Genomic DNA, 991,995 nt, shown 5'->3' with positions numbered 1-991,995 from the left:
GGCAGCAAATTAGGAAATAACAGAAACCATACTGTCTCATGACGTCCATTCACTTGCTCATCACAGCCTATCCAAGGCTGCTTTCAGAGTTTCAGTGAGTTCTTCACTGTTCCCTACTCTTGTAAGCTCTTAAATATGCCTGCTCAGCTCCTCTTGCTTCTTTGTTTTTTAAAAACATACTAAAGGAACTATTTTTGCAGCAAAACCTTCCTCCTCGGATAAAACTTCACTTCACTGGCTCTGGCTTTTGAAGCCAGGCTTTCCCTCCTCCAAGCCAGCGCGCCTCCTCTGAGGTCCCTTTCAGTCTGGAGGCCTGTGGTGATGTCAGTGTGCCTCAGCTGTTTTCAATTAAACCCCTCGAGCTGAGCTGAATAAATGGCTTCAGCAAGCTGATTTTCCAAAGGGTCCACCTTATTTTGAACCAACATGTCAAAACAAAATCAATTCAACCTGAAACACATACAGTGCAAATAAATACATCTCTTCACAGATTTACCTTAAAAATTACAAGGGCAGGCTGGACACGGTGGCTCACGCCTGTAATCCCAGCACTTTGGGAGGCTGGGGCCCGTGGATCACCTAAGGTCAGGAGTTCGAGACCAGCCTGGCCAACATGGTGAAACTCCGCCTCTACTAAAAAATACAAACATTAGCCAGGCGTGGTGGCGGGCGCCTGTAATCCTAGCTACTTGGGAGGCTGAGGCAGGGAGAATTGCTTGAACCTGGGAAGTGGAGGTTGCAGTAAGCCAAGATCGTGCCACTGCATTCCAACCTGGATGGCAGTAAGCCAAGATCGTGCCACTGCATTCCAACCTGGATGACAGAATAAGACTCTGTCTTAAAAAAAAAAAAAAAAATTACAAGGGCAAAGCAAGATGCGAGGGCCTCTCCAGTCCCAGCCCCACAGCTCCCCTGGGGTGAGAAGGAGGGAGCTTTGATTTCAGTGTCCTCAAAGAAGGAGGCAAAGAAATGACAGCATAGCCCCGTGTCCTGGCCTCGGCATGGCTAAGACTGCTCCTGCCCGCCTCCTGCCCACCTCGGGCCCAGGACTAGGCCAGTTGAGGAGGAAGCATCACTTCACCTGCTGCCGCCTGTCTCCTTGGCCTGGTCCACCACAGCCGCCGGCCTGGTAGGTGCCCGTCCCTAAAGAAAGTCAGCTGCGGAGGCTAGAAGGGTGATACCTCTCAGCCCTGCACCAGGCTGAAATCCCCGCTCCCTGCCAAGTGCAGGGGTCCCCACGCTGACGCTGGCACTTGCTCCTGCCCCGTTTCATTTGCCAGCTTTGCTCTCTGGGAAGGGGCGCTCTGAGGGGAACCCTACCCGAGGGGCCAGGCCAGGATGGTTTGGACTAAGAGGTGGACGTTTTGGGTCTAAATTGGAGGGCAGAACAGAGGGTGGCCCAAAGTCTTATTTTGTTCAGCCCAGGAGGCGTTTTTAAGACAATTTAATGGGTTGCAAATGGTGAAATATCAGAAGATTTAACAGAAAAACCCAGATTTACAGTATCTCTGGAAAAGTTAGACTACCTGGCTCTACTGGTCCCACAATTCCCCCATGGCAACATGTCTGCTGAGACCCTCAGGCTCCCCCCACCGCCTGTAATCGCTGGCCATGCCTGTGTCAGGCAGCTGCTCCAGGGCGGCCATGGAACTGGCACTTTCCCAGCTCTGTGTGGGCATCGTTACATCCTCTGAAGCCCTGGCCAGAGAATGCCTTCCTGGGCCATTCTCAGGCAGCAGGCGACCTCCCTCTGACTCTAGAGAAGAATTAAGAACTGAGACAACTGGCTGGGCGTGATGGCTCGTGCCTGTAATCCTAGCACTTTGAGAGGCTGAGGCGGGTGGATCACCTGAGGTCAGGAGTTCGAGACCAGCCTGGCCAACATGGCAAAACCCCATCTCTACTAAAAATACAAAAATTAGCCAGGTGAGGTGGCGGGTGCCCGTAATCCCAGCTACTCAGGAGGCTGAGGCAGGAGAATCACTTGAACCCAGGAGGCAGAGGTTGCGGTGAGCCGGGATCGTGCCATTGCACTCTAGCCTGGGCTACAGAGCGAGACGCCATCTCAAAAAAAGAAAAGACAACTGAATTTCTGGGGAGCACAGATTTGTGGGAAAATGTCCACACTTACAATTATTCCATCCCCTTTTACCTTGTGGCTTCTGTGCAAAGCCACAGTTTTAGGACAGAAGATGCAGAGAGGGACCTCACTGCCGAGTCAGAGACGGTCCCCTAGGCCCCGGCCAGCTGCTTCCAATGTCTGCTGTCACTGCCTCTGCTCCCATCATTCAAGGCCGGGGGAACTCCAGTGGCAAAAGCCCCACACCCCCAATCTACATGTGGGTTACATTATTTTGTTCACCACTGGTCAGTGCAAAATTTGCATAGGTAATTCTCAAGTGCTGGTATTCCTGGCAGATGTGACACTGGGCCACCCCATAGTGATGGTGGGCCTGCCAATGACTGTCCAGGATGGCCTGGGGCTATAAGTAGGAAAGGAGAAGTTTTAGAGAAACAAGGAACTGAGGCAGAGTAGAGAGAAGCCCCTTCAACATAGGCAGAGTTGTGAAGTTAGTACCCACCCCGCCCAGTCACACGGGGCCTTGAACCCAAGAGTTGTTTTTTTTTTGTTTTTGTTTTTGTTTTTTGAGACAGCATCTTGCTCTGTCACCCAGGCTCAAGTGCAATGGCGTGATCATGGCTCACTGCAGCCTTGACTTCCCGGACTCAAGCAATCTTCCCATCTCAGCCTCCCAAGTATTAATAGCTGGGACTGTAAGCAAATGCCGCCATGCCTGGCTAGCTTTTTTTTCTTTTCTTTTCTTTTTTTTGTTTAAGATGGAGTCCAAAATCAGGACGCTAACAGCTGGATTTTTTTGAGATCCAGCCCAGGCTGGAGTGCAGTGGCATGATCTTGGCTCACTGCAACCTCTGCCTCCTGGGTTTTAACGATTCTTCTGCCTCAGCCTCCCGAGTAGCTGGGACTACAGGTGTGCGTCACCATGCCCAGCTAATTTTTGTATTTTTAGTAGAGATGGGGTTTCACCATATTGGCCAGGCCGGTCTCGAACTCCTGACCTCGTGGTCTACCTGCCTCGGCCTCCCAAAGTGCTAGGATTACAGGCCTGAGCGACTGCACCCAGCCTTTTTTTTTTTCTTTTTTTCTTTTTTTCTTTTTTTAAATAGAGACAGGGTTTTGCCATATTGCCCAGGCTGAGCTCAAGCAAGGGGCTTGTCTCAAACTCTTGGGCCCACCTTGGCCTCCCAAAGTGCTGGGATTACAGTTGAGCCTCCGCACCTGGCTCCTCTGAGCTTTTTAACATGCTCTTCTTGTCTTCCTGAACCAACTATAAGGTCCCTAAAGTCAGGGATAGTGATATACACCTTCGAGTCCCTCAAAATGTGCGAATACTATGTTCTCCAAGATCCCTGGTAACTAAAATGAGTGCTTGTGGACAAATACCTAACACGCAAATGATTTACTAAATATATAGAGAGATAATGCAGGTAATTAAATTTCTGCCTGTTAACCAACACACATGAAATGCTAGGATAGTGTCTGAACAAAGTTTACAAATAATAGTACTATTTTATTGCTTTAAAAAAATCCACCTGTCTTCCTGAATGACGCACCACCCACCCCACCCCAGCCCAAAGCTAAAGCATCCTGGACAAGTTCTTATGCAAAGGAGCAGGCCTGTCTCAGGCCTCTAGAAGAGTCGGCTCCTGCCTGGAGGCACTTCCTGGCTAGGTGGGAGACAGTCCAATCACCATGGCCCACAGGAAGCAATAGCTCACTCTGTGCCAGTTACCGCTGAGGGTATTCCTGCTCGGGAACACCCAAATGAGGTATAAACTTTCCCCCAGACACTTGAAACTTGAAAACTTCCCACCAACCTGAAACACGGGAGCAGGAGCTAGAAGACAGGGTGCTGGCACACGGTGGGTGCCAGTTCCCACCAGCCTGAAACATGGGAGAAGGAGCTAAAAGACAGTGCTGGCACACAATGGGTGCCAATTCTGAATGGCAAATGACTAATGTATTGTGACCCGGAGGGTGTGCTGGCCTGGAAATGAAGCTTATGTTAGAACCTAACGATTGTGCAGACTGGCCCTGGAATGGGGAAAAGACTGCTTTTTAGTGTGGTTAATGAATACGTGTTTTAAGGCGATGCCGAGGGTGTCCATCTGTAGAGAAAACTTGGAGAGGCTAACGAGGATGGGAAAGCTTGCACAGTCACTAAGAGGGGATCTGAGGTGTGGGTCCAGGACCCATGATTGTCTGGTGTGCCCGCTGCCCACCCAGCTGCCTGGGAAAGACTGGGCGCCTGTGTCCCAGCCTCTGGTTATTGTCTGAGGGCTCCCAACCCCGCTCCAACTCCCACGTCCTGCTTGTCTCTTGCTCAGCTCTGTCTGTGCTCCACCCTCAGCTCACCTGCCCATTGACGTGACCTGCCCAGCTCCCAGGAGCATTTATATGTGTGACTCCTGCCCTCTGCTCCAACCTTGGTCCCTAAGTCATCCAGTCCTGCTGGGGTGCCTCCAGCTGCCCCGGGCTTCCTCCATGATCTCCCTAGACCTGGTCTAAATCTGTCACCTCTTGCCTCAATTTGCCCTTTTGAATCTTCTCCCTTTCCTTTTTCTGCGAGTCTGCACCCTGCTGGCCCCTTGCTAAGTCTCCTCCTTCTGTCCCTGTCTTTGCTCCCAAGGGTCCTCACCAGCGAGGGTTCTGCCTTCTTCTCTGGAGTTGTCTCATCCTCCCTGTTTCTTGGAGGCCTGTCTGGGGCCCTGCTTCTCAGGGAGGTACCTGAGGGTTCCTGGGATCCCTGGGGACCATGCCTTCCTGGACAGCTATAGGGTTCAATGGAAAAGCATGGGTTCTGGAGGGCAGGCACACCTTCATTTGAATCCTGACGCTGCTCCTTTCTAGAGTGACCTCAGGTCACTGCCTTATTCTCTGCATCTATAAAATGAAGATAATTCCAACCTATTTAGTTGTTCTAAGGATTATATTAAAATGTGTAAGAGACCTGGAGCAGGGCTGAGCACATAGCAAATGAGTAATAATGGTTGCTTTCCTTTCTTCCTCTGACACTAGTGTCTGCACCATCCACTGGGCACTGTGGGTCAAGCCACACTGAGCCGCACTGGCCAGACCCTACCTGGACTCATAGGCGAGAGGCTACAGTGATGGGGACAAGGGAACCTGGTACTGCCAGGGCCCAAGCCCCACGCCCGGTGCCAGGTGGCTGAGGATCTCCCCAGGCCTGGCACGGGTGCTCAGGCTTGGGGCGCTGATTTGTCTCCCCTGCCCAGACATGTAAAGGGCCACTTAAGGAGGTCGAGGGGTGGAGTCCAGGGCCCTGAGCCAAATCTCTGCCCAGGCTGTAGCCCTCAAGTCATGGGAAAATCTGCTTCTGGGGTGGAGGCTGGTCTTGGAATGGCAGGTAAGGAGCAGGACAGGATGGGGAGGACCACCTCGCAGACCTCACTCTCACCACCAGGTATACACACACTTGTGACTTGCTTGCCCCCTCAGTGGGTGAGCAGTTTCTTCAAGCCCTTGAAACGCCAAGGTCTTGTCACAGTTTTCTCCCGGGGCAAAGGGGCTACTTTCCCCTACACTAAAGAGAGCCCTCTCCGAACAATTTATTCTTTGCCAGAGATACTGGGCTCTGTGCAGGCTCCTAGAGGGAGCTTTCTCTACCGATCAAGAAGCATCTGCTTCCCTTATTCACTTAGCAAAAATTTCTTCTTTTTTTTTTTTTTTTTTTTTTTTTTTTTTTTTTTTTTTTTGCGGCGGAGTCTCACTCTGTCTCCCAGGCTGGAGTACAGTAGTATGATCGGCTCACCACAACCTCTGCCTCCCAGATTCAAGCCATTCTCCTGCCTCAGCCTCCCGAGTAGCTGGGATTACAGGCGCCTGCCACCATGCCCGGCTAATTTTTATATTTTGAGTAGAGACGGGGTTTCAGCATGTTGGCCAGGCTGGTCTTGAACTCCTGACCTCGTGATCCACCCGCCTCAGCCTCCCAAAGTGCTAAAATTACAGTCGTGAGCCACCGCGCCTGGCCCCAGAGATGGCTTTCTGTCCTGAGCAAGAAGGAAATATTCTGGAAGTTATACTTTCCAATGCTTTCCTCCCCACCAACCGGACAAAAGGCCAGGGGCCCACTCCAGCTGCCCTAGGGAATCCCCCAACATCTCACCTCTCCTTAGCTCCTCTGGGCTTCTGCAGTGACATCAGTGTGACTTCAGCACTGCGCTTTTTGAGCTAGCGGCTCTGCTCCGCTGCCCTCGGGCCCCACTTCCTCTAAATTCCCCGTTCCTCTCCCCGTGGCTCCACTTCTTCTTCGGGGCCGTGGCAGCGTTCTTCAATGTTCCCCGTGCACAGCCTGGATCCTGGCTGCCGCCTGTCCTACCTGTCCACGAGCTCCCCCTCTTTTTTTCCTCACTCTTGACTCAGAGAAACCCCACCCAATGCCTGCCAGATAGCGGAAGCTTAACAATCAGTTGTTAGATGTGCAAATAAAATACAGCCACAGATCGTTATATTGGTAACACAAACACAACATTCAGAGACCAAGAAAATGAAAAAGGGAGGTCTAGAAGGTCCTCACCTTCGTTCTTTTGTAAATAACGATGTCTTTATTATCAACAGGTCCCACCAAGGATTTTCCTGGTGTGTAAATTTATGAGGTGTCTTATAAAGGAATGACAAATGGAAAACACAGTTCATTATACACTTAACAAATTGCCTTTATTAAAAAAACAAAAACCAGGAAATCAGGATTGTCCTTGAGGAGTGAACACACCCAGGGGCCATGCCCCAAATGTTCTTTCTGTGTCAAGTGAGCCAACCCCGTCCCCTCTGTCCCATTCCCACACACACGTTTCCTCTTGCGCAGCTCAGGCACCGGGACTGGGTCCCCTCCCTAGCCCTGCCGGGAAGGAGAAAAGAAAGCGAGACTGAGCCCAGCCAATCAACAGTCAGCATTTCTGAAGCTCCTCCCCAAATACAAATATGCGCTCCGCCCCCGCTAGCGCCACCTGGAGGGTGAAGAGCGAAATGCGGCGACTGCACTGGGTCCTCGGCCTGGCGGAGCCGCCCACTTCGCTGGTTTTTGCAGCCGATGGAGACCCGGACTCCGCTCCGAAACCTGCTGACCGCGGTGGGGTTATTCGGAGCGGAGCCGCCGAGGGGCTGTCGAGCGCTTTTGAATCTGTTTACTTGAAATGACTTTCCCCACAACTTTCCCTGATTTCTATTCCCACTTGACCAAAAGAATGAGTTTGATGTGGAAAAGTGGCCAGAAAAGTGGCAATAGTGGTGTTAGGTGCTCAATGGCATCTCTTTGGGCTCAGCCTCCATTAAGCAAAGTAGATGCCTGGGGTGGGGAGGTGGCACCCTTTTTCCGGATCCCCAGTCAGTGGGGCAGGGGCTTCGGACACTGTCCCCACAGCTGGACTAGTGGCCCAGAGATCCTAGAAGGGACCCAGCCTTCCCGCGCTGCACCCAGACCTCCGGGGTGTGACCGCCAAGCTGTCCTGGCTCCCCTGCTCAGTGGCCTGATGGGGGTCTCAGTCCCGCACTCCCTCGTGGGGTCGGGGCACTAAAACAATCATTTTTTCAGGCCATGCTCCTTGATCCTAATTTAAAAGGCGGCCTGGCCGGACGCGGTGGCTCATATCTGTAGCTCCAGCACAGAGTTGGAGGCCAAGGCAGGCGGATCACCTGAGATAAGGAGTTTGAGGCCAGCCTGGCCAACATGGTGAGACCCCCGTCTCTACTAAAAATACAAAAATCACCCGGGTGTGGTGGCACGTGCCCGTAGTCCCAGCTACTTGGCAGGCTGAGGCAAGAGAATCGCTTGAACCCGGGAGGCGGAGGTTGCAGTAAGCCAAGATCATGCCACTGCACTCCAGCCTAGGCGACAGAGTGGGACTCTGTCTCAAAAAAAAAAAAAAATTAGCTGGGTATGATGGTGCAGTCTGTAATCCCAGCTACTCGGGAGGCTGAGGCAGGAGAATCGCTTGAACCCGGGAGGCGGAGGTTACAGTAAGCTGAGATCACGCCACTGTACTCCAGCCTGGGTGACACAGCAAGACTCTGAGACTCCATCTCAAAAAAAAAAAAAAAAAGGAGGCCTGGGAAGGATCCCCTCTGAGACATGGAAGACTTGCTTGACTCAAGGTGGGTTTTTTCCTTGAGTCCCTCAGTAGCCCTCAGGACAGTCCCTCAGGTGCCACCTGCCCTCCCCTGCAGGAGAGGTTTGTTCTGGGAGGAGAAGCCCAGACAGGCACGGGTGGCGGGAGGGCAGGTGGGCATCTGCCCCCAACAGGCCTCTCTGCTTTGGGAAGCCCAGGTGCCCTCGGGACCCTTGAGAAAGGAAAGGTGGCGGGGAGAGAGGAGGGCAGGATGAGTTTTTTTTTATTGACCACCTACTATATGCCATATGCTATGTAGATTTCTGACCACGACAGCGGCCTCCTAACAAAGGCCCAAGAAAGCTGACTTTAAAATTACATTTACATGCCCTTGAATAGCATATATTAATTTTACACAAAGGAGAATATGCCTTTAGGCTGTTTTCCTTTTTCTTTCTTTTCTGTGGCCAAAAAAAAAAAAAAAAAAAAAAAAAGTGGGAGGGGGGTTGATGGGCTTAGGACAGAAAGGAAGAGGTATGCCACCAAAATCACCTGAGAAGAGAAGGGGGGGCTGGGGGTGGGGGTGGCCTGAGAGAAGGACAGACCCTGGCCTCTCCCAGTGGATAAGGAAGAATCTTGCTCTAGCAACTTCAAGATGGTTTGCCTGGTCAAGGAGGGGAAGGGACAGGGCGAGTCCATGGGCCCTGCTCAGGGCTGGCTGCTGGGAAAGGAAGGTCTGTGTCAGTCATGGAATCCAGGAAATCTGCCAAGTTTAAGGCTCAAGGGGGATGGGGGAGCCACCTTTTCTAGGGCCACTATGGGTGGTCTTGGGGCCCTCAGAGGACTTGCTTCTTGGGCACCTGAGTTAGACCTGGCAGAACCAGCAGACACCTTAGGACCTAAGATGGGCCCTCCCTGCCACTCTCTGGGCAAGAGCCCCAAGCCCATATCTCCAGGGTCTGTGTGGAGGGCACTGCTGGGCCCCTGAGAAGTGCAGAAGGTCAGGCTTTCCTGCCCTGGCTTAGCAAAACACCCGGCCTCCATCTCCCCCATTGTTCCCTTGTCCCCACGAACATGCTAGCCCAGTTCTGCTCAGGAAAATCAGCCCCCGCAGCCCAGGTTCTTGCACCTTCCTGTCCTGAACTTCTTTGTCCCTGTCTACTCCTCTCCCCACTGTTCACAGCCCCCAACCTCCCAGGGGCCCACATTCAGCTCCTGAAATTCATTAAGTGTGGCAAGGAAAGGTCTCCACTCAAGAGATTTCAAGATGTCTGGGGACAGGCAGGTTTTCCAAATGACCCTGGAGGCCGGGTGCTTGGGACGCAGTGAGAGGGAGGGGACAGCAAGGGGAGGGCTGGGTTAGATCTGCTCAGGGACAGAGCTGTGAGCCAGTACCCAGCCTGGCAGCAGGTGGGCTGGGTGACAAGCCCTCGGCCTCAGCCAGTCTCTAGCACAAGAGAGCCCCGGGCCCCCTGGGAAATTCTGTGTGGACAGAGGGTGAGGTGAGAGTCCTGGTCTGGCCCTGGCTCTGCCGCTGGCTTGCTCAGAGCCCCCTCGGGACCTCAGCAGCCTCATCCTTAAAATGGACAAAACAAGGGCTGGGGCCAGGTGCAGTTGCTCACACCTGTAATCCCAGCACTTTGGGAGGCCGAGGCCGGCAGATCTTGAGGTCAGGAGTTCCAGACCAGCCTTATCAACATGATGAAACCCCATCTCTACTAAAAATACAAAAGATCAGCCAGGCATGATGGAGCGTGCCTGTAATCCCAGCTACTCGGGAGGCTGAGGCATGAGAATCGCTTGAACCCAGGAGGCGGAGGTTTTAGTGAGCCGAGATTGCACTATTGCACTCCAGCCTGGGCAACAGCACGAGACTCCATCTAAAAAAAAAAAACAAAAAAACAAAAAAACAAGGGCTGGCCTGTCTGCCTCCGGGTTTGTGACTAGGATCTCATGAGAGCTCTGTCTGAAAGGGGAATTTCCCCTGTCTTCTGTGAAATGAGGAATGGAGAGAAGCAGGGAAGGCAGGCAGTTCATGTCAGCTAAGGCTGTGGAGTACTCGCTATGTGTGGGCTCAGTACCAGGCACTCAGCACCCTCTCATTTAATTCTCCCAACAACCCCGCAAGCCAGGCATGATCAACAAGAGCACAACATCTGGCGAGTGGGCAAGCTGGCACGAGAATCCACAGCTCCCAATGCGAAGCCCCTGCCCTTTACCCAGTGCCACTCTGGGACAGATGTTCCCCTGAAGGACACCCTCTGGGGTGGGGAAAATGCCCTCACTGGAAGCCTGGAAGTTTAGTGCTTGGCCCCAGCTGGCTGAGTGGACTTAGGGAACTGACTTAACACCTCTGCCCTCCATGCCGTCCTTTGTCTGAGAGGAGGTTTACTCTCTGGGAGTCACTTTTATGATCCCAGCCCTGATCCTTTGTTGGGTTAGAAAAGGAATGAAAATGCAAATGGGCGTTAGACCTGGAGCCAGGGGCCAGGGCCCTGGCATGGGCCTCAGGACTATTGCCCTGCTTTTGAGCATCCCTACATGTGGCCTGGGCCTAGCCACCCCAGGAGACAGGCAGGAGCCTGTTACAAGCCCATGTGTCAGAAAACTAAGGTCAAGTGAAGAAACACGACGTCTCAGGGTCCAAGAGCAAATTAGAGGCAGAGCCAGGGTTGGAATCCAGGTCTTCCAGCTCTTAGCCCAGCTGCCCGGCTCAGGCCCCAGCTTGGAACAGAGGGGGAAGAACAGGAAAAAGGGGCTGTGGCCTTCTCTGAAAGCTCCAGGGGAGGACCAATGTCCTTGCCTTTGCCAGCTTCTAGAAGCACCCACATTCCTTGGCTTGTGGCTCCCTCCTCCATCTTCAAAGCCAGACATAATGCGTTGAGGCCTTCTCATGTTGCATTGCCCTGACACTGACTCTTCCATCTCCCTCTCCCACTTTTTTTTTTCTTTTTTTTTCTGAGATGGAGCCTTGCTCTGTTGCCCAGGCTGGAGTGCAGTGGTGTGATCTCAGCTCACTGCAACCTCCACCTCCCTGGTTCAAGTGATTCTCATGCCTCAGCCTCCCGAGTAGCTGGGATTACAGGCATGTGCCATCATACCTGGCTAATGTTTGTATTTTTAGTAGAGACGGGGTTTCGCCCTGTTGACCAAGCTGGTCTCAAACTCCTGACCTCATGTGATCCACCTGCCTCGGCCTCCAAAGTGCTGGGATTACAGGCATGAGCCACTGCACCCGGCCCTCCCTCTCCCGCTTCTAAGGATGCTTGTGATGACATTGGACACACCCTGATAATCCAGAATAATCCCCCCAACTCTAGGTCAGCTATTAGCAACCTTAATTCCATCTGCAACCTTAATTCCCCTTGCCATGTGGCCTGACAAATTCACAAGTTCCAGCAATTTGGACATGGACATCTTTCAGGTGCCACTATTCTGTCTATCATATGCCCCTCGTCCCAAAGGGTATATATTAGGTTGTTCTGACATTGCTATAAAGAAATACTTGGCCAGGGCCGGGTGCAGTGGCTCACGCCTGTAATCCCAGCGCTTTGGGAGGCCAAGGCGGGCAGATCACCAGGTCAGGAGATAGAGACCATCCTGGCGAACCCTGTGAAACCCCGTCTCTACTAAAAATACAGAAAAATTAGCCAGGCATGGTGGCAGGCGCCTGTAGTTCCAGCTACTCAGGAGGCTGAGGCAGGAGAATGGCATGAACCTGAGGGGTAGAGCTTGCAGTGAGCAGAGGTCACGCCACTGCACTCTGGCCTGGGCAACAGAGCAAGACTCTGTCATAAAAAAAAAAAAAAAAAAAGAAAGAAAGAAATACTTGGCCAGGCATGGTGGCTCATGCCTGTAATCCCAGCACTTTGGGAAGCCGAGGCAGGCAGATCACTTGAGGTCAGGAGTTCGAGACCAGCCTGGTCAACATGGTGAAACCCCGTCTCTACTAAAAATACAAAAATCAGCCAGGCATGATGGCAGACACCTGTAATCCCAGCTAGTCAGGAGGCTGAGGCAGGAGGATTGCTTGAAGCCAGGAGGCAGAGGTTGCAGTGAGCCGAGATCGCGCCATTGCACTCCAGCCTGGGTGACGGAGTGAAACTCCGTCTCAAAAACAAACAAACAAAAAAACACACAAAAAAACTTGAGACTGGGTGATTTCTAAAGAAAAGAGTTTTGATGGGCTCATAGTTCTGCAGGCTTTATAGGAAGCATGATGATGGCATCTGCTTGGCTTCCAGGGAGGCCTCAGGAAGTTTCCAATCATGATGGAAGGCAAAGGAAGAGCAGGCAGGTAGCAAAAGCAGGAACAAGAGAGTGAGAGTGTGCTCCCACACTTTGTGAGAGATGCTATGTGTCACTTTTAAATGACCAAATCTCATAAGAACTTACTAACACATGGACGGCACCAAGGGGATGGCGTTAAACCATTCACAAGAAATCCAGCCCAGTGATCCAAGCACCTCCCATGCAAAGGATTACAGTTCGACATGAGATTTGGGCAGAGACAAATATCAGGGGACTTCTAAAAACTGACATCAGGGGACTTCTAAAAAGGTGCATGTCTTTTACCTGCCGTGGGTTGAGATTTGTACCTGCCATCCTCCTCTGTTCCTCCCTCAAGTCTCTGTCCAGCCGCAGCCTCAGCCTTTGAGGATTTCCCCTGCATCCCACTTCCTGCCTCCTGAGCATGCCCCGGAAATGTTCCCTGGGGAGTGTCGGCTCCTGGTGGGAAGGCCCTGGTGCCCACCTTCCTGGTGCCTCTCTGTCCTTCTGTCCCTCCCACAAGGGGACCTATGGCCCTGCAGCTGCAGGGGGACAGGAGAACAGGCCCAGGGTGCTGGCCAGGCTCAGAGGGGGAGGCCCTCAGGGAAAGGGGAGTCTCCTTCCCCAGATGGATCCAGGGGGCTGCTGGCTGCTGGTGGGGGCAGCTGAGAAGGGCCCAGAAATGTCTATGGAATTGCTTCCCCTCCTCCCACGTCCTGAAGAGGTTTCCGTGTCCCGATGGCAGTGCCGGCTGGTAAGATGGGGAAGGTGAGCCAGGCTGTGTACATGGGCTGCTGGAGGGGCATTTTGCTGCTGTGTATTATTGTTTTATTCCCGGCACTGCTGGGGGTGGTGGGAGTGAACCCAGGCAAATGACTGAGCCAGGCTCTTCTGGGAACCGGCAGGAGGCCCTGAGTGTGTCCATGTCTCCCTGTGGTGCTGGGACAGCTGGGATTCGGGCTGGGATTCTGTCCTCACACTCTCGGACAGTCTGCTCTGGGCTGCCTGGGGTAGTCTTAGGTCGGGTCCAGCCCCCTTGCCTTTGCTCCTGTGGTGGGCAGCTTCTAAAATGGCTTCCTGGTATCTGGATCCTTGTAATCCCCTCCACTTCAGTGTGGGCTGGTTCTAGTGACTGGCTATTAACGGAGAGAACAGCGCAAATGCCTCCAAGATTTGGTTATGAAAGTTCGTCTCTTCGCTTGCCACACACTCTCTCGCTCTCTCCTCCTTCCTCTCTGGTGAGGCCAGCTGCCATCTTGGGAGCGTCCTGTGGAGAGGCCCACGTGGCAAGGAGCTGAGGGCAGCCTCTGGCCAATAGCCAGCATTGAATTGAAGCCCTCAGTCCACCAACCTGTGAGGAACTAGATTCTGTCAACAACAACCATGTGAGTGAGGCTGGAAGTGGATCCTTCCCCATCAAACCTTGAGATGACAGCAGCCGGACACCTTGATTGCAGTCTGTGAGAGAGCCTGAGCCTGAGGACCCCAGCAAGCCACTCACAGATTCCTGACCCATGGAAACAGAGAGACAATACGTGTTGTTTCAGCCGCTAAGATATGGGCTAACTTGTTATGCGCTGTAGATAACAAATGCACTCCTTCCTCCCTGACCTCTTGCCTCGGAAATACTGAGTCCCTTTGTCTTTGGCCTTCATTCATTCATCTGGCTCGCCCTGCCTCCCTGAGCCCCCTTCTCTCTCCTTTGTTGTCATCTCTTCCAGCCCCAGGTTGTAGCCTACCCCCGAACCTCTGGTCTCCACACTCCCCGGAGAGCCCATCCCTTCATGGCTGCAGTGTGAGTAGTGTCACACCGATGGCGCTGTTCCTCGAGTTATTCTCCACTCCATCCGCTCCTCTAAATTCAGTTACACTTCTCCTCTGGCCCCTGAATATACGTTTGATCTGGATGCTCCTAGAACAATGCAAATCAGTTGCTACGTCCCTCCTCATCTGTTTTCAGTCAGCAATAGATGTTCCCTTTGTGGTTTTTTGTTTGTTTGGAGATAAAGTCTTGCTCTGTCACCCAGGCTGGAGTGCAGTGGCGCAATCTTGGCTCACTGCAACCTCCGCCTCCCAGGTTCAAGTGATTCTCCTGTCTCAGCCTCCCGAGTAGCTGGGACTACAGGCACCCGCCACCATGCCCGGCTAATTTTTTTTTTTTTTTTTTTGTATTTTTAGTAGAGACGGGGTTTCACCATGTTGGCCAGGCTGGTGTCGAACTCCTGACTTCAGGTGATCCACCCACCTTGGCCTCCCAAAGTACTGGGATTACAGGCATGAGCCACTGCACCCGACCAGGTGTTCCCTTTGAAAGGTGGTTTATAGCTTCCCCAAACCCATTGCCAGAGCTGGGTGCAAATCTCCTGGCCTCCCTCCAATTCAGAGTCAGCTTCTTACACACGACTTTCAAGGCATCAGATTATCAATGACGTCAAGTCTCCATCTATCCCATTGAAGCTGCCTGGTCTGTTTCTCACCTGTCATCCCGTGTGACTCTGGCAAATGGACTGGAGCTGAAATGCCAGCTGTGCCGTATTATGCCTGTGCAGTTGCTTCACTCTCTGGCCTCAGTTTTCTAAGCTGTAGTTGGAAACTAGAAATCCTGCGGATGTCCTTCAACAGGTGAGTGTTTACATGCTGGCATAACCATACCATGAACTGTTACCCAGCAATACAGAGGGGTGAACTAGAGACACATGCAACAATCTAGATGAATCTCCAGAGGGTTATGCTTGGTGAAAAGAGCCAGTTCCAAAAGGCTATATGCTGAATGAGTTCGTTTCTTTCTTTCTTTTTTTTTTTTTTTTTTTTTTTTTTGAGATGGAGTCTCGCTCTGTTTCCTAGGCTAGAGTGCAATGGCACGATCTTGGCTCACTGCAACCTCTGCCTCCCAGGTTCAAGCGATTCTCCTGCCTCAGCCTCCTGAGTAGCTGGGTTTACAGGCGCCTGACGCCACACCTAGCTAATGTTTTTAGTTTTTAGTAGAGATGGGGCTTCACCATGTTGGCCAGGCTGGTCTCAAACTCCTCACCTCAAATGATCCACCCACCTCAGTCTCCTAAAGTACAGGGATTCCAGGCATGAGGCACTGTGCCCGGCCTTGAATGAGTTCTTTATTTTTTTTTTTTTTTTTTTGAGACAGAGTCTCACTCTGTTGCCCAGGCTGGAGTGCAGTGGCTTGATCTCGGCTCACTGCAAGCTCTGCCTACCGGGTTCACGCCATTCTCCTGCCTCAGCCTCCCAAGTAGCTGGGACTACAGGCACCCGCCACCACACCTGGCTAATTTTTTTTTTTGTATTTTTAGTAGAGACGGGGTTTCACCGTGTTAGCCAGGATGGTCTTGATCTCCTGACCTCATGATCCACCCACCTCAGCCTCCCAGAGTGCTGGGATTACAGGCATGAGCCACTGTGCCTGGCCGAATGAGTTCATTTCTATAACACTATTGAAATGATAAAATTATAGAAAAAGAGAATAGATTAGTCATTGTTCAGGGTTAAGGGGTGGCCAGCTGGAGGGTGGCATGAGGAATCCAGTGGTAATGGAAACGTTCACGTCACTGTCAGTATCTTGGTTGTGACAGCCCACTTCACTGTGAGATGGTATCATCAGGGGAAACTGAGTAAGGGTACATGGGATCTCTCTTTAGTGTTTCTCACAACTGCATGAAAATCTAAAATTATCTCCAGAAAATGTTTAACTTTAAAAATGACACCCCCTTTATTGAGTTATATGGAACTCAACTTATAAATTAGGGGGTACATTACCTAATAAAAGAATATGAATGAAAAAAAAAAACCACCACTGCTTTATACTCACTAAAACGTTTGTATCCGAAAGTACATGACCACAGGTTTCTAATCTTTCATCTTGAAACTAATGCACCCCACGGAAAGCTGGGTGGATGGTGAGATGTCTCGCTATGCTCCCTGAGACCATGCTCGGTGCAGATGAAGTGAGATTGGGTTCCATAGATGGCAGCTCCTTCCCTCTTCCCTCTGGAGAAGCAGCAGAAATGGGGGAGAACTTAGAGAGATGAAGGGAGAGTACAGAGTTAGGGGTGTATATGTATAAAGAGGTCATAAAATGTATAAAGAGGTCATAAAAATCAAGAAGAGAAAGACCACAGCCTGATAGATTAACAGTCAACATGCTAATGGTCCTTAGACACATGGAAAGATGCTCAATCCCCTCATAATCAGAGAAATGCGAAAGAAAACATACAGCGAGAACCCAATGCTCACCTATTACATGGGCAAAAATCCAAGAGTTTGACAACGAACTCAATGAACAAGGCTCTCTCACATATATTTCTGGTGGGAAGGCAAAATGCTATCTTCCTGGGGGTAATTTTTAATTTTGAAACAATCTCAAACTTACAGAAAATTTGCCAATATGGTACAAAGTACTTATTTTGAGGGGGAACCATTTGTGAATAAATTGCCAACAGGATACCCTGTTGCCCCCTCCCCGACAACTTTAGTATATATTTCTTTTTTTTTTCTTTTTTTGTTTGTTTTTTTGAGACGGAGTCTCACTCTGTCGCCAGGCTGGAGTGCAGTGGTGCGATCTTGGATCACTGCAACCTCTGCCTCCCGGGATCAAGCGATTCCCCTGCCTCAGCCTCCTGAGTAGCTGAGACTACAGGTGCCTGCCACCATGCCTGAATAATTTTTTGTATTTTAATAGAGAGGGGTTTCACCATGTTGACCAGGATGGTCTCGATCTCCTGACCTTGTGATCCACCTGCCTTGGCCCCCCAAAGTGCTGGGATTACAGGCGTGAGCCACTGTGCCCAGATTTTAGTATATATTTCTAACAGATAAGGATGTTGTTTTTCTTTTTGTTGTTGTTGTTTTTGATTTTGTTTTTGAGACAGGGTCTCACTCTGTTGCCCAGACTGGAGTGTAGTGGTGTGATCTTGGCTCACTGCAACATCCGCCTACCAGGTTCAAGTGATTCTCCTGCCTCAGCCTCCAGAGTACCTGGGATTACAGAAATGCGCCACCATGCACAGCTAATTTTTATATTTTTAGTAGAGATGGGGTTTCACCATGGTGGCCAGGCTGGTCTCGAACTCCTGACCTCAGGTGATCCACCCGTCTCGGCCTCCCAAAGTGCTGGGATTACAGGCATGAGCCACCGCGCCCAGCCTCAGGATGTTGGTTTTCATAACCACAGGATAGAGACATCAAAATCAGGAAAGCAACATTGATACATTACTACTATCTAATCCTCAGACCCCATTCAGTTTTCTCCGGTTGTTCCAATAATGTCCTTTATAGCAAATAAAATCCAGTTCAGAATTGCACATTTAGTTTTCCTATGTCTTTAGTTTCCATCAATACGTAACGGTTTCTCAACCTTTCTTTGACTTTCATGATCTTGACACTTTCAAAAAATGCAAGCCAGTTAATTTGTAAAACAGCTCTCATTTTGGGTTCGTCTGGTGTCTCCTCAAGGTCAGATTCAGGCATGCACCTTTGGCAGGAACATCACAGAAATGATGCCGTGTCCTTCTGACTGCATCTTGGTAGGTGGTGCACCATTTGGATTTGCCCAATTACTGACAACATTAACTTTTCTTTCAATCACTTGATTAAAGTGATGTGTTCCAGCCTTTTCCATTGTAAAGTTACTCTTTGTCGCTTTGTAATTAATAAGTATTTTGTGGGGAAGTACTTTGAGACCATGTAAACATCCCATTCCTCACTAAACTTGCTGTTTATTATCTAGTTATTTCTGTCAGTGTGGACTATGGGTTATAATCTATTAATATCTGTCTTAGTCCATTTGCATTGCTAGAAAGGAATACCTGAGACTGAGTAATTTATAAAGAAAAGAAGCTGATTTTGCTCACGGTTCTGCAGGCTGTACAAGAAGCATGTGGCTAGGCACGGTGGCTCATGCCTGTAATCCCAGCACTTTGGGAGGCCGAGGTGGGTGGATCACCGGAGGTCAGGAGTTCAAGACCAGCCTGGCCAACATGGTGAAACCCCGTCTCCACTAAAAATACAAAAATTAGCCAGGCATAATGACACATGCCTATAATCCCAGCTACTCAGGAGGCTGAGGTGGGAGAATCGCTTGAACCCAGGAGGTTGAGGTTGCAGTGAGCTGAGATCGCACCACTGCACTCCAGCCTGGGCAACACAGAGAGACTCCATTAAAAAAAAGAAGAAGAAGGAAGAAGAAGAAGAAGGAAGAAGAAAGAAGAAGAAGAATGGCACTGGCATCTGTTTCTGGTGAGGCCCTCAGGAAACTTCCACTCGTGGCGGAAGGGGAAGAAAAGCAGGCATGTCACATGATGAGACAGGAAGGAAGACAGAGACGAGGAAGTGCCAGGCTCTCTTTAATAATCAGCTCTCAAGCGAAGTAACAGAGTAGGAACTCACTCATTACCTTGAGGGGGGCATCAAGCTGTTCATGAGGGATCTGTCCCCATGACCCAAGCACCTCCCACTAGGCCCTGCCTCCAACACTGGGGATCAGATCTCAACATGAGATTGGGAGGGGAAAAATAGCCAAACTATCTGAATATCATTATTTATTTTGGTGCTCAAATTGTCCCATATTCCACCAGTGGCAGCCCCTTTTGGGACAAGGGACAAGTCTGCTTGTCCCTTGCTCGACCCAATTCTGGAATCTGCTATTTCTCCAGGCAGGTCCAGTGCCTTCCAGTAAAGACTGGTATTTAGAAACCAAGTTCTGGACACTAGTTTTATTTATGGCTATTGAGGTTTTATTGTGTCTAGGTGCTCTCAGGTGACAGAACAAGTGAATGTATATATTTCTGAGGTGTCTCCTGGGGGAAGGGGTTAAGTTAGCATCTAGAAGTTGGGGGACATTAGTAGAAGTTGCTGTGAGAAATCCGATAAGAGAGTAAACATAGTTGAATAAAATACGGTGAACGGGCACATATAAAACCATACAGAGTGAACTCGTATCTAGGATTTTCTCAGTGAATGAGGATAACGGCATTTTATGGGTTTACAAAGCACTTTAGTATCCACTTGATTTGATGTTCGCAATGTCTACGGGGCGCATGCGCAATGATCTACTCAGCAGCTTTGGGTCTTTGGGGGGCTGGCTGCTTGTCCACAGCATTCCCAGGAAGTGAGCTGGCTGGCAGCTGCCTGAGGTTGTAAGGAAGTGACATTGCATTCCCCAAACCTAGGGATTGCCCAACCTCTGAAGGAATCCCCAGGAAAACATGATCAGGCCAAGAGGAAGCTTGTCCTCCTCAAAAACGACTTCTTCCCCTCAGCCCTCAGGAGCAGCCACGGACCACAATGAACCAGGGAAATTCTCCCAGGGAGTCAGGCCAGGACCTGGCTCCACTGCCAAGATGTGAGCCCTGGCTGGGTGTCATGTAGGCCACGGACGGGTAGCCCCTGCATATCTTTCCCTTCTAGCTTCTTCTAAAGCCAGTCTTCATTGTGGATCATCTATTTTCTCTCCACCACTGTATGTATGGTGCTTTGGGGTGGTTGAGTTTACAATTTAACCACAGGGTACAGGATAAGAAGAAGCCACACTGAGACCCCATGGAGAGGCATGCACATTACTCAGAGATCTTGGTCTTAGAGCTGGCCACGACTTGGATTATCTTTTTCGCAAAAAGAGAGTAAATGCATTTTTAGTTGTGGATGGGGTGGGTTCTTTACATGAGCAGGAGCATTTTTAACAATATATTTTCTATTGAGATGAAATTCATATAATATTAAATTAACCACTTTAAATTGTACAATTCCACGGCATTTAGTGCATTCACAGTGCTGTGCAGTCAGTCACCAGCTCTGTCAAGTGCAGGAGCACTTTTGAAAGTTCACCCATGGGCAGGGTGCCGGGGCTCACGCCTGTAATCCCAGCACTTTGGGAAGCCGAGGCGGGCAGATCACAAGGTCAAAAGATCGAGAACAGCCTGGCCAACATGGTGAAACCCCGTCTCTACTAAAAATACAAAAATTAGCTGGTTGTGGCTGCGGGCGCCTGTAATCCCAGCTACTCAGGAGGCTGAGGCAGGAGAATCGCCTGAACTTGGGAGGCGGAGGTTGCAGTGAGCCGAGATCATGCCACTGCACTCTGGCCTGGCGACAGAGTGAGACTCCGTCTCAAAAAAAAAAAAAAGAAAAAAGAAAAAGAGAAAAAGAAAGGGCATCCATGGTGGGGAAAGGTACGCAAGGATGCTGCGTGGCCATTGGGTGGCGTGTGGTGTGTTTGCCCAGCACCCTTGCTTTGGTGAACAGCTTTGCCCTGCTTCACAGGGTGCTGGCAGGATCTGTTCATCCCAGTGCCACCTCTTGAACCCACTTACAGGAGTGGGCATGTAATCTGTGCTATCCCACTGGCCACAGAACCTGGTTCAGGTTGGACTTGTGACCAACGCCAGAACAACTGAAGTAGTCCCTGGAACTTTTCTGCTAGGGATGGCCCCTTGAGAGAGGGTGACATTGAAGAAAAACAAAAACAGAAACAAAAACCAGGGCAATTGTGTGTCTGAGGATCAGGGTTGGGAGTGAGGGGTTGTTAAAAGACCCAGAGCTTTATGTTGTGGAGGCATTAGGGGATTTCCTGAAGTCCTCCTTCCTTTCTTGAAGGAAAAGAAAATGATATTCTTCCACTGGGATTCTAAGCTGGAAGCATGTGAGCCTGAGGCTGCTGGTCACCATCTTCCAAGGCTGTGTGGAGTTTGTTTAAAGTAGGAGGGAAAGATGCCAAAATAGTGGGAAGCAGTCGTGAGCGATGGAAACAGGGGAAGAAAGAGAGAGAGCAGGGAGAGAGTGCACTCTGGAGCTGGCATTTGAACTAGGTTTTCCTAGTCCTAAATCCCCAACTCTGGGCTTCACAATTGTCTCAATTCTAAACAACAGAATCCCTCTGTTCAGACTAATTCAGGCTGGCATTCTGTTACTGTAACAGAGAGAATCTTGACTAATGTGACAGCCCTACCTGGAAGGCGGGTAGAAGGATCCCCATGTGTTACAGATGAAGAACCTACGGTGATGAGGTCCAGGACATAGTTCTCCTCGTAGGTGTCACATGGAGGGGATATTAAGATGACTGCAGTGGTGAGTCACTGTGGGGGTGGAAGTCGCTGAGCAGCTGGTAGGTGAGCCAGGTCTGGAAGTCAGGAGGGAGGATGGAAGGTCACCCACTGTGCCAAAGGCAGATGGGATGGTTTGAGAAGAGCATGGATGGAGAAGACACGTCTCTGTCAGGATGTTGGGGGCAAGGGTAGACCTACTGCCACTTTTCTCTTTTGAGTCAGGAGTGTAGGAGCTAAGCCTTCCGCTGGAGACCCTGGGTAGAGGATGTTAGAGGAGCATGTGACCTGTGAGGGGGCTGGGAGGGCCCCTGTGGTAGTCACTGGTGCTAACTCTATCTAGTTCTCCCCACTTTGAGGCCCATGGTAGCATTTACTTCCTGGTCCTTGTAAGTGAATGGAGCTGTGTGACTGCCTATAGTGACAAGTGCCTTTTGTCAATGGGACACCCTCTGGTACTCTCCTTGAGATAGTGGCTTTTCTGTCGACCAGGGTCCCTGAGTATTCAATGAGCAGAGCCCCCTACCTCTACCCCTCTGCAAACCTGCGATAGACATGTGACACGGGCAAGAGAAGGAACTTTCGCGGTTCGTTGGTAATCTACTGAAGAAATGTAATGTACAGTTGGACTATGCTCTATTTTTTTTATTGTGGTAAAATAGACATAACATGAAATTTATCATTTTAACCTTTTTTTTTTTGAGACGGAGTCTCACTCTGTTGCCCAGGCTGGAGTGCAGTGGTGCAATCTCGGCTCACTGCAAGCTCCACCTCCTGGGTTCAAGTGATTCTCCTGCTTCAGCCTCCCCAGTAGCTGGGACTACAGGCGCCTGCCTCCATGCCCAGCTAATTTTTGTATTTTTAGTAGAGATGGGGTTTCACCATGTTGGCCAGGATGGTCTCCATCTCTTGACCTTGTGATCCACCTGCCTTGGCCTCCCAAAGTGCTGGGATTACAGGTGTGAGCCACCGCGCCCGGCCTTTTTTTTTTTTTTTTGAAATGGAGTTTCACTCTTGTTGCCCAGGCTGCCGTGCAGTGGCATGATCTCGGCTCACTAAAATGTTCGCCTCCTGGGTTCAAGCGATTTTCCTGCCTCAGCCTCCTGAGTAGCTAGGATTACAGGGGCCTTCCACCACACCTGGCTAATTTTTGTATTTTTAGTAGAGACGGGGTTTCACCAGGTTGGCCAGGCTGGTCTTGAACTCCTGACCTCAGGTGATCCACCTGACTCAGCCTCCCAAAGTGCTGGAATTAAAGGTGTGAGCCATCACACCCGGACCTTTTAATCTTTTTTTTTGAGACAGAGTCTCGCTCTGTCGCCCAGGCTGGAGTGCAGTGGCATGATCTCGGCTCACTGCAACCTCTGCCTCCCAGGTTCAGGCGATTCTCCTGCCTCAGCCTCCCAAGTAGCTGGGACTACAGGCGCCCGCCACCACGCCCGGCTTTTTTTTTGTATTTTTAGTAGAGACGGGGTTTCACCGTGTTAGCCAGGATGGTCTCGATCTCCTGACCTCGTGATCCATCTGCCTTGGCCTCCCAAAGTGTTAGGATTACAGGAGTGAGCCACTGCGCCCGGCCTAATCATTTTTAAGTGTATAGTTCAGTGTCATAAGTACAACCACCACCGCCATCCATCTCCAGAACTTTTTCATCTTCCCAAACTGAAACTCTATCCCCGTTAAATACCAAGTCCCCATTCCCCCTCCCCGCAGCCCCTGGCACCCACCATTCCACTTCTGTCTCTATGAGTCTGACTACTCCAGGACCCTCATATGAGTGGAATCCTACAGTATTTATGCATTTGTGTCTGCCTCATTTCATTTAGCATAGTATCCTCAAGGTTCATGCATGTTGTTAACAGGTGTCAGGACTCCCTCCTTTTTAAGGCTGGATCATCTTCTATTGTGTGGATAGACTGCATTTTGCTTATTCATTCATCAGCTGATAACATCAGGTTGCCTCCACTTTTGGCTATTGTGAATAATGCTGCTATAAACATTGGTGTACAGATATCTACTCCAATCTCTGCTTTTGGCCGGGCATGGTGGCTCACGCCTGTAATCCCAGCACTTTGGGAGGCTGAGGCAGGTGGATCACCTGAGGTCAGGAGTTCAAGACCAGCCTGGCCACCATGGTGAAACCCCGTCTCTACTAAAAATTAAAAAATTAGCCAGGCATGGTGGTGGGCACCTGTAATCCCAGCTATTTGGGAGGCTGACACAGGAGAATCACTTGAACCCAGGAGGCACAGGTTGCAGTGAGCCGAGATCACGCCACTGCACTCTAGCCTGGACAATAAGAGGGAAACTCCATCTCAAAAGCAAAACAAAAGAAAACAACACAACAAAAAACAAACAAAAAAATTTCTGCTTTCAATTATTTTGACTGTACACCGGAAGTGGAACTGCTGGGTTATATGGTAATTCTATGTTTAATTTTTTTTGAGGTACTACCATACTGTTTTCCATAGAAACTTTGTGGTTTTGAGTCACTGAGATTTGGAGTTGTTTGTTACTGCAGGACAACCTAGCCTGTCCTGATACTGCCACATACCCTAGATAATCTAGGATCAGCCAGGATTCTGATGAGGCCACAGTGCGGCAGACACAAGTGAGGGGTGTAGAAGCCGAGAGGCTAAACCAACCTGAGTTAACCCAGTATGAGGTGCAGTGATGAGGGTTAGCTAGCACAGATATGCCTCCTCTTGGGACCAAAGACATTAAGGTCAGGGTCTGGAACCAACCCTGTAGCCAAACGGTTGTTTCTTAACAGACATAAACCCCCTAACACAGTCACCTTGGACCTCTTGACCCCAGCAACCCATACATCCAAGGTTACATACTTTACCATACTAAGTGACTTTGGTGGCTCCTAATAATGTCATCATAAATAGCCCTATTGAATAGAAATTTACATTTGCTCATCATGGCCCTGAGAATTTCAGCTTTTTTTTTTTTTTTTTTTTTTTGAGACAAAGTCTTGCTGTGTTACCCAGGCTGGAGTGCAGTAGCACGATATCAGCTCACTGCAACTTCCGCCACCCAGGTTCAAGCGATTCTCCTGCCTCAGCCTCCCGAGTAACTGGGTTTACAAGCATGCGCCATGACACCCAGCTAATTTTGTATTTTAAGTAGAGACGGGGTTTCACCATGTTAGCCAGGCTGGTCTTGAACTCCTGACCTCAAGTGATCCTCCCGCCTCGGCCTCCCAAAGTGCTGGGGTTACAGGCGTGAGCCACTGCACCCACTGAATTTCAGCTTCTTAAGAGCAACTATGTTTCAAAAGTGTGGTGTGGGCTGGGCACGATGGCTCATGCCTGTCATCCCAACACCTTGGGAGCCTGAGATAGGAGCATCACCTGAGCCCAGGAGTTCAAGACCAGCCTGATCAACATAGAGAGGCCCCTATCTCTACAAATAATAATAATAAATTAGCCAGGCATGGTGGTGTGCATCTATAGTCCCAGATACTCAGAAGGCTGAGGCAGGAGGATTGGTTGAGCCCAGAATGTCGAGGCTACAGTGAGCCATGATCACTCCACTGCACTCCAGTCTGGGCAACAGAGCGAGACTGTGTCTCAATAAAAGAAAAAAAAAAAAGATGTGATGTGGGGTGATTTCAGAGCCGGATGAACCTGGCTTTGAATCCTGACTCTGCCACTTCCCAACTGTATGGCTTTGACTAAGACTGAGCCTCAGTTTCTTCATCTGTAGCGTGAGGAGAGTACAAGCCATATCACAGGGCTAGTGAAGACTAGAGAAAATACCATGTCTGGTGCCTGGCACATAGTAGACACTCAGTAAACAGTCGCTGCTGTTTGGGGCCGTGTTATATGTAAGCCCTTGATGAAGGCAGAGGTATCTCAGTCATCCTTCTATAAACGGTCTTCTCCTTTGCCAAGCTGGGTGCGCCATTTAGAGTGTTCACGGATGCCCCTCCTGATGTAGAAAGCGAACAGCCCAGGAGGGTCACATGTTAATTCCACCAAGGTTTACTGAGAATCTCCTAGCACCAAGTGCTGGGCTACAGGGATGACAGACGCGGCCCCTGTCCTCACAGAGCACTGGGAGTCTCTGGGCCGGTGGGGACCATGGACAGCAGGGCCTATCATCAGTAGGGCGGGGTGGCCACTTGAGTGAGGGTGACACTGAAAACGGCCAGAACTATGGCCTAGAAGCTGGTCTCAGATATCGAGGCTCAGGGTGGGGGTTGGGGAGACGGAGGGACCTGGAAGCATTGGAGAACCTCCCGAAGGAAAACCTTCCCGTCTGTATGAAAGGTCAGCTCCCGGTCCCAGAGAACTTGGCAACTCGGTTCTGTGACGCTAAAAGGGTGGCGTTGGGGGGGCGGGTGCTGGGCTGCATGGGGAGAAGGGAAAAGTAGGATCCGCTTCACTGTGAAGTGAGTCCCACCACCAACTCCAGCAATCCCTGCCCACAAGTAGGATGGCGGGTCCCTGGGAAGGGAGCACGCCATGTCCTGTGCCAGTCAGGGAGCTCAGGGCACTGTGATATAGCTGAAGTGCTGAGTAGAATTCGGGGTGCAGAGCTGCGGGTGGCTGGTGGGGTGCTGGGGCGCGCAAGGAGGCTGGAGGCGGGGGTGGGGGGGTGCCCAGCCCCAAGTCCTACAGCGGCTGCTGGAGGAGTGAGATGAGCACATAGTGAGTGGCTGTGCTGGTGGAATTAGACAGAGGTGCCCCAAGTCAGGAACCTAGAGCCCTGAGCGCTCCATGGGGAAGGAGAACAGCCCCCACGGTGAAGGGGTGAGGGCGGTGTGTAGGCACACACAGAATCTTCCAGCTGGAAGAGACCTTCAATGTCATTTCATTCAACCTCCCACCTCATGAAATCTTTCAGTCTTCCAGTGCCCAACTGAGGACACCCAACTCTACTTGGACACCTCAAGGTACGGGGAACTCACTCCCTTCAAGGCAGCTCATCTCAGAGAGGCTTTGGAGCCTGCGGGACGGCCAGGAGGAGCCTGGCGCTCCGACCTTGGCCCTGTAGAGCAGAGTGGCCTCTACTCCGCGGCGGCACCTGGCTGGGGGTTGCGGCGCGGTTGGGCCAGCGCTGCTGTCCCCAGCCCCAGTGCTGAGGCAGGCAGAGCGCAGTGGGCTCTGGCGGAGGTCGGGAGAACTGCAGGGCGAAGGCCGCCGGGGGCTCCGCGGGCTGCGGGGGGAGGCACTTGACACCGGCCCGGGGAGAGGAGGGGCCGCTGTCCCTGCGGCCAGTGCTGGATGCGGGGACCCAGCGCAGAAGCAGCGCCAGGTAGCGGGGCGCCCAGCGTGGGGAGGGCTGCGGCGAGGCCCGGAGCTCGGCTACGACTCGAGGGGCTCTGAGTGGCCGGGAGCGCGGCCGAGGCGGGGCGCCCGGGGCCCGGCCCCCGGTCTGGGCGGTGCGGGGTCCAGACCTCCGCCAAGCGGCGTGCGGGGACCCCGGCGGGGCCGCAGAGGCCGGGAAGTCGCGCCGAGGGCGCTAGGACCGGCCGCGCGCCCAGGCCGCTCCCGCCGCGGCGCCCCGGGGCCCCCCAGTCGGCGCTGCCTCCCGGGCCGGCTCCGCAGCGCCGGGGCCGGGGCCAGCGCGGCCGCGGGGGGCGAGCGGCGGGCGGAGGCCTGGGCCCGCGGGCGGCCGGAGGGAGGGAAGGAGGAAGGCGGAGAGAAGGGGTGGGAGGGGGGGACCCGGCGGAGGAGGCGGAGAGAGGGAGCGCGACAGCGAGCGGAGGGAGGGAGCGAGCGAGCGAGGCAGGCAGGCGGGCCGGGAGGGAGGGAGGGCGCGCGGGCGGCGGCGGCGGCGAGAGCAGAGGACGAGCCGGGACGCGGCGCCGCGGCACCAGGGCGCGCAGCCGGGCCGGCCCGACCCCACCGGCCATACGGTAATGAGCGCCGCTGCTGGCGGCCCGGAAGGCCGGCCCGGAGGCGGCGGGGAGCCGGGGAGCCGGGCGGGGGGCGCCGCGGCTGGCAGTGCCCGGCTCGGGGCACGCTCCCGGACCCCTGCAACTCGGCGCCGGGCGCCCGTGGGGCCGGGACTGCAGGCGGGGACGGCGGGCCGGGCTGGCCGGGGCGGCGCGGGGGATTTGAGGGTTTGTTTATGTCCCCGCGGGCTCGGCAGGCGCCCCCTCCCGTCCCGCCCGCTCCCGGCGCGGACCCCCCTCCCCGCCCCCGCCCGGCTCCGGGCTCAAGTTCAAGTCTATACAATGCCGCGGGGGGCCCCTCCACCGCCGGCCTGCGCCGCGGTGCCCGGCTCGCCGCTGCCGCAGGGGCCCCGGCCGGGCCGCCCCCGCCTTCCGGGCTCTGCCCCAGCCCCGCGGCCCCGCCTGGAGCCCGCGGCCAGGGCGCCGGAGGGCGCGGACCCCGACCCAGAAGGATCGGCCCCCGCGGCGGCCCGGGGGAGCGGGGGAGGGGGCGGGGGCCGGGCCCCGCGCAGGCTCCGCGGCGGCGGCAGAAAATGGCAGCCTGGCACGACCCGGCCCCCCGCCCCTCCCCCCGGCGCCCGGCCCTCCTCGGCCCCGCGGGGCGGGGGACCCGGGAGGCCCCCGGGGGCGGGCCGAGGGGTGATGGCGGGGCCGGGCCGGGGAGCGCCGCGCCGCGATCCTCCTCCGGCCACCTGTGGCTGGGGGTGCGGGGCGCCGGCGGGGCCGGGAGGGGCGGCGGGGCCGGGGAGAGCGCCCGCCTTGGGGGCACACCTTCCCCCGGAGTGCCGGCGGCACGGAGAGGGGTGGTCGTGCCCGGCTCCTCCCTGTCCCCACCGCGGGCCGTGGGTGCCCGGGCGGCCGCGGTGGCGGCGCCGCAATGTGGGGGCGGGGCGGGGGCGGGCGAGGATCCCGGGCCCGGGCCCGGGCCGCGGGGGCCGGAAAACGCGGGGGTGGAAGTAGCGGGGCCGGGACCGGGAGCGGCGCAGGGGGGGTACGCCCGGGGTCGCCCCTCCAGCACCCCCGCGCACACTCCCACGCACGCGGACACACTCACGCACACGCACCCCGCCGGGCCGGTGCAGACGTGTCCTTGAAAGCTTCGCATCTGCACAGTGAAGGACGAGGCCTCGCCGCGGCTGCGGAGCGGGGTCTTCGGCCCCACGTCCCCGCACCCCGGGAGACCTCGAGCTTCGGAGCCGCAGGCGGCGGCTGTCCGTGTCCCGCCCTCACCCCAGTTCCCCTCCCCCAGGCCGCCCTGCCTTCCCTCCCCTTCGGCGCGGACCGGGCTGGCGCGGGTCCAGGGCCCGCCCCTGGCCTCCCCCAGCCCCTCATCGCTGGGGCCCGCGGCCCTGGGGCTGCCAAACTGCTTTTCGCTTTCCTGAAGCCTCCCTTCTTGGGGGCACCCTCTCCCACCCCAGCGCCCCTCTGCCATTTCTCCCCCTCTCCTCATCCCCTCCGTCCTGGCACCCTCTCTCCGCTGCACGGCCAGTTGAGGAGGTGTTGGCGCCCTGGGCGGGGAGCAGTGCCCTCTGGTTCCCAGGGGCTGCCTCCCCCGGCTCCTGAGGGGAGCCCCCTGCGGCTGCACCTTGACCCAACATGGCGTCTGGCACCCAGCAGGGCAGCTCTGGCCTGCGGCAGGCGGGAGGGTGGGCAGGGCCGAGCCCCAGGGCCGCGCAGCTACCCCCCCTCCAAACCAGCGGGGACAGAAGCCTTGGGGAGAAGCGCTGTCCGCCCTGTGACCCAACTTGCCCCTCACTGCCGTGCCCAGAGACTGCCATCAGCATCCCTGAGGGCCTGCTCAGTCTTCATGTTTCACCCTAGGCTGCCAGCGGCTGAACCCGCCTCCTGGGCGGGCGGCTACGAAGGGATCCTGGGATCAGGTGCTGCTCCAGTGTCGCCTCCTCCCTCGCGGGCAGATGTGACAGCTGCAGCCAGGGGAGCTATTCGCCTTGCTATTGCCTGGGTGTTAGGACTGGCCTGTGGGATTTGGGGGGCCAGGCATCCCGGGGACCCTCTTTGGTTGGCTAGCAGGGGCCATCTCCAGGTAGTTTTCTGAGCTGCCTGCCTTTGGAGAGTTGGGTTGTAGGGAGTTCCTGCTGGGTTTCTGGGGCAAAATGGTCCCCCTCTGCCTCCAGGTTCTACCGAGGCCCTGCTTGGGCTGTGACAGGTGGCTCTGTCAAGGTGGGAGTCTGTGTGTGCACATGTGCTGGCTCCAGGCGAGGGACCAGGCTGGCCTGTGCAGCAGCTCTGGCACCTGCCTGCCTCCCTGGTGGGTCCCCCTCCTCTGTGCAGCTCCTCCCCAGATAAGCAGCTGCGGATTCAGGCCGACCAAACTTCCCTCGTTACCCCACCCAGGCACCAGTGCCTTCCATAGGAGACTGACCCTAAGAAAGGTGAATTCCTTCTAGACTCAAGGAGTGGACTGGTCCACAGGGCTGCCCTCTGAGTCCTTCCTGGAGAAGCCTAGGAAAGGACGCCAGCAGCCATCTGTCAGGGTGTCTGCGGACAGGATTCCTCTGTGGGGTGGGGGTTGGACTAGAGCCGGAAGGTCCATTCCAGCTTTGACATTCTATGGCTCTGATTCTAGTGGTGGAATTTCAGGCCTAGCAATGGGGACAGGGTGGTCTGTTTTTCGGCACATGGCAGTAATAGGGGAAGGCTTCCAAGGAGAAGGAGATATGAGAGAGATCAGGGCGCCCAGCGAGTTGGGCCTTGGGAAGGAGAGGCAGTGTGAGGAGGGTCCCTGCAAGAGACGGGTTGGTCACGTCCGACTCTGCAGAGGGTGTAAAAAGTACAGCCTCCTTTAAGCCTCGGCACGTGTGTATCCTGTAGGTTTGTGTATAAATCCCTGTGTGTGGATAATTTCTGAGGTTTCCTTTTCAAGTCCAATTCACAGTAAGCTCCTCAGTCCCTTATGGATGTTTTACTATCGCTTTCACACCCACCTCTGCCAGTGGTTCTCAAAAAGCTAGGAAGACAGGACAAACGGTAAAATCCTTGTCCAGGGTCACCGGCAGGAAGAAGTGGAGCCAGGCCTGCACTCGGGGGAAGATGCCCCATGCTATACCTCTTACCTGGGCTGCTGCATGTGTCTGTCCCCGCTCTCAGTTTGTGATCTCCAGGAAACAGGGGCCTTGCCTCCCTGGGTCCCCATTGGACAAGCGGTGAGGCCTCCGAGGGTGTCTGCTGAGCGAGGGGAGCGCACTGCCCTCCAGTCCTCTCCCCGAGGCAGCGAGGCAGGTTAGTGCTGGGCTCCCTTCCCCCTGCTGCTGTGCGCCGCTGCCCAGCGGCCACTGCCTACTTACAGGCCAGCTCCTCAGGGTCACACCTCCCTGAAAGACCCAAGTTCTTTCCCAGCAAGAGCCAGACTCCCCCAAGGCTTCTCTTTTTGGGATCCAGGTAGAAAGAGGACTCTAATGGGTGAGTTAAAACAGACCACCCTCTCCCCATCTTTGGGCCCGAAATGTCAGCATTAGAACCCAAACCTTAGAATTGCAGTCTGAAAGAGGAGTTTAAGCTCTGAGAGCTCTTAGTGCTGGGTACGGGACTGTTTGTGGGAGGTGGTGCCCAGTTCTTCCCAGGGTTGTCCATGCTACCCAGAGCCTGAGGCCTGGAGGGCCATTCACGTGCCAGTCACATGCCTCTCCCAGGGTACTTCCTGCTGCCTCCAACTTGCTGGCCTGGGGTCCTGGACTTGGTGCTCGTATCCTCCCCACCCCGTGCCCCACTGGGAGTTGAGTGTGTCTCTGGCCTCCAGCAGGTAGGGCCAGAGCATCTACCCCAATGCCATTCCCCATGCTGCGGCCCTCGGGGAATAGCTTCTACTTTTGTTTGAATATTAGTATGTGAGCAGAGAGCCCGTCAGAAGCCCACCTGGCCTGAGGCTGGGTTTCTGCAGGGACTTTGCTGTTCCTGAGCAGGGCTTTAATGGTCTACTAAAGGTGCCAGATCCCTTTCCACTTTAATTTTGAGGGCTCATTTTCAATCATTTCTCTCTGACGATTTTTCCCTAAGAACATGACCAAATCTGAGATCCATGAAGTGTCAGCCTGAGATTTATGTCTGTATCCGAGCCTGCCTCCACTTGGCTAAGTGTGTGGGCAAGACGAGGTTCAGTGCACATGTGTCTGTGCATGATGTGTGTGTACGTGGTGTGCCGCCACCTGTGGATGGGTAGGACTTGCTTCCACATGAGCCAGTGTCAAGGCAGCTTGAGGCCCTCGAGTCACAGGGAGCTGCACTCTGACACCTCCCAGCGGCAGGAACTTGGGCAACAACTCGATTCCCTGGGCCTCAGTTTCCTCACCTGTAACATGGGAGTGTGCGTGGATTCTGCTTACAGGTGGTTGTGAGGATGGAGTGAGATCATGTGCGTTACAGCCTTAGAGGAGCGGGAGCCCTCCTGTTAGCTGTGTCTGTTTTCATCATTTGGGTGGCTCACGTGGACTAGCACTGCAGGAAGTGCTCTAAGAAGCCTCGTCCACCTTCCTGTGTCTTTTGCAGAATCTTGGTCAGATGAGGAAAGTGCCGATTCTGATTAAAAATCCTGGGAGGTGGGAGGCTTCTCAGCGACACTTAGCAATCTGTTGAGTTGAACAAATCTCGTGTCAACAGGTTGTTTTGCTTCCACCTGAAATCCCTCCCGCTGTAGTTTCAGCTCGTTATTCTCATCCTGTCTTGAGTGCAGCAGCACTTTCCCACCGTATTCGCTTCCATTTTCCAGAGATGTGCTGAGCATTTCCTGTAAGCCATGCCCTGTGCTGGCTTTGAGGGGACACGGTGTGTTTAGGATGCGCCCAGCTAACGAAGAACTGCAGAGTGGGACTGGGGTCACTGGAGAGGGAGAAATAAAGTGCTCAAAGGAGAGTGAGGTCACAACCAACTAAGGTCATCAGGGAAGGCTTCTTGAAGGAGGTGGCATCTCAGAAGCGCCCCAGAGCACAGAAGTGGGGCTTCAGGGGCAGGACATCATTGTGGGTGGCTGTAGTGCCCGGGAGGTGGACTGGGGCCTGGGTTGTGCTGGAGGCCAGGCTGAGGCCCTGCCTTGGTTTGGGGAGGAGATCCCTGCACTCCGGAACTCCTCTGTGGCCCACGGAGGATCGCTCTGAACTGCCTCAGCGTGGCGGCCAGTGGGGGTAGGGGTGGAGAGAGGACAGCAGGGAGGGAGGGGAAGGGGCCAAATGAGCTCATTTGGTGTCGGATCCTGATTCTTTCTATTCCATAGACCAGAGCTTAAGAGCTCAGACTTGGAGAGCAACAGAACAGGGTTTAAATTACACTGACCCCAGGGGGTTGTGACGATTAAGGGGGAGGCCAGGGTCAGGTCTGGTCTGCGAGCGAGTGATAGCAGTCATGGTTGAGGATGTGGCAGGTGGAGAAGGGTCCCTTTTCTGGCCTCCCAGAGGTCTCCATGTCCCCCCTTGCCCACTCCATCAGGCTGAGGCGCCCCAGCATCCAGAACATTCCTGCAAGGGGCTGCCAGTGCCAGGGAAATGGGGGTGAAGACGTCAGGTTCCTGTCTCTGCAGCCTGACCCTGTCCCCCAACACACACGCTGGGCAGAACCGAGCCACCAACCCAGAGGGGAGGTGCCCTGCAGACGGCCCAGGCCCCCAGGCATGAGTGCAGGTGCCTGGCAGCCCCCTGCAAGAACAGCTGGTGGGCAGGGCCTTCTGGGCCAAATCTCCCTTGCTGATCACATCACAGGCCACCAACCTGTCTGGAGGACAGCAAGGGTGCTTGGTGGGCAGTGGAGGTGGGGGTAAGGGAGGTGCAGACGCCTGGGGCTTTCCTAGCTAAATCCCAGTATGGAGTGGTTTGTTTTTTTTTTTCAGCAGCAGCTCTATGTTGCCTACTCCTGTCCTACTGTGGTCCTCTCTGACCCTTAAAGGCTGCCCAGCCTTATTTAGATATATGACCAGGTTCCTATTTTCTCTTTCCTGTGGTCACGGCCCTGCTCACCACCATCCCTATTGATCTTTCCTCTCTGCTTCTGTTTCAAATGTCAAGGTCATTTTTAATTCTGAGCCAGTTATTAGCTGCCCCGTCTGAGTGCACAGAGGGGACGGAGGACCATCTCTTATAGCCAGTAACCGGAGAGCTGGAACTTGGGTCTCCTGACTCCTAGTCTAATGCTCTTCTTACTATAATGAAAGGGGAGGGGGGCTCAGTGCAGATGTTCGAGATCTGATAGATCAGCTGGGTCATGGGTTCCAGTGATCCTTCCTTGAAAAGGTAAAAAGATGCTTAGAGATTATGGGGTGTGGGTTAGATTTGCATCTCACTAAGCTGTTGAGTGTGGGCTGTGTCCTGGGGAATACTTGGGAACGGCCATGGTCTGGGGGCAGGAGGCCTTCGGAGTGTCCCTCCCCCGCCACTCCCTGGAGGACCCCGGGAGACACAGGCGAGTTCGCCCCTGCCCCTGCCAAGCCAGTGGGATTCCCCAGCACCCCAGTGAGCAGAACCTGTTTGGAAAGAGGCTTCTGGAAGGCCTGCACGATTACTTGTATAGGTTCCCGAAGTGATAAATAAATGCATGGGTAAAGGGGAATCCACTTAGATTCCCTAAAAGCCTTTGAAACAAGGTGGTAGGCGAGTCTGTTCTGATGTGTTAGATCCCCATGCAGTAGTGTTGTGGTTAAAAAAAAAAAGTTCATAGTGTAATCTCAGTTTTGTGAAATTCTTTAAAATCGATACAAATATACACATGTTTAGGTTTGCACATGCATGGAAAAGTTGTTCTGGAAAGATACACACAAACCTGTCAACAAGTTTTTGCTTTTTAACTTTGTACACTTTCGTTTTCTTTGAAAAAATGTAAATGAACTTGAGTTACTTTCTTAATGACAACAACAAAAATAAAACTACACTTTTTAAAAGCCTGTGGATGAGAAAGTAGAAAAAAGAATTAAGTCACCTAAGGCTGAGGGATGGACTCTTTTTTATAATGGATAAGAAACTGGTTTAGAGACTGACAGCAAGGGGTAAGCTTACTCAGGTACGTGTCTTTTCCGGAAAGGTTGCAGGGAGAAATATCGCAGATATTAAGGCCTCTGAGCAAAGGCCTAGGCTGGTAGGGATTAGGTGAGAGCAGAAAATAGGCCGCTGACTGCATGCACCCTGGCCCACGCCAGGGACAGGGGACAAAGTTAGCTTTATAGGATGGCGACTTGAAACTCATTTCTGACCCAAAGTGGAGAACAAATCACTGAGGATCTTCCCCCAAAAGCATCAGTCTGATGGGCTGTTGTGGCCCAAATGGTTCCTGGGGAACTGGAGGTATAACTGGGGCCCGGCCCGGGTATGGAGCTCAGGTGACCCAGCCCTGGCATAGTGAGAGCCTCTTGGGAGGCCACACCCAAGGGAGACAAAGTGGGGCTTCAGGAGGCCCCACGAAGGGGTAGAAGGGGTGTCTAGGAACTTGCTTGGCACGTGGGTTCAACTCTGATCTAGGGGTCCCTGAGCAGGTGGTGATCACCCAGATGATGGGGTGGAGAGGTGAGGTGGGGGCAAATACAAGTTCCTCTGTCTGCAGTCGTCTTGCTACCCCAGGAAGCTCAGGGCTGGTTGCTTAGCAACAGCACTTACCACCCTCTTCCACCTTACCCTCCCGCACCCCACCCATGGGTGCCTCTTGGGGCTTCCCTTCCCCCGAGGCTGCCCCTGTTCAATAGGACATGGGAAGGGTCTGTGCACTTTTTTGACCCTGCCCCTGGAATAAGGCAGGAACAGACATAAAAGGACCTATGACTTGGAGGCAAGCACAGAACTGGCCCCTCTACAAACCAGCTGTTTAATCCAAGGCTGGTAGGGGACAGATGTGCAGGGCAAAAAAGGCGTTCGGGAGTCAGGCCGACCTGGAGGACTGTCTCAGCCCCATTTGTGCTCAGTTGCTGCTGGCCCCAAACCACCTGGAGCTGCAGGTTTTTCATCTGTAAATCGGGGATAAGAATAGCAGTCTCATCTTACAGGGGTTGCCTGAATGACGTGCAATATTTTGTGAAACAGCTAGCACTATGCCTGGCACAGAGAAGGTGCTCAGGAGGCATGAGCTGCTTTTCTTTACGTGGGGGTTGTTCCAGGGCTGCCTGGTTAGGGTGACCCCCACAAAGCCCTGCTGCTCTGTAAGGCCCTGCTGCTCTGTAAGACCCTGCAAGTGGCCAGGTGCAGTGGCTCACGCCTGTAATCCCAGCGCTTTGGGAGGCCGAGGCGGGTGGATCATCTGAGGTGAGGAGTTCGAGACCAGCCTGGCCAACATGGTGAAACCACCTCTCTACTAAAAATACAAAAATTTAGCTGGGTGTGATGGTGCACGCCTGTAATCCCAGCTACTCCGGAGGCTGAGGCAGGAGAATCACTTGAACCCGGGAGGTGGAGGTTGCAGTGAGCCGAGATCGCGCCACTGCACTCCAGCCTGGGCGACAGAGTGAGACTTCGTCTCAAAAGAAAAAAAAAAAAAAGACCTGCAAGTGTGGCCTGTCCTCCCCATGGCCCCTCACGGTGAGGGGAAGAGATAATCAAGTTGAGAATGACCCCCAAGCCCATGGTGGACTCTGGGCTGGGAGTCAGGGGCCACAGGGGAGTGGCAGGGATAGAGAAAGATGTCTCTGTCCTCCTTAGCTTCCGTTATCTGACCCAGGTCCCTTTTTCCAGCTGCCAATAAGTTGTCCCTTTTTCTCTTAGCCTTTCTGCACCTCCACTTCTTCCTGTGAAGCCAGGATTTGCCTGTACCTTTTTTGATCTCTTCAGAGTCCCCTGTCCATGTGGGGACCCAGTAGCCTGCTCAAGGCCTGGGCCCTCTTTCCCTCCCTGCCCACTGGTCTCTTTGGAGCTAAGCGGAGAGTGGCCTTTGCTGGGTTCTGGCTCTGCCCCACGGCCTGGAGGCAGGGGAGGGTCTAGACCACAGCCCGGCCTGGCAGCTGGCACGCAGCAAGGGCTCCTAATGGTTTTATTACCAGCAACAATGTGGTGCTTGTTGCCATCCACGCACAGGCTGGTGGTTCCCAGCCCAACTGGTGGTGGCCTGAGGGCCCTGCCTGGTACTGGAAGCTCAGCTGGGAAGCCCAGTGGGGCTGGGCAGTCAGTCACCTCTGCGTTTTCTTCTGTCAACACCCTGCCAGCAGCCTGGAATCAGAGGGAGCCAGGGCACGGCATGGCGAGATGCTGGCCCCCGAGTTGGCAGGCCTGGCAGCACTTGAGTTTTCTTTCCAGAGGTCCCTGCCTCAGATCCACAAATGATGTTCATCCATTCATCTAAGAGACCTACTGTGTGCCAGACACAGGCTGCATAGATGAAGGGGGTCACACTCATCTCAATGACCCTGCAGCTTAGGTGGGGTCTGGCAGGGCGGAAGGACCCCTGGCACACCATGTCCAGGGATTACCAGGGCTCAGAGAAGGAAGTCGGATTCAGGGGGAGAGAAGATCTGGAAGGGCTTTCTAAAGGAGGTGACGCTTGAGCTGAGTCTCGAAGCGGAGGGAGCAGTTAGCTAGGTGGACGACGGCACTTTCTGGCCCCATGTGGCTGCAGTGTAGGGAACGATGGGATACGAAGCCAGGGGCCTGGGCCGGGGGACATGGAAGGCGGGATGTTATGAACGGACGTTGGGCTTGGGATTTATATTTGAGAAGGATCATTCTAGGGCATCGAGGACGAGAGCTCGGGCAATAGGGTTTAGGGGCAGGGAGCCCGGGTGGAAGGCTGGCACAGAAGTCCGGGGCAGCAATGTGGGCCTGGACAGGGTGTGCGTGGTGTGACATTTAGGAAGTGCAGTCAGTAGGAACAGGCGGGATAAAAGCAATGAGGGGAGTTGGGGTGGCTGTCTGGTTTCTAGCTCAGCCAACTGTGTGGGTGGGGATGCCCTTCATGGAGGGGGCATGGGTTGGGGGGAGTCGGAGAGAGCAGGAGGTGCCTCCCACATGGAGCTGGGTTGTAGCTGGGGCTTGAGGGCGGGTGGGATTTCCCCAGGGGGAGGCTGAGCCAGGCCAGGCTTGCAGAAGGAGGCTGGAGCCTGAGTCATAAGGCCTGGAGGCGGGGTGCCTTGTGCGATGGATGAGAAAGGCAGGTGCATTTCAGTCTGTAACTGGTACGACCCCTGCAGATGTTTGAAGGAAGATTTTGAGGAAGGTGCTCGCACCCTTGCATTGGGAATGCTGATGAGTTAGCGCCTCTACTTCACAGTGATTTCCCCAAAAGATGAGCTGCAAGGCCTAGACCCTGGCCCTCCACCCAGGACCTGCGGCGAGCATCATCACCGTCTGAGAATCTTTGGGTGGGCTGGAAGTTGATGTCAAGCTGTCCAGCCTTTCCGTCACTCTCCATTCAGAGGCAGGTCTGCGGAGAGAGATAGGAGGGACAAGCTGGGGACAGCATTTTTGGAAAGCAAACAGAAAAGAAGCAAAAACTGTTCCTCTAAAATAGAAAGGAGGCTTATGTGTGTTATGTGAAGGATAATGTGGAAGGCTATTTCCAAAGAATTTCTCAAAAAATGACGTGAGCCATGTCAGCATCATTGAATTTAGATAGAGGCCAGGAGCAGTGTGGCATCGTGCTGGGGCCACCAGGCTGGGGACTGGACAGATGATGGTTTCACCTCACCCCTGCCACCTCCTTGCTGCGTGTCATTGGAAGATCACTCAACCTTTCTTAGGCTCAGTTTTACCATCTGTAAAATGGACATAACTTCACAGGCTGGTGTTGTTTGTTTTGAGCATTGCTTCTTGGACTAAACCTGGATATTTTTTCCTTCCCTCCCTCGCTTCTGCACTTCCTCTGGTTCTTTGCCTCCCAAGAAGCCTGTTTCCTCCTGTTCCCTCCAAAACTCCAAGTTTTGAGTTCCCCCTTCCTGGGAAGGTCCATTCGTCATGTTCTATTGACTCTCTTGTTCCCAATTATTCCCTGCAAACCTGGTTCACCCAGTGTATTTGAAGAGCATCTACTGAGCTAAATGGGAGTTATTGGGGGTCAGTTCCTGTTTTCTTTTTAATAAGGGGAGGGAGGGTCTGTGCAGAGCTGTCCGGGAGAGCAGAGGGCATGGGGGACAGGGGGGATGTTGCAGGACCCAGTGGGACCACAGCTGGGACCTTGCCCTGTAGCTGGCTCAGTGTGCCAGGGGATAGGGGCACAGAGCCCTGGTGGGTCTGGGAGATGAGCTTGGGAAGGACTTGGCCTGGACATGGGCTAGGCTGCCCTGCTTTCCGAGCCAGACCTCAGGAGATGGCAGAGAGGGCCGCTTCCTCTGTGAGGGCCGTACATGATGGCCCTTGGGCTGTATGGTGGCCTTGTGACATGCAGCCACACCCCTGGGGAGACCTTTGAAGCATCTCTGCATTCTGGAGGATCTGCTGGGAAGATGGCTTCGCAGCGGGGCTCTTGTTGATGCTGCCAAGAAGGCCGGGTGGGAGTCGGGCTGTCTCTGGCTGGGGGTGGGGTGGGGGCTGCGGTCCATCCGAGTGTGGAAATCCACGTTTCTCTGGTTTGTGCAGACCTGTGCAAGCAGCCATGCTGCAGGACTGGCCCCCTGGAAGTGGGGCATACATGAACTCAGGGTGTGGCGTTGTAATCAAATGAAATGTACAGCATAATTAATCTGGCATACCCTTAATGATATGCATAATTGTGCTGCATGGTAATTAGGTGTAAATGGTAAGCAGTTCACATAAATGTTTTTGTAATTGGTATTAATTTTGCAGAGGCAAACCAAGTTTATGTGGTTTTTCTCTTCTTGCTCTGTTAGTTTTCTAGTACAGGCATTTCCAAGCTTTTGGAGGAATTCTATTGCAAATGTTTGTTTATAGGGCAATGTTTTGTGTTTTCTCTCAGAACAATGTTATGAATGGTTATGAGGTTCCCAAGCTGGTTTCCAAATGCCTCTTTGGCCCATACAGTAGGTGAAATGTGCAACGCGTGTGCCTGTGTCGGAAGGCCCGCCCAGCATCCTCTGGCTCCAGGTGCCCCAGCGTGTGCAGCATGAGGGGGGCTGTGTGCGTGTGTGAACCTGTGCGCCTGGGTCATCTCTGCATTTGTCTAGGTATATCTCTGTGTGTGCATCTATGTGTGTTTGTATCTGTGTGTCTGTGTGTGTGTGTGTGTGTGTGTGTGTGTGTGTGTGTGTGGGGTCTGCATGACTGTGAGAGACTCCTGAGGCCACAGTGGCAGGTAGACATTCTCTGGTAAATACATTCCCCATTCTAGTGGCACGGGGCCTGGGCTGGAGACTTAGGGGCATCAGCTGGGAGGGGGAGCCTGGCACAGCAGCCGTTCCTAGGAGTGAGCACAAGCCACTCTGAAGTGTGGTCTGAAGCCAGAGTCTAGGTTTCCTAAGAACATATGGCTTGCCTTTCTTTCTGATCAAGCACATAATAATTTTTAAATGATCATTTATTGAGTACCTGCCACGTGCCAGGCCCTATGTTAAACACTTGACTCAGATTCCCTCCTATCTTAAAATAGACTTATGAAATAGGGACTCTTTCTCACCCCGCTTTACAACTTGGGAAACTGAGGCCCGAATCTCTCAGTGACAGAGCCAGGGTTTGAGGCAGGGACTGCTGGAGGCAGGGCCCATGGTTCTGAGATGTGCTGCTCAGAACCCTGGGCTCTTCTCCCTCCCTCGGCCCCCTCCACAAATGGTTTGTTTTTGTTGGGACAGACGATGAGGAGAAAGGCGGCCCTGTGGGAAATCTGAGAGCAGCGAGCTCCCTTCCTGCTGAATTGGTTGGGGTGGTGGGGGACGAGCTCCAACAGCCGCTCCCAAGCCCTGAAGACCCTTTGGGGGACCTCCTGGTTTTGACCCAAGAGGGAGCTGGTTTAGGAAGTGGGGTTGGGGGACTGTGGCCATGGACGGTGTGGGGAGAGGGTGGTCACAGGCCAGACAAGGACTCAGCCCCCCTGATTCCTGTGGTTCACTGATAGCCTAGGCCCTCACCAACCCCTTCACCTTGGGGATCTGGGGCAGGTGAGCCTGCAGACCCACAGCAGGTGTATGTTCTGCCCTCGGAGCTCCTGCAAACAGCCTTTCCACTGACGCAGTGCCTTGGGGGCTCTGCCAAGCGACCCCTAGAATGGGGATTGTGGGGGGTCGCTCTAGGCACCGCAGCACTGTGCTGGGGATGTTGCAGCTGCCTGGGAGTGACTTCACACAGTCCTCTCTGCCTCCAGGGTCACCCGGAACGGGGTTGCGGGGGACAAGCTGTGGGCGGGGGGGACGGGCAGCAAGATACAACGCATGAACTCTGACCTCGTCTCTTTGAGAAATCAGACACATCTATATACGCATGGAACACTCAATGACCCCTGGGTGGGTGGTCGAGGAGAAGGGGACGGTGTTTTGGGGGAGGAGAGATGTTGGGTTGAAGGACTGGGAGAGAGGAGCTGAGTGGGCCCTGTGGGAGAGGGTGGGAGCCAGGGGTGTCATTCCGGGACAGCAGCCGGGCCTGGAATGATGCAGCTGGGAGAGGTGGGGGCACGGCCAGAGCAGTGGGCGGAGGCTGCGTTGTAGCCAGCCCTGGTGAGACCAGGCCAGAGCGTATATTTTACCACGTGTGCAAATCTTTGGCATCACCGGATTTTTAAAAATAATAGCTTTAAGATATAATTCACATTCCATACAGTTCACCCATATAAGTGTACAGTTCGATGGTTTTAGTACATTCACAATCAACTTTTTAAAATTGTCATGAGGTGTCATAGGTTTTCATAGAGGGAGCCATGTGTGGGCAATCCTTGCTGATAGGGTGGGGTGGGAGGTAGAGATGCCAGAGGCAGGTGGACCCGCTCCAGGGCATCTACCAGGTTATTGTGCCACAGACACAAGAGGTACAAAGGGCCTGGAGGGAATAGGGGGACGAGAGAAGCCCAAGGACCAGGTACCTGCTGGATGTGAGGACCCAGGGGAAAGGTGGGACCTGAGTTTTCTCCAGGGTTTGGGACTTAGGCAGCTGAAGGGAGGGGAATGTTACTTCCACATAGAGGGAAAAACCAGAAAATAGAGCCGGCTCTGAAAGAAGCATGTTCTGGAAGAGTAGGATTTTAGGGACTGCAAGTCATCCAGTTGGGATGAAAATAAATAGAGCTGGAGCCCCTGGCAGTAGGAGGCGTATGTTAACTTATGCCCAGGTGTCTTAGAGGAAGAGCATTTAGAGAGAAGCTGAAGGTAGAACATGACCTTTGAGGAGCACCCACCGTGCAGAAGTGGGATCAAGACTCCCGGACAGCCCCAGAGACAAAGCTGCAGAATCTGAGGCTGGAGACCCAGAAGCAAGGAGCCAGATGGAGTCATGGCTGGGAGAGAACACACAGAAGGCAGTTGCTGGTGAGCTCCAGAAGCAGGGGTCTCCTTTCACTCCAGGGCCCGGCTCCACAATGGCACTCAAGAAATGGCTGTTGAGTGAGTGCTTGAAGCAGGGAGTGATTAGCTGGCCAGGATGTTGAATTGAGCTCAAGGGCCATGAGGATGGAAAAAAGCCCTTTGGGGCCGCGGGTGACTGTATCAGTCAGGGTCCATTCAGAAGACAGAAACCACATGGTGATTGGAACAAGGAAAGTTTCACATAACGAATTATTAACTCTAATTGGATTGGAATAATGAGGAATTGGCTAGTAAGAAGTAAAAATAACTCCAAAGAATACAAAAATAATAGATATGAGAACAGCCCCTACCTCTAGGGTTGCCACAGAGTGCCCAAGGAAGAGGCCCCGCAGGGTTGAGATCCACACCTTGATGGAGAGGGTGTGGCGATGGCTCCCTGGATGGCAACGTCTCTGTAATGCCATGTTGGCAGAACTTGCTGGAAATCCACCCTCTGGAATTTACTGGAAATCCATCTTTTTGGGTCCCAAGGAAAGTTGTTTGTGGGAGGTATCTTGCTGGAAGCACACCGCTGCTACGTTTTCCCAGGGGAGTGCTGGGAGAAGCTCCTGGCTGTTGGGTACTCCTGACTGACGTGTTGCTGGAGCCAGGTGCTGGAGAAGCTGTCTGCATTGCAACAGCCTGGCACTCCTGCAGGAGCTGGGCACTGGAAAGCTGCATGCTGGAGAAGCTGCAGCAGCACAGGAGCTGGGTGCTGGGAAGCTTCATATCTGGCAAGACCCTGATGCTGGGAAGCGCCCATGCAGCAAGATCTGGCTGCTAGAGAAGTTGTATACAATGCAGGAACCCAACAAGAGCACACTGGGTCTAGAAAGGAAACCCACCTCCTCCTTCAATGCCTCTTCAGTGCCCTCCACAGTTGTGCCAGCTGACAAAGGAAAAGTAGTTAAAGGGCCCAGCTCCATCTTCACAGCACAGGCAATGATGGGCGAATAAACTGATAACTGGCACAGTTTACCCCTTTGGCTGCACAGCTTCCATTTGCACCTTTCTACAACATCTGAACTCCCATACAAAAACAAACAACTGGATGTCTACCTATCAAGATAGTTATCCTTCTTATGAAATTCTCACCCTTTTGCCCAGAGAGCCCCAACCATCATTCTACCAATCCCTGGCTACAATAACTTCTCAAAGTCAGTCACAGTCTCACTGAATATTCTGTTACCTAAAGACTACATTATAAAGCTAACTGTCAACAACTTGTATAGAAAAGAATGGGAAGGAGAAAAAAAGAAGAAAATGGTTACCATATTGCAAACACACCACACACACACACACACACACACACACACACACACACACACACATATATATCAAGTTAATAGAAAATGTGCAAAACCACTAGAGGCCTGGTTTCTGCATTTGTTCACAAGGCTACACTTTACACTTGCTACCTGGCTTCATTGTCTTCTTATCCCATTCTGTGTTTCCTCCACACTCAGCCAGAGCCTTAGCAGGTCATGCTTCTTTTACTTGGTGGAGTAACCCAAACCCTCATTCCCAAAGGACCTGAATCCTTAGTTATCCCGCTTTTGTTGTTGTTACCATAACTTTCCATTCAGCCTTCCTTTGGGCATGGACGTTCTTAAGAGGTGCCTGAGAGAATTCGCTGGGTTCCAGACACAGTCTTGCTTGGCTCTGTGGCTGATCAGCAATCCAGTTTTCTCCTTGGTAACTAGGATCAATCACTCCAGACAGTGGCATAACTCCTTTTTTCCACTGTCAGTTCAGTGGCGTAAGGAGTTCGAGAAAGCCAAGTGGGTGTGTGTGTCTTCTCTCCCAGGGAAAGCATTATAATATGTCCCTGGTGGGAGCACTCTCCCCCGAGGACGAGGTCAGCATCCCCAGAAGGTTTTAGAGTTGTGGGGTGGGGAAACAGGGCCACGCGCAGGGGACTAAGTGATAGAGGCTCTGGAGCTGGCAGCTGTGGACCATGCTGTAGAGAAGGTTGGAAAAGTAGAGAAACATGCAGATGACCGTGGGCCGCTTCCGCTGTGGATGATAAAATCAGACCCATGCTGGTCACTGCCAGACCCCATCCAGGACCATGTGTCTGATTCTCACATGGACTCTGTGCCACCCTGTGCCCCTGACTCCCAGGCCGTGGGAAGCCCATCTGACCCACAGCACGTGTGACCCCTAGACAGGGCTTCTCCTGGCTTGCAGCACTTGGAAATCGGTGCTGCCTTACGGAAGTCTGTGTTGGCTCATTTTGGCTCCTGAGAACAACTTCAGCTCCTTAACAGCATCTATTTTAGGTATAAATCCCCCCCCCGCTCACTTTTGGGGCTGTGTCATGGCAACCATTAGTGTGAGCAAAGCAGTCTGACTCAGACTCCCATGTGGCCGCCGTAGTGGCAGCAGGTTTGGTGTGATCATAAGTGCTCCTGCTGGTGGTGCCAGTGCTGGTGGTGCCAGTGCTGGTGGTGCCATGGCCTCGAGAGTGGTGTGAGAGCCACAAGCCGTCTTATTGTGACTCTAGAGCCAGATAAATCAGCTTTGCAGAGGGCAGGACTGCTGGCCTGTCACCAGTGGCTTTTGGTATTCTATGGACAGCTGGTAGTTTGGGTGCAAGTAATGTTTCTGAAAGTCAGGGCAATGGAATGGTGATGGCCATCTCACTGGAAAATGGCACCAAGACCCCCCTCCCTCTCCCTCCTCCTTATCCATCCCCAGTCTTATGACCAAGAGAGGTTGTGACAGGAGGGGGAAGAGTTGACAGATAGACATCTCCGTCTAGGAGGTCTCCTCCACTTTCTCCTGGCCCCTAGCTGACCCCTACCCTAGCAGATGATTGGGCAGGGGGTGGGGGTGGGGCACAAGATACTCTGCTGCCTTCTGTCACCCACATTTGCACCTCCTCCTAAGCTCAAATAGGAAATTTAGCCATGGGACTGTTATCTGTGGGCCAGGGTCACCCCAGAGGCACAAACATCGATCATGGCGCTGGCTCTGAGATGTGTGTTTAGCATGCTCATTCATGACCAAGAACTGCCACATTTGCGAAGGGTTCTGAGTTACACGGACCTGGATTTATAATCCTGCCCTGGGGCTTTCTAGCTGTGCTACCCTAGAGAGGTATTAAACCTCTTTAAGCCTCCATGTCTTCTATAAAATGGGGATAACAATAGGACCTGCTTCATAGGATTGTTTTGAGGATTGAGGATAGTGCATGTTCCTTAGCACAGTGCTTGGCACATGGTAGGTGCTCAGGAAATAGCTGCATGAATGAATGAGTGAATGACCACTGCATTGGGCAGGGCATTGAATACTGTGATTAGCATGCTCCAGTGCCCTCCTTCCCCGCTCCCACTGCAGACAAGCCTGACCAGGAGAGAGAGACTGACTGGAAACTTTGTTTTCTGGCCAGTCCGTGCCCAAAGTTAATATAGATCTGCAGCAGTCACATGCTGATTGTGAGAGAGGGAGTGGAGAGCTGTGAGCTTCTGAGTGGGGTGGACCTGGACTGTGCCTGGCTCCACCCCTTACCCACTGTGTGACCTTGGGCAGTTTTATTAATCTCTCCATACCTCATTATTCTCATCTGGAAAATGGGGATAAAAATAGTACCCACTTCAAAGGGTTGGGGTGAGGTGTGAGGATTAATGAGATGTTGACATTGTAAAGCTCTGCTCACGGGGCCTGGCATGTCGGAGGAGCTTAAGTACAAGCTCCTGCCTGAGCGAAGGCCACTTAGAGGAACTCCAGGGATTTCAAGAAAGGAGAGAAATCTGCGGGCTGGTTGAATCTGAGAGTAATCATCGTTAAGATTTATTGAGTACTTTCTCTGTGCCAGGCGCTCTTGGAAGCATTTTTAGGGCATTCCATTTTAATTTTCACAGCAGCGCTGTGAGGTGGAAAGTTCTTTCTCCCACTCGACAGCTGAGAAAACTGAGGCACAGTTTCGCCTCAGGCCACACAGCTGGTAAGAAATAAGGCCAGTGTTGGAAACCCCGCAGTTGGCCTCCCAGGGAGCCCTGGAGGGGACTGAGATTAGCCCTTAGGTCAGGAGGGTGTCAACCACAAGTCATAGACTCATACCAAAGTAGTGAAAGCTCACAGTCCCCGGAAGTTCAGAGACGTCCCTGCCTCCAGGAACAGCAAGACCAGGGGCCCAGACAGTGACTACAACGCTTTATCCCTCTGTCTTCATCTCTGAGCTCTTCGTTCTCAGGCAGGCTCACCCACATGGCGGGAAGACAGCAGCTGGCAGCCCCTGACTCACATCGACCATGTTAGCATCCTTCCATCGCATCGATAAAAAGGTTCCAGGGAGGCCTCTGATTGGCTCTGCCTGGTCACGTGCTCACCACTTGCCTGGGGTGAGGGTTGAGGTCAGCACAGGCACAACGAAAACCTTTTGACAAGCGTTTCCCACCGGGAAGGAGGGGAAGGCATCTAGGTAGAGCAGAACAACCAGAGTCCACTAGAGGAAAAGGAGAATGCAAGCAGAGGGAGGGAGAAGGACCTGCTACAGAAATGGTCAGATATTTTTCAGCCATTCAGACAGAGAACTTGAGACGGAGAAGAAGGGGCCCTTAGGGTGAGAATATTGGGATCGTGTTTGGTGGAGTGAGGATTTAGGTTTGTGGGCCGTGACAGTTTTGGTTTTGGAAGAGGATAATTATGTGCAAGCCCTTGTTGAGGAGAGACTGTGGGGTGGCAGGGGGGCCAGCAGTCCTCAATCTGAAGATGGAGAGGAGGCTTGGGTGGTCATCTCGGGGGTGCTGATGAGGCTGGGGTTGGTGAGGAAGTGGGGGCGGCAGTGGGGACAGTGTGGTGCAGGGGAGCAGTCCTGAGGCTTCAGGAGATGGTGGAGATGTAGCTCTTTGGTCTGAGAAGGGGCTGAGTGAGCGGGGGTTGGGGTTACGGATGCAGGCAGCACTGACTTGCGCTGCCCATGGGCTGGACGCAGCGGGAATGATGTGTTTGGAGGATTAAACATTTCGTGAGGGTGGGGGGTGGAGAGGGAGGTACCAGTGTTGTAGCTGGTGATGGAACTCTGTGTGGGTGTGAGGAGCTGATGATGGTTATTCTGTGGGACGTGATGATTTCATAGAACAACAGAGGTGGAAAGGCCTCAGCTACACTCTTATTTATAGAGAAGGAAATGGAGGCCAAACGCAACCGATGGCTGCAGTTGGGACGTAAGCCCTTTCTCCCATCCCCACTCTCTCTGTTTAAAAATTCATTTTTATTTACTCACAGTAGTACATGCATATAATTTAAGAAGTCGAATAGTACTAAAACCTCCTAACAAAATGCAGTGATTCCTTGCCTACTCCTACCCTTATCCTCTTCTCAGAGGCAACCGCTTTCGATTCTCTTGGCTGTTTCTTCCAGCAATTTTCATCTCATATTTCTGAGTAAAGTGCATATTTTTGATTCATCTATTTAGACATTTTCCATTGATTTCCTATTTAGTAGATCCTCTTACATGTCCAACCTTTCTGCTCTTCAGCCATCCTCCTTAAATATTGACAGTACTCTTCTTATATTTTTTCAAAAAATTGTTTGTTGTTGATTGTTTTGAGACAGGATCTCGATCTTTGCCCAGGCTGGAGTGTGGTGGCACAATCACAGCTCCCTGCAGCCTCGACCTCCTGGGCTCGAGCGATCCTCCCACATCAGCCTCTCGAGTAGCTGGGACTACAGGCATGTGCCACCACACTCGGCTAATTTTGTAAATTTTTGTAGAGACAGGATCTCCCTGTGTCATCAGACTGGTCCCAAGTGATCCTCCTGTCTTGGCCTCTCAGAGTGCTGGGATTACAGGCATGAGCCATTGTGTCCAGCCTCAAAAATGTTTTGTGCATTTGGTAGCCAGAATAATGGCCCCCCTAAGATGGCCAGGTCCTAATCCCCTGGACCTGTGAATATGTCACCTTACATGGCAAAAGGGACTTTGCAGATGTGATTAAATTAATGACCTAGAGATGAGGGGATTATCCTGGATTATCTGGGTGGGCCCAGTGTAATCAGAAGGGTCATTAGAAGTGAAAGATGGAAGCAGAAGAGTAGTCAGAGCAGGAGATGTTGATGAGGCAGAGAGTACTGTGATGGGAAAAAGACTGGCCATCGCTGGCTTTGGAGTTGGAAGGGGACCACGTGGCAAGGAATGAGGGCAGCCTCTAGATGTTGAAAATGTCAAGGAAATGGATTCTCCTTAGAGTTTCCAGAAAAGAATGCAGCCCTGCCAACATCTTGAGTTTAGCCTAGTAAGGAGAATCTTTTTTTTTTTTTACTACTGACTTGCAGAATTGCAAGATAATTTTTTTTTTTGAGACGGAGTTTCGCTTTTGTTGCCCAGGGTGGAGTACAATGGTGCCATCTCCGCTCACCGCAACCTCCGCCTCCCAGGTTCAAGTGATTCTCCTGCCTCAGCCTTCCCGAGTAGCTGGGATTACAGGAATGCACCATCATGCCTGGCTAATTTTTGTATTTTTAGTAGAGACGGAGTTTCTCCATGTTGGTCAGGCTGGTCTTGAACTTCCGACCTCAGGTGATCCACCCTCCTCGGCCTCCCAAAGTGCTGGGATTACAGGTGTGAGCCACCGCGCCCGGCCGATAATGTGTTGTTTTAAGGCATTAATTTTGTGGTACATACAAAAGTAATTTGTGTGTACATACATGCATATATACATATATATGTACACACACATATATTTGTTAAACCTACACACAGTGTTTATTTTATTATTTCGATAAAACTATTATTCACAGCTGAGCCTTGTGGTGCACTGTAATAGTTTCTTTTCGTTTTTTTTTCCCTGAAGTTAATAATTACCTTGTTTCTCATCTGCCTTATTTTTTTGTACCTGTTGCTAATTCCTACCACAACTTCTAATATAATTTTATTTTTCTTTAACAATACTGTTACCTTAGGACTTCTTTTTCTTTTTTTCTTTTTAACTGACACATAATAATTGTGCATCTCTATGGGGTACAATGTGATGTTTCAATACATGCATACATTGTGTAATGATCAAAACAGGATAGTTGGTATATCCATCACCTCCAGCATTTATCACTTCTTTGTGGTGGGCCTACCACACTTTCCAATAGCCATCAGTATTGCTTTCCACACGGGCAGTCACAGCAGGTAAAAGATGTTTCAGTTCCATTTTTTAAGTTATCTATCCTCTTTCACTCTGGGCTAGTTGCTTTCTAGGCACATTGTAGCTGATGCTCTGTGACTTCCTTTTGTGGTCATCTTTGGAATTCCCATTACTTTCCGGTTGGAATCTCTGTTTTCTGGCTTTCGTGTCCTCCTCATGCTTGGCTCACTCCCCTCATTAGAGCACATCTTCCAGGACACACATCTGTCCATATCAAAATCCATTCATGGCTGGGCACAGTGGCTCACGCCTCTAATCCCAGGACTTTGGGAGGCCGAGGCGGGTGGATCACCTGAGGTTAGGAGTTTGAGACCAGCCTGGCCAACATGGCAAAATCCCATCTCTACTAAAAATGCAAAAATTAGCCGGGCATGGCGGCGGGTGCCTGTAATCCCAGCTACTCGTGAGGCTGAGGCAAGAGAATTGCTTGAACCCACAAGGCAGAGGTTGTGGTGAGCCGAGAATGCGCCACTGCACTCCAGCCTGGGCTAGAGAGCAAGGGTCCATCTCAAAAAAAAAAAAAAGAAAGAAAGAAAAAATCTATTCAGTTCCTGGGTTTAGATAGCAGAGTATGGCCACGAGCGATACCTGTGTAGTTTTGTCAGGTAAAAAGACAGTTCGACAGCAGAGGGCATGGTGATGACGGCACTCGTGCCCCAGTCTCAGTGGGAAGGCTGGCCCTCTCTGGCTCATGCCAGGTGACTGGCATGCGGCCTCTTTTCCCCTTCATCCTGGAGCCTCCCTTCCCATCTCTCCTGTACTGGATCTTATGCGTATTAGAGGACATCTTCCTGTCCTTCCTGGGAAAGGAGCGTGAGGCCTCATATGTCTGAAGATGTCTTTACTAGGGCCCAGCACGGTGGCTTACGCCTGTAATCCCAGCACTTTGGGATGCTGAGGTGGGAGGATCACTTGAGCCCAGGAGTTCAAGATCAGCCTGGGCAACATAGTGAGACCCCATCTCTATTTAAGAAAAAAAAAAGACCCCGGGCGTGGTGGCTCATGCCTGTAATCCCAGCACTTTGGGAGGCTAAGGCGGGCGGATCACCAGGTCAGGAGCTCGAGACCATCCTGGCTAACATGGTGAAACCCCGTCTCTACTAGAAATACAAAAAATTAGCCGGGTGTGGTGGTGGGCACCTGTAGTACCAGCTACTTGGGAGGCTGAGGCAGGAGAATGGCATGAACCCGGGAGGTGGAGGTTGCAGTGAGCCGAGATCCCACCACTGTACTCCAGCCTGGGCGACAGAGCAAGACTCCGTCTCAAAAAAAAAAAAAAAGAAAGAAAGAAAAGAAAAGGGCCAGGCGTGGTGGCTCACACCTGTAATCCTAACACTTTGGGAGGCCGAGGCAGGCAGATCACGAGGTCAGGAGATTGAGACCATCCTGGCTAACACGGTGAAACCCTGTCTCTACTAAAAATAGAAAAAAAATTAGTCAGGCATGGTGGTGGGCGCCTGTAGTCCCGGCTACTTGGGAGGCTGAGGCTGGAGAATGGCATGAACCCCTGAGGCAGAGCTTGCAGTGAGCCGAGATTGCACCACTGCACTCTAGCCTGGGCGACAGAGCGAGACTCCATCTCAAAAAAAAAAAAAAAAAGAAAAGAAAAAAGAAAATGTCTTTATTTTACTCTCACACTTAAATGATAATTTGGCTGAAAATAATTCTAATTGGAAGATTGTTTAAGATTTGGTTTATTCTTTAAGAATTTTGGCTGGGCACGGTGGCTCACACCTGTAATTCCAGCACTTTGGGAGGCCAAGGTGGGTGGATCACTTGAGGTCAGGAGTTCAAGACCAGCCTGGCCAACATGGCGAAAGCTGTCTCTACTAAAAATACAAGAATTAGCCGGGAGTGGTGACGGGCGCCTGTGGTCCCAGCTACTCGGGAGGCTGAGAAATGAGAATCACTTGAACCCAGGAGGCGGAGGTTGCAGTGAGTGGAGATCATGCCACTTCACTCCAGCCTGGGCAACAGAGAAAGACTCCGTCTCAGAAAACAAAAACAAACAAAAAAACCCAACTGATCGGAAGCTCTGAGAATGATAGTGGACTTGTTGGTTTTCAAGTCTACATAGGCTGACCTGAATAAGTCATTTTGACCCCATTTTGGTACTGATGTTGGTATTGGCATCCTTAAACCTTTCCTCTTAGACTCATTCGATTCTCCAGAGAAGGAAATGGTTGTCTGGCTGCCAGTATTCTTAGAGCCCAATCGGGGAATAGCCTGAGAGACTGGACATCAGCATTTAAAATAACCTTCCCGGCCGGCGCGGTGGCTCATGCCTGTAATCCCAGCACTTTGGGAGGCTGACGTGGGCAGATCACCTGAGATTGGGAGTTCGAGACCAGCCTGACCAACATGGAGAAACCCCATCTCTACTAAAAGTACAAAATTAGCCAGGCTTGGTGGTACATGCCTGTAATCCCAGCTACTCGGGAGGCTGAGGCAGGAGAATCGCTTGAACCCGCGAGGCGGAGGTTGCGGTGAGCCGAGATCGCGGCATTGCACTCCAGCCTGGGCAACAGGAGTGAAACTCCATCTCAGAAAATAAATAAATAAATAACCTTCCTCTCCTTGGTTTGATATATCATCTTTGTCTTCAGCTGTGCCAAGTGACTCTGTGCAAAGACCCCCTATTTTATGCCCTCCAGTGACTACAGATAAACCTTCAAACTTGTAGAAGAGGGTCTAGGAATTCACTACTCTCACTCAGCCTCTCGTTTCTCACACAAGCATCCTCTTCAGCCCTAGTGCCAGAGTACCTGGTGCTGTCATATAAGCATCTGTTGAAGACTGTGTTATATATCAGCGTTCACACGCCTGTCTGAAATTTGGCTGTCACAAGTCTGCTTTCCAGATTCCACAATTTTGTTGGTGGTATTCCTTCTCTTGTTCAGCCTAATCTTGTGATTTTATGTCTTAAAAAATCTTTTGGCCAGGTGTGGTGGCTCATGCTTGGAATCCCAACACTTTGGGAGGCTGAGGTGGGAGGATCCTTTGAAGCCATGTGTTCAAGACCAGCCTGGGCAACATAGGGAGACCCTGTTTCTACAAAAAAAAAAAAAAAAAGCCAGGTGTGGTGGTACATGGCTGTAGTCCCACCTACTCAGGAGGATGAGGTGGGAGGATCACTTGCACTTGAGCCCAGGAGTTTGAGGCTGCATTGAGCTATGATACTACCACTGCATCCAGCCTGGGTGACAGAGCAAGAACCTGCTCTAAACAAACAAACAAAAAATGTTTCTATTGCATTGAGTTTAGAAGGTAGTGAGCCTTGGTATGCATATTCAAAGCTTTCAGTTCTTTTTCCACAACAGTTTTATAGTTGACGCAGTGGAGATGGTGATCATATCAGCTGTGATACGAAGATGTTTTCATGGTGGGATTCCTTGAAATTTTTTAAGTGGCTGTTAACAAACATTATTCATGGTCACTGTGGACTCTAAAAGGAGGAAATAAAAGCTGCTTTTCATGGTGGTAGGGTTCTTGGCAAGGGTTTTTTGGTGGCAGTGGTGGTGGCTGTGCAGCCCTTGGCCCAGGTGGGAAGAACGCTTTGGTATCGGAAGCAGCCAGGGCTGTGCGGTGGAAGGACCGATGTGGTGGACACCCGCTGCTGTGTTGGGACTGTGGGCCCAGGAGAGCCCACTCCCCATGGCTGGGCTGCCTGAAGGAAGAATGAAGCGTCTACGGGTAGGTGGGCAATGCTATGTCAAGGTCTGGGACCTTGGCCACCAACTGGGGCCCCCTAGGGTTGTGTAGTACATGGCCCGCCCAGACACATACTGGAGGATTTTAGGTGATGGACACGATTTTGAGGGACTGCTACTGACAGGGCTGGTCCATTGAGCAACACGAAAGGGTTGACCCAGGTCAGCTGCATTTTCTGTGAGGACAGTTTCTGCAGCTCAGATGTCAGAGTCTTGGGTGGAGGAAGGGGAGGAGGAAGAGAATCTTCCTTTCCTTTCCTGTCTGGGGTGTCTGCCCTTGGGGCCAATGCCCTGTGAAGTTCTGCTTTTCCCTCCAGCTTCCTTCCTCTCCAGAGCTTCTCTGAACCTCGCCACACCCGTGGCGGCACAGATGCCCTCTGGGTGTCCCTAAGCCTAGGGCAGCATCAAGACAACCCTCCCGCCCCGCTTCCTTTGTGCCTGGGTCTCCCCCGACTCCATTTGGGGTGCCCTGTCCTTGTCAGCCCCTTGTGTGTCCACTGTGCCTGTGGGGCCGCAACAGCTTCCTTGGCCGGTCAGAGCTATTAATAGAAGGGGTCCTGCTCTCCCATTTCATTGGTGGGGAAACTGAGGGCCGGGGAAGCCTCCGTCAGGAGTAGATCCCACCCCTGCGGACTTTGGGCTCAACGTTCTTTCCAATCAGACTCTGCCCCTCTTAGCTTCTGACCCTTTCGAAGGTTTTTGTTTTAGTGTGGCTGGAGATGTCTGTGGTAACAAATGGGGAGTGAGGCTTGACAGGGAATCACTGGCTGCTAAGGGCTGGCAGCCGAGTGCTTCTGGGTTGGACCAGTTCTCTTTTGGGATCTTCAGAGTTGCTTCTGTGGTGTGTGTTGGGGGACGTGAACCCAACCCCTCAGAACTTTAGTGTCAGAGAGATCTGGGTTCATGCCTCTGATGGGTCCTGGCCTTGTTGATCTTACCGTCACCTGTAAACTGGGCACGGCACAGCAGCTGCCCAGATGCAGAGCACGAGCCAGGCCCTGAGTGGCATGTGGCCGATGGAGCTGCTCTCCGCTGCCGTCCACCCTCTCGGGACCCGGGCAGCAAACCTTCCTTAAGCCCAGCACTGCGCTGTGCCTAGGGGTATGGGGAATGGACGCAGTGCACCTGGGCTGCCTCAGGGCTCAGCTGTGGGGCAGGTCCGCTTCAAGCCTTTCTGGGTTGACCTGATGGAGCTCTTCCTGTCCTGGCCCTAAGAAGCTCCTCCTGCCAGCTCCTTCCTCCCACTACCCCCTGGGGCACAGCCAGGGCTGGGGCACCCACTCCCAGGCAAGAATGCACCCCTGGAGAAAGGGGCTAGGCCTGTAGGAGAGCCAAGCCTGTGCTTTCTCCCGGTCCTGGTTTTCCAGGGAGCCCTGACTGGAGGGGGATGGGAGGAGAAGCCCAGGAGGGAGGGGGAGCTGGGGAAGCAGAACCAGGAACTGGAAGGGGAAGGGTGTGGGTGGGCCCAGATCCAGCCTGCCTCCCGCTCTCCCTTGCCTGCCAATCCCCTCCTGGGCCCTGGCACACTCAAGGCAGGGGCTTGGCGGCCGCCTCCTCCGGGGGTGGGGAGCAGGGGAGCTCTTGTGTGTCTCTGAGTGAGGGGGCTGAGACAGCAACACCCCCACCCCAGCTGTGGCCTGAGCTGCAGGCTTTGTTATTTCTCTGGCTTGAGGCCTACACCTGGAGCAGAGGGAAGAAAAGCCCCTAAACTCAGCCGTGTGGGTTCAGAGGACCCCTCAAGCCCACCAACTCTGCAGGCAAATGAGGCTGGTTCATGGGGTGGGGGAGAGAGCAGCCTCACTCCTGCCTCAGTGTGGCCGTGGCCTGTGGCCTTGGCCGTGGCCGTGGCCTCTCCCTCCTAGGCCAGAGCCAACCAGGCCTGCAGCCTGAGCTCAGACCTCAGCTTTCTCTGGGCCCAGGCACCGGTCCTGAAGTGAGGTGACATTCATTTCACTACATCCTGTGACTGCACTCACTTCCTCCACGTGGCGGGAGGTGTGGGGGTGGGGGTGAGGACAGATTAGAAGGAAAACGTAGCTGGGCTAGGGGCCTCTGGGGGAGGCTGGGATTTCCCAGGGGCTGGTTGGGGTGGGAGGGAGGATGCGGGAAGCTTTCAAAGGAGAGAGAGGCTGTGAATGAAGAGAAGGGAGGAGGCGGAGGCAGCTGGAGGTCCCAGAAGTGGCACCCATTGGCCGCAGCGACACGGAGGGGAGACTGCTGCCACTCCAAGGCTCTCAGAGGCTGCTGGGGTAGGAGGTGGCCCTGAAGGGAGCCTGCCTCGGTTTCTCTGCTCTCTGGGGTGCTGGTGAGGCCAGAAGGAGGAGCAACACCCCAGGCCTCACAGGCCAGGTGTGGCCCTGGGCTGAGGGCCTGACCCAGGGAGGGTGGGGTGCTCCGCCCCACTGATCCTCTTCTCTCCCCCACAGGTGGAGCCATCGAAGCCCCCACCCACAGGCTGACAGAGGCACCGTTCACCAGAGGGCTCAACACCGGGATCTATGTTTAAGTTTTAACTCTCGCCTCCAAAGACCACGATAATTCCTTCCCCAAAGCCCAGCAGCCCCCCAGCCCCGCGCAGCCCCAGCCTGCCTCCCGGCGCCCAGATGCCCGCCATGCCCTCCAGCGGCCCCGGGGACACCAGCAGCTCTGCTGCGGAGCGGGAGGAGGACCGAAAGGTGAGCAGCGGGCTCTGCTGGGGACCCTCTGGCCTGGGAGAGGGAGAGCCCTGTCCCTATGTGATGACAGCCGGCTCCTCATACTGAGTGCATGACCGCATCACTCAGTGCTCACGACAGGGTGTGGGACCATCACATCCCTGTTTGGGTGATGAGGAAACGGAGGCTTGCAGAGGTTCAATTCTGGTGATGGAGCAGGCATTTGGTTCCAGGACCCAGGCTTTTAACCACCATGGCATTCGCACAGTGGCTCAAAGCCCAGGTCTGTGCCATTGTGAGGGTTCGGCCTCACAGAGAGTCCCAGAACCTGGATTCCTTCTCGGACCCGCCTCTTACTAGCCGTGGGCCTTCACGTGAATCACTTTCTCTCTCAGCTGCCTCTGTTTCCTTAAGGTGTTCAGTAGCTTCTAGGGGACCAAAGACAAGTTCTGGGGTGGGGCACGGCAGACACGAGGCCGCGGGGGCCCACCCTCCCACACAGACGGAGGCACAGGCTGGGCTCAGTGTGGCGCCAGCACACTTTGGAGATGGTGATTTCCTGTCCCCGCCCCCCACCCCAGACTCCAGGTGAATGTCGCTGGGTTATCTTTGGTATGGCTTTTGGCCACGGAGCTGGTGACCTCCATGTTTTCAGAATCTAGTTGGGGGTGGCCTCTCCACCCTTCTGCTGAACTCCAGGTTGTGCCTGAATCAGTCAGAGGAGATTACATCAGACTGATGGGAGTCCCTGCTGGGTCTCCACAGGCTGTCTTGGGACCTTACCAAGCTGTGTCCCCATGATAGGAAAAGCTGCCCCTTAACCCCCAGCACTGGACTGTGTTGCCCTCTGTCAGTGGAATGGTGAACTCACTGCCACCCTCCAGGGGATCTTATGATGGCCATAGGCCTTCCTGGCATGTCTGTCTGCTGTGCCTCTGTCCACAGTTCCCCCTGCCTGCTCCCCTTCCCCTGAGTAGCGCTGGGGGTTGTGCTGCTTGGTGGTGTCTGGGAGTAGCTGGGCATGCTCATGGGGGCACCAGTTGGTTCTTTTGGAACAAAGGTGGACACCTGGCACCAGCTTTGGGGGCCCTGGGCACTCTGGGGCTAGAGGCAGCCAGCACCCTACCTGAAGGGTGTCAGCTCTGAGACCTCCCTCTTGCGTGCTCAGCTCCTTCCTGGGTTTACCATTCTTCAGAGTGTGTTTCTGTTTCCTAGTTTTCCATCAATGGTTCTATTTGGTCCTTGGGGACAACTCTTGAAACAAATGGGGCAGGGACAGATGGCCCCAGTTTACAGATGAGGAAGCTGAGCCCCGCTGGGCAGTGGCAGGTCCAGATGACAGCCTGTTCTCCTGTCTCCCAGGTCCGAGCCCTTCCCACAGCCCTACCTGCATAGGTCCTGCTAGGGACACATGTACACATCCCAGGAGTGCACATGACGCCCAGGGACCTGCCTTCCCAGCCCAGCACCCTGTAGAGCACCGTGGGGGTGTGTGCACCCAGTCAGCCAGAGCAGGTCAGAAAGCCAGCATGCGCTGCGGCCCACTGGGCAGGACGCCCGGGGCGACCGATCAGGCTCCTCCCTTCTGAATCCATGGGAAAAGAACTGATAGTCCTGGATACCTGCGGGCCCCTAGGCTGCCCCCGCTCAGGACTCAAGCAGCATGAAGACCCAAGCCCTTTGGCCGTAGAGTTGGGGACACCTGCCGCTGTCTGTGCTCTGGAGTGGCAACTGTGGCCATGGCTGACTCCCTCCCCTTCTTGGGCCTGGCTTGCTTTCTCTGTCGGATAAGGTGACCCCGAGTGTCGCCCCACTCTGGGTCCGATGTCCTGACAGTTGCTGACGCAGCTCCCCATCAATGCACTGGCAGTCACTGGTCAGCTGCTCCCCACAGGTGGGGAGGGTGGGGACAGCTGGGACAAACTCCTCCTGTTACTGGACTGTACTCCCACGCCGCTGCTGCTGCTCTGGGCTGCGGAGCCCCAGGCCACCACCAATGGACGGGAGCAGGTCAGGATCTGCATTATAATAGCTCAGGACTGAGAAGCAACGCTGGACCAGGAGTCAGAAATCCCAGGTCCTAGTCCTGAGTATGCCACTTACTGGAGATGTGACTTCAGGCCATCTGGGCTTGTGTTTGCTCAGCTGGAAAATGGGGATAGTGACTCCAGCCTTGCCTGTTTTAAAGGGTGGTTGTGGAAGTCAGATAAGGTCATGGGCATGGAAGTGACCTGCAGACAGCAAAGTCTGGTCCAATTATGAGGGATTACGATTGCTATTATTATCTACCCATAGTAACTGCTCTGGCTCAAGCGGCAACAAACACACACCCAGCCCTAGATCCCGGTGCTGATAGAGTGCACACTCACACCCCAGCAGGAGGGGTCATGCCAAAAGATGGCAGTGATCTGGATAGATAAGGGCTGGGCCATAGCCAGGCCTCCTCCCCAGCCGCCCACACCTACACCACGCATGCTGGCTCACCTGGCACACTTCCCCGGCACCTCTGGGCTGGCTCCAGCACCTCCAGGGAGCCGCCCAGGGAGGGTGGGGAGAGACACTGACAGCCACCACAGCAGCCCATGAAAGCCAGGCCTGCGGCAGGGGTGCTGGTAGCTGCAGAGGGGAAGACACAGGCTTGGTCTGCAGCCCAGGGAGCCTGGCACAGGTGCCAGGGGCACTGTGCACAAAGGAACTGTTTGGCAAGCCAGATGGAAGGGGTGTGGCCAACCAATGGCCCTTCCACTGCCTGGCCCCATGTGGCCCTCTAGCCTCTGCCCACCGCCGCCCCCCCTCCCCGCCCCCGCCCCCAGCCCCGCCTCCATGCACCTTTCACTCCAGCCCCACTCCCATACTTCCTGGAGTCTCCAGGTCTTTGTTTATGCTGCTCCCTCTGCCGCATGGGCCCTTTCCCTAATCTCTTCTCCTCCCTGGTCAAAGCCTCAAAGCCCAGGCTGTAGTTGGCCTTGTATTATAGTTTGCAGGGGACCAGTGGTTCTCAAAGTGGGATCCCCAAATGAGCAACTTCAGCATCACCTGGGAAGGCAAAGCTCAGGCCCCATTCCAGACCTGCTGAGCCAGAACTCGGGGGATGGGACCCAGCCGGGCACCTTTAACCATCCCTCCAGGGGATACTGTTGCGCACAGATGTTGAGAACTATTGGTGTAGATAACTTCTGCCCACTGCTAGCCTGGAGCGCAGGGTCACGGCCCTTTTCTTCCATGTGAATCCCCCGGACCTGGAATAGCACAGAGTGGGTGCTTGGGAAATATTTTACGGATAGAACGGAAAGAAAAATGAGAGTAGCCAAGACCCTCCCACAGGAGAATAATCCCGGAGCCCAGGATCAGGGAGGCGGAGTGCAGAGCTGTGGGTGCTGGGCTGAGGCAGCCATGCTGTGGCTGGGAGTGTACAGAGTGGCCTGTGTGTGTCCCCCTGGCACCTGCCGCCTGCCCTACCCGCCATCCATATGGTGGGCAGAGCAGGGCTGCTTGGGGAGATGGGGAGGAGGCAGGCCGAGCTCTGGGGCTGTGGTCAGGGCGAGTCAGCTGGTAAATGTTGCCGCAGCAGAGGGAGGGGGCTGGCCTCATGGAGGGTGGGTGGGGAGGCAAGCAGTGGGGAGGCTGAGAGCTTAGAGGGGAGTATGGAGCAGAGGGTGGGGGGCAGAGGGAGCAGGACAGGGGACCAAGAACAGTCCAAGGGCCACCTCAGATCCCCAAATATGAATCAGAGGGGAGTCCACAGCCCCAGGCCAGGCCCCTGTTCTCAGTTCTGTCCCCTTTCCTCTGGCCTCAGAAACACAATGGCTAAGATGCATTGAACGCCGACTGCCGGGTGCTATGTGCATGCATTATCTTATTCCATTCTTTTTTTGTTTGAGACGGAGTCTTGCTCTGTTGCCCAGGCTGGAGTGCAGTGGCGTGATCTTGTTTCACTGCAAGCTCTGCCTCCCGGGTTCACGCCATTCTCCTGCCTCAGCCTCCTGAGTAGCTGGGACTACAGGCGCCCGCCATGCCCAGCTAATTTTTTGTATTTTTTTTTTTAGTAGAGACGGGGTTTCACCATGTTAGCCAGCATGGTCTCGATCTCCTGACCTCATGATCCACCCGCCTCGGCCTCTCAAAGTGCTGGGATTACAGGCGTGAGCCACCACGCCGGGCCTATCTTATTTAATTCTTACAATTGCCGCATAAGGTAGACACTATTATTTTCATCATTCTATCTTATTAAGGGCTAAACTGAAGCTCAGAGAGGTTAAGTCACTTGCCTAGAGTCACACAGCTTGTTAAGTGCTAGTGCTGAGGCTGGAATGAGGCTGGCTTCTGCGCTCCTTAGGCTGTCTCCTGCGTGAAGGGGGATGGAGTGAACAGTGCCCCCCGGTGGTGATGTGATGAGAATTCGTAGTCCTCCCCTGGACTTTTGCTGCAGGAGAAAGCCTTTCACTGCATAATGGCGCTCTTGCCCTTGGGGAGAAGTTGGGGGCACTTCATCTCCAGCAAGAACTGCACACACCACCTGCGTGTACAGGCACACACACCAGATGGAGGCACTGCTGCAGACATGCAGCTTCTTACCATTTCTTCCTGCCTCCTGCCCTCCTTCCTTCCCTGCCTCTCCCTCCCTGGACATACAGCTCCTCTTTTCTTCTCTTCCTCCCTCCCTTTCTTCAGACATAGGTACCTTTCCAGGTAGTTAGCATGTAGCAGGGCTCCGCAAGGCTGTTGGATGAACTGAGTGACCGTGCTTGGAGGGCCTAGTAGAGGGGTAGGAAGACATCGAGGTGGGTAAGCCATGCCTGCCCCCCAGGGGTGGGTGAGGCCTGCTGGGCAGCTCCTCTGATCAAGCCTTCTCCTGCCTGTAGTAGAAGCTGCAGCTGGGGTGCATCTTTGTGCTGGGGAAACACAGCACTTATGTGTTTGCACATGTGCGTGCGTGTGTGTGTGTGTGTGTGTGTGTGTGTGTGTATGCATCTGTGGGCAGCATTGGGGCTGCGGTTCCTCCTTTCCCCTCCCCATCAAAGTCTGGCCCAGAGGCCTGGCAGCCACTGATTTCTCGTGGGCTCTCTCCACTCTGGTCTGCAAGTACAAGGGCCTCCATCCTTGGGTGGGGTCCCTGCCAGTTCCAGTGGCAGTCATTCTTGCTGCCCGCGGTCTGTCACCTGCTCCTGGGCATGTTCTGCCTTTCTTGCACTCAGATGCCCCCACATGGTCACTTAGGGCTGGCTCTTTGCTTGACAGTGGTTGCGGTAAGGTCATTTCAAAGAGCATCCTTCTTAGTATGTTTAAATAGCTATAGAAAAGCCGCTGCACCCTCACCTCTTCAGAGACCCAGCCAGCGATAATGGCGCGCTCACTCTGATCTCGGGGGAGTTAGGAGAGGGTTGGGCGTGCTTAGCAGGTTTGTGATGTAAACAGTGCCCATCCCTGAGCTGAGCAGGACCTACATTTTGGGCTTCGGTTTCTCTAAAATTCTCTTAAATTGGACATTATTACATGTCAAATGTAGTTAATCTTGGTCAGTACAGTCTTGGATGGGGGTTGTTTGGCCCCTGCAGAAGGGCCTGTGTTGAAGCTGGACTCTGTCACGTGACTTGGAAACATGGCTGTGAGCAGGAAAACAGCTCCTAGTTGGCTTGAGAGGTTCAGACGAGATGGTGTGTGCAAGTGGTTAACACCAGGACATAGCATATGTTAAGTTAGCTTTATAATTTATTTTGGATATCTACCTACCCATCCACCCACCCACCTACCTGCCTACCTACCTACCTACCTACACCTTTGTGGTTTACACCCACTGCCGCCCCATGAATTGCAGGGGCGTGGGAGAAGAGTAGGAAACCATGGGTGGGGACAGAGTGTGGGCTTAGAGTCCACTGAGAGCCTAGCACGTGAAGGGAATGTTGTCTCTCTTTGGGTCATCAGTCACTAAAGGCCTGAGTTCCCTTTATCCCTTGAACAAAAGTAAAACAAGGCAAGTGGTGATGAGACCTAACTCCTGATGGCAGGGGCTGTAGATCCCTTCAGGGGCCTAGGTGAGGGGCCACAGTCACTTGGGTCCCTCCTGCTCTTAATGGCCGGGTTAGGGATGGAGCCCAGCCCTGCTGATAAGGTGAGTCGCCCAGGGCCAGGGCAGGAAAGGCCAGGCTCAGCTGTGCAGAATAGAAGAATGGGCCAGGCGCAGTGGCTCACACCTGAATCCCAGCACTGTGGGAGGCCAAGGCAGATGGATCACTTGAGGTCAGGAGTTGGAGACCAGCCTGGCCAACATGGCAAAACCCCGTCTCTACTAAAAATACAAAAATTAGCCCAGCGTGGTGGTGCGTGCCTGTAATCACAGCTACTTGGGAAGCTGAGGTGGGAGAATTACTTGAACCTGGTAGGTGGAGGTTGCAGTGAGCCAAGATCTCGCCATTGCACTCCAGCCTGGGTGGCAAGAGCAAAACTCCATCTCAAAAAAAAAAAAAAAAAAAAAAAGCTGCGGTGTGTGGTGGCTCATGCCTGTAATCCTAGCCCTTCGGGAGGCTGAGGTGGGCAGGTCACCTGAGGTCAGGAGTTCAAGGCCAACATGGTGAAACCCTGGCTGGGAAAAAAAAAAGAAAAAGAATAGAGCTGAGTGGTGGAGCAGTGTCCCAGGATAATTGGGAAATGAGCCTTTCCTCTCTGGTACCTGGGCTTGGCACAGGAGTCCTGGTCATACCCTGCAGCTGCCTCTGCAGAGAGCCACAGGGCATTAGGGATATTCCTTGTAATCATCCCACGTAATGTTTGTGCTGCATGGAAGGGCATGTAAAGGAGTGTTCTCTGCACGGTAATTGACTCATTCTGTCATCATGATTAGTTAGGGGGCGCCCAGAGCAGGATGATGGTCAGAGGTTCCTCATCCCCATTTTACCGATGAGGAACTGGGGCTTAGAGAGGCCACACGGCTACAAAGTAGTTTTATCTGGATCTTCCCCTCTATTAAGCAAGGGCTGGCAGAGCTGGGTGTGCTACTGAAGGAGCAGACATGTGTGGGCTTGGTGCCATGGAAGTGGCCACAGGCAGAGCAGTAGCACACTCCAGTCTGGGCTCAGCATGGCATCAGGTACTTGTTTACATGTTGTTGTCTCCCTCTGAACCGAGTTTCCTATTTGTTTATCTTTGTATCCAGTACACAGTAGGTGCTCAATAGATTTTTTTAGTGCACCCCTGTGTCTGGCCTTGTGACATAGAGACCTCAGAGGTGGACAGGGCTGAGGTGTGCTGCTCGTGGGTGTGAGGTCTGGCCCACCCTGCACCTCCAGAAGACAATGAGGCCCCAGCCAGGTGGACAGGCTGTGGACAAGGGGCTGCAGCCCTGGCACGAGGGCCTGGGAACCAGATGGGCACCACCGTTGTCAGCTATTTAGCATTTCTGGAACACCTCTGTGTGCAAGTACCCAGGAGCTGTGGGGGACTCAGAGGCGCCAATGAGACACGGCCCCTCCCCTCCAGGAGAGTGGCCTTTCAGGAGGATGGAAGGCTTTCCTCGGTAATTATGACACGACCTAAGCAGTCAATGGTTACTTGTCGGATATTGTTGAATAATTGAAATAAAGGGCTGATGAGCCTTGGGAGGTGACTGAGATCAGAAAAAGTAGGGGGCTTTGGAGGGCTCTGGGCCCATGCGCATCTACAGTGATTCCCAGCCCACTGCCTGACCCCTCACGCTGGGATCAGCCTCTGCAGGTTGGCCTGGGCACGGGTGTGTGTGCAAGCATATGTGAGTGTCTGTGTGGCATTGGGGTACGCAAGCGTGTGGCTGTAGCTCTGCAGAGCCTGGTGCTCAGGCAACCCAGGACAGGGCTCTGCCTCTTGCAGAAGCCAATTCGTTTCACTGAATTCCATGACCACAGACAGTCCCTGGGAGGCCAGCCAGCCAGCTGGCAAAGGCTGGGCATGCTTCTTGTCCCAGGGGGCCCGGGCAAGTAGCTGGCTAGATCCGGCAAGTTCATCCCCTCGACTCAAGCACCAACTCGAGACATCTGCTCAACCGATGCTGGGTCAGTAGCATCCGGTTTAAGTACTGAAGGGAATACACGTATGTCAGGCTGGCTGTCTCTAGGTGAGGGCCTCAAGAGACATAAATCTCTTGTGGGGAGGGGTCCTGTGTCTGGGCACAGCCAGCCCAGAGTGTCTGTGCCTGTGAATGCCAGTGTGCCTTGACCTTGGATTGCCTGTATCTTTATGGTGTCACTGTGTGTGTGCCTGTTGACATGGTAGGGTATAGTGGCATGTTGCAGTAGAAAGACCGATGGACTGGTAAACAAAAGATGTAAATTTTGGTTCTAAAGGCCTCCTTTCCTGGCTCTCTGATCCCTGCAAGTCAGATAATCTCTCTGAGCTTCAGGTGTTTCATCTGTGTAACAGAAAAAAATAATACCAGCTCTGCTTTCTGTAAAGTGTAAGAATACAATGAAATAACATATGTGAAGATGCTTTGTTAATTACCACGTTCAGTGCAAATGTGAGAGATTATTATCGTCATAGCCCAGCGCATCAGAATGAGACGTTGTATATGGCTTAAAATAATCCATCCAGTGAGCAGTGTTGAAATGTAGGTCAGATCGTAGCCTCAGATGTTTAGAGAGAGGAACCACCTAATCTCACAGGCCACCAAATGTGAAGGTGCTTTGAAAGCTGCAAAGAATGACATAAATGCAAAGTGACAATTATGTTTAAGTCTAGAAGGGACGTTTTAGTCCTCTTGTTTCCTAATCTGGAATCGTAAAGATCCGAGAGGCACTGGAACCTCGTACACAGTTGTATTTGTACGGGTTTGTAGATTTGTACGTGTGTCTCTGTTTGCGTCTATGGACTCACGTCAGGCACCTACTCTGTGACAGTCATTCATCAAGTGCCTGCCTTGGACTAAATGCATCCGTCTAGGCATTCTGGATGCCAGCATGAATCAGACACCCACACTTCCCTCAAGGAGCTGACCGTTGCCTTGCTGGGTAGGGGAACTATAGGAGAGGAAGGGTCTTTCAGCTCAGTCTAGGCAGGGGATGGGAGGAGGGGGCCTAGGGGCAGGGAATCCAGGATAGGAGGCTGGAAAAGCGAGTAACAGTTTGCTGATAAACCTGAGGGGAAGGTGGTGTGGTCAGAAGAACAGTCTATGCCTAGGGGCTGAGGCCGGAAGCAGTTTGCTTTCGCGCTTGGTGCTGTCTGTTGGGACCACAGTGTGGAGAAGAGACCAAGGCGATCCAGCCAAATCCTGGGGACCGCCCTGCACATGAGCTGAGGAGCTTGGCTGGATCCTCCTGGCCCCCGGGAACCCCCGTGGCAAAGGTTTAAGCTCTGCAGAGTGGCATAATCAGCTTTGCATTTTGGAAAGCTCCTAGAGCCCCAGTATTGCCACATATCTTGCGGCAAGAGCGCCCGCCAGATGTTGGGCTCTGTGTGATAGTGAGGGATCGCTGCATATGGTGGGCGGCGTGCTGGGATTTGCACGAGGCAGGGAGAGGGGGATGGGGAGGATGGAGTGGGAGTGAAGTACGAATCAGGATGTGTGGAGCGGGGGAAGGTAGCAGTTCTCGAGTGACTATCACGTGTCAGCTTTTGCTACATCACCTCATTTAATTCTTATAACATCACTGTGAAGTAGATATCATCCCATTTTATAGATGAGGAAAGCAAGACTCAGGGAGGTTAAAGAGCTTGAGGTTACTCCTAAGCAAAGAGCAGAGCGAAACTCCCAGCCCGGCTCTGCCCTCTCCAAAGCCTACGTGTCTGGAATTTCCACCCCCTCCCCTCTGCGCTGGAAGTGTGGACGAATTCAGTCCCCTGGCTTGACAGATGAGGAAACCAACCTGGGCTCAAATCTGTTCCCGCGAACTGTGTTACTGTTCTTCAGCTGTCCCATGTCACCACGGATCAGATTCTTTTCTTTCAGAGTATTAGCAACGCCTCCTAATTCAGGGCTACTTGCAGATTTGATAAGCATGTTTTACATTCCTTTGCTCAACCCATCAGCAAAGATATGGAATAAAACAGACCCCGTGACAGATGCGAGAATGAACCACTTGCTACGCTTCCTTGGAGCCATTGAGGGGCACGGCCCAAGCCATCTGCTCACCCTTCTTGGCGTGTTAGCCCCCTCCCTCCGCAGAGGGAACCTCAGGCAGGCCCAGAGCAGAAGCATCGCTTCCCGCTTTGCCCTAAGACTCCATCGCGGAAGAGTTGGCAGAAGAGAACATGCTTTTCACAACGCTGCTCTTAGGGCCAAATGTCAAGGGGAAGGGCCAGGAGTTGTTCAGACCTGGCTCTCGTGGAGACTCCAAGCACGACCCAGAAGCATGCGGGGCCTGAATGCTGGGCCAGCCGTAAAGCTCCTTGCACCAGGTGTGGGGTACACACAGCACCCCTGCCTGGCACTCCCCGCCCTCTCTGGACCTGTCAGGACCTGGAGAGGTGGCCTGGCACCGGGGGGTCCACCCCTTCCTCCTGGGCTGGGTTGCACGGAATTGAATCCAACAGGGAAAAAAATGTGCCGAGCACCTACAGGCCCTGCACACGTGGTGTAGGTGAGAGATGCCAGCAGGACTGCATATGGCAGAGGGGTGGCCTGTCGGGGCCCCCAAAGGCTTTCTCCGCATGCCCAGTGGAAGCTGGTGCCCATCGTGAAATGTCAAGCGTCTTTATTTTTAGGTCATTGCTGTGTGGTAACTGTGGTTCCCTTTCACTGATCAGACGCTCTGGTTGGCTTTCACATCTCTGATTAGTTCAGAATAAAAGAAAGTCAAATGACTCCCTCTGTCACAAATGCAGCTTGTTAAAGAAATAGTTTAAAGCCCAGAATTTATGGGCAGTAGGAGTTTTTCCAGAATCTGCCCTAGGCGCTGGGGATTCAGCAGTAAACAAAACAGACAAAGGGGCAGACCCTTTGTGAAGCTGTCTTCTCAAAACCTGAGAAGCAGACAGGATGGACACCTCCCTACCCCCATTTTATGGATGAGGAAACTGAGGCTCCGAGAGGCTGCTCCTGTAACTAGGAAATGGACAAGCTGGGCTCATGCCCACTTTGCTTTTTCCATGACCTCACATGACCCCTAATGATTTTACAAGTGCTGATCAAGACGGTGCCCATTTGGCACTGGTTGAATCGGATTAGAAGCCCCACCTCAGCCTGAAATTCTTAGCAGTTGTGTAGATCCAATCAGAACCTTCACAAATACTAAGCTGCACTGGCAATACGTCCTCTCTGTGTGATCCTTTCTTACACTCGGGGGTCTGGGGTCTTCAGAAGATGGTTCAGAAGCAGCAGGCCTCCCCTCCCATGGGGCGTGTGCCCTTGGGCACCCTGAGCCCTCATGAAGGCTCCCGCGAGTTTGCTCCTCCTCCCACAGCCTTTCTGCCCTCACCGCCCGTCTGCTGTGCTTTCCTGAAAAGAGCCCCTGAAGGATCTCCGGCCTCGGGGCTGGCCTCTCCCTCCACAGACGGCACGGGGCTCCCCAGTCCCCTGGCATCCTTTCCAGATGCTTCCTCTGCTGTGCTCCTTAAATTGCCCTCTTTGGTCCTTCTCCAGCCCTCACTGCCGTGTCACTCTGCACAGCTTAGTGACAGTGCTCTTGAAGGTCAGCCATTCTGACCCCTAGCCAAGCCTCCTCATCCTCAGTATCTTTCTCAGACAGCTTTGGTCTCCAGTGTTGGCAGCCCTCCCCTTCCTTGCTCCCACAACACACCAGGGTCCTCTTCTGCACCTCCGAGCATTCTCTCTCTATCTCCTGTGTGAGCTCTGCCTCTCTCCAGCTTGACTGTGGCCACCACCTATGCTAAGACCGGGCACCTCTGTTCACCCTCCATGTGCATGTCTTTGGAGGCCTCCCAGAACTTGAGCCATGATGGTCTGCCCTGCAGACATGCCTCAGCTGGAGGATGGATGGAGGGGCCAGGGATGCTCTTCCCGCTGGTCTTATGTCTACAGCTGGTCACAGTAGGTTTCCATTTGTGTGTCCCACTGTCACCTAAAAATTAATGTGGCAAACCACAAGGTATTTTGCAATCACAGAAAATGAAAGTTGAGTAGGTTGTTGAGGGCCATCTTACTCAGGTCTCCAGGAGAGCTGTGGACCCTCTTCTACCTCTGTGCTGCCAGCACTGCCCTGGGTTGGCCCCTCCTTGGGGAGGGCCCAAAAGCCATCTTTGGCTCCTGACATCGTGCAGGGTATGAAGAGCAGCCTGTGGCCCATCTGCAGGGTCAGGACGTCTTTCTCCCCACTTCCCCAGCATCATTTCTGCTGGGGATTAGTCATGCCAGAGCCCAGCTGAGTCAGAAGGGACTTGTGGGTGGTTTGTGGCCAGGCTGGAGTAGTGAGGCAGGACTTTCTAGGTTTATGTCTCTGTGCCCCAGGAGACAAGCATGTCAGGGCCCAGCCGTGCACAGGTGTTATGTGAGGGGCGGGGAGTAAAACAAACTTCTGTTCCAAACTCGGTGAATGCAAGAGATGGAGAGGAGCTGAGATTCGGTCCCTGAGATCCTCCTGCAGGCTGACAGGCATGCGCGGTGCCAGCTCCACATGGCAGGGGTGTTCACAGCTGTACAAGTCCTCCACTTTCCATAGTTGTCCATTTCGAGTATTGCCTGGACTTCAAATAGATATTGCTAAATTTAATATTTCTTTTCACTTGATTTTCTTTTTTTTTTTTTGAGACAGTCTCGCTCTGTCTCCCAGGCTAGAGTGCAGTGGCGTGATCTTGGCTCACTGCAACCTCTGCCTCCCAGGTTCAAGCAATTCTCCTGCCTCAGCTTCCCTAGTAGCTGAGACTACAGGCGCGTGCCACCATGCCCGGCTAATTTTTTGTATTTTTAGTAGAGATGGGGTTTCATCGTGTTAGCAGGATGGTCTCAATCTCCTGACCTCATGATCCACCTGCCTCAGCCTCCCAAAGTGCTAGGATCATAGGCGTGAGCCACCATGCCCAGCGATTTTATTTTCAATAAAGGTGATTCATTAAGTAGATCACAAATGTAATTGTGTATCTGTGAACAAAAGCTTTCTCATATAAATAAACTTTTAACTCAAATCCTTTATCAGAGCTTGTGTTATGATTTTATGGTTCGGAAAATGTGGTCATAAAGAGAGAGAGATGCCTTCCGGGGGGACAGCAGCGTCTGCCCTGAAGTTCCCCAAAGGATGTATTATTTATATATATATATATATATATATATATATATATATATATATATATATATATATATATTATATTATTTAGATATATAAATATATATCTAAATATATATCTAAATAATATATTATTTAGATATCTAAATAATATATTATTTAGATATCTAAATAATATATTATTTAGATATATATATGGGTGTGGGTATTTTTATAGAGATGGAGTCTCACTATGTTGCCCAGGCTGGTCTCAAACTCCTGGCCTCAAGGGATCCTCCTGCCTTGGCTTCTCAAAGTGCTGGGATTACAGGCATGAGCCACGGTGCCTGGCCAAGGATATATTTTAAGTGGGGCTCTGAGGGGTGCCTCAAGCCTCATCAGGCAGGAGGGGAGTTGGTGGGGGCATATTACACAGCCCTGGAAGTGTGGCTCGTGGGACAGGAGGAGGCTGGGGCTGGAAGGGAAGCCAGGGCCAGCCCCAGACAGGCCTGGAATGCTACACTGCTGGGATCCACCTCTGGCCTCACAGGCTGTGTCTGTGCCTGCAGGACGGAGAGGAGCAGGAGGAGCCGCGTGGCAAGGAGGAGCGCCAAGAGCCCAGCACCACGGCACGGAAGGTGGGGCGGCCTGGGAGGAAGCGCAAGCACCCCCCGGTGAGTGTCACATCCTACACACCCTCCTGTGCACACACACAACACACACGTGCCTGGCCTGTCGATGGCAGTGATGTATGTCCTGCAGGGACCTGGAGACATTTAAGACCAGGTGATGGGGTATACCCCTCCAGCTGCAGGTACCCCATTCTTCAAATCCCACCCTCACATTTCCCTGTTTTCTTATTTATTTATTTACTTTTTTACTGAGACGGAGTCTCACTCTGTTGCCCAGGCTGGAGTGCAGTGGCGTGATCTCGGCTTACTGCAACCTCCACCTCCTGGGTTCAAACAGTTCTCCCACCTCAGCCTCCCAAGTAGCTGTGATTACAGGCACGCGCCACCATTCCCGGCTAATTTTTGTATTTTTAGTAGAGGCGAGATTTCGCCATGTTGGCCAGGCTGGTGTCGAACTCCTGACCTCAAGTGATCCGCCCACTTCAGCCTCCCAAAGTGCTGGGATTACAGGCATGAGCCACCGCGCCCGGCCACATTTCCCTGTTTTCTGCATAGAGAAGTGGAGGCCCTGAGAAGCCAGGGGACTTGGCTGGTTGGTCTTGGGCCTAAGACTTGGACCAGGCCCCTGACTCCTGGCCTCCCTCTGGAAGGGAAGCAAGAGGGCCTGCCAGAATCCCAGGCTGGACTAAGATCTCCCTGGACTATCTATGAAGGCCCCTCCCTACCACACTCTCACCCAGGGTCTCAGCCCCCACCTGGAGGAAGGGAACTGAGGCCTGGGAGTCTGATCAAATGGGAAGGGGGAGATGCAGGCTGAGGAGTCTCTGTGAGGCAGCAGGAGAACCAGGGCCCTGGGGAAGGAAGTCCTGCAGGCATGTAGGCTGCAGGGCCAGCCCCAGCGCCAGGCTTCTGGGAACCAGTGCCGCTGAGGCCTGGGGGCAGCTCTGGAGAACAAGACCCCTGGGCTGTAGGAGCCTAACTGGTTTATGTCTTAAACTCAGATGTGGAGCAGTCATTATTTCCCAGCACCAGAGACAGCTGGTTCCTTTCTTTTACCCCCCTTCCAGCTGAGAATGGTAAACTTGGAGCAAGAAGGTAAGGGGGAGTCAGAGGCTCTGGATTTGTTACTCAGCCCTTCAAAGAAATGTTCTCAGCAGGCATGGAGCCCAGGACTTGCTCCCTTTGGGTAGAGAGCCGGGTTGAAGGTGACTGAAGTGAAATGGGACAGTAGAGGCGGGGGGGGTGGTGAGTTCCTGGAGGTGGGGGGTGTGGGAACCTGCTGTGTACTGAGATGCACCCCTGCCAGTTCTGCCTGAAGATTTGAGGCGGGGGGCAGGGGGGCGGAGTGAAGTCATTTTACTGGTAAGTAATTTTAAACCTTTTAATATTAAAGCAAACGTGGATATGTAATGAATGAAATTCATTCTGGAATGAAAAATTCACGTGATGTTGAAAAATAACACGGGGCTTCAGAGAGGACTTTCTGGCTGGCAGCAGACTCCAGATTCCCAGGGCCCCTGCACCCTCCTCTGCCCACAGGGCACCTTAATGGAGAAGGTGTGGGAGGAGAGCCAGGCCGGAGTCAGAGCACACTGGTGACTCCACATTTGCAGCGTGCCCTGCCTCTCTCCTGAGGCTTGGCAACGTGCAATATGCTAAGCAAACTCCCCCTGTCCCCGTCCAGTTTCTGAGGACAAGAGCCACCACCTGTAGCAAATAAAGACCCAGCAACCCTTTGACTCATCTTTGTGAGTCTCTGGAATCAGAGGGTAGCCACATCGCTGAGAGGTGGAGTGAAGCACTCGGGTGAAAAGGTACAAGGAAGTCAGGGACAGGAGTGTGGGGACATCACCTAGACAATGACAGAGAAGAGGGGCACAGCCGAGTGAGGGGAGAGGGGCCGGCAGTCCTACATCCCCTGGCCTGAAGCACGCTCCAGGGCAGAAGGAAAAACACTGTCTTTGGGGTCCAAGAGACCTGAGTTCAAATTCTGGCTCCACCACTGACCACCTGTGTAACCTTGAACTGCTGCTGCCTGAACCTCAGGTTCCCCTTCTAAAAATAGAGGAGAAAAGGATGCATTTCTCCTTGCCCCTGTGAGAACGAAATGGTGCAAGCACCAAGGAGCCTCAGCAAAGGTCGGGCCTGCCCCCGCCTGGCCAAACCTTTCCTCTTCAGGAGGCCACGGCAACCGTAGTTTGACAGAAGAGCAGCACCTTGATTTAATGCTTCCCAGCATGTGTCCTTGAGCAAGTCACCTAACCTCTCTGGGCTGCTTCCTCATTGGGAAAATATGGCTGCCAGTAAAACCTGCCCTGTCCACCTCCTGGGGCACTTGGCAAACAGCAAAAGAGTCCAAATGTGCAGGCTGGGCCAGGCGCAGTGGCTCATGCCTGTAATCCCAGCAATTTAGGAAGCCAAGGTGGGCGGATCACCTGAGGTCAGGAGTTTGAGACCAGCCTGGCCAACATGGTGAAACCTTGTCTCTACAAAAATACAAAAATTAGCCGGGCATGATGGCGGGTGCCTGTAATCCCAGTTACTCGGGAGGCTGAGGCAAGAGAATCGCTTGAACCCGGAAGGGGAAGGTTGCAGTGAGCCAAGATTGTGCCACTGCACTCCAGCCTGGGCAACAGAGCGAGACTCTGTCTCAAAAAAAAAAAAAAAAAAAAACAATGCAGAGCTGGCTGTGTAAAAAACCTGTTCCACTGCAGGGCCCAGTGTCCACCAGGCTGGGGTGCAGGCCTATGGGGTGGGGGCCCAGCATCAGCCTCTCAGCAGCCCTGGGAGGCGGGGCGCATCCCGTGCCCCTCGTGGTCTGGATGTGTTCTAGCCCAAGTCCTAGGTTACACCTGCCGTCGCCTGGCCTCTCAGGAGAGGCCCAGGGTGAGGAGGAGCATGGTAAAGGTGAAGCTGATTGGGAAGTCAGCTGTTGGGAAAGCAACTCCTTGCACATTGGAGGAACCGAGAAAGACTGACCCCGAGGACAGCAGCCAGCATGGCCCTTCCTGGGAGCCCATGTTGGGGGATTCCTGCTGCAGCCAAGGCTCAGCCCTTGTGGTCGCAGGTGCTGGTCCTGGCCTCTTCCCCTCCCATGCAGGAGCACAGGAGAGATGGCTTCTGAGGACCTGTTGCAGCTGTGGCCCTGGGAATAGATTTGCCAGGGAGCTTTAAAGCAGCTGAGTGTGTCATCCAGCTAAGCCTGGGGAAGGAGCTTGGCTCAGGTCCTGACAGGTGTGACAGGGATGGGGACTGGGAAGTAAGAGATGAAACCCTGGCTGGAGGCTGTGAGCTTCCACAGCCAGCGCTGGACAGGGAGGGTCCAGATATACCCACTAGTGCCCTCACCAGGTCCCACCCCCAAGCCCAAGAAATCCTGGGCTCTCTCCTCCTTTTGCCCCCAAGGACTGTCTGTCTTGGCCTTCAACAGGCATCTGTCCCTGGGTGCCTTCTGCCCCCTGGCATTGCCCTCACCCAAACCAGACTCCACCTGCCCCTTGCATGCCCAGGCCAGTGTGCTCCCTTCACGACAAACACTTTCCACTTCCTGAGCACTGACCATGTGCGGGAAGCCACCAGAGGAAGATGCCTTCTATTTCAGTCAAGTGTGCTGGAGAGAGGAGGCCACACATAATCACAGTAAATGTAGCACCGGCACGTCCTTCTTCAGGAACCCCCCGGGACTCCATTTTTTAGGGGACAAGATCTGAATTCCAGCCCCTCACCATCTGACCACTCCTTTCCCTGCTATGCCTGATGCCACCCCTTTGGCCACAGAAACCTCACCTTCTCACTGCTCCCCAAACACACTAGCCAGCCATTCCTCCTGCCCGCCCCTTACACAGTTCCACAGCCTGCCTTCTCTCCGCCTGCCCCAGCACCACAGCCCGGTAGAACCTAGCCTGAAAATGAAGCCCAGTTCAGCCACTGTGACCCACACTGGCCTTTCCCTTCTCCAACTGTCTCCAAAGTTAATAAAAATGAACTGATAAAGACAAGTTCCAAGCCCACCGATCACACACATGGGACTGCAGTGGTCTGCAGACCTCACTTTGAGAAGCATTTGTTGTCACCTGTCGGTACAGAACTGAGTATAACTATTCAGAAGCTTTTATGTGTGTGTGACAATGTTGCCACATCCACGTGCTGTGATTTTATATTTTACAACCGTATCATTTCTTGGTGCACTGAGAATTTAAAAATCTGGAACCAAAGCTTGAGCTTTCATCCCTGACAGTTTGAAAATGCACCGCCATTGCATAGTCGCTGAGCTGTGCCACACTGAGTTTGCCTGCCTCACTGAGGACAGAGACCAGCAGTAAAGGCTCATGGTTATGCAGCATGTTACTGCCTACAAAGGCGTTTTACAGGGGTTACCTTATTTGATGCTGACAAACCTGCGTGAGGTAGTTGGGGACCGCTTTCATTATCCCCACATTCAGAAGAAGAGACTGAGGTTCAGAGAAGATGATCAGGACTTGGACTTCACACCTCCCAACTGCAAAGCCTATGGTGCTCTTTCCTCCTTATCACTGCATCCGTGCAGTTTGGCTACTGGGTACCTACCCAGGGGTTCTCTGTCAGTTAATATGTGAATTCAGGGCTGCTGGAAAAAGTGTGTGGAACTGGTCCAAAAAGCATACAAAGAAAATGGAACTGAAGAGAGTTATTGACACAAATACCAGGGAGCCTGTGTGTAAGTGCCGAAGGCTGCAGGGGGCTGAGGGCAAAGAGGTGCGCCTGCTTAAAATCGGCAACGGCCTAGTTGTCTGCAGCACTGGCCAGAGAGCCAGGATGCTGCAGTCAGAGCCGGCAACAGGAAACAGGAAGTCAGCTGCAGGGCAGGGCGGGGCTTAGGAAGGGAGCTGGCACCTGGGCCAGGGCCTGCGGGCTGGCCAGTGCCCATGATAGGGAGGCGGGGGCTGGTGCGTGGAGCTGAGCCCGTGTGTGGGTGTGAGGTGGGGAGGAAGGGGCAGCCTCTAAGGATGTTGCAGGGTGACAAGTGTGGGTGTCTGAGGCTGGTTCCTGCCTGGTTGCCAGCCCAGACAGTCCTGCAGAGGCCTTTGTCCTTCATGGGTGGTTCCGGTTGGAGCCCTGAAGGGAGAGTTTCTGCCTTTGCCCACAAGGCCCTGGGGGGTGAGTGGCCCTGTGGGGCTCCATCCCCTATTTACTAGCGATGCGTATTTATTCATTGACGATTTATACCCACCAACTTCCTCCAGGGTTATTTTTGCTCAGAGGGAGCACTCTGAGGTCACCTCCTGCTAAGAATAACCCAGAATGGGAGGGAGGAGGAGGAGGGGGCTGGGCGCTGGTGCTGAGCTCAGCTGAGCCCAAGCTGGTGTTAGGGCTGACCCTCCAACACCGCAGGAGTGAGCCAGTCCAAGAGGGCAAACTGCCCCACTTCAGAGCAGATGACTTGGGGTAACCTAAATGGGGAAGTCAGGGAACCATTCTGCTGCAGGCAAAAGTCAGCTAGGTACAGCTTATGGCAGCTCTTGGAGGTTTGCAGCACTGGCTAGCTTTCCAGCCTGATAGGACCTTTGATTCTTCTCCAAGTTAAGACAGAGCTCAGCAGCCCTGCTTGTTTTCAGATCAGAGCCGCTCCTGGGCTAACCCTCCGGACCTCGGCTGGGTGATATGGTGCCCCTACCTTTTATGCATATAACTTCCTGACATCGTGTCTCCCACTCCTGGGCTGCAGCCCTTGGCCCACCCCTAGAGGTGGCTTTTCTTCCTGCGAGCCTGCATCAGTACACGCTGCTGCCCACTCTGTCTCCTCATGTTTTGGAAGGCATGAGGAAGACAGGCCGACACACTGCTTGTGAGGTAGAGCCTATGGTTATGAACCTTGCAGCTCCACCCACCCACTCCCCGACCTGAGCGGTGAAATCAACGCCCGCTACTGGAGTGCTGCATGGAAGGGCCTAGCCCATGGTGGGGACTTAAGTGCAGTGGGACTCCTAAGGATGCCGGGGAAGCCAGGGAAGATGGAGGAGGTGGGGCTTGACCTGGGCCTTAGAAGGGAGGTGACATTTGGAGAAGTCAAGGGGAAAGTGAGAGGCACCCCCGACCCCAGCTGAGCTGGGTGTGGAGGAAGGAAGGCATGCAGGGCAGGGTGAGTGTGGGGAGGCCCAAAGGCAGGGGCCATGAGCACACAGGCACAGGCCTGGCTGAGGGGACTAGGGATTCATTGAAAAATGTATACGGGGCTGGGTGCAATGGCTCACACCTGTAATCCCACCACTTTGAGAGGCTGAGGCAGGTGGATCACTTGAGGCCAGGAATTCGAGACCAGCCTGGCCAACATGGCAAAACCCCATCTCTACTAAAAATAGAAAAAAGCCGAATGTGGTGGCACATACCTGTGGTCCCAGCTGCCCAGGAGGCTGAGGCACGAGAATCGCTTGAACCTGGGCAGGCAGAGGTTGCAGTGAGCCGAGATTGTGCCACTGCACTCCAGCCTGGGCTACAGAGGGAGACTCTGTCTCAAAAAAATAAATTTTTATATATATATATAATAAATAGTAGCTGGGTATGGTGGTACACCTGTGGTCGCAGCTACTTGGGAGGCTAAGGCAGGAGGATCTCTTGACCCCGGGAGGTTGAGGCTGCAGTGAGCCATAATTGTGTCACTGCACTCCAGCTGGGTGACAGAGCAAAACCCTGTCTCAAAGAAAGAAGAAAAATCTTCTCAATCTTGATTGGAAAGGTAGTTTGCAGGCAGCCTGAGGGGCTTTTACTCTTTATCCTCTCTGAAAAATGTGTTATCTGGAAGGTTGTGAGGAGGCGGATATGACGTGATGGGAGTCGTGTTTGAGAAATTGGCTCTGGCACCCATGAGCATGGCGTTCATCCCTGAGCATGAGCACATGCTGGGAGAGGGGAGGGGGCAGGGGCGCCAGCAAAGTCCCAGGGCCTGTGGGGGGTGGCAGTGGCGGGGCAGAATTGGCCAAGCCTATGCTGCTGGCCCTGGGAACGCTGGAGAGGAAGGGGTGAAAGGAAGCCCTAGCAATGGCACAACAGGGACAGCATCAGCGTTGTTGTCAGAGACAAGGCTTCTGGAAGGGAGCAGATGGGGAAGGGGCCCCTGTCAAGGCCACCTTACATAGCTGGTCTTACTTGGGGAGCATTTAAGTAGAATCTCAGAATCTCCTTTTTTTTTTTTTCCAAAAATAATCCCTCTGTTTATTTTCATCTCTCCACATCCCAGGGCCACCTTCAGCGAGTCATTCATTCCCACAGGTCCTGGCCTTGGTGGCCTTCCTGGGGCCCCATGAGCTTTTCTAGGGCCCGGGCTCCACCTGCATTGTTCCTCCTGTTGCAGGTACGCGCCGGCACACCCATTGGAGGAGAGCTGTTGACATGGGCTTTCTTTCATCATCCCCACCTAGAGAATTTTGTACATTTTGGTTCTCCTACCTCAAGAAAGACATAAGCGAGTTGGAAAAGCTCCAGAGAAGGGCACTAAATTGATCAAGGGGAAGGCAAGGCTGCCAAGAGAGGACAGGCTAAAGAGATTAGGACTCCCCAGTCTGCAGAGACAAAGGCAGAGGATGTGATTAAGGCTATGAAATCATGTCGGGTGCGGCGGGCTGAGCACAGCACAGCTGGGGGGCAGAGGGAGGACACCCATTAGAAATTTCAGAAAGATAAATGAAGCACAGAAAAGATAGCACCATTTTCCATGGTGGGTTCCCTTCTTACCAAACCTGTCACCCTAGGATTGGCAGAAATTGAAAACAGAAGCAACTTCAAAAGAGATTTACTTAACGTATGGGATCTCTCATACGTAATGGCTTTTTTTGTTTTTGTTTTTGTTTTTGTTTTTGAGACAGATTCTCACTCTGTTGCCCAGGCCGGAGTGCAGTGGTGCGATCTCGGCTCACTGCAACCTTTGCCTCCCGGGTTCAAACAATTCTCCTGTCTCAGTTTTCTGAGTAGCTGGGATTACAGGCGTGCACCACCATGCCTGGCTAATTTTTTTTTTTAAGGGTCGAAGGGATTTATTGAAAATGAAAGTACACTACACAATGTGAGAGCAGGCCTGAGCATAGGGGGCTCAAAGGCCATTTTTTTTGTATTTTTAGTAGAGATGGGGTTTCACCATGTTGGCCAGGCTGGTCTCGAACTCCCAACCTCAGATGATCCGCCCGCCTCGGCCTCCCAAAGTGCTGGGATTACAGGCGTGAGCCACTGAACCCAGCCAGCATAATGGCTTTTTAAAGGGAGCCTCCAGCTCACTCTGAAATCCTTTGAGGTTGACTTCAAAGAGCACAACCAGGCCCTTTTCCAGGTGGACCAGTGTCCCCGCTGGAAACAGAACCCTGAGTGGGCCGGCCACTCACCACGCATGGTCATTCTGGCATCCATTTGCCATGGCTTGTGACGGCCTAGCCAGGCCATGGACTGAGTGACCTCTAAGGCTTTGCAGAGCCCAGAGTTCTCTCCTCAGACACACGGGTGGAGAGATCTCTGGGGAGAAGGGAGACAGGCAGCTCCCAGCAGATGTGGTAAGGGGAATGGTAGGACCTGGAGGGGGTGCCCAGGCTGGGACCAGAGTTTCCAGAGTCGGCCCTCTGTGGCCTCTGGTCCCGCCATCCCTGACCCCACTGGCTGCGCTTTTAGCCACCCCACAGGGAAAAGGGAAATTGGAGGAGTCAGGGTCCTAGCTCCATAGCGTTGGAGCTTGCTCCATCCACCCCAGGAAGGCCGAGCAAGGGGGCATCTGGGGACCCCCTGGCCCCTCCTGGAGTGGGCATGGAGCAGGCATCTCTGGCTCTCCCTACCACAGGCCACTTCCAGCTGCTATCAGATCTCTGGTGAGGGCCGCCAGGGGAAAGGGGGCTGCCGGAAGGGCGGGGGCGGGCAGTCATGGCCCCGTGCCAATGCTTCGGGGGCAGAGCTGCCCTGCTTACGTGGACATGCAGCTGTTTCCTGAAACTAGAGTCAACCTGGAAAAATTCAGGCTGGTTGAGGGGTGATGGGCCTGCAGAGCTGAGGAACTGGAAGGAGCGAGGAGTTGCGGTGGGAGTGGAGGGGCTCACTGGCGTGTTTGTGTTGGCATCACGCAGCTTCCTTGCACCCCTCTGTCCTGTGGCTGGCAGTGGGTGTCTGCAGGCGTGGGGGTGCCTCCTTCTCAAGTCTGTGCACGTGACGGTGAAGAGTCCGTGGCTGGCCTGATGCCAGGGTTCCCGGTTGGCATGGAATGGATCTCACAGAGGCATTAAAAGCACCATGGCAGGCCCGGCCCTCTGGGTGACCAAGGTGAGGTCGCCCCTGCATCTGCTGGGCTTTGGGGGAGAAGGCAAGAGGAGCTCCCAGTGGGAAAGGAAGAGGCAGGGGAGGAGGGAGAATGGCATCTACCCACCCCCCACCCCCACAGGATCCCCCTTCCCCGGTGATCGCTGCAGGTGGGCTGCAGCCTGGGGACAGGGCTTCTTGCCCCAGGTGCCAGGGCCTCATCTCCCCTGTGCCATGACCTTCACCTCTCCTCCTCCTGGATTTTAGTTTTTCTGTGTAAATAACTATAGTAAAGCAACACTTAAAAACCACTTCTGGCCGGGCGTGGTGGCTCACGCCTGTAATCTCAGTACTTTGGGAGGCCGAGGTGGGTGGATTACCTGAGGTTGGGAGTTCGAGACCAGCATGGCCAACATGGCGAAACCCCATCTCTACTAAAAATACAAAAATTAGCTGGATGTGGTGGCACACGCCTGTAATCCCAGCTACTGGTTGGGACTGAGGCAGGAGAATCGCTTGAACCCGGGAGGCAGACGTTGTAATGAGACGAGATCACACCATTGCACTCCAGCCTGGAGAACAGAGTGAGACTGCGTCTCAAAAAAAAAAAAAAAAAATCACTTCCATAAAATTAGCTGGATGTGGTGGCACATGCCAGTGGTCCCAGCTCCTTGGGAGGCTGAGATAGGAAAATCGTTGAATTTGAGGCTGCAGGGAGCTATGGTCACACCCCTGCACTCCAGCCTGGGCAGCAGAGTGAGACCTTGTCTCAAAAAAAAAATTTTTTTTAATTACTTCCATAAAAATAAAAAGTTAGGTGTGGTGGCAGGCACCTGTAGTCCCTGGTAAAACTGAGGCGGGAAGATTGCTTGAGCCCAGGAATTCAGGGCCACAGTGAGCCGTGATCGTGCCACCGCACTCCAACCTGAGTGACAAAGGGATATCCTGTCTCTTAAAAAAAAGAAAGAAAAAATCACCTCCCCATATTGGGAGTTTCAGACATTGCCCCACCCTGGGACGCAAGGCTTTGCCTGGAGTGAAGGAGGGGCAGGAGGTCTGGGTCTGGCCCAGACTTTGGGCAAAGGGGGAAGAGGAGGCGGCGGCAGGGCTGGGGAATTGGTTCCGGCTGGGCAGGCCACAGCAGAGGGCTCCTCCTTGCCTTGCCTCTGTCTTTTGCTTGAATTGAGCGCTGCTCAGGGGAGGGCCAGCAGCCTCTGCCCGGCCTTTCTTGGGCACTGCACTGCCACCTCTGCCTTCTCCAAACCCTGGGGGCATTTGTGAGCTTGCGCTTTTCTGAGACTCAACCCAGAGCGGGAGTCGGCCTTCAAATGCCTCGCCTGTACCTGAGCCATCCTGGAAGCTTTACTGATCAGAGGCGTGTGACCCAAGGCAGGCCTCAGAAAAGCGAGTATCGCTCCAGCTCCCCTAGGATCCCTGTGAAAATTACATTTATTAATTTTATAAGCATATGTATGCCCAGTCCTGTGTGGGATGCTAGAGAGCCATAGGTGGAGAGGCCTACAAAGTTAAATAAGATTGGCCGGGTGCGGTGGCTCACGCCTGTAATCCCAGCACTTTGGGAGGCTGAGGCGGATGGATCACCTGGGATCAGGAGTTTGAGACCAGCCTGGCCAACATGGAGAAACCCCATCTCTAAAAATACAAAAATTAGCCAGGTGTGGTGGCAGGCACCTGTAATCCCAGCTACTTGGGAGGCTGAGGCAGGAGAGTCGCTTGAATCCGGGAGGTGGAGGTTGCAGTGAGCCGAGATCGCGCCACTGCACTCGCCTGGGCAACAGAGCGAGACTCGGTCTCAAAAAAAAAAAAAAAAGTTAAATAAGGCAAGGCTCACAGTCGAGGAGGGAGGCCACAGTAAACAGATAATTAGATTCAGAGGTATGAATTGTAAGGAGATTGGGTGAGAAAGGGCTTTGTAAACAAACGTGGCATGCATTGGCTGGGACAGGAGTGACAGCTGCGGTGGGTTCACCCCCACCCTTCAGGGCAAGGCTGGGCCAGCAGCTGTCCACACCTGCCAACTACAGGGGGCTGAGGGGTCCAGATCCTTCCATTTAAAGGAGCATTCCTTTAAAATGCTCCTTAGAAGACAGAAAGTAGAAGAGTGGTGACTGGGGGAGAGGCAACTGGGAAGTTAGTGTTGAATGGAGACAGTTTCCGTTTGGGATCGTGGAAAAGTTCTGGAGATGGATGGGGGTAAAGGTTGTATAACCATGAGAGTGTACTTAAAGTATGCTTGAAAATGGTTAAAATGGTAAATGTTATGTATGTTTTACCCCAGGTTTTTAGAAGTTTAAAAAAGTGTTTCTAGGCCGGGCACAGTGGCTTACGCCTGTAATCCCAGCACTTTGGGAGGCTGAGGTGGGTGGATCATGAAGTCAGAAGTTCAAGACCAGCCTGGCCAAGATGGTGAAATCCCATCTCTACTAAAAATACAAAAGTTAGCCAGGCATGGTGGCAGTCAGCTGAGATAACACCACTGCACTCCAGCCTGGACAACAGAGCGAGACTCCGTCTCAAAAAAAAAAGTGAGCGATCTTGGCTCACTGCAAGCTCTGCCTCCTAGGTTCACACCATTCTCCTGCTGCCTCCCCAGCAGCTGGGACTACAGGCGCCTGCTACCACGCCTGGCGAATTTTTTGTATTTTTAGTAGATTCGGGGTTTCACCATGTTAGCCAGGATGGTCTCAATCTGCTGACCTCATGATCCACCCGCCTCAGCCGCCCAAAGTGCTGGGATTACAGGCGTAAGCCACCATGCCTGGCCAAAAAAAGTGTTTCTTAAGCCAGGCATGGTGGCTCATGCCTGTAATCTCAGCACTTTGGGAGGCTGAGGTGGGTGGATCACCTGAGGTCAGGAGTTTGAATCCAGCCTGGACAACATGGTGAAACCCCATCTTTACCAAAAATACAAAAAGTTAGCCAAGTGTAATAGCAGACACCTGTAATCCCAGCTACTTGGGAGGCTGAGGCAGGAGAATCGCTTGAACCCAGGAGGTGGAGGTTGTAGTGAGCCGAGATTGCACCACTGTGCTCCAGACTGGGCAACAAGAGCGAAACTCCATCTCAAAAAAAAAAAAGTGTTCCTTTGATAAAGACAGTCCCTGTCCTTGCCCCTACCCTCAGCCCAGGGTTTTTCAAAGACATTATTGCCATTTTGTCTGGACTAAATCTCTGTTGGGGGCGGGGGTGTCCTCTGTCTGGTGGGGTGTTTAGCAGCTTCCCTAGCCTCTACTCACTAGATGCCAGCACCTCACCCTAACCTTGTGGCAGCCAAAAATGTCTTCACACACATGCCAAAATGTCCTGGTGGGGAGTTAGCAAAATCGCCCCAGTTGAGAACTACGGCCTTAACCTGCCTCAAAAAGCTGCTCACAGGAGAGGACTGAGGAAAAGCCGGAGGCAAGGTGGGGGTTCTGCCCAGAAGGAAAGCGAAGATTGGCAAACTCGGAGGGACCCCAGGAAGTGGTGGGCAGGATTTGAAGACCCAAAGTGTGGTATACCGGGTGGGGGTAGGTGGACAGTGGGTGATAGGACCAAGCTGTACTGAAATCTAGAATGATACTAGATTCACAACCCTCCTGTGGCCCCCATCTGGCCCCCCACGGGAGGAGAAGTGATGGGTAGTTACTGCGGCTTTTCCCATTCTGAAATTGTCACCTGCAGCTGCACCTGCTGGTGGTGCCTTCTAGAATGGTCGGCACCCCCAACCCAGCCCTCTCCCAGATAATGGGCAACATGAGTATCTCGGGGGTGTGCTGTGTCTCTTTCAAGATGACTGTCAAAAGCAAACAAAAGCAGATTGTTTAACAGACATGGCAGCAAAGCTGAAACTCCCTCTAGCTTGAGTGCAGGAGGTTCTCACTTTTAGCCTCGTCTTTGCCATTCACGAATCAATTGTGAATATTGTCTGAGCACCTGTCAGGTGCCCCACTCCCTGCTAAGTCTAGCCGGATCGAGCAAAGTCTCTGCCCTCCAGATCGAGCAAAGTCTCTGCCCTCCAGAGGTCAACAAGCTGTGGAGACAGGGGAAAGGAGGGGAGGAGAGTGGCTGGGAGGAGGACATGGAGTTGGGGGCAGAAGAGGCCAGGCCTGGCTGGGGTGCCCCTCCCTCCTGGGCTTCCAGGCTGAGGTTTCTGCCCTTCTCACCAGGGATGGCTCCTTCAGTGAGCACCCAGCTCTTCCCCAGAGACTTGGACAGTTGCTTCAGGCCATTTGACTGGGACCTTTTTCCTTCCTCTGGATGGTTTTGTCCTGCTGGTCACCCTGAGCCCCAGAGAGCCCCATTGAGGGGCCACACTTAGCTTGAGGGAGTTCTTGATGGGTAGGATGAATCAAGGGTTGAGCGTGGCAGAAGTCATTGCCCTCCCCCCCAAATCCCAGAACTTTGGCTGAATCATCTCATCCAGAACCTGAGAGAGCAGGTGAGCAGGAGGGGATGGTTGGGCAGAGGATGGTGTGGACCAGATGCGGGAGTGGGGATTTCAGCGGGTGAGCTAACCCGGGGCTGGAAATGTGCAACATGCCCCGCTCGCCCATCATCTGCCCAGCATGCCCGGCTCCCACCTGGCTTTGGGGGCATCTCTGGGAGAATGGCGCATCTGGTGCTGTTGCAGACTGGGGTCCGCGGGCAAGGCCAGGGCAGGGCTTACTCTTGTGCATGAAGGACTGGGTTGGTCGGGAGCCTGGGGCTGTGTTGGGCCTCAGAGCCGGCCCTCATAGGTCTCTATGCTACGGAGCCAGCAGTCAACAGGAAGTGAGTCCCAGCATGAGAGGAGGCCATGTGGTCCCAGGCAGGAAGTGAGTGACAGTGGAGTTGCCTCCAGCAGCTTTGCGGGGCTCAGAGCCTGCCCCAATCTGAGGTGTCTGCAGGGCAGCAAATGATGAGAAGAAAGGAAGACGCAGCCATGAAAAAGTCTGGCTCTGACCTAAGCTTCTTAGCTCAAGTTAGCCAGGCAGGACCCCACGCATACCTCTATGGTAGTGCCATGTTGGGGGCTTTGGGGTACCTGGAACAGCTGGATCCCAGAAGGTGGCTGCAGTGCAGGGGTACACTCCACTTTTCAGGCTGCTGGGGCTCATGACTGAGCCTTGAAGGGTGACAGACAGGGTTTACACCAGGGAGGACCATTCTAGGCTGGAAATGCCCTCTTTGCTTAAGCAGGGAGGGAGGAGAGGTGTTCTGAGTTCTGGGGAGGGTCCTGACACACAGGATGGAGGCAGGGGTCTGCCGTTCCACTTTCCTTCCCGGATTTGGCCTTCCTGGCTCTGCTGGCATCAGCCCAAGCCCCCAAGCACAGTGGAGGACTTCTCGCTTTTACCAGTCACCTCCTCTTCCTCTCGTTGCAGCCCCCTGCCTCCAACTGCTGAGGAGTACACACATGCAGCTTTCTGTGGGTGCTTCCCTCCTGGAAGCAGGCCTGCCCAGCTGCCCCGCACAGCAGGAAAGGAGCTTGGCAGGCCCTGCAGTTCCTTCTGCTCCCTCTCCGGCTGCTCCCTGTGCCCGGGTCCCCATCCAGGGAGGAAAGCATACCTGAGAAGACTCTGGTTTTGTTTTTGTTTTTGTTTTCCCAAGGCCCTTGTCCCTAATTGCCACCTCTGGGCGTTCCTTGCCAAATAACAGTGGGTTGAGAGTTCAGGTCCTAGACCGTTAGAGCAAAAGCAGCCTTGGAAATAGGGCTTTGCAGGGGAGGGGCTGGGGACCCAGTGCTGTCTCAGGCTGTGCACTTGAGTGGTGGGAAACTCTGGAGGGAATTTGGCAGTATCTCTGCACATTTAGCTGGACAGGCCCTTTCACCCGGCCTGACCACTTCTGGAACTCCGTCCCATGGAAACACGCAGCTGTACAGAGCTGTAAGTGCAAGGGTGTTCACTGCAGTGAAAAGCAAATCAGCCCAAATGCCCACCATCAGGGAACGGCATGCATACATTTTGGAGCATCCAGATCCATCTGCACTGGGATGGAGGGATGCCCACTCTGCTTGTTAAGTGAAAAAGCAAGTTGCAGAACATTACGACTAGTATGATACCCTTTTGGAAAAAAACATTTCTGGATCTGAATGTGTATATGAATACATATGTATAAACATGTAACTTACACATGATTGTCAATGCATAGGAAAAAATCTGGAAAGGATGCTCACTGAACTGTTAATAATGGGTACCTTAGGGGAGAGATTTTGGGGGTAGGGAGCTGAAATAGGAGCTTTAACCTTTTAGCATTATTTTTTTTTTTTTGTATAGTCTTTTTTTTTTTTTTTTTTTTTTTTTTTTTTAGATGGAGTCTCACTCTGTTGCCCAGGCTGGAGTGCAGTGGAGCAGTTTCAGCTCACTGCAACCTCTACCTCCTGGATTCAAGTGATTCTCCTGCCTCAGCCTCCCAAATAGCTGAGATGACAGGCATGCACCACCACACCCAGCTAATTTTTAGTAGAAACAGGGTTTTGCCATGTTGGCCAGGCTGGTCTCAAACTCCTGACCTCAGGTGATATGTGAGGGAGCCTGCCTCAGCCTCCCAAAGTGCTAGGATTATAGGCGTAAGCCACCACGCCTGGCTACAGTTTGATTTTTTTATGATATATGTGACTGACTTTTATAAGTAGAAAAAAAAAGACAAGAAAGACAAAATCTCCATTGGTCTAGACCAGTCATCTCCACCTGACAGGTGGGGAAACTGAGATGCTGAGAGCAGTGCCTTCCTTATCTGAGGCTTGCCGTGCTGATGCTGTCCCTGCCTTTCTACTGGGTAGGTGTTCTGCATACGGAGCCAGCGAGGCAGAGTTGCTGAGTGCAGCCTGGTGCCTGTGGGTGTGGCAGAGTGCCGAGCCATGGGGACCCCTGCCTGTTCCTGTCCCACACTGGACACCTCCATTCTTCTTGAGGTGTCCTGGCCCACTTGCCTCTGGATGGCTGAGGACTGAATATATATACACAGCAGAGCACACAGCAGGCACCCGGCTCTCCTGCTCTTGCTTTGTCCTTGCAAAGCCTGTGACCTGGAGCAAATCACAAAATTCCAGAGAGCCTCAGGTTCCTCACCTGCTTCCCAGGGAGGCTGAGAAACTCTGAGGAGGTAGTAAGTGAGGAGCTTTGTCCACTGCGCAGTGACACACACAGACAGCCAGGATTATTCTTTATTTGATTTTTATTACCTGGAACCTTAGCGAGTTCAGTTCTTAGACTCTAGGGGATAAAGAAATGATTTCCCTTGAAGGGAGAATGAGAGACCCCAGTGCTCAGGAAGAGTTGTTGCAGAGCCTGAAAACTGTTTGCCAGAGCCTTGGCTCTTCTGGGTCTGAGTGCCTGAAAGAATCTGGGGCGGCCCAGGCCAGGGGAGAAGGCTACGCTAGGCTATGAGCCTACAGAATGGTTTTTTGGGGGTCCTCCTTCGACTCTCATGCCTCAAGAGACCAAGAGGAAAGCTGGGAGGGCACTGACCACAGAAGTCAGACCAGCCTGAGTCCCAGACTTGATCTGGTGGCACTGGAATCTTCTAAGGGAGAGGGGGGTCTTATTGGATTATGGGTGGCACAAGGAGCTTTTTTTTTTTTTTTTTTTTTTGAGGCGGAGTCTTGCTCTGTCGCAAGGCTGGAGTGCAATGGCGTGATCTCGGCTCACCGCAAACTCTGCCTCCCAGGTTCAAGCGGTTCTCCTGCCTCAGCCTCCCGAGTACCTGGGATTACGGGCATGCACCACCATCCCCAACTAACTTTGTATTTTTAGTAGAGATGGGGTTTCTCCATGTTGGCCAGGCTGCTCTTAAACTCCCGACCTCAAGTGATTCACCTGCCTCAGCCTCCCAAAGTGCTGGGATTACAGGTGTGAGCCACCACGCCTGGCCGGAGCATTTCTTTTTTAACAGGGGCTGCAGAGAAGGCTTGGACGTCCTATGTAACCTCAGTGAGTGGCGGTGGGATGGGGGAGCCGATCCCTTGAGAAGTGCAACCAGGCTGGCAAACCTGCTTGGATTCTTTTCCTGTTTCTGAAGCTGGAGTCCACAGACTCGTGATTTCAAGGGGTCAAGCCCAGGAATCCTTTGATGTTGAAAGCAAAATTGTGAATGTATCTGTTTGCATGAAGGTTTATATGAACACAGTTTCTGGACAGAAAGTGCATAACATTCTCTAGAATTTCAGAGCGGTCAATGATCCAAAACAGGCTAAGCCCACTGATCTAACCCTCCTCTTGTGTATCTTTCTTACATTTGCAGGTGGAAAGCGGTGACACGCCAAAGGACCCTGCGGTGATCTCCAAGTCCCCATCCATGGCCCAGGACTCAGGCGCCTCAGAGCTATTACCCAATGGGGACTTGGAGAAGCGGAGTGAGCCCCAGCCAGAGGAGGGGAGCCCTGCTGGGGGGCAGAAGGGCGGGGCCCCAGCAGAGGGAGAGGGTGCAGCTGAGACCCTGCCTGAAGCCTCAAGAGCAGTGGAAAATGGCTGCTGCACCCCCAAGGAGGGCCGAGGAGCCCCTGCAGAAGCGGGTGAGTCCTCAGCACCAGGGGCAGCCTCTTCTGGGCCCACCAGCATACCCTGAGAGTCAGGGACTTGGCTCTCCAGCAGGTCCCAGGAAGGATGGTCTGGGTCGTGGCTAAAGGTCTGCTTGCCAAGGCTATGGCCTGGAGGCTACTGGCTGGATGCAGCCTGCGCATATGTTTTATTTGGCCCATAGAGTGTTTTAAACATTTAAAAAATTAGTTGCCAGTATTTAAAAATCAAAAAATTTCACATAAAAATCTGGAGTTTTGGCTTCTCATGAAAAAAAAAAAAGCTAGATCTGGCAACAGCGGGCTTTCATAACGCCAACGATTGCTAGACTGGGATAATGGCGGTCCCTCCATCGCCTTCTGTGGCTGGTTGTGGGCCTTAGTTTTCTGCAGCTCTACCTGGCCTGCTTACTCTCCCACGTGCCATGCAGTTCCTGGGGGTTGCTGTATTTGTAGCCCCTGGCCTGGGCACTCAAGGGCAGCAGATACCCTGTTTGCCTCCCTGAGTGCAGAGGTCCTGAGCCCACCCTAGTTGGGCTGACTCAACTGGAAATTTGGTTGTGACAGTGGCGTGGGGAGAGGGCTGGGTGATTGTATTCTGTGTACTGCCCAGCCCAGGCCTCTTCATCTGGGGACTTTTTGGCCTAACCCTGGAAGCCTGGAAAGTTGCCCACTTTTCTCTTTCAGGTTAAGCCAGCAATTTCAGGGCCAACCGAGCTGTAAACATGTTAGTAATGAGGACAACTAGCATTTGTACAGGGCTTCACAGTTTACAAAGCGCTTTCTCATACATTATCACATTTGATCCTCCCAGGGCCCTGCCAGGTTGTTTTGCATATGTGCATTTTAATTTCAAAAAGTCTTCCTTCCAAGCGTGTATGATGAAATGAGTAAATTGATTAATTGGCGTAACTTATTTTGCATGGATCCAACCTAATGTTCATGCAGGATAGAGAACATTTCCAGAATACAAATTTCCAAACTTATTAAGAAGCTTTTATTCATTTATTATTCGACAAATATGTATGATGCTCCCACTATGTGCAGAACACTACAGAGGGAATCTGTATTAGTTGTTTTATTTACTCCTCTAACAATCTTATTCAAGAGATATGATTATCCTCATTTCAGGAGAAAAATATTGAGGCTTAAAACAATGATGTGACTTGCTCATGGAGCCCCAACCTTAAGTGGCAGATCCAGGGCTCATTCAGTCCTGGTCTTGTGCCTTTCTACTATTTTCCGCTGTCCTGGAATGGGACTTGGTGCGGAGACGGGTCCTGAATTGTCTAGGCCTCTTGCACATATTCTGATACTTCCCGAGAGTGGGAAGGGCCTGAGGGGAGTGAAACAGATGAGGAAAGGGAGAAGACACCATCCTTCCCATTAACAATGCCAGGTGTGTGAGAGAACCCATCAGCCCTGCCCTTCCAAATGTGGTGCTTCCCATGGGCTGACTGCAGTTGACTTCGCTTCCCAGGACCCCACCATGACTCCTGCCGAGCTGCTACCCAGGGTCACGGCATTCCTTCCTGCCCTGAAGCATGGAGCCATAGCCCCAAAGCTGTTCTCTGGCCTTGAGGGTTTGTTTTCACTTTGGGATTTCCCTACTTCCATTTCTAGCTGTTCTCAAGGGCTCCTGCATCGATCAGTCAACAGGTGTTTCTTAAAACACCCATTCAGGGTGTGCTAGGATCCATACCAGGGACTGGGGAAACTATTATGAACAAAAACCTGCTTCTTGCCCTCAAGGACCTCACAGTCAGCTGGAGAGACAGACATTAATGAGAAATCCACCCTTAAAAAGATGAGATTACACATGGAGATAAGCGCTCTAAGGGAAGTGAAACATGTCCAGGGGAACTGCAACGAAGAACCTGAGTTGGCCTGGGCTGTCCAGCGCGAGCTGAAGGGCGAAGGGAGTCCACTGGGTGAGGGGTAGAGGGAGAGAGTGAGAACAGGGAAGAAGGCTCCCAGGTGGGAGGGAGCAGGGCACCCAGGGAACTGATAGATGTCACAAGGCTAGAGTGCAGAGAGCAAAGGAGAAGGGTGTGGAAAGTGCTGGGGCAGACAGGCCAGGCCTTCAAAGGTGGCTGCCGGGGTGGGGGGTGGGGGGGCGGGGAGGCGGGGGGTGGGGAGGCGGGGAGTGGGCAGTGTGTGTGATGTAATCAGCTTTGCAATTTGAAAAGCTCATGTCATCTGGATCCTGGGATGGAATGGAGGAGCTGGGAAGCAGGATGACATCGGAGGGGCTGATGAGCAGGATGGCAGCAGAGATGAAGGGAGGGGACAAATGCCAGGAACATGAGAGGTGAGGGAGAGATGCTGTCAAGGATGATTCCTGGGTCTGGGACTTTCAGACAGGTGGATCTTCCTTAGAATCTTAGTGCTGAGTGTGGTGGGCAAAAACTCTTTAAGTCTCCTTGACCTCCAAAATTTGGCCTTGAGGCTGGGCACAGTGGCTCATGCTGGTAATCCTAGCACTTTGGGAGGCCCAGGCGGGCAGATGACTTGAGGTCAGGAGTTCGAGACCAGCCGGGCCAACACAGTGAAACCTTGTCTCTACTAAAAATACAAAAAAAAATTAGTCGAGCTTGGTGGTGCATGCCTGTAGTCGCAGCTACTCCGGAGTCTGAGACAGGAGAATCACTTAAACCCGGGAGGTGGAGGTTGCAGTAAGCCAAGATTGTGCCACTGCACTCCAGCCTGGGCAATAGAGTGAGACTCCATCTCAAAAAAATACAAAAAAAAAAAACAAACTTTGGCCTTGGTACACTCCTGTGTGGTCCCAGCTATCCAGGAAGTATAGATTCTGGCAGGGATCAGAGCTGGTAGGATCCCTGAAGGCCACTGCACTGCCTGGAAGCTGAAATTGGTGAGATGTTACCTCGCGGGGTGGGCAGTGGCCTAGGCTCTGCCAATATGCAACGGACAGTGGCTTAATCAGGGTGTGGAGGCTCGGTCACGGTTCCAGCAGTCAGCTGACATAGAACACATGCTCAGCTGGTTGATTCAGATGAGGAAGGAGACTAAGGCCCCGGAGAGGATGTGGCTCGGCCGTGGTCTCCTTTCAGTTCCCCTTATTCCAGGTCTCTTTTCAGGGGATGCTCTCCTGGAACCCCTTTCATTAGCTCCTGTACAGCAAAAACAGACTTTTTAAGGCAGCGTTTCTTGTAGCCTGAGCATGTGCTGAAAGTACAGCCAGGAGAAAGAATCAGGAAGACGGGAGATGATGAGATGAGTGATAGGGACAGGAGCCAACACCCGACAGGCCTGTGCTTGTCTTGGGTCTGTTCCTGCCCCCGCCAGCATTAATGCCATAATGATGATGATTCAGGTGGCAGTGGCGATGTGGCTTTCCCTTATTGAGTATTGACTGTATTGGGCATTCTCTCTCCTCGCTACTCACAGTGGTCCATAGACCAGCAGTGTTGGCAGCACCCAGGAATTTAGAAATGCAGAATTCCAGGCTCCACTGAAGACCTGCTGGATCAGAATCTGCATTTTAAAGAGGGCCTCATGCTTCCCATGTATATGAAAGTTTCAGAAGCTCTGCTGTGTATTATGCCCCATGTGTGATCACGGGAGGAAGATTTTTTTTTTTTTTTGAGACAGCGTCTCATTCACTCTGTCGCTCAGGCTGGAGTGCAGTGGCACAATCTTGGCTTACTGCAACCTCCACCTCCCAGGTTGAAGCGATTCTCCTGCCTCAGCCTCCGGAGTAGCTGGGATTACAGGCGCCAGCCACCATACCTGGTTAATTTTTGTAATTTTAGTAGAGACAGGGTTTCGCCATGTTGGCCAGGCTGGTCGTGGACTCCTGATCTCAAGTGATCTGCCCACCTTGGCCTTCCAAAGTGCTGAGATTACAGGCATGAGCCACTGCACTCAGCCTGGAAGACTCTTATTATCCTCATTTTTCAGATGGGGAGACTGAAGCTTCAGAAAGGTTAAATTACTTACCCAAGATTATGCAACTGGTGAGAGACCGGATTAGGGTCAGCACAAAACCCCTCTCTACTCTGAGCATAGGGCCCCTTTTCAGGCCAGTGACTGCCCTCTGAGGTAAACCTGGCTACAGCCTGGTCATGGAGATTTGAGTTCATTTTAAAGAGAACTTGGGTGGCCTCTGGCTGAGTATAGCTCAGACTCGAAGGCGAGTGTTAGAAGCACCCTGGCCTCCCCTGCCCCCAAGTCCTGAGATGCACTAGGGTCATGTTCGGGCCTGTCAGGGCCACACTGGAAGGTCACAACCACCTGGCCCTGGCGGTGACCCTGGGCCTGGGCCAGGAGCAGTTGGGCTGCATAGGCCGTACTGAGAGAGCAGCTGACCCTCCCTGACTCACGACAAGTGCCGCATTCCGAGGCGGCCCGGCCAGGCTGGAAAGCGTGTGTGTCTGTGTGTGTGTGTGTGTGTGTGTGTGTGTGTGTGTGTGATCACTCAAGTGGGCATGCGCAGAGTCTGTCAGGGAGAAAATTCCAGAAAGAAGCCAGTTGGAAACTGCATAGGGAAAAATCGTTCTGTTTTGGGGAGCTTGGGGGGCTGGGAAATTAGGAAGGGGGTCACATTGAGAAATAACAGTAGTGGTGCAGCGGAGAGGGAGCTTGCCGGGGCATCAGGACCCCTGAAAAGCTCATCTCAGCTCCGGCCTTAAGTCACTCCACCCCCCAGGTCTCAGCTTTCTGCAAAATTTAAGTGCTGAACAAGTACTCAATGATCTCTGCAAAGCCTTTCAACCCTGATTTTCTAATATTCTAATGAATAAATAATTATCCGTAAAAGTAATTAAATGCCATGGAGGGTCCCAAGTAGGAAACGTTTGAGGTTCTAAAGCGGGCTGGGGAGAAAATGCAGTCGGAAGCCCCAAGTCCAGGTCCGAGAGCCAGCCCGGGGGTCCTCCACTCCCCGCCCTAGCCGCAGGGCTGACACAGTGGTTCCCAGCGCCACCGCGAGCCCCGGAGCCCCGCCGCGTCAGGGTCCGCCGGGACCGCCAGGCCGCCCCCAGGCCGCCACCTGATCGCGAGCAGGCGCCCCCTGCTGGGAGCCCGGGGCCTCACCGGGCAGAGCAACGAGGTCTGGGAGGAGGGGGAAGCCCTGGCCTGGGAACGGGGAGGCCCCGGACAGGCTGGAGGGGGCCCCCGCGAAAAAAGTGGGGAGCTGGCTGTGGTGGGAGAGAGGACGGAAAGGAAACAGGGAGGCAGAGCCAGACAAGATGGGTGAGACAGCCCTTAAAAGGCCGGTCACGAACAAAGCGCTGGCGAGTGCGCGCCCGCCCACGCGCACAGGTGCCCGCGACAAGACGCCCCGTCCCCGCCCACGCGGCCCCCGCGGGCTGAGCCCGGCGCCAGGCCCGCACCCACGGTGGCCCTCCTGCCTCCCTCCCCCTGGTGCTCCCGGGCCTAGCTAGCGGGAGTCGCTGTCACCAGGGACAGAACCACGGAGGACAGCGCTGTCCTGGGCGCCCGGGGTCAGCCCAAAACCAGTCCAGGACCCCCCTGTCACGAGGGAAGGGAGTGGCCTCCCGGGCTGAGGACCCGCGGCGTGAACACTGTGGCTGGCTTCCGCTTCACAGCCAGGAGATGAAGTCGGGGCTGTTTTTTCCGTTTCAGGCTCTTTGTCTCCCCCCACCCCAAGCTACCATGAGCCAGCCTTAGTGACCTTCCTGCAGTGGGCCCAGGCCCGATACGCTGTCGGTTCCCGACAAAGAAGCTCAGGGGCCCAGGTGGAAGGAGGGCTCACTTCCCCACCTCCAGCAAGAAGCTATGGGAGGCAGAATCAGCCAGCCCCGCAGCCTCCGGGGCGCTGGGCCTGGAAGGGGTGCCTGGAAAGGGTGGTGAGGACCTGGTGGGGAGTGCAGGGGGATGCCTGGGAGGAGCGCAGCTCCCCTCATGCTGGGGGCTTGGAGAAGCACAGGGAGAGGGCAAGGTCTCAATAGGGAAATTGAGACTTCCCTGCCAGGACCTGGAATCAGGGCCCAGTAGAGGAAATGAATCCTTAGGGAAGGAGAACCACACTAACATGTATTGAGCACCTACAGTATGCCAGGCCCCACAGTAGGCACTTAATGCTCACCATAACCTAATGATTTTAGAACATTTATCTACCTTGATTCAGTGGGAAAACAGGCCAGGAGAGGTTACAGAGGTCACACTGGAATCCAAACTCAAGTCTTCTAGATTAAAGGCTGAGCTCAGGGGCCTGAGCATGGGGCAGGGAGTGGAGGGACGGAGAATGAGATTAGTAATAGAATCATAATATTTGGACCTGCAGGCGGACCTTGGAAATCGCATCCAGCATCCTTATTTTCCAGATGAGGAAACTGAGTCTCGTAGAGAGGAAGTTGCTTCACCGGGGTCTTGTTCCAGTTGGCCCGGTACCCACCGCCCCCCAGTACATGCCCTTATGCCCAGAAGGCCTCTGCAAACACTCCCTTGCAGGGCCAGGGAGGCCGCTCAGGCTGGCCCTCTGGCCCAGGCCTTCCTGCACCCCCTCCTCCTTCCGCACCCCCTCTGCCTTCCTGCTCCTCCTTTGGGGAAGGAGGTCTCTTGACTGGGAGCAGCAGAATGGGGGTATTTTTAGTCCCCTTCTGTGTACCTGAGACAGAGTTGACAGGCCAGAAACCCAGCTCTGAATTTCCTCGTGTTCCCTCTTGCCTGGGCCTCAAGGCCTGCCCCTGCCCGAGTTCTTTCTCTGCCCTAGGCCCTGCTGGGTCCTCAGGGTCAGCACTGTGCCTGGCATGTGGTGGGCCATCATATTTAACACATGAACAGCTAAACGGCCAGAGGACCCCCATCCCCTGTGGCAGGGACCCCAGGCACAAGGTGGGGCCTGTGAGCCACTCCAGTAATTCTGCCGACCAACGAACTGGTCCCTTTGTTCTTCCCTCTCCACAGGCAAAGAACAGAAGGAGACCAACATCGAATCCATGAAAATGGAGGCAAGTGTTCCACCCCCAGGGGCTCTGTGGATCCTGATTCTAGAAGAAGGACACGGGTGGCGAGTGTGTGTGAGGGGGCGGAGGGTGGGCCCCTCCTCCTTCTTTACACATCCCTCTGTGGGAAGGAGAGGAAGTGGGCGTGGAGGTTGGAAGTCCCCCAACAAGGCAGCCGGCTCATCCCCCTCCAGAGGCCAGACGCCTCCCTTCGTGGCCTGTGGCCGTGTCCATGTGCCCCCCCACCCCCGCCACACATGCCCCTCGCTCCTCCAGCCCACACGGGGCCTGCCCAGCACTCCCAGGGGTGCCCTCTCTGGCCAGGAGCCAGTGTCCACATTGTGTTTGAGGCGAGTGCCTCCTTGGTGGGTCCGTCAGTGCCCACCCTAATGCCCTAATGTCTGTCTCTCTGTCCTAGGGCTCCCGGGGCCGGCTGCGGGGTGGCTTGGGCTGGGAGTCCAGCCTCCGTCAGCGGCCCATGCCGAGGCTCACCTTCCAGGCGGGGGACCCCTACTACATCAGCAAGCGCAAGCGGGACGAGTGGCTGGCACGCTGGAAAAGGGAGGTGAGGCGCCTTCTGGCCTGGGCCCCAGCCCGTCCTGCAGAACTGGAAAACCAGAAGTGATGGGCCTCAGTTTCCCCTTCAGGCTAACCCTTAGAACTTACTGGGAGCCTCTTAATCTCTAGTCATGATGACTGGTTCATCTGCTCCTTCAGCAGATGCTTATTGAACACTTACTGTATACCTGGCTGTGTACTAGACCCTGGGCGTATACGGTTCCTGCTCTCATGGAGTTGACATTCTGATGGGGGAGACAGGCAGAACATAAAGAAACAAGGGGCTGAAATAGAAGATAGCAGAGGCCTGCTTTAGTTGGGGTGGTCAAGACAGGCTTCTTGGAGGAGGTGGCATTTCAGTTAAGGTCTGAAGGAACCGAAGAGCTGGCTCTGTGAGGAGTGGGGTCAGGGAGAGTGTTCTAGGCAGAGGAAACAGCACCAGCAAGGCCTTGACTTGTTTGGCAAACTGTATGCCAGGGTGAAATGGCAAAGGAGAAAGGGCCAGATGCAGCCAGAGAGGCAGGCGGGGCTCCACACATCAGTTGGAGACCTGCAGAGTCTGCCCAAAAGCTGGCTTACTTCTGACAATACTGGGCAGCCATAGAAGGTTTCTGTGCACAGGAAGGATGTGATGTGGATTTGAGAGGCAGCAGTGGAGACAGAGAAGAGCTTTGGGGTGTATTTTGGAGCTAGAATAGCTAGGGCTTGCTGATGGACCGGCAGGGAGGGGAACTGGTGGACTCAAGGAGGACTCACAGGGGTCTGGCCTGAACACCTGGTGATGGTTGTGCCATTTGCTCAGATGGGAAGACCCAGGGGAGGATGAGTTTGGGACAGGTGGGAATTGAGGGCTCCGTGTGAGATGCCAGGTGCCTGGAGTCTGGGCTGTAGGGAAGTACGGGCGACAGAGGTGGGATTTGAGAGCAGAACCCTGGCATTTAAATCCATGGGAACTTAAGGGCTCAGCAAGGGGAGAAGGAGGAGAGACGAAGTCTCAGAACATGTCCATGAAAACCCCGACATTTCTGGGCCACATGGAGAGGAGGAGTGGCAGGCAGTAGGGACTGAGGGAGAAAGCAGTACAGAGCGGTGTCTGGGGAAGCACGGGGTTTTCCCAGAGGGTGGCTGCCCAGCCCTAGGGAAAGCTGAATTCACTGAGACATGCCCATGGCGTTGGACAACCTGGAAAGGAGCTGGTGACTTTATAGAGAAGCTTCTGTGGGGGTCGGGGAGGTGGGAACAGCCCGTGGAGGGCTTCAGCCATGCAGAGAGGTGAGAAAATGGAGGCTGAAAGACTGAGGAGGGAAATCAACTCGCCACGCACAATTTTTGAGCTGTCTTGTATGTTTGATTAGTAGAGAACTGGGTACAAAGAGAAGTGGGTGGTGACCTAGCTGCACAGGAAAAGAGAGGAAACTGCCACCACGTGGGGCACTTCACGTGAACTCAGCTCTCATTTCGTCTTTACCCCAGGCCTCCAGGGGAAGGCGGCCCTGTTTGTCTGTTCGCCTTTGTGTGAGAGCTTTCTCTAGAGAAAGTGCAGAACAGAGGCCAGGCGCGGTGGCTTACACCTGTAATCTCAGCACTTTGGGAAGCTGAAAGGAGGTCAGGAGTTCGAGACCAGCCTGGCTAGCTTGGTGAACCCCTGTCTCTACCAAAAATACAAAAAATTAGCCAGGCGTGGTGGCTCATGCCTGTAATCCCAGCACTTTGGGAGGCTGAGGCGGGCGGATCACCTAAGGTCAGGAGTTCGAGACCAGTCTGCCCAACATGGCAAAACCCTGTTTCTACTAAAAAGACAAAAAATTAGCCGGGCATGGTGGCAGGCGCCTGTAATCCCAGCTACTCAGGAGACTGAGGCAGGAGAATCACTTGAACCCGGGAGGCGGAGGTTGCAGTGAGCTGAGATCACACCACTACACTCCAGCCTGGACAACAAGAGCAAAACTCTGTCTCAAAAAAAAAAAAAATACAAACAATTAGCCAGGTGTGGTGGTGCGTGCCTATAGTCCCAGCTACTCAAGAGGCTGAGGCAGGAGAATTGCTTGAACCCGACAGGTGGAGGTTGCGGTGAGGCGAGATTGAGCCACTGCACTCCAGCCTGGGCAACAGAGCAAAATTCCGTCTCAAAAAAAAAAAAAAAAGAGAAAGTGCAGAACAGGGTGGGGGTTCTGGCTGCTTGATTGTTTTCTTTTCCTCTGGGATCCAGGAAGGCAGAAATTACTTTCCCGGAAGAGCCCGGAGAAAGGGCAGCCTGTCTGAGGTCTGGGAGGAGAGGCACTTACCCCTGTGCGTGGAATGTTGTGTTTGGGGTGGAAATTCAGGAATGGGGCTCTTCTCTCCAAGTCAGTCGCTGCACTCCTGGGTTCCCCGCAACCCAGAAACAGGGGCTTTGCTTTTTAGCTCCTGGTTCTGTGAGCGAAGTGTTTCTGTTCTCATTTAGCCCTGGGGCAAGAAGCTTAGACTATGACTTTTAGGAACCGGAAGAACTTTCAGAAATTCCATGATTCTCAAACTCTGCTCCCTTGAAGAAGCAGTATGGAGGCCTGCCCTCAGTTACAGTGAAAAAAAGGGTTCTTTCCTCAACTCCCAGGAAAAATTAGATCATAGATACATTTTCTCAATTTTAGGTCTCTACTAAAATTTAAAAAGACTTTTTTGGGCTGGACGCAGTGGCTCACACCTGTAACCCCAGCACTTCGGGAGGCCGAGGCGGGTGGATCACCTTAGGTCAGGAGTTTGAGACCAGCCTGGCCAACATGTTGAAACCCCATCTGTACTACAAATACAAAAATTAGCTGGGCATAGTGGCGGGCACCTGTAATCCCAGCTACTTGGGAGGCTGAGGCAGGAGAATCACTGGAACCCAGGAGGCAGAGGTTGCAGTGAGCCGAGATTGTGCCACTGCACTCCAGCCTGGGTGACAGAACGAGACTCTGTCTCAAAAAAACAAAACAGACTTTGTAAAACTCATGAACATTTTCTAACATATGCAGAAGCAGAGAGTAGTGTAACGACCTCCCATTGCCATCACCTGGCTCCAGCAATTATCAAAAGATTTTCTAGTAAGTCTTCAACCCTTGGCATTTGCATCCCCACTCCCAACCAATGAAGGTAGCAGTGGGCATTATTAGAAAAACCAAAATGTTGATTTAATTTAAAAGACTTTAGTACACTTGACTTGCAATGTGGAGATCTCCAAACAAAATATATTTTCTGCTAATAACATTATTCCTTATTCCTATGCTGTAATTAAAGAATCCATGAATTCCAGTACAAGTTTTAGAACTACTGATCTCATTTTCAGACTAGGGGACTTGGGGCTACCGAGTTTTATAACTGGCCACAAGCTCCCAATGAAGAATTGGGAACAGGACTAGAATGGAATTAGAATTTACGTTTCCTATTCCAATGTGGGGCCCAGGCCCTGACTGTCACACAGTCTCCTCCTGGGCTATGCCTGGGGTTAGGAAGGGGCTAGATGCAGGTATCAAGAATGGGGAAAACACAGGTAGCTTTCAAGATTCCCAAGTCGCCCTCAGACTCAAGAGTAGTAGCTGTTGCTATCAGGCCTGTTTTCTTTGTTTGTCTGTTTTTGAGACGGAGTTTCACTCTTGTTGTCAAGGCTGGAGTGCAAAGGCTGGAGTGCAATGGCTCACTGCAGCCTCCGCCTCCTGGGTTGAGGCGATTCTCCTGCCTCAGCCTCCCGAGTGGCTGGGATCACAGGCACCTGCTGACACACCCGGCTAACTTTTTGTATTTTTAGTAGAGATGGGGGTTTCACCATGTTGGTCAGGCTGGTCTTGAACTCTTGACCTCAGGTGATCTGCCCGCCTTGGCCTCCCGAAGTGCTGGGATTACAGGCATGAATCACTGCACCCGGCCTATCAGGCCTGTTTTTGTTTTTTGGTTTTTGTTTTTTTGAGACGGAGTTTCGCACTTGTTGCCCAAGCTGGAGTGCAATGGCACAATCTCAGCTCACTGCAACCTCCATCTCCCAGGTTCAAGCGATTCTCCTGCCTCAGCCTCCCGAGTAGCTGGGATTACAGGCGTGCACCACCACACCCGGCTAATTTTTTGTAATGTTTTCTAAGTGGTGTAACAACAGCACAGACATTTCTCCTCTTTTCTCAGTCTCATTTTGCTCTCTGACATTTGAGCCCTTCTGAAACTGCCTCCCTGGGCCTTCCCAAGGCCGCTGCAGGTTCCTCCCCACCTCCTTCAGCTGATCTCAAGCGGCAACCTCTGTTAGCTGCATCCCCAGATCTCCACCCCCCACCCTCTGCCAGTGTTGATCCACTGACCCCTTACCCACCCTCCTAGATCCAAGTACCCTCCTCCTCCCAAAAAAGGCACCTCCCCTCCTGACAAACCACCCAGCCTTCAGGACCCAGCTCCAGCTGTTCCCCAGGCAATATCACTTGAAGGGCCAGCCAGCGCTTCCTAATCTCAGAATGCAACGCCTGCAACCTTTCATTCAGGGCACCTTTACTGAGCCGGTTTCCAGAAGCCTCCACAGCTGAGTGACATGTAAGATACTGGGACTACCAGAGGCATAGAGGATTCCTAGTTTTCCCATGATAGGATGAGGGCTCATAGCACCTGCAGAAAGAGCTGCCCTGAATGGGGCGTAGACGAATGCTGCCTGGGGTCATCTACGCATCAGCAGGGGTGGCTTCTGGCTTTTGACGGTTGAACTGGAATTTAGGGGAGGGCTGAGGAAGGCATTTCAGAGGGAGGAATACAGCAGGCACATACCTCTCGAGGCACAAGACACTTGGGCTTTTCAGGAATGGGAGTTTGTTGTGGTGGTGCACAGCGGGTGTGGGCAGAAAGCAGCTAGGAAATGTGGCTGGAAGGTGGGGCAGGGGCCAGAAGGAGGAGCTGCCACCAGACCCCAGGCTGCACCAGCCCTTCCCCTAGGCTGTGTGCCCCACCTGGGGGGCTTCTTCCCTGGGAACGCACTCCCCAGCTTAACTTCCTTCTCCTTGCCCACCCTTGTTGGACCACAGTTACTGAGTGAGCCTCTCCCAGATTACCCCCTTCAGGCTTTCCCTCCCCCAAGATTTAAGACGACTCAGAATGTCACAAAATGAAAGAAATGGAAAATAAGTGAACGGGGAAAATGAGACATTTCTGCAGTCCCTGAGGCTGAAGTGAGAATTCCTGCTGGAGCTGGGAAGGAAGTTGTTGTCTTCTGTCTGTTCCATCTCCTGTTGCTGTTCCTTCACCTGCTTACTAGTCCTGTAAGGACTAAGCTCTGTTTTAATCATGATCACACCCTGCCATAGAACCTCCAATGGCTCCCCATTGTCTCCCCCATCATGTCAGATACCCTCTGGCTATTTCTCAAGTCTTCAACCCTTCGACCTCCACAATCAGCCCACCCCACTTTCACTACAGTCCTCTAATAGAAGGGTGTCCCCTAGGAAGGGACATTGCCATGCTCCTTCCTTCCTTCCTGTCATCGTTCCTGCTGTGATTTCCCCAGTCCATTCTTCAGGGTTGAGGCCAAGAGCTGCTGCCTCCTCCAGGAAGGTTTCCAAGATTTCTCCAGTCCACAATGACCTCTTCCCTTCCCTGAATCCCTGTAACCCTCACTGGGGTTTGTTTGTTTGTCTGAGACAGTTTCACTCTGTCTCCCAGGCTGGGGTGCAGTGGTGCAGTCTCTTGGCTCACTGCAACCTCCACCTCCCAGGTTCAAGTGATTCTCGTGCCTCGCCTCAGCCTTCCCAGTAGCTGGAATTACAGGCACGCACCACCACACCCAGCTAATTTTTATATTTTAAGTAGAGATGGGGTTTTGCTATGTTGACCTGGCTGGTCTCGAACTCCTGACCCCAAGTGATCCGCCTGCTTTGGCCTCCCAAAGTACTGGAATTACAGGCATGAGCCACTGCACTCAGACTGTCCTTACGGTTAATATTACTTAGCACTCAATCATATTTCATCAGGGTATTTTTCACTGTTTCTTATGTGTTGATCACATCTTCCTCTGTCTGGCCTAATGCAATGGGCAGGGAGAACAGGCCCAGTGAATACCTGCTGGCTGGCTAAGCAGTTGGGAGGTAGGTGAATGTGGGACCACTTCTCTGGGAACATGAGATCTTAGATTTCCACCATGACAAGGGCCCACACACTTGATTTCGAGGTGGTTTTTCCAGGGGTGCTGACAGGTGTACCTGGAGGATGGCATGGGGACTGGTATGGACAGCCTCCATGGGTAAAGGGGGGCCAGAGTCTCCTCCATCCTGTATTCCTGCCATTCTCACCAGGCTTCTGAGCTGAGGAGAACCTTCCTTGGCCTGGCAGAGCTGGCCAGGGCTGTGGGGAGGGCAGGGTAGGGCAGTTCCTCCTCCCAAAGGAAGGCACTCCCTTAGCTCCTCTTCCTTCTAATTCTCAGAGCAAAATGCACTCTGATGGAGGGCTTGAGGGTTAGGAAGGGCCTCTCGCTTCATTAGCCCTCCCTGTAGCTCTGCAAGGCAGATGAGCACAGAGACCCAGGGTCAGTAGCTGGGCGGTCATCTCGCCTGGGAAGCCACTCACTCCAGTTTGTGTCGCGGCTGGTGGTTTTAGGACTCAGTTACAGCACATTGATGGCATGACTCGCTCATTAATCTCTTCACCCCAGCCGGATTCTAAATTCCGTCTAGGCAGCGGGTACCATGTCCTATTGTTCTAGGATCTGGTCTCTTTCCTGCTTCCGACCTGAAGGTAGGGACCCTTGACTCATGCATCCTTATACTTATTAGATGCTTAATAATATTGAATAGTGATAATGAAACATCTGTGACTGGAACATCATAGTCTCTCCTCCCTTCCCTCGCCACACTGAGATACAACCCACTCCCTCCGCCCAGGGCTGCCCAGCAGATAGCAGAGCCTTCATGGACCTTAAGGGTTGGCTGCTGTTTACTGCGACCTTTGGAGGCAAGTTCAAATACTGCCTTAAGAAAGGTCCCACTTACTGGGTGTGGGACCTTAGGCATCACTTACCCTGTACCCCAGCTGAGGTTCCTCCTCTGTGGATGGACTTGGCTGTACTCTGCATCTCCATGACAGCAGCACTCGCCAGCTTGTTTTCTGCCTCTACCCATTTCTGCATTTAAGCTCGTTCAATACAGGCATTCTGGGCACCCCCTGCCCCCAGGGCTGGCATGTGGGAGGTGCAGGGTGAAAGTGTGCTGAATGAATGAACAATTCTTATCTCAGAGTTGTGTGGACAACACACAACATTTAAAGCTCCTAGCACAGAGCTAGCATATAATAGGAACTTTATAATTTTTTAGAAAGTATTTTAAATTACATAAGTATTACACAAATACATTCTTGTGAAAAAGTCCGCCCAAACTTGCCACCCCAAAATTTTATTTTGAGACAGGGTCCTGCTCCATTGGCCAGGCTGGAGTACAATGGCATGATCATGGCTCACTGCAGCCTCAACTTCTTGGCTCAGGTGATCCTCCCACCTAAGCCTCCTGAGTAGCTGGGACCACAGGCATGTGCCACCACACTTGGCTAATTTTTAAATTTTTTGTAGAGATGGGGGTCTCCTTATGTTGACCAGGCTGGCTTTGAACTCCTGGGCTCAAGCAGTCCTTTTGCCTCCACCTCCCAAAGTACTGGGATTACAGGCATGAGCCACCACACCTGGCCTGAAAATTTAATTCCTTCACCAGAAATACTTGATGCTATCAGTTTGGTGTAACGTCATGATTTTTTCCTATCCGTGTGTATGCGTGTAAATATATAATTTTGCTTCAGGGGTTCTTTTTTTCCTGTTCTTTTTACACAAATGGAACCACACTGTAGTTTCATTTTACAGCTTGGTTTTTGACTTCCAATAAGTCTGTGCAATCTAGCCACGTAATTACTATTATATTCCACCATGTGGATTCCCATGGTTTTATTTAGCCATTCTGTTATTGGTGGCCATTTATGTTGTTTATGATATTTTACTGTTTAGCATTGCAGCGGTGAACATCCTTAGTCATACCTCTTTGTGCATCTGTTTCTCTAAGACAGATACCTAGAAAGAAAAAGGCCTAGCTGAAGGGAATGTGCATTTTACATTTTATGACATCTGCCAAACTGCCCTCTAAAAAGGGCACTCCAATTTATGCTTCTGTGAACAGGGTATGAGAAGACCTTTGCCAACATCAATATTTTGCTAGTCAAATGGGTGGGAAAATAGTATCTTGTTATGCTTTTAATTGGCATTTCCCAGATAATAAGGTTGAACATCTTTTCCTATGTTTATTGGCCATTTGTGCTGCTGCTTCTATGAGCTTAGCAAATGTTGCCTCCTCTGACTTTACAACCCTGCAGTCTCAACAGACTGTGCTTCCTGTCTGCCCTGAGGAGAGCAGGCCATGAATGTCCAGAAGGTCCCCCATGCTGTGTCATATTCCATTTAATAAGCAGTCACTCAGCACCTACTAAGTAAAGGGGCCTTGTGCTAGGGGCTATGGGAAGGAGGAGATAATAAGGTGTGATCTCCTGGGCTTTAGTCTAGTTCAGGAGAAATGGAAGTGCAAAGTAGACCAGTAAAGGCTCAAAACAAATTATTAGCCAACTGTATGGGAAGCAGTTTTAGAGCATTTGGACTGGAAGACATTCCTCACTTATTTGCCCTACCTGACCTTTTGCAGCGTGGCCTCAAAAATAACATCACCCTTGAAGGAGATGATGATGTTTGGAGTAGGCACAGCAAGTATACTTTACCCAAGGCTGAACAAGTTCTAGAGGCTCCCATGACAGCCTGTAAGCAGTAGTGACTTCGAGGGCTGGCCTTTACCATAGGCTACTAAAGTTGCCACAGAGGGACTCCCCATTGTCCTTTAAGTAGATGGGTTGGTTGCGCACCAGAGTCTTCACTTCTGGGGCACAGAGAGAACAGCTCTTAGAACAACCCCTACTTTTTAGTGGTGAGAAAAAAAGAGGCAGGGTGGGGTAGGTGACTAGTTGCTGGCCCAGGGCCAACTCCTGGCCACAGCAAAGCCTGAACCAGGGAAAGGGTGTTGAACTTCACTGAGCACCTACTTTACATCAGGCACTATGCCAGGAGCATTAGCTTTCACCACAATCCTAAAACATATTATCTGCATTTAATGTCTTTTTTTTTTTTTTGAGATGGAGTCTTACTCTGTCACCCAGTCTGAAGTGCAGTGGCATGATCTCAGCTCACTGCAACCTCTGCCTCTTGGGTTCAAGCGATTCTCCTGCCCCAGCCTCCCAAGTAGCTAGGATTACAGGCACCTGCCACCACACCCGGCTAATTTTTTGTATTTTTAGGAGAGATGGGGTTTCACCATGTTGGCCAGGCTGGTCTTGAACTCCTGACCTCAGGTGATCCACCTGCCTCAGCCTCCAAAGTGCTGGGATTACAGGCATGAGCCACCGCGCCCGGCCAGAAGTATTTTTTTAACCTGTATTTTGCTATTAGAAAATTAAGATTTATCTAGGTAAGTAGGTTGCGGCCACATGGGTATCCTGATGGAGTGGCCCAATGGGCAAAACTAGACTCCAAATCTCGTGTTGCTTCTGTTGTGTACCCAAATGACTAACCTACACTCCCAGTTTTCCTGGTTTCCTGGCTTGGAAATTGTCATGAAATTGAAGAATGCATTTAGAAGAGAGGGAGAGAGCTGGCCCGGCTTTCCAGCCTGCCGCATGCTCTTCCCGCCCCCGGCCTGCAGTTGTTGGGGCTGCTCCCCATGCCTCTTTGCCAGGAGGCTCAGGTCCCTTTCAGCCTCCCCGACCACCCCTCCCTGCTCTACTCATGTGGTCCTGAACCCTTGCCCTTGAATTGCTGTTTTTTCATGACCATGTGGATGATGTTGTGAAACTGGATTAAGAAAATGTTGGAATGAGATTTGGGAGGCCTGGTTTCTCGTCTCAGCTTCTGCCCCTCCTTAGCTATGGATGTGAGGAGGTCTTTCTGCTTTCGGCATTTTAGTTTCCTGGTTTATAATGCGACAGAAATAGATGAGATGACCCCAGAGATTCTAAAATTCCATCACGGCAGGTTGGGGGGTGAGACTGGAATCATGATCTGCACTCTCTTTATTACCTAGATTACCTTGTACATAAATTCTAAATTAAATATTTGAGTGAATTCTCAGACCTCGCATATACGTCTCTTCTAAAGGCACATACGTGAAGCATCCTTATAAAAACTCTTTTTGGCCGGGGGTGGTGGCTCACGCCTGTAATCCCAGCACTTTGGGAGGCGAAGGCAGGCGTATCATGAGGTCAGCAGATCGAGACCATCCTGGCTAACATGGTGAAACCCCCTCTCTACTAAAAATACAAAAAATTAGCCGGGCGTGGTGGCAGGCACCTCCCAGCTACTCGGGAGGCTGAGGCAGGAGAATGGCGTGAACCCGGGAGGCGGAGCTTGCAGTGAGCCGAGATCGCACCACTGCACTCCAGCCTGGGCGACAGAGCCAGACTCTGTCTCACAAAAAAAAACAAAACAAAAAACTCTTTTTAAAAAAAAAACCTTTGGCCCAGCACAGTGGCTCACGCCTGTAATCCCAACACTGTGGGAGGCCAAGGCGGGTGGATCTCTTGAGGCCAGGAATTCGAGACCAGTCTGGCTAACATGGTGAAACGCCGTCTCTACTGAAAATACAAAAATTAGCTGGGCGTGGTGGCACATGCCTGTAATCCCAGCTACTTGGAAGGCTGAGGCACAAGAATCGTTTGAGCCAGGGTGGTGGAGGTTGCAGTGAGTCAAGATTGCGCCACTGCACTCCAGCCTGGGCGACAGAGCGAGACCTTGTCTCAAAAAAAAAAAAAAAAAAAAAAAAACCAAAGGGTTGTCCAGCCTTTACTGAGCAGATACTGTGTGCTCAGTCTTTAAGATACCACCTTGTGTGTCTGGGTGTCTACTATGTTCCAACATTTTCTAGACACTAAGGAAGCAAATTTAAAGGCAAGTCAGAATTCTACCCTCCCCTGTGAGAGGTTGGTAGGTAAATGAATGAATTGTGCTGTAGCCAGGGCAGGGTTGTTTTAGAAATACTAAGGGAAGGACTGTGCAAGCAACTCCCTAGCCCTGCCTAAGGGCCTCAGGGAAGGCGGTGCCTAGGGAGAGGCAGTGTACCGCCATTGACCTGAACAGGACTGCTTGGCAGGGACAGTGGGGGAAGGGCATGGAGTGGGGTCCTAAGGGAGGTGGTCAAAGAAATCCTCTAGGAGTTTGGAGTCTAGAGTGCCTCAAAGTTTTTCCCATAGCACTGTCTATGGGGCTGACAAAGCAGAAAATATAATAGCCAATGTTCTCTCTGCTTTAAAAACCAGACTGCTTGTCAGGGAGGCCGTGGGATGTTCACATATGGGGTGGTCTGCCAGAGCCCTCTGCCGCTTTATTAAGAGGCCAGTACACTCGTTAAAGGAGTTAATGGACCTCAGTACTTACTACTGATTGCTTAGTAATTCAGTACTTGGTAAATAAACATGATACTATGCTAGTGGCGGGGTAGGGGGAGACCAATTGGATATAGTCCCTGTCCCAGAGGCACACATTGTCAAGTGGAGGAGGCAGGAATGTTTCCAACAAGCCTCAGTGGCAGTCAGAGCGTGGGGCTTGCTCTGTGCTCCTGTGTAAAGAGCCCAACATGAAGCATAAAGGAGCATGAGAGCAGCTTCTGGAGGACTCCAGGAAAGCTTCCTGGAGGAGGCAGGCATCCTTTGAGAATTTCAGTAAGTGCAAAAGAGGCTGGGTGCAGTGTAATCCCAGCACTTTGGGAGACCAAAGTGGGAGGATTGCTTGAGCCCAGGAGTTCAAGAGCAGCCTGGGCAACATGGCCAGACCCACTCTCTACAAAAAAAATATTTAATTAGCTGGGCATGGTGTTGTGCACCAATGGTCCCAGCTACTCAGGAGGCTGAGGTCGAGGCTGCAGTGAGCCATGATCATGCCACTGGACTCCAGCCTGGGTGACAGAGTGAGATACTATCTCAATAAATTATAAACAAACAAATAAAAAAGTGTTAAAGAGGAGGAAGGCATTTCAGGAAAAGGAACTACTGAGGGCAAAGAGAAGGAGGCATGACTTCTGGGTTGTTTAGGGAGTAGTAAGAGATCTGGTAACTAGGGTGCAGGGGTTAGGGAGGATGGGCAAGAAGAGACAGAACTAGAAAGCAAGATGGTCACATCCTCAGTGGTCTTCCTGCCATAGTGAGAAATTTAGGCTTCGTTGTCCAGTGGAGAGCAGGGGTGGAAGAGAATTGGACACATAGTTTAGGAAGATAACCTGGCAGGACAATAAGTATTCCCCAGAGAGAGGAAGTTTAGAAGCAGGACCAGGTAGGAGAACATTACATTTGGCCTTGACTGAGGGTTGAGGTAATGAGAGGCAAACTTGAAGGAATTGCTAGAACTGGTCCTGGTTGGAGGGGAGGGAAAAATTTGTCTGGTATTGGGAGCTGGGCTGGGGATAGGGTTCATTATCTGAGGTAGAGAATCTTGGAGGAAGAGCAGGTTTGAGGCAGGATGATACAGTGAACTTTTCATTTTCTTATGTATTCTGATGAGCAGAAGTTTTTAATAAAGTCCAACTTACCCATTTTTTTCCTTTATTGGTTAGTGTTTGTGTGTGTTATCTCTAAGAATTCTCTGTCTACCGCAAGGTCTTTAAGATATTTTCTCTTAGGAGGGGGTGGATTTTTGAGCTAGGGTTTGGATAAGCTGCTTTTGAGAAGCCAGCAGATTGGTGTCAATGGGGACAGGTTTTTTTTTTTTTTTTTTTTGAGACGGAGTCTTGCTCTCTCGCCAGGCTGGAGTGCAGTGGCACAATCTCAGCTCACTGCAACCCTTGACTCCCTGGTTCAAGTGATTCTCCTGCCTCAGCCTCCCGAGTAGGTGGGGTTACAGGCATGTGCTGCCATGCCCAGCTAATTTTTGTATTTTTAGTAGAGACGGGGTGGGGTTTCACCATGTTGGCCAGGATGGTCTTGATCTCCTGATCTCATGATCTGCCCACCTTGGCCTCCCAAAGTGCTGGGATTACAGGTGTGAGCCACTGCGCCCGACCCCAGGGGACAGGTTTAGTCAGATTCCAGGGTGGTCCTCATGGAGGGGACGCACAGGCAGGAGGGCAGGGAGAGAAAGCACAGAAAGCAGACCTGCTAGGAGAGGACCAGGATAGGGAGGGGCAGGGACAAGGACATGGGACTTCTGGGAGCAGGTGGCCGGGGGTCAACGTCCAGGAGGATTTCCTGAACCAGTTAGAGGACTACTGAACCCCCCTTTCACCTATCTATGCAGCCCTTTACTTTTACAATATATACATTTCTATTTATTTTATTTATTTATGGTTTTTTTTTTTTTTTGAGACGGAGTCTCACTCTGTCACCCAGGCTGGAGTGCAGAGGTGTGATCTCGGCTCACTTCAACCTCCGCCTCCTGGGTTCAAGCAATCCTCCCACCTCAGCCTCCCAAGTAGCTGGGATTATAGGTGTCCGCCCCCACCTCTGGCTTTTTTTTTTTTTTTTTTTTTTGAGACAGAGTCTCACTCTGTCACCCAGGCTGGAGTGCAGTGGCATGGTCTTGGCTCACTGCAACCTCTGCCTCCCGGGTTCAAGTGATTCTCCTGCCTCAGCCTCCTGAGTAGCTGGGACTATAGGCACACGCCACCATGCCTGGCTAATTTTTGTAATTTTAGTGGAGACGGGGTTTCACCATGTTGGCCAGGCTAGTCTCAAACTCCTGAGCTCAGATGATCCACCCACCTCAGCCTCCCAAAGTGCTGGGATTACAGGCATGAGCCACCACACTTGGCCACCTCTGGCTAATTTTTGTATTTTTAGTAGAGATGGGTTTTCACCATGTTGGCCAGGCTGGTCTCGAACTCCTGACCTCAAGTGATCTGCCCACCTCGGCCTCCCAAAGTGCTGGAATTACAGGCGTGAGCCATCATGCCGGGCCTACGTTAATTTTTGAGACAGAGTCTTGCTCTGTCGCCCAGGCTGGAGTGCAGTGGCATGCTCTGATCGTAGCTCACTGCAGCCTTGGACTCTTGGGCTCAAGTGATCCTCCCACCTCAGCTTCCCAAGTAGCTGGAATTACAGGCACGTGCCACCATGCCCTCTGTGGAGCCCTTTCTGACTTCCATCAACTCCCTGCGACCACCCCGCATCCTTCACCTCTCAGTCCGCACTCCCTCCCAGGCCAACTGCATGGTGAGTGTGTGTGTGTGCTCCCAGGCCAACTGCATGGTGAGTGTGTGTGTGTGCAAGTGTGCGTGTGAATGTTACCATTTTTCTGACTTGCCATTCTTCAGTAGCAACTCTACAGATGCGACAGCTCTTCCCCGTTCCTCTTTAGTCCATGAATGGTGGGCAGTATAAATATTATTTTCACTTGCAACTCAGATGGATTGAACAAAAACAGGAATAACAGCTCAGCCTCCTGTATATTTGACGCTAGATGCTGTTGGAAAGGCAGCTTTGTGGGGCAAAAAAAAACAAAAATTGAGTGAGCTTGCTTATATATACCAAAGATGCTCTTAGACTTCAATGTTTCTCAAAGGGTGAGATTGTGTGTTACCTCACCAGAACCACCTGGGCAGTGCATTAAAAAGGCACACTCCTGGAGCAGAAGCTCTGGGACAGTACTTGTAGGTTTGATTTTCTAGCCAGCCCCCAGATGATTCTGGGGCTTACTACAGCTTGAAAACCACCAAGCCTCAGATGATTAGAGGTAAACCAAATCTGGCACAGATGAGATTCCCACACAGATGTATTGGTAGATGCATTTATTGTATCGCCTGCATTGGCGGCGGGGGTCTCTCTACACATTTTGTTTAAACCTGGGCCAGGTTAATCACGTTGGGAATTTAGTGATGTACCCAGCAAGGGTGGTTTCCCAAGCTCTCCGGGTAATTGATAGGGCTTGGGTTGCCAGTCTGATTGTGGTAACAAGCAAAGGAAGAAGTAGGGACTGTAAGGCGGGCAGACCTAGGGAACAGTTTCCAAACAGGGTTGGGGGGGAAAGACCGGAAAGGACTTGGTACAGGAATTTAAATGTTTCCTTTCGGATGGAGATGGCAGGGGTCCTGCTGTTTTCAGCAATAGTTACCGCAGTGCCTGTCTGCTGGGCTCCTCTGGAGTCTTCTCTTTGGACCCTGAAACTTGAGAGGGTCTGCATGCCTGAATCTGAATGCGGCTCCTTTAGGCCCCTCCCTTTGACCCCTGGAGCCTGGAGAAGGGGTGGGGGAAGGGTGGGGAAAACAGGCCTGGCTGTTAAGGTTTACCAGGTTCCTTTTGGCCACACCCCCCTTAGTATAAACTTAACACTTCTCTCCAGGGTCCAGTTTCTAAAGCAAAGTGACAGCATCGACACGTCCCTAAAGCAAACTTGTCATGAAGTCCCTCACCTCTCAAATGTGAGTCCCTCCTGGCTTCCTTTGATTTTATCTGTAATATTTAGCAGATACGTGTGATTCTATTAGGCTAGTTAGGAAACCAAGGCCCAAAGAAGCTAGGGGTTATTTAAGGTCTTGTCATCAGCTGTAAAACACCCTGCTCAGCGCCCTGCTCAGTGAAAGACCTGGCATCCCCTCCCAGTTGAATTTCCTGGTAAGGGGCACCTGAGATCCGGTATCAGTGGGGTACTGCTACTCTCCCACCCCTGCCCTGGCATCTCTGCTCCCTGGCCCCAGACTCCGTCACTGGTAGAGCTGGGCAGACCCAGCAGTTCCAGGATAGCGGGTGGAAGTGAGCAGGAAGGAAGAGCTGGGTTTGTGGAGAAGCCTTCCCCTTATGGGGCAGGCTATAGGGAAAGGGAAGGCAGCCACCAAAGCTCCAGAGCCTGATGGCGCATCTATTGGGCTGGGACTTCCCAGCATACACCATTAGGGAAGTGTAGGGTTGGCTGGGAGAGAACGAGGGAGCCAGGGGCTCTGGGATAGAGGTGGGGAGAGAAGGGGAGGTGAGGGTATCAGCAAGAGGGAAGTTGGGCTTTCCTTTCCAGCAGTTGGGCTCCCCCATCCTGCATCTTCCTCCTTGATTTAGAAGAATTCATCTAGAGTGTCAGTGCAAAAAGCCCCTTACCACTCCCCCTCCCTAACAGATACCCTAAGGCTGTGCTTGTGCTTTTCATTCCTGCCATTCATCTGCCAGGAAGCTCATGCAGTTACAGATGCCCCCTAGATCTGGCCATTCCTGTCTGAAAAACCTGGGAGGTTGTGCCCATTCCTAGTTTCCGCTCTTTCATCTTCCCTTGAGCCTTCCTGCCTTGACTGATCCCAGCTGCCTCTGAGTTCCTTCGGCACATGTAGAAAGCATCCCTACCACATAATTTACCATCTAATTGCATGCTGTCTTGAATGAGGGCTGTGGTTTCATGTGTGGTGGGTCTTGGGTACACAATTAGGCTGTGAGTAACAGAGGCCTAGAGCCCCATCATGTCTACTAGCTCTTGCACCTCTTTGCTTCCCTTCCCCCCAGCCTACCTACTGCAGGTGCTAAGGACTGACTGACCTGATCCGGTGTTTAGGTGAGCTTCAGGCAGGCTCCCAGGATAAAGCACAATTCGCTTACAGGTTCTAAAACCAGACTGCTCAGTGCAGGGGTTAGGGGGGTGCCCCTGCCCGACAGCATTTGCCCAAATGCCGCTCCTCTCCCCAGACTCAGGGAGGAGGTTCTGGGGCAGGGCCGAGGTTTGGGGTGATGGCATAGAGCCCAACCAGGCAGCACACTGCAGTTGCCATGGTGACCCTTTTGCTTTTCTTCAGGAGGATGGATTTCTCTTTTAGCCCAAATCATCTGCCTGGGCTACTCTGAGAACCAGATTCCTAGCCCCCTACCTTCCACATTCTACCACAGGGGGCAGCTTGTCAGAGGCTTTGGTTTGAAATCACAGTCCAGCATCAGACAGCAACAGGTTGTGCTTGATCAGGGAGCAGGTGGGAAAGGCCCAGAGGAGGGCTCACCTGGGACGCATGCCCCGAGGGAGCTGACCTCCATCTCCTTCTGCTTCCCCTCCTCTCTCCAGACCACTTCTCTCCAGTGAATTGCTCTGACCTTTCAGGTGGGCTCGGGCCTCTCTAGGCCTCAGTGTTCTCATTTGTAACAGACACAGCCAGGGTCTCCGTGTTTCCACACCTGGCTAGTATTAGAATTACCCAGGGAGGTTTTAATAGATTCCTGGGCCCCACCTTAAGCCCGCTGATCTACGTAGGTAGACCCCAAGAATCTGTATTTTTAAAGCCCTCCTTGGGTGATCCAGATGCAATTAAACCAAAGTGAATCTGGGGTTCTCCTGGCGAGGTGATTAGCAAGGCCCTCGTGAAAAGAAAGGAAGTTCTGCCTGTGCTAAGGATTGACTGGCCTCTCCGGGCTTCCAGGAGCTTCTGGAGAGCCCCTTACAGCCTAGTCTTGTCAGGAAGCGGGTGTTTCCTGGTCATGCCGGCTAAGCCAAGACCAGACCCCCACTTCTCTCCCTCCAGAGAAGCCAGGAGAGAGAGAATGACAGGAAGGGGGGATGTTGCCATAACAACAAGCTCCAAGCAGAGGCCTCCCTTCCAGGGGCTGGTACTTCACCCCAGTCCTGGTGGTTTCCATGGAGATGGGTTACTGAGGGACAGGGGGAATGTCTGCCCCACTTAGAGCATCAGCCAGGAGCTGCCAGAAGGCAGAACACCGCTAGGTGCGAGCCTTTGGACCCCTCTGCTCTCCGGGTGCACATCTGACACCTTCCCCCTGCTTAGTTGCTCTCTCTGCGACTGGTCTCCTTAGCAACAAGTCCTGCTAACTCCACGCTGTTGGCTTCATGGCTATTTTTAGCTTCACTGCCAGCAGCCCAGTCCTGGTCATTTGCTTGCAACCTCCATATGGATTGCAAGGGAATAGGAAAACAAAGATTCCCAGCCTCTTTTGGTAGACTGGGACCTCGTAGCAACGATTAGAATTCCTGCTATGAAATGGATCCATTCCCCAACTTGGAACTTGGGCAGTGGATTTGGGATAAGGTTCCTGAGACAACACTGCATTCAGTTCATTTTTAATCCTCTACTATGGGCAAGATGCTCTAGCCCACACTGCTTCCATACGAAGGTGAATGAGGTCCAGTCCCTGCCCTCTAGGAATATTTAATCTTGTAAAGGAGAAAGATGAGTACACAATCACCTTCGCACAAGGCAAAGACTGGCAGGTCCTAACAGAGGCTTACAAAGTACAAGGGGAGTGTGGCAGGGATGGGGTAGAAGATAAGGGACAGAAGGGAAAGATAAGGGACAGAAGGGAAAGATAAGGGACAGAAGGGGAGGATAAGGGTGAGGGGCCAGGGCAGCACTGTCAAAAGAACTTTCTGGGATGATGGCAATGTTTTAAAATCAGTGCCATCGAATTCAGTAGCCCCCAGCCACATGTGGCTCTTGGACACTTGGAATGTAGCCAGTGTGACTGAGGAACTAAATTTTAATTTGTATTTAATTCAAATAGACACATGCAGCCAGTAACTGCCATCCTGGACAGTGCAAGGCTAGAGGAACTTTCATGGTGGAGGTCACTGGCGGACTGGTGTAGAAGGATATGCAGGGTTTAGGTGGTGAAAGTTGAAGGGGAGGAACCTTCCAGGAAGAAGGAACAGCATGAGGAATAGCAAGTGGGCGGGCAAAGCGTGGGCTTCATGATATCACACGGAGGCCTCCAGATTCGTGGGGGCCTAGAATGTCACGCAGAGTGTTGACTGATTGGCATTGAGGCTTTTGAGCTGTAGGTGGGAGGAGGACGGGTTCAGAACAGACATCCATCCTGACCTCTCTTTTTGTCTGGATCAGGTCTCCCTGGTCTTGGGGTTGGTGGGAATACGTGTGGGGTGGAAATACGTGTGCAGTGACTTCATATGTGTTGCTTTGCAGATGGCTTTATAGGGACCATGGCTTCTCTGATTCAGAGTAGAGAGACTCGCATGGTAAATGTCCTGGTGGGATGACAGCAACATCATCTACCCTCATCCTGCCGGAACTGGATTTTATGACAGAGCATGCCACAGAGCACTGAACTTTGAGTAAAACGTCAGGCATGAGCTCCGGGCGTTGCTGCTCTTTGGAGAGGTATCATGATGGGCTAGTGTCTCGTCTCAATTCTTTGAGGCTGGAAAGTCACATTAACATACTTATGATCATGACTCTTCAATGACCCAGGAGAATGATGCACCCCAGAATGTTAGATTTACCAATTGATAACAGGACATGTCCTTGCCACACAAATCATAATGCTTGTCCTGCTGTTTTCTGGCAACTTACTGGTATCAGAGTCATTGGAAAATGTAATTAAAATTGGAAGTTTGCTTGATGAATACAGGATCAGGGCAGAGAGGTGTCCTTCAGAGGTATTTTTGTCGGGCTTAGGAGGCCTATGGGATCACTGTTGTCTGCCCACCAAACAGGAACTGTGCTCTCATTCTCAGGTCACTCTCTCCATTGGACCACACTGGATACTTCCTTTCCAGCACCTCTTTTAGGCTCTTGACATCCAGCATATTTTCTTCTCATCCAGGAGTTCCTCCTTTCAACATACTTTTATAACAAATCCAAGAACATGGCTTATTTTACATGGTGCTGCTATTTGAGTTTGGCTATCTTTAACTCAAACAAAAGACCTATCTGGTAAACTACCAGGGAGGTTTACTTTGGAAGCTCAAGAGCATGTGTGACCTGAGGATCCTTGAAGATTGCCCCATTTTAGTAAGGGGATTTTTCCTTTTACTAAAATCACCCCTGCTCTAGATCTTGGGGTCTCTTCTGCTTTGGGGTCTGACTGTGCATTGACCACAAAGAAGACACATCTCTGTTTAAGCGACTCAGTCTAGAAAAGGCAGTGTTTCCTGTCTGCATAGTTACAGGAGAGGGAAGAAAGATGCTCTGGGTTGTTAAGGGGACACCTTTGAGCCTAGGCTTCCTTTTGCTTGTTGGGAAGTTGTGTGGAAGAGGTAGGATTTGACTTTAATGTTAAAGGATGAGAATAAGGAAGTTTGACGGCCGGAGGGAACAGCTACCTAATATGTGGCCAAGAGAAAGTGAACAGTTCTGGCCAGTTCTGACACCTTGAGTCCTTGCTGCACGCACGGCATCATTGCAGTCTTATGTCCCAAGACCACAGAATGTGGAGTCTAAGGTGTTTAGCCGCATTATAATGGAAGAGCGGGTATCGTACATGAGACAGTGTCTGCAAAAGGCCACCAAGCCAGAACCAGAAACTTCTTTTGAGAGGAGGCCTGAAGTAAGTTCTCAGGCCCGTTGACCGGCATGGATGCAGAAGAGGTATCAGTGAGAGAAGCAGCGAAGCAAGTCATGCTGCATTCCCTAAAGGTTGGGAGCAGGCAAGAGGGACAAATTCTGGGCTTCTCACTTCTGCTTGGGGAGCCCCTGGAAATGTGTACCAGGCAAATACCTTAGTTGGGTTGAAAGATGGGTTGGAACAGAAGAGGGCCTGTGTTTTTGTTTGTTTGCTTGTTTTTCGAATAGCTTCTTTTCCTAGCTGTATGGATTCTGGGTCTCAGGGTTGGGGGGGAGTCTGTACCCAAGTCTTCTAGGTAGAAGGCTCTCTGGTTTGGGGTCCTTGCTCTTCAGGGTTTGCTTGCTCTGATGGCCCTCAGGGGGAGGGGGGGCTCCCTCACTGCACATCTCGTGACTTCATTATACCAGCACCTGTATGTCCCAGGTGACTGTGGCTGGGAGCCAGGCACCTAGAGAATTGTCTCATTGTCATTAGGAGATGGTGGCGTTCCATGGCCAAAGAGGGCTGATGTCATCACTCGTTTTGCAGATGAGACAACAGATTTCTTGGGGGTTAAGTGACTTGTTTAAGGTCATGGTGGTGGAAACAGAACTGAAGTCCAGATCTTTTTTTTTTTTTTTTTTGAGACGGAGTCTCGCTCTGTTGCCCAGGCTGGAGTGCAGTGGCATGATCTCGGCTCACTGCAACATCCGCCTCCTAAGTTGAAGCGATTCTCTTGCCTCAGCCTCCCAAGTAGCTGGGATTACTGGCGCACGCCACCACGCCTGGCTAATTTTTGTATTTTTAGTAGAGACAAGGTTTCACCATGTTAGTCAGGCCGGTCTCAAACTCCTGACCTCATGATCCGCCTGCCTCAGCCTTCCAAAGTGCTGGGATTATAGGCGTGAGCCACCGCGCTCGGCCAAGTCCAGATCTTCTAACAAGTGCCGCTGCCCAAATAGCCCTCTGCTGTGGGGTGCATTTTCCTCCATTTCCTCAGTTCTTCCTTCTAATTCATCTTGCCAACGGCAACTAGGCTGATTTTTCCAAAATACTCATTCATCTTGTCAGAAAACCTGCGGTTATTCTTCCCTGCTACAGAATATACCCAAGGACGCACCTGAAGGCTTGCCATTACCTTGCCCTGTCGTGTACTGGGAGGGTGGAGGTGGGCGAGGGTCTCCTCCCTCCCCAGCCCGGCAGCTCTTGCTCATCCTACCCATCTCACCTCATTCCAAGTCCGATCCAGCCTCCAGGCCCAGTCGGCTCACCTGGAACTGACCTCTGACCTCTTTTGTCATCCATGCCGCCCATTTTTTTCTACTTGGTATTTGTGGCATAGTTACCTTTACATATGTTTGTTTTACAGTGATCCTTTCATATTTCTCCAAGTCTAGTGGAATCTTCAACCCCTCGAGGGCAGAGCCAACAGGGTCTATTTCTTTATCTGATCCTACAGCCAACGTAATGGAGGGCTGTGGGTGGGGACTGCGTCTGCCTTGGGGGTAGGTGCCTTTGTTCAGGAGGAGGAAGCTTGAAATGGCGGAGGCTGCACCTGGAGGCCGCACCTGGAGGCCCCAGGAGAGGAGTCAGGTCTTCTCGATCTGCAGATGTTTGAGCCTGGGAATGAAGGAATTGCTGAACTTTCTGAAGGAGCGCCCTCGCCGCGACCAACCTTGCAAACAGGAAAATGAGAAATCCAGGGAAGGCCCAGAGTGACGCAGGGGCCCTGGGACTCGAAGCCTGACCTCCTCACGCCGCGCTTTTTGAGGCCCCCCCGCTTCTCTATTCACCTGTAGTGTGGAGGCGGGAGACCCCCCAAACAATCCCCGATCTGGAGCGCTCCCAATGCCTGCGCGCGCCTGCTGTCACTCTCCGTCTGTGTGCTGAGTTTTCCTACAGCTTCCTGGGCCTCCTATCTGTAAGCTTTTTCTTTTTTTTTTTTTGGTTGTGCTTCAGAGAAACTCACTTTTCACAACTTTCTCCCGGCTCTCCCAGGCCGTCCGAAAGCTCCGGCTTGCTTTCGCCCGGACCCCCGGCTCCCTCCGGGCAGGCGGCTCGGGAGCAGCCCCTTCCCTCCCCTCCCGGCCCCCCGGCCCCGCGCTAATCTCTTCCAGAGCTGGGGGAGGGGCCAGGCGGTCTTCCCGAAGGCGGGGCGCTCCCTGCAGCCCGGCCTGGGCGGGCCCTGGGAACGGGCGGGGAACGGCCTCGCCCCCCGGCCCCGCGCCCCTCGGACCGGAGAAGAGGGGCTGGCCCAGCGCCAGCGTCGGAGCGCCGGCCCCCTCCCCGGGCCGCTCGCAGCCAACCAGGCCCTCCAGCGGGGCCCACGTGACCTGGAGTCCTAGACAAAGAAAATGTTCCCTCCCTCCCCCCCGCCGCCCCCCTCCCCTCCCAGTGGCCCCCTCCGCCCCCAGCCCCATCGCCCCCTTCCCCTCCCCCAAGACGGGCAGCTACTTCCAGAGCTTCAGGGCCGCGGCTCACACCTGAGCGCGACTGCAGAGGGGCTGCACCTGGCCTTATGGGTAGGTTCCTGGACGGAGCCCCGGGGAGACCGGGGGCGGGGAGGCGGCAGGGCCGGTGGGAGGATCTCCGCAGCCCTCCGGGTTTGAAAAGAGTGAAGTATGCCTCCCCGGCCCGCAGCAGCCGCGGCGTCCCGGCCTGGCCCGAGTTCTGGAGATGCTGACTTAGTGCTGGCCCGCCGCCTTCCTGCCCACGAGCCCCAAGGCCCCACTCCTCGAGGGCTCCAGTGGCACCTGGCGCCCTCGGGGGACAGGAAGAGCAGCCGGCCGGGAGCCCGGGCAGTGGTAACTGCAGGCTGGGGCACGCGGAGCTGGTGGCCCAGGAGTTGGGTTGGAGGCAGCTTCAGCTGAGCTGGCAGATGGGTGCCTGGCACTTCCCTGGTGACCTGCGTTTCTGGCTGGGGGACCACGCGGTCCTCAGGGCCCTGCCAGCTTGCGGCCTCTTAAGAGGGACAGCTTCCTCTCCTGCGAGTTCCTGGAAGCCTCCAGGCAGGCCGCCAGAAAGAAGTGGTGGGGGGCGGGAGAGCACGGTGCGACCCTGACAGGGGGCCGGCCTGTGACACCAGGGTAGCCCAAGGCCGCATGGGCTTGGGGGCGGTGGCGCTCAGACCTCTGACCTTTGGAATGGGAAGCGCTGCAGTCGCAGGGGGAGGTGGAGGCGGGACAACTGCCTGAGGAGATGGGACTGGACCGGAGGCAGTAGTCACCGGAGTTCCCGGTGGCTTTCCCAGTCTGGACGGACTCCAGGCCCAGGGGCTTCCGTGAGCCAGCAGGGAGTGGGGAATAGTGTGGTGTCTCTTGAATGCCGCCTGGTTTCTCCGCCCCCCTGGGGGTGAGCAGCCCGCAGCCCAAATGCGAGAGCCTCGAGTTCACCCCTGTTTCTCTTATTGTTTGCCTGGGGAGGAAGGCAGGAGTGCAGAGGGAAAGGGGTGCTTTCCCTACGCCCCAGACAGGCCTAGTCTAGTGAGGCCCCTCCCCCACCCAGCTCCGGCTGCCCCTTCCCCTTTCGTCAGGCCCCCTGCTGCTCACCCACCCCCCCCCCCGCTTCTTCCTTCCCCCACCCCACTGCCCCAGTCCTGATGGAGGCCCCTTCCTCCTCCGCCAGCCCTTACCGGGCCGGGTGCGTGTTCTGCACCAAGTGGGCTGGGGATGCTGAACAGCTCGCAGCGCGGCATCTGACAAGCTGGGGGAAGTTGTGGGGGAAGAAGAATGTTCAGGAACTCGCTGTGAAGGGGCTGAGAGACAAAGGGGCCGTGGGGGAGTGCTGAGGGTGGTGTCAGGCACGACTCCTAGACCTGGGGAGCCAGAGGAGGAGCCCAGCCCACCTGCTGCTGCCGCTGCCAGGAACTGATAGCGGGTCCTTTCCCCTTCCCGCCCACTGCTACCTGCACACCTCGTACTGGCTCAGGGGCCTCGCCACGCCTGGAAACGGGGTCTTTGGATCATCCGAGGCATCACCCTAGGTCAGCCACCCATGCCTGAAGCTTGAGAAGGCGTGGTGGGCGAGGAGCAGCGGCGTGGTGTGGGCTCCTCTGCGAGGGTAGCTGACGCAGCTGAGGATCCCAGCAAGGGAGGCACCCTCCCCCATAGCGGGGTCCACACTTCAGTGCACCTTCTCGTAGGGGAGGAGGCGATGGCTAATTGATAGTAGGAAGGGGAGGGCAGAGTTCTGGCCAGGTGAGAGTGGGGCTAGGGAGCGATGAGCAATTACTCCACATTCTTCCACCCCCGCAGTCCGATCCGTGAGCTCATTCCGCCATCCATGAGCTCATTTTCCCAGCTGTTTGGGGGTTGGGGGCAAAGGATGCATTATCCTGTTTTAGAATTTGTTGAGTCAGAGGAAGAACTAGGACTTAACATCTTCAGTGTTTTTCGGAATCGCCATAAGAAACAGATTGGTCTGTGGCTTGGAGGCAAAGACTTGAAGACTCAGTGAAATTAAATGAATCTGTAAGACAATACATTGGACCACTGAGCTTCAAACAAAGGTTCTTAACCTGGGACCCTTGGATCTGGGGGGTCCATTGACAGGCTTTGGGAGAGTCCTGGGAATCATTGGTCCATATATACACCAGATTTTTAAACAGGTCAGAAAAGCTTTCCAGAAATCCTTCCGTTCAGGTGCCTTTTTATGTTGGAGCAACTCCTAGAAAGGACTGCTCCAAAGTCAGCTGCTGGTTGTGAGGCTCCGACAGGAATGTAGAGGCTGCAACTTCAGATTAGAGCTCTTCTTCATACTCCAGGTTGCTTGCTCATCCTCTTTACCCTTGAGGATGGGTTTGCATTCGCAGCTCTAGGCCCATGGGGGAGCTCTTTTGAAAGGCATGTAGAAAATGGGGTTTTCTCCCCTCTAAATCTGGTATGGTGGAAATGGGTGCAAAGCCTTGAAGTCAGAGGGCCGTGTTTCCTAGATTCAGTAAAAGGCTAATGGTTCTCAGAGCTAAGTATCAAGGATTTCATTCTCCTTTGTAGGGATCCTGGAGCGGGTTGTGAGAAGGAATGGGCGCGTGGATCGTAGCCTGAAAGACGAGTGTGATACGGTGAAAGGATGGAGGCTGTGCAATGGGAGAATAACTGGGGTTTGGCTTATTAATTTGTTGGTGGGATGGCAGAGAGCACGCCTGGTCTATAGTGCCTGCTCAGTAAATAACTGAATGAATACATGTATTTATGGATCTGAAGGGTGCACATAGAAGGGGTCGAATCTGGTAACAATACACACTGGGTGTGATCCATAAGAACTCCAGCATGGCGTCTGAGCATGGGAACAGACAGGCTCTTGGGGAGCTTCCTATGGTGTTTGAGCATGTGCTGGGGGGAGATGGGCTCTTTAAACCCAGAGCAGTGATTTCTTCGTCAGCAGACATCACAAAACTAGAATTGTGGCCTGGAAACCAGGAATAGGAAGGATTGATTGCCCAGGGGAATTGTGGAGAAGAAGAGAGGGTCCCCCTTGCTTTTTAAATTTTTGGTGACAGGGTCTTGCTATGTTGCCCAGGCTGGTCTTGAACTCCTGGGCTCAAGTGATCCTCCCTGCTCAGTAACTGGGATTACAGGCACATGCCTGGCTGAAGATCCTAGTCTTGATTAAGAAGATAGGAGAGGGTGGAACCAATATCTGTGTCTAAACAATAGTGCCTGATTAATATTTGGATAGAATTAACATCTCCATAGGTAGGGGGAGGGATAGCATTAGGAGATATACGGTATAATGCTAAATGACAAGTTAATGGGTGCAGCACACCAACATGGCACATGAATACATATGTAACAAACCTGCACGTTGTGCACATGTACCCTAAAACTTAAAGTATAATAATAATAAAATTAAAAAAAAAACATTAACGTAGGCTAGACACAGTGGCTCATGCCTGTAATCCCAGCACTTTGGGAGGCTGAGGCGGGCAAATCACCTGAGGTCAGGAGTTAGAGACCAGCCTGGTCAATATGGCGAAACCCCATCTCTACTAAAAATACAAAAATTAGCCAGGTGTGGTGGTACATGCCTGTAATCCCAGCTACTCGGGAGGCTGAGACAGGCGAATCGCTTGAACCTGGGAGGTGGAGGTTGCAGTGAGCCGAGATTGCGCCACTGCACTCCAGCCTGGGTGAAAGAGTGACTCTGTCTCCAAAAAAAAAAATAAATAAATAACATTTCCGTATCATAGGGTAGGCAACCGATATGCTGATGAGATTGAGGAAGATTAGATCTGGGAGGAAGGTTTCCTAAAAGGCAGAAAAGAAGGCTGGAATTGTGTGACTTGAGTTCACCTCTCTACTTCAAGTCTTTCCATTTTTCACGGCAAGGCAGCTGGTTGGCTCTCTCCAGCCCTTGACCTTCTGTCACTGTTCCGGGTTTTGACAAACATGGTCCCCTTGAGTGTCAGGTGGCCTTGCTAATTCCTGGAGAGGTCAAGGTGACTTTTTGTTTTTTGTTTCCCCAGGCTGAGAAGAAAGCCAAGGTCATTGCAGGAATGAATGCTGTGGAAGAAAACCAGGGGCCCGGGGAGTCTCAGAAGGTGGAGGAGGCCAGCCCTCCTGCTGTGCAGCAGCCCACTGACCCCGCATCCCCCACTGTGGCTACCACGCCTGAGCCCGTGGGGTCCGATGCTGGGGACAAGAATGCCACCAAAGCAGGCGATGACGAGCCAGAGTACGAGGTGAGCGGCTTCTTCACCAGCCGTGGCCAGCTCTTTCCGGGGGCCTTCCACTGCCAGCTCCTCCCGTCCTGCTCTCCTCTCTCCATCTCCCACGGGCCGCTCGCTCTCTCCACCTGACCCCGGGCCTCTTCGTCTCCCCGATTTTGCTCTGTCTTGCCTCATTCAGATGGAGCTCCCTCCTGGCTGTCCTGCCCCCCAGATGCCCAGGGCTGGGGTTGCCATGGGGGGATCAGGGTGGCAGGGCCTCGTGACCACTGTGTAATGATTTCTGCTCCTTGGGGCTCCAGGACGGCCGGGGCTTTGGCATTGGGGAGCTGGTGTGGGGGAAACTGCGGGGCTTCTCCTGGTGGCCAGGCCGCATTGTGTCTTGGTGGATGACGGGCCGGAGCCGAGCAGCTGAAGGCACCCGCTGGGTCATGTGGTTCGGAGACGGCAAATTCTCAGTGGTAAGTTGTGGGGTTTGGCAGTAGCCTGGGGTGGGGGAAGGTTCTTGATCCCAGGGCCTGTGGTTTTGGCTGGGGGCAGTCTGGAATTGGGGTGATGGAAGTGGGTTCTGCTCACCCCTACTCTGCCTGTGGTGGGTGGAAGAAGCTGTAGGGATAATTAGGTTGCACCTGTGGCTCAGAGAGCTAGGATGCTGGCCCAGTTTTAGCCTTCCAGGAACCTATTCACTAGAATTCCTTTCCACCTGCACTCAGGTACTTCCCTACTCTTGGTCTGGACTCCTCTTTGCATCGGGTAATTATTTATCACTGTATCTGGTCCCCTCCAGGGCTGAGACTGACTCTCGAGGCTCCCAGCCCCTGCCAGTTGCAAGGCATGGGGTGGGTGCTTGCAAGTGTAAGCCTCGGCAAACAAGGCCTGGCTTGTCCCCCCAGGTGTGTGTTGAGAAGCTGATGCCGCTGAGCTCGTTTTGCAGTGCGTTCCACCAGGCCACGTACAACAAGCAGCCCATGTACCGCAAAGCCATCTACGAGGTCCTGCAGGTGAGTGTCCCTGCTGGGAGCTCGGAGGAGGAGCCTAGAGCACTAGGAGGCCTGGAAGTTGGAGTGCAGGTCGGGCTTGAGCAGAACGGAGGCCCAGGAGGCAGCGACTCCTTTCTCTCCACCTCGCTCGCCCGTATGCACATCCCGCTCCTCCTCAGCGGTTCCTCCCCATCTTGCCTGTGCCACCCTCACTACTCAGAGTCTGGCCTTGAGCCTGACCCATCTGCCTTCCAGCCTGTCCTGACAACCCCAACCCTGGCGTGTCACCCTCCAGGTGGCCAGCAGCCGCGCGGGGAAGCTGTTCCCGGTGTGCCACGACAGCGATGAGAGTGACACTGCCAAGGCCGTGGAGGTGCAGAACAAGCCCATGATTGAATGGGCCCTGGGGGGCTTCCAGCCTTCTGGCCCTAAGGGCCTGGAGCCACCAGAAGGTAAATGAGGGCACCCAGCTTTCTGGGACCCCTGCCCGCCAGGCAGATCCACACCAGGGCTGGGAAAGCCATGCTTAGGGAGGGCTGCCAAGGCCTCCACAGAGGGGCCCAGTGGGAACAGCCGGGGTCTCTCTTGCCCTGGGGTCAGGACTTGAATGACCTGCTCTCTGTTGGTTGGCTAGAACCGTAGAGTTGGGAGGTGGGAACAAGTTGGAGACCAGGCCGCACCCCACTGTAAGGAGGGTGGGGGAAGGGGCTGGAGTTTCCTGTCAGCCTGTAACTGACCTTGGCACCTGCTTTCCTCCTCCAGAAGAGAAGAATCCCTACAAAGAAGTGTACACGGACATGTGGGTGGAACCTGAGGCAGCTGCCTACGCACCACCTCCACCAGCCAAAAAGCCCCGGAAGAGCACAGCGGAGAAGCCCAAGGTCAAGGAGATTATTGATGAGCGCACAAGAGGTAGTTGGCCTGCTTCTGGAGAGGGTGGCACCAGGAGGCCTGCATCCGAGGAGCAGGCGCGGCCTCCTCTGACGCCAGCTCTCCTCCCCTTGCAGAGCGGCTGGTGTACGAGGTGCGGCAGAAGTGCCGGAACATTGAGGGTAAGTTTGTTGCCTGGGAACTCTGGCACTCCTAGTGTGGCATGGGGCAGAGTAGCAGAGGCACTTAGGAAGGTTTGAATGACATGGGACCAGGGGCCACGTCCTGCGTGTCACACCACCTTCACCGTGCTTCGTGCACTGTCTGTCTTTCTGGTGCCATGATTCTGCTCTCCTGTCAATGGCGTGGGCTGGTCTTCAGGGTGTGGGACTCCCCAGTGGCCACAGAAGGGCAGCCCCTCTTGGGTGTGACTGAACTCACCTACAGGTCCCCTTTCAGCCTTTCACCTTTGCTCACCTCTCTCATCCTGGGGCTGTCGCCCTCAGCCTGGTGCTGGTGGATCTGGCTCAGGACCCTCGGCCTGGGAGGATTGGGGCAGGGGTCAGGACTTGAGGATTACCCCGGGAATCCCTCCTGAGTAACCTGGAACCAGGGCTGCTTCTCATGAGCAGGTTTCTGTCCTGCTGTCACTCCATCCCTGTTTGTGGATGGTGGCATTGGTGCTCTGAGATGATGGCGTTCGAGACTGGGGTCACAGTGCCTCCCTTTTCCGTGGGGCACCCTGGACTCTTTTCTGGCTGCCGCTCTGGCACACCCCTTTTTTGTGGCTGGTCTGGTGCTGGGCTCCGGCCCGGGGAGGGAGAGGCCCTTCGGTGGTACTCACCCCATCCCCTCCCTCTGCTTTCCAGACATCTGCATCTCCTGTGGGAGCCTCAATGTTACCCTGGAACACCCCCTCTTCGTTGGAGGAATGTGCCAAAACTGCAAGGTAGGAGCACACCCACCCAGGAGAGGTGCCGTTGAGGCCGGCCCTTCGGCCTTCTGGCTGACTGTGTCCACCGCTTCTGGGCATGTACAGGGTGACACCCGGTGTGCGTGTGATGTAGACTTCAGAGCTTCCTCTGGAAGCAGAGTCCTGATGACACGGGCCCTTGGGTTTCAAGCTTTTGACTTGCTCTCATTTTTCTCCTCTGAAAGATTCTTTACCTCTCTCAAGCCCCATTTTAGTCCCCAGATGTGGGGATGGGAGCAGAGCAGCGGGGACAAGCTCAGGCAGAGTGTAGCAGGGTTGCCGTGCCCTGGGGAGCCCAGGAGAAAAACCCAGGGCTGCAGGAAGGCCCAAGGTGGTGGTGCAGCCCCCTCCCTGGCCTTGTTCTCAGGCTGCTCTTTGGTTCTGTCCATGGCGGTGCACAGGCAGATGAGGTTTCCCCTTCCCAGATCTGCAGCTGGGGCCTGACCCTGGCTAAGGTGGTGGCGGGGTCATGTCTTCAGGGCTTAGGCTCTGTGAGGCCAGGTGTGGAGCCTCCCTTCGTCCTGGCCGTCCTGGGACCCGTCCTGGTGGTTTCTGACCCTTCCCGCTGCTGTCTAGAACTGCTTTCTGGAGTGTGCGTACCAGTACGACGACGACGGCTACCAGTCCTACTGCACCATCTGCTGTGGGGGCCGTGAGGTGCTCATGTGCGGAAACAACAACTGCTGCAGGTGAGGCTGTTGTGGCCTCCAGTGGTCTCCTTAGCTGGGCCCCAGGCTCCCGCCGCCCACCGCCTCCCCTCCTCTCCCTTCCCCACAGACCCTCCACCCCCTAGCCATGCTCCAGACCCGGTCTTTCCATTCCAGGTAGCACACCTTGGCCTCCCCGGACCAGGGCTGAGAGTCTCCTCTGCTCACTGGGTCTCCTTCCAGGTGCTTTTGCGTGGAGTGTGTGGACCTCTTGGTGGGGCCGGGGGCTGCCCAGGCAGCCATTAAGGAAGACCCCTGGAACTGCTACATGTGCGGGCACAAGGGTACCTACGGGCTGCTGCGGCGGCGAGAGGACTGGCCCTCCCGGCTCCAGATGTTCTTCGCTAATAACCACGACCAGGAATTTGTGAGTGCTGGGCCTGGGGCGCGGTCTCGAGCTCCCTTGGCTGAGCCTTGGTTGTGGGGCCTGAGCTGTGCGCAGGGTGTGTGGGTCTAGGAGCCTGGCTGGAGGGCCAGCGCTGGGTGGGAGCTTGGGACACCGCTGGGCCTGCATCTGACCTGTTGTGCTCACTGCTTAGGACCCTCCAAAGGTTTACCCACCTGTCCCAGCTGAGAAGAGGAAGCCCATCCGGGTGCTGTCTCTCTTTGATGGAATCGCTACAGGTGAGGGGTGCAGGCCCAAGAGGTGCTGGCCGCCTTGTCCCAGGATGGGGGAGCCAGGTGTGTGGGCAACTCTGGCAAAACGAAATGATGGTTAGCTTCACAGCTGTTAAAATATTATCCCAAAGGGGAAGCTTGTGTGTGAAGTGGAAACGTATGCAGTCCGTGGACTTAGATTTGACCAAAAATAAAAAAGTAAAACAGGTGGTAAAGCAGCCTGCCTGCTGGGCGCTTCCTTAGTAAGGAAGATTCAGCCACAGAGGCCGAGTGATCATTAGTCAGATTCACAGAGATTTCACAGAGCCTCAAAGGACAGATTCAGCAAGACAGAAACATACACAGTTCTGTTGTGTTTTGATTATACACAAGATAGTCTAAAGAAGACTTATTTAAATCACCCATTATCCTTTTATTAATATTTTGGCATATGTCCTTTTCAGATTTTTTTCTGTGCGTTTGTGTTTATATAACCATACATCCATAGATAGATAAATTAAGTGGGTAGTGAATGCACACGGTTTTGTAACTTGCCTTGCATTTATTATATTATGATTGCTTTTTCATGTCAAGCGATATAAAGCTACATTTTTTTTTTTTTTTTTGAGACGGAGTCTGTTGCCCAGGCTGGAGTGCAGTGGTGCCATCTTGGCCCACTGCAACCTCTGCCTCCTGGGTTCAAGCAGTTCTCCTGCCTCAGCCTCCCGAGTAGCTGGGACTGCAGGCACCCACCACCACGCCCAGCTAATTTTTGTGTTTTTAGTAGAGACGGTGTTTCACCGTGTTGGCCAGGCTGGTCTCGATCTCTTGACCTTGTGATCCGCCCACCTCGGCCTCCCAAAGTGCTGGGATTACAGGCATGAGCCACCAGACCCGGCCAAAGCTACATTCTTTATTTGTAAGTGTTGCGTAAGGTTCCATTGAGTCAAAGTGCCGTAATTTATTTAACGAACCCCTATTAGGTCATTTACTATTTTTTTTATTATTATTATAAGTAGTGCTGTGACAAGCATCCTGATAGAATATATACTTGAACCATTCCCTCCTTAGGAAAACCTTTAGGAGATGCTGGGTCACCCTGCAGGCATTGTTTGCTTCATGTGACTCTGGACACTGCAGAAAGCGTCCTAGGAGATTGTGAAGACACATCCACCCCTCTGCCCTGCCCCCCCAGCCAAGGGCTTCCCGGCTTTTAAGAAAGGAATAGCTCTTCTTAGAATTCATGTCTTTGGCCAGAGGGAGATAGGCAGTCTCAACCCAGGGACCCTGGTTAGAGGGTGAGGCGGAGGGGATGGCTTCCCCGGCCAGATGTTTGTCTTCTGTTCTCAGCTCCATGCTGCTCTTCTGTAAACCTAGAGAAGTTCATTTACAGCTTTTTGTATCCCAGACTGGAACCTTGAGGCCTTCTTAAATCATGTCACACCCCAGGAGGCTGTAAAAGCTCCTTGGCTGGGGGACATGTTGGGAGCAGCAGAAACAGTGCCGTACCCTGTTTCTCCCGAGACCCTCTCGGGATCTGCTCTGATTGTTTCCTTGCCTCAGTTCGGCTAGCATTTCTGGAGGGGGAGGGATCGTGGTAAGGAAATCTGTGTGGTTAGCTCGGGGGAAGCACAATGAAGGAGGCCTCCTCTGTCTGGAAGAGCCTTTGCAATCCACGAGAGGGCTGAGTGAGGAATGGAAACTGCTCTGATGGGGAGGCAAGGGATGCACAGAGCTGGGGACTCATAGCGGAGGGGGCGGTGATTCCAGGGGCTACTGGGTGGGGCAGGGCATTTATGAAACCTTTGTGGAGCAGGGAACATTCAGGTTGAGTCAAAGGGTGGGGTAGAATTGTAGCAGGAGGTGATAAGAGGGTATGGAAGGACCAAGTTGTAGACGGACAACAACAAAGAAAAGGCCCCCAAAAAGTCAGCTGTGATTCTTCCTGGATCCTGGAACCATGTACTCTCCGGTCAGTTTTCTGCAGCTTTGACTGCCTTCCAGATAGGCCAAACGAGGCATGAGACAGAGCCTCGATGTCCTTACTATGGATACTCCAGTTGGATCCAGAAAGGATTTAAGGCATCTTCAGGGAAAAGATAGGACTTGGGCCTACAGCTGACCCCATGGGTCCTGTTGGCCAGCAGGCTCACCTGCCGAGACCAGGGTGCCAGGGAGATGGCTCCAAGTAACGGTGCTGTCTGCTGGCTGGTGCAGGGCTCCTGGTGCTGAAGGACTTGGGCATTCAGGTGGACCGCTACATTGCCTCGGAGGTGTGTGAGGACTCCATCACGGTGGGCATGGTGCGGCACCAGGGGAAGATCATGTACGTCGGGGACGTCCGCAGCGTCACACAGAAGCATGTATGTCCATGCTGTGGGGCGCAGCCCGTCTTCCCCTCCCTGCACACTCAGCACCTGGAGGCAGCCCTTGCCTCCTTTCATTTTGTTCATTTGCCCTCTTTCTCTTCACCCTTTGCCCCAGCCTCTTTTTCTCCTTATCTTCCATTTGTCCTCTGTCTTGAGAGGGTAAAGGGCAAATTGAAATGGGAATTTGGGCTAGGCATGGTGGCTCATGCCTATAATGCCAGCACTTTGGGAGGCCAAGGTAGGAGAATCCCTTGAGGCCAGGGGTTTAAGACTAGCTTGGGCAACATAGTGCCTACTTGAGCTCTGGCTACTCCCTGGGCTGGTTTCTGGACAGTTTCTAGTAGAGCTCTTTGGATTAGAGAGAGGTTCCTGTCCTCCCAATACTTTTGGCAAATAGCTTTATCAGCTTCCATATCTGGGAGGCTCAGGCAGGGTCTTCCCTTAAGCATGACTACAGGCCCTCTGGAGTCCTGAAGGGCAACTGGAGGACATTCACATGGCCCAGACACCCTGCCTAAGACACTCAGCATGCCAGGTACCTTCAGACTCAGCCGTCCACTTGGGTCACCTTCCCAGTGGGTGGCTGTGTTGCCTGCCTGGGTGATACTAGTTTCCCCATTGGCCTAAGAAATGATCCAACTTGGTCCCGTTCTTGTTTAGGACTTGTCCATGGTTGCAGCTAGGGTCGTGAGCCTGCAGAGCAGCTGGGTCTCCTCTCTTTCGTGTCAAAGGACTTCTTTGCCAAGTTCACAGATAATTTCTCTTTCTTCCTGTCTGCCTCTGTCCCTGGACAGCAGGCCCATCACGTTGCCTTTATCCTCCCAGATCCAGGAGTGGGGCCCATTCGATCTGGTGATTGGGGGCAGTCCCTGCAATGACCTCTCCATCGTCAACCCTGCTCGCAAGGGCCTCTACGGTAGGTACCATCCTGTCCCCTCCACCTTCTCAGCTGGTGCTTCCGCACATAGGCTTCCTCCTTGGATATTTCTGCCCTGGGACAGCTATTCCCGATGACCCTGTCTTCCCGTGCCCTCCCCGTGCCCGAGCCACACCACTGTCCTATGCAGACAGCCCCAGCTGATGGCTTTCTCTTCCGACCTCTCAGAGGGCACTGGCCGGCTCTTCTTTGAGTTCTACCGCCTCCTGCATGATGCGCGGCCCAAGGAGGGAGATGATCGCCCCTTCTTCTGGCTCTTTGAGAATGTGGTGGCCATGGGCGTTAGTGACAAGAGGGACATCTCGCGATTTCTCGAGGTATAGCCAGCAACCTTGGTTTGGCCAGCTCACTAATGGCTTCTACCTTGGACTGCTGCTTCATCCTGTCTCATCTGCATTGTGGAGCTGGGGACTGGTGACTTCTGCTTTGCAAGGGGCCTGTTTGGGAAGCCCCAGGCTTCCTGGATAGAAAGGGAGGAAGCAGGGTTAGAGGCCTACCTCGGAAAGAACCAGTGGTCTCACTCTAAGAGGTGGCATTGTGGGTGTGGACCTCCGGGGTTGAAGGACCTGTCACTCAATCAGGTGGGGTGCCAGACTCCTGGGGTTGGGTATTCTGTATGGTGTTTGTTACACACCAGGATCTTTGAGAGGACAAAATCAGTTTTCCCTGAGCAAGAAGGGCCTATCCTCACTCCCTGGTACCATGACAGGCACCTGAGAAGAAAACAAGACTTAGCTCAGTTTTCATTCCTTATCATGTGAGTCCCCGTTTAACCCTGAGCCAAGTCTGAGCCGCGTGCAGAGGGCTTCTGCTGCCAGAGGCGTGCTTGGAGTGGCCCTTCTGGGAGCTTGAGCCCACCTGTGCTCCTGAGTCTTGGGGTGGGTCACACTGTGAGCTGGTGTTCTGACTGTAAGTGTGAGCAGGCGTCTGTTTGAGTTCTAATCAGGGCTCATGGTAAACACACCCATACTCGCTGGAGCCTGGGCTCTCCCAGCCTCTGGGTAGTCTAGAGCAGCACTGTGCAATATGGTAGCCACCAGCCACATGCGGCTGTTTACATTAACATTAACCATTCAGCTCCTCAATCACATTGGCCTCATTTTAGGTACAAAATAGCCACCTGTACTAGTGGGCTAGTGGCCACTGAATTGAACAGTGTAGAGGACAACCCACCATCGCAGAAGTTCATTTGGACAATGCTGATCTAGAACGTTCCAGTGACAGCTTGTGGAATGTGGCTAGGTGTAATTCCAGCTTCTCCTGGAGGCTGCAGGCTAGCCCAGTGTGTGGCTCCTGAGAGAGAAGTAAGAGGCTTTGAGGCTTTAAGGCTCGACCCCAGCAGCATGCCGGCGCTGTTTCATGCTCCTCCTTGGCTCATCTTCAAACCGTCTCCTGTTTTGTAGTCCAACCCTGTGATGATTGATGCCAAAGAAGTGTCAGCTGCACACAGGGCCCGCTACTTCTGGGGTAACCTTCCCGGTATGAACAGGTTGGTGAAAGCTCCTGGGCCTGGGGGGCTGTGGGCTGGGACTGCAGGTGGGATGACCCATAGTGGGGAAGCCCCTGAGCCGGGCCCTCTCTGGCCGGCCTCTGCTGAATGACTAGCTGCTCTGCCATGTTCCTTATTTCCTTTTCCTTGAGGAGGAAGAGGAGTCAGGGTATAGAAAATACTCGTCTGAAACCAACAACTAGTGGTCTTAAAGCAGGACCTTTAAAAGTACTCTCTTTATACCAAAGAAGAGTCCTGTGCTGCTGAGTTAGGTAGTTGGTTTTCTGACATTGGTGATGTGTCCCGAGCCCTCTGGTTCTTAGATTCTCCTGAGGCAAAGCCATGGGGCATGGCTTTGGGGCTGGGAAGGGGAGTTGTGGCCACAGCCTGTTCCAGGAGAGGGAATCTTGCAGCGGCTGCATGCAAGTTCAGGGTTCTGCTTAACTTAATTTTACTAATCACACACTTTGTTGGCTTCAGGTCCTTTTTTGGAGAGATTTTCTTCAGTTAGGTTACACAGATAAAGATTTTAATATCTAGGAATGAAGAAAATTCATTTCATCAGTTATAAAACTGGCATTATAAAAAGGCTTTTTAGGCGAAATAAATTGTCCAGAGTTGGCAATTCAAAAGCATGCTGAGAGCCGCTCAGTCCCTGTCCATTGTGGAGGGAAGCGTTTTCCAGAGTGTTCTGAGTCATGGGTGTTAAACCTCCATGGTGGGCTGCTTGGTATACTTGGTATAACTAGGAGACATCATTTCACCTGGCCTCGGTCAAATAATCTCCCTCCTTGCTATTCCCATGAGGTTGTAGGACCTTCCCCATCTCATACATGTTTGGTAGAGTTGCTATCGAGGGCTTGTTGAGGGGAAGGAGATGGGGCATTGGGGCAGCTGGCCTGAAACTGTCCCCCGAGAGTTCCCAAGATACATGTGCATATTGGGAAATGGATGGGCTAATGAGGTCCAGTATTTTCATGGAACCACTCAGTGTCTCCCGACAGACCTTGGTCCTGTGGGATTTCTCGCCTGCTTCTTTCAACTCTAAAATACTAAACTCTGAGCTTCTAGGAGGAGCAGAGGTCCTGCATGCAGGGCCGACTGGGCAGTGCACGCATAAAGAGTCGGGGACATCTGTCGAGCACCTGATTTGACTGCAGGCCCCGTGGTTCCCACACTGAGATCCTGGAGCCAGTGCTCAGGGAAGCCTTCCTTAAATATCCTTACATGTCAGAAAAGGTCAGCGTTGAAGGGGACAGCCAGTCAGTTATGTGGCCTGCACCCTGAGAAGTGACATATTTAATGTCACAGAATTTTTGGTCTTTAGGGAACTGCAGAATTTAAGTCTGGTTTTTTTTTTTTTTGGAGACAGAGTCTTGCTCTGTCGCCCAGGCTGGAGTGCAGTGGTGCCATCCTGGCTCACTGCAGCCTCCGCCTCCCAGGTTCAAGCGATTCTCCTGCCTCAGCCTCCCGAGTAGCTGGGATTACAGGCACCTGCCACCACGTCTGGCTAATTTTTATATTAGTAGAGACCGGGTTTCACCATGTTGATCAGGATGGACTCAAACTCCTGACCTCAGGTGACCCGCCTGCCTCAGCCTTCCAAAGGGCTGGGATTGCAGGCATGAGCCACTGCGCCTGGCCCAGAATTTAGTCTTTTAAAGCAGTACATTTAAGGCTTGCGGTTTGATTAATTTCATCCAGTGGACACACCCGTGTAACAATCACCACAAATCAAGATACAGAACATTGTCACCCCCAAAGCTTGCTTCGCAGTGGGACGCTTAAAGCTCAGTGTATTTTAGACTAACTGATGTAAAGATAGCTGTGCTTTTTTTTTCTTTTTCTGCTAGGTGTTATCTGCCTGTTCACAATTTGAGACCACTTTTGAATTTACCTTTAAGGATTAACGCTTGGTGGATTTGTGTCTTTGCATGGCTGCAGTGTGTGTTCGTGTGTTTGCGGGGAGTTTGAAGAGAGTTATGACGTGTGTGCGTGATTTGGGGAAGGGGCTCTTACCCTGTGAACTAGTGGCTGCTGGGGGAGGGAGGGGAGTCGTGCAGCTGGGGCCCTTCCCGCTGTTATCCAGGTTTCTGTTGTTACAGTCTCTCTTCTGCCTCCTAGGCCGTTGGCATCCACTGTGAATGATAAGCTGGAGCTGCAGGAGTGTCTGGAGCATGGCAGGATAGCCAAGGTCAGCTCCAGCGTCTAGAACCTCTGCTGGGGGGCAGGGAGAAGGAAGGGCAGGATGAGGTGGAGCGGTGGCCAGGGCCTTGTCCCGCCTGCTTCTCCAGCTAGTGTGGAGAATGCAATTTAGGAGACGGTGCAGGGTCATGCAGCAGGGCAGCCAGAGGAGGGCCCAGGGCTGCTGGCCTTCAGCCCTTCCTCCCTGGTGAGTGTCGCCCATCACCCCCGGTAGACACTGAGGAGTCTTTACCAAGACCTGGTTGTGCTGTGGCTTTTTTTTCATTTTTAAATTTTTTGGCCAAAACCTATTACAAAAGCCCTCAAAGCAGCCTCCTGTGATGTGGAAGCTCCATTTCTCTCTGGAGCTGGAATCTCCCGGAGTGACTACCTGGGGCACTGGGTTCTGTGTCAGCAGGTTCCAGCATTCAGAACCACTGGCAGCTCCGAGGGCATCTTTGAGCCCCTCAGTAACTTGGCATCCTTTAGCCTACAAGTTACTCCATCTCTGAAAGAACTAATTCTTTGGAAGACTTGGAAAGTACAGTGGCTACAGCTTCTACTTCTAAAGTCTGTGGCTAGGCCGGGTGCGGTGGCTCACGCCTATAATCCCAATACTTTGGGAGGCCGAGGCAGGCGGATCACCTGAGGTCAGGAGTTTGAGACCAGCCTGGCCGACACGGTGAAACCCTGTCTGACTAAAAATATAAAAATTAGCCAGGCATGGTGGCGGGCGCCTGTAGTCCCAGCTACTCAGGAGTCTGAGGCATTAGAATCGCTTGAACCCGGGAGGTGGAGGTTACAGTGAGCTGAGATCGCACCACTGCAGTCCAGCCTGGGTGACAGAGCGAGACTCCGTCTCAAAAAAAAAAAAAAAAGTCTGTGGCTAGATGGATCTAAGATTGGCCAGGTGACCTCCAAGTAGGAAGAAAAGTGAGGCTGTGGGGTCTGTGGAGGCTCCTGCCCTGCGAACTCTGCTCACTCAGAGCCATACCCAGCCCCCTGGGTGGACCAGGCCCTGTCAGGGTTTGGCGAGTACCTGGCATATTTGGTAGACGCATGACCAGTGTTGGCTGGTGAATGAATTCGTGCTTATTCCTCTTTTCTCCTCTTCATCTAGTTCAGCAAAGTGAGGACCATTACTACGAGGTCAAACTCCATAAAGCAGGGCAAAGACCAGCATTTTCCTGTCTTCATGAATGAGAAAGAGGACATCTTATGGTGCACTGAAATGGAAAGGTACCCGGGTTGTGCTGGCATCTGGCTGCGGTGTGGCTGTTCTGATTGCTGTGCTTGCTGCGGGGGTCCTCTGCCTTTCCCACCTGACTTGTTTTCCACAAACGTCCTGGGAACAGTGGGTTTTATCAAGCATTTCCCAACATGGCAGACTCCTGGGGTGGACTCCTGACACCCCAGGCTCCTGGGTATTTTAAGGCTGGTCCCAAGTAAGAGGAGTCTAGGGGCCAGGAGCAGTGGCTCATGCCTATAATCCCAGCACTTTGGGAGGCCGAGGCGGGTGGATCACCTGAGGTCAGGAGTTCGAGACCAGCCTGGCCAACATGGCGAAACCCCGTCTCTACTAAAAATACAAAAATTAGCTGGGTGTGGTGGCGGGTGCCTGTAGTCCCAGCTACTCAGGAGGCTGAGACAGGAGAATCGCTTGAACCTGGGAGGTGGAGGTTGCAGTGAGCCGAGATTGCGCCACTGTGCTCCAGCCTGTGCAACAGAGAGATTCCATCTCAAAGGGAAAAAAAAAAAAAAGAGGAGTCTAGGAAATCCCCTGCTGCCTTGTCTCCCAGAGACCCTGCTGATCCCCCAGGGAACCACTGCAGTGACAGGACCTTAACTTGTGGTGCCAATTTTATAGGTCTTTTGTAAACCAAGCCAGCATAGGGCCAGGCAGACCTCGCAGCCTCAACACCCTGATTTGATGCAAATGGGACTTTCGGGGCTGGATGACCTTCTTGTTCTCTGAGTGTAACTAGGATTTAGCCAGACAAAGAGACCATTTACACAAACAACCAGAGCAAACAGGAAATCCTTCAGCTTCTGAAGTCAGGCAGGAGTTCGGCTCCTTTTTCGCCTTCCCTGCTCTTGATGGGGAGGATGCTAGGGCTACGTGTTCGTTACATGCAGACTCCAGGTGTACGTTGCCGAGCTAACCCTGCAGGAGAGGAGAACTAGAGAGTGTGTCCTGGAGGTATTTCTGAGGGATTGTTCAAAATTACTCTTATTTCTGCTGGGTTGTGAAACTCTAGGCAGTGATGACCTTACTACCTTTAAGGTCACAGAAACCAGCACAGTGCCTGGCACATGGTTGGTGATCTGAGTGCCGGGTTGTTTATAAAGGACAGAAGATTCGGCAGAACTAAGCAGGCGTCAGAGGAGTTGGTGGGTGTGAGTGCCCCTGTCCCTGCACTTCGGGTGGCTGCTGGTCCTCCGGGTCCTGCTGTGTGGTTAGACGGCTTCCGGGCAGCCTGGTCTGGCCAGCACTCACCCTGCCCTCTCTGCCTTTTCTCCCCCAGGGTATTTGGTTTCCCAGTCCACTATACTGACGTCTCCAACATGAGCCGCTTGGCGAGGCAGAGACTGCTGGGCCGGTCATGGAGCGTGCCAGTCATCCGCCACCTCTTCGCTCCGCTGAAGGAGTATTTTGCGTGTGTGTAAGGGACATGGGGGCAAACTGAGGTAGCGACACAAAGTTAAACAAACAAACAAAAAACACAAAACATAATAAAACACCAAGAACATGAGGATGGAGAGAAGTATCAGCACCCAGAAGAGAAAAAGGAATTTAAAACAAAAACCACAGAGGCGGAAATACCGGAGGGCTTTGCCTTGCGAAAAGGGTTGGACATCATCTCCTGATTTTTCAATGTTATTCTTCAGTCCTATTTAAAAACAAAACCAAGCTCCCTTCCCTTCCTCCCCCTTCCCTTTTTTTTCGGTCAGACCTTTTATTTTCTACTCTTTTCAGAGGGGTTTTCTGTTTGTTTGGGTTTTGTTTCTTGCTGTGACTGAAACAAGAAGGTTATTGCAGCAAAAATCAGTAACAAAAAATAGTAACAATACCTTGCAGAGGAAAGGTGGGAGAGAGGAAAAAAGGAAATTCTATAGAAATCTATATATTGGGTTGTTTTTTTTTTTGTTTTTTGTTTTTTTTTTTTGGGTTTTTTTTTTTACTATATATCTTTTTTTTGTTGTCTCTAGCCTGATCAGATAGGAGCACAAGCAGGGGACGGAAAGAGAGAGACACTCAGGCGGCAGCATTCCCTCCCAGCCACTGAGCTGTCGTGCCAGCACCATTCCTGGTCACGCAAAACAGAACCCAGTTAGCAGCAGGGAGACGAGAACACCACACAAGACATTTTTCTACAGTATTTCAGGTGCCTACCACACAGGAAACCTTGAAGAAAATCAGTTTCTAGAAGCCGCTGTTACCTCTTGTTTACAGTTTATATATATATGATAGATATGAGATATATATATAAAAGGTACTGTTAACTACTGTACAACCCGACTTCATAATGGTGCTTTCAAACAGCGAGATGAGTAAAAACATCAGCTTCCACGTTGCCTTCTGCGCAAAGGGTTTCACCAAGGATGGAGAAAGGGAGACAGCTTGCAGATGGCGCGTTCTCACGGTGGGCTCTTCCCCTTGGTTTGTAACGAAGTGAAGGAGGAGAACTTGGGAGCCAGGTTCTCCCTGCCAAAAAGGGGGCTAGATGAGGTGGTCGGGCCCGTGGACAGCTGAGAGTGGGATTCATCCAGACTCATGCAATAACCCTTTGATTGTTTTCTAAAAGGAGACTCCCTCGGCAAGATGGCAGAGGGTACGGAGTCTTCAGGCCCAGTTTCTCACTTTAGCCAATTCGAGGGCTCCTTGTGGTGGGATCAGAACTAATCCAGAGTGTGGGAAAGTGACAGTCAAAACCCCACCTGGAGCAAATAAAAAAACATACAAAACGTACTGGTGCTTTCCTGTCTAAGTCGCCTTTTGTGTGTTCTTTTATGAGGCCCCCACCATCCACCCCTCTGTGCACAAGGCGGCTCCCGGCCCCTGGAATGTGATGTTTTTGGTCATCTCCAAAGGCTGCAGTTTTATACTGGGAGGCTGATGACACCTTTTATTATAATTATTCTTATGGTTCTGGTTATAATTATGTTTGTTTTAAGATTTTCTTTAAGAAAACAAAAACCCAACACCCTTCCCTTTAGGTTTCAAACCAAGGTGCGGGAGCAGGGTGCTTCTGAGTTAGCGGTGGCTCTGGTGCCCTGGCTCCCACCCCTCGGGCCAGGTGGGCCACTGGGCATGGTGACAGCTGGGCGGCCAGGGAGTCCCCAAGGTCTGCCTTCTGGGCTTGTCACTCTTCTCTTCTACTTCCCCTCCTCTTGAGTCGGGTGTGTCAGGGCTGGAGGGAGGACCGGCCGTCTCTCTCCTTGTGTGTGTGATTGGAGTGGTGTGTATTTCTTTTCTAGTACTTGGTCTGATGATAGCTGTGCTCTTACCTCGAGTCAGCAGCACCTGGAGCCCCAAGTGCTCAACACTTTGTTCTACTTCCTACAAGGCAGGCGGCCTGGCGTCAGTAGTAGGAAGGGATGGCATTGTTGGCTCCAGGGTGAGGGCCCGACGGGCAGGTGCTTGCCTGGGTAGATGGGGTGTAGATATGTGGCATATAGAGATATATATTTTATAATGGGAGGGGGGATGGCACCTCCTGGGACTGGTAGAGCTGGGAGGTGTGTCGGCAAGCACATGGCCCCAAGTCCACGTCCCTAGAAAGATGGGGCCTACAGTGATAGGCGCTCTATAAATACATAGATAGGGTCATGTTTAAGAAATATTATGGGGTGGGGAGTGGGGGAAGCAGGCTTAGTGTGCTGAGCCTCGGTCCCCACTGCAGACCTAAACCCCACACCAATCAGTCAATCTCACACGCATACACAGGAGCATATTTCTGTACTGATGCATAATGAATGCACTCACACACACACACACACGCCAGGGGGCTCCCAGCACTCTTCTCCCAGGGTTCAGGACTTTGTGGAGTCAGCCCGTGCAGCTATTTACCTCTGTTGCCCTGATTGCAGGTAGACTGTCAATCCCAGAAGTTGCTAGGTGCTGAGGCAGGAAAAGGAGGAGGTTTCTTTTAGCAGGTGCTCTCCTCTAGCAGGTAGTGTTCTATCTCTTTTGCCCCTGGTGATGTCAAAAGATTCTTCTGTTAGCAACCTGTGATACTGACCTGCAACTCTAGGCACCAGTCAAGTCAGCCCTCAACTCCCCCTACCTATTCTCCCCAACTGAAATCAAATTGACATCCAGGTCTGTCTTGGCCAGGGGGCTTCCATTGGGGAAAAAAAATGGGACAGTGAACCTCACCTATTGAATAAACCAAATTAGTAATTAGTGACAAAACCAAACCAAGGCTTTGGACCCCCTGCTCATTACTCAGGAGTAAATTCACACAGCTGGTGGCCGGTCTCACCCCTTTTTGGGGTGCTTGGTCCTGGACCCCAATCTACTGTCTCCTCGACAGATTGGTGTTTAAGATCATGCCCAGTTGCTTCCTGTCACCTCTTGACAGGTGGTGACTGGGCTGCTGTGGGGCTGGAGCAGCGAGGAAGGGAGCCTCTGCCCCCTCAGTGGAGTCCCTGTGCTAACTGTGGTGCTCACCCAGCTCCTCCTTGCTCCCGCGGGGCTCTGTCCTTCGGGCCTGGAGTCCACCAGCGCCACTCCAGGAGGGCTGGGGGAGGAGGGGCTGCCTCAGGCAGTCCAAGGTGCTCCCTCCCCCGCTGGCCAATGCTAAGGTCTTCCCGGCTCCCAGGGTCAGGACAGAGTCTTCTAAGGCTCAGGCTCTCCCAAGCCACTGCTTAGTGACAGTTAGCCTTTCCCAGCGGCCCAAGCTCCACCGGAACTGGGCCTGGTGCTCCAACCAAAGGGTTGGTGTTGGGACTTGGGAAGAGACTTGGTAGCCAAGGGCATGGCAAGCCTGGGGGATTCCTGTGGGCCGGCTTGCTCGAGGAGGGAGTGCTGGGCACAGAGGAGCCCTTATGGCTGACAGCTTGAGAGCACTTGTTCCTCCAGATCTAGCCACTTGACCAGGCCCTAGAATGGACCAGATGCCCCAGGGGTCATGGCCCCCCCCCCCCCCCCCTTGCAGGGACGAGAGTTAACAATCACCAGCTTTTCTTCCGGCCCAGCCTGTGTGCTTGGTCTCACAGTAGAATTTAGGAGAGTGTGGGGCTTTGGGATTGTGCCAACTTGGCCAAGCTGAGATATGCTTAATCCACCTCAACGCTGGGGCCTCTGGGGACAGGTATTGGGTCACCTTCCAAGGGGTGCTGAACTTCAGCAGGCTGTAGATAAGGCAGAGGTTAGAGGCAGTGGAGTGGGGGAACCAAGAAGGCCTAGGGAAAATTGCCAGGCATATTCCCTGTGGAATTTTCTTTCCGAAGAGTAGGCCCATTTCCCCCTTAGAAACAAGGGTTCTGGGGGCTGATGACAGCTTCCCCTGCAGGTGCCAGGTGGCGCATGATGCCAAAGAGATCCGTGGCTCTTGCCTGGGGGAGGTAGCCAGGTGCTCGTGCTGGGGACACAGTCCTTGGCCTCCTGCCTAAGCAGGAAGCTAGTTTCCAGCAGGCGGCTGGTACTAACCCCCCGCCCCACGGGAGCGACAGGCTGGTGCACCGGCAGACTGGGGGGCCGCAGGCGGGCACTAGCAGGGGTCTGCAGTCCATAGATGATGACATGAATCTGTTGCTGTCCTTTTGTCTCTAGGCCCCAGAGACTTCTTGCTATTGAACATCCTATTGGAAAGCAAACTTTCCAAGAGAGCACCCGGGACCTGTTAGCTTTTGAAACAGGCCTGGGTGTGATTGACTGGTAGAGATGCCTGTGTGATTTTTGGCGCATTGCAGGAGTGTGGATTGGGACAGGCACCCCAGCAGGAAGGAAGGCTGACACCAAAGGGGTCTCACAGGGCCCAGCTCCCCTTGCTTCCCGATAATTGGCCACCAGGCCATGGCGACTCTGGGGAAGCCTAGATGGGAACACCCACCTTCTCCAGCAGTAGAAGGAATATTTCAGCAGAGCCATCTGGGAGATGTTCTTATAGGAAAACTGCAGTCATTCATTTCATAGTTTTGCTTATATAAATAGAGTACATTTGGGAGGCAGTTTTGAATTCCTGTTGCTACTCTGCTTGGTGCGGAGTTGCAGTGGCCCCAAGTGTCTTTCAGAGCTGTTGCTTTTAGGATCCCCCTCAAGCTGTGGGTTAGGGCCAGGGCAGGGAGGGGGTGCTGCCTGGCACTGTGCCCTGAAGAGGGCTGCTTGCTTCCTTTGGTCGGGAGCACGGCAGAGCCAACATTCTGGTGGGAACCGAGTTTCTAGCCAGGCCCCTGTTTTGGTCCCGGGAGGTGAGTAATCTGAGTTTGTCATTGCGTATTCTCCACGCTGCCTGCTCTCAGTGCTGGAGACTAGAGAGCGACCCTGGAGTTGTCCTCTGGGAGTCCTGCCTGTTTGCCAGGGAGCAGCTGAAACCTCCCCGCTCCCAATCCCGGGGGTGGAAAAGGTGTAGTGGAGGAATGGTCTGGAGCTGGGATGGCCCTTCTGGCCATGCCCTGCTGAGCCAGGATTAAGGAAAGTGTCAGCCGCCTCCTTACCAGGCCCTGTGCTGGGGTCAGGAGGACCGGGAGGAGAGGGAAGGGGTGAGAGGATGGACTCTGCTGTTGTAGTGTGAGCTCTGGAATCTTTACGTTTTGGTAAAGGCAGGCCAGGGTCTTTGAGGATCGAGTTGGGGAACCTTGCCTCTGTGTTTCCGAGACCCAGCTAAGGTGGGCCTTTGGTGGGTGACCTGTCTCTGACCCGAGGCAGCAGAGTTTTGGGGGAGGGAGAAACAAGCAAGGAGCAGGGAGGACAAGGACACAAGATCCCTTTGCTGGTGGTGACTTACTCACTTCCCCCACCAGAGGGCCTGGGACTCCCGAAACTCCCGTAACTGGAAAGCTCCCTGGCTCAGCTCCACTGGGGGGTGAGGAGGGCGGCTCCCTCAGCCCCAGCCTAGCGGCCTCCAACCCTGTGCCTGAGAACATGAGCAGCGGTCTAAAGCATCCCCTAGTCCCATTTCACTTCACAGACCGATTTGGTTGCACAGCCCTAGAATTCAACAGACAACAAAAATGCTGAAATTCCTTAGAATACGCAGAGGGAGGAGGTGACTCACCAAGGTGCTAAAACATTTTATTAAAAATATATATTGTTAAATTAAGTCTGCTGTCTGGACAATGACTGTTTGTTTTGTTTTCTTGTAGTGGAGTTTAAAAGAGACTATTATTTTACTCTGATATATTATTATTAAAAAGGCATTTTAACTTTGTACTTGAAAACTAAATGAGCGATTTCATGTGTTTTAGCTGAGGCATTGAAGTAGCGGGTGCTTACTTATTTGTGGGAAATCATGTATTCATACTGAAGAATAAACTCCGTAGCTGATTTGGTAATAACTTTTACTGTTACAGACGATTTCGCTTTGACCCCGGTGGCAGAGCACTTTTACTCCACATTCCACGCAGCTAAATGCAGGACTTCCCAGACTCTTCCCTCCCCAGCCCTCTTTCCTTTCTCTTAAGTTCCTCTTTTCTCCTTTATTATTATTATTTTTTTTTCCTGGTTCCAGCATCCTTTCACCACTGTATTTTTTTTTTTTTTTTTTTTTTTTTTTTTTTTTTTTTTTTTTTTTTTTTTTTAGGGTTGCTTCTCTATTTATTGACAATAATAATGTACATTTCACAGTCTGGTTCTAGGACATTCAGGGAAGGGCGAGTGGGGGCCCGAGGGGTCCCTGCCCCACCCGCCTGGTGTCCTGTTGTATCTCTGTGTAAGTGATGCTCGTGACATAGCTGTTTATGAAATAATTAAAGAGGTCAATGCGTACAACAGATGTAGAAAGTCTGTCAGTTCCGCCTTCATCACATTTTTTTTTGTGCCCAGAAGAATATAATAAAGCTCCTTTCTAATGTACTTGTGCTGGAGAACACTTGAATAAATGGACTGTTTTTGTGCAAAAAGAAAAATGGAAAAGCACCGTAATAATGTCGTTTTGTCTTGCGTCTCCTTTCCCTGCCATGACTGTTCACAGCCTCCTCCAGGGGGCTCAAGTACCTAAGCGGGGAGGTGCTAGCGTCGGGCCCAGATGATGTAGGGCCTCCCTAAAAAACGTCACCTGTGTGAGCATCAAATTAGTAAATGGGAGCTGTCCCCTGGGTGCAGGAAAGAGTTTGGTTGACTGGAAGCTGAAAAATAAGTTATGGTGAGACAGGGTTGCTGGGAAAGCAAATTCAGCTCTGGGCTGAGCAACAGAAGTTTTCATACCAGAGCAGGGAGAAGAGCGCGCCTTATGCCAATGCCTTGGTCAGACACGGCGCGAGGAGGATTTTTGAACCTAGGTACTCAAACTCTAAACAGGGTTTTGGCAACAAGCGAGCATCCAGAGTGGTAGATGGTCGGGAATGTCAAGGGGCCCCAGAACAAATCGGGGCATTTGTCCTAGAAAAAGCAGGAATTGGTAGGCCAATGTTTGTAAACACGGACAGGGCGAGCCCAAAGGGCCGGGGTCTTTCCAGGTGTTCCACAGGCAGGTGGAATGGTGTGGGGGAAGCCAGTGTCAGCTCAGCATAAGGGGAGGGAGGTCCCTTTCCCTGCTCCAGCCAACAATGCAAGGGCCACCTTGAGTGCAGTGACAGCCACTCAGGGATACCCCCAGTTTTCCCTTCAGACCCCAAGTCTGAGTTCCTCTCACTGTATGGCCCTCCCCAGAGCTGTCTTGCAAGTGGACAGTGCCTCATGGTCTGCAGAGCCCTTCACCCAGTGTTCCCTTTGTCTGCATGACTCAATAATCACTAGTTCTCTGTCCCCACCTATCTAAAGTGACCATCTGGCTGGGCGCAGTGGCTCATGCCTGTATTCCCAGCACTTTGGGAGGCTGAGGTGGATGGATCACCTGAGGTTGGGGGTTCAAGATCAGCCTGGCCAACATGCTGAAACCGCATCTCTACTAAAAATACAAAGATTAGCCGGGTGTGGTGGTGCACGCTTGTAATCCCAGCTACTTGGGAAGTTGAGGTAGGAGAATTGCTTGAACCTGGGAGGTGGAGGTTGCAGCGAGCTCTCATTGCGCCACTGCACTCCAGTGTGGGCTGGATACAGAGCGAGACTGTATCAAATAAATAAATAAATAAATGTGACCATCTGAATAAATGCAAGAACTGGGATGATTCATACCACATCTCAACTCTAAGACCTCAAGCATCTGTGTTTCAGTTTCATCTTCTAAGTGCCTAGCAGGTCTAGCCAGTGCTTGCTTCTCTTAAAGAAGGGTTACTTGGCTGGGCATGGTGGCTCACGCCTGTAATGCCAGCACACTGGGAGGCCGAGGGAGGTGGATCACTTGAGGTCAGGAGTTCGAGACCAGCCTGGCCAACATGGTGAAACCCTCTCTCTACTAAAAATACAAAAATTGTCCAGGCATGGTGGTGGGCACCTGTAATCCCAGCTACTCTGGAGGCTGAGGCAGGAGAATTGCTTGAAACCGGGAGGTGGAGATTGCAGTGAGCTAAGATTGTGCCACTGCACTGCAGCCTGGGTGACAGAGTGAGACTCTGTCTCAAAATAAAAAATAAAAAAAAGAGGAAGGGTTACTCAAGGTTTCTCTCTTACATTAGGTTTCAGGGAGGTTTAGGACTGTACCACTTCACTGGAAGTATTGAAAGAAATTATAAGGGGAACGTTTGAGGAAAAGGGGACAACCCTACTAAACTAACAGGTTTTTTCCTCATGGGCACGTCTTTCTTTTTTCACAAAGTTGTAACTATACATTTAACTTGTACTTTTTCTTAGTATTTTTCAGTGTTGATGTAGAATTATTTTTATTTCAATAGTTTTTGGGGTACAGGTGGTTTGGTTACATGGATGAGTTCTTTAGTAGTGGAATTTTTTTTTTTTTTTCCGTGAGACAGAGTCTCGCTCTGTCGCCCAGGCTGGAGTGCAGTGGCACAATCTCAGCTCACTGCAAGCTCCACCTCCTGGGTTTACGCCATTCTGCCTCAGCCTCCCGAGTAGCTGGGACTACAGGCGCCCGCCACCATGCCCGGCTAATTTTTTTTTGTATTTTTAGTAGAGACGGGGTTTCACCGTGTTAGCCAGGATGGTCTCGATCTCCTGACCTCATGATCCACCTGCCTCGGCCTCCCAAAGTGCTAGGATTACAGGCGTGAGCCACTGTGCCTGGCTGGAATTTTTTTTTTAAATGGCTTCGTGGCACTTTCTTGTTGGATATTTGTTTCTATTTTTTTATTTTAGCTACAAATAGAGCTTCTGTAAACATCTTTATGTTTTGGCTTTTTTCTGTCCATATTTTGTATTTTTTCCTTAAAATGGATTCCCAGAAATAAAACTTATTGGAGCAAAGTAGCTGCACATTTTGGTTGGCTCCTCACACATTTGCCTGGTTCTTCAGCTCTCAGGCTGTCAGTTCAGAAAGAAGCAAACCTGGTTCTTAGTTGGACCAATTCAGAAATGTGTTCATCTCAGTGGGGAAGTCAAGACCCAAGATTTTTTTTTCTTTTTGAGAGTCTAGAAATTAGCAAGAAGCAAGAGGTATAAGCAATTTCATCTGGCCACTGAATTTTGAAAATTAGCTTATCTGGAGGAATCCTGGTAGGAGATGGAACTCGGACTGAATCTTCAAGACTTAGCTCCAAAGAGAGATGGGAGGGCTGGGAGAGGTGGGCATTGGTGCCCTTTAGCTCTGGAAGCCATGCCTGATTGTCCCAGTGTCATCAGAGCTGGGAGTGGGAGGTCTGGCAAGAACTTACGGGACAGAGGGAGCTACTGGAGCCATTTGGTTAATAAATACCATTCTGTGACAGGCCGAGTGCAGTGGCTCACACCTGTAATGCCAGCACTTTGGGAGGCCGAGGCAAGCAGATTGCCTGAGCTCAGGAGTTTGAGACCAGCCTGGGCAACATGGCAAAACCCCGTCTCTACTAAAATTACAAAAAATTAGCTGGGCGTGGTGGTGTGTGCCTGTAATCCCAGCTATTTGGGAGGCTCAGGCAGAGAATCACTTGAACCTGGGAGGGGGAGTTTGCAGTGAACCAAGATGGCGCCACTGCACTCCAGCCTGGACCACAGAGAAAAACTCTGTCTCAAAAAAAAAAATAATAATAATAATAATAATAATAATAATAATAATAATAATAATAATGATCCTGTGACAGTCCTGAGTTTAAGCAAGGCGTCATTTGGTGGCAGAGGGGTAAGGAGAGACAGGAGAAGGGTCAGGGCTGGGCTGAGTCAAGGTAGTTGTGAAGTGACAGGTCCGCAGTCCCTGAGACCGCCTCAGTGGGCAGCTCCAGCCCTGTGTCTGCCTGGGTGTGGTGGAGATGCTGCGCACCGGGCCCAGGCTTGCCGGGTCAGCACAGTGGGTCTCGAGTGGAATGGAGGAGAGAGGGAGACAAGAGGCTGCCTGGGAGCTGGCTGGTGAAGAGGCCAAGTGTGCATATAGTAGTGTGCATATAGTAGGGTCAGCTGCCAGCATGGGGAGTGGATGTAATTCCGAGGGGTGTGGGTGTGGGCACATGGCTGCTATGAGGCCAACAACAAGTTTAGTTGCAGGTGGGGGCACAAAGTCACATCCAAGGGGGACGGGACCCCTGGGACTGTCTTCTAGAGTTACTTCCAAAGCTCCCTTTCTCCTTGGCTCTAATAAACATTTTTTTTTTTTTTGAGACAGAGTTTTGCTCTTGTTGTCCAAGCTGGAGTGCAACAGTGCGATCTCAGCTCACCACAACCTCCACCTCCCAGGTTGAAGTGATTCTCCTGCCTCAGCCTCCCGAGTAGCTGGGATTATAGGCGTACACCACCACGCCCGGCTAATTTTGTATTTTTAGTAGAGATGGGGTTTCTCATGTTGGTCATGCTGATCTCGAATTCCTGACTTCAGGTGATCCACCGGCCTCAGCCTCCCAAAGTGCTGGGATTACAGGCGTGAGCCACCACGCCCGGCCTCTAATACACTTTAAAAGGGTTGAGTCCCTCAGCAGCAGTTTCCTCATTTCACCTGTGACCCTATGAGGCGGTGCAGTTGTAGGAGTAACGTATCTGTTGCTTTGGGGACTATGGGTGGAGGCCTAGGCCTCCAAGGGATGGACAACTGACACAGAAATGTTCAGAGATAGATTCAAACCTCAGGGATCAACCCGGCCAGCGCCTAATTTTTCATCCCTAAGCCCCGATGCCCTGAACCGTGTCCTGGTTAGAAGAAAGTCTATCAGGGCCGGGCACGGTGGCTCACGCCTGTGATCCCAGTAGTTTGGGAGGCCGAGGCGGGTGGATCACCTGAGGTCAGGGGTTCGAGACCAGCCTGGCCAACACGGTGAAGCCCCATCTCTACTAAAAATACAAAACTTATCCAGGCGTGGTGGCAGGCGCCAGTAATCCCAGCTACCTGGGAGGCTGAGGCAGGAGAATTGCTTGAACCTGGGAGGCGGAGGTTGCAGTGAGCAGAGATAGTGCCACTGCACTCCAGCCTGGGCAACAGAGTGAGACTCCATCTTAAAAAACAACAACAACAACAACAAAAATTAACCAGGCATGGTGGCAAATGCCTATAGACCCAGCTACTTGGGAGGCTGAGGTGGGAGGATTGCTTGAACCCGGGAGGTGGAGGTTGCAGTGAGCCAAGATGGAGACACTGTACTCCAGCCTGGGCAACAGAGTGAGACTCCATCTCAAAAAAAAAGAAAGTCCATGGTATTTGGAACCCCCGATTTGCATCCTGTGTGACCTTGGGCCTGGGTCTTCTCCTTGGCAACTTGGGTTTTGTCTTCTCTCTTCCTGCATGTGGCCTCTGGTGGCTCCACCCCCAGCAGTGGGTGTGGGGAGTTAGTTGCCATGTGCTGGGAGGCGATAGACTGCAAGGAGCCCTGCCCTCAGAACCAAGGGTGTTAGCCAAAGTCAGGGTGTTTCTTGGATCATGAAAAGGAATTTGGAGCCTCCAGGGAAGCTTTGGTCCTGATGGAATCACAAGGCCCCACTACACCTAAACACAGAGGTGGATAAAATATTCCCCCCACACCCCACTGAATGGCCATCTCTTGCCCAGCCCTGCATCAGCTGAGGTGACAGCAATAGGCAACCCTTATTGGTCACTGCTTGGCCCAGTGTGAGAACTTTGTTATCTCCCTTGTCCTTCCCCCCATAACCCACCCCTCCCTTCCTGTCTCTCTAGCCTCTCTGCAGCCTCCCCGTGCAGCTCTGAATCCCACCATGCTTCTCAGACGTGGCTCTGTTTGGCATCATCAGTTTCACTGTTTCTCCCAGAGCACACAAACACGCCTCATGGCACCCATCTGTTTTATGCACATACACACATACACACACACACAGACACACACACTGCCCTTTACCACCCCCTGAAGCCCCGCTCTATTTCTCTTTTTTTTTTTTTTTTTGAGACGAAGTCTCACTCCGTCACCCAGGCTGGAGTGCAGTGGCGCGATCTCGGCTCACTGCAAGCTCCGCCTCCCGGGTTCACGCCATTCTCCTGCCTCAGCCTCCAGAGTAGCTGGGACTACAGGCACCCGCCACCACGCCCGGCTAATTTTTTCTATTTTTTTAGTAGAGACGGGGTTTCACTGCATTAGCCAGGATGGTCTCAATCGCCTGACCTTGTGATCCGCCTGCCTCAGTCTCCCAAAGTGCTGGGATTACAGGCGTGAGCCACCGCGCCCGGCCAGCCCCGCTCTATTTCTCTGCTCCACTTGACAGCAAAGATTGAAAGCCCCCTCTGTATTTGACGACTGTGCTGTCTTCACTTCCGGCCTCTCCTCCATCCATTCCAGGGGCCTGGGACCCTCCACTCTTACATGAGCCCTCAGCAACTACAACCCAGGAGACTTCCCGCCTCCCTGAAACCCCTTTTTCCCTAGGCTTCCTACCTTTCCCTTTCCTCTTCTCTAGACAGTGGAGGGCCCAGGGCTCCGGGATCTGTTTCCACTCCCTGACTTCTGGAGGCCCAGGTTCCTATAACCAAATTTCAGCTGGGCCTCTCCGCCTGGGTGTTCAACAGGCATCTCAGATGTGACCTGTCAAAAACAGAATCTTTGGTCTCCTCCCAACCTGCTCCCAATCTTCTGATCTTAAAGTAACTGGTGCTTAGCTGGTGCTGAACTCTGCCTTGATCCTCTTTCTGTCCCATACCACAGCCAGTCCACCAGCTTGTTCTTTTTTTTTTTTCTCTTTTGAGACTGAGTCTTGCTCTGTCACCCAGACTAGAGTGCAGTGGCGCGATCTCAGCTCACTGCAACCTCCACCTCCCGGGTTCAAGCGATTCTCGTGCCTCAGCCTCCCAAGTAGCTGGGATTACAAGAGTGCACCACCGTACCTGGCTAATATTTGTATTTTTAGTAGAGACGGGGATTTCTCCATGTTTGCCAGGCTGGTCTTGAACTCCTGACCTCAAGTAGTCCGCCCGCCTCAGCCTCCCAAAATGCTGGGATTACAGGCATTAGCCACCACACCCGGCCACCACCAGCTTATTCTGACAGCACTCACCTTTCAATGTATCCCCAACTCGGCCATTTTCACCTTGTCCCTGCTGCAGCTGTAGTCCAAGTCCCCATCATCTGTCCTCTAGCTGATCTCTGTCCCCTTCATACCACAACAGGTCTCTCTGCTTCTGTTCCTGTCCCTTCCAGCCCTTTCGACACACAGAATAATCTCATTAACCCATTCATGCCTGAGGTTGCAATTTTTTGAATTTTTGCAATCAGACCTTGGTGATGATCTTGAGCAGTAGGATATAAATAACTCCCACATGCCTAGCTTTCCAATAATGGAATGCTAGGCATAAATGGATAAAATCAAACCCTTTTTTAGTCTGGACAAGGTGGCTCACGCCTGTAATCCCAGCACTTTGGGGGGCCAAGGCAGGTGAATTTCTTGAGGTCAGGAGTTCGAGACCAGCCTGGGCAACATGTCGAAACCTCGTCTCTACAAAAAATACAAAAATTAGCCGGGCATGGTGGCACATGCCTGTAATCACAGCTACTTGGGAGGCTGAGGTGGGAGAATCATCTGAGCCTAGGAAGTCAAGCCTGCAGTGAGCCAAAATTGTGCCGATGCACTCCAGCCTGGGCTACAAAGCAAAACCCTGTCGCAAAACAAAACAAAACATAAAACGCTTTTTTTTAAAAAAAAAACCATCTTGTTGCTATGGCAGTGAGAATAAACTCTCCTACCCTGGCCTGCAAAGCCCCACCTTCCTCAAGCAACACTTCAGCAGCCTGGCCTTCTTCCTCATGACCACGTCAAGCTCTCCACCATCACAGGTCCTTTGCACGTGCTCCAGGCTCTGCCTGGAAAGCTCTCATCTCCCTCCTCTGCCTGCTTCCCATCATTCAGGTCTCAGCTCAGAGAAATCCTCCTTGACTGCTCTAGCTCAAGTAGTCTTTTTTTTTTTTTTTTTTTTCCTGAGACAGTCTTGCTCTGTCACTCAGGATGGATTGCAGTGGTGTAATCAGAGCTCACTGCAGCCTTGACCTCCTGGCTAATTAAAAATTTTTTTTTGTAGAGACAGGGGTAGAGGTCTTCCTGTGTTGCCCAGGCTGGTCTTGAACTCTTGGGCTCAAGCAATCCTCCCGCCTTGGCCTCCCAGAGTGCTAGCATTACAGGCCTGAGCCACCGTGCCCAGCCCTCAAGTAGCCTTATACCCACTCCTTTTTATTTTATGTACTATCTTCAGAACTGTCAGCCTCTGACATCCTTACTTATGATTTTGCTTACTATTTGTTGTCTGTCTTCTGCACTAAGATAAAAGTTCTGCAAGGGCAGACTCTTCTTTGTTTCTCCAGCATCCCCAGGGCCCAGACCAGGTCTCATACATAATTGTATGTGGTAGTTATAATCATTGTTACAACTACTGTGCACTGAGTGCTCAGCATGTACCAGAAATGGTTCTGTATTAACTTCACAACCCTTGTGCCTGGTAATATTGTCTCATTTTACAGATGGGACACATACTCTACTCATGGTCACAGGTGCACAGTGGCAACACCCACATTTCAAAACCTGTCTGTCCACTGCAGGTTACCTGCTCCCAGTCCACCTCTCACAGGCCTCGGGCTGGTCCCCCGGGGAGTGGTAGCTCCTCACTCTCTCTTTGAGGGTTTGGATATGCGGCCCCTCAGCCTTCCCCTGCCTTAGCCCTGGGTCCTTCTCCACCCACCACCCCAGGGGGCTGGCTCTGCAGAGGGGAGGGGAAGCACAGGCAGGAGCTGGAGGCCAGGGCCAAGTCAGTTTCCCCACTGGCTGTGTGACCTCGAGTGACTCTCTTCACCAGTCCTACGCTCTGCTTAGACGGGAGAGAAAGAATTGGGCCCTGTCTGCCTCACAGGTTGTGCTGAGGATTCGATGAAGTAGAGAATGGGGAAGGGCTTGGGACAGAGTAAAGGAGCGAAGGGCCACCTGTTTTCTCTGGAGGCTCTGACCACCCAGGGGCTTGGCCCAGTGGGTCCACTGCATTGCTCTGGTGCCCGGTCTAGGGGCTTCCAGGAGAACCAGGCAGTGGCACAGGAAGGTTGGGCTTGGGGTAACCTCAGCTATGGTGTCCCAGACCCTTGTGCTGGTCCAAGTTCCCAAGAGAGGCCCATCCCTGCCTCACATTTGAACCCCTTCACTTCAGTTTTCTGTTGCAGCTCTTTGTGTCTTTTGTGGCTCTTATCACAATTGCTAATCATTTTGTTTACTTATTTATTGTGTCTCCCTCACTAGAACGGAAATCCAAGAGGGCAGAAACTGACTATGTTGTCCTCCATTGTACCGCTGGAAGCTCACTATCTGTTTGTTGAGTGAATCGGTAATCGCACCTGCAGAGATCTCCAGAACAGGGGCTCTCACTGTCTTAGAAGCCTCTTTTACTGGGCAGACCATGGTTTAGGGAGTTTTTGACAATGTCTGGGACCTCTTAAGTTAGTCCCAACTCAGCTGCCGAAACACCTAGGTTACGTCCACAGTGTCCAAGGGCAAGGAGAAGGGAAGCAGCATTTGTTTTTTGTTTGGTTTTGTTGTTGTTGTTCTTGTTTTTTTTTTTTTGTTTTTTTTTTTGAGACAGGGTCTCTCTCTGTCACCCAGGCTGGAGTGCAGTGGTACGATCAGGGCTTACCACAGCCTCGACCTCCCGGGCTCAGGTGATCCTCCCACTTCAGCTTCCTAAGTAGCTGGGACTACAGGTACATGAGAGCCCACCCAGCTGATTTTTGTATTTTTTGTAGAGACAGGGTCCCACTATGTTGCACAGGCTGGTCTCTGACTCCTGGGCTCAAGTAATCTGCCTGCCTTGGTCTCCCAAAGTGCTGAGATTCCAGGCGTGAGCCACTGCGCCCAGCCATCTTTGTTACTGAGTGTCCACTATGTCTGAGGAATTTGCTCCTGCAGCTGCAAACATGACTGAACTTCCTGTGAGCCCCGGCTTGAGTCCTTTACATGAATTACTTCATATAATTCTCATGCAAAGGCCTCAGGTAATTACGCCTATTTTACAGATGGGAAAATTGAGGTTCATTAAGATTACACAACTTGCCAGGGAGAAGGGCTGAGGTGCTGTTCCAACATCCCAGCCCACCAGGCTGTTTCCACTCTCCACACTTCCTCAAAGCAAGCATCTGCCCAAGGGGAGGGTCGCCTGGGCTCTCAGAGCAACCTCTACATTGAAAAGAATGAATCAAGGGCTTAAAAAAAAAAAACAAACTGATATAACAGGACCTTTTTCTCCTAGGCCTAAAATTATATTAACTGCACCAAATTTTAAAATAACCAAAAAAAGGAAAAAGTAAAAATTATTCATAATCCCACCTTCCTGAGATAATCACCTTTGGAATGTTTCTTTTTTCTTTTGTATTAGATACATATACTTTACTAACTTAAAACCACATTGTTCACTAATACCCTGTTTTTTAATAATTACTAGCATTTACTGCCACTTTGTGCCAGATATTTTTCTGTGAACATTTTATTGTGAACATTTTCCCACATCACTAAATATTCTTGGAAAATATCACTTATGTATGTATTTATTTATTATTTAGAGATGGGGTCTTACTCTGTCACCCAGACAGGACTGCAGCAACATGATCACAGCTCACTAAAGCCTGGAACTCCTAGGCTCAAGTGATCCTCCCACATCTGCCTCCCAAGTAGCTGGGACTACAGGGATGCCATACGCCTAGTTAATTTTTTTTTTTTTTTTTTTTTTTTTTTTTTGTAGCGATGGTGTTTCACTGTGTTACCTAGGCTGTTCCCAGAAAACACCTTTTTTTTTTTTTTTTTTTTTTGAGTCAGAATCTCACTCTTGTCGCCCAGGCTGGAGTGCAATGGCTCGATCTCGGCTCGCTGCAACCTCCGCCTGCCGGGTTCAAGCGATTCTCCTACTTCAGCCTCCTGAGTAGCTGGGATTACAGCCGTCGGCCACCATGCCCAACTAATTTTTGTATTTTTAGTTGAGACGGAGTTTCACCATGTTAGCCAGGCTGGTCTCGAACTCCTGACCTCAAGTGATCCACTCGCCTTGGCCTCCCAAAGTGCTAGGATTACAGGCGTGAGCCACCATGCCCGGCCGAAAACACCATTTTTTAATGACTGCATACTACTTCACCCAGAAATATTCCATGATTTATTTAATCCATTTCCTTATCCTGGACAGTTCCAGTATTACCTTTTCCTTGGAAGGTGCAATTATCTTTTTTTTTTCTATTTATTATTTATTTACTTATTTAGAAACGGTCTTTCTCTGTCGCCCAGGCTGGAGTGCAGTGGCGCGATCTCGGCTCATTGCAGTCTCCACCTCCCAGGCTCAGGCGATCCTCCCGCCTAAGCCTCCTTAGTAGCTGGGACCACAGATGCGCGTCACCACGCCCGGGTAATTAAAAAATTTTTTAAAAAATAGGCCGGGCGCGGTGGCTCATGCCTGTAATCCCATCACTTTGGGAGGCCGAGGCGGGCGGATGACCTGAGGTCGGGAGTTCGAGATGAGCCTGACCAACATGGAGAAACCCCGTCTCTACTAAAAATACAAAATTAGTTGGGCATTGTGGCGCATGCCTGTAATCCCAGCTACTCAGGAGGCTGAGGCAGGAGAATCGCTTGAATCTGGGAGGCGGAGGTTGCGGTGAGCCGAGATCGCGCCATTGCACCGCAGCCTGGGCAACAAGATTGAAACTCCGTCTCAAAAAAAATACAAAATAAAAATAAATAAAGATAAAAATTTATTTTAAGAGATGGAGGTCTCCATGTTGGTCAGGCTGGTCTCGAACTCCCAGGCTCAAGCCATCCTCCCTCCTCGTCCTCCAAAAGTGCTGGGATTACAGGCGCGAGCCACCGCGCCCGCCGGCGCAATTATCACCGATGCTGCATTGAGTGAGCATTATAGCGTGTTCCTTCACTCATCGAAATACCTTTACATACATTTTTGTAAAAAACAAAAACGACCCCGCCCCGCAGACTCAGGAGAAAAGCAGCCAGGAGCGGTGGGTGGGAGGGTGCTGCGAGCTGGGGCTCCGCAGCGTAGCTGGGTGCGGGTCCTGAACCGGCGCAGGGGCCTTTCGACGGGCGCCGGGCACTCCGGCTGGCGGCGCGCTGGGCCTGGGGCCCGCAGGTCCCAGGCGCCCCGCCCCAACGCATGCGCGCGCACTGCCCTTCCCGAGCCGGGCCCCCCGAGCGCGTGGCCGCGGTTTCCTCCCCAGCTGCCCGCGGGGGCTTCCGGGGGTACAGGAAGGTCCCGCCCCGCTCGGGCGGGGCCAGCGCACCGACGTGGCGCCCTCCGCGGCTCTGCTCGCCGGGGTGGCGCGGTGACCTGCACACCCCCCTGCCTGCAAGCTGCGCGCGGTCGAGCCGGGCCGTTCTGCTGGGCGCCCGGACCTTGTCGTTTTTTAGGATAAATGCCTCGGGCGTATTTCGGGTCGAGGGCTCGGGTCCCATATTACTAAATTTGCCCCAGAAAGGCTGAGCGCCCCCCTCCGTGCCGAGCCAGAGGGCGACTGCTGGAAGGGCTCACCTTTACCTGGAGTCCCTTGGGTGTCTCTTGGCGTTCTCAGAGGAAGAACTTTTGGATGAAGTCGCGTGTGTTGGTGGGGATGGGACTCGGGTGGTCGCCAGGAGCAGGAGTCTAGTGATGAGGGGTCCCAGAGGGTTTGGGTGGCAACCTCCGGTAACCTTTGGCGCTAGGAAGTTTTTGTTGTTGTTGAACTACTGTAGTAGGAGCGTAATCAATAAGTAGTAGGAGCATAATCAATGCTGTATATGCTGGTGTTGGTGGTGGTGCTGGGTTGGGATGTATACAGGGTCATCCTGGCCCACAGCCTCCTCCCAGGGCAGACTGAAGCTGCAAGGGCCTATTATTTGTGCATTTTTCTCCATGTAAGTCCTCAGCACTGCATCTCTAGCTTCACTGAGTTAGAGGGGCCTGGAGGAGCCTCCCCTGGGTTTGCAGCCTCAAGGGGCTCTGGTAGGATCCCTCGCTGGAGGTGGAGAAGCGGATATGAGAATAGGAGGGATTGTACACCCTGCCTTGCTGCCGAGGAGGGGCGTTTCCTTCTCTTCTTGGGTAGGCTTGGCAAAGATCAAGGTCATTTTTGGCTGTGCTGGGGAGGAGGGCAGGCGGTGGGTCACCCTTTTTGAGTGCTCAAGGCGTTAATAGGTCTCCAGAAGAAGCAGGCCTCCTGCTCTGAGCCAGATTCCACCGTTCCCCTCCTGAATCAAATCCGTGGCCAGCCTGGGTGGGAAGCAGGGTGGGCTGCTGTCCTTGCGGACCAGGCTGTGAGGCTGCTGTGTCCAGACAGGGGGTTGGCCTCATTTCCTGCAGTTCTGAGGAGCTAGTGACACCTGCGGACCTGGATGAAGTCCATCTGGGCTCCTTGAACCCATTAAGGATGGCTAATGAAGAGAGCCCTGGGCTCACCTGCACTTAACTGGCTCTGTGATTCCCCCTTAATGGGCCAGTCACTTGACCTCTCTGAGTTGTGGTGTATTCACCTGCAGTGGGTGAACATTCTGCCTTAACCAACTTCTCAAAGAGTGGCTGTGGGAAGGCACATAAGGCAGTGCTTATAGAAGGCCCTGGTGCGGCCGGGCGCAGTGTAATCCAAACACTTGGAGGCTGAGGCACGTGGGTCACTTGAGGTCAGGAGTTCGAGACCAGCCTGGCCAACATGGTGAAACCCCGTCTCTGCTAAAAATACAAAAAATTAGTAGAGCATGGTGGCGCACAACTGTAATCCGATTTACTCAGGAGGCTGAGACAGCAGAATCGCTTGAACCTGGGAGGCAGAGGTTGCAGTGAGCCGAGATCGCACCACTGCACTCCAGCCTGGGCAACAGAGTGAGGCTCTGTCTAAAAAAAAAGAAGAAGAAGCCGCTGGTAGCTGAGAGCCTACTCCAGTGGCCAATCTGTCCTCTCTCAGGGACTGGCCTCCCCTAGATTATGAATGCGAGGCCAGAGACTTAGAAATTATTTCTCTTTGTCTCCCTCTGTACATGTTCTTACCTAATTACTCATCACACTTGTCCACTGAATTTAAAAAATTAGAAATTAAAGAAAGGCATAAAGAAGAAAATAAAATACTGAACCACCTGGTGGCTACATGAGTATGTTATCGAAACTCAACTAATATAGGTACAGATTATTGTATGCAAAGTATAGGTCAATAAAATTTTTATTTTAAAAGTTTATTTTAAAAATCCCACCACTACTGACATTTTAGAATATTTACTTCTCAATTTTGTTTTTTTTGGGGGTTTGGAGTCTCCCTCTGTCGCCCAGGCTGGAATGTAGTGGCACGATCTTGGCTCACTGCAACCTCCACCTCCCAGGTTCAAGCAATTCTCCTGCCTCAGCCTCCCGAGTAGCTGGGATTACAGGCGCACGCTACCACACCCGGCTAACTTTTTGTATTTTTAGTAGAGATGGGAGTTTCACCATGTTGGTCAGGCTGGTCTCAAACTCCTGACCTGAGGTGATCTGCCTGCCTTCGCCTCCCAAAGTGCTGGGATTACAGGCGTGAGCCACCGCGCCCGGCCTACTTCTTGATTTCTTATATATAGCATACATTATATTATAGATACATGGGTAAATATATATGTGTATATACATATAAATGTATATGTCTATAAATGTAACATTTATATAGAAGGTAAATGTATATACAATGTAGATGTATATATACATGTAGATGTATATAAACATACATATGTAAGTCTGTGTGTATATATACACATATGCATACACACACAAACACATTTAGAGTTTGTTTTGTAAATAAAAATGGATCAAGATGTGCCATTCTTTGTGAGCTGGGGCTTCTGTAGATGTGGCTGGCTGGCATCTCCACCTTCAGAAGGCCTTATGCACTCCTCACTATGGAGCTGGGCTGGGCCCGCTGGACCCCGAGCCATGCCACGGTGCTTCTTGAACTGGAGTCACTCGGGGTGGGGAGGCAGCCTGCCCCACAAAAGCAGCACCCCCTGGACTTAGCCACGCCTCTCTAGTCAGCCCCTCTGGAAGGGCCTCTCAGGCCCTGGGGATCCTAGGCAGAGGACGCTCTAGGCCTGTGGACAAGCCTGGGAAAGAAGCCAATAAAGGAGCAATTTCGAAGTGAGAACGTCCAGAAACGTGCTGATGGCCTAGGTGGGAGGAAGGCCCAGTTGGAGGAGGAGAGGGAGGGCAGTGGCATGGGTTAGGGTCAGGAGATGTGTCAGGCGGAACACAGAATCCTGTCTGGCTGATAAAATGGGGCTTGGCAGAGCTTGGAATAGATAGGGAGGGTTAAGAGCTGCGAGGCGGAAGATGCTTGAGGTGGGATTGATGAGAGGAAAAGGGTCCCAAGAACTGCCATCTGGATTTCTGTATAGCTGAAGGCCATATGCAAAGGTCTGGCTGCGTAGAATGGGCTATCTACATCCAAAGGGCAGAGAGAGGGGCCCCTCAAATGCTGGATGGAGCAGCAGGAGCTGCCTTCATTTCCAGCATGAAATTGGGCTGCTGTCACCATGACAGAAACTTTCTGATCAGCTCGTCCTCCACCCCTTGAACCCCAGCAGTCGAATCATACTGTGCTTGTCATGGTGACATATTACGGGACCAAGTGCGTAACAGAAAGTAAATGGACTCTGAGAGAGTCCAGAAGGATGCCTGGATTGTTCGCAGAATTGAACAGACCTTAGGAACTGGAACTAATACTTGATTCTCTCTCCTCTCTTCTCGCACTGTCTCTCTCTCCTCTCTTGCTCTTGCTCTCTCGTGCTCTCTTCAAGTCTGTCTTGTTTTTGTTTGGCTCTGCTTGGCCTCCTCTGTAAACAGTCTGACTCCAGGTGGGGGAAACTTGCCCCCTGACATCCCTGAATTCACATGCTCCTAGCTTACAGCCTTGGTGGAATTTTCCCCAGAGCCTTCTATCAACTCCAGAGAAGAATTCTGACTGGTCCTGCTCAGTCTGGCACCATCTCATTATTGGGTAGTCTGATTGCCCAGGCTGGAGGGCTATGGCTGAAGGACCAAGGGCAGCCTGTTTCCAGAAGGAAATGGGATGGAAAGGGGCTGGTCAGCACTAAAACAATAGCAACCAGAGGCCGTTACACATGGTTTTCAGGATAAAGTAAAAAAAATCGGCCGGGCACGGTGGCTCACTCCTATAATCCCAGCATTTTGGGAGGCCGAGGTGGGTGGATCACGAGGTCAAGAGATCGAGACCATCCTGGCCAACATGGTGAAACCCCGTCTCTACTAAAAATACAAAAATTAGCTGGGTGTCGTGGCACGCACCTGTAGTCCCAGCTACTTGGGAGGCTGAGGCAGGAGAATCGCTTGAACCCAGGAGGCAGAGGTTGCAGTGAGCCAAGATCGCGTCACTGCACTCCAGCCTGGCAACAGAGTGAGACTCAGTCTAAAAAAAAAAAAAGTCAAGATAGCAGAGGCCCTCCATCAAAGAGCATGCTGTCTAGTTAGGGAGATGAACTTGGAACAACAGAGGGCAACAGAAAGTGCTACTGGTGGCTGTCCTCAGACCACTTTGAGACCACTCAGCTCTTGAAAAAATTAGAGTACAAACATGGTATCCCTACTCTGTAACCAATTAACTCACATTTTTTAGGCCACAGCAGCTGGAGGAATCAACCCTAGGAAGATGGATCCTAATTATGGCAGGAGTGCAGTGTGGCAAAGCAGAAAATGCAGACAGATTGAGTTTAAATCCTAGCCCTCTACCAGCTGTGATAATCAACTCAACCTTTTTAAAGACTCAGCAAATAAAATTGACACAATTAGTAGCCTCCTTCCTAGGCTGTTGTGAGGATTAAGATATGTATATTAGGTGTTCACTAGAGGATATAAACGAGTACTCAATAAATGAGATGTAGCCAGGTGCGGTGGCTCACACCTGTAATCCCAGCACTTTGGGAGGCCAAGGCAAATGGATCAGTTGAGCTCAGGAGTTTGAGATCAGCCTAGGCTACATAGTGAAACCCTGTCTCTACAAAAAGTACAAAAATTAGCTGAGTGTTGTGGCTCGTGCCTGTGGTCCCAAGCTACTTGGGAGGCTGAGGTGGGAGGATCGCTTGAGCCTGGGAGGTTGAGGCTGCAGCGAGCCAAGATTGCACCACCGCACTCCAGCCTGGGAGACAGAGTGAGACTCTGTCTCAAAAAAATAAACAAGTTGCAACCTTATGGTACAGTATTAAGACTTATTACTAACAATGACTCTTGCTGCTGTGGGCGGAAAGCCACCCAGGTGCCGAAGCAAGAGACTGAAGGCACAAACTGTTCCAGTATAATAAAGAAAATAGAATAAGAAAAGTTATACTAGAAATAGGATATAGAGATGATTATATATGGATATTATCAATCATTAGTTTTAGTATTAATCTGTGCTTTACTATTATAACCGAGGAATAACCAGCCAGTACAGTCAGGAGCTGAAGGAACATTGTGAGAAGTGACCAGAAGATAAGAGTGTGAGCCCTCTGTCAGGCCGGACATGGTGGCTCACGCCTGTAATCCCAGCACTTTGGGAGGCCAAGGCAGGCGGATCACGAGGTTAGGAGATCGAGACCATCCTGGCTAACACGGGGAAACCCCATCTCTACTAAAAATACAAAAAATTAGCTGGGTATGGTGGCGGGCGCCTGTAGTCCCAGCTACTCGAGAGGCTGAGGCAGGAGAATGGCATGAACCCGGGAGGCAGAGCTTGCAGTGAGCCGAGATCGCACCACTGCACTCCAGCCTGGACGACAGAGTGACTTCGTCTCAAAAAAAAAAAAAAAAAAAAAAGAGCGTGAGCCCTCTGTCACGCCCGGATAAAGGCCGCTTGTGGGCTTGTGTTCCTGGGAAGGCACCTGTTACTTAGCGGACCATGAAAGGGGGTTTCCCTTTCCTTGGAAGAGTTAGAGAACACCTGCTCCACCAGCCTCTTGTGGGAGGTTGGACATCAGCCAGTCTACCCACAGACATCCGGAGGCTTAAACGTCTCCCTGTGGTGCTGTGCTTCGGTGGTCACACTCGTTCACTTTCATGTTCTGCCTATATACCTGGTTCCCCTCTTAAGTCCTTAGAAGATAGCAGTAGCAGAAATAGTGAAAGTATTAAAGTCTTTGATCTCTGATAAGCACATAGAAAAAAGGCTGATGCATGATGTCCTCCCTCTGCTTCAGCTACCACAAAGGGAAGGGGCCCCCTGTCCGGTGGACACGTGACTTGCTTGACCTTATCAATCACTTGACATGACTCACTCTCCTTATCCTGCCCCCTTGCCTTGTATACAATAAATAGCAGTGCATCCAGACATACGGGGCCACTACCGGACTCTGCACATTGGTGGTAGTGGCCCCCTGGGCCCAGCTGTCTGTCATACTCTCTCTTAGTCTTGTGTCTTATTTTTCTACAATCTCTCGTCTCCGCACATGAAGAGAAAACCAACAAGGCGCCATAGGGCTGGACCATACATGCTGCCACAGTGAAATTGTTGGAATCCCAGCCCCAGCTCCTTCCCTCTTTTCTGAGTGATCCTTGCTTCCCAGATGTCACCCCAAGATGCCTTTCCTGGGCAAAAGTAAGGAATCCCAGCCCTAAAAGGCAGATGGGCAGGATACTTTGAGGACCTACTTTGGGCTGGATGCCTGGCAGCTGGTTTGGCTGCAAGGCCCAGAAGCCCACTAAAGCTGCTGAAGTCAAGGGGGACTTAGAATAACCATGACAGCATTTCATGGAATTCAGTTGTAGGAGGCAGGATGGGCATCAGCGTAAGCAGGGTTTCCCAGGTGGCTGCTCTCTCTGTCTATCCTTCCATCAGGGACTGTGTATGCCCTGCCTCTGCCCTTCTGTTGATCGGGTTCCTTCCCTTGCCCTCGGTCACTGATTTCCAGCTGGCACCCTCATGGCTGACCCCAAAGGTCTCATGTCCCAGCCTTCATAACCTTCCAGTCCTTATACTGGCACCAACTGACTCTGTCTCTGACTTCACACCAAGTTTCTGGGACAGAGACTGTGGTTGCCTGGCTTGGATCAGGGTCACATGGGTTCAATGAGCCGTGACAAGTGATGGTAGAAGTGCACTGTGGCACTGCAGCCTCGACCTCCCAGGCTCAAGTGATCCTCCCACCTCAGCCTCCCAAGCAGCTGGGACCACAGGCACAGGCCACCACGCCTGGCTAATGTTTGTATTTTTTTGTAAAGACGGGGTTTCACCATGTTGCCCAGGCTGGTCTTGAACTCCTGACCATCTACTGACAAGGGATGGCTTCTTTCTTTGACAAGGGAACACTTCTAGCGGTGAACACTTCAGAGCTGGCATCCCAGGCTCTCTCCTCAGCTGCCTGTTCAAATCTGTGCTGGGTTGGTGGGCTGCCTTGTGTTCTAGCTTGGCTGATAATATCTGGAGAAGAAGAAGAAGAAGAAGACGTGTGAACACTTTGAAATCGAAATGTTGGTGTTAGTTTCCTAGGGCTGCTATAACAAAGTACCAGAAACCAGGTGGCTTAAAACACAGAAACTTATTGTCCCACAGTTCCGGAGGCTTAGAAGTACAAAATCAAGGTCACAGCCACTTTCCCTCTGTGTCTGCGTCCTCGTATGGCGTTCTCCTTTTTATGGGTATCCACATTTCCCTCTGTTATTTTTATTTATTTATTTATTTATTTATTTATTTATTTATTTATTTATTTTGAGACAGAGTCTTGCTCTGTCGCCCAGGCTGGAGTGCAGTGGCGCGATCTCGGCTCACTGCAAGCTCCACCTCCTGGGTTCACTCCATTCTCCTGCCTCAGCCTCCCGAGTAGCTGGGACTACAGGCGCCTGCCACCAAGCCCGGCTAATTTTTTGTATTTTTTTTTAGTGGAGACGGGGTTTCACCATGTTAGCCAGGATGGTCTCGATCTCCTGACCTCGTGATCCACCCGCCTCGGCCTCCCAAAGTGCTGGGATTACAGGCGTGAGCCACCGAGCCCCAGACTATTTATTTATTTTTTTGGAGACAAGTTCCCGCTCTGTTGCTCAGGCTGATGTGCAGTGGTGCAATCACGGCTCACTGCAGCCTCCATCTCCCAGGCTCCTCCCCCATCAGACTCCCAATAGCTGAGACTACAGAAGTGAGCCACTATGCTCGGCCCATCTCCCTCTTATATAGACACCAGTTCTATTGGATTACGGCCCACCCCAGTGACCTCATCTTAACCTGATTACATCTGCAAAGACCCTATTTCCAAATAAGGTCACATTCACAGCTACAGGACTTCAATCTATATCTTAGGGATTTACAGTTGAGCCCGGTTATAAGTGTCCACACTGGGTATGGTGGTGTGTATGTATAGTCCAGCTATGTAGGAGGCCAAGGCTGGAGGATCGCTTGAATCCAGGAGTTTGAGACCAGCCTGGGCAACATAGTGAGACCCCCATCTCAAAAAGAAGAAAAAGACTAAAATGTCCGTAAATAAAATGTAGTGGGAATACAGCCATGCTCATTCTATGGATCGTTGTGACAGAGACTATACACAAAGCTTAATATATTTACTATCTAGGCCTTTACAGAAAAAGTGTACCATTCCCTGCCTTAAAGGATGGGGTGGGAGTTCACAGGACAGAGAAGGCCAAGGGCGTCTTAGGCTGAGAGGACAGCAAAGCCAACCACAGCAAAGGTCAGCAGTACAGCTGGTGGACGGTGGTCCTGGAGCTCTGGAAAACAAGGCATCTCAAGAGTTCGAGTTAAAATAGAAAGCATCTTGAGTTGAACACCTTCAGGATCATGGCTTCAGCTTTTCTCCCTGGTGGAGAGGACAGTGTGGGAACTGGAACCCTTTCACACAAGCAGCCCAGGACGTATCTGGAAGGAGAAGAGGCCTGGGAGGAGCCCAGGATGTCTGTGGAGTGACCTCAGCTGGTCCACTGGAGGGAAACCCAAGTCAGGCTGACTGTTTTTCTCTGGGAGAGCCAAGGGAACCCCAGGGGCACTGCGTTATTTGCTCCTTTCCTGTCTGATTGCATTTTCCTCTGGCTGCCCCAGGGAACCTGTTTCTGAGCCTGATGGTCCACTTCCAAAGACCAGGCCTCTTGCAGCGGGAAATGTTTGGGAAGCCCCTTGTGACGTCTCCTCCCTGCCTGGTGGAGAGACTTCCCTTTTTGGTAGTAGCTGGTCTGTGAGTGGTGAGACCACAAAAGATCAAGGGACCCCCCGGAGGGTTCACTTTTTCAGTGTGTTTGTCAGCTGACTGTGCTCAGGGAGGGCCTGGAGGATGTTACCTGAGTTTGGCAAAAAGGACCTCATAGTAACCTTGCTAGGTAGATACGGCAGGGGAAATTATCCCCGCTTGACTGTTGAGAAACTGCAGTTCAAAGAATGTTCGTTGATTTGCTCAAGACGGTATGGCTAGTCCTGGCAAGGCTAGGCGGCATCTCTGCCTTCTGCCATCCTGGCCCACCATTCTCTCCTTTCTTTCACCTGCCTTTTCTAGCTCAACTTATCCCCTCTTTTTATTTATTATTTTTTGAGACGGAGTCCCGCTCTGTTGCCCACGCTGGAGTGCAATGGCGCGATCTTGGCTCACTGCAACCTCTGCCTCCCAGGTTCAAGCGATTATCCTGCTTCCGCCTCCTGAGTAGCTGGAATTACAGGCACGCGCCACCATGTCCAGAGAATTTTTGTATATTTTTAGTAGAGATGGGGTTTCACCATGTTGGTCAGGCTGGTCTCAAATTCCTGTCTCGGCCTCCCAGAGTGTTGGGATTATAGGCCTGAGCCACCGCACCTGGCCTTCCCCTCTTTTAATTGATAAGATGACATAGCAGCATTAAAGATAAATATTTAAACTAAAATCTCTCGGCTGGGCACAGTGGCTCACGCCTGTAATCCCAGCACTTTAGGAGGCCGAGGCAGGTGGATCACGAGGTCAGGAGATCGAGACCATCCTGGCTAACACGGTGCAACCCTATTGCTACTAAAAAAAATTAAAAAAAATAGCCGGGCGTGGTGGCGGGTGCCTGTAGTCCCAGCTACTTGGGAGGCTGAGGCAGGAGAATGGCGTGAACCCGGGAGGCGGAGCTTGCAGTAAGCCGAGATTGTGCCACTGCACTCCAGCCTGGGCGACAGAGCGAGACTGTGTCTCAAAAAAAAAAAAAAAAGAAAGAAAAGAAAAGAAAATCTTTCAAATACCACCATTTATATAACACATTTCTACATATGCACACGTGTGCTTTAAAAAACAGCTCTAGGCCGGGAGTGGTGGCTCACGCCTGTAATCCCAATACTTTGGGAGGCCGAGGTGGGTAGATCACCTGAGGTCAGGAGTTTGAGACCAGCCTGGCCAACATGGTGAAACCCTGTCTCTACTAAAAATACAAAATTAGCCAGGTGTGGTGGCACACGCCTATAATCCCAGCTACTTAGGAGGCTGAGGCAGGAGAATTGCTTGAACCCGGGAGGTGGGGGTTGCAGTGAGCCGAGAGCGCACCATTGCACTCCAGCCTGGGCAACAAGAGTGAAACTCTGTCTCAAAAGAAAAAAAGAAAAAGAAAAAAAAACCCAGCTCTAGTAAAATTGTAATTTACAATTGTGATAACACTGTATAGAACAAAACACACAAGTATAAGTAACATTTGGGAAATCTGCATTAGATCAGCAGGTTACATCCCTGTCAATATGCTGGTTGTGATATTGTACTATAGTTCTGCAAGATGTTACCATTGGGGAAAACTGGGTAGAGGTGGGATCTCTGTATCATTTCTTTTTTTTTTTTTTTTTCTTGAGACGGAGTCTCACTCTGTCACCAGGCTGGAGTGCCGCGGCCCGATCTTGGCTCACTGTAACTTCTGCCTCCCGGGTTCAAGCGATTCTCCTGCCTCAGCCTCTCGAGTAGCTGGGACTACAGGCACATGCCACATGCCCGGCTAATTGTTGTATTTTTAGTAAAGACGGAGTTTCACCATGTTGGCCAGGATGGTCTCAATCTCTTGACCTCATGATCTGCCCGCCTCGGCCTCTCAAAGTGTTGGGATTACAGGCGTGAGCCACCGCGCCCGGCCTATATTTTCTTATAACTGCATGTGAATCTGCAAGTATCTATATAACATTTTCGATTAAAAGAAAAAGCAATTCTGAAGGAGTTGAGATCCATGAGAATTTACCATTTCATGTTAAACCATTTTTCATTAAGATTACATTATAAACATTTCCCCGTGTTTCTACAGACCTTGCAATAATCACTTACTGGCTACACGGCATTCCATCTAGTGGGTGTAAAACCGTTCCCTTAACCATTCTCCCTTGCTAGGTGGCGAGGTTGTTTTCAATTTTTAGCTCACACTAATAATGCCATAATGAACATGATTATGCCTAGGGCACGGTTATTCCTTTGAATTATTTCATTAGGATACATTCCCAGGGAGTGGGGTGCCTGGGCATAAGGTTCTGGACCTTTATGACTGTATTAGGTATTATTAATTTAATATTATATCCTTATTATTGCCCTTTCTAAGGTACAGATCGGCTTTTCCCCAAGTGAGCAAAAGTTCTCTGGCGCGCCTTTCAGCATTCAGATTTGTGGGGGAAAACCTAGGGGCCCCCCACTTGTTTCCGCCTGCACAGTGTCAGGCCAGAGATTTGAGTGGCAGAATGACAGAGGCAGCAGAGTGCAGCTAGAGGAGCTGTCACGGGCGTCACCCTCCCACGGGGCCCGGGCGGGCGTCCGGGGACCTCCTGGGACTCGGTGGCGCCGGCTACCTTCTCCCCAGAGCAGCAGAGGCCGTGAGGGGCCCTGCGGGGCCATGAGGGCGCGCGGCTTTCTTGAAAACAGAGCAGCCTCTGCTCACCCTGCAGGCGCTCTGGAGCTGCAGGAGGCCATTTCTAGAAGGCACCGGATTCGGCCTAATGCGGTGGCGAGGCCGCTGCGTCCCTCGGAGCCCGGTGGGGAGGCCCTGGGTGCCGCGCCCCAAGGCTCGCGGGCGATTGCCGCCCGTGAGGCGCCGCCGGGGAAGTCCGGAGCCCTGGCGTCCCCAAAGCCGTCCGCGGCTCTGCGTCCCAGTCCCGGGCGAGCGCCGCGCAGAGGCCCGAGGACCCCACGCCTGGGTGGGGAAGGCGCGGCCTCGCCATCTTGCTGGGCCACGGGCGCTCGGCGCAGGCGTGCGCGCTTGTGCAGTGTTCACCTCTTTTGGGATTTTATTCTCGTTTCATTTAATTTAACTCATTTAAAAAATTTTTTTTATTTTACTTTTTCTTTCATTTTAGTTTTGTTTTAAATTTTATTAATTTCATTAAATTTAAATTTTGTTAATTTAATTTTAATTTTAGGTGGTTTTTTTTTTCAGTTTGGATTGCCAGGTTAAATGTAGGAGGTCCAGTTAAATTCAAATTTCAGATAAGCAACAGATACATTTTTAGTATACATCTATCCTGTTTAGGATGTCCTATTTAGTATCAGAATGTCTCCAACGTTTTGTCCTGGTTTTTTGTTTGTTTGTTTGTTTGTTTTTTGCGACAAGGACTTGCTTTGTTGCCCAGGCTGGGGTGCAGTGGCACAATCATAGTTCACTGCAGCCTCCAACTCCTGGACTCAAGAGATCTTCCTGCCTCAGCCTCCAGAATAGATGTACACCACTACACTCAGCTAATGTTTGTATTTTTTGTAGAGCTGGGGGGCGTCTCGCTATTTTGCCCAAGCTGGTCTCGAACTCCTGGGCTCAAGTGATTCTCCTGCCTTGGTCTCCCAAAGTGCTGGGATTCCAGGCATGAGCCACCACTCCTGGCCTGGCCTGTATTTTTATTTGCTAAATCTGGCAACTCAATTTGTGGTAGAACCCCTTCTTTGGAGGACATCTGACTCAGAACCCTAATACCTACCCAATGACAGCGAGTGGTCTGTGTGAACTGGGGCCAGGACTAGGGGGTGCAGGAATGTGAGTGTCACCCAGTGTCTCCCAGACTGGCCTGAGGAACCCCCTGAGCAGAACCGAACCACTGAACCTCTCTTACAGGGGCTGAACTCCCCGAGGGCAAGACAGCAACAGCCGCACCAGGTAGACTCTGTACATTGGATTATTCCAGCCATGGCTGGCTCCTGTCCTCTCAAAAGTCCCTCACGGGCCGGGCACAGTGGCTCACGCCTGTACTTCCAGCACTTTGAGAGGCCTCACTTGAGGCCAGGAGTTCAAGACCAGCCTGCCCAACATGGCAAAACCCTGGCTAATACAAAAAATTAGCCAGGCATGGTGGCACACACCTGTAATCCCACCTACTTGGAGAGGCTGAGGCACAAGAATAGCTTGAACCTGGGAGGTGGAGGTTGCAGTGAACCAAGATCGTGCCACTGCACTCCAGCCTGGGCAACAGAGCGAGACTCTGTCTCAAAAAAAAAAAAAAAAAAAAAAAAATCCCTCAGGCCCATATCCTGTGAGCAACAAGCTCTGAAGGAGGGGCCCAGGTCTGCCACTATGGGATGTGGGCAAGTCACTGGCCTCAGTTTCTCCATCTGTGAAATGGGGCTGTTGTTTGGGCTGCTGGAGATAATCTATGTGAAAGTGCCTGGTGAACCTGGACACCCAGAGACTCTAAAGCATGCTTTTTACTGAGGCATAATTCACAAACAGTGACATTCCCCAATTTTAAGTATTGAACTCAGTGCATTTTGACTGATGTTTACAGTTGTGTGACCACCACAATTGCATATATATACATATACAAACATATATGTTGAAGAGTTGAAGGCCATAGCCCTTCTTTGAGGAATTCCGGGTCTGGTGGAGAAGCAGACCACGTGTACTTGACCACCACACACCTGTGTGAGCAGCAGCTCAGGAAGGAACACGGGGGCCAGCGAGGTATGCGGCCACTCTTCCGGCTGTAACGCCCTAGATAGAGCATTTAGTCTGGCCGCCTCTAACGCAGCCACATCAAGCCTTCAGTCCCACCCTTGCTGGGTCTGGAATACCCGGGCAAAGCCACATCCTCTTTCCTCTTTTATCTGGCAGAGGCTCATTCCTCTCCATGTTTCAAGGCCCAACTCAGATGCTACCTCCTCTGAGAAGCCACACCGATTTTCCTGGTGATTCTGGGACAGATTTGTGGCTCCTGCTCATTGGGCTTGGGACCTGCAGGTGGTGAGGGCTAGAGGGAGGCAGAATCTTAAAAAGGGGGTCCCCAGTGGGAAGGGCCGTGGGGTGGGCTAGGGGAGCATCATGTCCTGTAACAGGAGATGTGAATGGCAGGGCGGGATGTGGAGGTTCAGGGCGGGATGTGGAGGTTCAGGGCCAGCCCAGGAGGCTGGGGGCCAGGTCTCAGGGTACAGGCAGGGGTCCGAGCAGCCTTCCTTCTGGGCCTGTCTGCCCAGCCAGGAGAATCTGTTGGTGCTCCCCACTGGAGAGGGACCAGGGCAGGGGGAGAGTGAAGGTGTGCACAGCGGGTGGTGAGCCTGACGGGAAGGGGCCCCGCCCACAGATCTTCCCAATGTCACATGAACCAAGGAGTTATAGTTAGAAGGCACCCATTCAAGTCCTTATTCAGCAAGTGCCACGCAGGCTCCTGACTGTGCTAGCCCTGTGCCCAGGAGGGTGGGTAGTGGTGGTTGGTGGGCAGAGGCCCAAACCCCTCTGTCATCTCTGAGGCTTCCCCAGACTCTGGCTCTGTGCCTTGCCCTGCGTTAGCCCCATGGGAGCCTTGATTCTGAGACTGAGGTCTTATGGGATGTCATTTGTCATGGGGCAGAAAGGTGGGATGGGAGAGTGGCAGTGGGAACAGAGAATAGTTCTGTTCTCGCTATCCCTCCTGTCAGTTTTGCTTTTTAAGTAAATCTGGAATCCATTTGTTTCTTTTCAGCTAAGAGTGCCACTGTTCCAGCCACATCATTTCGTACCTGGATGGCCACAGATCTCTCCACAACTCACTTAGGCCCCTGTGGTCAGTTCAGGCCACTGCAGTCTGTATGATCTGAAAGCAGTAGCAGCAGCAGTGGCGGCGACTTTTGATACTATTACAAAAAGTAGGTGGGGTGTGGTGGCTCAGGTCTGTAATCCCAGCACTTTGGGAGGCCAAGGAAGGAGGATCCCTTGAGCCCAGGAGCCTGAGACCAGCCTGGGCAACATCGCGAGACCTTATCTCTACTGAAAAAACAAACAAACAAAAACAATTAGCCAGGTGTGGTGGCAAGGGCCTGTAGTCCCAGCTACCCAGGAGGCTGAGGTGGGAGGATTGCTTGAGCCTGGGAGATACAGGCTGCAGTGAGCTATAATTGCACCACGGTACTCCAGCCCGGGCAACAGAGTAAGACCCTGTCTCAAAAAGCAAGCAAACAAACAATGATTAAAAAAAATATAAAATAAAAAACCTCAAAAGCAATACCTTCTTTTTTTGAGACAGTCTCACTCTGCCACCCAGGCTGGAGTGCAGTGGTGCAATCTCGTCTCACTGCAACCTCCGACTCCCAGGTTCAAGCGATTCTCCTGCCTCAGCTTCCCGAGTGGCTGGTATTACAGGTGCGCATCACCACACCTGGCTAATTTTTGTATTTTTAGTAGAGACGGGGTTTTGCCATGTTGGCCAGGTTGGTCTTGAACTCCTAACCTCAGGTGATCCACCCGCCTCAGCCTCCCAAAGTTCTGGGAATACAGGTGTGAGCCACGCACCTGGCCTCAAAAGCAGTACCTTCTTATGGCAATAACTCAAATACTAAAGGAGGATTTTAGGTGAAAGTCAAAGACAGACTCCCCTTTGCCCTCATCCCCAACCTCCAGGCCTGCTTCTCAGAGCAACTTGTTTCTTCTGTAACTCTTCCAATTTTTTTCAAAGTATATAAATGATTTTCTACGTGTGTGTATATGTAATTGCATGTGTATCGTTATATAGGTGTGTATGTATGTAACCTTAAAAATCAAATGATGAGACTTTGGCACCATGTATTTTTCCCTTGAAAGTACCCGCTGGGGCTCTGTTCGTGTTAACACGCCTGAGGACTGCCGTCCTTGTTTCCCAGTGTTTTGCTCTTACAGATAATGCTGCAGTGAAATCAATCCTTAGATGTGGAATTGCTGGCTTCTGGATATGCGCGCTTAAAATGTTGATAGCTAGTGCAAATTGCCTTTCACGATGGCTCTGCTGATTTCCATTTCCATAAATAATCCAATCTTTCTCCTCACTCTTAAAAATGCTTCCCCATCTGATAGGTGAAAAATGGTATCTTACCTTCATTTGTCTTTTAAAAATTATGAGGCCAGGCGCAGTGGCTCATGCCTATAATCCCAGCACTTTGGGAGGCCGAGGCAGGTGAATCACTTGAGGTCAGGAGTTCGAGACCAGCCTGGCCAACATGATGAAACACTGTCTCTACTAAAAATACAAAAAAAAATTAGCCAGGCATGGTGGTGGGCGCCTGTAATCCCAGCTACTCAGGAGGCTGAGGCAGGAGATTCACTTGAACCCAGGTGGCGGAGGTTGCAGTGAGCCGAGATTGCACCACTGCACTCCAGCCTGGGTGACAGAGTGAAACTCCAAAACAAACAAACAAACAAAATTATGAGTGAGTGAAGTGGAGCATTTGACATATCTCTTACACGCATGAATCTTTTTCTGCTGTGTGTTCTCTTGCTTCTTCTTTCTACTGGGTTCTTTATCTGTGGTTTATTGATTTCTTTTCTTTTCTTTTCTTTTTTCTTTTCTTTTCTTAGATGGAGTCTTGCTCTGTCACCCAGGCTGGAGTGCAGTGGCACGATGATCTCGGTTCACTGCAACCTCCACCTCCTGAGTTCAAGTAATTCTCCTGCCTCAGCCTTCTGAGTAGCTGGGGTTACAGGTGCCCGCCACCATGGCTGGCTAATTTTTGTGTTCTTAGTAGAGACGGAGTTTTGCCATAGTGGCCAGGCTGGTTTCCAACTCCTGACCTCAAGTGATCCTCCTGCCTTGGCCTCCCTAAGTTCTGGGATTACAGGTGTGAGCCACCGCGCCTGGCCAGTTTATTGATTTCTTCTTCTTCTTTTTTTTTTAGATGGAGTTCCCCTCTTGTTGCCCAGGCTGGAGTGCAATGGTGGGATCTCAGCTCACTGCAACCTCTGCCTCCCGGGTTCAAGCGATTTTCCTGCCTCAGCCTCCGAAGTAGCTGGGATTACAGGCATGAGCCACGGTGCCCGGCCTGGTTTATTGATTTCTAAGCATTCTTTGTAGTTGAGGAAACTGGCACATGGACTCTCATATTGTTGCAAATGTTTCCCCCAACTAATCTTTAAGTATTTTTGTCATAAGGAGTTTTATATTTTTTAGACTCAAATTAAGAATAGAGTCATGTTTTGTTCTCATGTGCTGATGATTCCACTTGTACATTTACGTTTTTGGTCTACCTGCAATTTATTTTGATATCAAGGAGAAAGGTGTGGCTCCACATGTAATTGTTTTCTAGGTGGCCAGCCATTTCCCCAGTACTATTTACTGAATAATCCATTTTCCCGACTGGTGTCGTTTTGCCTTTATCATATTCTAAATTTCCACATATACTTGGGTCTCTTTTAGTGTCTCTGTTGTGTTCTGTTGATCTTACTGCCTGTTCTTGTACGTGTGCCAAATTGCTTTATTTCTTCCAGGTTTCTAATGTATTTTTACTATGTGGTAGGGTTACTTTTTAGAGATTTACTGGCTATCTGCACTTAATATATTTTCCAGATGAATTTTCGTGTTATTTTATGGGTCTAGTGGGAAGGCAGCATGAAACACATCATTATAAAAGTCATTTAATCATATTGTCATAAGTGCTGCAGAGGGAAAGTCCTGGGAATTGGGAAAGGAGACAGCACGGGCCCTAAGATTTGGGTTTTATGTATCTGGCAAATATATAGGTAAATTTAAAGAGGCTTAACATTTCCACAATACTGACTTTTGTTTAAAACAAAATCTGTCTTTCCATTTATTCAAGTCTTGTTTTATGTCCCTCAGTAAAGTTTACAACTTTTCTTTAGAAATGTTTTACATACTCCTTGATAAATCAATTTCTAAACAGTTTGTTCTTTGTGTTGCTCTTATGAATGGACTCTTTTCTTCCAGTTAGTGTATTTTCTAACTGGTAGTGTCGTTACAGGGGACTTTTCTAAAAGGCCAGTCGCGCTCAAAAGTGCTCTGCCCCTTCAGTGGCTTCCTGTTCCTGCAAGGATCTCCCACACTTCCCAACCGGCTGACAAAGTCCTGTGAGGTCTGGCCCGCTCCCCTTCTCCCCTTCCTCCTCTGTTCTGTGTGCTCCAGGTGCTCACACAGCGCTCTCTCACTGCCGGGCCAGATGGCTCCTCTGAACCCCTGAGTTCTTAGCATAAAGAAGACTTCCTCAGGGAAGTGGATCCGGGATTGAGCCGGGGCTCCTGTACAACAATGTGATGACAATCATTCCTGTGGTCACGTTTTCCATGCTGCCTCTCCACAGCCTGTACTCCAAGAGGGCACAGGACTCTGCCTGTCTCCTTCCTTCTTTCTCTTCCTCTCCTTCCTTCTCTTCTTCTTCTTTCCTCTTTCTTCCTTCTTCTTTCTTTTTTTTTTTTCTTTGACAGGGTCTCGCTTTGTAGCCCAGGCTGCAGGGCATTGGCGCAATCATGGTTCCCTGCAGCCTTGACCTCCTGGGCTCAAGCGATCTCCTGCCCCAGCCTCCCGAGTAGCTGGTAGCAGTCATGCACCAACATGCCTGACTAATTTTTTAAAACATTTTTGTAGAGATGGGAGTCTCACTATGTTGCCCAGGCTAGTCTCGAGTAATCCTCCTGCCTCGGCACTCCCAAAGGGCTGGGGATTACAGACATGCCCCACTGCACCTGGCCTGCCTGTCTTCCTCACTGTCTCCCCAGCTGTTGAGTAAATTCACAGTATTGGGAATGGAAGTTGCATGCCCTGTTTTCTGGCCTGGGGGCTTCCTGGCATCCTGGACTTGGGGACAGTGAAAACTCATCTGGCTGGCAGACCTCTCAGCCAGCTTCCCTCACTCCTGCCAATAAAGAGACTGAAAGCTGAAAGCTTCATTGTTTTGTTTTGTTTTGTTTTGTTTTTTTGAGATGGAGTCTTGCTCTGTTGCCCAGGCTGGAGTGCAGTGGCAAATTTTTGTATTTTTAGTAGAGATGAGGTTTCACCAGATTGGTCAGGCTGGTCTCGAACTCCTGACCTCAGGTGATCCACCCGCCTCGGCCTCCCAAAGTGCTGGGGTTACAAGCAAGCTGAAAACTTCTTCTTCTTCTTTTTTTTTTTTTTTTTTTTTGAGATGGAGTTTCGCTCTTGTTGCCCAGACTGGACTGCAATGGCACGATCTCGGCTCACTGCAACCTCTGCCTCCCAGGTTCAAGTGATTCTCCTGCCTCAGCCTCCCAGGTAGCTGGGATTACAGGTGCGTGCCACCACATCCGGCTAATTTTTGTAATTTTAGAAGAGACGGGGTTTCGCCATGTTGGCCAGGCTGGTCTCAAACTCCAGACCTCAGGTGATCCGCCTGCCTCGGCCTCCCAAAGTGCTGGGATTACAGGCGTGAGCCACCACGCCCCGCAAACCAGTGATTTTTAATTGTTTTGTTCACGGCCATTGCCTGAGACAGTAGGCGCTTGGTAAACACTTCATTGGATCAGTGAACTAGGTTTAAAATAGGCATAAGAGTGAAAGCTCCCGTGGCAGCAAGGGTATCAAGGTAACGGGATTACTTTGTATTCCTGTATTATATGTCTCCCAGGATGTCTTTAAGGGAATTAAGGAACTTGTAAAATGAAAAAAAATTCCGTTTCCCGTGATGGTACTGCACCGGGTGGCCACCAGAGGGCAGGGCTGCCCTACTGTCAGGGATTGTAACCACCAGACCGAGTCTTCTAAAGTCTTAAATAATGCAGGGCTTTAGGTACAGGTCACAGAGCCTCCCACCTGGGGACCTTCACGGTGACAAGACTCAATCCCCATTTCTCCCTCACCGAATCTCGGCTTCCTAGACTGAGGCAGAAGCATCTCTCTCTTGCTCTTGTGTGAAGAATACAGTCTGTCTCACTGGGCCCACACCTTCGTTCTTGAGTAGTGAGCCCTTCTGAGCGCTCTTTCTGGGATCAGCAGTGAATAGAAGGCAGTTCCTACCCTCTTGGAGCGTGTCCCAGGCTTGCTAACCCTTAGATTCACACAGGAAAGCTCAGGTTTGGAGAGATGCCAAACCCTGCAAAAAAGCCAAGAGCTTAACTTAGGAACCTAGATTTATTCATTGCTGTATCCACTCAGCAGGCACCTGGTACTGACTCCTATGGCTGGGGCTTGTGTGAGGGTTCATTCATTCTCCCCAAAGATGTCTGGAATGCTTGTTCTCTACGGATGCTGCTCCAGGACTAGCGGAGGCAACAGTTTCTATTCTCAGGAAGCTCACAGTGTGGTAGTGGTGGGGAATAGGCCATAAACACATAAATATATAACGTAAAGCTGGTGATAAATGCTATGAAGAAAACCAAGCAGGATAGGCACATTGAGAGTGATGAGCTGGGGTGCTATTTTGTATAAGGAGGTCTGGGAAATCTCTGATGAGGTTTCTTCTGAACAGAGACCTTAATGAGGCGAGGGAGCAAGGGGTCAGGCTGTGCAAAGGCCCAGAGGCAGGAGGGTGGGAGGGAGTGTGTGTGTGTGTGTGTGTGTGTGTGTGTGTGTGTGTGTGTGTGTGTGCATGGTGGAATGCAGACCCTGTTGAGGTGCAAGATCCTGCAGATCCTTGTAGGCCATCGTAGACTTTGCCTTTTGCTTGGGGTGATTTGCTGTGTTTTTTTTGTGTGTGTGTTTTTGACACAGAGTCTCACTCTGTTGCCCAGGCTGGAGTGCGGTGGCATGATCTCGGCTCACCGTAACCTCTGCCTGCCAGAATCAAGTGATTCTCGTGCCTCAGCCTCCTGAGTAGCTGGGACTACAGGTGCCCACCAGCACACATGACTAATTTTTGTATTTTTAGTAGAGACGGGGTTTCGCCATGTTGGCCAGGCTGTTCTCGAACTTCTGGCCTGAAGTGATCTGCCCACCTTGACCTCCCAAAGTGCTGGGATTACAGGCGTGAGCCACCATGCCTGGCTGTGGCTTGCTGTGTTGAGAATAAACTGCAGTGGTGCAAGGTAGTGGCTGGGAAACTGGCTAGGAAGCTGTTCTAATCAGCAAGAGGTGATGGTGATGGTGGTGGCTTTCACCTGGGACACTCCGTAAATGCTTGCTAAATTGAACTGAGCTGTTTTGGTCAATGCTTGCTTAAAATCATGACCTCTTGGCCCCTTGCAGAGAATGGAGAAACCACCATAGGAACAAAACTTCAAAAAAGAAACTGTCCTGATTTTGGTAGTTGGTGTTAAAAGGAAGTTTCACTCCTATTTTCAAGCAGGAACCATGGAGTTCTAAAGTGGAAAGGATCCTGGCCAGAAATGCTGTACGGACCTTCAGTTTGACAGACGAACTGTCTGAAGGTTGGCGAGGTGACTCACCTGGGGTCACACAGCAGCATCGTGGCCACCTGGGATTCTGGAATGAAGACTCTTTCCCTGCAATTGTGTTTCTCTTGCTGCTTTGTTAATTCAGCAAACATTTCCCAGGCCCTCGGAGCAGTCTGCTCTGTTCCCACGGTACGAATCCCTTGTCTTCTTGGGTTCTGCTGAAGTCTCTCAGTTACTCTGGCCACATGCTGTGCCCATCAGCTGATCAGCTCTGCCAGGTCATGCCTGGCAATCCACACCTTGCCTTGTTTTCCCGGGATGCTGAGCTGGCTCTGGTCCTCTCTCCACGTGGCAGGCATCTTGGCCCTCTCACTCACAATCCAGAACAGTTGCAATGTGGATGAGTGAAAATTTGCAGGATCTATCCAAAGTGCCCTTGCCCTTTGACCCAGGAGTTCCACCTCTAGGATTGATCCTATTAGCAATGCATGAAGGTTCATGCACAAGGAGCACTGTTCAGTGCAACATGTTTTGGAACAGCCTTGCCTGTAGAAACTCCTGCAGCCTGTGGCGCATGCTCTTTTTTTTTTTTTTTTTTTTTTTTGAGATAGTGTCTCGCTCTGTCGCCCAGGCTGCCAGGCTGGAGTACAGTGGTACAATCTCGGCTCACTGCAACCTCTGCCTCCTGGGCTGAAGTGATTCTCCTGCCTCAGCCTCCCGAATAGCTGGGATTACAGGCGCATGTCACCACACCCAGCTACTTTTTGTTTTTTTAGTAGGGATGGGGTTTCACGGTGTTGGTCAGGCTGGTCTCGAACTCCTGACCTCAGGTGATCCACCGCCTCAGCCTCCCAAAGTGCTGGGATTACAGGCGTGAGCCCCCATGCCCAGCCCTCCACACTCTCCTGATTTCTTGTCTCTTCCTGGCTCCTCCTCTGTCACCACACTCTAAATGTGAGTGTCTCCCTGGGCACTAGGCTTTCCCAGTTCTCACCTTATGCTGCTGTCATGGTGTGACTCTCCACTCCCTTGGTTTTAAGCCACCTCCGCGCTGACTCTCCCATGGTCAAGTCTCCAGGCCTGATCTGTCAATGGTCCAGCTTCTCACAGCCAGTTGCCTTTTTTTTTTTTTTCTGAGATACAAATCACTTACCATAAAATTCATCATTTTAAAGTGCATAATTCAGGGCTGGGCATGGTGGCTCATGCCTGTAATCCCAGCACTTTGGGAGGCCAAGGTGGGTGGATCAGCTGAAGTCAGGAGTTCGAAACCAGCCTGGCCAACATGGTGAAACCCTGTCTCTACTAAAAATGCAAAAATAAGCCGGGCACAGTGGCGGGTGCCTATAGTCCCAGCTACTGGGGAGGCTGAGGCAGGAGAATGGCTTGAACCTGGGAGGTGGAGATTGCAGTGAACCAAGATCACACCACTGCACTCCAGCCTGGGCAACAGAGTGAGACTCCATCTCAAAAATAAACAAATAAATAATGTGCATAATTTGGTGGTTTTTTGTATGTTCCCAAGGCTGTGCAACCATCACCACTAGATAATTCCAGAACATTTTCACCACCCAAAAAAGAAACCCATGAGCAGTCGCTCCCCATTCCCCCATTCCCAGCCCCTGGCAATCAGGACTCTATTTTCTGCCTCTATAGATCTGCCTATTCTGGACATTTTCTATAAGTGGAATCATACAATATGTAGCCCTTTGTGCATGTTATTTCATTTAGCATAATGTTTTTGAAGTGCATCCATGTTGTAGGATGTATCAGTACTTCATTCTTTATGTTTAAAAACAATTTTGTTGGATACCATGTTTTGTCCATCCATTCATTCATCAGTAGATGAACAGTGGGCTGTTTCCACTTTTGGGCTTTTATGAATAATGTTGCTATGAACATTCATGCATCAGTTTATTCATTCATAAATATATACACATATACATATATACACATATATACACACACACACACACACACACACACACACACATATATATATATGTTTGAGACAGAGTCTCGCTGTGTCCCCCAGGCTGGGGTACAGCGGTGTGATCTCGGCTCACTGCAACCATCTGTCTCCCAGGTTCAAGCGATTCTCCTACCTCAGCCTACTGAGTAGCTGGGATTAGAGGCCTGTGCCACCACACCCAGCTAATTTTTGTATTTTTAGTAGAGACAGCATTTCACCATGTTGGCCAGGCTGATCTCGAACCCCTGACCTCAAATGATCTGCTTGCCTCAGCCTCCCAAAGTGCTGGGATTACAGGCGTGAGCCACTGCGCCTGGCCTGCATACACCAGTTTTCTTGTGAACATGCTTTGGATTCTCCTGCGTACACACCCAGGAATGCAGTTGCTGGCCCATATGGTTCACTTCAGAGGAGGTGCCAGACTGTTTCACCGCAGCTGCACCATTTGCATTCCTATCAGCATTGTATGAAGTTCCAGCTAGGCCTCTTGAAGTTTTCCCTGAGGGGTCCCAGGGGGTTGTCACACTTCACATGTCAATGTCTGAACACTTTCTCTCCTTTGTATTGGTAAATGGCACACGCTGTTCAAGCCAGACACTTGGGGGCCATTCTTCAAACCAACAACATTTCTGACCCCTCCAGCCGTCAATAAGACCTCTCAATCCTACCTCCCAAATAAATCTCAAACCAGTTAATTTTTCCATCTCCACTGCCAACACCCTATCCAAGCCACCAGCATTACTCACTTGAACTGCATCATAGTCTTCTGCTGGGGGTCCCCACTTCCAGACTTGTTCCTGCTAATCTACTCCATAGCCGAGTTATTTCTTTAAAATACATTTTTAATGTCGGTTGCAGTGGCTCACACCTGTAATCCCAGCACTTTGGGAGGCCGAGGTGGGCGGATCACCTGAGGCCAGGAGTTCGAAAACAGACTGGCCAACGTGGCAAAACCCGGTCTCTACTAAAAATACAAAAAAATTAGCCACGTGTGGTAGCGCATGCCTGTAATCCCAGCTACTCGGGAGGCTGAGACAGGAGAATCGCTTCAACCTGGAAGGTGGAGGTTACAGTGAGCCGAGATCAGGCCACTGCACTCCAGCCTGGGCGACAGAGTGAGACTCTGTCTCAAAAATAATAATAATAATAATAATAATAATATTTTAAAATTTAAATCAAAGTCATCTATATATATGTGTGTGTGTGTGTGCACACACATACACACATATTTATAGATATGTATGCATGTATAATGCAAATACAGGGAAAAGAGTCAACTATTCCCAGAAGGTGCATGGGCCACAGGGCCTCCCCTGATCTGACTGCCAGTCACTTCCCTAACCTCATCTCCTGCCTCTCTCCCTTGGCCCACTGCAGTGTAGCTAGGCCTCCTCACTGTTCCTCCAACCCAGCAGGACCACTCCTACCTAGAGGCCTTTGCACTTGCTGCTCCTTGTATCTGAATGCTCTTCTCCCAGACATCCACGTGGCTCTCTTCTTTGCCTCTTTCGTGTCTTCACTCAAATGTCACTTACTCAGTGATGCCATCTCCGGCCCATCTATCTAAACCCCTCCCCTTCATCCCAACCTTCTCTCTTGCTTCATCCCAACCACAATGTAGCACAGTATGGATTTTACTTATTTTATTTTTCAATTCCCCTTCTAAAATATAAACTGCATTTTTTGGCTGTTTTATTTACTTCTGTGTCCCTAGTGCCTAGAACAGGACCTGGCACCAAAGGAGATCAGTAAATACGTGTTGAATGAATGAATGAGAAACATCAGTTTCACCATTCAGTTATTTCCCAACCTCCGACCTTGTCCTCAGAAGTAACCACTTTTCATGGTTTCTCTGGGTATTTAACTCAGTTTCTCTAAATAACATGTTACTGTTGCTGTTTTTGATTTATCCATTTTAAACATCTACTGTCTTTCACTGATCTTACCACTTCCTTTCCATCATCCCAAAACTGTGATTTTGCATTTAGTTAAATCATTAGGACTATGTAAATATTGTTCACTGCAAAGATAAATTTGTACTCTGATTATATTTCCTTCCTCATACAGCATTTTTCTCTCCCTAGAGCTTCTAATTGCCTGTTTCATTCCCTGCAATGCTTATTATTATTATCATAATCCTGATAATTTTCCAATGTGGCACCATATTAGAGATTCTTAGAAGTTTTGTTTCCCTCCATGGTACTTATCACAGTTTGTAATTATATAGTTATTTGGTTGTTTACTTTCTTAAGTGTCTGTCTCTTTCATTGGAACATAGGGTTTTAGAACAAAGCCTGCTTTGTTTACCGGAGATTCCCAGCACCTGGCCCCTCTCTCCTGCCTGGCACATAGCGGATCCTTAACACACATTTATTGAATCAGTGAAGAATAAAATCCGGAAACGTACATGTATGAGCATAGGTGAATGGTTGGTTGGACAAATTGTAGCGTAGCTCTAGAATGGAAAAGTATCCAGCATTTAGAAACAATGAGTTACAAAGGCTGAATACTCTGTCAGATATCATTGTTTTGGTGACTGTTACTGAGAATACCCATACATTTAGCAGCTTCAGAATGATCATTGTATTATGCTCAAGGAGTCTGTGGGTCAGGAAGTTACATCCACATTATTGTTTTTACAAATTCACATAGCTTTGTTTTTCTTTTTTCTCCTTTTACTTCTTGAAACAGGGGCTCGCTTAGTCACCCAGGCTGGAGTGCAGTGGTGTGATCACAACTCACTGCAGCCTCGACCTCCCAGGGCTCAGGAGATCTTCCCACCTCAACCTCCCAAGTAGCTGGGACTACAGGCACACGCCACCACGCCCAGCTAATTTTTGTATTTTTAGTAGAGACAGGGTTTCGCCATATTGCCCAGGCTTGTCTTGAACTCCTGGGCTCAAGTGATCTGCCCGCCTCGGCCTCCCAAAGTGCTGGGATTACAGGTGTGAGCCACCGTGCCCAGCCTTGTTTTTCTTGTAAGATCAAAATGTGCTTATCACAGAATAGTCAGAAAACGTAGACAAAAAGAATAAACAGAAAAGACCCCACAATCTAACTCACCTGTCAATAAACACTGTTAATACCTCCAAAGTATCCTTTCCAAACCCTTTGAGTTTGATTTTCATGTACATTCTTCCAGGCTTAAACAAATGCATGTATAAACCCATCATGCTCTGTTGTGACCTGTATTTTCTATTCAACAACATACTGTAGGTAACTCTGCACATTAGTACTGGAGCTCAGTGTCGTTCCTTTAAAATGTTACGGAACATTGCTTTCCTCTGTGTTCACTTGGTCCTGCCTTCTTTCTTTGAAGAAATGCCCACTGTGTGCTGGACACCGTCTTATGTGTTAGGTGTATAGCGGTGAAACAGACTCGCTGCCTGCTTTCCTAGGGCTTATAGGCAGGCAAGTGTAAGCATCATGATTTATTAAACCAATCCCCAGGTGGTGGATATTTTGTTTCCATTTTTTCTTTTTAATTAGTTAATTATTATTATTACTATTATTATTGTTATTATTATTGTTTTTAGAGACGAGGTCTTGCTCTGTCACCCAGGCTGGAGTGCAGTGGAATGATCATGGTGCACTGTGGCCTTGAATCTGGGGCTCAAGCGATCCTCCCACCTCAGCCTCCCAAGTACCTGGGACCACAGGTGTGTACTACAACGCCCACCTAATTTTTTTATTTTTATTTTTTGTAGAGATGGGGTCTCCCTGTGCTGCCCAGGCTGGTCTCAAACACCTGGCCTCAAGTGATCCTCTCACCTTAGCCTCCCAAAGTGTTGCGGTTATAGGCATAAGCCATTGCACCTAGCCCAATTTTTCTTTTATAAATACAAAAACCCTTATACATATATCTTTATTTTCTTAAGATCAGGTTCTAAAACTGGGATACCTGTGGTAATGGGCCATTGAAAATATGGGTACATGGCTCATGTATCCATTGAAAATATGGAAATATGAAAATATGGAAAATATGAAAATATGGCTCATTGAAAATATGGATACATGGCTCACGCCTGTAATCCCAGCACTTTGGGATGTTGAGGCAGGCAGATCACTTGAGGTCAGGAGTTTGAGAACAGCCTGGTCAACATGACAAAACCCTGCCTCTGCTAAAAATACAAAAACTAGCCAGGCTTGGTGGTGGATACCTGTAGTCCCAGCTACTCGGGAGGCTCAGGCAGGAAAATCGCTTGAACCCAGGAGGCAGAGGCTGCAGTGAGCCAATATCATGTCACTGCACTCCATCCTGGGCAACAGAGCAAGACTCCATCTGAAAAAAAAAAAAAGAAAAGGAAGGAAGAGAGGGAGGGAGGGAAAGATAGAAATAAAGAAAGAAAGAAGAAAGAAAGAAAGAAAGAAAGAAGAAAGAAAGAAAAGAAAGGAAGGAAGGAAGGAAGGAAGGAAAGAAGGAAGGAGAAAGAAAGAAAGAAAAGAAAGAAAATATGGATACATAAATCCAGATTTCTCTCCAGTAAAATTGTTTCAATTTGCATTCCCTGAGCCATGAACGGGAGCGTCAGTTTCTTTGCATCTTGCCGAACCCTGGATATGAGCACAGTTAACGACCTGTGTGGATCTGAGCTGTGGGAAATGATTATCTAGTGGTGGGCTTGTTTTCCCATTGTGTCTTGCGTGGGATGTGATGGCCAGGGCTCCTGAGGCTGGGTGCGCCTGGCTCTGCTCTTTGTTCTGATACCCTTATTGTGCTCTGGTCTCCCTGGGCAGATTAACCACCTGACCCGTTAGGGAACAGATTGTCTTTCTGACCCTTTCTAGCTGGGGCTTAGCAGAGAACCTGGTCTGTGGGAAACACGTGGTCTTGTGCTTTGCCTCGGTGTTCCTTTCAGACTTTCCCTCTGCCTCACCAGCCTCCTCACTTGGCCATCTGTCCGTGGCAACGTGGTATCTCGCTCTCCTGCAGGGCTTAGTGTCACCTGCAACCTTGAAAGCTAACATCACTTGGCAGCCCCTCTTCAAGGTCACAGATAAAAGCGTTTCAAGGACCAGTAATTGCACAGGCCCCACTGTTCAGGATTCTTAAGGAGACACGCCCTTCTCCACAGAGACCTTTGATCTTTCTGTCATGCCTGTTGCCTGTAAATGACCGCACATGCTTCTCATGTGGTGGCACATGTTCACAGAGGTACCTTTGGTGGAGAATGGCCTTCATGGCAAAGTCAGAAGCATGAACAGATAGGACATTCGGCTGCATGTGCAGGTTCCCCTCAAAGCCTGCTCCTGTGCTCTTTAGGACAAGGCCTTAACCTAAAGGGTTGTATTGGGATATGGGAGTTTCAGACACCATGGCAGAATGGAAGGGAGGGAGCTTTTTGTTTATTTATTATTCATTTAAAGTGTTTTTCTTTTCTTTTTTGAAGCTGAGTCTCTCTCTGTTGCCCAGGCTGGAGGGCAGTGGCACGGTCTCGGTTCACTGCAACTTCTGTCTCCCTGGTTCAAGTGATTCTCCTGCCTCAGCCTCCCAAGTAGCTGGGATTATAGGCACACACCACCATACCCGGCTAATTTTTGTATTTTCAGTAGAGATGAGGTTTCACCACGTTGCCCAGGCTGGTCTCAAACTCCGGGCTTCAAGTGATCCTCTCGCCTCAGACTCCCAAAGTGCTGGGATTATAGGTATGAGCCACTGTGCCCAGCCCCAATTCTCAGATATTTGAATTATTTCTAGTCATTCAGGAACTCTCAGCCAAGGCCCAAGATGTTGTGGAGCAAATACACACCATCCCTGCTGTGTTCTGTCTAAATTCCTGATCTCCAGAAAATTCACGAGCAGCATACCTTGGTTATTGTTTGATGCCATTAAGTTTGGGATGAGCCAGCCTGACCAACATGGTGAAACCCCGTCTCTACTAAAAATATAAAAATTAGCTAGGCATGGTGGCATGTGCCTGTAATCCCTGCTGCTCAGGAGGCTGAGACAGGAGAATCACTTGAACCCAGGAGGTGGAGGTTGCAGTGAGCTGAGATTGTGCCACTGCACTCCAGCCTGGGCGACAGAGCAAGACTCATCTCAAAAAAAAAAAAAAAGTTTGGGATGGTTTGTTAAGCAGCTGTAGATAGTTGGAACATGGCTTGAATCCCAGTGCTTTGGGAGACTGAGAAGGGAGGATCTCTGGAGGCCAGGAATTCCAGATAACTAGAATATATGATATTGATACTCTTTAAAAGTTCTATTTATACAAGTGTGTTTCTTCATGTATACTATGTTTTTGTTTTTAAAAGATGTTTCTAACCCTTAAGGAAGTTGAATTTAATATGATTGACTTATTAGTTTTTCAGCGTTGCTTAAGGGTTTAGAAGGATTTTGCTTGCTAGCTGAGGCTTCATGTGTGGAGTGTTTAAGAGAATCAGATATGCTACATTTGTAAATGTAGCTTAAAGTGTCTAAGAAAACGGAATCAAGCATAAATTGAGTTCATGTCTGAGAGACTTCATTTACTATATTTATATGCTAGTTGAGCCTTTATTCAAGATTAAGTAAAAATGAATGATAATTTGAGTTACAGGCAAATTGAAGATTTTGAACTTATGTCTATAAAGGCTTGAAGAAACTTAGATTGTAATTTACTGAATATTGATCAAAACCAAAATGAGATTCTTTCCTGCACACAGGATCCCCCTCAGACGTAAGCACCCAATTGACATGGCACTGAAGGAAGAATGTAGAGGATCCACAGTGTGCTTTGATGGGAAGAAAAATAAAAAAGATTATTCCAGAATAACACATGTGACCAGATTGTTTTGCTTGTATAGACAAGGATCTGCCCTGGCTGAAAAAGACCTGTGCTGTTGGAATCAGTGATGTCTCCAAAATATACTGTAAATCAGTAGGTTTTGTTTTTTGTTTTTTTCCTAATTTTCAGACAGAATCTCGCGCTCTCACCCAGGCTGGAGTGTAGTGGTTTGATCTTGGCTCACTGCAACCTCTGCCTCCCAGATTCAAGCAATTCTCCTGCCTCAGCCTCCCGAGTAGCTGGGACTACCGGTGTGTGCCACCACACCCGGGTAATTTTTTGTATTTTTAGTAGAGACGGGGTTTCTCCATGTTGATCAGGCTGTTCTCAAACTCCTGACCTCAGGTGGTCCACCCGCCTTGGCCTCCCAAAGTGTTGGGATTACAGGCGTGAGCCTCTGCGCCCAGTCTAAAACAATATATTTAAACCATTTAAAAAAAATGCATTGCGGCCAGTTGCAGTGCCTCACGCCTGTAATCCCAGCACTTTGGGAGGCCGAGGCACGCGGATCACGAGGTCATGAGATCGAGACCATCCTCGCCAACATGGTGAAACCCAGTCTCTACTAAAATTACAAAAATGAGCTGGGTATGGTGGTGCACGCCTGTAGTCCCAGCTGCTTGGGAGGCTGAGGCAGGAGAATCGCTTGAACCCAGGAGGCAGAGGTTGCAGTGAGCCGAGATCACACCACTGCACTCCAGCCTGGGGACAGAGCAAGACTCCATCTCAAAAAAAAAAAAAAAAAAAAATGCATTGTCAAATTGGCAAGAAAATAAGGAATCTGAGAAGAACAAGATGCAAGTGAGAGCAGGAATCTATGTTTTAATAGGTGTGTGAGCCCTGAACCAGCTTGCCCCAGTGGGAGGGTGTCGGCTGGATCCTGGAAACTCCAGGCTTCTCTTTTGACCATTGCTGCAGAGCCAGAGACAGAACATCAAGCCCAGCCCCTCAAGGCAAGGCATCTAGTGCGAGGTCAGATGTCACTTTTTCAGAGTTTTTTTGGCTTAAAAAAATGTATTATTCTGGATGAATCTTAGAATCAACTTGTCAATAAAAAAAATCCTTTGAGGCCAGGCGCGGTGGCTCATGCCTATAATCCCAGCACTCTGGGAGGCCAAGGCAGGTAGATCACCTGAGGCAAGGAATTCGAGACCAGTCTGGCCAACATGGTGAAACCCCGTCTCTACTAAAAATACAAAAATTAGCTGGGTGTGATGCACATGTCTGTAATCCCAGCTACTTGGGAGGCTGAGGCAGGAGAATAGCTTGAATCTGGGAGGCGGAGGTTGCAGTGAGCCAAGATTGCACCATTGCACTCCAGCCTGGGCGAACAAGAGCGAAACTCTGTCAAAAAAAAAACAAACCCAAAAACAAAACAAACAAAAAAACAAAACAGAAAGAAAAAGAAAAAAAAGAAAAAAAATCCTATCCTTTGGGAATTTTTCTTAAGACCTCATTGAATTCTCATCTTTTGGCTTCCGATATTATCTATACACTGATGACTTCCACACTCACATCTCCAGTTTGAGACTCTTTCTTTCCTGCACTCCGGACTTAGAAATCTCACCACCTACTTGAGCTTCACTGGTTGTCTAACTTAAATCAACACGTCCAAAACAGAGCTAATCTTGCTCCCACACGTGCTCTTCTCTCAGTCTTTCTCACAGCAGTAAATGGAAACTTGTCTTTCCAGTTACTCAGGTCCAAAACGTGGATTCATTCTAGACTCTTTCTTTCACACTTGTCATCCAATCTCTTAACAAATTCTGCTGGCTGTACCTTCACAGTGTGTCTGACTCTAGCCACTCCTTCCTCCTCTGCATCCACCCTGGTCTGCGTCACCATCACCTGCTCCCTGGGTGTCTGCAGTAGTCTCCCAGCTGTGTTCCCTCCCTCAGTCTGTCCTCAACCCCACAGCCACATGACCCTGAGAAGGTGATCAGATGGGGCCACTCTTCTGTCCAGCACAGCACAAGCATTGCGCTTGTTTCCTGTCTCCCTTTGCCAGAATGGAAGCCCCAGGAGGACAGGGCCTGTTCTTATCTTGCTCAGAGTAAAAGCCCAGGCCCTTCAGAGGCACCATGGAGCTCTGCACCCCTGCTGCTCCATCTCTGGCACCCTCGGGTCCAGCAGCCACACTCTTGATGTTGCCCAAATATGCAAAAGTTGCAACCATCTCCGAGCTTTGTGCTTAATGTCTCCCCTGCCTGGAATGCCTTTGCTCCAGAATCGGAATGATTTTCTTCCTCACTTCCTCCAGGCCTCTGTTCTGGTGTCATCTTATCACAGAGGCCTTTCCTAACCACCCCACGCTCCACTCATCCCTACCAATGCTTTATGGTTCTCCAAAGTGTGGATCACCATCAGACTTAGCAGATGTTCACCTGTGCTTATTCTCTCTCTCCCCTTGCCAGAATGGAAGCCCCAGGAGGACAGGGCCTGTGTCTTGTTCTCTGCTGAATGCTGCCTCCTAGTCTGTGCCTGGCACATAGTCAGAGATTTGTAAGTTGTTTTTTTTTTTTTTTGGAGACAGAGTATCACTCTGTTGCCCAGGCTGGAGTGCACTGGCACAATCTCGGCTCACTGCAACCTCCACCTTCTAGGTTCAAGTGATTCTCGTGGCTCAGCCTCCCAAGCATCTGGGATTATAGGTGCATACAACCACACCTGGCTAATGTTTTGTATTTTTAGTAGAGACAAAGTTTCACCATGTTGGCCGGGCTGGTCTCGAACTCCTGACCTCAGGTGATCCGCCCGCCTTGGCCTTCCAAAGTGCTGGAATTACAGGTGTGAGCCATCGCACCTGTCCTGTAAATATTTGTTGAATGGATACTTGAATGATTGGGAGAGAATCTTAACATAATGCATCTTCCACTTACTGAGACCAGTTTCATTCTCAGGTCAGAGGTCTCCCCAGTCTCACCCAGGCCAATCCCCTCAGATGTGCGTAGCCCACACTGAAAGTCCCCAAAATGGTGCATTTATGTTTGGATACAGAGCTACTGGCCCACAGATTGTTGGCCCCTTAGGGCTAAAATTATGACAGTGAGAAAAATCTGACATAGGGAAATTATGACAGTAAAAGAAATCTGACCTAACTGACTCCATCTTGCGTCTAACCTCCAAGCTGTCCTTGTTCATAAGCCAAGCTAACTCTGGGAGGAATTTAATTTGTATTTTAACCTTAAAGCAAGGATAATAATAGCCCTTCCCAAAAGTACCCCCTCATTGCTTGGGGACTGAAACTGCCTTTGGAAAACTAACAAATTAGTCACAAGATTAAAAATGATGGCTCAGGGGTCATGCAGCCAGAGGCCACAAGATTCCTAACCTCCCCAAATGCTCCTGTAGATAACACCACTATTGTAAAACCTAAGATTGGTGTTCAAGGTATTTTCAGATCCTGCGTTCTGATGAAACAGTTGATACCACGCAGACTGGTAAACTGGCTCAACTACTTTTGTGATCCCGCCCACAATTTCAATCCCTTATGAGTTTATTGGTTGGGTCTGGGAATGCAGACCCAACCAATCTGCATTCCTCATTCCCTAGCAGCTTGCCCACCAAATTATCCTTAAAAACCCTAGTCTCCACAGCTGGGTGTGGTGGCTCACACCTGTAATCCCAGCACTTTGGGAGGACGAGGCGGGCGGATCACCTGAGGTCATGAGTTCGAGACCAGCCTGACCAACATGGTGAAACCCATCTCTACTAAATACAAAAAATTTACCGGGCGTGGTGGCAGGCGCCTGTAATCCCAGCTACTTGGGAGGCTGAGGCAGGAGAATCGCTTGAACCCAGGAGGCGAAGGTTGCAATCAGCCGAGATTGCACCATTGCACTCCAGCCTGGGCAACAAGAGCAGAACTCTGTCTCAAAACAAAAACAAAAAAACCCTAGTCTCCAAATTTTGGGGGAGGCTGGTTTGAGTAATAACACACTATTTTCCTTCTGCTTCCTTCCTGTGATTATTAAACTATTTCTCTGTTGCAAAAACCTGCTATTCTCCGTGCATTGGCTTTTCTAGGCAACAGGCAAGATGAACCCATTTGGCAATTATAGTATCTTGCTTGGTAATCAGTGTGTAATAACACACATCATAATGCACAATGTGCATTGTGTGAACTAAGTTCACAGTTCAGCAAGAGTCGATCCACCAAGCAAGATACAGAACATTTCCATCACCCCAGAAAGTTCCTGGGACCTTTTCTAGTCACTTCCCATTTGAATAGCTTCCTTTTGCCTGTTCTCACACTTCATGAAAATGGAATCACAAGATATGTTGTCTTTTGTGTCTGGATTCTTTTATGCAACATAATGGTTTGAGATTCATTCATGGTGTCGCACATATCAGTAGCTCCTTTCTATTGCTGAGTAGTATTCCAGCCTATGAATATACCACAATTTGTTTATCCATTTTCCTCCAAAATCATCCTTTTTAAAATAACAGTTTTGAGGCCAGGCGCAGTGGCTCACGCCTGTAATCCCAGCACTTTGGGAGGCTGAGGCGGGCAGATCACCTGAGGTCAGGAGTTCGAAACCAGCCTGGGCAACATGGTGAAACCCCCGTCTCTACTAATAATACAAAAATCAGCCAAGCGTGGTGGCACTTGCCTGTAATCCCAGCTACTCAGGAGGCTGAGGTAGGAGAATTGCTTGAATCCTGGGAGGTGGAGGTTGCAGTGAGCCGAGATCGCGCCATTGCACTTCAGCCTGGAATGACAAGAGCAAAACTTCGTCTCAAAAATAATAATAATAATAATAACAGTTTTGAGATTTAATTCATACCCATACAATTGACCTATTTAAAGTATACGATAAAATGGCTTTTAGTATATTTACCAAACTGTGTAACTATCATCAATTTTAAAACATTGTCATCACTGCAAGAAAGAAACCCTGTACCCGTGTGCACTGCTTAAGTGACGGGTACACTAAAAACTCAGATTTCACCACTAAAGAACTCATCCATGTAACCAAAAACCATATGTACTTCAAAAACTATTAAAATAGGTTGGGGGCAGTGGCTCACGACTATAATCCCAGCATTTTGGGAGGCTTAGGCGGGAGGATCACTTGCGGTCAGGAGTTCGAGACCAGCCTGGCAACGTGGTGAAACCCCGTCTCTACTAAAAATACAAAATATTGCCGGTTTGGTGGCACATGCCTGTAATCACAGCTGCTTGGGAGGCTGAGGCTGGATAATTGCTTGAACCTGGGAGGTGTAGGTTACAGTGAGCCGAGATCATGCCACTGCACTCCAACCTGGGCGACAGAGTGAGACTCCATCTCAACAAACAAACAAACAAACAAAGCAAAAACTATTGAAACAAACAAAAAGGAAACCTGTATCCATTTGCAGCCACTCTTCATTTCCCATTGACACTCCCAACCCCTAGCAACCACTAATCTACTTCCTGGCTCTATGGATTTGCCTATTCTGGGTATTTCATATAAGTGGAATCATACAATATGTGAACTTTAGTGTCTGACTTTTTCCAATTAGCATCATGTTTTAAATATGCATCCATGTTGTAGTATATATCAGTATTTCATTTCTTTTTCTTTTTTTTTGTTTGTTTGTTTTTTTGTTTTTTTTTTTGAGACGGAGTTTTATTCTTGTTGCCCAGGCTGGAGTGCGATGGCATGATCTTGGCTCACTGCAACCTCTGCCTCCTGGGTTCAAGCGAGTCTCCTGCCTCAGCCTCCCAAGTAGCTGGGATTACAGGCATGCACCAACACGCCCGGCTAATTTTGTATTTTTAGTAGAGATGGGGTTTCTCCATGTTGGTCCGGCTGGTCTCAAACTCCCGACCTCAGGTGATCCACCCACCTCAGCCTCCCAAGGTGCTGGGATTACAGATGTGAGCCACCACACCCCGCCAGTATTTCATTTTTTTTTTTGTTGTTCTCAAATAATATTCCATTTTATGGATATATCACTTTTTATTTATCCATTCATCAGTAGGTAGACATTTGGGTTGCTACCACTTTTTGGCTCTTATGAATAATGCATCTGTGAGCATACAAATTTTATCAAAATGTGTGGAAAAATGTTTGAGTATATACCTAGGAAGGGAATTCCTGGGTCATATGGTAACTCTATGTTTAACATTTTGAGGAACTGCCAAACTCTTTGACAAAGTGGCATTATTTTACATTCCCATCAGCAGCAAAATACCCTTTCAAGAGTAAATAAATAAGTAGTGAGACCTTATTTATTATCTTGAAATGAAATTCATTGATAATATAACCTTCTCATGTTCATAATACATAGAAAAATAACTTCAACCTAAAGGTTGAACGATAATATAAAGGATAAATTAAAAGAACATAATTTATACATGTTTTTGTTTTTTGAGACAGAGTCTCACTCACTGTGTCACCCAGGCTGGAGTGCAGAGGCACAATCTTGGCTCACTGCAACTTCCGCCTCCCGGGTTCAAGAGATTCTCCTGCCTCAGCCTCCTGAGCAGCTGGGACTACAGGCACACACCACCACACTCTGCTAATTTTTTGTATTTTTAGTAGAGATGAGGTTTTGCCATGTTGGACAGGCTGGTCTCAAACTCCTGACCTCAAGCGATCCACCCACCTTGGCATCCCAAAGTTTTGGGATTATAGGTGTGAGCCACCATGCCCAGCGAATACATGTTTTTTGAAATGAGATGTTGAAGTCAGAGACTGGCCTTCTCAGGCGGATTAGACCTGGTCTGGAAGCATTTCCCCTAAGGGGTCTGCCAAAGGCTCCAGCCCCAGCCCCTCAATGGCACCAAGAACAGCTGCCTAGGGGGATGCTGGGAAAGGAATCACTTTCAACTGGACATAAAGGCTTTGGACAGCGTGTTAAAAACAAACCAAACTACCTTTCAAACCCATTTCAGGAGTCGTTGCACCCTTCCCATCACACACACACACACATGCACACACACATACACGTGCATGCACATGCACAGACACACACAGAGTCATGGGCTCTTTGAGCTGCTGCATAGCAGGTCACTGTGCACCAGCTCTGCCCAGCCTGGTGTCCCTCTCCTGGGGCAATGGGACTGAGGGCACAGTGGGGGCTCTCCGGGCCGCAGGTGGGCTGCCTGGATTCGCTGTCCTGGCTGCTCCATTCCTTTGAGCAGCAGGCATGGAAATGGAAGATGGGTACCTAACGGGGGCGGGGGCTGGAGAGGGAGACTGAGCTGAGTGCCTGTAAAAAGGCCACTTCAAGCCCCCTCCACGCAGCCATTGTTGGGTCTGGAGGAAGGAGGACCGCTCGGAAGCTTCTGAATGCCGCCCTGTGATGCACTCACTAATGGATGTGCATTAGTGGCGTCCTTCCTGGCCACCACGTCACTCTCCCTACCTCAACTGCTGGCTGGAGAACTCCGCATTCTTCTGGAAAAGTAGCAGTCATGCTCGAGCCCCTAACAAAGGCCTGTCCCCCACAAAAGGACCATTATGACCACCGCTGAGTCAGAATGGTGGCCGCTGGCACCTGAGCTCTGTCTGGAAAGAGCGGCAGCAGGGACGTCATCTAGCAGAGCCTGGTGTGTCTGTTATGTCCACAACATCTTCAGCAAAGACACTACTTCCAGGAAGTCTACTTGGATTGCAGAGGCGCAAGCCTTCATTGTGAAAAAAGGGCTTGGGATAAGGGAGTGGTTCTAAAAGAATACATGTGGCTCCACATGGCAATATACCCAGGTGTAATAAGCTCAGGGTAAGAGAGAACCTGCCATTGCTGATGCAGGACTGTGCACACAAACTTACAGGCTCTCTACTGGGGTGTCCCATGGAACTGGCTCTGTGTGAGGAGCGGCTGCAGAGGGCTCTTTGATCAGGGCTGGCTTTCCACAGGCCACTTGGACCCCATGGGTGGCTGCCTGCAGCAGGAGTGCTGGTAATTAGTGGCCCCATTAGTTTCCTCTGGGATTCAGAGTGAACAGAGCAGAGAACTGGCCTGCCCATGTGTGCAGACTGGAGCAGATTCTCAGAGAGAAACAGGACACGAGAAAGGCCCAAGAGACAGAAGGACAGAGCTTACCTCCTCAGCCCAGAGGACTCAGCTGTGCCCATTAGGGGCCACGTTCTGTAAGACTATTGTTTGTTTGTTTTTTAATCACAGAGCTTGACTCTAGATCTGAGCCTAGAATCATAGAATGACAGGCCTGAAACGGACCACATCCTCCCCGCCCCCATTGTTCAAATGAGGGGGCTGAGGCCTGGAGGTGGGGTGGGGGTGGGGGGAGTGACTGACCCAGGTCCCTGTGTCTGCTGGCCACAGAGCTGGGGCTAGAACCCAGGTCACCTCACCCCCTCCCACTGCTTCTTCCTCCACTCTATTTTTTTTTTTTTCTGAGGCAGGGTTTGGCTCTGTTGCCCAGGCTGAAGTGCAGTGGCATGATCATGGCTCACTGCAGCCTCCACCTCCCAGGTTCAAGTGATCCTCCCACCTCAGCCTCCTAAGGAGCTGGGACTACAGGCGTGTGCCACCATGCCCGGCTAATTTTTGTATGTGTGTGTATATACGTGTATATATATATATATATTTGTAGAAATGGGGTTCCACCATATTACCTAGGCCCTTCCTCCACTCTTGACTCTGCTTTGGACCCTGAGGGTGCTGACAACCTGCTCTAGGGAGGGGCATGGACTCTGGCCCTCCCCACTGTGCTCTGCGGCACCCAGACCATGCAGACCTTGGCCCAGGCTGCTGCACTAATGCGCGCATTAGTGGATAAAAGCAGTCTCAAGGGTCTCTTCACGAGGTCCCTTTGGCTGGAATAAAGCAAATTAAAACCCCATTCAAAGGTCAATTGAAATCTCTTTCATTCCAGTTCTCTGCACAAATTGATTCCTCTTTGCCCTTGAGGTCAAACCGAAGGCTGGTGAAGTAGCCCAGCTGCAGTGCTGCATGAGAGAAGCTCAATGAAAAGGCTGAGACTGGGGAGGGCGTGTTGCAGGGGTGAAGCGGGGCAGTGGGATCCGCCTGAATTGTAGGGCCATCTGGGGCACCAGTAACCCTCTCCTCTGCAGTGCTTCAGGCTTCAGGCCCTTTTCTGGAGGCAGCTCCCTGTCTGCCCTGCAAACCACATCAGGCTCCCCTCAGAGGGATGCTTAATTAGGGTTTCTATTGACAATTGTGGGTGCCAAGAGAAAATTTCCTTCCTTCACTCTGCCCTCTGAAGTTTTGTTGAAAATGAACTGCTAATAGACAGATTAATAGGGGAACAAGACATACAAATTAATTTCATGTGTATAGCATAGCAGAATGGTGGGAGAATGATTACCCAGTAACTCAATGAGGTCCAGATGCCTGCAGATATTTCTTGATAGGGGAAGGGAAAATGAGGGGCATAGGAGTAAATGATTTTCTGGGAAAGTGAATGCGCCCGAGGAACAATGGCCTGGGACAAAGTTCTTCTCTGTTCTTTGGGTAGGTGGTGTGAAGGTGAGAAGCAGAAAGTCATTGTGAACGCAGCCTGTCTTATTATGCAGGTAACCCCCCTAGGCTATCTCTTGGAGTTGCCCTCAGAAAAATGCAAGAAAAGTCTGTCTGGAGGCGGTGATGATCCGTCTCTTCTCAGGTGGTTAATCTTTCTTTCCTGGTTATTTGATGAGATTCCTATGAAGGGAGGCTTCAGGCAATTGTATTTCTTTTAGAAAGAAGTTTCCTTAGTCAGATATGGAAATGCCAAAGACAGTACCTTCTGGTGTTTTGGAAAAAATCAGAGAGACAGGGAGTGAGGGGAAGGTCAGGGCGAGATTTTGAAGGTTCTTCAAAGGAACTGAAGCTGCTTCTTTAGTTCCATATTTTGGGGTATAATTTTCTGAGCCCCAGTGCAATTTTAGCGGTAGTTAGGATTTCTTGAAAGTGCTCACGATTCTTGAATGCCCACATAAAGGGGAAGATACTGGGCTATTTCTCATTCAGACACAATGAAGAGGAGGCACTTCCCTGTTTCAGGTTCATGTGTCCTACAGAGGGAGTACGGAGATGTTACTGGAAAGGAATCCCAATCCGGACCCCAAAAGAGGGTCCTTGGATTTCACGCAAAAAAGAATTCTGGGCAAGTCCATAGATTAAAGTGAAAGCAAGTTTATTTATTAGGAAAGTAAAGGAATGAAAGAATGGCTACTCCATAGGCAGAGCGACCTGGAGGGCTGCTGGTTAACTTTTTTTTTTTTTTTCTGAGACAGAGTCTTACTCTGTTGCCCAGGCTGGAGTGCAGTGGCGTGATCTCAGCTCACTGCAACCTCCGTCTCCCAGGCTCAAGCAATTCTCTACCTCAGCCTCCCAAGTAGCTGGGATTACAGGCGTCTGCCACCACGCCCGGCTAATTTTTGTATTTTTAGTAGAGACAGAGTTTCACCATCTTGGACAGGCTGGTCTTGAACTCCTGACCTCGTGATCCACCTGCCACGACCTCCCAAAGTGCTGGGATTACAGGCTTGAGCCACCACGCCTGGCCTGGTTAACTATTTTTATGGTTATTTCTTGATGGTATGCTAAACAAGGGGTGGATTATTTATGTTTCCCCTTTTAGACCATATAGGGTGACTTCCTGACATTGCCATGGCATCTGTAAACTGTCATGGCGCTGGTGGGAGTGTAGCAGTGAGGACCAGAGGTCACTCTCTCAGTGGCCATCTTTGTTTTGGTGGGTTTTGGCCGGCTTCTTTACTGCAAACTGTTTTATCAGCAAGGTCTTTATAACCTGTATCTTGTGCCGACCTCCTATCTCATCCAATGACTTAGAATGCCTAACCATCTGGGAATGCAGCCCAGTAGGTCTCAGCCTCATTTTACCCAGTCCCTATTCAAGATGGAGTTGCTCTGGTTCAAACGCCTCTGACAAAGAGGGTTTTGGAGAATCATGAGTTTCTGCAAACTGAGGGTTAAGAGGGAGAGGGTCTCCCTTCCTCATTCATCCCCTCCTACCCTTGCTGTACAAATATTTTTCAAGCACCAACTCTCTACCAGGCACTGATTATGGGAGCTGTGCCCTTAGAGGCAACCGGCACCAGCTGAGCAGCCCAAGGGCCCCTCTAGACCAAACAACAGCAGGAATGAAGAGGCCCTGGCTGAGCCTAAGGAGTTCCGAGAAGGGACAATTGTTATTCCATGAGACAGGGATGGCAGCTGCCCCCAGCTTGTCCATGGAGACTATGGAGAGAGAATGAAGAAGGGCGTGCCAAGGTGGAGCTGGGGCTCCTCGTTCAGACCCTTAAGGCATGAATTGGTGCTTATTCCAGCAAAGTCCCCCACAGACATGAGGCAGCTTCATCCCTAAGTCTTCTCTTCTCCCAGGGTAATGTCCCCCATTGCCAGTCCCAATGCCTGGAGGCTGACAACGAGGCCACCCTCCTTGTACCTCCTTATCCCCTGCCCCATGTTGGGCTCTGCCACCCTGTCCTTGTTTCTGTCCTCTCAGTCATCAGCCTCCCCTGCACCTGCCCTTGTAACGCACTCACACCCTGGTGACATCTCTTTTCCAATTAAAACCTCAAAGGTGAAAAGCTGAGATGATGAGAGCAGCCCCAGCCCTACGTCTACAGCCACCTGGCACGCCCGCAGCCAGGTGCAGGTGCATCGCCCCGGCCCCAGGAGTCCTCACAAGCAGGGTCTCCCAACAAACCCATCAGCTACCCTGTCCAAAAGACCCTGTGTCTGCTCCTGTCTTACCTCCTTCCCTCCTTTCTTCCCTCCTTCCTTCTTTCATTTATTCCTTCCCTCCTTTCTTCCTTCCCTCCCTCCTTCCTTCTTGTCTTCCTTCCTTCTTTCCTTCCCTCCTCCCTTCTTTTATGTCTTCCTTCCCTCCCTTCCTTGCTTCTTCCTCCCTCTCTTTCTCCCTCCTTCCAACCTTGCCTTCTTTCCTTCCCTCCCTCCTTCTACTTCCTTCCTCCCTCTATCCCTCTCTCCCTCTCTCCCTTCCTTCCTTCCTTCCTTCCTTCCTTCCTTCCTTCCTTCCTTCCTCTTCCCTCCTCCCTTCTCACCAACACTCCCATAATATTAAAGTTAAGGGCTAGCAGTTGTACAGGACTAACTAGGGACCAGGCCCTGCTCTAAGATCTTTACATGAATTGCCTCCTTTAATCCATATGACAGATAGTGGTCGAGCTGGAGTATACAAACAAAAAGAAGCTTTTGAGCCCCTGAAATACCATAGGCAGGAAGCAAGCAAGAAAATTATTCAGGTGCAAATCTTGGCTATTATGGAAAAGGAAAGCTAACACAGAGAATAGACCAAGAGCCCAGAGGATGGAACCAAGAGCCCAGAGGATGGAACCAAGAGCTAAGGAGATTCATTCCGGGCAGTGGAACTGCCTTCTGAAGGAACTGGTCACGTGGTCACACGTGCCAGGCCAGATTTCAGAATTTCCTTTTTTCTCTTTTCTCTATTTCTTTCTTTCTTTCCTTTTTTTTTTTTTTTTGACAGAGGCTTGCTCTGTTGCCCAAGCTGGAGTGCAATGGCCTCACTGCAACCTCCGCCTCCCAGGCTTAAGCGATTCTCCTGCCTCAGCCTCCCAAATTGCTGGGATTACAGGTGCAAGCCACCATGTCTGGCTAATTTTTGTATTTTTAGTAGAGATGGGGTTTCACCATGTTGATCAGGCTGGTCTCGAACTCCTGACCTTGCGATCTGCCCGCCTTGGCCTCCCAAAGTGCTGGGATTACAGGCATGAGCCACCACGCCTGGCCCTTTCTGCCATCTTTATCCTTGATCCAACATTACCCTCCACCCACAATCACCATTCAGTTCATAGAGTTTTGTTTTGTTTTGTTTTGTTTTGAAACAGAGTCTCGCTCTTGTTGCCCAGGCTGGAGTGCAGTGGCATGATCTTGGCTCACTGTAACCTCTGACTTCCGGATTCAAGCAATTCTCCTGCCTCAGCTTCCTGAGTAGCTAGGACTACAGACATGCGCCACCATGCCTGGCTAATCTTTGTACTTTTAGTAGAGACGGGATTTCACCATGTTGGCCACAGTGGTCTGGAACTCCTGACCTCAGGTGATCCGCCTGCCTCGGCCTCCCAAAGTGCTGGGATTACAGGCGTGAGCCACTGTGCCCGGCTGAGTTGTGCTGTTTTTATGCCAGGATCAAATGGAGAAATGCACAAAAATAGTGAGGAGATTTAAAAAGCATACTTTTCTCAGTAACTAATAGAATAAGACGACAAATAGCAAGGATATAGGTAGAGAAAGGATATAGAATATTTGAGAATATACAGTCACAGAATACAGTGCAGTGAGACACTTCTTTTGGAGTGCACAGGAAGCCCTAATCAAAATGAGCCCTATGTTTATCTGTTAAGCAAGCCTCAAAAAATTTCGAAGGTCTGAAATCAAACAGAGCATATTCTCTGACTACAAGGGAATTAAGCAAAAAATTAGTTTAAAAACATGACTGGAAAATCCCCAAGGTTTAGAAGTTTTTCTTTTTTTTCTAAGTTGGTAATATGAATTGGAAGGGTTAGAGGTTAAGCAGAATATATTTGAATAACCTATAGGTCAAAGAAGACATCTCAATGAAAATAAAAAGATATTTTGAACAAATGGTAATTGAAATATGACATATCAAAAGTTGTGGGATGCATATAAAGCTGTACTTAGAAAGAAAATATAGCCATAAATACATATGTAAAAAAAGAATAAAGGAGCTGGGCACAGTGGCATGCATCTATAGTCCCAGCTACTAGAGAGACTGAAGTGGGAGGATCACTGGAGCCCAAGAGTTGAAGATGAGTCAAGGCAATATTAAAAAAAAAAAAAAAAAAAAGGAAAAAAATGGTTCAATATCAATTATCTAAGTAAAAGTATTTATTTAATGTCCAACTCATGAGTATAGGAAAAGAATAGCTAATTAAACCCAAAGATGTAGAAGGCACGATATAATAAGAGTAAAAATTTCAGAAATATAAAAAAGTATACATATAGTACAGAAAATTAACAGAACCAAAATGGATTATTAAAAAGACTAATAAAATGGATAACACCCTAAGAAAACTAATCAAGAGGCCAGGCACAGTGGCTCACGCCTGTAATCCCAGCACTTTGGGAGGCTGAGGCCGGCAGATCACCTGAGGTCAGGAGTTTGAGACCAGCCTGGCCAATATGGAGAAACCTCATCTCTACTAAAAATACAAAAAATAAGCCAGATGTGGTGGCACATCCCTGTAATCCCAGCTACTTGGGAGGCTGAGGCAGGAGAATTGCTTGAACCCGGGAGGCGGAGGTTGCAGTAAGCCGAGATCATGCCATTGCACTCCAGCCTGGGCAATAAGAGTGAAAGTCTGTCTCAAAAAGAAAAAAGAAAATGAATCAAGAAAAAAGAGAACACAAATAACCAATATCAGAGATGAAAAGGGCCAAAACCACAGATCCCAGATGCTTAAAATATATAATAAACAATTTTAAGCCAATAAATTAAAGAATTTAGATGAAATAGACAAATTCCTAGAAATACATATCTGACTCAAACTGACACATGAAGAAGTAGACAATTGAAATAGTGCCACTTAAGTAATTGAATTTGTAATGGTTTAAAACATTTTTCCTTCTTTTTTCCAGCTCCAGCTGAAAGGATTGATTCTGTAATTAAAAACTTCAATGAACAAACAATCTTAAAGATTTAGATGGCATCACTGGTGAATCATCCCAAACATTTAAGGACGAGATAACACCATTATACGCAAATTATTCTACTTAATTATAAAAAGGGGGAGGGAAGATGGATTTCCAACTTGTTTTATGAGAACAGCATAATTTTTTGATACTCAAATTAGACAAGAATTCCACAAGAAAGGAAAATTACAGGCCCATCTCATGAACATCAATGCAAATGTCTTAAATAAAATATTAGCAAATTGAGTCCAGTGCTTTCTGTATAAGGATAATACATCATAATCAAATTGGGTTTAATCTAAGAAGCCATGGTAGGTTTAACACCAAAAAATCAACAATGCAATAATTCACCACATTACTAGAATAAAGGTGAAAAATTATGTCATGTCAGACAATCAAAGGCACCTGTTCTAGGCTTTCAAAGAGGAGCTAGTGGTACAAGGATGCAAGGGCAGTGGTGACTCCTTTCTAGTGGCATTAGCTGAAGTGAGAATGGCAGCGTCCCATCCTGGGGACAGAAGTGACGTCTATGTCAGACGCCTGTGGTCTTGACATGCCCCTTGTGGCCCCTTGTGGTCTGTTTTTTTTTTCTCCACTGGATGTGATTTTGGCCATGGTTCCAGCCACACTGTGTCCCTGCCCATTTTTAGATCCTGGTCCCCCAACCTGCCCAGTGATTTTTTTTTTTTTTTAGATGGAGTCTTGCTGTGTCGCCAGGCTGGAGTGCAGTGGCGCGATCTCGGCTCACCGCAACCTCCGCCTCCCAGGTTCAAGCGATTCTCCTGCCTCAGCCACCCGAGTAGCTGGGACTACAGGTGTGCGCCACCACGCCCGGCTAATTTTTGTATTTTTAGTAGAGACGGGGTTTCGCCATCTTGGCCAGGAATGTCTCCATCTCTTGACCTCGTGATCTGCCCAACTCAGCCTCCCAGAGTGCTGGGATTACAGGCGTGAGCCACTGTGCCCCGCCTACCCAGTGATTCTAAATGCAGTTCAATGGCCTTTCAGTTCATGGAGGCCAAAGCAGGTTCTGCTGCATTAAATTAAGAAACTGGGCTGGGTGTGGTGGCTAACACCTGTAATCCCAGCACTTCAGGATACTGATGTGGATTACTTGAGCCCAGGAGCTTGAGACCAGCCTAGGCAACATAGTGAAACCCTGTCTCTACCAAAAACAAAAACAAAAACAAAACAAAAAACCAAAACCCAAAATTAGCTGGGCATGGTGGCATGCATCTGTGGTTCCAGGTACTCAGGAGGCTGAAGCATGAGGATCACTTGAGCCCAGGAGGTGGAGGCTGCAGTGAGCAGTGTTCACACTGCTGCATTCCAGCCTGGGCAACAGAGTGAGACCCTAATTCAAAAACAAACAAACAGAATGAGAGAGAGAGAGAAGAAAAGAAAGAAGGAACCCAGTTAAAGAAGTTGGGTCCATTTGGATTTTTCCTGGTTTGTTTTATCTGCTGCCACCAGCAGCCTCCTGAAGTTACAAAAATAACACAAAGTAAAATAAGGCAAAACCACCATCTGCTTGAAAGAGTTTACAAACCTGATGGTGGTCGTGGGGTGGATGGAAGATTAAAAAAATGGGGACAGAAGTGAATTAGTGCAAGCCACTTGCACTGACAAGATGGGGATGGACTTCTGTGGAAGGCAGAGGAGGTCATGCCTCATGCCCCTGGTAGGAAAAGTGGCCAAAGAGGGCTTCAGAGAACAGGGGCTGATGGATGGGCTACATCTTGATGTGAGTCAAGCTCCTGGATGGCTGGAGAGAGGAAGGATGTTCTAGTTGGGGGAACAGCTTGGACAATGGAGACCCAAGAAAGCCATGTTCTAGCAGTGTGAATGTTGTGGATGCTGAAGTGCCAGGATGCAAGGTGGAGAACTGGGAAATGGCCCTGGAAAGGGGCCAAAGCCGGGTGATGAAGCACCTTGTCTACTGTGACGGAGCTTGGATCTCTCTTGTGGTCCAAAGGGAAAGGATTGCTGAATGTAAAGCCAATGTCACCAGAAAAGCTGAATCCACAAGAGAGTCCTGGAGTCCAAAAGAGCATCTCATGGGGAATCAGGAAAGTTCTGGCATTTGGCAGATTAAGCAAGTGTCTTGATTTGAAGTCCAGTTTAGTCCCAATACTCCCTCCCACACCCACCACATCGCACAATTTGGTTTTGTTTATTTACTCCAGGTTAAGGTAGAGTCTCTTAGCTTGGTTTGAGTGCTGTACTCTTCTCTCTGGTCTGATATTTGGAACTAAAGCCAAGCCAGAACTCCAGGGCCAAGGGGGATGTTGAAAATTGTCTGAGTCCCCAGACCACCCTGCCAGCTCATGGCAAAGGGAGGGATCAGAGGCCACAGGGAAAGCACTTCAGCTGCTCTTCACAGCATCACCCTCTCCCCATTTAATGGTTTAGGTTAACAGGACTTTTTCCTTGAGGCTTGGGACACGGAAGGGAGCCTCCCCTAAACCAGGCCCTTGGAGAGCAGGCCCCAGGGGAGCAGTGCAACTCACCTTCACACCCACAAGACGGCTCCTGACTTCTGCTCCCTCCTCCCCTCCCCAAAGTGGAACAGAGAGAATATGATTCCCCACGACTTCCACATCACAGTTTCCAAACAATGGGGAAATCGGAGGCCTCCCCGTGTGCAGACGGTGATATTTACCGCCAAATGCGAACCAGGCAGATGCCAGCCCCAGCACGCACGCAGGTAACTTCACCCTCGCCTCAACGACCTCAGAGGCTGCCCGGCCTGCCCCACACGGGGGTGCTAAGCCTCCCGCCCGTTCTAAGCGGAGACCCAACGCCATCCATAATTAAGTTCTTCCTGAGGGCGAGCGGCCAGGTGCGCCTTCGGCAGGACAGTGCTAATTCCAGCCCCTTTCCAGCGCGTCTCCCCGCGCTCGTCCCCCGTCTGGAAGCCCCCCTCCCACGCCCCGCGGCCCCCCTTCCCCTGGCCCGGGGAGCTGCTCCTTGTGCTGCCGGGAAGGTCAAAGTCCCGCGCCCACCAGGAGAGCTCGGCAAGTATATAAGGACAGAGGAGCGCGGGACCAAGCGGCGGCGAAGGAGGGGAAGAAGAGCCGCGACCGAGAGAGGCCGCCGAGCGTCCCCGCCCTCAGAGAGCAGCCTCCCGAGACAGGTAAGGGCGCAGCGTGGGGGACCCGTGCTCTTTCCCCGGGATCCCCTGTCCCCGTCCTCGCGATGCAGTCGGCCGGCTCCGGCTCCGAAGGCGGACCTGGGCGCCTCTGGCTCTCCGCGGTCCCGAGTTCTCGACAAACTTTCTGCGCCGACTGCGGCATGAGAAGCCGCCAGTAGCTGAGCTGGAGGGCCCACGTCCGGCCCCTGGGCGGACGGCCGCGAAGCTGCAGGCGCTGTCTCCAGGGAGCCGGCGGCCTCCTCTCCCCCAGGGGCTCGCGGCGGTCCGGAGGCTCCGAGAGCTTGCTAGGAGGTCTTGGGACAACCCGGTCTTTTTTTTTTTTTTTGAGACGGAGTTTCGCTCTTGTTGCCCATGCTGGAGAGCAAAGGGGTGATCTCTGCTCACCGCAACCTTCGCCTCCCGGGTTCAAGCGATTCTCCTGCTTCAGCCTCCCGAGTAGCTGGGATTACAGGCATGCGCCACCACGCCCGGCTAATTTTTGTATTTTTAGTAGAGACGGAGTTTCTCCATGTTGGTCAGGCTGGTCTCAAACTCCCGACAACAGGTGATCCGCCCGCCTTGGCCCCCCAAAGTTCTGGCATTACAGGCGCGAGCCACCGCCCCCGGCCAGCCCGGTCTTTTAGTATCTCTTGCTCCCAGTTTCCAGGATAGGTGTCACATCTTGAAAGTCAAATTCCATACACGCTATCGCAAATTAATGTTGGAAACGGGGCAGCAGAGAAAAGGATAAAAGTCATAATGAACGCCCTGCCTTCCGGATTTTTTCGGATTCAGACCCCTGAATCCTTGTTTCCTTGCCCACCTTAGCGCACCCGAGGTGGCCGCGCTATGATAATTACATGATAACTGGGTCAATTACAATGCAGAATAGTTGGGTCTCTTCTCTCCAAGACCTAGCTGGGGTTAAAAACAGGTGGCCGGGGCGGGAGCTGTCCTAGATCCTGAAACGCACTGTCTAGTTTCGGATGCCCTCAACAGAACCGGGGTGGACGGTTTATGGCGCAGATCCTGGGTTGAGGGCACGGGCAGCCATTTGGAATGATCAAGGCTCAGGTAAGGGGCGTTTCCAGCGAAGGAGAGACAGTCCACTTGGCATTTGGATTCCCCAAATTCTTCATGTTTAAATGGGGCAGGGAGGGTTCTTACAGAATGGCTGGAAGGAGCCAAGGAAAATAAAAGTGTGTGTGGATTTTTTTTGTGTGTGTGTCAGTTTATAAACTCTGCACAGATTATGGCCACTTTAATGACTTACTGTTCCTTTGATGCTTTTGTTATAGGACTCGATGCATGTATGTCATGGTGTAAGGACAAAACTCGGCCCCTGTGCTCCTCTAATCTTTACAAAAGGTCATGGCCAGCGTGCAGTTTTACAGTAACAAGCAAAATGATTTGTTGAGCTCATAGAGAGCCCCTCACACCTATGAAGTTCTAATAAGTGTAGTTCTACTATAAAGTTAATCTCAGGATGAGCAAATTTCAAGTTTCTATTTTTCCAGAGCTTTCCATTTTTGGATTATAATACTTTCCCTACTTAAAAAAGCACAACATTTGATATTTCCCCAATAATTTGTTGCTTTAAAAATGACACAAAAGGTACTATTTGTTCATTGTAGAGAACTGAAAATACACATAAGCAAATACACATACACATAAGCAAAATATACAATACAAACACAAGACCATCTTTCAGGGAAGAATCTGAAGTTTTAGCAATAGCAGCCATCTAACCAGTTTAGCAACAGAATATAAGCTCTGAGAGGGTGGGAGTGAATATGTTACCACATTGTACAACACAGCACATAGGGCATAAGGAGGGGAAATGCTCTCTGGGGCTTTCCAGGAAGGCCTGAAGTCATTGCTTCTAGCAAATGGAAATCACTCCAGAGTAGTTATCTTTGACAAGAATTGAAATATAATTGAGGGAACTATCAGACCTGTAAGATTTTGTTTTTTCCTTTACTAATATGTTACTTTACATTTGCATTTGGTGACATACGTAACTACCATTTTTCTGTGACTGTAACATCTGGGCATTTTTCAGAGCTAAATGTGCTATGGTCAACTTGGAGCTTTAATCTAATTGCCTGGTCCACCAAGTTCTGGCTGTGTACTTGAATAGATCACTGGCAGGGTACAATGGGAACAGCCTGTCCCTTGGAGCCAGGAGAGGACACCAAGGTTGACCAAAGCTCGTTCAGTTGCCCCTTTAGCCGAAGCGCACCTGGGCCAGTCACTGGCTGCCAGTGCCATCTAATGGCTGCTCTGAAAATGCTCAGCCTTGCCCGGCAACCCTTCAGAAGCTAGCACCGTGCAGGCCCAGCGCCTGGGGAATAGGGCGAGGGTGGGGTAGAGAGAAGGAAGTGGCCTCCTGAAGTAGAAATCAGCGCTTCAGAGGACTTTCACTTCCAAAGCCTCCCCTATATAAAAAAGATTTGGCCCACGCCTCCCCAAATGAGAGATTTATTTTAGGCAAACTTATTTTAAAATGCCAGCGTTCATTAGGAGTGACAAGACACTTAGTCATCCACGCTTTAATGTGAATTACTTTTCTCATCTAATTACATTTCTTTCTAGCAGCTGGCTGAGAAGATCTTCTGAAATCCAAAATGATTGTAGGGTTGGCGGTGAGCTGATCTCCGGCCTCGAGGTGGCTTCAGGGGGCCCACCTGGTTAAGGGAAATTTGGCAGTGCGAGGGTAGTGCTGGAGAGAGGGGTGGGTACAGGGGGCTAGGGGCACCATGGATGCCCCCTCCTTACTGTCCCCTGGTGTCTTGACCTCAGCTTCTGCCCACAGGCACTTGCTGGATTCTCCAAAAGTATCTGCAGTGGCTGTTCCACCAGGAGGTAATTCCCTTCTGGTCTCTTTCCCCTCCACATCTGCATCCTCTTCAAATCCTGCCATTTCAGACCACATTTGAGAGCTCTAGAGAACAAGACATCTGACACGTGACGTGTCCAGAAGATGAGCCAGATTTCAAAGAACTGAGATCTGCTTTAAAAACGAAGCTCTCCAAAGTTACTGGAGTCTGGGTAATAGTGATCACCAGAGTAATTTGTGTGCAGGACATCAAATCAGGCTGCTCGAAATGCTGCCTAAATTGGCCAGTGGTTTTATTTGCTTTTCTGTCAACCTAATATTCATAGGAAATAGAGTTTCAGAGGAATGATAGGATCCTGGTGGAATAAAAAGGGAAAAGACCATCTTGAGCAGGAGTTTCAGGGTCCTCCGTTTTTCCCAAGTTACTTTCACTCCTGAGATCTTGCATGTTAGAACTACAGCTTAATGTAGTGAAATAGGAAAGTTCTCTGTTAGGAGCTTAGCCTTACCTTGTCATGGACATTAAAGTAATTGTCTCTCTTTGGGCTTCAATTTTCCCATCTCTCATGGGAAGGGCTGAACCAAGCAATCCCCAAAATAGCTTCCAGCCTTAACCTTTTTAGGGGTCTCGTTTAAATAGAAGATAACAGGGAAATGGTCACAGTTTACCCACCATTCCCTCCTCCTTATCACAACTTATACCACCGCTGTACTGCACACCTCCTTTCTCAGCATTGCTGCTGTCCTTAAAATGCCTTTAACTCCACAAGAGAGTGTGTTGTTAATGTTGGCTCAAGGTCCTTCCTGGTGAGTGGCCAACATTGTTTTGCTCCTTGCAGGGGTCCCACCAATCTTGTTTGCTTCTGCAGAGCCTCAGCCTGCCTGGAAGATGCCGAGATCGTGCTGCAGCCGCTCGGGGGCCCTGTTGCTGGCCTTGCTGCTTCAGGCCTCCATGGAAGTGCGTGGCTGGTGCCTGGAGAGCAGCCAGTGTCAGGACCTCACCACGGAAAGCAACCTGCTGGTACGTGGGCCATGACTGCCATCTTGGCTTAGACATTAGATGGGACTGGAGCTGGGAAAGCTCAAAAGAAAAGGGTGTGGGGAAAGGGAAATTCATTCCCAGTGATAGGCGTGATTCAATCCAGGGCAGGAGCAAAACTTTGCAGTGAAGTAAGAAATGGGAGAAGAAATCAGGGAAGGAAGCAGCTTCAGGGAGAGGGGTTGAGTCCACAATTTCTGCTTGGTTATCCTTACTTCTTGCCCCATCTTTTATGGAGACCTTGAACCCTTTAAGCTAGAGATGGTGCTATAAGAGCAATAATGGACCCCTCAATCTATTCTGTACTTTAAATCTTTAGCTTCCCAAACTATTCCTTTTTAAGAAGCTCATATCACTTGCCATTTTCATTCCATATTTCTTACCCTTTTATCTACTACCGGTTGCAAAACCAGCCAGGTAGTTCTTCAAATCATCTCTGGAAGAAGGAAAAACCAGGGGCCCTTTTTTTTTTTTCTTTAATTGGTGCCAAATGTCTCATGTTTATTCTGGAGGACTGGCCTTCTGCTGTGTTCCTCTACAGTCTTTCCAGAGCATGTGAAGGCCCTTTGCATCAGGCAGGAGCTCCCTCCAGGTCACCACAGGGTGTATGTATCTGCCTGTGGGGGGTGTGTGTGTGTGTGTGTTGGGGGGCATAAATGAGTAATGATGCCAAATCCAGAGATTAAAAGGCACACTGAGACCAGGCGAGATGGCTCATGGCTGTAATCCCAGCACTTTTAGATGCTAAGGTGGGAGGATTGCTTGAGCCCAGGGATTCAAGACAAGCCTGGGCAACATAGTGAGACCTCCACTTCTACAAAAAATAAAAAAGTTAGCCAGATGTGGTGGCATGTGCCTGTAGTCCTAGCTACTTGGGAGGTTCACTTGAGGCCAGGAGTCTGACGACACAGTAAGCTATGATCACACCATTGCACTCCAGTCTGGGTAACAGAATGAGACCTTGTCTCAAAACAAAACAAAATGAAACAAACAAACAAACAAACCCCCATACTGTTAGTGTCAGTGACCGGAATTTTAATCTTGTTGCCATCACCTGGCAGGTGCTGAGGGTGGAATGTACATAACTACATTCTGTGTATTTTGTCAATGCAGAAGCTGAGTTAAGGTGAAGATAGAATGAGGTCCTCAAAGACACAGACCAGTTTTCATGTGTAATATAAAATAGAAACAAAGAGCCCAGGGGATTCTGTGAGTTCCAGTTTGGAAAGACCCAAGAGTCTCTTGACTTGAGACACCCACAGCACAGCTCACCAGGGAGGGTGCACTGGACACAGTCAGGACCCATGGGTTCTAGACCCAGTTTTGAGGTGTGGGACCTTGACCAGGTCCTATCACCTCTCTGAGTCTCCTGTTTCACTATCTGTCCACGGGAGGGGAGTGTAAATTAGTTTTTTCCATTGTTAACGTTCCACAGAGTTGTAATTCTGAACACCTGGAGTAGGCAATGTCCAGCTCAACAGAGTGGGTAGGATCCTTTTATTTTCTCCTTTGCTATTCCCAAGAAAGAGAGCAGCCAGTGAGCTTTTCATCTTTTTATCACTGAAAACTCAAGGCTGCAGCCTATGCAGCCATTTTCCTAAGCTAATATGTACCACAATAGAGTCCTCTAGGGACAAGGAGCAGAGACACAGGTTCCACAGACGGTGCAATGGAAATAACGCTAGCTTTCCACCCCTCCCTCCAGTCAGAATGAGATTACAGGGAAATAAGCTTGCCCCAGAGCTCACTGGGGGATCTCTCAGAAATCAGCTCAGAAGTCGTGAAAGAACCAAGGTGCAGTTTTGGAGGCTTAGTGCAGAGATGGAGCTGGGGTAGGGCATAAAGTAGGTTTTTCATCACTGAGGTAAGGTTGAGGCATTATTTTTTATTTTTTGTTTATTTATTTATTTTTTTGAGACGGAGTCTCGCTCTATCACCCAGGCTGGAGTGCAGTGGCGCGATCTCCCCTCACTGCAAGCTCCACCTCCCAGGTTCACACAGGTTGAGGCATTATTAAAAATATGTTTAAAAATATGGGCCCTAGTAGCCAGACTTCTATCACCTGGAGAGATTATCCCCCAAATTTCAGCCCCACTCCCCTCCTGGACTTGAATTAAACCATATGTATTTATTCAATATTCTTTTTATTTATTTATTTATTTTTTTGAGACGGAGTCTTGCTCTGTTGCCCTGGCTGGAGTGTGGAGTGCAGTGGTGTGATCTTGGCTCACTGCAACCTCTACCTCCCAGGTTCAAGCGGTTCTCCTGCCTCAGGCTCCAGAGTAGCTGGGATTACAGGCGCCCGCCACCACACCCAGCTTATTTATTTATTTATACTAGAGATGGTATTTCACCATAGTTGGCCAGGCTGGTCTTGAACTCCTGACCTCATGTGATCTGCCTGCCTTGGCCTCCCAAAGTGCTGGGATTATAGGTGTGAGCCACCGTGCCCGGCCCTCAATATTCATTAAGTGCCAACAACTACCACCCGTCTGCCTTTCTTGGAGCCACTCCTTTATGTCAGGCATATAACAGTAAGACTTTGGTCCTGTTCACAAAAGCTAGGGGTGGCTAGATGGCTAGACAAACCATGGAATGGGATGGGAAGTGTGTTGCAGTTGCCAGGCAGAAGCATGAAGGGGATGGGACAAAAGAGGCAGTGGCAAGATCTTAGATGCCCACGAGTGCCAAGAAAGCAGGTGGGCAGACCTGCTCTGTAGGGAGGCCTCGACGCTTGACACGCCCGACACTGTGCCCTGTGTCCTCGGCACGTGGCGAGGGCGGCCAGGGCCTAGGCGCAGTGACGGGCGCGGCAGCCGGGCCGGGGTGCGGGGCACGGGCTGCCCTCATGCCCTCGCGTCTTCCCCCAGGAGTGCATCCGGGCCTGCAAGCCCGACCTCTCGGCCGAGACTCCCATGTTCCCGGGAAATGGCGACGAGCAGCCTCTGACCGAGAACCCCCGGAAGTACGTCATGGGCCACTTCCGCTGGGACCGATTCGGCCGCCGCAACAGCAGCAGCAGCGGCAGCAGCGGCGCAGGGCAGAAGCGCGAGGACGTCTCAGCGGGCGAAGACTGCGGCCCGCTGCCTGAGGGCGGCCCCGAGCCCCGCAGCGATGGTGCCAAGCCGGGCCCGCGCGAGGGCAAGCGCTCCTACTCCATGGAGCACTTCCGCTGGGGCAAGCCGGTGGGCAAGAAGCGGCGCCCAGTGAAGGTGTACCCTAACGGCGCCGAGGACGAGTCGGCCGAGGCCTTCCCCCTGGAGTTCAAGAGGGAGCTGACTGGCCAGCGACTCCGGGAGGGAGATGGCCCCGACGGCCCTGCCGATGACGGCGCAGGGGCCCAGGCCGACCTGGAGCACAGCCTGCTGGTGGCGGCCGAGAAGAAGGACGAGGGCCCCTACAGGATGGAGCACTTCCGCTGGGGCAGCCCGCCCAAGGACAAGCGCTACGGCGGTTTCATGACCTCCGAGAAGAGCCAGACGCCCCTGGTGACGCTGTTCAAAAACGCCATCATCAAGAACGCCTACAAGAAGGGCGAGTGAGGGCACAGCGGGGCCCCAGGGCTACCCTCCCCCAGGAGGTCGACCCCAAAGCCCCTTGCTCTCCCCTGCCCTGCTGCCGCCTCCCAGCCTGGGGGGTCGTGGCAGATAATCAGCCTCTTAAAGCTGCCTGTAGTTAGGAAATAAAACCTTTCAAATTTCACATCCACCTCTGACTTTGAATGTAAACTGTGTGAATAAAGTAAAAATACGTAGCCGTCAAATAACAGCAGCATGGATCGGAGGAGCACAGTGGTTTCCATGCGGTAGGATATTTCACAGGACTTAGTGAGCGTGAAAGGAAAATGTGCTTCCTGCCCCCACCCCCAAATGGATCTTCGAGGGATCAGATAGTTTGGGTGAAGGCACAGGGTGGCTCCAGCACCTCTAGGATGGCCGTATTTTCCACACACTCCACTGAGTGGGAGACTGCTCAGCTAGCACACGTGTAAAGGCAGGATTCCTGCAAGAGTGACCCCGGGCGCTCAGGGGCTCCCCGGCTCCGGTCCACCTCCAAAAGCCAGTTGGACAGGTTGAGGCCTACCCACGCCTGGGAGTGCTCTGGACTGTCAGGTGAGAAGTCTTGGTAATGTCTCCGGGGAACTGCTCGTAGCAATCCATGGGACCTTAGGCAAGTCTCTGAACTTCTCCAAAATTTAGTTCTTTCATCTACCCCTCCCTTCCCAGTATGAGGGTTATTGTGAAGATTAAAGGAGAAAATGGACATAATCTTCTTTTTATCATAGAAGCTAAGTGTGAGAGCTGAGGGTTAGTATCAGTTCCAATTTCACTCCCAGGCTACTCACAGATACGCTCAGACATACGGTCTCTCTCACACACACACACTCATGGAGACACACATCTGTTTAATACAACATACTCTACGCAGTTGCTTCTTCCAGCCCCTAGGGCTTAAGCCCTGACTCAGGCCCTCTGACCCCTCCTGCCGTGCCCAGGCTCCTCCCTCCCCGCGTGTTTCAGCTCCAGCCCTTCTCATCCTTAGTACTTCCCCCAGGCCTCTCTGATAACAGCTTCCCAACCAACTGGTCTCCTAGTTTCCAGCTGCTCTCCCCAGCCCATCATATACGAATTCTTCACGTTAGTTTACACAAAATCTTGCTTTTTCCCACAGTCCCAGGCTCAAGAGTCAAAACAGTGCCCCCACCCCAATTTCTGTCAATTCCAAACTACTAAGCATGGTGGGCAGGGCCCTTGTAGACGGGCACTCTCTCCTTACCAAACCCTGCTTCCCAAGTTTCCCCGGATGAAGGCGCTGCCTCACACTCGTTGGTCTCCTCACAGGTCTCGCATCCTCCTATACCCTCTGCCTGGAACCCCCCACCTTCCCCTGCCATTTTGTTGTCATTGTTGTTGTTTTTGAGATGGAATCTCGCTCTGTCACCCAGGCTGGAGTGCAATGGTGTGATCTCATCTCACTTCAACCTCCGCCTCCTGGGTTCAAGCAATTCTCCTGCCTCAACCTTCCAAATAGCTGGGATTACAAGAGTGCGCCACCACGCCCGGCTAACTTTTGTATTTTTAGTAGAGATGGGGTTTCACCAAGTTGGCCAGGCTGGTCTTGAACTCCTGACCCCAGGTGATCTGCCCACCTTGGCCTCCCAAAGTGCTGGGGTTACAGGCTTGAGCCACTGCGCCTGGCCAGAAAGCCAGATTCTTAAGACAAGGTGTTCCCCAGTATGGCTTACATGGAATGTGCTAGAATGAATAATGGCCTAGGCCTTCCTGAGGATGCTCCCATGCTGGGCATGCTGGGCCTGAGGTTTCCATCTTGGTAGCCTCCTTTCCCCCACACCTTCTCCCTCTGAGACAGGTAAAGTCATGGTTGGTGGAGGTGGCTAAATGTCAGTGGTATACTGTTGGTATTTTCAGATCCCGTTTGCTTCTCAAAAAAACCATTTACTTTAAAGAAATCAAACAGACAGCCATGTGGTGACAACATTAACATTTATTTGAAAAGGGCATCGTGATGGCTCACTGGGAGATCGCGACTAATAGTCCTAGAGAATGATTTTGCTAAGAATCCTTCTTCCTATACTTCCCCCCACTCCGCCTTTCCCACTTCCCTAAAATAAAACTAACCAATTCAATGGGTTTAAAATACAGAAAACCGCCACGGGCACTAATTCTGCACTCACATATAAATACACCAGCTATTATATACACATATTGTCAACTACAAACTATACTACACACACATGCACACACACAGCCAGGTCGTGAGGCTCTAAGTGGACACAGACACATTACGAGATATGGGCTACAGCATTTGTGGATTCACAACTCTGCCTCCACGCGCCAGAAATCAACAGTCATGGGGGGAGAGCTTGGAAGGGGAAGGTGACTGGCTTGGGCGGCCCCATGGTCCCCTGAAGTACAGGAGACCTGGCCAGCCAGGCTGGGGCTAAAGGGAGCACAGAAAACTGCCTTTGGCCCCAGCAGGGCCACAAAGCCCTTCCTGCCGCCCTCCTGTCCCTGCCATACCGCGTCTTCCAGCTAGCCAGGCTCTAGGATGGGCCCATCATGACTATCCTGCAGTCTTCAGACCTAGGCCAGATTTGGGGTAAGGGGCCACTCTAACCAGAAGATTTCTAGGGTTAATGGGATGAAGAGGCAACATGTTGCCCTAAACCTTTCCCCAGGTGTGAGGGAGATGCCTGGTTTCAGCACGACCCGCCTGCCAAGGTCTGGGGTCACAGGAAGTGGGCCTGGCCTGCCCTGATGATGCCATCTCCCTGTCTACCTTTAAACCTAGTGTCTACCTAACAGCCCAGGTTAGCCCTTTCCCACAGGACCCCAACCGGCCAGCTGCCATTTTCTGGTCATGAAGAGGAATTGGGAAAAATAGACTCACTTCTGCAGGGCACTCTCTGTCACCAGGTCAGGAGGCCTGGGGACAATGGAATGGAAACTGCAAGGCATCATGTCCCAGGGCCCCCAGAGGAGCCCAGAGGTCTGGCCTGAGCTGTTCAGAAGAACCCCTGGCTAGTCTGATTCTTAGTCCAGCTGAAACGTGTTCTGTGTGATCTAGAACACCCAGGGCAAAGGGCGGCACATCTATGACACTTGTGCTTCTTCAAGTACTTCAGTGAGTCCAGGCCTCCTCTTTTCCTGCTCATCCATTGATATCTGTGTATGGGAAAGGGGGCTGGACAGAGGGGGGTATCTGAGGACTTTTCTAGTTCTTCTGACCTGCTCAGGCTCCTTCTATAGTGAGGAGGCTGTTTAGGAGTCAAGAAACCACTGATTTCTACTTTTCAAAGAGAGAGGGAAATGGAAACAGGCACAAGGCGCTGGGGACTCCATGGCAAGGAAAACAGAGGGAGCCTCGGGACCACACTGATGCTTTCTGCCGATCTGCCTCTTATCCATTCACCTGACTCCACCAAATTAACAGTACTTCCAAATCTCAAATACATTCCTGCCTACTCAGTGCTGTCAGCAGAGTCCTGACCAATGCTAGCCCTTCCCCACACAGCTAGAGTCCTCGGGCTTTGGGAGCAGCCGGTCTCAATGGGCTTACTGACTCCTCTTCGCTCAAAATCACATCAGAGAAGGGTGGCAAAAAGGGGCACAATGCAATGCCACTAGCCTCCAGGGGCTTGGAAGGGCAGGACTCACTGATGCTAGACCAAGGGCCAGGGTACCTCCCTCCCCTCCAGATCCCATCAAACTGCTTTGCCTCTCTCCCAGGGCCTGTGCTGGGGTGAGGAGATTACCTACTATCACACTCACCTTCACCTTTCCGATTCTGGCCTATTTGGCCAGAATCCAGGTTCTACTCCATGTCAGCAGACAACCCAACACTCTACTGAGTGTAAGTTTAAACAAAACTGAGAAGAGGGCACTCAAAAAAAATGACCAGTTCTTCAAAAGAAGCACATTTTTGCTAAGCGGCAGTGATGGAAAGGAAAAGCTGCCTGGGACCGGTGGAGAGGAAACAGCAGAATCTATGCAGAATGGGAACCTGCACCTTTTCTGTCTCTCTATTCACAGGATGGGGATGAGGGGCAGAAACATCTGGGGATCTCAGGTTCTAATGCTGGCTCTGGAAAGATGCTCCAGGGAGGCGACTGCCAAGTCCCAGAACCAGGGCTCACAGGCAGTGCTCAGGATGAAGCTGCCACGGGGAACCCTAATGTTAAGTAGGCACAAGAAACAGTGGGTCTCTCATCCAAGCTGGGTGCAGGATAAAACCTGGGAGGAGCTAGTGAGGAAAGAACATGTTTGTGGCTCAAGATTTCAATTTTCTTTAAAGTTTCTTTCAGAGGTTAGTTGCTGTCAAGTTTGAGTTAATTTAAACTTGGTTTTTAAATATATAAATACTAAAGAGAAGTCTAAGTTCATGCTTGTAAAATTGGGTTGAGTATAAGCCAGAGGCCATAAAGCACAGCCAAAAAGCCTTGGGGGTGCAGGAGCCTCCATGCCTGGGCCCTGCCCTCACTCAGGCCATTCAGAAGCCACGTGCCAAGCAGGCGCAGTGGCTCACGCCTGTAATCCCAGCACTTTGAGAGGCTGAGGCGGGCGGATCACTTGAGATCAGGAGTTCCAGACCAGCCTGGCCAACACGGTGAAACCTCATGTCTACTAAAAACACAAAATTCGCCAGGCGTGGTGGTGCACGCCTGTAATCCCAGCTACTCAGGAGGCTGAGGCAGGAGAATCACTTGAACCCAGGAGGCGGAAGTCACAGTGAGTTGAGGTCACACCATTGTACTCCAGCCTGGGTGACAGAGCGAGACGGTGTCTCAAAAAAAAAAAAAAAAAAAAAAAAACAAGAAAAAGAAGCTGTGTGCCCACAGCAGAGATGGTGACCACAAGGAAGAGCTTCATTTGAAGTGCCAAAACTATGGGAATGAGGGTCAAATAGCCCCTTCCCCAAGACATTTATTGCACATATTAATGGGAAATGCTCGTGTTCAGTCCCTCCCCGATTCTGGAAAATACATCCACCTAACAATCAGGCTCTCCCTGCACATCCGTGCACACCACACGTGGGGCTATGAGCTGAGGCCGTCCTGAGAAGCCTGCCCTCCCCTGAGGAGAAACAGCCTGCTTCTGACTCCATGCCACACTGCCTGAAATTGTACCCTAAAAAGGGATTCTCAGCTACTCAGGAGGCTGAGGTGGGAGAATCACTTAAACTCAGGAGTTCGAGGCCAGCCTGGGCAACATAGTGAGACCCCCATCTCTAGAAAAAAAAAAAAATTAAAAACGGATTCCTTTGGATCAAGAAATCTACTCACCCTGCCTCCTTTGGAAAGCAGACTCCAGGGAGAGAACGTCTGACACTCACATCTTACTGTAGGTTATGTTGGCTCGGAGGAGTTATGGGAAATGTGACTAACGGAGAAGGAAAGGGCAATTTTGGACCACATGGCACTGCCATGGGAGGAGCCCCAGGTGAGGTTCTGTCAGTGGCACCCCGGGAGACACAAAGGCACCTGGAGGAGGGGCCGGGAAGGGGAATTGGCAAAGAAGGCAACAAACTGCCTCCTGGGTGGCTCTGCCCGGCTCCGCGTTAGCTCCTCTCTGCACATCCTCATTACACAGAGACACAGACGGCACACCAGGAAAACAGGAACCCAGAACCCAAAGGGGTCTCCATGGCTCCTCCCAAGCCACAAGCGTTGCCAGGTGGTGCTGATGTCCCAGACTTTGTCCAGAGAGTGAAGAAATCATTCCAATATTAGGTGTTAGATCCTTCTTTCTTCAAACGGAACATCCAAAAAGTTGGCTTCTGATATCCTTGAGCCCCAAAACACCACTCATCCCACCCTCCCCACTCTCCTACAACCCAGGTCAGGCTGGGAGCCTTTTCCATAGGAGGTGATGTGGGCAAATCTTGGGGACCCTGTAGTTCCCCTCCAAGATTATCTTGCTCTGCCTTTCCTCAACCCAGAAGCTCCAGGAACACCTTGGGACCCTCAGAAGAAAGACATCAAAGAGAGAGAACCCAACTCTGAAAAACGTCCAGCAGACAGGACTGTGGGAGGCCAACACAAGCTCCTTATGAACAAAGGAGGTGGGAAGCTGCTGCAGGGACCACACTCGCCCGCTGGGCCTGCTGATGCCACAGGCCCACCTCCTGCCAGCCCTGCATCCTGCTTCCTGCCCTTTGCTGTCCCCCGACCCCTCGTGATGTCTCCACCCCAGCTCCTGTTATAAGGGCTCAGCATTCATTAATAGTAGAAAGAAACATGAACAGACAACTGGGAGATGAGCAAGAGAGTGAGAGACACAGCAGGGACATGGGCGGGGAGCAGGGGGAGTGCTGGGGAGGAGAGAGCCATCCCCATCTCAGCTTCCTTCCCCAGGGGAGTAGAGTCCTTAGCTTCCTCTCACCAACCAAGTCTCCATCCAGCTCCGTCCTCTGGGGAGGACATGCCCTTCACTCAAAACACCAAGTAGGAGCTTCTCAGCCCCCTCCCCCCGGCTTCTCCTGAGAGACACCCCATGATTCTCTGCCCCTGGCTGACACAAGAGAAGACAAAGAGGGCACAGGTGAGATGCTGATTGGTGAGACCTCCCTCAGGGAAGACGAGGAGGAGGTAGGAGGGCCAAGAAGGACCAGAGAGTCTCCACCTTGGCTTAGCCTGGGAGGCGCTGCCATCTAAGGTGATGTTTTCTCAGAGATCACAGCCAGATCTCCATGTGGTCGGGGTGGGCGTGAGGTGAGCCCCTCCTCAGACCCCATCTCCTTGAGGAGCTCAGGCTCTTGGAATTCAGTATACACACAGATCGGGAAACTTCATTTCATAGACGGGGATGGAGTGGTTCTGCGGCTGACCGTAGGCTGCAGTGATGGTTCCTGATGGGCTTGGTGGGGGCCTAGGGGGCAGGAACACATGGGGAGAAAGGCATGAAAAGAGAATTTTAGGATCCCACCCTTGTGCAACCAAACAGAGTAGGTGACTTGGGTTTCTTTTTGCACAGGCACCAGAGACCCCTTCATTCCACAGGTTCCCAGGATTCCACGTTCTACTAGAATCTACAGCTTGGAGTCAAGCTTCCCTGCAGGCTCCGCAGTGACACTGCTGCTTTAGAAAGTGCCAGCCCGGAACACTAGGACTCTTGCGTCTTTCCAGGTTTCATTGAGGCAGGCTCTTTCCCTCTCTGGTCTCTATTTCCTTGTCTAGGGAGGGTTAGAGTTGGTGGCTGACTCCAGCCCAGGGGATAGAGATTACAGTGGTAGAAGGAGGTGGGGAGGAGAGAAGAGAAGACAGGGGTGAGAGGACTCAGGATGAGGAACCCCAATACTGGGCCACGGAGGTCAGGGTCCCCTGCCCAGGGTTGTCACTTACCGGATGGTGATTTCAAAGATCTGATTGAGTTTGCTCTGGAGCAGCGATGCCTAGACACAAACACACGGAAGTGAGCTGGCAGGGGTGGGGGGTCCAGAACCTCTGCCAGCTGGCTCAGGGTGTCCAGAGTATACGCTGGAGGTACAGGGCAGCCACAGCCTTAGGAAGGCAGGCAGAGGTGAACACGCTCCAGCACTCATCCACTGGACCCTGACTGCAGATTCGGATCAGGGAAAGCCACCTACTGAAGGCTGGCTGGGGACAGGACAGAGGCTCAGAATCACCAGGGAGGACGTCAGCAGGCAGTTCTGGAAGGTCCTTTTCCTTAAGATGGGGCAGTAGGGGCTGCTGGGCATGGAGTCGGGAGACTGCACTAGTGCCGGCTCTTTTCTTTTCTTTTTTTTAATTGAGAAGGAGTCTTGCTCTGTTACCCAGGCTGGAGTGCGGTGGCATGACCTCAGCTCACTGCAACCTCTACCTCCTGGGTTCAAGTAAGTCTCCCAACTCAGCCTCCTGAGTAGCTGGGATTACAGGTGCCTGCCACCATGCCCGGCTAATTTTTGTATTTTTAGTAGAGATGGAGTTTTGCTATGTTGGCCAGGCTGGTCTCGAACTCCTGACCTCAGGTGATCTGCCTGCCTCAGCCTCCCAAAGTGCTGGGAGTACAGGCATGAGCCACTGTGCCCAGCCTGTGCCAGCTCTTTTCTAACTTGCAAGGAGCAGCTGTGCAAAACTGGTGGCTTAGAGATGATCTCTGATTACTTCTGGCTCTAATGAGGTTAATGAATGCAGAGAGTGGGACTGCACGTGTTCCGTGACTGGGCCCTGATTCCTAGCTCATAACATGGGCATCCCTCTCAAAGTGGGATGAGAGGTTAGAACAATACAGGCCCAGGAAAATCTATATGTGTTTTATATACACACACACACACACACACACACACACACTTCTATATGAATATTATATATAAAATATTTATACATATTATATTTTGTTAGGAGAATAGGTTATTTGTAGATTTTGAATGTTTACAGTTATGTTTCATTGTTACTAAGCTTGACATTCGGGGCTAATAAATCCCGGCATAGAATCAATTTCAAGATTGTCTGAGCTCCTCCCTCCAGTCTAGGCATGGCTCCTCATTTCTACATGTCCAGCTGCCTCTCTCTCTGATCTCTTTGCCAAGGCCTGGCTGTTCCATCCCCCTGCCAAGGTACCCTGGTTGGAAGAGGGTCCTGCTGCCAACGTTGACCATCTTCCTTTGCCACACACCCCTCCCCCATCACTCTGTAACATGGGGATCATAATGGCACCAACTTCATGGAGTTATCATGAGAATGAAAGCGGCTCATCAATAGAAGAAGCTGTCATCCGCAGTGAGTGCTGTTCACGTGCCTGCTGTCAGGACCACAGTGAGCATGATCTGACTGCCAGACAGGTGCCTCAGCTCAGGACTTCTTCCTTATGTGAGAAGTGTGAGGTCTCAGAGAGACCCAAGACAAACACCCAAGTCTTTTGGTTCATAGGGGAGCAGTGCAGCGCCAGGGTGTTGGGGAAAGCCTGGCAGGGCAACAGCGGAGCTCCCTGCATTGGAATACAAGCCCTGATGTCTGGCAGGGTGGGGGTGGGGGAGGTTGGTGGTCAAAGAGCCAAGATCTCCTAGGAACTTAATCCTGTCCTGGACCCAAATTCAGTCTTGACTTGGCTCCCAGGGACTCGCCCATGTCATGCTTCACTTACCCGGGCCCCGCAGTGTGCAGCAATCTCCTCGAAGGGTGCCTTCTGGAACTTCTCCACCACCTGCCGCCGCCGCTCACGCTCCTGCTCCTCCACTGCTACGCTGTCCACTTCGACACAGAGAGCTGGGTTAGTGCCAGGCCCTGCTCACTGAGGTGAAGGGAGGGACTCCTCCAGGGAGCACTGTCCATGAGCATTGCTTGGGCTCTCCCCTCTTCTGAAGAGTAGGGGACAGTGGCGTGGAGGTGCGGTGCCCTCACTTGGCCCTGGAAGGTGGGACCTCTTCCTGATTCTGCCTGAGGGCTCAGCCTTCTTCCTCATGTAAGAATTTGAGAACTATGTGGGAGGCCCTTTCAGCGGGGCTCTTACAGCCCCAAGTAGCTGCTCTCCCACCGGGACTCTTAAATTGAAGGTCCTGAACAGTTGGTCCTTTGAGTACTCTGTGGGTATTTTGAAAAGGGACATTGAGGCTGGGCACGGTGGCTCACACTTGTAATCCCAGCATTTTGGGAGGCCGAGGCAGGAGGACATCTTGAGGTCAGGAGTTTGAGACCAGCCTGGCCATCATGGTGAAACCCCCTCTCTACTAAAAATACAAAAATTAGCCAGGCGTGGTGGCATATGCCTGTAGTCTCAGTTACTTGGGAGGCTGAGGCAGGAGGATTGCTTGAACCAGGGAGGTGGAGGTTGCAGTGAGCCAAGATCACGCCATTGCACTCTAGCCTGGGTGACAGAGCGAGACTCCATCTCAAAAATAAACAAAAAAAGAAGAGGGACATTGACAATGGTAAAGCCACACAGACCACAAAAGCCAACATGAAACACGTGTGGCAGGGCAGCCCGAGGCCATTTAGTTTAAGGCTTCTACACATGCTGCTTGGTATCCAAGATGAGTTAGCACCAAGAAGAAAAAGGGGTGTGTGTCGCACATGTCCATAATACTGTTGAGTTTTTTTTTTTTTTTTTAATAGAGATGAGGTCTCACTATGTTGCCCAGGCTGGTCTCAAACTTCTGGGCTCAAGGGATCCTGCCACCTTGGCCTCCCAAAGTGCTGGGATTACAGGTGTGAGCCACCATGCCTGGCCCATACTCAGTTTAAGAAGGCAAGAAATAGCCAGGTGCAGTGGGTTATGCCTGTAAGCCCAGCACTTTGGGAGGCTGAGGAGGGCTGACTGCCTAAGGTCAGGAGTTCGAGACCAGCCTGGCCAACATGGTGAAACCCTGTCTCTACTAAAAATACAAAAATTAGCCGGGTGTGGTGGCGGGCACCTGTAATCCCAGTCACGCGGGAGGCTGAGGCAGGAGAATTGCTTGAACCTGGGAGGCAGAGGTTGTAGTGAGCCAAGATGGTGCCACTGCACTCTAGCCTGGGTGACAGGGCGAGACTCTGTCTCAGAAAAAAAAAAAAAAAGGGCAAGAAATGTGTACATTCAGAGAGACTATCATTAATGATGACAAAAATTTAAAAGTTTGGCATTTACAGGCATAATCTGTCAACAGTTAGAAAAATCTGTTGTTGTCCAATGATCCAGATAGAGAGGTAACATGCATTTTAAAATCATCTGCCCTTATTAAATAGACATTCATATGATTCGTTATTAATATCTTCCATTGGCCAGCTTGTTCTTTTGTATCACACTTCACCAAATAAACCAAAAATTTATCCCGAATTGCTTTCTACCTATAGCCATCAACTGATTGCCTTTTTTTTTTTTTTTTTTTGAGATGGGAGTCTTGCTCTGTCACCCAGGCTGGAGTGCAGTGGTGCAATCTCAGCTCACTGCAACCTCCGCCTCCTAGGTTCAAGCAATTCTCCTGCCTCAGCCTCCCAAGTAGCTGTGATTACAGGCATGCCACCATGCCTGGCTAATTTTTGTATTTTTTCAGTTGAGACAGGGTTTCACCACATTGGTCAGGCTGGTCTCCAACTCCTGACCTTGAGATCCACCCACCTCAGCCTCCCAAAGTGCTGGGATTACAGGCGTGAGCCACCATGCCTGGCCAACTGATTACTTTTAAAGGCAGCTGTCTTTACTGGCAAAAGCGTTGCCCACTGTGGGCCACACAGGGCCTCACTACTGACCCCCATCAGGAGAGCAGGGATATTCAGTGGCAGCTTTGGTGGCTGTGATGAGTTTGTCAAAAGACACCAGCCTCTCCCTTCACGCAGGTGCTGGATCCCACTGCGGAGGGTGGTGTGTCCTGCTGCATCTGCAGGAACAGGCCCAAGGACCCCACCCCATTTTGCCCTCTAACCAGAGTCCCTTTGCCCTGACTTACCAATGGCTTTCTTCAGTGTCTCATAGGTGATCTCCTCGGCAGGCACTCGCTGAAGGAGAAGGGACAGAGATGCTCAGAAAGGCAGGGGGCAGAGAAAGGAGGCAGCCCTGGCACCCCCAGCTCTCTGGCAGCCCCTTGCTTGTTGGAAGAAAGTCCCAGTGGGCAGGAAGTCCCTCAGGACACCCCCACCCCCCTCAGGGTCTCAGAAGCTCCCTGAGCAGGCACAGAGGACAGCGAGATGCAGCGGGGAAGCTCATTCCTCATCAGATTCAGACTTAGACAGAGTCCTGAATCTCACATAAAAGAACACACTGTCCCCTGCTCCCTCCCCAAGCCTGTCCATCAAGCACCATGGGAGGAAAACACTGCAATTTTATTTCATGTTATTTTATTTTGAGACAGAGTCTTACTCTGTCGCCCAGGCTGGAGTGTAGTGGCATGATCTTGGCTCACTGCAACCTCTGCCTCCTGGGTTCAAGTGATTCTTCTGCCTCAGCCTCCCAAGTAGCTGGGATTATAGGCGTGCACCACCATGCCTGGCTAATTTTTATATTTTTAGTAGAGACGGGTTTCACCATGTTGGTCAGGCTGGTCCCGAACTCCTGAACTCATGATCTGCCCGCCTCGGCCTCCCAAAGTGCTGGGATTATAGGTGTGAGCCACTGTGCCCAGCCAATACTGCAATTTTAAAACATCTTCAGAGAACACAACAGAAAACATTGGAAGCAAGGGAAGAGAGGTGGTGAATAGAATCTCAGATGTAAATTTCAGGAACTGAATATCAGTTCTGAAGTCTTTTTTTTTTTTTTTTTTTTTTTTTTGAGACGGAGTCTCGCTCTGTCACCCAGGCTGGAGTGCAGTGGCGGGATCTCAGCTCACTGCAAGCTCCGCCTCCCGGGTTCACGCCATTCTCCTGCCTCAGCCTCCCAAGTAGCTGGGACTACAGGCGCCCACCACTACGCCCGGCTAATTTTTTGTATTTTTAGTAGAGACGGGGTTTCACCGTTTTAGCCGGGATGGTCTCGATCTCCTGACCTCGTGATCCGCCTGCCTTGGCCTCCCAAAGTGCTGGGATTACAGGCGTGAGCCACCGCGCCCGGCCAGTTCTGAAGTCTTAAAGTATTAAATTACCCACCAATGCGACTTGAGCATTTAATAAAGATAAGAAATGGAAGGTTAGAAGTGACAGGCCGGATGCGGTGGCTCATGCTTGGAATCACAGCACTTTGGGAGGCTGAGGCGGGCGGATCACTTGAGGTCAGGAGTTCGAGACCGGCCTGGTCAACGTGGTGAAACCCCATCTCTACTAAAAATGCAAAAACTAGCCAGGCATGGTGGCGCGTGCCGGTAATCCCAGCTACTTGGGGAGTCTGAGGCAAGAGAATTGCTTGAAACCGGGAGGTGGAGATTGCAGTGAGCCAAGATCACACCACTGCACTCCAGCCTGGGCGACAGAGGGAGACTCTGTTTTTTTTTTTTTTAAAAAAAGAAGTGACCGGCCCTCCCCGGCTGCTGAGGTTCCAAGGAGTTACCCCACTCAGTCCTCTGCAGAGCCTATAAAAGGAAGTAGAAAATAATAAAACTCAAAGAAGGGAGATCCATAGATGCTGAAAATAATGAAGGAATTTGGACTAAATTCCAGAACTTACTCACTAGACAAAGAGCTATTAGACCTACGATTTACTCATGCTCTTCTTTTTTTTTTTTTTTTTTTTTTGAGATGGAGTTTCGCTCTCATCACCCAGGCTAGAGTACTATGGTATGATCTCAGCTCACTACAACCTCCACCTCCTGGTTGGTTTCCAGTGATTCTCCTGCCTCAGCCTCCCCAGTAGCTGAGTTACAGGTGGCCGCCACCATGCCCGGCTAATTTTTTGTAGTTTTAGTAAAGACGGGGTTTCACCATGTTGATCAGGCTGGTCTTGAACTCCTAACCTCAGGTGATCCACCTGCCTTGGCCTCCCAAAGTGCTGAGATTACAGGCATGAGCCACCACGCCCAGCCTCATGCTCTATCATTTAAACATAATCTTAAGCAAAAGCAGCAGACACAGAACAGAATGATTTCATTGATATAAAGTTCCAGAAGTAACGCAACTCAGGCTGGGAGCTCCCTTAGGGGAGGGGGCACAGAGGCAGGGCCCCTGGATGATGACAGTGTTCCACTCTCTCATCCAGGCGTGGTTGCGTGGGCATACACACTTTATGAAAATTCACTGAGTCGTGCATTTTTTGATTTGTTTGGCATTTTTGTTTGAGTAGGAGAGGACAGAAGTATATGTATGAGATAAAGTCATTTAACAAACATTAAGTGAGCACCAACTACATGCAGGACTGTAGGTGAGTCTATAGAAACTGCACAATTTGCTAGCATAGGAATTACATGCAAGAGAGAGCTATGCTCGGCTTTAACTCGCTCTGAGGACTTATCCTCTGTACGTCCATCCATTCATCCACTGTCAGCACCGAGCAACATTGGATATTCACCTGCAGGGTGCTAGGGAACTGTGTGGTGGCAACAGTCAAAGAAAATGCCGCTCTCTGGGCAAGAGAGAAGGGATGCTCCCTGGGCAAGAGCAGGGAGAGAGAAGTTTATGAGGAAACTGAACAGGGGCCGGGCGCTGGAGAACAGACAGTTCACAGGCGCTCAGCTGCACCAGTGTGGAGGGAAGGGTGGTTCAGATGTGGCATTCTGCACTAGCAAAGGCCTGGAGATGGCGGAGCGCAGCGTGGGAGAGATCGAGAGCAGCCCCACCAGAGTGGGACAGTGGATACGGGCCAGAGCAGGTGGGGAAAAATGAAATGGCAGAGCCCAGACTATGCATGGCTGGGAATGCCAGGCACCAGGATTCAGATTTGACCAAACAAGCATTTATTCACCCCTGCGGCAAGGCTGGGCAGTACGGCCCTAGGAACCACCGTGGGACTCTGGACTGGCACTGATGGCTGAGAGTGGAGAGAGTTGTGGCATGGCAGAAGGGCACAGGATGAAGGCCCCTGCACCCCTGCTTTGCCACCAAGCTACCTCTGGGCTAAGCTGACTCTTGAAGGGAGGAAGGAACTGATACTGGTGGCCCAGGAGGCCACTAGTGAGGAGGTGGCTCTGTAGCTGTGTAAGCATTTCGCCTTGCGCTTCTGAGTCACTTCACTCCTCAATTCCCGAGGGTCTCTTACCTCTTGGGAAGGGAGAATCGCCACTATGGGGAGAGAGCAGCCAACTCACCCCGATGCCTAACGCATTGGAGGTTCCCAGTCCTTGGAGCTGGAAGGGCCATGGAGGATGCCTCGTTCAACCTCATTTTACTTGTCCAATTAGCCCAAGTCAGAGCTTCCTTCCGTGGGAAGGTTCTGGATAAGCTTTGAGGGCCCTGGGGTAGAGATCTGCCCCAATAAATGAAGTGGTCGAGGGCACAGTTAGGGGGAGGCTTGATCCTGACCCCTAGAGACTTCTCCTACCTCTGATTGCATCTGGGGAAAGGCTTGATGTCAAAGCTGTCCTCCATGTCTATATCAGCCCTAATGGGCAGAGAGGCTGGGGAATGCCAGCCTGTCCATGCCTGAGGACCATGTAAGTCTTTCTGTCCCGGTCCCACCCAGATGTGTGTCCTCCGTACTTCTTGTGAACTGTAACAGTCAGCATTAAAAAAAAAAAAAAAAAAAACATCTTGGCTGTCAGTGGTTAGGGGAGAGATGAAGAGGTGGAGCACAGGGGGTTTTAGGGCAGGAAATGACTCTGTATGGTACTCTGGTGGGGGATGCATGTCATTACGCATTTGTCCAAACCCACAGAATGTACAACGCTGAGGGCGAACCCCAGTGTAAACGACAGACTTCAGATGATACTGTTGTGTTAAGGCAGGTTGAACTGTAAGAAATGCACCACTCTGCTGGGGGATATGGATAGGAGGGGAGGCTGTGCATGTGTCAGGGGAGGGGAGGGGGCAAAGGGCGATCTCTGTACCTTCCTCTCAATTTTGCTGTAACTAAAATTGCTTTAAAAATAGTGTAAATTTAAAAAAAGATTCTTTATTGATACATACGGAAGCAACACTATGAAAGCTGTTCTCACCCTTATCTCTCCAGTTAAGTCTTCTAGTTTCCAACCCAGAGCATATCGGTCCCCCTGTGAGTGGGGAATGATGACCAGCATGCCTTTCTTTTTAATTTTTTGAGACGAGGTCTCACTCTGTCACCTAGGCTGAAGTGCCGTGCTGCCATCATGGCTTACAGCAGCCTTGACCTCCCAGGCTCAGGTGATTCTCCCACCTCAGCATCCTGAGTACCTGGGACCACAGGTGCACGTCACCATGCCTGGCTGATTTTTCAATTATTTTTTGTAGAGATGGGGTCTCCTTATATTGCCCCAGATCATCTCAAACTCCTGGGCTCAAGCAGTCCTCCTGCCTCAGCCTCCAAAATGTTGGGATCACAGGTGTGAGCCACCATCCCCAGCCAGGCCTTTCAAGAGTGAGTTTTATGATATCCTCATGGGAGCAGGGAGGACCCTAACAATTTTTCCGAAGGGAAGTATCTATGACGCATACGTGGGGAGAGTCAGTACAAGTGTGGAATTACTCGAGAAACTTGCTTTCCATGCAGCCTTAAGCCCACTATGCAGGCAGGGGAGCCTGGAGTCCAGCGTCCAATCTACAGGAGGTGGGGCTGCCCCAGGACGGTGGCACGGACACTCACCTCCTCCTTCTCCGGACTGTTCCTCGATTCTACCTCCACCTGCAGGGAGATGGTCTCTCCAATGCTCCTCCTCTTGGATAAACGATCCTCATCTGGGGAAGAAGCAGCCCAGAGGCTTTAGTTCCCAGCCCTCAGAGATCCAGGACTGAGCTGCTAGTCCCACCTCCCTACCCCTCTGCCTTTGCTTGGTCCACAGTCCTCTAAGGCTCAGTGCACACTCAGGCTACACTTGGAGTTTATAGAAGCTTCCGATTGCTGTGGGCCTTCTCTGTCCATCTTAGGGTGGTCAGTTTTGTTCTTTGGGGCTAAAATTTTGAAATCGTCAACGAGAACACAAAGAAGGTGCTTATGACCAGAATACATATCTCACCTTATGTGTAAGCATGATCTGCTAAGAGCACCAGTAGCTCTTCATGAAGCATTTACTAAGTGCATTTGCATTAATACAGGTACCTTATCATGCCAGCCCTCTAAGGCAGCTATTGTTTTTGTTTTTTTGTTTTTTTTTTAGACGGAGTCTTGCTCTGTCGCCCAGGCTGGAGTGCAATGGCGCGATCTTGGCTCACTGCAATCTTTGCCTCCCGGGTTCAAGCAATTCTCCTGTTTCAGCCTCCAGAGTAGCTGGGACTACAGGCACCCACCACCACATGCAGCTAATCTTTTGTATTTTTAGTAGAGATGGGGTTTCACCGTGTTGCCTAGGCTGGTCTTGAACCCTTGAGCTTAGGCAATCCATCCGCCTCAGCCTCCCAAAGTGCTGGGATTACAGGTGTGAACCTCTGCACCCAGCAGGCAGCTATTGTTAAATTCCTGTTTTACAGTCAAGGAAACTGAAATTCAGGGATGCAAAGGACTTGTCTAAGATCTTTCAGGCAGTAAGTTGCACAGGGGTCTCAAACTGGGTCTCTGGTTCCATAGCCATATATGCTCTTTCCAGCACAATGGAACCTCTCCCATCCTCAGGCCAGGCCATCTCATGGGCCAGGTACTTCCAAGGACCCTGTCCTGAGGAGGAGAGGTGGGGCAATCAAGAGGACCTCACCATAAATTTCCACTGTGTCTTTCAGCTCTCACGACATCCAAGGTGCCTCACAGGCAATCAAAGGGCTATAAGTCCCTTATGCTCAGGCCCTTACCTGGCCAAGTAAAGACAGAGGCAGGCCCGGGCATCCCTGCACAGAACTCATACCTGTCAGCTGAGGAATGTAGGGCAGGCAGAGCCGGTCCGAGTTGTAGCCACTGCCTCCCAGGACTTCACTGATCTTGCTCTGGCGGAAGAGGAGCTCAATGACCACCCCATCAAGATTCTGAGACAGCCTGGAAGATGAAGGAGGGAGAAAGTTCGTTAGAACCGCGGTATCTAGAATGACTTCTGAACAATTTTTTTTTTTAAGACAGGGTTTTGCTCTTGTCGCCCAGGCTGGAGTGTGGTGGTGCGATCTCGGCTCATTGCAACCTCCGCCTTCCAGGTTCAAGCGATTCTCCTGCCTCAGCCTCCCGAGTAGCTGGGATTAAAGGCACCTGCCACCACGCCAGGCTAATTTTTTGTATTTTTAGTAGAGACGGAGTTTCATCATGTTGGCCAGGCTGGTCTTGAACTCCTGACCTCGGGTGATCCACCCGCCTCAGCCTCCCAAAATGCTGGGATTACAGGCGTGAGCCACCATGCCCGGCCAACTTTTCTTATTAAAAAAGTAACATCTTCACTATGCAAGATGACAGAGAAGCAAAAGGAACAGTCACCCCCAGTCCCATTTCCAGAGATAACCACTATTCATTTTATAATATATTCTTATGTACAACAATCACATCCTTCAGTCACTTTTTTTTTTCTTTGAGACGGAGTCTCGCTCTGTCACCCAGACCGGAGTGCAGTGGCACCATCTCTGCTCACCGCAAGCTCCACCTCCCAGGTTCACACCATTCTCCTACCTCAGCCTCCAAGCCTGGCTAATTTTTTGTATTTTTAGTAGAGACGGGGTTTCACCATGTTAGCCAGGATGGTCTCGATCTTCTGACCTCGTGACCCGCCCGCCTCGGCCTCCCAAAGTGCTGGGATTACAGGCATGAGCCGCCATGCCCAGCCTTTTTTTTTTTTTTTTTTTTTAAAGACAGGGTCCTCACTGTGTTTCCCAGGCTGGAGTGCAGTGGCTATTCACAGGCACCATCATAGCACACTACAGCCTTGACCTGCCAGGCTAAAGTGATCTTCCTGCTCTGCCTCCCAACAGGTACGCTCCACCATACCTGGCTAATTTTATTTATTTATTTATTTATTATTATTATTATTTCTTAGACCAAGTCTCTCCCTGTTGCCCAGGCTGGAGTGCAGTGACATGATCTCAGCTCACTGCAACCTCTGCCTCCCAGGTTCAAGGGATTCTCCTGCCTCAGCCTCCCAAGTAGCTGGGATTACAGGCGCACGCCACCACACCTGGCTAATTTTTGTATTTTTAGTAGAGACAGGGTTTTACTGTGTTGGCCAGGCTAGTCTCCAACTCCTGATCTCAAGTGATCTGCCCGCCTCAACCACCCAAAGTGCTAGTGCTGGGATTACATAGGCATAAGCCACTGTGACCGGCCTAATTTTTTTTTTTTTTTTTTAGACAGAGTCTTGCTCTGTTGCCCAGGCTGGAGTGCAGTGGCATGATCTCGGCTCACTGCAACCTTTGCCTCCTGGATTCAAGCAGATTCTCCTGCCTCAGCCTCCCGAGTAGAGTAGCTGGGACTACAGGTGTGCGCCACCATACCTGGCTAATTTTTGTATTTTTAGTAGAGATGGGGTTTCACCATGTTGGCCAGGATGGTCTCGAACTTCTGACCTCAAGTGATCCGCCCACCTTAGCCTCCCAAAGTGCTGGGATTACAGGCGTGAGTCACTGTGCCCAGCCCGGGCAAAATTTTTAAACATTTTTTGTAGAGATGGGTTCTTGCTTTGCGGCCCATGGTTGTCTCGAACTCATGGGCTCAAGAGATCCTCCTGCTCAGTCTTCTGAGTCGCTGGGCCTGCAGGCGTGAGCCACCGCACCCAGCTTAGTCCCGTATTTTTAAATATACACAGATATCCCCTTCCCCACCCGCTGTTCTGTGATCTATTTTATTGACCTATTTATGTAATGGGTATTTTACATTAAATATTCTTCTAAAACATTGTCATGATTGTCTACTGTATGGATGGGCCATAATTTATAAAGCCATCCCCTACTGTTAGACATTTTGGTTTTGCAAAACATCTTTCCCTTGAGTTCCTCTGATGTTGAAATGACACTGGCCCACAGCACCCACTATGATCCGAAAACATTACTTGGATTTACAGTAATGTCTTGTCAGGAATGACTCCTCCAGGATGCATTTAGCATGGGCTTGGCCAAAGCCCCCGGAGGCTGTGTCTCATCTGCAAACATGGCTCAGCATTGCATGCTCGAGGCATGGACTGCAGTAATGTGATGGGGTTGAACTTTACCCAGGACTCCTGGACCACAGGCAGAGCCCACCTTCTGCCCTTGAGTCCACAGAAGTCTGAGCCTCCTGGCATTGACCCCTCCTGACCTCAGACCACCCACCTGCTTACTCAGCTGCCCTGGGGATCCCTGACCACGTCCCCCGTCCTCTCCTCACCTGGGCCTCTCCACAAACACATCCTCGGGGAGCATGTATGGAGCCTCTTTCTTCCTGGTCTCTATCACCTGGCGGTTGGGAGGAATCAGATAAGAGCTGGTTCAGCAGGGAGAGGGAGCTCACAGGCAACGAAAGAGCTCCCATGCCCGGCTCGGTGCTTCCTCCCTCCCACAGCCTCCTCAGCACAGTGTCCTCAGCTGAGCTTTTCAGTGGAAACTCGCATCAACAGGGACCCTCAGGGCAGCCTGAGAAGCTCAAGCTGCCTGCTCAGGCCATGGCCATCAATGACACATGTGCACTAAGTGTCCTCCAATGCAGGGAACTTAACTCTTAAGAGACTGCAGCTGCTGGCTCCAATGCCTCATTCCTATGCTTTTTTTTTTTTTTTTTTTTGAGACGGAGTCTCGCTGTCTTGTCCAGGCTAGAGTGCAATGGCACAATCTTGGCTCACAGCAGCCTCCACCTCCCAGTTTCAAGCAATTCTCCTGCCTCAGCCTCCCGAGTAACTGAGACTGCAGGTGCATGCCACCACGCCTGGCAAATTTTTATATTTTTAGTAGAGATGAGGTTTCACCATGTTGGCCAGGCTGATCTCAAACTCCTGACCCCAAGTGATCCACCTGCCTTGGCCTCCCAAAGTGCTGGGATTAAGGCTGAGCCGCTGCACCTGGCCTCATTCCTGTGTTTTTTATTTAAACAGGTACAAAGGAATGTAGTTCACACCTTGTCCCAAACCTGGGTACTGCAGTACCCAAGTGCATTGCAAAACACCCTGATGGACAGTGACATCTTGAGCTTTACTCAGTACTCTTTGCAAATTTTTGACAAGAAAAGTGCAAGTTACTAAGGTGGTAAGAAGTGGAGGGATGGTCAACATACAGGTGTGTGTCGAGGGTGAGGAGGTAAAGGTCCCACAATTGTCAGGCAGAGGATGTCTGGGCATTGCCTTTCTTATACTCCCTTATCAGCCCAGAAGCTGGAAGACTCCTGCTTCCCTTTGAGTGGTCTCTGTCACAGTCACGGCACCCTCCCCTGTGACTCCCAGCCAACCCAGGCTAGTTAAGACCTAAATTTTCTTGTTTTGTTTTATTTTGTTTTGCTAATGTATTTCATTTTATTTTATTTTTGAGACAGAGTCTTGCTCTGTCACCCAGGCTGGGGTGCAGTGGTGCAATCTTGGCTCAACTCCATCTCCCAGGTTCAAGCGATTCTCCTGCCTCAGCTTCCTGAGTAGCTGGGACTACAGGTGTGCGCCACCATGCCCAGCTAATTTTTGTATTTTTAGTAGAGACGGGGGTTCACCATGTTGCCCAGGCTGGTCTCGAACTCCTGATCTCAAGTGATCCACCAGCCTCGGCCTCCCAAAGTGCTGGGATTACAGGCTTGAGCCACTGCGCCTGGCTTGCTAATGTATTTTAAAGTTAATCCTACATGTTGGTATCATTCAACCTCTAAGCACTTCCATGTGTTTTAAAAGATCTTTATGCAACAACTGAGAACACATTTGACTATAGAATGGGTGTCAGATAACACCAAGGAATTACTGATCACTTAATGAGCTGTGTTAAGAGCATGGCAGTCATGTAGGGAGGTGTTCATGCTGTTTCAGGCATGCAGACGGATATACATAGAGTGAAAGGACAGGATAGCTGGGATTTGTTTTAAAATATTTGTTTAAAGTATTTAAAATTTGTTCAGCAAAGGAAAAGAAAAGGAGACAGATGAAGCAAATGGGGAGAAATTTTCATAACTGTTCATTTCATATGAGTGGGCGTGAACAGATGTTCATTCACCATTCTACTCGGGCCACCTTTGCGGTATTTGATAGCTTTAGTCTGCATGATCTGAGGTCACTTTTGCGGTATTTCATAGCTGTAGTCTGCATGATCTGAGGTCACTTTTGCGGTATTTCATAGCTGTAGTCTGCATGATCTGAGGCATGTGTGCGGGTGTGCTCCCGTGAGTAGGGGAAAGACAGAGGGGCAGGAAGTGGAGGGGGCAGACAGTATTAGAAACAGGTATAGAAGACCCCCCCCAACCCCTGTGCCTAACCCCACCCTGCTTTGTCAAGTCATACAGGAGGGAAAGATGCCACGAGTAACTTCTCACCATTAGTGGTTCTTACTTCAACCCTGTCTTCACTGCCTAAGTGTAGGTACAGGACTAATGCAATTAAGGAAAAGCTGTTCCCAGGAAACCCCAAGTTGAGGGCCCCCTGAGCTCTTGGTCGTGAGAACACCAACCTCATGGATGTGCTGGCAGAAGGCAGGCACTGTTGTGAGCTGACTGATGAGGTTCAGGTAGGCTGCGCCCAGAGCATAGAGGGCACAGCGGTTGTAGACAGGCAAGTTCTCCTCATTGACTTGGGCCACGTCCTGCGGCAACATAGACAAGGCCTCCGGAGTTTTTCACTGACAGACTACACTGGGTGCCAACGCTCCACCCGACCTCTTCCCAATCTTCTTTAGAAATGCTTGCTTTCCTAGACTAAGTCTTTCTCAGCATTTGACCCAAACCTTCCTGGGGGAAAAAAGTCACCTTCATTAAAGCTGAAGGGAGGGGTCCCTAGAACAGTCCGTGAACTGGGAGGCTCTTGAGTACTCACAGACTACAGAGGCAATGACCTCAACTCCCCACTCTGCAGTTCCAGCTGTGGCGACCTTCACTGCCCAAACCCTGGTCGTTAATCCCACTGCCAGGGTGCTGTCTCCTTCACTATAGCGGATTCTTAGAGGACTGGATTGGCTTGCTAAACTGGGCTCATATGTTAAGCTAAATTAGCTGTGGGAGTTACCAGGGGATTGGGATATAAAGGAACCCCAAGTTCTAGTTCTTGAGGGTAAACAGAATTTAAAAATTATAGCATCTAGGCTGGCCCTGCAGGATTTAGCACCAACAGACAGGTGGTCTGAGACTGTCACTGAATTCCCAGGCTTGCCCCGATTCAGGAATATGATGCCCTCCTGGCTTCAGGACCCTGGAGACCCAGCCTTTGAGGTCCAAAGGACCCACCCTGACTCCCAGTAGCCTTGGGTGTACACACGCACCCAGGAAGACCATGAAAGCCTCAAGCCCTGTCCGGTGCCACACTGGCTGCCTGCGCATCGCAAAGGAGGCTTGGTAGACAGGTCCCCAGGCTTCCAGACTCTGACTTACCTTCCCAGGAAATAGACACTTTAAACAAGTGCTCAAAGCAATTCTGAAGCACAGCTCCATTTGGGAACTAGAGAATCTTTTTTTAATTTTTAATTTTTTAAATTTTTAGATGGAGTCTTGCTCTGTTGCCCAGGCTGGCATGCAGTGGTGAAATCTCTGCTCACTGCAACCTCCACCTCCCTGGTTCAAGTGATTCTCCTGCCTCAGTCTCCCAAGTAGCTGGGACTACACGCATGCACCACCACGTCCGGCTAATTTTTGTATTTTTAGTGGAGACGGGGTTTCACCATGTTGGCCAGGCTGGTCTTGAACTCCTGACCTCAAGTGGTCCACCCACCTCGGCCTCCCAAAGTGCTGGGATTACAGGCATGAGCCACCACGCCCGGCCAAGGGAACCAGAGAATCTTTAGACAAATGAGTTTGTCTGGGATCACTCAGGGCTTATGAGCATCCTTTTAAGAATCCCTGGAGTCTCACTCAGACTCTGCGAGAGACTTGACATGTAGTAGCTAAGGGATGTTTCTGAACGACCCGGTTCCCTGGGTCTTCTTTAGCTTAAGGACGGGCCAAGACCATGAATGAAGCATTCTTTGGGGTTCCCCAAACAGGACCATGGTTTGGGGTCTTCAGGGAGGCGTGGCCAACCACGAGTACAATATTCCTGGGCTCCAAAACAGTGTTAAGCAGTTGCTAGTCAATACTCTTATCAGGGCTTGCCCAAAACAAGTCCCTCCCCTGATCCCAAGCCCCATGCCCTGCGCACACCAGGCCCCACCTGAACAGCCAGCACCAGACGGATGAGGTCCACCACCACCTCCTCGTTAGCCAGCTCGATGCTGATGAGGGCCAGCAAGCCATAGAGCGCCTCGTAGTGTTTCTGCACGTTTGTTTCCTCCTTGCAGCTCAGGTAGATGTGTCTGTAGAGCTGCTGGGAGTGCTGGGGACAGGAGCGGGCAGAAGGCCAGGGTCGGAGGGATGGGGACAGGAGGGGCAAGGAGAACACGGAGGAAGACCAATCTGAAGGGGGGCAGGATGGCTGTGTGCCCCCTCCTCCCTTGGGGAGGGGATGCCTTTAAAGCGGGCTCTGGCAGAAGCAGACACACACAGGAAGGCTCACGTAGGGAAGGATGGGCTCCAGTGAAACCAGCACCAGAAGCTGCTGCCCAAATCCAGGTGTAGGAGCAGAACACAGTCACTGGCCCTGGACTGGCTCATCACTCTGGGCTTGACTCCTCAGAGAGGTCAGCTTAACACATAGCCACAGAGGGAGGAGACGTAGCTACAGAGAGAGGAGACAGAGCTACAGAGGGAGGAGACATAGCTACAGAGGGAGGAGGCAGGCTCCAAGGGCAGTCAGTGGTCAGCAGTGACTTTTGCTCTGTCACCCAGGCTGAAGTACATTGGCACAATCTCGGTTCACTGCAACCTCCACCTTCTGGGTTCAAGCGATTCTCCTGCCTCAGCCTCCCGAGTAGCTGGGATTGCAGGTGCCCACCACCATGCCCGGTTAATTTTTGTAGCTTTAGTAAAGATGGGATTTTACCATGTTGGTCTGGCTGGTCTCGAGCTCCCCACCTCAAGTGATCTATCCGCCCGCCTCAGCCTCCCAAAGTGCTGGGATTGCAGGCGTGAGCCACCGTGCCCGCCCTTCACTGTGCCTGGAGGTCATGCTTGTTTACCTTCTTCATGAAGACGGTGTCCTGTCGAGAGCACTTGTCCACTTTCAGCTTCAGGACAGAGATGTCACTGAGGGTACTGGGAAGGGATGCAAAGGGCCTCCTTAGCCCTTGCATGAGGCCAGCCTGAGCTCACACGGGGTCACTGAGCTTTATCCCCAACATTGTTAGTTGGTACAAAGCCTCCAGTGCTCCCCTGGCCCTGGTTCTCAGCCCGATTACCTTTTCCTCCCAAGTTCTCAAGAATTTGTCCCTTTATCTCTCTCTCTTTTTTCCTTTTTGAGACAGGGTCTTATTCTGTCACCTAGGCTGGAGTGTAGTTGTTCCATAATCACAGCTCTCTGCAGCCTTAACCTCCAGGGCTCAAGCAATCCTCCCAACTCAGCCTCCCAAAGAGCTGGGACCACAGGTGTGAGCCACCACACTCGGCTAATTTTTAAATTTTCTTGTAGAGATGGGGGTCTCACTATGTTGCCCTGGCTGGTCTTGAACTCTTGGGCTTAAGTGATCATCCCACCTTGGCCTCTCAAAGTGTGAGATTACAGGCACGAGCCACCGCCCTGACCCCCTTTCTCTTAAATCTTCATCCTGATTATTTTCTTCCTCCTCTTATTCCCCCCAAATCCCTTCAGTCTCTACTGATAACCTGCATCCCCTTCCTTCTCACACTTGCAACTCCCTTTAATGCCTACTCTCTATCTTCCAAATCTTCAGTTCACCCTCCTGCTCTCCCAGACACAAGTGCCCTTTAGTCTCTCCTTCTCTTGCAGGACCCCAGGGTCAACGTTGGTGATCAACTCCTGGTGAGTCTCACTGAGTATCTGAATTGTGGGATACTCAGATCCCACAATACTCAGATACTGAGGTGGGAACCTGGGTGTGAGGACAGGACCAAAGGATAGGACCTAATGGAGAGTCCTCTCCCCATCTTGCATTGCCTGGAGGAGACACCCCAAGTTCACCTGATGGTAGAGAACTTGTGGCGGTTGCCATGACGATCAATGAAACTGATGAGAATCTCTAGAACAAAGAGTCGAATTTCTGCATCCTCCATGAGGGCGGTGGAGAGAAGGCGGTCCAGGAAGTTGCTAGGCAGGGCTGACATCATGTTGTTGCACTGGAAACCTGTGGATACCTGCAAGGGAGGTATGGACAGCTATGCCTAGGAATGCTGTCCCTCTCAGGTGCAGGAGGAGATGGAGGAGCAGCCAGAGGAAGTCAGGTCTGATGTACACATCCTCTCTAGACATCGCCCAATCCAGCCTCCCCTACCCTACAGCCCAGGCAACTCTTTGAACACTCCAACATCCACCTAGATGACACCGAGCTCAGTAGACATGTGAATGGATGGGGACAGCGTGCAGGGACATTCGGGTGTTAAAAAGCAAGCAAGGGATGAGCCCTGGAGGGAAGCGGGAGCCAGGCAGTCTCTGAACCTAACATTCCAGCCAGTTAGGGCACAACTGATGAACAGCCACCAGGAACACAATGCCTCATTAAGAGTATGACCATCACAAAGAACGAGACAGTGGAAGAACTCACAGCTGGGCTGAAGGATCAGAACTCACACACACGGCAACCACCAAATAGTGCACATAGGTAGTATTTTGTAACATGTCTGTTAGCCTGGCAATAATGGCGCTTTGTGACTAAAGCCAGTTTGGCATAAATAGATATGCCATACATGCTGTTGTCAAAGCATTCAAATGCAGCAAAGCACCTTTACTGTTAAATCCATATTGTAAAACAATGCTTTTGATGATTCAGAAGGTCCCTAAGGATGTACCCCAAACTGTTATCTTAAGAAAATGCTGGGTACAAATTAATGAGGATAAACTCAGCAAAGAAATGGCAGGAATATGGAGACCAAGGTGATAACTAAATGAGGGCAGTGTTGGAGCACAAAGGGTTTATAAAAATCTAGTGCCATGAAGAGTGTGGACTGGAGGGGAGGGAAGGGAAGGTGTGAGGTGGCGGCGGGGTCGGGGGAGTTCTGTTTAGATTGGCATGGCCAGAACTGAGACAGAGATTGAGAGATGAGACAGGAGGTCTAGGGAGGGAGAGGGGACTGGGGACCTCCCAACTTCAGTCTGAGAAGTTTGAAATCTGGTTGTACATGAATTATAAACTGAGGCCGGGCACAGTGGCTCATGCCTGTAATCCCAACACTTTGGGAGGCCGAGGCAGGTGGATCACTTGAGGTCAGGAGTTCAAGACCAGCCTGGCCAACATGGTGAAACACCGTCTCTACTAAAAATACAAAAAAATTAGCTAGGCGTGGTGGTGGCATGCGCCTGTAATCCCAGCTACTCAAGAATCACTTGAACCTGGGAGGCGAAGGTTGCAGTGAGCCAAGATCGCACCACTGCACTCCAGCCTAAGCAACAAGAGCGAAACTCCATCTCAAAAAAAAAAAAAAAAAAATATAAACTGAGACCTACTGTGAAATAAGAGGCATCTGGTAGAGAACAGCATTTCTAGACAATTACTGTTGTAGCTGAGTTTCTGACAGGTGGGGAGAGGTGGTTGTGAGATGTCAGGTTTAGGCCAGGGGTTGTGCTTCAGAATACCTGGGGAACTTGTTACAAATACAGATTCCAGGACCTCACTCAGGCTAACAGCTTAAAACCTCTGAGGAATCATATATTTATCACAAGACTGTCATCGGAATGGTGTTTGAGAGCAATGGATCTAGACTCCAGTGATGGCTGCAAAGATGTAAAGAAGAGTTAAATAAAACACAGCATGGGAAGGATGGGGGCTGGGAGACTGAGGTGGGCACATGTGCCAAGAACACGTGCTGGCAAAACAGGGGACACAGAGGGGAAAAGGGAAAGAGGGGGTACCAGGAGGGAACCAGGGCGGGAACCAACAGATTCCGTCTCAAGACAGATCACGTCTGAGTGACAACGCTATCAGTAGCCAATAAGGAACCTTTGTGAAAATTAGAAACAGGTTCCCCATTTGCTGTGGCTGACCCAGCTCTGTGGGTGCCCAGCCTGGCTAGTGAGTGGAACGTAGGCTAGATTTCAGCCCCGACTCAACCGACTGGGTGTATTTGTGCAGTATGCCACATGCACGACTGTATGTGGAGGCCTTCACTTGGTCCCTTGGAAGGAGCTGTCTCCTGCAGAGGAAGAGCAGGAATGGGGATAGATGGGGCTCACCTGCAGGAGGGATTTTAGCAGCATAATCTGGGTCAGACGGTTCCTATTCTCCCTGTAGACCAGAGACACAAACACTCACCAGGATGGTAATAGGGCAGAGGTCACACACTTGCCAGCTTAGTTCTACCCCAATTCGTTTCTCCATGAGGCTTATCGTGTTGGGTTACCCAGGACAGTGACTTCCGGACCCAGGAAGCCGACCAAGAGATGACTGGCTCCCCCCACGTTGGGAGGTGGTTATTGGTGGGGCAGCCTGAGAAACTGTGGGATCCAAGAGCCCCATTAAAGGCTGCTGAGGGATTTGGGAGTAAAAAGAGAGCAGAGGGCAGAGCCAAGAAAATTAAGAGGGATAAAGGAGGGGGTCAGAAAATGCAGCTGGGGGAGAGGAGGACTCCAGGCTGGGGGAGATTGGTGGCTCACCCCGTCCTGCCTGTGTCCACCGCCTGGTGCAGGGATGGCCGCGGGACCTTGCTCATGATGAAGAGGATCACCTCGGAGCGCTGGTAGGTGGGCAGCGTGCTGGCAAAGGAGCCTGCAGGAGGTGGCGGAGAGGGTGCCCAGTGAGGCACAGGCTCCAGGGCCCCTCCTGGTTCAGCCTTTCAGCTGCAGAGAGCGAGGGCTGCCTCTCTCCGGAGTCAATCCAGGACCAGAGAAAGGGATTCAGGATAGCCCGGGTGTGATTCGGCCTCTCCAGGAAAGGGAGGCATCAGGTGGTTTTGGAGGTCTCTTCCAGGCTCCGTTTTTTCACTTGTTCCTGAGGCTGTGGTTAAGGTCTTGACTCCTTGGCTAGGGGGTGGGGATGGTGAATGCTGGGCCCTGGGACCAGGGCGGAGCGGGGGGTCGGGGGGAGCCCGAGTTCTCGTTGGGTGCTTCTTTCACTGGCTGCCCTAGGGTAAATCCTCCTCCCACGAACTAAGAGAGAAGAATGGTTCTGCATTCCTAACCTGCCTACTCCAGGCTGAAGGGAAGCTCACATGGCTAGGGCAGGCAGGCTGTGAAAGAGGCTTTATCTAATCTCCGCTCCCAGGAGCACACACATTTTCTCCGCGGCTGGCCCCCTTCCTCATTCTTTTCTCTTAGTCCCCATCTCTCCCTCCTGGAAGCCCTAACCTGGAAGCATCAGGCAGGTCTGATGGTGACTGGGACTAAAGAAGGTTCGCCTGAGACTTCAGATCTGAGACACTCATCTGACTGCTTGCGCTGTCGCTCAGGCCCTGCCCAGCCAGTCCTTTCATTTCCCGACTTCATTCTCTCCGAGGTCCGTGAATAGCATGTGGGTGCTGGACAATCCTACAGGGGCCCGGTTGGATGCCCTTCGCCCCAGTGCGGTCCCTCCCTCTCCAACCCCCATCCCCGGGCCGCCCCCGGTGCCCCGCCCCTTTCCAGGGTCCCTCTTTCCTCCCCTTGGCCCCACCCCGCCCTGCGCCTCAGTCTTGAGCCCCTGGGCCCCGTCCCGTCCCTCCCCTCCCCTCCCCACTCCGCGCCTCGGCCCCGCCCCGCCCCGGCCCGGCCCCGCGCCGCACCCACGGTCTTGATGACGGCCTCCTGGAACATGCGCTCCTCGTGCTCCTTGATGATCTTGGTGCCGAGGCTGACCGCCCCGTCGTAGCTCCCGGTCAGCGCGTAGTCGATGCTGAGCCGCAGCTGCCTCAGCAGCGTGTTGAACATCTCCAGTACTGTGGGCCCTGAGAGCGGTGGGGCGGGACACCCGAGATCCAAGGCTGGCACCCTCCTCCTCTGTGCACCGCGCGCAGGCAGGGCAGGGTCACGCCCCCTTCCAGCCTGGGCTTCCTCTGCGCTCCCAACTTCCTGGCGGACTTCTCCCGAGGAAAACGGACTCCGACCCCTCCCTGTTGTCCCTTGCCTCTCTCTGTAAGAGGCGGCAGCCTCCGCGGGGTCCCCGGCCCTCAGGCCCTAGCCATGCCCCTTACCCACAGAGCCGGTGGCAGCGATGACCGCGGCTTCCGACAAGACTTCCACGATGCCCGCGCGCACCGTCGCAGCGCTGCGGCTGTTGGCGTCCAGGTGGCCCAGGAGCTGCTGGATGACCAGGTGTGAGTGCTGCGGCTGCGGGAGGAAGATGAGCTGGGCCTGGACAGCAACCCCACGGGGTCCCTGGGCTGCGCAGCCCTCTCCTGGCACCCAAAGGCGGGGGTAAACTAAAGGGACGTTCCAAGGCCCCGGGCACTGCAGTTGGCACTGACACCTCGTGCCCTTTACTGGATCCTTCCCTTCTCCCTCCAACAAAGAGCCAAATCCCAGTGGAGGCCTCAGCTGACAGTTTTCCAGGGCCCTTTTACTTCAAAATTGGTCAAAAGACCATTTTAAAATAGGGTCTTCCTTTCATTTCTTCAGGTCTTTCCGGCAAGAGCCACGGGAGGCCACATGGCTTAGTCCAGTGCTGCCTAAAGTGGGGCCCCTGGGCTGGTGCCCATTCAAGATAGGTCTGATATTGGTTTACACTGAGATAAGGATGGGATGGAAAGTCAGTGTTTAGTAAACAATTTGTCAATGCTGTAGCAGCCAAGGGTGTGATCTGTAGGCTTGCATTTTGCATGAGTTTTTTATTTAATTTTTCTAGAAATTATTTGTTTTAATTGTATTTTATAAAAGTATTGGTCTGTGATGTACTGGAAATAAAATCAGCCGGCCCTTCTCCACAGCTAGCTTAAGCAGCACTGGTTTCGGCAACTGGGGGCTTCGGAGGAGTCACAGGGGACTTCTGGCTTTCTATTTTAGCACCCGTCTAGCTTCTAGAGAGGCCTTTGTCCTGGGATCCGGCTGGCCCAGGGGAGCCACCATACCTGAATTGAGTACATGATGATTTTAAAGCAACGGATGGCAAACACCTTGGGTTCCCAAAGAGAATGGTTATCCAGATGGCTGTGAGGGAGAAAACGTGGGGGAACAACTATGAAACTCCCGGCAGTGTTAGGGAGAAGAGATTAGCTTGGAGGCAGAGGGACACCTTCTCAGAGCCCCTCGCACAGTTCCCGGGTGAGGAAGTGAAGCCTGAAGGGCCTTGGGGTAGTCCCAGTCCAGTGCTGGAGAGAGGCCAAGGACAGCGCTCTGCAGTTGTGGATGTGTGTGGTGAAGCTGGGCACCTTTGCTTAGCGTTGGGTGCCTTCCTACTGGCAGCAGTTGGCCACCCTGTGGCAGCTTTTGCTGTCACAGTGCAGGGAACACAGGCACAGGGAAGGGATCGACTCGGCTGCGGCACCACAACTGTAATATCCCCTTCCCCCCAGCCAGCCAGGAGATGCCAGGGACCTGAAACACATCCAGGCTGAAGGCTGGGGCCAAGGCAGTGGGTGGGGGCACTCACATGAGAACAGGCTTGATGGCGTTTTTGATGTTGCCAAAGGCAGCCCGGCCCAGCAGCTCCCGAAGACACCTCTCAGCCAGCTCCGCGGGGCTCTCTTTCTCCTTCTCAGGTGCTTGGAGGGGTGAGGGAGACCGGCTGGGGAGACAGAGGCACATGGGTAGAGGGTGGCATGCAGGCTGGGGTCAGGCTCTGTACAATCCCGGCTTTCCGTGTTTCATCCACACAAGACAAGCAGGAATTTGACATGGGTTGCACTAGGCAATAGGGGAGGCGTCACAGCTGTCAGAAATTAAATGGGGGTAAAGAAGCCCCCACTGGGGGAAGTGGGGGAAGACCGGAGAAGAAAAGATAAAGTTCTTTTTCTGGAAATCCTTAAAGATTTCCAGATGTACCACTGTGGGAAGGATGCTCTGAGCCCCATGGGCCAGGTGAGGTGTAGAACATGTGTGTCTTGATGCACCTAAGACTTCAGAAGGAAAAGGAGATGGGAGATGAAGATAGGAAAGGGAGGCAAAAAACAAAACAGAAGTGGAAGAAAGGAGAGGAAAGAGAGGGAGGGAAAAGGAAAGGCACAGTGGTTGGCTCAGGCAAGAGTCAATGATACTCAAGTCACAGGGAGTGGGCCCACATCTGGACAGAACAGGAGCCGGAGGACTCCCAGCCCAGAGACCACAGCAGCTTGTCAGTGAGATGCTATTCCAGAAACAGCCACCAGATGGCATACGAACCCCACCCCACCCCACGCCCCACCCCACGCCCCGCCCCCGCCCCCGCCCCCGCCCCCGCCCCCGTCGACCCGAGTCTAGCTCTAGTAGCCTGGGATCAACCGACCTAACTAGCCTAGTGCACAGATAGCCCAGGTGGGACAGCAACGTGGGCCTTTCTCCCCATTCCATTTCACCGAGGGGAAAAATGAGGGTGCAGGGACAGGAATGAATCCCATGCTTAGGGGATCCAGGATTAAAACCCAGTATCTGCAAGCTCTTACTGAGTGGCTGCGGGCTGGTCAAGCATGCACGTTTTCAGGGCCTGAAATAGCATCAGGAAGCAACAGAGGAAGGAAGGTCCAGATGGAAAGTCCGCAGTGATCGGAGCCATGAAAGGCATCTTTTTTTTTTTTTTTTTTTTTTTTTTTTTTTTTTTTTTTTTGAGACGGAGTCTCGCTCCGTCGCCCAGGCTGTAAGTGCAGCGGCGCGATCTCGGCTCACTGCAAGTTCTGCCTCCCGGGCTCCCGTTCTCCTGCCTCAGCCTCCCGAGTAGCTGGGACTACAGGCGCCCGCCACCACGCTCAGCTAATTTTTTTGCATTTTTTTTTAGTAGAGACGCGGTTTCATCGTGTTAGCCAGGATGGTCTCGATCTCCTGACCTCGTGATCTGCCCGCCTCAGCCTCCCAAAGTGCTGGGATTACAGGCGTGAGCCACCGCGCCCGGCCCACAAAAGGCATCTTAAAGCCTCCTTGGCCCTGCTTCCAGGGAGACAAAGGTAACCAGACTCTTGGTTCTGTGTGTTATTACCAACAGATTTACCCACCAGGGAGCCCAGCACCAACACTGTCCTCCTTCGGTAACGCACATGTTAAGGGACACTGTGGGCTGGCACAAAGTCAGACCCATGGCTTCTAGGGAGCCAGCTTTGGACTCACTGCAGAACAAGCCACAAAGCCATGTCCCTGGCCTTGTAGCTGAGTTTTACTGACCAACCCAAACCATGTGGTTCCCAAGCAGCCCTTGGAGGGTTGATTATATCTACTGTCCTGCCCCATCCCGGCCTGCTTACCTCTCTGCCTCCTCTACATGCTGTAGATTGAAAAGCAGTGATGGAACGATCTTATCCATGTGCTGTGGGTCCCAGATATTGGCCTGCAGTTCATCATTCACCGTCTTCCTCACCACCCCTTGCAGGCCTTTGATGCCTGACATTCGAATTCTGTAAGGAAAAGGGTGAAGTGGGACTCGGAAGTCCTCTAGCCCTGAGAAGTCCAGCTTCGGTGGCTAAGAGAAGAGCACAGCTTAGGAGTCAGGGATACATTTGTCCATCAGAAGGCAGAATGGAGACCAGCTGCTACTCTCATGAGACCTCCTGGTGCTGGCAGACATGAGCCCAGGAAGCCATGTCTTTTTAATCATCTTGGAGACTCCCAGGCTGCCCTTGCCCTGGTACCATCTGGGCTCCAGCCCTAGGGTGCTGGATGCTCCAGCTCCCCATCTTTAGTACTTAGCTGGGGTTGTTCCAGCTTGGGCCCAAGATGTAAGAGCTCAAAACGCTGCCAAGAACTGATGAAGCAGAATCCGAGGCTGTGAGCAACTTGCGGGGGCAGGGGGAGGCGGATCCAGAGGGAGAGGCACAGAGCTGCAGGCTCTCTGGGCACAAAGGGGTGTCGGCTTGGAGCTAGGGTTAACCAGAGGGGAAACTGAGTAACAGCACAGCAGGAGCCCCTTTTGTACACCCCCAGTCCCTGCTATGTGAACCCAGGGTCAGCACAGCTCTGTGGGAGGGAGCCCTCTTTACTAGCCATTTATTTCAGACTGAAGTTTCTTTCTTTCTTTTTTATAAAACCTTTTTTCTGGTTATAAAATAATACATACTAATCATAGAAAAGTATAGAGAAGAGAAGATTTACCACTACCACCACCACTACCACTGTTATCTTTGTTATCAAACATAACTGTTATTGGCATTTTGATGTAATTCCTTTCTTCTGTGCATAATATATAACAGAATTAAGAACCTATTGCATATTTTATTTGTATTGGCTTTTTTCACATACATTCTATGCATTTTCCTATGTCATTAACTCTTCATAAACATGTTGAATGGTTGCCTGATAGACTATCATAAGACCTTTCTAAACTAGTGACTATTAGTCATTTAAGTTGTTTCCAAATGTTTTGCTTTTTTTTTTTTTTTTTTTTTTTTTGAGGTGGAGTCTGGCTCTGTCGCCCAGGCTGGAGTGCAATGGTGCGATCTTGGCTTACTGCAACCTCTGCCTCCCGGGTTCAAGCAATTCTTCTGCCTTGGCCTCCTGAGTAGCTGGGATTACAGGCATGTGCCACTATGCCCGGCTAATTTTTGTATTTTTAGTAGAGACAGGGTTTCACCGTGTTGGTCAGGCTGGTCTTGAACTCCTGACCTCATGATCTACCCGCCTCAGCCTCCCAAAATGCTGGGATTACAGGTGTGAGCCACCGTGCCTGGCCAAACGTTTCACTTTTATAATAATGCTATGATGGGCATCATTGTATGAAATATTTTACTATGTTTCAAGTCATTGCCATGAGTGGAATCAATGAGTCAAAAGGTAAGAAATAAAAGGCAGCCAGACACAGTGGCTCACACCTGTAACCCCAGCACTTTGGGAGGCAAGGCCAGTATATAGCTTGAGCTCAGGAGTTCGAGACCAGCCTGGGCAACATGGCAAAATCTCATCTCTACAAAAAATTAAAACATTAGGCCGGGCGCGGTGACTCACGCCTGTAATCCCAGCACTTTGGGAGGCCGAGGTGGGTGGATCACCTGAGGTCAGGAGTTTGAGAACAGCCTGGTCAACATGGTGAAACCCCGTCTCTACTAACAATACAAAAATTAGCCAGGCATGGTAGCAGGCACCTGTAATCCCAGCTACTCGGGAGGTTGAGGTGAAAGAATTGCTTGAACCCAGGAGGTGGAGGTTACAGTAAGCGGAGATCATGCCACTGCACTCCTGCCTAGGCGAAAGAGTAAGACCCTGTCTCAAAAAAAAAAAAAAGAAAGAAATTAGCCAGGTATGGTGGTGCGCACCTGTAGTCACAGATACTCAGGAGGCTGGGGTGGAAGTACTGATTGAGCCTGGGAGGCAAAGGTTGCAGTGAGCTGAGATCATGTGAGATCATGGCACTGCACTCCAGCCCGGATGAAAGAGTGAAACTCTGTCTCAAAAAAGGAAATGAAAGGCTCCCAATTTGCCAAAATAACTGCCCCCACCCCCTGCCCATGCGCAAGCCGCAGGAGAATGCCACTCTCACAGTGCCTGTGGCAGTATTGAGGATCTCATTTTAAACATCTGTTCTAATTTTATGACTCCAAAAAATCCTCACATTTTGTAGCTATTTCAATTCAAATCCTTTTGTGATTATTGGAGATGAGCAGTTTTTCTCAAGGTTGAGTTGCCAGTTGCATTTTTAACTTCGTTTTTTTTTGAGACGGAGTCTCGCTCTGTCACCCAGGCACGATCTCGGCTCACAGCAACCTCCGCCTCCCGGGTTCACGCCATTCTCCTGCCTCAGCCTCCCCAGTAGCTGGGACTACAGGCGCCCGCCACCACGCCTGGCTATTTTTTTGTATTTTTAGTAGAGACAGGGTTTCACCGTGTTAGCCAGGATGGTCTCGATCTGCTGACCTTGTGATCCTCCCGCCTTGGCCTCCCAAAGTGCTGGGATTACAGGCGTGAGCCACCGTGCCTGGCCTTAACTTTGGTTTTAACTGGGGTTGCCAGGGTGCTACCCTGGGTCTTACCGAGGAACTGTGGCTGGAGGTGGCAGCAGCCTAGGAGAAACAGGATACCCTGGCCCAGAAACTTTTAGGGCCACTGGCGATGGGCAAGGATTCCCTGGAAGCACCTGGCCACGCTGTCCTGACCCTGACCACATTCAAGACCCTGAGCTGGCAGCTGTCCGGACTTGGGAATGAACGATCAGGAATACTGTCCTGCTGACTCTTCTTAGTTCCAGTTTAAAAAGGCACTCCCTAACCAAGGGACAAGTGACACACATCCCCAGCATGCTGGACTCGTTTGTCCCGTCCAAGTGGGCCTGGCTGGCAGGAAACAACGCCTGGTTGGCAGAAAAACTTCTACCCAGGGCTCCCTTATGTGTACATGTGAATTAATCTTTCTTCTTTTCCTAACTACCTTGCACTCCTTCACCTTCAGTCTCCCCAGAATCCCTTCCACAAATGCACGATTCATTCTGTGACACCCAGAGCTGACCGTGCCTTTCAAAAGAAGTTCAGAAAGATCAGGCCTGGAGGGGGAGGAAGCTTCTTACTCTTCCTATTCATTTATTTATTTATTTTTCGACACGGAGTCTCACTCCGTTGCCCAGGCTGGAGTGCAGTGGCACAATCTTAGCTCACTGCAACTTCCACCTCCCAGGTTCAAGTGATTCTTGTACCTCAGCCACCTGAGTAGCTGGGACTACAGTTGTGCGCTACCATGCCTGGCTAATTTTTTGTGTTTTCAATAGAGACGGGGTTTCACCATGTTGACCAGGCTGGTCTTGAACTCCTGACCTTAAGTAATCTGCCTGCCTCAGCCTCCCAAAGTGCTGGCCATATAGGCTTTAGCCACCACACCTGGCCCTTACTGCTCCTTTTTTTTTTTTTTTTTTTTTTTTTGAGACAGAGTCTCGCTGTGTTGCCCAGGCTGGAGTGCAGTGGCACTATCTCGGCTCACTGCAAGCTCTGCCTCCGGGTTTACACAATTCTCCTGCCTCAGCCTCCCGAGTAGCTGGGATTACAGGTGCCCGCCACCACGCCTGGCTAATTTTTTTTGTATTTTTAGTAGAGACTAAATAGGGGTTTCACCGTGTTAGCCAGGATGGTCTCCATCTCAATCTCCTGACCTTGTGATCCGCCCCGCTCGGCCTCCCAAAGTGCTGGGATTACAGGCGTGAGCCACTGCGCCCGGCCCTACTGCTCCTCTTAATGGGCACAGTGGAGATCTACCCATGACCAAGGGCCCCATGAAGTCTCTGAATCCAAGGAAAGATCAGATAATACTGATCCACTGACCCTGAGGAATCACACACACACACACACACACACACACACACACACACACACACACACACACACACTTGCATGCACAGGCCCACTGCTGGACCCAAGGGTGTTACTGGAAAGGGCAGTCAATGGCATTCAGAGGCAGCCTCTGGGTTCCTAGACCAAAATGATGCTATGTGTGTGGACAGCCCAGCACAGCTGCCACCGGGTCAGCTGAGTCTAAAAAGGCTGAGAATGAACAACAGGAGAGATCTCAGGGAAAAAGGGGTGCAGGGAGGGGACGGAAGAGAAAGGCAAGAAGAGGAGGAAGGAAGAAAATTGACACCAGAAGATCCCTCCTCCACCCTCTCTCACCCACAGGCCTTCCTGTCATGGGTGACCAGCGCCAGCCTGTGGGTGTAATGGCACTGCTGGTGGCTGGGAGCCAACCTCAGCAGCCTTCCTCCTGATGTTCAGGAAACTCCTGATCCTGCTGGAACACAGTGCTGACCACATCACACACTACAGATCATGTGTATGTGCACATGTGTCTGTGTGCATGTGTGCGTGTGTGCACGTGTGTGCAGTGGCATGAGTGGCCCATCCACTCCCCCACCACCCTGGGACAGCTTGGCAGGGCCTGCGTGGGCAGCATGTGTTACAGACATATGTGGCCATGGTCCTATACCTCCCCTAACACCTGCTTCTGGACATGCCCCCACAGCTCCAGCCCCTCTGGCTCTTCATAGCCATTTTGCAATGGTGGTGACTCAGGAAGCTAATTCTGGGAGAGGATGAGGGGCTCCTTCCTCCCATACCCCACTCTGGCCTCACCAGAGGCACTCAGGCAGGGCAGCTGCAGAGTCCACACCTGGCTTATGAGAGTCTCGGGGACTGGGGGAACCCAGACAATGCCACACAGTTGCACCGGGCCCTGCCCAGGAGTCGGTCTACTGCCTTGGAAGCATATATTCATTTTAATTTCTTTGTGATTAATTGTTTTTTTTTTTTTTGAGACAGGGTCTCACTCCGTCACCCAGGCTGGAGTGCAGGGGTGCGATCATGGCTCACTGCAGCCTCGACCTCCCAGGCTCAAGAGATCCTCCCACCTCTGCCTCCTAAGTAGCTGAGAATACAGGCACGTGCAGTCATGCCCAGCTAATTTTATTTTTTGTGGAGGTGGGGTCTCATTATGTTGCCCAGGCTGGCCTCAAACTCCTGGGTTCAAGTGATCCTCCTGCCTCAGCCTCCCAAAGTACTGAGATTACAGACATGAGCCACTGCACCTGGTCAATTTCTCTGTGATTTTATTTGAGAGATTTTGCTTCTATGTCCAAGTATGCTTCTGTGAGCTAAGTGTTTTTATAAATTGGAGTATGTGTATGTAAAAGCGTATCCCGTAAGGCAAGATGCTTGTCTGAGGGTGTTCATTCATTCTGTTATTCACTCAACAAGAATTTGTCAAGTGCCACTGCTCTCCAGGCAGTGTTAGTGCTTGGGATGCATCCGTGAGTAAAACGACGGACCCTGCCCTCACAGAGCTTACATCCCAGTGGGAAGAGACAGGTGGTGAACAAGAAACACAGAGAGTAATGTATGAAACATGTTAAAAGGGGAAAGAAACCCCGGCAGAGTGAGGGAGGAGTGGGCATGTGGGGGTGTGCAGGGCAGCTTCACTGACAAGGGGACATTTGAGCAAAGGTTTGACAGAGGCGATGCAGTGAGCCATGCAGATCCCTGGAGGAAGCATTCCCAGCACAAGCACAGACTGTGCAAAGGCCCTGAGGCAGTGTCTGTGGTGTGCTGGAGGGGAACGAGCAAGCAGGAGGGCCAAGGAGATGGAGTGGAGAATGCAGCTGGGATCAGCCAAAGTGTGAACTTTGGCTCTTTATTGGTAGGTGTAGATTTTGATGGTTAATGGTGAGTGGGTGTGTTTCTGGAGTATAAATGCATATAATTCTGAACAAAAGAGTGTATGGAGGGCTGTGTGTGTGTACACATGTGTGTTCTGTCACTGGCTCTCAAATTGGGCTCAAAGGACTGTTATCTTACATTGAGCCCCTTTGTCTGGCCCAAGCAGTTTTTCCTTTAGAAACCACATGTGGGGGCCGGGTGTAGTGGCTCCCGCCTGTAATCCTAGCACTCTGGGAGGCCGATGTGGGTGGATCACCTGAGGTCAGGAGTTTGAGATGAGCCTGGCCAACATGGTAAAACCCCATCTCTACTAAAAATACAAATATTAGCCGGGCGTGGTGGTGCACATCTGTAATCCCAGCTACTTGGGAGCCTGAGGCATGAGAATCACTTGAACCTGGGAGGCGGAGGTTGCAGTTAGCCAAGATCGCGCCACTGCACTCTAGCCTGGGCAACAGAGTGAAACTCGGTCTCAAAAAGAAAAAAAAAAAAAACAGAAACCACATGTAGGGAGCTGGGTGCTGGCCCACCTGCCCGGCAACATCAGAGCAGACACAGATACTAACAAAAGCAGACACGCAATGGCAGGTTGGAAGTTATCTACAGGACCCACCGTTGCTTCTGCTGTAAGCTGAACCAACTACCCTTGCCTTCCCCTACTCACTTGGTCTTGATTTCTAAGTCATCATGGCTCGAGTGGCACATTTCACTGAATCGGGACACAAAGAAGTCATAGCTCCGGTGATAGGACGGGGTGTCCTCCTCGATGTTGGCAAACTTCACAAACTATCAGGGAGGAAGGAGAGAAACACACGAGAGAGGTGACCCACCATGCTTCTCACTGCTGGGCATCCCCAGACCCCCTGCCATGGTCAAGCCATGGGAACCACGCATCCTGGAGCCAGCTTGGCCGGCCTTGCAGAGCACACTGGGGAGATGAGTTCCCAATCCCGCTCGCCTCTCCTGTTGCACAATAAGATTGGAAACCATGGCCCTTCTCAGGCCTCCCCTGCTGCGGGAGCAGAGGACAGAAGAGAAGGGAACATGAAAGGGCTCACAGAAGCACCTGCCCTCATCGCTCCATCCAGAGCTGCACAAACACACGGGGGCGGGGAGGCTGTTAGGAATAATACGGAACCTGAGTGAAAGCCAGCGACGAAGCAGGAGCACCACCCTCAATGAATTCGAGGACACAAGAACAAATCTGAAATTTGACTTTAAAATGTAATTACACTTTATTGTTAGAAACTGGAGTTTGGCCAGGTACAGTGGCTCATGCCTGTAATCCCAGCACTTTGGGAGGCCGAGGCAGGTGGATCATTTGAGGTCAGGAGTTCGAGACCAGCCTGGCCAACATGGTGAAACCCTGTCTCTACTAGAAATGCAAAATTAGCCAGGCTTGGTGGCAGGCACCTGTAATTCCAGCTACTTTGGGAGGCTGAGGCAAGAGAATTGCTTGAACCCGGGAGGTGGAGGTTGTAGTGAGCCGAGATCACACCACTGCGCTCCAGCCTGGGCGATAGAGCGAGACTCCATCTCAAACAAAAACAAAAACAAACAAAAACAATGATAACAACAAAAATTGGAGTCCATTTTTAAAGTTTGCCATTTCAGTTCAGTAGGTCTTGATCGGCATCCTGGGCAGCTAGATTCCTCCTGCACCAGGGTGCTGCACATTTGCAATTCTAAATAGAGACTTAATTTCAACTGAGTCCTGCAGAGAAGCAACAGTCATGAACTAAATGAAGTTAAATTACTAAATATTTAATATGATTCTTACAGGGCTTTTGTTGCTGTTGTTGTTGTTGTTGTTTTTGAGACGGAGTCTTGCTCTGTCGCCAGGCTGGAGTGCAGTGGCGCGATCTCAGCTCACTACAACCTCCACCTCCCGGGTTCAAGTGATTCTCTTGCCTCAGCCTCCTGGGTAGCTGGGACTACAGATGCGTGCCACCATGCCCAGCTAATTTTTGTATTTTTAGTAGAGACGGGGTTTCACCATGTTGGCCAGGATGGTCTCGATCTCTTGACCTTGTGATCCGCCCGCCTCAGCCTCCCAAAGTGCTGGGATTACAGGCATGAGCCACTGCGCCCGGCCAGGGTTTTTTTTTGAGATGAAGTCTCACTCTGTTGCCCAGGCTGGCATGCAATGACATGATCTCGGCTCACTGCAACTTCCTCCTCTCGGGTTCAAGCGATTCTCCCGACTCAGCCTCCTGACTAGCTAGGATTACAGGCACCTGCCATCATGCCCAGCTAATTTTTTTTTTGTAGAGACAGCGTTTCACCATGTTGATCAGGCTGGTCTTGAACTCCTGACCTCAGGTGATCCACCCACCTCGGCCTCCCAAAGTGCTGGGATTATAGGCATCAGCCCCCGTGCCCAGCCTTTATAGCTTATTTGGTTTACTGTTATTAATCTAGTACCCCCAAACAACTAAAAAGGTTAGATTCACAATAAAATATATTCTCCATTATTCAGCCCTCTATTATTATTTAATTTTTATAAACATGTGTTGGGTCAAAAAGGATATAGTATTCTTCCCAAAAGTATCTAGTTAGTGGACTCTCATAATATTTAGTATTGTCAATTTGTGTCTGTATTTAACAACTTAAAAGTTGTTAATAACTTTTTCTGGATGAAAATTAGCAGCTTCCACAAACATCATTAATTATTGTAGTGTTTTATTCTTACAATAATAAATACAACAGCTATTTTCTGTTGACTGAGAGAATCCCAACATACAAGCAAATAAGGAGATCTTTCCTTCCAAGCTACATCTAAAATGGATTCATATATTTGGGAGTGAATATTCCGATGTTAGCAATAAATCCAAGTGGCATTGCTGGCATGACTGATGTGGTGACGCAGAAGAGGCACAGTGGTAATCCACGTGATCACAAGATCATCGATTACGTACAAGTTCAGGAGAGTTCCAGAAAGAAGGCTGAAGTCGGCCTTCGGCTGCCTGGCCTTCATAAGCCCCCAAGGCTGGAACAGACTTGAGGTGCTGAAGCCACGTTTGGCTGAAGTTAAGTTTGGGTGCATCACTGCCCTTAGCCACCGGCAGCATGTTCCCCGGCTGCACTCCTCACAGCCAAAGGCTGGTCCGGTCAGGGTGTCTGTCCACTCAAAGGAGACACACAGCTCTAGCAGGTTCTAAATGCAGATCTAGCTCTGCATTAGGAGGTGTGGACTTTGAATGAGACATTTAACTTCTTTTTATGTTTTGGTTTTCCCATGTGCAAAACAAGCAGCCCGGTTGTCACTGAGGTTCTTTTAAAGTTTCAAAAATATATACTATGTCTACTTCGAATATTATGAGGCAGATTAAGACTCCCTGTGTGTGTAAGACTGCATGAATTTTAATAAAAGAAATGATGAAAAAAAGAGGCCAATAATAAAGAGAAAGAAACAAACACAGACTTTGTCCCCAGCATGTAGTGACTGTGTAGACTCAAATGTACATTAGGAGAATGAATGGCCAAAATTAATGTTCACTGGTTTGGGAGTCTGATTCTCCCACCTCAGCCTCCCTAGTAGCTGGGACTACAGCCACGATGCCTGGCTGGTTTTGTATTTTTAGTTGAGACGGGGTTTCACCATGTTAGCCAGGATGGTCTCCATCTCCTGATGTCATGATCCGCCCGCCTTGGCCTCCCAAATTGCTGGGATTACAGGTGTGAACCACCACGCCCTGCCTTTTTTTTTTTTTTTTTTTTTTTTTTTTTTTTGTAGAGACAGGGTCTCATTGTGTTGTCCAGGCTGGTCTCAAACTCCTGGGATCAAGCAATCCTCCCACCTTGGCCTCCAACTTGCTGTTTTTGACATACGCTGTGAAATAGTCACCACGGTTAAGCCAGTTAACGTAACACCTCACATAGTTGCCACTTTCTTTCCTCTTCCCTCCTTCCTTTCTGTGGTAATTACATTTAAGATAGCTAAGATGTGGAAATAACCTAAATGTCTGACAAATAAATGGATCTAGAAAATGTGGCATATCTGTGTATACACACACACACAGTGGAATATTATTCAGCCTTAAAGAAGAAGGGAATCCTGACAGCTGCAACAACATGGATGAACCTGGAAGACATTATGCTCAGTAAAACAAATCAGACGCAGAAAGACAAACACTGCCTGATCTCACTCATATGTGCAATCTAAAATAGTTAAGCTCAGCCAGGCGCAGTGACTCACGCCTGTAATCCTAGCACTTTTGGAGGCGGAGGCAGGCAGATCACTTGAGGTCAGGAGTTCGAGACCAGCCCGGACAACAGGGTGAAACCCCGTCTCTACTAAAAATACAAAAAATTTGCCAGGCATGGCGGTACGCGCCTGTAATCCCAGCTACTCGGGAGGCTGAGGCAGGAGAATTGCTTGAACTCAGGAGGCAGAGGTTGTAGTAAGCCAAGATCACACCACTGCACTCCAGCCTGGGCGACAGAACGAGACTCAGTCTCAAAATAAAATTAAGTTAAAATTAAATATAAAATAAAATAAAATGTCAAGCTTGCAGAAGCAGAGTAGAAGGGTGATTGCCAGGGGCTGCGGGGAGTGGAAATAGGGAGACGTTGGTCAAAGGGTACAAACTTTCTCCAGTTTTTATTCCTGCCTTCTGCTTCCTCTAGCCTCAGGCTAGATGACCCAGGAGCATTGCTGCTGGGGAGCAGGGGATGATATTGTTAGAGAACAAGAGGTGGATGAGAAAGTGGGCAATAGGCACCTTAGTATTATTTTATTAAGAGGAGCCGGGCACGGTGGCTCATGCCTGTAATCCCAGCACTTTGGGAGGCCAAGGTGGGCAGATCACCTGAGGTCAGGAGTTCGAGACCAGCCTGCCCACACGGAGAAACCCCATCTCCACTAAAAATACAAAATTAGCCGGGCTTGGTGGCGCATGCCTATAATCCCAGCTACTTGGGAAGGCTGAGGCAAGAGAATCGCTTGAACCTGGGAAGTGGAGGTTGCAGTGAGCCGAGATTGCACCATTGCACTCCAGCCTGGGTAATAAGAGCAAAAAACTCTGTTTCAAAAAAAAAAAAAAAGAGGGTGGGGGACAGGTAGGGTGGGGCTGGAGGTGGGAGGACTTGGCTTTTCAAACACTTCCAGACAGCAGAGTCACAGGGCGCTGCTGACCACACTGGTTTCTGTCCCCCACCCCTCCCAGACATGCTGAGTCTGTCCTGGAAGAGGCTGGGGAATCTCAGTGGGCCAGTCTGAGGCCCACACCTGGGAAGCCACGCCTGGGAGCCGCAGGCAGGGGCTGACGGGCAGTCCCGCCTACTCTCTTCCTCTCGCCTCCCTACACCCATGCCCCTTGGAACCCATTCCTGATCCTGGTGGAACGGGGACACCAAGACCCCTCCACGTTCAACTTTGACTTTCCTCTTCCTCAGCGAGCCGTGGCGCCATAGGACTGAGGCCAGTCAAGTCACACAGCCAGTGCAGCTGCTCACGGCCAGCGTCTGTCCTCATTATCCCTGCTGTCTATGCTGTTAAATATTTCAATCATTATCCCTGGCTGTAAGGTCAGAATTGACATTAAAATCAAATTTTTAAAAATGAGAGTTCTGCAGCTACCCCTGAGGTGGTGCGAGGTAGAAAACATAAGTGGTAATCCCTTTCCTAAAACCACAGAAGGCCTCATTCCAGACCAGGTCAGCAGTTTCTCCTGAATCTGTCCCAAGCGGGTCAGCCACAGCTGCTAACCTCACTGGAAAACTCCCTTGCTCTCTCCTTCTGCGGCTCCATGAGTCCCTGGATGTGTGTTCTTCTGTACTCCTCTTCCCTGACATATTAGTTTCGAATCTTCAAAAAAAAAAAAAATTTTTTTTTTGAGACAGTCTCGCCCTGCTGCCCAAGCTGGAGTGCAGTGGCGCCATCTTGGTTTGCTGCAACCTCTGCCTCCTGGGTTCAAGCAATTCTCATGCCTCAGCCTCCCAAAAAGCTAGGATTACAGGTGCCCGCCACCACACCTGGATAATTTTTGTATTTTTAGTAGAGACGGGGTTTTGCCATGTTGACCAGGCTGGTCTCAAACTCCTGGTCTCAAGCAATCTGCCTGCCTTGGCCTCCCAAAGTGCTGGGATTACAGGCATGAGCCACCGCACCTGGCCTGTTTCCTTTTCTTTAAAATGTATCTATCACCTCCTAGGAACATGAATAAAGTAGAGAAGATTCAGAAAAGCTCCCTGAGCTCCTGGAGTAACAGGAACTGTGTGAACTCAAGGCATATTATTAGTAAGGTTCTTATTCTAAGAGGCTTAGACTTTTTATGACCCTACAGGATTCAGCACCACACAATCATTGAACAGCAGTATTTGCTGGGGCAATGTACAAATACATTCCACTCACCACTTAAAAAACAGCACGCCATTCTTAACATGCCTGGGACTCCACTCACTGTTCTTTCCCATCCCACTTGATCAGGAAAACACATTTCAGATATGGTTGTAGTAAAGCTTATTTGCTTTCGTTTAATGCATGCCTTGTTCTGTTGGAAGCCTTCAAAATATCCGAAAGACATCACAAAGCCCGAGTTCTAGAAGAGGCTATTCATAGACATAGGAGTTTTCATCAGGAATGGCGAGGCCAGGCCCAGTTAACACCTACAGTCTAAGTAATAACAGCAGTAAATATTTCTGTGGCACTCACTGCTTAACACGTCAGTGTTAGCTGTCTCTGTGTTGTCTCTGCCTCAGTCTTGACATCATCTTCTCCTCTGTGTGTCAAATCTCCCTCTGCTTATCTCTAATAAAATGCTTGTGATTGCATTTAGACCCACCTGGAAAATCCAAGATAATCTCCCAATCTCAAATTAAGTTAGTCCTTAATTTAATCACAGCCGCCAAGACCCTGTTTCCATATAAGGTAACGTGCAGAGGTTCCAGGGATTAAGATGGAGACACCTATTGACGCATCATTTTCCAGCTGATCACAACATCCATTATCTGATACGATTTTCAGCAAACTAGTGAGTTTAGCAGAACATGTGTTGCTCCCATTAGAGAGATGAAAAAACTGAGGCTTAAAGGGAGCAAGTGAATTATTTCAGCTCAACCCGCTTGCGACAGGTGGAGCTGAGCCTCAGGCTTGGGAATTCTCACACTGGGTCGCATGATCTTAGCTCTTTACATTTTAATGTGTATCAGAACTACCTAGGGAGCTTGTTTAAAATACAGATTTCTGAGCCACTCCAGCCTACTGCCATCCTACTGAACAAACTCTCTAGGGGTTGGGCTTAGGTATCTGCATTTTCTTTTCTTTTCTTTTTCTTGAGACAGTATCTCACTCCTGTCGCCCAGGCTGGAGTGCAGAGGCGTGATCACGGCTCACTGCAGCCTTGACTTCCTGGACTCAGCCGATTCTCCCACCTCTGCCTCCCGAGTAGCTGGAACCACAGGTATGTGCCACAATGTCCGGCTAATTTTTTATTTTGTACAGATGGGGTTTCAGTGTTGTCCAGGCTGGTCTTGAATTCCTGGGCTCAAGTGATCCACCCAGCTTGGCTTCCCAAAGTGCTGGGATTACAGGCGTCAGCCACTGCGCCCGGCCAGGTACCTGCATCCTTAAGTGCCCGCTCCCCCTACTCTGGGGCAGGGGATCTACAGGTCGCATGTACTTGGCCCAGGGTAAACTGGTCCCACAGCTATAGAAATGTTCTGAGGCAGGGTCAGGGGAAGAAAGCTCTCGCAGAACCTTGGGAAAAAGCTAGGGAAGCATGTTCTTGGTCAGGGAGGTCCGTCAAGGCTGGATGGATGGACAGCCACTTCCTCTGAAGGGGAGAACTGGGGTGGTTTGGGCTTGAACCAAGGGTAGCATGGCTCCATCTCTGGAGCATGCTGTTTGCCCTCTGGGGCCCAGGACTGCCTAGGAGGTTGCAGACTTGAGGCTCGGGCTGTTGACCATTCCATTCCCTCGGGCTGCCAGGACTCTTGCTCTGTTAGATATTCTAGTAAGACTGCACTTAATGCCAGTCCCCGATCTCCCGTGGAGAAGTGGTGTGTGCAACAGGGCTATCTAATAAAATAAGCACCTTTTTGGTACCAGGATCTCGAGCCTCCTTAGGATCCCTTGGTTTGACAGCTTGTGGGGAGATGCTTCCCTTCCCTGAGGCTGGAAGTATGAAAGCGCAGTCGCAGCAGCCCAGCTAGGTCACCTGGTCAGGGAGCGCTGTCCGTGGGTCCCTGTTGGGGCAGCTCCTAGAGAGCCCACCCTATGTGGTTCCTGAATCTTCCAGGGGTTGACATGAGGGGGCCAAGCTGGAAATTTTGGTGACAGTGATTCAGAGGGTCTGATGGGGTTTTTCCCGGGGGCCCTGGTCAAAGGACCACACCTATTGCGGAAGTCCACCTTGAAATGTGCCAATGTCTGGCTGAGATGAGGTTGGGACTCTCCGGTTTTAGAGCGAGTAAGCCCTTTTCCCTCTTAAAGAGGCAGTGTAGTGCTATGATTACAAGAAGGGGTTTGGAGCCAGACCACATATTTGAATCCTAATTATTAGTAGGGTGATCTGGGACAAGCTTACTTGTCCCAGCTTACTTAAAGCTCCTTGTGCCTCAGTTTCCCTGTCTTTCAAATAGGGGTAACCCAAGCACCTGCCTTGTAGGCTTGGTATGACCAAAGCTCTACCTGCCTCACCTGTCACAGTTAGGCACTGCCTCCTCATTTTCTCCCCCAGGGCATTTTTGGCCTGTCATCCATACTCCATGAATTTCCACTGGGCCCATTTACCTGTGTGACTGGTCACTATTTCTTTTTTTTTCTTTTCTTTTCTTTTTTTTTTTTTTTGAGACAGAGTCTCACTCTGTTGTCCAGGCTGGAGTGCAGTGGCACGATCTCGGCTCGCTGCAAGCTCCACCTCCCAGGTTCATGCCATTCTCCTGACTCAGCCTCCCGAGTAGCTGGCACTACAGGCGCCCGCCACCACGCCCAGCTAATTTTTTGTATTTTTAGTAGAGATGGGGTTTCACCGTGTTAGCCAGGATGGTCTCGATCTGCTGACCACAAGGTCAGGAGTGCTGGGATTACAGGCGTGAGCCCCCGCGCCCGGCCTGGTCACTATTTCTTTAAATCCATAATACAACAGGAACTCCTATCTGTTTCACCCCTACAACTGAGAACTCAGACTTTACAGATGACTTTTATTAAAATGCGAGTTCTAATGCATGAGATCATGAAAGATCATGGTTTTTTGTTTGTTTGTTTGGTTATTTGGTTTTGTTTTTTTGTTTTTAAGATATAGCAATGATGAGGAAAGTCGCCATAGCAAAAAACTGAAGATTTCGAACATGTGACATTTCAAAGGCCGGGGGCACTGCTAGGGCCACCCTTTCAAGATCAAAGTTTCAGCTTTTTATATACAACAAAGGGCACCAAGCTTGCTGGAGTGATCACCCACCCTGTAGTATAGGCAGCTAGGAGGCAAAATGGTGTGAAAACTGAGGGTTACTAAGGGTCAATAGAGAGTAAAAGCTCCAAAGATTGGCCTTGCAGGAACAGCTCTCTCCCGGTCTTATCACAGGCCAAGTCTCTCCAAACAGAAGATAGCCATTCCCTCTTCTATAGGTGTGCCTTCTGAACCAACCAACTTCCTGCTGTCAGTGACAGAACTATAGTTAAAAATACTGGGCATACATAAAACCCAACTTTCTCGCAGTTCAAGGACTGAAGGCCTTTTTGCTGCATTTACCTACAAAGAGAAAGGAGAACTGCTTCTTTGCTTCACTAGACTTAATCTGGGTAGAAAAATCAGCACCAAAGAACATTGCCCAAATTTAAGACAAGTCCTAGCTGGAAAGCAGATCTTGCCAACCATATGGTTTTGAGTTTACCATTGCCTGTCCCTTTCTCCCCACTGTCCTTGTTTATAGCAATTCCCTAGAGCAGTTTTCACTGTAGCCAGAGGCACAGTCCATCCCATCTTAACTTGATCATGTCCTGCCAACCTCCTGACTACCAGCCAAGGCATAGTAATTCCCCAGATCTATGACATACTCTCCTGTCCACCCACATTACACAGTCCCCCCTTCAAGACTCTTTGCAAAACTGGCTGTGGTTTTAAGGACTCCTGGGAAAGTCTAGTCCTTGCTGGCCCCAGGACACCATCCCTGCTGGCCCTGGGCAGCCCCATCTGCTGGACTCCAAGGACTGCACTCAGGAAGCACAGACCTCGGGGAACACCAGCTGGCTGCCTCTGCTCTCAGAGCCTGTCCCTACCTGGGGCTGAGCCCCATGCCTTGGGCCGTTCCACTGGCCTTGGTCTCTAGCAGTGCTGATTTTTGAACCAAAGTGCTGAAAATTGGGGCATATCTAGTCGACAGGTGACAGTTAAAACCACAAGAGTTGATGAAATTGTCCAGGGGCAGCATATCCAGTGAGAAGAGGGTAGAGCACAGAGCCTAGGAGACCACAGACACTCAGGGGGATGAGGAAAAAGAGAATTATTTGAAGGACACTGTCTTGGCTTCCTGTGGCTGCTGTAACAAGTTACCACAATTTAGTGGCTTAAAACAGCACACGCTTATTATCTGAGTTCTGGAGCTCAGAAGTCTGCAATAGTTCTGCATGGCTGCATTCCTTCTGGGGGTTCTGGGGAGCATTCATTTCCTCAGGCTTTCCAGCTTCCAGAAGCCACCTCCATCCTTTGGCTTGTGCCCCCTTCTCTATCTTCAAAGCCAGCAGCAGGGCATCTTCAGATCTCTTTGTCTCTGTCCCTCTGCTTCCATCATCACGTCCCCTTCTGTCCGACTCTGATCCTCCTGCGTCCCTCTTATAATGACCCTTGAGATTATATCAGGCCCACCTGGATTATCCAGGATAATCTCCCCCAGCTCGAGATTCTTAACTTGATCACATCTGCAAAGTCCCTTTTGTCATATAAGGTGGCATTCACAGGTTCCAGGGATTAGGACATAGGCAACCGTGGGATGGGGGCATCATTCAGCCTACCACAGAAACTAAGCAGGGCACATCCGGTGGGAAGAGGTGGAGTGACAGGCCTGAGGAAGTGAAGGGAGTGTGAACAAGGGTGGGATCCCAGGGAGAAATGGGCGTGATCCCAGGGAGAAATGGGCACGATCCCAGGGAGAAATGGGCGTGATCCCAGGGAGAAATGCCACCAAAAGATAAAAACATGAGGGGCAAGGTGGGTGGGGAGTGGGTTATTTTCATGGTTTCCACAGATTCTAACTGCAAAGAGAAAAATGTAATTTTACAATGGAGAGGGGTGGCTGGCCACACCCTAGGCCGGGATCACACTTGGCATCTGTAAAGGTGGGACACAGACATTTGTGCCTCCTGCTGTGATACCCGGTATAGCAACCCAAAACCCCCATGAAGTATTATAGCCGAAAGTAGTTACCTGCATCCAATCAAACTTTCAGATCTAATTCCAGTTTGCAGGAAATACAAGAGACAGGAGAGTCAGATAAGTGACACCGCAGCAAAGAACCAGACAAATCCAGAATGGAGGGCATTCTACAAAGCAACTGACCTGCCCTCTTCAAAAAGTCAATGTCATGAATAAAAGAGGGGCAGAGAGAGGTTGCGAAGCTGCTAAGAGAGTTAAGGGATGTAGAAAACAAATAAATAGTCTTTACTAAGTTCTGATTTGAAAAAGGATAGCAATGCAGACAACGGGGGAAAATTAGGGAAATCTGGATTTAGACGACATATTAAAATAAGATCAGGGAATGACTGTTGATTCTGTCAGGCAAGCTAATGGCATTTCGTAGTTATGCAGGAGAACGTAATTTTTTTGTTTTTCTCTTGTTTATTAATTTAATTTATTTCTACACTGCAAGAGACTTGAACTTGTGTTTAGATTGAGGGAAGGAATCAAAGCAAGGCAAAGGGTGGAGATGGGGAAGGGGCAGAAAGAATGGATGCAGGGAGGCTCCGGAGGGGCTGGGAACCCTTTGGAGAGGAAGAAGATGGGCACAGGAAGTGGAAGAAGCCCCCTGGGACAGCCCCCATTTCCTGAGTGGGAGAAGAAGGCAAAGGCATCTTGAGACTGAAGAAGCTGATTTGGGAGGGGAGTTTAGGGGAAAATGGAAGGTTTGTAAGGATCACTTGGAGGACGTGAGAGGAGGCTGCCTGAAAGCCCAGGTAAACTCCTAACGCACATATGTGTAGAGGCCCCAACCCACAGGCTGTGTGGTTTTCTGAGGTGGGGGCATTAGGGTAGAGAAGGCCGGGTGGCTGTGCAGGCCCTGGGAGGGTAAGGCAGGTGGACAGAGGGTGTCCCGAGGGCCCCGGAGGGTGGCAGAGGAAGGGAGTCTCAGCAAGAGCTGGAGCTTGGAACGAAACGAGGAGACCCAGGGAGGTGAGATCTCGTGAGGGGCAGGGGAGCAAGGAAGCAAGATGGGGGGGAACAGGGTGCTGCACAGCCTGAGTCACAAGGAGGGACGTCTCCAGGATCCCCATGACCCTGGCCTGCCACAGGGGAGCCGCCCTCCCCCCAACCTGCTGGGTGACTCGCTTTGCACCAGCCTCCGAGTGGGCTTGGTTTGAGGTTGTGGCACAGTAAAAGCAAAAATGCCTGTGTGCCATTGACTCTGGGTTACTCAGAGTACAACTTTTTAAAAAATTGAAGTAAAATTCACATAACATAAAATTAGCCATTTTAAAGTGCCCAATTCAGCGGCATTTAATCCATTCACAATGTTTTGCAACCAAAACATTTTCCTCACCCCAAAAGGAAACCCTATACCCACTCAGCAGTCCCTCCCCATTCCTCTCTCCCCCTTCACCTGGCAAACACAAATCTACTTCCTGTCTCTACAGATTTACCTAACTGAATATCTCATATACATGGGACGATAAATAGGTGACCTTTTTGGTTGTTTCTACCTTTCAGCTCTTGTGAATAGTGTTGCTATGAACAATTGTGTACAACTATTTGTTTGAGAACCTGTTGTTAATTATTTTGGGTATATACCCGGCAGAATTGCTGGGCCATATAATTCCATATGTTGAACTTTTTGAGGAAGCACCAAACTATTTTCCAAAGGCGCTGCACCATTTTACATTTCCACCAGCAAGTATGATGGTTCCGGTTTCCACACATCCTTGCAAACATTTGCCATCTTTTGTGTGTGGGACTGTGTTTTTAATTGCCATCTTAGGGGGTGTGAAGTGGTGTCTTGTTGTGGTTTTGATTTGTATTTCCTTAATGATTAGCGATGTTAAGGATCTTTTCATGTGCTTCTTGCCATTTGTATATCTTTTTTGTGAAAATATCTATGAGAGTTCTTTGCCCGTTTTTAATTAGGTTTTTTTTTTTGTTGTTAAGTCTTAAGAATTATTTGTATATTCTGGTTATTGAACCCTTATTAGATATATGATTGGTAAATATTTTCTCCCTTTCTGTGGGTTATCTTTTTACTGTCTGATTGTGTCCTTTGGTGCATACAAGTTTTAATTTTAATTTAATTTTATTTTTTATTTTTTTTGAGACAGTCTTACTTTGTCATCCAGGCTGGAGTGCAGTGGAGCGATCTCGGCTCACTGCAACCTTCGCCTCCTGGGTTCAAGCAATTCTCCCACCTCAGCCTCCCAAGTAGCTGGGATTACAGCTCCCAAGTAGCACCACCACACCCCGGCTGAATTTTGTATTTTTAGTAGAGATGGGGTTTCATAATGTTGGCCAGGCTGGTCTGGAACTCCTGACCTCAAGCGATCCACCCACCTCGGCCTCCCAAAGTGCTGGGATTATAAGAATAAGCCACTGTGCCCAGACAAAGTTTTAAATTTTGACGAAGTCCAATTTATCTATGTTGTTTCTATAATTGCTTTTGCTTTTGATATCATATCTAAGAATCCATTGCCAAGTCCAAGATCATAAAGACTTATCCCTATAGTTTCTTCTAAGAGTCTTATAGTTTTAGCTCTTACATTTAGGGCTTTGATCTATTTTGAGTTAATTTTTGTGTGTGGTGTGAAATAGAAGTGAAAGTATAAACTTTCAATCTATGAATCTTCATAATATTTTACCGTTTGTATACACTAGGCTAATATATTAGATTGTTTATGTAGAGGATCTTGGCATCATCAGATTTAATATTTTTAGTTTATCATTAGTAAGTGCCCTTAAAAAATCAGGACATGTGGTGATTGACACTGTCCTCAAGACATGCATCTGGACCCAAGACATGCATCTGGACCCATCATGCAATGAGGCAGGTGTGCAGAAGTGAATCCCCAGTGAGTAAGGAGCTTAGCTGGCCCTGACTCCCCCACCTTCTCCTGGTGTTTCCAGTCCCTCATCATGATCCAAAGCCCAGGTATTCTCATTAAGGGCTGGAAAGCATCACTTAAATTTTCACTGGGCACGGTGGCTCACACCTGTAATCCCAGCACTTTGGGAGGGCGAGGCAGGTGGATCACTTGAGGTCAAGAGTTTGAGAAGAGCCTGGCCAACATGGTGAAACCCCATCCCTACTAAAAATACAAAAACTAGCCAGGCATGGTGGTGCACGCCTGTAATCCCAGCTATTCGGGAGGCTGAGGCCTTGAACCTGGGAGGCGGAGGTTGCAGCGAGCCAAGATGGCACCACTGCACTCCAGACTGGGCAACAGAGGGAGACCCCATCTCAAAAATAAAAATAAAATAAAAAATGAAGAACAAGAAGTAAAAAAAAAAAAAAGCTCACTTAAATTTTTAAAGTTGTACTTTACTGCATGTACTGTACAGGAGTGGTATTAGCTAATTTGGATTTTGTGACAAGTCTCTGGACAACTTCATCCTTGGGGTAATCAAGCACAAGCTGTATGAATATCTATATGGAATGAGGGAAGCAAGGGAGGGATATGGAGAGGGAGAGAAGAAAGAAAGAATAAAAGAAGGAAAGGAGGGAAGGAATCCTACACAGGCTTAAGACTAGAACGGGTCAGTAGTTCCCAGACCTAAATGGCATCACATGGGAAGCAAAAATATAGAGACTCCCAGGTCTCCTCTCCAGAGATGCGGGCCTGGTTGTCTGGTTGAGCCCTGGGAATTGGTAGGTTTCCAAAGCTCATTGGTCTGAGTTGGGGACCTTGAAGGGGGTATGGTTTCTGAAGAGACGTTCTGCAGAGGGGAGATTTGTGCTATGCCAATTCAGGGAGCAAAACCAGGTCTGAGGGAAAAGCTACAGGGAGGCAGAGTGGGCTCAGGGTGAGGCTTTTTCTTGACTTCTCACCCACAAGGCCGGGGGTTGCCTTGTGATAGACTAAGTCTGGTCTTGGGGGCTATCTGCACAGAGGCTGGGTGCCACACTTTGGAATCAAGGGCCCAATGAGGGGCTTCTGACCTTGCCACCCCCCAGATTCTAGGGAGAATATTAATAGATGCACAGGGGCCGAAAGAATCACTGTCTAAAGCCAGCGCTCTAGCTGTGTGAGCACAGACAAATCATCTCGCTTCTTGGCGTCCCATCTCTACACTGAGAAATCCAACAAAATGAGGGGTTACAATGAGCTTGATTCATTTTGCTTTCTCTTCCTTTTTCTCCTTCCCTTTCTTTTGATTTCCTGGCAGCAAAACCTTTTATCCAAATAAAATGCTGCAAACTTCCATACAAACAATGGAAAGGACCGGGCGTGGTAGCTCACACCTGTAATCTCAGCACTTTGGGAGGCCAAGGCAGGTGGATCACTTGAGGTCAGGAGTTCGAGACCAGCCTGGCCAACACAGTGAAACCCTGTCTCTACCAAAAATACAAAAAATTAACAGGGCCAGACACTGTAGCTCATGCCTGTAATCCCAGCACTTTGGGAGGCCGAGGCAGGCGGATCACTTGACATCAGGAGTTCGAGACCAGCCTGACCAACATGGTGAAACCCTGTCTCCCTTAGTTGGGTGTGGTGGCAGGCGCCTATAATCCCAGTTACTCGGGAGGCTTTGGCAGGAGAATCACTTGAACCTGGGAGGTGGAGGTTGCAGTGAGCCAAGATTGTGCCACTGCATTCCAGCCTGGGCAACAGAGTGAGACTCCATCTCAAAAAAAAAAAAAAAAAAATTAGCTGGGCATGGTGGCACACACCTCTAATCCTAGCTACTGGAGAGGCTGAAGTAGAAGAATCACTTGAACCTCGGAGGCGGAGGTTGCAGTGAGCCGAGATCATGCCAGTGCACTCCATCCGGGGTGACACAGCGAGGCTCTGCCTCAAAAAAAAAAAACTCCAGAGGTGGCTACTGGATGAAGTAGCAGTAAAGGGCCTAGAGACTTCTATTCCTCCTCTCCTAGGCCCCCTTTCCCCTCACAAAGCCCTGAATCCCTGTGAAGACCTGTTTGGAACTCCCGGGCTAGACTCTAAGATAATGTCATGCACTAGCATGCTAGCAGGTCTAAAACGATGAGGAGCAAAAGGACACTCTTCTCAGGAAGGCTCAAGAAGGTCTGGGCACAGAGAGCTGGAAAGAGCATCAGACAGGGACAGCAAGAGAAAAGGCTGCCTTCCAAGCTGCACTCTGGAGCTACTGCAAATATTTGACTTAACTCACTGACAATAGCTTGTCCTTATATCATCTTCATTGTCTGCAGCATAGCAATCATTAGTCAGCTTGCTCTCTGGCTGATGCGATGATTCACTGCGATGGGGAATCTGCAGGACACTGAATTTTTCATGCTGTAGCTGACAGAACACCTACCCTGGGCTAGGATTTCCTGTGGGGGAAGCTAGAGGTGGTGGCCACCTGCTTCCAGTGGCCCCCAGGGATGCATGGTGGCTGGTTCATTTTCCATTCAGATGTTCTCTTCTAGGCTGTAGTTCTCTTAAACAGGACAACTAAAACAGTATCTGAAGCTGTTGCCAGAGCAACTTGACAAAGGACTTTCCCCTCAGTTAGTATATGTGTAATGTGTCAAAGGCAGCTGGCTCCCAGGGAGAGGAAAGAGAAGGGAATCTGTATAGGTTGCTACTCTTGGTCCTTGGAAGGAAAGTTGGAAGACTCTCTTCTGGTTAAATCAACTTATGTAGAACAGGAAAGCAGCTCTGACCCATGCCATAAAAATTCAGATTGAGGGCTGGGCGTGGTGGCTCACGCCTGTAATTCCAGCACTTTGGGAGGCTGAGGCGGGTGAATCACTTGAGCCCAGGAGTTTAAGACCAGCCTGGACAACATGGTGAAACCCCGTCTCTTCTAAAAACAAATATTAGCCAGGTGTGGTGGTGTATGCCTATAATCCCAGCTACTTGGGAGGCTGAAGCAAGAGAATTACTTGAACCCAGGAGGCGGAGGTTGCAGTGAGCCGAGATTGTGCCACTGCACTCCAGCCTAGGTGACAGAGCGAGGCTCAGTCTAAAAAAAATAATAAAATAAAATAATAAAAATTCAGGTTGGAAGGCTAAGGGGCAAACCTTAAACTTTTGTGATACCTGCAGATAGATAAAAGCTTCACTTAAGATCTGTAAAATAGTTGTATCTAAGCTGCATGAAGACCTGGAGCTTAAAGTATGTCCAAAAGGGGAAGGAATGGGAGAGACAGCAAGATATTAAAGACAACCAGGGCGTGGGAGTATGTTTAAATGCACACAAGAAGCAGGGAGTTTCTGACATATCTGATAGCTCTTCTCTAACAAAATCATACTCTCCCACGACCGCAGCCATTTGCACTGAGACCAGCATTAGCTTGGAGGACTAACAGAGACCAAGCTGAACCTGCTCATGGTACTGATGAAAAGACTGAGGCCCATAAAAGGTAACCTGCTCAACGCTTCACAGCGAGGGAAGGGCAGAACTGAGCCAGAAGCCCCGTGTCCTGCTTCCCCGTGGTCTTTCCACTGATCTGGTACCTTTGTCCTGGGGACATCACTTTACTCTATCTTTGAAAGGGGCATAACCTGGACAGCTTTCAAGATATGCCCCCATAGCGTGCTGAGTGGTGAGAGCCCTGGGTTCTTCCTGCCCTCAAAAGAAAGCCTCTGTTTCCATCGATTTTTATATCTATTGGGGGCCCCACTTAAAATTATTTGAGGGGAAAAATTCTATTAGTAAAAACAGTTTGGAGATCATCAATCTAACGCTAAACACATTAGATGGTGTTAATGGTTGCACAACTTTGTGAATACACTGAAACCACATTTTTTGTTGTTGTTTGTTTGTTTTTTGAGATGGAGTCTCTGTCACCCAGGTTGGAGTGCAGTGGCATGATCTCGACTCACCGCAACCTCTGCTTCCTGGGTTCAAGTGATTTTCCTGCCTCAGCCTCCCAAGTAGCTGGGATCGGATTACAGGTGTGTGCCATGACATCCGGCTAATTTTTGTTTTTGTTTTTTTTTGTATTTTTAGTAGAGATGGGGTTTTGCCATGTTGGCCAGGCTGGTCTCAAACTCCTTACCTCAAGTGATCCACCTGCCTTGGTCTCCCAAAGTGCTGGTATTACAAGTGTGAGCCACTGTGCCTGGCCACCACGGGGTTTAAAATGGGATGCTTGAAAGTGGTGAATTTTATTTTTAAAAATTATTTTATTATATATCTATATAAATTATATATTTGTTTAAATTAAAAAATGAAAGGGCCCTTTGTTCACACAAAGGGAGACCCTAAAACAAGCAGTGTGTCACACTTAGGGTTGGGAACCAAGAAGGAACAGAACATGACAGTGCCGACCCCGAGGTCTCCCTCTCCCCTGCCACCCCCCAGGATGCGGCTGGGAGACCTGGAGCCCCCTGGGCCGCTCCTTACCGAGTTGGTGCCGAGGATCTGCAGGTTGGGTTTCTCTGACTCCAGCAGCTTGGCCACCATCTTGAGGAAGCTCTCCACGAAGAGGTTGATGCTCTGGCAGTGGCAGGCCATGAGCAGCTGGTCCAAAGCCTCCATAGCAATGCACACGTACCTGGGGAGGGCAGCACATGCCGTCACTGGCCGCGCCCCTGCCACCCCATGGCCCAACCAGGGCATGCAAGGTGTCAGTGTGGTGACCTGGGCAATGCAGCATCCGGGTAATGAGGCTCCCCCACAGGCTGCCAACGTCTGGATAGCCTTTCCAACAAGTGTCTGCTCCAGCCCAGAACTGAGTCAGAATGAATTAGGGCTGGAAGGAAGCCTAGAGACCAACTCATCCAGCCCCTCCTTTTACAGATTAAGAACAGGACGACGGATGAGATAGAGCATTTCATGAGTCAACACAAAGAGCAAGATTGATGCTCACAATAGCAAACTCTAAGTCTAAACTCTATGAGGTCGGGGAATTATCCAATCCAAGTCAAGAAGTATTTATCGAGTGCCCACTGTGGAAAGGCTCTGTCCTAGACAGTGCAGGGGGTGTAAGGATGAAGAAGGCAGTCATTCAACTTAATGAGCTGAGATAAATACATAGATATTCCTTTAAAGAGAAAATAAATCCTACAAGAAAATCATGCATGATGGCCCATGAGGTTTCCAAGGATGGAGAGAGATGGCTCGAGTGGGGAGGAAGTCAAGATCTTTATGAAGAATCTGAGACAGGCCTGAGGACCAGCTTTAAGGAATAGAAAATTTGCAGGTATTGTGTTTGAAAGCCTCAGAAGTTCCATGATAAAGTACTATGCAAGCAATATGGTTGGCAGCATTACTATGTTTGGATGATACTTCTTACTTAGGGAATAAGACAGACAAGATGGACACAGAATAATTTTTTTTTTCCTCCTTATGAGGAATGTTCCCTATGTTAACTAAGTCTTTAAATTACTTAAACAATTCCTCTGAAGTCTAAAGCCTGAGTGAACAACTTCGGAAACTAGGAATACACAACATCCAATAGCAATGAGCCAAGTCCTCTCACTAGATGACTGACAACTAGTATGGTTTGGCTCCGCGTCCCCACCCGAATCTCACCTTGAATTGTAATAATCCCCACGTGTCAAGGGGGGCACCAGGTGGAGAGAATTGAATCATGGGGGCGGTTTTCCCCATACTGTTCTTGTGATAGTGTGTTCTCATGAGATCTGATGGTTTTATAAGGGGCTTCCCCCTTCGCTCAGCTCTCATTCTCTCCCCTGGTGCCATGTGAAGAGGTGACTTTCGCTATGATTGTAAGTTTCCTGAGGTCTCCCCAGCCCTGCAGAACTGTGTGAGTCAATTAAACCTCTTTTCTTTATAAATTACCCAGTCTTGGGTATTTCTTCATAGCAGCATGAGAATGGACTAATATAATGAAATAAAATGTCAACCTGAAGCCTAATAACCTCTATCCTCTATTCACAATTCTACTCTCAGGAGAAGCAAAAAAGAGGGCCATGCCATCTCCTACCTCCAGCTCCTCAACCCCTGAAGATAACAATCTCATTTGTTATTCTTGCTGTTCTCTCCTCTGTGCTAAATATACCCAAGCTCTCCCAAACTAGCCTTTACAGGACAACCCAATTATCTTAGTTGTCTTCTTCAATGCTTCTCATAAATCCCAAGAAAAATGCCAAGAATCAAATTCCTAATGAGAAGGAGAAAGGCACCTCTAAGCTCAAACTCCAAATTTGTTCCAAGAGTATGACATAACTAGTAATGTCTACATCATAAAACATACATCCTTCACTTACAAAGCATTTACATTCTAAAGAAAGAGAGGTTTTGTTTTTTGTTTTTGTTTTGTTTTGTTTTGAACTTCTAACAAGGAAGCTGCTGCAAACCTTTCAGAAATTATTCTGGTTAAAATCTTTACAGTTTCGGAGTTAAGTTTCCCGGGCAGAATGCTAGATGTCTCCCCTAAAATATGTCCCTTTGCCTTTCCCTAGAAATTCAGAATTTTAGCTGTGCATGTGGCTGCTCATTTGGGACTCCATTTCCCAGTCTCTCTTGCTGTGAGGTGAGACCACATGACTAAAACATTGCCATTAAAATGAGGGGAAGTGGCCAGGGCATGGTGGCTCACACCTGGAATCCCAACAGTTTGGGAAGCTGAGGTGGGCAGATTGCTTGAGCCAGGAGTTCAAGACAGCCTGGGCAACATGGCGAGACCCCTTCTTTATGATAAATGCAAAAATTAGCCAGGCATGGTGGTGTATGCCTGTAATCCCAGCTACTCAAAGGCTGAAGTGGGAGGATCGCTTGAGCCTGAGAGGTCGAGGCTGCAGTGAGCCATGATTGAGCCACTGTACTCCAGCCTGGGGGACAGGGTGAGATCTTGTCTCAAAAATAAACAAACATATAAATTAATTAATTAAGAGAAAGTGATGTGAACAACATCAGCATCTGTTGATTATAAGACATGACTGCCCTCTGTGTCCTTTCTCTTTCCCTCTTCCTACCAGCTGGGAAGTGGAAACAACTGGAGACCCAGAGAGGAAAGCCATGTGCTGAAGATCCCTGAATGACCTCATGGAGCAGAGCCCACTGGCCCACTCCAGACTGATGTGAAAGAGAGGAAAAGCACTTCCATATTGCTGGAGCCACTGTCTTTTGAGTTTCTTTATACTCTAAATAGCACAAGCACCTAATAATCAGATTTGGGAGTGCTTTAGAAACCTGATGGCACAAATAAAGGTGAATTCTGAGCAATCCAAAGCAAACCAAGTGACTGACCTCATTGGAAAGGGAAGTTAGAGCTAGAAATGTTTCCTATCCTGCTAGATGGGAGACCATTGCAAGGCTTCATGGACTCAGAGTTTGGACTCATGTGCCCATTGCAGGATGGTGATCCTTCTACTTGTAATGTCAAATCATGTGGAATAGAAAAGTACCTCCTGACACAAAGAAAATACAGGGGAGGCCGGGCGCTGTGGCTCACGCCTGTAATCCCAGCACTTTGGGAGGCCGAGGCGGGCAGATCACGAGGTCAGGAGATTGAGACCATCATGGCTAACACAGTGAAACACCGTCTCTACTAAAAATACCAAAAATTAGCCAGGCGCGGTGGCAGGTGCCTGTAGTTCCAGCTACTCAGGAGGCTGAGGCAGGAGAATGGTGTGAACTCAGGAGGCAGAGCTTGCAGTGAGCCGAGATAGCGCCACTGCACTCCGGCCTGGGCAAAAGAGTGAGACTCCGTCTCAAAAAAAAGAAAATACAGGGGAGGTAAAGTAAGCAGAAAACTGTAAAGCCTAATGGGGTGCCCAGGAATCAGGTCAATGTTCCCTAAGTCAAAATAAAGTAGCAAAAGGCCTCTCTTACAAGATCGCAGCAAAGCTGCCACCACGGGATTTTAAAATGTTAAAGGTGCCTAAAACTCTAAAGTCAGGTTCACATGCCGTAAATGTAATAAAGGATGAATTAAAAGATTCGTTCTTCTTTATGTCTTGACCTAAATCATATCCATCATTGAATGTTAGGCAGATATTTAAAAAAAAATTTTTTTTTTGAGACGGAGTTTTGCTCTTGTTGCTTAGGCTGGAGTGCAATGGCGCAATCTCGGCTCACTACAACCTCTGCCTCCCAGGTTCAAGCGATTCTCCTGCCTTAGCCTCCTAGGTAGCTGGGATTACAGGCGCCCACCACCATGCCTGGCTAATTTTTTGTATTTTTTGTAGAGATGGGGTTTCACCATGTTGACCAGGTTGGTCTTGAACTCCTGACCTCAGGTGACCCACCCACCTCGGCCTCCCAAATTGCTCGGGTTACAGGTGTGAGCCACTGCACCCAGCCTATTTAAAAATTCTTTATTAGCTAGTCTTCATCTTTTTTTTTTTTTTTTTAAACAAAGTTTGGGTGAACAGAAAGCACAGGGAGGATGACTATAGGACAATTTCAGGAGCTCTTTCAAGGCTACAACTCAAGGCTCCATGATACCTCCTGGGACAGCTACCCAGTTTCAGATATTGCACAGTCAGACTGCCTCAGACATGAGCTAGCTTTGCAAATCCAAACATAAAAAAAATTAACAGCAGTCATGACTTCTAAATTTTTTTTAAGACATCAGCTATTTCTTACTTACCTTTGAGCTAACTTCTATACCAAGCAACCAGAAAATTAAACAGCCTTTAAATGCTGAAATTTTCTTTTCCACTTTTATAAAATGTTTATTTCTTTTATCTAGAATAGCCGCGTCAACTTTTATTAAATGATTCTTTAATGATATTAAATAAAAGTATTATCAAATAGTTGTCTCTGGGCCCACCCACATATGGATCAAGGTGTGCTCTATCCACAGAATGTCTTTCAAATACAAAGGCAGCCTTGGCTCTTTGAGCTCCTCTGGTGAATGGGAGCCATGCCTACCATTCCTCCTTGCTCCCAGGACAGCCATTCCTGGCTCTGCAGCCTCGCCCTTCAGAGACCATCACAATCACCATCCAGGAAACCTGCTGTGCCTTGCAGACCCAGTCCCAGCATGTTTCAGGTCCACTGTGTAGAGACTGAATTCTGCAGGGTTTGGGAAGCAGACTGGGCTGGAGCCCTTCCAAAGGGGACAGGCTTTGGCTGCAGAGAGACCTGGACACCTTCAGGCAGCCAAGCATGGCGGGTAGGAAATGAGGGCAGGCAGCATGGGATTCTCTTCCCTTACGAATCATCCCAGCGTCCTTCTGTATGAAGGGATCTGCAGCATTTCACCATTATTACAGTGTTTACATGACGTAAAGGAAGGGGTGGGGTTGGGCAAGAGAAGAAACTCAAGGCCTCGTGAGCCCCAGGGCTTAGATTACTGCTTTTCCTCTTCCTGAAAAAATGCCAGAAATTCCTGATATGGAAAAACCATCCTTTGCAACAGAAAAAAAAAAAAAAAAAAAAAAAAAATTGGCTACTTACCAGGAGTGGAAAGTGGAAAATTTCCATTTTGGTAGAAGGTGAAAATTATGGTAGAAGTGAAACTGAAAAGTAAAGAAGTATAAGGCCCAGTTCTTTGAACACATGATCCTTTGTTCCTCATCTCTGATCCCAATAGTAAGGATGGAATGTTTATAATTATGAACTTGAGCTTTTCAAAGCATCTTACATAATTCGAAGTCAATGGGACCTTGGAAGCCCCGAGTCTAATGCTCTCCATGTTTGTGCTATTTTATTGTAATCTTCTCGAGTGTGTCTAATCTGTTACACACTCAAAAGGAATAGAGCCTGGGATCCCCGAGTTAGAAGATTACTACCAGCAGAGATCTGATCTGGGGCGGGTGTCCTGGAAGAGGTACAAAGTCATAACAGGTCTGAGAATCTGAACTGGCCTAAGAAAGGAGGAGTGGGGAGTAAAGTCTGGGAACCAGGCTTAGTTGGAGAGGAAAGGCAGATACAGGGTCAGGGATTAGGGTCAGCAGGCAGGATGAGGGAGGCAGCTTTAGTAGGGCCAGTCATTTGCACAAGAATCGCTCAAGAGCAGTGGCCTGGACAAAGAACCTCTTGTTCCAGGCAGTTTGAGTGCATTTGGTCAGCCCACTCCTAGACAGAATCTTCTGGGTTTTAGGAGTCCAGAAGTAGGGAGAGAGGGCTGACCTCAGCTCAGGAAGGGAGGGATGACCCTCCTCATCTAGTAGGGGTCTGCGGTATCCCTATCTCAAGGTCAGCCATCCTCCAGTCAGGTTCAGGGTCCTTCTGGTGAATGTGTATCTCTTAGGAGGGCCACTGGGTCAGCTCCAGGGCCAGGGTCCTCAGATTAGAGAAGCTCAACCCTCTGGCATGGCCATCTCCATCCGCCAGGGCTTGGTCCTGGCTGGGTGAGAGCTCCAGGTACTGGGGATCCTGACGGCGTCTTATATGGCATTCTGCACCCATCAATGCTCAGGGGTCACTGTCGACTGAGCGAGTCTTACCCAGCACTGCTGTTCCCTCCCCTGCTCTCCCTTCGTTTCTAGGGGATTTACTCGCATTGGAGTTGAACTGGAAGGGAAATGTAAAGAGAAGGGAAAATAGAAGGACTGCTCGGTTTTTGCTGCTCTGCACATCACTGCCCATCATATTGCATGCCCATGAACGATGCCTTGAAATTCACATCTCATCCTCTCTCTGCCCACATTGGGCTGCCCACCGCCGTCCCCATGCTAAACACCTATGAGCCAGAGTCCACACACAACTGAAATGGGGTGACAATGTGGGGAGGCAGTGGGGCAGATGAGGGTGGTTCTGCCCCTGGGTCCAGCATCCAAGGTTCATGTCCATATGGTCAAACCCCAAATACAGACACCTGCATCACGGCAGGGAGACACAGCCTCTCACCCTGTCTGCATGAGAATATTTTACTCTTCCAAAGCTGCCATCAGTGATGAGGAAGATAATGATGATGTATGTGGCGTTGGGTACGGAAAGACAGGGAGGGCAAAGAGAGAATAAGAGATCAAATCTAACAGATTTTTCTTCTCCAAATGTTTAGGAACAAAGCCCTCAGTGAGGCCTTCAGGTTTTAAATACTTAGAGGCTACAATGGCTATTTTTAACAGAATGGTACTAAATTTTAATTGCAGTTGTAAGGGCAGCAGAATGATTCTAAGTGGCTCTTCTGACTCTAGGACATTTTTTTACTGAGAGAACCATCACTGCAGAGACAGCCAGTGAAATTAGTATTAAATGTTTAATGTTGGAGCTAGCATATTAGTTTTAGGTTCAACCTAGGATCAAGTCATTTTTACTTGCTTGAGTATAATTTACAATATGTCAAGGCCCTTAATATAATCAGCATGCACAGTAGATTTGCTCTTATTCAGGATGTAACCTCATTTTATTATATAAAATGATCACAGAAACATATTGGTTTGGATCCTGCTTTTTACACCAGGGGTGGGTTGATTTAAGATTTGCTGGTGAGGCCTGTGCTTTCTAGACCTCTCCACCCCATCAGCACCATGCACATTTCACTGTAGTTCAAGACCAGCTCCGTCTTCTCCTGCCAGGAGGAAGGGGCCTTGGACGGCAGTGGGGCTGATGGGCAGCTGCAGGGGGAGGCCTATCAAAGAGGTCAAAGTGAGAGAGAACACCAGAAAGACCCACAGAGCCAGCCAGGTGGTCAGCAGTTCATGTGGAGTGGGTCTACGGCAGGTGTGGCGGGGGTGGTGGGCTTGGCTGGGTTACAGGCAGGTTGTGGAAGACCCCAGAAGTCAAGCTGAGGATGCTGGATTTTTTCTCAAAGAGCTAGGAAAGCGCAGCTTGGGTTCTGTGTGTTAAAGATCATACATAGCAGTATTAACCCAGAAGGACCAAAGCAGGAAAGACAGGGAGCAGGGAGACTATGTCCAAGGCTACTGCCATCATCTGAACGAAAAGAGAAGACCCTGGACCAGGAGAAAGGCTAGAGGAGATGAAAGTAGAGGATGGCTATGAAAGATTCCATGGAGGCCAGGCGCGGTGGCTCCCGCCTGTAATCCCAGCATTTTGGGAGGCTGAGGCAGGTGGATCACGAGGTCAGAAGTTCGAGACCAGCCTAACCAACATGGTGAAACACCGTCTCTATTAAAAACACAAAAATTAGCCAGGTGTGGTGGCACGTGCCTGTAGTCCCAGCTATTCAGGAGGCTGAGGCAGGAGAATCGCTTGAACCCAGGAGGCAGAGGTTGCAGTGAGCCAAGATCACACCAATGCACTCCAGCCTGGGCGACAGACTGAGACTCCATCTCAAAAAAAAAAGACTCAGTGGGGAATGGAACCAACAGGACTGAGAACCTCTGCCTGAATCCACCCAACCCTCAGCTCCATGAGCAACGCCACCAGGAATATCTGAGTGTTCTCCTGACATTTGGTCTCTGAATTGTAGCATGATGGTTGGGGAGCAAACACAACGTGCTCTGCAGTTCATGTTTTTTATTGTGGAAGTAACACATCCACATAAAAAATATTTAGGAAAAACGTAGAAAAAATAGATACGAAACAAAACAAAACCAAAAAACCCCAGCCCCACTGTTCATAAAATGAATACTCCTAACATATTGGTACATTCTTTTTTGTTGTTGTTTTTGAGACAGGGTCTCGCTCTGTTGCCCAGGCTGGAGTGCAGTGGCGTGATCTCAGCTCACTGCAACCTCTGCCTCCTGGGTTCAAGCGATTACCCCATCTTAGCCTCCTGAGTAGCTGGGACTATAGGTGCATGCCCCCACACCCAGCTAATTTTTGTATTTTTGATAGAGATGAGGTTTCACCATGTTGACCAGGCTGGTCTTGAATTCCTGACCTCAAGTGATCCACCCGCCTCAGCCTTCCAAAGTGCTGGGATTACAGGCATGAGCCACCGCACCTGGCCAGTATGTTCGTTTTACTGTATTTTCCAGCCATTGAGATTTGTTGTTGTTGTTGATTTTTTAACTTGATTGCAAATACTGTCTACATAATTATGGATTCTGGTTTTCATTTACTTAAAGCATTTTTCAAATTACATGGAAAGTATCTTTATAAACACAATTTTTATTGACTAGATAACATTTTATCAAATGACATACACCATAATTCACTGAAATATTCTCCTCTGACTGGACATTTTACTTCTACTTTTTCATTATTATAAATAACAAGATAACGAACATCTCTGTGTGTGAAGGTAGACTGTATTTAAGATTGATTCCTTGGGGCCTGGCGCAGTAGCTCATGCCTGTAATCCCAACACTTTGGCAGGCTGAGGCGGGAGGATTGCTTGAGCCTGGGAGTTCCAGACCAGGCTGGGCAACATGGTGAAACTCCATTTCTACAAAAAATACAAAAAATAAGCCAGGCATGGTAGCACTTGCCTGTAGTCCCAGTTATATGGGAGGCTGAGGTGGGAGGACGTCTTGAGCCCAGGAGGCTGAGGCTGCAGTGAGCCAAGATCATGCCACTGCACTCCAGTCTGGGTAACACAGCAAGACCTTGTCTTAAAAAAATAATAATAATAAATAAGTAAATAATAAAAAATTTGATTCTTTGGGATCAACAAATAGAAATGGAATTACTGAGTGAAAGGGCATAAGTGTTTTTAAAGCTCTTGACACATTATTTCAAAATTACTTTCTAGAGAGTTTCAACCAATTTGTACTCTTTCTAGAAAAGAATGAAAATGCTTCCCGTTTTGCCATCTATTGGTTAATACTGGAAATTATATTTCCTTTGTGATGAATTTAATAAGTTAGCATCTTAGTATTTCAGTATGCACCTTTGATCACAAGTCTGTTGAGTGTCATCCCACGTGTGTGGCAAGCTCTCTCTCCTCTCCTGTAAGTCGCTTGTTTGTGGCTCTTGCCTCAAACCTCTTAGTGTCTCAGTTTCTCCACTCCACCCACTATTTGGTATGAGCTACTAATATATAAGTTTGAATCCTTTGTCTTAATTTTCGAATATACTTTTTTGTTGTTCGTCTCTTAAACTTTGAGTGTTTCTTTTTTCTTTTTTTTTTTTTTTTTTTGAGACAGTCTCAATCTGTCTCCCAGGCTAGAGTGCAGTGGTGCAAACACAGCTCACTGCAGCCTTGACCTCTTGGGCTCAAGCCATCCTCCCACCTCAGCTTTCTGAGTAGCTGGGACTACAGGTGCATACCACCACGCCCAGCTTATTTTTGTTTATTTTTTGTAGAGATGGGCAGTATGTTGTCCAGGCTGGTTTTGAACTCCTGGGCTCAAGTGATCCTCCCACCTCAGCCTCCTAAAGTGCTGGGATTATAGGTATGAGCCACCGTGCCTGGTCTCAGTGTTTCTATATTGACATCAAAATATTTAAATTTTTCAACAGTTAAGTCTATTGATCAGTCACTTGCTTTAAGATTTCTTCTCTCTTTAAACATAGAAAGCCCTTCTCTTTCAGAAGATTGATAAATATTTCACCTAAGTGTATTTTTAATGGACAAATTGCCCTTAACTCTGTCTTCTTACTAGAATGTAGATGACTCCTCCTTTGTTTTCAAGACAGTAAGTGGGATAAGGCAGGACAGGTTGGATGAGGATGGTGGTGCAATCAAACCTTAATTTTTTTTAAGGCCCCAGACTGTATGAGGGCTTCTGTATGGAAACGCAAGAGAGAATGGATGCTGGAAGAGGTGCTTGTAGGAAGCCAACACCCTTTTCTTCCCAAACCTCAGCAGCAGCATCACACTAGACCCTGCCTTTGGAAGATCACATGGGATATACTCCTTAGCCCCAGTCCCCAGTTTTCTTGGTCTGTTTGATAATCTATTTCTTTTTTTTTTCTTTTTTTGAGACAAAATCTTACTCTGAGAGTCACCCATGTTGGAATGCAGTGGCACAATCATGGTTCCCTGCAGCCTCGACCTTCTGGGCTCAAGTGATCCTTCTGCTTCAGCCTCCCAAGTAGCTGGCACTACAGGTGTGCACCACCACACCTGGCTAATTTTTAAATTTTTTGTAGAGATGGAATCTCACTACATTGCCCAGGTTAGTCTTGAACTTTTGGCCTCAGTGATCCTCCCACCTTGACCTCCCAAAGCGCTGGGATTACAGGCGTGAGCCACTCTGCCTGGCCATCATTTTCTTAAAAGGACCCTATGTTTAGCCTAACAATATAGTTCCTGACAATCTCTCTCCCTCTCTTCCAAACTACTTACCCATATCGATGGCGACCCACGTCACGGATGAGCCTCTCAGAGAGGTAGGCGCCAATACGATCAAGTTTTTCTGGAGCTGAGAGGGCATAGAAGGTCAGCTTCTCCATGTTGGTCTTCACCAGACCATCCTGTAGGAGAAAACAGCTTGTGCTCACTATGGCCACACTATGGCTAGACGAGTTCAAGTCTAGAGAAAAATAATAATTCGACGGAATCAACATTTACAGAGTGTCCTTTATGGATGTGCCGGAGCACATGTGGGTTTCAGAGACAGGCAGATGATTAAAACATAGTTTTAGTTATAGGCTCACGCCTATAATCCCAGCACTTTGGGAGGCTGAGGTGGGCAGATCACGAGTTTGAGACCGGCCTGGCCAACATGGTGAAACACCTGTCTTTACTAAAAATACAAAAATTAGCCAGGCATGGTGGCGAGTGCCTGTAATCCCAGCTACTCAGGAGGCTGAGGCAGGAGAATTGCTTGAACCCGGGGAGCGGAGGTTGCAGTGAGCCAAGATTGCACCATTGCACTCTAGCCTGGGCGACAGAGTGAGACTCCGTCTCGGGGGGAGAAAAAGAATTGTAAGTGATACAAACGTATAAAATGTATATATGTGTGTGCATGTGTATGGATATATATACATGAATGTATACATGTATGTGTGTATGGGTGTGTATATATATACCGTGTGTGTGTGTGTGTGTAAGTGTGTGTGTGTGTGTGTGTAGGAATGGATGATACAGCATCATTAAAAGCCACCCAGGCCGGGTGTGGTGGCTCACGCCTGTAATCCCAGCACTTTGGGAGCCTGAGGTGGGCGGATCACAAGGTCAGGATATCGAGACCATCCTGGCCAACATGGTGAAATCCCGTCTCTGCTAAAAGTACAAAAAATTAGCTGGGCATGGTGGCACGTGCCTGTAATCCCAGCTACTCAGGAGGCTGAGGCAGAAGAATTGCTTAAACCAGGGAGTCAGAGGTTGCAGTGAGCCGAGATCGCGCCACTGCACCCCAGCCTGGCAACAGAGCGAAACTCCGTCTCAAAAAAAAAAAGCCACCCCAAATTAAAGCATGTTGGATAGCCGGCACCAAGACACACACAGGACGAAGGCAGCTCTGCAGCTCTTAGGGAACTCTACAAAGGATGCTCCCATCAAGACAGGCCATTGGTTCCCAGAGAGCAAGTCAAGTACATCAGATCCCAATGTTTCCCAGCCCACGACCCACAAAGCAGCCTGACAGGTGGAGAGGCGGCTTGGAGGCCAGGCCCTGTGTGTGTGCCCCTAGACACCTGGCAGACACCAGAGAGTGGCAGCCAGGGGGAAAGACCTGGGCTCCTGAGCCCAACCCAAGACAGGGGAGTCCTCACACTGACCGGCAGGGAGCTACGATCACTCAAAGAGTTAGCAGCTCCAGAGGCAATCACACAGAGAGACATGCAGGAGAAAGATGTCTCGGTTGGACAGTGATGGCCACAAGCATGCCAAGACGCACTTCCAGCTGCCTTCTGCAGATCCAAATGCCCTCATCCTTCATGTCCCTAGCGGCCTCTCACCACTGCCCATGGCTGTAGCCCAGGTTCCAGTTTCTCTGGGAAGGCTCAGTGCCCAGGGACCCTGAGAGGCCCTGCCTTCCCCACCCGGCAGGAGGCCTGGCTTCCAAGCTGCCCCCGTCAGAGGCCCTGCCTGGACCATGAGAGCCACGATGCCTGCCAGAGACATGACCCACCTCGGGATCCTCAGGGAAGATGTTGTCAACCAGCCTTTTGTACCTGGGGCGTAGGGCACCACAGCAGCCACACACACCTGGAATAAGAATGGGAAAAACTGTGAGCAAAGCCTCCTGGTCGGGCCCAGGAAAGGTTGGAGCCAGGGCCAGGGCAGCCTGTGAGTGGCAGGAAACAGACAGGCTGGAATCAGACAGACCCCTCCCTTGGAGGGCTCGGGGCCTTGTCCTCCCAGAGCTGGCATCTCTCATTGTCCCCTACCCCCACACTCTAAGACATCTGCCATGTGCCATTCTGGCACCTTCATGTCTTTTGCTTGGGGGTTGGGCACAGTGCCATATGCAAGGCCAGGCCACAGGGAGCATTTTGAGGGGTGAGGCTTCGTGGGTGGGAGCTTACATAAAGGTCAGGTGCTGCGCCCGCCTACTGTGCTATTACACACACTCACACACAGACACACACTCACGTTTCCGGGACAGGAATATGAAACTGCCTCCTGCAGCCCAAGAATCTAACCAAGCATCCTGGGAAGATGGATACAGGTTTCGGGGGCAGGTGTTATTCCCTATCTGCCACCTCGTTTGCCCCTAACTTTCTTTATTCCCTGCTCTTCAGTCTCCCTCTATCGTCCTATCTCCTGGAGCCATTTCCATTATAGAAAGTTATGTGCAACTATGATAAAATTAACATCATCATCAACGATTCACATTTGACGATGCATCTTTAACGCAGTGTGACAGTGGAATTTGAAAACTGCGGCCTTTTAGAGTTGGGCAGGGCCTTGAGGGGCATCCGGTTTGTGGTTCTCAAATGCTGGCCCCCAGTGAGGTTTGCACCAATCTGTAGCAAAATGAAAAATCTAACAACCCTGTGGTATGTTTGTGTAAAGCTAAATTTACTCCATTGAGAAGACTGAAGTGACCTCCTCCTTCATGTTTTGGTTCTGTGAAGTGATGGTGTTAGGAAACCACTGATAAAACAAACTGGCAAAATTAGAAGTTGGCAACTCTAGGTCTCACCATAAAAAGTTTTAATTAGTAAAGGAATAATAGCCATTGCACTTCTTCAGTCAACTTCCAAATCCACCCAGCTTCACCCCTCACTGAGGGGGCGGGCGGGCATGGAGGAGGAGAGAGGAGGACTTCAGGGAGGGGCCCGGGGGGCCTGGGAAAGTCCACCTCCTCCCTCCCGCCCAGTAAGCACCCCTTCATTCTGCCAATTAAAGATGAATTCTATCTGTACAAGCACACCACTTGAAATGCAAATGTGCCGTGGGAAGATTAAGCCTACAGGTCATTCAGAAAAGAATGAGTTCCTTCATTGGGAATTACTTTAATCACAAAAGAGGTTTACATAGGGCGGAGAAAAGAGTTCTTTGGGAGTTTTGATTGGGAGGGGGATGGGGTGGGTGCCACTGGAGGAGGAAAGAGCAGTAGTTTTGGCTCTGGGGTGATTTGGGTTTGGGGATGGGCATGTCCTTGGAGTAGCCATGGGGCACCAAGAGGATGGCGGGCACCCAGGGGCAGATAACTTATTTGTGATCCCCTCCACCACCCTCAGCTTCCACCCGCCCCAGCACAGAAGGGACCAGGCAGACCAGTGGGCGGGCTGCATGCCCAGGCTCTCCAGGTTCAGCCTCCTTGCTCGACCTCGTTCCTGGCATCTCCTCACCCTCTCCCTGCCCCTGCCTGAGAAAAGGTGTTGGGGTTCTGGTTGGCATCCAGGGTTATTTCTTGTGATGGGACAGCTCCCAGGGGCCCAGTCCCCCTTCTTGGGCCTGGAAGCCCAGGGTTTAAACCTGCAGCTGCCCAGTCTTCTGCCTGGCGCAGCTGCCAGGATGTGTCTTTCCAAGGTGCCCAGGTAGCACACGCTCCACGCTCTCCCAGCAGCCTCCCTAGTCATAGTCCCTAAACCAGGAACATTGGCCCTTTTGCATTTTAAGGGAGTGAGGAAATAGAAACATGGGGAAGTTAGGACTAAAAAAATTGTAGTGTCAGTTCCTGCCTTGAAACTTTCTGAAGGGCCTGTGAGCTGAGGCCTGCGCTGGACAAAGGCCAAGCTCACAGCTGCTAGAACCCAGGCTTGTCAAGGAGAGAGCTCAATACCATCCTGGGTACTCACGGTAGAAACTTCCACACAGTGCCCCAAGGGGGCTGTGGGGTTGTCAGTGCAGCTACTCTGGCTGGAGAGGGTTCCCTGAGACATCAGGCCGGGACAGTCCTGGTCTGGGGACACCAACTCAGTTCTTCTCAAATGAAAACCAGACAGGCTGCTGCCTCCTGCTCTCTTGTATTCCAGAAGGGGAGCTCCTCAGGCCACCCCTTGCTATATCCTTCCCTCTCTGGTCCACAGGCCCTCCAGGGAAGGCACCTTCCCCAGCACAGAGGCCTCCAGGAGCCGCCACCACACAGGGCCCATGGTGGGCGGGAACCAGTCCCAGGCAGGGCCCCAGGGCCTTTCTGCACCAGTAGAAAGGAGGTAAGAAGGCCTAAAGAATAACAGGGGAAGGTGAGGGCTTCCCGACTTACTCCCCAACACTTCTTTCTTGTCTTTCCTTTCTTCCTAACCTCTTCAGCCCTCTGAGGGCAGGGGCTAGGGAGGCAGCGTGGCCAACAGCATGGGCTCTCAGGTCAAATCCTGGCACTGCCACTTCCTAAACTGTGACTTGGAACAAGTAACAACATTCTCTATGCATGGGTGTCCTATCTCTATAACAGGGCTAGGGCTATCCCACATGGCTGGTAGAAGACCAGAGCCAGTCCAGGGCTATAAAGCACTTATAGCAGGGCCAGGACTGTCAGGCCCCAGGAAGGTTCTGGAAGCTGCCCGCCCCTTTCTGCTTTCCCCCAGGCCCAGTGCCATTGAGCCCTTCCATCCATGCCAGCTGGTCAATGCTGGCTTGGTACATCTTAGCAGGGCTATCCCACTGACCACTTGCTTGGCCACAGCGACCAAGGCCCTTAGACATCCAAAGGCCTAAGAGTTGAGAATCACAGAACACAGACTCCATCCGATTTCCCACGTGGGTCTGAAACACGTGCCACTTCCCCAAGGCAGCTCTGTACACTTGCAAGTAACAATACCTTGACCTCAACCTGCATTCCTGTCTGGCCACCTTCCCAAAGCCAGAACCTCAGCACCAACTCTACAAACCCCAGTGCAAAGGTGACACAACATGAGCTCACACAACAGAATGGAGCTACAAACAAGAGGCACGCTGGAGAGAATCCATGGGACTTGCCATTGGAAGGCCACTAGTGGAGTGGCTGCCATGCGGTAGGGGAAGAGGAGGTGAAGCTTAAGGGACTGACGAGTGCACGAGGAAGCTTCAGCAATCAAGGCAGTGCACTTCTAGTGAAAGAACTGACAGGTGGATCAGCTGGACATCCACATGCAAAAAAAAATGAACATATACACAGCCCTTACACCCTGGACAGAAGCTTACTCAAAATAAATCATTCACCTGAATGTCAAACTCAAAGCTATAAAACTTCTTGAAGATAACATAGGAAAAAGCCTAGATGACCTTCGCTTTTGGCGATGACTTCTTAGATAAAAAACCAAGGGCACAATCCACGACAGAAAGAACTGATAAAATGGAATTCATGAAGATTAAAAATTCCTGCTCTTTGGCTGGGCACGGTGGCTCAAGCCTGTAATCCTGGCACTTTGGGAGGCTGATGTAGGTGGATCACTCGAGGTCAGGAGTTCGAGACCAGCCTGGCCAACATGGTGAAACCCCATCTCTACTAAAAATACAAAAACTAGCTGGGCATGGTGGCGGGTGCCTGTAGTCCCAGCTACTTGGGAGGCTGAGGCAGGAGAATCACTTGAACCCGGAGGCTGCAGTGAGCTGAGATTGTGCCATTGCACTACAGCCTCAGCAACAGAGCGAGACTCCAGCTCAAAAAAAAAAAAAAATCCTGCTCTTCAAAAGGCGCCGTCAAAAGAATGAAAAGTCATAGACTAGGAGAAAGTATTTGTAGAAGACATAGCTAATAAAGAATATATGTGTGTGTGTGTGTATATATATATATATATACATATATGAAGATTTTATATATATACATAATCTTCAAAATATAAGGAACACTGACATGGTTTGGCTGTGTCCCTACCCAAATCTCATCTTGAATCGTAGTTCTCATAATCCCCACGTGTCATGGGAGGGACCTAGGGGGAGGTAATTTAATCATGGGGACAGTTACCCTCATGCTGTTCTTGTGACAGTGGGTGAGTTCTCACGAGATCTGACAGTTTTATGAGGGGCTTTTCCCTGCTTCACTCTGCACTTCTCCTCGCCGCCGCCATATGAAGGACGTGTTTGCTTCCCCTTCTGCCGTAATTGTAAGTTTCCTGAGGCCTCCCCAGCCATGCTGAACTGTGAGTCAATTAAAGCTCTTTCCTTTATAAATTACGCAGTCTCAGGTATGTCTTCGTTCACAGCATGAGAATGGACTAATACAAACACTTAAAACTAAACAATAAGAAAATAACCCAATTAAAAATGGGGCCAGACGGGGTGGTTCATGCCTGTAATCTCAGCACTTTGGGAGGCTGAGGCGGGCAGATCACTTGAGGTCAGGAGTTCAAGACCAGCCTGGCCAACATGGCAAAATCCTGCCTCTACTAAAGATACAAAAATTAGCCAGGTGTGGTGGCGTATGCTTGTAATCCCAGCTACTTGGGAGGCTGAGGTAACAGAATCACTTGAACCCAGGAGGCAGAGGTTGCAGTGAGCCAAGATCATGTCACTGCACTCCAGCCTGGGAGACAGAGCAAGACTCTGTCTCAATAAATAAATAAATAAAGGGCCTGAAACCTTAATAGACATCGCAGCAAAGGAGATATGCAGGTGGCAAATAAGCCTATGAAAAGATGCTCCACATCATATGTCATCCAGGAAATGTAAATTAAAACAACAATGAGATACCACTCCACACCTATTAGAATGGCCCAGATCCAGAACACTAACAGTGCATGCTGGCAGGGATGTGGAGCAGCAAGAACCCTCATTCATTGCTGGTGGGAATGCAAACTGGTACAGCCACTTTGGAAGACAGTTTGGCAGCTTCTTAAAAAATTAAATAAACTCTTACCATACAATCCAGCAATCACACCCCTTGGTATTTACCCAAAGGAAATGAAAACTATGTCTACACAAAAACCTGCACGTGGATGTTTACCGCAGCTTTATGTAGAATTGCCAAAACTTGGAAGCAACCAAGATGTCCTGCAGTGGGTGAATAAACTGTGGTACATCCAGACAACGGAATATTATCCAGCACTAAAAAGAAATGAGTGATCAAGCCATGAAAAGACATGGAGGAAACTTAAATGTATATTACTAAGGGAAAGAAGCCAATCTGAAAAAGCTACATACTGTATGCTCTAAAAAATAGAGTCTTAAAAAGAAAAAGTACATGGGGTAGGAGAGCAGATGCTCTGGCGAGCAGAGCCACAGTCCCCAAACTGTGTTCCATGAAACACTAGCTGTGTGATGCTAACAAGCATTTCCCAGAAAAAGGCTCCAAGGACAAATAAATATATGAAGCCAGGCATACTAAATCCCCCATCCCAGATTCATAGCACAAATTAACATATTCTGAAAAGTCAACAGCCACTAGCACCCTCATTTTGGTCAGGCGCGGTGGCTCACACCTGTAATCCCAGCACTTTGGGAGGCTGAGGCAGGCAAATCACTTGAGGTCATGAGTTCGAGACCAGCCTGGCCAACATGGTGAAATCTCGTTTCTACTAAAAATACAAAAATTAGTCAGGTGTGGTGGTGCAGGCCTGTAGTCCCAGCTACTTGGGAGACTGAGGCAGGAGAATCACTTGAGCCGGGGACGTGGAGGATGCAGTGAGCTGAGATTGTGCCACCACACTCCAGCCTGGGCAACAGAAAGAGATTTCGTCTCAATAAATAAATAAATAAAATCATTGTGATGAATATTTTTATTATGCTTTTTTCAAGACATTTATTACCTACTTTAAAAATAGGTGGGAAATAGGAAGGAATATAATACTACAAATGTAGCACATTGGAAACAGCCCTAATTTTAGAGTTTAAAGAGTACTGGTGTTTAAGTCCTGCTTCTGTCATTTGACCTTTGAGTTCCAGGACCAATTCTGTCATCTGACCTTTGAGACTTAAGTTTCCTTATCAATACAATAACAGATTTTCCCTAAGTTACAGTTTGACGATGGAAATCCCAGATCATTTGCCAAAGAATCGAAAAAGAGAGAAATTATCTTGAGCTCCGATAGTTGGGGAAGGCTTCCCAGAAGAGAGGTACAAGAAGACACGGGGTAGGGTTCATAGCAGTGAAAAAGACAGTAGGTGCCTTATTCCTTGTGAGCCAGGCACAGCTCTAAAATACTTCACAAGCACCAACTTTTGTAATCCTTACAACAACCTGTGAAAGGAAAATAAATCTTGGGGCCCCCAAATCACTAAGCTAAAGGGAAAAGTCAAGCTGGGAACTGCTTAGGGCCAACCTGCCTCCCATTCTATTCGAAGTCCCCTCTCTGCTCACTGAGATAAATGTATAACTGACTGCCTCATTTGAAGAGGCTAATCAGAAACTCTAAAAAATGCAACCCTTTCTCTTTTATCTACCTATGGCCTGGAAGCCCCCTCTCCACTTTGAGTCGTTCCGCCTTCGCCTCAAGTTGTCCCACCTTTCTGGACTGAACCAGTGTATATCTTACATATATTGATTGATGTCTCATGTCTCCCTAAAATGTATAAAACCAAACCATGCCTCAACCACCTTGGGCACATGTCGTCAGGACCTCCTGAGGCTGTGTCACGGGCACGTCCTCAGCCTGGCAAAATAAACTTTCTAAATTAACTGAGACTGGCCGGTCACGGTGGCTCACACCTGTAATCCCAACACTTTGGGAGGTCAAGACAGGTGGATCACGTGAGATCAGGAGTTCGAGACCAGCCTGGCCAACATGGTGAAACCCCTTCTCTACTAAAAATACAAAAAAATTAGCAGGGCGTGGCAGCGCGCACCTGTAATCCCAGCTATTCGGGAGGCGGAGGCACAAGAATCGCTTGAATCTGGGAGGCAGAGGTTGCAGTGAGCCGAGATCGCACCACTGCACTCCAGCCTGGGTGACAGAGTGAGACTCATTCTCAAAAAAATAAATAAATAAAAATTAAAAAAAAAATAATTAATTAACTGAGACCTGTCTCAGATTTTCGAGGTTCACAAACCCATGGCATAGGTACTATTTTTATCCTCATTTTATAGATGAGAAAACTGAGGCATTAAGTGGTTAAGTTACCTGCCTAGAGCCACACAGCTAGAATCTGAACCCCAAATGGCAGACTAGAATCTGAACCCCAAAAATCTACTTTCAGAGTCCATGTTCTGAAATACAAAACCAGGGCAGGGATAGGTTACAGTTGTCACAGAGCTAGGGAAACTGAGGCCTATGTGGAAAGAGAACCACTAGGTCAGTGCATCTCAGGCTGTAGAGTGCACGTGTCCCTTGGGGATCTGGTTAAAATGCAAGCTCTGATTAGACTCTGGGGATGCTGATGCCCCTGGTCCCAGGACCACACTTTGAGTCTGCAAACCACCAGAGCATGGTGGTTAAGAATTTGGGCTCAGAGGTCAGATGGGCTTAGGATGAAATTCTAGCTCTTCCCTTTTCTTACTGTCTGGCCCTGTGCAATACTCCACACTTCCTGGGTAGGTAATCAAAGCTGATGGCAGGAGATTCCCAGCTCTCCTCTCCGAGTTGAGAGCTGGAGGCGCTTTGGTCAGGAGCGCCCAGCTTCTGGGTCCCAAAGCAGCTTAGTGGGTGCTGGGAACCCACAAGCACCCCTAGAAAGCTTCCAGCCCAACAATGGTGAATTCTAAGTAGCCACAAAACCCAGCTAGGAAAGAAACAAATAATAGACATTAAAAAGAAACTAAAAACAGTTCATTGTAACGAGACACTAAGTAATGTTTTTATATATTTCTTCCATCTTACTTCTGATGGTATTTATTCTTAATGTTAGTATTCATACATACAAATTGTGGAGTTTAACTCACAACTATATGCCTATAAAAGAATCATTTAATTCTGAGCCATTTTATTTCTAAAACAGAAGCACTTTCCAACGGGTCCTCTTTCACTCTCTAGGGATCGTGTCTGGCAGATCCAACCACAGTAGCTGAAGGTAAATTTATGAAGGATCCTCTTCTGTCACTAGGAGCTGTCTTACCTGATATTTTCATACCTATTTTAAGGAAGAGAGGGAAACGTGATATGGCCAATTCCCTAGTATGTAGCTGCACTGCCACTGAAAAGGCAAATCAGTAGGAATAAACCAAATGTTCAATGACACATGATTTTGGCAGCTTCCTCCTTTAAAACCATGAGAATGGTGAGACCTCCCTCGATGGCTCATTTTGCCCCAAACCCCCTGTCCAGAATGTTCTTCCCCATGTCCTCTGACCTCCCACTCTCATGTCCCTAAGGTCTCTGCCCAAATGTCACCTAGCTGGAAAGAGCTTCCCTGACCAGCATTCCACTTTAATTTTCTGTCCTGGTTTATTCCTTTTCATAGTGCTTTTTACCAATGGACACATTTCATCTGTGTCTACACTCCATCTCCCCACTCGAAGGTAAGCTCCTCAAGAGTGAGACCTTTGTCCACTTGTCCCCACTGTGTCCCAGGGCTGGAATAGGGTCCAACCCATGGGTGGTGGTGGCAGGGGGTGCTCATACAGGTTTGTGGAATAAAGGGAGGACAGTGTGATCGAGCAGAAAAGCAATCATGAATTTCAAGGTCAGTAATTTCAAAGTCAGTAAGTCAAAGTCTATGAGGCACTTAGCAAAAGATCTCTGGGTGTTTGCAAGACAGTACTCCCAGGGGAACTTCAGGGAAAAGTTCCTGTTATAGAACAGTTGGCTCCTGTTCCTGAACTTGGTGCCCAGCCCATCTTCTAGGGCTGCCAACACCTGTAGCTCCTGAGGTCAGGCTCACTGGGACCAGTCTCTCTCCAGGCAGACATACTGGGCATCAGGGAGCCTGGGTCAGAGTTCCTCCTGTCTGCCCAAGGCCTCTAGCCTGCCTTGTCCTCACTCCCCCAACCCCCTTAGCTGGCTCCTGGCTTGGCCTGTGGCCGCAATCCTGGCTGCTCATCAGAATGACCCCTGTGCTGTGAAGAGGGCCCAGAGGTGTTTAAAATGCTCCACCACAATTCCAGCACACAGCCAGGGTGAGAAGTGCCACAAGGTCCTTGCCTGTCCAACATGTGAGAGCAGATCCTGCAGCTGCTGGCAGCCTTGCGACAGAGGACGCAGGACCCCTCACCTGGGCCACCAGCAGCATCTGCGTCCCTGTGACCCCTAGGCGTCGCAGCCCTGTTTCTCCTTTGGCCTGCTTGCTGGATCCTGTTTGCCTGACTGAGCTGTCCCCTTGATCAGAGCTGCCCTCTACTCAGGGCGATTGGTGGTTTGAAACAAACAAAGTCTCAAACACTAACTACATCATGCTTTTCAAAATCTAGGTCCCCTCCCCCAAACTCCCTACTAGTAACCCAGCATCACCTGCCAGGCCCACTGAGATACATTATTTCCTTTGAATTATTTCCTCTCCTTCATTGCCACTCCAGTCTCTCTCACACTGATTTTAAAATCTAAAAAAATTCCAGGGGCCTGTGCGGCTGCAGGCGGTACCAAGGGAATGGGTCTCACTCGGAAATGGCAGCCTCCATGTTCTACAGCCAGCTGTTGGCCGCAGCTACCCTTCGGGGCCACCTTCTCTGGACAGCCCTGCGGGCCACTGCTCAGGCTCTAGGAAGTTATGGATTGTTGAATAACCATGGACTCCAAGTACAGCAGCAATAGCACAGGAATCTCTCACTACATGAATACATGAGTATGGAATTATTGCAAGAAGCTGGTGTCTCCGTTTCCAAAGGATATGTGGCAAAATCACCAGATGAAGCTTATGCAATTGCCAAAAAAGTAGGTACAGAAGAAAGAAATAACATGTGCAGGATAAACTGTAACTATGAGTACTGCTGGCAAGTTCTCTGGGACTCACAAGTAGTAAGAAGCAGGTTCAAAAGAAGTTGAGATGAAGGCGCAGGTTTCAGCTGATGGTCGAGGAAAAGGAACATTTGAAAGTGGCCTCAAAGGAGGAGTGAAGATAGTTTTCTCTCCAGAAGAAGCAAAAGCTGTTTCCTCAGAAATGATTGGGAAAAAGTTGTTTACCAAGCAAATGGGAGAAAAGGGTGGAATATGCAATCAAGCACTGAAGCGAAAATACCCTAGGGGAGAAGACTACTTTGCAATAGGGATGGAGAGGTCATTTCAAGGTCCTATATTAATAGGAAGTTCACATGGTGGTGTCAACATTGCAGATGTTGCTGCTGAGACTCCTGATGCAATTAAAGAACCTGTTGATATTGTAGAAGGCATCAAAAAGGAACAAGCTCTCCGGCTTGAACAGAAGATGGGATTTCCACCTAATATTGTGGATTCCGCAGCAGAAAACATGGTCAAGCTTTACAGCCTTTTTCTGAAATATGATGCAACCATGATAAGAAATAAATCCAATGGTGAAGATTCAGATGGAGCTGTGCTGTGATGGATGCAAAGATCAATTTTGACTCTAATTCAGCCTAACGCCAAAAGAAAATCTTTGATCTACAGGACTGAACCCAAGAAGATGAAAATGACAAAGACGCTGCTAAGGCAGATCTCAACTACATTGGCCTGAAAGGAAATACAGACTGTCTAGTAAATGGTGCTGGTTTGGCCATGGCCTCAATAGATATAATAAAACTTCAGGGGCCAGGAGTGGTGGCTCATGCCTGTAATCCCAACACTTTGGGAGGCCGAGGCGGGCAGATACCTGAGGTCAGGAGGTCAAGAACAGTCTGGCCAACACGGTGAAACCCCGTCTCTAATAAAAATACAAAAATTAGCCAGGTGTGATGGCGGACACCTGTAATCCCAGCTACTCAGGAGGCTGAGGCAGCAGAATCGCTCGAACATGGGAGGCGGAGGTTGCAGTGAGCCGAGATGGTGCCACTGCACTCCAGCCTGGACGACAAGAGCAAAACTCCATCTCAAAAAAAAAAAAAAAAAAAAAAAAAAAAGCTTTGGGGAGGGACTCCAGCCAGCTTCCTTGATGTTGGTGGTGGTGCTACAGTCCATCAAGTAACAGAAGCATTTAAGCTTATCACTTCAGATAAAAAGGTACTGGCTATTCTGATCAACATTTTTTGAAGAATCATGCACTGTGATGTTATTGCACAGGGTATAGTCACGGCAGTAAAAGATGTGGAAATTGAAATACCTGTTGTGGGGGTTACAAGGTACACGAGTTGATGATGCTAAGGCACCGAGAGCAGACAGTGGGCTTAAAATTCTTGCTTGTGACGACTTGGAGGAAACTGCTAGAACGTTCAGAAGGCTCTCTGAAACAGCGGACTTAGCCAAGCAAGCACATGTGGATGTGAAATTTCAGTTGCCAATATGATCTGAAAACCCAGAGGATGGCTGAAGGTGTTAAATGTGCTATAATCATTAAGGATACTGTGTTCTGTGTTATTGTTCTTTTTGGTGTGTGGAGGTTGTAATTGCCATGTAGGTATACAAACTTTTAAAAACATTTGGTTTGCATTTAATTCTATTTATAGAACACTGTTTGTATAAAGAACCTATAATGCAGGTAACTAATTTCTTTTGTTGCAACCAGTCTTATTTGCTTCTCCTACAAAATGTAACTTGCAATATGTCTGTTTATTATTGTTGGATACAAAGTTCTTCATTGATAAGAGTCCTACAAATAAAATAAATTAAAAAAAATTCCAGGGTTTACCACCAGCTCTGCACTAAGCACTAGGACAAGCACTTTACAAATATTTCATATAAGTCTCGTAACAACCCCATAAAGTAGATACTATTATTCTCATTTTACAGATAAAGAGGCAGGATCAGAGAGGTTAAGTGCCCTGCCCAAGGTCACATAGCATGTTCTTCTCTGCCATGAAACTCCCCTAATTCTTCCATCACTTTCCAAAAAATATATCTCTAACAATTTCCCAAGTTCATCTTGTGCTCTCCTTCGCCACAGCCACCTTGCTGGAAGCCTCCTGAACACCTGCCACCCAGTCCCGGGGACCTGGCCAGTCTCTTCACTTCAATTCATTCTTTATGTAGCTCTAAGGCAAATATTTAATTTAGTTTGCTTCATGGTCAAGCAGGTAGCATGACCTGTGCTGCATTAAATGTCAACCATTCAACTTAGGATTTAACAAGGGATGCCCCAGTAGAGGTGGGGACAGTTGCTTCATCTTCAAGTCCTTCCTCCACTGTAGGGGGTCCTCTCACTCATGCTCTGCCTCCTGGAACACTCTGTGTCTAGCAGCCAGAGTCCACAGTGAGAAGGGTTGGGAGGTCGGAAGCAGAGCAGATTAGGGGAGCCACGCAGTCTCGTGGCAGTGAATGAAAGGATGTTTTGGTGACAGGGACCGGCCACAAGCTGGAGATGTTGAAGGGGCAGGAGAGTCAGCGCCACAGACCTGACACCTGGCGGATCCTGACACCTGCTGAGCTCCCTGGAAGCCTTCCATGAACAACACTCTCCGACCACAGGCACAGCGTACTCTCTGCCAGCTCGACTTCTGTGCATCCTTCACACTGTATTACCTTATATAATCTTCTCCCACTGCTTGTTCAGGCGAAGTTATTTCAGTGACTCATCTTTTCTTCTCCCAAGATAAACTGTAAATTCCTAGGTCTCATTTTCTTCTGACCTCAATACAGTATCCTGAGCCCAGCAGGGCTGGAGGGAAGCTGGCGTGATGTGTGACTTCACCTGCCTTTGAACAGCGTGAGACTCAGGGAAGTCACCTCCCCTCCTGGCCTCTCCTTTCCTTCTTATAAACATCAACTCCCTCCTCCGCATTCACCAAGAAAAATGCCTTTTTGCTCAAAATAGTTTGTATTTATTTTCTCAGCTTTGCAATCTTCTTGTAAAGACAAGGGCTGGACTTGATCATTCCTACTAAAGCAAATGGAATTCTTTTTAAACAATTTACAATAAAATCTGACCCAGGGCTAATGGCATGGACACCCGCTTCAAATGAATTGGAGGAAATGGAACAAAGTTCAGAGAGAGAGGTGCATCTGATTCAAGTGCCTCCCACGAGGCACTTGTGTTCACTGACATTAATGAACTCCAGCAGTTCGCAGGGCACTTGCTGGGTGGCGTGGGGAAGAGAAAGAAGTTTAAAATAGACAGGTTCTGCCATCAAGGAACTTACTCTGTAGTTGGGGACACAAAACCTGCACACATTTAAGGTCAAGGATATGTCACAATGAGACTAAGGAGTCCATAAAACTGAAGAAATCTCTGAGTTTAATGAATCTAGGAAGGCTTCCTGGAAGAGGTGAGATGTGAGCTGCCTCACTAGGGGTGGAGACAGCTGGTAAGTACTGGTGAATCCATGAAACAAAAAATCAACAACCCTCCAATGGGGACAATTTTAAGAAAAACAAAAAGGTTCCCTCTTTTCTTTTCCCCTTTTCCTTGCTTCTGAATTTAAAAGGAATAGATGCTCATGGGTATAAATTTATAAAACGGGGGAAAAAAGAAAATGAACATCACTTAGAATCACGTAATTCAAAGATAACTATTAGAATTTCAGTGTATTTGTTCTAGTTTTTGTGTCCATGTTTATGTATATTTTAAAATATATATGTATAAAATTGGGATCCTACAGGATAGTGTTAAAACTGAATTTCTTCTTATATTGTGAGCACTTACTTTCTTACTGAAGGCCTTTCGGCCAGGCATGGTGGCTCACGCCTGTAATCCCAACACTTTGGGAGGCCAAGGCAGGCGGATCAGGAGGTCAGGAGTTCAAGACTAGCCTGGCCAACATGGTGAAACCCCATCTCTACTAAAAATACACAAAAAATTAGCCAGGTGTGGTGGCGGGTGCCTATAATCCCAGCTACTCAGGAGGCTGAGGCAGGAGAATTGCTTCAACCTAGGAGACAGAGGTTGCAATGAGCTGAGATCGTGCCATCGCACTCCAGCATAGGCGACAACAGCAAGACTCCATCTCAAAAAAAAAAAGTTTTAAAACTTCATTTTAATGGCTACTTATTATTTCATCTTTTGACTGGATCCTGATTTATTTAATCATTCTCTGTTGTTTCCAGTTTTTCATTATTCTGAGTGACGCAGCAATTTGCCTTTGGTAATTAAAGCCAGGAATCATTCAGGCAGAGCCTGGTTTTGTTTTATTGGTGCTAAGGAAATCAAACAGTACCATGTGGCTGCAGGAGAGGGGTACATCTGCAGGGGCCGGGACATGTATCTCATCTGGGAAAGATTCAGGATTGAAGAGATCAAGAGGAAATGCTGATGAAAATGAATTTGGGGAAGGAGGCAGGATTTGAGTTTCCAAACAGATCTTACCGGGAGTAGAATTAAACAGCAGCTGAATTCTCCCTGGGGAGATAGTGTGGGTGAGACTTGCCTGAAGTAACACACAAATCAGTAGCTGTCAGTGGCCTGACCTTTTGGAGCTCTAGAGCTTCCGAGACACTCACCCGTTTCCGGCCAATCTTGGTTAATCTGATTGCCACCTTAATTGAGGATGGGGATTTAAAAGGAGAGAAACGTGTCTGATTGATTTAATGTCAGGGCTTCAATTCTTCATGAACTACAGGCTTCTTTGGGCTTTGATATGCTCTTCAAGCAAAGAATAGATGAAAATGAACAGAATGTTTTTCCATTCTCTGTCTCTCGGGACCACTAACAGCAGGAAAATTTTATCCCAACCATTTTGGGGAAATAGAAAGCCTGGTTTCAAACCCAGCTTCAGCTTTGGCAAAGCTGTACAATCTTGTGTGCCTTGGTCTACTTATCCGCAAAATGGAAGGAAGGGAATCTACTTAATAGGGTTGTGGTGAAGACTAGATAAGTTAACAGAGTGAAGTTCTTACAACTATTCCTAGCACACAGTAAGAACTCAGTAATTGTTAGCTTTCATCATCATCATCATCAGTATTACTATGATAATTATTATTAAAATCTTTTTCCCAACTTAGGAGAAAAAAGGCAGGGTAGAATAAAATGGAATGTTGGAGCAACGATAGCCCTTAATGTCCTTTATCTTTATTTTATTCTTGGATGTGAAGTACCAATCGCTATTAAGACATCTAAATCCAAGGCCAAGCATGGTGGCTCACACCTGTAATCTCAACACTTTGGGAGGTCGAGGTGGGAGGATCACTTGAGCCCAGGAGTTTGAGACCAGCCAGGGCAACAAAGTGAGACCTCATCTCTAAACATAAAAATAAAATCAGCCAGGCATGGTGGCGCATGCCTGTAGTCCCAGCTACTTGGGAGGCTGAGGTGGGAGGATCGCTTGAGACTGGGAGGTCAAGGCTACAGTGAGCAGTGATCATACCTTGCACTGCATACCACCATACTCCAGCCTGAGTGACAGAGTGAGACCCTACCCGAGGACAAGGCTCCATGAGGAAACACAAGTGAAAGGGCATCATCATGACCGTCAACAACAGCTAAAGTGTTTTGAGCTTGTCTGTTCCAGGCATTATGCATTCTTTCATTTAATCTTTACAAAAACCCTATGAGGTTGATACAGTTATCCTTGTTTTACAGATGGCACTAAACCTAGGCTCTTATCTAATATGTTGACTTGTAAAAATAAAGAACTGAGGTCTCTGCCTGCAAATACCTTATATTGTTGGTAGGTAAAAAATAGAATTGAAAATATATTCACCAGGAACATGGAACATATAATCAGGATCATAAGAATTAACTGTTAAACACACACAGAGCAAGGTTGCTGAGGAAACTAGAGATGGGATGGGAAGGGGTCAGAGGAGACTAACTTTGAACATTATTTAAATGAGAAGGATTCCATTGTTTAGTGAGAAAGAGGGTTTTCCATGTCAGAAAGGGTGAAAAGAAAATAGACATGTCCTGAGTGCCTATTATTTTAACTGCCTAACTTGAGCACTTTGTTAAAAAAATAAAATCCCATGAGGTTAGTATTGTTAATCTTCAGAAGAGAAAACCAGGGCTCACAGAGGTTAGTTAATTTGCCTACGATCACACAGGAAGTGAGGAACAGAGTCAGGAACAGAGCCAGGGAGGCCCTCTGACTTCAGAGCTGCAGGAGATTTGAACTGAGAATAAATATGCCAGGTGGGGATATGAAGAAAATGTGCTCAAGTAGGAAAGGACAATTTCCAGGATGGATTATTCTTGAAAATCAGGTGTAACTGACGAAATCTGAACAGACTCTGTGGATGGCACCCCCCAAGTTCCTGGTGTGGATACTGAACTATAGTTACGCAGGATGTTCACACTAGGGGAGGCTGGGTGAAGGGTACAAAGGACCTCTCTGCGCATTTCTTTGCAACTGCCCATGAATCCATATTTCAAAATAAAAAGTTTTTTAAAAAGTTGGCAGATAGGCCAGGCATGGTGGCTTATGCCTATAATCCCAGCACTTTAGGAGGTGGAGACAGGAGGATCACTTGAGGTCAGGAGTTCAAGACCAGTCTGGCGAACATGGTAAAACCCCATCTCTACTAAAAATACAAAAATTAGCCTAATGTGGTGCATGCACCTGTAGTCCCAGCTACTCAGGAGGCTGAGGCAGGAGAATCACTTGAACCTGGGAGACGGAGGTTGCAGTGAGCCGAGATCACGCCACGGTACTCCAGCCTGGGTGACACAGCAAAACTCTTGTCTCAAAAAAAAAAAAAAGTTGGCAGATAGTGAAGGCAAAGATGCTTCTTTCTTTTCTTTTTTTCTTTTTTTTTGAGATGGAGTCTCGCTCTGTCACTCAGACTGGAGTGCAGTGGCGCAAACTTGGCTCACTGCAACCTCTGCCTCCCGGGTTCAAGCGATTCTCCTGCCTCAGCCTCCTGAGTAGCTGGGATTACAGGCACACACCACCACGCCTGGCTAATTTTTGTATTTTAGTAGAGACGGGATTTTGCCATATTGGCCAGGGTGGTCTTGAACTCCTGACCTCAAGTGATCCATCCGCCTCGGCCTCCCAAAGTGTTGAGATTACAGGCGTGAGCCACTGTGCTCAGCCAAAGATGCTTCCTTTGAGCAACGGTGGTAACTGGTGGAGGATTCTGGTTCAGGAGTCTGATGGGCCATGGAGGCACAAGAGCATCCCAGCATCATGCCAGAGCCTCTCCCTCCACTCCTTAGAGCGACCAACCAGCCCCACACCAGGTTGGTCACAAATGGAGGGAGAATAAGATTTGCTGACTCATATATTGAGTATCCATTATGAGTCCCCCCCACTGTGCCAAGAGCTACCTGGCTATATGAGACATTGCCAAGACACAGGGCTGGTTTGGAGGCTCTTACAGTCTAGTTGGAGAGAAAAGGCACAATCAATAAAATATAAGCGGCTTGGGTATACTGATGTTTCTCATGGAAAGTTTTATGTGTTGCAAAAGCTCAAAGGAGGGTGTGTGCTCCTCAGGCTGGTTGGTCAAGGAGGGCTTCACAGGGGAGGAAGAATTGAGGCAGAGCCTGGAAGGAGGTGGGCCTACCAGGAGAACAGGAGAAAAAGGGGGTCCTGGCAAGAGAAACTGTTGAGCAAAGGGGCACACATGCATGTGGTTTCAGAACCTAAGCTTGCCTGGGAGCTCCTTGCAGGCACCTGGCACCCAGATCTCAGTGTACAGCAGGCATTCCGGAGAATCATTACATAGTGGGCTGGGCGCAGTGGCTCATGCCAACACTTTGGGAGACCGAGGCAGGTGGATTACTTGAGCTCAGGAGTTCAAGACCAGCCTGGGAAACATGGCGAAACTCCTCTCTACAAAAAATACAAAAATTAGCCAGGCATGGTGGCACACACCTGTAGTCCCAGCTATTTGGGAGGCTGAGGTGGGAGGATCACTTGAGCCTGGGAGGTGGAGGTTGCAGTGAGCTGAGATCGCACCACTGTACTCCAGACTGGGTAATAGAGCAACACTCTGTCTAAAAAAAAAAAAAAAAGTATTAAATAGCTTAAATAATATACACAGTTTTGTATTTTATAGCATAGAGAGAGCACGCCTTGGAATACAGCAAAACTGGGACCATGAGCTATGTGACCTCAGGCAGGTGTGCCACGCCCTCTGTGGGTTTCTTTGTCTGTGGGAGGTGAGCAAAACACCGAGTGTGTGCTGGGACAACACTCCATAACTGGCAGCTCCCTGGTCCTCTTCATTCTATTTCTTAAGTGTTTATCTGGGTGTTGAATTGTCATCATAACTATCGTTGTGAATGTATGCTTCAAATTCCAGTAAGAAGATCCACAATAATGCATCAAATCTTTTCCATATTGTTTGACATATATCTTGTTTACACTTTCATGCTATTTAAAACAATGCTGGAAAGAGTGTGCAGACATTACAGCTTTTTCCATTTTCTGGATTATTTCATTAGGCTGGATTTCCAGAAATAGAGTCAAAAGGTATGCATATTTTTAAGACTCAAGAATTTCAATGGTCTCCTCAGGAGCAGAAAAGGCCTGAGAGTAGCTGGAGGGGAGATTCCAAGCAGCAGTCCTGTGGGCCCCAAGGCTGCAAGAAGCTCTGACTGCCCAGGGAGGAGCTCCGTGGCATTCTGCAGCTGTTTGAGGGCTTTCTGAAGAGGAGGTACTGGAGGATAAGAATGGTTTATTAGGAAGGGTAGCCATGGGTCTGGCTATGGTTGAATTTGAGTTTAGAGAGCTAAGAAGAAGGGAGACCATCTAGAGAAGAAGCAGAAGTCAAGGCATAAGAAAATAAGGATGCTGGGTGCAGTGGCTCACGCCTGTAATCCTAGCACTTTGGGAGGCTGAGGTGGGAGGATCGCTTGGGCCCAGGAGTTCAAGACCAGCGCAGGCAACATAGTGAAATTCTGTCTCTACCAAAAAATGCAAAAATTAGCCCAGTGTGGTAGCATGCACCTGTAATTCCAGCTATTCAGGAGGCTGAGGTTGGAGGATCACTTGAACCTGGGAGGCAGAGGTTGCAGTGAGCCGAGATCACACCACTGCACTCCAGCCTGGGTGACAGAGCAAAATCTTGTCTCAAAAAGATAAAGATAAGAAAAGAAATAAGGGCTGGAGCCAGGGTGGTGGGGAAAGAGAACAGAAAGGAAGGGCCAGATGGCCCAAGCACTGAGTAACAGCCACCCACGTCCACAACTGCCAACACGCAGAGGGAGAAGCTGAGAGCCTGGAACTGGTGACGAAAGCGGGGACCCCACTCCCGGAGCTTCATAGCCACACTGGCAATGCAAACTGGATTAGAAACTCATTCCACCACTAAGGAAGGCTGGCACCAATAAAACCACACCACCAGGGTGATGTGCGAGATTTGAGACCAGCCGTAAGAAACAAGAGGAACTGGGGCCAGAGTCTGAAGACTGCCCAGTAAAACAGATACATTGAAAAGCTGATGAAAACTCAGGGGAGAAAGCCACAGGCAGGAGCCTTCCAGAACCAGCATCTATTTCTCTCACACCTGCTAATCACAGGCACAGGACACACTTCACCAGGATGTTTGTAAACAAAGGAACTCTGAGTGGAGCTTAGCCAGCTGGCTGAAAGGTATCGATTAAGTGCAAACCTCCATGACACAATTTGGAAGACAACAAAATAATTTCGGCGACAAACAAGACATAATTTAGACAACCACATGGAAAAATTCCTAGGCTAGACCATTTAATGAGAAAGGTATATACCCAACTGCATCCAAAGTAGGACCAAAACTATGAAAGTTACGATTACATTAGGACAGGGGATGTGCAGAAAAGAAAAGAGCTTGGCTGGCTGGGTGCAGTGGCTCACACCTGTAATCCCAGCACTTTGGGAGGCCGAGGCGGGTGGATCGCGAGGTCAGGAGTTCAAGACCGGCCTGGCCAACATAGTGAAACCTCATCTCTACTAAAAATACAAAAAATAGCCAGGTGTGGTGGCGTGAACCTGTAATCCCAGCTACTCAGGAGGCCGAGGCAGGAGAATCGCTTGAACCCAGGAGGCAGACATTGCAGTGAGCCAAGATCGCACCACTGCACTCCAGCCTGGGCAACAGAGCGAGACTCTGTCTCAGAAAAAAAAAAAAAAAAAGGCCGGGCACGGTGGCTCATGCCTGTAATCCCAGCACTTTGGGAGGCCAAGGCAGGCGGATCACGAGGTCAGGAGATCAAGACCATCCTGGCTAACACAGTGAAACCCCGTCTCTACTAAAAATACAAAAAATTAGCTGGGCATGGTGACGGGTGCCTGTAGTCCCAGCTACTTGGGAGGCTGAGGCAGGAGAATGGCATGAACCCGGGAGGCGGAGCTTGCAGTGAGCCCAGATCGCACCAGTGCACTCCAGTCTGGGCGACAGAGCGAGACTCCGTCTCAAAAAAGAAAAGAAAAGAAAAGAGCTTGAGCCTGACCTGTGGTGTATTAAGCAACAATGAATTTTCTCCTTTGTTTTCATTTCCATTAACGTGCGGATCTCTGCATTAATCCGAATGGATATCTTCACCCTCCCAATGTTGTGTGCCTTCACAGTTTGTCAGATGAGCAGTTTAGTAGAGTCTGTCCCTCTGAGCCTCTGCGCCCTCCATCTCTTCCCACTGCCACCCCGCCTCTCTCCCTTCCTCAGCTCTTCATTGACAGTGGCCCATTCCTGCCAAATATCTCCCACTCCTGGCTGCTGGAGGGACGTTTCAAATAGAAAGGATGTCACCTGCTGTTCACTGCTTTCCTCCTTCATTTTCTTATCAGCCATCACTAGCTCCTCCAGATTTGAATTTTAAAATCATCAGAAGCCAGTAGGATGCGGTGGCTCACGCCTGTAATCCTAGCACTTTGGGAGGCTGAGGCAGGTGGATCACTTGAGACCAGGAGTTCGAGACCAGCCTGGCCAACATGGTGAAACCCCCATCTCTACTAAAAATGTAAATATTAGCCGGGCGTGGTGGCATGCACCTGTAATCCCAGCTACTCAGGAGATTGAGGTGGGAGAATTGCTTGAACCCGGGAGGCGGAGGTTGCAGTGAGCCAAGATTGCGCCACTGCAGTCCAGCCTGGGAGAAAGAGCAAGACTCTGTCTCAAAGTAAATAAATAAATAAAATCATCAGAAGCCCCCGGTAATCACAGGGAAAATATTGTGTAATGAGGTAGGAGGTGGGACTCGACTCTGGGGGTGGGGCTTGAACACTGGACCAAATTGAGGACTAGCTAAAACAAGGCAGAAGCAGCTTTTCATAAGCCACACCCACCAGTGTGCCATGTCAGTTTACCATTGCCATGGCAATAGCCAGGAGTTACTGTCCTTTCGACAGCAAGGACCTGATGAATAATCAATGACCTGATGAATCAAAAGTTACAACCCTGGCTGGGTGTGGGGGCTCAGGCCTGTAATCCCAGCACTTTGGGAGGCCGAGGCAGGCAGATCACGAGGTCAGGAGATTGAGACCATCCTGGCTAACACGGTGAAACCCCGTCTCTACTGAAAATACAAAAAAATTAGCCAGGCGTGGTGGCGCATGCCTGTAGTCCCAGCTACTTGGGAGGCTGAGGCAGGAGAATGTCCTGAACCCGGGAGGCAGAGGTTGCAGTGAGCCAAGATCGTGCCATTGCACTCCAGCCTGGGCAACAGAGCAAGACTCCGTCTCAAAAACAAAAAGTTACTACCCCTTCCCTAGAGATTTCTGCACATACTGCCCCTTAATCTGCATATAATTAAAAGTGGTATAAACACGACTGCAAAACTGCCCTGAGCTGCTACTCTCAGACAGATTGTCTACATGGTAGCCCTGCCCTGCAGGAGCAGTCATGGAGCTGGAACACCGCTGGAGCTGTAATGCTGCCACTTCAATAAGGCTGTTTTCTTCTACTCTATCACTAGCTTGCCCTTGAATTCTTTCCTGGGCAAAGCCAAGAACCGTCACAGACTAAGCCTCACTTTGGGGGTCGCCTAGCCTACATTAGTATGGAATCTTTAATAATCTTTATTTTAGCATGGTTTGAAATCAGGAAGAGGGGAAAAAAGCATCAGACAAGATACATCGTGGCCACCAGAGACAAGCGATGGCTTCTCATCTCGCTTTAATTGACCCTGGCTTCGCTGCTGTGCCCAAGGCCTGGCCTCCTTTGCTTACTTAGAAAGTGACTCCAGTACAGGCCAGGCGCAATGGCTCATGCCTGTAATCCCAACACTTTGGGAGGCCGAGGTGGGCGGATCACCTGAGGTCAGGAGTTCAAGACCAGCCTGGCCAACATGGTGAAACCCCATCTCTACTAAAAATACAAAAATTAGCTGGGTGTGGTGGTGAGGCTGAGGCAGGAGAATCACTTGAATCCGGGAGGCGGAGGTTGCAGTGAGCCAAGATCGCGCCACTGCATTCCAGCCTGGGTGACAGAGTGAGACTCTGTCTCAGAAAAAAAAAAAAAAAAAAAGATGCCGGGCGCGGTGGCTCACGCCTGTAATCCCAGCACTTTGGGAGGCCAAGGTGGGCGGACCACAAGGTCAGGAGATAGAGACCATCCTGGCTAACACGGTGAAACCCCATCGCTACTAAAAACACAAAAAATTAGCTGGGCGTGGTGACAGGCACCTGTAGTTCCAGCTACTCTGGAGGCTAAGGCAGAAGAATGGCATGAACCCGGGAGGTGGAGCTTGCAGTGAGCCGAGATCGCGCCACTGTACTCCAGCCTGGGGGACAGAGCGAGAATCTGTCTCAAAAAAAAAAAAAACATAAAAAAAACAAAAGTGACTCCAGCACAGATCATACGGTGAATCTTTGTTTTATTCATTGCTCAACACCTAATATTCAAATGCTAGCAAACACACAGGCCCTTAAACCCAGTTATCTTATGCTTGTGCCCCAGGATGAGCATAATGAATGAGGCTTGAGAAATCTAACTTAGAAAATGAGGCGTGGAGCCTTCCCGATCTTCCTCAAGCCTGCATTGACTCAGCTTGCAGATGCCTGCTGTCTATGTCTGTCAGCTTCAAATTGTTATTAATGTCTCAGTATTTTTAGGGCTCATCACAGTCTGTTTGATAAAATCTAAGTTTCAGCTCCTCAGTGTGGGGAGTGGAAACAGAGATCAGAGTAGGACACGACTGTCGGCTTCCTCAAAAAAACTAAATAAATAATGGCTCCCCAGCAGCATCTCAGACTTATGGCTCATACACACATCAGCCCTGACCTTACACACCCAGTCCAGGAGAACCAGGGGTGAGAGCACCACAGGAGAAGCATGGATGCTTTTCCTCCCCTTGGCTCAGAAAGCCCATGTCTGGGTATCTGCACCTGCTCGTATGCACAGGGAAGCAGGTAAGAGATGGATCTGGTGCCTTTGTTTGGAAACAGCCTACAATGCTCATCCATAGGGGACTGGAAAGGCCAGGTGCGGTGGCTCACACCTGTAATCCCAGCACTTTGGGGGCCAAGGTGGGTGGATCACTTAAGCCCAGGAGTTTGAGACCAGCCTGAGCAATATGGCGAGATCCCCATCTCTATTTTTTTTTCCAAAAGAAAAAAAAGTTTTAACATTAAAAAAGAAAATAGAGGGCTGGCTAAATAAGGCAGGGAACAGCCATGCAATGCACACTAGGCAGCAGCTGAATTGAATGAAGCAGAGCTCTGAGCACCGCCCCAGACAGCTCTCAAACATACTGTTAATTCAAAAGGAGGCTGTGGCCAGGCAGATCACGAGGTCAGGAGATCGAGACCACCCTGGTTAACACGGTGAACCCCGTCTCTACTAAAAATAAAAAAATTAGCCAGGCGGGGTGGCAGGCGCCTGTAGTCCCAGCTACTTGGGAGGCTCAGGCAGGAGAATTGCTTGAACCCAGGAGGCGGAGGTTGCAGTGAGCCGAGATCATGCCACTGCACTCCAGCCTGGGCAACAGAGTGAGACTCTATCTCAAAAACAAAAAACAAAAAAAAAAAAACAAAAACTAAAAAGGAGGCTGTAGAACACCTATGATATGATTCCATTTGTGTGCACCCTCACAGGCCAAACCAATGGGGTGTGTATGTAAATATGTGCGTGAAATATGCTGTCATGAACAAAGAAAGATCTGTAAAGATACACAGCACAGTGTTAACGCTGGTCACCGAGTAGAGCTGGGTGGGGGTGCCTAGGGATGGAGAGGGTGAGGAGCGACTTAAACTGCACTACCCAATATGGTAGCCACTAGTCACTTGTGGCTACTTAAATTAAATAAAATTTAAAAATTCAGTTCCTCCAGCAAACTAGCCACATTTTATGTGTTCACTAGCCACATGTGGCTAATGGCTACCACACTGGACAGTGGAGACACAGAGCACTGACATCATTGCAGAAGTATTACTCATGTAATTGAAAATAAATGTAATTTTTATTGTTTCTCCCATTTTCTCTTCAGGATAAAACTCCTCACAAAATCTGATGAGCAAAAGTTGTCTTTAAAGATTTGGAATCTTGGAGTTAAAGCACACACGCACACACATGTACACACAGGAACTGTTTTCTAAACTTGTTCGGCTCTGTTCTTGCTGGAATTTTGAACCAAAGGAGCTGATTGAAGATCTAGAAGTCATGTTGTTTATTCACACACACACACAGCATGCAACACAAAATGCATCAAGTGCATTAGACATAGTAGAAGGTGAAAAGAAATAGAATGCACAAGTCCCTGTCCCCTTAGAGTAACAGCATGCAGCCATAATGAAAGGAAGCACAAGTGTCACTGAGGTCAGAGAGCCAGCGTGCTGGGACTTCCTTCAGAGGGTGAAGACATTGTTTTGGTTTAGATGCCTCCCCATGGAGATGAAGTATCAGTAACATGTGGACAAAGACAAGAAAGGAAGGCATTCCAGGCAGGGGGAATAGCATCAGCAAAAGTGTGGGGGTGCCAAGCACAAGGGAATGTTCTGAGAGACATCAGCTGGCCAGACTGTCTGGAGTAGCACTGGTAAAGCTGGAGGTGTCAGGGAGGGGACCGAAGGTGAAAGGCCCTCAAATGCTAGGCCAAGAGGGGAAAGCTGTCATCATGACTAAATAACAGCCACTATCACCTTCTATTGTGCTCTTAGAATGCGTAAGGAATCTACTTCCAGTGGATAAATGGATGGAGCAAGCCCTGACCCTCCCAGGAGGCCACTAAGAATGTCCCTATCCTGGAAGAAGAGCAAGACAAGGCCCTGAACTATAAGTGTCCAGCTGGAAGTGTGACAAACTTGGGGATGTCACACTGGGCTAGTGTGTGACGTGGGGAGGTGGGGGGATATCTGGTCTCCAGCCCGCAGTGAAGTGCTAAGGAGTTATGAAAGGAAGTCAGAAGGAAAGCAGAGGCTTCTGACTAGCATCCACCTGCCCCATAGCCAAGTGGTGACATGTGTGATCAGAGTAGAGGACCAGAGATGAGGTGGGTGGAACACAGGCTACATCTGCTGCTCTCCCTCCCTTCATGCGGGAGGGGTTTCCAAGGAGACATTCAGAGGCAGGAGACAGCAGAGGGTGTCAGGAAGAGCCTCCCAGCACCTGCCCATTCACACTGGGTGAGTGTGTGACACGGGTGGGCTGGGAACAGCCCAGAGCAGAGGCCATCATCACAAAAGGAGACAAGGACCCCAGGGGCACTGAGTCCTGGCAGCTTAGGGGAGGTGAATTTCCAGAAGAAAAATGGCTGAGAGAGGAAGAAGCAGTGAGAACTGAGAAGCAGGTGAAGGCACAGGGCCCAGCCCTCAGGCCTGCACTGGTGACCTTCCCAAGAGGTTGTCAGTGGGGAGGTGACACTGGAATTTCAAATAGTGTGAAGTGAATAATGACTATGAAAGGGGGAAAGGTGCAATCTCAGCTTCAATGACTGCTGGCTCAAGAGCATTGTAAAATATTATATAATCAGCTGAGCATGGTGACTGACACCTGTAATCTCAGCACTTTGGGAGGCCAAGGTGGGAGGATCGCTTGAGCACAGGAGTTTGAGATCATCCTGGGCAACGCAGTGAGAACTCATCTGAACCAAAAAAAAAAAAAAAAAAAAAAAATAGCTGGGTGTGGTGATGCGCACCTGTAGTCCCAGCTGCTCGGGAGGCTGAAGAGGGAGGATCACTTGAGCCAGGGAGTTCGAGGCTGCAGTGAGCTATGACTGTGCCACTGAATTCCTACTGGGGTGACAGAGCGAGACCTTGTCTCAAAATAAATAAATATTATAGGAATCATTTATTTAACAACAATAACAACAGAAGCTGTTGTTGCTTTGTCTCTGAATAGATGGGGGCAGATGTGCTGCCTTGGTGTGCCCCGCCCCCCCCGCCAGGTGGGAACAATTGAGGGATGCAGGCTGCTTCTAACACCAGCAGTGCAGATCCTTGGGAACCAGTGACCCTGGGCTAGGGGTGAACTGCCAAGGTGGTCCTGACACCTGGCTTCAGTTGTGTCCTTAGAATCCAAAATGTGTTTGGTAGCTTTGATGATAAAATTACTGTTAATTTATTGTTGGTATTTTATAACTTGATTGGTATTCACTTTAAAAATGTTATTTATCAGTGTAAGTAATGTATTGGTTACATTTTTGGAAGGAAGTGCTTTGTAAGCCTTTTAAGCTCCAGGAATCCCAATAAATGGAAGCAAAGGGAAAAAAGTTAATGCTTCTGTATTCAGCTTTCTTTAATGTGATCTGGGCTCCTCGTAGGAATTCATTCATCTGAATACCTACTACTTGGCACGTCGAGGCATTCGATTTTTTTAAGTACATGTGGACTCTGGGGGTAAGAAGCATTCCAATAAATAACTCATACTCTCAAAGAGCTTGCATCATAGCGAGTAGAATCTATCACATGAAAACAATAGTGTTAGAAATCAGGATTTGGGCTTTACAACACATTCATGCTTTCCCCTTTCCCAAAATATGCCCAGTTTCCTATTGTGGTCAGCAGGCAGCCTATAAAAAGCAGGGTTACTCACCTTCAGCTTTCTAAATGAACACACAGTATCAAATATAGTAACAGAGGAAGCTTTATTTTTATGGAGCCAAACTGATTGAGATCAAGAGTAAGTGCTTTAAATATACAGACGAACTCACAGATTTAAGATGCAGATTCTGAAAAGCTAAAGATCCAAGATCAATCATTCGAACGCCCAAATATATCATCAGAGAGACTGTTGCAGCATGCACGCAGTGCCAGAACACAAGACAGGCGCCATGCCCAGAGCCTCCGAAACGTAGAGCCAGGGCCAGGGTGGTCACGGTGCCAAAGAGAAATTTCAGAAGCAACACTTTTGAAATGCAAAACAGAATCAGAAGCAAGCACCAGAATTCTGCAAAAATGCAAAACAAGTACTAGGTTGAGCCCTACTAAAAATGCCAAGTAAGCAGCAGGCCAATCAGAGCCAAGACCCACTCTTAATGCAGCAGCTCTACCGCGCATGGGCCTTCTGGGAACACCTGCACGAGGTAGGAAGTCCCTCAAGCAGATTCTGCCCATCTCAAGAAGCCAGGAGCAGATGGAGTGAGAACGCAGCTGGAAAGAGACAGCTCCTGAAAAGCTCTAAATGAGGAGTGGAGAACCCTTCCTCCAATGCAGACCCTCAGGCCCCTGGAGAGGGTGACCCTGTTACTGCCACACTGTCATCAAAAGGATCGGTTGATGGTAAAACATGTATTACAAGCTCTGTAATTAACATCAGCCTCAGCTAACATCTATGAAGCTCTCACAATCGGTTAGGAGGTTTGAATGCATTTTTACTTAATCCTCCCAACAACACTGAGGTGGGGTCTATCGTCTCCATTTTACAGATGAGGAAAATGAGGCTTAGGGCAGTTAAGTAACACTTCCAAAGTCACATTAACTGCTAAATGGGGTAGCTGGATTCAAACCCAGGGCTGTCCGACTACAGGGTCTTCACACTTAACCCCTGGCCTGCAAAGAACACACTGAGATTAATCCATTTCAGTGTGCCATTAGAAAAAATATATACCATTCCTAGCCAGAGAGTATAGGTCCTTATACAGAGATGTCACAAGCCAGCACATTATTAAGGAACAGGTGAATAATAAGGTCATTAAAGCCTCTGTGTACTTAGGAGAATGACATTACTGTGGGCTGTGAGGTCACAAAAGCCCCAAGGAGGAAATGGAAAAATCAATCCTTCGGCCAGGCACAGTGGCTCACGCCTGTAATCCCAGCACTTCGGGAGGCTGAGGCAGGCAGATCACTTGAGGTCAGGAGTTCAAAACCAGCCTGGCCAACATGGTGAAACCCCGTCTCTACTAAAAATACAAAAAAATTAGCCAGGGGTGGTGGGTGGGGCGGGTTGGGGGGCACCTATAATCCCAACTACTCGGGAGGCTGAGGCAGGAGAATCGCTTGAACATGGGAGGCGGAGGTTGCAGTGAGCCGAGGTCGCGCCACTACACGCCAGCCTGGGCGACAGAGCGAGACTTGTCTCAAAAAAAAAAAAGAAAAAGAAAAATCAATCCTTCACACCCAGCCCTGCTCAGCCATGTCTGTGATTGTGCTGAGACAGTGCCGGAGGCCTAGGAGAGTCAGGCTTTGTTTTGTCATTGAAGGTCCCCTGAGAGTCAGCAACGCCAATGGCAGTGCCCAAAAGGCAGGCCTTACACTCAGATGGCCCTGCCGTATGGGCCTCCCCCCACTGCCCTGCCGGCACCATCAGCTTCCCAGCTGCCAATGGGATGGACTTCCCGGGTCAGCTTCCTCTGCTTGCTACTCGGCACGTAAGTTGTCTAGTAGCCTGCGGCCCTGACCAGCAGTTCTCAATGAGCCCTTTCACTGGTGCTAGGCTGCTGGTAAGAGCCCTGGTGCGGGCTGGCACAGGCCCTTGACCGTCCGTCTCCTAGTATACCCACTGCCAGCACTGCAAAACAGCCCTGGGATTGTTTGCACGGATGTTTTCTTCTCTTCCAGGGTTTCCTACTGTTTTACTGCAGTATAATTAACATGCAGTAAGATGCACACATTTAAGCATTCAGTACCTTGAGTTTTGACAACTGCTTTTACACTTGTGTAACCATCACCCAAACAAGAGGTAGGACATTGCTAATCCCCTCACAAAGTCCCCCTTTCCAGTCAACCCACTGGCCCAACTATCTGATTTCTATTATCATAGATTTGTTTTTGCATGTATTCTTACATAATCATTTCTGAAACGTAATTAGAAGAGTCTAGACAGTTATCCACAAGGCCTCTGGTGATGAAGAACACTTTTAATTATATTTACATTCTGCCATTAAAAATACATGCTCACTTCTGAGCATTAAGTTATAGGGAAAAAAATTAAAAATTAAAAATACGCACTCACTACACGAAGTGTAGAAAATACAAAATGTTTTAAAAGAAAATTAAAACCATTGCTTACACTGCCTATAAGGTGGCCCTGCTCCTCAAAGAGCACTAAAAAAAATAAAATAAAGTAAAAATAAATTAAAAGAAAATTTAAATCATCCATGATCCTTCCACCTAGAAATAACCACTGTTAGTGTTCTAGTGGGTTTCTTTCAGGGCCAGTACATCCACAATCACAGGCTGGCTCCCTGGTGTGGCATTAGTTTTTTGTTTTTTTTTTTTAACAAGTAGGCCAGGCAGGGTGGCTCACGCCTATAATCCCAGCACTTTGGGAGGCCAAGGCGGGTGGATCACCTGAGGTCAGGAGTTTGAGACTAGCCTGGCCAACATGGTGAAATCCCGTCTCTACTAAAAATACAAAAGAAATAGCCGGGCGTGGTGGCGCACGCCTGTAATCCCAGCTGCTCAGGAGGCTGACACAGGAGAATCACTTGAACCTGGGAGGTGGAGGTTGCAGTGAGCCGAGATCACGCCACAGCACTCCAGCCTGGGCAACAGAGGGAGACTCCGTCTCAGAAAAAAAAAAAGTAAATAAAGCTTATTGGTGTTCACTTCTGAGTAGGCCATCTACGTTGCCCGTGTGAGAGGCAGCTCGATCAAAAATCAAACTCCAGGTTGGGCACGGTGCATCCCGCCTGTAATCCCAGCACTTTGGGAGGCTAAGGCAGGGGGATCACTTGAGCTCAGGAGTTCAAGACCAGCCTGGCCAACATGGTGAAACCCCGTCTCTACCAAAAAACAGAAATTAGCTGGACGTGGTGGCACACGGAGCTACTCCGGAGGCTGAGGGACGAGAATCACTTGAACCCAGGAGGCAGAGGTTGCAGTGAGCCAAGATTGCACCACTGCATTCCAGCCTGGGCGACAAAGTGAGACTGTTTCAAAAAAAAAAAAAAAATCAACCTCCAATTCAAGGTGCCAACCCCTGTGGCTGAGTTGGAGCCAACATTGAAATTCACATTTATTCTCTTCTGTGGAATATGTCTGGCTCTGTTCTCTCCATTGGCAGTCATATGGGCCTCTCGCAGCACCTCGGTTTTGTCACTCAGGACAGTGGCTAGTTTTTTGGTTTTTGTTGTTGTTGTTGTTTGTTTGTTTGTTTTTTGATTCGGAGTCTCGTCGTGTCGCCCAGGCTGGAGTGCAGTGGGGCGATCTCGGCTCACTGCAAGCTCTGTCTCCCGGGTTCACACCATTCTCCTGCCTCAGCCTCCCAAGTAGCTGGGACTACAGGCACCCGCCACCATGCCCGGCTAATTTTTTTGTATTTTTAGTAGAGACGGGGTTTCGCTGTGTTAGCCATGATGGTCTCGATCTCCTGACCTCGTGATCCACCCACCTCGGCCTCCCAAAGTGCTGGGATTACAGGCATGAGCCACCGCGCCCGGCCGACAGTGGCTAGTTTTTTTATATCACCCCCTCTCCAAGGTGAAAAGCCCATTTGCCATTAACTCAGACCACCCCTAACAGGTACTCCAATTTTGATAATCATCCCTCCAGCCACTTTCACAAAACACAGTAGCAGACATTCTCTTAATTTTATCCAAACTTTCTTTCCTGAAAAAAAAATGGCACTTTAATGATATTCTTAATTTGAGTTGGAAGAGTTTTCCAGAGATCCAAAGAATATGAAGATGCCAGTTTCTAAGTCTCCTTTTACAGACACCCCTGATCAATAAGGTGACTAACACAAAGCCATCGATGTGGTCTGATTCATGCTATTGGCAGAGGGTATGATCAACTCTGATAACATGTGTATGAAAACTTTTTTAAAAAATTATGGTAAAATATATATAATATTCAATTTGCCATTTTAGCCTTTTCTTTTTTTTTGAGACGGAGTCTCGCTCTGTCACCCAGGCTGGAGTGCAATGGCGTGATCTCAGCTCACTGCAACCTCCGCCTCCCAGGTTCAAGTGATTCTCCTGCCTCAGCCTCCCAAGTAGCTGGGACTACAGGCCGCGCCACCACACCTGGCTAATTTTTGTATTTTTAGTAGAGATGGGGTTTCACCATGTTGGCCGGGCTGGTCTCGAATTCCTGACCTCGTGATATGCCCATCTCAGCCTCCCAAAGTGCTGGGATTAGATTACAGGCCTAAGCCACTGCACCTGGCCCATTTTAGTCTTTTTTTTTTTTTTTTTTTTTTTTTTGAGACAGAGTTTTGCTCTTGTTGCCCAGGTTGGAGTGCAATGGCGCGATCTTGGCTCACCACAACCTCTGCCTCCTGGGTTCAAGCGATTCTCCTGCCTCGGCCTCCCGAGTAGCTGGGATTACAGCAATGTGCCACCACGCCCGGCATTTTAGCCATTTTTAAATGCAGTTCAGCGGCATGAAGTCCATTCACACTGTTGTGCAACCATCACCATCATCTATCTCCAAAATTCTTTTCACCTTGCAAAACTGAAACTCTACCCAGTAACAACAATTCCCCAATCTCCACCCCCCCCCCCCCCGCAGTCCCTGGTAACCTCTATTCTACTTTCTGTCTCTACGAATTTGACTACTGTAGCTTCCTCATACTACTGGAATCATATACTACTTGTCCTTGTGTGACTGGCTTATTTCCATTACCATAATATCCTCAAGGTTCATCCACGTTGTACTATGTGTCAAGATTTTCTTCTTTTTTAAGACTGAATATTGGCCGGGTGTGGTGGTTCATGACTGTAATCCCAGCACTTTGGGAAACCCAGGCAGGTGGATCACCTGAGGTCAGGAGATCGAGACCAGCCTGACCAACATGGTGTAACCCCATCTCTTATTAGCATGCTTGTAATTCCACCTACTCGGGAGGCTGAGGCAAGAGAATGGCTTGGTCCCAGGAGGCGGAGGCTGCAGTGAGCCAAAATTGCGCCATTGCACTCCAGCCTGGGAGACACACCGAGACTCCATCTCAAAAAAAAAAAAAAAATCAACACTGAATAATATTCTATCATACACAGATATTGCATTTTGTTTATCCGTTTGTCTGTCGATGGACACTTAGGCTGCTTCTATGGTTAGGCCATTGTGAATAATGCTGCTGTGAACATGGGTGTACAGATGTCTTAAGTCTTTGCATTCATTTCTTTGGGGTTTATGTCTATTAGTGGGATTGCTAGATCATATGGTAATTCTATTTTTCCCTCTCTGAGGAGTCACCATACTGTTTTCCCATAGTGGCTGCACCATTTTTTCCCACTAGCTGTACACAATGATGGTTCCAGTTTCTCCACAACCTCACCAACACTTGGTTATTGTTTTTTTTTTTGGGGGGGGGGGCGCGGGGAGACAGAGTCTCACTCTGTCTCCTAGGCTGGAGTGCAGTGGCGTGATCTCGGCTCACTGCAAGCTCCCCCTCCAGGGTTCAAGCAATTATTGTGCCTCACCCTCCTGAGTAGCTGGAACTACAGGCACTCGCCACCATGCCTGGCTAATTTTTATATTTTTAGAAGAGACGAGGTTTTATCATGTTGGCCAGGCTGTTCTCAAACTCCTGACCTCAGGTGATCTGCCTGCCTCGGCCTCTCAAAGTGCTGGGATTACAGGCATGAGCCACTGTGCCTGGCCAACACTTGCTTATTTTCTGCTTTTTTTGATAATAGCCATCCTAACGGGTGTGAAGTAGTATTTCACTGTGGTTTTGATTCCTATTTCCCTAATGATGAGTGATGTTGAGCATCTTTTCATATGCTTCTTGGCCACTTCTTTTTTAAAAGAGATGGGGTCTCACGATGTTGCCCAGGCTAGAGTGCAGTGGCTATTCAAAGGCTCAATCTCACTACTAATCAGCATGAGAGTTTTGGCCTGTTCCGTTTTCAACCTGGGCTGGCTCACTCCTCCTTAGGTAACCTGGTGGTCCCCTGCTCTCTGGAGGTTACCATATTGATGCCAAACTTAATGCAGACACCAGACTGGCATAGTGAACTACAGCCCAGAACTCCTGGGCTCCAGTGATCATCCCGCCTCAGCATCTGGAGTAGCTGGGACTACAGGCACATGTCACCATGCCAGCTACATATCTTTTTTGAAGAAACGTATAGTCAAATCCTTTGCCCATTTTTAACCAAAGTTGCTTGTTTTTGTTGAGTTATAGGTGCTCTTTATACATTCTGGAGGTTAACCTATTATCCAGGATATTATTTGTAAATATTTTCTCCCATTCTGTAGGTTGCCTTTTCACTGTTGAAAAGCATCATTTGATGCACAAAAGTTTTTAATTTTACTGTAGCTCAATTGATAATGGTCTTTTTTTTTTTTTTTGACGGAGTTTTGCTCTTGTTGCTCAGGATGGAGTGCAATAATGGTGCAATCTCGGCTCACTACAACCTCCGCCTCCCAGGTTCAAGCGATTCTCCTGCCTCAGCCTCCCAAGTAGCTGGGATTACAGGCATGTGCCACCGTGCCCAGCTAGTTTTTGGATTTTTGGTAGAGATGGGGTTTCTCCATGTTGGTCAGGCTGGTCTCGAACTCCCGACCTCAGGTGATCCACCCGCCTCAGCCTCCCAAAGTGTTGGGATTACAGGCGTGAGCCACCGTGCTCAGCCTGATAATGGTGTTTTCAATAAGAATCTATGTGGGATATAAGAGAATAACGTTGGAATAAAACAGATCTGTTTTTTGTTTTTTTTTTTGTTAGCCATGCCACTTAACGAGCTGGGTGACTTGCATAAGGCATTTAACTTATCTGAAAATGGCAGAGGAAGCAGGGAAAGGCATACCCAGCATGCAGAAGTTTTGTGAAACTAGAATGCATGCAAAGCAAGAATTGTAGCACCAGCACTTGAAAGGGACATGGCTCCTACCTACCCCTACCCCAGTGGGGGTCATGCCATTAGACAGGACCTCTACAACAGACACTGAATTCACAAAGGGAGAATTATCCCTGTCTTACCAATGAGGAAATTTACACATAGCCAGGTTACATAAAGAACCTGAGATGGCAGCACCTACATTCCCTCTGGGATCTTCTGAAAACTCCTACTCTGGCTGTACCACCAGCCCCGGGTGCCTCAGCTGCAGGACAGAAGAGCTGGAAAACCCTTCCAGCCCATTCATTCCAGCTCTCCCAGTTTACGGATGGTGAAACTGAAGCTGAGAGAGGTTAAGAATCTTGCCCAAATTTACACAGCAATCAGCTCTAATGGCCAACTCTTCCCCTTGTCCAGAAATGTCCTTGATAAAATAGAAGGACAGTGCTGGTGCCTCCCAGTGCCACCCACACCTCTCCAGAACACTCAGCCTGCTCTCTGAGAGTGCTGTCTGGGGGAGAGGAGAACGTTTTGAGCAGCCCTGTGGAAAAAAGCTTTTGGATGGTCAGACGTGCTTACTGTATTTGCCAGCTGCTGGGCCCAGGCCTGCCTGTAGGATCAGGCAGTTTTAGGAGCTGGATGACAGCAATGGGAAGACCCTGCTGTTTTTCCCTCTTCTGCTTTGTCTGTATGTGACCTGAAGACCTGTACTGCACACAAGCTGAAGGTGCACAAGGCTGCTTAGTGGTTTATCAGGAACATTCCAGCTGGCTGCTTCCAGGCAACGAGATACAGACATTTATTGCCTTTGCCTCAAAGGGCCTTTTCATCATTCTTGTTTTGTTAAAAAAAAAAAAAAGCACAAGTAATATGAATGGAAATCAAAATAGAGACTTATCCGTAATTATACCATTAAATGACCTTCCTTTCAAAAGAAGACTGTGACATTTATCCTGAGTGCCACAAACCAAGGAGGAAATACACGAGAAGTCCTTCTAACGGCCTTAACCGTTTCAGCAGGAAGGCCAGAGGGCTGTGTCTACAACTAACGCTTCCAAGTGTGGAGGAAAAAATCAAATGGCTGTATTCTAATATATTCTTTATTTATTTGGAACAAAAATCCATGAAAAGACACGCTGAGATGACAAAATGTTATTGCTGTCACTACAGGACTCTCTCTGACCTTAGAGAAATTCCTAGCCCATGCTCATTGATACCCTGGAAACACCGGCTGCTATGTAGGTATAGATGAATGGATGATATGTATCATTATTTTATAGTCAGATGCAAACATTTGGACTCTTACTACTACATACCAAAGTTCCCGGTTAGATGCTAGAAAAACAAAGCTGATTAAGATAGTGTCCTCAAGAGGTTCACAGATCTGTTGTGTAAAGAAATAAACGACAACAGTAAACTCTAAGATACAGTAGAGGAGACCCGGAGGGAGGCTGCAGAGCTCCAGATTTTCCCAGCATCCACCCTGTATGCTTCTGCTCTAGAAGCATCCCTCCTTGCACACGCTGTGAGCAGCTATAAGGTGCTAGGAATGCATCCCTTCATTGTAAGTCGTTCCTTTCTACAAGATCTTCAGGCAAGGTCTTTATAAATGTTCTCGTAATTTAGGGATTATTGTTCATGCAATGTACAAACAGTATTTCTTTTTCTCCAGCTAAAAAGAAAGTGGGGATATGGAAAGAAGTCTTTATGAATAGCTACGACAAGGGTGGGATGGGAGCTCTGCCAAGCTAAGATTCAAGACTCCTGGCTTCTGAATGCTTGAGTTTATCTGGGTCCTTCTGCACGGTAATAAGACAGTTAGCGTTTGAATCCAGGAATCCTAATTCTCAGATTTATAGACAAACCTCTCGGTCAGGATAAAGGACATACTATAGAGTACCAAGCTTAAAAGTCCCTATGGGTCCCCAGTGAGGGACTCGTATAACCCAAGTCCTAGATGTAAGGCCACAAGTTAACTATGTAAAATCTATGAAAATATTCAATTTGGAGTTCTTTAATAGTGAAATTTGCTGTTTGGCATAAGACACGTGCAATTGCCATCAGGCACAAAGTGGTGTTTTAATGTCACATGAAGCTCTGTGAATGCTTGCTTAGGAGGCAATGGAGTGAACAGACTTGAACCAGCTGCATGACATTGGGTAAGTTATTGAACTCCTGAATCTCAGCATTCTCTCCCAACCACAGAAACAATGATGACATCCACCTCCAAAGAGTTCTCCTGAATTGAGATAATGAATAGAATGGCATGGAATAAACATTGCAAAATTTTAGTCATGCATACGAATTTAGAATTGCATAAGGATTTAGATAAAGATGTCACCTCTGTCCTCTTTGTGGCTTAAGAGATGTTCTTATCTTTCCAGTGCAGAGATGAGAGGGACACAGTCATGGATTGCTAACCTGTGGGCAGCCCTCTAGAGGACAAGGAAGTGTTCACGGTGATCAGTTCATGGTTGTCCCCTCTCAGGGTGGACAGACAGCACCGAGGCAGGCTCCTCAGTATTGCAGGAGCCCTGTTTCTACGTTCTTACTAACCAGACCCTTCTAAGGATTTTTATTAACAAATACAGCCTATATATGACACACTCATCCTTGTATGCAGGGATTGTCACTTTCTGGAAAGGGTATGGCTATATTTCAGAAGCATCCATAAAAATTACTTGCATGGGTCAGGTGCGGTAGCTCATGCCTGTAATCCCAACACTTTGGCAGGCGGATCACCTGAGATCAGGCGTTCAAGGCCAACCTACATGGCAAAACCCCGTCTCTACTAAAAATACAAAAAATTAGCTGGGAGTGGTGGCAGCTGCCTGTAATCCCAGCTACTTGGGAGGCTGGGGCAGGAGAATCGCTTGAACCTGGGAGGCAGAAGTTGCAGTGAGGTGAGATCATGCCACTGTACTCCAGCCTGAGTGACAGAGGGAGACTCCATCTCCAAAAAAAAAAAATGAATTACTTGCATGGTAATAATATCACCTTTCACAGGTACAGTGTCCTGCAATATAAGTCCATGTACATAGACATTATCTCATTTGACCCCCCTCATACATCCTCATGAGTGGGGCAGACTAATTATCCCACTTCTCCAGGGGGAGGAATGAGCTCAGGGAAAGATGAACCAAATGTCCAGGGCCCTCTGGCTGGAAGACGGTCATCTGGGACTTGGACCACCACGTGTCCATCAATTCCAGCCTAACCCATGGACTGCACAGCTTTGCTGTCTAGGGATAAGGGATCTGCGCAGGACTGGGCCTGCACCACACAGCCCGGTCCCAGGTCCACCTCTTAGAAGCACCAATTGCTGCTTAGACCTGAAGATGTAGGGAAGGAATTTTTTGTTTGTGTGTTTTTTGGTTTTGTTTGTTTGTTTGACGGAGTCTCGCTCTGTCGCCCAGGCTGGAATGCAGTGGTGCGATCTTGGCTCACTGCAACCTCTGCCTCCCAGATTCAAGCGATTCTCCTGCCTCAGCCTCCTGAGTAGCTGGGACTACAGGCACATGCCACCATGCCCAGCCAATTTTTGTATTTTTAGTAGAGATGGGGTTTCATTCACCATGTTGGCCAGGATGGTCTCAATCTCTTGACCTCGTGATCCGCCCACCTCAGCCTCCCAAAGTGCTTGGATTGCAGGCGTGAGCCACCGCGCCTGGCCAGGGAACGAGTTTTAATTCACACCCAAACCATCAGAAGAGCAGAAGCTCTCCTGCAATGCCAGGCTCCTGGTTTCTGCTCTTCTCCAGGCCAAGCACTGACTGACCACGGAACCAATCTCTAAGAACACTGCCCATCCAGGTGTGTGTGTGGCCCAGCCTTGGTGGTGACACCCCACTCTGCAGTCTGCCTGTCTCTGAAAGGCATGCCCATGCTTTCTTTCCAGGCCATTGTCGGTGCTTGTACTGTCTTCCGCCCTCCTCAGCCTACTCTCTGGCCTGTCTCTCAGGACCTATCCTCATTGTGGTCCCCAAAGCTCTTCCTGGGGCCTTTCTTTCTCTTTGACAAAGCAAAGCTAAGGGAGCTGGGAAAGGTGCCAAGAGTGAGAAGTGAGAGAAGTGATCCAGAAGTGAGAGCTCCCAGCCTCGCTGTTGACTGGCCTGGGACCTTCAGCCCTGCCTCTTACATTCTCTTGCCCTTCCCAAATTATTAATAACACATGAGTCTGAAATACAGTGAGCTCCACAGAGGAAAGACCTGTATTCTCTGGACTATTCAGAATGTTCTAGGGACAGTGTGATAGGAGGCTGAGTCCACACTCTGGAGCTGGAATGCTGAGGTTCAAATCCCAGACTTTTCACATAACTGGGTGGCCATGGAGAAGTTATTAAACTTCTCAATGCCTCAGTTTTCTCATTTCTAAAATAGGAATACTAATCCTTCATCATGGAGTTGGGGGAAGATTATATAAGACATAAAAACTGCTTAGTACAGACAAATTTATCCCCATAAAAAAAGTGCTTAGAATTCTGCCTGGCACAGGCTGGGCAAAGTGGCTCATGCCTGTAATCCCAGCACTTTGGGAGGCCAAGGCGGGCAGATCACAAGGTCAGGAGTTCAAGATCAGCCTGACCAACATGGTTAAACCCCGTCTCGACTAAAAATACAAAAACATTAGCCGGGCATGGTGGCACACACCTGTTAATCCCAGCTACTCAGGAGGCTGAGGCAGGAGAATTGCATGAACCCAGGAGGCAGAGGTTGCGGTAAGCAGAGATCACGCCACTGCACTCCAGCCTGGGCGACAGAGCGAGACTCCGTCTCAAAAAAAAAAAAAAAAAAAAAAAGAATTCTGCCTGGCACATAGTGGTGCCCAATTAATGGAAGCCACATTAACAGTAACTGTGTTGTTACTCAGAACCCACCTGAGGCTGAAATATACAGAGTGAGTAAGAAGTTACAAAGAAGCGAATGAAAAAGATGATGCCTCAGAATGCATTCATTCAACATGGTTTTTGAGGACCGGGCAGTGTTCTGTGCCCTAAAGATGCAGTAGAGAACAAGAGAAATGTGTTCTCTGCCAGGCGCAGTGGCTCATGCCTGTAACCCCAGCACTTTATTTATTTATTTATTTATTTTTATTTTTTGAGACTAAGTTTCACTCTTGTTGCCCAGGCTGGAGCCCAATGGTGTGATCTTGGCTCACTGCAACCTCCGCCTCCCGGGTTCAGGTGATTCTCCTGCCTCAGCCTCCTGAGTAGCTGGGATTACAGGCATGTGCCACCATGCTCGGCTAATTTTTGTATTTTTAGTGGAGACTGGGTTTCACCATTTTGGCCAGGTTGGTCCTGAACTCCTGACCTCAGGTGATCCACCCACCTCAGCCTCCCAAAGGGCTGGGATTACAGGAGTCAGCCACCGAACCCAGCCAATCCCAGCACTTTGGGAGGCCGAGGTGGGCGGATCACCTGAGGTCAGGAGATCAAGATCAGCCTGGCCAACATGGTGAAACCCTGTCTTCACTAAAAATACAAAAACTAACCAGGCAGGAGTGGTGGTGCACGCCTGCAAACCCAGCTACTCGGGAGGCTGAGGCAGGAGAATCACTTGAACCCGGGAAGCGGAGGTTGCAGTGAGCTGAGATTGCGCCACTGAGCTCCAGCCTGGGCGACACAGCAAGGCTGTGTCTGAAAAAAAAAAAAAAAACACACACACACACAAAAGAGAAATGTGTTCTCTGCTTTCATGGAGCTTACAGTTTACTGGGGGAAACAAACAAGAGAAATATTAGTGATGAATGGCCATGCGGTGAATTAAAATATGGTACGCAAAGGAGTGTGACCAGATGGCCTCCTGAGATGGTGAAAGCAAGAACAGCTTTTCAGTGAAAGATCTCAGAAGATCACATCATCCATCAAAAGAGAAATCAGGCTGGGCGTGGTGGCTCACGCCTGTAATCCCAGCACTTTGGGAGGCTGAGGCAGGTGGATGACCTGAGGTCAGGAGGTCGAGACCCGCCTGGCCAACAGGGTGAAACCCCCATCTCTACTAAAAATACAAAAAAATTAGCCAGACATGGTGGCTCACGCCTGTAGTCCTAGCTACTCGGGAGGCTGAGGCATGAGAATCGCTTGAACCCAGGAGGTAGAGGTTGCAGTGAGCTGAGATCATGCCACTGCACTCCAGCCTGGGCAACAGAGTGAGACTTGGTCTCAAAAAACAGAAGAAAAAAAAGAGAAATCATATCCACAACTGCAAAGGGGGGTGGAGCCTCCATGAGCAAACCAGGAGGCAGCTGAGAGCAGGGCCAGTGGCAATTTCACCGAGGGGAATCAGTCACTCAACCTCTCCACAAACTCGCATTTGGACCAATCTTAATACCATGCAAACAGATAAAGAGCAGATTAAAGTGACTATATTTTGAAAAGAAATATCTAATTTAGACCAAGGTTTAGGAAGTGTCTCCTCTTCCAGGATGAATTCCTCTCAAATCTTAGCATCCCACAAAAGCTGTATTCGTCCTAGGCAATCTCATTAATTTTACAATGCTAATGAATCTTGTAAATGACTTTCCCCCTCTTAATTGTGGCCTACAGTAAGCTCAAAATGGAATTTGCAACATGGCCTGCTTATATGCATTTTTTTCTCTGAAATAACTTTATTCCTGGCTTTTTTGTGTCTAAGATTTTCTTTGCTTTGATCTCTTTATGTATTGTCATGTGTGTGTGTAAAACATATGCCTCAAATCTTCTTTAGAATAAATGTATAGCTCTAGGTAATTTATTTTCTATTTTAAAATCAACTTTTTAAAAATAACTGCTTATATAACCCCCATTTTATGTACCATGGAAAAAAATTTTTTTAAGTTTCAATTCACCTTATCCTCACCCTTACCCCTGCACCCCCACACAGAGCTTTTTTTAAAAAGGAGCCAACATCATCCTTTGCATATGCACAGAAACTTGTGGTCCAAAGCTTTCTTGCTCCTTAAGCCACACCTGTGGCTGCAACAACTGTCTCCTCCTCTGCTTCTCTTCATTTTCACATCACCTCCCACCACCCTGCACAGCTGCCCCCAGCTTGATTTCACTTCACATCACTTGAGCAAATCAGTCCTTTGACAGTTTCAAACCATCAATGGCTCCCACTGCTCACAGGAATGAGTGAAAACTCCTTATCTTGACATTATCTCCTTATCTATTTTTTTTTTTTTCAGATGGAGTTTCACTCTTGTTGCCCAGGCTGGTGTGCAATGGCACGATCTCCACTCACAGCAACCTCCACCTCCAGGGTTGAAGTGATTCTCCTACCTCAGCCTCCCAAGTAGCTGGGATTATAGGCATGCGCCACCACCCCTGGCTAATTTTCTATTTTTTTTTTTTTTTTTTTTTAGTAGAAATGTCGTTTCACAATGTTGGTTAGGCTGGACTTGAACTCCTGACCTCAGGTGATCCACCCACCTCGGCCTTCCAAAGTGCTGAGATTGCAGGCTTGAGCCACCGCGACCAGCCTATCTCCTTATCTATCACATAATTCTCCACTTAAACTCTGCTCAAACCCAGGCAGCTCCCCCTGACTCTCGCTGGACAGGTCTTCCCCATCCCCACCTCCACGCACACTTCCTCACATTGGTGCCTCCACCAGCCACACCTGCCTCCCTTCTCTGCCCCTCAGTAGAGGAGAAAGGGCTGTTGTTTCTGAAGCCTGCCCAGATGACTCCACCTCGCACTGGTCTCTTCCACTTCAAGATACTGCTGGTTGAACATCTGATGAGTAACTCCATTCCACCGTGCAAAACAGTGCAACTTTACTGAACTTTATATCATTTAATTGTTTGCATGTTTTATAACTTGTTTGCCCAGTTAAATTCTAATGTTCTTGACAGAAACTACTTTTATATATTCTTCTATCCCTCATGATGGCCTCTGTAGTATCATACATAGCTGCTACTCCATAAATACTTGATAGCTTATATCCCTAGTCTATATCCCTTCCAAACACAGAGCAGACAGCAAAAGACAGGCAAGTAGTTAATAACTCATACTCCCATGACGATTTACTAACACGCAAATAGTTAGAAGACAAAGAAGTGTTTCACTAATAATAAAGAATGTAAGTTAAAGTGATATACATTTTCTATCAAATTAGCAAGTACTAGGGGAAAAATCTTAATATTGAACGCTCTCGAGAGTATAGGGAGATAGGTGATTTTATAACTGCTAGTAGGAGTATAATGGATACAAACTGAAAGCAATTGAACAATATGTAACTAGTCTTAAAATGTTTATATACCTTGACCAATCCATTTGAAGGGCTACAGTCGAGGGAAAAATTCCGCTAGTAGGAGTACAACGGATACAAACTGAAAACAATTGGACAATATGTAACTAGTCTTTGTAGGGAGCAGCCCCACAGGGTGGGTGGGTTTTTCTCCCCATGTGTGGAGACAAGAGATTGTAGAAATAAAGACACAAGACAGAGATAAAAGAAAAGACACCTGGGCCCGGGGGACCACTACCACCAAGACGTGGAGACTGGTAGTGGCCCCAAATGCCTGGCTTTTCCTAGGTTATGATTGTAGAGCAAGGATTATTATAATATTGGAATAGAGAGTAATTGCTACAAACTAATGAGTAATGATATTCATATATAATCATACCTATGATCTATATCTAGTGTAACTCTTGTTATTTTATATATTGTATTATACTGGAACAGCTCGTGCCCTCGGCACCTGGGTGGCTTGCCACCCACAAGTCTTAAAATGTTTATATACCTTGACCAATCCATTTGAAGGGCTACAGTCTAGGGAAAAATTCCGAAGTTCACAGAAAGCTTTGAGTACCAAGTACTTCTCCAGGGGCTGTAATTCAGAAATACCCCTAAATGTACAGAAAGAAAATTATACATCCTTTCAGTGCACCGTTATGTAGACATTAAAAATGATAGCCAAGGAGTTTACTAACTTGTGGGGCATGCTTATATTCTAGTGCTAATTTTAAAAAAAAGGATATAAAATGAATGATTCCAGGCCAGCTGTGGTAGTTCATGCCTGTAATCCCAGCACTTTGGGAGGCTGAGGTGGGAGAATCACTTAAGGCCAGGAGATCAAGACCAGCCTAGGCAATATAGCGGGACCCCATCCTACAAAACACAGAAAATTAGCTGGGCATGGTTGCACATGCCTGTAGTCCCAGCTACTCAGGAGGCTGAAGCAGGAGGATCACTTAAGCTCAGGAGGTTGAGGCTACAGTAAGCCATGATAGTGTCACTGCACTCCAGCCTGGGGGAGAGTGAGATCCTGTCTCTAAAATAAATAAAAGGTTCCAACCGTCTAAACAAACACATGGAAAGAAAGATATTAGAGCAGTAAATGTTATATTGTTTATAGTTTACTGTATTTTCTAGATTTTCTAGAGGGATTCGATGATTTTTTATATTTTTCCTTTGTTTGATAGAAGGAACGGTATCACAGTACTGTTCTTAATCTTATGGAACATAAATTTTTATTTGTTTTATTTTTGCCTTTAAAAGAAAAATTAAGGGCCAGGCATGGTGGCTCACACCTGTAATCCCAGCACTTTGGGAGGCCAAGGTGAGCGTATCAGTGTGAGGTCAGGAGTTCGAGACTAGCCTGGCCAATGTGGTGAAACCCCATCTCTACTAAAAATACAAAAATTAGCCAGGTGTGGTGGCACACGCCTGTAATCCCAGCTACTCGGGAGGCTGAGACATGAGAACTGCTTGAACCTGGGAGGTGGAGGTTGCAGTGAGTCAAGACCACGCCACTGCACTCCAGCCTGGGCAACAGAGTGAGACTGTCTCAAAATAAATAAATAATTAAAAAATAAAAAAATTAAGAAACAGAGAAAAGAGAGTTAAGAAAAGGGGAAGGGAAAGTGGGGGCAGCTCTCTTATCCTAATTCATCTCTGCCATGAGATAAACACTGCTGTCATCTTTCCAGAGGCAGGAAAGAGGCTCAGAAATGCTCAGGTTCAAGATTACCCGAGGGTCGGAGCTAGGGTTCAGACCCAGGCTGTGGGGTTCTTGGTGCTCCTTGAAGCCAGGATCAAAAAGAAATAGCAAGGAGAGGGCTGAAGGAGGTGAACACAAAACCAGAGCGGTAATTGATGTCATAGATAGAAGGTTGCTTTAAATGGGTAGAACTGTGGATGATTTTTTTCTCCACTCTTTTCCAGATTTTTCTGTAATATAATATTACCTTTTTATTTTTATTTATGTACAAGAAAAAAACTGTGACCACTTGTATTCACTGAACTGTGAGCAGCAAGAGAGAAAACAGGCTCACCTGGCCCCCTTCTCAAGGGGAATAAAGGAGTTGGAGTGGTAGGTGGGAGGGGGAAGGGCACACAGCTCCCACATGCATAGGCCATACCTGGATCATGGGGCTGCAGAAACCTTAGGATCTGGGGGAGGAGGCTGGTTTATGTGTGTGCACATGCGCACATGTGCTGTGGGATCGCCCTGAGGAGGAGCAGGGAGTCTATGGAGATTTCTGCAGAGTAAGACTTTGTACTTCGGCCGGGCGCGGTGGCTCACGCCTGTAATCCCAGCACTTTGGGAGGCCGAGGCGGGCGGATCACGAGGTCAGGAGATCGAGACCATCCTGGCTAACACGGTGAAACCCCGTCTCTACTAAAAATACAAAAAATTAGCCGGGCGAGGTGGTGGACGCCTGTAGTCCCAGCTACTTGGGAGGCTGAGGCAGGAGAATGGCGTGAACCCCAGGGGGCGGAGCCTGCAGTGAGCCGAGATCGCGCCACTGCACTCCAGCCTGGGCGACAGCGAGACTCCGTCTCAAAAAAAAAAAAAAAAGACTTTGTACTTCAGGGGGAGCCTGCCTTGCCCTGCAGTTTCTCCAACCTTTTGGCAACAGTCTCACTCACGAAATAGGATTCCGTCAAGCACATTTTCGGTGTGGTTTTTTGTTTTGTTTTGAGATGGAGTCTTGCTTTGTCACCCAGGCTGGAGTGCAGTGATGCTATCTCTGATCACTGCAACCTCCGCCTCCCAGGTTCAAGCAATTCTCCTGCCTCAGCCTCCCCATTAGCTGGGATTACAGGTGCACGCCACCATGCCTGGCTAATTTTGTGTTTTTAGTAGAGACGGGGTTTCACCATGTTGGCCAGGCTGGTCTCAAATTCCTGACCTCAGGTGATCCACCCACCCTGGCCTCCCAAAGTGCTGGGATTACAGGCGTGAGCCACTGTGCCCAGCCCAAGCACATTTTCAAAAAGTTGTTCACTGTCGCTATTTACAGTCAGCATTCTCAACCACTAAGCGGGACGAGAGGCATTTGCTGAGGATGAGGCAGCACTCAGAGGTGAGGAAGAATTAGGGCAGCTTTGGTGTTAGTGGGATCGGGGTGCACAGACTGTGGTTGGGGAAATCCTTTCCAAACGTCCCTCCTAGCTGGCTGCCCTAATTCAGAGGGTGGCATTTCTCAGAGCTCTGTTTCACCTCAGCGGGGAAACGGGATGCTCCAGCCCAGATGAGAGCAACAGGGAAACTCTTAGCTATATAATTTTTTTTTTTTTTGAGATGGAGTCTCGCTCTTGTCTCCCAGGCTGGAGTGCAGTGGCGCCAATCTCAGCTCACTGCAACCTCCGCCTCCCAGGTTCAAGTGATTCTCCTGCCTCAGTCTCCCGAGTAACCGGGATTACAGGTACCTGCCACCACGCCCGGCTAATTTCTGTACTTTTGGTAGAGACGGGGTTTCGCCATGTTGGCCAGGCTGGTCTTGACCTCCTGACCTCAGGTGATCTGCCCGCCTCAGCCTCCTAAAGTGCTGGGATAACAGGCGTGAGCCACCACGCCCAGCCTTAGCTGTATAATGCTAACAAAAAGAAAAGCTCATGGGAATCCATTTTTGCATAGAATTTGCTAATGATCTTCCCACCCCAGTAAAAATGCTTTCATTTTTTCATGTCCCTTGTCAGTCTGCCTTCATAGGATTCCCACACAAAACTGTGGGCAGTCACTGTGTCCTTTTAGAGAGCCATTTCCAGAAACTGATGGGTTTAGGAATGACTGAGTGGTGAGGAGACAGCTGGGGTGAGTCTGAGAAAGGGAAGTGGCTCAGCGGCTTGGCACTGGCACAGTCGAGGTGATGTGCCTGTGTAAGCGGGGGTGGCAGGTGATACAAACAGGCTGTGCCCGAGTTGGCAGAGAGGAAAGGAGGGAACAGGTCCAAGGGGGCCCAAAGAGGACAGGCTCTTGAGCAACCAGTTTCAGGAGCTCGGAACCTCTTGTGATGCTCACAACAGACCTGGAAGGTAGACAGACATGCGTTTCACTTTTGTATACAGGGATTTAATTCTGAGTGACAATTCCACTTGCCTGAGGTCACCCAGCCATGAAAGGGCTCCTGGATTCAGATGGGATGACCTCAGAACAAGGATTCCTTCTATCCTAGATAGCACTGTGTCCAGCAAAGACATGGGGTTCCCAGCCTCCCATAAGCAGAAGGAAGAAGGCTGAGCTGTGGAGGGCAGAGGCAGGGTGAGGAGGGGGAGGGATGGGAAACGGAGATCCTCCAGAGCTGGACAGATGGGAAGACAAATTTATAGTGGCACAAGTCACCAAGGTGGGTGGACAAGGTACACCTTTACCTAAAGCTCTTAGGTGACTTTCGGCTCCATAGGGGGGCCTCTCTGCCCATCACGTTAATAAAACCCCTGGTGGTATTTTTCTAATGAGACTTTATAGGACACACAGGGGAGGTCAGGAGGTGGGAGGGGGAGAAGCGCAGTGCCAGGAGGCCCCCATTTTCATTGTGCCCTGTTCCATCTAACTCTGTCACCCTGGAAAAATAACTTGTAAAACAAGAGGAAAATTGCAATTATAAGAAGTCTATAATTCTGTGATCCCCGCCCCCAAACCTCCTTACTCACTTTTTTTCATCACTCTATTGACTTCTGGTGAGAAAATGATTTTAAATATCACATGAACCCTTTCTTTTCATGAAAGTCAGGAATATACGAAAATCCAAGCAGTTGAGTCCTCACCAGGGGGAGTGGGCTCCCTCCCACACCTCCTAAGATCAGACTCTGCACCCAGCAACTCAGTAGTAATTTCCCACCCAAGCTTGGTGTGACTTTCCTTTGCTGCAGGCAACTGCCCAGAGGATTCCTCCATTACAATCTTTCTATGAATCATTCAGGGTAAATACCATATCTGTTTGCATCTGGGGAAATAAAAATATATTATAAAAGAGAAATGAAAACCTGAGATGTGTCTGAAAATAGCACCCAGATGCTTTGATTCCCCAGTTCACCTTTCTGACTATCCAGCTCTTCCTTGTCTTGCTTCATACAACAGAGGCAGCCTGGGACCCCCACCTTCAGATATCTCGGGTAAACGACCAAATTATCTTGGACTAAATGCAATGAGGCAGCCCAGCAGAACCCAGTTCCTAATTCTGACCCATTCTGATGAGCCTGTCCTAACTCCTTCCCCACTGCAGGTGCCCCTGCAGTCACATGCTTTTGTCAAATGATCTGCAGCTTCAGGCTGCTACCTCTGCAGAAAAGAAGAGGGGGAAAACAGAGAGAGTAAAAAAATACACACATACTCCTATATATATACATACATATCACAACCTCTGGCTTATAAAGCATAACCGCCTTTTTACCTTTCCCCAGAGTCCCCAGTGGTCAGCAGCACAGCCTCTCAGGCCAACCTCCCCCTCCTCCCACTTGGTCCAAGAGAAATGGTACTTGCTGAGGGGACCTGCTGATGTCTCACCCTGGATCAGAAATGCAAACGTATTTCTGAGCAACTGGGCAGGGAAGGAGACCGATGAAAAAGTTGAGTCAGTCTCTCTCTCTCTCTCAGTAGGGGGGCCCACCAATTGCTGAGCCTTTCCACCAGGCTCTCAGCTTCCTCTGCCTCTAACAAACTTTGTGACTCACAGTCTGTTCGCGGAGCGAGGCAGCTGAGCAGCCGAGCAGCCTCAGTGATGGGTTAAATTGGGAACGCACTCTTCTCCAAACACTGACCCCTCAAGTGCAGCCTGAGCCCCTACCTTGCAGTGGGGGTGGGAGGTGAGCACAGCTCCAATTATTTTGCTGGCACTAGAAGAGCTGCCAGAGACCTGGGTTTTCATGGACTTATGTCTACCGGGATCACACACACACGCACAGCCCTTGGTGGGCTGCAGGCTCAGGAATGCAGTCCATTCCTAGACTGGTCTAGGTCTCCAGTGCTCCATTCATCAGAGCTGCAATGTGGGACCCAACGCGCTCTCTCTTCTTCACCCACACTGCCTGCAAAACCAGAGGGAGTCCTAGCAAATGATCAAGCAGAGCCGTGCATCGTGAGGGTCTGGCTAACTGTTGCACGGCAGTTGAGGGGATGGCGGTGGAGGCGGGGAGAGGTCAGGGCTGTGCTGCACCCTCTCAGCAGCGTCTCCTCCCTTCATCACTGCGGAGGGAAAATCTGGAAGTTGGTGAACCTGGATCCCGCGGGGCGGCAGGGGCAGGCAGAGGCCGAGTCCATTCAGGCGGGCGAGACGAGACTCGGCCACTGGCTGCTCCCCGGGCCTCTGCGCCGCCGGCGCCGCCTCCCGCCTTCTCCGAGCCGCGCAGACGACCGGCCGCGGGCGTCTCCCTCAGCCCTGGACCGGCTTCCCACAGAAAACTCCCAGGCACAAACCGCTTTTGTTAATTCCGCAAATGCTGCCACACGACCACCTCCTCCAGCACTCCCGGTCTGCTCGGCTCCGGGAGACCCGCTTTCCCCTGAGCCTCCGCCCCCCGAAGGACCACCGCCCAGCACCGGCACGCGCCGGGCCTGGAGAGGACCCCAGGGTCCCCGGCCCGAGGCATCTTTGTCCTCGCAGCGCAGACGCGCGCGCACAGAGCGACCGCAACAGCCCCGCCGGGCACCAGGTCAGCGGCCTGGCCCCGCGCCAGGGCCGTGCAGGGGGACAATGGTCCGCGCCGGGGAAGTTTGCGGAGTCGCCCCCGCGGGCCCGGGCCCGGGCGCGGAGCCCTCCTTACCGTACATCTCGGCGGGGCGCGCGCCTCTCGAGAGGCCGGCGTCGCTGCGGCGTTCCCAGCCAGCCCTCGGCGGCGCCCGCCTTTCATTCACAGTCGGGGCGGGGACTGGCGGCGGCCGACAGGGGCCCGGGCGGGGAGGGAGCAGACGCGGGGGCCGGCCGCGGGCAGGACGGAGCCGGGCGCCGCCAGCCCATTCAGCGCCGGGCTGCAGCGGCCGCCTCCGCTCGGGTTGCTGGGCACTGCTGCGCGCAGGGGGCGGGGGCTATGCTAATACTAATGCTCCTCCCTCCCGGCTCGGCCAACCCGAGGCCTCTGCGAGCCCCTCGCCCCGCCCCGCCCCTGCGCCCCGCCCCCGAGAAACCCACAGCCGGAGATGCGCCTTTTCCGAGGCTGTCGCCCTAAGGGCCGCAGCGTGCACCTGCGGAGCTACCCACCCCAACTCCCTGCTCCTGTCGGAGCGCTCGGAAGCTCTCCCTAACCTGGGGTCCTCGAGGTCAGCCGGGGCGCTGAGAGCTGCAGGTGCACCCCTCCTCCAGTTCTGTCCAGGCTGCGTGGGCTAAGCCGGGGGGCGCAAGGATGGGAATTGGGGAATGACTTCCACCCTCTCCTGGCTAGGTACCTTAGCTGAGCGCCGTTCTCTGATGAAGCCCTCCAGCCCTCAGCTGCGCCCTACCAGCTACTCTCTGGCTAGGTGCCCAGCCACTCTCTGGCTAGGTGCTTGCTACCACCAAACAGCGTCCTTCCCGGGTCAGGGACGCAGGAAACGCACCCCACTCCCAACCCCCAAGGGCTGCAGGAAGTCCGCTTGCTTTTCCTCTCCCTGATTTATATGTGTAATTCGCAAGCTTTGCCGCCAGGATCCTCTCCAGCTGAGCCCCAGCGCCGACTTGAATTCCAGCTCTGCACCTGCCGTGACCCTATGAGGAACAGGCACAGAGAGGCAGCGGCTCATGCCTACGCCCACACCTGAAGATCTCTCCTAAGCTAGCTCAGGACTTCCCTGGGCTTCTCATCCAGCCTTCTTTACATTGCACACGTTCCCGTCTTTTTTTTTTTTTTTTTTTTTTTTTTTTTTTTTTTTGACATGGAGTCTCACTCTCGCCCAGGGTGGAGTACAGTGGCACTATCTCGGCTCCCTGCAAACTCCGCCTCCTGGGTTCAAGCGATTCTTCCACCTCAGCCTCCAGAGTAGCTGGGACTACAGGTGCGTGCCACCACGCCCGGCTAATTTTTGTATTTTTTGGTAGAGAAGGGATTTCACCATGTTGGCCAGGCTGGTCTGGAACTCCTGACCTCAAGTGATCCGCCCGCCTCGGCCTCCCAAAGTGCTGAGATTACAGGCCTGAGCCACTTCTCCTGCCCCTCCTGGCCTTTCAATATCGATTTCTTAGTTTCTCTTGGCCCATGGTTGAGAGTTGTTTGGGTTTTCTTTTGTTTTTTTCTACTGGTAGAAATATTCTACTAGTAGAAGTTAGAGAGGAAAGGAACTTAAAGATACTTAAGAACTGAACTTCATTTTACTTCATTTAACGTTGAGAGGTTAATTTATGTTGTTAGGCTGGGCTGTGTGTCTGTAGGCCAATGATCTACTCTCTCAACCCCAGCTTCCTGCAGGACTGTTGGGAAACTGGAATAAAATCTACATGAAATGACACAGTGGGCACTCATGTATATTTTTTCCTTCCTTCATGGCTCAAGGCAGGAACAGAGCCAGAGAAAGAATCCAGGTTGCCAGACTCTTGAAACAGTGCTCAGTCTGTTGCACTCAAAACTTATGTTTCCTATTTTTCTCTGGCCTGGGCCTCCACCTCCCGCCCGCGCCCCACTCTCTTGCTGTTTCCAGGTTTTCTTCTTCTTCCTTGACCTCTTTGACTCTCTTAGCAGCATGCCAGCCCCAAGGGAAACCCTGGGATGGTTCCTGGAACACACATTTAGTCTAGACCCCCCTACCCCGGGCACACACTCCCTGCATCTCACAAATAACCTCTGTCTCTGTTCTTCAGTTCCAGGACCAGGCCAGGTGGCTTTAAGATTGACTGAGAGTCAGACTTGAACTGGAGCAGGAAGGAGAATCTCAGCTCTAGCTTGATATGATCACCCAGAGACACTCCCTTCCCACAATTCTGCTCAACACAAAATATACTCATGAAACATTGGTGTCTACAGTACAGAAGGAAATGCAGTGTCTGTCTTCAAAGAATGAAAGGTCTAGCAGGGAATTCCAGATGAATACTGATAAAAACATTACTTGAGGCCAGACGTGGTGGCTCACACCTGTAATCCCAGCACTTTGGGAGGCCAAGGCAGGTGGATCACCTGTGATCAGGAGTTCAAGACCAGCCTGGCCAACATGGTGAAACCACATCTCTACTAAAAATACAAAAATTAGCCGGGCATGGTGGTGCATGCCTGTAGTCCCAGCTACTCGGGAGGCTGAGGCAGGAGAATCGCTTGAGCCTGGGAGGCGGAGATTTCAGTGAGCTGAGATTGTGCCTCTGCACTCCAGCCTGGGCGACAGAGTGAGACACTGTCTCAAAAAAAAAAAAAAAAAAAAAAAAAAAATTACTGGGCAGGAAAAAAACATAGTCAATTCTGCATGAGAAGTACAGACCTCTATTTAGAAAATTCACAAGGCTGATAGTTTAATTTGTTCTTTCTATCAGCTATTTACCAATCACTCCCTATGACATGCTAGACACTGTGGAAGGTACTTAGGAGCGGGGAGACATGTAAAAATTATCATAAAATCTTATAATGACTATGGAGGCACATACAAGGAGCAGGGAAGAGTTTCATGAAGGGAAAAAGAAAAAACAATTCAGGTGTGGGAGGAGGGGCACAGGGCTTCCAAGCCCTCCCCCAGGCACCACCCTCCAGGAACCTCGATGTGTTCAGTTATCCCAAAGCTCCCTGAACCCTGTCCGCTTGGGTTTTTATGAAAGCTTTATAACGTCAGCATTCCTTCCCCCGGGGTATAGGGTGGGAACCTCTCTGGGAATGGTCTTAAGAACAACCATTGGAAAGTCCAGGAAAGATTAGAGTCCTGCCTGGGGGCAGGTGAAAGGAGGGCAGGAGAAGGAGAGAGTCTGTTTCCTGTGGCCTAACACACTCAATATTACAACAAAAGACTGTAACAAGGGCTATGGGAGTTATGAGCCAGGAATCATGGAGGAAAACTGTCTATCATAACAACACAGCATTCAAGGTCCTTCCAACAGGGCCCCAGACTTCCTTTCCCACCTGGCTTCCACCTCCTGTTCCCTCCTCAACTGTGCTCCCACTAGATGGGCTTGCACACCACACTTACCATACTCTTTCCTCTACCATCTCTGACCTTTGTAAATTTCAGTCCCTCTGAACAACTTCAGCAAATTAATTGAACCCGAAGAGGGAGTCACGGGAACCCCAACTTGAAGCCAGTTGGTCAGAAGTTCTGGAGGTCTGGACTTACAACTGGTGTTGGGGGAACAGTCTTGGGGACTGAGCCCTCCAATGTGGGATCTGACACTACTTTTCAGTGTCAGACTGCATTAGAGGACACCCAGCTGCTTGGTGTGTGGGGAAACGCCCCCCCCCCACCCCGACATTTGGTCATAACTCTTCTGCGTTGATTGTTGTGATGTGAGAGTAAAGGAAAAACGCTGTTACAGAGTATTTTCCCCGTAAAACCGCCCAACCCAAAAGCCTTCCTGTCAGCTCTAGGGTTAGCAGACGAGCTTAGCCAACATGGCAAAACCCTATCTCTACTAAAAATACAAAAATTAGCCGGGCATGGTGGCAGGCGCCTGTAATCCCAGCTACCCAGGAGGCTGAGGCAGGAGAATCACTTGAACCCAGGAGACAGAGGTTGCAGTGAGCCGAGATCGCGCCACTGCACTCCAGCCTGGGCAACAGTGTGAGACTCTGTCTCAAAAAAATAAAAATACAAGATGCCCAATGTAATTTGAGTTTCAAATATATAAGGACTGATTTGTAATGTACGCCCCAGGCAGTAGGTGAGACATACTAAAAACATTTTTTGTTTGTTTTCTGAAACTCAGATTCCACCTAAGTTTTATCTGGCAACTGTAGTTAGCAACAGCCATTGGAGGGTGCTCCTGGATCCTCATGACTGAATCAGGCCTGGGGTAGGCTTCCCCACCCATGCTCCCAACCTGTATCACCAAACAGATCCCACTAGAATGTGGTTCCTAAGGAGATAGGGATAAGGCTGCTTTGGCCAGTCTGTCCCCTTTGGTATGGGTGCCTTGGCCAGAGGCCTTTGGCCCTGCAGATGCCAGCTTCTCCCATCTGTGTGTCACATGGCCTGTGAGAACCATGAAAAGAGGCTCCAATTCTCTGCTGTCCCCCAGGGGCTCAGCAGACAACATTGTTCTGCGGGCTGTATGCATTAAATGGCAAAGGAATCCGGCCCATACCCAGCTTCTCTGAGGTGCAGTCAAGGTGTTTAGACAAAATATGTGCAGGAAATGATGCTGTAGAGGTTGACCACGGTGGCATTATGTATATAAGGAAACTGAGCCTGGGAGAGAATGCAGTCTTCGGGCTCACAGTCTAGAACAGAAGGGCTGGCCAGGTATGGTGGCTCACACCTGTAATCCCAGCACTTTGGGAGGCCGAGGTGGGTAGATCACAAGGTCAGGAGTTCAAGACCAGCCTGGTGAATATGGTGAAACCCCATCTCTACTAAAAATACAAAAATTAGCTGGGCGTGGTGGCAGGCACCTGTAGTCTCAGCTACTTGGAAGGCTGAGGCAGGAGAATTGCTTGAAACTGGGAGGCGGAGGTTGCAGTGAGCCGAGATTGCGCCACTGCAATCCAGCCTGGGTGACAGAGCGAGACTCTGTCTCAAAAACAAAAACAAACCAAACAAAAAAACAAACAAACAAACAAAAACAAACAAACAGAAGGTGGGAACTCTAGGATCTCCCTCTCCAGAATAGTGCACCCATGAAGAGGTGCTGAACAGAAGTCAGCCATTTAGGTGAGCTATGAAAAGGAGGCAAAGTGAGAATTGGGATTCCTATCTTAAAAAGCTTCTTAACTTTAGCTGCAGAAATCCAAAACATGGGGACCGGTATGACAGGAAGGCAAGTAGAAAAGACATCACATTTACTGAGTGCCCTAATGTGATATGCCTATGCCAGGCACTTTACACGGGTTGTGTCGTCTCATGGAATTCTCTCAGCACCCGTGCAAGGTAAGTACTACTATTCCCATTTTACATCTGGGAAATTGAGGCCCAGAGAGGTTCGACTACTCTCTAGTACATGGGCAAGCAGAGATTCAAACCCAGGACACTCTGTTCAAAACCCATTTTCTTTCCACCACACTATGCTGTCTCGTGGCACACACCAATGTGCACATCACAGCTGCACTGTAAGTCAAGTATAGTTCGGAATTCTTGACCCGCATTTGCTCCTCTGCCTCACCTGTTTCATGTCCCCCTTCACTGGGTTTGGAGGGTAGGGATTGGAGAGGGCTGCAGGCTATCCATAACATACCTGGGCACTTAATTTCCACCCTGCTCCCCCAGGCCTCATCCATGGTGGGCCTCTCCCATGACCTTGACTGGAACCCAGGGGCCTCCTGGGACTGGTTTGGTCAGGCCAGAGGAACTAAGCCTTAGAAAGGTTACTATTCTTTGGCCAAAGTGCACCCTGGTAAATGTGGTCCTCTGCTATGACAGCTCAAATGATATCCTCTGCCAAGAGCAAGCAGCACAGTGAGGTCCCAAGTTTCCATATGAACTAGAGACTGAATTTCCCTGCGTGTCACAGAAAGGGAGGCTTAGAAGTGGGAGGAAATCTACAGCCATTGCATAAAACGCAGGAACCCCCACTCGCATTCCAGGCTTCAGCATCCCCGTCACATCCCCATCATCACATCACCAGGGCCTGTCCTGTAGTTACAGGAGTCTGGTTTCCTGGCACTCCAGCCTCACACAGCCCATCAGCTCAACTGTGTCTACAGAAAAGCCTCTTATCTCCTCCTCATCAGCTACAACAACTGCAGCCCCTCTTGCCTAGGGCGCCAGCCTTGAGCAGCCAACGGCTTTAAAGCACCTCCCAGAGGGAGGGAAGAGGGAAGAATATGACAGTCCAGGGAATATAGCTTCAGGGAAAAAAAAAAAAATTGTGGGACCTAGAGAAGGGCTCAGGGAGACCCAGAGGGGAGAATGAGCTCCTAACGACTGTCACACAGCGGATTAGCTGTGAAGCCAAAAATAGAACCCAGGATTCCTGCCTCCAGGCTGGGTGACTTGAACCCCTGGCACTTCTCCCTTAAAGCGAGTTAACCTACTTGACCTACTTCTCTGAAGCTACAGGGAAGAGCAGCCTGTGAAAACAATGCCCAAGTAGAGGAGTGGGTGGGTATCCAAGGCTGAAGGCTGCATCTCCGCAACACGGCAAACAGCTCAGAAGCCTGGGCAGCATGATGTGCTTCATTCACCAAGGTGGCAGGGAGTTGCCTTGGGCTGTAGGAGGGACATGAATCGGGGTGGGGAGAGCTGCCTGCTCCCAGGAGATGGGGCCTGGGCACCTGGGATGGAGAAGGCTGCCGCGGGACAGGTTTCGCAACTAGATTTTACCACGGTGTGAGCAGTGTTTGAGGTATTTGCGGTTGACATGTTGAGGTTTAAAAGCACCAAGCAGGCTCTCCCAGCTGCATCCACTTCATGGCCTTGAATTGATCCTGCGTTCACCCTCTAGAGAGGGGCCAAGTCACCTTCTTCAGCTGCCAGCCCCTATGGTCCCTGGAGAGAAGTCTCCCTTCTTACCCGAAGCTCAAATCCATGTCCACTTGCTTCTGGTCAAAAGCTCAAGCACTGCCATGCCCATGACCCAGACTCTAGTCTAGACCAAGGAAATTCTGCCTCTTCACTCTCTCCTTGCTGCCAGCAGTAGGAGGCACCTGTCGGGGCCACCCATTACCTCCCATCTCCATCCTGGGTGATACTTGCTCTCACTGCAAAGCCCAAGCCCACCCACACTCTGAAGGACGTGAAGGTCCATGGCGTTGCTTCCATCTCTTCTTCCTGCTGATCTGCATGACATGGAAGAGAAAAGAAGAGATAGGAAATGAATAGCTGGTCACATAGGTGATCTTAAAAAGTCAGATATGGCTTTCCTGGCCATAGCTGAGGAAACCTGCATCTCACCACAGCCAAGGAACAGGCTTGCCCAGAAACTGGCCAACCCGATCAAAGAATGGTTTAAACAAAATGAAAGGAGAGGGAGAAAAATGCCTCCAGGGCCAGGCGTGGTGGCTCATGCCTGTAATCCCAGCTCTTTGGGAGACCAAGACAGGAGGATTGTGTGAGCCCAGCAGTTCGTGACCAGCCCTGGCAATACGGTGAGACCCTGTCTCTGGAAAAAAAAAAAAAAAAAGAAATTAAAAATAAAAAAGATTAACCAAGCATGGTGGCATGTGCCTGTAGTCCCAGCTATTGGGGAGGCTGAGGTTAGGGGAATCACTTGAGCCTGGGAGGTTGAGGCTGCAGTGAGTCATGGTTGTGCCACTGTACTTCAGCCTGGGCAACAGAGTAAAACCCTGTGTCAAAAAACTAAATATATAAAAAGAAAAATGCCTCCAGGAAATTGTAAACCTGGCTAACAGAAGAATACAAAAAGAACATGTGAGATGCTGAACCCCTAAGACCTGAAAATTGGTACTGGTGTAGGAAGAGCCCCAGCTCTGCGATAGGGCCAGATGCAACCTCTCCAGGGAAGTTACTCTCGCCCACCTAAGCCAAACCCTGCCCTCCAGGCCTTGTAGAGCCACTGCCTCATATGGGCTTTGGACCCTGAAATCACCCCTCTTTCCCAATAAAGCATGCTGCTTTTTACATTCACCCGAGCCCCCTCAGGGTTTGGCAGCTCTGCAGTTAAGGATCCCTGGCCATGCCCACTTTCCATTTTCTGGACTCTTCTTGGCCACAGGACTCCTCTATGATACTCAGCCCCAATCCTCAGCTTCCAAATCTCTAGCCCAACCCTCACTTTTCTGGCTCAAGGATGACAGCTGACTTCAGTCTCATGACGATGGCCCAAGGAAGAGGATGTTCAGCAATTCTCAGTGAACATGATGGAGAAGCTCAGACGTCTACACGCCAACATGCACATGGCAGACAAAGTTGAGTTGAAGTTTGAGTCTATATCTGATGTCTGGTAGGTTAGGACTCGCTCATGTTCTCAATTATGGCACATGTGTTTATTGAGAGCCTACTACAAGCCTACTACTACATACAAGACACGGTGGGGAAAGAATAAAAAGTCCCTGCCATCCAGAAAACTCACAGTTCAGTTGAGAAGGCAAGTCAGGACAGAGAGATGTCTCAGAGAGAGAGAAAAATGGAGTCCTGGCAGAAGCCTAGGAGAGAGGCTCCACCTGGGTGGACTGGGAGGGAGTTAGGGAAGGAGATAGACATGGAGAAAGAACCTAACTTGAGCAAAAGCAGGTGTTGGAAAGTCACGGCTATGTATAAAGAAAAGCAAATGGCACATTTGATAGGAACATATGCTAACTGAAGGGATACAGGGAGAGATGCAGTAAGAAATGCGGGCTTTGGTCCAGTCACAGAAGGCCTTGAGTACCTAAGGACTTTGGCCTCTATTCAGTGAGGAAGATTCTGCTGGAAGCTACGGGGTATCAACAGTGTGAGATGCTGCTAATAGGTGGAGGAAGGAGCAGAAAGGGCTGATGGATGTGGAGCTAGGAGGTCACTGGTGATCGAACATATTTCCTCCCTGACTCATGACCACCTCTTTCGGAAAGGCGGTTCCTGGCATTGGGGGCATTGAAGATGCACAGCAGGGTTATACCAAGGTTGAACCAAGTCTCTTCCTGTTTCCCAGGAAAGAATGGGAAGGGCTTATAAAATTCATCTGCATCCCCATGCGTTCTCTTTCTCCTTCCCTTAGGAAGTGGCCCTTAGGATGTCAAGACATGGGCCGTGCAAGCCTCCTACCTGGGAGGCTTCTTTGGCTTTAAAGGGCTCCGTTGGGCCAAGGGGACAGGAGACAATAAGCTGGCTCCTTACGGCTGACTCTGGCTCTCAGCTGCATTGGCAAGGGGGAAATGGGTCCATACTGGTTTCCACATTGCCTAGCTTGGCATACTGGGTTTCCCACCCAGAGACTGGAGACAGAGATGCCTTGATCAGGAATCAAGACAAGGACTTCGTCAGCAATGTGCCATGTCACCTCTCAGGAATCTAAGAGTGGCAGGAGGCAGCTGGACAAGATACAAGGCCAGCCAAGAGAAGGGAGAACTCAAATGGTGACCTTCAGGTTTCAGGGCGATGAGAGGGAGAGGGAAGAAGCAAGGAATGAGTAGTTGCCAAGCTCCTGCTAGGTGTTAGGCACTGCACCTAGCCCAGTACCCCATGCCTGGCACGTAGGAGGGGCTCAACACATACTTATTGAAGGAAGCATCTTTCTCCCTCTGAGCCTCACAACAACCCTGTGAACTAGATTGGAATTAGGAAACGCATTTTTAAAAGAGCCATTCCCAGAGTCACACAATGAATGGTAGAAGCGGCCGGGCATGGTGGTTCACACCTGTAATCCCAGCACTTTGGGAGGCCAAGGCGAGTGGATCACCTGAGGTCAGGAGTTCAAGACCAGCCTGGCCAACCTGGTGAAAACCCGTCTCTACTAAAAATACAAAAATTAGTTGGGCATGGTGGTGGGCGCCTGTAATCCCAGCTACTTGGGAGGCTGAGCCAGGGGAATCACTTGAACCCGGGAGGCGGAAGTTGCAGTGAGCTGAGATCGTGCCATTGCACTCCAGCCTGGGCAACAGAGCGAGACTTCATCTCAACAACAACAGCAACAACAACAACAAAAAGAATAAATGATACAAGCAGGATTCCAGCCTAGGTCTGCCTATTTCTAAGCTCTGTTCTCTTTCTTCTGTTTCTCACCAGATTGCAAGTAGCTAAGCTGCAGGTTTGTGATGTGGCAACAGATGAAGTAGCAGATGAGTCTGGCCAATGTCACTCTTCTAGGAAGCTCGCTGGGGAACTGAAGGAGGTGATTCACAGAGGGCTTCCCTTCAGCTTGCACCAAGCAGCCCCTGGGGAGCTTGCTGCAAGGCAGATTCTTGAGCTCCACTCCAGACCCATGGAAGAAGCCTGGGTTCCACAGGTAGAGGGAACTGGTGGACATGGCTGCAAGGAGTTGAGAGCAGGCAGCGTAAGAGACCCAGGTCATAGAGCAACGAGGAGGCTGTCACAGGATAAAGAAGGGGAGTTTCCTTTAGTGGTGGTGGTAAGGGGACACCGCTAAGGGGAAACAGAAATGCGTGCAACATGAGACTCTAGAAAAGGAGCTGGTTTTGTAATAAAGAGATGAGAACTAGCAGCACAACTGAATATAATGCTGGGTGTGTGTAAGGGCAAAGTAATTCACAACTTCAATTGACACAGTAACTGTCAGTGAGAGAAGCCAATGGTGGAGGTAACTATTCACAATGGGAGTCCCAGGCATTGGGGAATACAAGGGACAGAGTGTGTGGGTGTTGTCACACTTTCAGAGGACGGTATTAACATTCTCGGGCTCTGCCCTTATCTACTATGTTGTACTCACTCTTTTTTGTTTTGTTGTGTTTTTTTGAGACAGGGTCTTGCTCTGTAACCTAGGCTGGAGTCCAGTGGCACAATCTTGTCTCACTGCAACCTCTACCTCCCAGATTCAAGCGATTCTTATGCCTCAGCCTCCCGAGTAGCTGGGACTACAGACACACGCCACCACTCCCAGCTAATCTTATTTTTTACTTTGTAGACATGGGGTCTCACTATGTTGCCCAGGCTGGTCTTGAACTCCTGGGCTTAAGTGATCCTCCTGCCTTGGCCTCCCAAAGTGCAAGGATTATAGGTTTGAGCCACTGTGCTGGACCCGTACTCACCCTAAAAGAAGATGTGTATGAAAATAATGCAGATGGTCAGACTGAAGCCTGGGAAAGGAGTGCTCAGGGAGCCTGACTTTGGCAGTGGACCTGAAGCAAACGACTCTCTGGGGGACAGGCATCCCTGACCAGCAAACCCAGATATTTCAGGCCCATTGGCAGGTATGTTCCCATAGGGAAGATGGATGAATCCGATGATCAAGCTTAATGACTTTAGATAAACCTGCTGATTCCCTTTGTTCTTTTCCCTGGTTCGCCACGATCTTCTGGTTATATTTTAGCTTATCTATGTGGCTGGCAAATCAGCCAATTTGAACATTTAAGTCCTCTATGTGCTTACATTTCTAACTGTACATGCGCACTCTGGAAACATCCATTTCTTGTGAATCTGCTTAGTATGATATATCCCCAAGAGTGTAGTCACATCTGTCCATTGCTGACTTTACTGAGGCCTACCCCCTGAGGATGTCCTGCCTTTCAAATATTCAACTCTGTTTCCTCTACTTCCTGTTTCTCTCTCTGTAGAGAAGCAATAATTGCAAAAAGGGATCTTGATGAGATATGAGTGTGAGTCAACTCAAAGCAAATCACACGAGGGATTCCTTACTTGCCTTATGATTTAAACTCTTCAAAAAGTAGAAGAAACAAAGGAATGCAGTCTTTTTTTTTTTTTTTTTTTTTTTTGGAGATGGAGTCTTGCTCTGTTGCCCAAGCTGGAATGCAATGGCATGATCTCGGCTCACTGCAACCTCCATCTCCCAGATTCAAGCAATTCTCCTGCCTCAGCCTCTCTAGCAGCTGGGATTACATGCGTGCGCCACCACACTCAGCTAATTTTTGTTTTTAGTACAGACAGGGTTTCACCATGTTGGTCAGGCTGGTCTTAAACTCCTGACCTCAGGTGATCCAACCGCCTTGGCCTCCCAAAGTGCTAGGATTACAGGCGTAAGCCACCACGCCCAGCCTACAATTCTTTTCTTTTTAAAGTAGATACATAAAAGTATTTAGCATACTAAGGAAGGAAACACAGGTAAAATGGACTCAGTAGCAGGAATTTCCCTGTAGTTGTGTTAACGCAGAGCTTCTATTTTGCTTAATCCCATTGGACAAACATTAAGGTAGTTTGGGAAGGAAGTTGACTGGCAGAGTAGGTAATCATCTGTTCATCTGATTAACTGGGTTCATTCTATGGGTCATTTCACTTTTTCTTTTCTTTTCTTTTTTTGTTTTTTGTTTTTGGAAGCAGAGTCACTCTGTTGCCCAGGCTGGAGTGCAGTGGCATGATCTTGGCTCACTGCAACCTCCGCAGCTCAGGTCAAGTGATTCTCCTGCCCCAGCCTCCCAAGTAGCTGGGATTATAGATGAGAGCCATCACATTCGGCTAATTTTTGCATTTTTAGTAGCGATGCGGTTTCACCATGTTGGCCAGGCTGTTCTCTATCTCCTGACCTCAGGTCATCTGCCCACCTCAGCCTCCCAAAGTGCTGGGATTACAGGCGTGAGCCACTGTGCCTGGCCCATTTCACTTTCTTCTTCCCCAAACGACTTGCTCCAAAATGACAACATCATTTCTGACCAACAGGTCATTAAAAGTACTTCTTTCCCAAAACTATTCTGCAGTCTTGTTCCAAGTCCCTTGTTATACAACCAAAACACCAGACACTACCAGACACTCATTGTAAACTCTTACCTCAAGTTATCAATTCTTCAAGACAAAATGGACAGTGAGGTATGCTACATGTTCTGCCTACTGAGAGGATGTCCTTTCTCTCATGTCCTTTAGAAAAAATCCGAGTGGGGTTGTTAATAGATGCGGCTGGTAGGCTGCTCCACATGAGACCACAAGATGTGGGCTGAGGAAGGGGCAGCAATGTGGCAGGAGTTGACGTACTAGACATGTGAACAAATTCTCTTTTATTGTGCCTCCAGGACCTACTTGAACCTGTTCTCACTGCTTTCTAGTAAGATGCTAACCACACCCAACTTTATGGCACTGTGGCTCAAATATTACCAAATTCACAATGGATGACTCAAGATCTCACTGTGACCGATGTTCCATGGGCAACATTCTGTCTTTTTCAAGGCTCAGTAGCAGGCCAAGAGTATCTCTTACAAAGGTAACAGCTGCTTACTGAAGAGGTCACGGATTGACGCAAAACAATAAAGGTCTCCACAGTGATTCTCTTGATCAGGCTTGCCACAAGCTACATGCTGCAACCCAATTTGCCATTGATAACTCAAGCACCATTTGGATCCACTGGGTTGTTAAGGTCAAGTGGCCGAATCACACATGCTGCAACTTGGAGAATATTTTCTTTCTCTGGCCCCTGCTGAAAACTGGGAAGCCTTTCAAGTCACTTGGTAAATGGATTGGAGACGCACACCAAACTGTGGTATGTGTTAGCTAGACAGTCTAAAAAGGGCCGGGCCAGGCGCGGTGGCTCACACCTGTAATCCCAACAGTTTAGGAGGCCAAACGGTGGATCATTTCAGGTCAGGAGTTTGAGACCAGCCTGGTCAACATAGTGAAACCCCATCTCTACTAAAAATACAAAAATTAGCTGAGTGGTAGTGGTATGCACCTGTAATCCCAGCTACTTGGGAGGCTGAGGCAGAAGAATTGCTTGAGCCTGGGAGGCGGGGGTTGCAGTGAGCTGAGATTGTGCCACTGCATCCCAGTCTGGGCAAGAGAGTTCAAAAATAAATAAATAAATAAATAAATAAATAAATAAATAAATAAATAAATAAGGCGGGACTCCATGACTCACGCCAGTAATCCCAGCTCTTTGGCAGGTCAAGGCAGGAGGATTGCTTGCGTCCAGTTCGAGACCAGCCTGGGCAACATGGTGAAACCCTGCCTCTACAAAAAAATACAAAAATTAGCCAGGCATGGTGGCATGTGTGCCTGTTCCAGCTACTTGGGAGGTGAGGTGGGAGAATTGCCTGAGCCTGGGAGGTTAAGGCTGCAGTGAGCCGAGATCACACCACTGCACTCCAGACTGGGTGACAGAGGGAGACCTTGTCTCGGGAAAGAAAAAAAAAAAGTCTAAAAAGGCCAGCAAAGCAGCAAAGCTGGTGCCTCTTTTTTTTTTTTTTTTGGAGACAGAGTTTTGCTCTGTTGCCCAGGCTGGAGTGCAGTGGCGTGATCTTGGCTGCAACCTCTGCCTTCCAGGTTCAAGCAATTCTCCCTGACTCAGCCTCCCGAGTAGCTGGGATTACAGGCACGTGCCACCATGCCCGGCTGAATTTTTTTTGTATTCTAGTAGAGACAGGGTTTTACCATGTTGGCCAGGCTGGTCTCGAACACCTGACCCCAGGTAATCCACTCACCTCAGCCTCCCAAAGTGCTAGGATTACGGGCGTGAGCCACTGCACCTGGCCACTTATGCCTCTTTCTTAGTGATGAGAGTAAAAGGTGCTAAACCTAGTCTTCATTTTGTATGGGCTATTCTGATGGGAGTTAGATCCCCCACCAACCTCTAGAAACGTCACTGAGGTGACAGACTCCTGCGTTGTCTTTTTTTTTGAGACAGTCTTGCTTTGTTGCCCAGGCTGGAGTGCAATGGCGTGATCTCAGCTCACTGCAACCTCCGCCTCCCAGGTTCAAGTGATTCTCCTGCCTCACCTTCCTGAGTAGCTGGGATTACAGGCACCTGCCACCACACCCAGCTAATTTTTGTATTTTTGGTAGAGACGGGGTTTCACCATGTTGGCCAGGCTGGTCTCAAACTCCTGACCTCAGATGATCCACCCGCCTCAGCCTCCCAAAGTGCTGGGCTTATAGGCGTGAGCCACAGCGCCTGGCCAACTCCTGCATCTTCTTAGAATCTCTCTCCTTCCCATCCTCCTTCCCTTACTCTGGTATGTGTTTTATCAAGGTACTTTGGGTACCTGGTACTTCCAGGTCTTCAGATCCTATCATCATGGTGTTATCAGTATTGTAGACTATCACGATGTCCAATGGGATAAAAAGACAATCAGTGTCCTGTGAATTTCATTGTCATCCAGAGACAGATGATAATGTTGAGGAAGATGGTGTGTTGCTCTAGCATTTCTCTTCCAGGTGGGAACAACCCTTTTCCTGGTGTTTTCTAACTCCTGGGATAGAGAACAAAGGCATTAAGGATCATTGCAGTCTTTCAGGTACCACCGGCTACATTAGGAGACCCCATCTGGAACAGCAGATACAAGAGCACTGAGGACCCATGTGGTTTTTCAAGATCCAGCCAGTTTCTGTACTAGCCAAACTAAATAGTTAATGGAAATATAATATAACTCTGCACCTTGCGCCTAATGAGATCCTGGTGATGATTTCCCTGGGGATGTAGTGTTGTTTTGACTGATTTTGGATAGGCAGGGGGAAGTGCAGGTACTTCCAGATGACCCTGTTTACCTATAGGCCTTATTCCACAGGTCAGGAGGCCATTTCTGTGATTCTGAGGATGTCTAGTGGCTAATCACTTGTTTTGGTACTGATGACCTATGTTAAAAAAGCCTTGAAGGGGATGGGCATGCTGGTTCACACCTGTAATCCCAGCACTTTGGGAGACTGAGGTGGGCAGATTCCTTGAGCCCAGGAGCTTGAGACAGCCTGGGCAACAGGCCAAAGCCCCATCTCCACCAAAAAGTATGAAAATTAGCCAGGCATGGTGGCTTGAGCCTGTAGTCCCAGCTACTCTCTGGAGGCTGAGGTAAGAGGATTGCTTGAGCCTGGGAGGTGGAAGCTGCAGTGAGCCATGACTGTGCCACTGTACTACAGCCTGGGTGACAGAGCAAGATTCTGTCTCAAAAACCAACCAACCAACCAACCAACAAACCAACCAACCAACCAACCAAAAATAAAAAATAAAAAAAATACACGAAAAACCAAAAACAAAGAGCTTGAAGGCCTGAAGCTTCTGGTCATCATGCTGGCCTTGATGCCTAAGATGAAAGTCACGTCCCCACACCACTGGCAGTTAAGTGCCACCATTTGGCCTCTGCTGACTGGGGATCTGTCCATTGCCGTTAAAATAAGGGAAGCCATGGCAGCTGCAGCTTCTCCCATAGGCATTCCTGGCCTACTTAGACAGTCACTAAACATTCTCAAAGATGCGGGTATTTTCTTTACTGGCTTTCTGGGCCACCTTGGGGACATAAAAAGAGGACATGTGAATGCCCTCCAGTATTTCTGTCTTCCAGCGTTTCTGAATTCCTTCCTCGCGACACCACTGTGCACCTCCGCTTCATTTGGCATTGTCCTTCATAGTGACTAGGTTTCAGGCAGGCAACCAACCAAGAAAATATTTAGAAACATTTCCAGCTACTTGAGTCAATTTGCTAAATCTGAATTTCTAGAAAGCATACCTGCATTGATAAATTCAGCCGGAATCTAAAATTTCGTTTTTTCCTCCTCAGAAAATCCATTCCTATGTCTGTTCCTCCACATTACTGTAAATTAGCAAATCTTGGGGGTGTGTGTGTGCGTGTGTGTGTGTGTGTGTGTGTGTCTTGTCCAGTGTGTGCTAATCATTAACTCTCTGGTTGTATTTTATAATTGGCCCTCCTGGACATGCTGGTACCTAATTCTAGTTATATGTTTGGAGATAATGAGGAGTCAGGGGAGTAGAACAGGAAAATAATTGGCTTTCTTTTGCAAGATAACTCTCTTAGGTGCATCTTCATGTACAGCAACAATAGCCTCATTACATATAGGCGCAGGCTCTGTTTTGGCTGGTGATGAAGGCTTAGTGTGGCTTGGGGGTACAGAGTTCCCTGAGTTTTTCAGACATTATCATGTTTTCTCATTCCAGTTCTTGAGCGGAAACGCGGTCCTGATCAATGCTCTTTCACATACGGGTCCTAGTGAGGCTAAAAATTCAGCTGACTTTGTAATTTTGGTAATTCCTGGAGTTTGGCTTTCAGTTACCTCTGTCCTATGGCTGTGAGAAATGAGATCCATTTTAGTATGGACTTAGAAAGTGTGTGTGTGTCAATCTGTGTTATGATCTGAGAATTTAAGGAGCTGAGCTTGTCATCTATTTTTGTTGAAGCAGACTAGAGCCAAGAAAAGAAATGAACACCACTCTCAAGTTCTTGAATTTCTTTTGACTTTCCTATAGTTTGCAGGGGCAAATAATTGCTTTAATAAGTAGTGATCTGGAAAATATTTATCTTTTAATTTTTTTCTGCCACTATACAATATCAAGCACATATTATCCCTACATACTAACAGAATTTTTACTGCTCTCAGTCCTAAGTAACTAGGTAGACAGCTCAGATTCCTTCCCTCATCAATTTCTCCAGGGTTCTGTCATCTGCAACCATCTCCTTGTACCAATTTCTCTGTACCAGTCAAGGTTCTTTGTCCAGATATCAGAAACTGACTCTTGCTAACTTCCGCAGAAAAGAAATTTGCTGGAATGGTGTAAGACAGTTCACAGAATCAAGGGGAAGTCCACAACACCAAGATGAAAACCCAGCCAGAGGCCGGGCCGCGGTGGCTCACGCCTGTAATCCCAGCACTTTGGGAGGCCAAGGCGGGCAGATCACCTGAGATCAAGAGTTCAAGACCAGCCTGACCAACGTGGTGAAACCAGTCTCTACTAAAAATACAAAAATTAGTTGGGTGTGGTGGCAGGGGGCTATAATCCCAGCTACTTGGGAGGCTGAGGCAGGAGAATCACTTGAACCCAGAGGGTGGAGGTTGCAGTGAGCCGAGATCGCGCCATTGCACTCCAGCCTGGGCAACAGAGTGAAACTCCTTCTCGAAAAAACAAAACAAAACAAAAAACCCCATCCAGGGACAAAGAGAGGTTGGGCAGCCAAATTCTATCAAGGTCCTGCCACCAGAATAGGGCCACCATGGCTGGAACTGCCACCAGTGGCTACTTGGTGCTTCCACTCTAGGTATCACTGGTAAAGGATGCCCACTCCCACACTTCTCTACTCTCCACTCCTCTACCACTGCAGTGAAAAAACTCCCACCTTCTGTGTCTTTACATCATTCCCCCATCATTCAAAATCCTGATTCACTGAGCCTAGATCACATGCTCTCTTGCTAGAGGACAAGAGAGAGAATTTCTACCTCTTTGGTTTTCACAGTGGAGCCCTTTCTCCACATATGTTTGGATTCCCCCAGATAAGAAGGGCGTTTAGATGCTAGGCAGTCCCACTTCTCCCAGAAAAAATTAGTACAGTCTTCAAACTAAAAAGATTTAGGACAAACGTTGCAAAAAGAGGATGAAAGCCTACAGTAGGTGAAGTAATTTATTTAAAGTAATTATTTTAATAAATACCTCATGTCTAGACACATTTATTTATAAGATGCTAAGGGGACTTGGAAAAGGGATTGCAAAGTAACTATCAATACGCTTTAAAATTTCATGAGAAATTAGAAAGGAATTGCAATTGGGTAGGAAAATAGTGGGTTCTGCTAATCACCAGCTTGGTGTTGAATATTGACAATTAATAGGATCACCTGGTTAAACAGTGTTGCTTGTTGTGAACACCCAGAAAATAATTAAGTGAATACTTGGAGCCACAATGAATTTATTAAGGACAAATCATTGTAACCGTCTTTATTTCCTTTTTGATTTGACTAATAGATTTGTAGACTACTGGTAGACAACAAACAAATGTTATAGGACTGTGTCTTTATAAAGTTAAAAATACTCATATTTATATTTAGTATAAAAATAAAACGTGGTAACTCCAGAAAAGGTAGAGATTTCTACTGAAATAATGAACCCAAACTTCTCACTAAAAAACACTAAAATTATATGAAAGGAATAAGAAAGATAAAAATCCGCAGATAAAGAGATTAGGAGAGGAAACGACAGGACCAGCAATGACAACGCATTTTTGGAAGGTGGAAAATAAATGGATGAGTGGTAACTGACTTGGCAGAACAGAGAAAGCTGGAAGCAAGTGACTCCAAAAGGAGATGCCAACGAAGGAAGACAATTTGGGCAACAGAACGCCAGGAAGTCTCAGGAATCTGAAGCACCGAGGACCTCAGAAGCAAGGAGTGGAGTTGAAAACAGGAGAATTGGGTACAAGCCCTGCTCATGTACATTTCTGGTAATCATTTTACTGGGTTGCTTTTAAATAGAAACTGACAGCCAAAAATCATCAGACATTTGGGAAAAGCTTCTAACATGAAAGACAGGACAAACATTAATATTTGTAGGAAATAACAACAAACATTAAGATTTATAGGAAATAACAAGTCAATACATTTAACATCACCAGAGAGGGAAGAGGAGACACTCCATTCTCAAAAGATGACGTCTACTTTACACTGCATTTGTAGAGCTCTGGGAGTTTATTGCACAGGTAAGAGCCAAATGGACAGACCACCCACGTGCAAGAGCACTCTGGTTTTTTCTTGTTTTTCTGTTTGGGTTTTTGTTTGTATGTTTTTGTTTTGTTTTGTTTTGTTTGTTTTCTGAAGACGGAGTTTTACTCTGTCACCCAGGCTAGAGTGGCATGATCTCGGCTCACTGCAACGTCTGCCTCCTGGGTTCAAGTAATTCTCCTGCCTCAGCCTCCCGAGTAGCTGGGACTACAGGCGCATGCCACCATGCCCGGCTAATTTTTGTCTTTTTAGTAGTGACAGGGTTTCAGCATGTTGGCCAAGCTGGTCTCGAACTCCTGACCTCGTGATCTGCCCACCTCGACCTCCCAAAGGGCTGGGATTACAGGCATGAGCCACTGCGCCTGGCCTGTATGATTATTTTTCGAGTCAGGGTCTCACTCTGTCACCCAGGCTGGAGTGCAATGGCATGATCTTGGCTCAGTGCAACCTCTGCCTCCCGGGCTCAAGTGATCCTTACACCTCATCCTCCCGAGTAGCTGGGACTACAGGCATGTGCCCCCACACCTAGCTAATTTTTGTTTGTATTTTTTTTTTTTGTAGATATGAGGTCTCACTGTGTTGCCCAGGCAATCCACCTACCTCAGTCTCAAGCAATCCACCTGCCTCAGTCCCCCAAAATGCTGAGATTATAGATGTGAGCCATTGCACTCAGCCTGCAGTCTGTTTTATATATTGGGATTTTAAAAACAGTTCTAAAATATTTTAAGGGACTTGACTGAACCAATTAAAGTTTTTTATCATAAGCAACAGAAACTAACACTGGACAATTTAAGCAAAATGCCATTCATTGGGAGTTATGGGGAGTTCACCACATCAAAGGAAAAGATAGAAAATCAGAATTAGAAAGAGCAGGAACCGGGGCAGCTCTGGGCTTCTGGCAGCAGGAATTAATAGCCAGTTGGATCACGGCACAATGCTGTGACACATCAGTTCCAATTTTTCTTAGTCCTTAAAGTCCTTGAAGAGACAGTTCAATGTCCTAGCTTGGGGCAGCTATCCTCCCTCTGGTTAGGGAAGCAAGAGTTGCTTTATTAGACAGTTTCACTAAAAGTAACCCAGTGGGAAAGGGAAATTCCCTCCACCCAAAGAAAGTCAGAGTGATATTACCAGAAGAGGGAAGGAAAACTAGGGAGTGAAATCCCAAATAGCCACACTATCTATGGTTAAAAATAAGTTTAGGCCACATGAATGTGCAGAATTTTAATTTTTTTGTAATGCAAAAGCTGTCCACTAAAAATATGTACAAACATGGATGCAATCAATCTCTTCTTGTTGGACATTTAGGTTGTTTTCTGTTTTTTGCTATTATAAACAAACACCCTTAGAGCCCATATTTTGCAGACATCTCTAAGAAATGGTAATTTGGGACCTTTATCATGACATCCTTATTGACAGAGATGAGGAATTACAGGCTGAAAGATTGCATGTGAAGAACGTTGCTGGACTGTTGACTGCTGTTGACTTGAAGAGGCTTTGCTAGAGTTACCATGATTTTGCCCTTGGCCTCCTTCCGTTCAGCAACTTTATGGATGAGTTAGGCCGGGTGCGGTGGTTCACACCTGTAATCCCAGCATTTTGGGAGGCCAAAGCAGGCAGATCATTTGAGGTGAGGAGTTCAAGACCAGCCTGGCCAACATCGTAAAGCCCCGTCTCTACTAAAAATACAAAAATTAGCCGGGCTTGGTGGTGGGTGTCTGTAATCCTAGCTACTTGGGAGGCTGAGGCAGGAGAATCACTTGAACCCGGGAGGTGGAGGTTCCAGTGAGCCGAGATCACACCACTGCACTCTAGCCTGGGCCACAAAGGGAGACTCCATCTTAAAAAGCAAAATTAAAATATTTTTAAAAATTGATTACCCTGATACAGGAAGGATAAGTGCTATTTGGACAGAGATTCACACTAAAAGGTCTGAGGGGTTTATTAAATGCAAGGTTGATATGACTCCACAGTATGATAAGGCTGCTTATGAAAAAAAAGCCAGTATAAATTTAGCCTGCATTAAAAGAAGTAAAATTTCTAGATCTAGGGCAGTGCTAGGACCCTGTACCTTTTGTCCCAGTCAGACAAAATAGTTTTGGGTTTAATTTTGACCAGTTACACTTAAAAAAAAATTAACAAACTGGAGTGCATATAGAGAAAGGTATCTGGAAGCTATAATGATAATATACTGAGTGCTTACTATGTGCCAGGCACCATGCTGAAAACACTCTAAAAACACCTATGAAGGGCCAGGCACAGTGGCTCACACCTGTAATCCCAGCACTCTGGGGGGCCAAGGTGGGTGGATCAACCAGGGTCAGGAATTCAAGACCAGCCTGGCCAACATGGAAAAACCCTGTCTCTACTGAAAATACAAAAATTAGCTGGGTGTGGTGGTGCATGCCTGTAATCCCAGCTACTCAGGAGGCTGAGGCAGGAGAATCTCTTGAATCCAGGAGGCAGAGATTGCAGTGAGCTGAGATCGCGCCACTGCACTCCAGCCAGTGTGACAGATCAACACTCTGTCTCAAAAAAAAAAAAAAAAAATATATATATATATATATATATATGAAGCAAGCATTATCTTATACCAATTTTACAGATAGGGAACTTGAGTCGTGGGAAGCTAAATCACTTGCTAAGGTCTAAGTAGGAAAGCTGAGATTTGAACCCTGGAGTCCAGTCCTACCGACTATGTGGTCAACCACTACGCGACATTGCTTATCTGAGTAATACAAAGCCAAACAGGTGACTTCACCACCTAAGTGTGATTTGAGGGACTCTGAAAGGATCCTCTACAGAGAAATATCTCACTGGCTAGCTGGATCATACAAACAGGCCAATTATGCATTTGGCTTTATATAGTTCATTCATATCTAGATGCCTAAATACTCTTCTAATTGAAAGTCAGTCCAGGCGTGGTGGCTCACGCCTGTAATCCCAGCACTTTGGAAGTCTGAGGCAGGCGAATCACCTGAGGTCAAGTGTTCAAGACCAGCCTGGTCAACATGGTGAAAGGCCCTCTCTACCAAAAATACAAAAATTAGCTGGGCGTGGTGGCACACATCTGTAATCCCAGCTACTCAAGAGGGTAAGGCAAGAGAATTGCTTGAACCCGGGAGGCAGAGGTTGCAGTGAGCCAAGATCGTGCCACTGCACTCCAGCCTGGGTGACAGAGTGAGACTCAGTCTCAAAAAAAAAAAAAAAGTCAGCTGAGAAAACATTTTTATAACAGAGATTTTGATAAAAATTGCCCCAGGGTCTAGACAGTGGGATTCATTCATTCAACAACTCTATATTGAGTTTTACAATGTCCTTGGTACAGTGGTAGTCCCTGATAATATAATGATGAAAAAGACTGTTTTCTTTGCCCTGGCAGAGTTCTCCAGTGGAGGGTTGAAAATAATTAAGGAAGCAATAGCAGCAAGTATGGGAAGTAAATAAGGAAAGAAGGGGAATTACGGAATCAGATGGGAGGGAAATCTTCCCCAGTCTAGCAGGGTGGGAGTTTAGGGGGTGGAGGTGCATTTCCTTAAAAAATGAAGGCCAAATGGAAACTTGAAGTTGAATCAAAGTTTGCCCAGAGAAGGGAATGGAGAGGAGGGGGAGAGTCCAAAGGCGTATGTTCAAAATTCTAGATATGTGAGATGAGAGGATATGGCTGGCTGTAGGGACGAAGCGTATCTTGACACGAAGTGTGCAATATGGACCAGGGAAAGGTGAGGCCCTGGCAGTAGGTAGGACTTACCCAGAAGAGGCCTCGAAAGCTATTTTACAGAGGCCATTACAGATGCTCCTTGACTTATGAAAGGGTTGCATTCTGACAAATTCATTGTAAGTTGTGAATATCATTAAGTTGAAAATGCATTTAGTACTCCCAACCTCGAAACACTTACAGTAGCCTACAGTTAGGCAAAACCACTTAACACAAAGCCTATTTTATAATAAAGTGTTGAATATCTCATGTAATTTATCAAATACTGCACTGAAAGTGAAAACCAGAATTGCTCGCCGTTCTTCCCAGAATCTCATCATACCACATTTTGCCAGCAGAGGAAAAGATCAAAATTCAAAGAATGGTTTCTACTGAATGTGTAGAGGAATGGAATGTGTAATACAATGGAATGTGTATCGCTTTTGCACCATCGTAAAGTTGAAAAGTCCTAAGTCCAACCATCGTTAAGTCGAGGATTGCTTATAAGGTTTTAAGCAGGGAGGTAACATGATCTGGTGTTTTAAATTCAAATTTATGCACTGCTTACAGTTTCAAGGGGCAAATTGTGGCCAGTGGCTCCTGCCTATAATCCCAGCACTCTGGGAGGCTAAGGCAGGCAGATCACTTGAGTCCGTGAGTTTGAGACCAGACTGGCCAACATGGTGAAATCCTGTCTCTACTAAAAATACAAAAATTAGCCGGCATGGTGGTGCATGCCTGTAGTCCCATCTACTGGAGGGCGGGGGCCGGGGGTGGGTGTTGGAGGTGGGTGGGGGGTGTGTGGGTGGGCTGCGGGTTGACGCAGGAGAATCACTTGAACCCAGGAGGCAGAGGTTGCAGTGAGCTGAGATCGCACCACTGCACTCCAGCCTGGGTGACAGAGTAAGACTCCATCTCATTAAAAAAAAAAAAAAAAAAAAAAAAGGCAAATTGTTTCATACCCTTACTTCCTCCCCACAGCCAGCCACTTTCAAATACTTCAGCTTTTCAGTTTCAGGTATCTCAAACATGGTTTTCCAGTTTCGTCATTATCCATCCACTCCTACCACGGAGAATGAGCACTGGCCCCTTACTGCCTCTGCCCTGTTGTCACTTGCCATCCCCTTCTCTTCCCATGCTGGTCTCCAGAATTATAGTCAGTCCCACAACCCCCGGGGCCTATTCACAGTGGAGCCATGTCATGCATTGGAATCACGTTTCCTACAGAGCATTCTGTCTGGAGTTAATGACTGCTGTTTTATTGGTTGTCCACTTTTCTGTGTGCTATCACAAATTTGAGTCCCCTGTAGTTGTGTAAAGCTCCTCTTAATGTATGTTTGGTTTGTTTTGAGACAGGGTCTCAGCCTGTCGCCCAGGCTGGAGTGCAGTGGTGTGATCACAGCTTACTGGAGCCTCGACCTCCTGGGCTCAAGTGGTCCTCCTACCTTAGCCTCCTGAGTAGCTGGGACCACAGGCATGCACCCCCATGCCTGGCTAATTTTTAAAAATGTTTTGTAGAGGCCGGGCATGGTGGCCTTACAGTAGCCTACAGTTAGGCAAAACCACTTAACACAAAACCTATTTTATAATAAAGAGTTGAATATCTCATGTAATTTATCAAATATTGCACTGAAAGTGAAAACCAGTGTAATTCCAGCACTTTGGGAGGCCAAGGCAGGGTAATCACTTGAGGTCAGGAATTTGAGACCAGCCTGGCCAACATGGTGAAACCCATCTCTACTAAAAATACAAAAAAATTATCTGGGCATAGTGGCACGAGCCCGTAGTCCCAGCTACTCAGGAGGCTGAGGCAGGAGAATCACTTGAAACCAGGAGGCAGAGGTTGCAGTGAGCAGAGATCGCACCAGTGCACTCCAGCCTGGGTAACAAAGAGAGACTCTGTCTCAAAAAAATAAAATAAAATAAAGTAAAATAAAATGTTTTGTAGAGATGGGGTCTCACTATATTGCCCAGGTTGGTCTTGAACTCCTCCCACTTTGGCCTCCCAAAGTGTTGGGATTACAGGCGTGAACCACCGCTTCCAGGTCTCTCAATGTCTTCAGACACCTCAGGGATTGTATCAGTTTCCTGTTGTGGAGGAAACTCTCCTGAACCTGTTCACCTGCTCCAGTCTGGACCAGCAGCTGTGATCTTGGCATCTCCCTTGCCCATCATGCTCTCTCATGGGTTGGATTCTTGTTTCCTGAGTCCCACGTCTTCTTCCCATCTTGGTGTGCTTCTTACTTCTGAGGGCCCATGTTCTCTAGGACCATTTCGCCATCTGATTGCTAGCTTCTTCCAAGTGGGTTCTGGTAGCTTCCCCTGTTCTCTTTGTTCTTGTGACTTCACACCTTAAGAAAATTCTATTTTTTTTTTTTTTTTTTTGAGATGGAGTCTCACTCTGTTGCCCAGGCTGCAGTGCAGTGGCACAATCTCAGCTCACTGCAAGCTCCGCCTCCCAGGTTCATGCCATTCTCCTGCCTCAGCCTCCCGAGTAGCTGGGACTACAGGCGCCCGCCACCACACCTGGCTAATTTTTTTGTATTTTAGTAGAGACGGGGTTTCACCGTGTTAGCCAGGATGGTCTCGATCTCCTGACCTTGTGATCTGCCTGCCTCAGCCTCCCAAAGTGCTGGGATTACAGGCGTGAGCCACCGCGCCCAGCCAAGAAAATTCTTTATTATGGTTTCAACAGTATTAGAAGAGAACAGTGCTAAATATATGCATTTCATCAATCAACTTTAATTATAATATAATTTTCACTTTAGAATTTATCACCCTGGCTTTAGTTTGTAGTCATAGTCAGGATTGGAGTGGGACCAATACTGAAGGCTGAGACATCTACGAGATGGCTGTTTGGATAATTCCAGTAAGAGATGATGACGGCTAAGGGATGGGTTTTGGGGTGAGGAGGGAATGGACTTTCCATGGAATTGCGTGCACACCACTGCACAGCAACCGGGATCGTTTTTGGCGCTTCATAGATGGATAGATGGACAGATACTGTTACTAATTGAGTGTTTATCCTAACATGTATTAGAAAACATATAACTAGATATCAAACTTATTATTTCCCACATGGTATTATTTAAGATGAATTAGATACTTGTTCTGAAAAGAAAGTTGATTTAAAATATTTAGCACATTATATATTGGTGGCATTGTACTTAGAGACTTATCGGTAGGGGGCTGGGCTAGAAGATTGTCGGGCACACAGCATTGCCTGGGATTAGCCCTGCTGGTAACAACAGATCCTCTCCTTCACTTTACCCTCTCTCTTCAGCCCTTTCTTTACACCATGTTTGCCCCACTCTTTTCCTTCTTTGTCTTGTTTTAGAATTTTCTCACTCTGCCTACACATGAACAGCCTTCTCTCACCATCTCCTCAATACTGGCTTTTGCGGTCTTCTGTTTAATAGGAGTTTCAGAGATCCTAGTGGCATTTTTTCTTTTCTTTCTTTTCTTTTTTGAGACAGAGTCTCACTCTGTTGCCCAGGCTGGAGTTCAGTGGCATAATCTTGGCTCACTGCAAACTTCGCCTTCCAGGTTCAAGCAATTCTCCTGCCTCAGCCTCCCAAGTAGCTGGGATTATAGGCATGCACCACCACACACTAATTTTTGTATTTTTAGTAGAGATGGGGTTTCACCATGTTGGCCAGGCTGGTCTCGAACTCCTGGCCTCAAGTGATCCTCCGGCCTTGGCCTCCCAAAGTGCTGGGGTCACAGGCATGGGCCACTGCATCCAGCCCATTTTATTTTTTATTTTTTTAAGAAACATATATCCTTTTATATAAAAGCTTTAGAGTGCACCTTTGAAAAACATCAGCAAACAATTGTATGATAATTTCTGTACTTTTCTCCTCCCCGCTCCACCACTCCCCTCCCTCAAGCCCATAGGAACTCCCAGCCTCTCTAGCATCATGATGAATTCTCTTTTTTTTTTTTTTTTTTTTTTTTTTTTTTGAGATGGAGTTTTGATCTTGTTGCTCAGGCTGGAGTGCAATGGTGCGATCTTGGCTCACCACAACCTTCCCCTCCCGGGTTCAAGCAATTCTCCCACTTCACCCTCCCGAGTAGCTGGGACTACAGGCATGTGCCACCACGCCCGGCTAATTTTCTATTTTTAATAGAGACAGGGTTTCTCCATGTTGGTCAGGCTGGTCTCCAGCTCCCGACCTCAGTGATCCACCCGCCTTAGCCTCCCAAAGTGCTAGGATTACAGGTGTGAGCCACCGTGCCTGGCCGAATCATGATGAATTCTCATCCTGGGTCATGTTACTTACACTTTGGTGGAATTTAGAACAGGGAGCTCACTTCCAGTAACAATAACCCCCTGTATTCCAACTGTGCACAGCTGAGCAGAATGGCCTGAGCCTGTAAATGTGGCTCAGCAGCCATGTGAACACCCTTCCCTGCCACTATCATCCAGCCATCTCACCTCCATCTTCCAGCCAGGACTGTAGAAGAGGGGCTGTAGCGCAAGCATAGCAAGTGCAGCCCAACAGATACGCAGAGAGATAAGCAGTATGCACACATGCACAGACATGCACGTGCACAAGCAACTCCCGCCCCAAATGGTCATACTCGAGATGACCATGAAGATAACCTTCAGTTATCTTGCACCTCTTGCCTCAAGCCAGGGAAGCGTGTGATGCGTTCAGGCCCAGGATAATGGAAGAAAGACAACTGTGTGATCACAGTGGCCCAGAGCAAGCATGTTTAAGTCAAGGAAACACGCGGTCCTTGTCTTCCCTGTGACCTATGGGCAGCTCTGGGAATAATCAGTTCTGGTCCCTAACCACATGGTTGAAAGGACAGCCAGAGATTTAATTCTGAGATATTACAATGATTATTTTGGAACAAAGAATAAAGTGGAAAAGGAGGATACTGATAGCAGTGTCCCTGGAGACTGACAACCCAGCTCTCGCCATACTCCCCACAGAGGAGGTCATTTCCTAGGATATCCCAGTCCCCATTTCAACCATGAGCCAAGGCTATTTTCTTATGCTGAGACCACAGGATTCAGGTACTAGGTTTTTTGCATTGGTGATGTGGGAGTTTCCAAGGGCTGCAGAAATTCTTGGAAAAGAGTCCATGAGTGAGTCCCGTTACACTCCCTTTATAACATCTAAAACTACATCATAAAAAATAATGCAATGGAACAAAGTTTAAAGAGAAGGGCACAGGCTAGGTGTGGTGGCTCACGCCTGTAATCCCAGCACTTTAGGAGGCCAAGGCGGGCGGATCACAAGTTCAGGAGATCGAGACCATCCTGGCCAACATGGTGAAACTCAGTCTCTACTGAAAATACAAAAATTAGCTGGGCATGGTGGCATGTGCCTGTAATCCCAGCTACTTGGGAGGCTGAGGCAGGAGAATCACTTGAACCTGGGAGGCGGAGGTTGCAGTGAGTCGAGATCACGCCACTGCACTCCAGCCTGGCGACAGAGTGAGACTCCATCTCAAAAAATATAAAAAAAGGGCACAGAATATGAAAATGATTCATGACAAGTATAACTCATAAAAGCTTAGATTCCGGTCAGGCGCGGTGGCTTGTGGCTGTAATCCCAGCACTTTGGGAGGCCGAGGCGGGTGGATCACGAGGTCAGGAGTTCAAGGCCAGCCTGGCCAAGATGGTGAAACCCCATCTCTACAAAAAAATACAAAAAAAATTAGCCGGGCATGGTGGCGGGCACATGTAATCCCAGCTACTCCAGAGGCTGAGGCAGAGAATTGCTTGAATCCGGGAGGTGGAGGTTGCAGTGAGCTGAGATCACGCCACTGCACTCCAGCCTGGGCCACAGAGCAAGACTCCATCTCAAAAAAAAAAAAAAAAAAAAAGAGAGAAAAAAAGCTGAGATTCCTAAAAAATCTAGATTTAATAAAAATGTATATGGTTAATCCTTAGCTTCTACTTGGCAAACAGCCAGAGTGTAAAAAAATAAGAATAGACAATTTTATACACAGGAAAATAGAAGCCATAACCTAAACCATTGATAGAAATTAGACAAACAAACAGCTTAGCAGTTCTGTTATCTACCTCTTATTATTATACATGAGCAAAGTGTATAACAATAAAAGCCAGCATCGATGGGACTCAAAGAATCCAAAAGGAAAAAGAATATTTTGCACAATGATGCATTCATAATATTACTTATGATGTTTCAAATAATTCAAAGACAACCCCAAAAGCTCTCACAATAAAATAATTGTGTAAACAATGAAGTACTGATACAACGAGATGCTATGCAGTCATTAAAAACAATAACTGTGGCCGGGCGCGGTGGCTCACGCCTGTAATCCCAGCAGTTTGGGAGGCTGAGGTGGGCAGATCATGGGGTCAGGAGATCGAGACCATCCTGGCTAACACGGTGAAACCCCGTCTCTACTAAAAATACAAAAAATACAAAAAAAAAAAAAAATTAGCCAGGCGTGGTGGCAGGTGCCTGTAGTCCCAGCTACTCAGGAAGCTGAGGCAGGAGAATGGCGTGAACCCGGGAGGCGGAGCTTGCAGTGAGCCGAGATTGCGCCCCTGCACTCCAGCCTGGGTTACAGAGCAAGACTCTGTCTCAAAAAAAAAAAAAAAAATAATAATAATAAGTGCGATGGTCACTGAAATGTGTATATTTGGAAAGAATGCAGAGAGACAGAGAGTATGTAGGCAATGGTTTCAATTGAATGTCTCCAAGCTAATGAGGGTTAAAAGTGATTTCAGAGAGATGCACCTAGTTTATGGGATTTCCTTTCCTGTAAAGTTAAGTGTGTAATAAAAATGTAAGTGTATATAGACATATATCATATAAAAGAGGTGGTGGAGAGTAATTTCTTCTTTCTCCTTACTTCCCGGGAGAGCCATGAGGATGAATTAAGTGGTTTGAAATTTTCGGATCAAAATATGAGACTCTAGAATGAGCAAATGGTTTAGGTTCTTCCTTGGAGACATTTAAGAATATCCATCTGTCAAGTGTTAGGATGTTTTTGAATTAATATAATGACATTAGAAAATGCTCTTCATTAGTGCTGGTTTTGATTTTAAAATGACTCTAGGATGCATTCCCCCCATGATGTCTGTCTGTCTGTCCCTCCACTTAGACACACATATACCCATTACATTAACATTAGCCTTTGCTATTTGGCATTAGTAACAAAGGAAGAGAAAAAATTCCCAAAGTAGTTACCATGCCTCACTCAACACCCATCCGATTTAATTCATTTTTTTTACTCTCCCCACTTGCCTCTCCCCTACCACCCACTCACTGCATACACACCCTACAAATGCCACTATCACCCAGATGTATTTCTATGGATCCACCATTAACAATGTAGTATCATAAACTAAGACATTGTACTATATTTCTTCCCCTCATTTTTTCTGTGTCCTGGTATTTCCCCAATAGTATTGATGATGTAACAGGCCAGCCTTACATCAAAACAAGAGAAGGTGGGAAAAGAGTTGCCCAGTTATTTGGAAAATTCTCTTGTTTTTTTTTTTTTTCTAATTGCAGTCTCGCTTTGTCACCCAGGCTAGAGTGCAGTGACACGATCACAGCTCACTGTGATCCTCAACCTCCTGGGCACAAGTGTTACTCTCATCTCATCTCAGCCTCCTGACTAGCTGCGACCACAGGTACCACCACCACACCCAGCTAATTTTTAACATTGTAGAGACGGGGTCTTGACATGTTGCCCAGGCTGGTCTCAAACTCCTGGGCTCAAGTGATCCTCCCACCTTGGCCTCCCAAAGTGCTGGGATTACAGGCCTGAGACACCATGCCTGGCCTGGAAAATGTCTTTTCTCTCTTTCTTTCTTCCTTTCTTTTTCTTTCTTTCTTTCCTTCCTTCCTTCCTTCTTATCTTTCTTTCTTTCTCTCTCTCTCTCTCTTTCTCTCTTTCTCTCTCTCTCTTTCTCTTTCTTTATCTCCCCCTCTTTCTTTTTACAGAGTCTTGCTCTGTTGCCCAAGCTGGAGTGCAGTGGTGCGATCTTGGCTCACTCCAACCTCTGCCTCCTGGGTTCAAGTGATTCTCATGGCTCAGCCACCTGAGTAGCTGGAATTACAGGCACTCGCAACCACGCCTGGCCAGTTTTTGTACTTTTAGTAGATATGGGTTTTTGCCATGTTGGCTAGGCTGGTCTTGAACTCCTGTCCTCAAGTGATCTGCCCATCTAGCCTCCTGAAGTGCTGGGATTACAGGCGTGAGCCACCATGCCTGGCCTGGCCTGGAAATTTTCTTATATGAAAATACTGAATATTTTAATTATATGGAAAAAGATATGATAAAGAAACACATTTTAGCATTACATTTCTTGGGTATATAATGTAATATACATGGAGGGCTGTTAAAATGCCATAATGATATTCCAAGCTTGTAAAATTCTGAAAAAGAAATTATAGAATGGGAGTCTGTTCCATTCCCTCCCAAGAGAGTGTGCAACATATATTATTAAATGAAAAAAAAGAATACAAAATTATGTATATGATAAGAGATGAACTATGCAACACACACACACACACCATTCAGAAAAAAATTTAATAGTGGCTATTGGCAAATTGGAATTGTGAGTAACTTAAATTTTCTTTTACAAGGCCAGGCACTATAGCTCACGCCTGTAATCCCAGCACTTTGGGAGGCCGAGGTGGGCACATCACCTGAGATCAGGAGTTCGAGATCAGCCTGGCCAACATGGCGAAACCCCATCTCTACTGAAAATACAACACACACAAAAAAAATTAGCCAGATGTGTTGGCATGCGCCTGTAGTCCCAGCTACTTGGAAGGCTGAGACAGGAGAATCACTGGGACCCGGGAGGCGGAGGTTGCAGTGAGCTGAGACTGCAGCACTGCACTTCAGCCTGGGCAACAGAGCGAGATTCCATCTCAAAAAAAAAAAAAGTTTTATTTTACAGAGTTTCCCAAATGTTATAGATTTTCTACCATAAGTATGTGTTAGCTTCATAACAAAGAGAAAGTCAGATGTGTTATTAATAGAAAGCAACATCCAAGAGTCCAGGAAGAAACCTCGTCACTAAATCTAGGGCAGACACCATGAGGAAGTGGCAATTATTACAGCTCCCCCGTAAAGCGCAGCGTTTAGTGAAGACCTTGTTTAGTCAAGGACAGGCTCTCATGAGAGGGTGGCCAAGATGGTTGGAGAAATAAATCAAGACAGCGAGAATGAAATGGCAGACGCGGCAACATCTCATTAACACTTAGCTCAGATGACTCAGTAACGTCAATAAGGAAGGGTGACTACAACTGTGTACTTGTGAAAGATAGAACAGGGCCTCGGGGAACGTGTGCTCCAATCTTCTCATTTTTCAGAGGAAGAGCCCCAGAAGAGCTCACCTCACTCACAGCTGCTCAGTGGTAGAGCCGGGATCAGAACTCCAGCATCCTGATTCCGGATTCAGCACTGTTCACAGCTCTCTGCTTGGTGTGGTAAGGTAAGTATTTATGGTGATTTTTGGTGATTTATGGTTGATTTATGGTGATTTTTGTCACGGTTTGCATTAGGAAAGTATGTCATATAATCTATGTCTGGGACTGGAACCCCTCTGACTGGGCTTGTTTCCCTAACTTCACGCTAGCTGAATCCCCATATATTATTCCACATCAGGACAGATTCCCAATATTCCTGTATTTCTCTTAATTCCAACTTCTTCCCTACAATGAACCGAACCTAATGTTTGTGTCTCTCTAAAATTCATATATAAAATTTTTTTTTTTTTTTGAGACAGAGTTTCACTCTTGTCCCCCATGCTGGAGTGCAATGGCGTGATCTCGGCTCACTGGCTCACTGCAACCTCTACCTCCTGGGTTCAAGCGATTCTCATGCCTCAGCCTCCCGAGTGGCTGGGACTACAGCAGCGCACTACCATGCTTGGCTAATTTTTGTATTTTTAGTAGAGACGGGGTTTCATCATGTTGGCCAAGCTGGTCTTGAACTCCTGACCTCAAGTGACCCGCCTGCCTCGGCCACCCAAAGTGCTAGGATTACAAGTGTGAGCCACCACGTCCAGCCTTTTTTTTTTTTTTTTTCTTTTTTAGATAGAGTCTCTGTCGCCCAGGCTGGAGTGCAGTGGCGTGATCTCAGCTCACAGCCACCTCTGCCACCTGGGTTCAAGTGATTCTCATGCCTCAGCCACCTAAGTAGCTGGGACCACAGGCACCCAACACCATGCCCGGCTAATTTTTATATTTTTAGTAGAGACAGGATTACACTATGTTGGCCAGGCTGGTCTTGCAAGTGATCCACCTGCCTCAGCCTCCCAAAGTGCTGGGATTACAGGCATGAGCCACCACGCCCGGCCTCATATATAAAATTCTAACCCCCAATGTGACACTATTAGGAGGTGGGGCCTTTGGGAGGTAATTAGGTTATGAGACTGGAGCCCTCATAAATGGGATTAGTACCTTATAAAAGAGACTCCAGGCTGGGCCAAGAGCAGTGGTGTTTACACCTAATTGATAACAACTAGTTTCAGACTTCTTTGTTCCTTCTCCACTCCCACTGCTTCACTTGACTAGCCTTAAAAACAAAAAAGAAAAGAGAGAGAAAGCAGGCCGGGTGTGGGGGCTGACGCCTGTAATCCCAGCACTTTGGGAGGCCAAGGTGGGCAGACTGCTTGAGTCCAGGAGTTAGAGACCAGCCTGGGCAACATAGTGAGACTCCATCTCTACAGAAAATACTAAAATTACCCAGGCAAGGTGGAGCACACCTGTATTCCCAGCTACTCGGGAGGTGGGAGGATTGCTTGAGCCCAGGAAGTTAAGGTTACAGCAAACCAGGATCACTCCACTGCACTCCATCCAGCCTGGACGAGAGAGTGAGACCCTCTCTCAAAAAAAAAAAAAAAAAAGAAAAAAAGAAAAAAGAGAGAGAGAGGGATCCCAGAGAGCTCTCTAGCCCTCTTTCTGCCATGTGAGGATACAACCAGAAGTCAGCAGTCTGCAACCCTGAGGACAGTCCTCACCAGAACCTAACCATGCTGGTGCTCTGATCTCAGACTTCCAACATCCAGGACGGTGAGAAGTACATTTCTGTCGTTTATAAGTACCCAGGGTGGGGTACTTTGTTACGGCAGCCTAGGACACTCCCCCAAACCACTGCCACTGTCTTGGGTCAAACTGCCATTAATTCCTCTCCTTCTCCTACTTCCGCTTCTTATTGTCATTCTTTTTCATGGTGTTTAAACTACCAAAAAAACACAAAAACCCTGAAAGAATCATATAAGAATTCCCATGATCCTTCATGCAAACAGAAACATTGTTAAAATTTTGCCACATTGGTAAGAACACCCCTAGCTGTCATATATATGATAGTTTCCATATATCATATATATGTAAAAGCATCCCTATGTCATGTAGGTACATAAGAACACGCATATTTTCCTGAGTCATTTGGACGTAGGTTGGCGACATCATTACACTTCACCCCTCAATGCTGCAGCATCACCTAAGCATAAAGTCATTCTCCTACATAACCATGATATCATTATCAAACCTAAGAAAACCAGTACCCCATATTGAGTTCAAACTCAACTGTCCCCAACTATTCCCTAGTGTCCTTCATGTGGTTTTTATTGTTTTTTGTTTTTTGTTTTGAGACAGTGCTGGGATTACAGGCGTCAGCCACTGTGCCCAGCCATCTTTCAGGCAGCTTTAAGTGTCAGGATCTCATTAGGGGTTAAATATTTTATGTGGTGGTTGGTTCTCCTTCTTTTGATTTAGAACATTCTCCTCCCATTTTGTTTTTATTTTTGTTTTTTATGACACTGAGTTTTTGAACAGTTCCAGCCTGTTTTCCTACGTAACCTCCCACATTCTGGATTTGTCTAGTTGTTTCCTCATTATTAGATTCAGGTTGAAGCTCTTTGGAAAGAATACTGTACAGGAGATGTTACCCATCGCTTATCACATCCCTTGGAAGGTCCACAACGTCAGGTTGTCCCACTATGTGGAGCCTGATCTCTTGCTTAAGATGATGGCCACCAGATCTTTCCACTGCAAAGGTACAGTTTCCACCGTGTAGTTAATAATCCATGGAATGGCCAGGCGCGGTGGCTCATGCCTGTAATCCCAGCACTTTGGGAGGCCGAGGCGAGTGGATCACCTGAGGTTAGGAGTTCGAGACCAGCCTGACCAACATGGTGAAACCCCATCTGTACTAAAAATACAAAATTTTGTATTTTGTCATTAATCCTTGGGCGTGGTGGCACATGCCTGTAATCCCAGCTACTCAGGAGGCTGAGACAGGAGAATCACTTGAACCCGGGAGGTGGAGGTTGCAGTGAGCCGAGATCTCGCCATTACACTCCAGCCTAGGCAACAAAAGCAAAACTCCATCTCAAATAATAATAATAATCCATGAAATGAAAGGATAAATGCTTGAGGGGATAGATACCCATTTTCCATGATGCGATTATTATGCATTGCATGCCTGTGTCAAAACATCTCCCATACCCCATAAATATATACACCTACTATGTACCCAGAAAAATTAAAAATAAACTTTTTTCTTTTTGAGACAGAGTCTTATTCTGTTGCCCAGGCTGGAGTGCAGTGGCGCAATCTTGGCTCACTGCAACCTCCACCTCCCAGGTTCAAGTGATTTTCCTGCCTCAGTCTTCTAAGTAGCTGAGATACAGGCTTGCGCCACCACACCTGGCCAATTTTTTTGTATTTTTAGTAGAGACCCAGTTTTGCCGTGTTGGTCAGGCTGGTCTTGAACTCCTGACCTCAAATGATCCACCCACCTCAGCCTCCCAAAGTGCTAGGATTACAGGGGTAAAGCCACTGTACTTGGCCAAAAAAAATAAAAAATTATTTTAAAAAATCTGTGGAGTGACTCTTTAAAACCACGTGAATATCTTAGCATCTGCTGATAATCTGGATCCTTGCCTGAATTGGGGTTGCAGAACGGTGACTTTTCTAATTATCTATTTTATCAGCTGACATTGCCTGCACAGAAGGAGTCCCCACCACGTCTCGAGTGCCTTCCCACGGCAGTCCCCTGACTCTCCTTCCTGCCTCCAGTCTGGCTCACTCCACTCACATGCTGCCAGAATGAGCATGCTCTATTGCAAATCTGGACACGTCCATGCCCCTGTTCGAAATCAGGGGCAAGCTGAAATCTATGCTTGACCCAGGGCCCTTTGTGATCTGTCTCCTGCCTACCGCTTTGGGTTCATCTCTCCCTGTACCCACTCATGTACTCCATTCAAACTACAGACATGTGCTGCAGAATGACTTTTTGGTAAACAACAGACCTCATATACAACAGTGGTCTCATAAGATTAAAATACTGCATTTTTTTTTTTTTTTTTTTTTTTGAGATGGAGTCTCACTCTGTGGCCCAGGCTGGAGTGCTGTGGTGCGATCTCGGCTCACTGCAAGCTCCACCTCCCAGGTTCATGCCATTCTCCTACCTCAGCCTCCCAAGTAGCTGGGACTACAGGAGCCCGCCACTACGCCCGGCTAATTTTTTGTATTTTTTAGTAGAGACGGGGTTTCACCGTGTTAGCCAGGATGGTCTCGATCTCTTGGCCTCGTGATCCACCCGCCTCGGCCTCCCAAAGTGCTGGGATTACAGGCGGGAGCCACCGCACCCGGCCCAAAATACTGCATTTTTACTATGCCTTTCCTATGTTTAGAGGTTTAGATACACAAACTCTTACGGTTGCATTCCAGTTGCCTGCAGTATTCAGTGCAGGAACATGCTGTACGGGCGCATAGCCTAGGAGCAATAGGCTCTACCATATAGTCAAGGTACATAGCAGGCTATGCCATTTAGATGTGTGTAAGTACTCTATGATGTTCGCACAAGGGTAAAATTGCCTAACAATGCATTTCTCACAACATAACCCTGTTGTTAAGTGATGCATGTCAGTATTTACGGTTCTCCAAATACACCACCCTACTCCACACCCTGTACCTCTGCACAAACTAGCCCCTCTGCCTGCAAGATCCTTCCCCACCATCCAATCTCATCTGACTCCCACTTGTTTTTCAAGCTCTGGCTTACAAATCGCTTCCTCTGAGCCCAAGGTTGAGTTGGTGCCTTTTGGGGGCTCTCATGATAACTGTGCATACTTCTGTCATTGCAACTGTGGCCTTAAACTTTATTTGTATTGATTGATTGATTGATTAATTGATTTTTGAGACAGGGTCTTGCTCTGCCGCCCAGGCTGAGTGCAGTGGCGCAGTCACAGCTCACTGCAGCCTCAACCTCCTGGGCTCAAGGGATCTTTCTGCCTCAGCCTCCTGAGTAGCTGGGACTACAGGTGCACACCACCATGCCAGGCTAATTTTTTTTTTTTTTTTTTTTTTGAGACGGAGTCTCGCTCTGTCGCCCAGGCCAGACTGCGGACTGCAGTGGCGCAATCTCGGCTCACTGCAAGCTCCGCTTCCTGGGTTCACGCCATTCTCCTGCCTCAGCCTCCCGAGTAGCTGGGACTACAGGCGCCCGCCACCGCGCCCGGCTAATTTTTTTGTATTTTTAGTAGAGACGGGGTTTCACCTTGTTAGCCAGGATGGTCTCGATCTCCTGACCTCATGATCCACCCGCCTCGGCCTCCCAAAGTGCTGGGATTACAGGCGTGAGCCACCGCGCCCGGCCCTAATTTTTAAATTTTGCAGAAACAGGGACTCCCTATGTTTCCCAGGTTGGTCTTAAACTCCTGGGCTCAAGTGATCCTCCTGCCTCAGCCTCCCAAGGTGCCGGGATTACAGGTGTGAGCCACTGCGCCCAGCCAAGTCCTGCACTTTAAATGTTTGTTAGTTTGCTTGTCTCTCTCACTTGATTGTAAGGTTTTTATGGGAAGAAAGCTGTCTTTTATCTTTGTATAACAGGAATCTAGAGCTATGTCTGGCATTAAGTAAGCACTTAGCAAATATTTTCCAATGAATTCATTCATGTTTCCTCAAATTATTAGAGAATGTGACTAGCTTCTGGAACAAATAGATTATATGATCTTTAAGGACAAAAAACATGTCTTATAAATCTTGGTATTGCTCATATCTCCCACCCTATTGCTGGTTAATTTGCATTAGTAATGAGTAAGTTGACACTTATAAAAGTGTATAGTTATATTACTTTTTATCTGCCTAGTATATTTTCCTTTTGAGAATTTCTCCTCCTCTACCTAACAAGGTGGCTAATTCCTTGCCTGGTCTTCCCCACACATGTTGGGGTCATAATGTGAGCTAGCCAATTAGAGGACTTCATCCTCCTGGCTGCAATGATTGGTTCAGGCAAGGACACCTTACCCAGGCCAGGCCTGTCAGAGTCCTCCCTGGTACTTCTGATGGAGCTGACGGGAAAGACACGCAGGGAAAACAATGTAATACTCATCGCTGCCCAAGGCCATCTGCCACTCAGCAGAGAGTTCCTACCTGAGAAAAAAGCCAATGTTAAGACAAACAAGTCAACCGAGGGAGAGAGATGGAACTAATGACTTTATTTATTTATTAATATTTATTTTTTGAAACAGAGTCTTACTCTGTCACTCAGGCTGGAATGCAGTGGCATGATCTCAACTCACTGCAACCTCCACCTCCTGGGTTCAGGCGATTCTCCTTCCTCAGCCTCCCCAATAGCTGAGATTACAGGTGCTTGCCACCACACCCAGCTAATTTTTGTATTTTCAGTAGAGACGGGGTTTCACCATGTTGGCCAGGCCGCTCTCAAACTCCTGACCTCAAATGATCTGCCCACCTTGGCCTCCCAAAGTGCTGGGATTACAGGCGTGAGCCACCACACCGGGCTTTAATGATATTATTTAAATCCCTAAACCCAGTCACATCGGAAGAGTCATGTTTTAAACTTCCCGGTACTGGAGTCAACGAATCCCTTCCTTCTTGCCTTGGAAGCTGACAAAATCCTGACTAATATTCAAGATATGCATTCTACAACATTCCACATTTGGCTAAGCAGGCAAATTGAGATGGGGAAGAATTTCACCTCCATGTAGTCCTTTGCTGCTTTTTGAGAAATGATGTAGAGACAGCTGTCTCAGCACCAGTCAGGAAGAGGGCTTTCATTTGGGCTGCCTCTCATCTGCCTCAGAAGGAACAGGTATATTTGGGGGCCCCATTCTCATGCTCCTGTCCCCTAAGTCTCTTCCAAAGGAGCAAAGCACACCAAGAAAACATGCCACACGTGAAAGACTGGCCTCATCTTCATTATTTCTGTTCCAGGAGGTTATTGAATCCCTCCTCCTCACAAATGGCCAACTTGTGTTCTTCTGAGGTCAGCAACAATCTGCTTTGCTCCTGGCAGCTCTCAATTTCCAGGGATATGAGGGGGTTGGGGTGGAGAGCTAAGGACCAGGACTGCCTCCCAAGACAGGATGTGGATATCTGCCCAAGGACCCTAGGAGTTAAAAATGTCAAGTACGGATTGGGCACGGTGCCTCACACCTGTAATCCCAGCACTTTGGGAGGTCGAGGTGGGTGGATCACCTGAGGTCAGGAGTTCGAGACCAGCCTAGCCAACATGATGAAACCCTGTCTCTACTAAAAATACAAATACATTAGCTGGGTGTGGTGGCACGCACCTGTAATCCCAGCTACTCAGGAGGCTGAGGCAGGAGAATCACTTGAACCCAGGAGGCAGAGGTTGCAGTGAGCCGAGATCGTACCATGGCACTCCAGCCTGGGCGACAGAGTGAGACTCTGTCTAAAAAAAAAAAAAAAAAAAAGGCAAGTGCATTTTAGAGAACCAATATTGAGGACATTTTCCATCTTTCATCTTAAATTTCTGGAAAATTTCTCAGAGGCATGAGAGGAAGAAAGCAAGCCCTGCCTTCTTTAAAGCAGCCTACAGAGCTCATAGACTACAGGCAAGGGAGAGAGGAGCATCTTGGTTTAAAGATGATTCCGTCATGTCAGCCCACTTGGGTATCCTGTGTGGCTGTTTTCAGGAGTAAGGGGAAATAGCCAAGCTCTTTAAGAAGAGCATTTTCATGGTTTTAATTTGAATTAGCTTAACTAGATGCTTTTCTCCTAACTACTAGCTAAGATAAACTGCACCCTCCAGGGAACCAGAGTTGTGATGAAGTGCAGAAGAAGGAGAAAGGAAAGTAATCTTACAGCATGAACTCCTGCCCCAGAGGCCTGGGTGGGGCGTTTCTGGATAGAGCACATAATCCCCCAGACAGAAATAAATTGGAAGAAGAGAAGAACAACAGGAAGGGATGAGAGAGAGGCACAGAAAAAAAAAGGACACTCAAGATCAACTATAATATAATTACTTGGCATCTTCACTCAAGGGTAGAGGTGTGGGTTTTCCCCAAGTTTTCCCTTTCTAGAGATGCCAAGGTGAAAACTGAGTCCCTCTTGGCTGGGCCCAGTGGCTCACGCCTGCAATCCCAACACTTTGGGAGGCCGAGGCGGGCAGATCACTTGAGGTCAGGAGTTTGAGACCAGCCTGGCCAACATGGTGAAACACCATCTCTACTAAAACGACAAAAATTAGCTGGGCATGGTGGTGGGCGCCTGTAGTTCCAGCTACACAGGAGGCTGAGGTGGCAGGATGGTTTGAACCTGGGAGGAGGAGGTTATAGTGAGCCAAAATCGTGCCACTGCACTCCAGCCTGGGTGACGTCAGAGCAAGACTCCATCTCACACACAAAAAGAATCCATTATTTCACGTTTTTGAGTTTGGAGAAGGGTAGACAGTGGTTTCCACCTTCATTCCCTGGGAATCTGTGCCAACCTTGAACTTTAATTTTTCTGACCCTTGCTACCAAACTTCATCCCTAGGGAGGAGGCAGAACACTGGCTCAGAACAATGACGGGAGATGAAGAAGAACAGAGCTTCTCTCTTCAAACCTGTTTCCATGGTCCACCCCACAGCTGCAGCTACACGTCCCGCAGTTCAAGGAAGCCATATCCTTCCGGGCATTTTCAGCTTTTGCGTCCCCCTTTTCAACAGGACAGGTGTCCCGGTTCTCACACGGACTCTAAGTTGAAAAGATAAGAAAGGAGACTTACCATAAGTTTCAAAAAAACCCAGTGCCTTGGTTTGAAACAGCCTGGTAAAATGAAGGAAGGAAGGACTTCCTCCTTGGCTGCAGGACTGGATTCTGAGAGCACCCTCTCTTTCTCTGAGTCCCCTGGTTTATATAATTTGAATAACTAGGGATTCCAGAGCATTACCTCATAGCAAATGCTAGGAAGCATCAGAATACTGTTTGCCTAGAGGGAGTGGGAGGAGGGATGAGAACCAAGGTAGAGGAGAGAGAAGGGAGGTTAAAGCCTGGTCCCAGGTGCAGCTGCAGGTGGGGGGACTCACTCTGTGTCATGCCTATCCCTAGTGACACCCCAGGGAGATGACCAGCTTAATAGCTGCACTCTGGGTCCCATTCAGTCAGAGGTTTCTCCTCAGAGACCAGGCAGGCACATTGAGCCCTATCTGCCACTCCATCTGTGCCCCTGTTGAGTCCCCAGACGGCAACACTCCCTCTCCACCTTCTCCACCTCCCCTGCACAGCCTCCGTCAATGTCCAGTACTGATTCTCCTGTATCCCTTCTGTCTCTAGGGCTGTCATTGCCCTTGGTCTCAGCAAAAATTCTGGAGGTGCATCGGCTGTGCCAGCAGCCCTGGTCTCCCTGCAGCCTCCCAGATGCCCACAGAAAGCCCAGGGAAGGCTGATCCTGCATCCCTGACTAATGATCACGCCTTCAAGACGGGATGCAGCCTGTGACTCAAACTGTGGAGGCTCAGCAAATGCAAGAGAGTGGGAGGGAGAAGAGAGGAACACGGAGGAAAACAAAGATGAAGAGGGGGAGTAGGCAGAGAAAAAGCAAGGGAAGAAAGGCCTCAGATTCTTGAAATCTGCAAAGCTGCCCTCCCCACTGTGGCCTCTGCAGTGATTAAAATGGTGAGATACACATCTTCTACAACAGTCCTGCAGTCTTGTTGGATATTACTCCAAGGGAAGAGAGGATGAAAGTTAGACGAGGATGTGAGCGTACTTGCAGCTACTGAAACTTGCAGTACAGTATCATGTATACTGCATATCCAAATTCAGATTTATATAGACAGTGAACTCTTAAGGACAAGAACCATGGCTCTTTTCACGCTAGAGAGGTAATAATATATGCCAAAACTGTTTTAGTTTGGTCCTGTTCCAAGAAAATGAGCCTGGCCAGGAAGGATATTTAAAGACAAGTGAGGTTCACTCTTTCCACAGGAAGTTGTTATGTCCATGGGAGGTAGTTATGACATATGTTATATGTGACGGTTTATAATAACAAACTCTATTATAAAAAGAGATTTGCTTTGTTTGTGCAGTATATATGGACACATAGGGGTTTGTATGTACAGACTATAGGTCTACAGCTATATTTAAAAGTTCATGTGGCTGGGCACAGTGGCTCACACCTGTAATCCCAGCACTTTGGGAGGCCGAGGTAGGCGGATAACCTGAGGTCAGGAGTTCAACACCAGCCTGGTCAACATGCTGAAACCCTGTCTCTACTAAAAATACAAAAATCAGCCAGGCATGGTAGTGGACACCTATAATCCCAGCTATTTGGGAGGCTGAGGCAGGAGAATCGCTTGAACCCAGGAGGTGGAGGTTGCAGTGAGCCGAGATTGCGCCACTGTACTCCAGTCTGGGTGACAGAGTGAGACTCCATCTCAAAAATAAATTAAGAAAAAAAAAGTTCATTTAATGTTCCAAGACAAGGGTTCTAATCCTATAAAACCCACCATTAGCTTTTTAAAAAAGTATTTCTAATTTGCTGAAATGCAATTCACAAGTGATATAGCCTTTATAATCACACGATTTCTTAAAATTCTTATTTACCTGTGATATAAAAGAGAAATAAGGCCGGGCATGGTGACTTACACCTGTAATCCCAGCACTTTGGGAGGCCGAGGTGGGCGGATCACCTGAGGTCAGGAGTTCGAGACCAGCCTGGTCAACATGGTGAAACCCCGTCTCTACTAAAAATTCAAAAATTAGCCGGGCGTGGTGGCACTCACCAGTAATTCCAGCTACTCAGGAGGGTGAGGCAGGAGAATCGCTTGAACCCAAGAGGTGGAGGTTGCAGTGAGCCAAGATTGCGCCATTGCACTCCAGCCTGGGCAACAGAGCATGACTCAGTCTCAAAAAAATAAATAAAGTAAAGATAGAGAAATAAAGAATAATAATTTATAATGAAATCAATTGTATTTTAATACATAAAGGCTAAGGTCCAGCTAAACTAGAAGACATAATAAGCAGGCAGATGCTTGTGCCTACTTGTAATGAATAAGTTTGGATTTCAGAAAAGTAAGATATTTATTTATTTATTTATTTTTTGAGACAGGGTCTCACTCTGTTGCCCATGCTGGAGTGCAGTGGAGTGATCTCGGCTCACTACAATCTCTGCCTCCCGGGCTCAAGCGATTTTTGTGCCTCAGCCTCCCGAGTAGCTGAGATTACAGGCACCTGCCACCACCTGGCTAATTTTTATATTTTTAGTAGAGATGGGGTTTCACCATGTTGGCCAGGCTGGTCTTGAACTCCTGGCCTCAAGTCATCACCTTCCTCAGCCTCCCAAACTGCTGAGATTACAGGCATAAGCCACCATGCCTGGCCTCATCATTTATCTTTGTATTTAACATTTAGAAATAAAGGTTAAGGTGGGGTGCAGTGGCTCGCACCTGTAATCCCAGCACTTTGGGAGGCTGAGGTGGGAGGATCACTTGAGGATAGGAATTTGAGACCAATCTGGGCAACATAGCAAGACCCCATCTCTATAATAAATAAAAAAATTAGCAGGGTGTGGTGGCGTGCCCCTATAGTTCAGCTACGTGGGAGGCAGAGGTGGGAGGATGGCTTGAGTGTTACTGAACTCCAGCCTGGGAAAGAGTGAGACCTTGTCTCAAAAAAAAAAAAAAAGAAAAAAAGAAGAAGAAGAAAGAAAAAGAAAAAGACAATATGTAGATGAATGTGTATGGCTGTGTTTCAATAAAACTACTTACAAACACAGGCTAGATTTGGCCCATAAGCCGTAGTTGCTGTGCTCAGTCCTAGTCTTTAAGATTCATACAGTCAGGGTGTGTGCCTTGTTTAGAATTAATCTTCAGCACCTAATACAATACCTGTCAAGTAAGTAGGTTTGCTGAATAAATGAATGTATGAGTGAATGAATCAAATGCTTTGTTATCCAACATGGAGCTATGCCTTTAAAGAGTACCTTGGTGACATTCTCTCCGGCCTATGCATAAAGCCATGTCTACTTCCATACTCCTGGACTTTGCTTTTTTAAACCACACAACCACTTCTATTCTTTTTTTTTTTTTTTTTTTGAGACGGAGTCTCATTCTGTTGCTCAGGCTGGAGTGCAGTGGTGCAATCTCGGCTCACTGCAACCTCCACCTCCTGGGTTCAAGTGATTCTCCTGCCTCAGCCTCCTGAGTAGCTGGGACTACAGGCATGCACCACCAGGTCTGGCTAATTTTTGTATTTTTAGTAGAGATGGGGTTTCAGCATGTTGGCCAGGCTGGTGTTGAACTCCTGACCTCAAGTGATCCTCCTGCTTTGGCCTCCCAAAGTGTTGGGATTACAGGCGTGAGCCATCACACCCAGCCCACTCGTATTCTTTATTTCAATCCAGTCTCTCATTCTCCAAGAACAATGAACCCACTTGCCCATTTACTGCACTACTGTTACACTGTCACCTTTCAGGAGCCTAGTGTGACCCAAAGGGAGGCCTGAGCTCCATGGTCCCATGTATCTGCATGATGTCACAGTCAAATAAACAGTGGTCACCAACAAGAAGTATTTAAAAAGATTTCCAGGCTGGGCACAGTGGCTCACGCCTGTAATCCCAGCACTTTGGGAGGCCGAGGCAGGTGAATCACCTGAGGTCAGGAGTTCAAGGCCGGCCTGGCCAACATGGTGAAACCCCGGCTCTACTAAAAATAAAAAAAATAGACGGGCTTGGTGGCCCACGCCTGTAATCCTGAGGTAGGAGAATCACTTGACCCGGGAGGCAGAGGTTGCAGTGAGCCGAGATTGTGCCACTGCACTGCAGCCTGGGCAGCAGAGACTCCATATCAAAAAAAATAAAATAAAAGGAATTCCAATTCTATTTATATACTTCAGAGTCTATTAATAAAAACCTATCCATGACTCACAGTAACACCTCATAGAGATCTCCTTTCCCCCATTCCTCTCGATCTTGGTGTCTCTTTCTCGTTACTCTCGCCTCTTTTCCTTTTTCCCTAGTCAAACACTTGTGGCTCTTTACAAAGAGTGACACATACTGATTTAGGCCATCCACTGTTCTTTCATATTTACACTCCACCCCCGTCCCCCTGTTGGGGAAGTGCAATTATCTTTGGAGGCTTCTAGAGCTGCTGCTAGATTCTTAGTGATTCATACCTTGTGCCTGAAATCCTTAAGGTTGAAGAATGGGGAAATTCTCTAGAAATTGCACAGTCACAGGCAAGAAGGGATATGTTCACTAGGCAAAAATCCTCAAGACTGCAGGCTCCCATTAGATGGTCTTCTTTGCCAAAGCAAAAGAAAATATGGGGCCATCTCTCATCTCCCCAAGCTTCAAATGTGGTCAATAAATTGGGGTGTGAAAAATGCCAAAAAATAAGTGGCCAAATATTCACAGTGATACTGCTTATGACATACTCTCTCACGCTGAAAGCAAATCAGGCTGTGAAGTCTCTCATCTGAGCCCAGCTGGCTCACCAGAACTCCGATTGGGGTTGGAGATCAACTGGCCCCCATGCACTGAAACTCACTGGCCAGAGATCTGGATAAGTGGCAGAGGCCCACCTATACCATTTGTTTTGCTACTCCAGACCTTAATTCTGCCACGTGTTCACTTTTTCTAAGGGATATTCTGGTTTCTTTTTCTCTTCTTTAGCCCTGTAAAATTCACCAATTCTGAGAATTCATTGGGACTGTAGAGGTTGTGATAATGTCTTTATTAAATATTTTTAATATAAAAAAACCTTATCTTGATTTAAGTGCCAAGATCCTCTAGACCTTGTTCCATGGACCCCTGTTAATAGCTATTCTTGCACGAACACATCAGTGGACCTGCTTTCCTTTCCTTGCTGAACAATATGATTATGAATCTGACATTTGAATCCCAAAAATTATCCATCCATCCTGCCATACTTAATTACTTATAGTTGTAAAGAAGCTTCAGCCAGGCGCGGTGGCTCACGCCGGTAATCTCAGCACTTTGGGAGGCTGAGAGGGGTGGATCACTTGAGGTCAGGAGTTTGAGACCAGTCTGGCTAACATGGCAAAACCCCATCTCTACTAAAAATACAAAAATTAGCTGGGTGTGGTGGCACACGCCTATAATCCCAGCTATTCGGGAGGCTGAGGCAGGAGAATCGCCTGCAGAGGCAGAGGTTACAATGAGCCAAGATCACGTCACTGCACTCCATCTGGGGCAACACAGCGAGACTCTGTCTCAAAAATAAATAAATAAATAAATAGATAGATAAATAAATAAATAAATAAACAAGAAGCCTCACAGCAAACTAACAGTTTTTCTATTTTGAAGCCCATTAATACCTTTTCAAGGGAGATGCTGGGGATTGTCACTTAGTTTAGTGGCATTTCTCAGCCTTCAAGCCCTTTCATGCCTACACCATTGCATTGGCAGGTGTTGACCATGACTTAAGTCTTTTTCTCAGCTCTTTGACCTTGCCCTTTCTATAAATTCCCTGGGTTTCTGGTTACCATTCACCTGAAGCAGCAGTTCCAAAGCCTGCTTGATTTGGTCTCCATGGTGGAGCTGAGCAGAAGTCACAGACCTCTTCTCTCCTTCCAGCAGGAAGTGGGTTAAAAACTAGCATGTGGGCTGGGCGCGGTGGCTCACACCTGTAATCCCAGCACTTTGGGAGGCCAAGGTGGGCAGATCACTTGAAGTCAGGAGTTCAAGACCAGCCTGGCCAACATGGTGAAACCCCGTCTCTACCAAAAATATTAAAAAATTAGCTGGGTGTAGTGGCGCACACCTGTAATCCGAGCTACTCGGGAGGCTGAGGCAGGAGAATCACTTGAACCCAGGTGGTGGAGGTTGCGGTGAGCTGAGATCGCGCCTCTGCACTCTAGCCTGGCGACGAGTGAAACTCTGTCTCAAAAAAAAAAAAAAAAAAGAACCTGAGTCCCTGACTTCATTGTGCCATTAACAAAAAACAAACAACAACAACAACAAAAAAAACAAACAAACAAAAAAAATAACTAGCTTGTGGTTTGCAACTACAAAGGGTTATTTTTTGGCTTTTTCTTTTTTTTTTTTTTTGAGATAGGGTCTCTCTCTGTCGCCCAGGCTGTAGTGCAGTGGCCCCATCTCGGCTCACTGCAACCTCCACCTCCTGGGTTCAATTCTCCTGCCTCGGCCTCCTGAGTAGCTGGGATTACAGGCATGTGCCACCATGCCCAGCTAATTTTTTTTGTATTTTTAGTAGAGATGGGGTTTCGCCATATTGGCCAGGCTGGTGTCGAACTCCTGACGTTGTGATACATCTGCCTCAGCCTCCGAAAGTGCTGGGATTACAGGCATGGTTTGTAATTTGGTTCTCTTTCTGGAATAACCAGTGCTAAGCAACCCATTCTCTCCCAGTTATAATTCTGATGCAAGTATCTTTTTAAAGGTACTGAATTTTGCAGCTATAGCTTAGCTCTGTGCTTCCTCCACTTCACACTTTAGCTGAAAGTCAGGATAGAAGGTCATCTTAGTTTTAATGAGGACCGTGCTGTCCTGGCTAGGCATTGCTTTTGGTCTTCTAAGATACAGTACAAAAGTCAGAATTCTGTCCTTTGACACCATCTAATTTGCTGGTTTGTTTTCAATATCTTTGTTTCCTTTTATTTCCTCTTGAACATTTATTTGTTGAGTAGTCAATAGTTACACAGGGTACAAAATACAAAAGTTGTAAAAGGATATTCAGTGGAAAGCCAGTCTCCTACTCTTAACTTCCAACCCTCAGTCCCTCTTCTTAGGCACCCACAATTACCAAAGTCTCTCTGCAGGTTCAAAACCATGAGTATTAAACAAACAAACAAACAAGAAAAGCCACACATGGTGATGTTGTTTTGCACCTTGATTTTTTTTTCTCTTATCTATCTCTTGGTGATAATTCCCTGTCAGTCACATGGAGTTGTCTCCCTTTTTTTTTAACTAGCTGCCTGTGGTTGTTCTGTAATGTAGCCAGAACCCCTATTGGTGGACATTCAGGTTGTGTCTGGGTTTTTAGTCTTTTTGTTTTCATGGACAAACTGTTAACCAGATGAAGAGAGGTAAAAATAGCTCTTATGTCCTGAAAACAACTTCAGGTTGCCACCGATTCTGTAAGATCTTATCAGGCTGTAAGACGCTTCCCATATAAGTCAGCCGGTGAGTGTTCAATGGCTCTTGGCAAGCTTTCTGTCAGATCTTGGATCCATGTTCAGGGAAACTGTAGAGCTCCTAATCAGCTGTATCAGGCATACATATGGCTAATTCTGAATGCCCAGCTCTGTGTTCCCTTCTCCCTTTTCTCCTCTCTTTCTATGCTATATATGAAAAAAATAGAAGAATAAATAGCAGAACCAAAAAGTGGTATAAGAGTTTGGAGGAAAGAGACTTATGTAAACTGGAGAACCAAAAATATATAAATATATTGGAGGTAATATTTGAGTAGGGCCAGGCCAGGGGTTGATAGAAAGGAGGAGTTAGTAAATTAAAGGCAAGGAAAACAGAAAGAGCAAAGGCAAAGGGAGGTGGCCACAGCTCAAATTCAGCAGACCGTGAGATCAAGCAGACTGGAACAAACGTTTCATGCTGAGGAGCACAGGCAGATGAGATAGGACAGATAAAGTGGAGTGTGATTCTGGAGGATCTGAATACATGGATGGCAAGCTTATATTTACTCTTAGAGGGTCTAAGATAAGTCTGGATATCCGGTATTCCCAACTTGTTCTTTTTTAGGAGTGCCTTAACTATTATCAATCCTTTGTGCCTCCACATAAAATTTAGAATCATCTTGTCAAATTCTCTTTGGGATTGTACCTGTAATAGCATTGGTTCTATAGATTAATTTAAGGGGAACTGACATCTTTACACTTTTAGCTAACAATGAATATGGTATATCTTCTCATTTACTTACTTTTCTTTTTTTTTAAGACAAGGTCTTGCTCTGTTGCCCAGGCTGGAGTACAGTGGTATGAGCTCAGCTCACTGCAGCCTCAACCTCCCAGGCTCAAATGATCCTTCCACCTCAGCTTCCCAACTAGCTGGGACCACAGGCACATGCCTTCATGCTTGGCTGATTTTGTTTATTTTTTGTAGAAGCAGGGTCTCACTATGTTGCCACAGCTGGTCTTGAACTCCTGGGCTCAAGAAATCCTCCTGCCTCAGCCTCCCAAACTGCTGGGATTACAGGTGTGAGCCACCGCGCCAAGTTTAGGTATTCTTTTTTTTTTTTTTTTTTTTTTTTTTTGAGACAAGAGTCTCACTCTGTCACCCAGGCTGGAGTGCAGTGGCACAATCTCAACTCACTGCAACATCTGTCTCCTGGGTTCAAGCAATTCTCCTGCCTCAGCTTCCTGAGTAGCTAGGATTACAGACCTGCACAACCACACCCAGATAATTTTTGTATTTTTAGTACAGAGAGGGTTTCACCATGTTGGCCAGGCTAGTCTCGAACTCCTGACCTCAAATGATCTGCCCGCCTCAGCCTCCTAAAGTCCTGGGATTACAGGCATGAGCCACTGCGTCAGGCCGGCTTAGGTATTCTTTAACAGCTCTAAATAAAGTTTATTTTCTCTTAGAGGTTTTACTAATCTTTGTATGATATATTTGTTGTAGCTTGTTGCTACTGTAAATGATATTTTCAAATTATATTTTCTGTCTACTGCTATTTTAGAAATCTAATCAATTTGGAAATATTGATTTTATATCTAATAAATTTACTCCTATCACCTGGCAGGATTTGCAGAATAATTGCCCAGAACTAGAATATTGATCCAGATTTTTACATTACCCAGCCCTTTTGTTTCTTCTGAACTGCAGCTGGAGATTGCTGGTTGGTTCGCAGGAATAAGCAGGGTTACTCTAAAATGTACCACTCAAAGATGGGCATGACAGTGTAAAAAAAACAATTAGGGAAGGGTAGGTATACGTAAAATAGGTGAAGGGTGGGATCCATCAGAGGAAAGTGCACCAAATGGGAAGACAGGTTTTTGATCTGGTCTGAGAATTTACCTGGGACTGTCTTCAGCTTGAAGGTTGGGTTTCACCAGGGACCCACCCCTATCTGCTTAGGCATTTGTCTGCCTCCTGTCACTATCACTATGAAGAAATAATTTTGACTGGGTAATTTAGAAAGAAAAGAGGTTTAACTGACTCACAGTTCCCCATGGCTGGGGAGGCCTCAGGAAGCTTACAATCATGGTAGAAGGCACCTCTTCACAGGGTGGCAGAAGAGAGAATGAGTGCCAGCAGGGGAAATGCCAGACACTTATAAAACTATCAGATCTTGTGAGAACTTACTCACTATCATGAGAACAGCATGGGGGAAACCACCCCCATGATTCAATTATATCCCACCAGGTCCCTCTCATGACACGTGGGGATTATGGAGATTAAAATTCAAGATGAGATTTGGGTGGGGACACAGCCAAACCATACCATCCTACTCCTGCCCCCTCCCAAATCTCATGTCCTCACATTTCAAAACATAATCATGCCTTCCCAACAGTCCCCAAAAGTCTTAACTCATTCCAGCATACACCCAAAAGTCCAAGTCCAAAGTCTCATTTGAGACAAGGCAAGTCCCTTTTGCCAATGAGCCTGTAAAATCAAAAACAAGCTAGTTACTTCCTAGATACAATGGGGGTACAGGCACTGGGTAAATACACCCATTCCAAATGGGAGAAATTGGCCAAAACAAAGGGGCTACAGGCCCCATGCAAGTCCACAAACCAATAACAGCAGTCATTAAACCTTAAAGTTCCAAAATGATCTCCTATGACTCCATGTCTCACATCCAAGTCAAGCTGATGCAAGAGGTGGGCTCTCATGGCCTTGGGAAGCTCCACCACTGTGGCTTTGCAGGGTGCAGCGCCCCTTCCAGCTGCTTTCACAGGCTAGCACTGAGTGTCTGCAGCTTTTCCAGGTGCATGGTGCAAGCCGTCGGTGGATCTACCATTCTGGGGTCTGGAGGACAGTGGCCCTCTTCTCACAGCTCCACTAGGCAATGCCCCGGTGGGGACTCGGTGTGGGGTCTTCAACCCCAGATTTCCCTTCTGCACTGCCCTAGCAGAGGTTCTCCATGAGGGCTCCATCCTTGCAGCAAACTCCTACCTGGATATCCAGGCATTTCCATACATCCTCTGAAATCTAGGTGTAGATTCCCAAACCTCAATTCTTGACTTCTGTGCACCCGCAGGCCTAACACCATGTGGAAGCCACCAAGGCTTGGGGATTGCACCCTCTAAACCAATGGCCTGAGCTGTACATTGGCCCCTTTTGTCCATGGCTAGGACACAGGGCACCAAGTCTGGAGACTGCACAAAGCAGCAAAGCCCCAGACCTGGCCCACAAAACCATTTTTTCCCTCCTAAGCCTTCAGATCTGTGATGGGAGGAGCGGCCATTAGGACCTCTGACATGTCCTGGAGACATTTTCTCCACCATCTTGGTGATTAACATTTGGCTTCTCATTACTGCAACTGGTCATGTGGGCATAGCTGGTATTGATGACTACCTTCTTCTACTACCCCTTCTCTATTACCTTTGCCTTCAGCAAGCACCTCAGGGGGTCATGGTTTTTACCTGGTGTAGTGACTCAAACTTTCATTCCTGAAGGGTCTGGGCCATTCGTAGTCCTGCCTGGATTGGGTTGTTGTAGTTTCTGATTGACCCTAATCATAGGGCATGGTAATACTAAGAGACGCCCTAAGGAATGTCCTGTATTCCATGCATACTCTTCCTTACCTCCATTGTGGAGTAGCAGACTGATTTCATCTTGATAGTTTGGGTAAATCATCTTAGCCAGCACTGTAACTCCTTTCTTAGCCTGTTGACTTAGAAGTAGGAGGAGCCCAAAGTGGCCAAGTGGCAGTCTTAACTTCCACTTTAATGGAACCATTGTGTGTCTCCTGGTGGCAGCATTCCTCCCTCTGGAACTAAGACCTCTAGGCCAGCAGAACGTAATGTAACTGCAACAGGAAGCAAAAATTTTGCTAGTGGGTCACTAGGGGTGATGGTGAGTGGTACCACTTCCACTTCCACCCCTTGATTCCTGGACCCATGAATCCTGGCTATGGGAGAAATAGTACCACATTTTGGAAGCTAATTCAGGGCATATACAACCTTCCGGAGAACTTTGACCCAGCCCTGCAAAGTACTGTCACCTAGTTGCCATTGTAATTGTGACTTCAAAAGGCTACTCCACTGTTCTATTAATCCAGTTGCTTCAGGATGATGGTGAACATGGTAAGACCACCAAATTCCATTAGCATGAGCCCACTGCTGCACTTCTTTAGTCACAAAGTGCCTTGATCAGAGGCAGTGCTGTGTGGAATACCAAGACAGTGGATAAGGCATTCCATGAGTCCATAGATGTTTCTATGGACTGCAATTCCATATGCAGTCTACTATGCAATTCTTCTAGGCAGAAGCATTGCAGGCAGGATAGGCAAAACCATATTCAGAGTAAGTGGCTATTCCAGTGAGGACAATCATATTTCCATGATGGAAAGGTCCAATATAATAAACCTGCCACCAAGTAGGTGGCTGATCACCCCAAGGAATGATGCTATATCAAGGGCCCAGCATTGGTCTTTGCTGCTGGCAAATTGGGCACTCAGCAGTGACCATAGAAAGGGCAGCCTTGGTGAGTGGAAGTCCATGTTGCTGAACGCATGCAAAACCTCCGTCTCTGCCACCATAGCCACTTTGTTCATGAGCCCATTGGGTGATGACAGGGGAGGGTGGGGAAAGAGACTGAGTGGTATCCACAGAACAAGTCATCCTATCCACTTGATTATTAAAATCCTCCTCACACTCTGATGAGCACTCACATGGGATACAAATATCTTCACAGTTTTTGACCACTCAAGAGAGGTCCACCTACATACCTCTTCCCCAAATTTCTTTGTCACCAATTTTCCAATCATGCTTCTTCCAAGTCCCTGACCATCCAGCCAAACCATTGGCTACAGCTCATGATCATTTCTCCTTCCAAGCAAAGTGCACAACCAGGTGCTCTGCTTGAAGTTCTGCCCACTTGGAAGATTTCCCTTTGCCACTGTCCTTCAGGGATGTCCTAGAAAGAGGCTGTAGTGCTGCAGCTGTCCACTTTCGGGTAGTTCCTGCATATCATGAAGAATCATCTAGAAACCAGGCCCTAGTCTTCTCTTCCTCTGATCATAGGTAACTCTCTATGAGGCCATCAGTGAAGGCTTGGGGAGAGAAGGCAGGGTGGCAGGAGTGGAGACCATGGGCATTTGAACCACTTCCTCATGTAACTTACTTGCACCTTCAGGACCTGCTTGAGCCTGATCCCATATATACCACTTCCATTTGATGATGGAATGCTGCTGTGCATAACCCACTTTATGGCTAGATGGGTCAGAAAGCACCCAGTTTATGATAGGCAGTTCAGGTTGCATGGTGACTTGACGATCCATAGTCAAATGTTCAGTTTCCACCAAAGACCAGTAACAGGCCAAGAGCCGTCTCTCAAAAGGAGAGTATTTATCTGCAGAAGATGGCAGAGCCTTGCTCCAAAATCCTAGAGGCCTCCACTGTAATTCACCGATGCAGGCCTGCCAAAGACTCCAAACAGCATCCTTATCTGCCACTGACACCTCAAGCACCATTGGATCCACTGGGTCATATGGCCCAAGTGGCAGAGCAGCTTGCATAGCAGCCTGGACCTACTGCAGAGCCTTCTCCTTTCTGGACCCCACTCAAAACTGGCAGCCTTTCAGGTCACTCAATAAATGGGCAGGAGTAACACCCCTAAATGAGGAATGTGTTGCCTCCAAAATCCAAATAGGCCCACTAGGCACTGTGCCTCTTTCTTGGTTGTAGGAGGGGCCAAATGCAGCAACTTATCCCTCACCTTAGAAGGAATATCTAATACTCCACAGGCCCCACAGCACTGGACTCCTAGAAATTTTACTGAGGTGGAAGGTCCCTGATTTTTAGTCAGGGATTTTAGATTTTAGATTTATTTCCCATCCCCTGGCACACAAATGTCTCACCAGTAAGTCCAGCGTGCTTGCTACTTCTTGCTCACTGGATCCAATCAGCACAATGTCATCAATGTAATGGACCAGTGTGATATCTTGTGGAAGGGGAAAATGATTAAGATATTGTGAAAACTCACTCACTATCACGAGAACAACATGGGGAAAACCGCCCCCATGATTCAATTACCTCCTACCAAATCCCTCCCACAACACATGAGGATTATGGGGTTTACAATTCAAGATAAGATTTGGATGGGGACACAGCCAAACCATATCAACATCCAAAACTACAGCGTGTTCAAAACAGATCTTGTCACTGTTTAAATAGCTCTCCTTTGGGGTCTCATTTCTGTCAGAGTAACTGTCATCATCTCAGCCACTCGGGCTCCAGAACGTGGGGTCAGCCTTCACTCCACTTTCTCGGTTTGCCCCACACCTAGCAGTCACCAAGAAGCTGTTCCTATTGTAGTTTTTTCATCTCTTCCTTGCTGTCCATTCCCATTGCCATTGTCATGTAGGTATTTATTGCCAGATGCCTAGGAACTACTGGGCTTCTGATGGCTAACCATAACCTACATAACCTTCTTTTCTTTTCTCTCTCTTTTTTTTTTTTTAAGACCAGGTCTCACTCTGGCAGCCAGGGTGGAGTGCAGTAGTGTTGATCTCAGCTCACTGCAGCCTCAACCTCCCTGGCTGAAGCGATCCTCCCACCTCAGCCTCCTCAGTGGCTGAGACTACATGTGTGTTCCACCATCCCTGGCTTTTTCTTTTCTTTTTTTTTTTTTTTTTGAGACAGAGTCTCGCTCTGTTGCTCAGGCTGGAGTGCAGTGGTGCGATCTCAGCTCTCTGCAACATCCACCTCCCAGGTTCAAGCGATTCTCATGCCTCAGCTTCCTGAGTGCCTGGGATTACAGGCATGCACAAGTGGATAGGGTGACTTGTTCTGTGCACCACCATGCCTGGCTACTTTTTTTTTTTTTTTTTTTTTTTTTTTGGTACAGACAGGGTTTTGCCATTTGGGCCAAGCCAGTCTCAAACTCCTGACTTCAAGTGATCCACCCACCTCAGTATTCCAAAGTGCTGGGATTACAGGTGTGAGCCATCATGCCTGGGCTAATTTTTTTATTTTTTGTAGAGATGGGGTCTCCCTGTGTTGCCCAAGCTGGTCTTGAATTCCTGGGCTCAAGTGATCCTCCTGCCTCAGACTCCCAAAGTTCCAGGACTACAGGTGTGTGCCACCACACCTGGCCTTTTTTTAATTTTTATTTTTTTAAGAGACAGGGTCTCTCTATATTGCCCAAGCTGGTCCTGAACTCCTAGTCTCAAGCGATCCTGCCTTGGCCTTCTAAAAATGCTGGGATTACAGATGTGAGCCACCTCACCTAGCCTACTTCTGTCTATTCTTGATACCACTCCCAAATTAGTATTTTTAAATGATGTTTTGTGCATGTTAATCAACTCTCCAAAATGTCTGTCAGTTGCCAAAGAACCGACAGTCACATGTGCTGGCCAGAACGAGTTGCACTCCTTAGCCTGACAATGCACTGCTGTATCAGAAGACCTGGCTTTCAGCCATCTGTTTCTTCAACAAATGCTAGCTAAGTTTCCATTCTGTACCAAGCTTTGTCCTAAGTGTTGGGAATATAAGTGAACCAGAGAGACAGTTATTGCCCTCAGTGAACTTGTTGCCTGGTGGGGAAGACAGCCAATTAGATTAACAATTACAGTTCAGGGTGACAAGTGTTGTCATTGAGTCACTTCATGGGGGTTTGTAGAAGCCCGAGGCAGAGCCAAACTTGGGGTGCGTGAATACAAAACAAGTGTCAGAGAAGGCTTTCCCGGGTAAACAACTTTCAACCTCATTTCCCACTATTTCCCTTTTGCAACTTTCTGTTCCATTATTCATCATTCTTTCCATATCTTATCCTTCCCTCAAGGTCCATGTTAAGTTTCTTCCCGGATCTCATACTCATGGTGATCGTCTTCTTCTCAGCTCTGATGGTATTACTAATTGGTGTAGGGGCTATGCTAACTTGAATTTATGTATGTGTTTATACGCATGTACATACACACCCATTAATTAGAATCATACAAAAATTATAGAATACTTAACCATTTTTAGCCCACAAAATGGCAATTCCATATGGTTCAACCATATGACTTGGAAACTTTCCCTAGAGCTATCCCTATATAAATCCACATACAAACTTACAGTTTAGCTTGAAGACATAAACTTATAAGCAGCCCTACAAATGCTCTGTCATATTTCCTACAGTCAAAAAAGTGTAAATTCTCATTTACATATTTTACATCTGATCACATGTACACATATAAACCCACAAAACGACAAATTCATTCACAAACGTCCTCATATAGCATACATTCAATATGCACACACGAAGCCGACAGATGCAGGAAATGCTAATGCACACACTCTCGCACACAAAGTCATTATAACCAACACATGAGTATACCCAGAAGCCCCACACATATGCTTGCATACACACATTCGTACCCAGATATATCCAGAATAATTCCCAAACTTAACAAAGCCAGGCACGTGGGCACCCTCGGGAGAATTTCACCCACTCACTTCTACCCTGTGTTTTTGCAGACCTAAAAAATCAGATAACAAGGTGATACAACTCTGTTTAAAATAGGGATTCATAAGCTCTGAGCAAGGATCTGGAGAACTCTACTGTGAGTAAAGAGCTTATGCTCTTATGCACAGAGTCTGTAACGTTCACCATGGCTACTCAAAGGCCTTTTTTGGGCTTATGCCCTTAGTAAGGTTAATGAGGCATTAGTGTCCCCTGATCCAGGTAAGGCCTTTTTTTTGTTTTGTTTTGAGTCCCTGCCAGGCCAACTTTCCTGCTGGGTTGGGGAAGATGAAAGCCAGTGACGGAGAAGGTGGGCTGGAAGCAGTTATGGGTGTAAATTATGACAAGCAACAGCCAGAGTTGTCCTAGGTGGACAGTCGTGGTGGCAGGGAACTGGCTATAGCTGACAGATCTGAGAGTACAGGGAGGGAAGACTCGTGGTGAGCAGGGGAGGGGGGTCTGTTCCTCTGTCGCATGCGCAAAGCTTCTTGGCTACAGTTTCCCTCTGGCTTGTTTCCCCACCACGCTGTCTCTGTCTGGTTTCCATGGACACCAAGAGCTATCACAGGCACAGCACGAGAAACCCTGAGCAGAGAGAAACATCAGGCTGGGGCTGCGTTTTTAGCTCTTAGGCCCTGTGAAAATTAGGAAGGAACTGTTTCTGTAAACTTTTTTGAAGTGTGACATACTATAGAGGAGCATTATACAGATCATTAGTGTGCAGCCCTCTGAATTCTCATGAAGTGAATACACCTATGTAACCCCCACTCAGATCAAGATCTAGAACATGACCTGCACCCAGACACCCTCCTTATAGCCCTCTTCCATCACTATCCCTGAATATAACCAGAATCCTGACTCCTCGTTCATTGATTAGTTTGATCTGGTTTGAACTTTATATGATTGGAATCATACAGTAATATTCTTTTGTGCCTAGCTTCTTTAACTCATTATTACATCTGTGAGATTCATAGCAGTACCATAGTATTGTATAGCAATGATTTAGTATTCCATTGGAAGAATATACCACTATTTATCCACTCCTCCACTGCCAGACAAATGAGTTGTTACCAGTTGTTTACTATTACTAATAGTAGTGCTACAAATATGCTGGTGCAAAGTGTATATATCTGATAAAGAATATAGATAAATAATATATGTAGAATATATAAAGATTTTTACAAATCAATAAGAAAAAAATAAGCAACTCAATAAAACATTAATTGAACAAGTACTTTTTTTTTTTTTTTTGAGACAGGGTCTCTCTCTGTCACCCAGGCTAGGGTGCAGTGGTGGAATCATAGCTCATTGCAGCCTCAACCTCCTGGGCTCAGGTGATCCTCCCACCTCAGCCTCCCAAGTAGCTGGGCTCACAGGCCTGCGCCACCATGTCCAGCTAATTTTTGTACAGACAGGGTCTCCCTAACGTTGCCCAGGCTGGTCTTGAACTCCTGGGCTCAAGTAAGCCTGCCCGCCTTGGCCTCCCAAAGTGGTGGGATTACAGGTTTGAGCCATTGTGCCGTGCAACAGGTAATCAACATAAGAAGAAACGACCTTTAAAAATACGAAAAGGCACTCAATCTCATTAGTCACCAGGAAAATGCAAATTAAAACTACACTTAGATACTACTACAAATGTCTAAGGAAGGCTAAAATTAAAAGACTAGCAAAATTGAGGGGCCAATGAGAATTTTGAACAGCTGGAACTCTCATTCACTGTTGGTAGGAGTGTAAATTGACAGCCACTTTGGAACACTGTTTGGCAGTACCAACCAAAGCTGAACAGACGTACCCTATGACAAAGCAATTCAACTCCTAGGTATATACCTCTTAGAAATGTGAGTACTGTATAAGTAATGTTGATGGACTTCAACTGCAAAATGTTAAAATTGAGTCAAGCTGCTAGTATGCATAATCAATCAGCAGCAGAATGATCATTTAAAATATTCTTTCAGGGCCAGGAATGGTGGCTCATGCCTGTAATCCCACCACTTTGGGAGGCCAAGGCGGGTGGATCACCTGAGGTCAGGAGTTCAACATGTGCCTGGCCAACATAGTGAAACCCCGTCTCTATTAAAAATTCAAAAATTATATGGGGGTGGTGGCACATGCCTGTAGTCCCAGTTACTCAGGAGGCTAAGGCAGGAGAATCACTTGAACCCGGGAGGCAGAGATTGCAGCGAGCTGAGATCACGCCGCTACACTCCAGCCTGGGTGACAGAGTGAGACTCTGTCTCAAAAAAAAAAAAAAAAAAAAAAAACAAAAAACCTTTTTCAGTTGTCCATTATAAGCAATATTGTTGGCTAGATCACTTTGGGAGGCTGAGGCAGGAGGACAACTCAAGGCCAAGAGTTCAAGACCAGCCTGGTCAACATAGCAAGTCGTCTCTGCAAAAAAGAAAACAAAATTAGCCTGGCGTGGTGGCATATGCCTGTAGCCCTAACTACTTGGGAGACTCAGATGGGAGGATTCCTTGAGGCTAGGAGGTTGAGGCTGTAGTGAGGTATGATCATACCACCACACTCTACCCTGGGTGACTGAGCAAGACCCTGTGTCTAAAAAGGTAAAACAAAAACCAACATTGTTCGCAATTTTGAATTGTTATCCAAAACTTTTTTATTTTTTTGAGACAAGGTCTCGTTCTTTCACCCAGGCTGGAGTGCAATGGCTCGATCCCAGCCCATTGCAACCTCTGCCTCCCAGGTTCAAGTAATCCTCCCTCCTCTGACCCCAGACCAGCTGGGACTACAAGTGCCTGCCACCACACTCAGATAATTTTTGTATTTTTTGGTGATTGTCTCATTATGTTGCCCAGGCTGGTCTTGAACTCCTGACCTCAAGCAATACACCAACCTCAGCCTCCCAAAGTGCTAGGATTACAGGTGTGAGCCATCGCACCCAGCCAATCCACAACTTTTTAATATATCTCTCCTGTATATTTACCCAAATTATTAAAGAGAGCTGGGTTAAAAAGTAGAGCCCTGTGCCATAGCTCTAAAGATTTCCCTCCTTTCTTTTCTTTCCTTTCCCTTCTCCCTCTCCTTCCCTCCCCTCCCCTTCCCTCTGCTACCCTTCCTTACCTTTCCCTTCCTTTCCCTACATTTTTATTAGGCAATTGGGTGCCATTAACTGCAATTAGATACGTAGGTGGAAACACTGGTTTGTGCCAAAATCTCCTCTCTATGAGGAGCCAGAGCAGTATGGCTGGAGAGTCTCAAGATCTAGAGAAGGGTGTTTTAGGCAGAGGTCTATATACAAAGGCCATGAGCTGCAAGTGAACTTGGCATTCAAAGAACAGAAGGAAGATAGCATTTGAGCACTACTAGTAATCTGCTAGGTACCCCAGGATATCTCCCAAGAAATTGGCAGCTTGCTCTGAGCTCAAATTTCTTGGCGGGGTTAATGACAATTTTCTACCTGTCCATATTACTGAATATCACTTGTTATGTGTTCCTTATTGCTACATTCCACTGCTTGTTGGCATCTTTGCTTCATTGTCTTGGCACTTTCAAGATGGCTCAATCCCATAGCTGGCAAGTTGGTGCTGATTGTCATATGGGAGCTCAGCTGTGGTTGTGGGTGTGAGTGGGGAGCTCGTTTCTCTCTCCATGGTCCTCTCCATGAAGAGCTGGAATCTTCACAGTTTGGTGGCTAGATTCCAAAAGTGAGCATTCCAAGAGAACCAGAAGGAAATTGCATTGCCTTTTATGACTTAGTTTTGGAGGTGGCATAACGTCACTAACACCATAGTTACAATTCCACCCAGATTCAAAGGAGAGGAACATAGACCTATGGAGAGGAGTCTCAATCCTACTGTAAGAATTTCATATGGGAACCTTGAAGACATTATGCTAAGTGAAGTAAGCCAGCCATTCTACTCGTATGAGGTGCCTGAAGTACTCAAATTAATAGAGACAAAAGTAGAATGATGGGTCCCATGGGCTGGGGGGAGGAGAGAATGGAGAGTTAGTGCTCAGTGGTATGGAATGTCAGTTTGGGAAGATGAAAAAGTTCTGGGAAAGATGGCAGTGATGGTTGCACAATGTGAATGTGCTTAATGCCACTGAGCTGTACATTTTTAAATGGTTAAAATGATACATTTTATGTTATGTGTATTTTGCCACTATATAAAAAAAGGTCATATGGAATGGGAAATGTTGTCACAGCCATTTTTGGAAAATACGAACTCCCACACACTTTTTGGGATAGTCTGTAGTAGGATGAATACATGGATATGAACATGGAAGCACAATATCCATGCTCACAGACTCCAAACTAAGACCCTCTACCCCTAATAAGGAAGGTCGGAAGGCTCAGCAGAGTCAGGGTTCTAAGGTTCTTACATTGCTTAGGAGAGACTCATCCCCATGCCAGGTGCTTCTCCAAGATTTCCACTCCCCTCTACCATTTGCCTGGTTTCTGTTACTCTTCAGAATCTCCCAGTAGTTTTTTCCTTCCTTTCCTCTCTTCCCTCCCTCCCTCCCTCTCCCCCCTCCCCCTCCTTCTTCTCTCTCTCTTTTTTTCTTTCTTGAGGAAGAGTCTCACTGTGTTACCCAGATTGGAGTGTGATGGCATGATCTCGGCTCATTGCAATCTCTGGCTCTTGGATTCAACCAATCCTCCCACCTCAGCCTCCCAAGTCGCTAGGAGTACAGGTGTGTACCATCAAACCCAGCTGATTTTTGTATTTTTAGTACAGATGGGGTTTTGTCATGTTGTGCAGGCTGGTCTCGAACTCCTGGCCTCAAGTGATCTGCCTGCCTTGGCCTCCCAAAGTGCTGGAATTACAGGCATGAGCTACCACGCCCAGCCCTGTTATTGTTTTTTAATCAGTGGGAGAATTATCTGAAAGGGTTTACACTACCATACTGGAAGCAGAACTCCTTAAAAAATTGAATTTGTAGTTAAAAACTTTCCCACAAAAACTTGGTCACTGAGAGGAATTACTACCAACTTTTCAGTATGTATATTAGTTTTCTATTGCTGCATAACAAATTACTGCAAATTCAACAGTTTCAAACAACAGACATTAAACATCTTGCAGTCCTGTAGGTCAGATGATAAGGCATACAGAGGCTGGGTTCTCTAGCCCAGAAATCTCACAAGGGGCCAGGATGGTGGCTCAGGCCTGTAATCCCAGCATTTTGGGAGGCTGTGGTGGGAGGCTCATTCGAGGCGAGGAATTTAAGACTAGCCTGGGCAACATAGTGAGAGCTTGCCTCTACAAAAAATAACTAGCCAGGCATGGTGCTACAGACCTGTAGTCGCAGCTACTCGGAAGACTGAGATAGGAGGATCACTTGAGCCCAGGAGGTCAAGGCTGCAGTGAGTTATGATTGTGCCACTGCATTCCAGCCTGGGCAACAGAGAGAGCCTATCTCAAAAAAAAAAAAAAAGTAGGCTGGGTGCAGTGGTTCACGCCTGTAATCCCAGCACTTTGGGAGGCTGAGGTGGGCAGATCGCTTGAGATCAGGAGTTCGAGACCATCCTGGCCAACGTGGTGAAACCCCATCTCTACTAAAAATACAAAATTAGCCGGGTGTGGTGACAGGCGCCTGTAATCCCAGCTACTCGGGAGACTGAGGCAGGAGAATCACTTGAACCTGGGAGCCAGAGGCTGCAATGAGCTGACATCGTGCCACTGCACTCCAGCCTGGGCAACAGAGCGAGACCCTGTCTCAGAAAAAAAAAGTCTCACAAGGCTGCAATGAAGGTAGCAGACAGCTGGGTTCTCATCAGAGCTCAGGAGCTCCTTCCAGGCTCATTCAGGTTTTTGGCAGAATTCAGTTACTTCTGGTTGTAGGACTGAGCTGCTCATTTTCTTGCTGTTGGCTGGGGGTTACTCTTAGCTCCAAGAGGCCACTCTTAGGTCCTTGCTAAGTATCCCCTTCCATCCTGGAGAACCTTCCTCCTATTGAATGCTTCTCACATTTTTAATATCTTTTGCCAGGAAAAGCCCTATCCTACTTAAGGACTCATCTGATTGGGTCAGGCCCATGGAGGATAATATCTTCAGCGTAAAAACAACTGATCTGGGAACTTAATTACCAAAATCCCTTTGTAGCAGCACCCAAATTCATGTTTGATTAACTAACTGGGAAAAGGTATGTGTGTACCAGGGGCCAGGAATCTTAGAGGCCATCTTAGAATTCGGCTTACCACAGTATGCCAGTTAGATTTCATTTATGTCTGTATTTTAAGAGCTTCACCTTCTAAAGTACATAATAAGATATGGATAGTTATAGTATAACTATATTTATAGTTTGCCCCAAAATAATCTGGGGTATAGATGAAACAAGATTGATCCACGTTGATATTGCTGAAGGTGGAAAATGAGTGTTCATTACTTTATTCTCCCTACTTTTGCTAATGTATGAATTTTGGGCCAGGCACCATTGCTCATGCCTGTAATCCCAGCACTCTGGGAGGCCAAGGCAGGAGGGTCACTTGAGCTCAGGAGTTTGAGACCAGCCTGGGAAAGATGGCGAAGCCCCGTCTCTGAAAAAAAAATAAAAAATAAATTTTGTCAGATAAATTATTCCAGAGCATAGAAACATTTTTTAAAACTGTCAACTATGTGTGTGTTGGTGGGATTTTGAGGGACAAGGTCTTGGTCTGTCACCCAGGCTGGAGTGCAGCAGTGAGATCATAGTTCACTGTAACCTTGAACTCCTGGGCTCAAGTGATTCTCCTGCCTGAGTCTTTATTTTTATAGAGACAAGGTCTCACTATGTTGCCAGGGCTGGTCTTGATCTCCCGGCCTCAACAGATCCTCCCACTTCCACTTATGAAAGTGCTGGGATTACAGACATGAGCCACAGCACCTAGCCTATGATGCAAGTATAACATTAGTATCTAAACAAGGCAAAGGTAGCATAAAATTACTTTAGTATTACTTAATAATATTACTTACTTCCAACATTACTTAAGAATATTAATGCAAAAATTCTCAAAACGTTACCTTACAGAATTTGGCAATATATAATAAAAGTAAATTTACATTTACCTTTGACCCAGTAATTCCATTTTTTAAAGAATTTTACCTTGAAGACATACCCATAATAGTACAAAAATACATAAATGCCCCTAAATATATTAACTGAAAAAAAATGTATATACACACAATGGGATACTGTGCTGTGTAGCTATAAAAAAGGAGTATGATCTTTTTTTACATAATAGTGAAATAGCATGTGGTCCTTTCCAGAATATATTAAGTGTAAAAGCAAATTTCAAAATTGTGCACACACATACAATGTTACTTTTTTGTGTCATAAAGAGAAATGAGAAAATATACATGTAACTGTCTATTTTCTATAAAAAGAAACACAGGAAGGAGTAAATCACAGTCTATGTGATTGGTTGCCCACAGCAGGTAGGTGGGAAGTGGTGAAAAGGATTGGAATGAAGGGTGAAAGTGACACTCATGTGGGTATACTGATTGTATTGCTTTAACTTTGAATCTGTTAATGTTTTACATACCCAAAAACGTTAATAAAGTCACTAATCATGAGGGGCAAAAAACTGAAGCTACAATACTAAAGAAACAAATGAGCTTAATTGTATTTCGAATGCAAACCATAACCACACTGAAGAAGGAAAAAAAAGGATTAACCCAACTAACGTTTGAACACAATACTTATACTATATGACAAACTGTATTTGTCAGTTTTGGACAAAAAGTCATAAACAAATACTGAACTCTAGTTCAAAGGGCTTTTGTTTTTTAAAATGGTATGGGTTAGCAACTCTGAAACTACTTCCTATGTAGTGTAGGATTGAGCAAATGAGTAAATATACTGAGGATAAAAGGAGCCAAGTTTCTCACTGTTGAAGCAGGAAGTCATAATTATGGAAAGGGGGAAGACTAGAACAAATCCTGTTATGCTAAAATGCATTGGTATTATCCATATAAACTATACTTTAATAAATGGATTCAGATGCATGTATATATGTACATATATCTCTTTTTTTGGCTCAATCAACTGAAAGGTCCAAAAGCAAAGACACTCTAGTACTACTGAGAACACCTAGCACCCAGATCTTGGTTTCTAAATACCATCCTCCATTAAAAGGATCCTTGGAAGCAGGGCTTGTTGCTGTGCTAAGAAAGTAAGAAAGTGACTGGGCATGGTGGCTCAAGCCTGTAATCCTAGCACTTTGGGAGGCTGAGGCGGGTGGATTGCCTGAGCTCAGGAGTTCGAGACCAGCCTGGGAAACCCCATCTCTACTAAAATACAAAAAATTAGCCAAGCCTGGCGGCATGCGCCTGTAATCCCAGCTACTCAGGAGGCTGAAGCAGGAGAATTGCTAGAACCTGGGATGCGGAGGTTGCAGTGAGCCGAGATTGAGCCACTGCACTCCAGCCTGGGCAGCAGAGCGAGACACTGTCTCTAAAAAAAATTTAAAAAAAAAAAAGTAAGAAAGTGCTAAACAAACACAGAAACAACAACAACAACAAAGGTGAAGACATCAAAAGGACATACGAGCCAACCTGAGTATCAAAATAAATAATAATATTCATGGAGTAAAATAAGCATATACAAGGCCATACTGATACAAATGAATGAATGAGAAAGGAAAGCTTTTCCTTATGGTAGAATACCAAGTAATAAATATAAATGGAATGATGGAGTTGGAAAATCAGCATTTTGCGTCCATCATAGTAATAATCTCTTCAGCCATAAGTAATCACTGGATTCTAAAAATTTGTGGGTGAAAGTTCAGTGAAGAAAGGATAGCCATATAATCTCCAAGTATCCCTTTAAAAACTACTTATTACAAAGGGAAAAGTCACTTTACTGTAGATCAGCTTCATGAACCCCACCTTAACCAATGAACTAAAGTAAGCATCATTAATAAATGGAAAAAATTGGCATCCCAACTGATATGCTGCCCAAAAAGGACATAGTATCTTTGTTTGTTTAGATGGAGTCTTGCTCTGTCACCCAGGCTAGAGTGCAGTGGCATGATCTCGGCTCACCGTAACCTCTGCCTCCCAGGTTCAAGCAATTCTTGTGCCTCAGCCTCCCGAGTAGCTGGGACTACAGACACGTGCAACCATGCTCAGCTAATTTTTTTGTACTTTTGGTAGAGACACGGCTTCACCATGTCGGCCAGGCTGCTCTCGAACTCCTGACCTCAGGTAATCTGCTCACCTTGGCCTCCCAAAGTGCTGGGATTACAGGTATGAGCCACCGCACCTGGCCCATAACATCTTTTCTGTGGTATTCCAGCCAAATATAACATAACTGACTCTAATTTCAAGAATACACAAACAAACACAAATTGAGGAATATTCTAAAAATAACCGTCATTTTGAAAGAAAAAGAAAAGCTGAGGAACCATTCCAGCTTAAAGACTAAAGATATGTAACTAAATGATCCTAGATTAGATCCTAGACCAGTTGACCAAGTCAAACACAGCTATAAAGAATATTATTGGGACAAATGGTGAAATTTGAGTGTTAACTGTGAATTAGATAAAAGTTTCCCAAATTTTCTTTGTTCACAGTGCTTTCAGCATCTCAGGGTTTTGTTTTGTTTTGTTTTGTTTTGAGAGGGAGTCTCGCTCTGTCACCCAGGCTGGAGTGCAGTGGTGCTATCTCGGCTCACTGCAACCTCCGCCTTCCAGGTTCAAGGTATCCTCCTGCCTCAGCCTCCCGAGTAGCTGGGATTACAGGCGCCTACCACCACATCCAGCTAATTTTTTGTATTTTTTAGTAGTGACGAGGTTTCACTGTGTTAGCCAGAATGGTCTCGATCTCCTGACCTCGTGATCCGCCCGCCTCGGCCTCCCAGAGTGCTGGGATTACAGGCGTGAGCCACTGCGCCCGGCCCAGTGTACTCACTTTTCATCACAACCAACTGGAAAGCCTAGATGCCCCAAGACATGACATAGCCAAGGAATTTGGCGCCATCTATTGTTGAAACTGTAAACAACTTCAAGCTAGTAGTTTTGTACAGTCATTTAGATTTCATTTTGTTTGCCTTGAAAATTTAGAATGCAAGCTATTCCACAGATATCCCCCCGTGGATTTACTGTGGGGATGTGAGGTACCTCAGTGTACAGTTTGATTCAAACCACAGGATTTTATAATAGTGCTGTATAAATGCTGCATTTTCTGATTTTGATAAATCACTGTTGCCATGTAGAAGAAAGTCCTTCTGAGGAAACACACATTATTTATGGATAAAGAAACAAGCTGGCTGGGCACATTGGCTCATGCCTATAATCTCAGCACTTTGGGAGGCTGAGGCAGGAGGACTGCTTGAGCCCAGGAGTTCAAAACCAGCCTGGGCAACACAGTGAGACTCCTTCTCTAAAAAAAAAGAAATACATATATAGGTAAGTATGACATATATTCATATATGTATATATACACACTATATATATATGTGTATATATTATATATGTCTTTATATATATTTTTGAGCAATTCTCCTGCCTCAGCCTCCCAAGTCACTGGGATTACAGGTGCCTGCCACCACATCTGGCTAATTTTTGTATTTTTAGTACAGATGGGGTTTCACCATGTTGGCAAGGCTGGTCTCGAACTCCTAACCTCAAGTGATCTACCCGTCTTGGCATCCCAAAGTGCTGGGATTATAGGTGTGAGCCACCCAGCTGGGCCTGTGTTTATATCTATCTATGTATATCTATCTATTAAAATGTCTGCAAATAAACCTCAAACTACTCAGAAACATTTGAGTATACATGTACATATAGATAGCACAAGTGATAGAAAAAATGGGACAAAATGTTAACAACTGATGAATTTGGATAAAGGGTAGACAAGATTTTTTGGTCTCATTCTTGAAATTTTCTGTGTAAAATTATTTCAAAACAGTTTTGAAAGATGAAATGCAATACTACATTTTAAGGTATATATTCATATATAGTAAAACAATTTTAAATGCCTGGAAATTAAAGCAGCATTCAGATTGTTGCAACTGTTTGTAGAGAGGGAAGAGGGATGTATTGGGAAAGGCTACGCACAGTATCAGTGATGTTTTCTTGTTTCATTTATTTATTTAGAGACAGGGTCCAACTTTGTTGCCCAGGCTGGAGTGCAGTGGCACGACCACAGCTCACTGTGGCCTCAACCTCCCAGGCTCAGGTGATTCTCCAACCTCAGCCTCCCGCGTGGCTGGGACTACAGGCTTGGGCTACCACAACGGCTTTTTTTTTCGTAGAGACAGGGTTCTGCCATGTTGCCCAGGCTGATCTCAAACTCCTGGGCTCAAATGATCCACTGGCCTTGGCCTCCCAAGGTGCTGGGATTATGGGGTGGGCTACCATGCCCAGTGGTGATATTTTATTTCTTAAATTGGGTGGGGGATACATGGCTATTCATTCCATTATACTTTATACCTTTAAGTATGTCCTAAATATTTCATAATTTACTTTCTAAAAATACACATTAAAAAGATGTAGGATTTTTCTTAACACATAAAAAAGTATGAGCAAATGAGAGCATGTGGCTGCTGTTTGCTGGGAGACTACTACGTACTTCCTGTGCATTATCTCCTACAATCCTTATCACCACCTCATGCCTACAACATATGCCAAGATTAAGTGTATCGGGCTGGCTCCAGAATCCATGCTCACACTATACCTCCCAGGTCCATACTATGGAAAAAGCAGCTAACTCGTGCTGATTTTTATTTTTTTATATTCAAAGAGTGGGGGAAAAAAAACAACTTTCTTGCTCTTTCGATTCCAAACTAATTTAATACACACAGTAGAAAATGTAGCTATATACAATAAAGTGTCAAAAGCATCAATATGGGCCGGACGCTGTGGCTCATGCCTGTAATCCCAACACTTTGGGAGGCAAAGGCAGGAGGGTCACCTGAGGTCAGGAGTTCGAGACCAGCCTGGCCAATATGGTGAAACCCCGTCTCTACTAAAAATACAAAAATTATCTGCGTATACCGGTGGGTGCCTGTAATCCCAGCTACTCGGGTGGCTGAGGCAGGTGAATTGCTTGAACCCGGGACACAGGGGTTGCAGTGAGCAGAGATTGTGCCACTGCACTCTAGCCTGGGCAACAAGAGGGAAACTCTGTCTCAAAAACAAAAACAAAAACAAAAAAAACCCCATCAATATGAAAAAAATAGTAATCAATTTAAATCTGTGGCATGTTTTACTGCTTAGTCTCAACAGCACCATACTTAATCAATCATAACAGCTGAAGATTTGACATTTTATAATTATTCTTCCACAATACCAGTTACCCTATTACAGGGCCAAAGGTGAACTGTCGAAGAAATTACATGTTTAGTAATTTGATTTATTAAATCATACTGAGAAGTTAGCATGTGGATTCTTTTAAGCTTTAAAACTATCCAAATTCTAACCAGGACTTATATTTCATATTTGTAAATAATTTTAGAAGCTTCAGTGAATTAAGTTATATTATTTGATTATCAAAACAATCCAGAATAAACTTGTCTTAAAAAAAACTTAATGTTTAAAAAACACATTTTAAAATTAAAATGTGGAAAATCTGACTTTACTGTGAAATGTTGAGCCTTTGCTCATTGCCTTCCTGTAATGCACTTCCCTTAAGATGTTTAAAGTTAGGTGAGAAAAGAAGCAATGCTACTTTTGTCTTTGTAATATACAGGGAAATTGGCAGCCATTTTTTTTCAGGGCACTATAAATAATCATTGTCAAGTTCTATTTATCTTCTGTAACTGAAGATATTCACTGAAAAAAAATTACCGTTCCTGTCAGACTGACTTTTATTCAAGCACTGTCACATTGTCAGCTAAAGGGAAGGGGAGAGCAGACGTCGAGGTCACGTTCGAAGCGAACAGCGGGGAGCTGAGGAAACTGACGTCCACAGCTCCAGCCTGGCTTAGCGTTAACACCTGCAGTAGACCAAGCCTTTCTCCCACAGAGGAGTCAACAAATCCATCAGAGATCTGTAATAGGAGGGCCAAGACTAAACACTCTTGCCTTGACTCCAAATAGACAACTCCATTTAAAATAAAAAACAATAGGAACCAGATTCAGAATCGCTTCACGCCTTGCCCAAGGCCCTCTTCCAGAACCAGGGTTCCGACCTCCCCACTTTCCTGGCTTTGGGGTCTGCCTCTCGGGGATCTCGAGCAAGGGGAACAAAATATTGGAGGGGGAAGAGGAGCAGCAGCCCGGCCCATGGAACCGAAAAAGAATCCAGAAAAAAAAAAAAACACTCCCAAACGGACGAGACACTACCAGACCCGCCCTGAAGAGCCAATACATTTCCACCACTCGGCTGCGAAAGCAACAAACGCCTCCCGTCCGGGCGTCCCTGAAAACAAGGACGCGCTCACCTCGAAGGGTAAACCCAGCCGCCCCCCAACGCCGCCTTCCCGTCAGGGGACGAGGCCTTAGAAACTCGGTAACTGCAGTCGCGTCTCCAGGGCCTGCAGATGACGTCAGCAGCCCCGCGCTAGCATCGCGAGACTCCCGTCTCCCTCCCCCGGCTCCCCACGCTCCCAACCGCCCGCGCCTGCTGCCAGGCAGCGGCGGGGATGGCGAGCAGCGGAGGCGAGGCGGTGACGAGAGCAGCGGCTCCGCCATTGGACGAGGAGGCCTGAGGGACGGGCCAGCGGTGCACAAGAAGAGACCGAGGCGGGTGGCCCCGAGAGAGCCAGGGCCATGGAGGCCAACATGCCGAAGCGGAAGGAGCCCGGCAGGTCTCTCCGCATCAAAGTCATCTCCATGGGCAACGCCGAAGTGGGGAAAGTGAGTACAGCGAGCCGGGAGGGGCGGGCCCCAGCGTGGCGGGGCGACGTGTCCATTGGCTGGAAGGGCGGCCACTCAACAGCCTGGGGCCCGGCCTCCTCTCCGCCCCCGAGCAGGCCCGGGTCTCAGCCGAGGGGTGCGGCTCCGCGAACGAAACTCCCCGACCTTTTTGACCTTTCCGTTGCCCCCTCGTCCTCCGACGTCACTCTTCCGGAGATGGTGTCTGGGGTGGCCTCTAAGCCTTGAATGTACCCCCAAAAGAGTAAGAAGGCCTGGGTCCCCATGAGGGGCCGTCGGCCTAGATACCTTGCCCGCGTTCTAGGGGGCCGTCCGGGACCGGGAGATGGAGGATGAAAGTTTAGTTCCCCCAGCCGGGCCTGGGAGCCGGCGGAACGTTATGGGGTGCGTGTGAGAATTTGGGGTTCGCGAAATGGTGCCCGGCAGCCCAGATTCTGCATTCCCGTCACGAGAGAGCGTAACTGACGTTGACGTGTTTCACAGGGGAGGTGCAAGGGATGGCCGGGGTCCGCGCTGTTTTGTTTTGCGTTGTGTTTTATTTTTGGTGGTGTCCCCATATCTGTTAGTTCCACCGCCCTTCTCTCTGCCCCATCTGTGGTTCATCAGCTATAAACTCTCCTTTAGTACGTGGGGAGGGAAGGCCAGAGGTAACCTGAGGCCTTTTCCCTTATGAATTCCAAGACGGCCTCCTCTTCACTCAAATTCTTTCCTTTTGGGCAAGTGGAATCTGTTGGTTAAGAACTTCCCAAGGTCATCAAATCAGTGACCGAGGAAAGATTAGAACCTAAGTCTTCACATTCCCACTGCGGTGCTCTTTCCGTCGTTGTATGCGTTCAAAATCAACTCCGAAAGAGCTGTTAAGGCAGTGCCTAGTCCAGTGCCTGGCACCCAGGAGATGCTCAGTAAATGTTTACTTAGTGTTTTTTATTTCTGTGTAGCATGATCCCGTACTACTTTTGTGTGTATGTGCTAGCATAGTATTCACTGAAAGTCAACATTTTTTTGAACGTCAGCTGTGTACGAGGTGTTTTTTTTTTTCTAGGGACTGGGCACGCTAGCTCAGGCCTGTAATACATCAGCACTTTGGGAGGACGAGGCGGGCGGATCACTTGAGGTCAGGAGTTCAAGACCAGCATAGTGAAATCCTGTCTCTACTAAAAATGCAAAATTAGCCAGGCATGGTGGTGCACGCCTTTAATCCCAGCTACTTGGGAGGCCGAGGCGGGAGAATCGCTTAAGCCGGGGAGGCAGAGGCTGCAGTGAGCCGAGATCACGCCATTGCACTCCAGCCTGGGCGGCAGAGTGAGACGCCGTCTCAAAAAAAAAAAAAAAAAAAAAAGTAATTTTACTGTGCCTAATGATACAACATTAGAAGCAGCTCAGAATGCCCAGTGTCACCACATCTACTTAACATTTTTCTAGTTTTATTAGCCAGTGCAATTAGACAAGAGTAAGAGAATATAAAAATATTAGAAAAGAGAAGGTAAAATTAACATTATTTGCTAATAATACGATTGTTTACCTGGAAACCCAAAGAGAAATAACTGAAAAACTATTAGAAACATTATAAAAATTCAATAAAGCAAAATTATTACCCACAAATTAATAACTTTATTGTGTCCAAATTATATTCAGTTGGAATGTGTAATTGAAAAACAATTTTAATTTACAGTTACAACAAAAATAAAGTTCCTAGGTTTAAACTTAACATGAAATAGGCAGCACCTATATGAAGACAAGTTTCAAACTCTACAAAGGGAGATAAATTACTTAGGCAAATGGAAAGATATACTTTTTCCTTACGTGGGATTACACAATATTGTACAGATGTGAATTACTCAACCTACAAATGAAATTCAATTCCAGTGAAAACATCAATAAGGGTTTTTTTTTCCCAGAACATAATACAAGACTACTAAAGTCTTCATGAAAAATTAATGTGAAAACAACAAAGAAAATTGTGGGGAAAAAAAAGAAATGAAAGAAGACCAACTGTATCAGCCATTTAAAAATATTTTTCAGGCCGGGCGCAGTGGCTCACGCCTGTAATTCTAGCACTTTGGGAGGCAGAGGCAGGTGGATTGCCTGAGCTCAGGAGTTCGAGACCAGCCTGGGCAACATGGTGAAACCCCATCTCTACTAAAATACAAAAAATTAGCCAGGCATGGTGGCGCACGCTTGTAGTCCCAGCTACTCAGGAAGCTGAGGCAGGAGAATTGCCTTGAACCTGGGAGGTGGAGGTTGCAGTAAGCCCAGATTGTGCCACTGCACTCCAGCCTAGGCGACAGAGTGAGACTCTAAAAAGAAAAAAAAAATTTTTTTTCACTGTGATGATGGTTTTTCAACGTTCACAGTTTCCACCAGAAAGATTTTCCTTAGTGTTCGGTAAACCTTCCTTGGATGTCTATGAGAGCTTTGCATGCATTCCCATGTTGGTTTCTGTGATGTATAAAAGTAGACCCCCATCTTACAAATAGGAAACTATGCCATGATACCTGAGCCTTGACATCATCACGTTCTCCAGTTTGTGTTTGGTATTGGAAGTTAAAACATGATTCCCTTTTCAAGTTTGGTTCTTGAGAGACTCACATGGTGTTGCTCAAGTACGTTTTGTGACAGGCAATAGCATCTTAAGAATTCTTAAGTCCAAGAAGGGACTTGCTCCTGATCTCCCTGAAGATCTCTACCATTTAATTAAGAAGTAGTTATTGTTCAAAAGCATCTTGAGATGAACAGAAAGGATAAGGATGGTAAATTCTGTCTGATTCTGATAGAGAGGTAGAGTCACCCTTTGGCTCAATATTGTAAGACCAAGCAAATCCTCCCTCCCAGTTGGAAGTGAGTAATCTACAGCCTCTGTCCTGGTCATATAAATTTGTCTATGTACTCAAGCAATAAAATGATTGTTTAATTTAAAAAAAAATTTTTTTTAAGCTACCAAACTTTTCCCATTGGTATTGGGAAGGAAATATGGAGACATCAGTGGAACAGAGTAGAGTCCAGTAATAAACCCAGATACGTAAGGAAATTCAATTTACACAAATGTAGTAAAATTATGGGAAAATAGAGACCATTTAGTAAATATTGTTGTAACAACTGTCTACTATTTGAGAGTAGGTTGGATTCCTATTACATTCCTTTCTCAAAAATAAATTCTAGGCCGGACACAGTGGCTCACGCCTGTAATCTCAGCACTTTGGGAGACCGAGGCGGGCGGTTCACGGGGTCAGATCGAGACCATCCTGGCCAACATGGTGAAACCCCGTCTCTACAAAAAAAATAATAATAATAAATAAATAAATAAATAAATAAATTCTAGATGGATAAAAGATTTAAGTGTAACTTTTAAAAAAACTTATTATTTTGCCTTAGTTGTAAAAGTAACACATACTCATTTTAAAGGATTTGGAAAATATAGGATGATATACAGGTAAAGCATTTTAAAGTTAAAAATTAAGGAATGCCTTAGTAAATAATCATTGACTCAAACAGCAAATTAAAACAAATGACAAAGTAACTAGCAAGCAATGAAATGGAGGGAATATTTGCATATCACAGACTATTGTGTAACCATAAAAAAGTGAGTAGAGCTATTTTAAAGTTAACTTGGGAACCATAATTTATTATTGTTAAGAGAGAAAAGCAAACTCTAGAAGTATGTACAATACTCTGTGAAGTGAGTACTTTTTACTGCAAGTAGGACAAACCCAATTCAATTGATTTAACAGGAAATTTTTTTTCTCTTTTTGAGACAGGGTCTCCCTCTGCCACCCAGGCTGGAGTGCAGTGGCATCATCGTGGCTCACTGCAGCCTCTCCTCCTAGGCTCAAAAAAAAAAAAAAAAAGGAATTAATCTAATAGATATTTAGAGATGTGGATCTGGTCTTGGCAGTGAGGTCAAGGCTAGACAGATATTTTGGTGGTATCGTTGAAAGCATAAGAATAGAAGACATCTTCAGAAGAAAAGAGCACAGGATTGAGAACTCAACTGAAAACATATGCATATTTAGTAATAAGGGAAGAATTTAAAAATAATTTTTCTTAAAATCTTTTAACACTTGTTTCAGTTATTTTATAGTTTTGTCTTTTTTTTTTTTTTAGACAAGCGTTCACTCTTACCACCCAGGCTGGAGTGCAATGGCAGCAATCTCAGCTCACTGCAACCTCCGCCTCCCGGGTTTACACAATTCTCCTGCCTCAGCTTCCCGAGTAGCTGGGATTACAGATGCCTGCCACCATGCCCGGCTGATTTTTGTATTTTTGTAGAGACGGGGTTTCGCCATGTTGGCCAGGCTAATCTTGAACTCCTGACCTCAGGTGATCCACCCGCCTTGGCCTCTGAAAGTGCTGAGATGACAGGCGTGAGCCACCGCGCCCCGCCACTTTTGTCTTTTGAAAATGCTTTTTCATAGTGATGAATGGAGGAACCATAATGAAGAAATATACTTATTCTGTATGTGTTCTCACTATGTATTTACTAAATGCCTGTATTTTTTACCTTTTTAGAGCTGTATTATAAAGCGATACTGTGAGAAAAGATTCGTGTCTAAATACCTGGCAACAATTGGAATTGACTATGGAGTCACAAAGTAAGTATATTGTTTCCCTGGGTTTGTAAGTTACATAGAAGTTCAGAACTTTCCAAAATGATCCATATTTGCATCAGTGCTCTTGTGTAGGTAATCTTGAAATGGAGACTTTGAAGATAAGTTGGGAAAGATAGGAATAGTAGACCTTTACAGGTATCTAGTGATCATATCATTCATTCAGCCTGTGTATTGGTATTGAGCACATCCCATTCACCAGGCCTCGTGTTAGGTGTAGGCTACAGCAATGAACATGTCAACACAAAGCCTAAATGGCAGGTGTAACTTTCCAGGAAACATGTTTTTATATTAGCAGGTCCTTCCAGCAGGTGTGTTTTTAGAGCATTTTGAAATATTCTCTCTAAAAAGTCTATAAATATTGTGTGGAACATTTTCTACCAGAGAAGTTTTTTTATTGGTTTATGATCTTCATAGCTATTAGAATCCAGCAAAAATGGGCCAGATGCAGTGGCTTATACCTGTAATCCCAGCACGTTGGGAGGCCGAGACGGGCGGATAACGAGGTCAGGAGTTCAAGACCAGCCTGACCAACACAGTGAAACCCTGTCTCTAAGAAAAATGCAAAAATTAGCCGGGTGTGGTGGCACACACCTGTAGTCCCAGCTACTCAGGATGCTGAGGCAGGAGAATCACTTGAACCCGGGAGGCAGAGGTTGCAGTGAGCTGAGACTGTGCCATTGCACTCCAGCCTGGGCGACAGTGAGACTTCATCACAAAAAAAGAAAAAAAAAATGAATTGGGAAAAGTAAAGTTGGGTCCAATTGGGGATTTATCTGGAGATGAGTCAGGAGGGGGTTGAGCTTGAAGAGTTGGATATAATTAGCAGGAAATACCCATACAGTAGAATTGGGGTAGATAGCATACTCCTTAAACATGAAATTTCAGGTGTTCACTATCTTGGCCCCACTCTGGCCTTTCCCCTTTTGTCTTTTCTGTTACACACTTTACTTTCCATCCATGCTGAACTGCTACCCTCAGACTTTCTACCTCAGCACCATTATCCAGCCTGTCCACTTGGAACAGCCCTGCCCATTTCTCCAAGATATAAACATTCTCCTGTTCCCGTAAGGTCTTCTAAACATGCCCTTTATTGGTCAGGACTCTTTTTGGTTGCAAATGACAGAAATCCTAAAGTTGTCTATGGTATTTATGGTACTTACCAAAAATTGCCTTGTATTGTTATTATTTGTATATGTGTAATGTCTCCTGCTAGATTATAAACTCCCTGAAAATTTATTAGTATAAATTTTCTCCAAGTGCCTGGCATAGTGCTTATACCTAATAGGTACTCAATAAATATTTATTGTTAGGTAAGATAGGTACATCTAAAGAGGAAGTTTGCCAGATTAGACTATGAGGGCAATATTTAAGAAGGTAGACTAAAGTTTTGACATATAGCTAGCAGAATGTCGATTAGGTGAAGAGTGGAGTCAAGTTCAGATGTATCCTTCATGGCTTTTTAAAGTGGCCCCAGTAAATGGTAGAGTAAAACTCAAGAGTTGTGTGTAATGCTCTTACAGCACCATTTTTCAACTGACAGCAGCAGAGGGTATTTCTGCAAATTTTCTTTAAAGAATGAAAATTGTAGCTCTTGGCAGTGAAATGTATGAAGCTCTTCATTTGAAATTCACATTTCTGGCTTGGCACGGTGGCTCATGCCTGTAATCCTAGCACTTTGGGAGGCCAAGGCAGGCAGATCACCTGAGGCCAGGAGTTTGAGACCAGCCTGGCCAACATGGTGAAACCCTATCTCTACTAAAAATACAAAAATTAGCCGGACGTGGTGGCAGTTGCCTATAATCCCAACTACTTGGGAGGCTGAGGTGGGAGAATCACTTGAACCCCGGAGGCGGAGGTTGCAGTGAGCCAAGATTATGCCACTGCACTCCAGCCTGGGCAACAGAGTGAGACTCCTCAAAAATAAATAAAAATAAAAATGAAATTCACATTCTTTTTTTTTTCTTTTCCCTGAGACAGAGTTTCGCTCTTGTCGCTCAGGCTGGAGTGCAGTGGCGCGATCTTGGCTCACTGCAACCTCAGCTTGCTGCAACTTCCGCCTCCCGGGTTTAAGCGATTCTCCTGCCTCAGCCTCCCAAGTAGCTGGGATTACAGGCACATGTCACCACGCCCAGCTAATTTTTGTATTCTTAGTAGAGACAGGGTTTCACCATGTTGGCCAGGCTGGTCTCAAACTCCTGACCTCGTGATCCGTCCACCTCGGCCTCCCAAAGTGTTCGGATTACAGGTGTGAGCCACCGCGTCCAGCCTGAAATTTACCTTTCTTTCTAGTTTTCTTTTCCTCTTTCCTGCTTCAAAGCATAGGATTTCATCAGTGATATAGTAGGACATCCTATTTAAGATAGTTTTGTTCTGAATTCATATAAGTAGCTAGTTTATTTATCTAAGATGTGAGAATTACCATATTATGCCAAAGGACCATGGTATAGTCAACAGACTATTTTGTTTCTGGCAGAAATTTTTTTGGAAGAGATGTTTGTCCCATGATGAGTCAGGAGGATATAATTGACAGAAACCTATTTCAAACCAACTTAAGCAAAATAAAAGAAAATGGATATTAATCAGTTCACATAATCTAGCAACAAGGATGCAGCTGGGCCTCAGAGATGGCTGGAATCATAGGGAATATAGATAGGTCATTTCACTACATCTCTCTCCCTCTCTACCTGTTGGCCTGGAATAACTTTTAAACATTCATCTTTGTGTTTTTCTTTTGTGTTTGAATTATTTATTTTTCTTTTTTTTTTTTTTTTGAGACGGAGTCTTACTCAGTCGCCCAGGTTGGAGTGCAGTGGCGTGATCTCGGCTCACTGCAAGCTCCACCTCCCGGGTTCATGCCATTCTCCTGCCTCAGCCTCCTGAGTAGCTGGGACTACAGGTGCCCACCACCACGCCCGGCTAATTTTTTTTATTTTTTTAGTAGGGACGGGGTTTCACTATGTTAGCCAGGATGGTCTCGATCTCCTGACCTCATGATCCGCCCATCTCGGCCTCCCACAGTGCTGGGATTACAGGCGTGAGCCACCGTGTCCGGCCTAGTGTTTGAATTATTTCTAATGTTCCTTTATCATTTTCCAATGGTGATTTTTCATGAAAAAAAAGACTAGGAACAAATATGCTATGATGTTAACAGTAGTTAATTCTAATATGAATGGTTATTGTTTCCCCTTTGGTTTTATTCTTTATTTCCAAATATCTGAAAACAAATTCACTATTGCTCTTGCTCAAATAAAGATCACAAGAAAATTAAACAGACGTCATTAATATACATCGTTGTTATTCTGCTGTGTGATAACCAAATATAACCAGTGGTAATTAAGATGTCTCTTACTAAGTGAAATAAAACTTTTCATTTTCCTTCATCTTGCTCCTACTTATCCCAAATCAATTTTTCTTAATACCATAGTAATAGCTACCCTTTGTTGGTTGGGAGCTGTGGACCAAAGTTTCTAGAAGTGAAGGTGAAAGTGAAGTAATTGAGAATGCCTACTCCATGTGGGTTCAGTGTTCTTGGGATAAGAAGGCAGGATCATCTGTCAGGTTGCTGACTGCTATTGTAAAGATGATCTGGAATGAGGAAGAGGCACTAAGAAAGCTTCTTAAATTGCATACACATATCCTTTTGAAATTTATAAATGATATTAAGGTAAATGGAGAAACCATGACTTTCTTTCGGATTGTTTCCATTTGAACATTTCAGGGTACACGTCAGAGACAGAGAAATCAAAGTTAACATCTTTGATATGGCTGGACATCCCTTCTTCTATGAGGTAAGAAAGCCTTTTTGACAAAACCTATATCCAGTATTGTTGGTGGTTTGGGGAGAGATCCAGAATTATATGAAACAACCAATATTGATATCATGTGTAAAATTGCATAATTTTAGCTTGATCGTGGCTTGCCTTCAGAGCCTTGAGTTAATAGACAACTGTTGATCTTTTAGGTTATCCTGTTAAATAGTGGTAGGAAATTTCATTGCCAATATTTCAAACATTTCAATAAGACATTTTGACTTTCAGAGGACTTTTGCTTTTTACCTCATACTTTAGCCTAAAATGTGAAAAAAAAAATAATTACATTTATGCTTGGGCTTAAGAACTCAGTGATGCGACTTCTTTCACAGCAGGGTACTGGGGTGATCGTTCCTATTCATGCCTAGTCATCTGCATTCTTTCCAGAGAAGAAGCTAAAGCAACTACTTGATTTATTTTCATCTGCTTACCAGCTCTAAGTAATCACCAAATGAATCTCATGACCATTCTCTTTTGTTTTTCCTTCCTTGGGCTTTTTCATTTTTCTTAAGGAGGTTTTTTGCTCTTTTCTGGTTTGGCCGTTTCACTTCTGCCTTAATCTTTATCATTTCCTTCTCTCTGCTTGCTTTAAGCTTATTTTGCTCTTTTTGTTTTAGATTCTTGAGGTGGGATCTTAGATTATTGATTTGAGACTTTTTCCTTTTTTAATAAATTCATTTAATGCTACATATTTCCCTCTCAGCACAACTGTGTGTCCCACAAATTCTGAGATGTTGTATTTTCATTTTCATTCAGTTCAATGTATTTCTTTAATTTCCCTTGAGACTTTCTGTTTGATGTATGAGTTATTTAGAAGTGTGTTATTCAGGCCGGGAGCAGTAGCTCACGTCTGTAATCCCAGCACTTTGGGAGGCCGAGAAGGGTGGATCACCTGAGGTCAGGAATTCGAGACCAGCCTGGCCAACATGGGGAAACCCTGTCTCTACTAAAAACACAAAAATCAGCCGGGTGTGGTGGCACATCCCTGTAATCCCAGCTTCCTGGGAGGCTGAGGTAGGAGAATCGCTTGAACAGGCGGAGGTTGCAGGGATCCAAAATCGTGCCACTTCACTCCAGCCTGGGTGAAAGAGTGAAACTCCATCTCAAAAAAGAGAGTGTGTTATTCAAAAACAAACAAACAAACAAAAAACACAAAAAAAAACAAAAGAAAAAAAGTATGTTGTTTAGTTTCCAAGTGTTAGGAGATTTTCCTGTTAATCCTTCTGTTACTGATTTCTAGTTTGATTCCATTGTGATCAGAGGCTGCCTCGGTGATGATGGCTGCTGACTGATGAGGGTGGTGGTTGATGTGGCAGTTTCTTAAAATAAGACAACAATAAAGTTTGGCACATTGATTGACTCTTCCTTTCATGAAAGATTTCTCTGTACCATGCAATGCTATTTGACAGCATTTTCACCCACATTAGAACTTCATTCAAAATTGGAGTCAATTCAGTTAAACTCTGCTGCTGCCTTATCAACTAAGTTTATGTAATACTCTAAATTCTTGCTTGTCATTTCAAGAATGTTCATAGCATCTTCACTAGGAGTAGATTCCATCTCAAGAAACCACTTTCTTTGCTCATTGATATGAAGCAACTCCTTATTTATTTTTTATCGTGAGACTGCAGTAATTCAGTCACATCTTCAGGCCCTACTTCTAATTCTAGTTCTCTTCCTATTTCCACCACATCTGCAGTTACTTCCTCCACTGATGTCTTGAACTCCCACAGAGTTATCTGTAAGGGTTGGAATCAACTTCCAAACTCTTGTTAAGGTTGATACTTTGACCTCTCCCCTGAATCACGAATGTTCTTAATGGCATCTAGAATGGCGAATGCTTTCTACAAGGTTTTCAATTTGCTTTGCCTAGAGTAATCACTATGGCAGCTGTAGCCTTGCAAAATGTATTTTTTAAACAGTAAGACTTCAAAGTCAAAATTATTCCTTGATCCATGGGTTGCAGAATGGATGTTGTGTTAGCAGGCATAATAAAAACAGCTTTAATCTCTTCGTATTTCTCCATCAGAACTCTTGGGTAATTAGGTGCATTGTGAATGAGCAGTAATATTTTGAAAGGAATCCTTTTTTCTGAGTAGTAGGTCTCAGTAGTGGGCTTAAAATATTCAGTAAACTATGCTTAAACAGATCTGCTGTCATCCAGACCTTGCTGTTCCATTTATAGAGCACAGGCAGAGTAGATTTAGCATAATTCTTAAGGGCCCTAGGATTTTCATTATGGCAAATGAGCATCAGCTCATATAGCCCGTAACAGCTCTGTCAGCCCGTAACAAGAGAGTCAGCCTGTCCTTTGAAGCTTTTGAAGCCAGGCATCGACTTTTCCTCTCTAGCCTTGAAAGTCCTAGATATCATCTTCTTCCATTAGATCTATCTATTCCAAGCCTGTTTCATCTGCATTGAAAATCTGTTGCTTTGATTAGCCACCTTCATCAATGATCTTAGCTAGATATTTTGAATAACTTGCAGCACTACATCAGCATGTGCTGCTTCATGTTGCCCTTTTATGTTACGAAGATGGCTTCTTTCCCTAAACCTCATGAACCAACAACTGCTAGCTTCTGACTTTTCCTCTGCAGCTTCCTCATCTCTCTCAGCCTTCATGGAAATGAAGAGAGTTAGAGACTTGCTGTGCATTAGGTTTTGGCTTAAGAGAAGGTTGTGGCTGGTTTGGACTTCTATCCAGACCACTAACGCTTTCTCCATATCAGCAATATGCTGTCTCACTTTCTTAGCATTCATGTGTTCACTAGATTAGCATTTTTAATTTCATTCAAGAAGTTTTCCTTTGCATTCATAACTTGGCTAGCTGTTTGGTACAAAAGGCCCAGCTTTTGGCCTATCTGTTTTTGAAATGCCTTCCTCACTAAGCTTAATCATTTAAAGGTTTTGATTTAAAATGAGAGATACATGACTCTTCCTTTTACTTGAACACTTAGAGGCCGTTGTATTGTTATTAATTGGCCTACTTTCAATATTGTTTTGTCTCAGGGAAGAGGAAGGCTCCAGGAGTGGGAGAGAGATGGGGCAACAGCCATTTGGTGGAACAGTCAGAATATAGACAACATTTATTAAGTTTGCTGTCTTAAATGACCTTATATGTTCATGGTATCCCAAAACACTTAAAATAGTAACAGATATCACTGATCACAGATGATCGTAACAGACATAATAATGATGAAAAGTTTGAAGTATTATAAGTGTTACCAAAATGTGACACACACATAAAGTGAACACACACTGTGGAAAAATGGCATCAATAGACTTGCTTGACTTAGGGTTGCCACAGATCTTCACTTTGTAAAAAAACACAATATGTACATACTGTGCAATAAAGTGAGGTGTGCCTATGTGCCTTACATAGGTGCAATAAAGTGAGGTGTGCCTGCATCTGCTAGGCCCTGTGGGTGACACAAGGGAGGATACATGAAGATGATGCATGTCTTCACATTTCTTCTAGTGTAGGAGGGAAGACAGCTGGATATGCTACTAACTGTAAAACTGGGCAGGAAGTGATGGCACTATGAAAGTACAAAACAGTATGGTACTCCAGGGGACATAGAGATTACATTCTGTTTTGCAGGAGTAGGGGGCTGGATGGTGAGGAATGGAACAGAGAAAGCTGCATGAAAGATACAGCATTATAGCCAGGGCTTGAACAATTAAAGATAAAGAGGTATCTGTTTCCAGATGGAGTTAGGAAGGCTTGGGCAAGTTTGGGGAATGAGAGATTCCCCAGTTTGAAGGTCAGGAGCTAGTGGGAGGATAAGACTGGGAAGGTTGGTGGAGGACTGATCAGAAACTTTTAACATCATTTGAGAAAGTTGGAACTTTGGAGAATAGTTTAAGAAGGAAGAAGTTGAGGGGTTTCCTGTGTGCATATTGAATTTGAGATTCCAACAGGACATTCAGCTGGAAGAATGTTGTGCTAATTAGAAATGCAGGTCTGGAACCTCAGAGGAGAGGGCTCATCTTGGAGATTCTCACAGTTGAAACTGTACAAGTGGTTGATGTTGCTGATTTGGGAGGAAGGATTCAAAACGAAAGGAAGAAGGCATAGGACAGGATTTGGGGGATTTTGGTGGTAAGCTGGAGTGGGAGCAATAGAGAGAAGGGGAGTTGGTGAAAGAGAATTTAAGAGCCTAGGGAATGTGATGTATGGGAGCCAAGGCAGTGAGAGTTTTAGAAAAGAAGAGAGAGCCCGTCGTTAACTGCTGTAGAAGGGCCAAGGACCATGAGTACTGAGGGAAAGGACTGGTGGGCTTCATCATCTTCAGTTCTTTCTGATTTTGTTGGTTTTAACTTTAGGGGATAGCTTCTTAGGTTTCTGTAAACAAATAGGAGCACTTAATATCCTTGGTCCAGATATCTGCCTATGCCCAGAAACCCTACCCGATGTGTATAACATGTTTTCATTTCTTACTACATAGCTTGTGTGGGTCTGAGTACATTTGGGAATTTTGTGAAAAGAACATATAATATATGGGCTCTGTCAGGATTCTTTCTGGAACTTTGTCCCGGAAACCCCATGTGTCAATGCTGCTCCTTAACTTCTCTCTGGCCCTAATGTTTGAGTATGCCCATATTTCATGCTGCCTCTTCCCACATTTGGAATGAAGCCCAGAGAATGAATGCAAGGAAGGAAGGGGAAGGTGTTAAATAGACATTGTTTTTCAGGCACCATGCTAAGTACTTTGCCTGCATTATCTCATTTAACCATCATAATAACCCTGTGAAGTAAGTAGTATTATCCCCATTTTACAGATGAGGAAACTGAGACGCAGAGAGGTTAAGTGACTTGCCCAAGATCACAAAACTAGTAAGTAAGTGTGAACCCAGATCTGTCTGACTCCAGAGCCTGTGCTCTTTTCCATTGTATCACACTGAGGCTCTGAGTTTGGAGTTCTAAAGTTGGTGTGCAGACCCGAGAGTCAGGGAAGCTCTGCCTAGCACCCTGGGGGAAGCCAGCTTTGGGATGTGATTTATAAATGGCTGTACCCATTGCTGACACTTATGTCATTTTGGCCTTAAGTTCTTTTGAATTGCTCACTCACCTTCCTAATTCTTCCTAAGAAGAACTTTATATAATTGATGTTCTTTTAAGGTCTACTATAATTAAAGACTGATTGCCTCTAGGGAGTGGAACTGGAGGTGGGACGGGGTGGGGCAGGAGGCTGTTGTTTTCCATTGTAAGTCCTTCTATGCTAATACATTTTTAGAATGACATTACTTTGATTCTATAAAAAACCCTCTAATGACCAGTAGAAACAGATACAATAGCAAACACTAAGAATACACAAAAGAACACACTTTGCCAGGTTAATGACTGTGAGATACATTCTTATAACATCACAAAAACTACGTTTTGTGTATCTGTCCTTTTATTTGAAGGTTCGAAATGAGTTTTACAAGGACACACAGGGTGTGATACTGGTCTATGATGTTGGGCAGAAAGACTCCTTTGACGCCCTTGATGCGTGGCTGGCAGAAATGAAGCAAGAGCTTGGACCTCATGGAAACATGGAAAATATTATATTTGTAGTTTGTGCCAACAAGGTAACCCCTCTGGAAATGGTGTGTTCAGATTTCTAGGGAAAGAGTGGAGCTTTGAGTGTTGGGAAACAAAAAGAAAAGAAAAATTCCTTATTGTGTAATATGGAAATCAATAACCTTTCAAAACATAATGTCCCTAAGACAAAAACAAAACAACACAGCAGCCTAAAACCTGCTATATCAAAATTTGTATACATTTTTTTTTTTCTGGTGCCATACATGGGGAAGGATGTTGGTGACTGAGTGGGAGCAATGGTTCCTAATAATCAGACTCTGACCCGACTGGAGTAGGGGCATTAATTAGGTGATGTGGACTATGGAAAGGTGTGAAAAGCAGACTATGGCCCCAAGGGTATGGCAGATGTCATGAAGCCAACTTTCACAGAACTGAGTAACAGCTGTTTTCCCAAGGGATCAGGTGGGACATTGCAGCAGCAGGCACTAGTCCTGTTGCCATAGAATATCAGTCTACATTCAATATTAAGTTTTGTTTCTGTCCCTTTGGTCCTGGTAATTTTACACACTAGTGCAGGCATTTACTAAGAATAGCTTTGCCTTAGTAAAGGATTGACAGAGACCCTCACTGGGTCCATTCTAGTAGGACAAGATTGTAATCTTCTCTCTGTCCCCCGCCCCTTCTATTTCAGATTGATTGTACCAAACATCGCTGTGTAGATGAAAGTGAAGGACGTCTTTGGGCTGAAAGCAAAGGGTTCCTGTACTTTGAAACTTCAGCACAAACTGGAGAAGGCATTAATGAGATGTTCCAGGTAAGCTAGCATTTTGTTGTTTTAAGGTTTGTGTCAAGGCCACTGTGCCAATTTTCAGTTTAAATTATAGGAAGCAAAAAAGTAATAGGAATTTCTCATTAGAATAAGCTCTTTCTTTTCAAAGAATCTAGTGAGATAGAAATAGAGAAAGGGGGAGAGAAAGGAAGAGAGAATGAGAATGAGTGATCTGACTGCTGTCTATTTTAGATGAGACTTAGCTGATCACCAGAATTACCTGAGGAAATTCTTAAAATACATACTTCTAGGCTTCAGACCTACTGGAAGCTTATGTTGCGATGGAGCCCAGGAATCTATATTTTGAAAAAGCTCTCTCTCCAGGCGATTCTGAAGATCATCAAGTTTAACAAAAGTTATTATACACTGCTTAAGCAGGACAGAGATTTTCTTCAAAGCTACCTTTGGCTAATGGTATTACATTTATATGCATAATCAGATAGAAGCATTACTGTGGCAAAATTGCCTTGCCACCGCTAGTATAATCCTATATTGTAGCCCACAGGGGTGCAGTTAGAGAATAGGAGACTGTCAGTATAGACTCCATCCAGTCACACATAAAAATAAGGCCTCGCCAATCAAGCAGGAAATAGAGGGAGGCGCTCACATCACAACCTGAACAGATGGCCACTTTAAAAAAACCTACTCATCTTGAGTAATTTTAAGGGAAATAGGCTATTTAAAACAATAACTTATAAAGTCAGCCCTTAATTATAGATACATTTGGAAGTAAGTGGTAGCATGAATAATGTAGTTTTCTTCTTATGAATATATCTGATATTTTGGGAATTTTTAGCATTTCAAATAAAGTAGTTACACTATAAAGAGTTGTTCTTAATTATTGAGTGGGATTGTACTTAATCTTTTATGCTGAATTTCCTTCTCACAAGATGTCACTCCTCCTGCTAGAAGACAGATTTCTTCCTTGGCTGACAGGCTGAATTAAGCAAAAGTATTTTCTATTTCAAGATCAAATAAAGTTGATGCTGGTTTGCCATGCTTTCTATTCTTTTGAGTACTTGGAGCTATGTGACTTTGTGCCTGTATGTGTACAATAATGATACCTAACCATTTGAATAGTACTTCACCATTCTGGAGAATTTTACACATTTCATCTCATGGAGACTTACAGCAACAATGTGTGGCAAGTATTGTTATCATTTCATATATGAGAGCATCTAAGGGTAGTAAAGTGATTTGTCCAAGGGACATACTTGTTAGAAATGAGATTTTTTTCAACACTTTAAAGATGCTGGTCCATTCTCTTCTGGCCTCCATTGTGTGTCATGAGATGTTAGCACTCATTCTGACTCTTATTAATCTCTGTACCTAATGTGCCCTTTTTACCCCCTGGCTGCTTTCAAGAGTTTCTCTTTTCTTTGGTTTTCAGCAGTTAGAATATGATGTGCCAAGATGTGATTCTCTTCATTTTTATTCTATTTAGGATTTACTGAGTTTCTAAGATTGGTAGGTGGGTGTTTTTCATCAAATTTGGGGAGTTTTCTGTTTTGTTTTTGTTTTACTATTATTTCTTCAGAGTTTTTTTGGCCACATTCTGGCTCTCTTTACCTTCTTGGCCTCCAATTACATGTATATTAGACCATTTGATTTTGTCCCAGAGTCCCTGAGGCTATATTTATTTTTCTTCCATTTTTTTATGCATTTTTCAGATTGCATAGTCTCTGTTGATTTGACTTCACCACTGACAATCTACTGTTAAACTCCCTGAGGGAAGTTTTCAGCTCTAGAATTTGCATTTGGTTCCCAGTATAGTTCTCAGTTCTCTATTAGATTCTCTGCTCACTCATTAAGAGTATATTTTCCTTTAATTCTTTGAATGTATTTTTCTTTACCTCTTTGAAATATTTATAATAGCTGTTTTACAGTCTTCATCTGCTAAGTCCAACATTTGAACCATCTTGGGTTCAGTTTCTATTTACTACCTTTTTTCCTGACTATGGATCACATTTACATGTTTCTTTGTATGAGTAGTGGTTTTTGATTGAACACCAGACCTTGTGGATAACACATTGTAGAGACTCTAGATTCTTTTATCTTCCTCAGAAGACCGTTGGTTTTTTTTTCTTTTTTTGAGACGGAGTCTGGCTCTGTTGCCCAGGCTGGAGTGCAGTGGCGCAATCTCGGCTCATGGCAAGCTCCGCCTCCTGGGTTCATGCCATTCTCCTGCCTCAGCCTCCTGAGTAGCTGGATTACAGGTGCCCGCCACCATGCCCGGCTAATTTTTTGTATTTTTAGTAGAGACAGGGTTTCACCGAGTTAGCCAGGATGGTCTCGATCTCGTGATCTCGTGATCCGCCCGCCTCGGCCTCCCACAGTGCTGGGATTACAGGCATGAGCCACCGCACCCAGCCTGACTATTGATTCTTGATTGAAGAATGTTTAGTGTTGATTTTTGATTCCTCAGGAGGCAGTTTAATTATTGGCAAATTACAGTGAACTTGTGTTGGCTTGTTTTTTTGCCCTAATAGCAAGGATTTGAAGGAAGTTCAAAGTGTTTCCCAAGCCCTTCTAATTTGGCAGGACTCAGCTTCCAAATTCTGTCTCTTTTGCAGATCTTGTCAGCTCTTGGTTTTAGGTTTTGTTAGGATGAGTCTATAATTTTTAGGGCACAGCCTTTCTGTGGTGCCTCAGTAGATGGTGGGGCAATTAATGAGGGGTTAAGGCAATATCTCCACTCTGACAAGGCTAAACCCTACTGTTCCCAGGATAGCTCTTCTCTAGCACCACTAGACCTCAGGATATTGGTTTTGTTCTCAACCCCATAGCAGCTGTTATCTGGTAAGCCTTGAGTGATCTCACCCTATGCATATATAGCCCAGCCTTTGGCCACAGACTCATGAGAGACCCCCATATGGACTTGGTGCCCAGCTCTGCACAGCTCTCTCCTCTCCAATGGCCTGCTCTGCAGAGTCTAGCCACCTCCTCCTTAGCTCAATGAGACTTGTGTCTGCTCAGACTCCAGCTCTCTGTGATGTGGTCAGGAAATGGACTCCAAGCAGACAACCAGGTGATTGGGGGGCTTATCTCTCAGGGAGCCGTCTTGCACTTGCTGTTGTCCACTGCCAACAGTTTTTTTCCAGTTCGATAGTAGTTGATGGCAGGAAGTCTAGTCCAGTATTCATTACTCTGTCATGGCTGGAACTCAGACATGAAATTTAAACAGGCTTTGGTCTCAATCCTAGTATTCTATAGCCTACACTATGACTTGTCTCCTATAACCATGTGTGTGATGAATGAATCCTTGTGCCCTCAGAAATCTATGAATATTCATATTTCAGGTTAACTCGTAGGCTAGAAGACAGTCTTACTGATACACAACTAGCAAACATCCGTGAACTGTGATCCCTTTTATGTGGCTTTTATCTTTTTAGATACATCTTGGATAGAACTAATGGATAAATTAGTCTGTTTAAAAAAAAAAAGCTAACAAGAAGAGAATAATTACAGTATTCTATAAGTAAGTACTTAAAAGTAGTGCTTTCCTGCTGGTTCAATTTAATAAATATTTTCTTTATTTCCCATCTACTTAATAGACATTTTATGTCAGGAAGTAACATGGTTTTATCTGATTGATAACTGTTAACAGAGAGAGCAATATTAAGACAGACTAAAGCCAAGCTAATACGTCTTGTGTCTTGGTCTCTAGTGGTATTCCTTTGACACCCCTTTTCAGACGTCAAGGCTTCTTGTTAGGTTACCAAGTTGATTAGCTAATACTAGACATCAGAAAGGAGAGTCTAAAAGAAAGATAAGAATTTTAGAAGATAACAGGAACTATAAAAGAATCCAAAAAAGAAGAGGAAAAGATTTTTAAAGAAATTAGGAGGAGATATGTCCATTTAAAAGTGGCTGTAGTGTGGTAAATGAGTATTATTCAATAATAATTACAGTGCACAGAACATGAAACATGAGCAGGGTCAAAAAAGCTTTCACCTAAAAAAAAATCAGAAAAGTGTAGCCAGGTGCAGTGGCACATACCTGTAATCCCAGCTGCTCAGGAGGCTGAGACAGGATCACTTGAGCCAAGGAGTTTGAGACCAGCCTGGCCAACATAGAGAGACCCTGTCTCAAAAAAAAGAAAAAAAATTGTAAAAATGGGCAAAGAATAAGAAGTTTGCAGAAAAAGAAAAGGCCATAAGCATTTGGAAAGATACCCACTTTCACTTCTAATTAAAGAAATGCAAATCAAACTATATTAGATATATATCAGATTAGTAACACTTAAGATGTTTGATAATGGTCAGTGTTAATGAGGGTATGGAGAAGTAGGCACTCTGTCTCACACACACGGTGATGGGAATGTAAACTGGTACAGCTTTTTTTTTTAACAACGGTTGTCAGACTCAAAAATTAAAATGCGCATATACTCTTTCTCAACAGTTCTGCTTTTAGGAATTTATCCTAAAGCAGTATCCCCACAAGTGTACTGAGATGTATACACAAAAGAAAAATTTACTGAAGCACTGTTTATAGTAGCAAAAAAACTAGAAACAACTGACTTGTCCAAGAATAGAGAGTTGGTTACACAAATTATGGGACAGCTACACAATACAATACTGAACAGTCATTTAGAAGAACAAAGAAAGTCTCTACATGTAGCTATAGAAAGATTCCAGGATGCATTATGTGGAAAAAAATACAAGGTGCTAAGATGTGTTTAGTCTGATCTCCTTTAGTACATGTTGAAAGAGTATGGATCTGTGTATATACTGGCATACTGATGGTAAATTTTTCTGGAAGGATGCTCAAAAAAAATTAACAATGGTTACCTCCAGGAGAGGAACTTGAGGAGTAGAGAGACACAGTTTTCATTTTACACTTTTCTTTACTATTTGAATTTTTCTAACAATGTTCATCATTACTTTTGTTGTTTTGGTTGGTTGGTTTGTTTTTGAGACAGGGTCTGGCTCTGTCACCCAGGCTGGAGTACAGTGGCATGATCTGGGCTCACTGCAGCCTTCACTTCCTGGGCTCAAGCATCCTCCGACCTCAGCCACCCAAGTATCTGAGACTACAGGCGTGCACCACCACACTCGGGTAATTTTTGTATTTTTTGTGTGTGTGGAGACGTGGGTTTGCCATGTTGCCCAGGCTGGTCTCAAACTCCTGAGCTCAAGCAATCCGCCTGCCTCGGCCTCCCAAAATGCTGGGATTACAGGTGTGAGCCACCATGCCCTGCCCATCTGTTACTTTTTAACTTCAATTGTGGTTATCTGAAAGTAGGATTATTAGCCACTTTAATTTTATTCCTTATACTTTTTGTGTATTAAAATATATGAATATATATATTTAAATAGTATAAAAGAAAAAAATCTTCCAAAGTGTGTATTTGCTTTATACATGACTTCTAAGAGTTGCTGGAATATATTAAAAGTCTTTTAAGTTGATGCTTAAAAGGAATTCCTATTTTCACAAAATCATTTCTACCCTGGGTTATGTTTTCTTCTTGTAGACCTTTTATATATCCATAGTTGATTTATGTGAAAATGGCGGGAAACGCCCTACCACCAATAGCAGTGCTAGTTTCACCAAAGAACAAGCAGATGCCATTCGCAGAATTCGAAATAGTAAAGACAGTTGGGACATGCTGGGAGTCAAACCTGGGGCCTCAAGGTAAGCGCTCTGGGATACTTAGTGCTGATTGCTATCATAAAGAAAGACTCCATCACCAAAATTATAGGTGCAGTATATCTTCCTCCAGTTGGCTGGAAATACGAAGATGTATGAAAATATATTAGAATGACTCAGTTTCACTGAATTAGCTGAATACCAAAGAGACAAAATAGAGGGCACAGTTGCCTGGTGAGAAAACTGTGTCGTGTACGTGCATAAATACTTCATGAAATGGTATGCTCTGCTTTCATCTGTCTGGAACAAGAAGAGCTTTGAAAAGAACTAACAAAAGAGAATTCTTCAATCATAGAATGTTAGAGGAGGAAAGCACGTTGGCAATCAACTTGTCAAACATTTCATTTTATAGGTGGGAAAACTGGGATTCAGTGAGATTAAACATGTTCAAGAATCCCCGGAGTTAGTGGTATAATTGGTTCTTACCCTGGAACACTGTATGTTTGACTGTCTCTGTCTTTGTCTCTAAAGCCCTGCAAGTTCCTCATCTGTGTGTGTATTTGTTTATTTTTTTTTTTTATTTTTATTTTTGAGACAGAGTCTCACTCTTATCACCCCGGCTGGAGTGCAGTGGCGTGATCTCAGCTCACTGAAACCTCTGCCTCCTGGGTTCAAGCAATACTCCTGCCTCAGCCTCCTGAGTAGCTGGGATTACAGGCACACGCCACCACGCCCGGCTAATTTTTATATGTTTAGTAGAGATGGGGTTTTGCCATGTTGGCCAGGCTGGTCTTGAACTCCTGGCCTCAGGTGATCCAACTGCCTCAGCCTCCCAAACTACTGGGATTACGGGCGTGAGCCACCACACCCAGCCCTCTGTGTGTGTATTTATGTTAATTATTTTAGTCAAAAGAGTTATTTAAGAAAAAAATTCAATCACTATTCTTTGTTGCTTGTACAAAAATTAAATTATTATTCATTATGGTTATGTAACTTTCAACGGTCTAATTCTACCGTTACTACACATATTGTAGTGTAGTACAATATGCGCCCAGACTCCCCCCACATACTTCACCCTTCCTACTTTTTCACCTTGATTCTCACAAAAGAAAAAAGTATGTCTTGAAATTGCCATGTCAGCACCCAAAGCACTACACATCTCTTCTCCATTCTGACCTCACAGCGTATCTTCAAGTCCAGAAGGAAAGCGGGGAAGGGAAGGGGAAAACTGTTATTGGGCACACTCATTCACCAGGTGATATTGAGGATGCTTTAAAACTGTCAGGGAATTCAGATGACCTCGTGTAGGGCACAGAGTTTATCGGGATCTTTTTTTTTTTTTCAGTGCTATACTCTTTGGTTTATTGTAGATTTTTAGTGGGTTTTGAAATTCGAAAATGTGAGTCTTCCTATTTTTTTTCAAGATTATTTGACTATTAAGGATCTGTTGTAATTCCATATATATTTTAAGATCAGCTTCTCCATTTATGAAAAAAAAAAAAGCCAGTAGGGTTTCAGTAAGATTGCACTGAATCTGTATATCTGTATATTTTACATTTCTTTTTAGGCCTTCATAGTCTCTTTCTGAATTCTTCTGTGTCATCTCCAAGGGATACTGGCTCTAAACTTAAGAAACAATTACTTTATCTACTTGTTAGTAGACTTAGAACAATATTCATTAAGAAAGAAGAAACTTAGGGCTCCTTATGTATTCACTTTGGTTAATTGAAATTTACCAGAACTTACAGGCCCCTATAGGTTTCATATCCTTAACCAATAGAAACATGTGCTTCTCTTACCTTTATTCCACTGGGCCTAGCAAACTAATTTTATATGGCACTAAGTACATTTGGGAAAAAGCCTTAAAACATTTTTTTCTTAAGTTACAGAGAGTTTTGGTATTTGTTGACTGTTAACTGTGTTTACTGTTCTTGAACTTTAAGAAAATCTTCGTCTTCAACGGAATTGATGTATTTGTTACATCTTGAGAGTTTCTCCCGCTACCTGCAAATCTTGAAAGGCACTCTTAGTGCAGAGGACCGGGTGTAACTACTGACCCCATGTGGACACCCTCTCTGGGGAGGCAGAGTGGCTGGAAGGGCCCTTCCCAGGACTCCCTTGTGGGGAAGAGGGAGGATGCTGTACCTTCCTCAAGGACACGGGGTCTTTGGGACAAATAAGAATTCTTACAATTCAAATTGCTTCAGAGAGGGAGAATGTCATTCTTGTTAGCGAATTATCAGAATTACACATGTAGAAAAACAACACGCAGGGCACCAGGAAGGTCCCCCAGAGTATCCTTATGAAAGAAGGAGGTTCTTGCTAGAACAAGAAAATTCAGGACCCCTCTAAGAGCAGAAAGCAGAAAAGGCCCTAGAATGTACGCCTAAGACTTGGAGAACTGTTAACATGACCCTATGACCTCAGTCTCTCCAAGCTGATACATAAAACTTTCCATCATAGCCAAGGTATCAAAGGCCATCTGACTTGGAGAGCCACATTAGAAATCCTTCGATAAAAATAAAGGAGAAAGGCTAGGGCATTTGGTAAAGCACCATATAGCTTATAGGATCACTGGAACCCTGAATTAGAAAAGGAAGGTGGGAAATAAAACCATCTGGTAGAGACAGAGCTTAATCTGACTGGGGAGTGGCTGGGTACTTAGAGCCCTCTGGGAGGCCTGACACCAGAGGATGATGACCAGTGGGGACAGGGACAGATGGGTCCAGGCCCCTCCCCAGCCAGTTTTGGCTCTTTGAGGAGCTCAGAAGCCTGCAGCTCTCTCCTGGAGCGCTGCTGGTTTATCGGAACCGCCGGATTGGAGAAGCACTGCTACTGCTCCTTTCCTCTCTGGATAATACTGATCTCTGTCGTGTTTCTTCTTTGGTCTCGTGAGCTCATTGTCATTCTGGACTACCCCTTTCCAGCATCCCTTGCTTGCTCAGTGGTGTCACCTTCTTGGGCCTCAGATTCCTCGTGACCTTGACCCTGGAGCTCATTTCAGCCCCTTTCTTTTCATCTTCTCCTCCTGGATATTCAGCTCATCATCCACTTCTGCCATTTCTTTCTTTATCTTTTATCTTCCCTTGTTTCCTTCCATAAATACCTTAATCTAAACTTGTACTCACTCATGCCTGGGTTATGTAACAACCTCCTGTATCCTAACTTCAAGAAACAGTTTTCCCAGCACACACTTGTCATGAAACACCTACTGTTGTGATTGTTTATCAGGCCCAGGTGTTGGGGTTGTTTTGCTTCCCGTCTGTGCTGTGTTCGGGCTCCATTCCAGGCCACTGTTGGTTCTCTCCCAGAACCCCTTCTTTCAGAAGGCAACTCTGGATGCCTTCCCTGGTGCCCAAGCCCTTATTCTTTCAATCAGCAAAGATATGCTGAGTGCCTGTGAGGTGCCAAGTACTGCCTGTTTTCATCTGATTATTATTTTACTAAGTGTTTTGTTAGCATTTATATACTTTTTGCATTGTGCAATAATAACTTTTTCAATTTGTGTTATATATTACATACTATTTATTGGTTGGTTGTCTGTTTTCTAGTCCTTTAATCCTGCCTTTGAGAAAGGGTAATAATTTAGGATATGTTCACTGTAAGAGATACTATGTGTGTCCAAACAGCTAACATGCAGTGGGTTGGGCTGACTCTGTTACTAACATAGATCTTGGCTTCTTTTCCCAGGGATGAAGTCAATAAAGCGTATCGGAAACTTGCTGTGCTTCTTCACCCTGACAAATGTGTAGCACCTGGCAGTGAAGATGCCTTCAAAGCAGTTGTGAATGCTCGGACAGCCCTCCTGAAAAACATCAAGTAGAAAGTACAGAAAAAAGCCACATGTGGGACTCAAATGCAAACAGACTTTCCCTAGAGGTGAAATAACCAACGTGGAGTTTTCCTTCCCAGAATCTCACTGCTCTTTTCATTCATGTGTTGTCATTTGTATATCAGTAATTCAGGTACCCATTTCATAGACATTTTACTGAGAAATGACCTGCATTTGTATGAAGTGAACTGAGCGTCACACCCTGTACTTCATTTCATATTTCTAGATAATTCTGAATTTTTTTCTCATTCGTCAGCTCTGTAATTATAGTATCACTTAGACATTTCACTTGGGGAAATCCACAAGGTTCCTGGAGGAGGGAAGAGAGGACAAGAGGACCCTTTCACTTTTTCTTTTTTACGGAATTCATCATCAGAGAAGAAAATAACAAAAATGGAAGCAAACAACATCAGAACCCCTGTAAGTTTGGTGTGACCTTACAGACAAGTTGCTGCTTTTACAATGAGTTCCTTAGGTGGTATTTTAACCCATCGATCTATAATGATGACTCTTGGCAGCCCTTTGGGAGTTTGTAAAATGAGGTGATACAGTTCTGAATTGAGCATTCCTTTATGATATTCACTCTGTTCCTCTTCTGCAGCCACCAGTGGGAGAGACAAGCCAGTCCTAAGAGAAAAGGTGGTGGCAGCCACAAATTCTAGGTACACTGGCTGCTGCCTATCCTGTCCCTGGATCTGAGGCCTTTCCCTTGCCATAGAAATGGTTGCTGGTAGCAGTAGAGAGCACTGTGCACCTGGGAATGAGGAATCAGGCCCCAAGACAGAAGTACTTGGAGGAGCCAGCTGCAGTAGTATCCGCCTGTAGTCCCAGCTACTCAGGAGGCTGAGACAGGAGGATTGCTTAAGCCCAGGAGCTCAAGTCCCACCTGGGCAACATAGTAAGATCTTGTCTCTTAAAGAAAAAAAAAAAAGGTACTTAGAGGTCGCACTTAAAGATTATGCACATCAGCAGAGGAAAGGCCAGCCAAGCTTGGGGCAAGCTTGATGCAGTAGGAGAGACTCCTTATGAGGCTTAGCCCTTGTCTTACTGCCAGCCTTTGCCACAGGCAGGTGAGAAAGGCAGGGCCACTCCTCAGCAAAGTTGGCCTCTTCTACACTTCCTCACCAGTGTTGTTTCTTCCTTTTTTCCCCTCTTCCCCTTCCCGTCTTGTGTTTTTTCTGAACCCCACATCTGCCATCATTTCTCTCCTCTAGAGTCCCTGGCTTCTGGCCACTGCCTCCTCCCTCTTCTAAGCCTTGGCCTGAATCTGGTTGATCAGAGGCAAGTGTGGATCCTTTGGGTGGCAGTCAGGGGAGATCTCAGGGCCTCTGTTGGGAGGAATCTCTGTAATTCCTGCTTGGGCTCCAAATTTCTGAAGAGTAATATTTTTAAACTATAGCTTACAAAATACATTCTCTGACCACAGTCTCCTCCTTGATATACAAGGGATGGATGAAGTTCATGTATTAGGACTGGCACTCCTTACGGTGCTTATAGAACTAGTCTCACCACTTGACTCATTACGTCGTCATTCTTGTTACATCACTCATACTTTTAGCTGCAACCACACTAATTCACATTTTTATATACTTTCAATTAGCTGTACTAATTGGGGCTTGAAAGTATATAAAATCTTCCTGTCCTGTGAATTTTAAAAAGCTATCCCATATCGATTGCCAAAGAGCATCTACCTTACCTCCTAAGAAGAAAAGCCACTTTCTTCCAATCCAAGCCCACTGCAGCCTTGTGGATTTTCCACACAGCAGCTTTTCACTGTATGCCTGTACTTGGGCTGCACTGAGCTTGTCTTCAGGAAACCAGAGCGTTGCTTTATCATCGCACTTTTCATCTTGGTAATATCAAAACAACTTTTTAAATGAACTGATTGATATATGTTATTTCTTGCGAGGTTTTCCTCTGGCCTTTAACTGGCTTCTGAGGCTACAGAACTCCAACCCAGAGTTCTTCGGGACCTAAATTTTGCTTAAGGAAGGCCTTTATCATGCTGAAAGCACTCAGACATGTCTGTCCTCACAGCAGAATGTAGAAGTCATATGAATGAGGGATCGTGCACGGTAGCGTCAGCCCGAATTGACACGACAACTCTGAATGTGTGGCCCTCTATGAAAGCTGGTGCCAGTTTTCATCACTGTTATTAAATACTAGATTGGGAACCTCATTCAGCCGTATTGCACAGATGAGCAATTACAGCAGAGAAAATTCATTAGTGCTCCCACTCATATCCTTATGTGTGAGTTGGTGAAATTTAGCCTGAGCTTGATTCTTAGGTCTTGAGACTCAGTTTCCAACACCTTCATTATTAATGTTAAGAATGGCCATATACCACTTCATTTACGTAAAAGGAATAAAATAAGCAAGTTAAGCTTCAGGGTCCTAGAATTTTTCTGATTTCTATAATCCTTCAGCAGAATATTAAGAAATAAAGCATGATCTGCAATGGAAAGGTTTTTTTGGCACTAACTTCATGCAGAATTTCACAGACATCTATGCATTAATTTAAATTCTTGGTGCAAATGTGTGCTTTGTAGTTCAACCTTATTAAAAATTCTTCAGCCAGTTAGGATTTCAAAATACATTAGTGAGAGTAACAGCTAGCAGAATAATTACAATGGCTAAAACGTTTTTATAGAGAATCTTGTTTTTCAAAAAAGAATAAAAAGTTTGAATAGCTATTATTAAAGAAAAGCCATGTCTTCAACATCTGAGTCACCAAGAAGTAACACTTTTTAAACTTGTTAGAAATCCCTGGAGGCATTTCAAATTCATCTTCTAACCTACCTAAGCACTTTAAAATACAGCCTCCTTCTGTTCCTCTGTTCCCCTTCATGCCTCCTTTTGAATTGATATCTCAGCTGTCAATATTTCTTTGACTTCAGCATTGTTATTTTATTTCTCTATATCAATGTGTCCTTAGTTTTCTTAGCCTGTTAATTTAAAAATCCAGACTTGGGGGTCATTGTGTTGCTACCCAAGAGAAAATGCTACAGTTTTATAGATTGCACATCATTCTTTAAGGCATACTTTTACCTCAGGAAACTTACTCTAGTATGTTCTCATATATTGAATTCTCAACTAAGTAACTATTTCTTTATACCTATAAACTAGTACCTAATTCACTGTTAGTTAAATGAGCTATAGATAAGGCAGCTAAATTTCTGAAAGATAGCCAGAGTAAGTAAGCAGCCACTGCAAGCTCTGAATCAGTTTTTTAAAAAAAAGAAAAAAAAAAAAAAGGAGCTGTGCCCCATTGAACAATGACAACATCACAAGGGGAAGGGAGGGATTTTGCCAAAAGTTAGAAAGGTGGAGCTGTAAGCCATGTGCTTGTTGCCTTTGACAGTGACAGTGCGCGTCTTACAACTAATTCCACTAGGCATGGGAATGTCACCTCCTTTGCCACTGTACCCCATCAAGCTTACTCTGAATCAAAGGTTTTGTAAAACTTTTGAAAATGAACTTAGCTGCAAAATATAGCTAACCACTTTCCATTGCAAGCTTTGCAAAGTGAAGAGAGGTTCGTACTTCTCATAATTGGTATTTAGCACAATTGTAAGATACAGTTTTACTGTTTGTACATCGTTTTTTTCCATTAAACTTTTCTAGAGAAGACAAAAGCTTACACTGGTGACATGGATAAGTGAGATGGTGTCTAACGAGCAGTGCAATATTAGGCGGTGCAATAGAGGCCCTGTTGGCAAGATGAGTTTTGCTGGAGAGCTGGACAGTGTTGGTTAGCTTCCTGCATTGATTGCCCCTGGGCGTTCTTCCCCCTTAACTGTGAAAGCAGAGTCTATAAATGAACTCTTTGCTCTTACAAGGTAATTTACATATTTTCTTTCTGTTGAAATAACTGAAAATGTTAAATCTACCAGTTTATGTCTTGTAAACAGAGTGTCATATGTATTTAAGTTGTGTATTTTTATAAAGTAAAGCCAAGTATCAAACACCGGTCTGTGGGCTGCATTTATTTGTGGAAACACTGGTCTTTAATGGAAAACATACTAAGCTAGATGCCAATCCAGTTCCTCACCGACTGTGACCCTCAGTAAGACATTCCTGAGAATGGCCCACCCCTCTTTCAGGGGAGCTACTCTGTCCTCTTCATCCTACTAACATGGTCTAAGGGGGAGACGTTCAAAATGTTCAAGGTCTTTTTTCTTTTTTTTTTTTTTTTTTTTTGAGATGGAGTCTCACTCTTGTCACCCAGGCTGGAGTGCAGTGGTGTGATCTCAGCTCACTGCAACCTCTACCTCCTGGGTTCAAGCAATTCTCCTGCCTCAGCCTCCCGATTAGCTGGGATTACAGGTGCCCGCCACCATACCTGGCTAATTTTTGTATTTTTAGTAGATTTTTGTAATTTTAGCCATGTTGGCCAGGCTGGTCTCGATCTCCTGACCTCGTGATCCACCTGCCTTGGCCTCCCAAAGTGCTGGGATTACAGGCGTGAGCCACTGCTGAGCCATTGCGCCCGGCCTCAAAGTTCAAGTTCTTTCCCATCTTTCCTCCCTGGTCACAGACACCAGTCCACAGGACAGGAATGTGACCCCAAATAGGTCACATAGGTGTCCTTCCCTAGGATCTCTCCAACTGAAGCTAGGAAGATACTTTCTCTCAGGAAAGGAAGAAGTCCCAGTGATGGCTGACAACCTTGATTCCAACCTCATGGGAAAAAATTGAGAATGAAGCAGACATCCAGCGAGAGGCAGAGTCCTGATGGTTTTCAGCCTTGCCTTCTAGTCCTTGAGGGAGGGCCCGTGAGCTTGTTTGTCAAGCTCGTCAGCCACCTCGGAGTCCTTCCACTTGTTTACTGCTTCAGTTTAGTTGGAGTTTGCTTTCTGTTACCTGCAGCCTAAAGAATGTTAGAAAATAAAAGCCAACAAGGATCATAAGCAGGGATGAGAAAGCTATGGTCAGTAACATTTAACAAGTGTAACATTTTATGTATTAAAATATATCCAATTACTTAGTTTTTCTCAACTGGAGTCTTTGGCTGCTTTTTAAACCAATAACCAGTTGTAAATGGAAAAGAACTGGACTTACTCAGTTCATTTCAGGGTCAATTTAAGATGCAAAATTATCTGGCTTTTTAGTTTCCAGTTGATCCATTGTCTATCGAGGGCACCTGTAATTTCTTAAATTTTTAATCAAACTTTATTGTTAAAGTGTTCATTCACCAGCCGGGTGCAGTGGTTCACACCTGTAATTCCAGCGCTTTGGGAGGCCGAGGTGGGTGGATCACGGGGTCAGGCATTCGAGACCAGCCTGGCCAACATAGTGAAACCCTGTCTCTACTAAAAATACAAAAAATTAGCTGGGCATGGTGGCGGGCACCTGTAATCCCAGCTACTCTGGAGGCTGAGGCAGGAGAATCGCTTGAACCTGGGAGGCAGAGGTTGCGGTGAGCCGAGATCGCACCACTGCCCTCCAGCCCGGGCGTCAGTGCGAGACTCCGTCTCAAATATATATATATATATATACATTCACCATGTATTTACTGAGCATCTACCATGTGCCAGGCCCTGTCCTAGGCACTGGAGATCTAGCAGAGCACAGAAGTGACAAAAATCCCTGCCCTGTGGAGCTTACAGTCTAGTGTCATTTTTTAAAATTTGTGTTTTGAAGAGTTTCTTTTTTTCTGTAATTTATTTCTGAAGAAGCAAGTTTGCATTTTTTAGAAATCTTCAAGATATACAATTTCAGAATTAATACTCTTATTGCTACTATATACTGAAGATCATGTAGGTTGTTAAATGCTTTTATTTTTTTGAGAGCGCAACCATTATCATTATGCCAAGCTCAGTTTTTCAGGTTGGCCTAAAGGAAATAGTTCCAGCTGGGCGCAGTGGCGCACACCTATAATCCCAGCACTTTGAAAGGCCAAGGTGGGGGCAGGAATCACTTGAGGTCAGGAGTTCAAGACCAGCCTGGCCAGCATGGCGAAACCCCCGTCTCTACTAAAATTACAAAAATTTCCTGGGGGTGGTGGTGAACACCTGTAGTCCCAGCTACTAAGGAGGCTGAGGCAAGAGAAGCGCTTGAACCCAGGAAGCGGAGGTTGCAGTGAGCTGAGATCATGCCACTGCACTCCAACCTGGGTAACAGAGTGAGACTCTGTCTCAAAATAAAATAAAATAATTAAAGGAAACAGTTCCAACCTTTAGTTAGGGCTTTCTTTATATACAAGTTTGTATATTTATAATGAAAATATTAACAAATTCTTCTAAAGCAGTTGAAAGCTGGATTCATTTTAAGGGAAAATATCTAAAATCTAAGTTTGTTGTTTTAGTTATATAAACCAATGTGTACCTATAATACCACCTTGTTAAAATTCTGGTCAGTTGACTGTTCTAAATGCTGTGACTTTAAGAAAATGTCTCCTTGCATCCAAAAGCAATTCGTTGGTAATTATAAAATCAGCAGCTGTAACTCATGAACGTATTTGTATTAGGAAGAGAATGTAAAAATCTGCTATGATTGAGAGAAATTAAGATGAGAAGGTCTTATGTCCTCAGATGTCAGGATGTAAACATTCTGCTAGTTTTGGAGTATGAGAGAATGAAAAGTTAATTGAATAAATACTGAAGAAAGAAAGGATCTTAGTGGTTCAAAAGGAAAATAAGGCCAAGTACGGTGGCTCATGCCTGTAATCCTAGCAATTTAGGAGGCAAGGCAGGTGGATCACCTGAGGTCAGGAGTTCGAGACCAGCCTGGCCGACATGGTGAAACCCCCATCTCTACTAAAAATACAAAAATTAGCTGGGAGTGGTGGTACATGCCTGTAATCCCAGCTACTCGGGAGGCTGAGGCAGGAGAATTGCTTGAACCCGGGATGCGGAGGTTGCAGTGAACCGAGATCGCACCACGCACTCCAGCCTGGGCGACAAGAGCGAAACTCTGTCTCAAAAAAAAAAAAAAAAAGGAAAAATAGAAGAAACTGTCTCCCTTCTGACCAGCAGGGAGCAAACAGAAAAGCCCCAAGTCGGTGGTTGTCAACTGTTTTTTTAGTGACTAAACCCTGTATTTCTAGTAAACTCCAACATGGGACCCCTATATATTAAAGAGCTAAAAGCAACATTTTATTAGGACAAATCTGTAAGTTCACATTGGTAACTTCACCCCTTCTAGAAGAAGCGAATAGGCAGTTGTGCCTCCTGAGGAAGATGGCAGGGTTTAGATCTAAGATGGTAATCTCTCCTGCTCACAGATGCTGGTGGAGGAGAGCACCTTGCCCAAGAAAATGAATCGTATTCAAGGAAACTGGGTTAAGAGCTTTTGCTGGGCCTCGTGCTGAAGGCAGTGCTAGGCAGAAGCTCTGTTTAATGCAGCTTCCTGATGAAATTTTAGCTATGAGGGAAGGTACTCCGACATTGTGCTGTGAGGCAAAGAGCTAAGCCGCTCTTCCAAAGAAATGAACAAGACTCCCAGAGGTTGGGGACTGCCTAAAGGAAGAGAAAGATTTGATTAGATGGAGTAGAAGACTGAGGTCTTGAGAAGGGTAGTTAGAAAGATGCTAGATGGTAGAAATTATGAGATATTAAATAACCTTAGAAAGATAGCCAAAGAGGGCCGGGTACGGTGGCTCACACCTGTAATCCCAGCACTTTAGGAGGCCGAGGCAGGAGGATCGTGAGGTCAGGAGATCAAGACCATCCTGGCCAACATGGTGAAACCCCGTCTCTACTAAAAATACAAAAATTAGCTGGGTGTGGTGGTGCATGCCTGTAATCCCAGCTACTCGGGAGGCTGAGGCAGGAGAATAGCTTGAACCCAGGAGGCGGAGGTTGCAGTGAGCCAGATCGTGCCACTGCACTCCAGCCTGGTGACAGAACAAGATTCCAGCTGGGAAAAAAAAAAAAAAAAGTGAAATAATTAAGAAAAGAAAGAAAGATAGTCAAAGAGAAGTTCCAGAAATAACCAATGACTCTTAAGAACATGGATGTCTTTTATTTTTATATTGTTATCCCCATTTTATGGATGAGAAAACCGAGGCTCAGAGGGGTTAAATGCCTTGCCCGAGGCCACACAGGAAGCTATTCACGCCGGGAGAGGTAGCTCACACCTGCAATCCCAGTACTTTAGAAGGCCAAGACACAGCGGATTGCTTGAGCTCAGGAGTTCAAGATCACTCTGGGCAACATGGTGAAATCCTGTTTCCACAAAAAACACAAAAATTAGCCAGGCATGGTGGCACACGTGTAGTCCCAGCTACTCAGGAGGCTGAGGTGGGAGGATGACATGAGCCCGGGAGATCAAGGCTGCAGTGAGCCGTGATTGCACCACTGCACTCCAGCCTGGGGGGCAGGGGGAAAAAGCTATTAAAACCCAAGACTGCCCATTTTCAGAACTCAGCTTCCCACTATATACTATCAGGCTCAGGATCCAAATTTTAAAATATTCTGCTTCCCACTCATAAGTCATATTGTACCTGTTTACCAGGTTGCTTAGATGGACATAAAGAGGTATATATATATATATACTATATATATATATATTTTTTTTTTTTTTTGAGAGGGAGTTTTGCTCTTGTTGCCCAGGCTGGAGTGCAGTGGCGCGATCTTGACTCACCACAATCTCTGCCTCCTGGATTCAAGCAGTTCTCCTAAAGAGGTCTATATATTTTTAAAAGACCACCATAGATAATTTTCCTCATCAAATCCTGCATGTATGCAGAGGAATGACAGAAACTTCTTTCTGAGGTGTGCCCAAACCAAGAAAGAGTTAACATGAGTGCTTTAGAATATGGAATTTGGTGGATGTACTTATTACGTTTTCTTTTCTTTTTTTTTTTTTTTTTGAGACAGAGTCTCTCTCTGTCGCCAGGCTGGAGTGCAGTAGCACGATCTCGGCTCATTCCAACCTCCAACTCCCTGGTTCAAGCAATTCTCCTGCCTCAGCCTCCCGAGTAGCTGGGATTACAGGCATGCACCACCATGCCCAGCTAATTTTTGTATTTTTAGTAGAGATGGGGTTTCACCATGTTGGCCAGGATGGTCTCGATCTCCTGACCTCGTGATCCTCCTGCCTCGGCCTCCCAAAGTGCTGGGATTACAGGTGTGAGCCACCGCACCGAGCCTATGTTTTCTTTCTTTTCTTGCTTTCTTTTTTTTAATTTTTTTTTTTGAGACAAGGTCTCACTCTGTCACCCAGGCTGGAGTGCAGTGGTGCAATCTCGGCTCACTGCAACCTCCACCTCCTGGGCCTAAGTGATCCTCCTACCTTAGCCTCTTGAGTAGCTAGGACCACAGGCACATGCCACCACACCTGGCTAATTTTTCCTATTTTTTGTAGAGACAGTGTCTCCCTGTGTTGCCCAGGCTGCTCTCGAACTCCTGGGCTCAAGCAATCCACCTGCCTTGGCCTCTCAAAGTGCTGAGATTACAGGCGTGAGCTGTCATGCCTGGCCACTTTTTTTTTTTTAAATGAAATTTTAAACTCTTATAGGACCTCTGATACCTCCAGAATGGCTTGAAAATCATGTCTAAAGGGACCTCCACCCAAGTCAGTAACTGAGAATTAAATAACCTATGAGGCAGGAGACAGGGAGAGACCCACTCTAAGGATTTTGTTTCTGAGTGATTTTCATGTTCCTAACATTCTTTTGTCATAGTTAAAACCCAGGAAGCTCTAAAAGGGCTGTTTCCCACCCCATCCTCGCCCCCAAACGTGGTCAGGCATTTTGTGTTAGATTCACTAGCACTACACAAGAAAAAGGTGGTTTATATTCACCAAACTCTAAAGCTTGTCCCTGGGAAGTGTAATTTAGGGAATGGGGTTAGGATAGTTTCACTTTCGTCCAATCCTGTCTATATTGCTTGAGTTTTCCAAATGAATGTCAATTACAGTGTACTTTGGTCATCTAAAAAGCTATACAAAACCAAAAACTAAGCATAGCACCAGTTTTTTTTTAAGCTCACTCTGAAGCTGTTTGTGGGGACCTCTTACAGTATGGTGACTCTAGGCTGTCATGAAATCCTGCTTCTTTACATTAGTAGAAATTTCAGACTACAGGGAAAACAAGCTTTTAATCACTTAGAAATTTTTCAGAAAGCTAACATAGCAATCAGTGCTCCCTGGCTGGGATTTCAAATCCACTTAAGGTAGTTACATATCCGTAAACTCTACTCTCACATAACACAGCAGCAGCAGAATTGAAATTAGAAGACTTGGGATAGAGTCTTATCTCTCCTGTTCATTAATAGAGTAGCCTTGGGCAAGTGGATTCACCTTCTGAGATTAGGTTTCCTCCGTTATTAGATGAGGCCATTTAATTAGATAACACCTGAGGTCCTTTTGAAAGACCATTATTTTATGAAATTTTACAAAGCCAGTAAAAACTAGGTTTCCCAGGCTTCTTGCATATAATTCCACTGCAACATTAACTGAGAGTTTAATAATCTAAGAACAGGTGGGGATGCTGGGAGAGACCTACTCTTTGGGGGGATTTCTTCAACACCCCCCATCCCTGCAAAAAAAGGAAAGGAAAAAATAAAAATTAATTTTTAAAATATTAGCGAATTGGCTGGGCATGGTGGCTCACACCTGTAATCCTAGCACTTTGGGAGGCCAAGGCGGGTGGATTGCCTGAGGTCAGGAGTTTGCAACCAGCCTGGCCAACATGGCAAAATCCTGTCTCTACTAAAAATACAAAAATTAGCCAGGAGTGGTCACAGGTGCTTATAATCCCAGCTACTTGGGAGGCTGAGGCAGGAGAATTGCTTGAACCCGGTTGGGGGGGCAGAGGTTGCAGTAAGCCAAGATTGCGCCACTTGTGAGCCGGGATCATGCCACTTCACTCCAGCCTGATCATAAGAGTGAAACTCCGTCTCAGAAAAGAAAAATAAATAAATAAATAAATAAATAAATGTGTGTGTGTGTGTGTGTGTGAATTAGGCTTTTCCTAAAGTTTGGAATAGCAGGCATTGTTGAACCCTTATTTTTTTAAGCAATTATATACAGAGATAGATATAGATTTTTTTTTGAGATAGAGTCTCCCTCTGTCACCCAGGCTGGAATGCAATGGTGTGATCTTGGCTCACTGCAGCCTCCACTTTCCAGCTCAAGTGATCCTCCCATCTCAGCCTCCCAAGACTACGGGTGTACACCACCACACCCAGCTAATTTTTGTAATTTTTTTTTGGAGACGAGTTTTTGCCATGTTGCCCAGACTGGACTCGAACTCCTGGACTCAAGCAATCCACCTGCCTCAGTCTCCTGAGGAACAGGGGCTGTAGGTGTGTACCACCATGCCTGGGTAAGCCCTCTTTTATTTTAATTAAAGAAAAACCTTAAATTCTTACTACATGAAATAGTGATTATGGCATCTCATTTTACAAAGGTTTGAGATGAAATCACAGGTCTGAAATTTTCAGTAGTATGGGTATGGTGGCTTACGCCTATAGTCTCAGCACTTTGGGAGGCCGAGGTGGGAGGATCACTTGAGGCCAGGAGTTTGAAACTAGCCTGGGCAACGTAAAGACCCTGTCTTTATAAAAAGTTAAAAAATAAAAATTTAAAAAATTATCTGTTTGCGGTGGTGTGGTGGTTTGGGCCTGTAATCCCAGCTACCCAGGAGGCTGAGGAGGGATGATCACTTGAGCTGAGGAGTTTGAGGCTATAGTGAGCCATGATCATGCCACTGCACTCTAGCCTGGGTGACAGGTGAGATCCCAACTCAGAAAAAAAAATAAGAAAAGAAAAGAAAGGAAAAATGTTTCCTGGAAAAGAGCTAACCCTGACTTGATTTTGGTAGGGGTGGGAGAAGCAAAAAAAATTTTTTTTTCAGTAGCAAGTCCATAAGATACAGATGTTCAAAGACATTCTTTTACGAAACAGAAGTTATCTTGGCTCCCACGCTCACATTTTCACCAAGGATGGGAAAACTTAAAATTTGCCTCTTAAGGTAAGTTAGTCACTTCTGGTTTTAAACACAATTAACTCAAGATTAAAACTCAGTAAATGCAAGATCATCTCCCCCTCACATTTCTGCTCCCCTCTTTCCCCCCAGGAGAGATCTAAAGTTGGGGTGGGGGTGCCTCACCTCTCGTTCTGGCCAAGAGTAACGTTTTCTGTCCACTTGCCATCCCCTACCCTCACAGCCTTGGCTGCCTCTAGCTGGTCCTACTGGTCGATCTCCCACTGATGTCATTGGTCCCTCCGTGGCCTCCAGACTGAAGGTATGAGCACTGGTCCTCCTAGTTGTCCAGGCTGGCCCTAGGCCTCCCTGCTCTGCCCCCTGCCCCCTGGAGGATTGGTAACTCTGGGCCACTTTCCCCATCCCAGCCATGAGGCCCATCCCCTTAGGCCTCTCTTCCAGCCATCACCACTCTGAGGCTCTGGTGCCATGTCAGACCCAATTTCATGCCAGGCTCCTCTTGGAAACTGCAACTGCAACCTCTCAGGCTGCTTCAAGTTTTCTACTAGGCCCGAGGAGTGACTGGTGTGCTGGCAAACTGGCTCCCTTGGGAGGGGGTTGGGAGAAACCCTGATTTGTAGCTTTTGCTTGATTCCTATAGTATAGATACTCACTATGGTTGATTTCAAGTTGAGGAGAAATAACATCACCGACCAATAAGATCTCACAAGCTGTGACAGCAAACTCTGGCTTGGCACTTTGTTGACTCCAGGAAAGGGGGAAAGTGAGCTTGGCTCTAATGTGGCCTCCAGCAACCAAGCTTTCCTCCCACCCCTCAGGAACCTTCCCTCTGATCTCAACTCCTCAACTACATTCTTAGTGCTTGGGGTAGGGATGATGTCTCAAAGTCTTCTCTCTCATAGGATTCCTCACGGGGCACTTGAGGAGGCACTAAGTATGTTGACTGATGACAGTATTTTAAAATATTGCTGTTAGGCCGAGCGCGGTGGCTTATGCCTGTAATCCCAGCACTTTGAGAGGCCAAGGCAGGCAGATCACCTGAGGTCAGGAGTTCGAGACCAGCCTGGTCAACATGGTGAAACCCCGTCTCTACTAAAAATACATAAATTAGCCAGGTGTGGTGGCAGGCGCCTGTAATCCCAGCTACTTAGGAGGCTAAGGCAGGAGGATTGCTTGAACCTGGGAGGCAGAGGTTGCAGTGAGCCGAGATCATGCCATTGTCCTCCAGCCTGGGCAACAAGAGTGAGACTCCATCTCAAAAAAAAAAAAAAAAAAAAAAAAAAAAAAAATATATATATATATATATATATATATATATATATATATATATATATATATATATATATATATCTGTTAAAGGCTACACCACACTGTTTTTCACTATCAGAGGCATAAAGGCAACTCACCTCTTGTGATTTTCCCTGTAGACCTGATGAAGTTAACCAATGCCCCAAAGCTCCTCAATCTTGTGCCAGAGAGTATCCCTTCCATATTGCCAAGGAATGTTTAATGGAGCAAGGTTTGGGGTTTTGTAAAGTGTATTTATTGGGATGGATTTGGCTGAAGTCTAAGTCTAATTAATTGATATCATGGTTTAAAGTTGTATGCAGGAAGACCTGACAACTCACTAGCAGTCTACAATCGGCATTATTAGTTGGTATTAAGTCTTGAATAGTCTTTGTCGCCCTAAGAGAGAAGCTTCATTTTAGAAAGTATAGGATTCATTGCAACAAGGACTTATTGAGCACCTCCTATTTGCAAAGCACAGCAGATGTGCAGGACAGTGATTTTCAAAGTGGCCTCAGCATCACCTGGGCGCTTGCACATCCCTGGCCAGGCGCGGTGGCTCACGCCTGTAGTCCCAGCATTTTGGGAGGCCAAGGCAGGCGGATTACCTGAGGTCAGGAGTTTGAGATCAGCCTGGCCAACATGGCAAAACCCTGTCTCTACTAAAAAATGCAAAATTAGCCGGCATGGTGGCGCGTGCCTGTAGTCCCAGCTACTCGGGAGGCTGAGGCAGGAGAATCGCTTGAACCCAGGAGGTGGAGGTTGCAGTGAGCTGAGATTGTGCCACTGCACTCCAGCCTGGGTGACACAGTGGGACTCTGTCTCAAAAAAAAAAAAGAGGGCAAATTTGGAAAGCAACTTCTTTTTCTCCCTCCTCAAACGCCTACATTATGAAGCTTTCTGTTGCCTATAGGATAATATCCACGTTCCTACCATTTATTGAGCACTTACTATAGACCAAGTACTTCCTAAGCAATGAAAAAGCATTATATTTGAATCTCACAATAACCCCTTAGGATAAATATTTTATCCCTATACTTTGCATAAGGAAAAGTCCTTAGAGAGGGTAAGTTAATTATCTAAGACTACTGTAGTGGCTGCCTTACGGTCTACCAAAGATGGGCCCACCTAGAACTTCAAAGTGTGACCTTATTTGGAATAGGGTCTTTGCAGATGTGATTAAGGTAAGGACCTTGAGAGGAGATCATCCTGGGTTAAGGCAGGCCCTAAATCCATTGTCAACTCCAAAGAGAAGAGAAGAGGAGAGACAGAGAGGCACACAGAGAAAGGGAGGCTTAGTGAAGCCAGAGGCAGAGCATGGAATCTTAAAGCCCCAAGCAAAGGAGCACCTGAGGCTGCCAGCAGCCACCAGCAGCTGGCAGAGAGGCATGGGCTGGATTCGTCCTCAGAGCCTTCAGAGGGAAACAGCCTTGCCAACACCCAACACACCCCGATTTTGGACCTCTGACCTTCAGAAGCATGAGTGAATAACTTGTTTTAAGCCACCCAGTTTGTGGTAATTTGTTATGCAGCCCTGGGACATGAAGGCAACCATTGAGCTGTTGCAAAAGTGGGACCTGGATTCAAACTGGGGCCTGACTTCAGAGCCCATCCCTATCCGACCTCCTTCCATCTGCCACCTCTGTGTTTCCACCTCTTTACCCTCTCCCGTCCTCTAGGCACACTGAGCGTGTTGTTCTCTGAACACACCATGGCACACGGCCTGTGCCTTTGTCATGCTGCCCTCGACCCAACACGCCCTCCCTCCCCCTCTGTCCACCTGGAAAACTCTCACTCAACTTTTACATCCAGCTCCAACAACTCCTTTTCTGAAAGGTTTTCAGGAGTCTCCTCTGCTGCCCAGGCACATTTAGTAGATCTTCTCCTCAGGAGGGCAGGGTCTCCACAAAAACCTGACCTTTTTAAAAATCTTTGTATCTGCAGTGCTTAATAAAAGCATAAGAAATATTTGATAAATGAATGAATGAATGAATGGCCTCTGTTGCTGAACTGTGAAATAGATTGTAGATCCTTCAACCACATCATTCCCAGCCAAATGAAAAAAGTCACAGAATACAACTGAAAATGTTGAAAACAGGGGTCTCCTTGAGAGTAAGGAAGCAAGAAAAGTGGGGGTACCCTTAACAGCTAAATGTATTTCTCATTAGCTGATCAAATCTTGGTGTAACTTTCTCAATGAAATGTGTTTAACTAGTTCCCTGGTTTATAAAATCTCCTAGGAAAATGACTAGAGTTGGCTTCATTGGGAATCAGACCTGGCCTAGTCATTATCGAGCCACTAGAATAACTAACCTTAGACCTGTCCTATCCAAAGACTGCTTGTTTTAGAGGTAATACATTTTCTCTACTGGTTAAGCCATTTTAAATTGAATATGGGGTAACTTAAGAAAGAAATCATCCCAACAACTGTAATACAACTCAGTCACCTGAAATATTTCTGGTGCAACCTAGACAGACGCCTGAAAACTCTACCATTTGCAATTTATTAAAGAAAAGTTCTGGCCAGGCGCGGTGGCTCACGCCTGTAATCCCAGCACTTTGGGAGCCCGAGGTGGGCAGATCACGAGGTCAGGAGATCGAGACCACGGTGAAACCCTGTCCCTACTAAAAATACAAAAAATCAGCTGGGCGCGGTGGTGGGCGCCTGTAGTCCCAGCTACTCAGGAGGCTGAGGCAGGAGAATGGCGTGAACCCGGGAGGCAGAGCTTGCAGTGAGCCAAGATCGTGCCATTGCACACTCCAGCCTGGGCGACAGAGCGAGACTCAGTCTAAAAAAAAAAAAAAAGAAAAGAAAAGTTCTGCGTGTTAAATTACAAGTTTCACCCTTGAGAGGGACACATCACAAAACTATTAACATTTTAGAATTTATTCATTTATTCCTTCCTCCAAGCATTTATTAATAACCTTTTCTATGCCAGTCACTTGGCTATACTCTGGGATAAGAAATAATGAAGAGTGAGTATCAATTTACAGCTAACATTTAAATCCTCCTTTATATCATTCTCTCTAAAGTTATTTAAATGCAGTTATTTTTAGTTTAAAAGCATGTTTGAATGTAGACTTGATTTAAAAAAAAAAAGATTCCCACTTATAGCTACATTAATGCAAAATTGTGAACAAGAGGAAGGGCCTCCAGCTCTATCCACGTTAATGTGCATGACTTGTTGGGAAGCTCTTAGTGAGAGAAACAAGAAAATATGGACCCCTAGAAAAGCCTGCCCTCGTTCCAGGAAGGTGATAAAAACAGGGGTGCAGACCAAAGCTGAGATGGGCAGGGAGAAGAGAAGCATTGTGCTCACTGTCTGAGGATGTGAGCCCCGGGCTCCTGCTGAAAAGGCAGACAGCCCGAGAACCAGCGAGCAGAGGGTGTGAAGCCAGCAGAAAGGCTGACTCAATGTGAGTGCTTCCTAAAAATAGCAGAGCAGGGTTGTAAGCCTTCCTGTCCAAACAGATGTAAAACTGGCAGGTAGTGTGGGCTGGGCGTGGGGGACTGCGAATGAAAGGAGAGTGGGGGCCTCCTTGACCACAGACCCCAACACTAGGGTTCTGGGTGCACACTCAGCTCTGCCACTTGCTTCCCATTCAGCAGGGGATGGCTGCACGTGGTGCCAGCAGCATCTCAGAATGGGTGACAGACAGAATTGCTAAAACTACTCTGAACCCATTTCACGGAGATGAATTTTAATGGAGTGAAAAAGAAATTTTTTAAATGAAAATTAAAAAGTGTAACATTTTTTTAAGGCCTGATTTTGCCAAAAAAAAAAAAAAAAAACTCAGCACATATTCTACTGAATAGAACACTTTTAGAAAGGTGCCCAGCAGTGCCTGGCATCCCCCATGGGACACAGCAAGATTGGAAAAAGGATGGCAAAGCAGGTGGCTAATTTATTTTCACCACTGCCTGTGCGGGAAACAGCATCTTTTTCAAGAACACAAGAGGGAAAACAATGTCAGCATGAATTATTTAATAGTTATAAAAATTACTATCTGCAAATACTCATGGATATGCTCAGCCCAAAACCTGAATGTGTCTAATGTGAATGTAAGTCAGCCTGAGATTTCATGAGAGGCCTGAGACCCTTGTGGAATGAATACTAGAGAGCATTCTTAGATTTGGACCACTGTCTTCCAGGAGTGATTAGTTTGCATCTTCTCACCGGTTTTCTCCCTCTTTTTTTTTTTTTTTGAGACAGAGTCTCGCTCTGTCACCCAGGATGGAGTGCAGCGGCACGATCTTGGCTCACTGCAACCTCCGCCTCCCAGGTTCAAGTGATTCCTCTGCCTCAGTCTCCCGAGTAGCTGGGATTACAGGCACACACCACCACGCCCAGCTAATTTTTGTATTTTGAGTAGAGACGGGGTTTCGCCATGGTGGCCAGGCTGGTCTCAAACTCCTGACCTTGGTTGATCCACCCGCCTGAGGTGGGAGGTGATCAGCCTCCCACAGTGCTGGGATTACAAGCGTGAGCCACTGTGCCCGGCCCAGTTTTCTCTTGACAGCCTTTCTTTTCCAAACCATCTTTTATCCCAAATCAATCCTCTGGAAGAATGTAGCAGGTCAGGACATGTCATCTACTCAAAAGAATCCTCAACAACTCCTATAAAACACAAAGCCCAAATTTAGATGTTTTAGCTAGGCATTCAAGGCCTTCTGTGATCTTGCCCCTTCCTACCATTCCATATTCCCCAGGGCAGGCTCCAACCCTCCAGGGAGGCCTGTGGCAACCCATATGTCTGTGATGGGGTGAGGAGTTCAAGTCCAAAGTGAAGCATTATCTCAGGCTGTGGCCACACACCTAAGCCCCAGCCTCCAACTCAACTTTCATCCATCTGAAACTGATCTGTTGCGCCCCAACTGCCTGATTTCTGGATCTACTTCCTAAGTGGTTGGGAGCAGGAGCATGAAGAAACGGAATTAAAGACCTAGACTTAACATTCAAATCATTATCACCTCCAGGTGGGGCACTCTCTGGGCTCTGGTCCTGACACAGTGTTTTGAGACAGGAGAGAGGGAAGATGGCAAGAACTGGGGAGACCTGGACACTGAGAGGGGAACAAGGAGAGGGTGCCCTAAATGACCAAGGTGAGCAGAGAAACCTCAGTTTCCACAAATATCAGCCTCACTCTGCTCTGACTTGATAAATAGAATAGCCGGAGCTTGTACTTTTGTTTATAATTTTAAGATATGAAAATGGGTCAGCAATATGGTTTTGTTGTTATTGTTGTTTTTGTTTGTTTGTTTGTGTTTTAGATGGAGTCTCGCTCTGTCGCCCAGGCTGGAGTGCAGTGGCGCAATCTTGGCTCACTGCAAGCTCTGCCTCCCGGGTTCACACCTTTCTCCTGCCTCAGCCTCCCTATTAGCTGGGACTATAGGCGCCCGCCACCACGCCTGGCTAATTTTTTGTATTTTTAGTAGAGACGGGGTTTCACCGTGTTAGCCAGGATGGTCTTGATCTCCTGACCTCGTGATCCACCCATCTCGGCCTCCCAAAGTGCTGGGATTACAGGTATCAGCCACCGCGCCCAGCCGGGTCAGCAGTATGTTAATCAAGCTGGCCTGAGCCCTTCCCGGCCAGGCTGCAGGCCTCCCCTGGGCCAGGGTTGGGTGTTGCCCTGTTGCAGATCTGCTGTCCGGGGCTCCACCTCTCTGACTGGGCTGCTTTCCTGCCTCCCAGGGTGGAGAAGATGTCTCTGGATTTGAACAGATAGGGCTGCTAAGATAAAGGCCCCGCCTCCCCTCCAGTACTGCTGACTCCTCCTGCTTTGTCTTTCCCATGGCCCACCCCTTCTGGTCCACAGTTAAGTTGGCCCCCATCCAAGCAGAGGAGAAGGCATGAGCCCCCCAATTCCTCTAGCAATGACCCAGGATGTCGAGCAGGCCACAGTGTCTAAGTGCCGGGCCTTGGATTCAGAGGTGTGGGTGTAAACATGGGCAGTGCCCTTTGCCAGTTGTGGAACCTTGGGCATGTTAGGAATCTAATCTCAGTGTTTTCATCTGTAAAATGGATATGGCAATTGTACTTACCTCATATGACTGGTGTGCAGATTATATGAGAGAATAAGTAGGCTGGGGCCTAACCAAGGAAAAGCCTGGATGCTAAAGAATTGGGAAGTCAAACAGTCTGAACTGTGTTTCTGGGAGACAATTCCAGTGGCAGCAGAAAGGGGGCTTGGAAAAGTCTTAGAATCCATGAACCTCAGGCATCCATTCAGCTGCTGACTCCAGGTGGTCCCTTGTTCCCAACCAGCCTTCCTGGAACAAGGGATCTGGCCTGTTGCAGCTGAGGGTAACTTGGAAGGGGTGAGGGTGGTGAGGAACCACAGGTGGGAGTTCTTTCTACAGCATTCTCTTGCATTAAAAGATTTCTAGGGTGGCCGGGCATGGTGGCTCACGCCTGTAATCCCAACACTTTGGGAGGCTGAGGCGGGTGGATCACCTGAGGTCAGGAGTTTGAGACCAACCTGGCCAACATGATGAAACCCCATCTCTAATAAAAATACAAAAATTAGCCAGGCATGGTGGCATATGCCTGTAGTCCCAGCTACTCGGGAAGCTGAGGCAGGAGAATCACTTGAACTCAGGAGATGGAGTTTGCAGTGAGCGGAGATCGTGCCTTTGCACTCCAGCCTGGGTGACAAGAGTGAGAAAAAATAAAAATAAAAATGTATAGGACCTCTTTCTTCTCAAAAATCACCCTTTCACAGACCGTTGAGATGATTTCCTCTCCTCCAATTTAACATGGCGAAGGCTCATTTATTTCAGCATCGAGATTAGAAACATTAGAAAAAGTTTTAATGGGAGGAATTAAGATGAGTCCTTCCTCTAATCAGTACTACCGGGATCTATATCACATTAGGAGCCTGCCGTAATAGGCAGAATCATGTCCACGCAAAACGTCACCACCCTAACCCCCAGAAACTGTGACTATGATGCCTTACATGGCAAAAGTGACTTTGCAAACGTGATTAAGTGAAGGATCTCGAGATGGAGAGATTCTCCTGGAACATCCCAGTGAGCCAGATCTAATCACATGCGTCTTTAAGACCAGAGAACTTGTGCCAGCTCCCCAGGATCTCTTAGCCTTGCTTTTCTGGGTGCTAGTGACTTTCCACCCATGAGAAAGACCGTGGGGCTGGGCTGTTCGTCTCCTCCCATCCGGGGCCTTTTCTAGCCACTCTTGTTGTTCTGAAAGCTTCCTGCTCTCTCCTATTCCCCGCAGGCCGCAGGGAGGCTTGTTAGCACACATTTCTATGGTGCCTCTTGCCGGAGGGGCAGGGCTCGCGCGCTTTTGGAAACGTGACGTCCCGCAGAGGCCTCGGAATTACTCAGCATTCACATGCCGTTTCACGCTCCGTGGGCACGTGTCCTTCTCTCCCCAAATTTAACCCCTCTGGGCCTCAATGTCTCCACCAGGGCTGCAGCAGAATGGTGTTTGGAGTCTCTTTCAACTGCCAGCAGGGAGCTGTGACTCTCCAGGATTCGCTCTGAGTCCCTGAGGTCAAGGGCACCCTTGGCTACAGAGAAGCAGTGACAAGCAAAGGAAGCTTCCTGAGCCTTCCTGGTACAGCCGGACTTCTGGGTGGCCAGAGCCTGGGCCTCCGCCCCTTCCTAGCTGGGGCCGGAGCAAGTTACCTCATGTCTCTGCGCTCCCGCTTCTCCACCCGCACAACAGGGACGCCGGGAGTCCCCACCGCGGAAACCAAAGGGAAGAAGGCAGCGCGCGGTGCCTGCAGGGCGGGGCGCAGGAAGGGGAGCTGCTGCCGCTGTCTGGGGATCGGGCCCATGGGTGTTACTGGCACTGTGGCTAGTGTGCCGGTGACATTATTTCAATGACAGACTGTGGAATAGCCACTCTGTTTCAAATACTGGGCAGGAGGAACCAGGGACCCTGGTCCTTGCTCCCAAGGAGACGCTCACACCTGCCAAGGGGCAAAGACCCGGAACCAAGCCCAGCACCAGCCTGGGTGCCTGGATGTCTTCACTGCGCATCCTCAGCCCGCTTCCCTCTGCCTGCGTCAGGGGCCTAGAAACAGCACCCGAGGGCAGCCAGCAGAGCCCACGTCCTGTGTGGATGGCACCGATCGAGGAGAGGAGAGGGAAGAGGTGAGGCGGGCACCCACCAGGACGGATGATGCAACCCAGGCACATGCATGCACACTTACACACACACGTGAAGGTTCGTTTTCACACACTCACAATCATACACACTCACAAACGTGAAGGTAGGTTCTCACAATCACACACACCCACTCACACACAAACATGAAGGTACGTTCTCACAATCTCACACAACCACTCAGAATCACACACAAACGCAAAGGTGTGTTCTCACAAACTCACAATCATACCCACTCACATTCACACACAAACGTGAAGGTACGTCTCACACATAGTCACGCTCACACACCCACTCACACACACAAACATGAAGGTACATTCTTACACCCAATCACACACACCCATTCACACTCACAAATGTGAAAGTACATACACACAACCACACATACCCACTCACGCACGAAGGTACGTTCTCACAATCACACACTCATTCACACACAAACGTGGAGGTATATTCTCACACACAATCACACTCACACACCCACTCACACAAACGTGAAGGTACATTCTCATACACACAATCACACACACACAGTAACATGAAGGTACGTTCTCACACAATCACACACACCCACACAAACGTGAAGTACGTTCTCACACACAATCACACACACCAACACACAGGAACATGAAGGTACGTTCTCACACACACACACCCACTTACACTCACACAAACATGAAGGTACATTCTCTCACACATACACAATCACACCCACCCACACACACAAACGTGAAGTACATTCTCACACAATCATGCTCACATACCCACTCGCACACACAAACACGAAGGTACATTCTCACACGCACACAATCACACACACCCACACACACACAAACATGAAGCAACATTCTCACACACTCGCACTCACATACCCATTCACACACAAATGCAAACGCACATTTTCACATGCACATTTACACCCCCACACACAAACACGAACATATGTTCTCACACACGCGCTCACACACAAACATGAAGGTACAATTCTCACACACATGCCAACATGAACGTACATTCTCAGACATGCACACTCACATATCCACTCATACACACAAATGTGAAGGAACGTTCTCACACACACACACTCCCCACTCTCACACCCACACACATTCCTCACACCCCTCCTCACATTCACAGCCCTACACACACGCTCTTACACCCATCCACAGTGCCCAAGGAGTGACCCTGTGAGAGTCAGGGAGGCTCCAACACGGGGCAGAAGGGAGAGACCAGGGACAGAGACAAAGAAGGGAGGACACAGGGTCAGATGGGCCAGTGCTGTCGATACTGTTAGAGGAAGACTGCGCTGGAGTCGCGGGGCCCCAGATGCAGCCATGGAGGGGACTGGGGGCAGGCAGCCAGCCAGCTGTGCAGGCCATGCTGGGGCAGAAGTGCTCACGGCTGCTCAGCTGTCTGCTGTGAGATAATGGTAACTCCAGTTGATTTGTTGAGATCTGCCCACCATGTTGGTCCCATGAATCCCCTACTTCCTGACAAGGATCCTGACTAAGGGTTAGTGCTGTCACTGCACCACAGAGACACAGGCTTGTGGGGGCTGAGTAATTGGTCCGAGGTGCTCAGCTCTCATCAAGGCCATGCTCAAAACTGAGCTCTCTGATTCCAGGGAGCCAGCTTTCCCTAGGGTACCACACACCTCTCCTCCAGGTGACAGGATCCAAACTGCTGAGCCTCTGAGCCAGCAGGAATGGATGAGGGGTGTGGGCCCTGCACAGGATGCTTGAGTATCACATGCCACATCCCCCCGGTCCCCCTCTCCACTCCCGTTACTGCTGCAGGCACACCCCAGCAGCACCTTGCCAGGTATCTGCACTGAGGATCCCTCGTTTCCTGCCCAGTCCGCTCACTGCTTAGCCTCCTTTGCACAAGAGCCAGGGAGAGAATACCCCAACTGGCAACCCTTAACCAACAGGGAAGGATGAAAGGAGGACGAACACCCACCTTTGCCAGCCCTCCAGTGGAAAGCTCTGAGGTGCCTTCTGCAAGGCTCATCAGAGGGTCCCAGCAGGATCAAGGCCCCCTCCCACACCAGTGGCCAACTCCGTCACAAACCCTCATATTTACCGGCTTTCCTGCCTTCTCTGTTTTGAGCTTCCCAGGCTCCTGCTCTGTTTCCCTGGAATCACTTCCCCAGTTGAACCACCTGCATGCAGGCCGGGTCTCAAGCTCTGCTTTCAGGCCCCAGACAGGGCTCTCCTGGTGCCCAGCACCAGGGGAGCTAATGATCTTCTCTCTCCCACTTCTGTTTTCCCCCAGGACACAGAGTTCTGCTCTGATCTATTGTTTGCTGGATTCAAGAGCCACCACATTCCCCGGGGGGGCCAAACCATTCTTGTTTATCCAGTAACAATTAATTCTCAGCCATGATTTCTAGTCTTGAACCACACAAACAAAAAGTTGCCTTCAGCAAAGAGGCATCCCATCCAGGCAGATGCTGGATTGAGGTTGGGGGGGGTCAGGATGCCCTCCAAGCTTCGACCTAAGTCTATGATTCTGTCTTCCTTTTAGGACAAGCCACAGGGGCAAGTCACCCATGCAGCCATTTGAGGTCCTGAGTTGTGTGTGTATAGATTTCCTGTATCATTTGATTATAAAAGCGAAGCATGCCAGTTGTCCAGGTTACATCAATACAAAATGTATAGCTTGGAAAGTGAAAACAGCTCCCCCATAATCCCACCCTTTTCACTCGAGGGTGGATATTTTTCATTGCCCTGGGACCAGGACATTCTCAGTATCAGGGAATGAGGCCAGCTGGTCCCTTCAAGGACAGCCAGTGCCTTTATAAAGTACCATTTCTTCTTAGGGAGACTTCCATTCATTCAATGACTATTTTTTGAGTATCTACTAGGTGCCAGGTACTGGGGAAGCCACTGTGAGTGAGATGGATGAGGCCCTCGCGGCATTTTCCCTGATCTCCTCTGTGGCAGGATGTCAAGCAGCTCTCTTGCCCAGGAATATTCACCCAGATGCTTCTGGCTCCCCGGGAGTCCTCGCAAGGGCCTACTGCTGTCCCACTGCGTTTCCCATATCCACAGGGAAAGGCCGTGCCAGAACCCTGAACGCGGAGCAGGGATGGGAATGTGCTGTGCTCTTCCTGCGGCTGGGCCTTTGCAGGGAGGCTCCAGCCACCTGGAACGCCTGCCTTTCAGGCCCATCAGATCCTTCCCTCTTGCCCTGAAAGGCCCTGTCTCTGATCACCTCAGCCAGAAGTCACCCCCAACTGTAACCTGTGTACACCTGAGGGTCTGCCTCATGAGTCAACATGGTGCCTTGGCAGAACTATAAGGCTCCTCTGGTTTCCCCAGTGCCCGCTGAACAGGGGCCCACAGAGGAGAGATAGGGATGGTGGAAGAACAGGGAGTGGGACAGTGAAGCCAGCAGGCAGGGGCTGGAGAGGCAGGGATCAATTTGTTGTTGTTCTTTTTATATGAGGGTGCCTCTGTGTGGAACTCTCTCCCTTCATGGGGTGGGAGGCTGGGGCATGAGTGGTGGCAGAGGGCCCAGCAGAGAACCCTCTCAGCTTAGGAGCTGGGCATGGCCTTGCGGACAGGGTGCCACACTGAGAATCACAGGGCTGGCATGTATGCCAAGGAAGGGGAAGGGACCCACAGAGGGTGCAACATGGTGTCTCTTGTGCCAAAGCAGGACCAAGCACAAGATTTATCAGCCTTTTAAAAAACATTAGCACATCTCTCCCCCAACCCCCACTTTTTTTTGAGATAGGGTCTCATTCTGTTGCCCAGGCTGGAGTGCAGTGGTACGATCTTGGCTCACTGCAACCTCTGCCTCCTAGGGTCAGGCGATTCTCCCACCTCAGTCTCCTGAGCAGCTGGGACTTCAGGCACCCGCCACCACGCTCGGCTAATTTTTGTATTTTTTGGTAGAGACAGGGTTTTGCCATGTCAGCCAGGCTGGTCTCGAACTCCTGACCTCAAGTGATCTGCCTGCCTCGGCCTCCCAAAGAGCTGGGATTACAGGCATGAGCCACTGCGCCTTGCCGTACATTACATCTCCCTTTGTAAAACATAAAAGTCATGTCCTCTTTAACATCATGTGACAATTCAAAATAAATGTTTAAACCTCCAGCAAAGTCCAGGCATGATGGCTCACACCTGTATTCCCAACACTTTGGGAGGCTGAGGCAGGCAGATCACTTGAGGTCAGGAGTTCGAGACCAACCTGGCCAACATGATGAAACCCTGTCTCTACTAAAAATACAAAATTTAGCCAGGCATGGTGGCAGGTGCCTATAATCCCAGCTACTTGGGAGGCTGAGGCAGGAGAACTGCTTGAACCCAGGAGGCGGAGGTTGCAGTGAGCTGAGATGGCCACTGCACTCCAGCCTGGGCGACAGAGTGAGACTCTGTCTCATAAATAAATAAATAAATGCCTTCCTTTTTAAAAAACAAAAACAAAAAACAAACCACAAATAACTCCCTCCAAAAAAAATCCCCCCCAAAACCCAAAAACCTCCAGCAAATTAAAACAATGGGGCAGCCCAGAGCAGTGGCTCATCCCTGTAATCCCAGCACTTTGGGAGGCTGAGGTGGGCGGATCACTTGAGGTCAGGAGTTCAAGACCAGCCTAGCCAACATAGTGAAACCCCATCTACTAAAAATACAAAAATTACCCCGGGCTTGGTGGTGTGTGCCTGCAATCCCAGGTATTCAGGAGGCTGAGGCAGGAGAATTGCGTGAACCTGGGTGGTGGAGGTTGCAGTGAGCTGAGATCACAACACTGCACTCCAGCCTGGGTGACAGAGTGAGACTCAGTCTCGAAAAAATAAAAAATAGAAATAAAATAAAACAATGGGGCAAAGTTTTGCTTTATTTAAATTACCAAACTCCTATATCTGATGTTAGGTCCCCTACCTTTGGAATCAAAGCCCTGCGAAGTATGGGCTGAAGGTGGCGCCTTTTCAGACAGAGTGTGAGGGAACGGTAGAAACAGCAGTGGCAGGATCGATTCTCTAATGGATCCATTCCCCGAGGGATGCAAGGTGATGCCTGAGGTTCTGGAAGGGGTGCCCGCGGATAACTCTCAGGGGCATGGGGTGGCAGCTCCATCCAGGGTCTGGATAGCCAAGTTTCTCTCCCCTCTGTTCATTCCTTCAGCTCTCCCCAGGGGAGATGACCCCCTATTGCTGCTGGCTGTCCTCAGCACTTACCTTCCCACACATGCTTTTGTCCCTTTTGTCCCAAAACATTCTATCTCTTTCCTCTTCCTTTATTTAAATTCCCAAAGCCTGTAGTTGATCTTAGCACGGTGTTCTGTCAAATGCAAGGAAAATAATTTATACTATGGTGTAAGAGACTGATAGGTTTAACTATTCAAAGGAGCATTCGCATCTTTAAGGGACAGTTTGTGAACTCAAACACATCTCAAACGGGTAGAATGTGCACGGGAAATCTCTTCGAAGCAGGGTCTCAGGAACTCTTCCAGTTCCACGTGTGTAGTGCCCACCGGGCCACCGCCACCCGCCTCCTGGGAGCAGGACAGGGCTCCGCTGCCGAGCCCCTCTGCGGAAAGCTCAGGCCCGGCGCTCCGGAGTCTGGGCTCCCGGGGTGGGCGGGGATACTTAGGCCCCACGTGCCCCGCGGCGGAGCGGTCCCCAAACCTGAGCCCTGGCCTCTGCCGGCCCGGAAGGAAGCCGCGGCGGAGGAGGGGGCGGCGGGGTGCCCCGAGCGCGCCTCACCTGCGGGCGGGCGCGTCCCGGGCTTCCATCCTCCTAGACCGGGCCTCCTCGCTGGAAGGGGTGGATTCGCCCCAGCCCTGCCGCCCACCGCCCACCGCCCACGCCCGCGCCCGCGCCCGCGCTTCCACGCAGCCATCGCCCCAGCCCGCCGCCCGCGCCGGATCGGGGGCCGCCCGGGCCCCTCCACCTCTCGCCCGCGCGGGTCCTGGGACCGCCGCCCGGCGCCTCCCTCGCCGCCCCACTCCGGAACGCGCCGCCGAGAGGGCGGAGACTGGGGCGAGGGAGGGGCCGCCCCGCCCGCCTCCCGCCTCCCGCCTCCCGCCTCCCGGGGCCTGGAGCGCGCGTGGCCCCGGAGCCGCCGGCGCCGCGCGGGGAATAGCTGTGCAGCACGCCGAGCCCGGACTCGGCTGGCTCGGCTCGGCGCGGGCGGGCGAGAGGATGCTGGCGGGCTTCCCCGGGCTCGGCCCGCGCTCCCGCCGGGGAGGGCCCCGCGCGCGCCCCTAGCAGCCGCCGCCGCCGCGGGTGCAGGGGAGGGGTCCGGAGAGCCGCGCTCGCCGCCGCCCGCGCCTGCCGGCCCCCGCACGGCCCCTGCCCCTGAGCCTCAGCCCCAGGGCGGGCGCGCTGGGCCGGCGCCCACGGATCTCCCAGCCCTCGTCGCCGCCTCCTCCTTCCCCCTGCGGCCGGGCGCCCGCGGATGCTGAGGGGCAGCCCTGCGCCTCTCCCGGTCGGATCCCGGGCCTGACGGCGGGAGATCGCGCTCCGGCCGGGCCCCGAGGCGCTGCCGGGGCGGCGCGGCTCTGCGGGGAGCAGCCCTCGGGCGCGCCGAGCTCTCCCGCCCCAGCCCGCGCGGGGACCGTCCCGGAGCACGCGGTGGCCGAGTTCCCGCACAGGTAAACGCAGGGGCAGGGCCAGGCTTCCGGGGGGGAAGACAGCGCCCCGAGCGTGGGAAGGGGGCCGGATCGGAGCCCGAGCCTCCAAGGGTTTGGTGGAAAAAGGAAGTAAACAGAAGGAAGGCTCAGGAATCCCCCACGATGGTCCTGATTTCTTTCCGGCACATTTTATTTACAGCTTCTAAGGACTGGGCCTGGAGGGAATTTAGGTGAGGAAGTCGGGGACTGAGAAAGAAGAGATGACAGAGAGAAACCGGTTACCAGGGATGGAAAGGCGGCTAGGCCCTTCCACAAGCCAGGGACAGGAAATTGAGTGTCTGGCGTGGACAGGACTAAGTGTGCCTGCGGTGGGCGGTGGTGTGAGCCGGGGGTGGCAGGGAAGGCCCTGGGTTGGGAGGCTCTTGCAGCAGAGATCCTTTTATGAGGGTTAGGGCGGGTCATGGGGAAACCGCAAGGTAGGAGGGAAGAGGTGCTTCTACTCAGCAATGCCCTTTTCAGTTCTAGCTGATCAGTGCTACCTGTGCTCTGGAAACCCGCTCTGCGTTCCTGCTGGAGGTGGCCTCCCCTCCGCCCCAGACAAGAAGAGGCCCTCAGCCCTCCCCCGGTCTCAGAGAGCCCTGAGAGGAGGCCCAGTCCAGAGCTCTTCCTCCGTTCCCAGTCCACTTCTCTAGGGCCAGTAGCAGACACCAGCCAGTATGCCGAGGAACCAGGGCTTCTCCGAGCCCGAATACTCGGCCGAGTACTCAGCCGAGTACTCCGTCAGCCTGCCCTCCGACCCTGACCGCGGGGTGGGCCGGACCCATGAAATCTCGGTCCGGAACTCGGGCTCCTGCCTGTGCCTGCCTCGCTTCATGCGGCTGACTTTCGTGCCGGAGTCCTTGGAGAACCTCTACCAGACCTACTTCAAAAGGCAGCGCCACGAGACCCTGCTGGTGCTGGTGGTCTTTGCAGCCCTCTTTGACTGCTACGTGGTGGTCATGTGTGCTGTGGTCTTCTCCAGCGACAAGCTGGCTTCCCTCGCCGTGGCTGGAATTGGACTGGTGTTGGACATCATCCTCTTCGTGCTCTGCAAAAAGGGGCTGCTCCCGGACCGGGTCACCCGCAGAGTGCTGCCCTACGTGCTGTGGCTGCTCATAACCGCCCAGATCTTCTCCTACCTGGGCCTGAACTTCGCGCGTGCCCACGCGGCTAGTGACACGGTGGGCTGGCAGGTCTTCTTTGTCTTCTCCTTCTTCATCACGCTGCCCCTCAGCCTCAGCCCCATCGTGATCATCTCCGTGGTCTCCTGTGTGGTGCACACGTTGGTCCTGGGGGTCACCGTGGCCCAGCAGCAGCAGGAGGAGCTCAAGGGGATGCAGCTGCTGCGGGAGGTGAGTCCTGCCCACTGTCCCCCCACAGCGTCCTCTCCTGCAGCTCTCACCAACTTGGGACCTGTTGGAGTTGCTGTTTGCTTTGCCTTTGAGTCAAAATGTGTCCTGGGGGCCTCCGGGGCTCTCACCTCTCTCCCTAGTCCCTGCCTTTTCACCCCTGTGCCATTACCCGGAGTCTGCCTGTGCTTGGCCCCAGGGAAAGGAGGATGTCAGGGCATTGGGCCTCAGGGCCACTCTTCACCTGTGCCCAGTCTAAGTGTGTGACAGGAAGGCCCACCCAGGGCTGGTCTTGAGGCAGCATTGTCCTGGCCATTCCCTGTCAGTGACCCTGGCAAGGAGGACCTCCCTTGGGAAGAGGGCTCCTTGATTCCCATCTCTCCCCAGCACTGACTAGCTGTGTGGACTCAGTGCCCCTTTGTCAAATGGGGATAACGTCCGCTCTGCCTGCATGACACGGTTGTTGTCAGGATTGCAGGAGATGTGGGGGAAAGCGCATTAGGATACGTGAAGGGCTGCACAGAGGGAAGACGCAGTTGTCATATTTCCTGCCTCCGGGAGCTCGGGGTGCCTGGGGAGTTCTATGAAGTGGAGAATGGTGGTCTCCCCACTGAAGGTGTGGTGTGGGGATGCAAATGGGGACAGTCATGCCGGCCACTGTGACGTAGGGTCTCCTGGTCCTAAAGCACGCATTCTGCTGGTCCTGGAGCACGCTTTCTACTGGAAGGGGTGGAATTTCGGCCTCAGCTTAACTATTATAGTATTGTGTTCCCACCAAGTGCCAGGCCCTCAGGGGCTGCAGAGACCAGGGGACCTGAGGGACAGTAGGCAGTGTGTGTCCCTGGGGAGCCAGCAAGCCGGTGACCAGAGAATGAGGCGGAGATGTCTGCATCTGGGTTTGGTGCCCAGCCTGCCAGCCTCGTGCCAATGATGGTCAAGAGAGGCTCCCCCACTTCCTGCCCCTGCAGTGCTCTGTCTGGTAGAGATGTCTTAACTCCCACGCCAGCTCTGTTCTGTGGTTAGTGGGGCTGGGGTAGAGTCAGCTCTGAAGCGGTGACCTTCTGGGTGTCAGGAGAGGCAGGGCGTGCCCAGAATCCTTGCTGACTGACGTGAGCCTCTAGCAGCCATGGAGGTCAGTGCCTGGGTCCTGGAGACCAGGTGCTATGTGCAGGCCCAGGGTGGACAGACAGAATCTTCCACTCCTCTGCTGATTTCTCCACTCATGTCTCATCCTGCTGATTTGTTCTAGAAATGGGTAGAGGATGTTAACATAGGCAGGGCCTGGCAGGGCATCTAGCCCAGACTACCCATTTTACAGAGGAGGAAACAGAGATGAGTGATAACTGGTTCACTGTCACCCAGCACTTTGGTGGCAGAAACAGGACGGGAGCCCAGGCATTGACCCCCAGCCCAGGGCTCATTTGTGTATGTTCCTTGGAGCACTGAGAGCTGCCTGAGAGCAGGAGCTTTGCTTCCCACCCCACCTCCTGGAGACAGTGGCTATGTGCTGCCCTGCCGTCCCCACCCCAAATCTCTGTAGAGGGGGCTGTGAGTTTCTGGTCATTGACTAGGTGGAAACACCAGTCATATCTCTTCAGGCCATGCATTAGCCAGTCCCAGGTTCTTTTTTTTTTTGAGACGGAGTCTTGCTTTGTTGCCAGGCTGGAGTGCAATGGCGCGATCTCAGCTCACTGCAACCTCCGCCTCCCAGGTTCAAGCTATTCTTCTGCCTTAGCCTCCTGAGTAGCTGCGATGACAGGCACGCGCCTCCACGCCTGGCTAATTTTTGTATTTTTAGTAGAGACAAGGTTTCACCATGTTGGCCAGGATAGTCTCGATCTCTTGACCTCATAATCCGCCCGCCTCGGCCTCCCAAAGTGCTGGGATTACAGGCGTGAGCCACCATGCCCAGGCATCCCAGGTTCTAAGGTCTGAGGTCTGAGGATGACTGGTCTCTCTAGCTCCATCTCCTCAGGTGGACAAGGAGCTTATTTTGAGGCTCCTGGAGCTTCCAGGGAAAAGGACTGAGAAGGTATGGCCACAGGGCTGGGCCGGGGCCTGGGTGCCCCACCACGTGGCTACTCGGAGATCACTTCTAAACTCATGATTGTTCTCCTTTGAGTATTGCTAAGACATAAAACCCTAAAACTTAGAAAACAGAAAAAAAAAGATAGAAATCAAGAATAAAAATATTAGCATCCCAGGGGAGCCTGACCTTGGCATGCAAGCAGTGCCTGGGAGGCAGCTTTGGGAACAGAGCAGGAGGGGCAGAGAGCTCTCAAGGTCCGATTGGGAGCCTGAGATCGAAGGCAGGAGGCCCCAGCTTACAGTGGGCTGTGTTCCAGAAGCTTCTGAGTCACTGGTTTGGGACTAATGTGACTTTTTAAAAGGTGCCTGGGTTCCCAGGCCCACCCACCAGGGTCTTCCTCAACTCACAGCATCCCGGCATTTGGCCTCTGAAGATGGTGGAAATGGGGCCGGGCATGGTGGCTCATGCCTGTAATCCCAGAACTTTGGCAGGCTGAGGCGGGCGGATCACCTGAGGTCAGGAGTTCAAGACCAGCCTGGCCAACATGGCGAAACCGCATCTCTACTAAAAATACAAAAATTAGCCAGGTGTGATGGGGCGTGCTTATAATCCCAGCTACACAGGAGACTGAGGCAGGAGAATCACTTGAACCTAGGAGGCAGAGATTGTAGTGAGCCGAGATCGCACCACTGCACTCCAGCCTGGGCGACAGAGTGAGACTCCATCAAACAAAAACAAAAACAACAAAAAACACAAGCTGCAGCAGCCTGTGTTGCTGTGGGGAGGGACACCCGGGACAGCGGTCTCCCCTGAGCCCTGGAGTGAGGTGTCATTCATCTCCCCTGCTGCCGTTGCCTCCTGGGATGTGGGCCCCATCAAGGATCGGGGGCAAGGGCTGGAGGACAGGATGCAAGAACCAGGGGACCAGGCCCCTTCTGGTCAGGGTAGGTCCCAGAACTTTCTCCAGACCCCAGGCACCGCCTTTCTCCTACCCATGTGCTTGCCCTTGTCTTTCTCTCTCCCATCCCCTGTCGGCTCTGGCTGGGGACTCCCTCCAGGGTCAGTGGGGGATGAACGCAGTTTCCCAGTTCGAAATAGACACCTGGATTTCTGGGTTCTTGTGAGTTTTGTGGTTTTGTTGCTGCTGTCACTGGCAGCATGAAGAAGCATTGCCAGTGTCAAAAGTCTTCTTCCTCTGCAGCCCTTATCCCCCCATGCCCATGCGCAGCTCTGTGGGGAAGGACAGAAGGTACACATGGGGCTGTTGGCAGCCTGAGAGGTCAGAGGCCAGCCAGACAACCTGTCCTGGGCTCCTCGCAGGAGGCCAGTGGGTGGGGTTCTGACAGGAAGAGCAGGTGATCAGGGAGTGTGGGATGGGGTGGGGCTGGGGCCCCACCAATGAGTTAATGAGTGAATATTGCCGAGCAGCATGGGCCTTGCAGCCTGCAAGGTCAGGGGATAAGGAGGATGAGGCCATCTGACACTCAGGCTGTGCTGGGGCGGGGAGGATGTTCTGAGAGCCACCTTGGGTGGGCAGAGACCTAGCCAATGGTTCTCACGACCCATCCTCTAGCCCCTGCCTGTCCCCCATTCCTTTTTTTTTTTTTTTTTGAGACAGAGTTTCATTCTTATTTCTGAGGCTGGAGTGCAATGGCACAGTCTTGGCTCACTGCAACCTCCTCCTCCCGGGTTCAAGTGATTCTGCTGCCTCAGCCTCCCAAGTACCTGGGATTACAGGTGGCCGCCACCACGTCTGGCTAATTTTTTTGTATTTCTAGTAGAGACAGGATTTCACCATGTTGGCCAGGCTGGCCTCGAACTCCTGACCTCAGATAATCCGCCTGCCTTAGCCTCCCAAAGTGCTGGGATTACAGGTGTGAGCCGCTGTCCAGAGGAGGGAACAGAGGACGAAACAGAGATGGGTGATAACTGGTTCACTGTCACCCATCACTTTGGTGGCAGAAACAGGACGGGAGCCCAGGCGTTGACTCCCAGCCCAGGGCTCATTTGTCTGTGTTCCATGGAGCACTGATTGCTGCTCCATGGGTCCCCCATCCCAAGAGGCAACACAGGCCCAGAGCAGCCGGAAGGGAGGACAGATGGATCAGGAGGAGCCGAGGCTGGCAGTGTTTGCCCATTTCGCTCCCCTGGCCTGGGTCCTGCCCCAGGACCTGTTACGGAATTACTTGCCCTTTACTGCCCTAAACTGCCCCTGGGCTGGGTGAGGAGGAAGGAGGGGACTGGGCTCAGGACCAGGACCTGCAGGACCAGCGGCCAATGAGTGCGGACAATGGGGAAGGCAGCCAGGATGGTTGGGGGTGGTGGTGGGCGGGGCGTGCCTTTAGCATTTGGCAAAGTAGGGACTAGGAACTGCTGACAAATATTTTGTACCCTTACTTCAGAGCAGAAAGGCTATTTGGGAGCAAAATTCTCTCATGGAATGAAGAGCCTGTTAAGACCTTTTTTCACCAAGTAAAACATGAGGAAGCTGTGGATGTGCAGTTTCTTTCACACCTGCAAATTACACAGCAATCATTCACCCAGCAAAGGAACATTTGCTCCTAGGGGCTGGAGGGAGCTGCCGTAGGGAGGGTGAGAGGAAACTGAGGCTTCCAGAGACACCCTGTCTGCAGACGGCAGGTAGCTGTTGCATGCACCTCATCCCATTTAATCCTGGATGTTACTGGCTCCATTTCACAGATAAGGGGACTGAGGCTCAGTGAGGTTGAGAGGAGGTAGTGGGGCTGGATTACAGGGGAGGGGTCACTGATGAGTGAGAAAGGTGGGTTGGGGGACTTCCCTGAAAGCCTCTCTTTCTCTGGAACCCAGGCATCTGGGCCTCCTACTTTTCTGGCTGCCCCCAAATGTCTTTGCTAAGCAACGTAGCTGAACAGTGCCAAGAGATGGCAGTCCCTAAGGTATAACAGGAGGCACCCCCTTCTCCCCATGGGAATTGGATGCAAAGAAGGGAGAAGCCCATGACGATGTTCCCTGTGGGCACGTGGCCAGGAGTACTTGAGAAAGGCAGGGGGCTGAATCGGGACAGGAGCTGGTGTGAGGTGCGGTGGGCAGGAAGCAGCAGGCCTGGGGGCTTTCAGCCTTCAGGAAGCAGGCTGCAGGGAGAGGTGTGCAGGACACAGAGCAAGAGGAGGCAAACTCAAGCCAGTCCTGGCTCTTTGGCCCTGGGCTCCTCCACTGACCCGGGACGGGAAAGAAGCCGTCATCCCTCCGTGGAGAGTATGCAGATGGGCATCAGTGGAGGGTCCAGGGACCAGAACAATGATGACGTGCGTAGAAGGGGACTGCAGGGCCATCAGATTCAGCTGCATGTGAGGAGGAATAATCAGTCATTGAACATGTAAACAACTTTGCAGAAAATCAACCCCTCCATCCTTTCCCTGTCGCAGCTTTCTGTGGCCTTTTCTGACCCCGATCTGTGTATAAACAGAGCTTTCCCAGTTTGTCATCATCATGCATATGCAATTTAGGCCCCACCTTTCATCCACATTATTTCCCTGACATTTTGCTGTGAACACTGGACTCCTCGTGTTTATTATTTTAAATCAGCGCTTTATAGTCAGCGAGTTTTTCTAGAGAGGAAACGGAAGCCCAGGGCTGGGCCAGGGGTGGGTAACTGGGTAGTTTTATATGCACATGCAGGCACACACACACACACACACATGCACACACACACACACATGCACACACACACACACATGCACACACACACACACATGCGTGCTCACTCCTGGGCTTGGTCTGCCCAGCCTTCTGGGTAAACCCTCCGTCAGATGGAATGGCTGGGATGCCAGGGTTATTGGCATTCTGCAGTTTCTTCATAAACAAACAGCAAATCCCACGAGGGTGGTCTAATGCTGGGTAAATATTCCAACACCACCCTCTGCCCCTGGCTGCCCCCCCACCAAATTACACATTCTTTTTGTTTTTTCTTTTTTTCTTTTTCTTCTTCCTTTTTTTTTTTTTCAAATAGAGACAGAGTTTCACCATGTTGCCCAGGCTGGGCCTGAACTCCTGAGCTCAGGCGGTTCACCCACCTCGGCCTCCTAAAGTGCTGGATTACAGGTGTGAGCCACCATGCCCAGCCATCACCAAATTACACGTTCTTGATAATAGATTCCACGGGTATGTGCTATCACCAACACGGAGACTCAGAGACACATTGTGCGTAGGTCGAGGCCCATGAGCAGGGACAGTGAGGAGGTGGCTGTGTTTACTGAGCTCTTGCTCTGTTACAGTTTAGTGCCTTCTGGCAAGAGGCAAATATTATTTCCATTTTACAGATCAGGAAACTGAAATGGGTGACAACTGAAATGACTTGTCCAGGGCCACATGCCTAGTAAGAGGCAGAGCAGGATTGGAGCCCAGGTCAGTAGGATTTTGGAGTTCCTTCTCACTGGAGTCATAAAAGAACCCATTAGGCGGTGACCAGTAGCTCATGCCTGGAATCCCAGCACTTTGGGAGGCTGAGGCAGGAATATCACTTGAGGCCAGGAGTTCAAGACCAGCCTGGGCAACATAATGAGACCCCATCTTCATACACACACACACACACACGTACACAACCACCAAAAAAAATTCAGCTGGGCTTGGTGGTGTGTGTGTGTGTGTTTTTTTTTTTTTTTTTTTTTGAGTCTGTCTCCCAGGCTGGAGTGCAATGATGCTATCTTGGCTCACTGCAGCCTCCGCTTCCCAGGTTCAAGCAATTCTCCTGCCTCAGCCTCCCAAGTAGCTGGGATTTCAGGCACCCACCACCATGCCTGGCTAATTTTTTTTGTATTTTTAGTAGAGACAGGTTTTCACCACAGTAACCAGGCTGGTCTCGAACTCCTGACCTCAGGTGATCCACCTGCCTCGGCCTACCAAAGTGCTGGGATTACAGGCATGAACCACAGCGCCCAGGCTGATGGTGTGTGTCTTGTACAGGAGGCTGGGGAGGGGGATGGCTTGAGCCCAGGAGTTTGAAGTTACAGTGAGCTCTGATCATACCACCCCACTGCAGCCTGGGGAACAGTGAGACCCCATCTCAAAAAAAAAAAAAAAAAAAAAAAGAACCCTTATATCTTCCCTCGGAGCCTGTTGAGATAGTTCCAACGGGGTTAGGGTTTTGGTTTCTCAACCCACAAGCATTAGAAGGAGCAATTTGGGGGATGAGGAGGTGTTTTTGGGGGCATCTTCAAGGAACAGAGATGTCTGGGGTGTTGAGTGTTGCAACCAACAGCCCTCATATGCACCTTCTCTGGCTGTAGGAGGCGTTGTTACATTATAGGACAGCATAGTAACTGATGTGCATAATGGTGACCAACTCATCAAGAAAATATTAAGGCCAGGCGCGGTGGCTCACACCTGTAATCCCGGCACTTTGGAAGGCCGAGGTGGGTGGATCACGAGGTCAGGAGATCGAGACCATCCTGGCCAACATGGTGAAACCCTATCTCTATTAAAATACAAAAAATCAGCCGGGCGTGGTGATGCACGCCTGTAGTCCCAGCTACTGGGGAGGCTGAGGCAGGAGAATTGCTTGAACTTGGGAGGCAGAGAGTGCAGTGAGCTGAGATTGTGCCTGGTGACAGAGGGAGACTCTGTCTCACAAAAAAAAAAAAAAAAGAAAAGAAAAGAAAGGAAATATTAAATTGCATTTAGCATAAAGTGTAGTGTAGTATCTAAAAACATTTTCCTCGGGAATGGATAACACAAGTTTGAACAAATAAGGATTATATTTGGAAATTCAGTAATGTGGGATGGCTCATTACTCAGTGTTACTGAGTATATGTCCATTTATTCACCATGTGTTTTAGTTATCCACTGCTGTGTAACAAACAGCCCCAAAATTTGGAGGCTTAAAAGAGTAACAGTTTAAACCTGGGCAACATGGCAAAACTCTTGTCTCTACAAATGGTACAAAAATCAGCCAGGCATGGTAGCATGTGCCAGTAGTCCCAGCTACTCAGAAGGCTGAGGTGGGAGGATTATGAGCCCCGGATGCTGCAATGAGCCATGATCGTGACACTGCACTCCAGCCTGGGTGACAGAGCAAGACCGGTCTCAAAAAAGAATAAAAAAAGAATGACAGTTTATTGTTTCTCATGATCCTGTGGGTTGACTGTTCAGCTGGGTGGTTTTTGTGCTTCACGTGGCATGGGCTGGGGTCACTCATTTGTCCACCTGCGCTGTTTCATTCACCTGCAGCATTCAGTTGCCAGCTATGCTGGCAAGTTCTAAGAAGCCTTTACTCATGTCTGGAGCCTCAGAGCTCCTCCTCCTGACCTCTCCATGTGGCTAACTTGGGCTTCCTCACAGCATGGTGGTCTCAGAGAGAAGGTGGAAGCTATCACAGTTTTTAAAGGTTAGGCTCATCACTATCGGCTACAAGAAGTCCAGGCTAACTCAGATGCAAGAGGAAATTGATTCTATCTTTTGATGTTTGAGTAGCGTGTGTAAGGGAGGGAATGAATTGATAGCAGCTGTCTTCTGAGGCTGTCTGAGAAACCAGGAGGCACATGGGGGATGCTGGGGAGACGGAACTAATTAAAGCCATGAGATTGGGTAGGGTCCAAAATACTCTGTGACCACAGAATGCTTCAAAAGTTAGAAATGTGGCCCAGAGCCCAGTGTTTTTAACTCCATTAAGGTATTGATTCTCTGTAGGATCCAATACATCATTTCTAAGATTTTTAGAAAGTTTCAGAAACTGCATTGTACAGAGAGAAATGGTGGCTCAGAATTCATCTGTATAGACTTTGCCTTGCCTTATTTGGGTGAGAAGTCATTCTCTTACCTTCTCAAGCATGCAACGGCCCCTGTGTCCAGGACACTGCCCTAGGTGACAGGATGTGTGGCTTAATCATGGACCCCAGCACCATTCCTGCCCCTTTCTCTCCTCAGCTTAGGTTGGCAGCTTGGCTCTGATGTTTGTATTCCTTTCCCAGGAGGTAGAGATTTGCAGGTGCACAAGCTTCAGAAACACCAGATAGGATTGGGTTTGCATTTAGGGGGATCATCTTGGTGGACCTGAATGAAGTCGACATGGTGCAGGAGGCTGGTGAGGGAGTCCAGGCGTGGCACCATGAGGGCCACCCACCAGGACGGACGTAGGGGATGGAGAAGATGAGTTTGGTTTGAGTTGCCCGTGGGACATCCAAGTGGAACTTTCAGATTATTCAGTGGAAAGTTATTGAACACCTTCTGTATACCAGACCTTGTACTCAAGATCTGGAGAAGAAAGGTCTAGAGTTGCAGATTTGAGAATCATCGGCATTTAAGTGGCACCTAAAACTGTAGGGAGGCTGAGGGGTTGCCTGGGGAGAGTGTGTAGAATCAAAAAGGAAGGGGGCTTAGAATCCAACACGTGGAGCAGCCAATGTGTGTCGGGGGGGCCCTCAGCATGGGACATCTGTAACCCGCCCCTGCTTCCTGCCGGGACCCATGATTGTCCCAGGTAGCCTGTGCTGGGTAGATCGGCCATTAGGAAGCAGGAAGCAGTGTCTGTCTGATGGTGTTTTGCACGATTGATGCTCTTGCATTGGGGAGACTTAAGCCTAGCCAAGGTGGGGCCATGGTGCCAGTTGAGGGACTGCTTCCCACAGTTCTAACTGGCAAACAAGGGCACGGGAGTGTGACTGTGTTACCTGGTTGGGGGAGGGGTGGGTAATTATATAGAGGCGCTTTAAACTACAAAGCACTGTGCAGATGCTAGTTATTTCTTTATTACATTTAATCTTGGCAGACCATCTCTGATCTTTGAACTATGAATGAATCAGACCAAGTTTCTTCATTATCCTTTTTTCATCTCTTTTCTGCGTAATCAACTAGCTCTTTTTCTTCATTGTGAAAGGATTATTGTTAAGAATGTTTCAAATTATAAAATGCTGAATAATATTGCAGAATATTGTACTATTCCTTTTCTGTAGGGCATTTGTCTACTTTTTTTTCTTTCTTTTTTTTTGAGACGGAGTTTCGCTCTTGTTGCCCAGGCCAGAGTGCAATGGTGCAATCTCAGCTCACTGCAACCTCTGCCTTCCAGGTTCAAGTGATTCTCCTGCCTCAGCCTTCCCGAGTAGCTGGGGTTACAGGCATGCGCCACCATGCCCAGCTAATTTTTGCATTTTTAGTAGAGATGGGGTTTCTCCATATTGGCCAGGCTGGTCTTGAATTCCTGACCTCAGGTGATCTGCCCACCTTGGCCTTCCAAAGTGCTGGGATTACAGGCGTGAGCCATCACGCTTGGCTCATTTGTCTACTCTTAATTTTTGTATTTTTATTTTTATTTTTTCTTGAGAGAGAGTCTCGTTCTGTTGCCCAGGCTGGAGTGCAGTGGAACAATATCAGCTCACTGCATCCCCTGCCTCCTAGGCTCAAGTGATTCTCCTGCCTTAGCCTCCCAAGTAGCTGGGATTACAGGAGCTCACCACCACACCCGGCTAATTTTTGTATTTTTGTAGAGATGGGGTTTCGCCATGTTGGCCAGGCTGGTCTCCAACTCCTGAACTCAAGTGATCTGCCCACCTCGGCCTCCCAAAGTGCTGGGATTACAGACGTGAGCTACTGCGCCCAGTCTTGTCTATTCTTAATTTATTGATTTTATTTATGTGTCACTTGCATTTTATTTACTTGCTGTCGTTTCAGCAGGCCCATCCCCTCTCTCCTTTCCCCTCCTTGCCATTTTCTGTCTGATGACTCTTCCTTCTTCTGAGCAGGTTTTCAGTCCTTTCTTCTAGGAAATTCCTCTTTGTGGTTCCTAAGGAATTCACTTTGATTAGAAATGAAACTGTTTCTTTCCTTTTCCCCTTCCTCTCCTCCACAACACTTTCCTTCTTGTAGACAGGAAAGTAAATGACTTGTTTCAGAAGAAATCTACCCCTCTCTTGAGCTCCATTCAAAACCCCAACATAAGCGACTGGACTTGAACTTTCGCAAGATTTCCATGTCTGGGGTTTGTTGTTCACATGTCACTTCAGGACTGATCTCCAGGAAGTGTAGTTTGGTGTCGGCTGAGTCAGATCTGGTAGTGGAAGACTGCGACAGCTGCCTATCCAGCTCTCGGTGGGCTCCTGGACTGCCCTTGGGGGCAGTTTCTCACCCAAGGGGACCAGGCCCTGAGGAATTTATTCCCATGAGCCTGATTCCTTTCATTTTTATTTTTATTTTTTTGAGATGGAGTTTTGCTCTTGAGTGCAGTGGTGCGATCCTGGCTCACTGTAACCTCCGCCTCCTGGGTTTAAGTGATTCTCCTGCCTCAGCCTTCCGAGTAGCTGGGATTACAGGTGCGTGCCACCACGCCTGGCTAATTTTTGTATTTTTAGTAGAGGTGGGGTTTCACCATGATGGCCAGGGTGGTCTCAAACTCCTGATCTCAAGTGATCCACCTGCCTCTGCCTCCCAAACTGCTGAGATTATAGGCGTGAGCCACCACGTCCAGTCTTGAGCCTGATTCTTATAAGACAGATTGCTCAAGGCCTGGTCACCAACCTGCTTATGGTAGGTGGACCTTCCCACCTTCTCTGGAGGGCAGCGGGGTGGGAGCAGGGGGTGGTAATACCATGTGTGTCATTTGGTACATATTTGCTGCCAATTCCTAAGAAACCAAATCAGTAATTTCCTGAAGGGGAATCTGAGCAAAGCGCATGGCATGGTGCCGAGGGTTGTTCATCCTCCCACGTGGGGCTGGGGGCCGACCCCACTGCCCACAGGCACATTTTCTACTGTGGACAACCCTGTCAGCTGGAGCCAGCCCAAGGAGTGGCACACAGCCTCACCCTTCAGTGCCTTTTTGCTCTACTCCTGCCCATGCTTACAGTTTACCTTTCATTGGTGCAGCACTGAGTGCTCTGGAACACACATTCCTCCTGTAGTTGGGCTTGTAGTTGTTAATATCATATTGCCCATCTCCAGGGACAAATTTGGGATATTCACTCTTTATTTCCATGAAGAGCCCAATCTAGGGTGGTTCTTTTTATTTTTTTTTTAAACAGTCTCACTCTCTCGCCTAGGCTGGAGTGCAGTGGCATCATCTCAGCTCACTGAAACCTCCACCTCCTGGGCTGAAGAGATTCTCCTGCTTCAGCCTCCCAAGTAGCTGGGATTACAGGCGTGCACCACCACGACTGGCTAGTTTTTGTAGTTTTAGTAGAGACGGGGTTTCACCATGTTGGCCAGGCTGGTCTCGATCTCCTGACCTCAGGTGATCCGCCCGCCTCAGCCTCCCAAAGTGCTGGGATTACAGGTGGCATTTCCTATCCCTTCCATTGTGTCTCAGACCTGCTGGCCTTCACAATTACGGCGTAGTGAAGGGACCTTGTGAGTCTTGGTCGACCCTCACCCCGGGTGGCTTTCTGCTTTGGACTCTGGGTCAAAGCACTGGCGTCACAGTCATTCGACTTGAACCACCAGGAGCTCCCCCACTTACCAACTGTGAGATCTGGGGTAAGTTATTTAACCTCTTTGCCTGGTTTCTCCTTCTGCAAAATGGGTGTGATAATAATACCTTTTTCACTGGGATAGGCGGCAAGCACTAGAAATGGCTGTTTCTCTGGCTGTCACTGTCATTGTGATGATTATTGGCTCTGATAAGGAATTGTAGAAAAGCCTGGCCCAACCACAAGGGAGGGAAGAGCAGCCCCAGGCTTCTTCCAGGATGTCTCAAGGGCGCCTGGTGGCTTCAAGCCCTGCCCTTGCCTCCCTGGTTGGGGCGGACCTGACATCCCTCCCCGCTTGGCCCTATCCACCCTATCATTGTTTCCCAACCCCTGACTGGGGTGTCGGACCCTCAGCCCCTGTTTAATAAATAGCCATATTCAACTTTCCTAGACAATTTTTGTCTTAAAAAATGTAAAAACGGCTGGGCACAGTGGCTCACGCCTGTAATCCCAGCACTTTGGGAGGCCGAGGCGGGCGGATCATGAGGTCAGGGGATCAAGACCATACTGGCTAACATGGTGAAACCCCGTCTCTATTAAAAATACAAAAAAATCAGCCGGGTGTGGTGGTGGGTGCCTGTAGTCCCAGCTACTCGGGAGGCTGAGGCAGGGGAATGGTGTGAACCCAGGGGGCAGAGCTTGTAGTGAGCTGAGATTGTGCCACTGCACTCCAGCCTGGGAGACAGAACAAGACTCTGCCTCAAAAAAAAAAAAAAATGCAAAAACACACTTTCAATTATTCACCATTTCCCCACAGTAACTAAGAAAGACCAAACTGTACCTTCCCATCTCTCTATAGTGATCATGGCTTTGCTTGCTGGACAGGGCTTTGGTTAATAACTCTAATAATCAGGGAAAAAGCAAAAACAACACAATAGAGGAATGGCGCATAGGAGGCAAAATAGAAGAAACTGACCAGTCGCATTGGCTCACATCTGTAATCCTAACACTTTGGGAGGCTGAGGCAGGCAGATCACCTGAGGTCAGGAGTTCAAGACCAGCCTGGTCAACATGGTGCAACCCTGTCTCTACTAAAAATACAAAATTAGCTGGACGTGGTGGTGCATGCCTGTAATCCCAGCTACTAGGGAGGCTGAGGCAGGAGAATTGCTTGAACCCAGGAGGCAGAGGTTGCAATGAGCCGAGATTGTGCCACTGCATTCCAGCCTGGGCGACAGAGATGCTGTCTTAAAAAAAGAGAGAAGAAACTTACAAGCTGGGTCACCGTTTTTTTTGGTTGCCTTCTAAATGTCGGAGAGAATATGCTTTCCACATGAAGTTCTCCACAGAGACAAAGAATCATGTACTTTTTTCTTTTCTTTTCTTTTTTTTTGAGATGGAATTTCACTCTGTCGCTCAGGCTGGAGTGCAGGGGCACGATCTCGGCTCACTGCAGCCTCTGCCTCCCGGGTTCAAGTGATTCTCCTGCCTCAGTAGTATGGACTACAGGCATGTGCCACCACACCTGGCAAATTTTTGTATTTTTAGTAGAGATGGGGTTTCGCCATGTTGGTCAGGCTGGCCTCAAACTCCTGATCTCAAGTTCTCTGCCCATTTGGGCCTTCCAAAGTGTTGGGATTACAGGCGTGAGCCACCACACCCGGCTAGAATAGTGGAATAGTGTACTTTTGATCCAAATTTCTCTCTGCCTCTTTTCTTTCTCTCTCTTTCTTTCTCTCTCTCTCTCTTTTTCTTTCTTTCTTTCTCTCTCTCTCTGTCTCCTTCCTTCCTTCCTTTTTGCATTTTGGCAATGGCCTTTCACTTAATGTCTTTTCTCTTTATGCTCCGTCTTTGGGAGGAATGCGTGAAGAGTTGGTTGTGGGTGGGAGACATGGTGAAGAAGGCTGCTGGCATGGCTGTAGTGGAGGAAGCCAGGTATGTCCTTTCATTAGGTCAGATCATGTGAGCTGCATGGAGCTCGGTTCCTTTCATATGGAGAACCTGGGGTTAGGATGTCCCTGTGGCCCTAGATGGCCTCACTTTGTTCCCCTGAGCTTTAGAATCTTCGTCCTCGGCAGGGTTAGTGACGCACAACACCTGAGGCTTCGAGTTGCATTTAGGGAAGAAAGGGATCATGGCGCTCCCTGTTCAGCTGGCGAGCCGTGCTGGAGCCCTGCCATGGTGCCCCCGCACCCTCCTACCCCTGCTCCCATTCCTCCCCGCCCCTCACCCACTTCCCTTCACGATGGCCTAATGGGTCTGATGACTCTCTGAGGACTAGTTACAAATAACATTTGCATGGATCATTGAAGCGCTTTTTATCTCATTATGTCACTTAGTCCTCACACCCACTCTGTGAGGTGGATATTCTTGTCACTGGCATTTTATAGAAAAGAAAGTGGAGGAGGAACAGAGGGTGAAGAAGGCGCCCAGGCTCCCCCCGGGAAGCGCAGACCCGGCTGGTCTCAGGGCCAAGACTTCCAGATCCAAATGCAAGTCAGAAGTCGTCTTCTCTGAGGAGATCGAGACAGACGGTTGTGGAAGTGGTTACATGACTGTGTGTCAGAACATAGAACTGTACACCAAAAAAGGGAATTGTACTGTACATGAAAAAGGGGAATAACAACAAAAGATAGATGGTGGAGAGCACAGACGGTCAAAAGATGGCTTCAGCATACAGTTGACCCTTGAACCACACAGGCGTTAGGGGTGCTGCCCCCCACACAGTCAACATCCATGTATAACTTTTTTTTTTTTTTTTTTTGGAGATAGAGTCTCTCTCTGTGTCACCCAGGCTAGAGTGCAGTGGCGCGATCTTGGCTCACTGCAATCTTCGCCTCCCGGGTTCAAGTGATTCTCCTGCCTCAGCCTCCTGAGTGGCTGGGACTATAGGCGCCCGCCACCACACCAAGCTAATTTTTATGGTGTGATCACGGCTCACTGCAGCCTCAACCTCTTGGGCTCAAGTGATCCTCCTGCCTCAGTCTCCCAAGTACCTGGGACCACAAATATGTGCCACAACACTCGGCTAATTTTTTGTGTTTTTAGTAGAGACGGGGTTTCACCATGCTGGCCAGGCTGGTCTCGAACTCCTGCCCTCAGGTGATCCACCCACCGCGGCCTCCCAAAGTGCTGGGATTACAGGCACGAGCCACTGCGCCTGGCCAGGAAAATATATTGACTATTCATTAAGTGGAGGTGGATCATCAAAAGGTCTTCATCTGCATCTTCACGTTGAGTAGCTGAGGAGGAGGAGAAAGAGAAGGGGTTGGTTTTGCTGTCTCAGGGGTTGCCGAGGTGAAAGAAAATCTGCAAGTGGACCTGTGCGGTTCAAACCCTGTTGTTCAAGGGCCAACTATGGTGTGGTAAGAGCTATGGTACCTTAACAGACACTCCACGGGGCTGGGAGAGAAGTTGACTTGGATGGGGCACCATGGCACATGTTGGGATGATGGCAGTCTTTCGTATCTTGCTTGGAGAAGTAGTCACACAGCTGTACATATTTGTCCATATTCATCAAAATATACACCTAAGGCTGGGCAAGGTGGCTCACGTCTATAATCTCAACACTTTGGGAGGCCAAAGTGGGAGGATCGCTTGAGCCCAGGAATTCGAGACTAGACTGGGCAAAATAGTGAGACCTCATCTTTACACAGAATTAAAAAATTAGCCAGGCGTGGTGGCACACACTTGTGGTCCCAGACACTAGGGAGACTGAGGCAGGAGGATCGCTTGAGCCCAGGAGGTTGAGGCTGCAGTGAGCCATGATCACAACACTGCACTCCAACCTGGGTAACAGAGTGAGACCCTGTCTCAAAAAAAAAAAAAAAAACCAAATACACACACACACACACACACACACACACACACACACACACAGAGTTAAAATGTGTGCCATCTACTAAAATTCAGTAGGTTTTATAAAAAGTCAGTAAAATACAGGAATCACAAAAATTGTGCATACATATATACATTTATATGTATTTTAAATAGTTTGTTTTAATTGAAAACATTTAGCTATACAGTCATTTGCCAATCTTTTGTTGAAGGGAAAGTTCTTTCCTTTTTATATAGGTACTCTGTTTGGTATTCCTTGTGGCCTTTTTCTTTTTCCTTCTTCTTTTTTTTTTTTTTAAAGATGAGGTCTTGCTATGTTGCCCAGGTTGGGCTTGAGCTCCTGGGTTCAAGTGATCCTCCCACCTTGACCTCCTGAGTAGCTAGGACCACCGGTGTTAGCCACCACCCCCTCCTATGGCCTTCTTTTGCAGCTGGGATGTGTTGTGTGTCATTTCCAGTTTCCTTAAAGTGGAGTAAGAATTAAAAGTCACTTGGAAGGAACCTGGGTACAGAATCCCCCTACATTTTTATTACTGTTCTTTCTTTTTGGCCAAATTGTTACTGTCTTGCCTACCTTGAATTCAACAGCAATTTCTTCTAGCTACTTATATTTGTCAAAAATGTTCAAAATACTCACTTTACTTTTTTTAGAAACAACGCGCTTTCTTTCACATCCATATTTTATCTGTGTAGGTTATATTTAATTAAGTTATGTAAATATAATACCAAAAACAACTGGCATAAACAGGTTTGGGACTAAACATAAGTGATTCTTGGAAAATACTCCGAAAGTTGGAGCAGAAATAAATGCATGGCCTTCCTAGAGAGGAGCTTGCCTGCGGCACGTGTAACGTCAGTTGATTTCTGGAGGGACTGGACTATCTTGGTGGATCCAGTGTCTCGGCTCTGGGGACTCCAGCGCTATCCTGTGCCCCTGCCCCTTCCTGCTCGGCTCTGACCTGCTCCCTCCTCGCTGCTTCCATTCCTGGTTCTTTCATTTTCCTTTTTTTTGAGACGGAGTCTCACTGTTGTCGCCCAGGCTGGAGTGCAATGGCATGATCTCGGCTCACTGCAACCTCTGCCTCCTGAGTTCAAGCGATTCTCCTGCCTCAGCCTCTCAAGTAGCTGGGATTACAGGTGCCCACTACCACGCCCAGCTGATTTTTGTATTTTTAGTAGAGATGGGGTTTCACCATGTTGGCCAGGCTGGTCTTGAACTCCTGACCTCAGGTGATCCACCCGTCTCGGCCTCCCAAACTGCTGGGATTACAGGCATGAGCCACCCTTTCCTGGTTCTAATTTGTCCACAGGAAGTAATGCATGTCTACTTCTTGTTTTCTACACAGCAGCCCTTCCAGTGTTTGAATTCAGCTATGTTGCTCTCCCTGGATCTCCTCTTCAGCCTCGCCCATCTCCCTTTTTCAAGAAGTCCTCAGGCGACATGGTTTCCAGACCTTACATGGTCCTGGGCACTTTCTCTAGGTGTAGACTAAAGCGCATTGCTCAGGACTGCCTTCTCCTGTTTGCCCAGGCTGCTCACAGAACCTTGTCCATCCTGCCTAGCTGCGGGACACAAACACTGCAGGTAGAAATTCTGTAGCTATACATTTAAGATTGGGGGTATGGCCCCCCCATTTCTGGAAAGTTTATATGTCAGGCCTTAATGATAGAGCTATTGTCTACATAAACATTTACGTTTTTAAAAAATTTTTTATTTATTTTTTTTTTTTTTGAGACAGAGTCTGGCTCTTTTGCCCAGGCTGGAGTGCAGTGGCATGATCTCAGCTCACTGCAACCTTCGCCTCCTGGGTGGTGGCGCACACCTGTAATCCCAGCTACTCAGGAGGCTGAGACAGGAGAATTGCTTGAACCTGGGAGGCGGAGGTTGCAGTGAGTCGAGATTTCGCCACTGCACTCCAGCCTGGGTGACAGAGCAAGACTCTGTCTCAAAAAGAAAAAAAAAAAGGCAACTTCATTTCATATGATTCAATCTAACATAAAAGTAACAAATGTATTCACTGTGGAAAGCCTGGAAAATACTATGTAGTATGAAAAAATATTACCCATAATATTATTTCTGAAGGATAACTGCTATTAACATTGAGGCTTCTCTTAAACGAATATCAGTTTTCTTCTATATTATGAAGCACTATTGTAAGAAAATAATTCAACCTAGACAGGAGTACAAAGAATAAAAGTGAAAGTCCTCCTTCCTTCCCTTGCTCCCCTTCTCATAGGTACCCATTGCCAAATGTTTGGTGTGGATACTTCCAGAGATCTTTCTGTGAATTGCATATTTATGTGACTCTATGCACATTTAGGACAGATACATTCTTTATATAAGCTTATGCAAATCGGGGAAGCAAAGCTCTACACACCCCTCTATGGTAACTGTAGTTTCCTCTCAAGGGGATGAGATGCCTCTGCCGTCTGCAGCCCTGCCTCCATCAGCTGGGTGGTGCCACTCGAGGTCCACACTGGTGGCCTCCTTGAGCCACAGCCACCTCTCGAGCTGAGGAAGAGTCAGGGCTGGTCTAGCAAGCTGCTTCTGCTTGCTTCCATCTGCAGCAGCAAGAAGGCATCTTTCAAGGGCCTACTGGGCAGGAAATCCAGGGACAGTTTTGCCTGGCAGGCTGGTGGCAGAGGTGGCTGGGGTGACAGCAGCATTCCAGCCGAGAGTGAGGTCCCGCTCTTAGACAGACATGGGCTTTGGTCGCAAGAGAATGGTTTATTTATTGGGATTGAAGAAGGCATCAAAATCAATACAGTCATCACCTCACAGGGCAGAAGAGCGGATGGTGGTTTGGGGAGAAGGAGGCGGTGTGCCAGGAGGAGGGAAGCGTGGCCCAGAGTTGGATGCCTGGGGCCCTGGGCAGCGCAGCTGACCTCCCTGGGCCTCTGTGGGTCAGCTGCCTAGGGAGTTGCCTAGGCAGTTGGCAACTGCCTAGTGGCTCTGCCTAGGGAGCAGAGGTAGAGACAGGTGAGCTGGGAAAAGGTGGGAGGGGTAGGGGGACATTGGAAGCCAGTGACACCGGGATTCAGGGTGACAAGGGGCATGAGGGGACAGTGGAGTGTTTGGAGGCTATTGAGTGCGTGGTTGTGTGGTGAGAACAGGGAGAATGGTGGTGGAGCTGGAGGGAGGGCAGGTCACCTGCCGTGGTCGTGCTTGGCGTCCGCGCTGGAGTTCTCTGGCGGTGAAAGGGTTTCCAGTGTGAACTGGAGCTATCCCCAGGCTGCAGACCTCCCACTGCTGAGCTGCTGTTGGTTGCGTGGTAAATTTTGCTTTTGTTCTCCCAGTCTTAGGAATTCTGTTTGCTTCCCCGAACCTCCCAGGCTTCCCCAGGCAAGGGTTGTCTCCCCAGAGACCTGGAGCCGGGAGCTGTGCGGTTTCCTGGGACCTGTGGCTTCTGCTCCTTTGCTTTGTGGAAAGGAAGTCAGAGGCGGAAATGGGAGGGCTCCTTTCCAGTGCTGCAGGGCTCCATTGAGAGGCTGATTTGAGAGTGAAGATCTTCGGAGGATATTTCCTCTGGCTGAGTGTAATTGACTTAATCTGTGGTGTGGCTCATTTTTCCTTTTGGAAAAAGGAGAGATGGCGCCTGACTCACCCCTTCATGAAGCACTGTGTGAAGTACACGAAGCCCCTCTCCCCGAGGACAGCCCTGCATAGGTGCATTCCCACACAGTCAGTGTCCCGACTCCCATCCCGCAGACAGTAGGTCCACTCCCTTCCTTTCTTCTCGGTGCGAGGGTGGGGCTCACCCCACGGTGATGGAAAGGCGGTCCTCGAGCCTCCCCGGGGGCCTCTGTGGCGCACGAACTGGGAGAGTGGAGAGAAAAGCCCCTCAGGAGGAGGAGTACTGAGCTGGGCCGTGAAGGGCACGTTGGATTTCGATCCTGAGGTCAGTAGGGGAGGGGCAGTGGCAGTGGCTTGTGAACAAAGGTCTGGGGGTGAACATAGACGGGGTAGTGGAGAACCTCTGACTGGAGAGTTGGGTGCAGTAGTAACAAAGAAGCCTGGAAGGTTATTTGGGATCTGAAATGGGGAGGAGTAAAAGCCATATGAGACAGTTCTGACTCCATTTTGTAGACAGTGGACAGCCATTGAAAGCTTTGGAGCAGGCAGTTGACCTGAGCCCTGCTACCTTTCAGGAAGATGATTCTGGCAGCGAACGGTGATGGCTGTGAGCAGCAGAGTATGTGAGAACCTGCCTGAACGTGGCGGGATACAAGGACCTGACCTGAGCCACCGAAGCGGGTATAGGAGAGAGAGGGATTCGTTCAGCCAGCATAGACGGAGGGCCTGCTGGTGCTCAGCATATTAGAAGGTGCAAAATGGAAAAGTCTGGGTTGTTGTCCTTGCTGAACTTCCCGTGTGAGTGTGAAGATTTCAACACACTCCCCATAAACTGATGAGAGACTATTTCAAATCACCCATGAGAAGGTGGAGGAAGAGAACAGCCAGCCACATGTGACATCGTGATGGTAGAGTTGGGAGGAACACTGACCAAGCACCTGTTTCGCGCCGGGCACTGTGTCAGGTGCTCTGATCCTCTCCCCAACCCTGGGGAGATTTCAGAGAGAGACTGAGGTGCTTTCTCAGGGACACACAGGCCCTTGGCAGGTGAGGCTGGTGTTCAGCTTCTGCTCTGTCCAGTTTCAGAGTCTTGGCTCTTTATGCCAAGGGCAGGGGGCTTTGAACCAGGCCTTGAAGTTAGTGGTAGCAATGGAGGTGGGGGTACATTCTATAAGAAGTCCCAGAAAGAGAGAGGGAGAGAGACAAAGAGAGAGAGAAGAGGGAGGAGGAGGAGGAGGAGAAGGGGGAGGAGGAGAAAAAGGAGAAGGGGAAGGAGGAGGAGGGTGTGGCTGAATTAGAGACCAGGAATGGCAGTTAGGGAAAGATGGGGTACAGGTATGGTAGGCAAGAGGGATATGGTTGAAAGAGGGTGGGTGGCTGGTCTCTTTCTTCCTCTGATCTACCATGATGTCATCTTGCGAAAAGATGATGAGACTTCTGCTTCCAGTCGAGAGTGAGCAGGACAGCCTGGAATTATTCTCCCACTGTAAACAACTAGGAGCTGGATAAAATATAGGGACCAGGCAATGGTGGACTGTGATTCCTTGGAAAAAGAAGACTAACCGAGTGAGCCCTATCGTTCATTACCTAGCCTTTCTACCTGAAGAGAATTCTACCACAGGGAGGGAGAACCCAAACGGAGACTGGCGAGATTACTAAGTTGAGGGAACAGAGATCAGAATTTGGAGACACCAAGTTCTAAGGTTTCTAGAATCTGTGGGACAGAATCCTAAAAGGAAGAAGCTGGAAAGAGAAAGATCTCCAGAAATCTCGATAGAGGCCTCCTGGAATCTCGGTGAATATCAATCTGCTCATGCACAGGGCAACCCTGTGAGACCAGAAGAGAACAACTGCAGAGGGAGCTGTAAGACAAACAGGATAGAGCCAACACAGGACCAGGGTTCACTGGAGTCCTCTTTAAAAGAATATGACAAAATTATGCATTGAAAAATGGTAACGTTTGCAGTGTGAGACATCCAGCAAAAAATTACTAGACAAAGAAGGAAATGTGACTGACCCACTAACAAAAAAAAAGTGGTCAATAGAAATAGACCTAGCAATGACAAAGATGTGATGGAATTATCAGGGAAAGGACATGAAAATAACTTTTTTTTTTTTGTAACAGAATCTCACTTTGTTACCCAGGCTGGAGTGCAGTGGCACGATCTCGGCTCACTGCAACCTTTGCCTCCCAGGTTCAAGCGATTCTCCTGCCTCAGCCTCCGGAGTAGCTGGGATTACAGGTGCATGCCACCATGCCTGGCTAATTTTTGTATTTTTTAGTAGAGATGGGGTTTCGCCATGTTGACCAGGCTGGTCTCAAACTCCCGACTTCATGATCTGCCCATCTCGGCCTCCCAAAGTGCTGGGATTACAGGCTTGAGCCACTGTGCACAGCCCGAATATAACTTTTATAAATATGTTTCATTTGATCAAGCATGTAAATGAACACATCAGGATGATGGGAAGAGAAATGGAAAGTATAAGAAGATCCAGTAGCACCTCTAGGGATGAAAAATCAAAATATCAACTACAAAATCAAAAATGAAAAGCTAGGTAGATAGGATTAATAGTAGATTAGACAGTGCAGAAGAAATGATCAGTGAATTGAAGCTAGAGCAATAAAACTATCTAAAATTAAGCACATAAAGATAAAATATTCCACCCTGGGCAATATGGTGAAACCCTGTCTCTACAAAAAATACAAAAATTAGCCAGGAGTGGTGGCATGTGCCTGTGGTCCCAGCTACTCAGGAGGCTGAGACGGGAGGATCACATGAGCTCAACGGCATAGGTTGTGTTGAGCCAAGATTCCATCACTGCACTCTAGCTTGGGTGACAGAGTGAGACCCTGTCTCAAAAGAAAAAAAAAAAGAAGAAGAAAGAAAGAAAAAACATTGACAAAAGGTAATACTCAGAGCATCACTGGCATGTGGGACAATATAACAGACCCTAATATGTTTAATTGAAGTCTCAAAAGAACAGAGAGAAAGACAGAAAAAAATATTTGAAGAAATAATGGTGGGAAAACGTCCAAATTTGATGAAAACTCAACCCATGACTCAAGAAGCTCAACAGAATACAAACAAATATAAGGAATAAGAATGAAGAGAATTGGTCAGGCGTGGTGGCTCATGCCTGTAATCTCAGCACTTTGGGAGGCTGAGGTGGGCGGATCACAATGTCAAGAGATCGAGACCATCGACAAACATGGTCAAACCCCGTCTCTCCTAAAAATACAAAAATTAGCTGGGCGTGGTGGTGTGTGCCCGTAGTCCCAGTTACTCAGGAGGCTGAAGCAGGAGAATCGCTTGAACCCATGAGGAGGAGGTTGCAGTGAGCCGAGATTGCACCACTGCACTCCAGCCTGGCGACAGAGCAAGACTCCATCTCAAAAAAAAGAAAAAGAAAAATGAAGATAATTACATCAAGGCACATTGTAATCAGATTGCTTAATAAAGATACACTCATAAAAGTAACCAGAAAGAAAACAAAAAGGAAAAAAAAGACACACGACATAGAGAGGAACAAAGATAAGAATGACAGCAGATGTGTGGTCAGAAATTATTCAAGGCAGAAGACAGTAGAACTGAAAAAGAAAGTAGGTCAATCTAGAATTCTATACCCAACACAAATATCCTTCAAAAATGAAGGTGAAATAAACACTTTTTGATGGACAAACTGAAGTTGAGAGAATTCGTAACCAGCAGACCTGTAGTACAAAAAATGTTGAGGCAAGTTTTTTAGGCAGAAGAAAAATGATACTAGATAGAAATTTGGGCTGCACAAAGGAGTGAAGAGGCTTCCAAATGGTAAATTATATGGAAACATATGAAAGTTATCTTTTCTCATTTTTAATCTCTTTGAGAAACTGCTTAAAGCAAAAATATAAACAAGGTACTTTGGAGTTTAGAACATACATAGAAGCAAAATGTATGACAAAAATAGCACAAAGGACAGGAGGGGAGAAATGAAAGTATATTGTTATAATTTTCTTATTTATCTTTATTTATTGTTACTAGTTTTTAGAGACAGTGTCTCACTCTGTTGCCCAGGCTCGACAGCAGTGGCACAATTATAGCTCACTGTAGCCTCAACCTCCTGGGCTCAAGGTCTTCTCCTGCCTCAGCCTCCCAAGTAGCTGGGACTACAGGCATATAACAGCATGTCTGGCTAACTTTTTGTAGAAATAGAGTCTCACCACGTTGCCCAGGCTGGTCTTGAACTCCTGGCCTCAAGCAGTTCTCCCACCATGGCCTCGCAGAGGGCTGGGATTACAATGTGAGCCACCACACTTGGCTGTAATTTTCTTATATGCAAAGTAATAGAATATTTGAACTAGACTGTACTAAGTTAATGTTTACTCTAAGTCCCAGAGTAATCACTGAAAAAGCGTAACAAAGAGATATGACTCATAAGCCAATAATGGAGATAAAATAGAATGGTAAACAAAAATCATTCAAAAGATGGCAAAGAAAGTGGGAAAAAGGAACAAAGAACAGTAAGATAAGTAGAAGACAAAAAACAAGACAACAGTTTTAAATATAGCCATATTGATAATATTAAATGTAAGTGATATAAATATTCAGTTTAATAGGCAGATATTGGCAGTGGCTCACGCTTGTAATCCCAGCACTTTGGGAGGCTGAGGAGGACAGATTGAGCTCAAGAGTTCAAGACCAGCCTGGGCAACATGGTGAAAACCTATCTCTACAAAAAATACTAAAGTTAGCCAGGAGTAGTGGTGTGTGCCTGTAGTCCCAGCTGTTTGTGAGGCTGAGATGGGAGGATCATTTGAGCGAGCCTGAGAGGTCGAAGCTGCAGTGAGCTGTGATGGTGTCACTCACTCCAGCCTGGGCGACAGAGTGAGACCTTGTCTTGAAAAAAGAAAAAAAAAAAAGACAGGTATTGTGCAGTGGATAACAAAGCAAGAACCAACTATCAACTATCATAAAGAAACTCATCTTAAATATAAAGACACAGATAGACTGGGTGTGGCAGCTCATGCCTTCAATCCCAGTGCTTTGTGATGCCCAGGTGCAAGGATTGCTTGAGGCCGGGAGATCAAGACCAGCCTGGGTGACAGAGCAAGACCCTGTCTGTACACAAAAAAGAGACCCTGTCTCTACAAAAAGAAATTTTCTCGCTCTGCTGCCCAGGCTGGAGTGCAGCAGCGTGATCTCGGCTCACTGCAACCCTTGCCTCCTGGGTTCAAGTGATTCTCCTCCCTCAGCCTCCCAAGTAGCTGGGACTACAGGCATGAGCCACCACATCTGTCCTCTACAAAAAATTTTTTTAAAAATTAGCTGGGGGTGATGGTATGCGCTGGTAGTCTTAGCTACCTTGGAGGCTGAGGCAAGAGGATGGCTTGAGTCCAGGAGTCTGAGGCTGCAGTGAGCTGTGATTGCACAACTGCACTGCAGCTTGCATGACAGAGCAAGGCCCAGTCTCAAAAAAAAAAAAAAAAAAAAGACACATAGATTAAAAGTAAAAGGATAGAAAAAGACATTTTGTGCAAACCCTAATTAAAAGAAAAATAGGCCAGGTGTGGTGGCTCACACTTGTGATCCCAGCACTTTGGGAGGCCAAGGTGGGCGGATCACTTGAGGCCGGGAGTTCGAGACCAGCCTGGCCAACATGGCAAAACCCCATCTCTACCAAAATAAATAAATAAATAAATAAAGATGGTGTGGCTATAAGTACCAGACAATATATACTTTGGAACAAGAAATATTATCAGGGATAGCGAGGGACATTTCATAATGACAGAGGAATCAATTCATCAAAAGACATCATAATTCTAAATATGTATGCACCTAATGACAAAGCTGTACCAAAGGAATATTTATAGAACCCTGCACCCAAGAACTAGAGAACATACATTCTTTTCAAGTGCACTGAAATGTTCTCAAAGACACACAACCTGTTACAAAACAAGACTCAATACACTTTGGCTGGGAGTGGTGGCTCACGCCTATAATCCCAGCACTTTGGGAGGCCGAGGCGGGTGGATCACGAGGTCAGGAGATCGAGACCATCCTGGCTAACACAGTGAAACCCTGTCTCTACTAAAATACAAAAAATTAGCCGGGCCCACTTGGTGGCAAGCGCCTGTAATCCCAGCTACTTGGGAGGCTGAGGCAGGAGAATGGCGTGAACCCAGGAGGCAGAGCTTGCAGTGAGCCGAGATCGCGCCACTGCACTCCAGCCTGGGTGACAGAGCCAGACTCCATCTCAAAAAAAAAAAAAGACTCAATACACTTTAAAAGATTGAACTCATATAAAGTATATTCTCTGACAAAAATGGATGGAAGTAGAAGTAACAGACTATATCTTTAAAAATCCCAAAATATTTGGAAACACATGCCTAAAGGAAGGAAAAAAATCACAAGAGATCTTAGAAAACATATTGAATTAAATGAAAATGAAAACAACATGCTGAAATTAGCAGACGCAGACAAAGCAGTGCTTTGAGGATAATTTGTAGCATTAAATGCTTATACAGTAGTTCCCCCTTATTCGTGGGGGCTGTTCCAGGATCCCCAGTGGATGCCTAAAACTGTCAGTAGTTCTGAACCCTATATATACCATATTTTTCCTATATATACGTATCTATGATAAAGTTTAACTTATAAATTAGGCACAGTAAGAGATGAACAACAACTGATAATAAAATAGAACAGTTATAACAGTTGGTACACATTTTCTGTTTGTGTCTTCCACCCACAAACTTAATACCTTTTTCATCTTTAAGCCCTTTACTATGCACTGTAGCTGTTACTTTTGCAGTCTGAAGTGCAACAGCAAAACTCACACAAATTTATCTTTCCCTTTTCACAAGTTCACATATAGAAGATTTGCTCTTACCCTAGATCTTCGCCACCTCAACGTATGATCTTTCCTTTGGTTGAGAAATTTTTTCTTTTCACTTAAAGGAAACGCTTTATGGCTTCTCTTTGGCATATCTGAATTGCTAGCATCACTACTTTTATACTTTGGTGCCATTATAAAGTAAAATAAGGGCTACTTGAACAGAAGCACTGCAGTACCTTGTCAGTCAATCTCATAACCGAGACAGCTACCAAGTGACTCACAGGTGGGTAGCATGGATAGTGGGGATATGTTGGACAAAGGGCTGACTCACATCTCTAGTGGGACAGAGCAAAATTGTACTAGAGTTCATCACACTACTCAATTTAAAACTTATGAATTATTTATTTCTTAAATTTTTCATTTAATATTTTTGGACTGTGATTGACCTTGGGTAGCTGAAAATGCAAAAAGTGAAGCCACAGATAAGGGAGACTACTGTATTAATAAAGAAGAAAGGTCTAGGCCGGGCGCAGTGGCTCATGCCTGTAATCCCAGCACTTTGGGAGGCCAAGGCAGGTGCATCCTTGAGGTCAGGAGTTCGAGACCAGCCTGGCCAACATGGCGAAACCCCATCTCTACTAAAATATGAAAAAATTGCTGGGTGTGGTGGCATGCCTGTAATCCCACTTACTTGGGAGGCTGAGGCATGAGAATTGCTTGAACCTGGGAGGTGGAGGTTGCAGTGAGCCGAGATCGTGCCACTGCGCTCCAGCCTGGAGGACAGAGCAGACTCTATCTCAAAAAAAAAAGAAGAAAGGTCTAAAGTCTGTGATGGAAGCTTCTACCTTAGAAGCTTAAACCTTTAGATTGAAGTAGAAAAACTAGATCCAGAGAAAGAAGCAGAAAAAAAAATTAGTGGGAAAACATTACAAATCAGTGACTCCAAAGCTGGTTATTTGAAAAGGTCAGTAAAATAGATAATCCTCTAGCTAGATGATTGGGAAAATGAGGGAGGACACAAATGACCAGTACCGGGATGCAGGTGAGCATGAATACAGATCATACAGACACTCAGAGAGTCATAAGATGATGTCATAAACAACTCTGTGCCAATACATTGAACGACTTAGACAAATTGGACAAATTACTTGAGAGGCACAAACTATCAATGTTGAATAGCCCCATATCCATTGTAGAAATTGAATTTTGGTTTAAAACCTTCCACAAAGGAAACCCCAGCCTCAGATGGTTTCAGTGCTGAATTTCATCAGACATTTAAAAATGAAATAATACCAATTCCACATAAATTTTATCAGAAAGTAGAAGAGGAGGGAACATTTCCCAACTTATTTTATGAATTCAATATTGCCCTGATATCAAAACCAGACAAAGACGTTACAAAACAAAAACTCCAGATGAATATCCCTCATGCACATGTAAGCAAAAATCTTTAACAGAATATTAGCAAAGAAAACCTGGAAATATATAAAAAGAATAATATATAATGACCAAGTAGGGATTTGCACAGGAATGCAGGGTGGTTTTAACATCTTAAAATTGGTGCAGTTTAACATTAGCCTACTGAAAAGGAAAACCCATAAGATCATCTCAATTTTGTCAAATGCAGAAAAAAGCATTTGACAAAATTCAGCATCCATTCAGATAATACCTCTCAGCAAACTAGGAAAAGAAGATAATTTCTTCAACCTGAGAAAAGGCATCTTTGCAAAACCTACATCATATTTAATAGAGAAAGTCTGAATGTTCTCTTTTTAACCAAGGTTGGCTTTATGAGCACATGACTTGTGCAGTCTGGAAATTCTTAACAATTTTATTTATTCATTTATTTATTTGAGACGGAGTTTCGCTCTTGCTGCCCAGGCTGGAGTGCAATGGCGCGACCTTGGCTCACTGCAACCTCCGCCTCCCGGGTTCAAGCGATTCTCCTGCCTCAGCCTCCCAAGTAGCTGGGATTACAGGCATGTGCCATCACGCCTGGCCAATTTTGTATTTTTATTAGAGATGGGATTTCACCACGTTGGCCAGGCTGGTCTCAAACTCCTGACCTCAAGTGGCCCACTCGCCTCAGCCTCCCAAAGTGCTGGGCAGGATTACAGGCGTGAGCCACTGTGCCCAGCCAACAGTTTTATTTTTGAACTTATGTTTTGCAGCTGAAGCCTGCTGAGACAATGGAACATGCATATGTACTGAAGAAATACATACAAGATGAGTACCTGCCATATGTTTTTGTGTCATTTGCATATTTGTGTGTGATGCCCCGGCAACATGGAGTTCTGGTGAATTCACAATGTCTGGGAGTTGAGCAAGATGCAAAACAAGCGCAAAATAACATGTCGCATCCACAGCTGAGTAAGTAGAGGTACTGACAGCTCTGAGATTTTGTGCTTTCTGTTCAAACTAGAACTTGCTTCAAATACAGAAAGAAGGCAGTGACATTCTCAGAAACATGAACATCCCATGCTGCTTCCCTGTATTGGCCAACCATTTAATGCTGAAATTAATGACACAGAAATAAAAGGGAAGGTAGGACACACCCTAATAGCTTTCATTCCTTCCTCACGCATTATAAGCTGAAGATAGTGTTAGCAGAAGGTGCGTGTATCAATAAATGAAATAAAAACAGTTGAGTTTTCTGCAGCCTTTCCACTGTTTTTGTTTTTGAGACAGAGTCTCGCTCTGTCGCCCATGCTAGAGTGCAGTGGTGTGACCTCAGCTCACTGCAACCTCTGCCTCCCGGGTTCAAGCAATTCTCCTGCCTCAGCCTCCCGAGTAGCTGGGACTACAGGCACATGCCACTATGCCCGGCTAATTTTTGTATTTTCAGTAGAGACGGGGTCTCACCATATTGGTCAGGCTGATCTCAAACTCTTCACCTCAGGTGATCTACCCACCTTGACCTCCCAAAGTACTGGGATTACAGGCCTGAGCCACCACACCAGGCCCTTTCCACCATTTTGGTAAAATAAAATACATATATACATATGAGCCAAGAAATACTAATTGCCATGTGAGGCAATTTTCCATGTGAGAAGGTTGCAGAGGGAGGTTTTAAGGGACTTTCTAAGGAGTGATAGAACACAAGCCAGTTTGGCTCCAAAGACAGTGCTTATTCCACGGCATCACACTCCCTCCTGTTGTAGGGGCTGGAGGAGGACTTGTTGACTAATGGTGTGAAGGTTAATTGGTGTCCCCAGACACAGGCAGCCACTGTGGGCTGGGAGGTAGTCGGTCAGTTCAGCACCGGCAGGTGGCTCTAGCAGCTGCTGGCACTGCCATGAGGGTCTTCCCGATAATGAGACGTGGAAAGGGATGGGACAGGAGCTGAGCCGTCCAGCTGGGTGGCAGGGTCCTGGGGCCAGGATGTGCAGCTACACTGCAGGGCCCAAAACCCAGCCAGTGCACAGTGACACAGGCAGCATTCCACCTCAGAGGCTGGACAGGCAATGGGGGAGGACCAGGGGATGGGAACTTACTTGAGAGCTGTTGTGGTTTGAATGTTTTTGATGTTCCGAATGTGTTTGAATGTTTGTGATGAAATTTGAGTTTTGTTGAATCTGTGGATACAGAGGACCTACTGTGTACAAGGCAGTGTTTGAGGATGGAGCCTTAGAATGTCAGCACAGCCAAATTTGGGGACCATTGACACACATTGCCTTCCCAGGTGATGAAAATGACCTTGACTCACTCAAGCAGACTCAGAAAGCTGGAGAATTGGGAATAAATTCAGGAGTAACCTTGGGAATTTATAATATGCCTAACAATAATAGGTAACACTTAGATGTATTGTGTATCTGGCACAGTCTGATGCTGGGCTCTTTACACACATCATAGAGGAGTCTCCAACCCACCCTGAGATGGGCCTGTGGTTATTTGCATTTCGCAGGGGAGGCAGCGAGTTTAAAGTGTGGCAACTTCCAAGGCCCAGGCCCATGATGGAGATGAAATTCCACTCCAGCCTGAGTTTGGAGCTGCATTCTTCACCGCCATGCTTTCCTGCCCCGAGTGTTGGCCTCACCGAGAGGAGGTGTGTGTGTCGGGGGGGAGTGGGCTGGGACACGTGGTCATGGGGGCCCACAGAGCCAGATGCCGGGGGAACCAGGCACCCTCAGGAGCCATCACGGCTATCGCTGCATGATGCCGGTGAACCCCTCGGGACTTGGCCTGGTTTTCGACCTCTTGGCAGCCCCGAGTGTTCCCAGGCTGTGAAAATCCCCCCAGGTGCAGTGGCTGGCCTGGTCTCCGAGGGAAAGGAGCCGTGGAGCTCGCAGGTGGAAGGCTAGAGAGAGTAAGTGATACGGTTAGGCTTTGCGTCCCCACCCAAATCTCATCTTGAATTGTAATCTCCATCATCCCTACGTGTCAAGGGAGAGACCAGGTGGAGGTAGTTGAATCATGGGGTGGTTTCCCCCATGCTGTTCTCGTGATAGTGAGTGAGTTCTCACAAGATCCGATGGTATTATAAAGGGCTCTTCCCCTTTCGCTCGGCACGTCTTCCTGCTGCTTTGTGAAGGAGGTGTTTTGTGACCCTTTCGCCATGATTGTAAATTTCCTGAGGCCTTCCCAGCCATGCTGAACTGTGAGTCAGTTAAACCTCTTTCCTTTATAAATTGCCCGGTCACAGGCAGTTATTTATAGCAGTACAAAAACGGACTAATACAGGAAGAAAGCTGGGGCTGCTAGGGAGAAGTTAAGACCAAGAGTGAGCCACGGGGTGTCACTTGTGGGGGACTGTCGAGTTGGTGATTTGCACCCCTTTGTGCCAGCCAGGCCCAGCATCTGCCTAGCAGAGCCCCAGGGACCGGCTTGCCTTGTGCAGCAGCTAACCTCACCCACTCAGGGCACATGGCAGCCTCCTTGCCAGCTGGGCTTCCCCCTTCCCCTCCCCAGGGCAGGCTCATCCGAGTGAGTGAGAGCAGTGAGTCCGTGGGCATCGCCCGGAACCAGCTCCAGTTTCTAAGGAGAGTAGAGCTTTTGCGCTGCTGGGAGCTGGATGATGAGTGGCGAGAACTGGCCTGGCAGCGCAGCTCACACCCATCTCGGGGCGGGGGTCTTCTCCCTTCATTCCTGGTTGTCATGACCCTGAGCTTCAGAGTTTCTGTGTCAAGGCGAAGCAGGAGGGCAGAGTGAGGTGACTGGGTTCTGTGCCCAGGTCTTGTGGGAAGATCTTAGGGAGGTTTATCTTCCCACCTGGCCCTTTGCAAGGTCCGGGTGGAGGTGAGGCGTGTTTGCTAAACATGATGTAGCGCAAGGAGGCTCAGGTGGGCTCGATGGAGGAGGCGGGGTTCAGCTAGATTTCGAGGGGGAGGCGGAAGGCGGCCAGGTGGGGAGGGGCATTCTAAGTGCGTGCTTCCCACATTGGGGGTGCAGGGTTGTGTTTGCTTTGGCGCATGTGAAGCCACAGGATGACCGTGGAGTTGGCATTTCCTTTCATCCTGTGTCCTCCATGTATTCATTCCTTCACCCAGCAGACAGCGTGCTGGGTGCTACTGAGTGCTGGGAACACAGTGGGGACTGGGACAGATGTCGTCCCTGCCCTAGTGGCACTTACACTGAAACAGGTGGAGACATCTGTTTGGCAAATATTTTTAAACACTTAAAAATACAAATACAAACATGGATTTTATTGAACAGAATGCAGAATCCACATATATTAGCAAGTAAAATGAGAAGCTTCCTCCCCAGGCACTTTCGTGGGGAAGTTTAAGAGCTCTCAAAATAGGGGCTACAGCATGTGCCGAGGTCAGGAGGCCAGTTGGTGACATGCTGAGGACGTCAGCTTGGCTAAAGCAGATGGTTTACCTCAGGCAGCTGTGGGGGCGGGGTTTAGATTCAAGTTCATGGTAAAGCCCAGAGTATATAGGACCCTGAATGCCAGAATGAAGATTTTGAACTCTTGGACAATTGGCAGCTATTGAGGTGTTTTGAGCAGAAGGTGGTACTTGCAAAAATATTATTTTGGAAGATTAATGTGTTCCAGGGTGGATTGGCAGGACCAGGGAGATGAGTCTGTCCCCAGCCCTGTGGGAAGTAAGGGTGTGAGCCAGGTGGTGGCAGCAAGAGTGAGGAAAAAGGAGACCCAGAGGCTTTTACCTGGAAAGACCAGCTGGGATGAAGGACCTGCTGGAGGCACAGAAAGGAGCTCAGTGAGAGAGAGCAGGCTGGCGCTGGTTCAGGCGTTCAGCCAATGTTACTGAGGACCTGCGCCGTGTTGGGTGCTGTGTTCCTAGCTGGGGCGTAGTGTTGGCAGAAGTGAGACCTGTGGATCAGGGCTGGTTAGGGGAGACCATGACAAGCTTGGGTGTTCACATTGACTTTAGCGTTTTCCACTCCTGGTCCCGCCATAAGGTCTCCTGGAAACTTTTCAGCAATACCAGTGTCTGGGCCTCTGGTTCCACTTTTGTGGACTCTGCCTGGGCATAACTCCCCAGGTGATTCTAAGGCACAGCCAAAGTTGGGATCTGCTGAGTGAGGGTGAAGTGAGCACCTGCAGGTGGTGCTCATCAAGACAGTGGAGGCTGAGGAACTGGAATTTAGGAGAGGTGATAGTTCACCAGGGCCTTGAACTTGAATTTTGGAATTTGGAAGTCTCTGTCATGTGACTAAGAGAGTGCATTGAGAGGCCTGGTCCATGACCTGCCATGGTCCTTCCAGACCAGAGTCTCTCAGGACAAGAAGAAGGAAAATTGGAAAGGACTTTAAATCTGAATTGAAAACCAGGGAACTGAATTAAACGCAGGAGACATGAAGCAGCATCAACAGGTGGAAAGCACCGCCGTGGGTGGAGCTTTGAATGTGTGGGAGACATGCTGGTCAGAAGGGAAAAAAGATGGTAAAAGGGTACCTAACTCAGGGTGAGGGTGAACCAGGGATCAGAAGACTGTTAGAAAATGAGGGCTGGGCGCTGTGGCTCACACCTGTAATCCCAGCACTTTGGGAGGCCAAGGCGGGCAGATCACTTGAGGTCAGGAGTTCAAGACCAGCCAGGCCAACGTGGCAAAACCCTGTCTCTACTAAAAATACAAAAATTAGCCGGGCGTGGTGGCGGGCACCTGTAAATCCCAGATACTCGGGAGGCTGAGGCAGAAGAATCGCTTGAACCTGGGAGGCGGAGGTTGCAGTGAGCTGAGATTGCACCACTGCACTTCAGCCTGGGTGACAGAGTGAGACTCCGTCTCAAAAAAAAAAAAAAAAAAAAAAGATTATTAGAAAATAAAGACAATAAATGCATAGAAGAAAAATAGGGGATAGGCATAGGAAGATGGCCTAAGGCAGCAGCATGAGAGTTTGGTTTAAAGACCCAGGAAGGCTGGAAGCTCTTTGCCTTGTTTTCATATCTACTACTCCACCTTGAACAGTGATTCTGTAGAAGAGAATCACCTGGAGGAGGGCACAGATGCAGATGCCGGGGATTCTGTGGGCTAGGACCCTGGAATCTCCCATTTTAACCAGCTCCCTTTGGGACGCTGGTGCACCTGGCCCAGAAACACTGAACTGGAAAAACAGCAACTCAGGAACAACGCCAGAAGGGTTGCATCAGAACCAGTGACTGGAAAAAAAAAATGCTGAATGTCCCTGGGAAGGCTGTGAGAGGCTGTAGGGAAGAGGGAATTGCTGAGAAACCCCTAGAAGGACTAAAGGGGAGAAAAAAGATGTATCAAATCCCCAGGAGAAAGCTGTGATTCAGGAGAGCAGATGATGTGGGTTTTTGTTGCAGACGGTGTGCAAAAAGTTTTACTCTCAAAATGTCATTTTCTGAATTGAAAGGTAGGAAGTTTTGGAATCCAAAGAGTTTGCTGTGTTCCATGGCCACAAACACAAGAGAATAAGGGCTTGGTGTTTCTGTGTCATCAGTGATCTGTTCCCTTCAAGTTTTTACATTTTAAGTTTGTGTGATGATCTATCTGGATTCCTAAATATCTTCTGTCTCCAGATTATACACTTGTCTTCCTCCGAGCTGGTACATTTGCTTTCAAGTTCATCTAAAGTTAGTTTCAGAAAGTCAGGTGATCTGTGTGATAAATGTACCCAGTGTTGCTTATAGGTAAGAAAGCATGAGCAAAAGCATGGAGCCCTTTCATTCCTGCCTCACTTAGTATTGGCCGTCAGTTAGAAATTGGTTTCAATTTTCTTTATCGTCCAGAATCTATATGCTTAAATATATGTGAAAGCTCTGTGTTTTCAGAACATGTGAAAACTCCAACTGAGTGTGGCCAGCCCAAGCTTTCCTTCCTCATGGGGGCCTTTGCTGACTTCTCCCCTCTCCCTCAGAATCGAGCTGCACATCCTCTGTTCACTGCTAGCTTCTTTTTTTTATTTTTTTTGAGACAGAGTCTCTCTGTGTCGCCCAGGCTGGAGGGCAGTGGTGAGATCTCAGCTCACTGCAACCTCCGACTCCCGGGTTCAAGCGATTCTTCTGCCTCAGCTTCCCAAGTAGCTGGGACTACAGGTGCCCGCCACCATGCCCAGCTAATTTTTATATTTTTAGTAGAGACGGGGTTTCACTATATTGGCCAGGCTAGTCTTGAACTCCTGACCTCGTGATCTGCCCGCCTCTGCCTCCCAAAGTGTTGGGATTACAGGCTTGAGCCACCGCGCCTGGCCCTTTTTTTGAGACAGGGTCTCACTCCATCATCCAGGCTGGAGTGCAGTGGTGTGATCTCGGCTCACTGCAACCTCTGCCTCCCGGGCTCAAGCAGTTCTTGTGCCTCAGCCTCCCAAATAACTTGGGACTACAGGCATGTGCCACCATATACCCAGCTAATTTTTGTATTTTTAGTAGAGACGGGGTTTCACCAAGTTGCCCAGGCTGGTCTCGAACTCCTGACCTCAGGCGATCCACCCGCCTCGGCCTCCCAAAGTGCTGGAATTACAGGCATGAGCCACGGTGCCCGGCCACTGCTAGCTTCTTTACTGCCAGTAGAGTCAGCTCCTTGAGGTAATTTTATAATCTCCAGGGCCCAGTATGGGGTCCGCCACTCACCAGAGTATTCAATAGAGTTGAACTGACCACTTTGTAAAAAGACATGAGACCAAACATGATTCGGCTTTAAAACGGACTTCTTTAAATAGAATTGGAATTATTTGGCCTAGAGAAAGAGACCAAGGTGACTAAATAATGAGGTCACATCAATAAGAGAAGACAGGAAATGCTGTGAGCAGATGTTTGTGTGTCTAGTGAAGCAGCAAGAGCAGTGGGAGCTTTTGAGGAGTTTTGTGGTTCTCAGTCATCTGGAGTAACAGATCCTTAGGAGAATCTGACAAGAGCAATGGACTTGCTTCCCAGAGACGGGCCAAGTGTGATTTCTGCCCTACTTTAAGGGCTCACCAACTCCTCCAAAGCCTAGTCCAAGTGAGTAATCCCTGGGTTAGGATAAGATGCTACATTTGAGCTGTCCATTCTTGCATGGAAATGGGGAGGTTGACCAGATGGCCTTCTCTGGTTTTGACCATCTACACCCCTGAAACGTGGGCCTTCTGGGTGGGTGCATTGATCAGGCTGTTGTGTCTTTATGTTCAGTAAGTATCAGGAGCATTCTCCTCTTAGCCCACAAACTCTACAATTGACATAAAAATAAATCTACTTGTTCACACCATTGCTTCAGAGTTCATTATTCTCTGGTAGAAAAGGTCAAGAAAAAGTTCATTGTGAACACTCAGGAATCAAAAAGGAAGAAGGCGTTGTTCCAGGCCAGGGTTTCTTGACGTTGGCTCCGTTGACATTTGGGGCTGGATGGTTCTTTGTGGTGGGGGCTGCCCTGTGCAGTGTAGGATGTTCAGCAGCATCCCTGGCCTCCGCCCACTAGAGGCCAGTAGCACCCGCTCTCCTAGTCGTGACTGTCAAAACGTCTCCAGACACACTGTGGAATGGCCTCGGTGGTGGGCTGATCACCTGTGGTTGAGAACCACTTCTCTGTTTATCTTCATTTTGGCTCTCTTATCAAGGGGGAACACTTCAGTGGAGAATGAACTGTTCTTTCAGCTTCTTTTTACCACTGTAGCTGTTCACACAGCTCACGTTTGCTATGTTCCAATAGCTGTGCAAGGCCCTGGGGCTACAAATGTAAGTGACACCCATGATCTCAGGTACTTACTGCATCCTCTTGGGAGATACACACAGACGCATCAGGAGCTGCACTGAGGGAAGGCTGTGCCTCATGCTGTAGGGGGGTCTCCTTTGCACTGCTAGTGTCTTCTCCACCCAGAATGCCCATCCTTCTGGCCTCTCCCGTGGCTGGATCTTGCTTGGCATTCACTTCTCAGTTGAAATGACACTGCTTCCGAGAGACCTGTCCTAACGTCGGTGCCAGCTGTTTTCACCTAATGCTGCATAACAGCCCAGAACTCGGTGGCTCATGCCAGGCATTCCTCACTTGCACATCTGTGGGTTGGCTGGGGTGGGGCTGATCTGGGCTGGGATGGCTTTGGCTCTAAGCTGCAGCTTGGGATCAGTTCTGCTGTATCAGTTTATTGTTCTGTTGTACCAGTGAGGTTCTTAGTGTGTGGTGTTCTGGTGACGGGAGAAGCACAAAACAAAAAGCCAGCCCTCATGGGCATTTCAGAATGTGCTGCTTTTATAGATGCTGAAGTCTTTTTGGCCAAAGCAAATCACGTGGTCAAAGCCAGCAGGAAGGAAGGAGACTTTTTTTTTTTTTTTGAGGTGGAGTCTCACTCTATTGCCCAGGCTGGAGTGCAGTGGTGCTATCTTGGCTCACTGCAACCTCCGCCTCCCGGGTTCAAGCGATTCTCCTGCCTCAGCCTCCCGAATAGCTGGGATTACAGGTGCCTGCCACAACACCCAGCTAATTTTTGTACTTTTAGTAGAGATGAGTTTCGCCACATTGGCCAGGCTGGTCTCGAACTCCTGACCTCAGGTGATCCACCCGCCTTGGCCTCCCAAAGTGCTGAGATTACAGGCGTGAGCCACCATGCCCAGCTGGAAGGAGACTTTATACTCTGCAAGGATGTGGCTGTGTGATGCTTTTGCGGGGGAGTGAAGAACTAGGGCCAGCTGTCTTCCTCAGACCTCATCTAAAGCAGCTACCTAGTCACTTTCTACCACTTTTATTCTCTTTTGAGCTCTGATATGCTTACATTTGAAATATTATTTCTGCTAAGAGCTTGACAAGGGTAAGGTCACAGACTCGTCATAACATGTGGACCTCCACAGGCAGCAGAGGCAGGCTGTTTTGGTTGGAGCCTTGGATCCCTGAAATAGCACATCTTATAGGGAGGACTGGAGAGAGGCCCATTGTGATTGGAGGGAGGGGAGCCTGTTGAGGAGCAACCAGAGTCAAGACAGTAGAGCCTGGGGCCAAGGCCGCCATGTTCCGTGTCTGGGGAAGCCATCACGACAGATCTGTGTAGTGGCACCCCTGGCAGTGCGCAACCTGAGAAGCTGCTCTAGCTGCCTGGCAGATCATGAGGGACCTGGCCTAACATGTCAGATGGGCTGGATGCCTATTCTGGAAGTCCTCTTTGTTTTGGAAGAGGGTAGACTTTGAACATCTCTTACCAAAGGCATGCACAAGTTATAAGCAGAAAGCTTCTGGAGGCCCCTTTGTTTTGAGGCACATGGTGGAAACTTGGCAGATACCCAGCTCGGAAGGGCATGGCAGCAGCACCCCAGGCTTGAGCCTCGTGTTGTATTGATTAAGGTTGCATTTATTGGAGATCTCAGAGTCTCTCTTGGTGCAGCGATGCTTAGAATTTGCCCAAGGCAGCATGGGAGAGTCACTCACTGTCTGCAGACCTTATGACTCCTCCTTCCCACCTGCCCAGATGTTCCAGGTCCTAACTGGATCCTTAGCTCTTGGGGAGCCCCCTGTGCCGCGGCTGTAGCCCCGCCTTGGCAGACACCCATCACAGTTCAGCTAAGGTGATCGTATTGAGGGAGGGGAGCCCTGGCCCCGGGGTAAGGGGGTCTGGGTTCCGGTCTCAGCGCTGCTGGGAGACTAGGGGCTCGGAAGCTTATTTCTCTGACTTTAAGTCTCTTGCAAAATGAGAATAAGAAAACTCTGCCCTGCCTCCTCTTGTTGTGAGAAACAAATAGAATGATGAACATGAAGATTCTTGTAAAACGTCCTCAAAGTGTTATTATTAGTTACTAATTTGCCTTCAATGGAAGCAAAGAAAAAGTCATGAAAGGGGTATTTTGTGCCAAGCCCTGTGTGAGGTATGTGCAGTCTTTCAGTCTTTTTTTTTTTTTTTTTTTTTTTTGAGACAGAGTCTCGCTCTGTCGCCCAGGCTGCAGTGCAGTGGCGCAATCTCGGCTCACTGCAAGCTCCGCCTCCCGGGTTCATGCCGTTCTCCTGCCTCAGCCTCCTGCCCACCACGCCTGGCTAACTTTTTGCATTTTTTTTTAGTAGAGACGGGATTTCACCATGTTAGCCAGGATGGTCTCGATTTCCTGACCTTGTGATCTGCCCACATCGGCCTCCCAAAGTGCTGGGATTACAGGCATGAGCCACCGCGCCCGGCCCAGTCTTTCAGTCTTACTGGAACAGCCTGTGGGGTTACTGCAAGGGTGAGGAGCCATGTCAGAGAGGCAGGCGACTTGCTCCAGGGCACACAGCCTGCGGGCAGCCGTGTGCAGGTCTATGTGACTGCGAGGCCTGACCTCTTCCCGCCCCTCCATCTGCCAGTTGTTGCCTATGGCTTTCTATGTGCCAGTCCCGGGTGCTGGGGAGCCAGCAGGGAAACAACCCGTGTCCCGGCTGCATGGAGTTTGCTTTCCAGGCGACGAGGCGAAGGAGTGAGGACAGAGAAGGGCAAGTGCAGAACATTCTGTGCTGGGCCTCAAAGCAGGACTGGAGAATGAGTAGGGGTGGGCAGGGAAGGCCTCTGAGGGGTAGGGACATTTCATAGGGACTTAAGGAGCCACTGCAGCAGCCTCTACAGGCGTCTGCAGCGAGAGTGGCCCCAGAAGTGGGACCCATCTGTGCTGAGTGGCGGCCTCACAGGCTCTGGCTGGGCCTCCTTGGGTGGGAGAAGGCTGGTTGCCTTTGGAGGGGCCACCTCCCCTCCTCCTTCCTGCCCCATGGCTGCTAGGAGACTTTTTCCTAAAGCATCTGAGTAAGTTTTAATGACGAGTTTCCCGTGCGGCTGGCCTCCAGCCGCAGAACGTCATAGGTCTCTGTGGGCGACACGGACACTGCACCCTGAGCAGCTTTCTCTTGCTCAGCTTCTTCTCCACAGTTCCAGAGTGTTCTGGAACCTTCAGGCTGGAATGAGCTTATAGGAAGAGATTGGTTTGGGCAAGAGAGCCACCAAACCGCCTCCAGTGGGGTGACTTCCACTCGACAGTCCCACTTAGAGCAGCCCCATTTCCCTACGGGTTGTTAGCAAACGTGAAGGATCTTGCGATGCGTAAACTTCCAGGAGGGAGGATTTTGTAAAGGAATGTTCTCATGGTTGCGTTCTGAGCCGGGATATTAGAAACACTTTATCAGGCTGTCATGGGTTAGATGACACTTTAGTCCAAGTGTTTATCCATTTGGGAGATGCATTTTATTATTCTAAAAATGTTGTATATTTTAAAAAAGCAGAACAATTCTTTTGAAATAAGTTATTTCCAGGAAAACTTTAGGATTAAGAAACTTGTAAAAAGATCTATAAATAGAGACCCCAGGGGCTGTGGACCTCTGTCACCACAGAGCCTGATCGTGCTGTGCAGTCTAAAGGGGACCACGGGGCAAGAAGAGGTGACTTTGGTGGTGTCCAGAGCAGGCTTCTCAACCTCATGGGTTTGGTGAGTCACCCCAGGACCCGGGACTGGGCAGTGCAGTCAGCTCCCAGGTACAGCTGTTGCCCTTGGGCCCAGAAGTAAGGCTTCGAGCGCCAGCTGTCTCGCCCCAGGCCAAGGAGCCTCTTCCCTCTCTGTCTGGTGGTCAGATGGTGCCTGTGTGTGTGCAGAACACTTTGAGCGGGAGCCCTGGGAATAAGTTGCTCTTCATGATTCCAGAGAGGGAGGAGTCTCCTGTGTGCCACTCACCCAGTGTGGTGTCTGAGCTCGTCTTCGTGTTTCAGAGAGACCCCCATCTTTCTTTAATGCTCACGTCTTCGTGAAGCCATCCTCAGCATCACCCTGATTGGATGTGATCTCCCCAACTGTTCACACCTCTCCTCCTGCCTGTTGGTCTGCTCTGTCTGATGTTCTAGATCACTCCCAAAATGTACCCTGTCCGCTGTCCTCAGGGGAGCGACCGAGCCTTGTTCCTCTTTGTTCTTCAGGCGGGGGTGGACTGGGGTAGGTAGGGGATGCTCACTGGAAGGCTAGAAGCAGCAAAGCTGGGTCCCAGGAAGGATCTAGGGCCAGAAGGTCATGTTTACTGATGGCTTCTGCTCAGCTCGCCTGCTGACCAGAGGCTGAAGGGGGGAGGGGTGGGTGGTGAGTCTGTGAGTGTAGAGTCGTAACCCACATCTGTGCCACCCAACAGCGTGAGGCTTCCTGGGCACCTAGGGCTGGATGGGGCCAGGATGGGCTGAGGACACAGATGTGAGGACAGTGCCCACCTTCCCGCACACAGTGGCAGGGCCATGTGTGGGGGACATGGGGGAGGAGGAGGGGCTGCCTTGGGTGCAGCAGTACAAGTGATGGAGCAGATGGGAGGTCTCTGCAGGGCTCCCAGGTGGACAGGAGCCTGCCAAGTGGGCCAGGTTGGGTAGAATGGGATGAGGGGTTTGCAAAGTGGTGGGTGTGGGGAAGGGCCACCCTGGAGGGAGAAGAGTTCTAAAAAGGAAGGTCACTTCTCACTCGTACCTTGGAGTGGGAACACCGGAAAATTAATCCCAGATCAGCAGAGCTCAAGGCCTGGTGCAGAGAAACCCATGTGTCATGGTGACGTGAAAGACCTATTTCAGATTCTCGCTAGGGTTCAAGTTTTCCCCAGAGGCAGAATTTTTTCCTGGGTCTTCAGTTCTTCACCTGTAATGAGAGGCGATCCTGATGGATGCATTTTAGAGGAACGGCAGCTGCCCTGCTTACCCAGCATCAAGTTCTTCCTGCGGCCACACCTGCCTGGCCCTGGGGACAGGGACGATGTCACGCCACCGTCCCTCCTAGGGCCAGCTCAGGGCCCTGCTCATGCTGAAAGAGTGAAACTTACTTTTTACAGACATATTTTGAGGGGCACATTCATTTTGCTAAGTGAGATACACATTTATGAATATGAAACAGGAAATTTCTGAATCTTATTAGCTTAGAGATAATGGCCACCACTGTGTATGGAAGCTGTGGAAATGATAATGGCCACCACTGTGTATGGAGGCTGTGGAAAATCTGCAAGTATTGTTTCAGATTTAAAATGCGTGCAGCTCACACCTAAGTGCTATAGGGCTAGTATCTTCGTGACTATCTAAATTTCAGTTTTAAAAATCTCTAGGCCAGGTATGGTGGCTCATGCCTGTAGTCCCATTGTTTTGGGCAACTGAGGCAGGAGGATCACCTGAGCCCAGGAGTTCAAGACTAGCCTGGGCAATATAGCAAGACCCCATCTCTACAAAGAATAAAATTAGCTGGGACAAGTGATGTGCACCTGTCATCCCAGCTACTCAAGAGGCTGAGGTGGGAGGTTCGCTTGAGCTCAGGAGTTTGAGGCTGTGGTGAGCCCTGAATGTGCCACTGCAGTGCAGCCTGGGCAACAGAGTGAGACCCTGTCTCTATCTGCACCACCGCCCCCCTCCCAAAAAGAAGTCCACACTCCTTTCTGGGAAAAGATGGGGTTGTGAAATATGTAAATAAGTTGAGGAGTGCTTTAGGGAGGGGTTTTGAACCATAGAATAATGAGATTTGAATGCTGGAGGAGATCTCACCCTCTAGTTTTAACACCTTGTTTAATTTAATCTCAATTCCTTCTGTAAAACCAGAGTGACATCACCTGCCTCAGCACTGGTTGTAAAGTTAGAGGAGATGAGGCTGATAAAGTGCGTGCTTGTGTCTAGGACTTAATGTTGTGATGCTGAGGTGAGGATACAGGTGAGGAAACTGAGGCCGGGAGGGGGACTCCCCACCCAGGCTGCACGTCAGTGTTGCCTGGGAGCACTGCTGCCACCCTCGCCTCCCGTCGCTGCGTGAGCACCCCAGGGTGCTGCCACCTTCCCAGGTGACCCTGTCGGGAGCCTCTCCCACCACAAGCGCAGCTCCTGCGGCTCACTCTGGAATCATCTCTCTCAAAGCTGGCTCCTGCTTCTGCCTTGAGGTTTTCTGGGCTTGGCAGCATCACCCAGTGGGATTTGTGGCCTGGCCCTGGAGGCTGTGAGTTGGCCTGTAGGGTTGTGGCTGAGCCTCCCATCAGCTACACCCACGGGGGGTGGGGTGGGGGAGGTTGGGGGTTGCCAAGCTCCCTGCAGGCCTTGTAGCCACGACTTTGTGGGAGAGAGGGACCATAGGGATGGAACAGGGGGCAGCGCCCCAGGGGGTCCTCCTCCTCAGTTGAGGCAAGTTGAGAGAATTGGGGGTGCTTTAGGAAACCCAAGACCTGGCATTCACAGAATTTTCTAGAATCAGCTCACTGGCAGGCAGGGAGGGAGTTCCCTGGTAGGGATGGACAACCTTGCCTGGCCATCTCATAGGGACAGATGGGACAGGCTCTATCGAGTGAACAGCACTGAGCTTGTGCAAGGAGTTACTGTCATTACCCCCTCGGTTGTCTACCTAAGACCTGCTGTGCAGCCCACCAGAACAACTGTCTCAGAAAAACTTCACACCAATCACCAAAGATTATGACCCCAGGCTGGAAGCAGGGTCAGGCTTGGCTCATGCCTGGTGACCTCCTATGTAGGACAGTATTTCTTTCATTGATCTGCAAGTTTTTAAAAATAAAATCTGCTTTTTCACTGCACTTGTAGGTACATACAATATGGGGACATAAATTCGGGGGGAACCCTGGACTCTGATCCTGCCCCTCACCGGCTGGGCAATTTTCCAGGTCCAACCACTACTCTGAGCTCCAGTTTCACCGGTGAGCTGAGAATCAGCTCCCCTCAAAGCTCCCTCCAGCCCTGACACTGTCTGGTCTTTGTCCGCCTCACTTCCAAGGGGAAAAGCAAGGCCAGAAGAAGACCTGGCCCACAGAAGCCCAGCCGGGAAGGAGGCTGGAGGGAAGGAGAGGTGGCCAGCTCCCAGGTTGGCCAGAGAGTTAGGCTGGCTCCAGTCCCGGAGCCTCCCCCAAGTCACAGAGGCCTCCCCTTCCCAACCTGCACTCACAGTTCCCTTCTGGCCCCAATAAGGCTGGCCATTCAGGTGTTGACTGGGTGGCCTGAGGACATATGGTACTGACCACTCAGACAGGGGTGGGTTGTCCTGCCCCAACAGACTTGCCCCACAAACGGGGTAGGCGACTGGGGCTGCTCAGACCCAAGAGGTCAACAGGTCATTACAAGCTGGAACCAGACGCCAGCAGAGCTTGGGAATCTACACCCGGTGACTTGCTGACCAGCACTGAGACTCGCCTGACCTCCTGATTCGTCACGCAACGGGCCCTTGTTGAGTGCCACAGAGGCTGCAGGAACATTCTGCCGGGTGTGGTGGTGGTTGATCCTCAGGGCAAGTGTTGATCAGCTCTGATGAAACACAACACAGTTCAGGGAATATGGCATAACCAAGAGAACCCAGAAAATTCATGTGAGAACCAGCTTCCCTTGTTGTCTGTTAGACCATCTTGTTTAAAAATAAAAAATTGACTTCCCTGCCTTTTTCACCTACCCCAGAATACAGTCTACTCTGAGGCCAATCTTTTATCCCCTGAGGGCCAGAAATTGAGAAATTCTTCCGCTTCTCTTCCCATCTCATTTCTCAACTCCAAACTCGGTTCCGAGAAACCACACCTAGCAGGCGAGGCGTCGGGGATCCAGGGCTGGGAGGGTGGCCACAGCCTCGGGGGAAGGGCATGGAGCTGGCGCCAGGGAAGCTGGAGGAGCCAGACCAGGAAAGAGGCCTTGCTTGAAAAGGCTTACTGAGGCCAGTGGTCTTGGAGGAGGAGGAAGGATTAGCACTTGGTCCAGCCATGTTGGGGCCCAGGCATGGCCAAAGATTGGAGTAGCAGCAGCCAGGCCTGGCCGCCAGGCAGGGTTGGGATGTTCAGATCTGTATCCAAGGTTACCCCAGCAGGAGACCATCAGATCTGCAGTCCCTACAGCCTGTGGAAGTGGGCCAGGACACCTGGGGCATCTTCAGGGTGCCAGGGATGGGGAATAGGCACTTGATGCCCCAGAAGCCCTTTGAGCCGGGGTACTGACCTTGCAGGCAGTGGGGGAGACCTCAAGTCCCAGGACACCCCCACAATAGCTTGAGACCTGAGTATTGGTACTGGGCACCCCTCACCTGCTGGCAGGTGGGGTTAGCTGAGAGGATACCTGTGAATCCCAGAAAACTAGAAACCTATGACACATGTGTAAGGTAAACATTGTGACTGCCGAATCAGCCTGAGACCTCTTCAGGGGTCCTGCCGCATCCCAAGCCATCTGAGCTTTTAGGATTACACAGTCCTGCTCAGTGGGACCTGGGATTTGTGCACCCTCCTTACCAACAAATTGGCAGAGCACCTGAGTGAGTGCTGCTTGAGCAAATGCGTGAAGGAATGAATGGGTGGCAGAGGGTCTGCTCAGGCGTCACAGGTGGAGGGACTGGCCAGCCTTGCTTTGTTGGGAAGCCGGAGGGGGGATCCACAGCCCCTCAGCCAGGCTTGAACGCCTGCACCCTGCCCCTCGTGGAACCCTTGAGCCTTTCAGGCCTTGAGCCATGCCCCTGGGTGGACCACCCATCCGTGGTACATGTGGTGGTGTCTGAGGCTCTGGGGTCCAAGGCTGTGCTGGGCCCCTCCCTGGACATTGGGCAACTTGAGGTTTGATTTTGGTCACCACCCACCCCACCTCCTCCATCCCCTTCTCCATCCCCTTTTCTGAAGACGTGCCTTCACCCCTGGCCTTTTCTCTCTTCTTCCTTGGGGTGCAGATCCTGGCCAACGTCTTCCTCTACCTGTGCGCCATCGCTGTGGGCATCATGTCCTACTACATGGCTGACCGCAAGCACCGCAAGGCCTTCCTGGAGGCCCGCCAGTCGCTGGAGGTGAAGATGAACCTGGAAGAGCAGAGCCAGCAGCAGGTGAGGCTCTCGGGAGGCCTCGGGCCTGGAGCTTGGGCTCAGGGACTGTGGCCTTGTCAGAGGGAGAGGAACCAGAGCGGCAGCCCCTGGCTCCGTGGGGCTTGGCGTTCATCCACCCTGTTCAGGTGTTTGCTTCTGAACTTTGTCTTCTGGGCTCCTCACTATTAGAGGGCAGCTTCTGAGCTTCAGGGAGCCTCTCACTCCTAAATCTGCTTCTGCTTGACCCAGATCTCTCCTCTTCTGCCTTCCTGCTCTTTGTTTTGTTTTCGTAATGTAAAACTTTTCCCTTTCAAGAAATGCATTGCCCAAGCAGCCAGCTATGACTTCCTGCATTCCTTTCTCAGATGACCTTCTCGGGACCAAGGTCAGGGTCAGGGGCATCACGGGCATTCCTTCACGTCACGCCTCCACCACCACTCTTGCTGGTCCAACCGCAGATCCACCCTGTGCACCTGCTCATGCCGTGGGTGGGGCCTTGACCCATCCTGCGGCCTCAGGGCCCTGCTGGGTGAAGTGTGTCAGCCTCACACCCCCACTCAGGGGAGCTCCTCCCTCCCTTACCTTCCCATCTGAGGTCACTGCTGAAGAAGGAAAACCAGCCTGTTCCCCGGGGATGCCCTTGTTTACATTCTCCATCTGGAGAGAGGCCTCGCTGTCCCTGCCTCGGTTTCCTGGCTTTCCTCCAGTCTCTTCCATGGCCGCACCATCCTCCCAGTTCTCATGTCACTCAGGCTTGTACATAGTTTTGGCCTGGATTAATCTCACATGCTTTTTGAAGGTCTCCAGAAATTACACCCACCAATTTCCTGTTATCCATAGGGTTATTTCCCCTTCAAAAACAAACTCAATAGGTTGACACTATGATTCTCTGCTCTGGGAACCATGTCATCTGTGTTCAGGAGGTTCTGTGTGCTCCTGATTCACTGAAATTGCTGTTTTCATAGATGCTGCCACTCGGGTGGACAGGGCCTTGGTTTCGGGGGCCACTCCGGAGCCCTTGGCTTGCAGGAGCCCCACCGTCGGGCCTCACTCACATTCTCTAGACAGTGCTGTTCCGAGGCACACACTAAGTCATTTAGCTGATGGGCCTCCGATTCCACTGTCCTGGGGATGTTTTCTTCCTCCCCGTTTACCAATCTCATTCCTTACAGAAGGCCCCCATAGGAGGGGATTTTCCCTGGCTGCCATTGTGACAAAGGTCCAGGCTTAGTAGCCCATCGTATTCGCCCCTTCCCCTGGGCCCTGTGACCTGTGGTTATTGAGGAGCTGCTGTGGCCTGTGTATATTTAAAGAATCCTCCTTTCCTGGCTTGTAAAGCCCCTTGAAAGGCATTCTTCAACTCTGTTTTTTTTTAATACTGTCTCATTTCTTGTTTGTATCTGATCTCGCACTGTGGAGGCATCCCTCTGGGTTCTCTGCACTTAAAAAAAAAAAATGCATGTGTCACCGCCTAGCTAGGCGAGCATTCTTTTTATATAACATTTGCGCAGTTTTCAGCATGTCTGTCTGCATTGATCTTGTCTGTCTCATATTGTACAATCTAGGACATCTTAACTCACACTGAACCGTCTTGTGGAGGCCCCCTGGTGTGATGAGGAAGGCCCTGTGTTTCACCCTGGGGCTGTTCTCGTGTAGATAATTTAGATAAGTTATCCACCCTACAGAGCCTCACTTTTCCTCATCTGCAAAGTGGAGGTATTGACATTTGTCTTGTAGGTTTCTTGAGGGTCAAATGAGAAACCCAGAAGTGCTTTGTAACCCATAGAGCTTTTTTAGAGGTAGGCCGAGTGCACGGGGCCATGAGGCCTGCTTTCTAACACCCAGGGCCATATGCTTCCTCTGGGCAGGGTCAGTGCAGGGAGCCTGGGCACCAGCAGAGAGGGTCATCCCTGGGTGCCCCAGGGCTCCTGAGGGTGCTAGCAGCCTGCCCGGGCCACAGTGGTGCTTCTCTGCATTGCCTGCCCACGCTGCAGTGGCAGAGCAGACATTGGCCCCAGGATGGAGAGGTCCAGGTTAGGTGGAAGGGAGGTGCAGAGGTGTGGGGGGAGTTGAGGGGTAAGGTGCATCCTCAGGCCTAGCTGGGCACACAGCCGGAGCCTAGAATTCTCCAAGTGGGATGAATTTGTCTAGCCAGGCTCTGTCCTGAGTGTGGCCTTGGGCTCGTTGCTGCCCCTCTTTGGACTTCAGTATCCCCATATGTAAAACTTTTGAGAGATTTTTTTTTCTTTCTTTTTTTTTTTTTTTTTTTGACATGGAGTCTTGGTCTTGTCACCCAGGCTAGAGTGCAGTGGCACAATCTCGGCTCACTGCAACCTCCGTCTCCCGGGTTCAAGCGATTCTCCTGCCTCAGCTTCCCAAGTAGCTGGGATTACAAGCACCTGCCACCACACCTGGCTAATTTTTTTTTTTTTTATATTTTTAGTGGAGACGGGGTTTCACCATGTTGGCCAGGCTGGTCTCAAAACTCCTGACCTCAGGTGATCCACCCGCCTCGGCTTCCCAAAGTGCTGGGGTTACAGGCATGAGCCACCGTGACCTGCTGAGAGATTGTTTTAAGGGTAAGAAGGAATCTATGTGAATCCCACTGGGATTGGTAAAGCACTGTTACCATTGGGAAGGATGGAATCCTGCCCCCTGTGAGTTTCCATTTACCTACATTCTCCTTACGTCTTCTGTCTCTGTTCAAGAGAGAAACCTGCCTGCCATTTTCCTTCCTTTCCATGTGCTTGACAGGTTTTGGTATTACGGTTATGCCCAACTCATTAAATAATTTGAGAAGTTTCTAACCCCTGATAGTTTGAAGATAATTTGGGTTATTCCTTAAATTTGGAAGTCACAGCCAGGCATGTGGCTGGCCTGTAGGTGTGGCCAGGCAGGTGGCTATGCCTGTAATATCAGCACTTTGGGAGATTGAGACAGGAGGATCACTTGGGTCCAGGAGTTCAAGACCAGCCTGAGCAACAAAGCGAGACCCCATCTCTACAAAAAATTAAAAAATTAGCTGAGTGTGGTGGTGCATGCCTGTAGTCCCAGCTACTTGGGAGGCTGAGGTGGGAGGATCGCTTGAGCCCAGGAGGTTGAGGCTGCAGTGAGCCATGATTGTGCCACTGCACTCCAGCTTGGGCAACAAAGTGAGATCCTGGCTTTAAAAATAAAAAAATAAAAATAAAAAAGGCCCTAATGAAGAAGTCCTATAGGCCTGGAGTGTTCTTTAGGGGAAGATTCTGTTTCCGTCATAGATAATAAGGTTGTTCAGATTTTATATTTCCTTTTATATAGGTTTTAGAGAGGTTTTTTTCCCCCAGAAACATGTCCATTCAAATTTTCAAAATTTTGGCATAATATTCTTAATATTTTCTTTTTATCTTTTGTCTGAAATGGGTAATGATGTTCCTTTTTTTCATTACTGAAGATAATTTGTGCCTTTTTAAAATTTTTCTTAATCAGTCTTGCTAAGGCTTATTGTTTTAGCCTGTTCAGCAGACCACCGTTAATCTTTGTTGCTTTCTTTGTACATTTCTTATCTCTGATTTATTTATTTATTTTGAGACGGAGTCTGGCTCTGTCACTTAGGCTGGAGTGCAGTGGCGCGATCTAGGCTCACTGCAAGCTCTGCCTCCCGGGTTCACGCCATTCTCCAGCCTCAGCCTCCCGAGTAGCTGGGACTACAGGTGCCTGCCACCATGCCCGGCTAATTTTTTTGTATTTTTTTTTTTTAGTAGAGGTGGGGTTTCACCATGTTAGCCAGGATGGTCTCCATCTCCTGACCTTGTGATCTGCCTGCCTCAGTCTCCCAAAGTGCTGGGATTACAGGCGTGAGCCACCGCGCCCAGCCTCTTATCTCTAAGTTAAACTTTGTCATTGCCTCTTTTTTCTTTGGGCTTAATTTGTGTCCTTTTTTACCTTCTTAAAATGGAACTTTATTGTTGTTTTTTGGAGACTGAATCTTGCTCTGTTACCCAGGCTGGAGTTCAGTGGCGCAGTCTAGGCTCACTGCAACCTCTACCTCCTGAGTTCAAGGTATCCTCTTGCCTCAGCCTCCGAGTAGCTGGGAACACGCCCGGCTAATTTTTTGTATTTGTAGTAAAGACAGGGTTTCACCACGTTGGTCAGGCTGGTCTCGAAACCTCGGCCTCCCAAAGTGTTGGGATTACAGGCGTGAGCCCCCAGGTCCAGCCAAAATAGAACTTCAGATGACCGATTTTCAGCCTTTCTTTCCTAAAACATGCATTTAATGCTACAGATCTCACTCATTACATTGTTTGAGCTTTATCTCACAAGTTTTAATATGCCATATTTTCAGTGTCGTTTAATTTAAAATATTTACTAATTTTCATTGAAATGCCTTTGATCCATGGGCGACGTAGAAGTGCACTAAGTTCTAAACATTTGAGGATTTGTTTACAATTATGTTGTTTTTTATCTTTATTCTGGTCAGAGAACATACTCTAATTTCAAGTCTTTGAAATTTCTTGGAACTTGATTTTTGGCCTAGCATGTGGTCAGTTTTGATGCACTTGAGAATAATGTATATTCTGCCAAATCTGTCAAAATCTTTAAAAAATGAAATAATGTCAACTATGTCATATTTGCATCTGCCCCAAATTAGTACTTACCTCTTTAGTCATGATGCAAGGACCTCACAACCTTTTAACTTCATTTCACAAGCCTCTGCCCCCCACTTTCTGCTTATTAGTATAATGTGTTTTAGTTCAACATATTTTAAACCCCACAAGTCCTTATTGTGATTATTTTATGTAATATTCTTATTAATATTCTTTACTTATATTTACCCACAGTTTTGCCCTCTCAATTGCTCTTCCTTTCTCCATTTCTTTGCTTCATTTTCTTGAAGAATTCCCTTTAGTATTACCTTTTATGCTGATCTCTTGGTACCAAATTCTCTCCATTTCTGATTACCTAGGAGTGTGCTTATTTTGCTTTCATTTTCGAAAGATACCTGTCTTCATCCGTTTTGTGCTGCTACAACAGAATACCTGAAACTGGGTAATTTATAAAGAACAGAAATTTACTACTTACAGTTCTAGAGGCCGGGAAGTCCAAGATCAAGGCACCAGCATTTGCTCTGGTGTCCATACATGGCAGAAGGGTGGGCTAGCTGAATGTTATGTGATGCCCCTTTTAAAAGAGCCTTAACCCTCATGGCCTGATCCCCTCTTAAAGGCCCCACCTCTTAATAGTATTACATTGGCAGCACCTGAATTTTGAACAGACACATTCAAATCATGCCAAGACTTTTTGCAGATAATTCTAGGCTGCCATTTTTTACTTCTAGCCCTTTAAAAGCATTTCACTATCCTTCCCGCTTCCTTCATTCCTGTTGAAATGCCAGTTGTCAGATAGACTGTTGCTCCCGTTACATTAATGCATACTTTTTCCTGTGGTTGCTTTCCCAATGCTCTTTGTTTTTGGTTCTCAGCAGTTTTACGATGCTGCGCCTGGGAGTTTTCTTTGCAGTTGCTCTGCTTGGTATTCAAAGAGCTTCTTGAATGTTGGTTTGACATCTCTCGTCAGTTTTGAACATTTTCAGCCAGTATCTTTTTATTGCTTCTTCCCATTCGCTCCTTTCCTCTAGGACTCAATATCCTTGTTAGACATTTTTACCATGTTCCAGAAGTATCTCTCTTCTTTTTCTGAATCTTTTTTTCTTTTTGCACTTCAGACAATGTTTTGATGGGCCTAATCTACAGTTTACTAATCCTGTCTTCCTCTGGTTTGTCAGATCAGTGGTTGAGCTCTTTTATTGAGTCATCAATTTCAATTATATATTTTTCTGTCCTAGAATTTCCATTTGATTTTAAAAACTGGACTTAGGTCCCTAACGATGTATTCCTATTTTGTCATCTATTTTTTAGAATATATTAAACATTTATTTTAAAGTTCCTGACTGACAACCATAATAATACCAATGGGTATGCATTTTTTTGTTGTTGAAACCTGGCATCTTGGCCTTTTTTTTTTTCTTTTTTTTTTTTTTTTTTTTTGAGACAGGGTCTTGCTTTGTCACTCAGGCTGGAGTGCAGTGGCTTATGCATCTTCGAGTTCCTGGGCTCAAGCAAAACTCCCACCCCAGCCTTTTGAGTAGCTAGGACTGCAGGCGTGTGCCACCATGCCCAGCTAATTAAAAAAATGGTTTTTTGTAGAGATGGAGTCTCACTGTGTTGCCCAAACTGGTCTCAAACTCCTGGCCTCAAGCAATCCTCCCACTTTAGCCACCTGGCATTTTTAAAAATTAAATACTAGATATTGTGGATGGGAAATAGTAGTGCTTCTGAATAATGTTGTGTCTCTCCAGGGAAGATTTACTTTTCTTGTGGCAGATGGTTAGAGCAGGGGCAGATAGGAAATAGCTTCTCAGGGGTCTTACCTGAAAGGCTGGTGCTTTTCTCATGGTATCTTGAACTCCTCAGCAATGTGAGGCTACTGAAAGCTTAGCCTCTTAGTCTCACTTTCTGCTTGGATTCTTGGTCTCTTGCCCCATGCAAATACTAAAGGGTAATAGTGTACAGAAAGTCAGACTCACTGTTGTATGGTTCTCTTTCCCCGGGGTCTTAGCCCCTCTACTCTCTCTGCCTTGGAATCCTTGCTCACAGTCCTTGTTTCTCCAGCCCCTTGAAAGCCCTCATCATTGCTCTCTCTCCAGCCTCTCGACCCTGGTCGCAAGGGAAAAGTGGTGGAGTGCATTGGGCTCACTTAAATGTGTTTCCCTTCCCCTGAGATCTTGGCCCCTCAAATCCTGGCTGCTTTGGTTGTTTCCATTGCCTTTAAAGAGCTAGGTTCTTTTTATGTATTTTATCCAGCTTTTATAGTTGTTCTTGGCTGGAGGGTTGGCCTGCTATAAGATCCTCTATAGCAAACGTATACATGTATAAAATCGTAAAAGTATGAAAAAGGGTATACTAGGAAAAGTAAGTCATCCCACCTTCATTTCCCCTAGCCATCCAGCCCCCATCCATGAATCACCAGTCACTATTATCTTTTTAATGTACCCTTTCAGAGGTTTATAGAATTTTCACACACACACACACACACACACACACACACACACACACACACACAGATGATAGCCTATTCACTCTTTTGTACTAAATCTATTTTTCTTTTTTTGAGACAGAGTCTCACTCTGTTGCTGAGGCTAGAGTGCAGTGGTACAATTTCGACTCACAACTTCCGCCTCCTGGGTTTAAGCGATTCTCCTACCTCAGCCTCCCAAGTAGCTGGGACTATAGGCATGCACCACCACGCCTGCCTAATTTGTGTATTTTTAGTAGAGATGGGGTTTCACCACGTTGGCCAGGCTGGTCTTGAACTCCTTACCTAAAGTGATCTGCCCGCCTCGGCCTCCCAAAATGCTGGGATTACAGGCACTAGATCTTTTCACCTACTATCTTAGAGAGCATTCTAAGTCTGTATTGCATTGCCACAACCTTCTTAATGACTGTGTTCAGTCATTATACAAAAGTAACAATTTATTTTGTTGCGCTCTCCATAGATTTCTAGGTTATTTCCAATCTTTTGCTACTGTAAACATTGCTGTAATAAATATCCTTGTAGCGGTATTTATTATATCATAGTATATATGTGCAAGTGTATCTGTGGAAGAATAAAAACCTAGAAGTGGAATTGCTGGATCAAAGGACATTTGCATTTTAAAAATTATATATATAGCTACTGTAAAATATACATAGTATAAAATTTACCATTTTAATCATTAAGTATACAATTCAGTGGCATTAAGTGCATTCACAATGTCGTGCAGCCATCACCACTGTCCGTTTCCAGAACTTTTTCATCATCCCAAAGAGAAACTCTGTGCCCATTAAACAATAACTGCCCATTCTCCCAGACTCTGGTAACCACTGTTCTACTGTGTCTCTGAATTTGCCTCTACTAGGTCCTTTATATAAGCGGAATCATGTATTTGTCCCTTTTTGACTGGCTTATTTCACTTAGCATGATGTCTTCAAGGTTCTTCTGTGTCGTCGGGCAGATCAGCATTTCTTTCCCGTTAAGGCTGATATCTCCTTGCATGTATACACCACGTTTTGTTTGTTCATTTGGACATTTGGGTGTTTTCTGCGGCTTTGCTATTGGGAATGGTGCTGCTGTGAACACGGGTGTACAGATATCTGTTTGAGTCCCTGTTTTCAGTTCTTTTGGATATATACCCAAAAGTGGAATTGCCAGGTCATATGGTAGTTCTGTGTTTAATTTTTTGAGGAATCTGGAATGTGCTTTTTTTGTTTTGTTTTGTTTTTTTGAGACAGAGTCTTGCTCTGTCGCCCAGGTTGGAATGCAGTGGTGCGATCTCAGCTCACTGCAGCTTCCGCCTCCGGGTTCAAGCTATTCTCCTGCTTCAGCGTCCCGAGTAGCTGGGATTACAGGTGCCCACCACCACTCCCAGCTAATTTTTCTTGTATTTTTAGTAGAGACGGGGTTTCACCATGTTAGACAGGCTAGTCTCGAACTCCTGACCTCTGGTGATCCGCCTGCCTTGGCCTCCCAAAGTGCTGGGATTACAGGCATGAGCCACCACGTCCGGCCTCCTATAGAGCTTCAAACAATTTATACTCCACCAGCAATGAGTGAGAGTATACTTAGGCACTTAAGTTTTCCTTGTTTATCTAGAAAATACCTCATTGCTTTTGGAAACCCTCCCCAAAGGATTCCTATTTGAAAACCCCAGCCCCAGGGAACCAGCCTCAAGGCAGGAGTGACATCCTGTGGGCTGTTTCCTGCCTTATCCTCATTTGGCTCAAGCCACAGACAGATAAACTCAAGTTTGGAAGAGTTCCTTTGCTTTCTTGGCCTACACTGTGTAATATTTGGCAAGAATATACAATTATAAAGAAATAAAAAAGAGGTTGGCATAGTGGCTCAACGCCTGTAATCCTAACACTTTAGGAGGTTGAGGCAGGAGGATTGCTTGAGGCCAAGAGCTCAAGACCAACCTGGCCAACATAGTGAGACCTCCATCTCTAAAATAAAAGACTGATAGAGGCTGTATTAGGGTTCTCTAGAGGGACAGAACTAATGGAATAGATATCTATGAAGGGGAGTTTATTAAGTTTTGACTCACATGATCACAAGGTCCCACAATAGGCCATCTGCAGGTAAGAGCAAGGAGAGCCTGTCCGAGTTCCAACACTGAAGAACTTCAAGTCCACTGTTGGAGAGCTGGATGCATCCAGCACAGGAGAAAAGTGTAGGCTGTATGGAGGCTAGGCCAGTCTCTCTTTTCACCTTTTTCTGCCTGTTTATATTCTAGCAAACTGGCCACTGATTAGATTGTGCCCACCCAGATTTAGGGTGGGTCTGCCTTTCCCAGCCCACCGACTCAAATGTTAAACTCCTTTGGCAACACCCTCACAGACACACCCAGGATCAATACTTTGTATCCTTCAATCCAATCAAGTTGACACTTAGTATTAACCATCACAGAGGCATATTCCTTCAAGCCTTTTTTTTGGTCCTGATATTTGAGAGTGTCCTAGCCATGTTTTATCCTGATTAAGAGATTATAAATGTAACACCTTCCTCTCACATAGTATAGCAGCTGAGAGCCAAGTACCAGAGTCTCTGCCCCTCTCCTATGGCCTTAGGGGAGATAAGTGTTAAGTAGTTATTGCACAGTGCCTGCACATAGACACTCAAACTCTCTACCATCATATGATTGTTGGATACAATTTTGAAGATATAGAAAAGTAGAAGAGGCCACCAAAACCTCCCTTAATCTGGGACTTTTTTTGAAAAATAATTTTTAAAAATGAATATGGTATTATAAATTAGATATGCAGTTAGAAAAACTCAGGTTTGCTTCATTTTTTTTTCTTTTTTATAGAGCTAAAATGAAACCCCTTGAAAGTGGTTTAGTACACTCACCATGTTGTGCCACCACCACCTCTAGCTAGTTCCGCAACATCTTCCCCCAAAAGAAAACTTGGGACCCGAGCTTGATTTTTATTTGTTTTTATTTTTTTTAATTAATTAATTTTTTTTTTTTGAGGCGGAGTCTCGCTCTGTCCCCGAGGCTGGAGTGCAGTGGCACGATCTCGGCTCACTGCAAGCTCCGCCTTCCGGGTTCACGCCATTCTCCTGCCTCAGCCTCCCGTGTAGCTGGGACTACAGGTGCCCGCCACCATGCCCGGCAAATATTTTGTATTTTTAGTAGAGACGGGGTTTCACCGTGTTAGCCAGGATGGTCTCGATCTCCTGACCTCGTGATCCGCCCACCTCAGCCTCCCAAAGTGCTGGGATTACAGGCGTGAGCCACCGCGCCCGGCTACCGAGATTGATTTTTAAAACCAGATAGAAAGGGACCTGGTGAGCCCTGGGACAGGCCTTGCACGTGAGGACAAGGGACCCAGACCCTAGCACAGTCCCACAGTCCTATGCTCCAGCCTCACCTTGTGGTGGATACCTGTCTGTACTGGGGGTTGGGGAGGGATGACCCCGCTGGTCATCTTGGACCTGGATTTGCATCCACAGCCTCTGCCAGCGTTTTTGGGGGACTGTGAGCCCTGGCTTTCTCTGTGTGGTGTTGGTACTTTACCTCTCTGGTCTTTAGTTTAATTTTCTGAAAATGGGATTAAAAATAATACCATTGTTAGGGGATAGTTTGGGAATCACATGAAATAAGGCAGAGGGGAGTCTAAAAACCATGAAGCCCTTTGGGGCTCCAAGATGCCGTCACGCTGGCCCCCAGCCCCTGGGGAGGCACCGGCTGAAGTCAGGGTGGTGAGGTAGGATGGGAGCTGGCTGGGGCCTGTGCATCCTTCCCCTTCTCTCTTCCAGCCAGGACAGAGGTCACTCCCTCCCAAGGCATTGGGGCTGACGTTGGGAGTGGCGTGGGCTCTGGGCTGATTTGACGTTTCAGAAACATCAGCTGACGGGTCTTCGGAGCTGAGTGCAGGCCGGTACTAGAGGCTGCATGACCCCGTTTCACTTTCCTCCTGTAAAAGCTCCTCATGAGAATAAAAATGAGATAATAGATGGAAAAACACTTTGGAAAGGGCCGCAGACAGTCCTGGTATGAGAGGAAACAGAACCTGGTTTGGAAGTGGCTCCAAAGAGCCATTTGAGGTCAGTGTCAGAGCAGGCCATCCCTTACTTACATGTGTGCTTAATGTCTTTTTTAAGAAAATTCTCCATTTAAAAAAATTATGAGTGTCTCCTATAAAAACAATCGTTAATCTACCCTCTGCAAAAAAGGGGCCTCCTTCCAGAATTGAGTGCCCAGGGTCCATGTCTCACTTTTTATTTGGTCAGGTGCTCTTATCTTTTTTTTTTTTTTTTTTTGAGATGGAGTCTCACTCTTTCGCCCAGGCTGGAGTGCAGTGGCACGATCTTGGCTCACTACAACCTCCACCTCCCAGGTTCAAGCGATTCTCCTGCCTGAGCCTCCCGTGTAGCTGGGACTACAGGTGCCCACCACCACACACAGCTAATTTTTGTATTTCTAGTACAGACGGGGTTTCACCATGTTGGCCAAGCTGGTCTCAAACTCCTGATCTCAAGTGATCTGCCTGCCTTGGCCTCCCAAAGTGCTGGGATTGCAGTCGTGAGCCCCATGCTCGGCTATTTATCTTGTTTTCTAAGCTGCCTTAAGAGTGTGCGGCTGAAGGGCAGCCCTGGCCATGTGGCTGTCCCAGCAGGTGTCTCCTCGCTGGGCCTCAGCTTCCTCCTCTGCTGTGAAGTGAGGTGTAGGGATGCGCTGGTGACCTGAGCCCGCTCTCTCTCTTGCCATCCCCTGGGAAGTTGTACCTTCTGTTATGAAGATGACCAGCCTCCTAATGACAGTCAACTCCCAGATGGGTGGGCAGCCAGCCATGGTCCAGGAGGGTGAGGCGGCACAGTCCCTCAAGCACAGGCATCCCTTTCTGCCTCCTCACTGGGGTGAGCATGTCCACATGTCAAAGGGTGCATTGAGGCAACAGAGCATTTGGGTAATGGCAAGGGTCTCAGATTCCAGTGGCTTTGCTGCTTTAACCTCCCTGGCTCCAGTCTCCTTCAGGGAGGTAGTGGAGCCTGCCCTGCCCTGAGGCCTTGTGGATTTGGAGCTCTTGGTGCAGCCCTGGCATGCGAAGCGTCCTCTTTGCCTCTGCCGAACACATATCTGGCTTCGCAGGCAGTGCCATGGCGCTTCCCTGTGGTGCGGGGCCGCCAGGGTGCATGCTGACCTTGGTCCAGCCTCCCGGCTCTGTGGGCATGTGAGGGTAGAGCAGGAGGCCCAGAGGACAGAACTGGAGTTGTTTGTCTTTATTCCCATGTGACCACACTTCAGGGGTTAGTTGGGGACCTTGAGGGTTGCTAAGCACCCCAGCCGCCACCTGGCAACAGGCGGCACCCAGAAAACCCACTCAGCACACACCTGCTGCCAGGTGGAGCTACAAAACTGAGCCTCTCTGAATCATACTCAGAATCACTTCCCAGGGATCGGAACATGGTTGACGGAGGATGTGGGAAGATGGAGGGATGACAGGGGCAGGCCTATGCTTCCTTCACACGCGTCCTGTGTGGTTAACTGGCCCTGTGCCTGGTCCTCCCTCGGAGGTGAGGACTGTCCACAGTGCCCACCCTCAGACAGGAGGATGCTGCAGCCAGGGCACGTAGAGGGAGAGCCCAGGGCAGACTGCACAGGGTCTAGGGTAGAAAGCCATCCCCATCTTCACCCTTGGGATCCTGGGGAGACAGCTGAGGTGGACGCTGGGTGGGTTTCCATTCAGGTCTTGGGGGACTGCACAGAGACACAGCTGCCTCTCCCCACCTCTCCTTCTGCTTTAACCCACGTGCAGGGTCACCTGTTACTAGGGATGGTGTTTTTCCTTCATGCCGGTCTTACAGGGAAGAACCGCCCATTGACCACAAGCGTCAGGCCCCTCTCCTGGGAGCCCCGGAGCTTGGGACACTGGGAGGCTGCCATTTCCTAAGCTTGGATTGTATCTCTTGCTTTTCTGAATGTTCTTCCTCTGTAACCTTTGCCCAAGCCTGGTCACTGTTTCCCCCAAGACCTTTTGCTATTAGGACAAGGTGTCATCAACCCTGAGCCCTGTTCTTATAGGCGCTTGGTAGGGGAGAGGGGAGTCAGAGCCAGAGGCCAGTTGCCTCTTGGCCTGGGGTTGGGCTTCTAGTGCCAAGCCCCACCATGCCACTGTTATCCTGGCAACAGTGAGGTCGGGGCAGGGGGACCACTAAGAGTGGGAAGAGGAGACGAAGCTGGTGTCGAGTGGGAGGGCTGTGCCTCTGCCTGTGGATCCATAGCTGCTCTGCGTCTTGCTCGTTGCACCGTGGCTGCATCATGGCATTCTCCGCGTCTAATGTAATGGGTCAAATCCATTGTCTGCTTCACAGGAGACACACAGACACGTCCCCACCCCCAGCATCAGCCTTGCATTGTACTCGCTATCTTCTTCACAGAACCACCCACAAAGATATCTAATATTTTTAGTTTTTCTTTTAGCCTCGAATGCCTCTCAGTGTGAGAAAAGCCAGGTGCGTTCCCCATAATGCGAAGTAGGCACTGGTCCTTCTGTTGGTTCCAACTCTCACCTCTTGGATGTCACAGAATGCTCTTCATTTCAACATTCCAGGACTTAGCAAAACAAATCCACATTTCAGATAATGCAGATGATGAACCCATAGAAAACAGGTTGTCCTAAAGCAGTGGTGGGTTCCTGGTGGCAGTGGGAGGATGTTGGCTGTGTCAGGGTGGACCTGAGCAGAGCTGGTGAGGACAGTCCTGCTGACGGCCCATGCATGGGCTGTGTGGCCTCTGAGCTGGGCTCTGCTGGGCTGTGGCAGGTCTTAAGCCTTTGCCACATCCTCCAGCAGAATTTTTCTCCAAACAGTTGTAGAATTGCTGGAGAACTGTAGAGTTGTAGAATTGTAGAATTGTGCATTGTGGCCAGGGTTGTGGCGCATTTTATATTTATCTGGCTGTAAGAATGAAGTTTTGTTAGTAATGAGTGTAGTTTTATTGAACATTTATTTTGTGCCAGGCCCTGGATGGTGTTTTCATTGGATTATTTCATTTAATAATGAGATCTCTCATTTACCAGCTGGCACTTCCTCCTGGCTCTATTTGGGAGATCTGTTAATTAACAGGAAGAATCAGTTAGGTAGTCCTTGGACCACAGCTGGCCTGTGGGTATCTGTTTTGTTTGACCTTCCCAGAGTGTTAACATTTTCTAATACTTAAACATTTGTACATTCTGGATAAAAACCTGGATTTTTGACTCACTTAGAAAATGGAAAGATCTGTCAACAAAGGTTGCAAGTAAGACTTGCATTCACATTCTAACTGGGTCACTGAGCCCCTCTTGAGCCCAGGAGTCCAACACCAGACATGGCAAGACCTTATCTCTACAAAAAAACTTAAAAAAAATCCAGGCATGGTGGTGGTGCGCACCTGTAGTCCCAGCTACTTGGGAGGCTGAGGCGGGAGGATCACCTGAGCCCAGCAAGATCAGTGTGCAGTGAGCTGTGACTACACTTCAGCACTCCAGCCTGGGAGACAGCGGGACCCTGTCTCTTTAAAAAAAAAAAAAAAAAAAAAAAATTCAGACCACAAGTATTTCAGGACTTTTCTAGGCACTGGGGATACAGTTGTGAGCAGAACAGATTCTAGTGTGGGCAACACACATTAAACAGACGAGTATGTGCTATGTCAGGAGCTGGGAAGGGCTGTGGAGAGAAAGCAGAGGACGGAGCTTAGGGAGTGCCGTGGGTAAAGGTGGAAATTTTGTCGGTATAATTTTCTTGGGCCTTTATGCCCAGGGTGGTACTGAGTTGCTGCATCTGGGTCAAGGAGAGAATGCAAAGGGTCTGCTTTCCGCCAGTCACAGATACGAACCCTCCGCATCCTTCTCAACACAGGGCTCGAGGCAGCTGCTCTCTGCCCATCAGAGTTGGCACAGTACTTGTGACTACAGTGTTCTAGAGCTGCAATAGGTAGCAGTATGGTAGCCACTTGTCATATGTAGCTATTTAAATTAAACTTAATTAATTAGAAAATGTTAGTCTTTCAGTAGCACTAGCCACATTTCATGTGCTCAGTAGCTAAATGTGGCTGCCATATTGGACAGCAAAGATACAGAACATTTCTGTGATTGCAGGAAGTTCTATTAGCGCTGTTCTAGAGGATGGTGGCTTGCCCCTTGGGCCAGGTCTCCTAGTTGACAGCTCGTTAACTCTTCAAACCTCTAAGGAGTAGTACCTGCTCTTTGCCAAATAATTCGTGGTGAGGGCTCCAGGTACCACACACGTGGCCATCTTTGGGCCCAGTGGGCTGTCTCCTGAGACTGCAGTCACCTTGGCCTACACGGTGGCCCCTGTCTCTGGGGACTGCACAGGAGACCAGGCCAGTGACCAGAAGTCCCACATGTTCGGTGTCCCCTCTCCTGCTCTGGCAGGGTAAGAGCTCTGGGCTGACCCTGGGTCTGTGTGATTTCCGCACTGTTCCAGATGACATGGCCTGGTGGCTTGTTAGTCTGGCCCCGCCAACACTGAGATTAAATGTGGCCCTGCTTCTCTTGGGGCCTGTTGATCTGGGGACTCTGGGGACACTGGTCTGGTGCCTGTTCTCATGCTGGAGGCCTTGTTTCCAAATATGCTGACTTTTACAGTTATGCAGCTCCTCCCTCCTCTACGTTCCTACAGCATTTGGCTGAAGACTGTGAAGCACTCCTGCCCTGGGAGACCAGTCTCTCCCACGTGTGACCATTGCCCCACCCATCCAAGCTCTTTGGAGTACTGTTTACCTTTGACCTTCCCAGCATTTAGCTCAGGGACATGCATAGATGACCAGTGACTGTCCTTCGAGTGACTGAGGTGGGGAACACATCTCTTGGGCAGGGGCAGCACACGTGGGCCCCCTAGTCTAAATGGCGGCAGTATTGGAGTTTCCAGATTTCACACATTGTGGTACTTCGTCCCCTCATCCGGGAGAGGTGAGCTGTTTGGGCTCTGGCCTCCCAAGGTTACTAGGCCTGGTCCTTCTCTCCATTCCCTGCCTCCCACAGCCCCCTCTGCTTAGGTAGTCAGGCCATGATGGACGCCCTGGTGGGGTGCAGTGACTTTTTGGCTTCCAAATTGGCTGGACACTCTAAGAATCTGGATTAATCGGGACCAAGACAGACTGGTTTGTGAAACATCTGTGGGTATGCTCACAGCCTGTGATGGGTTACAGTGACATGTATTTGTCAAGCACATGGCACTTAGAACACATGAACACACATGGACACACCTACCCTACAGACAAACAGACTTCATATACATACCTCATGCAGACACTGTAGACAGTAGACACGTACATGCAGCTGCATGTGTGTACATGTGCAAGCGCTAACGCATGGACACACACACACACACTCTCCACATTCACACTCATTCCCAGCCACCTGAGCACTATGGGTCTCTCTCGACCTAACTGTCTCCCTCTTACAAGGATGTTGTAGAAACTTAGCTTCTCACCAGCCAACCTCATTTATCCAAATCCCTCCTGGCCTCCTTGCTGTAATTAACTCCTGAATGCCTCATCAGAGCCTCAGCTGTAACAGCTCGGGCCCCTGGGAACAGTGCTGGCTGCCTCCCCCTTCTATCTCTGTCCTGAGCCAGTGCGAACCAGGCCTGGCATGAGTCATCCCTGAGTAGAAGGGGGCTTGGGTGGTTCCTTCTCGGAGCCCTGTGGAGGCCATGCCGACAGATTGCCCTGGGGTGAGAAGCTCAACACATCTGCTCTCAGCTGAGATCCCAGCCCAGGAGGCCCAGCATCTTGCCCCAGGCCCTTCTCAACTCTCTACCCCACTGCAGGCCTGGGTGCTTCTTCCCAGGATCTGGGCAGGTTCTTGCTTTACCCAGGAAACCTACTAGGAACTTCCAGGGCTTGTTGTTTTTTCTCTGGACTTTGATTCTTTTCCCAGAGAGGGTCAGGGCCTTGACTTTTATTACCATGCTGTATTTTTAGGATAACCATCAAGGACTTGAAGGCTGAGGAGAATGAAGACTTTACCCTCCTTCTTCTCTGTGCAGAACCACATCTGGGCACCCAGGCCTCGGCCCCCAGGGTTTGGCCACATCCCCCTCCTCCGGTCCAGCCTTCCACCCCTGCTCGGCTCTTCCCGCAGTCTTCTCTCTCGGTTTCTGGGAATGGGAGTTCACCACCTCTCAGGGCAGCACATTCTTTGAACTGTTTGACTCTTTAAAAATTCTTCCTTCTCTGAAAGCAACATTCTGTTCCCCAGCAGCCTTTCCTCATTAGCTTTCTCTCTTGGGGCCTCCAAAGCAAGTCTTGTCCCTTTTCTACATAGCAGCTTTCCTCAGACTTAAAGACAGCTTCCTAAGAAGAAGGGGGTGGGGGGGACCTGGGGCTAAGGACACAGCCTGGTTAAGCTGGACCGGGGCCTTTTTATTTTTCTGTCACACAGCCCAGAGCCAAGGGGCTTGTTCAGGCAGCTACTTTATGCTGGGAATTCATTTTATTTTATTATTTTTATTTGTTTCGGGATGGAGGCTCGCTCTGTCACCCAGGCTGGAGTGCAGTGGCGCAGTCTCAGTTCACTGCAGCCTCTCTCTCCCGGGTTCAAGCGATTCTCGTGTTTCAGCCTCCTGAGCAGCTGGTATTACAGGTGCCCGCCACGAAGCCCTGCTAATTTTTGTATTTTTAGTAGGGATGGGGTTTCACCATGTGGCCCAGGCTGGTCTTGAACTCTTGACCTTAAGTGATCCGCCCACCTCAGCCTCCCAAAGTGCTGGGATTACAGGCGTGATCCACCATGCCCAGGCTGGGAATTCATTTTAAATCTAACAGCATCTCAAATGGTAGGTGTCCCCCTTCTAACCCCCGCAACATTGGTACATTGTGTCTCTCCCATTCTGTTCTCCTGCATTTGGTTTGGGAGTCTCAGGTACAGACTATGACCTCTATCCTTTTTGAATTTCATCCTGTATGTTGCACCAGATTTCAGCAGAACAAAAGCCACGAGCCACTTGTCCCAGTGACACGCCAGCCACACATTTCTAAATACATCCTCTGTATCTTCTGAGAAGTTCTCCTTCTGGAAAGATTTACACTTTAAACAAAGAGGCCTAAGAGATGCCCATTTTATAGATAAGGAACCAAGCCCCCGGGGTGAAGTACCTGCCCAGGGCATGGGGGCCTTTGCAGCCTAACCCCAGATCAGTGAGCTTTGCTGTACCCCCCAAAACCCCTGGGTGATATGGCCACTCCTCTGACAGATGTTCTGATTTTAAACATGCTTTGTTTCTTCAGCAAAGCCACCTTTGGGATTAGTCATTACTATCTTACGTCAACAGATACTCCTCTGTTTAGTCCAGGCCATCAGATAAAAAGTAGCTTCAAGTGAAGGAAGGGTCCTTTTTCCACAGTCCGGTTCTCTGGAACCCTGCCACCCCCTACCGAAAGTCACAGTCCAAGAGTGAAGCCACCACAGGCCACAGCTTCAAGACACCACAGCCTGAACAGGTGCAGTCCTGGGAGAAGTGGCCTCTGTGTCCTCAAGTAATTTTTATAAAGGAGAGACAACACCAAAGGGGCCTGAAATGGATCACAAGAATTCACATCATGATGAATATCACCATTCAATTGTGTACTGATTATTGTATATCCTCATTCAATGGCTATAGTCATTGTATATACAGATTCAGTATATATGAATCAGTATGTATGAATAATGATGTTCAGTGATGGGCATTGAATAGCGATGAAATGCCCAGTGCCAGGAGCTTTCAAGAGATAAGGCTCACTGGCCGGGTACGGTGGCTCATGCCTGTAATTTCAGCAATTTGGGAGGCCAAGGCAGGCAGATCACCTGAGGTCAGGATCTCGGGCAGATCACCTGAGGTCACCAGGCTGGCCAACATGGTGAAACCCCGTCTCTACTAAACATATAAAAATTAGCCAGGCATGATGGTGTGCACCTGCAGTCCCACCTACTCGGGAGGCTGAGGCAGGAGAATCACTTGAACCTGGGAGGCGGAGCTTGCAGTGAGCCGAGGTCGCACCATTGCACTCCAGCCTGGGTGACAGAGCGATGCCATCTCAAAAAAAAAAAAAAAAAAAAAAGATGAGGCGCGTTTCAATCTGAAAATCACACTATAAAACAATTGTAACAATAAAAAAGGATTACAGGAAAAGAAAACATACAAAGAATATGGAAGCTGCCAAGTGACCCCTGCCCCCTGGGCGCTGCCCTGTTGCACCTTCCCCTGCGGCAGCTCCTCACAGTGGGGTCCTGTGCCATCCTTGGGCTTTGGGAAGGGGGCAAGGTCGCCATACGTCGTGTCCTGAGGCGCGCAGCCATTTCCACCTCAAAACACATCGCACTGGCTTTGAGGGTCTTGTTTTCTGCAGCTTCCTTATACCCCAGTCCTCGGTTACAGGTTTTGCCTCCTAGTTTGATATGGCTGGAGGCAGTGCCTTTAGTAGGTAGACTCTTCCAGAATGTTGTACAAATAACACCCCTACACACACACACACACACACACACACACACACACACACACACACACACACACACACACACACCCTCCAGCTGTTCCTTTCCTTCAAATCTTGTTCCTCAAGAGAGACTTCTCAAACCTCAGGTGCACAGGTGTGCCTCACGGTCCGTGGCTTCCCCACCCTGATGAGCACGGGTGATGCTGAGTCCACAGCCCCACCAGCCACACTCTGGGTAGGGCAGCCTGAAGTCCTGGGGATGGGCTCGGCTGAACCAGGGCTGCACTCCCAGCACCGGCTCGGCCACTCTGTGTGGCAGTGACGAGGGCAACCCAAGTTTCCGCGGGCGTTGGCAGCTCGGGTCCTCGGGCAGCGGCTCCTGGCCGTGGAGAGGCAGGCAGGCGTCTGCTGGGGGTGTTGGGGAGCAGCAGGCCTCTGTCGAGGTCCGGGGCTGTCCTGGCATCAGGCCTCTCACGCTCAGCCCAGTTGAGTACTTTCTGAGTACACGGTGGCCACTCATGCCTGCTCTGAGGCCGGGCTTTGCCACGTGGGCCCCTCCTCTCCTCAGCCTGTGAGGAGTAGCACAGGGCAGTGAGGCCGGGGAGGCCGGGTGACCCACCAGTGTCCTTAGGCCACAGGGTGGGGAGGGAGCCATGGAGGCAGCACTCTCCTCCTCCGCTCCCTCTTCTCTGCTTAATGTGGGTCCCAGGGAGGACTCTAGGAGCCGCCACCACCACTGCCCCTGTACCCCCCACCCCTGCCTGGTGCCTGGCAATGGCAGCCACAGGACGTCTTTGAGGACATCAGATGCCGTGGGGACAGTGGATTGCAGAGGAGGAGCGGACCGGGGTGCTGGGAGACACATCAGAGGCTGTTGCAAGTTCCCCCCGAGGCAGCCGCTGGGCCGTTTCTGTGAGGAAGGACCCACCGGAAGGGGCTGCCTGATTCCCACGCCCAGGTGGCATGGAGCCCTGGGGAGGGTGTCCAGAGCCAGAGCCGCACTGTCAGGGCCTTACTATGTTACAAAACACCAGGGCTTCGGTCTGGGTCCTGCTGCTTGCACAGAAAGCCAATCACTGTGACAGCAATTATTGCCAAGGAATACGGCTTTAATCGGGTGCTGCGGTAGAGGATATGGGGACTCAGTCTCCAATCCATCTCTCTGACCTGCTAAATCCGGGGTTTACACGGCAGGGAAGAAATGGAACAACGCGCGAGACAATAGGAATGAGGGGTCCTGAGTCTCATTGTCTGGATGTGGTGACCTGGTTGGTGAGTTTCAGTTATTCAGTACTTCATTTGAGAGGCCTGAAGGTCCTTTGCTGAGGAAGGAACTCAGATAAGTAGAAGTTTTAAGCCTTAAGAGCAGAAGGATCCATTTCTATGTTTATTTAAAAGAACAGTCTATGGGACTTTTGGAAAGGTTTTAACCGATGCCCCTGGGCACTGGGGGGACCTTCACATCTGTAGCAGAACAACATTAAAGCAGATGAGAGAACTGGGGTGGGAAAAGCACAAAAACTCACCCATTCCAGGGGTCTCAGAGCCCTGGGTTCAGGGTCTACCGCTAACCCTTTGGGATGTGTAACAGACAACTTCATCTCTCTGTGCCTAGGCTTTGTCACCTGCAAACTTGAGACAATATTGCACATAAATAATACCGGGTTGATGCAGAAGTTTTAGCAAAGGAGAGGGATGATTTTGACTGGGTGGATGGTGTCTGTCACCTGGTGGGTGCTGGGTTCATGAGAGCTACAGAGCGAAGCCAGCCCAGGGTGACCGTTCTGTCTTTGGCTTCCTAGGAGGACCACTGCCTTCCCCCACCCCCATTTTGGCTGTGTGTCTCCTTGGTTCGTGCCTGGCCATAGGTTCCCCCTCCTCAGGTTATGTCCAAGCTGACTAGGAAGTCTGGAGCCAAGCCCAAAGGCCTTGAGGGATGTTCCCTTTCTAAGAAAACTGTGGTCCTTCCAGAGAAGCCGAGGTCAGGGATAGGATCACAGCTGGAGGCAACAGGAAGTTCCATGTTTATTTCCAGTTTAAAAAGTATTTTTAAAAAGAACAACCACCAGCACCCTATAGCAACTTTGAAAAACGTTTCAGGTTTTCCCTAATTCGGTCGTCCAAGTTAAATGAGCCTTTTCTCTTTGCATATAGCCTTCTGCCTTTATTTCTATGCACACATAGATCCCAGCGTCAGCTTCACAGAACACAATTTTGTCCCGCTCTTCTCTCTCTGTACTTTATTGCAATGATAAACAATACTGTTGTTTCATTATGGTCATTCTTAAGGTTGTAGAATCTTCCATCCAGAGGATGTGTCATTTTAATTAGCCATTTGCTGGGTATTTGGGCGACTTACAGTTTTTTCCACAAGGGTTAAGTCAAGTTGCAATGCAGATCACCTTCTACGTATATCTTTTTACTTCTGTTGGATTTGGGGGGATAAATTCTCAGAAGAGCTATTAATGGGTCAAAGGTTTGGAACATTCTTGTGACTCTTGAAACGTATAGCAACTGCTATCTTTGGAAGAGCAGGCTCTGCTTCCACGCTGGGGAGACCAAGCCACATTGATCATCCCTGGGGCCCTGAGCAATCCTAGGCTGCTATGGGTGGCCTCTCTCCCCTGCACTCCTGTCCCCCACTGTGGGACCCATTTGCCAGTTCACCTGGATCCCAGCCTCCTTCCTTCCCCCAGGAACACAAATGAAGGGGTGTCGGAGTCTTTAGCCAGGGCTCTGGAATGGTAATCAGGGATCTTCTGTGTGTGTATGAGCATTTTTCTAGAAGGTCCGTAGCTAGCATCACGCACTCATGAAAGGGGCCAGGATCCAGGAAAGGGTTTAGAACCTCTGAACTCTAAGGGCAAACAAGGCCAGCACCAATCGAGAGGCACCAACAAAGTGGGTGTTAGTGAGGAGGGAGGAACAGACACCCCTGGGCAGGGGCCAGGGGCTCTCTGGAGAGGTGACATGTGAGGTGGGTGTCGAAGGTGTGGGGAGGGAGGAATGTTCCACAGAGAGTGACACCAGAAGCAGAGGACAGGGAGGGGTACCGAGAAGAGGAAACAGTCCAGCTCATCTACCCTAAGGGGCCACAAGGAGAGCAGTGGGGGACAGGACTAGAAAGACAGGTCAGTGCCACCACTGAGGGTGCTGGGCAATGGTGTCGCACAGCTTAGAGGACATCCAGATACCGTGCCAAAGGTGGACTGAATGAGAGGAGCCGGCCGGCACCTGGGAGACACATTCAGAGGCGGTTGCCAGAGGCCCTGAGGCTTGGGGGGTGGCAGGGGGAGGGCCCCTCCCTCCGTGGGCCTTCGTCTCCCAGACCCCCCTCCTCCTTTCCCCTCTGTCAGGTTCCGTGTGTCCTTTCTTCTGCACGCACTGACGTCTTGTTTAAAACTCGTCTTGTTACCAGAATGACTCCAGGTAGACTGTTGGCCTGCTTCACTTTTTGAGCCTGACTATAAGGTTTCCACAAACCACACAGGGAATTGGCAGCCTGAATTTATAAGCATAGCTCCTTTCTTGTTATTTAAGTTTGATTTTCTGCTTTCAGAACATATTTGTGCTCTTAGCAAAGGTTATGGAAATATATAAGGGAAAAAAATGGAAATTCCCCCTGTCCCACCCCCAGAGAGAAGCTCACGGCCGCTTCACTCATGTGGCCCTTCCGAGGCTCCTGTTTTGGGCTCCAGGGCTGCCCTGGTTTTGTGCCTCTGCCGCTACTTTTGTTCTGTATTGGTAGACAGTCTCCGAGACCCCAGCCATACCGGGAGGAGGCTCAGCAGTGTCTGGAGGGAGAACCAGTACTGTGGTCAGGGGCATGGAGCTCCCACAGGACTGGATTGGACTCTCAGGTCCCCAAGGTTCCAAGAGAGCCTGAAGAGGCTTTTCTGAAGGGACAGAACTCTGAGGTAGACCCAGGAGGGCAGGAAAGGCCTGTGTGGGCTGTGGCTGCAGGAGCCACTGCATGTAGGCTGGGAGGGAGGCCAGCACGGTGCTGTGACGTTCTTAAACCTCACGTTCCACGTCCCTCCCTGCCCACACACCTGACCACGCCTCCCCATGCTCCTCACACATCTGCGCCCTCCTCACCCAAGCAGCACCCTGAATGCACACGTGGCGGGGGGGGCTGAGACTCAAATGGAAGGCAGGGCCCTTCCTTGTATCCCTTTGTTGTCCCACCTGCAGTAAGCAGAGCTCAGGAGACCAGGCTGAGTGACCCAGAGGGTTTGTGCTGACCCTGGCACATCTCACTGGAACTCAACCTAAAAACTTCTGGCCAACTTCAAAGCCCAGAGGAACATTAAGCCCTGTCTTTTTGAGCCACCTGCTGTCTCCACACCCTCAGTCACTCAGTCATACTTTCTATCATGTGACTGTAGGAAAAGCTGGACTATGGTGAGCGCTTCCTGTGGGCCAGGCACTGTTCTAAGTGCTTGCCGGCAATGAATTGTGTCCTTCCTGCTTTCCTGCCTAGGAAACCAAGGCACAGGGAGGTTTAGTATCCTGCCTTATGCCGAGACCAGCTCGGCTGGGGAGACCCTAACCCAGTGGTGCTAGAGAAATTAAAGACACGCACACAGAAATATAGAGGTGTGAAGTGGGAAATCAGGGGTCTCACAGCCTTCAGAGCTGAGAGCCCCGAACAGAGATTTACCCACATATTTATTAACAGCAAACCAGTCATTAGCATTGTTTCTATAGATATTAAATTAACTAAAAGTATCCGTTATGGGAAACGAAGGGATGGGCCGAATTAAAGGAATAGGTTGGGCTAGTTAACTGCAGCAGGAGCATGTCCTTAAGGCACAGATTGCTCATGCTATTGTTTGTGGCTTAAGAATGCCGTTAAGGGGTTTTCCACCCTGGGCAGGCCAGGTGTTCCTTGTCCTCATTTCTGTAAACCCACAACCTTCCAGCATGGGCGTTATGGCCATCATGAACATGTCACAGTGCTGCAGAGATTTTGTTTATGGCCAGTTTTGGGGCCAGTTTATGGCCAGATTTTGGGGGGCTTGTTCCCAACACCTTATAGCCACAGTGAGTGCAGGCAGGGCTGGGGGCTGAGCCAGGCCAGCACTCATGATCCTGACGGCTGCCTCCTCCTGCCCCGCGAGCCTCAAGCACACCAGGGCCGCACACTCCAGTGCGGGCTGGGATCCCCGGGATTACTGACCAGAGAAACCCAGCCCCAGCCCAGTGGGTGCTGCCTCCCACCTGCCTCCTCCAGACTCCTCAGCTCTGCCTGCCCCTCAGGACTCCCAGCAGCTGTCTGCCTTGAGAGGCTGCCCTCAAGAGCTGGTGGGGCCCCATCTCTGGCTTTTCTTGAAAACCTTCCTAGAGGCTCATCTTTTCTGCAAACCCAGAGCTTTTTCCACAATGTCTGGTTAGTTAGGTTCCGAGACGGGTCCTGTCCCACCCAGCACTTCACCCATTTCTTTGCATTGGGCATCCTCTCACCACACTTGACTGGCAGAGAGAGGGGAGTTGCCAAGCACCAAGGCTGCCTAAGTTGCTATCCCTGGGCTGCAGGGCCCTGGGAGAACTGGATGCCACTTCCCAGGCTTCGGTGGAGCCAGGGCAGGGCGTACTGGGATTACTTTGCCTTCTCATTCCTGAGCTGTAGTGCCATGCTTGAGGTTAACAGTGAAGAGATATTGCTGTGGAAATGGAAGAATAAGAGTGTCTTAGTCCACATTCATGCTGCTGATAAAGACATACTCAAGATTGGGAAGAAAAAGAGGTTTAATTGGACTTACAGTTCCACATGGCTGGGGAGGCCTCGGAATCATGGTGGGAGGTAAAAGGCACTTCTTACATGCTGGCAGCAAGAGGAAATGAGAAGCAAAAGCGGAAACTCCTAATAAACCCATCAGACCTTGTGAGACTTATTTGCTATCACGAGAATAGCACATGAAAGTCTGGCCCCCATGATTCAATGATCTCCCTCTGGGTCCCTCCCACAACATGTGAGAATTCTGGGAGATAGAATTCAAGTTGAGATTTGGGTGGGGACACAGCCAAACCATATCATTCCACTCCTGGCCCCTCCAAATCTCATGTCCTCACATTTCAAAACCAACCATACCTTCCCAATAGTCCCCCCAAAGTCTTAACTCATTTCAGCATTAACCTAAAAATCCATAGTCCAAAGTCTCATCTGAGACAAATCCCTTCTGCCTATGAGCCTGTAAAATCAAAAGCAAGCGGCCAGACATGATGGCTTACACCTGTAATGCCAGGACTTTGGGAGGCTGAGGCGAGTGAATCACCTGAGGTCAGGAGTTCAAGACCAGCCTGGCCATCATGGTGAAACCTTGTCTCTACTAAAAATACAAAAATTAGCCGGGCATGGGGGCAGGCACCTGTAATCCCAGCTACTCAGGAGGCTGAAGCAGGAGAATTGCTTGAACTGGGGAGGCAGAGGTTGCAGTGAGCTGAGATTGCACTACAGCATTCCAGCCTGGGGGACAAGAGCGAGACTTCGTCTCAAAAAAAAAAAAAAAAATCAAAAGCAAACTAGTTACTTCCAGATACATGGGGATATAGGTATTGAGTAAGTATAGCCATTCCAAATGGGAGAAATTGGCCAGAACAAAGGGGTTACAGGCCCCATGCAAGTCTGAAATCTAGCAGGGCTTCTTTGGAGCTTAAATTTTAAAGCTCCAAAATGACCTCCTTTGACTCCAGGTCTCACATCCAGGTCACGCTGATGTAAGAGGCAGGTTCCCATAGTCTCGGGCAGCTCTGCCCCTGGGGCTTTGCAGGGTACAGCCTCCCTCACAGCTGCTTTCATAGGCTGGCTTTGAGGGTCTGCAGCTTTTCCAGGTGCATGGTGCCAAGGTGTCGGTGGATCTACCATTCTGGGGTCTGGAGGACAGTGGCCCTCTTCTCACAGCTCCACTAGGCAGTGGCCCAGTAGGGACTCTGTGTGGTGGCTCCGACTACACATTTCCCTTCCACACTGCCCTAGCAGGGGTTCTCCATGAGGGCCCCGCCCTTGCAGCACACTTTTCCTTGGACATCCAGGCATTACCATACATCTTCTGAAATCTAGGCAGAGGTTCCCCAATCCTCAATTCTTGACTTCTGTGTGCCCACAGGCTTACCACCACATGGTAGCTGCCAAGGCTTGGGGTTTGCACCCTCTGAAGCCACAGCCCAGGCTCTGCATTGGCCCTTTCGGCCACGGCTGGAGCGGCTGGGACACAGGGCACCAAGTCCCTAGGCTGCACACAGCATGGGCACCCTGGGCCTGGCCCACGAAACTACTTTTTCCTCTTACACCTCAGGGCCTGTGGTGGGAGGGGCTGCCGCAAAGGTCTCTGACATGCCCTGGAGACATTTTCCCTATTGTCTTGGTGATTAACTTTCAGCTCTTCATTACTTACACAAATTTCTGCAGCCAGCTTGAATTATCAGAAGATGGGATTTCCTTTTCTATCGCATAGTCAGGCTGCAAATTTTCCAAATTTTTATGCTGTTTCCTTTTTAAAACTGATTGCCATTAACAGCACCCAAGTCACGTCTTGAATGCTTTGCTGCTTAGAAATTTCTTCCATCAGATACCCTAAATCATCTCTCAAGTTCAAAGTTCCACAAATCTCTAGGGCAGGGGCAAAATGCCACCAATCTCTTTGCTAAAACATAACAGTCACCTTTGCTCCAGTTCCCAACAAGTTCCTTATCTCCATCTGAGACCACCTCAGCCTGGACCTTATTGTTCGTATCACTAACAGCATTTTTGTCAAAGCCATTTAACAAGTCTCTGGGAGGTTCCAGACTTCCCCACAGTTTCCTGTCTTCTTCTGAGCCCTCCAAACTGTTCTGACCTCTGCCTGTTACCCAGTTCCAAAGTCACTTCCACGTTTTTGGGTATCTTTTCAGCAATGTGCCACTCTACTGGTACCAATTTACTGTATTAGTCCGTTTTCACGCTGCTGATAAAGACATACCTGAGACTGGGAAGAAAAAGAGGTTTAATTGGACTTAGAGTTCCACATGGCTGAGGAGGCCTCAGAATCATGGCGGGAGGTGAAAGGCACTTCTTACCTGGTGGCAGCAAGAGAAAATGAGCAAAAAGCAAAAGCAGAAACTCCTGATAAACCCATCAGATCTCGTGACATTTATTCACTATCACAAGAATAGCACAGAAAAGACCGGCCACTGTGATTCAATTACCTCCCTCTGGGTCCCTCCCACAACATGTGGGAATTCTGGGAGATACAATTCAAATGAGATTTGGGTGGGGACACAGCCAAACCATATCAAAGCGCAAAACCACTATTACTGCTTCAGGCAGGGGCCAGTGCCAGGCATGCTCACCTTGTCCTAATGGTGTGATTCCCTGCAAGAAAGGTGATAAATTCTCCCCATGAAGCCACAGAGTGCAGAAGATGGGGACCTGTAGCAGAGCTGATTCTCACAAGGGAGGCCTCTGGTTTACCAGGTGCTGAGGGCCCAAGTACAACAGCAGACTCTGGGGACCTCTTGGCAGCTCCACCCAGAGGAGTGGAGTTGAGCCTTCACCTCCTCCTGCCCCAAAGCAGGTGCATCTGACATGCAGGATGAGCTGGCCTCTCTCGGGCCTCAGGGACCCCTGAACTCAGCAGAGTCAGAGCACTTGCATGGTGCCCCCCTGCCCAGGCCTTGTCAGGAGGCAAGGTCCCTGGCTCCTGCTCCTGTGGCCTGGGACCCACAGCCATCCAGCCAGGCCCTAGGTGCTGAGGACCAAGCCACTAGTTCTTGGTTTTCTGGCCACCCAGGACCCAGGGTGGTAATGCCTGGGACCTGCACCCTAGGCACAGAGCTCCTGGGGGTCCTGAGTTCCCGCCCATGCACTCCTCACCTTTCAGCAGCCGACCCCATGGCGACACGGGCCTGGCCACCCGGAAGCACTCCACCCTGAAGGTCAGCGGGCACCTGTCCTCCAGCCACATCTCTGCCTTCCGGTTCCCTGGCCTCCCCCTGTGCCTGCTGCGGTTTCATTTGTATCTTGGCCCCTTGCTGGACACACTTTCTTTAGTTGTGTCCCTGCCATGAGCTAGTTCTCATGCCCCTTGGCCTTTTACAGTTTCCATCTTGCAAAACCTCAACTTGGGATTCTCCCCCAAGTGCCCCCCACCATCCTTCACCAGACGCCATCATCACCCTCCTCCCCTCAGGGATGGGGGCAGTGCTCCCCTCTTGACCAGCTCCCTGCTGAGCCTCTGGTCCCTGGCTTCGCCTCCGCAGCACCACATTCTGTCCCTGGTTTTCTCTCTCCGTACTGCTTATCCAACCCATGGCTTCCAGGCGGATGGTTCAGCCCACTGCCTCTCCTGAGCGCTGCCTGCAGGTGCCCGCACAGAGGCCCCACAGCGCCTCAGAACCAAACCCTGTCTTTGCCCTCATATCTGCCGCTCTTCCTCTGTTCCCTGTTCCAGAGACCGGCACCGCCCAAGCCACAGACCTCTTCTGACAAGAGCCACATAGTAAATATCTTTGGCTCTGTGGGCCATACGGTCTCTGTCGCATCTACCCCACTCTGCCATTGGAGTGTTAAAACAGCCAGAGACAATATATCAACAAATGAGCATGGCTGGGTGCCAGGAAAACTTTATGAAAACAGAGGATGATTTGAGCGCAGGAGTCCAAGACCAGCTTGGGCAACATGGCAAGACCCTGTTTCTACAAAAAATGTAAAAATTAGCTGGGTGTGGTGATGCATGCCTGTACTCCCAGCTACTCCAGAGGTTGAGGTGGGAGGATCACTTGAGTCCAGGACGTTGAGGCTACTGTGAGCCATGTTTGCACCACTGCACTCCAGCCTGGGCAACAGAGCAAGACCCTGTATAAAAAGAAGAAAGACAGCAGCAGTCAGATTGGGCCCACAGGCCACGGTTTGCTGACCCTGATCTAAACCATGCCCAGCTCTCAAGCCATGTTTCTGTTTTTACCTCCACAGAAATCCCTGAAGGACCCTGGTGCGCTTTGCGTGTGTCTGTGCGTTTGTGTACACGGCTGCCTCCAACAGGAGTGCCCTCAGCGTCGCGTCTTGGGCTCGACCAAGGCTCCTTCAGGAAGGCCTCCTTGATGCCTCCTCCCCGGCCGACCTTGGCCCCTGCTTCTCTCTTGCGCCGTCCTCTGCTCTCTCCTTTCTGGGCACAGAACTTGCCATGCTGCGCTGTGCTGGGCATGGTTACCTGTGTCCCCGTGAGACCCTCCGCTCTCTGAGGTGGACGTTCTTGCTGGTTTTGTGTCGCTGGCGCCTCGTGTAGTGCCTGGTCTGCTGTCAGTCTTTGATCAGGTCAAAGCAGAATTTTGTGAGCGATGGCTCTGTGCAGCCGTGGCGGGTGGCTGAGGTGACCCCGCAGGGCTCCTGCCGGGAGGGCTCACGGTGCAGCAGCCCACGCAGGACTGCTGCGCTTCTTGTGGCACGAGGATGCTGAGCACAGAGCCACGTTGGGATGCTTCACTGCGTTTCTGGCTCCCCTCAGTTGCTCTGAAGGGGCCATTGCCACCCTCAGCCTTGTCAGGGCCAGAAGCTGCCTGTCCCAGACCCCTGGCTGCTCCCGAGGCAGATCTGTGAGGTCTCTCTGGAGGGCAGCATGGTTCCCTGCTCACGTTTCTTGCCAGGATCGGGGCATTTCTTCCCAGAAGTATCTGAACTTGCCTCTAGCAGGGCCTACCTTTGCCTCTGACCCTCTCCTGCCCCTCACAGGAGAACCTCATGCTTTCCATCCTGCCCAAGCACGTGGCTGACGAGATGCTGAAAGACATGAAGAAAGACGAGAGCCAGAAGGACCAGCAGCAGTTCAACACCATGTACATGTACCGTCACGAGAACGTCAGGTACGCCGGCCCGGGGCGCGGGCTCTGATGGCAGAGCAGGCTGTGGAGGGCTGCATCTTTGTGGGACCCGCTAGGTGCTGTGGGCTTCAAGAGGTTTTCCAGGGACTAGAAGCAAGGCCTCCCACAGCATTCATCAGCCTGGCGGAGGAAGCTGCCAGCAGATGTTGAAGCTACAGTGTGCTCTAGGCTGCTTGGTCCAACCCCATCATAGAACAGATATCACCTGGAGCGGGGAAGGGACTCCTGTGAGGTCACCCAGCTGTTGAGGGCCAGCACTGGGGCTAGAGCCCTGACCTGTGATTCTAGGAAGAAGGATGAGTTCAGCCTGGGCAGGAGTGGGCAGTGTGGGGTGGTCCCCAGGCACCACAGGGAGGGAGGCCTGCAGGGGAAGTCTGCTAGGACAAGTGCAAGGTCAGAGCCCTGACTTTACCTGGAAGGGTCAGGGTCTCACTGTCTGGGGGTCGTGAGGGAGGACCTTCTCCTGCCCTGATCCTGGCTGCCCTGTGGGTTGGAGAGGGAGCTGGCAGTGGGGTCGGGTACACCTGGCTGCCTGGAGCGTCACCCCCACGGTTCCTTCCTCATGCAGCATCCTCTTTGCCGACATCGTGGGCTTTACCCAGCTGTCTTCTGCCTGCAGTGCCCAGGAGCTTGTGAAGCTGCTCAACGAGCTCTTTGCCCGCTTTGACAAGCTGGCAGCTGTAAGTCCCTGGCCCCGCCTGGCTCTCCAGCGGGGCCTGCCCTCATGGCCTCTGCCTGGCCCCCATCCCCGGCCCCATGATTTTCTCCCACTGTCCTTCCTCTGCTTTCTTGGCCACTCCTCCCTCACTGAGGAGGGGCTGGAGCACAGGCCAGGCCCTCCCCTTTCAGAAATACCACCAGCTGCGGATTAAGATCCTGGGCGACTGCTACTACTGCATCTGCGGCTTGCCCGACTACCGGGAGGACCACGCCGTCTGCTCCATCCTCATGGGGCTGGCCATGGTGGAGGCCATCTCGTAAGTGGGATGCCTCTGGGAGGGAGGCTCCCAGAGCAAGGGCCCCGGCCCTGGACCCAGGGAGAAGCAGGTCTTCCGCGCTGGCCATGGCCCCTGGGTGGGGGATCTGCTGGAAGCAGAGACTGGGACACAGCACTGGTTGATGGGTGGCGCAGGCTCCCGCTCTAGAAGCTGGGATGTGGCTTACCTTCCTCACAGCCCAGGGGACCTGCGAGGCTCCCCCAGCCTGTGGGGCACACTTTTCCAGCCTTAGTCCACGTATTCTCTTTTTGCCAGAAGTTGCAGTTGTGAATTTTCTCACGCCTCCTCACACTTGCTGGGACCCCCACAGGGGCTCCCCATCTCTCCTCAGTGTTTTCTCACCGTGACCCCCGAAGGCACTGCCCTCTCCATCTCGTGATGCAGTGACTGTAAGACCCTGGCAGAGGGGCTCAGGGATGAGGCTGGATCCCACCCCGGCCTCTGTGCTCCAGCCTTAGGCTGTGAGGGAGGCAAACTCTCCTGCCCTCACTGTCCCCTACTCTTGCCCCTGCTCCAAGTGGGCTTGCAGCTCTCGGATGGGCAGTCCCTCTGGTTGACTTCCAGCCTCTGCGGGACCCGGGGTGACATCAGGCACCAACACGGAAAGGGAAGCTCCTGCCGAGGCCCCTCCCCCATGGGATGGAGTCCAGGAAGTTGCCTGCTCTTTACCCCCTTCTCCGAGGGGGCGGCTTTGCATTTTTACCATCTTCCAGGTTAAAGCCCGTCTAGTATTGCCCTGGAAAGAAAGCAGTGTGGCCTTTACCCCAGGGGTGGTAGTCCAGGAACTCTAACATTCTCTCCCTGCCCTGTCAGACACGTTCAGGCAGGGGGCTGTTCACGGCTATTTTCTTCACCTCTGTGTCTGCAGCACCTTGAACGTGCCTGGCACATACTTGATGCTCAGTGAAATATTAACTGCACGAATGAATAAAAGAGTAATTGGCAGAGAGAAACTGAGGCCCCTCGGGAAGTGGGGATAGGGAGGAAAGTCGCTTGGTGCCCTCGTCCTGCTGGCCTGTGATGCCTGACTCTGGGCTGGCCCTGGCCTGCCTTACCCCCCACCCAACACCAAGCTGTGGGGACCTTGCCAGGCCCCCTCTTGTGGAGGGGAAGAGGCCCACAATGAATTTCTCCTGCAGGAGCAGGGGCAGCTGGCTGCCTCGTGAAGGCCACACCCTGACCCTCCTTTCTGTGTGTACCTGGCAGGTATGTGCGGGAGAAGACCAAGACTGGGGTGGACATGCGTGTGGGGGTGCACACGGGCACCGTGCTGGGGGGCGTCCTGGGCCAGAAGCGCTGGCAGTACGACGTGTGGTCGACTGATGTCACTGTAGCCAACAAGATGGAGGCCGGCGGCATCCCTGGGTGAGTGCCATTCCAAGGGGGCAGGTTTGAGGACTGGGGAGGGGACCGTCCCCTCCATCCCCCAGGGCTGTGACCCTGATGAGGGACAGGGGGCCTCAGAGAAGGCCTCCCTACAACCCCGGAACAGCATTCCTCCTGTCTCGCCCTGGTCCTGGCCCTGGCTAAGGCCGTTCTGACCTGCCTTGGGGTGAGGCCTCTTTGGGCCTGATATTGGATGTGGCTTTTCCTTCCTGGACCCTGCAGTAGCCTGTCCTCCTGTCCCCTTTACCGACTTAGGGGGCTGCCTCCCCTTTACCCACTAAGGGGGCTGCCCCAGCTCTCCTTATGTCAGAGCCCAGGTCTCCCCAAAGGGAGAGTAATGAGCAGTCATCAGCTAGCGGGCTCGCAGGCAGCGTTTTGCAGGTCGCAGTGCGATTACACGCCTTACTTGAGCTCCCTTACAGGATAATGGAGGCCCTGCCTTTAGCAGGGCGAGGCTGAGGGAGGATCAGCCCAGCCTTCCCCATCTGGGCCAGGGAGCTTCCTTCAGTGGCATTTAGGATTCTTGGCCTCAGTGGTGACTCCTCAGAAACAGGTTTTATTATCTCTTGGCAGCAGGGGTTGCAACTGAGAAACGTGCAAGGTGGGGGATAATTGGATCTTGTGGCTCACGCCTGTAATCCCAGCACTTTGGGAGGCCGAGGTGGGTAGATCACCTGAGGTCAAGAGTTTGAGACCAGCCTGACCAACATGACGAAACCCCATCTCTACTAAAAATACAGAATTAGTCGGGTGTGGTGGTGTGCACCTGTAATTCCAGCTACTCTGGAGGCTGAGGCAGGAGAATTGCTTGAACCCGGGAGGCAGAGGTTGCACTGAGCCAAGATCAAGCCACTGCACTCCATCCTGGGCGACAGAACAAGACTCTGTCTCAAAAAAAAAAAAAAAAAAATTCCTTATCGCATTTGATCTGCTTTACAGCGGATCAAAGATTGAAGAAAGATTGTACTCCTGTGTCGTGGCTCCAACACTGAGGCTGAGATGGGAGTAAGTGCCATACGGCCCACACAGCTAGTTAGCGGCCCACACAGCTAGTTAGCGGCCCACACAGCTAGTTAGTGGCAGAACTGCCTCCACTTGGCCTCTGCCCCACATGCCCGAGAGACACGGGGCCGAGCAGCAGCCGGTGCAGCCGTGGTCCGTGGACTGTCCCCTGGGGGTGTGAGGGCCACCTCTGGCCGACGCTCAGGGCCTCTCTCTCTGCAATCCAGGCGCGTGCACATCTCCCAGAGCACCATGGACTGCCTGAAAGGGGAGTTTGATGTGGAGCCAGGCGATGGGGGCAGCCGCTGTGATTACCTAGAAGAGAAGGGTATTGAAACCTACCTCATCATTGCCTCCAAGCCAGAGGTGAAGAAAACAGCCACCCAGAATGGCCTCAATGGCTCGGTGAGTTCCCCACCCCACCCCACCCACCCCACCCACCCCACCCCTGGATTAGGGGGTTGGAAAGGAGGAGATTAAGGAAAGATTGCAGAAGAGGTGGCAGGACCCAGCAGTGGCTGGCTGTGAGAGGTGAGTGGCAGGCTGGCACCCTTCCCAAGGGAGAGCTGGTTTCTGGGGGAGATGGTGAGTGTAATTCATGGCAGGTTGCAATGGAGGTGACTGAAGCATATCCCAAGACCACATCCAGGAGGGGGCCGCTGGAGATGTGTCGGTGGCGCCCAGGAGAGCAGCTGGGTTGGGGCTCAGGGTCTCCTGCATGGAGGAAGTGAGTGAAGCCACAGGAGTGACGTGGATGCTCAGGGAGAGGCTCAGAGAGGAGGGTGGGGGTGGGGTGACTGGTCATGGGGGAGGAGGACCAAGGCCAGGAAGGTTTCCTGAGTGGGAAATGAGGGAGGAATGAGATAGAAGTAATAGAGCAGGGGTGTCTAATCTTTCGGCTTCCCTGGGCCACATTGGAAGAAGAAGAATTGTCTCGGGCCAAACAAAAAATACTGTGGGTTGAACAAGCTTGCAATCGTGCATCCTGTGGGCCTGCCCTCTGGTCTTTTTGTGGGATCCCCCGAATATCTACAGACCTGAAGCACTCAGCAGCTTCCCCAGGTCTGTCCACCAACCCCCAAACACCTCCTGTCAGTCTGATTAGAAACCACCAGCAGCTGTTGCAGAAATGGATCCCTTTACCATCCCCTGCTGAATCTGGAGGTTGTCTTATTTTTTGTAATCTCATGTCAAAACCCTTTCCTCCAGTTATGAGAGTCCATCTAACAAGACTTGGAATTAAGGAGCTTGGTGACTGTCAGGGAAGTCGTGTCATTTGAGACTGCTCTATGGCTGAGGCTTTGCCTAATTATGGCTAAAGCAAAGCCCACTCTGGTGAGGCTGCCGGAGTGAAGGCTGATACTCCCCGCTGATTCTAACCTCGATGTCAGTCTCATCCAGTGTCATTTTAAAGGCTGTCTCTGACAACTCCCAAATTTGTATCTCCACCCCCAGTGTCTTCCCTGCACTCAACATACAGCCACTTGTACGTCTCCATTTGTACATATAATAGGTATCTTAAATGCCACCTGCCCAAAGCTCCTGCCCTCCTTCCCACTCCATAACCTGCTCTCCCTCGGTCTTCCCATCTCAGTTAATGGCAGTTCCATCCTTTTATTAACAACTGCTCAGACCAAAAAGTTTGAAATCATCCTTGACGCCTCACTTTGCAATCCACAAGCAAGTTCTGTGGCCTCAGATTGCTCTCTAATCCCACCGCCTCCCACGCCCTTGTCACTTCCAGACCTGTCCACGCCACTCTCATCCCATGCCCAGATCATGGCTGAGCTCTCCTTTCCTCTAGGCCCTGCCCAATGGAGCACCAGCTTCCTCAAAGTCCAGCTCCCCTGCCCTCATTGAGACCAAGGAGCCCAACGGGAGTGCCCACAGCAGTGGGTCCACGTCGGAGAAGCCCGAGGAGCAGGATGCCCAGGTATGTGCAGGGCTCAGGGCAGGGGGTCACTGAGGGCCAGATGCGGGCAGGCACCAGGAAGCAATACGTTCCTGCAGCAGGAGTCCTGTGCTGGGGAGACCTGGCCACCACCCAGGACCTGCTCCTGCTTAGCACTGTAACCATGGACAGGTCACCCCTCCAGCCCCGCAAAACCCCACTGTCTCCTCATCAGTTACATGCCGGGGTGAGTAAGGTCAAAAGAGGTGCTTAGCTCGGAGGCCTTTGTAGCTCTGATGGCCCGGAATCCTGTAGATTTGAGATCAGTGAGGACATCCATGGAAAATTATATAGGATCTGAGACCATTTTGGAAGTGAGATATCAGACCTGGACTCACCCCTCTGGCTAGGTTCAAGCCCCACAAGTTCCATGCAAGATGGGATATTTCCTTAGCCCCCAAAGGCGAGGAATTAGCATGCTGTCCCAGAGTGCAGGGTGCCTCTTGGGGAGCACCCAGAACTGGTCCCTGACCGCAGGGCGTCTGGAGCACGTTCACTGATGGAGGTCAGTGCTGCAGAGATGGGATGTCTGCCCTGCTCGGGCTCACCGCGTGAGGGGGACAGGAGAGCTGGCCCTGGTGCCATTAGAGCAGATGCCGTAGAACAAGAGGGTAGATGGGGCTCAGGGTAAATTAGGTTTTTCTTGAGTCCCCCAACATTCAGTAACTTTTCCTTGTTGCAGTTTTCTTGATAGAAAGTGGGGGTCCAGACTCAGGGCACTCACTAGCAAGGAGGACACAGATGCAGCTTTAGCAGCCTGATTTTTCGGGCCCTGACCCTCAGCCAGGGCCACGCTGCTCCCGGATCTGCTTCAGGAACAGGTTCCCGCTGCTGCCACAGACCATCCACGTGATTTTACAGAAGGGGAAGATGTGGCTGGGGAAACATTATCTGGGGTCAAACTGTCAACCAGTGGCACACCTGTGCCTGTGCTTAAGACCAGGGAGTCTTTTTTTTTTTTTTTTGAGATGGAGTCACGCTGTCACCCAGGCTGGAGTGCAGTGGCGCGATCTTGGCTCACTGCAACCTCTGCCTCCCGGGTGCAAGAGATTCTCCTGCCTCAGCCTCCCAAGTAGCTGTGATTACAGGCGTGTACCACCATGCCTGGCTAATTTTTGTATTTTTAGTAAAGATGGAGTTTCACTATGTTGGCCAGTCTGGTCTCAAACTCCTGACCTCAAGTGATCCACCCACCTCAGCCTCCCAGAGTGCTGGGATGACAGGCGTGAGTCACCGTGCCCGGCCCCAGGGAGTCGTGACTGTGGCTCCCAGATGCACTGTTGAACCCGTTCAGACAGCTCTCAGCCCGTCTCAGTGACTATTCAGACTGATGGCTGTGTCATCACAGCCAGGATTCCTGTTTTTGGAGTTGATGCTTTTTCTTTGGAACTGGGAATAAAAGGGTAGTGGGTGCCCCAGCTCCACCTACCCGCCCCTTGTCAGCCCTCTAGTGATGAGGACATTCTTCTCTCTCCCATCACTTTCCCCCTCAGATCTTCCTTTCCAAATGAGCCAGATGTGAGTTCCTTTAACAGTTCCCTGAAGCCCTAGAGTTGGGAGCCATTCATGTCCCCAGGCTGCCAATGTATATGGCCCCCACATCAATACAGCAGGAAGTGCCAGGACTGCCTCAGCCCAGCAGCTGTCTCCGATTACAGGTCTCCTGCTCAGGAGCCAGGGGCTGCTCCCTACAATGCTGTCATTAGCGGACCCTCCCTGCAGAGCTCTGGGTGGGGGGCCCGGGGAGCCAGGAAAGACTGGAGCTTTGGGTGTAGATCCAGGCCACATGGAGCCACGTGGGAGCATGGGGAAGACTTCCCGGAAAGGGATTTTAGAGCTGGAGGGATTGGTCCTCCGAGTATGCCCTCTTTTGTTCCTTTCCTCCTCCACCTCTGTCTTTCCCAGCTCTTCCCCACCACTCTGTCCCATCTGCCCCACTCACGCTGCCTCCCTGGCTCACAGGCCGACAACCCCTCATTCCCCAACCCACGCCGGAGGCTGCGCCTGCAGGACCTGGCTGACCGAGTGGTGGATGCCTCTGAAGATGAGCACGAGCTCAACCAGCTGCTCAACGAGGCCCTGCTTGAGCGAGAGTCCGCCCAAGTGTAAGCGCCACCCGGAAGCGTCCAGGCCCACCACTCCTCCCGGGCCCTGACAAGGGATTCAGGAAACTGAGCATCCCAAATACGGCCCCCCTGCTAGGCCAAGGCAGATGTGGCATTTGGGATTCATGGGGCTTGTTCCCACTGCAGAGTAAAGAAGAGAAACACCTTCCTCTTGTCCATGCGGTTCATGGACCCCGAGATGGAAACCCGCTACTCGGTGGAGAAGGAGAAGCAGAGTGGGGCTGCCTTCAGCTGCTCCTGCGTCGTCCTGCTCTGCACGGCCCTGGTCGAGATACTCATCGACCCCTGGTGAGGGAGGGGCCGGGGAGGGCCACGAGTTTCCTCGGCTGCGGTGGTGCCGGGCGGGGGGCGGGGGCAGGTGTCTCAGCGGGAGCCTGACATTGGGGAGCAAGCCAGTCTCTGCTCCCTGACCCCCACTGGGACGGCCCCCACAGGCCCCAGGAGTGCTAGACGGCACCCTGGGCATCCTTCCTTTTCCCTGCCCCGCGTTTTGGAGCAGTCCTAGCGTCAGAATGGGGATCTGGCCAGGATCAAGAGAGCTGAGGGACAGAGGCCTCCAGAAGGCTGGAGACCTTGGCTAGATGGGCCCACACTGATTCTTGGGACAAAGATGGGGACACTGCGTCAGTCTCAGTCACCAAGGCTGACCTGGCCCCTCTCTTGGCTCATCTTGGTAAAGATAGATTTTAGGCTGTGGGCACAGACTGACGCCCTCTCTAACGCAGCAGTAGGTCCTCCAGGGCAAGGTGTGGCCTCCTGGAGTCCCCAGCTGGTGAAGCCCTGTCTGAGGGTGACGACCACTCTCTTGTTCTCCCTTTCTCCCCTCGGCCAATCGGGGATTCCCCGTCACAGAGGAGGGGTCTGGAACCCTGCTGGGATTACAGTTTGTCAGGAGCCTTGGGCTGGGTCACACTATCTAAGGTTGCGGGTGTGTGACCACGTGCAGGCCACTGCAGGCTCCGGCAGCATCTGTTTCCTCATCTGTGAAATGAGGAGAACAACCCCTGCCCTAGCGGACACTCACGACTGTGGTGAGGCTCAAATTCACTCATTCCATAAGTATTGATTGGTTGTCTGCTTCATGCGTGGGGATCAAGGGCTGGGGCTATGGCAGCGATGCGGCACACAGAAACCCCTGCTCTCGTGAAACTTGGGTTCTGGTAGGGGAAGCTACAGGCAAAAGCAATTAAACAATTAAAATATGCATCCATGCGAGAGTAAGTACTGCAGACACAGGGAAGGCAAGGAAGGGAGGCGGGTATGCTGCTGGGGAGCTTTGTTTTGTTTTGTTTGCATTTTGATGTGGGATGGTCAGAGCAGGACTTGCTGGCAGGATAATATTTCAGTAACGCCTGGAAGCGGGTGAGGGGCGAGCCTTCTCCTATCTGGGGGACACCTGCTTCGGATAGAGGTGCTGAGGCTGGAGTGGCCTGGCCCCTGGAGGCACAGTGAGGAGGCATCGCATTGGGAACGGGCCACAGGAAGAGTAGCAGGAGTCCAGCACAGACGTGGGGCCTCCTACACGCCACTGCAGGGTGCCAGCTTCCACTCTTAACACAGGAGGCCGCCAGAACAAGGGAGCAGAGGAGTCCCCTGTTGTGACATATGCCTGGAGAGGCTCACTCCTGCTGAGAACAGCGCTTAGTGAGCACAGCGGGAGCAGTGAGACCAAATAGCGGCCCAGACAAGCCACTGTGGTGGCCAGGCCAGGCCGAGGATAGAGGAGGATCAGTGGTTGGATTCCGTCGATAGATGCTGAATGTATTTTGGAGACAGAGCTGACAGGATTTGCTGGCAGATTGGTTGTGGGGCGTGAGTGTGGAGTTGAGGATGTCTCCTGGGCTTCTGATCTGAGCAACTGGCAGGACGGGGGTGCCGTTAACCAAGATGGGGACAAGGTGGAAAGATGAGAGTGGAGAGGCAAAGATCAGGAGTTTGCTTTGGGACACGTGAAGTTTGCAGTGCCCACAAGCCAAGGAGGCCAGCATCCATGATCTGGAGTTTGGAGGGCGGGTGGGGTTGGAGACGTGAACCTGGCATCACCAGCATGCAGGCTGTGCTGCAACACGAGACTTGCTGAGCTCAAGGCAGCGTGTCCAGATGCAGAGACAGAAAAGGACTCAAGAAACCAAGCGAGAAAAGTGTCTCAAGGAGGGGTGAGAGGTGACTGAAAATGGGACATGGATTTAGCTACCAGGAGGCTTCTGGGGCTCTTGGCAAGGACACCTTCCAGGGAGGGGTTAAACGGGAATGGGTGTGAGCAGAGGGTATAGAGAACAGGTTTCCGGGAGTTGTCAGGTTAAGGTGGATGTGTTGAGTGTGTCCACTGTGAAGCTGGGGGTGGCTGTCACAGGCAGACTCTTAGCCCCCGGCAGCGAGGGAGTGATGCTGCTCCGTGCTCTGTCCTTTCAGCACAGCGACATGGCAGGGGTGCATTCCTAAGATCCCTGCCCAAGTTTATCCTGGGCTGTGCCCAGGCCACCTGTGAGTTGTTCCCTCTCTGGGAAATGTCCCAGGCAGCAGCTGCAGCTGGAGAGTGGCCCGCTCCCAGGCCGGCACTCAGCTGGCGGCCCGTCTCATCAGGGCCTTTGTCCTGTTCTGCACGGCAGGCAGCAGCAATTCCCTGGCACCGCGTGGAGCTGTACAGGCTCGTGCTGTGCTGAGAGGCCTCCCCGTCCCCTGCCCCCGGCCCCTGTCCCCTGCCCCCTGCCCCCTTCCCCCGGTCCTTGTCTGCTGGCCCCTGCCCCCGGTCCCTGTCTGCTGGCCCCTGCCCCCGGCCCCTGCCCCCAGTCCCTGTCCGCTGCCCCCTGGCCCCTGCCCCTGTCTGCTGTCCCCTGGCCACTGTCCGCTGTCCCCTGGCCCCTGTCCGCTGTCCCCTGCCCCCTGGCCCCTGTCCACTGTCCCCTGCCCCCTGTCCGCTGTCCCCTGGCCCCTGCCCCCATCCCCGTCCCTTCCTCTCCTAGCCCCTCACCCCATCTCACTGTCCCCTCTGGCCTCTCCCAATTGTCTTCTCTCTGTCACAGGCTAATGACAAACTATGTGACCTTCATGGTGGGGGAGATTCTGCTCCTCATCCTGACCATCTGCTCCCTGGCTGCCATCTTTCCCCGGGTAAGAGGCACTTTTCTACTGAGCTCAGAAGCCTCTGGAAGTGAGTGGCACTCCCTGTAAAACTGGGCAGTGATGGAGTTATTCTTTCTGTCAAATCTGACAGGCAGACACTCCTCTGTTAGGACGGTCCAGGCACTTGCCCATCCATTCATTCACCATCAGCAGAGCACTCCCTCTGGCTGGGCCACCAGGCTGTGGCAGGCTGTGGTGGGCCACGGCTGGGCCGTGGTGGGCCTTGTTGGGCCGTGGCGCTGCAGCACGTATGAGTACGGCAGAGTCTGGGTAAACAAGAACCTGGGTAGAGAGGAAGTGGAGGGCCGGCTGGAAGGTGGGTTGGCCCCGATGGTGAAGGCCCTTAGAAGCCAGACTAAAGGGATTAAAACTTTCTCCTGTAAGGCACTGAGGTACCAAGCAGAGTTTTTTTTTTTTTTAATCAGAATGACAAAGGTAAAGCAGTGTTTAGGAACATAAATCTGACAGGTGGCTCGCCAGGTCACTTGGAGCCAGGATAGGCAGGAGTAGCTGGCCAGAGACGAGCAGCCCTGAAAACTGTTCCTGCCCTGGCCTCACCTCGTCACCACGTCTGCTGTGGAAAGGGCTGCGACCTGGAGGCTGTGCTGTTGAACAGGCACATCGAGGAGGTCCAACACAGCGTCAGAACTCCCACGCCCTCTTCTCAGCTCTGCCCCTTGGTCAGCTGTCAGGTGACTCCCAGGCAGAGTCCGTTTTGAGGCTCCTGGGACTGGAATACGGGACCAGCCTGAGTTGCTGTCAGTCACGTCGCAGGAGAAAGGACTGGCAAAGGCTCATGGCCCTTGAAATTCTGTTCCTTCTAGGCCTTTCCTAAGAAGCTTGTGGCCTTCTCAACTTGGATTGACCGGACCCGCTGGGCCAGGAACACCTGGGCCATGCTCGCCATCTTCATCCTGGTGATGGCAAATGTCGTGGACATGGTGAGCTCCTGCTGTCCTTGTTGAAGGGACGCCCCTGTTCTCAGTGGAGAAGGGCTTCTGTTTGGGTCACACAAGCAGTTTCTCAGTCCATCCCTCCACCGTCATGTAGCTTTGGAGTGGCTCTTAGGTTCCCAAACACATCATCCCCACCTAGTGGAAGGAGTCTTGTCCCTGTCATCCAGGGAGCCTCTGGGATGGACTTGTTTCCTTGAAGCTCCTCTCCCAGAGTCCGAGAGCACAGTTCCATGTGCCCAGGCCTGTGCTAGGTACCTTATGTATGTTGATTCATTTAATCTGTGAAAAAGTCCTGAGCAGTTGTACCAGTATCTGCAGTTTCATAGGGAGAAACTAACTCTCAAAAAGGGTAATTGGTTGGGCGCGGTAGCTCACGCCTGTAATCCCAGCACTTTGGGAGGCCAAGGTGGGCGGATCACGAGGTCAGGAGTTCGAAACCAGCCTGGCCAACATGGTGAAACCCCATCTGTACTAAAAATACAAAAATTAGCCAGGCATGGTGGTGCACACCTGTAATCCCAGCTACTTGGGAGGCTGAAGCAGGAGAATCGCTTGAACCCAGGAGGCGGAGGTTGCAGTGAGCCGAGATTGAGCCGCTGCACTCCAGCCTAGGCGACAGCAAGACTCCGTCTCAAAAAAAAAAAAAAAAGGTAATTCACTTGCTCTAGGTCACACAGCCAGGAAGTGACAGAGTCCAGAATGGAGGCAGTTCTAAGTCCCAGTCCTGTGTATTCTTCCTCCCTGAGGGGGCAGCCAAATGCTTTCTTGGGGAAAAGGGACAGGAGTTGGGAGCCCAGATCTATTGGTTTAGAACCACTGGGCACGTATTGAGCACTACATGCCTGGAGCTGTCATCAGTGTTCTCTTGTCAGTTGTCACGGCCTCCTCTAATTGTGGTAGTACCATATACACTATCTTCCTTTTTTTTCAAATATAATGTTATTGTTGTACTTTAACAATTGGAGCACACGGTGCCGGGCGCAGTGGCTCACGCCTGTAATCCCAGCACTTTGGGAGGCCAAGGCGGGCGGATCACGAGGTCAGGAGATCGAAATCATCCTGGCTAACACAGTTGAAACCCCGTCTCTACTAAAAATACAAAAAAATTAGCCGGGCGTGGTGGCAGGCGCCTGTAGTCCCAGCTACTCAGGAGGCTGAGGCAGGAGAATGGCGTGAACCCGGGAGGTGGAGCTTGCAGTGAGCCGAGATTGTGCACTGCACTCCAGCCTGGCAACAGAGTGAGACTTTGTCTCAAAAAAAAAAAAAAAAAAAAAAAAAAAATTGGAGCACACAAATACAACCAACATGGAGACTTATTCTGCCAGTGGTATAAGTGAAAAAGCTCCAGGGCTGCAGCTAATCAGAAGTCCAGTGGGGGGCCGGGCGCGGTGGCTCACACTTGTAATTCCAGCACTTTGGGAGGCTGAGGCAGGCAGATCACTTGAGGTCAGGAGTTTGAGACCAGCCTGGCCAAGATGGTGAAACCCCGTCTCTACTAAAAATACAAAAATTAGCCAGCCACAATGGCACGAGCCTGTAATTCCAGCTACTTGGGCAGCTGAGGCAGGAGAATCGCTTGAACCTGGGAGGTGGAGGTTGCAGTGAGCCAAGAATGCACCACTGCACGCCAGTCTGGGCGACAGAGCGAGACTCCATCTCAAAAAAAAAAAAGAAAAAAAAGAATAAGTCTACTGGGAATGAGGAGTTAGGGGCTCCAGAGCCTACCTTGGCCAGGGGTTGCTGGTGCCCACTACCCAGGGAAGAGAAGCCCCAGGCCCCCTGCATGTCACAACATGCCTGGAACCTGGCACCCAGGTGTGGAGGTCACCACTGCATGGGGTCCTGGACACTGTACAGGACACCTGGAGATGCTGTCACTCATGGAGGGGTAAAAAGCTAGGGAGGTGTAACAACTGCTCATGCTAGAATGACATGGCGGGAATCGCGCAAGCAAGACAAGGTTGCCCTGTGGGTGAAAGTTACAAAAAGGGGGGGTTGATTCCGGTTCTGGATGCGCTTTCTCCCGGCCGCATCTGCCCAGTAGCAGAACCAGTAAAGAATCCAGAAGGCAGTGAACATCCCCCCAATGGAAGGATTTGGGCAGAGACTAGCTGTCATCACGGGGAGGCTGTGAGTGGGGCTCATGGTCCCGTGGCCCCTCCTGAAGCAACAGTGTGATATGGGGAAGAACATGTTGGATTTGAAGCCTAAAGACTTGGCTCCTACTTTTGGCTTTTCTGCTTGCTAATTGTGTTTGGGCAAATCTGGCCCGAGTTTTCTGTACAATAGGGACAGTACTAAAAATACTCGAGAGAGTTTTTGTGAATGTCAAATGAGGCAACGGCGAGGCTCTTAGCTGCAGTTACTAACTTTCATATGATTAGTCCCTGGTAAATTTCCCCATCTTTCCCGGTATTTCTGGGGGAGCCGCGGGAGGTGGCAGCTGAGCGTGCACTACCATGCACAGCCCTCTGTGACCAGCACCTGCTGTTCTCTTGAACGTGTGTCCCTGCCCGCCGTCCTGGCCTCCAGCTCAGCTGTCTCCAGTACTACACGGGACCCAGCAATGCAACGGCAGGGATGGAAACGGAGGGCAGCTGCCTGGAGAACCCCAAGTATTACAACTATGTGGCCGTGCTGTCCCTCATCGCCACCATCATGCTGGTGCAGGTCAGCCACATGGTGAAGCTCACGCTCATGCTGCTCGTCGCAGGCGCCGTGGCCACCATCAACCTCTATGCCTGGCGTCCCGTCTTTGATGAATACGACCACAAGCGTTTTCGGGAGCACGAGTAAGATGAAGCGTGACTGGGGATCTGTATTGTCTCCTTCCTCCCGCCCGCAAAGTCCTCAGTTCAAGCTCATGGGCCTGTGCTGAGGTGGCTTTCTGCCACTAGGGGTCCTCAAAGGCTTGTTCAAGAACCAGTTCCTGGCTGCTCACAGACGTATCACTGTTTGGCTAGGACCTGAGAATAGATTCTTCCCATTCTCCCCGAGTGGAGGACTTGGGATACCCCGGTGCCTGGCTGGGCATCAGGCTCTTGTTCCCAGATGGGGCCTGACTGTGCTGTTATCTGTCCAACAGCTTACCTATGGTGGCCTTAGAGCAGATGCAAGGATTCAACCCTGGGCTCAATGGCACTGACAGGTAAGGGCCACGGCTTCCCCTCCTGGCCTGCACTCACAGCCCTTCTTCTAGAGACAGGAATATAACAGGCCCAAGCCCCGGGATCTCACCCTCCCGGGAGGCACGTGACCTGATACGTGCAGGTTAGAGAAGCTGGCATGGGTTCCTCCAGGAGGGCTGCAGCAGTGCAGTGAGGAGGGAAGGAAATACCAGGTGGATGGCAGCTGCATGTAACTGGCTGGCAGGACAGACAGGCAGCAGGAAAATGAGGAGGGAGGAAGACGCTTTGGATTTGGACCTGGCTTCTGAGCCTGCAGCAGGCAGTAATTCTCTGTGGGTCACAGGCAGGTCCGTTTCCATGAGTTGCAATTTCATCTCTTGAGGAGGATACTGAACCAGAAGTTCTCTAAGGTCCCTGCCAGTGCCAAGGTTTTAAAATTTTATGATTCCATGACTTGAACAGACCTTCAAGGAAGTTTAGAAATAAAAAGATGACCTAATAGAAGAGGGGTAAAACCTGCATAGCCCTTAGCAAAAGAAGAACTCTAAATGGCCACTAATAAATGGCACTCAAGTAATCAAGGAAATGCCAGTTACACCCTAGTGAGATACCATCACACACGTACCGGTCCAGATAACTCTGACAATATCAAGTACAATAGTAACTCTTACACTCCTGGTGGGAGTATGAGTTAGTACAACCGTGTTAGAAAATATTTTGATCTATTTAGTAAGGTTGAAAATAAACCTGTGTCCCAGCAATTCCACTCCTACATACACACCCACGCAGACGTGTGTATATGTGTATATATATATATACACACATCTTAGAGAAATTCATGCACATACTCATGTCCCAGGATATATGTATGAGAATGTCCAAAGTGGCACTGTTCGTAATAGACATACCCCCTCCCCCAAAACAAATGAAAACAACCCAAATGACATCAACAGGAAATGGATACATAACTGGTATATTCATGCAGTGAAATACCATACGGTAATGGAAACTAACCACAGCTCCACATAAAAATATGTATGAACAAGGTAAAAAGCCATGGTGAGATTGTACCCCAGTCCCATGGCTATGAAATCCCATCACTGATGTCTCTTGCTTCTCCAAATTCCTGCATGGTTGTAGCTACCTCTGTGATCAGTCAGGCAATGCAGTGTTTCTTAAATACCTGGGGAGCAGCCCTGATGTGAATACCAGGTGCAGCCAGGAGGGGCCAGGGGTTGCCTGGCTGTTGGAGAGGAGCCCAGTGAGTTAAGAAAATTTTACTGCCCGGGGGAGCCCGACTTGATGTGAAAGGGCCTAAGGAGCCGGGGTGAGCTCTAGGGCTGGGGTGGCAGGAAGCAGCACCATCTAGTTGGAGGGAATCAGGCCCCCTCCAGGAGGCAGATGACAGCCCTTTCAGTTGCACACGCTCTGCCCAGCAGGCTGCCCCTGGTGCCTTCCAAGTACTCTATGACGGTGATGGTGTTCCTCATGATGCTCAGCTTCTACTACTTCTCCCGCCACGTGAGTGCCGCCTGCACGATCCCCGCTCTGTGCCCACAGCCCACAGGGCCTCCTGAGAAGCAGCCCTGGGACCTAAGAGCCCAAGCTCCTAAGGAATGGGGCTTCCCTTCACCCAGCCCCACACGTGAGCCTGGTCAGGCCACCGCCTTCTCTATTCAGGCTCCTTCCTCAGTCACACAGGAAGACAGTTCCTCACCTCTTCCGTCCGACCCCCTCCAGGATGGTGAAGGAAGCATGGGAGTGAAGGTGGGAGGGGATAGAGTGAAGGCACAAACATCTTGAATCAAATCAATATCCCCTAGGCCAGGGGCTCATGGCCCCCGCACTCCCCGTGGCGCTGAGGGACATTAACACAACTGACCACAGAGCCAGAAGAGAAAGAGAAGGGAGCTGATGGACTTTCTGTTGGGTTAAAAGGAAAAGAGAAGGCCGGTGCAGTGGCTCATTTTGGGAGGCTGAGGGTGGAGGATCACTTGAGTCCAGGAGTCTGAGACCAGCCTGGGCAATATGGTGAAACCCTGTCTCTACTAAAAAATACAAAAATTAGCCAGGCATGGTGGCCCGCACCTGTAATCCCAGCTACTTGAGAGGCTGAGGCAGGAGGATTGCTTGAATCTAGGAGGTTGAGGCTGTAGTAAGCTGAGATCACACCACTGCACTCCAGCCTGGGTGACAAAGTGAGACACCCCCCCCGCACCCCCCCCCCCCCCGCCACAACCACCGCACTCAACCGGACAAAAAAGGAAAAGAGAAGGAAGAGAGGGAAGAGAAAGATCCTCTGTACTTAGGGCCCAATGTTAGTTCAAGTGCCCCCTACTGGCTTTCCAGGGAAGTACAGCCTTCCCAAGCCACTTCTTACCCAAATGGCGCCTGCTAGAAAGGGGGACTCCACCCTGAGTTGGGAGATCCCCACTGCTGCCACCTCCACGAGACAGACCTGCAGCTGAAATTAGGTCCCAAGAGGCCCCCTACACACGGAAGGCCTCCTGGATCTCTGCTGTAATTACGGAGGCTGGGAACCGCACCACTATTGGGTGGCCTTTTGATGAGGTGCAATCTTTGCAGGGTCTTACTTCCCTTGCCATTTAGCCATCTTCCTTCCAGCCTTTCCAAGGGGAGTTCCTCCATTCACGTTCCTGTTTTTCTTCTTTTTTTGAGACTGAGTCTCACTCTTTTGCCCAGGCTGGAGTGCAGTGGTGCGATCTCGGCTCACTGCAACCTCTGCCTCCTGGGTTCAAGTTGATTCTCCTGCCTCAGCCTCCCGAGTAGCTGGGATTACAGGTGCCCGCCACCATGCCCGGCTAATTTTTGTATTTTTAGTAGAGACAGGGTTTCACCATGTTGGTCAGGCTGGTCTCGAACTCCTGACCTCAGGTGATCCGCCTGCCTCGGCCTCCCAAAGTGCTGGGATTACAGGCATGAACCGCCACGCCTGGCCATTCCTGTTTTTCATCCTTCTATCCAGTGGCCAGCTTAGAGCACATGCCTCGCCTTGTCTGTGTCTGTAGGTAGAAAAACTGGCACGGACACTTTTCTTGTGGAAGATTGAGGTCCACGACCAGAAGGAACGTGTCTATGAGATGCGACGCTGGAACGAGGCCTTGGTCACCAACATGTTGCCTGAGCACGTGGCACGCCATTTCCTGGGGTCCAAGAAGAGAGATGAGGTGAGGGGTGTGGTCTCAGCCCGGAACCATGAGGCCATTTGTCTCCATCTGTTCTTTCTTTCAGGCAGCCCCCGCTGGGCCCAGGCCTTCTCAGGGACAGGGGACTGGGGCCTAGGTAGGGCTGAACCTAAACAGCAAACACAAATAAGCAAAAGAGGAATTTCTCCGGCCTCTTATAAAGTGCACTGCTGTAGGCATCGTGATGTGGGCCGTACAGCTCTGAGGCCATGTGTCAGAAGACAAGACTTTGGCTAGAGCCCACCTTTCTGTTGCCTGTGAACTTCTCCAAACAGAGTGGTTCCCAGCTCTACGGTACCCTCGTCTTCACAGCTGGGGCTGTTAGAGGAACTAGAGAAGCTGTTTTAAAATTTATTCAAAGTAGTGGCCGGGCACAGTGGCTCATGCCTGTAATCCCGGCACTTTGGGAGGCCGAGGCGGGTGGATCATCTGAGGTCAGGAGTTTGAGACCAGCCTGGGCAACAAATAGTGAAACCCTGTCTCTACTAAAAAATACAAAAATTAACTGGACGCGGTGGTGCACACCTGTCGTCCCAGCTACTCGGGAAACTGAGACAGGAGACTCACTTGAACCCGGGAGGTGGAGGTTGCAGTGAGCTGAGATTGTGCCACTCAACTCCAGCCTGGGTGACACAGCAAGACTCCATCTCTCAAAAAAAAAAAAAAAAAGTAGCGATGAGCTATTTTTAAATTATTCAGAGTTGGAATAATCTACAGCCGGGCATGGTGACATGTGTCTGTGGTCCCAGATACCTGGTGTTCAAGGCCGCAGTGTGCTTCGATCATACCTAATTGTGCTTGTTTACTGCCACTGCACTCCAGCCTGGGAAACACAGCAAGACCCACTCTTAAAAAAAAAAAAAAAAATGCTGGAATAATCTGACTGATGTGTGAGTCCAAAAAGCTGAGTGCACATGTCATGCATGGAAGATAGATGCATTTCTCCAACACATCATCCAGTCAGTCGGACATGCTTTGAGCACGTTGTCCGCACCTCTTTTTAGGAGCTGTATAGCCAGACGTATGATGAGATTGGAGTCATGTTTGCCTCCCTGCCCAACTTTGCTGACTTCTACACAGAGGAGAGCATCAACAATGGTGGTATTGAGTGTCTGCGTTTCCTCAATGAAATCATCTCAGATTTTGACTCTGTGAGTGCCCATCCCACCCTGCACTCTGGCCATGAAGCCGGCCCATTCCACATCACATCCTACAATAGGCTGCAGAGGCCAGAGAAACTGGCTTCATTTTCCCAGATAAGCCCCTTCCGCAATACATGGACTTCTGCAGCCACCTGGAACTGCTGGGCTGGGGAAGGGGAGGTGAGGTGGGAGCCCGGGAAATCACCCACAGGGTCACAGGATAAGGATAAGGACTGGCCAAGCAACATCTCGAGACCTCTCTGTCCTGGGACTGTCTCCTCAAATTCAGAGCCGGTCAGCATTGACTGGGTGACCTGTATACCAGGGAGAATGCTTTTACACACGCGCGGAGCCCCCCTAGGAGACTGCCGATTTTATGTCAGTGTTGAGGTTGTGGAAACAGGCCCAGAAAGTTAGGAAGTTCTCCCAGGATCATGTGGCAGATAAGCGGTAGACTAAGTAACAACTTTGATAGGAAAGTGTCTCTTGGGTTTAGTGGGGTCCTTGTAAACAGGTACATCTGTCACTGGGTTGGGTCATTCCTCTCCCTTGACTGCTGACAATTCTTTCCTGAATCCTGGCCTCAGCTCCTGGACAATCCCAAGTTCCGGGTGATCACCAAGATCAAAACCATTGGCAGCACGTATATGGCGGCTTCAGGAGTCACCCCCGATGTCAACACCAATGGCTTTGCCAGCTCCAACAAGGTAGCTAACCCCAGTAGCCAGAGAGATGAGGCTCTGCCCCCAAGGCAAGAGATTGGCAGCCCAGACCTAGCATGGGGGAAATAAGAACTGCTGTGCAAAGTGGTCCCAGACACACACCACCAGCACCACGTAAATATAAATAAGAAATAGGGTTTATTGAGAAAGTTCGGCAAGCAGAGAAACAGAACAGACACACAACCCCCTGCTGTTCACAGCTCAGGCCTAAGATGGTTGTGTTCTGTGGCCAGGCCCCCTAAGGCTCTGTGCTTTCATAGGAACTGGAGAGCAATTGTCAACAAGGGAAACTGAAAGCATGGCCTTCAGAACTCTGGCTGACGGCAGCCTGTTCTTTTGTTAAGCTAATTTAGACCTTTGTTCAGCTACCAGGAGAGAAAATTAGGTGTAGGAGCCCTGGTCCCAAGCTCTGGTCTTAAAACACCATCATCCTGCTTTACCTCTACAACCATCCCACGGCCCTATTATATGGATGAGGTTAAAGAAACACGTCCAAGGCGGGTCATCCCCCTCCAGTGCTTATCACCTAGTTGAGGGATCCAAACAAGGACAACCTGACAAAACCTAAGGACCAGGACCAGGCCCAGCCAAGGTGAAGGGGTCCGCCTCGTGGTCAGACTCACAGGTCCGTCTCCTCTGCTCAATTGCCCAGTCTTTGCCTAGACCTGCTACGTGAACTTTGTCACAGTGGCAAGTCAGAGCTAGCGTGGCTGCGACTCCTTTGTGGGAGGAAAAGTAAGGCCTTGAACATCTAGGTGTAGGGAATCCACCCCCAGAACACTGCCAGGGAAGGCAGCAGAGCAGGCTGCTGCAGTGAGCGGCCCCTGACACTTTCTCCACGGTCCCCTGGCACAGGAAGACAAGTCCGAGAGAGAGCGCTGGCAGCACCTGGCTGACCTGGCCGACTTCGCGCTGGCCATGAAGGATACGCTCACCAACATCAACAACCAGTCCTTCAATAACTTCATGCTGCGCATAGGTGAGCACCCCCAGCTGGCCTGCCCCGCAGCAGGCTCCCTTCCCATGCAGGGGCCTGGCCCACCACCAGGAGAGACATGAGGCTCAGGACAACTGAGGCAATTCGGGTGGGGAGGTTCACGCACTCACAGGGCAAGGAGACCTGAAAGACCTTTAGTCCAGACGACTCTAGATGACTAAACCAAAAACCCAGCTGATGTGATGATCCGACTATACTGTGCCTACTGTTACAATAGAAGCTTGGCCTGCCTGGCTGAGAAGTGAGTTTGTGATCCATTTCCAGAGGGGTTGCTGTGCCTGCTGAGGACATGGCTTCCCAGACAGGCCTGCTCTTTGAAAGGAGTTAAGATCACCTGCTGCTTCTACTGAGGGGGTATCATTCCTGAGTGAGGTCCCAGGAGACTTGAAATACCAGCTGTGTTAGAAGCTGGCCACTACCATGCCGAGTAAATCTGCATATGGGGGGGGGGTGGCGGCTGACACCTAACAAGCACACGGATAAACAGGAGATGTGATTTCCACCCTCCAATAGCATACAGCCAAGTTGAATGAGGACAATGATGTGTTACATTAGGAGCTTTGTGGTACAGGTCTGGAGAGGAGATGGCTTCTGAGGCCCATAACAAGGTGTGGCCTGTGGCTGTGCTGAACTTTATGCCTCTACCCTAGGCATGAACAAAGGCGGGGTTCTGGCTGGGGTCATCGGAGCCCGGAAACCACACTACGACATCTGGGGCAATACAGTCAATGTAGCCAGCAGGATGGAGTCCACGGGGGTCATGGGCAACATTCAGGTATGTCCAGTGGCACAGCTGGCACGTGCTCAGACTCGGCATGAGAACAAAACCGGAACAGTGCTTTCCCACGTGCCCCTGCCTCCCACCCTGGCCCTGAACAGTAAGTCCAGAGGCAGAGACGTGGGGCAAGTGGAAAAGAATCTCTGCAATAGCTAGCCTCAGCACAGGAAGAAACACTTCCACCCATCCACAAAATCTGGGCTGAAGTTCTAGATGCATATGGCCTACCTTTGGGTATGAACCTTCTAATACCTTGTGATCTGTCTCAGTGGCGTCTGGCAGAAAAGCTCCACGAAAGGGGCAAAGGGACAGAAGAGCAGGCAGTGGCAGTTTCCAGGTAACAGTGCTGCCACCCAGGTGACCATGGCCATCCTAGGAGAGAAGTCTCTGGATGAGAGGAGGCCCCCAGCCAGTCACTCCAGGGTTCTCCTTCCCACCCGCTGCTCGCCACGGGTGGAAGGGCTTGGCCCTGGGAGGTTTGGGGAGTGTCCCGTACTGCTTGGGACCCATGGATCAGTGCTCGGCTCCAACCACCCAAAGCCCCCACCCGCCCTCAGTCTAGGCTCCCCCCGTAACGCCACGTTCTTGCTCCCCCTCCCTCTCCAGGTGGTAGAAGAAACCCAAGTCATCCTCCGAGAGTACGGCTTCCGCTTTGTGAGGCGAGGCCCCATCTTTGTGAAGGGGAAGGGGGAGCTGCTGACCTTCTTCTTGAAGGGGCGGGATAAGCTAGCCACCTTCCCCAATGGCCCCTCTGTCACACTGCCCCACCAGGTGGTGGACAACTCCTGAATGGCCTCGAGCCTGCAACAGTCCAAACCGGAAGGGAGAATTTATTTTTTGAAACTGAAGGAAGTCCCGACCTTCCTGGATTGAAGTGCACACTCATGGACTTTAGGTTTAGAAACCTCCTCAGCCTTCATTTGTTCGTGGATGTGTGAGCTCTGAGGGTGGCCCTGCTATTCCTGTGTGTGCCTGTAGTGTCCCCAGCATAGGGGTCTTAGGCATAGGGCTGAACAGTCCTTCCAGAGCCCTCGTTCCAATCCCTGCCGTCCTTGCCCCTGAGGGGCCCTGACCACTGTGAGCAGGAGGGTGGCAGAGCTGGGACAAAGCTGCCTTTGCCGCTGGGCTTTCCGGGACTGTGGAGGGAGCACAGGCGGGGAAGCTCCACTTCAGACAGGGCTTGGTGGGGCAGGACATGGCTCCCATTTTGAAGGGAGGTCTCCATGTGGTCCGAGTGAGGTGAGACGGCCCTCGTCCTGGTGTTCCTGATCATCTTGAAAGGTTCTTCTGGAACTCCTGTCCCCTTAGTCATGAGAACAGAAAGTGCAATATTTCCTTTCACCTGGCAGGGGAGGGGGGATTTATTTCTGAAAGAAAAATATATAAACAGATCTTCTACATTTATATTTTTAATCTTCTGTTAAATACACTTTCCGATATTGCCTTGCCTTTTGAGCTCTTGCTACAGTCGCCTTTGCTACTGCTTTAAGAGAATTTACAGGTATTGATAAAGAACAAGACTGTTTTATTAAAAGCTTTATTCAACTTGAAAGTGATTGTGGAAATTCTGTTAATATCACTTATCTGAGGAGTGCTGGTACTTTGCTGACTCATGCCACTGGTCCCCACCACAGGCCTGGAAGGCAAGAGCTTGAAGGTCTCATCATAGCTCACTGTACCCCGGAACGCCTGCTGCCTGGCCCTGTCTCTTTTATTCTTAAACTTTCTTCTAAAGGGTACTCCAAGCTGGCTTTAATCCCCTGCACTGTTCCTGGAGCTCTCCCACACGGAGGTTACTTCGTGGCCATTGCAGGGTTAAGTCTGAACGTGGCCTTGGGCCAGTCATGACTCCTATCTGTGCCTGGGCAAGGGAGGGCTACAGGAGAACCTGGTCAGCCAGACACAGGTTTTCATATCTGTGAGTGACCCACACGCCAAGGAACCAGAGGTGCCAGCAGGTCAGAGGCCCGTGGTTACGGCAAATCAGGACACTAACCGGAGAGCCTGCAGGAGAGGGAAGACCCGGGGGGCGCCTGAGTCCCCCTGAGTTAATGGGCAGATTTCTAACTAACTAACTGTGCTTTTTCAGAGGGGACTTCCTAGTACATTCACAGCTCTACTAAACTTTTAGGAAACAAAATATGAGACACACTGAACTCTGATTATTTTATCCTACTGCTTTCTCACACCATATTTATAAAGCAGTGGCCTAGAATACACTGCGCCTAACCAAACAAACACTGAAGAACTTCCTTTTCAAAAGTTTCAAACAGGAAAATGAGGAAAAATTACTTAAAGCTTTCATAAAAGCTAAAAATACTTTCCTTTTAAAAAAAAAAAAATATTGGGTCTTCCTTATTATCTTCATTAGTGAATGTGGGTTATTTTTCCATTTATTTAGATCAGTGTTTCTCAACAGAATCAAGCTATTGCAGTTTGAGTGGAGTGCTACATTTCTGTGAGAGCCCTTTCTGAAAATTTTAGGATTTTTGGCATCTCTATTCCTGGCATTAAATTAGTAGCAGTTACTGTGACAACTTAATTGCCTGGTCTTTCCCAGAGTTAATGCCCTCAATAATTTGATATTTTTCCATAAGTACTTCTTGAGTGATACACCTTTTTCAAAAAATGGCTTTTATTGCCCCACAAATGATTTTCAACTAAAATGTATGATCAACTAATACCTTTAAAAAACATCTTGAGCATTTTAAGAAGGGACCAGGTGATCATGGGAATTGTTCAAAAATGCCAGTGTCTATACTCAAACCTGCTCTTCCATCCAGATGAACAGGTAGGTGTCTGTTTTCATCAGAAGGGTGATGTACCCTTCATCAGACAGTACTACCCACCTGGTACTGTCTTCAGTACTGGTTACTTACCTCTGATGTGCTCCCAGTGCAGTGAAAACAATCTATTAGGAGACCAGACTCATATCCAACTTTTCTCCTTTTCTTGTAAATGAGGCAAACACTTGATGCAAGGGCTTCGTACAGAACAGAGTTTCATGAGATGCTCGTTGCTCCTCCCATGAAGTGGATAATACTTCCACTCCTAAAAAGAAAGATTCCATCAATCTCATTCAGTGCAGCTGGGGGAATCGGAGCCTGGATCACTGATATTCAATCTCATTCAGTGCAGCTGGGGGAATCGGAGCCTGGATCACTGACATTCAATCTCACTCAGTGCAGCTGGGGGAATCGGAACCTGGATCACTGATATTCTGGACCCACTGGACCCATACAGCTTTTTTTTTTGGTCTGGACTAAGGCTGCCCCTTACTGGACCAATGCAATCTAGAGACTGGGGACTGGAATCTAACTGCGCAGAGAAATCAAAGACCGATGGTGTGAAATCTGGGGCAGCTTCAAAATTTCTGCCTCCTAAAAACATTTCACCCAATTTTTCATTATTGCCCATGTCACATTTAACTGAAACAGGTTCACCAAAAAATCTCTCTCTCAGCCAGTCTGGAAGGATTTCCATTTAGAGACTGCTCCGTAGGGAGGAGTAAGTGTGTGCTGACGTGTCATGTCCATTTGTCTTCACAGTGAAATGAGTCTTCTGGCTCCATCCACCATAACTGACCCATGACTCAGCCTTATCATTAGGTGTCTTTCCTGAAGCAGGGCCCCCAGTGAAAACAAATCATAGGCTGCGAGAACACTGCTGAGGTGGGTGGGCAAAGGAGAAGGGAAAATGGGGACAATCATGTTTACCATTTACAAAGAGGAAGGAAAAGACTGGTAGAAACAAGAATGTTCTATCTTACCGGTCTGAGTAATGTACAGTATATAAACAGAGAAAGTGTCTCAAGAGGTCTACTTCATGGATTCTACCTATTTTCCCTGTTTCACTCAAATAAACTGGGATATGAGAATTTCTGCACTGAGGCACCCTTCTTACCTTGACATGTCACGGTGACGTCAGTGGGAAGAGTTGCTGTGAGGTCCTTATACAGCAATCTAGCACAGAACGGGAAGGACTGACCCCCTGGATCCAGTTTGTAAGTAAATGACAGCAAGTTACACAGTGGGTTTCTCTGCAAGGGCCCAGTCAGGAGGGCTGCAAAGTCACTCTAAGAGGGGTGAGGAACAAAACGAAGTAGAGGATGACTGCAGTTCCAAAGGTGGTGTTTACTGACCCTTCAATTACGTCAACCAAAAAGAGGCCCATCGATTACATTTCAGAGAAATAAATGAGGGACAGAAAAAGGTCTGAAAAAAGGACTAATGAAAAAGATGCCTAAGATAACTAAGAGTCACTGGCAGCCTGGAAAGGCCTATAGGCCTAAATGGCCAGGGGTACAGCTTCGCAAGAGACTGTTTCTGCAGAAACTTCACTGACGTTACACGGCTAAGATGCTTCATGACTGCATCCACATTTCAATTTAAGTTAAATCTACAGCTGAGAGCTTCAGAGTTACTCCAAATCCATAGAGGGGGAAATGCTAAGCTTGTAGGAGGCACTTACAGCCTATTTGCATTAATTTCCTATCTACTTTTTTCACCCAACCTTAGCTCAACTGCAACCCAAAAAGGTAGGCTAGAGTTTAGGGGAAGATGGACAGCATTGTTCCATGGCACTGCAGAAACCTTTCTTCTCTAATGAGATCTATACCCAAGGTTCAGCAAGGCACTCGGTATGGTACATAGTAGGCACGCCATAAATCCCTGATGGATCAAAAGTATAGCAACTGCACTCTGTACAATCTTACGATAAAAGCTTGAAGACCACCATTCAGGGGTGCATAATCCTTTAACCAGTACCCAGGCTTCAACGCCATCCAGAGTTTCAAAAGAAAAGAGGGTGGGATAGTGCTTTTATATAAATAAGAAACAAGCATCGGAAAGGTAACGGTCAAACTTCTAACTCACAGTTAGGAAACACTGAAAATACAAAAAACATCCCCCTTTTAAGTTGATCTTGGGCCCACGGATGAGGCATATAACATCCCAGAGAGATACCTGAAGCCGGTCTGCCTGGTACTTCCTCCCAGAGTAAGCATTCAGGTACTCGCAGAGACTGAACAGGAAGTGCTGGATGTTGGTCTGTAAATATTTTGCAGCTATCTCTTCCAGGGGAATGAAGACTGGGACTGAATGGTGATGTATCCGGAGTGGTTTCTGTATGACAAGGTCCACAAAATAGGAATCCAATAGGTTCCCCTCAAAAGCAGTACTGATGCAGACACAAACTCCTCGGCTGGTCAGTTTACCACTGAGGCCTGAGGCAAACAAGAAGACACCTCAATAGACAGCAGGCCAAGGTGATGTCTTACTCATCTGTGCCTCCAGTAGCTTCCACAGTGCCTAGAATATGTACACTTTGTACACAAATGTTTGTTCAATGAGTATCATAGGCTCATTCTTCCCCTTGGCTCCGGCTCACTTTGAGACTGAGTTGTTAAAACCATGGAAGAATGGTAAAAATGAAAAAACAACCTAAATGTCAAACTATTGAGAAATTTTTTTTTTTTTTTTTTTGAGATAGGGTTTCACTCTGTCACCCAGGCTGGAGTGCGGTGGCACGATCTCAGCTCACTGCAACCTCAACTTCCTGGGCTTAAATGATCCTCCCATCTCAGCCTCCCAAACAGCTGGGACCACAAGCGCATGCCACCTCACCTGGCTCATTTTTAAATTTTTAGTAGAGATGAGGTCTTGCTATGTTGCCCAGGCTGGTCTCGAACTCCTGGACTCAAGTAATCCTGCCTCAGCCTCCCAAAGTGATGGGATTACAGGCATAAGCAAGGCCAAAAATTTAATTTATAGCTATTCTTTATTTCTGAGTGTGAAGTAATTTGTCAGAGTCCCCAGTTCTTCCCACAACTATCTTGTGGCATAGATGGGAGAATAAATCCCTATTTACGGTGAAACGGAGACTTGGAAAGTTCAAACTATTTCACTAGTGGCAGAAAACAAGCCAGCAGTAAAGACAGTTCTAGTACAAGGTCTGGCACATGACGAACTGTTAAGATGAGTGGAATAAGCCAGCCACCAACTGAGCTGCTGTACAAAGGGGCCAGTCAATCTTGTAGGTGAAGATAGGCCTACAAATAGCACGTCAGCTGTGTGTGTGTCTGTGTGTGTGTGTGTGTGTGAGTGATGAGGGCAGAGGGTGTAAAATACTATAAATTATGAAATAATTCCAGGACTGATAACACATCTAGCAAACTAACTCACTAGAGGCAGACCCAGACTAAATTAGGTTAAAAAAACAAACAAAACCTGTAAAATGATATGCCTGCAGAATGGCTTTCACATTTTCCAATTTCTCTTCCAATGCTTCTTGCTCATTGATCTCCACTGTTTGGTTGGGTTCTACATTGGCAATACATGCTTTCACCTGCAAGATATGCAGCAAATCAATCTTGGTACAAAGAGGTACACTACAACATCCCCGCCCTCCCCCAACTGGATGAAAGCTAAATACAAGGCACATGATATAATACATCAAGAAATGCTACAGTGGCCGGTCAGTTATTGCTATGAATTCACTGCAGAGGAAGAATCTCATGGGTCACAATGCCAGGAATCAGAAGTGGAGACTGTACAGGTCTGAAGAACAATTCGATTTTTGATGGGAATGGACAGGACTGAGAGAGCAGCAAGAAAAGGTTGTGTGGAAAGTCTAGGCTAAGCACAGGGTGGACACAACAGGTGGCTGTGAAGAGGCAAGGCTGGGTAAGTTGTGCTTGGACAGTGTGGGGTTTCAAGTGCCAGGGCTCCAAGGCTTACGCTGCTAGCTATGGCCCAGCAGAAGGTACCAGGCTGACCCGCCCTCTGAGAACAACTATGCAAGCTGGATAAAATACCAAAAAGAAACAAGCAAGCAAAGAGAGCAAATGGTTTGAAGGCATTCCAGAAGGATCCAAATAGCCAGGATTGGAGAGTACTGACAAATGCTCTGAGCTGGCTTCCCTGCAGCCTCTGGCCTCAGAGCATTTCCTTATTCATATGCAAGGCACACTGGGCCACATAGAAAGGCATAAACTAGACTCCGCAGCAGTCTCATCCGGAACAAACACTGGACATTAATGGTATCAAAGCAGACTTTCTACGGGCCAAGATTCCATAGAAACAGGAACTCAACGTTCTGCTTGCAATCTTCCCTCCCGGCATTTGCTAATTCCTAAGCTGCACAGGTGTGACTGGGGACTGAGAAACCAAACGGAAAGAAGCTGCTAAAGGGGAAAAAGCCAAGCAGAGATTTTGCTAGAACAAAATGTGGATTTCAGGGCCTGCCAGGGAACAGGAGCCTTAATAGACCCATCTCCAACACACTCCCAAACTTTCAACTGAAGGTCCTAAAAAAAGCTAAGCCCTAGGAGTAAGGGAAACCGGAAATAGACCACCTCAACTGAATAAAGGTGATGTGCCCATACACGATCTACTTGCCAGAAAAACACTAAAATTTCCTCTGGAGGAAGATAACATACTCAGAACCCATATATTTTTCCTTCTTTCTTTCTTTTTTCCAGACAGAGTTTTGCTGTTACCCAGGCTGGAGTGCAATGGCACAATCTCGGCTCACTGCAACCTCCGCCTCCCGGGTTCAAGCCATTCTCCTCCCTCAGCCTCCCGAGTAGCTGGGATTACAGGTGTGCGCCACCACGCCTCGCTAATTTTTGTATTTTTAGTAGAGACAGGGTTTCACCATGTTGGCCAGGCTGGTCTTGAACTCCTGACGTTAGATGATCCACCCGCCTTGGCCTCCCAAAGTGCTGGGATTACAGGCGTGAGCCACAGCACCTGACCTCCGTATATTTTTTCATACACAATACTCATCATTGAATTAAAAAAAAAAAAAAAAAAAAAACTACAGGCATACCAGGAAAGAGAAACAGATGACTGAAAGCCAAGAGGAAAAAGAAGACAACAGAACAGATGCCAAGGGATTCAGCTATTTCAATAATGGGGCATGGCCATTAAAACAGGCTAAAAGATGGAAACCCAGACCAAAGAGCTGGAATCTATACAGAAAAGAATGAGACGGAAATCTTAGAACCAAAAAAATACAGTAACTCAAATTAGAATTTTAATAGATTTAAAAGCCAACTAGACAAATAAGATCTTACGTGGAGTGGAAAGTAGGCATATTTTCCATATCCAGATTAAAGTACAGAGAAAAAAATAAGATTAGAAAATTACTAAGACATAGGTCACAGAAAACAAAAACAAAAACACCCATACATGGGAGCCCCAGAAATAGAGAAAAACTGAGAAGATGCACTATTTAAAGAGATATTGGCCAATGTTGTAAAACAGATGAAAAACATCAATTAAAGAAGCTTTACAAGCACCAAACAGGATAAAAAAAAAAATCATGCTTAGCCACATTGATCTAAAATTGCTAAAAACCAAAGACAAAGAAAATCTTAAGCCCGAAGAAAAAGACATATTATATTCACAAACATAAGATTAACACCTGACTAATAAGGCCAAAACTTCACACCTGACAAGATACTATGGCCCTAGAAGACAACAGAATGATATAAAGTTTGAAAGAAAATAAATTCTAATATCTAATTATATACTCACCAAATATACTCTTAAAAAATAAAAAACATAGTGAAATAAAGATGTCTTCAGTCAAACAAATATGGAGATTTTACTGCCAGCGATACCAAAAGAAGTACCAAAAGGAGCTACTTAACTGAAAGAAAATAATCGCAGATGGAAATGTGAAAATGAAGAGCACTGAAAAGGGTAAATATGTGTCTAACACTAAAGGAATGTTGACTATACGTGACAAATAAGACAATAAAATACTATGGTAGATTGAGATCCAAATAGATCAGTAATCACATTAAAAGTTCATGGACTTGCCAGGCGCGGTGGCTCACACCTGTAATTCCAGCACTTTGGGAGGCCAAAGCGGGCAGATCATGAGGTCAGGAGTTCAAGACCAGACTGGCCAACATGGTGAAACCCCGTCTCTACTAAAAATACAAAAAAATTGGCCGGGCGCAGTGGCTCACGCCTGTAATCCCAGCATTTTAGGAGGCCGAGGCAGGTGGATCACGAGGTCAGGAGATCAAGACCATCCTGGCTAACGTGGTAAAACCCCGTCTCTACTAAAAATACAAAAAACTAGCTGGGCGTGGTGGCGGGCGCCTGTAGTCCCAGCTACTCGGGAGGCTGAGGCAGGAGAATGGCATGAACCCAGGAGGTGGAACTTGCAGTGAGCCGAGACCGCACCACTGCACTCCAGCCTGGGCGACAGAGCGAGACTCCGTCTCAAAAAAAAAAACAAAAAACAAAAAACAAAAAATTAGCTGGGTGTGGTGGCGGGCATCTGTAATCCCAGCTACTCAGGAGGCTGAGGCAGGAGAATCGCTTGAATCAGGAGGCGGAGGTTGCAGTGAGCTGAGATAGTGCCACTGCACTCCAGCCTGGGTGACAGAGCGAGGCTCCGTCTCAAAAAAAAAAAAAAAAAGTTCATGGACTAAATACTCCAATTAAAAGACAAACATTGGCCAGGCATAGTGGCTCACACCTATAATCCCAGCACTTTGGCAGGCCAGGACCGGCAGATCACTTGAGGCCAGGAGTTCAAGACCAGCCTGGCCAACATGGTGAAACCCTTGTCTCTACTAAAAATACAAAAATTAGCCAGGCGTGGTGGTGCACGTCTGTAATCCCACCTACTTGGGACGCTGAGGCATGAGAATCACTTGAAGCCAGGAGGCAGAAATTGCAGTGAGCTGAGATCTCGCCACTGCACTCCAGCCTGGGCGACAGAGTGAGACTCTGTCTCAAAAAAAAAATAACAATAATAAATAATAACAATAGACAACAATTGTCAAGATGGATTAAAAATATCTAGCTCTATGCTATTTACAAGAAGAATACCTTAAACGTAAGGTCATTTAAAGATTGGAAGCAGAAAGACAGAAAAAACTTACCCTGCAGGCCGGGTGCGGTGGTTCACACCTGTAATCCCAGCACTGTGGGAGGCCGAGGTGGGCAGATCACCTGAGGTCAGGAGTTCGAGACCAGCCTGGCCAACGTGGTGAAACCCCACCTCTACTAAAAATACAAAAATTAGCTGAGCATGGTGGCGAGCACCTCTAGTCCCAGCTACTTGGGAGGCTGAGGCACGAGAATTGCTTGAACCCGGGAGGCAGAGGTTCCAGTGAGCCAAGATGGCACCATTGCACTCCAGCCTGGGCGACAAGAGCAAAACTCCATCTCAAAAAAAAAAAAAAAAAAAACCTTAACCTGCAAACGTTAACCAAAAAAGTTACTATTGTACTAGGATTCATCAAAGTAAACTTTTTTTTAATTTTTAATTTTGTTTTAAAGATGAGGGGCTCTCACTATGCTGCCCAGGCTGATCTCAAACTCCTAGGCTCAAGAGATCCTCTCACCCTAGTCTCACAAACGGCTGGGATTACAGGCGTGAGCCACCACACCCGGCCAATATCAAAATAGATTTTAAGGCAAGAAGTTTAATTAAAATTAAAAGGAATATTTCATAATAAAAAAAAGTCAACTAAATCAGGAAGATACAGTAGTCCTAAATTTGTTGCCACCCAATATATATAGAAACATAGAATAAAAGGGGAAAAATTCATCTACAATCACAGTGGGAGATTTTAAAAAATCTATTTCAGTAATAAAACAAGTAGACAAGTAAATCAATAAGAATGTAAGTTTTTTTTTTTTTTTGAGACATAGTTTCACTCTGTTGCCCAGGCTGGAGTAGAGTGACATGATCTCGGCTCACTGTAACCCCCGCCTCCCAGGTTCAAGTGATTCTCCTGCCTCAGCCTCCCAACTAGCTGGGATTACAGGTATGTGCCACCACACTCAGCTAAGGATGTAAGATATTTAAACAACATGATGAACACACTAGGCCTATTTGATATATGTAGAATATAAGAGCCAACAAATGCAAAGTCCACATTTAATGCACATGGAATATTTACAAAAACTGACCACATGCTGAGTCATTCACTGACCATATGGAATTAAGCTATAAATTAGTAACTTAAAAAAAAAACCAAATACTCAAATTTTTGGAAATTAATTGGTACACTTATAAAACAAACCCACGGGCCAAAGAAGATAACACAATGGAAATTAACAATATTTGAATTGAAATGATAATGAAAATATATCAAAACTTGTGGGGTATAAAAGGAAAAAACAATACAAAAAACAAAAAAGAAAAAATACAAACAAAAAAAGAAAAAGAAAAAGAAAAACTTGTGGGACACATTTAAACCTGTGGTTAGAGGGAAAATTTTTAACTTTAAATGTATTTAAGAGAAAAGAAGACTAAAAAATATCAATAAAGTATTCATCTCAAGAAGCTAAAGGAACAACTAAAATTCAGAGAGTAATGGAAGAAAATAATAATGAGCAGAAATCAATGAAAATACAAAACAAATGAACGAGAGAAAATCAGCAAAGCCAAAAGTTGGTTCTTTGAAAAAAGGCACAAAAGTGATAAAACACACCAAGACTGATCGAGGAGACAGAAATGGAGTGAAAGCAAGCACAAATGACCAATATCAGAATAAAAAATGAGACATCATCACTGATCCATCCTAGTCACAAGACAGTAGGTTGTTTTAAAAAAATTTCAAACTTTAAATGTGAGAGTTTACATAAAATGAACAAACTGCAAAATGCAACATACCAAAAGTGACCCAAGAAAAAACAGGAAATCTGAACAGCTTATGCTGATCAAAGAAATTGGATCGGAAATTAAAACCTTCCCACAGAGAAGGCCCAAAGAGCTTCACCGGGGAATTCCTCATCAAAATGTAAGAAAAAATAACACCAATTTTATCTAAAGTCTTTCAAAGAATAGAAAAAAAAAAAAGGAAAATGTCTCAACCTGCTTTCTGAGAGCAACATAAAACTTGATGCCAAAACCTGACAAAGTTACCACAAAAAAATAATAGGGCAGTCTCTCTCATGAATTTAGATGCAAAAGTTCTAATAACTAATATCAGCAAGTCAGATTTAGCATTATATTAAAAAGATGATACATCAAACCAAATTAGGTTTACTATGAGAATGTGAGGGCAATTTATCATTTAAACAGCAATCAATATATACCACAAATTAATAAAATAAGGGAGAAAACATATGATTCCCTTAATATATGCAGTAAAAATATTTGAGAAAATTTAATATCATAATATCATGATTAAAACTCTTCACAAACTATAAATAAAAGAGCCAGGTGGCTCTTTTATTACCTGGCCAGGCACGGCGGCTCACGCCTGTAATCCCAGCACTTTGGGAGGCTGAGGCGGGTGGATAACCTGAGGTCAGGAGTTCGAGACTAGCCTGGCCAACAATAGAGAAACCCCGTCTCTACTAAAAATACAAAAATTAGCTGGGCGCATGCCTGTAATCCCAGCTACTCGGGAGGCTGAGGCAGAAGAATCTCTTGAACCCAGGAGGTGGAGGGTGCCGGATCGTGCCACTGCACTCCTGCCTGGGCAACAAAGTGAGACTCTGTCTCAAAAACAAAAAAAATAAAAAAAATAAAATACCTGGAAAAGATCAGCATGATCTTAAGTTAGACAAAGATTTATTAAACAAGAAACAAGGGCAATAAGAATAAAGTTTAATTACTAAATCAAACTTCATTAAAACAAAGATTTTCATCACAAGACACCATTAGAGAGTGAAAATACAAGCCACAGTCTAAGGAAGACTCTAATACAGATACCCAAAAAAGAACTCACTCAAAATATGTAAAGATTTCTACAATTTAATAGATGGACAACCTAATAAAAATTTCACAAAGGCCTTGAATAAAGCACACTTTGCAACAGAAGATTTTCAAATGTTCAATACAGGGATTCACCATCACTGGTTATGAAGCAAATGCAAATTCAATCCAAAATGACATATTATTACACTCCCACCAGAATGACAAATTTTTAAAACTGACAATAGCAAGTATTGGTAAAAATGCAGGACAATGGAATTTAACACTATTGCTGGGAATGTAAAACTGGTACAATCACTTTCAAAAACTGCCAGAATTTACTAAACCTAACATGCATATCCTATGAACCAACAATTCTACTAGGCATATACCCAATATATAAGTGTATATTTTTATATCAAAGGACAGAAACACCCAAAATGTTAACAGCAGCAGCATTCATAATTGTCCCAAAGTGAAATAACCCCAATAACCCAAATGTCATCACAGTAGAATGGGTAAATAAATGTAGTATACTCATAAAATAGAATTGCTATTCAGCAATAAAAAAAATGAGCACTATAAGCAGAGTGTAGGTGAATCTCACAGTCAGAACATTCAGCAAAAGAAGCCAGACATAAGAGTTTGTACTTTTTAAGCTATAAATTAGCTTTTTAACATTTATATAAAGTTCAAAATCAGGTAAAACCTATGTATGGTGACAGAAATCAGAATAGTGGGTACCTTAAGAGAAGACTTAAGAGAAGACTAGGAAGAGGCAAACTGGAGGCTTCTGGGTGTTGGTAATGCTCTATACTTTAATCTCTGTCATAGTGCACTTCATATATATTACACTTTAATTAAAAAAAAAGAACGGAAGAAGGGAGGAAGGAAGAGAGGTACAGGTGGAAAAGGAAGAGGGGGAGGAAGGCTGATATCCAATGGGCAATGAAGGGTTGTTGACGGCTTTTGAGCAGAGCAATGGTGCGGTGTTTCATGAAGCATTTTCTTGGCTGTGCAGGATTTATTGGAAAAGCAGAAATACTAGAAGATGCACCAACTGGCAGACTACTGTCATAATCCTGATATCCAAATCACCTGATATTTACTCCATATATGACTAATATTTGAGCTGTGGCAATGGAGGAAGGACAAAGGCAATATAAAAGAAAAATCTGATAGGTCTTGCTGACTGAACCTAGGCTAGAGAGAAAACTGAAAAAAGGGAAGGGTCAAGCTCCCTAGGAGGTTGAGTCTGGATGACAGATGTCAAAAATGACACAAGTATCAACAACTCAAGGCAGGCCACTTTAAGTATTGGTAAAAATGCAAAACAAGGGAAATCTTATACAACTATTGCTGGGAATGTAAAACTAGTACAATCACTTTCAAAAACTGGCAGTATTTACTAAACCGAATATGCATATCCTATGACTCAGCAATTCTACCAGGCATATACCCAATATGTATATGATTGAGGTAACAAACTTAGGTGTTTATTAGGGCAGGTTAAGAACCTGTCAGGAAGAACTTGCCTGGCTTACCAGTAGTGCCTGACAAATGTTAGGTGAGGGGGTGGAGCCAAGATGGCCGAATAGGAACAGCCCCAGTCTACAGCTCCCAGCGTGAGCAACGCAGAAGACGGGTGATTTCCGCATTTCCAACTGAGGTACCAGGTTCATCTCTCTGGGAAGTGTCGGACCGTGGGTGCAGGACAGTGGTTGCAGCACACCGAGTGTGAGCCAAAGCAGGGCGAGGCATCGCCTCACCCAGGAAGCGCAAGGGGTCAGGGAGTTCCCTTTCCTAGTCAAAGAAAGGGGTGACAGACGGCACCTGGAAAATCGGGTCACTCCCACCCCAATACTGCGCTTTTCCAACGGTCTTAGCAAACGGCACACCAGGAGATTATATCCCGCGCCTGGCTCAGAGGGTCCTACGCCCACAGAGCCTGCTCATTGCTAGCACAACAGGCTGAGATCAAACTGCAAGGCAGCAGCAAGGCTGGGGGAGGGGCGCCCGCCCTTGCCGAGGCTTGGATAGGTAAACAAAGCAGCCTGGAAGCTCGAACTGGGTGGAGCCCACTGCAGCTCAAGGAGGCCTGCCTGCCTCTGTAGACTCCACCTCTGGGGGCAGGGCATAGCAAAACAAAAGGCAGCAGAAAACTCTGCAGACTTAAATGTCCCTGTCTGATAGTTTGAAGAGAGTAGTGGTTCTCCCAGCACGCAGCTGGAGGTCTGAGAACAGACAGACTGCCTCCTCAAGTGGGTCCCTGACCCCCGAGTAGCCTAACTGGGAGGCATCCCCCAGTAGAGGCAGACTGACACCTCACACAGCTGGGTACTCCTCTGAGACAAAACTTCCAGAGGAACGATCAGGCAGCAGCATTTGCTGTTCACCAACATTCGCTGCTCTGCAACCTCCGCTGCTGATACCCAGGCAAACAGCGTCTGGAGTGGACCTCCAGCAAAATCCAACAGACCTGCAGCTGAGGGTCCCGACTGTTAGAAGGAAAACTAACAAACAGAAAGGACATCCACACCAAAACCCCATCTGTACGTCACTATCATCAAAGACCAAAGGTAGATAAAACCACAAAGATGGGGAAAAAACAGAGCAGAAAAACTGGAAACTCTAAAAATCAGAGCGCCTCTCCTCCTCCAAAGGAACGCAGCTCCTCACCAGCAATGGAACAAAGCTGGACGGAGAATGACTTTGACGAGTTGAGAGAAGACAGCTTCAGACGATCAAACTACTCCGAGCTACAGGAGGAAGTTCGAACCCATGGCAAAGAAGTTAAAAACCTTGAAAAAAATTACACGAATGGCTAACTAGAATAACCAATGCAGAGAAGTCCTTAAAGGACCTGATGGAGCTGAAAACCATGGCGTGAGACCCACGTGACGAATGCACAAGCCTCAGTAGCCGATTCGATCAACTGGAAGAAAGGGCATCAGTGATGGAAGATGAAATGAATGAAATGAAGCAAGAAGAGAAGTTTAGAGAAAAAAGAATAAAAAGAAACGAACAAAGCCTCCAAGAAATATGGGACTATGTGAAAAGACCAAATCTACGTCTGATAGGTGTACCTGAAAGTGATGGGGAGAATGGAACCAAGTTGGAAAACACTCTGCAGGATATTATCCAGGAGAACTTCCCCAAACTAGCAAGGCAGGCCAATATTCATATTCAGGAACTACAGAGAACGCCACAAAGATACTCCTTGAGAAGAGCAACCCCAAGACACATAATTGTCAGATTCACCAAAGTTGAAATGAAGGAAAAAATGTAAGGGCAGCCAGAGAGAAAGGTCGGGCTACCCACAAAGGGAAGCCCATCAGACTAACAGCTGATCTCTCGGCACAAACTCTACAAGTCAGAAGAGAGTGGGGGCCAATGTTCAACATTCTTAAAGAAAAGAATTCTCATCCCAGAATTTCATATCCAGCCAAACTAAGCTTCATAAGTGAAGGAGAAATAAAATCCTTTACAGACAAGCAAATGCTGAGAGATTTTGTCACCACCAGGCCTGCCCTAAAAGAGCTCCTGAAGGAAGCACTAAACGTGGAAAGGAACAACCGGTACCAGCCACTGCAAAAACATGCCAAATTGTAAAGACCAGCAATGCTATGAAGAAACTGCATGAATTAATGGGCAAAATAACCAGCTAACATCATAATGACAGGATCAAATTCACACATAACAATATTAACCTTAAATGTAAATAGACTAAATGCTCCAATTAAAAGACACAGACTGGCAAACTGGATAGTCAAGACCCATCAGTGTGCTGTATTCAGGAGACCCATCTCATGTGCAGAGACACACTTAGGCTCAAAATAAAGGGATGGAGGAAGATCTACCAAGCAAATGGAAAACAAAAAAAAAGCAGGGGTTGCAATCCTAGTCTCTGATAAAACAGACTTTCAACCAACAAAGATCAAAAGAGACAAAGAAGACCATTACATAATGGTAAAGGGATCAATTCAACACGAAGAGCTAACTATCCTAAATATATATGCACCCAATACAGGAGCACCCAGACTCATAAAGCAAGTCCTTAGAGACCTACAAAGAGACTTAGACTCCCACACAGTAATAATGGGAGACTTTAACACCCCACCATCAACATTAGACAGATCAACGAGACAGAAAGTTAACAAGGATATCCAGGAACTGAACTCAGCTCTGCACCAAGCGGACCTAATAGACATCTACAGAACTCTCCACCCCAAATCAACAGAATATACATTTTTTTCAGCACCACACCACACCTATTCCAAAATTGACCACATAGTTGGAAGTAAAACACTCCTCAGCAAATGTAAAAGAACAGAAATTATAACAAACTGTCTCTCAGACGACAGTGCAATCAAACTACAACTCAGGATTAAGAAATTCATTCAAAACCACTCAACTACATGGAAACTGAACAACCTGTTCCTGAATGACTACTGGGTACATAACGAAATGAAGGCAGAAATAAAGATGTTCTTTGAAACCAACGAGAACAAAGACACAACATACCAGAATCTTTGGGACACATTCAAAGCAGTGTGTAGACGGAAATTTATAGCACTAAATGCCTACAAGAGAAAGCAGGAAAGATCTAAAATTGACACCCTAACATCACAATTAAAAGAACTAGAGAAGCAAAAGCAAACACATTCAAAAGCTAGCAGAAGGCAAGAAATAACTAAGATCAGAGCAGAACTGAAGGAAATAGAGACACAAAAAACCCTTCAAAAAATCAATGAATCCAGGAGCTGGTTTTTTGAAAAGATCAACAAAATTGATAGACCGCTAGCAAGACTAATAAAGAAGAAAAGAGAGAAGAATCAAGTAGACGCAATAAAAAATGATAAAAGGGATATCACCACCGATCCCACAGAAATACAAACTACCATCAGAGAATACTATAAACACCTCTACGCAAATAAACTAGAAAATCTAGAAGAAATGGATAAATTCCTGGACACATACATTCTCCCAAGACTAAACCAGGAAGAAGTTGAACCTCTGAATAGACCAATAACAGGCTCTGAAATTGAGGCAATAATTAATAGCCTACCAACCAAAAAAAGTCCAAGACCAGATAGATTCACAGCCGAATTCTACCAGAGGTACAAGGAGGAGCTGGTACCATTCCTTCTGAAACTATTCCAATCAATAGAAAAAGAGGGAATCCTCCCTAACTCATTTTATGAGGCCAGCATCATCCTGATACCAAAGCCTGGCAGAGACACAACCAAAAAAGAGAATTTTAGACCAATATCCCTGATGAACGTCGATGCAAAAATCCTCAATAAAATACTGGCAACCCAAATCCAGCAGCACATCAAAAAGCTTATCCACCATGATCAAGTGGGCTTCATCCCTGGGATGCAAGGCTGGTTCAACATATGCAAATCAATAAACGTAATCCAGCATATAAACAGAACCAAAGACAAAAACCACATGATTATCTCGATAGATGCAGAAAAGGCCTTTGACAAAATTCAACAACGCTTCATGCTAAAAACTCTCAATAAATTAGTTATTGATGGGACGTATCTCAAAATAATAAGAGCTATCTATGACAAACCCACAGCCAATATCACACTGAATGGGCAAAAACTGGAAGCATTCCCTTTGAAAACTGGCACAAGACAGGGATGCCCTCTCTCACCACTCCTATTCAACATAGTGTTGGAAGTTCTGGCCAGGGCAATGAGGCAGGAGAAGGAAATAAAGGGTATTCAATTAGGAAAAGAGGAAGTCAAATTGTCCCTGTTTGCAGATGACATGATTGTATATCTAGAAAACCCCATTGTCTCAGCCCAAAATCTCCTTAAGCTGATAGGCAACTTCAGCAAAGTCTCAGGATACAAAATCAATGTGCAAAAATCACAAGCATTCTTATACACCAATAACAGACAAACAGAGAGCCAAATCATGAGTGAACTCCCACTCACAATTGCTACAAAGAGAATAAAATACCCAGGAATCCAACTTACAAGGGATGTGAAGGACCTCTTCAAGGAGAACTACAAACCACTAATCAACGAAATAAAAGAGGACACAAACAAATGGGAGAACATTCCATGCTCATGGATAGGAAGAATCAATATTGTGAAAATGGCCATACTGCCCAAGCTAATTTATGGATTCAATGCCATCCCCATCAAGCTACCAATGACTTTCTTCACAGAATTGGAAAAAACTACTTTAAAATTCATATGGAACCAAAAAAGAGCCCCCATTGCCAAGACAATCCCATGCCAAAAGAACAAAGCTGGAGGCATCACCCTACCTGACTTCAAACTATACTACAAGGCTACAGTAACCAAAACAGCATGGTACTGGTACCAAAACAGAGATATAGACCAATGGAACAGAACAGAAGCCTCAGAAATAATGCCACATATCTACAACTATCTGATCTTTGACAAACCTGACAAAAACAAGAAATGGGGAAGGATTCCCTATTTAATAAATGGTGCTGGGAAAACTGGCTAGCCATATGTAGAAAGCTGAAACTGGATCCCTTCCTTACACCTTATACAAAAATTAATTCAAGATGGATTAAAGACTTAAAAGTTAGACCTAAAACCATACAAATCCTAGAAGAAAACCTAGGCAATACCATTCAGGACATAGGCATGGGCAAGGACTTCATGTCTAAAACACCAAAAGCAATGGCAACAAAAGCCAAAATTGACAAACGGGATCTAATTAAACTAAAGAGCTTCTGCACAGCAAAAGAAACTACCATCAGAGTGAACAGGCAACCTACAGAATGGGAGAAAATTTTTCCAATCTACTCATCTGACAAAGGGCTAATATCCAGAATCTACAATGAACTCAAACAAATGTACAAGAAAAAAACAAACAACCCCATCAAAAAGTGGGCAAAGGACATGAACAGACACTTCTCAAAAGAAGACATTTCTGCAGCCAAAAGACACATGAAAAAATGCTCATCATCACTGGCCATCAGAGACATGCAAATCAAAGCCACAATGAGATACCATCTCATACCAGTTAGAATGGCGATCATTAAAAAGTCAGGAAACAACAGGTGCTGGAGAGGCTGTGGAGAAATAGGAACACTTTTACACTGTTGGTGGGACTGTAAACTAGTTCCACCATTGTGGAAGTCAGTGTGGCGATTCCTCAGGGATCTAGAACTAGAAATACCATTTGACCCAGCCATCCCATTACTGGGTATATATCCAAAGGATTATAAAACATGCTGCTATAAAGACACATGCACATGTATGTTTACTGCGGCACTATTCACAATAGCAAAGACTTGGAACCAACCCAAATGTCCTACAATGATAGACTGGATTAAGAAAATGTGGCACATATACACCATGGAATATTACGCAGCCATAAAAAAGGATGAGTTCACATCCTTTGTGGGGACATGGATGAAGCTGGAAACCATCATTCTCAGCAAACTATCGCAAGGACAAAAAACCAAACACCGCATGTTCTCACTCATAGGTGGGAATTGAACACTGAGAACACATGGACACAGGAAGGGGAACATCACACACCGGGGCCTGTTGTGGGGTGGGGGGAGGGGGGAGGGATAGCATTAGGAGATACACCTAATGTTAAATGAAGAGTTAATGGGCGCAGCACACCAACATGGCACATGTATACATATGTAACAAACCTACACGTTGTGCGCATGTACCCTAAAACTTAAAGTATAATAAAAAAATTAAAAAATGTTAGGTGATATTCACTGTAACTCTACCGGATTTTTGTTTTTTTGAGACGGAGTCTCACTCTGTTTCCCAGGCTGGAGTGCAGTGGCTCGATCTCAGCTCACTGCAACCTCCGCCTCCCAGGTGCAATTCGTGCCTCAGCCTCCTGAGTAGCTGGGATTATAGGCGCCTGCCTCCATGCCTGGCTAATTTTTGTATTTCTGGTAGAGATGGGGTTTCACCATGTTGGCCAGGCTGGTCTCAAACGCCTGACCACAGGCGATAGGCCTGCCTCGCCTTTCAAAGTGCTGGGATTACAGGCATGAGCCACCGTGCCTGGCCAAACTCTACAGGTTTGATCATTTGAGGGATCAAGGACTGCAATCAATCCAGTAAGATCACAAGTAAAACACATTATAAAAAATGGCCAATTCACCAATTCCCAAATCACGTTTGTTCATTATACTCTAAAGGAACTGCTGATACCACCCTTCTACTCACGCTGGCTCGCCGGTGCCGCACCACAGCCCTCAGCTCATCTCGCAGACGCCTTAGTTTATGAATCTTGGTTCCAAGAGCACCTTCCTGGGCCTGCACGCTCTGCAGCTCTTCAGACTGTTTACGGGATCTGCTCACTTGGGTCTCTAGCCTTTCCAAGTGAGCTAAAACACCTAAGGAGAGTAAAAGGAGAATTTTACAAGAAGCTGAGGATTTCTCACTGTGGCAACAGGAAGCATCTCAGGGAAGAACAGGTGACTCTTTTTTTTTTTTTACCAGAACTTTGTGGCCAGCTGAATTGTTAGATATCTGTCAATTTATAAAACCAGGGGAGCTAACAATTGAAATCAAAGATCATCAACCTCCTAGGTTGGAGAGTGATGTAAAACAGGATCCTCCTCAAAGACAGCCCGAGAGAGGATATGAACTATCACACGCTGATTAGGCAGCAGTGTCTTATCTAGGTCTGCAGTTTATCGCAAATCCACATCTCTAGTGTGTAAAGGATGATTCTCTAGCTTTACCACAGGCCGGAGAGAAGCCCTCTCACAGCCGAGGGCGGTGGCTCACACTTGTAATCTTAGCACTCTGGGGGGCCAAGGCGGGTGGATCACCTGAGGTCAGGAGTTCGAGACCAGCCTGGCCAACATGGCAAAACCCCATCTTTACTAAAAATACAAAAAATTAGCCGGGCATGGTGGCGCATGCCTGTAATCCCAGCTACTCGGGAGGCTGAGGCAGAATTGTTTGAATCCAGGAGGCGGAGGTTGCAGTGAGCCAAGATCACTGCACTCCATTGGAGTGCCATTGCACTCCAGCCTGGGGGACAGAGCAAGACTGTCTCCAAAAAAAAAAAAAAAAAAAAAAAAAAAGGAAGCCCCAGACTTTATTTAATCGAGCTTCTTAAGTACACCCAGCATCTATTTTGTAGGGTTCATATGGATGAACATATATGAAAACCTTAATCTTCTCTCCTTGCCTTGGGACGGAATCCAAAAACTTATCTCATTCACCTATCCAATTAAGACTAGAAACCTCTTATGGTTTTTATGGCTAATAAAACCATTAAAAAAAAGTATGTGAGATCGGGCCGGGTACGGTGGCTCACGCCTGTAATCCCAGCACTTTGGGAGGCCGAGGCGGGTGGATCACGAGGTCGGGACATCAAGACCATCCTGGCTAACACAGTGAAACCCCGTCTCTACCAAAAACACAAAAAATTAGCCGGGTGTGGTGGCGGGCACCTGTAGTCCCAGCTACTCAGGAGGCTGAGGCAGAAGAATGGCGTGAACCCAGGAGGCGGAGCTTGCAGTGAGCCAAGATCGTGCCACTGCACTCCAGCCTAGGTGACAGACTCCGTCTCAAAAAAAAAAAATTTGTGTGAGATCAAATAGAAACAGACACGCACTATATGCAGAATTATCCTATTTTACTCATTGAGGCCTATCCCCTTGCTTTCTCAGAAACCCTAAATGATCAGTTACCCTTTTCTCTGCTGTGTTCATTTCCCTTCCACACACGCTCAAGTCTCAACTGTCTTCAAACACACACTCATATATATATATATATATACACACACATACACACACACACAATTTCATACACTCACAGGCCTATTCTTGCCCACAAATCCCCTTCAGCTACTATCTCCCTTTTCTCCCCTTTCCTTTCCAGGAAAACTACTTAAAAGAGTTGTCCATGCAAGTTGAGTATCCGAACGTTTTGGGACTAGAGGTGTTTCAGATTTCGGAATTGGGAGTATTTGCATTACACTTACTGGCTGAACATCCCATATCTGAAAATCCAAAACTGGAAATAAGCATTTCCTTTGACCATCATGTCAGTGCTCAAAAAGCTTCAGATTTTGGAGTATTTCAGATTTTGGATCTTCAGTGCTCAACTTGTACTCACTTTCTCCATTTTCTTGCCTGTGACTCATACCTCAACCCACTTGAAACTCACTTCTGTTCCCATTATTTTACAAAACCACTCTAAGATCAACAGTGATATCCATGTTGCTGAACCCAAAGGACATTTTTCAAGCTCCCTTATCTCACCTCCCAGCACTATATGCTCCTACTGATCACCACCTTCACGAAACCCTCTTTTCCTCTGAATCTTAGCATAGCGGCCTGTTGGTATGCCTTGTTCAACAGATGTTTATTAAGCATCTATTTTGTGCCAAGTACTATTTCAGGCACTGGGAACATAGTGATGAACAACAGACAACCTGTTTTTGTGACACTTACATTTTACCTCTCTGACCCCACTTTCTGCTTTGAAGGCTCCTACTCTCCTCCTTGACCATTAAATGCTGAAATTTTCCAGAGCTCAGTCCTAAGACCTCTTCTTTCCAGAAGAAATCTCATCAGTACCCACAGCCTTAATGGCCATACATGTCGATGCCACACAAATATGTATCTCTAGCTTATACCTCTCTCCTGCTTCTTGAGAAAGCAGAATATCCACCTGCCTTCTCAGTGTATCTACTTGGAAGACTTACAGGAACCTGACAATCAACATGTCCAAGACTGAATTCATCATCTCCCCTTCTAAACCCCTCCATGACTGGAACCATTATCCATCTATAGCTGTGTAAACCAGTACTTTCTTCCTCACACCTTCTCCCTGACCCAGTCCCAATCCATTACCAGATCCTATTGAATATACATTCCTAGTATCTCTAAAATATTTCCATTTTCCCCATCTGCAATGCCACCATTGTAGTTCAAGCTACTACCATTTCTGGCCTATTACAAGTTTCCTAGGTGGCCCATACACTGAAGCCATATTTCAAAATCTAAACTGGATCGTGTCATCCAGCTGGCTAAAGCCTTTCGATGACTTCACACTGCCTACGAGGCCTACTGGCCTCTGGATCTCTCTTACCCTCATCAGTATCATGCTGCTCCTTCTCTAGGCATTTCCACACAGGCCTCCTCTCAGGCTCTCAAACCCGCCCAGCGTCTTTACTGACCTGATCCCCCCACCCCCAACACACACACCAAAGGCTCTTCCACAGCCGCCCCTTATCCACCTTCACCTGCAGCTACTCTAGCTCGTTAGCACTCAATGCAAGCAGCATTTCCTCAGGGAAACCTTTGTAGCACCTTCAGAACAAGGTCAGGTGCCAGCTCATAAGCTCTCAAAGATCCTTCTGAGACAATACTATAGTTTTTTTGTTTTTGTTTTTTAAATAAAGAGATGGGGTCTCACTATGTTTCCCAGGCTGGTCTCAAACTCCTAAGCTCAAGCGATCCTCCCACCTCGGCTTCCCAAAGTGCTAGGATTACAGGCGTGAGCCACCGCACCCGGCCACTATAGTTTTAATTGTATATTCATTAGTGTGATTATTTGATTTGCTTATCTTTTCCACTGAACCTTAAAGTTCCAAAATCAGGGACCGTGTGCATTTGTGTTCACCCATGGATCCCTTAACCCTAGCACAAAGTGTTTACACATGGTAAACACTCCGGAAATGGTTATTTTTTTCTGAGACGAAATCTCACTCTGTTGCCCAAGCTGGAGTGCAGTGGCGCGATCTCAGCTCACTGCAACCTCTACCTCCCAGGTTCAAGCAATTCTCCTGCTTCAGCCTCCCAATTAGCTGGGACTACAGGCATGCACCACGATGCCCGGCTAATTTTTGTATTTTTAGTAGAGATGGGGTTTCACTATGTTAGCCAGACTGGTCTTGAACTCCTGACCTTGTGATCCACCCGCTTTGGCCTCCCAAAGTGCTGGGATTACAGGTGTGAGCCACCGCGCCCGGCCAACACTCCGGAAATGTTTACCGAAACACGGACAACCAGGCATGACACTCTTGGAGATTACATTCACTTGGCTCATGTCCACAGAAAAACCCACATTACCGCAATAATAATCGTGAGAAACCAAAATTCTAATTAAATAAATTAGTCCTAATAATTAGCACGTGATTAACTGCTTTATTCACCAATCTCTATTTATCCAACAACTATGCATTGAGAATTTACTATGGACCAAGGACCGTGCTGGAAGTTATTCATACTGTGGTGGCAAAACGAAGTCCCTGTCCTCACGGAGCTTACAAAAATTAATGTCCAACCAGGAGGTGATCTGAAAAGCACGCACACATAGAATAATTTAGGGTGGTAGAGGAGACGCCTCACCAAATTCTACTTTATGGAAATTCTATATTACTAAAACAGTAGATATCAATATTCCCAAAGTTTCTGAGATAAGTAGGTGTTCAAAACAGTATCATGCTGCTCCTTCTCTAGGCACTTCCACACAGCCCTCTTCTCAGGCTCTCAAACCTGCCCAGCTTCTTTACCGACCTGATTCCCTCTACACCAAGGGGGTAGCGTTGTTGTTTAGCGTTGCTACTACAGAAAAGAGGGAGTGTATCTGCTGGGCCTGCTTTACCTTGGAAGTTATGATTGCATCTCATCCTAGCCAGTCAGCTTTGTCCCAAAAAAAGTCAAAATCCCTGCCTATTTGAATAAATCATCTGGTTGCAACTACAACTCCATGTCCTTCCTTCTCAAATGAGTGGGGAGAATTCAAATAATAAGCAAAAAACTGAAATCAAACAAGCAGAGGGATAAAACCAGTATGGGTAACAGCTAAGTGTTTAAATATTGTTTTGGGTAGAGAATAAGGAGACTGGTCTAAGTCTCTTGATAATCCAAAACTTCCACCTCATCACTTACTTTAACAGAAATGAAATAAGGCCTGGACTAGAGAACAGGTTACTCCTGAGTGTAGCATGTTTCCACTACATAAAGTCACCAAACTTATTTTTAGTCTTAAAGTAACAATAAATCTTACCCCATATACTTTTATTATCTAAAGTCTCAGCTTAAGTCATCTTAGGCTGAATATAGTTACTTCTCTGTTATCAATGATAATGATGACCCAGAGAAAAATAGGATAACCAAATTCACTGACGCGCTCAGAAATTCTTTTTAAAACTGTAATTTAAGTTAGGTTTTATGGCAAGCTTTCCCAAAGTACTAACGTAGAACCCTTTGGATTTAGGCATCAGGCTTGAGTAAGTATTTCAAAGTTCTAAAAAGTATTAGTAGCAAAGAACATAAAGTCACACAAAACCAGAACTGTCCACAAATATTACTAGGCACTAAAGAAGAAAGCAACTTACTCCTGGACAGAAATTCAAACGCAAATCTCAGTTTCCAAAGGATTGACTAAGGACTAAGTAAAAGTAATAGTTTCGTAATTCTAAGCAACTCTAACAAGCATTCTTTAAACACCTTCTACATTTTAAGACACAAAGTATGTAAAGAATTAAGCCTTTCATTGAATATTTCCTATATATTAGACATGTGCTAAATGCTTCACTTGAAAAGTCTGAGTTCAATACTTTTCCACCACAAAAGAAATACTTTTTCCACAACCACAACTACAGTGCTATTTTCACCTCCATTTTCCAGATGAAGAAACAGAGGCAGAGAATAAAGTGACTTGCCTAAGGTCACAATATTTATCATGGCAGAGCCAACACTCAAAACCAGTTCTAGCCAACACTAAAGTCACTGCCCTACACTGGCCCTCCCTCAAGAGTAATGCATACATGGCCCAAAAAATCCGGGGAGAGGAAAGGGACCTCCCTGGCTAGAACCGCAGTTCAGAATATAAACACTGAGCATATGATGGATGCAACTTATCCGTTTCAAAAGGGGTGGGAGCCTAGAAACGAAGCCATTTTTCCTCCTCGAATAATCTTGGCTGCCTGTCCCTTTGTCTTCAATGTTAGTTCCTTTCACTATTCTGCTCCCAAACAGGCCAGGTCCCACGTCAGTTCCAGGAGGAAAGGGCTCTCTCAGCCTGCGGGTCATCTTTGGGCAGCAGCAGGAAGGAGGCGGCGACCCTCTGAATACCTCCTTTGGACTCGCCATCTGGACGTAAAGGGTTCGCCTGCTCCATCTCAGATTCCCAAGGGCCTTCCCATGAAGTTGTCTAGGCAACCGGTGATAGGGACTCCAATGTCCTTGCTAATAAAAGAAAAATGGCAACAGTCACATCACATCTAGTCCCATTCAAACCCAGACGGCAGGGCACACACCACTCAGGCACAACCCCTGGGCCGCGGATGACACAAATGTCACGGCTAGGATCCCCTTTCCTGAGCCGCCCGCCCTCTCCCATCGTCCGAGCCAGCAGAGTCCATGCCCACCCCCGCGCCCATCCCGCGGCCCCGGCGCGCTCCCGAGGCCACGGCTACTCTGGTCCAGCGGGCTTCCCGGCCACGGAAGGAGTTTTAAGAAGGCCGTTCAGCCCGCCACCCTGGCCACGGTCCGGTCCGACAATGGGTCTTTCCCCTACCTTCTCCCTTCTAGCTCACCCAGGCCAGAAGCGAGAATTCCCGCCATCCACGTCTTCAAAACCAAACCAACCGGTCCCGGCGTGCTTTGCGATCCTGCCGTACAAAAGCATGGCGGCGCTCAGGGCCCCGCCCTGATCCCAAGATGCACCGGGGAGTAGGTCCGGCCTTTCGGGTGGTCAGGAAGATGGCGGCCTCTGGGGCGGAGCCGCAGGTCCTGGTACAATACTTGGTGTTACGAAAGGATCTATCACAAGCTCCGTTCTCCTGGCCGGCGGGCGCACTGGTAGCGCAGGCTTGTCACGCGGCCACCGCGGCCTTGCACACTCACCGCGACCACCCGCACACAGCCGCTTACCTCCAAGAGCTGGGGCGCATGCGCAAAGTGGTCCTCGAGGTGAGGCACTCGGGCGGAGGGGGAGGTGCTGAGACATCGAGGGCGGAAGTGGGTGTGGTCTTCGGTCCGAAGGCCTGGCTGCGGGGAGTGGGTGCGGCGGGAGTTGGGGTGATCGTTAACATTTAGACTGGAGCTGTTTCCCTGGAGGTGCGCCCTTGGGAAGGGCCTGACTGTGTGAAGAGTGGACAGCAGTCCTCCGCCCCCTGCTGGGCTCGCGGTAAAGTGGTGGCTCCTGTGTCCCCGCTGTTCCGCCTGTGCACTGGCCGACTTTTTAAAGCCATGCCCCAAAGTGCTGTCCTCCTGCAAAACCGAGCCCGAAGGGACAGTGCAAAGTGAAGTCAAACTGAGTATTTACCTGGGTAGGACGCCAAATTATTTGAAAATAAATACTAAAAACGTTAGTATAAATTGAACCTAGCTTCAGCTAGACCAGGCACCAGGTGTGTAAATCGGTACACCTTTTAAAATAGCAGTCAGGTTCTGTTTGCAGATGACCAAACAAATCTCACCCTTACCCTTTGACTCTCTATCCTGCTGCTAGAGATGTAGCCTAAGAAAATAATCAGATGCACCCAAAGAGCTTTGCACAAGGATATTCATGGGAGCCCTTATGGTTTTGAAGCATATTTAGTGGTCGGGAAGAGTGCTCATGATGCGAAGCTAACTGAACTATATATACAGAATGATCCAGACTTTGAAAGGAAAAACTAAAGAAATACATCTACATATTAAGTAGTGCATGGTGAGATTTTGGTTATTTCCTAATGCTTAATCTGTATTTTTAAAATTTTCTACCTTAAGCACATATTTTATAATAAGGAAAAACGGCTTTAATAATAAACGGCTTTTTATAATAAGGAAAAACGGCTTTAAGCCAGAACTCAGGTGGAGGGGTGGAGTAATCCCTTCATGGGTAACTGACAAAGATAGATTATCTTTCAAGAGAAAAATTGCTGCTGGATAGTGAAACATCAAGCGGTAACCTGTAGGAAAAATGCCTTGAGAATCTGTGTAGGCAGAACAGAAGCTGCTGGCTTTTCACTTAGATTTTCTTCCTAGTAAGAGGTCTCAAGAAATCAGGTTAGACTCCTCTTGTCGCAGGTGAAACTCTCTGAAGCCTACAGGGATTAAGTGACTCCCCTGAGTTTAAAAGAGGGTCTCATGATTCTTAGTTGTTAGTCATGACTCAAGAAAGGGACTTAGGAGTCGCTACTGATTACATTGAGGTGCCGCTGTAGTCAGAAGGGCCAATAAAATATAAGAAAATACCAGGATTAACTACATTTATTGAGTGCTTAGTGTGTGCCAGGCACAGGTCCAAGCCTGATTTCATTGATCCCCATTAGGAAGCATTATTCCTGTTTTATAAAGGGACGAAGAGGCCAGCGAAGTCACCTAACTTATCCACGATCACACAGTCAGCAAGAGTTTGGAGTCCAGTAGTCTGATTCCAGAGCCTCACTGTATCTCACTATGCTCTGCTGCTGCCCGAGGCTGAAGAAGCTGATGAGTCCTCCAGCAGAGCTCTGCCAGAAGGACTCAGCAGGTTAAGAGTCGCAATACTGGCATTCTCTAATTTATTAAAACAAGCCTCTGAGTAGCTTAGTGGCTTCTGCCTTCATAGGTAAGAGATAAACTTTATGCAAAATAACACAAAAATAATAATTTTCTGAGTGATCGTTTTAATACTTCCTGGAATGGGATTCAGCATGGGTGAATTGGCAGTAAGGATGACCCAGAAACAATTTCAGAAGGATGTTAGAGAATATTGTACTCTCCCTTTAATAAACAAGTGGGAGCCATCCCAGCAGAAGGAAAACCCCTCTAGGTTTCAGTGAGGTAGAGTGGGAGGGGTGGAGGAAAGTGGAAGTGGATGTGCTTTTAGAAATCCTTCCACTAGGGGCCGGGCATGGTGGCTCACTCCTGTAATCCTAGCACTTTGGGAGGCTTAGGTGGGTGGATTGCTTGAGGTCAGGAGCTCCAGACCAGCCTGGGCAACATGGTGAAACCCCGTCTCTACTAAAAATACAAAAATTAGCCAGGTGTAGTGGTGTGCGCCTGTAATCCCAGCTACTCGGGAGGCTGAGGCAGGAGAATTGCTTGAACTCGGGAGCCAGAGACTGCAGTGAGCTGATAATCGTGCCACTGCACTCTAGCCCAGGCGACAGAGCAAGACTCTGTCTCAAAAGAAAAAAAAAAAAAAACTTCCACTAGGCAGCTCTTAAAGTCAGAGGCACTTAAAATTATGGGCGCCAGCCATAGGAGAGCTGGAAAATGTATAGAGCAGAATTACACATTACACATGTGTGTGTTGGGCATACAACATCTCACAAGGGAAGATACAAATCTCCATTTTCTAAACTGGAATATGAAGCCTCTCTCCCCTCCCCAGTGCACCACGGAATGACATCATTGCTCTGCAGCTCCCTCCTTGGTAAAGCTGTTACTCCACTTTCAGGCAAGAGGACTCCCGAAACCTTTTTTGGCCTTTTGACACTTCCTAAGTGGGCTATTCAGTTTGTGTTCTGTGTTCTTCTCCTTTAGGCCCCAGATGAGACCACCCTAAAGGAGCTGGCCGAGACCCTGCAACAGAAGAACATTGACCACATGCTGTGGCTTGAGCAACCAGAGAATATCGCCACTTGTATTGCTCTCCGGCCCTACCCCAAGGAAGAAGTGGGCCAGTATTTGAAGAAGTTCCGATTGTTCAAGTAACTGCTGCTTTGATGTGTTTGAATACGCAGGCCACCCATTCCAAAGCATCATGTGTTCCTTGCAGTGTCAGCTTGCTCCCGTCTTTCAGTTGTGACAATTTCTTGAGGGTTAAGCACATGTTCATATTAAAGTTGTCATTAATAACTACTTCCTCTTATTAATAAGTTCAAGTGGGGAAGGTGGGAGAGCAGTATTGTCTGGGGATCATTGCTCAAATAGAAGATTTGGTTAGACTCTCCTGTGGGGCTCAAGGAAACTCCCTTCCAGTCACTCGGGTTTGAAACTTTGCTTTTGAATTCCTTCTTATTCACATCCAGTTATCATATTTCATTGAATCTAAGATAACATCAACTTTAAGATGCGGTAGTATTTTATGTATTGTTAAAAAATATGCCGGCAAATTAAACACTTGTATTTCAATAACAAAGATGTTAAAATTTGGCCAGTGTGGTGGCTCACATCTGTTAATTCCAGGGTTTTGGGAAGCCAAGGCAGGAGGATCGCTTGAGCCCATGAGTTCAAGGTTACAGTCAGTTCTAATCATGCCACCGCACTCCAGCCTGGGCAACAGAGTGAGACACTGTCTCTATAAAGATTAATAACAAGTTAAAATTTGTGTGTGTCTATATATATGTACATACATACAGATTTATTAGATTCAATGAAATCTGTCAAGTACTACAGCTGTTTTCTTGTCATTTCAGTGCCGTTGCCCTGTGTCAGCCTCTCATTTTGCTCACTGGCGTGTCCCACGGTCTGTTCACCGCCAGTGTGACACTCCAATCCAGCAGCTGCTTTGCCACCACATAGGACGACTGAACACCTACCTGTGTAGTCTAGGCTCCTCTCTGCCTATGGAGTAATCCCAGCACTCCTTAGCTTAGACTTCAGGCCCTCCTCATGTGTATTTCCTACCTATCTTTTTTGTTTTTTCGAGATGGAGTCTCTCTCTGTTGCCCAGGCTGGAGTGCAGTGGCGCCATCTCTGCTCACTGCAACCTGCGCCTCCTGGGTTCAAGCCATTCTCCTGCCTCAGCCTCCCGAGTAGCTGGGATTACAGGTGCATGCCACCATAGCTGGCTAATTTTTGTGTTTTTTTAGTAGAGACGGGGTTTCACCATGTTGGCCAAGCTGGTCTCCAATTCCTGACCTCAGGTGATCCGCCAGCCTCGGACTCCCAAAGTGCTGGGATTACAGGTGTGAGCTACCGTGCCCGGCCTCCTACTTATCTTTTTAGTTGAATCTTCTATTCCCTTATTCAAACTTGATGTTTCCACAGAGTCCCTCCAGTTGCTATTCTCCAGTCTCTGGCATGGGAGTTGAATGTTACTACTCCTCCCCTCCCTTTCCTGCCCCTGGACTTTACTTAAACTATTTCCAGCTCAAGTGCTATCACTGCCAAAAATTCTTACCAAGCCAAAAATGATAGTTCCTTCTCTGAACATCTGTAACACTCTGTACAACGTTTACAATATTTCTATAAACATTTGGACACATCTACAGAAATTGCTTAGACATCTGTGAAGCAAAGTTTATAAGGGGTAATTTGTTCAACAGATATCTATTGTTTGTCTGCTGTGGCAGGCTGTGCATAAAACAGTTTTGCCCTCAGGTAGCTAAGAACCTATACGGATATTACCCGTCCCCCTTAGATAATGTTCTGCTAAGATCCCAGATAAGATTTCCCTTCATGGGCCCGGTGCAGTGGCTCATGCCTATAATCCCAGCACTTTGGGAGGCTGAGGTGGGAGGATCACCTGAAGTCAGGAGTTTGAGACCAGCATGACCAACATGGTGAAATCCTGTCTCTACAAAAAAAAAAAAAAAAAAAAAAAAAAAAAAGATTTCCCTTTAAGAAAGGTGGTCACCTGAATCAAGGAGAGTGGATGGGTCTCTCTCACAGGGAGAGTTGGTAGAGTGCTGAGGGCAGAGCCAACCCCAGGAAGCCAAGTGAATGAGGAGTTGAAGGGGTAGAGAACAATCAAGTGCAGCATAGAATGTCAGTAAATAAAACGTGGAAACATTTAGCAATTGGGAATGTACTGGTGAACTTAGTGAAGTTTAAATAGCATAGTGAGGGTAGAAATCAGATTGTAACATGTTGAGACAAGAATGGGAGGCCAGGCGTGGTGGCTCACACCTGTAATCCCAGCACTTTGGGAGGCCAAGGCAGGCGATCACGAGGTCAGGAGTTCGAGACCATCCTGGCCAACATGGTGAAACCCCGTCTCTACTAAAAATACAAAAATTAGCAGGGTGTGGTGGCAGGCGCCTGTAATCCCAGCTACTCGGGAGGCTGAGGCAGAAGAATTGCTTGAACCCGGGAGGCAGGGATTGCAGTGAGTAGAGATCGTGCCACTGCACGCCAGCCTGAGCGACAAGAGCAAAACTCCGTCTCAAAAAAAAAAAAAGAATGGGAGGGGAGGGAGGTAAGAGGTGAGAAGTGTCCTTTCCAGAAGCTTGAAAGGGAGGAGAGAGAGGATAATGACTGAAAAGGGGCTGGAAAGATCAATGCTGGGTCCCCTAGTGGGGATTTTCTTAGATCTTGAGCAGGATGATGGGTGAGGAGGAGAAAGTAAGGAGAGGAGAGATTAAGAGATTAAAGTTCCCAAATAGAATAACTGATGAAGTCCAGAGAAAACAGGAAGAGATGGGGTCAAAGGCTACGGGAAGAACTGGCCTTGAACTGAGAGAGGGGAAACTTCTTTTCTGAGACTGGTGGAAAGGCAGATGGTGAAGATATAGATGTACGTAGGTTTAATAGATTGTAGGAGAAAGAAAGTTGAAGTTGACCATACCTGCTGACTTTTTTTCTATTAAGTAGGAGGCATATGCACTATACTCAGCAAACTAAAGCAGCAACAGAAAACCAAATACCACATGTTCTCACTTGAAAGTGGGAGCTAAATGATGAGAACACATGAACACACAGAGGGGAACAACACACACGGGGACTGATTGGAGGGTGGGAGGAGGGAGTGGATCAGGAAAATAGCCAGTGGGTTCTAGGTTTAATACCTGAGTGATCAAATCTGTACCACAAACCCCCATGACGCAAGTTTACCTATAAAACAAACCTGCACATCCTGCACAGGTACCCCTGAACTTAAAAGTTTAAAAAAGTAGGAGGCATACGATCTTTCATAACACTGAATAAACTTATTGAGCACTATATTAGCTAGCATAACAGTGAGTAGGAGCCTAGGCTTTGGTGTCAAACTGCTTGAGTCCAAATCTGGGTCTCATACTTTCAAGCTCTGTGGACTTGGGCAGTGACTCTATTTCCCTGAGACCCAGTTCCCTTATCCGTAAAGTGGGGATTTAAATGTGTTTGGATGTACAAACCCCTTAGAGCAGTGCCTGGGACTTCGTGCTAGAACCTAAACTTGGGAAGATGCAGATGGCACAGCCGTCAGAGCTGCCCTCCAAGAGTTCTCCATCAAGTAGGCCATTGTCTACCCCTTTCTGTTAGGGAGTGATGCCATCCAGGAATCATCAAGTACCATTTCCATTCAAGCCAATTAGGAAAATGTTTCTAAATGACACTGCATCTTAAAAAAAATTAAGTTCTGAATTCTTCAGTAAGACATAGTATAAAGCTAGACAGGCCAGGTGCGGTGGGTGGCTCACGCCTATAATCCCAGCACTTCAGGAGGCCGAGATGGGCGGATCAAAAGGTCAGGAGTTCGAGACCAGCCTGGCCAACATAATGATACCCCGTCTCTACTAAAAATACAAAAAAATTGCCGGGCGCAGTGGCTCACACCTGTAATCCCAGCACTTTGGGAGGCCGAGGCGGGCGGATCATCTGAGATTGGGAGTTCGAGACCACCCTGACCAACATGGAGAAACCCCGTCTCTACTAAAAATACAAAATTAGCTGGGCGTGGTGGCCTGTAATCCCAGCTGCTCAGGAGACTGAGGCAGGAGAATTGCTTGAACCCAGGAGGTGGAGATTGCGGTGAGCCAGAGATCGCGCCATTGCACTCCAGCCTGGGCAACAAGAGTGAAACTCTGTCTCAAAAAAAAAAAAAGTTAGCCAGGCATGGTGGCACGTGCCTGTAGTCCCAGTTGCTCGGGAGGCTGAGGCAGTAGAATCTCTTGAACCTGGGAGGTGGAGGTTGCAGTGAGTCGAGATCGTACCACTGCACTCCAGCTTGGGCAACAGAGTGAGACTTTGTCTGGGGGTAAAAGAAGCTAGACAGAAATGAGACACAGCTGGGAGTTAGCAGATTTAGGCAAATCCGTAAAGCAGAGATCTGAGCACAAATAGCATAAATGTCTGCCCAAGGGTGGGGAAGAACAGGAACTCATGCGCTGACGCTGAGTGAGAGCAAGACAGCAGCAGGAAAGCAATAGATTTTCTTATTGGTATCAGCTTAAGACCATGATCATTTGAACTAGATCAGTGGCTCTCAAAGCGGTGGTCTGGTCCCTAGATCAGTACCACTTGGGTACTTGTTAGAAATGCAAATTATCAGGCCCCACCCCAGACCCACTGAAGTGGAGGCTCTAGTGCTACCTAGAAACAGCCTGGGCCCTGGAGACAGCCAACCTAAAAGAGGAACAATAAATGTGTGTGGTTTAGAATCAACACATTATGAGAGGGTATTAAGTGCTCACAGGAAGGAGTCAAATAGCAGAAATCTGGCACCAAGTGCACTGTATTTGGCCATGCATACTAAGGTTACAGAAAATTATGATTTCTCCAACAGGGCAAAGATGTGCTGCAAACCCTAGAATAGACGCTATATCCTTGAAAACAATCTCCTATGCTTTCATAGATTTCTTTTTTCTTTCTTTCTTTTTTTTTTTTTTTTTTTTTTCTGAGACAAGAGTTTTGCTCTTGTTGCCCAGGCTGGAATGCAGTGGAGCAATCCTGGCTCACTGCAACCCGTGCCTTCTGGGTTCAAGTAATTCTCCTGCCTCAGCCTCCAGAGTAGCTGGGATTACAGGTGCCGGCCACCATGCCCAGCTAATTTTTTGTATTTGTAGTAGAGAGGGGGTTTTATCTGTCACACACATCCCTGTGAAGAGACCACCAAACAGGCTTTGTGTGAGCAATAAAGCTTTTTAATCACCTGGGTGCAGGCAGACGGAGTCCGCAAAAGGAGTCTGCAAAGGGAGATAGGGGTGGGGCAGTTTTATAGGATTGGGTAGGTAGTGGCAAATTACAGTTAAAGGGGGTTTTTCTCTTGCGGGCAGGGGTCACAAGGTGGCCAGTGAGGAGCTTCTGAGACTCATTGTCCAGGAGAAGGAATGTCACAAGGTCAACTGATCAGTTAGGGTGGGGCAGAAACAAATCACAACGGTGGAATGTCATCAGTTAAGGCAGGAACTGGCTATTTTCACTTCTTTTGTGGTAATTCAGTTGCTTCAGTCCATCTGGAGGTATACGTGCAGGCTTGGGCTCAGTGGCCTGACATCATCATGTTGTCCAGGTGGTCTTGGACTTCTGACCTCAGGTGATCCACCCGCCTCAGTCTCCCAAAGTGCTGGGACTACAGGCATGAGCCACCATGCCTGGCTGGTAGGTTTCTTATATGTGAAAAACATTGTATAATTAACAAAGTGCTCCCATATGAATCAATCCTGACAATTGTTGTGATGCAGGCCATCTAGTCTCAGAGTTTACAAGATTCAGAAAGGCTTTGACTTGCCAAGATCAAAGACAATGGCAGGACTGGGATTGAAAAAAAGGTCTTTTGTCAGTTCAGTTTTTCTTTTTTCTTTTTCTTTAGATAGAGTCTTATTCTGTCACCCAGGCTGGAGTGCAGTGGCACAATCTCCGCTCACTGCAACCTCCGCCTCTTGGGTCCAATTGATTCTCCTGCCTCAGCCTCCCGAGCAGCTGGGATTACAGGCATGCACCATCATGCCCGGCTAATTTTTGTATTTTTACTAGAGACGGGGTTTTCCCATGTTGGCCAGACTGGTCTCATACTCCTGACCTCAAGTGATCCGCCCACCTTGGCCTCCCAAAATGCTGGGATTACAGGCATGAGCCACTGCACTCAGCAGTTTTTCTAATCTCTTGTAGTTGGTTAACAATTTGGTTTTCCAGCCATATAGATACTGGAGGGTAGTTTGAAAAGGGGTCACGAGTAGTTCAAGTGCTGAAAAGCTGTATCTTCCATTTTTAATTGGTTAATTGACATTCTGGATTATAAATCAGCCTCCTGCGACTGTAAGTTTTCTGACTCAACACCCTAGAGCCCAATTATCACTGGATGAGCTGACAAAGTTGAGTTTCTGAACTTATAAAGCTGAGGGTCAAAGCCTAGGTCACCGCTTCTCATGGCGCTGGCAGAGCGCAGAGGGCTCCCCTCCAGGGGCAGGTTAAGAATTGCCTGTTTTATTGTCTAATCAACACAGAACTTTCCCACAGGTTCTGAGATGCTGTCCTAAGGGTGTGAATTCCTTCTTGCTTCCTGATTGAGAATCTTGGTAGTAGTGAGCCATCGTAACCGACAGGAAGGTGTTAGTGTGGATAGATGGTTGAGAACCACTGCCCTCAGCTATGACTGCCTGACAGGTTTTAGCTGTCCTCTGAGGTCAAGCTTAACACAGCACCAGCTTTTGTCCTTCTTTAACATCCAGATATGGTGGGTTTTGACTGCTGGCCTAAGGCTGGATTTTAGCTGAAGGGATTTTTTGTTTGTTTTTTTGAGACAGAGTCTCCCTCTGTTGCCCAGGCTGGAGTGCAGTGGCGCAATCCTGGCTCACTGCAGCCTCTGCCTCCCAGGTTCAAGCAATTCTGCCTCAGCCTCCCAAGTAGCTGGGACTACAGGCACACACTGCCATGCCCCGCTAATTTTTGTATATTTAGTAGAGACGGGGTTTCACCATGTTGGCCAGAATGGTCTTGATCTCCTGACCTCATGATCCGCCCACCTCAGCCTCCCAAAGTGCTGGGATTACAGGCATGAGCCACCGCACCCGGCCAACTGAGGGGATTTTTAAGGGTCAAATAAGTGGCACCCAAGTTCTGATCCTAGGTTCTTGAGAAATGAGACAAAAAGCAGATAAACAAAATATCACTTTTTTTATCAATTGGTTAGAAGATATAGCTTTATGCGATGGCCTAAATAGGATCGCTAGTTCCCTATCTTAAGGAAAAGTGTGAGTATACAGAGTAGATACTTCACCAAAGTTGATGCTTCCGACTGGTAATGTGAAGTAAGGATAATAAGAACAAATTCCCCATATTCTATCAAACTTTGATAGATTGGTTCCACTCAATTGACAGACGTGGACCAAAGGCAATCACCCACCAACTAGGTTATTCTTTTAACCTCCATGAGGAGGAAGAGTAAGTTAGAACAATAGAATAGGAGCATTACGTCAATTAAAAAGGAAGAAAACACTGGTTGGCGATGAAACATTCTACCTCTGCCCCAACACTGGACGTAAGGAATAAGAAGTGCTCGTGATAAAAGTGGAAGATTAATCTGGCAACAGAGGCAAGATGTTATTTCCTGGGAATGGGAAGGAAGGCTGGGACATCAGTCAGGAGACTCTTTGAAATATTCAAGACACAAGACTGTGATGATGTGGCTGCAGGAACAGAAATTGAACCATAGGAAATATGCTGTTACTTCTTTGTGATACAAATGGAAAGAGCAAGGCAGGTGACAATCCCAGAAGACTTAATGTTAAGACTCAACTCTGCATGTAATGGCTAAGGAATTTAGCTTCAGTTTCCTCACCTGTGAGTAAGTTTTAGCAGGATTGTGAAGACCAGTTTAAACCATACCCTATAAAAGCACTATCTAACAATCACCACAATTTAGTCTCTTTTAATGCCATCTTCATACTTATTTCTTTTTCTCATCTTATTGCACTGGCCAGGACTTCTAGTGCAACAATAGCAGTTTAGCAGGTGTCTCTGACTCGCGATTGAGTTTAGTGAGAATGCTCTGAGACCTTCACTGTTAGGTATGTTATTTGTTGAGAGTTTTGACAAATGCTCTATTAGATTAAGGGGTTTATCTTCTGCCACTGGTTGGCTAAAATTTTTTTCAGTTAATAAATGGATGTCTTAAATACCCTTTCTGCATTTACTGACATCATCATGTGGTTATTCTCTGTTGTTACTGTGGTGAATTGTACTCCTAGACTTCAAATATTGAACCATCTTTGTTCCTGTGATAAACTCTGCTAGGCATGATTATTTAATGTGAGAGACAGAGTTAAGAGACTTGGTTTCCAGTCATCTTTTAGTCTTTAAAAACCATGACCTTGGCCAGGCCCGGTGGTTCACGCCTGTAATCCCAGCACTTTGGGAGGCTGAGGCAGGCGGATCACCTGAGGTCAGGAGTTCGAGACCAGCCTGGCCAACACAGAGAAACCCCGTTTCTACTAAAAATATAAAATTAGCCGGGCGTGGTGGCACATGCTTGTAATCCCAGCTACTCAGGAGGCTGAGGCAGGAGAATTGCTTGAACCCGGGAGGCGGAGGTTGAGGTAAGCCAAGATTGCGCCATTGCACTCCAGCCTGGGCAACAAGAGCGAAACTCCATCTCAAAAAACAAAACAAAACAAAAAACAAAAACTATGACCTTAAAATTAACCATATACTGATGTCTTCAAAATTTATATCTTCAATCAGCTCCCTACATTTCAGGCCCATATATGTCCAACTGCTGATTTTACATCACTTGGATGTCTAATAGGAATCTTAAACTTATCATGACAGAAAATGAACTAAGCCTGCTTCTCTTCCCCATCTCTGTTAGTGGCAACTCCATCCTTCCAGTTGCCCAGGACAAAAACCCAAGAGTCATTATTATTCTTATTTTGAGACGGAGCCTTGCTCTGTTGCCCAGGCTGGAGTGCAATGGCGTGATGTCTGCTCACTGCAACCTCTGCTTCCCGGGTCAAGCGATTCTCCTGCCTCAGCGCCCGCCACAAGACCCAGCTAATTTTTTGTATTTTTAGTAGAGACAGGGTTTCACCATGTTGGCCAGGGTGGTCTTGAACTCCTGACCTCAAACCATCCACCCGCCTTGGCCTCCCAAAGTGCTGGGATTACAGGCGTGGGCCACCGTGCCCAGCCGAGAGTCATTATTGATTCTTCTCACACACACCCCACATCTGGTATGTCACCAAATATGGTTGTCTCTACCTTTAAAATAGATCCAGAATCTGACCACCTCTCCCGATTTCGACTGCTACCCTCCCGGTCCAAATCATCATCTCTTGCCTGGATGACTGCCATAGCCTCCTAACAAGTTTCCTAGCTTCTGCATCTGCCTTCTCCATAACAACTCTTCACACAAAGCCCAGAGTAGCCCTGCTAAAACCCAGGCAAGAGCACGCCACTTTTCCTGCTTAAAATCCGGTAGCACCTTGCCGTCTCAGTAAAAGCCAAAGAACTGATTTGGTCTACAAGGCCCCACACCCTCCTGTCCCTCATTGCCTCTTTGACCTAACTCCTACAGTTCTCCTCGGTCACTCTGCTCCAGCCTCAAGGCCTTTGCACCTCTGCTTAGGAAGGTCTTTCTCCATATTGCCATGGCTCACTATCTCACATCCTTCTGGTTGTCACTCAAATGTTACCTTCTCTGAAGGCATGTTCTGACTTTCCTGTTTTAAACTGTGATCACTCCACTCCACTGCTTCCTATCCCCCCTTCCCTACTTAATTTTTCTCCACAGCCCTTGTCATCTGACACACCATATATTTTGCTTATTGGTTTGTCAGCCAACCTTCATTAGAATGCAAGCTCCATGAGGGCAGGGATTTGTATTTTCTTCATTGAGGTAGCCCCAGTGCCTGAAATAGTACCTGGTAAATAGTAGGTATTCAGTTAATATCTGCTGGTTGAAAATATATATATTTTGTCACTACTATTAAATTACTTGTGATATAATCATTATTTAAAATAGCTAATATGCATTTTTTTTTGAGACAGAGTCTCACTCTGTTGCCCAGGCTAGAGTGCAGTGGCATGATCTCAGCTCACTGCAACCTCTGCCTCCCAGGTTCAAGCGATTCTCCTGCCTCAGCCTCCCAAGTAGCTGGGACTACAGGCGCCTGCCACCACGCCTGGCTAATTTTTGTATTTTTAATAGAGACGGGGTTTCACCATGTTGCCCAGGCTGGTCTCGATCTCCTGGCCTCGTGATCCGCCCGCCTTGGCCTCCCAAAGTGCTACATTACAGGCATGAGCACTGCGCCCGGCCACTAATGTGCAATTTTAAAGACAAATCCTCAGGTCTAAAGATTCCCAGGATGACTAGCCACAACTTACTTTTGAGCTGGTAATGAATAAAGTGACTGAAGTCATCTCTTTACTTGGGGTTATAAAAATCACATACCAAAAGACTGATTAAAAACCTAGAACTGGTTCATTATACTATTCTTTCTACTTTCACAGACACTTAGAAATTTCCTTAATAAAAAGCTATTTAGAAGCTTTCAACTGAAGGTAGGATGAAAATTTAAAGCCTAAGCTCAGAGTCATGCGAGTCTTTAAATAGGGTGTGCTCTATAGGGAGCTTTTCCCCAGATGGTTTTGCTTAAAGTCTAGCTTGCTAAGTAATTATTATTTAAAGTATAATTGCTAACATTAGAAGAATGTTAAAATGGAAAGCTAATTTTTAAAATTTATGCTTTTTTTTTAAAATTTTTTTTGAGATGGAGTCTCACTGTCTCACTCTGTGGCCCAAGCTGGAGTGCAATGGCGCGATCTCAGCTCATCGCAACCTTTGCCTCAGGGGGTCAAGTGATTCTCCTGCCTCAGCCTCCCAAGTAGCTGGGACTACAGGTGTGCACCACCACACCCGGTTAATTTTTTTGTATTTTTAGTAGAAACAGGGTTTCACCATGTTGCCCTGGGTGGTCTCGAACTCCTGAGCTCAGGTGATCCACCTGCCTCGGCCTCTCAAAGTGCTGGGATTACAGGCATGAGCTACCGTGCCCGGCCAATTTATGCTTTTTTAAAAATAGAAGTTTGCAAGGCAAAAAGGAAGATGATCAGGAAATATGTAGCCTAAAGTTAAGTATAGGCAGGTATGTGATAAATTACTTTGGACTTGAAAAAGCAGCAGAACTGAGCAGGGCTGGAATGCTTCTTCAGGAATGAGGAAGGAAACTCCAGGCAAGACCTTTGTTCCTGTTAGAGGAAGGTCAGCCTGTTTGTTGATGTGTCCCTTCTGTTCACTTTCTGAGTTAAGTCACTCAGCTTTTAGAGGCATTGGTTTTAAAGGCCAAACTGATAGAAATTTCACAAGGAGCCATCTTATTCTTGTTTAATTTCAACATGAATTGCTTCTCAGCAGCATTTTATTGTAGGTAAAAGAGTGAATAGGACATACGAAAAGAAAAGAAAAATTTGGGGACCCCCAAACTCACTGTGCTAAAGGGAAAGTTAAACTTGTGAACTGAAGCACACAAAAACTTCCTTCCTTTTATTCTTAAACAGATAGCTGTGATTTCACATGCTGACCTTACCTTATGTGTAAAAGGAATGGCTGGGCACAGTGGCTCACGCCTGTAATCCCAAGGCAAGCAGATCACTTGAGGCCAGAAGTTTGAGACAAGCCTGGCCAACACAGCAAAACCTCGTCTCTACTAAAAATACAAAAAATTAGCCAGGTGTGATGGCACATGCCTGTAATCCCAGCTACTCAAGAGGCTGAGGCCCAAGAATTGCTTGAACTCAGGAGGTGGAGGTTGCAGTGAGCTGAGATCATGCCACTGCACTCTAGCCTGGGTGACAGAGGGAGATCCTGTCTCAAAAAAAAAAAAAAGAAAAGAAAAGAAAAGAAAAGAAAAAAATAAAGATTTATTGAGTGCAGGAAAAATGCATAATTGACTTTCCCCTACTCCTGTCTTTTCAAACGTAAAATGTGAATTCAGTGAGTGCTAATCAAAGCCTCACAAGAATGTAACGATTTGCCTTACCACCTAACCTCCCCCTTTCTCTTTCCTCCTACCCCTTCTGTCCACTCTTTGCCCTTTAAATACTGAAGTCCTCAAAACCATCTTTGAAAACAGTACAGGCCACAGATCCTATTGTAACTTGTATTTCTTTTTCCCATGCACAACCTCAACTGTGGCAAAGTAAACCTCTAAATCAGTTGAGATCTGTCTCAGACACTTTTTGGTTTATACTATATATTCATTTTTGTAGGGAAGACTGGAAGTGATTGTCTCACCGATCTGCCTTTCCTACTTTCTCAGTTAAGATGGTAGTCAACTCAATCAGCTGATTTTCAGTGAGAGGGTAATTTCGGAGAAGTGGAAAGGGTTTAACCCAAGCATATATCATCTATAAAGCTGAGAGCTTGATGAAGTATTGCAGATAACTGCTAATGTTCTGTAAATTCTCCAACGATGTAGAGGCTCCTAGAGTGTGAGAATTTCGAAACTCCTAGTGAAAGGGACTTGTATTCACTCACCTTTTATGAAAACAAACAAACAAACAAACAAAAAACAGTTGATACAGGAGCTAGAAAGAAATTATTTAGGTAGATAGTGAGGGCAACAGAGTCCTTGACGGATTTTCCCTTTTAACAAAAAGCAGCCCCCCCCACAATCATTTCTTTTCTAACAAAGAACAGCCTGAAAAATCAAACTGCAGTCATAGATAAGCAAGCTGGAAGCTTGCATGGGTGAATGCTGCCAGTTGTGCCAATAGAAAAGGGCTACCTGGGCTGGGCGCAGCGGTGGCTCATGCTGGTAATCCCAGCACTCTGGGAGGCCAGGGTGGGCGGATCACGAGGTCAGGAGGTCGAGACCATCCTGGCTAACACGGTGAAACCCCATCTCTACTAAAAATACAAAAAATTAGCCGGGCGTGGTGGCAGGCGCCTGTAGTCCCAGCTACTTGGGAGGCTGAGGCAGGAGAATGACATGAACCCGGGAGGCGGAGTTTGCAGTGAGCCGAGATTGCGCCACTGCACTCCAGCCTGGGCCACAGAGTGAGACTCCATCTCAAAAAAAAAAAAAAAAAAAAAAAAAAGGGCCACCTGAGGGCCAGGCATGCTCAACATGGAGGCTCCAGCTTCCCTTTGTCACCATGTGTAAAGAACCAGGTAACATGGCGCAGGCCAGTTAGAGAACCCGTCTGCATAATAAAAGATTAGTGTGGGACAACCACCTTCTTTGCATGCTATGCAAATGGTACACCTACAGTTCTCACCAGCTTTTTGTGTGCTATGTAAATGGCACAGCTGGTCCAACCAATCTTGTACACCCTATGTAAATCAGACACCTCTTCCTCAAGCTCATCTATAAAACCTTATGCATTTCACTGCAGAAGTGGCAAACCATTTCCCATTTTCTCCGGGACCCCTCTCTTTGCAGCAGAGAGAGTTTTTCTCTTTCTTCCAACTATTAAGGTTCTGCTCTGAACCTCACTCTTGGTGTGTCTGCATCCTAGTTTTCCGTGGCCATGAGACAACGAATCTTGGGTATTTATTTACCCTAGATGGTGATGCCGTTTCATAGTCATCAAGATGAAATCAAAATCCTGTCTTGACCTTTTAGACAAGTCTGCAACCTTCTATCAGCTCAACAATCCAGACTCTAGGGAGACAACTCAGTGCCAGTCTACCCACAGCAATTTTCCCTTATTTGAAATATTGCCTTTGAGTCTATTTCTTCAACCAGCATTTAAGATCCTACTATGTAGAAGGTTCGGCGGGAGGCTAGGGGTGGTAGGAGTGTGTGTATCTCTTCTTTAAGAGGCTTACAATTTAGTGAAGAAAAGAAACAGATGTACATATAACTGCATGCCAATGGAGACCCAAACACTGCAGCAAGGCAGAGCAAAGGAAGGGTTAATCAGAATGTGGGGACAGTGGGGGCTTCATGGCAAGGGCATCTCAACTGAAGTCTTTTTTTTTTTTTTTTTTTTTTTTTGAGATGGAATCTTGCTCTGTCGCTCAGGCTGGAGTGCAGTGGCGCGATCTCGGCTCACTGCAAGCTCCACCTCCCGGGTTCAAGCCATTCTCCTGCCTCAGCCTCCGAAGCAGCTGGGACTACAGGCGCCCACCACCACGCCCGGCTAATTTTTTTGTTTTTTTTTTAATAGAGACGGAGTTCCACCGTGTTAGCCAGGATGGCCTCAATCTCCTGACCTCGTGATCCACCCGCCTCGGTCTCCCAAAGTGCGGGGATTACAGGCATGAGCCACCGTGCCCGGCCTCAACTGAAGTCTTGAAGGATGAGTAGAAGGGAAGAGCATACAGGCTAAGGGGAAGAGACTGGGGATGGCAATGAAAGCGAGAACATGGTAAATTCAAGAATAAAGACCGGATCATTTTTGTGGCAGGACCTTTTTGTTTAGAGAGAGTGTAGAGGGCAATGAAGCTCAAAAGGTCACTGGATTTCAGATCAACTCTAGGCAAGAAGCAGACACTAAGATTCTGAAGGTTGTGTTTATAAAGATTTCTCTGATGATTGTGTGAAGGATGCGTGTAAAAGGCATGAAGGTGGTTACTGTAATCGTCTGAAAAAGGATAATTAAGTCTGGAATTCGGTCAGTGAGTAATAGGGCTAGAAAGGAGGAGATGGCTATGAGGCACTACAAAGTGGGACTTCTTGCAATTTAGTGAAATGAGTGGGAAAAAGTTGTTGAAAATGACCACTAGCAGGATAATGATGCAATTAATTCGGATGGAGATATAAGAACATATTTGTGGGGAATAAGTTATTTGGTTTGGGACTTAAGTTTGAGGTGCTGGAGGTGGGAGGGTGGGATCCATGTGGTAATGCTCACCAGTTGAAAATTTAAAACTGGATTATGAGAGAGATGTTGAAGAGTGGACTTAAGATGTATACATGTGTGAGTGGTACTGAGTTCAAGGGAAGAGCTGTTCAGTGAGAGTACAGGGCCCTGCCTGAAAAACATTATCCTCATATACATTAAAAACATGTTATACTTTGACAAACTCAAAATTAGAGCTCTGTTGGCCAGGTTGGTCTCAAACTCCTTACCTCAAGCAATCCCCCCGCCTTGTCCTCCCAAAGTGCTAGGATTACAGGTGTGAACCACTGTGCCTGACCTAGATTTGTTTTCAAAATGGAAACCCCTATGAGCTTGTAAGGAATTTGGAGTTCCAGAGAATAATTTTTAACTCATCAGAATTCCCACAGTCATTATGTCATCGTCTTTTTTTTTTTTTTTTTTTTGAGACGGAGTCTTGCTCTGTCACCCAGGCTGGAGTGCAGCGGTGTGATCTCAGCTCACTGCAACCTCTGCCTCCTGGGTTCAAGCAATTCTTCTGCCCCAGTCACCTGAGTAGCTGGGATTAACATGCATGTGCCACCACGTGTGGCTCAATTTTTATATTTTTAGTAGATGGGGTTTTGCCATGTTGGCCAGGCTGGTCTCGGACTCCTGACCTCAGGTGATCCGCCCGCCTTGGCCTCCCAAAGTGTTGAGATTATAGGCGTGAGCCACTGTGCCCAGGCAGGTGCTTTTATCTCTAGTACTTGTATTGTGCAGTGGAACCACTGGCAGGTTTCATTCCAAAGCCCAAGGATTGACTCTTGGGCCGAGCGCTTGTTAGTCACTTGACTATAAATCTGAGCTTCAGTTTCACCATCTGTAAAACGGCCTACTGTAATTGCTTTATAGGATTTTGCAGATCAAATATGTGAAAGTGCTATACAAATGTAAGAAATTATTCACACAAAAGTGGGTTACTAGACTAGTACATTGCCTGGCAGAGTAAAAATAAAAAATCTGTTAACTGATGTAGAATCTCCAGTTAGGAAAGAAGCAGCTTCACAGCAGTGTCTCTGTACTTCCCACACTGCTGTACTGTGTCAGTACAGCAACAGCTCATCAAAAATGGAATAAAGGCTGGGCTCGGTGACTCACGTCTGTAATCCCAGCACTTGGGAGGTCAAGGCAGGAGGATCACTTGAGGCCAGGAGTTCAAGACCAGCCTGGGCAATATAGCGAGACCCTGCCTCTACCCTCCCCCCAAAAAAATTAGCTGAGTGATGCACTTGTAGTCCCAGCTACTTGGGAGGCTGAGGCAGGAAGATGGTTTAGGCCCAGGAGTTTGAGGCTGCAGTGAGCGATTCTCATGCCATTGTACTCCAGCCTGGGAGAAATCCTGACTCTAAAAAGAAAAAAGGAGTAAATACCATACCGTAGTCTCGGGGTTTTGCTTTACCTGAGGGCTCCTTGGCACTGGAATGGGAGGAAAATCTGATGGAACAGAAGTTATTCCTTTCAACGTAATTCTTCTTTTCTCAAGCCAATGTCTCAAGTTTGTTATGGACACCTGTGGGCACTGCTTGCTTCTGCTGGTTGTACAAACTACCAGTTCAGAGACAAGCATAAACAATTAGACCAGGGCCAAACTCCACAGCATAAGAGAACGATTCTTTGTCTGCAGTAGGATCAAGAGTCAGGGAAAGGCAAGTTTTTCCAAGGTCTGATCCAATAAACCTACTATCCTAGGGTGAACTGTAGGGTCCTAAAATTCCTCTGCCTCACAAAAAGGATCCTCTGTCAGTCATTCTTATACCTGCCCCAGAAGGAACTCACATTTTCCAAAATTCTTTTAAGCTAAGGGGATGACCCTGTAGTTTCATAGACTCCTTCTTCATTCCTTGTTTAGATATGCAGGCACAGAATGCTTCTCCCAAACGGTAGTGGGACACCCTGCTGACCACATGCCAAAGATAACCCCTATTTAGTTGAGGCCTCCAAAGGGCAGGCTCTGACCACCTCCAGAGAAGGGGCCGGGTCCTCTCTTCTCAACCCCAGAGTTCTTGCCTGTCTTTTCAAAGCTGTTTTAGTTATTTCACATATGAAAGCACTGCCTAAGATCAAAAAGAGATTAAAGTCTACAGACTCAGAATCCATACTAAATCATATTGTCCAGGATAGTGAATCCAGAATTTGGAATTAGACTTGGTTTCAACTCCCAATTTCCACTGATAAATGGTAGTGTTTGTATCATAACCCTTTAGAACTTGTTTTCTTTTTTTTTTTTTTTTGAGACGGAGTCTCGCTCTGTTGCCAGGCTGGAGTTCAGTGGTGCAATCTCGGCTCACTGCAACCTCCGCCTCCTGGATTCAAACGATTCTCCTGCCTCAGCCTCCCAAATGGCTTGGATTACAGGTGTGCGCCACCACGCCCAGCTAATTTTTGTATTTTTAGTAGAGACTGGGTTTCACCATGTTGGCCACAATGGTCTCCATCTCTTGACCTCATGATCTGCCTGCCTTGGCCTCCCAAAGTGCTGGGATTACAGGTGTGAGCCACTGCACCTGGCCTTTTTTTTTTTTTTTTTTTTTTGAGATGGAGTTTCGCTCTTGTTGCCTAGGCTGGAGTGCAATGGTGTGATCTTGGCTCACTGCAACCTCCACCTCCTGGGTTCAAGCAATTCTTCTGCTTCAGCCTCCTGAGTAGCTACCTACTCAGGCGCACGCTACCATGCCCAGCTAATTTTTTTGTATTTTTAGTAGAGACAGGGTTTCATCATGTTGGCCAGGCTGGTCCTGAACTCCTGACCTCAGGTGATCCACCCACCTCAGCTTCCCAAAGTACTGGGATTACAGGCGTGAGCCACTGCACCCAGCCCAGAGCTTATTTTCTAACAACTCTCTACAAGGACAGCAGAGGATTAAATGAGATAATGTCCAGAAAAGTATTTTAGAAATTGTTACAAACTTATTGTCTCCGAGTACTTTTAATACTGTCACCAGCTACAGACTACTGTGTAGAAGATACAGAAGCCTGTATTTCTGGCAGGACAGGGCTAGTTGTGGAAGAGACTTTAGGTATGAGCTGAAACAATTTTCAAGTGAGGATCCCAATGCCTAGTGCTGTTCCTCCTGGAGCCATGGGCTGACGTAACTCTAATGTAGATGCCAGCTCAGGAGAGTGCTAGTTAACAACTTAAAACAAGCAGCTCTCTGGGGCTCCTCCCTGTCTCCAGGCCTTCCCATGTGCTGCCTCTCACAACTCTGTTCACTGGCTCTCCACTGAGCTACCTCCTCATCACCTGCAAACCTCACTTTGAATGCCATTGCTTCCTCAAGGGAAACTGCCTTCGCCTCCAGATGAGGCCCTGCTTACAAATTCCTACTTGGAATTCTCCTGTGTGAATTCCACAGTTGGAATTAATCCAGTTGTGGTTATCTTGATCTAAGCCCCCTGATGTGAATATAAGCTCCACTAGGGCAGGGCGCATGCCTGTCGGGATCCTTTCATATCCCCAGTTCCTCAGATAAAGACAATACAATGTGTTGAATGAGTGAGTAAGGCCAGAACTTTGTGTTCCTTCAATCTTGTTAAGAATTCTGGGGGCAATGAAAATATAGAAAGAAAACTAATTTAGTGCTGGCAGAAAGGGTTCTGGACAGAGGCACGCTTCCTTTGGCAGTTTTCTCCAATAAAAATAATTTATGGGCTTAATTAAATCATCAAGATCTTCAGGGGCACAGGAATGGTCAAGGCTCAAGCTTGCTCTGAATTACTCACTTTATTCAAGTGGAGGTGCCCTTCTGGGAAGAGCAGTTACTGTCAACCAGGAAATCAGTACAACTGCCTTTGTAAGCAGACAACTGTCCTTGCTTTTTCTTTGTCAGGGCCTAGGAGACCATTTCTGAGGTCTTCTTTAGGAATGGAACCTACCTTAGGTGAAACCACAAAGGTGAAACTTCCTTATAACAATCACACTTTGTCCTCAATTGTTTTTGTTTTCCTCACCCCTACACCTCAGGGTAACTTTAAATCAATGTTCAGCCTCATCTAAGGGAAGTTTCATTTTTATCTTATCCCAACTATGGAAAAAAAAGGTTTTGTCCCCCCATAAATATGACTTCAGAAAACAGTTACCAAATCTGTGTACATTTAGGTCTAGGAATGTGTGTGGGAAGTACACCCTCCTTGAGCCCTCTGGAATCACATTTACCTTATGACAGAGCAGGAGCATCGCCATCTTGGACAAGCCCCTCATTCTAAAATTCACCTTAATCAAAAACCGCCTAAATCCAAAGGGCATCAGCCTAATGACTAAGGTCAGCACAACCATAAACCACAAATAACATCTCCAACCAGCAACACTCCAAACTCCTCCCCAGCCAAAGACATGCTAACCCCGAGATAACCCCCCTCTGGCCAGAAAGACATCAGCCCCAAGATAACCTCCCCTTTGCCCAGACATTCCGACCCTGCCATAAAACTTCTCCCTCACACAAAAACATTCCAAGCTTGTGATAAGCCCCCTCACCCTAAAACCAACGTATACTCTTACTCTGTAAGAGAAAGCACTCCTGATGGAAATCAGCCAGAAGCCCCTCTCAGGTTTATTTTCTCTAAAATAAATCTGTCTTTAACTGTTGAGCCGCATTTCATGTTTGTTTCCTCTGTAACTCTTACACCCTAGCCCTACTTAGCCAAGTTGGTGGATTTAGGATTTAAAAACAAACAACAGGGCCTAATTCCTATAAAATGCATTGTCACATTGAAGGAGGCTTCTCAAGTAAGACTCAATACCTATTATTGATAAATGTTGATATATTTTAAAAAAAATAGAGAGAGACATGGCATCTATGGCCATGAAGTACTGCCTGGACCAGATCTTCTGAGTCAAGAAACAGCAGGCCTAGAAGTCTTTAATCATCAGATAATGTCACAGTTAGAACCCCTCAAGGCCTGCTATCATGACTTCAGTTTGACCTTCTCAAATTTCAATGGTCTGGCTCAAATCAGGATGACTTTGAGGATCTTTGGCTTCAGGGATGCTTTATTATCCTTTTATAATACTCGTTAATTTGGGCTTTGGCAATTTCTGCAGATGTACATTTCATTTCTTCCCTGTAAATGAAGAGGCAACCCATGAGGTTGTTAAACAAATTCTATTCAGTAGCTGGAAAAGTGAATTTCCTGTGGAATGACAGGAATTACATAGAAGCAAGCAATTTTATTTTCCTCAAATGTAGCAATAATTTTAATCTGTACATACATAAAACAAACAGTGCAATTATAAAACCTTGAAGGTGACATGCATATTTTAAGGTGCAGTTGGGATGGGGGAGGATGTTAGCATCTCCAATTTTCCTTACTTTTTTTTTCTAGTTCCTTATGCAAAAGCACTGAGTCAGGAAACTTCATCTGGAATGCTGAAGTTAAAGGTGAACTTCCTGAAGTCTGCGCGTCTAAATATCACAAACAAAATGGAAATGACCTTCTAGAGCAGTTTGGTAGGGACTAGAGTAATATGGCTGGCTTTCAAGCTGGAAATGAATGAAATCAGGGATGCATTTTCTGAAAAACTAAAGGAGATAATGTTTGTAACTGAGTGTCCTATTTCTGTTTCATAGTTGCTAACCACATGAGCCCTTCCACCAATCTTTTTATTCGGCATAGTTTCTGAATAGATGCTGTTCAATGGAGTTATTTGTAACTAGGGGTGGTGAGATGCAGAAGGAAGGACCTGGGGAAATGGCTTCTTCCTTGAAGTCTGAGTCCATGCTCCTCTTCCACTGTTCTTATGGCCTTTTCTCTGCCATGGAGGCAGAGGTAGCTGGTGCAGAATGTCAGGTGCTGTCATCATTCACAGGCCCAGGGATGCAGACAAAGGTGAGTGATGGGGGTCTACCTTTGCTTCTTCCACAATACCTTTCTCAAGCTTTCCTGGCCTTGCAGCGGAACTTCTAGAACTAGAAAGTCAGTTCACTGGGTTCTTGACTCAGAGGCCAGGATGAGATGGGATGTGGCAGAGTCACAAGACACAAAGGGAAAATATGGTACCAATTAGCCTCAGAGCAGGATAGAGAAATTTATATTTGCACTGATGAAAATTCAAATTCCCAAAGTCAATCTAAAAAATGAAGATTTCCTTTGAGTATTAATTTTTTCTCTGTACAAGTAGCCTGTGCACTTCTGTTCAGATGATCCCAGGGACACTCTAGGGCAGTATGCTCTAGATCAGCTGGAACAGCTCTTTCTGGCAGTGACATTTTGATTTGAACCCCAAAGTAAATCCATACATGACATCACAGTTATTAAAATAATGAAATATTACTAACCAAATGTAACTGCAATTCAATCAATGTTATATTTCACACACAAATTTAGAAAAATCAAGAGTATAATAAAAGCATAAAATTAAACAGAAGGAAATCAATTTCTACAAGAAATCAAATATATTTACAATGAGATTTAAAGGGAAAAATAAGCTACTTGGATCATAAATTTAATTTTATTTTAAATAACTTTAGCTACCTCAGCTGTTAATACAATAAAAGCAGAAAAAACAGGCTGCCTTTTATTTTTCCAGATTTAATCAGAAAATTGTATCTACAATAATTGACACAACTCACTTCTTGTCCTTCACCCATCTCATCAAAAATTATTGCATTTTCCCCCAAACTGTATTTTTTGGATTCCTCTGTGAATATACTCATTTCGTCCTCTTTCCTGGAGGCATCTTGGTTTAAATCCATCTTTAAAAAAAGGAGAAGGGGTACATATGTGGAGGCAAAATATTCTCTTGAAGCCAACAGATACAGAGTTGCTAGAGAAGCTGATTGTACACACAAGCTGCCTGGGATTGGGATGGGGAGGGCTGCTGATTTCGAGACACATGACAGCCTTTGGTGGACGGGCACAGGCAAAGCCCCACGGGCCCTTCTTCCTGGGCAGGGTTGGGACTAAGCGGCGGAGGCGGAGCTTCATCTTCTTCTTGGAACTTGTCGTTTTGGTTCTCCTCCAAAAGCCTTCATCCAGATAAGAAGCCAATGACTGATTACAAAAATAAGAATAATTAAATTTGGCTCAAGAAATAGATTGTCCAACTGTTCTGCCTTGGTATTTTTTCAATATCCAAGGCCTTTACAAAGAAAGAAACAAAAACATCTTTCAATCTCCCGACAAAAGCAAACTCCTTTTTTTTTTTTTTTTTTTTTTTTTGCTCCAAATGCTACGACCTGAAGAATGGCTGCAGATTGAGATATCAAAAATCTCAGAAAAATATATAATATATTTGTATATCTCTGTATGTCTATTATTTAAATTTCACATTCCTTTAAAAGTGGTTATTCAGTCAGTAGCTGCTGAAGGAGGCTCTTCTGCTGGGCCTGGGGGGTCTGTGGTCCTGACGTGGGCTTTTGAGTTCCCAGTGGACCAGGCTGGTTCAGGTAAGGGTCCCCGCCTACCAGATTCACTGTACACTGGACGTCAGCAAACACCTGAACCTGTTGCACCTGCTGGAACACAAATAAAAGATGTGTTTAGACAGAAGGGTCTGCCCCCCCGGCTTATGAGTGGGTACTACTTGAAGTGGAAACTCACTAGAGCATTCCTCTAGTCTGTAGTCACCACAGAGAAGAACTCTTCTGTCTTCTTGTCCTACAAAAAGAAAATCGCTGCACTCATTTTGCTCAGGGTTCTGGAAAGTTCACACTTTAAAAATAAAATCAAAATTGGAATGGTCACGCCTCCTATAGGGTTGCCATCAATACTGAAAGTGAGTATCATTGCTAATGTTGCCAAGATTGGGAGAAGCCCAGTTTCAGAGTCTGGGTATCCAGTGGTAGGTTTTAAAAAATACATGATATTTAGAAAACTGGTTTAAAACCATTCTATGGATGATTTCAGTAGGATAAAAAATCTTTATGATGTCACTGAAAAATTAAAGGGCTTTCAACCAGTATTAGCAAAACAAAACCACAACTCAATAAGAGGACATCAGCATCTAAGGTTAATGTCCAAAAGATTTTTTAGTATTTAAATATATTATTACACAGCTCTTTCACATATTGGCTTTAGAATTACAGCAAATTATCATTAGAACAATTTCATATTTGACTTTTTTCCCCTGATAGACAATCCATTTAAACACATGAGCTAAAATTAACAGTACGTCTATTAGCCTTGAGAACAGTGTGAATTTTCCCTTCACTACTATGAGTAATAATACACTTATTCCTTAAAAATGTCTAAAGTTGCACAGTTCTAGCATATTCTATTGGGAAAACAAAGCCAGAAGTTAGTCTTTACCAACCAGCCTTATTAAAAAGTTGTTCGTAGAACTGATTAGGGCCAATACCACACTTGTGAATGTTCCAGACCAGGAATGGAGATGCCTTCTAAGGCATCTAAGTGCATCTAAGTGTCTCAAACTTTTTGACAAACTTGTGTCTCCTGTTTGATAGGTCATAAAGTATTTTAGATTAGTGGTGTATTTTTTTTGGTCATTTATCACTAATTCATGTCAATTACACTCAGCTTTTTAAAAAACTTTTCTATCCTAATCGAGTAAAAGTTGTTTTCCATCAACCTTCATTAGCCAAATGTCAAATGTGGTATGCATCAAATTTGGACACCAGTCTGTCCCCTGGTCTCCTATCCTCTTAATCCGTTTATATCTCCACTTTCCTTCCTCTCAGATGAGGCAGACAGCCCCCAAGCTGAGCTTTCCTAGTGCCTAAGGAATCAAATCTCTAGTTAGATTTGCACTGCTTTTCTCTCCTTCTCTTCCCCTTTCCCTAGTTTCCCAAATGTGGCTTCTAGCTCCTATATGCTCCCATTTGTTACTGCCTCCTCTGGGCTCTTTCTCTTGTGTCTATAACACACCAACGCGCCCAGTCTGCTCTCCAGCTGCCTCTGTGCCCTTGCCCCGCCTTTGTGGTCTGTAACGTCTCATTCTGACTCTTTCCTTCTAGAGCTTCACCAGGCCTTCCTCTCTTCCTAGGTCAACGATCCTCCTGCCAGCCCTCTTCCCGCTCCTCTCTTCTCTTCTTGTTCTCTCCTGTCTTACCTCCTCCTGCCATCCCTCTTCCCACTCCTCTGTTCTCTTCCTGTTCTCTCCTGTCTTACCTCCTCCCCATCCCATCCCAGTTCCCTACTACTCCCCTAGTCCTCTTCTCCTCATCTTTTTCTTCTCCCTTTCTGTATATCTGTCTTTATATTTCTGTCTAACTCACTCCCCAGCTGCCGTCTGGTAAATACAAAAACACTGGAGCAAGATTCATGATTGGCCACAACAGAAAGAAAATTCTACCACTGAAACTTCACATGACCACAAAATATAGTTCTTTTTTAGGCAGTGATTTAAAAAAAGGTCAACATATAAAATTTGATGTTTATGTTTCTACATATGAAATATTGGGGCAGAGCATAAGATGTTTTTGTCCCTAAATTCTTAAAAAGTTCTTGATAAAGGCATGATAAAACAAACTAGAAAGTTCTGCTTCTTTAAAAATAAAACTTTTTAAAAGATAGTCTAGGATAGGCATGGAGGCTCATGCCTCTAATTCTAGCACTTTGGGAGGCTGAGGCAGGAGGATCACTTGATGCTAGAAGTTTGAGACCAGCCTGGGCAACATAGTGAGACCCATCTCTACAAAAAATAAAAAAATTAGCTGGGTGTGGTGGCACACGCCTGTCATTCTAGCTATTTGGGAGGCTGAGGCTGGAGAATCACTTGAACCCAGGAGGAGGAGGTTGCAGTGAGCTGAGATTGCACCACTGCATTCCAGCGTGGGCAACGACAAAGCAAGACTCCGTCTCAAAAAAAAAAAAAAAAAAAGTGTATTATTGAAATTACAGAAAACTGAAAAGACTGAACAAACTCTAAAACCCATTTCAAACTATTACTTAAAAGGGGGTGTCTCAGACCAGTCCACAAAGGACTTCTTATATTGTCACAACTTCTCAGATAGGCAAAGTGTGACACAAAAGAAGCTTCAGATCTTCCAGGTGAGAAGACTGGTGTGAGAGCTGAGTCCCAACCTCTGAAGATTTTCTGGCATAATTTTTGCTTCAGTTCAAATACTGTTTCAGGGCAGGGCTCTGGAACTTTAAAACATGGTTGTTTGGGTGTAACTAATTTGTCAAGCTGCCCAGTAATGTCTCTGTGGGTTTGAGACTTTCAAAAACATCTGGTGAATGAAGACTCTTCATTTCCTCGATCTTTTTTTTTTTTTTGAGACAGAGTCTTGCTCTGTCGCCCAGGCTGGAGTGCAGTGGCACGATCTCGGCTCACTGCCAGCTCCGCCTCCCAGGTTCACGCCATTCTCCTGCCTCAGCCTCCCGAGTAGCTGAGACTACAGGCGCCCGCCACCATGCCTGGCTAATTTTTTTTTGTATTTTAACACGGTTTCACCGTGTTAGCCAGGATGGTCTTGATCTCCTGACCTAGTGATCTGCCCGCCTCAGCCTCCTGAAGTATTGGGATTACAGGCGTGAGCCACCGCACCCGGCTCCCCAGTCTTAAAATGCCTTCTCTCTCTCTCTCTTTTTTTTTTTTGAGTCGAAGTATCCCTCTGTCGCCCAAGATAGAGTGCAGTGGTGTGATCTCGGCTCGCTGCAACCTCCACCTCCTGGGTTCAAGCGATTCTCCTGTCTCAACTTCCTGAATAGCTGGGACTGCAGGTGCCCGCCACCATGCCTGGCTAATTTTTGTATTTTTAGGCAGGGTTTCTCCATGTTGGCCAGGCTGGTCTCAAACTCCTGACCTCAAATGATTTGCCTGCCTCAGGCTTCCAAAGTGCTGGGATTACAGGTGTAAGCCAAAATGCCTTCTCTTTACCTTGAGAGGACTCAGGTCCTATTTCCTAATGCTTAGACTGTGAACCCAGTCTTCTAATCTTTGTCCTTCTCAACTGGCCAATATATCTTCCTTCACCTTCTTCCCAAGATGAAGTCTAAACTAGCACTTCTATCGATGTTCCCTTTCAGGGATGACTCTTCTGTCCATAGGGTTGAATCCAAATCCCTCAGTTTAGCATTCAAGGCCTCTGGAAATTTGCCCCAAGCCACTTTACCAATTTTAATTCCTATGAATACTTATTATAAACCCTTTACCTTCAGTTGATTTGGTTTCCCAGGACTATGTTGAGATATTACTATTTCCCTGTTTCTGTGGCCTTCCAGTTCCTTCTACTTCTAAATCTACCTCTGCACCAGCCTCCAACAACTACCATACCCTTTTCCTTCCCTTTGCCTTGGTAACTGTCCTTCAAGGCTCAGCTCAGCTCTATCTCTTGCAAAAATGCTCTTGTGACCATCTCAGCAAATTCTCCTTTCTTTGAATGCTTATGGTTCATTAATTGTAACATAAATTTAATAATTTGCCTTCTTTGGTTTTATGACAGTTTAGGTGCATATATTGATGTGTTTTATCTTTCAGCAGTCCCTAACTGGTATGGCAGGAACAGTGTGGACTCTGGCGGTAGAAAGACCTGGGTTTGAACCTCAGCTCTTCCTCTTTCTAGCACTGTGAATGGTACATGTAGTTAAACCTCCTCATGTTCAGTTTCTTCATCTGTGAAGAAAAGGAATACTACCTCGTTCATAGGGTTATAGTGAGGCTTAAATGAGATAATGCATACAGTGCATAGCACAGTGCCTGGCAAACCACAAGCATTTCACAAATGAAGTTTCCTTTCCTCACTTCTCCCCACAGTTCACCAGATGCTGATGGAACATATCTTATGTGTCTTCCTACTGCCATCTGTGGCATAATCCCTGGGTTAAAAATGTTCATTAAGAGACTAAAGTCTGGCCTGGCGTGGTGGCTCATGCTTGTAATCCTAGCACTTTGGGAGGCCGAGGCGGGTGGATCACCTTAGGTCAGGAGTTCGAGACCGGCCTGGTCAAAATGGCGAAAACCTGTCTCTACTGAAAAGACGAAAAATTAGCCGGGCATGGTGGCGGGCGCCTATAATCCCAGCTACTTGGGAGGCTGAGGCAGGAGAATCGCTTGAACCCAGGGGGCGCAGGTTGCAGTGAGCCAAGATCACGCCACTTCACTCCAGCCTGGGCAAAAGAGCGAAATTCCAACTCAAAAAAAAAAAAAAAAAAAAAAGAGAGAGAGACCAAAGTTCAACCAAAGTTACGAAAGTGAATTAAGCCCTTCCTCCAAAATTTTTTTTTTTTTTTTTTTTGAGATGGAGTCTCGCTGTCGCCCAGGCTGGAATGCAGTGGCGTGATCTCGGCTCACTGCAGGCTCCGCCCCCCGGGGTTCATGCCATTCTCCTGCCTCAGCCTCCCAAGTAGCTGGGACTACAGGCACCCGCCACCTCACCCGGCTAATTTTTTGGATTTTTAGTAGAGACAGGGTTTCACCATGTTAGCCAGGATGGTCTTAATCTCCTGACCTTGTGATCCGCCCGCCTCGGCCTCCCAAAGTGCTGGGATTACAGGCATGAGCCACCGCGCCCGGCCCACAATTTCTAAATTAGGTTAATATAGGAAAGTGGCCACCTTGCTGTTTGTGCTGTTTTGAAACATACTTCTTAGGAGGTGAAGTATACAGCAGGTACTCTGTTTTGTCTGAATTACTGAGATCTTCTGAGGTATTTTGATTACAGATGAGTTTTTAGCACTGTGCTTATTTACAAAATAACAATTAGTGGCCACCATTTGTGATCACTTTATCCTATCTAAGCACTGAGTTAAGCCATCTGAACTGATCTCATTGAATCCTCTCAACAATCCTATAAGCAGGTGTCATGTTAGTTCTGTGGTTATACAGCAGCTCAGGAAAGCTCCATAACATGCCCAGGACGACACAGCTAAGAAGAGCAGAGCCAGGACTCACACCCAGGTCTGACTCCCAAGGTCAGGCTCTTAATGATGCTACACAATGACCTCTGTGCATCTAGAGTACATTTGACAGCTCTGGGCTTAGAATTTCCTTACTGACCTGGGTTCCATCTGCTTCTGTTTTGAGAAGGTCAGTGGATGAGAGCTGGTTGCAGTAGAGGCCTGTGTGTCTCAGTGCGGGATCATTTATCTATTAAAGATAAATACAAGATCAAATTACAAGCTAGTTGTTTAAACTGAAAACCAAATTCTCCAATGAAAAACAATCTCACTGACAGAAAAGTAATAGGAGCACAGCAAAAATGAAAAGCTTAGCAATTAACTGTGTTGTTACAAGTCAGGATAGTCATTCCCCTTGTGGGGTAGTGAGTGTGTAAGGGACACAAGGAGAACCTCTGGGGTACTGATGACATTCTGTTTCTTGATCTGAGTGGTACTCAGGTGTGTTCACTTTGTGAAAATCTATTGAGTTGTACACTTTTCTCTATATTCTTATATATGATACTTTAATAAAAAGTTAATTCACACATACATATGTTAATTAGTGGTAGACTCACACTTTGGTCAAGATTTAGTAACAGGGATCAGACTTATCCTCCTGCCTCAATCAGCTAAAAAAATTGACAAAATATGTGAAAAAAAGGCACTGAAGACATTAGACAAAGGCAACGAAGGACAGTGATCCCTAACAGTTCAGCAGTCCCTACTGTGGCAACCGCCCAGCCTACTGCCTGGAGTGTATTTCCGGCTGTATCATGGACAAAGGGAATCCAGGCAGCGCCTGGCAGGCTCCCTGAGTTAAGGGGATGCAGCTAGAATCCTCAGAGCAGAATATCAGAGAGAGCTCTGGAATAGATCTGCAGTGGCCCTCAAGTCTGAAGCTCAGTACTAATCAGCTTATAGATGCAGGGGAAACAATCACCTGAATAGATGACATGGAACAATTCCCAAAGTCCCCACAGGGCTGGGAATAAGCCCTGATTTCACCCCCCAGAGTGGAAAACATCGTAATTCATGTAGTATCATGTAGCATATTAAAGGTTTTACCTTGGTGGTAAGGTTAGAATTAGCCCTAGAAAAAATACTGCTTTGGTCGCAGTAAACAAAAAAGCAAGGATCAAACTTCCAAGTAACCATTTCCTAGAACAAAGCTCAAGAATATTTGTAGGAATATAAACAAGGTAAAATTCATGTCTGGCATCCAATAAAAAATTACCAGGCATGCAAAGAGGCAGAAAAATATGATGCATAATGAAAAGGGAAGTCAACTGAAATCAATTCAAAAATGATGCTGATAATAGAACTGATAGGTGAGAAATATCAGGACAATTATAATAACCATATTCCATTTGTTTAAGAAATAAGAGGAAAGGCTGAACAGATATGAAAAAAATGTTGGAGATATGGAAGATATAAAAAGGATCCAAATATGACTGCTAGATATGAAAACTGCTATGTCTGAGATGAAAAATACACTGTATAAACAGATTAGATATTGCAAAATAAAGAATTAGTGAACCTGAGGCTACAGTAATATAAATGTTCTAAAATCAAAGAAAAAAATAACTGAACCTCATCCCAGTGCTCGAAAGCCCCCAAACCTAGAGAATCGGTGAATGTGAGACAATTTCAAGTGCACTATACATGCAACTGAAGTCTCTGAAGGAGAGGAATAAGGATGGTGACAAAAATTATTTGAAGAAATAATGATCAATATTTTCCAAAATTTGGCCGGGTGTGGTGGCTCACGCCTATAATCCCAGCACTTTGGGAGGCCGAGGTGGGCAGATCACCTGAGGTCAGGGGTTTGAGACCAGTCTGGCCAACATGGCAAAATCCCGTCTCTACTAAAAACATAAAAATTAGCTGGGTGTGGTGGCGCACCCCTGTACTCCCAGCTACTCAGAAGGCTGAGGCAGGAGAATTGCTTGAACCCAGGAGGTGGAGGTTACAGTGAGTGGAGACTGCGCCATTACACTCCAGCCTGGGTGACAGAGTGAGACTCTGTCTCAAAAAAACCACAAAAAAACAAAAAACGACAACAAAAAATTTTTTCCAAAATTTAATGAAAATTATATGGTAATGAATCAAGAAGCTCAATGAACCCCAAGAATAAGAAATATGAAGAAAATACACTGAAGCATATCATAATCAAATTACTTAGAACCAGTGGTGGAGAGAAAAATCAAAATCAGCCAGAGGGGAAAAACATCAATCATACATGGAAGAACAAAGATAAAATGACAGCAGATGTCTCATCAGCAACACTGTAGTGGAGCAACATCTTTAAAGTACTGAAAGCTAAAACTGCCAAGCTAGAGTTTAGGGGAAAGAACATTCAAAGATGAAGGTGAAAGACTTTTTCAGACATAGAAAAGCTCATTAGCCGCAGGCCTGCACTATAAAAATGTTAAAGCCAAGGCCGGGCGCGGTGGCTCACGCCTGTAATCCCAGCACTTTGGGAGGCCGAGGCGGGCAGAACATGATGTCAGGAGATTGAGACCATCCTGGCTAACACAGTGAAACCCCATCTCTACCAAAAATACAAAAAAAAAAAAAAAAAAAAAAAATTAGCCGGGCATGGTGGCGGGTGCCTGTAGTCCCAGCTACTTGGGAGTCTGAAGCAGGAGAATCGGTTGAACCTGGGAGGTGGAGGTTGCAGTGAGCTGAGGTTGTGCCACCACACTCCAGCCTGGGCTAAAGGGCGAGACTCCATCTCAAAAAAAAAAAAAAGAAAAAAAAAAAGTTAAAGCAAGACCCTCAGGCAGAAGGAAAATAATACCAAATGGAAATTTAGAACTACAAAAAGAATGCAGAAAATTTAAAGTGGTGACTATGTGGGTAAATATAAAAAAGCTTTTATTTAAATTTTCTTTAAATAGTCAATTATAGTTTATAATTAATTTATAAATTTGTAAGTAGAATTTATAAATTTATAATTTATAATTGACTAAAGAAAAAATAATAAATTGCAGGGAACAGAACATATATAAATATAACATGTATGACAACAGTAGCACAGGAGGGACAAAATAGAAATAAATTGTAATGAGGTTCTATACATTATATATACCTCTATACATTATATTATACCTCTATACATACATATATCACCTCATGTGATATAGAGGTGATATAATATACACCTCTATACATGAGGTGATATAGTATCATTTGAAGATAAAAAAGGTAATTGGTGTTTATATATTTTTATGATTGCCTATAAATGATGGCTGCATGGTAATAGCCTAGTTACTATAGCATACTTTGTGGTTGCTGATACGAATAATGAGAATAGCAACTATAGAGAGTTATTGCAATAATCTTAAATATTGTTTTGAATTTATTCATTCTCTTCTAAAAATATGTAAGAGGCTCCAGGATAAATTCCACACACTTAGATGGCATGCAACATATCAAAAAAGCTTACCACATTACTTCTTCTCTAAATAAAATATAAATATCCCCTTAACATTAATTAGGCTTTCAACTCCTATCCTGCCTAGGTCATGCTGTGATAACCAATCTTGAATGTTCTTTTTCTATTCTGTTTAGGCAACTTTTTCATAATGCCTTTTTTTGACCAGGCCTTTTTTCTTTTAAGCCCTCAGTAGTCAACTGTGCATACACTCCTCATCTGACAGAAACACATATGGCCTATCTCTTACATACCAGTTTTGTCCTATGATTAAAATGATCCTTTGTTCATGTTGTGTCTTTCCCAACTTGTACATATGCATGTCCCACAAGGCTATCTTTGTACACAGTAAGTACTGAATAAATGCTTATTGAATTAAAAGGTAGAGATGAAGAAAATGTTTCAAAATATAATGGAATATTCCAAGACAATATATTACATGTACTGTTTTTTTGTTTGTTTGTTTTTTTGAGATGGAGTCTTGCTCTGTTGCCCAGGCTGGAGTGCAGTGGCGCAATTACCAGCTCACTGCAACCTCCAACTCCTGGGTTCAAGCAATTCTCATGCCTCAGCCTCCCAAGGAGCTGGGATTACAGGTGCATGCCACCACGCACAGCTAATTTTTGTTTGTTTTTTTTTTAGTAGAGACAGGGTTTCACCATGTTGGCCAGGCTGGTCTCGAACTCCTGACCTTGTGATCCATCTGCCTTGGCCTCCCAAAGTGCTCGGATTATAGGCATAAGCCACCACACCCAGCCATGTACTGTTTTATAAATCTAAAACACTAAAATCTCATGAAACTGAAATCTTATTTATAAAGTCTGTCAAGGCCAGGAGTAGTGGCTCACACCTGTAATCCCAGCACTTTGGGAGGCTGGGATAGGAGGATTGCTTGAGCCCAGGAGTTCAAGCCCAGCCTGGGCAACATAGTGAGACCTTGTTTCTGCAAATAGTAAAAAAATTAGCTGGGCAGGGTGACATGTGCTTGCAGTCCCAGCTACTTAGGAGTCTGAGGTGGGAGGATCCCTTGAGCCTGGGCAGTCAAGGCTGCAGTGAGCTGTAATTGCACCACTGTACTCCAGCTTGGGTGACAAAGTGAGACTCCATCTCAAAAAAAAAAAAAAAAAAAAAAGTCTGTCAAAATTTTTCATTGTATATCTTAAGAGCCAGTAATTATTAAAAGTTAGTGGGAAAGAATAAAGAAGTGTGGCTATTTCTGATGAGTAACTGTCAACATACCTGATTTTCCTCAGAATTAACTGTGATGTGGTGTGGCATGTGTGTGGCGAGTGTGCCACTTACCTGCTCAGGGCACACAGTGTTCATTCCTGGCATCTGCAAAGAGCTCATCTGCATCTGGGCCATCATTGGGTTCATGTTCTGAACATTCGTATTTCCACCTGCCATGGAAACGGTGATGCTCATGTTGTTGTATACTCCTGGCTGTGCAGGCGTGGGCTGGTTCTGGACAGCTTGACTGAACACACTGTAAACTCAAAAACAATCCAGATTACATCCACTGATCATGAACAAGGGGATATATGACTAGATTCTGTTTCCAAATAAAATATGTTACATCCTTAAATTGCATGTATGACTGTAACTTCTTAAAATATATAAAAATTAATATAATTCAGATACATTCTGAAGTCTACATAAGGGATTAAATAACTGAAAAGAGCTCATTTTAAATAACAATTATCTGGCACAATATCAGAGATGCTAGGCTACAATCATCTAAATAATTAAGAAAGGAAGTTTTCCATGTAAGTAAATCTTCTAGGTAACTGACATTTACCTATCTAAACAGAGAATGTCCTATTTGAGCAAAGTGTCTGGCATATATATACATATATATATATATCTTCAATAAATGTTCACTGAATGAATTAACACACGAATGAATGATTCAAAGACAGCATCCTTATATTGTGTTTGCTTGTAGAGCCTCTTAGACTTAATACTTCAGGGGAGTGATGGTATCTTGTTCCACTTATTTCTCATCTCTATTAATATGTGACATATAGCAGGCACTCAGTAAATACCTGATGAATAAATGAATTATGGCATGGATTATTATTCGGTGCTGTCAAATGGTGCAGTTCAGATTGTTTTCTATTAAATGGTTTACTGTATCTGTGCCAGTGAAGTGGCATACATTTTTTGAAGTGTAGTGCAGAGACCATCTACAAGAGAATACCCTGGGACTCACTGGCAATTGAGACTCCCAGGTTTTACTCAAGCCCTGGTGAATCACATTTTCCAGGGGTGGGTATAGAAAGGTCCATCTTTAACTATTCATGCATACTAAAATTTGAGACCCTTTATTCAATATCCTATAGCTTGTTGTCACTTCTCAAGGTTTTATCTTCTGGTCGCTTTCAATATGCTACAAATTAAGAGGAAGCCAGATGTATACAACCAAATGTTTTTAGGTGGCAAATTTAATCCTTTTAAAGACTTCCAAGGTCTTATCAGGCCTCAACATAGCTTCATGTCTTTTCTAGGAAGCAAAATACATAAGCAGTTATGTTTTTCAGAGAGCCTGTTTTACTGACTTCCTTCTTCATGGCCAAGTTCTGGACTGTTGTTACACCAAAGATCTCAAATGTAAAATCAGTCTCTATTAGGAAGTAGAATAGTAAGCAATAAACTCCATGGGAATTCAACTTGACACTTTGTATTTGAACCCTGAAAATTTTCATTGATACAGATATGCACATCTAAAGGATAATGATATTAATTCTGTCTTTCCTAAGTTCTATAAACATCAAATATTTTATGACTATATATTAATTGTTAACAATAAACTGCTGGTAAAATTCCACCTATTTTAATATTAATTCTATAGAATTTGATTTTAGAAATAATTTTCCCCATCAATAGTTTATCTATTCCTCGCTAGCTCTTAGTGTTAAGAAGGATATACTGACATTTACAGTTTCCAGTAGACTAAGGTAATCATACTGAATTGACAGGCCAATAAACAGCCTATTTATCATGTCTGAAGAAAAGTACAGAATTTTCCCCCAAGTAATTATAAAACAAAAATGCCCACAGAAAATTATATGCCTAGGAAATAGTCAGTAATACACCTGTGGACCATTAATGTCTGCACAGTGTGTATGCTTATGGGGCAGTGATCCTACAACTAAAGGTGAGAAAAAAGCCTACTAATCTATGTCTATTTTCTTTTGTTTTTGGAGATGGGAGTTTTACTCTTGTTGCCCAGGCTGGAGTGCAATGGCGCAAACTCAGCTCACCGTAACCTCTGCCTCCTGGGTTCAAGTGATTCTCCTGCCTCAGCCTCCCGAGTAGCTAGGATTACAGGCGTGTGCCATCACGCCCAGCTAATTTTGTATTCTTTTTTTTTTTTTTTTTTTTTTTAGTAGAGATGGGGTTTTGCCATGTTGGTCAGGCTGGTCTCAACCTCCTGACCTCAGATGATCAACCTGCCTCGGCCTCCCAAAGTGCTGGGATTACAGGCATCAGCCATTGCACCCAGCCTCTATGCCTATTTTCTAATGAGAACATTTCTGCCTAAGACAGTACTCATTTGTCAATTGATACATAAGTCACCACTGCGGAGGAGCAAGGCTATGTAAGTTAATGCATGTGGAAACTTCAAGGACTGCAATGATGTCATACTTATTGAAAAAAATTTAGAGCTTAATTTCCTTTCAAATTAATATTTGGGACTGTATATTAGTTTAAGTTCTTTCAAACTGCTCCTGCCAATAGTTCCATTTTAGCATCTCCCATTAAGGGAAGGAGACCAAGCTCTTCTGCAGCTGCAATCACTGTCCTAGGTCCTAGAAAGACGTCTGGGTCCACTGACACCTAAAGTCCAACATTCACAGGCCCTCTTCCTCACTCTGCTTTCCTGCCTGCTTTGTAGCAGCTATCACAGTTTTCTCAGGGTAGCACTAGGTATTTGGTAGTCACTAAATGATGGGAAAAAGAGAAGGATGAATACTCTGGCCCAGAGTGGGTTCCACAGATATTACAGGTATTAACAAGCAGGGGAGTCCCTGGTCAAATAAGTCTGAGAAACAAAAGGTTAAACAACAGGACTTCTTATCCTTTAAAATGCTAATAAGCAATGGGATTCTCCCATCAACCAGCCTTACACAGAAGCACTACCCAGTTCCAGGACCCACAGGTTTGTTTAACCATTTCTTTCTCTTGCCACCAGAGAGATAATGAAAAAGAATCATGTTACACTACCTCTGAACTCTATTACATCATTCTACTTAATGGTTCTCTGACTGTTTCATGTTTTAATTCTCTCTGACCTGCCCCCTCACCAACTAGACTCTTCGTTATTTGGCAGCAGGGGTTGTTTTTCAGTGTTCCTCATGGTATCTTGTGTTGTGTGACAGAGACAGTGAGTGGTCACTGTCTCCAGGTGATATACGCTAATACACAAGGCTTATGATGACTAATAAGCTTTTGCACATGAACCAAATGAGCAAGTGTGAGTGTTTAAAGAGTTGGTGGTAACTGTTTTCTTTCCCAAATGATTTGGAAAGTCAAAGTTTGCAAAAACTACTAAAATACAACGAAAACCTATACCCATATTTGAATCTGAATCCAAGATGTTGACTTAGGGAGTATTTGTACTCATTTGTTTGATAGATGTATATGAAGGGCCTCCCTGTTCCAGAGTATGGAGAAACAGAAGTAATACAAAATAAAGTCCTTGCTCTTATGATGCTCATATTCTAGATGGAGAAGAAAAATCACAAATAAATAGACTATCACACAGTATGTCAAGTGTTAATCACTATGAAAAAAGTAAAGAATGGAAAGGAGGCGCCAGGGGTAGAAAATGCTATTATTTCAGAAATGGTGGTCAGGGAAGTGTAATAAGGTCACATTTAATGTCTGTGTCTAATAAAGTGACATTTAAGGAAAGACTTGAACTGTGAGAGACAAGCCATGTGGCCACTGAGGGAAGAACATTCCAGCAGAGAGATTAAAAAATGCAAACATCCTGAGTTTGCAGTGTACTTCGCACATCTGAGGAGCAGAAGGATAAAAGGAAGCCATTGTGGCAGAGTGAGCGGTGAGAATAACAGATGGGATCAGAGAGGTATCCAGGAACAAGATGATGTGGGGTTTTACGGGCCCTATTCTGTATTTTGAGTAAGATGGGGAGCTACTGGATGAGTTGTGCGTAAAGGACGGACATACTCTGCCTCATGTGTTAAAAGCATGGCTCTGGCTACCCATGTGGAGATTAAATGATGGTGCAGCAAGGGTGGAAGCAGGAGAGGAAGCTACTGGAATGGCCCAGGGAAAAGATGATTGTGGCTTGCATTAAGGTGCACATGTGGAATAGGTAAGAAGAGAGAGGTGCTAAGAAGCTGACATGATTTGCTGATGTGTTGGATGTGGGATGTGAGAAAGAGAAAGACTTTTCTTCTGGACAAGTGGAAAATGGAATTGTCATTTACTGAAATGGGAAAAAGTAACCCAGAGGAGCAGGTCTGGTGAAAATATCACTTTAGTTTTCATCATGTTAAGTTTGAGATGCCTATTAGACTTATAAGTGGAGATATTGGTTAGGCAGCTGAATATAGAGTATGGTGTTCAGGAAAGCCATCTGCACTGGAGGTTTAAATTTGGGAGTCAAGCATAGCAGTAGGCATTGACAATAGTAAGATGGGTGATGCAACCAAAGGAGGGAGTGGGTATGGCGAAGAGGTCCTAGAATCACCTCTGGGGCCCTCAAATGGAGGTCATGGAGATGAGAAAGATCCTCAAGGAGACTAAGTGATAGGAGGAGAGTCACTTTTCTCAAGACAGAGAGTTGTTCTAGAAACCAAATGAAGAGCTTCAAGAAAGAATAAATGCTCAAATATGTCAAATGCTACTGATGAGCATTGCTTTTGGCACTGAAAAGGACATTTAACTATCTTGACAGGGACACTTTCTGTGGAATGATGGGAATGAAAGCCTGATTAGTTCAACAAGGAGTAGGAGTAGGGGAAGTGGATAGAGTATAATCTTTTAAGGAATTTAACTGTAAAGGGGAGCAGAGAAATAGGTTATTGAGACATGTCAGCATGACTGTTTTTTTTTTTCCCCAAGCCATATTTCAATACTTAGGTGGAGGTATAAAGTAAGAGTTTAGTTGGATTTCATTAGGGAGAATTTTGCCAGGCATAAGTGCAACAGAGGGAGAGATAGGCAAGGGAGTCAGAGTACCTGTAAGGTAGTGATTATAATGATGGGCCACAAAATCCAGAGTGAGTTTAGGAAGTTGGGATTAGAATACATTAGGAGACTAAATTCCTCTTGTATTACAGATATGGTTCCATTTCTACCTAATTTATACATGGTCCTCACTGAGACCTACACAGTTCTCTAACATGAAGATTTTCTCTCACCTTTCAATGAACTTTAGAAGAATATAGTCTTGTGTTTTCAACTTTAACTGCCTTACTTATTATGTTGTCAGATCAGACAGCTTCCCTGTCATTATAACTAAGACACAACCAAATTAAAATCCTTATAAAACTCAAAGTGATGTGTGAAAAGTTCAGCAGCCAGGATTTGGAGAAAAAAAAAAAAAGGCTTTAGTGAGATAATTCTAAGCAAGATGGGTGAGTCAAGGTCACTAAAAATCTAGAGATTCTAAAAGGGGTAAGCCTTAAAAACTTTTGTTATTGTTATAAAGTCTTTAAATACATCGAGAAAAGTGAAACTTGTGTGCCCACTACTCAGCTCTATTGAATTCTGACATTTGCCATTCTTGGTTTTAGATTTATAAGATTTTAAAGTGTTCTTATAAAGAAAAACTTTTAAAAAAGTACCCATTTCTATGTCTGTCCCAGGGAAGCTCTGTTACTGATGTGAGCTCATCATATTCTGCAGGTGTGCTCAGGTTAGGATGGAAAGGTTGGGGACCTAGATCACTTTTCTGTACTGTCAGCACACAAATTTGCCTTAGAAGTGACTTGATACTTATAAGATTTAAAAATCATTTTTCTTTGCTGATAATATAAAATTTAGTTCTTTCCATTATGCAAATGGAAGTAGCCAATAATCTTCTACTTAGCCTGTGAATACAATCAGCCCATGAAAGCATGGCTGTTCTTATGTGCTGCTTTCTGTCTCCACACATAAACGGGGGAACGGGGAAACGTCATATAAATGTAGCCATATGTGGCCTTTTGTGTCCGGCCTTCTTTCACTTTACATAATGTTCCTGAGGTTCAACCACTGTAGCATTTATCAGTATCAAGGATTTATCACAGTATCAAGGATGCTCATATATAAAAACTGCCCCCTTACTTGTTGTTTCCTATCGCTCCTTGCTGCCAGGCCTTCATGTCTGGTGACTGATACCCGGAGGCAGGTGGAGTTTGCTGGAGAAGAGAACTCTGAGGAGGAGGGATTGGCATCGGCACCATGGAGCTCCCAGGGCTTAGAGATGGAGCAAAGTTGGCCTCACCTTGGGGAACCATTCCTGTAAATTGACACAAATTAATTTATGTTGATACACTATAAATTTATTAACCCCATAAATGAAAAAACCCAAAAGGATCTGTCACAATATATTTACAAATAACTTTCTTATTTGCCTTGTCTTGTGTCAGGCAATATATTTACAAATATCGCATTCAACAGAGCATGGAAAAAATTTAGTATCTTAAACTAGGGCAAGAAATCTCAGCATAAACCAATGAAATAAATGTAAGCTCGGAATAATGCTTTCCATTCACTAAGACGTTATTTGTGCAGCAGGATTGTATATGATCTATTTCTGTTCTTTTTTGCTTATGTGAATTTTTAAGTGTAAAAATATGTATGAACATACATGATGAATTACTTGTGTAGTAAATTAAACTTTTTTTTTTTTTCCCCCGAGATGGAGTCTTGCTCTGTCACCCAGGCTGGAGTGCAGTGGTGCGATCTTGGCTCACTGCAACCTCCACCTTCTGGGTTCAAGCAATTCTCCTGCCTCAGCCTCTCAGGTAGCTGGGATTACAGGCGCCTGCCACTGGGCCTGGCTAATTTTTGTATTTTTAGAGGAGACGGGGTTTCACCATGTTGGCCAGGGTGGTCTCGAACTCCTGACCTCAGGTGATCCACCCGCCTTGGCCTCCCAAAATGCTGGGATTACAGGTGTGAGCCACCGCGCCCGGCTGTAAATTAAATAATAGTTAAGAAAAAGCCACGTGTGGCCGGGTGCTGTGGCTCACGCCTGTAATCCCAGCACTTTGGGAGGCCGAGGTGGGTGGATCACCTGAGGTCAGGAGTTCGAGACTAGCCTGGCCAACATGAGAAACCCCATCTCTACTAAAAATACAAAAACGCCTGTTATCTCAGCTACTTGGAAGGCTGAGGCACGAAAATGGCTTGAACCTGGGAGGCAGAGGTTGCAGTGAGACGAGATCGCACCACTGCACACCACCCTGGGTGACAGAGCAAGGCTCTGTCAAAAAAAAAAAAGAAAAAGAAAAAGCCATGTATGAAAATAAAAAATAATGAGAAAGTTTTGTTAGCCACTCTTCCCCCCCTCCTTCCCCCTTTTAAGCTTTATTCAGACTTAATCTATACAACATGAAATTGACACACTGTAACTGCATAATGCAATGATTTTTAGTAAATTTATAGAGTTGTGCCGCCATTACCACAATCCAGTTTGGACATCTAATCATTCCCCAAATTCCCTTATAGAGTTGTGCCGCCATTACCACGATCCAGTTTAGACACCTAATCATTCCCCAAATTCCCTTCCTTGTACCTGTTTGTAGTCAATCCTTGCTCCCATCCCTAGTCCCAGGTAACCTCTGATCTACTTTCTGTCTCTAAAAGATTTGCTTTTTGGGGGGAAATTTCATGTAAATGTAGCCATACATGGTCTTCTGTGTCTGGCTTGCATTCACTTAGCATAATGTTTTTGAGGTTCAGCCACTTTGGAGCACTTATCAGTAGGCTATTCCTTTTTATTTAGGATGATGCTTATTAGCAGCCATCTGACCTGTCAAAACTCAACTGACCATAAAAGTAAGGGTTTACTTCTGAACTTTTTATTCTGTTCCAGTGATCTCTATGTTGTACCAGCACCACATTGTCTTGATTGTTGCGACTTTATGGTAATTTTTGAAATTAGGTAGATATCCAACTTTGTTCTTCCTTTTAAAAATTATTTTGGCTACTCTAGGTCCTTTGCATTTTCATATACATTTTAGGATAAGTTTGTTAATTTCTCCAAAAAGCATGCTGAAATTCTGCATTGAATTATAAGATCAATTTTGAGTAAATTACCAGGTTTTTTTCAGTCTTTTTTCTCTGATTTCATTTTGGATAGTTTCCATTGTTATATCTTTAAGTTCACTATTTTTTTCTTCTGTAATTTCTAATCTGCTGTTTATCTCATCTAGGGTTTTTTTTGTTTTGTTTTGTTTTTTAAATCTCAGACACTGTAGTTTTCATCTCCAGAAGTTTGACTTGGGTTTTATTTATATCTTCCATGGCTCTAGGCTCTACTTAACATATTCAAGCTTCCTCTTGCTTCTTGAACAAACAGAATTTATAATTTATAATTGCTTTAATGTCTCTGTCTACTAATTCTATCACCTGTGTAATTTCTGAATTTTTGATTGGCTGATTTTTCTCCTCATTACAGGTAGTATTTTCCTACTTCTTTGCATACCTGGTAGTTTTAAAAATCAGATTCCAGACCTTGTGAATTTTACCTTATTAGGTGTTGGATTTTTTTTCTCTTCTTTTAAATATTTTTGACCTTTGTCTGGGCTGTGGTTAGGCTACATGGAAACAGGTTAATTCTTTTAGGTCTTGTGCCTAATGAGACAAGAGCAGAGTTTAGGGCTTATTTTGCCCCACTACCGAGGCAAACCATCTCTGAGTGTTCTACTTGATACCCCCTGAATTATGAGGTTTTCTACTCTGGCTGGTAGGAAGAGGAACTGGCCCTGTATGAACTTTGAAGATGGTTCCCTCTTATCTTTTCAGGTGGTTTTCTCTGGCCTTGATTTGTACACACAAACACGCATGCCCGCGTGCGCGCATCAGCTCTCAGCTGAAGACTTGAATGGGACCCTCTGCATATCCTACAATTCTCTGTGTAGTGCTATCCTCTCTGGTATTGTGCCCTGCTACCTCTAGGTGTCTTGGCTTTCCCAGACTGCCAGCTCCACCTCCTCAGCTCAGGGAAATGGCCTGGCTCCTGTTGGATTCTCCCTCCCCGCAGCACAGTCTGGACAATCTCAAGAACTACTGTTGAATGTACTTTGTCTGTTTTTTGTTTATTTGTTTCAGATGGGAAAGTAACTCTGGTCCCTCTTACTCTACTGGCCCAAAGTAGATATCCATTAGAATTTAAAAGTGTAAAAATGTTTTTTAAAAAATGTTTAATGTTTAATGCTAGCACTGTGTTCTTTCTTTCTTTTTTTCCTGACAAAATACATCTCACAGTTAAATACTTTTAAGGAAGAGAAAGTTATAAAGGTGCAGAAAAAAGGATGCCATAGTATGATTGCCCATAATTTAGTAAAATTCCTTTACATCTTTATAAAATCCTGTAACATTCTGTGACCTGCTTGTTTCCCTCAACATTACATCACAAACATGTTTCTATGTCCTTGATGTCACTTTGTGAACACATGCATATATGCCTGTGTAATATCTACTGTGTTCTGTCACTATTAATGTAATTTTTTTGGTTATTTTTAATATAATGATTTTTTTCTCTTTTTACTTGGTTTATTTGGTTAAATAAAAAGAGAAAATCATTATATTTGCCAGAGATGTAGTTAATTTACTCGTTTTTTTTATTATAGGTTACATTTTTTTTTTTTTTTTTTTGAGACCGAGTTTCACTCTTGTTGCCCAGGCTGGAGTACAATGGCGTGATCTCTGCTCACTGCAACCTCTGCTTCAAGCATCTGGGTTCAAGCAATTCTCCTGTCTCAGCCTCCCGAGTAGCTGGCATTATAGGCTCATACCACCACACCCAACTAATTTTTGTATTTTTAGTAGAAATGGGATTTCATCATATTGGTGAGGCTGGTCTTGATCTCCTGACCTTGTGATCCGCCTGCCTCGGCCTCCCAAAGTGCTGGGATTACAGGCGTGAGCCACCACGCCCGGCCTTATAGGCTAGAATTTTAAAACCGTTTTAAATTTTCTGTGGAAGTTGACCTAACTTTAGACTTCACAGTTTTTTCTTTCACTAGATAGGGTTTATTTATTTTTGGTAAAGATTATATAAATGAAGCTACATATTTTCTCCTTGTCGCTTCCTCTATATGTAAGGTAAGTAATTTTGATTTAGAATATATGGGTCTCCATTTTTTTTTCTTTTTTCTTTTTTTTGAGGCGGAGTTTTGTTCTTGTTGCCCAGGCTGGAGTGCAATGGTGTGATCTCAGCTCACCACAACCTCCGCCTCCTGGGTTCAAGCAATTCTCTTGCCTCAGCCTCCTGAGTAGCTGGGATTACAGGCATGCGCCACCACGCCCAGCTACTTTTGTATTTTTAGTAGAGACAGGGTTTCTCCATGTTGGTCAGGCTGGTCTCGAACTTCCGACCTCAGGTGATCCACTTGCCTTGGCCTCCCAAAGTGCTGGGATTACAGGCATGAACCACTGTGCCCAGCATCCATTTTTTTTTTCATTTATGACTCTAGAGGGTGGGTTTTTTGTTTTTGTTTTGCCACCATCTTCACTTCTAATGTCTTTGCATTAACTCTCCATTTTAAACTATTTTGGTTGTGATCCTTAAAAGAAAAACTCTTGTATTAATGTGTTTTTAACCTCATTTATGATGAAATTAATTTCTTTTAGAAGAAATATAGCCTTGGTGTGGTGGCTCATGCCTGTAACCCCAGTGCTTTGGGAGGCTAAGGTGGGAGGATGGCTTAAGGCCAGGAGTTTGAGACCAGCCTGGACAATGTAGTGAGACCCGTTTCTATAAAAAATAGAATAGTTAGCCGGGCACAGTGGTACATGCCTGTAGTTCTAGCTACTCAGGAGGCTGAGGTGGGAGGATCACTTGAGACCAGGAGTTGGACACTGCAGTGAGCCATGATCACGCCACTCCTGGGCAACAGAGCAAGACCCTATCTCAAAAGATTAAAAAAAAAAAAAAAAAAAAAGAGAAAAATAAAAATAAAAATATGTGAGCGGGAAAAGATGCTTATCATATTCTGGATATTACTTTGTGGGGTCAACAGTAAACAATAAATAAGAGACTCCAAGTACAAGAGCAAGCTTTCTGATATTTCTTTCTGGCTTCATCTCACATTCTAACTGTTCATATTGGAATGAACAGTTTCCCTTAGAAGATGACTTTTTTGTGGTTTGTTTTGTTGTTGTTGTTGTTGTTGCTGTTGTTTTTAGTGTTGGTCTTTTAAATTTATTATTTTAAAAAAGACAATTTTTTAGAGAAGCTTTAGGTTCAAAGCAAAACTAAGTGGATGGTACTGAGATTTCCTAACTTTAGACTTTACAGTTTTTTCTTTCACTAGATAGGGTTTATTTTTGGTAAAATTATGTAAATGAAGCTACATACCCCTCCTCCATTCACTCACATGTATAACTGTCCTCATTATCAACTACCCCAGAGTCTATAGGTTACATTACGGTTCACTCTTGGTATTGTACAATCTATGGATTTGGACAAATGTATAATGATATGTACCCACCATTATAGTATCATAGAGAGTGGTTTCATTTCTCTAAAAATCGTCTGTGAAATGACCCAGTTTTAGCAGAAAGAACTAGCCTGTGGGTAATGAATTAGAGGAATACTTAGAGTTCTGGTCCCAGTTCTGCTACACACTGGACCTTGGATAACTTGCATCAATCAGATAATCTAGTTCTTCTAGATGAAAAATTTTACAGTTCTATCTTTGCCTAGACTATGTTTGTTTTTGTTTTTTTAGACAGAGGCTTGCTCTATTGCCCAGACTAGAGTGCAGTAGCGTGATCTTGGCTCGCTGCAACCTCCGCCTCCTGGGTTCAAGCAATTCTCCTGCCTCAGCCTCCCGAGTAGCTGGACTACAGGCGCCCACCACCACACCCAGCTGATTTTTGTATTTTTAGTAGAGATGGAGTTTCGCCATGTCGGCCAGGCTGGTCTCAAACTCCTGACCTCAGGTAATCCACCTGCCTAGGCCTCCCAAAGTGCTGGCATTACAGGCGTGAGCCACCGTGCCCAGCTGGGCTAGACTATGTTAAGTTTCCCTGCTAGACCAACCATAACTAGCATTGCAGACATGTGACAGTGGCAACTAGAATTAGAATTCATACTTTCATTCATTTATTTCTTCAAAGATTCATTAAGCATCTATTCACTGTGAGACCACTGTGCTAAGCACTGGAGAAACAATGGTTAAAAAGGTCACACTCTGCTCACGTAAGGAACTTGCTATTTAAAAAGAAAGGCAGCTAGGTTAACAAGTGGTTTTAAGACAGGGTGTTGACTACTTTATGATTGGGAGTGTCCAGGAAGACTCTGCAGAGGAGATATATCTGAGAGGAGGGAAGAATAGGAATGAGAAGTAAAGGAAGAATACTTTAGATAGAGTATAGACAATGTTCAAAGCCCCTGGAAGTAAAAGAGAACAAGGTCTGTGCTGTTTCTCGGAACTCAGAGTTTACTGTAGCTGGAACACAGAACTATAAAAGGGAACATGGAGTTGATGAGTCTAGGTTTGTACAAGTTAAGTTTGGGGTGTTGGTGGAAAATGCAAGTATATGTTTCCAGTAGGCAGCTGTACATATGAGCTGAGAGATACTGTTTAGAGATAGAGAATAAAGTCACTAGCATGTAAAGGTCCCTGAAACCCCAAAAGGAGAAGAGATCACTGAGGAGGAATAGGTGGAAGAGGATTTTATTGTAGTTCACAGAAAAGAAGTCTCTAAATGGGCTTGAAGGAACCCATGAAGTGGGCAGATACACTAAAGAAACCAATTTCTCATATTTACTTTGAATACTGCCTTAATAGAAAACAATTTCTGGCCAGGCACGGTGGCTCACGCCTGTAATCCCAGCACTTTGGGAGGCCGAGGTGGGTGGATCACGAGGTCAGGAGATTGAGACCATCCTGGCTAACATGGTGAAACTCCATCTCTACTAAAAATACAAAAAAATTAGCCGGGCGTGGTAGTGGGCGCCTGTAGTCCCAGCTACTCGGGAGGCTGAGGCAGGAGAATGGCGTGAACCCGGGAGGTGGAGGTTGCAGTGAGCCGAGATCACGCCACTGCACTCCAGCCTGGGCGACAGAGCGAGACTCTGTCTCAAAGAAAAAAAAAAAAAAAAAAGAAAAAAGAAAACAATTTCTAAAGTCTGATTCTGTTCTTTTACACTCATTATCATAGCATGGTAGTCTAGAAAAGTTTCTTGTTTTCAGAAATACCAGAAAACTTACTCTGCCATTACTATGACTTTCATGTTCCTTCATTTACTTTGGGCCTACATTAAGTGGAAAGAGGCTAAGGCAAAGGATATAAAGCAAAGCTAATGCAGTTATCCGTTGGTTTTACTGTCATCACTTAACACAGAAATCAGCAAGCTTCTTCTGCAAAGGGCCAGATAATACATGTTTTCAGTTTTGTAGGCCATAAAGTTTCTTTAACTACTCAACTCTTCTATATGAAACCAGCCATAGATAATACATAAAGCAGTAAGTATGGCTGTGTTCCATTAAAACTTTATTTACCAAAACAACTGGGCTGGATTATGGACCTTAATTTGTCAAACCTGGAAACATGTTGGAACACATATATTTTGGTACTTTTGTATGGCCGATTTCTTAGGAATAGAAGCATAAAACCAACAAAGGCCAAAGAGCCTTTTTATCTGGATTTCCTTAAGCCACAATAAACTGTTTTTGTTTTGAAAAGGCTGGAACTTTTCCAGAACTTCATTTTGTGCCAACACAAAACCTGGTCCTCTACCAGACTGCTGATCAATTTGGAGCAAGTTTATAATTAAGAGTGGTGACAGAAATTAAAAACATTGCATCTTTAAACATTCTTACTCTGTCCAGAAAAGTTAAACATTTTTCCAGTATTATTTTGAAGCAGTCCATGGAAGAACTGACAGCCCTGCCATTTCATTTCAGTTTGCAACTGGATGAAACCACTGTTCTCTTCAATGCACTCAGCATTTGGGTTTTGTTTGTAGTATGAATGCTGACTTTATAAAAAGCAAATTCTTATTTTGTGAAAATATTTTTGTCAATCAGAAGTTGGTCTGGAAGAAAAACCCAGGCACCAGATACTCATGATAGGTGGCAACACATCTTTCCCATTATGGTACGGGGAAAGAGGAAGCTCCACCCACTCCATTATTTCAGCTCACTTTGTTCTATGCTGACACAACTCAGATCAAAAGGCTAGACCCAGAACTGTGAAAGAAACTTGTCAATTTCATGAGAACCGGGGCACTGAAGGACCGCCTTTCCAGGTGGCTTTGTCAAGGAATGAAAGCAGAATATAAAGTTCTCCTTTCTTGACTTTCCAGAGGAAACTTAAAAGTACATGCCTGAAAATGGACAGAAATACTATTTCTATTTTTTAATAGAAAAAATCCTTAGAATAATTTCATGAGGAATTTATTAATGTTTGGCTTACTTCTAGTTAGCTTTTTCCCCTAATGCATGAGATAAATCTTTTGATTTAGGGCTCTGCAATTAATATTATGAATGCTGCTAAAAACCCATTTGCTGTTTTAGTCAGGTTGTCATTTTGGAGGAGGAATGGGGATGCAGATGACTACACAAGTCTTCTAATGTTGGAGGAAGTACTTCCACAGGCTAAAGTGAAAAAGCTTTGTCAAATTCTCTGCATACAGAAATTGTAAGACACATGGAAATAAAACTCTTTTGAAGGCCATACTCTTGTTCAGGCAACCATATAATTAAAATATGGATTTATAATCCTTTTCTCGCCCACACAGATAGTGTCACTGATATAAACCAGCCAAAGATGACTTCATTGTCTTGAGGACAAAGAAACTGATGTGGCATAATTTTGATTAAAATCTCTTTAGAGTTCTGGTGCTCTCTGGCACAAGTCTTTAGATACTTAATTTGATAGTCAAAGGATTTTAGTATTTGCTACCATCAGAATGGAAACTCTAAATTGATTTGGCTGTCAAAACTGATAAGCATACTGCCATGTCAAAAATCTCTGTATAACTTTGACATTTTATTCAAGTCAAACAGCAGCTTTCTCATTGAAATTCATTTTTAAGCAGCCTTAAAATTTACCTCTTTTCTTTCATTTATATAATCAAGGGATTTATTTCAATTATTTTTCAGGAATTGACAATTAATTTTGCATAAAAGTTTGATTAAACAGAGTAGACTAATCAGATGTTCATCACTGCCACTACCTATCAGAACCTGAAAGTGACAGAAAAGAAATAAGAAAAGATATTATCACCCAGGACAAAGAGAATGGAAGACAGTGCCAAAGAAAGACTAAAAAAGAAAAAAGCTTTTGGAAGCCAGAAAGTTGACTGACATTGGAGAGGAAGCTGCAACAGCAGCAGCTGAGAGTGATGACACCAATGAGTAGTCTGAGATACTCTGTGGAGATAAATTATTCTTATGCAAACTGGCAAAAACAAAATCTCCCACACAATGAAAAAACTACATGCGAATTTTGAATTAATGTACTAAAATCCATTGTGTGGGGAAGACTTTCATTGAATTCTCATAGAGATCAATGAGAAAAATTAAAAAATAAGAGAATGGGCCGGGTATGGTGGCTCACCTGAGGTCAGGAGTTCAAGACCAGTGTGAGCAACATGGTGAAACCCTGTCTCTACAAAAAAAAAAAAACAAAAATTAGCTGGGCACGGTGGCACATGCCTGTAATCCTAGCTACTCGGGAGGCTGAGGCAGGAGAATCGCTTAAGCCCAGGAGGTGGAGGATGCAGTGAGCTGAGATTGCACCATTGCACTCCCAGCCTGGACAACAGAGCGAGACTGCATCTAACAAAAAAGAAAAAAAAAAGGGGGAACGTACTTTGCATACAAAATGCTCAAAAGGTCCTTACAGATCCTCTAATTCAATCATCTCAGCTAAAAAAGGGAGATAAGCCTCAAACCAGTCAACCATTTAGTGTCAAAAGCTGAGTCTGAATCCTGGGTCTCCAGACTCCCACGTCAGTGTCTTTCCTCTTCCACACACTATTTTAATGTCCAAGCACAGACATAAAGATGGAGAGAGACCTAAGCCTGTATGGATTACTTAGAACAACATAAAGTTGTGACCTTCCTACCTGCTCCTGGATACTGGAAGACATTCTGCTGCATCTGAGGATTGATTCCAGTGCCAAACTGTCCTCCTATGTTTCCTGTCATGCCTCTGCTCACCATGCTGTTGCGGTTGGCCAAGGATGCTTCAGGATTTGCTGCTAGTTGTGAAAACGGGCTGGTAGAAGCAGGTGGGGTTCCTGGATTTGTACCATAGTTTGGTGGATAGGGGAATTGCTGTGGAGCACCCTGAGGAAGACGGGGGTTCCCCATTTGAACTGGTAGTCCAGATGAGGGAGGGAGGTTGTTCCCAAAGCTTTGCTGCCTCATAAGCATGGCTCTTTGCTGCTGTATTAGCTGCCTCTGTCGGTGCTGTTGACTGTACAGTTCCCGCTGACGTTGTGCCAACATTTGAGCATTCAGGGGTGGCTGAAAAGCAGGAAAAAACTCACTTACTAAAATTATTATAATCACTATCTATCCTGGAAAGTTCATTGGATTAAGGCCTACTTGCTTGGGGCAATAAAGTACATAGCAATTATCACTGTACAAGGGAAACTAAAACAGAAAAGGAACAAAAACCTCTTAAGTAACAATCACAGGAGAAAAAATGAATTAAGTATATTTTACAGATTAAAAGTAGTCAAGAAATGCTAAACAATATCTGACCATTATAAATGAGAACGCAAATTCTCAATGAAAAGTCACACAGAACTGAAAAATTCAAAGAAAGTATGTATTGATTAGTATTATAATATTGGCCATGAACATTGTTAAGAGAAACATGAAGACCATAAGGAAGTGAAAGAAAATGTGCTTGATGACTTCTGTCCTATCCTTCATTAGATCATTAGAAGACTTTTTCAATTCCAAAAAATTTACTGTGTTTCTGGTAAAGAGAAACTTAGTTTTTCCACTTTTCTCACTGAGAACATTATCCCAGTTTATTTAAATGAATAACATGTGATTATAGGTGATTTTAATTTTCATTATACTTTTCTATATTTACCAAATTATTACGATGAACATGTACTACCTTTACAATTAGAAAAAACCTACAAATACCATTAAAAAAGGAAGATTCTGAAATCTAGGATCCAATGCCTAAGAAATTATCACTTAAAAAGAAAATAAGTAGAAATAAAATAGTAAAAAGAAATAAATGGAAACAGCTATTTTGTATTATTATTGGAGTTTCAGATTATTCCAGGCATTAGTGTAAGTGGTTTCAGTTATAATATTATGGATGAGGAAAGAAGTGGTCAAATTAGCTTAAAATCATTTTTTCAATGTAACATGGCATATCAATAAAGCCTTCTTCAGAAAATGTCAATTCAGATTGAGAATCTGGTTAAAGCATACAGCTCTTGCCAACTACATATAGTCTAATCTAGAAGAAACTATGAAATAAGACTTTCTGATAGGAATTATCTTTATGTGAATCCAAAAGTGGGGTCTTGTTTCCTTACAACCTAATTACTCCTGAATTAGCTAGCACTAAGATTTATAATTTGTAAGACAGAGAAACTGAAATCTGGATCCATGAAGATGTCAATATCTGCTGCTTACCAACAACTTCAGTCAATACAGTCATGTGATGCATAAAGACATTTCAGCAATAAGACATTTTAGTAATAAGACATTTCAGTTGCACACAATGGACCAAATTCGGTGGTCCCATAAGATTATAATACTACAGTATTTTACTGTACCTCTTCCACGTTTAGGTATGTTTTGATATACAAATACCATAACAATTGTCTACAGTATTCAGTAGAGTAACATGCAGTACAGGTTTATAGCCTAGGAGCAATAGGCTATACACATAGCCAGGATGCTAAGTAGGCTATACCATGTAGGTTTGTGTAAATACACTCTATGACCTTTGCACAATTATGAAGTTGCCTAATAACACATTTTTCAGAACATATCCCTGTCTTTAAGTCATGCATGGCTGTATTTATCTCTTTAATAATACAGGTGCTGGCTTTATTTGCTCCTAATCCATCTAGTTCCATATTGTGGAGAGGAAAAGAGTATTGTTTAAATCCTCTCTAAAATTCCTTATCTCCAAGATTTTTACATCAACTTTGTTATGAAATAAAAGTAAGTAGTTGAAACAAAAAATTTTTAGGTATGTATGGGGTAAAGTAGAGAGTGAGTACTAGGTAACATTTAGAAGTCCACCTAGTTCTTTTTATGTTTAAAGTTCTAATGGCTCTGGGTTTATTAAAAAAAAAAAGGGATTTAAAAAATAAATACAAGCTAGAAAATGCTGATGTTCAAATTGAACATAGTACACAAGATAGTTAAGACAGCTTAGCAATGTGACTGGGTTTTGATCAGGTTTCGGGTACCGTTCACACAGTTTCGTATCAGAGGCTTCCTGTTACTGGTGCTATTCGCTACAGAAATAAGAGTTTTTTCTACTTAGTCATCTGGTATCCAATAACAATGACAATAATAACAATAAAACAAAACAAAGCACCATTTGCTTTAGATCAAATATCAGTAAGAGGTATCAAAAGTAGATTATTAATTCATTCTCAAAGAAAACTACACTACAAACATCATTAAAAGATCAGCTCACAGACCATTTCAAAGACACTCAAGTCAACACTTTAAGAAACACTATGTGGGTTAAAGAAGTACTAATGACGTCTGGTTTTCTCACATTACCTGAGGTGTAATTTGCTGTTGCATGCCTGATCTCATATTGATGCCAACAGGAGCAGTTGCTGCAAACTGGTTTAAGATAGCTTGCCGATTTTGGTGTATCAACTAGAGAAAAATGGAAACAATAAGATATATTTCTACACACAAGCATAACACGGGCCTTATAAAGTAACACAAACTTTCTATTGATTACTAAAAAGTTTTAGTGTTGCAGGTTTGGTTAGATTATTTCCTATGTTTATTTTCCAAAAGGCTAGTAGTTCCCAATGTTTATAAAACACTTATTGCCTCCAAAACACTATGGCAAAGTATTTAAAAGTAGGATACAAACACACTGCACTCCAGCCTGGGTGACAGAGCGAGACTGTCTCAAAAACAAACAAACAAACAAAACAACAAAAAAACATGTTAATAGTTATTTTAGATAAGTGCTGCAATGGGGAAGAAGAAGTACCAGCCCTAGGTCTTAAAATATTATAAATGTAAAAGCAGGTATACAGTAAGGGCACATTTTACAAAGGTCTGGAAGATGAAGGGAAAGTTGAGCAAGCTGGATGGTATTCTCACTTGGAGGTACTATGTCTGGTGGATACATATTTGGGGAAAATCCAGTATGATTTCATTAGCTAGACAGTATTATGTAAGAAACAAATGGTCTGAAAAAATGGATTATTTATTTAACTAGAAAAAGTAATTACTTTAGACCAGCATTTCCCAAATTGGTATGCTAAAGAACAATGCTAAAGAACATTGTTCTGCAGGATATTAATAGATGTGCTGGGAAAACAGCATGCTGTGCTGTATTAAGTACTGGAAATGATGGGTTACACAAGGTAAAACAGATTTATTTACTGCAGAAATTTTATAAGCCTTTAATTGGCCAAAAGCACATTGTGGATCGCCAAGAAGGGATATACTATGCAATTTATTTATCATGAACCTTTTTTTCTAACATCTAACCATTAATATCTATCTCTCAGAACAATTTTCTGTGAATACTGGTTTGGAAGATCAGTCTAGACCAGGATTAGGGTTCCAGGTCATAGGCATGCCAGGCATGCCTTAACAGTATCTGGTAACAAAAGAAGTATTCTTGGAAATGAGATTTTCTTGAAAACAATGTATAGCTTAAAACATTTCTTCTTCAATAATTTCATATGAATAAACTATTCCGGAAGATAACAGTAACAATAATATTAATACTATTTTATGTTTATATACTTTGTAAAACACAAATTATATATACTTATATATCATAAATATATTTCAATATATTATACATAAACTAGAAAGCCTACGAAAGTTTTATAAGAATCCAAAGAGCTATGAACAGTGATTAAATCTCTTGTCATCAAATAGCTCAACTCTTAATTCTAACTTCAGTCATTTTCTCACTCCCATTAGATCAGAAAACAAACCAATTTTGGGGAAAAGCTCATTATAATATAAATGTTAAAATGACAAATCTAAGGCATTGTGGAATAAGTTAAAACTTTTTGAAGTTCTGAGTCACTTCAAAAAGAAAGATACCAACTTTATAGTTTTAAAAGTCAAAAAGACTCTTAAATACCAAAACTGATATACTTCTTAAACTTGAAAGACCAGGAACATAAATTTAGATAAACCAAGTTAATTTTATAAAGATTTACTTAAAAACTCAGTACATTCAAGATACTGTATAAAGTTTGGAGGTTACAAAGGTGAGCAAATTCCTGTCCTTCTAGGAGTTCCGTTCCCTATTGAGTGGCAGAAGCCAACGCACAACAGTAAAATGCACAGGTGCTTTGTCTGCATAGACGGACACATCTACGGCAGCACAGAGGGAGCAACTCATTCAGTCTAGGGATGAAGACAGGGACCAAGAAGCATGAGTGAGCTCAGCTTGCATTCATCTTGAAGGATGAGAATGCAAGGTGGCAAGGAGGAGGGCAGAGTTAACTTGAGGCAGAGGGAACAGCAAGTAAAAAAACAGGAGAGGAGGCAATGAGGCCAGGTAAAAATACATTCCAAACATATAGCTTTATATATTCTTTGAATTGTGAGATAATGTACAAATGAAATGGGTAGGGATGGAGGAAAGATGCCTGACAAGTAGTAATAGGCTCTTTTTTAGAAGTAGAAGGAATTATTCTAAATAGCATAAATCTACAAGTACTTTCTGTTATAGGAAACCTGGTCTATTTCTGCCCTTGAATTAACCCTTGTTCATTTTTTCCTCCCCTTGACTATCTGTGTGTGCAACCTGACTAGTGCTGTGTACACCTGTCTTATTTTGACCTGCCTCTTCTCTCCAATTATTAAAATGCTTTGTTTTTCAACAAGTAGGTCAAGTTCCACTTCTTCCAACATAGCCTTCCCAAAAGGATCGCTACATTCCTCAGCTCCTTGGAAATCTTAACTTTCAGAGAGGTGGGGAGTGGGAGGAGATTAGTTGTTAGTCCTTAGACACAAACACAGGTTAAAAGGCTTGTTGTAGAAGAAAAGGAAATGTGGGGCTTGTGGCCAGCGGAAGAGGGCAAACCCATTCCTAAGTATAAAATAAACACACACAGTTCAGGCTGGCTGTCACTTTGTCTGCCGGAATGGATTTTCTTCCCAGTGCTTTACCAAGAAGTCCTCCTATAGGAAACCTAAAAGATGATTATCTAGCCTAGAGGTTCTCAACTAGGGGTGATTCTGCCAAACAAGGGACATCTGGCAATATCTGAAGACATTTTCGCTGACACAACTAAGAGAGGAGGTACTGCTGACGTCTCGTGGGCAGAGGCCAGGAATGCTGCTAAACATCCTTAATGCACACAACATCTCCCCCATAACAAGAATTACCCAGCCCCAAATGTTAAAATGCCAAGGTTGAGAAACCCTGAGCTAGCTACTGCACAAATTCTTGCAAAGACAAAAGTATTCTTTAAAGAAACTTATTGTCCTATTGGGCATTTTTCATTGCCAGAAACCTGAAGGTAAAATGTTTCTCTCTTTTTTTCTGTCCTTTAATCCTAATTCTGTTTTCTGATCACTTCTATTCTCTATAATATATAAAAGATGATCAATAGTGGTTCTTATAATGTCAGATACGTACATTTGTTCAGTACCCTAACACATACGTATCTGGACTTGACTTGTTTTAAGATTGCTAAGTATACCATATTTGTTTATGTGTCTCACTGTCACTTTCTCTTTATATTATTCTCCTCTTGATAGTTATGAAGATCATGATCCTTGCTGGGGAAGAAAACAAAACTGGAGTGGAAAAATCGTATCTTTTGTCAGCTAATGATACCATTTTCTTTTTCTTTTTCTTTTTTTTTTTTTTTTGAGACGGAGTTTCACTCTTGCTGCCCAGGCTGGAGTGCAACAGTGACATCTCAGCTCACTGCAACCTCCACCTCCTGGGTTCAAGCGATTCTCTTGTCTCAGCCTCCCAAGTGGCTGGGATTACAGGCATGTGCCACCATGCCTGGCTAATTTTATATTTTTAGTAGAGACAGGGTTTCTCCATGTTGGTCAGGCTGGTCTCAAACTCCCGACCTCAGGTGATCCACCTGCCTTGGCCTCCCAAAGTGCTGGGATTACAGGCATGAGCCACTGTGCCCAGCCTATGATACCATTTTCTAAAAGCAGCAGGTCTACCCATTTTTGCTGTTGTTCTTTTTCCCAAAATAGAATTTTAGAAGTCCTTTACTGATATTACGGATATATTTCTTGGGTCTTTGCTTATTTGAGGAGTAAGCGGGTATTACACCTAAAGGCTTGTAACTTCGTATTGCTTTTTAATCATCAGCTCCTTCCTTCTTGTTGCTCTTTTTAAAAATCTCAACCAATACAGATACACTAGTTTCCTAGGATGTTTTTCATCTCTCTCCTCCCAACTGGGGATTTATTCATTACTGTGTAATTGAATTTAAAATGTTACAATCTTTTTACTCCTTTACACAAGGAGTAAAAAGTATATACCAGCCAGTGAGATATACTCATGGCCAATAAATGATATCTATTTATATATATATATTTTTTCAACATCTGTTTTTAAACTGACCTTAAAATTCACCAAAAAGAAGGAAACTATAATGTATATCTGAGTACACCCGTTTTCTTTTCTCAAATCACTAGGCATGGTGCTAAATTCTTGCTATGAGATGCTTACAGTCTCCTGTATTTGGGAAGAGGGAAGGAGAGGATATGACCAATAAGCGAACAGATGGGTGGGTATCAATCCAATGAGGTAAATATATTATGAATAGCAGATTACAAACTGGGTGTATTCTGGACACTAGTCCTTTGCCAGTCATATGGGGTTGGAAACATCTTCTTTGAGTCTTTGTCTTGCCTTTTAACCTTGCTTATGGTGTCTTTTGTCTTCTAGGTCGTAAATTTTAATGTAAACATTTACTTTTTCCTTTATGTCATTTTAAAGAGGCTACAGAGATATTTTCATATTCACATTTAGGTCACTAAAACACTTAGAGTTTATTTTTGTGTCTTGTATAAGATGAGGATCAAATTTAATTTTTTCCTCCTCATGAACAGCCAAATGTACCAGCATTTATGATGCACGCCATTCTTTCCCCATTGTCACCTCTGTCTCTTATTAAGTCTCTCAATATGTCTGGGTGTGTTTCTGGGCTTTCTATTATGTAGAGCTATTATGCAGAACCGTCTATTATGTAGAACTCTATTATGGTAGAACTATTTATCCTCATGCTAGTTCCACACTGTTTTAATTTTTTTTTTTAGAGACAAGGTCTTGCTCTGCCACCCAGGCTGGAGTGAGTAGCACAATCATAGCTCACTGCAGCCTTGAACTCTGGCTCAAGAGATCCTCCCAACTTAGGCTCCTAAGTAGTTGGGACTACAGGTGCACATCACCACACCTGGCTTTTTGTTTTTTGGTTTTTTTTATTTTTGGTAGAGACAGAGTCTTGCTATGTTGCCCAGGCTAGTCTCAAACTCCTAACCTCAAGCAATCTTCCTGCCTACGCCTCTCAAAATGGGGGGGTTATAGGTGTAAGCCATCACATCCAGCCTGGTTTAATTTTTAAAGCTTTGTTTTAAATCTTGATATCGGTAGAGCAAGTATACCCTCATTTTATTAATACTTCAAGATTGTATTGATGCTTCTAAAACAAATTTAGCATCTATTTGTCAAATTCCATGTTGAGATTTTATTGGAATTCCACTGAATTTACTGATTGAATTTGGAACAACTGTCATCTTTTTACAAGCGACAACCAATTAGGAGACATAATTTCTTTCATGAGTATTTTTTTTTGGATGTTCTTTTTGCCTTTCAATTATGACTTCCACATCTTCTAAGTTTTGAACAGTGTGAATTTCTTTTTTCTTCTTTTTTTTTTTTTTTGAGATGGAGTTTCGCTCTTGTCACCAAGGCTGGAGTGCAATGGCACAATCTTGGCTCACTGCAACCTCCACCTCCTGGATTCAAGCGATTCTCCTGTCTCAGCCTCCTGAGTAGCTGGGAACACGCCACCACACCCAGCTAATTTTTGTATTTTTAGTAGAGACGGGGCTTCACCATGTTGGCCAGGCTGGTCTCGAACTCTTGACCTCAGGTGATCCGCCCACCTCGGCCTCCCAAAGTGCTGGGGTTACAGGCGTGAGCCACCGTGCCTGGCCTGAATGTATTTTTAATTAATTTTCTAGTAAAAAGAATTGCCATTAATTTTTGTTTCTTGTTCTTTTATCTAAAATCCTTGCTGAACTACTCTATTTGTTCTAAGTTCCCTATAGATTCTTTTGGATTTTCTGTTTTTTGTTTTGTTTTGTTTTGTTTTTGAGATGGAGTCTTGTTCTGTCACTCAGGGTGGAGTGCAGTGGCACAATCTTGGCTCATGGCAACCTCCACCTCCCAGTTTCAAGCAATTCTCCTGCCTCAGCCTCCCCAGTAACTGGGATTACAGGCATGCACCACCATGCCCAGCTAACTTTTGTATTTTTAGTAGAGATGAGGTTTCACCATGTTGCGCAGGGTGGTCTTGAACTCCGGAGCTCAGGCAACCCACCCGCCTCGGCCTCCCAAAGTGCTAGGATTACAGGCGTGAGCCACTGTGCCCGGCCAGATTCTTTTGGATTTTCTATATAAATAGTTGTATTATTTGCATATAATTTTGTTTCTTTCTCATGTTTGCTTTTTTTGTATTTCAAAATGACTTAATTTTTAGTGCGCTAATGGTGTTCTTTTTTTTGTCTACACTGACATGAACTTAGTCACAGACACAAAAAATACAACCTGTTATTTAATAGGATTTAAGGCAGGAGAAAGGGGAGATATATTAATACTACCTCAGTTCACTATTTTATCCCAACTGTGAATTTAACTATATAACTTTAAACAATATATTTAAACCTCAATTTCTTGATTTAATCAGGCACTGTTATTGCCAACCCGCAGCCATTTACTCTCCCCTTCTTTCTTGAAGACAGAACAGATTTTGTTCAGCTGACCATCCCAAATCACACAACTCCAGGGGTAATCCAGGAGTATTCTCAGTCAGTCTTTGCGAACCATTGGTTAAGGGTGTACATGTGACTCAGTTCTGACTAGTCAGACATGTGAAGTATTTTTTCCCCCTTTTTACTTTTTTTTTTTGTTCCTTTTTTTCTTTTTTTGGCGGGGGATGGGGTGGGAAGACCTTCTGGAAAAAGTTTCCTGGCTTTTGGAAAGAGGTACATAGGAAAGAAACAGTCCCTTTTCTTCTGCTAGTTATAGTTTTGTTTGCCTACGGTATTTGTAATCATGGCATGCCAAGGATTGCAGAGCAAAAAGAGAAAGAACCTGGGTCCTTGATAACATCCCTGAATCTCTGAAGTAACCACACCTTGGTCTGCTTTCATTTTGGATTGTCAATTGGGTCAAAATATTTTCTTTATTGTTTTACTATGCTGAGTTGATCTTTTTTTCTTTCCTTGTGGCTGAAAGCATCTTAACCAAGACACTGACTGAGAACCTTGGCCAGACCTGCTCACAGAAAGCCCTTAAGTGGACACATGTAAAACTCCTAGTACTTGCAGTGCAAGTGAAGCTGAGCGACCTAGTGCTGAAACAGTAAGAACTTATGGCTTAAAAGAGAAGGAACAGGCCCCGATATGTGGCTCGTTAGGTAGCAGAGTTACTGTCTTAGTTTGCAGTAGAAGTTGTTTTTGCGTATAGACATACATGGGGCTTATAACATGGTGAGCCCCAAATTCTGTGTTTCTTCAACTTGGTGGATACTTTACTCTGTTAGGTTACCATGCCATCTCTGGATAGGCATCCATGAGATTTAAGGGAAGCAAAGAGCAGCAACTTTCACTTATTTGCATCTTATTCTCATACCTTTGCAGGGCTTCTCTGCTTATCAGCTGTTTTAGGAGCAAATGGAAGCCAAAACAACTTTTTTTTTCTGAATCAAGCATGAATCATCATTCCATTCATTCATGAACCTGACCTAGACCCTTGGTCTGGCCTTGCTCATTGACCCTTTAATATTAGGCAGTATTTACAGAACTTTACATTGTAAAATGAGAAACTAGCACACCTACACTTTCCTTTACTTTTTTGGTTTAGCCCTTAATCACATACTGCTTGCAGCGTCACTTAACTTTTCAGGTATGTAGTCAAAATGGTTTTCAGGTCTTGTAGTCAAAAAGCCAAGCAGTTGCCTGTTTCTTTTATTCCTTGTATTCCTTATAGTACCTAGTGTAGTCCCCTTAAATATGTTCTGTGAAAAATTAAACACGGGGAAACTGTTAAGCATTTCTTATTCTGGTGCCCTCTATCTAAAGATGAATGGAAAGCTACAAGAAGTAGTTTATCTTCAATTAATATCTCAGAACATTTATGATTCCTTCTCTTTCTCTTTTCCTCTCTCTTCCTTTAATTCTTCTTTGAATCCTTTATTCTACCCTAGCATTTAAAAAATTATTCCTTTTATTGTTATTCTATCATTTAAAAAATTTCCCTTTCTTAGTTCTCCTTTTCTCTTCTCTTTCGTCATCTTCCTTTTTTTAAACAGAATGGAAGCACATTTTATATTACATATTATGTTTATTGAATGCAACTTTATAGTAATAGCTAATATTTATCAACTGCTACAATATGCCAGGCATTATGCTACAAGCTTTACATGTTTTGTCTCATTTATTCCATACAACCACCAGTGAGGGAAAGGAGTTCTTTATTAGACTCTTTTTATAGATGAGGAATTAGAGGTTTTAAAAGGTAAATCATTTGATTAAGGCAACCCACTTAAGTTTGGAACTGGGACTTGAAACTAGAACTCTTAAAACCATTACATCATACTGCCTTTCCAGTATAATTTATCTCCTTCTTTCTCTTCCTTCCTGAATTAGTAAGTCTCCAGGGAACCTCTTTAAATACTTTTATAAAAATTCAAGGCAATATACAAATATGGTTTTAGAAACTACAAGATTCATAACAAGCAGCAACAATCTACAGCTCAGGTCCCCCTTCCCACAGCTGGCTTTTTTTTTTTTTTTTTTGAGACAGAGTCTTGCTCTGTCACCCAGGCTGGAGTGTAATGGCACAATCTCGGCTTGCTGCAACCTCCACCTCCCGGGTTCAAGTGATTCTCCTGCCTCAACCTCCAGAGTAGCTGGGATTATAGGCACGTGCCACCATGCCCGTTTTTTTTTTTTTTTTTTTTTTGTACTTTTAGTAGAAATGGGGTTTCATCATGTTGGCCACGCTGGTCTCGAACTCCTAACCTCAAGTGATCCACCCGCCTTGGTCTCCCAAAGTGCTGGGATTAGAGGCGTGAGCCACCACGCCCGGCCCACAGCAGACATTTTTAACTGTTTGCTCTTGTGGTCCTTAATGATTATCTCCATATCTGTTGCTTATACAATCTTAAATATTTATGCCACTACGCCTACTCATTTCCTGTCATGAGAGAGAAGATTTAACTCACTCACAACTCCCAGGCCCCTATTCTCCTTCATTCTCCTAATATAGTAACATCACTGGGCATCAATCTCTCCAACCTCAATCAATATAAATAAACTTTATTTTCTTTTCCAATAATCATAAACAGTATCTCTTGATGCTCTACTTTGTAAATTAAGCTGTTTCTCTTAATTTAATAATTGTATGATGTTCCCCTTAAATAGTTTGTATCTCAAAAAATAAAAATTAAATTGTTCTTTAAGTTATAGGTCTCTAAGTGCTTTATTAGGAGCCTAATTGAATGAATTGATTTAATTGAATGAAAGGTCTTTAATTGAATGAAAAGGTCCCTTATCCCTTTCCTAGGAGAGGAAGGATGGCTCTTCAAGTCTTTCATGAAAGTTCTGGGAGTGGACTTGACACTTTTATTGTAGCAACTGGGCTGCCTTGCAGAGAGATTTGGTATATACCTTTAAAAAGTATCAACTGCTGGCAGGGTGCGGTGGCTCACGCCTGTAATCCCAGCACTTTGGGAGGCCGAGGTGGGCAAATCACAAGGTCAACAGATCGAGACCATCCTGGCCAATATGGTGAAACCCTGTCTTTACTAAAAATATAAAAATTACCTGGGAGTGGTGGCACACACCTGTAATCCCAGCTACTCGGGAGTCTGAGGCAGGAGAATTGCTTGAACCTGGGAGGCGGCGGTTGCAGTGGGCTGAGATAGCACTACTGCACACTAGCCACACTAGCCTGGTGACAGGTGAGACTTCGTCTCAAAAAAAAAAAAAGTATCAACTGCTAAACAAGAGCACTTACCTGCTGTTGTCCCTGTAATCGCTGCTGTAGTTGAAGTCGAAGCTGGTTAGGTGCAGCCGGAGGTCTGTTTAGAGTTTGCCTGGGCTGCATGCCCATGCCAGGTGAAAAAGCACCTCGGGGAGGTGTTACTTGAACAGGCATCGTCCCCAGTGAAGGTTTTTGCCTGACCATGCCTTGGAAAGGGCTAGGGAGATTGGCAGTAGGAGAAGGAGAAGAGTAAGGCTGGGAATAAAGGTTGGGTCTTTCTTCCATGATCAAAGGTGGCGTTGCTTGTTGTGGTGGAAATCTCTCTGATAATACATCTAATCCACCCCCCTGTTAGAAAAGAAGCCAGAATATTTTACAAATAAATTTCTGCCAATAAGTAACATGCTTCCGTATTTCTAGAAAGCACCATCATATATTCATTCTGAATTCATGCTCTCCAGAAGTTTACTACCTAAAGAAATCATTTATAAAAGCTGCTTTTGAAATGGAGTAACGGATTAGCTGAGATATTTAAAATCTCAGTAAAGAGATGGCAATATAGTTAAAATAAAGGCTCCAAATCAATGAAATAAAACTAAAAGGTTTGGGAAAAAACTTCATTGCAAAGCCTAAGAATCAATAAACTTTACATTTAATAGCTTACTATAGGAAGTAGATTCTTAAAGGAGGGATCAAGCAGGCATTTTTCTATCTCAGATATAAAATTCATGCTTTTATTTGAAAAAAAAATCCACAGCTCATGTAACAGAAAGCTGTAGCGTTATGGTTTCCAAATGTTTTCACTATTACCCACTGTAAGAAATATAAATTGTGACCTAATTGCGCGCGTGCGCGTGTGCTTGTGTGTGTGTGTGTTTGTATGCAGCTGAAAGGAGTTTCACAAAACATGACTTCTTTTTATGGGCTATGCATTCTCATACTTTGTATTCTACACTATTCTACTCCATTTAAAAATGCTGGTCAAGATGCACTAAAGTGATTTTATCACCCTATCGTGTAAAAAAGGCTAACCTGGAAGTTGCAATACCATGGAATATACTGGCAGAAGACAAGCGTGAATGAAGGATAAATTAAGCTCTAAAATGAGAAGTGATGCTATAAATCTGGATTCTATTCTGGCTGGAGCTTGTAAGATTCTGTTCCATAGTGAAAAGCTAAGACTTATTTCTAATTCTAATTACTGTAATACTTTTTCTTAAAAAAAAAACTCATATATTTTGATAAGTTTCACAAGAGGTAAATTATAAAACAGCTAAAGCATAGTGGGTACAATACTTTAAAATCTTGCTTAAAATAATTTTCTAGCTTCTTAGGGCTCCATCAGTTAAATAATGTTGACTTTAATAAATACCTGAACAAGTTTGTCAATTCCCAGAGCTCTGTCTAGTTCAGCTAGCTCAGTTTCATCTTTGCCACTAAGGAAGGATACCAGCTGTTCAAGAAGAGCCTTCTCATCATTTCTCCCTTCTACTGTTGTGGGTGGACAGAGAAGCTCATCTAATTGTGAGCTAATACACTGGCTGCAGGATTAAAAAACAAGAAAGTTTCAGACTGACATAGCAAATAATTTATTCAATCTTTATATACATATATAGATGCAAATTTGGTCTTAGAAAATTCACTGTTGAGATGCTTGGCAATTCTAATGCCATGGAATGTTCTATGTTTAATGTGTAGAAATTAAATGAGTATTTGGTATGTAGCTTGAATATAGTTTTCATTCTTTTGTCAGTCATTGAACTTTGTTCCCATATTCTTTATGTTCCAGAAATAGCCTGGAAAATTAACCAAACAGTTAAGAAAGGGGAAATAACTTTTAATAAAAGTAAAAACAAAATCAGCCAAAAACTGAGAAAAAATCATTTAGCCTATATTCAGATTTATTCTACTTATTCTATTTATTTACCTTTTATGAATGCCATTAATTGTTAATAACTGAACCACAATCAAAACAGTACATATTATATTAACTTTTAAAGATGATCAAATCATTTTGATTGTTAACATGACATGATTACCATTTACAAAAGAAATCAAACTGGAAAAATGAAATATGCTAGGTATTAAGCAACAAATTATTCACTGATTACATGTAGGAAATATACAGTCTAATCCAAATAGATACCAACTGATACATAAAACAGAAATATATACAAAATAATACTAATCCTAATAACACTAATAATACAATTATAAGCATTCTTCCTTTGAGAAGGTAAATGGGAATACAGTTCATAGTTAAGGCGCTAAACCACAATCAATACTATCTAGTCTTCCTGTGGTTGGCAGGTATGAGACGCAGCCTGCGTTATGGAATATGGCTGCCTGCGGGGAGTAAGAAATTCAATTCTAATCAAGATGTGACACTGAGTAGATGTAAAAAGTATACTTTCCTTTCTTATAACTTCTTGCACCAAACGAAGAGAAATGCTGGACAAAATAATAATATAACTAAAAGTTCAAGAGCAATATAATTATTGTACTGAGGCCAATTCATCCATAGGTCCCAGATACATTATGGTAATCAATTAAAGTAATACATGAAATATAAAACAATAGCTACATATTATATCAATCTCTTGGTGATTACAACGTATACTAGCCTTGTGGTCATGCAGTCAATAAATCTGTTTAATTCAGTGTCTTTCCCTTGTCCCCGCCACCCTTTTTTTTTTTTTTTTTTTTTTTTGAGACAGAGTTTCACTCTTGTTGCCCAGGCTGGAGTGCAATGGCGCAATCTTGGCTCACTGCAACCTCCACCTCCTGGGTTCAAGCAATTCTCCTGCCTCAGCCTCCTGAGTAGCTGGGATTACAGCTGCGCACCACCACGCCTGGCAAATTTTTTGTATTTTTAGTAGAGATGGGGTTTCACCATGTTGGCCAGGCTGATCTCAAACTCCTGACCTCAGGTGATCCACCTGCCTCCGCCTCCCAAAGTGCTGGGATTACAGGCCAGAGCCACTGCACCGGGCCCACTTTTTTTTTTTTTTTTTAGTAAGTATTTACATCTATTAATATCTCACAAAATACCACTGTAGACTGAAATGTAGTTTGGAAAAAATAGTTCTCTGTTTAGAAGTTGGTATCTGATACCTTATAAAATACAAAATGTATTACTTACTCTTCTGATTTACTCTGATTTATAGCTGTCACTGTATTATTTGTCCATGGAATCTGATCGCCTGTTCCTGGTTGTCCAAATTGGTTATCAATTGCTTCCAATTCCAGCTCAGGTAATCCTGATTTAAGAAGAAAAGGTAAGAAGTCATTATCTCAGTGGAGGATAAAATGATGGTATTTTCAAAAATAATATATTGGAGAGTGAGATTTCTCCTTTAAAATATTACTTCAATGATACAAAGGTCACTTATTCAGCAATTTAAACTATCTAGTGTGACCACATAATAAAAAAGTAAATGAGAAAGTGAAAAAAGATTTCTGAATCAAGGAAAATCTGATATTAAAGTTTGTACATAGGTTACTGTTATCCAGAATCACTCAGGACTTTGTCAGAAATTATTTATCTTAAAGATAAATTTAACAATTTTGGTTATCTGCTTTTCAGTCACATATCAGAATATGCTATAAGTAACACAGTGTCATCACCACGAAATAAGAGTGGTGAGCAAAAGATAAAATACATTCTATCAGAGGCAGGAACAGAAACTAGAATCTGAGGCCATGCAGCAAATGAACACAGCTCTACAGTTGCTAATCTTAGAATATAGCTGTACAATAACAGTATAAGAACTGAGACTTATAATGATGGCCCAAATGAAAAAAGAAGTTGAATTATGTTTTGTAATTGAAGAAAATAGTATATGCATTTTAGAACGTTTTTCTGTAACGCTTTTTTGGAAAGCTTTATGATCATCTCTGTACTATTTATACTAGAAAAAAATTTATAAATAACCTAAATTCCAGAAACTTAGGGACTGATTAATGAATTATGGCATAGATATTGACAATGTGCTGTTAAATGAAAAAAGAAAACATATTCCAAAACATTATTTTCAGGATGACTCTGTTTTTATAAACTATTTCATATATATTAATATAAAAAAATTCTGGGATCTCACACACACACACACACACACACACACACACACACACGCACACTTTAGGTCCACTTTAGGTAGTGAGATTAAAGGCTGCTTTTCTTTCTATGATGGTTATTTGAAATTTCTAAAATGAATATATATTAATTGATCATTGTTATGGGCTGAATTGTACCCCCCTCCAAATTAATATGCTGAAGTCCTAACCCCTGGTATCTCAGAATGTGACTATATTTGGAGACAGGGCCTTTAAAAAGGTAACTAAGACAAAATGGGTCTTTACAGTGGGCCCTAATCCAATATGACTAGTGTCTTTCCAAGAAGAGGAGTTCAGGAGAAAAAAAATACAGACAGAGGGATAACCTGACCCAGAGAGAAGAGGGCCATCTCCAAGCCAAGGAAAGAAGCCTCAGAAGAAACCAAAACTACTTTAGGCTTCCAGAATTGTGAGAAAATAAATTTCTGTTGTTTAAGCCACCTAGTCAGTGGTATTTTGTTATAGTAGCCCAAATAGAATCTTTTTTTAAAAACTAAAACAGCCTTGGAGTTTTAAGGGAAAGCTTATTGAGGTAGAATTTCTCATTCGAATGAATGAAGAATAAGTAGATTTAAGGATGCTTCCCAAAATGTACTTAATGCTAGTTACTGAACATTATTAACTACATAATACATGCAAGGCTCACTTCTAAGTGAATATATTCAATATTTAGTATAACTGAGAAATAAAAGTTACATAAACACATTTACTTTTAAATGTATATAATTACAGCTTTCGATTAACCTCATCTCTATCATGACAAATGATATAGAAATCAAATTCTGTAGGATTCTGAAAAACACAACAAAATAAAACAACAAAAAAAAAGGGAAATAATCACTTACTTTCTGTCATTATTTAAATCAGAAAGTTGGTCAAAGATTATCTAAAACTGTCCCATTGGCTCTGCCTACATGTTAATTCCTCAATCTTATTTCAAGAAATCTAATCTTAATTATTATAACCAAAATTAATTAATTTAAAAGTCTAAGAAAATTTACATGGCTGTCCACTGTCTACTAGCAATACTAAGTTTTGCAAGATAGTTTATTTGACTCAGTAATAGGACACAGTATCTAATTTTACTAGTCTTGAAAAAAATGTTAAGAAAATAAGTTGGATAAAATATTTTCAAAATAAGATTCATATGCTGAGTTTGGTGACTAAGCAAACAAAAACAAACAAAAAAATCCCCATACTAATAAAATTTTAAGTCAAAAAAAAGTTTTGTTTGGATAGACTGCATGCTTAAAAGAAGTTGGTTTTTATTCTGAAAGTCATTTCAACCTTTTGCGACTTTCTTTAGAAACTGCCTTCTGTAAAAAATGTGAAGGTATGCTTCACGTATTTCTTCTAGGAAATACACAGGCTCTCTCTCTTTGTCCAGAGAATAAATGAAATATTTTTGGTCATTTCTGTGACACAAACATGAGTAAGTATACATGTAATACAGGACAATACAGTCATTTCTGCTGGAAACAGGCAGCTGAAGTAGGGGCAGAAAACAAGCCCTAGGGATCCCCCGATCAAGCTATTAACATTCGTTATCATCTTTGCAAAGGGCTCAACATCATACTTCCTCCATTTAAAATATAGCTAAAAGGGACACTGAACCCAGCAAACAAAACAAAACAAAACAAAACAAAACAAAAAACAAACAAAAAAACCCCCCTTATATTAAGAAATAATTTAAAAATTTCTGTCACTTCCAAGATTAGGATATAGAAAAAAATTTCTGTACACCAAGTAGAAAGCATTTTCTTAACCATGAGGGTGGCTTTTGCACATTCTACTCTTCTAACAGTTGATTTAGTATCTACTGATTTTGATATTCACAGTTAATTTTCTTCAGCTGTTGTTAAGGAAGTTTCTGGTTTAGTTTTGTGTTACATTTGGCAGTAACTGCACAGCAGTTACAGTGTTTTATTTTTTTCAAAACATGATGTAGACAAAGAACTCATTTTTCTAACATATAAAAAATTCTATAAATCAATAGGATAAAAACCCAGTAAGACAATAGGTAGAGAATATGAACATAAATGAATATTATAAAATCATTAAAATATGATCTAATTCACAATAAAAGAAATATAGATTAAAATGACATTGAGATACCTAAAAGAATAAAACCATCAGATGGGCAAAAATGAGAAAGTACATAATTCAATGTATTGGCAAGGATATGCAGAAATGGAAACATTATCAGTTAGGGTGTAAGCTGAAACAACTGCTGGAAAGGACTATTTGGCAATATCTATCTTTTGACCCAGCAATTCTATTCAGAACTTGTATCTCAGATATACCGTCACATGTGGTAAATTATCTCTACATAAGATTATTCATTACAGCTTTGTGATAGCAAAAGATGCCTATCAGGCTACTGGTTAAGTAAATTCTGGTACAACTGTAAGAAGTTGTACAGCTATAAAAAAAGAATAAAGATGCTCTTTATGCACTGATACAGAATGACATCCATAGAACATTAAGTGAAAAAGTGACTAAGATACAGAACAGCTAATGTGTATAGTATGACACTATTTGTATTTTAAAAAGGGAAGTCTATGTACGTAATTTTTGAAGGTACAGAAAAAACGATACTGCCAGGAAAGATATTTTTCACTATATATTTTAAAAACTTTTTTGAATGTTGAACCGTGAATATCTTAATCACTAAAAATAAATAAACAAATATACAAAAACCATGAAATGTAACTTCAAAGGATTTTTTTTTTTTTTTTTTTTTGGAGACAGGGTCTCACTGTCGCCCAGGCTGGAGTGTAGTGGCATGATCTCGGCTCACTGCAACCTCCACCTCCTTGGGTTCAAGTGATCCTCCTGTCTCAGCTCCCCAAGTAGCTGGGACTACAGGTGCATACCACCATGCCTGGCTAATTTTTGTATTTTTTGCCCATGTTGCCCATTTTTCACCATGTTGCCCAAGCTGAAAAATGGATCTTTTTAGGTACTGAAAATGTTGCATACGAAAATAGTGATTTTTATAGTTATACAATATTTTTGATTTACTGTGAATTAATAAGATTAAAAAAAAATTATCCCAGAATGTTTATGTTCACAGAACACAAAAACAACTGCCTCACACGGTCATTCACTTATTCCAGTGATGTCAATGCTTAAATATTTTTGGAATTCTTCAGGAACTATCTCAACCAGTCCACAGGTCCTTCAAGAAAATAAGTTTCCTCATAGGTACACTTTTTAGTTTTTGATTTAAAAAAAACAGCATTATTCTTTTTAGATCAACGTATTTGGTTCCACATGACTGGAAATTTTCAAAAGTGAAATCTACCCTCAAACAATAGGGATTTGAAGATAGTCAAAAGGACACAGCAAAGGTTTTGAAGGTACTGACAAACAGGCATGCTGTACACATTCTGATCAACAGTACCCTCATAAAAGCTATCTCCATTGAAAAAGCAGTATTTACCTGGATGTGCTCTGGTAGAACATTTCTAACAAAATTACTTAAATCACTTGGCCACACTGCTTGGGTGTGTGTGTGTGCATACACACAACATGTTTTGAAACCAGGTGGATTGAGATTTAAATCCTGGTTTATTCTACAAATACTACTTTGGGGAAGTTTTTGTCTGTGTGTGTTTATGTGTCTCCCTTTTCTCTGGACCTTTGTTTTCTCATTTGTAAACGAACCCAAGGAGACTTGTGGTTCAATGTGGCAGATATATCACTTATATTTTATTTTCTCTTCAAAAACACCACTGAAATAACTCAAGAAAGAAAAAAGGGGAACACAAATCTACAGCCGAAGGAAAGGCAGAAGAAATTTTCATGGCAGAAGACTAAAACAACGAAGAATTTCTGAAAGACAAAACACAAATGGAAACAAACTGATTGTGAAACTTCAACTAAACTAAAACACTTGCAACAGGAGAAAGAGATTTTCCAAAGAGAGGAATTTTCCCAGAACACCAGAACAACTCCAGGCTCAGTGGTCATTTGAGCAAATAAAGGAACAGGCCATGGGCAATTGCTGGATAATTATGGATGGCTGAACAGCTGCTGCCAGGCCATTGCTCTGAGTGCAGCTGACTCTGGCACCTGTCCATGGGATTACAATTGTGAGCATATGACTCAAAATGGGAGTTCTGCCCAGGGAATCTCCCAAAGGGGGTGCTAGGGCTGCCACAAGGGGTTTCCCCACCTCCAAGGCCTATTCCTCACAACAACTGAGAAGTAGGGCTTCTATAATCAGAATCTACATTCACTGCCAGGGGAAAAGGGCTTCTCACTTTAGCTAAAGAAATACACTAGCTACCAGTATTTTAAAATTCTAGATCTTTTTCAATATATATGGAGAGACAGTCAAAATTTACCAAACATTCAAGAAAAGTCAACAGGAGAAAGAAAGCAACTTTAATGAAGAAAGTAATGTTGAAGAAAAAAGAGTTAGTATAGAAAATGAGTGAACCCCAAATTACAATAAATATCATCATACAGATTAAAAAGTCTATTGCATCCATAAAAAGTAATAGACTCCTAAGAAAAAGAATGTTTAGAAATCTTAAAATTATAGCTATGATGAAATGATCTCAATAGATGGACTGAAGGGCAGGATGGACATAGCTGAAGATTTAGTTTTGATCTGGAAAGTTGAGCTCAGAGATTCTCTCAGAATACAGTGCAAAATGGCAAGGAAAAGAAAAGTATAAGAGAAAAAGATAAGTGTCATGGGGGATAGAGCCATTACTTCTAACTGTGTATCTCAGGTGGTGAAGGAGGATGATAATTAAACTATCCTATGCAAGATATTTGTACGTGACACAGTTCAGCTAAGATTGAAGACTAAAGTAAGGAAAGGTGCTTGATTTTCCTGGGCGGGCACAAACTTAAGATGTGGGCCAATCAATAATAGACTCTGGTTCTAGTAGACAGTAGTGATGGGACAATTTAGAGGTAAGAGTGGGGCAGAGAATTAGAAGTGATTCTTTTCTTCTTCTCTTTATACGCTATCATATTTTTGTTCCCATCTTTTTTCTTTCTTTTTCCTTCTGCAATCCTTAATTCTTTTTTCCTTTTTCACACCCAACTTGTTTCCTTAGCCTTATGGTCTCTGAATTCTTTTTTCTTTCCTGTCTATATCTACACATTGTAGACTGGTTGTCTGCATCTACTGACCTCCCCCATATCTACCTTGGTATCTTCCCCTCTATGCTCTTGGCCTTTGCGAACATATTAGCACGAGGTGAAACAGATTCTGGCCTATTTACATACTTTCACTTATGGAGCTGTACTCCGGAGGGGAAGCCTCAAGGGAGAAAAAAGCTGTTTGCCTCAATACAGACTATGACAGAAAACACCCCACTTTCACAACTTGCAAAGCTAGCAGATACTATTTCTATTAACTCTAGTTTTTATCAAGTTAACACACACACATAATTTTATAAGTCAGAACCAAGAGGCCCATAATAAATAAAGCAGTTTCTTGCCTCACCCCTTCCAGTCACTTAGTTACCTCCTTCTCAATAGAGGCAACCATCTGCAACTCTGAAAACTGTTTTCTTTGGCATTGCCTATTTATTTCTAAATATGCATATATTGCTATTTCTTGATGTCTCCATTTTAGATTTACTGACTTCCCCTCATTATAGATGAGGTCTTAGTTCTTCCACATGTACCTCTCTTACTACCATCCTGGTTCCCAATTCCCTAACAGAGATCATAGTTTTTTATAAAATCAAAAGCTAATATTTTGATTATGATTATGCAAATATTGCTCACTGCTAAGTCAAATTGTGCACTTTGTTCGAACCTCCTCTCTTGTGCCATACTTTCTTTTTTCTGGAGTTAATAATTTTCTTATGTTTTCATTTGTCAGCGGTTCTAGAATTTATCAGATGTTTCAACATTCTGACATAAATCTATCAATAATATTTTCTATAAACTCAAGGAGATCAATTCATTTCTTCTCTGGAGGCCTCCTTTCTAGAGGATTCGCCAGGCCCCCGGTTCAATATGCACTGGTTGTTCCCTAATCTTGTGGATCAGCTGTCATTCCTGGGCTTCCTTTCAGATCCTTTGCTTCCTCCGTCTCTTTTGGTTTTGTCTCTTTTGGTTTTCCCCTGTTTAAGGACATCTTCCAGGACCTTTGCTAGAAAAGGTGAATATATCAAGCAGATAAAATCTGAGGTCTTTTATATCTGAAAATGCTTTATTCTATCTTTACAACTACAAGAAATGTGATAGTTATTGGCTGGAAATCATTCTACTCTCAGATATTTCTAAACTAAACTTCATTGATGTATAATTTACATACAATAAAATGCACCCATTTTAAGTTCAACAAATTTTGTACAGTTCAACAAATTTTGAGAAAGGTATAAACCCAGGACTTTCCACTCAAATCAAGAAAACAGAATATTTCTATCACCTCTAAAATTTCCTTCATGTTCCTTGGCTATCAATCTTCCTAACTCAGGCAAACAATGATCAGACTTCTATTACTACAGATTAGTTTTGCCTGTTTGAGAGCTTAAAAAAAATCTGAATATATATGGCTTTTTTCACTTAGCATGTTTCCAAGAGTAATTCATCCTATGTAATAGTATTATAGTTCCTTCCTTTTCATTGCTGAGCAGTGTTTCATTTTATGAATACACCACTTACTTGTTGACAGACATTTAGTTTGTTCCGGTTTGGGGTTTTTTTTTTTTTTTTTTTTTTTTTTTGGGACAGAGTCTCACTTTGTAGTACAGGCTGGAATGCAATGGTGCGATCTCGGCTAACTGCAACCTCCACCTCCCAGGTTCAAGTGATTTTCGTGCCTCAGCCTCCCTAGAAGCTGTGATTACAGGCGCCCGCCACCACACCTGGCTTTTTTTTTTTTTTGAGACAGAGTCTCATTCTGTCGCCCAGGCTGGGGTGCAGTGGCGCGATCTCGGCTCACTGCCAGCTCTGCCTCCCGGGTTCAGGCCATTCTCCTGCCTCAGCCTCCTGAGTAGCCGCCCGGCTGATTTGTTTTTTTTTTTTTTGTAGTTTTAGTAGAGATGGGGTTTCACCATGTTAGCCTAGTTTTGTATTTTTTTTTAGTAGAGATGGAGTTTCACCATGTTGGCCAGACTGGTCTTGAACTCCTGACCTCAAGTGATCTGCCTGCCTCAGCCTCCCAAAATGTTGGGATTACAGGTGTGAGCCACCGCGCCCACCCAGTTTGGGGCTATTTTGAATAAAACTGTATGGATATTTGTAGTCAAGTATCTTTATGGACGTGGACTTTCATTTCTCTTGGTTAAATACCTAAAAGTTGAACTGTTGGGTTACATGGTAAATGTATGATTAACTTTATGAGAAATTGCTGAACAATGTTCCAAATTTGCTATACCACTTTACATGCCATTAGCAATGTAAAAGTTCAAATTGTTCCACACCCTTGCCATCACTTGCCATCACTTGGTATGGTCAGTTTTTAAAATTTTGGGCATTCTAATGGGTATGCAGTGGTATTGCACTGTAGTTTTAATTTGCATTTCCTTGATGATTAAAGATGTTAAGTATCTTGGCCGGGAGCAGTGGGTCACACCTGTAATCCTGGCACTTTGGGAAGCCAAGGCGGGTGGATCACTTGAGGCCAGAAGTTCTAGACCAGCCTGGCCAAAATGGAGAAACCCCATCTCTACTGAAAATACAAAAAAAATTATCCAGGCATAGTGGTGCACACCTGTAATCCCAGCTACTTGGAAGGCTGAGGCACGAGAATTGCTTGAACTTGAGAGGCAGAGGTTGTAGCGAGCGGCAATCATGCCATTGCACTCCAGCCTAGGCAACAGAGAGACTCAAAAAAAAAAAAAAAAAGATATTAACCATCTTTTCACATGCTGATTTGCCATTTTCATATCTTCCTTTGTGAAATATCTTTTAAAATCCTTTGCCCAGTGTTTAGATTGGACAGTTTTTCCTACTATTGCATTAGTGTGGTACATTTGTTAGAACTGATAAGCCAATATTGACACATTAGTATTAACTAAAGTCCACAGTTTACATTAGAGTTCACTCTTTGTGTTGTACATTCTGTGGATTTTGATATTTTGACCAATACAGAATGACAGGATAGATACATGTCATTGCATACACATGATTTATATATATATATGTGTATATGTCTATGTACATTTATTTATACATGATATGAACACAGGGGATTTTTAGGTATGATACTTATCACATAAAATCCCCTGTGTTCTCCTTATTCATCCTTGCCTTTGGCAACCACTGACAACAAACCCCTGGCAACTCCTGATCTTTTGACTGTCTCCACAGCTTTGCCTTTTCCAGAATACGGCTGGAATTATACAGGATGTGTAGCCTTTTCAGATTGGCTTCTTCTCAGCAATGTCTTTTCATGGCTTGATCGCTTCCAAGTTTTGGCAATTATGGATAAAGCTGCCATAAACATTCATGTGCAGGTTTTTGTGTGAACATAAGTTTTCAACTCATTTGGGTAAATATCAAGGAGTGTGATTGCTGGATCATATGGTAAGAGTATGTTTAGTTTTGTAAGAAACTGCCAAAATGTCTTCCAAAGTGGCTGTACCATTTTGTATTCTCACCAGCAACGAGAGTTCCTGTTGCTCTACATCCTCGCCAGCATATTGTTGTTTTAATTTGCAATTTTCTAATGACATATGAGTTGGGCATCATTTCATATGCTTATTTACCATCTGTATATCTTCTTTGGTGAGGTGTCTGTTCAGATCTTTTGCCCATTTTTAAATTGAGTTGCTTGTTTTCTCATTGTTTCATTTTAAGAGTTCTTTGTTTATTTTGGGTATCACTCCTTTATATCAGATATGTGTTTTACAATATGAGTTAGGAAATATTTTCTTTGCTTCTATTTTTTGGAAGAGATTAGAGAGAATATAATTTCTTCCTTAAATGTTTGGTAGAATTACAAGTGAACCCATCTGGGTTTAGCCTAGTGATTTCTGTTTTGAAAGGTTATTGATTATTGATTCATTTTCTTTCAAGAGGTGGTCTTTAAAGAGCAGAAGATTTAACATTTAACGAAGTCTAATGTATCAATCTTTTTCTTTCATGATTAGCACTTTTTGTGTCCTATCAAAAATGTGTCTATCTCAATGACTTTTTTTTGTTGAAAAGCTTTATAGTTTTAACTTTTATATTTAAGCCTATGATCAACTCAAAATAAGTTCATTTTTTTGTGTATGGGATGAGGAGAGAGGTTGAGGTTCATTTTTTTCTACATAGATGTTCAGTTGTTATATCACCATGTATTGAAATGACTATTCTTTGTTTAATTACCTTGGTGTCTTTGTTGAATGTCAATTCGCCATATAAATGTGGGTCTGTTTCTGGACTCTCCATTATTTTGCATTGATCTATATGTCTATTTTTATTCCAAAACCACACCATCTTGATGACTGGTGCTTTATAGAAGTATTAAAATCAAGCAGTATAAATACTCCCAAGTTTTCTTTTTTTTTTTTTTAAGTGGTTTTTGTTATTTCAGGACCTTTGCATTCTCATATACACTTTAGAAAAAGCTTGTCAAATTTTACTAAAATGCCTGCTCAGATTTTTTTTTTTTTTTTTTTTTGAGACGGAGTCTCACTCTGTCACCCAGGCTGGAGTGCAGTGGCGCAATCTCGGCTCACTGCAATCTCCGCCTCCTGGGTTCACACCATTCTCCTGCCTCAGCCTCCCGAGTAGCTAGGACTACAGGCACCTGCCACCACGCCCGGCTAATTTTTTGTATTTTTTTAGTAGAGACGGGGTTTCACCATGTTAACCAGGATGGTCTCGATCTCCTGACCTTGTGATCCGCCTGCCTCGGCCTCCCAAAGTGCTGGGATTACAGGCGTGAGCCACTGCGCCCGGCCGCCTGCTGGGATTGTTATTGGGATTACATTAAATTTACATGGGTTGATTTTGGAATAACTGATATCTTGACAAAATTGTGTCTTACAATCCATGAAAATGGTATCCCTCTCCATTTATTTGGCCCCCCTCTAATTTCTCTCAGCAAAGTAGTTTTCAGTGTAGAGTAATGCACATGTTATTCCATCTAAAATTTATGTCTTAATATTTTATGTATTTTGTAAATTGCTTTTTCTATATCATTATCCAATTGTATGTAACTGATATACAGAAATACAATTGATTTTTTAAAATACTGAGTACACATATTGTGACTTTGCTAAGTTCATTTAGTTCAAGTAGCTTTTCCTCTCACTTCTTTAGGATTTTCTACATGCAGGACACTTATAGAATATTTTTCTGTTAAAAAAATGCATTTTTAACTTTAGCCTCTAGCCTCAAATATTATACTATTTTGTAGAAAAGAGTATTGTCTCATTTATTCTACCCCATTTTTGGTACTATTACTGTCATACATTTTTCTTCTACATATTACATATATAATTCACTGTTATTATTTTTGCTTTAAACAGTTATTTTTCATTTAAAGAAACTAACAAATGAGAAAAAAGAATTTTCCATTTATTCATACCTTTACTTATCTGGCTCTCTTATTATTTTCTGTAGGTTAGAGTTTCCATCTGGATTCATTTTATTTTAGCTTGAACAATAGTGTAATCTGCTGGTGACAAATTTTCTCAGGGTGGTTTGTTTGAAAACATCTTTATTTCACCTGCATTTCTGAATGATACTGGATACAGAAAGTTAGTTGTTTTCTTATCTTTGTTCATCTTATATCATTTTCTATCTTTTTTCATCTCTGTGTCATTTTGAATGATACTAAGTATAGAAAGTTTTTTCTTGTTTATCTGACATAATGTGTCATTTTTCTTTGATTGGTTTTAAGATTTTTGTTTCAGCAATTTGATTATGACATGGCTTATAGTAGTTTTCTTTGTGTTTATTTTGCTTGGGATTCATTAAACTCTTGGATTTGTAGGTTTACAAATTTCCACAAATTTGTAAATATTTTGGCTGTTTTTTCAAAAATTTCACCTGCTCCCCCTTCTTCCATAATTATGTATTATTTATATATTATGTGTATACTAGACTGCTTTGTATTGTTCCACAGGTGACTGAGGTCTTTCAATACTTTTGTGGTATTCTTTTTCTCCTCTAATTTGAGTAGTTTCTAATACTATGTCATGTTTATTGCTCTTTTTTTCCTGCAGTGTCTAATCTGCTGGTAGGCTCCTCCAACAAATTTTTCATTTTAAATACTGTATTTTTCAGCTCTACCAGCTCTATTTGGCTCTTTTTTTTTGTAGTTTATATCTCTTCCCTCATTATGTTCATGTTGTCCCTTAAGTTCTTCAACATATTTAGAATAGCTATTTTCAAATCTTTTTCTATTACTTCTATCATCTCTGTCATTTCTGGATCTATTAACTGACTTTGTTTGGGTATGGGTCACAGTTTCTTGCTACATCATGTGTCTTAATTTTTTTTATTATATGTTGGAAATTATGAATATAATGCTGCTGAATGTCTGAATTTTGGTGTCTTCTTTAAAAACTATTGAATAGTGTTCTTTCAGACAGTTAATTTACTTGTACATAAGCTTGATCCTTTTGAGGTTTGTTTTTAAGATGTCAAAGCAGGTCTAGGGTAAATCCACTCTTAAAGTGAGGCCATTTTCCACTAAATGTCCCAGATGTTCAAGAAGGTCTACCGACTCTGATTGGTCAGGACTTGATTATCTTCCAATCTTGTGTGAGTTCTGGTAGTTGTTCAGCTCACTCCTTCCTGATAGTTGTTCTTCCTTCACAAACTGTTCTTTGCCCCACCTGATGGAGTATCGTTGAATACATGCACAGTGTAGTATTCAGCCAAGGATAGAAAAGAACCCTGATTCAGATTTTTGTTGCTATTTTCTACATATCCTTCTCTTCTCGGGTACTTTGTTCAGCAAGTTCTAGCTGCCCCACTGTCACTGAACTCCTATCACTATTTTCGGAGTTTAGTAAAATATCCGTGCTTATTTTGGGTTCCTCCTACCTGTACTTGGTTTGGTAAACATCTCCAAGAAAAAAGCTGAGATGATTGTAGAGCTCACCTGACTTGCTTCCTTCTCAGAGAGATCACAGTCTCACACTGCCTATTATCTATTGGCTTACAAGAATTGTTTAATGTATTTGCTCTTTTTCCCGTTATTTACAGTGGGAGGACTAGACCAGTGCCAATTATTGCTGTCATAGTTGAAAGTAGAAGTCCTTTTTCTCAAATCATAAATGTCTTCTAGTTCCAATATTACCTTTGAAAATTCCTGATTCACTGTATGGAATTAACTTCTCTCTGAAAGGTTTTAGAATCTTTTCTTTATCTCTCATGTTCCAGAATGATATGATGACAAGCTTTGGTACAAGTACTTTTTTTTTCCATTTGTGTTGGGTACTTGTTGAAACACTGTAATCTGGGGAATCAGAAAATTCTCTTATATTTTTTGATGTTTCCCACCCTTGTTTGTGTAATTCTTTTATTTTTTTAAATTAAATTTAATTTTTAAAATTAATTAATTAATTAATTATTTTTGAGATAGAGTTTTGCTCTTGTCGCCCAGGCTGGAGTGCAATGGCACGATCTCAGCTGACTGCAACCTCTGCCTCCTGGGTTCAGGTGATTCTCCTGCCTCAGCCTCCCAAGTAGCTGGGATTACAGGTGCCTGCCACCATGCCCAGCTAATTTTTGTATATTTTTGGTAGAGACAGGGTTTCACCATGTTGATCAAGCTGGTCTTGAACTCCTGACCTCAGGTGATCCGCTTGCCTCAGCCTCCCAAAGTGCACGATTACAGGCGTGAGCCACCGCACCTGGCCTGTTTGTGTAATTCTTAATCATTACTGGCCCTCTGAGGTGGACCTTGTAATTTCCTTAACTTTTTCTTCCCTACTTCCCATTTGTCTTTCTGGGAGCATCTTTTTGTTCTTTCTGGAAGCTTTTCTCAGCTGTATCATCTTACATTTCCCTCATTAAAAAAAAAAGTTGGATACCTAATTTCCAAGAGTTTTTTCTGTTCTTTGTCCCTTTTTTTCCCTTTCCATATTTTCAGGGGTAATACATTTTTATCTTTCTAAAATTTCTAGTAGTTTTTTTCTTTTTTGGTTTATGCATTCATTATATATTTCCACTGCATACTTTTTCTGTTTATTTCTTTTTCTCCCTTTCAAGTTGCAGAGTTTCCTCCAAGTACTGATGATTCTTGACTGTGTCTGTTCAGTCAGTGTTCTTAAACATGGACTGGGAGGGCTGAGTGCCAGGCTTGTCTCTTCTGGGAGCCTTCATTGTTGGATGATGAGATAGCAGAATGGCTTTTGTACTTATATACTCACATCCAGACATCTTTCCGCCCATTCAATGTCCCCTGAGAAAATTCTTCCAGTCTCCCATATTGGATGGGGAAGGAGATAAAGACCTCCAAATCAATCAATATGCAGACTTTCATTTTATCTCTTTTCAGCCTTGCATCTTACTGTTTCCTCAATTGTGACTGACATTCCAGTCTAGAGCCTCACTGCTTCTATTAGAAGAAACTTTCAAAATCATTTAATCTAATTCTTATATTGCAGATAAAGAGAATAAGGTTCAAAAAATGTACTTCCTTGAGGTAAGACTGTTAATGACTGGAGAATGTGAGATTTGAATCTAGGCTTCTGACTCTTCCTCTAATACTCTGGTCAGCTAAAATACTGCCTCCAAAAATGTCACAGATGGATTCAAGATTATTCTTCGCAGCTGTCTGAAATCCTGGCAAACTATCAGTAATTGGGTCATGACAGTTAAAAGTTCCAGTTGGACTGAAATAACTGAAGTCCCACATATGATACCATCAGAAAAGGGATAGAACTAACGTTGAAAATCCAGACTAATTTTGAAAGTGGGCTGATTAGTTTCCTTTAGTTTCAAGGTCATACAATGGAATTCTTACCACTGGTTTTTTCAACATCAAAATGTGATGGGCAAAAAAATCTGACAGCCTTATCTTCATAAATTTAATGTATTAAACTATCAAAGTGTCTCTCAACTAGGAAAATGCTAACTTGGGTTAGAACAATAACATATTTTAACACAGTTGTCTCCTAAGCAACTTCATGGAAAACTCATTCTGTGGTATAACATGTATTACTTGAGAAAAGAAATTCCATAATCAGGAAAGTTTGGGAAATGTTGGGTAAAAGAAATCTAAACTACATTCTTTAATACAAGGCTTCTCAAAACTGCTAATAGGCATTAAAACATCAATATGAAATGTATGGAACATGTAGCATTTGCCCAGTGTATTTTAGTACAGAATCTTTTATTTCTGCAACTCACAGGATTAGTTTTCAAGGAAGATATCTGGAAACAATCTGACCCAATACTGTATTTCTGAAAGTCCTGTTATGGGGTGTTTTGGGTGAGACGACAAAATTGTTCTCCTTAACATCAATTGCTCACCTTAACATTAATTACAAAAGGATAGAGGTCATAATTTAAAATACACATGATGAATGATGTTCACATGCCTAAATATAACTGTTTTATTATTTATAGTGGCATTAATAAAAAGATATTTCACTCTTAAGCAAAGGATCTGTGTAATACTGGTGAGAGACAAAATGCTAATCCACATTATCACTAAACGTTTAAAATGAGGTGTTGTCCCCAGAACATACTATTTAGCCTGGAAGTGGGTCTGGCAGTGGCGGACTGAAGTGAAGCTGGCAGGATCTCCGATTTGATGGTTACACTGGTGACCGCACCATCCATCCTGTCTGTCTCACATAAGCCTGGCAACTGTGCTGCCTTCTCCAGCGTGGGCAGTAACTGATCAAACTGGTCAAGGTCAGCTGTAAACTAAGAATGGAAACCAAAGTTAGAGGAAATATATTTTACACTTTCACCTGAAACAACGTAGAAAAAAATGCTGCTTCTTTAAACTCTATGAATTCAGTGTGACTTTGAGATAATGAAGAAAGAAGAAATAATTAGAATGATTGGGGCTACTTGGAAATTACATGAGCTAACTATTCCATGGGGAAAATATTTGGATGCTTCTGATAATAGTATTCATATACTGCAGGATATAAATAATACACATATATTTGGCTACTATATCTTGGTACAAAAATCTATGTATAAAAAAAGATTGGACTGGAAAAAAGTGTCAGTAGTACTGTGTTATGATGATAGCATTATGGGTGACTTTTTCCTGTCATATTTTTCAAAATTTCATAAAATGACTTACTTTAAACTTATATTGATTCAACTATTTTATAATTTAAAAAAGTTTGGAAAACTTTTTCATAAATTATTTATCAGCTTTAAAGATATCACAATGGTTACTTCCCACTTAAGGACTTAATAAGAAACATATCTTTTAGAATAGATAGGGAGGCCGGGTGCCATGGCTCACACCTGTAATCCCAGCACTTTGGGAGGCTGAGGCGGGTGGATCACCTGAGGTCAGAAGTTCGAGACCAGCCTGGCCAACATGGCAACCCCGTCTCTACTAAAAATACAAAAATTAGCCAGGCATCGTGGCACGTGCCTATAACTCCAGCTACTAGTGGGGCTGAGGCAGGAGGATCACTTGAACCTGGGAGGCGGAGGTTGCAGTGAGCCGAGATCGTGCCACTGCACTCCAGCCTGGGCTACAGAGCGAGACTCCCATCTCAAAAATAAATAAATAAATAAATAAAATAAAATAAAATAAAAAAGAATAAATAGGGAGTTCCTACATCTGTCTTAGGTTATGTAGAGAAGAAAACTGGCCTTTATTTCACAATATTGCTATACTATGATTACTTTTTGGGTTTCATTATCTAGTTCAACTGAAATTTTTGTTTCTAGAGTATATAAGTAGAATTACATATATGTATTTAATTATATTTCTGAAGTTTGGGCACTGTTACATTTAGCAGCAGTTCATTCATTTTTATTGCTGAATAGTGTCCCACTGTATGAATATGTCACAACATAATTATCCATTCTATTGTGATGGATTTTTGGGTTGCTTCCAGTTTTTGGCTGATACGAATAAAGCTGTTAAAAACATTTGTGAACATGTCTTTTGTTACACATGTGCAAAAAGCATTAACCATAAAGGAAAAGATTGACAAATTGAACTATATTAAAGTGAAGAACTTCACCTCATCAAAAAGTGCCAGTAAGAGAAAGAAAAGGTAAGCCTTAGCACTAAAAAGATGTCTGCAAATATATGTCCAATAAAGGACTCATACATAAAGAACTCTTAAAAGTCAATAAGCAAAATAAAAACACATTAAAAAATGGTCACGAGACTAGACTAGGCAATTTACAAAAGAAGATATCCAAATGACCAATGAATATTTATCAGGGAAATGCAAATTAGAACACACACCTCAGAATAGCTAAAAATCTAAAATATTGATAATATCATGTATTAACAAGGACTTGGAGCAACTAGAAAAAATACTGATACACTAGGAAAACTGGCATTATCTACTGAAAAAGGACATATGCATATCTTATTATCCTGTAGTTCTACTCCTAAGAAGCAGCTCAACAGAAATACATACACATGTGCACAAAACAGATGCACCAGAACTGAACACAATGGCATTATCTTATAAATCTTTTCCTTTTAAATATACTTATTATTTAATGCTGTTTTCTGCTTAAAAATTAGTTTCATTGTACCAAGAAACACGAGACAGCCTTATCCTCAAAGAACACACATGCACAGAACCAGTCAAAATAGTGTTACTACAAAGAGTAAACAGAGATGATATGAAGCACCACAAAAGGACAGAAGCAGGAAATGTCTAACTAGGGATACTTGGGGAAGGCTTTATGCAGATGTTATTTGAATTGGTTTGTGAAGGATGAGTAGAAGTTCAGTGGGCACAGAAAGAAGAGCAAGGCAGAATATGTTTAGAAGAGACATGGCTTATTCTAGGAATGACAAGGACTTCCATCTGCCTAGAATGCAGTATTTCTGAGGGAAGAGAGTGATTCTTGTGAAATGAGAGCAGAAAACTAAGCTGATTCAAGAAACCGAAGGACCTATGCATACTAAGTGTGACTCATGCTTTAGAATGGAGTCTCGTGGATAAACTGCTTTGTACATACATTGTCTGCTGATTAATGAATGTCTATATTCTGTCTCTAAATAAGGTGAAAGCTCCTAGGAAGGGCCATATTTTTTTTTAAACTATATTCCTTCAGAGTCCATAAGCAATTATACAATAAATGAAGATACCTGTTTACTTTTACACCACTTTCACCCCATCCTAAACATAAAGGTTTCTAATCCATAACAACTTATGGAAAGGTTTGTCTTTATTTACGTCTGTTTCAGGTCATGTTACATAAGGGCAATATTCTGTTACCCAGAATATTCAAGTCCCTATTCTCTGATTGCTGAGGGTGGTCAGAATCAGATGAGAAGGAAAAAACAGCCTTAGGAAATGCTTCAAAGGAAATAAAAAACAAGCCAGACTAAGTAACCTTGTCCATCTCCTTACATTTCTCTCCCACTTCATTTACATCAGGGGTTCCCAGACTTAGGTTTGGTTCCTAGGTTTTATTCCTAGAGAGTTAGATTCAATAGGTAGGGCTGGGAGAGAGGGGCAGGGAAGGTATTTTAAAAAATGTCTAAAGATGTGAACACTGATTTTATAGAGAAAGAAAAATTTCCTTTTTTATAATTCTGCATTAAAACTGTAGCCTTCTGAAGTTCTAAAGAAAACTTCTGAGGGCATCCTGTGATCAGTTATTGATACTAACCTCTTAATATATGCCCAATGGATAGGATAAAACATAGTATGAATTCATATCTGGTCTACAGATGGAATAGAATAAATGAAAAAAAAAATTACTAAGAATGACCATTCTGTGAAGCAAGCAGTTACCCACCTGGCTCTGGGCCTCCAGTTTTATTTCCTCAGGAGTGGGTTTGGTCATTGGGGTTGGGTTTGTATTACATGGATCCATCTGTTCTTTCTTTTCCACTTTCACCTTTACATCATCCAGGCTCAGGTTTGGAGTTGATCTTAAATCTTTCTCATCTTTATCTAAAAGATAGCGTAGGAGCTGATGGTCTTTTGATTCTTTTTTCTTTGAAGCATCCAGTTCTAGTTTTATACTGGAGTTTCCTTGTACCTGTCCAGTCACTGACACAGAAGTAGATGCACTGTCCTTTTTATCAGGCTCGACAGACAAAGTGGTGATATCTGAGGGGCTACCCTCCTGTAAGAGCCGGTGTAGAATTTTATGCCGTTCTGTCAATGAGCTATGAGAAGAGGGACAAGAACCTCCTGAAGAGTTAGCAGAGGCAGAGTTGGAAGTGCCTGTGCAAGACAGGACATCTTTGCAGCTTGTGTCTATATCAGCATGCCGTAACTGCTGTTCGGCAGTTGTTGTCAAAAGCTGCACTAGTTTGTGACTGGTTTGAGAGTATTTACTGTCTCCATCTGAAAGTCTGTCATTGTTATGCAGAAGCCCTGAATCCAGAGGTTTGCCATCACTAGAGCTGTTGTCAGATTGAATCATTTCATTTAAAATTGAGGCAATCTCTTTGTTATCTTTGGACTCAGCTTTTGCTGGTTGTATATTTAATCTGCTAGGTGAATTCTGTGAGCTCATCTGCCTGAGGACTGGAGAACTGGCAGAGAAGCCAACGGAGTTATTGGGTCCTTCATTCATACCCTGTAAAGATGTTACTGGGATGTTTGAATAAGATCGGTTATTATTATTACAGGCACTACTTGTCATGCCAACGGGAGAGCTTAATGTCGAAATATTAGGAGGAAAGGAATTGTTTGGCATCCTGGGCCTTGTTGCCAATCCAGAAGTAACCTGTCTCCTTGGAGACATGAACTGTGCTAGGGATATTCCTGTACCTTCCATAGGAGAATTATTGAGGTTTAAAGAGGGATTACTGCTCTGTGAACTGGCCTGTCCTTGGTTTAAGGCAACATTGGCTACAATCTGACTTCCGGGTGAGCATCCGAAACTTCCTTGGCTGTTGCTAGAATTACTATGACTGCTGCTATGAAGGTCTGAGCTCTGCTGGCGGTTTATTCTGGTGGATACCATGTTGCTGTTGGATGGTGGCAATGTGGATGAACGAGCCACACCATGAGCTGGAGAGATACTAGGATTGACCGAGGGATTTACTCGGGGAATTGACATTCCAGAATTAGTGTCATCTTGAGGAGAAAGCCCACTGTGCTCCCTAGGGGGAAAAAGACATTATTATTCAAACATCTTCATTTGTTTCTATTAAAATATTTTTATGATACATATTCTAAAACAAGACCATTGATCTCATTAATATTGCAAGCTATCAAGTAAAGAGCTTCTGTACCATCTTAAATTAAGAAAAAAGTTTCTTAAATTAAGAAAAAACTACTGTAAAATATTAGCACCACTTAATAAGAAATAATGCTTATCGACTCTTACATTTGATAATGGTCTCAGTTATATGTAAAATATAATTTTATGTAAAATATAATGTAAAAATTTTTCTTGGTTTTGGAAAAAATCCAATATATGTTCTTTTAAACAATTTCTAAGCCTAATATACACAATTAACATTATAATAATTTTTTGGTTGAAAAATAAACTTCTCACACCTCTGTTTATAAAGCACTTATTTATGACTCCTGTTACAGCTTTTAAGTATTTCAACTCCAAAGAGGAAGACTGGGTAAGGAAAATACTGTGTCACTGATGTAAAAATTAAAAAGAGTGATATGCAGACATAGCAGATGTTTTGAAAGAGAAATCACAATATGAAAAAAAAAGAACTGTGCTAATTCCACTCACAAGCATAATTTAAACTAAAAGTAGAAAAAAACCACAATACTGAATTCAGGTTTTCAGTGAGTCCTTTACTCAAATTCATAATTATGACAACAGATTTGTGACTGGCATTACCATGTTCCAATAAGCAAATACATTAGATGAGAAAAAGATGAAGTGAGGGGAAATGTCTTTGTTTTTAATGCTACATTTTCACCACTGTAAATGTAGGATTTCTAATAATTCATAGGATAATAGTTTCATGAATTTACCATATATCAGTGTAAAACATACTTAGGGGAACAAATTAGAGACAATGGCACTCAAAAATCAAGTTGATAGTTTAATGATTTGTAATTTCTGTGAGAAATTGTCAACTTGAACTCAGGAGCCACCAAGTATGCCCTAATGAAAATAGAGCACTTTCAAAAATAAAAATAAAAATAACAATGTTAACAAACTCACAAATCTCTTATAAGATTCACATATGGAATGTTGTAAATTTTTAGCCATCTTTTTGGTTTTACCCTCTAAAAAGCAGATTTTCAGCCTCAGCTTTCCTACCTCCCTTTATGAACAACAAAGCTATTACATGATAAAACTATAAAACCCAATATGGATATATTGATTATATATACTCATCACACTAGTTTTACGCCTAATTTAGAATTTCTGCTTTCTAGCCATCAAGAGTATAAAAAATTTCTCTAATAAGAGATATGTGAACTGGCTTATTTCATATGAAGCTCTCCAAATAAGTAGTACCTGTCGATGATATGAATTCCCATGATGAAAGGTTGCATGTCTGGACTTTGAGGGTAGCAAAGTTTACACTTGGTGTGGGCGCTAAGCATTGTCCCATCATTCAATATGAATCTATAGGAGGGGCTGGAGGCAGTGCCACGAGTCATCACTGTTTCAAACAGAAGAGAAACCTAGTTAAAATTCTGATACTTATACGCTGGCTTTAAGTCACCAGGTTTTATTTCTACTTAGAACCTCATTTTAAAGGCCCTCCCAACTGTTGCCTGCTTAGACTCAGAATAAAGAATAGTTCAGACAAAGCAGATATCTGAGGGGGAAGATGATTCCAGTTGAAATATACCACTTGATGACAGGTTTTAATTGAGTCATAGTTGAATGGGTGCCTCCTCAGAGAAGTTATAATTATGAGAAAACCCCAAATCTGGGAAACATCAACTTTAGTCTTTTTTTTTTTTTCTTTTGAGACAGAGTCTCACTCTGTCGCCCAGGCTAGAGTGCAGTGGCACGATCTCGGCTCACTGCAACCTCTGCCTCTGGGGTTCAAGCAATTCTCCTGCCTCAGCCTTCCAAGTAGCTGGGACTACAGGCACCCACCACCATGGCTAATTTTTGTATTTTTAGTAGAGGCAGGGTTTCACCATGTTGGTCAGGCTGGTCTTGAACTCCTGACCTCAAATGATCCATTCACCTTGGCATCCCAAAGTGCTGTGATTACAGGCGTAAGCCACCGCGCCTGGCCCAACCTTAATCTTTCTCTATACTGGGGGCAGCTCTTCAAATTTATTGTCTCCATTAAAAATACCAGGAAATATTTTTCTCCCCTCTCACTCTCAGTATTATCTTTAACAAGTTTGTTTTCTCTTTTGCTGGTTTTTTTTTAAATAACAGCTCTACTAAGATATGACTGACACACCATAAAATTTACTAAGTTTTGATCAGTTTACAGAGTTCCTTAACTAATATTCAAATTTAACTTTTCACTCAGGAATGTGAATCACTAAGGTCCCATTTGACAAGTTATTTATAAATATGTGTAAAATCTGTGTACTATTTTTAATGTTTGAATTTTTAAAGTTTAGTAAGCAAATTAAGATGTAGCCAATGGTTATTAGTATAAGGAACAAAAACTAAGTTAAGGCAGTCAAGTCACTTTATAAGTAGCATAATTTACTCTTGTCTTAAAGCTTTACTAACAGCAGAAAAAATTCTAATCATGTAAGTATTTATTAAATACGTAAAGGCTATGCCAGACTATTATGTAATAAAATATCACTGATGTTTTAATAATACCATATAATTCTATTTTAAGAAAGATTGAGTACTACCACAAATGACTATTATAATTTAGCCTGTGATAAAATGTTAGTCCAATTTTTCAAAGACATTTCAAAGGGGCTTTGATTACATTTTAAAGGCCATGAGAAAGAGGCTTAAAATTACCAATTAATAAATAATTTTTGAAGTTACATGTTACTTAAACAAGACATGTTCTATTTTATTGTCCTGTGTATACAGTACCAACTGAAAAAGGTATAGTTTAATGTAAATCTATACCATAATATATCTGCTTAAGTACCAAAACCAGAATATAAATTTAATTGAAAGGATAAGACTTATATTTGACCAACCACATTCTTTACACACCTGGCAATTTCAGCTAAATCACTGGCATACTTACTAAATATAATGTATCTAAACTAGGAAAAATTCCTGAATTTAGGGAAGCCTATTAATTTAATACAAGACAATTACCACACTTTATGTTTTGAAATTAGATTATTTGTTTTGGATGAGAATGTATGGACTAAGATTTGGCATTTAATAATTCATTCAGCCATTCTTGGAAATGAGAAAGAGGCAATATTTAATATGGTAAAACTTCAATTAATTAGAACTCAGTAAGACTCTCCAGTTAACTAAAAGTCTGGTGCTTAATTGTTCAGATGAAGAGGTCAAAGGAAGGCAGCATAAATCAATGAAAAGAGTAACAGCCTAGGAGTCAGATTCAGGCTTGACCTCTCACTGTCATTTACAAGTTTAAGACTTAATGCAAATTAACATTCACCCATCTCAGTCAACTCATTACTAAAACTGAGCCAACAACATTGTAAGATAATATCTAGCACGGAGCCTAGCATGGAGTACATATCAGGTATTGAATGAGTATTTCCTCAATAAACATCAGAGGGAAAAAAACCCAACAAATACGCAGCTTCCAAAGTATTTATGTTCTGAGTCACACACATAGTCAATCCCTAGACACTATTTATGGCAACAGCTTCAACTCTGAATAACAATCACTAATACTTTGAATTAAGAGATGAGTAAGGTAGCCACAGCTCCTTACAGAGTTGGTTCAATAAACATTTGCCGTACACATCAAATTTTCCCTTTAAGTGGGTTTCAAGGTTTAGTTTTGGAATCCCATTTTGTTTATAGGTCCTGGCCTAGTTTTCTGACCTAATTTTGTCATCTTTATACCTAGTATTCTGATCTCTGATTCCTGTGTCCATTTCTAAACTCCTTAGAACACTTAGTGAGGAAAGATAATATTGAAGGACTATTATTGACACCTCAGAATCCTTCCAAAGAACCTTTAACATGACAGCCGCTTTTATTTATTTATTTTTTATTTATTTTTATCCCTAGAATAGGCCTCAACAGAGCTACAAAGCAAAAGAAACATTAAATTTTCCCTGGTTACAGCAGCTGTAGAAGCAAAGTTTTTGGGTTTTTGATCCCTCCCAATTTGGTGCTGAGATAACCTCAAACAAGCATGCCTGACTGATATTAACAAAATAGGCAGGTGAAAAAATGTGTGGCAGGGTACTATGGGTCAATGCCGGTAGAGGTTTATTTTTCTTTGTGGTAGTCACCTAAATATATGCAGAAAAAGATAAAGAATTAAAAAATTGTTATTAGGTACAGAAAAAATAATTACCCCTAGATGTTCTAAAATTCTCAATCACCAATGAGTAAACTCTATTATATCAAAATCACTAAGAGGACAGTAAACTCACATTTTAAATATTTTTAACAAAGTTTGACATAAAAAGATTTTCAGTTGTTACATGGACCGTGGACTTAATCACATTACACAAGTCTCAAAGAACATTCTAATTAATCATTGATATCGGTACTTTATGTTTTATAGCAATGCTTCCAAACTTAATACCATAAACCCTTTCCAGCTTTGACTCATGATATATTTTTTTTCTTTTTTTGAGACAGGGTCTCCCTCTGTCACCCAAGCTGGAGTGCAGTGGCATGATCTCGCCTCACTGCAACCTCCGCCTCCTGGGTTCAAGGGATTCTCCTGCCTCAGACTCCCGAGTAGCTGGGATTACAGGCTCATGCCACCACGCCTGGCTAATTTTTGTATTTTTAATAGGACAGGGTTTCGCCATGTTGGCGAGGCTGATCTCAAATTCCTGTGCTCAAGCGATCCTCACACCTCAGCCTCTCAAAATACTGGGATTACTGGCGTGAGCCACCATGGCTAGCCTTAACTATATTTTTTAAAAGATGAAAATGGCTTTATTTTAATATAAAGTTAATAGAGAGATGAACAAAGAACAAGTCAAGTCATTTGTAATTCCATCATGCAGAGATAAACAGTTAAAATTTTGTTAATTTTCTAGAATTGGATAAATAGAAAGATATGTAAAAGTGAGATCATATTATATATGCTGTGCTCTCTTGGTCTACTCTTTTTTTTTTTTTTTTTGAGACAGTGTCTCACTCTGTCACCCAGGTTTGAGTGCAGTAGCATGATCAAGGCTAACTGAAGTCTTCACTTCCTGGGCTCAAGCAATTCTCTCATCTCAGCCTCCCGACTAGCTGGGACCATACCTGTGTGCCACGCCTAGCTAATTTTTGTATTTTTATTTTTTGTAGAGATGAGGTTTCGCCATGTTGCCCAAGCTGGTCTTGAACTTCTGGACTCAAGCAATCCTCCTGTCTCAGCCTCCCAAGGGCTGGGATTACAGGCATGAGCTACTGTGCCCAGCCACCTACTTTTTAATATAACAATATGTCATGGATATTTCAAAGACAAGAAAAGATGATCCATTACATCATTATATATATATATAAACAGAACTTTCATACAACTAGTTTCTAGGTTGTATAGCCTGACATTTCCCATGACTACTATCTAACTGCTGATAGATGTGCTCCAGGAAAAAGTATTCTGTGAAAAAAAAGTCTCAATAACAAAATTTAAAAGGTATTTTTATTGTAGAACTTCTCAGAAACTTAAATACCTTAAATATATCTTATAAATCACCTAAAGTGGGATTACCCATAAAACATCATTTCCTAGTTATAGTTATTAAGTTTGTGGAACCTAGGTTCATAGTTTACAAACTTCTCTGTAAGTAAACATCTTAGACTATAGACTCTGATTCAGTAGTCCGGGGTGGGGTCCAGAAATCTAGTTTAACAACTGCCCCAGATAAATCTATCTTATCAGGGACCTTGGGAAGCACCATGACCTAGATATTTCTTTAAAGTAATAGTTTTGAATTGAACAGAACCTGGGAACTTTTTCCAAACTATACACACTTGCATGGATCTTCTCCTAGTTTAAAAAGTTCCTCAAGTGATCCTGATACCCATTTCCCTCCAATCTCAATGTAAAACCGTGGCTTTAATCTAATTCATGCAAGGTGAAATGTGTTTTCAAACTTGATTCTGGAAAATATAATAGTAAACTCCTTTTGACAGCAGTTCATGAGCTGACTGTCAAAAGCAGCTAAAAAACTAAACTAAAACTAGAAATTTTAACGCATGTTAGGATTTTAGACTAGTTGCTGCCATCAAAGAGTAAGTTAATGGACAGGAAAAAAGAAAACAGATGGAGGACAAACTTTTCCTGCCTAAATATCATTCACTGTAAAGTTCTACACAAAATCAGGAAGATAGTACATAATCTGTTTCACTCTTTTTATACTGTCCCTAAGTGAAAAGGCAGCAAGAAAACTGCAAATGCAAATAACACCTCTCTCCAATCTTGATGGACCAATGATTGTCAAACTTAAGCATTATTACTATTATTATTATTATTATTATTATTATTATTATTATTAGCGATGAAGTTTCGCTCTTGTTGCCCAGGCTGGAGTGCAATGGTGCGACCTTGGCTCACCGCAACCTCCACCTCCCGGGTTCAAGTGATTCTCCTGCCTCAGCCTTCCGAGTAGCTGGGATTACAGGACTGCGCCACCATGCGCGCTAATTTTGTATTTTTAGTGGAGATGGGGTTTCTCCAAGTTGATTAGGCTGGTCTTGAACTCCCGACCTCAGGTGATCCACCTGCCTCGGCCTCCCAAAGTGTTGGGATTACAGGCATGAGCCACTGCACCCGGCCAACTTAAGCATTAGCTTTAAGGTTTGTTAAGATATCTGGGCAGGCCTTCATTTGATATTTTAATTCAGCAGGTCACTATCTTTAACAGGTGATTCTCATGAAAGTGTTTCATTGACCACATTTCTCATATCTGGCTAGATACTGCTGAATAGAAAATATCAAAAAAGGCTGTGCTCAATCCACAAAACCTGTTTGTCAGGTTGTTTAGAATCTCCAAAACACTCGATTCAGTCACGTGAACTTTGGACAACTTGATTCTAAGAAAAATACAGTTATTTCTATTGAGGATTTTTTTTCCCTAAAAAAAGTAGAATGAGGGAACATTAAAAATGACTAATGGGGAAGAGGTATTGGATTATACTTACATTTCTTGACATTTTACTCTAAATTATTTCAGTTTATATATTAATGACAAACTAGTTACTTATAATACTTTAATCAATTCATTGTATGGGGAATTCCGTTGAAGGTTTAGAAACCTTCAACTGTAGCCTAGTCACATCTATGGGGAGCCTAGCCATTTGGATAATAAGACAAGCCAGATCTGCTTTGCCTTAGTGAAAATGTACGTAAATTATAGGCAAATAAATTAAGTCTTTTAAGTAAAGCCTTGGAAGGCCCAACTTAAGGCAAAAATCAAAAGTACCATAAACTCGAGAACTTCAGGCAATGAGTCGAAACAGTGCTCTGAGTCCCAAACCTATGCAAAAGTCAAGCATCACCCTTGCCAGAGGAAATCACAAAGTTCACATCCAGTGGACGGCATTAGTTACTTATTGTAATGGTTTCCAAACCTGGCTGCCCTTCAGGATTGCCTGGGAAACTTTTAAAAAATACAGATTCTTAGCTCTACCCAGTGAAATACAATCTTAGGAGGTGGTATAAGTCTAGTAAGGAGCCCATTAGAGAACCACTAGTCTGTACGAAGCTGTTCCAGAAATACCTGGATTGTGATATTTATATAGATGTTTCCTGGAAGAAGAAAAAAAATCAAACTACTTCCTCCATGTATCACTAGGAAGCAGTTGACCTAAAATGTAATGAATGGAAAATCATCCGTAAACTTAGGAAATCTAATGTTATGGGAAAAATGTTAAAATTAAGAATGACAAAATAATGAAACATATTTTTAAATTGTTTTTCAGGAAAAGCCATACAATGAGATTCTTACAAAAGAAACTATCTAGAGATTAGAGAATAAATTTCATTGGAAAAAGAATGTTAGGCTACCATAATTAAATGACAATATTTTTAAAGTATATCAAAGCCATTTAATTCTGAACTTCTGTAAACTTTCTGGCCTTAATTCTCAAATAACTTTTCCTATCGTTCCTGTAGTACTGTTAAGTTTCTTAAGGGCAGGGAATATACATATCTTATACTTCCATGATACTTACTAAGACCCAGAAGCTATGCAATAATTAATAATTTCATAGGATATATTTTTTGACTTGAAATTTCAACCTGAGTCAGGAGATACAGGTTCTGCAACAGTCATGAAGTAAACAGGCATGATACTGATCTCTGTATTATCTAGAAGGCCTTTGACATGCTTGTTCTGCTGAGAATGATCTTCAAGAGCCAAACAAAATATTACTTCTTTTCTGAAGTCATCCTTGATTCTTCAAGTCAGAATTAATTTTTTTCTTCTTTGGTTATGGTTCTATCATACCCCACATCAAACTGATCTTTAGGGTTGTCGTATATTTTCCTACTGTATTATAAGCTCTTTAAGGGCAAAACCTTCTTTTTTAGTCATCACTGTATCCCTGGCACCTTATATAGTGTTCTACGTATGTTGGGAACTTGATACATGCCTGCTGAATGAATGAATGAATGAATGAGTGACCACCACACAACATCCTATTCTTCAGAACGTGTATCCCAAATTTCAGGATCCACTCATGAATTACTTTGCTTACCCATTTCTTCCTTTCCTAAAACTGATTATTGCAAAAACTATAATTTGGAGAAAATACTTATCAAGCCATAAGTTCTATACGAACTATTCAAATATCAGTAAAGATAAGGGTTAATGAAAATAATTGAGAGAGAAAATTTTACCTTCTTGGAACAGCTGTCTGGCATAAGATGGTTCTCTGCCCTGAGGTTGGAAAAAAGCATAAATGCACTTCCTCACTAAATCTTCCCAACCAGTTCTGCCAGCAGCTCTCAGGGAACTAGTATCAATAGAGATGATTTTACCTGTACAAAGAATGAAAGTTTATATTTATAACAGCCTCTTTATATAAATCATCTGTATTTCAAAACTAACAACTGCATCTAAGAAATATTCTTTCCAAATACTCAATAAACAAAAGCATCAAAAAGCACTATTAATTTTTATTATAGTTATGAAGTATGTTATTGACATAAGAAATTGTTTTGGTCTTAGAATGTGTTATGTCCTAGTATGTCATATTCTAAAATTCAATTCTGGTCTAGGATTAAAGTCATACCATAATGACCTGACACTACTGAGACTAATGCAGTTCAAACTCTTCTGGCTTGGTCTTTGGATTCTGCTCTCTGTATACTGATGACCGATTGGAAAGGAGAGGCAAAGATGAAGTATATTTTTTGGTTTAAATTAATTTCTAACTACTAAGTGAAGAGAATATGAGAAAAGAAGCAAGCCTTTTCCTTTCTAACCTTTGTTGGGCTGTAGGCAATACTGTATTTAAGACTAAACAAAGACTGAAGACAACAAAAGTTAAATCAGAAAAACAGTAAGTGAGAACATTAAGATTTGCTAGGCAGTATGCACACGGAACATACGCTTTATAAAATTTAGTGGTGATTCGCCATTGTTATCATATTTAAACAAATTTCCAAATGGCTATGAGAGAATTCAGGTAAGTTATTCCTCAGTTAACAGAGGGCCAATTAATCCAGTTTGTGAATATTAAGACCTGTTTTATTACGTTTTACAGAATCTTACAGTCACACAAAATAATACAAGATATATATAGAATATATATATATAAATTAAGAATTAATGAGATAAAAACCTGCCAACCCACCACTCAACTTCAGAACTTGACGTTACCAATATTGCTCCATCACATGTGCACTCCTCCCTTGTCACCACCCCCATCTTTAAATTCTCCTGTGAATGGGCATCTAGACTGTTATCGGTTTTTTGCCATTACAATCAGCACTGCTATGAACATCTTTCACGTGTTGCATGGTACATGCATGTGAGAACTTCTCTAGTGTATATATGTAGGAACAGAATTGTTAGATTGTAGGTTATGTGAATGTTCAACTTTATAATATTAATTTTAAACTGTCTTCCTGAAACTTGTACCACTCTATGCTTCCACCAGCAATGTGTAAGAGTTAGTGCTAATCTAACATCCTTTCATCACTTGTGTTGTCAGGCTTCTTTATGTTTTCAAATTAGTAGGTGAAAAATGCTATCTCATTGTGGTCTAAATTTTTATTTCCCAATTATTAGAGTTCACCACTAATGTTTCCTCTTCTATGAATGCCTGATTAAATATTTTCCCCATCTTCCCCTTCTTCATACAATCAACTCAAATCTATCATCCAGTTTGTGCCTCCTCATTGAACTAATCCCCTCTTTATATATCTCATTTTGTTTAGAAATAAAATATTCATTAGACCTTTTTAACTTCGGGTCTTGAATCTGATGTACCCAGTCCTACTTGATCAGGTTATCACCTAAGTCTTGGCATAAATGTAAATAGTAGAAAGAAAATAAACTGAAACTCAAGGAAATTTTGTCATTTAAGAACAGTTTGGGGAAAGCCTGGTGAACACTGTAACTGAAACTATAAAAGATTTTAGATTTTTAAGAATTTTAATTGTTCAACCCTTGTTTCTTATGTCAGAGATAAAAAGTTGGTTATAGCAGGGATTCCACTGCTACATAATCTTCCTATACAATAATGCTCCTCACAGGCAGTGACTAAGGGAGGCATATGCATGTGTGTGTTCATGTCAGGGTTGGCCCCACCAGAGAGCATGAGAGTTTAGAGTTTGGGGACTGGCAGGAGAGAAAGTGATTAAGTTATCAGCAATGGTACCAGATGGGTAATATAATGACTATCTTAGTGAAGAATCATGAACAGCTTGATTTAGAATACTCTGCCTACTACAGGAAAGTTTAACCAACCAACTAAACAACAATAAAAAGCCCCACTGTTCAACATTTCCTAGTAAAATACTTTTTTCTTTTTTTAAGAGATATGGATCATCCCATGAAGAGTTAAAAAGTACTACAAAAACTTAAGAAATTAAATGTTTAACATTTATTATACTTATTCTTTTTAGCTAAGTCAATTCTATGATTTATATAATGTTAGTTTTACATTTTAAGCATATTTTATATTTCCTTGGTATCTTTGTACAATAACTGTGTACAGTATAGTGATGCCCTTTTAATAGTGCTTTAGTGAAAAGTAATGTAATACAAGAAAGGGCTCCACATTAGGGCCTAAAGGTGTCCATTCTCGGCAAAGGGCTGTATGGTTTTGATCAAATCACCATCCCCTCATTTGTAAATCTAGGTTGGATTCTGTGATATTGGAGGTTCCCTCTCTCTCTATATATATATAGTTATTTTATGGCCCAGAGGCTAATTTTTTATTTTACATGATTATGGTTATTTTTATATATTTATACATATTACCAGGTATATCTAAAATTTTAACAGCTGGGTTCTTAGAAACAAAACTACCAGGGATAACACTGTTCTTATGGGAAAATACAGTCCTCAAAGCAATCCAATTTAGAATTCAATTTATACAAATGCAATATGAGGAAAAGCTGAAACATATTGTTCCTAAATTAGCCTCATAACTTTTAGGCCTCCCCCATCTCTGACATTTTTTCTGTGACCTGACAATAACCTTTTTCAACATGTTTTCATTCTGCTATCTCACAAAGCCCTTATTTGGTTTCTTTTTATGTTAACTGGTTACTGACAGAAAAGACCAATTTTCTTTTTCAATGGACTCTATTTTTCCTTCATGCAAAATACTTTCAATTTTCAATAATTAAAAAAAAATTTTAAAAAAATTTAAATAAATTTTTGTTTTTGGACAAACCTACATATCCATAGTACGTTTATTAAATTTTTCCAGTGTTGTTCATGGTAGAGACTGGAAAGGAACATAATACATGGTAGACTCAAAAACAGAATGAAGAAGGCTATGATAATTGATAATTACTATCCTTAGATGCCATCTCTCCATGCTCAGAGACATTCTCTTTACCATTTTCTATTATCTGTGCTAATTTATCCATACTAGTTCTTTAGTAAGAGCAGTTGGAAGTTTATCTCTAAAAACACAAGCACAAAGTATACAACATTAGAATATTAGATTATTGGCACTAAAAAATTAATACATAATGAAATAGGATCTTATAAAAAGGTGGTAAAAGTCAAAATGTACACTAAAACTAAACTTTCACAAAGCATAAAATTCAGAAGAAATTATTTTTAAAATCTTAGTCTGCTAGAAAATATACCTTTAATATTTATCTCTATTTTAAAATTAGAGAGGTAAGTGATATATATGTAACTCTGGTTGTCGTAAAAGCATGAACATACAACATGTTAGTGTAAAGATAAAATCAAATAATATAAGAAAAATACTTCATCAACTATAAAGAACAGTAACAACTTGTTCTTGCTGAAAATAAAATCTGAAGTAGGCCTTTAAGAAGAATGCCTTATTTATAGGCAGTCTGTTACTCAGTTTGAGGCTCTCCTGCCCTCCTTCTAGTACTTCTAACTTACCTCTCTGTCTTGCTTATCTTTAGACTTCTGCAGCTCTGGTTCCTCAATTAGGAGTACTCGTTCTGCATCAAGACCCTTTCTTGCTGCCCCCCTTCCAAGACCCATACTTTAAGTAGTGGGCACCACTTCATCCTTTGGGGCTCAGTATCAGCTCCTCAGACAGGCCTTTGCTGACCAACTAATTTCATATATCCTCCCTTATACCATCTCATAACTTCCATCATCAAAAATAACACAATTTGTCACTGAATCATTTTTGTTCAACCATATACATCTTGAGGAATCACCTAATGACAGGCACTTCTAGGGACTCAATCGGTATGTGCTAAATAAATTTAAAGAAAAAGAATTAAAAAAAAAAATAGCCAGATACGTTTAAGCATAATAGTAAAACTACCATATTCATATCTATTTAAATAAATGTATGTATATCTACATATTTACATATCTATATCTTCTCAATTTCTTTAAACATTTTATTCCATGATTTGAAAAATAATTTGTAATCAAACAAATATAGGTATATAAAGTTATAAAAAGTGTTCCCCAGCACCCTGACCATGATAATGATCATAGTATCTAAATTGTATAATCTCAAGAGCACCATTTAAAATGTTTTCTGTATAAGACTAGGGAGCAAAGCCTAAATCTCATAGAACAGAAAGACATTCTGGATATAATTAGTTTTAAGGGCAGAGTCACATTATTAATACCTATGGAACATTCTGAACTTTACAATTAGTACCTGTAGTATCTTGCTTGGTCATAAAGGATTCTACACCCGTAATAGCTGGAGGCCGAGGTAATCGCCGTGCAATACAAATCAGACATGACTGGAAATCTGCCCAAAACAAGACGGGGAAATTGAAGGATAGAGAGTAGAAAATGGTTTATATCTATCACTCGCCATTAATGGTTTTCATAAAAACAATACATGTTGGCCAGACGTGGTGGCTCACGCCTGTAATCCCAGCACTTTGGGAGGCCGAGGTGGGTGGATCACAAGATCGAGACCATGCTGGCTAACACGGTGAAACCCTGTATCTACTAAAAAACACAAAAAAATTAGCCGGGCATGGTGGCGGGCGCCTGCAGTCCCCGCTACTCGGGAGGCTGAGGCAGGAGAATGGCGTGAACCCGGGAGGTGGAGCTTGCAGTGAGCCGAGATCACGCCACTGCAGTCCAGCCTGGGCCACAGAGCGAGACTCCGTCTCAAAAAAACAAAAACAAAAACGTGTTACAGCACCTGACATAATATTGCATAATACTGAAATCATTCTTATCTAATAGTGTATTAGAAATAAAATTGCTGGCAACCAAAAACTGACAGCTCCAGGTAGAGAGTTAGTTGGCATAAACCATTCCTTCCTATTGAATGCTCTTATATATACCAGAGGAGAGAGATGCATCTCATGTACTGGATGATAACAACTACAAGTAGTAGTTTTGGTTAGATATAAGTGGCACAGTGTTTTTTAAAATACAGTTTTGTAGTCAATTTCTTATATTCACCAGTACTTAATGGCTAAAAAGATTATTCTTATAACCACAGTGTAGATAATTATATGAGAAAAACAACCTTTAACTCTGAAGCACTATTTTGCTCTTGACAGATGACTTCATGTTTTTAGGATATACAATTTTTTCAAAGTCCCATTCCCAAGTTTTGTTTTGAGGATGTTAAACACAATATCACACAGCTAAAAATGAACTTTAATCAAGTAAGATTTGGCATGTGTATTTTGTAAAAAGTCTCCAGTTGATTGTTACCTCCGTTTCCTGGTGAGACCTGCTACATACATGGCTTTCTTGCATCTGACTGACTTCTTGTCTACTACCTTCCCTTGTCCTTACTCCAGTTCCCAATTTGTGATTTTCTAAACTTAGCCCAGTCTAAGTTTACATGGAAAACTCATCCACTGTCACATATTTAACTAATTCCATGTTGACACCATGTTCATATTAGAGCTTCAGCATGTTTCCATCTGTTCTTAAGTTTTCTCCTTATAAATTACCTTGTATAGCCTGAAAAATGCCAACTCTATTCTCCAATGTTCCCTACACTCTAAACTTGAAACTTTCTAAAAATCAGAGCTGTTCAACAGTCTGCTGCATCTGGTACATTTCCAACTGGCAGCAGTTAGTTACATCTCTTATTTCTAGACAGCAAGTTGGTTTGAATTATTTGACATTTTAGTGGGAATGCCAGCTTAAAACTGAGAATCTGGGGGGCATATTAAAGGAATGATTCTAGATGTTAGTAATTATTGTTTTTTAAGTATTAAGAATATATAGCAAATGGAATAGCCACTATGATACATATTATAGTAACCAAAAATACTATCTGAAAAAGGCAGTTTATAATTAATTTCCTCTCTTTTCCTTAAAGTCACAGAAGAAATAAACACTTTAAAAAGACCGTTTGGCTTTACCTTCTCCATCCTCTTGAATTGATTTTGGCTGTGACACAGTGAAACACTGCATTACTTCATAACGCTGGCAAGCTTCTTGGTTCTCGGTCCCTGGCTCATCTGGAGGGTGAATTAGCATCCTGCAGTTAAAGGTATGGCTATTTCGTCGTGTTGCCTCTTGAGGCCAAGGAACTCCATTTACTGAGGAAGAAAAATTGATTATGTGCTTGCGAATATGGTGAAAAAGCACAAACTCTGAAGATACAAAAGATGTACTTTAAGCCATCTGCTTAATTAGATACTCAGATTAAAAGACAGACTGACCTCTTCAGATCTAACATTATCCTGAGGCAATAGAATACTTATCTCCCTAGCAAATCTAAATGTCTACCAATTAGAAAACTGTAACATTTCCAAGAAAATACGTATGATCTTCCCCTCAAATACTATAATCAAAGGCAAAAATTAAAAATTAAAACTTACTAGCCATTTTGCTCAGAATTTTACAGCAGTTAATGAGTTTTTCAGTTGGTTTCCAGTTATACTTTGACAATGAAAAAATGATTCAAAACCACAGGTACATTGGTAAGTGGGGTTTTAACTTGGCAATCACGGATTCTTAAGGTTGGCTTTTGTGTGGATGTGCACCTTTCTGGGGAAGAAGATTTCAATTTTCTCAGAGTCTGTCACTCAAAAAAAGTATTAAGAATATAGCGCAATCTCAATTTCTCATAACCATTTTTTCCTTTTGCTTTATTTTACTTAACTAGCACAGTTCATATGCTACAATACCTTGGATATAGTGGATAATCAATATTATTATGTAAAAAAAGACTGCTAAAAAATAAATGTTACCTGATCCAGTATAGGAAAAATGAATTCAGTTGTTGAAAAGGTATCTATTTCAAGTAAAAACCACGTGTGGTAGCTCATAATTTCCCAGTCACAGTGTCATGTTTAAATCACGTGGTCATGAGATGATCAGAGGGTTTTTAACACTGCCTTTTTTTTTTTTTTTTTTTTTTTTTTTGAGATGGAATCTCACTTTGTCACCCATGCTGGAGTGCAATGGTGTGATCTCGGCTCACCACAACCTGCGCCTCCTGGATTAAAGTGATTCTCCTGCCTCAGTCTCCTGAGTAGCTGGGATTATAGGTGTGTGCCACCACGCTGGGCTAATTTTTTATTTTTAGTACAGACAGGGTTTCACCATGTTGGCCAGGCTGGTCTCGTACTCCTGACCTCATGATCCACCCATCTCGGCCTCCCAAAATGCTGAGATTACAGGTGTGAGCCACCACGCCTGGCCAAGGCTGCTTTTTTACTGTTCCCAAACGTTTTCCTACCTTAAACTCTCCAATGACCCTCCTTCCTTTTTTCCATCTCATCCTTTATTAAGTGTTAGAGGAAATCATGGAAACAAACCTATACTGGAGTAAGAAGTCCTGGGTTCTGCTATTAGCAAGTTCTAAGGTTTGGGTTAATCTTTGATGCTCATTGTCTCATTTTTTAAAATAAAAGAATCTACTACCTTATCTCTAAAGTCATTTATACTTTAAAATTTCAAAATAAAATACATAAGATACCTTGATACTTGATTCAAATATCAGTAGTGATTTTAATAGAAAGAATCATTTCAAGTCCCCAGTTACAACAAACATATATGACTATTTTCAAAAGGAAATGAAGTTTCTATTCTGTTGGGGGAACAATGTGGAAAATGAAGAGCTATGAATAACATTTTTATATGCATGTCTGGTTTAGTTATATAGGATTTCTGTCCAAGGTCCTCCCCTCCACTTTTGGAGCATATATAGGCTAAAGAGTGGAAGGAAAGGGAGGAAAAAAAGAAAAATGAATGTAAAAATTAGCATATCCATTCATTTTTAGAGCTCTCTTCTCATGTACTGAATAAATGGATTAAGTTGTCTAATTATTAGGAAAACTCTCCAACTAAAGTAAATAGACCCTATGATAAAAAAATGGATTTGTGCCACGCGTGGCGGCTCACGCCTGTAATCCCAGCACTTTGGGAGGCTGAGGCGGGCAGATCATGAGGTCAGAGATCGAGACCATCCTGGCTAACACAGTGAAACCCTGTCTCTACTAAAATTACAGAAAATTAGCCAGGTGTGGTGGCGGGCACCTACCAAGTAGTTGTCCCAGCTACTTGGGAGCCTGGGAGGCGGAGCTTGCAGTGAGCCAAGATTGCACCACTGCACTCCAGCCTGGGTGACAGAGTGAGACTCCATCTCAAAAAAAAAAAGGATTCGTTAACACTACTCAAAGAAATCAGAGATGACACAAACACATAGAAAAACATCCCATGCTCATGAATAGGAGGAATAAATATCATTAAAATGGCCATACTGCCCAAAGCAATTTACAGATTCAATGCTATTCCTATCAAACTACCAATGACATTTTTCACAGAACTGGAAGAAATTATTTCAAAATTCATATGGAACCAAAAAAGAGCCCAAATAGCCAAGGCGATCCTAAGCAAAAAGAACAAAGCTGGGGGCATCATGTTATCTAACTTCAAACTATATTACAGGGGTACAGTAACAAAAACAGTATGGTACCAAAATAGAATACCGAGCCTAGAAATAGGGCGGCACACCTACAGCCATCTGATCTTTGACAAAGCTGACAAAAACAAGCAATGGGGAAAGGACTCCCTAGTCAATAAATGGTGCTGTGATAACTGGATAGCCATATGCAGAAGATTAAAACTGGACCTCTTTCTTACACCATATACAAAAATCAACTCAAGATGGATTAAAGACTTAAATGTAAAACCCAAAACTATAAAAAACTTTGGAAGACAACTTAGGCAATACCACTCTGGACATAGGAATGGGCAAAGATTTCATGATGAAGATGCCAAAAGTGATCAAAACAAAAGCAAAAATTGACAAATGGGACCTAAATATAAGATCATCTGCACAGCAAAAGAAACTGTCAAGAGAGTAAACAGGCAACCTACAGAATCGGAGAAAATATTTGCAAACCATGCATCTGACAAAAGTCTAATATCCAGTATTCATAAGGAACTTAAACAAATTTACAAGGAAAAAACAACCCCATTAAAAAGTGGGCAAAGGACATCAACAGACACTTTTCAAAAGAAGACACACATATGGCCAACAAGCATGTGAAAAAAAGCTCAATATCACTGATTATTAGAGAAATGCACATCAAAACCACAATGAGATACTATCTCACACCAGTCAGAATAGCTATCATTAAAACATCAAAAAATAACAGATGCTGGCAAGGCTGTGGGCAAACGGGAATGCTTATACACTGTTGGTGGGAGTGTAAATTAGTTCAACCATTGTGGAAAGCAGTGTGGTAATTCCTCAAAGAGCTAAACAGAACTACTATTTAACCCAAATATCTCATTACTGGATATATACCCAAAGGAATATAAATCATTCCACCATAAAGACAGATGCAAGTGTATGTTCATTGCCACAGTATTCACAATAGCAAAGACATGGAGTCAACCTCAATGACCATCAAGGCAGACTGGATAAAGAAAATGTAGTACATACACACCATGGAATACTATAACAGCCATAAAAAGAATGAGACCATGTCCTCTGCAGGAACATGGATGGAAATGGAGGCCATCATCCTTAGCAAACTAACGCAGGAACAGAAAACCAAACACTGCATGTTCTCACTTATGAGTGTGAGCTAAATGATGAGAACTCATAGACACAAAGAGGGGAAGAACAGACACTGGGGCCTAATTGAGGGTGGAGGCTGGCAGGAGTAAGAGGATCAGAAAAAATAACTATTGGGTGCTAGCCTTAGTACCTTGGTTGATATGGTTTGGCTCTGTGTTGCCACCCAAATCTCATCTCAAACTGTAATCCCCACATGTCGAGGGAGGGACCTGTAATCCACATGTGTTGAGGGAGAGAGGTGAATGGATCATGGGGGCAGCTCCCCCCATGCTGTTCTCGTGATGGTGAGTTCTCAAGAGATCTGATGGTTTTATAAGCGTCTGGAAGTTCCTCCTTTGCTCTCTCTCTCTCCTGCCTCCTTGTGAAGAAGGCAATTGCTTCCTCTTCTCTCATGATTGTAAGTTTTCTGAGGCCTCCCCAGCCATGTGGAACTGTGAGTCAATTAAACCTCTTTCCTTTATAAATTACCCCAGTCTCAGGGAAGTTCTTTATCGCAGTGTGAAAATGGACTAATACACTGGGTGATGAAATAATCTGTACAACAAACCCCCATGACATGAGTTTACCTATATAACAAACCTTGCACATGTACCACTGAATCTAAAATAAAAGTTAAAAAAAAAAAGGCTTTACATTTTTGTTTATAGCTTGGCTTAGATAATGTTTATCCTGATCTATTCGGTTATCAGGGACAGTTTCAGCTTTCTGAAGGTGTCTACAAAGAAAGCTACTTGCGGAATGTTACTAGAAGAAGAGCTAAATATCTAATCACACTCAGTTCAGGTAAAAGGAAAGAAGGTAGAGAAAAGGAAAAGAGGTGGAGGAATGGTTAGGAATTAAGGTAGGCCAATTCCTACCTTAATTAAGGTAGGTAGGAATTACGGTTAGGAATTAAGGAGGAATGGTTAGGAAATAAGGAGCCAAGAGAAGAGCATACAGTGATGAAGAGGAGAAAGGCGCTTCCTTGAAGTTTAATTTCATGACCTGTTATGGTGGTCAGTATATCTAAGTTGTACAAAACACTTTCTGAGATGTGAAAAAAAAAAGTTGAAAAATAATCACCAAAACTAAAGAAACTAAAGTCATTCTGGTAATAATTTACATGTCAACTATCATTATCTTCTTAAAACAACAACAATAATTAACAGCAAGTTCAATTCCAAACTTATAGGCCCCTCAAATATAAGCTGCTAAATATTTTAGGTGATCTTTCTAGATACCCTGATTTCACAAGATTAATTCGATTTTTTTAAGTTAACTGAACTACTAATAGGTTACCATGACAAAACTTTTTTGAACCTAAATCTTCTTTTAAACAGTAGGCACTGAGCTACATATTTATGCAAAAAGACAACAGCATCACTCACATAAGGTCCTGAATACTCTGTGGAATGGAAATAAGAGGATAGATCTATACTAGAGGTACAAAGCTTCTGACAAAATTCAGTATTTTGTGTGTGGGAGGAGGTAGTTTACATTATCTAGCTAGAAAGCAGCATGCCTAATCTTCATGCAAGTCCTTTCTTAACTCACCATATGATTCCTCTTTAAAAGGATAAATGCCCCTGATAATGTTTAAAAAACCTAGTAAAACAAACCCAAAGTATTAAAAAATTACTAACAAAAGCCCCCTGTACAGGAAGAAGTAGCAGTTTAGCTACAATTCAAAAAAGAAGAACAGGGTCAGGCGTGGTGGCTGACTCCTGTAATCCCAGCACTTTGAGAGGCTGAGGCAGGCAGATCACCTGAGATCAGGAGATCGAGACCAGCCTGGCCAACATGGTGAAACCCCTGTCTCTACTAAAAATACAAAGATTAGCTGGGCGTGGTGGTGGGCACATGTAATCCCAGCTACTCAGGAGGCTGAGGCAGGAAAATTGCTTGAACCCAGGAGGCGGAGGTTGCAGTGAGCTGAGATCATGCCATCGCACTCCAGCCTGGGTGACAAGAGTGAAACTCTGTCTCAAAATATAAAGAAATAAGAAAAACGGAACTATCCTACTGAATGTGATCTATAAAAAAATTTGCCTCAATTTCTACAGAATAATTTCTATGTGCTTCTAAGAGCACACTATGAAAGGACAAGATTGTCCTTCCTTCACATTGATTTCTAAGATAAAAGCATAATCAAAACCAGCTAGTAGTTGTTAATAATAATTGTAGATCTATCATTCAGAAATTAAAAGCTCCAAAACATTTAGATAAAGCCAGTCACAGGAATAATAACAGCTAAAACAAAAAGAATTTAATACCAGCCAGGAAATATGCTAAGCAACACTTACCCTTTAACCTTCCTACCAACGATGAGGCCTAGAGGGGGTCAAGTGTCTTGTTCAAGGTCACGCTGCTAATTAAGTAGCAGAGTCAGACACAGCCATTTCTATTTTATACCAGAAAGGCTATGCTCTTAAGCACTATCGTGTCTCCATCATTTGAGATATAAATGGTATGAATTTATAACGACTTGCTTTTTAAAATTTTTTTTCAAACTTCAAGTTCCAATTTATTAGAATTTCACAAATAAGTCTATGTTCACTAACATCTCATTCTTTGTAATCTTAGCCTTTCACAATATAATCTTTTTATAACCATCTGTGCAAGTATAAGTATATCCATGTATACTTGTTCTTTTGGACAAAATTTCTCACCATACCAGCTTCCCAGCATTCAGATTTTGTTTCTTATAAATAAAATGTTATGCTTAAAAAGTACAGATTTTAGACACTGAAATCTTCTAAATCTGTAAATTCAAAAGCAATTTTAAAAGTTTGACTTTAACTTTTTTCTTCAAAATTTCTCCTTGGAAAGAACAAATCAAAAAATAAGAAGGCAGTGCTTTGAATCATGTATATGTGATATATGTATATAAGGTGAATATATATATATAAATAATGATCCTAAATTTTTCTTCAAATTTCTTTCTTGATAGGTTCTGAATCTTGATTTGATTTTTTTCCCCAGTGGTTGATAATGAATTACACATAAAATGATTCTACTTGGTCTCTTTCCTTAATTTTCTAATACTTTGATTATTCTAATAATAAAGGTTTAAATATAGGTACTATAATTTATTTTCTCCTAAATGCTTTTTGGAAATACCTTGAAAGAAGCTATTGGCTTTTCTAAGTTAGTGTAGTTGGCCTTTATTCTTTTGGTGGGACCATCTCATTGGTTTCTAATGGATGATCAACCAACACTGTAAGATTAGGTGATCTATTCTATTATTACTGAGCTTGCCCTATCTTTGCTTCTCTACACTATTGTATAAGAAAGTAGTAGTATTTTTTCAATGTTTCTGTTCTTCCATTATTGGGGGAATGAGAGAAAGATATCTCTGTAGCAAAAACTTCACATTCCTCCCTATTGTGAAAGGCTGCTCAGAGAGGCAACAATGAATTGTCAGGCCAGCTGAGGATCACTGTCTTGTAAGCAGCCGGGAGCAGCACCACTAGCAAGCACATAAGCTAGTAGATGACACTCCCTCCAAATTTATCTACTGGCAGTGATTTGGGGGAACCCAAATAGTCATAGATCTACAGCATCCTGAGAACCAGGCAGAACAGGTAATGTGGCCCTTCCACAAACAATAAGCCCGTTCTTCAGGAGTCAGAAAACAGCTCATCCTTGTTTTCTGTGACTGTAGGCCTCTTTCCAACCAGGAAGGCTGCTAAACCCAACAAATATCTTGTTACCCAACATGAGACTAAAATTAAATTAGTTTTTTTGATACAAAATAAAATGCAATAGCTCAGTTCAATCCATACACCAGTAGTCCTCAAAATTTGTGAACAGTAGAGCAAAAGAATCTACAGTCCATGGCCAAGGAAAGAAATCTTAATTAAGTATTACCTATAGTGACATCAGGGGAATCTTACATTGTTTGACTTCCCTGACCACATGCCTCAGTTCCCATACTAAACGGTATGGTAGAGTCTTAACTCTCCAACTCAGATACTTTATCACACAGTATCTGTCTGAAAAACTGATGTGTGGTAAATTTATCTGCATTTTAAATCGCTTTTATTTCAGAGCTCACTGAACAAATAAACTATGGGGAAAAAAAGTAACAAAAAATCTAAAATGGAATGGAATCTGAAATGTAATATGAAAACTTTCTTATTTATCTACAAAATATACACTGACTATTGAAAAACACCCCCACTCAGATGTAAAGGTAGCAATGCAATCACCAGGAGTAACTAGAACTTGAGCACTGAAAAACTTTAGAGGAGCCTGAAAATTCAAGAAGTAAACAAAGGCTTGCTGTTAGTCCATCCATGCCTTTACAAGAATTAGAAAAAGTCCCCTAACTCCTAAGGTCCCAGCCCTGCCCCAAGGCACAGGGTTCAGTGAATAGAACAGACACTAGAAATTAGACTCCATCCATCCTCTCAGCTAGGCTCCTCAGCAGCGAATAGCCCATCCAACCATACTTGGAATTCCTCAGTTAAAGCACTTAAGTCTAAAAACATTAATTTTAGTAGATATATGACATATATTCTTTCCTTCTTCCCTCCTTCTCACTCCCTCTCTTTCTCATTTCTATTCTTTTTTCTGTGAGCAGGGTAATGGAAAGGATACACATTTGTCTCTTTCTTGAACATAATCAAAATTGAAAACAATTCACACAGTATAAAGGAAGAAGCTGAAAGGAATACTCTCCATCAGCTATTTGATGAAACTCCCCTTCATATTTATATCTGAGACTGAAACCACACTGAAAAAATATTTTAAACACATATTATAACATATATAATACTGTGTATTATAAATATAATAATCACATATTATACATATTATATAAGGAGAAGATACAGAGAGCTAGTATTCTTTTTAAAAACACATTTCTGTTTACCTAGTGATTTTGGTAGCAGATTCTTCACAAATTCTGCATGATCCCCCACGTGCAGTATGCTGTAGACGCTCGTATTCATTAATTCCTCCTGATTGTAACCTAAGTAGCTGGTTACATTCTCTGACACAAATACAATTCTCCCTTCACAGTTCACAACAAAGAAAAATCCATCCAAAGCCTGCAAAACCAAAAGAAAAAAATGGTTTGGAGGTTGAAAGATAAAAGAAAAATTAAACTATACATTTTTCTATTAAAAAAGAGATCAGAAATATATGTCAAGACCTGGTCTCTGTCCTCAAGGAAATTGTGATACGCAGGAGAGAGAGACATAAACATAATAAAATATCAGTGATAAAATGCAGATCAGAGACATACACAAAATAGTCCATAAGCACACAGAAGGATGCCTAATTTGGGATCAGGGTGGGGGTCAAAGAAAGGTACAGACCCCTACCTAACATATAAAAGGCATAGTTGGGGAGGAAGAGGATTGAAGGAAGAACATTCCAGGAAGTGGAGAGAGCATAGCACAAAAAGAAAACGAACAGGCAGTTTGCAGCTGCTGGAGTATATGGTACAAGGCGAGTCAGCAGACGTGGACAGGAGCCAAATCACAGGGGCTTCCTATGCACTGAGATGGAGCCAGGGGTCTCCAAAAGAAGACATATGCGTCCTACGGGGCATATAATATCCACAAGGGAGCACGGGAAAAGTTAGAACCTCTATGTATATTGTAATCTAAAACATAATAAAGACATGAAGCTTAAGCATATTAACACTATGGTGCCTGACTCGGTGCAGACAGTCACATATCACACAAACCCTGGTATCCCGAGGAAGAGCCAGAATGCAGAGGTTGACTGTGGCACCTTACTTATTTGTAATCTTTTCATTTATTGCAACATGTTGCAGCTTACTTGCTGCAGAATATATATAAGCAATAAAATCAAGATCCTGAAAAAATAGAACATTTACAGAATTTTGTAACAAAATGTAAAATGACCATAAAAATCCTTTGGATCATACAGGGTCTGCTGGTTATCTACGGCGAAATTAAAAGACCTATCTAACAATGCTGACGGGTTACTCATTTTTCCTTTTAAAAAAGGCCACGGGGCCGGGCGCAGTGTCTCACGCCTGTAATCCCAGCATTTTGGGAGGCTGAGGCGGGTGGATCACGAGGTCAAGAGATGGAGACCATCCTGGCCAACATGGTGAAACCCCGTCTCTACTAAAAATACAAAAAATTAGCCAAGTGTGGTAGCGGACGCCTGTAGTCCCAGTTACTTGGGAGGCTGAGGCAGGAGAACGGTGTGAACCCGGGAGGCGGAGCTTGCAGTGAGCCGAGATCGCGCCACTGCACTCCAGCCTGGGCGACAGAGCAAGACTCCAAGACTCCGTCTCAAAAAAAAAAAAAAGGCCAGGGTACCAAGTTTGCTGTCTAGCAGATACTCTCCAAAAAGTAAACAAATTTTTTTTCCTTCAGGATTAAGATGAAATTTTAACAATGAATAAAAAGTAAACTGCTTTTTAAAAAGACACTAATGCTATAGAGATAGCATGTGAAAATGGATGTTTGGAAGTGTTACCACTGTTACAATTTTGTTCCTGAAAATGACGTGATACTGAAAATGTCGTGACACTGAAAATGACGTGATACTGAAAATGACCTGAATAGCTTGTATAATTTATCTTATCTCATCAGTTTAAAATCTTAGAGCATTTTCTGTTGAAAAATCTTCCAATTAGATTCTCAGTGGGCTTTGGCCCTTTTTTTCTTTTCCTTTTTTTTGAGAGAGTGCAGTGGCACAATCTTGGCCCACTGCAACCTCTGCTTCCTGGATTCAAGTGATACTCCTGCTTCAGCCTCCCACGTAGCTGGGATTACAGGCATGTGCCACCATGCCCCGCTGATTTCTGTATTTTTAGTAGAGATGGGGTTTTACCATGTTGGCCAGGTTGGTCTTAAACTCCTGACCTCAGGTGATCCACCTACCTTGGCCTCCCAAAGTGCTGGGATTACAGGCATGGGCCTCCATGCCCAGCCCTATTTTTTTTTTTTTTTATGTGAAAATGCAACATCTTCTGATGTTTGGAAGAATCATTTTTTTTAAAATCAAGGAAACTGGAAGGTCAATAAAAACCTCTGCACAGTTTGTGGGTAGGATTTAAAAATGACTATCGTAATTTAGTAAACACATCCAATGATATACTTTTCCATTTGCCTCTACCTTATTTTTGAGAGGTGCATTTTTCAGCTAAGATGATTGTTTTTTAATTGAGAAAAACTAATATATATTTATGGTATATGTTTTCAAATATGTATACATTGTAGAATGGCCAAATCAAGCTAATGAACATAAGCACTACCTCATATACTTATCATTTTTTTTGTGGTGAAAACACTTAAAAGCTCTCTCTTTGCAATTTTCAGGTATAAAATAATTGTTATTAATTACAGTCACCATAATGTTCAATAGATCTCTTGAACTTATTCTTCCCATCTAATTGAAAGGTTTTCATCTTTTGACCAACATCCCTCCAATCCCCCCAACCCTTCACGCAGCCCCTGGTAACCACCATTCTACTCTCTCCTATGAGTTTGACTTTTTTAGATCCCACATATAAGTGAGATCATGTGGTATCTGTCTTTCTGCGTCTGGCTTTTAATTAACATAATGTCTTCTAGGTTCATACATATTGTGGCAGATGACAGGATTTCCTTTTTAAAGGCTGAATAGTATTCCGCTCTGTGTATACACAGCATTTTCTTAATCCATTCATCCATTTTTGGACACTTAGGTTGATGCAAATTAAAACCACGATGAGATATCACTTCATATCTGTTAAGCGTAGGTGAGGATGTGAAGAAAAGAGAACATCTATTATGGGAAGTAGTAGGGAGGTTCCTCAAAAAATTAAAAATAGAACTACCATATGATCCAGTAATCCCAGTACTGGGTATATATCCAAAGGAAATGAAATCAGTATGTCAAAGAGATGTCTGCACTCCCATGTTCACTGCAGCATTATTCACAATAGCCAAGATATGAGGATCAAGCTAAGTGTCTGCCAACAGATGAATGGACAAGATTATTTAAACCAAATATTAAAATAAATGAAATTTAGTAATACATCTCCATTATCACTCCATCACAAAGAATATAACCAAGATTTAAAACAAGATTGAAGCACAACCCATTGTTCTCATTTAAAATATTGCTAATATTTTCTTTAGCAAGAACAAAAAGGAATAAAGCTATTTTTATTCTACCCGATCGCCGTGACTTACTTAGTCCATAATGCAAAGGAGATAGGGACGTGATTAATAATCTTTAAAATCTCAACACTAGATAAACTCTTTTTTAAAATATTTTGGGTTTAGATGAGCACAGGAAAGTACACTCATATCTAAATTGGGTTTATAAAACCCCTTAGATTAGCTATAAATCTCATAATAGGTGATCAATGTCCATTTACTTACCTTGAAGTTTATATAAAAATAGAAATAATTTAAAAACAGATTTATTTTTCAAAAATAGACCTGAAACTTCTTTAAAAATGTTCTTTGCATCAGTGTAAATACAATTTAACTTGCTTTGTATTATAAATATATACTTATAAAGATTAAAATGTAAAAATGAGGTTGATAGTGGAAGACCTGCCAGAATTCCACCCTCAAGAGACTAGTAACATTTCAGGGAATAATTTTTGAGACTATTCCTATGAATATAGAAGCATCTCTATTTTCTAAAAGTATATCTGGTTAATATAATCTGTTATTACTTGTTCTTGTTCTACAAGTTTCCCTCATATGTTGTTTATCTAATTAACTTCAAAGTGTGCTCCTGGAAAGGAATCTTCCTATTCCTCCAAGTCCTGACAGCTGGTTTTATGTTGTACTGCATACAGAGAAGACAACAAATGCCTATGCATTCAGTAATCAATCTGAGAACTTTTCCAAACTCTGCCCAGGATGTCATCCTTTGAAGAAGACCACCGTGTGTCACACGGAAGGGTTCACATTAGCCAAGGCTTCTCACAGGGCCCTGGCTTTAAATGAGACTACCAAAGTGACTGTGATGGGACAAAGTTCCGGGAATAAAAGACATCACCCAAAACTATAAAAACCCTAGAAGAATATCTAGGCAATACCATTCAGTACATAGGCACGGGCAGAGATTTCATGATGAAAATGCCAAAAGCAACTGCAACAAAAGCAAAAATTAACAAATAGGATCTAATTAAACTCAAGAGCTTCTGCACAGCAAAAGAAACTATCATCAGAGTGAACAACCTAAAGAATGGGATAAAATTTTTGCAATCTATCCATCTGACAAAGGTCTAATATCCAGTCTACAAGGAACTTAAACAAATTTACAAGAAAAAACCAAACAACCCCATTAAAAAGCAGGCAAATGGCATGAACAGACACTTCTCAAAAGAAAACATTCATGCAGCCAACAAACATATCAAAAGCTCAACATCACTGATCATTAGAGAGATGCAAATCAAAACCACAATGAGATACCATTTCATGCCAGTCAGAGTGGTGATTATTAAAAAGTCAAAAAACAATAGATGCTGGCAAGGTTGCAGAGAAAAAGGAATGCTTTTACACTGTTGGTGGGAGTATAAATTAGTTTAACCATTGTGGAAGGCAGTGTGGTGATTCCTCAAAGATTTAGAGGCAGAAATACCATATGACCCAGCAATCCCATTACTGAGTATATATCCAAAGAGACATAAATCATTCTGTTATAAAGATACATGCACATGTATGTTCATCACAGCACTATTCACAATAGCAAAGGCCTGGAATCAACCTAAATGCCCATCAATGATAGACTGGATAAAGAAAATGTGGTACATATACACCATGGAATACTATGTAGCCATAAAAAGGGATGAGATCATGGTCCTTTGCAGGGACATGGATGGAGTTGGAAGCTGTTATTCTCAGCAAATTAATGCAGGAACATCAAACCAAATGCTGCATGTTCTCACTTATAAGTGGGAGCTGAACAATGAGAACACATGGACACATGGCAGAGGGAACAACACACACTGAGGCCTGTTGGGGGCAGGGGTGGCAGGAGGGGGAGTATGAGGAAGAATAGCTAATGGATGCTGGGCTTAATACCTAGGTGATGGGTTGATCTATGCAGCAAACTACCATGGCACACATTTAGCTATGTAACAAACCTGCACATCCTACACATGTACCCCGGAACTTAAAAGTTGAAGAAAAAAAAAAGTGTGGCACATCCTCATTCTCTCACTCTTTCTCTTTCCTGCCGCCTGGTGAAGAACATACTTGCTTCTCCTTTGCCTTCTGCTGTAATTGTAAATTTCCTGAGGCTTCCCTAGCCATGTGGAACTGTAAGTCAATTAAACCTCTTTCCAGCCAGGCATGGTAACTTATGCCTGTAATCCCAGCACTTTGGGAGGCCAACCGGGGTGGATCATGTGAGGCCAGGAGTTCGAGACCAGACTGGCCAACATGGCGAAACCCCATTTCTACTAAAAATACAAAAATTAGCCGGGCATGGTGGTACATGCCTGTAGTCCCAGGTACTTGGGAGGCTGAGGCACAAGAATTGCTTAAACCCAAGAGGTGGAGGTTACAGTAATCCGAGATTGTGTCACTGCATTCCAGCCTGGGTGACAGACCAAGACTCTCTCAAAAAACAAAACCAACCAACCAAACAAAAACATCCCTCTTTCCTTTATAAATTACCCAGTCTCAGGTTTGTTTTTTTTGTTTGTTTGTTTTTTTGTTTTTGAGACAGGGTCTTGCTCTGTCACCCAGGCTGGAGTGCAGTGGCGTGATCTTGGCTCACTGGAACCTCTGCCTCCCGGGTTCAAGAGATTCTCCTGTGTCAGCCTCCTGAGTAGCTGGGATTACAGGCATGTGCCACCATGCCAGGCTGATTTTTGTATTTTTAGTTGAGACGGGGTTTCACCATGTTGGCCAGGCTGGTCTCAAACTCCTGACCTCAAGTGATCCGCCTGCCGTGGCCTCCCAAAGTGCTGGGATTACAGGTGTGAGCCACCATGCCTGGCCCCAAATCAGGTATTCTTTATAGCAGTGTGAAAACTGACTAATATACTCTCCCTGTTTGTCAGGGATACCAGCTGTAGGTTTAGTCTCTTTACATAATCACATATTTCTCAGAGGTTTTGTTCATTCTTTTTTATTCTTTTTTCTTTATTTCTGAGTTGACCAGTTAACTGGTCTTCGAGCTCTGAGATTCCTTCCTCAGCTTGGTCGATTCTGTCATTAATATTTCCAATTATGAAATTTTTCTTGTAGTGAGTTTTTCAGTTTTATCAGATCAGTTTGGTTCTTTCTTAAAATACCTGTTTTATCTTTAATCTCTAATATCATTTTACTGGATTCCTAAGATTCCTTGGATTGGGTTTCAACTTTCTCCTGAATCTCAATGATCTTTGTTGCCATCCAGATTCTGAATTCTTAGTCTGTCATTTGAGTCATTTCAGCCTGGTTACAAACCATGGCTGGGGAGTTAGTGCAGTTGTTTGGAGGTTAAGAAAACACTCTGGCTTTTTGCGTTTCCAGAGTTCTTACTGGTTCTTTCGCATCTGATGCTCCTTTAATGTTCAAAGGTGCTGTCCTTTCAATGGAGCTTTTTGCTTTTATATTCTTTGATGCCCTTGGTTTTGCCTGTGGTATAAGTTGGGTTCAGCTGAAAAATATGAAATACTTCACAAATTTATGTGTCATCTTTGTGCAGAGGCCATGATAATCTTCTCTGTATTGTTCCTATTTTAGTATATGTGCTGCCAAAGTGAGCACCACATCCAAGTTTTGATTTCTTTCCAGAATGCTTATGAAAAGGGAGCACAAGCAACTCTCCTCCCCAAGTCATGTCTATGATTATGGCAACAAATCTGGGACGGATAGTACAAAAGGAACTATCCCAGGTCACATGAGTAAACTGGATGTTATCATAGCACTGGTCATTTTTCATTGCTGTTCCAAAACTTGAGGTGACCCCACTGCCACAGAAGTCTGCTGAGAAACCCCAAAATACCTCCAACCTCCAAAGTGAGGCCACTCTAGGAAAATTGGAAATCTTTAAAAGGCAGCAGGATGTATTGAAAGAGAAGCTTGGAAGACAGATCTGGGCTAAGGATAGACCTTTGTGATTCACAGGTACATATAGTAATCATTTGGGTCTCTTGTTTATTTTTTACTTATTTATTAATTTATTTATTTTGAGACAGAGTCTCACTCTGTTGCGCAGGCTGGAGTGCAATGGTGCAATCTCAGCTCACTGCAACCTCTGCCTCACAGGTTCACGTGATTCTCCTGCCTCAGCCTCCTGAGTAGCTGGGATTACAGGCGCTCACCACCATGCCTGGCTAATTTTTATATTTTTAGTAGAGATGGGATTTTGCCATCTTGGCCAGGCTGCTCTTGAACTCCTGACCTCAAGTGATCCACCCGCCTTGGCTTCCCAAAGTGCTGGGATTATAGGCGTGATGCACCGCGCCCGGACTGTTTATTTGTTTTTAACTACGATCATCTTTTCCCCTAGTAAAGAATACTCGGATTTCCTCTGGGAAATTTTCTTCCCCACTACACAAAGCCTTATGGGATTCTTAATCAGGCCATTGGGAGACTTCCTCCTCAAATGTGAATCTTGAGAATAATTACAAAAAGCTAAACATAGCAGGAGTACACTCATTCTAGCAGCAGGGCACTGCCCAGATGGTTCTTTCTAAGAGACCATTAACAAAGCTTTTGGTTTCTAGCCTCCTTAAGATATTTTGATTTCATCCCATTTCCAAGCATGGTTCTATGATATCCAAATAGCATTCCAATAAATTCATATTTGCTTAGTCAGAGTTGATTTCTATTGCTTCAAATCAGAGAAATGCAACTGATTTCATATATGTAATTCACATATATGTGTATATGTTATATAGACAAAGACACAGATAAACCTTCCCAGTAAATGTGCACAGAATTAAAAAAGGGAAAGAGCCAAGGCTAGACTCCCAGGGGATACTAACATTTAAGAGGCAATTAAGGAAAGAAATCTGAGAAAAAGGCTGAGGAGTAACCAGAGGGGTAGAGAAAGAACACTGTGAAAGGGGCCATGGAATGTGTAAGGTAGTGGGAATGAGTGGTCAGTAAGTGTCAAAAGCCACAAAGAAATGTAGGGAATGGTGCAAAGCAAGTTAAGGAAGCTAGAATGCATGTGCAAGATATAGTGAGACCTCTCTGAAGCAGTTTTCTTATGGACCAATGGAAACAGGAGGGTTAGAGTCAGATAATGCAGAACTCTGACCAGCAGGCAGAGGAATTTTAGACAGCAAAGGGAGGAAATGAGCTTAAAAAAAAATGCCCATACTGGACTTAATGAGTACTAACTATGTATAAAGTACTCTGCTAAGAAATTGTGTCACTTAATTTTTAAAATAATTCCATGATGTAGATATCCAGTGTCTAACACACTGTAGGTATTCAACAAATCTTTGTTGAATAAATACATTATAATATTACCCTCTCATTAGATGTGCGAAAATTTCTTCTAGTACCTTCATTCTTTACCCGTGCTACCTTTATTTTATATTTTTAAAAAGAGAAATAGGCCGGGCGCAGTGGCTCACGCCTGTAATCCCAGCACTTTGGGAGGCCGAGGTGGGCGGATCACGACGTCAGGAGATCGAGACCATCCTGGCTAACACGGTGAAACACCGTCTCTACTAAAAATACAAAAAAATTAGCCAGGCGTGGTAGCAGGCGCCTGTAGTCCCAGCTACTCAGGAGGCTGAGGCAGGAGAATGTCATGAACCGGGGAGGCGGAGCTTGCAGTGAACCGAGACCACACCACTGCACTCCAGCATGGGCCACAAAGCGAGACTCCGTCTCAAAAAAAAAAAAAGGGGTACCCAAGGGCCATAAATAAGTATATATAATTAGACCTAGAGATAGAAATATATACACACACACACACACACACACACACACATACATACATATGTCTTTAAACATTCATGTAGGAGAGAAAGCATTTAAAGTAATGAGGATGCTTGGAAACAAGACATCTATATTGAGAATGCAGGGAGTAAAGATTAGATAGAAAATGCAGGGGTGAAAATTACACAGTAATTACAAAGCCATTCAAATTTAAAAGTTCTTCACATTACAAAGTTTGACAGTTAAAATAGTAATTCTCTTAGAATGTTTATATAAACAATTTAAACATTTTTATTCAGAAAACTGCAGAAAATCACGTACTGCAATAAACTGTGGGATCCTTCATTCAAAAGTAAAATTCTATGGTATACATATAGATAACACTAGCTAGCTAAGTAAATCTAATATTAATATTTTATTTTCCCAACTAGGCCTAACCACCACAGAAATAAAAGGCAAAGCCATATAATAAGCTTCAAGTTTTCCATCTCACTGCTTAGAATGCCTTCATGAAAATTTCTCATGTTCATTATTCACTTTTGATTCTGAAACAGTAACAACTGTCAAATAGTTCTCATAATAAAATAATTATAAAAAGTTCTTTACTTTGTTTTATAATTTATTAACTGGATATAAGGCATTTAAAAAAGAAAAAACCAAACTGGCTACAACAAAGATTTTAATCACTTTCTGAGTCAATGAAGACACCTACCTCCAAAAGAAGAGGTCCCAAGGATTCCTTTTCTATCACTCCTTGACTACTTGATGAGATGTCTGATTTCTGTACATCGTCATCAGTTGTTGATTTCTCTATAATAAAGAAACTTAAAAAAATCACATATCTGAAAAGAGCTTATTTCCATAAAGTCAAGTTTACGAAGACATAGATCCACCAAATTTCAAATTCAAATAACATTTAGTCAGTATCTAGGCACTTTCACACTAATCTTAATTATACTCATTTTATGGATCATAAAATGGAACATCACAAAGGTTAAGTAATGTGCCTGAAAACATACAACTAATACATGGTAGCATGAACATTTGAATACTACATCCAGTGTTTCAACAATGAGAAAAATGCTATAAATATATTGCCTTTTTAAAAAGTCCATACCAGAAGTTTTGAGAAATGGGTAAGTTGTAAAAGAAAAATTATTTCAAGTTTTCTCTTTCTTTTTCTGATTTGATCAAGTGCCATTGAAGAGAGAATGAAAATATGATTTTTCCTTTTGAGAGCCTGCATGAACTCACTAACATTTCACATTCGTGCCATGATGCTCTGATTGATAAAACTGAAACTGCTAAGTAATTGGGAGTTCTTTTGTGAGGTGATGTTGCATATCCCATCATCTTAAAGCAGAATCATATTTAAATAATAAAAGTTTCTGATCTGTCAGACTAGTTAACCAAAAGCCAAATATGGTATTATTGAGCACAGAAATTCATATTTTCACTTTAAAACAGGAAGTATTTCCGGGTTGGGTGCAGTGCCCCAAGCCTGTAATCTCAGTGCTTTGGGAGGCAGAGGTGGGAGGACTGCTTGAGGCCAGGAGTTTGAGAACAGCCTGGGCAACATAGCGAGTCCTTTATTTTTACAAAAAATTTTAAAAATTAGCTAGGTGTGGTGGTGCATGCTTGTAATCCTAGCTACTCAGGAGGGTGAGGTAGGAGGATCGCTTAAGCCCAAGAATTTGAGGCAGCGGTGGGCTATAATTGTGCCACTGCACTCCAGCCTGGGTGTCAGGATGAGACCATGTCTCAAAAACAAGAAGAAGGATTTCAAGTATTCCAAAAAATACAGAAAATTATACAGCACATATTAATATAGCCACCATTCGGTATTCACAGATGTTAACGTCATTTGCCTCAGATCTTTCCTTTTTAAATAAATACATGTTGCAAATACAGAGAAAGCCCTGCCCTCCCTCCTCTGTCCCTTTTTTCAGAAGTAACCATTATTCTGAGGTTGCCATAATCATTTTAAGCATTTTTTTATACTTTTACTACATATGTATGATTTCATAAACAATATATTGTTATATATATAAACATATATATAAACAATGTTATTGTTTCATGTTTTAAGGTTTACATAAATGTATAGTTATATATACCATTAGTCCTCCACATCCATGGATTCTACTGACCACAGATCAAAAATATTTGAAAATGAATTGTGTCTGTGCTGAATACATATAGATTTTTTCATCATTATTCCCTAAACAATACAGTACAACAACTATTTACATAGCCTTTACATTGTAGTAAGTATTTTAATAGGTAATGTAGAGATTATTTAAAAGTACATGGGCCAGGCAAGGTGGCTCACGTCTGTAATCCCAGCACTTTGGGAAGATGATCAGATGGGCAGATCATCTGAGGTCAGGAGTTGGAGACCAGCCTGGCCAACATGGTGAAATCCTATCTCTAATAAAAATACAAAAATTAGCCGGGCGTGGTGGCACATGTCTGTAATCTCAGCTACTCAGGAGGCTGAGGTACAATAATTGCTTGGACCTGGGAGGCAGAGGTTGCAGTGAGCCGAGATCCCGCAACTGCACTCCAGCCTGGGTGACAGAGTGAGACCCTCTCTTAAAAAAGTACATGACAGGATCAATTATAAGCAAATACTATGACATTTTATCTTATTTTTAAATTTTGCTTGTTTTATTTTATTTTAAGAGACAGGGATCTTGCTATGTTGCCCAGGCTAGCCCTAAACTCCTAAATTCAAGCAATCTTCTAGCCTCAGCCTTCCAGGTAGCTGGGATTACAGACATGCACCACTGCCCCTGGCTACTACACCATTTTATATCAGGGACTTGAGCATACTCAGATTTTAGTATCAGTGGGAGGTCATGGAACCAATCCCCCACACATACCAAGGGACAATTGTACAAACTTTTTCAACTTACTTTTTCCACTCAATATTATGTTTGAGATTTAACCACATTGATACATGTAGGTTTGATTCATTCATTTTAACTGCTGTTAAGAGTATTATATTATATAAATAATCTGCAGTGGATTTCTATTCCCCTACTGGTAGGTCTTTTGATAACTACAGTGCTATAATAAACTATTTTTGGTATTTCCTCTTTTGTACACATGTCACAGTTTCTTCAGGATAAATACTAGAGTGAAATTTCAGGATCATAAGGTCTGCGTAACTTATATCACTAGGTATTGACAAACTGCTCTCCAAAGAGGTTGTAACATTGGTTTTGCTCTTCTGCATCCTCACTGAAAAACAATATCATAGTTTTTAATTTTTGCAAACCTATGGTGTAAAATGTTATCTCACATACTATTTATAATAATGGCTTTCTTGAGCTATAATTTACACAACACGCAATTAACTCATTTAAGGCACACAATTCAATGATTTTTAGTATATTCACAGAATTGTGCAACCACTGTCACAACCAATTTTAGAATATTCTCATCACCTCCCAAAAAACTCCATTCCCATTACCAGTCACTCCCCATTTTTCCAATACCCCTAAGTCTGAGGCATCTACCAATTTATTTTTTGTCTCAATGAATTTGCCTTTTTTGGACATTTCCTATAAATGGAATCATACAATATGTGGTCATATGTGACTCGGCTTCTTCTTTGGCTTAGCATGTTTTCAGGGTTCAACCATGTTGAATTATTTATCAGTACTTTATTCCTTTTTATTGCCTAATAATAGTCCTTCATAGTGGTATATGTCCTTTTATATATCTATTCATCAGCTGATGGACGTATGGGTAGTTTCTACTTTTCAGCTATTTGTGATAATGTTTTTGTGAACATTCATGTACAAATTTTTTGTATGGACAGGTTTTCATTTCTCTTGGGGATACACCTAGAACTGGAATTATTGGGTCATATGATAGCTAGCTCTATGTTCAACCCCAAACTCTCCTCCAGTTGAGAAACTGTTGGACTGTTTTCCAACGTGGCTCCATCATTTTCCATTCCCATCAGAAGTATGTGTGGCTTTCAATTTCTCACCCACACTTGTTATTACCTTTTTCTGTTTTTTTTCCTAAGACACTCCTTGCTCTGTTGCTGAGGATGGAGTGCAGTGGCACAATCACAGCTCATTGCAACCTCAAACTCCTAGGCTCAAGCAATCCTCCCACCTTGGTCTCCCGAATAGTTGGGACTACAGGGATGCACCACTGTGCCTGGGTAATTTTTTATTTTTTTGTAGACAGAGGGTCTTGCTATGTTGTCCAGGCTGGTCTCAAACTCCTGGGCTCAAGCGATCTTCTCACCTTGGCCTCCCAAAGTGCTGGGATTACAGGCGTGAGCCACAGCACCCAGCCTTATCTTTTTGATTATAGCCATCTTAGTGAGTGTGAAATGGTATGTGACTTTGATTCTAGTTTGCATTTCCCTAATGGCTAATGATATTGGGCATCTTTTTCATGTGCTTGTTGGCCATTTGTACATTTTCTTTGGAGAAATGTCTATTCAGGGTCTTTATTTTTAAATTATGTTATCTTTTTATTATTATGGTGCAGGAGTTTCTCATTTTAAGATACATTTCCTTCATTATTTCATGTGTTTTATTACATGAGGGTAAGAAAGGATTTTGTTTGTAAGCAAGTTCTAAAAAACAAACTATCAAGTTCAAGTAGATTAAATAATTTTGTGTGACGTGCAAAATATCTAACATTTTAGGGAAAACCTAAGGTAGGAATGGCTATGTGACTAGTTTCTGGCCTAACGGAACGTGAACAGAAGTGACATGCAATTTCTGGGTCTTATCTGTAATGGAAAAGAAGCATGCCTTCTTGTTTTTTTCTTTCTCCTTCTTGTTAGCTGGGACATGGACAAGGGGGCCATGTCTAACAACATGGATAATGGCAATACCCTAGGAATGGCAGAGCCAAAAAGATGGAAGGAGTCAATCCCTCACACCTTCCTAGACCATCTTTTTAAAACCATTGTATTTTGGGTGTGTTGTTATACTAACCTAGCCTATATCCTAATATGCTTTATATTTCTTAGTAACATGCTAATTTGCTATAACCTGATTTTGTCCATGTTAGACATAACCTACTGACATGCTACCATGAAAGGTAAATAATTTATTTACACCAACCTGCTATACAAATTACCCCTCCTCTCTTACTTTCAGTATAGTTTTAACAATTTTTTGCGTAACCAATATTTAATATATATGTCACTAGGGTCATATAAATATACTTTATAAGGGAGCCGATGTGTGTGTTATAACTTACATTTCTTTTTTTATATTTAGTGTTTCAGATCTTACGTATAGTTTAATTCAACCCTAAACTCCCCTCCAGAGCTGAAAAATTCATCTCGATTCAGTCAGTTAGCAGATACTCTTATGCGTTCCTTTTTTTTTTCCCTATGGAAATGTTCCCTAGAGTCCTCTATCCACCTGCTCCAACTAGGACTGGCTATTTTCTAGGTTGCTGCACAACTGTAATCCTGGGTCTCCTTTTACCTTTCTTTGTGTTAAGATTCCATGGTTTCCCTGGATTAAGATCCTATGCCCTTCTTTCTAGCTTTACTATCTTGGATTGGATAGAGATTTCTGAAACAGGTATAACTGGAGGTAATACCTTTGAGACTCTGAATGTCTGAGCATGTCTATTTGGCACTCATAACTTCAACTGGATGAACACAGAATTCTGGGTCTAGAATTCTAGTTTTCAATGTTGTTATTTAGAAATCTGAACCTATTCTGAAAGCAATCTAGTATGTGTGAGACCTGTTTTTTCTTCTCTCTTGTTTATCTCCCTGGTGTTCTGAAATGTCACTAAATTGTGCATTGGTATAAGTTACTTTATCTTTCTTTTACAACAACTGTGCTGGGCACTACATGAGGGCTTTCAATCCGGAAACTAATATACTTCTAGTTCTGAGAACATTATTTTTGCATTATTTCTCTTATCATTTATTCCCTTCCATTTGTTCTATTCTCTTTTTCTGGGATTAATCATATGTTAGACTTCCTGAACTAATCCTATAAGTTTCTTATTTTTTCTCTCATTTTCCATTGCTTATTATCTAAGAGATTTCTTCAAATCACATCCCTTCATCCAGTCATTCAACAAATATGCATTGAAAGCCTACTATGTAGCCAAGTGCTGTTTTAGGTACTGAGGATATAGTCGTGAACAAACAAAATCGCTTGCCCTCGTGGAACTCTAGTGGGGGCAGGCAAATAATATATAAAGTATGTCATATGTCAGATGTAAAAAGTACTGTGGGGAAAATAAGGAAGGTATAAAAAGATGCATAGATTTTTTTTTCTGTTTTTAAAAATATTTCAAATAGGTTAGTTAGGAACAACTTTACTCAGAAGACGTATTTGAGCAAAGACATGAAAGAGGTGAATAAAGCATGTGGATATCTAGAGACAGAGCATTCCAGACAGAAGGAACAGCAACTGTAAATAGCAGGGGCAGAGTGTGCCTGCCACTGGTCAGGGCAGAGAGTGTGAGGAAACAAAGGTAAAGAAGTAAAATTTTTTCCAGCTATCCTGTTTCTAAGTTCCAAAAGCTATTTCTTCTTTTGAATATTTCATTTTATAGGACTTATTCTCATCTTTTGATGAAATACCTTCCCTCATGTCTCCCAGGGACTGGTATCTTTTTAAGTTTTCTTCAGTTCCCTGCACTGTTTCTGCTTCCTCTGAGTTCCCTTTTTTCTGTTTGTTTGCTTGGTTTGCTCTCTTTTATATTACAGGCTTTCCCCCAATACCTGGCTTTTTGTTCACATTAAATAGTTGACTGGCAGTTAGGTGAGGAGTGGGGGCAAGATAAGGAATGAATTTTTTCATTTGAGGATCACCCCCACATGACTTCATCTTCCGACTGCTCAGTTTACCCAGAGGTATACTGCCACCCCCAATTTAGGGAGTAGGAGCCAGGCTGTTAGTGTTTCGAGACCAAGCAGGGAAGGGGCAGAGAGCCTCTTGCTAGTGCTCCTCTCTGCAGTTTTACAGTACGGTTTCTCCTGTTTGCTAAATCAGTTGTCACTAGACTATCTGTTTTCCAGCTTCTAAAATCTTAAAATTATAAAACTTTAATGCTAATAATCTGAAGTTCTTTGGGGTTAGTCCTTCTGTTTGTTATTTGTGCTGTTACTCTAGATTATTTCCTCATATGTTAAATAACTTTGCAGTGTAAAATCACCCTCAGAAGCACTTTTTCTGTGGCACTCCCATGGGGCCAGCTTGTGGGATTGTTTCTTCAAAGTGCTTTGCCTTTATTTCTGGTAGGCAACCAAGGAGTTTGATGGTATGGGGTTCCAGTAAATATAGGTAGTAAAAATATGAAGCTTAAAAATACACCAGCCTGGCCAACATGGTGCAACCCCATCTCTACTAAAAATACAAAAATTAGCTGGGCATAGTGGCGCGCACTTGTAATCCCAGCTACTTGGGAGGCTGAGGCAGGAGAATTGCTTGAACCCAGGAGGTAGAGGTTGCAGCGAGCAGAGATCGCACCACTGCACTCCAGCCTGTGACAGAATGAGGATCCATCTCAAAAAAAAAAAAAATCCGGGTTTTTTCAGAGAAGAGCCCAGGTAGAGACAAACTTCCTCATATAAGTGGAGATTTTTCTCTTCATGGAGTTACTGTCCTAAAGAACTCTATGCTAGGGCCTCAGGTCCAACTCCACAACTTGTGTCTTCTGACTCAATCCCCTATGATACTGAGTCCCATAATCTCCTAAAGCAACCAGTTTTTGAGTTAACTTAATAAGACACTTTGTTATAACAAGAAGATTCTCAGGTTCACTTTCTAAAATAAACAGCATCTTAACAAAGACATTTCTTTATAAAATTATAATGTTCAATATAATTTTTTAATAATAAAAAAGTAGGCCAGGTGCGGTGGCTCACGCCTGTAATCCCAGCACTTTGGGAGGCTGAGGTGGGCGGATCACGAGGTCAGGAGATTGAGACCATCCTGGCTAACATGGTGAAACCCCGTCTCTACTAAAAAAATACAAAAAGATCAGCCAGGTATAGTGGCAGGCGCCTGTAGTCCCAGCTACTTGGGAGGCTGAGGCAGGAGAATGGTGTGAACCCAGGAGGTGGAGCTTGCAGTGAGCCGAGATCGCACCACTGCACTCCAGCCTGGGCGACAGAGCGGGACTTCATCTCAAAAAATAATAATAATAATAAAATAATAATAATAATAATAATAAAGTAAAATCACATATTATAAATGTCTTAATAACAAAGCACACAGCCATGGGTTTTCTTTTTCTTTTTTACCTTGTTCCATTCTCTTCATTAGCTGTATCTGATCGACTGTTTTCTTCAAAATCTTGCATTTGTCTGGTTTTACACTCAAGCTGTCAATGTCACTAATGTTGGCAGACAGTAACTCAGCTAGTTCTTCTAAATATTTATTTTCTTGCTCCCTGCGCCTCTTTTCCGTGCTGTTACACAAAGAAAATCCAGTTAGTGTACATTTGTATCACCATATTTCCTTCTCTGATCAAGTATCTATGCTTACACATTTAGTGAGATCTTTATTTTTATCGAAAATATAAAACCAGATTTAGAAAGTGATATAAATTCACATCTAAAAAGTGGACATTACAAAATACCAAAATTTAGAAAACAATTCTGGCTAAAATATATAAAGTAAATTGACTGCTATAACAGATGTATTTCCCCAATCATATATACATCTTGAATATTTTCAAATAACAATTACTAGATAGTAAAAGCAAACAAGTAATAAACACAGCAGTTACATTTGGAACTACTTTATATTATGAATAACTTCTTGAAATAGAAAAATCTGAATTTTCAAATAACTGTTACAAATTAAGCAGAGAATACGATAATAGAATTCACAAGTTATAATTAGAAATCCAATAACTCTGATAAACTCTTAATTCTTATGATTAAACCATTAGTTGATCCTCATCAAAAAAGTATCCATTCAAAGGCAAAATAAGGATAATAATAATTAGAGACGAAGGTACAGTGAACAATGTATTCTGTATACAGCTGTGTCCTAAAAAGACAGAAAAAAAAATGATTTGTAAGTTCCTATAAATGCAATAAACAAAATCAAACAATTTATCTTAAAGCAAAATAATGAGAACAAGGTGCATACAGGTAGCACCTTTTTAAAAAAATATACCAAATGTACTGAATGACTATGATTCATTTTTGCCTTCCAGTCTTTAGCCCTGGTTTATTTAGCCAAGTCATCAGACAACTTGTTTTGTAATACATATAAAGACAGTTAAGTATGACTTTGAAATTTTGTTTTCATCAAACTAATATAATAGGAAGAAGTGGTCACAAGTAGCTCTTTGTTTTATAAGCAGCAATCAAAATCATTTGGCTACATATAAAAGTAACAGAAAAAAGAGGACAGAAGAGGGGAAGATCAGTTGCTATAGAGCTCATAATTGGCAACAATTAAGATACCATTTACTTTTCTTTTCTTTTTCTTTTTTTTTTGAGATGGAATCTTGCTGTGAGGCCAGGCTGCAGTGCAGTGGCGCAATCTCGGCTCACTGCAACCTCTGCCTCCCGGGTTCAAGTGATTCTTCTGCCTCAGCCTCCCAAGTAGCTGGGACTACAGGCGCACGCCACCATGCCTGGCTAATTTTTGTATTTTAGTAGAGACGGGGTTTCACCATGTTGGCCAGGATGGTCTCGATCTCTCGACCTCATGATCCGCCCGTCTCAGCCTCCCAAAGTGTTGGGATTATAGGCGTGAGCTACCAAGCCCAGCCCCATTTACTTTTCTTAATAATATTAAAGACTATAAAAACAATAGCACAAAACAATATAGTAAGTTGAAAAGAATCAACTAATCAAATGTATTTACCTACACAAAACAAAATATTACAAATACCAAAACAAAACCAAATTTTAAAACTGTGACGATCACGTTTGTCTTTTAAGTCTTTCATTATTGATGAGTTTTCCCAATTGTAGTTATTAAAATTGTATTTTATAACTCCCACAACAAGAAAATGCAGCAAGATATTTTGACAAATTACATACCAAGGCATGAATAAAATGAGTAACATACATTTTGATACATACAAGGTTTTAGGGAACCTCAGCTCTGCAACCTCACAGTGTTTGAAGACATCTACTTTTACCTTAGAGAAACTAATTGATATAAGATATATGTAGTAGATTCAGTCTAAAGTTCTGATCTATTTAAATCCATGGATCTAAACTGCAACACGAGTAAACTGGACTCTCTTCGTGGAACTCTCAAATATGTTTTTGATGGTAAGTTTTGTGTAAAACCAAAGAACTTGAAGACAGTATAGAGGAAAAGAAAAAAGTGATAGAACAGGCAGGACACGCAGACAGAGAGGGGATAGAGAAAGCAAGAAGCTAAAAGTAATGAACTGGCAAGGTGTCTATAAAATGACTAGAGATTGAGACTAGGAAAAATCACCATGAAATGAAGTAACCAATAAGCAAGGAGATAAAATGAGGGCAGATATGTTCAAAGTCAAAACTGGAGATGGCAAAAAAATTCTACCTTAATGGAAAAGAAGTCTTCCTTTATTACTCCGGGTCAACTATATTTCTCTCTTTACGAATCCCTTTTATTACCATTCATATTGCAGACCTTCTAGCTAATGCTATTCTGAGTTAATTTCTCAGGTGCATGCCTTTTTTCCTTCAACAAACTAGCTAACTCAACAAATACTCCTATACTTATTATATGCCAGATAACCATGTACTACTGTGTCTAGAGGATCCAAGAATAAATTAGATGTAGCTCTCAATTAGTCAGAAAATGAAGAAAACAGGCCATTACAATACTATGCAGCAAGACTAGAATACTATAGAAGTACATCTAGACCTAGAGAACAAGATACATGAACTCAGTGGTAGGGAGAGGCTGGCTTCCTGAAAGAAAAAAACAGCTTTTTCAAAGGTATAAAGTAAGAGTGAAGATACCAAGTTAACGAATCTATAAGTAGTTCAGTATAGCTAAACTATAGATAAGAAACAAAAGGGCAAGAGATGTGGTCCAGATCAGATCACAGGGATCTTGCCATGATAAAATGCATGGTATACTGCTTAAAAGCACAGGTTCAGCTGGATACAGCAGCTCGCATCTGTAATCCCAGAACTTTGGGAGACAGAGGCAGGAGGATTGCTTGAGGCTAGGAGTTCAAGACCAGCCTGGGTAACACAACAAGACCCTGTCTCTAAAAAAAAAAAAAGAAAAAAAAATTAGCCAGGCGTGATGGTGTGCGCCTGTAGTCCTAGTTACTCAGGAGGCTGAGTGGGGAGGATTGCTTGAGCCCAAGAGTTGGAGGCTGCAGTGAGTTATGACTGTGCTGCTCCACTCCAGCCTGGGCAATAGAATGAGATCCTGTCCCTTAACAGAAAAAAAAAAAAATGCACAGGCCCAAACTTCCTGTCATTTACTAGCCATGCAACCCTAGGCAAGTCACTTAGTGGAAAGTTAACTTTTCTAAGCTTCGATTTCCTTATCTGTAAAACTAGGATAATGACATTACTTTCCAGGGTTTTATATTAAAAAAGAGAATACATGTAAAATGCTTGGCAGAGTTCCTGGTATATACTTTTAGCTCAGTAAATGTTATCTATTATCATCATTTTGATTATGATTATTTATTTTCAGGGACATGGGGAGCCCAGAAATTTAAGAAGCAGAATGAGTGCCATGACCAGATTTGTAAGCTCCCTAAAGACAGAAACATGTCTCACATTTCACTTGTATCCTTAAAACATCATGCAAATGGTGCTGGCTGAAGAGTACGCACTTAACATGTACTTGAGTTGAATTGGAAATATTCAACAAGCATAAACACAGCTACCTATACTTTTGAGATTAACGTTTTAATCCTCATTCTCCTAGAAGAATGAATGAATGGAGAAGAGGTAACAGGAGGAAGATATGAGATATCTCACTCCACCAAACAGTTGCTGAGAAACTCCTATCCAAGGATCTGTGCACAATGCTGGCAATACCCTGATGTCTAACAGATGCTCTTTATGATTAAAGAATTCAATTCTGTTTGGGGAGACAGAAACATTACAAGGTGGCATTCATACATAAACTCAGTTTCAAAATTATACATTTTTAGTTTACCATATCAAATACATTGTTTTGTTAAAGCTGAAGCCCATATTTCAGTTATAAACCTCAAGGAGATGGTACTTTCAAATATTTTTAAAGCAAATGTGAATATAATTATCTTTAAGATATCTAAAGAAGAGAAAAAAGATATGAAACTTTTATATTTGTAATGATGCTATATACACAAAAACATCAGAGCATCTACAGATAAACCATTAAAACACATAAGAAGATTCAGCACAATGGATGGATCTGAAGAATAACCAAGAACGTCTTGTTTCATCACATATCAAGGCAATTATCATAAGAAAGCTCAGAACCAGATCCCTATATATACAGGAACTTGACTTATAATAAAGGTAACGGAATAAAAACAGTCAAGGGTAGTGTCATTACTGATAACTGGGAAAAACAATAAATACAATTAGGTCCCTATATTACACCATGCACAAAAATAAATTTCAGATTAATTAAAACCCTAAACATGTATTAGAAGAAAACATATAAAAATACATTTAAAACCTTAGAGTAGAAGAAAAATTATTAAACAAGACCCTAAAAAGCTTGACACATGAAAACCTATGGCTCTGTATGTCAAGAGACATCATAAATAATGTTAACCAACAGGTTGGGAGAAGATACTTGCATCAGTTATAAACAAGAAAAGGTTAATAACCAGAAAATTTAAAGTAAGTCTTAGAAACAAAAAATAAAAGAACAAACAACCCAGCAGGAACATGGGCAAAAGATACAACCAAGAAATTCATAAAGGAGGAAAATATAAATGAGTAAAAGACCAAAAAAAGGTGATCAGTTTATCTAATCATCATGGAAATGCCCTTTAAACTATAACCCCACACCCATTAGACTGGCAAAGTGTTAACATGAGAAGAGAACAGTGATAGTAAGAATGTGGGAAAAGAGGAATTCTCAATGCCTGTTATTTGAAAAACAATGTGGTACTTACCTAGTGAACATAAAAATTTACCTAGATATTAAAGAAACTCTTTTTTTTTTTTGAGCCGGAGTTTTGCTCTTGTTGCCCAAGCTGGAGTGCAGTGGCACTATTTTGGCTCACTGCAACCTCCACCTCCCGGGTTCAAGTGATTCTCCTGCCTCAGCCTTCTGAATAACTGGGATTACAGATGCCCGGCACCACAACTGGCAATTTTTTTTTTTCTTAAATAGAGATGGGTTTTCACTATGTTGGCCAGGCTGGTCTCAAACTTATGACCTCAGGTGATCCACCTGCCTCGGCCTTCCAAAGTGCTGGGATTACAGGAGTGAACCACTGTACCCAGCCAAAGAAACTTTTATGTATAAAATAGGAGATATGTGTGAGGATATTTGCTGCAGGGCTGGCTGTAACATTGAAAATTTGTAACAGGCTGTTTATCTCTAGGGAATGTATTTGTAGAAAAATATATTTTTCAAAGATGGTATATTCATGTAATGCAATACTAATCAAAAGTTAATGGGACTGAATATATCTATGCATATTTAAACCTCAAAATCCATGTTGAAAAAGTATACTATAGAAAATATATACAGTATTACATAAATTATGTAAATGTAATATTCTATATTGCTCAGATACCTGTGTGTGTATATATATAAAATACACACATAATTATTAAAAATAGATTAAAATACTGCAGACAAATCAATTGTTAATATTGTATTACTTTTAAACAGGATTATGCAAATATGATAACATATTAACAAAATAATAATATGATAAAATATTATCAATTACATTCTGTTGTATGATATAGTGTCTTCGCCTATATTCTTTTATATATTTAAAAAATTTCCCCAAACAAAAAATTAAATGTAAAAGATATTTATTCTTAGCTTTTCCTTTAAGGACTGATTTTATACACAGATAAAACAAGAGCATTAATTTTTGACACACTTCTAGATTGCATCTTGATCTCAACCTTCCTCCCAGCATCTGGACACTTACTTGTGATTATGAGTACTCAGGTTATTGTCTCTCTCTGACAGCTCTCTGAGCTGAGTAAGATAAATAGTCACTTTTCTTTCTCGAGCCTGGAGCCCTGGCATTCTCCTGTTAAAATCCTCCTTTTTTTCCTCCCATGAGAGAAAGCAGCATGTAATCCAAGGACAGAAGAGTCTTCTGTAGCTTTACTCTCTAGATCAGTGATTATCAACTAGAGGTGATTTTGTTTCCCCTGGCCCCAGGGGACATTTGGCAATGTTTGGAGACATTTTTGGTTGTCACAACTAAGATGCTACTGACATTTGGTGTGTAGAAGCAGGGATACTGCTAAACATCCTACAAAATACAGGACAGCTCCCCCACAACAAAAAATTATCTGACACGAAATGTCAATAGTGTGGAGTTTGAAAAACTTTCCTCTAAATCCTAGAAGATGAGTGGAATAAAATCTCCACTCATTCTAGGAAGCTGCTCTCAGGTAGGAAGCTAGCTGCTCTTTTAACCTAATATTAAATGAGCAGCTAGGGTATGTATCTGCAGAAAAACATATTTTTCAAATGTGGTATATTCATGTAATGCAATACTAATCAAAAGTTAATAGGACTGAATATAACTATGCATATTTAAATTTATCTGGCATTTGAGGTTTCTTCTCTATCTGGCATTTGTGAGGGTCTCCTTAGCATTAGGTTCCTTTTAGCCTGTTCAAGGTGGTCATATTCCTTATAACAAACCAAATATTTAACTACACAATCATTTTTTAAAATCCTGATATTTCTTAGCTCCATTAATGCCATAATGTTCTAAGATAGCAATTAAAGGTGTATAATAGATTTATATATTCATTTGACAAATCTTTACTGTGTTCTTACTATATATAAGCCACACACTGTTTTAGGAACTAAGGATACAATGATGAGCAAGAACAAACAAGGTCCTTTACCAAGTGGCAGCTTAGAGTCTAGCGGGGAAGCCAGAAATTCATGAAATAATCACACTAGTAAAAATCTGCAATTATGGATCATGGCTATAAAAACATCTGAGACAGATACATGAATGGAGGAACTTGATCTAACAGTTATGGAAGGAAGAGAAGGCTCTCTTTAAGTATGTAATGACTAAGCTGGCATCTGAAGGATGAGTAGGTGTTAACTAAAGGAAATCAAGAGGAAGCAAGCTGGATTGAGGGAGAAACATGTGCAAAGACCCTGGGGGAAGGAAGACAACATGGTGAGTATGAAAGACTCAAAGAAAGCCACTGAACTTGGAGTAGATTAAACAAAAGCTCTGAAGTGGCAGTGAAAGTAATAAAGCAGCTCTGCCAAAAATAGACTAAGAGGAGTGTTCCTACCTTGATGCCAGTGTGTCACATGGCGATCCTTTCCTCTTATGTGAGTCTGGGTTAGCAGGGTCGGATGAACTGTCCCCGAGGCCACTCATGTTGAAAAACTTCACACCTAAACAGGAAGGACAACAGTAAGAAATCTACCCTTATGACCTTTCCAACCAAATAAAGGTAGGGAAGCTCCCCTCTGTTAGAAAATTTCTAAAAATTGTGCTATATCAATGAATAGATAATTACAGCCATCATAAAAACATGAAGATCTACATAAAAGTACAGAGGTCATCAGATAGTGTTTCTATACTTTCTTTTCTACATCTGTAAAATAAAATTAATAATCCTTTGTGAAATTGTTACAACCAATTAGGATGAAAACATGGTTAGAATAATTAAATAGATACTGAGATTTTTTTTTCCAAAGAGAAAATAATCATTTTCACGTGTAAATGTAGAAGCCGAATGTTGAACTGGAGTCAGAGAAATTATTCTTTGCATTTATTATTTAGAAGCTGCTTTTCAAAAGAATTTAAAATAACTTTCACTCATAAGGTTTGGGATTTTATATTGATAGGAAGATAAATAGTACATACATAATTAAGTTAAAGTGATAAACTAGATTTAGATTTTGAATTGTACGCTGTGAGTTCTATACTCCTAACCTTTTGTTTATGTAGTCAGGCAACAAAGATCAAATGTTTAGTCTATGTTAGGATCTTGGTATAGATCCCAGAGAACACAAAGTCATTCCGCCTAGCACACCAGCCAGGTCTCTCACATGTTGCACCAGTTAGCAACTGCACTTAAAGATCCCTGCTGATCTGTCCCTCATCAACCATTATTCTCCATATAATCCCTAATGAAACTCAGAATCCTATCCTTGGTCTTACAATCATCACTACCTTTTGGATTTTATTAGTGCCAAACAACACACTTCACCATTCTCTTTTACTCCATCTACCCTTATAAAAGGAAAGAAAATTCTTGTTAAATGGGAGAACCTTTAGCTTTTCCTTAAATTCTAAATTATTAAACTACAGCACTGTATGTTAGCAGCCATACTGAAAAACTTTATTATAAAGAATGCTGAGAATCTCTCACATGGCTTTAACTGGTATGTCTGAGTAAACCCTTTTCTCTAGTCTTAAAACTGACTCTGCTTCTAGCCCTTTTCTGAAGATTAATGACTGTCATATTTTTTGGTGTACAAATAATCCCTAACATTTTAATCATGAACTTATTATTTCATGCAACCAAAAAGGCACATTTTCAATTTCTCCATATTAGAAGTGCTATTTATGAAAATTTCCAACTCTTAGGATCATAATTTTACAATTTTTTATTCTTCTCTTTTACTCATTTCTAACTGGCATTCAGATCCTGCTAATTTTTCCTTAACAAGATTGTCTCTTCCTTCTTCATTCCCAGATACAGTTATAATCCTCATTTGGAACCAAATACCTAATTGTAGATTAATGCAAGATCCTTTAATCTTGCTTCTCAATTCTAGTCATTCTCACTTCTAATCTGTCCTATAAACAGCAGCAAAAGCATCCCTGCTTAAGTATCATTTTCAAGGTCTCATTTCCCTGATAAGGAGTCAACTAGATTTGCCTACTGCAACATGGTAGTTAAAAGGATGGGCTTCCGTGCCGGGAAGAAATGAAGAGAAAAGGGAACTCGTATACATTTTTAGTGGGAATGTAAATTAGCGTAGCCATTTGGAAAAGAGCATGGAGGTTCTTCAAAAAACTAAAAATAGAACTACTATATATCTGATACAGCAATCCTACAAATATGCATATGTCCAAAGGAAATGAAATCAGTATGTTGAAGAGATATGTGCACTCCAATATTTATGTGGCAGTATTCACAATAAGCCAACATATGAAATCAACCTAAGTGTCCATCAACAGATATATGGGTAAAGAAAATGTGGTATATATACACAGTGAAATATACCAGACAGCCACAAAAAAGAATGAAATCTTGTTATTCATGGCAACATGGACAAACTTGGAGGGCATCATGCTAGGTGAAATAAGCCAGCCACAGGACAAACACTGCATATTCTCACTCATGTGTAAACTAAAGAAGTTAATCTCATAGAAGTAGATAGCAGAATAGTGGTTACTAGAGGCTGGGAAGGATGTGAGGAGGAGAGGATAGCCAGAGGTTGTTTAACAGATCCAAAAGTATAGCTAAATATGAGAAATTAGTTCTAGTGTTCTATAGCATTGTAGGTAACTATAATTAACAACAATTTATTTTCGAATAGCAAAAAGAGTAGATTTTGAATGTTCCCAATGCGAAGAAATGAAAAATGATTGACGTGAGGGACATGCTAATTACTCTGATTTGATCACACACATTGTACACATGTATCAAAGTATCACACTGTACCCTATAAATATGTTCAATTATTATGCAACAATTAAAAATAATAATAAAAGCAAAAACAAAACAAAACAAAAAACCAGCATGGGCTTTGGGGCCAGAAAAACTTTGTTTAAATCCTGGATTAAACACTACCTGCCTGTCCTTGGGCAAAGTCTCTCTATAAACCTATTTCCTTCTCATGTATTTCTTGTCTCAGTTGGTACACTGCAGTCATTCTAGCCTCTTCTCTCATATCCTGCATGCAAGCAAATGTCAGTTTTTACTTCTTCCTTTTTTTTTTTTTTTTTTTTTGAGACGGAGTCTCGCTCTGTCGCCCAGGCTGGAGTGCAGTGGCGGGATCTCAGCTCACTGCAAGCTCCGCCTCCCGGGTTCACGCCATTCTCCTGCCTCAGCCTCCCGAGTAGCTGGGACTACAGGCACCTGCCACCATGCCCGGCTAATTTTTTGTATTTTTAGTAGAGATGGGGTTTCACCATGTTAGCCAGGATGGTCTCGATCTCCTGACCTAGTGATCTGCCCACCTCGGCCTCCCAAAGTGCTGGGATTACAGGCGTGAGCCACCATGCCCGGCCATTACTTCTTAAATATTTCCAAAATCCATCCTTTCTTCATATTCTCCTTTACCAAGATCTCAATTCAGGTTCTCATTTAACTCTTTTGCTGGACTACTAAAATAGCTTCCCAAATAGCTTCTCCCTGTTTCCGGTCTTGTCCTCCTTAAGTTTATCCTCTGCAGACCCACCAGAGTAGGCTACCAAGTGTATATCTAATCATGTCAATCTCTTACTTAAAACCCTTCACTAAATCCTCAATGCCCATAGGACAACATCCAATCTCCTAAACATAATATATAAAGTTTGCATCTGCTCTCACCTATTGTGTGAGTCTATTATAGGATCTGGTGAATGAATTACTAAATGACAGTCCAATCAAGTGTTCATAGATTATATATGCCATGTATTATGTATTGCATATTACTATATGATCTACATATAAATAAAATTATGTTATATATATCATCTGTATATACAAGCATATAGATTATATATGTTAACTTTAGTTTCAACTTCAAGAAAAGACTTTAAAAATAAAATCCTTGGTAATATGTACTCAGCAAAGGTAAATATTAGACAAAAAGGTAAATACTAGCCAAAAAACTTTAAATTGATCTCAGTGTGGGAGAAGACCAATTTAAATTAGCTGCAAATATTTACTGAGCTCTTACCATATGCCAACCTCTGTTCTACGCACTAGAGATAGAGCAGTGAATAAAATTTACAAAATAACTGTCCTCATTAAGTTTCATTCTATTGTGACAGAGACAACAACACATAAAATTAAAAAGTAAGTTATAATACTTACTCTGGAGAAAAATAAAGCAAAAACAGAGGCTTAGGTATGTGGAAGTGGAAGGGAAGCAAGTAAGGTAATTAGGAAAGGATTCACTGAAAAAGTGAGAGATATGAACAAAGGTAAGAAGGGGGTAAGGGAGAGACAGCCAAGAGAATGATAAATGGAAGAAGGGTGCTTCTGGCAAGGGGAGGTAGAAGGACCTTAAAGCAGGAGCATAACTGCTTTTTGAGAAACATGAAAGAGGTGAGCATGGCTAGAACCTGGGGGATGGGGGAGTAAGTGACGAGTTCAGAGAGATAATAGGAGGCTATACCATGTAAGGTCTTAAAAGTCATTGCAAGGACTAAGTCCCAGTGACTGAGGCAGTCACTGGAGGATTAACAACAGAAGGATGATAGGATTTGACTTTTATTCTAAGACTTCCTCTGTGAAGAGTAAGTACAATCTTTCTCATCTTAGTAATCCGGTATCTGAATGTCCACAATCTTTCTCATCTTAGTAATTTGGTATCTGAATGTCCACTTGTTAACTGGATGTTTTCATTTGGATATCCCACTGTCACCTCAAATTAAACATGTATAAAAAATGATATACTTTTAAATTTCAGATTTCTGTTAATGATAAATGAGATGAACTGCATTACAGATTAATGTCTTAAAAAACAATTTATTAAACCTTCTATGGGGGTGACTGGAGAGGAAGGAACACACAATAAGGAAAATATAGAAGCCTAGTTGGCCTTTGCAAAATTTACAATTTAATATGAACAACCCCAATGCAAGGCAAATATACCAGACTTGCAACAGCCACCACAAAACAAAGTCAAAAGACCAACATGGTTTTGTTACCATCCATTCTAAAACTCAAACACAAAATAAAAATAATCAGTCCATTGTATTACTGGAACTAACAAAATATACACCTTGTTTTCCTGCAGAGATTCACAGAAGCATAAATAAGATTAACCAAAGTTCACATAAGTAAAGAAGTCATATAATTTCATATAAATAAAATGTATTTTAAAATTTAGTAATACAAAAATGAAATAATGCAATAAATTTGTAATAATGAAGCATCAATTCTAAACTTTTCTACAAAAGTAGAAACAAAAGAGAGAAGAAAATGCTGAACAAGGAAGTTGAAAGACATGACTTTAGAATTTGCCCAATTCAAAAGAAAAGAGTTGGCTAACGCTTACTTCATGTTCAGGGGCCATTTTTTGTTTCCTTAGCTGCTCATCTTTTCGGCCTCCAATGAAATTAGGTTATGTCCATCTAAGAATTTATCCATCTGAAATTCTACTTGTTCTCAAAATAATCCTGGGCCTATGTTTTTTTATTACAATGTGCTATAAGTTACAATTATTTTGTCTCCCTTTTGGGATTGTGAACTCAAAGCCAGTTATTAGATCTTTTTATTGTATATCCAATATCTAACACAATACCTAAAGGATAGAGAAACTAAATAAATAGGTGATGAATTAAAAACAATTAACCTATCTTACTAATACAACATTTAAGATTTCTAAAACAAAGATATTTAATTTGTATGGTTAAATATTTTCTGAAATATTTTTAAAATCTTTGAAATTATTTCTTATAATTGAGAAACATGAAATTTCTTAAAATCCTTATTGTCTTTCAATGGGAAAAAAACAGCAAACTGCCTTCTTGGTCTAGAAATTAGGGAATATTCTAATTTTGAAAAAGTAAAGATCTATTATTTTGTAAAAAAACAACCCGTGATATTTCACAGTACTACAAACCCAAGCCATGCTGCAGTTACATGATCTGAATAATACAATCTCACAGATTGAATAATTTTGAGTAATAAATACCTCTGGATCTAAAGCAAGATTCCCATATGTACTACCCTTAGACTACTAGCTGGAGATTCACAACTGCTATATCTGAGATTCTGGGGCTAGGGAGAGCAAACAACAAACAACAGCAGCCAGACAGGCTGGCCTACTGAAATAAGAGCCAAGAGCTGAAGAGCTATGAGACAGTCACCCATAATTTGCTGATAGTATGATTCTGGTATTAACTGCTTCCTGTTTACAAAACACAATAAACAAGGCAATGTAAAACTTCTCATGAGGAAAAACTATTACAGTTGTATTTATGTGAAATGGCTTTGTATTTCGCAGTCAGGGTACTTAAATAAGAATCATTAAGAAAATAAATGCTGGTTTCAGGAAACCAATTTGCATATCACTATTTAAAAAGAGGTAAGGTTTCTAAGTAAAAGTACCCTGTTGATTTAAAAAGAGTTGCTAAATTATACCCAATCTTATGCAATCTCTAGAGAGTAGTTTTAGGAACTAGAAACTACATTTATCTCTGTTCAAATGTACCAGACTAAACCAAACAGGTGAAGGCTAAAGAAATAGAACTGTGCCTTATAATTCAGTTGAATTTAAATTTCTACATAAGAAATCTGTCATTCATTTCTTGGATTTAGCTGAGAACTGCATAATTTTAAAAAGTCCCTGCCAATTAGTTAATAAACATTTCTAATAATATATTTAAAAATGCTTAGCAGGCAGTTAGCACGAAGAAGCATTTATATATAGTGAGAAGGATACTCTGAGAGCTAAATATCCCCAAGTTAATAGTTGTATGAAGGGCATCACACAGGAAAAACATGATAAATAGAGATCTGAACTAGGTAATTTCCAAAAAAATGTTTCTCAAACTGGAGTCCTAAGACACGTAAGGGTCTTTGAAACAAGTTTTCATTTTAGCTGTTCATTTCAATGACAACCAAAATCTTTCTCATGTGGTAAGGAAGGATAGGGACTTCAGGATTTTCACTGCCTTTTTAATAATTGAATAATATTCTATTGTTTGGAGATGCCATATTTTGTTTATCCATTCACCAGTGGATGGATATTTAGGTAGTTTTCACTTTTTGAATATTATCAGTAATGCTGCTGTGAACATTTATGTACAAGTTTTTATGTGGCCATGTTTTTAATTCTCTTGAGTATTTAACTAGGAGTGGAACTGTTAGGTTATACAGTAACTCTTTAACTTTTTGAGGAATTATCAAAGCCAGTTTTCCACAGTAACTACACCATTTAAAATTCCCACCAGTAATGTACAAGGGTTCCAGTTTTCCACAACCTCACCAAATAAAGAGTTATTTCCTGTCTTTAAAAAATTACAGCCATCCTTGAGGGTGTGAAATGGTATCTCATGGTTTTGATTTCTATTTCCCTAATCACTAATGACACCAAGCATCTTTTCTTGCACTCATTGGCCATTTGTATGTCTTATTTGGAGATGTGTCTATTCAGCTCCTTTGCCTATTTTTTAAAAACTAAATTTTACTGTGTATATTTATGATTTACAACATGATGTCATGAGATGAGGATATGTAGTAAAATGGTTATTATATATATTATGATGGTTATATTATTATTGTAAATGAACAAATGAACATATCCATCATCTCCCATAGTTACCCATTTTTCCCCACTATGGCAATGTTTTATTCTCTATCTCTGTATATTTGCCTTTGTTTTTAAAGATGCCTCATGTAAATGAGATTATGCAATATTCTTCTTTCTGTGTCTGACTTATTTCACTTAGCAAAATGTCCTCCAGGCTCACCTATGTTGTGGCAAATGGCAGGATCTCCTCCTTTTTAATGGCTGAATAATATTCCATTGCATATATATATTACAACTTCTTTATCTATTTGTCCACTGAGCAACCCCTAGGTTGTTTCCATGTCTCAGCTATTGTGAATAATGCTGCAATGAACATGGGAGTGCAGACAGCTTTATGAGCTGATTTCATCTCTTTTGGGTATATACCCAGAAAAGGTATTGCTGGGTCATATGTTAATTCTGAGTCATATGTTAATTTCCTTAGGAGTATCTATACTGTTTTTCATAATGGCTGCTCCATTCTAAGTTCCCATCAAAAGGGTACATGGGTTCCCTTTTCTCAACACCTTTGCCAATACTTGTTATCTTTTGTCTTTTTGATACAGGTTGAGCATCCCAAATCTAAAAATCCCAAACCTAAAATGATCCAAAATCCAAAAATTTTTGAATGCCAACATAACACTCAAAGGAAATGCTCATTGGAGCATTCTGCATTTCAGATTTTCGATGCTCAACTGGTAAGTATAATGCAAATATTCTAAAATCCATAAAAATCCAAAATATCAAACAATCCTGGTCCCCCAAACATTTTTGATAAGGGATACTCAACTTGTAACAGCTATCCTAATAGCTGGTAGATGTGAGGTGATAAAGTGGCTTTTACTTACATTTCCTTGATCATTTTATGATGTTGAGCAACTTTCATATACTTGTTGGCCATTTTTATGTCATCCTTAAAGAAATATCTTTTCAGGTCCTTTGCCTGATCTTTATCTGGGTTATATGTTTTCTTGCTATTGAGTTGTAGGATTTTGGGTTGGGTTTAACTTGTCTTTTTATTGAGTCATAAGAGTGCTTTACATTCGGGGTATTAGACCCCTATCAGATATATGACTTACAGATGATTTTCTCCAATTCTGTGGTTTCTCTTTTCATTTTCTTTACAGTATTCTTTAATGAACAAAAGTTTTTAATTTTAATGAAGTCCAACTTATCTACTTTTTCTTCTTTAATAGGTCCAATGTCTGGCCCCCTTAGGGACAGATACTACTGATTGTTATTTTTCCTGTATATGGGCCAAATATTTTTGTTTCTTTGCATGCCTCCTAATTTTTGTTGAATACTAGATATTTTGAAGCTAATTGAATGGGTAGGGATTTCCTGAAATCCCTGGAAACAAAAGTTCTCTCAAAATCCACAATGCCAGGGCCCAAATTGAGATGGTAGTTATCCTTGGCCCAGAGAAGAGACCCTGCTCCCCTAAGCTTCTACCATAAATCACTGCCAACGTTCTTAACCATTATGGCCAAGAATAAAAAGCAAAATCAAATAAATGGATTCAAAGCAATCAATGAATTCTTAAAAATCAAAACACCATTTAATCTTATTTCATATTCTACTATAAAATACTAGATTTTTCTTATAGTGCTTTTTGTAAAAGAGAATCCTGTGCAGTCTTTTAAATTTATTATGCTAATAATAAAGACATTATCAAGGATTTGGTAACTTGCCCTCTAAATGTATCTTAATGTTTGAAACAATATATTTAATACGTCTGTGTTTACCACTAAAAGCTTATTCCACAGACTAAGCGACAATGCTTTTTTTCTTTGCATTAATTTTTCTAAATACAAATAAGTTTGAAAAAAGAAAAGTTTATTTTGTTTTCTATTAACAAATACATAGAAAAAGGAAAACCAAATTAGTTTTAAAACCTAATATTTTCCTCATATTGGCTTCATTTAAAATTTAATTTTAAGATGAAGAATAAACATTTGCCTTATTAAAATATTCCTAGTATATTCACGACTGAGGGAAAATAGCATTGTATCACATATTTGTGGCAGCTATCTTATTAGAACAAATTAGCAAAATAACTCAACATTTCCTTATGAAACTATGAATCCAGTTATCTTAAGAGTGACATAGAGTTATGCAGGTATACTGCACATGTCTTCCAAAATCCACTTTAATTTGTGTTGGTATTTCTTGAGGAAAAATCAGTCGTCCTAACTATAGCTATCTTCAGCTGGTATAAACAAGAATATAAGTATTTAATATTTACTTGCAGGCGTACAAAAGAGTTTTATAAGAGTTTAGCAGAAGCAGCCTTAAAAAAGTAAATGATCATTTTGCTTTGTCATTTGCACAGACAAAACTGAGTGATAAAAATTTCAGTGTTGCTGGGTGCAGTAACATGTGTCTATAATCCCAACTACTCAGGAGTCTGAGGTGGGAGAATTGTTTGAGCCAGGAATTCAAGTGTGGTCTTGGCTACACAGACAGACTATGTCTCTTTTTAAAAAAATAAAATAAATAAATAAAAATTAAAAAAAATTTTAAATGTCTGCCTCTTTTTACTAACCTCTTTCAGAGATTCAGATAATAGTGGGCAGAAAAACAGCTAGAAGCCAGAACCAAAAGAAAATGAAGATCTGCATTAGATACAGATAATCCACAAATGATTATCCAAAATCAAATAACTACATTTACACAAAAAATTACTTCAATATCTAAAATAAAGAATTCAGTCCCAGATCAGAAGCTATTCAATTTTGATCAACTATTTTAGAAACCCATTTCAGAATACAGTATAGTTAAATATATATATCTACACCAATAAAAGAAAAATAAATACACTAAAATCTGTTCTTTAATGGTATATGGTAGAAGAAGTACCAAAGTCATAGAGCCAAATGAGTCAAAATAATTGACCAAAATAATGGAATTGTATTTTGAGGGTGTTATAAAATGATTAAGTCAGACAAACCTCCGGTTAACTTCAGGGTCACCCTCCCAACCTGAAAGGGAAAGGGCACAGATAAAATCACAATATGAGGGCTGGGTGCAGTTGCTCACGCCTGTAATCCCAGCGCTTCAGGAGGCCAAGGCGGGTGGATCATGAGGTCAGGAGTTCGAGATCAGCCTGGCCAACATGGTGAAACTCCGTCTCTACTAAAAATACAAAAATTAGCCAGGTGTGGTGGCGGATGCCTGTAATCCCAGCTACTTGGAAGGCTGAGGAAGAGAACTGCTTGAACCCGGGAGGCGGAGGATGCAGTGAGCTGAGACTGCATCACTGCACTCCAGCCTGGGCGACACAGTGAGACACCGTCTCAAAAAAAAAAAATCACAATATGAGCCAATCTTCACTGACCACATTTATAGAAAAGATATGCATTTTGTAAAGTCCAGCTTAAAACCTAAGTCATCTTACTTGATTCATTTATATTCGGCAATATTTTATTGATATCCACTGAAAAATGAAAAAAAAAATCCCAAGCATTTCATGTAAATGGCTGGTTAAATAGCATCAATATCCTCTTAATGCTAACACTAAATGTGGCTAGCTATATTCCTTCTGCTGCAACGACCAGCTAAAGACTAACTTGGAACAAGTGAAACTCAAATTCCATTTTCCGGGGTTCTCAATAGAATAATAATTATGATAACAAACAGAATAATAACAATAAAAAGAATGCTCACACATTTTAAACTGGAGATGCAGACTTTTAAATTTTTAGAATAAGGACCCCTGCAATTGTCACCCAGTACAGTACTTCTCAAATATTTCGACTATAGGCCACTTCAGTGGTATAAGCATGCTTACCCTTCCAGTTGCCACTTTCACATTATAAAGTCAATAGTAACAAATAATTTGAGAGAAACAAAATAATAAAAAGTTTACAAGTTAAAATGTAAGCCCATTAATATGCATCTAAAGGATATGACATTATATATATATTGAGCATGTAATATATGTTTTATATGCATTAATTCACTTATTTCTCACAACTGCCCTATGAAGTATACATTATTATTTCCATTTTGACAGTTTTATCATACTAATAAATTATGCTCTGATGATGATGATAATGAATACTAACACTTATGTAAGATTTACCATGTGCCTATCACTGTTCTAAGCACCTAACCTATGTTAATTAATTCCCTCATAAACCTTACTAACTCATTTACTCATAAAACATCAGGTAGGTAATATTATAATCCATGTTAGTGACGAGAAAACTGAGGCATGGACAAGTTACTTAATCTGCTCAACAACTTAAGCGGCAGAGGAAGAAATCGGTCTTAGGTAATCTGGTTCCAGAATTTGCATACGCTTTAAGTTATATCACTAACCTACAGTCACATAACTAATAAATAGAAAACCCATCAATATAGCCCCAATCTTTTGCTTTGGCCTCCACATCAAAATATTTCCTTAATATATCCAGTAAGAGCCTTACAGAAAAGGTGACATTAAAATATACCACATCTAAAAACTAGGTAGTATACAAGGTACTCAAACATATAAACAAAGAATCTTTTCTATCCTTAGTCCAAACATCACATGAAAATAAAGTTATTCATATAGCGAATCGTGACTTACCTTCTATCATACGTTATAATATAAAACCAATTATTTCTTATAAGATGTCAAGGACTTTAAAATAAAATGCACTGTTCAATCAAAATCAAAAGTTCTGCTTTTGCAAACCCTAATTTTTGTTCCAAAGTTTATAAATCTTGGGTCCTACAATTTGTGTGTGTGTGTATGTGTGTATAATTCCTTTCAATAACACCTAAATTATCTTAGTGATTCTAGTTTCTAGATTTCCTTTGTTCCAACAGACTTTATCCTGAAAACTCTTTGTAGACTTTGTTATTTAAGATAACCTTTTCATTAAAAAAAAAAAAAAGAAAGAAGAAAAAAGAAAAATCCATGAATCTCCATCCCCTATCACAGCCTTTTTAGGAAGGAAATAGGTGGAAACAGACAATCCTGAAATGAGGACCATTGTACAAAATAGCTGACCTGTACTCTTCTCCAATGTCACTATCATGGAAGGCCCTACTATGAAAAACAAAGAAAAGCTAATAAACTATTCCAGGTTAAAGGAAACCAAACAAATGTGACAACTATGCAATCTATGATTGTGAATCAGACAAATGGTAAAATTTTAATGTGAACTATATATTAGATAACAGCAATAAAAAATGTTGTTTCCTGAATTGATTATTATATTGTGGTTAAGTAGGAAATATTTTAGAGTGAAGGATCATGATTGTCTACCACTTTTTCTCAAATGGTTCATCATTGTCATCGTAATGGTAGAGGGGGAAGGGGAAAAGGAAAAGTAAATACAGAGAGAGATAAAGCAAATTCCATAAAATGTTTATAATTGGTGAAACTGGGCAATGGGCATGCAGGTGTTCAGTCTAGCAATTTTGTAACTATTTGGTACATTTGAAATTGTTTTTAATGTTAAGAAGAAATAGAAAAGATGAAAAATGTCATTATAATGAGGAAAATGACTTTCTTAGAGTCACTCACTGAACAATGAGGAAAGACAGACACCAAGCTAATGTTCAGTCACTGCATTATTCTATCAATTTTCTCCTCCTTTCTCTTTCATAAAGTCGAGGTACTAACATTACTTTCCTGAAAACTCTTAAAGAGATGGCTCTCCTACTTAATTAAAATTTCTCTTTATTATAATACATCCTACTCAGCAAAACTTTCTTTTTTAATCAGAATACTTAATTCATTTATTGCTCCTTAGGGAGAACCAACAGTCCTGATTGGAAACAACAGAAAACATAAATTAATACAGGTTGAGCATCCCAAGTCCAAAATCCGATATGCTCCACAATCTGATGATACTCAAAGGAAATGCTCACGGGAGCATATAGGATTTCAGATTTCGGATGCTCAGCTGATAAGTATACTGCAAATATTTTAAAATCCAAAATATGGAACACTTCTAGTCCCAAGCATTTCAGATATGGGGCACTCAACGTGTAAATACAAATGTATCATCAGTTAATAAAAGCCAGAAACAAAGAGTTGTGTTTGCTCTAGCAACTGATGAAATTTTTTTTTTTTTTTTTTTTTCTGAGAGGAGTCTCGCTCTGTCACCCAGGTTGGAGTGCAGTGGCTCGATCTCTGCTCACTGCAAGCTCCGCCTCCCAGGTTCACGCCATTCGCCATTCTCCTGCCTCAGCCTCCCGAGTAGCTAGGACTACAGGCGCCCACCACCACGCCTGGCTAATTTTTTTTTTTTTTTTTTGTATTTTTAGTAGAGACGGGGTTTCACCTTGTTAGCCAGGATGGTCTCAATCTCCTGACCTCATAATTCACCCGTCTCAGCATCCCAAAGTGCTGGGATTACAGGCGTGAGCCACAGCACCTGGCCAAAACTGATGCAATTTTAAAGAGGCAGAGATAGTAAGATTAGATGAATATCTTCTTAAATAATTTTGTACCTCCAGTCCTTGCATTAAAGCTCTCTGCCAACTGAGAGTTTTGCCTCCAACTTCCAAACTCATTGTTAATTCCAAACACAGGCATTGTTGGCCAACTAAATTTTACTGCCTTTAACTTCAGTGATCTATAAAACCCCACACTCTAGGTTGACAGGTATCACTCTCCATAGTGACAACTGTCGCCTCCTTTAAAAGTGAATGGGCGTGCAGCTGGGACACATGGATGAAGAGGATTTCTGGGGTGGTGGTATTGTTCTACTTCTTAACCCAGGCGATGTTTACACAAATATGTTCAGTACATAATAAATAAAAAGTTATATGCTTATAATTTTTTATTTTTATCTATGTATAATTCAATTACAAGTCTATTAATTAACAAATTTTCTCCTGGAAGTTTTCCCTTACTGATTTATCAGTTTCTGATCACTCTTCAACTCTTTTATCTACTGTCTTGGCTTGGTACATGTTTATTTTTCTACTGCTCCCATTAGTATGTTCACGGATATACTGGTTCTATTCAGCTAGCTCACAAACTCAAACAGCAACAATGTAAAAATGCCCATATGGACACTACATACACATAAATTACATAGGTATATATTATATGGGTATACCTACAATTACCTATATATTATACAGGTATACCTATAATTATATAGGTATATATTATGTAATTTTATGCATATATGTATAAAATTAACTGGATATATGTTAGAAATATATGAAGCAAATCTGGAGATGGTTTACTACAGTTTCTGCTGCCATTTTCAATTCAGTAAGGACTTTGAGGGTCTCATCATAAGTGATTTCGACATACACTAAAATAGCTTCATAAAGTGTATCCTAGAACTTTCCTATCATTTTCACTTAGGAATGTGAGCACCTGTTTTACACTAACCTTGAAGCAACCCAGATCAAACACATATTTCCATAAAAGATAACAGTCAACAGGTAATCATGTTCCTTCCATACTTTTGCAGAGACAAAGCTCTTTAAAAATAGAACTACAATTCCTACCTGGGAGACTTCTTTGTTCATAATGAATCCTCAAAACAGATATGGTCAAATCTTGAGTTCCAGAGGGTAGCTTCCCGGGGAATGGGATAATGATGTTTTCCAGAGATGGCTCTAGTCTCTTCACTCTCACCTCATTTAAGGCCAATTATATAAACAACTAGAATAAAAAGACAAAAATAAAAGCAGAAGGGACGTTAGATTGCCATTTTATTCTCCAATAAATAATAAAGGTCAGATATGCTAGAAAAAGAAAAAAAAATGCAACTTTTAGAGTGAAATGGAAAAATATTTCCAAAAGACAATGAATAAAGATCTCATTTTACAGCTTAAGTCCTTTCTGGTGATTAAGTATATACTCCTATTTGAGAATGCTGCTTAGGTAATACATAATTGCATCTATCTGTAAACTTCTGAAAGACTCATTTACATGTCTTTTAAAAGTTGTTTCTGGCTGCATTTGTATATTTATCCTTCTTCCTACTTATAAATTCTGATTTTTTTCATGTTTTCAGTTATCACATAATTATTTACTTATGTAATACTCCTATAATATTTTGTCTTCAAATTTCTAACTGAAAAAGTTTATAAACATTTTATGTTTGTAAAACTTCAAAAAGATGTTAGTTGAGCTCTGGTTCTAGTAATGATGAACTACCTTATATCGAACTAATTTGCCCACAGTTAACAGTTATAAACTCTGGACAAAATATAAAAAACAACTGTTTGAAGAAATTGGAAAGTGACCAAGGCAGACAGAAATTGTAGGGGTTCTGATCATTGAAAGAAAGGAATTACACTGGGTGAGATACACACTTATGAGACTCTCCTGGAAGGGAACTCGGAACTCTTCCCAGTACTCCCACTTAAGTGCAGAGAGGCTAGGTTTAAAGGAGAAAACCACAGTCTTATTGGCTTGAGGCATTAAAGAATGTAGATCAGAGCTAAAAGAAAGCTGGAAATTGAGTAGACTAGATTACAGACCTTACTTGAATTTTGCCAGTTTTTGCATGCACTCATTTTTTGTATGTCTTTTTTACAATTCTATGACATTTTAGCACATGTACAGATACATATAACTACACCACAATTGAGATTCACTGCTTCATCACCACAGCTGAATTGTTTCATGCTGTTTATAATCACATCCACCTTCCCCTTTCCTTAACTCTTGACAACTGCAATCTGTTCCCTATTTCTATAATTTTTGTCACTTTGAGAATACTACATAAATTGAATCATATAGCATGGAATCTTTTCAAGTTGGCTTTTTTCACTCAGCATAATGCCCTTGAGATCCATCCAGTTTGGTGCACGTATCAATAGTTCATTCCTTTTTATTGCTCCATGGTACAGTTGTGCCACAGTTTTTTTCACCATTTGTCCTTTAAAGTGCATTTGGGTTGTGTTTAGTTTTCGGCTATTACAAATAAAAGCTGCTATGAATATTTCTGTACAGGCTTTTGTAAAAGCATTTGTTTTCATTTCAATGCCCAGGACTGTAATTGCTGAGTTGTATAGTTAAGTGTATGTTTACCAGCCAGTAATTTAGCTGTCTACTAGAAGATAAATCAATACTCTTCAAAAAGAGATAACAATCCACAATGTCATCCACAATATCCAGTACACAATAAAAAATTACTAAACATGCAAAGAAGGTAGAAAATGTAACTCCAGATCAGGAGAAAAGGTAGTCAACAGTAACACACCACAAGATGATTTAGGTGTTGGAAACACCTAACAAAGATGTGAAAGTAGCTATTATAAATATGTTTAAAGATTTTAAAAAATATATATATATATATATTTATATACATATAATGGGTAAACACATGAGAAATACTGGCAGCAAATGGAAACTGAGAAAGAAATAAATGGAAATTCAAGAGCTAGATCCTTCAATAGCAAATTCTAAGATTCACTGGCCAGACTTAACAACAGATTTGTGACAGCAGAAAAACAAGTCAGTGAACTTGAAATGAAAATAATACCCAGTCTGAAGAAGAAAGAGAAAAGAAACCACACAACCACACATACCCCTACTATAATCTGGGGAAAACACATACACACACACATACGCACGCGCGCACACACACACACACACACACACACACACACGCCCTCTGTAATCTGCTGGCAATACCAAGCATGTAATTGATGAGAGGCGAAAGACACTGGGGCAGAAATAGTATTATGGGGAAATAATGATAGAAAATTCCCAAAATTTGGTGAAAAATAAACTGTCAGATCCAGTGTCTCAATAAATCCCACTCAGAATAAATATAGAGAAACCAACTCTGGCAAAGTCCAGTCAAACCGCTAAAAAAAAATTAAGACAAAATTTTGAAACTAGCTTGGGCAAGGTAGCACGTCACATACAAGGAAACAAAGATATAAATGGTAACTGGTTTCTCATTGGTAACAACAGAGGCAAGAAGATAATGGAATAATTTCTTCCATTAAAATGCTGAAGGGGGGTGGGGAGCCCTATCAACCCACAATTCTACATCCAGCAAAAATATCCTTCAAAAAACTGAAGGCAAAATTAAAAACACTTTCATATAACCAAACATAATCTGTTTTAAGATTAATATATAAGAAATACTAAAGGAACTTTTTCAGGCTAAAGGGAGATGATGCTAGATAAAGTCAGATCTACAAAACAGAAGCAAAAGCATCAGAAATCATAAATATGAGGGTAAATAAAACGGACTATGTATTTTTTATTATTTAAAAGATGTATTTATTCTTTTTATTCTTTAAAAGAAGTATGTATTTTCTTTAAAAGATAAGTGATTATACAAAAATATATTAAAATATATAAAATATTGTGGAGTTTATAATATATTAAATGTTAATTATATTACAATAATAGCACAAAGGTATAAATGCAATTACACTGTTGCAAGGCTCTTAAATTTTACATAAAGTATTACAATGTTAACTACAAATAAATTTATAAATTAAGGATATATATTTTAATTCCTAGAGCATCCACTTAAAAATTATAAAAGAGTAGTGTTCAAAAGGTTATAAAGGAATTTGAAAATATAAGAAAGTATAGCTAAAAAGTTAACAGGAATTGTTAGCACTCTACTAAAAAATGTTTGGTTAACCCGAAAGAAGGCAAGAAAGTAGGAAAAGAAGAACAAGGAGCAAATGGTATCTTAAACCCAACCACATTAATTACATTAAATATAAAATAACTAAACATTACAATTAAAAGATGGAAACTAGGGAAAAAGCAAACCCACACTATATGCTGTCAATAAGAGGTATAGTTTAAATATAAACATACAAATAGACTGAAAGTTTAAAAAATGGAAAAGAATATATTACACGAACAGCAAACATAAGAAAGCAATATAAATATCAGCGAAAGTAGACTTCAGGACTAGGAATGTAACTAAACATAAAAAGGGAAGTTTCTTAAGAAAGCCAATGCATCAGGAAGACAGAATCAGAATTTTAAAGAAATTTTTAATTGTTTTAGAGATGGGGTCTTGCCCAGGCTGGTCTTGAGCTCCCAGGCTTAAGTGATCCTCCTCCTGTGGCCTCCCAAAGTGCTAGGATGATAGATGTGAGCCACCATGCCCGGCCAGAATCATAAGTTATGCAAATAATAACAGAGCTTCAAAATAAATGAAGCATAAACAGAACTTAAAAGAGAAATAGAAAAATCTGTACATATCATTGAAGATTTTAACATTCCTCTCTCAATAATAGATAAAACAACTAGATTTTTAAAAACCAGTAAGGAAACAGAAGATTTGAAGAAGAGTGATGACTAGCTTGTCCTAAATGAACACTCGTAGAACAGTACATCCAACAACTGGCAAATGTACATTTATTTTCAAGTGCACATGAAAATATTACTCAACATGAAACAAATGGTGAACCATTTTTTATATAACACGTTTCTAAAGATTGAAATCTTAAAGGGTATGTTCTCTCACTACTATGGAATTAAGTTAGAAACCATTAACATATCCAGAAAAGTCTTAAATAGGTAGAAATTTGACAACATACCTGTTAATGACCTACAGTGAAAGAAGAAAATGCAATGGAAATTAGAAAATAAGTGAAACTGCAATAAAGTAAACATAAGACATCAAAATCTGTTGAATGACTCTGAAGTTGCGTTTATACTCTGAATATATATATATATATATATATATATATATATATATATATATATATATATATATACACACACACATACTTTTTTTTTTTTTTTTGAGACAGAGTCTCGCACTGTCGCCCGGGCTGGAGTGCAATAGCACGATCTCTGCTCACTGCAACCTCCGCCTCCCAGGTTCAAGAGATTCTCCTGCTTCAGCCTCCTGAGTAGCTGAGATTACAGATGCCCACCACCATGCCCAGCTAATTTTTTGTATTTTTAGTAGAGATGGGGTTTCATTATGTTGGTCAGGCTGGTCTTGAACTCCTGACCTCGTGATCCACCTGCCTCGGCCTCCCAAAGTGCTGGGATTATAGGCATGAGCCACCACGCTCAGCCTATACTCTGCTTATATATTTTTAAAAAGTTTAAAATCATAGGTATAAACTAAAAATAATACATTTAATATTCTAATCAATGGAATAAATATGGACAACTGAAAAAAACTAAAGCTAAAAGTTGTTTTATTTTGAAAGGTAAAAAATTGATAAAACTTTAGCAAGATTGATCAAGAAAAAGTTAAAAACACAAATTACTAATACTAGAAATATGAGGGATGTCACCACAGATCATACAAATATAGTGTTCTGAACAACGTAATAAAAATCAATTCAGTAACTGAGATAACATGAAAAATCTCAAAAAATTAATTTTTTTATTTTATTTATTAAAATAACCACAGAAAGAAACAGACTGTATGTATTAAATAAATTTGTAATTAAAAACAAAACAAAACTCCAGGTCCAGATGGCATCACAGGTAAGTTGTATCCAACATTTAAGGAAGTAATAATAGCAATCTTACACACTTTCAGGAAAATAGGAGAGGATATTTCCCAATGTGTTTTATTAGGCAAACAAAACCCTAATACTAAAACCTGGAAAAGATATTAACGGAAAAGAAAATCAGCCTCATGAGTACAGATTTACAAAAAAAATCAAATTGAATCCAGACATATTTAAGAATAGACTATTATCAAGTGGTATATCCGAGGAATGTAAGGCTGATTTAAAATTCAAAAACCAATCTTCTGACAGGAGATTAATATCCAGAATATACAAGGAACTCAAATATCTCAACAGCAACAACAACAACAACAATCTGATTTTAAAAATGGGCAAATAATCTGAACAGGCATTTCTCAAAAGACATACAAATGACCAAAAGTCATACAAATATATGGAAACATGCTCAACATCATTAATCATCAGGGAGATACAAATCAAAACCACAATGAGGTAATCATCTCACCCCAGTTAGGATGATAGCTATTATCAAAAAGACAAAAAATAACAAATGCTGATGAGGATGTGGAGAAAAGAGAACTCTTAAACACTGTTGGTGGGAATGTAAACCAGTACAACCACTATGGAGAACAGTATGGAGGTTCCCCAAAAGAAAAGAAACTACAAATACAACTACCATATAATCCAGCAATCCTACTACTTGGCATTTAGGTAAATAAAAGGAAATCAGTATTATTGAAGAGACGTCTGCACTACCATGTTGACTGCAACACTATTTACAATAGTTAAGATATGGAATCAACCTGGGTGTCCAACAACAGATGAATGGATAAAGAAAATGTGGCATAGATACACAACAGAGTACTATTCAGCCATAAAAAAGAATGAAATCCTGCTATTCATGGCAATGTGACTGGAACTGGAAGACATTAAGTGAAATAAGCCAGGAACAGAAAATTAAACATCACATGTTCTCACTCCTATGTGAAAGCTAAAAAAAAAAAAAAAAAAAAAAAAAAGTTGATCTCATAGAAATACAAGTAGAACATAAGATACTAGAGGCTGGGAAGGGTAGGGGGAAGAGGGATAGGGATAGAGAGAGATTTGTTGAAGGATACAAAATTATAGCTAGATAGGAGGAATAAGTCCTAGTGTTCTATACCACTGTTGGATAACTACAGTAAACAATATATTGTATAGTTTCGGCCAGGTGCAGTGGCTCACGTCTGTAATCCCAGCACTTTGGGAGGCCGAGGTGGGCAGATCACTTGAGCTCGGGAGTTCAAGACCAGCCTGACCAACATGGAGAAACCCCGTCTTTACTAAAAAATACAAAATTAGCCGGACATGGTGGCGCATGCCTTTAATTCCCGCTACTTGGGAAGCTGAGGCAGGAGAATGGCTTGAACCTAGAAGGCGGAGGTTGCGGTGAGCCGAAATCATGCCATTGCACTCCAGCCTGGGCAAGAAGAGCAAAACTCCATCTCAAAAAACAAAACAAAACAAAACAAAACAAAAAACCCCCAATATATTGTATAGTTTCAAACAGCTAGAAGGAAGGTAATGAATGCTTGCAACATAAAGAAATGATAAATGTTTGGTTTTTTGTTCTTGCGATAGTTTACTGAGAATGATGATTTCCAATTTCATCCATGTCCCTACAAAGGACATGAACTCATCATTTTTTATGGCTGCATAGTATTCCATGGTGTATATGTGCCACATTTTCTTAATCCAGTCTATCATTGTTGGACATTTGGGTTGGTTCCAAGTCTTTGCTATTGTGAATAGTGCCACAATAAACATACGTGTGCATGTGTCTTTATGGCAACATGATTTATAGTCCTTTGGGTATATACCCAGTAATGGGATGGCTGGGTCAAATGGTATTTCTCGTTCTAGATCCCTGACACGTGGACACAGGAAGGGGAACATCACACTCTGGGGACTGTTGTGGGGTGGGGGGAGGGGGGAGGGATAGCATTAGGAGATATACCTAATGCTAAATGACGAGTTAATGGGTGCAGCACACCAGCATGGCACATGTATACATATGTAACTAACCTGCACATTGTGCACATGTACCCTAAAACTTAAAGTATAATAATAATAATAAAAAAAAGATTTTAAAAAATCTCAAAAAAAAAGAAATGATAAATGTGTGAGATGAGGGATACGCTATTAATAATTATCCTGAGCTCATCACCATACATTATATGTATCAGACATCACTATGTATCCCATAAATATGTACAATTATTATTTGTCAATTTAAAAATTAACATAAAAAATTTAAATCTACATAATTTACCATATTAACAGAATCTTAAAAAAAACTCAATGGATGCAGAAAAAGCATCTGAGAAAAATCAGCACCCATTCATGATAAAACTCTCAGTAAGCTAAAAATTAAAAGTTATTCCATCAATCTGATAAGGGAGATAAATGAAAAACCTACAGCTAGTATTTTATATAATGGTAAAATACTGCAAGTTCTCATAATACTGCGTTCAAGTCAAGAATGTTCACTCTCCCTACTTCTATTCATCATTGTATTGAATATAGTGGAGTTCCTACGTAGGGCAAAAAGGCCAGAAAGAGAAATAAAAGTTAGGTTAGAAAGAACTAAAATTGTCTTTATTTATTTAAAAATGAATTTTGTGTCAATAATTTTAAGGAATCTGAGAACCAATTATTAGAATTAAGTGAATTTGGCAAGGTGAATATACTATACAAAGTTGAATGCAATAAGTGAATTTAGTAAGGTGAATTCACAAGGTGAATATAAAAATATCAATTGTTTCTATACAAATGTAGCAAACAACTGGAAAATAACATTTAAAAACAATTTTATTTATAATAGCATCAAAAACAAAATACTTTGGAATTAATTTAATAAAACCTATGGCAAGACTTAAAACTTTGCTGAAAGACACAAAAAGAGATCTAAAAAACAGTGGTTTAACATGTTCATGGGTTTAAAGACTGAATAGTGTGAAGATGTTAGTCCACTCCCAGATTAATTCATATATTTGAAAAGAAAATGAATGGTTTACTTTATGCATATCTGATGTATTTTACTATCAATAAATACAAACCGATTTTTAACAATACATTTGTAATGCTTTTTAATGTCTGTTTTGGGTTTTTGCTTTTTATATAAAAACTGTATTTTCTCTAAATCATGATGATTTCCCCAATGGTAAATTCCATATTAAGGTGGAATGTTTAATGTCAGCAAATTGAATTGTTCCTATCAACCGGATCCTGACCTCTTACTGCCCCTCCAAATTAAATGCTTTTTATATTTTCAATTTTTTTCTTTCCTTGACTTAAACTCATACTTCAAAAACTCAAAGAAACTTAAACTTCCAGCTCTTCATATTGGCTTATAGTTAAACTATTAAAGAAAGGGATTTATAGTTAGATTAGCCCATTGTTCTCATTGTATATGTCTAGTTTATCTGCATTTGTAATAAACTTAGTGCCCTAAAACATTTCGTAGGGGATGAGATTCCTTTTGATTATTACTTTGTAATTGATAAGTAGTCATTATATATGGCAAAGATAGTCATCCACAAACCTAGGTTCTCTCTTATTATTTGACTTCCAAGAAAAGGCACTCCCAAAAATCATTTGTGTACTTTACTACGTTTGCCAAATAATGCCACTGTCTTTTATAAAACCTGACAGTTTTCATGAGTACTTTTTATTTTTTTATTTTTATTTTTTTGTGAGAACTTTTTCAAAACCAAGCAGTAACTGAAGCCAGATGGATTCCTACTAATGATTCAGGATCCCCAGAACAGCTTGCTCATGCTGACGAACTCATGGCCAGTCAAGCAAGGGAACAGGGAAACCATGCTGATGGGAGGCTGAGCACACTTACTTAGGGACTGCACAAAGGCAGAAAAGTACATGATGAATCCATATTCAAAAAAGATATGCAAATGGTCAGAAGTGAAAAATATAAAAACCAAGAGATAGGTGACACACAGAGACCAAAAAAGACAGGAGAAATATGAAGGAATGGGGGGAAGAATGATGCAGATCATCTGATGTTTGTTATTATGGAATCAGTAAGCTTATTCTTCTAAATATTAATTATTTAGTAATTATTACATGGTTATTACATGATCATCTGTGCAATCCAGAGTTCAGTATTTTGAAAGTGTTTTCTAGGGCAGGTATAGGGTGCCTCACACCTGTAATCCCAACACTTTGGGAGGCCCAGGCAGGAAGATCACTTGAGGCCAGGAGTTTGAGAATAGCTTGGGCAACAAAGTGAGGCCCCGTCTCTACAAAACAATTTAAAAATAAGCCGGGCAAGGTGGTGTGTGCCTGTAGTCCCAGCTACTCAGTTGGGGGGCTGAAACGGGAGGATTGCCTGGGCCCAGGGGTTGAAGGCTGCTGCAAGCTATAATTGTGCCACTGCAATCCAGCCTAGGCGAAAGAGTGTGGTCTTGTCTCCGGGGGCGGGGGGGGGGGGGGTTCCTCCCCTAGGAATCCAGGGTAGGAGACCTGAGATGGATGGAGCAAACCCTTAATAAACCCCCACAGCTATTGGACATGACTGAAGCTTCCAATTCCTAGTTTTAAATTGTCTCTCATGGGTAAAGGACCTTCTGTCTTCATTATCTACTTCTGATGCTGGATTCTGGCGTATGTACTGGTTAATGCAGTACCTGAATTCCCATTTAAGAATCAGATGAGAAAGCAAGGTGATAGAAGAGTACCTATAATGTACCTAACACATAGAAGGAGTAAAAAGGAAATCTAGAAAACATTCTTGTTTGTTATTTTGGAGTTAGGCAAAGGGCCAGAATTTAAAGATATAAAGAAAAACACAACAACTAAATACCTATGATCTATCACTCAGAATTAACAACAGTAACATTGTGATATATTTATTTTCTTTTTAAAGAAATGAAGCATCACTGATAAAGCTAAAGTCCCCATACTCAAGCCTACCCTGTTCCTTCCCCCTCCCCTTGATAGAGGTAACCATTATTATGAATTTGGTACATACCTTCTGGTCAATTTTTTATATTATTTTAGGACATACACATATCCATAAACAATATAACGTTTTATGTTTTGAAATATATGTTTAAAATGTATATATATCATACATATTCTGCATTTTGCTGATTTCATACATTATCTTTTGGAGTTCTATCCATGTTGAAGTGTGCATGTGTTCTGTTCATATGTGTATGTGAATATACCACATCTTAGCCATTTTTGTATTTAGGTTGTCCATACATTTTCATTATTACAAATAATGGCTCAGTGAATGTTCTTATACATAGCATCTTGTCCAGATCTTCATATGCATAAGTAGAAGAATTTCTAATGGCAATATCCAAAAGTAGAATTTCTAGATTGTAATATTTGCATATGTCCAACTCCACTTGCCATCTGGCAAACTGTTTACCAAAATAATTGTTTCAGACTTCCCCCAGAGTGTGTAGTTTGAGACAGCCATTTTCCCCATATCCTTCCCAATGCTATTGATATAATTAATTTACCCTATCAAATGGATGAAAAATAGTATCTCATTTCAATTTGTATTTCCCTGAATATTATGGAGCCTAGGCATCTAAGTTTGCTTTTTATATTTCCTATTCTTTAAATGAGTATTGGTCTCTTTTCATCCATTACGCCAAGCACTCAATAAGTACTTCGCCTTCAATTATGAGAAATTTTCTTGAAATATACTATTCATTTTTTCTTTCTTTTCATTTATTCTGTTTTCCCTTTTTTGGAATGTTTAATAATACAGAGCTGGCCCTCCTGCACTAGTATATTTACTTTATCTTCTGTTTATTATTTCTTTGCCCTTTTGCTCTACTTTCTAGAAAGTTTTCCTCAACTTAATGTCCAATATTTCTTTGAGTTTTTCTTTTCTACTATATGTTCTTAATTGGTAAAAATTCTTTTTTGTTCTCTGAATGTTTTTTTTTAAATATCCCATTCTTGCTTTATGGGTGCAGCATCCAGTCTTTCTGCATGCACATATCTGGGTATTTGTATATATATATGTGTGTGTGTATGCATATGTATCTATATATGGCTGTATGTGTACGTGTGTATATGTATATATGTATGTACATGCATACATATACATCAAGTTTTCTAGGTGGCATAGTCTATTTTCTCCAGTTTTTCTCTATTTGCTTATTTTGGTTTCTGTTATTCATATTAGAAGCTTTCTCAGATGCCCAATGGTATTTAGTTGTTTGGGTACACAAAGTTGATGGAAAGTTCTAGTTATATACATGGGACTTATCAATTATGACCTTCCCTACAACAAGGCAATCTGTCCAGGCTCTTTGTGAGGGCATAAATATTTATGTGAGAAACCTGGCTCCCCTTTTCTAATGCTTAGCTTATTTTTCAAACACTTGTATACAGGTAATGTAGTTTACACTGTTAACCTATACCCCTATAAGAAACAAACTTACCAAGTGGAGTACAGTATTTATGTATAGTTCTTTTTGTCTTTAGGTTTTTCTCCTTGAGTTGGTGGGATTCCCAAAAAGATTCCTCCTATTTCCTGCCTGGATGCTAAAGGGCCTAGTTTTCAATTTGGGAGCCAATAATGGAGAAGGGGGCCAGGGGTTCTGAGCATTGGAAATGTCAGTACTCACTTAATTCCTCTCCACCTTCAATGTGACTGGTGTCCACTAGCCAAGAGACCCTCTGTTTTAACCTATAAGATGGACCTCAAGCCTCCCACTTGTCAGGATGGGAGAAGTGCATAAGCACAGTGACAGAGAGTGAAGAAGGATATCAGTGCATCTAGTGGCTTTTTAAATAGCTTTGAAACCATCTTCCTCATTTTAGTTCACTTCCCTTCTTAACTTCCAGAGTTACATACTACTACTATCCGAGCCTTTTGAAGATTCACCAGTATCAGTCCAACTGGTCATCAGCTTTCTTCCCTTAAAACTGGCTTTCTCAAGTTTAGTGAGATTGCTACTACTATTCTAGCTGTTCTACCCCTTCAAAAATTTTGTCATATTCCCTCCCATTCTCCTAGTCTCCCTGGATTTATGACTTTTAAAAAATCCTTATTTATCCTATTTTTGTTGTTGTTTAACTAAACTGCTGTTTTGAGAGTGAACAATACTAAGTGCTCAATCTACCACTTTTACATGGAACCAAATACTATATATTATTTCTAACATTTTATTTATTTCAATCTTCCTGTTATTTTGTAATTATTCAAAAATTTTTACTTCATGTATATATTATCACCTTAATTTTTTCGTGAATTTAAGAATCCACTATCCTGACATTGAGAAGCAGTAAGCAACAGAAATTACTCAATAACATAAAGAATTGTATGACAGAAATAGAGTTAACAATAGGCAGCAAGGCCTATGCAACAGTTCATTGGAAAGGTTTGTGAAAAAGAACCAGCTTTCAACCAAGAGAACGTCCCTCTGTACACACAAGCTGACACCATTGATTGTGACTTTTATAAAGCAGGAAAAAAAATCCATCTTCCATTACCAAATATTGCCTTATGATATGACTGTCAAAAGAAATTGTGGCTTAATGTTCCCTCTCTTTTTTATCACTGTTCTTAAGTCCATTTTATCTAAGTATCGCTTAATGTTCTCTCTTGTAAGGAAGTAAAAAAACAAACTTACCAACTAGAGTACAGTATTTACATGCCTAAAGGACAGTAAATTCTCTCACCCCGGTATACTGACTGTGAGGTGTGATGAAAATTTGTTATCAAAAACAATTAAAATACCAATGATTTACATATTATTTATTTAAAATTGGAGAAGATTCAAGATTATTATAACGTGGCTTTAACTTATCTTCTTTAGGATATACTTTTTGATGGGGAGAGAAAAGAATAAAGCTAGTCAAAATTCCCAGTGTTCTGGGACTCATAGTTTAGGTTAGGTGTACTGCCATCCAGTAGTGAGTCATTATAAATAAACCATTAACACTAATGGCAATTATAAATTATTTTGGTAGCATGGAGTTATAATTCCACAGTAGCTTATGTATACTTGTTAATTTTACCCCAAATAAAATTTAAAAAGAAGGTGCCTGAAAAAGGTGGTTTTAAGAGATCAAATTTTGGGTGAAAAAATGCAAGATTTTAATAAAAGAATGAAGAAAGAATATTACCAACTTTCTTATCAATGATGACACAAGTCATGCTTTCCAAACTGAAGATGAAAAAGATTTTTAAAAAATTTGAAATCAAACCATCCATATTAATGTTAAAAACATTGTAAACACTGAAAATGCTGTAAAATATTCGATACATGTATAAAGTTTATTTGACTTTCCCATAGACTTTACAATAAAGTTGTTTGCTTTTTCTAATAGAATAGCAATATTTACTTGTTTTTTTATCTTTCACTTTAAAAAAAGTGATTTCATTGTTTTTATGATTACAAAATGCTTTTATGAAAAACTTGCAGTCTCTCTCCAGAAAAGAACTCATTTCTTCACATAATTTTTTAGGTGACTTAAAAAATCTAAGAATTCATGAGTGCTGTTAGAAGACATAACTGCATTATGTTGGAAAGATATGAAAACTGTTGCTCTGTGGCCAGAGCAAGAATTCCAAGTAATATATCTGAGCACCATTAGTAAGTGGCAAGAATTCCACCAGTGGACCAGTAATAAAGAGAACCACCGCCTCAGAGAAAGTTTCTTGGATATGTGCAACAAGATATATGAAGAAAGTTCATGCTAACAATGTTTATAAGAGCAAAAAATAGGAACAGCTCAAATGCCCATCAATAATAGAATCTGGTATATTGATACAATAAAACTTCACACCAGTGAAATAAATTAACAGCTTCAGTTATCCACATCTGCCTACAGGTAACCACATTCCCTTCTTATAACCAAGACAGTATAGCATTAAGATTAAAAGTATAGATTCTGGAGTTCAACTCCATTTACAGCTTTTTGACCTTAATCTTTCCATGCCTCCATTTCCTCATCTACAAAAAGTGGGATAACACTTGTACCTAGTCAAGAATTGTTCAGAGAGTAAACATTAATAAGTTACGGCCGGGCGCGGTGGCTCGCGCCTGTAATCTCAGCACTTTGGGAGGCCGAGACGGGCGGATCACGAGGTCAGGAGATCGAGACCATCCTGGCTAACACAGTGAAACCCCGTTTCTACTAAAAATACAAAAACAATTAGCCGGGCGTGATGGCAGATGCCTGTAGTCCCAGCTACTCCGGAGGCTGAGGCAGGAGAATGGTGTGAACCCAGGAGGCGGAGCTTGCAGTGAGCCGAGATCACGCCACTGGACTCCAGCGTGGGCGACAAAGCGAGACTCCATCTCAAAAAAAAAAATACATATATATATATATATATATATATATATATGTATGTATGTTACTTAAAACAGTGTCTGGCACATGATAAACAACATGAAAGTGTTTGATTAATAACCAGACTACAGCCAACTAAATTTAATTTAATTTGTCTTCTACTTGGCAGCCACCTTTCTAACAAATGATTGCGGCATCATGTTTTCCCTTAGTTTTTCCCTGACTTGGATGTCACACATTCCTTTAATTATTCATTATATCCTCCTGTTTCAGTAACATATATTCAGGAGATTTTAGGTACCTTTTTTTGTTTTTAAATCTCATTGTTTCTAGGAAGATATAAATGTTTACATTCTAAGTTTAATGATAAAGTGTAAAAAAAAAAAAAAAAAACCCAAACAGTACAGTAAGAGGTCAACCCAGAGTTATTTTGTTATATCTTAATTTTTACTTCCTGCTCCTTTTGAAAAAAGGCAGATTATAAACTTTTATAAACTGTGTGTTTACAAGTCTGTATATCAACTACTAAATCTAAAATATTCATGACTCTTACACGCACCATTATATTTATGTTAAACAGATAAGCACTGAAATAGACTAGTATATTTCAATATTACTAATTCTGGGTGCAGTATAAACACATCTATTTTGAAGACAAACTATTCTCAAAAGACTGTTGCTAATTTTTTTAATGCTCTATTCTAAGGGCCTGCATGCATTTGCCTATTTATTAAGTTCCAAACTAAATTCCTCCCTTCTCCTTTACTTTTTCCCATCCTTAAAAAGGTACCTTTATACCCATTCAACTGCTGCTACCCAAAACCTAGATATCACCACCCTTTAAATTTTTACACTATCACACTTTATTTATTCAATCACCAAGCCCCACCTTATCTATTCCCCTGCACACACACAAATCCACTATTCTAATCCTGCTTACACACCCCTTCCACAGGGTTTTATCTCACTTATGATAAAATCCAAAACTCACAGCATAGCCACTCTCCCCAAAGCATACTATGCTTTAACCACACTGGTCTTTCCTAAAAGTTTCTCCTATTCCCCAATCTTTCTTCCTTACTCTAAGGCCTTCCCTACAATATGTTATCTGCTGTGAATAATCCCTCATACCTTCTTCATCTATCCAATTCCTATTCATTGTTCAAACTTCAGCTAAAATTCTACTTCTCTTAACCCAGTAATCTAAATCAGCCTCCACTGTACTTTCATAGCATTTTCTACGTTTTCTTCACAGCATATTTTCCACTATTTTATTTACATATTTGTTGTGTGATTATGTGTTTATTGTGTATCTCTCTCACTCAACTGTAAGCTCCGTGTAGGTATTTTTAATCTGGAGCAGAGTAGATACACAACATTAAAAAAAATTAATATATGCAATTAATGAACCTGCTCTAATTCAACAATCCTAATATAGTTAAAAGCTCAAAGAGAATAAGCTCTGATCATTAAACTGGTCAAAGAACATTACACATTTTTCTATACAAACCCATGAGCTTCAGAATAATGGCACGAGGTGGGGTACATAACAGATTTTTTTTTTTTTTTTCTGAGATGGAGTTTCGCTTTTGTCACCCAGACTGGAGTGCAATGGCACAATCTTGGCTCACTGCAACCTCTGCCTCCCAGGTTCAAGCAATTCTCCTGCCTCAGCGTCCCAAGTAGCTGGAGTTACAGGCGTCCGCCACCACACCCAGCTAATTTTTGTATTTTTAGTAGAGACGGGGTTTCAACATGTTGGCCAAGCTGGTCTCAAACTCCTGACCTCAGGTCCTCCACCCGCCTCAGCCTCCCAAAGTGCTGGGATTACAGGCGTGAGCCACCGCGCCCGGCCTCCCAGATTATTAATATAAGGAATTAGGCACAGATTTGAAGGTGAGAACAGAGGGAGGAAGAAAAACTAAAACACAATTAGTAAAACTGCTAGATTAGCCTCTATTACTTGGAGGAAGAGCATTTTTGTATCATCATTCTGCAATACAATTTCTCTCTGTATTTGCCACAAGGCAAGAGAAAACAAGATGTCAGAGAAAATCCACACTCAAAAACCTAAAAATTAAACCTAACACCTAAACTGCAAGTGTTTAGTTCTTTCCTAAAGAACAACTCTACTTAATCAAAAAGCTTCTACTGAGGACCATCAAAACCAAGTTGTTCTAAATCTCCAAAACATTATGGCAGGATACTCAGATAGGATTTTAATTTCCAATATAGGTTTTATATGTGTTAGAAGATGGCATTCTACTAAGGCCCAAGAAAAAGTAAATATTAAATCTCTTTAGGTGATAGTTAAAACTGGCATAGATTTTATCAGATAACTGTTTGCATTACTAATTTTTTCTATGTGCAGGTTCTATCTACTCTACCACACTGCTAACTGACAACGACAGTCTTACCAGTTCTTCGTACCCCTTAAGGATAGCAAAGAACAGCTACTAAAGTTAACAGTAAAACTATTTGTTTCCAAGTATTTAGATTTATTTTTATCATATTTCTAAATTACATATTACCTTTTAAAGTAGAGTAGTGACCAGCATCTGTACTTAGAGATTTTAATAAGTAATTCCATTTTTGGGGGATGCAAAGTTTAATTATATAACAAAGTGTGCTAATTTATATCACATGTAACCATCACTTTCCATATGGTGACATGCACAGTAGTGGGGGTAGGGGGTGAGGAATGACAAACAGAGACCTAGCCTTAACTTAAAAAAAAAAAAAAAAAAAAAACAGCAAAAAACAAAAAAACAGGTATTAAACATTAGTAAGGAATTTTAAAATCAAATTATAAAACATTTGCTTTTTATTTCTTTTACTCAGTATACCTCAGTATACATATTTTCTCTTTCTAACAGGCAGTCATTCAATTCTCAAATATTTAAAAGCCTAATATGTGATAGGCATTGTACCAAGTGCTAGGGATACAGAGTTGAACTCTCCTTTAGCTTACATTCTAATAGGAGAAAAGAAAACAGAATAATGAAGTAGAGAGTGACTAGGAGAGATACTTTAGAATAGTGATTAAGAAGAGTTTATATATTAGGGGAATATCTGAGCTAAGACCACATATAAAATCTTAATCCCACAATTATTCAGAAATCAATGATTTCATAGTATGCATGCAATGAAAACCCAGTAGAAATTCTTATCCTCCTTTACCAATCTTGAACTTCTCACTATTAACAAAATGATGCCATATTTAGATATCCAGGTAACATCCAAAATTTATTAGGTCAAAAAGAAAATCCTCATCTCTACCACTTAAAGTCACTATTAAATACACTGCTATCACCAGCAACCATACTACCACTTTCCCAGCTCTCTCGGTTCTTAGAACTGCTTCAGTCAGCTTGCCTTGCTTTTCCTATATTCAATCCATTGAAATCTCCTGCTAATTTTCTCTCTCCAGTGTTTATCAGAACAGCATCACGTTCATTATTTTCAAATCATCATTATACTCCATACTGTTAGCAATCCAAGTCTGAAGCACTTTAGCAGCACGTCTAACTCCTATCCCTGGTCTGCCTATGCAGTATATCCTGCTGAACAAGTCCCCACATCTCATGTCACAATGTCACACCCCTAGTCACCACTCAACAGTGCCTTTCCATAAAGAATTCACACTTGCTACCTTGCATTCAAGGTCTCCCATTATCACAGCCAGCAATGACAGAGCTTAAATATACATGAGGAAAGTGACTAAATTAAATAGAGAAAAACATACACACTGCTACAGCTGAAGATTTTAATGCCCCTCTCTCACCATTTGATAGAAGAACCAGACCCCTCTAAAACAAAAATCAATAAAGACATGGTAGATCTGATCAGCCACCTCAACCTAAGTGACATTTTTAGAACACTATATCCAACAACTATAGAATACATTGTTTTTGAGTACATGTAATTTCACCAAGACTGATATGATTTATGCTGATAAGTCGAAATAAATTTAAAAGGATTAAACTTCTCAGAGTGTGCTGTTTGAACACAACTGAAATAAATTAAAAACCAGTAACAGTAAGACATTTAGAAAAACTCCAAAACTTCAAATATTTAAAACCAACACACTTCTAAATAATCCATGGAGGAAAAAAAAAAAACAAAACAGAAAACACTGAATTATTTCAAATGGAATGTAATGAAAAGTACAAATAAAAATACATACAAACATCTGGAGAGCACAGAGAAGGCAGTGTTTAGAGGGGAGGGAGAAGATTTTATAGCTTTAAATGTCTCCTTTGGGGGAAATAGATTTCAAGGTTCTATCTTAAGAAGCTAGGAAGAAAAGAGCAAAGTAAACCCAAAGGAAGTAAAAGAAAGAAGATAATCTAAATGCAGAAATCAGTGAAAGAAATAAAACAGTAGAAAAAATTAACAAAGCAAAAGTTAGTTCCTTGAAAAGATCAACAAAATTTTTAAATCCCCAGTTCATGTGGCCATGAACACATTCTCACCTTTCCTTCAACTTTTTTTTTTTTTTTTTTTTTGAGGCAGAGTCTCGCTGTGTCACCCAGGCTGGAGTACAGTGTGCAATCTCGGCTCACTGCTACTCCCACCTCCTGGGTTCAAGCAATTCTCGTGCCTCAGCCTCCTGAGTAGCAGGGATTACAGGTGTATACCACCACATCTGGCCAGTTTTTACATATTTAAATGGTTGAAAAAAAACACAGGAAGCATAATATTTCATGACACAACAAAATTACATGAAATTCAATTTCAATGTCCATAAAAAAGTTTTGTTGGAATAGTCACACTCATTTGTTTCTTACCGTGAGACAAGAAAATTATATAAAACTCAATTTCACTGTCCATAAACAAAGTTTTGTTGGAATACACTCACACTCATTTGTTTATGACTTACTGTCTATGGCTGCTTTCACACTACACCAGCTGAGTCCAGTAGCTCCCGTATGGTTGGCAATGCCTACAGCATTTACTATCTGGTCCTTTACAGTAAAAGTTTGTCAAACCCTTCTCTACACATACTCTTTCTCCTCCTCCTCTCCTCTCTCTGTCAATTCATGCATCCACCCCAAGAGTCAGCTCAAAATCCACTTATAAGAACTGTTATTTTTACTTCCTGGAAAATATTCTGTTCAAAATATTCTATATTGATACGTAGAGTAATATCTTGCATATGTATATATTGTTTCATCATTTAGCAGCAACTTCCCTAAGAAAGGAATTGTATCTGCCATTCATCAACAAAACACTCAGTAGCATTTGAACAAGTAAATGGACCAGAGTTAAGAAAACTCCCTTGACTCTTCTCACCAGAAGCAAGGACCAAAGCTGGTGGGGGAAGCAGGGTTGGTAGGCAGGGAGAACAGGGGCAGAGAATCTATTGAAAATTGAATATGCATACATTGAAAACTTTTTGTTCTTATTAAATACAGAAATGTAATCTGTCTACTTTCTAAAAATAAAAGCTTATTTTCTCTGATTATGACAGAACTATTTGCCTTATGAATCAAGAACAGAAAATAGAAAAATTTACTTGATTAATAGCCCCTTCTTTCCCATAGATCATCAGTTCTTAAATTCTTTTGGTTTAAGGATCCCTTTATACTTTTAAAAATTATCAAGGACCCAAAGAGGTTTAATTAATATGAGTTACCAATATTTATTGTATTGTCAGTTAAAACTGAGAATAGCCCTTTAATAACCCATTTTTTTTCTTTACTGCAATTATGGAGTAACAAAGAAAATAACCAAGAATACAATTGGGTACTATAGCCTCGGTTTATGAGAAGGCACCAATTTTACCCTCCATTACTTTTGCACTATTGGTGAGAATGTCTAGACAACAGAAAAGGAACACAACACCTTAATATTATTAATAAAACAATTTTGATGTTGTGGACTCCATGAAAAGGTCTTAGGGGCTCTGTTATAGACTGAATTGTGTCCCCTTCTCAAGTTTATATGTGAAGTTCTAACCCCCAGTGTGACTGTACTTGGAGACAGGGCTAGTAAGGAGGTAACTAAGGTTAAATGAAGTCCTAAGGGTGGAGCCCCAGTCCAATAAGACTGGTGTCCTTATAGGAGGAGGAAGAGACACCAGGAGTGCACAGGCACAGAGGAAAGGTAATGTGAGGACACAGGAAGATGGCGGCCAAATACAGAGAGGCCTCACCAGAAACCAACCCTGACGGTATCTTGATCTTGGTCTTTCAGTTTCCGGAACTGTGAGAAAATAAATTTCTGTTGTTTAAACCACCCAGTCTGTGGTATTCTGCTATGGCAGTCCAAGCAGCCTAATACAGACCCTCCGAGGGGTGTGCAGACCATATGATGAGAACTTTTGCCCTAGATACATATTTCTTATTATCTTTTTATGTGCTCTGAAGGAAGAGGGCAAAGACCCTTTCAAAGACAAAGACAGAGATCTGGAGCCCAGAAAAAGAAAATTAGATGATATCCAAGAACAGTGAAGAAGATAAATTCCCTGATAAAAATGAGAAAGTAAAAAAATTCCATAGGTAATCCATATAAGCTGGGCTGTCTCACCAATCTATACTTAGCTCTCCCAAATACCACATTACTTAGACAATGCTATGAAATTTAAGCCTCCCATTCTCATACTCTTACTATATCACTTTTCTGAGTTTCCACCTCTAACTTCTTTTAGTCCTTTGAATATTCATCACTTGTTTGACCTTACAGAATTTGGCTAGGGAGGTTTGAGGTGAACTTCCTAGCAAATTAGTCACTTTTCTCTTTGACCTTTCAGACATATTCCAAGAAAAGTATACTGGTTGTCCTCCGCTTCTTCTCAATATCCTTGTAATGCCTGGTAAATGTGGACACACAGCTCAAGTCTTTAGCCCTCTGCTCTTCTGTCCCCATGAATATATATACACATGAACATATGTACATGTGTCCACATGGTCATACACAAACACATGCAACACATACATACTCTCTTTCCTTAGAGAAGTACCAATGTTCTTCTACATTCAACTTAAAAATCTATTGAGTATCTTTTATGTGACACCTCAATAAATTCAACCTACTAGGAGAAACCATAAATGACCAAATTAATACCCCCAGAAAAATGAGCCAAGAACAAAAGCAAGCAATGCACAAAAGATGATCTGCATATGGGCAATAAAAATTCTGATATACCCAACCTTCTTAATAACTGTTTGAATTAAAATTATGGCAATGTAATTACTCATCTATCAAAATGGCAAAAGACTAAAAAAACTGACAAAATCCAGCACTGGTAAGGGTCTAGGGAAATATACAATGTCTTATATTGTTTTTGGAATAGAAATTGGTATATCCTTCTGGAGTTACCAAAATAATTACAATGCACAATCTATCTTCTAAGAATTTGTCTTCACCATATAATCAAAAGTACAAAGACATAATCATAAGTATAGGGCAGTAGTTATTAACTGGGGCTGTATTACCTCCCAGGAAACACTGGTAATGTTTGGAGGCATTTTTGGTTATCACAGCTCAGGGTGGAGAGTGCTACAGATGTCTACTAGGTAGATATCAGATGCTGCTGAACATCTTACAATGCATAAGTACAGTCCCCACAACAAAGAATTATCTGACCCCAAAGTCAACAGTGCTGTTGTTGAGAAACAGTGGTATATGAGGATAAATTATTTTTTACCATTGTGGCTACAAATGCTTCTCCTCAGAAGGGAAAAAAAACAACAGTTCTTATTTAGGTCAAATTCCTGTATACTAACTGGCTATACTGGAGGTCAGTGTGCATTAAACCAAACTGCTGTATGGTTCTCCTTCTCCTATGTTCATCATCTATTTTGCTGGATATGTAAGTGGATGCAGCCTGATTTCTCAGGAGTGTCTGAGCATTTTCCTCTCACACAGTTAACATGTCAAAACATGCGGGGACTAGAGGTGTCACTCTGTGAACAGAACCTGACAGTCAGCTAACAGTATACGGTCAAACATTAGGTTTGGGGAAATGAGACAAAGGCATGTATCAATTCCTAACAAAGCTTCCTAGGATACAGAAAGACAGAGATTAGGTACAAATTAGACCTACAGGGATTCAAATTCATGAGCGCTGCTTAGAAAGCTGCCTGAAAGGCTGGGCGTGGTGGCGCATGCCTGTAATCCCAGCACTTTGGGAAGCCGAAGAGGATGGATCACCCGAGGTCTGGAGTTTGAGACCAGCCTGGCCAACATGGTGAAACCCTGCCTCTACTAAAAATACAAAAAATTAGCCGGGCATGGTGGCAGGTGCCTGTAATCCCAGCTACTCAGGAGGCTGAGGCAGAAGAATCACTTGAACCCAGGAGGGAACCCAGGAGGTGGAGGTTGCAGTGAGCTGAGATCGCACCATTGCACTCCAGCCTTGAGACGGAGTGAAACTGCAGCCTTGAGACGGAAACTCTGTCTCAAAAAAAAAAAAAAAAAAAAAAAAAAAAAAAAATCTGCCTGAATACACACATAACACAAAAAATGAAATCTGAATTTCTAGACAATAACAATGTTCAATTAGACACTGAAGTGGTTCAAGTATTCAAACGGAAAACAAAAAAACAAGAGATTTTAAATATACCAGATATATAATAAGGGGACAAAGGAAGCCTCAGGAAAGATGAGGACTGAAGTGCCGTTACTGTAATTTTCTAAATGTTTCACAACAAGACAAGGCATTTCACATGCCATATTCCAGGAAAGGGGCCAGGTGAATAAGGGAACTCCTCCCCACCCCCCACATACCACACAAGATTATGAGAATCACAGTAACAACTCTTCCCATGACGAAAGCAGGGTAGATAAGAGGGCTGGGATACTCCAAAGAAGGAATAAGGAAAAATTTCTAGCTTAGTTAACAAGAAGAAACATGGTATCATGAATTCAAAGTAGCATTTCTTTTCAAATATCCTGTTATTATCTCTTACCACTAACACAGAAAGATACTTACCCTAATTAGCTTAAATTTTGTCACACATATGCAATTCTTACTTAAGTAGCATAGAAAGGTCCTGCATATCCTAAATTTTTATAAATCAAATTACATTCTTTATATATAAGCTACAATATTCCATTCAATGAAATTCTGTGAATCATTCTTTAAAAAATTAATCCCATCTTAACACATTTGTATAAAATCAAATTTTTATACATGTGAGCCAGTGAACATACAAAACACTTTAAAAACATACAACAAAAATAAGAATTAAATTTGTCTATATTATTTTGCATATTCCCAGAAAGACTCATAATATTGAATAGTTTTGTTTTGTTTTTGAGACCAGTTTCGCTCTTGCTGCCCAAGCTGGAGTACAATGGCGTGATCTCAGCTCACCAAAACCTCCGCCTCCCAGGTTCAAGCAAGAAATTCTCCTGCCTCAGCCTTCCCAAGTAGCTGGGATTACAGGCATGCACCACCACACCCGGCTAATTTTTGTATTTTTAGTAGAGACGGGGTTTCTCTATGTTGGTCAGGCTGGTCTCAAACTCCTGACCTCAGGTGATCCGTCCACCTCGGCCTCCCAAAGTGTTGGGATTACAGGCGTGAGCCAGCACGCCCAGCCAATATTGAATAGTTAATAACAATCTGAACATGAGGTTTGCTGTAAAAGCTGAACAAACCAAATTATACAAAGTTTGGCAATAGTAATGAAAATAGAAATCTGAAATTATTGCCAGTTTATTATTGCAAGATGAACTGAGTCTCCCCAAAGGCATGCTTTTCTTAGTCTTAGTTTGGGCTTTGAACTTGCTGAGAAGGAATTTAAATTTTGTAGAAAGGATAAGAATTTTACCCAGAAAAACTGGAAAGAATTCTGTACAGTAAGTATGAGGAACGACTGAGGAGTCTGAAAAGACTGAGAGGGTAGGCTGTTTTGGGGAGAGAAGGTCAGGAAGAGGTAGGATGTGGCCAGTTAAAGAAGAACAAGAAAATCTGAGAAAGAACAAAGATACTTAAAGGCAATTTATAGGAAGTAAATCTTGCTGGATCAAACTACTCCTTTTATACCCCCAAAAAACCCTTTAGGAATAATCTCTATTATTTATCACCAAAAATATAATTTTATAATTATCTTTGTAATTATATAACTATAATTATTTTTAAAATGTTTTGCTTGTTTTCTTGTTTGTAAGAAGTCTGGAAGAGAACTTCAAGGACAGAGAATGGTAGTCTAAGGATCAAAACCAATCTGTCCCCCTGCCCCGACCAAATAATTACACCATAAGTATTCTATCTCTTACTGAAAAACAACATATTTCTCCAAGTTAACCAACCAGTCAGTTTATTGGTTAACTCAAGGTCATAATGAAGTCAAGGCTCTGGGTCTGGACCCCTTTGATCCATTAACTGTTCTAAACTGAGTTCACAGGCTATATTCCCAATGTTTGGTAAGCTGCCTTTCAAAAGAAGTAGTTCGTTAGTCAGATAAGGGTAGTTGAGAGAGTATGAATGAATCAATGAGAAATGATCACTCCTACTATTGGTAGTAGATTCACTAATTTTGAATCTAAGGCCATATTATTAATACTTTGTGGGAAAAGGTCAAAGAATCTTCAACAGTTTGGAAAATTATTCTTTTTCAGTTTCATGTAAGCTTTCACAAGAAGGTTCACCATTTAATTTTAAGTCTAAAACAAACCCAAGTGAATACTTTCCAAGAATAAAGGTTACATTCATAAAAGAATTACTACTTATGACACAATTATATCATTTTAATGATGCCTAAATAGAAGCAATTAAACAACTAACAAGGTGAAAGAAACTATGAAACGTCCTGTTAATTGTTGACTATAGCAGAAGAGTTTTAAAAATCACACATTTTGTTTAAATTCCTCTCACGTAAAAATCCAACAAAGCAATAATGGTAACATAAGTAGTAAGTAACATCAAATTTTTAATCATAAGTGAAAAGACAGTATAAATTGTCTCCTCTTTCCTATTTAACCATCTGGAACATATTACAAACTCTCTGAAAGCAAGAAAAATCTGCAAGTATAATTACACTTTGGGACTATTAGCATGACATGCCTCAATAAATACTTCTAATAGGATCTGCTGATAGAATAACTGGCACTAAAATGGATGGATTTTCATTATTTGCCTATTTGTTCTTACTGGCTAAATGCTCAAAAAAAAAACCAATGAACTGTTTATTGAATACAGGAGGGGGGAACATACACCCAGCAAGGGCAAGGTATGGCAGTTTGTAGAGGTAGAACAGAAGGAATGAGCACAGATTTGTGAAGGCCTGAGTTCAAATCATATTTTCTCTCCCACCCTTCCTTCCTTCACCTCTCCTCACCCCAAATCTGCATAACTATCCATGCTCTGGTTAAAAGTCACTTGGTTAAGGTTAGGTGAATATATTAAATTAAATCTTGAGTTGGCTGAATTCCATTGGCTGAAGGTCTTCAGACCAGATGGTAAACTAGTTACAAGGAATAACATTCACAATTTCCTCTGTTCTTGATGGTTTTTGAGATTTAATATATAGCCACTTAAATGGAACAGTGAAGCAAGTGAAGAACTGCATCAGTAAGGATTTTCAGGAAGGGAGCTTGGCAGCTGAGCAGCAAAGTCAAGAGGCTGCCGTGTCTTATCCAGATATAATGAGTAGTTGAACTAAGCAGCAATAGTTGGAGTGAAGAAGACATTATTAAACTAATTCAACAAGTGTTGGGAGTGAAAAAGGGAGGCCAAATTGTCTGCATGTGTGAATTACAAAAGTAATTCATTTTTACTACACAACTTTGGAAAATACAGGTAAATAAAAATAAAATTAAAATCACCCATAGCTGTACTATCTAGAATTAAAGTGAATATCTGCATATGCATTCTTTCTATAAATATCTCTATATAGTTTTATTTTAATAATTATGGAATTATAATGAATATATTGCTTAAGAGCATCTTTTTTCACTAAGTTTACATATGTTCCTTCTCATGTCATTAAATATTCCACAGAGATTTTACTGTCTGTAAAATATTTCTGCGTGTGTGCGTGTGTGTGTATATCACAGTTTTTAAGAAATGCAGTGATTATGACTTCAGATTGGCTCCAATTTTTTGTTTTTTGGTATTAAATAAAATACAGGTACTGTGATGAGGCATCTTCTGGCTAAAACTTTGTTTATATTCTCTGAATAAGCTCCTATGAACACCAAGGTTCCTGGCATGAGGGACTCATTAATGCCATTTAGCCAAGCCTGAGTTTATGGGAGATAACAGATGTCTGAGGGAGAGGCTGATTAACTCAGTTACGTACACATTAATCATGAGGTGGCAACAGGACACCCAAGAAGATATGTTCAGATGACTTTCAAAGAAGTGGAATATAAAGGATTCTGGAATCACTAACACATTAATGATAGTGGAGTGTATGAGATGACCAACAGAACGTGTGCAGAAAGAGAAGAGAATGGATTACTATGGAAGCACTGCAATATTTCAAGAGGGACACTGTTACAGCTGGAAGAACAAGTAAAAAAGAGAGAAAATGGATAGAGGTAAAAGGAAAACCAGCAGAAGTTGAGGTGGAGAGATCATAACGTTCAGTTTCGAGAAGGATTTTTGTACCTGCCAAAACAATCACAACAAACTCTTAGAAAAAAGTGCCCAAAGGTAATGAAGAGTCTGCTAAAATTTAAACCCCAATTAGGCATGAATACTCTTCTCTCAAAGGGCCCTGAAATTCAACATACCCCAACAACACCACAGTCATTGGAGCAACATGCTTTTATGTTCAACATTTCTACCATCCTCCCCAACTTCATACCATAAAGATGCAAACAAGTATTTGATGGTAAGTTTGTAGGACAGTATTATAAAGTCTCTTTTTGAGGGGTGGTGTCTAAAACTGTATCTCTCCATCCAAGGTTTTGGCTACTCCTAGTATACTAAGATTTGTCATCACAGTAAACATGTCTATGTTCACAATTTCGACCTCATTTTATAAACTTTCCAAAGTATCGCTTTCAGAATCAATTTTTTACAGACTGGATTTCATTTTTCCCTTCCTCTTTCTAGCCTCTGCTAAATCCTCAGGGATTAAGAGCTTAAGTCCCCTAACAACTGTTTTCCAATGTTTCCAAATACCCACACTAACTGCTCTACTTTCCTCAGTTCTAGTCAGGGACTGCTCATGTCCTGAGCAGGACTACAGTACATATAAAAAACTACAGTACTTCTAGGTAGGTGTCATACAGATATGCAAGTAGGAGATCAAAAGTGTACTCTTATATCAAGTCACACTCATCAGGTTACCAAAACATGCAGAACTGCTGCCTCTGTTTTGGGGGTATTTTTAAAGACCAACTTCATTTATTTTCCTATAATCCCCGATATCATTTTATCCATTACAACATCATCTTCCTTCCCCTAGACTCACATTCCTCCCCTTCCAAGAAATTCTTTATTCATTCCCTTTCACTTTTCCCAGTTTTGCCAAAAGAAATGGTATTTCTCTTGCATTTTTAATATGCTATTTTATTGGGAACATTGGAGAAAGATGGAAAGAAATCTCAACTATCAAATCCATACAAGAGCAACAAACGGTATCAAATTAAAACTATGTACTATGGTAACTATGTAACAAATTATTTTTCATCATCTGTGAAAAAGGATGGTAGGAAAAGGGAAATGTGCAAATAGCAGACACAACTCATGATGAAATTCACCCCACATACAAATCATCATTTCCATCCTCTGAAGGTTACTATTCCTTTGTTTCTCTTCTCTCTTCCTCTAATGTATAACCTAATGTGACAATGCTACCAAGTAACAAGCATGTAGACTCCAAAAAGTGCTATTTGATAGAAAATTCAGTATTACATATAAAGAGTGCCATTTTTATTTTACTTTGAAAAATTGTCTGCTTTAGTAAAAACTGAACCTAAAAGTAGGCTCTTAATATTCTAACACTGTCCTTATAAAAGTTTCCTAAGATCCCTGATCTTTTCATAAATGTTGGATGAATGGAACACCTTTGTAGTAATGACAAATTTCAGCCAGCCTTTACTTTTCCTCCTATCTGGACTTACTACTCTAATCCCTCACATTCTCATCCTCTTCCCTCTAGAAAGCCATTCCTCATCTGCAATGGTTTGGCTGAGTAACCCTCCTATGTGTCCTAGCATCTAACAAAAAAAGTAACTGTGTATGTATCTATCTGATTATATAGATAAGTTAACTGCAAGCTTCTTGAAAGCAGTGAGACTATGTCTCACTCACCGTTTTATCTCCAGAGCCTAGGACAATGCTTGGCACTTGTTAGATTCTCAACATTGACAGTCAGCATTGGCCCCCACCAGCACCATCGACCAGTACCCATCAGCTATTCCATCAACAACGTCCTAGACTAAGGCTTACTACAATCTCCTGCAGAGAAGCCAACATAACTTCTTAGAGGATTCCTTAAGTTCTGATACTAACCATCTACTGTGTGCCAAGCAATATATTACAGGTTCTATTTTATGTTATTTCTTCAAAAACCCCATGAAGTAAAAATAGTTATCCTCCTTTACCAACAAAATAATAAGAGGTCTGTGATAATTTACTTTCTCATAGCTACTAGTAACAAGCAGTTGAGCAGAGATTCATGCCTAAGTCTATCTGACTGTAAACTGAGGCCATTTCTACTGTGTTATTCTGCTTCCTCAATACCTACACAAAATCAACATAAATACATAATTTATCCAAATATATTTTTCTTGCTATATTCTGTAATGTCACAAACCCTTTGGGAATCAATAAAATTAACTCTGTGAATCACCTGGAAGACTGTAAAGATGGTAGGTTAAGATTACATGCTCTGGAATCAGAATGACTACTTGGATTCAAATAACAATTCTGCTACCCACTAGCTATATAAACTTGAATAATTCAATTTCTCTGTGCTTTGATTTGCTAATCTCTAAAATGGGAATACAAGTGGTAGCTATAGGATTCTTGTGAATAATAAATGACAAGATATGTGAAGGACTTAGAATGGAGCCTAGCATATAACAATATTAATACTAACAGCTAGAATTAGTGCATGCTTACAATATATGTTACCTTATTTTCAATAAACACTAGCTGTTATTATTTAATTATCTAAGTTTACATGAAGAAATAACTTTTTCTATGTCAGTGGTTCTCAGACTTGCAGTGCATCAGAATTATCTAGGAGGCTTTTAAACATACCCACAGGCCCTGCACCCTAGAGATTCTGACATGTAGGTGTGGTTGGGCTTTAGAAACTATTCTTTTGAAAATTTTCCAAGAGGATTCCCACTGCCTGAGATATGAGAATATGCTGGGCTAGAGATCTTAAAACATTTCTATTTTAAACGTCTGATATAAAGAATGAAAATGGGCTAGGTGCAATGACTCATACCTGTAATCCCAGCACTTTGCAAGGCCGAGGCAGGCAGATCACTTGAGCCCAGGAGTTCAAGAGTAGCCTGAACAACATGACAAAACCCTGTCTCTCCAAACAAAACAAAACAAAAACAAAAAAGTAGCCAGGTGTGGTGGTGTATACCTATAGTCCCAGCTACACAGGAGGTTGAGGTGGGAGGATCCCCTGACCCCAGGTGGTTGAGGCTGCATGCAGTCAGCTGTGATCACACCACTGTACTCCAGCCTGGATAACAGAATGAAACCCCATAGCAAAAAAAAAAAAAAAAAAAAAAAAAAAAAAAAGAATGGAAATGAATCGATACAATAGGCAGAAAAGCAAGTAATAAAGCTTCCAGATACTCCTGGGGCATATATGAATCCTAGTAACCTAGGGTTGGAAAGGATTGAGAAAAAAGTTTAGGCCTCTGAAAGTCAGGTAAGACACTATCAGACAAAGACAGGGCCCAAGAAGGACAATAACACCAGGAAAAGGGTAAATTCAAACATTAAAAACACCTTCAAAGGCAAACATCAAAGAAAACCTCTTGGCCTTAGCAAAGACATCATGAGGATTTGGTGCCTGAATCATCTATGCTATGTGAATACTCCTAAAACTCAAAAGTCGGGGTGCAGCAGGACCTTCTCTGCTTCACACCCAGGCAGATCTCCAGGTAACTGGAGCACCCATTCACCGGGATCAGCAGGCTAAGCCAGCCCACTCTCCCCATGCCAAGACCATGGTAAAGCAGGGCACTCTCTGCCCCATTCCCGGGCATAGCTTCAGGCAGTCAGAGGACCCATTTGCATGGATTGCTAGCCTGAGACACCCCATCCTTCCTGTGTAGAGATTGTGGTACAGCAGGGCCCTCTGTACGCAGCACCCAGGCAGATCTCCAGGTACCTGGAGTACCCACTCTCCTGGATTAAGAGTTCAGGCCTCCACCCCTGCCTGTGTAGAGAACTTGGGGCCAAGGAGGTTTGCCAGCTCCATGCCTAGGACCACCTCTGGGTGCTTGGTGGCTGCCCATTGGCTTCTCCCTCAGTGTTAGTGATTGTGCCTGCCATCAGGGGACTGTAGGTGGCCTGGCCCCACTCATCTTGCTTCCCACTCCCCTGGGGCTGAGCAAGTAGCTCAGACCACTGTGCACTCCACGTATCAGCCCAATGCCTGAGGCAACAGAGAGCTTCTTCCTGTAAACAAGTATCAAGTGTATACCTAGTCACACTGGCTACAGCTGGCTAAGTGATCTTACCCGTAAGCGCCATCTACTGGCTTGTAGGTTGAACCCTACAGCCCAATATAAAATCTGCCCAAAGAAGTACATAGGCTATAGAAGCAAAGCCAAAAGATGCTACCCAGCATTCTCTACAATCATATCCCCTAGGGAGTTGGGGAATGGAAAGGGAAAGAAAAAAAAAATATTACAGGGACAGGAACAAAAAAAGAAAAAAATCCTACCTGCATGAAAATAATTACAAAAATCAAAAGTGCCAGTGTCTCCAGATGAGAAGGAACCAGTGCAAGAATTCTGGCCAAACGAAAAATCTGATCGTAGTGACACCACTCAATAATCACACTAGCTCTCCAGCAATGGCCCCTAACCAAAATGGAAACTCAGATATGACAGATAAAGAATTCAAAGCATGAATTACAAGGAAGCTCACTGGGATCCAAAAAAAGGTTGAAAATCAACACAAAGAAACTTCTAAATCATTCTAAGAAATGAAGGAAGCGGTAAATACTTTAAAAAGAAGTCAATCAGAACTTCTGGAATTGAAAACTCACTTAAGGAATTTCAAAATATTAGGGAAAGCTTTATCAATAGACTGGACCAAGCAGAAGAAAGAATTTCAGAGCTTGAAGACTGCCCTTTTGAACTGATCTAGTCAGACAAAAATAAAGAAAAAAGAATTCAAAAAAAAGGAACAAAGTCTTTAAGAAATATGGGATTATGTAAAGCAACCAAATTTACTAATTGCTGGCATTCCTGAGATGGAGAAAAAGCAAACAACCTGGAAAACACATTTGAGGGAATAATTCAAGAAAATTTCCCGAATCTTGCAAGAGAGGTAGACATTCAGATACAAGAAATTCAGAGAACACCTGTGAGATACTACACAAAACAAACATCAATAAGAAATATAATCACAAAACGATTCAAGGTCAAAGCTAATGAAAAAGTCTTAAAGGTAGTCAGAGAAAAAGGTCAGAGGAAATCCCATCAGGCTAGCAGTGGACTTCTCAGCAGAAACTGTATAAGATTGGGGGCCTATTTTCAGCATTCTTAAAGTAATTCCAACCAAGAATTTAATATCCTGCCAAACTAAGCTTCATAAGCAAAGAAGAAATAAAATCTTTTCCAGACAAGCAAGTGCTAGAGAATTCGTTACCACTAGACCAGCCTTAAAAGAGATCTTTAAGGGAATTCTAAACGTGGAAATGAAAGAAAAATAACCTTCTACCACAAAAACACAATTAAGCACACAGCTCACAGACCCTATAAAGCAACCACACAATAGAAACTACAGTGACTAGCTAACAACTTCACAATAGGATCAAAACCTCACATATCAATATTAACTGTGAATGTAAACGGTTTAAATGCCCCACTTAAAAGGCACAGAGATGAATTGGATTAAAAAAAAAAGACTCATCTATCTGTTGCCTTCAAGAGACCCATCCCGCACATAACAATACCCACGGGCTCAAAGTAAAGGGTTGGAGAAAGATCTATCATGTAAATGAAAAATAAAAAGGAGCAGGGGTTGCAAGTCTTACATCATATAAAACAGACTTTAAAATAACAGTAAAAAAAGAACAAAGAAGGACATTACATTACAATAAAGGGTTCAATTCAACAAAAAGACTTAACTATCCTAAATATAAACCCACTGGAGCACCAACTTCATAAAACAAAAAAGGGAATGCTTATACATTTTTAGTGGGAATGTAAATTACTTCACCCACTATGGGAAACGGTATGGAGGTTTCTCAAATAACTTACAACAGAACTACCATTTGGCCCAGCAAACTCAATACTAGGTACATATCCAAAAGAATATAAATTGTTATGCCAAAAAGACACATGTACTCTTACGTTCACTGCAGCACTCTTTACAATAGCAAAAACATGAAGTCAACCTAGATGCCCAACAGTAGATCAGACAAATTAAATGTGGTACACGTATACCACGAAATATTATGCAGCTGTAAAAGAAAATAAAATCATGCCACTTGCGACAACGTGGATGTAGGCCATTATTCTAAGCAAATTAACAAGGGAACAGAAAACCAAATACTGCATGTTCTCATTTATGAGTGGGAACTAAACACTGGGCACTCATGGACATAAAGATGGCAACAATAGACACTGGGACTAACAGAGCAGGGAGGGAGAGATGGGAGCAAGGGTTAAAAAATTAACTGTTGGGTACTATGCTCACTACCTGGGTGACAGGGTCATTCACACCCCAAACCTCAGCATCACACAATATACCCATGTAACAAACCTGTACATGTACTCCCTGAATCTAAAATAAAAGTTAAAAAATTTTTTAAAAGGGGAGAATTTCAAGTTAAAACCTATGTTCATAGACCCCTAACTCCAAGCACATAGTAGAAGGAAATAAAAAATCTTCCCTGGAGGAATGCACTGTGAACTCAAGTCTAAAGAGTTCCACAGTTACACAGGGTTCCAGTTAAAAAAAAGAAGTTCATGATTCAAAAAAAAAAAACCACAATAAATACAAGTAAATAAGGCACTATTAGAAAGAGCCAGAGAAAACAAACAACAAAATTTGTTGTAAAATTTCAGATATTAGAATTATCAAATATAGAATATTAAATATGTTTAATATATTAAGAGAAAAAGATGGAACAAATAAAAATACTAGTAAAGCTCGAGAGAATATAAAAAATGAATGGGCAAATCTGAAAAATAACCAAACAGAACTACTAGAATTGAAAAACATCACAAGTAAAATCATAATGGAAGAAGTAAATAAACAGAGTCAGTGAACTGTTACACAGAAATGACAAAACAATTCAGAATGCAGCGTAAAGGCTGGGCGCTGTGGCTCACACCTATAATCCCAGCACTTTGGGAGGCCAAGGTGGGCAGATTACGAGGTCAGAAGATCAAGACCATCCTGGCTAACACGGTAAAACCCTGTCTCTACTAAAAAAAAGAAAAAAAGAAAAAATACAAAAAATTAGCTGGGCGTGGTGGCAAGTGCCTGTAGTCCTAGCTATTCGGGAGGCTGAGGCAGGAGAATCGCTTGAACCGGAAGATGGAGGTTGCAGTGAGCAGAGATCACGCCACTGCACTCCAGCCTGAGCGACAGAGACTCTGTCTCAAAAAAAAAAAAAAAAAAAAAAGAATGCAGCCTATAGTCACAAAGAAATGCAAAATATGAAAGAAAGGTTAAAAGACATGGTAGAGAAAATGGAACAATTACTACCAGAAAGACTACATTCCCTGATCACAATGCAATGAAATCAAAGCCAATAAGAAAAAGACATAAAATTGTCATACATTTCAAAACTTAAAACCGTATCACTAAATAACATATGACTCAAGGAAAAAATTATAAATATTTTTAAACCCAAGAATGAAAAAATAATGAAAACGCTACATTTCAAAATCATAAAATGTAGTAAAAGCAATACTCAGAGAATGTATTCCCATCAATGCTTTCATTAGAAAAGAATGACTGAAAACTGAGCTAAATGTCTAAGAAGTTACCAGAAAGAATTTCCTCACCAAGAAAAAAAAAAGGCACAAATATAAAAGCACAAATTGATGAAACAGAAATCAAATGCACAATAAAGAGAATAATTAAACCAAAAGTTGGTCCTTTTTTATTTTTTAAGAGATGAGGTCTCGCTATGTTACCCAGGCTGGAGGTGCAGTGGCTATTCACAAGCATGATCATAGCACACTGCAGCCTTTTAACTCCTGGGCTCCAACAATCCTCCTAGTCTCAGCCTCCAGAGTTGCTGGGATGGCCCTGCTCCACCACACCCAGCCTGGTTCTTTGAAATGACTTTTAAAAATCCTGCCAATGAGATCAAGAAAGAAAATAATACAAGGTAATTATAAATGAAAGGGAGAACTTAACAACTGACAAAGCAAAGATCAATGTTTTTGTTGAAAACATTTAAGTAATAGATTTGAAAACAAATGTAACCAGTAAATTCAATTAAAAAGATACATAACCCACTAAAACTAACCTAGGACACAGTGATATAAACATATGGTTAAATAAATATTTTAAATGGAGAACAAGAAACAAATCTTTCTTACAGAAGAATTCCAAATAATTTATGTAGCTACTCCTCCCTCTGGGAGGTGAAACTTAATTCCCATGTCCTCACCCCTTGAAGGTGATTTAGTAACTTGCTTTCAAACAACAATTAAGTAAGGAAAAGAAAAAATAATGACTTTACAGTGAGTAACATGGCAATCACTATTTTACCAAGTGATGGAGGTTAATTTAACACCATCAGTGATGTCATGGATATTATGTGCCCCCTAAAATGATGTGATGAGAAGGGCCTTTCCTCTCTATGGTAGTCTTCCCACAACCTCACAAGAAAAACATCAGACAAACCCCAACAGAGAGAATATCTGGCCAGTACTCCTCAAGACTGTCAAGGTCACAAAAATAAGGAAAACCAGAAAGTGTCATAGACCAGAGGAGACTGGGAAGACATGACAATTAAATACAATGTGATACTGTGGGAACCCTGGACAGAAAGAGGATATAGGATATAAATGAAAAAAAAAAAAAAAAAACACAACAACAACAAGAAAAAAACAAAACAAAAAAACCTGTTGAAATCTAAATAAGGTGTCAAGTTCAGTGAGCCAGTGTCAGTCTCTTAGTTTTGACAAATGTACCATGGTAATGCAAATGTTAATAATGGGAGAACTGGCCAGGCATGGTGGCTCATGCCTATAATCCCAGTACTTTGGGAGGACGAGGTGGACAGATCACAAGGTCAAGAGATAGAGGCCATGCTGGCTAACAGGGTGAAACCCCATCTCTACTAAAAATACAAAAAATTAGCACGTGCTTGTAGTCCCAGCTACTTAGGAGGCTGAGGCAGGAGAATTGCTTGAACCCAGGAGGCGGAGATTGCAGTGAGCAGAGATCGCACCACTGCACTCCAGCCTGGGAGACAGAGCAAGACTGTCTCAAAATAATAATAATAATAATAATAATAATAATAATAATAATAATAATAATAATAGGGGAACTGGGTGAGGAGTATATGGGAATTCAATATACTATTCTTACAACTCTTCTGTAAATCTAAAATTATTGCTAAAAAAGTTTTTTGAAAGATGACACAAAAAGACATGAAAAGACTAAATAATCCTATAGTCATGAAGGAAACTAAATCAACAGTTTAAAATCTTCTCTAAAACTATGAGTTAGTTTTGCTTAAAAGTACAAGATTTGGTGACTAAGCGATAAACCTACTTAGAATCAACTCCAAACAGGCTTTGTTTTGTGTTCTTGGTATAAGATTGTCCAGCCTTAAAAGTGTATTGTATGGTATTACAGTAAATAAGAAAATACAGGTAGGCAAAAAGAAAAACGAATTCAACCATAATAATTTTTTAAAATCTCACAAAGAAAGTTGAGTTTTACCAAACTCAAAGAACAATTTCAGTCTTATGTAAACTCTTCAAGAAAGAGAAAATATTCATTCCCCAACTCGTTTTATGAAGCCAGTATAACCTTAATACCAAAACCAAATAGTGTAAGAAACTAAAGTAGGTGAATCTCACTTTTTTTTTTTTTAGACAAGAGTCTCGCTCTGTCATCCAGGCTGGAGTGCAGTAGCACTATTTTGGCTCACTGCAATCTCCACCCCCTGGGTTCACGCCATTCTCCTGTCTCAGCCTCCGGAGTAGCTGGGACTACAGGCACCCGCCACTACACCCGGCTAAATTTTTTGTATTTTTAGTAGAGATGGGGTTTCCCCGTGTTAGCCAGGATGGTCTTGATCTCCTGACCTCATGATCCGCCCGCCTTGGCCTCCCAAAGTGCTGGGATGACAGGTGTGAGCCACCGTGCGCCCAGCCAATCTCACTCTTGATCATAGATGCAAAACCGCCCAGCCAATCTCACTCTTGATCATAGATGCAAAACAGTACATAAAACACAAGTATCCCTCATAATTAAAAACTCAACACAGAAAATGACTATAGCAAATTTTATTAAAGATATAGCTGATATCCTGTTATTCCAACTTATCTTAATAAAATATAAATATCAAATAGACTCAAAAAAAAAAAAAACACAGTACCCCTCACTGTTCACATTCTAACTATTCACTCTCCAAAATTCAGGGTTTCCCAAATTATGCTATACAACATCTGTCTGACACCAAATAATTTCAAAATTAAATAGTACCACTTTCCTTTCAATGATGTGTTATCCTTATAAATCTGAGTTTATGGTAGTTGCTGTGAAAAAGAGCATCCCCAAGTGAAAATCAACATGGAACAAGAAGTGAGGGTGGCAATGGCAATGCCTTATCTGATTCCAAGGTTTGAGAAGTTATGCATTGCTCTGAGGTGCACACATATCCCATTAGCAAGGGACTGTGGTTATTTACAATTAAAATAAAAATATATCGAATTTATGCATATGATTTTTTCAAATAACTAATAAGTTATAAGGACATAAATACTAACTTGTTTGAAACTAAATAAACGTAGCTGTTAGGTATTTCTTTGACTTGAGGACACCATGAACTGGAAAGTTTGGGAGTATCTGAAATACTCATATAACATGGTATTTCTCACTATCCAAACTAAGACTGAAAATATGGAGACAGCAAAAAATACTTCAAACTGAAGAAAGTGATGAACAAAAGATTAATATATCTCATGACCAAGCTGAGTTTATGCTAGAAATATAAGTGCAGTTTAACATTATGAAGGTATAAGGCCAAGCATGGTGACTCATGCCTGTAATCCCAACACTTTGGGAGGCTGAGGCGGGTGGATGACCTGAGGTCAGGAGTTCGAGACCAGCCTGGCCAACATGGTGAAACTCTGTCCCTACTAAAAATACAAAAATTAGCTGGGCATGGTGGCAGGCGCCTGTAATCCCAGCTACCTGGGAGGCTGAGACAGGAGAATCTCTCAAACCCAAGAGGTGGAGGTTGCAGTGAGCTGAGATTGCACCACTGCACTCCAGCCTTGGCAACGGAGTGAGACTCTGTCACCAAAATAATAATAATAACAATAATGATAAAAATAAAAAAATAAAAATTATGAAGGTATAAATATCATTCACAAGATTAAGGAAACAAAAGAGAAATCCCAAATGTTCATCTCAATCATTACTGGTAAAACATCAGATTAAATTCAGCATTCCCGATAAATTTTTTTAAAAAAAATCTTAAAGAGAACCTCCTTGCTTCATAAAGGTAATCTAGAGAACACAGAATGTACTGTAGATATCTGTGAAATATAAGAAGCACGCTCTTTAAAATTAGAAATAACACTCATTAATCCCCACTTCTATACAACGCTGTACAAGTCTAGCCAGCACAGTAACAGGTAGGAAAAGGTACAGGAATTGGTATGAAAGAAACAAAACTTGGCCAAAAGATGGGAGAAGAGAAACTGAATGATGATGCATGGCAGATTTTTGTGGGCCAGGCCTAAAAGTGGCATAGATTACTTCTACTCACATTCTACTGACTAGAATTCATTTACATGGCCATTCCTGATGCAACAGAGGTGGAAAATTCAACCTAACTCTGTGCCCAGGAAGAAGAGGAAATTTTCAGTGTATATCTAGCCACCCTCTGCCACAAACCAAAATGGAAAATAATTTGGCATTATCTGAAATTGAATATGCACAAACCCCATAACTCAGCAATTCTACTTCTAGGAAGGGATACTTTTGCACATGCATACCACAAAATAAGAATACTCATAGCTCAATTGTTCATAGTAGAAAAAAACAATGTATCAATCAACAATAGAACAAACTGTCACATACCCTTAACTGAATAGTATAAACCCAGGAAAATAAATGTTCTACAGAGCAACATAAATAAATCTTAAAAATTTTTAAAAACTTAAGAGGTAGATAGTAGAATACATACAATATACAGGCATACCTCCTTTTATTGCACTTTGACTTATTGTGCTTTGCAGATATTGTGTTTTTTACAAATTGAAGGTTTGTGGCAACCCTGATCCAAGCAAGTCTGTCGGTGCCATTTTTCCAAAAGCATGTGTTCACTTTGTGCCTCTGTGTCACATTTTGGAAAACCTCACAATATCTCAAACTTTTTCATTATTATTATCTCTCTTATGGTGATCTGTAATCAGTGATCTTTGATTTTATTACTGTAATTGTTTTGGGGCACCATGAACATGTAAGCCCACATAAGGCAGCGAACTTAATCAACAAATGTGTATGTTCTAACTGTTCCACCAAACCAGCCATCTCCCTATTACCTGAGACACGATAATACTAAAATTAGGTCAATTAATAACCCTACAATAGCCTTTAACTGTTCAAGTGAAAGAGTCACATGTCTCTCACTTTAAATCAAAAGCTAGAAATGATTAAGCTTAGAGAAAAAGGCATGTCAAAAGCCAAGACCGGCTGGAACTAGGCCTCTTACACCAGTCAGCCAAGTTGTGAGTGCAAAAGAAAAGTTCTTGAAGGAAATTTAAAGTGCTACTCCAGCGAACACACAAATGATAAGATAGCAAAACAGCCTCCTTGTTGCTCATATGGGTAAAGTTTGAGTGGTCTGGATAGATCAAACCAGCTACAGCATTTCCTTATGCCAAAAACTAATCCAGAACAAGACCCCCAACTATCTTCAATTCTATGAAGACAGCGAGATGAAGAAGCTGCAGAAGTTTGAAGCTAACAGAGATTGGTTCATGATGGTTAAAGAAGCTGTCTCCATAACATAAAAGTGCAAGGTGAAGCAGCAAGTGCTGATGGACATACTGCAGCAAGTTATCCAGAAGATCTAACTATGATGAAAGTGGCCACACTAAACAGCAGATTTCAATGTAGATGAAACAGCCTTCTATTGGAAGAAGATGCCATTCAGGACTTTCATAGTTAGAGAGGAGACACCAACACCCAGCTTCAAAGCTTCAGAGGACAGGCTAACTCAACTCTTATTAGGGGCTAATGCAGCTGGTGACTTGAAGGTAAAGACAGTGCACAGTGACTATTCCAAAAATCCTATGGCCAATAAGAATTACGTTTAATTTACCTGGCCTGTGTGCTATAACAACAAATCCTAGATGACAGCACATCTGTTTACAGCATAGTTTAATGAATATTTTAAGCCCAATGTTAAGACCTACTGCTCAGAAAAAAAGATTCCTTTCAAAATATTACTGCTCATTCACAATGCACCTGGCCACCCAAGAACTCTGATGGAGATGTACAAGGAGATTAATGTGTTTTCCTGCCTGCTAGCATAACATCCACTCTGCAGCCCATGGATCAATGAGTAATTTTAACTATCAAATCTTATTATTTAAGAAATATATTATATAAGGCTATAACTGCCATAAATAGTAATTCCTCTGATGGATCTGGGCAAAGTAACTAAAAACCTTCTAGAAAGGCTTCATCATACTGGATGCCATTAAGAACATTCGTGATTCATGGGAGATCAAATATCAACATTAACAGGAGCCTGGAATAGATTGGTTCCAACCATCATGGATGACTTTTATGAGTTCAAGACCAGTAGAAGTAACCGCAGATATGGTAAAAACAGCAAGAGAACCAGAATTCGAAATGGAGCCTGAAAAGTGACTAAATTGCTGCAATCTCATGATAAAACATTAATGGATAAGGAGATGCTTCTTATGAATAAGCAAAGAAAGTGGTTTTTAAAGATGTTACCTACTTCTGGTGAAGATACTGTGTGAACATTGGTGAAATGACAACAAAGGATTTAGAATATTACATAAACTTGGTAAAGCAGTGGCTGAGTTTGAGATTAACTCCAATTTTGAAAGAAGATATACTGTGGGTAAAAAATGTTATCAAATAGCATCACGTTACAGAGAAATCTTTTGTGAAAGGAAGAGTCAATCAATGCAGCAAACTTCACTGTCTTATTTGAAGAAATTGCCACAAGCATTCCAATCTTCAGCAACCACCATCCTGATTAGTCAGCAACCATCAACATTGAGGTAAGACCCTCTACCAGCAAAAAGATTATGACTCACTGAAAGTTCACATAATCGTTAGCAATTTTCAGCAATAAAGTATGTTTTAATTAAGGTATATATATTTTTTTAGACACAATGCTATTGCACACTTGATAGACTACGGTATAGCATAAACGTAACTTTTATAAGCACTGGGGAAGCAAAAAATTTGTGTGATTCACTTTATAGCAATATTTGCTTTATTGTGGTAGTCTGGAACTGAACCCACAATATCTTGTAGGTACGTCTTATCTTTTTTAAAAAGTTTGATAAAATAAGTGGATCAATAGATAATTTAGGAATAGATACATACGCAGTAAAACCTTTTTAAAAATCAAGAGCATAACAGTCAAAATTCAGCATAGTGTTCACACACTGGGGAACAGTGCAGGAAGAGGAATAAGTTGAGACAGGCTTACACAGGGAGTTTCCACAGTATTGGTAAAATTCCATTTCTGAGGCTGATGTACATGACACTGCTTAGTTCACATTAACATACTAAACAATGTTTTTATATCTACTTTTATATGGAGGATAACAAATTTTTATAAAATGATTAAAGAAATTGGAGAATATTTTATTTAAAACGTTTTATTTAAATAATATTTATTTTATTTAAAAATAACTTAAATTTTTAATTTAACCTTACTTATTTATTAGCCAAAATATATTTATTGTCTTGATTACCTAAAGAAATATTCAAGAAAGTGCTAGTTACTACGTAAATTTGGAAAATAACTTAGAGTGTATTTTTTAAAACCTTACTGTTGCCAGGCGCAGTGGCACATGCCCGTAATCCCAGCACTTAGGCAGGCTGAGGTAGGCAGATTGCTTGAGCTTAGGAGTTTGAGACCAGCCTGGGCAACATGGTGAGACCCCATATCTACAAAAAATTAAAATATTAGCCCGGTGTGGTGGTGCACCCCTGTAGTCCCAGCTACTGGGGAGGCTGAGGTGGGAGAACTGCTTGGGCCTGGGAGGTCGAGGCTGCAGTGACCTGAGATTACGCCACTGCATTCCAGCCTGGGAGACAAACTGAGACCCTGCCTTTACTTTAAACTTGCTAAACTTTACTACTTAACAATCCAATTACTTGTTGCTATTCTTCCCCAATCACATGACTTGTCAGCAAATTGTAGTTAATCTCTCTGACAGCTACATTAAGTTCCAGGGTTCTTCCTAAATTTTAATTATAATGAGTATTTTTTGAAACGACAGAAGAAGTAACAAGAAAAAATTAAACGGTGAAGGCATAATAATTCTAACAAAGATTAAACTACCTGATAAGGAAGGAATTCTTGTATTCTGACTTCCGGTAAAGAAAGGACGAAGTGGCTGGGCGCAGTGGTTCACGCCTGTTATCCCAGCACTTTGGGAGGCCAAGGGAGGTGGACTGCCTGAGCTCAGGAGTTTACGACCAGCCTGGGCAACACGGTGAAACCCTGTCTCTACTAAAATACAAAAACAAATTAGCCGGGTGTGGTGGTGTGTGCCTGTAATCCCAGCCACTCAGAAGGCTGAGGCAGGAGAATTGCTTGAACCCAGGAGGCGGAGGTTACAGTGAGCTGAGATCACGCCACTGTACTCTAGCCTGGGCGACAGAGCGAGACTCCATCTCAAAAAAAGAAGAAAGAAAGAAAACAAAAAAAAAAAAAAGGAGGAAGGAGGAGCTGTTTTCCAAAGAATGATCTCTAGAGTAATCCCAATCAATAAAACTGTCAGAAAAAGATGTGGCATTAAGGTGTTATGGATCTGACCAGATGCAGTGGCTCATGGCTGTAATCCCAGCACTTTGGGAGGCAGAGGTGAAAGGACAGCTTGCAGCCAGGAGTTCGAGACCAGCTTGGTCAACATAGTGAGATGCCATCTCTAAAAATTTTTTTAAAAACTTAGCTGGGAATGGTGGTACATATTTGTAGTGCCAGCTATTTGGAAAGCTGAAGTGGGAAGATCGCTTGAGCCCAGGAGTTGGAAGTTAAAGTGAGCTCTGATTGTACCACTGTACTCTAGCCTGGGTGACAGAGTGAGGTTCTATCAAAAACAAACAAAAAAAACAGAAGATGTTAAAGATCTATTAAATCCTTTCCTCCTGGTATTATTAAAAATGTAGTTTCACTGACTCATTAACTCTTATAAATGAACAGCATTTAAAAAAAAAACACTAAAACTATAGAACTGTGTAAAGCTTCCCATGTAAATTGCATGCATATTTTAAACATTCTATTTTTCTAGTAATTTTATGTGACAAATCTTTACACTACTAGATAATATTTCCATACTGTAAGATAATAACATGTACTGAAACACTGAAAACACAAACTACTTGCAGAGAAAATCAGTTTGACTTAACGAAAACTGAGGTACAGAATATTGAGGTGAACAGAATAGTTTTATTTCAGTAATTCACATTCTATGCGTATCATATAAATTGCTATGAATGCAATCCAAAGAAGATATTTACTATGAGAGTAATAATAGTAAGAGGCAATAAGGTTTGGAGGATGGAAATTAGAATAGGGCTTGAGAAACAAGCACAGGAATAAATACTATCACCGAAAGAAATTCCTATCTGGAAAGAAAGCAAGAGGATGTAGGCTCAAGCACAGTGACAATAGTAAGAATATGTATCTCTGGCCCAAGGAATATCCCAATTAATGCCATTGTCAGGACTATGTGCAAATAATGAAAGCAAAGGCATACACAGTATAAGTAACAACAAAATAACAACGAATGGGAAATAAAAAACATAATAATTTCAATGCAGACAGGTGTGGTGGCTCAAGCCTGTAATCCCAGCACTTTGGGAGGCCAAGGCGTGCGGATCACTTGAGCTCAGGAGTTTGAGACCAGCCTGGACAACATGGCAAGACCCCATCTCTACAAAAAATACAAAAAATTAGCAGGGCGTGGTGGCACATGCCTGTAGTCTCAGCTACTCAAGAGACTGAGGCAGTAGGATGGCTTGGGCCAGGGAGGCAGAGGTTGCAGTGAGCCAACATTGCACCACCACTGCACTCCAGCCTGGGCGACAGAGCCAGACCCTGCCTCAAAAACAACAACAACAACAAAAAAACATAATCGCAATGCTGCTCCCAAGAAATGCCCAATACTTTGACGAACTTCTGAGACTGATAGACTAAAGAAGGGAATGGGGAATATGCAATAAAAGGATTTTATAAAAGTGAAGCTACAGGGCTCTGATTTATATAATAGGACTAAGGCTTAGGCATATAAAAATGATTAATCGGCTGGGCTCACGCCTGCAATCCCAGCAGTTTGGGAGGCGGAGGCGGGTGGATCACCTGAGGTCAGGAGTTCGAGACCAACCTGGCCAACATGGTGAAACCCCATCTCTACTAAAAATACAAAAATTTGCCGGACGTGGTGGCGGGCACCTGTAATCCCAGCTACTCGGGAGGCTGAGGCACGAGAATCGCTTAAAACAGGAGGCAGAGGTTTGCAGTGAGCCAAGGTCATGTATGCCATTGCACTCCAGCATGGGCAAAAGAGTGAGACTCGGTCTCAAAAAAAAAAAAAAAAAAAGATCAATCATACATAATAAAATAGTAGAAGGGCTGTATATAAGTTACAAGATATTCCAAATTAATAGTTTAGGGAAAAAAACATGTAGTATATTTAAGTCATAGCTAAGCCTCCAACTTATGGGGCTTCCTGCTTCCCTATTTGTCCCACTGTGTAAATAAAGTTTTTAAAAATCCTACGTATAAGGGCCTCAATCTGAGACACTCATAAATCCTTCGCAGAAAATACATGTAAATACCTTCCCACTTTAAACTGCTACAGTTTTTGTTGCTTTGTCACAGTAGACACTGACTATACTGAGAGAGATGATTTACCATTTATGTGATATATCTGATATCTTCAAATATTATATGTTATACTATGAAGTTTATAATAAAAGTATGCCAGTTTCCCCTAGTAGAATAACATCCCTTAATAGGAAGATACCATATTTTGTGTCTCAGAATGTCCAGTATATTGGAATACAATGATAAAACCACTTTCGCCCCACAGAATATCTGAGTCACATGTGTACATCATTCCTTATATTCCACTTGCCCATCTTGGTAAATTTCCACATCACTGTCAAAATTAACAACATCATTCTTACAATACTAGATTGACAATTTAGGCAAAATCAGTATATCCTCTCTTGTGTTGTCTCCAACATTAAATCACAAAGTTCTGTCAATTCTCTCAGCAGTCTCTGAGAAGTCTCAATTCTCTATTTGGATTTTGTTTCTATTTATAAATCTTTGTCCAGGTCCTCATCTCCTGTACTTGGGCTTAGCAACCACTCTAGTCCATCATACATGTAAAACTAGATCTTTAAGAAATTTTTTTTTTAACTACCAGTTGGGTAGTATCTTGATTATTTGAACGATGAGTTCAATAGAAGCCCAAACCCCAGAGTTATGCAATATACCCATGTAACAAAACTGCACATGTGCCCCTTGAATCTAAAATAATGTCTTAAAATTAAAAAAAAGAAAAATGTAAAAGAAATGTTTTCATTTAATCTCTTCCTTCCTAATTAACTCCTAGAAGTTTTTTGTTTTTGTTTTTTTAATTCTCCAGCTAAACAAATTTAAAATGTATATGCAACGCTCTTTGCCAGTTTCTCCCTGTCCTTCCTTCCCCAAGCCTCTCATAAGGCCTGTGGTACTCTACTTATCAGGCTTCTCTGCCAACTCCATATATGCACAGCATGCATACTTTCTTCAAATTTTTATCAAAATTCACATCCTTTAAGAATACTTTCCTAAATTCTGATCATTTCTCCTTTAAAATTTCCTAATTTATATGTTATGTAATAATTGTTCATATGCTTTCATTTTTTTTCCATTCTGCCCTTAAAGATTCCAATATAGCAATATATTCCTGGCCATAGCAATGAATGTTTCTTTTATAACTTGTGACTATTCCTTATAATAATTTCAATTTTTTATAGCTAATTTCATTTACGAGAATGCTGAATCTTCCCACTGAAATTAATCACTTAATTGGTTAATTTTATGTGTCAATTTAACTAAGGCATTGTACCCAGATATCTGGTCAAACACCAGCTTAGCTGTCTGGGAGAAGGTATTCTTTAGATGAGATTCACCATGGAATACTATGCAGACATAAAAACGGATGAGTTCATGTCCTTTGTAGGGACATGGATGAAGCTGGAAACCATCATTCTCAGCAAACTATCGCAAGAACAAAAAACTAAACACTGCATATTCTCACTCATAGGTGGGAAATGAACAATGAGAACACTTGGACACAGGAAGGGGAACATCACACACCGGGGCCTGTTGTGGGGAGGGGGGAAATGGGAGGGAAAGCATTAGGAGATATACCCAATGTAAATGACGAGTTAATGGGTGCAGCACACCAATATGGCACATATATACGTATGTAACAAACATGCACGTTGTGCACATGTGCCCTAGAACTTAAAGTATAATAATAAAAAAAAAGAGATTCACATTTAAATCAGTAAACTGTGAGTAAAGCAGATTATCTTTCATAATATGAGTAGGCCTTATCTAATCAGCTGAAGGCTTTCAAGAGAAAAAGACTGAGGTTGCCCAAGGAAAAAGGAATTCTGCCTCAGGACTGCCTTCAGAATCAAGTTGTAACATCAACTCTTCCCTGGGTCTCCAGCCTGCCAGCCCACTCTACAGATTTCAGACTCTCCAGCACCTACAATTACTGAGCCATTTCCTGAAAATCTTCCCCAGCCCCAGCCCCAGCCCCTGCCACAAACACAAACAATACTCCCATTGATTATGGTTTTCCAGATAACCATTGGCCAATACAGTATTCTCCAGTTTAAAATCCTGTTTAGTGACTATAGAGGATCCAAGATAAGCCCTCATGTCTCACAATTGATTCATTCATTTAAAAAATATTTGCATGTCTGCTGTGTGCTACATTCTGAGGATTCAAAGTTGATTTAACTGATGTCTCTGTTCTCAAGGATTTGAGGGAGATTTAGTTGAGATAAGAGGTAATTAAAATAACATGTAAACATCATAAGGTTATAGGTTATGAGCTCAGGATACTATTCATGGGAACAAAGAGGAAGGATGTATAATTGAGGTTCCTATATCAATAGAACCCCACTTCCCATAGGTAAAACACTGTTGATCACATATTGACCCTTGGAAACCAATTATACACCCTAAGCATATAAAGTAAAACCACAAAAGCACAGTGTGTAAAAACAAACACAATATAAATATTACATTGTTAATATTCCTTTTGGATGATTTCTTTACATGAGCTGAACTGGCTAAGGAATCTTAAAATAGGATTTAGAATATTGAAGAATCTTGTTCCAGTTTGAAAAGCCAAATGGATTAACAGGGATTGGAAAGACACACAAAACCTCACAGTTCATAAACCTCAAGTATACCAGTTAAAATGAATATTGTAGAATGGCGTAAGTCTTTAACTCTTTGAAATGTAATAGCACATTAAATCATAAAACCTTTATTTTGAAATCATCTTAAGTATACACAAAAATGATTAAAATTTAAGTTTATTTAAGAATACTCTCAATTAATTTGTTGTAGCCTTTGCATTTGTTAAGTATGCCATCTTATATTACTAAATATAAAAATTCAGGATCTAGGTTTACAATGTGAAACATAACCTCTAAATTAAAACATTTAAAAAATCACTAACTTAAGCCCGACAGTCAAATCTTTATCAAATAGTACAAAATGGTAAATAAAACAAAGATTTTTTTTGGGCTTTGGTCCTATATTTAAATTAGGAGATTTCTTTAATTCCTAGTAGTCTGAGAATTTCATAACTCTGTGAGACTACTACGCTAAGGACTATTTTGTAAGAACTGCTGTCAGTATTACTGTATGGCATTTTATTCTTCAGGTTAAGTAATCAGAAAAACATTTCCCAATATTAACCAAACCGATATTATTAAATGAACACAGTACTATAATTTTCCACAAGTATTCTATAAGATAAATTTGCTTTGCTTTCTAGAATCACTTAATCACAGAATCTTGGTGTAGCCAGCCTCCATTTTTACAGATGCCACAAGTTGTGATCTACCCAATGATACTGTAGTTTAATCCTTGTCAAATTAGCAGGGGACACAATGGGGCTCTTTTGGTATCCCAAAACCAGTAAAACCTACATCTCCATAAGCAGGCACACAATAAATCTTTGTTAAATGAATAAATGAAATGCTCACAGGTCTGAGATTCTTATAGTCTGAAATCTCATGATCTCACTCCTGAAAGTCTACCTCAACACAGATGCTGTCAAAGACAGATTTTCCTCTGCAACTACAGGGGCTTCCATATACAGTGTAAGAACATACACCATATACAGCAAAGAGATGACACAGTATCACATTAACACTTCATGAAATAATTGAGGCAAATTATCGGAGATCTCTATTGTGCCCATAAAAGCTTTGTATTCAAATACTAATACCTGCTTGCCTAGTTGAGAGCTCCATAACCTCTATGCAGAGGCTGCAAGGCTAAAAAGGCCCTAAAAAACAATTAGGACACCAAAAACAATTAGGACACCAATTAGGACGCCTCATTGTGTCCCCTGCTAATTTGACAAAGATTAAACTACAATATCATTGGGTAAATCACAACTTGTGGCATCTGTAAAAATGGAGGCTGGCTACACCAAGATTCTATAATTAAGTGATTCTAGAAAGCAAAGCAATTTTACCTTAAATATTCTTTTGGAAAGTATGATACTTCAGAGGTCCTATAAAAATAGTTTTTAACCTTGTTTAGGTGATGGAAAGCGTCAAGACTCCAATAAAGCTACAGATATTTCATCTCAAAAGAATTCCCACATGGATAAAACTTTATATATAATATCAGATTTAATGAGCCTCTGAAGTGGTCCATGAAACTCATGTAAGAAACTTCTGTTTTGTAAATTTAAATAGAATTCAATACATTGGAGGTGTGCTAGTAAGTTTGAAAACAAAGCAGTACTTTCTACCTGATTCTTTTGATTTTTAAAAAACAAGTTATATTTATTTTAAATTTCAGACAATAGCAAAGATGAAGAGGTGATTTTACAACTATCAAATAGAAACATGGTTTTGAAGAACTGAAAAATATTAACTTAGATAATTGAACTGTGCTGGTAAATCAGAGTTCCAGATAAGTGACAATCAAACCATTATTATTACATAAATATCAATCCCAATTCTAATAAAACTATAAGAAAAATATTTATTTAGAATTCCGAAGTTAAACAAACATTTGGCCCATTTAATTTTCTTCAATGAGACAATCCATTTAAAGATAAGACTTTAATAAAAACACAAAACTAAGTATAAGCAATTGCATTACTATAATAGCTTAAATTTCTGAAAGATTAAACATCAATCATGTATTTTAAAAGTGAAACAGTCTCATCGCATCCTAATTTATAATTAAGATTGGTTAAGTATGTTGAACTACAACATTAATTTGTTCAGTATTTGTATTTCTAAGGATAAAATTTAAAATGCTTTCAACTGTATCAGGAAAGAAAGCTGAGAGGGCTGACTTATCATAGAGAAGGAAAGAAGTAACAATTACACAATTCTTTAGAGGTTAATTAAAAGTAGGCAAGTAATACCGATGTTAAGGATTTTATAAACCATCTGCACAACAAACCAAAAGCATGCTAATATCTGCTCTTGTAGTTTAGTTTCTGATGTACATCTTTTGTGCAAATTTCTCCTAGGATTTCTCTTGTCTAAAGAGTGTCCCCAGGGAACCAGCAAGAAGAAATTCTGTGATTATGTTCTGATGCAATAAAGGCAAAGACCTTTCTAATCCTGAATTTGAGAAAAATAATGACTCTGCCCCAATTGTGACAGCAATACCCCCATCAGGAACATGAAAATAAAATGGCTATAATTTCTGGTATATTCCTTTTGTCTTTTCAGTTGAACGATACCTAATTTTCTTAAAGTTTTTTTCAGTAAGTTACGAAATCATAATCGTATGTTTTATTATAAATTACAAATTACCATTTATTGAATTCACAAAAGGAAAACATTTAAATAAGCTTATGTAACATGTTTACAGCAACATGAATTCTGGATTCTTCAATGTTCCACTTATAAATTATTATACTTAGGAACTGTGAATCTAGTACCGTGTTTACTTGAATAATTGTACATTTCCTTCACATAAATTACACTGTGAAAGGGATCAGGAAATGAGGCAAATATCAGGATCTTAGTCCACAGTAATCTTTATAATTACAATTTATCTTCTGGATCCTTATTTCTGTTTATCAAAGAATGGTACACTTCCTAAAAATTGCAAAGATAATCAGTAGCAGAGTTAAGTTAGAAGAATCTAGATTTAATGCTTCTCTTCTCTTCAGCTGTTTTAGTTTTCTAAGAAAGGCTACTTAAAGCTAAAGATACATATTGGGTGAGGCCTTATAGGGCAGACTTCATATGTGAATACCTGTACGCATGACAACAGGAATTCAAAGAACCAGGGTTTTACTCCCAAAACTTGCCACTAACCTGCTTTTGTGACACCAGGCATATAACTTGTAAGGGACTTAGTTTTTGCCACCTGTAAAATAAGGATGTTGAAACGTGATCTCCAAGGTCATTTCCAATTAAGATGCTTGTGTAAGTCCACATTTATGTAAGTATACGAATAACAGAATTACAGTAAAACCATGTGAGAGTATGGACATAGGTATACATGTAGGAAGGACAAAGAAATGTGTAAAAAAAAATAAACATTCAATGTTTACATTTGGAGTTTCCTTTCACAGGCAGGGTTTAGACTTTCGATAAAGAAAGGCCCAGAAGACCCACTACTCTCATCCAAATTCCCATCATGCTCCTTTTATGCCACAGCTATACTAATATCCACAAGCAGTATAACCTAAGAGTGTGCTTTCCCCACAATATAACCATTCTCATATCCAGTCCAGGGTAGACTGATCCAGTCTATCTCAATGAGGGTTGGCAAGCTTTTCTGTAAAGAGTTTAATAAATATAGGTTTCCTTTCCCTTCTCAATAGTGCCATCCGTCAAGACAGTGCTTGCTGCCAACGCTGACTTCTAACAAATTACTTACTCTGGCCCTCTGACAAGAGCCAGTCCTTGACTCTTCTTGATCCTGACAAATAAACTCCTGGTACCACTGTATCAAGTTTTTATTGCTACTTAACTCCTTTTTCCCTCATTAATTCAAAGCTACAACTTCACGACTTCATCCATCTTGAACCCCAAATGTCAGTATTACTATCACTCACCATTGGCCCAGAAAGATGGTAAGAAAATAGAAACAAAAAAAGAAGGGGACAGAGACAGGGTAGGTTCAGGTGAAGGACAGGTGAATGGTAGTATTACCTCCCTTTTCTAGACTCTAAAAAGGAACCAGGTACTACGTTACTGTTAATTTAAATTAAAATGTCTACTTCAGTGGGAACAGAGAACATTTCACTTTATGCAAAGTGCTCCCTAATGAAAGAATTGTTATAACAGGGGGGAAAAAAACCTCAGTAAGCTTTTTTATTATGCTTTTATCTAGATCACTCTGCTTCCAGCTGTGAAACTGACTGATGTTGTTAAAGCTCCCAAGGAGCCTCTACAAGAAACCATGGTTACTGGTTCAAAACAGTATCAAAAAAAAAAAAAAAAAAAAAAAAATTAGGAGGGGATAGCAATTTGAAGAGAAAAACACTTTTCTTAAATTTCATCAAATGAAGCTACAGCAACAAGGAGTAGGTTGATGGCTGGGCAAAGGCTTCAAGATGATAACTTCTCTATGAGCCGTCAAGGTGCTTGATCTCTCAGCCCAGAAGGCCCAGCACCTCAAGGGATCATTTTACCTTGCCCAAGAGTGATCCCCCAAAGCTAATTTAGTTATTTACTATGGACAATATCTTATAAACTCAAATAATATTCTCTTCACAAGGTCACTGAGTTTGCTTTACACAGAAGCTTACTTGGAAAAAAATTAAGAGCACAAGGTTGCTTAATAAGTATATGAATCTGAGCCTAACGGTACCTATTGTTTTAATATAAAGCTGCCTAAGTCATTCTTACCAATCTTTTTCAAAAAGTTTTCATCAAATGCTCGTCTTTTCAAACCCCTTAGCGACGTTTTCAGTTATTAAATAATTCATTCCTTTCACATTTGAGAACCTATCATGTTTCAGGCACTGTATGAGACACTGGATATATCACAATAAAGAAAACAGCTTTTATGGAGCTTATAAACTAATGGAGAAAAGAGACATTAAATACATGATTGCAAATTGTGTTAATGTGCTAGGAAGAAAAAAATAAAAGGTATTTACTGGGATTTCAAGAAAACTTTTTTTTAATTTTTAAAGAGATCAAATCCCCACAGCTATTGATGGTGGGTAATGGATACATAGAAATGGTGATGGATTCATCATACTCTCTACTTTTGTATATATTTATAAATTCTTAAAATAAAAATTTAAAAATGAGAGAAACAGGAAGAGACCTGAAAGATAAGTAGGTGTTAAAGAAGCAAAGCATGTCAGAGAAGAGTGTTCTCTAGGCCAATAGAAGAGTAGATGCATCAATTCAGAGAACTGGGGAGCTTGGCATATTAGAGGGATTGAAGGAAAGACTAAAAGATAGCCTGGCCTCTAGGAACTATTTTTTAAAAGCCCCACCAAAAACTAAAGAACTCTCACATCCACAAGCTACAGATGGCAGATATTCCAAATAGTAATAATGGAAGCTAACTTTTTGAGCCTTCACTAAACGCCAGGCAGTGTGCTAAGAGTTACTACACTTTATTTCATAGATGTCTTAGAACAATCTATAAGAAAGATACAATTTTTTCCTAGTTTGCAGGGGAGGAAACTAAGGCACAGAGAGATCAAGAAACTTGCCTAGAAATGTCTGATTGCAGAACCTGTACTTTTTCTTAACTACAACCATATATACTGCTTACCACATGTCCAGTTGACATTATTATTATGTTTTACTTAAGAGTTCTAAATTCTTGGTCCATTTCCACAATTAGCTTGGGCTTTGTGCTTAAATTATTTCTTGCTCATTTCACAAAATGGGATAGTAGATTATATATTAAGGTCTTCCTAACTTTTAATGTACCTTTCCAATTACATTACTATTTTTTATACCAGAAGTTTATACTTACAGTATTTTATAGATCATATGATATAATTTAGACAATTATCTAAATTTTGATAATTTATTAATCATTCAACAAATACTGGTCACCTTCATGACAGGTGCTCCACTAGGTGTTAGGAATACAGTAGTAAGCAAAATCGTTCAAAATCTCTGCCTGCATGCTATTTATAATTCAGTGAGAAGAGACAGACAATAAATAAAACAAATAAACAATACAGTATGTTAGAACATGGTAAGTCCTATGGAGAAAATAAATCAGGAAAGGAGCACAGGAATTGCTGATTTCCCCATGCCTATCATGAGCAGGAATTTGTTGGGCACTAGGGCAAATAAAGACAAGCAATGTCTGATTCCCTGCATTGAGCTGACTACAGTTTGGTAAACACAAATATGAGGAATTCTACAAAAGACAAATAAACAAAGTGCCATGGGTCCACACAGGGAAGAGCTACAAGGCAGAAGAAACTGAGTTGCAACCTGGATTTTACTCTTAAAAACTAAAAAGAAAAAAAATTTCCTAAAAAGAATGTGAGACATATTTATTAAATCCACATTTCAAAATTTTATAAAACCTTATTGATAAATATTTTGAGAAGATTTGAAAAAATAGAGACACACTATTTTCCTATTTGAGAAAACTATAATTAAAAATATCAAAGTTATAAGCTTAATACAAATCAAATAACTATAATATGTTTTAGAAGCATAATCTTGTAAGAGTCTCTACTACAATTAAAAAAGTAAATGTAAGAAAAGCCAAGGAAGTCTTGAGAAACGGGAGTACTGAGAGTAGATATGCTCTCATGATTATGAAAAGATACTGACATGCTTTTCTCATTTGCTTTTCCTTCCACTGACTTCCCTCCTATTCTATGAGTAGCATCCATATATTTGGTAAAGTTTAAAAATGAAAAGAGAAAGAAATAGTTAATATTTACCTTATGAATTAAAGAAAGAATTTTACACTAAGATAAAAGTTTTTGAAAGTCTGGTTTTCCCAAAGAAGGAATTTGTTAGACACTAATATTTTCTGGCCAAGATTGAAAAGAGTAGGATTATAGTTTCTTCCACAGTACAGAGCAGATATCCCTTCTGCTCATGACAGTCAGAACATGGGGCCTGTCAATTAGGGTAGAAAGATGATATAAATTAGAAAAAATATGAATTATAGCCCCAAACTCCTGATTCTGGATGAAGGATTGTGGGATTAAAAGGTGAGACAGAGACAGAAGATGCAAGTGACCAATACTCCCATCATCATCTTTCAGGCAGATGGGGCAGAAGAAAAGAATGTCTGATGGAGTAAGGAAATCTGGGAGCTAGAACAGTCAGCTTCACTTCCCACTAAGACTGTACAAAATGACTGCCTTCCAGGAACTTCCCTGACACGTGGCGCGTGTGCGCACAAACACACACACACTTTCATACACACACACACACACACACACACACACACACACCACCAACCTCTTTCCTCTCCCTATGCCTACTCAACAGAAGCTGGAGATAGCCACTCCAAAATATATGCACAGAAACACAGGAAGATTGAGAAGGAATGTGAGATCAGCTCTGGCATCTCCCTTATTTCTCATGTGCCATGGAAGAAGGTACATTTAGGAAATGTACCTTAGGAAACTTCTGTGTGCTCTAAAGTAGTACGGGAAAGGTAACTTAAGATACAGATTGACGACTTTGCCAGAGGGATAAAGTAATTCCATAGCAAGAGGCCTGGAAGAGAGAATACCAGGCTCAGGGGGCCAAGCCAGACTTCAGGCTATCTGTGACACCAGGAAAGATGGACAATGCATTCTAGGAGCAAAAAGAACAGGTCTCAGACAGTTCTGGTAGTACCTCAAACGATAGTTCTGGTAGTACCTCGGTGGCCACAATTCCAGGGAGAGACCAGTAAGAAACCAGAAAAGACAGTAGATAGATTGAGGGTCTTGGTGTGCTTCCACCACTACAAGGTCACACAAGCCAACCCATAAGTCTAGATTCTGTTGTGGGCACGTCTGAGGAAAGAGATAATATTTGAATGAGTAGTATCCAGAAGCTGAAATATCCAAACACAACTATTTAAATTATTGGATAAGACCCAGTTTACCAGATGGGAGTAAGTCTGGTACTCTTCTTCCGGCCATCCAGTGACCAGGGTTCATCAAAAGGAAGAGATAAGAAAAATAAAGAAGCTATATTTTCTTTGCACACCTGAGTATACATAAGGTGTGATCCTACTACAGATTTCATGATGATTATTATATCTGAGAATTCAACAGAAATACCTTGCACATTAGAAACCAATATCACCTTAAGATTAACAGTGGACATTCAATTAAGATGGCAGAGTGAGCCCATTCATCTACCTCTTCTCCTACTAAAGACCTGAGGTCAGAAGGGCCTGGGGGTGTGGGCAGGCCACAAAACGACTGAGTGAAAAAACACCAATGATGGCCAGTACAACTCTAAAGACAAGTAAGTGTCAGCCACAGCATTTATCATGAGTCTAAAGTCTTTGTCTGAGGGCTTATAGTGTGAACTTTGAAATGGAGATAATAGCAGGCTAAAGACAATCTCAACGGAGAGGGGGGAAAAAGGAAGGCAACTCAGAACTAATCAGAACTCTCCCTGCAGAAAAATTCCTTTCCAACAGCAGAAACCGAGGGACAGGGCCCCGCTATTAGCCTTGTCTCTGCAAGTGCATGATAAGAAAAATGAGTCCAGGAACAGTAGCTCACGGTTGTAATCCCAATGAGACTGAAGTGGGAGGATTGCTTGAGGCTGGGAGTTCCACACCAGCCTAGGCAACATACAGAGACTCCACCTCTACAAAAACAGAAAAATTAATGGGTATGGTGGCGAGCACCTGTAGTCCCAGCTACTCGGGAGGCTGAGGTGGAAAGTTTCCTAGATCTTGGGTGGTCAAGGATGCAGTGAGCCATGATCACACTACTGTGCTCCAGTCTGGGTGACAGAATGAGATCCTGTCTCCAAAGAGGGGAGGGGAGGGGAGGGAAAGCCCACCTCTCACTCACCACAGCAAGCGGGAAGCCAACTGCAGAGTCCCATGGTCAGCCATGATGCTCAGTGGGTAAGACAGTATTTTGTAAAGGGGAATAATGAGCTGTACAGAATTACACCAGTTTCCAAGATTTCAAGGGCTATCATTCAACTATCAGCATCAAAAGAATTTAAGGTGTTTATGTGCCCTACTCTAGACTTACTGAATCAGATTTTTGTCCATGGGACCAGGAATCTACATTTTACCTGGGCCGCCAAGCAATGGGTATATACATTCAAGTAAGACAACCACTGATTGTGACCTTTACTTGAAAATACTGTAAAGAAGAAAGCTAACAATCACTGGCCACTTAATAAAAACCAAGAGAGGCAATAAAGTGTAGAAGTAGAGACACAATGACCCAAAGAAAATACAGTAAGGCAACAAAAATAAATAAAATGTTCCTAACTTTATTGGTATCTTGAGAGAGATACAAGAGGCCAGTATATGCACAGAACAACAACAACAAAAATCTGTTCTTATAATAGTCAAGGAACAAGAAGAATTTTGGGAAAATCAAAACAAAAATTATTTTTAAAATGAAATAATGTGACTTTCAGTGAATGTCAAGATGGAATAAGCCCTTTACAGCCTATCTCCCTCACTAATTACAACTAAAAACTCTGGGCAGAATACTAAAAGCAACCTCTTGAAAACTGAAAAATAACAATGTCAGGTGCGTTGGAGAAGAAAGTCAAAATATGAAGAATAACCAATATGAAGGTGAGTTTACTATTTTTTTTTAATCCTTCCTTTATCTACCACTTTGACCTGAGGGTGGGCAGAGTCCCAGAATTAGGCAGCAGACACACATGGCAAAACTCCAGGAGAAACCCCCTCTTTCTAGTGGGTGTAAAACAAGCATCTGTGGGCTACAGTGTGTGGTTTGGAGCAGTACGAGGGGAGTTCCCAGTTTCTTTTTTTTTTTTTTCTTCTCTGCTGACTCTGCCTCAAAGCCAGTCTGTTATGAAGCTGCACTACTGAGGCAGCACATCTGAAAGCCTAAGAGAAACCTGTCCTTCTGTCCTGAGAAACGGGAAAGGGTCCAGGGTAGTAGGAAGAATATGGGAAGAATCTTCACTATGTATTTCTCTGGGGCAAAACAGTGGGGGAGGGTGACACTAAGACTCTAAGAGAAAGAATAACCCCTGCCACTAGTGAAAGGACTAGGAAAAGAGGCTCCTGGGAGCCAGACAGCATAAGGAAAGTCTCTGAGAGGACAGAGATCTAATTCCAAGTTGCATATGTGTAGAAAAAACATAAAGAAGTATAGCAAGCTGGCCAGGCATGGTGGCTCACGCCTGTAATCCCAACACTTTGGGAGGCCAAGGCAGGCAGACTGCCTGAGCCTAGAGTTTGAGAGCAGCCTTGGCAATGTGGTGAAACCCTGTCTATACAAAAACAAAAACAAAAAACAAAAATTAGCTGGGCATACTCTGGGGCTGAGGTGGAAGAGCTATGGAGGCAGAAGTTGCAGTGAGCTGAGATTGTGCCACTGTGCACCTGCGGTCCCAGCTGCTAGGAAGGCTGAGCTGGGAGAATCCCTTGAGCCTGATGGGTAGATGCTGCAGTGAGCCCAGATCATGCCACTGCACTCCAGCCTGAGCAAGAGAGGAAGATTTTTGTCTTAAACAAACAAACAAACAAACAAACAAAAAGCCTCAAGCAATTCTCACACCTCAGCCACCCAAGTAGCTGGGACCACAGGCGCACATCACCGGCCCAGCTAATTTTTTTTTTTTTTTTTTTTTTTTTTTGAGACCGAGTCTTGCTCTGTCGCCCAGGCTGAAGTGCAGTGGCACGATATCGGCTCTTTGCAAGCTCCGCCTCCTGGGTTCACACCATTCTCCTGCCTCAGCCCCCTGAGTAGCTGGGACTACAGGAGCCCGCCACCACGCCCAGCTAATGTTTTGTATTTTTAGTAGAGGCGGGTTTTTTCCATGTTGCCCAGGCTGGTCTCCAACTCCTGAGCTCAGGTGATCCACCCGCCTCAGCCTCCCAAAGTGATGGGATTACAGGCGTGAGCCACCGCCCCTGGCCCCAAATGAATCTTTAACTCAATGCAATCGTAATTAAAAATCCTTCATATGTTTACTTTTTAATTTGATGAATATATTCTCAAGTTAATTTGGAAAAATATCAAAGAATAAAACAGTTTTGAAAAACTAATAAAAGAGGACTTTAAAGCTACAATAACATTAAAAATACATCATAATTATGCTGTGACAGATAATTAGATCAAAGGAACATTAATAGAGACAAAGAAATATACGTGTATATGAAAATCTTACATTGGGTAAACTATACTTTGAAATCTTGGTAAAAATGAAACATTTACTAAATGCTATCAGAACTAATAATCTAGATTTCTACATATCATTTATAAAAATTATGAAAGATTAAATACTTAAAAATATTTAAAGAAGACGAAAGACCAATAGCCAATAAACATATGACAAAAGGAAGTCAAAAATCTGTAACTTAAGTGGCATTCCTTTTTTAATCTTTTAGATTGCCATTATGTTAAAAAAAAAATCTGTGAATGTGTCTGCATTCATTGAGATGTATGAAGCATTTGGAAATTTCTACACTAAAAAAAGAGAAAAAATGTAGAGGAAAAAGTAGATCTGAATACTTAAACATTTCAAAACTTCTATACATAAAAAAAATCACAAAGTAAAAAGGCAAACAGAAAGGGTAAATGTATTTGCACAAAACATGACAAATATTCTTAATATATTCAAAATTCATATATAATGCTACAAAAATTGGTAAGACTCCAATGGATAAGTGGATAGAGAACTCTAAATACAACAAAGAAACAAATTAAAATGAAATGCAATTATCTACATGCCAATTTAGCAAACACTAGGGTGGGGGAACACCCAATGGGATAATGTGGTGAAGCAGGCATGCTCACTTGCTGACAATGAGGAAAGGCTGACACAATCTTACTAAGGAGCAATTTGACATATTAAGAAGAAAGAACCTTAAAAAAAGCCAACAGTATTATTAAAATTTGGGAAAGTCTTCAATTCTAGCCTCACATTTGACAGCTGCATTACAGGAAAAGTCACATACCATTTTGAACACCGGTTTCTTCAATGTAAAATATCAATATCAGTCACTAATTCATAGAGTTGTAATATTTAAAAGAGAAACAAAGCCTGTAAAAACGTCTGAAATACTGCAAAGCACAGGGTTGCCCAATGGTCTGTGAACTTTAGGAAGTTTTCGAAGATCTTCAAACTCTGACTGAACATGTGTGAATGTTTGTGAAAAGATCTACACAGCTTTAAGCAGACTCTCAAAGGGGCCCTGATCCAAAAGAAAACTGAAAACCACTACAGGCATGGAAAATAAGAGAAGGAATTTTCTTCCCAGTGCCCAACTGTTGCCTGACACACTATAGGCCCAAATTAGGAATTCACTATAAAAATCCAGATAGTATTTAAGATGATATTCAACTTACCCTGTTAATTTCTAAGCCCCTCAGAGTAGTATTTAGTGATTTCTGAGGAGATTAACTCATTCTCTGATATAGCTGTAACTGGAACCTGAAATTAGGAAAACAGTAAGTCAATCAATTGGATCTACTTGGATCAATCACATGAAATTAATGCAGTCTACTTTGGAAAATGGGTGGGGGGAGCAGTAAATAAACTTAATATATTTAAAGTACTATTCTGAATTCATTAAGATATGCATAATTAATATATAAACTACACTGGGACATTTCTCTTGAAGCAAACAAAAACAAAATTGTATATATTTTAATAAAATGGAATATAGATAATTAACATTCTACAAAATACTTCTTTTTTATCATTTGAAAAATAATAGCTTTTTAAAAAATTGACATTTAGTAACTATATTTATGGGGTACGGTGATATTTCAATACATATATAGAATGTTTAATAATCAAATCAGGGTAATGGCATATCAATCACCTTAAACATTCATCATCTTTGTGTTAGGAACATTCAAAATCCTCTCTTCTAGATATTTAAAGATACAAACTAAATTCTTGTTAATGATAGTCACCCTACATTGCTACAGAACACCAGAACTTATTCTTATCTAACCTATAATTTTGTATCTGTTATCCAACCTCTCCCAATACCTGCCTCCCGATTATCCTTCCTGCCTTTATTAACCACAATTATCTCTCTACTTATACGTGCTCAAATTTTTTTAGCTCCCACAATATGAGTGAAAATGTGCTATATTTGTCTTTCTGTGTCTGACTTATTTAACTTAATATACAGTCCTCCAGGTTCATCCACATTGCTCCAAATGACAGGATTTCATTCTTCTTTATGGCTGAATAGTATTCCATTCTGTATATATATCATATTTTCTTTATCCATTCATCTGTTGATAGATATTTAGGTTGATTCCGTATCTTGGTTACTGTGATATGCTGCAATAAATATGGGAATATAGATATCTCTTCGACATACTGTTATCCTTTATGTTGGGTAAATACCTAGTAGTGGGATTGCTGAAACACATGGCAGTTATATTTTTAGTTTTGAGGAGTATCCACACTGGTTTGCATAATGGTGGTTCTAATTTATATTCCTACAAATAGTGTATGAGTGCCCTTTCCTCCACATCCTTGCCAGCATTTATTTTTTGTCTTGTTGATAATAGCCATTCTGAGGTGAAATAATCCTCATTATGGTTTTGATTTTCATTTCCCTAATGATTACTGAAGTTTAATATTTTTTCCATATATTTGTTGGCCTTTTGCATATTCCTTTTGAGAAATGTCTAGTCAGATCATTAGCCTATTTATTAACTGAATTATTGGCTTTTTGCTGTTGAGTTTCTTACTTATTTTTGATATTAATCTCTTATCAGAAGAATAGTTTGCAAATATTTTCTCCCATTCTTCAGGTCGTCTCTTTACCCTGTTGATTGTTTTCTCTGCTGTGAGGTTTTTTAGCTTGATATAATACCATTTGTCTATTGTTGCTTTTGTTGCACCTGTGCATTTGAAGTCTTAGCCAGGAAATCTTTGCCCAGATAAATATCCTGAAGCATTTCAGATTTTACATTTAAGTCTTAAACCATTTGGAGTTGATTTTTGTATACGATGAGAGATGAGGGTCTAGTTTCATTCTTCTGCATATCCAGTTTTCCCAGCCCCATTTATTGAAGAGGCTTGTCTTTTCCCGAATGTATGTTCTTGGTGCCTCTGTTAAAAATCAGTTGGCTATAAATATGTAGATTTATTTCTGGGTTCTCTTCTGCTCCATTGGTCTATGTGTCTGTTTTTATGCCAGTGCATGCTGTTTGGGTTACTACTGCTTTGCAGTATATTTTGAAGTCAGATAATGTGATGCCTCCAAGGTCCTCTCCCACCCCTCAGGAATTCTTTGCCTATTTGGGGTCGTCTGTGGTTTCATACAAATTTTAGGATCTTTTTTTCTATCTTTGTGAAGAATGTCATTGGTATTTTGATAGGGCTTGTGTTGAATCTGTACATTGCTTTGGGTAGTATGGTCATTTTGACAATATTAGCTCTTTGTTGATCCATGAACATGAAATATGTTTCCATTTTTTGTAGGACCTCTTCAATTTATTTCATCAGTGTTTTGTAGTTTTTATTGTAGAGATATTTCACCTCCTTGGTTAAATTTATTCCTAGGTGGGGTTTTTTTGTGGTTATTGTAAATAGAATTGCTTTCTTTTCCAGGCTAGTTCATTACTGATATATAGAAATGCTACTGATTTTTGTATGTTGATTTTGTATCCTACAACTTTACTGAATTCGTTTATCAATTTTAAAACTGATTAAAAAAAGTGGAGTTTCTAGGTTTTTCTATATATAAGATCATGTCATCTGCAAACAGAGACAATTTGACTTCCTCTTTTCCAATGTAGATGCCTTCTATTTCCTTCTCTTGCCTATTTGCTCTGGCTAAGACTTCCAGTACTATGTTGAATAAGAGTGATGAAAGTGGGCATCCTTGCCTTATTCCTTTCCTTAAAGGAAAAACTTTCAACTTTTCCCCATTCAGTATAATGTTAGCTGTGGGTTTGTCATATATGGCCTTTAACTGTATTGAGATATATTCCTTCTATGTCTAATTTGTTGAGAGATTTAGCATGAAGGGATGTTAAATTTTATCAAATGATTTTTTCTACATCTTTTGGGTGATCATATGATTTTGTACTTCATTCTGTTGATATGATGAATCACTTTTATTGATTTGCATATGTTGAACCATTCCTAGGATAAATCCCACTTAGGCATGGTGTGTGATCTTTTTGATGTGCTGTTGGATTCAGTTTGCTAGTATTTCATTGAGGATTTTTGCATCTGTGTTTATCAGGAATATTGGCCTGTAGTTTTCTGTTTCTGTTACATGTTATCACCTTGGAGCTGAAGAAGCTGGCAGCCCGAAAAAACCCATAGGCCCAGACTCCCCCCAAAACCAACCAGCCAAACAAAACAAAATCCTGTTCTCTCCAGGCAAAGAATAAGGAAAGAGACAATCCAGACAGAGCACATTATACCTAGCCAAACATCACCAAAAACACAAAAACAGAAGTAAAAAACAACTCTGTGCCTGTAGCTCCCACTCCCACCAGCAAAGGTGAAGTAGGGAGCCTAGATGTCTGCTCTCCTCCGGCTGTAATAAGGCACTCAATTCTCCCCACAATGGTGATGTCAGAGAAGGCCAGTAGGGAGCCAGTCCCTGCCACGTGATAATGAGACCTCCTTTTCCACAGTGTCAGTGAAGACCACATGGAGAGCTTGGACCTTCACCTAGTAGTAACAAGGTACCCTTCTCTCTTTCTGCCACAGGCTGTTTTTGGAGAAGCCTAGCAGAGTCAGGCCTTTCACCATCACACAGTAAAGAGACTATCACCCTGTGGAGGATATGTGGGGAACCATAATGACACATTCCTGCCCCTCCCAGCCAGGGAGAAATCAATGTGGGCAAGAACTCCCATCCATGACCAGCAGTAACAAAGAATCTCTCCCTAAATTGAGTGTCAAGAGAGGCAAAGTAGAGAACCTGGACTTGTATCCCCACAGGAAAGTAATGAGGCTTCCCTCCTTCTCATGCGGGGGCAGGGCCAGAGAAAGCCAACTAAATCAGAACATTTAAATAAGACCCAGAGTGTCAGCATGTAATACTAAAAATGTCCAGGTATCAAATAAAAATCACTCATCATACCAAGATCCAGGAATATCTCAAACAGAATGAAAAAAGGCAATCCACAGATGCCAATACCAAGATGATGGAGGTGTTAAAATTATCTGAAAAACATGTTTAAGCAGCTGTCACAAAAATGACTCAAGGAGCCATTACAGACATACTTGAAACAACAAAATAACTGAGAGTCTCAAAAACAAAGCAAGATATAAAGAACATACTGCAAAGAAAGAAAAGATATAAAGAAGAACCAAATGGAAATTTCAGAACTGAAAAATAGGTAAAACAAAAGATGTAATGGATGGATGCAACAGTAGAATGGAAGGGACAGAGGAAAGAATCACTGAACCAAAATATAGAACAATAGATACTATCCAGTCTAAACAACAGAGAAAAAATAGCCTGAAAACAAATAATTAGAGCCTCAAGACCTAACAAAAGATCTAACGCTAACAAAAGATCAAGCTCTAACAAAAGATCTACCTTCTGCCATGGAATCCAACAAGGAGAGAAGAAAGTGGGCTGGGCTGAAAAAGTGCTCTAAGAAAAAAACCAGACAATTTTCCATGTTTGGCAAAACACATAAATTTACAGATTCAAGAAGCCGAGTGAACCATAAACAGGATAAACCCAAAGCAATCCACATTAAAGCATATCATAGTTAAACTTCTGAAAGCTAAAGACACAGAAAGTGTAATAAAAACAGTAAGAGAGAAATGATAATTTACCTATAAGAGAAAATAATTCAAATGACAGCAGACATCTCATCAGAAACAAAGGAGAAATGAAAGAAGTGGCACAACATTTTTTACTGACGTCCACACCTGATCATCTGTGTCTATTTTTGCATCTGTTTTTTCTCTTGTTCTGGTTCTTGGCATGTCTGGAATCTGGGGACTCAATGTCAAACACTGTATCATTAAAAACCATAAAGGATGTGAAATTTATCTTCAACTGAAGAGTTTCTTTACTTTCTGGTTGGCAGCGGGAGCTAATAAAATCAGAGATCAAGCTAACTTGAAGCTTGTTTTCAATCTTATTAAGACCTAGTCTACTCCTGGTTCACTCTTACTGCTAGGATGCAGTTGTTCAACCTAGGGTGTTTACCAGGACGCCTCTATCTCTAGCACCATGAAACTGCTGAAAACTCTGCTGAGCTTAGTTTGTTAGCAGCCACTTTCTGCTCAACTTTCCTGCTTATTGGTTTGTGTTGCTTACTAAGCTGTGACAACTCTTAAGGGAAACATGATTCAGACTTATAGGCTCACTTCTCTGTGACTGTCTTCGCCACTCAAGCTCTAGCTACCTTGGTAACCATGAACTCCAACAGTCTCTCATCAGGGTTTGGGGACCTCTAGTTTAACTGAGTGAACCTGTCTTATATGGCAAAGGTAGATTAACTCCTTGAATTATATAGCTCTTTCAATATCAAACTCTGTTGAAAAAGCATCAACGACTTCTCATACAGAAGAATAAAGTCCTACCTCGTTAGCTACAAGTCCACTCAGAATTCTGTCCTTATATATGCCTAACCTCCTGCCTTATTCTCCAGTCAATTCCTACTGTCAGGTCTTTCCTCAGATAAATCCCTCTTCCTGGAGTAGCACTCCCACCTCCTGGCTCCCAAGAGAATCCATATTCTACTAAACTTGCAAACCCCAGTTCAAATTCCTCTAAGAACTCTTCATCAACCAACTTGTTGCCCATCCCCCTTACTCATTAAGGTATCTGAGAACAGGTTCTGTATGTGTATGTTTTAAATTCTTTTTTAACTCAACATTATTCTGTTGTTCATTAAAAAAAAATACTACTAATAATTTTTCAGTACCCACCACATGCCAAGCTTTTCTAAGCACTGGTTTTACAGCAGAGAACAAAAAAAGATACAGTCCCAGTTGTCACAGTGCTAACACTTATATGTAATGGATATGAACTATTCAGGTATTACTTTTGCATAATATATCAAAATTTTCACTGTTGGCCAATTAGGTTGTCTTCAGCTTTTACTATGATAAGTAATAGTATTGTGAATGCAGCTCTAATATAGCTTTTTTTTATTCTTTATTTACTTAGGGTCAATTCCCAAGAGTAAGATCATTAATCCATGCCCTTAGATATGTTTATGGCTTTTAAGATATATACTACCATACTACCTCTCAAATGAGTTATTCCAATTCCAAAAGCAATGCATGAGTACTTGATTCCCTATGGACTTCTTTATTATGGTTACTCAGTAAGTATAAAAAAAGTTATTCACTATTGTTTTTAACTACCAATGATGTTGAACTCTTTTCCTTAAGAGCTAATGGGCATGTCCTTTATTAATGTAGTTACTGGAATCTTAGTGTTGTAAATATTTTCATAATACAGTAATCATGTAAGGTCATATTTGTGTTTTCCACTTTGTTATTTTTCTTTTTAGTTTTAATTGTGTTGGTTTTCTTCATACAGATGTGCTTAGTTTTTATAATCACTTCTTTACAGTCTTCTTACTTTAGAAGATTACTATTCTTTGCACAGTTTCACGAGTTTTTCCAATTTAAAAAGGTCAACCATAACATTTGCATATGAAAAGGCTCTACATGAACTTTCCTAACTGCCATCTGATCATCCCAAAACTTATTAAACAATTCTACCACTGACAGATTTTATGCTTGCTCACTGTACACTAAATTACTAAACTAGATTTTCTTAATACTAAAGATACTTGTTTTTCTTAAAATAATATTTTCAGGTTTCTGAAACTAGAAGTATCAGAAATAAAATCCAAAAAAATTTGCCAGTAGCCAAGCAAAAGAGTACGTTGTGAGGTATGTCACTGCCTACCCATGTGTAAACCTATGGAAAATACATTCCCATAGAAGGTATCTGTCAATCCAACCATGACCACAGCTGAGTTAACTGCACAGGTAAACTCAGATAAGGTTGAATTTTAACTTAAATTTGAAAGCATAACTTGCTTGAAAATGTTTTCAGAGAGACTGAACCGTGTCAAAGCACTGAAATAAAAAGCTATTGTAATGCAAAAGTTGTCTGTTGCAAGCCAAGCAAGGGCAATTAAAGGCAGTAAAAACTGCACAATCTCTCAAAACAGATCATAGAATTATCAGAGCTGGAAGACACTGGTGTGACTAATTTGCATTTTACAAAGTACTATCACCCAAGTGCTGGATATCAATCTGTCAAAAGTTTCCAGCTGACTCAAAAAGGAAGTTATTTAATTCACGGCTTATCTATAAAAAAACTGAAACCATGAGTTCAACCAAAAAGAAAAGCAGTTAAATTCTACACATTTCCATATGACTCAAAATTATACTGGCAATCATAATGTGTAAAGAGACCAAGAAAGCAAGCACAGGTAAGGAAAAGCAGCATGTCAGAATTTGGAAGACGATTACACTCAATCTTATGATTCCCAAAAAGATGAGGTAGAAGTTATATGGATAAATGTATACTTCTGTCAGTAAACCTTTAAGGATTTAAAAAATAAACTTAATGTTTCTTTTTTCATGAAAATATATTAAATCTGTGGCATATGTCACAATTAATAGTGTTTGAATTGAGAAAATGCACTTTGTGTGTGAGTATATGTGTCTACATTTATTCGATTACTAATTTATTCACTCATTCATTTGAGTAGAGAAAAGCAAGATTAGAAAAACAGATAACAAAACTAAAGATATAATGCATGAAGGTCAAACACTTTGAAGAGCCTAAACATTACTGTGATGCAGAAAAATACAAAATATATAAAGAAAATATAATCCAGCTGAAAAATGACAACCAGTTAGATAAACTAGCAACTAACAGAAACAAAGAAAAAACTCATAAAATTAAAAGTAAATACCAGCAAACAGAAATAGCTGAGAAAAAGCAAATAAGTATGGGTCTTAATTCAGTTAAAAGTACTAAGAACTTATTTAAACTATGTGGCAACTGACCAAGACTCAGAATACCATAATTCTTGATCAACTACCCTACTACTGCAGTAGGTACCCGACACTGAAACTGAGAGGAGAATGCATGAAGTGAAATCATCTGTTTATCATCATCAAAGAGTTTGGACCACAGACAACTAGGGACTCTTCTGCCTCAGTTACTGACAAGCCAAACACCTGAAACACTGAGATCAAACCAACTTGTTTCTTAACTTCTTTAACTTAGGCCCACATCTTAATCCACAGAAAAAGGAGGAGGAGAAGTTACTCAAGAATTTCCACAAATAGCCATGATGGAGTAACAGAGATTAGATTTGTTGTCCCAGTTTATACTACCAGAAAACTGGATAAAACAGATGAAACAATGGCTTTTAGATATTAGATACCAGTCAGAGCAGGAGTGGGATTCCTGAGAAAAGATGAAAAAATGATGTGAGTCCTACATTTGCCTGACCTCACACCCTTGAAGCAATTTACAGGATGTAGTGTAAAGAAGGGAGATGGGGCTTAAACAGAACCTTACAGTCTCAAAGAGTTGAGGTCACAAAGATTGACACTTAGTGGGGCCAAGGCAGCCAGAATTTGTGGACTAGCCTAACAGAAAGAAACTACATACAGAGACAGTGCCTTGGAGACATGCAAAGGAGTTCCCACAAGCTGTTAGGAGAGTGCTGATATGTCCTGTGTGGAAGGAAACCACCTGAGGTTGGAGAAAGGACTAGCAAACAAAAAAAAAAAAAAAAAAAAACAAAAAACAAAAAAAAAAAAACAAAGGCCAAATAATTTCTGAAACTCTCACACAAGGCTATGAATAGTTTGTATTCCAATAGGGTAGAGTAAAAAGACCTCCCAATCCATGAAGTATCATGTAAAGTCCTCAGAAGGGTATCAACTTCTAAATTAGCTCTAGGAGAAAAGTCTACTCACTGCTCCAGACTCACCCTAACAAAGCCTCCTTAAAACAAAACAAGTCTTAAAGGGCATCAAAAAAAATTTAACTGCATGCCAAAACTTAGACCAACATTACTTAAAAGAATGGCCTCTTCGGCCGAGAGCGGTGGCTCACACCTGTAATCCCAGCACTTTGGGAGGCCCAGGTGGGCGGATCATGAGGTCAGGAGATCGAGACCATCCTGGCTAACACAGTGAAACCCCGTCTCTACTAAAAATACAAAAAATTAGCTGAGCATGGTGGCAGGCACCTGTAGTCCCAGCTACTCAGGAGGCTGAGGCAGGAGAATGGCGTGAACCCGGGAGGTGGAGGTTGCAGTGAGCCAAGATTGCACCACTGCATGCCAGCCTGGGTGACAGAGCGAGACTCTGTCTCAAAAAAAAAAAAAAAGAAAAAGAAAAAAAATGGCCTCTTTATCACAAAACCTAGCATCCAGTAACGTGAAATTTACAATGTCTGACAATCAAAATTTACCAGACATGTAAATATGACCTATAACCAGGAGAATATCAATAAAAACAGACCCAGAACTGACAGAGAACTTAGCAAACAGAGATGCCAAAAGAGTTATACATATTCTCAATACATTCAAGAAAGCAGAAAAAGATATGGAAGTGTTGAACACAGAAATGCAAGACTGTTTTTAGGCCCAATTGGAGCTTCTAGAAATTAAAAATACAAAATCTGAAATGAAAAATACACTGCATAGGACAGCAGATTTAACACTTAGTTAACTTAAAGATATAGCAATAGAAGATTTCCAAAATGAAGCACAAAGGAGAAAAATACAAAAATAATGAAAGCGAATACCACTGATTTGCAGCAACACACAAACAAGCTAAGATCAATGTAACTGAGGTCCAAAAAACAGAGGAAAAAAAAAGATAAAAAACATACTTGAAGAAATAATGAGCATAATTTTTTCAAATGCTATCAAAACCAGAAACTTACAGATTCATAAGAGGCTCAACAAAATCCAAGCAGGATAAACAAAGAAAATCACACCGACAATTATCATAATCAAATTGTTGAAAACCAGTGATTGGGGGGAAAGAAATGTTAAAGACTGCCAGAAGAGGAAAAAAGATTGTGTACAGAAAAACAAAGGTATGCATGAGAGCAAACTTCTCATCAGAAATTATACAAATAAGAAAACAATGGCGCAAGATTGGAAGGGGGGGAACCTGTCAACCTCAAATTCTGTACCCTACTAAAATATATTTCAAAATGAAGGTGGAAATGTTTTCAGACAACAGCTGAGAAAAATCCATTAGCAGCAGATTTTGCACTTAAAGAAATGATTTTTAGGCAGAAGAAAAAGATTATCAGGTCCAAATTTTGATCTACACAAAGGAGAGTGCCAGCAATGGTAAATACGTTAATAAATATAAACAATATCTTTAAGTTTTGAGTTTCTGGTTGTTTTTTCTTTTCTCAATTGTTTTAATTTCAAGAAAAATCTGTGCTTACAATAGAAACTAAAAAAAAGCAGTAACCTCCCCCAAAAGAGTTTTACTGCACTGAACCATTAAAAAAGTCATACTGATTTTATAATATTAATTGGGCATATTTCCATCTTTTCTATAATCTCTAAAATAGTTCTCACCATAGGAATTATATGTTCCTTGAAAACTAAAAAGAATTAACTGGCAAAAATTGGTTCTGGAGCTAGCTGGATGTAGCTCCAGACCAACTTTTCTTAAATCAGCTTGGGTGTTCCATAATTCATTTCAAATAAATCAGCTTAGAGTTAATAAATAGTATTCGCTTACTATTTTTTAAACATCTTTTCTATTCTTATATCTGCTTTACAAACTTAATTTTGGTTTTCCATCTTTTCCTTTGTAAGATTTGTCAGATATTTTTCTATTTTGTTTTTCAACCCTAAGAAGTAGCTTTTAGATTTTTCATTTCTGTGGTTTCTGTTTTTTAATTCACCTATTTCTGCTTTTATCTTATTAATTTCTTTCCTTTCTCCTAGGCATTTATTTTGTTGAGTCCGTTTGTTTTACTAAATTCTAAGGTTTAGTGCTTAGTACATTTATTTCATTCATTAACAAAGACTATTAATCTACTTCTAAGCACAGTATGAGTCTTAGCCTGAATCTCATTTCAGGTGCTAAATGACCACTTATTGTACATTTGATCTCCTGTTTGACCCGGTATTTATTTAAGCAATTTTTTTGTTTGATTTGTCCAAATGGTTAAAGTTGTATATTTTAAATTTCTGCTGCAGTCAGAGAGAATGGACATATGTAGTTTCAGCTTTTCTGGAATTTACTGAGATTTTCCTTTGTGGTTTAATCTAAAATTGATTTTTTAAAATGTTGCATTGACTGGAAAACTGGAAAAATCAACTTAATCCCAAATTTAGATATAAGCTTCATAAATAACTAAATAAACCCCAAATCATCAATGCAGGTTTTACACTACATTTATTCAGGCTTACAATTTTTACTAGCATTAAATGCATCCATACAATATGAAGAGTAAGGACAGAGATTCTCGATTTTGTACCTTTATCTAACTCTGGGTTTGCTGGGCTTGCAAAGGTCAACCAAAGAGTGTTTCTTAATAATGTAAGGAATTTCTAATTTCAAGAAATGTTAAAAATTCTCAAAAACTTTAATAGCTATTTAGTAACTTACACCTAAATGGTTATTGGGACAGTATCTGAAAATATGTATAAAGTATCTATCACAGCACTTGATACGCAGCAATCATTAAATATTAGCTATTTTCTTACATTTTTGTTTTTCTCATATCTGCTTTCTTTTCTCTTAAATTCACTTCATCTCACATTCTATATAGACCACATTAACTATGCCTCCTCATTTAAGATCATCTTCAAAGCAATAAACATTTCAATACCTTCACCAAGTAACTGATAACAAAAGTTAAATTGAGTACCTCTCAACTATGCTTCCTCTTATATATCACCTTTTGGTTTCCAGAGCATCCAGATTTCATTGGAAAGCATTTCATTTCATGATTAGATACGAGAGTGGGTTTGTCATACACATTTGTTATTCAAAAAAATATGTTTTATCTCTTATCAATAACCTACGGGCCCCCCAAAAGCAAATCCCTTTCTTTAACACAGTCAAGTAATTGGTGATGCAATTTCAATAGCTATGCCACTCAATAATAATAACTGGCCTTTGGAAAATAAAAGATACTTTGTGTGGCCACAGTCTTCAGTTTCCAAATACTTTAACATCATTTTCAAAAATAAAATTAAAGATATGTTAAAAGGTTGCTTCAGTACACTCCTATGTAAAATAGCAGGTGCAGCTCGGGTGGAGAGAGGGAGGTGATGGAGTACAGAAAAATACCATAACTTTTAACTAGCTATCCCAGGTCTTCAGAGTCACCTTCCACAATCTTCACGAAAAAGTTATCTGTAATTGTGAGCCTTCTCTCATATGAATGAAATCAAAAGTTTTCTTTCTTACTAGAGGCTATGTGCCTCCTTTCATGAATTGTAGTATCCTACTATGTCATAACGTCCTTTGCAATTGGCTAAAGAGGAACCAAAACACTCAAGAAGTTGGGACAGGTCACATTTTCCCTAAATTGTTCCCACTTCACCCCCAATAAACAAGTATTCTTTTGGAAACCAACTCAAGTCAGTAATCTTTCTCAAACTCAGAGCCTATCATTAAAAAGTTCCTTGCAGAGAACACAGAGATTACTCATTAAACCACCCTAACACATTATCAAGTTTTACCCACCTGTCCCAGGCCTAGGACTTCTTAAAGTGACTAAGCCATATTCTTCCCTCCCCATTTCAAAAGTTACCTAAAGAGTAAAGAACAATTTTTGAACAAAATTATGAAGTGGCTGTCTCTTAAACCAAAAAGCGTATTTACTAGATACATATTATGTGCTAAACTGTGTACTAAGTGCTTTGCTTATCTCATGTAATCTATGTAAAGTCAAGCAGGGGGTAATTACCTAACGTGTAGGAGTTAAGGGGAGGAAGGAGTAATTTTATCTAAGTATCACAAAGAAATTCAGCAAGTAATACCAATAAAATCAAGTAATCAAAAGTAAAATGAGCCATGAATGAACTGCTTACAGATCAGGAGAGAAATATAATAAAAAATACTGAACACTGTTATAATACACTTGATCCTTTGGTTTCTGGATACACAGTAAGCTAATTCTAGCCCCTTACTAAGTACCTTGTATTTGTAAAGGAGCAAAGTCAGCTGGACTCTGGATTCCCTATGTATTAAGATAACTTACAAAATCAAAATTATACATAAAAACTGGTCTTTAAAAGGTGAACTCCTTGGCCAGCGCACTAAGAGAAACAAAAGAAAGACTGGAGTAGAGGGATTAAAAATAAAAAGTTATAAAGAGAGATACAAAAACTAGAGATGCATAGACTCTAGGGCTAGAATGCCTGGATACAAATCCCAGCTCTAAAACATAGCACCTGGGTAACCTTTGCAAGTTAATGTCTACTTCACAGGCATTCTTGTGAGGATCTAATGGGTAAATATGTATAAAGTGCTGAGAAGAGAGCCTGGTAAACAGTAAGCACTATACAGTAAAACTGTCCCTTGCAGGCAATAGGATTTTCTATATAGTACACTCAGCAGACTCAAGAAATTATCAGAAATATAACTGAGCAGGTTGCTAAATATACATAATTCAACTGTATTTTTGGACCTTTTTCCTATGGAATTTTTCCAAAAAGTTTAGGGAATATTATCAAGAATTACTCCCACCCCCTCACGCACTGTCCCCCAAATCACAAGTGTCTAGTTGCACGATCAACTAATGGCCAATCTTACTTAATCCTCACCCACAACCTCCCCTGTACTCGAGATAGTAAGGAAGCAGGAGCCCAGGCATATCTTTCGTTACATCAATATTTCATTATGTATCGCTAAAAGGTAAGGGCTTTTAAAAAATACATAACTACATACTATCATCTCACCTAAAAATTAACAATAATTCTTTAATATCAAATATCTTGTCAGTGTTAAAATTTCCCTATTTCATAAATGTTTATTAAAATTTAGACTCAAATAAAGTCCAGGCACTGCTGTTAATCTACGGTTTCCTCCTCCGTTTCTCTTTTTTCTCCCTACAATTTGCTCGTTGAAAAACAAGACATATGTCTCTAAGAGTTCCCCATAACCTATATTTTGCTAACTGCATTCACATGGTATCACTTAATGTGTTTCTCTGTCTTCTGTGTTTCCTGTAAACTGGTAGAGCTAGAGACTTGATCACATTCGGGTTCAACTTTTTTGGCAAGAATACTTCATGGGCAGCACTGTGAACTTTCATTAAGAGAAAGCTAATGTCCGTTTCTGCCCGTGCAGTTAGCAGCCATTCATGATCTTTGCTTAGGTTCAGGAATTCATTAGAAAATGGTGATGTTTTTATTCTATCTGAGAAAAGAAACTTCCTCTCAGCAACTATTTGGTTGCTCTAAAGCATAGTTGGCTCCTTAGCATACTCTGAAGAAAACTAATGAGTTCTTGAAGTATCATTATGAACTCACGGATTTAAATATATTTGATATGATTCATTATATTGCAGTTAATGCTTACTGATGCTCAGATTGTCTCATCTTCTTTGGCCAACCAGAGCCCATTCAATTAAGCACCTGAGTTGTAACAACCCTATTAGTGTTTGATAACTTCACTGCAAGATGTTCAAACACCCACATCTGGAATCAGATTGAACCATAAACCAATTTTCATATTCAGCTGGTTTCTTTCTTGTTCTTTATTTTTAGTAAATAAAAATCTCTAATTATAAATCATAAATCAGTGGCATTATACAGCCTGGATATTATGATTGAACGTGGACCCAGAAATTATATAGCAAGACTTCTCACTGATTTTTAATTTCAGCATTCCTTTGAATGCTAAAAAAAAAAAAAAAAAAAAGTATATACCACTTAAAGCTGGAAATTAAGTGCTTCAACTTGAGAAATTGAAAAAAGGACTCCTAATCTACTTTCTGCTTGCATTTTGACTCTGGGAAGTATTTTTCCATGTTCTATTTCAAAATTTGGATGTGGTTTTTAGACATGTATAATACAAATTCTTTTTTTTTCTTTTTTTTTTTTCAGACGGAGTATCACTCTGTTGCCCAGACTGGAGTGCAGTGGCGCGATCTTGGCTCACTGCAACCTCCGCCCCCAGGGTTCAAGCGATTCTCCTGCCTCGGCCTCCCAAGTAGCTGGGATTACGGGCGCCTGCCACTGCACCCAGCTAATTTTTGTATTTTTAGTAGAGACGTGGTTTCACCACATTGGCCAGGTTGGTCTTGAACTCCTGACCTTGTGATCCACTCACCTAGGCCTCCCAAAATGCTAGGATTACAGGCCTGAGCTACCGTACCTAGCCCAAATTCAGTAAAAAAAAAAAAAAAAAAAAAAAAAAATTAATAAAACCAACAAGTTTGAGGATACGGTCAAACTCTCAGAGGTTGAATTATTTTGCACCGTAATTCAGACTTTTACAAAATCCTCATATTTCATCCTTAACATTGAAATTCATGATATCATGAATATAAAGTTGTAAGTTCAGACTATTTGAAATACCACAGGTATTTCATAACTAGGTAAGTTATGTCCCTTGAAATCATACAATATCAGTAGCAAGTATATCTTTATCTCATTTTACTAAAAAACTAATTAACAAACATGTAAGCCCTTTCCTCCTATACAGCTAACATATCACTGTGAAAAAGCAAAATACTATTGCTGCTATTTTGTCATAAAACTCTGAAAAGAGGTGGCTCTAGTGGCCAAAACTGCTTACATCCACAAGTTTTACTATTTTCTTCAACACTAAATCATGACAAAAAGTCACATTACTAAATGCCAATTCTCCTCTCTGAAAAAAGTGGGATATGAATTGATATCCTGCTGCAACTTCTTTTACTTAAAAAGCAAGTAGACCATTTCCTGCAGCTATAGTTGTTGGTGCTTTGATCAGAAGGAAACAAAGAAGCTTTTCTAGGCTATAATGGCTTAAAAAAACAACAGACCAATAACAAAACATAAAACTCTTCTGCTATAGTGATTTTTCAGTGATAAACAGTAACACACCTGTATCAAGCACTAGTATATCCTCTGTACATCAGTGCTTTCATCCAGCTGAAAAACAAAATACTGGCATGGGTACATGACAGTAATTGCTTTTCCAGATGGTATGTCTTTGATAAAGAATTTGTGCCAAAAGCTCATTTTACTTTCTCTGCAAGCATAATATTTGCTATTAACTTTGAAACTGGTTTTACAAGCTTCTCAATAGTAGTGAGTAGACCTGCTTTTTCCTATGAAAAAGATACCTCTGAATGATACAGTAATGTGGACCTCTCTGTCTTAGCAACAACATTCATTAATTTCACACTAAAAAGCATTATTTTTCATTATTTCACACACATTTCATTCTTCATCACCTCTAAAAATTAATTCTTACAGAAAAGGAAACTAAGAAATATTACTTCAATTCTCCCAAGGTAGCATGAGAGTAAAGCTTCTGCTCTTTCCATCACAGCACAGAAAAAAAACTGTAGCAGGGAATATCCATTCCCTTAATATAACTGGCCAAAATTTGCTTTCAAATGTTTTACTGAGTCCAGACAAAACATTTTAAAAAGGTACCATTTCAACTTAATGTAAACTGTAAACCAGGACATATAACTTTGCAAATGTTCTAGGGCCTTAACTTCCCGTCTCAAGTATTGATTTTGCTCTTATCCCCCAAAACAACAAAATCCCATATTCTTTAAATCTGAAGTTCAAATGTAAAACTCTTCCAAGCACAAATTTGTGAGATTTTTCACTTTTCTTCATTTTCAAAATGGAAAATGACAAATATGAATAGGGGATATCACTCTGTGAACATTTGAAAAACAGTGAGGAGATATAAGAAATTGATAAATGGCCAGGTGCAGTGGCTCATGCCTGTAATCCCAGCACTTCGGGAGGCCAAGGTGGGCAGATCACTTGAGGTCAGGAGTTCAAGACCAGCCTGGCCAATATGGTGAAACTCCGTCTCTACTAAAAATACAAAAATTAGCCAGGTGTGGTTGTGCACACCTGTAATCCCAGCTACTGGGGAGGAGGAGAATTGCTTGAACCCAGGAGGCGGAGGTTGCAGTGAGCCAAGATCATGCCACCACACACTCTAGCCTGGGCAACAAAATGAGACTGTCTTAAAAAAAGAAATTGATAAACAAGAAATTCCTAATTTAAAAATTTAAGCAACCTAATTTAGGCTATATGGCACTTTTATACAACCAATTAGCAATTTCAATTGATGAGAACTTCCTATTCCCTAATCTTTACTTTTGTTAAGGTCTGAATATAGAACTTAAGTATATTACTTAGAAAGGGATTCTAGATTTTGACTTGATGTACACAGTCTATGACTGCACATAAATGGCTTCAGATGGGTGTATCTAGTCTTCCTAGCCCAAGAGTAACCATTCTGAATAAAAGACATCTTCAATTCCATTTATAATGAAGTTACAGAATAATTTATATTCTTCCCCATATCTAGACTCATTCTTTACAAAGCTTGGGCATTCCACTAATGTTCCTAAGTGAAAGTAAGAAGAAAAGATATACCTAAAAAAACAAGTAAAATGGCTCTGGTACTAAGACGAACTATATATTTAATCATCATTACTATTTGAGTTCAAACGCCAACAAGAAAACAAAGAAAAGTACAATACATCTACTAATTGCCAGGGACGTTTTAAAACTTATCATCAAAGTAACCTCTTTTTCATCTGCTACTTGATTTGAGATAATTTTTCTTCAGCAAAAATTGCTCAATTACACTAACCCCTTTCAGGAGATAATCCATTTATTGTAGCTGAGGCAGTCTTAGTGATGGCAGCAGCGGCCCATCTAGAGCAGCTGCAGTGGGGTAAGTGTAGGAAGGGCTGTGTGCTCCACTGAGCCAGCAGGGGCTGGGAGCAGGCAGAAGGCCCGCCCTCCTGGGTGCAGCTGCAACTGCCCATCCACCACTGTGGACCCAGACTTCTCTGCACTCTTAGGGACCCAGGAAGGCCCCCCATGCCCCTGCAGGCTCAGAAGTGCCTACTCCCACTGCCTGGTCTCTTCCTGCTCCCAGCGCCTGCTCCAATCTCGGAGCAAAGTTGAGGCCAAGGCCGGGCACTGTTGCAACCCAGCTGGGTGGGTGCCAACGAGCACGGGTGAGAGAGGACAAGGAGAGACTCGATGCTGGCCTGCAGGTGCCCCTCAGCAGGAACAGCCTGGGCACCATGAACAATGGTAGGAGGCAGATAGACTTCTGGGCAGAAAGGGGCAGGTCCCTGGTGAAGCCTCACCTTCAAACCGGAGAAGGCTTGAAGCCTGGGGCCAAGCTGCCAGTCCTGTGGACTGGAATGGAAACTTACAGTGCTTTTTCTGGGCCCACTCATGAACCAATCAGCATGCACTTCAGCCCCTGGGAAGCCCATAAAAACCCTGGATTCAGCCAAATTCGAGGAGAGGATAGGATGACCAGCTGTGGAGAGGAGCTACCCACTCCAGGGTCTCCTCTCTGCTGAAAGCTGAGCACACAATGGAACTACCAGTTGTGGAGAAGAGCTGCCCACTCCAGGGTCTCCTCTCTGCTGAAAGCTGAGGAGAGGATGGGATGACCAGCTGCGGAGAGGAGCTACCCACTCCAACTCCATGGTCTCCTCTCTGCTGAAAGCTGAGCACTCATCGGGACACCCTGGCTGCAGAAAGGAGCTACCTATTGCAAGTCTCCTCTGAGGTGTTCTATAGCTCAATAAAGCTCCTGTTCCCTTTGCTCACCCTCCATTTACCCGTGTACCTTATTCTTCCTGGGTGTGGGACAAGAACTCGGGACATATCAAATGGCAGGATTGAAAAAGTTGTAACACAAACAGGACTGAAACATGCTCCTTGCTTGCCACGTTGTGGGTGAGAAGAGGAGAGAAGAGCTGCAGCCTTCAGGAAGCCCAGACCTAGGAGTTCCTTGAGCCAGGGCAGTGACACCCTCTTTGGAGCTCTGCAGTTCCTGGCATCTCCAAGCTTCTGAGGGCCACTGCATTCCCTGGTGCCAGCCAGGGAAGCTGCTTGTGATACACCTAGTCCAGACACAGCTTGCAGGGAGTGAGCGCCCGTGCTGATGCCTGGAGCTGCCTGCCCCGCCACAGCCAGCGTGCCTGGCTGTGCACAGTGGCCAGACCCCACACTCGCTTGCTCACACACCCCCTGCTGCTCCGCTCGCCCTTGGCAGGCATGGGATCCAGGCCAGTAGTGTGAGCTGCACACAGCCTGCCAGGCTGAGTGGGCCCACTGGGCCCAAGCAAAACTCAGGCAAAGGCGCCACCAGCCACAGAAGTTTCTGGCCAGTGAAAGGACACCCCAAGGATCCCATGACATTAGGATTCCCAATATCATGAATTCTTATTATTTTTGGAATTTATGCTTTACATAGTCTTCTTCTAAAACAGAACAAAGTTAAGAATCCTAGTAATAAGTGATACATATTTACATTTTTCTCAGGTTTTACTTTCTCTATATTCTAGCAAAATATTAATTTACAAAACTCTGTAACATATTCAGAGAAATCAACAAACTCTGACCTGTCCCCTAAAATACTTAGCATACTTTCTGCCTATTTGGAAAAATATAATTAAAATAAAAAATATTTTGTTTTTAAATAAACACCTAACTCACTCTACCTGTTTGGAATTCATGTGAAAACAGAACTATTTTTGTTTTTGCTTTCTGTTGACATTATATATCTTTTTTGTTTTATTTGTCTTATGTAGTCTTTCAAGTGGGGATCCACCCCATGTTTTGGAAGTGTCACCTGATTCTTTAGTTAAATATCTTGGTTTTCTGGCCCAAGTAATTCATTAGATCCCAAAGGTCCTACAGGGACAGCTTATGGGGAGTAACAGTGACACATACTGGTGAATAGAAAATCCTTAACAATAAATTTAGGAGGAAAGGCAAGAAAGGTTTCAAACCATCTAAAGGATGATCAGTAAGGTCTCTGACATCTTGCAGGTGGACTCAGAGTGCTGCATTCAGTTCCTTTTCTCAGGGGTCATAATGTAAATAAAATAATTATTAAATTGACATTTATTTATTCCAGTTCTTCTAATATAGTTACTGAGACTTAATCTACACTTAATTTATCTCTTATAATTGACATGCTTTCCTAATTTTAATAAATATATCCCTTTAAAATCTTGTCTACAGCCATACCACCCTGAACACACCTGATCTCAAAAGCAAAGCACAGTCGGGCCTGGTTAGTACTTGGTTGTGAGACCACATTGGAATACTGAGTACTGCAGGCTTTTGGAAAAAAAATCTGGATCTTTTCTCAGTTGGTTTCTTTGGGAGTATAGTGGGAAAGGAGGGAAGTGAACTCTTCTCTAAGAGCTAAGCATTCTAACATATAAGTACTTTTAAACTCACCAAACCTATATCTAGAAATCAACACTAGAAAATGACTACTAAGGAGTCAAAACTAAAGTAAAATTGTGTCTCAAATACCTCAGAATAAGTAGAAATTCTAAATGTTGGTAACTTCTTTTGGAAGCAAAGTTGCCTACTGCATGATCTTGCTTGATGGTCCTTGATTTTATCATCAGAGTCAGTTCCAGTTACATTTCCATTAGTATGGATAGATCTAAAGCAGGAGAGAGAAGACACAATTGGGCCATTGAAAACATTACAGATTTTGGGTAGTGTGACACACCACTGTTTGTAAGCATACAAAGATTCTTACACAGATGCTTTAGTTATTCAAGAAATGTCAATTCTCATTCTTGTCACTACTAACAAGTTTTTAAAAATTAATTTAAATATTAAAGGTATAATAGATAAATATATCAAGTTGACAAAAGGTAGTTGCTGGCTCTTTTAAAAGCTCAGATCCCCAAAGGAGGCATGAAATCAATTGGGGCTTGCCTTGGTATTCCAGGGGAGTTGCTGAAGTCACCCCAGCAGCAGTAGCCTGAGTATCCAGTTTCAGGTAAAGTGGAACAGTAAAAGGAAACAGGGTTCCTAGCAGAAGAACTCTGTAATAAAGAAGCACCTGATATCATGGCTATTATTCCGTCCTAGGCCACTGGAAGTGGGATATTACAAATTAGATTTTACTAAATTAATGGTACAGTAGATCATGCTTGTAATCCCAGCACTTTGGGAGGCCAAGGTGGGCAGATTGCTCGAGCTCAGGAGTTCAAGACCAGCCTGGGCAACATGACAAAACTCTGTTTCTACAAAAATTACAAAAATTAGCTGGGCTTGGTGGCATCCACCTGTAGTCCCAGCTACTCGGGAGGCTGAGGTAGGAGAATGGCTTGAGCCCAAGAGGTTGAGACTGCAGTGAGCCAGGATCATGCCACTGTACTCCAACCTGGGTGAAAGAGTGAGATCTTGTCTCAAAAAAAAAAAAAGAGAGAGATTTACTGGCTTTTGCTATTTAAGGCCAAACTAATTTAGGCTTTACCACCCAGGGTTAAGCTTTTTACTAACATCTTCTTTACAATCACAAAGACAGGCAGTGGATCAGGCTCCAGAGACGGTCATTATACCACGGGTCAGAAATGTGGGGCTAGTTACTTCTACCTGTGACTCCTACGCCTATCACTCTTGGGCTTTATTCAAAACACAAGCCATTCTGGCCAACTACCCTCTGTCCTATTTACATGCCCCCAGTTATGCTTTCTCATCTACTCCATTTGGTCTCCCACTGCTGCCCTTGCTTCTAACCTTTTCCACAAGGACCTCTGGAAATCCCTCTTATGTAAGTAAAACAAATCATCTCTACATTCTCATCACTGAGAATGATGACCAACTCTGACCACTCACTGGCCAACTCTCATCACTGACCATCACTGACCAACTCTTTCAACCACTGGGCTAAATCTGGCTTTCGAAAATAATGCTTTAGAGCGAAGGATAAGGCAGCAAAGACAAAATTCTCCAGAGTGACACTTCCAGACCCTCCCAAGCAATTTCCTTCCTTCCCTGTGATGTCCCATCTGGCTGTATAACCCTCTTCTTCAATTTGTCATTCAATATCTCACTCTATTTTTTCTAACCTGAGTCCAGACTCATTCCCTTGGATGCACTCTACCTGCTCTTTCTCCATTCTAGTCGCTTGTTATCTCCAGTTTCAAAATCTTGGTCATCTCCCCAACTATAAATCCACATAGTATGCTATTTCTTGCTTCAGCTTCACCACCCTCAAACTCCTAATCCAATCACCTGCTAGAGAAAAATCACACAACCATGTGAATTGATCCTGCTATAAAATTATGGTCTCAAAATTCAGCTAGACTCCGAATGCTGTGCAGCAACCCTTAATGCACCATTAATCAGGTCCTTCTCCCATAATTGACACTGCCTTTTTTCCCAAACTTTTGCCACTCTACCTCTTCCAGCCCTACTAGGGGTGGAATGGAATCGAGGTTTCTTCATGTTTTCCTTACCCATTTGTGTAAATTGTTTATATTGTGAAAATACAGATTGAGTATCCCTTATCCAAAATGCTTGGGACCAGAAGTGTTTCAGACTGCAGATTCTTTTGGATTTGGGGATATTTGCATTACACTTACTAGTTGAGAATGTGAAATCCAAAAATCTGAAATTCAAAATGCTCCTTTGAGCTCATGTCAGCATTCAAAAAGTTTTGTAATGTGAAGCATTTCAGATTTCAGATTTTCAAATTTGGGTTGCTCAACCTGTACTATTTCTCTTGCTTACTTTTAACATGTTCTCAGTCTTACCACTGGCCCTTAATACAGAAGTTTTTATTTTCAGGTGGATGGATTTGCCCATCATTGACTTTTTCATATCTTTTATTATTTCTCTGCTTTGAAATTTCTCCCCCTTTAATAATAGTAGATAATGCTCTGATTTTCATTTTTCTATGGACTAATCTTCTCAATATTTCATTTCATATAATGTATAGAGTGAGATTTGGCTCTAAACTGACCTGCATTTCAAATTACCAACCAGTTTTTCCTAGCAACATTAAGGTATTCTCATCATCCCTTGGTTTACAAAGTTTCTTCTTTTATACTTCCTTTGTTTGCCCATAAGGTTGGTCTCTGAGCTATAATCTATTTAAGTAATTATTGTTTCTTTGTAGGTTTTAATTTGTGATAAGAATATTCTTGGTATTTTCATCTATTTTTTTCTGACAATAAACACATCTTATCAGATTCCAAGGGTATTCCTGGTGATTTCATGAGTAAGAAATGGCTGCCTTGCCCACTCCAAGTACTGTGTACTTCTGTTATAGTTTTTATCTATACAAAGTGCTCCTTTCTACTTTGAGTGAACATCCATACTACTACTGCTTCTAAAACCAAAACCTTCCTAATTGTGCTAGAAAGCTACCTTTTTGCATATTTCTCTATCTGGAGCCAGATTCATGAAACCTTGTCCTTCACAATTTTCCAAACTTTGTATTCACTCTCTCATTGGTGAAAGCTGGCTTATGTAAAATAAAAGCATCTCACATCCAATTTTTGTTTCATAGACTAACATTTTTTATCGCTCTGAAGAATTTTTCAGATCTTCCTATCTTTCAATATCTACATAGTTATGTCTATTGGTTTTCATTTTTTGAATACATGCTATATTCATGATTTAAAAATCAAAATGATATAAAAGGAAACCTATATCTAAGAAGTCTCATTCCCACATCATCCACATGCAGGTCATTTTGCCCTTGCTTACTGTAGGTTACCACTTTTATTAGTTTCTTATATATTCTTCCAGCAATGCTTTACACAAAGACATTTACCTACAAATACAGTCTTATTCCTCCTGCCTTCTTACAAAAAATGTTCAGTTTTGCATCTTACTTTTTATTCAGCAGTATGTCCTGGATATCCAAGTTAGGAAATGTTTCTTTATTGCTTTTACAGCTCTACAATATTCCATTGCATAAACATATACTAGTTTGTGTAACGAATCCCCTATTTTCCAAAAATTAGATTTTATGAATTTAAGTCTTATTTCTGACAATAATTTAGTTCAAAAGCAACAACAACTACACAAACCAAACAGCACAGAAACCTCTGTGGTGTGATTTCACAAATTTGTATTCTATTAATAAATATGAGCTTCCTTGTACGTCACTTTATCTTTTATCTCAAGTTTACTCTATGATCCTATCTAAAAACTCAACAACCATTATGCTCATAAACTTGCAAAATCTTAAAGCTGCCCAATCTCACTGAGGGTTTCAATGGGCCTGCAAAAAGTAAAACACATTCTACAAGAGACACAGTCAAGAATGTTCCATTCTACTTATTGGAATCAGGAAAGGCTTCATGGAGGAAATAGCCTGGGTTCAAACCTAAAAGATGAAGTGATCAAGACGCAGATGAGAGAAAAGGGAAAACATTAAAGGAGGATCAGCATAAACAGAATTTTTAAATTGTCAAGCACTCTAAGTAGTTCCATTTCTGCTTAGAATGCAGAAAGCCACCAAAGAATGTCATTTCCACCCTAATGAGAAAAAAAAATCATATCCATAGAATCAAAACTTCTCTTGGTCTAACAAAGAGTGGAGGTCACAAGGCAACCAAGTAAATTTAATAAAATTCCAAGTACATTTTATTCCTCTCCTTGGAGGGATAACTCCTCCAAGGAAAGACTACACACAAACTGTCTGACCTCTGGCAGGTCACAGAAAAAGAAGTGGCCACTATACAACAGTATAAGAAAAAATCAGCTAAAATTTTAACAAATTCTTAAAGACCAAGTGTAACCTATTATGACAGTTTAGAATAGCTGGGGACCCCAGACATAAGGAAAGTTCTCTCAGTTGCAAGATTTTCCACGTGCCTTGACCAGGTGCTCACAAGAAAGATTAGTATAATAGTAGGCCAGGAAACCAGAGAGAGCCCTCATCATCAGGGGAAGTGTGCAGGAGGTGTCTAGGACAAGGCTGAAGCCTGATTCCCCAACTGTTCTCCAACACAGAAAAAAAGCCTCAAGCCACTAGGAGAAGAACAGAAAATCCTCTAACCAAAGGTCCTGGCAAAAATCCATTGCTTCAGGGCAGAATGGAAGCAAAATGCCTCTGCCTCTGGGGAACAGATAGACAAACACTCTCAGTTATGTTACAGGGAAAGATACAATGTTGCTAGGAGAGGGGTAGAGGCAAAAGAACCTCTGCCAGGTGGTGGAGTACAGAGCAGGAAAAAGAGTTAGGCAACGAATCCTGCACCAATACCAAAGAAACTTCTACTACCGCTAGGGGAAAAGAAGGATATTCCTGTCCATGACCTACCACAAAACATGGAAGAAAGGGCAGGCCACAAGAAAGAGAAGGCAGGAATGCTGAGGCTGAGAGAGCCCAGTTGATGCCCAGGACAAATGGCCTGAATACAATTGAGTCTGAACCAGAACAAAAGAGAAGCCTGCTCTGCACCACAAGCATGGCACTGAATAACAAACAACAGGCTATCACTGGGAAAGGGGCAACAACATAAGGAGAAATATTGGTACTTCTATGCACAGATGTGCAAAGACTGTTGGAAGATGAGGATGGTACAGGAACACAGAGAAAAATCTTGTAGAGCGACATGCCATTCTCTAAACACAAGGGACCAGCAGCCAACTGCTGGAGAAATATGAAGCTTGTGGTGCACTGAGAGGGTAATGACGGTGACAAAACCCAAAATCAGCTCAACTCTTGATTACACTGATTCAGCCTCCAACACAAACAACCTGACAGAGGCAGCAGCAAAAGAGGATCACCTTAGTCTCGTCCTTTTAGCAGAGAGATGGAAACTTTAAAAAGTAAAATATGAAAGCTAAAAACAAAAAGAAAAAGATATCAGAGGTGAAAAATTATTTTTCTAACTGCACTACCCCAGTCTGATTCAACTTTTATGTAACAAAGTTGCGAGTTGTTTTTCAGTTGCCATGGACCCCCACGTTGAATGTCACATAACCTGAGCATGCCCAGATAAACCAAGCATGCAACCACAAGTGGAACCTAAGTGCTCAGACTAAGGAACAGGGACTGAATTAAGAAGCAGACAGCATACAGCAGGATTCAGGATCCAACGAGATCAAGCCCTGGCATTACCCCAAGACAGGATCCAATCAGATCACACCTCTAGGTATCACCTCATCGCAAGATCCAATTAGATCATGCTTCATTACTCTCTGACTATAAAACATGCCCCAGCTCAGGAGACAGATTTGAGCCACTCTCCTGTCTCCTAATTTGGTGGCCTTGCAATAAACTTTTCCCTCTACAAAAACCTGATGCTTCGGTGTTTCGCTTTTGATATTGTTTGACTGTGTCCCCACCCAAATCTCAACTTGAATTGTATCTCCCAGAATTCCCCCATGTTGTGGGAGGGACCCAGGGGGAAGTAATTGAATTATGGGGGCCAGTCTTTCCTGTGCTATTCTCGTGATAGTGAATAAGTCTCATGAGATCTGATGGGTTTTATCAGGGGTTTCCACTTTTGCTTCTTCCTTATTTTCTCTTGCCACCACCATTTCAGAAGTGCCTTTCACCTCCCGCCATGATTCTGGGGCCTCCCCAGCCATGTGGAACTGTAAGTCCAATTAAATCTCTTTTTCTTCCCAGTCTCGGGTATGTCTTTATCAGCAGCGTGAAAATGGACTAATACAGTTTTCCGTTGCACACAGGCAAACAAACTTAGTTAAGTTCAGCAGCACTTTGACTGGCTCAACAGTAGCCTGGACAGGGATGAAGAAAGAACAAGTGAACTTGCATACAGGTCAATAAAAATAATCCAGAATGAAACCAAAGTTAAAAAGAGTGGGGGAAAAATACAGTTTGGAGTATTCAAGAGCTGTGGAATTATATCAGAATGTCTATTACTCCCAGGAGAAGAAAAAAAAATAATGGAGACAAAAAATATGGAAGAGATCATGGCCAAGAATTTTCCCAAAATGAACCCAAGGGTTCATTTTGGGAAAATGAACCAGAGATCCAAAAAATTCCAAGGAACCCTTCATAATAAACACCAAAAGCACACACACCAAACATACATGGATATATCATAGTCAAACTGCTGAAAATGAAGATAAAAATCGCAAAGTTAGAGAGAGAAAAAAATATCACAAAGAACAAAGATTAAAATTACAGAAGACTTCTTATCAGGAAAGTATGCAAGCCAAAAGAGAATAGAGTATATACCTTTCAAGGATTGAAAGAAAAAAAAGCTGAACATAGAATTCAGTTCTATGTATAGAATTCAATAACCAGCAAAAATACTTTTCGACAATAAAGGGCTTTTTTTGAACTAATAATACCTGAGATAATTCACTCCCTGCAGACACAAAATATATTAAAGGCAGTTCTTCAGGCAGAAGTATAGTACCAGGTAAAAATCTGGATCTACCAAAAAAGGGGGAAGGGAGGGGAGAAGGAGGAAGAAGAAGAAGAGGAAGAAGAGGAGGAGGAGCAGGAGGAGGAGGGGGAGGGGGTAGCAAAGACGAAGAGCATTGGAAGATAAATATAAAAGACTACTTTTTCTTACTTTGTTCACCGTAGATTATTCACCAACTAAAGCAAAAATTAATAAGACTGCATTGTAGGGTTAGTAACATATAGAAGTAAAATGTGTAACAACATGGCATAAAAAGGGGAGATACAAAATTGAAGTACAGTGCTGTAAAGTTATTATATGACATATAAAGTGGCATAATATTATTTAAAGGAAGAATGTGATAAGTTAAAGATATATCTTTTAAACTCTAGAGTAGCAGTTCTCAACCAAGGGCAATTCCCGCCCCAACCCACCGTTGCTACCCCCATGAAAACATTTAGCAAAGTCTGAAGGCATTTTTGGTTGTCACAATTGGGAATGGGGCGTGGCTGCTACTCTCATCTAGTAGGCAGACACCAAGGATGCTGCTAAAAATCCTACAATACATACAGGATAGCCACCCCCCCCAACCCAACAACAACAATGAATTATCTGGCCCAAAATATCAATAGTATCAAGGTTTAGGAACAATGGCCTAGAGCAAGCACTAGGTAAATAAGTAGCTAAGAGTAGAGATAAAGTGGAATCATGGAAAATGATTAATTCAATACAAGGCAAGAAAAGAAGAAAAAATTTCTGGTTCTAGGTCTTTGGGGAATCGCCACACTGTCTTCCACAATGGTTGAACTAATGCACATTCTGACCAACAGCATAAAAGTGTTCCTATTAATCCACAGTCTCACCACCATCTGTTGTTTCTTGACTTTTTAATAATAGCCATCCTGACTGGCATGAGATGGTATCTCACTGTGATTTTGATTTGCATTTCTCTAATGACCAGTGATGTTGAGCTTTTTTCCATACGTTTGTTGGCCACATAAATGTCTTCTTTTGAGAAGTGTCTGTTCATGTCCTTTGCCCACTTTTTAATGGGGTTGCCTTTTTCTTATAAATTTGACCCAGCAATGCCATTACTTGGGATATACCCAAAGGAATATAAATCATTCTACCATAAACATGCAAGCGTATGTTCACTGTAGCATTATTCACAATAGCAAAGATGTGGAATCATCCCAAATGCCCATCAATGATAGACTAAACAAAATGTGGTACATATACACCATGGAATACTATGCAGCCATGAAACAGAATGAGATCATGTCTTTTGCAGGTACATGGATGGCGCTGGAAGCCATTATCCTCAGCAACTAACGCAAGAACAGAAAACCAAACACCGCATGTTCTCACTTGTAATTGGGATCTGAACATATGAGAACACATGGACATAGGGAGGGGAATACACACTGGAGCCTGTCAGGGGGGCGGGGGAAGAGAGAGTATCAGAATAAATAGCTAATGCATGTTGGGCTTAACACCTAGGTGATGGGTTGATAGGTGCAGCAAACCACCATGGAACATGTTTACCTGTGTAACAAACCTGCAGATCTGGCACGTGTATCCTGGAACTGAAAATAAAATAAAGAGGAAAAAATAAACAAAAAAGGCCCAAAATTCAGAAGACTAGCAAGATGGTACATTTAAATCCAAACATCAATAACTAAGTAGAAATAATCTAAGCTTACTAATTAAAAGAATAAATTATGAGATCAAATGTTTAAAACAAGATCCAACTACATCCTATCTACAAGGTACCCACTTTAAATACGAAGAGAAAAGTTAAGTAAAAAGGATAGAATAGAAAGGAAAGACAGAACTGATACAATATCGACAAAACAAACCTCAGAACAAGAAATATTTCCAGTAATAAAGTGGAACACTATGTAATTACAAAGAATCAATTCATTAAGAAGACATAGCAATCCTAAATGTGTTACTATCTAACAATACAACTTCAAATTAAATGAAACAAAAACTGATAGGACTGTAAAGAGAAATAGGCAAATCCACAATTACAGTTATCGATATGAATACTCCTGTTATTAATCAATAGAACAAGAAGACAGAAAATAACTAAGATACAGAAGACCTGAAAACATTACCAACTAACTTGATCAAACTGGACATTTACAGAACACTCTACACGAGCAAAAACTATGTTCTTTTCAGGAGCACATGGAATATTCACCAACATGGACCGTATTCTGGCCCGTAAAACAAACTTTAAGATATTTAAAATACTTAAAATCAAATAATGTATTTTTTCTGGCCAAAATGGAATTAAATTAAAATTAATAACTCAAAGATAGATTAAGAATACCAAAGAGTTGGAAATTAAACAACATGTTTCTAAAATACTCCATGGGTTAAACAAAAAAGTAAGGAAAATTAGAAAATACTTTTAATTGAGTGAAAATTAAAAGAGAAAATATCAACGTTTGTGGGGAGGGCCTTTTCCTCTCGGAAGTCCCCTCTCTCTCACTAGAGAGAGAGCTGTTTTCCTTTCTTTTTCTTTCTCTTTCTCTTGCCTATTAAACCTCCGCTCCTAAACTCCTCGTGTGTGTCTGTGTCCTAAATTTTCCTGGTGTGAGATGACAAACTCCGGGTATTTACCCCAGACAACGTAGACGCTTCATATTGGGAACCTCGTCTGGGATACCAAGGTACAACATTCATCAAAACGGTAAGTAGAGAAGCGGACTCCAATCCTGTCCTTTCATTTTGGGGCTCTCAGCCTCCATTTTAGAGCCAAATCAAATCAGTAACAGGCATCCGTCAGCCAATTAAAAACACAGCATGGTTGCCATTCTTAAAGACTCGGATGTGTGACTTACTAGGGAGAACATCGAGAATCCCCCAGCACCAACATGTTGCTGGCTATGTTGGCCATGTTTGAACCAGCTTCCTTTCACGGAGGATTCAGCTGTCGTGTGAGGCTGGAAGAGGTTCTGGAGCAGGATTTCTGGCTGGGGCTACCCCCTGGTATTAGTCAAAGGTTTCTGGACTGACCTCAGCATCCAACTGCCCAAAGGGGTGTTAGCAAAAGGATCTCCAACTTTTCTATCGTAATTTCCTCCTTTCCTATCCACGATTGCCGTATCTCCTGTCCTCTTTTCCTCTCCGAAGTCCCCTCTCTCTCATTAGAGAGAGAGCTGTTTTCCTTTCTCTTTCTCTTGCCTATTAAACCTCTGCTCCTGAAAAAACAAAAAACACAACAAAAAACAAAAACAAACAAACAAAAAATCAGGGATACTACTAAAGTAGTTTTTAGAAACTTACAGCATGAAATGCTTACATTACAAAACAAGTAAGGTCTTGAATCAATAATTTAAGCCTCCACCTTAAGGAGGTAGAAAAAGGAGTAAATTAAATACAAAGCAATTTGAAGAAAAAAAATTGAAAACAAAACATAGAGGTATCTATGAAACACAAATCTAATTCTTTGAAAAGTTCAATGAAACTAAATAAATTTCTAACCAGAGTGATCAAAAAAAGAGAGAAGCCACAAATTACCTACATTGGTAATGAAAAGGAGACATCACTAGAGATTTTATAGCTATTAAAGGGATAATTAGGGAATATTCTGAACAATTTTATGGCAATAAACTCCACAACTTAGATAAAACGTACCAATTCCTTAACTCATAATTTAAAACCTTCTCAAGAAAACACTTCCATGACAAAGGCTCCCTTGGTGAATTCTACTAAACATTTAATGAAGAAATCATACCAATATTACAAAAACTCTTCCAGAAACAAGAAGAAAACGTTTCTCAATTCATTTTATGAGAATATAGTATTGACCCTAATACAAAAATCAGACCAAAACAAACTACAAGAAAACTACAGACCATCATACTTTGATGAACATAGATGGAAAATATCTTAACCAAATGAATCTAGCCAATATACTGAAAGAAATATATATCCTAGCCAAATGCCATTTATCCCAAGAATGCAATGTTGGTTCAACATATGAAAGAAAATCCATCAATGTAATACGCCACATTAACAGACTGAAAAATAAATGATCATCTTAATTAATGGGGAAAAAAACGGCATTTGTGCTGGGCAAAGTGGCTCACGCCTGTAATCCCTGCACTTTGGGAGGCCGAGTGGGCAGATCACTTGAGGTCAGCAGTTTGGGACCAGCCTGGCCAACAAGGTGAAACCCCGTCTCTACTAAAAATACAAAAATTAGCTGGGTGTAGTGGCGCACACCTGTAATCCCAGCTACTCGGGAGGCTGAGGCAGGAGAATCACTTGAACTTGGGAGGTGGAGGCTGCAGTAAGCCAAGATCGCCCACTGCACTCCAGCCTGGGCGACAGAGTGAGACCCTGCCTCAAAAAAAAAAAAAGAAGGCATTTGAAAAACTTCCACATCATTCATGATTCAAAACTCTCAGAAAACTAGAAACAGAAGAGAACATCCTCAACCTACGTATCTATAACAAATCTATAGCTAACATTATACATAATCACAAAAGATTAAACGTTGTCTCCTAAGATGACGAACGAGACATGAACGTCTGCTCTCACCACTCCTATTCAACAATGTACTGTATTGTATTACACTGTCAGTACAGTGATGCAAGAAGGAATAAAAGCCAGAAGATGGATTTTAAAAGGGGAAACAAAACTGTTTTTTTCCACAAATGACAAGACTGTCTATATAGAAAATCCCAAAGGATTAATCTACTGAATTTATCTAATAAATTTCTACTATTAAAACTACTAAATGAATTAAGCAAAATTGCAGAAGACAAGGTCAACACACAAAATTACATTGTACTTCTAGTGGTAGTAACGAATAATTAGAAATAAGTTCACAAAATAGTAGCAATTGTATAAACATTAAAAAGAGATAGAATATAACAAAATAAATGCAAGATTTTTGTGCTCAAAAATATAAAGCACAGGCCGGGAGCGGTGGGTCACGCCTTTAATCCCAGCACTTTGGGAGGCCAAGGCAGGCAGATGACGAGGTCAGGAGATCAAGGCCATCCTGGCTAACATAGTGAAACCCCGTCTCTACTAAAAATACAAAAAATTAGCTGGGTGTGGTGGCACATGCCTGTAGTCCCAGCTACTCGGGAGCTGAGGCAGGAGAATTGCTTGAACCTAGGAGGCAGACGTTGCAGTGAACTGAGATCATGCCATTGCACTCCAGCCTGGACAACAGAGCGAGACTCCATCTCAAAAAAAAAAAAAAAAAAAAAAAAAAAAAAATATATATATATATATATATATATATATATATAATATATATGAAGCACAGTGAGAAATCAAAGACCTCAATAATTGGTGATACATTATTTTCAAATATCAGATCAATCAATATTGTTAAGATGTCAATTTTCCCCCAAATTAATGTAAATCCAATTAAAATCCCAGCAGGCTTTTTAAAAAAACTGACAAGCTGATTCTAAAATTTTATGAAAATGCAAAGAAACCAGAATAGTCAAAACACTTTTCAAAAAGAAGAACAAAGTTGGAAGACTTAGATTCACTGATTTCAAGACTTTCCATAAAGCTACAGCAATTAAGACATTGTGATTCTGCCATAAGGATAAACACAAAGATAATGGAATAGAAGGGATAGTCCAGAAATAAATCTACATATTATGGTCAACTGATTTCAAACAAAAGTACCAGGGTAACTCAATAGAAAGAGAACTGTCTTGCAACAAATGGTGCAGGAACAATTGGCAGTCCATATGCCAAAACAAAAACAAAAACAAAAACAAAAGCCTCAACCCACACCTCATGTCTTACACAAAAATTAATAGACCTAAATAGAAAAAATTCAAAACTATACAACTTAGGAAAACATAGAAGAAAATCTTTGGGATTGCAGGTTAGCCCAGGGGTTGGTAAACTTATCCTGCAGAGAGCCAAACAGTCTCTGCTGAAACTACCCAACTCTGCCATTGTAGCATGAAAGCAGCCATAGACAATACATAAGCAAATGTTCACAGCTATATTCAAATAACATTTTATTTACAAAAACAAGTAGTGGGCTGAATTAGGTCGTTAGTTTGCCAACCTCTCACTGACGGAGAGTTTTTATATATGATGCTTAAAAACACAAACGATAAAAGAAAAAAAAATAACACTTTATTAAAATTTTAAACTTTTGCTGTTCAAAAGATAGTGTTATAAAAATGTAAAGACGAACCACAAATTTGGAGAAAATATTTGCAAAACAAACATCTGATGAAGGACTTGTTTTCAGGACATAAAGAACTCTTCAACACAATAATTAAAAAAATTCAATAAAAATAATGGGCAGAATATTTGGACAATGCAAAAATGACAACTCTTAACAAGCAGTCTAGAGACATGGTACATATGTTTAACCTTTCCTACTGGTCTTTATGCTATCTGAAACAGAACCAATCTTGCCTGGATAGAGCATCCAGTGTTCTGCCTTACAAAAAAAGACAACCACAAATGAAAACTATCAGAGCTTTTTTTTTTTTTTTTTTGAGACAAAGTCTTCCTCTGTCACCCAGGCTGGAGTGCAGTGGCACAATCTCAGCTCACTGCAACCTCCGCCTCCCAGGTTCAAGCGATTCTCCTTCCTCAGCCTCCCAAGTAGCTGAGATTACATGCCTAGCTAATTTTTGTATTTTTAGTAAAGATGGGGTTTCACCTTGGTGGCCAGGCTGGTCTCAAACTCCTGACCTCAAGTGATCCACCCGCCTTGGCCTCCCAAAGTGCTGGGATTTCAGGCATGAACCACTGCACCCAGCCTATCAGAGCATTTTTAAAGTTAGGTAATACAAATACTTGGTACAAAAAGGAAACTGTACAAAACAAGTGATGGTGAACAGGAATTTCCCTCCAATCATCCAGCTCCCTTCCCTTGTTTACTAGGCATTCATAGATATTCTATGCACATAAAAGCAAACAAAAACAACAGTGGCATATCTGATATGGTTTGGCTGTGTCCCCACCCAAATCTCATCTTGAATTCCCATGTGCTGTTAAAAGGACCTGAAGGGAGGTAACTGAATCATAGGGGCAGGTCTTTTCCCATACTGTTCTCATGGTAGTGAATAAATCTCTCGAGATCTGATGGTTTCATAAGGGGGAGTTTCCCAGCACTAGCTCTCTCTCAACCTGCTGCCATCCATGTAAGATGTGACTCACTCCTCCTCCCCTTCTGCCATAATTGTGAGGTCTCCCCAGCCACGTGGAAATGTAAGTCCATTAAACCTCTTTCTTTTGTAAATTGCCCTGTCTTGGGTATGTCTTTATCAGCAGCATGAAAATAGACTAATATGGTAAGTTGGTTCTGGGAGTCGGGGGTGCTGCTGAAAAGATACCTAAAAATATGGAAGCAGCTTTGGAACTGGGTAACAGGCAGAGGCTGGAATGGTTTGAAGTGCTCAGAAGAAGAGAGGAAAATGTGGGAAAGTTTCAAACTTTGTAGAGACTTGTTGTATGGCTTTGACCAAAATGCTGATAATGATAAGGACAATGAAATCCAGGCTGAGGTGGTCTCAAATGGAGAGGAGGAAGTTGTTTGCTATAACTTGTTTTAGCAAAAAGATTGGTGGCATGTTGCCCCTGCCCTGGAGGTTTGTGGAAATTTGAACTTCAGAGAGATGATTTAGGGTATCTGGCGGATGAAATTTCTAAGCAATAAAACATTCAAGAGGTGACTTGGGTGCTGTTAAAGGCATTCAATTTTAAAAAGGAAATAGAGGCTGGGTGCGGTGGCTCATGCCTGTAATCCCAGCACTCTGGGAGGCCGAGGTGGGTGGATCACAAGGTCAGGAGATCGAGACCATCCTGGTTAACACGGTGAAACCCTGTCTCTACTAAAAATACAAAAACAAAATTAGCTGGGCGCAGTGGTGGGCACCTGTAGTCCCAGCTACTCAGCAGGCTGAGGCAGGAGAATGGCGTAAACGCGGGAGGTGGAGCTTGCAGTGAGCCCAGATTGCGCCACTGCACTCCAGCCTGGGTGACAGAGTGAGACTCTGTCTTAAAAGAAAAGGGAAATAGAGCATAAAAATATGGAAAAATTGCAGCCTGACAATGTGATAGAGAAGAAAATCCTATTTTCTGAGGAGAATTCAAACTGGCTGCAAAAATCTGCACAAGTAATGAAGAGCCGAATGTTAATCACCAAGACATGGGGAAAATGTCTCCAGAGCATGTCAGAGACCTTTGTGGCAGCCCCTCCCATCACAAGCCCAGATGTTTAGGAGGAAAAAATGGTTTTGCGGGCCAGGCCCAGGGTCCCTCTGCTATATGCAGTCTAGGGACTTAGTGCCCTGTGTGCCAGCCACTCCAGCCATGACTAAAAGGGGCCAAGGTACAACTCAGGCTGTTGTTTCAGAGGGTGCAAGCCCCAAGCCTTAGCAGCTTACACATGGTGTTGAGCCTGTGAGTGCACAGAAGTCAAGAACTGGGGTTTGGGAACCTCTGCCTAGATTTCAGAAGATGTATGGAAACACCTGGATGCCCAAAGAGAAGTTTGTTGCAGGGGCGGGGCTCTCATAGAGAACCTCTGTTAGGGCAGTGCAGAAGGGAAATGTGGGGGTCAGAGCCCCCACACACAGTCCCTACTGGGGCACCATCTAGTGATGCTGTGAGAAGAGGGCCACCATCCTCCAGACCGCAGAATGGTAGATCCACCAACAGCTTGCACCATGCACCTGGAAAAGTTGCAGGCACTCAACGCCAGCCCATGAAAGCAGCCATGAGGAAGGCTGTACCCTGCAAAGCCACAGGGGCAGAGCTGCCCAAAACCTTGGGAACCCACCCCTCGCAACAGCTTGTCCTGGATGTGAGACATGGAGTCAAAGGAGATCATTTTGAAGCTTTAAGATTTGACTGCCCTGCTGGATTTTGGACTTGGTTGGGACCTGTAGCCCCTTTGTTTTGGCCAATTTCTCCCATTTGGAATGGCTGTATTTACCCAATGCCTGTACCCCCAAGTATCTAACTTGCTTTTGATTTTACAGGCTCATAGGCGGAAGGGACTTGCCTTGTCTTGGATGAGACTTTGGACTGTGGACTTTTGAGTTAATGCTGAAATGAGCTAAGACTTGGGGGACTGTTGGGAAGGCATAATTGGTTTTGAAATGTGAGGATGCAAGATTTGGAGGGGCCAGGGATGGAATGATATGGTTTGACTGTGTCCCCACCCAAATCTCATCTTGAATTCCCACGTTGTGGGAAAGACCTGGTAGGAGGTAATTGAATCACAGGAGCAGGTCTTTTCCCATGCTGTTCTCGTGGTAGTGAATAAATCTCACAACATCTGATGCTTTTGTAAGGGGGAGTTTTCCTGCACATGCCCTCTTTCTTTGCCTTCTGCCATCCATGTAAGACGTGACTTGCTCCTCCCCTTCCACCATGATTGTGAGGCTTCCCCAGTCATGTCGAACTGTAGGTCCATTAAACCTCTCTCTTTTGTAAATTGCCCAGACTTAGGTGTGTCTTTATCAGCAGTAAGAAAACAGAGTAATACAATACTATACAGTTTCATATCTTTTTTTAACATAGTGTATCTTAGCACTCATTTCATAGCATTCCTTATAGAATTCCCTCATCCTTTTTTTTTTTTTTTTTTTTGAGACAGAGTCTCACTCTGTTGCCCAGGCTGGAGTTCAGTGGTGCGATCTCGGCTCACTGCAAGCTCCGTCTCCCAGGTTCACGCCATTCTCCTGCCTCAGTCTCCCGAGTAGCTGAGACTACGGGTGCCCGCCACCAGGCTTGGCTAATTTTTTTGTATTTTTAGTAGAGACAGGGTTTCACCACGTTAGTCAGCATGGTCTTGATCTCCTGAGCTCATGATCCGCCCACCTCGGCCTCCTAAAGTGTTGGGATTACAGGCATGAGCCATTGCACCTGGCTCCCTCATCCTTTTTTTTAACAATCTCATGATATATGAATACATCACAATTTAATCAGCCCCTCACTGATTATGCATTTGCAATATTTTGCCATACAATGCTGTATCTCTGTACTCATGAAGCAGAATTACTGAGTCAAAGAGTATCTGCATTTTAAATTATGATAGTCTTTGCTAAACTGTGCTCTACATAGTTTATCAGGGTTTAAAAAAATATGGACACGTCAGTAAGCCCTCCAGTTCAGGGAAAACTAAGATGAAAGAGTAAATTCTCATAATATAGCTGCAATTACTAAGCAAAGATGTTTTGGAAGATTTGCAACTAAATAAACCAAGATACTTATTAAATTTATAGTGAATGACAAGACGAATATATAGTGAATGACACAAAAAAGAGGTTTATCCAGGCCTCCCATTATCCCAAAATCTCTTCTATTAAATTAAGGTCAATAATTTTAATTTGAGATTTATAACCTAATTTCTAAGAGGACTTAAATTATTACATGTTAAAATACAAGATAAAGAGGATTAATCATAAAATCATGTAAATAAATTAAAAGATTAGATACTGTAATAGATGGTATAGCCACAAACTAATCTTCCAAACTTGGCCGCCATTGATTATTTCCTTTCCAATGTGCACATGTCATTCCACCTATCAAGAGATGAGGCTTTATTTCCCAGTCCCTTGAATCCTGGCTGGCCTTGTGACTTGCTCTGACCAGCAGGAAGAATGTGGTCAAAGTGACATTCTGAAACTGCAGGAACCCAGAAGACTGGTAGCTTCCCCTTACTCCCTCTTCTTGGAAGTCAGAAGCCATGTGAGAAATCCAACTACTCTGACACCACAATGCTGAGGAGATGCCATGTGGAGGCATACAAAAGTGTCAGACATGTGAAGAAAGCCTGAGACTGTCCAGCCCACACCAGTTACCAGCTGAGTAAGTGATCCCAACCGATGCCACACAGAGCAGAAGAATCCCCTATCTGAGCCCTGCTCAAACTCCTGATCCCCAGAATTGTAAAAATTATAAATCACTGCTGTAGACAATTGAAAAAGATACTATCAAGCTCGTGATATCAGCAAATTACAAACACCAAGTGTCAAATTTGGGTCCATGTTTTCCAGGTTATAAGTTTTCATTTTTCAGTAAGAAGAAAAAGAAAACATGTAATTTTTCTATCTTAATTAGATGCACTTGTACAAAGAACAATGAACCTAGGACTATAGTTTCAAATATAATTTTAGAAAATTTTAGAAAATGCACATCATTCAAATGATGTTTCTTACAGATTGATTCTATACAGACAAATAACATATTAAATCAGAACTCAGCACAGGCATTTTCATGTCAGAGGAGACTAAGATGATGTGGTCTTGATACTTTTGTTCTCTAAAGACTTAATACAAGAAACTACATGAATGCATAATTAAGATATTCATTAGTCTGTCTTGTATCTGATGTGGATTTTTTGCATTAAGTGAGCTTTTTTTTTTTTTTAAGAGATGGGATCTTGCTCCGTAGCCCAGGCTAGAGTACAGCAGTACAATCATAGCTTCAGTGAACTTTTGATAGACACTAAATAGCTGTCAGTTTGTGATTAAATCCAATAAAAACAGGCTGGGTGTGGTGGCTCATGCCTGTAATCACAGCACTTTGGGAGGCCAAAGCAGGTGGATCACCTGAGGTCAGGAGTTCAAGACCAGCCTGGCCAACATGGTGAAACCCCATCTCTACTAAAATACAAAAATTAGATGAGTGTAGTGGCATGCACTTGTAATCCCACCTACTCAGAAGGCTGAGGCAGGATTGCTTGAACCTGGGAGGCAGAGGTTGCAGTGAGCCGAGATCGTGCCACTGCACTCCAACCTGGGCAAGAGAGCGAGACTCCGACTCAAAAAAATAAGTAAATAAATCTAATAAAAACACAGAATAAATATTCTATAAGGCTGGTTAAATTTAGAGCCACATACGTAAAGAGTACAAGTATCTACCTCTCCCCACAAACTGTTCCCTCTGAGATCACCAACATTCTTTAATGCTATATCCTATGTAAATACCTTGGTCCTTGACTTATCTGATCTCAAACAGAATCTATACAAATAACCATTCCTCTCAGTCACCAAGTGCAGCCCATACTCAAGGGGGTGGTAGGAGGTGGGGGGTTAAGTTCCACTTCCTTGAGGAGGGGAGTGTCTGCACAAATTATTTGGAATTCTGTACAAGATAAATAAGTGGGGACAGTTATTTATTTAACCATTTATTTTAATCAGTGTGGACTTAGGGATATTTATTTTATGCTTTGGGTCATAATCCAATAATGCAATATTATTTATTTTATTGCTCAAATTGTTCCAGCTTCAGTCACTGGGTGCTCTTTCAGTTGGCTCCTGTATCCCTTTACCAACCCCCTGTCCTTTTGCATTTTGCATATTTTCTTATTTTCTGGCACTCTACAATGTTCCAGGCTCATCTTGCAAATTCCCTGCCCCGGCCCAAGAATCAGCCATTTTCCAGGGAGCCTTAGTTCTTTCTATTGGAGAGTGGTATTAGAAACCAAGATCTGATGCTGGGTGTGCTCATGCTACTGGGTTGTCACTGCTCCTAGGCCCTCTCAGCAGACAGAGCTAGTAAATAAATGTATGTATACTAGGCTATGTATACATACATATCTGTATTTATTTCTGAATCTGTATCAATATTAAGGTAAATGTGTGTTCAATGCTTATGTTTCAAACTCTAATTCAGTACCACATGGTTCATTCTAGCCTTCTTCCTGCCTGTGGTTACCTCACTCTCCAAAAATGAGAAAACTAGTTCCCATGATTCACCATTCATTTACTTATTTTTTTAATCCCAATATACATGTGCAATGTTTTTTGAATTGTTAGCTCACACTCTACTGAATTTCTGTCCTACCTTTTTCTTTTGAAAGTCTTATTAACAGAATCTTCTTTTATTTTTTCTTGAGACAGGGTCTCATTCTGTCACCCAGGGAGGAGTGCAGCAGCACAATCATGGCTCACTGTGGCCTCAACTTCCTGAGCTCAGGTGCTCCTCCCACCCCAGCTGCCCTAGCTGGGACTACAGTGCATACTGCCATGCCCAGCAAATTTTTTGTATTTTTTGTAGAAATGAGGTTTTGCTATGTTGCCCAGGCTGGTCTCAAACTCCTGAACTCAAGCAATCCACCACCTTGGCCTTCCAAAGTGCTGGGGTTACAGGCATGAGCCACCGCACCCAGCCAGAATCCTCATTTTAGAAGCACGTGTTCCTAAGATCCTTGACCTGGATCACCTCTTCCATCTCCGCACATTTTACTTGAGTTATCTTTCATATCCACAACTTTACTTTCCAAATGCTGATACTTTCCAAATCAGTATCTCCAACCCAAATCTCTCTCCTAAACTTCAAACCCACTTATCCAACTACCAGTTGGATCTCAAGTTAGGTGTCTCATAGGCATCTCAAACTGAACTCAACCATCCTTCCCTAATCTTCTCCTCCAGGGTTTATCTACTGAATGACACCATCATCATCATCTACCTATCTGCATAAGCCAGAAATTTAAGACTAGGTTGGTCCTCTTCTCTCTACTCTCCCTAGTAACTAACCACCAAAGCCTAAATCTTTCTCAAATACATCTCCATCCTTATGATCCTCCTACTGTAGCCAATCTAACATTACCTCCCACCTAGAAAAATTTCTTGTTAGAACAAATGAATACACAAGACAGCTTCTTAATTGATCTCCCTACCTTTAATTTTACCTGGCTCTAATCCATTCACACTACAATCTGAGTAATTTTTCTAAAAAACAAACCAGATCATATCACTTTTCATTATTAAAATATTTCAATAGATTCCCATTCCTCTCAGGATAAAGCCCAACTGCCCTAACATTGCTTTCAGGGCTGTGTGATATAATACCTAGTGACCTCTTTCCTGTCATCCTTCTCTCACTTTATGCCCTCTGCAATCAACTAATCTGAAATCTTCTCAATTTCTCTCTCCTGTCTTCTTGTCTCAATTCAGATGTTCCTTCTTTAGAAAGCCATCTCTGCCTTCCCTGTTCATCTAGGTTAAGTGCTCCTGTTCTACGCTCACATTCAATTATGTGGTCCATCCACTGTAGCAACCATCACACTACATTGTAGTATCTGTTTATTTTGTATCCCTTGCTAGACTAGAAACTCAATCTGAGCAAAAAAATCACATTATCTCTGCTACGATTTGATTTGTCCCCTCCAAAACTCATCTTAAAACTTGATCCCCTAGGTGGCAGTGTTGGGAGGCAGGGCCTGGTGGAAGGTGTTTGGGTCATGGGGGCAGATCCCTCACAAATAGATTTAATTCTCTTCTGTGGGAGTGAGTTTTCTCAGGACTGGATTAGTTACTGCAAGAGTAGATTGTTATAAAAGCAGGTTGTTATAAAAGGAAGTTTGGCTTCCTAGAATTCTCTTGCTTCCACTCTCACGATGTGATCTCTTTGTACATGCCCACTCCCTTTTCTGCTTTTCCACTGTGTTTTGACCCAGCACCTGGTCCTCACCATAAGCCCCTAGATGGAGCACTAAGCTCCTGAACTTCCCAGCCTGCAGAATCATGAGCCCAGTAAACTTTTATGAATTACCAGTCTCAGGTATATTCTGTTATAGCAATACAAAACAGAATAAGACAACCCTGTTTGTCATTGTATCCTCAGAGACTAGCTCTCTGCCCAGCACAACAAATGCTTAAATACTTTTGAGTTTCCATTTTTGTTATTTCTGTGGCTTAGACTTAGTGACGATTTTACAAGTAATCAAAATAAAATCCCCTTGTAAGGTACAAAGTTTAATATTAATCTGTTAAATCAAGTTTACTAATTATATTATTCTAAAGAGTATTCTCTTGGATATATTCTTCAGAAAAAGTAAAAAGTTAGTATAATTTCTGAAACCTTGTCTGTCTGGAAATCTCTCTTTAGCCTTTGTATGTCAATGACAGTGTAGCAAGGTATAAAATTGAGGTTACATCATCTTCTCCTCTTACGAACTTGCAGAGAGACCAACATCACCTACAACAGTAGTTCCCAAACTCCAAGCCCAAAACCAATGCTATTTGGCGATAAAGTTTTCACTAGTCCTCAGTACAATCAAAAACAGTGACAGTATTATTTAACCTAAAGCAAAAATTATTGTTATATTTTATATCCTTGTTTAGCCAAAAAAAAGTGTATAATTTATGCCAGTCATCCAAATTTTCTACTAGAATCGTATAGTCTATTAATTCAAAGATCTTAAATTCTCTGATCCAGCATTTTTCATTAAATAGAAGACTGGATTCCAACCTGATTGTCTTCCCTTTGAAAATCATTTGGTTCCCCCCTTTGAATATTTGTAGAATTTTCCCTCTTATCCTTGAACATCAGAAATGTGACTAGCACATTCACTAATCAGGTTAGTTCTTTTAAAAGTTAAAGTCTTCAATTTAGCTACATTTTCAACACTTTCTGTATTGTTTGACTACTTATGCATCATCTCTGTTCTTTTAGAACACCCAATTTATATATACCAAATTTCTTGCATCTATCTACTCTATTACCTTCTTGGTCATGATCTCCATGTCTATCTTCCCATAACTCTGGAACATCAATTGAACTAGTCTTTTAACTCACTAGTATTATTTCCTGGAGTATCCAATCTACTTTTCATTATTATTAATTTTAGTTCAATATTAATGATTTTGTTTTCCAAAATCTTTTTCCTGTTCTCAGAGTGCCTTCTTGTTCATAATAATCCCCTCTTAAATCTCACTGCACTGAGTCTATGAATTTAAATTTTTAAAGTCTGATGCAGTGTCATAACTATTTCACAGGCAGCCATCTGCTATGAAAACTCAAATTATATCTTCTTTAGAACTTCTGAGTCTTATTCCTATGAATTTTCTGTTGGCTCACACTACAAGAGGGATGGCCATGTTCTTCCAGAATCTGAAGCTGAGAAAGGCTCTCTCAAGGATTATTTAGATCAGTGTTAAAATCTTTTTCAGATAATTTCCCCTTTATGTCAAAAAATCTTTTTCAGATAATTTCCCCTTTATGTCAACTTTGGAAATCAAAAACCAACTGGGGCCACAACCTCTCCTAGCCTCCATAGTAGCCTTAATCCAGCCAATGCACTGGCTCTGTGTGTCAGTTAGGATTAGGTTCCATTGCACATGACAAATACCAGTAGTCTGTATAAAAGAGAGTTTTATTTTTCTCTCACATAACAGATCTGGAGGAAGGTAGTTCAGCTGTTCCTGTTTTGGTCATCTCTTAGTTATCAAATCACTACTCAGTCCTTTCTTATCCTTTGGTAATCTGGCACTGCTGACCACTCCATTACTTCTCTGGTTTCCATGACATGATTCTTGGTTCACCTCTCACTCTTTCAACCATTCTTCTCTCCCTTGCCTGCAGGCTCCCCTTCTTCAACGTAGCTCTCAAACAGTAGTGGTCATTTTGTCTCACAGTATATTCATTCTTCCTGAGCAACTTCACCCATGAACTGCCATTATCAACTACCATTATCACTTATACATGACTTCCCAATTGTCCTCAACCCCAGACATTTGAGTTCCAAATCCATATATCCACTAGCCTAACAGACTATAACACTTTTTCGTGTGGTTGTCTCACAAGCATCTCAATCTCAGCATGCCCAAGTGAGATAGTAGTATCTTTCACTCTCATCCCCAAAATGCTTTTACTGTTGCATTTGCTACCATGGTTTCTGGCAATACCATCTCTCCACTCAACCAATCAAGAAACCTAAGAATAGTCTAGAATCCCCCTTCTGTCTCATTCCCACACATATGTCTTCTTAATTCTACATATTTAACATCTCTTTTGTTTGTCTCCTTATGCTGCTATCTAAGTTCAGGATCTCATTATATCACTGGATCATCAAAAAGGGCCAGTTCTGGCCAGGTGCGGTGGCTCACACCTGTAATCCCAGCACTTCGGGAGGCTGAGGCAGGCGGATCACTTGAGGTCAGGAGTTCGAGACCAGCCTGGCCAACATGGTGAAACCTCGTCTCTACTAAAAATATAAAAATTAGCCAGGTGTGGTGGCACGCGCCTGTAATCCCAGCTACTGGGGAGGCTGAGGCAGGAGAATCACTTGAACCTGGGAGGCAGAGGTTGCAGTGAGCCAAGATCGCACCACTGCACTCCAGCCTGGGTGACAAAAGCGAAACTCCGTCTCAAAAAAAAAAAAAAAGCCAGTTCTCCCAGCTATCAATCATGCACAGTTCTAATCCATCCATCTTGGCACCAAAAAGACTGTTCCATTTCAACAACTATATTTTTCATTCCCCAGATCTCTAATTGACTCTTTTAAATAAATGCCTACTCTTGTTTTATAGCCACTTGTTTTTGTTAAGGATATAATAAATTCCCTATCTGTCTAAAAGTATTAGGTACACATTTTAGAACTCTGTTCTAGTAACTTTTTATTTGATCCTAAGTTCTTTTTTGTTGATTCTTTTTTATAGTGTTGGCTTTCCTGAAACATTTAAGAGATTCTTATCTTTGTACTTGGGATTCTGTTACACTCTGTAGGCTTTTGGTACAGCTCACTCAGGAGCAGTACTTATCTCATATTGCTTTCAGTGGGAGAGAAGGAGAAGCAGAACACGTCACAGACAGGGTTCTCAGTCCTTCGTCTTCTAGACATGAATATAGCCAGTTACCCCCAACTGCTTCCTACTCTCATAGACTCAGGGCTCCTACATGCAGTTCTCACATGGAAACAGATCCTTTACTTTGCTCAAGTTGGTGTTAGAATACATAGATGTTGAAGCTGCTTGGTTGCTCATGTTGCAGTAATGCTAATGAATTACCCTATTGATTATTCTGGGACCCTTCCTAGCCTCTTACCTATGGTATGAGTGTTACCCACAGGACCTCCTATTTATGTTCAGAAATTCTTCACAGTTTTTGATTTATGGAGAGTTCCTCTTCTTGTGTCTATACATGGCCACATTCAAATTTTTCTATTACTTCTATAGGTTTGGTGAAGGAATACAAAAAGGTAGTGAAGGTTCAGTCTGCCTTTGTGAAACTGGCCAGAATAAGTATTCTGAAATGCAAATCACATCATGAATCTGTCCCTTGCCCAGCTTAAAACTCTTCATGGCTTCTGATTTCCTATAGACAGACTCTAAATGCCTTAGTATATGCAAAGCCCTCTATGATCTAATTGATGACTTCCTACACCTGCTCTTTCCCCACGCAATATCCCTCATGAAGCAGCCACACCTAAGTATTCAGTAATTATGGGAGGCCATACACAACATGCTTTTTCAGGCCTTCATATCTTTGCATTCATCATTCCTTTTGTCTCTAATGCTTCCTTCCCCAACCCTGACTCTTTTTATTATAGTATTCTAGGCATTGTACAAAACCCACTTTCAGAGGCCAGGCATGGTGGCCCATGCCTGTAATCCCAGCACTTTGGGAGGCCAAAATGGGAGAATCACTTGAGGCCAGGAGTTCAAGACCAGCTTCATCAATTTTGTGAGACCCCCATCTCTTAAATGGGGGGGAAAAAACTCACCTTCAAATGGGTAAGAAGGAATGCATATTAAGTTATTAATAGTGGTTGTTTTCTTGATTTTTGCTTATCTGTACTTCCTAACTTTTACACGTTAAGAACATACAGTATTTTATTAGGGGGACAGGTCTTTGAATTTTAACGCTCTGCTTAGAGGTCCTGTCCTCTGTAAACTCTTACTTGACTAGTCAAAAGAAGATTCACTTCCTCTTTGTATCACTACGCTGTCATGTTACATCCCTTTTTAACTACACTATATCACATTTTTTTTCTTCCCCTACTAGACTGTAATCTCCTTGAGGACAGAGTCTGTTTTCTTCATCTTTCTCTCCCCAGAACCTAAAAGAATCTGAAGTCTCGTACATGACAAATAAATGCTGGATAAACATCAATGAAATCAGAGCAACTGGGAAGGGGCAGTTTTAAGCTCATATGAACTGGTCTTGGAAAGTCACTTAACTTTTCCTTCAAGAAAAAATAGAATAAAAGTATATACAGACATTTAGAGGTGGTGAGGAAGTCTACGCAGTCATAGACTTTTTAAGCTGGAAAAGATTTTAAGAGAACATCGCATCCAAGCTCTCAAGTTACAGATTAAAGAATTACATCCCAAACAAGTAATTGACCTGCTCAAACTCAGAGCTTCTGGCAGAATATGGATTTGCATCCAGATCTTCTGATTCCCGTTACAAAAGTTCATTCAATTTCAATGACTTACTCTATTGCTTTTCCAGTCTTTCGAGGTTTTGGAAAGGATAATACCATCTTAATAGTTAAAAATTACTCGAAAATAAAAGTTCTCCTAACATGCACTATTGCCTCAATTTTAGTCTATGAGCATTCTGCCAAGACTTGCTTTTGAATATGACTGTTCTTTGAGGCAGCTACTAGTGCCCAAACCAGGGATGGAAAGGTAAAAAGTATTCATTTCAGGCCATAAACCTGCTTTTATATCAAGTGACCAAATAACATACACATATATAACACTTGCTATTTTAATAGATATAGTCTGTAATTTCATCAGATACACTAAAAACAAACATTTAAAAAGCTATCTCTTAAGAAAAATAAAATAAAAAGTCATTTCTTAACACTGAAGCAAGATAAATTTCTTAACTTCCATAAGTGTGGGATTACCAGGAAGGAAAAGTATTTGTCAGTTTGTTTTTGCTATGGATTGTCCCCTTCTTAGACACAAAAAGTTAGCAGATACAGAATTGCAATCAAAACAGAATTTCCACTATGTTAGTTTTCTTTTTTTAACAAGTTTTATTGTATATATTTGAGATTTACAGCATAACATTATGAGATATATATAGATAGATAGAAACATGATTGCTACAGTGAAGCAGATAATAACTTATTACCTCACATACTTTTTGTGACAAAAGCATCTAAAATCTACTTATTTAACAAAAACCCCTAACATAATACAACTTTATTAACTTTGATCTTTGCGTTGTTCATCAGATATCTAAACTTGTTCATCCTATACATCAGCTATTTTGTATCCTTTGACCTACATATCCCCATTTCCTCACCTTTCTCCCCAACATCCCACCTGTGGTAACCAGTTTCATTCTCTATCTCTGTGCATTTTATATATATACAGAGAGAGAGAGAGAGACACACACACACACACATACATATATTATATATATATACACACACAAATATATTATGTATATATACACACACACACATATATATATAATCTCCCACATATAAGTGAGATCATACAATATTTTTCCATGTCTGACTTACTTCACTTAGCATAATGTCTTCCAGGTCCATCCGTTGTGGCAAATGGCAGGATCTTCTTTTTCAAGGCTTATATAATTTTCGTGTTTGTGTGTCTGTGTGTGTGTGTGTGTGTGTGTGTGTGTATGTATCACAGTTACCTTATTGATTTGTCCATAAGTGGACACCTAGGTTGTTTCTGTATCTTGACTATTGTGACTAATGCTACAATGAACATGGGAGTCCAGATATCTTTTTTTTTCCAGTAGCTTTTGGGGTACAGGTGGTTTGGGGTTACATGGACGAATTGTATAGTAGTGAAGTCTGAGATTTCAGTGCACTCATCACCTAAGTAGCATACGTTATACCCAATATGTAGTTTTTTTTACCCTTTGCCCCCTCTCCCAACCTCCCCTTTCTGAGTCTCTACAGTCCATTATATCTCTCTGTATGCCTCTGTGTACCCATAGCTTAGCTCCTACTTATAAGTGAGAACATGTGGTATTTGGTTTTCCATGCTTCAGTTACTTCACTCAGAAAATGGCCTCCAGCAAGTATCAGGCAGTAGTATTTGCTGTTCTGCAGTATCTGCTGTTCTGCAGCCTCCACTGGTGAGACCCACACAAACAGGGTCTGGAGTGGACCTCCAGCAAACTCCAACAGACCTGCAGCTGAGGGACCTGAGTGTTAGAAGGAAAACTAACAAACAGAAAGGAATAGCATCAACATCAACAAAAAGGACATCCACACCGAAACCCCATCTGTAAGTCATCAACATTAAAGACCAAAGGTAGATAAAACCACAAAGATGGGGAGAAACCAGAGCAGAAAAGCTGGTTTCTAAAAACCAGAGCGACTCTTCTTCTCCAAAGAATTGCAGCTTCTTGCCAGGAACGGAACAGAGCTGGATGGAGAATGACTTTGATGAGATGACAGAAGTAGGCTTCAGAAAGTCAGTAATAACAAACTTCTCCGAGCTAAAGGAGCATGTTCTAACCCATTGCAAGGAAGCTAAAAACCTTGAAAAAAGGTTAGGCGAATGGCTAACTAGAATAAACAGTGTAGAGAAGACCTTAAATTACCTGATGGAGCTGAAAACCACGGCACGAGAACTTTGTGACGCATGCAGAAGCTTCAATAACCGATTCAATCAAGTGGAAAAAAGGATATCAGTGATTGAAGATCAAATTAATGAAATAAAGCGAGAAGACAAGGTTACAGAAAAAAGAGTAAAAATAAACAAACAGAGCCTCCAAGAAATATGGGACTATGTGAGAAGACCAAATCTATGTTTGATTGGTATACCTGAAAGTGATGCGGACAATGGAACCAAGTTGGAAAATGCTCTTTAGAATATTATCCAGGAGAATGTCCCCAACCTAGCAAGGCAGGCCAACATTCAAATTCGGAAGTACACAGAACACCATAAAGATACTCCTCGAGAAGAGCAACCCCAAAGACACATAATTGTTGGATTCACCAAGGTTGAAATGAAGGAAAAAGTGTTAAGGGCAGTCAAAGAGAAAGGTCGGGCTACCCACAAAGGGAAGCCCATCAGACTAACAGCGGATCTCTTGTCAGAAACCTTACAAGCCAGTAGAGCACGGGGGCTAATATTCAACATTCTTAAAGAAAAGAATTTTCAACCCAGAATTTCATATCCAGCCAAACTAAGCTTCATAAGTGAAGGAAAAATAAAATTCTTTCCAGACAAGCAAATGCTGAGAGATTCTGTCACCACCAGGCCTGCCTTACAAGAGCTCCTGAAGGAAGCACTAAACATGGAAAGGAACAACCAGTACCAGCCACTGCAAAAACATGCCAAATTATAAAGACCAGCAATGCTATGAAGAAACTGCATGAATTAACGGGCAAAATAACCAGCTAACATCATAATGACAGGATCAAATTCACACATAATAATATTAACCTTAAATGCAAATGGGCTAAATGCCCCAATTAAAAGACACAGACTGGCAAACTGGATAAAGAGTCAGGACCCATCAGTGTGCTGTATTCAGGAGACCCACTCACGTGCAGAGACACACATAGGCTCAAAATAAAGGGATGGAGGAAGATCTACCAAGCAAATGGAAAGCAAAAAAAAAGCAGGGGTTGCAATCCTAGTCTCTGATAAAACAGACTTTAAACCAACAAAGATCAAAAGAGACAAAGAAGGCCATTACATAATGGTAAAGGGATCAATTCAACAAGAAAAGCTAACTATCCTAAATATATATGCACCCAATACAGGAGCACCCAGATACATAAAGCAAGTCCTCAGAGACCCACAAAGAGACTTAGACTCCCACATAATAATAATGGGAGACTTTAACACCCCACTGTCAATATTAGACAGATCAATAAGACAGAAGGTTAACAAGGATATCCAGGTCTTGAACGCAGCTTTGCACCAAGCAGAACTAATAGACATCTACAGAACTCTCCACCCCAAATCAACAGAATATACATTCTTCTCAGTACCACATCCCACTTATTCTAAAATTGACCACATAATTGGAAGTAAAGCACTCCTCAGCAAATGTAAAAGAACAGAAATCACAACAAACTGTCTCTCAGACCACAGTGCAATCAAATTAGAACTCAGGATTAAGAAACTCATTCAAAACTGCACAACTACATGGAAACTGAAAAAACTGCTCCTGAATGACTACTGGGTAAATAACGAAATGAAGGCAGAAATAAAGATGTTCTTCAAAACCAATGAGAACGAAGACACAACTACCAGAATCTCTGGGACACATTTAAAGCAAAGTGTAGAGGGAAATTTATAGCACTAAATGCCCACAAGAGAAAGCAGGAAAGATCTAAAATTGACACCCTAACATTACAATTAAAAGAACTAGAGAAGCAAGAGCAAACAAATTCAAAAGCTAGCAGAAGACAAGAAATAACTAAGATCAGAGCAGAACTGAAGGAGATAGAGACACAAAAAACCCTTAAAAAAAAAAAATCAATGAATCCAGGAGCTGGTTTTCTGAAAAGATCAACAAAATTGATAGTCCTCTAGCAAGACTAATAAAGAAGAAAAGAGAGAAGAATCAAATAGATGCAATAAAAAATGATAGAGGGGATTATCACCACCGATCCCACAGAAATACAAACTACCATCAGAGAATACTATAAACACCTCTACACAAATAAACTAGAAAATCTAGAAGAAATGGATAAATTCCTGGACACATACACCTTCCCAAGACTAAACCAGGAAGAAGTTGAATCTCTGAATAGACCAATAACAGGCTCTGAAATTGAGGCAATAATTAATAGCCTACCAACCAAAAAAAAGTCCAGGACCAGACGGATTCACAGCTGAATTCTACCAGAGGTACAAAGAGGAGCTGGTATCATTCCTTCTGAAACTATTCCAATCAACAGAAAAAGAGGGAATCCTCCCTAACTCATTTTATGAGGCCAGCATCATCCTGATACCAAAGCCTGGCAGAGACACAACAAAAAAGAGAATTTTAGACCAATATCCCTGATGAACAACGATGTGAAAATCCTCAATAAAATACTGGCAAACTGAATCCAACAGCACATCAAAAAGCTTATCCACCACAATCAAATTGGCTTCATCCCCAGGATGCAAGGCTCGTTCAACATACGCAAATGATAAACATAATCCATCACATAAACAGAACCAATGACAAAAACCACATTATCTCAATAGATGCAGAAAAGGCCTTCAACAAAATTCAACAGCCCTTCATGCTAAAAACTCTCAATAAACTAGGTATTGATGGAACATATCTCAAAATAATAAGAGCTATTTATGAGAAACCCACAGCCAATATCATACTGAATGGGCAAAAACTGGAAGCATTCCCTTTGAAAACCGGCACAAGACAGAGATGCCCTCTCTCACCATTCCTATTCTACATAGTGTTGGAAGTTCTGGCCAGGGCAATCAGACAAGAGAAAGAAATAAAGAGTATTCAATTAGGAAAAGAGAAAGTCAAATTGTCTCTATTCTCAGATGACATGATTGGATATTTAGAAAACCGCATCGTCTCAGCCCAAAATCTCCTTAAGCTAATAAGCAACTTCAGCAGTCTCAGGATACAAAATCAATGTGCAAAAATCATGAGCATTCCTATATACCAATAACAGACAGAGAGCCAAATCATGAGTGAACTCCCACTCACAATTGCTACAAAGAGAATAAAATACCTAGGAATCCAACTTACAAGGGATGTGAAGGACCTCTTCAAGGACAACTACAAACCACTGCTCAATGAAATAAAAGAGGACACAAACAAATGGGAGAACATTCCATGCTCATGGATAGGAAGAATCAATATCGTGAAAATGGCCATACTGCCTAAGGTAATTTATGGATTCAATGCCATCCCCATCAAGCTACCAATGACTTTCTTCACAGAATTGGAAAAAACTACTTTGAAGTTCATATGGAACCAAAAAAGAGCCCACAATGCCAAGACAATCCTAAGCCAAAAGAACAAAGCTGGAGGCATCATGCTACCTGACTTCAACTATACTACAAGGCTACAGTAACCAAAACAGCATGGTAATGGTACCTAAACAGATATACAGACCAATGGAACAGAACAGAGGCCTCAGAAATAACACCACACATCTACAACCATCTGATCTTTGACAAACCTGATGAAAACAAGCAATGGGGAAAGGATTCCCTATTTAATAAATGGTGCTGGGAAAGCTGGTTAGCCATATGTAGAAAGCTGAAACTGGATCCCTTCCTTATACCTTATACAAAAATTACTTCAAGATGGATTAAAGATTTAAATGTTAGACCTAAAACCATAAAAACCCTAGAAGAAAACCTAGGCAATACCATTCAGGACATAGGCATGGGCAAGGACTTCATGTCTAAAACACCAAAAGCAATGGCAACAAAAGCCAAAATTGACAAACAGGATCTAATTAAACTAAAGAGCTTCTGCATGACAAAAGAAACTACCATCAGAGTAAACAGGCAACCTACAGAATGGAAGAAAATTTTTGCAATATACCCATCTGACAAAGGGCTAATATCCAGAATCTACAAAGAATTTAAACAAGTTTACAAGAAAAAAACAACTCCATCAAAAAATGGGCAAAGGATATGAACAGACACTTCTCAAAAGAAGACATTTATGTAGCCACAGACACATGAAAAAATGCTCATCATCACTGGTCATCAGAGAAATGCAAATCAAAACCACAGTGAGATACCATCTCACACCAGTTAGAATGGCGATCATCAAAAAGTCAGGAAACAACAGATGCTGGAGAGGATGTGGAGAAATAGGAACACATTTACACTGTTGGTGGGAGTGTAAATCAGTTCAACCATTGTGTAAAACAGTGTAGCAATTCCTCAAGGATCTAGAACTAGAAATACCATTTGACCCAGCAATCCCATTACTGGGTATATACCCAAAGGATTATAAATCATGCTACTATAAAGACACATGCACACGTATGTTTACTGCAGCATTATTCACAATAGCAAAGACTTGGAACCAACCCGAATGTCCATCAATGATAGACTGGATTAAGAAAATGTGGCACACATACACCATGGAATACTATGCAGTCATAAAAAAGGATGAGTTCACGTCCTTTGCAGGGACATGGATGAAGGTGTAAACCATCATTCTCAGCAAACTATCACATGGGCAGAAAACCAAACACCGTATGTTCTCATTCACAGGTGGGAACTGAACAATGAGAACACTTGGACACAGGGCAGGACACATCACACACCGGGGCCTATCAGGGGGCGGGAGGCTGGTGGAGGGATGGCATTAGGATAAATACCTAATGTAAATGATGAGTTGATAGGTGCAGCAAACCAACATGGCACATGTATACCTATGTAACAAACCTGCACAGGTACACATGTGCACATGTACCCTACAACTTAAATAATAAAAAAGAAAAAGAAAATGGCCTCCAGCTCCACCCAAGTTGCTGCAAAATAGATTATTTTTTTTCTTTTTATGGCTGAGTAGTATTCCATGGTGTATATGCCACATTTTCTTTACCCACGCATTGGCTGATGGGCAATTTGGTTGGTTTCATATCTCTCCAATTGTGAATTGTGTGGGAGTGCAAATATCTTTACAAGGTGGTGATTTCATCTCCTTTGCACATATAACCATAAGGGGGATTGCTGGGTCGTGTGGTAATTCTATTTTTAATTTCTTTAGGAACCTCCATACTGTTTTACATAATGGCTGCACTAATCTACATTCCTACCAACAGTGTACAAAGGTTCCCTTTTCTCCACACCCTTACCAACACTTATTATCTCTTGCATTTTTAATAACAGCTAACCTAATGGGTGTGGGGTGGTACCTCATTCACTATGGTTTTCAACTAAGCCAGTCCACCACAGCCACTCTAGGTAATCTTGCACTTTAACACTCAGAATGCTATAAGAGCATTTTTTATTGTGAGGCTATAATACTGCTGATATGGAGCTATAAAGAAGTCTGATATATAAGAAATCTCCATAAGACTTTGGCCACATAGTAATCAACCCCCTTTAAAAGGTATCTTCAATTCTAAATATTCATAAATATATTTTCATCTCCTCACTCTTCCCCTTCAAGACATTTCTCAGTCTTTCTCTTCTCTACCAGCACTGAAGAGATTTGCAAAGGTCTTATACACCTAAGTCTAAGTGTTATGTGGACTCTGGGCTTTGCCATTTTAAAGTACTAAACAAAATAAAAAGAAAATGCAAATGAAGTGGGCATGAGGCAGACTGGCTAGAATGCCACTGCATATTGTTTATTATGTTTAATTTGCATATAGATGATGAACTGGTGGGAAGTAGCTATGTGGAAACAACAGGTAAATTAAGAATACTTGTCCTCGGCAGAAAAAAGAATACAAAAGTTACCTGAAAGACAAGATGATCAAAAGCCAAAAATCTGAAACACAGACCCAGAACCATATTACTGCAAAAGTGTGTAAGAAATAGGTTTTTCCACTCATCAGATTTGTCTTTACTTCCTCAAAATAAAATACCTGTGATTAGCTAAAAGTTCCATAGTATTAGTCACAAGAAAGATTCTCACTAAAACATTCCAACGTAAATAAATGGGAAGGCAAATTTAACTATTAAACCAGTGATTCTTCTCTAGCTCTTAACAGTGAACAGAGTGATCATTTTTTGCTTAAATCCACACTGTATTGAATATCTTTTGTCCAACACTCTTTCAGATATTCTGCTCACCGACAGCTAAAAGACTTACAAATGTGATGCCAGAAAGATAAGCTACTGTCAACTCTAAACCCGGAAATCTTTGGTTGCAACTCTTTGGATGCACTTTGCAATCTTTAATCTGAATCTATTTAATAAAATGCTATTTCTAAGAAGTAGTAGAGAATTTAGCAATTCACGGTATGTTGTACTGTAAATTTATTTAAAAAAATTGAAAACCACTTTTTTAAAATCTGAAATAGGCTAAAAGTAAAGAATGTCTATATTTTATCACTAGCTAAAATATCTAAGAGTTTAGGTTATATCATTATGCTAAATATGGCTGCTTTTTTATAAAATTAGCAAACATGAGTTTTTATAGCATAACCATCAAGAAAAAAATAGGTAGATAAATTATGCCAGTACTAAAGAGAATATATATCTGACTTCTGTCTCTCAAATATTCTTATGGAGGAAAGTGTTAAAAAGTTAAGCGGTTAAAGGTACTTTCAGGTGAAGGTTAAACTGACAATGCAAACTCTGCCCCAGACCAGGAGCTATGGCTTTTTACCTGTAGCCCATCACTTTAAGAGGCCAAGATGGCAGAAATGCTTGAGGTCAGCAGTTCAAGACCAGCCTGGGCAACACAGCAATACCTTATATCAACAAAATCAATCGATCAATAAATAATTAGCCAAGTATGGTGACACACACCTGTAGTCCTAGCTACTCAGGAGGCCAGGGCGGGAGGATCACTTATGCCCAAGAATTCAAGGCTGAAGTGAGCTAGGATTGTGTCGCTACTCTCTAGTCTGGGCAACAGTGAGAGGTCCTGCCTCTAGAGAAATAAATAACTCTGCCCTAGAAAATGTTGATTAATGACGCAGTATCAACCAATGAACAGAAAAGAACTGTGGTCTGCCTCAGTGCTCAGTCCCAGGTTACCCTGTTAAATATTTTTTTCAATGATTTGTTCTAACAATTCAAAAACTCTTCATCAGGCCGGCACGGTGGCTCATGCCTGTAATCCCAACACTTTGGGAGGCCGAGGCAAACAGATCACGAGGTCAGGAAATTAAGACCATCCTGGCTAACATGGTGAAACCCCGTCTCTACTAAATATACAAAAAATTAGCCAGGCGTGGTGGCGGGCGCCTGTAGTCCCAGCTACCTGGGAGGCTGAGGCAGGAGAATGGCGTGAACCTGGGAGGTGGAGCTTGCAGTGAGCCAATATGGCGCCACTGCACTCCAGCCTGGGCAAGAATGTGAGAGACTGTCTCAAAAAAACAAACAAACAAAACTCTTCATCATATCTGTTGATAACACAAAGCTGAGTAAGCCAGACAATAAATGAAAATTTAAAATGGTAAGTCAGCCAAAGGGTCTAACACTGGGTTAAAAATAAACATAAATTAAGGTGATAAGTACATTAGTACTTGCTGTATTCTTTATATGTTAATAGTTTTATACATTCTTTTGCATCTATTAAATATTTTTAAACTTTTTTTAGGATTTCCACACTCAAAAGAATGAAATTAGCCAGGGGTGGTGGCTCATGCCTGTAATCCCAGCACTTTGGGAGGCTAATATGGGTGGGTCGGTTGAGCTCAGGAGTTTGAGACCAGCCTGGGCAACATGGTGAAACCCCATCTCTACAAAAAAATACAAAAATTAACCGGGTGTGGTGGAACGCACCTGTGGTCCCAGCTACTTGGGAGGCTATGGTGAGAGGATCACTTGAGCCCAAAAGATTGTGGCTGCAGTGAGCCAAGATCAAACCACTGCATTCCAGCCTGGGCAACAAAGCAAGACCTTGTCTCAGAAAAAAAAAAAAAAAAAAGAATGAAATTGGACCCTTATTTGACGCCACAGAAATTAATTCAAATGTAAGACCTGAAACAATAAAGCTCCTAGAAGAAAACACAAGGGAAAGTTTCTTGACAGTGGCCTTGGCAATGATTTCTTAACACAACACACCAAAAGCTCAGGCTATAAAAACAAAAACAAATATATCAAACTAAAAAGCTCCTGCACAGCAAAGAAAACAGCCAACACAATGAAAAGGCAACTTATGGATTGGGAAGAAATATTTGCAAACCATGCTATCTGATAAGGCATTAATATCCAAAATTTATAAAGAACTCATACAACTCAATAGCAAGAAAACATATAACTCAATTAAAAAATGGGCAAAGGACCTCAAAAGACATTTCTCCAAAGACGACATAAAAATGGGCAACAGGTATATGAAAAGGTGTTTTATATCACTAATCACAAGGGAAATGCAAATCAAAACACTATGAGATATCACCTTAAACCAATTAGGATAGCTGTTATTAAAAAGGAAAGAGATAACAAGTGTTGGCAACGGTATGGAGAAAAGGGAACCTTTGTACATTGTTGGTAGGAAATGTGGATTAGTGCAGCCATTATGGAAAATGTTATGGAGGTTCCTAAAGAAATTAAAAATGGAATTACCACATGACTCAGGCAATTCTGCTTCTGGTTATATACACAAAGGAGATTAAATTACCACCTTGTAAAGATATCTGCACTCTCATGTTCATTGCAGCATTATTCACAATAGGTAAGATACAGAAACAAACTAGTCGTCCATTAATCATGAACAAATGAATAAAAAACTGTGGTGTACATATATATACACAGTGGAATATTATGTAAGCCTTAAAAAAGGAGATCCTGCCATTTGCCACAACACGGATGAACCTGGAAGACATTATGCTAAGTAAAATAAGCCAGACACAAAAATAAGAAGATTATATGACCTCACATATGGAATGTTTTAAAAGTCAAATGTACAGAGAGAGAGAATAAAACAGTCATCAGAGGCAAGGGTTGGTGTAGGAAACTGGATGATGTTGGTCAAAAGATACAAAGTAGCAGATATGTAGGATATAAAAGTCTAAAGATCTAATGTACAACATCAGGACTATAATAATAGTATATTTTACTCAGGATTTTTGCTCAAAGAGTAGATAGATGATAGCTGCTCTTACCATGGGGAAACAGTGGTTAACAGTGAGATGATGGATATGTTGATTTGTCTTACTATAGTAACTATTTTACTATATAGTCATTCCTCATATCTGTGGGGGATTAGTTCCCAGACCCCACCCCAGGATACCAAATTATGAGAATGCTCAACTTCCTTATGTAAAATGGTTTGCATATAACCTATGCATATTGTCCTATATACTTGAAATAACCTCAAGACTACTTATACCTAATAAATGTAAACACTATGTAAATAGTTGTTACACTGTATTTTTTTAATCTGTATTATATCTTGTTGTATTACTAAATTTTTTCCCAAATATTTTTGATCTGTGGTTGGTTAAATCCATGGATGCAAAACCCACAGATATAGAGGGCCAACATTACATGTATCTCATAACATCATGTTGTACACCTTAAATATATACAACAGAATTTATTAATTTTTTTTTTTTGAGAAAGGGTCTCGCTCTTGTCACAAAGGCTGCAATGCAATGAGCCTGCACCCAGCCAATAAAATTTATTTTTAAAAACATTTTTCAAAATTGAGGATAAGTAAAGCACAAGAATGAAGAACAGTATGAAGTCTTTCCCCTAGATTATTTCATGGAAATCTCACCACAATCTTAGTAAAAATGATAGCCTATTTTTTTTAAAAAAGGTCGAGACAATAGTCCAAAGACACTTTACTAATAAACGGAGGAACCCAAATATTTCTGCCCCTAAATCCATGGCTCATGTTACTACACCATTTTCTTTTCCATTCTAGAATGAAAACCAATTATGAAAAAAAGTGGTAGAGAGGAAAGAGGAACAGTAAGGGGGAGAAATTTATTAACCTATAGGTTTACATGATCAAAGTAGTTAATGAAAACAAAATGTGGAATAGAGCCATTAAAAAAAAAACTAACTGCAAACTTGGATCACTGTAATCACACTGATTAAACAGACCCATTCTAATCTGAACCACTAGAACCACATCTTACCCATTACATGAGGTTTTGAAATCATAATTTAAAGGAGTTACAAATTAGAGAATATCCATAAGGATTTCCAAAAGAGTCTGAAAACAATGATATCCAAGAAACAATTAGGCCAGGAAAATTTAGCCTGGAAAAGAGAAGCATATAGGAAGACAGAACAGATGTCTGTATTTGATCTTCAAATACAGACATCAAAGCAGTCATCAAGTATCTTAAGCCTGATACACCAAAATGGACACAGACTTGTCCTGTGCAATTTCAGAGAGCAGAACTAGGAGCAATAAGAAGAGAACATAAGGAAGCAGACCTAAGGATGATTATTAGAAATTTCTAACATAAGGTCGGGCTCGGGGGCTCATGCCTGTAATCCCAGCACTTTGGGAGGCTGTGGCGGGCAGATCACTTGAGGCCAGGAGTTTGAGACTAGCTGGCCAACGTGGCAAAACCCCATCTCTACTAAAAATACAAAAAAATTAGCCAGGCATGGTGACGCATGCCTATAATCCCAGCTACCCAGAAGGCCGAGGCAGGAGAATTGCATGAACCCAGGAGGCAGAGGCCGCAGTGAGCCAAAATCGCGCCACTGCCCTCCAGCCTGGGTGACAGAGCAAGACTGTCTCAAAAAAAAAAAAAAAGAACTTTCTAACATAATAAAGACTACAACCTGAAGTAGCTATTTCCACATTACTAAAGATAATCAAGTAGAAGTGAGATCAAATAAATAACCAGTTTCCTTACAAATCTCCGATTCTGCTTTCCTAATCCTTATCCTTAATATGCCACCCTTGTTCTCTGTATCCTTGATTTTATCTGTATGCTAGTCATTTATTATCATTTTATATGCATCTTTCCATAAACTTGACTCACTTTTATCTTTTCCAAATTCAACCTAATCTTTAACTCCACCACTAGTCCCCCAAATTTGGAAAATGAGACTCCACTGAAGAATGAATGAGTTCAGAGCAAGTAAGTGAGAGGTCATTAGATGACAGAATTGAAGAAAAAATGCCTTTACTTCCCCTAAAATGGCCACTGCCTAAAGTACCATCCCTAGTAATTTAATGAAACAATTTGTGTTTTGCAATATTGCACTTTTGTGCACAAGCTCCTCTCCCCTAATTTCACTACCCTCAGATTCTCTAAGGCTCCCCACACCATAGTACCCTGCACTAGCCCTACACTGGCTGCCCAATTTACCATAGTTCTCTGATATCCAAAATTACATTTCTCCCTTCTAATTACAGTTTCCACTCTGTCAGTTCAAAAAATATGAAGTAGGCTGGGTGCAGTGGCTCACACCTGTAATCCCAGCACTTTGGGAGGCCAAGGCAGGTGGATCACCTGAGGTTGGGAGTTCAAGACCAGCGTGGCCAACATGGTGAAACCCCGTCTCTATCAAAATTACCAAAAAATTAGCTGGGCATTGTGGTGGGTACGTGTAATCCCAGCTACTCAGGAGGCTGAGGCAGGAGAATTACTTGAACCCGGGAGGTGGAGGTTGCAGTGAGCTGAGATCGCACCATTGCACTCCAGCCTGGGCAACAATAGTGAAACTCCATCTCAAAAAATATATATATACATACAAGAAGTAGGGGAGGCCAGGCACAGTGGCTCACATAATCTTAGCATTTTGGGAGGCCGAGGCATGAGGATCACTTAAGCCCGGGAGTTCAAGACCAGTGTGGGCAACAGAGTGGGACACCATCTCTACAAAATAATTTAAAAGGCAGCCAGGCATGGTGGTACACATCTGTAGTCCCAGCTACTCAGGAGGCTGAGGTGGGAGGGTTGAGTCCAGGAGGTTGAGGCTTCAGTGAGCCATGATTTGTCACTGCATTCCACCAGCCTGGGCGACAGAGTGCGACCCTGTCTAAAAAACAAAGTAAAATAAAAAGTAAGTAAGTAAAAAAGTAAGTAAAATAAAAAGAAGTTGAAAGGCAATCTGATTTGAACAATTTATAAAAATGATTATAACCTCTTAGCCTAACCGGAAGTATCTGAAAAACATGTATTTGCCTACTCAAATTAATGCTTGATAAACAGAATTTCTGGCAATATAAACTAAAATTTAAAAATCATCAGACAATGGGGATGAAGATATTTTTGTGCAAAGTTTATCATTTGTCATAAAGTTCAAGCTCTGCCTAAAATCAGCTCCCATAAGTGGATTTCTTCACAACTTTTCTCCTTCCTCTAATTTTGGGTCTTCAAATCCTTTAAAAAGCCCAGTTTCTTTTTTTTTTTTTTTTTTTTTTTTTTTTTGAGACAGAGTCCCACTCTGTTGCCAGGCTGGAGTGCCGTGGCACGATCTCGGCTCACTGTACCCTCCACCTCCTGGGTTCAAGCGATTCTCCTGCCTCAGCCTCCCAAGCAGCTGGGACTACAGGCACGCGCCACCACGCCCAGCTGATTTTTGTATTTTCAGTAGAGATGGGGTTTGACCATGTTGGCCAGGATGGTCTCGATCTCTTGACCTCATGATCCGCCCACCTCGGCCTCCGAAAGTGCTGGGATTACAAGCGTGAGCCACCGTGGCTGGCCAAAAAGCCCAGTTTCTTTTTTTTTTTTTTTTTTTTTTTTTGAGACGGAGTCTCACTCTGTCTCCCAGGCTGGAGTACAGTGGCGCAATCTCAGCTCACTGTAAGCTCCATCTCCCGGGTTCACGCCATTCTCCTGCCTCAGCCTCCCGAGTAGCTGGAACTACAGGCACCCACCACCACACCTGGCAATTTTTTTGTATTTTTAGTAGAGACGGGGTTTCACCGTGTTAGCCAGGATGGTCTCGATCTCCTGACCTCGTGATCCACTCGCCTCGGCCTCCCAAAGTGCTGGGATTACAGGCGTGAGCCACTGCTCCCGGCCAAAAGCCCAGTTTCTAACAATGGTACCCATGATGTATGGGGAGAAGGGAGACTCTAATAATAACAATCTATTTAGCAGTTTTTAAAAATAGGTATGATTATTTGTTTTAAAAAGCTGATCGGGGCAGTAAAAACAACTGAGAGAAAGACATCAAGGGAGGACCGAAGGACACAGTCCATGAAGATGTTTTCTGAAATGCATGGATAACCCCAAATGCAAATAATCTACCTACAGATAATTGACTTGACCATACATATAAAAGAGGGTGAAATTACATCGTATTATTTTCAATTAACAAGTAAAATATTTAGAATAATGCCTGATATAAGATAAGCACTCAAAAAGTGCTCACTTCTACAATTATTGGCTTATAATTTCCACTGATTATAGTTTAAGATAATTCTCAATACTCAATCCTCCCTTCTCCTAAGAGTATGAGTACTACAAACTTTAAGACAAATGCAATCTAAATGTATTACCTCTTTCAAATCCTTAAAAGCAAGAATCTTCCTCTAATAATAATGTTGTATTAGATTATGAATTACTAGAAAACATTATAGCTAATAATTAAATTTTTACTTCATCTTTTCCATCGTTGAAAATCTTTAGCCCCCTTCCAATCTATTTTAATATCTGTCCCAAATCATCCCTTGACATACATTTTGATTACTGCATTCTCTTACTCAGTTGTTCTTCCTCCTCCCATTTCTATACCATTGCTAAATCAGGACCTAACCTCCAGCTCTCACAGTTGGGCACTCCGTCTGGTGTACACTCTGGTGTACGCTCTTTGTACCTTTAAAATGCCTTCTAACATGTACCCTTATCAGATACCATTATAATAATTGTTGATATATCTACCTCTACTATAGTTGGAGAGTTCCTTGAGGGCAAGGTCCATATTTTCTTCATTTTTATGAGGCTGGCACACAAAGCTTGAACACTGTAGACTTCTAAATGCTTGCTGAATGAATGACTCTATTCTTTAGGAATAAACTAAATGATAAGAAATTGTTTAATAAATTAGACCACAACTAGATGAAGTGGTGTAGTGTTACTGGATCATCACTATAAAAACTAAGTCATTATGAAAACTCAATAATGAATGTTACAGAAGGTATATACTATGGTGAGTGATTAAGAGAAAATGAGTCAGTCCATGCTACAAAAGCTGTGAGTTCATCCATTCAACAAAGATGTAATGAGAGGCTACTATAAGCCAGGTACTATTCTATTCTGCCCTCATAGAACTTACATTCCATTGGGGAGAGGCAAACAATAAAATATATAATTATATGTTATGTTAGAAGGTACTATGTATGGGGGGCGGGGAGAATAGGGAAGGAAGGGGATTGGAGTGAAGGGGATGAGGATACTAGACAGGATGTCCCACAGCTGACAGAATGGCAATTACCAAAAAGAAAAAAGATAACAAGTTTTGGCAAGGATGTGGAGCAAAGGGAAACCTTATACATTGTTGGTGAGAATGTAAATTGGTACAGCCATTATGAAAAATAGTAGGGAGGTTCCTCAAAAAATTAAAATCAGAGTTATCAAATGATCCAGCAATCCTACTTCTGGGTATACATCAGAGGAAATGAAGTCAGTATATTAAGGAGATCTCCAACTCTCATGTTGACTACAGCATTATTCATAACAGCCAAAATATAAAAACAACCTAAGTATCCAAAGATGGACTAATAGATAAAGAAACTGTGGTATGTGTATGAAATAGTATTTGGCCTTTAAAAAGAAGAAAATCCTGTAAATTGTGACAACATGGATGAACTTGGAGGACTTTATGCCAAGTGAAATAAACCAGACACAGAGGACAAATATTACATGATCTCACTAAATACTTAGAATCTTAAAAAGTTGAACTCATAGAAGCAGAGAATAGAATGATGGTTATCAGAGGCTGAAGACAGGAAGGGGTGGGAATGGGGAGATGTTAGTCAAAGGTTATAAAGTTTCACTTTGACAACATGAATAAATTCTGGAGCTCTATTTTACAGCATGGTAACTATAGCTAATAATAATGCACTGTAAAATTGCTAAGACAATTCTCACCACAAAAACATATGTGAGGTGACCGATATGCTGATCAGCTTAATTTAATCATTTCACAACACATATATATATCAAAATACCATGTTGTATACCATAAGCATGTAACATTTTTATTCATCAATTATACTCTAATAAAGCTGGAGAGAGAGAAAAAATAAACAGGTAGACTTCCTTGATACTCAAGGTAAGATGTGAGCAAAGACCTGAAGGAGTTGAGAGCGTTATGAAGCAAGTATCTGGGGAAAAGAACATCAAAAGCAGGGAGGTCAAAAAAAAAAAGCTAAAGCAAATTCTCCTAAGGCAGGAAGCGGCCTGGAATAGTCAAGGAACAGCAAAGAATGAGCAAGGAAAAAGAACAATAGGAGAGAAGGTCAGAAAGACAACAAGGGCCAGATCATATAGAGCTTTGTAGGACACTACACAGACTTTGACCTTTTCCCATTCACAAGACTTTTTCATTTTATTTTGTTATACTTATAACAGCTTTGAGGCATAATGAACACATAATCAGCTGCATGTGTTTAAAATTTAGTTTTATAAATTTTGACACATGTATACACCAATAAAACCATCACCACAATCCAGATAATGCAATATCCATCACTCTCATAAGTTTCCTTGTGCATCTTATGATCCCTCATTCCCACACTTCCCTGTGCTCAACACAATCTGCAGACAAGCACTGAACTGCACTCTTTCACTATTGATTAAGATGCATGTTCCTGGATTTTAACAAATGGAATCATACAGAATGCACTCTTTTTTGGTTGGCAGCTTTAACTCAAAATAATTATTTTGATATTCATTCAAGTTGTTGGGCATATGGTTATTTCATTTTTATTGATGAGTACTATTCCATTTAATGGATATACCACATCTATCCATTTACCTATTAAGGACGTTTGGATTGTTTCTAATTTGGGAGTATTAAAAATAACATTGCTATAATAAAAACTCATGTTCAAAATGTATATGGACATATGCTTTCATTTATCTTAAGTAAATTGCTTAAGAGTAGAATGGCTGGGTCACATGTTAAGTATATGTTTAACTTTAAAAAAAAATTGTCAAGCTATTTTCCAAAGTAGTGTATGGTTTTACATTCCCACCATAATGTGAGCGTTCCAGTTGCCAACACTTAGTACAGTCAGTCCTTTTAATGTTAGCCATTTTAAAAGGTGTTAGTGATCTCTCATTATGGATTTTATCCACACTTCTGTAATGATTAATTATGTTTATTATCTTTTGATGTGTTCATCCATCATCTGTGTATCTGTTAGTAAACTCTCTGTACAGGTACTTTCCTCACTTTTGAATTAGGTTTTATGTTTCCTTAATATTGAGCTTTGATAACTCTATATATTCTGGAATTAAATCCTTTATAAATGAATTACAAATATTTTTTTCTCAACACATGGCTTGTTCTTTCATACTTTTCAAAAAATACTGCTACTAAATTTTCTGTTTTGGGGGCATCATAGCTCACTGCAGCCTCCAACTTCTGGGCACAAACAATCCTCCCATCTCAGCCTCCCGAGACTATGCCTACTAGTAATTAGGCATGCACCACCTAACCCAGCTAATTTTTTTTTTTTTTTTTTTGTAGAGACAGGGCCTTTGCTGCCCAGGCTGTTCTCAAACTCTTGGCCTCAAACGATCCTCCAGCCTCAGCATCCCAAAGTGCTGGGATTACAGATGTGAGCTACCATGCCCAACCGTGTTTTCTTTTTAATAGTTACAGTGAGATAAGTCATATACCATACAAAAACTTGTACAACTCAATGATTTTTGGTATATTCAAAGATACATGTAACCATCACCATAGTCAATTTTAGAACATATTCATCATCCCAAAAGAAACCCTGTCCCCCAGTCCTTCCAGCCTAGCCCTAAGCAACCAACTAACCTATCTTCTATTTCTATAGAGACCACTCTATAGTGATCTTTTGTGACTGGCTTTTTTCAATTAGCCTAATGTTTTAAAGGTTCATCCATGTTGTAGCACGTATCAGTATTTCATTCCTTTTTATGATTGAATTATAATATTTCATTGTATACATATACATTTTGTTTATCACATATGTGAATGAATCTATTCCAGACTTTCTATTCTGTTCCATCAATCTACTTGTCTGTCTTGAAACCCATACCACCCTATTGTGATTACTATAGTTTTATAATAAGACTTGAAGATAAGTAGTGTAAGTCTTACAACTTTTTTCTTCTTTTTCAAAGTTGTTTTGGCTGTTCTAGGTCCTCTGTATTTCTATATGAATTTTAGAATCAGCTTGTCAACTAGTACCAAAAAATTCCTGCTAGGATTTTGACTGGGATTGCATAGTACACACAGAACACTTGGGGGAAGGTAACATCTTAGTATTTAGTCTTCTGCTGCATAAACACAGTATCTCTCTCCATTTGCTTAGGTTATCTTAATTTCTCTCGGGAACACTTTATAATTTTCAGTGTACAAGTCTTAAACATCTTTTTTTAGATTTATCTCTAAGTACTTCATAGTGCTCGATGTTTTTATACATGGCATTAATTTTTATTTCAAGTTCCAAATGTTCATTGCCAATATACAAAAATACAATTCATGTCTACATATTGATCTTCTATCCTACCTTGTTCAACTCACATATTACTTCTAGTAGCTTTTTTGTAGAATCTATCCGTAGATAATCAATGTCATCTGCAAATAAAAAGTTACTTCTTCCTTGCCAATCTGGATGCCTTTTATTTCTTTTTTTTTTACTTCATCATACAGATTAGAACCTCCAGTATAATGTGGAAGAAAAGTGGTAAGAAGAGATATACTTCCCTTGTCTGTGTTTATGGAGGGAATGCATTTAGTCTTTCGTCATTAAGTATAATGTTAAACCGTAGGTTTTTCATAAATATGCTCCATTTATCAGGTTAAGGAAGCCCTCTTTTTTCTAATTTGCTGAGAATTCTTATCTCTATTTCTAATTTGCTGAATTTTTATCAAATGCTTTTTCTGCATTTATTGAGATGTTCATATTTTTTTCCTTTTTAGTCTGTTAACATGGTAAAATACGTTCATTAATTTTTTAACGTTAAACCAATCTTGCATTCCCAAGGTAACCCCAATCATAATGTATTATACTTTTTATATATTATTGGATTTGACTTGCTAAAATTTTGTTAGGACTTTTAAAATATATGTTCACTCAATAAATGGTTGTTATTACTAGTTATGTTAAATGAGAAACAGAATACAAGAACAAAAACACATAGTAAGAATATCTACACAAAATACATACACTTGTAGACAACTACCAGAAGGAACTATGTAAAAATTAAAAGAGCATAGTGAAATCATGAGGCACATTCCAAAATTCTGATGCTATTACTATATTATCATTTCACTAACTAAAATTCTAAATAATTCCCTTCCTAGTTGTAAATCCTAGCAAATTACCATAATTTTCACTAGAAACACCCAACCATACTATCTCTACCATCCTGTGCCCTAATACAAAGATAAAACAATTTTAAAATGAAAAAGCTAGCAACAACTACGTTCAATGATAAGCACTTCACATGTGTGCTCTGGTGGCTTTGAGTAAAATCTTCCTAAGAACAACCTTGTTTCCAATATTCTAGTTCTAATTGTTTGAGCCAGATAAATAAATACCTGTATGTTAAAGACACGCTTGCTAGGTAAATTAGCCTTCTAGTTTCTGTGAAAGGAAATCTCACAGTGGCAACAACACCCTGTCAGTGTGAAACGGTTCTCGCAGACATAAACCCTGAGAGAGAAACCTCAGCTCCAGATAAGGGAAATCCAAGAAGGGCCTGGCTGTGAGAAAATGCAATGTGTACTCCAGGTACAAATGAAATGCACTTGCTCAGAGGAGAAAGTCGGTACACACTGGGTCTTGGAAAAGGGTGGTGGTGTGCAAACAGAACAGCAGTGACAAGCAGAAGAGATTCCACACAGAACGGAAGGAGAGAGAAACTGAAGGAAAAAAAGGAAGACACTCACAGCAGAAAATATAGTATAAAAAATACAAACTCAATTCTCTACAAGAACCAAAGTAATCAAAATCAATAAATAAATAAAAAATAAGTGTGTAAATGGGGCAACTTTAAACCAATAGGAAAACATGGGGCCTAGACCTAACGGAAGAGATTATGCACTAGCCTTAAAGCATTCAAATTCAAGATACAGTAAAATACTGGGTAGTCTAAACAAAATGGGGTGTGTGTGTGTGTGTGTGTGTGTGCGCGCGTGTGTATATATATACGTATATGTGTATATATACGTATATATACTTGTATATATACGTATATATATACACACGCGCGCACACACACATGCACATATATATGTGGTTGAAGGGGGAGCACAGGAAAAAACACTGGTATATAAAGATATATTTTTAAAATGAAAAAAAAAAAAAAAGAAAGCTGGATAGAAATAGGAAAGTACATTGGAATGAAGGCCAGAGAGGCAACTTCACAGCAATGGGAGTAACAGAGGTATAAGAGAGAAAGTGAGAAAGATGATACTAATACATGGGAGAGGAGAGAAAAGGGTCAGGTATCAGACTGAGAATTGAAGGGGGATTAAACCAAGTTAAAAAAATTCTTAATCTGTATTAATATATTCATTGACATTTCATTAGTGTGGCCATTAGCTTGGATCAGTTAACAGCAGTGACATAATGTCACTGCGTAATGACACAATGTAATGAACTTTTATCTTTGCTCCTCCCCTCAATTAAAAAAAAAAGGCGGGCCGGGCACGGTGGCTCATGCCTGTAATCCCAGCACTTTGGGAGGCCGAGGCTAGCAGATCATGAGATCAGGAGATCGAGACCATCCTGGCTAACATGGTGAAACCCCGTCTCTACTAAAAATACAAAAAATTAGCCAGGCGTGGTAGCGGGCGCCTGTAGTCCCAGCTACTCGGGAGGCTGAGGCAGGAGAATGGTGTGAACCTGGGAGGCGGAGCTTGCAGTGGGCCGAGATCGTGCCACTGCACTCCAGCCTGGGCGACAGAGCGAGGCTCCGTCTCAAAAAAAAAAAAAAAAAAAAAAAAGGCAAAACCTATTTATATTCATAAAGAGAAAAAAATTATTTCATAGGTCAGGGTCCATGTCACTTGTGCCTTTATAACATGCAGAGCAAGGCTCAGTCTATTCAGCCTACCAAGCAGCTAGCATACAGGAGTCAAGCCACCAGAGTGACTGCCTGCTGACTGAGCTAAGGCTCTTCCTTAGTAAGAGCTTCTGAGGCACTAACAAAGAGCAGAAGTAGAACTAAAAGAATAACTTCTTTCTTGAAGGAGCTTCACTGAGGGCTTCTGTTTTTTGTTTGTTTTGTTTTTAACTCCTGGTTCTATAAATTATAGACTAGCTTTAGGAAAAAAACTGAATAAAGTTATAAATCTAGACTAACTTTCAGAAGCCCACCAAATTAATAGCTTTTGTTTAGGGATAGTATTACGTATAGGTAGTCATTGCTTACTTTACTTGCTCTACAGGTTTTTTCTCCCTCCTACTTTTTAACATTTCCCCCTAGTTTCCATAATGTTCCAATATTCTTTTCATAACTTTGGACCAATAATTCAATAATGCAAATAAGCAAGCAAGAAAACAAGACAGCCTTCCTCCAAGTAATATAACATGAATCACTCTTAATCACTCAAAATGCCAAAAGTAGAGATAAATTATTAAAAGGTTGCCAAAGGCCGGGCACAGTGACTCACATCTGTAATACCCAGAACTCTAGGAGGCCGTGGCAGGAGGACTGCTTGAGCCCAAGAGTTTTGAGACCAGCCTGGGCAACATAGTGAGAACCCATCTCTAAAAAAAAGTTTTAAAATATTAGCTGGGCATGGTAGTGTGAACCTGTAGTCCCAGCTACTTGGGAGGCTGAGATGGGAGGACTGCTTGAGCCTGGTAGGCGGAGGTTGCAGTGAGCCATGATCGCGCCACTGCACTCCAGCCTGGGTAACAGACCCAGACCCTGTCTCAAAAAAATAATAAAAATGAAAATAAATAAAAGGGTGCCAAAATAAATGACCCCAAAATAAGTTGTTCCTAAATGCACCTTTAGTAATTTAGGAACGCCATACAAAACATGTTTTTAACAAAAAATTTTTGAAAACAAAAATAATCTTTTTTAGATAAGTTCTTTCTCAATGCTAAATTAGATTAAACAACTTTGGTAACTTATTCCAATGCCTGGAGTCCAAGCAAAGGTCACAGATTGATAAGCACTCTTCTGGCTCACACACTTGCTTCTTAATCCAATGAATCCGTACCATCTCTGTCTTTAAGCTATGGATAACTAATGTAACTTTATTAATTCTGCATATTCACCTAACATTCATTATACTACACTTAATATTTACTTTGCATTAAATTATCCTAGATGTCTTTAACATCAAAATCTTAAGCCATATAAATTTATCTATTTATACGTTTACTTTTTTTTCTTGTTTTTTTTGAGACACTCTGCCCTGTCACCCAGGCTGGAGCACAGTGGCACAATCACCACTCACTGCAGTCTCGACCTCCCAAGCTTAAGCGATCCTCCCACCTCAGAGGCACACCAACACAATCGGCTAGTTTTCGTATTTTTGTAGATATGGAGTTTCCCCATGTTGCCCAGGCTGGTCTCAAACCCCTGGGCTCAAGTGGTCCGCCTGCCTCAGTCTCCCAAAGTGCTAAGATTACGGTTGTGAGCTACCACACCTGGTCCTATATTCACATTTTATTACAGATTATCCTATGCTTATTTTATTAATCTCTTAATAATATTTATTTTAAGTCACAATTGCCAGATACTCACTTTACTTGCTCACATAGAGCTTAATCGAGTAATATATAGGTAATGAAGACTATTACCAATGCTTATGTGACTCAGAGATAAAAAAATTTTGCTATTTTTCTTTTTTTCTTTTTGTTTTTTTCCTTTTTTTTTTTTTTTTTTTTTGAGACAGAGTCTCACTCTGTTGCCCAGGCTGGAGTGCAGTGGCGTGATCTCAGCTCACTGCAACCTCCACCTCCCGGGTTCAAGATTCTCCCACCTCAGCCTCCCGAGTAGCTGGGACTACAGGTGTGTGCCACCACACCCGGCTAATTTTTTGTATTTTTAGTAGAGACAGGGTTTCACAGTGTTAGCCAGGATGGTCTCGATCTCCTGACCTCGTGATCCGCCTGCCTCGGCCTCCCAAAGTGCTGAGATTACAGGCATGAGCCACCGCACCTGGCCTAAAAATTTGCTAGTTTTTAAGTAAACTGGTCAAATGAATTCTGGGTGGCTTTATACCAGAATAAGTTAGTCATAGATCCTGAGCCACACAGTATCAGAAGCCTGTTCATTTGCTAGAATAAATGTTTTCTACACATACCAAGTCCTCCTACAGTTGGCCGGAGAAATTGCTGACCCTAACAGCTGCTAACCATCTAGAACCTTATGAATCCCATTTTAGATAATGCTAAGAAATGAAACACTAGAAATGTTTGAGGAATGTAAAACTCTCACACTCTGACAGTAATGTTTAAATTGGTATATTTTATTAAATAATGTCAAATTATTCTCCAAAGTTGAAGATGCATATACTTTTCAACCAGATTCCAATCCTATACGCAAGCACATATGTACACGTGTGCACGCACACACACACACACATTTTCCTTACAAGCTCTCTATAGAAATGCACATATGTTCACAACCAGTATGTTCAGGAATGTTGACTACAGCATTGTCTAATAATAAAACATGGAAATTACCTAATAACCACCCAGAGGAGCGTGAGTAAGTAAATTGTGATGTAGCCATGAAATAGAAATTGCAGGAAAAAAAGGATGAGAAAAAAAAAGGGTACTGCAAGAGCATATTGCAGTATAGTATGTATCTGAGGTTTAAAACATGCAAAACAATTACATTATATATAGATAACAAATATATTCAGAACAATGTTTCCTCTGGGGAATGTGGAAGGGGTAAAAGAAAGAGGGTACAGAGAAGGCTGAACTCCACAATGTTTTACTTCTTTTTTAAAAAATCTGAAATAAGGCAAAATGTTAAGATCTAAGTTGGGCAGAAGGTGCACGGAATGATTTTTCCACTATTCTTTTCTGCATGTTTGAAATATTTCCTATCAATTCAGGATATCAAGACATCTGAACTGGACGGATGCTAACAAATAGCTAATATCTGACTAAGTAAGGCCAGCAAAGAAGTACTTGTGACAGAAGGCTGTTTTCGCAAGCCTTACTTTCATCTGTGTGTGGTAGAGCCATATGCACCCACACACACAAATCATTTCATTTAATCATCCAATACTGCAAAAATGGAGGAATTAACTCCATTCAACAGAAAAGCGAGTTGAGATCAAAGAAACGGTGTTTTGGCTAAGGTTACGCAGCCAAGCAGTCAGAGATGAGTCCAGATCTATAGGTGCAAAGCACATTTCACAACTGTAGTGTTTCAAAGGAACAGGAGATGCACTTAGAAACTCTTGTTAGAGAGGGGTTTCACTGATAACAAACTCAAGATGAGCCCCAAAGATAGCATGGCTTCCATTAACAGCTTAATTCTGGGTTATATGAAAAGGAAAAACAAAAAAACTATCAGTCAATTACACTCTGTACCACGCTGCACCACTCTGCACATAAGTGAAGTTTAATTTTAGACTCTGAGTTTTAAGAGGACCTTGATAAAATGGGTAGTCATTACCAAGGGCAACATTCCAACTGAAAAAAAGAATAAACTTTCTAGCCATTAGAGCTTTTAAAAACTGAACTGAATTGCTTTAGGAATACAAGCATTTCTCCTACTGCACCGGTGGATATAATGCTCTCATTTAATTATAAAACACTGTGGGTTTTGATCCAATCACCAACTCTCTTTAATTTAAACTGCTAAAAGCAAAATAACTTATTAAACCTATTGAGCTCCTAAACCCCTGTTCCTTCTGAAACTTTTTTTATTTATAAAATGATGTTTGAATAGGTAAGACTTCTTAATATAACTATTGTATTATAGTACAACACACTTCAGTGAACTAACCACCTCTAAAACTGTTCAAACAGTTGAAAGCTCTTCTGTCACAGATGCAGAGGGCTCTACTCTAAGAGATTCAACTGCATAATCAATAAACATCCTCCTAACTTTCACATTCTACGATAAGTGCAAAAGTTAGTACAGTTTCGGTACAGCAAATACTTAGCAGGGAGTCGAGGGTGAAACAAATGAAGTGGCAGAATCATATAGTGATTAAAATATTATCAAGCAAGGTGGAAACTGAAAGTGCTACTGATGTATGTATTTGGAATATAATGAGCTTTTGTCCCCACTGTAAAAAAAAATTGGGATCTAACTCATACCATATAGAAAAATTAACTAAAAATATATCAGACCTAAATGTAAGCACTAAAACTCTTAGAAAAAAAAGACATAAATTTTTGTGACCTTGGATTAGACAATGGTTTCTTCAATATGGCACCAAAAGCATAAGAAGGAACAAAATCAATAAATTGGACTTATCAAAATTAGAAATGTTTGTCCCTCAAAGAATAACCACCAAGAAAGTAAAAAGACAAACTACAGGATGGGAGAATATATTTGCAAATCATATATCTGATAAAGGACTTGCATCCAGAATATATAAAGAATTCTTACAATTCAGTACAAAAGACAACACAATTTTAAAATAAGCAAAAGATCTGAAGAGACATTTCTTCAAGGAAAATGTACAAATGGCCAAAAAGCATATGCAAAACTATTCAACATAGTCATTAGGGAAATGCAAATCAACAATTATAGTGAGATGCCACTTCACTGGAGAATGTGGAGAAATCAGAACCCTCATACACTGCTGCTGGGAATGTAAAATGGTGCAGCCACTTTGTAAAACAGTTTTGCCGTTCTCACAATGTTAAACACAATTATCATATGACCCCGCAATTCATATACTCAAGACAAATGAAAACATATGTCCATGCAAAAACTTGTACATGAAAGTTCAGAGAAGCATTATTCATAGTAGTCAAAATGGATTACAGTGGGACATTATTTGGCCATAAAAAGGAATCAAGTACTGATACATGCTACAACATGGATGAACCTCAAAAACATTACACTAAGTGAAAGAAGTCAGACAAAAGGTGAAATATTGTATGATTTCACTTACATGAAATGTACAAAATAGGCAAATCCATAGAGACAGCAAATAGATTAGTGGGTGCCTGTGGCTGAGGAAGGGAGGAATGGGGAGACACTGCTAACAGGCACGGAATTTCTTTCTGAGGAAACAAAAGTTTGATATTACACAATGGTGATGGTTGTACAACTTTGTGAATATACTAAAAGCTGCCAAATTGTACACTTTAACAGGGTGACTTATGGAATATGATTTATATCTCAAGAAAATGGGAAAACTTTGTTGGGAATACCAGAATGAAATACTAGATATTTCACCACAGTAAAGAGAATATGGCAATAAAGTCCCCAGAGTACAAAAAGAACTGCAAGAAGCAAAGTACCAAGAAAATGTGTCCAGGTCAAGCCCTAAGGCTTTCTGATAAACGCATTACCAAAGTTTACCGAAAATATAGTGCACTACCAGAGACAGTGGCTCACGCCTGTAATCCCAACAGTCTGGGATTACGAAGAGGCTGAGGCAGGAGGATCACTTGAAGCCAGGAGTTCAAAACCAGCCTGGGCAACACAGGGAGAACCCATCTTAACAAAAAATTTAAAAATTAGCTAGGCCAGGTAGTGCATGCCTGTAGTCCCAGTTACTTGGGAGGCCAAGATGGGTCACTTGAGCCCAGGAGTTTGAGGCTGCAGTCAGCTATGATCATGCCACTTCACTCCCATCTGGGCAACAGAGCAAGACCCCGTCTCCTTTAAGAAAAAAAGTGCAGCCGGGCGTGGTGGCTCACACCTGTAATCCCAGCACTTTGGGAGGCCAAGGCGGATCACTTAAAGTCAGGAGTTTGAGATCTGCCTGGCCAACATGGTGAAACCCCATCTCTACTAAAATTACAAAAACTTAACTGGGTGTGGTGGCAGATGCCTGTAATCCCAGCTACTGGGGAGGCTGAGGCAGGAGAATCACTTGAACCCGGGTGGCGTAGGTTGCAGTGAGCCAAGATCATGCCATTGCACTCCAGCCTGGGTGACAAGAGTGAAACTCCGTCTCAAAAAAAGTGCACAGTCCTACACTCTGCCCCAGGCAGGCAGACCTAAAGGTACCAACCTCACTCCTATTTCTTTCTTAGTCTGTCACACATGCAAATATTAGTGGTAAGTACTTTAATAGTTTTATTCATTATAAAATAGTTCAGACAAATAAAGAGGTACTGAAAATAATTTTAATATACATTATATACCCACTACCCAGCTAAAGAGATAAAATATTATACATTCAATTATAATTTCTCCTACTTTTAACAAATATTTGTCCTTTTAGAAAAAAGAATCTGAACTGTGACTATACTCTTTCTCTCTGTTAAACCCATCTGTACTAAGCCTACATATATGGCAAATGGAGTAAAACCAAGACATCATTGTTCACCCAGGGACTCTCAAGCAACCTCTGACATGCAACATTTACCACCTGTAAAATCTCTATCACTCTCAATTTTAACAAGAGAAGAAAACACTTCCACATTTCAACAGCAATAGTAATAGAAATGAAAGTCAGAAAATGACCACAGGGTTCTTTCCATCCAAACTTTTCACTGTCACTTAGTTATAGGCAAAGCCTCCACCATCCACCTTTCCTCATGAATGGTCATCCCAGCGTACTTCTCACTTTAATATCTATCTTATTTTTCAAGGCATTTTCACAAACAACATCTAATTGACCCCCAAAGTAGATAAGGCAGCTATTTGTATACCCACTTTTACAGATATAGAAGAACAAAGTGATTATGAGCACAAGACTGGAGTCAAGCAAGGGCTTGAACTCCCTGTTTCACTATTTCTTAGCAATGTGGCCTTGGACACTTTAATATTTCTGAACTGCAAAAATAAATATGATAATGTCTGGCTTACAGGATTGTTATAAAGATTAGATTACACAATGTATATAAAGCACTTAGCACATAATCTGGTACAAAACAAGCACTAAGTGAATGTAGCTGCTGCTGTCATTGTTGCTGATTTTGTTGATTACGCAAGATCAAACAGCTCCTACACAGAGGAGCCAAGACTGATACCTAGATCTTCTTGATTCCACACAATATTGCTTCATTCTCAAGTGGTCACACCAGGAGTCCTATTTGTACAAAGCAGACTCTATCATTTCCAGACAATGCCTCCCCATTTTCTTCTAGACAACATGGTGATCACTTTAGGATTTTAAGAAGCAAAAGCCAATAGTGATACCAACAACTGCTAACATCACAAAAGATAACCAGAGATTTTGTGTGTCTCACAATACTATCTATAAAGTTGTCTTGTCCTCCCCCCACCAAAAAAATAACATCTTAATCAAGCTTCTACATCAAACTGTCAATTTACAGGATATAGAGAGGGCAGAGCAACATGTTTAACCAAACTGCAATCCAGACTGTAGGAAATTCTACAGGACAACCACACAGGTTCTTCAAAAGATAAATTACAAAGAAAAAAAAGGGGATGGGGGGAAGAGGGAATCTACAAATTTTAAAAAAGACTTGAGACATTTCATTCATTAAAATTTTTTTGAATTCTCCCCCCAAAAAAGACAGTATCAGCCCCATGTACATCTGCTTGGGGAAGTGATTATGCTAATGACATAACCAGAATATTCAGGAATATTCTAGACTTTGGGACATTCCTTTTTTTTTGTCATTGCAAATAAATTAATGAATGTTCTGGTTTGTAAAAGAAAGGCAACAACAACATATATAGACTTTACTCTGCCTATGCTATAACCTAATATAAAAGTCTTATTCTGAAGACTATTCTTAAGACTATAGGTTCACAAGTTTTTTAAATAAGCCCCCCTTTTCCTTCCCAAATCCACGAGAGATGGCTGGAGCAAAAGTCAAAGAAAAAAATGAGAATAAAAGTCATAACTATGAAATGAAATTTTCACAATTTTCTTTTTAATTAAAGCTTAAAAGAAAGCTAACACCATCAATAGGATTAGCTGTCAAATGGAACCTTCCCAGAAGTAACCCAACTATGATATGATTTGAGATATCTTAATAAAAATTATAGCTCCTCCTTGTCATGAGGAAGTAGCTAGCTTAAGGTAAATTAAATGAAAATTAATCTGAAATTTCAATATGAGCACATGCTATAATGAAATTACTTGTTTGTTTCCATATTACTTCAAAAAGGATTTGAGACCGTTCACAGGGTGTATTAGAATTAAAAAGAAAGAAGAAATTGGGCATAGAGAAAATGAAAAGGAAAATAAGATAAAGTCAGAGGTAAGTTTACCACACAAACCATATGCTACAAGGTCCTATACAGTTATAAGAGAAGGAACACACATTTGACTTTGAGTTCCCTTCCTAAGAGAGAAATAACAATCAGTTACAAGTCATGATGACCACGTAATACAAGTGAACCAGCTGGTCAAAGGAAACAGCTTTTCCTGGTACCGAGACGTGGAGAAAAAATTACTACCATAGATTCTAATGATGATGATGAAGATGATAAAAAACAATAGATCTGAAATGTTTCCAACACAAAGAAATGATAAATGTTTGAGGTAATGGATATCCTAAATATCCTGATTTGATAATTATACATTGTATGCATGTATCAAAATATCATAGGCACCCCATAAGTATGTACTATTTATTTTAAACATTAAAAAAAAAAAAAAAAAAAACCCAGCAGCTCACCTTCACTGTATATGTTCTGGACCTGGCATGACCTCAGCATTTTGTATGTGTAAACTCACAAAATTCTCACAACCACCTTGTGGAGACAGGTACTATCATCCCTATTTAACGATGAAAAGGCTGAGGCACCAAGAGGTTAAGTAACACAACAACTAGGCAGTAGCAGAGAGAGCCAGAATTCAAGCTTAGGAAATCTGGCTCCAGAGCCCATACTCCTAACACAGCCCCTCATCCATAAAGCTGTCTCCCTTTGGATATAAGCATTTGCTTCCAGCTAAAGACAGTATTTGCCCATCATATATTAGCTCATTTTATGTTCAGTCTTCGTCCTCCAGATGAGCCGCTAATAGTAACAGTACTACTGTAATAGTAGTAACAACATCAACAAGGACACTGAGATAAAGGAGATAATACCCTCACAAGAATTCTACAAGAGAAGTGCTAAATTTCATAAAGCTGTTTGTTTTAATAGCTCTTAATAAATGTTTATTGCATTACACCAAAGAACAATTCTGTAAAAGCAATTCTATCCCAGTCTAAAACAATGCAATCAACATACTCTCTGGTATTCTGGCCTGGTCCAAGTAAAAACTGATTCTTTCTAAAGCAATGGATTGAAAGTGTTTTATTTAAGCAATTCTCAAAAAATGCTGTTTCTAGGTTTTTTTAATAAAAATCAGGCAGCAGAGTATGTGGATACATACTTGCTAGAGTGAAGCTATGCCATACTGCCAATTATAGGTACTATATATATTTCATAATCAAATGCAATCAGGTGAGTATTCTCTTATGATAATTAAGGAACCTAACCACTAAAGATGTCTAAGTAGGCTGCCAACCCACCTCTCCACGGAAGTGAGCCAAGAAAGTAACGAGCCAAAATTTTCCTCTGAAAATGATTCTGAATCTGCACCAATGGACAGTCAATTGAGTCCCAAAGTTCTATAGCCTTCAATGTCATCACAATGATTTTGACCCCAAAAGTCCTCAAAGCAAGAGTTTCCCAGCATTCAGCTCAGCCATTAAATCACCTGAATAAAGCAGCTATAGAGCATCCAACTGAGACATGTACCCCCAGCTAACTAAATCTTTAGCCAAAGAGAGAAATAACTATCAGTTTCAAAAGTCATGATGACTACATAATACAAGCAAACCAGCTGGTCAAAGGAAACACAGCTTTTCCTGGTACCGAGACCTGGAAAAAAATTTACTACATAGATTCTAATGATGATGATGATGATGATGCCAACAGGGGTCTGGATTAGCAAGGACTCTTTCAGTTACAAACAACAGGAACACTTGCAAACCAGCACAAGCAAATTGGGCAACTGATGAGTTCATTTAACTGGGAAATATTGGGTGGATCTAATACAGAGTGCAACTAGATCCAAAGGCTCCAATGGCTCCCAATGCTCACTCATTCAAGCATGTGAGAGTGAGTGTGTGTGTGAGTGAGTCTGTCTATCTGTCTCCGCCAGCTCTGCTTTACTCTGTATGTTGGCCTCATTCTTTCCTATGGCAGATGGGCTTCCTTCAAGGCACTCTCTACGTTAACTCGGCTTAGCAACTCCAATGGGATGAACCTGTCCTTCATCCAATATGTTTTTCAATCTCAAGGAAGGACTCAACCTGCTCAGGTCATCACACGGCCATCCGGCAGCAACCACTGTGTCCAAGAGAATGAAGTGTTATGACAGACCAAGCCTGAGTCACATGCCCATCCCTTGGGCCAAAGGGAAGGATGCTATGACCTAAAAAAATTAAAAAGAATGGGGGGAGGGGTGTTTACTACACAGCCTAAATTAACAGCTACCATAAAAAAAAGTCTTCAAGACAGAGACTTTCACTTTTTAACTCTATATACTTCCATTTCTTTGAATTTGTTATTAAAATGTCATCATGTATTTTATATGGTTCATTATTTAATTTTAAAAAGGAAAAAATAGCCAAGCACAGTGGCTCACACTTGTAATCCCAGCACTTCGGGAGACCGAGGCAGGTGGATCACCTGAGGTTGAGAGTTCAAGACCAGCCTGACCAACAGGGAGAAACCCCGTCTCTACTAAAAATACAAAATGAACCAGGCATGGTGGCACATGCCTGTACTACTTGGGAGGCTGAGGCAGAAGAATCGCTTGAACCCAGGAGGCGGAGGTTGCGGTGAGCCGAGATTGCCCCATTGCACTCCAGCCTCAGCAACAAGGGCAAAACTCCGTCTCAAAAAAAAAAAAGAAAAAAGAAAAAAATATTGGAATACAGTCAGAAAGTCTAAGGTTTAAAAAGTTCAGGATTGATGACTTTAGGAATAAAACAGGGAAAAAACAAGCCTCATGGACAAGTAAGGATCTAAGCTTCCTAGTAGTTCTGCAAACTTGGCCAACACCAATAGTTGGCCAACTATTTTAACCACCACCCAATAGTCCTTAACAAACCAAGCATTAGAAAGGCAAACAAAAAATGGAGAAAACAGGTTTTAATTAATTAGCAATATGTTGATAACAGGGGGAAAATGACCTCCAAGGATACTAGAGAAATTTTGTGAACTTCTCAGACAGCAAAAGTCTCCAAAAGTATCTAAGCCCTTTACTCCCTCTCTCACTTTTCTTACCTGAAATCTTACCAGTTAAACCATATATGTAGGAAAGTCCTGGATCAGGTATACTGAAGCCAAATATTCACTTTCTGTTTCAAATATCCATTCTAAAGATGGTAGCAAACTAAAACAATTCATAATACTTACCCCTAAAATAGACACACTAGTAAAGTTTCTCCTTTAATTGTCCCAAAGGCTACCATTCAGTGCTTGTAAGTTCTTTTCACAAATAAATTTAATAATAAAAATTCCATTTAGGTTGACACATAAAAGCAATTCTTCTTTTCTTCAATAACTCCAAGCAGGGTCTACCAATTTTGGTATTCACCACTAAAGAAAATCAATTCTGCTATAGTAAGGCAAAATCATTTACTCCTCACCAAATATTCATGTTCTTACCCACACTTCCTAGCCCCTTAAGTAGTATCCTATGACTACTTTTAGCCAATAGTCTATAAGAAAAATCGATGTGGGACACTTTAGGGCCAAAGCCACAGTAACCAAGGAGGCTTCATGTTCTAGATGGTACACCAAACCTATTTTATTAACTAAAAACGCTTTTATCATGTTCCATGGGACTATGCCATAAGCAACATTCCAAAGCCCACAAATTGAATTCAAATCCACTTCCTCTAGAAAGCCTACCCAGATCATACTAGGCTCCTAGTATCATCGGTAACAAACTTATGTATGTATACTGTGGGTAGAGCATTATGAAAGCACTGTGGTACAAGTCTCCATCTACTATAATTTACAATCTGGAAGCGAAGGATACATGTAAAAACAGAGACAAGTAGCCAGGCGCAGTGGCTCACGCCTGTAATCCCAGAACTTTGGGAGGCTGAGGCAGGCGGATTACCTGAGGTCAGGAGTTCAAGACCAGCCTGGCCAACATGGTGAAACCCCGTCTCTACTAAAAACACAAAAACTAGCTGTGTGTGGTGGTACACATCTGAAATCCCAGCTACTCGGGAGGCTGAGACAGGAGAATCGCTTGAACCCAGGAGACAGAGGTTGCAGTGAGCCAAGATCACACCACCACATCCAGCCTGGACGACAGAGCAAGACTCTTGTCTTAAAAAAAAAAAAAAAAAAACAGAGACAAGTATACATGATAAAAAATTTCACGTGAGTGAAGAAATAAGTGCTAGACAAGTTTCCATATATCTCAGTTAAAAACTAAGCCATACACTCTCATGTGACATATTTTGTATTGTATATTATTTTTAAATTCATGTATGATTTATAGCAAATGAGACTCCCTTATAGGGGTTATAATCTCCTTGAAAGGCAAGAATCCTAAAATATAACTACTTTATGGTGCCCCATATTATCAAACAACAGGTATTCAATTAAAATTTGTATTTTATTGTGAAGACTGTGTTGAAAAATTAAAACAGAAATGTAGTAATCCTCAATACATGAGGAATTAGTGTTCCCATCACTGTTAAGAAGACAGAGGAAGGAACACAAGTTTTTCTGTCACCCAGGACAGGTAGAGCTCTACACTGGAGAACAATTACTCACCAAGCTACACCAGACTTTTGAGATATCCCTTTACAGCCAACTTCTTATGTTGTAGAACAACACGTTCTCCAAGCAATACCAGATTTCCAATTTAATTCCCTAAATACCCTGAAACTAGTCAAGAAAATCCCTAGTTTATCTGTGAGTATTCCAGGAACACGCACACATTCACACCCACAAAAGGTCTATTTCTCTAAGTACATTCATAAGTAGCATTATGCTTTAATCAATATGACTTGACAAATATTGTAATATCTATGTGTGTAAGACACTGCAGAGGACAAAATATAAAACCTAATCCCCATCTGCCATTCTCATACCCTAATACAGGAGACAGGACACACAAAAACAAAAAATTTCATAAGGTACAAGGTTGTACATATAAAGTACCAAGCGAATAACAAGGAAAATAAATACTGAGAGTTCACAGGAGGAATTGATTACTTTTAAATTTTATGGTCTGAACACTTAATAAGCAAGGTGAAATCTGAGTTGAGCTGTAAAGGATAGGTAGAATTTCAAAAAGCATAGACTAGATTAAGGGAGAACATTCCTTGGAAAATAACATATAAAGAGGTAGAAAGAGAAAAGCTCAAGAGATGTTTAGAGGACAAAAAATTGACAATTTTATTTCAAAACACAATTTACTGGGGCAGACTAGTGGGAAATGAACCCAGAAAAGAAAGCTGGGGCCAAACACTGGAAAGGTTTAAATGCCAGGCTAAGGAACAACTTTATCTTGACAGCAATGAGGAACCACTGAAGGTTTCTGAGCAAAACAGTACCATTAAAGTAAAAATTAGGATAATCATTCCGAATCAAAATTTGGGACATATGAAGAAGGAACTCACTGGGGAGTGGGACCACTTTGCTTGACCAATTAATTAATTGTTTGACCAATAATTAAGCCCCAAAAGAAAAAAAAGAATAATTAAGCCTGAACTAGAATGTCAGTGAGGAGAAAAGAGCCTACAAAACTTGCAAAGTGTTTTTAGCATATGTCAAATCAGACTCTAAGGATTCTAGAAAGCTGAAATTCAGATGCTAAAGATAGGTCAAAAGCACAACTGTGAATCCCAGCCTACCCAGCAGGGATACTTGAAGCGAAGTGAATTGAAACTGGGCTCTTTATATATATTCCTGTCTCTACACCCATACAATAGGTCCACTCTTTTTAATTGGGGGTTAGGGGGATATAGATGGAAAATAACATATATAAAAGCAGCCAAGGGATGGAGGGCCAGGTAGTTGTGCAATAAACAGACAGAACTCAAACACCTGTAAAAGCCAAAGGCACTGCAATCACATCTGTTGCAAAGTGGAAAAACAGACTGCACATCTAGTCATACGGTGGGCTTGAGTAATGACATCAGATATATCCATCAAACTTGGCAAGAGGGTACAACTGGATGAGTAGAGTTACTGAGGTCCCAGTCCACAAAAACAGAGATCCTAAACCATTGGGGGAGGTCATGGACCCTTTCAGAAATTTGGTGAAAGCTCTAGACCCTCTCCCCAGATAAATATATAGACTCACAAAATTTTACATACAATTTCAGAGTGCTTACAGATCCCCTAAAGCCTATCTAGGGGCTCTTATTCTATGAACCCCAGGTTAGGAACTTCTGGTATAGAATCATGATAGCCATTTTTATCACATATCTCATGGTTTAAAAGTTTATGAATAGGAAGCCATTATACTTATTTATAATTTGTATATATTGCACACCAAATCAATAAATTATGTAGATATGGCATATACAAAAAAGGAAATTAAAAAGAATATTATAGCAAGTAAACAAATTTTTAAACATTTACTTTTCTTATTGATGACACAAAAACTTTGTGCTTTTCCTAATATTGTTATTATATTAATACCACTCACTACTTTTGGTGACAGCAATGTAAATGAACATGGTTTGTTATTTTTATATCTTGCTTTCATACTTTGTAATATAACAACTTGAAGGTCTAGTTCTATATTCGGTTCATTTTTATGAGATATAACTATTTTATTTGGTTTTAATGGTTATCATAGCTGAAAAAATGTTACCTCACAAATATGAATAAAACCAAAAGAACTCCATTACTGGGTGCACTGAATAAAACATGATATTCAATTTCCAATCCCATTCACCATTTATGCAAAGGTTTTTGCTAAAATTCAGCTAGTGCATTTCCATACCTTCTGATGGCAATCAGTTGTTCTTATAAACTAATCAGATGGTATTGCCTTTTTGTGTTTTCAGCAGATGGGCTCAAAATCACTAAACAGCTCTTTTAAAAGATTTTTATACAGGTTAGAAAATTCTGTTTCCAAGTTCAAGTATACATATAAAAAAAGCTCTTAAAGTTAACACATATAATTTTCAACAATTAAATTCCATAACAGGAAAAATTCTAAATATCCATTTTCAATATCCTTTCCCTACAGCATTAAATTTTTTGTTGTTGTTCTGAAAGGTAGTTACTTTTTGAATCACTGTTAAGAACTTACCCTATTATCTCAAAGGGGCAGATTAAGTGTGTTTATTTGCTAGGTAACATAGCACTTATAGCCACGTTTCACAAAAAGGACCAACAAACTTGGGACATTTGTCTTTTTGTGAAAAAATACTGAGTAAGTCATCTTTAAGTTAGATCATTCTTAACTCCTCTGCCTCAAGGTGACCACTTAATCTCTATGAAATGGTATTAAAAAGATCTGCATAAGTGATCTCTACTGCAATACAAAATAGTGTTGAGTCTACTATTTAAAATAATAAACCTAAAAATCCAGTTACCCAAGCCCCTGTAAACTACAAACCACCACAACAGACTGAAAGAGAAGAAACATCTTCACAGACCTCTAGTATTTCTTCCATTTTGCGGATAATTTAATGTTAAGAAACTACTGGCCAGGCGCGGTGGCTCACGCCTGTAATCCCAGCACTTTGGGAGGCCAAGGCGGGCGGATCACCCGAGGTTGGGAGTTCAAGACCAGCTTGACCAACATGGAGAAACCCCGTCTCCACTAAAAATACAAAATTAGCCAGGCATGGTGGCACATGCCTGTAATCCCAGCTACTAGGGAATCTGAGGCAGGAGAATCACTTGAACCTGGGAGGTGGAGGTTGCAGTGAGCCGAGATCGCGCCATTGCACTCCAGCCTGGGCGACAAGAGCGAAACTCCTTCTCAAAAAAAAAGAAAGAAAGAAAGAAAAAAAGAAACTACCGGGCTAAAAGTGCCTGGGGTCCCAAGAGTTAAGGCTCTTTATCAGCCTACCCAGCAGGGATACTTGAAGGGATACTTCCAGCCAATTTCTGTTGTATGCTATCAAGGTTTAAAGGACTTATCTTTAAAGGTACCCCAATTACACTGTATCATCTCTGAATTACTACCAGTTTGGCAAAAGACACACCACAGCACATTCAGTGACACTAGTTGTCTTCAACACTGTTCCCTCCGTGTAACGAGTAACGTTGGCTAGGGGCATCAGTCAAATAATAGACAGGGCTGGAACAAGGTCCAAGACTCCTCAAGACACATCCTGCCTTAAATCCTTTTTGGAACATGGCAAGGCATAAATAAATCAGTAAAATAAATCATGAACTATAAATGAGAGCCAGGGGCTTCCAACTTGTATGACCAATCTCATTTATACAGTCAGATACACTTATATTTATACAAAGAGACATTTTTACACCGAACAAACAAGTCCACTGCATCATCTTAAAAAATGCCAAGTGATAATACACTGTTTAAAAGAATACTTACTGCTTAAAAAAAAAAGTCAATGGTATGAAATAGAAGATAAAATGGAAAAGAAGTACACTAAGAACAATATAAAGCACATTTAGAGGGCATGAAATTAGATCTGATAAACAAAGGGCCATAGAACAATGCTGGAGGAATGTTGGAATATTGCAATCCTGGTTGGTCCAAAATTCATCTATATATTTAATAAACTCAAATCAACATCTAAGAATCACTGGGAGGTTAAAATTTTTTTTTAAGGTTGATGGCAGGATTTTCCTTATCAGTAACAATATATAAAACAGTAAGGAACTGCCACATATTAAATAGATGTATCTATTTTTGGAATAAAGAAATGCAGAATCAGAAAAAAGGGAGTATAGAAACATCAAAATGTAGACTTCAAAATAGTAGGGAATTATTAAAATGAATATGTTAATAAATTATGTTGGATCAACTGGCTAACTCTTGGGCAAGTATCATGCAATATGCATATCTCATATCACATGTAGGTTAAGGCATAATTCATAATCAAAAGTAAAAAACAAAAAAGTTAATTCGAAAAAAGTATAAGGCAGTGAAAAAGATTTTGTACCAACTTCTATTCAAAAAAAAAACCATATAATCTGTGTTTAAATATACATAAAAATGAGTGAATAAGTTCCCAATGTGGGTAAGCCTTACATATGGAATCATTTCAAAAACAAAAAATATGAAATTTGGGGTATAAAACCTGCCAAGAAAAGATCCACGTAAATTTGGAAAATTGACATTTCTCATTTTCATCCATATCTACATACTTACTACATACTGCTCCCCACCACCTCCCTCCATTAAAATCCACCAATGTTTTCTTACTACACCTAGACGATATGCTTCCCTCTCCCACTTCAGCTGATGCCACACTCCTTGCACTTTCCCCTGCATTACTCCGTCTTTTCATCTTTGCTATTTAATCTTCCTGAACATACTGTTCTCCTTGTCTCTATTCTTAAAGAAATCATCCCCTGCCCTCAATGCTTTTGTCTACCACCAAGTCCTCCATAAAACTTGCCCTGATTTTTCTCAAATGAAAATACAATAATCATTCCCTCTCCCTGAATGTTCAAAGCACTGTTTCAGGACCTGTCTCACAGCACTCATCACATTCAATTACTATTATAGGTATTTGTATGTTTGTCTTATCACCTCTCTCAGGTCATAATCTGCTTAAGAACAGGATCTATATTTTATCGGTTAATTTCCCAATAACCACTATCTTTTTACAGCACAGCACCTTGAACAAAGTACGTACTCATATAACTACGTCTTGACCGAATGATTGAGTAGCTACTTAGAAATTCAATTACAGACTACCTGTACCATTTAGAATGGAGAGGGAGATATTAGACATTGCAGAACAAATAACTTTTTGTTTCTTACAAACAAATTCACCAAAGTAAAGTCAATATTACACATACAGATGTTTTCAAAACTCAAGGACATTTCATCCTTCAACTATCTGGTCAAATATGATGTGATATGTTTATATACATACATACATTCACAATAGAATACCTACTGTTAAATAATCAAATCTATGCTTGATAATAAAAGTATGTAAATGTTTTAACTATATAGGCAAACTGGAATTTTAAGATAAAATCAACCATTCAAATTACAAGTGGAAACACAGAGAATGACCAAGCAATTTGTTCCAAAAAAATAAAAACAAAACCAAACCACACTAAGCTTTAGCTATTTAAATACCAACAAAACTTGAGAGGCAGAATTTTATGGCTAAGAATCCAAAACCAACCAAAGATAACCTTACCTGGATAGAAGCACCAAAGAATCAACATTACTGAAGTACAAAGGTGAGACCAGAAACAGCACAAGAATCTTTTTTTTTTTTTGAGATGGAGTCTCGCTCTGTCACCCAGGCTGGAGTGCAATGGCGCGATCTCGGCTCACTGCAACCTCCGCCTCCCTGGTTCAAGCAATTCTTCTGCCTCAGCCTCCTGAGTAGCTGGGACTACAGGCTTGCGCCACCACACCCGGCTATTTTTTGTATTTTTAGTAGAGACAGGGTGTCACCATATTGGCCAGGTCTCGAACTCCTGACCTCATGATCTGCCTGCCTTGGTCTCTGAAAGTGCTGGGATTACAGATGTGAGCCACCACGCCCAGCCCACAAGAATCTTAAAGTGACATTTTCATCAAGTAACTGGTATATATGGCTCCCGGGTCATCAGAAAGGAACAAGACTGCAGGAGTCTCCACAACACAGGTATTCAAGAGAAAGAAAGTCCAGAAAGAAAAAAAAAAAAGTATAATGTGGCCAAGTGTGACGAACATGCTTGAAGAGAAGCCAATTGAAAGGTATGAATATGATTTCCACTCAGTAGGCTTGAACTCAAATGTCATCCCTAACACCTATAAGCTGTGCAATCTTACGCCAGCCACTTAACTTCCCTGAGCCTTGTTTCCTCATTTATAAAATGTAATATGTAGAGCTAGCACAGTACCTGGCTCAGAGACAACACTCAATAAATATTTGCTGACTATGAATGAGGGCCTTACAAGAAAAGCAGACGTTTTTCTACAGGTACTTTTGTAGTTTTTGAGAAAACGGTCTTAATTAATTCCTAATTAATACCTTTTTACAATATTTGAGAGTCATATTTTGGTCAAAAAATAAAAATGCTCCTTTCCTCCTAGCTTACACATTACTCAAAAGCTTACAGGAATTCTTATTATTTAAAATATCTTTGTAATATTGTAACTTTAAATACAAAAAGTAACTCTCATAAAGAAACCCTATTCCCAACTACATCTGCATGGACTTAGTCTGCTCAGCTGTAATATTAAGAAGGCTGTCCTAAATGATCATTTAAGGCTCTTTAACTCTAAATGTTGTAGTTCCTGGCATCTCAAGCGTTTTCCAATCTGTTTAGGAAAACCAATCAACACACACTAAAAAGAGAATCTCTCTCAAAAGAAAGAGAGAGAAAGAGAAGTTTATTATACAGAACAGAGTACCTAATGCTAAGGGAGTGATAAAAATCAAGCTTTCTTGAAAACATACCAGCTTTGATGCTGTTTTTGAAGGTCACGAGAACATAAAGGAAATCCAATTTAAATGAAGAAAATGGAACATGTAAAAGCAAAGACGCAAGATATCTATGATTATCATAATACTTTCTTCATTGCGTAGCACTTTACAGTTTGCGAAGTATTTCTGCATATGCCATCTACAGCAAATTTTCTGGAATGGGAAATGAAAGAATCAGTTTAAATGATTTACATTTGATAAATTTGCCCACAGAAAATCTCCTCTGAAAACAATAACATAAAAAAATTTTTTTAGAAGGGAATTTCTTCAGCATTATGTGTAGGACAAATTAGAGAGGTAAATGCATGCAAGCAAACAGCTATAAACCTACAAATCACAGAATTTTAAAACAAGAAGAAATGTGAAATTAGACCAACATGCTCATTTAATGATAAAGAAACTCAGGCCCACAGAGTCAATGTGACTCCCATTACTCCATGTGCAAATGACAGGAGGACCAGATTGCAGAACCAGAAATAAAGGAAAAAATTTGAGAAATTACAAAGAAAAGAATGCGAGAATTTGGTGATGAATTCGCTAATGAAATACCTGTTAGTCATTAATGTCTATGTGCCAATCATATGCTAAACACATTTAATAATTTTAAAGATTACAATATGAGGACAAGTACGTTACTCCAATTTTAAATATAAAAACTGAAGTTTAGTGTGGTTAAACAGCTCAAGGCTACATCAACCTAAGTATCTGGAAGAGCTAGGACACCTCTGTCTGTCTGGTCAGAGTTTCTTTTCTAAAAGATGCTTTAAAATTGCCCCACAATTATAAGCTGAAAGGGCAAAAATGAAGCATCACTCTGGAAAAACTGGATAATCCAGTACAATTAGAATTCTGGTCCTGATAATGGGTGCGTTTTGCTTCCGTGCTTGCACCTATTTTTATGAGTCTGGCCTGTCTGTGCCTAATGGTCAGGTCAGGGCTACTCAGTAAAACCAAACATCCCTGCCCTCCACACACTAAAACATACTCTCGGGGAGTGGTAAGAACAAAATATATCCAAGATGAGGGTGAGTCTTCCATAACTCCTCGAGTGACTAGAGCTTCTATTTTGGCATAAGCTACTTATCTTTTAAATATGATAACCATACTAAGCTTTTCTAAAAGCCTATCACTCCAAGGAGCCTCAAAAATTCTGTGTTGCAGATGGGGTTATGGGGGAAGAAGCATGGATACAACTCACTTTACTTAAACTTATGGAATTGGACTTATATGTTGGTATCAGCGTTTTATAATAATTTCCCTTATTCAGCCATGTATCCTGCAGAAATATATAATAATCATTTCTATACATTAATCCAAATACTATAGCCCACAAACCATTTTCCAGAACTAAGCTATTAAAAAAAAAAAACAAAAAAAAAACACCTTCATCTCCTTATGAAATGAAGCAACCAACATTGGTACCTAGTTGCCACTAGGCCATTTTATGACCTCTGACACCAAATGTTGAAAGGCACAAGGTCTAACTAAAATATAAAGAGAAAAGGAAAGGTTTTAAATGACTAGACCTCATCTTCAATGTTAAGAATAGAACATGAGGCCTATCCTTAGTTGCCAATCACCAACGGCTAAACTACTGCTAATCTGGGAAAGAAGCAATTTTAAAAAGTCCTTTCCTACAGTCTAGTCTTCCCAAATGGGTAGGAAAGTTAATCTAAGATAGGGAGAAATTTATACGGTTCTGCAGCCCAGATCAGATACAGTGTTCTGACATCCACCTCCTGAAACACATGGATTTCACCCGAGCCCACACCGACCACAGCATCCAATATTTGCAAGTAATGCAAAATGGAACCCTCCAAAACATTTTTGGACCTCTGCCAGGAAAGCAGCTGATGGTCCTCTGAGAATTTCTGTTATAATCATATTTAAAAGGCAAAAACCAATGCCAAAACAATCATGAGCGTCCCGGGGATCTCCTATGCTCCATGACTTAGATTTTACTCCGTGTTGTGCGTTGTATTGACCTCCCACACCTGCCCTATAATGAAAACTATGTTAAGCCACATGGCTTAAGGCCAGCCAACTCCATAAGATATGCAACATAACATTCAAACAATGTGGAGTCCTTGGGAGACGCAGCAAAAAAGACAAACTAAAGTACGGAACAGAGGTAGTATCTAAGAGGAGGTATATGAAATTGATGACAACCAAGCAGGGAGAACTAAAACATCCTTGAAAAACAATTATAAATCACAGTCTAGTATACAGATTCCCTATACAGAATTGGGGAAAAGAATTTCAAGAAAATGCCCAATACCCTCTCTCCACCACTCCACCTTTCAGCACCTCTATACCACCCTCATCACTTACTCAACATTTAGTCCTAGTGAAGACCGCTCACTGGATTAGCAGGATCAAGAAGACATGCACAGAACATTCCATTCTGAGAACAACATCTTTAAATTATTTAGGCTTGTTTACCACCCTTCCCTATAGAGTAAAAGCATGAAATGTTGCCAGCACTTTCACAATATACACCAGTTAGCACCATAGCAACCCAATCTTCTGCCCACCAAAAGATTAACACATAAGCAGAAAACAGGAAATTCAACAAAAATTAAAGTTTGACCTTAGACTCCCTCAACAGTTAAATGTCTTAAGTAGTAGCAGTGTCTTTACATCACACCCGCTTCATGCTACCCTTACAGCTTCCTGGCATAAGCAAGTTCTTGGGATTATACAAACTGCTGCTTCTGTTTGCAGCCCAGATTTCTAGAAATGAAACCCTGGAATTGAGGGAGAAACAAAAACAAATGTTCGCAGAAAGAGGCAGGAAGAAGCATTGTCTATATAATCCTAGTTTAAGTGAAACAATCACCATTAGCTCCATCAAGCACTTTTTTTTTTTTTCCAATAAAACCACTGCAGATCTAAAATACTCTCTTGGTTTAAACCACACAAAAAGCAATTTAATAGGCACAATCCTACAGGTTTTCTGAGAGAAATAAGGAAGAGATCAAGTGTAAGCTACGTAAAATTCACGTTTTGCACCTTATAAAGCAAACTTCAATGTTGTTAAATAACCAGTAGAAAATATCTACAAAAATCAAACTAAACACCTGTTCTTATAAGCAGCAGTCCTCTATTTTCTCTCTAAACCATATATTCCCAACTCAGACCCTCTCTGTGACCCACTGTTCCCAAAGCATAGAGTCTGAAGAAGAAATATAAAACATTTCGGACATTCGTTCACAAAACCAAATTAGACCTTTCCACAAAGTACAGGAGATAAAACAGAAACACTTCCATTTTATCTAATTTATGGCAAATAGTTCAAGGAATGCCTATTTGTTAAGCTGAATCAAACCCCACTGCTACCTTTAACCCAAAACTATTTCTAGTTGAAGATCCAAGAGACCTAAGCAAATACTTTCTTTTCACATTATTCTCAACATGAAGAAATCCGACCCCCTTCCTACAACATCATAGGAGGCCCCTCTGGCCAACTTTCGTTGTTATTGTTGTTGTTTTGTTTGCTTTTTTTTTGAGACTAGCCTCCAACCAATTCCAGAAGAGGAGACAAACCTCAAACAAATTTAACCCTTGAGATCCATCCCTCAACTGTATCATATAATCTACGCTTCACGGCAGTAATGTTTTAAGCAGACACTTGATTTCTTAATCACTGAAATGTAAGCACCAGCCCTCACAAATCATCGCCACAGAGATTCCTCTTGGCATCCACAGAGGGTGCTGGGACTGCAATTCACTCAAGAACCCTTTACTCACCAACATCACACTCGACATTAAAAACTCACCGTCTCCGAAGAAAAAATGTCACCTTCTGCACAAGGACACCTGCCTGTTCAACACCTCTACAAGAAACGAGGAGGGCCAAGCATGAGAGGCTAACAGATCCTCCAGCTTAAAGTTTTCCTCCCCATGAAACTCTCCGGACACAACACCGTGGCCTGTCCTTGTCACACACACACAGGCTGTATTGTCAACCCCTCCGTCTCCCTCTAACGTCGTCAGACTGGGCAGTGTCTACCCATGGGGGTAACTGCTTTTAAATAAAATAAAAAAGCAGCCACCACAGCTGGGTAGTAAGGACTGGAGACCCTGGGTGTCCGATTTTTTCAGGTCTTTTACAAGGGACTAGAGAGCGGCCCGAATTCTGTCACTGCCCACTAACCAACCCCACCTCCCAATCGCCTCGTCAACATGTTTGCTTCCCTTCCTCGGCCCTTTCGGCTGAATCCCAGGAAGGGGACCAAACCCGGGCCGCGACAGGAACATGTCCAGTATCCATCCCATGTCTACCTCCGAAACCCCTTCTCGGGAGAAGGGGCGAGCAAGCGCGCCGGGGTCAAACCCAAGCGCCGTCGAGGGCTGCGCCGACGGAGAGGGACGCCGCGGTCGCCCCCATTTCGCGGTCCCGGCAGGCGAGATTCCGAGAGGTGAGCGGGCCGGCCAAGGTCACGGCGTCGTCGGGGCCGAGGGGCGCCCGCGCCGACTTCCGGCTCCCCCTCTCGGCGGCGGCCCGGGGCGCCCGCTCCCCACGCCGGGCAGGCGGCCGCGCAGCTCGCACCCCCTCCGCGGATGCTCGCCCTCTCCGCGCTAACTAGGGCAACTGGAAAAGAGGCGGAGAGAAGTCGCTGCTGCAGCGATTTCCCCCGGCGGGGAGCAGCCCCCAGCTGGTGCCCGTGACAGCTGCGACCTCCGCCCCCTCCAGCCGCGCCGGGCCGCGAGGGGAACTCGGGGAAGTGGGAGGAGGATGGAGCGGGAGAAAGGAGAGCAGGGGGCGGAGGGGCGCCAGCTGCTCCCCGCCCCCTAGGGCCTCCGCGGCCGCGCGGCTCGTGACAGCTGCACCCACCGGGAGGCTCCGCACCCGCAGCCCGCCACTCACCTGCCGCCGCCGCCTCTGGGCCCCGCTCACCGGCGCCGCACTCGTCCGCGACCGTGGCGGCGGCGCCGCCCCGGCCTCCGCCGCTCCTCGGGCCCGGCGCCGCGGCTCTCCGGCCCCCTCCTCCGGAGCAGGGGTCCCCCCGCAGGGGGATGCAGAGGGAACCTGACGCAGGCTCCGCTCGAGGGAGCAGCAGCGAACAGGCGGCGGAGGCCCTCAAGGCCGCGAGGCAGCCGTCGGAGGACAGAGCTCAGCAAATCGCGTCAGACTCCCGCTCGCCCGGCCTGAAGAACAGGCATTTCAGCCGCTCTCCGCGGCCGCCATGTTCTCCTCCTCGGCCGCCACCGCCGCCGCCGCCACCGCCCCCCGCTCGCGGCACCGCCCCCTTCGCGCCCCGCCCCGCCCCGCCCGTTCCCGGCCGCCCGCCTGCCCGCCCGCCGCACTTCCCCTGCCGGCTCCGGCCGCCCGGGCCGCCGCGACCCGGTGCCCGCGAGCTCCGACAGTGCGCCCGGGACAGCGCGCCCCCAGCCCGCCGGGCCTGCCGGGCCCGCCGAGCGAGGAACCGCCCCGCGCCCTCTGCCGGCCCGCCCCAGCCGGCGTCCTAACGAAGTGTGGGAAAGGAGGCCCGAACTCTTCCCCGCCCGTCTCAACTCCTCCCCGCCCCTCTCCTGCCCTCCCCTCGGGGCGTTCCTCCCACTGCTGCCGGGAAGCGGCCTCGAACACCAGGGCGCTCGCAGCTAGGCCGCCGGGCCTGCCGCCTCCCGCTGTTCTTTATCTTTCTGGGAAGGTGTCGGAGCGGCGAGAGGCCCTGCGGACGGGGCGGAGTCGGCTCCGGGCCTGTCCCTCCACTCGGGCGTTCTGTTACTTTGAGCGAGACATATCCCGCGGGCCTCGTTTTTTATTCTGTAAAATTGGGAGGTGGTTGCCTAGATGATTTCACAGGCTATTAGACAAGAGAAAAGGAAGATCGTCTGCCCCCTTCGTTTTACAGATGAAAAGATCTGCCTGACCCGTTCTGGCTCTGCAATTCCATGAATTATCTAAAATGTCTGTCATTCACAGATCTTTCCCCTCAAGGGGCCCACACCTTTCTTCTTATCTCCCTTTTCTTTTTTTTTTTTTTTTAACTTCTCTAATAGAAGTGCTACTTCCAAAAGTAGAGTGTTCTTGTCACCAGAGGAATCGAACAGCGGCTGAACAGCCTCTCTGAGCTGCGATGGCCTTATCTGGACCGCATCCCGCATTCCAAAGGCTGGCAATGCAATATATACCTATGTCTCTCCCTGGGTTGTCCTAAGCATGAATGAGTCACTCGCCGTGGAAGTGCCTTGTAAAGCATACATCTGTCCATTCCTTTCTTTTATTCTTACCCCATTTCGCACTCTTACCCTTCCTCAATCCTGTCCTGCTGCTGCTGTCTCCCGGCGTTTCCTGCTGTTTCGCTTCCTGTGTGTTCTCCCCTAAATCAATCTCTGTAAATCCTTAAGCCCTTCCCACCCTTCTCCCAACTGGGGAACCTGACAGCCTTGAAAACACCAATCTCCGTGGCAGCTCTCTGAGTCGACGGGCAGCTTCTTTCACAGGCAGGTACTACTGTATGCTTTCACCATCCTCTTCCTATCCTTGTCACGCTCATAAAGTAATCGCTAGACCACACCCCCACATGCATTCATATATTCATTCATTTATATATTCATTCCCCTGATTCTTATCGGAGACCTACTACTGGGGCCCTAGGTGCATCTCCTGAGCTCTGGCTTAGCAGTACCTCTAGCCACCCGCAGAGTCCCTATCCCCAATAATAGCTGAAAATACCCGGGCACTCATGAGTTTCGTCCCCTAATGTAGGGCCTACTTCCCAATCTAGTCCAATGCAGACTGTGTGAAAGTGCCTTGTTCTAGCCTCTGGTGCCAACAAATGAGCCACTTGTGCAAGGTACTCCTGTCTCCACTAGACTCTAGTAAGTGCTGAAGGCCAAATCTAGTGGCCACTTCAGTCCTACTGTCGTGTGGCCTTTCTACAGCACGTGATACTGCTAACTCCTCCTTTTTGAAACTCTCCTCCCTTGTCTTCAATATGAGTCTCTCTACCTGATTTCTGAACTTGCCTTCGTTTGCACTTTTCTTGGGCTGCTCCTTTTTTACGGGGCCATAAAAAATGTTGGTATCCTCAAGGTTTTATTTTTTTCCTTCCTTTCCTCTGGCTTCGGTTGACTGTTTATTTCCACAGCTTCAACTGTTAACAAAACAACTCCTGAATTTCCTTCTTCCAATCTCCCACTCTGCAGCCCGGGGTCGTAATTAACTTTAAAATATCCTCAAGACACACAGTGCTAAGATTTTGTTGAATGACAAATTATTTAGGTGTTAATTTATATTGCCATAACCATCCATGTATGCTAAAGAGAGAGTTCTTTTCTAGAATGGTACTGTTTCTTTTTTGTTGTTGTTGAAACAGAGTCTCGCTCTTGTCGCCCAGGCTGGAGTGCAGTGGCGCGATCTCAGCTCACTGCAGCCTCTGCCTCCTGGGTTCAAGTGATTCTCCTGCCTCAGCCTCCCGAGTAGCTGGGATTACAGGCACCCGCCACCACGCCCGGCTAATTTTTTGTATTTTTAGTAGAGACAGGGTTTCGCCGTGTTGGCCAGGCTGGTCTTGAACTCCTGACCTCAGGTTATCCACCAGCCTCGGCCTCCCAAAGTGCTGGGATTACAGTCATGAGCCACTGCGCCTGGTAATGTTTCTTAAATAATAACTCTTTGACTTTTTTCTCCTTCCTCTACAAGTCATAATCACTTGTCAAAGCAGTTATAACACCCTTTTATGTCTCCAATTGGTAATCTTTTCTCTGGTCATACTCAACTTCTCTCAGACTCCATCTACTTTTACTAAACAGGCCCATTTTACTAATCCACCCGAGCAACCCTAAATATAGGGCCAAAAGATTCATTAGATTTACTTCGTGACTGTACAAGTAGCCTCTCTAAAATCCATTTACCTTAGCTATTTAAAATTTATTTACTCCCAAAATACAATGCCAATCAACAAGGAAGACTAACTCCAATTAAATGAAAATGCTTTGAAGATATTTATAAATAAAAATGTAAGACAACATTTAACTCTTATAGCCCAGATAGAACTGGTTTTAGTCCAAACCCTATTGTTTCCATAAATTAATATAATCCTTTGGTGGACTAGAAACAGCCTAGTTCTACGGGCAAAATCTAGAACATACCTGTTGGATTTTCTCCAGAGCATAATAGATTTCCAGTTCTATAAAATATATGGCTAGTGTGCATGAAATTACTCCAGTTACTGAGGCAAGAATTGATTTAACTTTGACATTCTTTTTTTCAAATAGTTTTTTGTTTTATAATAATTGATACAGACTCACAAAATATTCAGTCAATAAAGAACAGCACAAAAAGTTTAAAAATAAACTTTTTCAAGCCAGAGAGAAACATAGTAAACATGTTTCCACACCTTTCTCTATATATATTTGCACATATAAATACACTATATGTAGTCAATTTTACATAAAAATAAAATCACGCCTGTAATCCCAGCACTTTGGGAGGCCGAGACAGGCGAATCACCTGAGGTCAGGAGTTCAAGACCAGCCTGGCCAACATTGTGAAACTCTGTCTCTACTCAGTGTGGTGGTGGGTGCCTGTAATCCCAGCTACTCAGGAGGCTGAGGCAGGAGAATCATTTGAACCCAGGAGGCAGAAGCTGCAGTGAGCCAAGATCGCCTCACTGCACTCCAGCCTGGGCAACAGAGTGAGACTCCATCTCAAAAAAATAAAATAAATAAAATAAAATCACATGATAAATGCTCATCAGTAATCTGGTGCCTTTTACTGTACAATGTATTTTCATCCTAATAGTTAAATACTCTTGCATTGTGTATCTGTTTAGCCATTTAATTCCTTACTAAAAATGTTTACATTGTCTGTATTTTTGTTTGTATATTTTTGTAAATCATGCTGTAATTCTAATGCATGCCTCCGTGCAGTTTAGAAATTATTTTCTTTAAATTTCTAGAAGATTAATTGTTGGCTCAAAGGGTACATGTTAATTTTTTTACTACATTATTTACCAAACTGGCCTCCAGAAAATTGTTTCAATCTGTGGTCCTAGCCATAGTGCATGAGCCTGCCACTTGCCCATAACCAGCTCTGTATTTTACCCATTTCACTTTGAATAATCTTTAATTTCTACATCTGCTTAAAGGATAGAGGTTAAGAAGACTAGGTTTAGAGTTAGGGAGACCCAGGTTTGAAATGGGTTTGTCACTTACTAGCTGTATGAAACCTGGGCCAAACCACTTCAACATCTCCAAGACTCAGTGTCCCCATCTGTAAAATAGGATGCTAGCACTTGCCTCAAAGGATTGTTGCTAAGATTAAATGAAATAATGTATGTAAAGCACTCAATACAGTATTTGACATTTAGGATTGCCCATGAGAAAGTAAATATTAGCTCACACTGAGAAGGTAAAAAATCAGCTCAACTGTTCATCAGGCTAGAAAAATAGGCACAGATAAAGTCAGCTGCAAAGTTAACAGGATGCAATGTCTCCTAAGGACGTGCTGCAGCTGTAAAGTATCATAATAACCCCCTTCTTCAAGTGACTACAGCTTTCCTACTCACTCAGAAACATTGTTCTCTAAAACCATAGACATCACAAACTTTGGTGTTGGCAATTATATCAGTAAAAATGAAGCAGCCCCAATTTACGACCCAGGTGCAGTGCTTTGGGTGGGGGGTTTCTGGACATAGCATTGTATACCTATCTTAACTTTATTGTTTCCGAACAACACAATTCTCAGTCTACTTTGCAGTCCAGGCTGGACATTGACCCCTTTACACACAGCTAAGATTTACTTTGAGTCTATCAAAATTCTGCTGTATTTAAACTGTATCTTGGCTCTGCTAAAGGTTACTATCTTCCAGCATGTGTTATTAAGTAGAAGTACGTATTACATATTCATAGAGTTCCATTTGGAGCATCTTATAAATTTCTTTTTAACAATTAAAAAATGATATTTGTGAAGTTAGCTACAGTTAAGCAAATTGAATGGTTTTTGCCTCCATGTGAAACTGGTCTGGGATTAAGTTTCTTAGAGTTTCTCTCAGTTCTAGTACCCTTCTAAACAGTTATTTGAGTGATAAAACTTATTGCCCAGGAAGCTGGGGTTTTTTCGTTTGTTTGTTTTTGAGACTGAGTCTCACTCTGTCACCGAGGCTGGAGTACAGTGGCACGACCTTGGCTCACTGCAACCTCCGCTTCCCAGGTTCAAGCTATTCTCCTGCTTCAGTCTCCCTAGTAGCTGGGATTACAGGCGCCTGCCACCATGCCCAGCTAATTTTTGTATTTTTAGTAGAGACAGAGTTTCACCATGTTGGCCAGGCTGGTCTCGAACTCCTGACCTCAAGTGATCCACCCACCTCAGCCTCCCAAAATACTGGGATTACAGGCATGAGCCACCGCACCCAGCCTGATTTTTAAAAGTCAAATAAAAAATACTATGTCAGTGTTCCATTATCAAAAAATAGGATCTCTGATCTCTTCAGCAGATCTTGTTGATTAGTTACTATAACTTTATTTCCATACATTATGCAGCAGTTATTTTTTAGAATATTCTTAGATTCTATGTTAGTTAATTCACTTTTCAGAACTAACTACTTAGCAATATTATCTTGCTTCAGGCTTGGTGGTGAATTCTCCAGTGTTATATTCAGTTCCAAGAAAGATGTTTGAACATGTTCACACCTATTGGGTCTTGGACCCAATAGCAAGGTAGGTGTGAACATGTGCAAGTATTAGTCTTCCTTTCCTGAATGACCACTTCACATCTTTTAGTTTCGACAACTGTCTTGTTTCTCCTAAGGTGTATATTATTCATGCACATTAATCTTAACTAAGAAGATTAAGGTACCATAAAATTTCTTTGTTTTTTAGATCTAAATTTTTGAGATTATATTCTTTATGATGGACATTTTGGTTATTTTAAATCTTTCACTATTAAAAGCACACTGCAATGAATGCTTTCCTCGCACCCTCCTGAGATTAAAAGATAATCTATTTTCTGAGTATTAATGGCGTAAAACACAGGCATGCCTCCCTAACATATGTAGGCTTCAATCAGACTTGCTATAGCAGCTGCATCTCAGTTTTGAAGTCTGGATACCAAAGCCAGTTGTACACGTAGGAGGATTGGATTGGCAGTGGCCTGTGTTGTGTGCTTTGAGAGATGCCAGACATATCCCCACCCCCAAGCTTACCATAGTGCCTACAATTTCAACAACAAAGATTCATTCCTTTGGGTTTATAATTTGCTATCTCAGGGTAATCCTTTAAACAAATCATTCCTCCCTAATTATGGTTATTGTAGAAAATTGAGAACATACAGAGAAGTTAATAAATGAAAATAGAAATTACCTGTAGCTCACAACTCAAAAACCACTACTGTTAACATTTTGGTATTTTGTTTTCCTTTCCCATACATGAAATTGAAAAGTTGATTGTATTAGTCCGTTTTCACTCTGCTAATAAAGGCATACTCAAGACAAGGCAATTTACAAAAGAAAGAGGTTTAATTGGACTTACAGTTCCACGTGGCTGGGGAAGGTTCAACAATTATGATGGAAGACAAAAGGCACTTCTTATATGGCACAGGTCCAACAATCATGGCGGAAGATGAAAGGCACTTCTTACACGGCGGCAGCAAGAGAGAATGAGTAGGAAGCAAAAGCGGAAACCCCTAATAAACCCATCAGATCTCATGAGACTTATTTGCTATCACAAGAATAGCACAGGAAAGACCAGCCCCCATGATTCAATTACCTCCCCTTGGGTCCCTCCCACAACACATGTGAATTCTGGGAGATACAGTTCAAGTTGAGATTTGGGTGGGGACACAGTCAAACCATATCATTCCACCCCTGACCTCTCCAAATCTCATGTCCTCACATTTCAAAACCAATCATGCCTTCCCAACAGTCCCCCAAAGTCTTAACTCATTTCAGCACTAACCCAAAAGTCCACAGTCCAAAGTCTTATCTGAGACAAGTCCCTTCTGCCTATGAGCCTGTAAAATCAAAAGCAAGCTAGTTACTTCCTAGGTACAATGAGGATACAGGTATTGGGTAAATACAGCCATTCCAAATGGGAGAAATTGGCCAAAACAAAAGAGTTACAGGGCACATGAAAGTCTGAAATCCAACAGGGCAGTCAAATTTTAAAGCTCCAAAATGATCTCCTTTGACTGCAGGTCTCACATCCAGGTCATGCTAATGCAAGAGGTATGTTCCCATGGTCTTGGGCAGCTCCGCCCCTGTGGCTTTGCAGGGTACAGCCTCCCTCCTGGATGCTTTCGTGGGCTGGCATTGAGTGTCTGCATCTTTTCCAGGCGCATGGTGCAAGCTGTCGGTGGATCTACCATTCTGGGGTCTGGAGGACAGCAGCCCTCTTCTCACAGCTCCACTAGGCAGTGGCCTAGTAGGGACTCTGTGTGCGGGCTCTGACCCCACATTTCCCTTCCACCCTGCCCTAGCAGAGGTTCCCCCATGAGGACCCCACCCCTGCACCAAACTTCTGCCTGGGCATCCAGGCGTTTTCATACATCTTCTGAAATCTAGGCAGAGGTTCCCAAACCTCGATTTTTTACTTCTGTGCACCCACAGGCTCAACACCATGTGGAAGCTGCCAAGTCTTGGGGCTTCTACCCTCTGAAGCCACAGCCCAAGCTGTACATTGGCCCCTTTCAGCCACGGCTGGAGGGCTAGGACACAAGGCACCAAGTCCCTAGGATGCACACAGCACTGGCACCCTGGGCCCAGCCCACAAAACCACATTTTCCTCCTGGGCCTCCAGGCCTGTGATGGGAAGGGCTGCCATGAAGGTCTCTGACATGCCCTGGAGACATTTTCCCCATGGTCTTGGAGATTAACATTAGGTTCCTTGCTACTTATGCAAATTTCTGCAGCCAGCTTGAATTTCTCCCCAGAAAATGGGTTTTTCTTTTCTATCAAACAGTCAAGCTGCAAACTTTCTGAATTTTTATGTTCTGTTTCCCTCTTAAAACAGAATGCCTTTAACAGCACCCAAGTCACCTTTTGAATGCTTTGCTGCTCAGAAATTTCTTCCACCAAATACCGTAAATCATCTCTCTCAAGTCAAGTTTCCACACATCTCTAGGGCAGGGGCAAAATGCTGCCAGTCTCTTTGCTAAAATATAACAGAAGTCACCTTTGCTCCAGTTCCCAACAAGTTCCTCATCTCCATCTGATACCACCTCAGCCTGGACCTTATTGTTCATATCACTATCAGCTATCACTATCAAGAATTCAAATACTTGTAAAAGGAGGAGCAAATTGCTTGTGCCTTATGCCTCTCATGGATTCAATCAAGCTGATGGTTTTCTTCCCATTTGGGGAAGGTAAGGACACTGGAGGAAGTAAGTATCACAGAAAGGAAGGCAGAGGCCACTGAAGAGAAACGTTATCCTTTTTCTTGCTCAGCCAGCCTGTCTGAGAACAACGGAAATAGTTGCTAAGATGACGTTCTTTCCACCTTCATTAGATAGTGGATTCCACCAGCTTTTGAGCTCCCTGAGGGTGGGGCCTCTGCCTCCAGCATAATGCCAACAGCCTTATTTTTTATTAGATTTGACTTTCAAAAGAACCCACACTTGTGCACTTCATGTGCTGATGCAACTAAACAGCTTTTGACACACCAATTCATTCCTTCCTATCTCTGCTGACCAATGATGACTGTGAACTTTCTCATGAAGATGGCCCTCCCCGCTGCTGGTGCTGAGAAACAGGATCTAGCAAGGCAGCTGATACATGGGTGAGAGCTCATGGGGGTGCCCACTAGTGCCCTCTGAAAAGTCCCCAGGCAAGCGTTTCCTTTCTGGGGAGCCCTTAGACAACTCATGGAGGGCTGGCCATCCCCTGTCCAAACCTTCTCCACACTCCCATGACACCACTAAGCTGCAGACAGCACCAGGTTCAAGCAGGTGGTAGTGGAACCTCCTGGGTGGCTAGGTGGTGAGAAAGGCCCACTCTCTCAGCTTGGCAGGAGATGAGGGGACACACTTCTCTTTCCGTCTCACCTTCCGGAGGCTATCCAAATTCTGCCACTTAGGCAGAGGGAAGGCATGAGAAATCAGAAAGGGGAAATTCCCAGCTCTACTTCCTCAATCCCAAAGGCAAGCTGGCAAGCTGCAAGCTTTCAAATACAGGAATCAGAGATTCACTCGGGCAATCATTCAATAAACATTTATTAAAAGCCCAGTATGGGCCAAGCATTATTCTAAGTGTTGGGGGTGCAGTGGAAAATTTCTGTCCTCAAAAGTTTACATTGCAGGAAAAAAAGATACATAAATAAACAAGTAAATAAATGAGGACGGTTTTTATGTAAGTAGAACGTATAAAGTACAAACATTAATGCTAAAATAATTCAATGTATTAATCACTCTGATTCATGCCCAGAATTTCTCTTCATTACCAAGCTGCATAAAATCTAAGAATATTCTTCAGTTCAATTTAACAAACTGAGTGCCTACTTCCTACGGTGGGCTTGAAAACTGTAAAGACCGAAAAGAGGCTCCCTGCCCTCCAGACACTCCTCTTCTAATGTATTAATGTATTCAACTAATCACCATAGTCAGTGGTTGTACTACACATCTTCATTTAGGGAGGGGAGACGTATGTACTTCCATTCATGGAGCCAGCACATCCTGGGTCCACCAGCTCAGAACCTGCACCTAGCTTCTCATTCAATGCATGTGTATAGCTATGATTCTAAGAAAGAATTCATTTCACCCCTCCTCTCTTCCACACTTCCTAACCTCTGCTTGCCTCCCATTTCCCTAACTACTCTTTCTCCCCAAGCCATCAGAGACTGCCATCTCCTTGCATTCCTATTGTTCCTAGGGTCAGGAGACACTGGCAACACTCTCTTGGTGCTTTCCTCATCTAATTGGACTGAGTTTCCTACCTCCACAAACTCCTAAGGCAGGAAAGAATTCTTGGTACAATGTACTCATGTTACAGATCAAACAATTGAGGCCCAGAGAACTTAAGTGACTTATCCAAGGTCAAATGCTTAGTTGCTTCCTACAAGAGGCATTTTTGCTGGAGTGAGTCTAGGGAAAGGTTTTCAGAGACAGAGTTTCACAGACTTAAAGGGTTTTGCTTGCCTGCTGCTCCCTGTTAGCATAGAAATGAAGAAGAACCCTCAGTTAACCAAATGCAGGTAATGCACAGAGCACTAAAATCACCTGGCCACCTGGAGATGTAGGAGTAGGAGCAGGATTACTAGTGGTCAAGAAGTAAGTGGTCAGTGAGGGGTCAAGCCTGACTCCCTTGTGAGGTCTGTTGGTGGGGAGAGAGGATGGTAATCAATAACTTAAATGGGCTGGGCGCCGTGGCTCACGCCTGTAATCCCAACACTTTGGGAGGCTGAGGTGGGTGGATTACCTGAGGCCAGGAGTTCGACACCAGCCTGACCAACATGGCAAAACCCCGTTTCTACTAAAACTACAAAAATTAGCCAGGTGTGGTGGCAGACTCCCGTAATCCCAGCTACTTGGGAGGCTGAGGCAGGAGAATTGCTTGGACCCAGGAGGCAGAGGTTGCAGTGAGCCGAGATTGTGCCATTGCACTCTAGCCTGGGCGACAGAGCAAGACTCCTTCTCAAAAAAAAAAAAAAAAAAAAAAAAAAACTTAAATGAAGAGGATTCTTATTACAGAAATGCAAATCAGAACCACAACGAGATACCATCTCACACTAGTTACAACAGCCATTATTAAAAAGTCAAAAACAACAGATGCTGGACAGGTTGCAGAGAAAAGGGAATGCTTATACCCTGTTGGGAGTGTAAATTAGTGAAACCATTGTGGAAAACAGTGTGGTGATTCCTCAAACAGCTAAAAATAGAACTACCATTCAACCCGGCAATCCCATTACTGGGTGTATACCCAAAGGAATATAAATCCTTCTACCATAAAGACACATGGACATATATGTTCACTGCAGCACTATTCACAATAGCAAGGACATGGAATCAACCTAAATGCCCATTAATGGCAGAATGGATGAAGAAAATGTGGTATGGATATGCTGTGGAATACTATGCAGCCATGAAAAAGGAATGAGATCATGTCCTTTGCAGGAACATGGATGGAGCTGAAGGCCATTATCCATAGCACAGTAATGCAGGAACGAGAGACCAAATGCCGCATGTTCTCACTCACAGGCAGGAGCTAAGTGATGAGAATATGTGGACACAAAGAGGGGAACAACACACACTGGGGCCGAGGGTGAGAGGAGGGAGAGGATGAGAAAAAGGAACTATTGGTTGCTAGGCTTAGTACCTAGATGACAAAATAGTCTGTACAATAAACCCCCATGACACAAGTTTACCTATAAAACAAACCTGGGGCGGTGGCTCACGCCTGTAACCCCAGCGCTTTGGAAGGCCGAGGCAGGTGGATCACGAGGTCAGGAGATCGAGACCATCCTGGCTAACACAGTGAAACCCCGTCTCTACTAAAACTACAGAAAAATTAGCCGGGTGTGGTGGCAGGCGCCTGTAGCCCCAGCTACTCGGGAGGCTGAGGCAGGAGAATGGCGTGAACCCAGGAGGCGGAGCTTGCAGTGAGCCGAGATCGCACCACTGCACTCCAGCCTGGACGACAGAGCGAGACTCCGTCTTAAAAAAATAAATTAAATTTAATTTAATTTAAAAATTAAAAAAAAAAACAAACAAACCTGGACATGTACCCTGAACGTAAAATGAAAGTTAGAAAAAAAAGTAAAGAAGATTATCATTTCAGGAAAAGGGAGACATAAACATGGTGGTGGGCAGAGGGAGAAGATCATTTATTAGAAAAGATTGAAGTTGAGAGGCCAGGCACGGTGGCTCACACCTGTAATCCCAGCACTTTGGGAGGCTGAAGTGGGTGGATCATCTAAGGTCAGAGGACAGGAGTTCAAGACCAGTCTGGCCAACATGGTGAAACTTCATCTCTACTAAAAGTACAAAGATTAACCAGGCATGATGGTGGGTGCCTGTAATCCCAGCTACTCAGGAGGATCACTTGAACCTGGAAGGTGGAGGCTGTAGTGAGCCAAGATCCTGCCACTGCACTTCAGCCTGGATGACAGAATGAGACTCTGTCTCAAAAAAAAAAAAAAAGGAAAGAAAAATATTGAAGTTGAAAGAAAGGAAAAAAATTGACCAAACAAGGTTTAGGGGATGAGATTAAAGCCACAAGTGGTGCCATGACTTCTTGGCTTATTTTATTCTGCCATTAACTATCTACTTGACACTAAACTCCATGAGGACAAGGACCACATCAGGTTTTGCTTACCATGTGTCATCCAGTACTTGGCACATAGTAGGAACTCTGTAATATCTGTTGGAAAAATGAATGAACAAATGATGAGGGAACCTTCCAGTGCTTTACTTACGTACTCAGCAAAAGTTTAAGTCCAAATTAAAGAAGGGGAAAAAAAAAGGCAAGAAGGAGATTGACATATAAAACAGATGCCTTCTCTGGCCGATATACTGGATGAAATCCAAGAAACCCAGACAAATTTTCAGTAGTCACTGCCATAGAGAGAAACTGACAGTTCTGGGGACTTCAGTGCTGATGTGAATTGGAACTGTGCACTACAGCATAAAGTTATTCATCATCCTGAGTTTTCAATGCCAAATGAAATTTATCATGTAAATCTTGATGTGAATAGCAGAGTAGCTGGTGCCCTTGATAGAAATTTAACAAAACAAATAGAGACATTATACATATATATAACGGAGATATTAAAAATTTTTAACAACGGGTATGACTTAGAAGCTGACCAACAGACCAACCCTAAGCCACCAGTGTGGCTGCACCTGTCCATACTAACTATCAGCACTGCACGTGGCTATTGCTTATATTGATGCTCAGACACCAACAGTGCTGTTTTTAAAAGGCTCTTTGCTGAGTGGAAGAGAGAGTGTGCAAAGCAATGTCGCATGCTACAGAAGCAACCTCTTCCCCACAAATTCTTAGCCTGATGCTTCTCTGTCCAGTAGAGCAAGGCCTTACTCACTGTTCCTTCAACTTTGTCCTCCAAACTTCAGCAATCCCTCATACTGGCCACTTGCCTTGATATCTGTCATCCTTGACTAATCTAGTTCGTGAACTGGCAGCACCTGTATGAGACCTGCCCTTCCTTAATCCGTATGCCAATTACCTTCACTAGCCTGCAACTGTCCCCAATATCTGCAACCCACTCTCATCATGTATCTAACAGGCCAGGTTCCTGACAAGACTTAATCACAGAAAATATTCAAAGAAAATTTTATGACATTAAGGACTGATGGTAGAAAACTTATCTTCAAGAAGTTGCAGACTGATAATTATACTAGGAGATAAGATTATAATCCCTTGAGCACTGAGGGATCTGTGAGAGGATTTGTGGGGTGCTTCAAGAGCAGGTCTTAAAAGATGGTTAGGATTCAGAAAAGAAGGGAAGAAGTAGGGGGCACTCCTAGAAGAGAGAACAATGTAAACAACAGCAGAGGGTTGGAAATGCTTTATTTTCTATTAGCGAGAGAGTACATACTTGTCCCAGGTAGAGAGGTATGTTCGTGTAAAGAAAGTGCACTGCATTTTGGAGGGCTTTGTTGTTTGTTTGTTTTTTTTGTTTTGAGATGGAATTTCGCTCTTGCTGCCCAGGCTGGAGTGTAATGGTGCGATCTTGGCTCACTGCAACCTCCCCTTCCTGGGTTCAAGCAAGTCTCCTGTCTCAGCCTTCCAGGTAGCTGGGATTACAGGCGCATGCCACCATGTCCAGCTAATTTTTGTATTTTTAGTAGAGACGGGGTTTCATCATATTGGTCAGGCTGGTCTCGAACTCCTGACCTCAGGTGATACTCCCACCTTGGCCTCCCAAAGTGCTGGGATTATAGGTGTGAGCCACTGCACCCGGCATTTGGAGGGTTCTCAAGACACGGTCCGTGTTGTAACTCCTTCTGTGCTATTCCAGGCTGGATCTGGGAGCTGAGGCAGGAAAAGAAGTAACAAAAGATTGACACATGGGATTGCAAAGTGTAGGGTGGAGGGAGATCAAGAGACAGCGAACTGGGGCGTGGCTAGAAGCAAGATAAACTAATCAGAGAGGCAGAACTAGTTATGAGGTAACCAGGCTGACTTAGAGGCTGGGGCAGAGCAGGCTTCGAAAGAGAAGTGGGAAGCAGCACCTGCAGCAACTCCCTAAGGCCCCAGAATGCAGTACAAGAGCTTTCTAAAAGCCTTGTCTGGGTACAGGGAGGGTGCCATTAAGAGAATGAAAGCATTTTGGACAATATATAGATGGCACGGGGTCATCACTGTGAAGATTGTAGACCAGAAGCCAACAGAATGGTAATTTAGAAAAATGAGTTAAGTAGCACTGTAGGAGCAGAGTTAGAAAGGATAACATATCCAGACATGATTTTTTTTTTTTTTTTGAGATGGAGTCTCGCTCTTGTTGCCCAGGCTGGAGTGCAATGGCTTGATCTCGGCTCACTGCAACCTCCGCCTCCTGGGTTCAAGCAATTCTCCTGCCTCAGCCTCCCGAGTAGCTGGGATTACAGGCCTGTGCCACCACGCCCGGCTAATTTTTTGTATTTTTAGTAGAAACAGGGTTTCACTATGTTAGCCAGGCTGGTCTCAAACTCCTGACCTCAGATGACCTGCCTGCCTCGGCCTCCCAAAGTGCTGGGATTACAGGCGTGAGCCACCTTGACTGGCCCAAGCCTTTTTTTTTTTTTTTTTTTTTTTGTGACAGAGTCTCAGTCTGTCGCCCAGGCTGGAGTGCAGTGGCGCCATCTTGGCTCACTGCAACCTTTGCCTCCTGGGTTCAAGTGGTTCTCCTGCCTCAGCCTCCTGAGTAGCTGGGACTACAGGTGCGTCCCAAGACTGGCAAATTTTGTGCCCGTGTTAGCCAGGGTGGTCTTGATCTCCTGAACTCGTGATCCACCCGCCACGGCTTCCCAAAGTGCTGGGATTACAGGCGTGAGCCACCGTGCCCAGCTGACATGATTTTTAAAGTTATAAAAATCAATTTGAAAACACCAAGTTTGGCTTTTCTTTGCTCACCATAATACCTAACAGGCAGTTCTTGGTTAATATTAGTTAATGTTAAATGTGAAATGAATGGCCTCTGCAAAGTGATTGCTTTTGTTCTAACACTAAGAATATCTCCTAGAATAAAGTAATCCATAAATATTGTGGTTTATACATCAAATTTCTATGAGTTTGACCAATATGAGTCTCTTCTTTGCAACCTAATAATTCTTGGATGAACGAATAGCACTGGGTTTCCAAACTTTCCAGGTTGACGGTCTGATGCTGGATTAATTATTTGCTGGAACGCAATATGAATAGATCCTTGCTATGATGCAAAAATTAATCTATTGAAAGGATATAGGACAGGTCAGAGAATAAAAAGATTTGTTGGATAATTTGGCCTCAAGAGGCCAGACCCAAAGAAGCTTCAAGGATCGTAGCAGCAGGGACTTGTAACTGTCTTTCTATGGCACTGCTGTCAGATAATGTAGCTTCATCACCTTCTGTGTCAGTGTTTCAGCTGGTTTCAGCAACCAGCTCGAAACTTAAATTCCTGGGGGAAAAAAGTGTTATTGGCCAAACAAAGATCAAACATCAACCTCTATGTTGGGAGTAGACAGCAGGGTTTTGTGACTGACAAACCTGTCAAAACCACGTATTGGATGTCCAGCAGCAGCCTCCAAGGAAGGAATTCTAGGAAGACAAAAAATAATTGATATGCATTCTGGGCATTTCCATTTAGATATTTACCCTCAAAGGAGGATGAACAGGTGATTAGATAAGATGCTGCATAAGGGCCTTTCCACCTCTGAGAAGTCTACACATTAGAATTGATATTTATCATTCCAGAGACCAAATCCTACAGATAAAGATGAATTCGTGGACTTGGAGCTTATCTACACGGGTCTTATTTCCTAGAAGTTTTCAATATTTTTTCAATATGTCTGCATGATCTGGTGATTTAAATTTTTCTGATTACAGCATAAAATAGTATAGAATTTAGAATACATATAGAAAAATACACAGATCATAAGTGCCGAGCTCAAAGAATTGTCACAAAGTGAATAATATGTGTAATCAGAACCCAGATTGAGAAATAAAATCTGACCAGCAACCCAGAACATCCCCTGATGCCCCCACTTCCCCCAACAAAGGTAACTGCTAAACTAACTTCTATCTCCATCAGTAAGTTTTGCCTTGTTTGGGGCTTTATATAAGTTGAATTGTATATTTTGTGCTCTTTTGTGCCTGGTTTCTTTCATTCAACATTACGTTTTATGAGATTCACCCATGATGCTACAAGTAATTTGTTTTTTCTCTTTGCTGTGTGGTATTTTGTTTTATGAGTACGGTGCTGCTTATCCATTCCACTGTTAATGAACATTCTTTCCTGTTTTTGACTATTACTAATAGTGCTGCTATGAACATTCTCATACATGTTTTTTTGTGAATATATCCGCTCATTTCTGCTGGATATATATCAAGCCTGGGTATATATCAAGGAGTGGAACTGCTAGTTCAAAGAGTATGTGTTATATAGGTTCAGCATTCATAGGTAGTACTAACAGTTATTCAAAGTGGTTGTACAGGTTTGTGTTTTTATTTATTTATTTTTATTTTATTATTATTATTATTTTTGAGACAGAGTCACGCTCTGTCGCCCAGGCTAGAGTGCAGTGGCACGATCTCGGCTCACTGCAACCTCTGTCTCCTGGGTTCAAGCGATTCTCCTGCCTCAACCGCCTGAGTAGGTGGGACTACAGGTGCGAGCTACCACACTCAGCTAATTTTTCTTTTTCCTTTTTTTTTTTTTTTTTTTTGTATTTTTAGTAGAGACAGGGTTTCGCCATGTTGGCCAGGCTGGTCTTGAACTCCTGACCTCAACTGATCCACCCGCCTCAGCCTCCCAAAGTGCTGGAGTGCAGTGGCACGATCTCGGCCTCCTGGGTTCAAGCGATTCTCCTGCCTCAGCCTCCTGAGTAGCTGAGACTACAAGCATCTGCCACCACGCCCAGCTAATTTTTGTATTTTTAGTAGAGACGGGGTTTCACCATATTGGCCAGGCTGGTCTTGAACTCATGACCTTGTGATCTGCCCACCTCAGCCTCCTAAAGTGCTGGGATTACCAGGCATGAGCCACCGAGCCCGGCCCAGATTTATGTTTTTAATAGCAGTGCGTACAAATTCCAGTTGTTCCACATCCTTGACAATTCTTTATTTTAACCAGTCTGGTAGGTGTGCAATATCTTATTGTGATGTTAATTTAGATTCCTCAGATGACTCATGAAGTGGAGTATCTTTTCATATGTTTAAGGGCCATTTGAAATGCTCTTTTTTGAGGTGCCCGTCAAAATCTTTTGCCCACCTTCTGATTGTATTGTCTCTTTTTCTTATTGATCTGTAGGGGTTCTTTATATATTCTGGACAAAAATCCTTCTTGGGATATATATATTACATATGTCTTCTCTCATTATGTGGTTTTCCTTTTTACTCTCTTAATCTTATCATTTGATGATCTTAAGTTCTTAAAATTAATGTTTTTTAGTTTTGTTGGCTTTTCTTTTCTTCTTCTTCTTTTTTTTTTTTTTTTTTGGCATGGCCTTTCTCTGTTGCCCAGGCTGGAGTACAGTGACATAATACAGTGACATAATCATAGCTCCCTGCAGCCTTGAACATCTTGGCTCAAGCTATCCTCCTGCTTCAGCCTTCCAAGTAGCTGGGACTATAGTCATGCACCACCACATCCAGCTAATTTTAGAATTTTTTTGTAGAGATGGGGATCTCACTACTCACTATGTTGCCCAGGCTGGGCTCAAACAATCCTCCCACCTAAGCCTCCCAATGTTCTGTGATTACAGGTGTGAGCCACCACACCCTGCCTGGCTTTTCCTTTAGGCTTAGTGCTCTTAGTGTACTGCTTGAAAAATTTTAGACAGAGCAATTATAGTAGTTGGAAAAATAGTATAGGTCCATACAAAACTAAAAATAAATTAAGAACAAAAAACATGGCATTCATTAACTTCAAGAAAAAAATCAAACTAGAAACAAGACATAATCACAATATACTACTTGGTTCAACAGTGACAATTATTTACACAATTATAATACAATCCTTGACTACTGATTTATCCAAAAATTATGATAACTTTTTGAGGTCTCTGTGGGGGCCCAATAAGTAACAACCATCTTCCCAACCTGAGTTCTGAACAAATGGAAAAATAATGCAAAAGAGTGGCAGAGAGAGGTTAAATGTCACCTTTATTATAATCGATTAGAGGCCAAGTTGCAGAGTGTGGCATCAAGTGTTTTTGCAAAGTGGGATGGTTAAGACAAAACCAGACATAGATGGAATTACCCCCTCAGTCACATACGCCATGCTGGATCAAGGCGGGCCTTCTCACATGAGTCCTTCATGGTGCCCATGCAGCTGGCAGGAGCCCCTTTGGGTCAGCAGATGATTGTTTGACATCCAACACCACTAGATTTTCAAGGGAGTAGTTTAGTTTAAAAAGGAAGAAACTTTATCTATAATTCTTCTGGTAAAATGAAAATCACTCTAGGCAGGTATTCATGTAGGAGTATTTTTTTTATTTCAGCTTTTATTTTAGATACGAGGGGGTACATGTACAGGTTTGTTACGTGGGTATATGGAACCCAGATAGGAGCATAGTACCCAATGGGTAGTTTTTCAATCCATGCCCCACCGCCTCCCCTCCCCCTTTAGTAGCCTGCAGTGTCTATTGCTCCCATGTTTATGTCTGTGGGAGCTCAATGTTTAGCTCCCACTTGTAAGTGAGAACATGCAGTATTTGGTTTTCTGTTCTTGCATTAATTTGCTTAGATTATGGCCACCAGCTCCATCTATGCTGCTGCAAAGGACATGATCTCATTCTTTTTTATGGCTGCATAGTATTCCATCATGTATCTCTACCATATATATTTTTTTTATCCAACCCACCATTGATGGGCCCCTAGGTTGATCCCATGCCTTTACTATGTATGAAATGTGGCAATGTACATACAAGCACATGTGTCTTTTTGGTATACTGATCTATTTTAGGAGTATGTTTTCATTAAGATGTACCTAATGCTATAAAAAATAAACTCCTGGCCAGGCGCAGTGGCTCATGCCTGTAATCCCAGCAATTTGGGAGGCTGAGGCGGGCAGATCACCTGAGGTCTGGAGTTTGAGACCAGCCTGACCAACATGGAGAAACCCCGTCACTACTAAAAATACAAAATTAGCTGGGCGTGGTGGAGCGTGCCTGTAAACCCAGCTACTAGGGAGGCTGAGGCGGGAGAATCCCTTGAACCTGGGAGGCAGAGGTTGCAGTGCGCCAAGATCACACCATCGCACTCCAGCCTGGGCAACAAGAGCGAAACTCCGTCTCAAAAAAAAAAAAAAAACTCTCCTAAATTTATGTCTCAACCACAATATAAATTGAGTTATTAATGATATAACAGGCCAAGTCACGTGTTCCTCATCAGTGGAGGCAGCTCTGCCATTTTCACAGTTGACTTCCAAGGTTGCACTAGTCCTTTCAGTATACAGAAACATGGGAGGGAGGTTCTTACGGGCCAGGCATAGAAGTGCCACTCATTTCCACTCATGTTCGACTGGCGAGAGACCTAACTGCAAGGGAAGCTGGGAAATGTAGTCTAGCTATGAGTGCAGGAAGAAGAGGAGCCTACAAATTTTGGTGAACAGCTGTCTCTGCCACTGGATGTAAGGTTCATGTGGGCAGGGGCTTTTTTGTTCCTTATTGCCTCTTGTGAGTGACTCATAGTGGGCATTCGATAAATGTTTGTTGAATAAATAATGTAGTGGGAAGAACATGGGCATTGAAATAAAAAAGACCAGAATCCTAACCCGAGCTCTGCCACTTCGTAATTGTATTAATTTAGACAAGTTACTTAAATTTCTCAAGGCTCAATTTGTCATGTATAACGGAGATGAAAATATACTTGTGATCTGCTTCCCAGGCCATACTAGCCAGATGTGAGAATAGGTAGTAGCTGAAATTATGCCGACAAAAATAATAATAGTGGCTGGGCTCAGTGGTTCATGCCTGTAATCTCAGAATTTTGCAGACTGAGGCAGAAGGATTGCTTGAGCCCAGGAGTTCAAGACCAGCCTGGGCATCATAATGAGACCCCCATCACCACAGAAAATTTAAAAATTAACTGGGCGTGGTGGCCTGCATCTGTAGTCCCAGCTACTTGGGAGGCTGAGGCAGGAGGATTGCTTGAGTCCAGAAGTTCAAGACCAGGCTGGGCAACATAACAAGAACCTGTCTCTATTATTTAAAAAAAAAATTTTTTTAATAGTTATCATTTCCCTGGTCCTGCTTCCTCACTAATATTTCTGAAATAGGTCTCTGATTTCCTCCCAAATTACTCTGAGAGTGAGGAAGGGGATGTAACATGGAGAGAGTGGTTCTCTCATATATATATATTTTTAAATTTTATTATTATTATTATCATTATTTTGAGAAGGAGTCTCGCTCTGTCGCCCAGGCTGGAGTGCAGTGGCGCGATCTCGGCTCACTGCAAGCTCCGCCTCCTGGGTTCATGCCATTCTCCTGCCTCAGCCTCCTGAGTAGCTGGGACTACAGGCGCCCGCCACCACACCCGGCTAATTTTTTTTGTATTTTTAGTAGAGATGGGGTTTCACCGTGTTAGCCAGGATGGTTCTCGATCTCCTGACCTCATGATCCACCCGCCTCGGCCTCCCAAAGTGCTGGGATTACAGGCATGAGCCACCACACCTGGCCTCTTCTTCTTTTTTAAAATGTATTCTTAAAGCACTATATTTGTCCAAGCAGCCAATAGCGTCTCCATTTCCCTGTTTTCTGCCTCTGGCACCCTGGAGTGGCCAGATGGTCAAGGCTTGGGCTGAGGCTACAGGTTCCCAATGCCTTCATGCTCCCAGATCACTACGTGCTCTCGGTTCCTTCCAGAGCCCCATGGCTCTGCCACGTACGCTGCCCAGCAAGGGTGCTCCAGGTCATACTATCTTGCCTTAATAGCTTTCAATTGCAGTGGCTTTGTTTGTTTGCTTCTATTCTTTTATTCAATCTCACTAGACTAAGGCAGAAATCCCCAGAGCAGAGACAGCATATAATGTTAGCGACAAGCAGCTTACAATATTCATGACATCCCTCCCACTTTCACCCAAATTTGCCCCATTGTCCTTAGAATGAGCTCTTTCTCTGGACTTCCTTGATTCTTGAAGCAAATAGATTCCCTCCCAACAGACTTCCAGACATTTATAGATCTGTCAGAACTCTGGGCTGAACCTAGGTTTGTCGGCCTAGCTGGGATTCCCTGCACCCCACCCCTGTGCTTTTCTGCTTTGCAGGGTTGATGTTGGCATTCAATTAGATAAAGTAGGTAAAATACCAGAGTTGTTGGTGGCATCAAAAAGGTACACAGTACATGTTGCTTCTTTTCATATTATTTGGGCTACTTCTGGCATCACCAAAATTTATAGCTATACATCACTTATTCCCCTGAAGGTAGTCCCCTGGCTACAAGCACCCTTGAATTTGAGACAGATGGCATAAATACTACATCACCTTGGTACTTAGGGCAGGGTCTGCAAATTCAGTTAATAGACAGTCTTGGATATAGGGCCTGCAGGGATTGCATTTTCCAGAACAGGAAATAGAAAACTGATATGGGCCACAAGGGAGTGATACCATGAGAGCAGCATCTTCACACATTATTTTTCCAATTATCCACAGATATTTGCTATTCAAGTGGGGCATGGGAATTACTAAGGTAATTACTAGCTGTCCCAACAACTGCTATGTGGACCCTTCATTCCAAAAAAAGGGAAGAAGATATGAAAGAGAGAAAATATGCAAAATAAACAATATTCTAACCAATGCCTTTTGGATGAATTAGAGCAGAAAAGAACAGAAATGTGGAAAACAGGAGATGCTTGCAGTGACTCACAAATGAGCAGATGAGGGCCTGAACCAAGAAGGCAGTTGTTTAACTGCTTTGATAATGGCAAGTATGAGACATTGTAGAAGAAAAAATTAGGATAAGTTTTTGATGAGTTAGACATGGGACGTGCAAGAGAAAAAGGAACAGAAAGAATGATGAGGTTATTAGCTTGAGAAGCAGGGTAGTGCCTCTGAGCTTAAGGCATAGGACCGAGAGTGAGAAGACCTGTCCCTACCACTTTGAACAAGTGACTTAACCCCTCTTAGCCCACTCTTCTCATTTGTAAAGTGTCTCTGCTCACCACATAGTGGTTTTGTAAGGCACAAATAAGATGATGTGCAGGAAAGCTGCAATGTGCTGGACAAGTGAAAGGCAGTAATGTTCATCATCATCATCATCAGTAAGGAAGCTGGAAAGGGAATATAATGTGACTAAGAGTATGAGAAATTCAATTTTAAATATGCTAAGATGTTGGCTTAACATCAAAGTGAAGATAACAGAAAACTAGCTAACGTGGGGAATGACTTAAGGAGTTAATGAGTCAGGGCCATTATATACAACAACAACAACAACAACAAAATATGTTTCCATAAGAGGCCAAGTCTAATCTGTCATTGATGGGCATTTAGGTTGATTCCATGTCTTTGCTATTGTGAATAGTGCTGTAATGAACATACACATGCATGTGTCTTTATGGTAGAATAATTTGTATTCCTTTGGGTATATACCCAGTAATGGGATTGCTGGGTTGAATGGTAGTTCTGCTTTTAGCTCTTTGAGGAATTGCCACACTGCTTTCCACAACAGTTGAGCTACACTCTCACTAACAGTGTATGAACGTCCCATGGAATACTATGCAGCCATAAAAAAGAACAAGATCATGTCCTTTGTGGGAACATGGATGGAGCTGGAAGCCATTGTCCTTAGCAAACTAATGCAGGAACAGGAAACCAAATAGCAGATGTTCTTACTCAGAAGTGGGAGCTAAATGATGAGAACACATGGACATAAAGAGGGAAACAACAGACACTTGTGCCTACTTGAGGGTGGAGGGTGGGAAGAGAGAGGATCAGAAAAAATAACTATTGTGTACTAGGCTTAGTACCTGGGTGACAAAATAATCTATTTAACAAACCCCCATAACACAAGTTTACCTATATAACAAACCTGCACATGTCCCCTGAACCTAAAATAAAAGTTAAAAAAAAGGGGCCAAGTATTCTAATTTATTGAGCTGATTTGGGATATAAGGTCAACTGTGGAACTGAGGCATATAATCACTTGCATAGTAGAATAAGCATACGCAGCACACCTGAGCAATAGCGTTACTGGTATTTCTGTGCTATGAGAGCCTGGATGTGGCTGCCTTAACACTACAGACCCTTGACTGGAGCTTCATTCATCAATGTCCTTGGATGTCCACCTATGAAGTGCACAAAAAGAGCAAAAGCAAATTTGACTAAAATGGGAAGGGGAAATGGTGTAGGAGTAAACAGTAAAAAGGAAAAGAAAGCCAAGATAAATGTAAGAAAGTAAAAGGAGATGTTGAGTAAAGGATATTTGTCCATGGGATGCAACTATAAATAAACCAGGGAGAAAAAAGATTTTTATGTACTTAAGAATGGAAATCAATGAACTGGACTGAGTATTGTATCAAAACTGTAAGGCATATGATTGTGATGGAAGACACCTCACTTCCTTTTCCTGAGAGAAAGCCACAGGTAATCACCCTTTGTAAAATAAATCATTTTGTATATATGAAAAGAGAATTTGCTGTTTGAAGGAATCCCATGATGGTTCCTCATATAAAGTAAGAGTTCACTTCATAAAGCAAACAATCACTCCCATTTGTGAAATGGATGAATTGGTTGATTGCACAATTTATCACTTGTGTATAGACCTGTATTGTCATCTACTAGGACTCTGTAGATCAAAATAAAGATGACGTTGAACCTGAAGTTCAGCTAGAGATAACCCATTTTCTACCTTCTCTCCCAACTACCTCTTCTTGAGTAAGTTCCCTGGAGATGCCACACCACATCTCCCTCCAAAAGTAACCAAAAAATGAATGACTGAAGAAAGAGGGGGCCCCCGGCCTGGGGCCATCTGGTGCGAAATGTGAGCTAAGCAAGTTGCTTTCCCTCTCTCAGGACTTAGGACTGAGGAAAAAACAAAGCAGTGGTGGCTGAAGTCAAAAGGATTGCAAGTTGCCAACCAAAGTTCAAGAGACAAGAAACAATGATAATGCAGACGAAGCTGCCAATAGACAGGAAATGGATCTGTAGGAAGAAGCAGAATATAGGAGCTGTGAGATCAGGATCTAGGAGAAAAGATTAGAAAGTCACTCTTAGAAAGGGCTTTACTTTAAAAGCAGTTTAAGTAGAAGGCCAGCAAGAGAAGCCAGTTGCAAGGTATGTTGATGCACGGGTGGGTGGAGGTGACGAGAGAATATCACTGCTTGGGATTTCAAGAGACTGAGTGGAATGTGACCGATCCTGTATGGGAGGATGAAGTCTCAAGTATGTAGGGAAAATAGGACTTTGCTTCCCTGTGAGCCAGGTGAGCTAAGAACTGGACCTGCATTTAGAATGGGGGGTAAAATTGACCTGATAGAACTAAAAACCACATGATAAACTATTTATTAAACAAGCTTTTAATAGGTTGTTAGATTAATTTAAGTTAAAACAATGGAACCATGTACCTGCGACTTACCAACTTCATGTAGTATATCATCTAAGATTTCCACATGCTGTAGTAACCTGGTTTTGCAATCTCACTCAATTGTCCATGTAAGCAGGAATAAAAGAAAGAAATATAGCAGAGGCCCTAAAGAAAATAAAAAGAAAAGTAAGTCTGCACTCTTAAGGACATGGTCAACTGTTTGAAAAATGCTTCTTTTTTGATAAACTTAAAAATCTTACCCTCTCCCAAGATTCTGACACTATCACCTATCACCTCAGGGCAATGTTTTTCAAACTGTAGGTCATGAAATCAATTTGGATGGTCATGACCAGCATTTTTTAAAAAGAATAGTATGTACTGTTATTTTAAAAAAGATGTTTTGGTTGTTTTAATTACACACACACACACACACACACACACACACACACACACAATGTGTACTGAGTGAAGATGTAAAATGTATTTCTTACTGTGGTTCACAACAAAAAAGTTAGAAAAACATTTCCCTCTCCCTGGCCTCTCTATTGAGATTATTTTATTTTCTGCATATGTCCAGTTTTACTTTTTTCTTTTTTGAGACAGAGTCTTGCTCTGTCACTCAGGCTGGAGTGCAGTGGCTTGCTCATAGTCATTGCAGCCTCGACCTCCCAGGCTCAGGTAATCCTCTCATCTCAGCCTCCCTAGTAGCTGAAATTGTAGGTACACAACAGCATACCCGACTAACTTTTTTTTTTTTTTGAGAGGGAGTCTCACTCTGTCATCCAGGCTGGAGTGCAGTGGCACAATCTCAGCTCACTGCAACCTTGGCTTCCTGGGTTCAAGCGATTCTTCTGCCTCAGCCTCCTGCGTAGGGGGGATTACAGGTGCATGCCACCGTGCCCAGCTAATTTTTGTATTTTTAGTAGAGATGGGGTTTCACCATGTTGGCCAGGCTGGTCTCGAACTCCTGACCTTAAGTGATCCACCTATCTTGGCCTCCCAAAGTGCTAGGATCACAGGCTTGAGCCACTGCACCCTGCCCTGACTAGTTTTTTTGTTTCTAATTTTTTGCAGAGACAGAGTCTCACTTTATTGCCCAGGCTGTTTTACTTTCTTTAATTCACATGATGAAAACAAAATGTCTCATTTATTTTTCAAATATTAAAAAATATATTCTAGTCTGAACGCAGTGGAGGCTGAGGCAGGTGGATCACTTAAGGTCAGGAGTTCGAGACCAGCCTGGCCAATATGGTGAAATTCCATCTCTATTGAAAATACAAAAGTTAGCTGGATGTGGTGGTGGACGCCTGTAATCCCAGCTACTCAGGAGGCTGAGGCAGGAGAATTGCTTGAACCGGGGAGGCAGAGGTTGCAGTGAGCTGAGATCATACCACTACACTCCAGCCTGGGCGACAGAGCAAGACTCTGTCTTAAAAAAAAATACATATATATATACACATATATATATTTGTTAAGATGGAGTTTAAAAAAACAAAAATATATATCTATATAATATATATGAAATACTTTGAAAAAACATGTTCAATCAATATTTTTCAAACTATGCCCTCCCCTGCACCTGGGAATTCTTATATTTCCCCTAAGTGTCAAGAGTGCCCCTGGTTGAGAATTACTGGATGAAGGCACAGGGAAACCTCACCTTTTGAATAATAGCAGCATCAATTCTCAGCAAGGAAGCCCTATAAACCTTCTGTTTTGAGTTTTTGCTGACCTTATTTCTTCATATTATTTCCAGAAAGAATATAGAGGTCAGTGGGCCCCCAGGAATCTTACAAACTGATATTTAGGTTCTGTGAATTCTCAGGCTCATTATTCAAGTTAAAAGGTTGTCATTCTCGGCCAGTTGCGGTGGCTTACGCCTGTAATCCCAGCACTTTGGGAGGCCAAGGCAGATGGATCATGAGGTCAGGAGATCAAGACCATCCTGGCTAACATGGTGAAACCCTGTCTCTACTAAAAATACAAAAAATTTGCCAAGCATGGTGGCGGGTGCCTGTAGTCCCAGCTACTTGGGAGGCTGAGGCAGGAGAATGGCGTGAACCTGGGAGGCGGAGCTTGCAGTGAGCCGAGATCGCGCCACTGCACTCCAGCCTGGGTGACAGAGCAAGACTCCATCTCAAAAAAAAAAAAAAAAAAAAAAAAGGTTGTCATTCTCTGTATGCCTCTATTGTAGAAATGTTGATATTTGAAGGGAGAGAATCTTAAAAATATTAAATAGCTGGTCAGCGTGGCTACTGAATAATCCGAATGAATGTTGACCATCAACAACCAATAGATGCATTATACCTGAAGATCTCTTAGCAATGGAGGAAAAGTGGAGGATTAAATCCTAGCCCTCTCCCAAACAATACTCATGAATTTTGATAAGATACCCCAGAGCAAGGTAGAATTAGCCAATGTCAAATGGTAGTGGTAGCCAGGTGTTGTGGCTCACACCTGTAATCCTAGCACTTTGGGAGGCCAAGGCGGCCAGATCATGTGAGGCCAGGAGTTTGAGACCAGCCTGGCCAAAATGGTGAAACCCCATCTCTACTAAAAATACAAAAATTAGCCAGGCAAGGTGGTGCATGCCTGTGGTCCCAGCAACTGGGGAGGCTGAGGCAGGAGAATTGCTTGAACCTAGGAGGTGGAGATGGAGGCTGCAGTGAGCCAAGATAGTAACACTGCACTGCAGCCTGGGCGACAGAGTGAGACTCTGTCTCAGAAAAAAAAAAAAAAAGGTAACAATGAAGATTAAACTATTTTTTTTTAACGTTGAAGCTAGGAAAAATCAGGCATGGTGTGGGAGAAAGCAATACCTAGGAATGAAGTGGTGAAAGGTCTTCAAAAACAAAAAAAAAAACAAGCACACCTTAAAACAAGAAGGAGGTAAAGTAGGTTTTTTTAAAAAGCATTAAAGACTATAAGGGAAGAATGGAAGAGAAAAGCAAGAAAAGGCTCAGAAGAGGCAAGACAATGGAATGAATATCTTATTAGATTAGCTCAAGTCTGGAAAAATAAGGTAGGCCTAAGAAGAATATCCAGGATGCCTTTAACGGAAAGAATAGATTGAAAGACAGAGCCAAGATACTGCCTGAACTTTCCTCCTGGACCGGCAAGTACACAGGGAACCATACTTGCTTTAGGGATCTGAGAGCCAGGAGTGGCCTCAGAGATGAGGCACAACTGGCTCATGGGTTGTAATTGATGGAGCCAAGGGAAAGATAGCACCCATGGGCAAAGCTGGGTGCATGCCACACAGAGAGTCCCACTGAAGTGTCAGGCCAAAGGATCTGGGAAACATGGCAGAAATAACCAGGTGCTGGGCAGTGGAACAGGAACTGGAGCTCCCAGGACAGGACAAGCAATTTCGAATGACAGGTGGGAGGCAGAGCCTTAGGATTTCCCAGGGCACTGGAGTATCATCACAGAGGAATTTTATGGGGCTGTTTAGGGAGCTAAGCTGGTTTTACATAAATGTAATGGAGCCAAGCTCTTAACCTCAGCAAGAAATAATAGCCATGACAACAAGAACAACAACAGCAATAATAGTAGCTACTCTATACCCACTGTGGCCCCTGGTTTGAATCTTGGTTCCATCATTCACTGGTGGCAAAATGGGTCTATTTAACAAGCTTTTGGACCTCTCCCAGCTTCAATTTTCTCCCTTTTAAAACGCAGGTTATGAGAAGGACTGTCTTCCTGGATGATTACCTCCATTCCTATGGCGTTAAGAATCTATGTGTCGGCAACTCCCAAATTCGTTTCTCCAATTCGAACCTCTCCTCTGAGTTTCAGACTCCTGCATCCAAACACAACTCAAATTTACAATGGCAAAATGACATTTTTTAGATTCTCTTGACCCTGGCCTTCCTCTCCATAAATGGCACCATCGGTTGCTCAACTTGACGTCCTTGAGTCCTCCTTCTCCTCGACTCCCAACATCCAATCCAATGAACCCTAAAATAAAATCCAAAATCCTTTCCATGGCCATGGCCAATTCTACTGAAGTCCATCTATTCTTGCTCTAGAATGAAGCTGAGACGGCCATAAAAATCCAGGAGACCCTCATAATGGTCTCTGTCTCTTCTGCATTTCTCCTGATCACTTTCTCTTCTCTGCTCCCAACTGCTGCTTCTCATCATTGTCTTTCCAGGTTTTCTTTTCTTTTCTTTTTTTAAATTTTTTTTAGAGATGAGGTCTCGCTCTGTCACTCAAGCTGGAGTGTGGAGGAGCACTCTGTCATGGCTATCATGGCTCACAGCAGCCTCAACCTCCGGGGCTCAAGGTGATGCTCCCGCCTCAGCTTCCCGAGCTGGGACCACAGGCACACACCACCACACACAGCTAAATTTTTGTATTTTTAGTAGAGACAAGGTTTCGCCATGTTGTGCAGGCTGGTCTTGAACTCCTGAGCTCAAGCCATCTGCCCACCTTGGCTTCCCAAAGCCCTGGGATTGCAGGCGTGGGCCACCACGTCCGGCCCTTTCCAGGTTTTCTAAGCCCTGTTTGGTTTTGGTTTTTCTCAGTTCTCTAAAGACTTCCTGGCATTTTGTAGCCGTTTGGGATGTGCATCACTGGTTCCAACCTCAGTCCTCCTCCTCAGAAAAGGTTCTTTTATGTTCCCACCAACCCCAATACCCAACGACATTGGGTAAGAAACTCTTTCGAATTCACTTAAGCTTTAGTAAAATGTAGTCGTGCGCAGAACTGTGTAAGGTGAATCAAAGTCGGTGAGCAGAGAAAACCAAGCACTTTAGAGACAGCGTGTGTTGGAGAAACATTCAAACCAAAAGGCATGGCTTTTTATGGAAAAGTGTTCCCCTTTTGAGCTGTGGCAGGTTGGAAGGATTTGAGATCAGGCTGCAGATGAGCCGGGAACCCTGGGGGCTGGGGTTCTGTGTACTCACTCTGCTCCTCTTTTGCAGCAGCTACCTCGCCCTGCTCTCTTCCCCTTCCTACTCACAGTAAAACCACAATCTGCAGCCAGACAGTTGGGTTATCAGCCAGCAGTGCATTTCTATGCAGTAGGGCTGTCCATAAACAGTAGAATGATAAAGAATTCATCCTCAAGCATTTTTACTCTGATCCATCTAATTTGAGGCTCATATCTAAACCAAGAATATTCAGGAGGCTGAAAAGCATTGTATGTGATAAGGATGATCTGTATTGGGGAGAACAGGGAGTGGGGATGGATGCCTAAGATTGTTAGAGCAGGTTAAGAAAAACATGCTTTTCCTTCCTTCCTTGAAGACGGAATAAGATATCAGTTTAGGAAGCTGTCTTTCATGGAGGATAATGGCTAAAACCTCATTTCAAATGCAGCTTCCACGTAGAAATCCTCGCATGCCTGCTCTTTGTCTAAGCCCTCTAGGGTAGCTGGGCCCTGTGCGTTTTGCTTATTTTAGTATCCCCACAAACTAACACAGTGAAGGCACTTAGTAGACACTCATTAAATACTTGTTATTTAAATGTAACCTCTCTGGCACCCCAATGCCCTAACTTCTTCCTGCCTTTTGCATTTTATAATTAAAAAAAAAAACTATTTCAATCCTTAGAACTTGAGTTGCCCACTCAAAATAACGTGGGCAGCCTGGCAAGACAGGGGCACAGAGGTCTCAAATGAGGTGCACAGGATACCAGAACTGTCTACCATTCTTCAGACTCAAGTTCTATTCCATACCCATGCCGCTAAAGGAAGAATGCTGGAGAAGGCATTGCTTTCCCATCCTATAGAGGAAACTGAGGCTCAGGCAGAATGAGTAACTTGCTCAGATTCTCTCAGTTTGGAGTGTCAGGTCCAGAAGTCTCAGAGTTTTGGAAGGAGCCTGAGCTGACCACAGTTCAGATCAGGGCTCTCCTACTTATCTGCCACTTAGAAATAACGTGGGCAATATTTGCAATTTCTGTGGGCCTACCTCTGTAACAAGGAATAATGATAGGATTATTCTATCCTGAGCGATGAATTAAAATGGGATGATACTTGGGCCAATCACAGTGACTCACACCTGTAATCCCAGCATTTTGGGAGGCTGAGGTGGGTGGATAGCTTGAGTCCAGGAGTTCAGAAACAACCTAGGCAACATGGCAAAAACCCGTCTCTACAAAATATACAAAAAATTAAGGCCAGGAGCTGTGGCTCACACCTGTAATTCCAGCACCTTGGGAGGCCGAGACGAATGGATCACCTGAGGTCAGGAGTTTGAGACCAGCCTAGCCAACATGGCGAAACCCTGTCTCTACTAAAAATACAAACAAAATTAGCTGGGGGTGGTGGCGCACGCCCTGTAGTCCCAGCTACTCGGGAGGCTGAGGCACGAGAATTGCTTGAACCTGTGAGGTAGAGGTTGCAGTGAGCCAAGATTGCACCGCTGCACTCCAGCCTGGGCAATAGAGTGAGACTCTGTCTCAAAAAAAAAAAAAAAAAAAAAAATTAGCTGGGCATGGTGGCACATGCCTGTAGTTCCAGCTAGTCAGAAGGCTGAGGTGGGAGGGTCGCTTGAGCCCAGGAGTTCGAGGCTGCAGTCAGCTATGATGGCACCACTGCGCTCCAGCAGAGTGAGACCCTGTCTCAAAATAAATAAATAAATAAAAATAAAAAAGTGATACAGGAAAGTGTGTGCAAATTAGATAAGCACAAACAATAGTTTCCTTCTTCTACCCCGAGTGGAAACAGCAGATACAATTTTGTGAAGATAATAAAACTTTGTTGATTATTAAAAAAAATCAATCTGAAAATAAAGATTCCATGCATAATAAACAGTATTTATAGAACTCTAATTAAAAGGGCATTTTGACAATGTTAATTCTTGTGTCTGGCATATCTATTATCTGGTACACACATGCATGCGTGTGCACACACACACCTTTCCTTCCTCATTAACCAGTTTGAACAGTCAGCCTGCAGGCGGGAGCAGACAGGGACCCAGGAAGCCAGGGTGAAGAAGCTCCTAAATCAGATGGCTTCTGAGACAGTTTTCCCCTTCCCTCAGGCTGAGATATTCTGCCATCTGTTTTGATTAAACCTTTCAAAATTCAACTTGTGTTTTTCCTTCCATTCCTTTGAAATCTCCTTTAATTCAACAGTCTTTAGGCTTTCTTCTTTCCCTTAACCACCATCTGGTGCTTCTATTTAAAAAAAAGAAAGAAAGAAAGAAAAGAAAACACATACAACAAACACTTTGAGTTCCTTGGAAGAAAGGTATAATGATGAGGATAATTTATTCCCATAGTGAGGCCCATTACTATTTCCATGGCAACAGACTGTGATGTTCTGAACATGGGACTTTGTGATCATCACAAGAACAGAATGGCAAAAGGCCCTGTTCAGACTCTTTGTCCTTATGGATTCTTTGGGTAATCACCCTTGGTGGCTCCCAGTTGCCTACAGAATTAAATGCAAAGGCCTCAGGGTGGCATTCAAGGCCCTTCTAAATCTGGTCCAGTCATGCCAGGCTCGCCGTCTGCCAATCCCAGGGCACATGGTCCTCTGGCATTCTCTACAGCTCACTGCGCCCTGGACATATCACAAGCTCTCACACCTCCATTCCTTTGCCTCCACTGTGGCCTCTCCTTAAAATGCCCTTCCTCAACTTCCCTATTTGTTTTTCTTTTTTTAACCTAATGAAACCCTCCTCATTTGAGCTTAGCTCAAATGTCACTTTCTCTGTGGGCTCTTCCATGGCTCACCCAGGCAACAGCAATAACTCTTTTCTGTGCTGCAGGCATTTTGCTCAAACAAGTATAATGACGCCTAACATTTTGTATCATAGTTATGCTCATATCTCCTTCATTCAAATTTGGATTATTTGCTCTCAATATCCATGCCTATTTCATTTTTGTCAAACACCTCGATTACTTCACATGATTTCTTAAAACATCCTTGGGGGTAGGTGGTCAGGCTTTGAATCTCCATTTTACTGTTACAGCCCCAAAGTTTTAAAAATGTCAGAGATGGGGCCGGGCGCGGTGGCTCACACCTGTAATCCCACCACTTTGGGAGGCTGAGGGGGGCAGATCACTTGAGGTCAGGAGTTCAAGACCAGCCTGGCCAACATGGTGAGACCCCGTCTCTACTAATCCAAAAATTAGCTGGGCGTGGTGGCACGTGCCTGTAATCCCAGCTACTTGGGAGGCTGAAGCAGGAGAATCTCTTGAACCCAGGAGGTGGAGGTTGCAGTAAGCCGAGATCACACCACTGCACTCCAGCCTGGGCCACAGAGCAAGACTCTGTCTCAAAAAATAAAAAAATAAAAAAAGTCACAGATGGGTAGTAAGTGACAGAGCCAGAATTCCATGATAGAACGAAAAGAATGCGGACTTTAGAGTCAGGCATTTGGGGGCTCAACTTACGTTAACTCTCTAATCTTCTATTTTTTTCATCTGCAAAATTAAGATTAAACAAAATCATATGTGTAAAGGTGCTTGGCACATCATAATATTCAAATAATATTAGTTTTCTTCTTCTTTTCCCTCAACATCTACTTTCTAGCACCATCTAGAAACATGACATTTTTTATTCCATTTTTGTTTCCCAAATTTTTATATGATGCTGAAACTCAGATGAACAAGCAAACAGATGTCTTCTGCATCTTCCAGAGAAAAGTTTTGCCTTAATTCTCTTATCTGTAATCAAGTTTAAAAGAGAAGCTACCCGACAGAGTTGTAAAACTTAAATGAAGCAACATGTGAATGCATGGAGCTCTTAGCACAGTGTTTGGCATATAGGAAGCACTCGGGATGTTTGCAATTACATTATTACCATTATCATCCTCATCATCATCATGATTATGACCATTATTTTTTGTGTGACAGAACAATAGACCCAGTGAGAATTACAAAAATTAATGAGACAGTCTCACAACTCTGTCTTCAGGCTTCTTGTTCCACAGCTTGACCCTGGACTACAGGCATCCGTGCGGTCATTGCAGGCTTTAGATTGCAGGCTTTAGATAGGGCTTCTGAGCCTTATCTTGTAATTCTTTCTGTTGGGTGGACCTAAAACAAAACCTTGCAGAGGAGAAGCTTTCAGTAAAATTTGGTCAAAAGAATGTTGGATGGTATTTCTCCAAAAATGAGCACAAATACTGAAATAAGCCTCAAAAGCCTCTGGTTCCTCATCACCAAGATACTAATATTCACCAGTGGCGTATTGGCTAGGAGAGTCATTTTCATGAACACTGTGCATGTCTGTAGATTATTGAACAGTGCTTTTGAATACTTGAGATGTTTCCATGTGTAACTTTTCTGCATAAGCTTTCTCTATAGGACACAGAATATTCCCAGATGAGGAAACAGACTCTGCTCCTGATCTCCAGGGGATAGGCAACAGGGTCTTAAGAGACCGTGTCCTGGAAAACATGTCAACCAGGTGTCAAGCACAGCCTCAGCTGGGTGATCTAGTGGTGGCATCACTTAGACATTTATTCAGCAAGTATTTATGGAGTACCTCATTCATGTCAGGCCCAGAGTTGAGCTAAGTGAAAGCATGAAATCATCTTTAGCAATCTGTACCCCCCACCCCCACCAAACCAACCACCTAGTGAGAAAGGACATTATCACCTTCAGATTAGGGATGTGTGTCTCAGAGTTTAAGAGACTTGTCCCAGTAACACCCACTTAATGACAAAGAAAGGATTTACATTTAAACCAAAGTCTCTAAGACACCAGAGCTCACATATTCTGGTGCATTCCCAGCTCCCAAGATCACTTGCAGATTCCCCAAGATGCATCACTGATGATGACACCCCAGTGACAGGTGCTGGCCCACCTGTCCCCTTTCTTGCTGTCCATCATGTCAGAGTTAGGGTTGAGGTTGGATTTGCTGGTTTCACCTCTGGCCATCGCTTACATTATGGCCTCTGGTCTGTGCCTCCTTGGAATAGGCAGGGTCCACAACACTCAGGGTACGAAGGGTCACGGGGAGGGGGTTTGTGGTGTGTCCTTTAATACCTTCCTTTTTTCTTTTCCTTTTTATTTTTTGTTTTTTTGCTACAGCTAGGGGAGTGGGGGCACTGATTCTGACTCACTACACACTCTGAGAGTATCTGACTCATCCCAGCGCTGGTGTTCTTCCAGCTCTGCTCAGTACACCGAGGTGTCCTTCCCCAGCTGCCTGGGATCGGCCAGACCCGTTCAGATGCTCTTGGTTCAGCCCTAAATGACACCAAGGTTCATTAGTAAATTAGACACATACACAAGAATCAAAAACTCCCCAGCAACCAACAGGGCTTAGGCAAGTTTTGGACTGTGTTGAAGCCAAGATTAATGTGCAATACCATTAGAATTAATGAACTGCTTTGCATCCAAGCATATAGTTCACATTTACATTGGTCATATTGATAGTTAAAAGTTTATTTTTCAGTTTAAAAACTTACAAAAGTCAACTATAAATATGAACTATTGGTAGTTGAAAGTTAAAAGTTAACCATAATTTTTTAAAAAAGTTAACTATAAGTTAAAACAAAAGAGTTCTCTTTAACCAATATTTTAGACAGCTGTATAATAAAATATCCTTCTCTACTTTGAGAATTTGTAAGAGATCACATTTATCAAAAGTTAAGAAACAAGCCTTAATTTAGCTGCTTAAATAATTATCCTTTTGGCTGTTCCCATATAGTAAATTACAGGTGTTTCTTCAAGTACATGAAGGGCTCCAAGTTCATTTAATTGTTCCTGATTGCTATTTTTATCGCTATGCAATCATTCCATTTCAAAAAAGAATTTTGTATTTGGTAGAATTTTGGCATTAAACTGTCCTTTCTTCTCATGGTCCTGTTCTGCTTCAATCTCCAGCAGAGCTCTCCCCCATTAATTTATTGTCAAGAGTGTTTTGTCGGCCGGGCGCAGTAGCTCAAGCCTGTAATCCCAGCATTTTGGGAGTCCGAGTCGGGCGGATCACAAGGTCAGGAGATTGAGACCATCCTGGCTAACATGGTGAAACCTCATCTCTGCTAAAAATACAAAAAATTAGCCGGGCGTGGTGGTGGGCACCTGTAGTCCCAGCTACTCGGGAGGCTGAGGCAGGAGAATGGCGTGAACCCGGGAGGCAGAGCTTGCAGTGAGCCGAGATCGTGCCACTGCTCTCCAGCCTGGGCGACAGAGCAAGACTCCATCTCAAAAAAAAAAAAAAAGAGTGTTTTGTCCCATTCTCTGATAACTTTGCTTACTCTAATTGTAAAACTTTTATTTCCAGCAGTTATCATCTTCTAGGAGGCAGTCTTAATATGAGTATCAAAAATGCTCTCATCCTGGCCAGGCACAGTGGCTCACACCTGTAATCCCAGCACTTTGGAGGCTGAGGCAGACGGATCACTTGAGTTCAGGGGTACAAGACCAGCCTGGCCAACATGGTGAAACCCCCCCCCCCATCTCTACTAAAAATACAAAAATTAGCCAGGCAGCGTGGTATGCACCTATAATCCCAGCTACTCAGGAGGCTGAGGCATGAGAGTCACTTGAACCGGGAGGCAGAGGTTGCAATGAGCTGAGATCATGCCACTACACTCCAGCTTGGGCGACAAGAGCAGACTCTGTCTCAAAAAAAAAAAAAGGCTAGGTTTGGTGGCTCACACCTGTAATCCCAGCACTTTGGGAGGCCGAGGTGGGGGGATCATGAGGTCAGGAGTTCAAGACCAGCCTGGTCAACATGGTGAAACCCCATCTCTACTAAAAATACAAAAATTAGCCAGGCGTGGTGGCGCACGCCTGTAATCCCAGCTACTCAGGAGGCTGAGGCAGGAGAATGGCTTGAACCCGGGAGGCAGAGGTTGCAGTGAGCCAAGATTGCGCACTGCACCACTCCAGCCTGGGTGACAAGAGCAAGACTCTGTCTCAAAAAAAAAAAAAAAAGTCTCTCATCCTGTGGTGAGTATCCTGTATAACAGCAACGAACAACTTCCTTTCTAGGGAAAGCTGGCTTTCTCTCCATTTTTCAGAACAGATGTTTGTATTTTTTGATGAACCCTCATCCCAACTCTCTTCAGACTTCTTTTCTTTGGGTTTTGACACCATGCCTCTTGTTTTCTACCTGATCTGACACCCTAAACTTTGATTTTCGTACCCATGAAATGCTTATTTGCAAATATATGGTTATAGGCTGGAACTAGGTTTTTGTTACCTCCCTAGTCCACATCTTTAAAATGTTTCCTAGTAATGTGTGTTCTGCAAGAAATAAAACTGAGCTATGGTTCTGCAGAAACTTGATAATGTTCTCCCTGGAGGGCTCCTCATTCCTCAGCCTTCTGGGGACTGGCCACGCGATCTTCCCTCATGGGGTGGGCACTCAGCATGTACGTTTTAGACGTATTTGGAACCAGCAAGTTTGGTAGGACAAAGGATGTTTTAAGGATTTAAAGAGAAAAGGAGTCGCCTACATTGAACTCAATCTCGTGCCGAAATTCTTGCAGTCTCTGCCACTGACACCGCATGTGTTCTGGCTTTCGGCAGGATTGTTCTCCCCGGCTTTGCTCTGAAACGTAAAGCCCCATTGCCCACTGCAAGTTTTAATGAAAAGCAGCTCATAAGCAAGTTACGTAACCTAATTGTAATCCAGGGATCAGCTTGGTTATATTATTTAAAGAAATAGCATCCATTTTCCGTGACCTGATTTAGAAAAGAAACTTAGGGAGGAAAAAAAAAATACCCAGTTCAGCATTTGGCTTCCCGTGCTCATTCTAATGAGACTGTTGGTAAATAATTCAGAAACAATGACTTTTAAGAACATTAAACCCAACTTAGCTCAGGGTTCTATCTCAAAGCAGCTAAAGCTACTTAAAGCAAATTATAAATTATTATAAAATATGGAGCTTCTTATTGCAGAAAATTTGGTCATTTAAAAAGTTTATTTCCTCATCAATTCAACACATGCAGAATACTGACTAGATGCAAAATGGGGAATGCTAAAATGCATGGACTGTGCTCTCAGGAAGCCTGAAATCTGGTAGGGGTAATGATAATGTATCAACATTGGTTCATTAGTGGGAACAAATGTACTACAGTAATGCAAGGTGTTAACAGCAGGGGAAGTGGTGTTGGTGGGGGTTGTTACAGGAACTCTGTCCTATCTTTGCAACTTTTCTGTAAATCTAAAAGTATTCTAAAATTAAAAGTTTATTTTTAAAAACCTGGTTAGGGAAACAGTTGGGTACACAAATAGAAACACATCCATCCTTGTTGCCTGATTTATAGAAATAAAACCAGGCCTGCATAATAGGCAGCTTCCTAAGTGGTATGATTGTTTTATGAACTTCAGAAGCACAAAACTGGATTAATCACAGTTCTGATTCATATTAATAGTGTGTCATGAATCAAGGGCTATGACTGGCCCATTGGTTTTTAAATAAACCTCATTTCATTTATTTTCGTTGTATGTGTTATAATAATACAAGAAACCACTCATAACCCCACCTCTCAACCCAAAAGCCAAAAACTCTCCATGACATACATCGACCTACCTGTTCCATCCCATACCAGACCCCAACATTCTTCTCAGTAGTAACTATTCTTTTAAATTTTGTTTTTATCATACATTGCTCTTCTTTAAATTTCATTGCACATTTGCGTGGGCCTAAACAGTATACTAGTTTTATTTGTTTTGAATGTATTATATGTTGTCTTCTAGGACTTGTTCTTTTAGCTCAATACTATATTGCTAAGGTTGATCAATAATGTTGAGATCATACTCTATTCATTTTCACCATTGTGTAACACTCAATAGCAGGACTGTACCACAATTTATTTAACCATGTTTATCAGTGGTTTAATAAATTGTTGCTATTACAAATGGATTGTGCCATGAACATTTTTTTATGTGTGTTCTGGTAAACATATGCTAATGTTTTCATTGAACTAGAGATATGCAAGATTTAACAATCTTAAAACTGCATAAGAATTAAAGCTTGACAGTTCACTTACAGAAATTATGTTAAGCGTGTCTGGGGAAGAGCATATAATACAAATTCTTCACTACTGAAGCAAAGGAAAATATGAATTATACACTAATTTCACACCAGTTAGGATTTGATTTGTCTATAACATAAAACCCAAATTAATCATTCCTTAAACGTATATGTTGCCCTCATGTAAAACATCTGGAGATGAGAAGTCTAAGGCCAGTTTGGCAAGGTCTGCGGAATTGTCATGAACCCAGGCCTCTTCCAGCTTTTCAGTTTGCCATCCCTAGGGTGTGACTTTTATTCTTCTGGTCCAAAAGGGTTGCTCAACTTCTAGTCATTAAATCTGCCTCCTCATCAGCAAGAAGGAGAAAAGGAAGGAAGGAGAGTGCATCTTCCATTCAAGGACACTTTCCCCAAATTGCACGTGACATTTCTAATTGCATCCTATTAACTAGAAGGGGGACACACGGCTCTTGCTAGTTTCAAGGGAGGCTGGAAAATGTAGTCTTTATTCTGGTCATCTTGTATTCAGCTAAAAGTTAAGGGTCCTATTACCTAAACGAATGGGAAAATAGACTTTGAAAACAGTTAATAGTCTCGGAGAATTATTACAGCTAAAGTGAAAGCAGAAAAGAAACCAACCCATCAAGGCCTTATTTTGAGAAGTAGAAAGAAAAACTAAACACCGATAACATCACCACCCAGTGATGACCACGGTTAACTTGTTGAGATGTATTTTTCCAGACTTTTTCATCCATATAAAAAACTACATATATGTCTCCAGTATAGCCATAATAATACCTATATCTATACCAATATATTCACATGTATTAGTCTGTTTTCAAGCTGCTAATAAAGACATACCTGAGACTGGGTAATTTATACAGGAAAGAGGTTTAATGGACTTACAGTTCTACATGGCTGGGGATGCCTCACAATTATGGCAGAAGGCAAGGAGGAGCAAGTCAACGTCTTACATGGATGGCAGCAGGCAAATAGAGAGTTTCTACAGGGAAACTCCCATTTTTAAAACCATCAGATCTCATGAGACTTATTCACTGTCCTGGGAACAGCAGGGAAAAGACTTGCCCCCATGATTCAATTATCTCCCACCAGGTTCCTCCCACAACACGTGGGAATTCAAGATGAGATCTGGGCGGGGGACACAGCCAAACCATATCACCACACATTACTTTTAAAGGGAAAATTTAAATTAGTGCCATCAGTCAAAGGGAAAGATAGCTGGGTTGTTTTCCTCCCTCCTTAAATTCTTAATAAACTTCATGGGAAATGCAACATTGGAGCAACTAGAGAAAAGAGGAGAATGTGGTCCATAATTGAATGCTGATATTTCTCAGGGGTGCCAAATGCAAAATATTAATAACTTTAACTGCATACAGGATGCTCTGGAATAAAGATTTAGAGGTGAATTTAAAATAAAATAATTAGTCATCCCAGAAAACCACAGGCATGTCTTCAGTGGGGATGGTAGAAAACTTTGTGGACAGAAAAATTAATGGACACAAGAACTTTGGGGAAAGCCAGACTAATGGAGTTTTCTAGATCATAGGTTAAAAAGAGTTACAAGTATCAATAACTATTTACCCTGAAGCACACCTTACCAGATGAGCACATGCTAGGCTCTCTGTTCTCTGTTTAAAAGTCTCCTAGATAGTGAACCAACATGGCATATGACCTTTTGTTAAGAAAAAGGACTATTATACAGAGCTGCAAATTCACCCAACAAACACTTACTAGGACTTACTACATGTCAGGTACTTGAGTACAAAAAAAGAACATACCATGGTCCACATCTTCATGGAGACTGTAGTACAGTAAGGCAGACAAGCACCTATAAAGATGAATTGGCTGGGTACAGTGGCTCATGCCTGTAAATCTAGCACTTTGGGAGGCTGAGGTGGGTTGATTTCTTGAACCCAGGAGTTGGAGACCAGCCTGCGCAACGTGATGAAACCCCATCTCTTAAAAAAAAAAAGATGAATTGAAGTTTACTATGTGTCAGACACTGTACTAAGCACTTTACATGCATTGTCTGATTTAGCATTTATGACTATCTATTCTTACCCTCATTTGACAGATCAAGAAAATGAAGCTTATAGGTCAGGTAATTTGATTGAGGTCACAAAGCTAGTAAGTGGCAGAGCTAAGAATCTATGTCACATCTGTCTGACTTTAGAGTCACCACTCTGGGCCACTGAGCTAAACTGTCTTACAGCCCAAGTAGGCAGTGCTATAATAGAAGTTGGTACAAAATTCTGAAGGAACACAGAAAAAGCATCAAATATCTGCCAGGGGAACATTTATACAGTAGTGTCTTAGCCTGTTCAAGAAGCTATAACAAAATACTATACACTGAGTGGCTTATAAATAACAGAAATTTATTGCTCACAATTCTGGAGGCTGAAAGTCCAGGATCAAGGTGCTAGCAGATTTTACATCTGATGAGAACCCACTTTCTCATAGAAAGGCCATCTTGTCATTGTAACCTCACATGGCAGAAGGGGTGGGGATCTCTCTGAAACCTTTTTCATAACGGCATTAATTCCATTCAGGAGCATTCTGCCCTCATGACCTAATCACCTCTCAAAGGCCCCATCTCTAAATACCCTCACATTGGGTATTAGTTTCAAAATATGAATTCTGGGATGGGGGGGTGCACATAAACATTCAAAGCACACAAAGTAGCATAAAGATAAGAAAATATGAAGTCTAAATATAATGTCAGTAAGTGTTAAAATAAAGATCAATGTGAGCATTAATAAATGAATGGAAAATATGAGATTTCTTCCATAGAGCCCATTAAACCTGAATTTTATAGGTAGCTTTTCTTACTGTTTTTGGCTACACAGTTCGATTCTATATCATCTAATGCCTTTATCCTGTTTTAGTAGTTATTCATCTATTATTGACACCTTCATTTTTTTATCAAGCTATTTTCTCTCTTTTTTTTTTTTTTTGAGATGAGATCTCATTCTGCCACCCAAACTTGACTGCAGTGGCACAATCTTGGTTCATTACATCCTTGACCTCATAGACTCAAGTGATCCTCCTGCCTCAGCCTCCCAAGTGATCCTCCTGCCTCAGCCTCCCGAGTAGCTGGGACTACAGGCATGCCACCACACCCAGCTAATTTCCTTTTTTGGTATTTTTGGTAGAGACAGGGCTTTGTTATGTTGCCTAAGCTGGTCTTGAACTCATGGGCTCAAACAATCTGCTCACCTTGCCCTCCCAAAGTGCTGGGATTACAGGCATGAGGCACCATGCCCAGCCTCAAGCTGTTTTCTCCATATACACTGCCTCTACATAATTATCAGCTCATAGTCAGCAAAATGAACCATGTGTGATCCCTTTTAAAAAATCACTGACTAGGGTATATTCTAGCATACTTGGCACTTAGTACATGCTTGAGTTGAAGTGATAACCATTTATTTAAAATTGATTCAGAGTAATGTATATCAGAGATCAGCAGAGAAGATCCAACATATGGAAAATTGGAGTTTATAAAGACTGAAAACAAAACATTAAAACAGAATATTTAAAATTATAATTACCTAATAAAAATGTCTAGAAATAAAAGAATACCCGAATCTACCCATTGAAAGGAAGATACAGAGTTGAGTATGAAGACTAGGCAAGGGCCAGATCATGTAGATCCTTGTAGGCCACTGTGAGAAATTTAAACTTCAATCTGAACGCAATAAAAGTCCTTTGGAGGACTTCAATCAGAAGCACCAGCCTGGGCAATAGGGTGAGACCCCCAATCTCTAAAAATTAAAAATAAAAAAAATAGCCAGGCACGGTGTGTTGTCCTGTAGTCCCAGTTACTAGGGAAGATGAGGCAGGAGGATTGCTTGAGCCCAGTAGTTCAAGGTGAGGCTGCCTGGGTGACAGGGATTTTCTCTCTTAAAGGAAAAAAAGGAAGCACCATTGTTTACACAAAATAGGGAAGTAGAAATGTGTGTGGACTTGAAAAAAAACTAAATATGGGAATGAAGAAATGGTTTTATTTCACAACACAAGGCCTTTCCACTTCCACTTTAATGATGGCAATAGAGAATTGCACACATTCCTTCCATTTATCAAAATTTTCCCCATAAAGAGACTAACTTTATGCAAACTTTTTGGCATGAAAATGCTGGGCACTAAGAACAGCAAGCAATTTGTGGATTAAAGATATAAAATTAGCACTAGAATTGTTGAGATAAGCCTGGTTTATCCTGGCCAGATGATAAGCATGGGAAGTGGCTGGGTAATCAGAAACTAGTTGTCAAGTTAGAACAAGAGCTCCAAAATTATAACTCAGGATTGAGGACGAGACAGTGTGAGGAGGAAAATTCAGAAAACAAAGCTCAGGAGAAGGCCAGAACACTTTACACGGAGCATATCCTGGGAAATCAAAGGAAAAAAATGTCTATTAAAGGGAAGGGTGGTAGAAATGAGATTAGAGAAAAAAAAAATCAGAAAGATCAAAGAAAATCTGGTGCTTTCCATCCAAATCTGTACCTTAATGGATAGAGAAATATTAGGGGCTTCTCTGTCAAAGATTTCATTTTAACTTCACTGTTTATCTTATTTATTTATTTTTTTTTAATTCTTAAGTTTTCACCCTCTGTACTCAAATTATATGTAATTTTCGATTAAAACACTTACATGGATTGTTTTGGTTTTGACAACATGGAATATTAAGCTAATGTGAACTAACTCTCACTACAAATATACTAAAATGCTTTATAAAATAATACAAAAATTTAATTACATAGTCAAGACTGAGAGAAAGAAAGGAAAAAAGAAAAAAAAAAAAAGGAAACCACAAATCCCAAAAACAAAGAGTGATCCATATTAGTGCAGTAAATCCAATTATGCTGTAGTAAACTGGAAAAGTGGATATTTTTTGTGCCTTGAAGCTACAGAAATCCCCAAACTGGTCCAGGATCCATAAAATTTCTTAAGTCCTAGCAAGAGAAAATGTAAAACATCAAAGCAGAGTGACACTCACAGTTCAGGGCACTAAGATGAAGGAAAAAGAACACCTTCTTCAAAAGTTCACAAAATATAAAAGAGATGAATCAATGAACCAGCACGAGGGAGAGCTCATATGTACAACAATGGGAAGAATTTGTATCCTAAGAACTAGCTATCACAGCAAATCGGAAGGAGACTACTTACTACACTAAATATCTATTTAGGTTACAGTTATTAAGGAGTTGACATCAAATTTTAAAACTTCTACTCTGTAACTTCTGTGAGGATGATGAAAAGATAAGGCACGGACTGGGAGAAAATATTTGCAAACCACATATCCAACAAAGGACTTGTATCTAGAACATGTAGGAACTCTCAAAACAGTAAAAAAATAAAATGAAATAAAATAAAAATCTAATTTTAAAATGGGCAAAAGATATGCCCATATATTTCATTTGAAAATAAATACAGGGCTGGGTGCACTGGCTCACGCCTGTAATCCCAGCACTTTGGGAGGCCAAGGTGGGTGGATCACCTGAGGTCAGGAGCTCAAGACCAGCCTGGCCAAAGTGGTGAAACCCTGTCTCTACTAAAAATACAAAAATTAGCTGGGCATGTGGGTGCGCACCTGTAGTCCCAGCTACTTGGGAGGCTGAGGTGGGAGAATCACTTGAACCCAGGAGGCAGAGGTTGCAGTGAGCTAAGATGGCGCCACTGCACTCCAGCCTGGATGACAGAGTGAGACTCCGTCTCTAAATAAATAAATAAATGGAGTAAACTATCAATACATAGAACTTGAATGGATCGCTAGGGAATTATGCTGACTGAAAAAAGCCAATCTCCATAGGTTATATGCTGTATTATTCTACTCATAAAACATTCTTGAAATAACAAAATCGTAGAAGTAGAGAACAGATTAGTGGTTGCCAAGGGTTGGGGATAAGGCAGAAGCATGAGGCAAGTGCTGGTGGTTCTAAAGAGGCAGCATGCTGCAGCCTCGTGGTGATAGAACAGTTCTGTAACTTGATTGTGGTGGTGGTTACACAAAAATATACATGTGGTCGGGCTTGGTGGCTCACCTTTGGGAGGTAGAGGTGGGTCTTGAGCCCAGGAGTTCGAGACTAGCCAGGGCAACATGGCGAAACCCTGTCTCTACAAAAAGTACAAAATAATTAGCCAGGTGTGGTGGCATGCACCTGTAGTCCTAGCTACTCAGGAGGCTAAGGCAGGAGGATTGCTTGAACTGGGGAGGTCGAGGGTACAGTGAACCATGATCATGCCACAGCATTCCATCCTGGGTGACAGAGCGAGACCCTGTCTCAAAAAAAATTTTAAAACTCCAAAGATTTATTTATTTAGAGACGGAATCTCACTCTGTCGCCCAGGCTGGAGTGCAGCGGCGCCATCTCAGCTCACATGCAATAAAATTTCTTAAAACTGCACACACACACACACACACACACACACACAAACATGCCTATAATCCCAGTGCTTTGGGAGGCCAAGGGGGGTGGATCATGAGGTCAGGAGATCGAGAGCATCCTGGCTAATACACCACCATCCTGGCTAATACATCCTGGTGATACACCGCCTCTACTAAAAATACAAAAAATTAGCTGGTGTGGCGGCAGGCGCCTGTAGTCCCAGCTACTCAGGAGGCTGAGGAAGGAGAATCACTTAAACCTGGGAGGCAGAGGTTGCAGTGAGCCGAGATCACGCCACTGTACTCCAGCCTGGGGGACACAGCGAGACTCTGTCTCAAAAAAAAAAAATTGGTGAAGTATGAATTAAATAAATGATTAAAGATAAGTAAGGAAAAAAGAAACCATACTGAAAAAACCTAGGCAGATTTTTAAAATACAGATATAACTTTAAGGAATAAAAACAACTATCACTGAAATGAAAAGCTTAAACAAGTTAAGCAGCAGGTTAGACATAGCTGAAGAGAGATTTCTTAACTGAAAAACAGATTTGAATAAATCACAGAGAATGCAGTACAGAGGGATTAAAGAGAATGGTAAATGTATGAGAAAAGTTAAGAGACACAGAGGACGTAATTAGAAAATACTATATACTTCTAATAGGAGTTCCTGAAGGAGAAGACAGACGGCTAGGCAATGTTTAAAGAAATAATAGATCAAATGTTTCCATACTTATAAAAAAGATCTAAGTCCTTACATTGAAGGAACAAGCTGAAAAAAACACACACACGAATGATGGTAAAACTACAGAATATCAGAGATAAAGTCTTAAAAGCAACCAGAGACAAGACATATGACTACAAAATAATAACTATTAGACTGACAGCAGATTTCTAATCAGCAGCAACAGCATCTTAAAGACTTGATTAGGCCAGGTGCGGTGGCTCACCCCTGTAATCCCAGCACTTTGGGAGGCCGAGGCGGGCGGATCACGAGGTCAGGAGATCGAGACCATCCTGGTTAACACAGTGAAACGCTGTCTCTACTAAAAATACAAAAAATTAGCCAGGCATGGTGGCAGGCGCCCACAGTCCCAGCTACTCAGGAGGCTGAGGCAGGAGAATGGCGTGAACCCGGGAGGCGGAGGTTGCAGTGAGCCAAGATCACGCCACTGCACTCCAGCCTGGACTACAGAGCCAGACTCCATCTCAAAAAAAAAAAAAAAAGACTTGATTAATATCTTCAAAGAACTAAGAGAATATAACTATTTAAGCTAAAATCATATTCATAACTAAAGTATCCTTTAAAATAAGGCTAAAATGAGAATACTTTCAGAGAAATAAAAAAAGTTTATTATTCACAGGGTATCACTGGAGATCTATGAAAATCTATGAAAATTGTTTCTTCCTGGAGTACCTGAAGAAAGAAATTGTAACAAAAATGATGACGTGAGATGCAAAAAAAAGTTAAGATAAATCGGTAAACATGTAAATTAAATCTATACAAATATTGTAAGAACTATAGTAATAATATTGAAAACCAATGTGGGGTTAGAAATAATTGAAATTATAGAAACAACAGAAATTATTGATTGGTAAGTAAAATACCAATCAAGAATAAGATGTCAAATGGGAAATAGGGGAGATCAAATTTAAAGAATATAAGGATGTGGTGGCTCATGCCTGTAACCCTAGAGCTTTGAGAGGCTGAGGCGGGAGGATCACCTGAGGTCAGGAGTTCGAGACCAGCCTGGCCAACAGGCTGGTCTATCAAGAGGATAGAACTCTTGAGTAACTTTAAGCATTGTTAAGGCAAATGTACATGTTAAATATTAACAATAGCAAAAAAACTTCTAAAAATATAGATATAGAATATGTAACTTCTGAGCCAACAAAGAAAAGGACTTAAAAGAATCAAAATAATAGATGACAGGAAAAGAGAAAAAGAGAAGCAAACGATGAGCAAACAGAAAATACAAAATAACTTGCTAAAATTAATACCAAGTATATCAGTGATCAAAGTAAAAGGAAAGAGATTATTTCTGTCGATTAAAAGTATACAGGCTGGGAGGGTGGCTCACGCCTGTAATTGCAGCACATTGGGAGGCTAAGGTAGGAGGATTGTTTGAGCTTAGGATTTGAGGCCAGCCTGGGTAACACAGTGAGACCTGTCTCTACAAAAAAAAAAAAAAAAAAAAAAAATTAGCCAGGTGTGGTGGTGTATGCCTGTGGTCCTAACTACTCAGGAGGCTGAGATGGGAAGATCACTGGAGCCCAGGAGGTCAAGGTTGCAGTGAGCTATGATTGCACCACTGCACTCCAACCTCGGTGACAGAGGGAGACGCTGTCTTTTTTTTTTTTTTTTTTGAGACAGAATCTCGCTCTGTTGCCCAGGCTGAAGTCAGTGGCACAATCTCGGCTCACTGCAACTTCTGCCTCCCAGGTTCAAGCAATTCTCCTGCCTCAGCCTCCTGAGTAGCTGGGACTATAGGCACGCACTACCACACCCAGCTAATTTTTTTGTATTTTTAGTAGAGACGGGGTTCCACCATACTGGCCAGGCTGGTCTCGAACTCCTGATCTCATGATCCACCCGCCTCAGCCTCCCAAAGTGCTGAGATTACAGGCATGAGCCACCGTGCCTGGCCTGAGACACTGTCTTGAAAAAAAAATTGTCTACAATTCTCAGATTGAATTTTAAAAACAATAATGCCCTGCCATTTATTGATGAGAAAAAAGTGATGGAAAAAATGCAGAAAATATATATCTCCTAAAAATCAGATACACCAATGTTATTATTATAAAGAGTAAACATTAAAGAAAAGATATTATTAGTGGAAAGAGTATTATTACATAATAATAATAAAAAGAATAACTCTTTTGGTTGGGCTCAGTGGCTCACGACTGTAATCCCAACAGTTTGGGAGGCTGAGGCAGGAGAATCGCTTGAGCCCAGGAGTTTGAGACCAGCGTGGGCAACATAGGAAGACCCTGTCTCTACAAATAATTTAAAAGTTAGCCAGACATGGCAGCACATGCCTGTGGTCCCAGCTACTCAGGAGGTCAAGGCAGGAGGATCACTTGAGCCCAAGAGGTTGAGACTGCAGTGAGGTGTGATCATGCCACTGCTCTCCAGCCTGCGTAACAAGAACAAAACCTGGTGTCAAAAAAATTTAAAAAAAAGAAAAACAGGCTGGGTGCGGTGGCTCACACCTGTAATCCCAGCACTTTGGGAGGACGAGGCAGGCGGATCACGAGGTCAAGAGATCAAGACCATCCTGGCCAACAGGGTGAAACCCAATCTCTACTAAAAATACAAAAATTTGATGGGCATGGTGGTGCACGCCTGTAGTCCCAAATACTCAGGAGGCTGAGGCAGGAGAATCGCTTGAACCCACGGGGCAGAGGTTGCAGTGAGCCAAGATCATGCCACTGCACTCCAGCCTGGGCGACAGAGTGAGACTCAGTCTCAAAAAAAAAAAAAAAAGAAAGAAAGAAAAAAGAAAAAGAAAAAAAGAAAAAAGAAAAACAGATAATAATTCTTTTTTGTTTTTGTTTTTTGTTGTTGTTGAGACAGGGACTCTCTGTCATCCAGGCTCATGCAGTGGCACAATCACAGCTCACTGAAGTCTGGACCTTCCAGGCTCAAATGATCCTCCCACCTTCCCCTCACAAAGTGCTGGGATTACAGGAGTGAGCTACCATGCCCAGCCTAAAAATAATAATTACGTTTTATTCAATGCTGTTTAATTCAATGTCTCGAACAATGTCTGGGACATAACAGATGCTCAATAAATTAATGGTTGATTAAGTCATGAGGAAGATACAGACCTAACAGCATAGCCTCAAAATGTACAGAGAAAAACTTGACAAACGTCTACAAAAAAATTGAGAAGCCATAATTATCCTGGAAGATTTTTAACATTCTTCACACAGGAAATAATATCAAACAGATAAATTTAGTTAAAGATATAGACTATTTTGTATAACTGACTTAACAAATTCAATTCAATGGACACACATAGGACCTTACACCCAACAAATGGAGAATATGTAACTTTTCAAGATCATTTACAAGACCACATAGAAAACATTTACAAATATTGACTATGTAACACACCATAAAGGAAGTCTTAACAATCACTAAATAATTTCTATAGAGATCATGTTTTCTGAGCACAGTGGGATAAAGTCATAAATAAATAACAAAAATATGTTTTAATAATTCAGTTCCAAAGAAAAATAATAACGAATATAAACCATTAAAATAAATAACTGAAAATGTCACATATTAATCTCACAGGACAAGGAACACATAAGGAAAATTTACTGCGTCATATGTATATATTTTGAAAGAAGAATGAGACGGGTGTGGTGGCTTATGCCTGTAATTCCAGCACTTTGGGAGGCCGAGGCAGGCAGATCACCTGAGGTCTGGAGTTCAAGACCAGCCTGGCCAACATGGTGAAACCCTGTTTCTATTAAATACAAAAATCAGCTGAGCGTGGTGGTGGGTGCCTGTAATCCCAGCGACTTGGGATGCTGAGGCGGGAGAATTGCTTGAACCTGGGAGGTGAAGGTTGTGGTGAGCTGAGATTGTGCCACTGCACTCCAGCCTGGGTGGCAGAGACTCCATCTCAAAAAACGAACAAACAAACAAACAACAAAACAAAAAAAAAACAAAAAAGAAGGTACAAATAAACAATATTGGAAATGAAATAAAGATATAATTATGATTACAATAAAAATACTTTGACCAAATTAGTGCCGATAAATTTGAAGACAAATGACATGTATTTTTTAGATAAATATAAATTATAACATTTAATCAGAAACAGAAACTATTTCTATATCTACATACCTATAATCATAAAAGAAATGGAGTAATTGTTAAATTCCTCACAAAGAAAACATAAAGTTCATATGATTTTATAGGAAAGTTTATTTCCAGAAAAACGAGCTCCAAGATGGAAAGTTCATTTTATGAGGCTAGTATATCCTTGATATCAAAGCCAATGACTGTACAAGAAAGGAAAATTTAAGTCAATTTTGATTATGAATATAAATTTTAAAAACCCTAAACAAAATATTAGCAATTCATATCCAGGAATGTGGTTATTTTCTTCAATCATGAGCAATTTGGGTTTATCACACAAACGCAATAATGAAATACATAAGAAAAAAATCTGTTATTTCAGTTCAACTCATAAATAAATTAAGGAAAACCATGTCATTATCTCAGAGGATACAGGAAAATCAGTCAATAAAATTCTACATCTATTTGTAACTTAAAAAAAACACAAAACTCTAACTAGAATTAGCTAACGAAATAGAAGACTTTCCTAACCTGAAAAGAGGTATCTACCAAAACCTTCGGCAAACGTTGTATTCAACAGTGAAATGATGGGCCGGGCACAGTGGCTCATGCCTGTAATCCCAGCACTTTGGAAGGCCGAGGCAGGAGGATGGCTTGAGTCCAGGAGTTTGAGACCAGCCTGGGCAACATAATAAGACCTCATCTCTAAAAAATAATTTTTAAAATGTGGCGGAGAGGCCAGGCGCGGTGACTCATGCCTGTAATCCCAGCACTTTGGGAGGCTGAAATGGGCGAATCACCTAAGGTCGGGAGTTTGGGACCAGCCTGGACAACATAGTGAAACCCCGTCTCTACTTAAAATACAAAAAATTAGCTGGGTGTGGTGATGCACGCCTATAATCCCAGGTACTCGGGAGGCTGAGGCAGGAGAACTCCTTGAATCCAGGGTGCGGAGGTTGCAGTGAGCCAAGATCATGCCACTGCACTCCAGCCTGGGTGACAGAGTGAGACTCTGTCTCAAAAAAAAAAAAAAATTGGCGGAGAATTGCTTGAGCCCAGGTAGTCAAGGCTGTGGTGAGCCGTGACTGCTCCATTGCACTGCAGCCTGCATGACAGACTGTGACCCAATCTAAAATAAAATAAAATAAAGAAGAAAAAAGTGAAATTTTGGAAACACTTTTAAATTCAGGGAAAAAAAAGACAAAGATGACTGCTATCCCGACTTCCATTTAACTTTGTACTGGAGATCCAGCACAAGAATCAAACAAAATGGGTCAGAATTAGAACCACAGAAATAAAACTATCATAGCACATTAATCATAATTATTTCAAAATTCCCCGTCTGATAAGTCTAACATCTCTGCCATATCTGAATTCTGGTTTTGATGCTTCTTCTGTCCCTTCAAACTGTGTTTTTGCATCTTAGCAGGCCTTGTAATTTTTTGTCGTAAACCAGACATGATATTGATTAAAAGGAACTGAGGTGGACAGGCCTTTCATGTGAGGTTTTATGTTTATCTGCTTGGGAGTCAGGCTTTATTTTCTGTTTGCTGCAGCTGTAGGTGTCAGAGGCTAACATTTCCTCTGGTGTCTTTGTTTCTCTCTCCCCTATTGGCTTTACGTTTCCCTAGAGACTTCTTAAATGTGTCTAAGGCAAGCCATTCCTTGAGCTGTATTCCCCCGTTACCATACAGGAGCCCTATTGCTGTGTTGGTAAGGTGTTGGAAGAAGGGATGGGTTCTATAGACCTATGATTAGGTCTCAGGCTTTTAGTGAGTCTGTGCCTGAGTCCTGACCTTCACAAGCTCTTCTCAGCTTTGTTTTCTTTTTATTCCCCCCTTAGGTGACACAGAAAGGCTGGAGGGAGCCAGAATTGAGTATTTCCCTTCCCTCAGGTTAGTCAATCTCTGGTAAAACCCCAGTCAGTTAGGCCCTGGTAAAACAATTTCTCTTGAGGGCTGGCCTTGTTAAGGAGAATAGAATGTTCTGAGAATATTTCGAAATGGTTACTTTTCCCCTCTCCCTGCCAGAAGGACCGGGGATTCATCTCCAGTGTTGACCATGAGACTGTGGAGGGCTCCTGGAAGTAAAACCCACAAAAGTGTGGGGGCCAGCAAGACTGAACCCCTGTGGAGCCCTTAACTCTCAAATGTGCCCACACTGAGCCTCCAACAACTCAGATGAAGCAGTAAAAACCACTGGCAAAACTTATGACATCTCAACTCTTGAGTAGATGTTTTTATTATTTTTAAATTTCTTTTATTTATTATTGTTTAATAATAATAAATTATAATGTATTTATTATTTATAATTTATTATAAATAAATTGAATAGAGATGGGGTCTTGCTATGTTGACCAGGCTGGTCTCAAACTCCTGGCCTCAAGTGATCTTCCCAGCTCAGCCTCCCAAAGTGTTGGGATTACAGACGTGAGCCACCACGCCTGGCCTCTTGAGTAAATGTCTTTTTTTTTTTTTTTTGAGACAGAGTCTCCCTCTGTTGCCCACGCTGGAGTGCAGTGGCACAATCTCAGCTCACTGCAACTTCTGCCTCCTGGGTTCAAGCGATTCTCCTGCCTCAGTCTCCTGAGTAGCTGGGACTACAGGCGCAAGCGACCACGCCCAGCTAATTTTTGCATTTTTAGTAGAAACGGGGTTTCACCATGTTGACCAGGCTGGTCTCAAACTCCTGACCTAAAGTGATCTGCCTGCCTTGGCCTCCCAAAATGCTGGGATTACAGGTGTGAGCCACTATGCCTGGCCCATGTCTTTTTAATATTAATATTCTGTGTAATTAAATGGGAAAGACACAGAAAGCACTTTTCCACACCAAGGAATGATGGTACTTCTTGCAAGGAAAACCACTTGTGTATTGTTTTGGGCTATGAGCTGAACTAGCCACTTTTTCACAGAACACTATTTTTACTTGAAAGAAAGACTGACAAACTATAGTTATCCAGACTTGAGAACTTGGCAGGCATTTTTTCTCAAAAAAAAAAAAAAGAACAAAATGAGCCTGTCACTTCAAGGAAAGCGACCGACTGCATCTGTTGCTAACGATAAATTTTGAGCTTTCAAGCAAAAATTAGATTTTTGGAAAACTTATGTCCACCACCATGAACTTGATGGTTTCCCAATTTTTAAAAACCTTTATGGTTAAATCAGTGGTGCTATAAATAAATGTGGGTTTTTGATACTGTAGAATGAAATCTGTCAACATTTGTAAGACATGTATAATTCAGCAAACCAATATTTTCGAAATGACCATGAAAGATCAATAGGTTTTAACATGATAGAGCATGAGAAATACATTGATATGATTTCAGATTCCACTTTGCAGCTAATCTTTAAGAAACTATTATTTGCTAACTTTTGATTTAGTTTTTTTGATAAATCAAATTACTGAGGCTATTAAAATACTATTCTCTTTCACAACTGCCTATCTGTGTGAGGCTTGCATTTCTTTATATACTTTAACCAGACAACATGTTGCAACACATTGAAAGCAGAGGCAGATATGAGACTTGCAGCTGACTTCTATTAAGCCAGACATGAAAGAGATTTACAAAAATATAAAACAATGCCCCTCTTCTCATTAATTTTCTTGGTTTGGTAAAATATAGTTTTTTTCATTAAAAAGCATGTTATTTGTGTTAAAATATGATGGGTTTATGATTTTTAAATGAATTAATAAATACATATTTTCACATTTCTCAATTTTAATTTTGAACACTATAAATATCAATGGATATAATCCACGTCAAAAAAAGCTACTTGGGGACCTTAATAATTTTAACAGTATAAAACGATCCCAAAAGCAAAACTTTGAGAACAATTGCCCCAAGAAAAATATCTCCAGCTGGGCTCGGTGGCTCATGCCTGTAATCCCAGCACTTTGGGAGGCCGAGGTGGGCAGATCACGAGGTCAGAAGTTCGAGACCAGCCTGAGCAACATGGTGAAACCCCGTATCTACTAAATATACAAAACCTAGCTGGGCTTGGTGGTGCATGCCTGTAATCCCAGATACTCGGGAGGCTGAGGCAGGAGAATCGCTTGAACCTGGGAGGCAGAGGTCGCAGTGAGTCGAGATTGTGCCACTGCACTCCAGCCTGAGTGACAGAGCAAGACTCCGTCTCAAAAAAACCCCCAAAACTCCCCCACCCCCCAAGAGACACATATAAGACTATTCATTGCAACGATGTTTGTGATTACCCCCCAAATTAAATTACTTAATGTCTTTCAATAAGAGTATGGATGAATACTTTTTGATATAGTCACATAATAAAATATATTTTTAAAGTTAAAAAAATGAATGTGTTCGATTTACATGTATTGGCTGGGCGTGGTGGCTCACCCCTGTAATACCAGCATATTGGGTGGCCAAGGTGGGAGGATCACCTGAGGTGAGGAGTTCGAGACCAGCCTGGCCATCATGGCAAAACCTTGTCTCTACTAAAAATTCAAAAATTAGCCAGGCATGGTGGCATGAGCCTGTAGTCCGAGCTACTTGGGAGGCTGAGGCAGAAGAATTGCTCGAACCCAGGAGGTGGAGGTTGCAGTGAGCTGAGATCGCACCACTGCATTCCAGCCTGGGTAACAGAGCGTGACTCTGTCCCAAAAAAAAAATAAATTTTCAAAGATTTACATATATTAATGTGGCTGATTCTGAAACATGGTGAGGGAAATAAAAACACTTTGCAAAAAGAGAAGTACAAAATGATACCACTTACATTTCAAAAACAAAGAGAAGGATATCTTTGTTTATAGATACACCGGTATGTAGTAAGAACATAGGCCGGGCGCGGTGGCTCACGCCTGTAATCCTAGCACTTTGGGAGGCCAAGGTGGGTAGATCACAAGGTCAGGAGATCGAGACCATCCTGGCCAACATAGTAAAACCTCGTCTCTACTGAAAATACAAAAATTAGCTGGCCATGGTGGCGTGCACCTGTGGTCCCAACTACTTGGGAGGCTCAGGCAGGAGAATCACTTGAAACCGGGAGGTGGAGGTTGCAGTGAGCCAACATTACACCACTGCACTCCAGCCTGGCAACAGAGCGAGACTCTGTCTCAAAAAAAAAAAAAAAAAAAAAAAAAGAAGAAGAAGAATATAAACCCCTGGTTGTGGTTTACATAGAAAAATACCTACTAACTTCAGGATGGGAGTGGGGAGTGGAGCCAGGGGAAGAAGGGGTAGGTTTTAATGTATACCAAATTGTTTAGAAAAAGTTGTGAAGTAAATGTGTCACAAAGTTAATATTTATCGATCTGGGCCTTAGGTGTTGTTTCTGTTCATTTGAAATATTCCAGTATGAACATATGCTTATTTTTAAATGCCTCGGTGCATTTGCTCTCAGTTAGTAAAGAAAACTTCAACTGGCTGTTTCCCGATGGAATCCACTTTCTCCACCCAGGGCTGGACCACCAGCTGCCCCGCTTTTTGCCGGCTGCTTGCTGACCCTAATAGATGGCTTGGGATATTCGAAGGGTAATGTCTTTTCTGTCTGCAAAGCTCTTGATCCTGGGTTCTCAGTCATGGTTGCAAAGGAAATTCTCCCTCAGATTTCTTACAGAACTCCTGCAGCTGTCAGGCAGGGCAAGAAGCCAAAATACCCAGGGAACAACTTGAACAGGCATCAGCATAGTTCCCGCTCAGAGCAGGAGTCCCAACAGAGAGTATCCTGTTCCTGTTCCTTTTCCTTTTGAAGCCAGAGATCAAGCCTTTGATTTGTGTGGTGATGATTATCATGTAGCCTGCTGGGTGTACCGGGCTCTGGGAGTGGAGCTAAGAGGCACCTAATTCCCCCAGCGCTCCCCAGAGCCTCCTGAGCCCCAGCAGATAACTTCATAGTCAAGCTGAGATTGTCTTTTTGCCTTTAAATTCATACATGCAGCCCGGAGGCCACTCAGCTTCCCGGTATTTTCATTAAGAATCCCCTCAGCAGTCATTTTCATACTTCATAGCCTCTGATAAGGAGGAAAGAGCTTGCTATTCTGGCTTTGTTTCTGTTTGAAGAGTGCGTCCCCAAAGGAATTCTATGTGTCCCAGATTCAACACAGCTGTTAATTAGAGCTGAGAACACTTGGTTGACCCCTGTGTGGCTAATTGCTAGAACTGAGAAGCGTCTCTAAGGGCCTCCCATGATAACAACTGAAAATTGTATTGAGCCTCACCTAACGCTTCTGGATCCAGTTCAGGATGGAAAGCAATAGGCTCCCTGCGGTTCCTGGCACAGGAGAGACAGCTATGTGCTGAAGGAGCAGCATTAAGGATTCTCTTCAGTGATTAAAACACCCACATTTCACTTTGGATGTGCGACTTGAGGCAGTGCACTCGGAAGGGCTGATGGGAGAGCTCCGAACTGTGCAATGGCGCAGGCGTGGCCTACTTCGGAGGGCTTCAGCTACTCCCTTTATGTTATGGTCTGATGCCAGCACTGCCACCACCTCACCCCCAGTTCCGTGGGACGGAGTGTGAGACAACTCCTGTCGGGACCCTAGGCCAGCTTCTGAGGTGGGGCCTCAGGCAACCATTCTATCACCTAGCCCTTAAAATGAGAAAAACGCTTAAAAATCACCCAGCTCCCTGCCGGGCCCACAAGGGTGGCATCGCCTCCCTGCCCCGTTTGCTCTGCGGACAGGGAACAACAGTGGAAACAGCCAGAAACAGAAAGGTGGGCTGACAAGAGCTCGGTCTAGGTGGGAAAGGAGAGAAGATGAGGAAGAGAGGCCTCAAAATGAACTCTGGAAGTCAGAAACACTGTCAGAGGGACAGTGATCAGGGAGAAAAAAATGGGGACCATGACACAGAGAGAGGAGGAGGCATGAAGGATGGAAGAGGAATGGATGAGACCAGCCAAAGACAGTGATAAGAGAAGTGGCTCTTCCTCCTTTCTCCCCAGGTCCTGGGGAGAGAGAAAATAGCAGAGCTGATGGTGAGTGTTTTGGCCTTCTCAGCCAAGAGGCCCAGAGCATACCCCAGATAGTTTAGTGCTCTGGCCAACTCCACCCCCCAGGCCTGGCCTACAGGAGGTGACCTGGAGCCAGCAGTGTAAGGAGAGACTTGTGATCCCTTTTCCAGAGGAGGCTCAAACTATGGGTCCAATTCCAGGGAGTAACAGCAACAGAAAAGCAACCCAGAGTCAGCCTTGCCCAAGGCCAGGTTGGGGAAAGACCCAAAGGAAGCTGGAGGAAAAGGAATCAACTTCACGCTCTCATAGACCATAGACTGGCTGTCAAGGGTACCTTGCTCCAGGGACAGCTGGGAACCCCACAGATCTTGAGTCTCTAATTGAACCTTTCAGACCCTTTCTTCTAACAGACACTTCCTCACTAACAAACATACACAGAGGGCCCTGGGAGGGCTCAGCCTAGGTTGAGCAAGGATAGGGGAAAAACAGAGACAGCGAGCATGGCTGCTGTCTGCAGGCAATGGCTTGGAGAAAAAAAAACAAATACGGGCTGGGCATAGTGGCTCATGCCTGTAATCCCAGTGCTTTAGGAGGACTGCTTGAGCTCAGGAGTTTGAGACCAGTCTGGGCAACACAGCAAGATCCTGTCACGGTGGCATGCATCTGTAGTCCCAGCTACTCGGGAGGCTGAGGCAGGAGGATTGCTTGAGCCCAGGAGTTTGAGGCTACAGGAAGCTAGGATCATGCCACTGCACTCCAGCCTGGGTGACAGAGCAAGACTCTGTCTTTTAAATAAAACTTGAATACACAGGAAATCACAGTGTACAACACAGAAGAGCATCAAATGATTAGCTAAACTGTGTAGTGTAGGCTCAAAGTCTGTAGGGACTGGGAGGTGGGCCGATTAGGGCTGGAGTAGTCAGGGAGACTTCACCGAGGAGGTAGGACTTGAGCATCAGTGAAGACTTCCAGGGTCTTCAAAGTCAGAAGTGCTTTACTTGGGTAAAATGACACAGCTGATCTCACTTGACTGGAAGGCTCATGGTAGAGAATGATGAGAAGTCACGGTCCTTTATTGCCATAAAATGTACACGAAGCTGTATATTTTGAGACTTTTCATGTAAGTTTTCATAATTGCTCCTTACAAGCCTTCTAAGAAAAAATTTTTATTTTCAGAATTAGAAAACAGCTCAGATTTTATACCATCCCGGCTCCCCGTATTACATTTAATAAAATGAATCCCAAAGGTCAAGGGACTAACTCAAGGTTACACAGTTAACAAGAGCCAGGACCCTACGTCAGGTCTTATTATTCTACTCAAACAGACTTTCCAAAAGCTGGATAGATGCAGTTTTGTTTTCATTTATATGGAATTACTTTCTAAAATAGAGACCTACAAGAAAAAGAGTAATTTTATGTTTTTCCTTACAATAAGAGAAATATATAATCTTCATAGAAAGCTTAGAAAACGTAGATAAACCAAAAATTAAAATCATCCATAATCACCATAATCACAGCATCTAGTTCATAGGCTTTTTTTAATTAAAAAACAAAACAAAACAAAACAAAACAAAACAAAAAAACAAAAACAGAGATGGGGTTGTGCTATGTTGCCCAGGCTGGATTCAAACTCCTGGGCTGTGCTCAGCTTCCTGAGTAGTTGGGACTACAGGCGTACACCAGTGCACCCAGCTCTAGGCTTTTTGAAAATCATTAAAAGTTTATATTATTTTCAGTTGACCCTTACATACAAGTAGCTTTATCAGGAGCAAATGTCTCTGGTACCTTTAAGGAGAGGCATTTCAGGCAGGACAATGTGGTAGGAAGAACGTAAGATCTGGAAGCCAAAGATCTAGGATCAAGTTCTGTTTCAGTCATTACCAGCTGTTTGATCTTCCATAAATCAGGGAACTTCCTTGGGTTTCACTTCCTCATTTGCAAAATGCTGGGGGTCCAGTGATCCACTTAGATGTCTGTTCTGAGTCTGGACTTCAAAAATCAAACATTGTAAACTTGGAACAGTTAGGGCCAGGCACAGTGGCTCACGCCTATAATCCTAGCACTTTGGGAAGCCAAGGTGGGTGGATCACCTGAGGTCAGGAGTTCGAGACCAGCCTGGCCAACGTGGCGAAACCCTGTCTCTACTAAAAATACAACAATTAGCTAGACGCACGTCCTGTTGGCGCGTGCCTGTAATCCCACCTACTCAGGAGGCTGAGGCAGGAGAATTACTTGAACCCGGAAGGTGGAGGTTGTAGTGAGCTAATATTGCGCCATTGCATTGCAGCCTGGGCAACAAGAGCGAAACTCCATCTCAAAAAAAAAAAAAAAAGAAAGAAAGAAAGAAAAAGAAAAGAAAAGAAAAAACTTGGAACAGTTAATTAAAACAAAACAAAACAATATGTGATGTTTTTAAAGGAATGTAACAGCATGTTAAAATAGGGCTTTTCCTTTCTCAGAGTTTTGGCTGAGGCTTCAAAACTGAGAACAATAGGTTTCAGTCCCTCCTCCACATCCTAAGTGAGGTACAAGACTGTCCAGGCAGGACTTGCAAAGAGAGTGGCCTTGTGCCAGTTCTGCCATGGTTAGACCTTCACCCATCTCCAGGCTTCCTAAGAGAAGGGACAGAGAGGCTGCGTTCTGATATCAGTGGAAAAAGTTCTTGAGTGGAAGGCTGGTGGGTGGCAGTAGAGCAAAGCCAGGGGACCCAGAAGGAACAAGCCACACTTGCAGAAACAGTGGGGAAGTTTGTGCCAGGGGGACATGAGGAAGAAAGCTGGACTTGAGTCATCTTACAGACCCTATCTAAGAGGACCTTCTGGATGATTCCAACATAAGAAACACTATGCGGGATGGTCAACTGGAATTCAAGTCATAAAGGGGAGAATGGAAGAGCCTAGCTAAAATGGGCACTGTCCAAGTCAAGGGAATGCTTAGTAGGAGGGCCAAAGGAGGAAGGGTCTCTAAACAAATTCTCAAAAGCACCTCACTAGAGAAATACCCGTTAGATCTGCTACTTACCAAGGGTGCTGTGATTACAACTCAAGAGCCACTGAAGGCCTCTGTTTATTTAATCCCCTCTCTCCTGGGCCCAGCTAATGCAAGAGGAGGAGAAACAAAGAGAAGACAATGACTGGAACCCCCTTCTTCCCTATATGCTTGCAAGCCTAAGTTTGCTCACACTAGTGACAGGGAGAACTTTAATTTGGATAAGAAATTAAAATTTTGATATTTGATTGGACTGAACTTTTCAATACCTGATGATAAACGGAAAACCATGGGTAGGGGCTGGGTGCCATGTCTCACGCCTGTAATCCCAGCACTTTGGGAGGCCGAGGTGGGCAGATCACTTGGGCCGTGGAGTTGGAGACCAGCCTGAGTAAAATGAGGAAACCCTGTCTTTACAAAAAAATACAAAAATTAGCTGGGTGTGGTGGTGCATGCCTGTGGTCCCAGCTACTTGGGAGGTTGAGGTGAGAGGCTCAGCAGAGCCTAGGAGGTCAAAGCTACAGTGAGTCATGATTGCACCACTGCACTCCAGCCTGCATGACAGAGCGAGACCCTGTCTCAAAAGAAAAAAGAGACAACCATGGATGGGTAGGGAAGAAAGATTTGAGAGAGTAGGGACATTCTTTCTCAATCCATTTTGTGCTACTCTAACAGAGCATCTGAAACAATAATTACTAAAGAGCAGAGATTTATTTCTTACAGTTCTGGAGGCTACTAAGTCCAAGGGGCCCACATTGATCAGATAACCTTCTTCTTTCTTTCTTTTTTTGAGACAGAGTCTCACTCTGCCACCCAGGCTGGAGTGCAGTGGCGCAATCTGCAATTCTCCAGGCTCAGTCGAGTAGCTGGACTTACAGGCCCCTGCTACCACACCCGGCTAATTTTTGTATTTTTTAGTAGAGATGGGGTTTCACCATATTGGTCAGGCTGATCTTGAACTCCTGACCTTGTGATCCACCCAACTCAGCCTCCCAAAGTGCTGGGATTACAGGCATGAGCCATCACACCCAGTCTCTTGCTTTTTTTTTTTTTTTTTTTTGAGACTGGGTCTTGCTCTGTTGCCCAGGCTGGAGTGCAGTGGTGCAATAATGGCTCACTGTGGCCTGGACCTCCGGGGCTCAAGCAATTCTTCCACCTCAGCCTCCACAGTAGCTCGGACTACAAGCACATGCCACCACACTCAGCTAATTTTTTTATTTTTTGTAGAGATGAGGTCTCACTATTGTTGCCCAAGCTGCTCTCAAACTCCTGGGCTAAGAGATCCTCCCACCTCATCCTCCCAAAGTGCTGGGATTACAGGTGTGAACCAACACATCCAGCCTACCAGGGACCTTCTTGCCGCATCATCCCATGGCAAAAGGTGGAAGGGCAAGACAGCATGGACCCATGCATGCACATGAAAGAGAGGAAGAGAGGGAAGGAGAGAGAGAGGAGAGGGGAGAAGGAGGCAATGAGGGGAGGGGAGAGGGCTGAAATCATCCCTTTATCAGGAACCAACTCTGGCAGTAACAAACCCACTCCCTCAGTAATGACCTTAAACCATCAGTGAAAACAGAGCCCTCATGACCTAATCACGGCTTAAAGATCCCACCTCTCAACACCATTGCATTGGGGATTAAATTTCCAACATATGAATTTCGGGGGACACATTCAAACCACAGCATAGTTATAAGATAGGACAAGTGCTTTCTGTTTGAGCCATCCCAAATCCATCTTGTTTAATATACTGGTTACAGGGGAATAACTTTGGGGAGTTGGGGAAGGATTGATTGCAAACGGGAGAGACTAGCATCTATTGTCTAGATATTAGACAAGGAGGCACTGTGGGCTGAGGCTATTCCTGAGGTAAACCTGGCAGGACTTAATGACTGCTTAGATGTGGAAGGGAAGAACGGTGGATGACTCATGACAGCTTCTAAAGTTTCTAGCCTGAGAGTCTGAAAGATGGCGACTTGATGGATAGCAATGCCACATTCTACGGCTGAAAATGTGTTCTATAGAGACCACACACTTAGGTCAACGATGCTGCGTTTTTGGAACTCTTCAACTGAGTTTCTTCGGAGCCAATGGCTTCTGAGCCAATTCATGAGTCATATAAAAGAATCAATCTCATTACTTTTCATTTCTTCAGTTTTTCATTTAGTCCATCACTTAGCAAGCTTTCGTTAAGTGTTCCCTATGCATTATGATGCACTGTGTTAGTCACTGCAGAGAAAAATCAGCAGGACACGGGGTCAGTCCTCAAGAAGTTCAGCCTACTCCAGTTAAAGATTGGGGTAACCATGGTTTTTGTGGCCTTATCCCCCTTTAACTCCTTTATGTCACTGTTCTTCACGTAAAAAAGAGCAGAGTATCATGTACATTGGGTATAGACCATCTTAAGTCCATGACCTTATCACGTTTTGTCTGAGTTATTTTAGGTCCTGCAGAACTTAGGTTGTTATGACAACATGGCCCAGAAACTTGATCTCTGTCCAAATTTGTACTTTCTAAATGTAAGCAGACCCTCAAAATCAGTCTAAAAATCACTGGCACAAAATGTACCCACACAGGCCCATACAAATGTGTTTTCTCTGCTTGTCTGTCTCTCACTATACCTGTAATGCGCGCACACACACACACACTTACGCAAACACACTTATTCATACCAATCAGATTCCGTTCAATCTGATAACAATATATATCTAATATTCAGAATATCAAAGTTTTATGCTAAATCCTCTAGGGAATATGAAAAATTTAAAACATAGTTCTTTCTTTCCAGAGGCCCATAGCTTAGTAGGAAAAACAGATACTTTATAAATAGGGATATGTATGCCGGGCGCCGTGGCTCACACCTGTAATCCCAGCACTTTGGGAGGCCGAGGCAGGCAGATCATGAGGTCAGGAGATTTGAGACCATCCTGGCTAACACGGTGAAAGCCAGTCTCTACTAAAAATACAAAAAATTAGCTGGGCATGGCAGCACGCACTTGTACTTGGGAGGCTGAGGCAGGAGAATCGCTTGAACCCGGGAGGAGGAGGCTGCAGTGGGCCAAGATCGTGCCACTGTACTCCAGCCTGGGTGACAGAGTGAGACTCTGTCTCAAAAAATAAATAAATAAATAAATAAATAAATAAATAAATAAATAAATAGGGATATGTGACGCAAAGTTAGCAATGAAGTGATGTAATAAAAGAATAAGCCAATTAACAAAGGAGAAAATCTACAATAACCTCTTATACTTAAGTTGCTTATTTTTTGGACCTCAGGGGCAGAGATCTGAGTTCCTCATACTCCAGTGTGCTCAACAAACATTCTCATAGCACCTATCATGTAGCAGGCACCTTTCTTGGCCATGAGAATATGTGTTTTTTTTTTTAAGAGGCGGAGTTTCATTCTGTTGCCTAGGTTGGAGTGCAATGGCATGATCTCGGCTCACTGCAACCTCAAGTGATTCTCCTGCCTCAGCCTCCTGAGTAGCTGGGATTACAGGTGCGTGCCACCATGCCCAGATAATTTTGTAGTTCTTTTAGTGGAGACAGGGTCTCACCAAGTTGGCAAGCTGGTCTCCAACTCCTCGTCTCAAGTCATCCGCATGCCTCGGCCTCCCAAAGTGCTGGGATTACAGGCGTGAGCCACTGAGCCCCGTGAGAATATGTGACTTTTATTTAAATTGGGGGTACAGTCATTAAACAAGCAAATATCTGATAGTGGTGACAGTGGAAAAATTAAAAGCAGGATGGTGAGATAGCAAGTCCTTAGATGGTTCTTTGGTTTGGGTGGTCAGAGAAAGCTTCTCTAAGGATGTGACATTTAAGTAAGACCTGTGCAACAGAAAGGAGCCCACCTTGAGAAGGAAGACCAGAAGGATGAGCATCTCAGACAAATGGAACAGCTACCCCCAGCAAGAATGCATTGTGCACACTGGAGAAACTAAAAGAAGCCAGGAGTGCCTGGAACACTGTGGGCAAAATGGGGAGAAGAGGATGAGATGAGATTGCCTAGGTGGGCAGTGATCAGGTAATGTAAGACTAGATTTGAAAATAATACAAAGTTTGAGGCTGGGCGTGGTGGCTCACGCCTGTAATCCCAGCACTTTGGGAGGCCAAGGCGGGCGGACCACAAAGTCAGGAGATCAAGACCATCCTGGCTAACACGGTGAAACCCCGTCTCTACTAAAAATACAAAAAATTAGCCAGGCGTGGTGGTGGGTGCCTGTAGTTCCAGCTACTTGGGAGGCTGACACAGGAGAATGGTGTGAACCTGGGAGGCGGAGCTTACAGTGAGCCGAGATGGCGCCACTGCACTCCAGCCTGGGTGACAGAGACTGTCTCAAAAAAAAGAAAATAATATAAAGTTTGATTGGTCTTTAAGCACATTGTACACACACACACATGCACACACAATGTGAATGTGCATGCACACACACAGACACACACACACACAGTTCCAAAAATGTTTCAAGCTTTGGCAGAACTGCTGGAAACTATGACTGCTTTGAAAGAAATAACATTCATTTGGAAGAAGCTTAAAAACTCATTACTTCATATCCACATCTAATACTTAATTTGACTAGGAAAATCTAAAGAACAAAAGGATATTTGCAAACTGTACATGAGCTCTAAGTTTTATCGATGGTATCACTTAACAGAGTGTAGGAAAAGCCATGGCCAGGGACTCCCAGAGAACAGTTTAAAAACAAGAAACTCCGTGATAGCAAGCAGAAGGGGTGAAGCAATTCCCACTCTGAGGGGGTGAGGAAGGACAGTTTTTGCTGTGCTTCTGGTTAGGCCAGAGGTGTTTGCTTGCCACATTCTTGTCATTGGTTCTGGACAAGGGGCCCCTCTCGTATTTTATATTGCCATTTCCTCAATCTTCACTTCCATAGGCATCCTCTCTAGTATGTTTGGAATATGTCCTCAGAGAGAGTTATTTATCTTTGATAGATACGTGGGTTGTTCCATGAATGTGATTTTAACTAGCCAACATGATATTGTTCTATCTCTCATTTATTCACACCGTACTATGAATTGTAGTTCATCCATGTTGCTCCGTATATCTAATTCATCACTTCTAATTGCTACAGAGTGTTTTGTGATAAGGACCCTTCATATTTTAGTTATTCATTTCCCTAGAGATGGATACTAGCTTGATGCGCACTTTTTTTTTTTTTCTTTTTTTTTGGAGACGGAGTCTTGCTCTGTTGCCTAGGCTGGAGTGCAGTGGGTACAATCTCGGCTCACTACAACCTCTGCCTCCCAGGTTCAAGTGATTCTCCTGCCTCAGCCTCCCAAGTAGCTGGGACTACAGGTGTGCACCACGACGCCCAGCTAATTTTTGTATTTTTAGTAGAGACGGGGTTTCATCATGTTAGCCAGGCTGGTCTCGAACTCCTGGCCTCAAGTGGTTCACCCACCTCAGCCTCCCAGAGTGCTGGGATTACATGCAATGAACATCCTCATAAAGGTGAACTTTTGGGCCTGAGGTGAGCTTCTCTTGGGGGCTGCAGGGCCAAAAAGGCTCCTGTCACTCAGCTTCTCTGGGGAAGGTTGGATTGCTGTCCTGAATGAATGCACTAGTCCGTGTGCCCATTATATTTTCACAATTGATTTCTACAGAATACACTGAGTCTTGGGGACATTTGGTGGCATATTCAAGGTCAAACATGTACAAGTCTCAGAATCAAGATCCAAGTCTTCCCCTTCAGTCTACAGCTTTTTCCATTGGGAAAATGCCTTTCTGAGGAAGCTGACACTTACCTACATGATGTTCATAAACACAGACACCAAGTTTAGTTGAATTACTCTTTAAGGAGTATAATTATCCTTCTCTGCCCTCATTCCATGATGATTGATTGAAATGCAGACACAAGAGACACTAGGTTTTTTTCTTTGCGAGGTCAAGGTTTTATTTCCTTTCATCATGAAATCACCTGTTCTAAGCAAGTATGTGCTAAGGATAAGTTACTTCCTTTCCATGAAGGAACTTACCATCTAATTTCCTTTCATAGCACAGTCAACAACAATACAGATAGCAGATTTTGTAAAATTCTCCTGTAGTTCTGTGTTCTTGCATCTGCATCCCATCACTTCAGAATCCCGCAAAATCGACAGCTTTACCTGGTTCCTGTTCTCCATTTCCAGAGACTACAAACTCCCTCAAACTTCAGGTCCCCAATATCAGTCATTTAGGAAGACATTTTTGAGGCTGGTGGACACTGCCCAATGTGTATGTAGCACAGTGAGTTTGTTGAGAGCACAGTGCTTTCTGAGCAGGTATGACAGAACCAAAAACTGAATCCATTTTAGCTACAGTTGGTTGTGCCCTTGGGTTTGAAATAATTACTTTCCTAGACATGTGGTTCCCAGATGAAAGCCATGCTGTGATTTGATTTTTTTAAATGCAAAAAAAAAAAAAAAGAAAAAATTCTGTAGCAGAAAATTCATCACCAACATGTTAAGGAATTTGATGACTAAAAATAATCTCCCCACAGAGTGCATTAACGTGGTGTGCAGATTTGGGAAAAGGATGAACCCACTGGGGAGTCTGTATGATTACACCTGTAATCCCAGCACTTTGGGGGGCCAAGTTGGGTGGATCATGAGGTCAGGAGTTGGAGACCAGCCTGGCCAACAGAGTGGAAACCTGTCTCTACTAAAAATACATAAAATTAGCCAGACAAGGTGGCAGGCGCCTGTAATCCTAGCTATTCGGGAGGCTGAGGCAGAAGAATTGCTTGAACCCGGGAGGCAGAGGTGACAGTGAGCCAAGATCACGCCACTGCACTCCAGCCTGGGTGACAGAGCGAGACTCCATCTCAAAAAAAAAAAAAAAAAAAAAAGAAGAAAAGGAATGACATCAACAATGAACTGGGGCAGCTTTTGACTTGCTTAGCATCAAGAGGCTGTCCCACATGACAAAACAATATTTGAATCAATTAAATAACAGGTGATTACAAATATTATGGATACTAGCCCTCGAATCAAATTAACTCCCTAAAGGCAAGTTACAAGTCAGGGAGAGCTCAACACAAGATATTCTCAGCATCTTTTGATTCTGTGTTGGAATCTGGACTTGACAGTCAACTCCATACACAATTAGGTGGAGCCCACTCTTCCTTCTCAGAAAATGATTCTCCTAGTTCCTGGAGAAAAAAAACCACCTAGTTGTTTTAAAAGTAGAAAAGCATTAAAGCCAGGAATTACCATGGGGCAGGCAGGTAGCATGAGTAATGTTAGGTGAAGGTTGAAGACACTGACGTATTTAAACACTGAGTCTCTAAGCCCAAGGCCATTCATTATTAAGGCTCTAGGGACTTGGGACCAAATTTCGTCTGCATTAGTGTTTTTTTTGCTTCTGTGTTTGTATTAGCTTCAATGCGTGGTTTTTCTGTGTCCTGGGAGGGGCATGAAGTCTCTAGTTAGCCCTAGCTCCCCCACTCCCTGTTGTCTTACATCCCCACATGGTGGTTAATTTTATGTGCCGGCTTGGGTGGGCCATGGTGCTCAGATATTTTGTCAAACATTATTCTGGATGTTTTATGTGCAGGTGTTTTTTGAATGAGATTAACATTTAAATCCGTGAACTTTGGCCAGGTGCGGTGACTCACGCCTGTAATCCCAGCACTTTGGGAGGCCAAGACAGGCAGATCATTTGAGGTCAGGAGTTCAAGACCAGGCTGGCCAACATGGTGAAACCCTGTCTCTACTGAAAATGCAAAAATTAGCTGGGCGTGGTGGCAGACACCTGTAATTCCAGCTACCCAAGACGTTGAGGCATAATCGCTTGAATCCGGGAGGCAGAGGTTGCAGTGAGCCAAGGTTGTGCCACTGCACTCTAGCCTGGGGAACAGACTGAAACTCCATCTCAAAAAAAGAGAGAGAGAGAGAGAGAGAGAGAGAAGGCAGGAAAGGGGCAGAGAGAGCAAAAGAAGAGATGCAAAGGCTTCCATTCCATTGATTTTTCTCTTGATTGTCTAGCTCAGCACTGTCCAATAGAAATAGAATGCAAGCCATATATATAATTTTTAATTCCCTAATATCACATTAAAAAGGTATAAAAAGAATAAATAAAATCAATGTTAATAATGCATTTTATTAATGTGTTTTATTTAACCTAATATATTTAAAATATTGTCATTTCAACATACGGCACCAGCTACATTTCAAGTGCCCAATAGCTGCACATAGGTAGTGGGTACCGTATTGAAGAGCTCAACTCAATATCCCAGAACTCATTTCCTACAGCCCCCAGGGCCTCCCAGCACCCTGCTCTCTGATCACAGATTCCAATCACATTTCCCTCCATGATCCAGGGTTTCCCTGCCACACACACTCAACTCTCCCAACCAGATAGGAGAAATTTTACTGGCTTTTTTCATCTTATTTTTTCTCTGGCTCTAAACCAATATCTGACCTTTGGCAATGTGCTTCATTTCACCTGCTCTGGTGAGAGGTAGTGAGATTTTTTTTCCTCTTTCCCTGTTTCATCTTTGTCTGTCTGGCATTTGGCATACGGCCTGGCACATGTCACTGCCTCACAGGTGAGTGACTTTGGGGCATTTAAACAGGAGGGAGGTTCGGAAGACCCGGTGAGGGTAAAATCATGAAGATCAGGCTGTTTATACCAGGTGCCTTGATGAGCTACATCTTCACCTTTGGGATAAGTGCTCAAAGCCTTCAGGCTTTCCCCCTTGAGCTGGCTTCCCATGGGCAATGGTCAGGCCAGCTGTATGGCACAGAGCCTCCCACAAAGCTGGACTCAGCAATGTCTGAAAAACCCAACTGAATCGACTTCAGGCAGAAGAGACTAGCCAACTGTGGGGCCTGAGCTGAGACTCGGGCAGGAATACCTACTGGAAATTGGCCCAGGGAGGGAGCCACGCAGCTCTCTGAGTGAAGAGTGTTCTGTGCAGCAGGGGGACGTGTTTCTGCAGTTGGAGGAGCAGCTCGCTTAGAGGGAATATCGTCCTGGATATGGCCATGGCAGCAGCCATCTCACCAGGCCGGTTCCACACTATGGTTCTGAGAGTTGTTACTGGAAGCTCAGCTGAGAGCCTGTTCTTCCAGCCCTTCCAATGCTTATATGAGCTACTTAATAAATCCCTTTCTGCCTAAGCTAGTTAGTATAAACTTTATTGTTGAAACCAAGAATCTGACCCAACGTAATTAATTATAGTATCAGTCTTAGGGTTTTCCTTTATACTGTTAAGTGCACTTATATCTCTGTTATCTGAGGCAAGGGTCTGGGGAAATGGGCATGGTTACCAATGGGAATATAAATTGGTAAAATGTCTGGAAGGGTATGTTGGTAGTATTTATTTAAATTATAAAGGCACTTACCTTTTTAACCAGTATTCTAATTATAGGCATTTGTTCTGCAGATACACTTGCATATATAGAAGCTGAGTTATGTACAGTTGCAGCATTGTGTGTGAGAACAAAATATTTTAAATCACCTGAAAGCAACAAGAAGAAACTTTATCTTGATGAAATGACTAAGCTGCTTTTACCTGGAACTTTAATATATGTGAAGGAAGGCTGTCTTCTATGGTGATAATCCAATTAAGGTAAGAAGGAGATCCAAACCAATAGCTAGAGATTGCATATTGCAGGCACAGCTGGCAGGACTCAAACTGTCCAACACAAGTGGATACTCTGGGATGCAAAACCAAAATATCTGGCTTAGAACAAGCTTTTGTGCAGGCCAGTTATTGAGGCTCCCTTGGACCCCATTTGAGACCACAAAGGGGCAGGGGCACCAGGGTGAGGAAAGACTCTTGGCACCGTGATGACACAGCGTGGAGGGACAGCTATCAGTCATAAGCAGCCCTGCAGATGCTAGCCTCTCTCTGTAGAAGAGCAAAGGGTAAACCAGCTCACACAAGCACACATATGAATCCCTGCTGGGATCATGGGGACTCAGGTAGGGGTTTGCCACTCTGCTCTGGTGCCTCCCATAGCAAAGAGGCTGTCTAGGAGGCAGGGGCTCTAGGAGACGCTATTCATGTTGTATTCCACGTCAATGGCGCCCCCTGGAGAGAAGACAATTTGGATGTTGCCCATTGGAAATAGTGTGTGTCAACCCTGCAGGAAAAGTGCCCTCATTCAAAGGTGAGAAGTAACTAAAAGAGAAACAGCACACAAATCTTTAGGAAAATACAAGAAGGAGAAAGGAGGAAATCAATAGGGAAACAACTGGCAGGTAAAGAATACAGAAACATCTTGCCTCAAAACTGGTGAAAATCATGACCAAATACAGTAGTCCCCTGCCCTTATCCACAGAGGATACGTTCCAAGACCCCCAGTGGATGCCCAAAACCACATTTAGTACCAAACCCTATATACTATGTTTTTTTCCTATATGTGCTTTTTTTTTTTTTTTTCCTGAGGCAGAGTCTCACTTTGTTGCCCAGGCTGGAGTGCAGTGGCGTGAACTCTGCTCACTGTAACCTCCACTTCCTGGGTTCAAGCCATTCTCCTGCCTCATCCTCCCAAGTAGCTGGGACTACAGGCATGCACCACCATGCCCGGCTAATATTTGTACTTTTAGTAGAGAGGGGGTTTCACCGTGTTGGTCAGGCTGGTCTTAAACACCTGGGCTCAAGTGATTCACTCGCCTCAGCCTCCCAAAGTGCTGGGATTACAGGTGTGAGCCACCGTGCCTGGCCCCCTATATGTGCATGTCTATTTGATAAAGTTTAATTTCTAAATTAGGCACAGTAAGGCTGGGCTCAGTGGCTCACACCTGTAATCCCAGCACTTTGGGAGGTTAAGGCAGGAGGATCACTCAAGCTCAGGAGTTCCAGAGTAGCCTGGGAAACATAGCAAAACTTTGCCTCTACAAAAAGTAATATTAGTCAGCATTGTGGTGCATGCGTGTAGTCCAAGCTGCTTGGGAGGCTGAGATGGGAGAATCACTTAAGCCCAGGAGGTTGAGGCTGCAGTAAGCCATCATGGAGCCTCTGCACTCCAGCTTAGGTGACAGAATAAGACCCCATCTCAAAAAATAATTATCATCATGAAAAATTAGGCACAGTAAGAAATTAATGACAATAACTACTAATAAAATAGGACAAATTAAATAAAGTAATATAATGAAAGTTATGTGAATATGATTTCTCTCTCTGCATTGCACCTATTTTTGGACCCTGGTAACTGAAATTGAGAAAAGTAAAACTGTGAGACTACCATAAATCTCCATAAACTCTAGGAACTAAAGTAAAAATAATCTCTATATAACAAGCACTCAAAGCAGAGATACAAGAGTTCAAGGAAAAAAATGACAAAGCAACTGAAGATGAAAAATGAGCTGGCACTAATGTTTTCTTTGAGGTAGAATTACATAAAGTCTTAGATGTACAGTCTGATGGATTTTTTTTTTCAAGTAACCATACCCATGTAACTACCACTCTGCTACAGATATGGAACATTCTCCGCATCCAAGAAGACTCCTTCCTGCCCCCTTCCAGTCAAAAGTAATTGCTGTTTTGATCTCTATCATCCACCATAAATTAGTTTTGCCTATTGTTGAATGTCCTATAAATGAAAACATATAGTAGATGTTCTTCTATGTCCAGGTTCTTTCACTTTACCTTATGCCTGTGACAGTCATCTACATAGTTGTGGATAGCAGTAGTTCATTCTTTTTCAATATTGTGTGGTATTCCATTATATGACTATGCCACAATATATTAATGCATGAATTTTCGAGTTGTTTCCGTTTGTGTTATGAATAAAGCTGCAATGAACATCCTTGTGCATGTCTTTTGGTGAATATAAGCATTCATTTTCATTAGGAATATACAAAGGAGTGGAATTTTTAGGTCATAGAGTATATGTATATTTCACTTTGGCACCATTAAGTTTTCCAACGTGGCTGTACCAATTTAAATCAGGAACACATGCTCCATATCTTTGCCTCCATTTGGTTTTCCTTTTAGTTTTAGCCATTCTGGGAACAGCACCTCATTGGTTTTTTCACTTACATTTCCCTGACACTTCGAACCTTTTCATGTGTTTATTTATTGTGAGGTACCAGTTCAAGTCTTAGCCCAGTTTTTATTGGTTTGTCTTGCTTACTGATATGGAGTTCATTATATATTCTGGACAGGAGTCTTTCATCAGATATGTAAATACAAATATTTTATTCCCATCTGTGTCTTGCCTTTCACTCAAATGATGTCTTTTGATGCAAAGAAGTTTTTAATTTTAATCAGGTCCAACATCAATATTCTATTTTATATTTGGTAATTTGTGCTCCCTATTTAAGAAGTCGTTGCTTACCTCAAAGTCATGAAAATAGTCTCCCACTTTCACATTTACTTTTATGATCCATTTCAAATTAATGTTGATGTATGGAGGGATGCAGGAGTCAAGGTCCATTTCTTTTCTATATGGGTAGCCAGTTAACCTAGCACCATTATTGAAAATAACACCTAAGCCAGGCATGGTATTGTGTGTGCCCCAGCCACTTCAGAGGCTGATGTAGGAGGATGTGAGCCCAGGACTTTAGAGCCAGCTTGGGCAACAAAGTAGAAACCCATTTCTTAAATTTATCTGTTTTTTTTTTTTTTTGTGAGACAGTCTTGTTCTGTCACCCAGGATGGAGTGCAGCGGCATGATCTCAGCTCACTGCAACCCCTGCCTCCTGGCTTAAAGTGATTCTCATGTCTCAGCCTCCCAAGTAGCTGGCAGTATAGGTGCATGCCACCACACCCAGCTAATTTTTGTATTTTTAGTAGAGACGGGGGTTTCACCATGTTGGCCAGGCTGGTCTTGAACTCCTGATCTCAAGTGATCTGCCTGCTTTGGCCTCCCAAAGTGCTGGGATTACAGGCGTGAGCCACTGCACCTGGCCACTGCGCCCGGCCGAGCCCAATCTCTTAAATTAAAAAAAAAAAAAAAGAAAATAACATCTTTTCCCACTAAATTTCATTGGAATCTTGTTATAAATCAGGAGTCTGTACCTGTGTGTGTCCCTTTAGCCCAGAGAGTGGACCAGCTCGGTAAGTACTTTCTTGTCTTGCCACTTCTCCTCTCCTTCCTACCATGTCCTTTCTGTCCTAGCTCCTGGTAAAAGTTCCTAACAGACAGCATCTAGCTGGGAGGGAGTCTGGGGAAGGGAGGGTGACAGTGAAAAAAAGAGCAGCAGTTGACCCCTCCCACCTTTCCTGGATCACAGCCTCTCACCTGCAACAGGCCCCAGCTGAAGGAAGGGCGAAGGTGAATCACTATGCTCGGCCTGTGAATGTGAACTAAAGGGATTGTAAGGATTTTTATTACCCAGGAGTGACCAGAGATGTGATGAAAATGCTTGAGTTTTCATCCAGAAGGGAAGGCAAGGGCTTCCTGCACTGAACAGCTTTAAAGGGAAAGTAGGAGATAAAAATAAAGTTGCTTCTATGGCCACAAAACACAAGTCCTGCCTGTTCAATGAGCCAGTTACACACAAAAAACCAGTTAAGCCAGAGTAAATTCAAAGACCTGAATTTAGTCTGTGAATTTTTTCATGATTTTTCATTCTAATTATTGCTTAATTATTGGGATGATTAATAGACATTACATGTACAGACTGATCAAGGTGTGTGTAGAAATCAAGGAATAAAAAGGCTCTAAATATGTATGACTTCTATCAATTATCCATGCTTGAAGAAAGTCATATATAATGAGAGTATAGGAAATGTTTAATATCAAGAATAGGCTAATTAAAATCAATGCCAGTGATCACTACTCACCTGGTTCAAGCTCATAAAGGATGACTTAATTACATCCTTACACCCATTATTCCATATATAAGGAGGACTGAGTCACTCTTCTGTATTTCCACCCCATCCCCAGCACCTCTCCTAGGTATTCTGTATGTAACTTTATTTACCCAAGTAAACCAACTAAAATTTTCTATATTATATATATTATGTTATATTATATATTATATTAATATATTATATATTATATATTATGTTATATAATATATTAAATATAATATATCATATATAAATATATATTATAATATAATATATATTGTAATATAATATATATTTATAATATATATTGTAATATAATATATATATTTATAATATATATTGTAATATAAAATATATATTTATAATATATATTGTAATATAAAAATATATATTTATAATATAATATATATATTTATAATATATATTGTAATATAATATAAATTATAATATATAATATATAATAATATATATTATAATATAAATATATATATAATATAATATATATTATAATATATATAATATATAAATTATAATATAATATATATTATAATATATATTATATTATAATATATAATAATATAATATATATTATAATATAATATATTATAATATAAATATATATTATAATATAATATATATTATAATATATAAATATATAATATAATATATATTATAATATATAAATATATAATATAATATATATTATAATATATAAATATATATTATAATATATAAATATATATTATAATATATAAATATATATATATATATTTTTGAGATGGAGTTTCACTCTTATTGCCCAGGTTGGACTGAAATGGCATGATCTCAGCTCACTGCAACCTCTGCCTCCCGAGTTCAAGCGATTCTCCTGCCTCAGCCTCCTGAGTAGCTGGGATTACAGGCATGTGCCACCTTGCCCGGCTAATTTTGTATTTTTAGTAGAGACAGGGCTTCTGCATGTTGGTCAGGCTGGTCTCGAATTCCCGACCTCAGGTGATCCACCCACCTCGGCCTCCCAAAGTGCTGGGATTACAGGTTTGAGCCACCACCCCCGGCCCAAATAACATATTTTTTTACTTCTCCATGTCATGCACAGAAAAGATAATGTTTTTCTTTTTTTTTTTTTTTGAAATGGAGTCTCGTTCTGTCGCCAGGCTGGAGTGCAGTGGCAGTCTCGGCTCACTGCAACCCCCACCTCCTGGATTCAAGCAATTCTTCTGTCTCAGCCTCCCAAGTAGCTGGGATTACAGGCGTCTGCCACCACACCCAGCTAAGTTTTGTACTTTTAGTAGAGACAGGATTTCACCATGTTGGTCAGGCTGGTCTCGAACTCCTGACCTCAGGTGATCCTACCACCTCAGCCTCCCAAAGTGCTGGGATTACAGGTGTGAGCCACCATGCCTGGCCATAATGTTTTATTTTCTTAAGTCCCAACTCTTCTCCTTTACATTTTTAGATGTAGATATCACTGTTGAATATCACGTGTGCATTTTGAAGATAGATCACCCAAACTGTGATCTTATTATTTTAATGTGATGTAATAATCTTGCAAAGTTATGGCAGGAAGGAAGCACATAGAGATGACTTTTCAACTTTCCATGTGCCTGCAATGAACCAGGGGATATTTGGACATTTTAATCAGAGAGACCCAATTGGTTATATTACCTATAATAAACTTGTAATAATAACATTAACTTGTAATCCTCAAACGTTATCCAAAAACTACATTGTTGATGCACAGATTCATTCCTTTGTTTCAGAACAATAGTGTACACTTTTTTTTTTGCAAAGCATGACAACCTTCTAAGCCAAATCTCAGTTTTGAAGTGGAACTTTGCATATGCAGTGTTCTCCCAATGGTTGAAAGGTTTATGCATGAGTTGTGGAGGGAATACAATTCTTCTTGGATGTTTCTATGAACATCAAGTTTCCCAAATTTTTGCAATTTATATCACAGACAAGGGCAAATTTCCCAATTTATTGGGAGTCCTTACAAATGAAGACCAATCCACAATAGAAAAATAGGTCAAAAAAAAAAGTATGGAGAGTTTCCAGAAAAGGAAATATAAGCAGATTTTTTTTTTCGTTTTTCCGAGACGGAGTCTCACTCTGTCATCCAGGCTGGAGTGCAGTGGCATGATCTCAGCTCACTGCAACCTCTGCTTTCCGGGTTCAAGCAATCCTCCTGCCTCAGCCTCCCGAGTAGCTGGGATTACAGGCCTGCACCACCATGACCGGCTAGAGTGTATGTGTGTGTGTGTGTGTTTAGTACAGATGGGGTTTCACCATGTTGGCCAGGCTCCACTCCTGACCTTGTGATCCACCTGCCTTGGCCTCCCCAAAGTGCTGGGATTATAGGCATGAGCCACCACGCTCAGCCTTTTTTTTTTTTTTTGATGTGGATTTTCACTCTTGTTGTCCAGGCTGGAGTGCAATGGCATGATCTTGGCTCACTGCAACCTCTGCCTCCCGGGTTCAAGCAATTCTCCTGCCTCAGTCTCCCGAGTAGCTGGGATTACAGGCGTCTGCCACTGTGCCCGGCTAATTTTTTGTATTTTTAGTAGAGACAGGATTTCACCAGGTCGGCCAGGTTAGTCTTGAACTCCTGACCTCAGGTGATCTGCCTGCCTCGGCCTCCCAAAGTGCTGGGATTACAGGCGTGAGCCATCGCTCCCAGCCATAAACAGATTTTATACAAATGAAAAGATGCTCAGCTTTATCCTAAGAGAAATGAAATTGTAAATGATGCAATTCCACTTTTACCTGCAGATTGGTAAGATCAAAAAGTTTTATGACACATCTAAATCGGCAAGACTGCAGAAAAGCAGGTACTCATGCATTGCTGGTGGGAGTGTGAACTGACCGAAATTCTCAAGGGAGCAATTTGCAATGTCCATCAAAATTACAATAGAATATATACAGGCTGGGCTTGGTGGCTCAGCCTGTAATCCTAGCACTTTGGGAGGCCAAAGCAGGTAGATCACTTGAGGTCAGGGGTTCCAGACCACCCTGGTCAACATGGTGAAACCTCGTCTCTACTAAAAATACAAAAATTAGCCAGGCATGGTGGCGCATGCCTCTAATCCCAGCTACTCGGGAGGCTGAGGCAGGAGAATCACTTGAATCCAGGAGGCGGAGGTTGCAGTGAGCCAAGATCGCGCCACTGTGCTCCAGCCTGGGTGACAGAGGGAGACTCTGTCTCTAAAAAAAAAAAATTACAAGCTGAATATACATGTTTGTCAAAGCTTACAGAATTGTACAGTAAAAAATATTTTATTTTGTGTAAACTATATATTTTTTTAATGAAAAAACTAATATTAGTCTCTTCAAAATAAATTCTATATTGACTTTAAAGATAAGGAGAGGATGGCTGGGCGAGGTGGCTGCCACCTGTAATCCTAGCACTTTGGGAGGCTGAGGCGGGAGGATCACAAGGTCAGGAGTTCGAGAGCAGCCTGGCCAACAGAGTTAAACCCCGTCTCTACTAAAGATACAAAAAATAGCCAGGCATGGTGGTGCGTGCCTGTAGTCCCAACTACTTGGGAGGCTGAAGCAGGAGAATTGCTTGAACTCAGGAGGCGGAGGTTGTAGTGAGCTGAGATAGCACCACTGCACTCCAGCCTGGCAACAGAACGAGACTCTGTCTCAAAAAAAAAAAGATAACGAGAGGATGAAGTTGATCTATACTTACTGGTATGCAATAAACTCCAGACATATTAATTAAAAACTCAAGGTGCAGAATAGTATGTGTAGTATATACCTTTTAAGCAAAGGCAAATGATGACATATACTTATTCATATATATATGTTTGTATATGCATATATCTAGAAGTACACACACAAACAGTGGTTACCTCCAGGGAGGGAGCCTGGAAACCAAAGAGTAAGAGGACTTACTTTTTACTGTATGTGTGTGTATATATATATATATATATCTGTGTGTGTGTGTGTGTGTATATATATGTATATGTGTATATATATGTATATGTATATTATATATATATATATACACACACACACACACACACACACTTTTTTTTTTTTTTGAGGCAGTTTCGCTCTTGCTGCCCAGGCTGGAGTGCAATGGCGCGACCTTGGCTCACTGCAATCTCCGCCTCCCAGGTTCAAGCGATTCTCCTGCCTCAGCCTCCCAAGTAGCTGGGATTACAGGCATGCACCACCACCTCGGCTAATTTTGTACTTTTAGTAGAGACAAGGTTTCTCCATGTTGGTCAGGCTGGTCTTGAAATCCCGACCTCAGGTGATCCGCCCACCTCGGCCTCCCAAAGTGCTGAGATTACAGGCGTGAGCCACCGCGCCTGGCCTATATACATACACTTTTATTCTATTTGGATTTTCTTCCCATGGTAGGCATTATTTTTTCGAGTATAATAAAACCTAAGCCTAGCATAATTTCAGCACTTTGGGAGGCCAAGGCAGGTAGATCACCTGAAGTCAGGAGTTCAAGACCAGCCTGGCCAACATGGTGAAACCCTGTCTCTACTAAAAATACAAAATTAGCAGGGCATGATGGCGCACGCCTGTAATCCCAGCTACTTGGGAGTCTGAGGGAGGAGAATCGCTTGAGCCCGGTAGATGGTTGCAGTGAGCCGAGATCGGGCCATTGCATTCCAGCCTCGGCAACAAAGCAAGACTCCATCTTAAATAAAAAATAAAAAAAAAACTAAACTAAAAAAGTGTGTGTTGGGGAGGATATACAAACACATATACCCTTGGCCCAAAAACTTTACGTCTAGACATTTACTGCAAAAATATATTTACCCAAGTGCAGAATGACATATGTACAAGATTGTTTATTGTAGCATTGTTTTCAAGAGCCAAAGATACAAAGCAACTGAAATGTCCATCAACAGACATTAATGAAATCATGCTATTATGAAATTGTGGGATACTCAGACGCTACCAAAAAGAATGAAGAAGCTCTTTATGTACTACATGCAAGTACATCCAAGATATCTTCAGTGAAAAGAGCAAGGCTCAGAAGGTCCATACACCAGTGTTGAGGCAAAGGGGGAATATAATACATTGTTTGCTTAAATATGCATAAAGTCACTCTGGGAGGCTACATCAAAAGCATGAAATGGATTAGCTCTGGGGAAGAGAATTGGGCACCTGGGAAACAGGAGCGGGAAGGAAAGTTTTCACAAACATTTATTTGTACCCTTTGAGCTTTCAGCCATGCGAACAAATTTCCTATTAAAAATAAAACATGGCCAGGCATGGTGGCTCCCATCTGTAATCCTGGTACTTTGGAGACCAAAGTGGGAGGATTACTTGAGGCCAAGAGTTCAAGACCAGCCTGGGCAACATAGGAAGACCCTGCCTCTACAAAATCTAAAAAAAAAAAAAAAAATTAGGCCAGGCCCAGTGGCTCATGCCTATAATCCCAACACTGTGGGAGGCTGAGGCGGGCGATCATTTGAGGTCAGGAGTTCGAGACCAGCCTAACCAACATGATGAAAACTCATCTCTACTAAAAATACAAAAAAATTAGCTGGACGTGGTGGTGTATGCCTGTAATCCCAGCAACTCGGGAGGCTGAGACAGGAGAATCACTTGAACCCAGGAGGCGGAGGTTGCAGTGAGCCAAGATTGTGCCACTGCACTCCAGCCTGGGCGACAGAGCGAGAGACTCTGTCTCAAAAACAAAAACAAAAAAATTAGCTGACTGTATGGCACACACCTGCAGTCCCAGCTACTTGAGAGATTGAGGCAGGAGGATTGTTTGAGCATAGGAGTTAGAGCAATGAGCTACAATTGTGCTACTGCACTCCAGCCTGTGTGACAGAATGAGATCCTGTCTCTTGAATAAGTAAATAAATAAATAAAACAGACCACCAGGTTTCCCTGATGTAGTACCACTGTGATACAAGACACAGGTGTTCACTTACGATAATAATCTTTCTTTAGCATAATCAACGTACTATTTACCACCATAAAGAAGCAGAGTTTGACTTACAGTTTCAATTGTGCATGAAAATAAATGACCTGTTTAAGGGGATAAACAGATGTATAAACTGATTGGCCACCTGTGTTACAATGGCATCATCATGGCCAGTCACAAAAGATTTCTCACCCTTTGACAAGAATGTGGACCCCTGGGGTGGAGTGTGGCAAAGGTCACTGTGGAGAAGGCCAGAGGCACTGACTTAGGAACAAAGCCTTTCTGAAATGGACAATGTCTTCACAGTGTCCTCCAATTCCAGGCACAAATGGCCCTCAGCCAAGCCCAGAGATTGCAGTCACACAGCCAGGTCAATCTATCGTGCCCGTCTTAGTCCATTTTGTGCTGCTATAAGGGAATACCAGCGACTAGGCAACTTATAAAGAAAAGAAATTTATTCTTCACAGTTCTGAAGGCTAGGAAGTCCAATATCAAGGTGTCAGCATCTTGCAAGGGCCTTCTTGCTGAGTCATCCCATGACAGAAGGTGAGAGGGAAAGAGAAAGATGCTTAAACAAAGCAGCAAATTTACTTGATTATGTAACTGAAAAGTCTGGAAATAGGGCTTGCTGCTATCTTGGCTTAAAGGTTGAAATGTATCACGAGGGTCTGCTTCTCTCTCTCTCTCCCTCTCTCTCTCTCACCTCTGTTCTCAGACTGGCTCCCACTGAAGATGTCAAGATGGCTGCAGCAACTTTGGGCCTCACATTCCCTCAGGTAAAAATCTAGCAGGACAGAGAAAGAATCTTTCCCTCAGAAGTCCCCAGAAAAATGACTGATGAATGGAAGCCTCATTCATAGCCAATGAGAAGAAATGATACTTTTGCTGGAAATGCAAGCTTTGGATTGATTTAGATCAGAAGCTCTGTGCCTGAGCTAAGGGTGAAGCCCCGGCCAAAGCAGCCCCACTTGGGAGGCAGAGGCATGGATTGCCACAAAAGGGTGGCTGCCTGGTGGGCAGTAGAGAGAACAGCTGTCAGTAAACAGCTGTAGCCTAAGATAATTGGCGTGCAACAGATATCCAGTAGGAATGAGGATCTGCCAAGAACAAGAAGTACACTGAAAGAAAGAGGATAGAATATAGATGTTTATACCTATCACTTGACATTAGTGTTTCAAATTAAAGAAGTCAATATTTCTAAACTTGATATACAATTTCAAAAAGAAAGAATAATTAATGTTTCTGGACGATATGCAATTTCAAAAAGAAAGAATAATTGCTTTATTCTTTGAAATTAAAAAAACTTCATAAAATTAGCTGTAAAAAGAAAACTTTATCTTGGGAATTACTGCAGATATGATTACTCTCATCTAAAAGCATGAAGAAATAAAAGACAGTGATGGGAATCAGCTACTGACAGTTCTAGATGGAATGTCTAATTTGAAAATGATTTCTTCTTTTCCATGTAAGGCTCTTCCATAATATGTAAATTGGAGGTGATTCGTACAACTCACGTCGTGGTAAAATAATAGCTAGAGTAAGAAGTTTGGGTTAGAAGTAGAATTACTTTTAAAAATAGTTCTACTGTCAGTTTCTATACTCATCAAACTTTTAATGGCAAGACATTTAGTACAAGAATTCTTCTAAATCACTGCAGAGAATTAATAATTACCACAAGAAGAAAAACAGTTTCTGAAGAGGTGACGTCCTGCCCTTAGACAAAGGGTCTGGTGGATTTAGCATATAATCTCTCCTGAGTGTCTCTGGCAGGCACTATTGGCAGCCTACTCAATGGCTATACTTCACTTCTTTCTCACCTAAAAAAATCAAGTACATAAATAAAAGCCCTATTCTGACCAGGCAACCATGTGCCCAGCTTTAGGTTCTAAGTAAATCGTGGTTCTCTAACTTTTCTTTTGTCAGTCTAGCGATGGACATGTAATTAAATTCTGACAGAAGAAGTCTCCTGGGGGGCCCAGTTTAAATTCTTGCTTAGGGGGACTTGAGAAAGCCCTTTTGCTCCAGCCTCCTTCCTGCCTTCTTAAATGTGGCCCTCTGAGGATATAATGTTTAGAGCAGCTGCTCCATCTTGTGGTCAGAAGAGGAAAGCCATGGAAACCTCAAATTTGTGCCTAACACATCTACTCCAGGGATTCCAGACGTTTTGCTAAGTGGCATATTATGGGTCACATGGGTTGAGCCACTTTGAATTGGATATTCTGTTGATTTCAACCAAAGTCATTCCTACATGATATAGCTCCTCCTCAAATTTCCGATCTGTGGTTGCCATACTAAATACCACATATTGGCTGGGCGTGGTGGCTCACGCTGTAATCCCAGCACTTTGGGAGGCTGAAACAGGCGGATCACTTGAGGTCAGGAGCTCGAGACCAGCCTGGCCAACATGGTGAAACCCCATCTCTACGAAAAATACAAAAATAGCTGAGGCAAGAGCATCACCTGAACCCGGGAGATGGAGGTTGCCGTGAGCCGAGATTGTGCCACTGCACTCCAGCCTGGGCGACAGAGTTTCAAAAGACAGAGTATATAAAAATACCACATACTAATTTTGGAGGTTATATATTTGCCTTGCAAAGGCTAAAATAAAGGACCAACTTTCAAAAAACCATCCTTAAAGAACAACTATTTCTTAAACTATCCTATTCGTTTAAATTTGGGCTAGCGGTTTTTTTTTAAACAAAAATATCAAGCCAGATTCTTTTAATCATTTCCTTCAGAAAGCCGTTAAATAAATGTATTAGTAAGATAACATCCTCGCACAGCTGACACCTGTCCTCCTGCTTCAACTATGACAATCTGTGAAATCTGAGGAGGAAAGTGTTGAGCTCATGATAAAGAAGAGCTTTCACTGGAAGCCATGCAAAGACACAACAGGCTGCTCCTGAGGGCAGAGGGAGGCCTCACCATGAGAGGCATCTAGGCATGAACAGCCCGAAAGGACTTTGTGAAGGAAGCTTAAATAACACATAAAATCCAACCAGGTCATCTTTAAGCTTCTCCTCAACTCTGAAGTTCAAGGATTGCATGTTCTTGTATCTCAATTCTTCAAACTGGAAAACAAACATCTTTTGTGCTTAATTCTGCAACTCTGTTTTTTAGGGGTTTTTTTTTGGTTTCTTTTGTTTGTTTTTTTGGGGGGGAGGGGGACTGAATCTCGCTCTGTCACCCAGGCTGGAGTGCTGTGGCGCGATCTTGGCTCACTGCAACCTCTGCCTCCTAGGTTCCAGCGATTCTCCTGTCTCAGCCTCATGAGTGGCTGGGATTACAGGCGTGCCCCACCACACCCAGCTAATTTTTGTTTGTTTGTTTAGTAGAGACGGAGTTTCACCATATCGGCCAGGCTAGTCTTGAACTCCTGACCTCAAGTGATCTGCCTGCCTCGGGCTCCCAAAGTGCTGGGATTACAGGCATGAGCCACTGTGCCCAGCCTGCAAAACTGTTTTTAATGCCATCTACTCTCCTTGAACATTTGATATATACACATTTTTTTTGCCTTCTAACTCAGGGGTACCTAACCCCCAGGCCATGGACCAGTAAGTGGCATATTATGGATCATATGGGTTGAGCCACTTTTAGTTGGATATTCTGTTGCTTTCAACCAAAGTCATTCCTACATGATGTAGCTCCTCCTCAAATTTCTGATCTGTGGTTGCCATATGAAATACCACATGCTAACTTTGGAGGCTATATATTTGCCTGACAAAGCCTAAAACAAAGGACCAACTTTCAAAAATCCAACCTTGAAGATGGATTTGCCATCTCTGCCTCCTGTCAGATCAGTGGTGGCATTAGATTCTCATAGGAGCACAAACCCTTATTGTGATCTGCACAAGCAAGGGATCTAGGTTGCGCTCCTTATGGGAATCTAACGCCTGACGATCTGAGGTGTAACAGTTTCATCCGGAAACTACCCCCACCCTCCCATCCCCATTCCGTGGAAAAACTGTCTTCCACAAACTGGACTCAGGTGCCAAAAAGGTTCCGGACCGGCCGGGCGTGGTGGCTCATGCCTGTAATCCCAGCACTTTGGGAGGCCGAGGCGGGCGGATCGCGAGGTCAGAAAATTGAGACGATCCTGGCTAACATGGTGAAACCCTGTCTCTACTAAAAATACAAAAAAATTAGCTGGGTGTGGTGGCAGATGCCTGTAGCCCCAGCTACTCAGGAGGCTGAGGCAGGAGAATGGCGTGAACCCAGGAGGCGGAGCTTGCAGTCAGCCCGAGCCGAGACAGTGCCACTGCACTCCAGCCTGGGCAACACAGCGAGACTCCGTCTCAAAAAAAAAAAAAAAAAAAAAAAAAAAAAGTTCAGGACTGCTGTTCTAATTGCCTACTCCCCATCTTTAATATCATGTAACCCAAATTCTATACCCCACCTTTGTACTAAAAGCATTCTTACTTTACCAATGACTTTGAAGATTCAAGCCAACTCAACACATTTTTCATCATCTTTATCCTCCTTGAACTCTCTGCTACATCTAAGCCTGTTTTCCAACTTCTGCTTGAAACTCTCTCCTTCCTTCAGTGACATTCTAGACACTTGAGTTTGTGTTTTGTTTTGATTGTTTTTCTTAGTCTTTATCAAGATACAACCGAAGCTGGATGCAGTGGCTTATGCCTGTAATCCCAGCACTTTGGGGGGGCTGAAGTAGGAAGATCCCTGGAGCCCAAGAGTTTGAGACTAGCCTAGGCAACACAGCGAGACTCCATCTCTACAAGTTTGTTTGTTTTTTTTTAAGTAGCTGGGCCTGGTGGTGCACACCTATGGTCCCAGCTTCCTGGGAGGCTGAGGTGGGAGCATCGCTTGAGCCCATGAGGTCGAGGCAGCATGTGAGCCATGATCACACCACTGCACTCTAGCCTGGGCTACAGAGTGAGACCCGTCTCAAAAACAAAAAATTAATTAAATTAAAATAAAAGGTATAACTGAATCATCTGGGGAACATTTAAAAATTACACACATCTGGCTGGGCATGGTGGCTCATGCCTGTAATCCTAGCACTTTGGGAGGCTGAGGTGGGAGGATCACCTGAGGTCAGGAGTCCGAGACCAGCCTGACCAACATGGTAAAACCCCATCACTATTAAAAATACAAAAACTGGCCAGGCACAGTGGCCTGTAACCCCAACACTTTGGGAGGCCGAGGCGGGTGGATCACGAGGTCAGGAGTTTGAGACCAGCCTGACCAACATGCTGAAACCCCGTCTCTACTAAAAACAAAAAAAATTAGCTGGGCATGGTGGTGTGCGCCTGTAATCCCAGCTGCTCAGAAGGCTGAGGCAGGAGAATCTCCTGAACCCGGGAGGCGGAGGATGTAGTGAGCAGAGATCAAGCCACTGCACTCCAGCCTGGGCGACAGAGCAAGACTCTGTCTCAAAAACAAACAAAACAAAACAAAAATTACACACATCTAAGTTCCAATCCAAGAATTCTGATTCAGTGCATCAAGTGTGGGGTGCCTTTGGCCAAACACTATGTTTTCAGGGTATACATTTCTCCTAATCCCTTCTTCCATCAATTCTGCTTTGTTAACAGGGAAAAAGTCGGTCATGGCTATTGGTTAGGCTGCCAAGATCTGTTCAATATTATACGGTTAAATTTGGATTTTTAAACTAATGAGGAAAAAATACTTGTGTTATTAAAGAGTGACCAGAGGAACTTTCTTCTCAAGTAGGAAAAAAAAATCCACTAACTATAAAGAAAATGATAAATTAAGCCACATTAAAATTAATAACTTTGGCTTGGCCCGGTGGCTCACGCCTGTAATCTCAGCCCTTTGGGAGGCCTAGGCAGGCAGATCACGAGGTTAGGAAATGGACACCATCCTGGCTAACACGGTGAGACCCCGTCTCTACTAAAAATACAAAATAAAATTAGCCAGGCATGGTGGCACTTGCCTGTAATCCCAGCTACTTGGGAGGCTGAGGTAGGAAAATTGCTTGAACCCGGGAGGTGGAGGTTGCAGTGAGCCAAGATCGCATCACTGCACTCCAGCCTGGGCGACAGAGCAAGACTCCATCTCAAAAAAAAATTAATTAATTAAATTAATAACTTCTGTCCATCACAAAACACCATGAAGAAGGTAGAAAGGTAAGCCATGGAATGGAAAATTATAGTTATATCAAATATTCTTGAGAAAGAACTTTAAAGAACTCTTACAAATTAATTTTAATTATTTGTATTTATTTATTTATTTTTGAGACAGGGTCTCACTCTATCGCCCAGGCTGGAGTGCAGTGGCTTGGTCTCAGCTCACTAACCTCCGCCTCCTGGGTTCAAGCAATTCTCCCACCTCAGCCTCCCAAGTAGCTGGAATCACAGGCATATGCCACCACACAGGCTGGGCGCGGTGGCTCACACCTGTAATCCTACCACTTTGGGAGGCCAAGGCAGGCAGATCATTTGAGGTCAGGAGTTTGAGACCAGCCTGGCCAAAATGGCGAAACCCCATCTCTGCTAAAAATACAAAAATTAGGCCCGGCGTGGTGACTCACATCTCTAATCCCAGCATTTTGGGAGGCCAAGGGGGGTGGATCACAAGGTCAGTTCAAGACCAGCCTGGCCAAGATGGTGAAACCCCGTCTCTAGTAAAAATACAAAAAATTAGCTGGCCATGGTGGCGGGGGCCTGTAATCCCAGCTACTCAGGAGGCTGAAGCAGAGAATTGCTTGAACCCAGGAGGCGGAGGTTGCAGTGAGCCGAGATTGCACCACTGCACTCCAGCCTGGGCGACAGACCGAGACTCTATCTCAAAAACAAACAAACGACAATTAGCCAGGTGTGGTGTCATGCACCTGTAGTCCCAGCTACTCGGGAGGCTGAGGCAGGAGAATCGCTTGAACCCAGGAGGTGGAGATTACAGTGAGCTGAGATGGTACCACTGCACTCCAGCCTGGGTGACAGAGCAAGACTCTGTCTCAAGAAAAAGAAAAAATTATGATTCTGCTGGGTATGGTGACATGTACCTATAGTACCAGCTATTCAGGAGGCTGAACAGGAGAATCACTTGAATCCAGGAGTTTGAGTCCAGCCTGGGCAACATAGTGAGACTCTGTCTCTAAACAAATAAATAAATAATTCCCTTGCCATCAACATTTTTAAACAAGAGATGTCTTCCCTGTGTGAATATTAAACTTTTAAATTAGTATGAATGTTAGATATTATAAACTATGTTTTACGTAAGTGGGGGAAGTTTAAAAAGCGGCTACTGTTAAGAGAGGGCATTGTTAATGCATTAACCAGGAATAGACTACGTTATGTTACAATAACAATCCCCCAATTGTATTGCTTTAACCTATTTATTTTCCACTCACACAAAGTTGGCTGCAGGTACTGTGGTCCTTCCAGACAGCTCCCTTCCAAGCATGAGTCACATCCAGGCCAGTTCGTTCCCTCTTCTGGTTATGCCATCTCCACATTTGGCCTCGGCTGTCATTGCGGCAAGAAAAGAGAGAGGAATCAAGAATGATAAAGTGCTCTTCTCTTTGTGCTTTGTCCCAGAAGTGACACATGTCATTTCCACTCACGGCTCATTTGTCAAAACGAGTCGCATAGGCCCTCCTAACTGCAAGGGAGCTGGGGAGTCTTGGGAGCACATGGATATTCAATGACTAATAAATTACAATAAATTATATCCCTCCAGCTGTAATTGAACTTACAATGAACTCCTCGAAGTTTTTCAACTAAAAGTTATTTCCAAAACAATATAAAACCATGGTGTGATCGCCAGTATTTGAAGAAGCAGACCCTCTGCTCTCTCCCCGCTACAGCAGTTAATTTTTTAAGAAGTTCTGATACCTTCAAAACATAAAACACAGCATGGGACTTTTCTTCAACAGCTTCCTTACATTTAAAAGGAAAGAATTGGATTTAATGATTTCTAACGTCACTGAAGAGCCCTTTAAATTACTGTTCAACTACCAAAAACAGTCGTTTTTTAAGTAGAGCCATTTTTTTCAGGATTCTGGGTTTTTAAACCCAAACTGTATTTATGCACTAGAAGTTCCAGTCTCTTGAAAAAAACATTTTATAAGTAAGTTGCAGATGTGGGCAAATTTTATGCATCTGCTTTATATCACATAGAATTTCTCAAACTCCTGGCCTCAAATGATCCTCTTGCTTCAGCCTTCCAAAGAATTCCAGGTGTGTCCGGAATTGGTGGGTTCTTGGTCTCACTGACTTCAAGAATGAATCCGCGGACCCTCACGGTTGAGTGTTACAGTTCTTAAAGATAGTGTGTCTGGAATTTGTTCCTTCCGATGTTTGAACATGTCCAGAGTTTTTTCCTTCTGGCAGGCTCCTGGTCTCACTAGCTTCAGGAGTGAAACTGCAGACCTCCGCAGTGAGTGTTACAGCTCTTTAAAGCACCACGGACCCAACTACTTAGCAGCAGCAAAATTTATTGCAAAGAGCAAAGGAACAAAACCTCCACAAAAGACAAGGTAACCCAACTAGGTTGCCTTGCCGGTTCCAGCAGCCTGCTTTTATTCCCTTATTTGGCTGCACCCACATCCTGTTGATTGGTCCATTTTACAGAGAGCTGATTGGCCCATTTTACAGAGAGCTGATTGGTCCGTTTTGACAGAGTACTGATTGGTCTGTTTATAATCCCTGAGCTAGACACAGAGTGCTGATTGGTGCATTTACAATCCTCTAGCTAGACATAAAAGTTCTCCAAGACCCCCACCTCACTCAGGAGCCCAGCTGGCTTCCCCTAGTGGATCTCTCATCAGGGCCACCGGTGGAGCTGCCTGCCAGTCCTGCCACCTGCGCACACTCCTCAGCCCCCTGGGTGGTGGATGGCACCAAACGCTGTGGAGCAGGGGGTGGTGCCCCCCGGGAAAGCTCGGGCCGCGCGGGAGCCCACGGTGGCGTGTGGGGGGGTGGTGAAGGGAGGCCTGGGGGCGGTGGTGGAGGGAGGCCTGGGGGGTGGTGGAGTGGTGGAGGGGGGGTGAGGGGGCTGGGGGGAGGGCGGGCGGGGGGAGGCGAGACGGGGGGGGGGCGAGCGCGGGGGGCGGGGGGCGAGGCGCGGGGGAAAGGCGGGCGGGGGGCGAGGCGCGGGCAGAGCGGACTACGGATTCTGAGCCCTGCCCTGCGGGGAGGCGGCTGAGGCCTGGCGAGAATTCAAGTGGGATGCGGGCAGGCCGGCAGTGCTGGGGGACCTGGCTCACCCTCCGCAGCTGCTGGCTCGGGTGCTAAGCCCCTCACTCCCCGGCGCTGGCGGCCCTGGCCGGCGGCTCAGAGTGCGGAGTCCGCTGAGCCCATGCCCACCGGGAACTCATGCTGGCCTGCGAGCGCGCACACAGCCGCCGTTCTCGCCCGCGCCTCTCCCTCCGCACCTCCCCGCAAGCAGAGGGAGCCCGCTCCGGCCTCGACCAGCCCAGAGAAGGGTCCCCACAGTGCAGCGGCAGGCTGAAGGGCTCCTCAAGCGCAGCCAGAGTGGACACCAAGGCCAAGGAGGCACTGAGAGCGAGCAAGGGCTGCTAGTACATTGTCACCTCTCACAGGCATGGGCCACCACGCCCAGCCCCATCACACAATATTTCTATCCCAGGATGTTTATTTTGTAGGCAACATAAGTTAAAGAATGGAAGCACTGTTCCTTCGGTACAAGGTCAGGGTGTGAGCTCAGTTTATTTACAAATTAACGTGTGCTTACATCATTAAAGCTTTGCTCTAAACCTGTAACTTAGTGTGAGTTCTAGAGAATTTTGGTAAATTTGTTAGTAATGTTTTCTGTGTTCTGTTTATTGGCAAGAGATTGAGGGATAAGTGGTAATAATCTCTAACCTTGTGGTTGCAAAATTATATCCTACAAGGTCTAACTGGGTAACATAAATGATGTGGGAGTTGTGGAGATCATCAAGAATAGAAAGAGCTGGCCAGGCTCGGTGGCTCGCACCTGTAATCCCGCACTTTAAGAGGCCAAGGCAGGCGGATCACTTGAGGTCAGGAGTTTGAGACCACCCCGGACAACATGGCGAAACCCCATCTCTATTAAAAATACAAAAAGTAGCCAGGCGTGGTAGCGCCTAGCTACTCGGGAGGCTGAGGCGGGAGAGTTTCTTGAAGCCAGGAGGCGGAGGCTGCAGTGAGCCGAGACTGTGCCACTACACTTCAGCCTGGGCAAAAGAGCAAGACTCTGTCTCAAAACAAACAAAAAAATCAGATCATGTCTTTTGCAGCAACATGGATGAAGCTGCAGTGGAGGCCATAAGCAAACTAAGGCAAGAACAGAAAACCAAACACCACATGTTCTCACTCAGACGTGGGAGCAAAACACTGAGTACACGCGGACACATAGAGGGGAACAACAGACACTGGGGCCTGCTAGAAGGGTGGAGGGTGGGAAGAGGATGAGGACTGAAAAACTACCTATCTGTTGTATGGTTATTACCCGGGTGACAAAGTCTGTACACCAAACCCCCCGTTACATACAATTTACCTACATAACAAACCTGCACGTGGACCCTTGAACCTAAAAGTTTTTTTTTTAATTAAAAAAAGAAAAGGTAGGAGAGAGGGGAGGGGTGGTTAAGAATGAAGTGAGAAAAGTGAAGAAGGGAAGGGGGATGACAGCTGAGAATGGAAGTGACAAGGGTGTGTTGGGGAGGTAAAAAGCCTCTAGCTTTCCTCCTACCCTTTCCTTCCCACTTTCAGCCAAGTAATTTCTCCCTTATGCTCAATGAGAGAGAGAAACTAGGGAAGCGAAGGCTGTTGGCTAGATGAAAGTGAAAATTAAAACAGAAACAAGGCTCTTTGAGAAGTCAAGGACTGAAAATAAAAGGGGCAAAGATTAAAAACAATAGTAATAGTATCTAGGAGCACTTACCACATAGCAGGCAATATTCTAAGAGTTTCCCATATACATGTGCTCGTTTAATCCTCACAACCACTTGTTTAGTAAGGAATTTGACCTCCAAAGTGAGGTCTGGCTTTTGTCTTAGTTCAGGGGGGTCATTTCTAGACCCTTGAGATTTTTTGTTTTGTTTTTTGTTTTTGAGACAGGGTCTTACTCTGTTGCCCAGGTTGGGAATGCAGTGGTGTGATCTCAGCTCACTGCAACCTCCACCTGCCAGGTTCAAACGATCCTCCCACTTCACCCTCCCAAGTAGCTGGGACTACATGTCATGCCACCACGCTCAGCTAATGTTGGTATTTTTTTGTACAGACAGGGTTTCGCTGTGTCACCTGGGCTAGTCTCAAACTCTTGGACTCAAGCGATCTGCCCGCCTCGGCCTCCCAAAGTGCTGGGATTACCGGCATGAGCCACTGCACCTGGCCAACTCTTTGAGATTTTTTTTTTTTCCAGGTGTGGGAATGTTTTTGTTATTCATGACAAGCACCTTGGACCACACCTGATAGTTATCAGTAACAAGGCCGTTACAAGATAGTTTATGTTAACAAGATGATTCAAGGTGGGGCTGGCCACGAGAGAAGACCAAGTGATTAGAAGACTGGGGCTTTCTCGTCTGGGAAGTGAGGAGCGTCTCTCCTCGGCCGCCACCCCGTCTGGGAAGTGAGGAGCGCCTCTGCCCGGCCACTGTGCAACCTTCCAAGTGCGAAGTGACAGCCTTGCGTGTGATCTTTTCTGTCTTCCCCAAGTTTGCATTTTCGACATTCAAGTTTACTTTTTAGTTAAAAGTTAAAAAAAAAAAAGACTGGGGTTTTGGGCCACGTCACTTCACCCTGACTTCCAGGCAGGGGAGGGAGACTGGCAGTTGGGTTCAGCCACGTGGACAATAATTCAATCAATTGTGCCTATTGTACGAAGCCCTAATAAAAATTCTGGACATAAGAGCTGGGTGAGTTTCCTTCTCAGTATCGTCCCCTTTGTTGATGGGAGGGGAACACAGCATGGGGATGACAGCAGCTCTGCATTTGGATTCCTGCCAGACTTCCACATACGCATTCTCTTCCTCTGGCTGGTTCTAATTTGTATCCTTTACCTGTAATAAATGTGACAGTGAGTATAATCGCTCTCTGAGTTCTGTGAGTCTTTCTAGTGAATTACCGAACCTGAGGGTGGTCATGGGCACCTCTGAATTTGTAGCCCGTTGGTCTGTACTGAGGGTGGCCTTGGGGCCCTTCAAACTTGCAGCTGGTGTTTGAAGAGCAGTCTTTGAAGGACTGTGCCCTCTGACTGTGCAGTTTGCTGAACTCCTCTGCAAGCACTATAAGAGATTTTTAGGATGAGGGAATAGACACAAAGAGGTTAGATAATTTGCCTGAAGTCATACAGCTGGTGAGTGGAAAAGCCAGGATTCGGACACAGGCATTGCAACCATCATATGATATTGAATCAGCTACAGTGTCTGGGATAAATACCCAGGGTTCATCATCTCACACCAAGAGAAGTTAGGACACAAACGCACATGAGGAATTTAGGAGTGGAGGTTTAAAAGGCAAAAGAAAGAAAGAGAAAGGAAAACAGCTCACTCTCTAGTGAGAGAGAGAGGACTTTGGAGAGGAAAAGGCTGGCAGTGGATGTGCCAGATTTTATAGTCAGGCTTGAGGATGCGGTGTCTGATTTACATAGCACTCGCAGATTGGCTTGATCAGGTATGATGTTTACATAGGGCAAGGAGAAGGCTGGCAGACCCACTCTAATCATACTATGCAAATGAACTTTCCCCTTGGCCAGCGCCATCTTGTCTGCTTCTTCCTGTGCATGTGGCTGTCAGAGAAGGGAAGATGGAGCCGCCATTTTTAACATGCTTGGCATAACTGCCAGCGTCTACGTGTGCAGCTCAATTTTACAGGCTGCTGTTAGAAAGGAAAATTATTTGGGGCTGCTTTTCATTAAAAGGAAAACCTTACCAAGGAGTTCTGTGCCCTCACTATCTGCCTAAGTAATTTCTTCTTAACTCCTGTATCAATATTACTGCTTGATCAACTTTGCAGTAGGGAAAAATACCTAACTTAGCTATTCCACAGTGTGTACATATATCAAAACATCATGGTGTACATTTTATATATATATATAAAATATATATACACAATTTTTACTTGCCAATTAAAAATGTTTTAAAAGAATACCTAATAGCACCTTAGGCTTGTTTAGAACTGTTTTTCAAACATACTGTGGCTCACAGTATGAAATCCTGTATTTTCCATGACCACTCATTAAACATAACCTCTCCCATACACACACTCCAGAAATAAAAATATGATGCACCCTGATATTTTCTTTTTTCTTTTTTTTTTTTTTTGTTGTTTTAAGATGGAGTCTCGCTCTGTCGCTAGGCTGGAGTGCAGTGGCACAATCTCAGCTCACTGCAACCTCCACCTCCTTGGTTCAAGCAATTCTCCTGCCTCAGCCTCCCGAGTAGCTGGGACTACAGGCATGTGCCACCACGCCCAGCTAATTTTTGTATTTTTAGTAGAGATGGGGTTTCACCATGTTGGCCAGGATGGTCTCGATCTCTCGACCTCGTGATCTGCCTGCCGCGGCCTCACAAAGTTCTGGGATTACAGGCGTGAGCCACGGTGCCAGGACCACTCTGATATTTTCTATTCCCAATTACTTGTATTTTCAAAATGCTAGAAACCTACCAAATTTATTTCCTATTCACTTAAGAATTTTGCACCAACAATGTGGTGTAGACAGTAAACCACATTTAGAAATGCTGGCTTAGAAATTTGCTTTAAAATGGTACTTTCCAATTATGCCTTTAAGTAAGAATAATCTGGGGAATTTTTCAAGAAAAATCCAAAACCCAGGTCCCACCAACAGAGATTTTGACTCATTTAATCTGGGATGGGGGTTGGACATCAATATTTTATGTTATTTAAGTCTCTGAGCGATTCTAATGTACAGCCAGGAGCTAAGAGCCACTATTTTAAAATATTATCTGCTTCAAAATCTTAAGCAAATGTTTTAAAGAATAAAGACATTCTTTTATTTAAAAGTGAAAGCACATGATGAAAATACGTGGCTAAAACTAGTGACCTAAATCCTTTGCAGCTCACTTTCGTTGGCTGTGATATCTGGGGTAGCATTTTGTCTAAACTGCAAGGGCAATTTTTTGAGTAGTCAGAAATAAACGTGATAACTAACTTTGTAAGTTTAAAGACATAACATTTTGGTGACCTTTCTTTTCACTTAAAAGTAATTTTATTATTAAGAAGATAAATATTATATATATAAAATATATATAATATATACTCCAGAAAATGAGATTAAAAAAGCATAGATACCTGTGTGTCTATCACTCAATTAAGAAAATAAGGTTATAATCTGACATTCATATGACTAAAAAAAAGAAAGAAAATAAGGACTATTATCATCATCTGTGTGGCCTTCTCTGTTTGCATTTCCTTTGTTTATTAGAAATAAACCCAAGGCCAGGCACGATGGCTCACGCCTATAATCCCAACACTTTGGGATGCCAAGGCATGCGGATTGTCTGAGCTCAGGAATTCAAGGCCAGCCTGGACAACATGATGAAAACCTGTCTCTACAAAAAATACAAAAATTAGCTAGGCATGGTGGCGCACACCTATAGTCCCAGCTACTCATGAAGCTGAGAGGTGGGAAGATCACTTGAGCCTGGGAGGTGGAGGTTGTAGTGAGTTGAGATCCTGCCACTGCACTCCAGCCCGGGTGACAGAACCAGACCCTGTCCCAGGAAAAAAGAAAAAAAAAAGAAAGAAAAAGAAATAAATCCTATCCTAAATATTGTGTTATCTTGCAATTCTTAGAGGTTTAACAAGTTTGTATACTTACATCATTTAGATGCATGCTTTTGGGTTTTAATTTAATGGAATCATATTCCATGCATTGTGTGCCTTGCATTTTTTTCATTCAGAAAATTCAAAATTATCTTTCTGAGATTCATCCACGTTGTCGTAACTGCTTTATTTTCACTGTTGTATAGTATTCCATTCTATAGATATGCGGCAATCTATCCATTCCATTGCTGCTGGGCATTTGTGCTGCTTCTAATGTGATGCTATCATAAATTGTACAGCTTTGATTGGATTGGTCCATGTCCCCTGATGCACATGTTTGAGGGTTTCTTTAGGACTTGTACCTGTAAGTAGGAACATCCGGTTATATGACACACACCTCTTCAACTTTACTAGCCAATGCCAAATTATTTCTCAAAGTTATTGTGTCACCCACCAGCAGATAATTATAATTTGCATTGCTCCACATTGTCAACACTCAATATTATCAGATTTTATTTTTGCCAGCCTGGTGAGTGTAAAATTGTATCTTGATGTATCATTTCCTTGAGGTTAATGAGGCTGAATATTTTTCCCTGTATTTATTGTCTCATTGGGTTTTCTCTTCTGTAAAGTCCTTGTTCTAGTCTTTGCCCTTTTATCTACTGGGTTTTCATTTTCATAACTACTTATATGTCAACCTATCACATTCTCTTAAAACAAAATATGCCACAGTAAGATGATCTTCAAATATAAGTCCACCCCCCAACCAAAAGTAATTTGTATGGAATTCCATAAAGTTTTTAGGTTATCATTTCTAAATACACAGAATAGGTAAGTTTAAAACAGGATATTAAAAATTACCCAAACAACCCACAGATAGCCAGAGGTTCCTGCTTTTTTCCATTTCAAATCTCCCTTGATACCGAGCTACATTACTCTAGGGAGTAATGTGGAATCACATGCAAGGCTCTGTGTTCACAGTGGGACAGAAACAAGGCTAGAGAAGAAAAGCTTCTGACAAAGCCAAATATTGTGGATGAAAACAGAGGAATACGATCGGAAAGCAATTTGTCAAGTGGAGTATTCTCCATGCACCTGCTTTCCTGCCAGACAGGATAAAGATTGTTACTAAAGCTAGACAAATGAGTAACACAAATAAAAAATAGAATTATCACAATGCAAATAACTATGACTTCAGTTGTATAGTTCAATAAAAGTGTTATTAAAAATCCTTGCAGTAGCGTTTATGAATATAGACAAGCTGATTCTAAAATTTATAGAAAAGGCAAAGCAACAAAATAGCTAAAACAATTTTTTTTTTTGAGACAGAGTTTCACTCTTGTTGCCCAGGCTGGAGTGCAGTAGCGCAATCTCGGCTCACTGCAACCTCTGCCTCCTGGGTTCAAGCGATTCTCCTGCCTCAGCCTCCTGAGTAGCTGGGATTACAAGCACCCGCCACCACGCCTGGCTACTTTTTGTATTTTTAGTAGAGATGGGGTTTTGTCACATTGGCCAGTCTGGTCTCAAACTCCTGACCTCAAGTGATCCACCTGCCTCCGCCTCCCAAAGTGCTGGGATTACAGGCATGAGCCACCGCGCCAGGCCAACAATTTTAAAACAGAAGAATAAAGTTGAAGGAATCATATTACCCATGTTTAAGACTCAGTATAAAGCTATAGTAATCAGGCCGGGCGTGGTGGCTCACGCCTGTAATCCCAGAACTTTGGGAGGCCAAGGCGGGTGGATCACAAGGTCAGGAGATCGAGACCATCCTGGCTAACACGGGGAAACCCCGTCTCTACTAAAAAATACAAAAAATTAGCCTGGCATGGTGGCAGGTGCCTGTAGTCCCAGCTACTTGGGAGGCTGAGGCAGGAGAATGGCATGAACCTGGGAGGCAGAGCTTGCAGTGAGCTGAGATTGTGCCACTGCACTCCAGCCTGGGCGACAGAGCGAAAACTCTGTCTCAAAAAAAAAAAAAAAAAAAAAAAAGCTATGGTAATCAAAATTGCTACCATGAATTCAGTCCTGAGTTCTAAGATAGAGGGATTTTAATAAAAGGCAGCTTTTTAATTATTTATTTATTCAATTATTTATAATACATTGCTCCCCCCTTGTTCCAAATTAAAAGATTTGAGTCACCCTATCAAAATAAATACAGTATCGAATGAATAACATACAAGTGAAAACGTAAGGGTAAAACAAACAAAGGAAGTCTAAAATTCACTTAAAACATATACAAGGCCAGGCACAATGGCTCACACCTGTCATCCCAGCACCTTGGGAGGCTGAGGCAGGAGGATCACTTGAGCCGAAGAATTTGAGACTGGCCTGGACAACACAGTGAGACCCCATTTCTACCAAAATAATTTTTGTTTAATTAGCTGGGTGTGGTGGTGCATTCCTGTAGTCCCAGCTACTTGGGGGGCTGAGGCAGGAGGATCACTTGAGCCTGACAGGTTGAGGCTGCAGTGACCCCTTATCACGCCACTGCACTCCAGCCTGGGTGACAGAGTAAGACCCTGTCTCAATTAAACACACACACACACACACACACACACACACACGCACTATCCAAACATACATACAAACTGTAAGACCCTCTCTACCCTCTGGAAATACAATGCAAATTTAGCTAAGAGCTTTCTAGCAGCCGGCTCAAAGAAAGAAGCAAAGTTGGTTGCATGTCCACAGTATTCATAAAAAAGCAGAAGCATAGGAGAAAATGTAATTTTCTGATCCTGTGAATTGAGAAAAATTTCTTCCAGTGTAGAAGAACATACCCGTGTGGGTGCAGTGAGGGTGTGAAATGTCAACAGCATTGGAGCCAGCAGCTTCAGCAATGACAAGAAATAGCATCCATCTGGCAGGGGGCAGTGGCACACACCTGTAATCCCAGCACTTTGGGAGGTCAAGGCAGGAATATTCCTTGAGGACAGGTGTTCAAGACCAGCCTGGTCAACTTGGCGAAACCCCGTCTCTATTAAAAATACAAAAAAATTAGCCAGGCATGGTGATGCGCTTCTATAGTCTCAGCTACTTGAGAGGCTGAGGCAGGAGAATTGCTTGAACCTGGGAGGTGGAGGTCGCAGTGAGCTGAGATGGTGCTGCTGCACTCCAGTCTGGGCAAAGAGTGAGACTGTCTCCAAAAAAATAAAAAAAGAAAGAAAAGAAAAAAAGAAGTACCATCACTAGCACAAACATCAACAATTTGACCCCAAGTACCCACAGCCTTTAGACAAATCAGTGAGAGCCAACAGCAGACAGGGGTGTGGCCTTCAACTGGCCTCTGAAGAAAGAAGAGCAAGATCAGAAACTTCAAGGCAATCAAAGGAAGAAAGTCACAGAACATTGGTGAGATACTGCTTATGTTGCCGAAACACCAGGGGTGCGGTCTAGGTCCTGCTGCTCGTGACACAGAAAGCCAATCACTAAGATGCCGAGTACTGCCAAGGAAGAAGGCTTTAACCTGGTGCTGCAGCCGAGGACACAGCAGCTCAATCTCAAATCCATCTCCCTGACCGACTAAAACTAGGGGTTTATATAGGAGGGAAGAAATGTAACAATGTGCAAGAAATCCAGAACTAGGGAGGGACACGGAAGCAATTATGATGAATGAGCGGTCCAGCATCTCACTGTTAGGATGTGGTGATCTGGTGAGTTTTAGTTCTTTGACACTTTTTTTGAGAGGCCTGAAGGTTCTTTCCTGAGGAAGGAACTCAGATAAAACACGCCTGTAATCCCAGCACTTTGGGAGGCCAAGGCGGGCGGATTGCCTGAGCTCAGGAGTTCAAGAGCAGCCTGGGCAACAATGGTGAAAACCTGTCTCTACCAAAAAAAAAAAAAAAAAAAGTATAAAAATTAGCCAGGAGTGGTGGCATGCACCTATGGTCCCTCTCAGCTATTTGGGAGGCTGAAGTGGGATGATGGCTTGATCCCAGGAGGCAGAGGTTGCAGTGAGCTGAGATCGTGCCCCTGCACTCCAGCCTGAGCACAGAACCAGATTCTGTCTCAAAAAAAAAAAAAAAAAAAAAGAAAAAAAAGAAAGAAAAAGAAAGTAGAGTCAAATACTTATGCATAGGGATAGTGGAGAAAAGGATATTCAATAATTAAACGCATCAGATTGAGCATATGACACTTATTTCTGTTGCCTCCAGAAACTCTGCTAAAATGAGAATAAAATTTTTGAAATGAATAAACATAGTAAAGGGGGAACGTGAACAGCAACATAGCAGTTAGAGTTCTGGCAGGAAACAGATTGGCATGCTCAAAGGAGAAATGAAGAAAATTTAATGAGGAAACTATTTACAGAGGTGTGGGCAGGATTAAGAGAACCAAAAAGAGATGCTAAAGTACCCAGGCACTAGCAACACTGGGAAGCTGTCACCATCCCTAGGCCTCAAGGGGCAAGTGGAAAGAATAATTACTGTAACCTGGTAAGAACTCCAGGCATAGGAGAAAGTCACCCTAGGGGAGCCATGGAGTTAGGTACAAGTTTTCTGCCACTACCAACACAGCAGCCTCCAGGGAAGAGGCACATAAAAAGGGGGCACAGCAATGGCAATAAATGCGCTTACATCTATTATTCTATCCCCTCCCACTCTGCATTCTTCTTCCAGTCACTCCAGTTAGCTGAATCGAACTGGATGCCAAAAATCAAAGGAGTGCAAGTCCATAGGTGTTATCTTCTCAGGATACGGAGCGGGGCAGAAAAATATGGCTAATGGATGTGGAGGGACAAAACACAGAACGAACACAGGTGCAGACAAGCAATGTCAGCAGATTTCTGGAAGATAGAAATTACTAGTGTTACTCAAATTATGAAAGCTTAAAACCAAGAGTATGCTAATGAGAAGAAAACTGATATTGCCAGAGGATCTTGGACATGCTCAGAATTTGGAGGCACCAGGTATCTCTAAAGGCAGAAATTCATGTTACAGATGAAAAGAGAAGGATCCATTGAAAAACCTTACATGGCTCACTCAGACCCCTAGAACTCCATTTTTCTTTTCTTTTCTTTTTTTTTTTTTTTTTTTTTTTTGAGACAGAGTCTTACTTTGTTGCCTACCCAGGCTAGAGTACAGTGGTGTGATCTCAGCTCACTGCAACCTCTGCCTCCCAGGTTCAAGCGATTCTCCTGCCTCAGCCTCCTGTGTAGCTGGGACTACAGGTGTGCACCACAACACCTGGCTAATTTTTTATATTTTTGGCAGGGACAGGGTTTTGCCATGTTGGCCAGGCTGGTCTCGAACTCCTGACCTCAAGTGATCCACCTGCCGCAGCCTCCCAAAGTGCTGGGATTACAGGCACGAACCACCGGCCCCGGCCAGAACTCCTTTTTCAAAGACAGATGGACCTTCTTTCCCACTCCAGCAGAAGACTGACTGTGTGTTAAGAAACTTACAGCATCTAAACATAGGGATACCAGGCATAGCTGAAGGCAATAGGAATTATCAACATTCAGAGGGGTATCACCATTATATTGCTAAGTTTAAGGTTGAACTAGTAATTATTACATAGAAAACTGCTAAAACAACCCACAGGGCAATTATTAATTCTAATATGAATAAAAATTTATCTTATCAGTATTATATTACTTGGCTTAACATTGAGCAAGTGTTATATAGTGAGATAATATAAACAGTATAAATATTGATATAAACAAAAATGTACTACAAATATATTGGGAGTATGAAGAGAGGGAAGGAGGTTTTAAGTGTGCTAAATTTTGTGACTCCATAATAGAACGTCAATAGATAACATATAAATAAAAATATGAGAGGTCAAGCATGGTGGTTCATGCCTGTAATCCCAACACTTTGGAAGGCCGAGGCAGGAGGATCACCTGAGCCCAGGAGTTAGAAACCAGCCTGTTCAACATAGTGAGACCCTGTCTTTACAAAAGAAAAATTAAAAATTAGCTAGGCATAGTGGTGCACAATTGCAGTCCCAGCTACTCAGGAGGTTGAGGTGGGAAGATCACTTGAACCCAGGAGTTCAAGGCCGCAGTGAACCATGATCACGCCACTGCCCTCCAGCCTGTGCAACAGAGAGTGATCCTGTCTCAAAAAAAAAAGTGTGTGTGTATATATGAATATACATATATATGTACATATGAAAATTATGTGTGTATATCTATATATATGAATATTTTTAGAAATATTTTTAGAAAAGTAGATGTAAATAGAAGAAACAGCTGAAAGAATTAAAAGTTTTTCTTCCTGAGGGGCAGGTTTCAGGGTGGAAATGGTGGTATAGTGTTCTACTATTGTCATTACAAGCTTTGTCATTGTGTTAGACTTTTTAAAATTATGTGTATATCTCACTTTGACAAAAATTATTATTATTATTTTTTAGAGACAGGGTCTCACCCAGGCTGGAGGGCAATGGCATGATCATGGCTCACTGCAACTTTGACCTCCTAGGCTCAAGGGGTCCTCCTCCCTCAGCCTCCCAAGTAGCTGGGATCACAGGTGCATGCCACCATATCCAGCGAATTTCTTATTTTTTGTAGAGATGATGTCTGTCTACATTGCCCAGGCTGGTCTCAAACTCCTGGGCCCAAGTGATTTTCCTGCCTCCACCTACCAAAGTGCTGGGATTACAGGCATGAGCCACTGCACCCAACTGGCAAAACTAAAATTGACATTTAAACAAAAGAAGAAAGGGATATATGTATTGCCTACTTAAAACAACAAACAAACAAACCCTTTTGGAGAAATGTGACAGAATCCAAAACTTCTACAAGGTATCTTTTACAATATCCAAGGTACAATCTGAAATTACTAGACATAAAAATGAAATGTGACCCCAGTACTCAAGAGTCTGATGCTGACATGCATCAAATGTTGAGTTATAACAAAGACTTTAAAGCAGCTATTAAAATTGTGCCAAACAGAGTACATATATAAAGGAAAATATTACTCATAATTAATGAAAGAAAATACAAGCAGAGAAATAAAAACTATAGTAACCAAATGTAAATTATACAATTGAAAAGTTTAATATCTGAAATTTAAAGCTTTACTGGACAGGCTTAGAAGCAGATTGAAGGTGACAGGAGAAAAAAGTCAGAAAACTTGATGAGAAATCAATAAAAATTACTCAATCTAAGTAACAGACAGAAAATGGATGGGAGAGGGCGGGAATGAATAGACTCTCAGGAAACTGAGGGGAAATAGCAAAAGAGCTAAAATATGTGTAACTGGAGTCTCAGAAGTAAGGAAGAGAATATGGGACAGAAAAATTATTTTGAAGAAAAAGAGGTTGAAATTTTCTAAATAGGTTGAAAGATAAATTTATAGATTTAAGAAGCTAAGTAACCCTCTCCCCACCAAAAAAAAAAATATGAAGAAAACCATACCTGCACACAGTATAGTCAAAATGCTGAAAACCAAAGATAAAGAGAAAATCTTGAAAGCCAGAGAAAACAACTCACTATATGCAGGGAATGATGATACAAATGAATGCTGTTTCTTCTTATAAATAATAGATATCAGAAGACAGTGAAACAATATCTTCAAGTATAGGATCAGAAAAAAGTAAATCAATCCAGAATTCTATAGCCAGCAAAACATCCTTTAAGAATGAAGGCAGCCGGGTGTGGTAGCTCACGCCTGTAACCCAGCACTTTAGGAGGCCGAGGCAGGTGGATCACCTGAGGTCAGGAGTTTGAGACCAGCCTGGCCAACATGGTGAAACCCCGTCTATACTAAAAATATAAAAATTAGCTGGGCATGGTGGCAGGTGCCTGTAATCCCAGCTACTCGGGAGGCTGAGGCAGGAGAATCACTTGAACCCGGGAGACAGAGGTTTCAGTGAGCCAAGATAGCGCCACTGCAGTCCAGCCTGAGCGACACAGCAAGACTCCGTCTCAAAAAAAAAAAAAAAAAGAAGGCAAAATGAAAAGAAAAGGAGGGGAACATCACTAATCATTAGGGGATTGCAAATCAAAACTACAGTGAGATACCACTTCACACTATTAGGATGGCTACTCTAAACAAAACAAACTCCAGGATTGGACATAGTGGCTCAAGCCAGTAATCCTAGCATTTTGGGAGGCTGCAGCAGGCAGATCCCTTGAGCTCAGGAGTTTGAGACCAGCCTGAACAACATGGCTAAACTCCATCTCATTTTTAAAACTATATAAATAAATAAACTCCAGAAAATAGCAAGCATTGTCGAGGATGTGGAGAAATTGGAATCCTTGTGCACTGTTGGTGGGAATGTGAAATGGTGAAGCTGCTGCAGAAAACAGTTACGGTGGTTCCTCAAAAATTAAAAATGGGGCTGGGCACGGTGGCTCATGCCTGTAATGCCAACACTTTGGGAGGCTGAGGTGGGCCGATCACTTGAGGCCAGGAGTTCAAGTCCAGCCTGGCCAACATGGCAAAACCCCATCTCTACCAAAAATACAAAAATTAGCTGGGCATGATGGCACATGCCTATAATCCCAGCTACTCGGGAGGCTGAGGCACAAGAATTTCTTGAACCTGGGAGGTGGAGGTTGCAGTGAGCCAAGATCATGCCACTGTACTCCAGCCTTGGTGATAGAGCAAGACTCCATCTCAAAAAAAAATTAAAAATTAAAAATGTAATTTGCATATGATTCATCAATTTCACTTTTGGGTATATTCTCAAAAGAATTGAAAGTAGGGTCTTGGCCAGGCAAGGTGGCTCACACCTGTAATCGCAGCATTTTGGGAGGCCGAGGCAAGTGGATCATGAGGTCAGGTGTTCGAGACCAGCCTGGCCAACAGAGTGAAACCCAATCTTTACTAAAAATACAAAAATTAGCCGGGCATGGTGGCACGTGCCTGTAGTCCCGGCTACTTGGGAGGCTGAGGCAGGAGAATCGCTTGAACCCGGGAGGCAGAGGTTATGGTGAGCCGAGATCGCGCCATTGCACTCCAGCCTGGGCAACAGAGCGAGACTCCATCTCCAAAAAAAAAAAAAAAAAGAAAGTAGGGTCTTGAAGAGGTATTTGTACACCCATGTTCATGCCAGCATTATTCACAATAGCTCTAAGGTGGAAGCAACTCAAGTTGCAGATAAATGGATAAGCAAAATGTTATGTATACATAAAATGGAATATTATTCAGCCTTAAAAAAGAAGGAAGTTCTGACACATGCTACAACACAGATAAAACTTGAAGACATTATGCTAATTAAGCCAGTCACAGAAAGACAAATATTGTATACTTCCATTTGTATGAGGTACTTAGCATAGTCAAAATCTTAGAAAGTAGAATCATGGTTGCTAGGAGCTGGTGGGAGGAGAAATGAGAGTTATTGTTTAGTGGATATAGAGTTTTTGCAACATGAAAAGAGTTCTGGTGATGGATGGTGGTGATGGTGAAACTGCCTTTGCAAAATTATGACAGTAAGAGAAATCTGACATGGCTGACTCCATCTTGCTTTTAGCCTCATAGGCTGGCTATCTTTGCATATTCCTGGGTGTAGGCCAAGCTAAGTTTGGGAGAAATTTAGTTTATAGCTTAAATGATAGTAGCCCTTCCCCCAAAACTAAACCTCCCTTGTAAAACTAATGAAAGACCACCAAGTTAGGAGGGTAAGAGGGTCCTGAATTCTGCTAAGTTATGTGCATAGTTAAATGATTACCAGCCATTACTCCGGAGGTCCCAAGATGTGTAACTTCCTCAATTACTCCTGTAAATATCATCACTATTGTGAACCTAAGATTGGCCTTTTGAGATATCTTTTCAGGTTTCTGCATTTCTTTTTTCTTTCTTTTGAGACAGAGTCGCACTCTGGCTAGAGTGGAGTGGCGTGATCTCAGTTCATTGTGACCTCCACCTCCTGGGTTCAAGCAATTCTTACATCTTACCCTCCTGAGTAGCTGGGATTACAGGCATGCACCAGCACGCCCAGCTAATTTTTGTGTTTTTAGTAGAGATGGGGTTTCACCATGTCGGCCAGGTTGGTCTCGAACTCCTGACCTCAAGTGATTCTCCTGCCTCAGCCTCCCAAAGTGCTGGAATTATACGTGTAATTCCTGCATGGCCAGGCTTTTGCATTTCTGGCTACTGGATGGCCCCACCCAGACCAGCGACACCTCTAGTGGTCCTCCCCCAGAAGCCGACTCATCACACCAGGACTGGACTGTTTTCCACACCCTGTGATGGCATCCCCAACCAATCAGAATGCCCCCTTCCCTAGCCCCCTGCTCACCAAACTCCTTGAAAAACCCTAGCCTCTGAGACTTCTGGGAGATTGATTTGACTAATAACTCTGTCTCGCTCATGGCATAGCTAGCCTTGCATCAGTTACATGCTTTCTTTACTGCAATGCCATGGTCTCAGTGGATTGATTTTGCCTGTGCAGCAGGCAGGAAGAACCCACTGGGTGATTACAATGGTTGCCCAATAATTGGAATGTACTTAATACTACTAAAAATACAAAAGTTAGCTAGGTGTGGTGGTGGGCACCTGTAATCCCAGCTACTCAGGAGACTGAAACAAGAGAATTGCTTAAACCTGGGAGGGGAAGGTTGCAGTGAGCCAAGATCATGCCCCTGCACTCCAGCCTGGGCAATAGAGTGAGAGGCCATCTCAAGAAAACAAAACAAAAAAACCCTACTGAACTGCACACTTTAAAACATTTAAGATGGTAAATTTTATGTTTGTGTAGTTTACCATAATAAAAACATTGGGAAAAAGAATGAAGGCAAATTAAGACACTTTGGTATGAACAAAAGCGAAGATAATTCATCACCAGGAGACTTACACAGGAATAGAAATAGAAATAGTAATGAACAGAGTTTAGAGGGATTTAGAGAGAAATAATAAATAGAGAGATAGAAAAAAAGAGACCAGGCCGGGCGCGGTGGCTCACTCCTGTATTTCCAGCACTTTGGGAGGCTGAGGTGGGCACTTGAGGCCAGGAGTTCAAGACTGTGGCCTAGGTTGCAGCCTTGACCTCCTGGGCTTAGGTGATTCTCCCCCCTCAGCCAGGAAAGTAGCTGGGACCACAGGCACATGCCACCATGCCCGGCTAATCTTTGTATTTAATTTTTGTATTTTTTTGTAGAGATGGAGTTTCACCATGTTGCCCACGCTGGTCTTGAACTCCTGGACTCAAGCAATCCACCCACCTCAGCGCCTCAAAGTGCTGGGGTTGCAGGCATAAGCCACTCCACTCGGCCCTATGACACATTCTAAGGCCCAGTTTGGGCTGATCCGAAAAGAGCAGCAAATGTCTTCCATGAACAACAGTGTTAAATAAAACTTATAGCCAGGTACAGTGAGCTTAAGAGCCCTTGGGCCTTAATAGCCTGGCAGTACTCCCCATGGGCCTGTGGTAGTAGTGGCCACTGGGTGAGACTCCTCCGACTGTGGAAAGGAGAGGAAAGAGTTGGAAAGACGGCATCTCATGGTTTGAAAGCCAGCTCAGCTGCAGTACAATAGAACATCAGGTAGGCTTCTAAGGATTTTTATTCCAGGTCCGGGCTCTTGGATGACACCTCTGGACCTGTCCAGGGCCTGGGGGAACTTGCCGTCCTGAAGGGAAGGACACAGGCCTGGCTGGACCTGCCACCTGCTGATTGTAGAACTCAAGGGCCTTGAGTGAACACAGGCAGTAGCCAAGTCGTAGTTACAGTGGGTCTTAGGTGAGACCCAGTTCTGTACTGGCTTCAGGTCCGACCCAGAGTAGTCCTAGTGGTAGTAGCCACAGGAGTGCTTGTGTCACCCCATCCTTAGCTCCAGGTGGCTCAGAACAGAGAGAGAGAGAGAGAGAGAGAGAGAGAGAGAGAGAGAGAGATTGACTCTGTCTCTTTGGGAGAAGGTAAGGGAAGAGAAGTGTCTGTGCTGGTAATCCAGAGAATTCTTCCAGATCTCATCCAAGAACATCAAGGCGGTACCTCTACGAGTCTGCAAGAGCCACAGCATTACTGGGTTTGGGGTGTCCCCTAAGGCAGCTTAGATTACAACACTCAAGTCCTTCTAAGTACCTAGAAAGCCTTTCCAAGAAGGACAGGTATAAACAAGCCCAGACTGTGAAAACTACAATAAATAATAGTTTTGGGCCCAGACACAAATGAACACCCATAAACATCAAGACCATCCAGGAAAATGTGACCTCCCCAAATGAACTAAATAAGGCATCAGGGACCAATTGTGGGATCTAAAAATCAACACAATTGAACTCATGGACATAGAGAGTAGAAGGATGGTTACCAGAGGCTGGAGGGTTGGTGGGCAGAGGGAAAGAGATGATGGTTAAGGGGTACAAAAATGTTTAGAAAGCGTAGGGCACAGTGGCTCATGCCTGTAATCCTAGCACTGGGAGGACGAGGAGGGTGGATCACCTGAGGTCAGGAGTTCAAGACCAGCCTGGCCAACATGGTGAAACCCTGTCTCTACTAAAAATACCAAAAAAAAAAAAAAAAAAAAAAATTAGCTGGTGTGGTGGCAGGTGCCTGTAATCCCAGCTACTTGGGAGGCTGAGGCAGGAGAATCGCTCAAACCTGGGAGGTGGAGATTGCAGTGAGCCGAGATCATGCCATTTGCAGTCTAGCCTGGACAAGAGTGAAACTCCATCTCAAAAAAAAAAAAAAGTTTAGAAAGAATAAATGAGCTAGAATTTGCTGGCACAACAGGATGACTATGGTAAAAAAAAAAAAAAAAATATATATATATATATATATTTCAACAGGGTCTCACTCTGTCACCCAGGCTGGAGTGGAGTGGTGTGTGATCATAGCTCACTGCAGCCTCTACCTCCTGGGCTCAAGTGATCCTCCCACCTTAGCTTCCCAAGTAGCTGGGACTACAGGCACACACCACCACATCCAGCTAATTGTGTTTATTTTTTTGTAGAGACGAGGTCTTGCTACGTTGCCCAGGCTGGTCTCGAGCTCCTGGGCTCAAGTGATCCTTCTGCCTTGGCCTCCCAAACTGCTAGGATTACAGGCATGAGCCCCTGCACCCAGCCCCAAAATAATTTAATTGTACATTTAAAAATAACTAAAAGAGGCTGGGCATGATGGCTTACGCCTGTAATCCCAGCACTTTGGAAGGCGGGTGTATGGCTTGAGGTCAGGAGTTTGAGACCAGACTTGCCAACGTGTCGAAACCCTGTCTCTACTAAAAATAGAAAAGTTAGCCAGGTGTGGTGGAGCATGCCTGTGATCCCAGCTACCCGGGAGACTGAGGCATGAGAATCACTTGAACCCAGGAGGCGGAGGTTGCAGGCAGCCCAGGCGACACAGTGAGACTCCATCTCAAAAAATAAAATAAAATCTAAAAAACTAAAAGAGTATAATTGGATTGTTTGTAACACAAAGGATAAAGGCTTGAGGTGACGAATACTTAATTTACCCTGATGTGATTATTATGCATTGCATGCCTGTATCAAAACATCTCATGTAGGCTGGGCACGGTCATCTTTTTAAAATAATAATTTTTAGGCCTGGTGCGGTGGCTCACGCCTGTAATCCCAGCACTTTGGGAGGCCCAGGCAGGTGGATCACTTGAGGCCAGCCTGGCCAACATGGCAAAGCCCTGTCTCTCCTAAAAACACATAAATTAGCCAGGCGTGGTGGCACTGCCCATAGTCCCAGCTACTTGGGAGGAGAGGTTGCAGTGAGCCAAGATCACGCCACTGCACTCCAGCCTGGGCAACATTCTCACTCATAGGTGGGAATTGAACAATGAGAACACATGGACACAGGAAGGGGAACATCACACTCCGGGGACTGTTGTGGGATGGGGGGAGGGGGGAGGGATAGCATCAGGAGATATACCTAATGTTAAATGACGAGTTAATGGGTGCAGCATACCAACATGGCACATGTATACATATGTAACAAACCTGCACATTGTGCACATGTACCCTAAAACTTAAAGTATAATAATAATAAAATTTAAAAAAATTCTCATGTAACCCAATATATACCTACTAAGTACCCACAACAATGAAAACATTTTAAAAATGGGAGAAATTTTTTTAAAAAGGAAAAAAAAAGAGACAAGCATTTTCTACATATTTGAGGATTTAGATTCACGGGATTGAATTGGGAAGAGTTTTTTGTTGTTTTTGTTTTTGTTTGAGACAGAGTCTCGCTCTGCCACCCAGGCTGGAATGCAGTGGTGCGATCTCAGCTCACTGCAACCTCTGCTTCCCAGGTTCGAGTGATTCTCCTGCCTTAGCCTCCCAAGTAGCTGGGATTACAGGTGCCCGCCAGTATGCCCAGATAATTTTTTGTATTTTTAGTAGAGACAGGGTTTCACAATGTTGGCCAGGCTGGTCTCAAACTCGTGACCTTGTGATTTGCCCGCTGGGTTCTGTTTTCAGAGTGAAAGACTAGCATCTTATGTTATCTTTCTATTGGGCTCATTAGATCTGTAACCCTGTCTGATGGGTTTGATTATAGCATCCTACAGCATAATTTTAAACAAGATATAGAAGGGAGAAATTCCTTCTCAAGTAGGGTACAGCAGTGGTTCTTAAACCTTAATGTGCATAAGAATTGCCTCACCTCCAGAAATGCCAATTCAGAAGGTTGTGGGGTGGGGCCCAGAATTCTTCATCTTAAACAAACTCTTCAGGATATTTTTATGCAGGTGGTCCACTTGGAAAAATACTTGGATTGTACTTGATAGAATGTCCTGACCTAGTTCTCTGGCTCCCTGGGTATTACATCAAAGGAACACTTGTAAAGGGGCAGAACTACCGATTTCATGAGTCCCAGGTGGAGAACAAGCAAAGACTGAAAAATAAACCGCATGAAGGTGCAGACAAGACATTTCTGGTACTCTGCAAAGCTCCCTGGAGAGAGAATGCAAAACCCTTGATTTCCTGACTTTAATAGTAAAACAACAAGCATCCCCCCACCCCACCCACCCTGCGCCATCCACACACACTTTGCCAGGACGTGCTGGATGCGCCCTCTAACCTCTAGGGGGAGCACAAGGATTTCCTCACACTAACGCCTTTGCTGTGGGAAAAAAATATACACGTCAAGGAGACTTTGGGGCTTAATTATTGCTAAGGGTGAAGTTTAACAAGAATGTAAGGACCTAAGAGATTGGAAGCATTTGCTCACCCATGGACTTTCCTTTCCTGCTTGTTCCTATTTAAATCTTTGGATTTTGGCCGGACGCAGTGGCTCACGCCTGAAATGCCAGCACCTTGGGAGGCCGAGGAGGGCAGATCACTTGAGGTCAGGAGTTCGAGACCAGCCTGGCCAAAATGGTGAAACCCCATCTCTACTAAAAATACAAAAATTAGCCAGGCGCGGTGGTGGGCGCCTGTAATCCCAGCTACTCAGGAGGTTGAGGCAGGAGGATGACTTGAACCCGGAAGGTAGAGGTTGCAGTGAGCCCAGATCGCACCACTGCACTCCAGCCTGGGCGACAAAAAGAGACCCTGTCTTTAAATACATAAATAAGATTAAATAAATCTTTGGATTTTAAAAAGTGGTTCTCTGGCCAGGTGCAGTGGCTCACGCCTATAATTTCAGCACTTTGGGAGGCTGAGGCGGGTGGATCACCTGCGGTCAGGAGTTCAAGACCAGCCTGACCACCATGGTGAAATCCCATCTCTACAAAAATACAAAAATTAGCCAGGCATGGTGGCGTGCGGCTGTAATCCCAGCTATTTGAGAAGCTGAGGCAGAAGAATCACTTGACCCAGGAGGCGGAGGTTGCAGTGAGCTGAGACTGTGACACTGCACTCCAGCCTGGGCGACAGAGTGAGACTCCATCTCAAAAAAAAAAAAAAAAAAAAAAGGTGGTTCTCTGAGGTAGCCCTGAGATAGCCTGGGGTGGATTTGTCAGGGTTGTTAAAGAAAAAATTATTCAGGCCAGGTGTGGTGGCTCACATCTGTAATCCCAACACTTTAGGAGGCTGAGGCGGGTGGATCACCTGAGGTCAGGAGTTCGAGAGCAGCCTGGCCAACATGGGGAAACCCCATCTCTACTAAAAATACAAAAATTAGCCAGGCTTGGTTGCGTGTGTCTGTAATCCCAGCTACTCAGGAGGCTGAGGCAAGAGAATCACTTGAACCCAGGAGGCAGAGGTTGCAGTGAGCTGAGACTGCACCACTGCACTCCAGCCTGGGCAACAAAGCAAGACTCTGTCTCAAAAAACAAGAAAAAAAAGAAAAAATTATTCTGACCTGTGCTAAAGAACAGTAAGACAGACTTTATTCTGGGGAACTGCTGCAATGGAGTCTGGGAGTTGGGGAGAGAGGTTGGGCTCAACCCTCAATCCAACAAGGACAAGTGGGAATTTTTAGCCAAGGAGCAGAGTGAGGGGGTCAATGGATGGAAAATTACTAAGAGCAGATAAGAGGATTCTTGCTAAACAAACTTAATAGGATTGTTGCTAAAGGCAACCCAAGGACTTAGACACTGTGGGTGGAGGATGAAGAAGCCAGCTATCAAGGGTGTGAGGGTATCACTACAGTCACTGAGCAGGATTCTCACTGAAACTGGGCTATGCAGGCCCAGCAAGGACAGGGCCAAGGCCTAGTGCAGAGGACCGTCAGAGGAGCATGACTAAAGTTCAGCCGAGGAGAAACTCTTGGTCAGGATTTATAGATAAAGGGCTCTTTTTCTCTTGGTTTCCCTTTCTTTTTATTTACCCTTCCTAGGGTAAAATCAAAGTGTGACCCTGAGGGTAAAGTACCTGGGAGGCCTACTTTTTACCTAGGCCTTGATCTTGAAGTCCTGCCTGGCTTAGCAGAAGATTAGAGAGGGAATGGGGCCACATTTCCAGCCTGCAAAACAGTAACTAATGTTCTTATTCTCCATTTATAGATATTTTCTCAAAGATCTAGTGGGTTGTCCACCTAGAATCCAAAGTTTCTCTTTCACACATACAACTAACTTTGATGATACAGCATTTGACTGAAATAGTAAACACAGACACACAAACACACACAAGTGTACACACACACATACACATAATGATTTAGAAAGTAGGTATCTAAATATTGAAGCGCCTTTGCTTTTCTAGACCTAGAAAATAGATTAAATAATACACCTACTTTTTTTTTTTTTTTTTTTTGAGTCGGAGTCTCCCTCTGTTGCCCAGGCTGGAGTGCAGTGGTGTGATCTTGGCTCACTGCAACCTCCACCTCCAAGGTTCAAGCAATTCTTCTGTCTCAGCCTCCTGAGTAGCTGGGATTACAGGCATGTGCCACCACACCCTGATAATTTTTGTATTTTTAGTAGAAATGGGGTTTCACCATGTTGGCCAGGCTGGTCTCGAACCCCTGACCTCAGGTGGCCGACCCGCCTCGGCCTCCTAAAGTGCTGGGATTACAGGTGTGAGCCACCAAGCCTGGATAATAGTATGACTAAATTTAATCTAAGACTCCCTAGAATGTGTCACAAAAAAGCAAAAATTGAATAAACTACAGAGCAAGCCAAGCATTAAGACTGCCTTGTGCTTTCCTACTCAGTGTACAAGTAGAGAAGGCCTGGGATGCGCCAGGCACTGTGCCTGATAGCTCCTCACTTGAAATAAACTTACAAAAGTGATTGTATCCCCCCTTTAAAGATGAGAAAAAGGTTTAGAAAGGCTAAATTGTCCAACATAAAACTGATGGAGGCTCGGCGCCGTGGCTCACGCTTGTAATCCCAGCACTTTGGGAGGCCAAGGTGGGCGGATCACGAGGTCAGGAGATCAAGACCATGGTGAAACTCCGTCTCTAACTAAAAATACAAAAAATTAGCCGGGCGTGGTGGCAGGCGCCTGTAGTCCCAGCTACTCAGAGAGGCTGAGGCAGGAGAATGGCGTGAACCCGGGAGGCGGAGCTTGCAGTGAACCGAGATCGTGCCACTGCACTCCAGCCTGGGTGACAAAGCAAGACTCCGTCTCGGAAAAAAAAAAAAAAAAAAAAAACTGATGGAAAGGCAGAATCAGGAGTTTAACTGGGATCTGACTATAGAATCTTACTAAAATTATTCCTACCATTTTAAAGTAATATACTTTAAACTGAAATGCATCATAACACATTCTTTGTAACCTATTGTTTCCAAATAATATGTCATGAACAATCTCATAATCTTCAAAGTCATCTTTTTGAAATAATGATTTTTAGGCCTGGCGCAGTGGCTCACGCCTATAATCCCAGCACTTTGGGAGGCCAAGGTGGGCAGATTACCTGAGGTCGGGAGTTCGAGACCAGCCTGACCAACATGGAGAAACCCTGTCTCTACCAAAAATACGAAATTAGCTGGGCATGGTGGCGCATGCCTGTAATCCAAGCTACTCGGGAGGCTGAGGTAGGAGAATCACTTGAATCCGGGAGGCAGAGGTTGTGGTGAGCCAAGATCGCGCCATTGCACTCCAGCCTGGGCAACAAGAGCAAAACTCTGTCTCAAAAATAAAAATAAAAATAAAAATAAATAAATAAAATAATGATTTTTATACTTTTAGAAAAAGATAGCAGCTTAAGAAGACATGGTTGATTCCTCTCCCTCCCAATTCAAAAAAAATGAAAAGACTAAAGATGAAAAGCAAGGAAAACTTTTCATCAGCACTGAAAATAGAGAAGAGAGGTATGCAAATATTAGACATTTTGAGGAATCTTGCTAGACTTAGGGCAGATGGCATCCGATTAAAGAATACACAGATAGGGACGGGTGTGGTGGCTCACGCCTGTAATCCCAGCACTTTGGGAGGCCGAGGAGGGTGGATCACCTGAGGTGAGGAGTTTGAGACCAGCTTGGCCAACATGGTAAAACCCTGTCTCTACTAAAAATACAAAAAAATTAGCCAGGCGTGGTGGCGGGCGCCTGTGATCCCAGCTACTCAGGAGGCTGAGACAGGAGAATCACTTGAACCTGGGAGGCGGAGGTTGCAGTGAGCTGAGATCACACCACTGCACTCTAGCCACCAAGTGTGAAACTGCCTAAAAAAAAGAATACACAGATAGGCTGGGCACAATGGCTCACGCATGTAATCCCAGCACTTTGGGAGGCTGAGGCGAGTGGATCACCTGAGGTCAGGAGTTCGAGACCAGCCTGACCAACATGGTGAAACCCCGACTCTACTAAAAAAAAAAAAAAAAACCAGGCGTGGTGGCCGGCACTTGTAATCCCAGCTACTTGGGAGGCTGAGGCAGGAGAATTGCTTGAACCCAGGAGGCAGAGGTTGCAGTGAGCCAAGATTGCACCATTGCACTCCAGCCTGGGCAACAAGAGCAAAACTCTGTCTCAAAAAAAAAAAAAAAGAATCCACAGACAGAGTCGTCAGATTTGGCATATAAAAATATAGAACACCCAACTAAACTTCAATTCAGATAATTTTTATAGTAACAATTATTTATACTATTGTTCCATGCAACATTTGCTGTTAATCTTAAACTGAAATTAAACTGGGCACTTCTACTCCAGAGGCATTCATAGCTTCCCCAAAGGAACTGCAAGACCTGGAAGGAATGAGAGAAGGAAGAAAGGAAGGAAGGAAAAGAGGAGGGAGGGAGATGCTGTAGCTCAGGTTTGGAGGGATGAGCCTGGGATTGGAGGAGGAAAGGGAGGCTGATTACAAAGCTGAATCTGGATTTCCAATTAGTTGCTGAGGATCCTGTGGGTTGTAGTGGCCCTAAGCTCCAGGGATGTCAAGTGATACTGGGGTTTGTTTGTTTGTTTGTTTTGAGACAGAGTCTTGCTCTGTCACTCAGGCTGGAGTGCAGTGGCTTGATCTTGGCTCACTGCAACCTCTGCCTCCTGGGTTCAAGCAATTCTCTGACTCAGCCTCCCGAGTAGCCGGGACTACAGGCGCACATCACCATGCCCAGCTTTCTTTTTTCTTTTTTTTTTTTTTTTTGTATTTTTAGTAGAGACGGGGTCTTGCCATGTTGGCCAGGCTGGTCTTGAACTCCTGACCACAAGTGATCCGCCCACCTCAGCCTACCAAAAAGCTGGGATTATAGGCATGAGCCACTGCACCTGGCCAATGTCAGGTGATATTAAGCTGCAGACAGTCTAGAGTGGAAAAATGAGCCCTCTAGAACACAATTTGGCTATATATCAAAATATATAAAACATGAATATACTTTGACCTAGCAAGATCTTGTATAGGAATTTATTCTGCAAAAGTAATAAATGTGTTATTTAAAGTGTTGTGTATAATAAAAAATGGATACAACTTAATGGTTAATAAGAGAAGAATGTTTAAGTTATGGTACATACATATTGAGGAATACTATGCAGTCATTAAGAATTATTTCATAGGCTGGGTGCAGTGGCTCATATCTGTAATCCCAGTACTTTGGGAGGCTGAGGTGGGCAGATCATTTCAGCTCAGGAGTTGAAGATCAACCTGGCCAACATGGCGAAACCCTGTCTCTACTAAAAGTACAAAAAAATTAGCT

General features: G+C 44.8%; 8 protein-coding genes, 6 long non-coding RNA genes, 1 other non-coding gene and 5 pseudogenes across 99 annotated transcripts, besides 135 other annotated features; 11 read left to right on the top strand and 9 right to left on the bottom strand.

The window, feature by feature from the left end:
* Nucleotides 6,420-6,469: an enhancer, noted in NCBI's record as "active region_15450". NCBI's record gives its function as "activates an Ori minimal core promoter by ATAC-STARR-seq in GM12878 lymphoblastoid cells {active_cell/tissue: GM12878}" and the evidence as "EXISTENCE:reporter gene assay evidence [ECO:0000049][PMID:35858748]".
* Nucleotides 6,520-6,619: an enhancer, noted in NCBI's record as "active region_15449". NCBI's record gives its function as "activates an Ori minimal core promoter by ATAC-STARR-seq in GM12878 lymphoblastoid cells {active_cell/tissue: GM12878}" and the evidence as "EXISTENCE:reporter gene assay evidence [ECO:0000049][PMID:35858748]".
* Nucleotides 6,890-6,969: an enhancer, noted in NCBI's record as "active region_15448". NCBI's record gives its function as "activates an Ori minimal core promoter by ATAC-STARR-seq in GM12878 lymphoblastoid cells {active_cell/tissue: GM12878}" and the evidence as "EXISTENCE:reporter gene assay evidence [ECO:0000049][PMID:35858748]".
* Nucleotides 10,187-10,722: an enhancer, noted in NCBI's record as "H3K4me1 hESC enhancer chr2:25581309-25581844 (GRCh37/hg19 assembly coordinates)". NCBI's record gives its function as "activates a minimal SCP1, AML or CMV promoter by ChIP-STARR-seq in naive H9 embryonic stem cells {active_cell/tissue: H9 hESC(naive)}" and the evidence as "EXISTENCE:reporter gene assay evidence [ECO:0000049][PMID:30033119]".
* Nucleotides 12,596-13,096: an enhancer, noted in NCBI's record as "H3K4me1 hESC enhancer chr2:25578935-25579435 (GRCh37/hg19 assembly coordinates)". NCBI's record gives its function as "activates a minimal SCP1, AML or CMV promoter by ChIP-STARR-seq in primed H9 embryonic stem cells {active_cell/tissue: H9 hESC(primed)}" and the evidence as "EXISTENCE:reporter gene assay evidence [ECO:0000049][PMID:30033119]".
* Nucleotides 21,766-21,815: a silencer, noted in NCBI's record as "silent region_11259". NCBI's record gives its function as "represses an Ori minimal core promoter by ATAC-STARR-seq in GM12878 lymphoblastoid cells {active_cell/tissue: GM12878}" and the evidence as "EXISTENCE:reporter gene assay evidence [ECO:0000049][PMID:35858748]".
* Nucleotides 21,836-21,915: a silencer, noted in NCBI's record as "silent region_11258". NCBI's record gives its function as "represses an Ori minimal core promoter by ATAC-STARR-seq in GM12878 lymphoblastoid cells {active_cell/tissue: GM12878}" and the evidence as "EXISTENCE:reporter gene assay evidence [ECO:0000049][PMID:35858748]".
* Nucleotides 26,325-26,444: an enhancer, noted in NCBI's record as "active region_15447". NCBI's record gives its function as "activates an Ori minimal core promoter by ATAC-STARR-seq in GM12878 lymphoblastoid cells {active_cell/tissue: GM12878}" and the evidence as "EXISTENCE:reporter gene assay evidence [ECO:0000049][PMID:35858748]".
* Nucleotides 26,565-27,044: a silencer, noted in NCBI's record as "silent region_11257". NCBI's record gives its function as "represses an Ori minimal core promoter by ATAC-STARR-seq in GM12878 lymphoblastoid cells {active_cell/tissue: GM12878}" and the evidence as "EXISTENCE:reporter gene assay evidence [ECO:0000049][PMID:35858748]".
* On the top strand, nt 26,572-141,288 carry DNMT3A (DNA methyltransferase 3 alpha). 22 transcript variants are annotated; one of them, NR_135490.2, is made up of 24 exons: nt 26,679-26,732; nt 55,001-55,249; nt 68,919-69,023; nt 86,451-86,721; nt 93,619-93,662; nt 94,075-94,221; nt 120,910-121,125; nt 121,413-121,571; nt 122,004-122,111; nt 122,386-122,542; nt 122,853-123,002; nt 123,098-123,142; nt 123,830-123,909; nt 124,510-124,622; nt 124,824-125,007; nt 125,180-125,264; nt 127,455-127,600; nt 128,432-128,522; nt 128,712-128,860; nt 129,649-129,847; nt 129,947-130,032; nt 132,157-132,226; nt 133,337-133,455; nt 134,742-141,288. NR_135490.2 is itself a non-coding variant. In NM_175629.2 (23 exons), exons 2-23 carry the CDS (start codon nt 55,178-55,180, stop codon nt 134,881-134,883), a joined length of 2,739 nt encoding a protein of 912 aa, NP_783328.1. In that variant the 5' UTR covers nt 26,572-26,732; nt 55,001-55,177; the 3' UTR covers nt 134,884-136,201. The 22 variants fall into 22 exon arrangements, 21 of the variants coding, with proteins under 21 accessions (NP_783328.1, NP_783329.1, NP_072046.2 ...); NM_175629.2 differs by lacking the exon at nt 129,649-129,847 and having other exon boundaries at nt 26,572-26,732; nt 134,742-136,201; NM_022552.5 differs by lacking the exons at nt 26,679-26,732; nt 129,649-129,847 and adding an exon at nt 27,237-27,336.
* Nucleotides 27,105-27,314: a silencer, noted in NCBI's record as "silent region_11256". NCBI's record gives its function as "represses an Ori minimal core promoter by ATAC-STARR-seq in GM12878 lymphoblastoid cells {active_cell/tissue: GM12878}" and the evidence as "EXISTENCE:reporter gene assay evidence [ECO:0000049][PMID:35858748]".
* Nucleotides 27,605-27,774: a silencer, noted in NCBI's record as "silent region_11255". NCBI's record gives its function as "represses an Ori minimal core promoter by ATAC-STARR-seq in GM12878 lymphoblastoid cells {active_cell/tissue: GM12878}" and the evidence as "EXISTENCE:reporter gene assay evidence [ECO:0000049][PMID:35858748]".
* Nucleotides 27,875-28,114: a silencer, noted in NCBI's record as "silent region_11254". NCBI's record gives its function as "represses an Ori minimal core promoter by ATAC-STARR-seq in GM12878 lymphoblastoid cells {active_cell/tissue: GM12878}" and the evidence as "EXISTENCE:reporter gene assay evidence [ECO:0000049][PMID:35858748]".
* Nucleotides 28,395-28,514: a silencer, noted in NCBI's record as "silent region_11253". NCBI's record gives its function as "represses an Ori minimal core promoter by ATAC-STARR-seq in GM12878 lymphoblastoid cells {active_cell/tissue: GM12878}" and the evidence as "EXISTENCE:reporter gene assay evidence [ECO:0000049][PMID:35858748]".
* Nucleotides 34,217-34,888: an enhancer, noted in NCBI's record as "H3K4me1 hESC enhancer chr2:25557143-25557814 (GRCh37/hg19 assembly coordinates)". NCBI's record gives its function as "activates a minimal SCP1, AML or CMV promoter by ChIP-STARR-seq in naive H9 embryonic stem cells {active_cell/tissue: H9 hESC(naive)}" and the evidence as "EXISTENCE:reporter gene assay evidence [ECO:0000049][PMID:30033119]".
* Nucleotides 38,136-38,636: an enhancer, noted in NCBI's record as "H3K4me1 hESC enhancer chr2:25553395-25553895 (GRCh37/hg19 assembly coordinates)". NCBI's record gives its function as "activates a minimal SCP1, AML or CMV promoter by ChIP-STARR-seq in primed H9 embryonic stem cells {active_cell/tissue: H9 hESC(primed)}" and the evidence as "EXISTENCE:reporter gene assay evidence [ECO:0000049][PMID:30033119]".
* Nucleotides 38,637-39,137: an enhancer, noted in NCBI's record as "H3K4me1 hESC enhancer chr2:25552894-25553394 (GRCh37/hg19 assembly coordinates)". NCBI's record gives its function as "activates a minimal SCP1, AML or CMV promoter by ChIP-STARR-seq in primed H9 embryonic stem cells {active_cell/tissue: H9 hESC(primed)}" and the evidence as "EXISTENCE:reporter gene assay evidence [ECO:0000049][PMID:30033119]".
* Nucleotides 40,441-40,522, top strand: MIR1301 (microRNA 1301). Its single transcript, NR_031570.1, has one exon. It is a non-coding gene; the product is annotated as a microRNA 1301 (primary transcript).
* Nucleotides 46,243-47,070: an enhancer, noted in NCBI's record as "H3K4me1 hESC enhancer chr2:25544961-25545788 (GRCh37/hg19 assembly coordinates)". NCBI's record gives its function as "activates a minimal SCP1, AML or CMV promoter by ChIP-STARR-seq in naive and primed H9 embryonic stem cells {active_cell/tissue: H9 hESC(naive and primed)}" and the evidence as "EXISTENCE:reporter gene assay evidence [ECO:0000049][PMID:30033119]".
* Nucleotides 54,611-55,374: an enhancer, noted in NCBI's record as "H3K27ac-H3K4me1 hESC enhancer chr2:25536657-25537420 (GRCh37/hg19 assembly coordinates)". NCBI's record gives its function as "activates a minimal SCP1, AML or CMV promoter by ChIP-STARR-seq in naive H9 embryonic stem cells {active_cell/tissue: H9 hESC(naive)}" and the evidence as "EXISTENCE:reporter gene assay evidence [ECO:0000049][PMID:30033119]".
* Nucleotides 55,375-56,138: an enhancer, noted in NCBI's record as "H3K27ac-H3K4me1 hESC enhancer chr2:25535893-25536656 (GRCh37/hg19 assembly coordinates)". NCBI's record gives its function as "activates a minimal SCP1, AML or CMV promoter by ChIP-STARR-seq in primed H9 embryonic stem cells {active_cell/tissue: H9 hESC(primed)}" and the evidence as "EXISTENCE:reporter gene assay evidence [ECO:0000049][PMID:30033119]".
* Nucleotides 59,713-60,212: an enhancer, noted in NCBI's record as "H3K4me1 hESC enhancer chr2:25531819-25532318 (GRCh37/hg19 assembly coordinates)". NCBI's record gives its function as "activates a minimal SCP1, AML or CMV promoter by ChIP-STARR-seq in primed H9 embryonic stem cells {active_cell/tissue: H9 hESC(primed)}" and the evidence as "EXISTENCE:reporter gene assay evidence [ECO:0000049][PMID:30033119]".
* Nucleotides 60,213-60,714: an enhancer, noted in NCBI's record as "H3K4me1 hESC enhancer chr2:25531317-25531818 (GRCh37/hg19 assembly coordinates)". NCBI's record gives its function as "activates a minimal SCP1, AML or CMV promoter by ChIP-STARR-seq in primed H9 embryonic stem cells {active_cell/tissue: H9 hESC(primed)}" and the evidence as "EXISTENCE:reporter gene assay evidence [ECO:0000049][PMID:30033119]".
* Nucleotides 60,361-60,522: a silencer, noted in NCBI's record as "fragment chr2:25531509-25531670 (GRCh37/hg19 assembly coordinates)". NCBI's record gives its function as "represses an EF-1alpha promoter that drives an FKBP-Casp9 reporter gene in an ReSE screen in HepG2 liver carcinoma cells {active_cell/tissue: HepG2}" and the evidence as "EXISTENCE:reporter gene assay evidence [ECO:0000049][PMID:32094911]".
* Nucleotides 62,564-63,064: an enhancer, noted in NCBI's record as "H3K4me1 hESC enhancer chr2:25528967-25529467 (GRCh37/hg19 assembly coordinates)". NCBI's record gives its function as "activates a minimal SCP1, AML or CMV promoter by ChIP-STARR-seq in primed H9 embryonic stem cells {active_cell/tissue: H9 hESC(primed)}" and the evidence as "EXISTENCE:reporter gene assay evidence [ECO:0000049][PMID:30033119]".
* Nucleotides 63,065-63,565: an enhancer, noted in NCBI's record as "H3K4me1 hESC enhancer chr2:25528466-25528966 (GRCh37/hg19 assembly coordinates)". NCBI's record gives its function as "activates a minimal SCP1, AML or CMV promoter by ChIP-STARR-seq in primed H9 embryonic stem cells {active_cell/tissue: H9 hESC(primed)}" and the evidence as "EXISTENCE:reporter gene assay evidence [ECO:0000049][PMID:30033119]".
* Nucleotides 71,899-72,400: an enhancer, noted in NCBI's record as "H3K4me1 hESC enhancer chr2:25519631-25520132 (GRCh37/hg19 assembly coordinates)". NCBI's record gives its function as "activates a minimal SCP1, AML or CMV promoter by ChIP-STARR-seq in primed H9 embryonic stem cells {active_cell/tissue: H9 hESC(primed)}" and the evidence as "EXISTENCE:reporter gene assay evidence [ECO:0000049][PMID:30033119]".
* Nucleotides 73,387-73,908: an enhancer, noted in NCBI's record as "H3K4me1 hESC enhancer chr2:25518123-25518644 (GRCh37/hg19 assembly coordinates)". NCBI's record gives its function as "activates a minimal SCP1, AML or CMV promoter by ChIP-STARR-seq in primed H9 embryonic stem cells {active_cell/tissue: H9 hESC(primed)}" and the evidence as "EXISTENCE:reporter gene assay evidence [ECO:0000049][PMID:30033119]".
* Nucleotides 73,387-74,082: a biological region, named in NCBI's record as "Sharpr-MPRA regulatory region 14395".
* Nucleotides 73,788-74,082: a silencer, noted in NCBI's record as "tiled region #14395; K562 Repressive non-DNase unmatched - State 7:EnhWF". NCBI's record gives its function as "represses a minimal TATA promoter and a strong SV40 promoter by Sharpr-MPRA in K562 cells {active_cell/tissue: K562}" and the evidence as "EXISTENCE:reporter gene assay evidence [ECO:0000049][PMID:27701403]".
* Nucleotides 74,365-74,484: an enhancer, noted in NCBI's record as "active region_15446". NCBI's record gives its function as "activates an Ori minimal core promoter by ATAC-STARR-seq in GM12878 lymphoblastoid cells {active_cell/tissue: GM12878}" and the evidence as "EXISTENCE:reporter gene assay evidence [ECO:0000049][PMID:35858748]".
* Nucleotides 82,286-82,335: a silencer, noted in NCBI's record as "silent region_11252". NCBI's record gives its function as "represses an Ori minimal core promoter by ATAC-STARR-seq in GM12878 lymphoblastoid cells {active_cell/tissue: GM12878}" and the evidence as "EXISTENCE:reporter gene assay evidence [ECO:0000049][PMID:35858748]".
* Nucleotides 90,519-91,108: an enhancer, noted in NCBI's record as "H3K4me1 hESC enhancer chr2:25500923-25501512 (GRCh37/hg19 assembly coordinates)". NCBI's record gives its function as "activates a minimal SCP1, AML or CMV promoter by ChIP-STARR-seq in primed H9 embryonic stem cells {active_cell/tissue: H9 hESC(primed)}" and the evidence as "EXISTENCE:reporter gene assay evidence [ECO:0000049][PMID:30033119]".
* Nucleotides 91,109-91,698: an enhancer, noted in NCBI's record as "H3K27ac-H3K4me1 hESC enhancer chr2:25500333-25500922 (GRCh37/hg19 assembly coordinates)". NCBI's record gives its function as "activates a minimal SCP1, AML or CMV promoter by ChIP-STARR-seq in naive H9 embryonic stem cells {active_cell/tissue: H9 hESC(naive)}" and the evidence as "EXISTENCE:reporter gene assay evidence [ECO:0000049][PMID:30033119]".
* Nucleotides 91,109-92,230: a biological region, named in NCBI's record as "H3K27ac-H3K4me1 hESC enhancer GRCh37_chr2:25500333-25500922".
* Nucleotides 91,601-92,230: a silencer, noted in NCBI's record as "silent region_11251". NCBI's record gives its function as "represses an Ori minimal core promoter by ATAC-STARR-seq in GM12878 lymphoblastoid cells {active_cell/tissue: GM12878}" and the evidence as "EXISTENCE:reporter gene assay evidence [ECO:0000049][PMID:35858748]".
* Nucleotides 92,289-92,880: an enhancer, noted in NCBI's record as "H3K27ac-H3K4me1 hESC enhancer chr2:25499151-25499742 (GRCh37/hg19 assembly coordinates)". NCBI's record gives its function as "activates a minimal SCP1, AML or CMV promoter by ChIP-STARR-seq in naive H9 embryonic stem cells {active_cell/tissue: H9 hESC(naive)}" and the evidence as "EXISTENCE:reporter gene assay evidence [ECO:0000049][PMID:30033119]".
* Nucleotides 93,504-93,723: an enhancer, noted in NCBI's record as "active region_15445". NCBI's record gives its function as "activates an Ori minimal core promoter by ATAC-STARR-seq in GM12878 lymphoblastoid cells {active_cell/tissue: GM12878}" and the evidence as "EXISTENCE:reporter gene assay evidence [ECO:0000049][PMID:35858748]".
* Nucleotides 95,612-96,112: an enhancer, noted in NCBI's record as "H3K4me1 hESC enhancer chr2:25495919-25496419 (GRCh37/hg19 assembly coordinates)". NCBI's record gives its function as "activates a minimal SCP1, AML or CMV promoter by ChIP-STARR-seq in primed H9 embryonic stem cells {active_cell/tissue: H9 hESC(primed)}" and the evidence as "EXISTENCE:reporter gene assay evidence [ECO:0000049][PMID:30033119]".
* Nucleotides 98,607-99,197: an enhancer, noted in NCBI's record as "H3K27ac-H3K4me1 hESC enhancer chr2:25492834-25493424 (GRCh37/hg19 assembly coordinates)". NCBI's record gives its function as "activates a minimal SCP1, AML or CMV promoter by ChIP-STARR-seq in naive H9 embryonic stem cells {active_cell/tissue: H9 hESC(naive)}" and the evidence as "EXISTENCE:reporter gene assay evidence [ECO:0000049][PMID:30033119]".
* Nucleotides 103,994-104,578: an enhancer, noted in NCBI's record as "H3K4me1 hESC enhancer chr2:25487453-25488037 (GRCh37/hg19 assembly coordinates)". NCBI's record gives its function as "activates a minimal SCP1, AML or CMV promoter by ChIP-STARR-seq in naive H9 embryonic stem cells {active_cell/tissue: H9 hESC(naive)}" and the evidence as "EXISTENCE:reporter gene assay evidence [ECO:0000049][PMID:30033119]".
* Nucleotides 104,579-105,162: an enhancer, noted in NCBI's record as "H3K27ac-H3K4me1 hESC enhancer chr2:25486869-25487452 (GRCh37/hg19 assembly coordinates)". NCBI's record gives its function as "activates a minimal SCP1, AML or CMV promoter by ChIP-STARR-seq in naive H9 embryonic stem cells {active_cell/tissue: H9 hESC(naive)}" and the evidence as "EXISTENCE:reporter gene assay evidence [ECO:0000049][PMID:30033119]".
* Nucleotides 108,773-109,476: an enhancer, noted in NCBI's record as "OCT4-NANOG-H3K27ac-H3K4me1 hESC enhancer chr2:25482555-25483258 (GRCh37/hg19 assembly coordinates)". NCBI's record gives its function as "activates a minimal SCP1, AML or CMV promoter by ChIP-STARR-seq in primed H9 embryonic stem cells {active_cell/tissue: H9 hESC(primed)}" and the evidence as "EXISTENCE:reporter gene assay evidence [ECO:0000049][PMID:30033119]".
* Nucleotides 115,223-115,757: an enhancer, noted in NCBI's record as "H3K27ac-H3K4me1 hESC enhancer chr2:25476274-25476808 (GRCh37/hg19 assembly coordinates)". NCBI's record gives its function as "activates a minimal SCP1, AML or CMV promoter by ChIP-STARR-seq in primed H9 embryonic stem cells {active_cell/tissue: H9 hESC(primed)}" and the evidence as "EXISTENCE:reporter gene assay evidence [ECO:0000049][PMID:30033119]".
* Nucleotides 116,564-116,713: a silencer, noted in NCBI's record as "silent region_11250". NCBI's record gives its function as "represses an Ori minimal core promoter by ATAC-STARR-seq in GM12878 lymphoblastoid cells {active_cell/tissue: GM12878}" and the evidence as "EXISTENCE:reporter gene assay evidence [ECO:0000049][PMID:35858748]".
* Nucleotides 116,884-117,103: a silencer, noted in NCBI's record as "silent region_11249". NCBI's record gives its function as "represses an Ori minimal core promoter by ATAC-STARR-seq in GM12878 lymphoblastoid cells {active_cell/tissue: GM12878}" and the evidence as "EXISTENCE:reporter gene assay evidence [ECO:0000049][PMID:35858748]".
* Nucleotides 117,834-117,903: a silencer, noted in NCBI's record as "silent region_11248". NCBI's record gives its function as "represses an Ori minimal core promoter by ATAC-STARR-seq in GM12878 lymphoblastoid cells {active_cell/tissue: GM12878}" and the evidence as "EXISTENCE:reporter gene assay evidence [ECO:0000049][PMID:35858748]".
* Nucleotides 120,559-121,066: an enhancer, noted in NCBI's record as "H3K4me1 hESC enhancer chr2:25470965-25471472 (GRCh37/hg19 assembly coordinates)". NCBI's record gives its function as "activates a minimal SCP1, AML or CMV promoter by ChIP-STARR-seq in primed H9 embryonic stem cells {active_cell/tissue: H9 hESC(primed)}" and the evidence as "EXISTENCE:reporter gene assay evidence [ECO:0000049][PMID:30033119]".
* Nucleotides 122,086-122,595: an enhancer, noted in NCBI's record as "H3K4me1 hESC enhancer chr2:25469436-25469945 (GRCh37/hg19 assembly coordinates)". NCBI's record gives its function as "activates a minimal SCP1, AML or CMV promoter by ChIP-STARR-seq in naive H9 embryonic stem cells {active_cell/tissue: H9 hESC(naive)}" and the evidence as "EXISTENCE:reporter gene assay evidence [ECO:0000049][PMID:30033119]".
* Nucleotides 138,929-139,659: an enhancer, noted in NCBI's record as "H3K27ac-H3K4me1 hESC enhancer chr2:25452372-25453102 (GRCh37/hg19 assembly coordinates)". NCBI's record gives its function as "activates a minimal SCP1, AML or CMV promoter by ChIP-STARR-seq in naive H9 embryonic stem cells {active_cell/tissue: H9 hESC(naive)}" and the evidence as "EXISTENCE:reporter gene assay evidence [ECO:0000049][PMID:30033119]".
* Nucleotides 142,576-142,635: an enhancer, noted in NCBI's record as "active region_15444". NCBI's record gives its function as "activates an Ori minimal core promoter by ATAC-STARR-seq in GM12878 lymphoblastoid cells {active_cell/tissue: GM12878}" and the evidence as "EXISTENCE:reporter gene assay evidence [ECO:0000049][PMID:35858748]".
* Nucleotides 142,646-142,725: an enhancer, noted in NCBI's record as "active region_15443". NCBI's record gives its function as "activates an Ori minimal core promoter by ATAC-STARR-seq in GM12878 lymphoblastoid cells {active_cell/tissue: GM12878}" and the evidence as "EXISTENCE:reporter gene assay evidence [ECO:0000049][PMID:35858748]".
* Nucleotides 142,776-142,905: an enhancer, noted in NCBI's record as "active region_15442". NCBI's record gives its function as "activates an Ori minimal core promoter by ATAC-STARR-seq in GM12878 lymphoblastoid cells {active_cell/tissue: GM12878}" and the evidence as "EXISTENCE:reporter gene assay evidence [ECO:0000049][PMID:35858748]".
* Nucleotides 152,251-152,768: an enhancer, noted in NCBI's record as "H3K4me1 hESC enhancer chr2:25439263-25439780 (GRCh37/hg19 assembly coordinates)". NCBI's record gives its function as "activates a minimal SCP1, AML or CMV promoter by ChIP-STARR-seq in naive H9 embryonic stem cells {active_cell/tissue: H9 hESC(naive)}" and the evidence as "EXISTENCE:reporter gene assay evidence [ECO:0000049][PMID:30033119]".
* Nucleotides 152,862-153,201: a silencer, noted in NCBI's record as "silent region_11247". NCBI's record gives its function as "represses an Ori minimal core promoter by ATAC-STARR-seq in GM12878 lymphoblastoid cells {active_cell/tissue: GM12878}" and the evidence as "EXISTENCE:reporter gene assay evidence [ECO:0000049][PMID:35858748]".
* On the bottom strand, nt 159,960-164,849 carry LINC01381 (long intergenic non-protein coding RNA 1381). Its single transcript, NR_132378.1, has 2 exons — nt 164,613-164,849; nt 159,960-160,188 (listed from the first exon to the last, which is right to left on the bottom strand). It is a non-coding gene; the product is annotated as a long intergenic non-protein coding RNA 1381 (long non-coding RNA).
* Nucleotides 164,512-164,851: a silencer, noted in NCBI's record as "silent region_11246". NCBI's record gives its function as "represses an Ori minimal core promoter by ATAC-STARR-seq in GM12878 lymphoblastoid cells {active_cell/tissue: GM12878}" and the evidence as "EXISTENCE:reporter gene assay evidence [ECO:0000049][PMID:35858748]".
* Nucleotides 189,476-192,231: an enhancer, noted in NCBI's record as "-11 kb to -8 kb region". NCBI's record gives its function as "activates a minimal chicken beta-globin promoter by transgenesis in arcuate neurons {active_cell/tissue: arcuate neuron}" and the evidence as "EXISTENCE:transgenic organism evidence [ECO:0001131][PMID:15798195]".
* Nucleotides 189,603-190,102: an enhancer, noted in NCBI's record as "H3K4me1 hESC enhancer chr2:25401929-25402428 (GRCh37/hg19 assembly coordinates)". NCBI's record gives its function as "activates a minimal SCP1, AML or CMV promoter by ChIP-STARR-seq in naive H9 embryonic stem cells {active_cell/tissue: H9 hESC(naive)}" and the evidence as "EXISTENCE:reporter gene assay evidence [ECO:0000049][PMID:30033119]".
* Nucleotides 189,930-190,565: a conserved region, noted in NCBI's record as "conserved region; nPE1". NCBI's record gives the evidence for it as "COORDINATES:sequence alignment evidence [ECO:0000200][PMID:15798195]".
* Nucleotides 190,096-190,249: a conserved region, noted in NCBI's record as "conserved region; nPE1core similar to MaLR retrotransposon". NCBI's record gives the evidence for it as "COORDINATES:sequence alignment evidence [ECO:0000200][PMID:21876128]".
* Nucleotides 190,103-190,604: an enhancer, noted in NCBI's record as "H3K4me1 hESC enhancer chr2:25401427-25401928 (GRCh37/hg19 assembly coordinates)". NCBI's record gives its function as "activates a minimal SCP1, AML or CMV promoter by ChIP-STARR-seq in naive and primed H9 embryonic stem cells {active_cell/tissue: H9 hESC(naive and primed)}" and the evidence as "EXISTENCE:reporter gene assay evidence [ECO:0000049][PMID:30033119]".
* Nucleotides 191,628-191,801: a conserved region, noted in NCBI's record as "conserved region; nPE2". NCBI's record gives the evidence for it as "COORDINATES:sequence alignment evidence [ECO:0000200][PMID:15798195]".
* Nucleotides 199,896-200,708: a promoter, noted in NCBI's record as "PvuII/BamHI fragment for promoter". NCBI's record gives the evidence for it as "EXISTENCE:transcriptional activation assay [ECO:0000170][PMID:6305652]".
* Nucleotides 200,176-200,204: a protein binding site, noted in NCBI's record as "IVA probe". NCBI's record gives its function as "positive regulation of transcription" and the evidence as "EXISTENCE:protein binding evidence [ECO:0000024][PMID:10353606]".
* Nucleotides 200,233-200,258: a protein binding site, noted in NCBI's record as "hPOMC-CRE; also known as HPE4". NCBI's record gives its function as "mediates response to cyclic AMP" and the evidence as "EXISTENCE:protein binding evidence [ECO:0000024][PMID:7865128]".
* Nucleotides 200,280-200,305: a transcriptional cis regulatory region, noted in NCBI's record as "Tpit site". NCBI's record gives its function as "mediates positive regulation of transcription by T-box 19" and the evidence as "EXISTENCE:reporter gene assay evidence [ECO:0000049][PMID:21193556]".
* Nucleotides 200,306-200,479: a transcriptional cis regulatory region, noted in NCBI's record as "-273 to -93 fragment". NCBI's record gives its function as "positive regulation of transcription" and the evidence as "EXISTENCE:reporter gene assay evidence [ECO:0000049][PMID:7772256]".
* Nucleotides 200,360-200,382: a protein binding site, noted in NCBI's record as "E-box". NCBI's record gives its function as "positive regulation of transcription in response to ultraviolet irradiation" and the evidence as "EXISTENCE:protein binding evidence [ECO:0000024][PMID:15358786]".
* Nucleotides 200,463-200,495: a protein binding site, noted in NCBI's record as "HPE1 (-115 to -83); AP1 weak binding site". NCBI's record gives the evidence for it as "EXISTENCE:protein binding evidence [ECO:0000024][PMID:8329120]".
* Nucleotides 200,466-200,485: an enhancer, noted in NCBI's record as "-112 to -93 fragment". NCBI's record gives its function as "bidirectional enhancer of transcription" and the evidence as "EXISTENCE:reporter gene assay evidence [ECO:0000049][PMID:8329120]".
* Nucleotides 200,501-200,529: a protein binding site, noted in NCBI's record as "nGRE; also known as NurRE or GR site". NCBI's record gives its function as "negative regulation of cyclic AMP mediated induction" and the evidence as "EXISTENCE:protein binding evidence [ECO:0000024][PMID:11174853]".
* Nucleotides 200,505-200,529: a protein binding site, noted in NCBI's record as "nGRE; also known as P-NBRE or Nur77 site". NCBI's record gives the evidence for it as "EXISTENCE:protein binding evidence [ECO:0000024][PMID:9496246]".
* Nucleotides 200,545-200,557: a transcriptional cis regulatory region, noted in NCBI's record as "TATA box". NCBI's record gives its function as "required for transcription" and the evidence as "EXISTENCE:transcriptional activation assay [ECO:0000170][PMID:6305652, PMID:6327275]".
* Nucleotides 200,551-200,557: a TATA box. NCBI's record gives the evidence for it as "COORDINATES:motif similarity evidence [ECO:0000028][PMID:6305652]".
* On the top strand, nt 200,582-208,302 carry POMC (proopiomelanocortin). 4 transcript variants are annotated; one of them, NM_001035256.3, is made up of 4 exons: nt 200,582-200,664; nt 203,477-203,526; nt 204,370-204,521; nt 207,410-208,302. In NM_001035256.3, the coding sequence occupies exons 3-4, from the start codon at nt 204,390-204,392 to the stop codon at nt 208,079-208,081; spliced, it is 804 nt and encodes a 267-aa protein (NP_001030333.1). In that variant the 5' UTR covers nt 200,582-200,664; nt 203,477-203,526; nt 204,370-204,389; the 3' UTR covers nt 208,082-208,302. The 4 variants fall into 4 exon arrangements, with proteins under 4 accessions (NP_001030333.1, NP_001306133.1, NP_000930.1 ...); NM_001319204.2 differs by having other exon boundaries at nt 204,340-204,521; NM_000939.4 differs by lacking the exon at nt 203,477-203,526.
* Nucleotides 207,239-207,288: a silencer, noted in NCBI's record as "silent region_11245". NCBI's record gives its function as "represses an Ori minimal core promoter by ATAC-STARR-seq in GM12878 lymphoblastoid cells {active_cell/tissue: GM12878}" and the evidence as "EXISTENCE:reporter gene assay evidence [ECO:0000049][PMID:35858748]".
* Nucleotides 207,329-207,478: a silencer, noted in NCBI's record as "silent region_11244". NCBI's record gives its function as "represses an Ori minimal core promoter by ATAC-STARR-seq in GM12878 lymphoblastoid cells {active_cell/tissue: GM12878}" and the evidence as "EXISTENCE:reporter gene assay evidence [ECO:0000049][PMID:35858748]".
* Nucleotides 207,965-208,821: an enhancer, noted in NCBI's record as "H3K27ac-H3K4me1 hESC enhancer chr2:25383210-25384066 (GRCh37/hg19 assembly coordinates)". NCBI's record gives its function as "activates a minimal SCP1, AML or CMV promoter by ChIP-STARR-seq in primed H9 embryonic stem cells {active_cell/tissue: H9 hESC(primed)}" and the evidence as "EXISTENCE:reporter gene assay evidence [ECO:0000049][PMID:30033119]".
* Nucleotides 210,027-327,086, bottom strand: EFR3B (EFR3 homolog B). 2 transcript variants are annotated; one of them, NM_014971.2, is made up of 23 exons: nt 326,843-327,086; nt 277,761-277,837; nt 276,032-276,159; nt 265,375-265,525; nt 247,368-247,489; nt 240,830-240,979; nt 239,053-239,187; nt 238,532-238,610; nt 237,659-237,794; nt 237,251-237,412; nt 236,148-236,259; nt 235,728-235,779; nt 233,523-233,695; nt 232,564-232,639; nt 231,660-231,821; nt 229,972-230,103; nt 227,729-227,796; nt 225,300-225,427; nt 224,111-224,202; nt 219,420-219,468; nt 217,142-217,248; nt 215,401-215,450; nt 210,027-214,927 (listed from the first exon to the last, which is right to left on the bottom strand). In NM_014971.2, the coding sequence occupies exons 1-23, from the start codon at nt 326,847-326,849 to the stop codon at nt 214,822-214,824; spliced, it is 2,454 nt and encodes an 817-aa protein (NP_055786.1). In that variant the 5' UTR covers nt 326,850-327,086; the 3' UTR covers nt 210,027-214,821. The 2 variants fall into 2 exon arrangements, with proteins under 2 accessions (NP_055786.1, NP_001306028.1); NM_001319099.2 differs by lacking the exon at nt 326,843-327,086 and adding an exon at nt 326,496-326,699.
* Nucleotides 231,305-231,804: an enhancer, noted in NCBI's record as "H3K4me1 hESC enhancer chr2:25360227-25360726 (GRCh37/hg19 assembly coordinates)". NCBI's record gives its function as "activates a minimal SCP1, AML or CMV promoter by ChIP-STARR-seq in naive H9 embryonic stem cells {active_cell/tissue: H9 hESC(naive)}" and the evidence as "EXISTENCE:reporter gene assay evidence [ECO:0000049][PMID:30033119]".
* Nucleotides 231,805-232,306: an enhancer, noted in NCBI's record as "H3K4me1 hESC enhancer chr2:25359725-25360226 (GRCh37/hg19 assembly coordinates)". NCBI's record gives its function as "activates a minimal SCP1, AML or CMV promoter by ChIP-STARR-seq in naive H9 embryonic stem cells {active_cell/tissue: H9 hESC(naive)}" and the evidence as "EXISTENCE:reporter gene assay evidence [ECO:0000049][PMID:30033119]".
* Nucleotides 237,568-237,862: a silencer, noted in NCBI's record as "tiled region #11705; HepG2 Repressive DNase matched - State 21:Repr". NCBI's record gives its function as "represses a minimal TATA promoter and a strong SV40 promoter by Sharpr-MPRA in HepG2 cells {active_cell/tissue: HepG2}" and the evidence as "EXISTENCE:reporter gene assay evidence [ECO:0000049][PMID:27701403]".
* Nucleotides 245,099-245,268: an enhancer, noted in NCBI's record as "experimental_58220 CRE fragment used in MPRA reporter constructs". NCBI's record gives its function as "activates a minimal promoter by MPRAs in K562 erythroleukemia cells, with activity observed for both the introgressed and non-introgressed 2:25346848 variant alleles {active_cell/tissue: K562}" and the evidence as "EXISTENCE:reporter gene assay evidence [ECO:0000049][PMID:34662402]".
* Nucleotides 263,148-263,442: a silencer, noted in NCBI's record as "tiled region #3202; K562 Repressive non-DNase unmatched - State 21:Repr, and HepG2 Repressive DNase matched - State 8:EnhW". NCBI's record gives its function as "represses a minimal TATA promoter and a strong SV40 promoter by Sharpr-MPRA in K562 cells, with weak repression in HepG2 cells {active_cell/tissue: HepG2 | K562}" and the evidence as "EXISTENCE:reporter gene assay evidence [ECO:0000049][PMID:27701403]".
* Nucleotides 271,280-271,457: a silencer, noted in NCBI's record as "fragment chr2:25320574-25320751 (GRCh37/hg19 assembly coordinates)". NCBI's record gives its function as "represses an EF-1alpha promoter that drives an FKBP-Casp9 reporter gene in an ReSE screen in K562 erythroleukemia cells {active_cell/tissue: K562}" and the evidence as "EXISTENCE:reporter gene assay evidence [ECO:0000049][PMID:32094911]".
* Nucleotides 278,760-279,758: an enhancer, noted in NCBI's record as "OCT4-NANOG-H3K4me1 hESC enhancer chr2:25312273-25313271 (GRCh37/hg19 assembly coordinates)". NCBI's record gives its function as "activates a minimal SCP1, AML or CMV promoter by ChIP-STARR-seq in naive H9 embryonic stem cells {active_cell/tissue: H9 hESC(naive)}" and the evidence as "EXISTENCE:reporter gene assay evidence [ECO:0000049][PMID:30033119]".
* Nucleotides 279,759-280,758: an enhancer, noted in NCBI's record as "H3K4me1 hESC enhancer chr2:25311273-25312272 (GRCh37/hg19 assembly coordinates)". NCBI's record gives its function as "activates a minimal SCP1, AML or CMV promoter by ChIP-STARR-seq in naive and primed H9 embryonic stem cells {active_cell/tissue: H9 hESC(naive and primed)}" and the evidence as "EXISTENCE:reporter gene assay evidence [ECO:0000049][PMID:30033119]".
* Nucleotides 287,470-289,556, top strand: SUCLA2P3 (SUCLA2 pseudogene 3; annotated as a pseudogene).
* Nucleotides 298,745-298,887: a silencer, noted in NCBI's record as "fragment chr2:25293144-25293286 (GRCh37/hg19 assembly coordinates)". NCBI's record gives its function as "represses an EF-1alpha promoter that drives an FKBP-Casp9 reporter gene in an ReSE screen in K562 erythroleukemia cells {active_cell/tissue: K562}" and the evidence as "EXISTENCE:reporter gene assay evidence [ECO:0000049][PMID:32094911]".
* Nucleotides 310,833-311,130, bottom strand: RN7SL856P (RNA, 7SL, cytoplasmic 856, pseudogene; annotated as a pseudogene).
* Nucleotides 325,693-325,822: a silencer, noted in NCBI's record as "silent region_11243". NCBI's record gives its function as "represses an Ori minimal core promoter by ATAC-STARR-seq in GM12878 lymphoblastoid cells {active_cell/tissue: GM12878}" and the evidence as "EXISTENCE:reporter gene assay evidence [ECO:0000049][PMID:35858748]".
* Nucleotides 326,153-326,282: a silencer, noted in NCBI's record as "silent region_11242". NCBI's record gives its function as "represses an Ori minimal core promoter by ATAC-STARR-seq in GM12878 lymphoblastoid cells {active_cell/tissue: GM12878}" and the evidence as "EXISTENCE:reporter gene assay evidence [ECO:0000049][PMID:35858748]".
* Nucleotides 326,153-328,078: a biological region, named in NCBI's record as "H3K27ac-H3K4me1 hESC enhancers GRCh37_chr2:25263953-25264902 and GRCh37_chr2:25264903-25265851".
* Nucleotides 326,180-327,128: an enhancer, noted in NCBI's record as "H3K27ac-H3K4me1 hESC enhancer chr2:25264903-25265851 (GRCh37/hg19 assembly coordinates)". NCBI's record gives its function as "activates a minimal SCP1, AML or CMV promoter by ChIP-STARR-seq in naive H9 embryonic stem cells {active_cell/tissue: H9 hESC(naive)}" and the evidence as "EXISTENCE:reporter gene assay evidence [ECO:0000049][PMID:30033119]".
* Nucleotides 326,393-326,472: a silencer, noted in NCBI's record as "silent region_11241". NCBI's record gives its function as "represses an Ori minimal core promoter by ATAC-STARR-seq in GM12878 lymphoblastoid cells {active_cell/tissue: GM12878}" and the evidence as "EXISTENCE:reporter gene assay evidence [ECO:0000049][PMID:35858748]".
* Nucleotides 326,603-327,222: a silencer, noted in NCBI's record as "silent region_11240". NCBI's record gives its function as "represses an Ori minimal core promoter by ATAC-STARR-seq in GM12878 lymphoblastoid cells {active_cell/tissue: GM12878}" and the evidence as "EXISTENCE:reporter gene assay evidence [ECO:0000049][PMID:35858748]".
* Nucleotides 327,129-328,078: an enhancer, noted in NCBI's record as "H3K27ac-H3K4me1 hESC enhancer chr2:25263953-25264902 (GRCh37/hg19 assembly coordinates)". NCBI's record gives its function as "activates a minimal SCP1, AML or CMV promoter by ChIP-STARR-seq in naive H9 embryonic stem cells {active_cell/tissue: H9 hESC(naive)}" and the evidence as "EXISTENCE:reporter gene assay evidence [ECO:0000049][PMID:30033119]".
* On the bottom strand, nt 329,468-397,050 carry DNAJC27-AS1 (DNAJC27 antisense RNA 1). Its single transcript, NR_034113.1, has 3 exons — nt 396,930-397,050; nt 367,617-367,747; nt 329,468-333,889 (listed from the first exon to the last, which is right to left on the bottom strand). It is a non-coding gene; the product is annotated as a DNAJC27 antisense RNA 1 (long non-coding RNA).
* Nucleotides 337,167-337,666: an enhancer, noted in NCBI's record as "H3K27ac hESC enhancer chr2:25254365-25254864 (GRCh37/hg19 assembly coordinates)". NCBI's record gives its function as "activates a minimal SCP1, AML or CMV promoter by ChIP-STARR-seq in naive H9 embryonic stem cells {active_cell/tissue: H9 hESC(naive)}" and the evidence as "EXISTENCE:reporter gene assay evidence [ECO:0000049][PMID:30033119]".
* Nucleotides 396,158-396,675: an enhancer, noted in NCBI's record as "H3K27ac hESC enhancer chr2:25195356-25195873 (GRCh37/hg19 assembly coordinates)". NCBI's record gives its function as "activates a minimal SCP1, AML or CMV promoter by ChIP-STARR-seq in naive H9 embryonic stem cells {active_cell/tissue: H9 hESC(naive)}" and the evidence as "EXISTENCE:reporter gene assay evidence [ECO:0000049][PMID:30033119]".
* Nucleotides 396,676-397,194: an enhancer, noted in NCBI's record as "H3K27ac hESC enhancer chr2:25194837-25195355 (GRCh37/hg19 assembly coordinates)". NCBI's record gives its function as "activates a minimal SCP1, AML or CMV promoter by ChIP-STARR-seq in naive and primed H9 embryonic stem cells {active_cell/tissue: H9 hESC(naive and primed)}" and the evidence as "EXISTENCE:reporter gene assay evidence [ECO:0000049][PMID:30033119]".
* Nucleotides 396,887-396,966: an enhancer, noted in NCBI's record as "active region_15441". NCBI's record gives its function as "activates an Ori minimal core promoter by ATAC-STARR-seq in GM12878 lymphoblastoid cells {active_cell/tissue: GM12878}" and the evidence as "EXISTENCE:reporter gene assay evidence [ECO:0000049][PMID:35858748]".
* Nucleotides 397,068-425,526, top strand: DNAJC27 (DnaJ heat shock protein family (Hsp40) member C27). 6 transcript variants are annotated; one of them, XR_007076386.1, is made up of 7 exons: nt 397,068-397,344; nt 401,869-401,951; nt 405,688-405,757; nt 411,188-411,352; nt 411,997-412,119; nt 415,527-415,612; nt 417,608-417,698. XR_007076386.1 is itself a non-coding variant. In NM_016544.3 (7 exons), the coding sequence occupies exons 1-7, from the start codon at nt 397,258-397,260 to the stop codon at nt 421,544-421,546; spliced, it is 822 nt and encodes a 273-aa protein (NP_057628.1). In that variant the 5' UTR covers nt 397,207-397,257; the 3' UTR covers nt 421,547-425,520. The 6 variants fall into 6 exon arrangements, 5 of the variants coding, with proteins under 5 accessions (NP_001185488.1, XP_011531204.1, NP_057628.1 ...); NM_016544.3 differs by lacking the exon at nt 415,527-415,612 and adding an exon at nt 421,414-425,520 and having other exon boundaries at nt 397,207-397,344; nt 417,608-417,768; XM_047444647.1 differs by lacking the exons at nt 397,068-397,344; nt 415,527-415,612 and adding exons at nt 397,546-397,606; nt 421,414-425,526 and having other exon boundaries at nt 417,608-417,768.
* Nucleotides 397,177-397,286: an enhancer, noted in NCBI's record as "active region_15440". NCBI's record gives its function as "activates an Ori minimal core promoter by ATAC-STARR-seq in GM12878 lymphoblastoid cells {active_cell/tissue: GM12878}" and the evidence as "EXISTENCE:reporter gene assay evidence [ECO:0000049][PMID:35858748]".
* Nucleotides 397,177-397,796: a biological region, named in NCBI's record as "H3K27ac hESC enhancer GRCh37_chr2:25194318-25194836".
* Nucleotides 397,195-397,713: an enhancer, noted in NCBI's record as "H3K27ac hESC enhancer chr2:25194318-25194836 (GRCh37/hg19 assembly coordinates)". NCBI's record gives its function as "activates a minimal SCP1, AML or CMV promoter by ChIP-STARR-seq in primed H9 embryonic stem cells {active_cell/tissue: H9 hESC(primed)}" and the evidence as "EXISTENCE:reporter gene assay evidence [ECO:0000049][PMID:30033119]".
* Nucleotides 397,417-397,496: a silencer, noted in NCBI's record as "silent region_11239". NCBI's record gives its function as "represses an Ori minimal core promoter by ATAC-STARR-seq in GM12878 lymphoblastoid cells {active_cell/tissue: GM12878}" and the evidence as "EXISTENCE:reporter gene assay evidence [ECO:0000049][PMID:35858748]".
* Nucleotides 397,547-397,656: an enhancer, noted in NCBI's record as "active region_15439". NCBI's record gives its function as "activates an Ori minimal core promoter by ATAC-STARR-seq in GM12878 lymphoblastoid cells {active_cell/tissue: GM12878}" and the evidence as "EXISTENCE:reporter gene assay evidence [ECO:0000049][PMID:35858748]".
* Nucleotides 397,667-397,796: an enhancer, noted in NCBI's record as "active region_15438". NCBI's record gives its function as "activates an Ori minimal core promoter by ATAC-STARR-seq in GM12878 lymphoblastoid cells {active_cell/tissue: GM12878}" and the evidence as "EXISTENCE:reporter gene assay evidence [ECO:0000049][PMID:35858748]".
* RPS13P5 (ribosomal protein S13 pseudogene 5) lies at nt 399,925-400,279 on the top strand (annotated as a pseudogene).
* Nucleotides 410,851-411,805: an enhancer, noted in NCBI's record as "H3K27ac hESC enhancer chr2:25180226-25181180 (GRCh37/hg19 assembly coordinates)". NCBI's record gives its function as "activates a minimal SCP1, AML or CMV promoter by ChIP-STARR-seq in primed H9 embryonic stem cells {active_cell/tissue: H9 hESC(primed)}" and the evidence as "EXISTENCE:reporter gene assay evidence [ECO:0000049][PMID:30033119]".
* Nucleotides 442,169-442,288: an enhancer, noted in NCBI's record as "active region_15437". NCBI's record gives its function as "activates an Ori minimal core promoter by ATAC-STARR-seq in GM12878 lymphoblastoid cells {active_cell/tissue: GM12878}" and the evidence as "EXISTENCE:reporter gene assay evidence [ECO:0000049][PMID:35858748]".
* Nucleotides 442,285-442,999: an enhancer, noted in NCBI's record as "H3K4me1 hESC enhancer chr2:25149032-25149746 (GRCh37/hg19 assembly coordinates)". NCBI's record gives its function as "activates a minimal SCP1, AML or CMV promoter by ChIP-STARR-seq in primed H9 embryonic stem cells {active_cell/tissue: H9 hESC(primed)}" and the evidence as "EXISTENCE:reporter gene assay evidence [ECO:0000049][PMID:30033119]".
* Nucleotides 447,704-448,818, bottom strand: LOC124907742 (uncharacterized). The gene is made up of 2 exons (XR_007086246.1): nt 448,590-448,818; nt 447,704-448,164 (listed from the first exon to the last, which is right to left on the bottom strand). It is a non-coding gene; the product is annotated as an uncharacterized LOC124907742 (long non-coding RNA).
* Nucleotides 448,371-448,460: a silencer, noted in NCBI's record as "silent region_11238". NCBI's record gives its function as "represses an Ori minimal core promoter by ATAC-STARR-seq in GM12878 lymphoblastoid cells {active_cell/tissue: GM12878}" and the evidence as "EXISTENCE:reporter gene assay evidence [ECO:0000049][PMID:35858748]".
* Nucleotides 448,471-448,680: a silencer, noted in NCBI's record as "silent region_11237". NCBI's record gives its function as "represses an Ori minimal core promoter by ATAC-STARR-seq in GM12878 lymphoblastoid cells {active_cell/tissue: GM12878}" and the evidence as "EXISTENCE:reporter gene assay evidence [ECO:0000049][PMID:35858748]".
* Nucleotides 448,721-448,780: a silencer, noted in NCBI's record as "silent region_11236". NCBI's record gives its function as "represses an Ori minimal core promoter by ATAC-STARR-seq in GM12878 lymphoblastoid cells {active_cell/tissue: GM12878}" and the evidence as "EXISTENCE:reporter gene assay evidence [ECO:0000049][PMID:35858748]".
* Nucleotides 448,811-449,540: a silencer, noted in NCBI's record as "silent region_11235". NCBI's record gives its function as "represses an Ori minimal core promoter by ATAC-STARR-seq in GM12878 lymphoblastoid cells {active_cell/tissue: GM12878}" and the evidence as "EXISTENCE:reporter gene assay evidence [ECO:0000049][PMID:35858748]".
* On the top strand, nt 448,925-549,993 carry ADCY3 (adenylate cyclase 3). Of its 31 annotated transcripts, none has more exons than XM_047443013.1 (24): nt 448,925-449,479; nt 449,978-450,849; nt 496,443-496,592; nt 526,778-526,908; nt 527,495-527,606; nt 527,776-527,903; nt 529,131-529,289; nt 530,250-530,315; nt 530,540-530,717; nt 532,117-532,245; nt 534,226-534,368; nt 534,516-534,677; nt 537,413-537,500; nt 538,337-538,453; nt 541,139-541,260; nt 541,554-541,616; nt 543,036-543,117; nt 544,626-544,784; nt 545,807-545,953; nt 546,532-546,651; nt 547,522-547,645; nt 548,314-548,438; nt 548,711-548,778; nt 549,048-549,993. In XM_047443013.1, the coding sequence occupies exons 2-24, from the start codon at nt 450,175-450,177 to the stop codon at nt 549,052-549,054; spliced, it is 3,255 nt and encodes a 1,084-aa protein (XP_047298969.1). In that variant the 5' UTR covers nt 448,925-449,479; nt 449,978-450,174; the 3' UTR covers nt 549,055-549,993. The 31 variants fall into 31 exon arrangements, 30 of the variants coding, with proteins under 30 accessions (XP_047298969.1, XP_047298963.1, XP_047298962.1 ...); XM_047443007.1 differs by having other exon boundaries at nt 541,001-541,260; XM_047443006.1 differs by having other exon boundaries at nt 541,001-541,260; nt 543,033-543,117.
* Nucleotides 451,943-452,192: an enhancer, noted in NCBI's record as "active region_15436". NCBI's record gives its function as "activates an Ori minimal core promoter by ATAC-STARR-seq in GM12878 lymphoblastoid cells {active_cell/tissue: GM12878}" and the evidence as "EXISTENCE:reporter gene assay evidence [ECO:0000049][PMID:35858748]".
* Nucleotides 464,897-465,396: an enhancer, noted in NCBI's record as "H3K4me1 hESC enhancer chr2:25126635-25127134 (GRCh37/hg19 assembly coordinates)". NCBI's record gives its function as "activates a minimal SCP1, AML or CMV promoter by ChIP-STARR-seq in primed H9 embryonic stem cells {active_cell/tissue: H9 hESC(primed)}" and the evidence as "EXISTENCE:reporter gene assay evidence [ECO:0000049][PMID:30033119]".
* Nucleotides 465,397-465,898: an enhancer, noted in NCBI's record as "H3K4me1 hESC enhancer chr2:25126133-25126634 (GRCh37/hg19 assembly coordinates)". NCBI's record gives its function as "activates a minimal SCP1, AML or CMV promoter by ChIP-STARR-seq in primed H9 embryonic stem cells {active_cell/tissue: H9 hESC(primed)}" and the evidence as "EXISTENCE:reporter gene assay evidence [ECO:0000049][PMID:30033119]".
* Nucleotides 469,507-470,426: an enhancer, noted in NCBI's record as "H3K4me1 hESC enhancer chr2:25121605-25122524 (GRCh37/hg19 assembly coordinates)". NCBI's record gives its function as "activates a minimal SCP1, AML or CMV promoter by ChIP-STARR-seq in primed H9 embryonic stem cells {active_cell/tissue: H9 hESC(primed)}" and the evidence as "EXISTENCE:reporter gene assay evidence [ECO:0000049][PMID:30033119]".
* Nucleotides 494,252-494,996: an enhancer, noted in NCBI's record as "H3K4me1 hESC enhancer chr2:25097035-25097779 (GRCh37/hg19 assembly coordinates)". NCBI's record gives its function as "activates a minimal SCP1, AML or CMV promoter by ChIP-STARR-seq in primed H9 embryonic stem cells {active_cell/tissue: H9 hESC(primed)}" and the evidence as "EXISTENCE:reporter gene assay evidence [ECO:0000049][PMID:30033119]".
* Nucleotides 533,640-534,563: an enhancer, noted in NCBI's record as "H3K4me1 hESC enhancer chr2:25057468-25058391 (GRCh37/hg19 assembly coordinates)". NCBI's record gives its function as "activates a minimal SCP1, AML or CMV promoter by ChIP-STARR-seq in naive H9 embryonic stem cells {active_cell/tissue: H9 hESC(naive)}" and the evidence as "EXISTENCE:reporter gene assay evidence [ECO:0000049][PMID:30033119]".
* Nucleotides 534,564-535,488: an enhancer, noted in NCBI's record as "H3K4me1 hESC enhancer chr2:25056543-25057467 (GRCh37/hg19 assembly coordinates)". NCBI's record gives its function as "activates a minimal SCP1, AML or CMV promoter by ChIP-STARR-seq in naive H9 embryonic stem cells {active_cell/tissue: H9 hESC(naive)}" and the evidence as "EXISTENCE:reporter gene assay evidence [ECO:0000049][PMID:30033119]".
* On the top strand, nt 534,696-537,082 carry LOC105377626 (uncharacterized). The gene is made up of 2 exons (XR_939842.3): nt 534,696-535,420; nt 536,802-537,082. It is a non-coding gene; the product is annotated as an uncharacterized LOC105377626 (long non-coding RNA).
* Nucleotides 535,668-535,962: a silencer, noted in NCBI's record as "tiled region #9030; K562 Repressive non-DNase unmatched - State 18:Pol2". NCBI's record gives its function as "represses a minimal TATA promoter and a strong SV40 promoter by Sharpr-MPRA in K562 cells {active_cell/tissue: K562}" and the evidence as "EXISTENCE:reporter gene assay evidence [ECO:0000049][PMID:27701403]".
* Nucleotides 542,578-543,136: an enhancer, noted in NCBI's record as "H3K27ac-H3K4me1 hESC enhancer chr2:25048895-25049453 (GRCh37/hg19 assembly coordinates)". NCBI's record gives its function as "activates a minimal SCP1, AML or CMV promoter by ChIP-STARR-seq in primed H9 embryonic stem cells {active_cell/tissue: H9 hESC(primed)}" and the evidence as "EXISTENCE:reporter gene assay evidence [ECO:0000049][PMID:30033119]".
* Nucleotides 543,137-543,696: an enhancer, noted in NCBI's record as "H3K27ac-H3K4me1 hESC enhancer chr2:25048335-25048894 (GRCh37/hg19 assembly coordinates)". NCBI's record gives its function as "activates a minimal SCP1, AML or CMV promoter by ChIP-STARR-seq in primed H9 embryonic stem cells {active_cell/tissue: H9 hESC(primed)}" and the evidence as "EXISTENCE:reporter gene assay evidence [ECO:0000049][PMID:30033119]".
* Nucleotides 546,108-546,652: an enhancer, noted in NCBI's record as "NANOG-H3K27ac-H3K4me1 hESC enhancer chr2:25045379-25045923 (GRCh37/hg19 assembly coordinates)". NCBI's record gives its function as "activates a minimal SCP1, AML or CMV promoter by ChIP-STARR-seq in primed H9 embryonic stem cells {active_cell/tissue: H9 hESC(primed)}" and the evidence as "EXISTENCE:reporter gene assay evidence [ECO:0000049][PMID:30033119]".
* Nucleotides 546,653-547,196: an enhancer, noted in NCBI's record as "OCT4-NANOG-H3K27ac-H3K4me1 hESC enhancer chr2:25044835-25045378 (GRCh37/hg19 assembly coordinates)". NCBI's record gives its function as "activates a minimal SCP1, AML or CMV promoter by ChIP-STARR-seq in naive and primed H9 embryonic stem cells {active_cell/tissue: H9 hESC(naive and primed)}" and the evidence as "EXISTENCE:reporter gene assay evidence [ECO:0000049][PMID:30033119]".
* CENPO (centromere protein O) lies at nt 546,786-575,737 on the bottom strand. Of its 6 annotated transcripts, none has more exons than NM_024322.4 (8): nt 575,642-575,737; nt 575,197-575,310; nt 569,318-569,487; nt 554,669-554,786; nt 553,406-553,665; nt 552,345-552,516; nt 551,321-551,492; nt 546,786-549,808 (listed from the first exon to the last, which is right to left on the bottom strand). In NM_024322.4, exons 2-7 carry the CDS (start codon nt 575,240-575,242, stop codon nt 551,356-551,358), a joined length of 903 nt encoding a protein of 300 aa, NP_077298.1. In that variant the 5' UTR covers nt 575,243-575,310; nt 575,642-575,737; the 3' UTR covers nt 546,786-549,808; nt 551,321-551,355. The 6 variants fall into 6 exon arrangements, 3 of the variants coding, with proteins under 3 accessions (NP_077298.1, NP_001309030.1, NP_001186732.1); NM_001322101.2 differs by having other exon boundaries at nt 575,661-575,737; NR_136183.2 differs by lacking the exon at nt 575,197-575,310.
* Nucleotides 575,681-576,110: an enhancer, noted in NCBI's record as "active region_15435". NCBI's record gives its function as "activates an Ori minimal core promoter by ATAC-STARR-seq in GM12878 lymphoblastoid cells {active_cell/tissue: GM12878}" and the evidence as "EXISTENCE:reporter gene assay evidence [ECO:0000049][PMID:35858748]".
* PTRHD1 (peptidyl-tRNA hydrolase domain containing 1) lies at nt 575,771-579,434 on the top strand. Its single transcript, NM_001013663.2, has 2 exons — nt 575,771-576,036; nt 578,581-579,434. Exons 1-2 carry the CDS (start codon nt 575,785-575,787, stop codon nt 578,749-578,751), a joined length of 423 nt encoding a protein of 140 aa, NP_001013685.1. The 5' UTR covers nt 575,771-575,784; the 3' UTR covers nt 578,752-579,434.
* Nucleotides 576,087-578,570, top strand: LOC105369164 (uncharacterized). Of its 3 annotated transcripts, XR_001739341.2 has the most exons (4): nt 576,087-576,395; nt 576,578-576,778; nt 577,383-577,660; nt 578,429-578,561. It is a non-coding gene; the product is annotated as an uncharacterized LOC105369164 (long non-coding RNA). The 3 variants fall into 3 exon arrangements; XR_939843.4 differs by having other exon boundaries at nt 577,383-578,570; XR_007086245.1 differs by having other exon boundaries at nt 576,384-576,476; nt 577,383-578,570.
* Nucleotides 577,872-577,951: a silencer, noted in NCBI's record as "silent region_11234". NCBI's record gives its function as "represses an Ori minimal core promoter by ATAC-STARR-seq in GM12878 lymphoblastoid cells {active_cell/tissue: GM12878}" and the evidence as "EXISTENCE:reporter gene assay evidence [ECO:0000049][PMID:35858748]".
* On the bottom strand, nt 598,460-877,908 carry NCOA1 (nuclear receptor coactivator 1). 15 transcript variants are annotated; one of them, XM_047446154.1, is made up of 27 exons: nt 876,974-877,285; nt 872,663-872,842; nt 858,082-858,193; nt 846,699-846,833; nt 814,589-814,773; nt 813,107-813,147; nt 804,732-804,867; nt 725,040-725,196; nt 710,396-710,501; nt 703,247-703,413; nt 695,699-695,796; nt 686,034-686,211; nt 677,502-677,681; nt 675,815-675,910; nt 671,364-671,504; nt 663,929-664,076; nt 661,274-662,594; nt 658,051-658,231; nt 642,456-642,573; nt 640,686-640,854; nt 639,347-639,661; nt 629,629-629,730; nt 626,976-627,378; nt 617,006-617,180; nt 611,006-611,189; nt 606,386-606,475; nt 598,460-600,941 (listed from the first exon to the last, which is right to left on the bottom strand). In XM_047446154.1, the coding sequence occupies exons 9-27, from the start codon at nt 710,482-710,484 to the stop codon at nt 600,771-600,773; spliced, it is 4,326 nt and encodes a 1,441-aa protein (XP_047302110.1). In that variant the 5' UTR covers nt 710,485-710,501; nt 725,040-725,196; nt 804,732-804,867; nt 813,107-813,147; nt 814,589-814,773; nt 846,699-846,833; nt 858,082-858,193; nt 872,663-872,842; nt 876,974-877,285; the 3' UTR covers nt 598,460-600,770. The 15 variants fall into 15 exon arrangements, with proteins under 15 accessions (XP_047302110.1, XP_047302108.1, XP_047302111.1 ...); XM_047446152.1 differs by lacking the exons at nt 872,663-872,842; nt 876,974-877,285 and having other exon boundaries at nt 858,082-861,705; XM_047446155.1 differs by lacking the exons at nt 846,699-846,833; nt 858,082-858,193; nt 872,663-872,842; nt 876,974-877,285 and adding an exon at nt 877,560-877,908.
* On the bottom strand, nt 692,747-692,853 carry RNU6-936P (RNA, U6 small nuclear 936, pseudogene; annotated as a pseudogene).
* Nucleotides 755,767-755,816: an enhancer, noted in NCBI's record as "active region_15434". NCBI's record gives its function as "activates an Ori minimal core promoter by ATAC-STARR-seq in GM12878 lymphoblastoid cells {active_cell/tissue: GM12878}" and the evidence as "EXISTENCE:reporter gene assay evidence [ECO:0000049][PMID:35858748]".
* Nucleotides 782,422-782,471: an enhancer, noted in NCBI's record as "active region_15433". NCBI's record gives its function as "activates an Ori minimal core promoter by ATAC-STARR-seq in GM12878 lymphoblastoid cells {active_cell/tissue: GM12878}" and the evidence as "EXISTENCE:reporter gene assay evidence [ECO:0000049][PMID:35858748]".
* Nucleotides 804,424-804,532, top strand: RNA5SP88 (RNA, 5S ribosomal pseudogene 88; annotated as a pseudogene).
* Nucleotides 818,555-818,755: a silencer, noted in NCBI's record as "peak3621 fragment used in MPRA reporter construct". NCBI's record gives its function as "represses an SCP1 promoter by STARR-seq MPRAs in K562 erythroleukemia cells {active_cell/tissue: K562}" and the evidence as "EXISTENCE:reporter gene assay evidence [ECO:0000049][PMID:32103011]".
* Nucleotides 877,136-877,625: a silencer, noted in NCBI's record as "silent region_11233". NCBI's record gives its function as "represses an Ori minimal core promoter by ATAC-STARR-seq in GM12878 lymphoblastoid cells {active_cell/tissue: GM12878}" and the evidence as "EXISTENCE:reporter gene assay evidence [ECO:0000049][PMID:35858748]".
* Nucleotides 877,780-877,938: a silencer, noted in NCBI's record as "fragment chr2:24714093-24714251 (GRCh37/hg19 assembly coordinates)". NCBI's record gives its function as "represses an EF-1alpha promoter that drives an FKBP-Casp9 reporter gene in an ReSE screen in K562 erythroleukemia cells {active_cell/tissue: K562}" and the evidence as "EXISTENCE:reporter gene assay evidence [ECO:0000049][PMID:32094911]".
* Nucleotides 877,916-878,255: a silencer, noted in NCBI's record as "silent region_11232". NCBI's record gives its function as "represses an Ori minimal core promoter by ATAC-STARR-seq in GM12878 lymphoblastoid cells {active_cell/tissue: GM12878}" and the evidence as "EXISTENCE:reporter gene assay evidence [ECO:0000049][PMID:35858748]".
* Nucleotides 886,168-886,462: an enhancer, noted in NCBI's record as "tiled region #4589; HepG2 Activating non-DNase unmatched - State 21:Repr, and K562 Activating DNase matched - State 5:Enh". NCBI's record gives its function as "activates a minimal TATA promoter and a strong SV40 promoter by Sharpr-MPRA in HepG2 and K562 cells {active_cell/tissue: HepG2 | K562}" and the evidence as "EXISTENCE:reporter gene assay evidence [ECO:0000049][PMID:27701403]".
* On the bottom strand, nt 906,008-965,134 carry LOC105374329 (uncharacterized). Of its 4 annotated transcripts, none has more exons than XR_001739340.3 (3): nt 964,770-965,134; nt 964,286-964,400; nt 906,008-906,088 (listed from the first exon to the last, which is right to left on the bottom strand). It is a non-coding gene; the product is annotated as an uncharacterized LOC105374329 (long non-coding RNA). The 4 variants fall into 4 exon arrangements; XR_939839.4 differs by lacking the exon at nt 906,008-906,088 and adding an exon at nt 955,842-958,070; XR_939840.4 differs by lacking the exon at nt 906,008-906,088 and adding an exon at nt 958,298-958,769 and having other exon boundaries at nt 964,631-965,134.
* Nucleotides 911,047-911,404: a transcriptional cis regulatory region, noted in NCBI's record as "candidate enhancer chr2.904 targeted for multiplex CRISPR interference". NCBI's record gives its function as "positively regulates NCOA1 gene expression in K562 cells {active_cell/tissue: K562}" and the evidence as "EXISTENCE:mutant phenotype evidence [ECO:0000015][PMID:30612741]".
* Nucleotides 911,606-912,203: an enhancer, noted in NCBI's record as "NANOG hESC enhancer chr2:24679828-24680425 (GRCh37/hg19 assembly coordinates)". NCBI's record gives its function as "activates a minimal SCP1, AML or CMV promoter by ChIP-STARR-seq in naive H9 embryonic stem cells {active_cell/tissue: H9 hESC(naive)}" and the evidence as "EXISTENCE:reporter gene assay evidence [ECO:0000049][PMID:30033119]".
* Nucleotides 965,788-966,294: an enhancer, noted in NCBI's record as "H3K27ac-H3K4me1 hESC enhancer chr2:24625737-24626243 (GRCh37/hg19 assembly coordinates)". NCBI's record gives its function as "activates a minimal SCP1, AML or CMV promoter by ChIP-STARR-seq in naive H9 embryonic stem cells {active_cell/tissue: H9 hESC(naive)}" and the evidence as "EXISTENCE:reporter gene assay evidence [ECO:0000049][PMID:30033119]".
* Nucleotides 966,295-966,801: an enhancer, noted in NCBI's record as "H3K27ac-H3K4me1 hESC enhancer chr2:24625230-24625736 (GRCh37/hg19 assembly coordinates)". NCBI's record gives its function as "activates a minimal SCP1, AML or CMV promoter by ChIP-STARR-seq in naive H9 embryonic stem cells {active_cell/tissue: H9 hESC(naive)}" and the evidence as "EXISTENCE:reporter gene assay evidence [ECO:0000049][PMID:30033119]".
* Nucleotides 968,501-969,001: an enhancer, noted in NCBI's record as "H3K4me1 hESC enhancer chr2:24623030-24623530 (GRCh37/hg19 assembly coordinates)". NCBI's record gives its function as "activates a minimal SCP1, AML or CMV promoter by ChIP-STARR-seq in naive H9 embryonic stem cells {active_cell/tissue: H9 hESC(naive)}" and the evidence as "EXISTENCE:reporter gene assay evidence [ECO:0000049][PMID:30033119]".
* Nucleotides 969,408-969,702: an enhancer, noted in NCBI's record as "tiled region #9937; HepG2 Activating DNase matched - State 2:TssF, and K562 Activating non-DNase unmatched - State 10:DNaseD". NCBI's record gives its function as "activates a minimal TATA promoter and a strong SV40 promoter by Sharpr-MPRA in HepG2 and K562 cells {active_cell/tissue: HepG2 | K562}" and the evidence as "EXISTENCE:reporter gene assay evidence [ECO:0000049][PMID:27701403]".

This window comes from Homo sapiens, chromosome 2 (assembly GCF_000001405.40).
Source record: "Homo sapiens chromosome 2, GRCh38.p14 Primary Assembly".
NCBI classification, from domain to species: domain Eukaryota; kingdom Metazoa; phylum Chordata; class Mammalia; order Primates; family Hominidae; genus Homo; species Homo sapiens.
Note: the sequence above shows the minus strand (reverse complement) of the source record. Positions and strands in the feature narration are given on the sequence as shown.

Bases quoted from the DNA above. Each gene is read 5' to 3' on its own strand.
- DNMT3A (NM_022552.5), top strand. From the start codon at position 55,178: ATGCCCGCCATGCCCTCCAGCGGCCCCGGGGACACCAGCAGCTCTGCT. The intron at 121,572-122,003 runs GTAAGTTGTGGG...TTGTCCCCCCAG, and splicing joins GAGACGGCAAATTCTCAGTG to GTGTGTGTTGAGAAGCTGAT. The intron at 128,861-129,946 runs GTATAGCCAGCA...CCTGTTTTGTAG, and splicing joins ACATCTCGCGATTTCTCGAG to TCCAACCCTGTGATGATTGA.
- POMC (NM_000939.4), top strand. From the start codon at position 204,390: ATGCCGAGATCGTGCTGCAGCCGCTCGGGGGCCCTGTTGCTGGCCTTG. The intron at 204,522-207,409 runs GTACGTGGGCCA...GTCTTCCCCCAG, and splicing joins CCACGGAAAGCAACCTGCTG to GAGTGCATCCGGGCCTGCAA.
- EFR3B (NM_014971.2), bottom strand. The intron at 265,526-276,031 runs GTAAGTAGTTTG...TGCCCTCCCCAG, and splicing joins GTGGGTCGCCATCGATATGG to GTACGTGTGCATTGCTATGG. The intron at 240,980-247,367 runs GTGAGTAGGGGA...TTTTCCTTACAG, and splicing joins GACTTAGAAATCAAGACCAA to AATTCGAATGTCAGGCATCA.
- DNAJC27 (NM_016544.3), top strand. From the start codon at position 397,258: ATGGAGGCCAACATGCCGAAGCGGAAGGAGCCCGGCAGGTCTCTCCGC. The intron at 397,345-401,868 runs GTGAGTACAGCG...TTACCTTTTTAG, and splicing joins GCAACGCCGAAGTGGGGAAA to AGCTGTATTATAAAGCGATA. The intron at 412,120-417,607 runs GTAAGCTAGCAT...TTCTTCTTGTAG, and splicing joins GCATTAATGAGATGTTCCAG to ACCTTTTATATATCCATAGT.
- ADCY3 (XM_011532489.2), top strand. From the start codon at position 450,175: ATGCCGAGGAACCAGGGCTTCTCCGAGCCCGAATACTCGGCCGAGTAC. The intron at 530,316-530,539 runs GTAAGTGCCATA...TCTGCAATCCAG, and splicing joins ACACTGAGGCTGAGATGGGA to GCGCGTGCACATCTCCCAGA. The intron at 545,954-546,531 runs GTGAGTGCCCAT...TCCTGGCCTCAG, and splicing joins TCATCTCAGATTTTGACTCT to CTCCTGGACAATCCCAAGTT.
- CENPO (NM_024322.4), bottom strand. From the start codon at position 575,242: ATGGAGCAGGCGAACCCTTTACGTCCAGATGGCGAGTCCAAAGGAG. The intron at 554,787-569,317 runs GTGAGTAGAAGG...CATATCTTGCAG, and splicing joins TGCGGCACCGGCGAGCCAGC to GTGAAAGCATGTATTGCCAA. The intron at 552,517-553,405 runs GTATCTCTCTGG...CACCCCTCTTAG, and splicing joins ACCAGGCAGACCGGCTTCAG to AGTGACTTTGCAGCCCTCCT.
- PTRHD1 (NM_001013663.2), top strand. From the start codon at position 575,785: ATGCACCGGGGAGTAGGTCCGGCCTTTCGGGTGGTCAGGAAGATGGCG. The intron at 576,037-578,580 runs GTGAGGCACTCG...CTTCTCCTTTAG, and splicing joins TGCGCAAAGTGGTCCTCGAG to GCCCCAGATGAGACCACCCT.
- NCOA1 (XM_047446155.1), bottom strand. From the start codon at position 710,484: ATGAGTGGCCTCGGGGACAGTTCATCCGACCCTGCTAACCCAGACTCA. The intron at 658,232-661,273 runs GTGGGTAACTGC...TTCCATTCTTAG, and splicing joins AACTGGAGGCCCAGAGCCAG to TTTACAGCTGACCTTGACCA. The intron at 639,662-640,685 runs GTATTTATTAAA...CTTTTCTAACAG, and splicing joins GAATTGACAAACTTGTTCAG to GGGGGTGGATTAGATGTATT.